This window comes from Temnothorax longispinosus, chromosome 8 (genome assembly GCF_030848805.1).
Source record: "Temnothorax longispinosus isolate EJ_2023e chromosome 8, Tlon_JGU_v1, whole genome shotgun sequence".
Lineage (NCBI taxonomy): Eukaryota > Metazoa > Arthropoda > Insecta > Hymenoptera > Formicidae > Temnothorax > Temnothorax longispinosus.
The window spans coordinates 14,965,554-16,106,048 of NC_092365.1; the positions used below are offsets into that span (position 1 = coordinate 14,965,554).

General features: G+C 42.6%; 50 protein-coding genes, 4 long non-coding RNA genes, 10 other non-coding genes and 1 pseudogene across 127 annotated transcripts; 26 read left to right on the forward strand and 39 right to left on the reverse strand.

Moving 5' to 3' along the window:
- The first annotated feature begins 37,034 nt into the window (after positions 1–37,034).
- Positions 37,035–38,899, forward strand: Vajk4. Its single transcript, XM_071786958.1, is given in 1 exon segment — positions 37,035–38,899. A coding segment is annotated over 1 exon segment (1,197 nt). The 3' UTR covers positions 38,232–38,899.
- A 5,086-nt stretch (positions 38,900–43,985) lies between these two features.
- Prosalpha5 (proteasome alpha5 subunit) lies at positions 43,986–45,622 on the reverse strand. The gene is made up of 3 exons (XM_071785516.1): positions 45,463–45,622; positions 44,462–45,022; positions 43,986–44,381 (listed from the first exon to the last, which is right to left on the reverse strand). The coding sequence occupies exons 1-3, from the start codon at positions 45,619–45,621 to the stop codon at positions 44,214–44,216; spliced, it is 888 nt and encodes a 295-aa protein (XP_071641617.1). The 5' UTR covers position 45,622; the 3' UTR covers positions 43,986–44,213.
- A 64-nt stretch (positions 45,623–45,686) lies between these two features.
- On the forward strand, positions 45,687–49,608 carry LOC139817430 (ataxin-10). The gene is made up of 6 exons (XM_071785515.1): positions 45,687–45,946; positions 46,032–46,493; positions 46,571–47,067; positions 47,139–47,356; positions 48,777–48,840; positions 48,917–49,608. The coding sequence occupies exons 1-6, from the start codon at positions 45,837–45,839 to the stop codon at positions 49,102–49,104; spliced, it is 1,539 nt and encodes a 512-aa protein (XP_071641616.1). The 5' UTR covers positions 45,687–45,836; the 3' UTR covers positions 49,105–49,608.
- Positions 49,609–53,956: 4,348 nt separating this feature from the next.
- On the forward strand, positions 53,957–103,947 carry LOC139817678 (protein Wnt-7b). Of its 4 annotated transcripts, none has more exons than XM_071785932.1 (8): positions 53,957–54,731; positions 85,496–85,716; positions 98,567–98,681; positions 98,760–98,831; positions 98,974–99,061; positions 102,119–102,298; positions 102,456–102,777; positions 102,948–103,947. In XM_071785932.1, the coding sequence occupies exons 1-8, from the start codon at positions 54,703–54,705 to the stop codon at positions 103,097–103,099; spliced, it is 1,179 nt and encodes a 392-aa protein (XP_071642033.1). In that variant the 5' UTR covers positions 53,957–54,702; the 3' UTR covers positions 103,100–103,947. The 4 variants fall into 4 exon arrangements, with proteins under 4 accessions (XP_071642033.1, XP_071642032.1, XP_071642031.1 ...); XM_071785931.1 differs by lacking the exon at positions 53,957–54,731 and adding an exon at positions 60,475–63,264 and having other exon boundaries at positions 98,986–99,061; XM_071785930.1 differs by lacking the exon at positions 53,957–54,731 and adding an exon at positions 60,489–63,264.
- Positions 103,948–106,117: 2,170 nt separating this feature from the next.
- Positions 106,118–108,005, reverse strand: LOC139817315 (regulator of microtubule dynamics protein 1). The gene is made up of 4 exons (XM_071785293.1): positions 107,605–108,005; positions 107,330–107,521; positions 106,961–107,209; positions 106,118–106,778 (listed from the first exon to the last, which is right to left on the reverse strand). Exons 1-4 carry the CDS (start codon positions 107,692–107,694, stop codon positions 106,431–106,433), a joined length of 879 nt encoding a protein of 292 aa, XP_071641394.1. The 5' UTR covers positions 107,695–108,005; the 3' UTR covers positions 106,118–106,430.
- Positions 108,006–108,409: 404 nt separating this feature from the next.
- On the reverse strand, positions 108,410–113,159 carry Capr (caprin family member). The gene is made up of 6 exons (XM_071785292.1): positions 113,000–113,159; positions 111,961–112,179; positions 111,527–111,880; positions 110,679–111,452; positions 110,318–110,600; positions 108,410–110,179 (listed from the first exon to the last, which is right to left on the reverse strand). Exons 1-6 carry the CDS (start codon positions 113,111–113,113, stop codon positions 109,959–109,961), a joined length of 1,965 nt encoding a protein of 654 aa, XP_071641393.1. The 5' UTR covers positions 113,114–113,159; the 3' UTR covers positions 108,410–109,958.
- Positions 113,160–118,241: 5,082 nt separating this feature from the next.
- Positions 118,242–125,223, forward strand: LOC139818206 (adipokinetic hormone/corazonin-related peptide receptor variant I-like). Of its 4 annotated transcripts, XM_071786807.1 has the most exons (9): positions 118,242–118,893; positions 121,671–121,946; positions 122,071–122,219; positions 122,366–122,471; positions 122,561–122,768; positions 122,947–123,070; positions 123,317–123,449; positions 123,961–124,126; positions 124,391–125,223. In XM_071786807.1, exons 2-9 carry the CDS (start codon positions 121,671–121,673, stop codon positions 124,501–124,503), a joined length of 1,275 nt encoding a protein of 424 aa, XP_071642908.1. In that variant the 5' UTR covers positions 118,242–118,893; the 3' UTR covers positions 124,504–125,223. The 4 variants fall into 4 exon arrangements, with proteins under 4 accessions (XP_071642908.1, XP_071642907.1, XP_071642904.1 ...); XM_071786806.1 differs by lacking the exon at positions 123,961–124,126 and having other exon boundaries at positions 118,247–118,893; XM_071786803.1 differs by lacking the exons at positions 118,242–118,893; positions 124,391–125,223 and adding an exon at positions 120,545–120,702 and having other exon boundaries at positions 123,961–124,369.
- A 136-nt stretch (positions 125,224–125,359) lies between these two features.
- Positions 125,360–136,017, forward strand: Tsp (Thrombospondin). 2 transcript variants are annotated; one of them, XM_071786799.1, is made up of 16 exons: positions 125,360–127,625; positions 128,036–128,203; positions 128,287–128,513; positions 129,321–130,068; positions 130,165–130,350; positions 130,417–130,502; positions 130,806–130,869; positions 131,751–131,961; positions 132,133–132,261; positions 132,580–132,856; positions 132,962–133,114; positions 133,448–133,820; positions 134,035–134,385; positions 134,526–134,756; positions 134,922–135,434; positions 135,696–136,017. In XM_071786799.1, the coding sequence occupies exons 1-16, from the start codon at positions 127,550–127,552 to the stop codon at positions 135,815–135,817; spliced, it is 3,915 nt and encodes a 1,304-aa protein (XP_071642900.1). In that variant the 5' UTR covers positions 125,360–127,549; the 3' UTR covers positions 135,818–136,017. The 2 variants fall into 2 exon arrangements, with proteins under 2 accessions (XP_071642900.1, XP_071642899.1); XM_071786798.1 differs by having other exon boundaries at positions 129,321–130,350.
- Positions 136,018–137,025: 1,008 nt separating this feature from the next.
- Positions 137,026–170,419, reverse strand: LOC139818202 (C-Maf-inducing protein). The gene is made up of 9 exons (XM_071786800.1): positions 165,289–170,419; positions 144,304–144,489; positions 142,390–142,812; positions 142,014–142,162; positions 141,835–141,924; positions 141,464–141,716; positions 140,121–140,378; positions 139,655–139,955; positions 137,026–139,399 (listed from the first exon to the last, which is right to left on the reverse strand). The coding sequence occupies exons 1-9, from the start codon at positions 166,600–166,602 to the stop codon at positions 139,275–139,277; spliced, it is 3,099 nt and encodes a 1,032-aa protein (XP_071642901.1). The 5' UTR covers positions 166,603–170,419; the 3' UTR covers positions 137,026–139,274.
- Positions 170,420–172,380: 1,961 nt separating this feature from the next.
- On the reverse strand, positions 172,381–194,176 carry Dip-c (dipeptidase C). The gene is made up of 9 exons (XM_071786802.1): positions 193,894–194,176; positions 189,186–189,378; positions 183,329–183,568; positions 177,069–177,130; positions 176,950–176,994; positions 173,546–173,815; positions 172,962–173,424; positions 172,719–172,870; positions 172,381–172,635 (listed from the first exon to the last, which is right to left on the reverse strand). Exons 1-9 carry the CDS (start codon positions 194,013–194,015, stop codon positions 172,542–172,544), a joined length of 1,641 nt encoding a protein of 546 aa, XP_071642903.1. The 5' UTR covers positions 194,016–194,176; the 3' UTR covers positions 172,381–172,541.
- LOC139818204 (uncharacterized) lies at positions 173,822–176,918 on the reverse strand. The gene has a single exon (XM_071786801.1). The coding sequence runs from the start codon at positions 176,096–176,098 to the stop codon at positions 173,984–173,986; it is 2,115 nt and encodes a 704-aa protein (XP_071642902.1). The 5' UTR covers positions 176,099–176,918; the 3' UTR covers positions 173,822–173,983.
- A 4,755-nt stretch (positions 194,177–198,931) lies between the features above and the next one.
- On the reverse strand, positions 198,932–205,266 carry LOC139818477 (uncharacterized). Its single transcript, XM_071787240.1, has one exon. The coding sequence runs from the start codon at positions 203,391–203,393 to the stop codon at positions 202,767–202,769; it is 627 nt and encodes a 208-aa protein (XP_071643341.1). The 5' UTR covers positions 203,394–205,266; the 3' UTR covers positions 198,932–202,766.
- A 701-nt stretch (positions 205,267–205,967) lies between these two features.
- Positions 205,968–210,227, reverse strand: LOC139818474 (HAUS augmin-like complex subunit 3). Of its 2 annotated transcripts, none has more exons than XM_071787236.1 (10): positions 210,091–210,227; positions 208,549–208,975; positions 208,245–208,463; positions 207,965–208,151; positions 207,670–207,890; positions 207,467–207,595; positions 207,002–207,338; positions 206,690–206,922; positions 206,453–206,621; positions 205,968–206,377 (listed from the first exon to the last, which is right to left on the reverse strand). In XM_071787236.1, the coding sequence occupies exons 2-10, from the start codon at positions 208,731–208,733 to the stop codon at positions 206,234–206,236; spliced, it is 1,824 nt and encodes a 607-aa protein (XP_071643337.1). In that variant the 5' UTR covers positions 208,734–208,975; positions 210,091–210,227; the 3' UTR covers positions 205,968–206,233. The 2 variants fall into 2 exon arrangements, with proteins under 2 accessions (XP_071643337.1, XP_071643338.1); XM_071787237.1 differs by lacking the exon at positions 210,091–210,227 and having other exon boundaries at positions 206,690–206,807; positions 206,897–206,918.
- LOC139818475 (UBX domain-containing protein 7) lies at positions 209,579–213,208 on the forward strand. The gene is made up of 8 exons (XM_071787238.1): positions 209,579–209,924; positions 210,126–210,368; positions 210,720–210,994; positions 211,081–211,362; positions 211,441–211,513; positions 211,622–211,819; positions 211,901–211,986; positions 212,062–213,208. Exons 1-8 carry the CDS (start codon positions 209,861–209,863, stop codon positions 212,218–212,220), a joined length of 1,380 nt encoding a protein of 459 aa, XP_071643339.1. The 5' UTR covers positions 209,579–209,860; the 3' UTR covers positions 212,221–213,208.
- On the reverse strand, positions 212,854–216,674 carry Jwa (PRA1 family protein Jwa). Its single transcript, XM_071787241.1, has 4 exons — positions 216,085–216,674; positions 215,514–215,731; positions 215,248–215,361; positions 212,854–214,162 (listed from the first exon to the last, which is right to left on the reverse strand). The coding sequence occupies exons 1-4, from the start codon at positions 216,282–216,284 to the stop codon at positions 214,104–214,106; spliced, it is 591 nt and encodes a 196-aa protein (XP_071643342.1). The 5' UTR covers positions 216,285–216,674; the 3' UTR covers positions 212,854–214,103.
- Positions 216,675–219,294: 2,620 nt separating this feature from the next.
- Rpn7 (regulatory particle non-ATPase 7) lies at positions 219,295–221,457 on the reverse strand. Its single transcript, XM_071787239.1, has 5 exons — positions 221,224–221,457; positions 220,459–220,810; positions 220,045–220,373; positions 219,798–219,966; positions 219,295–219,665 (listed from the first exon to the last, which is right to left on the reverse strand). Exons 1-5 carry the CDS (start codon positions 221,366–221,368, stop codon positions 219,491–219,493), a joined length of 1,170 nt encoding a protein of 389 aa, XP_071643340.1. The 5' UTR covers positions 221,369–221,457; the 3' UTR covers positions 219,295–219,490.
- Positions 221,458–221,524: 67 nt separating this feature from the next.
- Positions 221,525–223,324, forward strand: LOC139818480 (uncharacterized). The gene is made up of 2 exons (XR_011733433.1): positions 221,525–221,695; positions 222,748–223,324. It is a non-coding gene; the product is annotated as an uncharacterized lncRNA (long non-coding RNA).
- Tdg (Thymine DNA glycosylase) lies at positions 223,136–333,575 on the reverse strand. The gene is made up of 9 exons (XM_071787215.1): positions 331,381–333,575; positions 268,763–268,830; positions 265,559–265,776; positions 260,662–260,981; positions 258,968–259,109; positions 253,472–253,541; positions 235,480–235,629; positions 230,958–231,100; positions 223,136–230,381 (listed from the first exon to the last, which is right to left on the reverse strand). Exons 1-9 carry the CDS (start codon positions 331,581–331,583, stop codon positions 228,432–228,434), a joined length of 3,264 nt encoding a protein of 1,087 aa, XP_071643316.1. The 5' UTR covers positions 331,584–333,575; the 3' UTR covers positions 223,136–228,431.
- Positions 232,965–353,502, forward strand: Dnmt3 (DNA methyltransferase 3). 3 transcript variants are annotated; one of them, XM_071787211.1, is made up of 20 exons: positions 232,965–233,152; positions 269,008–269,051; positions 346,364–348,397; positions 348,746–348,959; positions 349,140–349,228; positions 349,307–349,429; positions 349,526–349,604; positions 349,678–349,785; positions 349,856–350,014; positions 350,109–350,200; positions 350,321–350,434; positions 350,647–350,866; positions 350,954–351,081; positions 351,213–351,260; positions 351,336–351,400; positions 351,474–351,742; positions 351,951–352,187; positions 352,270–352,411; positions 352,493–352,707; positions 352,781–353,502. In XM_071787211.1, exons 1-20 carry the CDS (start codon positions 233,029–233,031, stop codon positions 353,020–353,022), a joined length of 4,746 nt encoding a protein of 1,581 aa, XP_071643312.1. In that variant the 5' UTR covers positions 232,965–233,028; the 3' UTR covers positions 353,023–353,502. The 3 variants fall into 3 exon arrangements, with proteins under 3 accessions (XP_071643312.1, XP_071643314.1, XP_071643315.1); XM_071787213.1 differs by having other exon boundaries at positions 349,678–349,776; XM_071787214.1 differs by lacking the exons at positions 232,965–233,152; positions 269,008–269,051 and adding an exon at positions 336,140–336,512.
- LOC139818472 (polynucleotide 5'-hydroxyl-kinase NOL9) lies at positions 353,491–357,552 on the reverse strand. The gene is made up of 7 exons (XM_071787224.1): positions 357,360–357,552; positions 356,773–357,020; positions 354,980–356,628; positions 354,708–354,904; positions 354,567–354,617; positions 354,294–354,493; positions 353,491–354,168 (listed from the first exon to the last, which is right to left on the reverse strand). The coding sequence occupies exons 1-7, from the start codon at positions 357,419–357,421 to the stop codon at positions 353,930–353,932; spliced, it is 2,646 nt and encodes an 881-aa protein (XP_071643325.1). The 5' UTR covers positions 357,422–357,552; the 3' UTR covers positions 353,491–353,929.
- Positions 357,553–358,044: 492 nt separating this feature from the next.
- LOC139818470 (histone lysine demethylase PHF8) lies at positions 358,045–366,080 on the forward strand. 4 transcript variants are annotated; one of them, XM_071787216.1, is made up of 13 exons: positions 358,051–358,266; positions 358,658–358,743; positions 358,829–359,107; positions 359,209–359,350; positions 359,439–359,888; positions 359,968–360,169; positions 360,259–361,115; positions 361,187–361,237; positions 361,624–361,814; positions 361,890–362,092; positions 362,372–362,419; positions 362,799–363,000; positions 363,118–366,080. In XM_071787216.1, the coding sequence occupies exons 1-13, from the start codon at positions 358,169–358,171 to the stop codon at positions 363,195–363,197; spliced, it is 2,889 nt and encodes a 962-aa protein (XP_071643317.1). In that variant the 5' UTR covers positions 358,051–358,168; the 3' UTR covers positions 363,198–366,080. The 4 variants fall into 4 exon arrangements, with proteins under 4 accessions (XP_071643320.1, XP_071643317.1, XP_071643319.1 ...); XM_071787217.1 differs by having other exon boundaries at positions 358,053–358,266; positions 361,633–361,814; XM_071787219.1 differs by lacking the exons at positions 362,799–363,000; positions 363,118–366,080 and adding an exon at positions 362,608–362,785 and having other exon boundaries at positions 358,045–358,266.
- A 1,554-nt stretch (positions 366,081–367,634) lies between these two features.
- LOC139818473 (trehalase) lies at positions 367,635–414,047 on the forward strand. 10 transcript variants are annotated; one of them, XM_071787232.1, is made up of 8 exons: positions 367,635–368,127; positions 371,260–371,404; positions 395,164–395,250; positions 402,577–403,359; positions 403,677–403,810; positions 404,602–405,155; positions 405,335–405,582; positions 406,454–407,579. In XM_071787232.1, exons 2-8 carry the CDS (start codon positions 371,262–371,264, stop codon positions 406,482–406,484), a joined length of 1,980 nt encoding a protein of 659 aa, XP_071643333.1. In that variant the 5' UTR covers positions 367,635–368,127; positions 371,260–371,261; the 3' UTR covers positions 406,485–407,579. The 10 variants fall into 10 exon arrangements, with proteins under 10 accessions (XP_071643333.1, XP_071643326.1, XP_071643335.1 ...); XM_071787225.1 differs by lacking the exon at positions 406,454–407,579 and adding an exon at positions 409,815–414,047 and having other exon boundaries at positions 367,636–368,127; XM_071787234.1 differs by having other exon boundaries at positions 367,636–368,127; positions 405,335–405,587; positions 405,780–407,579.
- Positions 414,048–414,357: 310 nt separating this feature from the next.
- On the reverse strand, positions 414,358–422,734 carry LOC139818471 (uncharacterized). Of its 3 annotated transcripts, none has more exons than XM_071787222.1 (14): positions 422,161–422,734; positions 420,741–420,812; positions 420,513–420,656; positions 420,244–420,381; positions 420,023–420,163; positions 419,606–419,893; positions 419,360–419,503; positions 419,049–419,287; positions 418,797–418,943; positions 418,348–418,662; positions 417,793–418,074; positions 417,394–417,669; positions 417,013–417,300; positions 414,358–416,884 (listed from the first exon to the last, which is right to left on the reverse strand). In XM_071787222.1, the coding sequence occupies exons 1-14, from the start codon at positions 422,442–422,444 to the stop codon at positions 416,763–416,765; spliced, it is 2,880 nt and encodes a 959-aa protein (XP_071643323.1). In that variant the 5' UTR covers positions 422,445–422,734; the 3' UTR covers positions 414,358–416,762. The 3 variants fall into 3 exon arrangements, with proteins under 3 accessions (XP_071643323.1, XP_071643321.1, XP_071643324.1); XM_071787220.1 differs by having other exon boundaries at positions 414,358–416,887; XM_071787223.1 differs by lacking the exon at positions 420,741–420,812 and having other exon boundaries at positions 414,358–416,887.
- An 861-nt stretch (positions 422,735–423,595) lies between these two features.
- Positions 423,596–427,145, forward strand: LOC139817691 (protein FAM98A). The gene is made up of 5 exons (XM_071785952.1): positions 423,596–423,947; positions 424,097–424,463; positions 424,563–424,853; positions 424,947–425,245; positions 425,562–427,145. Exons 1-5 carry the CDS (start codon positions 423,910–423,912, stop codon positions 426,139–426,141), a joined length of 1,575 nt encoding a protein of 524 aa, XP_071642053.1. The 5' UTR covers positions 423,596–423,909; the 3' UTR covers positions 426,142–427,145.
- A 141-nt stretch (positions 427,146–427,286) lies between these two features.
- On the forward strand, positions 427,287–428,793 carry LOC139817693 (ribonuclease H2 subunit C). Its single transcript, XM_071785957.1, has 3 exons — positions 427,287–427,662; positions 427,919–428,151; positions 428,235–428,793. The coding sequence occupies exons 1-3, from the start codon at positions 427,521–427,523 to the stop codon at positions 428,253–428,255; spliced, it is 396 nt and encodes a 131-aa protein (XP_071642058.1). The 5' UTR covers positions 427,287–427,520; the 3' UTR covers positions 428,256–428,793.
- LOC139817688 (transmembrane channel-like protein 7) lies at positions 428,320–434,017 on the reverse strand. The gene is made up of 4 exons (XM_071785945.1): positions 433,137–434,017; positions 432,630–433,042; positions 432,312–432,553; positions 428,320–432,234 (listed from the first exon to the last, which is right to left on the reverse strand). The coding sequence occupies exons 2-4, from the start codon at positions 432,805–432,807 to the stop codon at positions 430,345–430,347; spliced, it is 2,310 nt and encodes a 769-aa protein (XP_071642046.1). The 5' UTR covers positions 432,808–433,042; positions 433,137–434,017; the 3' UTR covers positions 428,320–430,344.
- Positions 434,018–434,472: 455 nt separating this feature from the next.
- On the reverse strand, positions 434,473–444,424 carry LOC139817689 (uncharacterized). Of its 6 annotated transcripts, XM_071785948.1 has the most exons (9): positions 444,264–444,424; positions 439,315–439,451; positions 438,976–439,100; positions 438,273–438,412; positions 437,907–437,942; positions 437,030–437,241; positions 436,669–436,918; positions 435,837–436,081; positions 434,473–435,468 (listed from the first exon to the last, which is right to left on the reverse strand). In XM_071785948.1, exons 1-9 carry the CDS (start codon positions 444,271–444,273, stop codon positions 435,241–435,243), a joined length of 1,383 nt encoding a protein of 460 aa, XP_071642049.1. In that variant the 5' UTR covers positions 444,274–444,424; the 3' UTR covers positions 434,473–435,240. The 6 variants fall into 6 exon arrangements, with proteins under 6 accessions (XP_071642049.1, XP_071642050.1, XP_071642047.1 ...); XM_071785949.1 differs by lacking the exon at positions 437,907–437,942; XM_071785946.1 differs by having other exon boundaries at positions 436,669–437,241.
- Positions 444,425–446,887: 2,463 nt separating this feature from the next.
- Cah1 (carbonic anhydrase 2) lies at positions 446,888–464,925 on the reverse strand. Of its 3 annotated transcripts, none has more exons than XM_071785954.1 (8): positions 464,402–464,925; positions 457,888–458,088; positions 456,024–456,145; positions 454,015–454,110; positions 452,294–452,408; positions 451,331–451,429; positions 449,908–450,086; positions 446,888–449,388 (listed from the first exon to the last, which is right to left on the reverse strand). In XM_071785954.1, exons 1-8 carry the CDS (start codon positions 464,436–464,438, stop codon positions 449,320–449,322), a joined length of 918 nt encoding a protein of 305 aa, XP_071642055.1. In that variant the 5' UTR covers positions 464,439–464,925; the 3' UTR covers positions 446,888–449,319. The 3 variants fall into 3 exon arrangements, with proteins under 3 accessions (XP_071642055.1, XP_071642056.1, XP_071642057.1); XM_071785955.1 differs by lacking the exon at positions 464,402–464,925 and adding an exon at positions 461,626–461,760; XM_071785956.1 differs by lacking the exon at positions 451,331–451,429 and having other exon boundaries at positions 464,402–464,923.
- A 2,484-nt stretch (positions 464,926–467,409) lies between these two features.
- LOC139817687 (uncharacterized) lies at positions 467,410–526,588 on the reverse strand. 4 transcript variants are annotated; one of them, XR_011733294.1, is made up of 16 exons: positions 501,646–502,082; positions 478,289–478,668; positions 477,272–477,484; positions 476,304–476,432; positions 475,955–476,086; positions 475,436–475,777; positions 475,245–475,322; positions 474,418–474,840; positions 473,595–474,145; positions 473,318–473,513; positions 473,090–473,257; positions 472,776–473,012; positions 472,513–472,702; positions 471,749–472,429; positions 468,889–471,664; positions 467,410–468,598 (listed from the first exon to the last, which is right to left on the reverse strand). XR_011733294.1 is itself a non-coding variant. In XM_071785943.1 (15 exons), exons 2-15 carry the CDS (start codon positions 478,619–478,621, stop codon positions 471,441–471,443), a joined length of 3,897 nt encoding a protein of 1,298 aa, XP_071642044.1. In that variant the 5' UTR covers positions 478,622–478,668; positions 526,429–526,588; the 3' UTR covers positions 467,410–471,440. The 4 variants fall into 4 exon arrangements, 3 of the variants coding, with proteins under 3 accessions (XP_071642044.1, XP_071642043.1, XP_071642045.1); XM_071785943.1 differs by lacking the exon at positions 501,646–502,082 and adding an exon at positions 526,429–526,588 and having other exon boundaries at positions 467,410–471,664; XM_071785942.1 differs by having other exon boundaries at positions 467,410–471,664.
- A 1,245-nt stretch (positions 526,589–527,833) lies between these two features.
- Positions 527,834–532,084, reverse strand: LOC139818033 (ubiquitin carboxyl-terminal hydrolase 2-like). Its single transcript, XM_071786428.1, has 7 exons — positions 531,503–532,084; positions 530,441–530,571; positions 529,958–530,173; positions 529,774–529,878; positions 529,481–529,687; positions 528,941–529,296; positions 527,834–528,720 (listed from the first exon to the last, which is right to left on the reverse strand). The coding sequence occupies exons 1-7, from the start codon at positions 531,696–531,698 to the stop codon at positions 528,606–528,608; spliced, it is 1,326 nt and encodes a 441-aa protein (XP_071642529.1). The 5' UTR covers positions 531,699–532,084; the 3' UTR covers positions 527,834–528,605.
- A 1,250-nt stretch (positions 532,085–533,334) lies between these two features.
- On the reverse strand, positions 533,335–538,465 carry LOC139818348 (endothelin-converting enzyme 1-like; annotated as a pseudogene).
- Positions 538,466–542,574: 4,109 nt separating this feature from the next.
- Vang (Strabismus domain-containing protein Vang) lies at positions 542,575–546,440 on the reverse strand. Its single transcript, XM_071785539.1, has 4 exons — positions 545,625–546,440; positions 544,756–545,350; positions 544,507–544,665; positions 542,575–544,419 (listed from the first exon to the last, which is right to left on the reverse strand). The coding sequence occupies exons 1-4, from the start codon at positions 545,753–545,755 to the stop codon at positions 543,583–543,585; spliced, it is 1,722 nt and encodes a 573-aa protein (XP_071641640.1). The 5' UTR covers positions 545,756–546,440; the 3' UTR covers positions 542,575–543,582.
- Positions 546,441–546,578: 138 nt separating this feature from the next.
- LOC139817444 (small ribosomal subunit protein uS3A-like) lies at positions 546,579–548,130 on the reverse strand. The gene is made up of 4 exons (XM_071785540.1): positions 548,011–548,130; positions 547,267–547,589; positions 547,011–547,198; positions 546,579–546,814 (listed from the first exon to the last, which is right to left on the reverse strand). Exons 1-4 carry the CDS (start codon positions 548,041–548,043, stop codon positions 546,630–546,632), a joined length of 729 nt encoding a protein of 242 aa, XP_071641641.1. The 5' UTR covers positions 548,044–548,130; the 3' UTR covers positions 546,579–546,629.
- A 2,700-nt stretch (positions 548,131–550,830) lies between these two features.
- Positions 550,831–558,073, reverse strand: LOC139817909 (F-box/LRR-repeat protein 4-like). Of its 5 annotated transcripts, XM_071786188.1 has the most exons (11): positions 557,806–558,072; positions 557,586–557,725; positions 557,315–557,493; positions 555,493–555,729; positions 554,125–554,221; positions 553,572–554,028; positions 553,234–553,494; positions 552,747–552,948; positions 552,271–552,631; positions 551,871–552,189; positions 550,831–551,714 (listed from the first exon to the last, which is right to left on the reverse strand). In XM_071786188.1, exons 4-11 carry the CDS (start codon positions 555,718–555,720, stop codon positions 551,285–551,287), a joined length of 2,355 nt encoding a protein of 784 aa, XP_071642289.1. In that variant the 5' UTR covers positions 555,721–555,729; positions 557,315–557,493; positions 557,586–557,725; positions 557,806–558,072; the 3' UTR covers positions 550,831–551,284. The 5 variants fall into 5 exon arrangements, with proteins under 5 accessions (XP_071642289.1, XP_071642287.1, XP_071642288.1 ...); XM_071786186.1 differs by having other exon boundaries at positions 557,315–557,725; positions 557,811–558,072; XM_071786190.1 differs by having other exon boundaries at positions 551,537–551,714; positions 551,902–552,189; positions 557,315–557,725; positions 557,806–558,073.
- A 3,846-nt stretch (positions 558,074–561,919) lies between these two features.
- On the forward strand, positions 561,920–567,936 carry Rtf1 (RNA polymerase-associated protein Rtf1). Its single transcript, XM_071785048.1, has 7 exons — positions 561,920–562,227; positions 562,986–563,247; positions 563,352–563,759; positions 563,831–564,071; positions 564,164–564,890; positions 564,956–565,226; positions 565,343–567,936. The coding sequence occupies exons 1-7, from the start codon at positions 562,147–562,149 to the stop codon at positions 565,447–565,449; spliced, it is 2,097 nt and encodes a 698-aa protein (XP_071641149.1). The 5' UTR covers positions 561,920–562,146; the 3' UTR covers positions 565,450–567,936.
- A 991-nt stretch (positions 567,937–568,927) lies between these two features.
- On the forward strand, positions 568,928–575,987 carry Tsr (Cofilin/actin-depolymerizing factor homolog tsr). Its single transcript, XM_071785071.1, has 3 exons — positions 568,928–569,112; positions 574,901–575,143; positions 575,275–575,987. Exons 1-3 carry the CDS (start codon positions 569,110–569,112, stop codon positions 575,473–575,475), a joined length of 447 nt encoding a protein of 148 aa, XP_071641172.1. The 5' UTR covers positions 568,928–569,109; the 3' UTR covers positions 575,476–575,987.
- Positions 575,988–576,248: 261 nt separating this feature from the next.
- Positions 576,249–584,042, reverse strand: LOC139817177 (neurotrimin). The gene is made up of 10 exons (XM_071785052.1): positions 583,853–584,042; positions 582,531–582,617; positions 581,618–581,833; positions 581,094–581,215; positions 580,743–580,884; positions 579,592–579,689; positions 578,300–578,602; positions 577,294–577,489; positions 577,072–577,131; positions 576,249–576,690 (listed from the first exon to the last, which is right to left on the reverse strand). Exons 1-10 carry the CDS (start codon positions 583,890–583,892, stop codon positions 576,554–576,556), a joined length of 1,401 nt encoding a protein of 466 aa, XP_071641153.1. The 5' UTR covers positions 583,893–584,042; the 3' UTR covers positions 576,249–576,553.
- On the reverse strand, positions 579,695–580,735 carry LOC139817186 (uncharacterized). The gene is made up of 2 exons (XR_011733154.1): positions 580,230–580,735; positions 579,695–579,840 (listed from the first exon to the last, which is right to left on the reverse strand). It is a non-coding gene; the product is annotated as an uncharacterized lncRNA (long non-coding RNA).
- A 1,101-nt stretch (positions 584,043–585,143) lies between the features above and the next one.
- LOC139817182 (uncharacterized) lies at positions 585,144–615,415 on the reverse strand. Of its 8 annotated transcripts, none has more exons than XM_071785067.1 (7): positions 614,947–615,415; positions 605,680–605,769; positions 588,687–588,779; positions 588,213–588,308; positions 587,909–587,978; positions 587,555–587,683; positions 585,144–587,454 (listed from the first exon to the last, which is right to left on the reverse strand). In XM_071785067.1, exons 3-7 carry the CDS (start codon positions 588,777–588,779, stop codon positions 587,345–587,347), a joined length of 498 nt encoding a protein of 165 aa, XP_071641168.1. In that variant the 5' UTR covers positions 605,680–605,769; positions 614,947–615,415; the 3' UTR covers positions 585,144–587,344. The 8 variants fall into 8 exon arrangements, with proteins under 8 accessions (XP_071641168.1, XP_071641167.1, XP_071641169.1 ...); XM_071785066.1 differs by lacking the exon at positions 614,947–615,415 and adding an exon at positions 606,933–607,071; XM_071785062.1 differs by having other exon boundaries at positions 585,145–587,454; positions 588,687–588,818.
- Positions 597,932–614,148, forward strand: Dcma (decima). Its single transcript, XM_071785059.1, has 5 exons — positions 597,932–599,159; positions 599,871–600,037; positions 605,691–605,827; positions 606,991–607,167; positions 610,836–614,148. Exons 1-5 carry the CDS (start codon positions 599,070–599,072, stop codon positions 610,991–610,993), a joined length of 729 nt encoding a protein of 242 aa, XP_071641160.1. The 5' UTR covers positions 597,932–599,069; the 3' UTR covers positions 610,994–614,148.
- Positions 615,416–615,472: 57 nt separating the features above from the next.
- Atpsyno (ATP synthase subunit O, mitochondrial) lies at positions 615,473–616,826 on the forward strand. 2 transcript variants are annotated; one of them, XM_071785061.1, is made up of 4 exons: positions 615,473–615,614; positions 615,828–615,872; positions 616,074–616,184; positions 616,267–616,826. In XM_071785061.1, exons 1-4 carry the CDS (start codon positions 615,594–615,596, stop codon positions 616,708–616,710), a joined length of 621 nt encoding a protein of 206 aa, XP_071641162.1. In that variant the 5' UTR covers positions 615,473–615,593; the 3' UTR covers positions 616,711–616,826. The 2 variants fall into 2 exon arrangements, with proteins under 2 accessions (XP_071641162.1, XP_071641161.1); XM_071785060.1 differs by lacking the exon at positions 615,473–615,614 and having other exon boundaries at positions 615,780–615,872.
- A 65-nt stretch (positions 616,827–616,891) lies between these two features.
- On the reverse strand, positions 616,892–621,755 carry LOC139817173 (WD repeat-containing protein CG11141). Its single transcript, XM_071785044.1, has 10 exons — positions 621,385–621,755; positions 620,824–621,053; positions 620,568–620,723; positions 620,354–620,485; positions 620,108–620,268; positions 619,908–620,043; positions 619,532–619,832; positions 619,285–619,447; positions 618,301–619,163; positions 616,892–618,220 (listed from the first exon to the last, which is right to left on the reverse strand). The coding sequence occupies exons 2-10, from the start codon at positions 621,046–621,048 to the stop codon at positions 618,108–618,110; spliced, it is 2,250 nt and encodes a 749-aa protein (XP_071641145.1). The 5' UTR covers positions 621,049–621,053; positions 621,385–621,755; the 3' UTR covers positions 616,892–618,107.
- A 474-nt stretch (positions 621,756–622,229) lies between these two features.
- LOC139817174 (oxysterol-binding protein-related protein 9) lies at positions 622,230–629,173 on the forward strand. Of its 2 annotated transcripts, none has more exons than XM_071785047.1 (13): positions 622,230–622,601; positions 622,749–622,964; positions 623,291–623,515; positions 623,597–623,672; positions 624,014–624,097; positions 624,201–624,318; positions 624,478–624,587; positions 625,939–625,968; positions 626,049–626,211; positions 626,320–626,594; positions 626,685–627,079; positions 627,276–627,503; positions 627,590–629,173. In XM_071785047.1, exons 1-13 carry the CDS (start codon positions 622,482–622,484, stop codon positions 627,680–627,682), a joined length of 2,133 nt encoding a protein of 710 aa, XP_071641148.1. In that variant the 5' UTR covers positions 622,230–622,481; the 3' UTR covers positions 627,683–629,173. The 2 variants fall into 2 exon arrangements, with proteins under 2 accessions (XP_071641148.1, XP_071641146.1); XM_071785045.1 differs by having other exon boundaries at positions 622,231–622,601; positions 624,008–624,097.
- On the reverse strand, positions 628,504–630,647 carry LOC139817179 (uncharacterized). Its single transcript, XM_071785058.1, has 2 exons — positions 630,362–630,647; positions 628,504–629,869 (listed from the first exon to the last, which is right to left on the reverse strand). The coding sequence occupies exon 2, from the start codon at positions 629,803–629,805 to the stop codon at positions 628,666–628,668; it is 1,140 nt and encodes a 379-aa protein (XP_071641159.1). The 5' UTR covers positions 629,806–629,869; positions 630,362–630,647; the 3' UTR covers positions 628,504–628,665.
- A 25-nt stretch (positions 630,648–630,672) lies between these two features.
- On the forward strand, positions 630,673–635,010 carry LOC139817176 (protein DENND6A). 2 transcript variants are annotated; one of them, XM_071785050.1, is made up of 10 exons: positions 630,673–630,931; positions 631,035–631,386; positions 631,460–631,781; positions 631,910–632,182; positions 632,288–632,473; positions 632,556–632,803; positions 632,877–633,067; positions 633,130–633,395; positions 633,496–633,708; positions 633,788–635,010. In XM_071785050.1, exons 3-10 carry the CDS (start codon positions 631,632–631,634, stop codon positions 633,986–633,988), a joined length of 1,728 nt encoding a protein of 575 aa, XP_071641151.1. In that variant the 5' UTR covers positions 630,673–630,931; positions 631,035–631,386; positions 631,460–631,631; the 3' UTR covers positions 633,989–635,010. The 2 variants fall into 2 exon arrangements, with proteins under 2 accessions (XP_071641151.1, XP_071641150.1); XM_071785049.1 differs by having other exon boundaries at positions 630,678–630,931; positions 633,127–633,395.
- Positions 635,011–635,206: 196 nt separating this feature from the next.
- Sap47 (Synapse-associated protein 47kD) lies at positions 635,207–704,719 on the reverse strand. 4 transcript variants are annotated; one of them, XM_071785054.1, is made up of 9 exons: positions 704,329–704,718; positions 700,011–700,211; positions 699,121–699,206; positions 686,068–686,189; positions 651,028–651,168; positions 649,526–649,665; positions 648,455–648,606; positions 645,878–646,051; positions 635,207–639,843 (listed from the first exon to the last, which is right to left on the reverse strand). In XM_071785054.1, exons 1-9 carry the CDS (start codon positions 704,469–704,471, stop codon positions 639,653–639,655), a joined length of 1,350 nt encoding a protein of 449 aa, XP_071641155.1. In that variant the 5' UTR covers positions 704,472–704,718; the 3' UTR covers positions 635,207–639,652. The 4 variants fall into 4 exon arrangements, with proteins under 4 accessions (XP_071641155.1, XP_071641154.1, XP_071641156.1 ...); XM_071785053.1 differs by having other exon boundaries at positions 699,999–700,211; XM_071785057.1 differs by lacking the exon at positions 635,207–639,843 and adding an exon at positions 642,082–644,724 and having other exon boundaries at positions 699,999–700,211; positions 704,329–704,719.
- Positions 679,433–690,026, forward strand: LOC139817185 (uncharacterized). Its single transcript, XR_011733153.1, has 3 exons — positions 679,433–679,622; positions 683,157–683,327; positions 689,822–690,026. It is a non-coding gene; the product is annotated as an uncharacterized lncRNA (long non-coding RNA).
- Positions 704,720–706,174: 1,455 nt separating the features above from the next.
- On the reverse strand, positions 706,175–710,808 carry LOC139817184 (uncharacterized). The gene is made up of 4 exons (XM_071785072.1): positions 710,385–710,808; positions 708,398–708,438; positions 707,361–707,557; positions 706,175–707,024 (listed from the first exon to the last, which is right to left on the reverse strand). Exons 1-4 carry the CDS (start codon positions 710,467–710,469, stop codon positions 706,961–706,963), a joined length of 387 nt encoding a protein of 128 aa, XP_071641173.1. The 5' UTR covers positions 710,470–710,808; the 3' UTR covers positions 706,175–706,960.
- Positions 710,809–711,707: 899 nt separating this feature from the next.
- LOC139817404 (uncharacterized) lies at positions 711,708–724,119 on the reverse strand. 8 transcript variants are annotated; one of them, XM_071785459.1, is made up of 15 exons: positions 723,309–724,119; positions 721,416–721,483; positions 720,879–721,132; positions 720,484–720,667; positions 719,724–719,861; positions 719,326–719,637; positions 718,993–719,228; positions 718,788–718,917; positions 717,609–718,703; positions 717,417–717,466; positions 716,853–717,336; positions 716,692–716,762; positions 716,266–716,593; positions 715,110–715,523; positions 711,708–715,034 (listed from the first exon to the last, which is right to left on the reverse strand). In XM_071785459.1, exons 3-15 carry the CDS (start codon positions 721,064–721,066, stop codon positions 714,465–714,467), a joined length of 4,200 nt encoding a protein of 1,399 aa, XP_071641560.1. In that variant the 5' UTR covers positions 721,067–721,132; positions 721,416–721,483; positions 723,309–724,119; the 3' UTR covers positions 711,708–714,464. The 8 variants fall into 8 exon arrangements, with proteins under 8 accessions (XP_071641560.1, XP_071641558.1, XP_071641561.1 ...); XM_071785457.1 differs by lacking the exon at positions 723,309–724,119 and adding an exon at positions 722,328–723,224; XM_071785460.1 differs by lacking the exon at positions 721,416–721,483 and having other exon boundaries at positions 719,724–719,852; positions 723,309–724,118.
- Positions 724,120–724,495: 376 nt separating this feature from the next.
- Positions 724,496–724,567, forward strand: Trnae-cuc (transfer RNA glutamic acid (anticodon CUC)). The gene has a single exon. It is a non-coding gene; the product is annotated as a tRNA-Glu (tRNA).
- Positions 724,568–724,716: 149 nt separating this feature from the next.
- On the reverse strand, positions 724,717–724,788 carry Trnag-ucc (transfer RNA glycine (anticodon UCC)). Its single transcript has one exon. It is a non-coding gene; the product is annotated as a tRNA-Gly (tRNA).
- Positions 724,789–725,052: 264 nt separating this feature from the next.
- On the reverse strand, positions 725,053–725,124 carry Trnag-ucc (transfer RNA glycine (anticodon UCC)). The gene has a single exon. It is a non-coding gene; the product is annotated as a tRNA-Gly (tRNA).
- Positions 725,125–763,477: 38,353 nt separating this feature from the next.
- Positions 763,478–763,549, forward strand: Trnaa-ugc (transfer RNA alanine (anticodon UGC)). Its single transcript has one exon. It is a non-coding gene; the product is annotated as a tRNA-Ala (tRNA).
- Positions 763,550–771,809: 8,260 nt separating this feature from the next.
- Trnal-uag (transfer RNA leucine (anticodon UAG)) lies at positions 771,810–771,889 on the forward strand. The gene has a single exon. It is a non-coding gene; the product is annotated as a tRNA-Leu (tRNA).
- Positions 771,890–772,573: 684 nt separating this feature from the next.
- On the reverse strand, positions 772,574–772,645 carry Trnaq-cug (transfer RNA glutamine (anticodon CUG)). Its single transcript has one exon. It is a non-coding gene; the product is annotated as a tRNA-Gln (tRNA).
- Positions 772,646–772,953: 308 nt separating this feature from the next.
- Trnaa-ugc (transfer RNA alanine (anticodon UGC)) lies at positions 772,954–773,025 on the forward strand. The gene has a single exon. It is a non-coding gene; the product is annotated as a tRNA-Ala (tRNA).
- A 5,845-nt stretch (positions 773,026–778,870) lies between these two features.
- Positions 778,871–778,954, reverse strand: Trnal-uaa (transfer RNA leucine (anticodon UAA)). Its single transcript has one exon. It is a non-coding gene; the product is annotated as a tRNA-Leu (tRNA).
- Positions 778,955–840,978: 62,024 nt separating this feature from the next.
- Positions 840,979–888,268, reverse strand: LOC139817507 (uncharacterized). The gene is made up of 3 exons (XR_011733244.1): positions 888,176–888,268; positions 887,703–887,750; positions 840,979–841,480 (listed from the first exon to the last, which is right to left on the reverse strand). It is a non-coding gene; the product is annotated as an uncharacterized lncRNA (long non-coding RNA).
- A 165,953-nt stretch (positions 888,269–1,054,221) lies between these two features.
- Positions 1,054,222–1,092,907, forward strand: LOC139817428 (uncharacterized). Of its 4 annotated transcripts, XM_071785512.1 has the most exons (5): positions 1,054,233–1,054,361; positions 1,055,181–1,055,280; positions 1,063,522–1,063,770; positions 1,075,795–1,076,234; positions 1,083,771–1,092,907. In XM_071785512.1, the coding sequence occupies exons 3-5, from the start codon at positions 1,063,647–1,063,649 to the stop codon at positions 1,083,948–1,083,950; spliced, it is 744 nt and encodes a 247-aa protein (XP_071641613.1). In that variant the 5' UTR covers positions 1,054,233–1,054,361; positions 1,055,181–1,055,280; positions 1,063,522–1,063,646; the 3' UTR covers positions 1,083,951–1,092,907. The 4 variants fall into 4 exon arrangements, with proteins under 4 accessions (XP_071641612.1, XP_071641613.1, XP_071641615.1 ...); XM_071785511.1 differs by lacking the exon at positions 1,055,181–1,055,280 and having other exon boundaries at positions 1,054,222–1,054,361; XM_071785514.1 differs by lacking the exons at positions 1,054,233–1,054,361; positions 1,055,181–1,055,280 and adding an exon at positions 1,060,231–1,060,398.
- A 20,548-nt stretch (positions 1,092,908–1,113,455) lies between these two features.
- LOC139818420 (uncharacterized) lies at positions 1,113,456–1,115,529 on the reverse strand. The gene is made up of 6 exons (XM_071787114.1): positions 1,115,375–1,115,529; positions 1,115,071–1,115,236; positions 1,114,730–1,114,986; positions 1,114,392–1,114,621; positions 1,114,000–1,114,307; positions 1,113,456–1,113,847 (listed from the first exon to the last, which is right to left on the reverse strand). Exons 1-6 carry the CDS (start codon positions 1,115,527–1,115,529, stop codon positions 1,113,758–1,113,760), a joined length of 1,206 nt encoding a protein of 401 aa, XP_071643215.1. The 3' UTR covers positions 1,113,456–1,113,757.
- Positions 1,115,530–1,116,388: 859 nt separating this feature from the next.
- Positions 1,116,389–1,119,782, reverse strand: LOC139818135 (uncharacterized). The gene is made up of 3 exons (XM_071786675.1): positions 1,119,481–1,119,782; positions 1,118,649–1,118,850; positions 1,116,389–1,116,756 (listed from the first exon to the last, which is right to left on the reverse strand). Exons 1-3 carry the CDS (start codon positions 1,119,656–1,119,658, stop codon positions 1,116,615–1,116,617), a joined length of 522 nt encoding a protein of 173 aa, XP_071642776.1. The 5' UTR covers positions 1,119,659–1,119,782; the 3' UTR covers positions 1,116,389–1,116,614.
- A 2,354-nt stretch (positions 1,119,783–1,122,136) lies between these two features.
- Positions 1,122,137–1,129,798, reverse strand: Geko (geko). Of its 3 annotated transcripts, none has more exons than XM_071786192.1 (4): positions 1,128,756–1,129,798; positions 1,127,968–1,128,302; positions 1,126,680–1,126,812; positions 1,122,137–1,122,933 (listed from the first exon to the last, which is right to left on the reverse strand). In XM_071786192.1, the coding sequence occupies exons 2-4, from the start codon at positions 1,128,170–1,128,172 to the stop codon at positions 1,122,762–1,122,764; spliced, it is 510 nt and encodes a 169-aa protein (XP_071642293.1). In that variant the 5' UTR covers positions 1,128,173–1,128,302; positions 1,128,756–1,129,798; the 3' UTR covers positions 1,122,137–1,122,761. The 3 variants fall into 3 exon arrangements, with proteins under 3 accessions (XP_071642293.1, XP_071642294.1, XP_071642292.1); XM_071786193.1 differs by having other exon boundaries at positions 1,128,728–1,129,798; XM_071786191.1 differs by having other exon boundaries at positions 1,128,590–1,129,798.
- A 1,896-nt stretch (positions 1,129,799–1,131,694) lies between these two features.
- LOC139817912 (uncharacterized) lies at positions 1,131,695–1,134,670 on the reverse strand. Its single transcript, XM_071786194.1, has 10 exons — positions 1,134,018–1,134,670; positions 1,133,840–1,133,929; positions 1,133,527–1,133,589; positions 1,133,346–1,133,411; positions 1,133,218–1,133,259; positions 1,133,056–1,133,127; positions 1,132,876–1,132,979; positions 1,132,365–1,132,542; positions 1,132,036–1,132,039; positions 1,131,695–1,131,976 (listed from the first exon to the last, which is right to left on the reverse strand). The coding sequence occupies exons 1-10, from the start codon at positions 1,134,099–1,134,101 to the stop codon at positions 1,131,771–1,131,773; spliced, it is 909 nt and encodes a 302-aa protein (XP_071642295.1). The 5' UTR covers positions 1,134,102–1,134,670; the 3' UTR covers positions 1,131,695–1,131,770.
- Positions 1,134,671–1,140,250: 5,580 nt separating this feature from the next.
- On the forward strand, positions 1,140,251–1,140,322 carry Trnaq-uug (transfer RNA glutamine (anticodon UUG)). Its single transcript has one exon. It is a non-coding gene; the product is annotated as a tRNA-Gln (tRNA).
- Positions 1,140,323–1,140,401: 79 nt separating this feature from the next.
- On the forward strand, positions 1,140,402–1,140,473 carry Trnaq-cug (transfer RNA glutamine (anticodon CUG)). The gene has a single exon. It is a non-coding gene; the product is annotated as a tRNA-Gln (tRNA).
- The last annotated feature ends 22 nt before the right edge of the window (positions 1,140,474–1,140,495 follow it).

Below are 1,140,495 nucleotides of genomic sequence, written 5' to 3' on the forward strand. Positions count from 1 at the left end.
CGAAGAGTCGAAGAGAGTATCGATTACGCGTTAAAAACGTTCCCGCGAAAGAATTGACCGAGAACGCCTTTCCAGAATAATGTGTTCCGCGCAGTGTATTTCTTTATTCCAGCACGCTCGCCGTCACTCGTTCCTCATTTCGAATCAGTCGCCCGTTTTGCATCGCTGTTATATGCAATTCGCGCGAGCTTAGGAGCCTTTATGCGTGACAATTACGTCTTTACAACATGCCGCGTGTTATGTCGAAAGTTTTTCAACGCTGCGAAACTTTTCCACTGTGACGCGCACGCGAGCGCAGGCACGATTTCTGCGCTTCGCACAGCTAGCCTTGGCTAGTGCACCAAGTTTTAGCTAAATAACTTATTTATATATAAAGAAGATCTTTTGGGACACGTTACTTAATGTTTTTTTTCTGTATATCAGCAAATAATATCGAAAGTTTATAAATTAATATAATAACAGTACTTAAAAATCTATAATAAAGTTAAAAATTTCTAAAGAGTTAATAAAGAAAAAGAGAGAAAAGACTGATATAACAATTATTGGAAATATCGAATTATTTTACGCTTAAATATACTTACAATTAGTGGCAAGTGAAGAGCGTCTGTTAACTCGGAAAATTTATTCGTTAATGTACATGACTGATTTAAGGGTTTATATTTTCTGCAGGAAATGTCATTATAGTTCTTGCTATAAAATAGTCTGCTTCTTTTTTCAGAATCCTCACAGGAATATAAAAAATTTGACTTGCTCGAAAATTTCAGAACACACTCAAATATTTAGTAACGCATGAAAAAAATTTAATACAATTCTTCCACGTTATCAGTCTCAGTTTTATTAATATATTAATGATCATTACAAGAATTTTTTTAACACATTAATTTTGCCTAATTGAAACTAGATCATCGTACAAGTTTAATGATTGAACATGTTACATCGTATGCAGTGATCATTTTAGTAAGAAACTTATGTAAATAATGATACTCCAATTGTTGATTTTTTATATTAACGTATATTACGATAGTTTCAGAATATGATACTGATATGCAATATTAATATCTAATAAAGTAAATAACAAACTAATTTATATTCCCCATTAGATGTATATTCACACATTCGATATTTTTTTAAATTTATTCAACATTAAAAATTACGTAAATTCAACGTAAAGGGTTAAATAGGATCTGACCGATCCTAAGTTTTACTTGCTTAATGTAAGGGTGACGTTCAATGTCAATAGGACACGAGGCGGACGGCCGCGTTTAACGCTAAATGTATGGCGCGAGCACGGACCTTTGTCTCTCGTTTGCTAAACACGCGAGATGTTTATAAAGCGAGGTTGTGTAATACTCGCAACACCGTTTGAAGAAGAGACGTAATCGGCTGGATGTGCCCGGACACGCAAGAATCCGTACAATCGATAGTCCATTCCCCGACGAATTCCACGAAGATCGAAGTACGAGATCGTCTCGCGAAGCTCCTGGCACGGACGCAATTTGAGTCAGTCCTTGGCTGAGTTCTTACGCAAGAGGCGTATCGTTTTCTCGACAATTATATAGGACCCCTTGTCTCGTGCGAGCCGGCATCGCCGTTTTAAAAACGATCTCCTCCACGAGCGATCCGCGAAATGCCAGGTTCGACATACCGTGATCGTGGTCTCGGAGTCTTCATCGATCACGAAGGACGCGAAGGTCGGATAGACGGTATACTGGTACACATCCGCACGATTCGAAAGGTTTCGTCCCGCCGAGAAATGGTAATTTGTAGGTATACTCGCGCCAACATTATCTCGCTCGGCTTTCGCGTGCCTTTTCGTTGATCATCATCCTCTTGCTCTCGTTTCACTCTCCCGCCTGTTCTACATCACGTTCGCACAACAGGAGCATTATTTCGAGAATCAGAGTCGAGAAGCATCGCGAATTCGTGGGTTTCGTATAGAAATAAGCTTTCGAGTACATATACATATATATCTTAACAGAGAGTCAATTTCCCGTTGACAAGATAAGTTAGCTCATCGTAAGTTTCGTGGCGTTTAATGTACGGAGTGTCGAATGACAAATAAACACGAGGGTAAACTCCGCCGTACCCGGTTCCTGTAACGACCCCCCATGGAGTGATTGTAAGGACCCCTTGACTCCTGGCACCCTTGTACCCTTGTCCCTACCGATGTTGGCGCAGGTTGCGCTTTTTCACGGATCATCGCCCATCAACCAGTGTTTCCGACTCGTTGCGGTCGCTCCAAATGTTATATGCCGCTGGATCTCTCGAACACCTTTGTATATACTATTCTCTCTTTAAGTTTTTTCATAACGAGAAAGGGGAAAATCGATTCTGCTAAAGTTAGAATCGACATATACTTGTCCCAGGTTTATCTCGAACATTAAGAACGCATTAATCTTTTTGCGCACGTCGATATTTTATCTTCGTATTTCGTCCTTTATTTGCTCGGTCCGCGCGAAAGTCGTTAAAAAACGGAAAGAGGACGACGAATTTTGGCGATTATTACCTAGATATCCGTGCGCGTACACCTCAGAACGGAAACTAGGATACGAAATTACGTTACCGCATTACCTTATCAGATTCGATGTAATAGCGGCGATGGGACAACCCCTAACAAGCCAAAGATCAGATCGTTACGACAAATTAATTTACGACCGCTGCGCGGAATACTCCAAGGAGGAGTATCTGGCTAGACCCAAATGTGTCCTGTGTATTTCAGGACAGGTGAGAGCGATTTTCAACCCTCGGTGTACCATCCCCTTCGTGTCCGCCCGGGCTTATCTGACGAACTTCAGTTTTCGCTGACGGCATATTACCCAAAGGTCCGATATTTTTCGCAATTAGGCAATAACGTGGAAGGATGTCATTAAGATTTCTGTCCGACGCCTTTTCGCTAAGAGAGTCAGAACATGTGAGATTTTGGCACGATTGTTGTCTGGTTAATTTACTTGTATAACGTTTTATTGCAAATGAAAGGATGAAGCAGAGATGCTTGCGTGCAGAAAAGATTCTTTCTCTTTCTTGTTGGCTTTCTCAATGATGATCTCGCCTAAAATATGCAGCTGCCGCCTGTCGATCCATCAAAGATATTAGGAACGCGTTCCTGCCCTTTTCTTTCGCCTAGAAATCGTCTTTTTGCTGCGGCTATAACGCCGCAGATTTCACGGCGGCGGCACCTCGATCAAATATTAATCTCATGGATGAAATTGTAATTTATGGAGAGACGGACGCGGAGGATAAGGAATCTACGAAAAAAGAGTGCAAGGTGCACCCACCATTTCTATAAAGTTATTAGGTCGGAGGCAGGTAGACCGGTATTTCCCTGCTCTGATCTCTTTGGAGGACGCGAAGAAATCTTCCAGCCCAACCGATCTCGTTTCCGGACACTAATGATTTTTTTTAGATCGCAAAGTCATTTTTTTTAGATCGCGTTCCCGTATCGCTCGTACGCGGAATCGCGTAAAGATAAACTAAATTATCATTCGCGTATAGCGTGCCATTTTTCGCCGATATCGCGCATTATGTGCGAGTCAACGGATATAGCTGGCGGCTGGATTAAACTGTTACGTTCGCCCTCTTCCACTTACTTACCCCGTCCGTCAGATATCGAGCTTCGAATTCCGGTCAAAGCTACCCTGAGGCGGCGTCGATTCCCAGAGTCGTAGGATCGATGACCAACGTGCGCCACCACCACCCTCCCGTCCGTCCCCTACCGACCCCTGCTGGCCGCCCCGCCGCGCCGCGGGTCCCGGCTCTCTTAACGACGATGATAATATCGCGCGGTCTGAGTGGCCCGATGACACCCGCGCTGATACACCCCAGCCCTGTCATTGGCCAGCCCGCCGGATGGATGGCATTAGGGGGTTTCGCCGATTGGCGGCCTCTTTGGAACGCCCAGGAAGGATGCGCAGCTGCCAGGACATGCGTAATCCGTCGGATTGATCGACGTCGAGGGAGTAACGCACGACGTAACGATCATTTCCCCACGTAGTAGATGCACCACCACCTCGCCATTTCTTCCCTATGGGCGACACTTGACGTTCTCGGCCGCCGATCGTCGCCTGCCTTTCGCCCTTAAACGCAACCGCGATAAATTTCAACGAGTCGATTTCAGCTAAATCCCACGCTGCTTTAACAATTAATTGATACTGTCTGAAAGTGATAGTGCACGTCCTTTAAATCCGTGCCGTTGAAAAATTAACTGACACTGTCACATTTGTTCTAAAAGCGAACGGGACACGTCCACCACGTCAAAATTTATGCGAACTTTTCAGAAAAGAAGATATATACAAAATATTTATATGAGACATCAGCTTTCAATCGAGTTGGCAGATTTTCGTAAAGGTTGTTGATGGCCTACAATACCGTGGCCGTCGCAGGTGCCGCCGCAAATATCCACGAACGCGTGGAAAAAAATCTTTGTTATTCGAGCGTGCAGTTTCGGCGAAACCGAGTGCTTGGAGCGGCAAACGGAGAATTTCGATAATTGCGAGCAATTGCTTTATTATCCCAGGCAGCAGGTGCCAATAATGGGCGGGGTGCCTCTCTGTCTGTCGGCTTGTAGCTTCGTTATACAAACAGTTCATTCTATTTATCGCGCCGTTTTTCTTGCATCGCTCTGAAACTGAATCGCTAAAGGGCAAAGCCAGCCTATACAAAGATTTGCGAGGAAAACGATATACCTGAATGCGTTCCAGTTCTTTTTTAACTCCTTCAGACTGTTTCTCCGTTTGATTTTACATAAAATTACAGCATATAATTCCCGAAGATGTGCATGCGTTATAATATGCAGCTTTAGATTTGAAAGCACACATGCATATAAGTAGACGTAGTTATAAAATTCTCTTATTCACGAAGCAACACTTAATACAGATTAAAATTTTTATTCGTGAAGTCGCACTTGTGTCAGCAGAAGATGAATCGTAATAAGATACACGAGATATTATCATTCATATATAAACGATGTGACGGCCAAAATGGGTTAAATAAATTGCAATATAAGCGGACATTCGAGCGCAGCTGAAATCGGCCTACTCGAGTGCACACTTGTAACGCAACTGTTCGACATCTGTATCGCCTGCGAAGAAATTTCGACAACCGAGCAAATGCTGATTCAGTTTCATGTCGGACCGTTTGCCATTATTGTAACGCGATTGTCCGAGGTCGTAATTGTTTTTACGGCTGGTTCACGGTACGGACGCGAGGCGCGTCTTTCCTCCGGGAAGGATGCAAGGGTAAAGAGAGGTGTTCCCGGCAAGGGTGGAATCGTAAAAAGAAAGGGGGCAGGCCCTCCTCGCCAATTACCGGCCAGAAAACGGGCGCAAAAACAATCGCGGCAAGAGAGTGGACGATGCTTAGCGCAACACCTCACAGCTAAGCGGAATCGGCCGCGTCGTTAAAGGCTGCGCCCCGAAATCGTCGAGCGGAGTAACGAAATGCGCGCGTTGCGGCGTTTATCTCGCGAAAATTACATCCCGGTTACCGCGACTGTTTGCCGCTGTCCGGAGTATCAAAATTGCCGCCGCCGCCGCGCCGCCGGGTATCTCCGAGATAAACAAATAGGTCTCTCGTATCTTCCAGCGACTGATTCTGGAATTAAGCGATTTCGGATGTTCGGAAGATTACAGTCTTATCTCTTTGACGTACAGTAACTGGCTTTTGCTGTGGGCAAAAAAATGTTATTTAAAATTAATTACTTCTGAATTTTTGGGGTAGCAAACGAGGCCAAGAGGGACGAGTAGCTATCGACCTTTTTCGACCGTGTCTAATCGTATGTAATCTCGAACATTTTTGACGATTTTAATGACACCTTAATGATCCTTAGGGATAATAACTTTTTTTTTTAAATAAATAGACCACGAACTTTCCGCTCACATCTGCGTTTGTAACGAAAATTAGAACAAATAACGAAATTGCAAGGAAAGAGTACGCTATTATACGTTAAAATTGGAGTAGGAATCTATTCTTTACATACGCGAACAGGAATATGTTCACATTATGTATATTTGATCCGTCAATCTTCATCCTCCATCGAAAACGACGCTTTAGAGAGGGTTAAACATCAGGTTAAGTGTGTGACACGCAATTATGATATGTATCGATGAGTCACACCGACGGACTCACGCCGGCGGATGCATATTGATGACACACATCCAAAAGAAAAAAAGAAGAGGTTTTCCCGCACGGCACACCTGATGGGGAACCACGGGACGCGGCTGTATTTACGTGTTAATTACGCTGTCCTCGCACCCTCTCGTCGTCTCGCGCAATAAAGCGATAAATTACAAATCAGACCCCTCGGTTTCGCGGGGCAAAACATCGCGAGACGCGTTTTGTTTCCTATCCTCTCGTGCTTCATTATTATATATAGGCAGATGCTAAACGTTCGTGGGGCCTCGTGCTTCTTATCTTCGCCGCCTTCCTCTTAACCGCGCGCTCTTTTTTTCATCGTCGTTTCTCTCCTCTCATCCTAGCTCTCGCGTCTGCGCCACATTTTTAAAACACCGGTCGGTCGCGCGCGTGCTCGCCCCCGGTACCCGCCGATCACAGTGAGGTTCTTAATGAATTTCTACGCGGCCGCGCCACCAGATATTAATCGAAACCTGGTGGAGGCAGGACGAGGCAGCTCGCCTTCTTTGATACGATTTGATACGTTCGCGCACGCCCCGTTCGTTATTTGAAATTTCATCCGCGGATTATTCATCGGTGCGAAAAAAAGTGCGCCGTTAAATTTCGACACCGTCGAAAGTCGATCGGTGATAGTATCGATTAAAAAGAAACAGCACACCGGTTTGAATAGACCGTGAAATTTGCATTAATTTTGTTTGCGCGTGCATCGAGTACGCGCTCGTCGCCATAAAACGAAAATTCCCTTCTTCATTGAGCGGTATTAAATGTCGGTAGTTTAAGAGGGGGACGTGGATTTCTTTTTACTCGATTTGCTCGATTACCGTCTGGCAGATTCGGACGGAGATACCGCGCTCGCCGATAGAGACAAGTAAGGGAAGTAAGACGATGCTCGCGCTTGCCGATCGTCTGATTTGCGACGGCACGCCCAGAACCTTGCCCCAAAAACTTCGTCTGCATGGCATGCTCCAATTTGTGCAAGCCTGCATCGAGGAGATATACGCAGGGTAGCGTTGTGCCGAACATATCAAGACATTATCGTCAGAATCTTAACATCTTCATAATTTTAATAACAACTTTTGAATTTATTGCATCGCGATATTTTATTCTTCGCGCGATCACCACGAAGAGATCGCGGCGAATGAGGCTATAAGTACACACATGTGTGAGCTTAATCGGGTGTCAAACGTGCTTAAATTTAGCGTATGATTTCCGTCGATTTAACTGTCAGCGTGAAAATAATTTTCGCACCTCGCTCGTAAAAAAGTTGCCTTGCTCTGGTGGATCGAAGTTAAATTGCCTATCCTAGAAAAGAAGAGATAAAAGGGATAAAAGTATAGAAAGCGTAGCTGTGGGAAATTCTTGCAGCTTACAAAAACAAGCGCGAACAGAAACGCAGTAGATCGATTTCATTCCTCGTGCTTTGTCGGAGGACGAACGTGGGATACGTTCATTTTGCTGGTACAGCTTGATTCGCGGCGGTACGCCCATCGTTAGGCAAAAAATCTCATCCATATAGTGTTTTCAATTCCCCCATATGTTATCAACTCAAAACCTGAAGTATCCATACAATATATATTACAATTACTACGTTTACGCGAGCGTTACTTCTGTAGTAACTTACGATAATTTACTCGTTTACGCGGAGTAAATTATCGTAAGTTACTACAAAATCTCGTTTACGCGAAGGAATTATCATAAGTTACTACAGAAGTAACGCTCGCGTAAACGTAGTAAATGTAACTTCAAGTAGATTAACATATTAGCCTGTAAATATTGCTTTTAGGATTATAGTTCTCGTTCACTTGTTAACTTGGATATACGTAAATATTTGCTCTTTTAAGGGGACGACAGTATTTTCACCTGCAACTTCAATTCACTTAAAATACCATATTCAATTATAATTATAGGTGAACATAAACGTCATGAGTATAATTTTCAATATGCACATAATATACAGATAAACGATTGATCATTAAATATCAATTATAATTATGTAAGTAAAATTAAAATAATATCTGTTAAATGTCAATCGCGTTTTTCAACGATACGTAATTACATCGAGATTGATTACAGTCGTTTCAACCGTTTCAGCCGTCACCTTCGTGCCGTTTCTTCTCGCTTCCTCTTTTTCCTCGGATATTTCTTCCATGCATCGCAGAGACGAACCGATCCTCTTCTTGTAAGTAAACAGGCTTCTCCGGATCGGCTTTTCGATACCATTAAAGGTGCCAGAGATCAGCGCGTACATTTCTCGAGAAGGCGCGATTAATTTATTGCGTTGAGATAAAGAAAACTCGTGAAATCCGCCCACGAAATATTCTAGTGAATAAAATACGTCATCATCGTACCGTTCTCCATGAATTTTGAAAACAAATATATCCTTTTTCGGTACGCTTTTTACCGCGCAGACCTTGTTTGCTCGCCGAGATTACACCAGGTGTAGTTTCAGGCACGGATACGTGGACATATCGAGTCCCTATCATTACCCGATACTTAATTGGATTCCGCAACGCTCCTGTATCGTAATTTCATTACTTATCTTTTGCGCCAGATTGCATTTATGGGATTTCACTTGTGAGTAAGCCCGCAAGGAGATTTTGCGTTGCGAAACCTGGAAGCACCTGTGCGCGCCTTAAATAATCGCGAGTCGATCCGAGAATTAAAACATTTGCCCCGACGAGACGCGTGTGAACTGCGCGACGATTAAATCGTGGCCAATTAGAAGATCGGCACTCGTACTTATTTAATCGTAACCGCGGCCTCGACAAAATAAAAGTCAAGTTACACATTATTTCTAGATCAACAAAATCGTGTAGATTTATTATACAGTAGTCTAAAAAATTCTCTCGTGTACATTTCTAGATAAAATGACATATTTAGAAAAATATATATCAATCCTAAATAAATAGATTAGGCGGCTTGTACGATTCTTACTCGTACGATTCTCGCAATCGTAAGTAACTTGGCATGGCGAAGCAACGGCTTATTTTTAATATAATTTTTGTGACTTGTCGTTGCACCTGTTGCCTCCGAAAGACGAAAGAAGCCCGGTAATTACGGAGCAATCAATTACGAAAGTTCAAAGCCGGACGCACGCAGCACTCGAATACGCTCGCTTAATTACGTATGTGTGTGTGTGTGTGTGTGTATACCGGATACGTGTGTTCTGACGCAGATATTGACACTCGATTATCAGTTAATTTCTTAATTGCCGAAATCACTTACGTGCCCGTCGCTTCGATTTCTCCGTTCGTTTGCATGTCGCGGCCACATTACGATCGCATACGAGTACATGAATCGGTACACGTCTACACGAAAGCTCGTCCTAAATCACTATAATGACACACTTCAACGAGAAAACAAACAGAGTCACGATAATTCAGCGAAATTACCATCTGGCACAACACTGTTCCAGATTTCGTTCCAGAATGTAATTTATAAGAGTTTAATATTGAAAAACATTTATCAATACAATATCAAAATATACAGAATGCATCAGAACCACCGAATGTCTTTTTAATGATACATTTTTGGTCAATTTAAAATTGATTTTTTTCTCGCTGAGACAGTGATAATTTCGAATCATAAACAATTGGATAAGAAATGTTTCTCGCGAACTAAACTTCGGGGAGCCAAATAAATAACAAAACTGCATTACCTAATTAATTTCAAATTTTGAGGCGTAGTATTACAAAGATGCAAAAAGTTTAGTGGTTTTGCGCCTGTGTACTGTCGCAAAATTTTCTCATATACATTTATTTCCAAATAGAAAGTGTCGTAATCGGCTGAAAATATTTTTCGTAAAACCGGGCCGGAAATACGAGTAATGGAACGGCAGTATGCGTGACGTTTACGGCCCTAACGGTTCTTTTTGCGGGCATAATCTTAACCGATTGAAACTGTCATTCAAGGAAACGAGGTAATGTCCGCGATACCTTGTATTCCCGGGAATCATAAAGGAACGAAAATTTCCGTAAACCGTTTCTTCTCGAATGTAACGCTTGTGAGGCCGCGTGAGACGAAACGACTCACGAGAGCGGGCCAAACGACCAAGAACGAACTCGTCCCTCGAATCGTGCCACGAGTGCGAGTACCATCGACTCACGGACGAGAGAAGACAATGCTCGTACGCAATTGGCGCACCAGGCGCATTAAATTCGCCGGATTGGTTTCGGCGACAGAGGATAAGCCGGCGACTCTCTTTCGCTCTCGGCCCTCACCTCACCTCGTTAAAAGAAGCCGCCGTGGCGGCGTAATACCTCATTACATTTTTGCCACGGCGCGTAATGGCCTCTCGATTTACACTGGCTAGCGCGCGCGCGCGCGCGCTCACGCTCGTCGCTCCGTTAGGTGGCAACCAATCGAGCCGATGAACCATGGGCCGCGGTAAACCCCCGGACGACCGGAGCGTTAACCAGTAACCAGTCACTTCCACAGTAATTACGGGGCTGGCTCGCATTCGTGTTTTATAGGCGAACCCTGCGAACCGTGGTGAGACGAGACGAGACGAGACGGGACCGGCCGGGACGAGACGACTCACTCGCTCGATTATTGCATTACTCATGCATAGGGCCTGGCGCGGGCAATACCGCTTGTCCGAGTCGTAAGTGTCGTGTAGAAATCGCTGGCGCAGCGTCGAGAGATTCCTCCGTTCTCTCTCGACGGAGCTTTTGCGGAGCTCCGCCTTCCTTCCTCCTTCCCGGTCATCGCTGACAGCATTAGCCACAGATCTGTCGGGCAAACCTCGAGATTCGGGAATCTTTTCAAAGTTCAAATAAGTGGGATCTTCGCTCCTCTTCGAAAATAACCGGACTCAAAGCCGGGCCCCGTCGAGCGAGCAACTTCGCGGTTCACCGCAAGACAAACAGTCGCGGGGATAAAGACGAGTTTACGGCCGTCAGCCAACGCGGCTAATTTATTATTTAGAGAGAAGCAGTTAGCACATCCGGGCGAGAAAAGAAAAAAGAATATGACACGCGGCGCGGGACCGACGACGCGAAGGGGAATGTATCGAGAGCTGCGGCGAGGCGCGCAGCTGGCGCAGGAAGGAAAGAAAAAATAAACGTAGACGCTCGATATTAGACGGATTGTTCGGAGCTAATTAAGAAATCCAGCCCCGTTTGAGACGCGTGCGGGAGAGCGGCTACGCGCGATCGTCGTCGGTACTCTCGATCGATTAGTCCGATCTCCTCTGCGAGCCGGACGTCGTCGCAACATCGCCGGGGATCGTTCGATCTTCTCGCGCGTGCTCCACGACTCGGGATACCGTTGTAAGCTGGATATTTATTGAGACAGGTGACCACGAGGTGTATAGGTAAACGCGTGTCTTCTTGTTCTTATACCTCCTCCTTTCCTTGGTCTCGACCGTCGACGGAACCGAATTTACTGTCGTAGGCGGCACCCGATGGCGGGCGGCAACGCGAAGCTGACTTTCCAAGTTAATCACCAAAGAGCCGCTGGCTCTTTTTACAATTGCATTAAATAAACGGCGATTTGTACGCACGCAAGACCAGTTACTCTCTTTCACTTAGGGCAAAACCTGAGCATAGGAAAGTTAGGGAGATATACCTCGGAAGTATTAAAATGGAAACGATTTTCTAAGAACTTTCTTTTGTCTGTTCAAACGATTACGTAAATGTCTTAAATAGATATAGAGATATGTATAAGAGAAGTATTTTTAATCACATTTTCTATACTGATGTTTTATTCGCCTGTGCGAACGTCAGCGACGCTATATCGAGAGGCAACGCGCAACTCGAAAGAAGACATCAATCCGGTCGTCTCGAATCGGCGTGCGACGATCGAGGGTCGCTAAGTCGTCGTCGTTGGGCATTCATAATGACCGCGAGCCGCGTTACGACAAACGGTGCCACGCACGCTATCTCCCTCTCTCTCTTTCTCCTCTTCTTCTCATTTATTTCTTCACCTTTTTCCTTCTTCTTATCCGTAGTCTTAACGCCTTTACGTTCGCGTTTGCGCGTGCACACGCGCGCGCGTCGTACGTTGATCGCTCTCGGTCGCTCTCTCTCTCTCTCTCTCTCTCTCTCTCTGGTTTTATGCCTCAGCTCTTTGACTAAGAAGGTTTTTGCGACGGTCCCGCTTCGTTATGGCCTTCATATGAGTTATGCTAATTGAATGTATGATAACCAGCCACTTTAATTGGAATGTAACCGAGCGGCCCCCGTGCGCGTCGATTTTCAGGAACGTTTACTGCGCAAAACTGACGGTAGAGACGCGACGTTGATCATCGCGAATCGAGCAACGTGAGACTGCCCGAGACTCGTCGCCACATATTGACGTCGAGAGATCTCCCAAATCAACTCGATATAGTCTCATAATAATTAAAGCATCAAGTAAAAAGATTTAGAGATCGCACAAGTAAATTTGCAGCTTTTATCGCGATCTATATTTTTTCTGAACTTAAAATAGATCGTGGAGTGTAAGAAACTGAGATGAGAAAGACACTTCTTGCCGAGACACAGAAACATAAATTATGCTCTTTAGAAAACTGATTAGTGTTCCCCGAGAGATCAGAAAGTTTAACATGTAGGAAGCACAAAGAGAGAGAGAGACAACATCGCGATGTGATTGCGACCCCAAATTATGCGCGCAGATAAGTTTGACGATAACAGATCTATCGATCACAAATCGGTCGTAAAATCGATGCGGCCTTTTTAAACATTTCAAGGTGAGCCCGTTTAAGGGTACGCACGCTCGCGCCGCACAAAAAGGAAGGATGGAAAAGAGATCAAGTGGAGAAGATGTGCCGTTGTCTCTTTAATTTCGTGACGTGCGTTTTGCACCTGGTGTCACCTCCTTATCACGTCGGCAACCGACTTTCTAAAGACCATTTGCATTTTCAACTAATAGGCGATCAAACCGAGAGCGTTTTGATAAAGAATCAGAGAGTGAAAACAAAAAGATATACTTCTCTTATCATGCAGTCGCAAGCCCACCCAACGCGGAGTAGTAGAGTCATTCAGACGAATTCTGATGGCTCGAGATATCCAGATTACCGACTTTTTCTGTTATTTACTGTCTTCGTTTCATCGATAGCGAGACATTCGCGCGGTAAACCCGGCAGGTGAATCTACCGGGGCGCCGAGGCGGACGAATCTCGGTCCTCGTGGCCAAAAAGTGATCTTTATGGCTTCTTGGTGACGATATGCACGAACAAAAAAATTCACACGTCCGAAAAATGATGCTCGATACCCTTGTACGATTCTCTACTCGACTGGCTTGTTCCAAAAACGTTAAGAAAGAGCGCGAATAATCGTGGCGCGATCGCTCCGCGCAGAGATCGCCGCCGACAAAAACACGGGATAATTGAGCCATTACACGGAAATGCGTAATAAACGGCGCAAGTAATTTTCCGAGTATCGAGTCGTTCCTTCGTGCTTTTTTCATCCCCTCACCCTCTTCCTCCCACCTAACCGGGCTCTAAATTACTCGTGTAGCTACCCCCGTTTAAGTGCGTCTCGGTTAGGTATGTCGTATAGTCGGATTCTCGCTTTTTGTCGCCTCATCGGAATCACGATCCTCAACGGATCGGGACCATCGTCGTCGTCGTCGTTTGTCGTCGGATAACATCGATTTCTACCTGTCTTTTTCCGGCGCGCGACCCGATCCCGCTTAAGGGATCGCGTCCAGATTCCGATTTTGGTGCGGCTCGCCGGCACGGCCCTTTTGTGAGTCATATCTCGCGGTATCGCACGTGCGTATATTCCGGAACAATCGTCGCGCTCGCGCTAAGATGCCCGGACGATAAACGAACGGGGCGCGAGACAGATGAGATACAAAAAGGTAGCGGCACACGCGGCAGGTATAAATCTTTGCGATTGCGATTGCGGATCGACGATGTCCGTTATGAGGATTGGTCCGAACGACCGCGAGCCATTAGTCGCTTCGGGCGGCTCGACTATCGCGTAATTGTCTTTGACTTGGCAATCCGCTTGATTACCAAGTCGTAAATGACTTATTAAGGAACATACGTTAAGCAGGCACTGATACGCCGATAATGATAATTGATTACACTTGGCATTTTGTTGAAACATAATTATTTAGATCGACGTTGGTGATTACGTGAAGATACACGTGTAGGATGCGATGTGACAAGCGTAATCATTTAGCGCGGCACAGTCGATTTTTCTTAACAATGTAATCTGTCGACGTAGTCGCTTATTCACTGACGTTATCGACCGAAATGCATCGTATGAAGCAATGACGATCTTTGAAGATAACTAAAAGAAACTTTTCGTGGCGTAAGCGCTAAATTTTACACGCAGCGATAACGAGTACGCGTAATCGCCGCAATTAAACGTTCGGCCTGCGCGAATAAAACGTTCGGCTCGGTTTAATGACCGAGTCACAGGTTGAGGAACGTTCTTCAAGCAGTTTGCGATGGAGTTGCCGCCAACAGAGTTGCGAATCAATTTACTAGCCAATAAAATACAATTTACATGCGATACTTTCGAGCGAGCAGCGCGTCGGCTTTAGGTACACGCTCTGAGAGAAACCTTGCGACGTGCGCCTATCATTTTTTGGCTCAAGGAAGAGAGAAAAGGATTCTTATATCCATCATAAACATTTCAATAAAATGATAATCGACGATCTCCTACGATAAATTTCTTGTAGGAGGGGATTTCTAATCAGGTAACATCAATGGAGGGGAAAATTATTAATCAAACGCCCTAAATCAGGTACTGTGAGAAAAATCTCTTCGTTCCAGGGAAAATTGTTCTCTCGCCGAGCGCGAAAGAGCCACGAGAACCACCCGGATGACACTCCGCGGTAAAAGGTTACATCGACCGCGGACGACGTCCGCGATGTCGTAAACACAGATCACCTTTATGGTTAATACATTATCACGGTGACGTGTAAGTAATAATGTTTCATGGACGCTGCCAGATGCGCCAATGTCACACTCCACGGGTCTGGCCTATAGCGCGCGCCGCGGGGGTTCCCGCAGGTCGTCCCTATCCGGGGACCCTGTGCGGTTCTCCACGCGTCGCAAACACGCGTGTGCGTGCGTGCATGCGTGCATGAGCGTGCGTGTACGATGCCATTATGCGCGCGCGTTACTTTCCCGCGACGACCGCAAAACTACCCGCGATTGATAATTACGCCAATTACGTCATTAAGCTGTTTATACAGGCAGTATACCGGATCCTCGGCGAGAAGCGACGATCGAGATTACGTAAAACGTCAAACCGTGGCGCATCGTCCTACCTTCGAGAGGTTTAATCAAACGTGAGAAAAGCTTACGATACGATACGAAAACTATTAATAACTTGCAGAAAAAATTATAATTTTAATATAACTTTTACCACATTGTGTCCCAGATAATTGATTCTAAAAGGAAATTTTTATTGCGAGTATATGCAAAATTTCGTGCTTTAGATATTCTTTCTTAATTCAGCATATTTGTATATAAGACAGAAAGCTGAAAATTATTCGTAATTATAAAGTGAACATTTAAGTACATTTTGATGACGTTTCACAAAAAGATGACGTGAAATTTGAGAAATATTCGTAGCTTTTGATGAGGTGAAGCAAAAATATTTAGGTGGACAATGGGACGTGTCAACGTAAAACGATGTATACCTGACGCAATAATTAAAAACATAAGTTAATGACAAAAAATATCAGCGACAATGCTCTTTCAATTCAGATTTAATTTATCTTTTCTCAAATATAATAGCATATAAATGTTTATACTTCGTTATTGTGGTACTTAGATGACATTGGTATCTAAATTAAATAAGCGCGTTAGAATTTTTATATTGTCATCTAAACAATATTTAATAACACATAAAATTGATAATACTCATACATTTCTGAATTCCGAACAATCGATGTGATTTTTGAAAGGTTTTTGGTACACATGCAAAAAATGATAGAAACAATAGGTGATGAACATAAGGGTTCCCGAGCAAATTGTATGCGTCGAATTTATTCTGCCTTCGTTCGCGCGTGGTCCTCTCACACGCCTTTCCCATCTTCTTCCACGCTATTGTTCGTTCGTCCAGAATACCCCCATCGAGTCATTGACACGAGGTAATCTCGAAATCGCACGCATCAGTCGGGAGACAATTTCCGGGCGGCGGGCGCGAGGGGCGGAGGGCAAAGGCAGGGAATCGCTCCTTAGGCGTTTCGTAAGAATTTCGCGTCCGCGGCCGGATTCCAACGACTGGTTTTACGTCGAAACTGCAAATGGATCGGGGCCTAAAATATGTCGGCCCAATTTGCCGGTGTCTGCTGCCTCTGGGGCCTGACCGAGCGACCGACGGTCGCGGTTGCCTCTCCTTACTCTCTCGTTAGTCGCCCCGAGGTGCTCCCTTTACACACGCGCGTACCTTTCTTTCTTTCTTTCTCTCGCCCTTTCGCTCTATCTTCTCTCCACCTCCTTCCGTTCACTCATTCCGTCCACCGTCTTCTCCTCGCTTTTCGGCTCGTGTTAAGGGAGATATATGCGGTGCCTCTCCCTCGGCGAATTCGAGTTTGATTGGGCACGTACAGGTGCTCGCGAGAGACGTAGGTAACTACGGTGAGAGAAGCTGCTTGTCGCTGGTAGCGAAGGGTATGCGTGTCCCGGAAAATCTCGGTTAACAGATTTACGCCGAAGTACATTGCATGTTCGTCCGTAACAGGATCAGATTTAATATCAAGGCTAATATTACCATAAAAACTAATTTTATGGGCTAATTTCCATTTGGGCGACTCCTCCAAATAAATTGTACCGTGCGTGATGTAGCGTAAACATTTATATATTTAATCCGACAAACAATCCCTTCGAGATAACGAACGATTCTTGTAATTACGTTAAATTAAATATCCATGTTAAAAAAAATGATGAAAGTTCTTCGACATAAAATCTTGATACAAAGAGAAAGACCAATAAAAACCAAAACTCAGTTATCGCGTTCACCATCAAAGAAGATCCAAAGTAGATATACAGAAATGTCTGGCATTTTTTAAAAATTTGGTCCGCTGTCTCGTTAACTGCATTCGAGAAATCTTGATTTGCCAAATGCGTTACGTGTAAACTATCGCAACATGATCAACAGACACGATTTGATCGGTATCTTTTGAACATCCATTCGATAATAATCACCCCACGACAATCCTGCATTTTTCATGTCGTACATCGGCTTGAGAGTTTCCAATAAGAGGGCAGATGATCGAGATCGACTAAATTTAGGTCGACGATGTACCTCTGTCATCTCGTAAATTTGGGTAAACTGACAGTAACTATAAAGTCACCAGATTGCACCGCTAAATATTCAGAAGGCCGAGCGATCGCTCGAGTGGACGGGACTTCGTAAATCTCGCATGATCAAAATTTATCACGGATTAAAAACCATCTGATCCCTGCGATATCAATTAAAAACTGCGGCCGCGAGACTGGAGAAATGACTGACCGTGCAATCCGGGTCTCGCAAAAAGTGAACCAATCCAGTCCGTCTCATTTTGCCGACAGCGACGTATTTAAAATTGACGCGCAAAATATCACGCAATTCTCTCTTGCACTCTATAAATTCGAAATCAATCCTACATCATTATCGCTCATAAATAGTTATAATAAAATATTTTACTGCGGAAGTTCCTACAATAGATAAGATGTTAACGTAGATATTGTTGTAAATATTTTCCAAAATAAATTTTATCGCTACGAAGCAATTGCACCAAATTATTTGTGGACTGCGATGGACCTTTTCGCTTCCTTCTCTCTTTCGGTCCATTCGGCTGATCTCTTTCTGCTGCTGCGGTCGCGAGGAATTAAAATTGTTCGAATTCGCTCCCGCCGTGCTCGCGGACGTTTCTGCGGAAAGAAAGAAACGCTCGGCGGACACAGTGGCACAACGAGAGGCACGGCCAATTCCGAGGCGGGTGCATAAAGCGGCCGCGTTTTGTCGGGCCACAGTTTTGTGGCCGAAAGAGTGATTGTACCGGGACACACGTATACACGTCGCGAGAATCATCCAATTATGGCACGGGGAGAAATACCACCGGCCTGATTGGATAGTTAAGACGTTCTACTCGCGCCTGCACGCACTCTCTCTCCCGACCGCAAAAATAAAACGATCCCTTCCTCGCATCCGCGGCGGGGATACGGAGTCCAAGTATACCGTGGAACGTTTCTCGAAATTGCGGTTAGCTTTCGGTAAACTGTTGTCCTCGAAACGTTATCTTGGCAAAACGAATCGTTCGAGATCATCTTCTTCTGTTATCGTTGCAGATTTACGGATGAATTACAATCAAGTTGAAAAGCTTCAATAAACTCAATTGTAACGCGTCACGCCGTTATCCAACACGCGCGCGTGCGTTAATTAAATTAATTGCGGCGGCGAGAAGACAGTGGCCGCGCCTGGGTTCGCCAACCAGCAATTTTGTATCGACTCGCGGAAATCGTCCAATTATGGCGCGAGAGAGGACGAGACCGAAGGCCTTTATCAGTTAGAAGACATTTTAATAACGGTCGCTCTCGCGGTCGCTGAATCACCATCCTCACTTCGGGCGGGAGAGTACATAAGCAGTTTTCACACTCGAATATCTCAAACGAGGCCGTGCAAATAAATCGCGCGTCGAACGTGAGAGCTTGCGCCGAGATTGGTCCAATATACCGTAGAGAATTGGAGGATAATACGAGCACCCAATGGAAATTAAGCGATTTTCAATCCGCGCCGGGGATGACACGGCCAGATATATACGACATTGCGTTTTAACGCGCGCAACGCGACATCCATAGAAAGCGACGTTATCGCTTTATTGGTGCGACGCGGCGCGGCGGTTGTTCGAAAATGTCGCTCTTTCCTAAAGTCAACCCTTTAGCGCCGCGCGTATTCATTAGGACCCGTCCGGGGATCGTAATCTTAAATCTCGGCTTAATTCCCGGATCGTTATCGCGGAGAGTTATAGGGTTAATTATCTTAATTGTTCGACGTGACTACGAGAATGCGGCGCGTTTTATTCAAGCGCGACAACTTTGTATCGGAAATAGATGCAAACGTTGCAAAAATCACCCAATTAAAAGGCGAGGATATAGATATTCAGGAAGATATAGCTCAGAGTCTCTATATCTAGAAACACGGACTGCTTTACAGTGATGATTCTTCTAAAATGCTGCAAACAGACCCGTGTGTTTAGTTCTGCCAATCGACCACAGCTCACATGCAATTCACAACTAATCTCCGTCTAATTGACTTCCCCTTTTCTTGCAGCTGCAGATACGCGATAAAGGAAATAGATTTAGTTTCTTATACCGCGAGCCCGGCCCCGTTCAATTAACGCGGTTTCGAAAAAAAAATCAGGAAAATGAACTAATAAAAGTGCCGTTCTCTCACTTTCTCGAGAAATCAAACTCGTAACTGCGTGCGCTTTGCAAATTAACTATACGTAATTCGTTTCGCCGTAGTGAGAGATGCCGAAAGTGTTGGAAATCCGCGCGAAACTCTCATTATCGATCTTCGAGATTGCGCAACCTAATTAAAAAATTAAGAGCAGGCGATAATTTAATTCGCCGTTACGTAAGTCGCCATTCGCGTCGGAATATTCATCGGAGGAGAGGGACGCGAGGGAGAAAATCACGAGTCGGTGCCTTTATCCGCGGTTTTATCGGTTACTCTCAGGCCCAGAACCGTTCCTCATGAAAGAAAATCATCCAATTACAGACCGGCGCCTATCTGTCGGATCTTTCGGATCCGCTCGGGCGAAAGAGCGCGTGTGCGCGGGCTGCCGAACGGCCAGGGGAGGGAAAGGAGCCACGGGGTGTTCAATTATTTCAATCGGGCGGTCGGGGGCGCGGCGAGGGGAGTCGGTCGCGTTTTGAAAATGGGTGTGAATACTCGTGACAACTTACACAGTGTTATCTGGTAGTAGCAGAATGCGCTGGTAATCCTCCGGTAAGCCCCCGCTAAGCCGGGGATCCACGTGCCACGTGATATATACGATACACCTCAGGGGCTTACCCTTAACAGCCAGACACAGTTGCGCGCGGAAACGCAGTTACTGCGGCTTATTCGATTCGGATGCAACGCTGCGCCCTGCAACGCGAAATACATACATCTCGACGTTCGCCGATCGACGGCGCCTTTGCGCGAGCGAGAAACCTATCTATATTATATCTCAACTGACGAAATTATGTCCGGAGTTGTTCGGAAATTTCCGAACTTCTTCTTGGGAACTCTTTCTAATTACTAACTCATTTTAGCAGAGATTTAATGTTGATATAAAGTTGGTTTGGCGATGAACAACAATTTCAGGCACGAGGAATTACTCGTACGCGATAATGCCCCTCGACTCGAGAGTCAAGTCATCGATGTTGAAACCATCAAGGGGTGCGTAAAGGGTATATCTGGAGGGTGGCGCGCACGTGCGAGGGAAGCGCGACCCATGCGCGTGTCAGATCGATCCGCGGGAAAAACATATTTAGAGTGTTTACGCTTGCTACGTATCGAATCGAAGCACGATTGTATCACGCATTTGTAAACACGACGGCACTATACTTTCTACCTCGACATTACGAAAGTGTGTCAGGGGGTACTTCTTGGTGGTCCCGATCATAAATCTTTGAAACATCGGAATACAGGCGCTGATGTCATTATCAAATAATATCGCGCCAGATAATTCTACGTTACTAATTCTGTTTGCGCTCCCGCCGAATTATCTTAAAATCGTAAATCTTCCCACACCGTATAATTTCGAGGGCAATCGACAGCGCTTTGAAGATCGCGGGGCCGGAATCGCATTTTACGTAATTCCCATCATTCCGCCCCGCGCGTTTCAATAAAAGGCCAGCTCGATGAATATATATAAGTATTCGTTTTACTCAAGACACTGCAAAGTGGGAATTTTTGATAATTCGCCGGCCACGTTTTGCCGTTGCAACGGCTGCGGGGAAACGAGAATGGGGATCGGCTCGGTTGACGACTACAATTACGGTATCATCACGGAATCATTCCGAAATACATCGTGTGTGGGACGTAAATTTCTGGTTTCTCACCCGTACGCGTTTTCTCGCCCGTGCTTATTATGATGTCCTCGAGAGCGTTTGATCGCTCGAACTTGGGGCTACATGTATTTCGAGTCGTTAAAACTCCGGAGGTGGTCCTGCGCGTCAAGCACGATATCGCGCACGATTGGATTACATAATAACGAGCTATCAACATGTTGGATTGATATATGATTCCGTCGCTTTTCCTCGTTTCCCACCTTCTCGTACGCTTCGCGATCGCCCGCGGACTTTCTTCGAATGCAAATCCGCCACCTGGGGAGCGACATTTCTGCGATCGACTCGTGGAAAAATCCGGCTGCGTTTCTCTCCTTCGTGACTTTGCGAACAAGTATGTCAACGTCATTAGCAACAGTATATATTCGTGTCATTAGGCTCAAACAAGAGATGACTGTTCCCGATCATTTGCGATTATGCACATGAAATCATTTTACACACATTTGAAATAAAAGAGAGACAAAGAGAAAGATATACGGCTAAAAATATAAGAAAGACTGTACACAAAAGTGTATCAGCTTTTTGAAAAACAATTTAAAAAAGATATCGATTCGTAGAAATGTCCTTCTTTCCTTTTCTTTCGCTTCTCTCTGTCTTTTCGCCCTCTGCAATTCCCTCTGCCTTTTCTCTCGTCCAACGTCAGCAGTCATTGTGTTTCCTAGATCTCTCGCGAGCTCCAGCTATATATGCGTGCCAATTTCATGGGAATAATTTGCAACGCGTTACACGAGTCCCGCAACAAAATTGCATACGGATCGAGAGATGCCTTCGGACGCGAAGCAACGGAGAGATGCATTACGAAAGGCATGCCGGCGTAAAAGCCGGAGAGGAACGAGGTGAGAAGATCGAAGCGAGTTCGAAACCTTTTCATTTGTTTTACTACGCCCCCGGGCGCGATCGGTATCGATAGAGTTATTTTGGTCAGGCGAGCACGAGCTCGATTGTAACGGACTGCAAAGTGACTGTCTACTCGAAAGTGCAGGAGCATCGAAATTACATTTTTGAGATTCGTTGAAACGATTCTCTCAATCTGTCTCATAAAAAAAAATCCGTCACCCTCGTTTTATTTATTTTCACCCTGCACACTGTGTGTGAGAACCATTTTATACAAATATCGAAACTTTTTATTATATCATATAGTTTAAAACTTGATTAAGTGCGCAACTTATCTACTGGCAAAAATAACAACTTTTTTTTTCCATTCTTATCTTCAAGTCTTCTTCTCTCGTTTTTGTTCGCGTTATAATTCTGCCATCACCGCCATAAATTTCCGCGGAAGCAAACGGATCGACAGGCAAGAATCGACGTGAGTAGTTCAAAACAAAAAAATAGTCGATATCGTCCACGAATATCGTGCGATTCTCGGATAGCGATTGCCCGAGATTGCTGGGACAATCCCGGCCAGCGTTGCTGGGCACGTGTGCGACCACGTCATTAGGACCACCCTTCGCGATTGCGGTGGCGAACGCTGGTATTTCTTTCGGAAATGTAATGGCGCTTCGTGCGGGGACCATTTAGCTCGGGTCCGCGGTAAATTGTCCCGGGCCCCGGAGGTGCGACTGCAAATGACACCGGGCAGCGCAACGTGCCGCAAAATTGCAACGCTCTAAGCCAAATCTCGGCTGTGCTCCACGCCGGCTGCGAATGTTCGCACGAATGCTCTCCTCCGCACCCTTCTCTGGATAAAGCTCTATATCAGTGGCAGCAGTGGATTTCGGGGCACCCGGGGGCGCACGAACGGGCCCGGCCACGTTCGCGGGACCGCTCGGGAACAAAATAACCCGCGAATTATCCGCGCGCGGGTAATACACGCCGGTGATGTAACAACGATGCCTAATCCGCCCGCGCTACCTCGCATGCCACGGTACATTACGAGCCGCTTGTAATAACTTGTAATAACGGTAATAATATTAGTAGCATCGCTAATGATGTTGTATTATCCCGACTGTATCGGCAGTTTGCCGGAAGAATGTAGCAGATTTTTTAGTTTACTATGTGAAAACGTTCCGAACACTGCGATCCCGCGTTTCCTGGCACGATATTAACGGGGTACGTAATAATACGTTCGATACATTATCTGCTATCTTCCCACACACATGTCCGTAACATGTTCATTTTTGAAATGTACTTTGCGAATGTACATTTAATTTTGTCCGTATTTCTCGATCGCTTTTTGGCAGGTCGAAGGAGAGCGATCGCTCAATCATTTCCTTTAAAAACGCAGTCACGCGTCGCAACGCTCTTCGCGACGTAGCTTCGGAGTTTCGTTGGTTTTAATAAGCGGGTCGGGGCCGGCCGATCGGTTTCGTGCTCACGGTGGAAGCCGCAAAGAAAGCGCGAGCATAGCCGGGGAACGACTTTTCGACGTAAACCATAGTCCCGGCACGTCACAGATAATGACTCTTGAAATCGGTGCGCGTTCCTGCTCTTCTTTGGGACCGCGTCACGAAGCGAAGGGGATTACGGAAAACCTACACCTATACACGGTTGCGTCCCGGGTGAGGGGGCGCGAACACTCGGTCGTACACCACCCGAGAGCGGTCCCTCGACGAGCGGTCGTACAACAACGCCAACTTGGTGATATTCCCGGAGACAAATCCGCATTCCTCGACGGGGAGGACGACGGTGCAAGAAGCCGTCGTCGCGGATCGATGCGATACACACGCATACACAGGTGCATCCTCACGTACGAACGGGACAAAATGATCGGTGGCGACAATTTGTGCCCCTGAGTCATGAAATCTTGAACGTAGTGCGATTGATGTAACGATTTCTTACGGTATACGCACATACGCGAGCAAATTTTCTTTTTTTTAAATACATTATACAGAAGACAAATCTAAAACGCTTTATGTGATTTATGAGAAATATATGTATGCATTAATTGGTTTAAAAATTAAATTATTGTAAAAGAGCCGATTTCTACATCTGGAGATTTCCTGGATTTGAAACATCTTTATAAAGGAGCCGAAGAAACAGACACATACAGCCTATATATGAGTTAATATTATCGGCACTGTTAACTTCTTTTTTCGCTAGATAAAATTTACAGTTCTAAGTTCTCTAACTCGGAGCTGATTTGCATATTTTTTAGCCGGATGTCTTGTCAGGCCTTGTAGAAACATATGATTGGTACGCGACTCGCGTCTAATCGCCAGATGCCAATCGTAAATGTTGGCCCAAAATTTACGCACAACAAATCGCAATTACGACCGGGGGCACGTGTGCGGCATCGTCGCCCCATCAGGGCCTCAATCAGCCCCCGGTCTGCCACGTCTCCTTGCCTCCCTTCTTCGCTCTCTTTCTCTCTCTCTCTCTCACTCTTTCTCTCTCTCTCTCTCTCTCTCTCTCTCTCTCTCTCTCTCTCTCTCTCTCTCTTTCTTTCTCTGTGCGCGAACACGATTTACGAGAGCCACCGGGTAAGAGGAGCCTCTTAGAAAGTCAATGCGAAATTTCAGGGCGCCGCCTACTTGCGCTTAGATTGGTTGGTAGAAGCACCTATTACGGCAGGACAACGCGCTCTTGTCTCCCCCTTTCTCGCTTCGTTGCCTTTTTGCGTGCGTCCGTCGCACAGACTAGGAGAGAAAAAAGAGAGAGAGAAAGCAAAGCAGAAAATAAAGGAGATCGAAAGAAGCTTGGGAGAGGAAAAAAAATTGCGGAGGGGGAGGAAGGTGCGCTTCGATCTTTGCCTTCGAGGGGACAGTTGCCTGTGTTCACCTGCCTTTGAGAATCTAAGCACACGAAATCACGAATGCCTATTAGCCATCGCGGCAAAATGTGTCCGGCAGCCTCGGTCCAACGTATACAACATGCACGGCACATATCTCCCATAATGACACAATCCTTTTCGTGATTGGCTCACGAGATGCTCTGTAAAAGGGACATTTTTTAAAATAAGAATCGAAGAAAAGATCGATAAATCGCGTTGACAACGCGCGCGACAGAAAACTTATTATTCATGTTTGAAATATCTCAACAATGAAATGTGGTTAGCTTAGCCTGAGGCGATTTTCCGCTCTCCGATCGGTGCACCGTGACGCGCTAAAGAAGAAAGAGTGATTTAGCGCGAGCATGCGAGCTCAATTATCGTTTCTATGCGGCAGATTATCGCGCCACGTGAACACAAATTCGACTTTCTCGCGCGCCTCGGCGGTATATGCCTTCGGTCACGCTGCTTGTTACTGTCGTAACAGCAAAGGGTATCAACATTCTTGTCGTACCTTTGGCGAAATAGATGATCACACGCCTCCCTCGAAGTTTTACGTAACTATCGACGGTCTAAAGTATATCGTGAATGAATTTTCGAGCGAATAATTAAGACGTTTATAGATATCGAGCTTAAAAGCCGTGAAGCACGCACGCGTTCCGCGCGATGGGGCACATTACGAGAAGCGTAGCGCGATTTAACGCAAAGGTTCTTATTGTTATTATACAGCACAAAGAAGATCAATTTTGTATCATGGGTAGAAAAGAATTTATGAAGGAAATTATAAAACTTTTTAGCTACGCGAGGACTTTACAATCACTCCTCGTATATCTTGATAAAAGGAACTTACATCATTTCGCGCAATAACGGTTGTCGATATTGAGACAACAGGTAGTCGAGGTGGACTTGTCTTTTGGACAAGTCGTGTCGCCCTCGATAAATGTAATCGGTGCGCGTTAATGCGAGGTTGAGAGTATCACAATTGGACATTAAACGCACTTCCACCATATAATATCGACCGCAGTGCTGATCATAAGCTATCGTGTATTTAGGCAGATGCGACAGAAATTGAACGTCTTCCAGGCCTTCAATCTCCAACGTTCATCGTCCCATATTCCCCCTCTCGCTCCCCCTCTCTCTCTCTGTCTCTCTTTTCCTTTTCATTCTGTCCTCCCGTTATCTGACGCGTCATTGTCGTCATGTGCCAGCCACGCGACACATATCGGATGCAAACGTGCATCGATGTATATCCGCTCTTATGTAGACGGGCCAGCCTAACTGGGTTACAGAATGAATAAATGCGCGCGAACTCGATTACGAAGGCAGACACGAATGATTTGGCGGTGTGAATAATTTGCCAAATTGTATGTCTCCCGGCGAATGCGCAATTTAAGAACTCGAAACTGCTAGTATAAAACAGAATCTTCGTTGTTCCTCGGAGCGATAGCGTTTCCAAGACAAACGCATCGAAAGACGAATGTCGTCCGGATAAATTTTTAGTTTTAACTCTTTACTTTGATTAACATACCTACCGCACATATACAACACGCGTCAAAATTGTCTGAATTACGTTAAAATTATTTATGCCGGATTTTTAACTGTATTACAAGTCGCATGTGGCGCAAATTACCGGGGAAAGTTTTGATTACATTAATAACATAGAATTGAATTCTTAATATCTGAAATTATCCTATCATTTAACAGCGAGAGCAAAAGGGAAAAAAAACTTGACGGTTAATCGAGAATGCCTTTCCTTCGAAAGTGTCATAGAATCTTATCATGTCATTACACGACGCTATCTTAATTTTCATAAAATTCGAATAATGATATTTTCAGAAATGTGTGTTATAACGAAATATTTAATCTCCACTCCGCGCGTTGAACGACGCTTGCTTCTTTATTTCCTTTTTTAAAAAAGGTTATAATAAAATTTTGCTTTCACTGCAAGTCCAAGTGTGTTATTTTAGCTGAAGCTCTTCTTACATGTTTCTTTCAGTTTTGAATCACGTCATTTAACACGATTGAACGTATTAACTTGCAATTTAATACGAATAAACGTGATAAACGACGTAATTTAACACATGAAGAAACATGTAAAAAGAGCTTTTAGTCAAATGTGTCATTTTAAACGTTTATATATATGCGTGTAAAAACACACTTGGATTTGCTCAGTTATGACATCATATAACTTGGCGATGCTGAATTTTTACTTAAAAGATAATATTGCGTCATGTCCAAAATCGGAGCACCACCGATGAGTAACGTACAACGTAGACATTTTCAATTAACATTTTATACGGTGATTGACTTTGTACTCTGATTAATTTCAAGCACGGGAGTAATCAAGAGAGCAGTGTCGACGATCCGCAAAAATTTCGACGGCGACTTGATCACCCGGCTGACTACGTCAGCGTTGTCAAAATTAGGGAGGGTCCCTCTCTTTAAGACCTGTCTGACGTAAACGAAGGTAAAAGGCTAACCTTTGATTTTCGCAGTCTGGCATTAATTTGGGAATGCGGGCAAGTACGCAGACGGGTCTTTAATCGCGGTTATAACTATCCACGCTACGGCGTACGGATAATTGTGATATAATCGTAATTCCTGAAAAATTAAGATGTATCCGTTCGTTCTTCCGCTAGCTCCTTCTCGACTCCTTCCGCCCATCACCTCGATAGCAGTGGAAAAACAAACGGGCAAAACGAGTAACTTAATTTTCTAAGTATCTACGGTTATCCGTTAACGATCTCTTAATTAGACCGAAGCGCGGCAGCGCAGCGTTATCCTCTCGAAGAAATTACAGAGCCGTGTCGATTGGGAACGTGACCGCCGTGCGAATCGTTTTAAATCAAATCAGGCAAATTGCGCTTGATACATTTTATATCGGTGCATCCCGATACCACCGATCGACCGGCGTTCCCGCACGCGCGTGTTTGCAGCACGCGTGCCAGTCAAGTTTCACGCGAGGAGGCGAGCCGAAAAAAATCCTCGATATAAAAAGAAAGGAAAAGAAAAGTCCGGGCGAGAGCGAAGAATAAAGGGAGCGACCGGCTACGCGTGCGAGACAAGTTCGCCCTCTCGGGTGCACCTGATGATATGTACCGCGATCCCATCCCGCGCCCTCCTCCTCCATCCGTTCGTTCTTCCGCTGGTTCCTTTTCGTGCATGCTAAATGTATCTCGGCTCTCCCGGGACATCGGGTGAATCGGCCTATAAAAAAGTTACAGTCGCGTAAAACCGCACTGAGCACGTCGCAACTGATCTTTCGATATGCCCGCGATTAATTAGTAATTACATTCGCTCGACACTTTTGTCGATTTGGGTTCTCAATGATGGCATATCGGCTCATCAGCTTCTTTTTTTTCATCGCCTTTTTATCTATTATTATCTTCTTAATAGAAAGCATTCGCGCTTCGTTCGAAGAAACGAATAATCTACTTATTTCTATACGCGAGAGGCTGATAATCGATATGAAACAACGATCGACGTGATGCAAGACGTATATCGTTCCAACGTATGCGTGTACGATGGTATAACACACGGGTAATATGGCTCCGCGGCAAACGAGCAGTTTTCATCATTTCGCAAATCGTTGCCGGACGTCAGAGAGCTGCCCGTGAATTAAGATTAAAGACGTTCCTCATCTCCGTGGGCTCCCCCTAATGACGGTAACTCAGACCTGGATTACTCCCTGGACGGCGTCGCTCGCTACTGTTACGAGCGCGGCCAGGACTTATACGAGTTAATTACAAAATTACTCCCTTAGGATTTTAACGGGCTGCAAAGAGAGCACGAGGGAATTGGGGCGCCGCGACGCCGCCATACCCGCGTCCGGGATGAGTTTGTTAACGTTAAATCGCAAACAAGGTGGATAAATGCGAATTAATATAGCCACGCAAAGATCGGTAGACACGCGGAAGTCCCGCGAGTCTCAATAACAGACTCGCGCGACTGAGAGAGAGAGAGAGAGAGTCAACCGAGGACGATACGTACGTAGCCGAAGGTCTCTGATCGGAAATCGCTCGTAAAGATTAATTAGCTGCATTAATTAACAGTCGTGAATCTGTACGATGCATAAAAGTATCCGTTTTATTATAACTCGATCGATCATAAGGAATCCGACGAGATTGAGGTTGAAATTTATAGCTTCCCGCTTCTTTAGAAACGAAGTGAAATCACAGCCCAGAGGCAGGGAATATTGATAAATGAGAAGGAATATGATGCACTGCACGCACACATTAAAACATATATGTTCCGAGAAGATTGCAAGTTTTTATTTTTAATTTGCTATTTAATTTCAAATAATATGCAACGCATATATACACACACGTTTAACGTGACCAGCGAATATCTAATTCACGATTTCCTCTCGATCCCCCTCGACTGTATCCGAAGAAAGTTTTGTTCTTGTTTGCGCGAGATTAGGTCCAATGGGACGGTGTATTATGTCGAAGATTACAGTCTGCAGTCTAAGCGTGTTCTATTTGGCAGAAGAGTCAGAGAGGATTATGGCAATTTTCAATTCGTATCTTCTAATGCGCTTTCGTAAAATTTCTATTTCCTGCGTGGAGATGTAATTAATTTGTCTACAATCACGTCAATAAATCAGACGAGATTAGTACGGCGACTCTATCGTAATCATCTATTATGCGTCTAGAATGCACATTATTAAATGCACCACTTAATTATTTTCTATTCGATGCGTGATTCCAATACCCACGAAATATGTACTATTATTTCTAATCGCTCGCAGCTGCATTCTACCCGAAAACAAAGGGATGAGGCCCATTAATGAGTCGTCTCGTATCTTTATGCCACCTGACCTTTCTTATATACGTCGACTTGAAATACAATTTGGACGGACAACTTCGGTGGACAATACAATGGACAATGCGACTGAATAACAAGTACTCCAATTACTTTTCTAAGGCTGCTTACTCTCTCCTAGAATAAAAATGCTTATGCAATAAATTGCGTAAGGACATTGTGATTGTCTCGCAGCTTTATTGCATTGCCCAACAAATCCGGAAAGCTTGATCAGGAACAGAACCTACGAACGCATGACGCTCGAAATGATATACCGAACGGACGACGCGGAAAAGTAATCTCGCACGGGGAAAAGAACTAATTAGTCTAATTACACAACATCAACGTGTCGCAACGCTATGATACGGTCGATGAGCATACAACCAAGTGGATGCGTTCAGCGCAAGGTGTTTCACATTCGACCATGACGACTTACTGTATCGCCGTTTTATCCACGTATAAAGCGTAGATATCCAAATTCACGAGTATTTTAGATAAAAAAAAGATCGAGAGTATAAAATGTTTAAAAAACTATCTATTTCTATGCGATACTCTTACCACCGCGAGTATTCCTTGTTATTTCTCGACGGTTTCTAAAATGTTGGGTAAAATCTGTCGAACGCTAATCAGGGGCTTGCCCAGGCAGGCTCACGTAACCGGCGACGCCGAAACGACGCCCGGCAATTATCGCGACAGATTTATTATAAATTTGTCTGACGCGCGTCGCCCGGAAAATAAGATAGCCATTGACGTGGCGCGAATAATGCACGCGGGGGGTCGATGTCTCGTTTCTAGGACGTGCCTGTGCGCGGGATTCTGCCAGCTACCGACAGGCAGATACGCGACATCGTTGGACGCCATGTTCTTGGTAATTGGTTATCGGATCGGATGGCACGATCGCAGTGGCGGCGGCGGTTTCGTGCGGACGTACATAACGGTCCGAAGTCGTGCCGATATGACCGGGGCCGTTCGTCGGAGGTACGAACATAATCGCGACACGTTGTCGACGCGCGCGTAATACGGCTCAAATTACATATGCTGCCGAACGCGATAATCGTGCTCTCAACAAATAACGGGCCCCTAACTTCGCTCGCCCGTACGCGGACGCGGCGGATTTTCACCAATCGGCGAAATCGTACGGATAATCTTTACGATCTAAATTCTAAATTAGTTGAAAGAATCTTTCATTTAAAAAATAATGAATTATATATGACCTACCTAACATGCGAAATAGTGAAATTAGTTCATTTAATATACTTTGATTATAATGTTACACGTAAAATGCCTCTTGCAAAACTAAGCATTGCAAATAAACATTTCATCAAACAAAATGCCCGGACAAAAAATTTAAAAACGTAAAGATTGATCTCAATTTTTAAGAAATCATCGATAACCATTATTAAAACGCATATATGTAAATTTGTTTTTCTTCTTATTCTACTTCTAACATTATATTCATATGGATTTGTTATATGAATAAAAGAAATAGATCAAATGAATAGAGATATAGAGTAGAATGAAAGTAAGCTTTTCCGCCGGGAAAACTGTCTGAGAGCCGTGTTGTAAGTACGAGCTATTAATCATACGTGCGATTTTCCGTCATCATTTCAATATGTTAGTGGCGCAACGCGCGGCGGGGGACTGACTGCGTAAATTTTTCGCGGATCCAATGTGATTTGTGCATGTGCTCGCGTATACTTTCATTTACTCTTTCGACGTAGTAAAGAAGATAAAAAAAATCGACGAGGCGAATGCGCTCGCGCGTCGCGCATATGTGCACCGGAGTGAAATCTTCGTGACTATCCTGCCGAGGAAACATAACGCGTTCTACTCACTCGACTCACTCGGCGAATACTTGTCAGACTCGTATCTACGACAGTCAGCTTTTTTCGATCAAGTATTGATCGCGTATTGAAGCCAAATCCTTAACGTTCTTCATAAAAGCCGACAAAAATTTCAGTAATTCTAAAAAAAAGCTAAGCTCTTAATGCAACCCGAATTTGCAAATTTATTTGGATATCCAGATATAAAATATAAAGCGATCATAAGATGTGAGATATAGAGGGATCTTTTTACATATGTAACAGATGTATGAAAATTTTAATGTAAATAAATTTTGATATATTGTGTCTTGCGCAAACAGTTTTCATCTAATTTTTCGTCTAATTTTTTGTGACTCGGATAATTCAGAGTTCGCGGATTCAACTATTTGGATATCTGGATTGTAAAATATTTTACTTCAAATTTGGATTTGAATAATCGATAATAATTATTTCGGATTTCGTATAAAAATATAGGGATATTTAATAGCCTAATTCTGTAACGCCAAGCAACGGCAGAGTTAGTTATAAGTTACTGCGCTACTAAAAAAATAAAAAATAAAAAGTGTTGCGCAATAATGTCAGGCTTGTATGCGGACTCGGATTTAACAGTTGCCGCAGGATCGCCGTGGATTGGCCTTTCCGGTTGTCGGGATCGTAAATTGCGCGCCGCGGAAAAAGAGGCGATTCGCGCTCGCAAAAGTCACTTGGTCGTCGCGTTAGTCGAGGCAAACGTCTTAATGGGATACAGCCGAAACTGCAGGTTGCACGGGCCGCCGTCGTCCAATTGCACGGTAGTTAGAACGCAATTAAAGTTACATAATCTCCCGCGGCCGCTCGTTCGCGCGAACCGAAGGAGCGTTCGCCAAAGAGCCCTTCGGCATCGGCATCGGCCATCATCAATAACGCGTTAGTTGTTGACCGAAAAGTCTTCTTGGAACCCCGCAGGTGCGCCTTGCGGCGACCCCGTCGCAGGTGCGGCACGCTTTTCACGACAACCCGCAGGGGCGGTTCGCGCGCCTCTCAATTTTCCTCGATTCGCTCGCGACAAGCGTGAGACATTTAATTACCATTCGTTTTTTATTTCCGCACAAAGTGTGCTCGCGTTCGATAATGGCGGAGCGGACAGACGGGCGACGATTACGTTCTCAACGTAACCGTTGACCGGTCACTCCGTCATTAACGCCGTCGACATAAAACGTTTATATTGCGCCGCGCATCACGCGGCAAAAAAATAGCGGTTATCGTAACGGACCGGTTCGCGCGCGGCGATTACGATTCCTGACGATCGCGCGATTATAGTCGCGTTATCCTCGGCGCATCGAGGATAGTAGTTATACACCGCGAGGAAGACGCGTTTCTCTATCAACGCGCGATTCTCGCCGGACATAACGTACTTCTTTTTTTAGGGTGTCCCTCGGCCGGGTATCCCGTCGATTAAATCATACAGCGGAAGGACCCCGCTTTACGGACGCGCGGAGGCCGAAGTGTTATTACTCTCCTTAACGCAGCTTCCGAGCAGAAATTCCGGGCCGCGCGCCCCGTAACAACGCCGAAAAAGATGATTAATAACGCTCACGGCCACGGAGAAGCGCCGCGATAGGTATTACGCGCGGGGATCAGTCACACGCCGCTTCCTTCCAACCCAAAATTCACGGGGTTCGTGACGGTGAAACATTAAGCGTGCAACTGCCGGGGCTACTCGTGTATACCTGCTCGGCGCGTCGTAAAATTTCGAGGAAAGTCGCGCGCCGCATCTCCTTTCACTTATCCGTCAAACACCTCGTTAGAAGCGTTACTATATTAATGTGAATGGAATTAATATGGATATATAATATGGAAGTAGAATAAGCACGAATTTGCGTACATGCGTTTTAATAAAAATTATCAATAATTTCTAAGTGATTGAAATCAATCTTTTTCGAATTTCTTGTTTAAAATTAAGATGCAAGTGCCCTACTTTTTAATTTGTCACTCTTATAATAAAATGCATTAAAGCAAGATCTCCTTATACGATAGATGCATACACTTGGGCGGTGCTCTTATATACCCTTTTCTAAAAATAAATATGTGAAAAAAAGAACGTTCAGAAAGCGCATGGAAGAAACGTGCTGCAGCATGCGTCGCAAGTTTAGCGTGTGCGTGAGAAGACAGTTGTTAATACCGGTTAACAATTAATAAAAGAAGCTACTGACAGGAGGGATACGGTGCTCGCGTGAGAGCATACACACGGGGAGCCTTCAAAAAATTCGATGTTCATGTTCACCATCGGCGGTGCGAGCTTACGTGATCGCATACATTTTTTCGAAGGGCGTACGAGCGACGTTCGGATCCGCGGAAAGAAAAAGAAAAGAAAAAGGTACGATGCAAAAGGAGAACGCCGGAGCACGTCGTAGAAAACGCATGCTCCTCGTTCGGATTCACGCCTCGGTAGGCCCGGCGCGCTCTGGCCGCGCACGCAACATAAAAGTTTCCAATTATAATGCACGGCATGATACTTCATTTCGTCCGTCGTCAATTAAAAGCCACGAAACGCCCGACGGCGGCCATCGCTACCGAGTAATTTGCGCGCCGGTAGCGATGGACTATCCTCCGAAAGAAATGCCTGAAAGAGAGAGAAAGGGGGAGAGAGAGAGAGAGAGAGAGAGAGAGAGAGAGAGAGAGAGAAAGAGAGAGAGAGAGGGAGGGAGAAAGAGAGAAAGAGAGAAAGAGAGAAAGAGAGAAAGAGAGAAAGAGAGCGAGCTTATTATCGAACATTCTGCCGTGGGCCTCATCGAGACATTGTACAATCGGGAGCATTAATGCCGTCCGGACCGCCTGTCGTTCGCAGAGAGATTTTATGATACATGCCATCTACCCAGATTCTTTTACAAAATAAAATAATCTAGTTAAGATATAGAGTTTTAATAGCTCTAGGTGAAAAAACGCATTTTTTAAATATTACAGAGAGAAATCCGATTACTGAATATTAAGTACTGATCAGCATTAATACTTCCGATTCTACTGTCGGAGAACGTAACAGCCAAAGAGAGGGAGAGAGGGAGAGAGAGAAAGAAAGGTGAACGTCTTCTGATGAGATAATTGCGCAGAAAGCGATCATAGACGTGATTTGCAATCATAGCATTTACTCTCAATGGCGTGAATTTATAACCGCTAAATCTTCATTCAAATAATAATTTTAAGCATTAATTGAAATTAATTTACTATCATCAAACTTAAGGTTCGCGTTCTGACAATAACTGATGACTATGATCAATCATTGAGTGAGCAATCGTGTCACCTAAATATTCTTGTATATTCAGGGTATATCTTAAAGGGTTTTTTCTAAAAATATAACATCGCGATAAATTGTTTCCTTTTCTATTTAAGCAGATGTTATGATTGATTTGAAAAGAAGACGTACGTCTCGTTTGCGATATCAGATATAAATTTGTGTAATATTCTCGCAAATTGCTTGTTCGCTCGTCGCATCTTAGCCTCGGTTGATGCCAGAGTTAATTAACAACACCGTGGATCAATCGATTAAACAAGGGTGGTCTCATTTGGGCGCGAGAGAGATACATTTATCATCTTTACCGTAATATTTATCGGAAGGGACACGAATAACGAGACGGCGCGGCGGGCCCGTGTATAACGAGCGTTCGCCGCGAGGCGATACGACCCTCGGGGATGCTTGAGCGGCGATTAATCGTTAAAAATTGCGGTCTATCTTGATCCTCGATCGAAATGTGCGGCGCGCATGCGAGCGACCGTATTAACATACGGCATTAGATATTCCGCATGCGAAGCTCGCGCTTATAGGTAAGCGCGCGCGATATTCGCACAGCTTCACTCGGATTTCTACAGTAATTACAATTACACGCGCGTAATGGGTACCCTCGCGCGCCCGCGCCGTCGATACGGTTAGCGCGAAAGCTCAGATCGTGCCCGGGACAAATGGTATCGAACGATAACGATAATGACGATAATGCCGTTTAAAGGTGCGTAGAATATAACGGTACATGTAACGGGTATATCGATATCCGTATAACTATTGACAATAACGAAGCGTAGGAGCGTAAGAGAAAAAAATACTTCTCTCAAGAGAATTATGATATATGAAAGTAACACTGCGATGTCAGTTAACGTACAATCGTGTGCGATTAGCGACGCATACGGTCTAATGAGGCGCGACGAAATAACGCAAACGTACGTAATCAGCGTACACGAGGGGCGATTAATTCGATTTGCCGATATACCGATTGCATATTAAACGACGTGGTGTGAAAATACGGAAGCTATTTTCCTGATATTGTAAATTCGTTTAGCATTCGAGCTCTCACCGTTAATCAACCGTGAAAAACCATATGAGGATACGAAGATTGTACGCTGGTTTAGCCTTTAGCGTTGCGTCGCACATGGCGGCTTCCAATTTTTGTGACAAGGAGAGACGGAAATTACGGTGTTGCACATTCGCCGACCATAACTCCGTGTGTTAACTTCCTCCATTTACTTCAAGTGTACGCACTGTACATACATAGGGAGGGGTAAAAGCCATAGTAGTGTAAGTCAAATTTTTTAAAATTTAAAAATTTGACTTACACCACTATGGGTTTTTCCGCTCCATATATACCTATGTATGTGTGTGTGTATAAAATTTTAAAATGTAAAAGTATTGCAATAATTATATATATATATAATAGTTATGTAATATTATGTAATATTATAATAATTATATAATATTATATATGTTATCGACAAAATCTGAGTCACACACAGATTGGATATTATGTTTTTCATAAGTTTCAATCAAAGTCTTAGTATTTAATGTATACAATTACTTTTGTAGAAAAAAAGTGATACATTTAGCATATAACCATTGTTTTTCATTAATTCATTAATTATTTAAACGTATTATGCACTTATATCACACATTTTTATGCGTGTCTGTAAAAAAGTTAATTTTTTCAAATTTATTTCATGGAATATAATAACTTTCTTTAAAATAAAACTAGATAAAAACAAAAAAATAATTTTGTGCAAATATCGATATTATACACGCATGCAAGATTTGCCTATAAATGTATAATCGCTGTCCGTACTCGAGCAGAAGAAAGTTTAATTCACGTGTTAATAGGTATTTAACACACTCGAGTGGGCCGAACTTTAGGCTGTCGCGAAAAAAATTCGTGTACGTGTCCATTTCCTGAACTCGCCCAGGCGACTTTTTTGCCAGTGTACGTAAAGCAAGACCCCGTACGGATAATATAGGCGATGAGGTGCAGGGAAAGTGCTAAGCTATTATAGCGCGGAGTATATAAGGCTCAGCTTAGAAAACGAAGCGGTTCAGTTAGTGGTCGTACGCCACGCTAAAACATACGTGAACTCGAGAATGAATATCAAGGTAAATTAATTCATCCAGTATCAAGTACCATTTTATAATATGAGATTAGAGTATCTAAAAAATTTCCTTCCTTGCCTGCAACCTACAAAATAATTTTCTCATTTCCAAGTAGAACAAAATATTTTAAATCTATAGTGTATTATAATATAATACTTTTGATCTGATATTTTTTAATTTTTATTAGATATGTATTACTTATTAATTACTGATTATATCAAATTTTATTGTAATATTATTTTGACATGACTTCAGCTTGCCATCATTTTGGTGGCAGTGGCCACGCAAGTTATATGCGCGGAGGATAAGAACAAAGCGGAGAACAAGAGCTCGCAAAATGTCGAAGCGGAGGCAACAGAGAAGAAAACGGAAAAACGTGGACTCCAGCATAGTTTCGGTGACTTAGGCGGAGGCGGCGGCGGGGGTGGCGGCGGCGGTGGCGGCGGTTACGAGGAGCACGAACATGTGAAGACGGTGACGGTTGTAAAGAAAGTGCCGGTACCTTATGAAGTAACGAAACACGTACCCTATCTGGTGGAGAAGCATGTACCGTACGAGGTGAAGGTCGGCGTGCCGCAGCCCTATACCGTCGAAAAGCACGTCCCCTATCCTGTGAAGGTGTTCGTCAAAGTGCCGGTCCACGTGCCGCAGCCGTACACCGTCGAGAAGAAGGTGCCGTATGAAGTGAAGGTGCCGGTGGACAAGCCCTACGAGGTCAAGGTATACGTGCCACAGCCCTACACCGTGGAGAAGCACATACCGGTGCCGGTGAAGGTCCCAGTGCCTCAGCCCTATACCGTCGAGAAACACGTGCCCTTCCCGGTGAAGGTGAAGATACCGGTACCTCAGCCCTATCCTGTGGAGAAACCGGTGCCCTACGAGGTGAAAGTACCGGTCGACAAGCCCTATCCCGTCGCTGTGCCGAAACCCTATCCCGTCACCGTGGAAAAACCCTATCCGGTGCCGGTCGAGAAACCAATTCCGTACGAAGTGAAGGTGCCAGTCGACAAGCCCTACCCCGTCCCAGTGGAAAAACCATACGCAGTGCCGATAAAAGTACCAGTACCGCAACCATACCATGTTCACAAAGCAGTACCGGTACCTGTGGAAAAACCATATGCAGTGCCGGTGAAAGTGCCGGTCGACAAACCGTATTTCGTCGAGAAGGAGGTTCCAGTTCCGGTCGAAAAGGAAGTACCGGTACCGGTTAAAGTTCCAGTAGCCGTGCCTGTTCACATACCGAAGCACGAAGATCACGGCGGTGGCGGATTTGGTGGCGGTTACGGCGGATACGGTGGTGGCGATGGAGGCGGATACGACTTGCACGGTGGTTTTGGTGGCGGCGGTGGCGGTGGCGGTGGCGGTTACGATTCGTATCACGGTTGATCATCGCGACGACGAAGCACGGAGCGGACGCGCGAAGCGAGCATCGAGAACCGTTTTTCTCCGTGTGTTTTTCTCCGAATTGAGATACTTTTCGCCGAATTGGTTTACCAATTCTCGAGAAGTAATCTCGAGAGCTGTACGAAATTTTAGCTGCTTAAGCAAAGCTCTTTGTTCTGAGATTATTAGCGAATTAGGAGAAATATGCAGGTGACAATTAGCTGTCGCGATTGACGAGTTTACCAACGTATTTTTGTATTATACTTCCGGAAACCCAGGTAAACGTAGCAGTTATTCGGTAATGCTCTTAGATTGCGTATTATATATATAAGTTAAGTGAAATCGATTGTTCTACATGGATTGTGCTCTCCGCGGTAACGAATTGCGCATGATTAAATTAACTTAATTAATACATCCAAAGCCTAAACGAATGTTCTGCATACTACTCTTTATGCCTTAAAAAGTATACACAAGTACATGCAGATTTTAGCGCACGTCATTCGGCTTAATGTTCGCGGCAATCCGTTATGTCCACGCATAGTATTGCTGTGAGGTATGTATACTGATGTGAGGAACGTTGTACCTAAGTAAGTTAAGTGAAAAAACTCATTGTGAAAAGAATATATACGTATCTTTTTATATCAAAGGTTTAATAAATATTCTGCCCATTACACCTTACTTTTCTCGATCCTTATCTTAATAGGAGATCTAAAAAATACCTCGCTTTTTTCTTATCGCACGGAATGAAATGGAACGCGAGATAACGCAGAGAGATAAAATAACACACCGTCCGTTATGGTGTATGACGCGCAGATTCATGTTAATCATATCAAACATGTTGCGCACATAGCGAGAGTATAAATCAACGTCAAGATTCACTTTCTCGAGAAAATTTCGTCGGCCGTTGAGCGAGAGTTTCGCTCTTCTAAATTCATTGTTCTCGTCGGCGAAGAAACGCGCGTTTCTTTTGCATGTTGTATATTACTCGAACATTGACGACGTGAAAGAAAAACGAAAAGATTCGACCGCGGAGTCCAAAAAGTACGAGTCAAGAGTCGCTCGTAAATTACGGCGACGCTTTCCGCGTTTGCCTTCCGGTCTAGCGAGCGCGGTAAAAGCCGCAACGTTATTGATGTTAGCCTGTCGAGAGATCGTTAAGTCCCCGGACGTAGAAACGCAAAAATCACACGCGTAAAAAAGGGAGGTGGGAAAGGGAAAGGAGGAGGTGTGAATCCGAGTCTCGAGACAGAAGCTGCGCGAACTTCCGCAAACACTTTCGATTCCCGTGCAAATCTTAATCCTTATGCCCGGGCCCGCAATTAAGAGCACTAGATACACGAGCGTTGCGTTCAAGAAAGCATTACTTTCTCCGTCGGGCCCATCCAGCCTGCCGCGCACACACGTAAAACGTATCATATCTCAACGTGTGTCTATACGAGACGTATCTCGCCACTCCTTTCACCAAGTCGGTCTTTCCCGATTGAGAGGATCCCGCACAAACATTATGGAAAATGGGTCCCAGTCGAATTGGCTGAAAATGTAGTATAATGTAGTTCATGACGTCCTCATGAAAAGTGTCCATGGGCACAAAGTCCAAAAATGGACAGTTTCCGAGTTATAGAGCGTTAAACATCGGAAAAATGGGTTTATCAACTCTCATGGTAGTCTTATGCCCATTTCTACCAATGTAGATTAACTTCTAATCTCGGTTTAACTTACTCTTTCTATCTTTTTCTAACTTTTAGAACTAGGAAAAGATGACAGGTAAGTTAAACCAAGATCAAAATTAACCTGCGTTGATAGAAATGGACATTAATGTGTAATGGTCATGGCAGTGTCATGGTAGAGTGTGCGAGTGTGTGTGTGTGCGTGCGTGTGTGTGTAAACCCATTTTTCCGATGTTGACGCTCTATAACTCGCAAACTGTCCATTTTTGGACTTAGTGCTCATGGACACTTTTCATCAGGACATCATAAACTACTTTATACTAAATTTTCAGCCGATTCGACTGGGATCCATTTTCCACAAGGTTTGTGCGGAGTCCTTTGAATAGGACTCTTTTGCTGCTTTTATGGTATAGGAAAAACGTCACTATAATTCACAGGTGAGCCTCGAGCGCTTGGTGAACGCGTTTCCGTTAGCCACTAATTAAAATATTTCGTTAAAGTAAATATTCACAAATTCATAAAAATTAATTCATTTAATTCGATGGCGGATATTCGCCTATAGAGGAAGGATAAAATATTTCTGGTGAAATTGGGCCAGCCACGCATTAACGAACGAATTTCCTGTTTCGTTACACAGGACGGACAGCCGGCTTTACTTGGGGTTTCCTATCGATACTATCAGCCGCCGCCGCGGCGGCGTAATTGAAATTCGCGGCGCGCAATTAAATACGAATAAAGATTAAGATATCCGTATGTACGTTATATCTGAAAACCCGACAAACGTTTCACTGCTTCTCTCGTTTAGCCACTAATAAAATCTAAGTTCCGTGTCTGTTTATACGTGGCGAAAAAAAATTATGGAAAATCGCTGTGGTATTATCGAACATGGGAGAAATCGATATAATGACGCAACACTCGGAGGATCGCCATAAAATCCATCCTTTCCCCGTCTGTCTTCCACCGCGTCGTTAAGTGCAATTTATAATATCGGATGTATTTAAGGTAGCACATTATTAGTGCAATACGTAACGAGCTAACGACAGGATTAGTTAGTGGTCGATGAAACGATCGCAGTACCCCGAGTACTGCGATTGTAGCGTTATATCGTGTGATTGTGTGTGCACGAGCGTATGTACTACGTATACACACGCGAGGAGAGACTGCACGTTCGCACGTTCACGTTGGGCGAACGACCGGCTCTCCGTGAAAGTGAAAAAAAATGACGACGATTCTGCGATGCGTGAATTATAGCCCCGCGCTCTGCACAGGTATATCCAGCTCTTTCCTACGCCGAGATGCCACGCGCACTTCCGGTTTTCTATCGGAGCTCTTTGGTAATAACAAGGAAGAAAGTTTGCCGCGTCTCGCCGCTGCCTTGCGTTTCGTGTTTCATTTCATCTGCAGAGGGATGCACGACGCGCTTCGTTTCCGGACTGACTTTGCATAATCACGATTTCGTAATTGTTTCGGTAGGAAGACGCATTACCAATTACAATGTAATCTAAAAGAATTGTTTCCAGAAGTAGATTATCCTTTAATAACTTTCGAAATAATTTTATATATATATATTTTTAACGCGCGTGTATTTGCGTCGAAAACTACTTGTTTAATTTTAACAAAATCGTCAATTGTCCGAATTGTATTTTTAATTCGGTCTTATTATAATTTTTTTATTCCGGTCGTCTTTAGAAAGATGACGACGCTTTACGGCTTTCCCGTGACAAAAGGGGAGCCGATCGCGTAAACTAAATTTCTGCGCCATTATCTACTTCCACGTCTCCGACGTTTCAACCCCGTTCCAGGTTTGTTCGCGAAAGGAAGGAAGGCAGGGGTGAGGGGGGTGGGTTCTCTTATCCGTCGTCGCTGTGGCGGGTGTCGGTGGCGCGACTGTGAAGCGAAGGCAATTATCGTAGCGAAACTTGAACGTGGCAACGCGCCCCGAGGACGACGGGCTTTCGGCTTCGATGTGTGGGAGCGGAGTGTTTGGCGTCTGATACGACGGGTCAGGTCCCCGGGGATTCTCAGGGACTCAAACGGGACTATCCCGCTGCCGCCTCTCTCTCTCTCTCTCATCACAGTTAATTACCAGTCCTCGACCGCGCTCGGAGTCGGTCTCTCTTTCTCACTCCGTTTACCTTAGTCCCTTTAGTCCTCCTCGAACCCATATCGCGCTTCCGCCGAGCGATCCACCCTCAATAATCCACGACTGTACCGTTTCCTACTGTTCTGGAATCTCTTTTCCAACCAAAGTAACTTTCGCGAAACACGCGGTCGATTTATTAAACCGCATCACGCGATAAGGAAATTGACAGCCTTTCTTTTTTGTAAATGATTTTATGCATACTAAATTGACAAGAGACTATTTTAAAGATGTATCTTTAAAAGTTATTTTTCTATTGTTTTACGAAAATATACCTATATTATTTAAAAAGTATTATCTTACATCAGTTCTGCTACACACAATCGTTCTATCGTTCTCAAATCGTAATAAAAGTTTCCATCCAATTATTATTAGACTTTCCCTGCATTAAGCGCACTCGGGAGATACACATCTTACACGAGGCGCGTTCCTTAACGCGAAAAATACCGTACGGGTATCTATATGGGTTTTTTTTCCATACGATTAATGGATTCGATTCGTGCGGGATACAGGGCGCGTCAGGCATGGCGGGACAAAAATGTAGATTCGTACACATTTCAGCGGTGTCACACGTATAGACGTTTTTAAGAGTTACGTGCAATCAATAGGCGACAGGGAAACCCCCGTGGGAATCCAAGCGAGCGAATCGTAGCGGGATTGAACGCTTGAAATGGAATAATATCCAATAATCTGGCAGCCGAGAGAACGGGATAAAAAGGGACGTTTTATCGTGGCATCGCAGCATCCAACCAAGCGGTATCCGACCATTTCCGCCAAGCTCTCGGAGCCATTTCGCCCCGTTCTCGGCTAGCCGGCAAAATTAATTATTGATTTCGGATACGCGCATTCAGTCGCGGCGGACAGCTTTTAATCGAAAACGAGCCATCCGTCGCACACCCATTTCCGAACCGCTACGAATTTAACAACGGATCGATCTGGAAATGCCCGTTGTATTACACTATTACCGCCGCTCGTGGCAAAAAGCCTTCGACCATTCGCGGTTATCGTTTCAATTCTTTTTTGACGATAATTTTCAAGGTACATATACCGACACATATACCAGATAAAAAGTAAAAATTTCGCTAGAAATTTTAGCTTTAACAAATTCGAACTAAACAACAAATCAAATAATTCAATCACGATGCAATTATATACATGTTAAATTGAATATTAATTTGTTAATAATGGACATAGTGGATATAACTTCTTGCATTAGTTTAGCTTATATTTGTCTATCAGGTATTTAGATTGGCAAAATAGTAAGGTAGGAAGATGAAACAATATATGAAAATACGTACAGGATGAGAAACATAAGGAACGCAGGAGCATCTGGAGAAAGGTATCTAAACTGCCTTCTTATGACTGGTTTATCCGTTAAGGGAAGTAGAGGGCTGGGACAGAGGACTTGGCAAGAAGTTACCAGCTGCTGGTTTCGTGAGATTTTCTTCCGATGTGCCGTTGAAGTCTATCAGCTAAATGAAATTAGGAAACAATATTTATATTTCATGTTTTAAATATTATATTATGCAATATATATTATATATGATATAATATATAATATATGATAAAAATAATCAAGGAAACCGTATTAAAGGAATACAATACGAAAGGCTGGATATAAATTCACTCTGTTTTCTTTCTTCTTAATTTTCTTTTTAAAGACGGCAAATGAATATATATAACCAAACACATACACATATTTTTGTGTGTGTTTAGGATACAAATTGTCTCATTTCTTGCACATTATTTTTAACAACAGATTCTTTAATCAATATCGACATTTTCTTAGTAGAAACCATGTAGTACGTACGTATGTATGGACATACATTTCAATTAAATTTTATTTTTACACTAAATTATTTCGTAATAAAAATTGTATTTTTTTAAATAAAATTTCAGCATAAAAATAATCAAGGGAAGCGTATTAAAGGATTAAAATATATGAAAAAGTATAAATCCATTCCATGTTTACTCTTTCCTCTTAATATTTTCTTTTTAAAGACGATAAATGAAAATATTAAATATACAGACGTAAAGTATTTGCTCCGTGTGTAAAGTGGAGATATAATTTACATTCGCATTACACGCTATTCAATTAAGAAATTTGTTTTTCTCTCCGCAATCTAGTGTACCGTGAAATCGTTCGTTATATCTTGTACCTGTGTACATATATAAATTTTAAGCAATATCTTTGATCACCTCTTGTAATTCTGCCTTGCTAAACATGTGAAACAATGGTCCGGGCGTCATTGTCATCACTTCGATATTGGTGTCGTTCAGTTTCTCTTCCATTACTTGCTTTAATATTGTCAGCGCAGCTTTCAGCGCTTCCTTAAGAGTCATGGACTGCAACAACGATATTTATTAGAAAACTCGCAGTTTCAACAAACAATGATTTAACTTAATTTAATAATAAGGCAAATTACCTTATGATATACTTCTTGAAGATTTTGTTGAGCTCCTTCGCTACCGGATCCTATAGCTTTTGCATCAAATTGAACAAAAGTACCAGATGGATCCATGTGATACAGCTGTGGTCCTTTCTCGTCGATTCCAGCGAACAACATTGCTACACCAAATGGTCTGGACATGGCAGTGCCATCATCGTCGCTGTCTCCAAACTGTATAGCTAAATTAGATACAGCTTGAGCAGTCGACTCCACCGTCATTCTTTCGTTGTAGACAAACCAATGATTCTGGCATTCGACTCGAGCTCTGTCGATCATTGTCCGCGAATCGGCCATCAAACCGGACGCCGCACATCCTATATGTTTATCGATTTCTGCAATTTTTTCTACGGTTGTCGGTTCCATTAAAGAAGAAGTAATACGTTTCTCCACTGCCAGAACGACTCCCTCCGTCGTGGCGATTCCGATGGCGGTTGAGCCGAGCTTTATAGCTTCTATGGCATACTCGACTTGAAATAATCTTCCCTCCGGCGAGAAGGTATTTACTCCACGATCGTATTCGGAACGCGTTAGAAACATCTAGAAACAAAAATTAACAGATTCATAAGTTAGACATACATGATATATGTATATAAATTGTTACACTTAACTATTTTACATTACATTCGATTATTTGTGTCTAAATTGTCAAGAAAACAATGTAAAATCGAAATTATGATCAAAAACGTCCTGTAGAAACAAAATTTGAGGTTAAGCGCTACTAAAAACGACAAATAGATTTGATAAAATTATGAAATTAGGCCATCTACTGTTATACGTAATTACAATGCGCAACGAAACGCTCGAGTATCAATAGAAAGGGATAAAGGCTTAAACTGACAGAATAACAAACTAAGTAGATCGGTTAACCAAGAATGACATGGCAAAACGAAACTGAGTATTCCGCGAATGAATCTCAAGTATGATGACAAATATGATATTTAACGTAAAGTGTTTTCAAACTCAAGTTACAAGTTTACCTTAAACGCTTTATTTTTATTAAAGGCAGGCGTAAAAGTACAAAATGCCGACTTGTCACAAACGCTAGTCACGGAGAGAGAGTCGCGGATAATTAAATGCAATGGAGCAGCGAGCAGCAGTTGCAGTAACGTAACGTTGGGGGATACTTCAGGCCGCATTTCCAACGGGATACGTCAGCGCTGCAAACAGCCAAGCACAGATCAGAGTTACCAACTCATAACCAACTAGCAACAGTGGCAACTGCTCATTCACGACTGTCGACTGTTTACGATATTCACGTGTTCTATCCTGTCGATTTGTCAATTGTTACGTGCTTGCAAAAAGCTTCTTGCAGCGATAAGCGAATAAATAGTGGCGATTTTGTCGATCGAAAATGACGGCAGACATTAACTCGCAAGAATTAAAAACGATTATAAATAAAAAGGACTGGGATCAGTTACTGCAATATGTCAAACCGAAGTATTTTGTTAGGGAGGGATCAGAGTACGTATGAAACAATAATATTTACCTGCCTGCCAATTGACCTGAGATAATTGTGTAAAATATATATTACATTATTACGTTTCAGGGCGATGCCTGATGCAAGTATCTTGGCACAGATGTGTCAGTTACTCCTAAGCGAGGATACCTCAGATGAGATTAAAATCTTGTGCCTAAAATGTGTGGGAAACTCTTGCATTGATAGTTACAAATGTAAACGACATACGATAAAGAATGTGGAATCTGTTAAATACAGCAAAAATTTATATGACGAATTAGTTGAAAGTGACTTGTGCAAGCAAGACGGCGACTGTGACTATCCCCATGATTCTCATTTTCCCTACGATGGAGTGATAGAATGGGCTGTAGATTACATTAAGACGCATGGCAATTTCAGAGAACGCTTGTTTGAGCCAAAGTTGGACATCTTTAGGCTCAGCGTTCAATTTTTAAGCAATTTATTATTTATGCAAGGCCGTTCGAATGCAACATTTGCAGACAACGATACTCTGAGCTGTTTAAATTGTAATAATTTGAAACTAGCCATTTTGTAAGTTTACATATAATTATATATATTTCTTATAATCTTTTATATCATTTGTTGGAGATTATTTTAATTATTTTTAGGAGGTACACGCAATATGGTGATTTCATCACAGCCCTCGTAGTCGCCGATGTGGCTTGCATATACGTGTACAATGCGTTACAGACCAACTATTTAACAATGGATGAGAAAGATCTATGTAAACTATTACTGAAACCTTCCGATAATATGATTCCAGCTGCAATTGATGCGCTGTTCTTCCTGTTACGTCGACCGAATGTATTTGAAGATGTGTATAGTAGTATGACTATGAGCGACAAGATATTGTTACTTGATATTATCCATGATTATTACGTCTGGGAATCTTGGGAATCTAATAATACAGTGCTCAAAAAGGAATCGGCTGAGTTTCTGGCGTTAACATTTTGCAAGAAAAGCGATCTTATTTTGAAGACCGTGGACACATATGTGAATAGCGTAGATCCCACAGAAATTATCCTTATTCTTCATATTCTGGGATTTCTTACTATACGATGCGAGATCTCAGAGAATGTCAGGTGTTTGCTTATTAACTGTAAATGTAAGTACAATCAGTTTCCAGTACAATCTCATTGGATGTAAAACTGATAAGAGTTTGCATTGTATTTGTAGACCTTTTGATGTCCTTACATATGATGGGAAAGGAAGCGGATAATTATTTTACTCCGATAACGCAGTTAAGTAAATCGGCACCTCATGCTCCAGGGAGGAGTGAGGCACGCGAGGCATTACTGGGTGATCCAGAACACCATCCCGCATATGGCTTTAAAGCGGGATTGATACGAGTCATTGCAAACGTAGTATACAGAAACAAAATATGTCAAGATCTGGTAGGTGTGATTACATGAAAAATTCATGTTAAATATATTTTATGTATGAAAAAGGTAAATGTGAAATTTACGATATTTATCTGGCGTCGATAAGAAACGTTCCTTACCGATCTTAAGCATTTGATTCGGACAAGTGCGCCTCGTGGCCGCGAGAAGAATTAGAACGTCATATTCTGAACGATCGTGACAATCGATATGTATGTAATAAAATATTTAAAAAATAGAAAACAAAATGGAAAAAAAAAGATAACTAAAATACACACATATATCCAGTTATTATTATTGCTATTCATGATAAATTCTTTAAATTCAAAGAATTAAATTCTTAATTTTTTGCTTTTTTTTAATTATAATTCTTGAATTCTTTTTTTTATCGATTCTTAATTTTTTACTTTTTTTACATTATAATTCTTGAATTCTTTCTTTTTATCGTAAATTGATGCTTGCAGGATGTTTATCGTACTCCCATTTTTTAACTATTATATATTTACGACAAATACGTGTTTGGTATATTTTTTTTCTAACTTTCTAATTTATCTGCAGAATGATTAATCTTTATATAAATAAATAGCGTGTTATATAAGCTTGACAAAAACGCAAGTATACCTTAGCAAATATTCAGCTATACGTTGCGAGAACACTCGGTGTATCTTAAGCTTCGCACGCGAGGAAAAAGAATGATCGTACAAGCGCCTGTTGGCCGCCGTCTGAGTCGCCGGCCACACAGAACGCTCCGGCGTTATTCCGTTACTCAAAGGGATTAAAATTATACCCCCGTGAATGATGATAGGTTATTTTCAAAGCAAGTAGAGAACCTCGACAGTTACAAAATATAAATTTGGCTTTTGTTGCGCGCCACGCTTGTACGCTATGCGTGTACCGGTAAATCGATATTTCTCTCCCGCTGATTGCATCTCCCGCGCGCGCGGATGATACGGAATATACGCGAACAAAAGATACGCAATAGTACGCGCGGTCTGTCGTGTCGGACAAAGCGAAATTAAGTGTTCCATCTGACTGAGAGATGCGGCGAGATGATCGAAATCTGATATACGCGTTGCGAGTTTAGCGGATCCGCGGGATGACAAAGTTCGCGTCGCATGCATATTGACAGATAAATTAGTTATGATGAATCAGAGCGGAAACACGAGCCTGCGGGCGGAACATTAATTCGGTCTCTCCTAGTATCAAGGATGACATGTACATCGCCGTAGTCACGATAGTAAGATGTAGATAATTTTTTGTTCATCATCCTGTTGTAATAAATCTGTCATTGGTACGAAAATATTTACGTTAAGCATCAACACCAATCGATCGCGCGTATGTGTGTGTCAAAAAGGTTCGCGAACCACTTCAAAACATTTTAACTATAAATAAGTATAAATAAAGAAATATAACGATGTAACATGTGTGATTTCAGTTTCGTGAAATAGATGGAATTCCATTGCTTCTGGATTGTACTAGCATAGACGCGAGGAATCCACGTAAGTGTAATAATTACTTTACTTTTGCCTTCTTTTTCTACTTTCATTCGTTTTATCATCGATAATTTATATGCAGTTATCTCACAATGGACCACTCTCGCTTTGAGAAATTTGTGCGAAGACAATCCTGAGAACCAGGAAATTATTAAAAAGTGTAAAAAAACGGGCGTGTCAGATAATCCTGAGTTGAAAGAGATGGGATTGACTCTGCACGAAGATGCGGATGGGAAATCGATTCGTATCGCTCCTCTCCAACGCGATTAGGAAGATTTACCGTTTTCCAGAACGCGAGATCGCTCCCGGCGATCAATCAGTTCGATAATTATCAAACTATTACTTGCTTGTGTCGATAATATTCGCGATAAGATACAATGATTGGTTTATCTTGGTATGCATAAATAATTATTATTCCAATTAGTTCGACTGAAATGTATCCCCTGCTGTACCACTCGCTAGAAAAACGATCGCAATTACAACGATTTGTGCCATTAGACGAAATACGATGTGGTACGGCATAGAGAGATATTTTATCTATTACATTCATGACCGAGTGATTTATGGTACAATAAAAGCTGCTGTGAGAGAGTTCACGGTCTATTAGTAATTGCTAATGTAAGTATACAACTGCTATCGCTGATCGTTCAATTGCGATGCGAAATGGATTTTGTCTTTTTAAGTAATGCGTTCTCGTCAATATTTCGTTACAAAATGATAATAATTTTTAAGCGGGGTGCAAATCAACAAATAAATTCGCATTAAATAAATAAACGTCTGTGTTCACTTTTTTCCGCTCTCTCACTCGAAATTGCTCAAGACGGAGACACGGGGATTCCTGTTTAAGAATTATAGAACCTCCAATTACGCTGTCAAGAGACGCCAGTGTTTTAATAAATAATTTCTCTATTAATTAATTGCACGTGTCTTAATTCCCCCCCTTGTCCCCGCGATTCCCGTTTTAAGACGATAATTTCTCACGTCCGTGGCGGTTTCTCATCCTCGCGAACAATTTTACGATGAGGAACGGCGACGTCGTCCTGCGCGTAATAGGTGTTTATTAATGTCATCCGCGAGGCGCGGGCAAGCAAACGAGCGAGAGGAATCGCGTGTGGTGGGTGAGAAATCCGCCTGCGCGTACCAACTTGTGCGTTAATTATACCGGAAGTTTCGAAATACCCGAGAGAGACAGTTACGTTTTCCTTTCTAATGGAATTCTCCGGACACGGCGCGGTTTCCAGCGGCTCAACGACGGGACCGGCCCCCCGGTATAATATCGGTAAATAAATAATATTAGATAATTATCTCTTCGAAGGGCATGCGCTATGTGCGTTCTATCTAGCCGTGATACGCGACGGCATGCGCGTCTGTGGGATTTACGAAATGTAATAATAGGTCTCCGGACGTAATATGCGATCTAATCGAGCATGACCAATCGCTGATTTACGGCGCGGTTTCAATGAAGAATAAGATTACGGATAGTTTGTGGCGTATATATACATAAGAGTCTACTTTTATCCCATAAATACATGATCGAGTGACACTCGCCAATATGCACGTTGTAAGAATCGTTCCTTTACTCTATCGGTTCCCGCTGCGACAAAGAAGGATAGATATATATCACGCGAGTTTCTAGAGGTCTTTGTAAGCGAGAGCCGACTCCTCGATAAAATACCTCAAGTTTGCGCGTTGCGCGTATGAAAGTAGACGGGTATACCTGTACGCGTCCCGCGTACGAACGTTCCGTAAATTGCTTTTGATTTAAATATCGGCCCATCTCGCGGACGATCAATCTCGAATGTGCGTAATGGCGAGCAGTTAACGCATCAATTTATCAGTTAATTATACACGCGGTTAATTGCCACGAGTAATTATTTCCCGCGCAAGAGACGCGCTCTCCGTACGTCTCTCGATAGCTGGGCGAGCACGCAGCGGAGAGACGGAGTTCGAGGAAGCGAGACGAAATTCCTGCCGCGTGAGCCACTTTGATCGCGCGGTCAATGTATCGATAGAACTGGCTCCCTGTGATCTTCTTGAGAAGAACATAGGCATTCAAAAGCTGAAACCAAAACACAGCCCAAAAGGCGCCAAAAATATGAAGGACATAAAGTATATACTCAACTATGATGAATACTAACATCGCTTTTCGTAGCTCATCAAATTCTATTAATCCGTTGATATGTTTCGTTTCTATTTTTAGCTCCATTCTTAATCCCCATTCAATTTCAATGGCGCATACAAAATGAAATGTCATTTTAATTGCGCCAACAATGATAAATCTTATTCTCATTTGCCATTGAAATAAACCGGGGGACTGAGGAGGGAGGTAAGAATAAAGAGTTTGATTCTGTGCTAAAAATAGGAAGGTGATCGTAAATTTTGCAACAAGACGAGATCGAGCTATGAACGAACCGCCCACTTGTAAGAATCGATCGGAGTAATTAATTAAATTCGATGCAATACTGCGTCCGCGGTAACAGAAATATCTTCCAGCGCGTTGAGGATTTCGTCGATCCGCCAACCTTATTAATATTCATAGACGCTGACGAGGGAAGCGTAAAAAGTGCTTGGTCGTGCGTGAGATCGCTCAGGTGCGTAAATTCTGATCGGCTCCTCGATAATCAACTCGTTGACGCAATAAATTCCGGCGAAAGATGGTCGAATAGAAAGAGAGGGAGGAACCGAGAACGGGGCATGGCCCCAACTCTAGATAATGTCGTCTATTTGTTTCCAATTATACTTGTATTTCGAGTTATACGAACCGTTTATCGTAATAATGTTCGATTAAAGAAATATATAAATATACAGGCGTAGATTGGGGGAGATTCTCTCCTCTCTTTCGCATCTTTGCCTAAAAAATGCTAAGAAATTTTTGTGATCAACATCTTGAAGACCATTCACGTAACCTTTTAAATTACTATATGAATAGATATATGCAAATATTATATGTGCAGAAGTATAAAATTAAGCGAGTTTTCTGTTTGTATTTACCTAATATAAAACTATTTTTGCAAGTCTCTCTCTTATGACTCTATGTTATACATTTTATTTAAAAAATTAGATTAATATTAGGCTGTTGCGGTGTAAAGACCGAATTTAACAATTAAACTTCTACTTTTCCCTCTAAAGGTAAGTAACATATCTAACAAATCCTTTCTTTTCTTCATTCTTAATTAAAAAGGCAATTTCCTACTTAAAAATTTTTTCTATTTTAAATAAATTGATTTCTTCTAAATTAAAAGATTCCCCTTCTTACCTGAAGTTTGTGAATACGCGCTACTAGAATAAAAATGGAGATTGACAATAAGAGAAAAAAAATTGAGAAAATGCTCGAGCTCGATGATCTCATACACAATTCATCCTTCTCTCAGTGAAGTCTTATGTAAATCTATAAAGACAAAGAAGTCTACTGCATCAGCGTGATGGATAGATCGCCCAGTAGACACTCGGGACAGATAATCGATCTAGCAAACGAACTAGATTCTCGTATTAATAGAGGCTGCAAATTGAAGCCCGCTTCGGCGCCTAATAAGTCGCGGATTCTCTCTGCGATACACGGGGCTCGAACGAGGCCTCGCGCGCGCGCGCGCGCCTACGCGTGATTTCTCTCAAAGAACCCCGACACGGCAATATATTTCCTATGCCCTCGTATACTTTACATACATCGTATCCGCTGCGCATTTGTACGAAAGAGTCGAATCGACGTATAAAGGGTCGTGCACAACACGCTGCCGAAGGCCGAGTCGGGATCTTTCCTAGAATCTTAGGGATCGGTGTCGTAAAATGAGACTAATCCGAGTTGCCGTAAGCTTCGGGAGAGACCGAGTTTTCCGTTGAAACGAAATTTTTATGTCAAGAAAGTTGGAAATTCATTCTAACAGCGGTGACACCGAATATACGATATATTATCGTTCAAGAGGGCCGGGGAAGAATCGCGGAAGAAAATGACAAAGCGTATGGTTAATTATAAACGTAAAGAGGACTCGCGCACCGAGAGCACGCAGACCGCGCGATATATTTTAACGACTGCCGCACACGCGGTGCGTGAGCCGTAAATGTTACGCCGAGCCAGAGATTCGTGTAATAGCCACTAAAAGCGAGTTTCGTCCCTTTATGGATCGTAAAGGCAGGGATATTTGGAACGGGGGAAACCACTGCTTAAATTGACCCGACTCGCAGTTAACTAAAAGAGCGTGAGGCACAATCGTGTCTTAGGTATATACCGGAATGATCCCCGAAGAGAGACACCATTGTCAGCACGACGATTACCTTTTAGCGAATGATCTTAAATCCTTCACAACGACAAGTGGCACAGTTCGCGGTATAGAAGAAATACAATAATCTATAATTATTATTATTAATATATTAATATATAATTAATAATAATAATAATTTCCAGGCCTGGAGCTGTCGAAACAAATATATAAATTTAAACGATATCTAAAGAATATTCCAGAGATATTTGTAACAATGATTAACAAACGCCGCTAATTATGCGATTCGCTTTCAATTGCGTTTCTGTAAATTAATACCTTCGGTAAACTAATCCCGTTTCGATCCGAATATGTACGCGCATTGTCCGAGCGATGAAAAGTCCGCTCTAATTACCCCGTGTAAACGGAGCCGCGCGTCGATTTCTCGAGAGACGGACACGACGTCGGTCGCTCGTAAACAATGACAATAGGGCCTGCCGTCCGCGAGCGGATGCTGCCGATGCCAGCCCAGCAGCCCTCATGATGGCCGCCTGCGATCCTGGTTCGTCCGTCGAGTTAATTAATCGCACCGAACGATCTCCATTGAAATGGAATCTGGATAAATTTTCCGTGCTGATGCTGCCGGGCTAGCATGTGGGTATTATCTTTACGACCTCTTCAAAGAGGAGATGAGACGTCGGGGGGCGCAGCGAGAAGCGCAAGGGGGGTAGGGGACGCATGCGCGCGATACGGCCGCCGCCGCCTGCTGGAAACGGTGCACCGAAACCGGAGAACCTGTTATCAGAGAAACAGTGGCCTGGGACTTGGTCCAATTATCATGCAGGCGAGACACCGAGGTCCCGTCTGCGAGACGCGTCGTCCTCGCCGCGCTTAATTCCGACTCGCTGGCGAGGCCTCGTGTCCGCGCGTGGCGTTCACCACGCTGTGGAGATCCACGACTTGGATCGGTGAGGTGCTCGTTAGACACACCGCATACAGAATTAACTGGAAACTATGATTGCTCGATCTAGCTATCCATGTCGACGGGCCTCGAACTACGGTTACACGGTGTAGATAGAAATAATAGCTAACGTGACGACGCGTTTTGCGCGTAACGTGTTCTCGATACGCGCGCGCAGTGTGCTTTCGCCGTCTACTAAACGCAAAAGTGTCAGGACATGTTAAAGACAGCTCGCTGCCCGACGTGAAATTAAATGCAAACGCAAGTCATCCGAGAATGACTTCGAGAAAATGCGTCTCGCCGTTATTTCTTCGCAGCGACGCGGATGGAAATTACAGCGTGACGTATCGAAGGTGTTACGTGTCGATCGTGCGAGACACGATACGCTCTCCATCTTCGGAAAACTTTCGAGTCGCTCGACATTCGTGTGACGTATGACTGTGGAAGACGCGATGCACACAGGTGATACTCTTCGAGGAGAAAGCGCCGCCCGTTATTATCAGACGAGACCAAGTGGCCCAATTTGTATCGCGCCGTTAAGGAGCGACGGAGATGATTTATGGAAACGGTAGACGCGCTAATTGCCTGCCGATGTGATTCATCGGGTGGTGTCGTTACATATCCGAGGACGTCGGTCACTTTGTGAGGAAGCGGCCTGAAATAATCTCATCGATTGCAATGAAGTATGCAGTTGCTTAATTACGATACGGCATAATGAGGGAGATTCGATGCTTGCTCCTGAGGTAAGATCAATTGAGCCATATTTCTGAAATGCCCTTGATTTCACATTTCGTACGTTTATTACCCATCGAGTGATATATATATATATATATATAAATATTATTAAATTTATTAATTTTATCCATTGTATTTATATATAAATTTATTATATCTATTTAGAAATAGTTTCAACATTACATTGCATGTATTTATGATAAGTTCTCATCAGAGCCGCTCAGGACCGCTCGTTATTCGCAAAAGTGGTCAGGTCGAAACGCGTTATCGCGAAGCGGAGCGCTCCAAGTTCCCTGAAAAGCGTTAAATCAGTTATCTCGAATGTTCGCCTGGCGTTTCCTCGTGTCGGTTCCGTGCGGCCTGCGCTTGCTTTCGACATCATCATTTTCTCCCGTTCTCACGATCTTTTCGCGTCTTCGCGCTCGTGTTATTCCTCTTTCGATTTCACTCACGTCGTTTACCGTTTCCATCCGTGTGGCGGCTCTTAAAATCATGTATATTTCCCGTGGCGGGATAGGCCGGACCTTTTTTCTCCGTTCCCCGAGAGTCTCGTTTCGCCGTCTACCGCCGTCTCTCTTCGCCGGGTTCTCTTTCCTCTCGCGCGTTCCTCTCTCATCCCGTTCTCTCCCTCCACTCGAAAGCCCCGGTGTAACAATGGCTGCCCTCTAATTATCGGAAGACCGCGGCACTTTAAAAAGATCCCGAGAGCCCATCACGGGATTCCGTTTCGTTCGCTCCTTAAAATTTCTCTTCTCTCCCTCCCTCCCACCCTTCCTTCCTTCCTTACGCTCTCTCGTCTTCTCTTTCTCCGAGGCGTCCGAGACGTCGGTCTCAGACGGACAAAAACAATCAACGTGATGATCGTTGCTCGTGGAAAATTAGTTTAGTCTCGCGAGAGCACCTATATCGCGAATTCGCAACAACCGTTCGATCCTTGGTCGGATCCTTCGGATCCGTGCGCTTTACAGGATGTGAGAAATAATGAAAATAATCAAAAGATTTGCATATCCTAAAATAATCAATTCACTCACATCTTGGTTTTCCTCTTTATCCTTTACCGTAAACACGTCAGTTTGCAGACTAGTAATTTCTGTTATATTATTAAGGATATACTCGACGAGTGCTCGTTATTATAAAATGCAACTCCCCGATCGCTCTAAGATATGTCTACATGGATGTTATATATGTTACTCAAGCTTTCTAGTATCGGTCTCTCGAGTGCGCGCCAGCCGGCCAAGTGCGAGATCATGACGGCGCTTTCCGATCGGCGAGAAAGATCGTAGAAGGGAGAAAAGCCACGCCAATAAAGAGAAAATAGCGGCCGTACGACGAGAAGCGCGAGTCGGAATGGGCGTAACCCAAGGCGAGCTCGCTCCGTACCTGTTGCTCGTTGCTTCCTATTAAATACTCTCAGCCGACCCACACTAGAAAGGACTCACGTCTGCGTTAGTAACCAATGACTAAGAGCGAGGAGAAGTTCTTTTCCACCCTTTCCACGCACACGGTTCTTTCTCTTCCTCGTTCGGTTCCTTCTTCGGGATCGCCTCGAGTCGCCGCTTCCAAAAGCGACGACGCTCGCGCTTAAAACCGGACGCACGTGCGCACGTAACCGCGACGATTGCGCTTAAAAAAAAAAAAATCCACGCTTTCTCGTAGATTCCGCCATCGGTTGATTTATGAGAGCGCGGCGGGAGGTAGAAGATTTCTAATCGTGAAACTCTCACGGTTAACACTTCCGCGATTGAATCTCGAGATACGATTTATAATGTTTTTTTCTTTAAAAATATAAGGTCTTTTGTCACTGAAATGTCGCTATTAGCCGTAAATCCCTTTTAGAGTAAACTTCTCCATTAGCTCTATTATTCACCCGGTTTTTCTTTTCTTTCGTTACATGGTTGTAGACATGGTTGTTCGCCCCATTTTTCGTTCGGTTTTCGTCGCTTCCCCTATGCTTTTTTGTCACACTATTTTTCTTTAGTGATATCTCTTTGTGCACTTCTATTAGCGGTTTGTATTTCGAGCAGATGTTTGTCGGGTACAATGTCTTCTACATGCTAGCCAGTTTAGGCCTCCGGGCGGCATTGTATCCGCCGAGATATAAAAGATTGGGGTAGGCCCTTTCGGGGCCTTAACAACGACACACCGCGAAAGAAACGTGTTTACTCTATTCGAGACGGACCGCGCGCTATCTCGAGAGGGTATAAGCTAGTCGAAATTTTCTGAAAAAAGATTCTCGAACGAAAGCGTTAATGACGCCGCGTTTTTTATATAAATTTGCACACTAAATATTTAGGATATCTTACCTGACTTTATCTAGATTTAAGACTGTGATTTTTCGGTGAACCCTAACGAGTTAGAGGGAAGTGTGAGCTATTCGTCTCAGTAATTTCGAGTATTTGTACCTCTACATTTCGACCATCGATCGTCCGGCTAATAATGGAGTCATAAACGACCTAGCACGGCCGTGGGGTTCCTAGCATAATGCGGCTCGAATCAGAGACTCCCAGATAATTTATCTAAGGGCGGGGCCAAGAAAATCCTTGAACTTCCCCGCAGGTGTAACGTAACTTGAATTTTATCATGATAATGGGAACAGTGCGCCGCTTTACAAACTGCCGCATGAATGTCACGGGACAGAAAATACGACGGACGCGCATGATTAAATAATTTTTAGAATAATTAAAAAAAATATTTCTTTTGCATACTTTCACTGTCGATTTACCGGGAATTGACTTAAGTGCAGTATTTCACGCGTCCGTGGAATCTCTGCAAGAGAGATCGTATAAGGTTCATGCCAACATATTGTCGTGACATCGGCGGTGACAGTCGTTATTACGTCGCATTGTCCGTAAAGCGTTGTTAATTAAACGGTGTTATAAATTACCGGCTATATCGTAAAGCTAATGACGTTCCGTTAAAGTGCTACAGCGTGAAAACTGCGCGCTCGAAATTCACGGTGGGCTGTAAACATTTTTACGGTGTGTGCTCGTCCGTTACTCCGCGCAAGAGAACCCTCGATCGCGGGATGAGGGAAACGCGAGAAATCGCAAGAGCCGGCGTGGTAGCGAGCAAGATGAGTATAAAATAGCGGATTCACAATGAATTTTTGTAGTGCCGGCTTTGTCTTTTGTTCGTGTTTTATATATACCTATATCCTATATCCCGTGTAATTGTGACGCAACGTAACTTCCGGCACATCCGCTATCGCCTCCCCATAACTGTAAAATTATAATTATTATCGGTAGACAATTCTATAGAACAATTTATACGTATTCATAGAGAAAATCCAATCCTACGTGAACGAGTCTCTTTTGCTGGTTGCCTATATCGAATGCGTCACTCTGCTCAGCCAGACATGTTTCCTGTCGTTTGTCTGGCTCACACAAATAAAATGATAGAGCGTTATATTGTCACGAATTGCATCGTGCGCTACCATCAACGTCGCATTTGTATACTATACGCTCCATTTTTTACATTTTTACAAGATGAGAACGTATAATTTCAAGATCTTAGAAACGGAGAAGGGAAATAAAAAGTCGAGATCTATACACGGCTGGCAATAAGGCGAGGAAGGTATATACTTAAATTAAGTGTGCTTCAGCCAAAGATGGTTTCACGCCGGATCCTCATCAGAATCCGCGTCCTTCTTTTCGAAAATTTCGGAGCTCGCGTATTTTGTAGCGTTGCCGGGGGGGTCTCGTGTGGCGCAATCACCTTATTTCTTTTTCTCCCCGTCTTGACAGCATCGGATCATGTGAGGCATGCACGTGAGACGGCGACCGACCCGACTCGACGAGACCCCCTTAAAATCGAAAACATATGGCGTACAATTACGACGTAATGGTATATAATTAATGGAATTCGCTCAAGGGCCCCGGCTCTTGGTTGGTATACGGCACGCTTGTTTCCTCGAACGGCAAAGGGAACTGCGACTCCACGTAAGCGAGCTCCTCAACGAGATCCGTCCTCTGAATAAAATTTTCATCGCCCGCGTGCATATATATACTTTATTCACCGCGTGCATGTATATCGGCCGCGCTCTCGCATTTTGCATGCCACGGGACTATAAGAGGGCAGAAAATTGCCAATTGCAAGAGTTCAACATACTAATTTCCGATGTCACGAACAGTACCCCGGCGGCACCAATAACTTCCCTAATTGGTCGAACGTATAATAAAAAAAGAAAAAAAATTGGAAAATTTGGCCGAATACGTGAGCCGTGTATGTCTCCGCTTGTTTATTACAAACAGTTATTTTATTTTCGGCGCTCTCTTCAACCAGTCTCACATATATTCATCGCGGATTCTCGAGCACGACATTTAATGATCGATTCGTTCCGTGCAACGCAACGAGGTAGCTCGAGAGTGACATCCTTAAAATTCCCTCTCTCGGTATGAGCAATCAGATCTCATCTCGCGAAGATCGTTTAGGTAGTATCTCGAGCATTTCCTTAAGTGTGTCGATGTATACTTGTCAGCCGGATCGGGCACACCTCTCACACACATCAAGTTTACCTCGAGTCGATTGGACCGATCGGATCGACCGATCCATTCCCGAAACAAAGCCGTGCCTACGATAGGATCGAACTTTTGCACGCAGATGTATGTCATTCATCACGTTTCTCAGTTACGTAACATTACAAGGATAATAATATACTTTGCTCAGCCTTTTATGTTCCTTTAAATAATAATTTTCTATCTAAAATGCGGATGTCATATATATATATATATAGGAGCAAAAATAACTGTCGATGTAATTTTGTGTGTCTTATTGAATAATAAAAATCCCTTCCGTTATAACTATTATATCTTCAAGCATTACATATGACTTTATTTTAAATTAAAGTCATCAATTCGTTCCATCAGTCTAAAGTCTTGTATGCAGCTCGTAAAACTTTCGAGTTATAATTTGCGAGGCTGAAGTTAATAAATTCAATGCATAGCACCTTAAAAAAAGAGTTACAACGCAACAGGATCTGACCTTCTGCCGGACGTAGGCGTACGAGTGGTCAATTATCCTGCTCGTGCTGAACGGATTCAATTAATCGAACAACTTAATCGGACTCTAGAGCCGATCTTTGACATTAAACAATTCGAAGTTATACCACTAGGAATACGATGCGTTTGTCCATTTCACTTTACAAAGAGCATAAAATATATATAATTTTATGTAAAAATAATATTGTGCAAAAACTGGTATATAAGAAATTGTTGTGATTACATATTCTCATTAGTTTATATACAAATTTTGCTATTATACAGTTTATGTATATGTTTGTAGTCAGTGCGGTAGCTGATAAAATCATCATAATGTATGATCGATATAAAGTCATAAAAATATTCGATTGCATTAAAATCGGTATCTCTTCATCATGCGAAGCTGAAAGGCTTGACGTCCATTAAAACGGATATCGTACATCGAGACAGTAACAAGCGTTTGTGATTCTCGCGCATCATCGCCGTGCTATCTGGCGTGCGATCGAAAGCACGCAATGGCACAAATCCGCGATGGCGGTTTCGCGGATATAGACGTACGACGATCTGGCGTACGAGAGGGTATCGGCGGGCGGCGCGGCGGGTGGACGAGTAACTTTCAAACTGAAGCAAAACGAGCGGCCGGCAAGTAGCGAGAAGAGCGACCGGGAGGATATAACGTGCACGGCAGCAATGCGGAGGAAAGGTAACGGGGAACCGGGTGGAAATGAAACGAAGAAGCAAAGTAGAGAGCAGAAAGAGAGTAAGAACGAAGGAAAAGAGCAGAAGAGTGACAGGGAGGGCGGGGGGCGGGGAGGAAGGGGGAGTGCGAGAGAGAGAAAGAGAGAGATGGGGAGAGACGAGAAACGAGAAAGAGGCGAGCGGGAAGCAGGAGAGCGAGAAAGAGAGGTCGAGATGTGCGAGGAGGTAGGATCGTAGAGGTAACATCGTAGCTGCGGGACCTGATCCCAAAGGTAGGAGGACTCGGGTTGTGGCCGAGGCCAGTCCATCGCGGGCCCTCCTCTCGGACCGAACACGCGCTTTACTTTCTGCCCGCTCGTTCAAATTCCCATGCGCGCGCGACGACGCGCCGCTGCTCGTCGAACTCTCCGCGCGAGTAACCCTCCGGTGGCTGTTGGCTCCCCATGGCAGGAACTCGTAGCCGGCGATCGCAGTGCCGTTGGTTATAGTGCCCGATGGTGGTAGTGGTGGTTGGTGGTGGTGGTTCTGATGATGGTAGTGGTGCCGGTGCCAGTAGTGGTGGTGGCGGCGGTTACCTTGAGCACCAGGTTGTATCGCACACCTTGCACAGTTACCCTCTGTTCCAGTTCCCGCACGCGTGCCGGTGTTGTGCACGCGACACGACACGAACGGATCGACAATTATATCCCGCGATTGATAATTACCTGAATAATTACGTTCGTTACGTTAAAAATCGCTGGACGGACGCGTTCCTTTCTGTTTCACACGAACGTTCTCTCTGCCCATCGAGAGAATTTTTGTCGTCTGAGAGAAGCGCTTATCGATCTTTGATATATGGAGACGATGATATCTTTTTCGTGCGGATGGACGATGAATAACGACACGCAACGAACGTTACTACCTGGAGGCGGTGACGCGTGAAGAGAGATGACGACTCTTGCGAATGTCAATCTGTGGACCGCAGACACGATCGATCGCTAGAGTTTGAATCACGCTTGTTGGTTGCGAGGCGATCGAGAACGACGCTGGATCGATTCGAACGCTAACGAGCATCGACCAGCGATCGCCGATGCCGATTGTGCGACGCGATTGTATACGCACTCGGCTACCGAACCGAGGGTTGCCGATCCAACAAAAAGGGAATACCGGACAGGAAGTGGCGCAAAGGAGCGCTTCACAAGGGATATTCTTCGCGCGGCTTTGTTCGTGACGAGGTGCTCCAAGTCGACAAGACGCAGATTCAAAAGGACTGACACGGCGGAACAATAAGACAACGAGACAATAAGAACCGGTAGCAGAGCTCCTCTCGTCGGGAGGGTGCTCTTTGAGCGCTGGAATTCTTCGTTCGAGCCAGCGACCGACGATGGAAGAAGAAGAGTAACCGCGAGGCGATGCGAAACGAAGCGAACGCATCTCTCTCATGACTGCTGGACGATCGATCACCGGTTTTTGCAGTTTACGCGATCTCGCTGGCGCGATCTCCTCTCCACCGGCGGAGGAGAGGATCGTTAAGCGTTAAGCGTCTTGCGCGCGGGAGTGACGATGATGAGCCGGCTGATAAGTTCCCTCGGAATCGAAATCGTTAACGAGACGACGACGACGACGACGGCGACGAGGATCTCCGCAGCGATGACAATCGGCCGACATTCTCGCGTGAGACGGCAAAAGATCGTCGTTCCTCGGCGATAGTGCGTCGCGTGAGCGCCGCGTATCTGCGATCTGACGATCGGGAGCTCGGGGTATAAAGTACGCCGTGCCGATAATGACGGTACTTAGTTATCTTTTTAATTGGTATCTATTTGCTAACGAGACCCGGCGCGCGATCGTCGTACGCTCGTTAGGATAACCGATCCGCCGTTTCTTCCAGATAAACGCGTCTACCGGCTTAGGATAACCGACTTTCTAAGATCGGAGTCGGCCGGATCGCGCCTCATTAAGGTGAATCGAGTAAATCTTACTTAAGGCTCACATTCCACCGATACCGCGGCAAATCGCTTCGAAAAGGAAGGCGAGTGCACACACGCACGACGACTGCGTTAACCCTTCGTGATCGCGGCTGTGACCACCCGCTGATCGAATTTACGGATCGCGAGCCCTCTGCGAGTCCGGTCTCAATTATCACCGATGAGAGTACCACCCGCGGCACGCGATACGCGATCGATATGCACGATTCAGAGATTATACGTGTGCGAGAGACGAGCCGTTCGGCCGCTTAGTCACCGCGACGAGGGGAGAACGCCTCTCTCGGGAAAGGAGTATTTGGGAACCGTAAATACTCGGCGCCGCACGGTGCGGCGCGGGGCCGTAGAGTTTTAAAACGCGCGCAAACACTTTAGAAAATCCAAATGTTGGCTCTGCAGTTCGGCTCTTTCGCACCTGACCGGTACGCGCGCACGTGCGCGCGCGGCTTTGTGTCGCCACGAGGTGCTAACGAGAACGTGGAGTGATTACAGTGATCGAAATCGCGACAAGAAACTTCTCACGAAACGTCGCTCGAGGCCGGTGTTGGATAAACACCAGAGACAAAGTTTTATATACGTTGTAAAATATCGTCAACCCGCGACAAGTGCCTGCGAGAGAGACCGTGCTCGTCGAGCGGTAACGGAGACTGCACACACGACGAATATCTCACATGATCCGACTGGACAGCGGAACGGGGTCGATCCCAGTTCCGAACGATCGACTTCCGGTGAGCGTCGTTCATCCGCTGGCCGCGGAAGCGTAAAACTTTGTCGCGTGCACATCCGCTTTTTACATTCAATAACAACAAGGTGATTGTGATGTAAGAGATGCGTCGCGGTGATATCGCGACAATCGCGATAGCCCTTCTGATTCTTGGGCAGATCCAGGAGCCACGGCAAACGAGGTGAGAAACAATTATATTTAAGATACTGAATGCTTATTAAAATGATAGATGTATAAAAATTATAATTGCACCGATCATAGGATTGCGTTGTATCGATAAAGAAGTCAGGAATCGCGAAGAAAAGCTTTAACAAACAATCGATTTACTAACGACGCGCATTTCCATTTTATCTGCCGGTAATCTCAAAGAGACAACGTGTAAGAAAGCTGTCAACGCGTTCCACGATTATACTGCGCGGCAAGTGAAAATGTTAATCGATAGTCGCCCGAGGCTAGAGCGCGTACGCAAATTGCAACGTCGATTACGATCACTATTCGCCGAAGTAACGAGCAAAAGGGATCGGAAGGGAGATTCTCGCGAGGTCGCAATACGCGTGACTCGGACACGTGCTGAAAGCCCGTCATACCGCGTCAAAATCGAATGTTCGCGCCGGCTTTCGCGATAAAATCCATGAGCCTTACGACTATAATCGATTTATGCACGCGACGACGCGACGTTGCGTCTCCTGCGGAAAACAAAGACGCGAAAAGTTCCGAGATTGAACTTAATAATTGAAGGAAATAAATTAATAACCGATAATGCATAAAAGAATTTTGGTACAAAGGTATTTCGAAAGAGATCTAAAAAAATAAAAAAAATCTGCGCAAAATATTTCGTTGTTATAACGAGCATAAGTGGATTCAGCATTGAAAAATAATCAAAAAAATTCGTATAAACATATCTAGTTGACGTTGCCAAGCTCTGGCTATTTTTCTAACAAAAATGAATATATTTTCTGTAATAACGAAACTCCCTGCATACGTTTTCGTTTCGTTTTACTCGCGATTATTATGAACTTCGTTCTGTGTCGAACGTTCGTGAATTACTTTCTTGCGTTCGCCTTCGACGAACAGAATTCAACGCGCGCGCGCGGATAATAACGATAAAGCGACATTTTCGTCATTACCGGATCAGCGTAATCTACGATCAGCGCAGTATATTGACTGCAAATTACCCGAGAGCCTTCGAAATAAGCGCTGCGTTTCGTCATTTTATCATGGCCAACACAATAAGGTCGCGATGTTGGGAACTCGTATCTGTAGAACGATACACATATATACACGCGCATGTGTATTGAGAATAAAGACTTGATACTTTGTGCAAATATATTTTAGCATTTTCTTTTTTCCTTGAACATCGGTACCTCGAGAGGTGACGTCGAATAGAAAGTATCGGTACGTTGTAGATTCGAATCACAATCCCTGCTGATTCAATCGGTCAAGATTGATAGCGATTAACAGAGGCGATTGGAATTTCCTTCGCAACTTAATGCCCGGTTACATAAACACACTAATGATTTAATATGCACAAGAACGGCCGTCATTCAGAGCTAATTACGGACGTCGAACGAAATGAAACGTTTATGTAATGCGGCGCGTAACGCGTGATTGCGGACTGACCGAATTTAATGTTATATCCGTACGAGAAACGGCCGCGGAGAGTGCATGCTCGTTGTGTTTTACGAGCCGCTCGGCTACCGGCCACGCCGCCGTGCGTAATGAGCGCGCTAAGTGGATGAATGAAGCGGCGATGCGACAGAGATTAAGGCCCGATCGGACTATCGTCGTCGCGCGGCGGAAACGAGATCATTTTGTCGGTGCGACCGACTGATGAAGCCCGCCCCGTCCCGTGCATTCCCGGGCGGGAATAAAATCTTCACCGATGAAGTGAAGAAGAACGGCGGAATTAAGCTTAATATAATTACAACGGTGGAATATATAGCCGACGTAATTTCCCGACTGCGATAAATTCCCGATGGGGCCGTTTGAAAAATTTTTTACGAAATAATCAGTGGTAGTTAGCGGAGATAAGGAAGAATTCGTTCGATTAAAGTACTTTTAATAAATGCGATGTGTTTTGACGCGGCTCCGTCTGACGCGAGGATCTGTCGTCTTGTTGAACACGTTGCAGATTATCAGAAATTAATGATGCAAGACAGAATGGTGAATGATATACAGACATCGTTGCACATCGTGTCGTCGCGCAGATATCGTGTTTACCTTCAGAGAATGTAACATGACAGCTTCTTGGCTGATTAAAAAAGTAATCATCATTTTCAAAATTATTCGAGCTTAAACCGAGAACGACGTAATGCGTGTGTTCTCAAATAACGAGCTCGAGATGTAGTCTTTCGTATTTGTCATAAAGATTATATGACAAAGTGTGTAAAAACTTTAATATTTTTTGGTCTTGAATAATCGCTATCTTTATTGTCACAATTATTTAAAAACAATTAAGAAGTATTATTCCGACTGTCTTGAATTGATCATAATGCACTCTTCGTATATGTCATGGCATAAGATCGGCGCTATGAGAAGACTATAAAGATAGTAATCTCTCAACGCAACTGACGGCCATCCATCATCACCCTATCGCGCCTCGAAATCCTATCGATAAAAGTGCATCCCGGCACTTAAACGCGCGATATACTTAACGAAACGTCAGGTATCAATCTAAATTACGATTTCCAAGTGATCGTACGCGAGAAGTATAATATGCAGGTGTGGAAGGGTCCTCATTGATCACGGCGAGATATAGCCCCGAGCAGAGATTCCCCCGTTATCCCGCGCGCTTGTTCACGTGATAGGAATGGAATCGAGTCTTTATGGGCTTTCCAAGACCGATGTAACGAATGTCTGAATCTCGGCGGTTCATATTTCGAATCGAAAATAATAATAAGTTGTATCGGATCGAGGATAATGAGTAGCTTCCTCTCTGGACGATCCATTCTCCGATTTTCATAAAACTCGAGATATTTTTTCAAAAATGTACGTCATCCAGCGCAAGAGAACACACACACACATACGAGAATATTTGTGTGAAACGACTGGCTTTTGAAAAGGAGCGCCTCCGCGCGCGTCACTCGAGAGGCCTGTTGACGTTTACAAATAGCTGTGAAAGGGCTCGTACATTGTAAGCACCGGTAGGCGTGCGTGTCACTTTCCGGACGCGGGGATCTCTCGCGGACCGGGACACATGTCGGATTCTATCGGTGCAACAGGCGATATCCACGGGACGCGTAACGAGAACCGCCGATCGTTTGTCTTCCGGCGCGATGGCGTGGAAATTGAACGATCACGTCGCGACCCAGCGACCGAGCCGAATGAAACGTTCGTTGTATCGGATTTAATATATTTATGATAATGATTACACGTCGTTCGCGATCGCCATGCGTGACGTTCACGTGTATCCTTTCGTTCCGGTCCGCCGGGTACTTTAACGCGGTGCGCCCCGCTTTTTCTTCCCTCCCGCGGCTCGCCGTTACAGCTATTTGTTTAATATATCGGCCGATGTCGCGATTAATCGCCGCGTGCGATTTAACGATAATGAATCCGCGGCGAAGCGGTATTGACGTGTAATTATGTGTGTGTAACGAGAGCCCTTGCGTCCCGTCAGATTCATTCAATTAGGAATGTCCATCTCGTGCGGCGTGCTCGATGGTCTTCAACGAAAGCCTCGAGACGAAACAATTTAGTATCTGTTTAACACAATATATTTCGTGACGACTACACGCTTCTAGTGGCGCGTCGATGCATCGAGCCGTAGTCGGTCTCTTGCATTGCTCTCGCAGAGAGTGAGAGAGAGAGAGAGAGAGAGAGAGAGAGAGAGAAAGAGAGGGGAGGGGTCAGAGAGGGATTAAATTAAGATCCGACAGTGTTAAAGTAAGCCCGGGCTCCGGGACGGGGCCCTCCCGTGGCGAGGATAGTGGTAATACCATTCGGTGAGTTCGGTTCGGTAGTGGAGTTCTGTCTTCATCCGATGCCGATGGTAGATGCACTGGCGCTTATTACGGTTCGCGCATACAGATGTATCCACAATCCGCGCGAGAAAAAAGAAAGAGGATTTAAGAAAGAATATCCCTCGTCTTGAAGCTATTCTGAGCATGGACTAAAGACCTGCGTAGCCCGAGACCCGGGGGATAATGGTCACAAAAAAGCAGCGTGCATCACATATTTGCGCTGACTCAGCATCGACCATTGACGGCGGCTACAAAGAGCTCGCCAGCGCCAAAGACTGTTTGCTAAACAGTCTGCGCTAAATAATTGAAAAATTCCTCCTTTCCTTCAAAATATTGAATACAATTAAATTTGAGAAGATTGATTTGTGTGCGCGCGTGCGGGTATTAATTAAGTTAAGTCGTATTAGTATTGACGCGCCCACCAATGATTCAAATTGATTCGAGATGCAATACATGTAAATAAATTTCTTACGATTACTGAATATAATTTTTATCAATTTTTAATTTTTTATTAGTGGCAATAGAATCGAGGAATAAATTTTTTAATTGCGCGATATATATAGCGACATTGTACGACGGTGCACGTTGGATGAGACATGATTTTCGCATCTGTTCGCGCCTCATCTCGCCGTAAACGCGTGTCGGTGGAAACTTATCACGGTCATTCTCCGAGACGTAAAACTGTCCACAAGCTCTCGCAGTCAACGTAGTAGGACCATGGTAAAACCTTTATCATGCATTTTTAGTATTTTTACAATACCGATGTGACAAATTTGCGGAAGGACGAGCTGTTTCATATTTCACTCATTAATAAAATATTAAATCTTACAAGAGAATTCTTTTGTCTATTATTTATTTATAAAATAAAAGGTATTGTTTCAAATCATAGGAGTTATCTCTCAAAATGTTTAATTCTAATAAAAAGAAACAAAACACAAATAAAAACACGCACATTGTATACTGGTTTCTTCCGTAGAATTCTTTAGGGCGATACGTTGCGTACAAAAATCGAGCGAAGCGTGTTCAAGGAATTGTGAAAGGATAGAAGAAAGGAGGATTTGAAAGGGTGGAGGCTGGGACGGGTGGGGGTGAAAAAGTTTCGACGAAGATCCAATTAAAATAACCAGTAGTCAGGAGATGTCGGTCGAAAGAGGTATAAGGAGAAGAGCGAAAAAGAGAAAGACAAAGGGCGAAACGAGGAGTTGCGGTTACATAAAGGGCTCGTTCTCCGGGAGGGGAAAGGTGGGCGAGGATATACAAAGCGGCATTAAAATATTTCTAAATGCCTGTGACAGGCCGAGGAGCCGATAGTCGACATGGAGACTGCCACGGTATTTGTGGCGCGTGATCTGAAATCGACTTTAGAAAGGCTGAAGCCTTTTGTAATAAATTGTCGTCTTTATCACGCGAATAAGCTGCCAATGTTAACTTCAATAAATAAAATCAGCATGACCGCTTGTCTACGCCCAGCGTAGGAGAAAATTCACGTGGGTGGCGAAGAAATCCATTACTAATTGCTTTGCCGAAATAGTTACTGGAGGAGCACCGATGACAGCAAACAAATATTTCTTTGCAATTACGAATAAATTTACGGATATGACGACAAATAAAATATTTAATATAATATATCGAATTACTTTCCAGAAATTAAATATTAATTTGATCTCGACAAATGATCATTAACTGAAGAGTCAAGAGATTTGTGTCCGCAGAAATTCGCGGCCTTCTATCTGAAAATTATCGTCATGGTGAACCGAGTGGCGGTGTATCGCGCGATCGCGATCCATATCCTTATTAGCTCCATTTCTCGCGTACGAACGTTAATGTACGACAGCGCGCGTGCATATCTCGTAAATATATCCTCGTTGCATAAGAGACCGCCAACTGATCGAAGCGAGATAGAAATGATGCGTCGCTATGACGATTTGAGGGCAATTCAATTACATCGCCTGGGGAATCGATGATCACGAGCTGCGATTAATCGCGCATATAATCATGCGATCATAATCAAGAAATCGGCATATGACTGAGGCATACGCCTAAGAAAATCTCTACAATAATGCGATAGAGCGGTGGTTTAGATAGACTAAATGGTAGTTTCTGTGCGCGTCAAATATAGCGCCACGTCCATTACGGTTGCGTTAAAAATTCACGCGGAGAGATAAATAGGTGAAATCGTTTCTATATCACGAACGATCTCGCCACCGAGGCGAGGGCACGATCTTGGTAGACTGACGAGAACAATTCGCGATAGGGGCGGGTTTCCTCTTCCTCGAAATAAAAAAAGAATCACGTTCTTTCTTCGCGCTCACGATAGGGACGATCCTGACGAGGAGGGAACGTGCGCGGCGCGTGAAGGGCGTGTTTCTTCATTCCGGATGGTATATGATCAACCGTGAGCAATTTGCCAGGGTAGACGAAGCTATTTACATTTAAACTGGCGAACGTTTAAGTATCCCCATACCTAGCGGACCTACGCGTGTAACAGTCGACCAAAAATAAATAACCTGTAATCAGTCGGGGAAGACGTTATAATTACATGTACCTCTACCTGTATCAACGAGCCAATAGCTGATAAAACTTAAGGATCATTATTCACGTGATATTTCGATTAGAGTCTATAGAGCGATACACAGTGCAAAAATTATATGCGCGCGACGGAAAGTCCGATCTATTTTCGTAGCATGAAAAGTATCGGCAATCGGCGCTCGATTACAAATTCATAGAAAATTATGCTAATGAAGCGCTCGAGCGAAATCACTTGGAGGACCGACAATTTCGATCCTAGATTTTCCTAACGGTTGGCTTCGGCAAAAGGACTATGCCGACCGGCTCTCTCTCTCTCTCGTCTCGACCTCCGCGCGCGCGGCGGATATTCTATTAGGCGGAAGCTGCGGATAAGGGTGTGTATGTTTATCGCGGATGGCACGCACAATCTTTTCGAGAGAGAGAAAGAGGTGACAAAAGTTTAATGTATTCAAACTGCGTTAAAGCGACTCGGCTCGGGCGCTTACAACCGAGCGCGCCGTATAGAGAGAATGCCTCCGCGCCACCGGATAATCACTATAATCCGCGCTTTCATTATAATTATCATCGTTTATTACGACAGACACTCTGTTGAGCGAATGGGCGAGCGAGCGAGGCAGGCTATCCCTAGCCCGGCACGATCGTTAAGTGCACCAAATCTAATTAACTTTAATCCGTCGTAATTACATCGACAGCCGGTCATTACCGATTTGAAACGGCGCGGCGTGGCGCATTTTACGGCCATTTTCGTTTGTTTGCGCGATCGCTTACGGTAATAACACCTTCGGCCGAACGTATCGCGTATGTGTTTCATGAAATTAATATAAACTTTTACAACAAGCTGCGCCGATGCGATTACGATCCAATCAATTTCGAAAGTTACAACTAATTCGATAAGCGATAAATTGATTTAAAAAAAAAATCGATGTACCGCTTAAAGAATATGACATTTTTAACGTACTGTTTAAGTGAATTTTTTTGTTATTCGTCTTGACAGCTAAGTCTAGTTCTGTCGCTGACACCGCTGACGTTTCTCTTGTAAGAAGGGCAAAATGGAGAAGCCGCCCGATAAATCTTTAGGCGCCAGGTTTGAGATTTTCGCTACCTTTCTGGGTGTTAAGCCCTCCCCACAGAGACACTTTCGGCACTACCTGCCTAAGAGATCAAATCTCGGAGATACCTACGTTAACGATCTCGATAACGAGATAGCTGCTTTCGATCTTTCAGGTCCTAAACTAATAGCGCTTTGTGTTTTCGATATGCATTTTCATTTTTCAGCAATCACCAACCAAGTAAAAAGAAAATTTATTTATTTAGTCACATATAAACGTAATAAAAAAAAAAAGACAAAATGATCCAATCGATCTACCACTTCTATCAGTCACGTTGTTAATAACAACAACTTTCCTCAATAATATTCTTCCATCATGAAACAACATTCTTCTAATGATAAAAATAAACTTTATCAGCTGGACCGAATGGGGTGCGGGATGAGATGTTTTTTTTTTCCTGTTTCTTTCCCCGCCGTTGATTGGCTCGGTCTTTTAGACCGCGATGGCACTCGAAGACCCGGCGATGCTTTTAAAGTCGCGTCTTTAACTGTGTCGTTTAGCCGCGAATTCCGACGCTAAAGGACAGATGCGAGGAATTCGCGGCTATACGCGCGCGCATATCGCTCTTAACTTTTTCCAATAAAATCGAAACGGAAAAGCCGTAAAGACATTCTCGTTGACGTCGCTCACTACTGCGCGCTCCTATCGAGCGCGATAGAAGTTGTCGATTAAATCTCCTGCATCATCGTAAATCAAGTTTCAACACCACGTAATCGTTGATGTTCCATCTTCTTCTAATATGCAAATATACCTGATTTTTGTAGGTTTCGCCAGTAGCAACCGCGCTCGCGATAGTCATGAGACATACTTATAATATAATAACACGTAAAAGCCGTTCCTTCCCTTCCCTCGAGTATTGCCGACTACTTTTTCTCGCCACTCCTGCGACGCTAACAGTATTCTGGGAATATCGCGTCATTTAGCGATTGAATGAATCGTATTTTATTTAATTAATAAACAGGGAAAGATTTCTTTGGTTGGTGGTGGCATTACTTAATGTTTGTACAGAATTTCGATGTATAATTTATGCACAAATTTATTATAATATACGTTTTTTATGAGATATTAACGTCATCGATTCTTTCTTTGAAAAAAAGCTATATGGTTTTTTTATGTAATTCTATTTCTTCATGTATTTCTATTTCTTATTTTATATAAAAGTATCAATAAAAAAATTAATAATTTATAAATGTACGAGGCAGTAATTGGTGACCGGTATAGTAAACTAGTATAGAAAAATTAACAGTAAAGCGAAGAATTGTGGAAGATGTGGTTTGACGACGAGTTCCGTGCTGCTATCTAAATCTATGTACCGCGCGTCGAGAGCCCATGTCGGTCGCTCTCAAGTGTATCTCTTCCGATCACACGTACCGAAATGTCAGACCCGTGACCTCGGTTATTCCACCACGCTATCTATTTATCTCCTGCCATCGCGTACTCTATTGCACGTGAGCCGCTCGCCCGAGTCGTTTTCTGCTGCTCTCGAGCCGCGGAGTTCGCGAGCTTGTCTCTCATCCGCGTTTCGTACGTATATATATCCGTATCCTCGCGCGCGTCTCTCGGTCATGTCCCGGTAAGCCATATTTCGGTCTGCCGCGGTACTTTAATGAGCTGATCGTTATCGGGACATTGAGTCGTTCACATGAGTCATTTCTGTGGTACGTTCCGCTATGTCGCGAGGGTCTTCCACAAAATGTCACGCCGGTTAACGTGATCCGCTTCCGAATTAGCCCGTACGTCGGATTCTGCTGTTACAATGGCCGAGAGACAGTTTCAATCAAAAATACACTACCTCAAACTTTTAAGCTCATGCTTCTAAATGCTTCAATTTGACACGCACGTTTTCTTAGATCATAATAGAATCGAAAGAAAAATCAATCATGTCTGTCTGTCATAGAAATTTAGCTGTTATTAATGCTGTTATTAATTACGAATATATATACAATATTCCTCGTAAAAAAAAAACATTTTATTAAAGTTTATTTTCTACGCTTTATTTTCTACGAGCGGCGCTTTCACTTTCCCTGCCGCTCACCTACTTGTCCGTTGGCGCTGTTTTATTTCCGCGGGATAATAAAGGATATACTCGATCTGCCGTGGACTTTCTTCACTGTCGATTCGTATGATCGCGAGTTGGCGAGGAGGTATAACGTCCTCCGATCGGTAATAAAGGTCGTGCCTTGAATTAAGCGCTTCGTTAAACTCGAGCCTTCGGCTTTATCGCGCTTGCTCGAGCACGTCGACGTGCTGCAAGCTGTAAAGCCCATTGGCATAAAGCACGTAAGTATGTACACGTATACCGCATAAGTATACTCGTGCGCGCATATAACTGAAGACTACTCCGCCACTCGTGGTTTATTCGCTGTCCCACATATTATGCGACACGACGCATTCATCATCGAGCCAATCTTAATAAACAATCGGCACTACCCACATTCACGCGTATTGATTACGATTTCGCGGAACTTGCCGAAATAAATCTAATGTCAAACGAGATTTCAAGCGGCTCGAATTCTAAAGCATCGTGCATATGTGCCAGCGAAACCTCCCTATTCTTAACACTTTTCCTCAGTCTTTGTTCTTATTCCAATGGCACTTGTGCACAAAATAAAAAAAAATGTCGTGATCATGCGATTATCTTCAACTAATGAGCATTCTCACACGTGCGCATATTACCAAGTGACAAAATAACGAAAGAGCAACGTAAAAGTACACGTTAAGAATACGGAGGTTGAAACGAATGTTAAAAATAAGAGCGTTCAGAATATGTAGTATATGTATTTACACGGCATCTGTGCATGGCTACATAAAATGTTGCGGGATATTTTCTTGGGAATTATTAGCGATAGGAATAAAAAATTTCTTACTAGCTCTTGCTCGTAGAAAGGCAAATAAATTCACACCGGATTCCCCTCGGCGCGCATATAATCTCTATTATGCAAATGGAAATATTCGTGGACGATTTGAGTGGAGGTTAAACCGATCATCGTCGACGACGATCATCGTCGTGGGTGGCCGGAGGCGGATCCAGCGGTAGCACAAGAGCCGAATGCTATCAAGCATTCTCTTCGTCTTCCTTTATCTCTCTCTTTTCCCTTGCTTTTTCTGCCCTCTCTCTCTCTCTCTCTCTCTCTCTCTCTTCCCCCTCTTATTCTCTATCTCTATCTTCTTCGGCTCTTCTTTTTCTTGCAAGACAGACGAACATATTACGCGGTCTACGTGCATGTAATTATCCCGTCAATGCCTCGGATTTTCAAGTCCCTCGAGAGTCTCGCGCGAGATACGCTCTGGATTGATTGAGAAATCTCTCCTGTCATTGAGGTGCTTGCTGATGTCCCCCGGGCTTCTCCTACTCCTCTAATTTCGCGTCGTTTCGTCGACGATTCTTACCTCGAGCCGCGTAGTGACTTGCAGAATTCATTTGGCTCACTGTCGCGGGTGTCACATATACGACTTTAATATTCTCCTCGCTTACAATAGAACAATAGATTCTGTACAATGCGAGCCAGATGACACAACAAAGTGAAAAAGAAAAAAGAATACACCGATATATTCGAAGAGAGAGAAGGAAAGACAGAAACAGAGCGATATTTATAATTTTTAAAATATTTTACATTATACGATACGACTTCTTCGAAAAAATAGTGTCCCAATTTCTTTGAATGTAACACTACGGAACTTTGCATATCTTCGTACTTGGGCGTACCGGAAGTGTCGGCGCGCGTCGCACATCAAAGATAACTTTGCGAAACCCTCGCGTCTCGCGTCGGGGCGTTCGATCGATGAGGCGACCCGCAATTTCTTTTGTCGATCGCATAAACATAGGCGCCTCGCTCGATACAACGAGGGAAGGGACGGGAAGACGGGAGAGGCAGGGAGGAACTGGTACTTTAATGCGTGGCTATGATATGATAATGCGCCGGTACACGGGATTATGTATATAGGTTCATGTATGATAATTTGGCGAGACAAAGCCGCATTGTCGAGACATAAATTGAATCGCTTCTCTCCTCTCTTTCTCCGTCTCTCTTCCCCGTCCCTCTCTTCCTATATCCTTCTCCACCCACCCTCTCCCACTCTGATCATCGGAAGAAACGCCCACCGCGGAGAGGGACACACTTGCTGCACACCTCGATACCACACGCGCAAGGAGACTTTCTTCTCCTTCTCTCTTTGCACGTATAAGCGCACGTGAATGTCTTTTAAACAGTATTTACCGCAAGCTGGTGCAGATGTTCACGCTGGGGTTGCAATCGACCATAATTATATATTAGGAATAGTGGTAATCCGAAAAATCGGAGTAATGTGCCTAGACCGTTAGTATAGTTTTTATTTAAATCCGATTTGTGGAGATATATTTATTTAGGACCATTGTTTTATGTTCTTTTAAATGGAGGGAAGATAATCAACCATCTCTGTACGCGGCTTGAATCTTATTTTTAATAGGTTATCTCAAATTTAATAGTTTTCAAGTATCTCGCTGAAACGCGGCACCCCCCGTTATAATCGTCCACCAATTTATCGTGCAGCTTTGCGAGGCTGACCTCGTCGCGAAATAAGCAGGCACGATTCGCAGAAGCAGTACCTACATACATCACTCGCAAACACTCAAATTACAAAGTTCCAAACTGGTTTCCACGGTGACAAAGACAGCAAAGTCCAACTAGGTCATCGACGAAGATACGGGACTTCAATTCGCAAGACGCGCCGTATATTTTCGTTCGAACAGAAAGAAGAGATTAACGAAATTATTACGCGAGATAACACGTCGGAGAAAGAGATCGCGTGAGACCGTCCTTTCCGGTTTTTACCACGGGTCAAATGTCAGATTCGTCGATTTTAGGGGCGTGGTATCGCATATTATGGCCCATACGCCGTCCGTGACCAGGTTGCGTCGCGCCGCGATTCCCAAGCGCGAATTTACAATCCCACGCTAATCCACGCAAAATTATATTTCAGCTAACGCTCGTTCCCGAGCGCCTTCCCCGCGACAAAGCGCGTCTCGTATTTTTGCTGATTAACCCTCTTTCGTCGGCCTGATGCTAAGTTATGAATTTCCGGTAATCGCTCGCGCAGACTCCGCCCGCTCGTAGTACCGTCCGCTGTATAGCATAGCACGTGGGAGTAAATTTTTCCCGCACATCTCGCCTCTCTCCGCTCACATAGATTTCCCGATGGGAGTAAATATCTAAAAACTAATTTGCATATATTCATATTTACGCGTGCTATCTTAAAGGATATACTATTTCTCACTTAAAATACACATACACACAGTTTGGCAACAGTTTTTATAGAAGAGCAATGATAATTATGCAATCGAATAAAATTCTACATAAATCATTCTTGGCCTTAGGCAATGAATTATACAATAATGTCCAAGTTATAAAAAATGATTTATTTCTACCACGTACGGAATAACGAAACGGAGTAGAGAATTTGGCATGCGTGCAGCAACTGGGAGCAAAAACAAAGGTTTAAGCGAAACGGACGGAATGGCTTTACGGGAGGAAGACTCCGATCTTTCTCTCTCTCTTGGGCATGAAAATCGTAAAAAAAAATTAGACTTTCAAATACGTCTCGTCTTTCTGGATCACCTCCGTACGCGCAGCCTACGGTCGGTATAAGCCGTATACGTACCCGCAAAAAGCGGCCAGAAAACTACGGGTGGATGACGAATGTCCCAATGGCGAGGGCACCACGGCGATTAGCATAATTCCCGTGTTAACATTTAACCCGGCCGGCCCCGAAATCTCGAAATTGGACGGGCTCTCCGCTGCGCGCGTGGGAATCTCCGCGGATCACTCCACCGCACCGGAGCTGAGGGACCGGCAGATATGTTCGCGCCCAGATAATATCGCGAAATTAGTATGTAAACCGCTCCCTTTTTTTCACTGATTCCTGCATCTTCTTTTCTACGTTCTCGTTTACCACTTTATCCGCTGTCTTCTAATCCGGATACCTAAATATAGGTGTTATAATATAAGAGGAGAAAATCGAGAATTTTTGTTTAATCGCAAATTAAGTCTGTGTGAACGAGTCTAAACTAGAAAACGTATAGAATAAATCAAATCCTGTTCAGGATTATCGTAGTAGACAACGAAGCCGCCTGTAATGTACACGTCATCCTATCGATATCTCGTACCGATCCGCGAGATGGGCGAGACGGGAGAAGATTTATGTGAAACACCGTAAGATTTCTCACCCCTATCCCGAGAAAGGTCGCCGTAACGCCCGACGGCGACGTTTCTCACCGTGGCGTCAACGCCGATCTTATCTCGCGCCCTTCGACTCCGCCGATGGATCCTTTTAATTAGCTTCGGCTAAGTGTAAGCGCCTCTCTCTCTCCTCTCCTAGGATCAGTTAAACCTGTACGGATCGTATCCGGCAATATCTTCGAGGTCAATAACATGAGCGCCCCGAGAGCGCGAACACAGCTCGGCCAGATTTCTCGCGTCGCACAATGGGACGTTTTTCGATGACTGGCACTATTTAAAGGTGAGAAAGGAAAAACGGGACCATTAGGACGAAAGGCTCCCTATAACTTAGATAAACGTGCCACGTGCTTTACGTATCTCGCCCCTCTGGAATGTTTCAAATTAAACGATATGTACAACAATTTAACGTATGAGAAGCGTTAAATTAAGCACATTAAAAATTGCATCAATGACTTTTATGTAATTTAGTCACAGCGATGTTTTTTTAATAATAGTTATGAGAGAGAGAGAGAGAGAGAGAGAGAGAGAGAGAGAGAGAGAGAGAGATGACGTCCGCTGGATCTTACGTGAGTACATTTGAACGAATAGGAGCAACCAATTAAAAAACTATCTATTAACATGGTCACACCGGGCGTGCAATTAGCGAAGAGTCGTGATCTCCATCGGGACCAGCGCTCTGATATAATTAGCGTGTCGGGAATCGTATTACGCGTGCAACGAGAAGATGGAGGTAGTCATAAAGTTGTGCATGTGTATACGAGAAATATATAGAAATGATGATTGAAAGAACAGGACGGAATATAAAAATTCTACTTAAGTAAAAATTATAAGAACCTGGACGAGAAAGAAAAATCGGGAAAAGACAGTCAGCCATAAGAAAACTTCATCACTTTCATTTACCGCGATTTATCGAGCACGCTCGATGCTATGACGATGCCATTTCGCTGCGAGAACAGAAAAAAAATTGCATTTTATATCGTTCGCTATTTCGATCGTTGTTTCCTCTCACCCTCTTGTACTTGAAAGAATGTGCTATCGTAGGGTTAATTTAATTCGTATTCAATGCTAATGGAAGGTGAAGTGTATGTGATTCTTCATGTGCATCGGAACAACCTACGCGACGCACCGTACACGCGTCTCCGAGCGTGACGTCGCGCGGTATGGAACGACATTGGAACGTCGGAATTCAAGACAGTGCCGAGACACGCGTCAAAAGTATTACGTGCATTCACTGCAACGACAGATGTGACGCGCGAACGGCAATCGTCACGAGAATCATTCGTAAGAGTCATCCGTAAAACGACGACCTGTTGCGTGAAAAATTAAATAAAACTGCTACTCTGGTAAAGATTCACTTTTTTTTATCTTATAATACAGCTTTCATTGTTTTCGTATTTGTTTGATAATTGTCAGTTTTAATATTGAATAATTATCAATAATCTGAAACATAATAATTGTACCTATATTGTAATTTTTGCAAAATCTTGAAAATTTTGCTATCCGTCATATTAGTTTCGTTTTAATTTTGATATCGGATTTGTATTCGGAGCTTCGATTAATCTTTAAATTTAAAAAATGAAAAACATACATGTGATATATAACAAATGTAGTATGAGTATGTTAAAAAATCATTAGAATAGCCTCTTTTTTCTATAATTTCTCAAAAAATCGTGGCGCACACGTAATAAAGCATTTCTAATATAAAAATCGTATTTGGTGTGAAAAAACTTCAAGGAATGATTATTTTCTTTTTTAGATTAAAAAAAAATAAATTTAATTTTTCTTGAAATTTAAGCCCCTTGCACAATAGGCGATAGCCGTTTCATAAAAGCGATCACATGAGCTACATATGAGCTATACATATAAATTTGAAGAGCACCGTGCCGACTCCGAGTATGCGAGACAACATGATCCAGCAGGGTGATCCGACGCCAAGCGTACCCCAGGGATATCTCTACCCTCAATATCCGAGATACTACGACTATACGTATGAAAATAAACTTAAACGTATATTACATAAAAGAAATTGGTCGTCAAGCTTGGGGAGCTTGGGAGTTTTGGTCAATTGAAAATGTCACAATTAAATTATGACACAATCGCTTTTCCTTCTAGACTTTTTCCTTAAAGTCCAATTTGCCATGTGAAGTGGAACGCCGGGAAAGTTAGTGCCATAGGTATTAGACAGCGAGCAAGTGGATCGCTGTCTAATACCTATGGCACTAACTTCCCTGGCGTTCCACTTCACATGGCAAATCCCAGCAGTAGACTGCCAGTAGCAAAGAGACGTTGTAATCACAGAGATGTAGACATGAGGCTACCATCGAGTACCATTTGAATGTGGACTTTAAGGAAAAAGTCTAGAAGGAAAAGCGATTGTCACAATTGAATTGTGACATTTTAAATTGACCAAAACTCCCAAGCTCCCCAAGCTTGACGACCAATTTCTTTTATGTAATATACATTTAAAAGACTTTCTAAAAATGTATGCGTATCTGTATGACAAGCCCAGTTTCTCCACTCGTGCGGGGGGTGCAGTTTGGAATATAAAAATTCCTGTGATCAGGTGGACTCGAACCTGGTTCCTCGGAGTTGCGAGTCTGACGTTTTACCACAAGACCACACTGCCACCCCTGACATATGCGCAATACGAAAGACTCAATAAGCGCGCCATAAATATAAGAATTAGATGGCGATACAATTTGTCGCGCATATATAAACGTGCTTATCTGCTTAGCGTACTGATCGCTAAAGTAACTCACGCAGCTAGCGGGAACAGCTCTGATTCACGCATGTGTGTACGACACATTCACAGCGAGCAACTTTATAGTAAAAGCCCTTAATTCTTATCTACGTGTACCTATCGCGTCGAGTTACGGCGATCAAATCGTACTTATCCGTCTGTCAGTGTCGCTACGGAAATGAAACGTAGTTCGATGAATCGCTATAACTTTATCGGAAAAACAGGATGTCCACTAATTACGGCTATCGCAACGAGTTGCCGCGAGTGCGTTTCCCACTTCCTTCTCGATTTTCCCGAATGCTGTAAATCATCACGAGAGGATATCTCACAGCGAGAGAAGCGAGAATAAATGGACGGAGTCGCTTACACCGCTAAGCGCAATCGATACGATGAAATATAGCGGCTAAATCGGCGTATTAAGATAAGTGCTTGGTCCGGTTTAAACATAAGGAAGTCGAGGGGAGCAATAAGAGGTGCCGAGATAAGTTGAATCGCGAGGCAAAGGCGATTAAAGAAAAATCTGTGTGCTTCCCGTATTTTATGTCAGATGATTTCGCGAGAGGACAATTACGAGAGCTGGTTAAATGCCGCATTGATTTTACAATCTTCGATCATGCCACACCACTTTTAGCGAGAAGATATTTATTTCTCTTTAAATCTTTTTTTTTCGTGCCACCGCATACGCAACGAAAAAGTTTAGATGGACGCGAGCAAATTACAGATCTATCAAGAAGCGATTATCGATGACTCGCCGATGACTCGATTCTTTGGACCGCGGAGAATCACTCTATCGGGGGGATCGTAGGTCGATCCAGTAACATTGTGAGTCACGTCTCTGCGGCACGTTTAATTCCGTGGTAAGAAACGAGAATGGGCGTATCGAATCTCGACGAAGTAGTCATCGTAACCAGAGCGAAAGCATTCTGAATATCGTTGTGGCGGGCGCTATTGTTGTGCAACGAGAGACGAGTCAGACCTATCCCAACGAACGCACGACGGGCGTACAGGAACGCATTTACACAGTTGAGCCAAAAAATAAAAACAAAACTATAAATTTTTTAAATAATCTTTCTCTTTCTCCTCTTTCCTTTCTCATTCAATGTATAATTTAGCAGATTACAGAAATGAAAAAGACATAAAAAAGATACGAAATATCAATACCGTTTGATGCTCATAATTAATACTCATAATGACCAAAAAATTAGAATGTCAACCTTTCCCAGATTTCTTATTATAGATTTAATTGAACGAGTTAAAGCGGTAGGAGACGTGAATCCGCCCCTGCAGGTATTCTTCCAGCGTTTTCGATTAGTCACGGCATATCGAGTACTCGAAACCCATTCGCCATGGGCCGTCGAGTTGAAATCTCGCCAATAAAAGGAACTCGGAGTGCGTTACGCATCAAACTAGCGTCCCACCGGCCGAGGTGTCTCCGTAAAAAAAAAGTGTTTCAAAGATTTGATGTCGGATAAGCGTCCATCACATTGTGGATCCTTCGGACCCACGGCGGTGTGTATCTCGAGTTTTTGACACTGACGGACAAACGGACAAAGCAACAATAGCTCGTTCCTGGCGTGAAGCTGAACGAATTCCGTCAGAATGACAATCAGTGATACAGCGTTGCGCAATGAAACATTATCTTTCAAGTAAAAAAAAAAAGAACGTACGACGGTATTCTCCAAACGACTTAGTGAATTATTAATTTACAAATCTTACAAAGAAAAGAAAAGGAAGAATTGTCGTTGATTTGAAATTAAAATAAATTAAAATGCATTTTCTTAGATAATTAATTTCGTTATCGTATTCGTATTATACGTCACGACTTCCACAATTCTTGTACACGGAGTTAAACGTGCGACGTAGGAAAGATTTCACTACGTATCTCGAATTTGCGATCGCGAGTCATGAATCTGCGAGCTAGATAAGGAAATGATGCATGTGTCTCGTTGTTGATGAATTTGATGACGAAAGAGTCGGAGGAACGTGTCACCTCGAAACTATAAAGGTGCTATTTACGAAGCACTTCTTCTTTTAGCAAACGTTAAAAGACAGATAAAGACAGCGCATATCAAAATATCAGATAACGCGAATTACAGGAGAGAGTAACGATATCGATTATTATCTTTACTTGAAAAATTTGCACTCGATACATTTTTATGTGACGCGATTATTAAAGATTATTACTTTCTATTACAATACAAGATCTTTATTTATTAGCCTGAATCTCTCTCTCACTCTCTCTTCTTTCTTCTCTTGACATTTAAATTTCCACTGGCAATTTTGTTGCTGCCGAGACGTCGAGCAATTTTTGTAAAAATAGAAATACGCCATTTTCGTTTCTACAAAATGCTCGTAGTGGACGAGCATTTTGCAGATGGCATCTTCGATATCATCGCGCGAGGCATTATGAAGATTTACAGTTATTCGAGTAAGCGGAGCGACGGCGTATTATATATCCAAGATTCTCAACCACGGAACCCCCGCGGTGTCATACGCTATCGAGATATCATCGAAGCAGAGCGAAGCGCCAAGCGTGCACTACTGATATTCTCGTATCTACTATGCATCTTTCTATGTCAATTCCCATAATCTAACGTGCAAGACAGCATTAACAGATACCTGTAACCTGTAACCGCTACGGATTATTCGAGGGATTTATTTCAAGTCAACCCGTTCCATTTTAATAATTTGTCGCTTTATAATAACACACGATACCAAGTTTCCTTGCATACTGATATTATCTAGTCTAGGAAGGTCCTCATTCTGACTTCTGCGGCTAACCGCATAGAAGTTGCTTTCAAAAAATGCGACCGCAACCAGATGAATCAGTGGATCGTGACTCATTCTATCGAAAAATACCGGCAACGAGAAATTGAGACGTGTAATGTAAAATCGGTACTGGGAATGAAACCAGATTGAAGTATTATTGTGCTTGCAAATATTGCGCTACATTTCAGATTGTATATCATTTGCGAGCAAGCGTGAATGCAAAGGAATCAGAAAGGAGTTCGGTATTACTCGGAAATTAGTCTTGGAGGAGTGCCATAAATGGAACTAATAATGCTTAATAGGCTCTTTGCTACTATAAATTGATAGAATTTTACTCGGGGAAAAATAGAATCTCGCGAGCTCTCTATATGCCCACTCTCTATGCATAGGCATTTTAACGACGGTTTATCGATGGCTTATTATTCAGAACGTTACACATATGAACCTGATTATTTTCCCTCGGCATTCACGTTTCTCCATGGTTCTCTTAAACGCCCGGAGTTGGGATAAATTGAGTAATGTCAAATAATCGAGAGCAAACGTATCGATAGCTGATTACGGTAATAAATCGCACTTTGATTATCTTTACATAATATTATTCAAATAGACTTTCACAATATTATTCAAATCTACGATGGACCTGCAAATAAGATATTATCGTGACTTTTTACACTACTAGCTATTCCTACTATAAATATGTATTATAAATGCATTAGTTTAGAAGGAATTTAACTTCATCAGATTATAAAAACAATGTTTGAAAATATGTAAAAATTAAAATAAGCGGTACATAATTGGAACTGCCCTGACAGCGACTTTAACGGTCGAATGGCGAACGGTGCTGCGGTACCCTGTTGCAAATAGCACACCATTAGCCTCCGTATGAGACGGACGTAATGTTATACATTATGCTCTAATGACTACGTGTGGATTGCTGCTGAGCATAAGTACGCGAGTCCGTTGTTCTCTTTTACTCGATCATCATACTAAAGATACAGGTGCACTCTTCTCAATAGTAGTTTTCAACGTTTAATATAATCTAATTAATATAAAAATACAAAGGACAAAATTTGGAAAAAGTTCCCCGAAATATTTTTTAACAGATACTTGGAAAGATCTTGGGCGGAAATAAAATTTAGTCAAAATAATGTATGTATACAAAATATAATTCAGCTAATATCACTTGCATAGAAAATTCTTCCACGTATTTATTTAGTTTAGAGTCATTTGAGAAATGTTTATCAGATTGAAAACGGAAAGCTATTTGTATTTTTTTTAAATTACATCCGATATAAAATGTAAAAATAAACTAATTAAACATTTAAAATAATGTAAACGTTGAAATATATAGGAAACATAAAACAATCATCATTTTGGAATTGTCAATTTCTTTTTTTGTCGAAAGCCGGGAGTGCTGTAACAATTCGTCAGACGTGAACATAATCGTGATAAAGTGCATCTTAACTAAGTAACGAGCAATGAAGACAAATGAGTAACCGCTATCACCTGCCCGTCCATGACATGCCTTCGAGGCGTCGTCATGGTGCAACTCGTGTTTAATTAAGGTTAACGAGTAACGTAGCGAGCACATAATTAAGAAGGAGAACGTAACTATTAACGTTTAACGTTGCCGCCTTCTTGCAATTGGATATCGTCAGATTTTTCTGCAAATCGCTTCTCTAATTAATTTCTCAGTTAATCCAACGTACGTAGCGATATGTGCCATTGTCACAATGTAATCATGATCAGGATGTAACTGGGACCAAATGCACGGGACAGGAAGAAGCCCGTTCTCACTGTCTCGTACTTATTATGAGAAATGACGGGGAACGTTTTCCTCTTTCTTTCTTTTTTTTTTCCACCTCAGCAGGCCCCTTGCGCGATTGCATCTTCCCGTCAACGAGAATGCGCATGCCAAATCTTTGAAGGGGACGATGACGGGACCTCTCGCGTCAACGTCTTTCTCGTTTATGCCTCGCGAAAGCGACGTGACGAGGAACGAAGTCCCTCCGGGCGATTTCGGGGCCGGCTTGTTTTCGCGGCGGCACGCCATCGCCCTACCTCTTCTCGTGTTCGTCGTCAGGACATCCAGATTGTCCCACCACGTGGCCACGAGGAGAGATTCGGCGGCGGCCACTGCGAGAGCCCCAGCGCGATGCATTCCAATGCAAATATCTCTCGCCCTGGGGACACGGCGTAATCGTCGCAATTTCATGCTTCTCAGAAATTCAACCTGCTCGTCTTACATCCCCTCCTCTACGATCCTTTCTTTAGCTTGATACTCTCTTACCTCATCCCACCCCGACGACCCCAGTACTTGATAACTCCACCCTCGCGTACTTTCGAGCGCCTTAATATTTCATTGCTTGATCGGGAAGGAATCGTAAGTGGCTCGTAATGAAGGGTATATTTATAGCTCTCTCGAAATGATGGATGAACCGCGCGATTTTATAAATCACCTTCAAAATGATATATCTCTATCGGTCTCTATTTCTTTCTATTATTTTTTTTCTTTTATCGAAAGAAGAAAATTAAAAATACAGACATTTACCTTGCAAGAATGCTTAAGAAAGATGCCATAGGCTATAAATTATGCAATGAACCAGCAGGAGACTGAGGATATCAAGTTTCAGCTTGTCATCGTATCGGCTTTAGCACCTGTTAACCACTCTGTTTACTCGTCAAGATATCGAAATGCAGATGATAAAGATGAATGCTCGTAAAATTACTTTTCTACTTATCGTCTTCTTAAGAATCTTTAAATATAAGTTATTCTATTTCGGACACACATACGGTTTTATCATACGAATACAAAGTCCTTGACTGTACACAATGTTAAGTGGTGTACAATTATATGAGAAAGAAAATAAAAATAAGATAATTCGGATACGTTGACCTAGTTATGTAAAAAAGAAATATAAAGCTAATTAATAATAGTCTTGGGAATTGGCAACTATATCTTCTCCTTAAACGGTGGATGAGATTTTCGAACGTGTCGAAATAGTTTCTATCACATTCGTCAAAGTATTTATCACGCGTTTATCTTCTCGTTTATATTATACATTTCTCACGACGGATCTTTTTATTCCAGGGTGGTCGGAGCGGTGGTGGTCGGCGCGGCTGTCTGCAGTCGCATCCCCGGATTGGCGAAAAGTCAGCGCGAGCAGTGCAGAAAAGCGCCGCACGCGATGCCGGCGGTGGGCGAAGGCGCCGCGCTGGGTCTGCGCGAGTGCCGGCACCAGTTCCGACATCACCGTTGGAACTGTTCCCACGTGTCCAACGATCAGGTCTTCGGCCACGTGGTGGTAGTGGGTAAGGATTGTTCTGTCACCGGCGCCCGGTATTTATTACGCCGCGTAATATATCACGGATGTTACATACGTTGTATACTTGTACAACGACTCCTTGCTCCGCGAAAGGCTTCCCTGTCACGTATGGAGTAGTAGGTATAGCGGGGCGAAACTGCGCAGTTAACGTCCCCCAAGTGTCCACAATGGAAATACAGCGTAATAAAAAATATAAAAAAAGAAAAGTTTGGATATTAGAATTCATCACTTGAACGCGCGCATAAAGTTGTGTAGCTTACTACCTGTTAGGTACTAGTAAGTCGCATGTGTGTTGGAATATCCTCAATATGTTACGTGTTAAAGAAGACGCATGGGGCTGTTACATCATTCCCGCATTCTATTAGGCTCGCACTTGTATCGCCCTAATGATCTTTTCATTAATATCTTCGTGCTTTATTTTGTCGATTTATCCATTTACATTCTAAACGTCAGATTCTCTCTCATTATCGAAGATTCAGTGATTAAAGATACGACTTTGGAGCCAAATTAATAAACCGTCCGTATACTTAATCATATCGTGAAAATTATTAGTCTCGTATAGTTAGTGAATAATTGATCAGCGATTATATACCTTAATTCTTTCAACCATCCTCTGTTAATAAATCAAAACGCGTATCATGCATAAATATTTATGTAGCTCATAATTTCATGAAAAAACAATAAGAAAAAAAATAATATGCATTCTTGTATAGAGTATTTTACGAAAGACTAATGGTGGTGTAATGTTCACATTAATCGCTCCACTTAAATTTTGATAAAAATTCAAACTTCTTAATTATTTTTCCTGAAGCTCAAAACCAAAAGTTCTTAAATTAAGCGCTCTATTTGGGTCGCTTTAACGCTAATTCGAGGAGACATTTTACGACAACGCGCTGTCACATTTTTATAGCGACTAAAATCTTGGCGGACGAGAGACCTGGAACTGCAATAGCGCGTTTCTTACTATGAAAATCACAGAACGGCAAGAGATAGCGGACCATAGATATGCATCGCACATTCTCGTATTAGGTACCGTTTCGTCGTGACTTTAAACTGCACTCTAAGTATATAACTTATGTTCAAGAGCCAAGATTGCCGTGTCGCAAGCTTGCGCGATTAAATATATATCTTTAGAAATAGATTTAATATACATATTTTTCTAAATCAATTTTCGTGACACTAGATAATCCTATAGACTTCAATACTTTAACATAAGATTAAAGTAATTGTGCAGTTTAATCACCATTTTATTTAGAGTATTTAGACAAAAGAAGTATACAGAAGTTACCTCTTGCGAAGTACAACGTGCAATTATTCATGCGCTTGATATATGAGCAAGTACCCTTACTCGTTTCTTAATTTTTAATGGCCAAAGGGGAGCAACTTACTATCGAACGACAAGCTGCGCGTATAGTGGTCGGCTCGATGACAAACGGCAAAAGCGATATTTTTCGAGAACAAGATAATCCCTGATCCTATATGAGCGGAAGCTGATGTGCGATCCGAAAATATTGTTGAATACGACACATTTGTCATCTCGGCATTAAAATTATAAATGAGAGTCGAGAGGATAAATGCCCATATCGGGGGGGGGGGGGACGACACGTTGTGTATAGCGTGTTACATCTTAAAATCGAAGCTCCGTAAAAACTTTTAAGAACGGAGGAAAAATATAACTAAGGAAAAATCTGTATTTAGAAGAAAAGTCAATCGCGATCGTATAATTTCTTTGAGACCAAGACATCTTTTAGATTAGTTTTTCTACTTTTTAATAAAGAACCTTTCGATGTGAAACATCCTGTATACGAAGAACAGCAGATGTAACAGCGTAGCGTGTCGTAGTGGTGCAAGTCAGCGATTTTTCATGATTAACCGAACGGATTAAACCGCCGAGGTGGAAGAATCAAAGAAGCTTGGTAAACACGATGTGATTTATAATGCGCAACGAGATGATCGTACATTTTGTTACCCGTTATCTTGTTGCCATTGTACGAGCCTCGTCCGTCATCATCGAAAGGCTTGTGGGTGACTTCTGGAATTCCACGCTGAATGAAATGTGCACATAATGCATCGTAAAATCCCTCGAGAAAGAGAGAGAGAGAGAGAGAGAGAGAGAGAGAGAGAGAGGTTGAAAGAGAATACCATTGCATGATTGCGTGCGGGCATTTGCATAAGTCACGAATACGAATGCGATAATTAATTACGAGTTTAGCATTTTAATTGATGACGATCATTACCTTTTTATTCAAATTTACACAAGACGGAGCGCGTAATTTTTGTAGACGTGACATCCAAAAATACGCGTAAATATTTATTGAAATTTTTACCGTTGTCACATCTGCGAATCAATAATGTCATATTATAGAATTTAAACTCGAAGAAAAGTCGCACGGAATGTTTTTTAAAACAGCGAAAACGTTTACGTACGCTCGGCGACATGGACGCAAAGCGGAGAAGGAAAATAAGCGGCGACGTCGAGGAAGTCGGACGAGAAATAAGAAGGCCAGAAATTAATGCGCAAAAAAGTATAAATAACGCTTATAAGAAACAGTGGGAGAGAGGATGCGAGATGGAACAGGCAGGGCGGTCAGTTGCTAACTTAATTAGTGAAATTAACGGGGCCGCTCGACATGCCGAAGCTAAATGCAGCGATATACGCTTTAAAATATTTCCTCGCTCTTAAAACGCTCGCATTATGCATTCTATATAATCTGCGAGCGTATGTGTAAAAGTAGAGTATTCTCGAGTTAAACAAAGCACGATTAAAACCTCATCAATTGTTGGACGACGTAGAGATGGGACATGGCTTGTCGAATTGTGTTTAACATCTATTGCTCATTAAAAAAAGCTATGAAAGAAGAAATAAATTTTTGATAGTACTATATATAAAATATACAGATTTTTAAGATAATTTTGATTTATCTACATTGAAAGAGATGCCTTTAGGAGCACAGTTTCAATATTTCACTTTTTTCTCTACCCATGTTTCGTACAATCACGATATCGTGTGTGTTAAATGTTAGCAATATAATAGATACGATTGTAATTGAATGTAATTGGACGCATCGATCGTTGTCGATCTGAAAACTCATTACAGAAGCTACGACGCTGCTCAAAGCCGACCCAAGACTTCGTGGCTCACTCGAATGAATTCTCCTGGTGAATACATTTTCATAAATTAGGCAGATTTATCCGAGAGAGTTTTCGAGATCCGAGAAAACGTGGGCGGCGATCGTCTAATCGTCCAAATAAAACGACGTAATTAAGAGATCCATTACGTGAACGATGGACCATATATTATCCGTTGTAAATTCAATTCAAGCGAGAACAGGACGTCGTTCTTGACCCACCGATGTCATCGCGAGAAATTACATAGGGATCCCCCCCCTCTTTCTCCCTTCTCTCTTTCTTTTTCTCATTCATTTTTCCAATAGTGTTCAAAAGACGTCTCTCTCAACCGGTTACAGCAAACGAAATCTTCTAAAAATCGTTATCTCGTCACACCATCGCCCTCATCAGCGAGTGATTCCATGCAATTCGCGAGAGGGCTAATATTATTCCGCGCATGACAACGTTCGGACAGCGTATAGCAAACGAGCGATAAGCGAAAGGCGGGAGAATAAAGGTCGAGTGACAAAAGAGAGCGAAGGAACTGAAGTTCACACGAAACACTGAATGTATCCTTTTCCGTCCCCTGTCCCCCCTTCCCTTCACCCCTGTGCCCTATCAACCCTTGGATAACATTGGCGAAGATATTGCATTAATGTAGCGTCCTATCAATTTCTGTTGCAAGTCCTTCTCCTCCTCTTCATCCTTCCGTACACTTATATCTGCTCTCGCGCTTGTACACGCTTTTTTTTATTTCTCTCAAGTTCTTATCCGTCTCAAATAACTGGACTGGCCCACACTCGGCGCTCTGGCATGGACACACCTACCTACCTGCGTCTACCTGCCTTTACCTGTCTTTACCTGCCTGCTCGCTTGCCCGCTTGCCTACCTTCTTACCTGCCTGCCTGCCTGCCCGCTTGTCTGCCTGCCGGCCTGCGGTTCCTCCCCTGGTGCACAGTTGATGCATTCATTCTCCTGTTCCGCGTCGATGTATACTCATATTGAGCTATATCGCGTCGATGACCGTGCGAAATGGCGCATATGCCGCGTTCGACACACATACGCACGTATGTACGAGGTAGCGATGGTCCGCGCAATAGAAGGACGAATCCTTCGTGCGAAAAGACGTTCAAAAGTCAGTCTTTTTACTTTTGCTTTGAAGAATACCAGTTTTCAAAATTGAAAAATCGATTATCTTTTATCGAGCACTTTATAAAATTTTCTTTGCTATTCTAATAAGTAATAGAAAAAAAATTGAATATATAATTTCATGGTTTCGATAAACACGTGCGGATATGTATACTTTGTAGTGTCGTTATTTTATACATTGATAGCTTTCACAATCGGTAAGATAATACCGAGGGCCCAATATAATTATATCGCGCGGCAACGCGAGTCAATCTGTCTCTGTCAACGTTATCTTACCGCTAATTTGCTCGATAGATTGTTTGAGAATTTGCCGGCTTGCAGAAACGTCCACGGGAAGTAAATGCATGTATACATCTACCGTCCAGTAAAATAATTAGATTAGATAATGCGTGCGACTAAAGGAATCCCCGAAAGAGAGTCATACTCAAGAATTTACGGTCGAGGCTGTTGCCGCAGCATTTCTCATGATATCCTTCGGTCATTCAGTATTCGTGGAACTGATATTTATTCAAAATCAAATTATGCACTCGGATCTGTTTAAGCTATTACGAGACTGCGATCGATCGTATACTCATGTTTTGCATCCGACCAGCTATAATCTGTCAATAACCATCTATAATTTGTTCGTCATTAACAATTTCGGTCGTATACGCGTAGATTTGCAGCAGTCATCGACTATTAGATACTATCGTTCAGATAGACGCGAGATGAATTTCCATGTAAAACTAGATGGGAGTCGTTTCCCCATCACTATCATCCGAGATAGTACTTGGCATTGATTTATCTGCCGAAGGCAAAGGAGCGAAGATGCGGCGGGATGACGAACGGGATCGATATAATTCAGTGTATTTTAGTGTAGAAAAGTGCCAACGGCAACCGGCACGGCCGGGGCCGCGGCGCGGCGCGGCGGATCCCGGTATGGATTGAGTTATGGACCGGTGCGCTGGGGTGCTCGCTCTCGGAGTCCCCAGAGGCTCTCACCGTCTGTGGATATAAGATCTCTTTAAACCCCGTATAAAAATAAACTAGTTAATAAATTAATATATCGCCGGCCCGTATCTCTTTCCCCGTTGACCGCTGCCGTGGACAAGTGCCTCTGCGAAAATCGCCAACGAGTCGACCGGGGCCATTAATAATGATGCGCAAGTGAGTGGAGAGAAAGAGATAGGGAGAAAGAAAGAGGGAGAGGGAGAGGGAGGGAAGCGAGACGATGAACTCGCACAGATTGTCGTTGCTGCCCTTCTTATTAAGATGTAACCGGTCATCGGGAACGGTGTACGATAAGTACCTTCCAAGAAAACGCTCGAAGAGTGGCGGTTATAAGATTATTTTTTTCGGCTCCTCCGATAACAGGTACTCGATCTTCACGAGTTTCGCGCGGTTTGTAATAACAAGCGCGATGATACCTCGCTCGTTTACAATGTCACGCGAACGTCGCGTGTAATTCTATGCGCGAGTCTGCAGCCTCGAAGCAATATGTGCAAGGGGGGTTTAACCCTCAACCTCGTCGACGAGTTTGCATAATTCAACGCCGCAATTAGTTATATTCAATCCTATATTCTGTACCAATTTCGCTGTTCGAATTTAATAATTCTAATTCCGAAATTAAAATCAGATGAAACTTGTGTACAATCATTGATGTAATAATATTTCCTGATGTTAATTTTGTATTAATGTAATCTTTTTTCACATATAAAATTTGACGAAATGGAGTTTGTGAGATGTGACAGAATTACAGGTTCAAATTTACTATCGCAATACGCTACATAGCGAAATGTTGCAAAGCAGACAGGAGGCCTTATTTTGCGAGATTACATGTAATGTACCTGGTTACACATGACATCGCGAGAGTCTTACACTACGCTACATCGCCACCACACGTACACACGAACAGCCGTAAATCATCAGTTTAACGTAACGAACACTATAAACGAGATACAGTCACGGATCTCCTGACTGACTCTGGATACTAGATGCGACCCCCCGTTGTTACGGCTCGCATGAGTACGAGTGTCGTACATATAATATATGACGTGTTAAGTACATTGTACGACTACACAAACAGGAATCTTGATCAATGTTATCATATCTGCCACGCACTCGACGGAAATCTGACAGATTTTGAAGTAGAATCGCCTTTGTTTATGTTCAATAATTATATAATTTTCTTTTCATCACGGAACTAAAAAAGACTGGCAAAATTAATCAGAATATTTAACATACAATGATGGATTTAAAGCTAAAAATTAACAAAATAATATTTAATTTTGTTGATTATTATTTACTTAATAATTATAATTTAAGAAAGAGCAAATAATTGTTGCAAAACAATTTTGCAATCTTTCGAAGCTTAAGAAATTTAATTTTAAAATTTTATTAATAAATCTTTAAAACGTGAATTGCTAATGTATGAAAAAAAGTCGTGCATAATTATTTGTTTGGATCAGTCAAGAAAAATCAATTCTGTCTCATTAAGAAACAAGATTTCTCTCCGAGAAGAAACAACTGTGAAGACATCTCGAAGTGGATTTGAATGCAAATTCAACGGTCAGATTCAGATCGGACAAATATTAGGTGGAGATGTGTGTCTTAATTATAGTAATTGGGTAATTATCTTGCTGATCGAGTTTAACTTATCGGCAGAATAGGAATCGTGCGCGTTCTTATCAAAATTTTAACAAATTACATCTGATATTATTGCTGGTTTTGCATAAAAAGACATAATTGCAGAAACTAAATCGCAACCACGTGCAATTTGTTAAAATCGAATAAATCGTTCGTTAATTACAAACCCATCTTAAAATCTTGAAATTATTTATATCATTGCGTCGATGTCATTAACGCATTTTTCGTCGTACCTCACCAATCTACGACTTTTAAAATTGCAGCTAATTTTATAGTATCGTGCATATATATAATTTTTCGAGTGTTTCCTTACAAACATTTGCACGGAAAAGATATCCTTATACTGTAAATTCGACTAAAAAATAAATACCCATATGTATCTTGTTTTTCCTTCTATTATCAAAAGTAGCAAGATTATTTCAATGCAAAATACATGGCGTGCGATTTCATATCACATAATTATAATCGTTAATTGCTCGCCATATTTTTTTTGGCTAATTATCATGCTGATCAATCTCAACGAAAACATGAACGGATTGCAGTTAAAATCACGCCACAAATCTTTTTGTCGTACACAAAAAAAGATGGTCACCCTACTTTAATCCAGCCACTCGGCAGCAGTTTATGATGATTGAGCGATGATTATTCATTGAACCGGTACGGGCGAGTCGTTTCAAATTATAAAAGGACGGGAGGACACGGCGGTAAGAGTCGGCTCCACTTTCTTACCCGTAGCAAAGAGAGGTAAAACGTGATGCTTTTTGTCCTGTCTTGGTTCATCCGTCGTGACACAAAAGGAGAGAAGCGTTCTGCTCGCGTGCATTACTTTCACGCCAGCGTGAGGGAGAGAGAAAGCACGAGCTTTAAGATATTCCACCCTACTCACTATCATCGCGCAGTTTGGTCTCATGAATAACTTGACACTTCCCCCCCCCTCTTTCTCTCTCTCTCTATCTCTCTCTCTCTCTCTCTTTGGCATAAACTTTTATAGACGTTAAAATAGGAATAAAATTCAACAAATAAAATTTAATCACAACATATAATTAGGAATCTTTTGAGACTTGCGTGATCGCAAATGCATTACCTCTGATCCGTAAGGATTATATATGCAATCTCTTTTTTTTAGACATATAACTTACATACTGAAAACTGAATCGTTATTTAATTTTACTTATAATTTATTAGTACATCATTAATTACTATTACGTTCTCTTGTTGATCTAAATTCCGACGAAGGCTCAAGCCTTCATCAATAAATCAAATTTTCTACGATCACGCAAGAATTCTTACGGTAACTTAAATTTTGTTCGTCAATGATCGATAAGTTTTTTTCCGGAAAAAAAAAGCTTCCTACTACTCTTATTATGTTCAGATTGACTCCATTCTTAATGCTTCCCCTCAATTTCTATTTTTTCAATAGCTCAATATCATAAGCATAATATAAATAGCTAAGCATGAAGCACGTAGTCTGAACAATACGTAAAAAGAAAAATATAACAAAAGTATAAAAGCATAAAGAGGTATTTAGGATCATCTTTCTTTAACACAAAAGAAAAGTGGAAAAGAAAAATGAAAAAGACAGAAAGGTCTTCAAGATCTTCCTCTAAAGCATTGTCAGCATAAAATTTGTTAAGACTATATTTATAATATGCTCACGCATAAAGTAATAATTTCGTTCTGCTCATGCACACAATGATATATTTTCATTCTGCATGCGTGACTAAATGGAAAATATGAAATAGTGATGAAGTAGTGCAGGAGAACGCGGAGATTCGAATGGTTTCTTAAGAACACAAATACTAAGGACAGGGATTTTAAGAATAGAAAAGTTTCTATTCTTGTGGCGAGAATCTTCAATTCTCTCTTCGACTAAAACCAGAATAACTTATTCTTAATTTGCTCGCCAATTCGACGCGCTTTGTCGGTAGTCTACTCCTTTTCTAATAGCATATACCTAACCGAAAAGTAGAACAACTGAGAACGAAGTTGGAAAGGGAGAAATCGCGCGTTGTGATTCGGCGATAATGTTACTCGGACAAAATGTATCTATCATGTAAAGAGATAATATGCAAAAAAAAAGGAACTCTATAAACGATATATCTACAATCTTTTCTCTAAATCGCACCCGAGATCGCGAAGATCTTGATTATCGTGTACCCTTAACGATATCTAAAAGCGAGTTGCGCGCAATTTTTATCAAATCACACAACATCTTAAATAATCAAATAACGTATATCTTTCGATTGAATAATACACGTATATGAAACTACGCTCTCGTAGATCAATGCAATTAAAACGAAGAAAAAAAACGATGTTTCATTCATTTTGAAAATCAATGATGCTCACCATCGATATAGGTCGCGTGGGCGAGTTCAGCGAATGATCTGTCCTGCCGTGATAAACGCCGCAGGCAAATAAGGATTCCCTGTACACAAATGATCACGACAAGGGAGACATGGATACGAGAACTTTTAACCTCGGTACGACGAGCGAGAGAAAACATACGTGTATAAATACATACACACATGCATACGTGCTAGCGGACAAATTTTTTTTTCGCGGCGAAATAAAGATCTCGTCCGACATAAGAAGGGTACAAGGAGGAAACACCGTCGTGGTGGCCGTACACGTCCGTTCACCAAGGTGGTAACTCTCTTATCGTCCACCTACCGAGAGTTTATGGTATACATCTTGTATACATCTCACACGCGTAAAGAGTTAAAACCAGGAATCCGAGCTGGAATAGTATTTCAATTCGACTGCGGTCTAATAAAACATTTAATAATTGTTTTGCTGTAGGTTTTTTTTATCAATGAAGAAAATTGAAACCGCTTAAATTATAGTTTCTTTGGTTACAACAATTATGGTTCTTCCATAATTATTTTTTCACAATTATTTTTTTGCAACGAGACATGCATCGTCGAGAGAATCTCGTTCCATACATTTTCAAATGAGCGAAAAAATGTGTCTTTCTGGTGGAGAATCAAATCATTTTCTCGTCCCCTTTCATCGCGAGAGATAACGAGTCAGGATATCACCTTGATGATGCGGTAATACCGTACGGATACACGCGAAATACTTCATTGCCTGACACGATATGATCGGGCTCGTTATCTTTAATAAGATCGACTCACATAAAATCGCGGAGAATATAATAACGGAGTGTCGGGCAAAAACGTCGGGGGCTTTCTGCCATTGGACAATGTAAGCCTTGTGGGTGGATGCGTGACGCATCGCCATTTGAGATCCACTGACATCAATGTGTTCCTCCGTCGTGCAAGAAGTAAGATGCGAAATTTAACCCTTGTCAGGATCATTTCGTGCAAGTTTTAATGCCGGCGGCGTATTAACTCGAGATTCGCGCCTTAATTAAGGTTCCGTTTAAATAGTCGATTCCACGTCTCACGTAGAATCGCAACGACCGGCCGCGGCCTGCCTGTCCACTATTGATGCATGGGACTTAAATATTTTTTAATTGTTTATTAACAAATGATACTCGTCTCGTCAGATCATGAGTTGACCAACGATAGATACCTATCGTTTCTCTTATTGTCAGATGGATGTGTAAAATTACATAGTAAAATTAAACAAATATATATCTTTACAGTTTTAGTAAAACTTGGATAGGATATTCTGCACATATTCTAAGGTGTACCAATTAAAATGAAATAAAAATACAAATACTTTTTTCAATTATTTTATAACGAGATATAAAATGAGTGCACCGTCGGTTAAAAACTATATATATATGCAAGCTGATACGTATAACGTTTATAGCCTTGCATTAATAATATCTCTGATCGATAAATGACCATCGCTAAGAAATGAATAATACGATAAACGAAGGATCGCGATGAGATCAACTATACGCACTCATTATTAAATTTAAGTACGCGTCGCACCATCACCGTAAATAATCGCCCACGTTCGGTGACGCGGTGGCTTATAAATTTCGCGTGGCTATTACGCGAGTCACTTAAAATGCAATGATATAAATTAAAAGATTGCCGGTATAACGATCGATCACGGACCCATTCCTCTTGCGACTTCGCGCTCTTCTCTTCTTTTTTACCTCCGTCATTTAAATGACTATCACTTTGCGATATCGTCCTTTACTTTCATTTTAATTTACGAAATATATATTACAAAACAATTAAATCCAATCGAAATTTTGGAATGTAAAGTCGGGTGCAAATAACGAGCATATTCTTCGGCTTTTTGTACGGAAATCAGCGCGGTCGTTTGAACGAGGATCAATTTTAACAAGAACATTATTCCATCATCGCAAGAAGATAATCTATTCTCGTTTTACTTGCCGCTCCGCAATATTTTCAGACGTTAATAAGTACACGGATAATGTGACACACAAATACACGCATGTACATGGAACTACATGCGTATACACATATACGTCGCAAATAGATTGAGGCCTACTCTCGCCATTGCCCGTTCGGCAGTGAACAACGACTCTTCGGTATCGCCATGGCATGAGCCGGGCCCTAATATGGAAGCCGTGCTCATTTGGTGCGTTCACGTTTTACAGCTGAAATGAATTTATGGAAAGGACACCTCTCTTCGTCCATCGGAGCGTGGAGCGGGAAAGAAAGAGCGCGACGCGGCAACGCCAACGAAACGATAAATTTACCCCTTACCAGCTCCTCTGACGCTAAATAGATGCCCGCGCTGCCGTCCTTTGACATAAACGCTCAGCATAAATTCATCAACCTTTTGACCGATGGTGTTCGTTGGTGTCTCCGCGCACAATCAGCTTTCCTCACGACGCGTCCCAGAGCGCCGCGCCGCTCGCGAGGAACACAATGCTTGGATAATGCCTTTGCAAACGGGTACGCGACAATCTCTCACAAATCGCTCAAATTTTTCTTAATATTTCCTCGATCTTTTATTTAATGACACAAGATACAGACCAAGTTCAAAAGCAATAGAACATCCAAAAATCTGAATCTAAAGAAATCGACCAAATAAAATAATATTCACAATAAACTCTTCATCTCTGAGGAAACATGCTCTACCCTGTTATATATTCTTAGATATCTAGAGATAATAGAAACTGAATGGTGAAAAAAGTGATGTCTAATACAGTATTGTGACCGCGATTTTACGAGAGAAGCGTAAACGCGCTTGTTGTCTTACCATATTCATCGCAATGGTAATGCAATAATTTACCTTAATAGCACAATTCAATAAAGCAATTGATTCCTAAAGGTTCGAAAAAAAGTAAGTGTCTTTATAGCCAATAATGGGCTAATGTATATATATAGCTCTCCTTCAACGAGTAAAGATTTTAACTGATTCTACATGAGAGATTATCGCCGGTCCTGGCAAACGCTGACAAACGATTTAAAGCTGGACGAGTTTGATGACGATAGAGTGAAACGCCAACCGGCTCGGACAGATTCGTGACAGAGCGGCGCGTAGGTGTCGACTGTGATAATGGAGTGAAAAATGAGCATCGTGAGGAAACGGACGTACGATAATTCATTCGACACGGTAAACGAGCTGAGAGCATGGCGTAATTAATTGCGTTCGCGCTTTGCGCGCATCGTGCGATGGCGAACGTCTAGTTGTAGTAAATTTGCGCGATGGAAATACTTGACATGGCAACGTCCGTTTGAATGTGCCTGCTGTCGTGAAAACTCGAGTTTCGGTATACAGTCGACGTGCAAATTTGAAATGAACCACGGTTCATGTATGAAGCCATCAGGCGTTAAATTATTATATATAATAATAGATTACACATTTTTCAAATTTTAATAAAATAAGGCTATATGTATGTATATTAAAAATAAATAAGAAACACAATCAATTTGAATTTTTAAGATTTCTCAAATTTGCTTTGTCTTTTCAACTTCTCTTGCATAAGAATTAAATTCGACCCTCTAATTTATATAAAGGGATAAAAAAGTAAGAAAATTTGACTTTTTTTTTATTTGCAGGTAGCAGAGAGGCGGCTTTCACGTACGCGATAAGCTCGGCCGGCGTCACGTACGCGGTGACCGCAGCTTGCAGCCGTGGCAACATCACAGCTTGCGGTTGTGAACCGGCTGTAAGGTAGCTATAAATCCCGCGGCATTTCGCGCACAGCACGCAACGTGTTAATTATTATCGATTAATATCGCGTTTTTGTAGGACGAGGAAGGAATTACCGCCGAACGGTTGGGAGTGGGGCGGATGCAGCGCCGACGTCACGTACGGGATGAGGTAATTAAGCTGATAGTTAATTAATTTGCACTATCAGTTCTCGTAGCTTCTTACGCCAGCTTGCTCGCGACGGCGCGGATACGTCACAAGTACGGCGAACGCTAAAATACGCACAAATTTTAATATTATAATTTAATGTTAGGTTCGCGCGTAGGTTTCTGGATGCGAGGGAGATCGAAGGTGACGCTCGGAGCCTGATGAACCTTCACAATAATAAAGCCGGAAGAAAGGTAAGCGCATTAATTAATAGTATCGTTCTTCGTGCATTTTTATCTTCATGATTATTGTAGAAAAAAAAGATGATAACTTTCTTATGAGAGAAGCCCACACGCGGGGCTTCACAGGTCATAAAATATGCGTCAGCAGAAAGTCACACTATGTAATGAGCACCATAATAATTGCCGTGAAGCAATACTAATTACTGTAACTCGTAAGAGAAATCGTTTAACGCGAAGATTAAGCTCGCCGACATTTGACGACGGCACGGCACTTCGCCATTTCTCAATCACCATGCCGTGCGATTATATTACATGAGATTCTACGATTATATAATAGCGTATATTGTACAAAAGGTATGCAATATAATTGAAGAGGTCACACTGCCGTTCCCCTAAAATTTAATTTGCTTTGTATGTCTAAATATTTACGCTTGCAAACTGATCGCGTGCTACAAAGCTACTGATTTCCTGAAGATACAGTCACTCTTTTGTATTTTTAGAGTGTCGGAACAACTTGCCTATTCTTGACATTCTTTTTCTATCACTCTTATTGCAATGATATGCGAAATATTTTATCTCATTCGTGTTCTCATTCTATATATAATTATGTCGTAACGTGGCTGTGAAAAATTAGTAAACGAGCAATAGTTTAAAGAATTATAATATTATGGAGATAATATGTACTAAGGATAGGGATGTCAAGAATGTTGTGCGTGCGTCAGCCCGTTAATTTTGTAATATTTCGTATTGGAAAATCGTTATAGAAATTCAACCTGACATGTTAACTAGTGCGAAGACCGTGGGTAACGGATTAGATCGGATAACAGGGTGATAATATCGATAATGAGGCGCGTCCATCGCTCATCAAGTCTATGCAAATCAGACATTATCAATTTTGATTTATCGCCCAATAACCTACGCGGGAAGCCAATTATACCGAAGAAGACAATGTCGTTCTGCGATTCGCGTAGACGGTTACACTCGCTTTCCGTATCTAGATGTCTTAATGTTCTGTCTATGCTAATGTCCAATTTTTATTTTGAGAGAGAAAAAGAAAGAGGTGGAGACAGAAGGGAAGGGAAAGAAGAGAAGAGAGAAGGAGAATGGCAAAAAATTACTGCTGCACATTGAGAATTAAAATTATTCTCCCCGATCTAATCTACGACCCTTTTTTTATATCATTATGCTCGCGCAGCAAGGTTGATGATCGAAAACGAGGGGAAACGAGTGTGAGAAACAATTGCGTTATGCCCGAAGGTGAGGCGCGGCGGCGAGGGCGGCGCGCCTTAATTGGGGAAAGTTCGTCCCGAGCTTTCGTCTACCTCGATTGGCCCTTATTACAAGCGGGCAATAAAAACTCGCTGTTGATCTGCGTACGTGTACGTATACGCGCGCGTACGTGTATTCCCGGAGGTAATGATTTATTCTTAACGTTGATCGCCCCGGCGCGCCACATATTTTATGCCTTGAGGATTTTTTTAAACCTCCTCCGTATGTGGCACCGGCCGCGGTGCGCTCGGAATAATTCGAAATGTTAAACCAGTTTCATGTGCGTACGGCGTCGTGTCCGCGCCGTCCGCGGCCGGCGCACAATGAAGGGTCCCCATCGGGAATCGAGCGTGCGTAGGATTTTGCAGATGAACATTCGATACGATTACAACCGTTTAAGATCACCCTCGAGTTAATCGAAATGCATCTCCCGCGCCAGTGGCGTGGCGACGCGAAATCCGCGCGCTGCAATTATTTCAAACGAACATCGGAATTGTTCGCAAACGCGAGAACGAGTGGCTCGCAACAATTCGAACAGTCGTGCAAATCTATGAAGAGTAGTACACAAACGAATTCTCTTATTCTTAACATCGGAGTTAAGAAGATTTAACACTTTAATTTCTAATACTTTTCTACAATTTTTATTTTATTCCACTACGTGAAATGAAAATGCTTTGGCTATACCCAAAATGACTGTAACAAATAATCATATATATAACATTTCCATTTTACGCATGACCAAGTGAAAAATATAAATCAGCGAAACGGTAAAAGAAAGCTAGGACAGTAAAAGAAAGTTAAGAACATGGAAATTAAGAAGAATGAGGAGTTTGTGTGTGTGTTTAATGATAGAGTAATAATCTGACAAAACCCAAGTTTTATTCCCAACAGATTAAAGGAAATTTGAATGAAAACATTAATCTAACTATGATTAGAGCAAGCAAATGAGAATTAAAGAATTAATTAAAAAAATTATACAGGTATAAAGCGACGTATAGTACCTCCCTATATTATAGGAATAGATATCCCATAATAAAAATCTTTTTAAAAATACTAGGAATATAAAAGTGCTAAGACTTGAAACGCTAATTATAAGAACAAAAAGATTTAATTATTTAATTATAATTATTTTAACTTGTATTATGTGTATAACGTGCATTACGCGTACAGTCATAGGTTCTTTTACACTTCTGAATGTAATAAAAAATATTTTGAAAAATATTGCACACAAAGTGGCTAAAGCAATTGAATTATATACAATATTATGACAGTCGAAGCTCTACGCCATTGATCTCTTCGTAATGGATCCGTGTGTATCTTTTGAAAATGATTCAAGCATCGGGCGACGCATTCATTCTCATCGGGCGCATTGTAAGTTTTTGTTTTCGTTCTCGTTCTCGTTCTCCGACCAAAAAGGCTCCGGTCGCATGTGTAGATTTGAATTTGCATAGGATACGCGTGTATAATGCAAGGAACAAATCGATGTACGTTTTATTAAGCGCACGGGTGTAAGCTGCAATCTGTTTCGATATGATGTATAAACGCATTTCGATATTCTATACAAGTCTCTGTCATATATTTGGACTTGTGAAATCAATACGAAAAATAGTAGAGATCTTTCTTGCTGAAGAAAACAAATTACTCTTTATGTAATCTGAATAAGGTTTTATTTTTTAATATTGTACTGCATCTCGTTCGAAATTAATTAATATAAAATTTAATATCAACTGTCAGACGATAATGAAAAGAATGTGTAAAACCGCGTATAATTATATTATTTGTAATGTTTTATCTTTTCAGATAGTTAAGGCTCTCTTGCAAACGGAATGCAAGTGTCACGGTGTATCTGGATCTTGCACTGTGAGAACGTGTTGGCGAACGTTGCCCAGTTTTCGTCAGATCGGCGATGCGCTTATGAAAAAATATTACAGGGCTAGACCCGTTATCGCCATTACACCGCCTCCCCCACCCACAGTTCAGGTAATTTCTTCTATGAGTGTCTCTATTACGATTATTTAAAATACGATACGCTCATTATATAAATCAGACATTCAATGATCGTTTGGTTTATAACAGTGCTCCCGTTGCCATTTTCGAAATTTAAAGCAAATCATTTTACGTGGCTCATAACTTTCAGACACTGGACGCAATGTCGCATTCAATGTTGCCGGAAATGGTGCCCATATTGGGAAACGACGCCAAAACTCAGGGCAAGCCGAACGATTTCGCCAAGCCGCGGCACAATCGACAGCCGCTGTTGAAGAAAACCGGCAAGTCCAGGAGGCCGCATTTGGTCCTGAAAAGGACGAAGGTCACCGGTGGACCGAGTATAAGCCTGAAGAGAATTCCAAAAAGGAGCGAGCTAGTTTTTCTTCAACCCTCCCCCAATTACTGTGAGCCAGATTTGACGCAAGGCAGCCTCGGCACGCAGGGCAGATATTGCAATCGTACTAGCAAAGGTAAGAGAAAGCTTGCCGTATCGGATCTTTGATGTAATGTATTGTTATTATCTCGATATTTAATTTAATTATCGAATAATGAGACTTGAAAATTAATTCTTCGATAATTCGTCGATAAGACGGTTTCTTTTTCTCGCGCTCACGAGAATATTTGTTTTTTTTTTTTTTAGGAACCGATGGATGCGATTTAATGTGCTGCGGTCGCGGCTACAACACACATCAATTCACGAGAACCTGGCAGTGCAGATGCAAGTTTCACTGGTGCTGCCGCGTACACTGCGAGACTTGCATGGAGCGTACTGAGGAATACACATGCAAATAATACTGTCGTCGACGTACAACGTGTATATAGATTTGCGAAATAGTACATGTAATTATATAAACGGTAGACCTTATCTCCAAGAACGGAAGGAACGACTTGACGCACGTGAAACGTTAACATCATACGTCATTGCGAAAGCAAAACTATACAGGGGTATCATAATTTTCATAATTATATTGTACAATGTTTCTCTCGATAATGTTGAAGTCGATAGGGGAATATCTTTGTAATTTTTTCAGGCCCTTTAAAAATTTCGGGTCGCATGTAGAGTTTTATGATATTTAAACATTGGATATATTAAAGTGATCAAAGCCTAAAATGTAAAAGCGTAAAAATGGGGCGCGCAAATATCGTCCTATTACGCTAACTTCGAATCCTGAGAGCATCGCACCCTATTTCACCTCGCTATTACTTTCTATTCTGCATTTAGGGACGGGATTAAATTCAATACGTATTTATGAAACTTTTAGTCAATTCAATGTCTAAATATCGTTTCATCAGGTAATATAAGATAATTAAAAAAAAAAGTAATATCGAGTTTTGTAATAATTATAGATGCATTTCAGGTAACTGTAAGAAACGTTATCCAATCAAGTACCCAACAATTAATGTCGATATTATCCGAAATGTATTTGAACCTTTTATATGTAATATCTCGATACCGTCTAGAACGTATTCAAATCTTTCGAAAACGTACTGATATTGTCCCATCAAGTATATAATATCAGCGTCTCAGCTCGATACCCACATATATATGCACCTTTCTCCGACAATATAAATTATTTATCATTAGAAGTAAGTAGTGTAATGCGGAAACTATCGTATAACAAATAAAATTCTGTAACATTTACGAGTCTTTTTATTTCGATATGCTTGTAACATTTGTTTCTCGCTACTTACTCAATCGTAATCGGCATTCTTTGCTTTTAAATAATAAAATACTTTCTATCTTTCATATAGAATAATAAATCTTTTAAAATCTGACAAAAAACTTTGAGAAACTTTTGTAGTATACTGACACAACGTGAATAGTATTTTAGTTCATCCTTGATTAAAGCAATTTTTTTATATAGTGTAATTAGTTAGAATTATTTTCATAATCTTATCCAAAAAATTGTAGAATTATTAAAAATAAAACCAATAGTTTTATTTTATCGTTTCCGATTTCAAATTGTTCGAATCATTAACCATATTCTAACTAAAAAAAAATACTTTTTACTTGTCTCTTTACTTATTCTTTATATAATAAAGAGATTTGCAGTACGTTTCAAAGGGTTTGTGTTTTTTGTAATTATTATTTAATTATCTACATAAAAATGTGACTCAAACAAATGATCTGGCTATAAATGCAGATCAATCAAGAACGCATCGATAATTGCAATAAGCTCTGTTCTATGAGCTCTGTGCGTGTGTATTTTTGCACGCACAACGAATCAATATTACATATCATTCATTTGCTTCAACAATGACATAATAAAAAAATAAAACGTTTCCCAGAAAATAAATTTGAATGTTTAAGTCATTAAAATTGTTTAATATTATTTTTTGAATAAGTGTAACAATTGATTGTAGAGGAACAAAAGTGTCTATAGCTATATATCAGCCGCTCTTCGTTCAGTGCGTTAAATTCTCACTATTCTTTGGCAAACAATTAAAAAATGGCAACTTTTGGGTAGTGTCGTTGCTGTAGCAAATAAGCGATACATTCCAGGCCAATCTATCTATTTCAAGGACCTGCTAAATGTATCTCACTGTATTCATACAAATCCATTAACGTTACAATAGAGAAACCTACTCACCGATACGATGCCCTGTCAATGCACCTGCCAATGAACCTGACGCCTCCCAAAAGTCCCAGGCCTCGTCCTCATCTCAAGTCTCGTCACCGCACCCTCACGAAACTGTATTCATACAAAATCCATTAGTCTCGCCGTAAGTGCGTAAGTTAATACAACAGAGAAATTTACTCATCGATACGATGCCCTGTCAACGCACCTGCCAATGAACCTGACGTTTCCCAGAAGTCCCAGGCCTCGTCCTCGTCTCAAGTCCCGTCGCCGCACACTCGCGAAACGCGCAACACTCGCGGAAACGCGACCGAGAGCGAACCAATTGTCCACTATACGACGATCGCGACATATTATCCGGCACTCCCGCGAGACGAAACGATCCGACGTGTCACGGCGTTCTTCTATCGTTCAAACTCCGGCTACGCGCCCGAGACATTCGATCGACGCCAACTTCATACCGACGCCGCGCGACGGCTATACAACGCGAGTCGAATCAGAAGCCAAATGAACCAAATTGAATCGAGCGGACCGTCCGAAAATGTACTCGAGACACGCTTACGCGACATAACTCGACGTAACTAAATGACGCGAGATGCAGACGCGATTAAACGGTCGACGCATCCACTGCGCTCGGTTACTTAAATCGCACGATCTCACGTACTTCGTCACGTAAATCGCGCGACCCGATGACTTCGCGCTTGCGACTTGCGCCGCGGCGAACGGCGAAAGATGGCCGAAGGTGGCTGAATGTGGCTGAAGTATAGGGCGCGTTCAAACAGCCAACCTGCTCGCCGAGCGGCTGAATCTGATTGGTTGGCGCCACAGAACCAATCATATTCGATCGCGCCGTAAAACAAAATCTTAGCATATTTATGAGATACCCGCATGCATAGCAATTTCTTTAACTGATAAATAATTGATTGTAGAATTAATATAATTGATATAATCATTGTTTCATAACATTTATTAAAAATATACATTTAGTAAATATGTAAAAATGTTCAATCGATCATTAGCAATTTCTTTAACTGATAAAAATAATTAATTGTAGAATTAATATAATTGATATAATCATTGTTTCATAACATTTATTAAAAATATACATTTAGTAAATATGTAAAAATGTTCAATCGATCATTGAGATACAATATGTAACACCATCTTTATGACACACGTGCACAGCAATTTCTTTAATTGATTGTAGAATAAATATAATATAATCGTGATATAATCGTTGGCCCATCACATTTATTAACTTTTCATATATTTGTATACATATACAATATACATATATCATATGTGGTCCCTGCGTAAAAAATACTTTAAACATATATGTACATATGAATGTACATATGAATACAGTACATATGGATAAATATGTCAATTATATTATTACTGTCATGGTAGCATCTTAACATTTTAGTATCGCAATATTATGCTAAAATTATTTCTTAAATAACAAAAATGTTAAAACAATCAAATATATAATTTTATCTCACATAAGAGAATGTAGTTTATAAAGATATTTATCCGCATCGTCTTTACATGCTATTTAATATTTTTTGTGCTTCCTGCCTTGCCTTCTGATCTTCGTCATCCCTCGCCAGAAATTCAGCTGCTTTTTTCAAATACTTTTTCGCATCTTCCTTACGATTCAATTTCAAATATGTCTTTCCTAACATTAGTAAATTGCGACTGTAAAAATTTGGATCAGCCTTCTCGGCTTTCTCGTAATACATCAACGCTTCTTCAAAGGACGAAGTTGGTGGTTCCCCAAATATGAAGGATGCTAATTTTCGTTGATACCATGTCAAATTCGAAACCTCGTAGCACCAGCATCCGAGCTGGTAAAACAGCATTGCGTCATCAGGTTTTAATTCCAACGCTCTCTACAATATAAAATTATAAAAATAACAATGATTTGAGATGATTCTATCTACAATCATTGCCGTAATAATTTGTGAGATCATTTTCATACACACTTTTACATTATTTATAAAATATAATATATCATTATTTTAATTGCGAATTAAAATCCATAATCAGATTAATTATTTGCCAAATATCTTACCAGGATATGTTTCTTGATATTGTACGATTCTTTTATTTGTGCTTTTGTACCTTCCAGGAGACTCTTATAATGAAGAAACGCAGACATCCACTTGTGTACTGCATAGTGATCTTCTTGAATGTCAAGAGCCGTACGTAACACATCGTATCCTTCATAAGTTAACTTTCGTGCTTCAATGTCACTAGCCATTTCAAACATTTTATAAATAGCTCTACTTAAACGCCACAAGATTTCAACATCCTTATTATCCTACAAAAGATATATTAGAGTTATGTATAGCTGCACAGCTTATACATTACAATTGTATGTATATAAGTGAATATATAGATATGTGTTATATGTATATATATTTTAGATAATTTGATTTACCTTATATCTTGACAAAAGATCGTATAAACTTCTATAATCTCCCCGATCAAAAAGCGTATCTGCTTTGGTAAGAAGTTCCTCTGTTGTAACTTGGGCTTTGTCCTCGTCGTTGTTTTTCACAATCCCTATTCCCATTACAGTGAATGGCGACATTATTGTTATCTTCCTGATAATTTGCATACTATCTTCCGTCTGGAAAAAAATTATCTTGACTTATTGATACTTAAATAATACAGCTATTGCTATACCATATTTTGACAATTGTGTCCCCATACCTTACGTGCTGGATAAGTATTTTTATATTGAACTGCTCTTTGAAGAATTCTACTGGAGTTTGTAACACGATATAATCTTCGCAGCAGCATCTTGTACTTTAGCTATTGATATCGATTGCAGAACTATTATTTTAGAGAAAGTACAGTTGTACGATGAATTGTCAACGCACTGAAACTGATTGCGAGTTTAACCTACGAACCGTTGTAGCCGTTACACCAAAACTATAATACTTTAATCGCGGTAGATTACAATTCTCCAACATTTTTCAAACATTTATGCTGATCCACGTTAACGTTACGCATGTAAATTTTTATATGTGCTCATATATTATGTATATACTGTCTGCATTTCGTGCATACGTCAACCAAAGTGTACATACACACACACACGATACGAATGGTTGTGTGTATAACCAGCCGCCAGCCGTGTATATATACGTGTTATCAGTTAATGTACTGTAACACGAATCGGTGCAATCGAGGCGGATGACCCAATAAGTGCAAGATAGACATTTAACATGCTTACACACACATACATCTTCTCTGCATATCATATTGAGCGTAGCGCGTGTAATGTAGACATGATTATTCTACATCGAACGCATATCTTTGGAAAAATAATATTAATCTATACGCTATCAATACTGTTAATAGTAAACATAATAGTAATAGTAAACGTGGAGTAAATGTAACATTTCAGCTAACAAATAGTAATAATTATATAAAAACGCATTGAGTATAAGCTAAATTTTATTAGATGTAAAAATAAAGTGGTCATAATTTTGGGAATAAATAAGCCGATTAGTGTGGCTGAATTAGATCTTTATTTGGAAGATACACAGGTATTCATAGGATAGTTTAACGTAATCGAGATAGGGGAGGTTGGGGTGGATAGTGATTAAACACAAATGTACAAACGAAATACAATAAACAGTACTTTTCAGTGTGGTGCGTGGCTTATTGGCGGCGCAGTATAAGAAACATATCATCTTTTTTTCTCTCTCTCTCTCTCTCTCTCTTTCTTTCTCTCTCTCCTTCTCTTTCTCCCCCTGGATCTAGTTAGTAATTGTACAATAAACTCGACTTATACGCTAAAGCCTCGCACACTAATCGCTTTTTCCGTTTTAAAAATAATCATATGTTTCTTCCCTTTTCGTAATACAAAAAAAATCAGGTAATGCATTACATCGTAAACGAAGACATTGCACCGCAATCTCTTTCGCTTAGCCCGTGGCTATGTGGGCGCGATCATGAAGAATTTTGGAATCATCCAGAAAAAATAGGAGAAGGAGCGACAGCAATTTGAAGCGCACATGTTCACGACATATCCTTCATATGAAAAAAAAAAAAACGCCTTTTGTAGATTTGTATATATCGTGAATCACTTACAGCTCGCAAATTACTGTTTTCTCAATTAATTTTGATTCACGTTTACGTCTCAAATTCAGACAAAAATATCCTTAGCAGTTTAGAAGGCATGGCTCATATCCTCTTCTTTCTGGAATCTTAGAAAATTACTTTTTAAATGATGCGCAAGACAAAGAGATGGTCGTGCAGATCGCCTATTATATACTTATAATCATCTTAACGTTATTTTTAAATACGTTCTTGTGTAGTCTTTACATGAAATGTTTGTATGAGTTCTCATTTTTTTGTATTTTTTTTATAATAAAATTATTTTTCTAATCTTTGTTAATCAGCTGTTGTTGCCCTGTGAAACCTGCCTTCTGTCATAATACAATAATACTTGCACGGTAGGTTCACACTTCTTAATTTAGTGATTTTTCTTCATATATCACAATGTTACCTCTGCATCTTTTTTTATTAACTTTAATTTTCTCCTCATAATTACAAACACCAAATTCAAATGCAAAGTTTCATTTGTTCAATGTCATATTTAAGAAATATCCTAAGCCGCAAGTCCTCGCAAATGCCAACGCAAGATTTTTCGAATTTTCTTTCATGTCACACATGACTTTGTATGACACACATCAGATGCAACATTATATTTTGCATATACTAATAAACTTTATCTTCTCAAAGATACCTAATACATATGTGAATACGCGATAGGTAAAAAAAAAAAACCAATGCAGTTAAATCTGCATTTAAAAAACTAACATTTTACTTAATCCACGTAATTAATCTCTTTAATATCAAAGTTATTATCGTGTATAATATTTTTAAGCATGCAATACTGCACGGTACCTACTCGAAGTTCCATCTCATATCGCAAATGCATTGTTTCGACTTAAGCTTTTTCATAAATAGACAGTTGAATTGTAATCGCAGAGCATCATTACAGTGTGTTTTACTGTGCATTTACGCTAGCTATAGCGTTCCTTCTTTCTCCTTTATTGCGTGTGGGGCTTGCCACGTGGTGCATATCCACCACGATTGCTTCCCCTTTGTCCTCTAAATTGTCCGCGACCAACGCGATCGTTGCGCGTACCTCTTGATCCTCCGCCACTGCCTCGCTTGAAGCCGCTATTATATCCGTTATTCCCTTCGTTATTACCCCAAGCACGCTGCTGATATCCGTTTTGATAGTTATTATCATTGCGATAGTACGTGCCTGGAAGAAAAATTAATGATATATCTTTTAGCCTTCGGAATTAAAGGATTTATTAACAAATATTGAAAGAAAATATTTTATGGAAAAGTTTTAAAGGACAACTTGATCACTTGTATTAAAATAGTGATTTTTTTTTACCTTGTCCTGTGCGTCCATTTTGCTGATAATTTCCCCTGCCTCTGCTATTATAGCTATTAGCGGTCCCTCTTCTGCCTCCCCTTCCTCTGTATCCACCACGTTGGTCAGGCACCCAAGGTTGCTGGGTTTGTTGCGACGCTTGCTGGCAATCTTGAACAGATTGTTGCTGTTGATCGGGCTGATTCCAATCATTGGTCTCGGTCATCTGACACCAATCGATAGATTCATTTTGCTGTTCCAAAGATGAGTCAGAAATTTCGTTTTGACCATTTTCAACCTTTTCCTGGAAAGAAAAAAGAATCCATGAGTTACCGAAAGTACACGATACAAATCATTTATTAATGTTGGACCAAAATATTACCTCCGTTTGAGTTTCTTGCTGATGCGTTTGCTCATTGAAGTTTTGCATTGGACCTTGCTGCGGTAATTGTGCAGCATTCTGTTGCTGCTGGGGCTGTTGAGGCTGAAAACTAGTCGGGTGTTGCGGGCTATACTGCATATTCGGCTGCTGATGAGAAGGCGGCATCGGAATAGGCGGCGGTGGATTAGGATTCGCGAAACCAGGAATGTGCGATATATCCTGCGGCGGTTGATATATGACCTGCTGAGGTACACCCACAGGCGCATTTGTAAAGTTCTGATTTGTGAAGGTTTGCGAGGGAATGGGCGCATTGACTGTAGGAGGAATGTGTGTTACGATAGGTGCTTGCGACTCCTGTGGATCAAGTTCAGATTCCTGCAAGAAAAAGAAGTTGGGCGTGCCTATGACGTCATTGATACGAGGTGTCGGTGGAGGCTGCTGTTGAGATTGCTGAGCTTGCTGCTGTTGTTGCTGCTGCTGCTGCTGTGGCTGCTGCGGTTGCGGAACAAAGCTAGTGGCGTTCGTGTAATAAGGAGCGTCGACTGGCGCGGCTGGATGAGGCGGCATGGGTTGCGGGACAACCGGTATGGGCCCCGAAACTGGAGCGGCCCCGGAAACAACGGGAAGCGTAGTAACTTGGACTGGAAAATTTGGAATAGGTATCATCGATTCCGGTGGAATGTGCCTGTCATTGCCGTTGCTGTACTCCTCGTTGACCGGTTCCTGTGCCGCTTGCGCACTAGTAATGTTTGTCTCCACCACAGTTTCGGTAATCTGTACAAATATAAACCGATTATACATCAGATTACACATGAGATTATAGATTCCAATATATCCTGATTAAATACCTCTTCTATCGGTGCTGCCTCCGAACATTCGTGAACTTGATCGAAATAGCCGCATTGATTGATCTTGGCGATTATCTCCTTCAATTTATTATAAGTAGTGCCGAAAACCTCACGTTGCTTCCCATCCACAATCGCAACGTAATGCTCCGCTACTTTTTGTGCTTGTTGAACAAATGTCAGATCACCTTCCTCACGCTGATGTTTTATCATCATCTCATTGTACAAACTGTCTAGGTACTTGAATTCCTCCTCCGACAGTTGTATAGCCCCATTCTTTCCATTAAAGAAGTCATCTCTAACAGACTCGGTGTTTATGCTTGCCAAGACATGCTGAGCAAGTAGCACATCCTTCACCTACGAACAACACCATATTTTCTCAAACTCACGCCTACAATATATACGCATTAACACTTAATTTTATTTATAAATCATACTTTTGCAATGTCTTGTTGCGTTCGCTCAAGAGCCTCTCTCCGTGCCAATTTCTTCTGCTGTTTAACCGCATCGTTGGAAATGCCGACGATTTGTTTATACAAGTCCCGCGTATTGTCCAACGTTTGGAGCACCTCGTCATATTTCGCCACCGCTATCTTCTGGTCGGAATTCAATTCCCTTCCATTTTTCTGCAAATCTCTATACGACTCGAGCTTGCCCTAAATTAAAGATATATATATGTAGAGGATCCGTTTGATTTCTTTCAAAGTAATCGAAACTAATTATCCCATATACACAACATTATATTAAAAATCATGAAAGAAACAATATATTTGTATTGTCGAAGTAAAGCACGGTTATAAATCAGTAACGCAATATATGAAAATAAAAGTTTGGACATAGGTATACATCAAAGTAGCTGGGACATTCGACGCTTCACGGAACATTCTCGTTTCTGAGATAAAAGAAATACTCGGACAACACACGCACGTACGCACACACGGCAAAATCGCGCGACAAAGCAGCGTCGACGTACGTTAGCCGCGATCAAAGTGGGGAACCGGGAAATGCCGAACGCCGATCGCGGGGGCTCCGCGTCGAGCAGGATGATTCCGAGTATTCCGACGCGAGTCGGAATGTTCGGTGGACGTCGGCGTCGGACACGTGGCGGCGTCGCGTCCCGCCAAGGGCGTTGAAAAGCGCGTGGCGTCGTGGCCACGAATAAAGGTCTCGTGCACGCACGACCGTACACCGCCATGATACGAGGTTGGCGACAAAGTCGGCGCGTCCGGAGCCCCGAAAAATGCGAAATCGTCAGGCCGCGCGTTGTCGCGAATCGCGAATCAGACGCTCGATTCGAGCGGTTAGGCGAGCGAAACGATCGCGATGCGCGTCGCACGTATTGCCGAAAAATCAAGGCGCGAGCACATGGCATCGAGGGGGGGGATCATGGCGGACCGCGTTGAGGAAAGCCACGGCGACTGACAGATCGACTTTTGTCTGTAATTATGGCCCGAACGGCCGCGACGTTGCGTTTACCTTACGCTTCTCGAGATTCCGTATCTTGTGCTCGATTACGACGATCACTTGGCGTAACGGTTCCACGGTCTCCGTAGAGGCCTGTTTTTCTAGTTTGGGGTTGGCAGAAGGCATCCTTCACGGGCAACAAACACGAACTGGGAAACCGGAATGGAAACCGAGATGAACCAAGTCGCAAGTTGGGCGAGGAGCGGGAGGGGGTAAGTGGGACGGCGGAATGGCGGGCCGGACGTTTCCGAATATTGAGGATTCACATGAGCGGCGACGTATGTTAAAGGTCTATCCAGATGTATAGCCCTATTTGAAGTGAGATGCTCTCCCTCTTTCTCTCTCTTTACTTTATCTCGTTTTTCCCCAAAAAGTTGCTTCCCATTTACACTCAAGTGATCTGACAATGAGTCACTCAGTTGTGTGAGTATTTTATACTCTGGTAAGATAAATTTATTTTGATGATAAAGCTATCGCGTAACAATACATCAGGTTTATAGCCTCACTTTTTATGCGAGTCTATCAGATTCATTAAAGCACATCGGTCTCGATCGATTGTGGATAAAAAAACTCAGTTGAATCTCACTTATTATCAGCATGCCAAAAAAAAAACGTGCATTCAATTAACTGAGTTTTTATGACGTTACAAGTGAGAATTATCTGAGTTTTGAAAGTTAAAGAAACTACGCTGTTTTATTCAAAACTGCGTGAAAAAAATTGTAATAACTTTGACCAAATTTCAATTAACTTATTAAAATGTAGGTCATTAATTTAATATTGGCAAAATTCGAGTAGAATTTGTGACTGCATAATTTATCGTCCCTAATTTAATTTTTCTTTCCTTTGTATCAAACAATAAAAAATTAATGTAATTTTACCTGTATTAATTAAATACTGAAGATATTAATTAATAAATTAATTGCTTATTATATACATATATGTACATACACACGCTACGTTCTATATTACGTTATATATTCTATATACTTGCATTCTTATTAATTCTGAATATTGCTGCCTTAGCTTTTAGGGGTCCAGTATTACAGAAACTTTCAAATCTTCCGCTTATCGGTTTCCTTACTGTTGCACTAGGCGTTCGTTTTAGCTGAACTTCTTGCACAATTCATCTTTTCTCTTTTTCTCTCCAATGTGAAAAGAAAAAGAGGGAAGATATGAATCATATATGCAAGTCCAGCGAACAGGCTTACTTACTTCAGATTCAAATGCAAAGATTACAATGGACCTGTTCGTTTTAGCTTCTTGCACGGTTCATCTTTTCTCTTTTTCTTTTCATGTTGGAGAGAAAAGAAGAAAAGATGAACTGTGCAAGAAAGTTTAGCTAAAACAAATAGGCCTAATGAACTGCTGCACCAAGTACACTAGAGATGTTTATCGATATTCGATATTATTTTAATTTCGATATGAAAAAATTTAATAGAAAAAATATGAATAGAAAATCGAATAAATAATTTTTATTGGCGAACATGTCATTGAATATTTATTAAAAAGTATATATTTAAAATAAGAACATTAATGTACATATATGCAAATTCTTACTACTTAAGTCCCGGTTTACATAGGTATTTTAAGCCCTAAACAATGGGTGCGTTCAGGAGACCCAACTGTTGAGTGAGCGTTCAGTAATTCTTTAATATGATTGGTTCTTGCCTTTCGTTCTTATCCGGATTTAATTGTAAGTGTAAAAACCAATCATAATAAAGAATCACTGAGCGCTCACTCAACGGTTGTGTCTCCTGAACGCAGCCAATAAGAACTTGATTAATCATAGTCGATCGTACTACAATCATAAAATATTTCTTTCTCAATCTTCATTGTATTAAAAACAAAAGTATTGTAATAAAGATTTTTTTTTAAGTTTTTATTAAAAATAAGGATTATTCTCGATATTTTATTCGATATGTTAACTGTTGATTCAATGTTGATATGATTTATATTTTTAAAATTGACAAATATATTCAAACACAATATTTTTTTTCGATATTGACATCTCTATCAAGTACATACCAACAGAGAACGCACAATTTCTCACTGAGCGACTAAAATGGCAATTAATTGTGAATTGTGATTGGTTGGATCCAAAGGTAAGAACCAATCACACTCTATTGTTATTTAGCTCAGTGAGCGATTGTGTTCCTGGATCCACCCAATAAGGGCCAGTTGTTCCAACCTACTGGTAAACTAATAGTTAAACCATATGTCTATCTTTATTTAATTTGAAAGAAAAGCAGAAACATATATGATTTTACTATTAGTTAGTTTACCAATAGGTTGGAACAACCGGCCCTAAATCGAGTGAGACCCAATTGACCACGTCGCCAATTGGCTGATTTAAAATAAAAATTTCTAATTGGCTGGTCCAGTGGAAAAGCTCTAGGCACCGGGTGCTGTGATTGGCTGTTGTCAAACGGGACGCTCTCGTATTAGGTGATTCTCAAGCCATCTACGACTAATTAGCATCAAGAGCAGCACTGGGCATAGGCGGGAAGTGCGAAACTCACTTAGATATAACGTGATATCAGAAATAAACGAAAATTGTAAAAATTGCAATTCCTAGAAATTTAAATTTAAAAATTTTTGCACAAAAATCTAAATTTACGAAAATCGATAAAATATCAGGAAAATATGAACGGCAACAAGATGATTGCACTACTTAAAATTCCAAGAATTTTCTAAGATTTCCAGAAAGAATCACAGAATTCGAAATTTTGAATCGTAAAAATTAAAAATCTTTAAAATCGACGAAGTATTAAGAGAACATAATTGGCGGGGAGGTAGCACTATCTAAAATTCCATTAAATTTTAATATTTCCAAGAATTTTTGGTATTTCCAGGAATTTTCTACATTTCTAAGAATTTTCCTTCCAAGAATTCGAGATGTTAAATTGCAAAAATAAAAAATCTTGAAAATCGACAAAAATTAATAATGGGATGAAAAGAATTTAAGTATCGGAAAAAAGGAAAGAGAAAAGGATAGAATAAATAATATTTCATAGCTTTTCTAAAAACTATAACTTTATTTTTCTTATTTTATAATGGTATTAAGAATATCATTATAATTAAATTTGAGTTTAATTATGGTTGAAATAATTAAATTAAAGGCAACAAATTGGTTTTAATCTTTCAAATTATCGCCAAAATTAACAATCTTAAATAAACAATCGAAGAAAAGTATCAGTATACACACATACGTGACGCATACATATATGAATCTACTATTAGATGGAACAGAGTAGGCATCTTTTAGACTTTCTTTACTAATCAGGGCAGTGCATGATCACGTAACTTTTTTTCTTAGGGCAAAAACGTGAAAAATGAAAAGTTTTATGTGAACTCATGATCATGTAACTGGACGAAACGTGGAAACGTGATCGTAAAAATAATAAAAAAGTTCGTGCAGAATGGATAGAGCGAAAAGCGAAAAGTTTCACATAAAATTAACATGTGATCAGTCTCCTGGCACAAATATCGAGTCACGTAATTGGGCTTGACGTAAATTCTTTCTTTAATAAAATTGTTATCTTTAAGAGATTCCCAGTTAGGAAGATATATTTTAAATATGATTCAAGAGATAACGTAATTAACTTATAAACGTATAGTTACACATTAATACAATATAATAGAAGTAACAATGTCGAATATATCTATATAAGATGATAATAACAATGAAACATGCTAAATTCATTTTTATTCGAAAAATATATATATTATATGTGTACATATCTATATTTATTTTGTTACAATTTTATGACTTATGTATATATAGGGTCTGTGTGTGTGTTGTGTTTTCTATTGCTAAACTGACTGCACTCGTTCAGAGTTTATCTTTTTTACTCCATATTGGAAGGAAAAAGATAAACTCTGAACTAGTGCAGCCAGTTCAGTAATAGAAAACAAGCCCATAATAGTTAATGATATCGATTAGAATTTGATTTTTGCGTATAAAGATTCGAGATTCTGTTTTCTATTGCTGAACTGGCTGCACTAGTTCAGAGTCTATCTTTTTTTTCCAATGTGGAGTAAAAATTATACATTTTTAAACCCACCAAGATAATAGAAGATATCAATATGTATGTAATAATTAATTTAAAAAAAATTAATGCAAAAAACTTGGCGCTGCTAGATTTCAGATATAATAAGATAATGCAGACAAATAATGTTTTAATTTAAACCGGAACATGACACCTATATACGTACCGTACAGGCTTGTCATATTTATTTATTTAAGATTTTAGTCATACTTGGTTTAGCAGCCCCAAGTTTTTTTGCATTAATTATTACATCACACACGGTGAATGCTCTGGATTTTGACTCTAACTTTTGTTTGTGATGTGAATGCGTTACATCTTACATCACACGGCAAATGCTCTGAATTTTAACTCTAACTTTAGACTTCAATTTGCGTCATACTATTTTTTTATTCTTCTTTTTTATCTTATCGTTATTCATGTTCACGTATACTTCATGTGCTGATTTAATGCGTTTAGGGTAGAAAATTTTCCTGCAAGCGGTCAGCGACATTTAGCTAATCTTTGCGATTGTTAGCACCTCCCATGAACGTTTTAGACTTATACTAAGCTGTTTTGACGGGAAGCAAGTTACACAAGATGGAAATTTCGAAGCTAATGGAATGTGCCATTCCATTAGCTTCGAATCAGCGCCGAGTTTATACATGTAGCTCATTCACATGATTTGACTTACTATCACGTTAACTATTTCAACGTTACTGTAACATCGTAATTGCAATCCTGTTGTCTTTGACCTCTGTACAATAATATTTCAGCATATATAAAATTGAAAGTAAAGACTTATGTAAAAATTAAAGTAAAAACTAAATTGTGATAAAAGAGATTTAAATGTGTGTACAACTTCCGTAAGTTTCTTAAAGTCTTGCAACGCAAGATACTTTATTCTCGTCGTTAGAAATACTGTAACATTGTCGTTAGAAAGCCAGTGAGAAATGATGGCGTTAACTAACATCTATGAGAATCTACAATGAACCTCCGAAGATATATTTTCGTTTCCCTAAATATCCATGTACCTATATCCGCGTACGATTCATTCACGGTTGGTCTCTCTACCTCCTCCGCCACGAGTCGTCACTCCGGTTACACTCCGGTTGTGTGCTCGACCGACGGCACGTTAGTCTTATCAGCAAAGATTTGACACTTGACCCTTGACGCTGACCTAAGTGTTGGCGGGTAAATCGCGAGCATTCCGCGGGATCGGCAGTCCCGCGTTGATCATCGCGCGCTTAATTATACTGGTGCCGAATTCCGTCGTCTGGCAGCCGTCGATCACGTGCAGCATCATCCGCATACGCGATCGCATCCCCCCGCGTTACGCGAAAATCGCCGATACCCGACTACGGCGCGTCCGACCGCGACGTAGAAGGTGACCGATAAACTCGCCTCTCCTTTTTTTCTGCCCCATTTTTTTTGCGTCTCGCCGCGATACGAGATTTTTTCTCGGCTGTCGAACCGATGTGTACGACCAGCGTACGCGATAATCCCAGTCATCCCAGTTTAAGAAAACAGATTGAGGCCACGCACGTGGAGAATACGCGCTCGCGGTTGTCGCAGGTGCACTCGCGCGAGGGTGAGACGGTGCGCGCTTTTTTTCGGATTATTCGCGAGAATGAGATAATTGTGGCAGAAGTTCACATTTCCACGAAGAAGCTGTGCTGAATCAATTAACAATCGCAATTTGTTGAAAGCCAACCGACACTTTGCACCGACGCGACGGAACAATATTAATCTTACATTGTCAGTCATAATTATTAAAAGTTGTAAATTGCGGTTTACAATTTGAAATCTGGAGTTAGAGGAACGTCAAGTTAACGGACAAGAATAAGTTGAAGTTATAACGAAGCTGCGAGATTGCATCAAGTAAGGAGTTGTTTATATCAAATTAAAATTATTTGGTGATTCTTCTCTTTTCTCTCATCGAAAGAGACATGCGATTTATGTACGTATACGTACAATTTTTTGACAAAAATCAGATCTTGGAGATAGTGTTTCTTTTTTATATTTGCTGGAAATACAAGTAAAAGCTAGAAATATCCCCAAGAGAAGCCGAAGGAAAAGTTGTACGTAAATCGTATTGACTTCGCGTCGTAGTTATCTATCATCACTTGTTAGGAGCAAATCGTCACAGACGCCGTTGACGTCGTTTTGTCATATCGCAGTTATTCACTGTTTCGCGAAAACAAATAACAGCGAATTATTCTCAGAGACGCTTTCATTAGAAATCTCATTAGAAATGACTTTCCTCAATTTCGGGAATGATAAATCATGCCCATATCGATTCGCTGCCGCTCTCCTATTTTTTTTACGACAAACACACTTGATTTTTAAGTAATTTCTTCTTTATAATTCGGTATCTTTCAATATTACTCGCGCAATTACGTCCCAAATACGCGGAACATTAATCAGGTTTCATTGCCCGACGAATTACATTATATCGATACGTCGATACGTGAGTTCATATACGAGGGAGGATTCTTAATTGAGTTATATCAAACGACCTTATTCGATAGAACCACATCCTGCGCCCGTCGTTTTACGTCATACAAAATCCGTTATAAATTAATAAATATCCTCTATATAACTGTCGAGTTACTTGACACATAATTACTAACATAATTTTGTTACAAGCTTAAACGCGCGCTTTCTCTGCTCGGCCTACTTAATCTCGTGTAAACAAAGCTCCTAAGGTCTAATCTAATCAAGGCGCTCTTGGACGAAAACATCGTACGCTGTTCTTCTTTTTTCGCGAAATAAAATTGCTTAAACAATCGCGATTATTCCAAACCGAAATCGAGGCAGATCAGTTAGCGCCGTATATCAATCTCGTCCGCGCATTCGCGCCTGCGATATATTGTGAAAATAACGAGAATCCAGATAAGGGTCGCGAGACAATTATCGGCATCCGCCGAGGAAAATTACTTTTCCCCCTGACATATTGAAATCTCTCATCGTTTCGCTTTATATGGACTCGGCACATTCTGCGTCGTACGTATTAAAAATCATTGGAATCTTTTCAGAAAATATATGCTCTGAAAACGAGTAACAATATTCTGCATTTATAATTTTACTTTAAACCTCACGCCGACCTTGTGTGGATGATATTACGCTTAATAATGTTTATATACTTAATAATGTTTTTCAATCACTTTCCTGCGGCATCTACGTATATCCTCACGGCATAGTATAAGTGCATTAATTCTACTAAAACAAGCGTAATTATATCGCTTGAATCCCGAAAAAAAACGCCCGCCACGATTAAAACGAAGTTCATTAAATTAACTGAAGAAAAACAACTCGTTAATGATATCTTAACGTGTTCCCCCGATGCACTTTGTGTCTCGGGGCCGAAGTTTAGTTCCGTATTTCTGCTCATGTTTAACGTATGATGTAAGATGTAAGGCGGATTTGGTACTTTGGAACGCGATCCACATTGGTGTTTTAATATCAAGATTTGCGCAGCAGTGCGGAATTGTATAAGAGATAGGGGTTCGCTTTCTCTAATCTCCCGTCTTATTTTTCGCTTCTTAATATAATAAAACGACTCGGGCGCGGCCTTAGCCAGTTCTCAGAGCGCCATAAGTAACAGTTCGTAAAACAGTTGTACAAAAGGTAGCGGACTAATTCGAGCCTCAATATCTACGACACGCTCGGACCTGCGCTGAAGCCTCGGTATGTCAGCGAGAAGTAAAACGAATCAGTATTATAACGCACCCCGCACGATGAGGGTTCATTGTCAATAGTGCGCAGGGGCAAAACGATTACGAGTAGATCGCGATTGACGGATGTCGCGAAATATATTGTTTTGCACTCGGTACGCTCTGCCACGCTGATTTACGATGTAAATCAAGACTTACGTGGTCATTCAGCACGAAACATTGCAACGTGAAAGAGGTTTCCACCCTCGATTTTTCGCGTAAGAACAACAAAATGATATAAACGCCTCGTAAAGCATATTTCTGTTTGAAAATTATTTTTCTTTTTGGAGCATTAGGTATCTATTTTATATTTTAATATCTTTTTTTACGGATAACTAAACACAGAAGTTGATTTTGGAAGATGAAAGATTTTTGCGGCAAAATTAAATTATGTTTACGAATAAAATATAGCCGATAGAAAAGAACGTTAATTTACTTATTGACAATGATGAAAAAATATCATATTTAAAAGATCTTTTTTATATCTAAATCTTATTTCTTTTCTTTGACCGCGTTTATCCATACTTTATATTGAATCGCAAATCGCTTCTCAATGCAATGCAACCCTTTGAACGTGATGTAACCTTGTCCGCTGCGTTAAAGGCTAAACACAAATAAACACGGTCTGGCAAACATTCGTTTCGACTAATTGCTTCCGCTGCGATTGTTGCGTATTTTGCTGGAACAGACTCTCTCTAGATGCATTAGTCCGATCTATTATTTCCCAAACTTTCCGAGCTAAAAGTGTGAGCATTAGATATCTCGACTCGAATTCACGTTGTAGCAGATATTATAAGTTTTATATTACATTATTCTTCAACATTTCTTTCATTATTTTATAAAATTTAGAGTAGGGAGAAATACTTTTTTTGCAATTAAAACAGGGAAATAAGTGTTGCAAAAAATATCTCTTTTAACACGATCGAAATGTGACAATTTCAGATGATTGATAATTTGATCTTCAACGACATGGGGAACATAATGCAATTAGGCGAGACCGAGGACGAGGAGAGCCTCAAGTGCAACGACACGGCTCACGCGGAACTGCCAATCGAGTTGCGCTTCAACGACGGCCACTTGGTGACGATAATCACTTACAGCATCCTCATGGTGATATCGGCCATTGGAAATATTTCCGTGCTGACCATAATAAAGAAACGAAAGTCCAAGTCCCGGATACAGAACCTCGTGATGCACCTGTCGATCGCTGACCTCTTTGTAAGTAAAACAACTCGGACGCGCAAAATAACTTAATTACGATAAAATGCGATCATTCGGCTTGCGATTTAATTTGATTAATTAAACTAACACGAGACGTGTCGTTATCTTTATCATCGTCCAGGTGACATTCCTGATGATGCCGTTCGAAATCGGATGGGCGAGCACAGTGTCCTGGGAGGCGGGAGACGCGATGTGTCGCATAATGGCTTTCTTCCGGACGTTCGGCCTGTACCTTTCATCCTTCGTAATAGTCTGCATAAGCATAGACAGGTCGGCACAACGATACCGTATAATCGCGATCATTCCACGACGCGTTTCCTTTCTTCGGTTGATCGAACATTTTAATGTTAACACGATTTGCGATATTTAAGATGATCGCACATAAGACTGCGCGTTCACGTAGCTGCGTCTTTCAGATATTACGCCGTGATGCGACCCCTCCAGATACTAGATGTTCACAGGAAAGGGAAGATACTTCTGATGCTCGCGTGGATTGGTTCCGTACTTTGTTCCCTGCCACAGGTGCACTAACTTTTATACCAAACAAGCATGAAATGGCATTTTTCGCTTCGTGAATGTCGTTAAACAGCGTATGTCTCGTTTCCTCGTAGATGTTGGTGTTCCATCTCGAGACGCATCCGAATCATACCTGTTATACCCAATGTATAACGTTCAATATCTTTCCATCGTACATGCACGAAGTTTCGTACAGTCTGTTCGGCATGGTGGTGATGTATTGGTTCCCCCTGATCGTAATATTCTACACTTATACCAGTATTTTCATGGAGATCTGCCGTAGATCCAAGGAGAGGAACGAAGGTACGGCCGAATGTAATTTATCGCGTTGTAAAAACGCAAAAAATTATTTGGAAAGCGTGTAATATCGCTATTTCTGATTTTATTTACAAATACAGATCTAATGGTATGTTGTTCAATACTCGATAATGAATGAAATAATGCGCGCGATTGCGATACATTAAACAGGGATTCTTTGCAGACAGAATACGTCGTTCCTCGAGCGGTTTCTTAAGTCGAGCGCGAGTGCGCACTTTAAAAATGACGATAACCATTATCGCCGTCTTCCTTATCTGCTGGAGTCCTTACTACGTGATGAGCGTTTGGTGAGTCTGCGATTACTTTTAAATTTCCGCAGTATTTTTCCCGTCGATTAAAAAGTTAATCGCGATACTGGAACAGACTTTGACATGACCGACGTTCACGGTCACAGATACCTACGCAAATTTTGTCTTACGAAAGAGAAAAATAAAGTTGCATGTTACTTGGTGTTTTTGCTGGGTAGCATCCCAGATTGATAAACTCCTCGCTACTGGATTCTATGATCTTTATCGGCGAACGCGTGCAAACAGGTACTGGATCGATCGACCGTCGGCCCTCGAAGTCGACCCACGCATTCAGAGAGCTCTTTTCTTCTTCGCGTGCACCAACTCCAGCGTGAATCCCATCATCTACGGTATCTTCAATATACGCCAAAGAAACAAGGTAAGTGTCTATCTCGAACGGATATAACGGCGCAAATTCTCAATAAAGCTTCCAGCGCGGAATCATCATTAACTTCGTTACGTATAACATTTCATATAAAAATCACGAATTGTTTAATCGACAAAGTTTTGCATAAAAGATTTAGGTATTCGACACGCGTAACGATCTTGCAGCCAGGGTTAATAAAATCCACAGTCAGTTTGAGCGTGAAATGGAACTCGATTCAGGACGAATTCGTGTAATCGTCACATTAATTCGATTATCCGCGCTCTACGTGTCGTTAACACGTTCCACGTTTGTCCATGCAATTGCAATAGATATATTTAATACAATATACCTTACGAAGGCAAGAACGAATCTATACCACTTGCATTAGAAAAAGAAGGAGATTTCCATAAATCATGTATCTTTCTATAGAAATTAATAAGCTGCAACACTTTGCTTTCAGTTCATATATTTGTATCCTACTAATACATTTAAATTAACAGTTGCCCGTTGCCTGTATTTCCAGACAAAGCTTCAGTCCTATCCTCTTCTAAGGCCCATCAATACAACCATGGAACTTCCAGTCGTCGCGTATGCCAGAGATTCCATTTTCACCGTTTTCATAATAGCCCTGCCGGTCCTCTTTAACCCTCCGACTTCATGTAACAGACGTTTATCGCATGATCGTAATGGTAATTTGTTATCTCGTGTATGGATTGATAAGTAAATCCTCCCACACCGTTCTGCATCCGCATGCTCCCACGCGCGATTAATATAACAGTGATCGCACATTGTTGCTTTCGTAAAGAAATAAAGAAAGCATAAATAATCACAGCTACAGCAATGTTTGAAGCAAGCGCAAAGACGTTTGAGAAAAATATCTGAGCTTTCAAGACGTCGAGATTTCGGACTTTCGACAGCTACAAGTTCCACGAAAATCTCTATTTTCGTTCTAGGCGCCGATGCGTACAGCCACCATCGAGACCCGGGTCACGCCGCTGTCTCTATCAGTCAAACTTCTCGATTGACAATGAACGCAACGTTCGCCGGCTCGAACAGATGCGTCTAAACCGACAGCGTTGGTCCCGCAAAATGTCCGTGTCCTTTTATACGAAAATCATGTTTCGGCATGTATAAGTATAACGCTATTACGAACTGCGCCTTACGGTCGCATCTACGGCGCCGGATACCGTCCAAACGCGAAAACGCGGACCAGTGCTATTAAAAAGTACCTGCCAGATGCGTGATGAGATTAGGCAAGATGAAAAAGCGCCTGTAATTGATCAAGTCGCGCTCGACGCGCCCGACGGCGAAGAGGATTCTCTGACGAAATTGCGCGCGACGAAGATGAAAAAGAACGGAGATTTTCCCGGGTGAACTCTGTGCACTCGTTCATCTCTGTATAGATGTATTTATTTCGAAGTTAGATAAGAATCTTTAAGAAAATTCTCTAGACTAAGTTATTTTATACGTATTTGTTACGACATAAGCAAACGTTGCAAATGCAACGAACGTGCTTCGTTGGGTATGTGTTCTTTCTTTTTTATATATATATACTTTCGCGACACAAGGTTGTGCAAACAAGTTACGTAAGCTATTTATACACCGCTTATGTTCCGTATATTTTTATAAGGAAGAAAAATGTATTGAACAAAATGCACGTGTTTGCGTTTCGCGCAAATCTCTTTCGTTACTTAAAAACCTTTAAAGGATAAGCTCGCGTAATCAAACTTGTTTCTATCTATATGTTTTCTGTATAAATAAAAAGATGAAATAATTGTAATTTATATATGACGCGCGTAATGTACAGATTCTATCCCTATGTGATCGGGTAACGTAATGCGTTACGCGATAAGTATTTTTTATATGCGACTACGTAACGATGTATTTCAGTTCGTAACAGGTAAGGGAGTGTCATCGTGTCTTTCCCGGAATCAGACGCGTCTTTGCAGCACTCGCCAGCTAAGCCTTAATTGAGTTAAATCTGCGTGACTCCGTGCCGAGTCTCGTGTATACGCAACGGGCCAGTTACATACATCAGACTCAGCCCGCACATCGTATCCATAATGTCGGTTAATTAGGATGGAAAATTGATCACGTGGTACCGGTGGCGGCCGCGCAAAGTCTCGGTCAGCATCCGACACGGCTGGAACGTAGTTAATGACGGAGACGAAATGACGGCCGCGGCCGAAGCGGCCCCTTTCGTTCCGCGTGTTCGCAACGGGGCACGTGTATCGCGTGGACGAAAAACGCGGCATGACGTATCGAAACGCAAGAGCAAAACATTCTCGCCACGTTGAAATCAGTTAAGAGCGATTATCTATCGATAAGTTTACGAGATTCCGTATGATGTTACAGCAAAGCAATCCACTCGCAAATTAGAAACGTCTGACCGATCGTCAGACATCCGACGGAACGTCGTCCGTGAATAATTGAGAGAGTTAAAAGAAATTCGCGTAGAAATTTATAATGTCAAAGTCACAAATATTTAATTTGTAAAATTCGCACATATTTGATGTCGGATATTTCTCGCGCGGATTACGATAGGTACAATCAAATTGTCATGCGTCGTTTCACGCGTTAGCGTTCAACTATATCGAATAAAAGACGCTAATTTTTCGGATAAAGAAACAATAATTTTTTTGGAGACACCGTGTATATCACCATGAAGGAAACTAGGCTTTCTGCAGCGTGTCTACGGTTTGAAACTGGTGTGGATGTGTAGGTGGGACCACTTCCCACACACGCGTAACTGGCACACCAACAACATTGTTACATACCTGTTGCAAGGTTCCGTCGCATCGGAAAGACCTAAACTCCCGTCACAGAAATCTATCGAGATTGGAGAGGCTTTTTTATCTATACAAAAAAATTAATATAAATCAATAAAAAGTCGGAGTTACGAGCGCAGAAAACTGCTATCCTCATCTTCGAATTTGCATTTGTCTGTAGATATTATCCGCGACGTGGTGACAGTTTTACAGTTGTACGTATCCTAAAATGATAATACGGGATGCTAATATGTGAGTGTATTGCATATTAATTGTTTTCGCCGAGAAGTTCCTCGTGTCGCCGTAGAAGGAAGCGTTTAATTTATATTAGCGCCGGCTCTGACGCGCCTTTCCGCTATGACTATTTCATATCGTTAAAAACAGCTCGTGGGCGGGTGCGCACAATAATGTCGGAGTAATGTATCGATGATATCAGGACTAATCATTCGGCCAGATCATACGTCAATAATACTGCTTACTCCACTGTCCATTTCCAACTGCAAAATTAATTCAATAAAACACAATTTAATAATGTAATCGAATATAAATTTTACCAAAGTAATATATGTACAAACACACAAATAATATCTTTGAGATAAAATCTTCACGAATAAACATACATCATTCTTTATTCTTATCTTTCCATTTCGTTTGTTTGCAATATTAATTTTACACTGTTAGATTCGTAGCGTCAAATTATACTCATTTTAAGTTATTTTTCACCATCCTATAGATCGCCACTGCTCCTAATCAATATGTCGTTAAATTATCTAAAACAATGTTAATATGACTAAATCAATGGAATTAAAATCATATTGTGTTAAACTAATACATTTCGACACACGGGGTAGTTAAAAATAACAAAATATTTAACTCAAGGTATTGGTTTAAAATTCATCCTTTAACATATAGCGTTTATCGCAAAGAGCCTGTCGCTCTTGTTCTATCTTCTTTTTAGAGGTATAATTACAGTTCGCAATCTTTCTAAAATAATAAAATAGTAATGATTCTGATTCACTTTAGTTCATCGGTGTTTTCTCTGCTCGCTACGTATCAGGCGCAGGTAAGAGACGAACAAAATCTCGTCCGTAAAGCCGTACTCGTGGGCGACGTATAAAGTCGCGGACGGTCCGTATCCGCGCTCCAGTCGGCGGCCGTGCCTTCTGCATCCGCGCGCGTGCCGTCGTATCCGTCAGAATCCATCGCACCGCGATCCCGAGACGAGAAAGTGGCTCGCCAAGGGGATCGCAGGAGATTCGCGTTTCACTTTCCAATCTTCGGGAATCCACCAGCTGAGGACGATACCGAATATATTCGCGCGGAGTGCATCGGGATCGCGTCAGGATGCGAGTCCCGACTGTGCTGATCCTCGGGCTGCTGGTTGTCTGCGCCGTCGATGGTAGCGTCGTGTCCGACGAAGGTAAAGGTTTCGATTTAAAAAGTGGCGAATAATTTACGAGAGCAATTTTGTATTGTCGAGGTCTTAGCGTCGATCACTACGTTGATTCCGATTCGCGTTCTCTTCTCGCGAAAATAAAATGTTTCTCCCGCTATTCTCTCCGCGTTCCTGCACTGAAGACCATTCTCGGCGCGGCGCGACAAGAAACCCGGTAGTAACGTGGGATCGGTGACCAATACATGAGACTTCTCTCAGGTCACTCAACTATTGTATTCTATCGCAGAATTCTTTATATTATTTTTTTTATGTATATTAAACAACGCAAATAAACTACAATTTCCTATTGATTAACAATTGAGCGATTTACTCAACGCAGGATTACTTTTACTTATGCTGTCTTCTCCTTTTTTTACCCTTCCGCCGTACGACAGCTCTAACTGCGAGCCTACAGGACGCGTGGTACGAAGATGAGTTCATTATCGCGTTATCCAACATCAGAGACAAGAGGAAGCACTCCGGCGGCTCGCTCGAGACCCTGCTGGCTGTGAAATATCGAGAACCGAAAATGGTGCTCCTACTCGATCGACGGACGAAGCGCGGTGAGTCCAGAGGATCTTCCCGCATCGCGATCCCTCGAGCCTCCGCATTTACAATTACTTACAACTTCAATGTTCCATTCCAGTTATACTCGAGAGCATGGATGATACCGGTCGACGCAGTGCCTCGCACGTCAACGTGGACAGCCTCGCGGTGAACACCCCTCTGAAGAGTCTGATTATCCTGGTGCATCAGACGCAGCCTAATTCTCGCATGGACGTGTACGTCGACTGCGTTTACGAAGGTTCTATACCGCTCAAGCAAACCTTCCGCGACATAGCCGAGATCGGGGACCAACCGTTAGTGGAAGTAGTAAGTTTTCTTACTTTTCACAGAATATTTTCCACAACAATCTTACAAGCTTATGTAAATCTTATCGTTAGACATATTATCCTTAGTGTTAATTCGCGCACTTTGCCGAGAAACTATTAAGAACGCGTAAACGCGAACACGTCATCCGAAATTGCTTTTTTTAACGCTAAATCTAAAAATAAATTTCTACTTGTTCCCGCAACTTTAATTTTGCCCGATATTATTTTTTCCCGGCTGCTACTTTCTTCGCTCACGATCGTACAGTATTTTCTTATTTACGTGTTGTTCGTGACGTCCACAAACGTGGGACGACGTCTTTCCAAATATGGTTGACGAGACCTAAGCTAGTTGCTTCTGTTACGTGCACCTGGTTGGCTTACCCAACCCAGACACAACGATCCCTGACTACTCGGATGAATTGAATTCGTTTCAATGAATTATTCGCGCCCTATTTCTGTCACTGGCATTATTACATTCCGACTTTATGCAATGTCATAATTCCACGACTTAACTTTCTATTCTCGATAATTCTTGTGGACTTTTATATTTCTTTTTATTACGAAAATAAAAATTATTCTCCGAATTGCCATCTTGATTTCGACAGCAATTTAACAGTATTAAAAATATTGATAATTACTTCGGCTATATACGTTATATATAGTTTTTAATTGTAGATTAAATGCACTAATTGTGTGTGCAATTTATTCTTATTTTTATTCAACTGACAATTCGTTAAATTAAAATTTATTCGATTAACAATAATATTAATTCATTATAATAAAATCAAAATTTCAAATTTTCTTTTAGTTTAAAGAACGAAAATGCCGAATAAAAGTGTATCAGCCTGCCACCATCACTGAGGTGCTGAAGAAAGAGCAATGTCCCGATAATTTAGCCGAAATGAAGCAGCCTTCAGTATTCGATAACCAACCGAAAGCACAACCTATCGATTCCGAGGAAGACGATCAAAAGAAATTTCCCGATCGACCTGACGGGAACGAATCAAGTGACGGAATCGACGGAGGGGGATCGAGCACATCAGATCATAACGGTTTGCCGTCTTCCAGTAGTCCGAAACGTCCCTGGGATCATAAGAAACCTTCCGACAAGAAGGATCATCATGGTCGTCCGAGCGATCGACCCAAGAAGAAAGATCACTCGGGTCGTCCAGATAGCAAAAGCAAACCCAACAAACACGATCCGCACGACTCTGCCAATCCGTTTTCTCACCCCGGAAAATCGGGCGAAACGGACGATCTTGACTACCCAGATGGATCTCAACCATCGTCATTCACTCCTAAGGGACATCGACCTAAGAGACCACATCAATTTGGACCACCCACTAAACGACCCGATAGTCACTCAAATTCGAAACCCAATAAATTGAATCCATCCGACTCCGATAAATCTGGAGCTGGATCAGATGAGTCGGACGGTCTTGATCCAAACGGATCTCGTCCTCCACCGTTCACGTCGCAGCCTCTGCATTTCACCGCGGCACATCGTCCTACTAAACGTCCTAAGATACCTGGGCTCGCTAAACCCGATCACTCAGGTTCGAAGCCCGACAAACCGAATTTGTTTGGCTCTGACAAACGACCTGACGGATCGAGTCCATACGATTCTAATAAGAATCCTTCCCTAACGCCAGATGGATCAGACGAGACTGGATCTCCCAACAGTTCCAAGCGACCTGGTCGTAGTCCGTACTCCGCTGGTCCAGGTCAGGACGGATACGATTCGAATCAGACGGACATGCCGGACTCATCGGACGAATCATCCGGCAAAAGAGTGCCCAGGAGAGGCGACATCGGGATCCAGAGTCTGGACGAGAGAGGTGGGTGAGATGAACGGACGTTTAAGTTAAGTTGTTTAACGTGTTCTCACGGCAAGTGTTTTCCAGTCTGCCAGACCGACGATCAACTCGTGAAAACCTTGAACGAATTAATCAACGCTACCAAGCAACTTTGGAGGGAACTGGAACTGAATGTGAGTTAAAGCAATAAAGCAATTTCTTCATTGTATGTGAATAAAAATCTTCGGAGATTTCAAATTAATATTTTGATAATATTAGAATAATATATATATAAATACGAAAAATCTTAAAGCGTTATATTTCTTCCGATTATATATAAAATAAAAATGTTTTTTTTTTTAATATAAGATTACATAAAGGGTATGTTTTATTTTTTATTATTGAATTATTTTGGCAGAAGAAAGTGCAACGTTATTCGATTATAAGAAAAAAAATGCGTGCAACTTGAAGGACTTACGACTCTTTCGTTTTTGCAGAGGATGGAAACCCAGCATCTTCGTCACTTGATCGAAAACTGCTCGGCGTGTCGTACACCCATCGGTGAGTGACGTTCCGTCGTATTGAAAGGACACGTGCTCGAAAATAACAGTTCTTTTAACTTAGAAGCTAGCCAAAACCGCATCGTAATGCCAGTTTGAATGAATCTTATTAATCTATCTCACGCGCGTCGTCCTTCACGCCCTCGAAACTTTAATCTGTACGTGGCAATTGTCAGCGGAGACTACCTATTTATATGCAATAGTTGTATTAAACAATCTTACAACGCAATAAATGCCTGTTGTTAGAAAAAAATTCAACTTTGTTGTGACTCTTGTATTCTTGCGCAATCTAGCACGTATATTCACATGTTTCTTTCGATATGTGTCCCAGTTAGCGGGAGCTTTTACTTAAGCATTTAAAACGTGATATTTGTAACCATAAAGATTAAATGTCGCTAATTTCTCCGAGCTAATAGTTCTTCGATGACAAGTTTACAATTTATACAAAGATCCTGTTGCAGTATAATCGAGGAAAAATTTTACTTGCTCTGTCTCTCTCTCGCTCGCTCTCTTCTCTTCTTTATTTCTTCAAATAAACGTTTCGATGTTCTATCATCAGAAATTGAACTAAAATTAATATAAAACAGCTTTGCAACTGCGTTATTGTTATCCCTCATTACATTGTTCTTATTCTAAAATCTAAAGAGATAAAGAATGCGCACAGGATCCGCGACGTCGATCTTAAGTCGATCTCTTTAAGCACTTAACGTATATCACTTGCACGTGCACGTACGACACGCTGGGCCGTCGCATAATTTTCTGGGCCCGCGCCGGGCCCGCTCGACGACGCGCACGGCGCGTATGGGAGACCGGCTGTCGAAAATCCCCCGAAAAATTGGCAATTCACTCGTCAATCGAGCCGTGATCCCGGTAATTCCGTAGTGACACCGCCGCCGTCCACGTGCGACCATAACTCCCCGTGCTACCCCGGCGTCGATTGCCGTAACACACCGAGCGGACCCCAGTGCGGACCCTGTCTTCGCGGTTACACCGGAAACGGGCGGGTCTGCTCCAAAATCAATGTCATCACCTGCATTCAACGGCCGTGCTATCAGGGGGTGCGGTGTTACGACGACAACGACAATGGTTACAGGTAAGAGATTGTCACTAAATGTATAATGATCGCGCGCTCTCAAATCCATAGAATAAGATGAAAGGTATAAGACTGATGAATTGAAGATGATACCTTGATGATGATGACAAACATGTAATGTAAATTTCACGAGGACGTCTGTCACAATTTGATTTATAATTCTGTTTTCAGATGCGGCAGATGTCCAAGCGGATACGTCGGCGACGGTGAAAGATGCGAAAGGATGAGAAATCCCTGCGACCATCACCCCTGTCATCCGGAAGTTAAATGCTACCCCACTCACAGCCCACCATATTTCAAGTAAATGTCTCACGGGCATATTATTAATTTTTGAGATAAATTCTCTCTGTGAAAGCACAAAATTTTATTTTAAGAGAGAAACAACTCGTTTCTCATAATTATGTAATTAACAAACTTTTGACGTAAGATTTAGCATATAAGAAACGATATAAAAATTTAATGTTCGTGTCTGCTTAGCTTCGCAATTCTTCATCGAGTTTTCTATATATATTTTTTCATATGACATAGAATATCATTCGAGTTTCGCGTATCTTTCATCGTGTGTCACGTATATCGGGTGTCATCGTATGGTTCTGGTTAATCTCAAATGTGATACAGATGCGGCTCATGTCCATTGGGATACGTGGGTAACGGCACGTCCTGCCACGACGCGAACGAATGCGAGCTGGCGCGACCCTGTCACCCTGGAGTGCGGTGCATTAATCTCCATCCTGGATACAGATGCGACCGATGTCCGACGGGTTACACGGGACCCATGACGGAAGGCGTCGGTGTCGAGATGGCCAGGACGCGGAAACAGATCTGCCAGGACATAAACGAGTGCGACACCAACAACGGCGGATGCGATCCCCATTCCGAATGTATTAACACGGAGGTGAGAAATTTACGAAGATTTTTCAACTCGTGCATTTTAAAAAGAAACGCTAGGCTTTATCTCGTTTTGTGTGTTTCAACGATATGTTACTCTTCGTTCTTAAAGGGATCCTACAGATGCGGCCCGTGCAGAGGCGGCTATATCGGCAATCAAACGTCAGGATGTCATCTTCAGCATGACGTCTGTCCGGACATGGTAACGGTTTGTGATGTTAATGCTAATTGCATCGCCAGGTACACCAACGAATATGTATGCAAGGTAAGCGTCCCCATCGTGTATCGTGTATCATCCAACGAAAATTGTGCCGAAAGCTCGAGATTTATATAGCATTCCTGGCTATTATATATAATAATATTTTATTTAAATAAAAAGCAAAATATCACAATGAGAATTGAGAAATATTAAATATATAAACTTAGTGGAATAAATTCAGAAAAGACTTTATTTAGAAGAATTAGCGGAAAATGATTGTCTCATCTTTGTAGTTGTCTCTAGACTTTTATAATTTGTAAGTAATTGCTATTTAATTATTAGAGTCATCCAATTTTATTGTTAATTAAAACACCATCTATTTAATCGTATCTTTTGCAGTGTCGCGTCGGCTGGGCCGGAAACGGATATAGTTGCGGTCCCGACAGCGACAGCGACGGCATCCCCGACAGGAGCCTTCGCTGCCACGACCGTCGCTGTCACGCCGACAATTGTCCGACGGTGCCGAACAGCGGCCAGGAAGACGCCGACGAGGATGGAACCGGCGACGCTTGCGACGACGACGCGGACAACGACGGCGTTTTGAATCTGTCCGACAACTGTCTGCACATTTATAATCCGAACCAGCTGGACAGCGACAGCGACAAGATCGGCGACGCCTGCGACAATTGCCCGTTGAATTGGAATCCGCATCAGGAAGACTACGACGATGACGGATCGGGCGACGCGTGCGATCACGATCTGGATAATGACGGTATAATAATTTAAACGTTGAAAAGGAAGTCCGGATTAAATGCCGAGTAAAAAGACATAACGAAAAATAAGGAGAAATGCCGATTAAAAAGTCACGTTCCACATATCGCTATTTTACGTTAGAGAATGATTATTAATTGAAGCTATCGCGACAATCCCTCTCTCTCTCTCTCTCAACGCGCGAATAATGTCGCTCATAAAGGGATATCGTCCAGGTATATACAACACTCAGGACAACTGTCTCAAGATAAAGAATTCGGATCAGCGCGACAGTGATGCGGACGGCATCGGCGACGTCTGCGACAATTGTCCTGCCATTAGCAATCCCGACCAAGCGGATATTGATGCCGACGGCGTCGGGGATGTTTGCGACACCAACGCGGATCGCGACAGGGACGGCGTCCAGGACGACAAGGATAATTGCCCGGACATGCCGAATCCCGGACAGAACGACGGCGACCACGATGGCTTCGGCGACGAGTGCGACGACGACATCGACGGGGATGGTATACCCAACAGGAGCGATAACTGTCCTTACGTCTACAATCCGGATCAACGTAGCACTCGTAAGTTTTTTTAACGGATTTTTTTCTAAGAGCGTTTAGATTGTAAGATCACAGGATAATAATGTCGTCTGTGAAAAATTATTATTAATTGTTAGTTGAAAAAAAGGACGTGGAGATTAACTTCCATATTTTGTACGTAGACGGCAGAGGCATTGGTGATGCATGCTGGAACGACAACGACAATGACACGGTTATCAACATCGAGGATAATTGTCCTAATAACAGTATGATATGGGCGACAGATTTCCGTAAATACACCACGGTCGCTCTCGATCCACACGGTACCTCGCAGCAAGATCCCGTGTGGAAAATTCATAATCAAGGTGCTGAGATCCAACAGACTCTTAACAGCGATCCCGGAATCGCGATAGGTAAGTCCATATATCTCTATTATAAAGATATATATACCTGGTATCATATAAATTAAATTCAACGGATGTAAGAGATGAGATCTTAATTAATTATTAACTAGTTCTATGAAGAAATATTCATATTTTCGTATATCCTTTTTATATCCGTCTTCTTTGTCTACAAAGGAGCGGACGAGCTGAGTAACGTCGACTTCGAAGGAACCTTCTACATTGATAATCACGACGACGACGATGATTTTGCGGGCTTCGTCTTTTCCTACCAGGATAATCGACATTTTTACGTTGTTTATTGGAAGAAGGGAGAGCAGGTCTATTGGGAACCGGCTCCATTCCGTGCCGAAGCAGATCCCGGGATTGTATTGAAGCTCGTCCAGTCCGAGACCGGGCCGGGCGAGATGCTCCGAAACAGCCTCTGGCACAAGGAGGACACACCCAATCAGGTGAGGGTCCTGTGGAAGGACCCGAGGAAGTTCGGCTGGCAGCCAAGGGTGTCGTACAGGTGGCATCTGTTGCACAGGCCTAAGATCGGCCTGATCAGATTCTGGTTGTATCAGGGCACGCAGCTGGTAACCGACTCCGGGAACGTGTTCGACTCGACTCTGCAGGGCGGTAAACTAGGTGTCTATTGCTTCTCGCAGGAGATGATCACCTGGTCGGATTTGATGTATAGGTGCACAGGTAAAACGAGCAATTTTTATGCAGCGCAAACCTAACGCGTCATCATCAGAGACTTAAATTACTCATATCACAATTCAATTAAAATTTAATTAAAAGACATTGATGTAATTTTATTCAAACAAGTTAAACTAAAATGTGATGTAAATTTAACAGAATAATTGAAACGGAGAAATAATTTACTTGGAAATTCCCAAGATATTTTAAGCTGAAAATAATTACAATTGTGACATTTACAGACGAAGGTTCAACGTTATTTTTCAGATACTGTGCCTCAACCTGTGTGGGATCAGTTACCTGATAATTTAAAGAGGGAGGTTCAGGCGGAGATTGCTTCCAACTACCAACAGCAAATAATACAACGCAGAATGAATTACGACTTCTAAAACAGGCTCTCGATGATTTACCGTAACAACGAGTAAATGAAGAACGCGAGGATCAGATTTAAATCTTCATAATTTTAATTTTAAAATAATCGAGGAGCCACGAGCGAATTATAATCTACTATAATAAAACGTCAAAATATGCGTATTTCTGACGCATTTCAATAAACTTAATTTACATAAATTTGAAATTTTATGGTAAATTTTGTATATTTTATATATATATATATAGATGTCTTGTAACAAAAAGATATTTAATATTTCATAAAATGACGAATATATTTCTCCTACTTAACCCATTAATCAATTTTTATTGTATTTAGAAAAGTTGTATTATCTCAGTTTCGCTAAAAATCAAACGTACTTACCTTGTGCAGACGTAGAGAATAATACGGAATCACGATATATCGATTAATATGTACGTTAACTGTAGTCTGAGATGTATGGAATCGTAATGATTTTAATGACTTTTTGCATTTATTTGTATCTCTCTAAGGTGCAACTTGCATAAAAATAATTTTCGTATTTAATAGAGCAAAATAAAATAATAATCGTCAATACTTGAAATGCACCGTTATTCATTTTAATCGCTTCACTTGTCCAACGTGTGTAGCATCGAAATATAACAAATAACAAGTTCAACATTAATATTCTTCATATTTCACCCCTGAAAAGATAATTAATAAATGTTAGTGGGATAGGGCGCAGTGGGCAAACGATGCAGAAGACGACGACGTTATTCTTCGATTAAACAATTTATTCGTACGAAAATGTCAAAGAAAGATACGACTATTAATAATTTAACGCTGAATCATCCGATCATTCTCGTAACACGTCTAACAGAGTATGTTTTACAGATTTTCACCGACGAAACGACAACGGCTAGAATTACATGCGAGGAAACGATTTAAGGATAAAACTTAAAGAGAAACTTTTAGCTTTTTGGCGAGTCGCCAAAAGGCCAGCGCAAGATCGCGAATCTCGCTGACGAGACGTGAGAGACAAAGGAAGGCGTGACGGAACGGAAATGCTGTGAGGTATTAAACTCGAATTTTATTTGCTTCGCTCACAGGACGTGTGTGACGCTTTGTGGAATTAACTTGAGTAATTAATTCGTGGCTCCCTAAGTTAATGATCCTTATTGAAATTGACGTAAACAGTCTTCTTACAATGCTTGTTCCCTTGCGGCATTTACAATAATCGAGACGAGATTTTCTTCTTCCTTTTTTTTTTCTTTTTTTGTTGCGAAATCGTCGATCGCCGTCGCCACGATTCTCGTGACGGCCGAATCCTGCTACCTCTTCGAGAGGCACCCTCTCTCGCTCTCTCTTCTTCTTTCTCCTCCTTCTTGCCGGCGCTCTAAACACGAGATATCGACTATCCCTCCTAAACGCGTGTTCACGCTAGTACGAGTTGGATCGTGCGACATACATTGTAATATTATCGTAATATATAAATACGAGAAGATTCTAGCTAGAGAATAAATTATTAAAATCTATCTAATTAAATCGAAGGAGAAACGGGAGAGAGGGAGATGATTCTTAATAGTCTACCTATCTATTTACACTAGGGAACGAAATGCACGTGGTGCGAGTCCGCGTCGTCCGCGACTCTCGAAGTTTCGTCTATACCGCGCGCAGCTTCCCGACATCGCGACAGAACATGGAACGCTTCGAGAAGCTTCGCTTCTTCATTTTTTTTTTTTTTGCTAGAGTAGAGTCGCGCTCGCTGTGACGCGACGCGTTGTGGCAGTGGTCGCTCAGAACTCGCTGATTAAGGCAGTTAGCACGCCTCGAACGGAAAGGAGTTAAGTCGGTAGTGTCCCCCCGACGAAAAGGACACTTCACGCAGTGGTATCGATTGGCGGCTGCGGTCCAGCAACGCGCTGACACACGATTGGGAACAGTCTTTGTTTCGGAGATCGCGGAGGATCGTCGCGATCATTGTCGTCATCATGCTGGTTCTTCGCCGATTATCCGTTAGCCGAGACTCTTATAATTAACGCTGACTCTATTGGATGACGTTAGTAAAACGTTCGATAATTTTTCTTGTCTGCAAAGGTTTGCAGATAGAAAAAAACTTCTCATTGTGCGAAACTATTCGCCAGAAACGGACTATTTGATTCCTTTTTATTGGCGTACTTACTCTTGTTAGCAGAGAGTTTCTCGTGACGCGGCGGATCGAAACGACTTTCAACTACTCATCGGCGCGAATGATGAACTCGACGCTCGCGTGCTTAATAAATGAAAATCGACTGGCGAATATCTGTAATCTCCGTCAAAAAAGTAATATCGTTAAGATATGATGCGCACGAATATATAAAAGACTCAAGGGATTGGATGAGAGGAGGAAGATGTGTTTGCGTTTCTAACGCTTTAACAGCGTAGAAACGAACGAAAACAACTCGCCTTTTCCCGGAATTAGAATGGAGGAAGGACTCGCTGAAGCTATTGTTAAAGTTGACGCTCGACGAAACTGGCCTTCGGAGTTGCGTAAAAATGTGAACGGTCGTTAAACGCGATTGTTAGTTCGTTTTCGATCAGAATCGTCGAGGCAAGCGCGTTATTGCCACGCGCCTATGCATTTGTTCCCTTCGCTATCCACAGGTGGACAACTTACCGCGCAAACGTTTCGCGTTTTTCTGGCTCTAATGATCGGCGACTCTTCGACGCGATCGTTACACGTGCCACCTCGCATATTTCTGGAACGGATTCTATGCAAATGCCCGAGAGAGAGAGAGACGGCTCGTCGTTCGCCCGATATTTATTTATTCGAACGAATGTGCGTCTTCCCGGGAAACGTCTGAACTCACGATGCTGGAATGTTTCCTGAAAAGTGCGATCTCCACTCGACGACGATGCGGAAGGGATGCGCTTTTAAATTAACGTACGTCGTAGGAGCGCGATCGAGCCGCCTAGCTGGCAGGCGATTTTTTCGGAAGAGAATCTCCATCTATATCGTCTCGTGTAAACAATATCAGCTGAAAATGGAAGATACATTTAACGGACACACGGATATATTGATACCGCGTCAATCTATCGCACATCTTTATCGCCCTTTGGAAAGAACTGTCGATCGATTAAACCGGAAGAAGCGAGATACGTCGAAGATACGTAAAAACACGGTAAAAGGCTCTTCACTCATTCCGCACAGTGGTCAGCAGAAGATTTTGTTCCCTCTGGGAAAGTTTCACTGACGAAGGTCCATAACTTTCAGCGATCGTTATGCTGACCGCGAACATTGTATATTAGCCTAAATCGAAGCAAAACGAACGAATTTATCGCGCACAATGCTCGATATTCGATCGGATTGATTACATCAAGAATACGAACGTCACGTTTGTGAAGTCTCTTGAATTTTTTGTTCCGAACGACCAAGCACCTCAGCGTTGCTTCTTCGTTACGAAGAGTTCTGCGTCACGAAGAGCGCAGATGGTCGAGGTGCTGGACGTGACCTCGGGTCACCAGGCCTCCGTGTATCGAACGTCGAATTCTTGCAGGGCCGGCAGTCGCTTCTTCAGTGACTCGAATGTCTGAGCCGACAGCTTCGTGCTATTCAGGTTCAATTTCCTTAGGCTGGTTAATGCTGTAACAAAGCGATAGCACTTTCTTCGAGCGACAGATCGAAATATAGATTCACATAAAAAACTTGAAAATAAAAATTGAATATGTTGAAATACTTTTTACACTTCTCTTGTTGTATATTGAACAATCAAATCTCATATAATGTAGCGAATTTGTATCTTCTAAATCTGCTTCATACTTTAAGATTAATTTTACCAAATTCTAGCAAAGAAATTAAATCATTATTACACTGAAGTTCTGGTATCAGGATACTCACAGGCCAACGTGGAGATGCCTTTGTCGGACACGGGCGTCTCGCAGAGGTTCAGCACCTGCAGCTTCTGCAGGTGCTCGCTGATCATCTGTAGGCCGGCGTCGCCGAATTGCGTGGCCCACAGATTCAGGTATCTCAGCGCCGGTAATTTTATCAGTTGTTCCGCGCAAGCGGACGTCACGGAAGTGAAGGCCAGGCTGAGGCATTCGAGATTACCGAGGGCACGACCGCCCAGCAGAAGAGCGACGTCGGCGTCGGTCGCTCGTACGGGTAGCGTCAGTTTTCGAGGTCCACCTTTTTGTTGCTGGTGAAATCGAATACATACATACGTACGTGCATAAAATGGCATTAGGATCTGACATAATTTATCGTCGAATTATCGTTAGTTCAAAAGAAAAAAAAAAGGGACAGCAAAAGCACCAAACGCGAAGAAGCGATCGGGACGCGCGCGACTGGCGAATTCACTTACCAACTCCTGCAGGTTCTTCTGCCTCTGGCAGAGAGCGGCGTAACGCTCCTTCCCGGATTTTGTGGACTCAAGCGCGTTGACTATCTGAAGCCTCGCCTCCTCGTTCGGCAGCAATCGCCACTCGAGCATCAAGCAGAGCGCTTCTTGCGCGGCGTCACAGCCCCGCACCGCCAGCAGAATGCAATCGTCGCCCGCCTGCTTCAGCAGAGACGAGATGAACCTCTTTCGCCGACAGCAGCACGCCAGCAGAGTCGTGAGCTGTCGAGAACGCGCGCTGTTACAACATCTGTCCGAATCTTTCGTGCATTCCAAATGACAGAGAAAAATTCCCACGCTCGTTAATTCAACTTAAAATAGGCCAATGTATAGCGGATTCTCGGCCCGCTCGTTAAAATTCCTCGATGACGGGATCGACGATGGAATTATGATCTCGATTGTAATCAAGAATTGGAATTTACTCGCTGGAAGGATCATTGGACGTCCCTCCTGTTCCGTTCCGCCAGCCCGCAATCAACCCGACAGACTTCATTAATTCCGCGCGATTGTGGCGATTCGATTTCGCTGTTATTTCCGAGAGGATTGGAGAATTGATGCTGTCAATACGGGTCCATTGAAGACGACGCGCCCGCGCATCTCAAAAGAGCGATTCATGAATATTCAGGTGGACCTCCGATCGAATCGCGCGTAGAATAATCGACGCTGCCGCCTCGACCTCCCTACCCCGTGGAGGCGGGGAGAGGAGGAGAAGGGGAGCGAATTGTTTCTGAACAAAACAGATCTTACTCCAGTGTGTGTTATCGCGCGCGGGCCGGAGAGGCGCAATTCGAAACGCTTGGCTCGCGAGATTACGTTACCGAATACACCACACAATCGTTTCACGTGCGGATAAATTCGATGCCGTTGCGCCGATAAGCGCGATATGCGTATCCATCCGCATGTATTCTGTTTATTTCGCCGTTAGATGTTTATATCTTTCGTGCGATCCAAATATATAAATATCCAAATATATAAAACGCGGTATAATAGGAACGATTTACACGAGATTAAAGAAGTTAGATTAGCATTGTAACTTTGCCTCGAATATCTTAGTCTTCGCGGGAGGTCTTACTGAAGATTTAACATTAATGAAATTTTCTGCACGCGTGAGAAATGCTTCTCATAAATATCATCATCTTTTATAATTATAATTAATGAGAATTTTTAGCCGCAAAGAAAGCTACGTTTTAAAGCTCTAACCAAAATTCATTATAAATTCTACCAAAATTGTAATTAATGGTACGCGAAACAAAATATAACATAGTCTTCGTAAAAAAATAAAAACAAAATTTGATAGAGAATCTCACCATCTCGCCGAACAATTCTCCGCGATCTGGGCAAACCGGGTTGGACGGCGCGGCGATGTGCATCCAGCCTGGACGCGGTTCTCTAACAGGCAGCAGGACCCGATGCACCGTGCACCTCGGGTCCTTCGCCAGTCGTTTCATCACGCACAACAACACGGACTCCTGCACCTCTCTCACAGCCAAAGCCTCCTCCGGGAACGGGACGGGCTGCAGTAGTGCCCCGAGACCCGGACGCCAGTCGGTGTACTCCGATCTGCAATGTCGTTTTTCCCGATTTATGAGACGCGTTTAGATTGTTTAGAACCGAGAATTTCAAGCGTGAAGCAGGTAAGATGCGAGAGACTCGTTTGTCAAGTGAGCGCAACACTTACGCGATGTTCAAGACAAGCAGGTAGCACTGCAACGGCGGCAACGACGGCGACTCGTCCTTTTCCAACGACGCGCGACTCGACACTTCGAACCTGCGAAATCGGAATCAAACATCGTTGAGAGTTTCGTCTGATTCGCGATACGGGAATCCAGTTCCATTAATAACTTGGGCGAGACTTGCCTGTAGAATATGGCCGCGACGCAGATGGACACGAGATTGGGGAGTACCCGCGGGTGCGGACAATCGCTACCCGGCCCGTGAACCGACGAGATGTAGTCCTTGATCGCCTGTTCGCCGTCGTTGTTCTCGTATAAAGCGGCGATGAACACCTACAACATACGGAACGCAACGTTATAACTGCACATTCGCGCTTCCCTATCGCTTATTATTTAAGTCACAATTAATTCGCCCAACCAACTAGAATCGTCAGAATAGCAAAAGCTTATTTTTTTTACGCATAATTTTTATACCGTTAAAACGAGAGGGAATGAACGATCTCCCTTGATCTCGCTGTGTAATCAAACAAAGTAGCGTAAGACTTATCAGACGCCCTCACCTGCAGCAGCTTTCTCATGTCCGGCGACTTGCCAAAGTCAACGGTGTGCTTGAGGCATCTCGTGATCGCCGGGCTGAGCATCGGGACCAGCTGCGATCGCGGATGCTGTTGCGCCAGTCTGGCGAGTACCTTCGCGAGCGCCGCCGGCGGCGCCGCTTTTTCCAGAAGAGGGGCCGCCACGGCGAGCACAGCCTCCGCCCAGCTCCTGCGATCGCGCACCACCTCCTCGGTTTTCCCGTCCGAGTCGACCTCCGCGCTGGGCTCGTCCAGCAGTTTAATGACCGCCTCGAGCGGCGTGCCCGCCACCCTCTCGTCCTCGAGCGGCGTCCACAGGGCGAAGTCCACCATGGTGCGCAATTCGCGCAGTATCACCTCTTCCCGAGTGCTCATCGACACGAGGTGTTGGTATTTGAAGATATTTTTCTACGGGCAGAGACGGAACGGTTCCGGATGATTCGTGGTATTCGAATTCGAGCTATTTAATCGGCATGTTCTATCGTTAACAATTCGGAAATAAAAAAGCCTCAAGATAGTAAATATAATATGGAAAGAGATGCAATATAAAGAAATCATACGCAAGAGTATGCTTATAAATAGAAGAAAAAATTTTTATAACGAAATTTATTATTATACGGTTTGCGTGGAAAGTTGGGGTCCCATGTGGGATCATTTTATGTTAAGAAACAACTTTCTTATAAGAGTCGCTGAGAAGGTTACAATAATAAAGGTTGAGTTTAGGTTTTTTTAAGGTGAAGGTGCAGAGGAGGGTCGGATTCCCTCCCGCGCTTGTACATGATACTATTTTCACATACCTACATATTAGTTATTTATGTCTTTCAGTACTGAGAATATTTTTCAAACTTCTTTCGTGAACAACTTTTTAATAAATAACGAGCGACTTGCTAAAACCTTTTAAGAATTACCCAGAAGGTTGATCTTTATATAATAAATGTGTGTGTGTGTGTGTGTGTGTGTGTGTGTGTGTGGAGGACAAAGTCATTGGAGGTGCCTTCCCTAACAAGAGTCTTACTTTGTTTGCTGCTAATTAAATATAAAAATTGGATTAATTGAAATTAAATGCCAAAATGTCATTACGACGCATTACCCGTGTCTATAGAACTGGCAAAATTGAATTAAAACAACTGGCAAACATGGTCAATCTGATCTCGGTAAAAGTCATCGACATCCAGACCGTACGGACGATGTTTTCATTGGGAACATATAACGTCGTAAACAATAAAATTCGATCAATCTTTATGGTCGGTCCGATCGCTGCGATTTACTCGTCGCGCCGCCACGACGAGAGGCTGATTAATTTCCCGGCCGGATATTAAACCGCTCGCAGCAACCTCCATAAAACACTGACGTATCCGGGAGATTTGATCCGGTCGAGGACGATCGGGAACGTTCGCCTCTCTCGCGCCGTTATCACTTCCTTCTGCTCCGGCCTCACATTGTCGGGCGTTAATAACGCCTATGTTTGCTCTGCCGTTCTCTGCCGATGCCACGTCAGGCCATTGTGAAAGGCCGATGTTTTAAAAAATATTTGGTATCAGCGTTCGCATTCGCGGGGATGAACGGCATCGATCGTTCTCCGCTCGAAAAACGCCATTCGAAAGATGGGCAAACACAATGCTCTATTGTTAGCTTAAAAACTTAAAAATTGTTCAAAAGTCCATCACTTTTTTATCGCTATTAACACAGTAAACAAGCAGTGATGAATCTCACAACGTGGCCAAGCAATAAAATATGAACGTTAAATCCAGTCAGTTCCGACGATATTCGCATTTTATATCTGATTCTTATTCTTCAAAACCTTTTCCGTTTAAAACTACTGCGTTGATGGAAATAATTAATTAAAATGGATAATATTAAACGATAATAATTTTTCTTAAATAATAAATGATAATTTACCTTCCATAATATCGAGTGGTACCACTGGTCCCTCGTGTAAGCGTTATTGGCTTGCAGAAGAAGCGAACCGTCTGGTAGGACGATGCTGAGGCAGTTCTTATACGCGGGGTCCCACCTAGCGACAACATACTTCCGAACCTCCGACATGCTGCTGTATGGAACAGGTTGCTGAAGAAAACCCGTCAGCTAAAAGAGACGAATAAAGGAAATTCAGAGATCATTAAGGAAGTTGAAAAAAAATTGATGGCTTTTTTTAAAAAGCGTTGTAATCAAATAATTATATCACTAGCGAGTATAATCGGATTAAAATTGTTATAAGCTATTTTGAGCTCGTTACCATTAAAAAAAAGACGTTATTATGCAAAGTGCTAATACGCACGTAAAATCTCCACAACATGTAGAAATAACTCGATTTCCATACATCAAGATATATAATGTATCCTGATATATTTATAATTTATAATATATAAATAGTTAATATAACGTCGATATTATTAATAAGCATAACAAAAACAGTAAAATTAATTACGTATAATAATCGGTCCAGTTAGCGGTTTCGCTTATATAATCAAGAGATTATTTTTATGCTCAAGCTGAGCTAAAAATAATCTGTCATTATAATTTTATTAATCTGTCATTAATTTATCTGCGTCAGAATTATTTCGTATTCATTATCGACAATTATTTTACAATTGGCGAAAAAAACCCGTGGTAATTACATTCTACGAAAAAAAGAGACGAAGAGAGAAATTGTAATAAGATTATAATCCAGTGACTTGTCATGAATCGAAATGGCTTTTCGCGTTTCATTGTGGAAAAACACAATCAAATGGGATCTATTATATGCACATCGATCATCAATCATTTTCCCGATTTATGTCGGACATAATCGCGGATTATTATTGTCGTTTGACGTATGAACTCGACAAATGAACGTCATCTATCGATTACATAAGTTCGTTCACGTGAGGCAGATAATAAGAATCTCTCATATGTAATATCTGCAATTATTCCGCAAAAAGTCATTATACCGATAACCAAATGAAAAAATGTCACGCAAATTTCTTTACAGCGAAATTAAAATTAACCAGCGCACAAACCGCACATTATAGTTCGAATTACGATTCAGAAAAGAACGGTGAATTATTATTTAAGTTCATTCGATTTCTTCTTTCAAATTACTGATTTACATTTCTTACACAATTACTGATTTAAGAAAAAAAGAGAGAGTTCCGTTCTAAATGATTAAAGGTGAAATCGCTAATCGCTATTTTAATTTATACAAAAATCGCCGCGCGATTTCGTTTTCAGCTTCGGCGAACACGACCAATTTCTTTTTTCTTTTTTTTTTTTTGCAACAGCTTAATATTAAGCCTCTGAGGTAGTTTTCCAGACTTTCGACGCGCACACAGATCGGCCTTTAGGAATGACGCAATCATACTTGCCGTAACGAGGTGTATGAATGTATAAAGCGATACCAGCGAATCTCTCTCTCTCTCTCTCTCTCTCTCTGGCCATGGCAACAAAAAAGCCGACTTGGCAAAGACGCGAGAAGGAGAGATGGAGAGGGGAAAGAGGGAGGGTGAAAAAGGGACGGTGAATCGAGGGAGAAGTTGCATAATACAGCCTGACGAGGACAATGCGCCCTGGTTCGCGCATCACTTCGGCGGTGTCTCGTGTTCTGAGACTGCAGCGCGGGGGATGACGCGGTACCTTGTGCATGTATGCATTGTATATATGTGTATGTGTGTGTGTATTCGTGTGAATACGCATTCGCGTGGCCACGTGTAAACGTAATATCGGCGACCAGCGCACACAGAGACGCGAGCACCTGCGTGTGGAATAGTGAATGACGTCAGCGCGGGGTGCCGCGAATCTAGGCCGAGGGTTGAACGACTGTTGGAGCAGACTCGACCGAATCTGGGGCACTGCATCCCCTTCGCTAAACGTGGCCGAAAGCGATGCTATGCGAGCGAAACAGGAGCCCGCGCCGATCGCGCTGGAATTCGCGCAATATTCTTGCGGAAGAGTGCGCGTGGCCGATCCCAATTTCAGTTCGCGATCGGAAGTGCGTGTTAATTTGCGCGGTTAAACTCCTCGAAACCCGATCCGACCTGAAAAAAGGTACGATCGCGGCAAAAGGGAACGCGAGCGAGGTAGAAGAGAAGCGAATAAATCATTGAGGAGCTGCGTGATCCGCGCCCCCTCAATGCCGCGCACTGATAAATATATGATAAGCGCTCTCAAATGCAGAGATTGCAGACTTGCAGAGAGAAAAGGAATCACGCTCCGCGGCGAGGTATGGGAGGCTCCTCGTATGCATTTATGTGGATCAGAGAATGATTTACTTTGTTTGCCCGACGAGCCCGGGTCTGCAAATCGGACGTAGTTGTGCGTGTGCTGTTAAATAATATAGCTGAATAATTAAATGATGAATAAAATTCGCTTGCGTGCGGCAAATGAGCTGTATTTCATGAATAAATATCCCTTTTACGTTTGGCCCGCGTTCATTAGGACTTCATGCATATCACCGATTAAATAAGGCCGGTATTCTCATAGTCGGTTCTTATATTTAAGCCATCTTAAGTACAATTTTAAGATGTCATTAACCAATCACAGAGCCGTATTAGCATATTACTTAAGATATTACTTAAGACGGTTTTGAAATACGATCTGATTACGAATACCGGCCTAAGTTTTAAGTTTCGTTGTCTACGGCGAGGATGTGCAGGCATTTATGCGCGATGCGCTAAAAGTAAAAGAAAAAAAGACGGTCCGCCGCGCAGCGCGCTGCGGACGTTTACGCCGTTTAGTTACAAAGGGCGCACGACGTGAATAATATGCAACTTTTTTTTTCGTCGTATCTTTCGATTCCAAGGTCATCTTTTGTAAACGGCTTCACGCTCTTTTTATGCATCTGTGCTACGGAGACTGCCATGCATATGCATGCACCGTGCATATTCATGCGTGACGTAAACGATAACGAAACGACTGCGCCCATTACTTAATTCCGAGAATAGCTAAATTTCGCGTATACCCGTAATAATAACTTGATGCACAGGTGCGGCTATTATTCCCGCGGCTCCGCAATCTTCTCTCTCTCGGCTTACATACCGCCGTTCAAATCGCACGTTTCGTGCGTGGCGACGAAAAGCCGGGGCGGGCGCCGCGCGATATATACGCGAGCTCCTCTAATTAAGAACGATGGATAACATTATATCGCAATGTACACGCGCGTCGCTATCAAGGATATCGAACGTCAATGCGTAAAATGATGAATAAAGCTGCAGAGGCCTGTGAACAATACGCGAGCGCGGCCTGCCTGTAATTCTCTTTTCGCTGCACTGTCGGTTCGTAAACGGGGAATTATACGTGCAATTTGAGATGTACTCTATACGCGAAAAACTCGATTCCGCAGACACGCTGGTAACCGAAGCGTAAATCCCTCAACGACCCGTCATTGGATACCCGCAAACACATTATATACACACGATCGTTTTATTTTCGGCGCCGGAATCAGCCTTTTTTTTATTCGCGATGCCTATTTTTTGCGTCCGCGCGACACGCAATTATATAATTCGAGGCTGCGATTGCATTGGTCGATCGCAGGGACGTAAGCGCGACGAGCCGCTCATTATCACGCACAGGCCAGAATGACGCGTTATCGCATTCGCAATTGCGTTTCAATCAAATTGCGATTGTTTAAATGCCATGAAACGCCGGTGATTCGTGTCACGAGTTCGCGATTCGCGACGCTTCCGGCGCGATTCTGCAATTGCAGATCGGCGGTCAGCGTATCGAGCGATCGTGCGTTACATATGGAAAAAGGGACGAAGGCAGGCATATGGCCATAATGCCTTTGTGTCGCCACTTACGATAAATGGCATCGCATTATCTTATAAGCGCATCGCGTATAACGTATAAGCGACGATCATTACAAACGTTCAACGCGCTGGAAAATAAAATACCTTAGAAGCGCCGTGTAGAATTTGTAAAGCAACGGTGAAAACCGTCGTTGAATTTCACGAAAAATTCTCCATTCGGTGCCAGCAAAAATGTCACAGCCAGGCCCGAATCTAGTATCGATCGACGAAACGTCTGTTCCGAGTTGGTCGGAGAGTTTATACCTTCTTTTTCTTACATTGTGTATATTATTGAAATTTTTCCGTTATTACGATTTTTTATCGGCTTGCATAAAGTGACGAGGTCAAAAGAAGAGAAAAAAAACCGTTAGGAGGAATGACGTTCGCGCCGGCTCGTCTCCGCGGAAAATATAGCGGAAATATAATATAAAATGTTACGACGCGAAATCTCTCACTTTGTGTCGTTGTCTGCCCGCTCCGCCGCGTGATGCATTTCTGTAGCAGAAATTCTTTCGATTTAGTATCACGACAAACGTCCAATTACATAAAGGGAAGGCAGAGACATCGCGGGCACGTGCCGCAAAATTGCACGTGGCCAATTTGTCACGTAACATACGTATATGGCGCGACCCGCACGATATCGTGACACATATCGCTATGGGTTCCTCGTCACCTATCGATTATAAACGTTATGCAACGTTACGCAGGCTTTGCGCCTGCAGATGTCGAAGGAGATATCGATATTGATAACGAGATGTGACACATAAAACGAGAGTACCGAGAGTAATCTCGATAATTAAAATTTATTATATTTGGTATGATAAAAGTATCATCTCTCGATCTCTCGATAAAATTAAATGTTTTATTTTAATAACGATTAATATTTCGAAGATCTTTAAGAAGCTATCGTTACGCATAAAGCGATTGTGTCGAACAATCATAATTCCCTCATTTCAAATATTTAATTCTAAAAAGATAATTATATTTTTCGCATCAATAATAAGCAGGTTTATATATAAAGCGTTCCTTCTCTTCCTCCGCCTCCTCCTTGTCTTAATATAACGGAATTAAACAGGCACGATCGGTATTTTCGTTCGTTGATTATTTCTGACGTCGTCACAATTTCCGAGGTCGTTGATCTCGGTGTCTTTAGTTTCGAACCGTGAGTCGTGCATTTGACAAATAACTTGTTTATAGAGCAAAAACGAACGAAACGCCACCCGCTACAGTATTGTCGCAAATTTATCGATTCACGCTGTTTAACATATTCCTTCGTTCTCACAAAATCGCGAGACGCACGTGACTGCGTCACGTCGTACATCCGTGGCGACTGGCGACGTCCAATCTCCAATCTTCAACGGAAACGCGAATCCGATGCGGATGCAAATGCTTTTGCCACGTTACTTTATGGACCCTTTATACATTACGCGGACTCTCAAAAATAAAATACAATATTTTGCTCTGAAAAGTAATTCGAGCGTATTTCCCTCATTTTCCTTCCACAAAGGAATATTTCGAAACTGTTGTCACTTGCGGGACAACTTTCTTTCTCTCCACTCTTCACTAATTCTTAAAATAATTTTTGTGACGTACGCTAGGAGAAAGGTTTCGCTTACAAAATGTCTTTTGGTCCGTCGGATAAATCAGTAGACTCGCCGCGGAGAGGATGTAGCGCGGCCGTAAAACACATCGGGCGCGGATCTAAAAATATCCGCGCCCGTAAAAGCATCGTCGCCGGCCCAATCGCGCCGACGAAAACAATACAAGATAAACGAGACCAGCGGCGAAATGAATCGATTGTTGGCGAACGATAGCAGATTGCGATTCGAAATATCCCCATCAGAGAGATTGGTGGCGGCACAAACAGTTTTCCCAAGCGGGATGACGTACGGCGAGTCGCGAAAATTTTTACGAGATCGGAGATTGCGGGATATTTTATCATACGTGCGATATCCGTACCGCATTTTAAACGCATCATACATGCGATATACGTCTATCGGTTCTTTCGTAAATACATAAAATACTCGCGATAACGAAACGCGAACGAGCGAGAAAATGTATTAGCGCTCATATTACACGTATTAGTTAAAACTGATAGCAATCGCTTTTTATTACGACATAACGAGTCAAGTAAACTCGCTCGGAAGTCAATAAATTTCGCAAGAAATATGTACGGCGCGTACTTTTAACATGAGTCACTTTAAACGTTCTTATCAAAATGTGACACCAGATGTTCGAGCGAATTCAATATAGCGACGTCATAAGGTCGACATGCGGCAATCATGTATTTTCGAAAGAATTTCCTCGAATTCGGAAAAATCTAGATATACAGGAAAAATTCTGGTTTTGAGGGAAATAACGTAGATATGAGAGTTTTTAACCAGCGATTTGTATAGAGAGCTAATATTGAGATAGACGTTCGAGAAAATCCTGGAAAATTCGGCGGCCTCGCGGTCGTGCAATTTCGTTAAATTGACGTTAAAATACGCCGATTGATTCGAGTCGACGGGGGACCGCGACGTGAAGGCGTGTATTGGCAGCCGGAGAGCCCGGGCTGTCGGTGACCTTTCCTTTTCCGCCGAAATATTAATTCCTGTATAATATCCACACGTAACGGTGGATCCATCGCGCTGCGAAAAGGAGAGAAAAAGACGGAGGACTTTTTCTCTCTTTTCGCCCGACGTGGAATGCGCTTGTCCGGCTTCATCCAGTAGAGCTGGATGTGGACGCATATATACGGGATAATTTATCCTTCCTCCCGTCCGTGACGGTCCATAAGCGAGAATATTTGTTCAGGATTAATCCTTTAACTGTCCTCACACACGTATATACGTGCAGTAGATACCGCGAATATCTCCCCAATTCATTCTCGTGTACGCAATCACGCTACTCCCGTTGCCGTTGTCGCGAATAGCGTATGTTGCATCGTGACAGCGAGATCTCCACCGTGACGAAGTTTGATTGACGTTTTCGTGCTGATGTCAGCTAGCGCTCGAAAATTATTCATTACGACGAGATTACATCGCGTTTCGTTTGTAGATCCGATGGTAACCCGATGTAGCCGAGAGATTTCCGCAGCCGCGCTGGCGATCGCTGAATTAAATTCGTTTCCGTTTTGACTCGCCGATAATGAATAGCGAACTATAAATTCAGATCGAATCGTTTCAGATTTCGACTTTGAGCGGCTTACAATGAGTAATCAGGCGGAGTCGGCGCTCGTATTTAAATTATTTTAATTTAAAGCGGTCTGCTACCCTCCCTCCCTCCTTCTTTATCTTACTTTATCTATCTATCTATCTCTTGAATACGCTCGTCAAGTTAATCGCTTATCTTTATTAATTAACTTGTAGCACTGCGGACTTACGTCATACGTCAACGTCACACGTCGACATCTATCAAGTGTCAAGCATTCTTCTTGTGCAAATTTTCATGATACATCTTTCCGTTCTAATAGCATACGATTTACATAGCGCTAGATAATAGTTGAATCAGGTTTTCTCATTAACCTTTATTGCATATGCGTCGCTTAATAAGTTCGATCGGGTACGTCAGTCAGTGCGATAAACGTAAACGGGTTTACGTTCAATTACGAATCGTAATTGAAATACGAAACGCAATAAATTACCTCTGATGTATCGCTTTAAACATATAACTTATTCTCTCTTTCTCTCTCGATAAATTTTCTATTCGCACAAAAACCCATTACGTGTGACTAAGGGATAGCAATCTCGAATTGCACGCGGAATTACCTCTTAATGGCTTCGCCGGAGAAATATAGTGAGACTTCCCGGCCAGAATCTGAATATCGGCTGAAATTTTTCAACGCGCTCCACTTCTGCTCCCAAGTCGCGCCAAACGTTTGCGCCCGCTGATGCCTGCCGAACGTTCGGAACGCCGCGTTAGACGCGAGAGACGGCTGCTTTTACGACGCTTCTCTTTCAAGTTCCAAGAGGCACGAAAACGAGCTTATATTTTTACGGCTGCCGTAAAAGCTAGCGCGCGCTCCGCATCTCCGCGATTGTTTTATGTTCCGCACTTTGTTCCAGTTACCCAGCGGGAAGGACGCGATATATCCCGCACACGCGAGCGCGCGTCGCCGTTAAATGTCGTGAAAAATTAATTGTCACGCGAGATTTGCATAGAATAGGAAACGGCGTGAATCGCAGAGTTTTTATAGATTTACGTCATCCGTCCCCTTAAAAGGAAAAATAAAAAGAAATTCAAGAAGGGCAAAAGGTGGTAAAGACCGTTCAGACGTAGCTTACGTAACGTTGCACACTTGAAAATTCGCAGCAACGGCATATCGGTATTCTCATGTAAAAAAAAGAAAAAAGTTTACGTTACGATACGCGAGTTTTGTAGTTAACTACCCCGGGGGTTCCGAGTAACGCGGTCCCTCCCACGGGATATTAACTTTTAAAACTAATTCGCCCCTTTTTTCATTTTCGAGTTTAACGAGTTTCAGAACTATATTCCAGAAATTTTCATACGTTTCCACGAACCCCGCGAGTAGGCGATGAAGGCCGAGTTCGCGTCTTCGTCGTAAAACTCGTAAGCCGTCGAGAGGCAAAAGGACGACTCGAACGTACATACGCGTCTCGTGTTTGCTCGCATTCTGCCGCTATTTGCCCATACAAGTGAGATCCGCGCTAGGTCGTCGTTATTCCACGGCACTCTGCAGCCGCTAATTGAGAATGCCGTTGAAATTCCGCGACCGTGTTCTACCTACGCGAACTGCGATCTTCCCCGTCGGCCAACCTAGCCGTGAAAGCGATTTAGTCCACCGAGTCACCGCGTCTCATTATCTCTGATACCTTAAGGTACTCGCCGCCTCATTACCGGGGTTTAAATTACACGCGCAGCGATCTGCATGTGCGGCATCTAATTACAGGGGATATGCCACTGCGACCTCTTCGCGGTACGGGTCGTAATTGCACGACTTCTTTCTCGTTGTTCGTGCTTTTTTTCCTATCGACAATTTGAAAAGAATGGAAAGAATCCGTCTCGCGGCTGGAATACGGATAGGATCAGAACGTTCCGAGAAGAAGCCACTTCGCTTTCGACTCGGAAATCCCCACGCTTCCATCAACGATAAAGGCGTTCTGGCATAATGTCGTTCATGCCTCAGCGATTCAAATCCTAACAATTCCATCATTCACCACCGCGAGGAGATTTCGGTGACGTGCCAAGGCCTCCGGTCGTCTAGCAACCTATTTACGCAACGACGGCTTCTTTTTCTTCTTTTCCTTTTTTCGGATTCCTTTATTAGGCGCGATATTACGCCTTCTTCTATATCTTCTTATTCTTCCATTTTCCTCCCTCGATTTTCTGCGAATTGTCGATTACGTAAAATACTCGGTAGGTAGGTACTCGATTATTCTTAAAAGCAAATTATTTTTCAAGTTGTTTGATCGCGAGCTCACCCGGAAGAGCTGCGCGTCAGATTCGTCTAAGTGCCCGCAGAGAGATTCGTCGAAAATAAATGAATCATTCGCTTAATTATATTCTTACGTCCTCAGGATCCTCCACTTACTTACGTACCACTCAATTCCGGTTGTGGATCGAAGCCGGCAATTAATCAGAATTCTCCAAAGATTTCTCACGGGGCTATTATACATTCTGCCACGTCCCCCTCCCCCGCTTCTCTCTACGGCTGCTCTCCTTCGTTCGCAGGAGCCGCTGCTGCTGCTCCCGTCATTCCTCGCCAAGGGATTCTCGCCCGATGTTGTTCGAAGGCCACGAAAAACGAGACGGCGACCGGTATTTTACACGGCGTTAGGCGCGAGGAGCGAAGCGAACGTTCTGCTCGAACACATAGCCCAGGGTCAGCTTTGACGTCAGCGGAACACACGCTCGTACACAGGCACGCGTGCACGCACGAACGCTCACTCGCTCGCTCGCTCGCTCGCACGCACGCACGCTCGTATGGCGAGAACCGCGCCCGCAACATTCGACTCGCTCGTGCCGATTCGTTCGTTCTCCGTCCCGAAACTATCCTCCTCTTCCCCGCCGTAAATTCTCCCAGTTGATCCGGAAAAGATTTCTTCTCGACGAGAGATCGTGTGTCCTCGAAGCACCTGCAGTTTCCGAACGATTGAAGATAATGGGCTCTTCTTGGCGTACGGAGCTTCAAGAGAGAAAAATCCTGGCAAGATCGTATTCCTCAGCCGACGGTATTCCTGATAGAATTTTTTTTGGACGTTTATCTAGACCATGTGTGATATACGGAAACTGATGTACACTGGGCGGTCAATAACCTCCCACGTTCTTCTGGGAAAAATCGTCTTCGATCTGAATCTGGCCAAAGAAGCTGTAATTTAAAAGGGACAGCTGGTAATCCTGGGATATGTATACACATATACACGTGCGCCGAAACTCCGTCGCTGTCGTATATCACTAGCCGCGATTTCGTCTTGTCGATCTCCTTCCGGATTTTCCTTCGCAGGAAAAAGAGACACGTTGCCTACGATATATTTCGCGTAATACGCTTCGGTCGCGCGTATCGATTATGTGAAGAGGTCAGAGGCCAAACCCCGGCGTGAACCTCATTCGACGGAGATTTGGGTATTCGCGTGCGTCATCGCGTGGTTTGTGCGTGGACAGAAAACGCACTGTGCGCGATACGGCAAGGATTTTAACCCCGTAACTTTCAAAGTACGGTCTCCGATCGACTCGAATCGGTAATAACACGACTTTCGTCGCCAAGATTAATCCGCGAAACGCATTTTTCACAATCACGCTCTCTCGTCCCGCTCAGCCCCTTCATCTTCTCTTCCTCCTTTCCGATCGGCCCGAAGAGAGCCCCGCGCGGCGGCTGTTCACGTGTTTTGCTTGGCACGCGAAAGCGAGCGAGGCGCTCGAAGGAAAAATGCATTTAACGCGTCGCAATTTGCATTTGATTACGCTCAGGACTTAGCCGGTGTTGTATGCGCGGCGCAAGAGAGTGACTCTGTCGTTTCGCAATCCGATCCGGCGCGTTAACTTCGCGATTAATATGCATGGCGAAAAAAGATGAAATAACGATACGCCACGGACATTGTTGTGATCGTACATACATAACTTAATAGCTTTTTCTCGCGCGACAAAACACTTGACAATGCGACCGATCGTTCGCGCTTGTATCCGGCTGAAAAACCCGCCGGGTTTCCCTACAATCTTCGTCGGACAGTATAATCTTTACGATGCGGCGCGGGCTGCTCCCGCGCGTGGATAATATCCCGCCTTTTTACAGTTCTGACGAGCGCATCCCGTAAGAGCTATACGCGAGATGAACAACATCGCTGATCCACGTCGTTTTATTTAACGGGAACAAGATAAATATCAGACGTTAACACGTTTACGTCAATGGTTCTTTGTACTTGTATGCACACGTATAAACTGCAATCTAGAACTATTTACGCGCGTAATGATCGTGCATCCCGGAGTGAGCTTGGAACAATATAATAACGGATCCTTGAACCGCAATTACTCGATCATCCGCTGGTGATAAATATAGACGAATTAGATTAATTACGCCTCAATTACCCGCGTGTAATGACCGCGGTGCGTAATGAATTCACTTATACAGACACGTCAAATGACACTTCGATGGAACTTTATTGCTATTAAGTCTAAAGGATTTTTGAAAGCGCTTCTGTGTCACAAAAAAATCTATAAAAATTCACGTATCATCTTTTTTCAAAAAGTGATTTCTGTACTTACATAGGCCGGAACCGTTGCAATTTTTTTTTTCCTATTCTCCCGTAGGAATCATGAATGAAAAATCGACTGTGCCTTAAAAGGCCCACCGTGTCCGCGCAGTGTTAATAACGTGTGTGAACGAGCAGAAAACATAACTGCGCGTCCGCGACGATTTACGAGCGAACGCACGCGAAAGTCGTGGCTTTTTCTCTCTCGGGCGCTATTAAAAAGTATTTTCACGATCCGCGAGCGGACAGATTAATGTACATACGCGTATGTTATTTATCGCATCTCTGCATAAATATGCGCTAATCATCGTCATCGAGCGGGACGGTTATCGATGCCGCGCGTCGCCGGCGGCCGCGAAATTTTTCAGCGTCGCGCAACAAGCGCGAGAGAACGCGCCGCGCGCCGCTCGGTTTTCGCTCCCCTCGGTATTCTTATTCAAATCGCTGCACGAAATGCAGATAACTTAAACGAACGTCACGTCGCCTCGGCCATTTTTAGAAATTGATTAACCGTTTCGACCGATTACAATGGTCGCGGTCTTATTTATGGAACGACCGTATAGTTGTACGAAGCTATATATTTATAATACGTAATGCGGGAGAGAGCACCGTTCTTGCAGATCCGATCTCCGCGGACGCGTCTGTAATATTTACGCAATGTTCAATTGCATTTTGCAATATTCGATTTCCCCTGTTATAATATTTATTATGGATTCCCCTTTGAAGATAACGCGTCTGATTTTAATCAGTCGGTAGTCAGAAAAATACGCACGACGGGTTCATGCGTGTGAAGGATATGCTAATGTAACTTTGATTCCGCATTGACGCAAGATCATATTATTTTAGCTCGCACATGTGTATGCGTTTAGATTCAATGAAATTGCAAATCACAAATAGCAACTGCGCGAGCGGAGACTTGTGAAAAAGGATGGTCGCGCGTTTGTGCGCAAAGTACGAACTATACGAGAGTATACGAAGATCCATCGCGATTCCGTGATTAATTTATTATTGTATTTTCAGTTTTCCCGACTTGTCACGGTTTCACTTACCGTGGCACGCTATCGATCCTCGGTCCTTCATATCGCGTCACGGCAGAACTCAAAATAATCCGCCGACTAAATCTGTCTGTCTGTTTCGAATCAGTTCGTTCATTGAGTTATATCGTCAGAGCTCGAAGTTAAGTTTAGCTAACTAACTAAAGTACGACCGTTTGATCAATCGAGCGTACGTAGAACGGCTACGCAATATTTTACAAAGGTTTCGAGGCGGATGGCCCCGTTTTGAAATCGAATTCGCGATAAAGGTCTTCCCCTTCGCGCAGACACGTACATTCTGAAACGGAAAATATTATATCGAGAAATATAATATAACGGGGGAGGGGGATAAATATACCTTTCTGAAGTACATTTATTGTATTGGTACCAGAGATATTAGTATCAAAACGCGACATTCGAACGCCTGGCATTGTTGCGTGACGGAGAGAGGAAACTCAATTCCACAGAAGCGACTCAAACGCGCGATGAAAAATAATCGTTTGTGATCAGCATGGCTTCGCCGCATCGTTCACCGAATACTATTGATGCGAGGGTGGCATTACACACATGTGTGTGGCATTCAACGAAAACCAAGCCATCACCGTCATTAACGTGCGACATAATTTCAGGTAGAGCATAAAACTCATCATGATGCCATTATGAATTTAATGTACTGGGATTCCGCACGTAATTCTTCTCGATCGCCCGCGACACACAGACGAAGGAACTTCTCTCCCTAAGTTCTCTCGTCCCGCGAACCGAAGATGATCCGACGCCGTGGATATAATGACATCGCCGCGGTATCGGCCGGTGTATTACGTTGTTTGCTTCGCCCAATTGAAATGGTGTTAATTGCGCCCGTCGTCCATCGGCGAACACCGGTCGGCCATTAGCAGTATTTGCGTCGCGAGAAACACTTCACTACTGCGTCACGTAATAATATATCTAATGGCATCGCGTGTTACCCAAGACGAGTTTCCTGCCCATCCTCAGTTTATGCCACGGCAATAAATGGAGCGCGTAAATGCCAAAAGCCGCGGCGGTTAAAGGAGCCGCCCCGACCGACGCGACGGTTTTACAGCCTCGATTTAACGCGGCAATAACGCATTCAATCACAACGTAGCCAGCGCAATCGATTTCTTCATATTATTTTGTATAACGTACCGAGAAGCGTATGTACAACTGATTCAAGTTCGTATTCTTTTTCAAGGGCTTTCCTAAATAAAATCTTAATTAAATATATAATACAATATTAAATATAAATGTTAAGAAATAAAAATTAAGCTGATATACAAGACTCGCAGGTTCTTCCTTGCTTTCTTCCAATATTTCTCTTATATCGAAACGTTTTAATTCCAAGTTCCGCGATCTTCAAAGTGCATCCCTAAATGAATCCGGGCAATCAAATACCCACCCGCGTATCAAATGGTACTTTGATGTGCCAGGCTCTCGCAAGTTCCTTCATTCCTGCAGCCGTCGTCGCCGTCTTGCGATGGCAGGATCACGGGTATTGCGATCCGTTTCAATTACCGTTCGACTTTTCGCCGAACTCCAGGTGCGTCAGAGCCGCTCAGGCACTGACACTCTAGTGCGTCACATAATACAATTTTGTTTATCGCTTATTCATTCCGACGTAAACTTGTTATTACATATGCGCATTTTTTTTTTTTTATAAAAGAGAAAAAGGCCGGAATAAAGTACATACAGCGCGAGGTGCGACGTTCAAAGCCAGCCGTTTCTCGTCCTTTTTTAATCGTGCTCGACGTGCAACGTGCAACGTCTGTTTCGCGTTAATACCTCGCGCGCGCGCGAATACAATCTCGCCCCGCGTTATTTCGCGAATAAATTCTATTATAACATATCGTATTTCCAATTTTCCGTAATGTGATATGCACACGTGCGTAGAAATAACAGAATTTCGCGCATTATCGTATAGCTATTTTGCATTATTGATACAGTTTCACAAAGGCACAGGACATTGTTCCGCATGCTGTAAATACATTCTCTCAAGCACGAGTGATCTTCATCGCTATAATTCCGCGTATTTAATTCCATACCCGGAACCGATAACCATCAACAGTAACAACCGCTTTACGAAAAGCGAGCGGCGTTTCAATGTCCAAACGATTTCTTCTTCGTGGTGTCAAGCATAATTTTATCGATAAATTGCACGAGCGGTTATAAAGATTCGTCCGAGCAAAATAGAGTGAAAGGCGACACGTGAAACATTCGTCGCGGACATTTCGGTCAATTCGCGATTTTTATTCGATAAATGGGGGGGGGGGTAATAATACGCGGGATTTACGATTCGTCGCGCAGTGCGAGAGAAAAAGCGATAAAAAAGCGACCGCCGGTTATTACGGCGATCCTGCGCGGTCGCGGAGCAACGGCACGGTCGTTAAAAATCGACGATAATTTCCCTGTGCAATAGGAGAAAAATAATTGCATCGGCGAGCGTACGGCGAAACCGTTACGAGCGTCCTTCGCCGCCACCGCACCGCCTCGCACCGCTAGCGTCGCGTGTGCGCGCGTGTGGCGGCTTCCCGCGAACATAGTTACGCGTTATCTGTCGTGAATAAAATTGCAGGCTATCGACGCATAATACCGGTGTGACTAATACTCCGTAATTCACGAAGTCGCCTCGATAAAGCCGACTTTACCGTCCTATCGGAGACGCGGTTCCGCGCGTCATTTCCGCACGAGAACTAAATGATATTCGAATGTGTGCTGTTACACATCGATAAAATTCGTTAATATTATCTTTTAGAACGTGTATAATTATTTAATTTTGATTATATTACATATGTATAATTCAATTATATAATATTAATATAATTAAATTATATATTATATTCATTATAATTTAATTATATTGTATTTCGTTTGAGTAATCCATTTGGGTTTTATCTCACCGATATAATTCACTATACCACTGCAAAGTCCGGATTCAAGAAAACGAGCGTGTATATGAATACGAATGAACGCGTCTTTACGAGAACATTGCCGTATCGCGTAGCAAAATTTGTTAATTGAAGCGACAATAACTGGAATTGCCCGAATCAGTATAGCGCAGTTTAGCGAATTGAAGTAAATGAGTGAAATGAAGTGTACAAGGGCGCGAAGCTAAGTTTACGTTATCCGATAACATTTCTAATAATATGTCCTTACGTATCGCACACACATATGTCTCTGTCGTATTAATATAAAAATATCGCGAAGCGCGCGTATATGTAGCAAATTGTAAAAAAAAAAACAGAAGAGAAACGGATGCGTCGCGTTAGTCGCGTACGTTTCCCGCGATATGCTTGCGCATAGGAAATGGCGAGACAAAAGCGAGATACTTGACGCCGAATTATCAGACGCGTGGCCGACCTAAATAGCGGTCGGTCTCCTAAAAATACGTTTCGCGTCATATAGTTTATTCGTTGTACGTCCGGTTTAACGAACGTTTTGTTACCGAACAAAAGCTGCATTAGTACGAAAATATCGCCGCGCTCCCACGCGCGACACATACGCGTAGTACGTATATGTATATGGCGTATAGATTGCAACCGCGAAATTTCGCCGTGCGCGAACACGGGCACATAATAAACCCTCGTCGTTGTTCTCACGAAATTCCGCGGAATTAAATTTATCGCATATACGTGCGGGGTCGCATTCTGCCGGGCGCGCCGCGAAACACCGCGTATATACACGTGTATACATATAGTAACGAAATATGCATTTAAACAAAAATAATATCCAACGCAATAATCGTATATTCCTGGAACCCTCTGTGACGTCGTCCGACTACTGTTCCCGCTAAAAATAAAAATTTCTGTCATTTCCATAATTAAGAAATGTTTCGATGACGTTCGTTAGAAAAAAAAAATAGAAAAAATGTTGCGTTATTCGACAGCCTCAATCAGCAGAAAAATTAATGTATAAAAATGACGAAATATATAAAACCACGCCACGCGAAAGCAAGAAAGAAAGAAAGAGAGATAAGAACGAATATAAATATTTATAAATTATATATACCGCTATATTGCGTGTTAGAAGTAATCTCTATCCCTATCGCAAGTTTTTTTTATTATTTAGATAAAAGAAATCACAACGTATATTTCGTCTTACGATTTTATCGCAACGCTCGCTCGCTCGCCGAAGTACGGCGGAAAAAAGTACGGAAGGATAATCTGAGAAGGTGAATCCTCTTTATTGCTGAACAGATGGGCGGTCTGTAGATACAGCTCAATCACGGTTAAATCCCTTGAATCTTTAACTTTGCTGCGCGCAACGCGTTGAAGCAGATTGACCGCCTTTATTGTGAAATACCCTCTCGACCTCTCTTTACTCTCTGCCAAATAGGCACTAAATTCTAGTTAGTCGGATTAACATGCCTCGGTTCACCGATGCTTTATTAATGAGCCGCGTGTCGGCAATACTAATGGTTCGGGATCTCTCTAATGAATGTTTTACATCGCGCGCTATCAACGTTCGCCAGGAATTACGAATGTAGGTATAAAAATTGTTTCGTTAATTATTTAGCGGTTAATCAGCAAGACATATACGGCGAAATAACGATGGGAAAACGAATAAAATTCCTTAAAATATTCACGTCCTCGTGTATTTATGCAAATTACCGTGAGATATCGGGGCCGTCTGCTTATTTTCGCCGTGACTTCGATATTAGACTTCGATATTCCGCGTAATGGCATATTAATTGCGCTCTTGACGTGGATCCGATGCTAATAAAAGCACCTTATTTGTACAAATAGCATTTGTACAATTAAACCTTAAATATACCCACTGTCGCTTTGTGCGTTCTACATGTATGTATAGATCGTTGCCTTCGTTTTCGGCTTGTACACGTCAATTATAACGCGTCTGGCGCAAATGAACGCGCGAAATGAGTGCGGATCGACCTTACGTTGAATATTTTCGGCATCGACGAATTCGCATCTGATATTATCTAAATATTAATACTGTGGGCACGAGGAGAGAAAGAAAGGGTATCGAGTGACACGATATTAATGGCATCCGATACCGAGCAAGCAAAACGGTTCCGCGGTACATCGAGGGGGGCCGATCTTTTTTCAAGTTACGTTCGAGTGCGTCAGAAAAGTCGCGACTCTCTTATCGGTTGTTCGCTCGATTAACCATAGCGAGTAGAATTGACAATCAACGCGCGCGTGTTTCACTCTTTTCCTTCTCTTTATTCTCCTCTTTCTTTCTCTGTTTCTCCCCTGGGTCTGTCGTCATCGTCATTTCACCCGAATTTCTGCACGTAACTGACGCACGGCTCGAGCCAATCAAACATTGACTCGCATGAGCAACGGGATGATCGGCAAATTAACATAATCCGACGATTCTTCGCGACGACGAAGAAAAAAAATAGAGCAAGTTTCGCGTCTGGAATGCCTCCGTCGCGCAAATACCGAATGCGCTCGCCGAATGATTGATTTAAGAATTCGACTCGGTCGAATTGTCACACGGAATGTTAAACGAACGATCGCGAGGTTTTATCGATGACGAGGCGAGCCGTCCTTGTCGTATCGTCAAGGTGCAAATTCTTTTCTCTTCTTTTCTGTGAAGATATCCGATACGGCCAGTATCGTCTTCTATCGATATCGGGTTCTACCTGTTATCACGACGTATATCGCGACGTACATTACGTCACACGTTACCCTGATATTGTTATCGCTATTGTTATTACTTGGACGGTTATTAGTATCGGTCATCGCGATAACTGTCGCGTCTAGAATATCTGAATATTGCATCATACATATATGCGTATCTCTGAACGTGTGCAAAGAGAGGCACCTCCGAGCAAGTACAATGAAAAATTCTGAAAAGGGGAGTTTCTAATTTCGCGGAGTCCAATTATCCTTTTTCTAATGGAGGGAGTGCGCGCAGTCACGAAGACGTCCAAATGAGTGATGTCATCGTATAAGGAATGCAAGGTTTACGAAAGGGGTTTCGTGCACGCGCACTCTTTTTACGCATATGCAAATAATTTCCGTTATCGCGCCGCGAAAACAGACGGAGACGCAGACGCAAGGCGAACCGTGCGAATTTTTTTTTACAACGCTAATATACGTCAGCGAGTTAATCGCGGCCCGGCGCGACAAAGAACGTCGAAAAATTTATTTAAAAAATATACTGTCGTGCGTTTATTAGACGGGAGTACCAGTCTTGGAATCTTGTCGAAGGGTATATAAATGCAGCGCTACGGAAATAGAATCAATCACGTCGGCAAAGTGCATCAAGTGCCACTCCGCGTTCTCGGAGCACGCTCTTCCACAAAGCGAAACGATAAATTGCATTTCGCGGAGCATCGGGCGCAGCGGCGGCGGCGGCGGTTCCGTAATCAGGCAATCGGCATCGAACTTCGTGATTGCCCGCTGAAAGCTGAAGGTAACGAATTTAGCCGGGTTTCTTTTTTCCTCTCCAACCGACATTTCTCTCTTCCTCTTCCTCTCTTTTCCTTCCTCTTTTCCTTCCTCTTTTCCACGCGAGCGGAAAATTCGCAATTACGTAACATCACCCACCCGGCTGGGAGAAGGAGGGATCCCTGTTCGTCGCACTTCGATGCAGCTGCCTGGTTCGCCGGCGCTCTTTGCCGTAGTACATCGCGATAGCGTGTCCATAAATCGCCGCTGTGTAGGCCCTGACGATGCAGATTGCATTCTGATACAATGCGACTCGCGGACGGGGACGAGCGGAGGGAGCGGAGGTACGGACACTCGCGTAATCGTCGTTGCCCGAGCTGACCGATCTCCGACGACGTGGTTTCGTGTGTCACGTACGAACGCTCATCCTGAACCGGCCGATGACGAGAAATCGCAGTCCAGGAAGAACGACCAGCGACTCGAAGCGGCCGAGAATAATGCACATGCACTCTAACGATTTTCGATACTCTCCCGCGGTTGCAAATTCGTTAACATTTCTTCGTTTACGAGCAATAATGATTTATTTATGAGAAATTAAGGGAGAAATAAATAAATAAATAAAGAAATAAATAAATAAGAAATAAATAAAGAAAGAAAGAAAGAATGATAAATTATATAATTTAGATTGATTAAATTAATTAACGGAGCGTCGGCACCTCCACCAATAAATATTTACAAGTATAATAAATTTACGTGGCCGAAAGAGAGAGAGAGAGAGAGAGAGATATTGCGACGTAACGCGACTGGCAGTGGTACGTGATTTATTTCGATTTAAAATAGAGATATAAAAAGTAGAGTCGTTAAATTATTTTCGCGGACTCGGCTTCTCAATTACTGAAAGTCTACGTCTCTACGTCAAAGAAGATACTGTGAATCGCGCGATGATGAAGCATGAATACTTCGGCGGCGCGGGCGAGTTTACATAACGAACTACGATAAACGCGTCTTTTACGCGAAAAAGCAGCCGAGGAGATCGGATTGTGCGGCGGGAAACGTTCAAGTGGATTACGACGCGACACGTGAGATTGTATACCAGTCTAAATTCGTCATCTCCAAACTTTGCCTGTCACTTCCAAAATAAACAGTTCGAACCGCCTGTGCCGCCGTCCTCGGAGCTATCAGAGATAGGCTGCTCCGCCGCGAGCTTTCTCGTAGCCGAGAAATAACTAAATTCTTTAATGTCCCGCTCTTTCGCGACGGCAGCGGCAGTCTTCTAATTACATCGCTGTGCGTCTATCCGAGATCGATTTGTCGATCGCGAGCACGATAATCCTGCCGCGGGACAAAGTTAGACGACAGGATTTACCGTCGAGTATAGTTACAATCGTATTATCGTGTGCAGATTACCATATAGTAACCAGTAATCCGAATAATGATACGATGCACAGATGGAAACTCACCGCGGCAACGCCTACGCGCGGTAACGTAACGAGCTCAGAAGCGACCTACCTAAGGCGACCGAGAATAGAGATCTCGAGCGGAGTCGTGAGACTTTTCTTTAGCGTTAATCGCAGAATTAAACTTAATCACACGATTATAATGCCCGATCTACAATAGCTGTAGTAAGCTGTAGTAAGCCTCAAGATGTAAGATATTGACCAATCACGTCGATTATTCTCCTCACATTCGCCTGTAATTGGTCAATTTCTTACGGCTTGAGGCTTACTACAGCTTACTACAGCTATTGTAGATCGGACATAACATTATGCAGTTTTGTCACGAGTGGATATTTTACTTGCGAATAAAAATACCGGATATTTTTCTTGTTCTGACGGGAGATCTATGAGATCTTTCCTAAACCTATACGATCGACCCTTCCTCTGGGGTTAAACATTGTTTCTTTTCGATATACAGGATTTTAGTGGAGCTTTAAGAAATCGAGTTTCAAGAGACCTTACGACGCCGGACGCGCATCAGAGTCCTACCACAAGCGTGCGATAAAGCGATGTGCATTTAACGTAACACTCACCGTCTTGGAGGACAGGCAGCAGTCGTTGAGATAGAGATGATGCGTCTCCCAGCGCCTGAGGAACTTGCTGGACAGGATCTTCTTCACGAGGGTCCGGGTTTGATTGAGGTAGCACACTTGTATGTCGCCTTCCTCGAGGGGCTTGAAACGTGGCCCGGCCGGACCCGGGCTCGGGCTCGGGCTCGACGAGCCGCTGGCCGACGAGCAGCCGGCGCTCTGTCGCTCCAGATTCGGGCAAGATCTCGCGGCCGGCAGGCACCCGGTCGTCGCGTCCAGACCCTCGGGCTTGAGCGAGTCCATGCCCGGGCTGCTGTCCTCGCCGTAGGAGCTGCAGGTGTCGGCGGGCGGGGACTCGACGTTGGAACGCAAACTCGCGCCGGACGACAGCTGGGGCGAGCTGGTGCTGGTGGTCTCCTGCCGCATCGCGCCGCCGTTCACCGACAGGAAGTCGTAATAGGGCACCGCGGAGGAGGTCAGGCCGACGGCGGACGCGGCCGCGGGGCTGCACGGCAAGGACGAGCCCTTCGTCTCGGTCGCCGGACAAGTCCGCTCCTCCTCGTTCTCCTCGTCGTCGTTCTCCTCCTCGCTGAAGCCGTTCTCCAGAGACGGGATGTCGCCGACGGAGGCGGTGGTAGCTACCTGAGGGCTTCCGGTAACGTCGATCTGCACCGACGGCGACGAGACGGTCGTCGCCGTGGCGTTGTCGCCCTGCTGCCCCTCGTCCGTACGTGGATTCCTCGACGAGGACGAGGACTCCGCTATCGATTCGCTCAGGGGCGAGGGAGACGTCGACGAGGAGCGAGTCGTCTCTCCGTTGTTCAAGCTCGAGGAATCGTTGGAGCGGATACGCATGAACTTGCGGCGCCAGCCGCTGCCGTTGTTGCTCGACTTCTTCGTCGGCGACGGCAAGAAACAGCGCGCGGTCTGATTACTCTCGTCCTGCCGTTCGCCGATACCGTTGTCGCTGTTCAAAGCGACCGTTATTCCGCTCGGCGAGGTCAGTGCGTCCGGTCCGGGCGACAGGGGTTCCGGGTCGAGGTAATCGGCACGGATACCCGGTAGGGTGTCCGTGCTGCTACTGCCGGACATCGAGGCCTCCTGGTCGATGTACCTGATGGAGGAGTTGGAGCCGTCGCTGGCCGCCTCGGAGCCGCGTCGGTTGCGCTCGCTCGCGTTGGACGTCCTGCCGGGCGACAGGATCGCGCTGGTCAGCGAGGACTTGCCCTTCTCCGTCGTCGACAGCGACCCGGTGGACACGACGCCACGCGACGATCGCGTGAAGGGACGTTGGAAACAAAACATTTTCAAATGCATGTAGAAACTAGAAAACGACAAAGACGCGAACGAGTCGTCTACGTGACAGCGAGGTTGAGCGTCGTCCTCGTTGTAGCTTTCTCGTATCTTCCTGTTCTGGTCGTCACGAACATCAGGGCACGCGCACGAACGACGAACGTGTCGGCGACGCGACCGGATAGAGAAGTTTACGCGCTATCTGTTTTTTCTGCCTGAACTTTCCCGCTTCTCTTCTGACGCCCTCGTAGACCGATAATCCCCGTCGCCGTCGCGCGTCCGCGACGAGGGAGACTTCTCCGATATCTATCGACCAGGCCGAATCCGCGTGCCGGAACGAAAAAGGTCGAATTTCACCCGTCGAATTTTCCCACGCGCGATCTTCCACTACTTACTTCCCCGGGAGGAGGGGTTAAATCGTCCGATCGCTCGAGGGGAGCGTATACGCACGCGAAGGGATCACTTTAGCGCCTCGGGGCAATCACTAATCACCATTCGCGGGGGGGGGGGGGGGAAGAGACACACGATCAATCGGTCGGATCAGGCACTCCAATATAATCCCCCGGATATCCCGGAGATTCCCGAAGAGAACGTGCCTCGCCTCGACGCCAAGCTCAGTCGATCCTTTTTTTGCGCGCACGTTGGAACGCGCCACGACACATCCTCGAGGTCTGCGCGCCGCGGTAGACGCCGACGTACTGATTCCCACCTACGACGGCGAGAGTACGGCGTCGACGACAACACCTCGTGCGTTGCCGGTGGCGATGTCAAAGCCACCGCGGTGGCGGTGCACCGTTCGGCGCGGGGGAAACAACGCGCGCGATCCACGCCCGCCTGTTCGGCAACAGGACTATTCGCGCGCCGAGAACGAAGGAAGCGGGATGCGGGATTCGCGAAGCGGCCAGGTGATCCGGAGAAAGAAGACGGACGGGGGAGGGAGAAAGGATGGAAGAGAGAGAAACGGGGTGAGAGAAAGAGAGGCGGGAGCGGAGAGGGGGAAGATGGAGAGCGAGAAAGGGACGAGGAGAGAGCGCGAACTATAGGCGTGTGTTTCCGACGTGATACGTAAATGTCTGACACGACACCGGAGACAGAGGATAGAACAGGTGGGGACGCCCGAGAGCAAGGCGAGGAGAGGGCGTCGCGGCGCGCGGCGTCTGCCGGCCGATCGATGACTAGTCGCGAGTTCGCGCGGGATTATCGCACGCCCGTCTCGCGGACGTACATACACGGTTTGCCCTCCGCTCTTGTTCGTGCCTTCGTGCCTCTCGTTGCGTAATCTAGGTGTGCGCTAAAGTACGCCGGATATGTCGACTCTTCCTGAATCTTAAACCCCCCGTTCGGTTGACGAGGTCCGTTCGGTCACGAATCAGCTAGAACTATCCTCCTCCTTTCGCCGGACGATTCTCGCCCGCTCGGTGGACGAAGACGGCGGTGCCGAAGACGCTTCCTCTCTTCCTTTCTTCTTCTTTTTTTCTAATCTTCTTCTTGTCGATTGTTGTTGATCGCGCCAGGCTAACTTCAAATCGTATAACACGACTATGAAACTCGCACGGACTCGGCTATTACCGCGACAACATTGCCGTAATCATCAGTCCGTTTCCGGTCGACGCGAATGATCACGATCGGCGAACGCTGTCCGCCAACTCGGCGAGATACACAGGGACTTGGTGCTTCCGACGCGTTTACATCGTTGCATCGTCCTACGATTAGCGGGCGGAAGGCCGGGGAAGATCGGCATGAGATTCGGCCCGGCCGAGTCGAATTGACCGTACGATTCGTCGTTTCTCCGCGCGTGCAAATACCCCGACGACGATCGACGTCAGCAGATTTACGGAACTAATCTCGTGACGCGCGTCCGCCATGCCGATTAAAACGGATCGCGGTTGTGTGTGCAACGACGCGGGTGAGCGATTCCCGCGATTAGATAGCGTAGTACCCGACGATCCTTATCGCCGCCCGATTTCTTCGTCTTCACAGCTGCGTGCTGCGTCGCGCGCGGATTATTCCACTGTATGTATTGTAGACCGTAAATTCCACAGACCGCGCCGTCTTCCTTTACCTCGGCGAATTCCTCGTAACGAAACTCGCCGTTGCGCGCGGCCGAAAGTTGTCTTCGAATAATTACGCGAGCGTGTCCGTCGCGGCGGCCCAAATCTGAGAAGATAAGCCTTTCTTTTATTATTGCGCCGTACTTAGTTAAACATGCACTCCGTGTACTTCGTCCTCTATGTATCCTCCATGCACGGAGTAAACAAAATTTCATGATCCGTGAAATCTCCTTTTTTCATCTCGTCAACATCTGCCCGAGCGTTGTTTTCGCGTCACGAACGAAGACGCTCGGAGACGAGAGAGTTTCGCCGCTTTAATCTCGAACAGTGTCCGAAAACAGTTGTCCCGGCATTGTAGGGTAAATCGGGAAGCGGCTCGCTGTGCAATCTCTTCTTCGCCGAGCGATAAACCTCGGACGTCAATGATAAAGGCAGCAACGTCACGATCATCAATTTTAATAATTTTAATCTGTGTCTACCTACAAGATACAGGCGCCGACTGTCTAGTGTCTCACATTCGCTCAGAGTCCGCGCCTTCGGAATCGGAACGCGTACTTTTACTGCGTCCCGTTAGGCCACGCGCGCGCGCGCGCACACACACACATGCACACATACGCGCGCACACAAACGTCTAACGCGCGTCTCTACTCGTATACGTTTTACGACCGCGGCGTCACGACCGCGACGTCCCGTTTCGCTCCTTCCGCGCGCGGAACCCGCAGAATTTCCGTTGTTCGTTCCTCCACGCGACGATTCTACCGACATTCGCGCGATCGCGGTTTATTAAGAGCGACTCGCCACTACCGCAGCTCGCGAAAGAGACCGTTTCCTCGCGGCGTGCATCACTGACGCAAGAGCGCCGGGCTTTAACTCTCGGACTCTCGCTCTATCCCGGCGGCCTCTCTTTTACTCGCGCCGCGAGACCGGCGAGTACCGTCCGTTCATCCCCTCCTCCGGAGCCAGCTGCCTCCTCGCGCTCTCGCTCTCTCTCTCTCGCAAGCAGTCCCGAAATTACCGCGTGCCGAAATAAATCACGCTCGCGCCTTCCCGCGCGGACCCGCGTAACCGCGTTTCTCCTTTCCTCCACCCGTTATCGCGCGGCGACGACGGAAGACGACGCGACCGCGTGCACTTCCTACGAGGAGAACTACGCACACGGTCGCCGCGTTTCCGCCCGCGGACACTCCTCCGCGGGGCCGGAGGCCAGGTTTTACGACGGCGTCACGACCGCGACGTCCCGTTTCAGCTCGTTCCGCGCGCGCGGAAGCCGCGTATCCAAGCAGCGTCGGCTTCCCCGCGAGGCGCGTCCGACCGCTTCCCCTACCACGCGACAACGATCCGCGGTCTCCTCGACGACGTCGATCCGCTCCGCCGTCTCGTTGCTACCCGAGTCCCCACGGGTTCGGCGTCTCGCGGGGCGACGCGTTCCTCCTCCGCTCCTTTCCCCGCTGACGGTCTTCCCTCCTTCCGCGACGATCGGCTTTAAATTTTATTCGCGTCGCGAGAGGTCGAGGGCAGGTGATCGCGCCGCGGACGCACGCCGGACGCGTCGCGTCGCAGACCAGGCGCGACGTCAGAGACTCTGAGACACGTGGTGGGCCCAGGTCACGTAGATCGCTGCCCCGCCGAGTGACGCCGAGGTGAGCGGGCGCGCCTCGGCCGCGCCTCCGGTTTTCCCTTGTCGTTGTTCGCCACCTCCTCATCCACCGTCTCTCCCCTGCGCATCCTCGTCGTCGGCACGACGCGGAGGGGTTTGTTCCGACGGACGTGGGGCCACTGGCTGGCACCGCGTCGTGGGCGACTCGTCGATATGGAAGGCGGACGTCGACGGCGACGACGATGACGACGACCGCGGCGCGGCGGGCATGCGTGTTGAAGAGAAAAGCCGCCGGCTTTCACGTTCACGCCTGCCTACCGCGTTCCTCTTCTTATCCAAATGCCTCCTTCGTCCGTTTCTGTCTCTCTTTCTGGAGCACCGAGCCGGAGGCGCGAAGCCACGAGTTGATTTCGCCGGGAGGGGTACCGGACCCCCCGTTTGCCGATGGCCGCGCTAACGTAAAGAGTTCAAGCTGATCAAACCCGCGCGATAAAGACGCCGTAAAGACGTCTATAAGACTTTTTCAGGTGTCTCGAGGGAGACCTTCACTGTCGCTCGGGGGAGGGGGGGAATCTTCTTTACTTTACGCGAGCGATTCCGGTGCAGTCGTGAAGAAAATTATATGTATCGAGAGCGACCACAGCTGAGACTCTCACTATCAGCTCTTTTTCCATGCATCCGAAAATCTTTTTCCAATAGTAATCATCATTAAGCGCAAATAAGCGTCTCGCTGATTCGAACCTGATTTAAAGTTTTCGATATCTTCCTCCCGATTTGTTCAAGTTGTTCAAAAAATCTTTAAAATCTTTAAAAGCAAGCCCTCGCGGCGCAAACTCGTTACCGTCGTCGTAACATCGAGTTGTTCGAGAAGAATCTCTGGAACGAGAGCAGACTTCGTCGAACGAAGCAAAAAGACGCTCGGGACGATCAAGAAAGAAAGGAAAAAAAAGCTCAACGTCCGCGAAGCTGTCGAGAGCGCGTCTGCGCGCTTCCGCTTCGATCGCGCGGCTGGGACGACCGTCACCGTTACGGCGCGCACCGGGATTTCTTTCTGCCCCCCCTCGGCGAACGTACTCCCCTGACCGCGGCGTGTGTCGGCGAGTTACGTCAAACGTGTGGTCCACGCTCCATACTCTCGTGACACGTATTTATAAACCGATCGCGAGCACGCCACTTCGATCGGGGTCCAGGTCACGACGGCGATCCCGATTTCCGCGCGAGGAACGAGCGACCTCCACGGACCAGTCGTCGCGTCGCGCAAGAACTTCAATAGTTGAAATAGATACATCGGACGCGGCGACTTCATCTCTCGTAGACGAGATCAGCCAATAGCATATTTTCAGACCTACGCGATCTAATTGTGGTATAATGTCCGCCCAGGGGCCGACGCTTTATTTTTACACCCGCGGGAAATAGCGCGGCCCCTCGCCGCGTTCCGCTTTCTCCTTGACTTTCTACGACATTTTCACCGAACCTTCGGTGAACGACGATTAAGTATTTTGACGTCAATGCCCCTCCTTCCTTATCGTTAACCGTTTATCTGAGGAAACCGCGCGGAGAAACCGGAGGCGCGAGAGCGCTCCGGCGCTCCGCGATCTCTCGGCGAACGAGAGACGCTCGGTTCGTTGACGTTAATTCGTCGATATTATGTTACTCTTTGTGAAATTCAAGACGCACGCCGCGACACGCGGACTGGTTTGACGTTTCGCGCGTGTCCACGTCGGTCACGCAATTCTAAAGGCGCTCGCGCGCAATAATAGCCGCGCTTAGATTCCGCACGCGCAAGCTTCCGACCCGCGAGACGAAAGTCCGGGGGCATGTAAAGGTCACGGTCCGCGCGATAAAAAGAGTAGTATCCACGTGCATCGAATTAGGCCCTAATCCCCCGGATCGTGACGCTAACATATCTCTAAGTTACTGTTTTCAATTCCGCCGTCAGAAGCCTACGTCCAAGGCTACTCCGAAGTTGACGTCACTCAGACGAGGAATGAATGACTCTTACCAATGATCTTAAATCTACCTGCCTTAGCCTAAGGCGGCCTAAGCCGTTAGCGTGAAAGTCTCACGTTACGTGGGTTTGAAAAATCTTGCTACGCGATAGCCGCAGAAATATCGATTTAACGATATATCGTAATGTTGCGACATAACGTTACATTATGGCGTTTCAGTCTTGCTTTATTCAGTACATTTATGTATAAGTAGTAATCAATAGAAAAATATATATATATATGTGTATATGCAGTTTCATATCTTGTAAGAAATTATATCACAATTGATTTTAGGCAATTAATTAATACGTATTAATAACAGTTTGTTTAACCTGTCACTTCTTTATCCTTGGAATCCTCCGATTTCTGCGCAATAATCTCGACCGATCCACTCTGCATAAAGCTCTCTATCTCCTCGACTCTGAAATATAAAATTGCATGTAAAATATTTCTCGTCCCGGACAATATTTACAGTAAATACATGCGCGCGAAATGAATGCTTACGTGCGAGGAACATCCGTCAAATTCTCCACTCCGGTTTCCGTTATAAGGACGTCATCCTCGATCCTGACGCCGCCAAAACCTCGGAACCGTTGCAGCTGATCCTTCACGAGAAATTTCGACTGCTCCGGATTGGCAAGAGCTTGATCGAGCAACTGTAAAATGAAAAGTCATCCATGTAAATATCCGAAAAGACTAGCTCTAAAGTTCGTGTAAGCGCTATTCGCAAATGATCTCTACACTTACGGTGTCTATGAAATAACAGCCTGGTTCCACCGTAAGAATCATTCCGGCCTCCAATTTCCGCGCGGTTCTCAGCTTTCTCACTCCTGGTGCCGTCGGACGTTCAGGAGTGAGAAATCTACCTGACGGATATCCAAGATATCCACCGACGTCATGCACATCCAGTCCCAACAAGTGACCCAGTCCGTGAGGCTGGAATATCTCGTTCAGGCCCTCTTTTATCATATCCTCGACGTCGCCCACCAGCAGTCCACCTTCTTTCAACGCCGTCAACATGACCCTGTTCGCCAAAAGATGCATGTCCGGCCAGCTGACTCCCGGCTTCGCGGCTTTGATCACCTCGTCGCGCGCCTTCAGCACCGCGTTGTAGATCAGTTTTTGATCCTCGGTGAATTTTCCATTGGCCGGAAAGCTGCACGTGATGTCGGCCGCGTATCCGCAATAATTGCCGCCCATGTCGAACAAGCTGCGCGACAGAGAAGAAAAAGTATTACGCAAGTGTTGCGACACGCAATATTGTAAATGCAATATGTATAAAGCAAGTAACAAGTATCTCAGCTGCAAACTAACGCCAACTGAAATCTTACCACATATCTCCATCCTGTATCACCTTAGCATTCGGCGCACCGGCATGACCGTAGTGCAATATTGAGGAATTATGCCCGGATCCGCAGATGCATGTGTAAGACACGTGCCTGCATCCTCCCACGGCGTATACATAATTCAAAAAGCAAGCCTCTGCTTTGTACTCTGGCATTCCAGGGCGCACGGAGCGCATTACGGCCTTGTGCGCCTCCGAACTTATCTTGACAACGTACCGCATTACCTCAATTTCTTCGGGAGTCTTTGTTACCCGGCTGTATAAAGCAAAAAAGAAGAATTTACAAAAACTATATATGTTGCCTCATGAAAATAGCTGTAAATTTCTTTGCAGACGTTTATTCCATTTTAGAGTACAATACTTTACTATTCTATTCGCAAAATTCGTGCCATCCGTAAGATACGCGTATCACGCGCGAAACGATTTATAAAGCATCTTCGGCGGCGTCCAGACTTTGTGACAAATAGGATAGCAATTTGTCGTCCTGATCGGCGAGTTCTGCCAGTTTCGCGTAATCTAAATGTGCAACGCGGAAACCCAATTTCCTAACTTGACGTTTTCTCATTACTTGCGGCCCTATTAAGAATCGCGTATTCCAGCAATAGTATTCGGGCAAATGGATTAGAATCGCGGTATTGACGTTTCTCTTTTTATGCAGATTTAAGTTGAAGACCGGCGTTGACTTTAAAAGTGGGTGTATCAGTACATCCAAGATGTAGAAATTTATGAGAGGCAGTCTGCTCAAAACCACGCTCCTGCTCAACTTGTGCTCGCCGCCTACCACGTGCGCCAGTGGTTTGTGTATTTTATTAATAATACCCCTGATTCGCATGTCCGAACTTAACGACTTCGTGTTTCTGTCTAGGTTAATCGGGCTGCCACGATAATCCTTGCATTCCAACGACATGGTCGCGTCGAATAATTTCAATTTGTTTTTCAGGCGCGTGACGATAGGCACGTCCCTGTGAGTTTGCAGCCTATTCATAAGATACGAACTGAAGACTTTGTCCAAAAGTTTAATGGGATATCTTTCGAGATACGTGCAAGAGAGAAGAATATCTAATGCGTCGTTCAGCTTTAAATCTGAAAATCTCGCGGACATCACCTCGTCGAACGTCTTCCAAAACTCGGTCGGATCTGGAGGTTGTAGATTCAATAATCCAAACGGCGCGAGAATGGGGGACAATAACGTAGGCGGAATTTCCATCCCGTGTCTCATGAAATATTTTCCACATTCGGCGAGCACGTACGGACTTCGAATTCGCAAATCTTTACAGTAATCCATGATGGAGGCGATTAAATTAGGATCTTTCATCTCGGTGCCCTTGGTTGTTACGTATCTCGCCAACGCTTGTTCTATATTTTCATCAACGTATTTCTTCGTGCGTAAACCGCCGATAAAATTGACGAGATCCTTCTCGGTGGAAGTGGTCATGCTCACGCTTGCCCATTTACTAGCGCTCGACAGACATCCCTTCGAGGACTCTTCCCCGTAAAGACAATTCAGTATACTGGCCATCTGCGAGCCGGTCAACTTCAGCCACTGCTCCGACAGTTTCTTCTCCAAAATGATTTGTACCATGCTCTTGCTTCGTTGGAAGTATTTCAACGATCTGAATAACGGAACCAGTAGATCCGGTTGGATATCCTGTTCCCTGCACGCCAAACCTACCCACAACGTGTCGATGCAATTTCTGTACTTGGCGTTTCCATAATTAGCTAGGATTCTCACCGCTCTGATTAGCTGCGACACGGTAAGCTCGCCGTCCGTGGCTCTAATCATAACTTCGTTGCAGATCCGGTCCCTATAAATATTTGTCGAAGGGCTAAATCTGTCTCTCTTCAGTGCCTTCAGTCCTTGTAATATCGTCTCGCTGTCTTGACTCTTAGCAATCAGATTCACAAGCTGTTGCAAAATGATGTCTCTATTGATAGTCTCCGCGGATGGTCGTCGAGCGTTCGACGAGGATTTCCGGTATCGGTGCCACCCGCTCTCCAACTCTATCATCTTCCTCAAACTTTGGAGCGCTATCCGGCAATTTATCTCGTCCGCGATCTTGTTCTCCAGTAAAGAATAAACTCCTTTATTCGCGTTCCCCGAGTTTATCGCGTCCAGAACCTGCGCCACGTCCGTGTTTTTCAGGCGCTCGATATCGGAGCAGTAAAGTATCGCCGTGCCCTCGTCGGTCTCTATGCTAATGGTATGTTTTAAGGGCCTATTCTTCGTCATACTGGTGCCGATAGAATAAGGAACGCTCTCCTTGTGAATCCCCGCTGGTTTTTTATTTTTATCTGACGATTCAATAGTCTTCCGGCTTCGTGTGTCGAGGAGAACTTCGACGTTGGTGATCCTTTTGACTATCAAAGGAACCTCTTGTATGCGCGCACCTTCTTGCACGAAAATATTCGTCTGAGTCAACTGTGGCCCGCCGTGATCGCGCGCGTTTGACTCGAACCATCTCCTTTTGAATTTGGAAATCAAACCGAACGGCTGCACGAGCAGTCTCGCAGAAAAGTTTCCCCGGCTCGAGACTATCATCTATAATAGCAATTGCAAATGAGATCAGAGCACGTTGCACTTCCCGATAAAGTTTGCCTCTTTTTACCTTCCTGCGTCACATTACAAGCCTCACGTATTCGATATTTGGTATCTTAGTAATTTCCTTAAGAAACGTCCGAAGGCTCTTCTCAATCTTCATGCTTGCGCCACGTCGAAAAATTAAGACGTTACGTCGCGGGGAGAAAACTTTCGCCTTTAATTATTTGTTTGTTTTTACATGCGTCAAATTATATGTAAAATTTAAAATGGTTGTTATATGTCATAACTCGATAGAAAGTTGTCAGAGTTATATACCGATGTAGCGACGTGTATAATTCCACGAGCCGACCAGCCGATGGCGGTACTGATTCTTCCAGGCACAATCGATATGCGATATAAATAACAAAAACTGAGCTAACAAAAGCTGCGTTTTATTTTTTTAACTGTATAGACTGCATTCCTATATTCACTGTACTAAAAATCTATATTTTTTCTATATTTTACGTATATACTATAGATTTTCAGTACTGACAGTTGCTGACAGTAAATCGGAATGCAACCATTAGTAACTCGATACGATAGTTTTACTTTAATATTGTATATTGATTACATTGTACTCTAAAGGCATCGCTCGATATCCGTGTCTAACTACAACAAATTCGCCTACCGCTGTCTCATTTCTCTCTCTCTCTCTCTCTCTCTCTCTCTCTCTCTCTCTCTCTCTCTCTCTCTCTCTCTCTCTCTCTCTCTCTCTCTCTCTCTCTCTCTCCCCCCCTCTCTCTCTCTCTCTCGTCGCATTTAGGAGAAACGAAGCTGTAAAAGTTATTATTAAACAAACTCGGCATACTTACAGCTCGGCTATTTCTGGGTGCAAGACTTCATTATCTCTCGGGATTCTACGACAAGAAAAATCGTTATTAAAACCTGCGTCCATGGCGTGTTTCTACCTTAACGTGATTCTCATACTTACTTCATGATGCCATCGAAATCCGCTTGAGGCTTCACCAATTTGCTATCGCTGTTTTCGCCTCTCTGCAATGCGCAAAGAAAAGAAAAGGAGTGATTATCGTATTCAGACGACCGTGGTTTGGGCAACACAGCAACGTGTAGCGAGCAGGGTATCGTTCGGGTCAAAGTAAAAGCGAGCAGCTTACGCAATTCGGATTCAAGTCGGAATAGAGAAAGCGGTCCTCATCCGGTCGGAAGCGAGACAAATGTTTTCTGTGCCATCGATTTTCTACCGTCCGCGGCAGGATAATGTTACGCGTGCGTGATAACGTTACGTGTATCAAGACCGAAAGATAACGACCGCATAAATTCTTAGTGCGTCATGCATTAATTGAACGATTAATCGGCACGTAAAATTATGTCGCTGCGCCGCGTAATACTCTGAAATACCAATTTCCTCATTGTGATAATTTTAAATTCCACTCGTGCGACAAGTAGGATATACAAGTTTTCATACGGATCGCATGTGTTAATACGTTTCTTTTACACGCGCTACATTTCCTTGCGCAAAGCTGGATTTTCACATGTTACACGTCAAATTATGCACCTGCGTAATGAGACCGCTAGTTAGCGAGTACTTTTTACACACGTTTGCGATATTAGAGAGCGCTAATCGTTTTTTCGCTGAGGGGATAAAAATGTTTGGATCGGCTAAATAGCGAGTATCGCGCCGCGAATGTGCCTGTCAGCATTTGTTGTATCGGATATTGCGAAAAGCCGCGCGCGACGTGTCGCATAAAAATATGCGACAGCAATACCGTTTGCCATGTAATCATAATTAGAGTCGCGAACGGTATCGCCGTGTGTATGTGTGTGTGGGGGGCTGGTCTATGAAAGACAAGTGTTTTATCAATGCTGAGAATCTATATAAAGCTACCGTGGTAGCGAGCTATTTGCTTTACCAGACCGGCAGATTAAAACGCGTATAAATTACGCGTGTAACATCGCGGCTCTCCCGAGAGCGCGACGATTCGCAATCGCGTGTAGCGCTATCGAAAATAAAAATTTATCGCAACTTATTACGCTCTCTTATCTAAATTTATTTACCTCGATGCGTACAACGGTATCTAAACTACCTCGGTGTTGTTATCGGCAAGTTTCGAATAATATTTTTTTTTCGTACGATACATTTTACAAAGGTCAAACGCGGCAACCTCCCCGTCACCTGTCTCTATAATTAGATACTTTATTCTGCGGCACACGCGCGCGCAGTCGAACGTATTTCTACGAGAGATACGCCTCGGTATGTGTATGCTACCGCTAGGCATGAAAGGTTGCATTGTGACTCGGCCGTCGTCGATTACATCCCGTGCCTACCTATTTCTGCCGGCCCGCTTGAACGAACCTCGACTTTAATCTTGCGCCTCCCGCCGACCACCCCGGGGGATCATGATGTAACGCCCTGTGACCGTATTATAGTTCCCAAACTTGTCTCATTTGCCATGCAGACCGCGTACCCCGCGCGGTCTATCGGCGATCATAAATTTCTAAACCGATATTGATCGAACGGCTACATGTGTGACGACAAGACCGCGGCTGGAGATAAAGGAATTTTGACGAGCCTTCATTATGCATATGCAATAATTCGCGTCGCGGAAATGTCGAGCTCAATTTTTTACGAGTTCCTGCTAATTTTAACGATGACTTTTCACAATGCACGTGCAGTCGGTTTATCTTGTTTGGATTTAACTCTTAAATGCCACACCTCTCAAGAATCTCGTAAATGACACATGGGGTCTAAAAGACCCCAGCATGAAAAATGTCTTCTTACTCATTGATTTTTTGATATTTAGTTATGAAAATTATTTTCAATGTTGTTCAAGGCTTAGAAAAGAGAATAAAATGCTTATATTGTTAAAATTTCAATTTCAACATAGTATAAAAAATTAAGTAAACTGAGTACTGCTAAGTGTACAACCGGGTAGGTCAATCTCTCAACTCTCAACTATCATCAATGGGAGCATGAGCTCCATTTTTGGGGGGAACATTTGAAAATATATCATTGTAAAGGGTCTGGGGTCCGCTGGACCCCGAGTGGCATTTAAGGGTTAAAAATTGAAAACTAAAAGAAAATTCAACATTTGGTCACGGCCCTTTATACAATGTATATATACACGTGCGCGACAAACACGCCGGTTCGGTGCATAGTGTTATTCCGACCGGTATGAATCATTTTGTTTCCATTCGTGTTTATCAGCCATTAAATTAGCATTGTCACGCATGAATATCGCATTGTCGAGTGGTAATCGGCTTAGCATGCATTGTTTGCAAACAATATTCAGCAATGTAATTAATGATTAAAACCCAAGGGCGTAATTTCATGTTAACGATTTGACAACCTCGGAATAAGCGATAATTAGTTATCGCATATTCTCATCTTATCATACACAAAACAAATACGTTGATTGCGTAATTTATACAATAAAATTGAAACATTAAAATCGCGTTGCAAATGAAAACATTTAATTTCGCGTATCTTACGTTGCACATACGTTATGTTAATCTTTCAAAATAAACCAGACTGAAAATTGAACGCCGAGCCGCGTTTCGATTAAATAAGTATACGTAATAAGTATATGAAAAGAAAGTTCTCGATTACACGAGACGTTGCGTCAGGATTATATTTAACAAAACGCACAGCCGGTTTTCAATTGAATAACAGATCGACAGATAGAGTAGACTCGTTTTTGACGTTAAAAAAGAGAACGCTTTCGAAGAGATTACGACTTGCATTAAGGCAAGAGTAGGATAATAAAAATAAGCGCGACGACAAAGTTCTGCGGCTTTATTATAACTCTTTACCCATAAATTCGAGCCATAATGTTAAACGATGTGAAATCTCGAAACGTCTTGGGAGAAGGAGTTTCGTGACGCCGATCTCGATCCTACACGCGTCGTACACTTCGGTCTCACGCATTTCGGAATAATGCAAGACGATCAGCAATTGCCTACGGCAAACACCGAGCGTTGTTCTATCTCTTATTCATGCCCGTTGTCCCCCGTACATTTCAGTAAAATAACGTTTCCCGCGAAGCCGCATTAAATATTGATTTTTTTCCCGGTAAGTTTCGCAGCGAAATTCGATTTGTTTCGAGCGGCACTGAAAACAGGGAGAAGATTCAAGGCCGGAATCTACGTGGCACTGCTAGAAACTACTCAGCGTCTACGTGCTAACGCACAGACCAGTCTGTGGACCGAATAAATAGTCCGAATAAATAGTAGAATTAACAAAACTCATCCCGAGTCCGCAGAAAGATAGAACGAAATATCTCGATATTAGACATTCTACTTCGTGAGTGCCGACTGATGTAAACAACCTCCGCGGCCGTCGTTCGTGTACGTGTTCCGCGAAGTTTCGAGACATTCGTGGAAAGCGTATGTAGAGTAGCCGAATCGATTTTCGATACGGTCAGCGACATGGACGGTAGTTTAAATGATCTGTCTCGCGGCTATCGCGCGGTTCGTTAATGGACATCTGCGAGCTTATGCTTCACATCGATCCGACCACTAGACAAACACTGACAGCTCTATGTCAATTTGCCTGACAAGTAATAATGTACACTGTATACAACGTACGCGGCTAAATGAACGCAAATCGAAAGATAATCGAGCGTTACAATTCCTGGAAATATATACCATCGTTCTATCGCGCACGGGCCTTTGTGAATTTCCTGGTTTCACGTAAACCACGCGGACGTCTCTCTGGAAACGCTTAATGCGCACCGCGGGGATCAGCAAAATGCCCTGAATTGCTTCAAATTGGCCTAAATTGCGTGTTCCCGCGTAACCGGTATATTAGCAAAACTAGTTCCGCGAATTTGCCGAATATCTCTCAATCGCGACACACACGGGTCGCTTGCATCACGACCGGAAATAGCAAAAATTGTTATAAAAATATCATGTATTTAAATCGCACGTTTTAAAGCTACATATTTCCCGAACTAATCAATGTTTTTCGCCAATAATTGTACAGCTATTATACCTGTATCGCAATAATGTTGATCGGCTAGAGCCGATACAATTTGCAGGATAGTTTTCAAAAGTGTTCTAGAAATTAAAAAATATATATCCAGGATTTTCGATTTAAGAAATTTAAACATCCAAAATATATACAAATATATTTTTTAGATTTCAAATATATCTGTATAGATAGCATCTAGATATAAGAATCATAAACATTATGCCACGAGCTCTTTGATAAGTACAATCTTTTTGTTCGAAATCTCCATTGTCCGAATAATCAACTCTATGTGAACGTCCTATTCAAACTATTCAAACATTCTATTGTCCAGAACATCTCCTTATAGAATATTTCCTTCTTCTCTTTCTGCTGGAACTTGAAACAACTATCCTAAAGATAAAGATATGAAAGATAGATTATCGGTTAACGGGAAATGTCAATACCTATGTGCACGACTGTGAACGAATTGGGTACGCTTCGGAAAAATCTACTTGTGATCTTAAAAAAAAAAAAATTACTTTCTGGAACGAAGCGCTTTTTACATCGATCGACTTATTTATTAACGATACGAGTTGTCTATATTTCCCGCGTACCGAGAATACTAAAAGGTTGAGTGCGGCTGTTTACTGAAAATAGCGTGTGTTCTCCGCATTGCCGGTTACAATCGATACGAGCTGGGCAGTCCCGTATCTTTTGGACTTCGTGACGCGAAATCTATTTGCGGCGGCGCGCTATCAGATAAGCGTTCCACGTAATGTACTTGTACGGTTCGGGTCGCCCGTACCCGAACCGGTACCCGCGGTCACCCAGTTACGTTGTCATTGATGCACCGTGTGCGGCTAAGGGACAAATTGTTTCTCGTTAGATAGCGACCGGTTGAAAAATTTATCGGTCGTTTTTCAACGCGATCCAACGCGACGAACGCGATTATCTGTGTCACAGTCGAAGCTATGTAAATCGCTTCGCGAATCGGTTGTGTGTCCGCTTGCAGACACGAGGTCGCGGGGATGGAGCAAATATTCTATGTTATCATGGTTCTCGTCGCTTGGCATGTCATTACGCTTCGGATAAAAGTGTCATACGCGCCGTCGTGTCATTTCTCCTTTTATAAACCGCGTGTCTCCGGACTGCGCTGCGCCGCTATTTATATTTTCTAACGCGATTTTCTAAACTATAAAGTGGACCGAGAATAAACTGGACTTAAATCAGGGTCCAGACATGCAAAAGCAAACTGTGGAAAAACATGAAAATAAATACGAGACCCCACAAACAAAGCAATGAATCGTCCCGTCTTTTCCCCTTCTCTCTTAGCTCTCGTGTTTTTCTTCGGGGGGGTAAAAAAATACACCGAATAAGTACGATGTATTTGCACTCATGGGTCACTTGGCAAACGCGGACGCGGACGCGTAGAGCCAGGCGTAAAGAATGCGTTCTGGGATTCTGCTAAATCCACCGTAATTCTAATCCGCGTAGCAACAGGGCGGCATTTAAACGCGCGCGTATGCACGCGGTATTTCGCACGGGAGGGTATTATACGGCGGGATTTTTGCAACTTCCATCAGTGTGCGGCGTGAGCGCGCGCGCGCGAGCATGCTGCACAGAGAACAGGACTGGTAAGTCATCCCATGCAAAAGGCGACGTCAGGCGATGCCCCCGACTCGGCAAACATTCGCCGAGTCGTGACAAATGCCGCGTCGTGCGAACGAGGCGGCGTTCGACGAGGTCTCTAATTGGAATTGGTGACAATGGCGACAAAAATTCACACGTACGCTATACACGCGGCGCGTGGTCGCATTCGTTTCAAATGTATGGCAAAAGGAGAACGTCCCGGGCGCTCGCATTAATGCAGGCGAAGTCACGCGAAACCAGACCGACCGACGCAACTTTCTCGACACATTGTAGAGGCAGACAGTCGCGAAGGAGGCGAAGGTAAACGTCACGAGGCATGCCGCGCGGCGAATCGCCTTATTGCGGGACACACACATGCACGTGGAGAAGGGTGCTCAACCTGGGGATCCTTTCGGCAGTTCGAGCTCTTTCCTCTTTATTTATTAACGGCCGTGTGTCGCGTTAGCAGAGAGAAACGTGCGATTTCAATCGCGCCACAGAGGATTGAGGAAAGAACCGGCATTGTAAAATCGTGTTCGTCTTTAGATTCGGATTATTCCCCAGACTGAGAACTCTCCTCTACTTGAAGAGAAGGCAGACAGGAAAGCAGAGCGAGCCCAGTGAGCATCCATCTGTTCCCAGACGCGACTTACCAGCAAGAGCATGTATTTCGCATCCTTTTTCAACAGCATGCTTCCAATCTCGTCGGTGTAATAAACCTCGTCCACGGCGTACCGTTCCTTGAAGTCGTCCAGAGTGTGCAGCTTGCCCTGCCAAATCGCATACTCGGGTGATAACCGCGGCACGAAGAGGAGCGAGGTACCTTTCGCGAGTTCGATTGCGCCGTAACAGCCCGGCTCCTCCACGCCGAAGGCCCATTGGAAGTACGACTCCTGATAAAGAGAACAAATAAAGCTATATACGACCTGCGAAAGAGTACGGAAGTCGCAATAGCGACGTTGAATAATAGAGGGGCTGCGAAAGAAGAACGTCGCGTAATAATAGCGGCGCGATATCGTGTATCTTAAAATAACTAGTTCTGGAAATAGTATACGCATGACAGTATATCACTATATCTAATGTATACAAATACTTTCGTTGCAATACGCGCAGTACTAATAAACACACGTAGAAACTGTGTTACGTCATGTTGTAAAAATAATTAAACAACTCGTCGAGATAACAACAGAATAATGAAGAGTGCAAAGGACACGCATACGCGATGTAAAACGTTTCTCTTTTATTACAAAATCGATGAACCGCTTGCGTAATCGAGGTGAAGAACGGCGTTCGTTGAGAACGGTCCGCGGCGCGATATTTACGACCATTTCCGCCCTGTTCTTACAGGCGAGTTCCATTCTCGAAGTCGCGAATGCCGCGATATTTATTCCTCCCCGGTTTCCTCGTGCAAAATAGGTCATCACGCGATATTACGTGAGGGAATCGATGCTGCCTCGGTTGGCACACACGCCGACCGAGTATTCCGACCATGTTTGAGAAGATACGCTGATATATCGCGCCGAGGGCCACGTCATCGAGTCGGTGCCCAGGCACAGTCGTCGAGTCCCGGTCGTCAAGGAGATTTTTCTCGACTTCTAATAGAGGCGACGTTTCGCAATCGTGCGAAGCGAAGTCCTGGCGCGTCGGTCTCCTTTACGGACGAGGGATACGGATCGCCGGTTACGGCGAACGGAATTTCTCTCTGCTTTCAATAGCCGACGCTCTTTTGTGTTCGTCTCTTCCTTTTTTTTTCTTATCTTGAACGCGATAAAAATACTGCAACGGATACTCCGCGGCGATCTCACGCCCGGCCGGGTCTCGAATTCCCTCGGAGGCATCGAAAAAGCTTGTACAGGAAACAGGATCACGCGAGTGTGTCCGCTGAGTGTGGCCGCCTCGACGCTTCCCCTTCGTCCGTGATGGCCGAAGCGGAAATGCCGTTCCTGGTTTCCACCGTTCGGTAGCCGTTTTTAAACCAGCTACCAACGGCGGTCGAACCGCCGAGGTCGCGTCGCATAAAGACATCTTTGAAGATCTTTCCAGATTTTTTCCATATTGGTAAATATGTTCAGACCGTCCCGGGAGACCCAGGTCAAAAAATTTTTTGTTCCTGGAATTAACAGTGGAACTAAGTTTAAAAAAAAAGAGCGGTTTTACTGAGAAATGGACAACATTATTTATCTCAGGATCACGAAGTGACATATCGTGTTTTCAATGTTTTCATTTTGATTAAATCTTCCTCTCGTGTTTATACTAGCTGGCTGAACCTACATTCGTTCCAATTAATTTGTCGACAGAAGTAACATTTTATTTCCTACTTTGGACTCATGTAAATAATAATTTTTACTTGCAAGTAAAAGTTTTCTTTAAATGAAATTTTACTCGTGGACTTTATTAGTGGACTGTTGAACAAACGAAACGATTCAGGGTTAAAACGAAAAAAGTGTACATAGAAAGGGGAAGAGAGAGAGAGAAAAAAAAGAAATGCGGCAGGTGCAGCTGCGAGGAGAGAACGGATCTACTATGTATACCTGACGCTACAATATCGCATCTTTAGCGACATTGGCGGAGGTAGCATCGCTGCCGCCGTTGCCGTCGTCGTCGTCGTGAGTTCCGAAAAATCCGGCAGATCGGAATTCCAAGGGTGAAGCGATGAGAAATGAGCCGAGCGAGTCCGTGCGAGTCGTAACGCGTTGCGCCTTGTTGTGTTTGGGTTCAAGAGCTGGGACCATCTCACTCTCTCCGTCTCCCGGTCGCTCTCGGGCTCTCATTTCCGTCCGATGCTGAGAGAGAAAGAGAGAGAGAGAGAGAGAGAAATAGAGAAAAAGAGAAAGAGAGACGGGACGGGAGATGAGGAAATGAGAGAGTGAGAGAGCATCTTGAGAACGATCAGCCATCAGGTCAACGCGCTCTCGGCACAGCCAGCAGGTATTATCTTAAAGAAGTTCTGTATATATATAGATATACACACAGCCACGATAGCGCGGTGTTCTTGCGAGCACACTAGCAAGGATAATATCTATTGCCTTACCGCAGCTGTTTTATACAAGGCGTTAACGAACAATTTTTATGGACTTTATTCGCGAATTTTTTTCGCGTTCGCGCCCTGTGTATAAAATATTTCTAAAAATTAAAATCATTTTTGTCCCCCCGCCTCTCTCTCTCTCAAGCTAAAGTATTTTTAAAAATTATGCCATTTTACTAATTTACTGAATGATTTAACACAACTATTATCGTTATTATCGCTGGTTCGCCAAGAGTGGCGCATGTACCGGGCGGACAGCCAGAAACGCATCGAGAAGACGACGACGACGACGACGACGACGGATTAATGCACATCTGCATTAAAAAAGAATCCGGCGACGAAAGGGTCCCGTATTGATCGCAACATCGCGCAACAATAGCACCGCGATATCGAATTCAGCACGAGCACGTCGTTTTAACTGTCGAGCGAGCGAGGCGAGAGGCGAGCGTTGTGCACAAAGAAATGAGCGGCCCGCTATTCGCCAAATTAGAAACTGGAACACCACCTTGATTGCACACATATGCGATGCTCCGCAGAAACACCGGATGTACTATGTATGTGTATATAGTCGCTGATCCAACAACAAATTTTCCATCGTTTCTCCCCTACAGAAATTTCGCGAGACCTGTCATCGTCCGAGTTTCTAATCTTCGTCATTAGGCATTCTTAAAATAAAATCACAGATTACATTTCTCTGTTCAAACTACTGGAACTGATACTTGAAAGTGAGTAGAGATGGAGGTATACGTTTCTCTCTGAGCTCATAAACCCAGCGCAAACGTCGCCTGGGAAGATCAACAATGACGCAAGCGTAGCACAAATTCGAACCGGTCTGGAACATCTCGAGATAATGTTCACGCTGTAAAGACCATAACGCATTAAAAAATAAAAAAAAACCGGTAGACACAGAAAGTGAATTCTCCAGTCGCGATCGAACGCTCTTCTCGAGAATTTGCTTCGCTTAGGTTGTTTTTTTTTTTCATCACGGTCTTAAATCGCAAAGATACTATCTAATTTGACTTTACTGCGTTTATGATATTTCTATGTTTCCTTCGTCAAAATTTACCGTACAAATTTACCGTAAGGCAAAACAATCTCGTAAGCGAGAAGCAATTTGGGTCGCGAATTATATAGCCACGCTTAACGCTGAACATGCTGAACGCGTATGATTATCCATCAATGATAAACATTGGACGCAACATACATATCAGATTAAAACATACGCGCGCGCACATCCAATTGGATTGCATATCCAACATGAATAACGCAGTCTCATGAATTGCATGTTAGCGGTTTGTGAATTAAAGAGTAAAGTTATACACGTGAAATGACGAACAGGCACTGGAGCGAGATGTTAACCGAGAGTAACAATAGCCGTAATCTCGACGAACAAAATTCTGACCAATATAAGCGGTTTGCACCACCTGTATACGCGCACAAAGAGATCGCTCGCTGAGCGAGTCAAATACAATCGACTCTCGAGTTCCACCGTATAAATATTTCACATGGGAACACAGCCAGAATATAATTTAACATATATGCACCTGGCACGTTGAGCGAAAATTTTTTCTCATTCATATCTCCTCGTAGAATTAATAAAGTACGAGTTGAAAGACGGAGAACGACGTGAAATGTAAATATAAATGGAAGATGAAAATATATACAAATAAACAGAAGATGTACGTGCGTGTTTAATATAGCTAAATTAAGTTTATATAATAGCGTGGCCGGGAAATAGATGGGGCAAGATTTTACCCTTTGCGGCCCACTGAAAAATTCACGGTCAATCGCTAAACAAAGCCGCGCGGTACGAGCGGCTTTGGAGCACGGACGGATAAACGGAGAGACGGCCGTGCGTTTTTGTTGAGAGTGTCGTCCGAACGGTACCCTCACAGTTCTAGTAAAGCGGGTTTTAAAGGCAATCTGCCAGAGCGTCCGTCTGCGCGCCAGGAGCGTGTCTCGACCGGATCGTCGCTCGTCGCGTCGATTTTCGGCGACTCGCGCTTTGACGAGAACGTGTTTTCGGCGATGTAAATGCAGCGGAACTCCATCTACCAGAATAATCCGGTGAGGCGGTTAGTTTCCCCATGTGAAGCGACAGTTCATAAAGTTCGAAACAGAGCTACACCGACAGAGATTTCCACGTCATTCTGATCTGCCGCATTATTATCGCCACGGTATATTGTTTTATCGTGGAAAATTAAATTGAACTCAGGAAATGTGAGAGTTCAACGGAAAAACAACAAGCGCAAGGTGACTGCGTTGTACACAATTAATAGTAGATAATAAAGCAAAGTAAAATATCACGCTAAAGTCATATGCGAAACATGCAGTTTTATTTTGTAAAAATACCACGATACTTATCGCGCGATAAAACACACCAGATAATAATATTTGATTTTCGCAGTTCGTAAAATTATCTAATATCACTCGGGCGATGCACGAGTGAGTCTCAAAAAAAAATTTTTATCACGATAAATTACAAACAAGTTTTTGCAAGCCAACGCAACGCTTCTCTCTTAGCGTTTAATTGATTTTATTACCGCTCGTTTTCCTCGGTATGCTATTAGCTTCGTGCTACGTTTCAACGTGCAACAAGCATGCTCTAATAATAAAAATGCATTAAAGTTTTTCTCTTTGATATAATTATTCGAACGTTAATTGAAATCATGAATAAAATTATGAATGAAATTATTCGAATGTATTTTCACGCAGTTTTAACCAACTCCAATCATAAACTTTCGCAAGCGCGTATGTACACTCATCGTGCCAATCTTATCGATGACTAATTTATCAACATGCGTTCTGTACCAGTCGCAGTCATATGGCGATAAACAATCCGAGTTCGACGAATACAATTCGTAATTGTATTCGCGCGGCTTTATAAATCTCTCTGATCGAAATAATTAACTCTCTCACACATTAATGGCGTTGAATATCTCACGGCGAAGTTCAATTGTCTTTACGGTCGTTACTACGGCAGGGACATGCAACAAATAGCCATAAAAGTCAGACCGCGTAATTGCGGTTGAATTTTCGGAATTCCCCTGTGAGCCACGACTTTGCTTTTTACACAGTGCTTCTGCAAGATCATGGCGAGATCATGGCGAGATCACGGCGAGGAAAAACAATCTCTTCTTCTTCTTGATCACGGTTCACACGAGTCTCATGTCCGATCGTGAGCGATCGTATAAAGCCTGATAATATGATAAATTATTCTTTTATGAACAAATTTTTTTATGAAAAAGATTGTTCCCGGTAAAACTGCTAAATTTCGGAAACTTTCGCATCTAAACTCGCATTCAGATGAATAAATTAGGATCTGATATTGTATATATATTGTCTTCTTAAAATAGAAAAAAACCTTTTTTGCGCGTCTTGCCTGAAAAATTTGGATCTTACGCATACTTACTGGCGTTTTGAGTCAATTACACATTTCTACCGATCTAACAAAGGGCATGATATAACAGCATGTTAGTACGCACCTGTCTAAAGGGCCAATTTATGTCCGTGTCGTTGAAGGGAACCTCCACTCCACCTTGAAGAATGACGTAAAAGTCCGGGAGAGGATGAACCCTTCCAGTCTTCGTTTGGAGACGCGTGACGAGTCGCTGGCGATTCTTGTGAAAAAGGGACATGGGCACTTTCAGGGTTTCACCATGCCGCCAAAAGTGAGACCTAAAATTACAACTTTTACATTAGCGAATATTACATTATCATGAGGGGAAAAAAAAACAATCGCGTTTAATCGATTACGTTAATAAGAAATAGAAACAATAAATATTCCAATATTCGTATTAAAACATTAGTGTTATCCTAAACATTATTATTGAAAATCTCGAATAAAGCTAAGCCTCTGACGTTACGATACGCTGTTCAAATAATTGCTTTGTTCCCGATAATATCGCGAAAACTTTCTAAAAAGAAAGTAGCCACGTGCCTATTGCTCTGCCCGGCGTTTGACTCATCAATGTATCTACTTCTACAACCTTAGAACACTAATATTTAGGTGACTCATAAGAGTTACATCACAAAATTGATAAAGCGCGCGCGTCATCGTGTGAATAAGAAATACCTAGACAAAAAAATGTCAAAGCAAACGCATGATGAAACCGACAATAGAATTGACGCACAAAAATACTTTACGTACTGCCTTAATCCTGATTTTGTGCGCTTCTCGAGATCTTCCTTGCGCGGATTTGTCGCGGCTGCGATTTGAATGAATCTCGAGTAAAGACGACCGGATGCGCGAAAGGGTGAAAAGGCACGTAGAAGAAAACAGCCGGTGGCCATACTATTTCTAATTAGCGTGTTCGCGTATTTAGCAATAATCTATAACTGGAAACGTCTATTTGTCGATTGCCAGAATTTTTTGAGAGAATATATTACTTGTTCTTAATTAAAAATGTTAATAACAATCCATATATATATATATATGACCTCGGGATTTTTCAAAGAAAAATTTACATCCAAATTACTGAATGTAGATTTCAGTGACGAGAGAACGGAAGCCTCTTCGTGATCGCCTGTAATAAGATCGCGCGTTGTAAGACAACGTGCTCGATATTCGGCGGCTAGTAATTACATAGCACGGGCATAAATAGAACACTCGAGACGCGAAGTCTATTCTCACGAAAGGAACGAGCGAGCGAGAGAGAAAAGTGGTTTCGTGCGCGCGGCCTCGCGTATAACGTATTCGGTTTGTATTTTAAGCCGTGTCATTGGACGACTCGCGCCTCTTGACTGACACAATTCTTGTTCTACTATATATCCCCTCGAGACGAAACGGCATGACGGCACTGCACAGGAAACTCGGAGCGCGCTAACGAGCTACACGCGCGCTAATGTGTACCACCGTGTATACGCTATACTCAACCCTCTGCAACCCCCGTGCAGCCGCCGTCACCGTCGCGCTTTTGAAGCTTCCCTAAATTCCGCGCGCATACTAATTTAGCCGCGCAGGAACGCGCGTCACTTTTAATGTCTACGCGAAAATTATATTTAACCTGGCAGTGACAACCAAAGAACGAGAATGAGAAAGAGAAAAAGGGTGAGAGAGAAAGGAAAAGTCATGTGTAAAAAGTTGTGTAACATTATGCAACTTTGTGTCTTGATGCGAATAAATAACGCATGCAAACGAGAGAATTTTACATTATAAATCACTCAAGTATTTTTATCTCTATTAAGAATTTAAATAACATCGGATGTTATGTAGAGGGGAAGAAAGAAAGAAATGGAGAGCTGCTGCTTGACATTGGACGGTGCGTTCTGGTCACATGAAAGCAGTGAAAGCATCAGCGCGGATCGGATGTATGTATGTACATACGATCGGTGTCGTCTGTTAGCTTCACGCATAAACACTGCCGTCGACTTTCCTCGAGTTTATGTACGCGAAATACGCCGCAAAACACGACCGATATAAACATTCCGTGTGAACGTTCTCGAAGTAAAACATTCTAGACATAATAATCGCGAGTCCATAATCATACGTCGATTATTAATACCCCTAAGGCGCAAGTCCGAGTTAATTTGGGCATATCTTAACTCGGGCATACGTATGTATACATCTGATGAGTATGGGTGCGAGACGAACGGCTCGTCAGGAATGTTTAATTATGTTTACTCTATTATCAGTAATGTAACTAAAAAGACGTGCAATGTTTGATGAGTGCATGGGGTTACAGAGTTAATTTACTAATAAAATATCTTTAACCTAATATTTGTGCTTTTTATCCTCAAAAGTGAAATTCTTATACATAATTATATTGAATTATTAATTTCAATGGATAGAAAATGATTTTTTTGTCATTTTGTTGCGACAAACCGTGCATTAATCTCGTTCTGTCTGATGGACTGTGTAAATAAAAATCGCGTCGCAATATTGAGCAGACGTACGTGTCTGATACGAACTTCACAAAACGTAAGGTAAACCGCGTGTGAACCGAATTCCTCAGACTGAATATTCAACTGATAATTTCCGTTCCACGAATTGTAATTTTCCGAAATCCAATGTCGTATTACGTTATATGCGAGACGTTACGTCATCCTTCCAACTAAAGAGGAAAAATCGACGTGATTATCTAATCACGACGAGCAAAAAGATTACGTCGTTTTCCTTGACGGATGCCGCGATTTGCCTCACGTCGTTTTGCTCGACGTGTTGCAACCATCTTGTAGCTTTTAACCACGTTATAATCGTCCTCTTATCGCGGGACGTGCCATGCAGACAGACAAATAACAGCATTGTTTATCGACGAAAAGAACGGAACGCATCGACTTAACGTTACGTAAAAAAAATGTCGACATTGAAAAAACACGGCGCGCGAGCTCGAAATTTAGGGGCCTGCAATGCAAACAATGCCGATAACGGCCCGTCATTTTGTTTACCGTAAATGTGATACGACGTACGTGATATATCACATGACCTGGCTATAAAAAGAAACAAGTAGATAGTGCCTTGAACCTCGGTTCTACTCCAGTTACGTCATCGAGAAACAGACTGGAGCAGGAGCGATTCGGAAGCTTTATGTTCCGAAGCTTTTGGAGCAACGACAGATACTCGATAATTCTATTAATAATAGTTGCTTTCCATTTACACTTAAGTGATCTGAGTCACTCGGTTATGTGAGTATTTTATACTCGGGTAAGATACGTCATTTTGCACTTACCTGCTTATTTTGGTGACAAAGCTATCGCGTAACAATAAAGATTGATAACCTCACTTTTAATGTGAGTCTATTAGATTCATTAAAGCGCACGATCTCGATTGTGGATAAAAACTCAGTTGAATCTCACTTGCCAGCATGCAAAAAGAACGTGCATTCAACTGAGTTATGACGTCACAAGTGAGAATTATCTGAGTTTTGGTGTAAATGGAAAGCAACTAATAACAGAAAGAAAAGAACCGCGCGATGAAAAGAAAACGATGGAAAAGTTTCCCAGCGATTTGACAAAATTACTTTGAAATCTGTGGGATTCTGTTTTTTGGGGAAGCGAGATACGGGGCGCGTTAAGTTCGAATCGGTGTGTGACCGATACTATAAATAATCCGCAGGAAAGTTAAACGCTGATTTCGCGGAAACCGTTATGTAAAGAATGCAAAAAAAGAAGAGAGGAGCCGTGTGTATATTTTTAAGAGAGGCCACGCGCTTCCCGCGTCGCTCGCTCGCTCGCTCGCGCGAAACGGCCGGCTGCACGTGCTTAGCATAATTACGAACAATGCGAACGTAAACAACGTGCCATTAAAGTCCGCACGCAAGTCGGGCACAACCTAGAAACCTTCTTAAGCGGTCGTCGTGTTTTCTACGAGGAGCTCCGGCTCCCCGCGAAATAAAGACTCGTCACGTCAACCATCAACAAGCGCGGCTAGCTATACACGCGCCCAATTATATTTTTCTCATGAAAATGGAACGTGTATTAATAAAACAAAAGATAATAATAAAACAAAATAATTGAGGGCTGCTCTGGCAGTTAGGGTGCGTTAGGAGGGGCTTCCTATTATCGCCAATTTTGCATCATTCTATCTTTATCGCTCGTTAGATGCAAAACAAGGATAGAAAATAACGCAATAGCGATAACAGCGCGCTCCCCGAGAGCGCAGCCTTTGTAACAGTTCACTGCCGCATTGCTGTAAGGATTGAATCAATCACCATGAAGATACCTTCAATTATTTTGACCTACTGTACATATACGTTGCTAGCCGCGAGGCCTTCGTAACAAGTCCGTTGGCCCAACCCGTCGTCATCTCATGCGAACACTGTTATCAAACAATCCAAAGGTCAACGCGATCCTAACGGAACGCGGCTAGCTAGAGCCTCGACGCATAAATAACGCATAACCTCGAAAAGAGGCATGCGCGCCAAGCCGCGGGCTCGCAATTCCCGATTTCGCAATTCGATCCGCGACCTATTCGCGCGAGCATTCTCTGTCAACGTCCGACCGATCGCCCGGGTTGGGAAATCGCCGTGAACGCTCGCTCATCACGTGTCTCGAAACCGACGTGATTTCGAAAGTTCGTGCCGCAAACACGTAGGCAGAGATCGCTCCGATCTGTCGCGAGCAACGAGGGTCGTTCTCGGCGAGGTGAACCCCTGGAAGACACTTCGCGAGCCGCGAATGGACACCCTCGCGCGCAATTAAATTCCACGAGGGACAATGACTCGGTGAAAATACACGAGTCAGTGATATACGTACGCCATGTTGCACGATGACGAAGGCGAACCCTCTTTGCGTTCCACAAATTCCGTTTCGCTGTCCAACGACGGGGTCGACCCGTCGGTAGACTCGATGGTCTCGAAACTGTCCGAGTCGGCCATTAGAATCAGACGGAATCAGACGGTCCAGGTGGTCACTGCGCTGGCCTACTGTGCTTCGTGTTGTCCTTATACGCAGATCGCCCGTATCAGCTTCGCTATCGCACGCGGCACAACGATACAACGACGACGACGACGTCGCGCGCAGCTGACAGACCGGCTGACCGGCGCGCGCAGTCACGTGGTGTCGCGCGCGGCACGTGGCGGCCCGACGCCGGCCGAACGCGCCCGAGGCGCGCCGCGTCGCGAGCGCGGCCGATGACGCGTTTTGACGCAACGCCCGCGTCGCCCGCTGAACAAAATGCCGACCCGGCGTTTACCGATTTTTCCGAAGGCGTCCATAGACTGCAAACCGCCGCATTATGACGAAAACCATTCCTCGTCGAAGCAGGCTCGATTTGGGTTAACGAAAAGCAACGAACGACGAACGAAAAAATGACTCCTCGTTATTTAACATTTAGAGATTCTAGCTTGGCTTGTAAAAAAAAAGACAAAATAAATAATTATATGTATAAAATTATATTCTTGTAACTTTTTTGTAAAAAAAGACATATATATGTATACATATATACACTCTGTACATTTTGTGGAGAAAACTTTTTGTAGGTACAATAGATACTGAGAACTCGGAAATTTATTCGATTCGAAAGTATTCTCGTATTCCTGTTCAATTAATCAATATGTGTATATTCCGTCATTCAATGTTAAATATCAAAGGATGAAATTTAAACCATACCTTCAGTTCCAATACTTTCACTTTAACATAAAATAGTATTACTTTAACTGTTGTTTTAGTTAAATTGAATGGTTAAAAACGACTCAAATTCAATTTAATTTGACCCTATTATTTAACACAGCGCTTATCTATTCATTCCTATCGCCGGAAGGCGAGCATCTTAACGAGTACGTGCTGTTTCGCGCATTTTTTTTCTATCTCTCCTTTCCAACTGGGTCGCTCGCTATCTCGCCCCGAAATCTGTGTCAACATACGGACAAGGCCGATATACGTTATTAGACGAATTGTTGACTTACGGCCGCGCGCCGTTAACTCCGCAACGATCTGAGAATCAGCGGAGAGAAGATCGCTATCGAGAGCCCGTTGTTCCACAATCTCGGGGTACAGTGGAAAAATAATATGGACCCGTCCGGCGAGGACGCGCCGATAAGGGAAATCTCAAGTACATCACCGCGATTCATGAAAACATCGCGTGATGCTGTTAATATCGATAATGACGAGTGCGAGTCAATTTGTCGCGTTATCTCGTGCATTTCGGAGCTGACGTAACGCCGCAGTCGACGCACACGGTGTTTCTCTTCTGCGACCGCGGATTGAACCGAGAGGCGAAGCGAAACACCGATGATTCATTACGAGTCTGATTCACACGTGTACCGCCGAACGTGTTTCCGGCTGTGTGTCTCGGTCTCCCTTCTCCTTTTATTCGAATCATACAGGAATCTATAAAGACATATGTCGAAACGCGCGATTTTATTTCGTCGCGCGCCGTTTCTTTCCTTCGACAACGTGTATATCGCCGTGCAAAAAACTACGACGCGACGCGCGACGCTGTCTCGCGCGTACATTTATAGCGCAAGGTTTTCTTTCGAACTCTAGCCGATGTGGGATCCTATTCTCAGTTTACCAACGACACAGAGGCCCGAAGGCCTTGCTCTCGAAGGTCGCGCGAGCGTTACACGTATTATATAAGGCGCTATTTGCCAACGCGAAACGTGATAAAAAGCGTCGTCGCCGGCAGCGAAATCAATTTAACAAATTAAACAAATTGATATAGGACTGAAGATTTCTCGCCCCACTTCGAAGTGGAAAAAAAATCCAAGATAAATGGAGATTTATTGATTGCTTCGGGCAATCGCGTGCTACTTACCTACCGTTACTTTTATCAGCCGCTGGGACGCTTCGATACAACGAGAAATCAATCCCTTCTCGCTTAATTTCATTTTTTATCAGAGCCTCGAGGGGGGCGTCCCCATTTTATCGTACAGATAATTTAAATTACGTATACTAATAACGCGATGGAGTGTGTACATATCGAATACATCCAGGCCGTCGCGCATTTCCGAAAGATCGGCCGAAGATCCGAGAAAGAGAGTGTGTTCGCGTGAAACGTTGCGATACTCTGATAAGGACGGGTGATATCAAACGTACCGCCGCGCTAAAAATATCACGCTACGATAGCACGAAATCGCGAAATTCGGTCGACCGCTTGCGTGCCTCGTTTTCGGAAGCTCTACTCGCGTTATCGTTTAATGGATTTAACACGTAACCGCGTCCGTTCTCTCTCCGCGCACGAGCATTTCTATATTAACGTAAAATTAACATCTGTGTCATGCACGCGCGGACGCGCAACGCCAGATGGTGGACAAACGCATACACAATATAAATGGACTTTCTTGAATTGGGTCAGGCTGCGCCAAGTTTTCCGCCGTTTATTTTCGCGCGCCGGCCGGTAAAGCTGGATGCACAATGAAAAGCACAGACAACAGGGAAACAGGCAATGGGAACAGGAATTTCCGACGCGTTGGATTTCTATTCTCTGTTGCCTGTGTATCTGACCGATCCACAGTGATTTTGATTTTAGCTGCGATTGGTTAGGTACGGGCAATAGAGAATAGAAATCCAACGCGTTGGAAATTCTCTGTTCCCATTGCCCGTTCCTGTTGCCTGTGTTTTTCATTGTGCATCCAGCTTAACGTATACTTCGATTACGCGATAGCCGAACGACAAATACAATTACATTCGGGAAAGTCCTAATTGCATAAGCGGGGAGAGAAAACGTACGACTTCCACCGCCGCCGTAATGAGACGCAGACGGGGTCGTTGCGACAGGTCGCGCCCGCTGACGAAAACGGGTCGCTTCGTTAGCTAAGACCGCGCAATCGGCCGCAATTCCGGCCGAGTATAACGCGTACGCGCGGAGTCACTTACTGGACTCGATTTATTCGACTTCTCACGCGTTGCCGCCAACACCGAGAAATGTCGCCAGTCATTCGATCAAAGTCTCCGGGCGACGGGCGAGAACGGTGACTCGCGAAAAAGCCATCAGCCGACTTTTAACAATCTCCGCTTTCGCGTCCGCGTCTCGCGATGACATTTGACTTTTCTCGGGGTCAAGTTCGCTCATCGTTAATCCCTCCGACTTTTAGGCCCAGTCTCACAAGTGTCGGTTAACTTTTAATCTTAGATTAACTCACTCTTCGTCTCTTTCGAATGCCCATCTCTACCAATGTAGATTAACTTCTAATCTCGGTTTAACTTACTTTCTATCTTTTTCTAACTTTTAGAACTAGGAAAAGATGACAGGTAAGTTAAACCAAGATCAAAATTAACCTGCGTTGATAGAAATGGACATAAGGGGGATGTTAGAAAGAAACGAAGAGTGAATTGATCTAAGATTAAAAGTTAACCGACACTTGTGAAACTGGGCCTAAAGTGCTGCGAAAAAAGTATTACCTGCAATATATATAGTACATGTTTCGGATGGCGAACACTTGACTTCGAGAATTATCAGAGCAACGTAAAAAGAAATTATCCTTGGAATCTGCTTAATATAAAAGAAAGATTGTACGTTATGCTATTCTATTACGAAAGAATTGAGATGTTAGAAAGTAAGGAAGCGGACGCGTCGAATGATATGTGCGATTCACGGCGAAATTAAAAAATCCCAAGACTCGAAATAATGAACTGTCGTTTCATTACGCAACGCGACGAAACAATTGCGTCGCGTTACGTGCCGATGAAGCAGCTGCCGCCGTTAATTTCTGTAAGCGGCCAATTATTAAATGACCTGCCTCATGCCTGAAATTGACGGCCGACCCTTTGCCCCTTCTCTCTCTCTCTCTCTCTACCGAACTGTCGGTTTCAGGTCAGAGGCATCGGGCAAAATATGGCTCGTAAAAACGCACCGGGTATCGTTCTACATCCGTTCTAGGACCTTTAAGAGCCATAATTTACCGCTGCGTTATTACGGTCATTATTGCAGTCGACGCTTTTGCGGAAATTACTGTGAAATGGCACTCGCTCCTATACCAGGGCTCGCTAGCTATGCACGTCAACGCCGAGAGCTTTCGGTTCCCGCAGCGCGATATTAAAGAATCGGAAGAGGGTGCTCGAGAGACCGGGATACGGATATTAAAACGCTGCGAGGCCTCCGCGATAACAGAATCCGCCCGGAGAAATCCGGACGAGCGTATCGCGGTTTCGCGTAATATCGCGGTCTACTATCAACGCGAGATAGATCGGGCGAGCGTGCGAGTTTTGTTGCTGAAAGCAAATCTTCTAGGAGCTGGCACGTAGAAGCGGCTTTAACGCGCGCCAACGATCAGAAGGCCAGTGAACCGCCGGCTTATACGGGGTGTCCCGTTACCGTACCGCCGTTCCTAACGATGACTTTATTTGACGAAACGTATTAGGTCAATATTGCTCCCCTAGATAAAATTTCACAGGAACTCGCTCTATCTACAAGTATCCTCGAGTGTCCTGAAATTCGACCGAAATCTATGCGAGATTAGATCACGTTAAAACGAGATTCTCATCTGTTTACGGTCATCCTGTTTGCGCGCGAACAGTGGCAAGCCCATGCACCGAGACGTTACGTTAATCGATCCGGCTATTAGCTCGAAAATTTTCCTCGAGCGCGAGCCGAGCGAAGGAGGAACGGTAATGTCGAGACGTCCCGTATAATATCAGCGCGCGCGTATCCACGATGTATTTGTGGCACGCTCCGTCGTCAGACACAGCAGGCAGAACCGTTTGATGTCGACGTTTGATGACGGTGGAAGAGGGAAGCGAGACAGAGGCAGGGATAGTGGAGGAGCAGCGTGGACGATCGGACGGAAAGTTTTCGCGCGGGTCAATAGCGGGTATACGATACACGCGCAATAAATACATGTACACCGGTATATCTGCATCGAAACTTTGAACTTCTTTATTTTTTTTTCATTTTAATTAAGACTTGTCGGGCATGCGAGCCCGACCGATCACAACGAGATATAGTTTTCCATAATGCACGGTTCTTTAACGACGAACTTAGAAAAGAACGGATAAGGGGGATTGCGTTCGCTCTTAGAAAAAAAAAAGAGACAAAAAAGAGAACGAACGCAACTCTCCCACGCACACGCTCACGCACACGGGCATTCGTCCGTTCCGGAGCTGCGGCAATCCTGACGCAATTCGTTCGCTCCGCTCTCGCAGTAGGTACACGCGGTGTGGTACTAATTGCTAGCTTATCTAATTAGTCGGATAAGGCGGCAAACGTCGTCGAAGATCCCCGACGACGCGAAGCCACGAAACGATTCCTCGTTTCTTTCGTCCCCCCTGTATATTCGCGCTACATACAAGTGTGTCGTTTTTATTGCGTCATTCGTGTGTGGTGCCGCGACCGCGTTTACGCCAACACGTCCACACGATAAAGTCCCGGACGCTGCAGCTGTGACGTCACTCTCGGCGCGCGCCCCCGGGAATAATCGAGGGCTTCTTCGAATTGATCGCGAGATTTTGGAATAGAACGGGCATCTCTCGCGAACGAAGAAATTAATTATGAGCAGCAACGATGTTATCGCGAGGAGTAATAGTCCTCTCCGATAATTATGTCAACCCGTGACGTCACAGCTGCCCCGTAAGGACCCTCGTATTACGGATGCATCTCTCTCTCTTTCTCTCTCCCCTCATCTCTCCACCCGCGCGAAATGAATCACGCGACGCTGGAGCATCATCTCGTCGCGCGAACTCGCGCAACGCACGCATACATGCGCGTTCTTGTACGTGCGGATACAATGTATGTAACATCAACAGCGTGTCTCTCCTCTAGCGATCGATAGCGATAAGTAGCTATGCACTAAAACATGCACAGAGAAAGGGGTATAAAGCTAAACGTATAAACTATTGTACAGATCCACGTTAACGCGCGGTCCTCGTCCGTCTGCTCCCTGTTTTTCTTCTTCCCCTCCCGCGCGGATTCTCCCGCAACCGTGGACATTTATCTAAATCTTTGACATTCTTACGTCTCTTCGTTAATACTCCAGCGCGTCAGGATTACCCTAAATGATACAACAATCGGGATGCCGTAGAGATTTTTTCTTTTCATCTCGCAGTCATAAGTGTCGAAAAATTCCGTCAATAAATTTCAAAATTGCTCTAATTCCTCGATATACAATTTCATAAATAGACGAAGTCGCGTCCCACCAGCTAAGCAGCGGAACCTCCGTTTATACAACGAATCTCGGTCCAATTCTCACGATATACATCCTCGCGAATGTAAACGTCTTCGTGTAAACTGCAAAAGCCCCCGCCGGCCTTTCTTCACTCTTTTTTGCTCAATTCCCGCTTTTCGCCGAACGGACGACGCCGACGATGTCTTGTACCCTTTAGGATTAAGGACGCAGCTGTCGGGAACTAAACCGAGCCTAAGCTAAGCTATCAATGATCTCGCCTCGCATCGATCGGCTGCAGTCCGCTCGTTGCGCGCATCATGAAAAAATAAATGAGATCACCGTGTCTCTGTGTGTGCCCTCCTCCTCTCTCTCTCTCCTCGTGGCGATTGTGCCCCTAATACTTCCGCCACGCAACGCAAAGGCATCGTTAATCGTTGATCGGCCGCGGTACGCGGTTTACTCGCTCAAAGTGGACTCGCGTAATCCTGGGGCAGGACCTGATTGTCCTTGTCTAACAGCTTGAGAAACATCTTCGCCGCTACTCTTTCTCCCTGCTCGATATAAACTTTATATCCTCGTGCGAAGTCTGTGCTACTGTGGCTAGAAAAAGTGTCGGATCTGAAAATTTGAGAAACCCTGCACTACTGAAATTAATTCGCGAACAACGCGGAGAGATCTTCCTCGATTTAACTCTCAGACTTTTTTCTTTCTTTGGAAAGCCACGACGACGACGACGACGACGACGATTCGCTTTCGTCGCGCTCGGTGACGCTCTGGTGTTTCTTTGCGGGTGGCATTCCGATTCTAACGGAAAGTGTCCATTTATAGAACGACAGAACGTCGACGCGTCGTTCTCGTGCGTCGCACGAGATAACGATTCAGCGCTGTAAATCGATAAGCGAGCGAAACTCGTCGCTTAACTCACAGATAACTTGGCGGTAGGATCTTGAGGCGGGGACGTTACGTTCCGTGCTTCGAGGATTAAAAAGTTCCCGCGATACTTGCGTAGTTCCCGTTCTTCGAATTCGAACGGCAAACTCACGTTTAATGATGCAGTCTCAAGAGGGAGGCTGTCACATAATAATTACAAACTAATTAACAGCCATTGTTTTGTGGTACTTGGGTCTCCGAAGCGCGCTGTGAATACTCTTTTTCTTCTTTATTATGCCAGAATACGGCCGTTATCTCTAGAGATTAAACTGTAAATTCTTCGGTGCCACTCGCAAACAAACTCCAATTACGTAAAGCAAACAATTGCACTACTAAACAAATACAATTGTGGTAAAACTTTATTAGATCTTTCTTTCTTCGTTCAGTGCTATATAAGACAATGATCAGTGTCTCGCTTACTCAGAATCAATTAACACAGACTTCTTATGCAATTCGACCAGAGATGACGAATAATGACGCGTTAGATTAACTCTTCAAATACCGTACGAACGTGCGTGATTGGCGATAATTTTTAGAGCAACTCGAACGTTGAAAACTTTCCAAGATTTAAGCTCTTTTCATCGAGCGTCAAAAAAAATAATAAATCTCTAACCAGCAGAGCTTCGTTAAATAAAACGTATATAAAATAATATATATCTATATTTTTAATCCCCCATCTATATATATTCGCTCAGTATTTGAAGCGTCAATCGAGAGTTTCGCGACGAATCAGCTGTTACGATACAGGCACTCCACACTGCGATAACGATATCCGATATTTTAATAACTGAGATACCACGCAGTACGACAACAAATTGATATACATTATACATGTTTTCCAGCACTTCAAAATATATACAAAGAATTATGTCGGCCTTGCGCTACGATTATCGCCGGTGATATTACTCAATGATTCGAGATACCGATAATTATCGTTAACACGGTACAGAGTATATGGAAAAGGAACATGTTTTGCGTATGGCTACTGAAACGCGGACGGCGCGGCGCGCAGGAAGTCGCGTCAGTCCGGCGTTCGCTCGCCCAGGCGATATTTAATTAAATGATCTGAGATACCGCGGCGCGATGTGGAACGGGCGTGCGGGAAAAGGAACATCTCGCGTGCGCATTTCGATACGGTTGATGGGTGCGAGGAGTCGAGCGGCGCGCGGGCCGCGGTCGGCGGCCATAAGTCTTCCACGTAGGTCCGTCCGCGAGCGTCGATACAGCGGCGAGGCTTGGCTGTCGCGCAGCGCCGACAACGCAGCGTATTTACAAACACGGCCATGTAAGGCGAGTTCTCGCCTAATTGCGTCTACACACACGCGCACGCACACGCACACTGTCATCGCCGTTGCGTCCCCGGGACTCCCACGCGGGTGAACGAAGGAAAACCTGCTCCCGCCCAGGATCCTTTTATCGTCTTCCTTCTTCAATGGGGATTCCGATCCATTTTTTCGAGACAATATCCATCCCGAGTCACAAAGGAGGCGTCCGGCGCGGCTCCAGAAAAATCTCGTCCCTTTCAAGAAAGAAAAAGGAAGAGAAGAAAGGAAAAGAACGGGATCGAGGAGGCCGCGGGACAAAACGGGGTCTCGTTCACAGCGTGAGCGCAGGAACGTCCGTAAAAGTTCTCCCCGGGCGCCGTCGCCGGACGCCTCACAGTTCCAGGGGCTCGTACATCGGCGGTAACGGCTCGTCCTCGGAGTCGTAGAAGTACGGTTTCCTACGGTATCCGCCGCCGCCGCCGCCGCCGCCGCTGGACCGTCGCACATCGTCGTCCTCGTCGTCCACCACGTCGTCCTCGTCCACCTCCGAGCTCGAGAGCTCGTCGAGGTTCTCCTGCAGCCTCTTGACCGCCTCCTTGATGAGGCCGCCCTCGCGCAGCAGCTCCTGGAGCACCTCGTACGGGTCGTCGTCCACTCTGCTTCTCTCGCTCCTCTTTAGATGGTTGTGATAATGGTGGTGATGGTGGTGATGATGATGACCGGCGATCACGTGATGCTGCTGTTGTTGCTGTTGCTGCTGCTGCTGGCCGTTGGACCGCAGACCGCAGACCTCGCAGCCGGCAGCCGGATCCGCCCAGGAACGCGCCGGCACCCGGTACGGCGACGGCCGGCTGTTCTTGTGGCTGATGCTGGACTTGGCCTTCAGGCTGGACAGCCGTAGGTTCTCCTTGATCTGCGACACCAGCAGGTCGACGTCGCGCGCCAGGAAGGCGTCCGCCTGCGCCGCGCCGTCCGGCATCACGCCGATCAGATACGTCGTCTCCTCGGCGCTCGGCATCCTCGCGCGTTCGCTCCTCCGTTCACGCTCTCGGCACACGGAGAACGCGATACGAACTATCGAGTCCGTAGTAAACAGACTGTGCAATGGGGACTCTTGATTCTCCAAAGGCTTTGTGTGAGTGTTTTCGTCCTCTCTCCTTCTGATCCCCGATATGTTGCCGTCTCTCCCTCTCTCTTTCTTCTCACGCTGGTATTTCCACCTCTCTCTCTCTTACGGTGTGTTTACCTGGGGTCGACAGTCCCCTGCAACTACAATAACACCCAGGCAGAAGGTAGAGGGGGAAGGCGGGGAAAGGAGAGATCGCTGCAGTATCCTTCCAGGAAAACAAAGTTCCTTCTTGTGAACGAGAGAAAAAAAAGAGTCTCAGCGGGGAGCCGTAGACCCCTTTTTCCCACGACGAAGCGATACCACGCCACACGGTTCGTTCCCCGATTAGCGACTCGCACTCGACGTCGTCGCCGACACGTCAACAATAATACACAGCGGCGGCGTGTATATATACGAACGGTGTAATCCGCGACACGGGCACGGGCAGGCGCGTCCGTGCGTAATCGGACGGGACGCGCGTGATTCACTGGGCAAATACGCGCGGCGGCGATATCCTCCGTCGCTGCTCCCGGCGCGCCGCCGGCGGGCTCTCTCGCCCGCTCGCTCGCTTTCTCGAAACGTCCGTCGGCGAAACGTACGACGGGAGTCGCGCGCGTCCAAGCGCGGCTGGCTGTTGAATGAAACGCCCGCGCGAGCAGCCGAGTACGAGCGTGCGGGCTAATCTACGCGCATAAACAAACGCACACGAGCGCGCCGCGCAGCAGCAGCAGCAGCTGCGGGTATACACGCGCACACAGGCACACGGGTCTCCTCTCCACGCTACGCGCTACACCAGCGGCGCATTGTTTTGCTTCCAGGCCGATCGAACGTACACACACATACACACGCACGCACGCACAGTGTCTGCGCCCGAAGCTCTCTCGCTCGCTCTCTCTCTCGCCGAGGATCGGTGCGGCAGGTTGCACAACGCGCGCATACGCTCGTTACACGCACCTACTCCGCTCCGATGAGGTAACGCACTGAGGGGTGGGAGAGGAGAGAGAGAAAGAGGAGGCACACGGAGAGAGCGATTATTTTGGCCCGACGGGAAGATGGGGTATCTCGCGCGGCGCTCCCGCTTTCGAATCGGATACTCCAGCCGACGTTCCTCGAGCCCTTATCTTCTATTTTCCTCTCCGCCCGATTTCCTCTATTTATAAATCTCTCCTATTTTTTTCTTTATCCTGAGGTAGTCTCAATTCTCCACGGCTTGCCTCCGCACACTCCACTTGTTACTTGCCGACGGCTCCTGCAGTTTCGATTTAAATGTCAGTCGGAACTCGCCGCACGCTCCGACCTCGAGGTAGTCTCGGTTACTCCGGTTCTCGGGTGCCACGGTGCCGACCCTCCACTCGCCGAGTAACTCGCTCGCCGAATTTGTTCGCCGTTCGAGAAAACGTCCCCGCTCTCTCTCTCTCTCTATGCGCTCCCGGCTCCTTTGTTTATCTGGCGTGACTCGACCGCGCGCGACAAACGTCCGACGGGATCACTTTTGCGCGAGCGGAGCGGAGCGGAGTAGCGCCAGCACGGGCACGGGCACAGGCACAGGCCTCAGCGAGCCACGGAGAGCGAAGAGCGAGCGGCCGCCCGTTCGTCCGCCAGCGCCAGCCATGAACCTTCTACTCTGTTATTATTGTTTTGGTCGGGCGGCGCATGCGCCCGGCCGCTTCCTCGCCGTCCGCCCTCCGCCGCGCCGAGCCGAGCCGAGCCGGTGCCCTTCCCCGTCCGTCCCCGCGCTCGCCGGCTCGTGTAAACAAACCGTTAACTCACGGGTCCCCGGCGAATCGATAATACTCCTCGCCTCGCCGCTACCCCGTTCCGTGTTCTCTCTCTCGCTCGGCCTCCCGCCCTCCCACCGCTCTCCTCGCTCCACGCTCGCCGCGTTCTGTTCGGTTTTAAGAAAGCGCGCACGCATCGCTGCCGATCGGAAAACGCCTTTGTCGTATATCCGTGGAACACGCCACGGCTGATAAGACGCCTTCGAGACGCAAATTTCATAAACGAAGCGTTTGCTCATAATTCTTTTGTGTGCACACACGCGGATCTCTCATCTCTCTCGAAAGCGTGGCGATTTTGAACGAAATATCGCGAGAAAGGGGGGAATCGAGAGCGAGGAGAAGGACGGAGGGGCAGCACGTCGATGAGAGAACAGGGCAGGAGGGAGGAGAGGGGGACATCGATGCGCGCGGATCAAGGTTACACTCGGGCACCTCCTCTACGTCATCCCTCGTTGTGTTTATACGCGCGTGCGCTCAGCGTGCACGCACACACACGCTCGTCCTTGGGACGAATCATTCATTATCGCGTCCACGTAATGCTCCGAGCGTATTACGTCCACGAAAACTCAGCGGCGCGATCGGGTTTCCCTCTGATAACTTAAAACAATACACATTAGAAGAAGGGAGACTACCCATACAGGACAGAATAAAAATATGGTTGGTCAAGGCTAAAGAAAGAATTCGATCTAAATTCAAAAGAATTCAATGAATCGAATCTTTAGTTTGTATATTGCACTGAAGTTTTATTTTCGTTTCCTTTACATGTCATTTTATCATTATTTATTTCAGATAGTTTAGAGATAGATATTTAGTATTTGTGTTGAGTAATGTTCAGAGGAAACGAATGGCTTGGTATTTTATCGAGTATTACAATACATTTAATTCTTTTGATTAAAAAAAAATACAAAAATACATGAGTGTTTGGAGTATCAAAATTTCTTATCTTATTCTACTGGTTTGTAATTGGTTAATTTACCGATTTGATTTACTATCTCCAAAGTGAGACTCATTCGCTTTTTGTTTCGCTTCCTCGTATCTCATTCTTAATGTGTCAGGCTTCGCCAAGAACCTCTGCCACAAAATGTCCTTCTCGCGTTCTAGATTGGCGTCCATCCTCTGCGACACGAGAATTATTAGCAAATGTCATATGATTTTCAGGAAATTGATAGATCAGGATATTTATAGCTGTACCATTCGTTCTTTGAATTGATTCCTGATCCTAGTTATTTCTCCTTGCACCTCTTGAACTACCGCGGATATTTCCTCGCACTTGGAACTTATTTCGTATGAAATTGGCCTGAGGCTGATTGTCGGCCCATTTTGTGTCTCAGCCGTGTAATCTTTATCGATTTCGTTCTCTCTAAATCCACAGAAATATACAAAAATAACGTATCATCGATATACGAGATTACTACTAATAATACTTACAATTTCTGTAATTTGTCGATTTTATTAGTCATATATGTTTCCAACATTGATTTCTTCTTCTCCGCGTTGTCGGTTATCAAGTCATTGTATTTTTTCAATGCGGTAGAGAGCGACTCATCTGAGATATCATCACCGAGCATCATGGACATAAATATTTGATTAAATGCATTGTACGTTTTTGAAGATTGCGTTACAAGAGCCGCATACTTATCCTGTTCTTGCTGCATAACTTCCTACACATTATATTTTTATTAAAATACATTAAATTAGAAAGAAAATAAACTCATAAAAAATACTAATAAAATTACTAACGCATCTTGCAGAAGAGAGCTTGTATTCCGTGATAATGTAATGACGAGCATCGGCGATGAATTCAGCAACCTCGCGCAGGCAGCGAAATTGCATTTCCATTAACATGCACAGCAAGTCCACATGAACATGTCCGTGCTCTCCTGCGAGAGAATGTAAATTCTTGAGGTTCTCGAGACGAGCTTTCCTCCGTTCGAGACGGGCGAGTGCGTCGTTCTTCAAGATCTTTATTGTCTCCATTTCCGCATATTGCACTACCTCCGGCAACTGTTGGTCCCGCAAAAACTCAACATTCTGCTCCAAGATATCCCTTTTCACGGTTAACGTTTGTATCTCGTCACTGTTCATAAATAATAAGATATACATTTAAGTGTATAGCGTGTTTTTTGTTCTTGTCTCCATGTCCAAACCATAAAACAACATTAATTATTGTAGTATCAATTTAACTTAATGCGAATTTATACTTACTGCAATTTACTATCCCCGGGCACTTTCAAAACTCCACCATTGTAGATATCTTGTGCGCATTGTAACATTGCCATGTAAATTTTTTCTTGAACACTAGCATTAATCTGTTCCAATTTAGAATTGGATAAGCTATATAAAAAAAATAACAAATTGTAAACACATTGTTTAATAAATCAAAAAAGAATATTTTCGTGTTTACTTACTTTGTCTTACACAAGAACAATTCTTGCATCCTCTCGTCCATCTGCTTGTCCCTGTTGTCACTTATTAGAGATCCGTAATCTGAATCCTCTTCTTGCTCTTCCTTGTTGACACTAGTTCCAAACTGCTTCTTTATGTAAATACCCAGATAGTGATTGTAGAGTTCTATTTGCTTGATAAACAGGTCAACAGGCATTTGTGACCATAACACCGCGCTGCCTTGCTGAAGAAGAAAAAAATAACAATCAGAGTGAGAAAAATTCTTGTAAAACTAGTTACAAAACTTGCGATAGTCACATTCTTAGCCGCATCGGCATACACATTCAGAAGACTCTCGATATCCTTAGAAAACTGACAATTATCTTTATCAAATTCCTTCAGAATAACGCTGCAATCGTCATATGCCTTTTCCGTTTCAATCTGCTCTTTGTTCAGCATGATTTCTGCTTCTTCGATGTCGTCATCCAGCTTGTTCTCGACCTCTCTGCAATAAAGTCATCTCTCTAAGTGTCTAAGTTATTCAACTAGTACACAGATAGTCCAAGAAAGAAATAAAAAATTTTATAAGAGTCCTTACTTTATAACTTTTATACTGTGTCTCAACGACTGAAGATACTCCTCGTCTTCTCTGCAGCTTTCCTTCAACGCTTCGTATTCCACAAAAAGATCCTCCCGATGTGTATCGTCCAGGCTGACAAGCTGCAACAAGTCCGGGCAATCTTTGGTGGCCTCTTCCAACGCGGCGTCCAACACTTCGTCCTTTAACCACTCGCCCGCGTCTTCCAATGTATTTTTTCTGTAAATAAAAAGTAGAAACTGTGTCAGAAATCCAATCCTACTGCTCTAGCTTGACTGTGATTCTTGAAAGAAGCATCTCATACAATTTTATCTCCTCGTTAGAGAGAACATTGACGCTGCTCACGTTCTTGCAAAACCATTCCAGAAAAGGCTGCGTGCTCGGCTCGTCGCAGATCTTGCTCAAGATCTCGGACGTGGTCCCCGATGACAGATCCGGACGTAGCCCGCGTAGCTTGTTGTAGAGCAATTTACCGGTGATAACGCTCATCTTCCTTTGTTATCAGACTTCTCGCCTGGCCTTCTCTTTCGACTCTTTCTCGGTTCAGTTTCAGTTAAAGAGTTCCCGATCGTATCTCACACATCACGTCAGAACTAAACAGCTCCTCCCGCGTCTCGCAACGTGCTACTTTCAACGGTATTGCGTTTGACAACCGTTTGAATCTTTGCATCCAACCGTATCGGAAGGAATTACGTCGCCAGCGGCCAATCAACCTCAACCTCGCGTCAAAGCTGTAAGTGCAGAAGTCGCGCCATCTCTTTAAATGCTTTCTAATTATCATATTACCCGTAAATATCGAAGATCGGTAAAATCACTTAAGATTCAATCGTCGATAACTACCTCCCTCCTACCTTTCTCCTATATTCGTTATTTTATTGGTATTGAAAAAACGTTACAAAATATCAGAAATAATCAAATAAGAAAAATTACAAATGCTTTAAATAATTTTAAATATTTCAAAAACTTTAAATCGAAATATAAGACATCTTCAAAATTAGACTTCAATAACGTAAATAATAATTATATCATCGCATTTAAAAATTAAATCTCTTTGCAAATATATAATTTTACTGTAAATCTTTTATCAAAATTATACATTCTAAATATAAGATTTTAGATTTTTACTAAATGAAAAATAGTATTTCTCTTCATCGTGGAAATAATTGAATTAAAATTATATTGATTTGTCACAAAATTACAAATATAGTTTCGAATTTGAGTAATCTTAACGGTAGTAAATACTTCGAGAAAATTCGTGATAATTCGAGTAAGAACAGGTAAGAACAGGCAAGAAGAAGGATCTTGCGCGTCGGATAGTGCGATGTAGAAAGCGCATATGCAGTCAGCTACTAGGCAGCAGAGTAGGGTGATCCAGGCGATGCAGCGTGTTGTGATGCTCGAGATGTCATTCGCTGCATGGTGAGTGGTGGTACTGGTGGACCTGGTGGGCAGGAGAGCGAGAGTGAGAGAGGGAGAGAGGGACTGAGAGAAAGAGGGGAGAGAGACAGAGACGGAAAGAGATTCGGATTGGAGATATTTTTCTTCTGCGAGCGGGTATTTGTGTGAGAGAAGAAAGACTAGAAGAGGAAAATCTTCCCGAGCTCGTGGTAGCCACGATGGACGATCGCGAGGTGAAAGATAAGATGAAGGAGCTCGTTGAGAAGTTTATCGAGGTGACGGGTAAGTGTTAACATCGTCCGTGCGTCAGCGCGAGAATTATCAGGTTAAATAGCGCGACTCGGATAGCATCGCGATTACGAGTGCCACAGCGCTTTTCTTCGAGCCCGTGTGTGAATCGCGACGATGCCAAGGGTGTAAATGTTAGGAACGTTATGTTGCGACGTACCCGAGCGTTTTTCATGTTTGTGTCCTCTGATTTAGGCGAGAGCGAGGCGACGGCCCAGCAGTACCTGACGTTGGCCGATGGAAACGTGGATATGGCAATTAGTCTGATGTTCGAGGGTGGCAGACCGCCGGAGACCGAGAACGCGGATCCCGAGCCGCCCGTGAGGGCTCCTATATTACCCACGCGTGAGACGCTAGTGCCTTCGGAGCCGATATGTTCATTGCCACAATTGTCGAACAACGTGTATGACAGATTCCGTGATTTTGCTGCAGAAACCCGTACGCATTTTGTCCTACAACTTAAGCCCATTCTACAATAGCCGTAAAGTATGCGTTAAGAGGTAAGCAGTAAGCTATTGGGATAGCTATTGGGACTAATGGGATTTTTACAATCCAAGAATGATCGACTGTAGTTGGTCAATTTTTACTGCTTACCTCTTAAAACATACTTTTACGGCTATTGTAGAATGGGCTTTATATCAATTAGAATAGGTAGTATTAAGTGGGATGGTTGCATGGATGGTATGAGAATGTCAAGTTTTTAAACCAAGTTTCTTCAAATCTACTTCTTGGTATGTAAGTTGAAGTTAATAAGTTATTATTGTTATTACATGCTGGTAATTAATGTAGGACGACAAGAGGAAGAGATGACTCGCAGAGTAACTGGCACAAAGCAAATATCTCAAAAGAAAACGAAGCGACTGGAAGATCTATTTAGACCACCATGCGATATTCTCTTCTTGGGCTCCTTCATGGAAGCACGGGACCACGCGAAAACTTTAAATCGTTGGCTGCTCGTCAATGTTCAGGATCCACAGGAATTTTGTTGTCAGATTCTCAATAGAGACGTGTGGTCCAACGAGCATATCCAAGAAATTGTGAAGGATCACTTTATCTTGTGGCAAGTATGTCATTTCACCTGAATATCATGTCACTTTCTATAGTTGACGTTCTGATTCGTCGAGTTACATTTGTTGCTTCTTAATTTTAGGTCTTGTCTAACACTTCGGACGGGAAACGTTATATAGATTTTTACAAAGTGATGTCATATCCTTATTTGGCGATTGTAGATCCTAGAACGGGAGAATGTATGAAAACTTACAAAAATATTACTGTAGACAGTCTGATATCTGATTTAAATGATGCATTAAGCACACATGCATCTCCCGAAAGTTCACAAGTTACATCTGACTCTTCCAAGGATTGGAATAGTTTTCCTACGAAAACGCCGCCAAAACGAAATAATATAGCTGATCAAATGAAATTGGAGAAAGTTAGTATTTAAATTTTACATTTTTTTTAAAAAAGCCTTTTGTGATAGATTTTTTTTGTAATGTTCCTTTTTTTTCAGGAATGTGGCATACTTTCTAGATTTTTGGAAAGAGATGTCAAAGATTTGTTGTCCAAAACAGTTCAAGATTTTGGTTAGTATCTTTAAAATTAACAGCAGTTTAATTTTACAAAGTTACACATATATTGATTGATTTTAAATATAAACTGCATTATTAAATATTTGTATTATATATATGCAGGAAATGGCAATGTAATATCTGATAATATTACAAATTTGAATGGTCCAGGTATGACTATTCCAAGTAGCAGCAACACTGCTTTTAAAAAGAGAAAGCTGAATGAAAATGTGACTAAGCAGCAAAAAGATGAAAAATTAAAATCAGATGATACAGCTAAATCTGAAACAGCTAAATCTGAAACCGCTAAATCTGAAAAAGGTAAGTGTGACATGTCCATTGTAATTTATGATATTTCCAACATATCTTTTATTTCACCTACAAAATAATTTTTTTATCCAGGTGACGAACCTTCTCTACGTCTCTGCCTACGATTGCCAAATGGCGCAAAGGAAACAACATCAATGTGTGCAACAAACACCATAGAAGTATGTACTAAAAATTTCTTCCTAAGATCGCACAATCATATAAAGAAAGACATAATATAATTGCAATTTTTTAAGGACTTTTTAACTAAAATGGAGGAAATGGGTTTCCCATCAACCGAGCACACCTTTTTGGTGCCATTCCCAAAAACAAACGTTGGTGCACTGTCCGCAAATACTCGTCTGCTAGACACAATCTTGTTTCCAACGAACACAGTATTCATAACAAAGATATAGTAACATTCTATAAATGAATCATAATTGCTTCCATTATACAATTTTTTTATTTAGACTGCATATGAAACATTTATTTGAAATTTTTTTATTATTTCTACATTTATTTTATTTTCACATTACTACGAAAGTTTGTAAAAATTGTGTAGTTAAAACTTTAATGTTGGATCTCTGTTTCTTGAAATTAATTACGTCTTTTATGTTTATTTAAACAGGTTTTAAATTAAAAAGAACTTTTTTTTTATATAATACAAAAATGATAAAGGCACTGCCATTCAGTGTTCATGTCATACAAAAATGCATTCAGTATAATCTTGTTATCTTAAAGTAGGATTTAAGATTATTGCGACTTATATGAAAGAGAACAGTTGCAAACATTGTGCGTAGTAACTGCCGAACGATCGTCGTGTAATATTACTTTTAAGTTTTACTATTATCATGTTCGCAAATCTCACAAGTGCCGTCCATAACGCGTGACGCAGCCGTCACAAAACATTTCTTTGGAACATTTCAAAATGGCACATACGGCAAATTGCTACATCTTTGGCAGTCATTTTATACTATTATTACATAATAAAACGTTTTGAAGCATTCTGTATGCAACTTTTGTCAATGTGATTCAAGATACAAAACAAGTAAGACTCCATATTATAATATATCATTAAATAAAGAGTAAGATAATGAAAACAACATTACATCGCTGATAGTACAAGATATATCAATGTATGATCGTTTCGTTAAGGTAATCAGTTCAAGTTGAAACTGCCGATATAATTAAGATAGATATAGATTTAAGATAGCTTACAAGAATTATAAAATGTCAATAGAATATACTAATATTATGTATCAACTAGATACATCTCATACATGTCAAACGTATGTATTTTTACTTATTATTTCTCAGTGTATAGCACTATTCTGTAATGTATATGGTAAAAAAGATTTCTCCTATTAAGTGTGTACTTATATTAAATATATCATTTAAATAAATCATATTAATATTTCATATATCCTGCACCACTTTTAATATAAAATGCCTATTTTTTTATATGTAATTTAGTAGTCTGTCAGCAATTAAAATGTAACTTGAACTTTTAACACAGCGCATATTCTCTTTAATAATCTTCATTATATCAGATGACAGGGAATATTGATTCACACACATATACATATATATATATATATATATATATATATATATATATATATATATGTATATAACAAAACATACATTATACATATATAAAGATATTAAAATTATAAACACATTTTATACAGAGTGATACAAAGATTCATACATAAAAACAATTAAAATAAAAATGATATAATATATAACAAAGTTCGGTGAGAACAATTTGCCATGTGTGTATTTTACATATGTTATTTATATAATATACACATAATATATACAAATTAATTGAAAGTGTAGTCCATTTCATAGATGTCATATAAATATAAAGCTTCAGTCATTTTAATTTTTGAGTATTGATATTACAATATATATTCAGTATATATGTCATATTATTCGAGCTGTATATAGCATTCAAAAAAATATACATGTCTTCACAAGAGAGAATAAAACAATTCTTAATATAAAAATTCAATATTTGGTATTGTAAAAAAATATTTGGTATTTTAATTTATTGGTTTTACTAAACAATGTATGATTTTCCGATTAAAAAATCACAGCACAGGTCGTTCGTGTTTCCAGTCACAAATATCTGCCAAATTAATATTCTAAAAATGCTACAAAATTTATTTCACTATGCCTAATACCGCGCAGAACACTGTAGTCTAATTAGAACAGCAGTGGCAGCAAATATTAATGGTTGTCGACATTAATTTTTATCAATTTCATATAGAAACTTGATGCACAAAGCGGAATATTAGTGAGGCGGTTGCATGAGTGATGTCTGTGCGCGCAATGTCATACCAGTCACATCTTCTGTATAGTGGAATGAGAAAAGAATAAGAGAATATTAGATATAATAATATATGTAAAATTCATAAATAATAGATTCTATATAATAGGACTAAATAAACGAATAGATGAAAACATGTGGCTGTGCTTGAAATTAACATAAGCTGATAATTAAATTTAACGTAAATATCTTCCAAGTTATTGGCAAAATTCAACATTAACGAATAAATTCAACAAAGACTGAATAAATGACAAAATTGAATATCAAGAGAAATCATATATATTGTGTTAGCACAAGCAGTCTTTGAAATACTTGTGAAAAACGTGATAGCCATTCTGTGGAGATAACACATGCTAACTTTTCTTGAAAAAATAAGAAAGATAATTCCAGTATTTTTATTCGTATATACGTGTCGATACATTATATAACGATAATCTTTCGAATAAATTTTATATCAACACAATAATGTTTAATATCAATATATATTACCTACACTACAAAATGTCCTTAAAGTATATATTTTTAATAATATATATATTTTTAGTAATAAACACATATTCGAAGACAATGCTCTGAATATTATACATTATATATATACATATACAGTAGATAAAAAGAATGATCAATTAGAGAAAATGCTGTCCAAAAATATTAAATACTATCGATATTAATAAATTATTAATAAATTAATAAGTTTGTTACTTTCATCCGTATCAGAATATATAGAGATTTCATTAAATATTAACATTATGTAAGTATTTAAAACATAACACGTACATATTAAGTATTATTTAGCGACTAGTTAAGAAAATATGGTTTCACCAAAATAACAATGTCTTGAATTTATTTTTAAAGCATTAAAATATTTTTTCTCGACTGGTATTGTCTATATCCGTGAGAAGGCATAATAATATTGAAAGTAAATATGTCTGTATTCCTTTAAGCTTGTCTAAAGCATATTTAAAAATAGATGTTTAAGCTCCATACGGATTGGTACGGTGAAGTAGGGTTGTTAATAAGATTGCAAAGCATTTCTACTCGACTTATCTTAAGAACTTAAAGATAAAAAGAGCTATAGAAATTTATGAAAATAATTCTTCTTCCATACCGAGATGTTTCAGAAATACACCCATCGGCGTGCGTTTCAAACCAATGCCCTCGATTTTATTGACGATCTTGTTTTTGTAATTCCTTAATCTCAGTGAGGCATGTACAAATGTCACTGAAAACATTGATATAGATATTACTGATATTGATCTGTATTGATATAGATAGAAAATATTGATATAGTGAAATCAATTTGACTTATGTTTAAGAAGTAAGATCAATGAAATTAATAACGATATGAATTATAATATCAAATATCACGCTTACCACAGAAAGGTAGCAAAATGCCGAACAAGAATACCAGAAGAGATCCCAGAGTATACGTTATGAAACATCCAGCGAATATTATGAACAATACTCCAACCACAGGATATTGCCTTTTCAAGCGATGTATCGTGCTTCCTTCCATGGATAGGTAGGCGAACGTACCCAAGATCGCCATCATCGCCAGCATGCCGACTAGCATTTTGACGGGATGGATCAATCTATATGCAGAGAATTCATACAAATAAATTAGTAAAACGTGAAACAACGCATGGAAAGTACAATATGAAGCATTTGCGCGAGAACTTCTAAAAATTACATTCACTCAATAACATTATTAATTTCAGCGGTACTCGAACTGTATCCTGTAGACCTCCAAGACTCTAAAAAAGCTATGTTACACATCTAGAACATAGCAAAATAGGAAGATTCAGAATGTCTCTCGGGAAAGACTTGTGAACAAGAGAGTTCGAGGACCGCTGTGTCAGCTCGCAAGGCACAAGAACACGTTTTATTACGTAAAACAATATGTACAGGATATAACGGATGTGATAAACATTCGGAGACCGCTCACCCAACGATGAGAAAGATGACGACGGACGTAAACAAGTAATTAGTCTGGTAGTACTGGAGATTGTTGACCACCCGATTGCCCCACTTCTCCAGGTCCTTGAGATTCGGTAGCTGGAAGCGTGCCGACTCCAGCAGGAAGTCGTCCAGGCTGCGTAGCGGCGGCAGCTCCAGGTCGTTGTTCAGCAGCTTCGTCTTGTCCATCGCGGCGCCGAAACGTCCTCGATATCGCTCCGATCAGATCAGCCCGATCGTTCCGCCGTAAGATCGGTATTTTTGGACGATGACGAGTCCGGCGACGAATGTCATGCGACGCCGACGGTGCGGATTGTCGTCGGTCGGGGAACAATTAATTGGCGCGATTACGCCTCGCGTTTTATTGTCGGAGCAGCGCGAGTCAGCCCGAAGAGATCGGAGTCGTCGAACGTGCGTCTCGTCTCGTGTACGAACGATTTTACAAATGCTGTCCGTCGCCGATCGTCGTCGAAATGCATCCGCTACGACGTTTCTCGATGAGCTCCCGATAGTCCCGACAGGTGGATATCGGCGATATCAGATGTTCGATATGTTCGAAGTCTTCGTTCAAAGCAGGAAGGTGCTTTATCGATCGAGCGGGAGCCGCGGAAGAACGACCTACTTCCCCGCGATATTCAAAACAAAGACTTTGCAAGATTTTGCATTGCATTTTACTTTAGGAGTTTGGATAAATTGGGTTGTTGAATAAATATTCCAAGTGTACAAATGACATTCGCGTAAGATAAATAATTTACACGTACGAATAACGAGATGTAAAATAAATATTGAAGATATACGAATAACGAATTTTTAAAATATATAAATACAGTAACATATATATATATATATATATCATTTGCTGATTGTTACATGCAATACGTAATTGTTCAATTAATGCTTATTATTATATAAATTATACAAATTTCGTGTTTTTATTATTACATCTTTATTATGGCATTTTTTAATTACATCTTTATTATACTTGAAAACAATCTCAGTGTCTGTCTTTAATGTCCATCGTCGATATAATTTATTTTTTTGTAAAATATAATGCCAGATTAGCAACAAGTAAAGCAAACGACTGACCCGTGTCCGTACTGTATACTTAATTCATGGCGACTCAGCCAGAAACTATGAACATCTTCAGGCCTGTTAAATTCCTTATAGTCGGTACCTCATGAACCAGTAAGCACCATTCGCAGCGGATTGTTTTTCGGCCTGAAAAACGTATGAAAGAATAATAAGTGAATCAGTCAATGTAGCATCTCGGAATTTCTGGAAAAATTAATCGTCGCTTTCTATAACATTTTTCGACGATTTTGTGAACAACTTACATTTCGACGGTAACTGAGGGGGTATGACATTTATAACACAAGTAACGTCTGTTGCGAGAATCGGAGTAACAGCCGGCTCTTATCCGAATCATCATCGATCTAAAAAACATACACGTTTGTCTATCATTCAATCTCACGATTAAGATCTACAAATGCAATATCGTTTCATCGATTATTCGGCGATTAATTAGATCTTCGTGACATGTAATAATCAAGTCAAAATCACGGAATTTTGTTTCTCAAAAACAGAAAGAATAATCATCGCAATCTCGTTAGCTTCCGCAAGTTCTTATGCGATTGTCGACACAGAAAGTATTTTTATAATGTAAATATCATGTATAGTCGCACATGTGCGTGTTAAAAGTTAATTAACTATTTTTTAAATTAAAATAGAGAAATACGTACCGATTGGATTATTCTTGATTATTCTGTGCTCCTTCTGACAAGGACTATTCGCAAACCTTCTTCTTGGTGAATATATAGCACTCGCGCGATCCCAGATTCCCACGACTACTAACGATCACTCTGACGCCTATAATCAATAGTTTCCGGGATGGATAAAGATGGATTCCGACCAAAATGTTTAGTTATTTTTTTTAGGTTCCTATTGTGTTTTCTAGGGAAAACAGAATAATTCCGATCGGAATCTATTCCGGAAACTTTCACGCATGCTTCCACGGTACGTGTCTTATTTGACCCTACGTCCCTACGTGGCCTACACAAAGGATGACTAACCCAGGAGGCAGCATAACACGCTAACAATAAGCAAATTAAGCACGGACGGAATTCTAGCATATTAGACCTGTTCTTTTCAGCTGAACTTCTGCACGGTTCGTCTTTCCTCCTTTTCTTTTCATGTTGAAGAGAAAAAAGAGAAAAGATAAACCGTACAAGAAGTTCAGCTGAGAAAAATAGGCCCATTTATACAATGGGATTTACTTTTTTTCGAATAATTCTGGAATAAACAAAAATTCGCGAATTACTGGACTATAAAACTGGACTATAGTTGTAATTCTCGACTCTTTTGTGCCTCGAAAGAGTTTCAATCCTAAACATCGAGCGTATGTATATTGACGTATATATCTCGCAATTCTTCGTCTTCAAAGAAATTCAATAGTCTTCCTTTCTCTTTTTTTAATATCTATTTTCTTTTAGTGAATAATTGTCTCGCGAGATTCACGTAGATATATACGCGACAGTCGAATATGTAACACTTTCTATTTCTCCGATTAATTTTCCAACTTGAGAGATTAAATCTAATTTTTGAAAAAAAAAATTAAAAAGCATTTTAAACAAAAAGTAGTAATCGATGCGTGAAGAAAATAATATGGGCAATGTTTTTAAATTTTATAATATTAGACAGTTAACTCTTATGTTAGGTATAAACGTAGCAGAAAATAACTTTTAGGAAAAATACGAAAACTTAATTAGTATTTACTTATTAACTTTATTTCGAATACTTTTTTAGTTTGGCTATTGATAGTTTTTCTTCCTTTCAAAGTGTTTTTTAAATATATCTTTTGTAATTAATAATAATAAGATGAGAAAGTTTCATGAACTTCTAAAATAACTGAAAGATTCTGCCAATTTAATTTGCAACAAAAGCGGAACGTACTATTAGATTATTCAGAATAAATTAACCATTTTCTTTATATATCTATAGATCATATATCTATAGAGCGCCGATTTAAATATTGCACGAAGACGCCGAATAGCCTAGCGCCGTCTCTGCATTAACGTCATTTACATTTTTTTTAAGTAACGTTCGACGACGTTACGATAAAATAAGTGATAAGACAAACTAACCTCAGCGTTGGGGATATTTCAGGGCGCAGAAGTAAAATGTAAATAAATTACATTACATATTCCGCGAGAAATATTCATGTATCTTGTTTACAAAATCATCAAACGTGACATTTTTAGTTTTCTTTGTTACAAAACTCGAGCTAAAACTTGACATACAGGCTCTTTAAAACAGATATACAGTAGACACTCATGTAGTCTCGATTGTTTCTTAATACAGTTAGCATATAATCTCTTTGATTATACAAATGTAGGAAATTAAATATTAATAACGCGCGATAATTTCTGCACCCTGTTGAGTAGAAGATCTCCTTGCTTCACCATCGCTTGATATTGCCAATTCTTGCTGTCTGGTCGATTCGTTTCGACTACGCCTCCGACTCGATCGACCTTGCAGTGCAACCGACCTGCGGCTATGAAGCGTGACAGTTCTCTGTAAAAAACAACACATTTATGTGCATCAGCAGCATCTCTTTGTGTGCAGCGCAGTTTCGTAATTTTAATTAAACAATTACGTTAACATTACTAACAGCAAATTAAATAAAAATGAGTAATAATCACTTACTGATCAATGTATTCGACGGTGACGCCGAATGCTTCAGCCATATACTGGAGGGTCAAAGACCGATAGGATTCCAGTAATTGCGTATACGCGAGAATTCGCATCTCCCGAACGTAATATCGATAATGAGGAAATACTAAGTAATCCCGGCGTAGCACTCCTTCAACGTGCGCTGAAACGGTATATTCGACAATTGAATCTCCCCTCCAAATAAGTGAAATTTAAGCTGTGCTTTAACTTTCGTGCTTACCAAGGTTCTTGAAAAAATCTGCATAATGACAATTATACAGTGAAAACAAGTAATCCTTGACGTCTGGATTACTGTGAAGTACCTCCAGTATCTCGGATCCCTTGATGATTTTGTCTCTCAGCTCGTTCCGTGGAAGACTTATCATGCTCAAGTACACCGTGTATCTCACAAACGTGTTATAATCCATGAGCTCGTAACTCGTAAATGTGCTAATTGTGTCCAAAAAGAAGTTCGCCGCTTCCTTGAAGTTGCGAATCGCTATGCAGTATATCCCTTGATAAACTTTCAAACGATTTCGTCTGTCCCAATCACCGCCCTCTTCTATCAAGCTGCAAAATACGAGCGAAATATATTAAATTGCCATAAAGCGTATAACAATTGATGTAGATATAGTCTTTTTTTGTCTTTACCGACCTTTTTGCCTTTTCGATATTTCTGGTAATATGATCGTGATCCAGGTAGAACAAGCCGATCCTAATGTTGTGAAATACAATGTCTAATCTGTGCCCTAACGATACTGTTTTGTCATAAGTTTTCCTAAACGCCGAGATTGCGCCTTCCTTGTCGCCTATTCGACAAAGGTACTCAGATTTCTTTAAGTTGGCTTCCCGGACTTCCATCTCGCTCAGATTTTTCTCCGCATCCTCGATGGCGTCGTCGAGTTTTTTCAACTGTTCCGCATTATGCGCCTTCATCGTTGCGAGAAACGCCTCGTCGACTGGCCAATTCAGGTAGTTGCATACCTCTTCGTAGAACGGAGCCATATCTATTGGAAAGAAATCGTTATTTTTATTTCTTACACGAAACTAATGGTCAATCATTAAAGAATTCTTTAATAAATTGATCATAGCACTTTTTTTCACTGTATTTAACATACCCTATTTTAGGTCTTATTTTTACACTTTTATTTCACATTTTCCATTTAGGGGATTCATATATCTTTGTACATTAGCTTATCGCTTTCTCTCAATTGCTTCTTTCTTTTAAATTGAATCATAGCAGTTAACAGTAGAGGTTATGTTTCGAACAATGACAGATGACGTTTTCAGCGGTCAAGATAAAAGAAGAGAAACTAGCGGGACTCGTTGTCTCAAGCAAATCAAGTCGCAATCCCGAAAATTACATAGAACTTTTGGAAATAACCGTGACAAGCGATCAAGAGAAAAGATGCAATCTCACTATCGGCTTTGATGGCGTCCAGGAGTTTGGTCTTCAGGGCGGCATCGTCCGTGTGTTCGCGAAGACCCAGCAGAAATTTCGTCTGCGCCAGCTCCAAATTCGGGTTCTTCTCCAAACCCTCCTCCTCCAGGTTCTCCAGCGGCATTGTGAATTATTGCGAATAATTCGACGGAACGCCCGTAACACTTCTGTGCGTCCTTCGAGAGGTTAGAGCTTCTCGGTGGCAGTGGCACTTCATTTCACGTTCCAATTTGAAAACTGTTTGGAATGATCCGAGAGATGGCGCCACCGTGTCAATTTCTCGCCCAAGTGTTATATTTTTCGTTCGCGACGCTGCAAAAGATGACGCCGTCGTATCCATTGCTCGCTCGTCCGTGAATCTTCAATTTCTGCTGGTCATTCTCTGATCTCTCTCTCTCTCAAGAGAAATATCTGCAAAATTACTTCGAATTAGTAGAAAGAATTTTGTAACGTAAGTGAAATAGCCTTCCCTACTTTTTAACACGCTTGTTACGGGAATCCAGTATCAAAATATGAACAAATTAGGGACATAGAGAACTCAATCGAAGTAAATAGAAGTAATTAAAGCTGTACTTGAGAGACATAATTGACATGCCAGCTTAAAAACCTGCAGATAAGATGCAGCAACCCAGGGCTCTCGAATTTAACGTTTCTAATCTTGAAAGTCGGAAGGATCTTCGATTCTTGTAACGCGACAAATCTCGTTGGACAGAGCAAACGGGGGGGGGGGTAGGGGAGGTTGAATGAGACAAACGCACCCCGTTTGTTTTAACGAATCAATTTATTTATTTCTTTTCTGGCATATGTACCGCCATCGACTCAGGGTAGGTGAGCCTAGAGAAAGAGGAAGGTCTGTCTCCACAAGATTCATTTAATATTTAAAAACATGAGGGATCTCTCGTGGCGAGAGACGCGACTTCGTTCCGTTTGTCGGTTTCCCCTCACAAAGATCCGTCTCCTTCGTTTCCTTTCTAATCCGAAATTTTCTTTTCTCTCGCGATTATTTCCACTCGTCCGTTTATCTTCGCGACGATATAACGAAGGATCAGTAGACTGACATGTAATTTCTACGATCTTCATCGTAAGAAACTCAACAGCTGATTCGAACACAAAGAGCGCAGCCGACAAGCCTCCGGATGACCGTTGCTCTCTCCGACTTGCGAATCTGATCGACAGTTCGCGAAATCGAGACGGATTGAAAACGGAGGAGAGATTAATTGATCTTTGGGGGAAACAATAAAGCCCTTCGTCTCAAGAGTTGCCCGACCGAGCTCCTCGTTTTTCCATCCCGCATTCGATTCGAGACGATCGTCACCTTGCAAAATAAATAATCGTTACTGTATCTATTGTTTTTGTTTAAAACGCAAAACTCACATTGTATGTCCAGCAATTTGAGAATTCATAACTGTACTTAATTGTACTTAGTGATACTTTCATAATAAACGCGCATATATCGACTTTATCCCCTTATTCGCCTCGTTAATTAGCCTCATTAATTTTCAGAAAATGAATTCTTTGCGAGCGACTCTCAGGACGTCTTCTTCCTGTCGAAGAACGAAACCTGTGTCTATCTACTTTTTCGATTGATCATACACACGCATGATTCAAAGAAGATCCTCGTTTCTGTCAAAAACAAATCAGCCTACACGTGTTGATATTCGTCGAGCGTTGATCAGGTAATTAGAGCTCTGAAATATCCAGCAGCGTCATTAATCATCACCACGCTCCTTCGTATAATAGTTCTGTTATAAAAAGGACGTATGACATTACACTAATAAGGGATAGATCATAAACGTGGATAAGTTGTCGACGATCTGAGCGCTAAATACGCGGTACTTATACATTCGTCGCCTTTAAAAGAGGAAGAAGAGTTTCTTTCGGGTAAAGAATATTCTCTTTCGGTGTTATATCAGTAATGTATTTTGTAACAATTCATTTTTTTTTTCACATAAAATATCGTAGTAGTACGAGCAGAGACATACAGATTTACATATTGCGGGATACTCGGGTATCCACTGAGCACCCAATAATAACGTCCGTTGGAGATCTGCGTGGGCTTCGTTAGGATCGGGCGGCAAAGGAGCAAGGAGAATTGTCATTTTTTTTTCTTTTTCTTTCTCTTATCAAGCCGATGATCGTCCATCGAGACGAGCACGTCCGTCACCCTTCCTTATCCCGCGATATTTTTCGTAGGAGCGATGAATAATTCGAGAAGTACATTCGTTAATTCGATACAGAACACATCTCGATCTGCCCGAGCGATCGCGACCCGATCGACGACGACGATGACGACGACGACGGCAGCTGACGGAGCGCGCGCGGATCCTGCGATACGGATCGGCCGATCGTTCGAACGCACACGTAGATACACCATTACGTTTAATTAGTAGGTAGAATAATAGAGGTTCGAAGCGATTAAAAAATATGTCGGAGGCCGGCGATCCCGGCCCAAGCTCTCTTACTCGCTTACTTAACTTCTCGGATTTTGTTTCTTTTTTTCTTTTTTCCTTTGTTTATTCGACACGTTCAACAGCGAATCCACACTTTTATATATCTGTATAATATATATTTATACTTAATAGTAAAGTCCTTAATATAGCGATCAATTTACAATCAGTTTAGTTAATTTGATTAATCGAAGAATCAATTAATTAGTAGTGCGATGGTGGATGCGCCGGTCGCGCACCGACCGGCCAGAGTTATGTGTATAATAATCCTCATCTTTTCGACTGCGAATCGATGAACGTTGTTGCGCGACTAAAACACACCGATGACATCTATTATTCTTGGCCGCCGCCCGGAATCGGATTGGATTTCTGAAAAACATCTACTACAATAAACTTCGATCGTATGTACTCGTGACTCGCGATCGTGTCTGTGTCTGTGTGTATGTGCGGGGCTGTAAATGTCGTGTATCTGTGTGCGTGTGTGTGTGTTTGAGGCCGATGATGGAACGAAAGAAACATCTATAATATAGACATCAGTTATTATATCAACGATTCTCATCTATACCCTGTGCATCATCTTAAATGTCTCGACACATCCTAGGTGATTTCACCCGAGATAAATGTTGCTCGCTTATCCTTACGTCAATATATAATATTTATAGTTTATATTTATATAATATCTATATATATATATTTATATATTTATATATTTATATCTGTATATATATTTATAATCATGCCAGATGCGTCACTTTACAGCGTCGGTCAGCGACAAAGGAGGATGCCGATTAATGCCAGCTATAATACCTATTACGACTGCATGTAAGTGTGCGTCTTGTGTGTGTTCGTGTAACGTGTATGTGTGTATATGTAGTGGATGCGTGTATGCATGCGTGTCATGTATGTCCGTCTTCATTTAATCGTGTATTAATATATAGTGACTTTCGGCAAAATGCGAAACGCATAACAGAATATAATTAACGAGACAACGTAACGCGATTATGTTAATAACGACAGTAACGTATGTAACTCCACAGCGATATCGAGTCGATAACGATAAATAATAGAGTTGCAACGAGAAAACGGCGATGGCTGTTGCGGGCGCGAGGTACGAAAGTGGATGGCGCGGTGTGATAAACAAAGTTACACACGAATAGTCTCTTCCTTCCTCTGCCTCTCACACGCGTTGGGGGGCTTACATATCTCCTTACATTAAGTAAGCTCGGCATCCGGTCGCGCGGGCGCGATCTCCTACCAATATTCAAGTTATAATAATTCGGTCGATCGTCGGCGAATTCCGTCATTTCCGTCCCGCGCGGCGTTGCAAGGCCGGTTCTATTAACATCGATTAACATCAACCTTAGTTTAATCGATTTTCTGTCTCCTTCTTAGTCCAAGTTTTCTCGAGAAGGAGATAAATAAGTTATTTCCCATTACTAGGCGACGCAAAGTCGCGAACGTCGCGAATAAATATACCCGAAATTTGGAATTTTTTATGCGGGAATATCCGAAAGTCTCGAAATATTAATAGAAAATGGCGAGCACCATCTTGAATTAACGTACCATTAAAGTTACATCTACAATTTAACGGTTTCTCTCATGCACAATTGTCTCTCTATGTCTGAGGAAACGAATACGAAAAATTTTGAATCGCCGCGACACTTTTATATAACATTATTACTTTCTTTCTGAGCGTTGCGTTTGAGAAATAGCTTGCACGGATAAGGATTAAACTATGGTTAAATTTGACCAACGTTGATGCAAATGACCGTGCCACGATTGAAGACGCACCGACGCAATCGGGCTTAATCTTCTCCTTGCTATGTGCAGTAACCTTAACGATACAATGACGATAACGGTTAATATTTACTCTGTTAAAAAAGCTCACGTAACGCACGAGCGGCTCGCGATTCGGTTGGTACATTTTCGCTCGTCTCTCGTTAGAGTGCGACGAGGAAATGTAATATCCGCTGGAATAACGGAACAATGAACGTGAAAAACTAGGAAATTATTTAATCTAGAGCACTCTGTGCGCGACAAGAAAAGGAATAAGTGAAACAAATGGTAGCGTATCTTTTATTTCGATCTAAGAAACACATCCGATCGCGCGAACGAAGGTTTCGTCGCGAAATGCAGACTCGCGCGTTCGAAACTGACGACGCTATACGAGCGCAAAGATATCCTAGTCACAATTGATCGCTGATCGCGTTCTTGATCTCTGTTACAGGATGCTGATGAACATGGACTCGTAGAAACGTGATAAGGTACGTAAAAACGTATAATTTCACAACCGGGCTTCGTAATTGCGATGGGTTAACAATTTTTTCACGTACCTCCTATCCATTTTTACGCTTAGACCAATTTGCTGTATTGGCAACGATGCCTATAATAATTATGGTACAACCGAGCGAAACTTAACGCGGATAAGCCATCACGAGAGTTCTCCCGTGAACGCGAAACTTATACAATTCGATTAAGCTTGGCTCGTTGCACGGAATGAGAACGATTGCTCATCGGAGGAGAGACGCGTGGCTCCTTACAAATTTATAAAAGATAAATCTCGTTTTCGTTCAGATCTACGATTTCTCCTTCTTTGTCAAGATGAATTCTTCGGTCATTCCTGCGTTGAGAGTTGAATATAGTTAAAAAGTTATGTAAGTGTCACTTCTAAGAAATAATATTACGTGTGTCGCCACGTATATATAAAAAACGAAGAGAATCGTCGACTTTTAGACAACCTTAAGACTGCAATTACGATGAAAATGCGTCGCGATATTAAGTGCTGTCTTCGACACGTTAATTAATTGAATACGCAACACAGTAATAACAACAGGCTAACAATGGTATAAGACGCAATGCGATACATTAACACGATAAGTGCGAAACGACGCTGTTGTTTCGATCGTACAATCGTAGCGTGTTTTTGCCGAAAACGAAACCGGTATAAATTTCGATCAGTTCTATTATAGCTTCTATTTACAGGTACGGAAGAATCATTTTCATCACAAAAATCTTGTATTGCACTTCCGTTACATTGCACTTCCGTCTCAAATAATATTATAATTTTTCGTCTGACAATATCATTTATGTAATATATAATATCATATGATATAACATTATGTAATATTATATTATATATATTATATATAAAAATGGTACAATGATAATATTATCATTACATGATCCCCGTATGTAATGATATGATAATATGATATCATTTTCAAATAACGAAAAAGTTTGAGTGACTCGAATGGATCTATTGCACACAGTATATGTCCAGTGCACTAAATAAGCGTAAAATTCCATCAAATAAGTTAATCATCAAATAAAGTTATTTTCATTTCAATTTGAACTCATCGAAATTATATTTGTTTCGATAACCGGTAATTTTTCGAACTTCGCTTTACTTTATAGATGCGTCGCGACGTCGACGCGTTGCTTCTTATATTGATTTTCGAAGATAACAATTTAGAATTGCAAATTGGTATAGGATGCGCTCTCTATACCCCACTTGCAATCTTGAGTGCCCTTCGAAATACGAAAATGTAGGAAACGTGGTTTCGGTGGTGGCGAAGCTCGTACAGACATGCTTATAACGAGCAATGCGACGATCGATATCTCCTGATCGATGTAGGGAAAAAAGGATAGCGCAATTACACGTTTGGCCGACCTCGGCTACGTCGGCCGAATTCGTAATCGCGATCTGTCCGGCATTAAGGTCATTTATCGTTATGGTTATCGGAATGCGTGCCCGTGTAAGTGTATTTTAGCGATCGGATCGGATACAGAACGCGATCGGCGAACCTGATTTACCCGAGGCTTTCTCGTTCGTTGCGTGCGCTATAGTTGCGTTTCACGAGGCGGCTTTCCCGTTCCCGAGCCGCGCGCCCGTAATTACTCACGGCGTAATCACATATCGAGAGCGTGATAAAAAAAAAAAAATAGAGTGTGAGAGAGGCGCGACGACGAAGTAGAAGCGGGATGCACGGAGATGAAGGGGGAGAGGAAGGGAAGGAGAGTGAGAGGGATGTTGAAACAATTGCGTGGGGTGCCCCAAAATTGACGCAATATAGAACGCGTGCACGCCTCGAGAGCATGTTTCATATCCGACACAATCTTTCAGATATCTATTTCAATTCAATGTTTTAGGAACTGAGCTTCAGATTCTTAAAGTAATTATGCATCTCAAGTAAAATGCATGATACACTATCCAATAATAATTCGGATAATAGTTCATTATTGCTATCAGAATCTCGATGTTTTCGACGAGGGGAAAAATGTATATATCCATTTTCCGCCAATTCTGGGGGGGGGGGCGTTCTTTGTACGTAGAACCGGCTTGAGCAAAGGAGAGAGAAGAAGAGGAATATCGTGCGGTAGATGGACGCGAAAGATTTGCGCACAGATTGCAAGCAACATCTCGCGGGGTGGATTCGCGGAGGGTGATTTAGAAAGGGAGAGTGACGAGGATGAGGGAACGGCGATTCGGGGGGGACGACGCGCGACGGTGCGACCCCGACACGTTGAGAGCCGTGTCTTAAAAGACGTGTGTAAAAATACGTAGAAAAGATAAACGCGGCGGATACGTGCGTCGCTCTCGCGCGCGCACAGGAGGCGATCGGCAGGCAGAGGAGAGGGAGAGGATGGGACGGGGGATGGAGAGAGAGAGAGAGAAAGAGAGAGAGAGGATTATCGGGGGCTGGTAGGTCGGTGGTAGCGAACGGTGTCTCACATCGATTATCATACACCGTCGTAGGAGAGGTCGACCGGCGGTCTGTGGTGCGACGGTGCGAGGTAGGACGGCGGCGTGGTGGTGTTGCCGGGCGCCGCGCCAGCCGTGCCGACGTAGCCGGGGTAATTGGCGCTGGGCGCGTGTATGCTCGTCGGTGGCGTCGGATAAGCGTCGAACGAGCTTGAGTACGAACCGTTGTACGAGTACGGATTGCCGAGGGCGGCGGATGGATGCATGCTACTCATGCCGCTCATCCCGCCGATCCCGTAGGAACGCTGGATCAGGCTGGGATCGAGGCCGCCGAACAGATAACCGTTGGTCGAGCCCATCGGCACCGGGTAGTGGCCGGGTATGATGTTAGGGTACGTGTTGCCAGAGTGGCCGTGGTTCATGCTGGGGGTATAGTTGCTGGACGCGAGATTCTCCACCGTGTAGGACTTGCTGTGCTGCTGCTGCTGCTGTTGCTGCTGTTGATGCTGCTGCTGCTGCTGCTGTTGTTGTTGAGACTCCTGATGATGACGGCTGTTCATGCCGTACAAACCTCCGTAACCCGCGTCAGTGGGAGAGTGGTGCAGCGAGGAGGGATAGATTCCACCACCCGGCGCCAACGGTGGACTGTAATTGGTCATCCCGGTTGGTCCAGCTGACATGCCGCCGAAACCGGACATGTAGGACTGATGGTGGTCCATCTTCTCCGCTAGAGTATCGTCACCCGGCATACCCGGATGCGAATGCTGCAGACGCTGACTGCCGCCGTCGGCTATGCTCGGGATCTGATCCACGAGGGACTCTAGGTCGCTTAGACTTTTAGACGCCACGTCCTGGCCGGAGGTCCTCTTGATGCCGTACTGCTCGTGCGGATGGTGCGGCGACATGGACGTGTGGGTGGGCGTGTGCGGATGCGGCGGCGTTGGATGCGAGTGATGGGAGTGCTCCTCGGCGGTCTGGCTGAGAGGCGTCGGTGTCGTCTGATGCGGATGCTGGTTATGCGTGTCCGGCGGCTGCTCGTGGTAGCCCATATAGGCGTAGCTGTGGGACGGCGTGCCGGGACTTCCATGGTGGCCCGTCGGATCGGGCCCTCCGGCCGGATTGTACTGACGATGGTCCATGTTTTGCTGCGACATGCTGGTAGGCGGCTCGAAGTCCGGATGCTCGACGCTGGGCGACGTCAAGGGCGACGGCTCGAGATTGTTCTCCGACGACATCCCGGTATTGATCTCCGACGACAGGTCCGAGTGCGTGAACGACAACGACATGGACTTGGGACTCTGGCTGTAGTGCTGTAAGTGCACCGGGCTCTGCTTCGCGCTTATATTGTACGGGCTATTGTCGTTCATGCCCTGGCCGAAAAATCCGTCGTTCATCGGCGGTTGTGGATACGGCGCCATGTGCGGGAACGTCTTCGGAGGTGACATCAGCGGCGGGGAAAAGCAATTCGGCACGTTACTGTAACCGTCGTTCAAGTGGGTCATCGCCTGATGCTGTTGATGCTGTTGCTGCTCTCTCTCGCGAGACTCCCGCTCCATCTGCTTTTGTTGCTGATGTATCTTTTTCGGACGACCGCGGCGCTTCTTGATGACCTCGCCGTTCGCGTCCAGCTTCTCGGGATCCGGCGGCGGCTGATCCTCCGGATTCTTGATCTTCTTCGGTCTGCCGCGTTTCTTCTTGCCAGGTATCAGGCCCGACTCCTGCTTGATTCCCATGCCGTTGATCTCCGTGATTCGGCTCTCACCGTCGGGCAAATCGTCGGCGAACCCTGGCTTCTTATCCTCGATCGGCTCCTGTTCCTTCTTCTTGAGCTTTGAATCGGCGAACACGATATCTGACTCGTCCAAGTGCGTGATCGTACCGTTTAGGTAGTCGCGGAACTTCTTCAGGGCAGCGTAATATGGCACCTTGTCAGCAGCACGTGGTAGTTGAGCACACCTCGCGCTGCTTGAGGGCATAACCCACATATACTGCAACACAATATCGACAAGTGAGAATTTTGCTTAGGCGATTATAGATATTAAACATTAAAATAATAACTTGGTTGAGTTCGAATCCCGATAATATGATCAAAATATCGCGAAAGTGATCGTTTATATTCGTGACAACGTTACATCTTACTGAACTCATTAAAATTATTAGCTTCAATTGTGGTAGCCACGTGTATCCCTATACGACAGCTCGACATACTAACCAGCTGTGCGCGAGCAAACGCGCTTTTTCGCGAGCGCTTGTCCCCGCCGACTGAGTTTATAAACAAATTCAGCAAAAGTACTCATTGCTCTCATCGACCGATCGACGCTCCCATCAGGCGTCGAATATAACAAGAGCATATACATTGAAAAGTTACCGCATCAACTACAATCGTCACACTTATTCCCAAACAATATTCCGGGCAAGACAGCGAGTGTCGTGAAGACGCGGAAAAATTATAATTTTTTCACAATTTTCTAAAATGTCTTTTCCCGAGAGTGATTTTGAAATTTGGTGTTACTCGGGGTATATTAGTGCGAAAGAACGAAGAAACAATGTAGCGGCTGTCTTACCGTGTTGGTGCCCTCGACGAGATTGGGCTGTCTTCCGAACCCGAACTCCTTCTTTCCCGAGAATACTTCGTATATAAGTTTGCCGTTGAAAACTGCAATCTTCGGCTTATACTTCCGTAATTTCTCGAGAAGAATGTGACTACCTGCAAAATAAAAACAATGGTTATTACTTTTATTCTATATTAATATATCACACGCTTATTCTATATTAATATCACATGTAAATACATTGCAATCACGATATAATATTAATGATTTTATTTATGACTTGTTAATGATTCGTACGGAATGAGGAGCAACAACTGATTAAACATCCTACTTGACGATCGATTAACATAAATGGCATTTGCTCTCTCTTTTTTCCCTTCTTTCTCTCTCTTTCTCCAACGTTCTCTTTTATCTCTAACATTTATTTTAGAGCTTAAAAATAAATTCGATCAAATTCAAATTTTGCACACGGATTTACGATAGGCGCGCAGCACATTTACGCTCGCCTATAATTACCCTAACTTATAAATATACACATTATTGCATAAAGTCATTGATTACGCCTGTCGCTCCTTTTTTTTCCTCGCGTTCATTCGTTGAGCGCTATTTACGTCGTGCAAATCACCTATTCCATGTATTTTCGTAAAAAAGAGAGAGATTATATCGTAGAGCGTTTGATAAAAAGAGGCGCTCGGTAACAATAATAATAAATAATTGAAGATAGATTCTTTATCACGAAGGAAGTGACAATCGAGAATAATGTACAGTGAACGAAATGACGATTTCCGCACAGTACAATCGACGCAGATATAAATGCGGGTGTAATTGTCTCAATTACAGGATTTAAGTCGTTCATTGGAATCACGTAATTACTCGAAATTCTCTTTGATTCGAAAGTCCCTCGTATTCGGATCGTTTTTAGTCGATGCAATCGCGCCGATGTAGGGTCTCCGTTTCCAACAATCGTGCCCTTCTCGTATTTTCCAAGTTGACACGTGTGCCGGTTAACGCAATACGCTATATAGGGGTCCTCAATCAACGGCTCTCGTAAAGTTTTATTTAAAAAATTTCGACGTTATAATACGAAAGAATTTTAAAATGGAGATATTTTGTTCTTGTATGAAATTAAAAAAATAAATTAAAAATTAAATAATTCAAATTATTTTTTACATTAAAATTAAAATTGAATAATTTAAAGTTTATAATTAAAAAAAATTAAGTAACGGGTTCCCGGTTGTTACTAAGAATTCTGACCTGTTTGACAAAGAAGGTTGGGAACCCCTACGATACGCACATCGGCGATAACCTTAAACGCGCGGCCGCAGCCGACTAATCTCATTTGAGGCGAGTGAGCAAAGCGTCCGACCGCTGCTCCGCTCTTGCACTTCCGGTCTCATTAATTTATCGGCTACTTTATTTCAGCGAGACGTCCGACACGTTTGACGCTCCGGCTAATACCGACCGGACGGACGAACGTCCCGCGGAAACCGGGGAGAAACGGCGATTTCAGGGCGAGGACGTATAGTCGCGAGTGAGTAGTTTATTGGCTATTAATTATTACCGCTCTCGTCCGCTCCTAATAAATAATAGCGCTTTTCCGGAGCGAAGCTTAAAGCGGATCGAATTCCGCAATGCCCGCCGCGAGGGGGGGATAAAAAGGGCGCGTAAAACGGGAACGCGCTTGTGGAAGAAGAAATGTAATTTGACGACGTTTCGAAGCCGAGGACGTCCGGTAGCTTTCTTTCTCGTTTCGTAAAGAATTCGAAATCGATCGCTATATCCCGCGACAATCGTCGCCTCCGCATTTTCCGTCATAATCGACATCGAGATTAGAATTAATCGGAGGCGCGGCGCCGCTCCAACGATCGGGCAAATCGAAATTCGTAGTAGGGCGACATTTATATCCGAATGGAGGGGTCCACATAGCTTTCGGCAGGGCGGTACGCGTGTCGCGATATGCCTCTTAGGAGCGTGCGGCCGATAAAGTTGGCAGTACTGCCGCTTCCCGCGTCGCGTACACGCATGGCCGCTACGGTCCGGGCGATCGGTCCGTAGAAAAAAGGTTTTCGGGATAACATTCGGAATGGAGCAGACCGAGATCGACGCTTCGTTCGGGCGTGAGTGCGTCGACGCGATGGGATGGGACACGACGTTCGTCGAGGAGGAGCGGCTGCCGCCCGCGGAAGACACGGACGATCCGGAGCACGGTGAGCACCCTTCGATCCACGATCCACGAACGTTTGCGCTTCTTTTCCGCCGGTGCTACGGCGCCGCGCCGCGCCGCACGCGATTGCGACAAATGGCGTCGATAGAACGATTTTTCGGCGAGACGTGTGTCATCTCGGCGACGATCCCGCGGTGCGCGGTCGATCCGTGAGAGCATCGGAGTAGCGTCCCCCTTGGAGCGGCGAATCGATCGAGACGGAGCAGCGTCTCGACGAGAGACGTTCGTCGGAGCAACTCGGTTTCCTCGAATCTCGGAAAAGCGGAAAATTTTCACGTCCTACGTGGCACACGGGAAATGTAATTTAGGAATGGTACTCCGGAAAGAAACATGGTGCCGCCGCCGCGCTCGCCCGGCTCGCTCGGCCTAACCTGTTGACGCAACAGACCGGCTCCTTGTCTCATTAGCATTGTTATGTTTATCTTTTTTTTTATATACCGCGGCACCGTTGCCGTTTTGCGTTTTTTTTTCTTCCTTTCTCACGGATATCGGGATACGCGCTCACTTCACTCAGTTCACTCCCGAGCAAAGTCCGGATTGTCCACGCGGATTAGAAAAAAATTTCCAAGACGCGCACGTTTGTAAATTTGTGCAAATTAAATTAACAAAACGATTGTTGGCAGAAGTCACAATATACGAGGAAACCGAGTACGCCCTTCCTTCCGTCGACGAGGTCGACGAGAAATCAATTTTTTTGAAAGTTTTAAACCGGTTCCGTTTGAAACACCCTGTATACGCGATAGCCCCCCCTCCCCCGTCATTTAGGCCGGACTTATGAATGGGAGTATAAAACGATTCCCGTCGATATGTCCCTTTGCTCCGAAAATTTCTTCGCTCGCGGCATCGTGTTAGAAAATTCGGCATGAAAGAAAAACGGCTATTTATTCCACCGTCCCCCTCTCCCCTCCCTCCCGATGGACGTGAGAGATAACGCACGCACATGGTTGCTCGGAAAACATGTGAGCGTAACAATGCGTAACGCGTCTTTTATTTCGCGAGGAATCTCGCGTTTGTTTATGGGCGTGCGCTCGACGCGATTCTGTTTCACCGCTTTTGAGAGTCGGTGCATTGAAAAACCGAAAGAAGAGCACAAGTGAGCACGAATGAATAAACTTGAATCGACCGAGTCCGGAGGTGGCGAGATCTTCACGTGGCGAGATTCATTTTGCACGTCGATATCGAGGGAAAACAACGCTTTTTACGCTTGCATTTACTTTCTTCACTTCGATAATTACTTTGTATTCGCATAAAATTCACGATAATTCACATTGCATTCGCACGGGCTTCGGACACATGTACTTACATCGCGTCGTGAACGTTATATATGTTGCGGCCACGTGTATCTACCTCAGATACACCACTGTGCGACTGTCGCCAGCTGAAGTCGTAAGAATGACATGCTCGAACGCAGTAAAAATTTCTAGAACTTTCTGAGCGACTTCACCAACGGGACAAAGAGTGCCTTAGGGATAGGTAGGTTTCTTTAGTTCCCTCGTCATGTGGGCAGGATAGAAACGAATAGAAACGAACGTATAGGACGAATTTGAGCGTTAAGCAGAATCGACCAATCGCAGTCGAGGGATACTCGAGCGATTGAGTGATTTTCTTACCGCTCAAGGGCGTTCCTGCCAGCTTTCCTCGGAGTTTCCTTGAATTTCATTGGCTTTCTCGATTGTTTAAAGACAGTCAGCAACACAAACCGTTGCCGAAGAAATATTACCAATTCGTAAAACACGTGTTTGTGTAAACCTGGGTGGTCGATTCTGAAACCCTAACTATAGCGTTACAACTTCAACTTGCCCTTGAAGCTGTCTGCTCTATTGTTCCAACGAGCACATAAAAGGTCATACATAGTTCTAACAAACTATTGTTTCTTTGTTCTGAAACGTTTGCCGTAACCTTTATGAGATTTCGAAAAAGAAAAGTCGATTTCAAAGCACCAGCCGTATAAAGGCTCTTAAAGAAAAACCAATTAGACATTCTGTATATAATTAATCACATTGCAAAAATAACTTCGCAAATTTCAAGTATGTCTTAATTTCAGCATATCTAATGTCACGATTATATCGAGACTGCGGAGTTTAAATTCGTAAATATTAATCGGGACGAGAATTCCACTTTTTTTTACACGATGAAATATAAATAGCGATGAAATATTGTATAACGTGAATATAATACGAAATTAAAAATTAATTTTCCCGCAAATTATGTCGGAGCGTTATCGGCTTATGCAATAATTATTTTCACCCAAGATTTCGTAATTATCTCACCGCTTCTTGCAAACGTATAAAAACCGTTCGTCATACTAACCTTCTTTAATTTCCTTTCTTGTAAGATCCGCGCTGCCTTTCGTCGCACGTGCTACCATATTTGTAAAACCGATGCCGAGTCGTAAAAGCTTGTAATCGTCGTCCGCAGTCAACGGTTCGGGCGTGAGACCACTTAGATGTAGGCATTTCCCTGAAAAGAGGAGCACAATGAAAACAATCGCTTAACTGCATAAATTAATAGTAAGAACATAATGATGGTGCCCCGCGCGATCATAATGAACTTCATTATCCCGGATAGTGAAGTATTAATTTGCGAATCGATCTTGATTACTAATTTAAGATCCACCCGCAAAATTAGACTTTCAAATTAAATACTTGATAGATTATTAAATTAAAAATTTAGTTTTTCTTATTATTTTTCAAGTCTTGCAGAGTAATTGATAGCTACGGAAAAAAGGAGAGAGGATGAAATTATTATTATCATGTACGCATTAGCGTGTACAGCATGTTACACGCATCGCCGAAGCACATGGGCGGCTTTTAAAAATTTTAATGAAATCGACGTAGGCGATATTATGCGATCCATTTTTAATTTTAATTGCATAATGTTAAGCATTAAATTGCTTACTTGCGGCGCCATTATAACGAAACGTATAATTGCAGTCGTCGCGTGAACGGCCAAATGACTTCGCAAAGCTATTGTTCCGCGCGAAATACTCCGTATTTTGTTAATAGGCCGCGCTCGACTATTTATATCCCATTAAATAAACGATCTAAATTTTCTGATAGGCATAATAAAGCCTCGCCCCGGCGGAGGCTTTCGCGCGGAGATAATGGAATTGTTAGAACAGAAGCGCGCAGCGTGTCTATTGTAATAGAAATGACAACCATTGTTGTTTCCATTGTCGATGGTACCGCGCTGGTATCGTTTTGCCCGGATTATACTAAAATCATCGTCGTGAATTTTATCATTGAAGTTTACTACTTGAGATATATTTTAATCGGACAACGACTCACCCGGTTTTTTTTTCCTGATTACGACTTACGCGTGGAAGTATTTTAATTTAACAATTCGAAAGCTTAATTTTCTCAATCGTTTATCCTTTCCGAAATAATCCATTCAATTGCCAAATCAATTCTATCATTCTACAAAACGGCGATTCTATAAGTATTGATGAAATTATTGGCATTCTATTATTAATTCACTATTTCTACTAAAGTACGATGACTCCATTGTAAGATTACTTATTCTCTTTTAATGCCGATCGATTGCGAAGGTGAATGCGGAAAGAGAGCGAGAGAGAGAGAGAAAGAGAGCGAACTATTTCATGAAGATATATAAATTAATCTCGTGCAAGATGTACAAACGATTAGCGGTTGACCGCTTGAATGTTGCAACAGTGACGAGCGTCAATTAGCGTTGCGAATCGCAAATTTCCATTGTATAAATAATAAATAGCGCGTATAAATAGCGTATAAACAGCGGTAAATCGTACGGACGACAATTCGTTCTAAATATTGACGTATGAATGCTTGGTAAACGCGCGCGATCGTTTATTTCGTATCGCGAAAAGCAAACACGGCGCTTAACGTAACGTATAAAAGGTATTCGCGTCGGTTTTCCCGCGGTTATGCATCAAATCGGCAATGCGTACATGGCCGTTTTCAAATTCAAATGGTCGTTTTTAGTAACGGCCGTACGAATGAGCAACTAAATACTCGTTGTCAAGTAATACCCCGGAGAGTTTTGTTTTCGACGCATCCGCGAAACTGCATCGCAACAATTTGACGGCCAAATATTTTGCCGGCGGAACAAGTGTTACAAAGGATAGATTCGATGGAAAAAGGATTAAACGGTTTGGGTCACAGGCGTGTGGGTCGTTCGGTACTTCCTACTTAAAAGTTAAATTATGAGTTCGCCTAGTGCCACGTCTATGCGACTAGAAATAATCGCTCCTCGCTTGTGAAGGTTGATTTGGCAATTACAAATAAATTATTTACGCGCTAAAGTCTCGCTTCGTTAATCTCATGCCTTAATCGTCGCAAAATTAAACATCTCGCGTTACGCTAATCGCGTGTTATAATTATTTTGAGATCAGAGCTTGAGTAAAATTAAAATGTGTATAAAGATGGATATTTTACGTCTGCAGTAATATCTACATATAAGTATATGAATATATGATTCAAAAATTTATTATCGAAGTATATTATGAAAAAAACGTCACGCGCTGAAGTCTCTTCTCTTAAAGCGAACGAAAACGAAGCCTTCTACTTGTTATATATGTCGCTGTTTAAAAGTTAACTTTCAAAAAAGTTAATAAAAAGGTTCCTAAATTAGAACACCCTTCCGCGTTTACGGTACATCGATAATAAATTTATTTACCGAGACAAACGCCACAACGTTGAAGCAATAAGCATCGCACCTCGTCGTTCGCGTGAAAGAAAAGAAAGTCGCGGGCCCAGATAAATCTTTCCGCCGCTCTCGCGGTGATACAGGTGCACGGTGCACGGAGGTACACGCTCACACGTATCCGCGTGTACACGTGAGACGACGACACCCCCGGTGGCGCAAAATTACAATCGTCGCCAAAGTCTATCCCGCGAACGTTTACCCCCAGGCAGCAGATAGAGATTTATGACGCGGCCTCGGGAAATTCTCTCTCTCGCTGCTTTACTCCAGTGGCACCGACCTACAACGGGCGCGCCGCGCCGGCACGACCTTGGAGAACTTCGGAACAAAGTTAAACGCTCGTCCGCGGCCGTTGCACGCTTTCCGGCACAACGTGCCCGACCTCCAAGACCGCGGGAAAAGGCACGAACCGCACGTGTGTGTAATGCCGGTTCCACATTGCGGTCCCCCCCCCCCGTGACCCGGGTCAAGTCTTTTCGGGAATAATAAATTCATGCATAATTAGCATAAATCTAGGATGGGAGCGATAAGAAAAGCTTGAAGAGTTAATGAATGCCTAAGATCCAATTGGAGGCATATCTTTGACAGAAAGTTTATTTGGCATTAGTTTCTACCGTCTTATTACCTATACGTCTCTTCTTTCTCTTCGAGAATTGGCCAATTTCTCGCGAGATGCTCATGTTATTGGCGAGCAATGTTCGCGAGCTTTAGTATGGACGTCGCTTAAAGCTCGCCGCGGCGAAGGGGCCATAAGAAGGAGACTAACGGCCGATCGAACAAACTTTATCGGGGCGAAACGCGACCCTCCTCCGTCATTCACGACGCTAACCTAACCCAACTTGACTTCGCTCGACCTTCCCGCCTAGCCGGGTGCTTTATGGTGTTTCGAGCGAGGGTGTGAAAAGTGTGTTCCCTCCTCCTTCCTCCCTCCCTCCCTCCCTCCCCCGTACGTCGATGGAAAGCAAATGCGTTCGTTCCCGCGCCGGGTCGTCCGTAAATTGTGACTCGTCTCTGATACGGACATAATCGGGGTGGAACTTGCGATCCCGGGCGCGAGTCTATTTTTTTTTTAGGGTTGGGAAATTATGGTAATTTATGGGAAATTTGAGAATTTTCCGAGCGAGGAAAAAATAGCTGAAAACGCCGAACTTCTGTCACGGACGTTCTTTGTGAGTTAACGTCTCTGTGAAACAAATTCTGCCGCTCGAACTCTTCGCTCTTATCGCGAAGTTGTTGCTGTTTTTGCCACTAATACGATTGGCGATATCAGTGTTGGTAATACCGCTCCCTATTAGTTTGAAGGATTTAATTTTTTCAGCATGAAAAAATATGCAAAAGATATAAATTTTTAAAATATCTGATAATGCCGTTAAAAGTAGAAATAAAATACGGGAAGGTATACGTGATAAATATTAATATCAATGCAAATATTTTTCTGTAATATGGAACCATTGTTTCTGCAAATAATTTACGTATATATATTTTTACTGTAGCATATTTTTATTAATGGATACCTCTGATCCGTGCAACTTGATACATAATCGATGTGCAATATGTGAAATCTGAAGATAATATTTCCTATCTGCAAACCGAAAATATCCGAATAATTAATTTCGATATGATCTCAATTAGTATCACAAATTAATCACATTATTAATATTCGCTGACAGTTATAGGAGATATTAACTGCAATTCTCAATATTCTAACTCTCTAATTTCCTTTGCATATCTTTATTTATCGTATATGATGTATATATAATATACTCAATAATATATATATATATTGGTTTTAATATATCTTTTACGTAGTCGAGAATAATTCTCTTTGAGAGAGAAAGGACGTTTAGAGAGACATTTATAGTTTTTAATTCGTTCTTCTCTCCAAAGAGAAGGCACTAATTCGTCACGTCACACGATTGAATGGGTTTTTGAAGATTTTCGTAACAAGTATTTTCTCAGCGTGATTTTTCACGGTCCATCATGTTACGGCGAAATAGTCAAAACTCCGGACGCAAAAAACCCCCCGCATCGTACTTTCTGAACTTTCGGACTTCAAGGCCAACGCGTACAGTACGTTCTCCTTAAACTCGCATTATGGAATTCCGGACATCAGAGAGAGCGCAACAGGACCTTAGGTATCGCATTTTTCTTCTCGCCCGTTCCCACTTCTTTCTCCAGGGGTCTCGTTCTCGGTTACGAGAGACGCGGCGCGAGCAACGCTTTCCCGAGAAGAAATATCGCCCCTGATATTTTTCTAATGCGCGGAGACTCCGACCCTCCTCCTTCATTTCCAGACAACGGTAACGATGCGCGAGGGAGTCGCGGGGGATCTCGGCTATCATTTAACGCGAAATGTACAGTTTATTATCTAAATGGCCGCTAACTCGTTGCGCGGATCGCTCGCAGTCGTGTAAGATTTTTGTAACAGCGGTAAAGTAAATTATCGCGACTCTTCCCTCGACTTTCGTCGCGCCGTCGTCTCTTATTGCGGGTCTCTTTGTCGGATAAGGGAACGGTTTTCGTTAGATATCTGTAACGCGAATAATTAAAAAATTGTTCGTTTGTGAGGCGAAGCTGCTAAATTTTATCCGTCATAAATATACGCAAACCTTCTGTGTGTATAGAGACTTGTCGCATCAGAGATAAATCTATTTCACTTTGGACATCTTAATCGTCATCGGTGAACTCCGACGAGCATTGTTAGTCTCGCACTTTATCAAACGCGCGAATTTCTCGATCGACGAGTATATTCGCGTTTGAAACGGCGTGAAATCGACATGGACGATATTCCACGCTCGTCGCTCAGACGAAAGGCGAGCCGCAACGAAACGGCGGCGGTGGCGACTATCGCAAATTTCTCAAACCTCCATTGACCTAGATTTCGCTCCTTTTTTTCCTCTCGGATTCTGAATGGACGCTTGCTTCGAGTCGGTGGCGATGGCGAGAAACGAGCTAGCGGTAGAAGAGAGAAAGAGAAGGGATATACGATGGATAGAGAGAAAGATAGAGAGAGCGCGCGAGAGAGAGAGAAAGAGAGAGAGAGAGAGAGGAGGGTAGCGGACAGGGGGAAGCCAGGTGAAAATCGATGCAACCGAGAGAGACCTGTGCGTGGGTAACGCGGGAGACCGCGCCTGGAAAATCAATTTTCAGGGTTTTCCAGGACGAAGACCCGTCGGCGGCGACCTAGGAAACGGTCGAGAGCAAGTTCTGACGTTGCTGCTCTCTTTTTCCCACGCCGCCTGCGTGTCGGGGATGAGGGGGAGAGTTGAAAGAGGTGAGGAAAGGGGGCGGGCGAGAGAAAGAGGCGGGTATATCTCAGTGCCACAATTTGCGAACGAGCACGTATTACATCCAGGTGTGCTTAATGATATCCCCGCGCGAAAGTCTCAAGACGTCGGATGCTTTTTCTTTCTTTCTTTCTCTTTCTCCCTGTCTTGCTCGGGTGTCGTCGCCCGCTTCTCGAGTAATTTCAGCTTTTGTGCTCGCGCAGGGCCGAGGATATTTTTTTAATTAAAACGCGCCGAGGGGTTGGCGCGTTTAAAGCGAATTCGGTCGCTCGCGTGCGACTTTGAAGCGACTTTTTCCTCGTCCGATACGCTGCCACCGTCCGGCTGTTAAAACGAGATAATAGGGAGAAACGTCCTTCCGGGGTGATTCAAGCGGGAGATCTTCAGGCTTTCGCGCCTAGAGCCGCCTGCATCTCTCTCGGCAGTAATTCCACCGACGTCTCTGTTATCCGAGACACAGCGGGATACAGTTTCACAAAGGCGCCAAAGGTAAGAAACAGGCGTTCCCTGTATAATCGTCATCCGATAGCCAACATAGTACTTTCCCTTCGGACGCTCTTTTCTTTTGACTCTTCGGATGACCCTAACCTACTGTCCACCTAATATTGCCTTCATTGTCATTTTTATTTTTATTTTTATTTTGGTAATCATGAGAAATGGAATTAAATAACCTTAGTTTGTGTGGCACACAATCTTTATACATTCTTTTCTAGATTGTAATTTAAGATACAAAATAAAATTGTGAGAAATAAAATTCGCTCAACTAAGTTAGCTTCGCAGCAACGATGATAAAGAAAATCTTAGGTCTCATATTTTTAACAGACATTCTTTGAGCGAATCGTGTTCAATCACGCTCGAGAGAAAAATGCTCCGTAATACGCTCCGAGAAATAAGGTTCGTACGGGACAACCGGACGAAATCTCAGCGTTGTATGCATTTGCCTAGTCACCGAGGTGTCTTTTTCGGCAGAAATTTGGAAAGAAGTAAAGAAAAAGAGACAGAGGGCACTAAATTCTAGGGAGGTAGTGAACGTGTACGGACTGTAAGCTGCTATCGAGCGGATAGGCGTGCGACAACCCCTCTCCCTTCGTCGTACCCCCCTCGGCAGCCCCAGAGTTCCCTTTTTCCTCCTGCTCACCACCCCCTAACCAACCCCTGTCCTCCCTGTTCGCCCTCTACCGCCTCCTCCTCCTCCTCCTCCACCTCTTCCTCCTCTCCCGCCCCTCTTGGACCGAGCAGCAGCGACAGGGTGGTCGGTGGGTGGAAAAGGGTGGAGGCTGAGGCTACACGTTTTCCCACACTCGCCCTTCCCGCTCCCCCGACTCTCCTCTCTCTTCGCCATCCAACGCGGCACCCTTCGCCTATCTCGCCCTTGCTCGACCCAACCCCCTCGCTCTCCCGCTCCCTTGCCTTCGTTCCTCTCACCCTCTCTCCCTTTCTCTTCGCCTCACTCTCACAAATACACACATACACACACACACACACACACACACACAACTGCCACTCATTATAGTTACCACTACACTACCATGTTGCCTCAACCTACACCACCACCTCCTTCTTCGCCACCTCCTTCGTTGCCACCTACGGCAACCGACCGCCAAAGGACGGTCTTGCGTCTAGTGATGGCCCTCGAAGCAATAACCAGCCGCAATTCTCGAGCGAAGTGCGAGTGCCCCGGATAGAATATCGCGACGTTGCCCTTTGGGTATCATATTAACTCCTTGATGCATTTGGTCCTTATATAAGGACGATTCCTTTATTTAAAATATTATTTTCTAGTATTATTTATTCCTCTCATCTGAGAGACGTAATAATTTTGTAGAATGTCAATGCCACATCACTACTCGCATTCTTCTCTTCGCTAGACTATTACATCGATTTTCATATGGTCGATATTATGTCATTACAGCTTACCAATTTTGCTCTACCGAAAGAACAGGGTAAAGGGATATCAAAGCCTTCGCTTTCGTCAATTTATGGTATTTGATTTTACTTCACACATGCATTAAGGTCTGAGTAGAATATACAATTTTTTATTTGGAAGATTGGCATATCAATGGCATATAATTTTTAATAGCGTATAGATATATATAAAAATTTAAGTACGTAAGATATAAAAAATGATGTGATAATATGTAAGCTGTCACGATTGTATCGACTATTTTTCAACCAATATATTAAATTTCATCGCGTACCGCAATTAATTTCAACGTGTTATACCTTCTAATTATTATCTCCCGCGTATTCGTGCCAATAGTCGCGTTCAACTGGTCTGGGTGGTCACGATAATGACTAATAAATCCGCCTATAAATTCTCAATGGACCGCTGCACGTCGGTTTGCTTACGTTTCCTTTCGTTTAGCGGGATTATGTACGGTATATACCCGATGCGCGCGCGAGCGCGCGGGCGCACGGTCGGCGGTTTACTCTTCTCTCTTTGCAGTTACGACGATAAATTACCCGAATCGCAGAGAAAGAAAACACGGGAAACGAAGTGTACCCGTGAGTACTCATTCTCCGTACTCGCCTGACCGCATTCCGACAATAATCACTTCATCCACTGTCTGTGCCCCGCGCGACGAATGGAGGACCTTATAACTACTTTCCACTTACGATTTAATTTACCGGCGGCGTATCGTTTTATGCCGCCCCGCGGCAATTACGCGTCGGAAAGATTTATCATCGCGCCTGGGAAAATTGAAAATTACCAAAGCGTCTCGATACACGGCTCGCGCAAGTGGAACGTGACTTATCGATTAGAAACTTCGGCTCTTATCGATCGACGTATCGGACGTATCCCCGAAACGAACGCGCTTTCTTTTCCTTCGACTTCGAACTCTCTTAATTAATTGGCGATCTGTTAATTATCGCGGTGGAAAAATAAATAACGAAAAACTTACTTATCGCGGATGTTCGGAACGGTTTTTGCTTGAACGGAGTAACGTATAACGCTTCATCACTAAAACTCGTTCACCGAAACTAATAAAAATTGATCCGCGAAGGCTATAATTATCTCCCGTAAAATCCGACATTACGCGCCTTAATTCGATTCGACCGCATAAACGTATGATACGGAATTGGATTATCCGCGAGATTTCGTTACGATTGCGACGGGATATGAAGGGGATATTCGCGGAACGTGCTAAAATCTTTCTCATAATACATCGCGCGGATGAACCGCGAGAAGCGATATGTGTGAAATATTAAGATTCAAGGATCGCGCGTACGTAATTGATACGAGTGAGAAATTTCCCAAACTGTATTTCTTTTTTTTATATCTTACGCCGCGTTACACGTGAAAAAGTATAACCGTTTAACCGATTTTTCCTAAATTTTCTTCCCCTGCTCCCCCCCCCTCTCTCCGTGTGTGTCAATTCTCATTAAGGAAATAAAACGAAATGACGCAAGAGAAGAAAGCTCAAATAAGATATTATAGAAGTTTCATCCGTTATGTGGGTCGTTATTATCTAACGTCGCTCCAAAACAACAACAACAACAACAACAACAACGGGGCGAAAGCAGTTTGTGTTTCCCGTTGTACTTCGCGTATAACATCAGCCTTGAGGTTCTCACGTGCGACCATCGGCTCGCATAATCGATTATCGATAGGCGGCGGGGAGGAGGATAATCTCGGTGCGAAAGCTCCGAGCGATGTCATGACCCCTTAAGAACGCTCTTCTCTCTCCGGGAAAAAAGTTTCTCCGATAGAAAACTTCGACCGAGTGCTGTGAACTATCGAACCGGCGCGACGGCCGCGCGAGTAAAGGATTGCCGCACGTGTATGTACACGGCGGTTATAAAATAACCACGCGACAATCTGGGAATCGGTCGAAAGCGATAAAAAAGTAAAATGTTTTATATTTGTGCGACAACGCTCCCCTGGAATTGATATGGCCGCGAATTCGATGCGGAACTTCTATTTGGGAAACGTCCTTGTGAAAAAGGAATAAAAATACGATTTGAAACAGTATACACGCACCGTTATGCATTGTCCTATCGCTATGATGCGTATACGACTCGTGAAACATTGATAACGTTGTCGAGAGGGATGTAATTCCGCGTATCTTGCGCTTAAACGCTCACAATTTTCTTTAGATTTATTGCGCACACGTGCCATGCCACACAAGTAATTCGCCTCTAGAGATAATATATTCGTAATATATTACGTTCGCGTGCTTTGTAGATTATAGATTAATGTAATTTTAAATCTCGCAAATTGCAATTAGCCATTATTTATCACATTCGTTTCAACGCTTTATTAAATACATATTTGATCCAATCACTCGCCATGTATTACGACGCATTGTCTGTGAAAATATAAAACTTATGCATTATTTCAGCGTTTCATAAATATTGCGAGATGTAAAATTATTATCTATGACGAGGATATTTTAAAAATTATATCCATTTAAAGAGATATTTTCGGTTCTGTATTTATCAGCACCATATTATATCCATGGCAAAGAATATATTTTCATTTCATTACATATTTATCTGTGCCAGTTTAATTATGGCACAGTGCCAAATAGCACAACAGTACAAAATAATTTCGTTACCTCAGAGACAAGGACGATTTCGCGAAGCTGTCGCGGATGATTCGCGCGCAACCGATATTTCCCTCGGTAACGCCGGCTAGTTACCCTCGTTAGGTCGGTCGCGGTGACGCGGGGCGCACGGCCAACTCTCCGAGGGTCTTTTACAACAAGTTGGATCTGCCGGGGGTCGAGGTCGCCGTCGAGGGCGAGGGTGGTCGGTCGGTCGGTCGGTCTGGAACCGATGACTGGTGGTGCGCGCTTGTGTACGCCGCGCCGCGTCGTATCGCGTCGCCCGGCGTCGCGGAGACTCGGCTTTGGCACGACCACGAAAAGTTTCGCCGGTCACGTTCAACTTTCGCGCACCGTTCGAAAAACCTCCTCTCTCATTCCCTCTTTCGCGACACCGCCGACGGCGAACTGGGTCGGCGACCGAGTGCCCCCGAGTGCTGTGCCGTGTCGCGAGCAGCCCCATTGCCGTCTCTCCCGATCGACAACGAGCGCCTTTGGCCGAGAAAAAGTTTTTCCTCCGCGGACTTTTGAGAGGCGGCGAGATGGAGCCGCGATTCGTCCCGAGACCGCTCGTATTGCACCTTTCCTCTTCGAAACTGTTCGGCACCGGCTCGTCGAAAAGTTCAACGACACGACAGGGATTCGCTAAATATATATAATTATTACAGATAACAGAGTTTTAATACAGTAGCATGTTTCATAATAACAGCGAAGGTAATATCAGTTTCACGAGGTGTTGAATACATGAAGGCGAAATATTAAATAAATAAAAGCGCGACGTATCAAGATAAAATTTTTACAAAAATTCGGTATAACGTTTTAAGAAAAAAATTACTATTTTAGGTAAACATGTTATACATATATATATATTTAATATAAAATTTACATTATATTATTAACATCATCTATAATTACATGAAATTTGATAAAACAGAATCTAAAACGATGTACTTCTAGATCTACTTTCATGTAATTATAAATTATGTTAATAATATAATATGAATTTTATATTAAATTCTATTTAAATATTGAATTATTATCGAAATTTTTAAGCAATATATTATTTTAAAAAATAGCGGCACGTGGCCAACAAATGAGTTTGTCTCAGCAATTCACTTTCTTGTATTCGCTTGGGCTTTCCTTATCCGCTGTAAATTAAGATGGTTATAATAACGGTCGGATGACGGAGCGCTGCCTCCGATTTTAGCGTGATTTAAATTCCAGCTGCAGAATGCGGTTGACAGGGCTAAATAATAAAGTCGATCAATCAAGTCCAATTTTGGTACCGTCCGAGTAACTTCGCCCGCGAAGTGGGTCATCGACCGAATACACTGCACGTCGCGTGTGCGTTCGACGTCCGTCACCGGCGAAGAAATATTTGCGCGCGATAAAAGCGAAATCTTCCGGAACGCGTCTCGTTCGGTTTTCCATCTGTCGAGTTTTTCTTCTTCTTTTTTTTCTTTTTTTTCTCTCTCTCTCTTCTTTTTTCGTAAATCGTGCAGGGATAAACGAACGTGGGCTCGCGTAGGAAAATCAACACTACATCGGAAATATTTGCAAAGATGAGATATCCACAAAACTACACGGTACGTTGTGTATATTTTCGCATCGTGCGAAAAAATCACCGCGTAGATTGGGTCGCACAATCGATTGCGAGAGAGAAAAAGTCTCTCCTCTTCTGACTTCGGGCGCAATCTTGGATACCACCTCGCAAGTGTCATGATTCAGCATTGCAGGTTGAACGAGAAGCAACGTCTAGAACATGTACTTTGAAATATGCTCGTATAATATTTCGATATTACAGTCAAAATTATGCGCATAACAGCTGTCGAGGGTTTTGAGAGAAATAGATTAAACAGTCTCGTACGTTTCCAATGTACTTTTCATGTATTATATTTATGTATTATATAACTTACGTTACTATCATATTAATACTATCATATTACGTTATACTATCATATTAATACTTATACAGTAGTATTATTCATTTATTCATTATTAGTAATCTTTTTGTTTCTTATTTATTGTTCTCTTTTTTTTTCAAGAGTCAACTTTAAATTTATTTTCGTTAATTAAAGTGATTTCGGCGAGTTGTTTTCCTGCTTTCTCTCTTACGATCATGAGAAAATCATACGTGACACTTTTTAATTTAATGCTACAGTTTAAGCAATTTAGGCAAGACCCTGGATTACGTTGTTGCAATCAGCGAAGAAAGCTCTCCGAGATGATAATTGGACGAAGCGTCGGTGTTATGCGTTTGGCAATTTCGCGAAATCGAGTCATCGCCGGCGGGGAAATCTTCGAACCAGTTGCGTCCTTGCCGGGAGAAACTTTTTCCCTCAACATTCCAGGGGATATAAACTGCGCGCGCGGCAAGCGGCGGCGTGAAACTTCCGACCCTTAACCCGTTTTCAGATGTTCTCCGAGTTCGCGGGAGGGAAGTTCGAAACTTTGCCGGGACGTCTTTCGCGGGTTACATTCAATCAAATATGCACGATTCCGGGCGCGAGGACAAAATCTTAATCGGAATCCTTTAAATTTATATGCCCGCGAGGTAGTTACGTCAGCATCTCTAATTCACTTTATAATTCCTAGATGAATGAAGACGTTGTAGATCATAGGAAAGAAAGTTTCAAGTGTGCATAGAATTTTAGCATTGTGTATTTTGTTGCGTATATAGAGGTACCCGCGAAATGTCTTTGTTTTTAGCTGCAGTTTGCGGAGTTTAGAATTAGAAGCAAAATTTCTTTCGAAGAAGATCCAAGTAAAGAAGTTATTTTACATTGCAAAGTAGAAAGTGTTGACTTTCAATGTTGATAACAAAATACCTTATTTTTTAGTTAAATTTAAGTGAACTTTGTCTTAAATTAAATTAAAAGTTAAAGTTAATTAAATTAAAAGTCACAAAGTTAATTAACGGCATATTTAATGCAGCGGGCTCCTCAAATTTTCGCCACCAAAAAGTATTCTAAATTAACAGCTATAATTGAGTGAAACTATGATGGTTCTGAGATATCCTGCATATTACAAATAGATTATATTATATTATGTATCCGCGGATAGGGGCGTTTCACGATGCGTACGTTATCTGCAGTAACATTGCGGTAACATGATTATAACACATTGTAAAACAGCACGTTGGTATTGAACCGGACAAATGCGTGTAACAGATCCGCTTGCATGGAACGAGCCGAGCGCATTTGAATTTGAATGCCGCGGAACTAGTTTACGCTTAACGTATCACAGCGATATACTAAGAACACGAAGTGATAAAACTCGCAAAAAGGAGGAAGGCGCGAGAGTGGAAATATGAATGAAACCGATCGAGGGTTTATGAATTAAGCTCGAGCGATTCGCAGTTACGATTGTATCCGTAAAGTTTGCCGAACCTCATGTTCCAATTATAGTTAATTCAACTAATTCAACTAAGGCGCCGTTCAAATCAGTTCAAATACGGAACTCGACTTCTACGTAGTTGAATGAGCATGCGTCATATAAATGTTGAGAGAATTGCACATAACACATATATAAATGTACTTTTCTCACATGGTTACAATTCCTCCAAGAATCTTGGGAGCATTATACATCCTTGGCGAGTCGTTGCATTTTACGCACTCGACCGAGCTTGTACAAAATTTGTCGGACCAGTTTCACAAAAATGATTGAATCGTCGTTAAGTTTTCACTTCGGAGGAGGAGTTTCCAGCTTCCGACGAGAAATCACTACGAAGATCAACAAGGAGAAACACTTGTCTCACGTACTCCACTGCAGCCGCGAGGATTAAGAAAACAGATCGAAATAACGCGAGAGATCTCCGACGCGCGCGCGAACGAGCGTCCGAACTTTCTCCTTACCGATCTAACGGGTGAATCACGGCCCCGTTAATCGACCCTGCCGGCTCACCCCGAAATTACGGAAAAGAGCCCCGCGTCTCTCTCTTTTTCCCTCGCCCTCTCTCGCGCGCTTTCTCTCTCTTTCTCTCGCTCTTTCTCTCTCTTTCTCTCTCTCTTTCTATCTCTCTCGATACGCGTGTGTGTTTCGCCCCTATCCCCGGTGCGGTCTCTCGACGTTACACCGCGCGCACCACCGGTGCACGACGCGCGATACTCGACTCGCGCGTTGTAATGGTCGATCGCGGCTTCGACCCTCTTCCGAGCCATCGAACGGCCCGAACGCGGTCGGATTTTTCGACGTTTACTGCCTTTAGGCCCCTGGACCATGCGTCCGCACGCCCGCCCGTCCGCCTTCCGCCGACCCCTCTCATCCCCCATGCTCCCCCGGATACTCAAATTGACCCGTCGTGCTCGATCCACACCCCCCGTCCACCCCTCTTCCGCCATCCGCAGCGAGCATAGTCCCCCCCTTCCTCCCTCTGCCGCCGCCGCCGCCACCGCCACCGCCGCCGCCACGGCAGTTGCCACAGCTTCCAACCTTTTTACCCCTGTACCAACCCTGCTTTTTCCCCCGTTCCGCCCAACCGCCCTCCTTGCCTACGCTACCACCCCCTATCCCCCTTTTTATCCCGCTCTCCCTTGCGCGCACCACTCATTATAGTTTCTCCCTCCCTCGCCGCGCATTCCCTCCTCCCCTTCATCCATCTATCCCTCTTTGCCCCTCTTCCTCACGCGGCCTCCACCTCCTCATCCTTCTCCTCCTCTCCCTCGCCCGCCTCAGCCACCACCATCCGCTCGCTCGCTGCTCTGCTCTCCCTTCCACCCTTACACGTCGCCCACCCTCCACCCGGTTCAACGCTCTACCGCAACCCTGGGAAAACCCTGGAAAATCCAGCGGCGTGCACCTAACTTCACCGTGGCGTATATGTGTGTGTGTATGTGTATGTGCATGTATCAATGCATATATGCTGCACGTGCATGTGCCGGTGACACACGCAAGCAGGGGTTGCGTGTAGCTACCGGGTGTCGCGGAATCATGGCCGCTTTCTTTCCTCAGAGGCTTTATGAACCATTCGTGATAGAGTGAAGAGATTTTTTCGACGAATATGTATAAATGTGCCATTTGCATATTTTCTTATTACAATTGAGACAAAATTGAGAAAATCTAATTAAGTATATGTGAGAAGATTATGTCCAAATCTTTTCCTTATTTTCTACATTTTAAAGTAAGACATTTGAAAGTCGTGAAGAAAAGGTAGTACCTGTTCAAACCTTTGACGAAAACTCCATTTCGACTTAATTGCCGAGTTTTTAGATGAAAGAAACGATGCTATTGTTGGGACACCCCATACGCGATGTTGCGTATGAGCGCGTATACAGGCGCCGCGGGAGGCATGCGTACGTAATGGGCATCGGCCAGGCCGTTAGCGCGAAAATTGTTTATTTAAAGCCCGAGCGGATGCACGCGCGCACGGGGATGGTCGCGCGTGCGCCGCGCGTGCACGCATCAGAAATTGTGCATACGTAAGACCGGCCGAACGTGAGCGCGCGTGAATGCGCCGCGCCGTGCGTCTCCGCGCGAGTCGAAACGCTCGCGTGTGCAGATCCATCTCATTCGCGGTATTATCAAGATCGCTAAAGAAAAAAAAATCGGAGAAACTTGCGAGAGAAGCGAAATGTTAGAAAAAAATCGCAACAGTCGAGGGATATGGAGAAAGGTCAGGGAAAATCGCGAGAAACTTGCGGAATTTCTCGCCGCGGTGGACGAAGATAAGAGAAGAAACGATTTGATAGACGATATCTAACTAGAGACCTGAGAGAGGCATAGCTGCTATTAACGTTAAAGGATAATGAAGTTAATACGTGTGTGTTCAGCAGAGCTCAACTCTCTGAGCATTCGGATTATGAAGATTTTACATCTATAACTGTAATATTTACCTGATGTAATACTTTTTCCGGTCGAACAATGTTCTTCCGGTTTGCTCGCGCAAATAAAGTAGCAACGATCGTATAGTTACTATGCCTGTGATTAACAATGCGTTAATAGTACCGCACCCGCGTTTACTTATGTACGCGTACCCCGATATATCTTATATTGTCATTACGCTGGTACGGGCAAATATTTGATCGCGATACACTCGGACGAAAGCAAACGCCTCCGGCTATTATGGCAGTGTAATAATCGGGCGCGTAAACCTGTAGGTAGCCGTGCGTTTATATTATATATTACGCTACATTACATTAAGCATGTTGTATGCGTATAGCGCGCCCACCGCTGATAAGCGCGCGGACTCGTGCAGGTCCACGTAAATCGTAGGGGCCCCGGCAGCGATACGTCGTGCATGGGGGCGCATTAATACGCACGTGCTGGCCGTGCGTGCGCTTCGGCAGTTGCATCGAAGATAGCCGGGGCTGTCGTTACTCGTCGTCGTCGATCAAACTGCGCGCGAATCCAAGAAAAGCAGGAAAACCGTATCTTCAATCGGGGACTGATTAGTCCTTTAACTAATAACGTATCGAACTACTCGAATCTTTTTAGACTCTTGTGTATTAAACAGCTCTTTACCGATACACTTATGTATGTTAATACTTATTTCTTCGTTTTTTAAATTAATTTTACGTAAATATTTCTACCACCGATTAGTACTCTTTCTTGCTTTTAATAGAAAAATTGTCAAGCCATGCGAGGACCGCGATACAAAGGACCCAATTATATCAGCATACTTCTCCCGGAAGTGAGCTTTTGTACGAAATTGATGAAGATTTTTATGGTATCCGTGCTGTGCGCCGCATATATAAATCATATTAAAATGTATTAATCGACGTTGCAAGCAAGGCAAAAATAAACACATAGCGTATGTACATGGGATATGTGCCGTATTAAAACTGTAGGTTTTACATTCGTGCCGTGGGTGATTTATGCGCGTTGCAACGCGCTCTCGCTGTGTGCTCATCGATGCAGGCTTCGCGATTTCAGAGATCCCGGGTTCCCCGGTGCAGAAAAAAGCGCGAGATGAGGGCTCGATCGGGTCATAGAGGCCGGCTAGGCTCTCGACAGGCTTTTCCCCGGATCCGCGAATTTTACCGTGTTCGCCCCAGCGTCGTTTTAGTTCATTTAGGCGAATCCCAGCCTACATTTATCGCACAGGCGCAGAGTCCTGCAGATCATACGCATTAAATCAATGCAAAAAAGTTAGCTCTATTAACTTAGCGGCGTTTATGTTTCGCCGTGTTTATTTCCTTTGCGCGGATGATGAATCGCCCCGATTTTTTCGAAGCGATGGCCCTGAACGATAATCGCCCCCGGCGTTCTCCTCCTGTCTCCCATTTTTCTCGCCGACTCTGATTTTCTCGTTGACTTGATAATTACTCTCCTCGAAACGCGTCTAAGACGAGGCGCGCGTAAAGCGCACTCGATTTTCTCGGGGCGGGTATAACGTTATGCAATTTTATGCGGAAACTTCGAGAGACGCAAAGGCGAGGCTCGCTTGCAAGACTATGGTAATGGTGTGGGTTCGTTAGCGCCACGATTGTCGGACACATTGGCGCTCGTTTATACGGATGTTCGGAATTCGAATTGCGAATTCATGTCCTGGTAGTAGTACCTGTCAGCGGCTACAAAAGACTCTCTTCCTTCATTTATTATTATGACTTTACTGTTCCTTACCGCTCTCGTCATGAAACACCTCCTTCTTTTTTATCATTTTTCTGTTTATGGTCACGTTACTTGATTGTTTTTGTTTAAGATGCGAATTAGCGTAAAATTAATCACGATAAAATTAGTTTAATTTAACTTAAAATATACCTTTTGTTGCTAATTAACGTTATTATGTATTTTTATTTGACGCAAATTTCGTGATCCTCGACAAAATGAACGGAAGATAGAATGACTCACAGAAGTGATTTCCAGGTCCAGCGTAGTGATGTCCCTTATAAGCCGCGAACAGTCCGGGGTTGATACCAATCTGCAAAGTAAAAGGAACGATTCGTTAGAATCTTTAAAACATTTCTAGACACCATCCCCTACAATACTCATAGTAAACTAAACAGTTCGAATAAATCGCGAATACACGATTGCACGTTTTCGCTAATTGCAGACACGATTGTTTCATTGTTATTTTAATTAGCCACATTAGTAAAACAAAAACAAACGGATGTTCTTAAGTCTCTCACGTCTCGACGTCGCTTATTGTATTTGTAGTTCCGCTTTGAAATCTCCTCGGACTCTCTCTCCGCGTCGATCGTCTAGAAATTAATACTCATGCTTATTTCCAACTTATTTCCGTGTTTTAAAACGGCGAAATTATTGTCTCTTCGTCTTTCTTCGACTTTCTGCCGAGTTTTTTCCAGACGAGGAAAAACGCCCGGAGAGTCGTTCGTGTCACGCGTTGTTGTCGACGTAATTAATTTCGCTTTCTGCCGATTGTCAAAGCTAAGTTTAAGACTTTGGAGAAAAAAAAAGCGTTGGCTTTATCAATGTTCCTCTCAATGTTTGACACGCAATAAAAAAAAATGCACGCGTAAACGAGGAATGAGAATCGATTGTAAATCTGGTATACCTGTTAATTAAGGCAGTCCGTCGCGCGATTGATTATGTATATAGATGCAATATGATGAAAACTAATGGCAAATTATGTTGATGGCTTGAATTTAATGAAGGCATTTCGATGAATAAAACTTTACCGAGTTTATACAGGCATCTCTTTAGAAAATGATATTTTTAACGCTGTAGAAAATTTGGTGTCCGATCGTAATTATAAATAAAAAGAAAGAGGGAAAATGTATAATAAAATGAAGCATACATTATGGAAATATAGTTTGAATGCGCCATATGCATAATGTTTAATTTAGTTCCCAAAGCTTTCGAAAAAGGCTCGACGAGAAATTGCGTGTATCCATATATGGACGAAATTAATTCCGCCATTACGAGGGCAATACTACTTCAATGGAGCGTTTTTAATCTGCAAAATACGAAATTCCAAGCTGCCCAATCAAGTTCTGTTTCGTGAAAGCTTTCGTCTAAGTGCCATGCTTAAGCATTTTTCTTATTCGGTCACGAAAGATATTTATTAAACACAATTAAAAACTGATACTCTTAATACGCTCTTCGTCGATGAATAAAAACGGGACAAATATCTTCGCATCTCGGCGCAATTCTGCTTTAAGATCTCATCTATTGTCACCTACTTTCAATACTCTTTCCAATTTTACTCGATTTCCTATGAATATAACCGCGTCAGCAGATTCCATTGGAACAATGAATACCTTTTCGAAATGAAAAATGAGACAATTGAAACCTTTGAACACATCGAACAAAGCGATGATCATCTCATATTGAAATTAACAAATCTTTTTCGATGATTTTCCGAACATTGAACGAATACTCTTTTCTTTTTAATAATTTGGAACAGCCGTAATAATCGTCATTGAAAAGGAGTTGCGTTATCATAATTCCACTTTGCTCGACTTTATTAAATAATATTAGCGCGGTTATTTAAATCTATCTACGCTTAGTTAATTTCCTACGTTTTCTCCAGTAAAAGGGCCCTTTTTCATTTCGTTCCGTTTTTCGCGTAAACCGAATTAATTAAACTTAATCTCTCCCGCGCGCATGGCACGACGACACGCTGCACTTCCGTACGTATCGCGGTGTCTCTAAATCGGGGGGGAGAGAAAGAGGCAGAGAAGGGATCGATTTCTTTCCCCGTTTCGCGTACGACTTCACGTGCGCGTTTCTTACTCGCGATTATGCAACGGCGCGGCGGGAGGGAGGAGGAGGCGGAGGAGGAGGCGCAGGTGCGGCGTTGGTACCTGTTGCACAACCGCATTATCTTCGCTCCTCGCTCCGCCGGTTAGGTAATTAATAACGACAAAGTCCAAGGATACGTGATGTGCGCGGCCGCGCGAGCACCATTAGGCGCACATCTCGCGCGTTATTAAACCCTCCTCCTACCTCTTCTCCTCGCCGATGCACTCCCGCGCGATCTCTCTCTCTCTCTCTCTCTCAAGATCTCTCTCTCCCTCTCTTTTTTCTCTGACTTGCAACTGACCTTTTCGCAAGTGCAAGGTGCGCGCGAGGGGGCTGTATCGCCGCCGGGGAATCTTGTGTCGTAACTTATCGACGTTTATCTCGCGCCTAGCCACGGCGACGCGACGTCCGCCGTCGTCGTCGGTAAATAGAGATTAACATTCACCGCGCAACGGAACGGCCGTATACTCCTCGGGATAATTGCATGACAAAGTGCACGTCCGCGGGACTCGCGTGTGTGCACGCGCGCGTGCGTGTACGTGTGCGCGCGCGTTCCATTAAGAATCGCGACGCGTCCGCGAGGCACGAGAAAGGATCGGCGGCTGATTAGTTTGAATTCTTCTGTTCTCGCCTCTGTTTAGCGCTGCATTCAAGCCCTCGAGGATGTTATTATGAATCGCGTGCCTTGTGAAACATCGCGGTTGTTAAGGTAATTAAATGATGATCGAAATGGACGCGATGTATGTTGCAGGAATTTCTGAATTTCAGCGGTTTGGAAATCGAGAACCTAACTCTTCTCCGACGGCATATACTTTCAAAAAACTGTTAATTAAAAAAAAATAATGGGGCGAAAAACATAGGCGTGATTTACAAATTTGGCACTTGCTTATTTATTAATAGTTATTCTCTATTAAATAGAAATATCTGTAAAGCGTGGAGCACGCAACGCATGCTTCACGCGCCTATTGAGGAATCCCCGCGTATCTCTGCGATTCGGGTAATGCATTTCTCGATCGCACCTTCGATTCCGATGAGGGGGAGGGAGGGCGAGAGAAAGAGAGAGAGAGAGAACTAGAGGGAGAAAGCTACGGCACGACGACGTATATCGCACCGTTAAAATCGCGTTATTATTAGTCGCGTACGAGCGAATCCTCCTCCTGCTGTATACCCCAAACCCCTCTGTGCGTGTATGCGCGTGTATGTTTGCGTGTGTCTCCATCCCCATTCCCCCGCAGCTCGCCGTCGACATAAAGTACGTATCGCATTAGCGCGTTAACGCCAATGCGTTAGCCGCTCGGCCGGCGCCGAATGGCGGCCGGGATAAACGAGGATAAAATGACGGGCGGGGGTGGCCACGAGGTGGTGGTTGGACGTGAGGAAGGGTATGGAATTGTCACCGATTGAAAACAACGCGCGTCGCTCACGTAGGAACGGAACGCAGGGCGGAAGAGAGACGGATAGAATTGAGAGGAGAGAAGAGGGGCGGGGGGGGGGTGGTCGCGCTGGGGGTGCACCAGGGGGTGCATTCTATGGGGAGCAGCGAACAGTGTCCCGCTGCGTTCGATTACAACGTCGGGCGTAATAACCGAATTGCCCACGGCCCGTTAAAGCGTTTACACCGCTTGACGGATGATCGACCACGGTGACAACTCGTTTCGGGTAATATATGAATATGGACCGTGGAGCGCGTTAACAGACTCCCCGGATGAAAATGGCCGATGGCGTTCGTGCCTTATTATATACGATAAATAACGCACGCGGCCTTCTCTCGAGAAGAAAATGTGGAAGTGATCTCGATCAGTTTCCTTCCGTACACTGATGACATTTCTGACGGTCGGAACCTTGCGAATGATCTAAATCATGCTCATTGCAAAATCAAGTTAATTCGGAAAACTCAGGATTAGATTCGGTAAGTTTTAGAATCTGTTCATTGATAACATGAGATGCACACAGGGAGAGTATATATCGTAGAAATTTAATTTTTAATATTTGTGTACTAAATTAATCGACAAATTGCTTCGATAATGTGCTCTTAATCATCATAATACTACGTAATTGTGCGCGCTTGTCAAAAATATGACAATTTCATTATTATATAAAGAGAATCGGGGGTTGTGAATATAAATCAAGCTACGTTGCGGGGATGTTGTGATACGATTAAAATACTGAAATCGTTACGAGCCTCTCGGTTCCGTCATTTAAGTCACCCCAATTTTGATAACGACGGCCGCATATCGGATTATAACAATCACTCGTAATGACCATGATGCTCACCCGTTAAACTGTTTATACCCGTTTACACCGGTATCGGGTGATCGATCAACGCGCGCGCGGCGGGTCGTCGCGTTTGTAACGAGAACGTAATTCCCATTCTCTCGCTTGCATTCAATAAAGATCACGCTAACGCGTGGTGACGAAAATGACACGTACGTAGAACACTGCAGAATCGCCCGAAATTGTTTTCGGATTTTAGCCGATTGCAATGTCCGATTCTTTATCCACCGGCGGATTCACCTGACTGACGGACAACTTGACTTATTTATCAATCCTCTGACGATACCCTTCATTTCACGAGAATAACTCCCGATTCAGTTTCGTCCCTGAAAGCACCTACCTATATTTTATGCTGTTGAACAATTAATAGCTGAACCGTTGTTGGTTTCGCAAAGTCAATTGAGTTTAACCTCTAATTAGTTTTAGTCTTTCCTTTAGTTTTCTTCAGAAAACTTGGTCTACAAAAAGACGAGGAGTCAATTAAGATTTAAGTTACCCGACATCGGCAAAACTGGTCCGTGTGGTCGACCAGTTTCCCTCTTTTTCGTTTTCTCTCAGCCTCTCTCTCTCTCTCTCTCTATATGTATACATACGCAATGACGACCGGCGTGCCGCGTGATAACCGGATCGCACACGGATCATTAAAGCGATTAGGCCGGCTGTTGTGGAGGCGGCGATTGCCATTTGTCGTTACTGCGTGCAGGGAATCCACGCGTTTTCGCGCGGCAATGACTCCAAGATGGATTCTCGCGCCAGTTAGAGCCGAGCCGAGCCGAGTCGGGCCGTGCCGCGCCGTGCCGCACGCGCGTATCGGATTAATTACCGTCATTCGATCAAGAATGACATCGCGGCGCATTGGTAATGCGGCATTACAAATGACACGCACGGCCGCGATATATACCGGGCTATAAATTACGCGGCGTGCCGGCAGAAATGCTCGCGCCCCGGTGAAAATGATGTTTTTATTGTTGTTAATGTTATGACGCGATTTAATGAATTATCATTGCCGTTCGGCGGTGAAGAGTCGCGGAATTGATACGCCGCTTATTTAGTATGAAACACTCCGCGACAACCTCGCGGACAATTCAATTTATCGATACTGGATGATTCGTTTGAAACACGCGTGCGTGCTCTATCTCGTTATTCTATTGTATGACTATTGTTAGCTGTCCAAAACACCTTTAACGTAAAGTTATAGCCGCGCTTATATACGCGGTATATCGAGTGTTCTCCGGAAATTTACACGGCTTGACAAGATGACGCAATATTGATGTACGATAAAGAACAGCGGGATATAACTCGCGGGTCAGCTTGGGTCGTATTTACTCGATGCTAGTACGGAATAATTATATGTACAGACGGGCTTACTATAATAATGTCAAGGTTGCTGGTGAGGTGGTCCGGTAGAACGCGCTTGCTCACTTCCTCTTCCGGCATGCCGTCGAACCTGTCGTGCTTCTTCCTCTCTTTGTACGTCTTTGCGCGTTTCTTGGCCTCCGCGAGCTCCGCTCTGTAAGGAAAAAAAAAAGGTGGATACAGAGGGCCTTAATAATACGCTGGATTCCTTTATGCTGCGTCATACGATTCAGCGAAAGGCGCGCAACTATTTCTTTCGATCGGCAGAAGACGCGGACTTTCCGCGTTTGCTTTTTGTCCAAGCCGGCGAACTTGCGCGCGCCTTGGACACTGCGTTTCGATTTGTGACACTGTAATACAATGTAAGGTTTTGTATCGACTGGGGGACTTTTGTAAGCCGTCGTGAATACGCGCGAATAATACACGGATGAATAAGCTCGGATCTCGTAAGATAAAGTGACGACGGCAAAATGCAATTTATGGTCCTTACATTTTTAAACGAGACACACGCTCGGGTAATAAAACGTTAATAATAAAATCATGAAAATCACTTTGTCGATGTGCAGGATATAAGTATTAATAAATGCGAATATATTTTAATACGAGATATATAAGCATTGTAAAAAAATGTGCAAATTAGCGTAGTTCTGCAGCGGAACATAGATGACTGATCACGTTAATTAATATATTTACGCACGCCGTTCTTCCTTTTAAGCCTTATGCAACAGTAGCGCGCAGTTTCGTAAAAAAAAATGTTGATAGGGGAAGCAGGATATTTATACGTCGGCATAATGGGCCTTTGTTTAACCACTACAGGGTATTCAATTAAATAGACATACCGATGTACAACGTGTCAAGAGGGCATGAATATCTTCAATTAACGTTTTAATGAGCGCGTTATCTCCTGACGTATCTCCGTAATAGCGGCGCGCATCTGATCGTGTTACGTTCCTAATATGCGGAACTATTTTTAAGTTTTCGGCCGGCTTCACAAAAATAAGCGCAACTCAAGATCCTATCGGATCAGCAACATGGTGCCCGGTCAGACGGACATTGTTAGCAGAGCGGATATTTTTAACCGTGGCTGCATGCAAATATATAACTAACTCTGGTTACATCGAGTCGCGGCTTCGTGTCCGACCTGTGTGTTCCTCCTCGGCTCTTCGCTTCTCTTCGGACTCATTAACGTATTTATTAATTATGATAATAATTATCTCTATACCGCAGGTTGTAATTCTGAATTCAATTTTATGAAAGTATAAAATGTTGTTTTAATATTAATTTTAGCTTAACCCCTCAGGACGGCCGTGTTGGGACGAACCACGAGAATGCGATTTTCAAGATGCCCGTCCTTAAAGGGTTGAGACCGTATAAATGAATTTTGACGTCGCGCCGTCAGCTTCACACGTCCGTGAACGGTATTTCGCGGCGGGCTTTTACAAAGTTAAATTAAATTTTTTTTTTAACAGCGAGTCTCACAACGAACACGACAAGCCTCGTCTTGTGCCTCGTGTATTATAAACTTGCCACACGATTACGCAAGCGTGTGATTGAATTACATGTAACAAAGAGTCACGCGGTACATAATTTTGGCGAAGTCGCGAGAAGGAGCACGACGTCGGACTGAGATTAGAATCACCGGGGTCAGTATAATCGCGGTCGAGCGCGTTGCACTCTGTAATTGATTATATACGCTAGACTCTTACTCCTCGGGGGTGAGTATCATCTCCGACTTTTTTTTGCGGCCCCGCTTCTTCGGCTGATGCGCCAGCTGCGGATTGACGCTGGCGGCGCCGTTCATCACGAGATTCATCTGATGATGTTGTGGCCCGGGCAGCGCCCCGGGCGGCGTCGACGTGGGTGTACCCAGCCCAGGTTGGGCGCCGCCCGGACACGTCATGTTCTCGGGATTGCCGCCGCCGCCGCCGCCGCCGCCTGGACTGCTCGCCGTCCTCATGCCGCCCATCGACATCTCCTCGTCGACGAACGAATACGGGTCCACCGGCGTCTCGCATTTTATCGCAACCTGGAAAAAAGAGCGTCAGCAGACGTTGGTGGATACACGTCGCGCTTATCGTATTCGGCGCCGTCATGTCCGCCGGAATAATGCAGAGGTTTCAGAACTTTCGCATCGAAATGGCACCGCGAAAGTGGCTAGGATCAAGGACGGAGGATAGGAAGACCGGAGAAAGTGTTTGAACGTTTCTGTTCCTTGTTCGAAATGAAATTTTGCAGAGGTAGCATCTCTCGGTCCAAAATTAAAATTCGCGCAACATATAATCCATGACAAAAGATTACACACATCAAGGCTTTAAATGTTTCACAATAATAGGCAATTCATAAACCTTCCTTGACCGATCAAGGAACCTTAAGATATATGAAATATAGAATGAGGAACAAGGAATACTTATCCTCAAGGAAGGACTATGAATACGGCTATAAGTAGTCCCGACGCGATGTTTCTTTATTGTACGATATTAAGGGTAGACCGTATTACTGTATTTACTCTGACCGAATTTCTCGCGTTTCTCTGAATAATACATACGATGGGAGGGAAAATGCTAGCGCACCGGTCGCGGTGAATTATCCTTGCGATATCCCGAATCGCAATGACGGCTGATGTCCCAGCCTAATTTAATTCCACCTCGAAATTACACCGCGAAATTTTTCGTCGCGTCCGCAAGTTTCGCAGGCGGCCGGCTGCGGAAAAATGAAATTTTTCCTGGGCACGTACAATCCCGACGTAAAACATGTACCGACGATCACGGACACGTACAGTGGCGATCATAAAACGTATGTATCCCAGCCGGCGCTATATGTATCTCTTTCTCTCTCCCTTCCTCCCTCCCCCCGCCCTCTCTCTCTCCTTCCACCCTCTCCCCCTCTCTATCTCTCTCTCTCGCTCGCTCTCTCTCGATGCCCTTGGGGAAATAGTAATAGCGCAATTGCCGCATGGACCGAAAATACACGGCCACGTACAACGTATCAGCTATTCGCGGTTGTAAAATGTGCAGCTGTGTCTCTTTTTTTGCAAAATTGCGCGTGTTACGGACTGACGCGATCACCGTTCTTCTCCTGTTGCACTTTTTTGTGCCGTCTGCTTTTTGCATTAGCTAAAATCAACTGAGGTTTCAGTGATTTTCTGCCCCCTTTTTGAATATGAAATTAGAAAAAAAAATAAGAGTAAGATTTGTTGGCTGCATAATTATGTTTTCGATGAATGACAAGCTCTATGAGAACTGAATATCTGACAGGACGTGGAACGTACGGTAATTTTTCGTTTCGGTAATATAAAGAGGGTCAAATTATCTGGAAAAGTTCCTTGTATCGATGGAGTTTTGTCGTGGCGATATTAACGAGGCGGTGTTAGATGATTAACGCGACAGGTATCCAAGTGACGTTTTGTTCCCTGACTCTTCTCGACGTTCGCGCAAAAATCCGATATCGCGGACTAAAATAAATGCCTGAAACGCTATCCCGCCAGATGAAATCAGAAATTATTCAACAGGCCGTTATTGTATTCTGAAAGCTGTCAATAACGCGATAATTTACCGATATTCGCATATTCAGCACTCTTAATTTTAAATGATCTCACTGTCGTTCGTTCATTTCAGCGAATACGCGGATGCAGAATATTTCGTGAAGCTTGCTCGAAAACACAGCGTCTACTTCCCGTGTCTATTCTCGTTCAGAAACATGTAAGAAAAACAAAGCTCCTGCAACGGGCCGCGTTTAATGTACACTCGGGGAAAGGACCCCGTCGCTTTTTCGCCCACGGAAATGAAAGCATAAAGAGATTACGCGAATTCGGCAGAGCGCGGGATCGAGGATTTTTTTTTTATCGCGACACATAAACATACCCTCGTTTGCAAATACCCTCCAACCTGGTCCCCCTAACTGTACGCGTCTTTTGAGCCGGCACACCCGCGCTCTTGACCCAGTGATAACCCTGCGAAATCGAGGTTGAAATTCCGCGAAGATAAGGGCCGCACTGACTGGTATAGTTACCGATAACGCGATATCCCTACCCTTTTTCACGGAGCTCGGGGCTTCGCTCGAAAGTCGCCGACAATATTACGTGCGATAAGAACGTATGTATACGTGCGCGTATGCCACATTGTTATTATTTGCAAACAAAAGAACCGTGTCGCGAATGTAGCGCACAGATTTGTTTTATCCGGTGATGTTATAGAGCACAATATTTGCGTTAAAAACAGGTAAATAGAAGATTTTTATTGCGAGACGTTGCGCAAACGATATTCGTTTATCGACTTCAAGAGCCATTAATCTTATATGTGTTTCGGGAAATATCCGTCGTTGCGATAATAGAGCAAACATACACTGTATCTTTGCTTATCTAACTCCGTCTTTCCGTGTGTTCTTTCTGATATAGAAAAGTAATAACTGAGTCACACATTCGAAAATAAAAAGATCAATTAGAGAAATTCGATTTCACTAATTTTTTTTCCTATAAAGATAATGCACAACTTTCGACTGGCGTATCTCTTCTAGGTTATTCATTTCTTCAATCGTCTCGGAAAAAGGCGTCTACGCTTTGAATGTCTGGCTCGTTTACGCAGAAACAATTGGACGTCGGGGAATCTAGGGAAGGGTTAAGTAAAACAATGTGAAACGGGATCAAGAAAAGAGGAGCGTGATAATGCGAACTCGATAAATCCGAGACGTGTTCACGGTTAACAATTCGATCAACGGAAATTCGCTTCGCTCGTCGGCCGTTCATTCGTTAAAATGAGGAGCTGGTAAAACCGAGATCGATCGGTCGTCACGTCACGAGATAATTTTCGAGAAAAAGACTATCGATCTCTCGACAGCGGATAACAACTTTGCGGATATAATGGCAATTTAATTTCGGATGAAATTTCTGTAATTCGCGCGCGATAGCGCCGATAGCCAAATTGGGGAGCTGGGCAATCTGCAATTAATTCATGAGCGGAAAATGCGCGTTCTGATTGAAATCCCTGAAAATTACCACCGTCAAAATATTCATCCGAAACACATTTGTAAAAGCTTTTATTTTGCCGGTTTGTAAAGTGAAAAAGCCAAAAGCCGCTGGAAAGATGCAATAATTCCCTTTATATTTCTTTCATCATAGTTGAATTATATCTCGTTTCTCTTGACGTAGATATAAACAAATATATCACGAAGTTATTATATATGCTTATGGAAAAAACTTCTCTAAGAAATTAATTTATATTTTTCTTTTATTAATGAAACTCGGTTATCAGTGTAAAAATAAAAAACAGATTTTTCATCGAACAACGTGTAACGTTAAAATTACCATGCAATTACGTTTCCATGATATCTGTTGAAAGAAATTTTCTTATTGCACATTTTGCGCTAAATTTTTTAATCGGCAATCAAAGAAATTATGCAAAGCATAAACGATCGCGGAACAACTCGTTCCGAGAGCTTTCGTCCGCGTATTAAGCGGAAAATAAGTAAGACCGCGCGCGCGGGCCCATCCACGGCTTTCATTGTACCGCGACAGAGGTAATGTTGCGTAAGTAGATCGTAAAACTAACATGAAAATGCAAATCGCTGCTCGCGCGGCATTGCGAAAATCCCGGAGTGGCGATTGCGCGCGTCTTTATTGCAATTTATTGCTCGTAATTTTGATTGCGAGGTGCTAGATACGCCAATACGGCGGTTCCTAATGAGAACCGCCTGCGCTTTTTATTGGCTAATAAGTTTGGTATTTTACGCGCGACTTTTTTTCTCTTCTGTACGTAATAACATATTTTCTCCACCGATTACGCGGAAGATACGCGTCGCGATACCCGATCACGAAGACCCGTAATATCTTATCGCGATCACATTATTTGTAATTTAATTGTCACCCTTTTTTATAAATACAATCATCTTTGACCTGCAGATTTTAAATCGCACACTTTATCGCGCTATATACAGAATTTCAAGATAATAATCCACGCGCGCGTACCGCGTGGACAGTAAATTTCATGTTATTACCACTGCGTTACACGAGCGTTATTTTATTAGTTATTACAAAAGGGAGTATATTTAATCGTTTCGAATTATGTCATATACCAGAAGGTTTTAGATTTTTCATTTATATCTACGATCATAGGCAGTCGAATGTGCGCGAGCGTTAATTTCTAATTGTCATGTCAGTTAGCGTAAATTAGACGAAACGAAATGCTGCATTTAATCCAAAATTCTGACGTAAGATCGATTGAGAATACGCCATATGGCCATTATTACACGCAACCTCGCGGCATAATTACAAGCAATCACATGCATATACATATATATTCTGCAAGCGTAGCATTATTCCTGGCATTTCAACGTTATAATTTAACTGCAAAACATCTCAATTATAGTTCCTCGAACGTTATGATTTCGCGATATACGGAAGATACACCTTTTCTCGATACTTTCCGACACTAATCTTCCGGCTTATTTTTATGATATTGTGGTAATAAAATTACTCGGTCGCTATCGGTCGCTACATGAAAGAGTTCGAGGAAAAAGAAGGGAACGAGGGTGGAGGAAGGCACGCGGAAACGGGGCTTGGTCAGGGGCAGAGTGGCAGAGTGGCAGAGTAGGCGAATATGAAAAACTCACCTGTCCGAGGGCGGAGGCGGTCGAGCCCGGCTGCTGGGGTTGATGCGCTGTCGCCGATATCGGCGTGAGGGGCGTGTGCGGCGTGTGCGGTGTGTGCGGCGTGTGTGGTGTCAGCGGCGTGTGATACTGCTGACTGCTGTCACCGCCGGTGCTCCTCATCTCGAGGTCCGGACTCGTCTCGTAACCGTCGTCCCTCGCCTCCTGCTTCACCATCACCCCTGCACACAGAGACAAGAACAGGGCGACGCCCTTTAGATTTTCGGCGCTCGTTTTCGTCGTCCCGACACCGGCGAAGCTCCTCGACCCCCCCTTTCACGGGGGCGTCGCGGGGCGAAAATTTTTCACGCGACGACGTGCCGCGACGCGCCACGTTATTGCGGTAATTAACTCTTTATAGCCGCGCGCGGTAACAACTCCCCGTCCCCGGGTTCGCCCTGTAAGGGGTTGAGGGAAAAAAGTATGCGAAACGAACTGAAGTTATAGAGCGAACCTTGAGAGTGAGTTATTTGATAATGTTCGAAAAGAATATCAATTAAATCTCGTATTACTTGTATTAACATTATATTTGCATCGTGGTAAATCGCGTGCAAATGGAACAAGACTTTTTTCGCCTAATTATAGTACCTCGGCGCAACACAGACGTCAGGCTCCCGTGACGGCTCGTTAATCATTCCCCAAGTGTTTCTTCTATTTTCCTTCCGCGTATGGTACCACGCTAACTAGCTCGAATTATCGCGCTATTAATTCGCACAGGAACTCCTGTCACTCATCTCGTCTCGTCGTATTGTGAAATACTTCCACCGCGTAACAGAGAGAGCAAATGACTGACTCATCGAGCACCGTCTAACTCTAATCTCGGCAGCTACAGGTAAACACCAGGCACCAGTTGAATTTTCTGCTTCAGTCTAGATACAGCTGCCGGGCGGTTTGCCCGGAATCAAAGTGCGCTACGAACTTTCGATATTTGTTCGCGAACTTTTTCAAACGATCGAATTTATCTTTTCTACGGCTTTGAAATCGGGGGAAAGCTCGGTAAGTTGCAACTTTCTCTCTACGGCGAAAACTCAACGAGACGAAATTTACCGCTATGTATCGCCAATAAAAAAGAATTCTTGACAAGATTTTGTGCAAAGTAACCTTTCATACTTTTCAAATAAAGTTCCAAGAGCATTCGAAATTCGATTTTTATTGACTGATGAAAGTTTCACATCTACGTTTAATTTGATTTAATTGCATTCGTAACGAAAGGTTTTGTCTATTTTTTTTTTATCAACTGTTATTCAATATATAAAAATAATCTTGTTTCACCACGTCGAATACGAAACAGCTGACAATAAAGATTGAAACGTCACTGAAGACATTATCAATCAATTTCATAATGCACACCGTGGTGATGAAGCTCAAAGTAATGCCGATAATTTGATGGGGGAATAAATAAACGGGGCATTTAAGTGATTTAAGAGATTATTGTATAATCCTTGGGCCGAACCGCAACCTTTCGCTCGGTTTAGTATCACCCCGAACAAGTTTTATTGCCGGCGGTATCGTCGATGGTAATTTAATAGCTGAGGAGTACCGAGAGAAACGAGTTAATCGCTCGTCAGAAGATTTACCGGTTAGCCGTTGAAAGCCCCTGGTAACGGCAAATACATTAAAACCCTGCCCACTCGCGCCCATCCGCTCGCTGTCCGACGACGCGTAGAATTGTTCAATTGACCCAGAGAAAAATATTCCACGGATTGATGACTGACAGCCCGGTGAGACGGCGTGTTTGTAATTGGCCTCGGATTTTGCCCCGCGCGTATATTTCGGCACGATTGTCGTGCGCCCGCCACACGCATCGGCGATAACGTGCGCCCTGCGCCCTGCATCGACCTGTCCGGCTCGGTCTCGCTCTCCGGGAAATATTTTTTTACAATTTCGCGCCAATTGCCGGCGCGATATCGACCCTCGGCTTCGCGACCTAAACGCGAACGTCGCCTGCTTTATCATCTTTCGCGCTAGTACATTCAGCTTTTACTCGCGAAATTATTTATCGAATCGTTACAAGAATCTTTATCTTTCTGACAAAACTCGTATCAATAATTCGAGCTATAAAGCCCGCGTTCGATATTTATGTGAAAAACTTGAAATGTCTGGGATGCTGCGCGTCCCTCGTACACGGCAAACCCGCAGTACAAAAATATTATACAGAAAACCGAGTGATACTTACGAGAATCCCATTATAATGAAAATTAATTTCGTAATAAGCTCGCGTTGAAATGAAGCTTTTTCATTGATTGCGCGTTCCGCGCAATTTCCGAACGCCTGTGCGCGCTCGCCGACCCTTTTTCGTCGTGAAATTCCATGCGAATCTGTTTAATGGCTCGCTCGCAATCGCGAATAAACGCGGGGACGAGCTTTTTGCAGCGCGGCGTATATATACGTGCACGCACGTGCGTACGTGTGAGCCGCGGCGACCGCACGTTCGTCGCACGCGCGCGCGTTTGCCCTCTCTTTCTCTCTCTCCACGTGCGCTTCTGTCATACAGTAGCGAAAAATATAAAATTAATATTGTATCTGATCCGCGCGCGTGGATACCTTCCTCTCTCTCTCTCTCTCTCTCTGGGTATCCTTTTGCCGCGATAATCGTGCGATATTGAATCGTCATGAGGCGGATAATTTTTTTTCCCCCCTTCTGCGCCCGAGAGATTGCCCGGCCGCGCCGCAGCCCGGCTAAAATACCAGAGTCAATATTTTCAAATATCCGCCCGACGTTTGATATTTGCAAATTATACACGTACGAGGGCTGTGCGTGCGGCGTGAGCGAGCGAGAGAGAGCCGCGAGCCGCGAGCCGCGCACGCGATCGGCTCGCGCGCCAGTTTATGAAAGAGAATTCAGCCAATAAATTTAATGCAACGCTAATTTAATCGGAAGAAAATTTCGCCGGGAAATTTTTTTCGGGACCCGCTAATTAATGAGCACCAGCATGCCGCTCTAGAGGAAGAGAGAGAGAAAGAGAGAGAGACTCCTTCTCTACACTTTTATTGCGAATCGCGCAGCGGGTTTATTGCCAGCGCGCGGTCGGCAGTAATTAAATGCAACGGACGCGCGAACGTTGCGCAACATATTGAATTAGCGGAGTTGTTTTCGAATCTTTTGCGGAAAACGAGATCCGCGCCGATGTCATCGGTAATGTCTGGCGGTGGGTCTTTTATCCTTACCTTGAGAACTCGCGCAATTCATTGTCGTCGTGCCGTTTGGTCCTCCGTTCTGCACCGGCGACGGATACCTGAAAACAGAAACGAAATTTGAGCACTCACGGACTATCAAGTTACCTGTTTGGATAATAAACGCTTGTCACTTAAAATTGTATCAATTAAATATGAATTAAAGTTGTAAAACTATATTAAGTAATTAAGTAATTATTGTTCATGCATACTTAATGTAAAATATTTTTGGTTTTCAGAAGCGGATGTTTTGGAACACCAGCATATTGCTGCGCAGCAACAGGTAATGCCGTTCAATGTTTGTCTATTTAATGATAAGCTATCTTTTAAGATTTAATATGTCCGATTTCGTCGGACATATGCATTGTGCGCGGCATATCTAGTTAAAACCGACGTGGAACGTGATAACGGGATTACCGTAATTTCCCCGTATAGTTATTTAATCAATCTTAAGCATGTGTACATATAATTTCGTAAATTTAACTTCTCATTAAAACGAGCAATCAATAATCTAGGAGCTAATTACGTATTATTTCGATATCCTTTTGTCAGCGTTTTTCCAACATAATTTAACATTTTATCGAATTTTCCTTTGATATTGAAAATATCGAATATTACATTTGACAAACCCATTACGAAAGCGGTACTTAATTTAATTAATTTTCAAATTAGCTGTAATGTTCTTTTAGTTAGCTCTTCCCTGTCACATTTAAAAGGGAAAGAGCCGGAAACGGTTTTTCTCTAATTAAAATTTCCGTAATGTGATTGTCCTTTATCAAGATAGTTTCTTGTACATGTTTTCATTTATGTCGGTAGCAAAAAGGGGATTGTAAATTTCTTCTGCTTTAATTTACGTTCACGCTCGCGCCGCGATTTCGGATTGTGTGTCACACTTTATTTTTTATATATTAATTTCTTTGCGCGATTATCACGCAAATATCCCGCTGCCGTACTTTCTAAAGTTAGTACACAGACAAGACAAGTGGATGAAGACTCCACAAGTTTTATAACTTTTAGTTCCTATGACGTAACATGGCGCCTCAAACTTTATCCCGAGTTTTTCCTTTCATTTCATTAAAACTTGGCGAGAAAGAGAAGCGTCGTGCAAGTTGGTTAAAAAGCGCTGCCGCAGCAGCGGCGGCGGCGGCGGTTATCGAAGAGTAATTATTGTTGTGTGCGTTAAAAAATTCGCAGGAAGCACGATAAGATGTGTAAGGTACCATTTAATTTACGTTCAACTGCACGACGTATCGATCTCGATTACGTCGCGAGGTAATAAAGATACGCATTAACAATTTAAATACAATGCTGATGCAATGATAACGCACGTCGTTGCGCGCGGCTTCATTTAACAGTTACACGATAGCATCGTTCTTCATTTTATTAAAATACACGGGAATAATAATCGAAATTTTTTTTAAAAAGCGCACAAGGACATATAAATTCTAGGAAATTAACGTTCATGCTGATAATCCCAGAGTGCAGATGGGCAATTTGCATTTATCATGGGCGCGACGTCGATTTTTCAAAATTTATCTTTCCGATATACATGCAGACCACTCAATTAGGGATTATTCGAGGGGAAAAAAAAAGGAATGTCGATTTATAACAGGAGCAGGGGAGCCCTGTTCCATCTCGCGATGGCGAACGCGCGCACCATTTAATTGATTGTACTCGGCCGCGGACGCGCGCGAACGGCAATTATGATCGCGTCCTCCTCTCTCTATGCCGCCGCGCCGCGCTGCGCCACGCCATCCCTGTCTCTCAACTAATTATGAGGCACGGTACGCGCTCATGCCACGCGCATCGGAATCATTTTGCGCGGATTACAGATATTATCGGGCGGCCGCGATATTAGAGGCCGCGGGACGGGACGGGCGTCGTCGAGCGACACTTAATTATCGCGCGTAGTCGTGCGAAGAACGTCGTGTCGTTACGACGCGTTGCGAGGCATCGATACCTGATCGTCAGACCATCGCGCTCGTCGGGAACACGTCGGTTGAACTTTAACTGGTATTAACCTTTCTACGCCGCGGCACCGTGGAGGCTGCCTTTTAAAAAACGCGCAAGGCAAGCATGTGCACGGCGATTACGGTGCATTGGCCACGTTTGTTATTCCCATGTATGTAGATTAGCGACGCCTTGATTGATCGTTTCTTAGAGCTTTCTTTATCGCCGAGAGTATGTCACTTCTGCTATAAACGCATACGCGTATTTTTATATGCGACGAAAGGGTTAACAAGTAAACGTTACCTTACGTCCAAGTATAAATTGCGCGAGTATTTTTTTATGCAAACTAGTACAACAGTTTTTACAAATGTTATTCACCATTTCTGGGTGGGAAATGAAAAGATGTAATGGCTGCTTAATGACGACGTCTGCGTCGACGATATTTGAAAGAAGACCAAGTGGCAAAAAAATCATTAGCGGCATGCTATAACGAGGCGGGATGGGGGATGCCATTGAGATTATAAATAGCGAAGATTACGGAGACGGCGTTGCGCACATGCACACGGAGGTATAATTATATCCTGAAAGTAACTAATCACTTCTTGTTTTCCGTATTGCGAAAGAGGATGTGCCTTGTTGAGATCTATGCGGTGTCCCGGATAAAATCAACAAATTTCTCTGCAATTTTAATTATTACTGCAACACAATATGACATAAGAACTACAATGTGAATAATTCTAAATAGAGTTTCTGTCGTTAAACGCAGCTCCGAATTCACGTGGTCATCGGTTAAATTAAAAAAAAAATCGAAAACAGAGATAAAATTATATAGAAAATCTAGGCCAGAGCTATGTAGGGAAAGGCCAATATATCTTTGCCGCTTTCGATATCTCGCGTTTCGAGCTTGTCAGATGCGAACTCCGTTTCGAACGGCTGCGGAATCGAGCAATTACGGTCTTTGACGTTATTGAGCCTCGCACGTATAGAACCGATGTGCAGCAATGTCAGGATTATCTAATGAGGTGAGATTATCCTCATGGGAAGTCGCAATTAGCGGCTTAATTCGTCTTCGAATACAATCAGGCGCGATCAGACGTTATCGTGTCTCTGCGAAGAGGCACGTGGAGTTTCGTTCGAGGAATCTCCGTGTTCACTCTCGCGTGAAAGAGAAGATCGAGAAAGATTTTTCCGTGTACTCTCTCAGGTTACTGCCGCCTATTTACACTCGTAAATTTCGTATCGCATATTAACGCTTATAAACGTATAAAAATTGATAGAAAAGTAATTCTTATTTTTTTGTCTTTTAATTGAAAGAAGAATATTCATTTCGTGACGTAAACGAAGTGACATAAAATCTGCATATATCTCCGTGTTTAATGTCCAGTTGCACAAATATATTGTCAAGTAACAGTGGATTAATGAAGTATGTGTATATGTATAAACTATTATAATATCGTGATAAAACGGTAAATCATTTCCACCCTCGCGCGATTTGAGACCATTGAGAGGCGTGATGAGGGAGGGAGGGAGGGGAGAGGGGTACCCCCGGATATAGTAGTAATACGTTCGCAGTCATCGGGTTGGTTTACTCATGGATGGATTCTAAAAGCTCTGTCACCCGACACTGGGGAAAGTCATTCGATGAACCATTGACGTCGGTTGGCGGTGTAGGCTACAGCACAACACGGCAGTGCCTTCTCCCTACAGCGCAGATTGTTGTTGTTGTCGTTTTCGAGTCCATGCGATACGTGTAATACACCCGCGCGGATATCAACGGCGGCGCAAATATTTTGCACGAGACTAAACGTAAATATCGCCGGCACGCGCGACGATATTTAATATCTCTTTTCCATTATTTCCGTCTATATATTAAAATCCGGATGCGCATTTTCGAAATCGCGGGCGAAAACAAGGACGCGCCGCCGCCGGCCGTGTGTATTGTACGCGAGCCATTTTAATTTTATACCTGCGCATTCAATATCATTTTAGCGCCGCGAGCCGCCAAACCGGGGCTAATAGGCGAAAAAATGTTTTTGTTGTCGACGCATTAATATGGGAGAGCGTGGCGTTTTATCGCGGCGATATCAGTTTTAAACGCTATCACTCGAGAATATTTATCCTTTTGGATATTTTTACCTCACATCTCTCCAACGACGCGGGACAACGGATGGGACGAGGTGGGGTCCATTCGCGCAATCTATGTCCCTTAAATGTGATTGTACATGCGGAATTTGCTCAAATTTCTGTGAAAACGGCCATGATGTCAAACAGAATCTCGAATTAGATATTCGATATATTAATACTTCAATTAATGTGCATCCATCCCGTTTTATATTGTCTACCGTTTCAATGTTATTTGTGTGTGTGTGATGTATATGTATATATAATATATTATACATATATTAAAGATGCCGACGAGACTTATTATTTATTGGCGTATTCCGCCAGTTTTCATTTTCGACAAGTATAATCTGTTTTTATAAATGTGAATATTTATTTATTAATTATTATTTTCTATCTATGGCCAAAATTTGTTACGTGATATTAAATCTTTTTTCATTATCAATACTACTCGTAAACAAATACCCTCTTTTCTCTGTTACAGAATAATTATATTATTTTCACATAAAGGAATAATAAATATTTTAATATTAATAACAGATATATGTATAATATGTATCTATACGTTATGGAAAAGAATACTGACAGCTATTAAGCTGCAGAACGAATTTGTATTTATTAATTAATCGTTATCGGTACGCGCGTTATTTATCGATATGCAATTTCTGATCTCTTTATTTCTTATTCCGGTGAACGAATTAATATCGCATTCATGGGTAATAAGCTGGCCGGCCCGTATCGTAATTGGTAAAGCACCGGGTACCACAAATGCTTTCATCGTGTTTAATCGTACGTTGTCTTGCCTCGAATATACCGTGCCTCCGATCGTGTGCGTGACGCACGACGGCGGCTGCGGCGGCGACGACGACGACGACGACGACGACGACGACGACGACGGCATATATTTATCGTGAATTTACGCGGCTGGCACATTGCAGGAAGGAAAGGAGAAGGCAGAAAGACTCACGGCCAACTCGGGTAATAACGTCAAGTCCGGGCCTAAATATCATAATTATCATATCCCCAGACAGAGAGAGGAATCCACCGTTCGTCGTCGCCGTTTCTCCACGCACGTTATCCGCGGCTGTGTAGGGAGAGCGAACGGGGCTTTAAACCGTTTTTACCGTGCAATTACAGTCCGCGGAATAGTACGCCATTATCTAGAGACGAGCCTATCAATATTGCACGACCGCGTCTGGATGAAAGGAAAAAAGTTTCCCGCGCCAGCACGTGCGAGCGCGCGCGCGCCTTCTTGCCTCGCACTTTGTCGTCTTCGGCAAACTTGTGCTCCTGCTCGTAATACGAGCCTCGTATTCCTGAAAACCGCTAGATACCAGTCACTCGATGACGCGCACGAATTCTGCGACGGAGAATTCGTGCTCTCCCTCTCCCTCTCTCCCTTTCCCTCTCTCTCTCTCTCTCTCTCTCTCTCTCTTCTTCTCTCCATATGTATTTTTAAAGAATTTACATCAAGGCTACGTGACTCAAGGTCGAGCTTCTTTTTTTTTTCGCGAGCAATACGTTATAGCAGGACGGTCGTATAAAGCGCATTAAAGCAATTTGCGGTACGCGAAACGGAAATAATGATGGATTTCAAAATTAATGCCGATGATGCGGACGCGGACCATTCAGTCATTGTCATTTGTCTTGTCTCCAGAGCGAAACGTGACAAGATCCTATTTCAACGTAGTGATTCATACGAGCAGTTGCACTCGTCTCTGAAAGGCGTATCTGCAAATTAACTCGTTTATCAGCCGTTATCTATTTGTGTCAAAGGAGCCTTCGAATGCATCGCGCGTACACGCCGATAAGTTTCCGTACAAGGTGAACTAAAGGAATTAACGAACGCGAAATTAAATTGGCGCGAAATTTCAGCGCAGGCTCGGGAATCGAAGATAAATATAAATTTTAGGGCCATTAAGTCGGTAATAATTTTTATGCGAGGCACGCGTCTCCGATGACAGTTTATCTCTCCGTTTATATCTCTCCGTTAAATAAAGTATCTCGATTATATTATTATTACATCAAATTTGGAGTGACACGCGTTCGTGAGAAGTAATTTTACAATTATTTATATGCATCGCAATAATTATAGTTATTCGCGTTTCTTTTTTTTTTAATCTTACACGAGTAAACGTTTAAAAGTTACAACATCGCGATATAACGTGCCTGCATATTTAACATATTACATAAATTATCGTGTATTCACGCAACTGGATTTATTGCGTTTCGCATCAAAGGACACTCGGGGGAATTGAAACTTTAATTACACAAGCTGACGTGTAATATAATTTCTGCGTGCTGCTTGCGATCAACGGGCAGACAAACGTGTCTTACAACGACTGCGAAAGACAACTGCAATGTGACAGAAAAAAGTGAGTGACGGCGAAATAGTTACGTAAAATGTTGCAGCTCTCGGAGTCTTTACGATTCGATAAAACGACCCAAGCGGACTAAAGTTAGATTTATTTCCTTCCGTGAGTTGTCAGAATCATTCGTTGCACTTCCATAACAAATATTTATTCGTTGACGGCCTCGTTAAAAAAGAAGGAAAGACAAGAGAAGTCCCCTTCTTTCTTTCTTTCTCTCTCTCTCTCTCTTTGTCTTTCTTTTCCGCCATCGTAAGGACGAGGGTTCCCGATTTATAAATTACACTCAATTATGTTGCCATATTTCTCGCGGGGGGAAAAATTCTTCGACAACACACAAACTCTCTCACCCTACTTTTTCAAACGAGACATGTTGGAAACACGACATATATAAATATAATTTGCAACCGATATTATATTTCAACGTGCTCTTTTTCATATTTGATAGATAGTTCTGAGTTCCGATCGATATTACATTCACGTGGAGAATCTGCGAATCACTACATTTTTCGCTTTATTTGTTTTTTTTTTTCAACCACACATATCTGCGAGCACTCAAAAAACTGCAAACGCAATCGTATCGTCGTATAAAAATTATTTTCTGCGTGAAAGTCGATAGAAGGAATACGGCTGCAGGTGTTATATCGCATCTAGTTGAGCTAAATGTCAATTACCGAGTTATGAAAAAATAAAAAATTTAACAAGACTGACGCGAATTAGAATTAACGAAAATTAATGAAAATTAATGAAAATTGATAAAAACAGGATCAATGTAAGTCCTTTTAATACGATCGATTATATGCTGCAAAAGGGACTACGGCTAAATACATTAACAGCTTCCTCTGCAGCGGGGTTTATTTCCGCGAAATCTTCTATCGCGCAAGAAATTACCGTTAAAATGCGCTGCTAATCCTCATAATTGTAGTACGCGCGTTTCCGCCTCTCTCACGAAAAAGTTGCGACTGGCTGAAAAAAGTAAGAAAAAGTTGTATCCGCGGAAACGTTGCAAAAAGGCATACCGCGCGTAAGTGCATAGTTTTATAAACGGTAGATTTTCGCGCGGCTGTAGCCCGCTGAATGATTCATCTCGGGGTGCATTATTACTTAAGGAAACTTAGACCCATTACATTTTTATATCATCTCGCAATGCCATACTTCAGCGCAATTGAAATATAATTGTTTATAGAAAAATATCTGCAAGATACACCATGAAACAATCCTTTAGTAGATAATATTAGTCAGTTCATAATTTTACGATTTTTTTAAATATTTGCGCATTTGATATTATACGAGTTGTTTTGCAATCACAATACTTTAAAAGTTCATTGCGGAGATTTATTTAAATCGGAAATACTAATAAAGCGTCGAAATTTTCTATACAATCAAAACACAATCTTCTATATAATTTTATATAATAGAATTGCAGTTTATAATACTTTTTATACAATATATTACACAGTGGCTATTGATTTATAAATAATTAAAATTACTCATATCGTGTGAAGTTTATAATTATGTATATACGTTTACCGATCTATCACCTAGTAAATTATTTAACTTTTTCTCTCGATTAGAGATTGATTTTATGCATTATCTTACGTTCGCTATAGCAATGTTATAAATCAGTTAGCGAATTATAACTGCTATGTGTGCAAACTATTTATTCTCTTACATGTTATATCAATTTAAACAGGTGATTAATTGCCTCATTTGAAAAAATTATGAAATCTAATATTCACTTGAAGAACGAGATTTCTATTTTCATTTCGATCGGAAAGATATTTATAGATAGAAACTGATTTGTTATTAATCTTTTTATTCGATTTTACGCGCCTCGACAAGAGTAAAATCACGCGACTTTAATAAATTAACAAAACAAGATTATATATATATATATATATATATATAAATAATCCCACGTCGATCCTATCTCGTTTTGTAAAATCATAATTCTGAGTTTATCGCGCGATATTATTCCTTTCGAAATGAATAATAGTATGAGTAATAAACACTAATTTACGCAAATATTTTCTCAATCAAGGGCATCAAGGCGAAGATAAACTCTCGTTTCTCGGGGATAAACGTTATAGAGCCCGTTTATCACTTGGAGACGCAAGGAACAAAATATTCGGCTTACTTCCTAATGCGCCGATTATTTCGCGATAACTTACATCGTTAACTTTGTGCCGTTCACGCGGCAAGGTTGAAGTGCATAGGCTCTCGGTCTCTCATTCTTTCTCTCTCTCGCTGCGTCGTAGCGCTATCATCCCTCGGAACGCGGTCGCGACAGGAGCATCCAAAACGCGCTCGTTCCTCTCGCGAGCGAATAACCACTCACTACCAATCCGACGTTGTGTCTGACACCCGACGTATTTTGTTACGATATTTCGCGACGGTGGCGGCGAACTGATTTTTACATTGCACCCGACACTTGTTTTTCGCACAATCGCGTACGCATAGCAACACGTGCGTACATGTATACACGAACACGTATTCACATATGCGCGCACGCATACCTCGATTTCATTCTCGTGACGAGACGCAAATCCGCGCTGTTCTTCCTCCCGAGCGGACAGTTGTCGGGACGCGCGATTGATCGAGATATTACAAAATGTCGAAATTAAACCGGTGACGACGCGACTGGTATGTTACAAGGTGTTTGGATGGCTCACGGCCAGGCCGTCACCGCGCTGTTTTCAAGGTTACTTTGTTTATGTTCGCGCGCCGGCCGGCCCGGCCGCCGCGCCGCGTCACGCCGCCGCGCGCCGCTCCATGTGTTGTTATTCTCCTTCGCGCGATAGTGCGCGATAGACGCGATCCGCACGGTCGTTACGACGCGACGGCGTATCGCGGTCGTTCGTCGCACAATTATATCTCTCGCGCGATTTATCTGTTCGAAGTAGACGGCACAGAAGCACCGAAGCGACGGGACGTGAAAGCATGCAAAAGAAACGACGGAAAAGGCGTCGATATATGTCGACGTTTTTCAATCGCACATGCCATGCGTTTCGCGAAGTTTTGCGTTTGAAATATCAATCGTTGAATATCGATGCCTCGATGGTGCGCTTTCAGGTACTTATTAATTTGACTCGCGTGGTATCACTGCTTCTCACGGGGGAGCGCGGAGGTTGGCGACTGGCGACGCTGTTTCTAACGGAGCGTCGCGCGGAGCGGGTCGACTCCGAGTCGCGGCCTCGATTTACTTGGTAAATTTGGGCGCAAATTAATCTTGTGTCGCGATATCTATCAATCGGGACGCGATGTCTATCAATTCGGCGTCGCGGGCGTCGAGCGGAACGCTCGAGCCGAAGCTCGAGCGTGCCTTCGTCGCCAAGGTATTCTGCGCGATCTACTTCGAAACAGACAGCGTCTTCTACGCATCGAAGCGGTACGAAAGAACGTCGAGGGAAAGTAGTGGAAAGATATGATCTATCAATTTATTTATTGTACGGACACACACACATACACATCTCGATCGTACATTCCGTCGTACATCGCCATTGGTCATTGAATTGACTCACGACGTGTCGACCAGATTGACGATACTGTTTTTAACGGAGCATCGCAGTTAATTTGGGCCGCAGACCAACACTCGCGTCGCGTCTATCCGTCGGATGATTGGTGATTGGCATGAATTTTGATGTCACGGACGATCGTACAGCCGCGTCTTCTTCGCGTTGCGTTACGTACAATGTCGGGAGTGCCGTGTGCAAAGTGTCGCACGCTCGTAATTAGCCGTATTCTCGCGAATGAGTGTTGCGAGTGCTACGGGGACGCCCGAGAGCAGAAGGAGGAGGCCTGGGAGGCGTCGGGCAACGGCGGAGCAACCGCAGGGTGAGTGGCTCTCTTCAACGTCATTTCGTGACGTTTCGTCACTGCCGACAAGAAGATTATATTTTGTACATATTTATAATAAAAAATATATATAACTATAGGTAACCGTAAAATGGGTAGTTCGCATCAATGCCGCTAGGCGTCGTATCGTCGGTGCATTCTCTCGAGGGGGAAAAAAAATCACGAATAGGGAATAGGAAATATCACTCGCTACGAGGCGGCAATGAAATCGTACGATCCGAAAGTATCCCGAATACGAGTAAGATTCGGTGAATATCACGAATAGGAAATATTCTCGTCGTATCTAGTAGTTAGATAGGTGAAAAAAATTCGGGAAGCGTTGCTGCTTCCTGCTGGATTCACGTCTGTTATATTAAGGTACGTGAGAAACTGGTAGAATACACGGGGTGTCTCGTAACCATCCCTACATTTTACTAGCGTATTCCAAATATTAAAGTTAAAACTCCTAATGACAGAGTTAAAAATCTTGAATGTCGAGATCGTAATAATTTTTTATTTGCCACAATTTTCTATTAATCCTGGCCAATGATATCCCATAGTTTGCGTGTTCGCGTTACGCAATTACGCGTACACGCGTACCGATCTGTCATATATATTATTGATTATCAGGTAATGTGGCGGTACACTCTACCAGCGATACACGCCGCGCCCGGTAACCGTAAATTGGGTAGGTCGCATCAACGCCGCTAGGCGTCGTATCGTCAGTGCATTCTCTCGAGTTCAAGATTCTGCACCGACCGGTATATAAGAGGGGACCCTCCTAAGGAGTTTTAACTTTAATATCAAGAGACACGGTAGTGTCTCGTGTCTCGTGCCAAGTACACGCGGAGCGAGACCGACCGTGACTCTTTTAAGTACGCGACGCGACGGGTTGCGAGTACTCGAGATATTGAGATCTCGATAACGAGTGAACGGATCAAGTTCTAGGTATTTGGAATACGCTAGTAAAATGTAGGGATGGTTGCGAGATTTTTTCACCTAGCTACTAGATACGACGAGAATATTTCCTATTCGTGATATTCACCGAATCTTACTCGTATCCGGGATACCTACTTTTGCGTCGTACGATTTCATCATGCCGCCTCGTAGCGAGGGTTTCTTGAGCGTTCTAAGGTAGAGTGACGGGGATGGTTAGGACGAAAGATTTCCGCTGAACTTCACGCAACTTATATCCCAGTGTGCATCATCACCGGAGCGACGCACGTCACTCAGAAATTCTGAGGGAAAAGCAGCTTGTTCGAACATGTTCGAGAAACGGTGGCGTAATGCGAAAGAAACGATGCACTTCGCGAGAAATGGCTTTTTTTTTTCATTTCTTACAAGATACGTATAGTCTTCGATGAACGAAACGAAGAACTTCGGATTGGAAAATCGTAAAGATTAGAGCCACTTTAGCGTTATCTAAAAAAAAAAGTCGCGAAGGCCGTGTAAAACGGATTAAATGAAACGGATAATGACGCTTCGAAGGACATTCATTTCGGCAATCGTAATTTGTCAAGTTTGCTTCTCGGACTGTTCCTGCAGCCGACCATGGCGGTTCCTAAGGTCGCACAAGTTGAAAGGAGATAAAAGATACCGCCCAGCCTCGACGTACAGTCGGGCCGGCAACTACCATGGCGTAGTCGTGGAATTTTATGGCTGCATATCGGTCTACGTTATATAAGGCACGACGTGCAACGTACATAAAGCCGCGCGCATTGAAAGTTGTTAATTAAATAATAAAAATTTTCAATGAATATAAATGTCTGATAAAATTATACCGGTATTTTTACTCAATATTTTATTTTATACGTATTCCTTTTCAAGCCATTAAAGAAATTTATTTAGAGGCGTTTGATAAATCGAACTGTAATATTAAATCTATCGAGCGTCAGTGTCATCGGCATTATTCATTAGTCGATTACGATCGATAATCGGCGATTCAATATTCGCGGTCAAATCGAATAACGCATCGACGCAGGAAATTGATGGCGGCGATGAATATCGAGATTAATGCAAAAGTCATTACAGACACCATATTCACGCGTTCGTACTTACGATACGAGTGTTGGCGAATCTTGCGAGTGTGCATGGCTCCAATTCAATTAAAAAATCGGATCAGATTTCCTTAGACTCGCGACGCTGATGTTAAGTAAGGAAAGAAAATGATTATTTTAATCGAGATGCAAATGGTAATCTTAATTTTGAGTCCACAAAATGCAAAGTGCTAGCTGAATCGCACGTTTGGTGCCGCGCGACTCTCTTATTTTTCCGCGTAACAGAATCTGAAACACGTGGACGCGGCGCGCTTTTGCAATTTAAAAATCGAGCCACCTTAGTTACTCGTTCGCTCGTGAACTCGCTCGAACACGCTCGCCGCGAATAATTCCGCCTCGCGGCCCACCTACCCCGACAACAATGGCGACTCCGAAAATTCTCCGGAGCTGCTCGAAAACGTTATATATATATATATATATATATGTGTGTGTGTGTATGTGTGTATATGTGTGCTATACCGCGGGAGAGCGAGAGAGAAAGAGAGTGAGAGAGAGAAAGAGAGAGCAAGCCCGGTACAGTCGCCAACAACGCGTCGCTGCGGAATTTCAGTGCCTCGGAGATGAGAAGAGAGGAGCCGTTTCGAGCGCGTTCAAGAAACGAGACGTTGCATCGCGCGGCGCCTCCGTAGCGAGAAGCGCATTTCGCGTAGCGTGCCGTGCTCGCCGCGCGTCCGACCGAACGGCGCGTTTTCCTCCGCTTCCGACGCGCTAATTCGAAAATACTCGGAATAATTTTCAGCCGGAGCTATACCTGCCCCATGTGCTTTTTATGTGGCGCTCGGACCTATGTACCGCGCGGGCCCCGGTGTACATACATACGGTACATACGTACATAGGCAGACGTGCGCTCGCGCGCGTACATGCCGCGGAGGTAAATATACAACGTATATAAGGGTAGCGTGTAGGAGATGGTTGGTACATAGAAGTACTTGCTGGAAACGACTAGGGCTATTGGCGGGGGTGGAGTGAAGGGAGACGAGGGCAAGAGGAATGGAGAGAGAGAGTACTCTTCTCTCTCTCTCTCTCTCTCTCTCTCTCTCTCTCTCTCTCTCTGTGGATCCCTCTCTTTCCCACTCTATCTTGCTCTTTCCAACGCTCTCACGTAGCGAAGGCTTCGAGCTACGTTTCGAGACCTTTCCATGCATCCGTACTGTGAATCGCTCATCTCGAAAGTCCTTTTGCGCGCTTGAATCGCGAGGAGAACCTGTCGATTGATCAATATAGTAATAACTTGTATTAAATTTCAAGTTAGTATCTGGCGCTTTCAAGACGGATGCTAAACATTAACTTCAGAGAAACAACGGTCATTTTGCGACTTCAATAATCAGGACTTGAGATATTATATCGAACTTTACTGGCTCGGCAAAAATTAATCTCTCGTTCTCTAAGCAAAGCGTATATTAATTAACGTTAGAAGATGCATATTTTTCAAGTATCTTATGATCACTGGCCTATTATAATTATACGAGATAATCAAATCTCGAAATACGTTGGTAAGGTTTAAAAGGGGAAAAAAAAGTTTGGACGAGGAATTTCGGCGTTAAAGAGGAGCCATTCGCGTTCCACGCGCGAGCTACCGGTGCGCGCGTCCGAACTGCGAGCGCGGGCTGGATCGATGGTGCCGTGGGCTGGGGGCTGCGAATTTTGCGCCGTTTCGAAATTCCGCGCGAATGAAGATGATCTGGGATCAGAGAAATAGCACACCAGTAATACAACACTTTTCGCCGAAACTCCTCGGATTGAGTTACCAGCGGCAACGCGCGATGCGCCGCGTATCTGGCCGTGTGCGTGCGCGTGAGCGTGCGAGCGGCCCTCGGCGCCCGCGCCGCACCATCTGATTCAGCACCGGGGTTTCCTCGTGAAATCGGAGCTCCTGGTGCTTTTTACCCCGGCACCGGAACGGAATATGTTTGAAAACAAAGTCCCGCCTATGCCGGGAAACTTGATTTCTGACGGGCTTTCGGCCGGGGCGAGATTCTACTTTCGCGACTACCCCTTTTTTTTTTCTCTCCTCTATGGAAATGCGCGCGTACGTATTTTCGCGTAGAGAAACATCGGCGAGCGCTGCTCGCTTTTTAGTTGGCTTAAGGTTCGTACGGATATCTCGTACGTTCGCGTTTCCCTGCACGAGAGTCATTTAATTCGCGCAAAGAGGCGTTTAGGATAATAACTTGATCGTCGAAAGTAAAGCTTCGCGACTTTTTCTAAGCTGAAATTTTATCGGATCTTTCGTAAGAATCTCGTTGCACAATCAAGTAAAGTACTACCATTAAAAGTAATGAGGACGATATAAGGTTAAACGAGGTAATAGACACCTCTGAATAACGTCTTTTTTTGTTCGTTGTCATATAAAGCCATTTGGAGAGATCGCTGTAATAATATAATCAAGGATGGTCGACATTTTCTGGCGGGTCGTTTTGTATATAGCTTTTCAGACTCGACAGCCGCATTCTCGAGCGGCCAGTATCGGAATTCACCGGTGCGCGTTTATTTATCGCAACATTAGTCGTCGAAAGAGACAGTCGCGTTTTCAATGCGACGCGCGAGAGACTCTTCCCCTTCTGTCATCGTCAATCGTTATCCGGGATTCTTCGCGGACAATATCGTCGCGTTGACGTGAACGATTAAAATCGCGACGCAAATATAAATCCACGCGCGTCAATGCGCGCGATTCTCTTTCTCTCTCTCTTGAATCACGTCAACGTACCGAGAGATAGTCCGACTCGTTAACGACTGCACGATTTCAATAAAGTACTTGCCAGGCCCGTCAATCGTAACAACGATATTACTACAAAATGCCGTTACACGCTTTCGCGCCCTGCCCTGCTGCCCTGCCATAAGTGCATTACGCGAGAGCCAGCGTTATTCGCGGAAACGACGAAGGACAGTGCACAATCTAATTCACGTCGATCTTAATCCTTGCTAGAGGAGTCTACTAGCGTGCAGCACGTAAAAAGATTAAACCCGCGACTTGACGAAAGCGGATAAGAAGAAAAACTCGAATTTCATTTTGCGCTTCTTTCTCGCGCTTATCTGACGAAATCCGAACCGTTTTTATAATTCTAAACTATATCACAGGAGCTTTCTATATCATCGTACATAAATCTTTTTTTAATGGATATCCAACATTTGGAGAAACTATATTGTATGAAATAATCGGAAGAATTGATCGTTGGATATTTCACATTTAAAATCTGCATGTTTTGTCGTTGTTAGGTTCTTTAGTAAATTTGAGTTTTCTTCCCTTTAAATGTCATCTTTATATTTGTAATAATTTTCTATTAATCAGTGGTGATTAAAGAATGAAATATATCATTTGTTGTGCTCTCTATCTTACAATTTTCTTTCCATAATTTTATATTATAAGGACATCTTTCTCGTACCTCAGTCGTGTGCTTTTTTTACGCTCAACTTAAATTAAACTTAATTAAATTACTTCATATATCGATCTGTTCTTGGCATGTCAATCGAGTTGGCGCATGTTAGCGGGGTCAATATGCATTGCCGACCTTCGAGTCAATCGCATCTTCGATCGCGTGAATATTTCAACGTGCACGGCTAACATCCGGAAACTTTTCCTCGACGAAGGGTAAGACGCCGAGGGACCGGAAACAAAAACGGTTTTTCCCCGATTCCCGATCGCGGGATATCGGGGAACCGGCGGCCGATCGTGGCGGCGGCAGCGTACGCGTTTCGCGTGGGATTCGTAGCTACCCCTAAGCCGGGCTGTGGCTGGTGCTGGTGCTGCTGCTCGTTGCTAGGGGAAACCTCCAGAAAACTCTACACACATACATATATACGCGCGCGCACGCACGTACACGTAGCTTATACCCACATACATAGCGCGTGCAAGCGAGCCAACCCATCGACATGTACGCGCGCGCACACGCACACACAAATTCCCACCCACACCGTGCCTCGGCCACCTACGCGAGCGCGCGCGCACACACATACATTACCGCATCTCCCACATATATCTATATACACAGGCACGTGCACACGAACGAAGGGGGCAACGAGAGAAGCTCACGCACGTACTCTCACGCACACCCTGACGCGCCGTGGAAAATGTCGATAACGAAAAACCACCACTGGTCTCTCTCTCTTTCTCTCTCTCTCTCTCTCTCTCTTTTTCTCTCTGTCACTCCCCCTGCTCTCCTCTCATCCCTCTGTCTCTCCACCGATTTCTCCCCGTTCACTCCTATATATGCGCATCTCCTCGTTCCTCCTTCTCTCCATTGCGGCCAGCACCCGGCCAAGGTATTTTATTGTTGCACCAAAAGTCTCGAAGGATAAAAAAAAGGGAAGAAAAAAAATATCAACCGAGGGACCTTACAGATTCCGGCATTAAGTTAGGTGAGGTCAGGCAGACCGCGGTGCGGCGACCATCCCCGTTCGCGCGATCCGCGCCCTTCGCTCTCGCTCGTCCTTCGCTTTCAAGTCCTGGGATTATCGAAAATCCTTTCTCGCCCCGGTTGTCGCGCCCGCCTGCCCGCTCGCGAGAAGACTCGTTTCACGGACGATTTCGTCCTCCGCCTACGCGAGAGGTTTTTCCCCACGTCGATCTCGGGATATATGTATGTATGTATGTATGTATGTATGTATGTATGTATGTATGTATGTACGTATGTGTATTCGGACAGGGGGCGATCGTATGGCGGTAAAGGCGTCTCCTTTGGGGACGATCCGGTCAGAAAACCGCACAACAGTACCTTTCAGTCCCGAGTGCGAGAAACGAGCGTGATTCGAGAGCCAAGCTGTGCGCTCGTTAATGGACGCGAGAGTGGGCGTCGAGGTTCATTCAGGACGCGAGTACAATAGAAAAGTCGCGACAATATTGCGCATCTGTTGGAAGATATGTAACGTATCACGTATAGGAGTAGGAGTTTGTCACAATTAGAGCTGTATAAAATTCGATCGAGTTCTTTGATCAATTTTGGATCGAGTAGTTTCTAAGAAAAAAATGCAAGAGCTCTGGCTTGCCAAATCTGTATATTACAATATCAAATTAATTTTATATATTAATAACGTGCATGATATCGTATAAATGTTATATTGAATAATATACATTATCTCGTTATGTAAAGAGAAGAAATAATCGCGCAAAGAGACTAGTATTACAAGGGCTTTATACTAAATTAAACGAGCATAATTATGATGTGATTTAGCAAGAGCACTCCGTAAGAAACGTTCAAGTTCTATCGCAATTCCCTACGCGTCGTCAAAAAACTCGTAAGTGGATGCTCTACAGACATCATAATCCCGCGGAGGAATAATATCGGGATATATTGCTTTGACTATCTCGTTTAACTCGATTTTCCACGAAAAACCGTGCACAAAAGGTTGGCCTTTGACAAAGGGAGCAGGGAAAGGGCACCAGAAACTCGAGCCCCACGTCTCTCACGAGTGTGCCTGGTAGGTCCTTGTCTCTGTATGTAAATCTGTGCCACAGAAAGAGAAAAAGAGAGCGGATAGAAATAGGAGGAGGAGAGAGGTGAAAGAGTGACCGAGAGAAGTAAAAAAAAAAAATGAAATAAGGGTCGCTCTGAGGAGTGGCTGGCACAGCCTTACGTGGCAACGACGTAATGACTCTCGTAAAAAAGAAGCCCTGCGTGCGCAATAAAAATTTACGAGCCAAATAATAACCCCACGCGCGTCCGCGGTGCGCACGATCGTCCTTCGACGTTTTCGAAGTCGGAAGCTCTCCTCGACGACGTCGACGACGGCGACGGTGACGGCGATGGCGAACTTTTGCGTAATGTTAACGCGCGGCGCCGATGGCTCTCCTGCGGCGACGTTTACGTGATTTACATAAAAGAGTCATCGCTACACGAGCAGTCGGCCGTGAGGGGAAACCGACTGAAATTCCCCTTTACGCGTTAGAGATCCGATCCACGGATGCTGGCGATCCTCTTTGGACTGTGCGCAAATGCATTTGACGTATAGAACAGAGATACGGAGTAACTATCAGGATGTCAAAATGTGTAAGATGAAGTTGTAGCTTCTATGAATTTCCTTACTGAAAATTTAATTAATTTTGAATAATCTGACAATCGCGCGTAAATCAGAATTACAAGAATAGCCATGACACGTAATTTATTTCAAGTCATTACCGTGAAAATCATTTGGCTTTTGCGTGGTCTAAAATTCTTGCATCGAAATTAACGAAGTCTCAATTAAGGGACAGTAATTTTTTACCTGAACCCACCTCACTATCTCTTCAAACGAGAAATTATTGCAATCGTATTACGCGGTGTGGAGTAGAATAAAGATAAGATTTACTTTCGAAATGATAGATCAATCTCTACTCCCTCTTTCTCTCTCTCTCTCTCTCTCTCTCTCTCTCTCTCTCTCTCTCTTTCTCTCTATCTATCTATCTATCTATCTATCTACCTATCTGTCTCTATCTCTATTTCTCCCTCGTAAGCCGGGGAAAGGGGTTTCGTGTTTTAAATCGCGACGTCGTCGAGGCTGGCGCTGTACGTGAATTTGAAAAATGGATTCGGGAATGCGGGTGCGCTCGGGAAGCTCGCGCGCGATCAAGCTCTGAGGGAATTTAATTTATGTCAATATTAATTCTCGCTCGCTGGCAGAATTTTGTGTTATTCGACGAAACGAGTTTCTTGGGGGGCGCGTGCTTCAAGTATAGAGCGCCACCGCCGCCGCCGCCGCCGGTCCGCCAATATATGTAACACAAACTATTAGACCGGTATGCTTCGGCACGTACCGCGGCATACCGAAGAATTCTTTCACTGTGTTCCGGGGAGGTATGTACCAAAGTATACCGAACTAATAGCGCGCGGTATGTACCGAAGTAATGCCTTTCGCGCTCACAATGTGCATCCTCTACCGGCCCCCTTTTGCCTCGTGTTCGCCAACCGTGTTACGTTAATTTACGACGTCGCCCAGTTATTTTTCTTCGGGCTTTCCTAAGCAGTCGAATAATTATTTTCGGCGAGCATTCACTTCCACGTTCGCGTAGATATGTACGAAGGTTCGCTTACATATACGGTATATCGATTGATAATGACAAAGTTTGGGGGTTTAGTTTCTCGACGTGCCGCAAACAACGAACGAGATTACAACGAGAAAGTTATTTGATAAGTTCATGCACAAGATTAAATGCAAAAGCAAACAATGATTATTCGTACTAACGGCAGAGACTTAGCGATATTTTCGATCGTTCTTACAACACACGTTCCGTTATTGGCGAAAGAAAAGGAAAGTAGATGTATGTCATTAGTTTTATTTCGTCATTGGTGTTGTAATAGGTTTTCATATTGCACACAGAAAGAACGGTTTTGCTGAAATATCAAAAAATTTAGCTAGCTACGGAAAATAATTTTGTTGGACCATCAAAATAATTATGTAGAATACTCAAACTGATTGCTAAAAATGTCAACATTTTTTACAGCATTATCATCGTACTTTGGCAACCTACTATAATTATTTTGATGGTGCAACAAAATTATTTTCAGGTCTGTATCTAGCTTTTAGATACTTCAGCAAAACCGTTCTTTCCGTGCAGGATTTAAATTTATCAAGATAAAAATCACTAGCAATCTTTTCACATCTTCATACGTTTAGGAAACTTCATCGATTTAAACTTCGTTAACTGTGTCTTATGCATGGTTTTTACACGACTTGTGTGTGTGGCTATGGAAATTTAACACTCAGTTGATGGTTGTGAACTGCTTCACGAGAATAACACCTTTATCAATAACCCCGGTTGTTTATTGTTTACCGTGCATTTACGCTAAGCGTTTTTAATAACGCCACTTGAAAGTGCAATGATAGGTGGGATCAGGGGGATCGATAACGTCAGACGAGTACTTAATTTCTCAGTATCCTACTGAAACATTAATGCACATGCCGCGCGAGTTTCGAGTTACGCATTGTAGTGCGAAACCCGGAATGCAGAACTATTTTCAAGTAAGATTAATGCTATCCCGGCGTTCCAAGGAAATTCACGGCAAAATAGGAATATACGCTGCACCGTTAAACTTTCAAAATTATGCGTCGTTACGTAGTTACACCGAGTATCGCGGAAGTTACCATCGACGCATATGCAGGAAAGTAAAAGCGCTATGTAACTTAATGTGGCAAATATTCTGTAATCGGAGGAGGATCATTGTGAATAGTTATAGAATTACAAGTTTACCACCGATATCATTTAAGTCGACTGCTATTTTTTGTTTTTAATTAACAGTCTTCCTTTTATGATTTTAAAAGTGTATTTTCGGCCAGGGAACCACGAAAACTTCATGAAATTCGATTACTCTTGGGACATTGTTCGCATTTGACGATGGAAAAATTCTAATTTTCCTGATGGGTAAAGCTTATTAAAGAATTCAAATTAAAAAAAGTTACAAAAGAGCGAATCGAATCGTAGAACGCGTATCAGCAACGAAACGTCGAATAACCTCCCACAATCGAAATAGATTCCCCTGGGTGAAATCAACATATCACCCCAGTCCGTGTGGCGTAACCGAATTAAAACGATAACTGACGTGTGTACGTCTACCGTTCGGAAATAAAATACACGTTGGGAGGGGCGCAGAATTGATCACGACCCATCGAAAAATTTTCTAAAAATTCTGGGAGCGAGTCTGGTCCATCTCATGAAAGATATTTCGTTTAATAAACGTGGAGACTCTTTTTCTCTCGCCTGTATGAAAAGAAGTTAAATCACTTCCATAAAAACAAATCACTTATATTAAAAATATCAGCAAAAAAAAACATTTGGATTGAAAGGCCGATTTAGGGAATCTGTTGTAAATTTAAGAAATGGTTGGTCGGAAACCGTCGGCGAACGGCACGTCGCGCGAACATAAGGCAGCGCGGAGCGGGAAGAAAAAGAATAGACAGACGGAGAAACGAATCACCAAAGCGAGCATCGATTCCGGTCGAAGGTCGAATGACCTTCGGCAAACTGCGCGCGAGTCGAGCGGGGGGAGATTCTCCCCTGGGTGAAATCGACATATCGCCTTAGGTCGCGCCGTAGTTCCGAGTTTCCAGTTATAAATTACGGGGTAGACGACCGAGTTCCGCCGCTTTTTCTTCCTCTTCTTCCTCCACCTCCTTCCGTTCTTTTTCTTCTTATTCTTCTCCTTCTACCTCGCCCCCGTTCACCTACCCTTTCCCCATCAATGTCGGCTCCTCTCCTTTTTCTCCTGCCGCTCGAGACTCTCGCGCTCCTTTCTCCCTCTTTTTTCTTTATTCACCTAACTGCCTCGCGGAAGCGGTATGCTGCGTATCGGGGCAGCGTTCGAACCACGTGTGGTCCCCATTCATAAAACTGTCGATCCCCGACACGTGCACCGCTCGCGCGCGACGGAACCCTCGATGGAACGAGCGAGCACGCGTGGCCTCGACTATTTCGCCGCGCCGGCCGATTTTGAACTCTGACCCTAAACCAGAATCTGATTTAAAGGAGCGCTGCTGACGGTCAAGTTGAAAATGGGGCGTGATCTCGTAAGACACAAGTGAGACTCATTTTTCAAGTGTTTCGAGGCGAGGGAGAGGTTTGTGTAGGTGAATCTTGAACCTTTCTTTTCTGCTTTTAATGTTTTATAGTTGTATAATATCTAGTTTTAAATCTTTTACAATAAGAAGATATATATTTTCTAAAACTAGATTTTTTTTATATTTTTATCCTGAAAGATTAGCAAAATTAGGGCTATTATTTTTTATAAATATATTAATATGTAAAACTGTTTTAACCCGTTGTGGTCACCGTGGGTCCATAGGACCCCAGGCTTTTTTGCTTTTCTTTTTTCTTAAAAGTATACTATTTTGAGAGTAAAACGCAGGAAATTTTTTTGCTCTATCTAAAAAAATTATGATAAATATTTTTGTAAAAAATGGCAAATTTCTCGAAAAAAAAATTTTTTCTCGCGTTTTTTCAACATAAAAAATTTTAAAAATTATTGGATTATAAAGAGGAAGTCATAAACTAAATTCAAGTTCAGGGTTTGAGTCGATACATAAAAAAGAACGCAAATGGCAACTGTTGTAGGGTCCATTGGACCCCGTGTGACCACTACGTTATTTTTATGAGGTGTGACCACAACGGGTTAAGATTTTATTGACAATTGTGTTAAAGGATTTTTTTTATATAAAAGAAGAACAGTCCAAGAATAGTTTTGATACGAATTTTTCTTTGTACAAATAAAAGTTTAGTGAGACTTATGTTTCCGAACTTTGCTGATTACGCACGGAGTATAATAACATACAGCGATGAAGTAAGTCACGGTGGCTTTAATTAAGTCACTGAATAAATGCCAACTAGTGATTTTAATTATCCTTCTAAATGTATGCTACAAGCGTAATTATACGTTTGCACTACCGCTTTCTTTTTTTCTTGAGCGTGTATTAATTAGAATGAGAGAGAGAGAGAGAGAGAGAGACGCGAAGTTATTCCAAATAAAAATGAATAAGAGGGTGCATAAATATGACCAAGAAAATACTAAGACGGATGATTTACAGTGACATTGTTTGCATTATGACGTCGAAAGCCTCTTTTTTTCGCACGGTTTAACACGTGTACGAAGTCTGACAATAAAGTTCGTGAACTTTATAGCCAGACCTCGTATAATTAACGATAATGCAGAATCTATCATTGTCCTCGGGCTTACACGATTTTACTTTATAAAATATTAAGAGAGACATTAAATCGACATGAAAGTAAATGAACTCACGAAACTTTATATGTAGAGGAAACTATGTTAATGACATGTAAGACGCAAACTACCCATCGTACAATGTCTATCGCGCAGGCATTCTTTTACTTTTATGAATTTACTCGTGTAAGTTTGCTAACATATTTTGCTAATTGCATTAGTTGTGTTATCTATTTTTGTATCACCATTTTATTGGCATATGGGAAACGTTAAATTTTATTTTTCACGGACAATCAAGTACTAACGATCAAATCGTGCATGCAAATGAGTTTGAACGTGAAAACCAATTGCGTCATTTTCGATCACACTACCGTAACATGCGTCGCAAAACTTTTTAACGCCTACAACTATTTAACAATATCTGTTATTTGTATTTATTGTCTAGGCGTTTTTATTAAAATTTTGAGTATTGCATATAAAAGAAGAGACAGAGAAAAGAAAGAATAATTAGAATATAAGCTACAAATAAAATTCAATAGATGTTGGAAATATGCATGTATATTTCAGGTGTAGGTCAAAGTATAGGAATAAGTGTCCGCTTACGTCAGTATACGACACGTTGCGCAATTCCCACTTGCAACTCTATGGGCCCTTCGCACGTGCGCCGAAGTACTTTAAGGAAAAGCACACGTGTCAGATTAAATTTATCTATTTCTGGCACCAAGTATGCAGGGAACGGGCGATACGAGAATGCGAAAAGAACGAATAGAAATAGTAGAAATGCGCGTGGCGTTCTCGCGAAAGATTAAAGGAAAATTGGAAAAAGAATGGATTAGGGATGTTATCCAACTTCTTAAAGCTCTCTTGATGTGAAAACTGATCATTAAGTAAAACCGAATAAATTCTAGATTTAAACATATTTTTCGGTATTGCTGTAGTTTGAAAAGTTTTGTTAAATCGTCGAACGACGTGTCAGTTTTCTCGCGGCGTTTAGAGAAAATTATTCCCATAATTACGATAAGACACAATTATGGAAATTCCAATATTGTAGTAACTTTGTGCATCGGTCCGACGTGCTCACGCTTGCACGCATCTCTCAAGGGTGCGCGTCGGGGCGCTTTGAGCAGCGTTAGGCGATTTCGAGACGCAGTGACAGGTAGAAGGCAATCAGAATCTCCGGCCTAATCATATTGATGGGCGTGCTATACGCGTTATTCGTGGCATAGTGCACCGGCGGCAAGCGTAGGTTGCGGCGCGGCGGCGGCGACGGCCTCACAGCAATTTCTCTCGAAGGTAGAACACATCGATAACCTCATCGATATGTATATTGCTTTGTTAGCATAGTAACAGGCTTGATCCCGTGGCTCGGTTTTGCCGCCTGCGACGCGCAAGACGCGCAGCAACGTTACATTATCCAATCGCCACTTTGTAATTCGGCCGCGCGCGCTATGTGCAGTTTCCGACGTCGCCGACGACGTGGTGCATGACAAGAGCTGCGAATTGGCGAAAGACCTAATGGTCGAAAGACCGCGGATGCGCGTATCCCAGCATCCGCGCGTGGCATCCCTAACGCGAATTTTTTTACCTCGGACGCGCCGGAGCACTTGCGAAACGCAATTACATCAAGCGTATCGAGTAAAATCCATTGATATATTTTTGACTTCATTAATAAATCATCGCGAAATATAAATTATTATGTTTGATATGACTTACGTATTTTGTTATCGTAACGATAATTCAACGGGGCGATATTTCAATATAATACACTAATATATTATTAAGCGGATATTTTGGAGAAGTCTTCATCCGACCTGTCACGTTGAAACACCAGATCTTCAAAAGCAAAACGACACTTTCGGTCCGATTTAGTAATGACATACATAACAACGTACTGACGTCATAAATAAATGCCGGGCTATGAGAGCGTGTGCTCTATCTCGACGTAATCAATTATTTTCACAGCACGGCGGTTTATCCGATCGATAATTTATAACCTGCTGTGTGATAATACCGCGAGATTTGCAGATAATATTACGTATACGGTAATTCCACTTTGTGTAATTGCGCTTTGAAGATCTCCGCTACATTACGGGAGTTTAATTAAACCTTTAATCCATATCTGCCTAACGTCCCCCCTAGGGCGCCTAGGATAGCTCATATTCGAATTAATTTGTAATCGCTACAAAGCTGTTATGCACTGACGTTTCCCTATCTGACATTCCATATAAGGTTCCTTAGAAGATTCATAAATTTCGAACACACATCTCCCGTGCTCTTCCCTGCAAGGCTAACAAGACGGCTAACATTATCCGCGATAATACACTTTAATATTATTCTATTAATCCCGAAATACGTAACGTTCATTGGTGATTGATTAACGTTGACACACGAACCTATAATAGAATACTATATATATAAGTTCAAGACTAAAAATGAAGTTAAGGGTGCAATTATAGACTCCGATTAGATACGGAAGTGGCCCATTACGGTACTCAGTGACGTTACGTCGTTAGCTAAGCGCCGAAGACACTGTTTCGTCTATTTATCACTGATTTTTCCTGTCCGGGAGAAAGAGAGAGAGAGAGAGAGAGCCCGTTAAGACGGTGGGGTCTTATCGACAAAATCGATTTTCGCTTCACCCTTGTTAAGCCGAGCAGGTAGCTAATCCACTGTCGCATCGCGACTGTCGAGAAGTCGAGAATAATCTCCCGTCGTTTGGCTCTTCAGATTCCTCTCTCCTAGTCCCTCCTCAAGTTCCCTCCCTCTCGCTTCGTCTTGTCGTTTTAAAAGAGACAAAGAGCGCCCTATGCCCTATCTCACCCCCGCGGTCTTCGTTTTCTCCTTAACTCTCTTTCTTTCTCTTTCTTCTCCCCTCATACTCTTACTTAATCGCTCGAGATACCGGCGATTCGCGGTCGAGGCGCGATAATCTCACCTTGGATCTGCAGTGTCGATCGATCGAAAACGGTGAACGACTCTCTCGTGTCGGTCCTCAAGAAGCCCACTCGATTTTCATGTAATTCAAATGAAGCGTGCGCCGAGCTGTCGCGTCCGTCTGCCTGAAACCGAATCCGGATTCCTTCGCGCGAAAACGATTTCCGCGCCGAAAAATTGAGCTTAGCCAGAAGCATAATATCACGTTATCGCGAGTATAGGGAATGTAATAGCGTGGCAATGAATATGTATCAATTTTGCACAAGTTTTTTGCGGCGTACAATATCATTAGTAGTAACATTATCAATTCGCGAACGTTGCTTCTTTTTGATATTTGATATTACGTTAATATCTACTGGAAAATATAAAATACGTGAAAAAGTTGAAAGTTCCAGAGCTTTTTCTGTCAAGTTACACCGGATTGTGAAATTTATTGAGTAAGGGAAACCCGACAATTTTTTCCGCTGCACATTAAGAGCGATTCACGGTGCCTTTTAATAGAGGAGAGAAAACGGATGAATGAATCGGCGTGTTTCACATACATATACACACACACATGCCTACCCTCTTCTCGTCGGTCGGCCGGAAATACGCGGAGGATACGCGAGTTGGAGTCGATATATCGGATATACACAGCCGGCGTTACCCTCCTCCCCAACCGGCCTAGGTCGGTCCAATCAAATTTTATGATTTGTATCCATCTCGCATCTCGCGCTCCTGACCTACCGCTAGTCGTTCCAGTGATAGTGCTCTTTTCGCTGTTTTTTTGCTCGGCCACCCCTCCGCTTTTACCGTGCTTTTACCGGCTTTATCGAAAAAAGGGAGAGTGACTTCGAAAGTCAATAACCAGTATCCATGCACCAAGTGTTTTTAATTCCCTCATTGTCTCGACGTTTATCTCGCATTGATCGTTACCGACGCGAAAGTCGACATACAAGTACAACTCTTTGATTTACATGATGTACAGATCTCGTTATATCAAACCGATTCTATATCTTTAGATATTAACACAATAATCTTTTAAAATTGTAGATATATTTGCTCTTATTATCTAAACTTTTTTTGATCTATTAATACATACATTTTGGTCGATAAATTCAGAACCATATTCAGAACCATAACAGAATTGTACAAGTCCGAACATCTAAATTCTTTTAAGGATATTCAGCATCAGTAGAAATTATTGTTATAGCTAGCCATTCTCATTTTAAAACCCGCGGAAATTTCGGATCTCCAAGAATCGCGTATGCCGCGTTACGATTCCTTCGTGTGAGGAAAATCGAATGAACGGCGCGGCGGAGAGTAGGAAGAGGCGAATCGAGAAAGCTCGCTTTCAGCTCTTTGTAAGCCGCAGGGCGAGAATGTAGCGAGGTGGACGATCGCCAGAGAGATCGGCTGAGAAAGAAAGAAAGGAAGGAAGAAACGAGATAAGTCCGACGTTGAAAAAGGACGACGCGCGAATGCGCGACCCAAAAAGTCCTGCGCGTCCAAAAGAGAGCGAGCGTTCTGGCGTTCTCGAAATCGGACCGGGCGTTTCGCGTCTGATTACGCTGGCTCCGGCGACGTCGTCATGAGAGGACGCGAAATACAATCGGAGCACACAAGCATCATGACAGAGACAGAGGTAGCGATAGAGGGTTGGAAAGAGAAACGACCCTTCCTTCGAATCCCCAAAGCGAGACGACGCGACACGACGACGAGACTTTGACCGAGTTTTCAAGCGACTCTCGCGGCGCGGAGAGAGAAATGAAGAGAGAGAGCGAGAGAGAGAGAGAGAGAGAGAGAGGAAGAGACCGTATATTACAGGGAGAGAAGAGCGAGGAGGTTCAACGAGAGAGAAAGAGAGAGGGGGAAAGAGACTGGAGGGAATCGAGCACACCACCCCCGCAGACGACCTCGCCGTTGCCGCTCCTCGTATCGCCTCGTTCTGCCTCGCCTCGACTCGCATCGCCGACTGTAAACCATTTACGATCTCCGTGCCAAAAGTCCGCCAGTCACGCTTGCCGATTCGCGACTTGCATTACACGACTTGCGAGCGGAAAAAGAATGATAAAAGGGCTCCGATGGTCCGGCGGAACCCGCGGAAGGGACCAAAAGGACGCCGATGAACTGATCACGAATTATAGCGGTTACAGATCAAGGTATAATATCTCTGTCCTCGATTTTAGAAGCGAATAGATACATACATTAACTTTCCGCTGATTTCTTCATGTATAAAAAAAGATCTGATAAAATCAATTAGGAAAGAGAGATAAAGAGAAAATATTCTTTTTTTTTATAATAAAAATATTATATGCGAGTGAAATTTTAAAAAGACGACATAATTGCTTCGTTTTGGAAATTACAGTTTCTCAAAGAGATTCGAGTTAAACGAAGGATAGTTATTTGGGATGTAAAATTGCGAAATAAAAATCCGATACGGTTACGCGCGCACTGTCGTCGGATTATCTTTACACCCACGAAACATACGTATATCTGGTAATTGGTATCACAGAGGATACACATGCGGTGTATCGGCGATATCAGTTTAACGGGCGTCATAAGGCGAGAGAACTTTGATACCGTTTGAAGTGCCTCGCTGACATCGCGCGTTTGTGGGCTATATATCCGCCGTCAACGACTAATATTTCTCTGACTTTACAGCGCGTGATAACTTAAGCCGAAACGCCGCGTAATCCATAAATCCCGACTTGGCAGGAAGTACAGTTTAGTCCAGGGTATATCTAGTGCCAGAGAGGCGCTGCCGGCCTTATTTACGACAAAGTCGCAAAAAGTCACTTATTTATGGGGAACTGAATTAAGGTTGCGCGATCGTGTATAATGTAACGTATACGTTGCCCGCATGCCCGAACCGACCGACTGACGTAGAAGAAATTAATGTCGAGTTATTCACACGCTCGACGCATGGCGCGGCGCGGCGCGCGTATCCGAAGGAGAAAAACGAGCAGCGCGAGCGGGCCGACTTGCACCTTTTGAAGTGCCTTGCGTGTACGCGCCGTGCCACATAATCTGAGGTCCCTTGAAAATCTCTCGTCGTATAAAAAGGCTTGATTAAAAGTTTTAGCACGTGTAAGATGTAATTGAAGGGCTTGGCTTGACGCTAATGCTAAGCTATTCGAGAGAAAATCGCTAGAGATTCTTTTCGCACGAGTACGAAGTTCGAGCTGGCGAGAAACATATCACGCTTCATGTTTATTTCGTCCTGACCTAATCTTAATATTATATATATATAATAAGATCTTCGTATATTTATCTTCTTGATTATTACGTGATGAATATATTTTCTAACATTATGTTAAATCTCGTTTATATTTGTTTTTTTACAAAACAACTTCGAAGCTCATAGCTCGGATGATATTTATTTTATGCTTTGTATAAATTGTTCATTACTATATATATATATTTGTGTATATACATAAATATATATAGTAATATACCCGACCGGATATGCATTTAAAACAGTCGGCGAAGTTACGAGGCTTGTGGTAACGTTGAATTAGTGAATTGAGAGATATCTCGTATAATTGCAACTTAATTACAGGTAGCGACATTATTCGTGCTCGAAGGATAAATATATATCCTTAGTAAAATTAGGTGAGAGAACAGCATCTCCGTGTCGCCACACTTAACGTCGTTTTCACGGCGAGTCCAGTCGACGAGGTAGTTAATGTCAGATTACTCGCGCACGCGACAAGGCGTGACGCAAGGAATACGAGGAATTTTAATACGGATATATTGCTGCTTCGGAAATTCGCCTCGCGTTATTAATTGAGACGCGGCGTAACGAAGCGGTGCCTTTAATGACGACTGATTCATTTTGTCAATTTTGCGACTTTTGAATGTATTAATCAACCGGATGGACGCGCGTATCTTTCAATGATCAAAATATTGAAATTGTAAAATTAAATAACAATTAAAGTTTTATATTTTAGTTTTTATTTTTTAAATGTGATATTTCGTATTTTTGTCAATGCAATTTACAATACATAATGTACATATAAGTAATAGATATATTATATTACTTATATATGATATATATGTGAGCATGTAAATTGTATTGACAAAAATATTACATTTGAAAAATTATCTGAAAGATTCTAGGTATATGAAATTTATTAAATGTATATACATATATATATATATATATATATATATATATATATATATATTAGAATTTTATATATGTATACATATAATTCTAATAAATTCTATAAATATATATGTAATTCTCTAATAAATTGTAATAAATAATTCCAATAAATGTATCTAAAATTTTTGCTAAGAAAAACAATAGTTCTCTAAGTTTGTTAGGGAAACACAATAATTTTAAGGTACTGTATAAGATAAACTACGAGAAAAGTATGTTGCATCTGAATGGAACCTTGCGAAATCGTCTCATTAATGGAAAAGCTGTATATAGTGATCGTTTATCGCGACGTCTCGCCGTGCACGTTTAATGCCGTTTGAACGAGACGGAGAGATTTATTTCGCGACTTCGCGTCGGCGGCAACACACGCCAAGAATGTATTAGCGGGTCGCGCTTGCAAAAGGACCGCGGCCTTTCGTTGAAAAATTCTCCGAGAGGTCGAAGGACAAGGCTGCGGCGAGGCGGAGACAATTATTTCTCAATTCACGATAAGGACATTAACGATAGTGCATTTTCATTCACGACGAGAGACATATCCAGAGATGCATTCAGTTCGCAGATTTCGATTAGTTTTTTTGGTTCTTGTGCATAATCCATAAAAAGCAGTGTCAAAGATAAAAATCTTGGCAAAATCCTTCCAGCTTTTCTTACATAATATTTCGTAAAGAAGTCTTTTATGGCGAAAACAAAAATATACTTTGGATCGTGAGTGACGCTATATCCTGGATATGATAACGGCATAATTCGCGGGGCCAATTTTCAGCGGCGTGGAGATACGCAGAAATGACGTTTTACGTAAGACTTACGTCAGAAGTCACGTGCGATTGCACGTAAGAGACTCATTTGCGCATATTTGCGGTGAGGAAAATTGGGCGCGCCAGGATAATGCCGGCATTAGAAGCTAACAATAACGGTAATCTCCGTCTACGATTTTCCCGACGATGTCGTTAAAGAATTCTACATAGGACGTAAATGCGATAGATGCGATAGGCGAATAAAATGTCAAATACGCGAATATAAAATTATACGAATGTCGCATTAATTCGACGTTAAATTAATTTTATTGTTACCCGTCCTCCATTTATAAACGCGAATCATTAAATTTCTTCAGTTCTTAAATTCCTTGAAAGCGTCATTCCATTAATTATTTTTATTGTGTCAAATTAAATTTGTACATATTTTATTTAGATAAATAATTTTAGATACATTAAAGCTTTTATTCTTGAACTTAGCCGCGTATTCGTTTAACGTAACAAACGGTCTGTGGAATTAAGAGAAATGTACGGGTCGTGTAAATGACGGTGAAATTCCTACATTTGAAATCTCCGATGAATGCATGCCAGGAATGCCATGAAACGTAGCCACCTATCAAACTTCGACCTGCCTCTTTCCCCGCTCGCTGCCATTCATTCGCGATATCGCTCTGTCTCTGTTACGGTTTTACTGGATATGAATGTAATTGGTATCGCCGATTCAGCGTTTCGCATTGTCCGCTGTCTCGCCAAGATTACTCCGAATTGCTCGCGCGAGTTTATCTCTTCGTCACATAATCGTCCTGGAATTTGGACGCGATATTTCGTACCGTCCCCTTCAATGAAGACTAAATTTTTTTTCAACGATTAAATAAGACTTGGATAGAAAATACACGTTTTCGCGGGAGAAAGGTCCGTGACGCTCCGTTACAAAGGCGCGCTCGGCGAGCAAATAAATGTCCTCGCTTACGCGAGCGTGTCGCGCAAACGAGCCAAATTAAGTAACCGAGGGCGAAGTGGATCGGTGAGTAATTAGATTCGACGCGGGAATGCATAGCGAGAGAGAGAGAGAGAGAGAGAGAGAGAGAGAGAGAGAGAGAGAGCAGCGCGCTGATGGTATCAACCCATCAAACTTCCCAGCTCCGGCGTGTGCGAATACTAGATCGGTGCGCAGCGAGAGAGTAGAAAGAGAGAGAGCATTGTCTGCTCTCTCGCGCGAATATTCGCAGGCGACTTTCGGAAACTTGTCAAGAACCACGCACCTCCACGCTTCGCCCCATTCGCGAAATTCCTAGGGGTACTTACGCGCAGAGGTGAAACGAAATATGTGTCTTTCGGGAACAATATAATGTATTTATGCCCTCTCGCTCACCCAACAAATTCGATCAATTATCAATCACATAAATACCTATTAAAACGAGTCTATATTGTAACTTTTCTCCAAACGTAAATGCATATTGATTTGTTTATCTAACTCCTGCATTTGTTTAAGATAAAATTCAGTATATTGAGATATTTTTACAATTATGTGTGTGTATATGTATATTTATTATGATAGAATTAGTTATAACATTATATCTAATATCTATTTTAATTTATTTTACTGAAGGCGAAATGATAACTGGCAATGTGGCTATCGACACCGCATATTTTCTGGTTCAAACTAAAATAAATAATGATAAACATATAAAAATTTTTTTAATCTTTGCGACACTTATAGATAGCTGCACGTGCTTCTACTCTACGCCTTTAGTTACATGGTGCCACGTGTTCCGAACTCTTCTCTCTGTCTCTTTCTGCCTCTCTCTCCACGCGTTTTGCGCCGAATTTCGCAAAGTTTCGCGTCTCGCGCTGCTCGCACGCGGCCCATAATCGAGCTTGCCCGTAGACTCGGGCAAATCCTCCCCCATTTACGAAGTTACAACGGGAGATAGGTGGAAGTTTGAGACCTGTTCGCCCGAGACTTCGTCCCGCGCTCATCGGTCGCTCGGGGGGAAAGAAAAGTTATTACGCGCGGAACAAATGTCTCGCCCCGTCTGTATTTGGGACTATGCTTCGTTATAGGAATATGCCATTGATATTTTTTATTGGTATCGAGAACGATGCAAAGATTCGAATTGAAAAAGAGACTCGTAAACATCGACGTAAAGAATGACGATTTCAAAGGGGAGACATCAGTACCAGCGGAATAACTGTAAGGCTGGTCGCGATAACGAGGCAAGATTTGTTACGTTATTTTTCCGAGTATGAAAATGTCACATAATCTTTCCTACCTCGATAAAAATTGCACGCCGGTTAATAAGCATCTCGATGCGCCACGTGCACAAACGCAATTAAGGACACCTTTGAAGAGTTCCCAAGGCAACTCTTTCTCTTGCAAATACTCCTATACCACAAAGTAAACGTCTCGCTAATTGCTTACGTTTTACTGAATGGCGCGATTTTCTTTTTGTACATCGCCGATCAACGTGTTCGCGCGCCTCGTCGAGGACACATTCCGCCGAAGGTTCGATCTTCTAGCCACGCTCGATTTTATTCTGCTATTTTTTATTTTCAATCTCTCTGATAATTTTTCTCCCGATCTTAATGAAAAACTCGATAGGTTTATAAAATAATAAAAGATATATGTATTGCAACTTTTAAATTCTCTTGATATTCAAGTTGATAATTTTGGGAGGATCGAACTCTACTTTCTCGACGTTGTATTCACTCACGAAGCTGCAAAAGTTTTGTTTCCAACTTTCCAAGTAAGTTTGGCAGCATTTGCATACGATCGATGGTAGAATGGTAGAACACGCATTCGGTATATTTAAAGGGGACGGGGACCCCCAACCGAAATTAGAAATTGAAGGCATATTAGGACAGCGTAACGAAGGAACCAACAGAGAAGTAGCGTGTACAAGAGACGAAATAAAAGGATTATCGCGATTATCTGCAGTCTGTCGAAAAACTTTTTTCTATTAGCGAATTGGGGAGAAAGAAAAAAGAACAGCCAAAGGCAAAAGTTCGCCACGAGCAAAATGATAAGTCGCTAAAAGCGTAAGCGCGCTTAACGTCACCGTGAAAATTAGACGGCGGGTGAAAGTTATGCAACTTAATGGCGACAGAGGAAAAAAAAAAGGCGAGATGCAATTTGGCATCGCACACCGCGAACGAAAGTCTGTCTCCGCGAGGGCGACGTTATCGTCCACCATTTCTTTGTGCATTCGTATCCCGTACCTTTAGCGCCGTGAAATATTATTCGCCACGCGAAGATCGCGTGCGACATTATTCTGGATGGAGTATTAGAGATGCATTCAGCACTAAATGCGGGATGCAGATACCGGCCTAAGTGATCCGTTCATCCACTCGAGTTGTCAATGTACACGCGCGATTCGGCCAATTCTCCGCGGGTTAATTACACAATTAATTCCACGATTACGTCAGCCGGTAATACGGTAACGTTGTAATATTCGGTAAACCGCATTTAATAGGTCCCGGGCGTTGCGTGCACGTTAATTCATCTCTAATCTATACTCTTTCACCGTAGAATACCCAAGAAATTATCGATCGGAGTATCGTATGGATGAGAAATATGGTGGAATAGTATTTTATATATTCAGATATATATACGTGTATGCGTGCATGTACGCGCGTATGTGCGCCACGTATTGAAAAATCTTGGTGTGTGTGCGTGTGTGTGTGTGTGTGTGTGTGTGTGTGTGTGTGTGTGCGCGCCAAGGGGAATAGCGCGAGCTATGAAGGATGCAAAAAAACCGGGAAACCCGTAAAACGCGCGCCACCACGCCAGCGAAGTGGAAGCACTTCTTTGTGAGGCACAAAGTAGGGGTCCCGTCCCCTTCGGTTCTGAAGTCGCGAGCGCCGATTCGTTCTAACAAGATGAGCGCAAAATCTGTCACAGTCCGGAACCGTTCGCGCGCTCGCGCGCGCGCGCTCACACGGACATCTCAAAGCGGATGTTTGAACCTTTCAGGTGCCGCCGCGAACTTACGTGACACGAAGAGCTTTGCCACCGGCGACAAAGGGAGATCTTATCTTGGAAATTAAACCCGCAGTTTAAGTGTCTCTCACTGCCGACACGACGGTACTTCCTTTTCTCGAAACGCGAACGGGTGCTTCCGTCTCTTAGATTCTCCCGCGAAGATTACCGTCCCGCGAACGGCTGCGAAATCGTCGCGATTATCGTCGAACGTTGCGTTCCGACCGTCATACCGGTATTAACATCCATGAATTTGGTCGTCGAGTTTCAATTGTCTCGAGTAGCGACGGTTTGGGAACTCGATGCAAATCTGCGCGAACTTGAAATATGCATTATTGAAAGACGTGGGGTGCGCTAACTTGAGCCAAACTTGCACCGACCTCGATATAGTTTGACCACTTTCAAGTGCAATTTGTAATCGTACACAAGATGCGGCGGAAACGGTGTGAAACGTTCAGATTTGTATGAAATGTATGCAGGATGTATAATCGGAGTTTGCAAAGGAAAATGATTCAACGTTAATACTTCTCCACATTTTCGCAATTAATGGAATAAATCGATAACATAAATATATGAAAATGCGAATGTTATGAAAGATTATAGATTTTGAGTGCTCAAATTGCTCATAAAAGTTTAAAACTTCGTACAATTTTCGCGTTAATATTTAAACGTGACGCGTTGGGTTCTGAGAAACAATTTTTAACTCTTTTTCGTCGACTTGTAAATTATATTACCGGAGTGTTACACCGAGAGTTTTACGTCCATCAACATTCGAATTATTCCTTCGCTTTATTACCGCGATTTGCGGTACCTCGCGCAAACCGTCGGCGAAGAGTGCGTCTTCAAAATTCAAAGGGGTATGTAACGAGAAGAATCACGCCAGTAAAAACGTCACCGTAACGGCGGACGCGCGCGCGGTAACCGCGATAGTAATTCCAGACTAACATCAAAATTACATAGGCCAGTGCGAAACTCTGGGATTCCGGCCGGAGCTCAGGAACACCCACTAGATTTACAGCGAAAGCTCGTACCAACCAGGCCCGTACCTATGGACGGCCGCTGAGGGTGCGTCACTATTATTAGGTCCGCCGGGGAGGTTCTCGCGCCGATTCGGGCGGCGATAAATTAAACGACGGCAGTTTATTTCACCTTAATTTCGTTACACCGACCGCGCTGCGTTGCGTTGGCGCGTTACGTTCGAAATGATTGAGATCCTCTTGAAATGAATATATATCGCGACGTAACTTTAGTCGACATTTATTTCGCTAGAAAGTCCGTGATATCGTCACCTTTATTATATCATAACTGAAATCATCGATTAGGAATAATATACGTTAAATCCAACGTGAATAATTGAATAATAAATTCTACGATATATCTGTGCTTCGATTATTCAAAATTAGCGTTTCTCTAGATCGGGATTAAAGTTTAATCATTTCGAATTCTCTTAAGTACGAGGAAGTCAAATTTCGATGAGTGAAAGTACTGTTGCTTTCTGGACCGGCTCTGAGAAAGTTACTACATATATAATATTCCTTCCCAATTCGAATGGTTTAATAATTGTCGAAAAATAAATTGTCGAAGGTTCGATTTAAGGATTTAATCGCAGGCAAACTTAGGAAAGTTTTACGTGCGTGAATAATTTGTCGGAATGCATAATGAAACGATTAGCTGAATCGCATGTCCCGATTACTTGTTACGCGCGTTATTGTACGAGAAAGGCAGCGGCCAATAAGAGGAGAAGGAAATAACAGTTTAATGGCATTTCTCTCTTACAAAGAGACACAGTACGCTATGTCGGCTAATTCGGATAATACGGGCAGTCGGACACATAACTCGCCATCCAAAGCATCCATCCGCGTGTGTTGTACTTTGAAATCCTACTTAGCTCGTACGCGTCAATTATCACCCGCGTCCGATGTTGTCTATTGAATGAAACGTTCTGTGCCGCGAACGTATTAAAGGATTAAAGGATTTATGTGATAATAAGCTTTTACACAACATTAGTACCCCTTGTACGTAGCTGACGAGACTATTTCAACTCCTCTCAAAATTTGCATTCTAAAACGTACTTTTTCTGTAAAATCTCAATAGTTATTAACTGCGAATACGAATAATACACGTTATATGTATTATTTGGGTCTGCTGTTGCTGTAACAAAGAACAGTGGCGAATATTTCGGTATCCATTCACGTTTCGCAACAGCGAAGGAGCGAGAATCACGACTCAACCTTGAGTTTCCGCTCGTAATTCAGCGACCCTCGCTTTTACGATCGCTATCCGTAAAATCATAAAAGACACTCTTATTACGAGAGTTAACCGGAACGCGAACGATCCTTGCGTTTGTGAAACGCTCGATACGCCGATTGCTAGATCGATTTCCTCATCGTCTTTGCCTTTGTCTTTATCTCCATCTTCGCCTACGTCGTCGTTATCGTCATCATTGTCATCCCGGATTCGCAATAGAGTTACGGGATGACGATCGACGTGCGGCGATGGGAACGAGCGGAGATCGGCCGGCCGCAACCGTAAAAACATTACAGGCGCAAACAGTAAATACCCCGTCTTATTGACTGTACGCACTTTACCGTCGGCGATGCGGTAAATTGCACTGGTCATACCCGACGACGGTTGAGAGATACGTGACCGATGGTTGTCGTTGTTTTGCAACGCCGTGAGCCGGTCTACAATAGCGTAAATGCACACGACGACGACACTCTTCTCCCTCGTTGAGTTAATTGAATCGCGCGCGCGTCCGCAATCAGCCGCGCACCGCCTCCAGGTATTTTACTATCCGAATGGAAAAATCAGCATCAAGAACAGGTGGAATGAGAGGGTGGGAAAGGGATGAGAATACGGGGAGGAAACGTCCCGATTTTCGAGCTTTTATATTCGGTTTTCCATCCTCTTCTCTCTCTCTCTCTCTCTCTCTCACACACACACACACACACACACACACACACACACCTTTTTTCTCTGTCTTTCTCTCGGTGATATGATACGATACCCGTCTCGTGATGTATATCCGTATCCGCGTGACAATGGCACTGCTCTGGTGGACGCATTGCGAAAATTTGCCGCGCCAAATTGCGTTTTTAGAGGTTCGCTCGCTCGCTCGCTCGGTCGTTCGTTTGTTCGTTCATTCGTTCGTTCGTTCGTTCGTTCGTTGATTCCACTACCGATAATTCGGGACCGATCTGCGCCACGCTTTCGCTGCCCGGTACTTCGCAACGGATTTTTTACGCACTACGAGCGGCGAACGGTTTTACCTCGATGCCAGTAATTTGGTCTCGATACTTAACTAGCGAAGCAAAGCTCTCGAATCTCATATTAAGTATAAAATTTTATCTACTGCGTAAAAATTGATAAATGGCCTGTCGCGACAGACCGTGCGATTTTGGTTCTATATAATACCTATTTCTTAATTTCCTAAAATCACTTCAAAACACAATGGAAAAAAAAAAAAACAAACGAGTAAATTAATATATAAATATGGCTGTACCGTGCTTGCATCGCAATATTTTTATACAACTGCTTTTTGGTAAAATGCGAAATAAGAGAAAAATAATAGAAAAATAATAACGCCGGTGAAAAATAACAATGCGCGCATTCTATTCCGCAAGAATAATAAAAAACACAGGGACTTAGATAGGGTTTGTGTTTATTGATTTATACATTCTGTATTTTCTTACAAAAATACTAAAAATCCACCAAACGTTGGGCATTCATTTAAATTACACGAGATAGGATTACGGGATCATCTTGTAAAATCCCTCGCGGTAATTAATTGGGCTAAGACATCCCGTAGACACGCAGAGACGTAACACGTACGTCGGGTGTCTTTCCACGTGTTTGTGTTGGACGGACGCGTCTGATGTATACGTCGGTATGCCGCGTATACGTGCGTTTGTGCGCGTGTGCGCACAATGTACGCGGGCGTTTCAGCTGCATCTGACGTGCCATTGCGCGATAACCTCGAAGTGTCTGTCTGAAGAAGTGTAGGTGAGTTAGCTCTGTTGCAGCAGCTCTCGTGATGCGCGCCTCGTGTACCGGCGAATTCCCCGACTTCCTATTATACTCGTCGTTCTTTCTTTTTTTTTTTCGCTCGCCATTAAATGTGTTTCAACATTTATAAAACTTCGTGTCGCCACGGGAAAATACGGTCTTTCTCTCTCCTCGAAATCGTTGAAAATTTTAGCGCGTTCTTGCGGCGCGGCGTTTTGCGAACTATTCCGCGTTACATAATACGTATGTCGCGTATATATACGTGTGATACATTAATATCACGTGAAAAACGAACAGCAACACTTTCCTTTTATCTCTCTTTTCCTTTAATTTCTCTCCTCTTATTCTTCTATTTTTTTCTATTTCTTCATTTTTACTCAGGTTTTTTTCCTGCATTATCAAAACATTTTAGTGCTGTAGAGAGATATACATTTAGGGGGCTAATGGTACGAGCTCGTTTTTTCTTTCGACGTAAAGAAAGCTGTCTAACAAATGGAAGTTGAGCCTTTTCCCTCGCAATGTAATAATTCAATGTACGGGAAAGTTTTTATCAATCGTGCGCATTCGCGTAAATCAGGAGATAAGATTGACGTGTGTTTACGTGACGCACGGAAACGCGGTTATCGAATTTAGTTATTCAGGTGCAGATAATACGAGCGATAGTAAGGGGTTAAATATCAGGGAAAATATGTGGCGCGGAGCGCGAAGAAAGTTGGAAGAATTAAATTTCACATATCGCCGCTTGTAAGCGCTATTTATCTAAAACTTCAATTTGCATGCAAATAAAGTTTTAACAGCACGCACTTTGCTCGCCGTTGCGCCGCGCGACAGAAATTATTATCATTTTTCGTTTATCTTTCCAAGTTAACGAGCAGACATGCATAAGCATATTAAATATTTCATTTATAAATATTAAACAATTAGATCCGTAACAACGATATTTTCAGTCGAGGGGGAAGGTTCACAGCTCTTTTTTTTCACAACGATAATAACAATTAGAACGCGCGTACATTTCCAAATTCCATACGCACTTCATTAGCCCAGGTATCCTCGATCATCCGTACGGACTTTATATCATTCGGTCCCGCCGACCCGGCACGATGAATAATTGCCCGATACATGTTTTTAATTTCGGCATAATTATTATGTCTGGCGCGGATGAGAAAAAAGTGTTCGATGGCCGATATACATATAACGCGTGCCCATGTCGGCATTGTACGATATATGCGAGCTGTAGGGGCGGAATAATTTTGCGAGAAGCGCAGCGCAGCGCGATGAATTAATGAACCCGTTGATCGAAAAAAAATGAGGTAGAAAGATACCCCCTCCCCCTTTTCCTCCCCCTGATGCTGCCCCCGTCTACTTCGGGGCATTATTAAATGTTTCGCGGGGATAATGCCCGGAAAATGAGTGGTAATATTATATTAATTTATTAAAAGTGCTTTTAATTATTCCGTACCCGTTATAGCTATACCCTGACCGCGCGCGCGGGGGCGAGCAAGAATTTGTTCCAAAAAGCTGTGCCGCCACCGCCGCTGCCGCCGCCGCCGCCGGTGCGCTGCACGCTGCAATTAAAGTCGAATGTAAACTGATAGGACGCCGCTGTTACACGAAACTCCACGGTAATGATTACGGGAGCCGTCGTAATTTATTACTGCATGCGCGCTCGTTACTGCCATTGTGTAATACAGTGATACGCGGGATATAATTGCAACGCTAATAAGGCCGTATCCGCCGTATAACGGAGTCGATTTTTTTTTCGCGCGCGCGCGCGTGCGGAGAAAAAAGCGCGAGTAAGCGCGAGTTACCGACGATCGGCGACGACAGCGTGACGGACAATGTCGCGACGCGACGCCGAGGATTCTTCCCTCGAGCCAAACCTCGCTGAGCGTTCGTGACAGCGGCTAATCAATAATAATCGCTATTCTCATCACGTCATCGATTCTCTATCTTTTTTTAATGCACATCGCAGGCCAGGAGCGTAGACGATTGACTGATTACGAAATGTTCATTCATTAACGACAGCGTAATGTCTTTTATTGAACACGACTCGATTAACTAATAACTGTAATCTAACTCCGCCTAATGATTAATTCAGTCGTTTGGGACACGAAACGTTACTCATACCATTTCATTGGCCAGCTCGTATGATATCATTACGCAAATTGGTTTCCAACTGTCTATTCCCCGCGTCACTATTCATGAAACAGCGCGCATAATAATAAGACAATAAATATCGCTCAAAACGCGCCAGTCTATAGTCATCCAATCACCGTTATCGTTACAATTTTCAATGAGAATTTGTATTTTAGTTGCGCGTCACCTAGTTGCCGAGTTTCCCGTATCACTGTCATTTATGCTCAGTCGAGCAATGTCAACAAGAACGGATTCGGTGTTTGATATCAGCGTCGATCTCGATCGAGCGATCGCGTCGCTCGCGGCGCGCGCCGAACTCCGTCGAGATATATTATCCGTCTTGATGATTTACCTCGAATTGCCATTCGCGCGCGTACCAATTAACGAAAGTCATCCCCGAGGAGCCGGAGCGGCAGCCAATTAGGGACAGCGGGGATCGCGGCGATATTACGGACAACGAAATCGTCGCGTTCCTCGTCAGACATCACGCGCGCGAGCACGATGCTTTTCCGCGTTGTTGCATCCATCTTCGTCGTCGTCGTCGTCACGATCCTCTCGAACAAACCGGCGCTTTAACGCTGCTCGTTTTAATTACCGAGCGCTGCAACAACCGAAAAATGAGCAGAATGTCTCTCATCCGTCGATGTGCAAGGTCTTAATAATTTTCTCGGATATCGTTCCTCGCTTCGACCTTTTCCCGCCGCGGGAGAAGTTCTCGATTTCTTGGGTCTCGAGCGGAAGAAACGTGTCTGCGCAACGGCGCGGCGGGCGAACGACGTTATACGGGTCAGGTAGTTTAATTATTATTAATCCAGGTTGTTCCTTTTCCTCGGACTCGGGTTTTGTCGTTCGTGCGAGTGTTCGCATAAAGCGCCTCAATTAGAATGAATAATTGACCGTACTTTCAAAAAATTGCATTAAATTTCCTGGCTTCGGCGATGCAATGTCGGGACGGGGAAAAAAATAGGGCTTAGATTTGTAAAAATTAAAGTAAGGTCAAGTGGCTCTCGTTAGATAAGTAATTAGATAAGTAATTCTGTAGCGGAGAGCGCTCGAAAATGGTCTCCAAAGATGTCAACGGTGTTCTCTCAAGCTTTGCGAGAATCGCAAGGAGTGGTATTTTATCGCAATTAAATGTCCTTCCGCGAATTAAAGGCGAAAAGAATGCGACGGAAATGTTTCTATGTCCCGTTTATACGTGCTTTTGAAAGAAGGATACTCCGGGGAAAAATCCGTGAATGTTGGAGTGCTGAAACTAACCGTTCTCAATGGCCCATTTAGATTGCGGCCGTAATGTGTTTTTTTTTTCTGTATACGGCGAAATATAGTAGAACTATTATGAAAGTAAAATAAATTTTCCTGCAGAGAATATTCGGGGCAAAGGGAAAGTGCGCGGCCGAATTAGCAGAAAAGTTCGCACATAAATAACACAATCTGAAGTTTTTATGAAGGGAGACCTTTATTTCGTATCTTAACTTTTATTTCACGTTAAATGCACTTTCTTAGTTTTAAACGTCTATTTTCAAACGTAATTACAATGTCAATCGCAACATTGTAGGATAATCACAGTGTTTTTTTTTTTTTTTTTTTTTTTATTAAATTAGCAATAAGTGATATTTCAAACAAAAATCTTGTAATTCAAGGAAATTATCATTCAAGACGATATGCAAATAACTGGCGCGATTTTTGCTCCGTAGCAAAGTAGGCACAATTACGAGAAAAAAAAAAGATTATTTTGATTGCGTTTGCGTGTGAGGCGCGTCGGCATGCCTCATAAATCTGCGATCGATTTGTATCGCGACAAGAAAACCCGTGTAGCGTTTAACAGATTCTGAGAAAAACTACAAGGTAACTCGTGTCCTCCTCCGTTATCGCGTAATCGAAATCATTAGACGGAAGTAGCGTCTGTCTTGCAATAAAGAAAAAAATCCTTGCGTAATATCAGTTAATAATGTATATTTTATCGCATTTATTACAAAAAGTTCTATATTCTCTAATATAATATTAGACTGAACGAAGAAATCGAAAGCAATTCTCACGACAGGATTTCTCCGTACTTTTCTTTTCCGATACGCATTGCTATCGATTCTGTTCTGATACACGAGTACGCGGCCCGTGTCTCGCTGCCGGTAACGCGAAAAATTTATCGATAGTTTTCCTCCCGCGTTTTCAAAGACAGAGTTCGGGTAACTCGCGAGGAGAAACGATTTCGTCATATTCGACGATTTCGTTAGACGAGTTCCTCCGGTTCGTGGAAGGATCGATAGTTCAGCGTCCTTGGTACTATCCGTGCATCCTTGGTAACGGCCGGATCGGGCGCGTCGTTCTCCATGGCGGAGGGAAACGGTTTTCAACGGCGGAGAACACTTCAGGAACGAACGGTGAGCTCAGTGTTTACGTACGTTCCATCGCCGTCGTAGACGTTGCGGCGCACGTTGCCTTTACATCTCTTGTTCGGACGGGAAGGTCGAAAGAGCGAATACCGTCGAGCGAGGCGAGTCGACAGCCACCGAAACTCGCCGAATGCCGGGGCATTACGTCAGTGTGCGAGGCTCATCCACCACCACGTACACAGGCTTAGCGGCCGTACGTGTCAGTTGCAAGGCTGTGCAAGTGGTAAAGCCGAATTTACACACGGTTGAGTCTTGATCGAATAACGTTCTCCCCCCCCCCCCAAATCAAGAACCCGGATGTTCTCGAGCTAAGGTATATAGTGAGAAAAACCGAAAGGTCTAGGAATCTCCGAAAGGAGATTTTTCAAAGGGAATAAATCTCGGATATCTAATATCTACTCCTCCGTTTGTTAAGAAGAAATATACAAAGTAGTGTATAGTTTTGTGCTTAATATTTATGAAAGAGTAACGTTTGAGAAAGGCGAGAGAACGTAGTCCCCTGGGAACCGGAACGTCCGGTTGTTTCACGAAGAGAGTGAGTCGTGTAAATCGGACTTGAGCACGCTCGCGCGCGCAATATGCTAACGCGTACGTCCGCAAAGTTGTCGAAAGAGCATGCAGGAGAGAAAAAAAAAGAAGCGAGCATACGAGAGAAGTGGCGTACGTACCGCGAAGGAAACCCGTAGGTAATTGTGCGAGCAGAAACGCTGACGCAGATAAGGGAAACCCTTACGACCGCCTCCGGTACGGCTATTTATGAGCGGTGTTGCTAGTGAGATGGAAGAACGGAAAGGAAAGGAGAATTCGCGAGGCGATGGGAGCTCCGTGGCGGCGACGGAGATCCGAAAATTTCTCCCCGAGAGAAGAATTTCCTCCCTTTTTCGCGCCGGGCGATCCCGGGCGCTTCCGGTCTACGGCATCGAGGATCGGGTGGGAGATGTGGTTGGCTGTTAAGCGCAGGATTCTCCGACTCGCAGTTGCAATGTTGCTAATCGTGATTCGAAGGATTCAGAAAAGGCGATGTAACAACCCGGGCAACACGGATATCTCGAAGGCTAATCTTTTTACCACCATTTTTCAGTCATCGTATATACGTAGCTCCAGAGTACCTACGACGGAATGTATGTATTTTTTGGCTTGCAATTGAGATAAAGGAAAAAATTAAGAAAACTTATGTAATCGTATTAATTGCAGCAGTTAAGATTGATTGCAATGAGAAGTGCATCTAACTTGATGTATTATTAATGAATTTATTTATTATTTATTATTTGTTAATTAATTTATTATTATGAATTGATTGATTGATTTATTTATTATATTATATATAAAATAATGTCAGGATAAGTACCGCGATGATAATTCTCGCTGAACTTTATAGAACTATATAATTAGCTGGAATTTTCCAGTAATCCGTATCTATATAATCATCGCGTTTTCACGAGAGTTTCACGAGAGTTAAGTTTGTGCTTCGCACTCTTAATTCGCGCGCGCGCGCGCGAATAAATAGCGATTAAGTTAAAATGTATTGTTTAGTTCGTTGCGTAACCTTCTTGGGTAATTAATACTAGTTTCTCGAACGTGGATACGCGTTTTGACGTCGACGTTGGCTTCCGAGCGATGTTGCAATTCGCGAGTGGTGCCGATCCCCGGGATAACTTCGCGATCGCGCGAAGTTTCCGGCGAGAGGGAGTCCGTGCCCGAGGAGTAGGCCCGACGCGTTGAGCAACGATTGTTCCGCATCGATCGCGATACGGGACTCGAGCAATATATCTTCTGCGATTTTGGATCGCCGTCGCGCTAATGAACGGCGTTAATGGAAATTACGTAAACGCGCGCGCGAGAAAGAGGAGAGGCCGACGTTCGTGTTGCATCAAGTAATCAAGAAACTGGAAACCTGTTTCGTTATTCCTGGCCTTCTCGTAAAGCGATCGAGGTATAATTACTCCGGCGTTTTTGCCCGTATGATTCCGCGCGTTTTACGACGTATTTATTCGTTACACCCATTCGCGGACGCGCGATTACGACTTTTGCAGCGTCACGCGAGCCTATATGATCACCGTCGTCGATCCTTGCAGCTAATCGCGACGTGTTCTGATAGGGAGGGAAAAAAAATCGAATCGTCGTCGCGCATATCCCGCGTCGTGCGTATATTATTATATTAATTCAATCGTGCATCTCCGTTGGGATCTTAATCCGATTTAACCGCCGCCGCCGCCCCGTCGTCGCTGACGGGAGGGCCGCGCTCGCATTAAACTTAATTATACTCGAGATACGCCAGAAATCACCAACTTCGCGACACACTTAAAGCGTAATAAGGCAGCATTCCAAAATTAGCCGCGCGAGATTAATAGCAACGTCGTCGTCGTCGTCGTTGTCGCTGTCGTTGTCGTCTTTGTAGTCATTCTCCCTGTCTCTTTCTTACAACCGCGAGAGCCTAACGACTCCGCTTCCCCCGTCAGAGAAAAAGGACGCAACAATGTTGGCCGCGAGTACCGATTTCGTAACGCTCGACCTACATCACACACCGGCAACGCCCGCAACCGAAATCGCGCGGCGAGTCGCGCGCTGCGGCGAAATATTTATTTATTTCGCGCACGATTTCGCCGATCGCGCAGATCCGTACATCTCATTTGTTTTCGGCTCCGGCATCTTGGACGGTTGCAGCTTCGTATATACTCTTGAGGGAAATCTGGTACACACGTGAGGCTATCGCTACTACGGCTGCCAGGTTTTCCATGGGTTCTCTCAGTTCTCTGTTGTCCCAATTTTACGATCGGTCGGCCCGGCGCGGCGCGGATAGCGCGATGAACGCTATTTCGGAGCGTGCGCGCGGAGCTCCCTGCTCCTTCTCCTTTTTTTTCTTGTCTTCTTTTTGTCCCGTAGCGCTTCCCGTACGCAACGTAAATTCTTCTTATGGATATTATCGCGAATATGTCGAGAAGACGGTAGTTTCCGTCGGGACGACGACGTTCCTCGGCGCGCGGGGATCGAAATTGGTATACTTCCGGCGGATTCAATTTTTCGATACGGGGAAACGTACCGATCATTGACGTTTTTATTGGAACGATTTAGCACGGAGATCCACTCCCTGTAATCTGTATAAACGTTAGCGAGAATTAAGAGTTAACTGAAATTGTAAAGAGATAGAGCAGTAACGTAGAACACTGTATTGCTATTTTTGTGGGGACGATACGATATACGATAACATTAAAATCTATACTCGTTCGAATTATCGATCACCATAAATGTTAGTGACAGTTATCTTGCTGATATACAAAACGACAGAAAATTGACCAGGCTTCAGCTAGATATCTCTTAATGACGGTTAAGTGATCCCGTGACATTGATGTCTAGACTCTACGAAATTATGGAGTCCGGCTTCTATTACCGGCGACAATTCTCTATCGCGACAAACGTATTGATCAGTCCAACGACTTGTCTCGGATACAAAGAGTTTTGCTTGCAAATATTGACGCGAAAAACTTCTAATCCGGCAACGCCGGCGCCCCGAGCGCCGGCAACAAGCTGCCACCAGACTGATAAAAATAAATTTGCGCCCGGAATAATCGCGGAGCTCCCTAGAGATTCGGCATGGACGGCCGACTGTGTCTAGGCGCGGTGCGTTCTAAGTCTCGAAGGTATTCAATAATGAATTCCGCGTTGGGATGAAGTCATTCTATTGAATCTACATTCTAAAAGATGCTACATTGCCGTGTCAAAAATATCAGAACGTTGGCTCCATGATTTTGGCACGGTGTAGAACGTAAGTGAACGTAGCGTCAAAGATATGTTACAAGGAATTTTCGAATTCTGATTATTAACATAGTTTGCCTGTTATCTAATTATTTTCCGTTACCTATATTCGGACTTGTAGTATTAAATTACGCAGCGTCATTGAAAGACATAATTATAACACAAGGAATTCCAATTAAATCAGAATTGTTTCTAGTGTCTCTCTGAAGGTTTTACATTAACACTAAAATTACTCAAAGGTCAATTATTTAACGATTGAAGAAAAACGTCAAAAGAAACAGAATGATTTATTACTGTAATTATTTTATTTATAATGTTGGTTGAGACAAACACACATGTATCAAGCTCGGAGCTACGGGTGTCCACGTATTGCCAAGCTTTTCAGCTTCTTACGAGCCGGCTTTGAACTAGATTCGATCTTTGCTGCGTGCTCCGCAATGCGTGTGTGCGTAAGTCCGTCGATAATTACCTCCGATGCTAATATTTGTCCAACGTCGCTTGCGCTTTGCAAGATCAATTAGCCACCGGGAACTTGGAACCGGTTCCGAGCTATCGATCCGAACCAGCTTGAGAATTGAGAGAGTCGACACTCGTCGTTGTCGTCGTCGTCGTCTCTAATGGCGATCATTACCGGCCGCGCCGTTATCGATCTCTAAACGCGATGATTATCGGTCTTTCGCAACGTCACGCAAGTCGTATTTCGAACGAAATTGAATCGATGATCGCGATATTATTAGGCGACATAATTACGGTTATTTCATAAGCGCTCGTATCTCTTTCTCTCGCTCCCTTCCAATTTTGTGTTACAATTACAATGTAGCTTTTTACGATATATTAACATACACTTTTTATTATTATAATTACGATTTTTATGACATATTTATACATTTATACGAATATATATTACAAACCCGTTCAAATCTGACACATTCTAAATTTTAGGAAAATTTAAACTTTGAATAACGCAACTATTTCGAGTATTCGTATCACGTGTGTGTTTGTTACATGTCGCGCATAAATACAAATAAAATTACCGTAAATCTCTCCTATCAATAAGTTACGGGACAAGTTATGCGCGGTAGTTATTTATCGAGGCGAAGAATGTGCACAATTCCCTTGGTTATTAAACTTTGCCTCATCGATCTGTCGCCGTCCAATAATGCGCGATAAAATCTACCTTTAATCGTAATAGCTTTTATACAGGGCGCGCAATCGGTATTTTTGTTGCAATTCAGGTGTTAAATTGATCAAGTAAAGTAATCACGCACGATCGGAGGAAGTAATCCGCATAAATAGATATCCACGAAACGCAATGTACACAATTTATGCTATCGTCGAGAACGTGTATTGTGTGTGATCCGTTTTACGGATAACTAATTACGTTATAATTCTAGACCAAATGATATGTTCATCAATTTAATCACGTTATGATCTATATCGGGTTGCAGACGGAAAGCGGGCATGCGTAACTGCGGCAGTGGTTTCCAAACTTTGCGTAGCGACCCAGAATTGAGTCGCAGGCAACTTTTAATGAGTTCCACTGTGGAAAAATACAGAACGCACTCTCTATTCGCACAAAAATTAACCGCGTATCGCATACGAAGATATTAATGAAAAAATCCTTTGTCATTTTCCCGCCCTTCTCTTTTTTATCGAAAATTCTTGCGTCTCTTTGCGATTTACAATCGTATTATTAAACATATTATATCGAAATTAATCCTATAGGATACTCGATTCAGAAAATTTGAACAGTCTCGCGCTGCATCGTTTCATTAATTTTAATCCCGATTTATTGGACAATGTTAATATTTGAAAGATGTGAAACGAAGTAAATAAACGGCGAAATTTTTCGTCCAAAGGATCGCCGCTCCCCTCGACCACATCTGTCTCGGATTTTGTATCCACTCAATAAACAGTGGAAATATTAATTCATCCACGCGCAATCACATTTGGGGGTTTCTTCTCATTTTTCGAATGTATCTTCTCTCCAATTTCCCGCGATATGAATTTTATGTTCGGGGAAGCCCCCAAAAATCCTACGCGTTGCCTTGTACAAATCACTGGTAATACAATATCATATAATATAATAGTCGACGAATAAAGATGTATTTTATTGTTTGATTGGTAAACGCGCACGACGTTGACCAAAAGACAAAGTGCCAATATTAATCAATCTCCCTTTCTGAAAATATACAGTCCAGGCTCGGTTGTCCCGTTTAAATACAAGATTTCGTACATTTAGCTTGAGATGTATTGTGTATGGGACCAATTTAATTTACAAAGATATAAAATGATCAGATGTCTAGACACATATATATCAATGTTGCAATATTTTACTTTCAACTAAGACATAAATTATTTGATTACATTATTTATTTAAAATGTCTTTTTATTTAGTAAATACGTCATATATAGTCCGGCACGGTAGCGCGAGTACGATAATGATTCCGACTATTGTTGCGACCAGTCATTTTCAGCGAAGATCGCATATCCTGTATCTCAAATTAATCATTCGCTAATTACTCACGTGTAAACACACCTAGCAAGCAGCGTCAATCAGCGTTATAGCAGCTAATATATTTATTAATCAGTTATATAACATGTATATTCTTAACTTTTAAATATGTTCTCTCGAGCATGCTCGCGTATTTTAAAAGTCGTTGTGCCTGTTTATCCGGAAAGCTACGCGATCGAGTGTGCAATTACATGTCGCCGCTTATAGATCACTGTAAGTTCACGCTTAAAGATTACTTTTATTTAAGACGCCGACGTCGACGACGCGAGGACGTGGATGACGGAAAAACTCTATTACCCCATTAACGTCAAGTTTTATTCTACGTTTCCATCGCGTTCATACGTCTTTGCTAAGATACGAAATTTCTGAAGCGATATATACATAGCGTGTACGATGTATCGTGCTCTCCGAACGAGATGGCACGAGAAGAAAAGAGAGACGGAGAAAGAAAGATGCTCAACAGAGGGAGAGACGCGTGTTACGAAACCACGGTTCGTGAGAGCTCGGTGAGGTGAAGTGAGGAGAGAAGAGGAGAGGAAAGGAGAGGAAAGAGAAGAGGAGAGGAAAGCCCGTTGGACGAGCTCTCTGTACGAGCGGGCATTCATTTTCTATCTCACCTCCTCCCATCCCCTGTTCTTCATCTCCTTCTCTCTTCTTCTCTCGTTCTGTCTCTCTCTATTCCTCTTTCACTTTTTTCGTCCTCCTCTTCGTCTCTTTCTCTCTCTCTCGCTCTCTTTCCCTCGTGTATTCCAACGCCTCTCTTTCCTGCTCTTTTCGCCTTTCCTTCCCCTTCTGCTACTCCCCTCGAACCCCTTCGACTTTCCGTTATCATCTCGGAGCTCGCCTCGGGCTAAAATAAAGAAAGATGCGGCAGGAGGGAGGGAATAATAAAGAAGAGGGAAGAGGGAAGAAATACCGAGCGGTGAATGCGCGGAAGAGAAGGAGGGACAAAGAGCATACGGATGAGAAAAATTGAAAGAAAAGAACCGAGGGGGCGGAGGGAAAAAAGGATTCGACGTGGACGAGGGGTTAGCGAACGTGGTGGAAGGATCGGTAACGCGAGGGAACAAGAAACGAGACGAAGAGGGAAAGAGAGAGAGAGAGAGGAGGATAACGCGAACGCGAATTTCGAATTTCGAGTCGCGATTTACGCGGAGTTAAGCCCGACTTTCGAAACTCACGCAAGCGGGACGCGCGCGCCACGTTTTTTCCACGACGCCCGTATAAAACGACAGGGACGACAACGACGACGACTACGACGACGTATGCGCGACTCTCGACGTGCTGTCACTTTTTTTTAACATCGAGTTATAAATAAAAGCGCGTAGAGTTCGAACGAGAGCCCCGGCGTGGGTGCGCGAGCTAACGCCGAGATATTTTTGGGATCTGTGCTGCAGTCGCGCGCGTTGCAGGTACGAGAGAGAGAGAGAGAGAGGGACAGAGAGAGGGGAGCTCACGTGAGCTCGGTTTGCCATGATTGTCCTCCTTCCCTCTCACGATTTTCCACGCTGATCACAATGACACTCGAGAACGGACATGTATCGAAATTACACAGATGTCTCATTAGCTCATCCTCTATTACACCTACGCATTGCAGCACTGCGTGAAATTTTGACCGGCGTTATGAACCAGGATACAATTAGAAACACGTATTTTTATCATTCTTTGTTCGTACTAATTAATTAATTACAATTCGGTACGGCAGTCATCTAGTAGCCGCACGATTTATATTAATAGATTTTGAGTTTTGCATAAAGTCACCTCCCTCTTCGGTATCAGCCTATTCGTCAATATTATTTCTCTTCACGTGTGTAACGCATCTTTCCCGTCTATCCATTTTGCAGAAATGTCGGCAGCGCGCGAGCTACTTCGCGAAATTGAACCCGGCAGAGAACTTCACTCGTCACTACGCGAGAACTATCGGATCGCATTTGGGCCGCAAAACGTTAGAAAAACTTTTTCACAGCGGCCGTTGTCGCGTACGCTGTGTTAAGCGACGTGTGGAGGGCCCTTTTGCGCGAAACGGGCCAGTCGATGATGTACGAGGGCAATTCCGTAATTGCGTATCGGCCGAATTCGTGGTCGACGCGAGCGATCGTAAAACACGATCGGGCGATAGGCGCAGCGCAGAGCTCGGCCGCGGCGTGGCGTGTGCGTTAAGTTGACGTAACAATTGCGGGTTACGGTCACGTTCGACGGGAATAATAATGCGTCGAGATAAATACTTCGGTGCGAGGCCCTCTCCATTCGTGTCCGAACAATTAAAATCGCGAATGCGGCGCGGTGCGGAAGAATAATTGCCATGATTTGCCGGTACCTTAATATAGCGCTTTTAATACCTGCCAGGTAACGTCGTAATTTCGCTATTCGGTTCCTAATGATTCGCGTTATATAGCAAACTCTCCGGAATCAGTACGAATCGCAGCGTCGCTTTGATTCACGTGCGAGTCGATGCAGAAAGGGCCTTTCATTATCGCAAGCTGCTTAGGATCTGCGTAATATGCCGAGAATCTCGCGTTAATGTCACACGAGATAGAACGTCGGGAAAATAGGCGGAAATAAGGTACCTATATAAAATAGAATTCTTTTTTTTTACCGTTTGTTTAAAAATACATCTAATATATTTAACTTCAACGATCTTTTTATTTTTTATATTGCTGTCAGTCGCATTAGCCAATGGGATAATAATTTCTTTTTACTCAATAATAATGTTATAATCTGGAAAAATGGAGCTATTGTAATACTAATAGATTACAAGATGATACGATTAGGCAAATGTGCATTCGAACAATTCAAATTGCGTTGCATAATTACGCAATTACCGAATAGGTTGTTTCGTTTTTCGCCCGTAGGACGATTAACGATAATATGATCCTAACTGCCGCGACACGTCATTTACGAAGCTGATAAAAACGCTTTTATGTCAATGTATGCGAATCGCTAACGAGCGCGGGCAAGAACTCGTCGATTCGTTGATTTTTCGCGTTCACGACGGAGATCGGTCAGGATTGGTCCGGCCCGATGTTGTAATACCGCGAAAAAAGTGAAGAGCGCGAAATTATGCATCGGTGACCCATTTCGGCGAGGCGGCGGAATATGGAAGATCACGGGGACATTATTTCGACGAATAATGGTGGAATAACGGATAACGAATTTTCGTTCTATTTTCGCGATCAAACTTATGTCACAGCGAGTTTGGATAATGAAGATGGAACGTCATAATCTTATTTCATTTTCTCGTATTATAAATCTCGGTCTCTTGGTTTTATGAAAATGAATATCACCACCACATAAATACGACCGCACTTATCAAATTACCGGAGCTGTAACTGCAAAGTTTGCACCTGTCAAATAATGGCACACCTATGACACATGATATTAGAAAATTAAGAAAAATTTCTCTCACGCGTCGTATTTTCGTACCGCGACAAATAATTCATAATTCATCATCGATTATTCGTGAAGGCATTAATTGACTAGATAATACAATTAATTAAAACCAGAATCATTATAGAAAGGGAAACAAATTTTCCATGCATAACACAATGCAAATATAGGATCTTGGGAAATAAACAAGCTATATTGCAGCGAGCTTTCGAGCATTTTTCGAACGTAATTTCGATATATATACGCGAAGCGAATAATTTAATAGCAATTTCGAGTCTTCTCTTATGATCGAATGGCTGTCAAATATTAAACTTGTTAAGACTTCGAGCGTTAATATTTGGAATAAAATTCGTTCACATTTTCGGGAGAAAATGATTTTCCGCTGAAGTACTCGCGATAGACTCAGAAGTGGAGGAAGGAGGCAGGATATGTAACGGGGATGCGTGTCACCTGTCGCTTTCTACAAGATGCGCTAAACGCCGTTGCGTCGTCGCCGGCGCGGCTCTTACCTGGAGGTTCATCGAAGAAGATTCACGCGAATACCTGAGACTCGTAGGTTATTCATGTATTCCAAACTTACGGAATATATGAATAACTACTGTCGGGGGCCCGGAGACGACGAGAGGGAAGCGGAGGAGAGAGCGAGAGACGGGAGAGAACGAGAGAGAAAGCGCGGAGAGCTCGATCTTATTGATAAGGTCGATTTATCGGCGACACGTGGCCGCGTTTACGTTCACTTCGCCTCGTTTTTCCGGCCGCGTTCTCTAGCCGCGCGCGCGATTCTCGGTCCCCGGGAACCATTCGTTTCCTCCACGACCCGACATTATCCGCGACGAAAACGTCCCGTCCCGTGCACCACGTGCTTTCGTTTACGTGTCCCAACTGCCTTTCTTCTCTCGTTTTCGTATTTTCTCCTCCTTCGATTTTCTTTTCTTTCCTATACAATGCGCATAGAACATAGACAGAAACCTATGGTGCTACTGTATGAGTTACTTCACTCTTCTAATTGATCGATACAACGTAATTAAGAAATATTGAAAAAAAAAAGTTAATCATTTCCGAAACGAACTTAACTGACAATTTTTAAGCTAACGTTGATAGAATACTGTAAGACATTCTCGGACATTTTAGTTGGTAGATAACATTAGCGTGTACCTACAATCATGTAATATCACAATTCAATTATTTTAATACTTGAAGAAATATTTTATTTTTTAAAAATAGGAGTGTGTTAATTGCATAAGTCGTCGCAAAATTGCCCATTCTGGTCGTTTAATTTCTGAATTCCGTTTCGAATCGCCACGCATGTTTTTCTTACAATGAGTTTAACGTTTCTCGAGTTTTCCCGCGAAGCTTCATGTTCCATGGGCATTCTTTGCGGAGCAATCGTCGTTCGATATTCTGTGTTGTCGCCGCCAGCCTCGTGTGCTATTGTTGCGCGTTTGCTTTTGTCTTGCCAAGGAAATACCACGCGATCGCCGCGTACATCGCCAATTACATATCGATCGGAATTCTCCAGAACCGACAATTTTGTTCCGCTACCTACATTACGGCAACTCAAATATGTCAGCCCGAACGTAAAACCGTTGACAGTCGAGTTACTCGACGTGTTCTGTTCTGTTTTCACAGTCGGATTTGCAATAACACGCTATCCCGCATCACGGTACTTACTGTAACGACGCGACGTATCGACTGGCGGTATCGCGAAGGAATTTGTATTTTGTCGTTTCTTCATTAATAGATTTAAGTATTGAAACATCGATTATGTCACACGACATTTCAATCTACTTTGTCATTCACGCTGTCATTTCGAACGATAACGGATATCGTGCTGTTCAGCTTGTATTTATCGAAAAATTATGCGGAGAGTAATCATGTAAAATTGCACGCGACGCGTGCGAATATTGTCTTTGTGTCTCGCCACTTCGTTATTTATTAACGAGTTCGAGCATAGAGCACTTTCGCTATAGGATGTATATCCTCTAGGACAAAGGTTCTTTAAGTTGCATCGCGTCGTTTAGGGTGGAGGGGGGAGAGTTATCAAGAAAAAAAAGTAACAATTAATACCGTACGTTGCTATTTGTCAGCGAGAGTGTCAGTTGTTTTAATGTTACGATGATTAACAATGATGATAGGTTGTATGCGCCAAATTACATAAGATGACAGGACGATGGAAAAAGTTCGAGGGCCTCTGCCTTGTGAAAATTACAGGCTTCACAAGGTTTCACATTTGATCAGCCTCATACGGGGAGGCGTGAAATCGCGTTAAACGCGTCAGGTAATTACCCGTGGTGGAGGTTTATTTCTCGCCGCCGCGTACGCAAGTTTTAGAATTTTGTGAAACCCGATGGAAACCCCATCCGGGTTGGCAACGGAGCCAGCAACGGGAAGAGCATGATCCTGCCAACCAACACACTGTGGTGGTAGTGGGATCGAAAGGAGGCGGAGAGCGAAGCCTGTCATCGCGGTAAAGGATTCGTCCTTGCTGCACTCGCTCTCCCCGCCTACTTTCAACCTCGCAACCGCATCGACGATGACGACGTCGACGACGACGACGACGTCAGTTCACTATGCGCACGTTTTTCTCTTTCCTCTTTTCTCTCTCTTTTTCTTTTTTTCTTCCTCTCGTACGGCGACTCCAAAAAGTCGAACGGCTCCATTCGCTCCGGTCTTTCTTTTTGGTTCTCGCGAGAGAACAAACGGCGAGAAAGTTCGGAAAACGCGGTGACGAATGCGCGGTAGTCGCGCGTACCGTCCCCGCCGCCAACTATCTTCGTCGTTAATCTTCAAGTATTCTCAAGGAACTCCGTAATGAATTTGCTAGAAAATGGGGTAGACCGCCGATGTAGGTGTGTGTGTATACACATCGGGAGCGTCAGATAGCCTTGACCTATTGGCTCCCCCAAGTCTGGTCCAAACTTCTTGCGGCTTTGGCTTCAATTCTCCGGAGACTCTTCTATACATCAAACACTCTCCGCTCTCGCCGCTACATCCTGACTGCGGTACGCTGTATTACGTCAGCATTGATAGAAATTGATACGGTAAAGTCAGAAGCTCTCTAACGTTTGTTTTTTTTATCAAGACGTTCGAAAGGATTTCCTTTTATTGTTTCCATATCGCGCATTTCCATCATCTACAAATTGTGGAAGAAATATATAACTGTTGCCTCTCATATTCACGCAGAAATAATCTAGAGAATAAATATGTATATACGTTTCGTCATTTTAGATAAAATTTGGAAACGCAATTTGAACAAGTTTTTTAGTCCAAATATGAAAACATTGGATCGTTCTGACATTATTATACTTGAAAATTTATCAATCGTAAAAAAAATACGTTTTTCTTTCAAAAATGTAGCGTTATTAATCTATGTAATCAGATAACACACAACTATGGAGTTGCGAAGAAAAATTATCACTAATTGCTTCACGTTAGCCACGTATAAATAACGTAGCGAAAGGTGATTTATAATGGCCATTATCGGCCTTTAGTTATGTAATTGTAAAAATTTTTTATTAAAAAAAAAAGGTGAATCTCTTTCTTACTTTCTCCGCGTAGAAACGAGTTTTATTCCACTCACTCTCAACACATAACTCTCGTCATATAACTTTTTCTACTCTTTTGTAATTGCAATGCCCGATTACATTTTATTCAAGTTTATTCAGGACTGTGTCTCTCTTAACGTTTACATCGTTTTATATCTCAAGCATGGTCGTCCTTGCCGCGCGGAGGAGATTGTAAGGAGGATTCCGTACATCGCGTTGAAACTTTGCTGTCTCGAAAACTAGAGTAACTAGACGGCGACGTCCCCGGTGAAAAATGTGCGCCACATTGTAACGACACGTGGCGGACTCGTTCCCGAGAAAGCACGGCGACTTTCAACGAGGAGGAAAGTATACGCGGGAAGAGTTCCGCGGGTTGGGATAAAACTCGATTCCAGGATCACGACCTTCAGCTGCGCCGGTAGTTTTCGGACGGGACTTTATAGACTCTCGCGATCGACATTTTAATAGAATAATAAAGAAGAAGGAGCACGTGCCTGTGTGTTTTGTTGCTCTTTTCGCGCTATCGCGCTGCGCGCGAGACGAGAGCGGCGTGTTATTTACGTCAATAATTCCGCTGCGCTCGCAAAAATGGAGCGCGACGATAACCTCCTCGGATCCTAAAACGGTTGCATAACGACGTGTGAAATCATTGCCTATGAAATGACATGGACGAGCACACTTTCACGACAGTAGTCGAAAAAGTATTACCGGAAGATGAAGTGGCTAGAGAATTATGTTAACGCGGACCATTTATCGACGACTCGTGACGTCGTCCGACTATTTTCAGCGAGGTCGTTCACATAATTTAATGACAGAGGGAGAGAGAGAGAGAGAAAGGACGGGTAACTTATATAATACTCGAAAATGCATAGCGACAATCTCTCTCTTCTGGAAGCGCGAGAATTGGCATATTTCGATCGTATTACGAATCGCAATCGCGGTTGCGATTAATGCTCATTGAGAAATTAAATTTGAATTCATAAAGATTATGCGCTTATGCGGCACTATCAGTTTCGTTATCTCGATGCTCGTCGAACGTGTATCTGGGAAGTATTTACTGGTAAATGTAGTCGGAAACGTTGGTCTTTTCAACAGATTCTATCCATTGATTACATTCCGCAATTTAAGGATTGCGAGGCGCGCGAGGCGGACCCGACGGCGCGGCGGCGCGACGAATGCAAATGCACTCGCGTTCCTCAGCGAAACGTGATAAAATTTGCAAGCATCGCTCTCGCCAGAACTTTGCAATTAAATACTAATCAGCATGGCTCGAATCTAATTTCGGTGCGGAAGGATCGAAAAAGACGCCGAACGCGTACGAACCGATAGCGATTTCGCAATCATTCGGTGATGCAATTAAAACTTCTAACGCGCAAAGTGCATCGCGGGTTTCTCCGTTGATTTTTATTCATATCAAATATCAACCTGTTAATTTTCTTGGAGTAAATAAATTAGGGAAAGTTTCGTGTATTTCGAGAGAAGATAAATCCGGACGATAAGTTTAAGCTTTTAAATTTAAATTTTTCATTTCCATTTATAACTCATATTTCATTTGATTTTTATCCGTTAAGGCGGCGTATTGCTTTTTTTTTGTACAGGAAGAGAGGTAGACCTTACAGCTTGTCTATCGTTGTTAGATATTCCCCTCGTCTCGTCGTACGTTTTTGCGCACGTGCGCGCTCTGATCGAATTATGCTTTTTATCGGGATGAGCGTTTAGCAAATCTATCGATATTTCCGATCGCGAGGTAATCGAGTTTAGCCGGAGACTAATTTTCAGTAGCCGGCCGAGTCAAGTGAGAGAGCGCGCGCTCCCCTGATAGCGATAAAGCAACGCACGCTTTAATTATCGTACTGTCAGATTCGCTGTGCGTCCTACATGGAAATTGTATTAAGCTATTTCATCGAGCCGTCATAATACCGCATAATCGAGTTATATGTCTTCATGCCGCGCGCGATACTATATTCGCGATAATTGAAAAACCGCGGGGCGCGATTAATCGGCGACGAATCGACGCATCAATCCGGCCCGCGCGAGGCTTAAAAAGAGCACGTGTCGCGGAAAAGTCGCGGGAGCACGCTCCCGTTAATCGCGATACGACCTCGCCTCGAATTTATCTCGACGTTTTTGCGAATTAAATGACCGCGGCAGAACGAGTGATTGCCGTGATTTTTGCGGAAGATCGATCGCGCACGTGTCTCGCGAGTTCGAGAACGAGAAAACGCGACGGTTCTGCACTGAGCGTAGAGGACTTGTCGATGCAGTGTCGATCTGACACGCCGCGACGCAGAATAGAGCGGGAAAGAGAAAAGAGGAGAAAAGAGAGCTCGTCGCCGACGAGATTCCGCAAATTATACTGTTTAAGGAACGAGGGCGCGACCGGACCTTGCGCAACGAATACAAATGCAGAGCCAGCCGGCAGCGCGTCCCTTTGGCGCGCGTGACGAAATTCGTAAAGGAGCTCTCGAAGCCAGCAGCTTCCATCATCACCCCCCCGCGAAGGGTATACCTACTCGCGGGGGATTTCACTGACACATGAGGGAGAGAGAGAGAGAAAGAGAGAACCGCTTTGGCGACAACGTGATAATACTTCTGAACTTGGGGAGGACGAGAGAGGGAGGGAGAGAGAGGGAGAGGCTAGCTCTCGCTCGTGGAAGAAAAAATTCGTCGGCCGTATCTCGAAAAAGAGACCGAGAGCCGCCGGTCTACACCGAAACTGGTTTCGTAAGTGCCGCTTCGGCAATAAAAAGAGACGGGAAGGTAGAAAACGAGGGAGAGACAGAGAGAAAGAGGCACGTAACGCGACCGCATTCACGACGAGCGCATTTACATGTTACGTAAAATTTCGTTGGGACCCGCGATACACGACACGCCGCAACGACCGGCGATCTCTCTCTCTCTCTCTCTCTCTCTCTCTTTCATTCTCTCTCGCGCGCGCGTACACGAGATGCTCGCCTCTCGGCCCATTCGCATCTCAATGAAAGTCCAGATGACTTTTGCCGCGGGAGATCACGGGGAGAAATCTCTGTGTGGCGTTCATCTCGCGAGCTTTTGAATATGTACGAATTTAGAACAGGGTAGACAAACAGATTTAATCAAAACTTCAACGGTGCGACGACGTAAGACGCGTGACACAATCGATAATAATACTTCTTTCGGTGAGAGTCGTCTAGAAAGGGCAGAAGAATATTCATTTATTTACACGGAATTTATTCAGAAGTTGGAAGAGTCGCAATATACTTCCAACGAGCTAAAAGTCATCGGAGGAAGGATTAAATCACAAAAGGCTCGAATAGTATTTTAAAACAGATTTATTTGCAGTCATTTTTTAGGTGGGTCTATTGTTATCGATACACTCCCATTATTCATCGATCGTATGTCATTTAAAGACGCGAATTTCTTCTTTACAGCACCTTCAATCACCTGTTCAAACTTCCATTAATTTAGAGATACCCTGTGTAACGCATTCGCGCTACGTATTATCGAAACGTGTCTTTTTTTTGTGTATCATAGAGACACACACGGGTACTGGGACGACGATGTAAAACGTCCGATTTATCATACGTTCGATAGCTTGTTTTAATGTATCGCGCCGACAAAAACATTGCAAATACTGGCGGACTGAAAAAAAAAGGCGGAGCTTTTACTCCAATTTTCAAGGATGATAGATCGTCCCCCGTATTTCAAAATTGGAGCGGAACGAACGTACGCTTTCGGCTCGCCGGTTTATCGCGCTCCTTCTTTTTTATCCGCACGACGTTTACCGCGCCGCAGCGTTATTTCTGTCTTCGCGACTGACTCATCGACGTCTCGGAAAGAAATGACCCTTGGTCGCGATACCGTCGGGCTTTGCATGCTTATCAGTCCGCTCGGCGCAAAGGCGAACGCTATCAGAAAGAACATTCCCGTACAGTCGTAGGCCGTAGTTTCAAGTTCGTCGGCGGAACCTTTATTCACGCCTTCGACGCCGTTTATTCCGGATATGTCGTAAATCAGATTTTAAGACTTATCGAATTTGCATAATACACGGTTCGGGATGCTCTTGAACAGGATTCAGGCGTCTTGCCGGCTTTCGAAGTTAAACGGCTGGCATGTCGGATGTCCCAGAAAGTCTGTTAAGGCTCAGGAATATGTTATTCGCGTGAATTCAACCAGATAATTCGATGCGATATGCCTGGGCCTTGATTAGGAATTCTTATCTTAATATTCTTGGGAAGTAGCTCTTGTAGCCTATGAAAAGGAGATTGGTCATTTAAAATTCAACGTTTCGTGTCATAACAGAAATAACAATGTGATAAAACCGACGAGCAACAGTAAGCAGTGCGATGACATTCGATCCTCGCACGATTTTCTATTTTTATTGCCGTTTATAAGCCGTTCGCACGACTTCTTCTACTTAAAGCCACTTGAGGCCACTATTTATAAAGTCTGGCAAGTTCCTCCCGCAGCACATCGTGTGAATCTACCGCGTGCTTTCTTCCTTCTTCTTCTTATCCCATTCATAAAGCAAGAGATATTGAAAAAGAAACGGCAAGAACAATTTCGCTTTTGCCGGGTGGAAAGGGAGAAGAGAGGGAGAGAGGGGAGGAGAGATTTTCTCTCTCGCCGAGAAGAATTCACCTGCTGATCTAAGTCGCCATTTGTATTGTCCGCGTATATTGCGGGAACATGTGGCTCATAAAATCGTATCGCGTCCAGCCGTTTCCATTCGAAGATATTTCTGTGCGCGCACGCGGATGCGGATAAAAACAAATATGAATGGCAGCGATACCGGCGGCAACGTTATACGCCATTCGACCGCGTCGTTTAAAAGGTTAATGTCGATATCCCGACGAACGTAAATAAACATTTTTAGCGGCACGACGACACTCCGCGGAATTCGATCATTCCGACGAATCGGGGAGAAAAAAAATCGAGCTACGAGAGGGAAAGGCGATCGTCGTGGAATCGTCGACACACCTTTGCCCTCGATCCTTTCCCCCTTTTTTTTCTCCCCTTTCGAAGCGCAGTCCTCTTCCTACTTGATTAAAATTGTTTAATTAAAGACGTCCAGGAAGTAACTCGTCTGAGTTCGACGGTAATAAGAAGCGGCATCTGTACGACAGATAACATCGCCCTTCGTCGCTTTATTACCCTCTCATCTAATCATTTCGCGACAAGAATCTTACCTAGAAATGCAACGCGAAAGGGACGCGCACTAAATTATACCGTCAGGTGGAGTTAACGCGAAGGTTCGTGTGTAAGAAGCTGTCAAGGTCGCTTCTTCGAGACGAAACGAATGGGTTTTACGGGTTTTAGTGTTCGGCAAATAACATTTGCCGCTTAGTTTGGTATACGAATATAGTTTGCCGTTTAGTGGCTGGTGTATTGATGCAAAAGCCAGACGTGTTTGGACAGCATCTACCCGGTGGAAAAAGCGAAATAGGTTTACCGGTTATATGTTTTGACCGCAAAAACCGCCTGGTTCCTGCAACAATTGAAGCAACTGGTCGCAAAATCGCCTTCATTATTCGCCTATATGACGAAAGAGCAAAATACTGAAGATACATTCGGCAATTTCAGGTTCTTCAATTCCGCGATCTACGCTCAAGGTGAACGACTCGTAAAGCCCAGTATCTAAATTTTATTGTATACGTCTCCGAAAACACGAGTTAAATTCTTTCATGTTAAGCGACGTTGTACAATATTAACGTGATAATTAATTAACCACAATGCACCTGCATTCGCACATTTGTAATGCTTGTAATTTGCATAAACATCCAACGATTCCAACGTTCGTGATTTCCTAAGAGCCTACTCCAAAAGCCCCTACAAATTTCTAAGATGTAGGGAACAAAAAGGCTTGAGTAACTTGGCGCGCCGAGCTGTATTTTATGTAGCGACGCGAGAAGAGATCCCTGTAGCTTCGCTCTTTTACGAGAAGTCTCGTTCGTGAAGTTAACAACTTGGACGCAGGTATATACCCGCGGCTGGAAACGGCCGTCTCTCGCGCGTGTAGCCGCGCGTTGGCCAAAGCGGGCTCTCTCGGGCTCGAAGGTCGAACACTTTCGAGCGTCGAGCGCGGGTTCCCGGCATCAGTGCTCGAAAAGAACGGCAGAGAGGCGGATACTTACATCTTGTAGTGGTGCTGCATGTGGTGGCCGACTAGGTGCATGTCGGTGGCGTGCTGCTGCTGCTGCTGCATCTGCTGGTGCTGCTGCTGTTGCTGCTGCGGCTGCGGTTGGTGCATACTCTGATGATGGTGAGTCTGCGGGGGGTCCAGGCTGGATGCACCCAGCAGGGTAGCGCTCTCCCTGAACAACGTTGCCACCTGCATCCTGGCTGTGTCGTTCGCGTTGTCGGTTTCACCGGAAGCGATCTGCCGTCGGCCGGCGTCGCGACGTCGCTCGCGTTAAGCTTCTCCTGTATCTCGGCGTCGCGTGGACGCTTCCTCGCTCGTCGCCGAAAACGAAGGCAGCTCGTTCTAGGCTAGGGACACGGGTCTAGGTAATCCCTCCGCAACGTGAATGTGATGGTTTCCCTCCGTAACGACGAAAGCCCGTACGTTCCACGCCGCGGCTCCGGGATCGATACTGGCTTCGAGATCCCTCGAAGGTGATTATTAGGACCGCGAGTGGTTCCGAGAAAGGTCTTCCGGATCGCGTGATCGCGGAATGGTCGCGGTTGTGCGACCGCCCTCGCCGCCGACCTCTTCTCGCGCGAGTCTTTCGATTACCGCGACCGCGAATGTGCAAATAATATCCCTCGCTGTCTCTCTCAATTGCTAGAATCGTGGATAGTCACAGGATGCGATATCCAGTCTTTAGCGACAGCGATCGAAGAATATATTTATCGGACACGCGAATTTCCACCGATGACGATTCGCAGAATGCGCCGTCGGCACCCGTCGTGCGCGTTCTTCGCTCCGACGCCGAACACCTGATTCCGGAGTAACACCTGATTAACGATCGCGGAACACACCGCGGCCAGCAGCACGACGACGCTCGTCGATGCTACCGTCGCAGCGACGGAACCGACGTTGATCTCCTCTCTCTCGCTCTCTTTCTCTCTCTCTCTCTCTCTCTCTCTCTCCTTCTCTCTTCCTCTCGATGAAGCCCGAGGAGTCGAGAACTCAGTCGAGACCTCGCGAGGTCGTCATCGTTGGCCTCGTCGCAACGACCGTCGGCGACGTTAGCAGCATCCTCTCCGCGAGGTCGCGATCGCCAGCCGGAACGCCTCCGCGCCGACAGGCCGGAAGCCACGAAAGTCTCTGGCTCTCCTCTCTTTCCTTTCCTCTCCTCTCCTGGGGCCCGCTGGGGCGCGCACGGCCTGGGTCCACTCGCACACACTCACCGGAGGCGCGGACGCGCTCTCGCGCGCGCAACACGCGAGCCGCACACGGGATCACTGGCCGCGCGCGGATGGTACTCGGTTTGGGATACTTTCTTTCTCGGAGGAGTTTCTCTCCCCTCGGCCTCTCGCGTGCGTTCCCCCTTCTTTCTCTCCTCTCCTCTCTCCTCTCTTCTCTCCCGCCTTCCCTTCCGTTTCACCAACGTTTATATTATCGTCCCTTCGCCCGCGACGCGATGCCGCCTCGAATTCGCGCACTCCGTGTCGTCTGTCATGTTCTCGCCGCGGCCGTCGCGCGCACCTTTTGAATTACGCGCACCGCCCGCCGTCTCGCCGCACCACCGTCGATGCGGTGCGGTGCGGTGCAGCGCGGTGTGGTGTGGCACCCACGCCCCGTTAAAGGCAGGCCGCGCGAAGGGTGGTTGGCGCGTTATCGCTCTCGCGGCGCGGCGTGTGCGTGCCGGCCACGTCGCGCGAGGCACGATGTATGACGCTGCCGCGCGACGTGCGACGTTAGATTGCACGTCGACCCTGTCGCGATCGTTGCTCGCTCCGCGAACTCGCGATACCTCGCGCGAATGCGTCACGAGTCGAGTTGAGACGTGCGTACGGTACGTACGTACTCTCACGGCGCCGCGTGAATCCTCCTACGAGAGGGACTCGTTCGCCACGGAACACGCGCGTACGCACTGTGTTTTCGCGGACGACTCGCCGACTTCTCCGTCGCTTTTTGCGTTTCTCCTCCGCTCTCGCGAGTTCCTCTCCTCTCTTTCTCTCTCTCTCTCTCTCTCTCTCTCTCTCTCGCTCTCTTTCGAGCTCTCCTGCCCTCGCCTCCGCGGCGCAAACTCTCCCTCTCCCTCTCTCTTTCTCTTTCTCTTTCTCTCCCTCTCGTCGTGTAAACACGCGCGCACACACACACCGCGGAATCTGCAACCGCGGCAGCAAGAGTCGGCACCGCACTGCTCGGCCGTATCGCTCGCTCGGCCGCTCGAACCGCACCGCTCGTACGTTTCCGTTGTTGCTCGACGACGTTCGGTCGTGTTCGGGTTCGAAGCCTCACGGCGGTGGAGGCGGTGGAGGCGGTGGCGGCGTGGCGGCGGCGGCGGCGCGGCGCAGCGCGGTGCGGCGTGGCGCGGCGGCTGTGGCTGGTCCGGCGTACTCCGTCCTTCGCTACTCCGCACTCTCGCCGGCCTCCGTCTCTCTCCGTCTTGCCCTTCCTGCCTCTCCCGTCTCCGTCTCTTTCTCTCTCTTTCGCCATGCGCATATCCGACCGCCTCTCTCTACCCTCTCTCGAACCCTCACCCTCCTCTTTCCCTTTTCCTTCCCTCTCGCTCCTCCCAAACGTACTTCTCCGTTTCTTCCTCTTCCTCTCGCTCCAACGCACGTGCGCTTCCTCTCTCTCCTTGTCGCGCTCGCCTACCCTCCTTTTCTGCCACAATCGTTTCGTTTCTCTCTTATTCCGTGCCTTCGCTCCTTTCCCCTCGTCTCTCTCTTCGTCCGTCATCCTCGCCCACCTCCCACACCCACCCCGCCCTCCTCTTTCGCCCTCTTTCTCCCCATCTTTCTTCTTCTTTCTTCGTACGTCTCTCATTCTTCTCATCCTCCATTTTTGTCTTTTTTTTTTTTTTACGACTGTCCTCGTCCCGCTCGCGGCCAAGGATAGCCGATGAACGGTTCGACAGGGCTAATCGATCGCCAGCGATCGATGGTAAATCGTGGCACGCGCCCCAACGATCGATTGAGATAGATCGATCGTAAGTGCGGCCCGCACGATCGTTACCCGTGCGGCTACGTCGGCCGCATCGACGATAAGGCACCACCGCGAGAGCGAGAGCGAGGAGAGAGAGAGAGAGAGAGAAAGAGAGAGAGAGAGAGAGAGAGAGAGAGAGAGAGAGAGAGAGAGAGAGAGAGAGGGACGATATATAACGGTCACTCTCCGCGCGTAGCAGTTAACGACGAACCCGGAGCCGAATTTACAACGGATCGTACGTCCTTTCCACCTATGGACCGAGGACATTATGCAAATGAGTCGCGCGAGCGGCGAGATTGTATTTGCGTGAGGATGTCGCAACGGCAGATTCTTGAAGATGCGACCGGGGGGGGACGGGTTCGCGCTCACATATTTACGTAGGTGATCTTTTTTTAGATTCTATCACTAGCGAGCCTCCTTGAGCCTCCCCAACTTCATCTTCGTCTTCGTCGTCTTCTTGGTCTTCGTCTTCGTCGTCTTCGCCTTAAGTCTTCGTCTTCATCTTAGCCCTTATTCTCGTCCTCACCTTCGTCTTCGTCGTCACATTGATACGTCTTATATTGGCTTCTGTAATCCACTGACAATGCTGACAGTTTCGTGGTCGTAAATACGGCTCTTCGAAATATATTACTGTCTATGTAACGGAGAAATTCTTAGATAGAACACTCGATTCAATTCAATTCAGTTTGGGTCGATATGTACGTGTGTAAAATTACGGGCGATTATCGTGGCAGAAAGTTTTGCGAGAAGTATGTACGCATCGCGGAGCAGCACTCGCTGTAAAGAAGGTCGTAAATATTGCAAACAGAGTTCGACGGCGAGTTTGGATTCGGATGATGCATTCTTAATTTCGACCACTGAAAATACTCCGTGGGGTCAACGTATTACAAGGCCTCGTGTCCAAAATTATATCAACGATGCTGCATTTCCAGGTGCTATCTACCAAAAATACCAGGAAGTCGACGATTTTTAGGGCCAGTCTACACGAAAATAATTTTCAGCAATGCGCAATTCAAGTTCGTTCGAGAGTAAAATAACATCTCTTTATTCATTCTAACTGCATTTTCTTAAACATCGTTTAATCCTAAGTAGATTGTTCTTTATGAATACAGAGATTTTTTGCAGGTGGCAGATAATGATTATGCAATCATTTGCCAAAGTAAATTACCGAACAAGTCTCGAAAATGGGAGCTTGTTGAAAATGATTTTGAATTCTCTGATTGCGCGAGAGTTTCGAATTGAATATAAAATAAGTTGAGGTATATATATATATATATACACTGGTTTAGAATGGTGAAGGATGAAGGACTGAAGTGCGGCTGAAAGCGCGGGCAGACCTAGTATTATCAATCGGTTTTCCCAGATACATGTATATACGTCTCTCATAACGCACACCTATATCTTCCCTACGTTTTCATTATTCCTCGCGATGTAATCCCGACGACGCCGATAAACAATTAACGATTGCGGTATTAATCGGCCGCGTCGCGATGCGGCTCGCCGATCCTCATCATCGTCGTCGTCGTCATCGTCGCCACCGCCGCCGCCGCCGCCGTCATCGTCGTTGATCGCGAGCGGCGCGATCGATCTCGCGAGGAGAAACTGGCTGAATTATTATTTTCCAGAGTTGATTTCCGATTCTGTTCTCCGCGGGACACGACGACGGTGTGCCGCGGTGTGCTTGTAACCAAAATAAACCTCGTGTGTACGCGAGCGGTCAGCGAACGAAAAAAAAAACGGAGGGAAGACCACGAAAATATCGGACGGGGTCCAGCTCTCGCGCGAGATCGATCTCGCGCGCTCCTTTTGCCCGTCCTCCCCGCCGTCCCGGATTCTTATTATTAATCGATTGGAATTATCGATCGCCGGCAGTCATCGTCGGTCGTCGCTGTCCGCTGCCTTCGCCCTGGCCGCCGGCGGCACGGCGGCACACACCGGTCCGCTCCGCCTGGTTGCACGACCGCCGTCGCCGTCGCCATCGCCATAGTGCGCCGCTCGCCGTCACGTTGTGCGTATGCGTCAGCACGTACAATATCTGCGTGCACACGTAGCTCGGCGTCCGCGTTTGCGTCCGTGTGCGCGTTGTGTGCGATGCGCGCGACCACGAGCGCGCGGATGTGTTGCGACGGAGCAAGCGCGAGACAGAGAGGAACGGAGAAAACACACGTATGTATATACCTGTGTACGCACGTGTGAGTGCCTGGCAGGGTGTGGGTGCATACGGTGACCCTGCCGCGCTGGATGAGTGGGTGGAAAATCAGGGACGTAGCGAGGATCGACGAGAATCGGCGTGCCCGCGCGAGAAACGCTCAACTGCGACGCGCGTCTTCGTGCTTTTCAACATCTCGTTGGACCAACGTAACGACACATTGACGTTACGTTTTTGCCGTACGAAGAGAAGCTTGCGCTCTTCGCGAACGCGACATTGTCGCCGCTTAAAACGTTTCTCACGGTCGCGAAATCTCTCATTGTCTGTTTTCGCTTTCCTCTCTCTTTCTTTCTCTGCACACGCGTGCATATATCGCACATTTCGCTTAAAAACCGGGATGCGCAAAAAGCGCGGTCAAGCAGAACAAATGTCGTGTTTCGGCGAAGTTTATTGACCCGGCTTCTTTCGCCAAAACATTATCTACTATATTTCTCTTTGTACCTTATTCTTTTTTAGACATTTAATATTTAATATCACAAATCTCTTATTGTCTGATTTTCACGAATTGTCTTATTATTAAATAAAAACTTTTCGGCGTGTCTTAAATACCAAGTATTTCGAAATGTATTCAATTAACCTTTACGTCATTCTCGTTACGTGACTCCGTTTTGTAACAAACGAGAATTCACGTGCCGGACTTAACAGTGTTCCACACGATAATTCGCGCTGGATCTCCCTCTGATTAAATTTCCGAATCAGTCTCTTCAAGACAAAGTCGCGGTGAAATTCTACGTATCGGGCATTCGCTCTTTCTCCTTTCTCTCTCTCAAGGGTGTCAAAGCCAAAATCTCTTGACACGCTCCTGCCTGGAGCGACACGTGTCCGTGTGTGCGTGTGCGTGTGCGCATAGCCAGGTTGCCACGAGAGGAGGCACCGAGAGGGGGCGAGAGAGACGAAGGGGGATCAACGAGCGAGAGGGATGTAATGGTCAGGGAGGAGAAGAGGGTGATGTTCACGCGTGGGAGGAAGAGAAAGGGTTCGAGAGAGAAGGAGACCTGGTGTGTGGAGCATGCGTGTGCCAGAAAAGGACGACGCGATTGGACGAGGAACGTCGCCTCGCGAACGAGAGAGAGGAAAGATCAGCCGAAGGGGGGGATAAGACTGGCACGCGAGAAAGAGGGATCCAGTCGGTGGGACGGTGACGGCGATATCGTCGAAGCCCACATACACACGCATACACACACATACACACCCTACACACTCACCAGCGGATGCACACTGAGCCGTCAAGCTCGCGCACTACAGACTGCCAGACTCCCACCACGAACTTTTGGAAAAATCAATAGAATACAAGAAAAGCCCATGGTGCGCCAGGCGAGTGGAGCCCTCTCCTCTTCCACCCTCATCTTTCCCCTCTTTCTCTCTCTCTCGTCTTCGTTCTCGCTTCTGCTCTTTCTCTCTCTTTCTCTTTACCTCTTTCCGTCTCTCTTCCGTGCCTCCCCCTCACCCACCACCCTCCCTGCTTCTCGCCGCATCTCTCGCGCGCACACGCGGTGTCCGTGTTCGTCACTGCTCGCGACGAAGAGAGGGAGAGCTCGCGTGTATACACTGGCGATCGACGGAGATAGGCGGCATGCGTGCACGCACGACGGCCAAGGACGGAGATAAGGACAAGGGGTCGGAAAGAGAGGCCAGGGGAAAGGAGGGGTGGCGCAGGATTGTGTGCGTGAGACTACGAGCGTATCCGATAGTATCCAACCGAGTTGAACAGAGAAAGAGCGAAACGTAAAGCTGAAAGAGAGAAAGAGAGAGAGAGAGGAGAAAGAAGGAGAGAGACGTGAAACGCGGATCATGCTATGAGCTTGGTTTCGTTGAACAGGGATGGCGAACGCGCGAGAGAGAGAGAGAGAAGAGGGAGAAAAATGCGTTCGTGTGCGCGTAATAGACGAGGCGGGGAGAAAGAGAAAGAAAAAAACCATCGCGGGAGAGATAGAGAGAGTCGGAGGATACTCGCGGATACATACACGACTTCATGCGTACCTAAGATGCGCGTAAGTTTTGTCGTTAGGCCGGAGAGAGAAGGAGAGAGAGAAAGGAAGAGAGAACGATAAAGAAGGGAAAAGGGGGAAGAGAAAGAGACGTATGTTTGTCTGTACGTATGTTCGTGCGCGAGAAAGACAGGAAAACACGGCGGTTCGGCCGAGCTAGCGCGAATAGCTCGCGACGGGTTACGTAGGAGCGTTCGCTAATGGGCAGGAGACGAAGAGCCATATGCAACGGAGAGATGCATAGGAAGAGGAGACAGAGATAGAAAGAGGGATGCTGCGCGCGCGCGAACACGCCTTGCCCGTGTTGGTGCACCGAGCAGAAGATTTGCACGGTTCAACAAACGCCTCTCGCTTATGTATATGTGCAAAACTATGTACGAATCTCCTGGGATAAATCGCACGTGTACATAGGACGCGCGCACTGCACGCGTATGTGTGTGTTGTGTGCATACGGTGCATGGCATGTATGTACATATGTATATATACATATGTATACGTATATATTCACATATATATGGACACTCTGTACATACGGTATGTCCCTGACCAATCGCGGCTCCTTTTAACGATGGACTGCACGAGTGAGTAAAAAGAAGTGCGTTTGGCGAAATTTTGTAGGTTGAAACTTAATTAGAATTAATCACGGTTAGGAACACCATCGGACATTCGCGTATCGTTTGTTCCGAGCACAAGATAATACCGCTGCGAAGATAATACCGCATTTATTCAGATTACGGTACATTGGTACACGATTAATTACTATTTCTTTTTCTGCTGGAAAATTAATGCGTTTACTTTTTTGACACGAATCTTCTCTGTAGTTTGGTTGGTCAGGGACACTGTATATATCGGGCACTGTATATTCACGGGGGTTGAAATGGGACACAGGAGGTTTGTGATGTTGACTTCAAAAAGACATGTCTAGTGTATTATCATCTTTATCGTTTCTGACGTATTCCCGTATGCGTGATAAATAAAAAGTTACAGACAAAATAGGAGAAAATGAAAAATCTCCGAAATAAAAAGTTTACTAGGTCGGAAGTAGAAATACATTTCTATAAAATGATATGCTTCGTTAAAATAACATTGTTAAAATAATTTAGGCACATTCGAAATTTTAATATAACTTGATTCGTTGGCATTGTCATTTTGCAAGATACTGGAACGAGAGATATATTTATTATCTAATTTGTTGAGAAACGAGGGAACTCGATCACAATAATAATTCTCTATAAAACGACTTAATTAGAACTAGAATTATTTGGAACTGTCATTATTGCGACTGGTGATGTTACATCCTTGAAAGTGTTAGCATCCCGCTTTCCCGACACGAGAAAAACCAACCATCAATTCGCGGTGAGAAAGAAGGCGGGTATACAAGCCGTCTTTACCAAGCGCACCACTGACCAAGAGCGCGAACCGCGTACGTGCGTTTTCGCTCGGTGGAAACGAGAACCGGGACGACGCGGTTGGGGTCCCCCTCCGTGATTGTGGTAGTGCAGATTGCTCTCGTGTGCACCGCCTGCCAGTCACCCACGCCATGTTCTTGGCCCCTCCTCTCCTCTACAACCGCATTTTTCTCGTAGAATTTTTCTCGATTGCAAGGAGAAAAAGCGCGCGCGGAGTTGTCTACGATTTATTCTTTCGTCTAGATCACATCTGGGAAAGGGTCGTAGATCACGCGATCACGCCTGAGCTAGCGTTCGAGTATAATTTTTGCGGGCATGCAGCAAACAGTCCAAACAGTTCGAGGAGTTTAAGATAATAGAAATATCCCAGTCGGTCCGGCCGGTGCTGGAGATCCGCAATTTTTCCTCACCTATTTTTATAGCCGGATAAAATTAACGCGCGGGATTTTTAGCATGCGCGGAATAATTTTGGTATTACGTTCTCTTAATTGTGCCAAGAGTATCCGGATGATATATTTGACATTCTGGTGGCTGGAAAAAATATTCGTATGTAGCCTGCCGCCGAAATGCATTATTAATTGAAACAAATGCGTTTTGTCGCGAGTATATACTTTCATCAGAGCTCTCGTAATGAAGAAGTGTCACGAAATAATTAAACTTATGATGATACAACGTCATTTCGTGATACTCATGCGATGCTCGATTTTAGGTGCTCCCAAGGCATCCGTCTCGCTTTAGAAAGAAACCGTAGGGGATTCGCCGTATCGAATTCATTCGAAATGCATATCCGACTGCCCCTTCCCTTCGCATGATCGCGACGCTCAGGGTTCCCGATTTTCCGGCATTTCATTTTTTTTCTTCCTTTTTCGTCGGGGCATCTGTTCGAGTAATTACGGAGAGAGACGCGAAGGGCGACGGTGACAGATCCAAGCGGAATTGGAGCTTGGCTCCTACTAAACGGAACTGACCCAGCTTCGCGGCTTACCACCCTCCTCTGATCTGCCTCACCCTCTCGCTCTCTATCTCTCCCAGCCTCTCGTTCTTCTCTTCGTCCTCTCCGCCCCGCTCGCGATCTCCGTCTCTCGTTTTCCCCCCTCTCGACGTTCTCCCTCCCCCACGGTCGGCGGCGAGACACCCTCGAGAAGTTTCAATTTATACGGAAAGTCGTCATGACCGAATGCACAAATACGTGCGCCGTATCCCGGCCGCTTACTAGTTCCATTCATATCAGCTGGCACGACGTAAACACGGGAGGAAATCGCGGCGCAACGAGAGATTCAGCTTTGCGCCGCGAGTCATCTTGAGCTTACGTACGTCACATTACGGCGTGCTTTCGTCGCACACGCTTTAATTGGCTTTCGAATGAAGGACTTACGGGATTTTATAAACTATTTCTCTCAGACCGCCGCGTCGTGATTCTTCATCCGATGAGCCCCCGACAAATCCAGATTACATTTAGATTGGACGAATAATCGAAACGTCGGCTTCTCTCCAAATATCCGAATTAATATTTGAGAAATATATTAAATATAAATACTAGTCTTTCGCCCCGTATTTTCGGTTAGATCATTCTGGTCAATGAATGTTTCAAACACTTGGGTCTCGAATTCAAATACTCGAGTTACGTTCCATTGATGTCCTAAAGCATTGAAAGAATCCTTGTTATTTTTAGCATATATCGATCACAAAATTCAAATTAAATTTAAAATATGCCAAATATATCTAATTTAGATTATATTTAATGAATGTTGGAATTTTACGGTATATTCGGCGAATATATTTCGAGCATTACGCGCGTACTCAAATCGCGTACGTTCAAAATCTATATGAAAATTCACAGAATGCAGAGCAGCACTAGTTCAGACGCACGCGATCGAGGATCGAGCGGAATGCGACTTGCATTCCACAATTTTGACGCACGGCGCCGGACACGAGTATGAAAAGGTAGCGAAAGGCCGACAGGATCGCACGCGTGATCATTCAGTTTAAAGACTTTGAGGGGCACGCGACGAAAAAGAGCATTCCTTTGCTGCCATCGCCAGCCGAGGGCTGGCGGCGTTACGGTTGACGCCTTTTCTCGGTAGAGGTAGACGAGGGGACGGGAGGGGGACCAGACCGGGAACACCTGTCGTTATAAATTACCGCGATGTGTTACGAGTAACGTGGAAGAGTGGTTGCGCGCCGGCCTTTCTCACCCCCCCTGCCCCCGCGAAAATTTCACGCCCTCCTATCTCGCGTATTCTCTTGCGCTCTCGTTGGGAAATAATTTAAAAAATAATTCTGCATAGTTAAAAATGCATTACGACTGTAGGAAGAGATTATAAGCATGGAGTGAGAAGTGAAAATGGAATAACATCAAGAATAATAATGTTCATGTTTTACATCTGTCATATATCACAAAGACAGAAGGGATGATGATAAGTATAACATTTATGCAGATGTTATATGTTTAAATGTATTAGGTATACTGAAGGAGAGAAAACGTGATGATAAATACTCTTTGCACCTACATAGCTTTTCGTTTATTTTCGGCCTGGGCGTATGAGTTACTCGGCGTGAGAAATTAATATAAGTGGATCAAGTAGTCAAAAGGTAGACACGGATCAGAGGAGGAACGGGAGTTCGCGACGATAAGCAAAAATTCGCAGATCTTCAATAATAATCAAGTCTCCTCGTCGTTATATAGGCGCGCGTATACGCGAGCGGCGGCACGTCGAGAATCTCACCGTTTTCCCCGCGTAATGGAGCGAGGAATTATTTTCGGCCCCGAAAGTAAAGGGAGGGTGCCGGGTATATTATCACGCGCCGAGGAAATCTCCGCGCGGCTTTATCTCGGGGCGGGCCGGGGCCGGGGCCACCCTTCGGCGCGGCGCGGCAACGAAATTCTGAATACGTCACTGGTGTCAACCCCCGCGCGCGCGGTAGGCAGAGGGTCGCGTACCCTACCCCCGTGTCTGCGTGTCTGCGTGTGTGCATGTGCATACGTGTGCGGGCCGCATACGGCGGGGTGTGCACGGCGCGGCGGTGAGAGGAACGCGCGGAACGCTTTATGAATGGAATGTTTCCACGCCAAGTGTGGCGAGAGAGGCACCCGTGTGTCCCGCGTGTAAACACAATAATACCGACGTTTCCATTCATCAGGTCGACCCCGGCGGAGCGGAGCGACCTCGAGAAATGCCTTTGGAGGCGCCACGTGAACCGTGTGTACGCGCGCGTGTATGTGCATCGCCCTCCCGCGCTCTCTTTTTCTCTCTTTTCCATCCCTCTTCTTGTCTTTTCCTTCCTTTTTTTTTCACGCCCTCGCCAACCCTCCGCGCGTGGCTATTTAAAGGGCGATTCGGATCTCGACCGCGCCGTCGCCGCCGACCTCGATTCATTTATCGCTCCCCCCGCGGTTGTTTCCGCGTTCGCGAGTCCAGAGGCCGATTAAGGTTGCGCAATTTGGCGCTCCTTGAATTTTCTTCGCTTCTAGTACCGCAATCAGGAACGTAATTCGACAATTAATGGAAGAGCAGTCAGAAACGTCCGCGTGTCGGCGAACGTAACGGGAGTGGCGTGCGCCGGCAACTGACGCTTACATCTGTAAATGCTTAATCACCAGACAATGAAAGGTTTAGCAAAAGGAAATAATATCTTGAATTTACACGGCGCGTTCTGTTCTCTAAATACGCTAAATAGTAGTTAAAACATTACGATTGAGAGGAGCGAAGAAACGAATTCTTAATCGATTTAGCGAAGCAATATATCATGAGCAATTATTGAAAGCAATTATTTTAGTCCAGCAATTCACGAATTCGATGATTATAAATGTCGGGCCACGAAATATACGAATAAAAATACACGGATGTGTGGAACCTGCGTCTTAAGACCCATCAAATTCGCTCGAAGACTATAAACCACGTTGTTTGACGCGGAACGCACTGCGAAATGCAACATTACGAGATTATATAATACAACTGTTGTTAAATAATCGTGTAATCGGAACGACGAACTACCGTCAAGGTTTACGTTCGCGTAAAACTGCTAATGATAAGCTTTCCATTCAACAGGTCGATTGTGCGTCGTGACGCGAAAACCGGCCTCTAGACGCACGTTTTAGAGGCGTCACGTGCGGCACGTGTCCTCTCGCGTTTCTCTTTCTTTTGCGCGACACCCCGAGCCGGGGACAAATCGCTATTTAAAGGGCGATTCGAATGCGGGTCGCAGGTCGCAGTACGCAACACTCGCGCGTTGTCCAAATTATCTTTGTTTCCGCGCCGTCGAAAATAGCGTCGCTGGCGGTCGCGCCGCGACGCTGGGCTGGAGCTCTATCCGGCTCCAAATTATGCGGTAACAATAATGTAGCAATTATCGTGTGATTCAGCAGCGCCTGCACGCCAGCAACATATTTCCCAAGCTCGCTTATAATTTATTTTATCGATTGCTTATTTGAAATAAGACATTGCGGCGCGGACACGCCGCAATTACGGTAGAATAGGTAGGGTGGAGTAAAAGAGGCGGTTTTCATGGGGGAGCGCTACAACGCCCCCGCTGATATTGAAATATTTATGCCCTATGCAAATTGCTTGATTTCTTCTCTTGTCTCCAGCAATATTTTTTATCTTGACTTCGATTATATATAGATGTGAAATTACACGTGTATCGTATACGCAATCTTACATTTAACGTATCAAATATTTACAGATTCTGTGAAAAAATATAGAGTCGATTCTTCTTTAGTAAAAACTAAAAGAAATCCGAGTCAGATGTAGCTGTAAAAATATTTACCGGTAAAATTATTTATTCTTTCGAGACTCGAGATCTCTGAACTCGAGATATATATGTATATTATATGTCAGGATACGCATCACGCAATTACCTTATTTCAAATTTTGCAATATTCGAAATATATATATATATAAAGTTAAGTGCTTAATTAATCTTCTCTACCTAAGGATAAAATATTAAATCGCGTGTTGAAACGTAGCCTGCGGAATTATTAATGTCCGCGCGTTTTCGCGTTATTATTCGCGTCGCTGCACCGTCGCGATTAATGCGCTAAAATGCATTGTCGGCGAATAAGGAGAGTCGCGCGCGCCGACTTCGCAGCGGACATTTATTTTGTAGCGCATCTACATTTCTTATGACTTCATACTTAATTCAGGTCTTCGTAGACTTCCGGGAAGTATTACGAGAGAAAGAGAAAGAGAGAAAGATGCTCGCGCTCCGGATACGTATGCCAAGTACGAAAGTGCGTGCAGCTACCGAGGGCAAAGGGGGATATAAATGCAATGTTTGCGCCGTGCGCGAATATTACGCCGCGATCAAGAGCGTGCTCGTCTCGCCGCGAGAGAGTACTGCTTCTCGTTTCGAGAGAGAGAGAGAGAGAGAGAGAGAGAGAGAGAGAGAGAGAGAGAGAGAGAGAGAGAGAGAGAGACCTACCCTCTTCGACACTGCGCGGTAATATGAAAACCGCTTGTTTACCGCGAACGGCGACGCGCCACCGAGAAGAAGGTTGAAGGAGGGATTAATTTAGGTTTAATTTTAATCAAGCGCCCGCGACCTCAATTTGTTTCTCTTTGAAAGACGAGATTTTTGCACATACACGGATACGCACGCACACACACACATACACATAGTCAAATACACACAGACACACGTATGCACACATGGGACACCGCAGCGAGAGCTGCGAAACTTTCGTGGTGCCCCTTCCCCCTACCTCGGGACACCAGGGCTCTGTCAATGTTGCGAGTTACGTTTACCCGTGGGAAATCTGCTCACGGATGCGACGCGATCCAATACATTTTCTTTACACACTTTACTCTCTCGTAATTACGAAATAAGCAAACACATCCCGGATTATGGAGAGACTCTCCCGTCCGTGCGTCTCTCACTTCCGGTGTTGCGTCGCCGATGCAATTTCACGTGCCGCATATTCTCCCGCGGCGATCATTCGATCATTCTTAATTGTACCATGAGCGACACGACTTTTAATTTTAAGAGATAAGATTTACCTTCGAGATAAGTAATTTTAAAGATGATCCATAGTTGTCATGTAAAATTACGAATATCGGAGAATAATATATATACGTATATTTCTTGGAAGTGATAAAAACTTATATTAATAATGTAATGTAATAAAATATTATTATATTATATTACATTAATTTGTTAAAAATATTTTGAGAATTTTAATACAATTTCTAACATTTCTTCGGAAAATTATGATTTATTTATTTATTTATTAATAGATAATCTATTCTTCTAATAGCAAGAGAAAAAATTATAAGAGATTCTTAATATTAATTCTTAATTAATATTTTAATGTTTTGAATATCTTATTAAATCCATAATTTGTTGTGGACACAAAAATAAGTGTCGGGGTTGCGCGTCGTAGATTCTTATACAATCCCTAATCACAAATTTCAGGAATCGAGCCAAAAACCAAGCCAACTCAGGAGATCATCGAAATTATTCAGGATAGCGAGCGTTTGGGCCTTATCCTGCGCCTTAGACCTGGGCTTGCTCGGCGAATCTTCCCTCAAGGAGGTCGTCATCGCGAGTTACTCGGAGTTGAACTCTCTGTCCACCAACGAGGACGCGACGAAATCTCCTGATCTCGAAGCGAACGATTGCAAGGGTGATGCGTCCAAGTCCGCGAGTATCTTCGGTAATTCGTGGCCGTTCATCGATCCGGCGCAAATTAAGCAGATCGCTTGTACAAAGCCCGTCCGAAAGCGAAGGAAGAAAACGAGATGGTCGGTGAAACGGCAAAGGAAACCAAAGGACGCGTGTCCAAGAATCGGCAGCGCAAGGACGACTAGTCTCTCGACTATGACAGACACCTCGTCGTCGCTGCGAGGATCCAAGCGAGAAAATCTCGGCGTATCACATGATCGATCGGCGAGATTATCAGTGAGGAAGAACCTTTCGTCAACGCGATCTCGCGTTTTCGTCGCCGAAGAGGACGGGCGTTTGTCCGAAAGTTACAGATCGAGCGAGAACGACGACGAAGAGGAAGAAGTAATTAGTCAGACGACATCGGAAAGGAGTTCGGAGGAGATTGCTCCGGTTGATTATTCCGGCTCCGAATTCTACTCGACGAGTCACACGAAGGAAGAAGAGCCGCAAAATGGGACGGAGTCGCCGGAATATCCTGATTACTTCGCGAACGTCCTGCGGATCGATGACAACAGCGAGAACAATGATCTCGACACCTCGGAGGATGATACTGCCAGGGATGACGCGCAAACCGCCAAGTTTGCGAAATTTGCGGAACGACGGGCGTCGCGCAAGATCCTCGAAAATCAAAACTCTCCGCATAGAACCCGAAAAGCGTCATCGAGAAAGAAGAAACTCGAGTCAAAAAACAGCGAGAATTGCATCGAGATGCCGAAAAGACGAAGAAACAGGTCGGTTGAACAGAGGGAAAAGACTCATAATAACTCCACGGCATATAATCACTACGACCGTCGGCGACGTTCTCAAGATTTGGAGGAAAATTCTCCGAAAAGCAAATCGGATTCGAGAGATGCTGTTGCAGCTGGCAATGCTGGCATGCGTGATGTCGCGGAGGAAATTACGGTACAGAAACGTAAAGCACGGCGGCGTTCTCACAATTTTACAAATGCCGCCTCGTGCGAAAGGAAATCGCAGAAAGACACAGCCGATGCACTTATGCGGGATATTAAAGAAGAAATAAACATGAAAATTGAGAAGAATGTTGAAAGTATTGGAAAAACGATTTCCGAAATCGAGGAGGACATACTCCTGGATTGGAGTTACAAGGATTCGAGTTACAAGGATCTCAGTCAGGAATACGATTGGGTGGACAATGACGAGTCTAACGATCGGGATTTATCATCCCAGGCCTTGGAACGTTCATTCGATTCGACAAATGCCGAAGAGTTCGTTAGTACCGTTGGCAGACGTCGTAGAAGAAAGAGATACAGATATTCGATCGATTGCAAATTCGACGAGAGCACGGAGACGGCTTACCGGAGTGTTTTCCACGATTGCATCGATTTCGATACTCCGCGATCGACCCCGTCCTTGAAAATAAACATGGAGGAGAGCTGGAAATCGGCAGTGGAGGACAGCAGCGACAACGACGACGAGATCCACTCGTCCTGGCGCCGATCGACCTTAGAATCCTCAATTGAAGAATGCGGTAACGAAGTTGATGGCGCGCTGCTATTGGCTCGGAAGATCGTTAGCGACGATTCGACAAAAGACGAAAAATGTGATGACGAGCACGAGACGTTGAACAACGCGTGTTACAAGTATCACGAAATGTCAGATACTTTCACAGCGGCCAAAAACAGTTCTCTTCACGATTCGGACGAGGATATAGAATTCCCAAATCAATCTGACGATATAATCACGTATAGAAATAAAAATAGAACAATTAGGAGATCGGCATCGATGGACTACAGCATTAAGGATGAAGACGATAATGTCAAGGTGAGCGGATTTTTACTTACATATTCATTAACAGAGTTGCTTGTGAGATTGACATGTCAAATATAAGAAGGTTAGAGAGAGAGAGTGAGCATATAAAATAAGGACTTTTATGTATAACAATATAGTTTTGAAATAATTTATTTGCCGAAGTAATCTTTGGAAATTTTCGAAAGACTCGATTAATTCTGTGAGTCGCCGTCTATCTAATTTAGAAAAAGTAAATACAATCAATGTGTGTTAAAAAAAATTATACAAAAGCATCCATAAATTATACAAAAGCATAAAATCCATAATTAATATATGTAAACGCAATAATACACGATATATGTTTGAATGTAATGTTAATAGGTCCAAGGTAGAGGTCCCAAACACCCAAAACTTAGTAGCAAAATAAATGTAATGCGACAAATCCCGCGTGACAAGGGTAACAATTTGGATGATAGTGATAAAAAGGAAAGTGGTCCGCGCAGAGTGACCAGGGCTCTGGTAAAGACCAAAAACCAAAGTAAAGTAAATCATGTCGGGAAGCTAGTGTGGGGATTCTTTTCAGGATGGTGGCCAGGTAAATATATTAAAGATATATATTACGGATTTTACTGCGTGAAGTTGGGAATTAACGTTGTGATTGATGTTTCTGGTTAATTAGATATATCGTTTTTGTTGTACGCGCAATTTACCTCTTAGATATTAAATAACTCATCTAAGTGTGTTTTTTTTTTAAATTGAAAACGTGATATTGCAGCACTGATTGTTGACGCCAAACATGTAGGAATGGCTCCTGTGCCCGGCAAGTTGTGGGTCTTCTGGATCGGAGAATCGCAAATATCGTCGGTAAGTTAGTAGGGTGCTCCGAGCGATAGAAAGCTTTTTCATCAAAAAAACAATGAGACGTAATTGACGTGATTTCAGCTCAGAGAAGAAACACAGATACAACCGTTCTCGAGATGTTTGGAGGCGCGATTGTCACAATCACAGATAGACAAACCGTCGCGTAAAAATGTTCGTGTGCACGCCATTGACACGACTATAAAGGTTGTTTGATATCTCTACGAGAATAAAATAAAAGACAATAAGAATTACATAAGGAATTACTTCCAAAAATGCGATGTGCCGTTACGATTATTTTAGATGCTTCACCAACGTTACAGCGGCAATCTGACAAAGCCTTATTATTTTTGGATACAACGGAACATAGATATGGAGACATGTAAGTCATAAAAACCTACGAATTATCTTTCGTAACCGTTGCAAATAAATGCAAAAATTATTTGGTATGGCAGTGGACGACCTATCATTTTATCCATATCCGGAAGACATACAAGCAAAGTTGGATGAATATAGGGAAAGGAACGAAAAAGCTACTAAAAAATATATATTGAGTCAGAGAAGTACCTATGTCTTTTTTATGTCTGTAATATTCGCGTACTGCTTGAAATGTTAAATTAATACCCTCTACAGGTTCACCGGAAGTACCACCGACGAAAAAGCAGAATGTGGAAAAAAATAAAGATACAACTATAAGTTGGGAACAGATCGACGATGAGCGTTTAGGTCTGCAAGACCAACAGCCTGGTGTAATAGCTTGGGCAAAAATCCCTGGACACTGTTGGTGGCCCGGTATAAGCGCATTTGTTCTTTTGCCTTTTTTTTTTAACTAACCTTTGCTTAATCCGTCCTCATAAGTATAAAGAATTTTTTACATTTTTTTCAGCGATGATTATTGATTATCGCGACTGTTGCTTGAAAGAACCGAGTTTTGGATGTCAATGGATTATGTGGTATGGAGATTATCAAGTTTCAGAGGTGATTATATTTAATATCGACACTCGAATTAAAAAGAAAACATTTGCATATGTTTCTTTTTCCGTTTTATATTCTGTTTTATATAGCAAAATTATCATTATGTATTTTTATATTTACTAGGTACGTCATATCGCATTTTTGAAATTTCACAAAGGAATAGAAAAAATGCGCGAGTACATTCAAAATACGAGCAAAAGACAGCCGTATCTTGAAGGCGTACTTCAAGCTTCTAAGGTAAAATATTTAAGGAATTATTTATCTAATCAATAATATATTTATATAATATTTTTATACAATAATATTATATTTTTATATAATTATTAATAGTATATTAATAATATTATAAATTTATTTGAATGTACAACATGTTGTGTTATACATATGATGAATATTTTCTTGCAAAAATTTCCAAAAACCTTCACGACTTCACGAATCTGACTTTTTAGGATTATTGCTCACGTTTAGGATGCAACACGGATAACTGGACTTTAGATAATGTCTTTGAATATTTTTCAAATAATATTCACATACCAAATAACCAATTGCAAGTTTCAGACTCTAACAAGGTATATGATAAGTATTCCGACATGATGATAAAAAAAATTAACGAATTTAAGTTCAAGTCAGATGTAGATGCTGAACGAAAGCGTGATATAAAAGCGAGCGGTAAGTTAGATTGTACAAATTGTGCGTATAAATAATAAATTGAAGCTCTTTAATTTTTTTATATATGATTTTTTTCATCAACTGCAGATGATTTTCGCCGCGCAATGTCAGGAGAATGCGACATAGAAAAATTATGTTTAAAATGTTTGACGATTCCTAAAGGTAAAAAGGAGGAACATCCGTTCTTTACAGGATCCTTATGTAAAGAATGCTCGGTATGTGATAAAAGACACGTTCTTTCATAAATTTTTAACAAAGTAATCGTAGAAAGATGATGATTACGCGATCAAACCTATTTTCTAAGCACAACGAGAAGCGTTATATCATCTGTTTTTTCTTTTTTCAGAACGAATTTAAACCGTGTATGTTCGTACACGGGAACGATGGCAAGTGCGTAAGTATTCGGCAGCTCCGGCGATATTTAAAGATTGAAATATTAATTGTTGCTTTGTTTCACGTTTGATTTCAGTTTTATTGCACAGTTTGCGCCAGTACCGGTACGGTTCTTATTTGTGATTCAGAAGAATGTCCACGGTTAGTTCACTCGCGCTTGAAATAGATCTCTGTCGCGTTGGAGTATATTTATTTAACGCGTTATCCATTTCAGTGTCTACTGTACAGCATGTCTGAAAATGTTGATATGTCCAAAATCATACGACGAAATGCTGAATGAAGATCCATGGGAATGTTTTCTCTGCAGAGACGAAACCAAACAGCCCGAGGATATGATATTTCGTAGGCGGTTAAATTGGAAAGAGAAATTTGCAAAAATGTTCCGCACAACTCCTAATCTGACGTCTGATGTAGATGTTGAAAGTTATAAGAAGGAAAATAGGGCCGTGCGCGTGCTGTCGCTTTTTGACGGTTTGAGCACTGGTAAGACAGAAATTTGCATTTGATTTATAATCATTTCTTTTTTGAAAACTTGCGTTAAGTTGGCGCAAGTTACGCTCAAAAGATACATTTAAATATTATTTTTTGTATTCAATTTTTTTTTAATGGTACTTTTATATTTTATTCATATTTTTATATTTTTATATTCAAAAGATAGTTTTAAATGTTATTTTTTATATTAAACACATAGGTTTTTTGGTGCTTCAAAAATTGGGGCTCGTTGTGGACGTTTATTACGCTAGTGAAATTGATGTAAATGCATTAACGATTAGCTCCGCACACTTCGGCGACCGTATTACTTATCTAGGAGATGTAAGAGGCATAACGAAGGAAAAAATTCAAGAAATCGCACCGATTGACTTGCTAATCGGTGGGTCGCCATGCAATGACTTAAGTCTGGTCAATCCGGCGCGATTAGGTCTCCACGGTACTTATCGACAATCAATATGTATCTCTCAAAAATTTTTTTTTGTGAGCAATAATGATGTTTATCTACCTTGTGATCGTAGATCCGAAGGGGACAGGCATTCTCTTTTTCGAGTACATCCGAGTAAAAAAACTGATGGAAAAAGCCAACAAAGGTCGACACATGTTTTGGTTGTTCGAAAATGTCGCATCCATGCCAACCGAGTACAGATTAGAAATTAACAAGTAAATTGAAATGTTTTTTAACTTTAATCCAATGGCAAAGGGTAATATTACAATCACGAAATTAACTTGTGTTAATTGCAGATATCTGGGACGGGAACCTGACGTTATAGATTCAGCGGATTTTTCGCCTCAGCACAGACTGAGACTTTATTGGCATAATCTTCCCTTTAATCCATATTTGCCGCTGTTTGAAAACAGTCAGGATGTTCAAGACAAGCTTACGCCAAACTTGAATCGGAAGGCTCTTTGCAAGAAACTTCATACAGTTACGGGCCGAACGGGTTCCCTACTGCAAGGTATCTTTACGTCTTTACGTCCTACAAATGTTTTTCGAAGGCGATTTGTACTCAACTCTTGTTTCTATTCTAGGAAAAGCGGAATTGAAACCAATTATAATGAGAGGCAGATCTGACACGATATGGATCACTGAACTCGAGGAAATCTTTGGCTTTCCACGACATTATACGGACGTGAAGAATTTATCAGCCACAAATCGACAGAAATTGCTCGGCAAATCTTGGAGCGTACAAACACTTACTGCCATATTGCGACCCTTATGCTTATATTTTAAGTGCAATGAAAATGAAACGAGCAAGAAGTCTGTTTCTTAAGAAGATATCTCTATCTCGCTATCGCGATAAATATTTTTAACGAAATTTTGATCCCAATGGAATAATTAACTACAGTAATGTGAACGTTTTTTTTATCTTGTACTATTTTTGGATCTCGTTTGTATGATCGCAATTTTATATATATATCTAAAATTTGTATTTCTAGACATTGTACGAGATGTTACATGTACATCTGTATATTACATGTAACAATCTCGTTAAATGTATATACATATTGTACGAGATGTTCCTTGTCAATATGATGAGTTTTATATCATAATCATCTCTTTATACATACAATTGAATTAAAATTGTACATCGTCCAACATTAATTTTTTTGTGTTATAAGTTGTCAAAAAATATATACAGCATAATTTGTAATTACATGTCAATTAATTATATATTTATTAATATTGTCATTCTTAATTATATCAATATTCTAGTGTTCAAAATAAGAAAAAAATGGTATCAGAAGGGAATATAGATCTTTATTAATTATGACATCTTTTCTTCTTTTGAGCGCTATATTCACTTCGCCTGAGATATGGGCATACAGTAATCAGTTTAATAATCATTCTGTATTTATGTATTACATTATTTCATTTCGAAATGCGTTTTGAAAAATCTGCGTCTAAAATATGAATTTATCTCTCTCTCTCTAAGATAGTTATCTAACAATCTTGAAAAGATAAATTCACATGAATATTATGTACATATAGTATATATATATATAGTTGCTTTCCTTCAAACTTGATTTGAAACAAAATAATATAATTATTCATGTAACAAAATATTATGTCTGTAAGTATAATACATTTGTGAAAAGCTCTTGTTCCATTTAACAGGAAATTGACAAGCATTTGTAAATTATCTCAAGATCTGTGTTATTTATGTACATTCACATGACTTATTGTGATTTACTCGGTTTATTTTGATATCTCATTCGGAAGTATCCTCTGCGAGGTTCGCGACTCGTCGGTAACGCTGCGTTTCCACCAACATAAGGAGCGCCCTGATGCAATTGCAACAATGCCGGAGGAACTGGAATACAGCCCGCCAAGCAGTTAACGTGCTGCATCATCGATAGCGGCAATGGAGTGTTTATGAATACTTCCTGTCGTTCCATATCGACACCTCGAATTATTCCTACGCAATACATGGGTTCATAATATTCCTTTAAAGAAGACTCTATTGTATATTCTCTCTATATATTTATTTAAAAAATTTCCTGAAGTATCTGTTAGAAAAGAAGTTCACGCAAAAGTACTTACCGAACCCGTAGCATGTACATAAAGGAGATCTTTGGGTCAGTACTCGAAGACTGGAAATGCCTTCGGACTCTTGCGCAGATTCCTCCGTTAAATCGATACCGCATAGCGCTACAATATTACCATTTATGACACTTAAAGCACGTGACGCAGGTACCCCGAATAATCGTTGTGGTATAATGCGTAAGGAAGAAAAGGGCGCCCTGTAAATACACAAGATATTCATGTGTCTATCGTTACTTACATTCGCATGTCAATAAGATACAAGATACTAACGTATATGGCACTGCTTCATTAATACTGAGTGATGGTCCTGTGTTGTATTGGCTGAAATAATAAGTGGGGAAATTAAAATTACGAGGATTATATAAAGCTCGTGAAACAATGTAAGATACTAGGCTACAATACTAAACTTACAGGGAATCGTTTTCATCACGCACGATACCGCTGAGGTAAGACATCATCACAAGCTCGCGTTTTTGATACGGCTGCATGTTCCATTCGTTCGTCCGCGCTGCGACGGTCTCCGCCTGGGAGTAGATTATGCATAAATCGTGCTCGCACGGCCTGTTCCAATTGATGAATCTCTCGTCGCAGAATGTCCATGTGCATTCCTGTTAAACGTTCCTTCTCCAGGATTTGATGGTTCAACAATAAATGTATTTATTATCGAAGAAGTCGCGTGTTACCTGTTTATTTACAACTTCCGCACTAAGAACGTCGTTGTAATTATTCTTCTTTTTTGACGACATAATCTGCAGGATGATGGACGGCCTGATCAGTTTTATCGTGAAGATCGCGATGTCCCAGCCGAGACTTTGCGTGAAACCCATCGTGTTCACCACGATAGGTAAACGAGACAGGACGGGGGACTCCTTCAATCTCTCGATCAACATCTTGATGCCCTCCAAGTAGCGCGTGACGCATCGGCTGACGCTTATGTCGTCGATGAACAGCTGGTAAACCGGCGCCTTCAGATGCGTGAAATTCGGCCCCATCAACGGCTCTTCGATCAAGCTGTACGAGATGCAGCCGGACGGCGTACACTCCGCCTGTCCGGGATCTACGTCCACCAAAACCACCTTCTCCGACGTGCGCAACAGGCTGTTGATCAGACATCGAACGCTGGTGGACTTGCCAACATTTTTACCGCCGGCGATCAGCGTGCAAGACCATTCGTTCGCGCGCCAGCGACTCAGCATCTTCTCCGCAACGTCCGTGGTGATACAGGGATCGGTGATCAATCGTCTATAGTTAAAATCGTCATTTTGCTCGAGACGCAGATTCGACTGCAGTATTATCTCGGCTCGCTTGGGATCTGTCCACGAAAAATAATGAGGATTTTTTACGTTCGGGAACAATCTGAAGTACGGGAAGTGGGTTTTCAGGAAGAGCGTCAGATTATTCTCGAAATTCTGCAGCACGAGGACGGCCATTCCCGGTCGGACATTATCGACGTTGATCTGCAGCTCGCTCTCCAAATCTCGAGTGATGCCCTCCGCAGCGAGCGTCGTCCACACCTCGTCGACACTACCTTCCGGGAATTCCTCGCTGGTCTCTATGGCGATATTACTGTATCCACGCGGAGAGTACACTTCTGTGGGACCGGTCAAACTGTTTAGTATGGAACCGTAAATTTTCACCGCGCCGTACAATACTTTTACTAACAGCTTGCCGGTGAAGCAGAGTCTATTCCCACTTTCCATTATAACGATGACTATGTTTCTTATGCAGTAAACCTTCGGTGCCTTTCGATTACCCCTACGTCGACGCGAGTTGACTTTATAGTTAGGACTGCCACGTGCTTCTATATCACTACTACGATCTGATGTAGAACTTCCGTCTTTGACGAGTTCTCTGCGCATAGGACTGCTTATATTATTATTAACATTGATGTCTTCTAATCTGTTATCACTAGCCTCTTTGCTTCCATCATTTTTAGCTGTACTCGATGACACAGATGACGCCTGTTTTAGATGTTTAATTCGCATATGGGTGTCGTACTTAGAATTTATGGGATCGGCAACTGTCATGCGCGCATCCTTATTGAACAACGCATTTAACTCGAAGGCTTCATTACAAATCGTTTCCCCTAATCTTGTCCTTTGTTCCTGTTCAAATATCTGTGGCAAATTTATCGAGGTGACACTGTCCGAGAGCATGTCGATCACAAGGGGTGAACCTAAAATTCTTTTCTCTTTGGAAGCAATCCGGGTACAATCGTCATCCGTATCCCCTTGCGCCTTATCCTCAGAATTATCCAACTTCCAATTGTCATCTATTTCTCCATTCGCCTGCTGCTCGAGATCGTTCGATTCTATGGAATCATTTGTAAAATCTGAAATTCAAATAACTGCAATCCTGATTGCAAACTTAAAGGTATTAACGAAAGATATCCTAATTACCTGGGGTGTATGTACATAAAAATGAACTAGTGATGGTATAATGTAAATGGAAAAAGAGTAAACCCTACGTTTCTTACATTGAATATCAGAAGTTTCGTCAACAGTTTTTTTATTGTCGGAGTGTTCCTTTTTGCGTTTAAAACTGGCCTGTTTGGCTGGTCTCTCTCTAAAAGAACAGGCTGGCTCGCCTGGCAAAGGAATATTCTGCACATCATTGGCACAGATGTCATCATCTACCAAATTGACAGCGGTATCTTTGCTAGCAAATGTGTTCTTACAAGCGGCACGCATTTTCTTCTCACGAGCTTTCCGCGCTTTTAGTTTTCTAGAATCAAAAACGTAACAAAAAATTAATGAAGCAATATCCAACAGCGATATTTCATGCGATATCACAAATAGTTATTATTGTGACTTCAACCAAACTCCAATTAACTTAATCAGCAATTAACACTTGCTAAGTAACACCTGTGTTTTGTTTATGAATAGAAATATTCATTTCTGCATACGGGAGAGAAAAGATTAGATTAAATAATTCTTAATTGTTAATAACTGCTTAAATAATTCAATTAGATAAACGAGAATTAAGTTAATCGGAGTTTCGACGAAATCCAAAAGCCATGTGATCGGTGAATATCCTTATTCGATCTGAAATTATTTCGCTCACGTTTTAATCTTTCGCACTTTCGATTCAGCCGTCTTTCCCTTTGTGCGAACGTTTGTCTTCATTGGTATAAGAAAATATATCGGGATATAAAAAATATATATATGTCTAATGTTGTGATTACAGATTTTTACATTCCAACCTCATATCCGTAAAACGCTCACGCTCACACATTACGCTACGCACATGTATTGCGTATCGATGTATTCGGTCGAAACTCGAATCTCGATTTCGAAACCCCTGTACACTACCGCCAGTACATCCAGTTTCGAAATTGGTACTACGTAGCCACGTTCATTTTCCGACACTGCCGATAAAACATAATATTAATTTTTCAAAATTACAAACTTTTAAACAAAAAATAAAGATATACCAAAGTTTTTTATTTTTGCCTTTATCGCCTGGAGTATTAATTACATAATTTTGGGGCAACAGAAACAACTAGAATATTTACGAAACAGTAAAAATTCCTCAAATTGCGCATTAATTAAAAATGGGAAGGAGAAACAAAAAAGATACAAAGAATTCAGCTACAAAGAAGAAACTTAGGATGTTATTAATTAACTTTTTATATATTATAAAAAACTAACTATTTATATTTTATATCTCTGTCAGCGTTTCAACTTCGCGCCTACGTCCGGCGGGGCGCGCGCTGATTCGCCCGATTCCCCAGCGGGCGGCCATTTCTTTTTGCGCGACGCGACGCCCCGACGCTTCGCCCGCACCATGCCACCACCTCCGCCTCCGCCGCCTCCGTTGTCGACGGAACCGTGCCACGGGAGCTGCGTCCGATACGGGTGACCGCCGAGGAAATGGAGCCGTCAGCGACGTACTGCTTCTGCGGCCGTTCGTACGATCCCCAGCAGTTCATGATACAGTGCGACGTGTGCAAGGAGTGGTACCACGGCGGGTAAGCGTGCACGTCCGGGATTACGCGTCGAAGCGCGCGCTCGCGACGCGACGTCGACTATTCCGCGATTTCCCGGGGATCGCCGGATGGAACTCCCGCGGGGAATCGCTCGCGTGGACCGCGAGCGTCCGTGCGCGACCGCGGACGCGACGCTGCCTCGTCGATATCGCGCCACGAACGATTGTTTTGTTGACGGTAACATAACCTGCACCGCGCGTCGCCCCGTCGCCGTCGCGTTTGTCAACGTTTTATTGGCACGCGCGACGCGGTCGGAGCACCGACGGGGCCCGTCGCTCGATTAAAGCGCTCACGTGTGTGCGATTTTTAGATTTTTGACGTAGCGCGTTGCAATCGACACTTGTGTAATGGTTATGTTATTGTTTTGTTCCAGGTGCGTGAATTTGAAGGAATACGTGACTATAGATCTTGACAAGTACCACTGTCCGCGATGCGAAACCACGTGTGGCCCTTCGCTCAGTAAGTCAGCCAACTTATTGAACGTTTTATGCATATATATGGATTTGTGAGATTCGTTGTTATTGATATCTACTTTGTTTTGCAGTGAAAGTTAGGACAAACTTGCATAGACATGATTATACGGAGCTCGACGCGGACACAAAGCCGATTCAGACCGGAACCTCGGTATTTATACGAGAACTGAAGTCTAGACACTTTCCCAAGGCCGACGAGGTTGTGAAGCATGTGAAGGGACACCAATTGACTTTTCAGTATTTACAAATTAACGGCTTTGAAACTCCCATTATTATCGATGGGAAAGATGGACTTGATATGACTGTACCACCTCCGAACTTCAGCATCCGCGATGTCGAGACCTACATAGGTAAGATGGTTGGCGTAAAAGTATCTTGGAATAATCAATACTTTATTTTACATAATCTTTTCGCCGTGTAATCTTATACAATTTTCTTACATTATTCTTAGGCGGTGATCGAGACATGGATGTAATTGATGTTACTAGACAAAGTAACATACGTATGAAATTAAGAGACTTTGTAGAGTATTACAACTCTCCTTCCCGAACAAGAGTATTTAATGTCATAAGTCTCGAATTTACTAACACTGGGTATATCAAATATTCATTGCCTTGCCGTACACGGCTTTGTCAAGTTGTTTTTGTAGGATGTGTAATTTGATAAATAAAACAATTGCAGTCTCTCGCCAATGGTTGAAGCGCCATACATTGCGCGCAAACTCGACTGGGTTAATTCGGTGTGGCCACGCGATTGGCCCGAGGACAGTGATATAAAGCGACCGGAAGTACAAAAGTATTGCCTAATGGGGGTCAAAGACAGTTTCACAGATTTTCACATCGATTTTGGAGGAACGTCCGTGTGGTACCACGTGTTGCGCGGCGAAAAAGTGTTCTATCTTGTCAAGCCGACGCCAGCGAACTTGCAGCTGTACCAGCATTGGATGTGTAGTTCGACGCAGAGCGAAACTTTCTTTGGGGATCAGGCCGATGCGTGTTACAAGTGCGTGATTAAGCAGGGCCAGACGATGATGATCCCCACGGGCTGGATACACGCGGTGCTCACACCGGTGGATTCCTTGGTTTTTGGTGGAAATTTCGTACACAGTCTCAACATTCAAATGCAAATACAGTGAGTAGAGAAAATTTTGTCGTGCATCAATACATTAAAGAAGTCGTTATACGTTTTGTAATATTACTTTATTACATAGAATATATGAGTTGGAAAGAAAGATGAAGACTCCAGCGAAGTTTCAATATCCTGGATTCGAGACAATTAATTGGTTTGCTGCGAAAAAGTTGTTAAAGGAATTGAAAGAATTGAATAACGAGGGAAAGAAATGTCCGCCATATTTTTTACAGGGCGTGAAGGCATTGCTTGGGATTCTCAAACAATGGAACACAGATAAAGATGTAAGTTAAAATTGTTAATATTTATATCCAATTAACAAATATGAAAACATGAAAATTCGTGGAATAAAAACCAATGCGTATAATTTCAGTATAACATGATCAGTCGTGGTCAGATACCGGACACGATAAATAGCCAGAAATTATTGAAGGATCTTAGCAAAGAGATACGGCATGCGGAACGGTACTTAATATCTCTGAATCCGCCGAAACCGGAACGCGAGAGTAAACGAAAGAAAAGAAAGCCGTTGAACAAGGATTTCGTCGACTTTGATTACGCTGATAGGCTGGTCGATAACGCATTTAAAGCGAATAAAGCGACATTAAAGGAGACGAATAAAGCGACGTTAAAGGAGACGAATAAAGCGACGTTAAAGGAAACGAATAAATCGACGTTGAAGGAGACGAATAGAGTGACATTAAAGAAAGCGAATAAAATGGAACCCGCTTTGATAGAACAGTCATTAGCGAGACCGCCTTTAAAGCTCACGTTGCCGAAACCGATCATGTGTCCCGTAGTTAAAACGCCCGCGGCAGCGAAACCCGCCAACAGTAATAAGCGACAATTATCGAAGCCGGGAAAACAGAGCCATACCGTGATTAGAATTAAACTTGGCAACAACGAGGTTGTCAGAAGTACAAATGACAATATAAATGTTTATGGTAGTAATATTGTGACCGGTCATTCCTTCGAGACAACGAAGGAGCCGTTGTCGTGGAATCAGACGTCGTCCGTGTACGATTTTCACGACGGTAGCAACGAGAGTGACTACGGTCTCGTAATAGACGAATCGCAGAAGCGGAAACGGGCACCGAGACCGAAACGACCCAAGCGCGATTACGACGGTGATGTCGACGTACTGAATAACGCGCCGAAAAACGGTATTGAGGAATTGTTGAAAGCATCGGCATACACTCTTGGGAATGGTGCTCCAAGAGTCGATGTGACGTACGTATAAATTCAGATGCTTATCATCAATATCAAATTACGATTATGATTGTAACGAAAAATAATTTCAGGCCATCGACTACGATTCTACAGTACAGTCATCCCATGCCGCCGCCTACTGGGTAAGTTAATTTGCCATGGAACTCTCCGATCTTCGTGTTTTAGATCTCGTAAATGTCACGCATCTCGAAACTTTCCTAATTAATCTCACTCTGAGGCTGTAGTGGTTAATAAACATTTCTATGAACTTTTAACTAGCTAATTGCTATAACTTACCTATTGTACTTTACAAACTTCTCTAAATTTATTTTTATTTGGATAGAATAGAATTTGGATGGGATAGAATTAATATAGAGTGAATGCAGGTATATGGTTCTTCCTCGAGCATGTGAAAGGTCTTTAATTATTTTTTTAAACGCTTATTAAAAGAGTTTTGTAGTTTTAAGCAGTACAGAGGAATGAATTTAATTTTTTGGTGTCTTAGTATTTATAAATTGAAAACGGTCAGTTCTGACAGGGCGTCACCATCCACACGGGAGGCGATCGCCGGGATGTTGTCGTTCAGTCAGCAGAGTTACTCTACAACGAGTGGTTCTACGAAATCGTCAAAGAAACCTACTAAGAGCCAACAAAATGTTGACGAAGACGATGATCAGTTGATAGAAAATATCGACAAGGTCCACCAAGACGATGATTTTAGTACGTATATGATAAAAAAGTATCTTATATCAATATTTTTTTGCGATACCATTATTAAATTTATATTATTCACAGTTTATCCAGCTTTAGACGCTTCTGACGACGAAGATTATATCTTTAAACCTAAGGCAAAGAGTCAAATCGATGAAGCATGGAATCCAAAAGCTAGAGTGGGCCCTCTTTTACCAAAGACCAATCGACCGGCACGGGAAGGCGTGAAGAAAACGTCTGTGGAAAAGGGTCTTGAAGCGGCCGCGGCGAAGCGAGCGAAACAATCGGTAAGAAAATTATATCGTTTAATAGTATTTTACTTTATTTTGCATATAATCATATATTTCACAAAATGCAAATAAATAACGTATCAAAGCTTCCTAATTATTAATTATCCTGATACTAATCTAGTATATAGTTAAATGCGTATCCAGTGTTTATACGAAATAATCTGAGGTGTAATATATTTTCATATCATTATTTGTCATTTAATGAACATTATATCAGTCACAACTTTTTTTAAATACCATATAATTCCGTGTTTCTTGCATATACATTTCACATAGGATGAATACCTGGATAACGACATGGACAAGGTTACCAAGAAGAAATTGGTAGGCATATTTCGATCTCGGCACTTTCATATAAAATTCTGTAGTGCTATACTTTTCTATAGCTTTCCAATTGTACATATATTATAATTGCAATTCTGCTCTTAATTACAGTCCTTGATTTTGCAATCTATGTCCTTTTTAATTTTAGTTGTCTGATTTTTTAATATTAGCCTCCATTTTCTTTTTAGTGCACATCTGTAGTGATCGCTAGCTATAATTTGTCACCATTAATCTATGGATTGGATCATCAGAAATATAATATTTAAATATCTCTGTTCTGGTGATGCACTTTGTATTTTTTCCTGTATTCATAATTTTTTTATTTTTGTTACGAAAAAAGCTAACAACGATGGAAATTTATATTTTGTGCGCGTAATAGGGTACCAACAAACGGACATATAAAAAGAAGCAAAAGGATCCTGTGGTCTCTGTGGTCCCTGTGGTCCCCGCGGTAGGAACCACATCGTCTGCCGCAGCTTCTGAAAATGTTATAAAATCGCCCTCCGGATTCGGATCAATACTGACAAGCCCCAACAGACTTAAAGATGTTAAAGCCAAACTTGCAGCACCCGTTCCAGTTGGTAAAGTATCAATTTTTATTACCTATTTCCGTTTTTTACTTAAAGATTTGCGTTATGCGTTACAACTTATAGTCGATGAATAATCGTGAAGAAAATTGAATATTCATAAATTTTCAGAACGAAAACCGAAGAAGGGAATGAAAACGGCGAAGCAGCGTTTGGGGAAGATTCTGAAACTGCATAAAATGATGCACTAGATAAAATTAATACCATGAAAGGAGAAAAAAACATCACGTCATTCTTCACTTGTGTATAAAATCATATAGTTGTACATTACTATGTAAATATAAGAAATTTTCCATCAAGGTGATACACACCTTAAGAAAGTGAATTAGTTGTAAATCAGCGTCATTTTCTAAGAGATACTTATATTTATTACTACATCGTGTTTAATTTTAGGCGAATATATATATATATGACTTTTGATATCTCGATATTTCAGTAAGACGATATTTGTATTGAAACGGTAGATTGCTAATCCTTTATGTGATGACCTCGTGTAGTAATTCTGGTAATTCAGTTGACAACGATCTGAAAAGAAAATATGTCTCAACTTATAGGGTTTTTTTCATTATTTTAGTAATGAAAATTTTAATAATGCGATTTAATTTGTTACTAACAGTAGATCAACCAATTTAATGATGGTTTAGTTTTAAGGTAATAGATGTTTTTTTAGTGAGTAGCAAGTAAATACTTCACCGTCCATTATCAAGAACTTAGAGAATTTTTCTATGTGTTACATATTTTTGCATTTTTTAGAATGCACAATTAGCATGGCACAGTTCTCTGCTGCATTTTTTCTAATCCCAATTGTAATATAGTTCTTCATTTTGATATAACTATGGTATTTTTCTTGCATGCGATAAATGCAGTGGTAGTTCAATTAATTCCCAAAATATTAACTGAAAACTATCTCCGTATTTAAAATGACAATTGTCACATGCTTCTTTTTAAATGGTATATAAATCAGGTATCAATTGAAAGTTTTTCTTTGCTTTCGTGAAAACATGTAAAAAAAATTCATTCATTGTTATCACAGAAATATATTTGTAACATTTACAGTATAATTTTTTACGCTAATTTACTAATTTGTTTGATGTCACATGTAGCAGTTCAGTTAGCAATTTGCCATCTAGTTTGTACATACATCACAGAGAGAGGCTGTAGAATATTGATTTAATTTTTTACATACTTGTTATAAAAATTAAAAAAAAAAAGAATAAGGTATCTGCCAGCGACATTTTATATGTAACTTACAGGTAATGCGGTAAAATGTATTTTGATCGTTATGGAGTACACTAAGTAAAGTAGCGTAAGGGATATTATCGATTGTTGTATCGCACAGGAAATTGAGTTACCTAATACACATGTTGTACCTGTTTCCTATGATACAAAATGTGAGATACACGTAAAAGCGTAAAATACTGGAAGAGCTATAGTCCCCTAAAAGAGAATTGTTTGTAATCGTGGATTGCTTCTACTTAATAAGTTAGACTCTCAGAATTGTTTGATAGCGTTCGGGAATACTGATAACTTCGTTTGAAGGAAGTCTCGAGAAAAGGTGTTTTCTACTTAATAACTTACGCGTGTACATTAAAATTAACCCCGAAATTAGAAGATCGTTTACGAGCTTTTAATATCCGAAGGTAGAGAGATTTACTTTAGGCTCGAGTAATGTTAATCATTAATTATAACATTAAGTAACGTTAATGATTAGAATTTTTACTTACGATTTAATTTCTACTAACAAATTGTGATAAGTATTACAATTTATATTTATCTCATTGTTATTAGCACTGCGCAATTTATAAGTTGCTTAAACGTGTGGCAAGCAAATTACTTGAGACCTGTAACGTTTGACGTGTATCAAATTCTTAACGCTGGTGCATCAGTTAAATTTTCACACGACTCCTGCACATCGAATACGCATGGATAACATAAGAGAAGAAATAAGAGAGCAAAATAGTGGCCGTTTTCACGCTCATTTCTTTGTAATAACTAATAACTTTGTACAAAGAAGTGACGTGTCTGTTAGTATAAATTATTTTTTTTAGCACTTACTATATCGACAGTGTATATTAAAGGAAAACTAAGGAAATGCATTGTATAGTAAGGTACTAAACGAATCATTTTATACTAAAAAACGTGGCTTCTTTGTATAAAATTATTACAGGAAAGGTGAAGGCGAATACTTTGCTCGGATAGGCTTACAAGAATAAAAAGACATTCGTATGTCTTCTTAAAACTACACGTTTTGAGAAGTTTAGCGATATTCGCTTAAAAATTGTGTTAAAAGTAACGTTGCTTCGTCCCGCGTAACAAATTCAAGCTACACGATCGCTTTTATAATTTAGCGCATTTGTTCGTAAGCATCTGTGTACGCACCGTGTGCACACGAATCTTGCAGAATTATACAAAATGATATAGATGTACGTGCATAGACACACATATATACATATATTTTTTTATGAAGTGTTAATCTTGAATTTTGCGAGTCGTGTATTTATTTAATATCTCTGCTCGTCTTTATTAAATTTAACGACGTGCCGGCGATATAGCGCCGTATGTTTCTACAATACTTAAATTTCTATCGCGTATCGTTAAACGCGCGCGGTAGAAATCTCGTGACGAAAATAACGTCATTTGCAAGATGGATTTGCAGATTTTCGACGAGGTATCGGCATATTTCAAATGTGTTCATTAAATTATAGACGATAACGTGCAAACTTTCGGTGTTTGACGAGAGAGAATACGCATTATTACGAAATTAAAACGTTAAATATCAGGGAAGCAATATTTATTTTCAGAATACGAGCTCTCTTTTATCACGTCGCTTGTAAAAGCGCAACACTCTCGCATATAATATTATTGTAACAATAATATATTCGAGATATAAGTATTCTAAGATTTTGCACAATTTAACGCGATTTATGTTCATTACTGTCAATGCGGATCAACTTTAATCTCGGTTTAACTCACTTTTTATCTGTTTCCAATTCTTAGAACTAGAGAAAGATAAAAAAAATAAGGTTAACCGAGATTAAAGTTAACCCGCGCCAGAAATGGACGTTAGCCGTTCTCTAAAGAAGATTTTTAAATGCTTTTTCTAATTCGAATAAAAATTCGTTCTCTCGTTGATAAGAACGCGTCGGTGCTCCTACGAGCATGATGCATTTATTGTCCGTGAAAAGTAAATGTACATATATTTTAGAAGATCTTGCCGGCTAGGGTGCGAATTAATCGTCTAATCGAAGCGCAGCGTCCCTTCACCTTACCAATACGGCAATACTTGAAATTTCGTCCTCACAACTTTTCACGACTCTTTGAAATTGATCGAATCTTCGACAATTCGCGTTTGTTTGAAAGAGATAAGACTTGTAAAGATACGAGATGTATTATAAGCGGATTACATACAAATATTACGTCGTACGAAGTATAGCCGAACGATTTTTCATCGTGTTCGTAATTATTGCTGAATAAAATGTTGGATTCATTGATTGCGATTCCTTGTACCTCTCAGCCTCTTTCTTTTTGCACAATGTATAAAAACGTATTCCCCTTAGGTATACACGTAATTATAGTATGGACAATGATCTAATCATTCCATGTTTATTTCTCTACTATATATTTATTTTTTTATTATTGCATTCCAACATTTTGTTCAAAATGATATTATTATTCATATTCCGAGCGAAGTTCGAATCCGTCATTAGCCAATCGCACAAATTGGAACACAATGGAACATGTTTCCGAATCGGTCAATGATATTCCGTAGAGATGCGTTTTCAAATTTGTATCGCGTCTAATTAACTTTCTAAGGGCCGGTATCACAATCTCCGATTAAACTCACTCTGCATCTCTTTCTAACTGTCCCCCTAGAAAGAGACGAAGAGTGAGTTTAATCGGAGGATCACACGTTAATCGGAGACTGTGATACCGGCCCTATCACTCGACATAAAATTTCAGTAGGCTTTTTCGAAACAAAAAAGCAATCGTTCGATGTATCGAACAAAATATTAATGCTCATATATAATTCATATCATTCTTCCGTTCATTGGCCGCGTTCAGCAGACACAACTGTTGAGTTCGTCTTATCAACACTCTGCGTTGCGTGGTTGGTTCTAAAAGAAAGAGCCACGCACGTTCGACTGCTACTGAGCGGCTTGGTCTGCTGAACGCGCCCATTAATTCGATCTATTCAAAAAAGTAGAAAAATTTCAAGTCAATCTCCAGCGTGTTTTTCACCCCGGAATATCTCTCCCGACATCCGACGTTTCGTCTTCGCGGAAACGATGGTCTCACGAGAAGGTACAGAAAAGAGATTGCGCGCCGTAAACAAGCAAGGGCTAATAGCCGTATTCATAGTCCTTCGTTGAAGTAAGGATTCCTTGTTCCTCATTCTACGCTTCATAAATTTTAAGGTTTCTTGATCGATCAAGGAAGGTTAATGAAATGTAGAATAATAAGGAACAAGGAATCCTTATTCCTCAAGGAAGGACTATGAATACGGCTATAAGACGCCTATAGGACATCCCTTGAGGCGCGCCGCGCTTCCGCGCCCGGCCTCGCGGCGCGGCGCGGCGCGTCTTCGTATTTGCGCGGCAATCGGAGCGCAACGGCGCGTTAAGGCGCGCTCAGTTCAGTCTGCAGCCGTCCGCCGCGCGGTATAGATCGTCCCGTCGCGCTCCGAGCGTGCAACGAGTGCGTGGCACCCCGCCGCCGCCGTGCGTGTGCGTCAGTCCGTCCGTCCACCCATCCATCCACGGATCCACGCCGACGTGGTGCTCGTGTCGTTCGACCGACAATCTCGCCCCTCGCGCTCGTTGCCGCTGGCTGGCTGACTCCGGCTCCGGTTTGCCGTCGCTCTTCTCGCGGACGGTTCTTCGTCGTCGAGCGGACCCGCGCGCGCACGCTCCGTCTTCGTACCGTCGCGAACGAATCGCGGGCGAATCGATAGCGCGAAACGCGATCCGTCTGGCGTGGTGGAGTGTCTCTCTCCGTGTCTCCGGCCCGTACGACGTGCGTAACGCAAGTGTTTCCCGACTCCCCCGGTCGCGGCCCTTTTTTCGGCAACGTGGACGTGGCACGCATTCGTGGACGCCATAGCGTGAGCTTGACGTTTTCGAGGTACGTATATATATGTTCGTGTATGTAACATTTGCGCGCTTGTTGAACGAGCTGCAATTTCGCACGGAGGAAATGAGAGCGAGAGAGTGAGGAGAGAAAGGGAGGGAGAGCGGACATGATCGGCGCGAGCACGCGCGCGAGTTCAAATTCCGCGTAACGTTCGCGAGTGTGTCAGTCTGAAGTTGGAGCGGATCGCCCGCGCCGTCCCGCGAAGCGGGAGGTGCGAGTGAGACGAACGTGGTCGCGAATCGCGCGGACGAAGACGGATTCAATTCCGATACGCGACGGCGCTCGCCCCTCCGTCGCGATTGACACGTGTTTTCTCTTTTTCCTCAGCTCGCGTATAGCTTTCTCACGGTGCGGCGCGAGGAATCGATACGCGGTTACGAGATTTTCGAATCAAGATATAGGCCTCGAGCGAACCCCGATTGATCGATGGTGTTAACTTAATTAATTAAGCGGCACCTGTTGTACCATTTTATCGCCATTTTATACGATTAACACGATTGACTTTCGCCGTGGTTTAACACGCAGAGGGAAAGGTTAAATCGCAGCCGACGAGTTACGTTTTCGTTGGCAACGCGCAATGAAATCTCCGTTTCGAGCAACTCCGCGGTTGAATTAACCGCCGATTAGGTTAGTCGAGGTCGTCAATGGCGTCTCTCGCCTTGGAGTTTCTAGAGCGCCGCGCCGCGCTTCCTCCCGCTCCTTTCACACGTTTCGCATTCGAGACAAAAGGAAGCACGTCTGGAGAGGTCGTGCGGCGATGGGGAGGGGGAAGGAAAGAAGAAAGGTTGAATGGAAACCTTGCGTTTTTCGGGGTAATGCGAAACGTCCGCAAATATCTAGGCTCGCACCGGCCAATCTCCGCCCAATCGATAGAGCACGCGACGGTCGTGGCCGCACTTTCTGCCGCATTACGATATATATTTTCACGTGTCCGTATAACGGTATAATTGTCGCCGCGAGGGAGTCCAAGTTGGCCGGAAAAGCGAGAGCTCCCCGCGTCCGCGCGCGTCTCCAGCTCGACGACGCGGCGTCATTGAATGCCGGAGTATAACAATAGCCGATCACGGAAATACGCGGCGTTCGTTTTAATCCGACAAGCGAGAACGCGAACGCGCGATGAATTCCAGCCAGGGTGTTGCTCGTGACAAATTTTTCAAACGCGTCCATTGACCGCAGGATCAGCAGGACACACGGAGGAAAAAATATTCTTAATTTGAAAATATCTTTAGTTTCAACGTGGAAATTTTGAAACGAGATTATATTGCGTTAAACTTGCTTGAAGAAAACTTTTTATTTCAACATTTTTTTCTTGGTTGAACTATATAATATAATGATTTCATTCGGCCAAGTTTTCTTCGTTCAACGCAATATAATCTCGTTTCAAGATTTCCACGTTTAAATTAAAGATTTATTTTCAAATCAAGAATATTCTTTTTCTCTGTGTAGAAAATTTCTGGCAACGAATGAAATATAGATATATGTAATATTTATTTGATTCTTGCCTCGCGGCTCTGGATGGACTGCAATAGTTGCAATACAAATGTTTTATATATTGTCCTTTTTTGCATTTTACCCAACTGCAACTTATTTTACATTTGTGTTTACTTTTACGTTAATAATTACACACATTTTTTTACTTTAATATTATATCCTATCTTTTTGAGTATTTTACTGTTTATCCTATATTTATTTGTATAAACTTATCGAACTTATCAAATTTCAAGTTCCCAAAATTTTTTACTTAACTCTTATCTTGATGATTTCCTAGCTTCTCCCGATTGTCCTATACATATCTGATATGTGTATTCTCTTCCTGCTATTCAGTCCTTATCCTCATTTCTTCGTAAACTTTGTTTTCTTCTTCCCTTTCCTCCTCTTTCCTCATTCTTTCTGTGTGGAATATAGTACCTTTATAAATAATTTGAAAGGAGTAGGAAGGAGTATATGTATATAGATTTTACTTCATCTTAAAGTTCGAAAGAAAATTCATGTCAACGAAGGGCACAACGGGTTGGAAATGAAAAGAAGAACAGGTCGAGGAAATATTGAGGATTGCATTTATTAATTCTTTTTTTTCTCGCGCAAGTCTGAAAATGACAACAGCATCAATCTTGAAGTTGAGTAAAGCCTAATGATCTTCACGACAGAAGCCGAGGATCATTAAGCTTTCTAATAAGCTCATTGTAACTGAGCCTTGCAACGGGATCGACAAGTTCCACGAATAGCAATATCTCAAGATTAAACGACTTCTCAATCCCGTTCTGTCGCCTGAAATCTAATTGCGCAAAAATCTGTGCCAGGAGAGTTACATTTCCTTGCGAACTTTTTGCGTTTCTCCCTCGTTTTTCCCGTCTTTTAGATTTCCTCGCGCATCGTAGATCGTTGGCGAAATTTTCACATCGCGCTTGTTAATCCGACCGATAAAGACCGTTGCTCCCGACTTGAATGATAAGATGAGTCTCGCGGCGAGACCCTGGTAAATGAGTCACGCGAATCACTGACAACGCGGATTGCTCTTCCCGGTCGAATGAATTTGCAAATCACATGCGTGGCGTAAAAGTTGGGCCGAAGGTCGGGAGCGTATCAAGAGTATGTGTGCGTGTCGCAGTTCCGACTTATCACGCGTCGGGATAGATGCATACATACAAATTATCGCGCGACGCATTCGATCGGCGTTCGAATCAAAGAGAAAAAGAGATGTCGTCGGCACGAATTTATTTTTACGCGAGCACGTTGAAAATTGACACGGAACACTCTCGTTTCACTTCATTTGATTTTCGATCCATTTGTCCCTTCGAGCGAAATGTCTCTCGTGATCAGATAAGGTGTAAACCGAATCGATTAGATAAACACGCGACTCGGTATATTTGCGATATGAAGATTAAAACTCTTCACAAATGTCACACTGATGATCGTCCATCTTTGTTCATTTTATGCATGCCATATTTTTTTTAATTTCAAGTGGGGATTAGCAGCATTCTTGCTAATTCCTTATTTTTTGCGTATAAATATATCTTTATCTTTCGTGCATATTATACGATTATCTCGTTATTGCTAATTGTGTATGTGTACAATAAATTATTATTATTAATTTTATTAATTATTAATTATTATCTTTTGCAGTGATGCTGGTTGTTTGGCAAGGAGCTCGCCGTTGCCTGAGTTGCAGCGGGCAGCGCACTAATCAAGGCCATCAATTCCACCAAAAGCACCATCATCGCGAGCCGATCAGCGAGAAGCTCGACCGGTACCATCTCGTTAGATCCAGGTAAATGATCCGGTTATTACCGAGCGCTGTTTGTCATTTGATCATTATTTTTCGTTACGTAGTCAGCGTTATCTGTTATTCTCTCCGCAAACACTCGATGAGCAAAAATTGTGCAATAGAGCCTCGAGCGATCTAAACAATACTTTACGCAGACTGCTCCAATATTATACGTATAGACCGTGATCAAGATACACGGTAGCCTAAAAATGAACAAATTCCATTTCGTTGTTATATAATGTATAAACGATTATAAAAGGAACCTTTTTAAACATCAACAATAAAATTGCACGTACGTCCGCATATAAATTGTAAGTTTATATTGGCTTCGGTTTAAAATTCTAAAAGCACTTTCGTTCGTATAAAAAATTAATTAATACATGAAACAATATATGCAAAGCTATCTATATTTTATCGAAATGTAATTAGGGTGGGACAATGAAAAATCGAATTGTACTCTTAATACATATAAGATTTTATTTCTACAGATTTTATTGTACAGATATAATTATTGTCCGTTTATACAAACACTCGAAAGATTATTCGCAATTGAGTCGGGAGACCGATGTTAGGTTCATTATCCTACCGTCTGCGATCGAAGCACGTAATTGATCGAGCTAATCATGCTCGGTTGAGTTTTATATATGCGCGAACATGCGCGTGCGAACTGCGGAGCGCCTTGACGACAGACTCGAACGAGAGAGAGAAAGACGAGGTAATTCTCCGATGACCCGACCGTTTAATCGCGGGACGTTTATGCGCGAGAGGAAAATTTTCCAATGGCGATCCGAGCGGCCAGTCCGAAACACACCCAACGGCGTATTTTGCGCGTTTCTCGGAACTCGTCTCGCGAGGTTCTATCCCGCCGGTTATACTTCCATGAGTCACCGGTCAGCTGCGTCAAAATAGGAATACCTGCGAGTGAATAATCAGAGAAGTTGCACCTGCTGAAAGCGCGTTAAGATCCGCTTGGGAAAACAGAGGTCGTAAGAAAGTTAATCGTCGAAAAATCCATTGTTCATTCCCTGTCGTCAATACATTTTCATAGTATAGATTTTTTTTAGAAATAGAACTGACCTCGCTATTATAAAATAATGTTATAGCTGTTATCTCTTCAGAGTTTTTTTTTTTTTTTTTAAACTTAATTACTCAATCGCTAGCTGTATAGTTGAGCAATAAATTTTCATAGTATAGATTTGTTTAGGAATAGAGCTGACCTCGCTATTATAAAATAATATTATAGCTGTTATCTCTTCAGAATTTTTTTTTAAACTTACTCAATCGCTAGCTGTACAGTTCAGACTTGAGATAAAACGCCATTCTCTTCTTTCTCGTAAAAAATGTCAGGAAACGCAGATCGGATTTAAGCGTGTCGCAATCGGTACGTGCTTTTTACAGACCGGCCTTACGATAAATCCTCGAACAATATATCTACATATCAGACACGTGCGTATGCGGGGCATTCACGCCGCGGCCACGTGTCGCGTAACAAGTGCAATACGAGCGGATTCCTCTTCGATTGCGTGCATTTTCTTAAAAAAACGCACGCGTACACCGTGTGAACGAATTATGTAACAATTTACACCTGATTCGGCCGCTCGATCTTCCCATAGTCCGAAGCACGTAGCGCCTCGTATACGTGAGCGTCACGATCTTCCATTATTAGCTTACTATTGCGTAATGTAAATTATGCAATATTTCACTCGACGGGCGCCGTGATTGTTTCGTGACTGATATTTCGAGCGAAAGAGAAAAAAAACTGTGAGAGGAGAGAGAGAACTGAATAAGAATAGAAATGGATACGGTATTTATAGCCGCTCTCTTGCACATTTCATCGTTCACTTATCATCCCCGTTACAATGCAAAAGAGCCGCTACCTCGCGTTATAACGACGCGTTTGATTGATTGCAATTCGATCGAAATACGAAGGTCGAAAATCGGACGGTGCACTCGCCCCGACTCGCCTCCCCATCCGGCGCGTGTAAAACACGGCGCGACGCGTTAATTGCGGTAGTTAAATCGCCAATGAAACCTCGAGCTCGGCTAATCTACTTGTTCTCATTAGGCGAATCGCGGTACTCGCTAACGCGTGTAAGTACATGACACAACGACGCGTGTTTTACAATGGATCTGCGTCGAAGATTGATCGCCGAGAAGCGAGAAATATTTGCGGTCACGTGATAATTGCCGACGAGTACGTCGATGATTATAAGGCACTTATAAGGCGATTGACGTCCCCAATGAGTTAGTCCACGGTCGAACGTCGACGCGTCGACATCTTTCTCTACAACTCGCGCGTGTCGCGTTGTCGCAGCATCGTGCGCTATCTTCAAATTGAATTTCGCACGTCTACGGGTTTCCTCGCATTTTTTCACGATCTCGCCGACACGTCCGCTATCGTACGTCAGTTTTCAAAACCGCAGCCGAGACACTTGTCACATTCGAGACAGAGACAAAGAAAGGAATATCAAACGAAAAATAATCAAAGGTACGAGTGAAATATTTTATATTGATAATAGAGTAGTTTTTGGAGAATCACGCTTTCTCCTGGGCGATTCGCGAGACTTTATCCGCGGGAACAAAACGCGTTTGAGTTTCTTCCGGCCGCGCGTCGGAGTTTCGAAGACTGGGTGCTCCTGGGTGAAAGTTGAGTGCGTGGACTCTATACATTCTACGACATTTAGAGCGAGTCAAATCGAACTGTACTGCGAGGAAGGCTTTCGTTTCCGCTGCAGCTGCGCATCGTTCTACCTGTTCGCGTGCGTGCGCCAAGGTTGAGGGCGCAGCGGAAAGAAATCCAAGGTTACGGTACACTGTAAAAAATTTTTGTAAAATTACAGGTAATTTTGAGACCCACTATAATAGGTGTAAATTTCCACACATTTTTAATTTGTGTAATTGTAATACAAAATTACATTTTCCTTCCGTACTGTAATTTTGTAAAATTACAACCATTATATTGTATAATTACAACTATTGTATAATTACAACTGGGTCTCAAAATTACTTACTATAATAGTTGTAATTTTACAAAATTTTTTTACAGTGTATGTACAAGGTTTTCTCGAGCGATTTATCTGTCGGAAGTCCCTAGGCGATATTAGTTGTCCTTATCTCGCTGTACATTTCCGCTGCTCGAATACTCTTCCTCCACTTCTTAATTCTTGCTGCTAATTAATAATTAGCACGCTTATACCGCTTTAAATCCCATCGGGTAAAAGCTAAATCTGCCGTCCATTAAGGTACAATCCCGTTGCCATTGTTATATATATAACGAGAGATATTTTTAAAATACTCTTTGCTGCAGGAATGCAGTCTTTTTTTATGGGGTCATTCGCAAAAGCTGCCACTTCCATTGTTAGTCGACTCGCTCGAGCGAAAATGTATTTGAAAATGTATCCATGTTGAGGATTATTACAATTTTCATTGATGTATCTTCAAAATATACAATCGATTTAAAATAATTACGCATTAAACCATAAATGTAAGAAGCATGGAACATTGTAAGAAAATAACCAATATTATTTTATTAAAATACGAAAATAAAACTCCATTTCTCTAATAATGACTACGTTTATACACGGCGGCTTATAATCCGGTTTAATAACTACCGTATACTGTCCGATCCAAAATTTTTCTTCTTTTGATTATAACATTTAAATATAAACCTATTTTGATACTCCAAACATTTGAGAATCAATCTTTGATATTTTATATATCTACTAAAAAATATGTAGTTTAAGCATAAAAAAAGATTCATATCTTATTGATCATCATGATCAAAAGAAGAAAAATTTTGGATCGGATAATATACGATCCGAGTTATTAAACTGGATTATAAGCCGCCGTGTAAATGTAGTCACTAACTTACATAAAAAGAAACTAAAATAATCGCAGAATAAAATATGAGATACCATTTATATGTATTTATTCTAATAACTGTATTTATTCTAATAACTATATTTGTATTTATTCTAATAACTGTAATAAGGTTTTTGAATCTGAAATTTAGAATCTGAAATTTATAACGATGATTGCAGTAGAGCGCGTAGCGTATCTCTACGGTTAGCCGCACGACATGTACGAAGACAGTTTTCATCATACATGTCGAAGCTAATTTACAACTAAATTATTACTATATGCATGTCCGCTCGTTCGTAATGCAAATCGACGATAGTAACTCGAACCGCGACGCGATCGTCCACAGTGGCTTATTAATATGACCATCCACGCGATGTTTTTTTCTGATATAGGAGACAATTAACGCGTAAACAATGCGCAGATATGCCGAATCAGGAATCAGACGCGAAAATAGCCAAAGGTTGAAAATCCCCCTCCGCACATTTCCTCGTCGGACGCAAAGTGAATGAGCACGTGCTACACAGTTCTCGCGTTTCTCCGTCGAACTTCGTTCGGGTTCGCGGTAATCGCACGTTGGGGCAGCAATCGACCGTGATGCACACACATACACTTTGATACATAAAAATGCATATACATTGGCACACAAAAACCAGTTCATTCCGGTTCGCTGTTCATTATGGATCACGGGCGATACTCGGAGTGCGGTGAGGTTTGCTCACCGTGGACCGAATTAGAGCTAGGAAATTTCCCTCGTCCTCTCGCGTCGGTCTTCGCTACGAAATGCTCGTCCGATTTTTTTCCCCGTTAATTTAGAATACGAAAAGTTTTGTATTAAGTACACCACGATTTTGCTACCGTTCTTTTTCTTTCTTCGTTGATACTTGTCCGTCTTGAGACAATATGCTTTTTTCTCCTTTCTCCCTTGAAAATTTTACTTCCCTTTTCACGTTAGTTTATGATATCTTCAATTGAACAAAGACGTCTTAACTCGAAATGAAATAAATCTTCGTAAATAGCATTCAACACATTGGTCATACAATGAATCGTGCAAACATTGTAAGGGAAAAGATATATTATTAAAAAATGAATTAACATCGACAAAAAAAATAGTTATTATTCATTTAATATTATTTTAATATTATTTAAGAGACAAAACTAATTCTACATTTACAAAAATCCGAGACGCCAAGGACTTAACCTTGTATCTCCTAATTAGATTTTAAAAGAGCACACAAAAGAAACAGAAAAGAGCACTTTACTCGGTGTCAAACTCATGCAGCTAGCGCGTTTTCCTGCAGGGCATCGCGACGGATACCTAATACATATCATGCAAGTGGAGAAAGAGAGTTGACAGATTATGTCCCACCAGGGAATAAAAGACAGACAAGACGAGGCTGATAGTGAGCGGGATCCGATACAGTGCCGGAGTAAACCGCTCGTCGCAGCCCTTAATTTTCGACAAAAGTCCCTTTCTCTCATTGTGAGACGAGCAGCCGCAAAATTGAGCCGCGTGTCTCAACTCTCAAGGGAGTCGAGCGCGCGAGGCTATCCTTTTCCGCGGTAATGCGAGGCCCGTGCCTCCGCTCGGCGGCTCGTACACGAGTTCGGCCCTGATTCGGCTGACGGGAGAGGGAGACGGAGGCTCCGACTCGTGGCGGAGGCACTCTTGGATACTACTCGCGCGAGCAGTAGCCAGTCACGTACGTGACGCGGCACCATCGTGAGGTCCCACGTTTTTCGTATCTGCTTTCGTCAGGGGACAAGTTAGTTTCGTCAGCGACGTGCGACGATCAACCTGATCGATCCTCTCGCCAGTTGCTTGTATCTGCGACGCGACAGACGACGCGGACAGTGCGCCGATAGTGTGACCGCGCGCGAACTTCAGTGAATATCCGGCTCTTCCTCTCTCACACACACAACACACTCACACATTCTCTGCTGTTCCGGCTTGCTGCGCTGAAACGGATGCGAAGGTACGTTCAATTTTCAGAGAGGAGAATTGTAACATGTAATAGTGTTACATATTGCCGAACGTCGTGCGTTGGCACGTGCCCGAGAGGACTCCGAAAGCCTTCACGAGTATCTGTCGGCCTCATCGTATGCGTGTGTGTATACGTGCGTATGCGCGTGTTCGCTGAGGTTTATTCCTTTGCGTTACATAATATTGTGCTAAATAAAGTGCCTGACAATTAGAGAGTGGAAAGCTAGGACCTGTCTATCGAAATTAAATTTTGAATGTTAATTGAGAAAGAAATATCTCGAACATGTATTACAGAAAATTAAAATGCAGATTATACTTATTGAATTATCAAAAATAGGCTCATTAAATAGTTAAAAAAAAAATTAAGCAAAAAATTTTTATAAAATTTTTAAATTTTATATTTTAAGAAAAATATCTTTAATTATTTGCATGGTTTTTTATTTCATAATATTACGTTTAATTTCATCGTGAAATTGCGATGTAAATCGTGATTTTTTATTCGCGAGAAATTTCTGTCCCTTTGGCTAATACAAATGATTAAAAATTAATACAGAATACTCGATACGATCTTTTCGAGATGCAACGATGCTCTCCGTCATTGCGATTAGGATACCGACGAAAGCGCGTATTTTTAGATGTAAATGTCTGCTCTGCTCTTCACTATTAACGTATTATACCGTGTCGTAAGAAGTCAAGGCCGGAAGATAGATTATCGTTAAGGGTGATAGAACTTGCACTTCTTATGTCGCGACGCATTGTTCTCATCTCGAATTTGATTTCCATTTCGCGCACGTATCTGCATTGAAGGACAATATCACCGAGGATATCACTGTCACCTAATGTCCTTTTGAATTCCATTGACGATACTTCTCGGAAGTGGCCAGTCGAAGGTTCCGATTTACATTCGCCGCGAGAGTATTAGGAAAAAAAGTTTCCGGATTATTTTAATTAGCTCAGAATGATTTACGCGTCGTCGTAAAACACTCGACCTTACGTTTATCGGTGGGCTAAAATCTCAAATTTAATTTTGTGTTATGGTATTGTTAGGTAAATTAGCGTTCGACGCTAATCGCTAACCACGGGAGCGGAATATTACCGGGTCTTCGTAGCGTAGATTCAATGAACCAGTTCTCGAATTAGCGTGAATCAATTCGACAGTGTGCGAACGATGTTAATGATGCCACTGGCCGTGAAACGCCACGCGAATGAATAGTTGCGCAATCGAAATTAGCGGGTCTCGGAACAGTTTTGCGTATAATTTCTTTTAAATACGTATCTTCCTTAACTCGTGTAACAAAAAGAAAATCTATGAGCCACAGCCACTTTTAATACTGTCCAAAATATCCGCACAATCAAGTGCCTCTTATATTATCTGAGTACTTAGAGTTACATGATAATTAGAATTGTATATAGTTAATTATCGCATCCAGTTCATTTTGAAGTAATTAAGAGATACCAGAATTTTATCTGGAAAATAATGTACAACAATGTGACGCTGTTTTGTTTGAAAACATCATAAGACGTAAGATCGTTCGAATATCTTTTTCTATTTTTATGGACAAGTCTCTAATAGGAAAAGTCTCTAATATCCGCCGGATATTACCGTATTATTTCGGATAATGAGTAGACATCCGGTATAACACTTATATAAATTCGAGCACGGAATATTCGTTCCACGTTAATGGCATTAACTCTGTCTTTACTCCAATTCTTTGCAGACGCCAAAGTATGTGATATTTCCATTCTTTTTATTTCCCATATTTATCTCGGCTGCGTCATGCGCGGTCTCTTTCTCTGAGGGTTGAAATAACGTTCAGAACGTTGGAGCGCCGGCGATCGAAGCGGCGCGTCGCGAATGTGAATGAGAAGCTACGCAGCCGAAATTAACATGGGCCCTCGCGAACGGGGAGCGTGCATTTCGTGTGTCACAATTGACGGTGTGCCAGGATTGATGTCGACCTACCTAAGTAAGTTACAGGGCCGCGCGGACGATATTATTAGACGGGTTAGTGCGGAGCACAACGTATTTCCTAATATAATACCATCGACGAGAAATCACGCCATAGTAGCATCACGGTCAGAGAGAGAGAGAAAAGGAGAGAATTTCTCGCTTGTCCTTTCACACGCTCGAATTTCATTCAGCGCGTCGACAGTGAAGAGCTTTTTAAATATCCGGCGGACGATCCTTTTTCACGTGATGTCGTCAAACGCTTTCTTATTTTTAGTCTTTGTTTAGGTCGCAGATATAAGGTAGCGGCAGCCGCATAAACGCTGCGTCAGCGAGAACGAATGTTGCTTTGTCTGCAGCGAATGCAAAAGCGCAGTCGCCGATTGCGGTTGGGTAATTCTTGAATAAGGAACTTCTACTTATGTCAGCTACGAATAAATTTCACTCTTTGAGATGTTCCCGACGTGTTTTCCATGAATTATCGATATTCTTTTACGAGGAGTAGGAGGTAAATTAATTCCCGGAATTTCAGTTTTTTTTGCGCAATCGACTCGTTTTTGGGGGGAGGAAAGAGGAGGAGAGGACTTCCGTAAAATTGCAGCTCGCGTTTAATCTTCGCAGATCGAACTGCAGTCTCATAATTCTCGGAACGAGCGTATATGGAGTGAAATAAATCAACCAACATTTGATGAATGTAATAACGAGAGGGAAAAAATCCTAAACTTCGACGCTTTGAATGGAAGATAAAAATTAACTCGCGTACGATTTGTTTGCGGTATGTATACTGTTTGAATGGTTTACGTTGCTAGGTATTAATCGATAGCGTAGAAGCTCAAACTCCGGTCTCCTCGCCACAAATCTCTCGTTTCGAGGTACAGCCTCCCGTTTCTCCCATTTCGGAGAACCCGTTGCGCGAACGCAATTTCGCGTGGAAGTTCCGTCATCCGACCGCGCGCACCTTCGATCTTGAAAGTTGCGTCATTGCGTGACGCACTTTCGGTTATCATGATGCCAATGTCAACGGCTCGCCGTGACGAACACGCGGGATTTATGGCCGCCGTGCGATAAACACGTGTGCTGCTCGAAGTTCGCTCAAATGGCGTAATTGTCGGTTCAACGTCGAATCTCTCGCGGCTGGTCGCGACAGCGCCGAAGAGAAAGCCGACGTTATACGGAGGTGCAAGGTGCACAAGACGAGCCCTCGCTTTAGATGCCCGTGATTCGTCGGTCCGGTAGGCGTTGGTAGCGAGACCGTTCGCGATTGGTGATTTAGCCGGTCGGACGAGAGGCTCGTCTCGAGTGGTTCTCATGCTGATGACTCGTGATAACGGGTCCGACTGGACTACTGGCCGGTCCGACGTTAGAGCGGGGATATGACAAACTCCAGCTGTTAAAAACATGTCTGTTTTCACAACAGCTCTGTGTACTGTCGTTGTAATAAAAGAAAAATGTTTCAAAATGATTCCAACAATTTTATATATTGATATAATTTGAGTCCAAGGATCAAATTTGATTTGAAATATTGTAGGAATTTCATTGTTGATTTAATCACTTGAATTTTGCTGGGATTTAATAAACTCTCGCTCTAGTAATTGCTACGTAGTTTTGCCTCAATAACGCCAAGTTTAGACGGGGATATGACAAACTCCAGTTATTACAAACACATTGTTTTCACAACTACTCTGTGTTCTACCTTTGTAATAAAAGAAAAAAGTTTTAAAATTTTAACTATGTTATTGATATAATTTGGATGCAAGGATCAAAGTTAATTTGAAATATTCAAGGAATTCCATTGTTGATTTAAGCCCTTGGATTTAGCTGGGATTTAATAAACCCTCGCTCTATGTAATTGCTAGGTATGTAGTTTTGCCTTAATAACTCCAAGTTAAGACGGGGCTATGACATACTCTAATAGCTGTTACAAACACACTGTTATTTTCACAACTGCTCTGTGGTCTATCATTGTAATAAAAGGAAAAATTTTAAAATAATTCTAACAATTTTATTGATATAATTTGGATGCAAAGATCAAACTTGATTTGAAATATACTAGGAATTACATTGTTGATATTGTTGATTTAAGCCCTTGGATTTAGCTGGGATCGATTTAATAAACCCTGGTAATTGCTACGTAGTTTGCCTTAGTAACGCCAGATTAAAGGCGGACAAATTGACACAAGAGAATAAATCCAAAGTGAAAACAATGTCAAAATGGATTTGGCAAATGGCCTTTAGCACGCAATTTACTATCGGAGATCGCATTCGTTGACGTCAACTCGCTCGATTACCCCGCGTCATTGGAGACAATGATTGCCGCGCGGGGAAGAGAATCTCCGCTGAAATTGCGACGGTTATCCAATTGTTTACGGACATTTCGGACCGCGTTACGGAAAGCACGTATTTCCGTTTGGTGCAAACGAATCGGTTCATCGCATCGTGTTAATCAATCATCAGCGATAATTTGATCTTTTAAGTTCGCAAGAAGCTTATTTTATTTCGTATAAATTAGATAAATTCTGAATTTAAGCAATGAATCTGAATGGATTCGATATACTTAATGGTACATCGGAAATTCAGCTTGCCGAAAACTTTACTTCTCTTTATTTTTAATTGTCAACTCAAGCGCCGGAAGTACCTCGACCTCTGTTTACGAAACAGATTTCACCTTGATCTATTATTAGGCAATTGTAGAAAGGGATTGACGTTGGCGGCTAATTTAACAGTTACACTTTTGATGACATTGTTTAGCGAACCGGTAGGTCTCGATTGCCGCAACAATTGGAGCAATATACATGACTTTGACCGATTTATCAATAGAGCGTCCCATAATAATGAGTAACACGCGAGCCGACGAATCAACCCGCTTGCACTTGATAACTTGATGACCCGCGACGTCACGGCAAGAAAGCCGCTGATTGGGTAGATTGGCTGTCGACCGAGGGGCTCGACCAAGTAACCGGTTCTCAACCCGTTCGCTCGGAGCTCTCGTGGCTCTCGATCCACAACTCGCAGATCGAACCGTAAGAGATTATCCCAACGTTATCTTGGAAATCCCGAATAAGCAAAATTCATCGTGACGCCGTCTTGGCTATTAATATTTAATTATTTACGACATTTACGTCATCGGCCGTTCTTCGAGCTTGTGCTCGAGACGCGCGCGTCGATGATGTAACATATTACACATATCGTGGACTTTGGCACCATATTAATGCGAGATAAGCGAGAGGCTTTAATTATTCAACCGTTTATCACCTGCGCGACTTGATTATTATTTTAACCTAACCTTTGTCTGGTTTACTTTCCACGCATAATTTATCGTGGCGGCGCGGCGAGACAAGTCGCGCGAGAAATAGGAAAACATGAACTTTGGATCACGCGTAATTAAAATTCGATGGACGGAGTAAGCTTGGCGATATGGCGGATTAAGCGTCCGTTTAATTGAAGCGTTCGAAAATGGAAAAAAATGGATGATAACGCGGGGATTTCGAGAGCGCAGCACGAACTGGCACGAAGATCCACGATCGATCGGACGGAAAGTAGTACTACTTTTACCTTTGTTAGCGACCCGTATATCAACATCCGCTCCGGCAACATTCCTATCGTTGTAGATTGCATATTTCATCGACCAGAGCCGCGACAGAACTTCGTGGCATCCGTAAATTAGCAATTAGCGCGCAATTATTAACATTTTGTACGCACGTGTTTCTATTAAGTTTCGCGTGATTATCTGACATTTGTCGGAAAATATCGAGGGCACGAGTAGATGTTGAAGCTGCGAAGGCTTTCAGGAACAATATAATTATGCTGACGACTGGTAAAATTCTCTTATCTTACCTTTCGAAAAATTATCTAAGAATTATCTTATCTTAATCATTTCTCTTATCTTTCTTGAAAGATGATACTGGCAAAACATAAATGTACTTATTCATCCCGGATCGTAATTTATTAATGAAAATTGCCTGTAACAGGTCTACGAATTCATGCGGTATTACTTAACAGTGTTACGCGAACACAATCAGGATTATTTAATATTCTATGAAGCAGCACATTGCAGTTTGCATCTAATTAATTTCGCTACTTTGCAATTATGATTCTCCGCTCGGACTTACTCAGCCCTCGTAACGGTATATATACACTTGTTATCTGTTTACGCATAGGTCCAGATAATTTCGGCCGTTAAAAGCGACTCGCTCGGAGGTGCCTTCTGATAGCCGGATTTTCAGAGTGACTCACGTCTTCGCAGAATCACCGCGCGGATGTAGAATCACGTGTTTCTTACACGCGAAAATCACGAGTATCCGCGGAACGCTCGATTTGCTGCGAGTCGCACCCTTGATTCCGCATTACACGCGCATTGTTAATCAATTAACTATATCAGTGAATCTCTCTCTCTCTTGAACAGCCGTTGTTGAATTTTACTTCAGTTTTCAAGCTGATTTTCTAAACATTATTCTCGAGCTTTTTATAATTTTTGAATCACAGATTCATCAGAAAAAAAACGTGCTTCATTTTTTATAATAAAATACCTCAAGATTTAATTGTCTATAAGATATCTTTATCTTTACAAGTTGTCATTAATTGTTATAAATTATAATTATATAAGAATATATTTGTGCCTTTTTTTTAGAGAGGTAAAGAATCGTATCTCCTTTTTCAGGTCATCATTAAAAACTCAATAAATCAAATTGCTACTTTTATTTTATATCTAAACAAATATATAATTTTCTTATTTCAAACTTTAACAGTTTTCTCAAAATTTATAATAATGGAGATGCAATTCTTTACCTCTAAGATACAGATATATGTAATCAGAATTAGCGCGGTTTCTAGCTCTTACTTTATTTTTTACGCTTTCGATCACACGACGAAGGATTGCTTCTTTAACCCTTTAGAGGATCGCAGGATCTTTTTCTTAAATCACGAAAATTTGGCTCTAGAAAAAAATATATATGTTTAACATATAATCGAACGCAAAATGCGACATTGATATCGAGACGTTTCGTCACGTCTCATGGTTAAGGTCTAAGGGTTAAATCGCTAAGTAGTTCGATCAGAATTTATCGTACGACAGCGACGTCTGACGTTCGCGGTTAATCGTTATATTGCCGGAGGTGAAGGGGTCGGTCTCCTCTGTGTCGCCCACGATCGCGAAATCAATTTTAATTGAGCTTGGCGCTGATACCGATTCGCTCGCCTTGGGGTTCGCTCGCGTCTCACACGCGATTGGCGAGCACGCTCGTTGACGTCACGCAGCACAATGAAATAATTGCAGACCCGTGTTCTCTCTATTGCGTTCTTTATCATTTTGTCTCTCCCCTGTAAATCGGTCGGGATTGGCTCATCGTGTTCGTGGACGGCGATAAAAATTTTCCACGCCGCACAAATCTTACGAGTGCTGGGAAGTCCCTCTTTGTATTTAATCTTAAACAATAGCCGCGCGGCGGTGAAATTATTGATTTCTTTGTGTTATGGTTACAATTAGCGCGGAGCGCTATAATATTGTATCTGGCGAGGCGAGGCAAGGCTTTACTAGACGTCGTTTTAGACACGCAACACAAGCTCCGAAACGATAAGATAATGGTATTACCCCCCCGGTTGCTTTGTTCGCGCTGTCGCTACATCGCTTATCGACCGAAATTGCGCTAGATTCATTGAAATGCGTTTTACGTAAAACATGTCCATGGCAACGTACATTAATCGTTGGAAATTCGCGGATGGGAGTTTAACGGAGGAACGGTATATCTCCGTCAGGGCTGTGTGACAGGCGGACGTGACGACCTACACGTGACTGACAGTCGACCGTTCACTTTCGGACGACGCGCTCGTTCGCGCATCTTGCGTCAGGAGCTCGAAGAAGCATCTATTCTCACGCGAAAAAATTCTTGGAAATGCGTTTATAGCTCGGTCGAAATGGAGTCCAATCATAACGGACGGGAACAGAGTATTCTTTTATAACTCGTAATTATTAATGATAAACAACACCAATAAAAATGTATTTTAATTATTTATTTATTTAATTTATGAAATTTTTTTTTACTTTGTCGAGTTAAATTAAAGGCGTATTTTTTCTCATTCTCTCTTTCTCTCCAATGCTATTTTCTTCTCATGATTTTAGAGCCGATGTACGAACGTCTTTGCTACATAATTTATACTATTTTTGCAATTATTTGTTCACCGCGTTTACGCAATTCATGCAGGATGAAAGTGCCTGCGTTGCAACAGGTAATGACTCGTGCGTTTATCTTTTTTTTTTTGTACCGACTGACGAAGCGCCATCTACCTTATCGACGGTATCCTTATCGGCAGTTTCTTATCGATGTGCAAATCCTTTTGTCGCGAACTCGTATCAGAAGATGGCAGTACCACTTCTTTTCGCGAGCGAAAAACTCGCATCCCAGGGATGACCGATTCGGTTATTTGGGCCTCTGGCAAACCCACGGGCTCGATACATTGCAGACATTCACACACACACACTTCTAAACATTTCAGGGAAAACGAGAGCAAGATACAATGTAATTTAGGAATATGAATAAAAGCAATTTTTGTTTCTTTAAAGAGACAAATAAAAAAATGCGAATTTACAAATGCTTTCCATTCTATGTATGAAGAGATACGAAAAAGCATATAGAGACTAAGAAAAAAAACAATTGACGCGACATAAATTTATAAAATCCTTCATTCCTTCTATACATTTTATGTGATTCAATATATTTGAACAAGATCTTTCATTAATTACGTCGTGATAATTTTACTCTTCTTAACAGCGTTAGAGAAAGAAAACTGTCTCATAATTCAATCACTCTCAATTCGAAGTCGCTCGTAAGTTTTCATCAGCCTCTCGCCTGAATGTGATTTACGGTACGCGTTCATTATACTTCAACGTCGCGGAATGCAATATCATCATTCGGAATTATGTCAATCTTACGCTGCCCCCACGACTCATGTTAGAGGAAACACAATCGCGTATTATATAACAGTATTACAGACGTACGACATTCGCCGCAAGACAGGAAAATCGCAAATCCAGATTGCGATTCGTCGATGGGATCGATTGAACGATAAGCTGCGATCTCTCTCAATCATCGTCAGCGATCGCGCGATAATTTACCGGGGGGTATCAATAAGAGAGTTAAATATAAACCATTATTCTAATCTAAGACGTTCATCTAACTCGCTTCTTTTCATCGGCCTCATAAAGTAGTTTGCGATAATTGGAAATCGTGCATTGCGTGATCACGGTCGCCTTCCCTTCTTCCCCTTTGTATTTTCGTATCGGGCGACGTGCATCGTACAAAGTGAATTTTCCTGGCGTTCATAGTCGATTAACTCGCGACGAGGATCCTTCGGACTTGTCCTCGAAGGCGGATGCGCTCGTATAACTCCCGTTGTTTTCCATTGAATCGCGCCTGAATAGTCATACGTCGTTTCTGGGTGATTTAGACGTATTAACGATCGTTAATCGACGCGCGCTGCGTCGCCGATAATGACTGGGGAATGCACGTAGGCCAGAGTCGATGACGAGTGCGCTTACCTGCATGTGATGACATCTTCCTCCGATCGAGACTCGTCCCATATTCGTGTGAGAAAGAAGCAGTGTCATCTCCAGACGGCTGATCGCTCGTATTTCTCCAGTTTCCTTAATATAACAATTATAGATATTTGTCGACACACACATTATAACTCCGTGACGCACGCGAACCCGAGAGAATCTCACGTTATATCAGGGAGGCAAATACCGGGCGCGTGCAGCGAGTGCCATTGTTCGTCGTTTCATCGATCGATTTTCCGACGAGTTTCCGACTGTCCGAGAAAGCGTGAAATTGGCATCGCGATATAGAAACACGCGATCTCCGCGCGATCCGCATTTACGCAGGTAAACGCGCGCTGTCGTATTGAATAGGCGACGATGACAAATTCCTGAATTGCCTAACGACAGTCGTTACGCCGCGCGCGATAATTAATTCCATGACGCCTCGTACAGCCGCCGCCTGTTGCTATTAATAATTATTTGCCATCACTGATCAACTCGACCTTCCTCACCGCAAATTAAGTAGGTTCACCCGTGGCAACCTCGTTCCAACTGAATCGTGCGTGAATCAGCCCAAATCGCAAGCTCAATTTTTGTAAATCCACGTTTGACTCAGAAAAGCTTGGATTTAATAACAATCATTACTAATAAGCTATATTGCCAAAAATATCTTCTTTAAAAACAATTACTTCTTCATGTGTGTGCATTCTTATTAAACTTACGCAAAACAAGCGTAGATCAAACACGTATTTAATGATGTACATTTTAATTGTTCTCGCAATAATCTGAGACTACGATGATTGATTGCTTTTGGAAAGATCGAAATCCGTCTCTAGTCAGACAGAAACGTAGTTCGCTCCATCGTGTAACTTCGCGTTGAAAGATCCTGAATGTGCGATGAAAAAAAAAACAGGATTTTTACGTAAGCCCGTGTGTGTGTATGTGTTGATTGATGAACGTGATAGATGTTATTCATTCTTGCACATGGTGACACAAGTTTAAATTATTGTATCGCACACTTGCGATCTTTTGTCAATTTTTTGCTAATAAAATGAGAGAGCGCGCCTGACTTGGACCTAGTTTCAAGAATTAAAGGTGCGGAATGACATGTTAATATATTTGCAAAATTAATTATTTTAATTATTATTATATCTGAATATAATTATAATTAATACATAGCACAATCAACTATTTATTGATTATTACATTAATAATTATTAATTTCTACAGAAAGAATCGAGTTTTTTGGTTACTCTAAAATTCAAAACGCAACATTTAGGATTTTTCACTGCAAAAATTTTTGTTACAAAATTTGTGCGTAAAAGGAAATAGATATATAGAATGTAGATGATAGAAATTTATCACTGCTGGGTCTGCCGGAAAATTAAGTATAATTTTTGGCATACCAAATTTATGCGTAAACATACTGGACGAGCAAGTCTCGACGAAAAAAAAAGGAGAGTGGGTTTCCCGGAAAGAGATAAATACGGGATGCACGACCGTCGTTACATGCGTAAACACCGGCGATTTCTAGCTCATCATACTCAAATATATTCATCGTGCATCCATCATTCGAGATCGTTGTCTTGCATCGTTAATCAATCCATGTTAATGAGCGAACTTAAACGTATATCGCGCGGGGATCCTCTTATCGAGGATATCGTATCGGCTCAAATTTAGTGTATATACTTAATTATGTACATCTAAATTTTTCTTCGAGCGATAAGCTTATCTGGAACGATCTTTGGTGAAAACTTATCGCGATAAGTATATCTAAATTAGTGGCGTAATATTTAGCGGAGATACTTCATATTCCGACAGCGACGTTCGCCGGTGTCATGAATCACCGTGAAAACATCGTTTGCGGTAATTGCGGCGACAGATTGATGCGATTCGGAAGCTACAGCGTCCCATCAGCTCGCCGCTATGGGCAATTTCGCGCGGGTTTTCTTCATATTTTTGTTTTCGTAAGACACCAAGAAAATATGTCATTAACGCGCCACGCGCGGGCTGGAGATCCTAATCGCGAGAGACGTGACGATGAAAAGACACCCATGAGGATATAATTGATTCGAGCAGCGGTGATTCGAGCCTCGTGGCTCGGCGACGACACCCGCCGCGCCGGCAGAAACTATTCAGCATGGCCTCTTATTGCCATCCAACCCTCCGCGCACCGACCTATTTCCGGCTAAAAATAGCCAATAGAATGATTGTCGCTAAAACGATGTCCACTCGACCGCGGCGTGTCGCGATTAATTGTAAGTGCGAAGGCGCCGTAACGCAATCTCTCTCGTGCCACCTTTGGCTGCCTCCGTGTTCGAATCTTGCGTCTCCAATCGCGCGAGTTGTTTGTCCTTAAACAAATCAACGGATTTCAACGATTGAAATTTGACAATCTTCGTAAACGAAGACGATTGAATCGAGATTGAATTAACAATCGAAGTTGTACTGTTGATTTCACCGCTGATATCTTTTACATTATGTTTAGATATGTCCATAAATTTTTTTCGCTCGTCCATTTGAAATCCTTGCTTCTTCTGCATTACTCGTCTCAAAGCGTCGAGGTGTAATTTATGACGACTCGTAAAGTTTGCATCTCGCGTTCAAATAGGAGATTTCGACAGGGCGATGGAAATTTTTCATTGTCAAAGCGCAAATTTAATGCACCTTCAATGCGAATCAATTCTCGCAAACAATCTCGTTCGTGGCGCTTGATGTATTTTCTTAATGATAAGATTAAGACTAACCCGTTATCAACCCGTTATCTCGCGCAGAATGACGGTTCCAACACTCTCGAGAGCATCAGGAGAGCACCTCATAATATTTATCTGCTATGCTACAGTGCTAGTAATCGAGAGGATATCATTTTTAAGGTCTAAATTACAAGAATAGACGTCACGTGTGCAGCTATCGTTTAGAAATTTCTAGCTATAGATAATTATTATCGATGTTATCGATACACTCATTTTCTATATACTCAGTTCTATTTTAAGGATATGATACAACTCGTAATTGGTTCTGCTATAGATTTAATCGGGTTTTGTGTCAGCGTCCGTGAAATTTCCTTCTTATCCCGTGAAAATCGCATCCATTTCCGACGATAAGTAAGAAAAAAGTCAATACCAAGAATTGAGTTTGCAATTTTTACATTCGCGCGATTTGATTAAAATGGAGTGCAAGAAACGTCGATTGCGCGCGGCAGGGCTGATCTCGCGAAGCAATGAGGGAAAGTATTAAAAGAAAGTTTATATACCCACGGCAATTAATCTCTTCCACGCTTCGCCGAACGAACGGTTGAGCCGAGGTTAAGTCAGTTAATTGTCTAAGAGTATCGCGTGTCCGGCGAGTCGGTTTTTCCGTGAAAAGCAGATTCTGCTCGGCGACCAACGAATGCAACGAGAATTAACCTCGTTAATGAGAAACGTTCTTCGACAAACGCACATTCGTCACGGGGATCGAGAACACGCGACAACGCTTTAATTGTCTCCAAAGACTTGCAAATACGTGCATCAGAAATGATTCGTACCTGCAAAACGACCGTAGATAACGAAGCGCCTTTAAACGATACGGGGAATAAGACAGATTAATTGTCAGCGTTTTCGATAAGAAAATTAAATTACGTTCGTTACAAATTGAGTATTCCTGTTGGACGTGCGGAATCAGCCAACCGCCGCAAAAGCCGCAAATATGAAAAAAAAAACATGACAGTCGCGATTTAATCACATTAACGACTTACGCAAAAGCGTAAAGTTTTAATTACATGCCATTAATCGCGTCGCATTAGGGAGATAAATAACCGTGGTCGTACTTAACTGTAGTGTTAGGTGTTAGTCCCCAAGTCCGAATGCATGACGCAACGGAAAGTAATGTTACACGTTGTTTAACTTGTCGGGACCAAGTCGTTGGCACCGCGCAAGGATTTGTAGCTCGTTTAATTACGATCGGCCATAGGAAAAGTCCTCGAATGCGTAAAATCGAGACTCGAGCTGTCGAATCCGTAAGCCGGAGTATTTGGATCGTCTTGAGGGCTCGGAAAAGGAAGAGCGCGAGCATTACGTAAAGCGAGACGCGATTCTTGGTCCAAAATCATTTCGACATCACGAGGATGCGTGCGGCGATGGCAGAAGAGCGATCGTGCCAATTTTCTGCCGAGGAGATTGTATACACGCGCGAGATAAGATATCGAGATAGAGGAGCGGATGATCGAAAATAGGTGAGACGCGATCTAATCACCAATGTCCTATTTTCTTAAACAAAGCAATTTATATTCCGCCGATGAGTAATATTCACACGCTTATTTCACCCTTTGTTCCTCGGGCAATTTGTAACGAACGGCGAATAATTAAACAAATGTTAAGCACATGTGCATAACGTATTCGTCGCCGTTTGGAATAATGTAACTGCCGACCTATTCATCCGCGAGGAACGTGAGTGGAAAGATCATGTGGTGATTCAAAGTATTATAAAAAGGATTATATAACATTCGATTGCGCAATAGGCGAGAATGACTGTATATGCATTTCTTCTATTTAACCGTCACGATTTCTGTCGATACGATTATTATCGCGCGCGGAAACAAACGCGGCGACGAAAAGATAATTGTCGTGCAATATTATCGATTACGGGGTGGACAACTACGATGATATATATATTCGCGATTATTACATTGTACATTCTATCGGCATAATTAATCTTCTTTCGGAATCTAGTTGATGTAACCTTGAAGTATATTTTCGCTTGCTGTCAATGAACCGTGGCGCACGGCCTACTTTTTACCTGCCTGCACGAAACGAATGATCGTTTTGTCACGGCTTCTCGTGAAATTTATTACTTTGCTCCGTCTCGAGCGAATTTACGAGGCTCTTCGAGGGAAAGGAAAAAGACCCTTCGATCGCTGCAATAATTTTGCCCGCTAAGTAGAACGATGTTATGTTTAAGCGCCCTTTCCGACGTTCGTTTCCGTCAATTGTACAAAGTTCTCAACAATTTTGCACGTTTTCCTGCGATATACTTTCACTATTTGCGCCAGCGATCGACGTCATGGGTATCCACAGCCACGGAGAAATTACGAATGTAAGACGTCAGAGTACGGTTGACGTGCGTAGTTTCTTTCTCGCATTCTGACATTTTCCTATAGACATTTTCCTTAAGAAAGTTCTAATAATAATCCTTCATGTATAATTTTATTTATTCGTGAGGGACATATTAAGAATAGCTTGAACCTATGAACGTCACCGATTGGAAAAGATCCTGCAATTTTAATATCGGTAACTTGGACTTATCGCGAGATACGTGCCGTGTCAAAAGTGATATTTAAGATTTCGCGTCGCGCGCTCAGATATTCGAATGACATTACGTCCCTTCGTCTGGAAGCTTCGTAAGCTTCTTCCCAGCGTCTTCTCCCATCTCTCACAGACGCCCATCTCCCGTGACCGTCGAAAATACGACATCCGAAAAAATTTCGCGCGCGCTATCTACGATAGCCGCGATTTAATCCCCCCCGGTCATTGTCGCCCGACCGACCGCACGCAAACAGATCTGTTTTCGTTCCCTGAAAAACGCGCGCAGCGTCAGCAACAGCGCAGCCTCTCCTAGATCTGGATTTCTCTCTCTCTCTCTCTCTCTTTCTCTGTCTCTCGCGCGCGTGAACGGATCGGAAATTTGAATCCGGCGCGGGGTGTGTGTCTCGCGTCGGCCAATTGTCGCGGTCGCCACGCCGTTCCCGTCGAATTGGCGGCCGCGCTGTCGGAGGCTCGACTCGTACGCGGCGTGACGTAAGGTCGTTTAAAAGGCGGGCCGCGTGGGACGCGCGAATCAGTCGCACGACGCACGCTGCACCGTGTGCATCGCCGAGGAAGCTGAGGAGTCGGATTCCCATCGGCAGGAGAGAGAGAGGAAGAGAGAGAGAGGCTAAGTGCATCGTCGGCGTATCCCCCTTCCCTCCCTCCCTCTTTTACTCTTCTCCGTCTTCTTCCTGCCTTTCCCGGTTCCTCCTGCTTCCCGCGGCTTCACCCCACGTTCATACCCGGAGAGTTCTCGTCGTCCAGGCTCATCGTTGGCTGCAATTAGACCAGGCGCGAGATCCCGCCGCTCGATCCGTTACCACTCTCTCGAGGGATAATTTTACGCGCGACGAGAGCTGGCGCTCGATCAGGAGCTGACCGGAGGAAAACCTTTTAGCGCAGCGGTGCCTACGTTACGACTGTCCCCCCGGGAGATTGGAAAAACACGCGAAGGTTGACTCGTGTGCGTCCCGTAAGTAGTTACGCGCGCGTCGAGAGGAACGGCATAGGAGGATACTCCGGTTGCAACGATCGTAATTATTGACTTATTGTACCTTTTATCATTCTCTCGAGATCCTCGAGTAGATAAGATTAAAGCGGGAATTGTGAACACACGCTGCAATTACTTTATTTGTAATGTACTCCCGTTTGTTGCGATCTCGTAGAATTTTCCTGCGATTACGACGGATCACGTTATCGCGGCATCGCATCGGGAGGATGCCGTGACGAAACGCACCGGTTAATCTGTAATTTCGTACCGGTCGAATCGCAGCATCAAATCGAATAATCGGTCACGGGCGACGTGCTACATATTCGCGCTTCGTATTCGGAAACGTCAGTTGTGTCCTTCCTATTTCTGTGAAACGTGTCTATTAACCTTTCAGAGCATATGCTAAATACCGCAGGGGGCCATTCACGGCTGTTTTCGCGATAAATGTACCGTGCAAACAACAAGGTGGAGTTTTACGAAAAGATAACGACTTCGATCGCATTTGCATATTTTTTTTTCAAATTTTTAAATTGACTGTTTAATTAGTATTTGCGAAAGAAAGAGGAAAGTTCTCTTATATCGTGGCATCTTATTTGTCGCGAAATTATAATCGTTCGATAATACTCGTCATTCAATGTTGACTTTATCTGCCTTTTTAATGTGTGCATCATACCGAGAACAAGCAGGTGACACGTATCGCACTCGTGGTTACTCCGTGGCTAAATGTAGCCGGTGCCATTTAGGGACGGAAATAAGCGCGAGTGATGTCAATTTGGTGACCGGTATTGACAAACTTAACGAGCATGTCGCTGATACACGTATACACACACGTTTCAACGACGAGCGATCATGCAGAAAATAAAACGCGTGAGTCTCGAGACTCACGGTCGGAATTTTGCAGCTGCTCACAATCTTACCAATTTTGATTATATCAAAGATCTTATCATAAATCTCTCTTTGTGTGCTATCAATTCAAATCAAAGCGTTAAGTAGACATGTTGTAACTAATTGTTTTTTAAGCACTCAAGAAAACTGAATTATTAATAACACATTTTAGTAACATAAATAAACTCTTAATATATAAATTCTATAACATAAATTAAGTATGTTGTATTATTAAGTTTTAATAATATATAATAATTAAGTAATTCAAATTCGAGATTAATTTTCTCAAATTCTTGAAGAAACGAGTAGATCATTATCATACATTTATTTTTTCGATGGATTTATTGCAAGTCTCGATACATTTATATTGACGAATTCTTTGTGATAAATTCAATAAAATTTTCGGGTTAAAACTGTAAGCAGGTATTGTCGCAATATCAGTACAATACATTATGTGTTTTGTAATTAATTTACAGAATTCAAGTATAATATTTTCAATTAATATTCCGAGAAATGTTTCAAATTATTCAAGGTTCCTCGTCGAGGTCGACTTTGCTCGCAATCTGGCGTTAAAATGACCGCTGTAAAGCTATAAAAAAACTCGCTTTTTTCTTTTTATTTATTTTTATTTATCAAATCAAAAGTGATTACCTCTCATAAATTCGTCGAATTATTCGCGAATGATTAATCGCGATAAATCTTCAGGATCGTTCTTTGTGCATATTTATCGTCCCAATGATCGACGCAATAATGCATACCCAATTATTTTAATGTGACTCACAAATCACAGCTTGCCGCATAATTCAAACGCGTTGAGTGCATGCAGTTAGCTAATGAGAGTACTGCGATCGATTTACCGGTTCTGATATTATACTATTGTATCGCTGGCGGACGATTCTACGTTTCCTTGAAGTAAAAACGCAGTGAGAGAACTGAGCAGTTATATCCGTGCGTGCGTTGAAGAGGTTTCTCCATTTTCTGAGTTTATTAGAAGTGACAAAATACTCGATCATTTCGATTATGTTTCGACATCTACGTGTCTGCAAAGCGCGATGATGCGTTGTAAAATCTTACAATCAAAATTAAATTTATTCAACGAGATATTTCATTTCGGCGTGTTCTACCGATTCCGCCTTACATATACGTTCAATCGTAGCGACGAGGAATCTAGAATGTAAATGACATAAGTGCGTGATTGCGATACTAATTGACAGCGAAAAATCCTCTCGCGGGACTTCAACGTCTTGCAACGTCTCTAACGTTTGCCTTTGCGTTTTGTGTTGCAGGGGAGATGCGGTTTCGCTGTTGGAGCTGAGACCACCCCGTCGGCTGCGAAAGTTCGTGGGCCCGCATCCGAAATTGATCACGAAAAAGTAAGGATCACTCGTGTCAGGATCATCACCCGCGCGCGTCATCACTTTCGTATCCCTCGCTCGAAAAAGCGGAACACGAGAGACACTGTCGAATCGAGCCGGGTTTAACAAATAATAAAAAGTAAAAAAAAAAAGAAACGGAAAAGTCGAACAAGAGAGGAATAAAACCTCAAGAGAAAGAGTGATCCGCCCGTGCTTCTCCGCGCGTGCTTGTGTAACATAAAAAAACCGGATCGCGAATATTATTTGACTAACACACCGACGTAAGAAACAAAAGGAAAGAGTAAAGGTAGATCGTACACACTCACGTATAATAGTACGAGACCAAGAGAGAGAGAGAGAGAGGCGCCGAAAACCGATAGTCGAAAAAAAAAAATGGCCATGGTCCCGACATGCTCCGTTTTGATGTTTCGTCCTGTGGTGCACGCTGCGCTCTTCACGTTCCTCGTCGTTCTTCCGAGCACAGCTATCGCGGATAACACGATCACGACGAAACCATCCCCGTGCTCAAGGTAAGTGTCTCAGAGAAAAACCAACCGAAATTCATGCCTCCACTCGTTTACTCGACCCACCCCAAGAACTCGATTCGAAAAATGTCGGCACCCTCTCCTTTTTCGCGACCGTGCCATCGCTCGCGATGGCGAAATCGCTCGTTGTTAACAGATACTTGGTTAATTAACGCTAGAAACCGATATTGCTATCGTTGGCCTTCGAAACTGCGATAAACTGCGGTTAAGTAATATTTTCCGTCGCACGTTGCTGGACATTTTCAACATTGACATCTGCCTTATAGTTTAAGGCGACCAGCGATTTACTCATTAGCTCATTGCTTGTCCTCATAAATATATCGCGTTAGTTCATTCGATAAACATTCGTTATTAATTAACGTTAAAGCGGACGAGGACGAGGGAAAAACATCTCGAATGAAACATTTGAGAATTTTCCAAAGGAAGCTTATCATTTAATTTATATAGATTTTGTCAGAGTTAAGGCCATTGCACGTAACAAAGTTTTAGTTTTAATCGTAAGACCGTAAGAAAATAGACCACGCACACTCGATTATTCTTCAAGCGCGAGGAGAATAATCGATTGTGATTGGTCTATCTTCTTATGGCCTTACGATTACGACTAAAACTTTGTTACGTGCAATGGCCTTTAGACACTCAAAATTGAGTGCTTTACGCCAATGACTTTACACGTAAGCGATTACGTTAGGCACGCGTAATTGCATAAAATCTCATATCCCAATTATCGTATACCTGTCTCACTAACCATCATTTGCAGAAGTGGAATTACAAAATGACGCAGGACTAATTAGTTAGGATTATTGCATTTTGTATGCATGTGAAGCTACGAGCTATTACATAAAGAAACGAGGCAAAAGCTCGCGCGAACTTCCAGCCAAGTTTACGTATCGCCGAGAATGTTTATATTTAACGGCGATGTGATTTTTTGAAACATAAAATGTGACACTGTGCAGTTAGAGTTGGAAATGTTTACTGACCACGAAATGAAAATATTTTGTTTATGGCTCCCTCATCGTATTTTTGAAATGGTTTGCTTGTTGCATTTGATTTCAAATTATTCTGTTGTTAGAAACAGACCGAAAGGGGATGTAACAAAAATCCACACATAGTTGTCAAAAGTCAATCGCGCATAGAAAGACACAAAGTGGAATTTCAACATAATCGTCAACTTGGTAATATCACTGCAACTCTCAACTTTCCTCAAAAACACGAAACTTTTTTTCGAAAGTAGAATATATTTGTTTTTCATAATTTTTTGACAAATAGATTTTTTCTTGTTTAAGATATAGAACCGTAAACTTCAAAGTTTTGAGTTAGTTCAAAGCTTGCGCCCATTTAAATATCCGTCACTGGCTATTTGTCAGAAAATCCCATCTCTACGACGTTAGACGAGTAAATTCCGACAGCGACCTGTCTTAAATATATTATACACCTCGAGGAAATGTCATGAGACTTCAAATGATTCGTCGACAACGACGAGGCACGTCGTTCACGCGGCGGCAAAAAGTATAAGTCGCGTCACATATCGTTCATAAATAGACTAGCGAATAATAAAAATCGCTTCGCCATCGTGCCACTCCATTTTTTCTAGACTTTGCATTATCTATATTTGAATTTTATGAGACATTCTCTCTCGTGCAACTTTTACAAAATATATATTTTCCCACGTGACGTTATTCACTTATCAAAAATACGTCATTGTTCTAAGCGCAGTAGTATTTCATAATTTGCAAGTTAAAATGTTCGTAGCATTGTTAGTAGCATTTCTGTTACCTGGGACTTTGCCCAAGTGATTCCTATTTTATTTTGACGTGGACGCGAACCACGTGCTGCGGAAATATGCGTGGAAAAATAGTCTTCCGAAATTAGATCGACGTGCCGTTTCTTTCACGTACATTTATCGTTACTTCATTTTGCAAAAAGGTAAGAAATATGATTATAAATCATGGAAAATTAATTATCAACGGAAGAACAATCGTGAACGTGATTTCAGGGGAAACTAGAGGGAACAATGTTCTCCCTGTTGGATCTAAACGTGCCGCTTCTCAAATTTTGCGCTCTTTTTTTCCTCGTATATAACGCGACGCGATTATACAGTATAATCGTATGCCTCTGACGCACTAAGGAATCTGTGTCGCTTTAAAAAACGACGGGACTACGTACGCGTTGTTGCATTAGCGGGCGCACGCGTGACGCGAGCATTTAGGGAAATGACCTTAGCAATGAACCTCGTCCCGGAATCAGGCGCGTGGCAAGTTGGACTCTAAATTAGCGTGTTCCGCAAGCACAATGAGCGGTGACCTTTAGCAGCGTTTCTGCACGTGCATGTATCCACATGCTAATGGTGGGCCTCGTGATACGTTGATTTGCGACGGAAACTTTTCACTCGCGCGATCGATGACGCGCCTCTACCCAGCATCTCTACCCTAAGGATTCGGCGGTTTTAGGCCGGTATTCATAGTCTTCAAGATCGTCTTAAGTAATGTCTTAATATGACTCTGTGATTGGTTCATGACATCTTAAGATTGAACTTAAGACGGTCTTAAATAACTATGGCCGGTATTCATAATCAGATCTTATTTCAAGACCGTCTTAAGTAATATCTTAAGATGCTAATACGGCTCTGTGATTGGTTAATGACATCTTAAGATTGTACTTAAGATGGTCTTAAATATAAGAACCGACTATGAATACCGGCCTTAGTTTCGTTTCTCCGCACGCCGAGATCGCGCAAGTACTTTAGCGTAGGCACACGCGGAATTATCGAGCTTTCCTCGATTTTTCCACGTTCGTTTAAACGCAGACGTTGAGCACGTCGTCGAAATTACGTATGTATATGTGGCATCCTGTTTCTAAAAATATTTTACTCGCGATATGTAACGTATTTTTAACCGAACGGATTACTCGGTGCGGATACTGCATGGAAAGGAATCAGGTTGGCGGTATTGCGAAACTCTTTTTTACAGATACGTCACGGTTTTTAAGCGAAGCGGGCAATGAAGGGTATCGACTTGTTAATACCACGTAAGATAAAGCCGTGGACGATATCGCGCTCTTTATAATTCTGCATATTCTTTCGAACACAGCCGTCCGAGGAAATTTACTACCTTCCGATATATATTTACAATCGACATAAAGCGGTCAGTACTGTTAAAATTTCGAATTTTGTTGTTACGTAGAACGAAGTTTATATAATTATGCCCGATTTGACTGGCGCAATTTTAGAAGGAATATTCTGGGCAGAATGTCAAATCAAGTCAGGAGCATTTACCTCGTATCGGGATATCTAGAGACATCGAACATTTTCGCGTGCATTTGCAAATCTTGCGAATGTTGGCGTCGCGCCACCTCAAAATTTACGCAACATTTTCCGCAATGCAGAGAAGAATCGTTCAACGAAGAAATCTGTATCCGATATTTGTTTCTTGGTGTAAAACTGCTACAAAAAAAGACATAATAATCTCCTTTTTAATAATCCTCTTCCTCGCAATTTGCGGACGATTATAGGTTCCGCGGCGTGGAGTTGCCCGCTAATTCGCTGACGTAAAATTCGGCGATGTCTCTTCCAAGAAAGCAAGGACTTTATTCTGCGCCTTGCGCGTCACATGATGCAAACATGTTTGCCGAGTATAAGCGCGTCGCGACATAGGCAGAATTATCCGAATCACGTCTCCGAGATAGCATTGCGCCGGGTATATCCGGTAAATGCATTCCGTGATCGTGACAACGATAAACTGCTGATCTTTGTCGAAAGGCTTTCTGTTTTTTTTTTCCTTCTTTTTTTTTTGTCATCGAGAGGACGCGTGTTTTGGCTCGAGCTATCCTGTGACGTGACGAAGGCACGTGATAACACGACACGATGTATAAAAGGATACGAGTGGCGGCACGCCGAACGCGCTCGGAGCTCAGTAAATTGAATCTTCCGGAGATCTTTCGAGTGACGTCTTAATAAAGTGGCGCGATCAGGCCACTTCTTGGCCAAGACCGCAATGACATTTCAATCTGAGATGCGCACCGGGTTTTTTTCGCGGGGAGAGATCCAGTTCGACGGCGCGTTCGCTTACACGTAAAACGAATATTCATATCCGGCGGCTAATGAGTACGTATAATGAGTGCGTCAAATGCAGATCTTCTAGCGAAAAGTAGTCGTGGACGATTTTTTCCGTCGCGGCGTCGGATGATGCAATATTCGGACGCAATCACGTTTGGCATATTAATTAAATCGACGTGTAATGAAAAGATCTAATCGCCGATGTCGCGCGACCCGCTATGCACTTGACACAGCTGTTCGAATCTTATCGTGGAACCTGTTCGCAATAATTCATCTATTCCTTTTCGTTATTTTCCATGATAATTTTTTTTGTACGCACACTGAGAAAAAAATGTTCTGGATTTTAGTAAATATTAGTTTGCATACAACTGTGACTCCATGCATTTATTGAAATGAAGAAAAATTTCCTTTTTTATTAATATATTTTTTTCTCAGTGAATACACATATAAAAAGGAAAATTTTCTTCATTTTAGTAAATGGAGTCACAGTTGTATGCAAACTTTATTTATTAAAATCCAGAACATTTTTTTCTCAGTGCACAGTTGACATAAAAAACAATCCATATATTTTTTGAAAGAATAATGAATAGAAGCTAGTCATTAAAAATAGATTGTTGCGTGCTAATTAGCAACACGTCGAACATAATCGCGGACATGCGGGGTTTATTAGTAACCAGCTCGCGTTAGATGTGACAGAGAAACGGTGAAATCTAAATGACCGCGGGTATCGTAGGCATACGAATGTGTGTTCAAACGCGAAATTATCATGGACAAATGACGCAAATGATAAAATCGCGCTATCATTCCCACACGCCATCGTTTCCATTCATTTGAAAATTTATTAACATAGATAATCTGACGGAGCAACTAGACTTGCCACGGGAAAAAAAAAACTTTAAATAATGTCCTTCTAGGAATGGTTTACCGAGACAACGGTAACTTAACAATCGCATTTCCGATTTTTTCAGAGATATGTAAACATGCACCTCTTTTTTAAAATTACTCCCGTATTACGGCGACGTGTTTCTTAGAAGTCACTTCCATGCGTGCAATTATTCCACGCGGATAATTATATTTGCGCTGAAAGGAGATCGTGCCGGCACGCGGACTAACAATCAGGCGCTCGCGAATCGGAGGCGCTCCTCCGTGAGGAAATTTGCATGCTTCTGCCGCGAATTCTCGCGGTAATCTCGTTAAAGCGTAACATGGCGGTGCCGGCGACGCGCGGAGATCGGTTCTCGGTTTCCAGCGAGCGGGAGAGAAAAAAACGTTATCCCTCGCGTATTCGCGAGGCGAGCGCGCAGAGCGCGCGCGCGTATTAGTAATGATAATGAGGCGGCACATTTCGCGAGAGCCGCCTCGCGCATACCGTCACGCGAACGCGCGGGATCTCTTCCATTCCGCGCGGCACAGCGTATAGCACCGACCGATCGATTTCACTCCTAGCCGCGGAACGCGCGACCACGTGCGCGCGCGGGGATCTCGTTCGCCAAGGCCGTCCGGGAAAATGGGAGTCGCGGCGATTTCGCACGTATCCGTAGATGGCCGGGGCCCCCGATCTACGTGTTCGCGAATCCGCGCGATATCGCGCCCGGCGCGTGCGAGATTGGTGAAAAATAATCCACGCGCGTGGCGAGAGAAAGAAGAACGGAAGCACGAGAGAAGAAACCTGTGCGTCTTCTCGCGCTTACGTTGGTCTCACGGGAATAGAATTTTTTTTTCCAACAAATTGATATGAAGAAATGTCGCACGAAGCTTTTGAACGCTTTTTGACATTTACGCTCGCTACGCTTTGTGGTTTCGTAATTTTAATAATTGCGACCGAGAGAATTTTCATATTTATAGAACTTGACAACGTTCTTACTGCGTAAATATTACGCTCGTCCGAATGAATACGTTCTTTTTATGAGCTCTGATCTAATCCCGCTTCGGCCTAGCTAAAGGTGTACCCGGAAGTGAATGCAGGATACTTGCAATTGCCTCACAATTCATAGGAAAAAAATAAAACGGTGTAATTGCGGGATCGGAATTTTGCTACTATTAAGCAAAGCGCGCGTAATTCTTTACACATGTTGCCTTTATCGACGTATCAACGTTGTTTATGAGGATAAACGATCGACTAATAGATATAATCCTGTTTCGCAATTTAGAAGTCACAGCTCCTTTATTCTCACAATTAGAGAGGCTACAACTTCCTGTATCCTTACTGGAGAGATTGCGCGTTCTAAAATATCTCCGGCTTAGCTGGAGGTCGAGACATTGGTCCAGATGTCGATCCAACCGCGAAAACCGCGAGTAGTTGAAAAGCGTGCCTCGCGCAAACTTTAACTTTTACTACGCCGCAGTTCGGGACCTTAACACAACTTCAACAGGATTGACTTTGCATCGCGGTGAAAGGAGGCCACCTAATTAATCTCGTACCTATGAAAATAATTAGTAGACAACAGAAACTTCCTGTGTAAATCAAGTTCCACGTTCTTCGTGGTCGTTATCGTGTTGCTACCGTAGCTCCGGCCACAAGTCATGAAAATTAGCAGTCGCGTTCATTATTTCTTCAGGCACGCGCGTTCGTCCTTTCTTTTACTCCGGTGCAAAGTTCATCCTGCGTGGATTTCATCCACGTAACAAAGCGAGAGAGAGAGAGAGAGAGAGAGAGAGAGACCGCGGTCGCGAGACCAATCGCACGCGATCGAGAGGGTCTCGTGCTCGAATCGAGTAGACAAGTAGCCATGTACCGTGCCTTTCCAGTGAGATATACTGCCACGGCGAGCTGCTGCACACGATACAGATGGCCGGCATATACAAGGACTCCAAGTACTTCGTCGACATGAAGATGAAGCAGCCGGCGAACGAGACGCTGGCGTCGTTCCGGGTCTTCATGAAGAGCATGAACTACGTGCCGAACAAGCAGCAGGTGGAGAAGTTCATCAACGACACATTCGAGATGCCCGGCCACGAGTTCGAGGACTGGGACCCGGCCGACTGGACGGCCACTCCCAAGTTCCTGCAGAACATCGAGGACGACGAGCTGCGGAAGTTCGGCTCCGATCTCAATCACATCTGGAAGCTGCTGGGCAGGAAGATGCGGGACGACGTGAGGATCAACGAGGAGCTCTACTCGATCATCTACGTGCCGCATCCGGTGATCGTGCCCGGCGGGCGTTTCCGCGAGTTCTACTACTGGGACTCGTACTGGATCGTCAGGGGCCTGCTGCTGTCCGAGATGCACAGCACCGTCAAGGGCATGCTGAACAATTTCGTCTCGATAGTGGACAAGATCGGTCACATACCGAACGGCGGTAGGATCTACTACGCGATGCGCTCGCACCCGCCGCTCTTGATACCCATGGTAGACGAGTATCTCAAGATCACGCACGACGACGCCTGGCTGAAAGAGAATCTCTGGCTGCTGGAGAAGGAATTCAACTTCTGGCTGACCAACCGTACCGTGGACATCGAGTTGGACGGGGTCAACTACACGCTCGCCAGATACTACGAGGAGTCGTCGGGTCCCCGGCCGGAATCTTACAAGTGAGTACCGGTGACTTCCGCGGCCCTTCCGGTAATAGCCGTGGATGAGCTAAATGATCTAGAGTTGAAGCGTACACGGGGATATTATTGTTGATGATATTGTTATGCTCATTACCTTCATGCCGGATTGGTAAGCGTTAATTTTTGTGCGTTGCGCAACACTTGCATCGTTCGCGAGAGATTCTGACCGTCGTGCAAGACGCAATGTTAATTTTGCTAGCCCTATATTAATAATTAGCGACGCTATTTTCACTCCCGACGTCGATTCCGACTTGGTCCATCCACTTGATTTTCTAATCTCGCGACTTGATGATTAGGGAGGACTATCTGACGAGTCAAAGTTTTCGAACCGCCGAAGAGAAGGATAATTATTATGCGGAATTGAAAACGGCGGCCGAGTCCGGATGGGATTTTTCCAGTCGATGGTTCGTACACGAGGGTACCAACAAGGGTAATTATCATTCTTTAATTGCTTCCCGCGCGATGAAAATAGAAGTCTTTATGGGTGAGCGACGTTGGGCGCAGTAATATCATTACACGTGTCTCCGCAAGTAACGATTAAAATAGCTTTGGCGGCTGGATAAAAGCGTTATTGTCACAGAGTCGACAGAAAATGACACCGCGCTAATTACATAGATTGTAATGATATCTCTCTAATTCAACGTGGAAAGAAAGAGATGTTTATATATACGTGTAGGAAAAGAATGTAGAATGCAACTAGAATAACTTTTTGTACGCAGATTCTTTGATTATCCGTGCGACGCTCAGTTAATATCGAATAGTAAAAGAAGCTCGAGAAGCGCTATCCTGTTTGTCATGATTTTTCCTGTTCGTCATAATTTTTTTTAATGGATCGAACCGAAGCTATGATGACGTATTACATATACACGCGTATAGCATTTCCCACAGTTATTGTGCTATTCCACATTAAACATCGTATCTCCAATGAGATCTGCGCGCGCGCGCGCCTCAAGGCCCTCCGTCTCGTTTCCTAAGTGAAAGCATTGTTCGCGGCGCGTCGGTACTCTAAAATTCATTTTCGCAAAAGTCCGTGTTGCAACTGAGATCGTTGAATCGTGTCGTTTAACCGTCTTACCTTGCTCAATTCCATAATGAAATTGAAAAGGCGTGTTATATAAAAATTGTCATAATGATCTCTTTACGAATCGCGCTTCGATATAACGACAGCTCGTAGGAGCGAGCTCGGGGAAACTGAAGACTGATTAGCGAGACGGATTCCAGGTAATCTGACAAATCTCAAGACCAGATCTATAATCCCGGTCGATCTCAATACCATAATACAACGAAACGCCGTGCTGCTGGCGCAGTACAATCGTCAGATGGGCAACGAGACGAAGGCCGCGTATTACGACGACCTGGCCGAGAAGTGGAAGGAGGCGATCAGGATGGTGTTGTGGCACGAGGAGGTGGGTGTCTGGTTGGACTACGATATGCTGAACGACATCAAGCGGGACTACTTCTATCCGACTAACATCCTGCCACTCTGGACGGACTGCTACGACACTTCGAAGAGGACCGAATACGTGTCGAAGGTGCTCAAGTACCTCGAGAAGAATCAGATCATGTTGAATCAGGGCGGCATACCGACGACGTTGGAACACTCCGGCGAACAATGGGATTATCCCAATGCCTGGCCGCCTCTCCAGTATTTCTTCGTCATGTCGTTGAACAACACGGGCGACCCATGGGCGCAGAGATTGGCCTACGAGATCAGCCAGAGATGGGTCCGTAGCAACTATAAGGCTTTCAACGAGACGCACAGCATGTACGAAAAGGTAATTCCCATGAAGAAAAGCGAAAACAGGACGATATAAAGAATATAAATTTTTGTATATCGCAATTTTAAAAATAAATGAAGCTTATGTCGAAATCACTTAATTTTTTAAGATTTTTTTTGCCGAATTAGTTGTCTTCTGGAAAAAGAATTTCTAACGCGAGGGAATTTTGTTGGCAGTACGACGCGACCGTTTCGGGTGGCCACGGAGGTGGAGGTGAGTACGAAGTACAACTTGGTTTCGGCTGGTCAAACGGAGTCGTTATGGTATTGCTGGATGAGTATGGTGACAGGTTGACCGCGCAGGATTACTTCCTGCCGGGCACCGTGGTCGAGAATGCGGCGTCGCCGCCGGTCGTTTCGACAGCTGGTCAAATGCTGACCGGGCTTCTAGCTCTCATCATATCGTTAGCAGCAGGATTTATAGGGTGAGGTGAGTGTCGAGTCGATAGACAAAAAAATACCTTTACAAAGGACTGGAAAAGACTTATATACATTTTAATTGAACTTTATTTTTAACAGCTATTACGTTATGAACTTATAAAATTGTATTCAAGTCTTTTCCATCGATTAATTAATGGTGTATATGAACTAACAGGGTATTTCTTTTTGTTTTCTGTTTCAGATATCCACGTGACCTAAATCAGCTAGCATAAAATTCGCGAAAAGATACGTTAGAAAGATCGATACTCATCGATCGATGATAGTAGATACTTCCAGTCTCGAAGAAATCGAAATCGATTTTAAATAATATTTTCACTCTTCTTCCTCGCTCATTCGGTTTGTATGATTTAATAATCGGACGACCGATGAAGAGAGCGTAAAACGGGTATAAAAGGACCAAATAGAAGCAAGTGCGGGCACTGTCTTCTGTTATTATTGTAAGACACTCCGAGTATGCGAGGGGGCCTCGAAAACGGCGTCATTTTTATTCTCTTGCCACGCATGCTTCCAAAGAATATTCTATAAGCCGCAGGATATATTATACATATATTGACGATATTACTTCGCATTTAAGTATCACTCTAGAAGGGACATGAATCTTTGTTGCCTTACTTGCGATATATTATTGATATCGTACTTACCAATTATTTAAATTTATTATGATATTTTTATATGATTTTCTATCGTTCCATACTCTACACGCTTCGTGATCTATTATTTTATCAAACACATTTGTAGTACGTAATATCGATTTTATCTGAGAATGTCTCTAAGACTATATCGCCAGTACACCTAAACATATCTGCAAACATGTGCCTTCTCAACTATGGAATTATATCGTTATGTTATTTATAGGAATATCGTGGCCCTTCTCGCTGACGGATAACGTAGACAGGATCTATTATCCCTAGACAATCGTCTATTACTTAATCATTCCATCAGACGTGCGCTGTTACGAAGTATATTCTGTGATCATTTAACGAACTACGTTCGCTGGTCGAATTACGTTCTATCATCCTTTCATTGCAGGAATTTATTCTTTATCTTTAGATCTAAAACTTTGGAAATACCGCAGGCGATTTCTCGAATTTAGAGTCTCTACGATATATACATACATATATATATATATAAACTGATGTATATTATTTTATTTTGAGATTAGCCATTGATATATGTTACTGTACTAGTATTATTAGGGTAGATAAATTATTATGTCGCGCATATATATATGTAACAAACGAAAATACCGACGTCCCCAAGATATTCCGGGGATAAGTCGGAGCAAGGTTCCTCGACAGGAAAGCGGAAGGATATAAGAAAGGTGCAAAATGAGACAATTAAGGGAACAGTTCGGCAGGACTAGTTACAAACAAAAGATATAACGGGAAAGATTCCGCTCATTCTCTTTTCTCAGAGAATAGTGCGGGACTCATCTAGTCAGTTATGCGTATGGCGCTTAGCCACCTTACTTTTACGAGTCGCAATGGCGACATTGTGAAGGCTGGGCGTCGCCAAAATTACTCCTCTAATCTTTGTCGTTACTCGAAGAGTGCCTTATATATAACTTGGATCTAAAACGGGCGGATAACACGAAGTATTAAACGAGTTGAGGAAAGCGCGAGATAATGGACAATGAACGAACAACCGTTGACGGTTGACAGGTCCACAATGATGACAGATAGTTTGCTTTCAATTCGCGAATTGCCGCCTCTATATTTTATAATTCTCTCTTGCCCATTCGCAACAATCATTCCTCTTAGTTAAATCTGTGAGCTCGACATATACGCAATATACTTGGCGAAATATTGGGGCTATGATCTCTTATTATGTCTACATTTTAACGAATCTATTGAATAGATTCTTAAAAAAATAAATAGATTTGAGAAATGCATCTTTTGGAAAAAAAACTGGTTTGTTATATCTGTTTAAGATAATTTATTATTTGATAAGACGTGAGGGTCTAATAAAAAAATTTAATATTTTTATTTTGTATGCATTTAAATATTGGTACAACTTGGCAATTTATTTTGTTTGCAAAGTTCTTAGGTATATATATAGCACGCAAGCGGCATTAGTAAACCTGCCGATTATCTTATGTTTTTATTCTAGAAAGAAATACCGTAATTTTTTATAACTCTTTGTTATTTCAGCCAAGGCGACATTTGATAATACTGAAAGGTTGAACATGAGTGGGTGTGTATAGAAACATCGCGTTTTTGTCTCGCCCTAACAAACAACAGTATTGCACGGTCTCTTTTCCAATAATCGTAATTACCTAAGAACAATACTCGAGAAAGCAATCTTTTTTTATTAATCGGGTATTATTTCCTCTTTTTTTCCAGTCTGTTTGTGCGAACGCGAGTAGTGTGTTACGCATGCTCCCTGCATCCAAGCTCCTTGTACGATAACTTAATAAAATAAATAAATCGAACGCCCATATGTAACCCATCCTGCGATACACCGAGCGTTGCATGCGGCTATTTATGTTATTCTGTAACGTATACACGTAAAGTAAATACTTAAAAGAAAGAGGAAAGACATTCCGGACACGTTCATCGAAACTAGATCGGATAAACACGCTCCTTCGTTCCGTTTGGTAAGTCTGTGTCTCGTGTGCAACCGGATTTGTCAAGGATCAGTTGTGAAGGAATTACATTTACGAGATGAATACGTTAAACCAGTATTCTCCGATTAATACTAAATATATTAAACGTTATTATACATGGTAATTTGTATTTATATTTTTTTCACTCATAATTAAAGCAGTGCATTTTTAAATGCATAAGAATGTAGTGTCAATTTGCAAGAATATTTCTTCTGGCATTTGAGAGCCTTTTGTCATAGAAATAATTATCATTTATCGCACTGCGCGAGTGGAAGTTTTCGCGCACAAGCCACCTTCGATGGTGCTTAGCCTGCCGTCAATAATAATTACATAGATAACAGTCGAGGCGTAACGATCATACAGAGTGACCCGAAAGATGCGTACCAGGAGGCAGAGAATTATTCTGAAGTATCTATAGAGACGTTCTCTCTTTGAAAAAGATTTAATCCGAGGAAGAAAAGCTTCAAGTATCTAAAGATATAAACCTTTGCTAAGTCAAGATCTTTTTTCTTGGATCAAGGGACTCAATAAGATTATACGCTTAAAAATACGACAGTCCAGAGTCCTGAATTTCCAAACCGTCTTGATTTACTTGTCCAGACATCTGAATAAATGTCTCAATTATGATTTAAACGATTTACTAGAGGTGTTTAGACTTCAGGCACAATTATATATATATAAATATATCTCGGATTAACTTTTTACTGGGAGGGAGAAAACTCTAAAACTCACAGAACATTTCTTGCCTTTAGAGTGACGCAAATTTTTAAGGACTCCACTGTGCATATCACCGTTACGCGGAGAATACAGCCGTGGTATATTACGACGTTATCGCGATAGGTGTGATGAAGCTACTAGCCGTAGTCGTCGGCACTCCTGTAGAGGTCTACTGGTATAATTGCCAGCACCAGCACACGCGTGCTGGCGCAGAGAAAGAGGAGGAAACGAATGGCCGTCAGTGAACAATACACGTGATGTAGGCGTGACTGCATTTGCCATTCAGACTTTTTGCGCAAATTCCTGTCGGCGTTAGGTCGCGCTCAAGGACCGACCTGCGTATTGATAAAACGCGCTAATTCCGTGCGCAGCGGGCTAATCGTGTCGTTGATGAAGACGCGAAGAGATGAACGGGTTACGCGGTGCCAGAGACTTAAAAAAATTGTAGTACACTTCTTTCGATCGCGATAGAAATGTGAAAGTGAGATCGCTTCTGTGAGAGTACAATTGAGAGTTTTATTATCTTGAAATGGAAGTAGAATTTTTTCCTGTGTTTCGAATAAATTATGCATATTTTTCCTCGAAAAAAATAATTAACTGGGCACAAAAAAACACTTTTATAAAAAAATTTTTGGTATTTCCACTATATAATCCACTATCACTTCTCAATATAATCACTATTATAGTTATTAATTACTTATAATTGTAGTCGAAATCTGATCACAGAATATAAAGAACAACAACGCACGCAGATGGACAATAATCAAAGACGATTAGTAGTATCGCATTCTTTGTAACTAGAAATGAAAGGGCTCACAATATTGTTAATTATAATTCTTTTTGTAAGAAATGAATTGTCGTTGACGTATCTTAATTGATTTTCTTCTCCCGCAGGATGGTCATGTACAAGAGGCGGCATTATTACGCGCCCGGTCCGTCGACAATGCCGAACAAGAGGAATGTGCTGTCGAGCGGTAGCAATCTGTACCGGAAACGGCTTGCGTATACCGAGCTGAAGGACATGAACAACGATTGATGACCGCTCGTTGTCTAGACCGAATATCGATTTGTTACATAACTAGTGAGAGCAAAGGAAGAAGAAGAAGAAAACGAAAATCGGCCGGCAGGAAGCACTGGGAGTGAAATCGGAATGTCGGATGAAGAGACGTTCCGAAACGCCAGTGCAGAAAGATATACACTCGCAGAAGGAGAGGAAGAGTGGGATATTAAAGCGGAATGTTAAACGAAGATGGAAGAGCGTGTCTAGTGAAAGAATGCAGATGCGCTCGAGGATGGAACGGCGTGACACCGCTTCGGCAAGGTCTTCCAGCTTGCAAAACCGAATGGCAGGATTGACGATTGCGCAGGATCCTGGAGGCATGACCTGAAAGTTGCTTGATTCTGGTTCCGTTTGGCTTAATGCGGAATCGACATAAAGAAGAAGCAGGAGTAGATTTATATGTAATGTAAAAATTAGGATAAAGAGAGTATGTGTTTGTAGAGAGAGTGTGTGTGAGTGTAGGCACGTGAAACGGTCTACTAGCGATAGCTGGATTTAGTTTTAATGTAGTGGTATATCAGACGAAAGTATGCAATGGAGTTTCGTAAATTTTTATCGTTATTTATTGAATTCATCGAGAGGGAAGATACAATTTGTGTAGATGCTCCACAGTGCCCCTTAGAGCAGGATTTGTTTGAAGAAAGAGAAGACTTACTAGGTTCGATATTACATTTGATACGCTGTTCTCCGGGCTAATTTTAAGATTATCTTTAAGGATAATTTTCACGAGTGTGAAAACCGACCATTGAAGCGTAAAGCTGAACCCTACCGTGCCATCCAAAAGAGTAACTGCATGCACGAAAATCAAATTCTGCACAATGTTACGTATACCCGAGTAATTTTTTCCACGGCGTGAGAAAATACGTGCGTTTTTACGAGTATCAACGCTATAATGATTCACGAAAAGCGATTTTATAACGAGGTATTTTATAACGACGGATTGATCGATAGAAAAAGAAAACAGTGGCAAGAAACGAAGACTCTGCTATTTGCGGATACGGATATAATTAATGCGTGCGTGTAAATCCAAGAGAATAATGCGTGTGCATGCGGTTTATAGAGTGCCACATGTCATGTATGGCAAAAAAAATCACAAAGTTAAATATAAATGAGTATGTATATGTGCGCATATATATATATATATATATATATAATTATATACATATGATATTAATTATATATATTGTATGTATAATATGTATAATTATATATATAATTTAGATAGATGTAGATAATGGATAATTGACGACACTGCAGATAAATTATTGAGGATGTTGTATTTTTGCTGATATTTTTATACGTGAGCGAGCACGTTTATCTCGCATTAGTACGCGATCGATCCACGAGCTATCCGTTATGTTAAAAATCGATGCGCCGTTGTACGACAATTTATCGGTACCTTTAGTCGTCCGCGATTAGAGTGACTTCGCGATGTATAAGAGATTGAAAGTTCCTTTGCCAATCTTATGACAGAGCTTTCACGCGCTCAATTAGTTTTTATTCGCTAGCTCTAGCAACTCCATGATTTCTTGTGGTATTTATATTTCGTTTAGCGTAAAAATTAAGGCTGCTACGTAGAATTATTCTAGGGCTGTCGAAAGAGCTACGAGTGTACATTTTGTTGCGTCCGTGTGTGTGTAACTTTGCTCTCTTGTTACGTATTACTAAGCGAACGCGATGACTCAAAACGATAATTTTCGCACGACGGTAGGGCGTTTCTCGATGACGTGGCGAATATCGGTATTCGAATGTATAGACGGACTTATATGATATATATATAAAAATCTTATTTCTGGCCAGTGTGTGATGCGAAAGTACCTGGTGTTTTTCTTTTGCGACGCATTCGAGAAACTCTCTAACGGACTTGTACGGAATTTTACGGGACTTGTCAATTGTTCCACAAATTATGATTTCAGTTAATTGTAAATAGTTATTCATACACAGTAATGCATAGCGATGAGAACACGTGGGAGAATATCTGACTAGTGTCATGTAGAAGTCATAAGAAAAATTTGACCTATTGAGAAAATATCTCTTTCCTACTTCTTTTATGTATTCTTTTTATGCAAGATATCTTGAAATCATGTCAAATAATTATCTATATTACTTATATGTAAATAAAGACAAAGTCCGTTAGATCCTTCAGATTGTTAAATTGCCGTACACGACGCATTTAACGGAGCGCTCAGGACAAACAAAACGGGATAACTAAACGAAGATGCAGTCGATTTTAATTGTCGTTAATAGAGCGATTTTTCGGAAAAAAAAAATATCGTCGATTTCGTTATATTATAAATAGAGCGTTTGGCGCCGTGTTTGCTATGATCCTTGCTCTTGTTGCCGTCTGCTTATTTTTAGACTATCGCGGCCGCAATACGTACATAGATCACGCAGCGCATAGTGCCAAGAGATCGGCGAATTTGTCGTAGGATGAATAATATTACGTAATTAATCGGTCGAAAATATTCTAAATCGTTCAGCAAAATCTAGATTTTAATTTAGTATTATTAGTATACATTTCTCTGTAGATAATGCATTCGAATGTATCGAGTGTCTCGAGTGGATCTTCGTTTAAATAACAATGATAGTAAAGAGAAAAAAGATAATTAGAGATATCTATATCGCTGAACATTAGTGTGTATCGTTTTTGGCCATAAGTACGCTCTGTAAATAGTTCCTTTCTATCTGTCTTTTTTCAGATATATAATTAGGACTCTTAGCATTCTAATTGCGCAGTCTTTTGCATCAAATTGTTTTACAGCTCGATTTTAATCCACATTTCGCATTTGTACATAATTATACAGTATATTAAAAGAATATTAAAGAATATTAAAAGGACTCTCTCAATATTAAAAGGACTGATATGAGATGTCATCGAATTGCAATCGTGTGAAAAATTTATCATGTCGCAATATATTTGCGTCATCGGAAGCAAAGTTATTTGATGCAACGGAATGCATTAAATATTTTGAATTGCCAATTTGTGATTATGACGAATTTATCTCTTCTCTCCCGCGCGGGGAGAGAGAGAGAGCGACTGTCTCGGAATTTTGGCTAACGGCCTCGTCAAGGCAAGAATGTTTGAGGGACTAAATTCGACGATACTTCATCCGCTATTATCCTTCCTACGGTCGTTCGCACGGAAGCTGAAACCCGATGCCATACCGACGCGGTTGCATGTAATAAAGTTTTACACGGATACCGATTAGATGTAAGCGGGGAAATCGATTTGTTAAACTTTGTACGGTGGTAATTTTGTGAATCGCGCGTCTCCGGCGTTCGTTGTAACGAGGATCGAATTGCAAATAAACAATATACCTCGTATTAGAGATATACTACCTCAAAGAAAGCGTTCCTATCCATTTCAATGTGCATAGGTACGTGTACGTGTGGCGAAATTCGCATCACGAACAAAAAATTGCAAATTGGCAAATTTGATTCTCTTCCAATCGTGATGGATAAAATCGGGGGCCTGTCGATAGTCTTCTTGATCTAGATTTATTTTTATTTGTATACGACAGCACATTAAGCAATACAAATGTTCTTTAATTAGCGGATAATTATTGATGATAGCAGTATTAGCAGAGAACGTACGAAAGAGTGAGTTAAGTTTCTACTGAAGACATTATATGGTATAAATGGCTTTCCAGAGAATTATCACGGAACATCGATCTCTCGCAATATAAAAAAAAATAAATTTTGCAAATACGAAAAATTTTTACCAATCCAAATAACACAAGTCATCCTCAAGTTATCCTCGATATATCCAGGACGTCCTGAGGACGTCTGTGCTATCTGAGAAAAAAGTAATTCTTCATCCTTTTTGATTCTTTGCAATCAAGTAATTTCGCTCGCTCTTTATAAAAATGGATTATTGATTTAGATTTAAATTGAATTAAAGATTTAATTATCACACGTTATGAAGAAAATGCGAATTTCAGCCACGCGTTGAATATGAGCGGTCAACAAATCTCGAAATTAAGGAGAATTGTAGAATAGATGTATTATATATATGTACACTTCAATAATTGTGATACTTGGAAATAAGTAGGTACATTTTTGCTGTACTACGTTGCATTCGGTATTTTTTATTTCCATTAATTCGAAGATAAATCCTTTCATCCAGTCGCATCCAGAAAAACTGGCTGACGATCACTAGAGAATAACTTATTGAGCAAATATGTGTATATATATATATTCGTTCGGTGCCTTTATTAATGTTAGCTTTTTTAGCGAAAATTATAGAGCTAATTTTTAATGCCGAAATAAGTTTATGCCTTCCTCTCTTGTTCTAGATTTAATAGATTTGGAGGGTAATTTGTCATAAGGTAAGTGATGTGAAAGCTAATACTACAGGATAAATAACAACGCATGAGATACATTGTAGATGATTACTTGTATTTGTACACAATACTATATAACAACAAGGAAAATACTGAATGAGAAACAGATGCCTTATTTGGTGTATCACACGGGCGCAAGCCAAAAAAAAACCATGTCGCAATAGAGCATCTCTCTCTCTCTTTGTTGACTATATAATTTAATACTCGTTACCAGTAAGGAGAAAAAAAAACTCTACACAGACTATATTAATGAAACATATATGTTCTCGGTTTTTCCTCCCGGTCTATTCGAAACTGCTCTCGCATATCGTTTAAACATATACAATTACGAGTTACACAAATAAGTGGAATATTACAGACTATTTTTACTTTATACAATACTTGAATTTTACTTGTAATGAGCACATTATACTCTGCGCGTATCAGACACTTGCGTAAATAAGGAGTAATAACTCGTGGAAGGAGTCGCGCGAGTTTACGATTGATTAAGTAGTAGTAGTACTGGCTCTTCGTCTTGTGCGAATTTCATACAATTTTTCAATTCTTCCTTTGCAATATATAGGTCATAGAAAAATATATGGATTATATATATCGCGAATGTTTTTTTCCCAATAATATTCGTCTGGTACTGTAAAGGCAGTTTAAATTTTTTACTTTCATAGTAATCACTTTCGCATTATCGCGTTCGAACGAATTTTTTATTAAACAATATTCTCTCTTTTTTTGCCACCGCTTTTTTTTAAGAGCATCTTCAAAAATTTTCTTACTTATAAATTTAGAACATACATATCGAATTAATCGAAATATTTATAAGTAAAAACTCTGTCACAAGTATACTACGAGAAAGCTATAATATTAAATATACTACATAATTTTATCTCATAACGACGCATCAATATATATATTCGAATATTTTAGACCAAGTAACGAAATAAAATGAGACACTGCAATAACATCGATAAGAAAAATTACGTTTTTACATTGTCATAAAATAGAAGCTTCCGTCCAATTTCCGAATGTCTCGCAATCATACAGACTTCGGTACGCAAATATAGAAACGGCGGAAAACAGAAATAAATTTTTACACCTTCCATAATATATTGAAGAACCTTGAGACCCCCCCAACAAACGCTACTCAAATCCTGAAAACAACATAAACTACGTAATAGTATGTGGAAGATTATCCGTAAAGTCTCATGTCGTATGCGTTTCAACTTAATTGATATTAATACTAACGAAAATGCCTACGAAAGCTAAAGGTCCTACATATCTGGAACACAATGTATCTATTAGTAGTGAGCAACATTTTGATCAAGTAAATGAATTAAATTAATTCAGAATATAGCGGTTTGGCGTCGCGTGCGACTGCGACGAGGGTAAACAAAGTACCTAAAATCAACGCTTTGGTGCATAAATATACATCCACCCGTTAGCAATTGCGTTTTTTTCCAGAATAAAATGACATTTCTCTATTCTCATATTTCCTCCTCTGCATAAATCCATAAATAGCCGCCTACGCAATATATAACTCTAGAATAAATATCTATCACAAAGGCTGGTCTAATATATGTGGCTTTTAGAGCTTATAGCAATATCCTCGCGCGCGTCGCAATGGCTACGTTCGGGAAATACTTGTACAATTAATCGATAAATGTTAATCGAATACACGCTATGTGGTCCAGTGAATGCATGTTTCAGCGAATTTAACAATGTAATTGATGTAAGCGGCTTTGTAATACGCTTAGCAAGTCAACTAAGCGGAGCTTGCTCAAACATTTACATATATTTTAGATATGGATTATATATATTGTAATTCAAAGAATTATAATTCTGAATTGAGTAAACATAACAGTATCGAGAATACCGGAAAAAAATACAAGAATAAAATAAAATAGAAAACAGGGAAATAATAATAAAATCTACGACAGATTTTTGTTGTCTGGATACCGCGTGTGTCCGAAAATTATCCGAAAGATAGAGATGTGCGAGCATTTCTCAGAGACGCCGAATGAGCGACGCGCGCTGTAATAATACTAGTTTTATAATAGGGGATTTTAGTCTAGCTATTTACACATCGTTCCTATATCGACTTAACGAGAGTCGCGTCAATAATAAATACGATGACGATGACGGTATAAGTGTTTCGCTATCGTTTCTTATGTTGTACTTGTGCCGTGACTCGCTGATCCATTCTTACGGCAATAACGAATACCCCGTTGTACATTGGACTGTCGCGCGGATCAACGTTCACTGTAGGTCACTTTTTTAGACAGTGGGACTCGGTAAGTCCTTGCTCCTCATAATACTACGGCTCGTACACGACTTGCAGAATATTTATATCCTGATTTGAAGATAAGTCGCGATCACGAATACTCACACTGCGGAAATACCACACGCGTTAACTCCGCTTACTCACGCGTCGGCTCGCGTGTTTTTCTTTCAGACCGCGCTATCGGCATTCTCACTCACATGTCGCTCGTGGTTCGTGTAACGCAAGAGAGGATCGTTGACGTTTATTGTTCCCATTTCTTCCTCGTTATTGGCAGAGCTTGTCACGACCTCTTCTGATAAACATAAAAAATGTAACGTTATTCGTAACGATAACATTAAAACATGTCGAGACAAATTGCGGTTTAAGAGCGGAAGTATTCAATTTTTATAGACTTTTACGATGTAAAATTTATTTTACCGGGTAAGCATAATTGTAGCTGATCGTTGCTGGGATTCGTGCTGTCTCCGGTCCCACTGTCCTTGCTGTGCTGCGAACTCGTGTCCAGGTACAGCTGCGTTTGTACCTCCGGTACGGTCAGTATAACGGTCGTTGCTGGTTGCGCGACGTTGTCTTGCGTGACATTTAACTGGCGTCTGGTTTTATAAATTACGAGCACCCAAACCACGGAAGTAATAACAGCGCAACACACCACGGTTATTATTATCAAGCCCAGTATCTCGGATTCGTTCACCGTGGAAATCGGGGCTAGATATCAGATAAAGAAATAAATACAATGTTAGACGAGGAGAAAACTTTCGTTAAGATCCTTCGATCGATATTATGAACAATTAGAATTACCCGGCTTGACCGTAAGATGCGACGCGCCGACGACGCTGCCTAGGGAATTACTCATCTCGCACTCGTAACTACCCTCGTCACTGGCAATCGTGTTGACGATGATCAAAAGTTGATCCCCCGCGGTAAAGAAATGACGTTCCGTTGCTTGCAGCGGACTACCGTTCTTTCGCCATGATAATTTTGGACGTGGAGAGCCGCTGGCCATGCATTCGAGCACGATCGAGCCGCCCACTGTTATTTCTTTGTTCTCCATCGGTTTTACGAAGGACGGTGTTTCTAAAAAGAAAACGCATTACAAATATATCTGAGAATAATCTATATATTTAAAACTTTCAATAAATATGATACATTATGTTACATTATGGTACATTATGTTACATTATGGCACATTATTATTACCTAGTATGGTGAGGGTAGCGTTTGCGACGATAAGACCGGCCAGATTCTGCGCGGTGCACGAGTAAACTCCGCTATCGGCCATTTTCACGTTTATTATAAACAATACATCGTCTGTCGGCATCATATGCATTCGTCTTTCCCTCGCAGCTGGGAAATCGTTCCCACCATCCTTCTGCCAGGCTATCTGTGGGGATGGTTGTCCCTCGGCAGAGCACTCCAGACGTGCAGTGCTTCCAGCATTCACTCGTATATCATGCGGAATTTTGGAGAACGATGGGTAAACTATATAAAAGAACGCGCGAAAACTGTTACTTAATCTATTAAAAGGTATATAAAATCTTGATTGTATAACACGCAATTTTTATTTTTTTTAAAAGATTTAGATTAATTTTTAGATAATATACAACGCTATTTTTTCATAAAGTTTAAAGGATTAGAATCTTTAATGATCATAATTAAAATCTTTGTCTCAAAGATGAATTGTTTAATTAATGATATATATATATATACACATTTCGGCAGTATAATTAGGATTAATGTACATATTTAATTTACCTAATACGCTTAGTCTGGCTTTGGCTGAGTATGTTGTTCCATAAGTGTTCGTTACCATGCACTGATATTTTCCTGCGTTAGCATGGGTAACATTAGTAAGGTACAAGACGGATGTTGCCTCGGTTACTCCACTCTCGGAGGAACTGAGATTGGTCTGCAGGTTTGTGTCGTCCAACTCCACATTGTCATGCTTCCAGGTAAAATGGAGCGGTATGTCGGCGGTGCTGGTCGCACGACAACCCAGTTTCACATTGTCTCCTTTGATGCTCATTTTGCTCACAGGTTCTTGAATAATCCGTGGTTTTGGATACTCATCTGTGAGTGAATATTACAAAGGAAAGATTTTATTAAGGACGCAAAATATAGAAAATAAATAATTGAGAAATACAGATTGTTCGAATTTATTACTTAAATATATAAAATCTCTGGTTTGCTGCAGTAATACTAACCGCAAGTAAAGTTTGCATGATGTAATTGAGTCAACGACATGCCCTGCAACCAATGCGGATAGCCGCAGTGTAGTTCAGCTTCGCTGTAAGAATGTTCTCGCAACCACATGCTTAGCCATTGAAGTCCACAGTCGCAAACCAAAGCTCCTACGTGTAAATAAAAAAAAAAGATAATTAACAGAAGGTAATAAAAATACAATTAGGTTACAAATGTACCTATATTTATTATATAATGTAAAACTTGAAACTTACCGGTGTTCATCTTAAGTTTGCTTAGACTAGACATTGAAAGGAACGCATTTTCTTGAATGGACGTAACATTGTTTCCGATTAAATCAAGCTCGACAACGCCACTCAGACCAGTGAAAGCGTTTTGATTTATGGATTTTATTCTATTGTGCGCTAAGCCCAATTTCCACAACTGACCGAGCGGAGAGAATGCGCCGCTGATATCTTCTACCATATAGGATATCTTGTTCGAATTAAGTTCCCTTTAAAACAAAGCAGCATTTGTAACGCAGTAATACGTAACAATGATTAAGTAACATTTGTATTAAACATACAGGATACGAAGGTTTGTCGTAAAATTGAACGCTCCATCTGAGACGTATGCGATTTGATTATGATCCAGCTTAAGCTTCTCGAGCTTCGTGAGATATTCGAACGAACCCCGGTCTATAGAGGTCAATTCATTATGTGACAGGTCTCTGAAATAAAAATAAAAATTTATAATCATACGAAACGTTTATGTAATATTTGCAACACATGATAAATTATCTCATGTAATTATAAAAATATTATATACTAACAGCTCCACTATCTCTCTGCATATATCCCATGCTTGAGGTTCGATTGTTGAGATCCGATTGTGTGACAGAGTCAGCTTTTGCAAATGTTCTAAACCGAACAAACCTCCCTTCTTTATAGTAGTCAACATATTAAAGTCGAGCTGTAGAAGCTCTAAATTTTTAAGTGGCCAAAAAGCTCCATCGTCTAATGTATCAATTCTGTTTCTCTTTAGATATAATTCCTTTAAGCTCTTCAAACTTTTCAAACTTAATCCATGTATCTGTTGTAGATTATTTCTATTCACCTCCCTATAATATTATCACACGCGTTTCAGATAATATACATTAAAGAGATTGCTTTCTTAATGTAATATTTCATATGTATAAATAATATAAGTACGTTAACTAAATACGTTAAGGATACATATAAATGCTTACAATATTCGCAATTTTCCTAGATTCATGAAGAGATCTTTCAACTGTGTCAAATTGTTTTTGTTTAAACGGAGTTCCTCCAATGAAGTAAGATTATCCAAACTTCCATTTTCGATGATTCTTATGTGATTTGCATTTAAATTCCTTAAAAAAATTTAAGAATGTTAGACAATGAAATTAACATGTAATGTAATAAATTTGAAAGATAAGACTAAAATACACACAAATGTGTAAGTCGATTAGGAGCGAGGAAGGAACCCCTTCGAAGGACACTTATTTTATTCCCACTGAGATCCAGGTATTGAAGCTGTTGTAAACTAAACAATGCAGTCCCATTTATACTAGTAATTAAGTTGTGGGATCTGTAAAAAATTTCAATGTCGATAATTATTGATCGATCGCACAAATATTTTCTTAGCAATTTAACAGCGAGTTACTTTCTATCGAATTATATCGACAAATTTTTTCTAGTTTATATATGCCAAGTACTTACAGCGTAAGATGCGTAATATTCTTAACAAATACAAGTTCTGGCACTTGTGTCAAGTGATTTTTATTCACTTTAAGTTCGCGTAATTGTGCAACGTCTGACAAGGCAATGGTAAAATTATCCCCGAGTTTATTAGCACTTACATCTCTGAAATTATGAACAAATATGCATATAAACATTCTTGTCTTTAAATAGTTTTAAGCGTTAAGATATGGCTGTTACAATTCTTACAATTTTTTTAGTTTTGTTAAATGAAGCAACGAATCAAATTCCAAGTTAGCAATATTGTTGTCCTTCAATTCTCTGAAAAATACAAAATATAATATATAAATATATTTCGTAATACATGTAAATGTAAACATATCTTACGAAAAATATATATATTTGGTTTCAGATTTCACAAAAGACAATATATCTGAATATTAGAACGACTTATATCTCATATAAGATTTATATAACAATATTAATTAACACATTAATGTCCACTTTAAATAAACTTAAACCATTTCAAGTTTAACATGCAGTAATGCCGATAAATACAACACGATTACTGACAAATGCAATACAAATACAGATGTATAAGAATTATTTTGCAAGTCTGTACAGAGAATAATTCTGCTCAAGACTCTCTCCTCTTATTTAGCTGCACATGGCAGAAAACAGGAATGTGGCAGGTAACTATACATCTTTAATACCTTAAATAGCATAGACATGAATCTTCCCTACTTAGATCTTGCTATCCTTGACTCTGAGCATTGGAGGACTTAACAATCAGTCATCATCACACACAGCACCCTATATGGCTACAGAAAACCTAGCCGTGTGTCTGTAGAGCCAGTTTCATCAATCTGACCATTTAGTGGAGCGAAGGGACAAGCGACCCACATGCAGCCCATAACAAGCAATATCAACTCCCCCTCAATTTCACTTCCAAACAATATAGTGTAATAACAGTTATCATCCAATAAATTATAAATTGCTGCACAATAGCTACTGCTCGTGAACTTTTAGTTTGAGACACAAACAAGCAAATTATTAATCGCCACCTTAATACAACCTACGTTTTGTTATTACATTTTTTTTGTTAGAGATTGTTGCAAACCGCGGTAAGTATAAAAATTACATTTATACTTGGTGCCTCTTTTAACATTGCTTCAACAAATGACTATTTAGTTAGTATCGTTAGGTAACAAATTACAAATGAGACGAGAAAAAACAGAATTTTTCAAGCAACAAATTATCGTTTAAAATAAATATTGTTTCCCCGTCCTTCGAGACTATCTTGAAAGTGCAAAAATAAATTATAAAAATCTCTGATAGTCAATCATAAAATATATATATCGGTGATTATTCTATTTTTGTTATAGATTCTTCTTCTATCTTATCAGCGTCAACTCATGTTACACAAGCCAGGTCTTATAATCCCTCTGCAAGATCGTTCTTAACTCCTTTTATTTCTGTTTGTTAGTGTTTGTTCTGCACCTTCATCCCGAGACCGACAAATGCAACGCACTCTCTCTCTGAGTGTGCGACTCCAAGACGTATCCTCTGCGGAAGCTAAGCTGTGGAACCTGACTTCGCATACACAAAGGCAACATCCCTATCCTAAGCAACACCGTTCTGCCGACGGCAGGCCACGGCGTTTACTCACAGGATCTCGGTCCACGGTGGCAGTCCACTAGGTGCCTCGATCAACTGCAGCTCGCTGCAAGCGACCAGGTTGCCCAGGCAGGAGCACTCGACCGGGCAGCGGTTCGTATCGTCGTCGATCAGCTCGGCGCGGATCGGCGACATGCTCAGCGCGAGCGAACACGCGACCAGCAGGAACGAAGCGGCGGCGCTCCATCCTCGCTCGGGTCGTCGCGCGAGGCGATGATGCTCCACCGAGCACCTCGACATCGCGCACAATACGCACGCACACGCACGCGCACACATACACACACGCCACGCACACCGCCGCACCGCGTACCAGAGAGTCCGCCGATCGGGCTTAAACGGTCGCGCGACAACGCTCACCGCTGCGTGGCCGCATCGTCGCCGTGGCGTCGTAGGACGAATTCGGCGTGCCTGGCAGCCGGGCGAGTCACCATAATTGACCGCAGTCGAGCGATTTGTCCGCGTCGTTATCGATTCAAAACAAACTCCCCTCGGCTTCACCCTTCAGAAACTCTGCGACCCACACACCATGATGACGCCTACGGGACGACTGCAATTTGTATGCGCCATGATGTAGGAAGACAAGTGTAGCTCTGCGCATAATGGCGGCCGAAGAATACGACAGCCAATCAAATTTTGGTCCGATAATCGGGCTACAGTAATTTTTGTTCTCCTAATTCTTTGTCTATGTTAAAGATTGTTAATTTTAGCGATAATTTGTAAAAATTGAAACCACAACTTGCGATTTAATTTATCTTGTTTACAATAATTATGCTTAACTTTGATTATAATGTTACTCTTGATGTAAATAAAATTTGAAGTATTTTACAGAAGCAATGAAGTATTACTTATTCTACCCTTCTCTTCTTTCCTTTCCTTCCAAAAATCTTTTGAATCCCATATTAAACATCCATTGTTAATTAAATCAAAAATTGAAAATTCTTTAAGTTGATAAATTAGAAATTAAAAATTCTTTATGTTGATAAATCAGAAATTGGAAATTTTTGATGTTGATAAATAAGAAATTAAAAATTCTTTATGTTAATAAATCAGAAATTGAAGATTTTGTTGATAAATCAGAAATTGAAAATTTTTGATGTTGAAAAATCAGAAATCAAAAATTTTTTATGTTGATAATCAGAAATTGAAGATTTTTTATGTTGATAAGTCAGGAATTAAAAATTGAAAATTGAAGATTTTGATAAGTCAGGAATTAAAAATTAAAAATTCTTTATGTTGATAAATCAGAAATTGAAGATTTATTCTTATTATTATACGTTATAGCACGAATACACTTAATTGTAACAAATACGTGCACAAAATATTTTATAAAAATAAAAATGTTTAATACTAACAATAAGTAATGTGTATACACTGTATAACTGGACACTTGCCTATGTTCTATTCTATGATCGAAGCTTAAGTAGACGTAGAATTGGTGCATGCGGAGCAAGCGTACTGTGAAACAGGTTTTATATTGGTTAACCTCGAGCTCGAGCTGTTTCCTCTTATTGTGCAATTTGATCTCATCCATGTCAAAGTGTAAACTGTAAAGTAACCGGTACCGGTTCCATCCATACGTTGAATACTACGTCGATCGACGAACCAAGGGAATCGAGGAGGTGAAACGTTTCAAGCGCAGCTTGTCTCCGCATTAATTTCCAAATAATTACGTGTACGATATACGCTTATATACATATCCTGCCTGGTAATATCCGAAATTCTCGAGAGACGCACGATCGACATGGAGGAGAAGCTGCTGCAGATGCTCCAAGATGTTGGGTGAGTCGGAGCATGAAGGATTTATCTGAGAAGGAGAGAATTTTTGGGGTTTAGTTACTTAATAACACATTTGTTTATTACAACAATGAACTCTCATTTCTTACATCGAGATCTCTTGCTGAAAGAGTGCACTTTTAATAATCTTACAGGTACACAGGGCCGATGCTGGACTCTAACAAGCTGTCGGACGCCTTGAAATTTGGCGCAAAATCTCCGGATTTTACTGGTCTCGTAAGCTGGTTCGCGGAGCAACTGGCGACATTTGTGGACACAGATGAGACTGTTCATGCCACAACAAGCGCGGACGATGCCAGTTCCTTCCTCTTAGAGTTAAGCTTCTTTCTTAAGGAAATAGGATGCGTGAATGAGAAACTGATGACTGGACATATGAATCAAAGGCTAGCTAATGAGTCTGAAAGAGCTATCCTAATAGAATTTTTAACGGCGGAGCTTATGGCTTGCAAATTATTGGCAGTGAAATGTCCTGAAGAAGAGAAACAAATGGAAGTGATCATTGTAAGTGCTTTTCAAATGGAATAATCTTAATCGCGATAACTGAATCTTATTGAAGGAAATTCTATTAAAGTGATGTATCACTATTTTATATTCACACAGGATGAAAGTGACACCGCGAGGAACTTGAAGAATATGCTAGTCGTATTAAAGTTTCAAAAGCCGCCGGACAATATTTCGCCTGAATTATTGTTTTCAAGACTGGAAACTAAATTATCGGAAGTTCTAAAGACTGTACCACCTCAACATCTCGATAAACCGCTTATAGATGTCGAGCTCTCGGCTAAACAATGGGAGCAACTAGGTAAACTGCAGGAAGAAATGCATAAGGAATACGCAACTCGCCGTGAGATGTTGCTCAAACGTCTTGACGTTACCGTTCAATCATTTCTGGTGAGAACAAATGCTTTGAAAATACTTCTTTATGCATACAGGCTGATATATTTGACGGTTGCATCGTTTAAAATTGTGCGACTTCACTTCTAGTGGTCGGATAGGATAAAGAAACAGGAGACTGAAGTAAATAGTAAATACGAGGAGAGAAGAAAGACTCTGAAAAGCGAGCCGAAAGTGACAATGGCCGATTTACTAGCGGCTAGAGACGATCTAGCGGTGATCGAGAAGACGAGTAACGCGAGCGTTCGCAAGAATACACGAAGCAAAATCAACAGTGTCATTATCGGGGCGGTACCGGACAGAGGTGGTAGACCGTACGAACAAGAGCCACCTCCACCAGAGATGCCTTCATGGCAGAAGGATAGAGTTCCAGGACCGCAGTCATTCCAGTAAGTGCTGGTCTACCAACCTTGCCTTAAAGGGTATTTAAGTTCTAAACCGTAAGAAATTAACCACAATCACAGTCGAATATTCTCTTTACATTGTGATTGGTCAATTTCTTACGGCTTCTAAGCTTAAATTTTTTTTGAAGCAAGGTTGCAGACCAACACTAAGTTAATAAAATAATATTTTAAAATATTAAATATTTAATATTAATATAAAATGTTACTGACTGGATAATCAAGAGATAATGAAATGATAAAGTATATGTGCACGCGTAGATATATGTATGTATTTAGTATTATATTTCTTTTTCTTTATTAGGGGCGGAAGAGGAGGAGGTGGAGGCGGACGCGGGGGTAGCAGAGGCGGCAGAGGCGGAGGCGGAGGTGGAGGCGGTGGTGGCAGAGGCGGAGGTGGAGGCGGTGGCGGTAGTGGTGGATATCGAGATCATAAAGACGCCAGTAGTAATTTTGGTCAGAACTTGGATTATCAGCAATCTCAATATTCTGGACATGGACATAGAGAATGTTATCCGGATCATAGAGGCACGGGAGGGTATCAAAGAGGAGGCGGTGGTGGTGGTGGCGGCGGCGGCGGCGGCGGCAGCAGCGGTGGTGGAGGTTATCGCGGCGATTCCGGCGCGAACTACAGTCAGAACTACAATCAGAATTACAATCAGAATTATAATCAAAGTTACGGTCAGAATTATCAACAGCCACAGTATTCCGGCCAGAGGGATTCGTATGGAGGTGACAATCGGGGCGGCGGGAACTACCGTCAGGACAGGAGGGAAAGCGGAGGAAGGGGAGGCAGAGTTCAAGGTGGATGGAATCAGGGTGCCAATAATCCCGGTGCGAATAGCTATCAACGCGGCGGCTACAACAGGGGCAGACAGTACTGAATATGCCACTTAGCGCATATTTTTAATGATAGTAAAAATTTCTCACGAGGAGAGAATGTTATGATATTGAAATAATTATGGTGATTGTATTCGCCATTAGTCCTGGTCTACAATTACTACAATAAGTGCTTTAAGCTCTAAGCCGTAAGAAATTTATCAATCGCAGTAAAATGTGAGGAGAATACTCGACTGTGATTGATCAATTTCTTACTGCTTAGAGCTTTTTAGCTTAAATACCCTTAGTCCCCACTTACAATAGGTGCTTTAAGCCCTAGTTTTTGTTTAAGAGAGAAATTACATAGGTTCTAAGCCTCAAGCTCTAAGCTTTTAAAGATGGGAGTTGGTCAACTCACTTCGGGCTTAGAGCTTAGGGCTTAGAGCAGCGCGAGGAACGCTCAAGGCCGGAAATACATCACAGTTTAGAGTATAAAGCATAAAGCTTAGGGCTTAAAACACCTATTGTAGATGGTTTAACTTAAAGCAAGGTTGTAGACCAGCACTTACTTACGCTTATGCTGTACTCACATGTAACTTTTTGGTCTCAAAATATCTGAGTTCTGAATATTTATGATAATAATGATATTGAATAATTGTGTTGTTTTTAGATCACAAGCTAGCTAACAATTCGAAGTTACGAGGGTCGGCGCGAAAGTAATGCCTCCTCTAATTTTTTTCTTTCGAATCTGGAGCCACAGAAAGTGTTTGCATTTCACAATGAGTTTTGGCCCTCGTATAACGTTGTATTAAGATAGAATTATTATTTATCTCTTTCGTAACGACAGCTTTCAAGCTCATCGTTATTCGATTTATGTATATATAACTGTTTTCCTATACAAATTGAATGTAATGAAGATAACTTGTAAATACATGTTCGTCTATCGGAAATAGCGGATTGAAATTATAATTTATAACGCGAGGCATGAAGAGACTAAATTAGCCACTTAAATTTTGTATTAAATCGCGCATTATATATGTATCAAAAAATATATATCAAATGAGCAATATTGTGTGCCTGCAAGTGTAATATAAAATCCTAGAAAAACTTCCGTCTCCCTCCCCCCCCGGAGAAAACTGCGAACAATTTTAATATCCCTTTTGATATCTTTATTTTGCGAGAAAATTTATATTAAGTTGAGTGAAAAGTAACGTATTGCATCCTCATATTTGAAAATTAACGCGCTCGGAGCCTGGTAATTTTTAAAAATCCTACCTACGAAATCTGGTAACTTTTAAAAGTATGAAAAGGACATTCTTTACGATGGCGCCGGTATGCTATTATTGGTTAGTTTATTGTGTATACATATACAAGTCGTAAACTCGTAAAGATTCATCGAAACTTTTCGCACAATTATCAATACCTTGCGCCGTATTAAATTAACATGGTCACTCGATTGCACATTAACGATCTGGTTGACCGAGACGATGCCGAGTTACATTTCATGCCGTGTAAAATTCACGGGGACGAAACTGCGAATGTTTCCTCTTATTTCAAGCCTTACATTCGTAGGATAGACGAAGGATGTGAGTGAGATAAATCTTTTCGGTATCATATATTTAGTACAGGATAAATTTGTAAAACTATCCATAAGAAATAAAATTTCATACATTTTTTTCATGTTTTCATACATTCTGTTACATGTTTTTCACATATACATTCTGTGTTTAACTTATAACTTACCTGATACGTTAAGTAAATGTAGTAATTGAAGTGACAAGCGAATCAAGAGGTAAGAGAGAAATTAATTGCAACATTAATTTGCCATTCGACTGTTCAAAGACTACGATTGCTCCTTCCGTGGCTACCCGCTTCAAGGGAGAAAGGTAGATGTACCTGCTGGATACAGAGGCATGATGTTTACGGAGGCTAAAACGGCGGATACCGAGAACAGGGAGAGGAATTTGTATTGCACGGGAACCTTTTCGCAGTTTACGTATTGGAATTATGATAGAATACCGTCTAAGAATGACGCTCTTGCCGCTGCATTAGATTGGGTCGACGTAGCTAAAGCGGTAAGTTTTCTTTACATAAGCTTGTAACGTATCGGTTATCGTCAACATATTGTTCTAATAAGTTGTTTTCCAATGATTTTTAGTTACATTCATCAGAAGCATAGGTGATATCGGAGGGAAAAAAACTATATTCGACAGGATACGATAAAAGAACATGTTCTCCGTTGGACACTACAGTTTTATACTTTGAGAAGAGAGATAACGAAGAGGCGTTTTGTACAACAGATTTATTTTTACAGCATCATAATTGGATGGTTAAGCCACAAATAATGTACGATCTATGATAAGAATCTATGATTGAGTTGTGTAAAGAGAGAGCATTATTATAATCTACTTAGCAGTGACATTCAAAGAAACAGAGCTTCCTATGTGAGATATCTGTGGACTTCATTGTATTTCTCTGTTTAATTATAAATGCGTTCAGCAGATTCTTCTCCCCGGGGCATAAATCTGTTTTACGTAGGATTATATGTTTTTATACGACTTTATATTTAATTTTATATTAAATGCATTTATATAGTGCCGTCGATAGAGCTTGTGACATCTATAATAAATTAAGGAAGGATGTGTCTGAGCATCCGTACATGCTATCTTAGTTATACAAATGTGAGATTTACAAAATACATTTCCCGGTACGCGGTATGTGCATTGATTTTAATTATTTAGGCCAAAGGATCCGATCGATTTGCGACAGTGCGTGTATTCTGTGCACGATGCTTATACAGAATTGACGTCTAAACATACGCTACGATGGAAAACATTTTCATTTCTGCGTAGAATCGGTGATAATGGATAAAAGTGTGTGTACGAAGTACATTTGTTTACAAATATCTCGCGTTAATAGATATATACGAAATAAATAAATTATTACAGTCTCAATCTGAATTATCTTTGGCGTTATACAATACAACAATACTGAGGTATATGAGATTTCTACAGTTGAAAAAAATCTTGAATGTTTGCATACATATGGAATTATACAAAAATTCTTACGTTCGTTTCCTAGATTCTAAAATTATTAAAGCCTCGATAACGAAACAATAAATATAATAAAATACTTCTGATTTTCCCCGACGTTTACTATAGAGATATCTCGCTAGTAAAATAAATTCTCATAGGTTCTAGAGGACCTATTTACAGTAACATTACAGACTTCTAAGGAACTACGCTAGAAAATAGGTCCGCCGCACGTCACTTCGTTTCATTCATGCAAAAGCTCTCTAACGTTTATACTCGTAAAGTTGAGGAAGTATATGTTCGTCCTATAGACGGACGCGTTAGTCTTGTTGCCGTTGTCCATATATTTAAGCTAAATATATTTTAATCTCTTCTTGCGCGTAAATCGAACGGGTGAGTACCTGCCTGTTCGATTTGAGGCCCAGCGAAACGAAGCCTCAGGCGAACTAAGGAAGGTCCCCACCCAAGTGGCGGATACAGGCAGATTCGCGATCGCTGCCCATTTTCTTAACGAGTTAATCTCTTTAAGTTAGACATATAATATATGATCACATTAGCTTATAATATATTATTCCTGACGAAGATTATGTTCTAAGGTAGATCTTTAATATTACGCGTGTGTTTCTATATGAGATTTATAGATATCCATGAAATTATACGGAATTAATGAATACTTAAATAATTCACGATTTCCCTCGCTATTGTGTAATACTTGCACAACACCGTATCTTCTCCTCATTTTTTTTTGTACCCTGATCTTATACGTGCATTTTCATATACATGAGACGATTGAATTACCTAGAATGTGAGATATGTCCCGTTTGAATGTAAGTTTTTCGAAGCTGGATCTAAAGACACGCGGAAACTAACGTTTGTGGCAGTGGTTGTGACTGTAATTCGAGTCTCAAAAAACATCAGCTTGTATAAAGATGCAAGACACCGCAACAGGCAGTATGTAAGTGAGATACGTATTAATTTTTTTGCTATTGTCCGGGCTCCTTGTCGTCCGTATCGTTTTCATCCAATTCGGTAGAATATCAAAAAAACTATTATATAAGTGCCACTCGTGTATAATATAAAGAAGACAAAGTCGACAGTCTTACTGTAAGTAAAAACCTATAAAAAATCTCAAGTAAAACGTCAAATAATGCATGCGAACTGATGTTCACCGCTGGTAAAAAATGCCTTCGCTAAATTTGTATATCCATAAGAATGTCAAATCAAGATTTATACCATTTATACATGTTGAAACGTGCCTAACTCATTGGCCTGCTCCTGGTGAAACTTGTTCTGATCCTGCTGCTGCTTGATGAAAGCGCTGAGCCTGTTCAGTAAGAATTGCTTGTCATGGCCCTCCAATACCAATTGGTTCTTCAATACCGTCACCATGTGCTTGTTCGCCAGCCACATCACGTAATAGTAATAGAGAAGCAGAGATAGAACGACGAATGCCGGTATGCCGAAGGCGGCCGTACCCAGAAAGGACAGAATCGACTGCAACCAATTGGGCAATTCCGAGAACGCCATGATCAATAACGCCCACACGGACTCCAATCCCCGGAACGGCCCACACGATTTCGACGGCATGATCTCCGCGATTGAGTAGCCGACCGGTATCATCGCCAGGATGAAGGAGATCAGCAGATTGAACATGAACAGGCAGTTCGACCGGCTGGCACGGTAAATCTTATTCGACGGCGTGCTATTCACCAGACAAGTGATTTTCTTTATGTAAAATAACAGGAACGTCCCGATGACGGCGGCCAAGGGTAATAGCGGGGCGAAGAAGCAGCCGAGCCAGCAGACCGTCTGCGAGTATAAGATATCCAGCACGTGCTTGGGCAAGTCGAACTCCTGCTCGCCGACGAAGCGCAGAACCTTGTTCTCGGTGTGACGCGCGATCAACGACCGTGGAAAATTGATGAAGACCGTCATGAATAATTGGATGAAAATGTCGGTGGTGTAAAGCTTGAAGAACTGCTGTCCGACGAACGTTTCCCAGCACAGTGGCTGCTCGTTCGCTTTGTTGGCGCATTCGTCGTCCGGAATTTTGCCCGCGACGAGCTTGTGCAGGGACGTTAACAGAACGGCCAGTGAGGCGAATCTGAAAAACATGGTTCTGTACAGCGTCACTTTAACGACGTACGACGGACTGTAATGTTCCAGGGCGACCAGATAGCGGAAGAGGAACGGCACCGCTACGTTAAGCCCAACGATACATATATATGGAAGGAATTCGAAGAACAGACTGAATATCTCGCAGTCTTTCACCGAGTGCGCCGACAGCTGAGTGAACGAGAAGTCGATCACGTAGTAAACGAACACGCCGCATCCGCTCAATACCGTTAAAATTACTAGATTGACCAACAGACGCATGAAGAGCAACTTCGCTTCCTCCTCCGGCGTACGGTTTCGCCGCTCCTCCTCCAGCCTCTCCGACTCGAGAAACCCTTTCATCTCGTTGTACATTGCCTTGTGCTTTATCGAGGCAGATTTTTTATTGTTGATGCAGTAATCCCAGCCGCCGAATATCAAATTGCAGTATCGATAAAACTGGCCCTCGCCCTCCACGACTCTCTCCCTGAACCCTTTGGCGGCCGACCGTACGATCGCCACCAAGCTAACGATGAAGACGCTGATGATGGCGTAGATGTAGGCCAGCGGCGAATTGTAGCAGAACGTGGCATCCATGCTTTCGTAGATCATGTGCGTGTACGAGCCGTAAAACAGCGGACTGTACTCCAATATACCGCCGTCCTGCACGATCCTGGTTATACTGCTACTCTCGTCGGTCTTGTTTCTATACAACTCGGAGCAGCAAGCCACGCTGCCGGCCTCACTAAACGTGCACTTTCCGTTTCCCGGTACCTCCAGCACTATCGCCGGCAGTACTATCAGCAAGAATATAATCGCGAACAAAAGCAGATTCAGATACAGCAACCACTTGATAAATAAAAAGTACGCTACTATGCCCATCCCGAAGTTTCCGCCGATCTTCTTCAGACTGTCGTTCCACAGCTCCATCTTGGAGTAGGCCTCTTTCATCCTGATGCGGAATTGCTGCCAGGCTTTTCTGCGCTGCCACTTGAGCTGCTCGAAGCCCTGAAGTCTTAGTTTTGTAGCGCTCTGAAAGATACACGGGGGGGAATCATTACAAGTCATACATATTAATTTATCTCTAAAGTGTGCACTTTCCAAAATACCTGCAACTGGTTCTTCAATTGTATTTTCTGAGACATGCACACGGGCATAGCCTTGATCTGCATAATTTCCTCCCACGTGCGCTCCTCGTTGGATAAGTTTTCCGACAGATCGGGCAGCATCGACACAGCCGCGTCGTGTATATTGGTCGACATACGCCTCGAGGTTGTGGTGCCGCGGGATCTGGTGCTCGTACGCCTCCTCAACGTGGTCTTCGTGTCGTTACGAATTCGTTTCGCCGTGGCTGCGTCAAACACATGCGTAAGACACAGAGAAACGCGTTTGCGGCTTGCCTTTTTGTCAAGATAAAATAAACCTACCGACGCGAGACTTCTTGCTGGGTAGCAAGGTCGCTATGTGCGAGGGATCCCTCTGCAGCGCCTGTTGCAGATCCGCCTCCACGGCCGCTGGATAACTCTCCTGATAGAATTCGGCGCCGGCCTCCTCCCATCCGTGTCCTCGGTCGCATCCCCTTTTCTTCCTCTCTCCGCTCGACATTTTTTCAGGATAGGATTTCAAATGGGTTCAAATGTTCAAAACAGGTCAGTTACGCGCAAAGATCACGATCTCAAACGTCTAATCTTTCGCGCAAATGATTCGCATGGCTTGACGCATGATTTCAGCAATTAGTCCATCTGCCCTCCAATCCAGAGTCTCTCGTTGAGTTTTCACAATGTGTTTCGGAAACAGCTGGACAATATTGCACATCTGACGATAACAGTAGCGCCGATAACTGTGGAAGACATTGAATTGTTAACGTAATGGACCATTCCCAGGAAGATAAAATAATATTAGAATGTACATATATATAACACATATATACATACGCATCCAAAATGAGCAGGTCAGACGAGACGTATCTCGTTGACGCGGGATTTCCGCCGATCGATACTGACAGCAGCCCGAACAACACGTTATTTCCAACTGTATCGTGACCTAGCTGCTTATCGGTCGCGCACTGTCTTTCGACGCCTCGAAATATACGTGAATGTCGCGCGTCGTCGTCAAGGCCTCGCGAAGCCAACCCAACTGATCAACGTGGCCGACGACACCGCGTCCGACGTTTCGGCTCTGCCAAAACCGCGACGGGCGAGAGCGGTTCGCGAAGGTTCATCGGCACGGGCCCGCACATCGGCATCCTGCTGTTTGTCTCATACGTCAAACCCAGCAGCCGGAGCAGACGGCTAATAATAACGAATAGTCGCCGAGAGGATCGCCGAACTCGCGAAGGTCTCTAGATGGCGTCTCGGGATTTGGACGCCCTCAAAAAAAGGGATGGATAAAAATTGCGTGGATGACGCCTCTTTCTGGAGATCCTCTATTCTGGACTCCCTTATTTTAAAACAGCTAGATCCCCTAAACTAAATTTCTTCTTTTGAATTGTTCTCGCAATTGCTCTCAATACAAATTTATGACCATGAGAGTCAGAAAGCGAAAAAAACTAAGTCTAAAAGACAGATGCCTTTTTAAAAATATCCTTGAAAGTTTAGACAAAAGACGTGTTTAAAACTTTTGGAAAAATTATCGAGAAGTTATCTTTTATAAGATATTTTCTTGACAAATAGCATTAATTATCGACTGTAATATTTTTTACATATATGGCGTGGTCGATTGTCGATTTATCAATATATATATATGCTCTTTTGAAATCCCGAATTCTCGAAATTCTTAGTCGAAGTCCCTTATAGAAATTTAATACTGTAAGGCCCAGTTCAACAGTGGCCAGTTAGCTTAACTAGTAGTTAACTCTCACTCTCCGTCTCTATCTAACCTTTGAGTTAAAAAGAGACAGAGAGTGAGAGTTAACTACTAGTTAAGCTAACTGGCCACTGTTGAACTGGGCCTAAGTGATTTTTTGGCTAGTAATTAATCACTTAAAAACACTATTAAAAGCACTGTTAATAGTGCTTTTAAATGATTAATCACTAGCCAAAAAATCACTTACAGTATTAAATTTCTATAAGGGGTGTAAAAAATTCTTGGAAATTTAGATACTGTACAATCTCCTTGTCAATTATATTCTCTCTAACTAATTCACAAATTCTGAATTCTTTTAACTTCGTGAAATTCTCAGAATTCCAAACAATTCAACCTTCTCGCCGATTCTCTTTGCCTTGGGATTCTGCTGGTATTTATGCGCGCAATAAAAATAAGGCGACAAGGTTTTCTCGTTTCATGGATGTTCGTTTAATCTATTCGTCATAACAACAATACATATAATCCGAAAATATACTCTTTGACAAAAAGCATGTGGTATATATTGTGCGTTAGAAAACGGTAGCTCTACCATAAAAATATATGTATCTATATGAACTTGTCGTCCTGATGGAGAGACGACGGAACAATTGGTTCAACCGGACGGTACCCGGTGCCAATTTAAAAAAAGATTTATATATCTATATATATAGCGCGCGCATATATCGCCGTTTGATTTGCTTTCTCTTCCTATAGCGTGACTGCAATTATACTTCCGTGCGAAAAGCAGACGCTTGCGTAGACGTTAGCGAACAGTACATCTCCGGCTTATCGATCAGTTCTACAGTATCTTTCAATGTTATCGACTTACTATATGTAATTAGACTAGTTTGCACACTTGAGATTCCTTATTCGTATATTTCATAATGTATTTCGCTCAGATAAGATCAATAAACGAACAGATCGTTGGTAAAAAAAAATCTGACACAGATCATACATGAAACACAAATCGCTAAACTTATTTTTTTAAATCATCAAGATTTTTAGGAAATTTTTAGAGATTCCGTTCAACCTCCCCTTTTTGCGCAACGATTATTCTATACAATACAATTGTGAAATTATTATTTAAAATTCGAAGCTTCGTTGTCTTCTTCCTCGCAGAACTGCCGATAAGTCGGCGACGAATCCCATCGGATTTTTCTCCCTTCCTGGCCGCAGGATCTCTCGGGACGATTATTACTCGACCAAGATCTCGTACTCGGGGAAGGCGACCTCGGAACCGGCGTAAGGTATGTAACACACGTTGTGGGATGGCTGCACCTTCCCGATGGTCAAGGTACCCTCGTGGTGCACCCGGCCGATGAACAGCGGCTCGCCGTCTTCGGTCTCGCCTCCCGGGATCGCGTTCCGCGGGATGCTGCCGCCGCTTACCGGCACCCACGTGGGTTTGCAGCCGCAGAGAACCTGCGACAGGAAACTGTTTGTAAACTGGGAAACGTGCGGTCAAGTTGGATCGTAATCGCCTTTTGTCGATCTGCACTGTTAAATTCGTAGACTCAAATTGTACTTAATTTCAGTCATTTTTTACCATTCCTATAGGTCGCCACTGCTCCTACTCAATATGTCGTTAATTTAAAAACAATGTTGATCTATAACTAAACCAACGGAGTTAGAGTAATAAATTTCAACACGGTAGTTATAGAAACAACAATATGTTATTTAACTCGAGATGTTGGTTTAAATTTTCTTTAGTATTTAACAGTGTGATGGGTTCCTTTAAACATCCTCGGAGATGTCTCCACGCGGTCTTCGGCGAGGTTCCCGTTACTCACCTGGTAGTCGGTCTTTCCATGCTCGGCGCCGCCCCAGGCGACGTAGCAAACGGAGTGACCGGGCTTCACCTTGCCGGGGATGAGAGCACCCTCGTGGTGAGCCCTACCGACGAACAGGGGCCCGTCGTCGTTTCCACCCTCGACCGCGTCGGGTGGTACCATCCCGCCGGACGCGTCGCACCAGCACACGCTTCCCGCGTCGAGCGCACGGACGTCCAACGGCGCGGACGGCCTCGTGCTGGAATCTACAATTACGATATGCTTAGAAATACGGAGGGAACGCTCATAATTGTGACATTGAAACACAATGTAAAAAGAGAAAAATATTAAAAAAGTGATATAATAGAAAAATAATAAAGTGCAGCTGTTCCATTCATCCTTATCCAGTCAAGCCATATCCGCATTCTACCAATGTGTTTGCGTGCACAGGTGATCTTTCGTAAAATTTCATGCAGTTAATATTAGAACGCGTGCTCAGAGGGTGGGTGAAAGGTGAAGACCAAAACCGAGTGAGACATACAGTTAACAAAAATAACGAAAAAAAAATTGACCGCCTCAAGCTGTATTAATTTTGGGAAAGGTTTCTAAAAGCCAGTAGGTTTCAACACGTGTATGCGTGTGCGTGAGGGCGTAATACCAGATTTACGTTCGCAATCAAGCGTGTGATAAGACTTAATCGCTCGGCGATCCCGAGAACGCGTCGACGCGACGCCTCGAGTTCATCAGTCTCGCGATCGACTACGACTCGACGGAGACGAGGGGGACGACTGATCTCGGGCGTCGACGACTAATCGCTCGGAGTCACCGGGGGACGTTCAGAGAGATCATTTACGTTTCTTTTGACCGGTAGCGACTGCGGGAAGTGCGGGATATTGTTCGAAACGGAGCTTCCAGTTTCCGGTCGCGCCCCAACCGGTGCGCACCCCCACGTAGCTCACGCCGATGGGGTTCGGGTCACGCCATTCCATGAGGACGGCGCCGTTCGGACCGCCCGATCTGACCGTGATGAGGCCCTCGAGCCACGCGATCGAGAACCTCTTGTGATCGCGGTCGCTGAGAAGTTTCGGCGTGTCCACGCGCACCTGACGGGCCGCAAAATTGTCCACGTGAGAGCAAAGACGCCTCTTTAACGCTTCCGCGTTTAACGCTTGTAGTTTTAATCTCAACGCGAAATTAGCGAAATCGTTTCGAACCTTATCGGGCTGTTTGCGATCGTATCTAATAGCCGACGCGGTGTTTTCCCACCCGCCGAGCATGATCTCGTACATGGGACTCGATTCGCCTTTCCGGTCGGTCAGCGCGATGTGCCCGTTGCTCTTAGCTTTCACGTCGATCACCACCGAGCCGCTTCGCATGGCGTGAAACTTGTACTGTAGCTTGTTAGGAGTGTTCAAAGGTTTGCGGCCTTGTCGAGCGTAAAAATAAAAGATCAAAAAAACAAATACCAAATAAAAATTATCTGTACCAAATAATGCGAAGATAAAAATTGGTGCTTATAACAAAAAAAATATATATAACGTATTATAACAAAATAATAAAATAATTTCTTTAGATACGCTGCTCTCTGAATCGAAAGAATTTCTATTTGACATGTTATTTTACGTGTTTTTCATTATTTAGTAAATACGATTGATGACGATTGAAATTGATTGACTTTTCAGCAGTCAACAGCTGGAAAGCAGTCAAATGAATAAACCTGAAGTATCGGTGTATGTGTATGCGTGAACGGTTGAAAAGAAATCAATCAGTGCCTAACGGTGCCCCTGCGTCATGGTGCCGAACGTGCTGTGCATATCGACTCTGTGATGGATTAATAAATACGCTGTATTCCTTCTTGGATCTGCCAAACCCACATTAGGGATAATCGAGCATCCGCGAGAGAAGCGTTCTTAATCCAGCGTCGATTACACGTGATGGGGGGGAGGAATATAACACGTGCTAGGATCAAACGTACTCGGGCAGAAAAGCAGAATCTATATGGGACGCCACGTGCGACTATGTCACGCTCTCGCAGGAATCATCTCTCGTGGATTTCTATTTTTTTTTGTCGTGCTCAAATACATTACGTACAACCACCGTAACCGCCGCCGCCGCCGCAGCATATGGCTGTGCGAGTACCGCGATGCCGCAATCCGAAAAGACACCAGAAAGAGAATCATCGGAAAATCAGAAAGTGTCAAGTGATCAATCTCATCTATGAAAATATAGGAAATATAGGTGCTAAATCGATCTACTATAGAGATAGTTTAACTACGAGTTTCTCTTTATCACTTCTACCTTGTGTGACTACGAATGTCTACTGTTATAATCTGTAAAGTAAGACGGGGATTACGAAGAGAGAGAGGGCTACCGACAGCCATGAAAGGGAAGTTCTGGAAAGAAGTAAACGATGTATATCCTTAAATCGCGAGCGGGAGAAGGAGTTCTGACGCCTACCTTCGATGAGCCATTCGCCGGTGGCACCCCAGCCGGTGCAAACGCCGAAGTGACCGATCCCGAACGGTTCCGGGTCGGCGTAGCTCAGGAAAGGAGCTGTATCGTTTTCCTTGCCCACCGTGAGAATGCCGTTGTCCCACCTGTGATTTTGTAAAGCGAACAAAAGAATGGTATATAAAATCGACGTTTGACACGAGCGGACTTAGCTTAAGGACGTTCTCCGGTTCTTATACTAGAGAAAATCGATTTTCTTAGGATTTTCTTGAAACTGTGAATATACGTTAATTTAGGTGTGCTTTATGCGTGGTATAAATTTCAGTACCTCTTCCGGGATAAAAAATAAAGATACTGAGCCTCAAAGTTTCAACTTTTACTAATGAAAAGGTTTTCCAGGCCAAACGGTAAGAGATACGAGGTTGGTCAAGAGGACCAAAGTTGCTCCTCTCGTCTAGTTCTATAAGGAAAAAATGCCAAAACTAAAAAAAATTAAATTTTAAATTTTTTTTTTGAAACTTTGAGGCTCAGTATCTTTATTTTTTATCCCGAAAAAGGTACTAAAATTTATACCACGCATAAAGCACACCTAAATTAACGTATATTCACAGTTTCAAGAAAATCCTAAAAAAATCGATTTTCTCTAGTATAAGGACCGGAGAACGTCCTTAATGACTCTTTAGTGAATCTGGCAAACGAGCGGCTGTACCTGATCCAGAAGCCGCGATACTCATCCGCGCTCAGGATGCCGGGCGTTTCCGTCTCCGCCGCTTCCGGCTTGGTTCTATTCTTGCGCACGACGGACTTGCTGTTGCTCCATCCTCCGATGAAGACCTGTGAAGAGGAGCACAAACTTCAATTCAACGCTCCGCTGCATTACGATTTAATTACTACGACGGCGCTTTCGTGCGCCGTCACGGAGCCGAGAGGCTCGTCGTACGAGCCGGACCCCAGATAGGATCTACGGCGCGAAAGGATATCCGCCCTTGCTCAGGCATTCTATGTAACAAAGTCGCGCCCCGGGAAGGCGCGAAAGGAGATCTCTCACCTCGTACATCGGATCCCCCTCCTGGGGTCCCGTGGTGAGAGCGACGTGGGCATCGTGCGGCGCTTTTACCCGGAACTGGATTTGCCCGGCCGTCACGGGGTAGAAATGGTACTCCAATTTGTCCTCGGTGCTAAGCGCTGAAAAAAGGAGGATCGCGTGAAACCTCGGAAAGCCAGTCGTAGAATCAGGATAACTCGTCCGGAACGCCGCTTGCCTCAAATTAGCCAGGGTCGGCGATTAATCGCGGCTCGCGAGTTTATTAGTTTTATTACGGATATTTCCGACCGCCGCGTGGGGGAAAGGCGCCGCGATGCCGAACATCGAGACATTTCGACGCCAGCCCGACCCACGGCGGGGTTCTCGTCAAAAGCGGTCAAGAAAGTAGGACGATGCAGGATTCGATCGATATCGCGCGCGCTGACGGTGATAATCACGCACGTCGTGGCTTACGCTACATCTCGCAATATCTTAATGATAGGCCCCGCAAAAGGTCATCCGGGCGGTAATCGCGCGTACGCGAGATAATCCGCGCCGTGCGTTTTTAAAAGGCTCGTAAAAAACCGGCGCGTTATCAATCGTGTCGGCGCCGCAGGGACGAGCCGCTGTCATTTACAATCGTCGGGCGCGAATAAGAAATAAAGTACGTTCGCATGGCGAAAACACATTGATCGTGCGGTCAAAAATAGATGTATAATCCGCCAATAATTTCGATACTACACGCGAGGCGTTCTGAATCACCCTCGCCCCGGGTTCGTGATGAGATATCGTCGATCGAGTTTCGCGGCCATAAATCCTCGTCCGGCGCGTTGAGTAAGCGACGTACTTTTTTGCCGAGATCCACTCGCCGTAAGAGTTGAATAAACAGTTATTCTTGGTCCAGTGAGATCACGTTTCTATAAGCAATAAAGATTTCTGGAAAGTATTCTGGCAATCGACGAGTCGACTTCTTTCGTGTCCGGAATTCTTCCATTTGCCTCGATTTTAAACCGGTATATGCGCAGGAATTACCGAAACCGAGGAGTCTTCGGGTGCAATTAGTACTGCCATTATTATTAGCCTTTTACGTCGCAGTGTTGGCGAATCGACGACGATCGCGCGAGAGAGTCGCGCGACTGCCCATTAATTCCGAGGTCGCGAGGAAATACGCCGGTATATATCCAAGATAGCGCGGCGGCACTAAAGTTTTCTTATCTATTTTTCATTTGTTTTTCCATATTCCATATTCCCGCTCGCTTCGGAAACTGAATAGCGCGGCCGAGCGACTCGGCCGACGTAACGATTATAAATAGTCGGCGAGTAAGTCGCGGTCAAGCTCGCTGACATCATACGCATCGTAAATGAGGAAGGGATCTCGCAAGCGGCGGCTTGGCATGGGCCTCGCCATCGAGAAATTCGGATCCCCTTTAGGACGGGCGTGTTGCGGCGAATATATGACGGGATACACGCGTCGCCGATACTAAAATCGTCGTCGCGGCGTCGTCGAGCGTATCCAAGTCTAACGGCGCGGCGTCGTGCTGATGTCATTCTTATTTCGATGTCAATTACTTCACATTACGCGACGTCCGCGATCCAGAACGATTGCGCTCCGGTCTTCTGACATATCCAGCCACGATGTCTCATGAAAGAAAAAGGAAGAAATCGGTCGCCCGATAAGACGCCGAATAATCTGCTTCTCCTGTGAAGATTTATTAACTAATTATTTTGAAACGTGCGACGCGGCCTCGACGCCTCGACAATAATCACGCAATTATTCCGCAAATTTTACAGAATTCTCGAGTACAGATAAGAACAGTTTAAGCGTTACAGATTGAACCTGAGAATCGTCCTATCGCTGGGAGGATCTCTCTCGCCGACGACGCGACGTCCCGAGAGCCGCGGCGGCTCGAATCGCGTTAATTCAATGCGCGGCAAATTGATTAGCTTCTGTAATGTGGGTCGTGCTTCTCTCCCAATTAACATAACAACGCGAGAATTAGAGTCATTGAGTCAATTCGCATTGCGCAACGGCGAATACCGCGCTCTGGCCGCACTCGCTCGTCTGCAGCGTATCCGAGCGTCGCGCCGGTCGCGCGTGCGAGCGAGCTCCCATTTGTTTTGCGAGATCCTTTTACAGCGCCCGATCGGCGTGTCTAATGATTCTCCGAGACCCCGAGAGGTCGATTTTCCTTTTTCTCTCAACCGCGACGTTCGGGAATAGAACCGGACGACGCCGGCAGGCGCGTCGGGAAAGAATGATCTCCGTAACGCCCGAGGGGTTTTGCCACCGGACAACCGTTCGCCGGTTAATCCGGGACGGTAAATCGCGGCCGATAGGCACGACGCACAACGGTATGTAGAACTATTCTACGTTTGCCGTTCGCCGTCGTGCTGCCATTGACCTCGCATGGCAACTGTCGTCGTGCTTTGCTTTGCCAGGCAAGGTGGACCAACGCGTTCTGCCGCGATCACTGAAACTCAACTACAACAGGTGCCGTGCCGCTCGCGGTGCCAATCTGCCACCTGCTTCAACGCCGGGGTACGTCCCTCCCGAAATTTTCCCGGCGACGCGTTACACCGGTCTAAATGAGAGAGCTAGGCTCCTTCTGTAGGACTCGATCGATGAGGGACACGTTTGAACGGTATGTTTGAACGATGTACGATCACCTTCATAACTCGTGACTGACACCTGACTGAATGGTTTTTTTTTTTATTGTTGTCGTAGTATCTATATCGTGACGAATTTTGTTTTTCGAGCGAAACTTGCCCGCAAGCTTGTTTTTCCGTCGCGCGTTAGACTTTTATGGCTGATCTACAATATGTGCTCTTTGCTTTCTGTTTTCTGCTCTTAACCTTTTTGCGACTATCTCGTATTTCGCAATTTTGTCGCGTAACGTGATGTTTCTTGTCTCTTCTAAAGTTCGTCAATTTTTATCTTGGGCGACAGAGAACAAAAAACATCGCGTTTCGCGACGGAATTGCGAAATACGAGATAGTCGCAAAGAAGTTGAGAACAAAAAACAGGAAGCAAAGAACACATTGTAGATCAGACTTTAGACTTACGTAACGAAAAAGCAACGCGTGTTTTCGCGCGAGTTTCGAGGAACGATCGATGGAGCCGCCTTGAAATTTTCAACGGGCGAGGCTTCGCGATTTCGCGAAGAGGAACTTACACGTTACGTGACGTGAAAGGGACCGGTCGGACAAAGGTTACGTGTGTAATTAAAGCCACGCGATAGGCGGCTTCAATTTCACGGTGAGACGAGTGGGAAAAGTGTCCATTCCCTGGATTTTCAAAACGCTCCCAGAGATTCCATTCCGATGATATCCGAGGGAAATGTACGAGGCAAGGAAGATAGAAAGGATAACGAAGGGAACGAGACATATTCTCCGGCGCGGCGCGGCGCGGCGTCGCGAGCACGAGGAGGTGTCGATTTAAAAACAGACTTAATTGCAGTAAGGAGTAGATTAAATCGAAGAGTCGAATTTGCAAGGGAAGACACAGGGATTCTCGCGCGGTGGTAGAACGGCGGGAAACGACTCTCTCTGGAAGTCTGGACGACGGTGGAGGAGGCCTCGGATGAGGCGGGGCGCGCCGAGCATTGCGAAACGCAATCTGGAAGTCGAATTACGCAAGGACGCGGAGGGATCGCATTCTTGTGACGCGATCATGAGCTTTGTGGTCGGGGGACACGGTCGGCGCGGGGAACACATCGCTGGACATTATCCACGACCGTACCTCTCGCATTCTTCGCTGTCCTCGCATTCTTTCCTACTCGCCGCGCGATAACTGCGAAGTTTCTCACACTAATTCCCTACCTGCGATAAACCTCGGCGATAAAAAAAAACCGTGGAAGTGTCTTCCGTCGCGGTGACGTAAACATGTTAAAAACTATATAAAGACGACAACGACGTATATACATATATATATGTATACACGTCGTTGTCGCCTAATCGTGCGATTTAACATACAACTGCGAATGCTTTTCGCCTCGGCTTCGATTTGCCATCGTTTCTGAGTCTTCCGTCGAACGTTTGAAAACCCGGAAAGAAAATCTTGCCTAGCGCGTGGAACCTTTTTCCGGGACGAATCGATCCTTTGAAATCGCGATTGCCCGGAACGCGGCAGCTGCCAGGACGAGAGAGTTTTATTCGTAACGGGTCTTATACGATTGTCCGTAGAATTTCAAACAGTTGCTCGAGCGATAGTATTAGAGCGTCGGGGATGCCGGCCGGCTTGTCAAACCGGCACAGCCGCGCCCCAGCTCTATATTTAGAGAGAGAGAGAGCCTCTCGAAAAGAAAAATGTGCCGATGGCTTCTCGGAGAGAGGGATACTATTTCCTTCCGCCTGGAAACTTTCCCGCCGATCCGATCGTTGAATGAAAATTGAGGGCGGAGAAAAATCTGTCCGCGTTCCAGACGTACGGCGTCTGCAGGTTGATCGACGAAGGCGCGAAGATCGCGAGATGAAATCTTAGATATTGACACGACACGCCGAAAAATTCTTTATTCGTTTTTTCGTTCAATGTCAATTCAGCGCTATACAACACGTTATGCAATGTTATATATATATACGCTTCCGTTCGAGCCTTCGCGATCAAAGTTGCTTTGAAATAATCGAGACGCAATAATGAATAATGGAATAGACTTCGCGAGCAACTGTCGCGATAAGAACTATATAAAATTTATTACAGAGAGGAAAAGAGAGAGAGAGAGAGAGAACATATCGTTCTTATTACACACGTTTGGAGCCTGTTCCGACTATTTAAATGCACGAGAATTATATAATAATAATAACAACTATTATTTAACATAGAATCGAATATAATAGAAATTATATGATGGTAATAAACAACAATATTAAATATTATATAATTAGATGTAATAATAGTTATAATATATATATAAGAATTAATAAATATGTAAGAAATATAAATCCGCGCCAAAGGTTTGTAAATAAGATACACTTACAGATTGCCATGTCGCTCTTTAGTTGTTTATGCAAAATCCTTCGGCGAGAAAGAGATGAAGCGAGCAACAACACACGATGCGTACACCACAACGACGGGATTCGTACTGCGCCGCGACGCGCGCGGTATTTTGATGTCTTCGCCGATCGACGTGCCGGCCGACGCATGCGCGATGTCCAGGTGCGTATGCGCGCGCTAATTAACGAGCGGGATGAGTCACGCGGATCAGCGCGATGTAGATCCGCAGATGGAATTCCGTCGACGTCCTCCCCCCCCCTTCCCCTCTCGCACAGAGAGACCCGATCCGATCCGATTAATCGTTGACGCAAAAAGATAAATTATTGTCATGCAAGTCTAATTGTAATTTGTAAATATCAATTCCGTGACGGCCGGAAAGGAAATGTCGCTGCAGATTAATGATCTCGTATTTCGCCCATCTTCCACGACGGACTCATTTGGACTATGCACGTTTATATTTTATCATGGACAGCGATACGCGTCGCGGTAAAAGTTCATTACGTGATTCATGAGATCGCGATTTAGCTTTCACAGCGGATTGTTTGTTATTATTATTAAGCGCTTATGCATCCGTTACGCGGAACAAACAGCAAGTGGCACGCGGTCATTATCGTTATTAGACGATGATTTCATTTGCACTGCTGACGGTCTTTATATCGAACAGATGAACTGTCCGTTCGTTTGACGGTCTTGTGTATGACGTGGCGAGTTGACGGTGTGCATAATAAAATAACTATGAAATAATATAAACTTTCATCGGGACGCAAGTTCGCTTAATCCCGTTTTAGCGATTGGATCTCCGCGCGAATAATTCACGCGAGTCGTTCAAAGTGCGTAGATCGAATTGTAAAATTCAGCGTAAAATATCCTCGCGCATTTATATATATTTACAAAAAAAGTACGGATTGAAGGAAAAATTGATTACGCGGACGATCGTTATCGCTGGACAGCAAGTGACCGATTACTGGTCGTCGGTTACCAGCGATTGTTACTGAGAATCCACGTGGTTTCCACGTTGATCTTCTGTAGATACACAAGAAACTCAGTAACTCTCACGGTTGAAAATATACGGCGGCTATCGAGAATTTCCTTTGCTTCTATAAAGATACCGGTGTCGATTTTCTTAATTTAAGAAAGCATTTCCGCTTTTTGGGTCTCCGTACTTTTCTCGTAATTAAAAAAAAAAACATTTTCCGCGAAACTCACGATATATATTTAAAAATGCTTTCAACGCTTGCGCTCATCACCATTGTCGACATTCGCATCTTCATCGATTGCGCAGTGCGTTGATTGCGAAGATCGAAGATGATTTGATTATAACGTATTGAAAATTGCATACAATGTCTGTGGAAACCGGTAATCGGCCACATGTTCAAGATATTACGAGATGCGGGCTGCAGCGAAACAGCATAGGCGCGTATATCGCTGTCGCGGGGCGGCACCTAGTTCGCTTTTATTAACCAGGCTGCTAAACGTGTTTCTTAACAGCCGAGAATTGACATCAATTATCAGCTTTGTATCGACAATTTATTGCAACATTAAAGCCGTGACTCGAAGACGGCAAAAGGAATAGAAAATTTTTAACGACATCCTGAAACGTTAATGTATAGACATACTAGCCGCTTGTGCATTCCTTAACTCCGCTACAAATTTGGATCTCTTTTATATTTTCGCGATTATATATTTTCGTAATAAATTATAAGCCGAAATAACTTGGCCTGCGATCGCCTGGCGAATATTATAAGTCTTAACAGTCGGTAAATTAATATTTAATATCGTTACATGAGAAAGAATTGTGTACATTCGTATCAAAACGTACATGCTCATCTCTTAGACAAAATATTATTCGGAGCCAGTGCGAACGAACGAGCGGCGACAGAACTAAGCGTGTTCGACTACTATGAGTGTGGTAGTCTCAGCGATGCACGTGCATCATCGTCAGATGCACCGACCGGTTCCGAGGGAATGTCTCATAAAAGCGTTGGCGAGGCGACTGCGCGACGAGATCTCGATGTTGAAACCCACGAAGAGACTGATTGTGAGATTTACAACGTTGGATTAGAATAGACGTAAAATAAAAAAAGAAAATAAATGACCGAAAACAATCCGACGCTGGAGAATCTCGAGCTGTTGAACTTTATACAAGCGTGTAAAGCGTGTTACATCGAGAAATGATCCTGCTTTTTTCCTTGATACAATCACTCGTACGCACGGCGATTGCGCCACTTCGTCATCTCGTTGATGCCGCACGAGATGTAATATATATAATCCCGCGTATAGCTCGAGGGCGTTACGGCGTTTCAAGGAATCACACAGGTGAGGTCTCCTCACCTCGGTCGCTCTTCCACGCCTTCTCCCATACACGGGTTTCCTCCTCGTCCGCTAAAACTGGTCCCGACTACGAGGACCAAAGCTGGGTACGGTCGAGCGTTAGCGGTCGCTGGCCTTGTACCCTTTTATACGACGGAACGGAATAGAGGCTCGCTCGAGGCTTTCCAGAGCGAGAACTCATTTTCGGAGTCGAAGGATCGCAATAAGAGTGACAGAAAGCGAGCCGGATATTGCCGTACGAAAGCAAATAGAACGGCACTTTATTTTCTCTTTCTCTCTCTCTCTCTCTCTTTCTTTCTTTCTTTCTTTCTATCACAGTCGAGACTACGAAATACAAATACATACCATATCTCACGTCACCAACAATAAAATTAGAATATACATGTATATAGTATATATAATAGCAAACGAATAAAAGTCAAACGATGAGATACCGCCGCGACGAAAGAAGACGTTATCTTACAGTTTACAGAAAGACCGAAGGAGCGATTCCTGAGAACATGTATGATAAGGTGTCCAAAGCGACCAGCATAATATATTCGACGCACGTCGCAAACTATAGTATACGATACGTAAAATTTGTGTATGGCATGAAATAAAATCCACGACTATCGTCTATTTTAAGTGACTGTTGACGCTCAAGAGAGAGTTGCGGTCCACAATTTATTTTATTAATTCAGTTTAATTCTCATAAAAATCATTTTCCTCGCGCATTATGTTGGAGAATTAAAGTTAGAGAAAAACGTCATTTTTTAAAAAAAGAAACTTTTTGCCAAGATAAATTCAGATTATCCGAAAAAATCAAGTCACGTCTCGTTGTTTTATCGGAAATCAGTCGGAACGCCGAGGAGAAAGATTTTTATATCAGCTTTTCAGAAGGCAAAAACTGATCGGCTCCACTTTTTATAAATTTCGTGATTTTAACACACGATTGGTTCACAATCTCACCGATTTTTTCTACTTATCTCATACAGTTGTTTGATTTGATTTATGACAGGCTTGCTTATTTTATCTTCGGACATACGTCGCAGCTACCTATCGTACGTATCATCAAAGTCGCTTCCGCGATAAAACGCCGGCATCTCACACTTGTTGCACGGCGCGACAAATCTCGGCTGGGAATATTTTGACAAAACAAACTCACGTAGTCTACGCTAAGCACACGAGGCCTGAATGAAGCCGTACGATGCGCCTCCGGGGGTCTTACCGTCTGTCTCGTGCGTCAACAGTGGTACACACGATTTAAATACGATACTATTAACAACTATTCTCTTTTCAGATGCCGCGGTAACGTAACGTACAGCATCCAAGGTAGATCGTTGACCCGCGGCCACTTAAAGACGATGTGAGTCGACGATGCCTCGCGGACGGATCGATCGAGACAGAGTCCTCCTTGCGCGATGCACACGAGCCGTTGTGTGCACGCAAAGAATTCACGACTCGTTATTAATATCTATCGATCTACCGCGTGTTATGTATAACGCGATACACAAAGAGCATCGCGCCGTGTCGCAATTATCGTTACGTTTCATCTTATCGTCAGATCGCGCGTCTTATATACGCACAGACACGGACCTTCTCGGAATTCCACGCGTACACGTGTAAGCAACGATTTTTAATTAATTAATGAGAAAGCGGTATTCCTCGCGCGCGCGAAGAAAGGACGTTCTAACGTTGTTAGTCTACTTTTCACTCGTAATTGCTCTTGATTAAATTGAAACGCACACACTTGTATATATACATATATATATGTTAGCCACTACTGCGGCGTCCCTGACCGAACACGCTTCCTCCGTCGAAGGTATTTGATAAGATTCGAGATTCAGCCGACGAGCGATTTAAGACGATCGCGCCCGAAAAAAGGACGAGTTGGACAGTTCTCGGACGAATAATAAACTAAGCGCGATCATCTCAGGGACATGATACATTCAGACAAATGTCTAAATGTGCGAGTCCATCGATCGTATTCGAGACGGTGCTGAAAGTCGATAATTACCTGTCGTCGTCGCCCTCCACAGAGGAATAAATGTGGTTTTTTTTTCTCAACGCTCTTTTCAAAGTTTTTTTAAATAGTTCAGGTAGCGTACCTACCGTCGAGGAATATCCGGCTGGTCAGAGGTGCCTTGTATTAAAAATCAGCCTCTCGGCAAAAATCAGACGCGCTATGTATAGTTTATCTTATATACGTGAAATTTACCATTTTTGCAGAGTAATGCGATTTTTTGTAAGATCGGCGCTTTGGTTTTGCGTGATGCATGAATTCACATAGTGATTCTTCGATAACGGTGCCAGTTAGATTGGTAAGGCCTACTTATTGTTAGCTTACTGTATAACTGCGTTAAATAACAAGGGAGTACGCGGCGAGCTCGCAAGTCGCAGCTCACCGTGGCGCGAGCTAAAGCTATCAACTATTCTCGATTCGTCTCCAGGAATTTCCTGCTCGCGGCGGAAGTCTCTCTGCTAACTCGACGGAGTCGACTACAAAGAAAGCAAGGCTGGCGCCTCGCGAAACGCAAGGCGAGTCTTTTCGTTGATTAAATCGGAAGGCACGTTGGACGCTGGCGGTTCGTCCGCGTCGGCGGCTAACATCGGTCGTCGCTTCGGGGTCGACGGTTCGCAAAGAGCGCAGAGAGGATCGGAAGTCATTCCGTCCTCTGTCTCTTTCTGTCTCTCTCGTCTGTTGTCATTTTCCGGGTGGGGGCCGACGATCAGAAACTCCCGCACTCCCGCAACACGCGATTTCCCAGCGGCATCGGTGGACGGAAGTTGTTCATCACCTGCGGAGTGTCAAAGAAGAAGAAAGGTCGGGATTATATAAAAACGAGGGCGTGTCGCGCGGGGTTGCTCCCCCCCGACGATCCGAAATATTATACATTCCAGCTCGTCGCCGAGACGACGCGGTGGCCGCGCGGTCGTCGACGTCTAAAGGCGTCCTGGACGCCTAAAAATAGCCTGTGACTGGTTCGCGGTATATCGAGCGAAAGAGAAGGAATAAAAAAAGAGAGAAAACGCCGACTCGTTGCGACGATATGCATCTCTCGCGGCTGGAAAATGGTAATCGCGTCGCGCCGCAGAGGCGTTCGCCGTGTCACGTTGATCGCCAATCGGGACTCATTTATCAAACCGGGGGGGGAAAAGGGATATCGAGGGAAAACGATACGGGGGAATTCTCGGAACCGTTTAGATAAGGGACCAGCGACTCGCAACATGCGGGGGCAGCTGACCGGAGATAAAAAGAAGCAGCGTCGCGGAAACGGAGGTGCGATAATTCTTTCCGCGATACTTTTTTCGCTTACCACTCCGTGGTTCTCGTGGCAAGGGCACTCCTCGCCGCGCGGAAACTTTCGCAGATTGCGGAAGATGTTGAGCTGATGATGGGACACCTCGATGTACTTTTTGAAGAGGATCCAAGTGACGCTCTCGTTGCACGGCGGCGTCGTCAGCGAGCCCAAGTACGTCCAGTATCCGTTGTCGTCTAAACCAGAGGAAGAAATTGCAGTAGTTTCTCGCGCGGAAATAAAAGCGAAAGGAAATTTATTAAACTGACAACTAAAAGCGATAAAGAGACATAAATGCGATTGCTTAAATCAGTAATAACATGCCATTGATGAGACTATAGGCGTGACGCGTATTATATTACTTGATCGCATATTTTTAAACAATCACGTTTGTGATTGTGATTTTATCTTCCAACGCGATATAGCAGAATTAATGTCAAAATAGCTACGTCGCGTCGGATTTCATTTGGAGATTCAATCATATCTCAAAACCGATGTTCTCGCGATAATGTCTTTTAATGTCTGAATTGTTTCCCTTTTTCTGTCATCCTACCGCACGTCATACAAATCGCAGTTCAGTGATGGAGAAAATTACCTCGTGAATGTAATTTCACTATTTGATTAATGTACTGTCTGTCGGAGAGGTGTATTTCGTGTAAGTGCTGACCCTCCATATTCGTCTTATCTTTCGGTGTTATCGCTGATACCCGAGCGACATTTCTCCGAAATAATATCGATAAGTAACGCTAACGAGGACACACTACGAGGGTCTATAGGTGAACGTCTGAATAAAGGTCTACATAGGAATAGTTGAAATATATCCACACATGCGCAACGCTATATTAGGCATATCGGTTACAAAAGATAAAGAATCAGTGCGCACTAAGCAGGATTAAATTGTGAGGACACTATCATTGACGTATATGATATTTGTGCAAATAATTCGCTTGCGAAAAATAAAGGAGTGGATACTAAACGAGATTAAATTACGAGGACACTAAATTGTGATATTTGTACAGATAAACGCATATAAATATGTCGTACAGTAAAATGACGAACTTCCATAAACTGATATAGGGATTTGCATCGCGAAACAGCTGCTCCTCGCGCAAAAATAAATTCGTCTTTTTTACGTCAGGATATGGAAAAAAAAAACCAATTACTGACTACGACGTGCAGATCGTCACATCATGCCAATCATTTTATGACATGCGTCCATCCCGACCGTGCGCGTTTGACATGCAAGGCTTCGGAAAATTGGAGGCTGCTGAAAAATAACCGTAGGATAATCGCGCTCGAGGCGTTTCTTATTTTTTTTCCGAGGCATTGCTGAAAAGCGGGAGCCCCACGCTCGAGCGCGTAGACATGCTCTCTTTTTCTCTCTCTTTCTCTCTCTCATTCTCTCGCACGAATTAGTCCAAGGCGATACGAACGTACGAACCTTGGAAATCCCATTTGTTCTCGTGGCGTGGTATGATTCGGTCGGCCCAGCGCATGCACGGATTCACGCATCTCTGCGTGCCGGCCCGTCCGCCGCGCACTGTGCGTGCACGACGCAAAGCGAGAGCACAAGGTATATGCGATAGAAATTTCGTTAGTCGATGCGTTAATGCAGAGACACGCGCCAGGCGATTGTTAACGTTAACGAATGGCTTCCGTCATCTCGCAGACGGTTCTATTACTTTGTTGACACCGTTTAATGTTTGGTCTGACTTGGCTGCGAGCCAGGATTGCAAATATATGTATTATATATAATAATATAATATAAGAATATAATAAGCACGTCATCTCAAAGTTAAAATTTATTTTTCAATTTTACAAGGCCCACTTTAAATTAGCGTCGTTTGTAGGAAAATCTTTGCAGATAAACGTGTCTTAAGAAGCATTTGAAAGCTAAAGATTTAAACTTTAAAATGCTTTTTCAAACATTACTCAAACATCATTTTTTTTTCGCAAAGATACGTGACTTTGAACTTGGTCTTTTTTAGCGCTGATTTTAAGTGGCCTTTTAATTTTGTTTTGAGTAGTGTATTATATATTATATTATATTATATTATAATATTATTATATATTTTATATCATAATATAAATTTATATGTATATATAAATTAATTAAAGATAGATGAGATAAAAGCAATTTTACTTGTCTTATTTTCGATCTCATCAGCTGTTTCTCGTTCGAATTAATTAATTTACATAGGTCAAAACTATTACAAAGTTACATTACGTTTCGATCAGCTTGCGCAAACAGGTTTAAGCTACAATTGAATATGAATATTACAGGAGGAACAACAAGAATGGATCACGGACACTATGCATCGATGAATAGACGGAATGTTTGATCAAAGAGACAATCACCAAATTACCCGGGCGATTATATTCGATCGGGTCGATTGTAACTTACCGGGAAGAAGTTTACCGGGGTCAATAGGTTCCGTAATTTCCACGACCTCGTACTTGTGCGAGACGTACGGTAGCAGTCGGGCGATTTTGTCCATTTCTTCGTGAGTTTTGCCGACCTGCAAGCAAATTGTTTGCTTTCCTTCCTTTCCGATTATAATGACACGCGATTTCACGAGGCCGAGACATAATTAAGCCGCTTTCTCTCAAGCTAACGAGCTATATTCTCAATTAAATCCTCCGATCGATAAAAAGATACCGCATATCCCAGATTTACGCGCGTTCCTGAAATTTAATATCTGTAATTTCATTTAAAAAAAAAATTCGCGACACTGAGTGTGAGTTGATAAAAGGCTCAGGAATTTATCGCGAATTTAATTAGCTCCCCTGTCGAATATCGTTGAACAGCGACCGTAATGATCGGCGAAACAGCGACACGAGGAACAAATAGAGGCGATAAAAAACGCTCGACATTGAGCCGTTGATTACGCAATGTCATTTTTAGAATTGTCTGCCGCATTTTGTCGCCGTGTCGCACGTGGCGCATAAATTTCCTTCGATATGTTCGCGCGCTCTAACGCGACTTCGACGTGTCCTAAAGCTGTGCGCGACGTTTACGTAAGATATAATCACGTTGATGCACCGGCGGGCGCGAGGAAAGCTCGCTTCGCGAGTATTTTCCTGTTCCGCGAGATTTATCGCGTCCGATCTCCGTAACAATGTAACTTCTCCCGCCGCGCTGCGCCGCGCCGGCGAGAAGTGTATCATTTGCTCGAATAGAATTTTGCAATTGCGATCGTCGCGTTCTCCATGAGATACCGCGCAGCTGCAACCTAAATATTAGACACAAAGCGCCGTGCAAAGCGGAAGAGGGATAATTGCCGTTGCACGCGATCGTGGTATTCTTCTCGCTATACGAAAACGAATGCGAACGACGAACGCGCCCCGCCGAACGAGAACGCGTGTTTGCGTGTCTCGTTTTCGAGTCCGATACGGCGACACGGCGTAATTATGTCAACGTCTCTCGTCGTTTACATAATCGACCATTCGGCGACGATCGTGGCGGTGACACCTCCGCACCTCCACGGGGATTCTGCTTGTCTGCAGCTTACGTCTTATGTAAAATACCTAACTTGACTATAGATAGATAGATGCATATACTACGGCGAAAATAAGCGAATTAGAATCCCCGAGTGGAAGAGGTGTGGCTTCCGCGGGCTGACGACACGCTTGTATAAACATTTGACGAACCAATATATATTGAGTATTCATAGATGCAAGATATCGCTTTTGATAAAAACAAAGAAGGTGAAAAATACGTAGCTTTTACATTTTCAATATACACAGGAAGAAAGAATATTTTTGGCTTGAAAATATCTTTAGTTTCAACGTGGAAATCTTGAAATGAGATTACATTGATTGCGTTAAACGAAGGAAACTTGCTTGAACGAAGTCATTTTATATATAGTTCGAGCAAGAAAAAAAATTGAAACAAAAAATTGAAATTCTTATAAGAAGATTATAGATTGTTGATGCGTATATACGAAACGACGAATAGTTTAATTTGAGTATAAGTTTTGATTTGATACATTTTTTCTGTGTAGTGCAAAAAAAATAGATGCAGTTCTAATCGGACTTATTCTAATTGTATAAATTCTTTTAATATTCAACAATTAATTGCAACACGCACGTTGATCTGATAAAAACATTTATAACGTTACGAACCTTAAGGAAGACCCCCAGAACGGCCAGACCGTCAGAAGCTTTCGCGGCTTCGGCGAAGGTCTTGTACTTGCTCGTGTTCCAGTGCACAAGATGTAGCTGAAACCAAACGTTGTCGTCCAATGAATCTAAATCGTCGAGCATTAAGTCTAATAGCGGGCAATCAGGGTGGAGCGGAACGGCAGGTCGACTGGCAGTTAACGAGTACTTAATCCTTGCAAATGGCCAATTGAGAAATATCAATTTCTGCATTTCTACCATCGAGAAAGTCCGATCTTCAATGCTTTTGTGCCGTTTTGATTATACACCATTAACCATTTAGGATATTCTTCTTGGCCGTGATTTACGTTACTGGATCTCAAAGAAACTTCGTCAGCATCGTCGATAAATGATAATTGCGTTTGACGGGTGGTCGTTAGAGAGATATTATGTAATCAGTGCAGCAACTGGACGCTCGCTCTCTCTCTCTCTCTCTCTCTCAAATTCCGCGGATATCCGTGTGCATCCGATCGACCCGGTTTCCCAGATACGAGATCGCTACGGGGGGATATCGCGCATACATTCGCCGTGTTAGAGTCTTGCGATGAAGCGAACGTTGCGTCGCGGAAAAAGCGCGTCCGATGGAAGAGACCGTGCGCGGCGTTCGAACGCCGCGAAGTCATTGCGATCGCCAATTGACTCGCTAATGCGCTTCAGACTCGGTCGTTTAATTATCATCGAGTTTCGGCCGGAAAGTCGCCGGTTAAGCGGCGCGCTCGTTTCCAAGAGAAATCGCGATCTCGTTCGGGGAATAGAGTTTCGCGTCTAAATTCACATTCAAGAATAGTATACTAAATCGTCGCGTAATCTCAAACGTGTTTTGCTGCTCGACGATTATTATTAGATACATCGTAAGACGAAGAAATTTTTCCATCGCATCGAAGAAGAGTCATCGATATTTTCTCGATCGGCGCCGGCAGGATCAAGCTGAAGTCACCTTTTTGATAGATTAGAGACTCAGTGCTGCGTAGACGATTGCATAATCGAAAGCGATTTAATCGCGAGTCGAGCAAACAAATTTATTTTACGCTTACAAAATAAGCCAGCAAAAGCACCGAAAAAATTCCCACGATGAGCGCATCCGTCCCGGAATCGCGTCAGAAAATGTGCCCAGGAAATACGCAATTTTCTCCCGCGGTTAATTATCGGCATTCTTTTCGCAGTTCGCGAGCGGGCGTTTTGTTCGCGAATTGTTTTCGCCTTCGAAAATTCCTTCGGTGTCCACAATGCGCGCGTGTGTGGACGCATACATCTCGTTACACGAATCGGCTATTATTCGCGCACGCGAGTGGCGGTTTCGACGATAATGCCCATTATCGTTTCCACTTCACGCGCGCGTTTGTCGTTTCTTTCTTTCTTTATTCGCAAACCGATACACGCGGCTTTGCGGACAGACGCGCAGCTGCTAGAGCATAAAAAGACCTTTGACACGTCACTCGGTATTCTATCAATGCGGACATATGCGACGATAATAGCGCATTATTTACGAGATAAATGAAACGTCTGCATAATTATATTATTAATGTTTGTTCGCAATTAGCGTCTCTCTGTGCCGCGTTTTGCATACTCCATAAAGTTTTCTATTTTTATCCGCAGAAAAGCCATCTCTCTCTCGCGTCGTGTTTGCGGACGACTAATAACTAGGACTAAAGCCTCGGTTTGTGTTCGGTAAAACGATCGCGCTAATAAATCGCACATGGCGCGGTTCTTGGACAAGGTCGACGTCGCTCCTCCTCGCGGATGGTCGGCAAACGGAGTGAATCATACTCTCAATGTGTGACTGGATTGTTAACGAGCTACTTTGGCTATCAAGTAGAATAATTGCACTCGCTCGTCGTACTCAAGCCGTTAAGTTAAAATATAGTTAGCGGAGCGAGCGAATCCGAGGGCGCGACGTTTAAGGGCGATTACGTTAACGTTTTAAAAAGAATTTATTATATTCATTATATTCTGTTACTAATTATATTCTGTACCTCTCCGGCGAAGGCCTGCCCGTCGACCGTGTGTTCGGATCCTCTGGAATCGCTGCATCCCCAGTGACAGTGATACTGCTCCAGCTTGTAGACGTCGTCCATCAGCGGTCCGCCGCTCAAAACTGTCGACAAATCGAGATATAATCGAGATTAGATGAGTAGATGCACGATACGGCAACACTACCGCGATAAGATATGCAAATGAATGGGTAAACGTCTAAATTAGGTCCACGTAAACGTAGAAATTCTCGGAGCACGCTTCCACGAGGCGTCACGAACGGACGTAACGGCCGGGCCCGTGGCAGGCCGCTTTTATTACAGGATACGCTTGATTGGCCAAACCGCGCGGACGGGAACTATAACGAGAGAGAATCGTCGCATTTGCACTGCATGCGACGCATTTGCGTCGTGACGTATTTTATTATTTTGTGTTTCGCCTCCACTTTAACCGTGATAAATTGTTGGGGAAAATTTGGCGCGCCAAGTCTTGCGTTTTCACGGAATTTTCCTGTACAAGAGACTCTAAAATTATTTATTATGTACGGCAGGCGCGATGGAAATTTTCACAAGATGTTTGTGCGCTCCGAAAGTTATTTCCAAACCTTTATAAAATACAATAAAAAAAACTACGTTGCTTCAGGAAGGTCTGCTTTATTTTACTTATCGATCGTTTGTGTGTTCTCGTATTTGTTTCCCCAGCAAATATGCAATTTTGCACAATATTGGCAATTTCCGTATGTTTAATTTCGAAAGAGGCCGCTTATCGTGACGAGTGCCTGAGAAGTGACGCCGCGACTTTATTATCGCGACATTCTATCTATTGTTTTGTGTCACATATCGCCGTACCGAGCGCTCTGCCCCGCTTCGTGCCACATATGAATACACATAATACGCCACGGCACGGTCGTCCTCATTTCGAATACGCCCCGAGCACTCGGTACGAAGGTAAAAGCCCTAAGTGTGGCACGAAGTCGACAGTGAAACCTTCGTAACGATACACGAGTATGCGCGATCGGGTGCTTCGGCGCGAGAATTCGCTCTCGCCAGCCCCCTCGGGGCATGTACATATAATCTCGGAAATACATAACACCGTGACAATACAAATCGCATCGCGTTTGTTCCTTACGTAAGGTGTGCATGATGCACGAAATTAATAAAAAGCATTATGTAACTCATTCGTGCGGCGAACGCCTTTATACAACCCGCGGCGCTGCAAGAAGCCGCGGATTTAACGCGGCTCTAATCGCGTTCGGCACCGCTGCCAACGTTAACATGTTTACACGTTTAAATGTTTACATGTTTTAGTACGTTTAAGACGGAATGCGAGGCCGAGTATCGCTGAACTGAATCGTCTAAAATTATACCCCGGATCACTCCATCGCTGGACGGACGAGCGCGGCGTATTGTACAGCGCCGGGATTTCGCAACTTGCGCCGCACTTTGCAACCGCGACGATCTGCAATTCAAAGTTTCGACCGCAATGGCACGGAAAAAAAGATTAACTACTGTAGCATTTTTAGGGACACCTAATATTTTTTTTGCAGCGAGAGCTATAATTTAACAGTAGTAGCAAAACCTTTTACTCCAGCTGTCCCTATTTTGCAACTAAATTCGTTAGTAGCTAATCCTTTTTTCCATGCAACCTCGGATTTCCCCTTCCTGCTTAGAAAAAAGTTTTTCATCGAGTCATCGATCGTCGTTAAATACAATCTATTCTAGCTTCGAGCGACGTTTTCGTTGTTCGTGCCACGATAACTCGTCGTACAAATTTTTACTCTCGCAGAGAGGAGACGGGGAAAGGGGGTGTCCGAAACGAGAAAAGAAAAATAAGACGAGAATCCGTATCGCAAAGTGCGACACTCACATGTGCCCTCGGCATCGGTGTCCACCTGCCAGCAGTAACCGGGATTGATCAGCTTCCGGGATGCTGTGGAGGGATATTTCCAACGCAGGGGTTTGCTGCTCAGAGCCTCGTGATCGGACTCCGCCCGCTTGGTCTCGATGTTCACCGGGCTCTGTCTGGAGCCGGCTGCCATGGGGAACTTCGTCACCCACGTGCTGGGTCCTGCAACACATACACATGCAAATTAAAAAAAAAAGAGGATAAATTCCAGTTACGTTGAAGCGAAGACAGATAAGGATCAGTATACCGAGAACAATGAATTTCGACAAATTTGTCGCGGTGACAAGAATCAGCGGAAATGAAGCAGACGAGCGATCATCTGAGATTTCTTCGGTTTACAATCAATCTATGAATATAATTTTGCGATAAGAATGGCACGTGTACCGTGACAACAAAGATAGTACCGCGCGCGGTGATACGAGCTCGAGCTCAAGCAAATTGAGAGAGTTCGCATGCCAAACTCCGAGCGCGAAACAAACTCTTTATCGCGATGCACGTCACGTGCCGATAATAGATTCAAGTTCGCACTTATCGAAATTCCGGTCTACGTGGACCACTCCTTCAACCATAAAGTTTGTTTCTTTCCCACTTAGTACATACGGACACGAAAAACGCGAATAACGTTTGCAGAAGTAATAACATTCACTTATTATGACTTATTAACGACGCGATAAACGACGTTGGAGATAATCCATGAAGGCCACGTCGGGAACTTGTATGTAATTTATTATAAATTCAAATAAACTAACGAAAATGTTAATTAAAAAATGATGTCCGCGCGGATGTCACGTCGCGCGCCAATTTCGACGACACGCGAAAGCTGATCAAGCGCATTATCCTTAATAATTTCGCATGCTCCTTATCTGTAGACGTGCGTCACGTGCCGACGCATTAATCTTTCTTTATCGGGGCACGTGATCTCAATGTTGTTTGCTTTTTATAATTAGATGTCGAACGCGTCGCATGCGACAGATTGGGAGAGCTAAGAAAAATTAATACCTAAATTAAACAAGCTGATCGATTGATTAAGCGCGAGACTTGCAACGTTTGAATCTTGCGTTTAATTATGAGATCACTATGTAATGTAAGCGTTCGTGCGAATCTCACCTGACAAGTTGCGGTCAATCGATCGCCATCGCTCAGAACGTAATTAAATTCGCGGAATTAAATTAATTGCTGCGATTTGCTTCATCATGTTACGTACAATATAAGATCATACACACAGAGTATATTTGTTTATATTTGAAAGAAAATGAAAAAGATTAACTCTAAGAAATCTAGACGGTATAAAATCAGGAATCGACAGAAAATATGATATTTAAAAATTGTTAATTATTAAAAATTATTGTCATATAATACGAAAATGTGAGCGAAATATCAGAGTGACCCTGAACGCAAAGCCTCACGGCTGCATTTCATATTTACACGATGTTCGCACAATCGTCCATAAAATTGAAAGCGCGGAGCTGCACAGAGTGAAACGAATTAGTCATTCGCTGAGCGTAAGAGCGTAAGAAATCCGCTCGCGGCATTGAGATCGGCGTGTCACGTGAATTCCCATTGAAGGATAGCTCCGCGGTAGTAACAAAAGCAGTCGTTTATCCGGCTCGAGCCGAAAAACGTCGCGATAACGGTACGCGAGCTCGCAACGCTTGCCACATAACTGATCAAAATGAAAGTTATCAGCGAATTGCAAACACCGCGAGAACTTTGAATGAAGGAGAGATAAAAATCAAAGATAATTAGACAATATCTTTCACCAGTTATATGCTAGCAATATATGTATCGACTAGATAGTCTCAATATCTAAATATCCACTCGAGTTACCTGAAGATTATACTTTTGCCTACTTAATTTATTATTCTCGTGAATATTCGACTTTGATCAGTTCGCTTACTGCTTAAGCACTCTTATGTAACGTCAAGTTTGCTTTGTATTTTATACGATTAACATAAGAGATTCCCATTATCGGGGTCAAGATTACGAAAGATTTCTTTATTCGTCATAACAGGCTTACTCGAGCTTAACCATAATAGTTAATTATCAATGTAAATGACGGAAAATTACAGTGACATCAAAATATTATTGCCGCTGAGAGATTGAGGCTACCGACATGGCTTATACTATCATCAGTCGACGTGACGATTAGAATCCTTGTCGCAGAGTAGATAATAAGAACGACGCTCGTTTGAAGGTTCGTTCAACCTTGCAACGCGATGATTCAACGAATCACAGGAAATATCGTAAGGCCGAATGCGGAAAATCGTGAATGCATGGTACTTGGCAAATATTTCTCTCTCTTTCTCTTTCTCTCTTTCGATATCGCAATCCTTTTGTACCAACCAAAGAAACTTAACACACCTTTCGCACAAACACATGTGCGTTTTTCCACCTATGTATTATCAATGTAGTAATCCTGAGTCCATTAGCCGTCTGCATTATCGGAGAGCCCGTTATTACGTTACGTATAAAAAATGGTCATTAAATGACAGTGCCTCGTCGCGTTCTGCCACGTGTCATTCTGCGTCGCGATATTTAGATATTTAGATATTTCTGTCGTGAAATCTCTCTTCTCATTACGTTTTATTTATATCCCTAATGCGCGTATAGCATTATATGTTAGATAGCAAAAAAAGAAAATTCCTATTCAATATTCACGAGTCGCGGATCAAAAGGCTAAACGGAGTCGATTTTCCTTTTGAACAGCGACTTTTGCTATTCGCGTGAGCAAATATTAATTTTATAATATACGACATACATACTTAATCGTTAGGGAAAAGAAAAGAGATAACCACGCCGTTCGTATTAACGAATGCGATGTGCAAATAAGTCGTCGTACGTAGGCTTCACCTGCACGCGTGCATTATAAGCGCGAATGGCAGCCTAGAATGGCAGTCTGCGTCAGTCGGCGAGCAATTTGCAGGTAAATCGTCGCGAACGAAGACGGTGACCGCGCGACCGTTCGCGGGAGAGGATTTCTCCCGCGATTCTCTCCGATTTTTTATGTGTGTGAACTTTCTTTCTCCGCCGATAGTCTCACGCGCGATTTACGTTGCACGTGCACGGTCGTGAAATATCATCCTCTTCGCGCCCGCGGAACACAAAACGCGAGAGGCGGTAAATGAACGTGGGATCGACCGTAAATTAAATAAAATCCTCGCAAGATGGCTATCAGAGAGCTCGCTATAAAAATTCCAGACCGCGCCCGTAGATGTTTTGAGACTTGGCGTTACCCCAAGGGAAAATATAATCTCTTCTTTTTTTTTATTTTTTATTTTGATGTAACAATGAGATCACTTTCTATTTTTATCCCGGATGGAACTCGATTGAAATCGCATTCGCCTCAACCGACGACAACCTAAATCGATAGGGAGCATCGCGATAGCGAGTGGCGTACAAGTATATAATGCACGAATCGAAAACCCTTTTGTATAAAGTTTTCATTAATCTTTCAACGTCTTGGTCCTCTCTATTTGCTTTAAAAAAAACTCGGTTTGATTAAAAAAAAAATAAAACCCTCGGCTCCGACTTGATTACGATGCGCTTTAACGTGTCAATTTGTAACTCCGAATTGTCACAGCTTGCGCAATCCGCTTCGGCCAGTCGCTTGTTAGATCATACGCTATTACATCGCTTGCAATTATCTCATATATATGCTAATTAACAAAGATAGAATATCTGTCTTCTTCATTCACTTACAAGCACGATCAGGACCGACGTTCCGGTACTCGTTAGGCAGGGTGGAATACGCAAGTAAGGGGCTCGCCGTTCGCGATCGCGGGATTCCGTGCCCCGGAACGCCGACCTCGATTACCCCAAAATCCGAATTAATTTGCACGGGGCGTAATTTCATTTTCAAACGCCGTGGCGTGGAGTTCCGAAGATATCTAGAATAGAATTAGAGAAGTCAAGAGTGTATTATTCTACACGGACGCGTACTGGCAATCAGCCCCGAGCCGATTCGAAATTCTACGATCTACCAGTCGCGAGCCAAGATAAATCCGCTTGAAAAACAATCCCGCTCTCGGCCGCGGCGGGACGGCAGACCGCAATTACGCGAGCGGTGTCGTGGGAACGGCGGATTCTTCCGAAATAATTGATGACGGCCGAATCGCATCGATCAATTTCAAGCGAGCGGAGCCTCTCGCGAGCCGCGGTCGCGCGAGCGCGCGTTTAAACGACTCAATCATCCCTCTCTGCGAGATTTCGCCCTCCCCTCCCCCCTCGTTTTGGCAACGGGCCGATCCCCGAGGATTCGTATATACGTCGAATTCCCCCGATTCTCGCTCGGCGCGCATACAAATCGGTCGAAAGATAGCGCTGACAAATTGACTCGAGATTAAGGGCGGTTTCGGAGGCATGCACGGCAACCCCGTGCGGCGGAACAAAGTGAAACTGGGTCTGCGACCCCCTCCGGCCTTTCGTGTGCGTGCCCGTCCGTGTGGCCCGCGCGCGTGTTAGGCGCGCCTGTATACACTTCCCCGCGCAGGGAACACAGGTGCATCGGCCTAACGGCACTACGGAAGAAAACTATTGATTTTCATTTACCCCGCGGAGTCGTGCCCCGCGTTCCACGAGGTCTGCGAGGAAAGAAGGCATCCCCTTTCCCCTCCCCCCTCCCGGCCCTGTGGTCGCTTGGCACGGCCCGTTCGCCCTGCATTCGAGCGGGAAGACAATGGCCCCGGGTCAGTGAGCCTGCGGTGCCATCCGGAAACCGAGACGAAAATCGAGCGAACGGGGACAGGGGACGGAGGAGGAGAAACGAAATGAGTTGAACGACAGGGCTTTCCCTTCCACGAATTTCGATCTGTGTTCCGAGGTTCGCATGCTGACGACCGATGTCTAACATGTGGCCGCATTTTGACGCTACGGCGTTAATTAATACTGACAAACGAACGGCTTAAGGATCTCTAAAATATATATATTGTTGGATTAAATCGATAGTTAATAAAAATCATTGGAGCTAAAGAGCACTTGTGGAAAACCAGTCGAGATATCTTCGAGAGTTGTTGCGTGAAAGCGTTTCGCAGCGAAAGATTTTTAATGAGATATTATTATTTGAAGAATTAAGGTTGCGGGATCGATAATTCCACTAAAGAAAAACAAGCCGTTATTCCAGATGCGGAGTTTTTTTTTAGATTCCAATTTGAAAAGGAAAAACACGTCTTTCTCCTTTCCTTTTTAAGGAAAGTGATTTACACGTGCTGTCCGTCTTCTCCATTGTCTCTTATATTTCATAAAGTTTGAGAAAAGCATGCGGCCTTGCAACGAAATGAAAAAGTCGACGGGTCCATTGTCCAACTTTTCAGCGTTGGATGCGTTGACGGAGGAAGAGAAAGAAGAAAATCAGAGTAATTTGACCGTCGCGAAGGAAAGGAGAAAATTTTTGCGTAATTTAACCGGAATGTCCTAAAGAAACTTCAATCAATCATCCTCATATTTTTGTTCGAAACGCACTTTCTACCGTTGCGTTTTTTTTTTCAGGTAGTGACTACTTCCTAGGAAAAAAAAATATTCCGTTTTACAATGAAATCGCGCTTCGTGCCTCTTTCGCAATGGGATTCAATTAACTGCCGCGATAGGAATTATCGCGAACGCGTTTCGTTCGCCGTTGGTTAATCTGGAAACGAGATACCAGGCTTGCGGCTGCCAGCCAGCACTGATTGTAACGTTAAGCACAGAAATACCCCGGTTAGATATGTATATTGAATGCACGACGATTGACAAAGTGGCCAATCAATAATATCGATGCGCGCTTATCAGAAGTAATGTACGTACGAGGAAGACGGCCTGCGCACGATTTACAGGAAAATCATCGATTTTACAATTACACGCAATTACACAATCGCGGGTATTAATTATCTTGAGAGTTACAATTTTCACCGAGACCCTTCTATCCGTTTTCCTCGCAATTTCTACTTTTACACATCCGTGCTGCTCAAGCGTGGTATTCATTTGCGATCCAAATTCGCGTGTAATTTGCGCGAGTCATTCCGGACACGCGCGACTCAAGTTTACGCGTAGCTTCGGGGGGAGCGCTTAAAACATTAACGAGCAATAATAAGGGAAAGTAGGCTTTGAAAGGTCAAACGCGGTTAGTTGTGCGTGAATTAACGCTCTGTGTGACATTCAATATAAATTATAAGTTGTAAACATTTTGAGCCACTTTCAGCAACGCGATGATAGATAAATTTAATAATCTCAAGTTCTCCGACGAACATAAGGTGAGTATTTAACAATTAAATGTATAAATACAGCGTAATTTAAAAAAAGAAATACCAGAAAAATTCTGCAAATATTCGTAGCCTCCAAAATATTCAGATTAGAAAAAAAATTATAAAATCTATGATTTTTAAAAGGAAAAACTGGAAAAATTCTGCAAACATTCATAGTCTCTAAAAAAATGTTTCGACTATAGCTAGGAAAAAAAATTATAAAATCTATGCCTGAAATATTTCTATTTTTTTTTCCTTACCATTTCGGAAGTAGTCCCACTCGTCCTTCGAGCTCATCCTCGCGTCCAGTTCGACCCGGGGATTCACGGGGAGTTGAGATCCGCGAAACTGAGGTCCGAGTAGAATTTGCACCCGCTCGTCTTGTCCGCTCGGGCGTCGACTCGCGTCGATCGGACGTACGAGCACTCGCGTTCCGCGGTCGTCGGTGCGTCTGGGAAGCGACGTCGACGGGATCGTCTCGACGATCGCGTCAGAATCCCGCGACGTTCTCGCGACGAGGGACGAAGGGCCGGCGCGGTTCGCGGCCTCGGCGATTTTGAGATTTCGCGAAACCCGTCTCGGGGGTTTCGCGAGATTTTAAATTCAGAGTGCGCGAGAAGAGTCCCGGCCGAGGCTCACAGCTGAGCGCGTTTCTTTCCGAGCGGCCCGATACTTTCCCCGTGGCGGCCGCCGAGTCTCTGTCTCGTCTTTCCTTTTTTCCTTCCGCGATCGGGAAAGCGACCGACAGGCTTACGCGTACGACTCCTACGGCGGTAATACCGGCCGGCGCATCGGCACCGCTTTATAACGCGCGCGGTCACGTGACCGCGCGCGAGCGACAGCCGCGCATGCGCCGGTAAATATTTACACGTGCGCGCCCGCCACGCGTGCACACGTGCATGCAGCGGCGCATGCGACACCGACGGATCGATGATCGATAAATAATAACTGGGATGTCTAATGTCTTATTCATACCGTGTTTTTTTCGCAAGATTCATTTCGCCATCAAATAATAAATAAATCTCTTTTGAATACGTTGGTATACGAGAGATCTCTGTTGTTTTCCTGGGCGTAATTCGATTTCTTGGATGAAGTTTGAAAATCTCCGGGAATACCTTAAATATTTTAGAATACTTTGGATACTTTAAAATAGAGAGCGGAATTCTTCATTCCGTCACATGCATACGAAACTTCCAAGTTAACGTCGGTTATGACATTGTACTGGTAATTGACTTACACAATCGCAACTCTGCTGATGTAACTTTGTGCCATTTTAAGATCTTTATTTAAAATAGTTAGTTGCCGCTGTAATTTTATGTCATTTTGTGAATATATTTATATTTATAAGAAGGCTAGATAACTTTACGATTCGTATTTTATAAATGACTTTATGGATTTGTATTTATAATTAGTACAGCTATCTAACAATAAATTGATTTTAAATTCATCAAAATAAATGTTTGAATGTTAAAAAGTTTTGATCTGAAAATGAAACATATTTGCACGCGGCTCTCAGTTTTGCGAAAATTAAAAATTACATTAAAATTACTACATTAATTTTACCTTTAATTTTACTCGACACAAATAGGATAAATCTTTACTCTGATTTTGTCACTTTCAGGTAAAAAATTCGTGCCTAACGATAATTTAATAAAATATGCGGTCTTCGTAATAACAGTTTCTTCGAAGAAATGTATCTTCTAATTTTTATCGCGGAATCTGATTCGGCACGAGAACAAGTGTAACGGCAATTCTTGCCGCTTGTATTTATATTTAATGCTGTTGCAGAGAAGATATGTTTAGCTAATGGAGTTGTAACAACAAGATTAGATCGCTATCGTCTCCTCGAAGAAGCGATGTTTACTTACATTTACTTCCTTCGAGTAACGTTTACAAACGATGAGCAATCTAATCGCTCGAGAGGCACACACGACTTCCTTTATCACTCACGGATAACGTTGTTCCGGCAACGTTACGTCACGAAACGTTCTACAAGCGTCATCATTTCGTCTTTATTGCGTAAATAAAGAGAGCTCCCACCTTCAATAAAAATTAATTCCCAGTGGATTCTGTAGTTGAATATCAATACGCTTAGCTCGGCTGCTCGAGAGATGTCCTTCTTCGTATGTAAATTAATTTTGTTAGATTTTCTATTGCTTGCTCGCAGACGTGCACCAAGATATCTCGACGACGCTCGACGGCAGCATTTTATCTTTTCGACTCGATCAATCCTTGAAACGCAGTGAATTGCGACGATTTCCTTCCGGCATGAGAGAACGTCACGAGACTCCAATTTTAGATCTTTCACATAGACATGCAATGGAAAACATGTAATAAAATGAAGGCGACGATCGCATCAATTAAAAGGTGTTTTTGTCAGAAATGCACTTACAATGGTTCCAATTTTTTTGATATTTGAGAAATATATATATATATATATATATATAAATTTAGGACGCGACTTGTGCTCGAAAAAGATAAGAATATAAACGGAACGATAATATATTCTACTTACTATTCACCTCTGAACAAACAAGATATATATCAGCTTACTTAATACTGCATGCCGAAAAAATTCATAAAGCTGTCTTAAGCTCTCTTATCGTTCTTCTGTTGTGAGACACAACCTTGCCTAAAACAATCAATGTGAGAGGTGTACTTATTTCCTCGCATGATGCAAGTCAGCGACGTAAACTACTTTGCATGTCAACGCGGAATACCGTGGACGCGTGGGACGAATAGAGAATCGTATCGTGCCGCGGTCTTGAAAATCTTATATAACCATGGGAATTCGAGTTTTCGAGTTACATCACATTTAATGCGCTTCTTTGCAATCTAATCTGCAAGATACCGAGTCGCTTACATGCTTGGCTTCCTCTTAAACTGGCTCAATTTTTACGAAAGCTATATAAAGGAGTTTTTTTAAAGCGCTGAATTTAAATTCCATGACTTCAAATGTAAAATGTATTATAAATTTAAATTTGTTGCAATTTCTAACTCAATTTAATCTTTTTTACGCAACAATCGTATATATCGTACGTGATAACAATTATATACAAAAAAAAAGGAAATGTCGAGTATTACCCAAAAGGAGATTTAAACCTGATCGAAGGTTATTAATCGAAGTTATTAGATACGTGATTAATCAGCAAGATTAATTTTCGTCGCGTGACTAACTGCTTAACTGATGTAGCTGTGGGATGTTCGGAGATGACGTCCCTAATCACGACTCACTCTTGAAGAATGAGCGCAAAGACGAGTCACGCAGTACCCTAAAATGGTTTTATTAACTCTTAACTTTACACGTGTTTCTTTGTCAGTATACTAGTCTCAGCGAGATATCTGTATATGTATATTAATTCAATATAATTTGTTTTACCATTTATTATCCGACGAGCCGTACCATTACATGGTCTCGAGATAAATCCATCCCGAAGCGTGGGCTCGGTCCGATATGCCGATATTTTCACGGATTTTGGTTCTTCCGTTTCCTCCCTCTCGAGATATGTCACTTAGCGAGAAGCTTAGAAGATAAATATCGATGGTTTCGTTAACCAACGGAGAAACGCGTTCGTACGAAAGATGTTCCGGCCTCGCCATCTCGCGAGTATGCCAACGCAAATATATTTTCCGATGTATAATATATCGAAGAGTTTTCTTTTTCACAGCGAATAAAAATAATCTGAAAATTCCCGTTGGTATACTTTTAAGTGTATATTACGTGTATATAATGTACAATTACGCTATTTCATTTCGAGTGACGCTTTGAAATATCCATCTTCATGCAGAGACTTATCTCTCCTTTTCTTCGAATCAGAGAATTAAATTGCAGACGGTCTGAAGCGTAATTCGAAACGAGACAACATAAATGCGTGTATATGTATATAGCTATGTATACAACATGTTCGTATAAGCGATGCGAGATAGGTTCTTTTTTTTTCCTCTGTAATGGAACTTTTTCACGTCGTGCCCGCGTTAGCCCGATTTTCCACCTCAGAAAGCGGCCGAAAGTCACAGTTTGCCGTCCCCCTCCTCTTTCATATACGCGATTATAAAATACTTTCGATCCATTCTCACACAGGCCAGAAAAGAGAGTCGCCGCAAGCGAGCGTATGGCTATTTGTGAAGTTTCATCCCATTCTCCTCGCGGAGAGTTCCCCCTCGCGTTGTCTCTATCTTATAAATATCGTACATGCCTATTTATACACATTACCATCATTTTCACAGTAAACGCAAGTTGCAGCGCTTTAGGGGATACGCAACGACAGAGCGATGATATGGATTAGAAGCGTGATATGGACTTGTGCTTGTTTACCGCAGATCACAAACGGAACGATTCCGTCCGTTTTGTGACGCATCGCAAACTCTTGGTTCGGATCCATCGACACTCTCAAATACCGTACCCTATACGTTACTCCTCCGCCAGCCGCGGCATCGTTACTTTGTGCGGATCTCGCCTGAAACAATAAATAAGACCCCAGCGTGGTCCGTCAGCGAATGCGAATTTTGATTTAAGCGTACGAACAAAGATTGACGTACGGACGTTAATTTTAATATCCTCCCCGCGCGCGCGCGCGGATTTGTATTTATTCTTCCAACGAGAATCGCGCACATACATCACAATCGTAAAGATAAATCCCACTTTGCGGCAGCGTTGATTGCGTTGCATTCAAGTCTTAGCGTAAAAATTTAACACAGAAGATCTTTATTCGTACATTATAAAAATAATATAAGAAAACATACTTACATATATTGATTCACGATATGAAAGCAATCGCGTACGGGCGACAATCGCGATCTCTCTTCCTAGTCTCTTCTCATAGAATTCTGCGATAAACAAGACGCGAGCGATATGAAGAAGGGTATACGCGCGAGGAAAGTCCCTGACACGCGACCGCGGCCGATGATCCTTCCCGTGACCCTTCTCGCGAGCGCGAGACTATTTTATGTTTAGTCACACAAGCGCGCTTCTTCGGGATTATAGAGATAAATCGTGGCCAATTTCGATACAACCGCGCGCGAAGGGAAACGAAGAATCCCAGCGCGAGTCGCGTATCACGCGGCTTCCTTTGCCATGCACTTAAATCCTCTACGTTATACAAAGACACGAATTAATTAGTCGTAATATTATATCGTGATTTATAGCTTGCACATACGAAACATCCTCGTTATTATCTTACATACGTATTAATCGTCAGCATTCACACCAGTATATAGGCGCGCCCGCGAACTCGTCGCTCCGCACGTCGTCGTCCCGGATGACGGACGGGCGAACGGAGCCCCGGCGAAAATTCGGGACGCATATGAAATTTCTTTCTTTCTTTTTTTTTTTACTCGTTTCTCGTATTTCCTTTTCAAAAATATCAGGAAACTATCGAGGTATCGAAGAAACGGCTGCGTACGTATCCGTACCACACCCCGCACTCTTTCGCCGCACCGATTGATGAGAGATAGTGCGTGCACGTATGTGTGTGCGTGTGTGTCTCGTGTGCGCGTGTATGCGTCTAGCAACACGGCGGTTAAAAAATTACAAAAATTATTGTAAAAAAATGCGCCCTAAAGAGTGCGAGCCACGCGTTTCTTAGGTTTTCTTTTCCGCGGTTACAAATATACGTTTCTTACCTCTTCCTTCCCTTTTTAAATATTAATTATTTTTTGGCTTGGTAACTATGTAAAAGTCTAAATTAAATAGTCTCGTCGCTGTGCAGTAACGTGCGCATCAATGTTTTTCTATTTTTATTTTTATCCTGAGTTAAGCCTTCGATGCTAAACTCTCACGTACGCATTCGTGAACCATTCGCGGGTCTGAAATAAAAAATTAAAAAAAAGTTATTGCGGCTGTTAAGTCGTAAAAATTGCGAAACGTCGGATTGTGCGTGAAACAAACAGTGGGTCTCCTTCGTAGCAAAAAGTAAATGCTAACAACTTGATTGGTCTGGCAGTATTTAAATTACACTGTCCAAATAACTGCAGACTGACGTCTATCGAACGGCAAATAGGTATTAATATACATATTTATATATATATATTTATATTTGTATATATTACCTATCATTAGTTTTTCTTATCTTAGATAAGTTATCTGCATGGCCTACTGTGCCAATGGAAGCATTTGCTGTCACTTTGCAATGGCATTGCATGTATCATAATCGTTCCTTTAAATGTCTCAAAAAACGTTTCAATTCTCTGATATTTTCTCCTTAACTAATAGCGATCGCCAAGCGAACTAGTTTATCCGCTCACGAGAGTAACATTTAAATCCGTTTCATTTATTTCGCCACGAATTATCCTAAATGGAGGGTTTAGAAAAGAACCTGGAATATATAACATTATATATATAACAGATAATATTATATTTAATATAATGTTATATTATATATATTAATGTATAATATTTAATATATATTATATTTGGTATATAATATTATATATCAAATATATTATATATACGTATATATATATATATATATCTTTAAACTGTCTCGCTTGGCGACACACCATGCATTTGTCGTTCTGGCAGTGTTATACGTTATAGGTGCGTAATATATTTCGTTAAGTCCATCGTTCTTGTTACTTGGAGACTCTCTGTAAACAGTAATTGCGATAAATCCGTAGAACCATATTAATTATACGTACGCGCTGTTATTCACAGTCGGATACCCTTATTGCTTAATAAATGGCACTGATTATTGAAATATTTATGAGTATCGTTGCTGTCTCGAATGCTATAGAGTCGAATAATGTACGTTTATTCCCTACCGCCGTCTCGGTTCTACAACGATCTAAACTAAATTCGCGTATCGAGTTCGGAGCAGTGGATCCTTCCCTACAATTGAATTCTTTACGAAAGGCAACACGTGATTTGTATTCCCATACTTCCTAGAAAATCTTTCCTTTTTCTTTCGCGTGAAATATAGATGATTGAGAAAGAGAGTATACGTCGATCGAATATCGACTGAGGAATATTTTTTTCTTTTTTTTTTCGTTAAATCGATGGTGAGACGTGCCGTTGCTGATACATATATAAAATAAGTAAAAACGCGCGCGGATTCGGAGAATGTTCTCGCAGAAGAATCTTCCATTCACGCCTCGCAAAGCAGTATATTGTCTCATACCGGGTGAATGGAGAAGGGCCTTCGTTCAAACGTCGCTATAAACGTTCAGAGTCCCACGATCGTCGTCGTCGTCGTCGCCAATTCGAGATTGCTTTTTATAATTAATTTGGTTTTGCTTGTGTATCGGTGAGTCTCCGAGCATTGCTAGCATATATTTACGCGTAGGCGAGTGCACCGTATTTTGTTAGGGAGGCACGTAGGGGGGCGGTTTCCTGTACGTTGGAGTGGGTTTAGGACGATTTTGCCGATTGGTGTCGCGATTCGTGGCGAACGGTGGCGGCGGTTGGTACGGCTCCTCGGAGTTCTCCTTCGCCAGCATCGGCACGTCGGCGCCATCCTCGGCTTTCTGATATTCGGGCGGTGGAAGAGGTGGCTTTTCCTCCTTGAGAATAACGGGTGACTTATTGCCTAAAACCACGCAAGTGTCAGCGAGAGACCGATATATCGCCCGATTAATATATATCCATTAATATACTGATAAATAATCGTTACCGGGATCCGGTTTCTCGTCCAGCTCGTCCTGGAAAATCACGGGAATTCCCTTGCTCCGGAAACTCTGTCGCTCATCATCTTGTTCACTGACGCTCATCTTTCCACTGCGTCTTCGTTTGTGTAGCACGCACGCGATTATTCCCGCCAGGATGAGCATAGCGGCGATAATAATCGCAGGCAGGACGAAGGTGAGAAGGTAATCGTCATGGAACGCTCCGACAGATGTGGAATCATCCACAGGTGGTACATGACTGTCCGGCGAGTGAACGCCCGTTAATTCACCGAGGCAAATACCCATCGGGATCACCGTGATCTGCTTCACCGGGAACTTCAGACCCATCACGTCCAATACCTCGTCCGTCACGGAACGCCGATCATTATCGCTCTTCACAAGCACGGATCGCAGCCTATTGACCTCCTCGTGAGCGCAATACGTCGTAGGTAGAGTTCTGTTGTACCACGTGATGACGGTACTGCCATTCGAGATGTTGTGCAGCAAGATAGCATTCGTATCTCTGTCCCCGTAGAGATCGCGCAATTTCTCAATAAAATTACGCTTCTGAAGCGCAGAATGCGCGAAGGAATCGTAAGGAATATCCAGCGTCATCGAAAACTCCACCGTGTGTAACATGAAAGGTGCCGGATGAACAACAACGACCAATCCATCTGTGGCGCTTGCACCTACAGAATATAACATTTTCAATTATTCAATTGTTATAAATACATTTTATCTATCTTAGAAAATAAAATATACATTATTTTACCTTCTTTATCAGTGACAACCAACTGATATTCCTTGCGACCAATATGAGTACTCATTGGCACGCCATAAAATTCCTGATTCTTGCTATCAAACTGCAGCCACTCGTGAGATGGAATAGGTCTTCGATCGATGGTCAAAAGTGACATCTTCATGTTTCGCGACGATCCATCCTCGGCATCAAAGAATGTATCCTGTAAAAATAATACAAGACAATTATTCATATTGTTGGCATCGATAAAAATGAATAAGGAATAGAACACATACTTCTGGCACTTTAAACACGAGCAACTGGCCAACTGTCGCGTTAACAAGATCAACTTGGTTTCTCGGTACCGGCGGGAGATTAACTTTCGGCTCTTCGGTAGAAACTTTCGGTACCTCGGGTCGTTTCATATCTTCACATTGTCCAATTCCTTTGTACACGACACGTTTTACCCTAATTTCTGGAGCAAGAACTGCTTTTAGAGAAGACGACGGATCTCCATCACTGTCGACGAGTACCTAATAATGCATAAACATCATTTTTAAAACCTGTATAATTTGTTTTAAAAGGTAGAGATGATATAGTAATTACTTACGCGCAATAATCTGTTTATATGTTCTCTCGGACACTCGCTGCTTCTTGGAAGACTATCGTTAGTCCATGTGAAAATGGCTTGCTCACGATCGGTGTTGATATCAATGGAACGAACCGTGATATGTTGAGTATCGCTGTCTCCGTAAAGTTCAGCCAAGCTTCGGATCACCTGTAATCACAAGACAATTAGAAATCAATGAGAAACAAAAAAAAAACAGTCAATACGCACCTTGAGTTCCCAGTCAACATCAGTTGGGAATTCGTTTCGTTTGTCAATTCTCAAGTAAATGTTGAATTCGTGATTGACGCTACGACTCAGCTTGTGTTGTTGAACGTGAATGTCGAGATCGTCGGAGACGTTAGCGCCTTCACTATCCACGGCAACCAGTTCGTAATTCCAGGTAGATATATCGTTTTCAAGAGGCCTGTTGAAAAAGTTTGTTGAATAAAATGTATCTGCTTCATCCGAGAAATAAATATTTGAGAGATCTCGCACGCGAACTTACAATCCATAGACTTCCTGGGTATGATGATTGAACTGGAGCCAGTGAGTTGTTTTGATCGGTACACCTTGCCAGTACAAGCTCAACTTCAGGTGCCTCGTATCGCCATCTTCGACATCCATGAAGGTATTGGCCGGTATAACATAGCTCAACGGTTTGCCGGCAGTCACCGGTATCTTTTTTAATCTCCTGTCGCGTGTCGGTGGGGAGTTGACTTGGCCATATTCGATACTCTCCGTGGTAATCCGAGCTGTCGTCGTTGTTGTGGTGGTTGTAGGTGCCGCGGTAGTAGTCGTAGTCGTAGTAGTAGTAGTGGTCGTGCTGGTAGTGGACGGTGTTGTGTTCAACGTCGTTGTGCGAAGATCCGGTGTTGACGGCATCGTCATCGTAGTCGTAGCTGTGTCATTCGTTACAACTACAGGCGTGATAATAGAGGCGCTAACATTCGTTACGACTGCAGGTGAAGGAGTGGTGGTGCCAATGTCCATAGCATTGATAATATTCAATGTTGGTACAATAGTCGGTTCCCTCGTGGAAGTTGTAGTTTGTTCCGGCTGGACGAGAAAAGATCGTACGTCAAAATGCATGGCGAATCATAGTATCGAGAAGAGTGGAATAGTAATTCAATGTGATAAAGAAATTTGCGTAATGACAGTAGAAATTTAAGCCGCAATTAACGCGCCGTTAAGAACGAACGATGATTTTGATCAGGATAACAATTTCCGGCGAAGCGACAAATCGGCACGATGTAGCGCACGAGGAAGTTGGTGTGTATAGCGTGAACTATTATACAAATGAGAGAAGCGCTAAAGCACGTAAGCATTACCTCTTCCGTCGTAACATTAGTAATACCAATGACGATCTCCGTTTCGATTTTGTCAGAGATACTAGTCTGGATGGCCGACGTGCTAAAAGGCGGCAGAGTGGTTACGGGAAGAGGGGTCGTGGTGATGTCCGAAGGAATGGTTGGTAAAACAGTAACGGGTTCGGCGGATTCCACGGGTCTCGTTCTCTCCGTCGACGATTCCTCATCCGTGGTCTCCGATCGCGGAGACTCTATCGATGGGGCTACGGCAGTGGAGATACTAGCTGTTGCTGTTATATCGGCTGATGTGACGGTCGTTGTGGTGCTACTAGTAGAAGTTACGGTCGTTGGCGCGGCTTGGGTGGTGGTTGTAGTTGTCGTCGTGGTGGTGGGGGTAGTTGTAGTTGTTGATGGTGATGATGTAGTAAGTTCAGTGGTTCTTGTCTGCGAAATCGTTAGTAGATGCGATGTATGGCACGAAAAACGAGTGGTTAGTTACGTTCAAAGTGACGAAGAAGTTGTACAAGTAGAGAACTAAGTATCAGGCTTTTGTTTGCGGAGAGACTTTCGCGGCGCAATCTGTACAGCACACTTTAAAACGCACGTCTGCATGGACGGAGTATACAGTTTGTGAAAAGAGGCCAGCGTTAAAATACACAATACCCACTATAGCTCTATTCTAAATTCTTTAAGCAACAATTCCCTTGCAAGCGGTATGGCAAATGGCGAATGAGGAGCGCAGAAATAGGAACTTAACGAAAACCGTTGTAGAATCACGGTATTCCGAATTTAAACGTTGACCAAAGGAAATCAATCGCAGTCGCATTTGATTCCATAAAGTCACTTACCGTAGATGTATTTTTATTATTTTCTAATTCACTTTGACTCATTCTCGGTATTATCTCTTCTTCATCGATGTCTTCGCCCTGAAACGAACAACGTAAATGAAAAATACTCGATCGTTGCGATTATTTCTGCATATCTTATGCGATTTTAGTTAAAAATAGCGCGCTCGTGATTTGACATTATTGCAACTCACCTTCCAATCGATCGTATCCTCGCCGTGATGATGCCGGTGTGGGTGTTTCAAGTCCGGCATGAAAGTCGGCGGTACTCGGGAGTCCTCGTTATCTTCTTCCTCGTCTTCCTCGTCGTAATCGCCATCGTAATCATCATCGTAACCGCCGTAGTCGTCCGAATCGCCGTAGTCGCCGGAGCCGGCTTCCCGTCTGTTTCTCAGGAAGGAGTTCAAATCTGTTCTAACGCGCCACGACATCACAGGAAGCTGCAGAACTTCCGCTAGAGTACCGTCTTTCGCTTGCTCGCGTAACTGTTTCACTAACTCTGTTTGATGCTTCCATAAGTGACCGTCGCAGCCAACCTACGAACGAGCGTAGATATACATCCGACTTTTCTCTTGCTCGACGAGGTTTCAAAAAAATGAGATATCGTAAAAACTGATAACAAAGAATACGTAAAATGTGGCGATTATGTATCTTTATACCTAGATATATTAAGTAACTGTTAAGAACGATTAATCAGATATTTCGAGCCTCACCTGCCATTGGATGGTAGTCAAATGACTCTCTTTGTTTTTATGATGCCTAACGTTCCCGGGTCCGGTGAAGATGACGGAAGAATCCAGCGCGGTGGCATCCTTAACGCTTTGAGAATGCATCGAGAATGCGCTCTGAGGAACGTTAAAAATAAAAATCATATGATAGATTCTCGTATCTTGAAAGACAGAAGAAACTCAATACAACAGCGAGTTGAATACTCTTTTTATCGGGTTTCTTACAATAAATGCAATAAATACAACTCTCTGGAGTATAAATCGTGTCGTTTCGTATAAAGGGACGCAACGGGAATTAAACGATTAATTTCAAATGGCACAATGGAATCAATACCGTGTGCATTCCCAGAAATCCCGCGAAGTTTTCGATGGCATTCACCCTGACGGTAGGCGAGAGTTGATCCATCCGCGCGTCCAGTAGAATTGCAAGGATTGTCTGGTCCTCTCCGTCGTCGCAATGCGTCTGCAATTAGAATCGTGCTATTTCACGCCAGCCGTCAACTTTCCGTTTACGCCTACCAGCACGCGAAATTTTAGAGATCGGGGTCGCCGACCAAACCGCGGTATGTGTAACTGCGCGAGGCGACGCGTTACGCACGCAGCAACATCAATTGGCGTCAATCAGTTAACGTCCGCGGGAGTAATTTCTTTACGACATTTAAACGCAACGTTGACGATATACGATTGCAACGGGAGACCGTCCCGTTTCGACGGATTTATGTCGACGACCGCTCGGGATTCCACTATAAATTCATCAAACGCAAATTTTATCGCGCGCGACTAAATTACGGGCTGCAAGATATACAGCATCCGGAAGTAGATAGATTTTTTTCGCTCTGTTTCGCTCGATACCAAGTTTCTCAAGCGTTATTTTATTTTACTCTATCAGCGTCGCGCGAACGACACAGTCACAACGTTTTTCGCTGACAATTTAGATGGTCCACTGCGGTCCACTTGATGCTACAAATACTTTGGAGCGTTTTTCTTCTCCTTCTTTCTTTATTGAAAAAAAAGAGAAGAGGAATGCTTCGAAGCATTTGTAGCGTCAAGTGGACCGCAGCCTTAAATGCACGCGCGGAGCGTTCACCCAAATGCTCATCCCTTTGTTTATGTCTTTTTACTTTTAAGTTCTATTAATCATTGGTGAATGGAAGGCACGTACAGCGGGGGGGACCTGTTGTTCGACTTGGATAAGAAACTTGAAACCATGCCAGCGGTGTGTTTTCGCAGCTAACGATTCTCTCGCCGGTTCGTTGTTCGCGTTCTCGTTACGCCGAGTTAACGTTTATCGATATAACTCACCTTGCCGTCCTTATGCTTCAGCTCCTCCAGCTTCTCGGCTATAACTTGCACGACGAATTGATCCTTGGCGGTGTCACGGTGCTTGCCGACAGCCGTGACGCTCAGGTGATAATTGCCCATGTCCTTTTTCGACGGCACGCCCAGGAGGGTGGAAGCGGCGTCGTCCCAGTGCATCCATCGCGGGAAACGATCGCGATCCGTAGTCTCGTGAACCTAATGCATTTTTAGAGTATAAATAATCATATTCCTAGCTGCTATTCCTACCGAGTGGATAATTATTCACGCCGTCTTATCGCGCAAACTTTTGAATCGCCTTCGCACAAATGGAACCGAGCGTGTCCCGTTGCCAGAATAATTTCGAGGACAAAAGGGAAGACTAGGGCCATTCAACCTAAGAAGGATTTCCGGCCGTGAGATTTGCCGGTAGAGACGGCGGGGAGCAAATTGAATCGCAAATATGGATTCAACGAGAGACGACGCGCCGGCAGGGGCTCGAGAGGGAAGAAAATGACAGATGTGAGGACAAGCAAATCAATAGCGTTCAAGCAGCGGCGGGGATCGCTGATACTTGACGGCGCTACGAGGTTCGATAAATACGAAAGAAGGACGCTCTCGAGCGGTCTAAATCCGACGCAGCTTTTATCTCCGACGAACACTGGATACGAGTATGGTGTACTTAAAGGAGATTTTTTTCCTACTCCTCATACAAAAGATCTCTCAACAAGACGCTCGCTCGCGCGTAATTCGCTAATAGACATTAGGAAAACGTATATTCGCTTATCAAACGTTAAAAGCGATTTTTTTTGTATTTGCAGGATTTAAAAGTTTCAAGATTGATGCGAGAATCTTTTTGCGGATGACCACTTTCCGAGATTTAATTCAATTTAAAATTCAAGTAACGTACAACGTACGGATATTTTTCTCATCGGGGACTCGTGGTGCAGAACCGGTAGGTCTTCCGGTCACGTCCCAAGTTCGTGGCCGAAGGAAATAAGTCTCGCCGCCGGCCGAACTTACCTCGTAAAAATCTACGCTTCCCGAAAAAGCCTGCCGCGGTATTTTCATCCTGAAGACGTGGCCGACCGGGACGACAGAGTCCGGCACGCCCCATGCCCTTTCGACTCTAGAGGCGTGCCTCCTGCCATCACGAGACGGCGATCCGTGCTCGTAACGATCGGATCGACCGCGGGACGTATGATGATTTATCAGGACGGTCCCGAGGGGTACGTTGTCGTTGCCGTTGTCCTCGCCGACATCGTCGAAGACCAGGTCGTCCTCCTGCAGGCTGAGTCCCAACGTCAGTGGCAGCAGGAGTAGGACGCACGTGAGGATGTGAGGATGCTTCTTCATGTTTCGGGGGAGTTCTCAGTCACTGGTACCATACCATGCTGCTACGCCTGCAACAGGTCAAGCCAACGTTCGTTCAATCCGCGAGTCACGATCGTCGCGATAGTCATCGAACGATGTCAGTGTCGTAGTAATTAACGCATGCGAATGATCTAGATGTAAAATCCCGATTGCTAAAACGGGGACACGCGTTGGTGAAACGAGATCGTCACAAGTTGAGCCCCCGACCCTTAAAATGTCACGAGATCGAACGCTTTCCTTTCTTTTGCTTCAAATTGAAATAAACGGATAACCTTTCGTCACCACGTCGCTTGGCATATTAAAAGACGCACATTGAATATATTATAGTTTACGTAAAATGACTAAATCACATTGTTAAATTCGTAATGTCAAATTATACCCAATTTAAGCCATTTTTAATCATATAGGTCACTCCTACTTAATATGTCATTGATTTAACTAAAGCAATATTAACTTAATTAACTAAATCTAGCAATGTCAATTTAACCAATGGAGTTGGTTAAACATGACACAAATTGAGTATCATTTGACACTACGATTTTAACAGTGTATATTTAATTATTTTACGTATACTAATCAATGGATTACGTATACTAATATGTAATAATACTGTTTTGTGTCAAAATAATAAATCGAGTTAAAAATGTTATTTTACTCAAAATATTGATGAAAAATTTCATCCTTTAATTTAACAGTGTATTGCGCGTAACACATTACAATAAAATAATTCGGCAAATATTTTTTTTTTATTACACACTTTGTCTAAAGAAAAGATAGCGTTCAAAAGATCAATAATGCATAAAATAAAATAAAATACGGCTAAATACGATGCGATCGAACAGAAAGGCGTACCTACTGTATTGATCAGTGAACCCTAACAATCAGACGCCAGCTGATGATTGTGCACGCTCGTTCTCGCTATCGTACATTCGACGCGTCTGTTTAGGCTCGGCCCGACAGACTAATGGAACATTTTCGTTAACCGGGGGAGCGAGCGCATGCATCCATTGCTGTCCAATGATAGCCAATAAACGCCTCGCCATTACCTTTTTATTTTCCTTTATCGTTCGTTTCGTCGAGCCACCGTTTCATTAATCGGCGCGGCCGGACAATGAGGAGCCGACGCTTAAGCCGCTGGATTCTCTCTCCCGCGATCGGTGAACCATCGATAAAACCATGGAGGGATACGGTTTTATCGAAACGCGACTCGTTCCCCCCGCACACGTGTTTCGAGCGCGAACACGATCGATTCGCGCTATTTCGGTAACATCTGCTGAAAATGTTCGGGAAAGTCGGATAATTCGCGATAAATGGAATGGGTGCGGATAATTCTTCGGACGAGAGTCTTCCTTAGTCGACGACCGAGAGCCGCGCGACAAATCGAGCGAATTAATCGAAACGAGGACACTCGTCGTTTACGGAGAACCCTCATCGCCGGGCGCCCGTTTAATCGCGCGCGCGGCATTTATCGCCCGACTTTCGAAGGCTTCGTACTAGCGAGGATTTGATCGTCGCGACGACAAGGAAAATTCCGATTAAATGCCTCCCCGAGGTCGCGGTAGAGATCGAATCGCCCAGAGTCGTATTTTTAGCTGCCGATAATCGAAATCAAACTTTAATACGAAGAGACGCGTATATCTTACCGCCGAGAATGCCGAACGAGGAAACCGACCGCGATCGTTTCGCGTCGATTTCAAGGAACGGCACACGGTCTGTCGGTCACGTGCGAGAGTTCGAGTCGCGGATTAATCGCGCTGATGAAAACGAGGACAACGCGCGATTCGCTAAAACCATCTCTCTCGGCGCCGGAGCGAAGACGGTCAACGAATCGCGAAGGTTACCCCACGTGGGTGTATAGACAATTGAGTTCATGCCCACATTTACATGCGTTTACACGGAACGAGATATAGCAGTGAGCTCATTACTTGTCGCTCGCTATACCGCGATCCGACAGCCGCCTTTAACAAAACTAGCGGAAGGCCGGCGATGCGCATAAAGATAGCCTTCCATGATTTTATAATAAATCCCTCGAACTGTCGCCGCGGCTGAACTACGGACAAAGAACTTTACGAGCGACGCGAGTGCTCGTTTTTTCCCCCGCGATATTGTCGACAAGTTATTTATTTAACGAGTCGACTTTCCTCCCTTGGCGTGATACGAATATTGATGTCATTCGGCGTGCCACGATTTTTGCAGGACGACAAACGCGGTCGACGCGCGCCAACTGATCGTAGAGGACGTCGAGGACGAGCGGCGCGTCTGGTGACAAACGGTTTAAAGGTCCGCGCGCAAAATGAACGCGGAACACGGGGGAGTGACCGTTTATCACAATAGGGATTGCAAAACGATCGCTCTCGTATGCGTTCACCCTCGCGTCGCGAATCCCCGCGTCGGACTTAATATGATTTCACGGTCGCAATACCGTGCGATACCGAGAGAACCGAGCATTTATCAAAGCTTAACGATCGAATATCGCGACGTCGATTGTTCGATTGTTCGAGTGGCGAATGTTGTTTGATTGTTTGGCGAGCGCGATGTGATTTTCCTCCTCCGGGGTCTCTGGAGGATTCCGGGGATACGCTAGTTGGGTAAAATGTGTGTTGAATAATTATACCTAGTACTAGACTTATATATGTATTGTAATCGTGCTGTGTGCGTGTAAAAAATTCACGTCGTTCGATAAAAAAGGATGACGAGTTTGAATAATGAAAGTTTAAATGGATCATTGTTCGACAGACACACGTAACATTTCTTACATTCTGACGACGCATATCCTGCCTTCGACTCCCGGTATAATCGTTCCTTCATTCACGCGCGACAGTTTGTCGCGCGCTCCGAGACCTTGCCTCGAGTCGCGACTGTATGCGGTATGCAGGGCGCGAGTGCGTCGCCGCAGGTGCAACGTGCCGTCGCGTCGTCGCGAGACACGCGTGCGACGAATACAGGAACAGCCAGACCGGCCGATAGACGCCGGGCCGGGGCGCCGAACGGAAGTGCATAAGGAACGTGGAAATCGATAGCCCCGGTAGTCCCCGAGAAACGCGACGTGGCCGCGAGTACGATGTATTCGGCACGTCGCGGCTCATTGAGCGCCGACCTAACACGTGTACCTTTCGATTTGTTCGTAACTGGTTCGCCGCAAATCACCCTGACACGCGCGGCGCGGCGCAAGATATTTTTCGCGGTATTACCACTAACGTGAGAAGGCGTTATTATTATATAGAGCTTTAAGTTCATTCATACAACATCGCCGTTAAGTTCATTGATAATCGTCGACGCACGCATTTTATTTCTTTTCTCGAAAGCCGCTTACGTTACGTAGGTCTTTCGAGTCAGTGACCTTAAACGGATTAATCGATGCTATCCCACGCGAGCGTATCGCCGACGATGCCCTCGGAGACGCGATACGAATTCCGCGTGAACGGGAAGAGGAGCGCCGCGCCGTTCGTCTTCGCGCGAAGATCGAGAGAACGGTGGGAAGTACGAGGAGAAATGTTCCCACCCAAATATAATAACGCTACAATAATATTATTTATCGCGAGCGACTTCGCTCGAATCCCGGCGCCAAGCAAGAATAAACGTAGCCTGCAAGTTGACTTTACGCTGATAGTTATTTCTGAAAGTTTAAACATCGTCGTCAAGGGTCTGTGTACGGAGAATGAAATTTTTAAAAGACGCTGGAGCGTCGTATGGATATCATCCCGTTCCCTTGCGATCTAAATTTAAAGCGACGCCGCGACGCCACCGCGTAGAAGTTCCTTTCTCGCGCCAGATTCTTCCGTATCTTCGAGTGAGTGTAAATCGAAGGAAGAAGAGCTCGAAGAAGAGTCTAAAGGCTATTCTACAATTGCGTAAGAGTAAGAAATTGACCAATCACAGTCGATTATTCTCCTCAAATTCTCACTGTGATTGGTCAATTTCTTACTCTTACTCTTACTCTTACTCTTACTCTTACTCTTACTCTTACGCAATTGTAGAATAGCCTTAATATAAATGAGGGAAAAATTTAACGAGGAGATAGATCCAACTCCGATAGAATCTCCTAGAATAATGTAAAAAAAAGAATCAACGAGCGCAGTTAACTGCTGTGAACAACGAATAATGGCATGCGAAAGCGCATCGATACGCTCGGGACGAGCTCTAATTATAGATATCGTATCACTCGCGCATTTATACCCGTTAGCAACGCTCCGTTGCGTAACGCAACATCGTTATGCTGCACGTGATTCACGCTCGCGGGCAAGTCAACCGCGGTGGCACTCGGTCAATAATATCAATCGTCTCTATCGCGCTGAACTTTTCCCCGCCGTTCAAGAATTCCCGGCCGCAAAATGATCATAACTTTGGACCGGCGAGTGTCATGCCTGCCTAACGAGTTTCGGGTGCCTCGGGTGTCGTCGCGATAACCGCTTTTCGTGGCTCGTGTACACAGGGGCCAACGTTTACACAGCCTTTATTCTTCCAGATGCTGCTGCTGCCGCCGGCCGCGGCAGCCTCGAAAATAGAGGCAAAGACGTTACCCTCCTTTGACTCGATGTTGAAAACAACATCCTGTTTCAGCGTTAATCACGTGGCGGGTCCCCTAGCAACAATGTCGCGCAATAAATGACGCGCGGATAACAGCTCAGCGAGAGATATATTTTATCAGGCCGGAAATGTACAACTGAAACGCAAATCCATCCATTCGCAAATCGGACGGGTTAATAAATATTAATAATAATAAATGAGCGTCTTTGGAAAAAGGACAACGATGAAAAATGACCGCGCGACGACGACGCAACGCTGATTTCCGCTCTCGCGCTAACTCAGCGCGAATACGCGCGGCCTCGCGACAAATATTTGCGTGCGCAGCGCGAATAAGGCGCGTCGGGGCCCCTATCGCGGCGGCGACGATCTCGGCAAAGGGAAAGTAACGCGACACGTCGCTTACCTACTCGGTCTCTGCGTGTAAACTACCTACGCGCCGAGAAGGATCTTAATTACGCCACGCGGTGTAATTAAGCACTGCGACTGTAGCCGCTGAAGTTCATATACGAACGATGGATCAAATGGGCGAATATAATCGTGGATGCTCTCGATCGCGTATTGGATGGACGTTGTCGTAAAAGTCGCGGATTGTCCCGCGAAAGTGTATTTTAAGACTTTAATATCGCGAAGTCTCGCCAGTCATGGGCGAGTTCTGTCGCGAGAGCCGCCGACCTGCGGCACCCCGACTTCTCTCAAGTTCTCCGAATAGAACAAGGAGGCCGAACTCTCGCGGAGATGCGGAAACTTGAGCTAAACAAAATATCCCGCGCGCCACCAAGAGAGAAAATGGCTCTGGCAAAAGTTGGCGACTCACGTCCTGGCCGAAAAGAGGACAAAGTGGAAAAAGCGTTGAGCTCCTGAAATAAAAGAAAGTTTTGACGGGCTTTCAGTCGAACGGCGATTTCTCGGCCGTTTAAGCTGCAGCCGCTGCTGGGGATTAATATTTTTCTCTTTTATATTTTACAGGCAATACGGACCGAGCGAAACATCTCGTAAATCACGCCGTTAAATTGTCAGAATGAAGAATTTAACACGTTTCATTACGCGGGAGCAACGAAATATATTCGAGATCGAATTTACTTTCGAGCACGGAACACACCGGGCCAATGAAAAATCATTAATGCGCACCCCTCCGTCGGGAATGGCGGATGAATTAAATCGTAAAGTGGATTTAATAAAGCTCGACCGTGCTTAGCTTGTTTCATAAACACTCAGGAGTTAACTCCTTGTCCCACGGGATAAGGTAAAACCATTCTGCACTCTCGGCCCGCTTAATGCAAAGTACGACGAGGCGCACCGGTGCCGGTGTCCGGCGCTGAACAATGGCAGCACTCCACAGGAAAACAGTTAAAAATTTTCGTAATTGTATTGCTGGATGTGTAATTATGTGCGGAGCAAAAATTCCGGGTATATATGTATTCAGTTCTTCACTCTTTTAATTTTAGAATTATCAAGAACGAACGATCGAAGAATATCAACGGTATAAAATTAAGTAAGATATTATATATAACACGGTATTATCAAATTATGTAACATATATTATGCATAAAGTGAACGGATAATATTATCGATTCGAGGAAGTTGGAAGCGAGGGATGTTAACTTCTCGCAACGTCTGCCAGATCTTGACAGGATTATTTTAGGCGTGCCGGCAAAAGTTTCCTGAGCCCGATTAAGGCCCCCCGTTAATAAAGCAATCGCGTGTTACCGCGTAATAGCGGAGCGACGGCTTGTATCGGATGACCTGTGCGCGCGGAAATCCTGCGCTCTCGGCTTTGGCTAAATTCGGCACTCCGCCTCTGCATGGCATAATAATAAATTAATAAACGTACCACCTCCTCGTTGTGCGCCTCCGCCGATTTTATACCTCGCCAAAGTCCGTTACACGTGCAACGAAAATTCATTACGCTCTTTATTGTGCGCGTTTACCAAGCGGCAGGCAACAATCAAATTACTGCCACGCGCTTGAGGGCGAAACGAGTCACGGTGTGTTCAAATATTGTACGGGAAGCAATAAAAATCACAGGTATATTTATATTACAGGTGAACGCTTTTTTTTTTTGTTATTCCCCTTTGAAATCTCTCGATTGTCACGATTGTGATGGACGCGGCGAATGGAGCTTCGGATACAGGAAAAAGGATTTCGGACAAACGGTCTTTGTATTAATCGTGGCGCGCGTAACGAGGATGACGGACGAATGACCGAGATCCATCTTGGAATAAAAAAACCATCTCCCGAGTGGTTCTTGCGAGAGGCTCGAGATACTCTCGAGCCGCATCGGTATCGTGGAGAAGTCTTTTAGGGGAGGGAGGGGATATTGGACCAGTTTCCAATATGTAGGGCGAAAATATTATACTCTCCGGATGCTGAACGAAATGAAAATCGAACCCCGGGTATCGATGAATTTCTCATAGCGGCATCATACCCGCCTAGTCTGTCGCTATATGCAAACGTCGGCGTATAAGTCGGGGAGACGTCGAGGAAGGTTGGCCCTTTTATATCTTCCCAACTGGTTGGTCGTGAACTCGGATATTGACAGACTGCATTTGCATATATTCGCGCGAATAGAAGCTCCCGAGGGAGCGCTCCGCGGGAGGCGGACGCGATAGTAAGCATTACGCGAGCAAAACAGAAAAAAGAGAAAGAGACAAAAATAAACTTAACGGACGTGACAAACGTGGAGATTCGGGGAGAATTTTCTATTCCAGGAATAATTTTTAATCCCTAGGACGAGGTTCTCCGCATGAATTAAAAGAGCGCAGAAGAACGTGTGCTTTCCGAAAATCTCTGAATATATCCACGCCACTTGAATATCTTCTTCCTGATAAAGCATGACGTAATGTTTTGCGCGCCATTAATGCAAAAGAGAACAAGATGAAGTAACTTAAAAAACCGTTAATTTGCAAATACAATAGATGTTGAGCGTACGAGCAAGAAGTCGATCAGAATTTCAAATCAATCTCGATAAAGGCTGCTCGCCTTCAAAAGCTGCTCTGCGATAACAGTGTCCAGTTTCTCATAAATCGAACCAGATTGTACATGAATCTTGCAAAAACTCGAATCGAGTATGTCTAGCATAATTCTAAAGTTTCATAAAAATCTCGTGTTAAAGTCTCACGGTTAAACAAATCGAGAAAATAAGCCACGTACGCCGGATGTAAATACGATAAAATACGATATATTCCATCAAATTCGCAAGTTACAAACTCCGACGATAAGCCCCGGGGGATCATCACCGACATGCGGCGTATACGTGAAATATCGTGATAGCCCCGCGTTACACGAAACGAAGTAAATCAGACGTTGACCGGAGTAGAGCCGAGGTGCTTCGGACGTTATCTCGTTTTACGGTCGATAAAAGTCGCAATAATTTTTGACAGGTACCGCGGGAGTTTTATCGAAGCCGCGTAAGGAAAGCAAAAAAAAAAAGAGAGGAGCCCAAACCGGTATACGTGTTGTCCGAAATACGATTCCGTTCGGAGGTCTTCACGGTGTGTCCCCCGCCCGCGAATGAAACGGAAGGCGAGAGAAAGGAGGAATCGACAATGTGGCGCGAGCGGGACATATCGCTGGATAAACGTACAATCATCCCACCGGTATTCGTCGTTATTGCGAGATATTGTGCAGTTCGGCCACGTGCTTCGTTGCCGCAGCACGACGGAGAGACAAAAAGAGGATCCGCCCGCCTGGACAAATTTCCTGTCGACCGCACACGAACGGTACAGCGGTAAATGTCACGGCTTTATTTCTATGCTGGAGGGCACCGGGAGAGAGAGAAATATTTGCTTTGCGCGAGCACTCGTATATGTACGACTCTACGCAGATTGAAGAGCCGCGATAACTGAGAGACTCGACGAGGCTCGGCGCGAAACGCGCGGCGGCGGATCGCCGTCGCACAGCGAACGACCGTGTAAATCGTAATTAACCCGCGAAGATTAATAGACGGATACGTTTTATTTAACGGCTTAATCTTCTCCCGCGTAACGCGCGCGAGCCTCCGCCGTCGTGATTCATAAACCAACAAACGGCCGGTGTAACCGTCGCTTAAATCGGCTCTCTTGCACGCCCCGTTACGCAATCTGCATTCGTTTAATATCCGTAGTTAATCATATTTCTGAGGACTTTCACCCGACGGGTCTCCTCTCCTGCTGATTCATCGCGAAGAGACACGTTCTCGCGAAGTCGTCAGCAGAGATGATCCTCCTCTCCGAGCGTGTGCATCGAGACCTAGACGTCTTCCCTGAATGTCGAGGGCATTCATCATTGTACTCGGAACTCACGTTGAACTCTTCCCAGTAAATCTGATTTTTTTTTACGTTTCGCTCATCTTTGAGCTTTTCAAGTGCATGCCCCACGGATGCGTCATCGCCCGTTTCTCACGCGTTCAACCGACTCGCCGTGGTCGGTCGACGCAGCCTTCGAGATTTCAACCTCCCGTTGAAGAGAGACCTCCAGGTCGCAGAAGGTTCGACCGCGCTGTGATAACAACGGCGACGTGAACTTCGTGAATGGGGGCATTGTCGGGAAGCGCGGCAATCGTTCTTTTATATCTTACGTCGACTCGGCTGGAGTTACGTTTACGAGAAGAGCGCGATGTCTGGTCCTTGCCAACGCAACGGTTCGCTCGCTTATTCCTTCGTACCTTCGTTTTCGTACCTTCGGGCCCTTCGATCCGCCTTCCCCGGTCGCTCTCGGCCTCTCCCGCCCTGTTACGTACCACCCTCGCGTTTCTTTCGCTCGCGTTACGTTCGGTACTTAGTGCCAGACTTTCTTTACTCGCCGCAATTTCCACCGTTGTATTTCTTTCGCACCGTCTCCACCGTTTCTCGTATTTCTCGCGATACTCTTTCTCGCACGATAACGTTAAAGGCGTTGGCATCAAATGCCGCGTTTAGCTTCGTGTTGATATCAAATCGTGCGGTGCGCGATAACCTCGAGAGTGGCTTTAGTAATTATCACTGGATGTCAAATAATTTGCACGAGTTTACGACCGTTCATTATCACGGGACGAAGATTGAGCGATGATTAGCCGGTAAAAGTAAATGGTGCGTGAACTAAATCGGACAGCTCGATATAAAATAGGGCTTCCGTTTTGTCGGCGCGAGCTAAATCTGTGACATGATGTCACTCATTATTCAGCCAGCGACGATTAGTATTCGCTGCGAATTGTTTGCGCGGAACGTATAGGAAGATGCACGCGCAGCTGGAGCCGCTGTTGAAGAGCGCTGCTCGTGAAAATGTACTAACACGTCGCGATCGCGTCGATCGACGCGCAAATCGAAATAAAAAGCGCGATGTCGTTGAAAAATTCAAAGCGCCATTGAAAAAAACGAGCACCCGTCGAACGCCGTGAAACGAAATTAATGTCGCCATTGACGTTTGCGTTTGAATACCCGTTTGTCGACCGGCGCCGGTTTACGTAGGGCGATTTATTTACCGTGTCGTTATTAAGTTACGCGCGTATACAAACGCGCGGGATGTCGCTCAACGGGGCGCACAGTCTGGATGGTTTTCGTTTGAAAAGTCCCAATAAATGTAACGCCCGATGGCATCGCGGGACGCGGATCGCGCTATACATCGTTGCGGCTTCCCTTCTCATTTTATACGTCGCATTAATTACCGGCGAGTGACTGCCGGTGTGAATTAGCACCCGGCAATCGTACGCGCGCGCTCCGCTCCGTTCGACGCTATTAATTCCCGCTCCCCCCCCTCGCGTCCCTCCCCAACAAGTGCCGTTATCGTCGTCGTCGTTATCGTCCTTCGTCCGCGACGCTTAAAACCCCGAAGCTTAATATATACCGAATGGCAAGTATAACCGCTCCGTCGCTTTGGCAAACGGCCCCTCCCTCCCCTCTCTCGAACCCGGTGAGCGTCGTGCAATTAACGTAATTATTGCGGGCCATAATTACCGTTCAATCGGCCGGCACTCCGCGGACAAACGGCCGCAGTGTTTCTTCTCGGAATCTCAGCCCCGGCACGATCGGCGGCATGGATGTATATAAGTCGCGAGATACACAAACTCGATTTCCTCGGAGGCCTCGCCAGGCCGCGCAGCCGGGCGATTTAATGCAGGTCGCCGACAAAAAACTTGACGGAGGGACGGGCCCCGAGGTCCGACATGTGTTACGTGCTAATGCGCTGCTTTCACGAACTTGAGATCTCATGCATCGGGAAGAGCGGGAAAAGGAAGGAAAAAAAAGTTAAGCGGAGACCCGCCCGATCGTTTCGCACTTTCGCAGAAAAGTGCGTGTGCCCTACGCGCTCCTCGGGTACCAAGTTTTCGTCCCAGATTAGCGTTCATTACGGCTGATAAAATAATGATACCGGCTGACGCAAGAGTTCCCAACCAAATAAACTGTCGGCCAATTTCGTAATCCACAAATAGAACATTCAGCGGATATCTACACGTGGCATTGAACATTTCTCCGTGCGTGTGTGCGCGTGTGTTATGTGGGAAAGTCTGCGAGGGCCAAGGTCCTATTTGAGGAGGCTGGATCGCTCCCCCGACATACGGGGACCGTGTTCTTTTCTTCATCTCGAAGGATTATCCAGGCCTGGGGCGTCCAATGTCCCTTCCCATTTGTCGACCCTTTATGCGTCTCGTCAGTGATTCTCTTTTCTGTGGTTCCATGCGGGCCCGACCGGGCGATATTCCTCTCACGGCTACGCCTACGGAGGGATTCGCATAATACGTCGTAATCTCATTTACGTCGCAAAACTCAAATTCTCCCTGAGGATCAATTCATTATCGCACCTGCCACGATGCCAAAAGCACCGACGATGATATACATATTTAATCGAGGTTCTTATCTACCAGCTCTATTTACAATAATTTACCCTGTCGCGAACACATGTTACGAAATACAAAAAAAAGTAAATAATAAAATAAAAAGTGTATACGTAACAATGCTCTTAAAAAAAAAAAACTGTGATATCTCCGAAAAAAAAATTGCGTTACTCGGCAGATGAAAGTCACATTTGCGGATCTAATATTTATTCAAAAAGAGGAGAGACAGAAAGAGGCAAAAATGCATCGCTGCACAAGCGCACCAATTATTATAACGTTTGCAAACAGCAACGAGCGCCCGTGCACAGTTCGCAGTGGAATGCGTTACGGTGTAATGCCGTTGGCCCGGCAATAGGCTTAATCGAGAGTAATAGAGTACGTCCACCTATTAATAGAGTAAGCACATCTCCGTGGCGTGTGCCGCCAAGCACGATAATGTAATAATGCAGATGTTCCAGTTGTCTTTCCTTTTGCACTTGAGCAACAACTTTGCTATGATTCTCCTTTAATCACTATCATTTAGTCGCTCCATCTAAAACGCAGTTACACGCCACGTGGTCGCGTATTAGCGTCGCGGAGACTCGCTAATTTTTGTGCGCGTAACGCCGTAACGAGGTTGCGTAAAACACTCCCGGCGTTAATTCGCTCAGCGCCGAATTAAGCTGGAAAAAGCTATAGAAATTCCGTCCTCAAATTCTAACTTGCTGATTTTAATTTGTCCGATCTCTCTCTTTTATTTCACCAACTTCGATTTCTTTCAGCCACTAACGAGGTGTTTTGGTAATTCCGTCACGATCGCGGCCTACGGGGAAATTTCTTCGGCACGATATCTCTCTCGCATACGCCATCGCCCGTCGTGATTCATCCACTGCTCGTCCTCTCGCGCGCCCATCTTCCTCCTCCATCTATCCCGGCTTTTACCTTCCACCTTGGGTGCATGCATAGCTGCGGTTGTTTTTATCGCCATAGGCGATGACCTCATGTATGCAACGTGGCTGTCCCGCAGCCACGGTTAAGCCGAAGAGGAGTGACGCGAGAGCGCAGCCGGTTTGCATCAATCCCCGAAAATAAATTCGCTCCCGGGCGTGTGCGAAACGACGCGGCGCGCACGATGCCGTAGCGCGTTGCTAAAAGCATTGGCTCGCCCGAGATGCGATGCCGACCTTCCCTCCCTCGCCCCCTAATGTCGTCGAGCTATATGTTCAAAATTGACGACGAACGCTGTCGCCGATCGTTCGCCGAGTCGTGATGATCTAATGGCCTCGTTCCGGCGCAAAAGTGCGTCTGACAACATCGTCGACGACGACGATGGCGTCATCGCCCACGTCTGTCACGTAAGTATTTCGGTAAACTTTTCGTCGCTCGTAATGTCCCGTAACGACGGTAAATCTTCCGTATCGCTCAAATCTATGTGGAGCCTGCACGCTTTCGGCGCCGAAAACGCAGGTATCCCGTGAAGTATACCTGCGACCTCGTCTACAAGACCAACCAGCGTGAACGGTGGTACGGAGAGGAGAGAAACTGCACCGCGCGAGATAAGAAACGCTCGTGAACGCACGTGCGCGAGCGAGGAGAAACGCGGGAAGAGGCAAAAGTGGGACGATCGTCGTGCATGTTTCAGAAACAGTACCATATTTGATGCGGTCGCACGCGGGGGAATCCACGGAGGAAGGAAACCTGGTGAAATTTTCACGAAAGCCGCGGAACCGATCGAACGAGTATATCGTTGTCGGAGGCTACAGACGCGGCGTTCCCCCGTTGAGCAGCGTATCATTGTACGTTGAATTATCTAAGAGGCGAGTCACGGTATCGTCGAATCTACTTCTCTATTCGAGATACTTTGGACGTGTCGGGAAATTATTATTTATTTCTGTCTAAACGTAACGAATGATATACCGCAGTATCGTTCTTAGGAGACTAGAGATCACGCTCTTACAACGCGAGAGATACTTTTTTGGGAAGCTCCGAACGTCCTGCGGAACGAAGTGTCGCCGCGAAAAGCCTTGCAAAATTCATAAACTTTGACAATGAGAAATTGCGAGTGGTATAACGAAAAGAAAAACATTAGAGCGCGGCAGCTATATTTCTTTGAGCTAACTCGTCGCCTCTCTTTCTCTCTCGCTCTCTGTCGCTTTCATGATATGAAATTGAGAAGCGTGATGGCGGGCGTAAACTATAGGTTGCGCGATGTAGGAATCACGTTACAGAAGCCATTGCCCTAGCTTGACCGTGGAAAAATCGACGTACTTATTTATCAACATCGCGATGATATCTGGAAATAAATTCGGGTTTGACAGCGATTCAATTTTAAAACGAGACATCGAATAGTTTTAAAAACTCATTACACGCTTCCCTGCCTCTTTTTAGGTGTAAATCCACTTTTTGAACTAAATATAGAATCACGTGAAATACATGTTTAATAGATTTTATGAGAACTTTAACGAATATGAATTTTACTCGATGCGAGTCGATATCGCCAATCGAAGAGCGTAACGTTGCAGAAATTCAATAAATGCACGAGGCATCATGCCGTTCTAACTGACGATATTTAATCACAAGCGGTGAACCGAACCGAGAGGCAAGTTTACGCGCTAACAAACCTACCGAGCGTACCGATCGAACCAGCCTGCAGCCCTCCCGTATTTTCGCCGCGCAACCCCATCGACCGGCTCCGAAGCGTGGAACCACCTTTGTTTCTCCATGGCATTTCGCGTGCGCGCGTATATACGCAATCGACGTGAAAGCGCCGGAAAAATATCCGGCCGATTCCAATACGTGCACACTCTATTAACGATTTCTTTGTGGTCGTGCACGCGCGTAGGTAAAACGCGCGTGGGTGAAATATCGGCGGGAGGCGTTGGTGGACAAGCGTAAACGCGAACGCTTACATAAAACAAACCTACGGAAGAGAGGAGAAAAAGGGAGGGAGAAAAACCGATAGACTTTGTCGGGACAATTATTGACGTCTGTCGAGTAAATATAAAAAATATATATATATCTACATTATACATATAATAAAATTCATTCTGTGAACATCGTCGCGACTTGATATTATCATATAATTAACGCAATAACGCTTGATACATTATCGTGCCTAATTTACTTTCCGCCTTTCTCATCAACCTATGCGCGTGAAGATAACTTCGGCGAGAAATGATGATAAAGAGAAGGCAATTTCCACCTTCATCGGCAACGGAATATACATCAGCCGCTCGCTGTCAGTTACTGTCAAAGAGATTGAGCGACAGCGCCTCAGGAATTTCTTCATTAACATGGGCTGGCTGCGTCGAAATGTCGATACCCCCAATTTCATCCATGTCGCCGGAACAGAATGCAAACATTACCGTGTATCTCGTACGAGACACCCGTGTCGTGCGTGCGAAAGTTGAATTCGCAACTCTCTCCAAAATTTCTAGCGTAAAAAATTACGACTGTATATAAATCTCCCGAAAATATTTCACCGCGACGCACGGCGCCGTCTTAAAAAAAAATTTTTCTTTCTACGTCTCGTAATAGTTACATGATTCATCTGAAGTGTAAGGAACTCGTCGCTCCGTTATCGTGAGTTTACCTTTTACACGTTTATCGTATTATCACTGGCGATAAGATTTCGTTCATGCCTAAACCCGTAAAATGTACGTGCCTCCACGGTCATCAATCTGCCAGTGTAAGTTGGAATTATGTTAATAGACCCCGCGCTCCCATCATAAACATCGTAGAAATGTCGCTTTAACGTACATTCGCACGCATTCAACTCCTAAGCTCATTCATAACTTCGCGAGAACCGAGAGAAGTCCATTCACCGCATTCGGCGCGCATACAATATTACATTCTCCCCGTTTTGGTGTGAATCAATATTCGCTCCGCTGTGTGCCACTCAAAAAATATTTTCCAGGAACTATTCCACGGGAGATGGCGATTGTGAGTTATCTCTCGCGTCCCAGATCTATTGAAAGCGTTTTAACGATCAATTTCCCGGTGCGAGATACGCTACTTTTTTTTTTAAATATTAAAAAGAACGTTATTTATTCTCCTGGATATTGGCGAATAAAACGAGTATAAATTTAGTTATCGATAATAATTGATATCGGGAAGCGAATTTGATTCTCCGTTCGCATCGCGCGAACGCGTTGATTAGAGCGCGGACACGATGAGAAGTTTTGCGTGTACCAATGCCCCGCGCGCTTAACGATCGGAATTCATCGATCATATAAACATCCGGTAGAATTACAGCTTGATAGAGTGACTTAACAAGTAATGCCAATATTTCGCTTGCGGAAAGATTTACGAGGGAGAAGAAGCACGCGCGCGCGAGGTTGTGAGATATATTTATCGAGCTTCGGGCGAGAATTATTGCTACTACGGCTCGCGGTATTGCCGGTATAGGAACTGTAGGGAGGGCAAGAGAAATGGATTTCTAAGCGCCGTGATAATTGACTCCGATGTGCACACCACACCTGCCTCGCTGCAAGACTCGCTACCGCGAGTTCATTTTTTTTGTCCGTTTTTTTTTTCGGTAACGTTCAGTGACAGATTAGTAACAATTGCGTCAATCGTAAATTCGATCAGGGATGACCCGAGATTAAAAATACTCGAGCAAAGATAGAAATTACTTCTGCTTCGCTCCTGATAGTCAACGCTGGTTTAAAATCGAGGACAATCAGTCCCCGGCGGAGCTCATTGAAATTCCTGGAGAGCTTCGTCCGGCTCTCTCTCCGGTTTTTCCCGGGAGAAATGACAAGCTCCAGCGGGATCCGTAATAATCCCGGTAATCTGGCGGATCGGGAGTGATTCCGCTGAAGAATTTCCCGTCCGTCGAAATTCGGACCGTTTCGCCGCGCGCGTACAATCGCTCTTTTATGAACGCACTTTGAGCGTCGAGCGTTTCTCGTGTATGCGCATGGCACAGCACGCGCGATTGCGCGCTATACGCTCGACGTTTACCGCGGCTCGCTCGTGTGATTTAGAGGAAAACGTAAAATACGGGCGGTGGCTTACGTTCGACGTGACGGATTTTTCGAAAAGGGCAAGGAAAAGAAGAAATAAGACGCTCCGTTCGAACGAGATATATCCACGTTCTCTTCTCCTTTTCCGTCGTCCTTAATACCACATGTACTTTTTACTCGGCAGACATCCGCCAACATCCGCCGAAATATCGTTCCCGTCCGATTTTTTTCTTTCTTTTTACGTTTCTATATGAAACGTATAAGTAACTAATGAATTATAATAAGTGAAATAAGTGCAAGTAAATGGGGCTGCTAGTTATCTCGCGTCATTAAGCCATCGCACAATACCCACCCTTGTTATGTACCTTTCAACTTTATCATGTCCGATAACGAGCCGGCGCCCGCCGCGTCCTCGTTTAAAAAAACTTCGCTATGACGCAGAGGAGATTTTCCAATTTTAATTTACGGAGCATCCGAGGATCGCGGCTAACACATTTCACTCGCTCCCGGAGTGAAATGTTATCTCCGTCGTCGACTCGTAATTTTACGCTGGGGAAAACGCTGCCGAGACGAAATACCACGGAGAAAATAAATCCGTAAGAAGAAGATTCGCGATCGCGAGTTTGGATACTTCGAACGAAGCTCTCGGCGCTCCACTGCGCCGGAACGTTTAACGCGAGTGGGGGATACGCGCGTGCATCTTCTTTCGAGCAGCGCGAAGAAAAAACAAGGTCGCCTTTGTGCGAGCGGAAGTCGGAATGAGGGAGGGTGGGTGCGACTTCCTTCGAAACTCCCTTGTCGATCTTCTAGATACTGGACACGAGATGACACACGAAAACGAGCTGCAACAAATTACTGTGTTCCTCCGTAATTTCGCTCTATCTTTGCTTCTTCGTTTTCCCACACAATATCGCGCGCTATTCCACACCTGTAAATATCGTAACGCCACCGCCTGGGATAATATCACCAGCTCCGGTATGTATATCTCCGGGGCGACTATTCAAACCTTTATCTCACGTAATATCGCATTAAGCCCTTCGTGTTTTACGCTCGAAAACTTTGTGTGCGTTCTTCAACGCGATAAATATAACGTTATCGTAATGAAACCACGGTAATTACTTGCTCTCTTGAAATTTGAAGCGCGAACGACGAAGCCTCTCGCACGCTCGAGAGAGATAAATGCGTAAACAATAATAATTTTCATATTCCAAATGCTATTTTAATAAAACAATAAATTAATGCAATCACTGAAGTGCCTTCATTATTTGCAAAATACACATGCATAAGTAAATACAATGTTCTTTCAATAAATAAATTAATTAATTCGCATATTATTATACGCGCTTTAATATATGTTATGTAATAAATTGATTATGCGAAATACATGTTTTATTTATTAGTATCACGTTTTAAAGAATATTCTACTCTTTAATCAATATCCGATAATCGATACTCGTTTATCAATATCAGTAGCTTCCGTCAAACGCGGAAACCGATACTTCGAAGAGAGAGAGAGAGAGAGAGAGAGAGAAAGAGAGAGAAAAAACAAAAAGAGAAATAAAAAGAGAATTGCAATGAGAAACGCGCGCTAGTGAAATTCGACGCCCGCGTACAAATAAGCTGCAAGCTCGGGGCAGGTTGTACCTTTCCAATTTCAACATTCCACTGGCGTTCTCGAGTCTCATCTTTCGAGTAAGCGAGTAAACGGGAATTATCGGAAGCATCGTTATTTAGGAAATGGAGCGATTTCGAGGCCCCTGACTTCCGATTCTCGCGGCTCCTCCGCTCCGCGGGGCTCCCATTTGTCGAATATTCATTCTTCTTCCGCCAAGTTGTCGCGCCTGACAGCGCGGGACGAATATCCGCCTCCGTCGCGTTCCATTTTCCATTTAAGCCCGTAAATGGGACACGCTCGACCGCCAGTCGGGTTAATTAATCGTGACCAGGATGCGGGCGCTACAGCGTGCAAAAAATATGTCCTACAACCCTCCTCTCGCCTCTCGCCCATCGCGGTCGCGAAGTTTTTCCGGAGAGCGGAAATGGGGGAAGAGGGAGGGGGAGAAAAAAAAACACGTAACATTATTTTATCGCGGCCCGGAGAAAAATATTCCGCGGCGATTCGCCCGGGCGGAAAGATATCGACGATAAGCATCGGTGCGGAAGTTACACGCGAACGGAAATACATTCGCCGCCTATGCGCGGTATATCCGCGCTCCATTAATACAGCAATAATTTCGATTACTTTATACGCGCGGAAGAGGGAAGCGGGAAAAAAAATACGCGCGCTGAATACTGAAAATTCCCCGGCGAAATACCGCCGTGCGAATACCGCGTGCAACGCTATGCGGACGCTCGTCATGAAAAAAAAAATGCATCAATCACTCGGCGATACCGTGCTGGCTCTCGAAGAAGGTGGGCTCTCTCGATGCACCGTTCGTAACTTGAAGCGTGCGATAAATTTCCATACGCGACTCGCTCCGTAAAACGCCTAGGACGGCCGGCATTATCAAGAGGACACCGTTAGCGGTAAATGCCGCTGAAATGCCATTAGCCTCCTCGAAAGTTGCTGCAGGCTGTGGAAAGAATACGGTGGCACTATGGCGACGAAAGTTTTCGGAGCAGAGGCCAGTAATTCCTCGCGGAATTAAACGGGCCACTTTTACGAAGTTTCTTCGCTCATGTAATGTACATTCCGCAACGTATGCATTACGCAAGATGTACCAACTGGGTCGCGGGTTTCATATACAATGCTACCGAATTTCATTTTTAAATAATTGGCATTAAATAACTGACATTTTAAAATAATCATACAATTCGAGGAAAAAATATGTAACTGGATAAAACATATAATTTTTAAACGAATACATTCTTTTTACAATGTTCTTTTTGGTTGTTCAGCGAGGATCGAAATAAATTATTGCCGACGCGTTCAACTGGATCGGACAATGGATATTCCTCGCAGCATGTCGCTACGAACATGGGTTAACCGCGAGCACGATCAGAGACGTCTTCTCATAGATCGGACCTCCAATCTGACATGATATATTATGGCGAGCGCTAGAAGGAGCGAGAAGAGGATCCACGCCATGTAACTCGTGGAGGATCGGGCGAGGTCAGTATGCCTCTAATGAGTCTTAATGAACGAGCGTGAGAGCTGGCTGCACGTCGATGGCTTTTCATTAATGTTAATTGTGCGGGAGATAAGAATATTGCCCGGAGGGTCTTTCCGCGGAAAGCGAAAAATCGTTCCGGTTAAATCGAAATTAACCGAGGCGGAGTCGCGCGAAGGCACGAAACGAACCGATTGATTCACCGAGCGGTAAAAATTTCATAAGTATCCCTCAGGATATGCTTTCTAGAGCAAACCTAAAAGGTCACAATGAGATTTCCTCACTGATGTATACAGCGGCGGGAAACTCTCGCTATATCCCAAAAGGACTTGACAAGATAATCAATAAAGTCAATGTATAATGATTCAAGAAACGATTATGCTTGTGTGAAACAATAGATACACAGAGAACGAGGGGCTTTTATCTTATCACGGAATTCAAGTGAGCGCGGTGAGGGAGCAGATCAGGGATCTCGTTCATAACGAACGGAGCGTAGGAGGAGAAGGGCTCGGCATTAGAGCGAATCCGGCTGATGGCTTTGTAAAGAAGCTACATCGACGATGACGTCTCATGCGGGTATACGAGCCGATCAAATTACACGATATCGTTTCGGTTCGTGCACACGCATAAATGCAAACAGTTGATCGGTAATTCCCAACAGTCTCTGAATTAATAAAACTGTAATCTCCGCGGTATTTCCGGCATTATCAATATATATATAATATAAATTACAATAATTCTTTCGCAATTTTAAGCAAAACCTGCCATCGCGCGCGCGTCAGGAGCGGAATTCGGGATTGGTTTTGCCAGATTGGCAAACGCTTTGATCGACAAGAATGTCCGCGAATGTTTTACCGAACGATAAAAATCGATTATCGGGAGATCGCGCGGAACGGGAATAATGGATTTGCCACGGAGATACGTCAGTGGTTCTTTGTTCGCGGGGTACGCGGACTTCGCTATTGGCGCGCGCGCGCTAGAAAAGTTCGACGACGGGCGAACGAATTTCTTTCTTCGACCAAACAAAGAGTTCGATTTCATCGTTCGGACCAGAGCGAAAAAAGGAGCACACGTTCGCATCGGCATCAGCTCGGCAGCGGCCGCTCGAGCGGGTACAGCGTCATCATCCCTCTTCTTTTCGTCACAATTGACTTCCTCGAGATTTCTGGTCCCAATTCTTCCTCGTAGCTTTTAATTTTTTTTCCAAGGTTATCTGGATACGCGAGGGATTCCGAAGGATCTTCAAAGACCGTAGATAAACAACGCAGGTAAGCACAACTCCTCGCCGAGCAATCTAGTCAAAGTCGAGACGATAAAATGTCGCAAAGCCTGTTTAAACTTTCGAACGGGAGCAGAGAAATGTGCCAACGGTGGCCGCAACGATGCTTCCTACGATAACTTTGTCCAGTTTATGGCATTCCACCAGATGGTCGGACGCGGGTGCGCTTGGAACGCACTCGCAGCGGCGGGTCGACGCGGACGGAGGAGCGAATTTTCGGCTGCGATTAAAAAATGTATACGCTCGGTTGCTGCAACTCCAGCGCGGAAAAACGATTCGTCTTCGTGCGCGCGCGACGACGGCGACGGCGACGGTGTGCGCCACCGCTTATGGTAATATTTCGTGCATCGCGCGGCATGCATAATGCAGGCAGAACTCGAAATTTATGCCGCGAACGCGAGAGGAAACGGTCGTAATGTAAGACGGGGCGACCGACTCTCGTGTGTCGCCTGCCCCTAAACGCCGGGAACGTCTGCAGCTATGCATCATCGATGAGGCATAAGGCATAAACGTAAGACCGGCCCCTGCGAAGTTCAGAAATGCCTTTTGACGGGACGGCCTTCCCAGGGAATAGCAACGAGATCGGCTCTCGCGCGCGCGCGCTCGTCAGCTTTTCGAAAGCAATCTCGGACGAGCTTCGCTTCGACGGAGCGTTAATTCCCGAGGCTTCGTTACGAGGCTGCGGAAACTACGTTGTGCGGAAAGCCACGATAAATAATCCAACGTTGACATTTTTATCGCGGATAATTCGGCTGTAAATTGCGGGACAGACATCCCGCGCATGCACGCAGATGCATATATTTCCCTAATGGATATATGATGCTATACCAAGTTTTAATAATTAAACAGCTATTAATGCTAACGGGAATTCGCTGAAGCTAGTGGCGGGTCACTGTTAATCCCGTAATTTTCATATTCATCGCGTAATGCACGCAAAAATAAACACCAACGTTTCCGATGTATCTTTTCATCTTCCTCCCCCCCTCTCTCTCTCTTCTTTTTCCTTTGAGAAGTATACTCGCGAGCGATGCACCAGAGAATTCGAATTAAATCAGCTGGCTCGAATTAATTCGATATAAAGAAGAAACTCGTTAACAGCGTCAACCATAACCGGCCTTTTCCCCTCGCGGCTCTTAATTTCTCCTCAGAAGGGAAGGAAAAAGAAGAGGAGATGGGCGATGGCGAAACTTGTGCGTGAACTCCCGACGCAAGAAGTTCCCTCCGATCCGCTTCGCGCGCTGCACGAGGAGAATATCTCATTCTCCTCCCGCAAGCACACCGTGATTCGCCCCGAGCGACCCAACACTCCGGACTCGCTCTTCTCCGACCCAGCTCTCACTTTCTGCCCTCAGTTCCGCGAAATCTCTCCGCTCCTCCCCACCCCCCCTCCCGCCCCGGATCCCTTCGTCTTCCCACGCGTTCGATCGCGCCGAGATTCCACCGACGACGACGAAATTAGCCTCGGCAAAGCGCAAACGGAGAACATCTGCGCCCCAAAAAGCGCCCCGCCGTGCGGGGGGAACGGTCTATGGTTACATTTCCGTCTGCCATTTATCGTTTCCCCTGTTTGAAAATAACACGCCGCATTTTCATCACAATCGCAAATACGAGATGACGAGTAATCCGCGTTTAATTTAATCGAGAGATTAACGCAGTCAAAGTTCGTGCTCGAAGAGACTGATGACGTTGTTTTGGTCAACAATCGAAACCGGAGCGCCGAGATTGTATCTCGTTACTTTCGGACGATGCAATAATCGCCCCTCCCCCCGCGATGACGAGGATTAAATGATAAGAATTAAGTAATCGTCGAGGCGGTTGATTCTCAGTGATTCGGTTCGCAATCCTCGCGCATTTACATATTTGAAGTAGGAATATTACGGTATCTTGGCGCTTCTACTCGCCTATCGCGGATCTCTAGCTTTCGGCTAAGCGGACCGCTAAGTGTCGCGTTGTTGGGAGACTCTTTGTTGCTCGCGGCGAGAGCGGATCTGCCGAGTCCCTCCCCCCGGTCTCCCGTCCGAGCAACAGAACTTGGAGCGCGTCGGCGGAAACGAAAGTAAGAGCGACGCGCTCGCGTCGGCCAGGGACACGACGCCCCGACGCGACGCCCGGTCGTCTGGCACGTCTCGCGCAACGTGCAAGATCGACGAAACGCGCGCCGCCGGCCTCCGCTGCTCCGATTTGGACCGCCGTCTATACTCAAGTCTCAAGTACTCAGTCTCTACCGTCGCCGGTCGCGGAATCCGATCCGCCGGAGCGCAACCGGCTCTCTCTCACCTAACCTTAACGCTGCCCCCCCGCTCTCCTCGCTCGCTCACTCGCCCGGCGTATCACCCGTCAGGTGTAATCGCACTTACCTCGTATCGGTGCGCAGGTGTTCCGCCAGGGACGGCGACGGCGATGACGACGGACGATGGCGGAGAGCACGACGAGAGTCCTTGCCGTGTAAAGATTTGGAGAGCTTGTGTGCGAGACACCGGCGGCGACTCCCCCGCACTCTCCCCTACGTGTAATATCCTCGTGCGGAAACGCACCGGAGTTGACGGGCAGGAGTGAAAAAAAAAAGGAACGCCGGGGCGAGACGGCGACGCTCCGGAGCGCGCGGTGACGACGACGCGTCGGCGCGCGGCGGGAGAAGGAGAGAGACGGAGAGGAAAACGTATGTGCCGCGCGGCACCACTGACGGACGAGAAGGAGAAAACGCAAGGGAACGACGACCGCGCGACGACGACGGCGGCGACGGCGGCACCGCGACGAAACCGCCTTAACCGCTGGGCGCGTACTGTACGGAACGAACGGACGACGGCAGTATGGCGCCCGGCGGCTGCCCTCCCTGCCCCGTCTCTTGCGTCCCTCCGCCGCATCCCCACTCCTCGCCCCACGCACACTCACTCGACTCACTCGCGACTATTGTCCTCTCCGTCTAGCTCCCACGTTGCCGCTCTCGGCGTCTTTGCTCCGCTTCGCGGATTGCCACGCTGTACAGGGCTCTCTCTCTCTCTCTCTCGCTGTTTGAAACTGAATACTAACGCACCTCTACTCTCCTTCTCTCTCTCGCGGCCGCACGGTCTCAGCTGTCGCTGATCCGTCGGTCTGTTTCCCTTACGCACACACACACTCTCGCTCTTTCTCTCTCTCACGAGCGAGGATTCTGTCTCACCGACACCAACGTAGGTTCCTCTTCATCGCGCCCTTCGACCCGTCTCTCTTCAACTCGCGACGGACCGCGCGCTCGCGCAGAGAGAGAGTGCATCCTTCATCGTTCTCCCTCTCTTCCCCTTTGCCGATTCGTCTCGTTCTCGCCCCGCTGTCCTCACGCTATAGACTCCCTCGCTATCGATGACGATATATACACTATATACATATATATCTCTCTCCCTCTCCCGTTTGCAATTCAGGTCCGGTCCCACCTCGGTCTCGATTAAGGGAGTAGCAGAAAATTCTCCGCGTGTGTGCGTATATAATATGTGTATACATATACAATATATATATATATTTACAAATATATATATTTTTTTTCCGCGCCGCCGGTGACTGGCCAATCGACACGCGGTCGGAGCACTGTCCCCTGCGAGGTCGCGCGACCAGATGCTCTCCTTCGTTTTTTCCCTCCCGTGGACCGCGCCGGAAAACGTGGGCGAGATTAATATTAGATCGATTGTCGTTAATAACATCTCCGGCGCTCTGTCACGACACGGCGCTATTTATCGCCGGCCGGGTGCAACAACCAGTCATCGCCGCACGATGTATCGTGGGATTTCGTCGGGGCGCATGTTGCGCGTAAATTTCCCTGTCTCTTTCTCTCTCTCTTTTTTTTTCAACAATTCGCCCGAGCGCAAACCGACAAATCAATCAATTGATAAACATGCCCATTTCGACGAGTCGAGATAGAAACGCGCGACGCGATCCCTCGGAGACCACAGCGAGGCACGCCATCGCTGGAGTTAAACGCTGGCTCTTTTCTCACATCGGATGTAATTAATTGCGGAGCGGCCGCGCGAAATAATGCCGCTAAATGAGCTGCGACTGACGCGTGACTCTTTCTTTCCCGCGCGTCTTCGTCGTTGCAATTTTATCAGAGGCGCATCGCGCCGCCTTTCAGTGTTAATGCGATGATGTTATTTATCGTCGTCGCCGGCGACGGGTATAACGTCGGTGTAACACCCGCTATCATACCGCAAGCCCGACTCGTCCGCTTCTTGACGAGAGCGACTGTTTTTATTTCCTCCCTCTTGTCCACGCGCAAAATATACGTGTCCCGAGGGCGAGAGTGACGCGCAGTAGACGCTCACGCGAAAGAGCAGCTCGTTTCGCGAAAAAGCGTGACGCGAGGAGATTAAAAAGTTATCGACTCCAAATATACACGAACTGTGTCACACAAAGCCGAAAGAAGACGTTTTCGAGAAAGAGACGTGTCCCCCTTCCGTCGCTCGATAAATTCGTACGCCGTTATTAAGTCCGATGCCCCGATGCAATTTAGCATCTCCGTTATAAATGCCACTTTAAGATAAACTTCAAAGAGCCTCTTAATCAGTTTATGAACTTTTCCAATAAGATCTTCAACCGCGCCGTCCCCACGCTCATTGTTCATCGAGCTTAACAACTTTTGCGTCTCGACGCCGGAAATTATTACTATAAATTTCCACCGGCTGACCTTTCGTTTGATAAAACGCGTTTTCGCTCTCTCTCTCTCTCTCTCTCTCTCTCTCACTCCCTTTCTCGACGGGACGCGCGCGCGAAAATGCAGCGACGAAACGAACGGAAAATGACGTTAACGTTAAATTAACTGCCGCGAGCATCCGCGCATTTTATTTTCCGATACGTCACCGCGGCGCGGTGATAACAATCGGAGAGGTAAATGCGTGCCGTAAAACAGCAGTGATAATCCCAGTTTTGATTAATACAAATCAGCGAGACGCATCAGATACGAACTCTGATGATGGAATCTTCGGCGAGATTCCGGGCGGGATCATTTGGACAGAAAATAAATTATCGGGATCGCGTTTCATCCGTTAATCGCTCCGGCCACTCTCGATGTTCGACATTGTGCAACGCGCCCACAGACGCACGTTTCTAAATATAAGCTCACTCCCCCCCCCCCTTCTGGCCCGGAGCGATTCCGCGCGAGCGGGCGATAAACGAGTTTCGATGGGTGCCATAGTCGCGAGAGGTGAGCTCGACGATAACGCGGCCCGGGCGCAATTAGTTTAACGCATTTTAAACGACATTGACGCGGAAATGTTAGCCTGCGTCGCCGCGACCGGTCCGCTCCGTCACTGCGAGCGCGTAAATATAGCCGAGGGCATGTGTACGATGATGCGCGTTCGCGCCGAAGCTCACGAATAAAGGGAGAACGGAGTCCCGGAAAAACATTCGCCCCGTCGGTCGCGGTCGGCGCTTCTTGCAACTTCGCGGAGATAAGTTTTTCGCGGCGCTTTAATGCGACACTCGCGGGTCATAAAGTTCACATCGCGTGCCGAAAATACCGACGACCTGACCGTTGACGACCGAGAGGTATGTTGGCTCATGCGCTGCTTTTTAACATTTATGTTGAGAGGAATGGGGGATAAAAAAATCACGAAATGTTTTTTTTAGATTCTAAAAAGCATTTTGCGACTTTTTATTACTCCCGTTCCTCTCAAAATAAATAAAATACTAAAAAATAGCACACGAGCATACCCCGGAGCCATATAGTTCTCTTAGAATTTTGGCCTCTTAGAATTATGGGTCTCTTAGAATTTCGGATACGTAACCGAGCACTGGCTGTATCAGCTGAGACGAAGAGGCGTGTTTGTTTTAATTAGCCAACGCGCCAGGCGAGCGCGTCCCGTTGATTATGTATATTGCGCACCACTCGCTTTAACGAGTAACTTCATTATTGATAGATTAAACGTCGATCGCGGCTCAATCCTCAGTCGCGGGGCGATTAACTTCGGCCCCTTATCGATTTTCCACGGGGGGGAGATGATGTATTCTTAATAAAGTAGCACGTAAAGTCACGCGCGTAATCTCACGCTCGATTTTCCTTATACTCGATATTTCTCGCGGCGGTGCATTTTACGGAAGTTGCGTCGGAATATTGATTCCGGACGCGAGGGAGATATATCTCGCCGAATACACCCCGTTGGATATTACGTTTAACATTACATTCTTGAAGAGGCTTTAATATTTGCCCCGATATGATGTATAATTTATGAAAAATCAGACAATGAAAGCGCACGCTCTCTCGTGGCAGTCGTCTTGATTGTCGCTATTCTTCTTTTTCTTTTAATTTGTATAATAAGATGAAACGTAATATCGCCGGGAAAGGTAAAATCGCAGCCTGGAAAGGGAATGACGAACGAGCGAAACAAGAGGCGTTTCACGGGGATTCTTTGACTCGCCACGGCCAGTCCCCTTTCATCTCCATGGATGCAGACTCGCAGTGATCCTCAACCTTGACAGGTCTGCCCTACTAATTACATGGAATCCGCCCCGCTCGCTCCGCTCCGCGCACCGCTCCTGCCTTGCCTCTCCGTCCTTCGCTAAATATGCTCCTATTAGCCTTCAGGGCACGACGCACTGCTCTTATTTGAACGCGAGAATCGCAACATGAATGCACAGCGCATATCAGAAACGAGTATACCGCAACTCCGCAGGATCCGCATCCGGTGATGAAGAGAGATCGATAATTCGAATACGAGGATTTCCGCAAATCGAACGAAGCGGGAAGGAGGACTCTTCCCGAGGACTAGGGAAATTGAAAACCCGCGCTCTCGTCCCAACCGCAATTGCATTACCGCATTTCGGACGAAGAAATGAACATCGGGTTTTTCCACGTAACGGTAACCGTAAACGCGCTCATCGGATACGACGCGTGCTCCCCGGAAGATACCCCCTTTATGCGGGGGTAATCGTGCTCCGCCATCCGCGAAAATTACTTGCGGTTAGTAACATCCCTGCATACGCGCCGGGGTAATGGGGATGCGCATTCGGCATCGTAAGCGATGATCACCCACGGAGAGCGTTAAGCTCCGCAGCCGTTTGCGGACTTTAACGCGTTTCTCATTCCGCTCGCGCGGTTCGGCGGAGCTTCTCTCTCTTTCTCTTTCACGAAAGCGCGGAACGCGGCGCAAAAAGGTTCGGAAAGAAAAAAGGAAAAACGGAATTTCAATCAATCGCCGCATACGGTCTGCTTGAACTTTAGCCCATCGCCCGGATCAGCTATCGGTTCACCGTTCCGATCTGATGCATATGTATACATAAGGTACGTGCGCGTGCAGCAACGCGCGCGTCGAAAGTATCGACGAGTATCCGCCGCGAATTTCCATCGAGTCGCTCGGCGACGTTCCGGCGATATGGGATTTTGCATTTTTCTGCATTCGCAAATCGACTTCTCTTCGAATCGCCGCGGGCGCCGTTTATTTATTCTTTCACATCCCGAGTCTCGACGGCGCGATAATAAGGCGAGAGTCGCGTCAACGATTCGATTAATTATTGCGTCATCACGCGCGAATTGGCGAGTGTCGCGGATGAAGCACGGTATCGTAGTATCGGATTTGTTCCGCGGATCGCAAACGAGGCTCACGGGCGCTAGGTCGCGTGTGTCAATATTCAGACGAGTATGCAAACATCCCGGCAGCAGATAACGAAGCCATGCGAACACGGGTGTAGATTCCGGCCTCGCGGGCTGATGTATGACGTATCTCTAGGTTCCTCCTATATGCACGTTAGATCGTGACGGATACGCAATGTCAATGAATGGCACGACACGTTTTTCATTTGCATTACTGCATTAGCAGTCGCTCTAACAATAAGAGACTCGGGACTCTCTCGTGCTGTTTAATTCATAAAAAGTAGAAATACCTAGAATTATTGGTTGCTCCTTTGTTACAGCCAGCGCCATATGTACGGTCGATTGTCACTAGTATGATATTTACGTACAGCTTCTGTTTCGTTAGCACACCGGAGACGTGGCTGTTCAATTTCGTCTGGTTTCCTGATCCAATCCTTGATCGAATCCCGCCCACAGTAAACGACATTTCGTTCTCGTTCATACAGAGGAAACGTCGTTGCGGGAACGAGGGATAAATTAAGGAAAATGCGCGCCGGCGAGATGGGAATGATAATGAAAAGTGGACACGGTCCGGTAATAGAGGCGATTTTTTAATCTCACGGACAATGTTTCACTATAGCTGTATCTTTATGCAAAATAATTTAAAATAACGAAACCGGGCTTAATTATTTTTTACCTAATCCTTCCTTTCAAGTTCCAGATATCATGCTAATTCGCGATCATGGAGTTCTCTTGTAATAATGATGTAACCATTCCAGTGGGACCGCGTTATCTATGCGACCAGGCATGATAATAACGCAGCGACTGTTCTCGATAATCATTATTTCCGACAGTACGCGCTTAAGTCTCGGAGAACGTGGAGTGCCGCAGAGCAGCGGCAATTTTGATGCTACCGGAGGTAGGTGGGGGAGAGCAGGCCGCCGATTATCAGGAAAGGGTAGAAACTAGCGCTGGCGAAGGAGATGCAATGTAACAAGACCGTCTCGTTACGCGTTGACTGTTACGGGAGAAGGAACACTCGTCTACGTTCGAGTTTGAGTGCTTCGTTCTCCAGATGAGAGAGAAAAAGAGAGGGCGAAACAAGGGTGCTTGTTCTGCGAAGGACGTTACGATGAGAGAACACGAAGAACACAAAACCGCTTGGCAAAAGTCATCAAAAAGCACCGGTGAATTTTAATAAAATAGCAGAACGGCGGGGTAAATGTGGGGAAAAATCTTCTACCGTGATCCTTGACCCTCGCTCAACCATCGCATGCCTTCGCTTTTATCTGACACATCGCGAAACGCACATTTAGTATGTAAATCCTCACAGTGTAACTCGGCGTCGGCACGAAAGCAATTTTGCGGTAGCACTCTGATTCCTCACCGTCTCTGGAGAATTTTTAACGCCTCGTTAAAATGGATCTCTATAAACTAGCGTACGTGTCTTCGATTCTCTAAATCGAATAGTGAATAAATCTAAGACTGGCGAATATTTTGCTACGTCCTGTGTAAAAAATTGCGCTACGATCGTTTCGGATTATCTGGTCATCGTTTGAAAATACGTGGGCGTTTACCTTCGCAAGCGTTTATGCCAAAGTCATCCTAATGGGGCTCTCGAGAAGGACCACGTCCTATCGCTGTCCGAAATTCGGAAACCAAACAACGGGCTGATTCCTCGGCGAGTAGCACGCACACGTAGAACGGGGGAACGTGCGGGATCCGCGCCTCGGATGACTAATCCTGGCCCGAGGCCAGTAAGTACGCGTAAGTAAACCCACGTATAGACAAGCGTCACCTCGTGTGCGTGCGTGCATGCACGCGAATGTGTGTATTCACCGAGAGCCAGAGCGGCAAAGTTTCGAGCTCCGCTCTGCTCGGGGCTTACGCGGCTCTCCTCGAGTTATTTATACCGGAATATGGTCGGGGAACACACCCGTCGAGAAGCACACCGGGGACACGACTCCAGCCGCGAACAACGATTTAATTGCGTTTTGAATTCGATCCGACACGTTGCCCGGGCGTATCAAGTACGAGCGAAACAACGAAGGATATAGAGCTGATCGTACGATGCGTTTCCCTGTCTATCGAAAAAGCCGAAAGGCCTTCCTTCGCAGGTTCTAGGATATTTATGGTTATCAATTATAGCTGAGAACATGAATTACCAGTTAAATCAAGTTCCACGATATTTTTCGTAGAATATACCGTTTGGAAATCTTCACGCGCGTTACTTTCGAAATAAACGAGTCATATCCGAGAGCGTTCTATCACGTTGGCGTGCACTAAATTCATAAATAGCAGTCTCGCCGACGCGATCGCATACAGTTTACACATTCAAATACCACGCCTGGCGATACCATAACACGACCGCCGAAATATTTCTGTCTTATACCTTGGCACACTTATACGTCCCTAAGTAAGAACAGTTGAATCGAATAATTGTGCGCCTCCGTCCCCCCGTATAAATCTTATCATTCCCCTCTCTTTTCTCTCGCGAAGTGAATCTCTCAGATAAAATAATTTGAATTCTCGTACAAGTTGCAGTTTAATGTCAGATTACCTCGACCGTTAGGTTAATATGATTTCCGGCGAAATTCCGCGCGATTCAGCGGCGACGCTCGCGCGCGAGTAGCTCGCAGATTTTATCGCGCGGCCGGCCGGCCGGGCGGAGCGTCCGCAGACTCCGTCAACGAGCGACATCACGAGAGAGGGACAACGGCAAAACGCGGGCGACTTTGAGAATGGATCAGACGTGCCGCGCGAAATGGGAATTAACGAGCGTGCGATTAACCGGGTTAATGGACGTAGACACGCGATACTTCCACGACGACGCTTCCAAGGAGACGGGTTGTTGACCGGGGCTGACTGACACTCGACTCCTCTCATCTGGGGCACCCACGACACCCCCTTCCCTCCCTCCCTCCCTCCCTCCCACCTCCCGCCGCCTCCTGCCTCCCTCATCAAAGTTGCACCATCTCTCGACGATCGGCACGCCGATCTTATTTCGCGTGATGTAAGAAACGTGGAATGAGTGCCGATGGCAAACCAACGAAACTCGCTCGTGAGATGCCACTTCGTTATTCCTAGCAAGAAAACTCGGCAGAGAGAGACCCGGGATTTCATTCTGATATGGGAATTTTTTGTGTGACCGAAATCACTGTATTTATTTTCTCGTTTATATCAGCGCGAAAATTTCATGGTATTATATTGGCGTTGATAGAACAGGATATATCGACGTAAAAAGTCGCTAATGATCGTGTCGGCTACTACAAGTAAAGGATATTATATTCGGCGGTTCGAACAGCGGCCTTTAATGGAGAATGGTGATGTCGTAACAATAAAAATTGGCACGTAAACTCCGGTTACGATGGCGTTCGCCGACGAGACCGCGGCGACAATTTCGATAAAATTACCATCGTCACTGATATCGGCTTAACATCGCGAAATATAAACCTTAATTGCGCGATGCGATTTACACGCGTGCCATTATCGCTGCATCGGTCGTTGGCGAGAATTTTACTAGCGCGGTTTTTTACCGGGAACGCGGTCAAACCGTTCTCGGCGCGAAGTACCTAAATTGGCGGAAAAGCCCTGTTTTTTCGAGATTTTATATATGTCCGATATTTTTTAAGGGATAACGTAAATCACTCCCACCCTTCCGGCTACGCCTTGTCTAATATTTTACGACCCTTGCCTTGCCGCACATTAAAATAGACCGCGCCGCCGTTAGACCATTGTTGCTCGGCGACGAAAAAATTGCGAAAACTATAAATTATAAAAGTAGGAACGTAAAAATGGGAAATAGGACGGAACGGGCGATAACGAAAGCGCTGTTCGCGCCGGAGTCGTAATATCGTGCATTCGAATAGGCCTGCATGCATCCGTTTATGAGTGAAGTTCTTCGCGCGCGGCAAAGTTCCTTGACCGAGTTGTTCGCCGCGGAACATTTCCATTAGAGGAAAGCGGACGTGCTTTCCGCACACGCATCAGGCACTTTCCGCAGGGCGGAAAAAGGTGCGCCATATACGGGGTGTAGCTCGAGTTCCAAATAGAGGCAAACGTATATATACCGCGCGATGCTCCCGTTCCAAGTTTAAATTAAAAGCCCGGCGCGGCGTTTCAGCCTCCGCCGTTTTGTTCGTGTGGGCGAACCGTGCAATCGCGCGCTGCAAGCCAACCGGTTAGCGGATCACGATTCACTTATTAATTACGATTATTACGGCCGAAAAAGGCGCGCCTCGCGATACCCCGTATTGCACGTGCAATTAAGACAGGCTGTGTTGCCTCTCTCTGGCTCTCTCTCTCTCTCGATCGCACGCCGCGCGGCGCCAAGCGCGCGCCCGGAAAAAAGGAAGACAGAACGGCGTCAAGGAACAATGTACAGCACACACCATTGTTCTCGTAATGGCTGAGGGGGCGAGAGGAGGGCCGATTCAGGATGTCAACGTCATTACGGATGCACGGATCCCGACGCGCAGCATTAACCCACTTTTGTTTAATCACAAAGGCAATCTCGGCGATCGGGCCCGGGTTCAACGTCTCGCTGCGCATTCGGCGCCATTGCGCGCTTAATTGCACATCGCGCTTTTATTCCGGTCGACGACGACGACGACGAGTCGCTCGACCCCTCGGCCCGTCCTGTCGATCCTCGATGACTGCTGTTGCAGGCGCGCAATATCATTTCACGTTACACTTCGCGTAAAATGAGACAATTAAAAAAGAAACAAGCAGAGACGCGATTAGAGAAATGAGATTGATAACGCGGAATGGAGTATCCTCATCCCCGGTCTCTCTTCCCGTTTCAAATTGTTTGTTACTGGACCCGCACACGGACGCGCATCGCAATCTCTTTGTGACACCGGTATACTAGTATACTCGCGCTCGGAACGAGGAGCACTCGACATTGCACGTGAAACGCGAGGGACGCGCGCGTAACTTCAGAGACTGTCGAACTAACCGCGTTCCCGCCACAATTTGCATGCTAACTCGCCGGCACGGATAGTTTGTCGCCGTCTCTCTGCGGCAACTACCAATTTCTATGCCGATTGTTTCCTTATACCAATCCCAGTCTCCGCGCTGGAACTCTCTCAACTCGTCGTTCAATCCGGGCCTTCCGGTGATTCGACTGAGCGGCGAATCATGAATAAGGATCGCGACTACGGCGATTTCTCTTCGGGATCACGCGAGAATCATTTCCGACTCGAAAACGCTGCCGAAATTACTTATTGACGATATAAAGCTCGAAAGCTTTCTTTTGATCTCGCGACTCTCAAATGGGATTCCTCTCTCGTGCTATAGAAATCCTTTTCCCGGATTTCTACGAAGGGAAATGAGGTTCGTGCACGTGTAAAGAAAGTCCATATAGGACCGAGAGGCAGCGTGTGAGTCACGCAGCCCTCCTATTTTCAAGTGCGTTTACGAAATCAATTGCGTGTGTCGACACATCCGGTCTTTAACCGCGGCTCTGCGGTAGACTTAAATACCGATGCCTCACCTCCTGACCACGTGTTATCCTCCGATGACCACACGACGATTATTGAACGAAAATACTTCGTCATCTCTTTACTACGAAAATAAAGAGTGTGTCCTTGGTTGAAAAACTTTGCGCAAAATAAAGACTCCGACGAGTGAATAATGACATCGTATCCTTCTTCCTGACTTGACAGAAAAATTAGAAGCTCTTACGGGCGATTACAAATGAAGGAAATTAATCAAGAGATATTCGTGTCGTATCACTAAAATTTATTGCGCGCTGTTACACGAGTCGCAGTATAAATATTATGGTTTCCCGCAGGGCAGGAGCCGTGAAATCGTTTCCGGCCGCCAGGTAAGATAACACCTGCGCCCCTAAACTGCAGCAACGGGACAAATATTTGATTCTCGCATTTGCATCTCAATGCGCGCATCTCCGATAGTCGAGGCGTCGATGGGACGACAGCAACTATAAGCGCCGAGGGGCAGAAACAACTGGGTCACGCTTTCCATTTTGATTTAAGGGTAGCAGGTATTTGCATGGCCGAAAGAGACAATCGCGCGCATATACACACTGATGGACGATCGCGCAGTGCGGAATTCCGGAATCGGGACAACGCGGCGCGAGCTAATAGAAACAAGCGTGGGAGTCGAGTGTGTGTGCGTGCGTTTATTTGTACTCCTCAAACACACGCTGCCGAGATCGTTTTCACCAATGAGAATGCTGTCCCACATAGATCTATGCCGCGTAACGAACTCCATGTGCTTCCGTGTAATTGACGTCGTTTCAAAATTATTCGCGGAGTTTGTTAAATTCTTTGAGAAGCGATTTCGAGAAGAGGATACACACCTTCCGCATGAGATAGCTACATAAAAACAATGTGATCGCAGCGAGATTTTAATTACTTCAGTGCTCTCTGATTTAAATTATTTCAGAATAAAATAGAACCGTATTGAAAAATTATTTCAGAATTAAATAGAACTGCGCTGCGCGATTATATACGTTTTCAATAAAAACCAATTTTCGCGCTGCGAAAACATTTACCCGGTAAAGATTAGTTCCTAAAGTTTGCGAAAGTAAAATCGCTGAGCTGAGAAGAAGGCAGGCGGGGCGATTCCCGGCGTTGGTTGGCGAGCGCGAAAGTTGCTGGAAAGGTACGACTACCGGAGGCGACTTGAAAGCTGTGCCTTCCGGGCGGCGCGGGCGCGTCTGGAAACAACGTGAAGTGCCTGAAACTTTTCGACCTGGCTAGTGCGATTGACCGCTGCTACGCGAGGCGAAGCTACTAAAAATAGTCCCGAGACTCCTCCGCGCTACTCGCGAAAACGACCGGCGCCGGAGAGGGATGGAGGCCAAAGCAACGAAAAGCGTGGACCTCTGTAAAGTTAGCACTCCTGTTTGCAGGACATAATTGGGAGACTTTTAATTCTTCTCCAAAGAGTTCTCTCTTCTGAGAAATCGAGAAAAGTTCTAACAATTATATTTAATACTCGAAGTGATAAAAGTAGAAATGAGAATTGCGACGATTTTTCAGTAATCGGATTGAATTTTTTCTAAACTTTTCCGATATCTTTTTTTAACTTAACAGTTTCTTGAGAAGTTTGAGAAACGTCTTAAGAGTTTCATCGGGATTCAAATCGGTCGTGATATCGAAATAAAAAGTTGTATAACTATAATTTTCGTGTAATGAAAACATAAGATTGATGTAATTGATATCCACATACTTCTGGATCGTTTTACACTCGATCGTTCTCTTTGAAACTATCAAGAATTCTGGAATTCTTTAGAGAATAGCCAGAACTCTATCAATTACATTGAAATTCTGAAAATGGGGTGCTAAACTTTAGAGACACGGAGCGTGGTGATCAGTGATGCATTGCGTCCTCGATCGTCGTTGCTACGCGAAAATGTTTTCTCAACTCTGATTACGCCTTAACGATTGTAAATGGGAAACAGTATTAGATAAGAGTCTTTAGTCTTTATCGCTAATGGCTAAGGCTGCAGTTTTCTCTTCGAAACAATAATATATGATAAAATTCTTATAATATAATTTTTCGAATAAAAAATAATAAGCAAAATTCGTTTTTGATGCGGTATTGTAGTAGTGGTAACGTAATAATAAGCAATCATTGTAATGGATGCAATATATGTCGCAGTAAAATATATTAATTCGTTAAAAAATCAAATATAATTTTTCCTTGAAAGTTTATTCTAAAAATTGGAATTATATATATCAGCTGCATAACTGTCCGACATTGAAATGCAGGCGCTCAGTAATCGGCGAATGCTCCCGATCTGCTATTGTGGAAATATTCCGAACATGTGACAGCAAAAATCAATCCTCAAACATTCTGTCAAGATATCAGCTTTGTATTTGGTATTACGTGCGTTTATAAATGCTAAGGAAATATCGCAAAGCGCCAGATCGACGCTTCCCGTCACGCATAACGAGAGAATCGTGAGAATTTCGACCAATCGCGAGATAACGAGAACGTGTTAACGGATAACGGCGGATAACAGGCGAACCATTTCACTAAAACGACCAGTGTTGTTGTTTCGTCTCCGTATACGTTCGGTTCTTCCGTATTTCTAGATCAAACATTTCACCATCACGTGATATTGATTCATCTCCTATTTTTAAATGCTTAGCAACACAGACTAATTTCGCCGTACGATCTCGGTACTTTTACCATCAAAGAATCAATGCTGCCAACGAAATTATTCAACGTACGATAACGTATCGCAGCAATTAAGTTCCCGGAACGTGAGTAAATAACGGTATCATAATTGTGCCCTGGCTAATACTAACAAGTGGATCTTAATTCAGGGATTTTATGTTTAATGCATAATCTTTCATATATATAGCTGCATTATATTATCGCGGGACCCGCATGATTCACTTGTACACTGAGAAAAAAAATTTATCAATCCCAAGAAATATTTAGTCCGATACGTTCAACTAAACATTTTAGTTAGTTAACCAAACATTAGTTGAATTAATGAATTCTTGATTAAAGAAACTGAATAAATTGTTGAAACAATTAATATTTAGTTAACTAACTAAAATGTTTAGTTAAATGTATCGGACTAAATATTTCTTGGGATTAACAATTTTTTTCCTCAGTGTATGTGTGCGCACGTCTAAAATATCCATCAGAATTTCGTAAAGGAAGGTAAGATCGAAGGTTTCGTTAAGTTTGAAAACACTAGCGCAGCAACACGTTTATTAGTGATATCTATCGTTTATCTCATTTGCTCCGGCTGAGCATACACGTGACGTTTCATTATAAGTTCACTTTGCGTCTACTTTAAGCTCATTATAGTTGGCCCGCGTCGGGGCTAACGAGAAACACGGATAAACGTCGAGTTAATGCGCAAGATTAAATTTGCACGATGAAATAAATAATATTAATTTCACGTAACTTGACGTAACTCTAAGCCCCAATAACTTAAGCCTCTCTGTATCACTGTAATATAAATTATATTACTAAATTCTCTCTCTCTCTCTCTCTCTCTCTCTGCCGGAGAAAGGTTTTAATAGAAATTCTCCGAACTTTAATTACACCATTGCTCGGTTCTACGGCTCGAATATCGTTCTCTTGTCGGATCCAATCGAGGATCCGATCTCTCTTACGGCGTGGCGTGTAAACGGGCCAAAACAATCAACGCATTATTGCAACTATTAAGGTGTTCTGGTGCGCGAAGCTGTCCGACGATATTTGATTGGAGCTTTCGCGAGCACGGGGAGAGGCTGCAACGCGACCACGTGAACATTCGTTGGGCATTCACCCCGGCAGTCTCAGAATAACCTGCATACCTATTTGTCCCGAGTAAGCAGACAGTGGTGCACAGGCGAAATTATTCGCCGAGGTAAGTTCACGAAACCGCAAGCACGAAGCGCTTCGATATCGCGCCTTGTTTGAATATTCAGGAAATTACGCGGAAGTCCGCCGTGTGCGGGCTTCAGCGCAGGATGCAGAACTGTTCGCAACTCCAAAAATACCGTCAGCGTGTCACATGTGAGAATCGCTAATAGGAATAACGTGACAATTGACAGTATCGCTCCCAGATAAATTGACGCGCATTCTATTCTCGGCAAATTTCGACACGACGAAGTTTCCGTTCTACGCGTTGAGAGCCACTGATAGCGAAACGACAACGTCGAAACCTGTCACGGACATTATTTGCAGTTTATTTCGAACGCGCGGTTACGGCCTGGTCTTCAGAAAGCACCAAATTGACACTTGAGAAGAGATGGGATATTGTCGGCGGTATACCGACATCGAAATCGTATTCGAGCTACATTAAGCGACTTGTGTAATAATGAAAGCGGCGATTTTTTAATAACAATGAACTCACAATGATCACAAATGAGAAATAATTTCGATAATAATTCGACGACTGGCCGACCAACGACTCGAAATTTTAGACCTTGCGAGCGACGGGAAAGACCTCTCATATTATGTAACGGGAGCTTTCGGAGACGGTACGAGATGTAGAGCCAGTCCAGTGCATATAAGCTATACGATACTACCAATACTTTTCTTTATATGACGCGAGTCGTAAAATAGAACGGCTGTTACAGTCGCATCAATCCGCAGAAATGCGGGACGTAAAACGCTATGAGAATCACATCCTTTCCGCGATTGTTAGGCACCTACACGACGGCTCCACCTGCGCCTTTAGGAACCCGCAAGGAAGATAAGATAAAACGTTATGAAATCGTGATCTTTGCGACACAGCGAAATAAAGCGCGTTCGCTTCGCAGATTTAAAATTTAGATAGTTAAATAATCAGTTTCTCCCTCCCCTCCCCCTCTCTCTATTTCTGTTGTTTTATTCGAGACGTAGAGATCTTTATCACATTACACGTGGGCGACTTCTTCGCATGAGTGTTAATAAAGTCAAATGTAACGACTGAAAAGGTTTTACAGCACCACCTTCGCGCGCGCAAAAAAAAAACATAAAATATAGACAATGGATACCTGTTGCAACATCTACTTACGTCTTATACCTTCCGATCGATTACGTAACGATACATTGAGAATTGCGGCGTTCTTTCGAGGAAAAGCGGAATGAGCGCTCCTGCAAATATTATGCAAAGCACCTTCGAAGGCGTTATGGGCGACATTCCAAGTGTCTAGACCGCGAATAATTCTGCTCGCGACCACGCGGCTGTAAAGACCGCGGAGCCGTGGATCGAGTGCCGCTGAGCGTCGTGTCGGTGAATATTACGCGGGACGCGTTTGGACCTGTCGACGAAAGCTTCCTGGGAAGGCTAAGTTGAGAATCTCGCGGAAGCATATTGCATCGGGAGGACGGCAAAAGCATCGCTTGCGATCGCTACGGGCATGCCATTCGAAATAGGTGCCGCTGTCGGGACCTATCGATACCACGCCGTCGCGTCGTGAACACGCTGTCGCGCGTCGCGCAAAAAAATCCGAAAGCTCATCAAGCTCGGGGACGGGGAGGAGCGGTGGGCGGGCGCGGGGAAACGCGTCTCGTGCATTATTCGGACGGCGGGGGTGCACGGCGCCGGCCGTCAGGACGCATCGGTGATTCCCCGATGAAAAATCGAAAAATCCGGACACGTGCGGCGCTCGCCCACCCACCCCTCGTATCTTGCGTCGGACGCGGCCGTGTTTAACATTTCTCCCCGCGCCCCTCGACGTCTACCGTGGATCCGTGATATAACGCCACGTATATATATCTCGTCGCGACGTATGGGAGCGCGCGATACGTATTTTCATAAGACACCTGTTCTCGCGAAATTGCATGAACATCGACTCGTGAGATTTCCGCAAATATACCCCGTCTCCCTATCCCGGAAAGAGATTTCCTCCGCTTTGCTTAACGTGGTTCAATGCCGCACGAATTTCGATGGATTCTCCACGAGATCTCGCAATCAGCGAAAATCTAACATTTCATGTATATACGGCGTATAAATGCAGTTTTTCCTGCGAATTCCGCCACAAAATTCGAACTAAAAATTAAATATGCAATATTATAGTCGAATGCAATCTCTCAAACCGCGTTTTAATTACAACTTCACTAAAATTCTACAAATTGGATATCCAATCACGCAAAGAAATACGATATTTCGATCTTTTATTCGTACGTTTTTCACTCGTAAATAGATCACGTTTTATCTTCTGCTAGAAATAAAGAATAAATTACAGGAAGGAGCTGTGGTCAAAGCGACACTCATCTGGCATCGCCGTCTGTAATTTAATTGGCACACTCGCGTCATTCGCCGAGCACTTATTGACCGCTAAAGAGCCTCGATACCGAATTGTCGTATCGAGACACTTGTGCCGCCGAGTGGGAAACGTTGACGCGCCATATTAGGTGGGTTCGGGAAGATACGCGGTCGACGACAGACGTATACGTATACAGACGTACGCCTCGGCCACTTTACAGTCGTACCTATAGACAGGAAAACTCGGTAACTGTTTCGTGGAAGTGGCCTCAACGTGCACACGAATATGACCCACATGAGGAGAAACAACAATCTATTCTTCAAACCATATTAAACCAGCACAGCTTGCTTCCCGCCTGAAACTTTCCGCTTAATTCTTCTGACGTAAGCGATTATATTATTCTACCACGTAACTTTGCGTATCTCACGACTACAGAGTCTAGCATTTTGTAGCGGATTGTTATTCGGTACGGCTCTTTGATTTACGACGTCAAATGTCTTGACAACTGAATCTTAACATATAGGTCTACGTCGTAACAAACAGCTCGGACACACCCCGCACATACCGTATCAGAAGAAATGGCTTTCACGGACCGCGAATGACATCAGCGCTAAAGAAGATACGCTTAGTGTCAATGTGATCGTAATTTGTTCGTCGATTACGTCATTAACGGCGATAAGAACGGCTGATTGTTTAGAATATAGATCACTGCGAGTCGTGTTAGCTCACTCGAGGCGCAGAATGTTAAATATAATTAGTGCATCCGCGCTATTAAGCACACCATGACTTCACGCAGCTGTCACGCACACAGTTTGTCGGAAGGAATCTGCGGTGGCTTAAATTGTTCATCTAATTTTATAAATAAAATCTATGCAATTCTTATTATTTTCAATTAAGGTATATAAATAACAAATGTGCTTCAATTTTCGCTATTCTGCTCTATATCAAACACATACCTTTTAATTATTATTCTTACTCCACTTTTCCTCAAATGTTTATTATCACCGTCACAAAAACGTGTGCACATGAGTATGTATACGACGTGTTAGATATATGTGAGCATCCGCAGTGTATCGAACTCGGGGTCCGTGCTTCGCTAAGCCCAAATGACTGTGTGCGGATCAGTCATCCCTGCGGGAATACTTAATTCTATATGAGAAATGAAAAAAAGTCACCGAATGAGAATTCCAGATTACGTCTGAATACTCTGAATTAATCGGCCATCCACGTTTTAATGGCAATACTGATCACTGTATCGTCTTGTACCTACATCCGGTTATTCTCCAAGCTAACTAGATTGATCTAATTAAAAGTTTACAGCGTAATACCCTATCGCAATCGCGATTTGGCAGCGTACTTTTTGCTAAAACGACCACGTTCACGCAGGAGCTCGTTAGTTCGACAGTGGCATGAAAGTAAATGTAAATATCTCGGCGTTCTCGTGAGCTCGCTCGCTTCTCCGATGCGAGAGGACGAGTTGAAAGCTCAAGATGCTGCGGGAAGCGAAATTGGGTCGCCATCTCCGAATATGCCTGACTTTACTTTATCGCGACTCCTCTCGTCTGAATGTTTCGCTGATTCGCGTGCCATGGAGAGTCCCGTCGGTTGTGTTTCGTGCCACCGCCTCCCTTCTCTCGCGGGATTCTTAAACGTTTGCGCGTCGGTCGCAAGTTGAATGCTAAGGATCGTCGCATCCGCCGCGTTTCCCTTTGCAACCCGGCGTATTCATTTGGGCCGCTTTGTGCGCCGTTTATTATAGCCCGGTATCATTACGACGGTTTGCGCCCACCGTGCCCGTCCCACGTAACAAAGCTGCCATTAGGAGGAGCGAGCGAATGAATGAAGACTCACAAATTTAATTCATTTGAATATGTTTCGCATACGTTATACGTACGCGTATCTAATTTATTAGGGGTCGCAGTACATCATGCGCACGTTATTAAAGTGCAACTGGCTACCAAAGAACGTGGCGCACGAGATGTAATTAAACCTCGGTATTCTCGTTTACTGCGAAAATCCTTTAATTAACTTGCGTGCGTGTTTACACACTTCCTATATGATACAAGAAGTTTGCTCTTCGTTACATGCATTTATGCTGATACACACGGTACGACTCGCGAAGAACGCGCATCGTGCAGTAGTGATATTCTTAGTCCGCCCGCATCTAATACTTCGCAAAAATATGAAGAAATAAGGAACGACACGCAGAAATGATCGAGAATGAGCTCTCTGTAATTAAAACAATAAAGTAAAATGTCAACGGAAACGAAAATTTATACGACGCGACGGCTATAAGCTCCATTTAATTCGATGCCGAGTAGGGAAATTCTGCTTTAAAAGCCGCTCTTTATGTTCTTCCTTACTCCGCTGCAAACACAAAGAGATGGTTCGACCCTTTCTCTTTTTTACGTTCGCTCGTCGAGTGGTAAATGTACACTTTTGCTAGCCAACGGAATGATTAAGTACCGCGATTTCATTCTGCAAGGCAAATGCGTCGCGACGGCAAATCTCTCGGGTGGTACGACCAAAGTGGCGATTCGCAGATATAAAAACGATTGTCCCCTCTAATCGGCTTTTAAGTTCAAACACACGGTCACGGCTTTAGCTTATATACCAGCCCGAAGAGAAAAATTCAAGATAGTCCCGTTTATTCTCATTAATTTACAATGAAAAGCATGCGCGTTATAATTGCGCTTGCTATAAATATCGCATTGATCATTAGTCAGTCCTCGTTTCGCGAGAACGATGACGTCACCGGGTGATAATTGGTCCAACTCGAGAGACTTATCGTGTCTGTTTCTTTCTCTTTCTATTTCTCCTTAATTTCCACCCTTTCCCGCTCGCGTTCTCCTTCGTTTCTTTCTTATTTTATTTTGCTGCCGATTCTCTACCCTTCTCGTTTTCACTTAATACACCACCGCGGCACCTGCTTTCTACTTCACCCTTGCTCTTCGTGCTCCGGTGAACTCACCGAGAATCTTTATGACCCTGCCAGATGTCTCGCAATGGCATTGACGCATCGCTTTTTTTTTACGGAGATTCCCGGGTCTATCGGGAGAAAAATACAACTCGACGTTGCGTGGAACAACCGTGATGGGGAAATCGTGACGGTAAATGCACCTTTCGTCGGTCCACCTGTCACGCGATGCCCGAAATGAGAAATTGCACCGAAACGTGAGACACGAGACGAATTCTATTCTTAGATCGATATTACGGTTCCGAACAATATGAGCGACGTTGATTATTTCAATGTTTGAATAACTAATCAGTTACTCGACAAATAATATCTTGCACCCCACGCAGTTGAAAATCCAAAATTGGAGCGAGTAGCAATAAGATCGCTTTCGATTCAAACGCGGCTTCCATCTTTGGTAGGAATGTCCGCGTCATTAAAATTAGGGATCCGTGTACACTAATTAAGCGCCGTATAACATTCGACGTACGTTTACGTTCAGCTCGCGTGTAATGCGAACAGATGACCTTACGGAGACGTCTGCCGGTCGCTACATTATGTTTGGAATTCGGTCCGGAGCCTGCATTCAGCCTGCAATAACATTCCAGTTGGCCCATACGCTAGTTGCGAGTGTAAGACGGTTTCATCATACGGCGGATTAACGATTAAGCGAGATGACTAATTCACGCGAGTACGACGAACATTAAAGCAGTCTATCACCAATTTAGGCTTTCCAGTATTAAGCAAACTTCTTGTGTCTAAATAATATAACTAAACAATATAAATGTAACATTGAGAAATTACTTTAAGAATATTTTCTGCAAAATAAAAATTCATAATTTAACACCGAATTTAAAGTACACAACGGTAAAATCGAGAGAATCGCGAGATAAGTTCGCGCCCCGATTCCGCAGCATCATCAGAGATCTTACGAGGCGAGATAATCCCGAAGAAACGGCCTCAACGAAGTTTCGCGCAATTTCTAATCGGATGCTTGGGACGAAACGCGATTTGAACAGACTATCGTCCGAGTTTCCTAGCGAAACGGACTCGAGAACTCGCGAGGGAAGATCGGAGGAGTGGAAGATGCGATTGCGACCCGGCGGCGGAAGTGGCGCGGCGGAGAGAACAAGAAGAGCGCAGAGGCGGAGGGAAGATTGCGAAGGAAGCCACCAACTGGGACTGGAAATAGAAACGAGAAGCTCCGTTCCGGGGAATTTCATCGGCGCGAAGGGACGGCGTGGCGAGACCGGGTGAAAGGTAAAGGGACGGCATCGGGTGCGAAAACTATTCAAACTGCGATCGTCGCAAAACGGCCGCGCCGCGCCGCGATGGATTTAGAGTGACTGCACAAACACACGTATTCTTATTGTACCTACATCCGCGATGTGACTCGCCTGCCAAACAACTGCGACGCATCGTATATTTCAATGAGCCGAATCGACGTTCGGCGTGTCTCGCGGCATGTAATGAGCGCCCGACAACGCCAATGAAGAGACTACGACGACGATAACCGGCAATATAGTCGCAGGCGGTGCGGGCTCTTCAAGAATTTGGAAACTCCTCGCGATTGACGGGGATTTATTTATCTCGCGGCGCGACTTTCTGATCTCAGGGTGTTTCTCGCGTTCATAAGAACGTTTTTTTCCCCCCTTTCGTTTAGTTTCTAGAGCTAAAATTACCTTTCGTCTCGTTGCCACAACGGAGATATTTCATTGAGTACAAATAGATTTACCGGAATATTTATGGCGACCGTTTTTTACACGCTCCGTTACGGGCGGGGTTGATACGATTACTACAGCGTCGCCTGTTTGCTCAGCTTAGAGCGGACGTAGAGAGACCACTATGATTATTCTATTCAACGGTATTCACCCCCCGACCGGATTCGGTGCGAGCTGGTTTTTACGAGCAGCGAGGAAGAAGAATGGCCCGTTCTGATCGAAGGGACTTGTCCGCGACTTGAATCGCAATAGGTCTTTACAAGCGCAAAGATAAAAATTCTTGGAAGCGAGATAAACGCGAAATTTTTAATCTTTGAACCACGAGAGCTTAAACGCGAGATTATCCGGCTAAGCGCTAAGAGAGCGTGTTGCATAAAGAAGAGCAAAAAAAGAGGGAAAAAAATTATTTCCCACAGAACCGAGAGAGAAAGTAATTTTTCGACGCGTATATGTGCAGTCTCCGCCCCGTAAGCGAACGCCGTTATTACTCGTAACCGAGTATACCCCGGTATCACAGAGGAAGAACGCCGCGGTTGCATAACCGCTTTGTGACGCGATAAAGAACGCGCCGACGTCTGAAGTTTCTGTCTCTCTTTCATAACCGCGTCTCTATATGTCACTTTTTGTTCGCGCGAATATATTGCCAAGAACGGAGACTACAGTGCGAGCATTCATTTGCAGAATTGCCGTTTCATTGCCCGTTTCTGCGACATTTCCCGTTCACTCGTAATTAAACCTATGCACCGTCCAGGGAAAGACTCAATCCGCGTACAGACTCGATTCGCGAGCGTAAAAGTTTTCCCACCTGAGCGACCACTCACTCGATCACCCTTATCCTAACTGAAACACACATGATCTATTTTCGGCGCGGATCAAAAGTTCCGCGAGACGTCGGAAGACCGCGGCGCCGGGGCTTAATTCTCGCGTGGATGAAATAAATCGTTTATTTATATCCTCGCCGTTGCAGTTCGACGTTAAAAGAGACTTATTAACAGCTTCCGAAGGAAAATAATTGCCGCCGCTCTCAATTCTCGTGGCACGATCTCGTCTCCTCATCCTCCCTCGGTCCGTTTCCCCTTGATTAATGAGCATCTTCTTGCCTACGTCAGATATCGAGGAATTGCTTATCCCCTTATCGCGAGAATCTTAATCTAGAACGCTTCAAGTTTACCCGACGTTGACAGTGACATCAGGATATTCTCGACTGCGCCCTCCCAAGCTTTAAATTATTGACAGAATAATTTAACGACCACTGAAATAATGTATGTCCACTGAAAAACGGACGGTTTCTGCATTTACCTCACGTACATCCGGCCGTAGTTTCCGGCCGGCGAACATCTCAGATTCCTTCGCGCTCTTAGTTTCTTTTACTTCGATAGATCGATACGTATTTACCGTTCTCTCTAGCCCTTTTCGCCTGCTAACTCTGCCACAAGTTGAAAGATATTTCTTGCTACCTCAAAAGTTATCACTTTTTCCACGGGCGAGGTCAAGCCGATCCCCGTTACCTCTTAAAATATATATATTGCACTAAAATACTCGAAAGCGTCGAGTACCTTTTAAGAATTTATGTTGGCTTCTATCACGAGGATGTTTGCGATCACGAAGAAAAAAAGTAGACGATGTGAGGAAAACTGATGAACGACCTAGCTCATTCGTCGAATAATAATCGAGCAAATACGAGCGTTATTTTCGAGCGCCGACGCGACAAGCGCTAATCGGAGTGCACCAACTGAATTTCCATGCCGCCTATTTATTAAAAACAGACGCAGAAATGAGGCGACTCAATCTGCTATTTTGTATACAGGGATAGAAATACGGACACGCGATTGTTGCTACGTCACGTTACGTGCAACTTCTTTAACGAATCGCATTTGCCAGTGCATTAGCACTAATCACCATTTGCATCGATAAAATGCGGTCTGCAAAAAGCGGCAATAACAGAATTACATTTGCATTGATAATCCTAAAATGGACTCGAAAAACAGCTGAATATAGATTTTCGCGTCCTACATTCTACATTGAAATTATTACACTTCGTGTTTTTCACGTTAAATATTCACAATCTATAATTAGGTAACGTAGTAATAAAATACGATAACAATAATTAAAAATATATTTCGTAAGCACGATCGATAATCCTGAATAATTAATGAAACTTCCAATAACCAAGTTAATTAAATCATATCGAAATTTCCATCAAGGTCTTTGTCTCGAAAGGGTTAAACCGGCAGCGACCCGGTTTTTCGCGTCTCTTCCGACGAATTTCATCGCAAATTTTTACTCGGAGCGTTTTTTAAGTCTCTTGGCGTTCGCCGCGCGCACTCGCCGAGGAAATCCTCGAGGAGCGACTTCGACGACAAAGACGACGGCGATAAGATTTTAATCGGCTGGAGCGGCGTCCGTACCGCGGAAGCGCTCTCGTATAATAATTTCGTATTCCCGCGTTTACGTATTCGCTGGATGAAAATCTTGCAATTGCAACACCAAGTCGGCTCTCGCCTCTGTCAATCGCATTGCCGGTAAAATTTCAGCCAAACGCTATTTCAGCCGAGCGCAACGTTGCGACGCTGTTCTGGAAATATTAATTACGAAGTCATCTCGCGCAGGCGAATATTTTCCCATCCCCTGCCCGCCCCCTCGAAGTGCGAGTAAATATATTAATGCGAACGAAATCGAGGCATAATTAAATAGCAAATTATTTTCGCGGAAACACGCTCTCTCCGGACAGCGCCATTAATCAACGTTTATTTAATCTCCGATTTCAAGAACGCAAATTAAATAACGTTATACGTGTCGCCCGCGTATCGAATGATGCGTTCGCACGTGGCGCGCGCGCGCGCGTGCACGTGGGCGAAGTTAATTTATTAAATTTATCAAACAAATTGTTCCGGGACTCGATAAATCAGCTCTGTTCAGCTGACGCGAGCCGGAATATTTCCGATTCCGCGGCTCGTGTGCGCGAACGTCCGCATAAACCGTCGCGGTCGAGCGGACAATCGCGCGGTGATGTCGAGAGAAAACAAAAAAAAAACATTTTTAAAATCGACACCTCGGCACGCCGAGGCGAGGCGAGGAGGGTGTCCGCCAAGTGTCGGGATTCAAATTCGGAATTCGGGATCGGGTTTCGACAGACGATCCCCCTGCGTGAAGGGACGGCGCGGCGGCGGAAACGCCGCGGACTCCCGGCAGCATCCGGCGGAATTATGCCGGGCCGGGTGCCGGCATAGAAATAAGGGGGAGGGGTACCCCGCACTTACCCGCTCTCGAAGATGACCACCACCTCGGCGTCCGATCGCGGCGATCGCCAGTCCGTCTCCGTTTCGTCCGCTCCGGTTGTCCCTGCTCTCTGGCCGATCCGCGACGCTGCTCCGCTCGCGCATTCGAACCGGCGGGGCGAGTCGATCGGAGACGTATCTCGCTCGGAGACGCGCTATCGGCCAACTATCTGTCGCGAGCGAAAAAGTACTTTGGCACCGTCGCGGCAGATACCGCCATTTTACGGGCGCGTACCGCGCGCGACGCGCGCCGCGTGCCGCCATCCGGCGGTCGCGCCGCGAACGAGTTAGGCTCGGGATCGCGCGGGACGTGTATTGAACTTTGAACTACGGTTGGGCACTTCTCTCGCGAGGGGTGGCCGATGCTAATTGCGACAACCGCGGGGTCCGTGGGGCCCGGGCTATGCTGGCGCGAGTCGTATACGAGCGCGAATTCGCGGCGTGAGCGGGCCAACTTTGCCGAAAACATGCACGTCGATCGCAATGCGGCAGTACAATTAATTAGTATTTAATTAAGAATGGACACGAATGAACAAGCGTGTCTTCGAATTTTATGTATGTACGTAGACTCGCGAGACTTGGACAATTTAACTCTCACGTTTCATGGATCTTTTTATTAAATCGAAGATTGTTTTGTCTTTACTTTTAATTATAAAATTGAATTATTGTATTTAATTAGGCGTCAATTTGTATTGCAAGATACTACTTATACATTCAGACTTTTATGAATTTGTAAAACTGGATTTTCTTTCGAATCCGTAAATGGAAGCTGATAAGAAAACAATACATTGAAGTAACTAATTGGAAAAATATATATACTCGTTGGAAAAAATCGAATAATTTAAAGAAAGGACGTATTCAGATAATATATTTACCGTAATAGAGATGTATGTTAACTGTCATAAAATGCAATATGACGAGAAGAGTAGCATTAACACGATAAAAAAAAATTAAAATTGTCATCTAATGATAGCGAAATCGAAGCACAAGTGATCAAAGGAATTGTCTGATATACATCTCGTATTAAAGATATTTCATATCTATTAAAACAAAGTATTGACTCTTTGTTAAGTTTTTGCGAAATCAATGTCTGGAATTATATCAGACTGCAAGATGATTGAAGAATCGCGTGCTTAACACACGAGTCACTTCTTATATAGATGTTTTAATTGTATTAGCGTCCTTAAACGCGATACTGTGTGTAAACTTTTCGAATCCTTCGAAAATATTAGCACAGTATATCTCATGATCAAAGTATATATGGAGAGAGGGGGAGGGGGAAGGGGAGGGAAAAAGGGGGAGAGAGAGAGAGAGAGAGAGAGAGAGAGAGAGAGAACATTGCGTATGTTTTCTGTAAAAGAATTAGGAACAAATTTAAAGAAATAAATACGTTGCACAAAATTGTAATGATGTTATTGACGTTGTCCCTTGACATTTTAGATGTATATTATTACAATAGTTCGTACATAACGAAATCCTATTTAACTGTTTTTTTTTTCTTTAAGAACCGTACGTTTCAACGAAGCGTTTTTCTTCACGTACAAAAACAAAATGGTCGTACGTTGTGACAATACTGGCAGCGCAGCGAAGAAGGCAGTTAGTGTGCTGCTAATCTATCTAAACCGCACGCGACGTATGCGTCTTGCCTATGGTTAAACGCTATTTATGACTGTTGAAACCATTTGTGCAAAATATGAATAAACAGAACATATTTTCAACAGATGAATTCCAAATTTGAATAAATTCTTCGAAAATGTTATCTAACGTGTTCGATAAGCCAAAGAACTATGGCCCCTTCCGCTTCGTTTTGATACAAAGCAAAAATGATAATCCGGCTGCAATAATGCAAAATGTCAAACGAATATAATATATAATCTGATTAATCTATTTAAGTATGTTAATATAATTATACGAAGCTATACACATATTTCAGTAAAGTATTCTCGAACACAAACTATATTTTGCTTTATCTTTAAAGCAACAGACTGTAGAAATACAGAAAAATCGCCATATGTATACACATATTCTTATGCCAGCACCGATAAAGCTTTCAATATCGTCACAGCACCTGTACGTTTTGCTCGCGCATAGATTTATCATACAAAATATAATCGTTTAATATATCTACAGAATGTTGAAAATCATATTCCTCCTTCCATCTACATAATCGTATTTGGAAATGACGTATAAAATAACAAATAAGCACTCCTATCTTGAGACTTTACTTTGCTCGGCGACACCTCCGTGACAGTTTCATCATCATACTTGTACCATCTGTAAATACACAGACATTATCATTATAACAAAGTCATAAAAACTTGTCTCCAATGTTTCTAATATAGATTTCTATCGAAAAATATTCATATTCTATAAAAGATTATTATTAGAAGAGAAATACTTAAAAAAATTAATGTTCAAGTCTTATTCTTTCTTAAATTTGCTTGGAAATGTAAATTCTTGAATTTCGGATCTACCATATAAATACTATACGCACGTATTTTGCGCAGGGTTTTTGCAGAACGCCGTGTAGTGACCACCGTCCATTCCACAGTGATTCGATATCGCGTAAAGAGAGTAATTGTAATTACGGATATTGTTTGACATAATTGTGTTCTCCATGAGATACGGCTTCAAGTTGAATCCCGTGAGAGGAAAATCGACGGCGGTGTTGCGCTTTTCTAACCATTCACCGTTCATCCATCCGTAGGCAAAGCGGTTCAAGTGAATCACGACGATGGGTGCGAGTTTGACGAAATCGAACTTCTTCGTCGCGTCGCGTGGTATCTGGCACTTGGGACACTCCCATTCGCTCACTTTCTGTCCTGTCACAAACTTCTCCTCCATACATTCCTAAAATAATAAAGCAATTTCATATGAGACATAAAATAGGTGCCATAAAACGCTACATATCGTTTCAACTTATTTATTTATATTTATATTACGCTCACATATATAAGAAAAGAGGGAGAGAAAAATAAAAAAAATCATACCATTCAAGTATGATATGTAATATCGTATTTTGTAAAATACTCACATTTAAAGAACACCGACTGAACCTAGGTAAAGACATTGTTAAACTATTAAATGTCTTGTATGTAATATTCGCTTGCTTGCAACATGAACATGTAGTAGTGCATCTCAATAGTCCGAAAAATAAATCCGATATTATAGATCTCTCAGAGTTCATCGCTTTGTCCCATTCTTTCTCCGCATTAGTCAATTCGATTGGAATATTTGCCTCCTGCAAGCAAAAGACATTTTTAGTACCTTAATATTCATTTTAATATTAATTAAATTTTCGTTGGAATGCTTATTGCAAACTTTTACCTTCTTAAGCTCATAATGCATATGTTCTAAAAGGAATGTGAGGAATTCGTGAGAGTCTTGTTGCTCGTAAGGTTCAAATCGGTCTGTGTGTTGTTCAACTATCACCTACAATGACAATAGTTCATGACAATTGTACAAATTGCATTGGCATTGATTTAAGAGTAAGGCCTACGAGCTAAAGTACCTTTAGGTCACGAGGAGATACACTTTTATATTGGCCTGTCCACAGCGCGTTAATTACGCGAGCGACTTCTTCCACCACTTGGCCTTGTGTCATATTGTCATTATTCGAGTTATCAGTAAAATATTTCGCTAAGTTCGTCGTGTTACTCAGGCACTGAATGATGCTGTTCATGTAACACGAATCGCCCAAATTCTTCAGGCCGCTCATGCCCGAATGCTGCAAGTACAAGGAGACTATTTTTATGCTGACAAATCATATTATCAATTGCATATGATTGTGCCATATGTGTATATAATTATATAAAGCTTACTATCTGTTTCCTTTTTACTATTGACAAGACACACTTTTCAAAAATAATGTGGGTTACAAAGATAATGACAAAATATCTTTCAAATAGTTTTTAGTCAGAAGGTTAAAGTTCTCTTTAAGGACAAAACCTATCATATTATATAGAATACTTTGTTATATAAGTATATCACATACTACTATATCTATTGGGTCTCGCTCTGATTTCACCGAGATATACAGCTTGTAGATATTGTGCCAATCCATCTCGTGTATCGCGATCTCCAATTCCTCGTTGGTGGATATGGTATTGGTATCGTGTTCATTATCTATTAGTGCAAAAGACAAGTTGAATAGTTAGTTGCGATCACCCAGCACACTAACAGCTGTGACTTCTGTTTAACAAAGAACATTGACCGTATCATAGATCATAGTAACTTTACTTCTTCATATTATAAGGTTATGCTGAAAATATAAATTTATAAAGGTTCACTGTGCAAGAATTAATATATCAAAATTTGTTTTAAGTGCCTCTTACACTCGATCTGTACAGTAAACAGGAAAAACAAAAGGATACATTATATTTATAGATACTACAAACATTTTACATTACAGGGCCTCAAGTTTCAGTTAGATTAAAGATTCGACAATTTAACATTATACATTTATACATTGTAACAGTTTTTGCTTCTTGAATAATTGAACTGTTAGGCTGCGTTCGGAAACGTCACCCAGGTATACACGGGTATACTCCCTTCTCCTTCTAACTCACTGATTGTGAGATAGAAAGAGAAGGGAGTATATTCGTGTGAACTAGGGTGACGTTTCCGAACGCAGCCTTAATGATAAAAAAAGTGTATACACAGATACCTGCTTTGTCCTCAGGGTACCTATGGGCCGGTATCACAGTCTCCGATTAACGTGGTCCTCCGATTAAACTCACTCTTCGTCTCTTTCTAGGGGGACAGTTAGAAAGAAATGCAGAGTGAGTTTAATCGGAGGATCACGTTAATCGGAGACTGTGATACCGGCCCTATGAATAAGAAAAAACTACACAAAAAGCTGGGCACGAGTAGGTACTTACTTATACGCAATTCTGAATTCAATTTGCTTTTGCTGACATCAAATACGTTGTCAGCTCGCACAAAGATTTTCTGATAACCGTCGTCGATTGCTAACGTCATATCAACAACCTCGCCGTCGCGTACGACGCCTTCGAGAAAGAGAGAGAAAAAAAAGGAGAACACAAAGAACTCTCACCTTTCCAGTTGACGGTGAAGTTCTTGTCCCGCAGATCCGGGAAGATGGTCTGCAGCGTCTCGCGCAGGTAGACGAAATTCGTCGCGACGTCGGCGTCGACGTTGAAGTTGAATCTGCGCACTTCCGTGCAGTTCAGCGGATCCTCCACGTCATCCATCAGGTACAACTTGAACTGCCTATTAATCCGCCTAGCCATAGTAGCTATTAGGTTCGGCGTACGTTCAAGTGCGGAGAGACTACGGAAGAAACGTCTCGAAGTATCCGAAATATATCGTCGATACGTATATATCGCTTTTCCCTGTTTTCGTCGTCTTCGACTTCGAAAACCGAGACGAAAAAACGCCAGGCGGCGCAATGGGTGCGGGTGGCGCGCGCCGCGCGGCGAGCAGAGAACGTAAACAGGACAAAAAACGTCTGTTCGAGGCCGTATTTCGCATGTATGTACCAAATCTTCTCATCGAGAATTTTAACACGATTTATATTTCAACTGTAATAGACTGCGATCGCGCGCGGCGCCGAAATTGCGACAATGGGGACAAATGGCCCGGCACGGGCGGCCGCGAGCCGTGACGTCACGACTACGCGAATCAAACGAGGCGCAAGCGTTTCGCGCCGCGCGACGAGCATAAATAATTAAAGAGTCTTAAAATAATTGATGCGTGATGCAATTTCAAATATAATAATAATTCAAGTATACATCGAAATGATATATTGACGATCTATTCTAAATAACTTTTAAACACGAATTTTTAAACACGATTATTTAAATAAGGATTTTTCGTTTAAATTTAAGATGAAAAATCGGGTGTTCAATAATTATACGACAAATACAATCGTAGAATGTCACGCGTATTCGCACTCAATTATATCGTAATAAAATATATTAGAACTTATTTGGTACGAATTTTAATATTTCAATCTTAATAATTGTATGTTATTTTAATTATAATTAAATGTGTAATTTGGTCACTACATTTGTAATTAAAATTATTATATCATAATCGTGGCGAACATGGATGCAGATTCCGTGATGATTGTCCATCCCTCAATTCAACCCTTTCGACGCTCGTTCATACGAAAAATGTGGAAAACAATGCGTGCGTGAGGAATGCGGGCCGATCGCGTGCGATTTCTGAAAATGGGCACAATATATGAACTGTGCGAGTCAAACAGAACATGTACATACACGCGTGCCGAGCTAAAAATAAGGACAATATACAGCCTACATTGTCATGTATTTTTCGCGGATTATCGATAAATATGAAATAATAATGAGACGCGCCGAATTTACCATCGCAAATTTTAACGCGCGATTAATTTTTCCATCGTAATAATTGTGTTGGTATATTAATGCGCGATTTTAAATATTTCATCTGGCGCTATTCTAATTCGAGTCTTTCCTCAAGTGTGATTAATTAAAAAATCTCGCATGAATTTAAGACTTAATGAATTTATGAATTTAAGAATATTAATTACTTCTTTCGTCGAATGTCTAATATCAAATTTTTTGGAATATACAATATTTTCGGAATAAAATGACATTTCTATAAATTGCTATTAAAAAAAAATTTAAGAGCGTATAAAATTCTAAATGTAAACAGCATGTATATCTATATTTATTATATGATGAGCAAAAGCGGTATTTTCTTATCGTATTCACAATTACCTTAATTTTACTTGACTGACGCGATCTGTTATTAAATTCTGTTTTATTGTGAAATATAACGGAATCTCATTAAATAATTAACAATTCTTATTTATATAGATAAATCATATTTTTAAACACTTGATCTTCGCAATCTCACGTAGAATAATAATTCTTACCTCTCGGGATAGCGTCAGTATTTTTGTTCAATAAGATAAGGATGATACGAGATACGCTAATACAATGAGAGAATCAGATTACTTGACGCGAATAAAACAAACGAGCATCGTATACATGGTATAAATATATTTATGCGAATATTTTGTTACACGATCGTGTCTACATATTACGACACAACATTACAGTGCTAATAAATGCTAATATCTGCTTGTTACCACAGAGCACACTTTTTCTCCGGATTCATTCTCTTTCCTGCCGAACAATTATAAGCCTTGGAGAATGCGGGGAAATTCGAGTAACTGCCTCGTATTCTCGTTTCTGGGATGGGATGCACGTCTAGCTGGAGCAATTCTTTCTGGCGTATTTGCTGTGGCGTGGCACTTTCGCAGAATAACTGAAAAAATAATTAAGTCGTTGATAACACTGACTTTCTCGATTTCTATTGATCGTCTGTAGAAAGATTTTTTTTACGCGAGATTTTCACGTTGCGACACTTATACCTGTGTGTAACTCATAAAGAATAACTGATCGTCGCTGTAGTCCTCCAATCCCTGCAATCGCAATTCAGGCTCGTTCAATCTTGCTTTTCTGTTCTTGTACGCTTTATACGCAGCTACGAGGCCAGCGGAATCACCGATGTTTTCTCCTAGCGATAATCGTCCATTCACCTGCGAAATTCCAACGTTTAAAGAGAAATTAGTGTGGCCAAGAACAAAGAAGATTTTAATGGCAAAATTTAAAATTTTCAAACATTCGAAAATTTACAAAGCATTAAAAGATATTGAAAGTAATTGAAAAATCAAGGCCTAAATTTAAGCTTCTGACAAAATTTATAATATAATCGTATAAAATATAATATAATGAATTATAAAAAAAGATATAATTTGATTACGTCTTTTAAATGTTCAATAAAAAATTAAAATTTCGTTGTTATACACCACTACTTACGTAAATTTTCGATTGTTCCAAGCCTGGTACCAAATAACTGTTATATTGATCGACAAAGCATTGTGCTAATTCCTCGTATTTATTGATAGTTTCTTGCGTCCACCACTCTACGGCATTACCGTTTTTATCGTACTTACGACCTGTAAAACAATATATATTATACATACAATATTACATGATATTTCGTCAAAAATGTCAACTAAAAATTACCCAAATTATCGAAGCCGTGATTTATTTCGTGCCCGACGACAACTCCTAGTGTTCCGTAGTTCATGAATCTGATAAAAAATTATACATATAAATTAGAAGGGAAATCTAAACAATTACATAAATTAAAAAATTGCAAGAGAAATGATTTACAATTAAATATTCAATAGAATTCCTTTTTTAAAGTAATACGATATAGAACGTAATATAATGTATAGAACCTATTTCAATGGAACTTATTAATTCTTAAAACAATACTATATAATTATATAAATTTATGCATCCCTGAATTAGATCACATCATGCACATCGTCCACATTAAATACTTACGCAGGACGGTTTTTGTCGTATACGGGACTTTGCGTTACTGCAGCAGGAATAACTAAAAAAAAAAACAAGTTAACAATACAATTCGGATAATCAAAATTCTAAAAAAAAATACAAATATTCTAAGATTTACCAATTTCATTGTTAGGTCGAGAATAATAAGCGTTTACAGACGTCGGTTCCATAAACCACCTATCAAAAAATAGAGTTATAATTTTAATTTCATATATTGTTTTATCGCAATTGTTTTACGTTTTGTAGTAATGTATAAGTATAGATAGTATATATTAAATTATAATTATTGAAAAAAAATTGTGGAATCCTTACTCGTCTTTGTCAACAGGTTTTCGCAGTTTGCGTAAAACTTTCTTGAAATTGAATTTATACACATTTATCGCACTCTGGAGATATTCCGAAGTGACAGCTAACTGAAACAGACGCGCATAATTTTTTCTTAATATACGCTATGATAAACACTAAATTAAAATTTCTACAATAAAATTATTCAGAGAGAGAATGACGTACTTGTAGTAGTTAGAACAATTTTATATGAAAAATTATCGAAAAGAAAATGTGTGTTTTCTTATCCACTGCTTACGTACTTATAAAATATTATCACTAACGTACTTACGCCATCGTAATATTTATCAATAGCTTCGTTGCTGAACCAATTGGGGAGGAGAATTTGTTTTCTCATGCTGTTTAATTTCTCGAGAGATGCCTTCTTCGTAGGCTCGTCCATCCAAGTGGATGCTGTAATTTGGCCGCGAACGACATTTGCAATGTCCGTGATCATATCGCTGATCTAAAGTAAATAATTTAATTCTGATAATTCAGATTTAATTCGGTATTATTCCACAGTTACATCAAGTTCTATTCATCGATCAGTTTTATTCATATTTTTGTTTCTTATTTGCATTAATGTACTTACGTCTTCTTTATTTTCGAGCTGCACGTGTCTCTTGGCATACTCCTGTGAGATTGCCGTATGTAAGTTGGCATCCTTCTGCAAGCACCTCTGCCACCTTAACAAAGTTCACTTAATTAACATCGGTTTTATTTACGGTTCCTCTAATTAAGGGAGAATTACATGTAGTAGCAGCATAGATTGAAGAAGAAAGGGTAAACATTTAGTTAAAAGCAGTTTCTAACTACAGATAAATAATCAAATGTAACATTTAGTTATTTAATATAATTTCGTCTCTAAAAATTATAGAATTTTAAACTTTACGCTGATATAGTGTTCAATCATACAAATCAGTGGTTATATATTTTATTTTCTATTATTATCTTATCATATTTTGAGCGAGTAATGATGCAAAATCTCCGGTAATTATTAATTTATTATTCTTGCTTTTCAAATTTATTTATCAAGTTGATATAAGTATATAGTAAAAATTGTACCTTGAGAATTCCGGAATCTCGTTTTTGTAGTCATCGGCAAGTTGAACAGCGATTTTTTCCGTACGTTCAATATAAGGTAACAGAGTTCTGATAAGGTTCCATTGCATGTAATTTACTGCAATCAGATTGCGTAAAGGTATAATTTTTTTATTCAAAAACTCTTGATATTTTTTTGTACACGGTTGCAATAAATTATTTCGAAAATCTTACTGATTGTACGACTGGGCGTACGCTCCAGTAAAGGAACCAGAGAGGTGAGATACTTGTGAACGATAAGCTTCTCAGATGAATTGATCTTAATTCCTTCTGGCGCGAACAGTTTTGAAATACGATAAAACCAGTTTATCTGTGATGTAAAAACATAAATGCAAGTTAAATGATGTAAATAGTATATAATTTGCATAATAAATATTAAATAGATTGAGTTCTAACTGACCTTGCCCTTTTCAGGACGTTGCGCATCATATGCCTGTTGCAATTTTTCGATCGTTAACGAGTTGTAGATTTGGTCAATAGTCAGCTGCAAATGTTTAAATAAAATGGAAAAATTATTTACTATAATACAATCGACTTTTGGCGTCTCTGTATTAAATTGACTAAAATAGATTCCGCTAAAATAGATTCTGTTAAAATAAAACGCAAGTTAATTTTACAAATCGTTAAAGATATTTCTAGCGATATAAAAATAGTGAAAAAAATAAATAAATCAAAGAGTAAATCCTGAAAAAGGATAATCTTAGAAAGGAAGGTTTGGAAACAAGATAAATCTAAAAATTCGAGTTTTAATATATATTGGTGATTTCAGTAGTAACCTTAGCCAGTTCAATCTCGAAATTCACGACGTCAAGCGCTTCCTGACTGATTGCATCCTTTTCGACATACGCGCCACTGTCCTCCACAAACATTTCCGCAACTGTCTCAATGTAGGACTTGTAGAACAACAAAGGCGGGTGCTTTTCAAAGATCAGGATCTGGCGTGGGATATAGAAGTTAGGTTCCACGATCTGAAAAACATTTATTCTACGTAAGGCTATAGCTTCTTTTAGCTCGTAATGTTCTCTCGATTCTTTTTCTTACGACAAACGAAAACATTTATTATTATAAAGGGGTATGTTCGCATAGGATTTTGTAATATAACAGCGACATATTCGGGGTATAAATTTAAAATTTAGAGCATCAATAATACACGTACGGCAATGATGTTGGTATCGGACTCTTTGTATCTTCCGTCACCGATATCCTATAAAGGCCATTGTCGAACATGTTATTCTGCAAAATGTCGCTAACTTGTTGCCACGTTCTATTATATTCTTTCCGTTTCCACTCCCCAGGGGACATAGTCATTGGCCACCCGCCATTTTTCCGCACAACTTCTCTAAGGGCACTGATTCCGATCTTCTTGAGTTCCTCTGAAAGCCAAAGGAACAGTTATTTTTCTCTTTCTCCTGAATTTCAAATTTGGAAGATACTTGTTTTAATTAATCTGTTTTTTTTTCCCAGTGTACGTACCGGTATCCATGCACATGTTGTATAGCTTCCTCGCTTTTTCCAAGGAAAGCGTGTCGTCCAATTTGGGAGCATCTTCTAAAATCTCTGCAGATGGTAAGGGAATGATCGCGAGTTTGTAAAAATTGCAGCATGTAAGAATTTTAATAATTAAAACATTTTGATTTATGCAACACCGTCAATATTAGTATCTCCAATAAATTGCAATTAAACGATATCGTACCTTTAAGTTTCTCTAAAGTTTTCTGGGCGAGAATCGACAAAGAGGCAATTTTCGGATATGACATATTTGCCGGATTATTTTTTACCCATCCGCCACAAGCGAATTTGTAAAAATTGTCGCAAGGATCAACCGTGCGGTCGATATAGCCTGAGATCCTCAACGCTATAAAAAGTAATAAAGATGACGTTATGTGATGATATATCGTAAAAACGATAAAAATAATTTATAAACGCGGAATAATCTATGAAGTAATAAGATAATATGAGAATTGAAATACCTTCGTTCACGCAATTTTGCGTGGTGCATAATTTGTAATCCCGGTGTGTATCGTAATTACTCTTCGGAGCCGCGAACGCTACTTGCGAACACGTTGCGGCTACCAAAAGAGAGCTCTGTAAAATTTTTTTAAGAAACAAAAAAAAACACTTAGCTGGTAATGATAAGTGATTATCATCTATTGTTATCAGGATGGTGCGTATGGTCTTTGTAGCTGAACTTTTATCTTTCTTTCTTTCTTCTCCATCACACGAAGAGAATTTTTTGTTATATGTATTTTACCCTTAAACTCACTACAAACTTAGGACAACTTGGCAACCAAAAAATTTTTAAAATATACAAAAGTCATTTTACAAACAACGTGATAAAAGTTACCAAGCAGATTGATAAATTTTAAAAAATTATTGCGTAGATATATTTTAGTAAAGTTAATCAAACATATTTTATATTTTAATGTAATAGATATTAATATTCTTTATTATGATAGATATTAATCAGAATAGCTCGCATAAAATTCTTGGTGGTGCATGTTGTCCCATAACTACCATGATTTCAGGGTAAATTTTAGGAGAAAATTCTCTCCGTGCATCATTTAATTATATGTCTAATTCTTTTGCACAAAGTATAACATAACATAGTTACAAAGAACATGTCTAATAATTTAATAAAAATATATTAAAAATAAAATCTCATCTTACATAAAGGGGCGATATGTCCGCATGGTGTTATAAGCTTCGACGACACTTTTTCACCGAAATTGTACAACACGATTCCGATGAAGACCGAAGAACTTTTTTCTCAGGAAAGCACCTTGTGTGAAGTCTTGTTAAGGCTCCTGGTCCCTGAGCCGAGAACTCCGCGCTGACGGTGGCGACTGGCGACGTACCGTCGCGGTAAAAATAAGATAAGAACCTTTTTCCAATGGAAAATTCTGTCCTTTGTGACATGTTGACAACCTATTTTGACCTGCGTTTAATTTCTTTATTATTCGCTCTGTACTTGTGCTATAACGTTTAACGTATTCGTGAAACTCGTAAAATTGACCGAGAAGTAAGATTTGCAAGAAGTACATATACGGAAGGAACATTCTCCACTCCTTTCGATAGTCGTCAAACGGCTTGTTTTCAGTATGTTTAGGCTTCGTTTTATGGCTGTTTGTTTATTGTCGAGAAAAAATGATAGTTTTCGGTCAATTTTAAAAGTGTTCTGAAACGATCTATAGTGATTTTTTATTGAAATGTCTTTTTATTTCAGAATAAAACGTAGGACAAAATAGGGTGTTATTTCTCGCCTCGATAGCAAGAATTCAATATGGCTGCGGTGTTACCCAGGAGCCTTAATATAGTCATGGAAAGATTATGGTTAGTGATATGATAAGACATCAACATCACCACGCTATCTCACATGAATGATACGTTCAAGAATTTTGTACACGAAACATATTATATGTGAAACGCTTGTCCAAATATTATATCTTTGACGATTTTCTTATATTTGTGATAAATATTATGTACACGTAAATAAAACCTTTATCCGCATCTCCCTCGGTTAAGTTAAGTAAAATCGCATTTTGGATTTTTCCCTAAACAAATTTTATTTCAACGCATATTTATTTCAATTTATGCACATGTTATACTTTTTAATTGGTTATATTTTTTTGTAAATGTTACAATCTTTATCTTTTCTGGTTCTTATATTACTTTTTATTTTAGACATATTTTTTTATAATTAATTTTTAAAGCCCAGAAATTATCTCAAAATTATCTTTTTAAGATTTTATCATCATGTGTTTTAAGCATACGTACTAATTCTTTACCATAATTCTTTAATATATTTTTCAAATAAATTTTATTTCCTAAATATTTTTTATTATTAACTTAACTTATTGTTCGCTATAATATCTAATATACTAGAAGCTCGAGGATTCGTAACAATTTTTTCGAACAAATTTTTTTATATCAAGGAAGAAGTCTTTATAAAAAAGGAAAAAGAGAAGATTTTATACATCAAATGTATATTTCATCTTTCAAATAGTACACAGTCATCGCGAGCACACATAAATAAAAAAAGACACCCATAGCAAAAGCTCGGTGGAAAAAATACATACGAGTACTCATAATAATTCCAAGTTATAAAGAAATTGCTCTCGGTTTCTTTGATCTCAATGTTTTTTAAGTCAAGGTTCGTCGATTAAGCGCAGTCTAAAAAATTCCGAAGGTGTTTTCTATTTACTTTTATCTTATATGATTTACAAATGTAGCAAAGCGTACAATACGCGGTGAACAAATTATACAAGCATAAAGATACGTGTGCTTATTATAAACTGCACGCTTTCTTGGAAAGCTCATGTCCTCATAGGAAACATACGCTTTTATATTTCTTATTAATCCCATTACGATGATGAAGACATATAATCTCCGGAATGCAGTCTGAGAGGAGGAGGAGGCCTGGGAGAGACATCGAGCACCGGCGGAGCAACCTTACATCAAATGTATAGTTCATCTTTCAAATAGTACACAGTCATCACGAGCACACATAAATAAAAAAAAGACACCCATAGCAAAAGCTCGGTGGAAAAAATACATACGAGTATACTCATAATAATTCCAAGTTATAAAGAAATTGCTCTCGGTTTCCTTGATCTCAATGCTTTTTAAGTCAAGGTTCGTCGAACAAGCGCAGTCTAAAAAATTCCAAAAGTGTTTTCTATTTACTTTTATCTTATATGATTTACAAATGTAGCAAAGCGTACAATACGGTGAACAAATTATACAAGCATAAAGATACGTGTGCTTATTATAAACTGTACGCTTTCTTGGAAAGCTCATGTCCTCATAGGAAACATACGCTTTTATATTTCTTATTAATCCCATTACGATGATGAAGACATATAATCTCGGCATGCAGTCTGAGAGGAGGAGGAGGCCTGGGAGAGACATCGAGCACCGGCGGAGCAACCTTGGGGTAAGTATCATTTCTTAGCTCCATGAAATTAATAATTCGTTTCCATTTATTCGAATTGGTTCATTTCGATAAGTTAAAAGTCATTTACATTTCTTATTAATTCCAATTTCTTATTAATTATGATGATGAAGACCTATAATCTCGGAATGCGATAAAGAAATTCAACAATATTAGTTATCTCGATATAAAAATCTCGCTTCTCCCATTAGGCTTGTGATTCAAGCTATCATCTATCCGATGTTTATCCAATGATAAGAGATTTGCATGAATATATACATATAATCCAATCATGGAATTTCTGTTTGCTATACACATATTACAAGATACGCAAATTTGTTCTCTGCTATCAAATAATACGGAAGAATGCACTTAAATCTGCTTAGAGATACGCGCCAAGAGATATGTAATTAATGAGATTTAATTATTAAATTATATTATTACGTATAATCCACGTATTTAATCACTCGTGTTTAAAATTACTTTAATTTTCATAATTTACTCGTAAATGTTTGTGCTAAATAATCATTCCAGTGATTACAGATTTTGTAGGAAGACGGAAAATTTTAATTAAACATAAAGAAACGTTGACTAGTATACAAAATTATTTTCAAATTTTCTCCGTAAAGTATTCACAATGCTTTATCTGTATTATGATTGTTATTAACAAACATTTAAGAGTAAATAAAAAAAAGAGGACAATTTAATCGCATGCAGCATGTATGCAGATATATAAGTTATCAATAAAGCATAATTCTTATCTAATCACAACGCAGAAATGTTCAAGTATAATGAAAATTGAGGTGGATAAACTTAACAGAGAATTGTATTGGAATTTTCTATCATCTAGTAATTCATTCACCACTCGTGTACTTAATAAACACTATATCAAAATAAAAATAATATAAAAAAACGTTAAAGTACAAAAGGCTATATAAATGTCGAGTATATTTACTGTGCGTACCGTTACATTGCAAAACACAGGATACCAAGATATGAGTTTCACATTTTTCCCTTAACAATGAAATATATGAATCGTGTGTGTGCTGCTATATGTGCGCATAAGCGTATGAACACATACGTATGAATTTTATATATTTAAAGCATATCTCCTTCGTGTAAGCACGAAACTACAAATACGGTTTACAAACTTAGGAATGCGTATTAATTAACGTAAATATCAATACGATTATTTAATCGTTCGTATTCAAATCCTCATCCATCACCTACTGGATTTGTGTTCATTAAACTAAAATACATTTGCAATGCAATAGATAAAAAAAATATTCTGTTCGTTCTTGATTTAAAACAGAATGAATATCGTTTATTTGGTTTATTACTTTGCTTTCCCTGGATTGATAATGTACCAATATCATTTTTAAGAATAAAAATGTGTATATGTAATAAGAAAAAAGAAATTTAACACGTACACTTACTCAGGAATACGTAAAAATAAAATACGTATAAAAAAAAACGATAAATAATTATATTATGAATCCGAATGGATCCGACACTTATCGTATGATTGACCATTTAGGCGAATCACTGTTTTTAAATTAGCCTACATTTTGCCTCAAAATAAGTACGTGTATATATACACATTAAAAATCCTGTTAGATATATTTAAGGTGTACATATATACAATTCATGATATGCAATATGATAGAATAAATAAATATACGTACGCGCGTGCCGCGTGCGCATGTCTTAAAGATAAAAAATGAACTGAGTATTTTATAATACAAACTAATTATTACTTCGTAATAATTACTTAAAGGTATGTTCAGAAGTATAGATCACTTATTAATGTCATTGTGGTTCTTTCTCAAAAAGAGAAAATAATGTCATAAATGTTGTCAAGAAAGCAATGGCAAATTATTTTCCTAACTGCTGTGCTTCTCTCAGTGCTTCTCAGTCTATTACGTTAGAACGTCTAAATACTATTATACTGTTGCATAACAGGCCATGTTTTAGAATATAAGTTTTAGATAATATTCTAAAAAGAGAGACTTAGCCTTCGGTCTTATAAAGATTTGAAAGAATTTTTGGCACAAATAAGATTTAATTGAAATAATATTTAAAAAATGCTTTCCGCGCGAAGCAAGATAATATCTATCACATCATGTTTTCAGCGCAAAATAAAGCTTCTAACAGTATTCTCTCTCTCTCGTCACAGGAAGTATTTTATATTAAACATCATCTCGACTAAAACATCATTTGTGCTAAAAATCTTTTCAAGCATATTCATTTTGGGATATTTGGAATAGTTTCATTTAACTTCATAAACATCAGGGGATCGATCACGTAAAACTTTTCACGTTTTTGCCCTAGGGGACAAGTTAGACATGATCGCTGCCCTGAAGATAAATATCTGAATCTTATCACCGAACTTTATCAAGTATCTTAAACAGAGGTTTCCGAGTTTAATCGCAGAAGGAATTTGTTCGATTTGGGATGTGCCAATTGTTCGGTGAGATTAAAGTGCGGTAATCTATGCGCCGTACACAAGAGCGCCACTTCGCCCTGTCTCAACTGAAACTCACAACCGTTAGCAATCGGGCGTGAGGGTAGCTCCCCTTCGCACACTAAGGCCCAATGATGCGATCGCTTTTGTCTCTCTTTCTCGTTCGACAGCACCGGGCTCGCAGCGAAGAACGGTTCCAAGAAGGCGCGCGGCGCCGCGTCTTGAGCCAAACACCGGGCGAGACGGTTCAAAATAGATTCTACCGAATGACGCGGCTGTTGCCGAGTAATTCTCAAGTACTTCTGTAAAGCTCTCGCCATAGAGGGAAACACCGCCTGTGCGGCTTCCATAGGATCCATCGGCCCGGGGTTCGGCGTGGAATCTACCTCGGAATGCAAACGTTTGATATGCGCGAATGCCTCCTCGGCGGCGGTGACAAGTCTCGCGCGGCGTTTTCGCACTCGTCGCTCGTAATCGTGCTCCTCGTAGAAGCGCTCGTTGTGACTCGAGTCGCGACGACGCGCCTGCGCTGCCAGGACCGCTCGGTCCCCGCTACCACCGCGCGACTGCATACCGCCGGTCACTCCGCCGTCGACCTCGTAGAACTTGAAACTCGACTGCTTCCTGCCTGACTTCGAGACCGGCAATCTTTCCAAGTACGGATTGTAAATCGGAAACTCTGTGTAGTATTTTTCTAGAACCCACACGGCTGCTCTCTGTATCGATAACTGGCCGATCGCGTAAGATCTCGATTCACCGTCTGGTGATCTAACGACCTGCAAACAAAACATAAAACGACTCGTGTAATTTAAAATGCATGTTACGATCAGTTGTCATTAGCGATACAAAGAACATTTACGTACCTTAATATAAAACGTAGGCTGTAGATGACGAACTTCGATAAGGAGCACTGCGGTGTAGTGTATGAACAGGAGCGTATTGGCAAGGGTACCTGCGTAATTTACTAAACTTTTGTACTCTGTTATTTCGCCATTGGCAACAGTCTTAGCACTCTCGGTGACCTGGAAAGTACATCAGGCATTTCAATAACGATATACATATAATACAATCGCAAAGTTACAGCTGCGTGAATCACATCCATGATTATTTACCTGTACAACGTAAAAAAGCCAATAAGTACAAATGCACAGTGTGGTGAGTAGCAGCACTCCCGCCTTGAATAAAAATATGCGCGGCATGGTAGCGGTTCGCGGACGCAGGAATACTGCCCAGCTACCGATAACCAGTAGCACCAGTTTGAAGGCCAATCCTAGCAGCTCGCCCTTGCACTCGGCGTTGCAAGACAGTAGATGCAATTTCTGCTGCATCGTCAGTACCGTCGACGAGTCGGGGAAGAATCCCACTTTAGGCAAGATAACCATGGCTATAGGACTAAGGAAGGCGCTTATCCCGAGTATCGTCGCTACGATCGGACCGACGTAGCGATTGCAGCCAGAACCGAACGTGCCGTCGGTCTCATTCGGCCAGTGGCTCACGTCCTCGGTCGATTCCGACCTGTCTGAGGTATTGCCGGTGACGGCCGTGGTGTTCTCTCCCCAGTTCTCATCCTGCGGCAGTATCTGCACCTCGATCACCTCCTGGCCCAAATTGTCCACGCTGTCTCCCCGCACGTTCACCGTCGTTTGAAACGGTGCCATTTCGCTAGTGTCCAAATTCGGTCTCTCCTTCTTTTGACTACGATTGCTCCTGGCACAGAAGATCATGGAAGATTAATTTAAAAAATAAATAAATCACAAGAGATTCGTTGGCAATTGAATTTTTTTAGCATCGATGGAACAACTCGCTAATTTTAGTTGTATGTACAATTGCGCAACAGAGACATACATTAATAGTAAAATTAATAGAGAAACTCCCTTGTTCTCAGCAAAACTATGTGAGAAAGTCAACGGCGAAAATACTTGCGAAATAAGGATGTCAGTTTAAAGTGATGTTTAAATTTACTGTCAATAGTCGAGCGTACCTAGCGGTGCGGTGAGAATGCTGCCTGTGATGCTGCTTCGAGCTGTGGGACCGATGATGCTTCTGGGAGCTCCTGCTGTGGTGGCTATGGCTATGCTCGCTAGCCCCGGACTTTACGCTCTCCGTCTCCATTCCACGACAAAGGCTACCGCCCGCTCGCTACCCCATAAGAGCATACCCACCCTCGCGCGCGGAACAACGACGGGCACATGTATCGCGACGTTTCGGTTCCCAACGTTTACGTTTACGTCCGCACCGCTTCGTCAGGATACGCTATGAACGGAATGAACGCTATCGCCGTGCGTCCACGGCATTCTCGCGGCGTCGCGGCGGCGGCGTCGCGGTCACGTGCACCCTTGACATTCCGCGGTCCGGTCGAGGCGATGAGCACCAGGCGAGGGGGGGGGGGGGGAACTGGGGGTCCGCCAGTGGGTAGGAGACCGGTACCCGGAGCAATTCGGCAAAACCCGGGACTCTCGGAGTCGCACAGCGTCGCACGCGTATAAAAAAAACGGACGCCGACACGCCTCTAACGTTTTATTATTCCCACCCCCTCCGTCCGGCTCCAAGCAGCCGGGCTACCACATTCCGTGGTAATTGCCGCGATTGAAAACACTGCGGCGTCTCTAGGGGAATTTCATCCCGACGATTACGTCGCGAGAAACCCCATGGATCATCTATGGAGGCACCATATTACGAAATGATCAGAAATGATCGAACCGCCATTTTCAATTGACCCCCTGGGATAATTTGATTGATTGTCCACTAATGTAACTTCTAATTAAATTTGAATATTTCATATTAATCATGTTTAAAAGGATAAGTCAGGATAATTTTAACGTTAGAAACATCTTATAAACGAAGATAATATGTTGAACCGTCCTAAGATATAGTCGACGAACCCTTTAGACTAAAAACATCCTAATTTTTGATAGTAAAAAGTAAAACACACATGTTTCGAACCTTCTTTTTAATATTTTCTTTTTAAATGTATTTCAAACAAAAGTTACACGACGAGAGGAGTGGGTTGAGGTATATCTTTAACCGGCTTCACCTCGGAACTCGGAACGGTCGGGGGTACTTCTTCTTTCGGTTCCACGATGGATACGTAATCCGGAAGAGGTTTCTTCGGCCCGCTCTTGCCGTTCGGGTCCCAAGGAAGCATAATCTTCACCTTGATTCCCAATACCCCTAAAATATATCAAATGAAATACAATATAGACATATATTTATATAATAGATTAATAAGATTTATAAAAAATATAGAAATATATATCTATATTTTTATAAAATATAAACTTTTGATTATGTCATAAATTGGATATCCGACATTTCTCGAACACATGTTATCACGTAAAGAAATGACCACGGCAAAATGCAATCATACCTTGCCGAAGGAGCACGTGCCGGGTGGCAGAGTTCACGTACTCGTTAGTCGGCTCGCCCGAGTGTATCATGAGGCCGTCGACGAATTTCATCGATTTCGCTCTCTGACCACGCAGTTTGCCACTGACAACCACCTCGCAGCCTTTAGCGCCTGACTCCATGATGAAACGCAGGACACCATAACACGCCCTGATGAAAACATTAGAAGATATAGATTAGGTTTGACAAAATGTGCGTGAAACAACTCTCTGACTTACCTTCGCACAGCGAGGCCACCGATCAGTTTGTACCGAAGAGATTCTGCCTGCGCAATGGCGCACAAGCCGCGCGTGGCAACCTTCTCAGCGTACAACTCGACATTCTGCGGTTCTTTGAAGTTGAAACGTTTCTGTACTACGGAGGTAAGCTCCCTGATCCTGCGTCCCTTCTCGCCGAGCACGCTCTGCGTGTGGGTGGCCAGTAAGATGATTTCCGTCCGGTTCGGCGTGACGCGGACCTCCACGCCCGAATAGCCATCCTCGGCGAGTTCACGAGTCAGAAACTCGTTCAGCTCGGCCCTGAAGACACCGTCTCCCACAAACTGAAAGTATAAGAAGAAAAGAATAAACGCCAAATCTGACTTGTCTTTAATTTAATCATTATATATAATTTATCGCGTATAAACTTAAATTCGGAAATTTACATTTAATCGAAACAATCACCCATCGAGTACAGAATAAACGGACGTGGCCGAAAACATCAAAATGCAGCGATCTCGCTAAATTTTATATATTTTAAATATATTTTAAGTAATTTTGTAACGAGACATGTGGAGTCGTAAGATGCACGTGTATAAATGAAAACGACGCTGAAAGCATCACGATTCACGATTACAGCAGCCACTTAATTTTCGACGGAAGATATTATTCCAAAAGTTTCGCAGCGTCGCAACGAGCGCATTTCTACATATTATATTTATTATACGCTTTTACATTTATTAGAAACTCTTGAAAATCACTAACCTTCCTTTTCTTCGATATCGAACGGTTCTCCATGTTGGATTGAAGACCTCTCAAGACCTCTTTCGGAGTACTCGTGAATCGGACAATCGGAGATTTCCCTCAACCGAATTACTGCTAAAATATAAAAAGAAATTTTAATTTAATTGTTAATTTTAATTAATCTCGAGTTTACCTCGGTAAACTTACTTATTATCTCTTAACTAGTTCTAAGAATTAGAATTTTTTGATTAAAATGGGCCATGAATCCTAAAGGCTAATTTCATTTGTCGTGTGATGAACTTTTCAAGCATGTTGATTGGCTGCGTTCAGCCGAACCTCTGCTTAGCGAAGCGAAAAGTAGCAATTAAGTGTAATTGGTTGAATCCAAAGGTAAGAACCAATCACATTCAATTGCTACCTTTCGCTTCGCTAAGCAGAGGTTCGGCTGAACGCAGCCATTGGCTACAGGAATTTCTTCTGTAAACCATTCACGTGCCTGAATAATTTGTCCGTACGGTAAGTGAAATAATTTGGACGGAATTCAAAGGCAGAAAGTTCATAATTACGATCTTGAAGACACTGTACAATTATTTCAATTGAGATCTTGAACATAAGATCGGACTAAGGCTGAGTTTCCACTGAGCGCGTCACGCGTCGCGTCATCCAATCAAAACATCCCATTTCGATTCCCGTCACAAGAATGTAATGAAATGGGATGTTTTGATTGGTTAACTTGTGACGACGCGACGCGTGACGCGCTCAGTGGAAACTCAGCCTAAGGCTGAGTTTTCACTGAGCGCGTCACGCGTCGCGTCATCACAAGTTAACCAATCAACACATCCCATTTTATTACATTACTTGTGACGGGATCAAAATGGGATGTTTTGATTGGTCGCGACGGATAAGGCCCGGTCTACAATGGATGTCGGAAGTCGGAGTCGTAAGAAATTAACCAATCAATTGACCATTCATTATTTTTCGACCGCAAGGAGAATAATAGATTGTGATTGGTCAATTTCTCACGACTCCGACTTCCGACATCCATTGTAGACCGGGCCTAAAGCCCGGTGTCCACGATGCAAGAACTGGGTCCAAGTTTCGGTTTAAGCCAATGAAACTGCTACTTTTCTGTAAGAGCTGCAAGATGATTGGCTTAAGCCCGGTGTCCACGATGCAAGAACTGGGTCCAAGTTTCGGTTTAAGCCAATGAAACTGCTACTTTTCTGTAAGAGCTGCAAGATGATTGGCTTAAACCAAAACTTGGACACAGTTCTAGCATCGTGGACACCGGACTTTAAATCGAAACTTGGACACAGTTCTTGCATCGTGGACACCGGGCTTAACGCGATGCGTGACGCGCTCAGTGGAAACTCAGCCTTTTAGGCCAAGTTTCCACTGAGCGCGTCACGCATCGCGTTATCCGTCGCGACCAATCAAAACATCTTATTTTATTACATTATTTGTAATGGGATGTTTAGATTGGTTAAGCCCCTTGCACAATGCCAGACAACAGGCAATAGGAACAGGAAATAACTAAAAAAATCGTTAATTACAACCTAAAAAGTTCGAATGCTATGATTGGTTGGCAACAGGCAATAGGCACAGAATTTCCAACGTGACTGAAACTCTGTGTCTATTGATTGTGTCACTGTTTATTCTGCATTTATACATGATTTCTGATTTCTATTCCCTGTTCCTATTGCCTGTTGCCTGGCATTGTGCAAGAGGCTTTAACGACAGATGACGCGACGCGTGGAAACTAAGCCTAACGTCAATAAGGGCTCATGCACAATGCTGACAGGTGGGCAATTAAGGAGCAATCGTTTTATGTTGGATATACTTGCAGAAGACTGTGAGAAATGCATTTTTCCAAGAAAATAAACAGTTCTCTGCTAAAATATCATACAAAATTAATTATACGAATGGAGCGATTAAAAATCCCAATAGAGCGAAGCGAGAAATAGTTAAGATGGAAGCACATAAAATTGCAGGAGCCATGAGCAGAAAGCAGAAGCCATACGCGCATGCGCTATGGTATCCGTAAAAGCTCTAACAGATACCATCGCGCATGCGCATAGTTATGGTAGCATGCGCATGCGCTGCCGAGCTATAGTTACAATAGGCGGCCTTGTGAAATGATTAATTTGTTATTTTTTCAATAAAAATGCAATAAATCATTAAAATTATGATGGAGCAATAAGGAGCAATGAAGGAGCAATCGTTCTATGCCTTATAAAGTTGCATAGAGTTATTATAAATATGTTTTTCAATAAAAATTAAAAATTTTTCGTTTTTATTAAATATCTCGAAAAATAATAATCTTAAAAGGGGAGCAATCGTCGATTCTGAGGGAGCAATTAGGGAGCAATCGTTTGAGCTATAGTAAATTAAAAAATATGAACTTGCATTGCCAACTTATTTCCGGTGAAAGCATATGGCGAGCACCGATTGCGTTAATTTATCTCTTCCTCTTGGATAATATATTTTTATTATCATTCCGCCAATTAATAGACTAATATCGATAGTATTATACAAGCAATGATGAAATACTTCAGATATATACGAATAAAATTTGTTATTTTTATCGCCGAGAGAGATACAATATTCGAAATTTAAAGCAGCAATTTTTAATAATAATTCCACGTAAATTAGCGTAAATTAGTGTTATGCTAGGTCCACAATGCGAGTCGTAAAGTCGTGAGTCGTAAGAATTGACCACGCACAATCGAATTTGAAGAGAATAGTCCGACTGCGCGCGCGCGATATTATTTACACTCACACACACACACAGTCCATTTTTGGACTTTGTGCTCATAGTCACTTTTCATCAGGACGTCATAAACTACATCATACTAAATTTTTAGCCAATTTGACCGGGATCCATTTTCCCGTGGTTTGGTGCGGGGTCCTTTAAACTTGTCAGTTTCAATTGCTGTCGTATCGAGATATGATTTCATTGAGTTTCAACTTTATAAAATGTATGAGAGCGTATATCTAGAGAGCGTATATATGTATGTATAATATATGTATAATATATGTGAGAGCAATTGATGCTCATGAGCCGCACGCATGCGGCACTCACGTGTGTGCAAATTTTAAAATAAAAATGTTTATAAATAAATATATACTTGGTCTTCTTTAATTTAACGTTTTTATAACTGCAATAGTACATATTACATATATATTAAAAAGTAGGGTACAAGGTGAGAGCAATTGATGCTCATATGACCCGCATGCATGCGGCACTCACGCGTGCGAGTCATATGAGCATCATTTGAGGACGCATGGCATCTGTCTAGTCCCATGAGTTCTCGCCGTGCAAATGACCCGCACGACGTGCACGCGTCGTGAGCTCACTTTGCGGGCATTTTATTATCTGGGTATAGACGGACACGTGCGGATATCTTTCCTTCCATCGATTAACCAATCGATTAACCAATTGATTAACCAATTGATTTATATCAGAAAAATCGAAATAAATCGTCTGCAGTTTAGAACATTGTTCAAAAATAACGTAACATCTATCAGATATACATTTTAGTTTTACGTTATAAAAACATAACTTTTTTAAGTTTTTGCACTGCGCTAGTAATTCCAACCGGTAACCATTGAGGACAGCGCAGTACAAATAAACTTCTTGCAAGTTTTGATAAAAGGGAAGTAATCCAATTAAGCTATTATTCATGTGAATGATTTCACGCAAATCATCAGTATAGCGTCCGCATCTGTAACAAAAATAATGTAATTAGTACAGTACTTTAATTGCAAAGAAAAAATTCATGTAACTTTTTCAAGATGCTCGCAAAAGAAGCAAACAAATTTCAATAAAGAATACAATAATGTGTGTTTTAAAAGAAAATGTAGCACACACACACACTTACAGATCAACTTTCACTATTTGTAATTTCTTACAGTTAGCGAGAGCATTAATACCCTCAGATGTAAGACGACGTGCGCACAGTAATGAATCTATGACTTCCAAGTCATGACACGAATTTTCCAACTCTATTAGAATTGCATCATCTATAAAGTCTTCAAAGCCTGCCGATAACTGACGAATCCGTTGATTATTTTGCAGTATTTTGCAAAGACGTTCGGTTGTTATACCAGTATGAGAAAGGTTTAAGTGTTCCAAATTATTTAGCCCCTCGAGATACGAAAATCCTTCGTCGTTTATGCCAGAATCACTTAGATCCAATTCTAAGAAAAATTTGTATTACAAATTGTTACACAATTTACCAATAATCTTGACAATTATATAGATATACTATATGCATATACCTTTCAAATTTTTGCATGTCTCTAAAGTTTTAAGTAGGACAGGATTTAAACATTCTCCATCGTTGCAGTTACTTAATCTTAAATGCGTTAAACGCCTGCCGCAATTATCAAGAAAGTTTACGAAATCATTAACATCAAAGTTGCATCCTGTAAGATCTAATTGTTGCAAATATTTACATCTAGGTGTAATATAACAAAATATATCGCACATATATTTGTCAGAGCTAATATATCGCATATTCAAACGTGTATAGAGTAGAGGATCCCGTGATAAACTATCAAAGCGCCTATTATTTACTTCATTCATGCGGCATAATGTTACTACATCTAAGTATTTAAATATTTTTAGTAGTATTTCATTCTGTAAAGATAAAATATAATTAATATAATACAAAATAAATACTTTAATACTTAAAGTACGAAATGTCATTGTAATAAATATTGTGATGAGAAATAGACTTCTTAGAATACTTTACAGGAAGCGCAAATAAACTGCAACGTGATAGCTCCTTGGATTCATCCGATGAGAGTTTCATACTCTTGGCACAAGTCGAATTACTTTTCAATAAAATACGACGCGGATATCTCTGATCAAGAGGATGCTCATAACCAGGGATTACCTCCTGATATACCTTTTTGTGCTTCAAATTATTCTTATACGAAATCCTTCTTATGTCGCTGCAAATATTATCAGAACAAATTAAGGGGATCTTGGACAAGGGACAATTACTGACAAAAACAGTTAGGGCTCGTTCTTTGAAACGGCTTTATAGATCGCAAAATCCTTTTACAGGAGTAAAGTATAGGTACTAATGAAAAGTGGAAATTTAAAAAATTAGTGATAATTGAAAAAAAATGCTGTCCTCATACCCATATTTTCTAATATAAACTGTTGTATAGGTTATATATGTACGAAATGAAATGTTTCGACTCTTCAGAATACGTACACAAACAATAACATACCTTTGAAATTGAGATTGAAAGCCCGGAAAAAAAATCTGGGCTTCAAAGAAATCGTATATATTTTCCACAAAAATATACACGCAGGTTAGTAAGTGGAGATGGCCCAGGTATCGAACAAGGACAGATGTTATTTCGTTAGACAAAGACAAATACGGAAAACAAAATACAGAACAAAACAGAATACAGACAAATGAAATAACAACAGAAATAACAAATGTTAATATTATCGACATCGAAAAAGTTCGGCCGTCACTCCATCCCCTTAAATTTTAAATTAATTTTTATTATTAACAGAAAAAATGGATTAAAATATTAATTAATGTCAATGATAATAATACCTTTTATAAATAACACAATATTCAGGAAAATTTCGTTGCAGATGAACTATATCCAAGTGTGCACTTTTTGAATCTGCTGTTAAATTATGAACATCGTCGTGGTGTGAAGAGTAGATGCTGTTAATTCTTTTCAACAGATTACTTAAACTCTCGTTAGGATTTCTAGAAAGGATCAAATCTGATGTACCGATAAGCATCACAGCATCCAGTTTTGTCCAAGTTTTATCTGAACTGCCCTTAAACACTAGTCTGAGCATTTTGGTTTTGAAGTTGCACGGATGCGACAACGGTGGAGAAAATAATCTTGATTGCGGGGGTACAATCTGAGACGATTCATCCCACAACTGAATCCAGTGTTTATTGGAATCTCGAGCCAAAATTTGAATTACGCTTCCAGGATTAAATATTTCGTAAATACAGACTCTGACTGGATATACAGCTTCATGAAACTCGATATCTTTAAATAGAAAATATTATTATATTTACTCTCTTCTCAGCAAAAGAGCGTATCTTCCTTAACAATATCTTATTTATTGATTTAAATATTACATACCAATATATCTTTCTGTCACATTATAATCGAATGATATGGGTCTCGTGACAGCTTTGTTTTGCCACGGAGATATTGAAACACCAGTATCCTTTAACGTCTATATTAGAAAATCAAAATCGTCAAATATATAGTAGAAAATCTTGTAACATATAATTGACTCAACTTCCGAATAGCCTCTACCTCCGAATTTGATAAAACTTGTAGCAATTGTTGACCATTAGAGGACACGTTCATACTATAAAGGATTTTGTACGGAAACAAATAGGAACGGAGAAATTGGCGTCAAAAATTCAAAACTTTATTCTAATTTATAGACAATCTAGTGGTTGAATTTTGATGAAATTTGAGTGGTGTAGGTTAATAGGTCCTATCTTACACCGATTTTTCTGTAATCACATGCGCATGCAAGAAGTGTGCGAATTTGAAACATCATTGCGCGACAGAGGGCCTAAATGGGGATTGGAGGGCAAAGCGCCTAGGGGGGGGGTCCCCCAAAAGGGGGTCCAGGAGGGTTCGGAGAAGCGGAGCTGTGATATAACACTTTTCTATTGCAAAAGCAACATTTATTACGAAAACAAAACTTAATCTGGTAGAAAACTGTCGTGAAACAGGTGTTAGCAGAGAAGGTGGTTGTGGAGAGAGGGGCAACGTCCTACCTTTTGCGTAGAGGTCTTGCTAATCTTTTCCGTATCTTTAGTATATTGTAGACTCATCTATTTAGTAAATCGAAGATTTAGTAGATATATAAATCCTTATACACGCCAAGTGAATGGAACGTTCTACGTTACGTACGGGGCCTCGCTAATATTTTCAATATTCATATTTTTAGTATATGGTAGACTCATGAATTTAGTAAGGTGAAGATTTGATACAGATATTCATTTATTATTAATCTATAGTCCAAAAACGTTTTTCTCTTGTCATGAATAAGCATCTGTCGCTTAGCGGCTCGCGGCCGCGACTGTGATTGCGATTACCGATTACGTCTCTTGACCAATGAGAAATGTCCGATTTTCGAGCAGCTTCTTTCTCATTGGTCAAGAAATGTAATCGCAATTGCAGTCGCGGCATCTCGCGGCTGCGAACCGCTAATCTGATACGGGCTTTACGTGCTAAACTTGGTCTAGGTTTTGGTTTCTCTTTGCCAACGTTTACATATAACTGTCTGCACACACATATTAATATGTAATCAGTAATCATTCATTAGTAATTAGTAAATCATACAATTTATCATTTGTATTTTTTTAATTTCTCCGTTTCTATTTGTTTTCGTACAAAATCCTTTATAGTGTGGGTGTGTCCTTTAATGCTATACAATTGCTGTAAGTTTCATTAAATTTGGAGATAGGAGCTATTCGGAAGACTTACCGGGGTTATTAAATGAAGTTGTCCGTCCAAATTTGGAAATTTGGGTGGCCCAATTATGTCAGGGGCAGTACGTAATATGCTATAACTCCTGTGCTCCACGGCAACAAATATTTTCTTCACAAATTGATAGATGAAGTCAACACTATCCTCTTCTCCTACGGATACTCTGCCGATATAAGGATATCGACCACAACTCTCGCAATATGAAGATTTATTGTGGGTTGTCATATTGTCTGTCTGAAAGAAGACAAAAAATATGAAGAATAATAATCCTTTCTTTTTTAGCATATGCTAAAATGCATTTTAATATCATACATATTTATAATTATAGCGTTAAGATTATATGTATAATCTAACAATAAATTTATCTTGCTTCCATTCGCATTGCTAAGTACTGACATCATTACATAGTCTGTGCATGTGTGTTGAATATCATTATTAAATAATTAATTATTTTAAAAAAAATAACAGTTATTTTTTAATTTTGTTGATGTAGAAAAATGTTCTTTTATAAATCTGAAATATCGAGAGCTGAGTTCTTTTACTACCACGTGGCACTAACGCGTGCACGCGAGCACAAAAGTAAGAATTAAAAAAATACACAATTTAGATCGCTCACATTCGCCAGACTTACGCTTCGTTTCTAAATGACTATAAAGTTCCATTCTACAATAGTCGTAAGAGTAGATGTAAAGCCCCTTGCACAATGCCAGGCAACAGGCAATAGGAACAGGAAATAACAAAAAAATCGTTAATTACAACCTAAAAAATTCGAATGCTATGATTAGTTGGCAACAGGCAATAAGCACAGAATTTCGTGACGAAAACTCTGTGTTTATTGCCTGTGTCACTGTTTATTCTGCATTTATACATGATTTCTGATTTCTATTCCCTGTTGCCTAGCATTGTGCAAGGGGCTTAAGACGCGTAAGCAGTAAGCTACTAGGGCCAAAGCACGTATCACAGTCGTAGTCGTGGACGTAAGTAACGCACAAGCTTTGGCGTATTCTGATTTGTCAGGTCGAGGACTACGACCGTCGTATATCGCTACGCCATGTTATGTGCTTTGGCCCTTCTACAATGCGAGTCGCAAGAATTGACCAATCACAGTCAAATTTGAGGAGACTAATCGACTGTGATTGGTCAATTCTTGCGACTTGCGACTTTGCGACTCGCATTGTAGACCCAGCATAATAAGATTTTTACAATTCAAGAATAATCGATTGTATTTGGTCAACTGCTAGTAATGCTCTTATACCGCATACTCTTACAGTTATTGTACAATAATGGGTTTAAAATTTTCCGATATGTATTTTTTATTTTACTCAATGTATCTTTTATCTCATTTTCCGATACACGTTATAACATGTTCCACCACGTGGTACTATGAAAACGCATTCATGCCGATTCAATTTCACCAAATTTAATACGGAACCAATCGAATTTAATCGGTCATTTTCAGCAGGGATGAGTTTAAGATTTTCCGAAATGTATTTTTTATCTTACTCAATGTATCTTTTATCTAATTTTTTTCCGATACACGTTATAACATGTTCTACCACGTGGTACTGTGTTTTACACGGTAGAAGAACATACGGCATACACACGTTCACGTGCACCAAAGAAAAAAAATTGCAAAATTTGAATTTGCTACACTTAAGCTTACGCATTTAGATGACTAAAATTTTTCAAAATGTATTTTTTTTTATATAAGGTATCTTTTATCTCATTGTTTGATATAGGTTCCTAACCTAACCTAACCTAACCTAACCTGACCTAACCTTGTGACCAAACTTTGGATCTGAGAATATTATAAACTCACTTTGAGTTGAAATAACGGTCGCCACTAAGTTTATCGTGTGAGTGTAGAACGTATGAGAGTCAACGATGTACTCGAAAGTCGAAAGCTGCTTAACTTCCTTCCTTCCTGTCTCGTACCAAGATACAAAATGTCCGCTGCTCAGCTTTATGCGTAGTAATGGCCGCGTTCAGGCAACACAACTGTTGAGTGAGCGCTCATTATGATTGGTTCTTACACTTAGATCTGGAGAAGAACCAAAGGTAAGAACCAATCATATTAAAGAATCACTGACCGCTCACTCAACAGTTGTCTTTCCTGAATGCGGCCAATGATCAATGTCCTCGGACAAGGTCGCGCACTAACACTCGGTTCACGAACGATCATGCGTAAGCGATTGACGAATCAAACTGTTCACGGGCGTTACCTGGGTCCCTAACAGCATTAATATCCTGTATATTTATAGAATATACTAAAGATGTACTTAATAATTATATACTTATAATATCTTATACTTTACAATATCCTCTGAACATTCTCAGAATATACATTTGCTGTTAGGGGTACAAATCTCGATCCTTCGGAATACGACGTTAATATCGGATTCAATTACTCGTACGCTGCGTCAAGACTTTTAATAGTAATCGCGTATCGCGAAACTATCTTTTCCCTGAGCGTATTTACGATCTCGAATAAACAATATACAATATTGCGCAATCTAGAATACTCTAAGACCGCACTCGACTATACGTCCGCAGTCTTCAACAACTAAGCGAGAAAAGACCTCGACTATCCTCGATCTATCCCGACCTTTCCCCTCTCCTTCGAGTATCTGCAGCGAGCGCCTGGGCGGTCACGCCATGCACATCTGCCATCTTCTTTCTCTTTCTATCATGCAACTGTCTCTCTTTCTCTTCCACTCAACGGAAACTTTCTCTTTTGATGCAAACTGCAACTCGACCTTGATCAAAACATGCTAACAGGAAAATTTCTGAATTCGAATAAAATATTATGAAAACTATTGTAGCTAATATGTAAAATATTTAATTAAGTCGAGAATTGCAACTACTTTACGTGTGACGCATTCCTGTGACGCATGATCCATTTCTCCTCTCTAAGGGCCGATTTCACAGTCTCCGATTAACTTGATCTTTTAATTAAACCGAGGATTAAACTCACTCTTCGTCTCTTTCTAGGGGGACAGTTAGAAAGAGATGCTGAGTGAGTTTAATCGGAGGACGGAGGATCACATTAATCGGAGACTGTGAAATCGGCTCTAAATCAATTACGTATCCTTATTGCGCTTCTTTCTAATTATTTCAATTATGCAAATGCCAATACGTTATTCTATTAAAATTCATAAATCACAATAATTATTTCATTTAATTCCCTGCTCATTACATTGTTTGTAACGTATTGCAATCATTTTCAAAGTTTTAATTCGCTTCCTTTACTAATCTTATTTTTTTATTTTCAGGTACACTGTATTTATTCAATTTCAAACGTTTTTGAGACTTTACCAAAAAGATATCTAAAAGTTATCTTTTATAAGACATTTTTTTGGAGTATATAACAGCTTTTCTTTTCACGTTGTAGAGAAAAAGAGAAAAGATGAACTATACAAGAAAAGTTCAGATAGTAAGGAAAGATTGGAAAAACTTTGGAACGATAAATTGGATACCACCAAAGCGGAGGTATTGTTGAAAGTTGTTAGGAAAAGGAATGCAAAAGAAAAAGAAGACAGAATGTCAATAGGCTGTGAGATAGGCTGTGAGGTTAGGAGATAGTGCAATAAGAAGCTATGATTATTTATAATTGTATAATTTATAATAGGATATTAGGATATTTGTGTATGCGTGGATTGAATGCAAGTATGAGAAATTAAGGATTGATTGTAAACCAAGTCCACTTTCTAGCTGTATTGCTAAAGTTGATAACCATATATAAGAAAAGTTCAGCTAAAACTGGCTAAAACGAACAGGGGCCCGATTCTCTATCGACAAACGTGTGCGTAAACTCTGCTCTAACAGAAAAGCTGCAAGCTTATTGGCTAAAAACTGTGCGACAGCCAATCAATTTGCAGCCTTTCTGTTAGAGCAGAGTTTGCGCATACGTTTCTCGTTAGAGAATCGGGCCCTAGGCCTATAATTATTAAGGGGATCCTATAGCGAAGGCCGAACTTCCTCGACGTCGGTAATGTCAACATTTCTAATCCTGTTTTCTATGTTATATATCTATGTCTGTCCTTTTCTAACCAGAGGCATCTGTCTTTGTTCGATTGCTGTGCCATCTCTCGCTACAAAACTTCATTTTACGGAATCTTTTTTTCTAGACGTTGAATCTTAGTTTTATTTACACGATATTGTTCCTACATGTTGTCCCTACGTCGCCTTGGTGTCATTATATATATATATATATATATATATATATATATATATATATATATATATATATAAACTGCAGTAATTTTGTTATTGTCGTCAGATGACAGTTGTATGTGCCCAAATTAGTAAAATTTTTAATTTTTTTTCGTTCCCGATATGAAATCGTACAACGCGATGTAGATTTTTGTGCGTACTTTAATTCTAGACCAAAAACTTGCAATTCTGTAAAGCCAATTCAAAAATTCCTTAAAATGAAAAAATGTCGGTAACTTAGCCGGACAATTTTTTTTTTCAACCAATTTAACTTATTTATAGCTCATTTGACGCGGAATCGTTTGGTGGTCACGAATATTATCAGTAAAACGTTTGGTGGTCAACCGTTTTCCCAGAAAATAGAAAAAACCGTATGCGGATAATGCCGGACATATCACCTCTGTGCCACTAATCGGAAAAATTGTATTTATCACCCAAATTGACTTTAATAGGGCTCAATCGACGCGGAATCGTTTGGTGGTCACGAATATCGTCATTAAAACATTTGGTGGTCAATCTAAACAGTTGTCACGTGAACTGCTGCATGCGCGTGCGGCCACTGAGCATGCGCATATGGCTGTAGGGCATCTTTGTAGTCGGCTAGTCGCTACATGTCGTCGGTATGACAGGAATCATAACCTGATTTCTGTCAACTTTAACGTTTAAGGTGGAAGTAGAGTGGTGAAAGCACATAAAATTGCAGGAGCCATAAGCAGAAGGCAGAAGCCATATGCGCATGCGCTATGGTATTTATAGAGCTCTACAGATACCATAGCGCATGCGCATATGGCTTCTGCCTCCTGCTTATGGCTCCTGCAATTTTATGTGCTTCCACCTTTAATATCTCGCGTCGCGGGGCAGAGCGACACTTTTTTCTGCCAGATTCTTTCGTTTCGTGTAAAAACGCATCGATTGAGCATAAGTTCATCGATATTTGAGGTGAGGCCCATAAACTGTATAATTACCGATTTACGTGAAAAATATAATTTTTTCATGAAAAGAGGTCATAAAACCGTTCACTAAAATTTCACGTGAAAAATTTGACGTTTTAAAAATTTACGATAGAAAACAATATTTAATATCATAGACAGTGAAACCAATGGTAGGCAGTATGTTTTTTTTAACTAAATTACGTGCAAATTAGTATATTATAAAATCAGGCATAATATTTGACTATGTAATCTATATATAACATATATAAAAACTATACATAAAAGATATGTATAAAATGAGAATAAATAAAAAAAAAAGTTACGTAGCCAGAATATCGGCCTATGAACATCGACTTTTATGTAAAGGCCTTTCCATGTAAAGGCCATTGCACGTAACAAAGTTTTATGCTAGGTCTACAATGCGAGTCGTAAAGTCGTGAGTCGTAAGAATTGACCAATCACAATCGAATTTGAGGAGAATAATTGACTGTGATTGGTCAATTCTTACGACTCATGATTTTACGACTCGCATTGTAGACCTAGCATTAGTCATAATCGTAAGGCCGTAAGAAAATAGACCAATCACACTCGATTATTCCTCGAGCTCAAGGAGAATAATCGCCTGTGATTGGTCTATTTTCTTACGGCCTTACGATTATTAAAACTTTGGTACATACGTGCAATGGCCTTATGCTCGGTGTCCACGATGCAAGAACTGTGTCCAAGTTTCGGTTTAAGCCAATGAAACTGCTATTTTTCTGTAAGAACAAGTTGATTGGCTTAAATCGAAACTTGGACACAGTTCTTGCATCGTGGACATCGGGCTTAACTGACCTAAAGCTGAATTCAGACAGGACGCGTCAAGCGTTAAGCAGCGAGCAGCAACCAATCAGCGAGGCGATACTTTCTACGCCACTGTTGATATCACTTCGCTGATTGGGTTGCTGCTCGCTGCTTGACGCTTGAAGCGTCCTGTCTAAAGCCCCTTGCACAATGCCAGGCAACAGGCAATAGGAACAGGAAATAACCAAAAAATCGTTAATTACAACCTAAAAAATTCAAATGCTATGATTGGTTGGCAATAGGCAATAGGCACAGAATTTCCAACGTGACGGAAACTCTGTGTCTATTGCCTGTGTCACTGTTTATTCTGCATTTATACATGATTTCTGATTTCTATTCCCTGTTCCTATTGCCTGTTGCCTGGCATTGTGCAAGGGGCTTTAATCCAGCTTAACGGCGTCTGCTAGCGCTCGCTCCACCGCGCATGCGCGAGACTCATCCCTCCATCTCGCAACGCACAGCTTGTGTCTCGGTCGAGTCGGTCGGTCTTTGGGCCAGTTTGGCTTCACATTTCGTCCCGCTTGCGGTGTGATTTCCGTTTCTGTTTTCGCTGTTTCGCACCGCCGCCGAGAGCCGATCCGGCCGATTCCCCGTGCTCGCGTCGTATAAGGCACGGTGAAGTTTTGTCGTTCACGTTCTCCATCGACGGGTACGCGCCGCCAGGATGCCGAAGAGGAAGCATCAGGCCCTCATAGATTCCGACAGCAGCGGGAGCGCGTCGGAGAGCGGCTCGGATCTGGACAATGTAAATAGCCTAACCTTTATATATCGCGTGCGCTACCGCAGATACTTAACTTTATCCTCGATCTTTGTTGCACGACGAGTTGCAACGTTGCAAAATGCATCGCGACTTACCTTCCATGTTCAAAGCGACTTTGCGTAATTCACCCGATGAAAATTCACAAATGCACGTCTACGAATGTTTTATAAATTTCCTATGAATTACGAGCGAATATTTTAAGATACAAAATATCCGTTCTTCTTAGCTTCTCTTTTCAATTATGGAAATTTTTCTTTTTAACTTTTGATTATCCTTCGTGGATTATCCTTCGTAGAACTGATTTCACGCTAAAGCTGTTCGGGTTCAAATTGATCCATTTTGTAATGCAGTTTGTTGCAAAGATATTTATCAGTTTAAAAAAAATCTAAATTTTGGAAATAAACTGTATTATGTTATAGAAATTAAGTCAAGGAATATTGAGGATAAAAAACAGTTTTTTAAATTAGAAGTTAGTAAATTTTGTGATAAGTCCAAAATAATTCTGAACATATAACCTATAAAGGTTATATACACTATTTCAAACATGGAGAATGTGATACGAGTCCCAGGAATAGATTATATGTAATATAAAGTATGAAATATATACAATAACGTGTTTCAGTTTATCCAAGCTTGTAAAACACAATTTGAAAAGCGATTTGTAACTGAGAGCCGCTACTATTGCTTCTCTCATGATTTCATCGTTAATAATTCATAATTAGCACGTGTCTGAACTTTATCAGGATCTATTGTCACTGGCAAAGAAAAAGAAAGGAAAATCACAAGATGATTCTCAGTCAAATGAGGATAACGGATCTGTTAAGAAGGACATCAAACGTGAGTCAGATATATCAGATTCTGATGATAATTGGAATAACAAAGCTGGGAAGACAAAGAAGAGAAAAACTCCGTCGAAGAGGAGCAAGCGAAAGATGACAAAGTCCAGTTCGGACGACAGTGCCAGTGAGAAAGAACCAGCTAAACAGCTTTCAGAGCCAGAAGAAGGTATATGGAAAATACACTATACTTTATCTCTTTTTAATCTATAAACACATGATCTCTCTTTAACTGGTACTATAATAACTAACAATAATTATTTATTGCGACAGGTGAGGTGTCAGATTCAGACCCAAGTGTTTCCAGCTCAAGCCAAGAAGAATTCAACGATGGCTACGATGACAAGCTTATGGGAGATGCGGACGATCAAGCTAGACTCGCGCAAATGACTGAGAAAGAACGTGAACAGGAAATTTTTAAACGAATTGAACAACGTGAGATTATGAAAACGAGATTTGAAATCGAGAAGAAGCTGAGAATGGCCAAGAAACAAGAGTTGAAGAAGCAAAAGGAATCGAAAAAGAAGGAGAAGGGTATTGAGGAGAAACAGAAAATAGACCGAGCACCGGATCCTAAAGAGAGAAGCAAGGATCGCAAGAAGACAATAGAGGAAAAGCAAGACAAGAAGTTTCACGCAATGTCGTTGCTCAAAGCTAGACGCGAAGAAAAGAAAGAACGAGGTAAAGTATCCTGCTTATTGCCGTCTTCTTTGCGCGTTACAAACGTTTCTAATGCCAATTTCTTTATTTAGAGGAAAAAGAGAAACAGAGGATAGAGCAGCAGCAACAACAATCGAAGGATATGGAGGAAGAAGAATTGGACGATGATCACAAGGGTGGTGCGAATAAAACGAAACTTAAAGCATCCGATATATATTCCGATGACAGTGGTTCGTCGGACAGTGGGGAGGAAGAGGAATCCACTAAACCAACGTCTCAACGCAGATCGTCCTCGAGCGAGAGTCGCGATTCGGACTCCGACAACGATAAAAAGTAAGTTTTTAAGCTACTTTTTAACGCAAATAGTATCTTCTGTATCTCTCTCTTGTTCAGTTATATTTATATATACAATATCGTTATTTTAGATCGATTACTAGCAACAAAGCTAGACCCAAGAAGCCAGTGTATATCAGTACGAAGGAAGATCTAAATAAGGTTCGACTATCCCGTCACAAGATGGAGAAATTCGTTCATTTACCTTTCTTCGACAGAGTGGTGCAAGGTTGCTTTGTCAGGATAGGAATCGGCAATAATAACGGTAAACCTGTCTACAGAGTAGCTGAGATAAGCGGTGTATGCGAGACAGGGAAGATTTATCAGCTCGGCAGCACGAGGACGAATAAGGGGCTGAAATTGCGTCATGGTGCACAAGAACGTATATTCAGGTTGGAGTTTGTCTCGAATCAGGAATTCACGGACTCTGAGTTCTTTAAGTGGAAGGAAACTTGCGCGCTGCAAGGAATATCGATGCCTACGTTTGACGAAGTTGAGCAGAAATTAAAGGACATTAAGGAAGCGTTGGTATACGAATTCAAAGAGGAGGACATAGAGAAGATAGTACGCGAAAAGGAGAGATTCAAACAGGCTCCCTACAATTATGCAATGAAGAAAGCACAGTTGATGAGAGAACGCGATGCAGCTAATTGCAGAGGAGATGACGAGACAGCTAGTCGACTTAATCAAGAATTAAGTGAATTGGAGGAGCGCGCATCGGAACTGGATAAGATGCGTACGGCAACAATTTCCAGTATATCGTACATAAACGATCGCAATAGAAAGAAAAATGTGGAGGAAGCTGAGAAGGCTATAATGGTAATGTTTTGGATATTCTACTTATTATTACATTTCAAGCCATTAACCCGAATTTGTTATAACAGGAAGAACTGAAGGCTAATAAGGGGAAGAAGATCGATGACCCGTTCACCAGGCGTAGTACTAAGCCGAGAATGATATACAAGCCGGAGGATGAGTCTGAAGTAGTAGCGACAGTTCCAGTAAATGACAAGTCGAATACTCATCCGGCTGGAGATTCGGTGTCAGCTGCTGATAAGGAGAATGGACAGGAATCTAAAAAGAAGCAAAGCACAGAAGACCTTTTCGACGCGCACGACTTTGATATAACAATCGACTTGGAAGTTCCTATTCCAAGTAAGTTTTGCAAGAAGTATCATGGTTGTAAATTTTTGGCTTAGCGATTAACGAAACAAAACGAGACGATATAACTCGTATACATGTTTTTATAATTTCTATAATTTTATTTCTAGACAATCCTGTTAGCGTATTACCGAAGCCCATTAATAACATCAAGGATACAGGACCTCGCCGATCGTTGAATCTAGAAGATTACAAAAAGAAACGCGGTCTTATCTAACAGTTCATACGTCTTAAATGTCGTAAAGTTATGATAAGGCTAAGTTGTCGAGGTTGTCTTGTAGTAATTAAAGATGTTACCTCGTCTATCGAGTGCTCCGTTTAACGACGAGAACGGGGATATGTAATGACTGACAGGTTAGGTTATTTATAACACTTGCAATGTTACGGCTAATGGCGAATCCATCTGTTTAATACGTTGAGTGGTAGCGGTTTGCTAATTCTATACGCGAAGGATTGATTGGTACTGTATTACGGTTACATGATAAATAAAGGAATGTTAACGAAACAAACGTATACGATACCTGATGGCTTTTAGAATTTTGTAATGACATCAGATTATTAACGACGGATGAAGATTGCGTATGGATATGTGATAATTTATGTAGGATCCATTAAAGTCATTACTATATGCAACTTATCTGAAGTTATAATGCGCACGTTTTAATTCACTTATTCGCCATGTCAAGAGAATCAGTAACTATCATCGTTCATCATGATGCTCAACGTATTAAAAGATGGTTTCAATTAAGAAGGTTCCAACGAAGCGGTTCCTATTATGTACTCCATATAGCCATATAGCCATTGCCGCGCGAAAAATATAATTACACATACAATGATTGCGTACGTAGAACAATTGTTTGATAATGACAGTACTTAAGGAGTACGGTATATTACTGAGTACTGTAGAAAAATATAATCTTACATTTTATCACACATCTTCCAATACCATATGGTGGTCCATGGGATAATCATATATCTCATACTTAAATGGAAAAGAGAGAAAAAGAGAAAGAAAGACACTGAAGTTTATACCGTACGAAATTATTTGCCAAATGACTGAACAGATAGAAATATCGTTTGTATAAGAGTTAACTCTGGTTACAGTACGTGGCATAGGACGAATTTGTGTTGTACATGATAGAATAAAAATCTTGATAAAAGGTCATTTTTTTATCAGAAAATAGGATACATATAATTAACATAATAATACTATATATCAATATCAATTTGATACACTTACATCTTTTAATTGCATATTCTGTAATCTTATACTGCTGGTGTATTGTTCATTGATGTACAGTATATTGTCATTTTTACATCTCTCTCAATTTACTGCCCATATACCTTCAATATTTTCTATTGAGGAAAAGCGAGACTGTATATAGATATTTGAATGTCTTTGAGTTATCATTTTTATCGTTTGAGATCCTGACAGATATTAATACAATAGTGGAAAAAAAGTATTTTTAGCAGTACTGATTTTCTCGTTTAAAAATTAAGAAACTAACACTATTTAAAAATAGGTTAATATACTGCCTATCGATTATTTTTTTATTGCTATCGCCGAAAAAGATGTGTCAAATGTTCGAAATATATTAGGATTTTATAGTTGTATTTATGATTGTGACATGTAGAAAGTATGTACAAAACGAATGTTGCATCGTATTATATTATCATAACAAGGCATCTTCATTGTCTACATTTCTGTTTGTCGAAATTGTACATACATGTATTTAGGAGTGTGTCATATTTTAAGCACAGATGACAAACTTTGGAATCTTTCTTCTAATCATTTAATGAGCTATTATTTTTTTGACCCAGGAAGTATCCCTTCGAAAAATCGTAATTGTGTAGCCGTTGCTAAATATTGTAAAACTATAGAAAAGCAATCCTTGTATTTGTAATATATCGTTTGTATGAAACGTACGTACGTACGGAGGATTAGCGCGCCGAGTTTGGGAATAATAGACGTAATATTTATATTTATAATACTCAGAAGCGCGGATAAGGAGTGGATAAGATTATAGATTATAAGTTCGTATACATTATACGAACTTATAATGTGTAGCAAATTATATATATATATAATTATATATAATAATATATATTATATATATTATATATATTTTATATATTTATGTATTTATATATAATATATAATTTGCTAGTAATATTCGAAATATATAACATCACCATCACACACATGCATGTAATAAGATGCATGTTTGTGATACAACAATCGCTTTTTATCTAATAGTAAAATGTGTATTTCCAACTATCATTATTATACATGTTTCTCTCGTGGAAAGAAAGAACATGTATAAATTTTCACTACTGGCAATTATATCATTTATTACAAATTTTTAAGCGTACTATCTGCTCAAGATACATTGATCTTTTTGTATTAAACATGTAATGCTACTCTTATATGTACAAAGGATAACGATAATGTAAGCTATATATAACTGCTAACAGTATTTAAAAGAAATATATATACACGTGTATATGTCCGTGTAGGTGTGGACGTGGGCGTTTATTCAACTAGGACCGTTTATGAGCGTTTATTCTACATATTTCATATTTATTCTACTATACATCTTATGTCTTATATTTTTTCGGATCGACTATACAATATTGTACTTGTCTAGAAAATTCTGTATTTTGTTATGCTATTTTTCGCATATAATTTCTGTATCAAGCATTATCTTTGTTTTTTATTGCACGAAATCTACCCTAACAGAGAAAGTTCCGACCAACTAATCGGCAATTAATTTAATCGACAGAATCGCTTAACGTTTCTGACTAATTGTCTATAATCTTTTTTCTACATAACATAAACATAACTTTTTCTATTCAATAATTATATCTTGCGTAGTACAGGCATCACTCGATAAGTTTAATCATCGAATTTATAGTATTTATAATTTGATCAATAAAGGGCCCTAAATGTGGATCAAATGTTTCCTCACTCGCGGGCGCCGAGAGTCCGGATACACGCCCCTGGCTCTACTTTACCGGCGATCGCGGCGGTCGCGTGTCACGGTATATCTCTCGCGAGGTGCCCGGCGCGCAGTCGCGACGCGTGTACGCCGGACAGAGATCGCACGCACGCCGCTGCCCATATAAGGCAATTTCCCCACGTCCCTGGCGGCGATTGGGCCGCGCGACCGGCACCGTCCCGCGTCAATGACTGATTCCACCCGAGACGCGCGTCCGCGAATCGATCTCGCGCACGTGCACGCCGAATCGACCTCGGTCGGGATATTCGTGCCCGTTGTCGCGGATCAATCCAAAAAATTCGTATTCCGTCGCGCGTTCTCGCTTTACCCGCCCTTTTTCGCTCCTCCGCGCGTCGGCAGGCGCGCGCGCGCGATATTCGCGACCGTCTCTCGGGCGCTCGTCCGTCGGGCGCGTCGCGATATCGGCTGGCATTCGCAGAAGTAGATCAGTAGATCCGGTAGGTAGATTCTGAAAACAATTGGCGCGATTTTTCCGTCTCTCGCGCGCGCGGCTATTGTAAACGCGCGGCGGGGCGCGCAACCGCGAATTTTTGACGCCGCGCCGCGCGACGGGGCGCGGGCCAATCGGCGCGCGCGGCCGGCCGTGGCGGCGCTGCGCGCGCAAGCGTAGGGATACAGGATTCGCGGAGAGAGAAGAATAGAGACAGAGAGAGAGAGAGCGAGAAAGAGAGAGAGCCGGCTGGTCGCGAGAGAGGAGCCTCCCTTCCCGTTCGCCCGTGAGCCAGCCGCGCGATCCCTTCGACTGGACACTGCGCCCGCTATTCAGTTTCACCACGACCGAGATACTCCGAGAAAGTGTCGGTTAAAGTGCCCGTTCACGTGAATCTGCCCACCGGCTACATCGCTCGCTACGGAAAATGGTAAATATCCGGACGCGGCGACGGCGACGATGACGGCGACGGCGGCCACCGCCGCCGCTGCCGCCGCCGTCGCTGTTGCTGCCATTTCGCACGTATCCACATCCGCGTAATAATTAACGCTCCGACGGAGAGGAAACGTCCGCGAACGACGCGACGGGCGAGAGCGCGTCGCGATCCAGCGCGACGGGCGAGGTCCCGGCGCGGCCGACGACGGCCTTTTTGTGGTTATGGCCGCAGCAGACGCGCCGGTCGGCCATTGCTGCCCGGCTATCCCGAGATACGCCTCCTTTCTCGCAACGGCGCGACGCCCGGAAGAATCTCGCCGACTCGCCGCCGCATCGTCCTCCCGTGATCTCGTCTCGTTTCGCCTCGTCCCGTCCCGCCTCGCCTCGCCTCGGCCACGTATCGCCGCTCCTCCGCTCGTCCGACTCCATCTCGGACGTATTAGCCAGATTGGCCTCTCGAGTGATTCGGGATTCCTCAGCGACGACGACGACGACGGTGGCGGCGATCCTGCGACAGCGCGCGCGGACTCGACGTCGCTTCCTGGAAGCGTATGATTCACTTCCACCGCGGCGAGCCGGATCAGTGACGGAGAATCGCGCGTCACCGCGGCGTGAGATCGCGCTTTTACGCCTGGGAGATCGCTCCGTCTTTCTCCCGTCTTTCTCTCTCTCTCTTTCTCTCGCTCTTTCTCCCCGTCTCCCTGTCTGTCTGTCTGTCTGTCTCCTCTCTTCCCTTTCATGAACGTTGCACCCGATTTCAACCGGTGTCATTCTCGCGAGTCGGGAACGTCGGAAGCCCGCATCCTTTCGAGGACGCGCGCGTTCCGCGATTTATCGCGCGATACGAACGCGATACACAGGGCCGTTTCTATAAATATTAAATTCGAGTTAACTGGGATTTCGGCGGCTTCGTCTCTTTTTAGCTCCGTCCAGGAGACGATAATCCCGATTTACTCCAACGTTGAGCGCGTCGTCGCGACGAATCTCGGAGGAGGTTCGCAACGCGTCGAGAGATTCCTGATAACGCTCGCAGAAATGAATCGTGCAACGTTCCGAAGACATTACCCCCCTCAAACGCCGCGACGATCGCCTCGATAACACGACATAAAAGGTAAACGGCTCGCCGCAAAAGAACGACGATGACTCGATTCGTCAACATTGTCATAGCGCCTTTACAGCCGTGTGATATCTATTTTTATTTATTTATTTATTCGCTCGTCTCTCTCTCTCCCTCTCCCCTCTTCCTCCCTTCTATCGTCTCTCGTTAAAAAAAAAACCGTGCTCGTGATATGCTCAACTCGCTTAGATCCAGTACATATACCGTGTGTCGTTCGAGTTACGCAGGAGAGGAGAACGATGTCATGGAGTATTAAAAATATAACGATGAATAAATCCGCGCGGTGAAAGGCGGAGAGATGCATTCCGAAACATTCGCAGTCCTCGGACTTAAATACCGGATCGATTTACCTAAGTTTAGCTCTCGTGTGAGTTTCAGGAGAGTTAACGATATTTCAAATGATATCATGTTTCGCAGAACGACGTCGTGAACGGGATCGAGGAAGCGAGATTGCTGTGCGAGCGTCATCCTCGAGAAAACGCTGCGTGTTTTATTTCGGCCGGACGCCTCTCGAATCACGTGGCTATCGACACGGCCACTCTCCGCCCGAGAATCTCGCTCGGTGGTTCCCACCGGGATCGTTGACGGATCGTCGACGATCTGCTCGGCGATTCGGGGAAATCGGGTGACGATCAGTTTCCATCGACAGCGACGGGCTCTTTCTGACTGCACCCACGTTACATCCGCCGCGCTCGAACGTTCGGGGAAAGGAAGAGGAGAGGAAATAATGGCAGGAATTTAATTCGTAATCTGTGAAGAAGCGCCGTAAACACGTCGGCTTATGTAAAACAATGGAGATGTAAAACATCTCGTCTCGAGAGATTCACGAGCTTGATATCGGTTGCTTTGCACGCGATCGAACGTGTCGATCACGCGTGTTGATCGCCGCGTTTTGTATTATCGTGATCGGCCTTCGAAATCGCGTTCCATGAAGAATCTCGCGGGAATATGAATTTGTCAAACGTCCAAAGTTAAAGTTAGTTTATTATTAACTGCCTCTCGCGATTAGTTCAACCGATGCTCTCCTTTTCGCGACACCTGTTGTAAAAGAGACGACGATTTTAACGAGAGCCCCATACGGCAGTAACAAACAAACAAGTTTTAACGAGAATTTAATTTCAGATGTTTAATAACGTAATAACGATGTTTAATAGAAGTGCCGTTAGAATAATAAACTGAGAAAAAAGGAAATATTGTTAAAGAATATTATTTGCCATTTTATAGTGGGAAACAGAGAGAAAGAGAGTCCAGCGCTAACAAACACGTTTGTTTTTCTTTTGTTGTTTTCTTGTTGTTATTTCATTGTTGTCTCGTTATTTTTGTTTTGTTACTAACGAAGCTTCCGTTGACATTAAAACCGAGCGATTCTCTCGCAATCGACGCGAATCCGACCGACGAGAGGGAGATTTAACGCAACGACGACGGAGAGTCCACGCAAAGTCGCTCGTCTGCGTCTCGCGACGATAACGGAGGCGTCCAGCTAATATCGCGAAAAGTTGCAACCTCGCTTAGCGCGGCGAGGATGGCTTCTTTTATCAGAACCACTTGCGACTCTCGCGCGCGGGATATAAATAAGACCGTGACTCGGTGCCGCTTATCGCCGCTGCCGCTCACCGTTCCCCGTCCGTGCGATTAAGCACGACCTTAACCCTGTCGCGGGTTCGCCTCCGCGACGCCCTTTCCCTCCTCCCACGAAGGAATTTACATGCCTACGGGGATAATTATAGAGCGACATATCGAGTGACGTTTCGACACCGTGTAAAAGTCTATTATCCGTGCACAAGGTGTCTCAAGAACGCGTGATTTTCTTAACGGCAGGCATCCATCCCTGGCCAGACTTGAAATCGATCTCTTCCCTACGAAACCGTCAATAGTTTCCTAGCAGTAGGACCTCGAAAAAGTGAAACTTGAGTGAACGAACGCCAGCAGAATGTTCTTTATTAATTTCAAATGGAATTTATTCTAAATAAAATTTTGATACGAGTTGTAATTATGAAGGTATATGAAGGTACATGTAAAATTGGGAAGTTGCGACAGAAGATTAGCGAAGGAATTTGTCACTGAAACGACAGTGTTTTTGAAATGTTTTATATATTATTTACAGCATGAACACAATTTTGATCAAAATAAATCGACAATTATAATTTATAGCGTAATGGGAACGTGTGGCAAAGTGTTAAATCATATCTTGAAACTAAACTTGAACTAAAGTCAGAACGAGAGAATACATATCGGACACTCGAACCTTTAGTCTCTTTTTCGTTAACATCAGTCTTTTTTTTTCCTTGAACGCGTTCACCTCGGTGAGGAGAGCCGGCTCTCCTCGTGAAACTATCCCCTTCTCCGATCTGTCGGCTCTCCCCTGGTACCTTGTCGCACTTCGCCGCGCCTCGACGATGACAGTAAAACTAGAGAGAGGCGCGATGCAGAGCGGTGCGCCGGTAGCTACAGGGAGAGGGAAAAATTCAATGAGCCTGTAAGGAGGTCGGTTATTTTCTTGCGGGCCAGCGACTCTCGAAGTTCACTGACGTCTCGCATCTGCGGCGACGGCGACGGCCGGTTGATTAAACTTCTCGACATCGCGACTCCCTCTTATCGTGTCACCCCCCCTCCGAAGCGACGTCGCCTCACGATCGAACCTTATCAACCGAAAATCAGAAAAAAATGATTCGAATCACGTTCAACAGATATTCGTTTTAGCTATACTTTGCTTCTTTCTAGCCTGATGATACCCTGATTGAGTTGGGCGTCGTGGCTTGCGAATTGGAGATTATAGCTCTATTTGTAAGATAGCTTTAATCTGAAAGGGTCGGCAAATCTTTTTTGTAAAGGGCCAGATGGGGTGAATATTTTAGGCTTTGCGAGTCGAGAGAATGTTAGATGTAACGAGAAAAAAAATTTCCACAATTTTTTTATTTGTGAAATTTAAAATGTAATAATAATTATGCGGACAGTAATTTGGCGACTCCTGGTCTGCAGCGCGCTTTGTCTCCACAATCTTCAATTCGCAGCTCCTCCAAATTGTCGACGTCGTCTGATACGGGTCTAAGTGCGCGCGTATTTCCTTATCAAATGTAAAAAGCGCAGGGAAGCACGGTTAAAACAGACAGATTTATTGATGAGTCATCCTCCGTTTGACCTTGTGCGCGGCCAGCTTGCGTCTAGAGGGGCACAACACGCCCCAGAAGCGGCAGCCCCCTCGGCGTCATCCCTTTAACCGGCGTCCCCCCCTGTCACCGCCCCGTCAGGATATCGACCCAGGAATTGCATCCTCGGCGTTCACGCCGGCCACCCTCCAACCGTCGCGTCTCTCCCGCAGGAGAGACCCCCCCCTCTCGCACTCCCCGATTCACATCCGTTACGTTCCTTCGGTCATGTGGAACGAGCGGCGATACGTTAGTACGGGTGTCGGCTGTCGAGGACGTCCGTATTTGAGTCTCGTGCCCATAATTAACGATCACGAATGCGGATGCATCGCGATTATTCATGCGCTTCCGCGAAATTCGAGCCGGCCGGCGCGCTGCGCAACGTAAGATTTAATGAGCGACTGAACGTCGCACGATAATTCAACACACAGGCCACAGGGAATCTTATGCAAATAAACCCCTGTAGCTTGTGAATGCCATAACTTTTGAGAAAATATATAGGCGTTCGTACGACACGGCGGATCGTGTGACGTGTTCACCCTTCGGGTGCCAATTTCACTCATGCATTTGGCAGAAGCGAGGGAAATAATTCATAGCAATGTGGAACATTTAGATTCTTTTAGGTAGAATAACACAGCTCGACAAAAACAGCAACTTAGAAGAAAAAGGATAATCAGTTGCAGCTTTCTTGATGTTCGATAAGATCACCGAAATACTTGGTCACAATTTTGAAATTGATTCGAAACCATCGCTCTCTTTCGTGTGGGTTTAGATCTTTTGGTCGAACGGTACAGCTTAAAGTTTTGATTGCAAGACTTGAGAATGATGAGAGTATTCTGACCATTGAAGGTTTCCCTTAGTCCATTTGTGCCCCGATACCAAGGTAATCCGGCGCCGCGGTCGTATTTCACGAATTCGCGCGGTGCGGAGAGGAGAGACGATCGGACGAAAGTTCGTAGCGCGCGGCACGTGCCCGAGAGCCAGGAGATAACTTTAGAAGTGGATCGTCGGATCTCTTTTAGCGTCGGGATTCGCGCGTGGGAAGAATTTATTTCGGGTGGCGCGTCCCCCACGTATTTTGCCCGCGAAATGGGCTTAAACGGCCCGGCTGACACGGCAGCGCGCGACGTATGCCGATTGCTGAATACCGGACACGTTGTATTGACGAAATGGTCCCGCTGCTTGCGCAGCGTCAATTTGACCACCGTAGGGCAACAACCAGTCGAACGATCGCTGAAATTCATGCGACTTTTTGCGCGGCTGTTTCGTTACGAAATGTCGACGAATAAATGCGTGATTCTATATATTTCATTCGTTTCGTAATAAAACAAAGTTTGAGCGAGCGAAAATATCGCGGATATATAGAAGTATTTCGAAGACTTTCTTACATTGATAAGAAAGTGTCATAAAATATACGATGACATATGAGTACGCTAATAAGTGTCGAACAATCGTAATTTCTTATCGTGTTTTTTTTTCCTATTCCTTCTCATCATAATAATTTACATTTGTTTTATCAGGCATCTGGAGTGACAGTCGCGGACGTTTGCAAGACAACGTACGAGGAGATAAAGAAAGACAAAAAGCACCGATATGTGATTTTCTACATCAAAGACGAAAGGCAGATAGATGTCGAAGTCATCGGACCCCGCGACGCGGCTTACGACGCCTTCCTCGAGGATTTACAGAAGGGCGGTAGCGGGGAGTGCCGTTACGGCTTGTTCGACTTCGAATATACCCATCAATGTCAGGGTACTTCCGAGGTAATTACCACGTCCATTTTCGTGTAAATGCTATTTTCTGTGATGTGTATACCGCTTTGAAAGTATTGACGGAGCTCTCCGGAGCTAACAGATGTTTTTAAAGGTACGTCATTGTATCGTTCTTTCCTCAGGCATCCAAGAAACAGAAACTGTTCTTGATGTCGTGGTGTCCCGACACGGCCAAGGTTAAGAAGAAGATGTTGTATTCGAGTTCCTTCGACGCTTTGAAAAAGTCGCTGGTCGGTGTGCAAAAGTACATACAGGCGACGGACTTGTCGGAGGCCTCCGAGGAGGCTGTCGAGGAGAAGCTTCGAGCTACTGACAGGAATTAGGAGTATTCCAGCAAATCCCAAAACCACTATTACGAGATAAGAAAAAGAAAATCAAGTGGAATACAAGTACATCGCGAATTAACTTCCCAAAAACAAAAAAAAATACAATAATACTGTCGTTGCATCGAGGGTTCACGTTTTTACACATTTTTCACTTTTAAACGAGACCGATTATCAAGTATTTTGCGCTACATATGTTAGTCATCATGGGAGCGAATATTAGTAAAGGTAAACAGAAATGGAAAAAAAAGGTTCAGCAGCAAAGGGCCAAGCATCCCTTTTCATACCGCGGACGTTGTGTGAATCTGTCTGATATAATATTAATATTATACTATATTATTATATAATTATAAGATAATTGTACAAGAATACAAAACAATTTACAACCAGTCAAGCAGTAAGATCAGAATTATTACAACTTTTTTTCTCACTGGCTGTACAACTTTTAAATTAAATTCATTTCATTATGACTCCTTATGATGTCCTGTCAGTAAAACCCATTATATTCTCAACATTTTCGCACGTTTATTATTTCGAAACCGAGACTACTTGGGGAAAGATACGGGTAAGAGATAAAGGAAATAAATTTATAGGAAAAAAACTACGAGTAATGTTGGCCGATAATGCAGCTTTCGTAGAGTTCGCAGAGACAAATCCTATGCGAAGCAAAATTTCTGCAACTGGTCTCGACTGACGATACTGTTTCTCTCCGAATGGTAAAAGGCAGGTTTTCTTCCGAACTATGCAGCAGAGTTTACCGACGGCATTAAACATTTGCAGTTATTAACATTTGTATTTGTAACTATTTTGTATCGCTTTAATTACTTATTCGCATAATTACAGTATAAATTTCAAGACGAAGTCACGAGACAACAAAAATTTATATTAACTTTTTTTTATCTTTGAGAGTGAAATGACCAACCGCATACGAATGATGCTGTGATATATTTGCTAGTGAGGATGATTCATCGACGCAAACATGACAATGATAATATTTTAACAATAGCCGTATCGTGTACGCAATTATAAATTACAACAGTTCACTTTATATTCTTTTCCGCATTTTATACAACATTAATTAAAATCTGTCGCGTGTTATAATTAAGATACACAGCGTACTTAACATCAACGACAAGGCCTGTGCTCGATTATACATCGATTCATTTCCATTCGCTGTCAGTTGATAATGCTGCGATAAGGAGTGTTGAGTATAAACTACAAACAAACAACATAAGTTACTAACTTTTAACAATTATTAGCTTTCTTATTTCTTAAAATTTATTTTAGTTCTTATTCTACGTCCTCACACATGAGTTCACTCTACTTAAAAAAAAATATACATTGAGGTGATACATATATTTATTACAATGTTCTTTTTATTAAGATTTTAGCAAAAGATAGTTTTTGAATTTTCGGGGTGCTAAGAAGTAAGATAGAAAATTTTAACAACCATTCTTTTCTTTGTTTAAAACGAAATAAATCAAGTTACATTATAAACTTTTGAACATAGTTAAATCGAGGACGTAAGGAATTAAAATTAATTCTCAGCAATTATAGTTAAAACAAGAGAGATTAAAATACAAGCGTCATATTTACCTACTATCCTATTCTGCTCTTGTTCGTCATCCATCTCGGTATTTTCGCTGGAATCGACAGCTGCAACGTGCAAAATAGGACGCGATATACTATCAAATGCGATCCGAATTTCCTCTTACGGTATCTCTCCTCGCAATCGCTGTCGCGCGCGAGCGCGAAAGAGAGGGTACGAGGGATAGAAGCAGCGGATATATATGCGAACGACTTATCTTTATTACTTACGAGCTCCTTCGGTGTGAAAGCGCAGTATCTCCGAGGGGTGGCTCCATCCGTAACGATTTCTGGACAAAACGACCGCTTCGTAATGGGTCGCCGCGTCCAATCCCGTCAGGTTGAAGGAGCGAACATGCACCGGGCTGATGATGTCGTTGCCACCAGCGGGAATATACAATTTGTGCCATTCGCCCCCAGCACCTCTCTACGAGACACGTAAAAAAATAGACTCGGAACGATTATATTAAAATTGATCTTTAAAGAACAGAGGAACGCAAGTCTTTTCAGAATAATCCGTTTGATATTAATGCTGTACTATATTGTTATATAATTATAAGAATTTTATATAAAAATGCGGAACAATTTACAGCCAGTCAAGTAGTAAAAGCAAAATGATTACATTTTAATTTTTTTATTGGCTGTACATTTAAATTAAATTAATTTTATTACGACTTCTTTTGACATCAATAAAACTCATTACAATCCCGACATATTCGCACGTTTTCTGTAAATTATGTCGAGGCGATTCGGGGAAAAGCACGGTAAGATGAGGGAAATGAATCACTCCCCAAAGAGAGAAAAAATACTGATTGATAAAGCAGCTCTCAATCTTCGTAGAGCGCGTCGAGAGAGAGAGAGAGAAAACAATTTTGTTGCTTCAATATTCTGCATTTCGTTTTGCTTCCGACGTCTCTTTTTCCCCTTATTGCGGATTCACGAACCGGTTAAAGCAAGAAACGTATTTTATAACCGAAGATTTTAGTAATGAGCCACCCGGGCATTGCCTTTTGTTCAATTACTCCCGCGACCCTTGCATGCGCGGCAGCTATCAGACCCGTAACGCGAGCGACGCACGAAACCGTGGACTCGAATCCCACGTCTCAGGAGAGACGAGACGAGACGTCGATTTAGTTCACGCCGATTTTTCCCGAGATTTCGCGTGACACGCGGCTGTATATCCTCTCCATCGATTTAACGATTTCTATCTATCTATGACCGAGAATCACCCTCTCACCCTATATTTGCGAAACCAAAACTGGTACTCGATGATGGGACTGTAACTGTCGACCTCCCAGATGAAGTTGTACGACGCGCTGGACGTGCTGCGCGACTCTTTCTTGAACACCGCCGGATTCGCGACCCCCGACAGCTCGACGATCTTCTCGGTGATTCCCAAGGAGTTCGACGCTCGGCAGAGATAGGAACCGTAATCGGCTGTCCTTACCACCCTTATCAATAGACTGTGATCGTTCCCGGCGTTATGTTTCACTACCCGCGACGTGTACCTTAATGTCTCGTTGTTAAAATACCATTCAACCTGAAAAAAGAACCAGACGCATATGAGACTCCCATAATCTGTCGAGTCTCGAGACATTAATTTTTACAACTTCTCGTTACACGAGATCGCTATAACGTTATCCCGCTCGGATCGATTGCCAAGTGGTAACACAATTCTCCCTGACCCGCTCGGTTCTTTTTTTTTGCGAGGAAATAGAAAAAAAAAAGGTACGGTAAGTCACGTCCCCTACGAATCGATTTGTCACGTGCGACTGGCTTTAAGGGATCACGGTGAGAAATTGCTTGGCAGATAGGAGGGGCGGTTTCATTTAGTTACCGAGCGTGAAGAACTCGTTGAAATCTAAAAGACGAGTAACACGCCGTAACGTCAGAAAAATATTTCGTATTTGTATTGGACGTCGAAACCCCGGCCGATCGATCGTATCGTATCGGGTGCTTCGTTATCGTGTGACATATAAGAGGGACAATTTTACTCGCACCTAAGTTTCGGTGCGGGAGCGTGAAAATTTATTTTTACAATATATTACGCGGGGAAACCCTGTCGGACCCCTGTTTCATCTTTCAAAGTATTTTACGTTGTTTTGCGATTAATAAGGGTGCGGAGATTATTCGACCGGGACAAGTAAATCACGTGGACACAATTTCGCATTGGCCTCGAAAGAAACCAGCGAGAAAAAAGGGAGGGGAAAAAGAGGGAGAGAAATACGAGATTTTTATTCCTGCAGAAATAAATTCCACTCGCGCGTCTGTTTTTCGACTTGCTTATTTCTTGTGGAAAATCCTGATTTAAGGGCTTCAGAAGTAAGTATATATATCGAGGAAACGTCTACAGCCGTTTCCAGTGCGAAGTCCGCTCGCACACTTGCGATGCAATTAAAAGTCTGATTAGGTGCCACGAAGTGACTTGCGCGCGTTCTTAGCAAGTTGCGCCGTTAATTATTGCTCGAACCGTTAATTAACGCGCAATCACGCACCGTTGACAGTCTTACAGTAAAGGCAGCACCTCACCTTTGCCTCGGGCCAGGCGGTCACCGTGCAATCCAGTTGTACTCGTATCCCCGGATACGCGTGCACCCACGGTTTCTTCACGTGGATCTCCGGCTTATCTGCGTTTTTGCATAGGTACTTTATAGTGCAGTGTTGAAAGAGAAAAGTCTCGATTGCGATTAATATTATATGCTCGAGTTAATTGCTTCAGGGCGATTTCGGCCGAACTCCGATTAACTCGATCGGCGATTAATTCAACCGGCAGAATCGCTTAAAGCAAAATTTCAACGCTATTAAATTCGTAATTTCAAATTATACTGAAGTTGAATAATTTTTAACCATTCCTGTAAGTCGCCACTGCTCTTACTCTTATGTCGTTGATTTAACTAAAACAATGTGAATTTAACTAAACCAACGAAATTAAAATAACACTGTTTTGCGTTAAATTAATAAATTTCAATACACACGTAGTAGTTGAAAATAACAAAATATTAATTAACTCGAGATAATGGTTTAAATTTCATTCCTTAATATTTAACAGTGAAGCTAAATAATTCGTTTCTGACTTAATCTTTCTTCTCGTAGGTTAAACAAGAAATTAATTCTATCCACGTTTAACAAAATAGGACAGGTACCGTTTGATAAGTTAAGGAGTTTACCAGAGTTTAGTCGAAGTCACCCTTAGCCATTTAATCACACATTAAAGCGCACACGCACACACACATACATATACGATCGTGTTGTTTATGTCTTTAAAGCAGCACTTCTGAAATGCACGTAAGACCTGCGTTTGATGTCGCCAAAAGCGAAAGGATATTGTTCGCGCACCGCGAAGGTTGATTAACATCTGCAAAACACTCGTTGTAACCGTACAATCAGCATAATTGACTCCGCTGATGCGTTTGATTGGAATACTAAAGGGAGCAATCTGCGGCAATTTCTTAATTGTGCTGCTACGTGGCGCGAGGAGTATAGGGCGCGATTTGCATGATCGTCTCGGTATACGGGGCGGGTCGTAATTAAACTCGATTAATCGCGGGCGCTCCCGAAACGACTTACACATCGCAAAGCCCGTGATACAGTTAATAATTGAGTACACATGCGGGGTGTGCCGTGTCTAGCGCGAGATTAGATGCAGACGCTCGAACGGGGGGGATAAACCGAAAACTCACATCTAATACGTAGGTCTACGTGCGCCTCCGCGGGATCGCCGATTCCGTTTTCGGCGACGCAGGTGTACCTGCCGGATAGATTCCGATTGTCGGCGTGAAATCTCAATTGCGGTCGAGCGTCCAATAATGGGATTTCCCCGTCCTGCGAAGAAGAAAAAGAAGACGTTTATTAAAAATCTCGCGGGCGGACATCCGCGTTATACGTTCGTTTTCTTTTCTTTCTTTTTTCATCCCCCAGGGTTTCCTCCCTCGTCAGCGAAACGTTTCCCACCATCGCACTTTGACGCGCGGATCGCGTAATATCGTTGGCATAGGCAATGGTATATCGAATAGCCCAGAAATATCGATTACCTTCGTCCTCCAACTTATGATGGGGGCCGGGACACCCTTCGTCACGCATTGCATTTCCACCCTCTCCCCGAGATTGACCTCCAGCTCGCCGGTCGCCGGCACCGTCTCCGCGCTGGGTGGATCTGAGCGGAATGGAGCGCGAAATAACGAACAAATAAATTTCTCCGCCGTTGTACGCGTATAAACTGACTTTACACGTCGTTTACACGGCTCATGCAAAATTCAGATCTCCGCCTCGACGAGCGAGGCGGGGTCTCAGCGGGGTCTTCTCTGGTAGAAGTCAAACGGTTGGGAAGCGGTCGTAGATAAGGCCGCGCCCGCACGAAGACGGATAGACGTCTCAGTTCGGATTCGCAAACGCAAACGCGAGAAGGACTCCTCGAGAATCCCTTTCGCCGCGTCGCGTCGCGTCGATCCGCCTCGGTGTACAAGAGACGGATTATCCTTCGGGACTCGGGACGCCACGCGCGGGGGACGCTTATCGCGGGGGTATATACATACGTTGGCTAGGAGGGTATACTCACACATCACTTCGATCTCGTGTACTTGCGTGACGTGTCCCCAGGGAGACGGTCGGATCGCCTGGCACACATACTCCCCGCTGTCCTCCCGCTGCACGTGAAGGACCCGCAGGCTGCCGTTGCTATACAGGGTGACTCGCTCGGGCGACGGCCGCTCCTGCTCGAAGCTGTCGGCCAGGAGAACCTCCTCTCGCCACCATCTCACCCTAGTTTGCGCGCCTACGCGCGGAAAGAAATAACAAGCTCTTTCCGTGCATTTGAACTCTGAGATCACCCCCTCTCTCCCCCCCCCCCTCGTCAGCATTGTTACCGAGCCTAAAGACCGACATTCGGACCCGACACACGTAGTACTTTTACTACCTACTAACGAGGGGTTTACTAACAAGAAAGGAACCTCGATGGAGCTCGCTTTTCTTTCTCTCTTGCTTTTCAAACAACGTGTATTATCCGTACGAAAGAAGAGAGGAAGAAAGGTACATGCAAATACATCATAAATAGCAACGTTCGTCTTAATGAAGTGGGGCTTTAACAAGACTCATGACGACTCATTTATAACGACTATCCCGGCGATACAAAAGCGCAGCTCGCGGCAGCTGGCGCGCAGAAATACACACCCTTTTCCACGTTACCACTTTATCCTAATTCTGCACGCCCGTATAGGTAGGAATAATGACGTTTTCAAAAGACACCCTCGGCGTTCGTTATCGCGTGTGGGCCGCGATTGCGGTCCGGGCCTGTGGAGTGTCGGGCAATTTCGTAAATGGCAGTAATTCCACACGTGCGCGCGTACGGAATACGTATACTGACGTATACTCGACGAAAGCGGACCGGGGGGCTAAAGCAGGCGCGATTAATCATTTCGGGAAGACGAAGAAACGCAAGGAACATAATCGATCGTTTATAACAAACGACATACCCTCCACGTAGCAAGGCAGCAAAACCGTTTCGTTCTCGTAGGTTTTCACCGTCATTGAGTGGTCGCGGTTTGTCGCAGCGTAAGCGCCTGTAATAATATACACACGTATATACACACATACACATATACTCACGAATATAATATAATAATAACTAAATTGTCATTTAACGACGTCGCAAGCGCCAAGGCGATCGCCGCATTGCGAAATCGCGTTCGCGCCTCCGCGTGCGCCTTAATCGTCCTGTTTTTCTCTCTTTACGATTCCCGACACGAAAAATTCCCTCCTTCTGCGTTATTATCTCGCACGCGCGCAGTGACCGCGCGGAAATTTATTTCCGCAGACCTCGAGCATGCACGCGCGAGAGATCCATTTCTTTCTTTATGATCGATCGCGCCGTAAGTACGCCCCGCGTCCCGCCGTGCTTGCATATAGCACGCGGGCGGTGCGGGTCAGTTCTTGCGAAAGCGAAACTACAGCGCAATTATCCCTTCGCTCGCACGCACGCACTTAAGGGGAACGCGTACGTGGGGAGGAGGGCTCGGATGAATCGATTGCCGAAGTTGCGTGCGCCCAGGGTGGGCGAGCAAACGAGGCACAGTTTCACGCGCGTCCCACAACCCTCCCGGCTTTCCCTCTCGAAAAAATCGATCCACATACGGAAATACGGCTATAATTACGCCGCGCGCCGCCGGCGTATGTAAGGATGAGATATTTCAGTCCGATTAACCCGCGCGCGCCGCGTTCGACCACGTATACGAGAAAACTGGGTTGCCCGAACGCGTGCTCCCGGGTTATCGCGACGATTATCTAAAGTGGGAAAACAATAAAGTAAAAATTGAATCAATCATTCGCGTAAGTGCCGCCGCATTCGCGGAGGCCGTGCCCGCGTATAGCAAGGAGGGAGCTTTTAAGAAATGAATATTTTCGCTCTCAGGGATCTCCGTAACGCGCCCGCGCGATTCATTTTTCCTCCCTCTTAATCCGCTTGCAAATTTCTGAAACTCCAAAATTTTTAACGGCTCGAAAACGTCAGCGAAAAAACTCCCCCGAGCGCAAGATAGCCGAAGCAAAGAGGCCGCGCGTTCTAGTTTTTTTTTTTTATCGCTCTTGGGACTCAATTCCTCGAGCACGAGTATACGAAGCGCGTGCGAGAATAACGAAACTTTACGGTGTCCGAAACTTATAATTTATGAACGACATTCTGACTATTTTCCGACATCATTTCCTCTTTAAAACGACACGACATTTTCTACATGACTTCTACCTTCAGGACAAATGTCTCACAGTCCCGATAATCACCAGCACATATCTCATACGATACCTGTTATACAGACGTGAAGTATCCAAATGAGGAACACCATCTTTCAAAAATAATTACACCGCGCGTTACACCGAAATTGTCCACGCGAAAAATTTCGTATCGAGATCGCACCGAAAAAAATACGCTCTTTCGTCGTGCACGTGACTCTCTCGGTCCTCCACGAGGCACTGATGGTCCCGCTTTAAGATGTGATTCGAGTCCCGCGCGCGATCTTAAACACACGCGCACGCACCGACACGCACACGCACATGTATCATCGCACGTAATTATGACCACTTGTCCATCGCGCACGAATCAAAAGGTACTCATGCCGCATACGGCAAGTCCGTGCCGGCCGAAAAAGCGACTCTTTCTCATTAATTACGTTCCGTCCGAGTGCCAATTAAAATATTTATGAGCGTTGCAACGAACAGACAATTGTTACTGTTGTAAAAAAAAAGTAATCAATGTAGAGAAATTATCTTTTGTTAAAGATATAAAATGTACCGATAAATAAAAATGTTCACGCGCTACGCGCGAGTGAAATAAATTGAATTGAATTAAATCGATTTGCTTGAAATACTTTTAATGAAACAATCGGGACAATTATATACGCAGCATCGGACGACGGTTCACGTTGAACTGGCGCTTCTCCGAACGAGAGCGCAAGATTTGAGAACCACCGTCTTCTGTTGCAAAGCCGCTGCGCTGCGCTATAGGGGCAGGCATAGGGTGTCCACCCACGAAGACCAAAGGCATTCTTCTATAATTTGTTCAATTTACGCACGGTCACACACCGTGTATAGAGCCATTCGCCGGAGTTACCCATTAGACCGTTAATCCAATAAGCGATTCGCCGCTTCAACGCTTCTTAGATCATTGCGACGGCTTCCGTCGCGTGTCCCCTCTTTTATAAATATATTATAAATGAAAAAAAAAACCAAATGAAAGTAACCGCCAGCCTCGAATATCGCTGATGTAATTCTGTCAGTTTTACGTTTTTTTCGCCATTCCAATTATTTCCGCTCTCACAATCGATTTCATTTAAAAATGAAACTTAAAAGTCCACGTAGCGCGACGTTATATCTCATATATATACATATATATCTTCATGCTGACGCGAAAAAGTACGCGTTCTCATTTATTATTACTGAATTATTTCCCGGACGAACCGTTTACCCCCGAGGCAGAAGTAGCAATAAACGGTTAACACTTTATCGCCGGCTTTTAACTCTTTTTTCCCCCCCGGACGTCCATCGCTGGATATCTACAATTCAAAAATCTGAATACTTTATGGTGCATGGTGCGCTGTAAAAAACCTTTATGCATAAACGCGCAAGCCGATCTTTTCACGGGCGTCTGCACGCTTGATTCATTCGATCAGTTTTGGCTCTCTCCTCGTTTGCGAGTGAAAAGAGACGAGCTGGCAGCTCGCCGGATGTGCTATAAATAATTGTACGCTACTACATATCTACGTATCGCGCGAGTAATAAGTAAACAAATATTATGTGTCACAAACAGTCGCTATATAAATTGAAGATTAGTAACCTTATATCTTCACATTTTTAATTTAATTCGAATAAACGCGCACAGATATTTTATTTCTCTAGATTTAACGCTCCGGAAAAAAGAATATTGTACATTGACATTTTTGTTTCACTCGACACGTTCTTCAAAGCGGAATCTCATTTCGGCGATCTCGTCTCGCACGAGTAATTAAGTGCTCGGAAAAATGTGTAGACGACACCGTGCCGTGCTCGAGGATGTCCAGGCCTCTCGGTTCTAACGGCGGGGACGAAGGACGAGAGATTACGAAGGGAAAGTAATCCTCCTCGAGCTGCGCGCCCGCTGTGTTCGTGCGAATCTATGTGAATATACTTAATCCAAGTCGAGAGAAGAAGGTGCTCGAAAGCGGTTCTCAATTATCTGATGCATCCATTAAAGCGCCGACGAAGATCCTCCTTTAAATGGATTTCCGAAGAAATCTGCCGGGACAGCCGAGCTTTCGGCGAGCTCTCTCTGAATCGTGATGGATCACCGATTTATTTTTCCCTCGTCTCACGTCGCGGAGCCGACTCTTGACTCGCCCTTATAACGCGTATTCGTAAGACTGCGATACCTTCGAGTGTCGCGTCGAGAATTTCTCGTGATTTATATTCGAGCGAAAATCCTTGGCGAAGAAAAATATATATATGAATTATTATAGAATTTACTCGCTCTCTGTATCTGCTTGATTATACATTCGCGCGTGTCTTCCGATGTAATGATTAAATAATTTATTAATTTTCATTCGCACGGCAAACAAAAACATTTGAAAAGATATTCGAATGCATTTTTTAGAAAATGACGAGTTCGATAGGTGACAGGACGAGAAGTTGAAAGGGGACGATCTCTGAATGTTCTTTTGCCATTGCTCACGCGACAAAGAAAATTACGTGGCAGTCGCGTATTCACGCCGCGCTAGCTAAAAAGTTGTGGCTTAATTGGCAGTAATTCACCGAAGTACCGGTCTCGCCGTTCCGATGATCGTGCCTTCCTCCCCGGTTAAATTGTGTTTACGGTGATCTCATAAGGCGGTATCCACCGAGAGCGGAAGTGAGAGGTCGCGGTTAGTATTTCTCTTGAAAACTTTATTTCTCGCGTTAATTGTCGGTCGTCTTGGCGCGTTCATTGGTTATACTTCATTCTTTTCATTTTTCCAGAGAAGACAGTAAAATAAATTGATACGGAAATTTAAGTAAAGCGAAATAGAATTAATCCACATATACGCTTGTTAAATAAAACAGTTTCCTGCATTATATTTAAATAAAGTATTTTTGTAGCCAAATTAATAAATATCTACTAATAATTATGCATAAAAAAAACAGGCTTCCTCATAGAGGAAGCAATGTGCAGGTTGCACACTTACAAAGTATAAGGCAGCAATATGCAAGTTTCTACTTGTTGATATAGATCCTAATGTCCATGTCTTTTACAATAAATAAGTACTATATGTATCTCAAATCTATATTCCACTTCTTAGCAAGAACTATTCTTACAAATTATCTGCACAAGTTTCTTAAAGTATAGCTTACAGCTAGGAACACGAACTGGAGCTTTACGTTACATTGTAGTGCTATGCATTAGCAAATAGTATGTTTATATATAGTGAAAACGAATCTATAAGCAATATAATACATATACAGAGTAAGAGTTAGAGAATAGAATTAAATTCGCAGTTTACAAATAGTTTCGATTTACGCTGTACAAAATTAATGTATATAATGCATATAAATTATGTATATTCATATATCTATATATATATATGTATAGATTATAAATAATACTTTTCTAGCGTCTAACTTCTCTTTATCATCTTTCATTTTTCAATAACTTCCTGAAAGCTAGCGTCAGTGTTAGAAAATATAAGAACGTATATGGGCAAGAAAATAAAATGAATAATGCGATAATGATTTTAATCCTTTTCTCGTTCGTTATAGCACAAATGTGTTGTTAGGCCAAACGTTCTGTATCTTACAGCCATGGGTGCCACGAGCGATCCATTCTGCAGAGATTGTCCCGCCGAAGATACCAGCGGGCACGCGACCGTCCCCCAGCATGTCTTCGGCGCCCGTGGCGATGAGCTGAAAATGAAATTTACAAATAAATAATGCATAAATAGAATACTCAAAAACGCGCGCGCGCATGTGTGTGTGTGTGTGTGTGTGTGAGAGAGAGAGATACCTCTTTGTTGCTGCTGCGGCTGCTGCTGCTCCTGTTGCTGCTGCTGTGGCTGCTCCTGTTGCTGCTGCTGCGACTCATTACTTTGAGTTTCACTCTTAACTTCACTCTTAATTTCGCTCTCAACGTCACCTTTAATTATACATGAAAAACTTTTAAAAACTTTAACCACTAATCTAATTTAAATTTATTATATTTTTCCTGTTTCTAAATAATAAAAATCTCTTACATCCTTTATAGCTTAAAAATGCAATGTTATTAAAAATGCATACTTTACTAATATATGTTGATAAATCAATAATTTAAAAAAATTGAATAATAAAAATATATAATAAAGACTTCTACAAAAAAACTTACTTGCAGTTTCCATTGACTCATGTTCCGAGAACGCAGATGTACTTACTGGAGAAACTTCGCGTTTGATACTCTGTTGCAATAGAATAACATATTTATTACATTCTTATGAATTTTTAAATTTAATTTTATATATAAATATGCATTAATAAATCTAAATTTCTTGTTAGAAAGAATAAGTATTATATGCAAAATTCTTGGAATAACAGATTTCTAAACACATGTATATATTTTAAATATATCAAACAAAAAGATATAATTTATATATTACACTAAAAATTTAAATAATATTGTAAATCTTACCAACCTTCACTATTCCTATTCCTATTCCCATTCCTATTCCTATTCCTATTCCCATTCCTATTCCTATTCCTATTCCTATTCCTCTCACTGATGAACGATCCTGTAAGAAGCAAAAGAATACATTCAACTACAAAGTGTACAAAGTACAATTGTACAATCGGTCTAATCTATAAGCAAGGATCAAGAATAATAACATGAAAAATTCCTTTAAAAATTTGAAAATTTCTACTATATATCAAATTACATTCAGAAAGGCAGTTTTCTGTAAAAATCTTAGCAAGAGTTCTTGAAATAACAATTACATGTATCATCACAATGAGAAAAAAAGGAGTGGTTTTTTGACATTTGGAAAAAAATATAAAAAAAACCAAGAAAAGTTATACCACAATAAGCTATTTCACAATTTTGTTTTATCTCTATTGTTTTTAGCTTAAATGTTTCGGGAAAGATATCTGTTTATTTTTCAGTTTCCACTTACTGATTCTGAATTCCTGTCGTATGGTTTCCTGCGATATCCACTACTAGTTGATGGTTCTGAATCATAACGTCTGTTTCCCTCTTGCTTGGACATCTTTACGATGAAAATTGCAATTAACAATGTTGGACGTCTCTGAAAAATTACTCTCCTATTTCGTTATACAATCTATCAATGCTAATTTAAATTGAGCAGAATTTATTCGAGAAAAACATTTTGCCACAATTTTATATCACATTTGTGTTTAGGTCTCGCGAGAATCACAGGGAGATCATGGGCTTTGCAATTGGGGTTCAGCTGAAGATTGCTAATGTCGATTTCTACCAACGCTGATTAACTTTACTCTCTATTTAACTTACTCTTTATAGTACTTATTCTTTATACAGATGCCACTTGCAATTTTTTTCTACTTGAAAGTCTACTTTCAATGATTACAATTTACACTATTTGTTGAAGTAATAATAATTATATTTACTGTAAATTGAATTACTATTAGTAGTAAGTAATAGCAAGTAGTAATAGTCCTTTTAAACTCATTAAATTATTAAATTATTTTATATGTCATAGTAAATTTACACATTTATTAGTCAATATGTATATATGTATATATATGTGCACATACATATTGATAATATAATATATAAGTATAGCAGAAAAATTATGCATCATATATGTTAATGTATCAATGTACTGCATAATTTTTCGGCTATACTTATACATATATTATCAATATGTATATGCATATATTGAATAGTAAGTATATTTATATATAAACATGTGTCACAGTAAATGTTTTAATTCAGTAAATGTATATACTTACTAGTAAAAAAAAATATATATTATATATATATGTATATATGTGGAGTCCATATAACAAATAAATTACATATAACAATCAATTCTCATCTTACTAATTCCTAAAATTAGAAAAAAAACGAAAAGTAAGCTAAACCGAGATCAAAGTTTATCAATATTGATCGAAATTAACATAATTAATTTTATGCTAGACTGTCGCGATTTATATTTCTGTCGTCCAATTATTCAATATTCCATAAGTTTTCACGAAACGATATATATCTCCAATGTTTCAACAGTCTCTCATCCTCACAATCTACTTATGCTTACCCCGCAACGGAATATATCTATATATATGTATATTATATATATACACAAGCTGCTGCGTATACAAAGAAAAAAAGGACGCTATCACGAAGAAGCTTCTAGCTACAGGCCTGTTCTTCTCAGCTAAACTTCTTGCGGTGTCTTGCACGTTTTTTCTATTTTTGACGACGCGTTCACGGGTCGTTGAATTTTTATGAGCGGGACATTTCTGGGGATATTCGAGGTAATCCCGGCGTCAAATATAGCCCAGGAGGAGAAAGATGAGGCTTATTTAACGAGATGTGGGAGAAATCCGTCGTTGCCGTAAATGTGAGACACATCTAATGCCGGAGTCGGAGTGTACTCTTTGAGTATACGAGAGAATGATGATTAGTTTAGCGACATAATTTACGGTCGCGAGAGAGCCGGGTCGGCGCGGATCTTCCGGGAAACGTTGGGGCAGATTAGGGGCAAGGGTATCGACCAACGGCTATACGGTTATCCCGTGAGTTTACCCCAGTTTTCGAGTCGCTCAGACACTCCGAGATTGTCTAGGGGCCGCGGATTCAAAGACGGAGGAGCTTTAGCCGCGGCTAATGCTTTAAATTATTAAGTTGGTCCTTTGTGTTCGCGCGAAAGCAGAACTGAAATGCCTTTGCTGCGTAAACTCGCTTCGAAACGGACGTTCTCGCTCGATGTCGGCCGCTAAAGATTCCTTTGCGCCTCTCCTCTCGTTCGTGCGACTCAATTCGATTTGACGACGACACGTCGACGCACTATATGGAACGTTTGTACCTGTTTTTTTTTGCTGCGGCTATAAAACTGATAGGATCAACCATTTTAAATTTTAAGTTTTTAATTCAGTGACCCCCAAAACCTCTTGGGTCTCATTTTCATGCAAAACAAACAATTATTTTTAATACTTTCGGCCGTCATATCGGATCCGCCATTTGGAATCCTCTACTGATCTTCCACCATCCCTAAAAACTCCTAATGCGCACGCAAATTCATTTAATAAAAACCAATCTTTCTAATTTTGGCCAAAAATAAGTGCAAACGTTCCATAGTGCGACGGCGTGTCGAGCACGACTGAAAAAATCGTAAATCGAGAAAACAAAACGAGTCCTAAACGATATAATTGTTCTCGCTTGTATGCCGCGACGCATTTCGATGCGCGGCGATTTTATAGCGCGTTGTCTCAGGCCGCACTCTGGCAGTTCGGAATAATTAGAGCGGCACAACACCGCATTGTAAATTGCGTTATACACACCATGGCGGACTGATTAAACAGCCCGTGAAATAACCCCGAAATGCTGACCAACTTTGCGTTGTATCAGTATTACAGAGTGATTGCGTTTCATTAGTTCATTAAAACTCGCTCGTTATGCCTTCAACGGCATCAACTGTGTCGATAACGGCACATACGAGCGAATCACATCACGATATTTTTTGTTAAATTAGATACTCTTCGCAAATAAAACGGAGCTTCTGCATAACGAGAAAATGCATAATGACTACGTCTATAATTACATAACGATATGTTTCTGAATCATATATTTTATCCGTTTGTTTCGCCCCGTTTTTATTTGTCTGTCGACGCGATACTTTTTTCACCTTCGCGAATCGCAAATGATTACGGTCGATTTCACATCTATTCGAGCCTCCGAGACGAAGCTGAGGGTATCGACAATTGTATTGTAAAATGCATTTCATTGAACGAGCCCCGCTCGCGCGCTTTTATTTCCGCAGTCATATTTTCTTCCGGCGGGATGGAATTCGGACGGAGCGCATATCGCTGGTGGCGAATCCAATTACCGAGCGCCATAACAATTGCACACGCGGAAAACAGTTTGGCTTCGGGAGATCCACGAAATTCTCGGTACAACTTCTGCCTCATTTCCGGCAGCCGTCCAACCGTAATCCACAGTTGCTTACCATCGATTCTTCGCGGGCATTCGCGTTTCCTCCTCGGGGGAACGATTCTTCCTTCAGAGATTCTATTTTCTCATCACGAAGAATCTCATTATCCACCAAACGATATACATGGTTTATAAAACTGGGTCAATTTGATTGATTGGTAACGATGACTTGTTCTTGCAAAATTCAAGACCAAACACATTATACTCCGAGCGCACTCTCTCGTCGAGTAATAAATAGAAACAATTTCCGTTCACTGTAACAGTACCTTTTCCTTGAGAAAGTACGCGCGCTTTCGACAAACCAGCGAAACTCCAATGTCGACGATGGCCTGTGTTGAATTTTTCGAGATGCGTTTACACGATAAATTACCTTACCACAGCAAATAAGTGAAGTGGTGGAAAAACGGCAGAAGATGAAAAAGAGAAAAAGAGAGAGAAAATGTGTGTCATCACATTTGTGAAGCGAAAAATCAAGAAAATAAGTCGAAGCAAAAAACGAAGAACTCTGCCTGTGTTCTCCAGTGTATTGGAATTTACTGAAGGCGACGAGAAAGAATAAATAAAATCCGAATAATCTCGAAAAGTAATGTGATAAGGCGCGCGCTTGGTTGCACATAAATCTATGAAAAAATTCATATTTCAGATACTTACGTAATAAACGAAACAGTAATTTCGAAGTACATTCTCATAATATTTAGCGAAGACTCTTGTCGATCCAAACTATTTACGCTTACTTATCAAATTGATACGCGAAGCTCAAGAGGGACGTATATATTTTTAATGTATTTTTCTTCCATTTGGTATACAATTAATTGCAAATGTGAGTATATGAGATAGATTCATCTCCCTGAGGGTGACTGCCTGCTTGTTTCTCAATTTTCATTGGTAAATAACTGGCCCGAGGCAGCCGGATTCAAATAAGAGATCGAGTCCAATCTGTCCTGCGGTTTCGCGCGTATCAAATATCAATATTGTTTCAGCATCAGAGTTCAGATTGCGGAGTGCGAAAGTAACGCGGGCAGAATCTGCGGCCAAGGCCATATACGGCCAATGAGATAATTTGTGGCATGTAGCAGGAATGGTCGATAACCATCCCCCCTGCCTGCGTCCCCTGCCGATGTTCTCCCGGACGCAATTCGAACGTTCGCGTTTGGTAATTAATACCGGATAACCGTTTAATATATTTTGAGGCTTGCCCTGCAGCTGTCCGCGCTCTCGTTCGGTCTCCGTCGTATCTGGTTAAAAGGCGAAACGACGTGCAGTTTCCGGGATAGCGCATGGAAGACGATACAAATAAATTAGCGACATAAACCAAAGCGGTACGATGGCAATACGTTATGGAAATGATCATGTGGACTTAATAATCCTTTGTAAATAGCGATGTGCAAAACGGATGTAAATAACTCGCGAAATTATTATTAGATTCAATATAGCCGAATATGTCAATATTTCTTTGTGCCGATTTGTTGCAGAACAAGAGAGAGATCCTCGTTTTTAATTAATAAAACGAGAAGTGGAAATAGAACGGTAATGACGCAATACAGAGATGGATACGCGTTACATATGTATAGTCTGTATACATACATATCGTACATACACCCGACGAGAAGATAACCGTGAGATATGTCAGCGAATATCTTCGCCGTGTCGCTTATCCACCGCATGTTAATGACACTTCCTGAAACTACGTGCACCGCTACAGTGTCATCGGAATGAAATAGCATAACGCAATTCACCTCCCCCCCCTCCCACGCTATGTACACGTAATCTGCAAACCGATACTTACATACGGCTTTGAAACTGTAATAATAACGATTACACCGAGAGCGCGTCTCTGGCACAATCCCACCCCCGCTAAATATTAAAACCGTTTCAATATTATTCGTACCCGACGTCGCGCGGTCTCTCGCGATTATCACGGAACGTCGATATCTCGGGGTCACTCGGACATCTTATTACGCCTTGTGTACGCGAATGCATATGCTAATCTCCCGCGGTTCGTGTATAATAAACCCACTAGAGTATAAAACGTGAGGAGTGCAACGCGCTATAATATCCTAGGAAAGGGGTCGCACTTCCTCCTGCTCCTAACCGTGGCGGAAAAAAAAGAGCCGACGGTGGGCTCTTTGCGCAATGTACGCCGTGCGATAAGCCAGCGACGTAAAACTGGAATTTACGGGCCTATAATTCTCCGCGAGAGAGAAAGAGACCGAAGGGGCGCGACGCGTTTGTAATCCGTTTAAAGTCGAGCGCTTGCGACGCCGTGTATGTGTTGGCTCGCTCGCCGCGGAAGCTAACGATTTCTCCACGACAGGATTGTGTTAAAAAGGCAGTTAAGAGTTGTCACGAACATGCCGGTTGCGGTAGGTAGACTAACGTGCCTCTCCGCCGCCAGCCAGGTAGAGAAAGCGGTCGGGAAAATAAAGAAGAAAATACAATTATCGCCGCCGCGGTAGAAAAATCAAACATTTAGAGTCCTACCTCGTAAAATCTTACTTGTTGTAATTAGCCGCTTCGAGTTACTTCGTAGCGGAAAATAAGTAGTAAATAAGTAACTCATCAGTTTGATCACTAATCTTATCTCCAAAGGGAAATCGCCGGGTATCCCTGGTGCATTATCCACGGGGCCATTCGAGGGAGTCCCCTGTTCTTATACGTCGCTTCCGGGATGATTCTTTCATGGGACGCCTCGGCAAATTGAATCGTCCGGTGATCGTACCTAGGTGCCATTGTCAGGAAAGCAATTTGAGAAGGCGCTATCGATCGTACCAGCGGGAACCACCGCGTCGTATCCGGAGCGGAATAACTCGCGAAGTTCGAGTGCGATTCCGAGAAAGTTTCAAATTTTTACGTACAAAATTTCGATCGTACCTTGCGTTGCAGGTACTTGCCTCGGCCAGCAACGAGTGGAGAAGTCGATTCGATTGAACTTCGAAAATAGCTTCCGTCGCTCCGACTATTTTGCGACCGTTACTGTCGGCCGTCGTGCCCTCGCGATGCCCCGTTGTACCCCGCGCCGTCCTTTGTCCGAGGATTGCGCCTCGTCAGTGTCGACCGTATAGTCCCGCAAAATCCTTTCATCCGCTTTTCTCGCGCGAGACCGCCGGGGCCGCGAATGCGTGCATCAAGCGGATCACGTACCGCGTACAAACTATACCGGGCCCGTTCTCTCGAAACTGTGAGCGAAGCGAGTCTTATTAGGGAGAAATTTACGAGGCAGACCCGGCTGTCTGTCTCGCAAGCTTTTAATTTTCAACGTCAAGTATCCCGCGCAGCCAAGTCTTGAATTTAATTTCTTAAGGTAATCGATGGTTCGGGCACACCCTAGGGTCTGTCACACAGGAGGAACGAGAGAAACGGGACAGATCCGTTGGAGCGGCGAGGGCGAACGAAGGAGTGCAAGAAGAAAGAGAATAAAAAGGGCGCGAGAAGGCGGGGAGTAAATAAAAAGTGAAGTCACGTCGGATAGTCGGATGTCGCAAACAGAATAAAGGATATATAGATAGATACTTTATCAAATGTATCTTAGGATAGCATTCCTTTCGAAGAAACATTATACGTAACAGAAAGTACTCACAGTAGTCACACGGATCAAAATAAAAAGAAGAAAGTCATAATGATGTAATGGTGCAGGCTAGAAGTAATTAAAGATAAGAATAAAAAATGAAAGGAAGTGAAAATAAACTTAAGCATTAAACGTCAGCGTAAAAAGAAAAATGTGTTGTGTAATTAATTAGTTTGGAAGGAAGGTTAATGTTTGTATACATTTCAGATTAAACGACTCGATAGAGCGAAAGTTGAGAGTGAGATTTGTATCTTGTATACGCTGAGTCTCAATTATCGGTAGCAGAAATAATCTACGGTACATGTAATGCGACGTAATGGTGTACGTAAGTCGATTTGAGCGATAAGACGTTCTTTCAAACTTCTAAATGATAATGGAAATATTCTCGGAAGGTACTCCATCAGAGAGAAAACGGAAAAATGTATAGCATGAAAGAAGAGAATGGCGGACAAAGAAGCGGGAAAGCGGTTTAGCAAACAGGATCGGTTAACAATGACTCGACGAACGACTTTCCGTCGACTCTCTCCATCGAGCGATTATCTATTTCTGACCGAGAGAAGCGAGAAACGCGACACTCTTAATATTCGCGCCAGCAGCTTAATTCGGACATTAATGAGATCCAATAATTCCAGGCCGATCGAATACTCGGCGGAGAGAGAGAGAGAGAGCTGCAATCGCCGTTACTGCGAACGACGACGGCGACTCCGGGGCATAACTGCGTCCTGACTGTTGTCAATTTGTATAATTATACAAAATTATACAATATGAGTGCACTGTCGCGTGCACACGCCCATAATTCATAGGACGCGTGTACGTTGTCGAATGCAGCGCTCATAGATGCAAGCTGATGCGTGACATTAATAGAGTCGCAACTCAATTGTCATTTTACACAAAAGTACACGTGTGTGTCATACATAAATTTGCGGACGTTATGCATACAGACATTAATCGTACACAATTATGTAATTTAAAATAACATTATTATGTCATATCTATAAATGTATAAGGACATTAATATTTGATTTGTGCGTTCCTAATCGGATTTTATCGGCTCGTATCGACTATACTCCCTCGAACATAGAGTCCCGCTCGAAATTAAATTTCCCTTGACGTACCGAAGCCAAACAGGAACCGGAAGAAATGACAGGGAGCCTTGAAAGACTTTAGCCATACGTGGAAAAGTCGTGTTCGCTGCAGCGCTACAGAAATTATGCGAATCCTTGGAATTTTCAGGTTCTAAAAACTTTAAAGGGTAATAACGTCGCCGGAAGTTTGTCGTAGGATGACGGCGGCACGTGCGGCACCGAATGGCGAAAGTATCGTCGACGTGCAACGTCGTCGTCGGGATGCAACGTCAATTAATGCATCGAAATTGCGTTATACCGGTATAGCTTTTACGGCGTTCGAAGTACCCGAACGTCTCCGCGTAAAGTGGCTCGACGAAACGCGGCACCGCGGGCGTATATATAGGTATCGTTGCAACGGAATTGTATATGTTTCTCGGCTAAAAGTGCATTGCGGCCGTAATGCATACGATGGATGAGTGTGTTGAAACCGAGGCAACTTTCCTCATGCATGATGCAACTCTATACATCTGTACTACTTTATATTACTTTAACGTAATTATTTCTCGGTGAGACAATGTTCAGTCTAGAACAATTTATTACAAAATCTTTTCCTCCGTAGATGCACCCTGTGTTTGCGTCTTCGTTTGACGAAAATAGAACACCGTCGAGACGAAATTACAAAAAGATTGTGTGCTTGGCATGCTTTAATTGTACTTAATTTTTAAAATGATTAAATGTATTTAAAAAATATTACTTTTTCTAGAATTTTGAAATGTGTAGCTCAAAATTGATCGCTACGAAACAGGACGATTCGTTATTAATGGTAATTTTACATAAAAAGAAAAAAAGTCGAAACTGTAGAATAAAATTTCTAATATAAGACCTTATTTTTTATATTATCAATTGGAGAATTAATAACATCTTTTCTACCGTTCAAGTATGCATAACTGACATTAACGCAAACTATCAAATTCTATCAAAAAATAAAATAATTCAATAACAAAAAAATTCATTTAAAAAAATAATAAATAATACTTCTTGTTGCGTTGGAGAAATATTTGTAAAAAATTAATTGTTTTAAATACATTTTTTTAATTAGAAATAAATTTTTCCTCGTATTTCAAAAAAGAGAGCCAAGAGAGAGAGAGAGAGAGAGAGAGAGAGAAAGAGAGAGAAGTCATTGTTAAAACAAATTCATCAACTTGGAATATTATTGAAAATTGCGCGAGTTCAAAACAGAGAATAGACGTTCCTCTAATTGTCTGATTTTCAAATTGAATTTTCACGAAAACAAAGCTTCGTTTAAAAAGTTTTGCCCTACTTTCTCATTGTGTTTTAGAATCAGCGTCCGGCTATACCGCCAATAACTATCTCGCGCGGCTTGGCAGCGATTTCGCTCAGAGCGCGATCGCGACGCGACGCGACGGCCAAGGTGGCACACGAGGGCAAATAAGAAAATCACGTTGTTTCACAGCGACGTTATTAAATAGAGGGGACAAATTGGCTATTTTTACAAGGGTTGCGAAACGCCAGAAAAACGGTCGCAGTGGAGGCGCCGTAGCGCGAGTCAGACATGCGCGCTCGGCGCAGGGTGGCGCGCGGCAGTGAAAGAGCTCGAGGGCAAAACCCACGTTTCAGTCCGTCGCGTGTGTTGCTACGGCTCGTATAGCGGCACTCCGCTCTCCTGCCGCCGTCGCAGTGCTCTCTCGGTGATCTCGGTGATCTCGGACGGGGGAAGGGTAACCGTGAGATGCCGTGATGCCGTGAGAGAGAGAGAAGAGCGCACGCGAGGAGTCACGCGTACATACGTGACCGAGGAGGACCGGAGGGGCGGTGGTGCGCGAGTCCCACGCGATCGTCCCGCCGAGGGGGCGAGATGACGTCTCGACGGAGCGCCGCGCGACCTCGTCGCTCGTCGCGGATCGCCGCTCCTCGCGCGTAAACCCAAATTCCGCTCGTGAAATTCCCGCCCGACCGCCCGGCGCCCGCGACGTCGATATCGGATCTCGTCCGAGATCTCGTCCCGCGCGTCCCGGTACGTTTCCGTCGAAACGACGAGATACGCGATACGATCGGAGTTCAGGCTCGCGGAAACTGCAGTTTGTACGTGGCTGAAACTCGTCCCGCGAGACAGCTTCCGCGGGGAGAAATTTCTTCCCCGCGTCGATATCCGGTCCCGAGATTGGAATTTAAATTCTTACGAGAGCGAGAGAAAGAAATCTCGCCGTAGATTCGACCCGCGCGCGGAATCGAAGGATGCACGTGATCCTATTTAACGCTACATCCGATTAGAATATGTCGCGTAAGTCTTTAAAAAGCAAACGAGGGGAAAAGGTCGAGCACGCTGCAGCGACTACACCGCTCCGGTGGCGGCCGAGAGATGACTATGCCACTGGCGAGAGAGAGAGAACGATAAGCCTATTATCAGCCAGCTTTAAGTGAAGCGGGATTGATCGCGTAAAAATAACCGGCGCGCGGTACAAAAAAAAAAAGAGGATCACGTGGCGGGAATGCGCACGAGGTGCACTTTGCGACGGCGACTATATATCGGTGCGCGGTACGCGATCGTCAAGACCGTGTGTGAAAAGCCCCCCCGTGGGTGACTTCCGGTCCGGGAGGGGTTCCGCGGGAGCCGCGTGCCTCGCTCGCCGCGCCGGAAATGCTCGCGGGAAATGATCGCCGTTGTGCCGGGTGATATGACGATTGGCGAGCGAATTGTCCGTAACAAGACTGGATGATGACGGATTCCCCGACACCATCGACCAGTAGACATCACGACGACAAATCCGACAAGCCCGAGAGATCCGATAAGACGGTGTTGCTGGTAAGCGCGGACGCGGACGGGCCCGGACGCGGCACAACGAAAATTACCTTTCCCGAGTCGATGTAACTTTAACGAGCTTTCGCTGCAACCGACTCGCGACCATTTTTCACGTCATCGTGGCGAGATTTTTAATCCGATATGCAGTCTCCTTAATTCATTTTTTAAGAGCCCCTCGCCGCCGTTACCTTTCCATTTCACTTTTTATACAGAGTACCCGCGTGGATAATTGATGCTGGAGGAATCGAATAAAGTCAGCCGGGAATAATACGTGATATTTTGGGCGGGTAATTGCGGGACGGGACTCGCGGAGCGATTAGCGCGACGTTATTTTTTAATTTTTCGAGAGCCGCGCATCTCTCCCCGTGGACGATCACGTCCGTTAGTAGTTATTCGTGACGCAATCGATTCGTAAATTATCGATGACACAGGCCATTATCTGTCGCTCTCAATTATTTATAACAATGGCTCTTCGGAATGTCAAATTATGTGGCAAGATAGTTCCAACGTTATGCAAACATATCATTATTCGGTATTTGGACGAGCGTGGACGAGAAATTGCTCGACAAGAGAAATATAATAATAGCGAGAGTGACATGGGGGGGAGAACATTATTGCCACGTTGAAGCGCGCGTGTATATCCGGCGTTTCCGCCACTCCAAATGGGATAATCGATGAAGCCCGATCGCGAGTTTCACTTTTCGTGCGTTTCAGCAAATCCAGGACATAAACAGCCAGGTAGCGCAGTTCCGAGATTTGCTCATTAACATCGGACAGCCGCGCGACTGTCCGGAGCTGCGCGAAAAAATACGGAAGCTGCGCCGCAGCTGCGTGGAGGCCTGCAAGAGCACATCTCAACTGGTACTGCCGCACGTGAAAAGGTGAGCCTAGATCTCGAGACAATCCTTGAATCCCACAGAGATCTCCCCAATGAGATCTCCAAGGAGAGATCCGTGAAAATTTAACCCCAGCTCGCCACGCTCCGGTCATCCAGTGGACCGCTCAACGTTTTTTGGTTTTCTAGTTTTCACATAATAACATAATTTTCTAATTTCTTTATAATTAGTTTAGTTAAGTTAACTTTAGTTTAGTTAACTTCAAATCATTTTCTTGACCTGATGGTATTATCATAAACATCTTACTTAGAGTCTGTATTTCCAATTTCTACAGTATACAAGCTTAAAAATATTAATTAGAATGAAAATGTCAATGCACAAAATCGAGCGGTTTCCACGGACCGGAGTGTGGCGAATTAAGGATTCGAAAATAAGTGTGGTTAGCCAGGGTTAAGAATCTAAATGCATAACAGTTAAAAACTTACATCCTGCGTTTTATTCAAATTTCTCTTCGAGGACAGAGTGTCTACGGCACGTCAGGGAACGAACGTTTGAGTTGGGTATCTGTTCAATACTGATTTATGCAGGCGCAGAGAGTACACTTACACCGAAGTCCCTTCAAACTATTCGCGCTCGATCAGTTACGTTAATCCGTTCGGCAGACGGATTACTCATCTATCACGCCGCAACGAGAAAGCGAACTCGATCGTGCGAACTCGTTTCCGCCGCGATTCCAGCCGTGTGCTTTCGCAAGGGCTGAGGCTACTGCGGCAATTTTCCGGCAACGATAACGAGAACGGAGTCGCTGCAGCCAACCGGTGCGGTCGTGCGAGATCGACGTTTCTTTGAGCGAAGTTGAAGGAGCGCGTATGTAAACCGCGGAATTAACGAGGACGTCGCATATAGGACAAGGTTCCGCCGCCTTAAACTCAGGTTCAAGTTGCTAGGGGAAATAGGGAGCAAGAGGAAGAAAGAGAGAGAGAGAGAGAGAGAGAAGAAGTTTTTCTCGATTTCTAACATTGCTTCTGCCAAGTCCATCGCACGTTTCGCACAATGCAGGTCACAGAGAGACGACGAACGACCGAACGTTCGAAGAATCATGGTCGTGAGAAAAACGTCATGTGCCGTCGCCGCCGCCGAGCACTTCCAATAACTTTTATTCCTTAAGTTTGCTGGGCGCGCCAGGCGGCGCACATTTATCACCGATTTACGCAGGATTTCCGCCGTCTGTGACTCGCGATTGACTTTGCAATTCACCTCGCGGTGAATTGCAAAGTCCTCGACAAAAATCTAATATTTCTGCAACGCAATTTTAATCAACTGATTTAATCATCTTGTTTATCTGACGCGGACGGCTTTATTACGTATATATTTAGTAATTCCAATTCAATCGCGCGCTCATCATTTCACGTTAATAATACATCGCGAAATTATGTAATAATAAAATGTATTCTGAAGTTCTCGAGTGTATATACGCGGAGAATAAAAAAAGATTTCTCGATACACAACGCGTCGGTACATATTTTTATGCTGCAGCGGGAAATGTTATTTAGTTACCGCACGACCAGCAAAAAGATTTATCACGAGTACAATTTTGTTTGCTGAAAATAATTTTGCTAAATCTACAAATTATATTTCGTTTATTTATTATATTAATAACGAATTATTTCATTACGAAATGTATTCTAGAGATGGACCGTTTCGCTTTAACGGCATATTCATGCGAGATCTTCCATCACACAAAACAAGTTCCGCTGCAATATCGAATAATTGGTCATGGTAGAGAAGTTTGATTGCTTCCGCATCGAATATGCGATAGCAGATTTGCCGTTATGCCGCAATAGCGGAAAATCCTTTATCCCCGGCGTTGCTCAAGCGCGCTGAAAATTAGAAAACATGTTTTCGAACTACCCGTCCATCTTAATTTTCAGGCATTACCGCAATGGCGTGGCTGCGAAAGAAGGGACCTGACAGAAACGTTGACAGCGCCGTGATAACGTACATAACGCGGAGATTATTTACACGTAAAGTCAAATATACAACGTCACATATGCACCATATAACATATAACGCGTGTACATATGTACGCGTAGGACTGTGCTTCGTCGATCTCGCTTGATCCAGGTCGCGGTAGCGCTCGCTCGTTGGAAAGTTTTGCACTCCCGAGAGCCGCCGACTTACCCGACACCGATCAAATATTAATGCCGGGAGGATTATTGCCTCCCGTTGCGTTTGTTTTTGTAGTTGCTTGCGCTAGAGAACGCGGTAAAAGTTGGCGTCGTTTCGCGCGGCGCATCGCCACCCAATTATCGCGAGAAATTGCACCACCGTCCATCGTCGACTCGAGATCGCCCGCGAGCTTCGTGAACGATTTTCGCTCTCGAGACCCCTCGAGGTGACAACTAGACAGATACCGGCTCTTGCCAACCCACCGAATAACATTGAATGACGAATGGCCGATAAAATGAAAACAGTGTGCTTGAAAGCGCAATAATTCTCGAGCGTTTTCCACGGGTGAAATGAAAAATAGTGAAAATTGCACGGAAGAGGGGATACAAAGCAGGAATTTGAAATAAAGCAAGAAGAGAGTCGTACGTCTGCTCATATCGAAAACGTTGAGGTAACGCGCGACATATACGAGGGGCGGGGTCGGAACTCTTTACGAAACAATTTCCTGTCAATAATTTAATCTCCGCGAACTGGATGTACACTGTACAATTTTGAACGCCCTCATTTCACATGTATAGGAGTAGCGGAGCTAGCGAGAGGCAACCGCGCTGGCGGTCGCTTTTGCAATTCGGAAAGCTATGCCGGGGTTTCTCGTAATTCCTAGATTAACGTAGGCGTACCACGGTGCGGTGGGCGGCCGCTGTTGATCTCCGAAGAAAAAAAAAAGGCGCGCGAATAAAATGTCGGTGTGTGCTTTGCATAATCGATGCAAGAGCGGTTGCGTGTTTCGCGGCGATACGGCGCACGAAATGCTCGCGTATACGTCCGCGCGCGAGCTGGAACATAAATCGAGCGAACGGCCACGGGGGTGCACATGCGGCGCAATCGAACGCGCGTGTAAAGATGATCGATTGATCATAGATCGTGCCCCATCCGCGGGGGAAGACCGTAACGCGGTAGATATATAGACACGCAGAGAGACGGACAAAGAAATTATACCCCCGGGGTTATCTATAACTTCTTGAGGCGCAATAGTTGATGACCGATGCGAGTATAACAATTTGCGAGTAATTGAACTGTTGTGCGCCGCGGCAGGTGCTGTCGACGTAATCAAACGGAGCTGGAAACGCGCGAGCGCTTGTCCCGTATAGCGATATTGTTCCCGTGCCTGCCAGCTCGGGGAGAGAAGCAACGCCATTATAACGGACCGGGGCGGTGGCGGACGGAGGTGCAATAATTAACGTTTCGTAACGGCCGGGATGAGCCGGCTTAAGCGAAGCAGGTAAAACGGTGCGTGTACGACGGGCATTTACGATGCCGATAGTTATATTCGACGTCGGTATCTAATTAAACGCCGCTCATTGAAAATCCCACGTTGCGCGTGGGACTCATATTCAACCGTAATATAACCAGTCTAATTTCGGCGTTCGTCAAATAATTATTCTCGCGTTGCAGAAGCGCGCTCCAGATATTCGGTTACAATTATGAACGGACGGCGAGATGGACGGCCTCGCTTTAAATCTTCATCATACTTTTTTTTTCCTTCCGACACGAGTATTACCCGGTCAACTCCCGAGTCAAGTTTCGGCCGAGGAGAAACTCGCTGTAAATTAATGCGGGGAAAATGAAATTCCGTTGTCTACCTATCATCCTCCCCTCGGCTTCGCCGAAAGCGACTTTTTACTCTTTCGTGGGTTAAACTGTTTCGCGATTAAAGTTGAAATTAATCAGTAGAGTGGACGTAACGTAATAATAATGCCTAAAGTGCTGAGCTATATAGTTGCGTATATATAATATCGACGTGCATATTACACGTTTGTCCTTTCACTTCGGACAGGAGAGTTACATGAAAGGAATTTCGAAGAAACGAATTCGTGAAACATTTAGGTTTTCATTAAGGTGTGCAAAGCCCTGGAAGGTATTATTCAAAGACGACCGAGTGAAGATGAGTGAGAGAGAGAGAGAGAAAGAGGCGGGGAGGGTGGGAGGGAGGAGGAGAGAGAAAAGGTAGATGAAGGGAAAAGGAATCAGTAATTGGGAGTGGCGCTAACCTTTTTACGAAACTCACTTCTACCTTTGGTTCAACCTTCCTGGCTTAACTTTTTGCGAGGAACCAATCTGTGAAATCGATAGCTTTTCTTTCCTTCAGCGCTGCGAACGGCTGTACGGTGTGCCAGACGGGTTTTCTCGCAAAAGGATTTAAATTCCAACATATTGAAATCCGAGCCCGTTCGTACAAGGCCGCCACGAGTTACGGCAAACGAAAGTTAACTCATTTCAATCCCCGTCGACTCTGTATCTCTTTCATTATAGTGTACTTCCGATCCGAACTTTATTTTCCGAATGTTTAACCTTGAATGATAGTCAAGTGTATACACGGGATAAGGTAATCAGGAAATATATATAAAAAAAGAAGAAATTAACAGCTTTGGTAATCCAGTCGTCTTACCCGCGGCAAGAAGCTGTCACGAATATGCTTACAGATCGAGGTCGGTTGCCTTATTCAGTCGTGCCAGTCTATTTCGCACGTTAATTGGAATCTCATTAAACGGAAGCCAACCGAAATGGTTTCTCTGCAAGGACTTCGCTCAATGCTCGACCGATGCGGTAATTGACGTAAAACGGGTTAATCAGAGAACTTGGTTTTCCTGCGGCCTTCTACCGTGCTGCCTATCCCCCCGTGCCTCGATTTTACGTTATCGGATTACGCTTCACGGCATATTTCATAAAATATCGCCGGTGACTCTCTTCAGAAATTCAAGGCAACGTATTTATTATATAAAATCCGCTGCACGGAAATGTGATATCGCTCGGAACCGTTTACCGCTCGCGTTTGTTCCCGCGCTAAAGGTTTGCGTATCCAACGAGATCATCCTAAAGCAGGCCTCCCTCTCCGTCGTCCTTGAAAATTCTTACATGTATACCCGAGTACGTCATTAATGCCGTGACGTTTTTATTTACCGCCGCAAATGTCATGCCAGGGAAAAAGAGACGAGGAACAGGGTTGCCTAATACGGGATGCAACACACCGACACTTGAACACGTCTGCGAAAGGTGCGCGCGTTAATGAGACCAGTACATATACTTGTGCCAGTTGTGACTCGCGGGTGACCCCTTCGCGTAAGCAGTAGTAATAATGTTTTTAATGTAATTAACTCGGCGAGGTACCGAGCGCGAAGGCGGAGCGCAGGGGAAATCAGATTTATGGACTTTCAACTAAAATCGGGCGCATCCGAGAGAGGACCCGACAAGGAAGTCGTTAAAGCAATTCGTATCTCTCGCGATAATGCGATTTACCTCGCCGTACATTCAGTAACGATAACGTGATCTTTCGCGGTTTTATTCATCATCGCGCTTTACGTTCACGCTTTCCTTTCACGTTACTTCCGAGACTTCGTAAGATCTGGGAACCGGAGCGAGATTATATACTTAACATATATATTTTGTACATATAAGTATATATACATGCTCTTATTAAGGATTAATCTTATAGACGATTGAAAATCTTTGGGAAATACCTTGTTTTCAGCGCCATTGACGTTGGGATACCAGTCGACAGTCCAAATCTGGTGCTGCTGTTTTACGTGGCTCAACTCTTCTTACGCGAACTGCACAAGAGTAAAAACCTCATACAAATCATACCCATGGATATGTCCGGTTATTACGGTAAGTCATGCATGTTAAAACGTTTGGTGGCGATACAATAATTATCTCTAAATTGTTCGAAGAACCCGCGGATGCAGGAAAGTAGGAGGAATCCACGGGGCACTTGACTGATAGCTCTTTTGATCGAGTACCGCGACTCGGTCGCCCGCGATTTTAATCTCGACAGATAAATGAACGCTCGTCGATAATGAGACAAAATTTAATTTACGTTGTTTTCGATAATATAATACACTTAATTATGCAAAACCCGCGAGAGAGATTTGCGTGAAAGATCGTAAAGGACGAGCGCAAAGGTGTCGTCGGAATCGAGTCACGTTGCGTTATCGGCGTTATTGCAACGTTAAATCGGTTTCTGCGGTCGCTTTGAGCCAGGCCGGATAGACTGATTTACGGCGTGTATATCCCAACGGACCATAACTCTCAAAACTACCGTATAGTTATAGGCTGCCACGCATTCGGCAAATCCCAATTTCCGACTACACGTCGCTTCCTACAATCGAGTCGCATTCTGTTGCACACGACGTACATGTGTCAGAGAGAGAGAGAGAGATAGAGAGATAGAGAGATAGATAGATAGAGAGAGAGAGAGAGAGAGAGAGAGAGAGAGAGAGAGAGAGAGAAAGAGAGAGAGAGAGAGAGAGAGAGAGAGTGACGGATCACCGTTGCAAGAGTAGCGTTAATATGTGTTTTTTTTTCTAACTTTTTGCAACGTTTGCGAAGTAACAAGTAAGCCACAATACAAGGTATCTCCCTCTTTCATACATAAAACTTCGCTCCGAATAATTTATAACTATTTCCTTGACATTAATACTATAGCTTGTTCCGGGCGCTCGCTTATTTCTCCCTCCGTTGCACGTATTATAAAGTTTATGGAAGCTTTTTTAAACCTCGAAAAAATAGTAGAAAAAAAGGATAAGGAACGCCCTATGCACTTTTATATTAAACCCACGCTAAACAGAGCGTTACGCGTATTAACATATTATACGTATTATTAAATAAAAGCGTGATTATTATTTCCGCAACACTTCGCTTAAAAATATTTTTCCCCGCGAGAGAGAGAGATGCCCGCGGGAGTATATACCGGGAGATGAAAGGAAGACATTACCGAAATTGAATTGGCGCCGTCGAAATCTAACGACACAGTTTTCGTTATCGCGTTACAGAGAGCCGCGCCGGTCCCTCGTATATCGGCAATGTGGTCTCGCAGATCCTCCTGTGCAAACAGATTAGACCGGACTTCAACGAGGAGGAGCTGTGCAGCATCCGAAAGGACTCGGAAGAGATCGGCCAGTTGATAGCGGAGCTACAAGAATTTATGCCCCAATCCGAAGCTGACACGGGTACAATTTCACTAGTACCTTCGTTCATATTCAACCCGAGATCCTTGCCCTATTCAGCGGTTGTCCCGCCGAGTCTATCAGTCGCGGTTTTCAGAAAGCGGATTTGTCGAGCGATAGAAAGTAACGGCAGAGAAAAGTAATCTAAAATTAAATGTTACAAAGATGATTAGAACTTCTATTATCCGATCTAGACAACAAGATGTTCGGATGATCCATAGTTTTACGAATAGTCAAATAACAAATAACATTTTAAAGCAAAGGAAGTTTACTTATCGCATAACATTCTGTGAATTGTAACAAAATAGAAATTATCACAGTAATTTAACAGTTTTCTTCATCCTTCATTCCATCTTTCCAGTCCTTCTGAGCTGCTCAATTTACATATTTTCCTTAGTACGTTTGTTGCAGCGAGAGACCGCGTTTTCTTTCCGTACCTCGTAACATCTGAGACTTGTTTCTAAAGCAGAGAATATACTTCAGAATGACTGGGAATGTTGGTTCTCTGGCGTTTACGTCTTGCTGGTATATGTACACGGTTATTTCAGTCGACTATTATAGTACTAGGATGAAGACGTATGTTATATCATGTGTAACATCCGCCTACATGTGTTTGCGTAAACGTAATGTGCAGTATGTGCACGAGGGATGTTCATTCTCTTGTGCAATACCGGTTTGAATAACCGAGCTTGAACGGGGTTCGGATAATAGAGGTTTTATTACATATGTATACAAAAATACACACACACACACACACACACACACATTTTTTCACTAAAATCTTTTTCCCAACGCCGTAACAAAAAAACCCGAAATTTTTCCGGCTATGCGGAGCGAGATTAAAAAGCGAGAGGTGGAAGGGGGTGGGATAAATAGGTCGGAAAGTTTGTAGACTCGATCCTCTCTGAAACGAGGCGGAAGAGATACGGAATAGGCTTGATCGATATAATATGCGGAACGGGAAAGCATTGTGGGCTTGTCGGGCATGTCGTTAGTGCGTGCACCACAAACGTGAGCTCGTGTCGATACATGGTGAACGCGGGAGAACGCCGTCCGACCCTTAGACCCTGATAATACAGGTCAAGGACGATCCATTCTGCAAAATCCGTTTGTCCGAACTGCATTCCTCCGGTCCGTGAAGGAAGCGCGAACGAGCGAAAGTGGCAAATGCCAGAGGGCAAAAGAGCGAGGAGAACGGGGGCGGAAAAAAAAGTGAAGAACGGGGAGGGGAAAAATATACTCGTCGGCCAACAAATCTAGGCTGCCGTTCGTAAAACAATCTAGCCCGTTTGTTCGATAAATATTGCCTTCCATTGTGCTGCCAAGTTGACTTAAGCGTGGAACAGGAGGTTGGGAAAAGAGGGAGAGGAGGAGGAGGAGGAGGAAAAAGAGAGGAGAAGCCGAAGACAGAGACGACGGAAAGAGGTGGTTTAAGCGCGAATTAAACTATGTTCCTGCATCATAAATCAATGTAACGATGGAATAATAGCGATGTTACATTTGAGACGGTCGTATTATTAATGAATGCGTAACATCCGGCAGATCCGGGATATCCCGTAAGCGCTCCGGGTTCCAAATGTTCGAGTAATAATGACAAATAAATGTGAGATATTCGCCGGAACGGGTGAGACGCGACCGCTGAAAATCCTCTTTCCGGCACAAACGTAGCAATCAGCGCGAGTGCCTTACGGTGCTACGAACGCGAAAAATTTCGGGCAAATCGGGAGGGGGGAAAAAAAAGAAAAAACCGACGAGATGTGATGAGCCGGACTAACGAATAGGGGGAGGGAGGGGAAAACGACGCATGCGATGCAATCCAGGATTTATGGAAACAATATCGATGAACGTTTTCATCGTGCTCATCTGCATTCATCTGCGTTGCGAACTCGTCAATGCGAAGACAACGTAATATAAAAGTATGCGCGTGTATATGTATATATATATATATATATATATATACATATATATATATATATATATGTATACATATATGCATATATGCATATATAAAGAGAACGTCCGCTTTTTCCGTACGAGAAATCTCAATTTGCTGAATGTCATAATCAAACGCACACAAAACGAACTTGTCGTGCCTCATTCTGGTCGCGTAATGGTTTTTGCTCGACAGCTAAATTTTAATCGATTTTAATGCGCTCCGCCGTCGGGGGTGCGAGAGCTTGTTTTGCAAATGTATTCGCAACTAAATTAGTAATTAACAGACAGGAGAGGGGTGGACGGGGGAGCGGCGGGAAGGGGACGCCAAACGCGCGCGCGGTTTCGGGAGCAAGGTCGGAGCCGCGGATCCAGCTTCCGACTCCGAGGTATACGCGTCGGCCGACAGCGGCGCCGGCAAGCGAATCCGCGCGGACGTACGCGGCTGTCGGTTATCGAGAGGAAAAGCGGCAGCTTTTGACACACGGAGCGGGTCAAGGTCGCGGAACCGAGATGATTTTCGCTGGCGAGATTCGCTCGCGAAGACACGCGAGACGAAACGAGAATTTTGGGAAAGGGTGGGCGGACGGAACGTCCGTCTCCCACGGAACGCGCCCGCGACCGCGCGTTTTGAGCGCGATGAAAAACCGGGGGGGGGGGGACGTCGACTGACGCGGAATCGCTAAACGGTACGCTTGCGCGGCGGATTTGCAAACAATCTCGTGGTATTTGCAAAACAATCCGGCCACGTCAGTTTAGGAAGGAGAGAGTTCGACGAGTACTTCCGCCGAGCGGAAACGCGACGCCGCGAAGCGGAATTACCGCCTCTCCCGCACCCCTCCCGTCCCGACTTCGCGCAACCCCCTCGCTCGTTCCGCACAACACCAGTCAATACAAATTCATCCAATGCTGGCTAACGCAATATTCTTTGTTAAGGCACGTAATTACACTTTTCTACGAGACGCGAACTAATAACCGAACAGTTATCGCTATCGGTTTTTTCGGTGTCCTAATGGATTTTTCTGATATTTTTTTTCCAATAAAATAACCGGTTCGATGATAATTTGCGATTTATTAAATTTCCGCGAGTACGCGTCACTTCATTTCGACGATATAATAATCTCGAATGCATATTCCGCGTATTGCGAATAATCGGAATTGCTCGAAATTAATTTCGTTTCGTCGAACAGATAAATACACCCGATTATAATGGATATAGAGCTTATCTATCCGGAATATATGTGTTACATCCGTTGTTTGGGATTATAACACGAGCGCCGACATCCTTCTCGCGCGTTACGTCAAACCCCGCGAGATTATCCTTGTACGCTCTCAATCTCTCGCGGAATTTCATATTCCTGTCGCCTATACCGACGTTATCCGGGAAGACCCCCGATGGCATTGCAATTTATAGCGATCGTCACGTTGACGGAATTAAGTCGTCTTTTCAGCGGGAAGGATCCGTGATCTTTTTTCCCCTTCGTCCTTGTCGCCTTTTCGTGTAAGGCACGAAACATATTAGCCGTCTACTTCTAATAATAAAAAAAAATAGACAGAGCTTGAACACGAGACACTTATATGGCATCATTGAATTTTGCTACATCATTACGGTATCTCTGTAAATCTGCGCGACAATTTCGAAATTTTAGTACCCTCCTCCACTTTCTTCGGGCACATAGGCCACCACGAGATAGCGATCTAAGTCATAAAATTTTCTCTCTCTCTAATTCTCTCCCTAGAGAAGCCCGTGGCCCTTCACAATCCTGGGAACAAAATCAATCGGAACAACGGAACACGGAGGATGCACCGATGGAGCAGCAACAGAGACCGACAATCGTCCTACTTCCGCAACGGTTTCAGATTTCTCTGCTGCGCTGCGAGCACTAATTACGTTTAACGTATTATACATATAAATTCATCTCGACTCATTAAAACGTAATATAGTTGCGATTATGTGAATAATTAATGCGCACCGATATATTTTCGCAGTGATTTCAAACCGCTAAATCCCCTAAAATAAAGTTAACAGGAATCGATTACGGCGCTTGCGGGCTCGTAAACGACGTAAACGAATCGCGGTGGAAAGTCCCGTTTATATGAAGTGTCCTGAAAGAGGCGTGTAATAGTTTGGCGATTTATTTTCGTAGGAACTCAGGAGTCGCTTTCGACGAAACTTTAATATATCGCGCGCGCCTTCGCCCACCGTAATTTCTTAACTAGCTTCCGCGCCATTAATACACGTCTCTCTTGGGATCACTTTTTGTGAAAGACAACGGATAAAGAACGTCGCAACGATAACGTCGGGACGTCGCGTCGGGAGATACACTTCGAGGCCTAATCGAAAGGCCTAAAGACCTGTCCCGCTCGATGATAATACCCTTGGAACAAATTTTTAACGCACGTGTACAGCCGGTGACAATCAAAGTAGCAGCTCGAGACGTCGATTAAATTATATTAAACAAATCGCGCCGCGACGGATACGGGTAAAGAAAAAAGAGGGGGGGAATTTCAGCACCTTTCACGTCTCTCAGCAAGAATTCTAGTGGCACTCGATACTGCTCCCATTTTTTTGGACGTCCTTCTAGCCTCTCCTAAGAACTTCCCCATTAAATTTCCAACTCGCGGACAAAAGGGCTGCCGCCGCCGCCGCCGCCGCGCCGGTGTCGAGGAGCCCCTTTATTCAAGTCCACTCCACAAATCTCGTCTCATCAATCCCGGCTCTCGGCTCTACCGATTGCTCGGATATCCTAATTCCGAATTTTGCCCCAAATTCGTATCTTCAATTTTCTCGTCTCGCGTTTTAGATCTATCGTTCGTGTCAAATTTAATCGAGGATCGTTAATCAAAACTAGCTTGTATAATCTCCGGTTTATCCGGGGTCCCAAAAGATCCCCGGACATCTAGAAGACGAGCGCATTTCGAATATATCGTCAGATTTAATCGCGTCTGTGTCGTGTCAAAGCGAGTAGATTGTAACGTTGTGGAGCAATTATAATATCCTAGCGTATTTACAAGTGAGTGGACCAACCTCGATCTATTTATAATGCGCGACCGGCGCGCACGCATTGTAGCCCTAGGTACGCGCGTTTCGCATCTCGCATATATACATATATATATGTATATAGAGATCGTCTACAAAGCAATACGTAGGAGTTACACACGCAGAGAAGCGTTGCGCCAAGATATATGCATACATATATATATATATATATATATATATATATATATATATATATATATATATACATATATATATTTATATGCATATGTGTGTATGTGTATGAACGAATATAGACTTATTGTTAGCCGCGCACGCCCGTTCATACAGAAAAGTACACAGCCGGAAGCACTATCGTTATCTCGTGACTTTAACCCTAAACAGTATCGTTAAACACGTCATTGAAGAAAAATAGAAGAGAAAAAAAAAGTAAAAGAGGAAGATCAGCCGATTAGTTTCGTTCCGGAAGGTTGCTTTTCGTGCTTCGATTCGTAATGATAAATCCATGACGCGATACCGCGGTGCAAAAGGGATATTTTTGTATTTCCACAAACGCAAACAGAGCGTTACTGTTTCGGGTTAATAATCGATGCTGCGTGCGACCAGCCGGCGCGGCGCGGGCGTTTGTGAAGAAAGAAAGAGAAAACGAAGAAGAAAGAAGAGATCGATACTCATGAGAGCGTCAAACAGCCGTACATACTTTTACGACCGCAATAATATAATCAATAATCGTAAAAGATACGAGATATTTTGTTACTTTCCCTTTTTATCCGAGCGTTCTCTGACATAATTTTTTAAAAAGAAACGATCCCCACACCCTTTTGAGTCTCTCTCTCGTTTAATCGTTACGTTTAATCGCTACGAAGGGGATCATACGTGATATCTCGAACGTTCCATGGTGACTCGATTTGAGTTGTTACGTATGTAAATTAGACTAAGAGCGTACACTCGGCGCAACGGGAGAGAGTGACTATTTTATATGAGCGTTGGGCGCGCGCGCGGAAAAAAGGCGGAAAAGCACTCGCGGGTGGAAAATGACCATATCCTGTTCTGCTCCTAATTCCTAAGCGACGCGAGATTGCGACGTTCGATTAAATTACACATATCAATCGTGATCGGGATCGAAAAAGAAAAAAAAGAAGAGAGAAGAAAGAAAACGATCCGGCGACCTGGGTAGCGATTATGTAACTTTATCCCTACACGGACACAATTTTCTCTTAAAAACCCTGAAATCATGATGGTAGTTGTGGGACAACATGTACCACCAAGAATTTTATGCGAGCTTCTGATTAATGTCTACCATAATAAAAAAAATATTAATATCTATTACATTAAAATATAAAATATGTTTGATTAATTTTACTAAAATATATCCAGGAAATTTCAATAATTTTTCAAAATTTACCAATCTGCTTGGTAATCTTTATCACGTTGTTTGTAAAATGTCCTTTGTATATTTTAAAAATTCCTTGGTTGCCAAGTTGTCCCAAGGGAATTTAAGGATAAAATATAACAAAAAATTCTCTCCGTGTAGGGCCATTAACTTCAATGGTGAAAATTTTCACTTTTCACCTTTCCGCCCTAATAGGGATAAAGCTACATGATCGCTACCCTGGTCGAATCGTTTACTTAATAATCGCCTAGCCTCGGGATGTCGGATGCGGAATAACGATCGAATCTCGAGAGGTGATCGTCGCGTCGCCAGATCCATTCGGACGATCGTCCACCTCTCGCGAATCGGCGATTCGATATTATCTCTGCACGTTCCTTCGGTCCTGTCGCGGTATAGAAAAAAAGGGGACCGAAACTCTACTCGAATATTTCACTTCGTCGAATTTTACGTTGAGGGAACACTTAATGAAGACAAAGGAAAAAAAAAGCAGAGAATATTAGCTGACGTGTCGTATTTTTAGGCGATAGAGAAAGAGAAAAGTGTGTGAGAGTTATAGGAGCCCGATAATTGGGCTCGTAAATTGACGCGAATAGCGAAATCAAATTAAGATGAAATATAATGTATCACGTTGACGAAATAAATTTGACTCGTTCGAAACGAATCGATCGTCTTTTTGTCCTTTGATTCCTTTACGTCCAGCCTGTTCACGACTATCTTTTTACCTCTGTATGTTCTCTCGGTGTTAACACATATCTTTTTCACGGAAAAAAGAGTATTCTTGATCTGAAAGTATTTTTAGTTTCAACATAGAAATCTCGAAATGAGATTTTACTTGCGTCTTGCGTCAAAGGAAACTTGCTTGAATGAAATATTTTGTACGGTTCAAATAAACACTGTTAAATATTAAAGGATGAATTTTAAATCAATACCTCTTGTGTTAAATAACATTTTGCTATTTTTAACCACGTATATGTCGAAGTTTATATTATTTCAACACAAAACAGTATTATTTTGAATTGGCATTGTTTTAGTTAATAAATTAATGATATATTGAGTAGGTGCAGTGGCGATTTACAGGAATAATTAAAAATGACCTAAAATGAGTTTAATTTGACACTGCAAATTTAACGGTGAAAAAAAAGTTGAAATTCTTACAAGAAGATTGACTGTTGAGTATACACGAATATGTAAGTTCTGATTTGAATACACAAGTTTTGATTTGATGCTTCTTCATTTTCCGTGTGGTTGGTTCCTGAATCGGAGCTGCTGCTGGAAGGCTGATAAAGGGAGTGAAAAATAAACCCTCTTCGTCGCTCATTTCGGCTAAGACAAGACGCACGATGTTACGGATATACAACTTTCAAATACAGTTCGCCAGAATCGAGGTCGCGAGGAGGGCTAACACCCTCGACAAATTTAAAAAAAAAAAGTTCGGGAAAATCGGAAAGAGAAAACTCACCGAAAGAACGTCACGTTCTCGTCACCCTCCTTCTCGTCTCCTCCCTTCCGCGACCTCGTTCGATTAACACGCGCGCGAATTCGTGATTAACGAGAGCGCAAAACGCATTAGAATGTAACGCGAGAAGCGCGAAATTGCATTTCGAACCCGAGACGCGCCGCGAATACCTGGACGGTAACTCGGCGAGCGAACCCCTCGCGACATCTAGCGCGCGCGCGGCGAACCGGATCCTCGGTTCTTTCGCAGGGAAGATCGTTGCTCCGTTCCACCCAGAATCTAACCTACAATCGACGACATTTACGGCCGATTATTGATTACGGGCGTCGCAAACTTCCTTTTTTTTACGCGCTCGTAATTATTAAACTGTTTGGACACGGTTCTGAGTCACGACGCGCGCGTATTTCGTGCGTACATACATACGCGTCCCGACGCGCGCGAACGAGGCGTACCGACGTCCGCCTTGAAGAGATTACACCATAAACGTGGCGGGTGTTGGCGACTGGCCGGTACCGCGTGCCGCCTGCAATACTCGCAAACGGTTCGTACGATTCCTACACCCACACACTCTCGCATTATATAATGGTGGCCGAGCAGGCCGAGTGAAGACCCGTACCTCGCTCCTCCGATCGTCGTCGAGACCCGTGAAGATGTCTGTTGGTAGAATAATTGTGAGTAGATTGCGTTATGACGCTAAAACATTCCTGGATTGCCCCGACATTAAAATTACTTTAGCCTTCGCGATTAAAAAAATAATTACGATACGTATATCTTCACATAAATTGAAATGTTTGTTGCTTGTACATACGACACACGTTCGTATGGATATCTCGCCACTTCGTTTTGATTAAATGTCAATAATGCGGATGATTCTCTCGTTTCAGGCACGTACCTTCTCCACGTCGACTGCCGCGCAGAAGCTGGTGAAGGTATTTAAATTGTTTTTCGACAAGCGACCACTGCGTACCTCTGCATGATGATAGATGACAAGCTCGGTCATATGAATTTCCAGAGAGTTACTTTAATTCCTCCATTTTATTGCACTATTTCATGATACAAGTTCTGTAAACAATTGTCTGTTTATTGTGAGTGTGTCGATTATCTTTATCCTGTTTCCTGTATTATTACAGCCTCCAATTCAAGTATTTGGATTAGAAGGCAGGTATGCCACAGCTCTTTTCTCAGCCGCGTCTAAACAGAAGTCTTTGAACGAGGTGGAGAAGGACTTGATCAGTCTCCAGGTATGACAGTCTGTGTAAACGAAAAGTTGTGTACGTATATCAGTTCATTTCGGATATTAATCTGTAACTGTGCTTGAATCAGGGTCTTTTAAAGACGAATGCTACGCTGGTGGACTTTATAAACAATCCCACGATAAGGCGAAGAGCTAAGGTGGATATTTTTAAAGCCATCGGAAGCAAGGGCGTGAATCCAGCCACCGGAAATCTGCTGACGTTACTCGCGGAGAACGGCCGATTGCCGAAACTCAATGTGGTCATCAATTTGTACAAGATGCTCATGGCCGCTAACAGAGGGGAAGTGGTATGCGAGGTGATCACCGCAAATCCGCTTGACGCCGATCTGAAGGCGAAACTGGAGTCAACGCTGAAGCGTTTAGTGAAGAAGGGTCAAACCATTTTGCTCACTGCCAAGGTAGATCCCTCCATCATCGGCGGTATGATCGTATCGGTAGATGACAAATACGTAGACATGAGCGTCGCTAGTAAAATTAAAATGTACACTGACCTCATCCAAACCGCAGTGTAATGAAGCATAGTTATATGAAGTAATGAAGTAAACTATTACTATGAAGTAAACTCATATATTCGAGTATCATGTAAATTATCGGACAGAAATAAAAACTGTACAATCAATTAATCTAAGTCTCCAATAATTATTCTTTATACTGTACGGATATGTCAATAGGAAAATATATGAGCATATGTAGTTCTACTTTAAAACTGTGATTTTATTTTTTTTATAGTTGATAAAGCATTAATCACTTAATACAGTTACGTAAATGATTAATTATTCATTAACAATAATTTGTATTTAACTTTTCGTATCTTGAAGTGTATTAATGATGCGTGGCAAAATGATATACTTTGGAGCCACATGATATAAGGTTCTCACATGTTATATAATCTTTCTGTTTCTCTTACACTCAAACAGAGATATGCCATACAAACTAGAGACAGAGCAATAAGTAAATGTTAGTGTAAACACTTTTGAGCCTAGTGTCTCAAAGATCACTATTTGTCTGATACAAACTTACAAAATTATAATACCAAAATGTATCAATGGTGGGGTGTAGACTGGAATGTAGACTTATATAATACTCTTGTCAAACAAAAATTGTAACAATTCATAATAAGATGTTGGATGACGGTGATATATCATACCAGTGATATATCTTCGTGTGCTCGACAGGTGTAAGATGTGTAAAAATACTATTTGATTATGCAAAATGTGTTAAATATTATACACCTGAGGAATTGCGTTATACATAGCTTTCCCAAAATAGTAAAAATATATATATAAACACGTTACATATATTTTTTAACAAATCAAATCATAGACCTAGGCGATTACTGAACTTAGATATTACGCCAAATAATGGAATTAATGTAACTATATTTTACAAAATATTCGATTCATAAAAGGTTAAATTCATTAATCACAAATATATTAAAAATTATAACACATAATTAATAATTAAAACACATCAATCATTATGTTAAAATATTATATGCAAGCGGTGACTAGTATTATCTTCCAATTTCGATAATAATTGCGAAATGCAATTTTACTTAGTTAGTGAGAATGATCATAATTGCATATCTTAGGACTTCAATGCATATTATTTTATAACAATAATTCATTTCATTGCCTGACACACACATTCAAAATTATAAAATATTTTAAACAATACTTTTCTATCGTCTAATAATTTATACAATATCGATACTTGATAACTAACGGAATAAAGTTTAACCTTTTCACGATCAATGGAACATGCCCAACAGAATAAATATTCGTAATGAAAGAATTTACTCGTTATTTCAAAGCCGCTTTTGTGTATATCACGTAATTGTCTAATTATTTTAATAATATATTGACATATGTACAAGACGCGCGAGGCAACTACTACGTACGACTTCTGCTTAAAACATAACCGATGGTATATCATCCTTGACTAAAACCCAATCTTCTTCCTCCTCGAGAACAGCGGATTCCTTTGTAACGCATTCCTTTGTGGCGCATTCCTTTGCCAAAGCTGCAAAAAAATAGTTTCTAATATTCACGATTCGTGTGGCACAGATACCACGTTCTCGATGATCCGTTAATTATACTTACCGTTAAATTGGTATTCTAACTCGTCTCGATTCGTGGGCGCCTTTTGTCGAATATCGACGAAACTATTACCGACTAATGGAGCGTCATTCAGTTTACTTTGTAAAAGAGTCTTTCTGCATTCCTCGAGATCTTCTAATAGCTTCAATTCGGTACGATAACTAACATCTTCCTCCCCTGATTCAGTACCCGTGTAATCGCTCTGTTCGACATTTTCATTTTCCTCGTTCGCGATCGGTTCCTCTCCGTTCACCACATTGTTGGAGTGTACATTACAATTGATGCACGTTATAGTATCAATACGATTTGACATACTCGAATCATCCCTGTCTATTCGACTGCTCGTCATATATTTGGACAAATCAAAATCCAGAACGTCTGCTAACAATTTCTCCTTGTTCTCCACATCCCGTTGAATCGTTTCTAAATCTCGATCTGACTTCAATATAAAATCATCGTCGAGGCTCAATTGCATTAAAGAGGAATGGGTCGTCATCGTCTTGTTGGCGTTCACGTGATCAGTGCTTAGACTGCTCGACAAATGATCGGTGTTACCGTCTGGCATTGTGACACTCTCGCTTCCGTTCGTTATTTTGTTCCGAGATTTTCTTTGCTTCCTTTCAGGCGTGAAAACGACATCCTCAAATTCCTGTTGGCCAATTCTTTGAAATATCTCTCGGCGATCGTTGCTCTTCACGTCTTCCGCGTTTCTTATTCTATTACTATTATTGTATTCCGGTATTGCGTTGATATCGGTTACGAGTTGTGTATTTAAATCTATTGGAACTATTGGCGGCACTTCCACAGCTTCTTCCGCGTTTATAATCGCATTGTCGTCAGTACCAATAGTAACAATTGGTACAATGCTACAATTTGATTAGTTGGTCAATCATATTGAAAAAATATTATTCTTTTAATTCTACGTGATGCAATTTATATGTATACATATATATAATTTACTTATTCTGGAAATAATCTTTTACTTACCCTACAGATTGAATAATGTTGGTTGGATTGATTTTTGGAAAGGGAATAGCTGGCACTATACTACTCTCCTTTAATTTCGATGTCAATTCTAGTATACCATTAGCAACAGGTTTACTGTATTCAGCAAATGACGACAAAGGATCCAATGTATTTCTTGTTTCTTCTGTAAGAAAATAATTCAAAGATAATTTCAGCGTGATAATTTTTCATCCAATTGCGTTTAACTGAAAACAGTAGTTGCGCTCACCTGTAAAAATATCATTTTCCGGATAATAGGCAATTCGCAAAATATTTCTCTCTCCTTCCAATATAAATATTTCGTCTTTAGTGCAAGCCACATCGGTAACGCGCCGTAAATCATTTATGATCGATGTTATTGCAATAGTATTTGGATTTACTACATAGACTACGTCATCACAGTACGTTACTAACAAGTCGTCACAAAACGGTAATACGATGCCGAATGAAGGCTCGCCACGATTCTTCCTCGACCCTTCGGGTGCGGGATTTAATAACGTCACTTCTGTATGACCCGATCTAACTGCATCCTTTTCAGAATATTCATGATTTGATAAAATACAACAATGAGATTCAGTATGAATGCACATGTATTAGCTTAATACCTTAAATATCAGCGTTTTTAATACAGTCCCAGCCTTATCAGCTTGCCACAAACGTAACCCTGGCCTACTTGCATAGATTACCGGTTCTTGTACATAATTTTGCCGAGAACCGAACACCGCTCCTAGCTTACCTAATCTAAAAAAACAGCATAACATTATATTTCTTTAATTTATGCTATAACGAGTACGAAGATACTAACGTTTTACGTTCTTTTTGGCCGACTTGTATCACTTTCCCATTTTCATTTCTGTTCACTAAAATTGTACGTAACGTCGTTGAGACTATTAGCAAGCCCTGCTGGTAACTTAATTGTACCACAGAATATTTCTCGTTCAGCAATTTCGATGATTTGGATAAATGCTGCAAAGGAATAGTATAAAATGTCAAGATACATTTATGAGAAAGTAAGAAAGGTGTCAGGAAGAAGTTTTTGGTATCTACTTACCATATAAAAATCAATCTCCGTTAAAACTACCAAACCGTCTTTATCTCCACTGAATAATTTCATACCGTTCTTAGACCACTCCACTGCCGTCACCGCGGTATTATGTAAGCCACTTATACTGTACCTTTCCACCTTATAAAAAAATAACAGATATTCATAGATTGTTTCTACATCATATATATGTACATGTACAAGTTTCATTTTTATAATTTACCTGTTTCTTCTGTTTCGGCTTTAAACTGTTTGGCAATGAGTCCGGCGGATTCTTAGGAATTTGGAAAACTGTAACGACGCCGTGTTCATTGCCTGCTGCAACCATGTAATCGACCGTGGAGATCACTTGCACACTCGTGATTTTGGAGTTGACATTCTGCGACAAGAGGAAAAAGATGTTTATCCCAATCAAATCGATTAAGGCTCAATTTTTCCACAAGGTAGACTTAAAAAGTTAAAAAAAATTATTCAAGTACCTCGCAACGTAGTCTCTGCAGATCCTGTTTCTCCCTGTTGTACCAGTAAACCAGCCCGTGATTAGTTCCAATGGCGATAAACTCGGTCAGTGCATCGATGCAGGTGAAACTGATGTCCTGCGTGAAAATGCCATTCTGTATCTTGGCAGGTATCTGTTGCAAAAGGACGGCGAGCGGCGCCCACTCTCTCAACGGTCCACCATCCTCGCACATAGGTGTTGTCATTATCACTGCAAACATTTCACGTATTATAACATCATTACTATACCATACTTAGACGACAACTATGTCCTTAGATAATAACATTATTATATTTTGCAGACATAAAAGACTGAAAGCTCTGCCGCCGCAATCTTGAGAGCGAATTTCTCCAAAGAGTTTCGAGCACTAACGTGAAAAAACTATACGTGACGCTATAACCCTCATTGTAAAGAGAAAGCGGTGGATTTTTAATTGATAATTTCTAAGCGTACGATAATTAATTGCCACGCCGACGACGATAGCGAAGACGGAGCATTTTTACGTTGAACGAAGTTACCGCAGCTTAAATTCAGAAAGTACCTCCACTTTAGTCAGGACGAGGGATGTGGAAAAGCGGAGCACAACCGGCGTTCCTCTTTCTCGGCTCCTCGTTTTCTCTCCGTTTCCCTTTAAACGCTACGTTTCCTCCTTCCTGACGCGGGGTGAGAGTCTCATTATACGGATAAGCGTTCGCGGTTACGTGTGCACAGTGGTGCACACTGCACAGTGCTGCATATATGTGTTTATCGATACCGATCGCGAATCGCGAATGAGGAAAACACATCCAAATTCTATGATTCTATCTTTCTCTCTCTCTTTCTTCTGTTATGACAGTTATGTCAATTTACGTGGCAGAGAGAAGACTGAAAACTGAAATCGTGCTGCTTCGTAGCGTAGCGCCATCGTATCCATTCATGAACGCAGAAACTACATAGCCACATTCATTTCTCGAGATGGTAAAACGCTAATGTATATTTATAAATTACATAAAAATTGAAATTTGTAAACGTAATGTATAAAAATTCACTATTGGCCAATGTGCAAGTACGCTTTTTTATTTAGAAAGAATTTCTTCCATTAAAAAAAATTAACTTTAGCATCGTAATATTTCAACTTGCATAATGACAATTAAATATTATAAGCTATTGAGGAAAGAATTATACAGTAGCTTGTAGTGTTCTTTTTACTTTTATTTAATTTATTTTACGTATAACGCGCATATTGAATTTCGCATACGGACTTGTCTTTGTAATTTTATCCGCGTGTTGATAAAATACCACAGAGATATCGCTTGGCGCATACAGTTAATCATCAATTAAATATTAAATTAATCTTTCAGGATTTCGAAATCACCTATAAATATCCGCCTATGAACGTCGCCTTAGGACGACGGTTCTTCTTCATGAAAGCGCGTTGGAATGCGTCGTATATACAGATTTGTTGGCATGTGAACCCAACCGAGGTTACCGAGGCAGATCGCGGGGATGCGGCGATTTGTAGCCGAGAACGCCGAGATTAGGATGACGCGATAATATTACCGTTACTCCGCTATAAATATACCGGAGCCTACACGCGATTCTCTTGAGATATGCGCTGTGGGACACGCGAAAATCGGTAGGAGTCGGCGAGGCGAGGCAATGAACCCAGGTATGTCGACGATGGAGGGTTCGCTCAGCAAGTGGACGAACGTTGTCAACGGGTGGCAGTATCGATGGTTTGTTTTGGACGACAATGCGGGCCTTCTGTCATACTACACGGTAAGAACACCTGCGACACGTCGAGCGCATCGCGTTCCCGTTTCCCACCTGCGATATCGCGCGTCCAGCGCTCCATTGTTCGTCCCGAGCGGGTGACCCTTTAGGTTATCTCTCTGATTTCCTCTTCTTTTGTTTTCTCCCCTTCAGAGCAAGGAGAAGATGATGCGCGGTGCGCGTCGCGGTTGTGTGCGATTGAGAGGCGCTATTATTGGCATCGACGACGAGGACGACAGTACGTTCACTATAACGACCAACTCCTGCAAGGATGATCCGAAGACGTTTCATTTTCAAACGCGCAACGGCGAGGAGAGAGAACGCTGGGTTCGTGCTTTGGAAGACACGATACTGCGCCACTCTCATACGGTATGTACATGAATGTAGAGGCCTAGATGATTATCTAGGCCTCTACATGAATGCAGACACGCTCATATTTTATACACATGAAACAAAGACAATTGTTATATCCTTAGGTCGGTATAGTCAGATCTTATATATAAGATTATTTTAAGTTTATCCTTGGATACTCTGTAGCCAAGGGAACGAATCATACAGCATCTACAGATAAACTTGAGACAATCTGAAATATAAGATCTGACTACGATATATCGCCCTTAGTATACAGTGAATAATAAAATAATGTCATAACTTCATAAAGCTCGATGTACAGTGGTAAGAATTGATTGTCGCAGAGATGGGATCCTAAAAAGTCTCCGCCCAAGCAAGATTTTGATCGCAAGGTAGCCGAAGCTGATGTTTATCTTCAACTCTTGATCGATCAGATCAAACTGATTGAAGGTAAAAGGGATGCGGCTGAAGATGAGGAAAAGCAGAAGACGTATTCTGCCATTCTGTCGCAAGCTAACGCCATGCTTAATTCTGTTAAACATACTATTGTCCAGTTGCAAATTGCAAAGGTATTTATTGCATCGCTTTATTATATATCCAATGTATCCTATTGTAATTGTGATTTTACATGTGTTGAATGATGTTTCCAGAATACGGCGATACCTGTTAATGGAATATATAGAGGACCGTCAAATTCTATGCACGTCTCACCTTCGCTTTCACACGGTAAGATTTCCAATATGGTGTTACTCGGTTACAAGATCATTGTTCAAGACTGGTCTTATTACCCCACACAAAGACCTGTTTATCTCCAAAAAAAACTGTCCAGGTGGTTCGCCGCAAATAACAATGATAAAAATGAGAACAAACAAGATAGAGCGGCGTTTTACGAACTCGGTGATAGATAAGGCTCGAGATTCACTCGCTTCGAAAATATTAAGAGGAAAGAGGAATTATTCGTGATCTTTTCTAATCGAGAAACATTTGTGTTTATCTTCTTTTTTTTTTAATAAATGGACTTATGCCTGTGAGAAACTACATCTCTAAAAACTCAATTTTAGTTGCAGCTAGTACTCCAGAAGCGACAGTGCAAACCGGCATCGAGTTGGGCTCCGAATGTGTGGAACCGAGAATATCTACATTGTCAAATGGTAAATGTCGCAACGTTTATTCTGCATTCTGCATATTAATTAAATGAGAGTTGTCTCGATCTTAATCCTGAAATGAGACTGAAGTGTCATTTTGCATCTTTAGTTGTAGATAGAGATTTACCAGTACCACAGTTCTCGTACTCGTCTTCCGACGAGGACGACGATTACTTCGATGCCGCGGACGAAATACCAACTCCGGCAGTCCAGAATCATATTACGCTGCAAGTATAAGTTAATCTCTATGTGAAAATAGAATCGTTACCTTTTTCACGCGTGCGGTCTTTACTGTATATTAATTGGTAAATTTTTGTATTAGAGAGCTTACATTTGTATGCGTTCTTCCGATAAAGCTCAATAATATATAAATGTTTTTTTTTTAGATATTCAGATAATGAGCGATTACATTCATCTATGGACAGTGCCACGGGAGATAAACGCAAAGAACCGCCGCTGCCGCCTATCAAAGGCGACGGATCAGTAGATTATGATGGTGAGTCAATACTTTCATTTTGATATGCGTTTTGCTATATCTGTTAGTTTTATTTTTCCATTTGCTGCCTATTGTTTTAGTCAAAATTATTCCCAGCACAATCGTCACGTTTATCAAAATAATATATTACAAATGATTCAGAAATAAATATTTTTCAATAAAAATTGCATATACTTGTAGATTTAGTTATCTAAAACTAGACAGGTAGGTATTTCATGTTCTGTGTCAACTAGTAGCGAGCTGACGTTTTAGTCCCGCGGCTCTATAGTTTTGCTTCCTTAAACTGCCTTCGCTAATAGCTTTTTTTGAGGAGTGTTCTAGGCATAATAGATTTGTTTTCGAAAAAGGTTTTAAATTACTTAGATTAAATTACTTAGGTGTGAAATATTCACGTGTCTAGTTAAAGATCAAAATCTCCATTTACGGGCATGGACAAATTTCATATTACAAAATAATTTGTGTAAGATACAAGCCTGTGCAATTTCTTTTCCTTATGTCGTTGGCAGGAAATGGAAGGTAAGTACGTTTATTCTAGGAGCACAAAGTTTACTTTCATCTCTTTCAAATATATGCGTGATTTTTAATCAATCCGGAATTTGTGGATTTACATTTGAGTACGTTATATAAAAACTCGAGTGGCAAGATAAGGTGGGGATATCTCTCTGTGATTGTGGGATTTGTAAGGAATTTTTTTTGCGCATCTATTTGTATAAAGTAAATAACGGGAAAATTTAGTCGAAATCGTTCGGAGGTACCGCGGGCTTTGCGAAAGACACGCATTCCGTCGTTGATAATGCAGGCTGTGTTTAGTATACTCGTCTGTTTTATCCACTGTGACCGTTATTGATCTCTGTCCGATCGTGGGCACTACTCCGCTTTTTTGACGTATAAGTTGACGTTTCGCAGACGAGACACAATCGCGAATGTTCCCGTGTCTCTTTCAAAGTGTGCTGAATAAATAGAACGAAAGAGATCATGTTTCATTGACACAATGACGAGTGAGGAAGGAGAATTTCGGTGGAACTTTACGTTCCGCTGTTTACCTTTACGTGTCCAACGGAGTACTTTGCGTTAATAGAAAACAATTCGATCCTGGGACTAAGGGGCTTAGGAATGGATACTAGTTGGTCTATCTTAGCCAGACAATATGTTGGACATAACTTCAAGTCGTAAGTTTTTGCGTGCCGTTGGTATAAATGCGATAGAAAATTCAGGTTAAGGTTCCTGAATGCTCCCTTTGTATACTGTTTGTATGTTATTGTTATGGAGACCTATAAGCTAAAATCGACAATATCCAGAACGCATTTCTTATAAATATTTAATTTAAACCGTGACTTTGTATCTGTTGCAGCTCTTTACGAAGAAGAAAGCGAAACCGAAAGTACGTAATACGTTTTTCAAGCATAAGATATCGTAGGAAGTAACGTATATTGATATTTCTTTTACTCTTATCATCTACAGTGGATTCCATGGAAAGTCATGGCTCAGTCGTAGCTCATCTTCTGTCCCAAGTGAAGATCGGCATGGACTTGACGAGGGTTGCCCTGCCAACGTTTATCCTAGAGCGCAGGTCACTCCTTGAGATGTACGCAGATTACTTTGCTCATCCCGATCAATTTGTAAGGTACTTCCAATTATCCAGTTAATAAGACTGTTCAATAATATAATCGCATCTCAACGCTTTGTAATAAGTTTTTGAAAATAATATTCCTGATCCATTTTCCTGAATTAGCATTGCAGATATGCCTACACCTCGAGAAAGGATGGTGCAAGTAATTCGCTGGTACTTGTGCAGCTTTCATGCCGGACGTAAATCTGGCGTGGCTAAGAAGCCGTATAATCCGATACTAGGTGAAATTTTTCGGTGTCATTGGAACATACCCAATGTTAGTCCCTCTGATAACGCTGTAGATTCTGCTACCAAGCTTGTATCGGACGGTCCTGTACCGTGGTGCAAAGAGAATCAACTTTCTTTTGTCGCTGAACAAGTTTCTCACCATCCACCAGGTATGGAAATGTTTTTTTATTCCAGCATTTTATCTAATCATATATGTTGTACGAAATAACTTATCTAATTATCATACCGTTTGATTGCAGTTAGTGCATTTTATGCCGAGCATGTTGGAAAAAAGATCAGTTTCGGGGCTCACGTTTGGACGAAGAGCAAGTTCTTGGGTTTAAGTATAGGGGTACACAACGTGGGAAAAGGTTGGGTAAACGTGCTGCAACATGGGGAGGAATACGTTTTAACTTTCCCTAACGGTTACGGCAGATCTATCCTCACAATACCGTGGATAGAGCTAGGAGGAACCGTAACGATAAGTTGCGTGCAGACCGGCTACCATGCGACAGTAGATTTTTTAACGAAACCTTTTTACGGCGGTAAACGGAATCGAATTACATGCCAAGCCTTTCAAGCGGGAGATAAAAAGCCGTTTCTTGTTATAAACGGAGAATGGAGCGGAGCGATGGAAGCGAAGACGTCGGATGGTGTAAGTGGAAACATTGGAATGGTATTAACGTAACGTTAATTAGATTAAACGCCGCAATGACAATTAGGATATTCGTGTGTCCTATGTAGCAAGCTACTGTGAATAACGGATATTAATGTATATTATATAATCATTCGTGGATGCAAAATCTCTGATTATCATTAAAAAATATATTTTGTCCTTTTTTTTCTTACAGAAGACTGAAATGTTCGCTGACGTTAGAGACCTCAACACGGAAAGAAAACTGGTCAAAACAGTATGCGAGCAAGATGAATGTGAGTCACGAAAAGTTTGGCGTGACGTGACAGTTGGCCTACGTATCAACGATATGGATAAAGCTACCGCGGCCAAGTGTGCAATCGAGCAAAAACAACGAGAAGAAGCGCGGCTTCGAAAGGAGAATAATCTAGCGTGGCAAACAAAAGTAAGCGAACGATTTTTATGCTTTTGATGCTCTTCATTTGCCGGTCGCATAATTGTCACCAATTATTTTGTTTTCTTGTTGAACAGCTTTTTAAGGAAACCAAAGACGGTGGCTGGATGTACATAACACCTCTTGTAGACAGAATACACAGTTCTAGCGATCAAACGAATGTTACCTAACTATGTATACATGTGTATTACGCGACAATTTTAGATGCAGCACAATACTAGAAGAGAAATCGTGGCCTACTGCCTGTAAGAATTGTAATATCAGGCTTAATTCAGAAGATACACATTTTCATGTTTGAACAATTTCGGTAAATATTTTTATGCGTAATAGTCATTCTTAGTTTAATTAGGAAAGAGGTAAAGCAATATTATCCACTATTTTACTTTTCGTATCAAGTTTTAAGTTTCAATTAATAAAAATATTTTGTCAATAATAGAATATGAATAATAGAATATGAATTTTTATGATATAAACTTGTATCTTCTTTTTTTTTATCCTTGAAATAATTTCACACAGATATCGTAAGCTTCTATTATATCCACATTTCAAGTATGTGTACGTAAGTGAAGTCTTTTTTATATATGTAACATTTATTGACGCTGTAATTTCTTATCAGGAAAGAAATTTATATGTATGTACAATTTACGCAAACCTGTATACATCATATTGTATAGATTGCATGCCATATTGTATAAAAAAGTTGTTTTACGATGTCACTAATGGACGTAAATAACACGATATTCTAATTATAGAATTTATTATTTTTGCGCAATCTCGGAATTGTCATTTGGCAAGAATAAATTTCCAATATGTAAGGAATGGCTCGAATTCCGTAATGGATTTTTTAAATAAACTTATGCATTTCTTATGCACACAAAACGATATAATAATAATACTTAAATTTATATTTATTTGTAATTATAAGTACGAATAATGTTCCCACATACTTATTTTCCAAATTAATTTCCTTCAAATAAATTAATAAATCATAAACTGTTCAAATGTTTATTTAATGGGTTATTTTATTACATTTTGGAAGTGGATTATGCTTATTTATGAGGAACATGTGTGTTAGACAATTCTTTTTATTGCGTATAAAAATAGGTGTACAAAATATATAATAAAAATTAACATTGTTGGACAATAAATTGATTTAGTTCGCGATTTCTCGTAAGACGATATAACCAAGAAAATAGCCTGTAACAGCAGTTCTATAAATATGAGGCAGTCGTTTTGTCGATGATAACAAGTAGTTTAATCCAGCTTCTATTATAAGCAAATTTACCTCGTGATATCTAACGTTCAAACAATTAGAAATTGTACTAACTGAATTGTTATTAGTCTCATATTTGTATAAAACTTTGGCAGCGCATTTCTGTTGTAAGGATATAGTGTCAGTATCACAGACCGTTGCGTGATCAGGCTCCGTAATTAAATTTAGCTTGCAATCCATTGGCTTTATCGAAAGACAATGAGCCTGTTTACCAACGGACGTTGTCAGAACAATTTCCTCTCCTAAGATCTCGCTCAGCGAATCTGTTACAATTATCAGAAAATCACTGAGCGGATCGGTAGCACTTACAGTAGACAACGCGTCATTCTGCGGTTTATAATCTACGCAACAGTTCCATATCTTGAATAAACCATATGCATGAAACATTCCTATGTGCAACAAACATTTATTACAAGTCAACGTTTTATTATCTGTACATACATCGTTTTCGAAAATACTTTTATGCAACGCGGCAAAGTAAGAGCCGTATAAGTAATCGGATTCCTGTGGCTGCACACTATTTGGGACGGTGTTGCAATTATGTTTACAACAAAACCACTCGTCGAAATCGTACTCCGTGTCGGGTAATGGCAGAAACCTCCGGAAGCTAATCGACTTTGAGATAACACTTTTGCAACAGGCGCATAGCATAACGCATTTTGATGTTTCAAATACTAATTTGATATCATCTAAAATAGGCTGCAAATAATTGCTCGACCGAATTGATTTGTTCAAGTTGGTTATCACTTCTGTGCTAAAAGACCCGAATGCAGATTCCGACGGAGCCGTTTGTAGACGGAAGCAGATCCAATTGTCTATTATGCTTAACATGGACAGGGAATTAGGTAGGACTTTTACAGATGGCAGTGAAAAGTTTATCCTACAATCTTCTGCTGTTAATACTATGTTACTTTCCAGGAGTTTAATTTGAACATTTCTTAAGCAGAGATCTTTCCGCACGGAAATAAATACGTTGCAGGATTGCAAGAGCGGTCTTAACTCTAACGTTATAAGCTCCATAACTTCATATCGTTCAGCAATAAAATCGCATTATTCTGGAGCAGTAATGCATCATTCCACAGTTCTGGAAGTACAATATAAAATATGATTCCCCCTTTGTTATTATTTATATATTTGATACATTAACCCTAGACAGACTCACTTAATTTTCTCATACGTGAATGACTCACTGGGGTAATACGTTACCCCAAACTTGTACCGCGTGTATAATATTTCCAGAATGTTCTTAGAAAACTTTATAATAGATAATTTTGTTTGTTGTTTAATAGGGAAGACGATAGTAGTCATCAATTTGCGGTAGTAAAAAAAAAAACAGTAAAAAAATTTCGAAAAACAAAACAAAGAACCAAAAATTTGGCTGAAATGATGCGAATTTGAATTTCGCGTAGGGTAACGTATTACCCCAGTGAGTCTGTCTAGGATTAAATACTATTTAGTCAGTATATTAAATAACATATAGTATAATTAATATACTGAGTATATAATAAATAATATGCAATAAATATACACTATTCAATAACGCAAGCTATTTACAGTTGTATAAAAAAATGCTTACTAACGATACACCTCACAGATGCACATCTTGCCATGTGACACGTGCTTGTCATTCAAATGTGAGGTTATGAATGCACTAATGCCGATATAAAATAAAAATTTATATGAGTATCTTCTTTCCTTGCGGGCTTAGCGGAGAGAAATCTATGGATTCAATGACTTCCGTATTCACATCCGCAAATTATATTTTCCTGGACCACTTTCTCAGGTAACGCTGCTGGAACCTGCGAGAGACACCAATGGACACCAACCCGCTTCCGCATTTCTCGTTTGATCAATGCGTACTGAAAACTGAATACTGAATTCCCTATTAGTCGAGAGGCTCTCGAAAGTAGCCCGTTGATGCGTTTGTCGAGAAATAAGAAATATACCGTGAGGTCCCAGGTTTGGACGTGATGGTAGTAATTGATCACAGAGGAATGAAGTAGCTCGTTAAGGAGGATTCACGTTAAGTACCGCGCGAGACGAGTACGAGGCTGATTCTTGGGCACCGCGGACCGTCACACGGAGGTTATAAACATCTGGTCGCTGGTATCCAAACGCTATGAAGAATCTCTTCGACAGGGCGAGGGTGAGTGTCGCGAATGTCAAGGTGCACAGCTATCTCGCTTGAACGATTTAATCACCCTCGGCGTCGATCATACCGCGAGCTGGATTTCTGTATTGTTCGACAGATTGTTATCCGGAGTCGGGAAACATATGGAGGTTTCAACGGTTGTGCGTGCACAGCCAAGTGCAACGACATGAGTAAACGCACCCACCGCGTGGCGTTAAGCGTGTCTACTCCTGGCTGGACCAGCCTCTGACTCGGCCTTCCAAGCGGGAAGGCTCTATTCAGCTCCTGGAGAGCGGGACGTATATATATGTGGATTTAACTTTCTTTAAGTATCGCCAAACAGGGTACAGAATTTCGAGACTAGCCGTAGTCGTAGAGAACGATTGAGGATTAGCGCAAACAACTGGAAGAGATTTATGCATTTATAGAGAGTTGATGCATATATAGTATGCAAATATATATGTATAGTGGTAAGTCAGTCTTGTCACGAATTTATTTCAAGATCTGCGTTTACGATATATTGAGGTGGTTTTTCTATTTCAGCTCATATTCAGAATCTTCATGCGATCTATTGTAACATGACATAATTGTTAGTCAAGTGCCAGTGCAAGTGTCAATGCAGTTAAAGATAATCATGTTGTATAACGATGAATGACACACGTAATAATATATGAGACAAGTGACTAGATTAGCGGGATAAGTAGAAAATAGAACAATGTCAGTTCCTTCCTGCTCAACAAGTAAAGGACTGGATAATGAGGTTATCGAGGAGGAGGTAGCTTATCAAAAATGGGAACGTTTTAGTAACTGGGTGCATTGTATGTGCATCGTTACCTTCGATCTTGAGTTGGGTCAAGCTATAGAGGTGTGAGACGAGGCAGAAACTTTATTATCTTCTTGTCTTTAATATTTAACTAACGAAATATAACAAAACATTTTCGCTAATCTTGTCGTGTAAATATTGCAAATATTTCTTCTTTTTCTATGTGACAGGCAATTTATCCGAATCATGTTGAACTGTCGGAGCAAGAGAGATCCAATGTCTGTTACTTAGCCTTTCCCGACTCCAATTCTGGATGTATGGGAGATACTCAATATCACGTAAGAATAAGACAAAGTGGCAAAATGATGCAAGAAACTAACGCCATCAAAGAATACGACAGGAAATCACCTTCTTTTCTACAAACCGATAGAGATTATTACTGGGGATACGTATATTTCCGGCAAGTGAAGGATAAGTCGTTGCCAAGAGGATATTTTCAAAAGGTATGTGTTAATTCTATAAATTGAAATAATTGAAACGGTTGTTTCAATAAATTGAAACTGCAATTTATTTAATTTGTAATTAATTGTATAATATCGTGCTTTCAGAGCGTTGTCATAATTACAAAACTGCCGTTTGTCAATTTGTTCGGTGAATTATGCGCTCTGATCGCGCCGGAATTTTTCGAGGCTGGAACAGCGCTTATGGAGGCTGTGGTGCGCGAGATTGATCACTGGCCTCCTCCAGTTCCGGGCCAGATAGTTCACTTACCTCTCATTGGAGTGTTATTTCAGGTAAACGGATATAAAAGTTACGCGAGTTAACGCGTACATATGAGGTATGTTCTCTGTGCGTTAAAGAACATGATTATTTCAGACATATATTCCAAACTCAAATTACAAAGCCGCTGTTCCATCGATTGCCGCCATGGAGCATGCACCGAACGTGCACGCAACGCGAAGACTGATGCTGACATCGGCATACGAGGGCGACATGTTCCGGAGCTTAGCCAGTGTTGTTAGTTACGTGCACTTACTGTGGGAACTAGTGCTTCTTAGCGAGCCAATCGTTGTAATGGCAGGCTCGCCGACCACGTGTTCCGAGATGGTTCAAGCGCTTATAGCGTAAGTGCCAAAAGACGTCTGAGACTCGTTATATATCGACAACGACGATATATAATCGGAAAACGTTTTCCAGTATGATCGCGCCGTTGAAGTACTGTGCCGATCATCGCCCGTATTTCACTATTCACGACTCGGAATTCAAAGAGTATACCACAGATTCTCCGTCGCCGCCTGCTGTGATCCTGGGCGTGACGAATCCATTCTTCGCAAAGACTCTGCAACACTGGCCGCATATCATCCGGATAAGTAACGGCAATAACAGCGGTAAGTTCTACGGGGTTTAACGGGTTAGTGGTATGTGTTCACACGACTTGATGTTTCAGAAGATCAGAAATATAAAATCAAGAGATCTGAAAATCTGAAGGTGCTGGACTCGAAGCCTGGCGTTTACACACAGTACAAGCCCTTCCTGCAAAAAGACAAGACTATATTGAAGAAACTGTTCAGGGGCATTCAAACGAAACGGCCGGGCGAAGTGCAGACCGCGCTTTTGAAACGTCACTTGATAGAGCTAACGGAAAGCTTCATGATTCCGCTCGAGAGATACATCGCGACCCTTATGCCACTGCAAAAGAACATATCACCCTTTAAGGTGCAAATCAGTTGCCGGCAATAAATAATTATAGAATCAATTTATATTATCATCAAATTATAGAATAATTTATAACGATGATGTTGATTTTTTTTTCCAGGCAACTCCTACACCACAAATGTTCAATCCAGATGACTTCCTAGCTAGCTTAAGTAGCTCCGGCCCCCAATTAACTACAGGCATAAAAGGAGATTGGGTAGGACTGTACAAACGATTCTTTCGATCGCCGAACTTCTCCGGATGGTTCCACACAAGATATACGGAGCTGAGTCAGCAGTTGCAAGTTAAACAATTGGAGAAATTGTCGCAGGCGGTACGAATATCGATTTTTTTCCCCTTTTACATTTGTTCACGCTTCTACGAGTTCTTATCAATGTATTAATCATGGATAGGATTTGAAAACGTGGGTGCAAGGGAAACAAGAGGTGGAAATAGTCGATATGATTCTTAGAATTCGCCAGAAGTTGGAGAGAAGTTGCATCGATGACGTACCAATCGATAATTCGGTAAGAAAGAGACTGCGAGAGAGAATAAATGACATTACGCATGTATTGCCGGATGATTTAAAGGTAATTTTAAGACACGAATCTTGACAGTACGAGTATGTTATTAATTACAAAACTCGCTAGCGTTATATTTGTATATTTTTAAGAGCCGGGGGTCGTAATTTAAGTCAACTCAAAAAGACGTAATATGTTAAGAGAATTTTAATGCTCTGTCTCCTTCCTATTTATAACGTAAACGAATGAGCGAGAAAGCATGTTACACAGTTATAGTTTGAATATACGATGAATTATATTGTGCTACAAGAGGATTATACGTACTTTAATCTGCAACTCGAAATACTCGCCACAGAACGGGTTGATGAAGTAAATCTACTGTATATAAAACAGAAATTAATCGTGAAAACATTTTCTTACGTGTTAAATCATATCACTTAACCCTTTGAGTACGTAACAATACTGAATGTTCTGCGAATGGTCGGAACTCAGCTGGCGATAAAAAACAATGTTCTTTTTCACATCGAGCTTGAATATCGAGAGATTGCGTGACATATAACTGAATTTACTAAAAATACTTGCCTTTTCTGCAATTATACTTCTGATATTATTTATTTATACATATTTTTATATACATGAGTTTATTTGTACATAAATTATCTCGTAGATAAATTAAAAAGGAAATGCGTTGAACGCATCCACGGTATTCAAAGGGCTACGTATTTAACGCTTTTATACTCAGAAACATGATATTTCGTAAATTTATGTGATCTTACTTTGCTATGTTAAGCTTGACTGATTAATAGACTTTCTAGATTTTTTTTCATAATGTCAATTCAATAGCTTCCATCCTCTACTCGACCAAGTCATTCCGATTAATGATTTTTTATATATGCAGCAATCTTTTTTGTTATCAAGTACCGATAAATACTCTACTTGGGGGTAGTGAGCGTTAACAATAATTAATTGTAATCTCATGAAAATAAGCATGAATTTCAAATGGGATATGTGGAGATTGAGATGTTAAGCGATGTATATACATTTTTTAGATCTGTAAATATTGGTACAAACGATGCGTATATATAATAAAAATTTATTTTAATACATATATATAAGATGAATTATTATATTTATATCTACAATTTTTACATGTAAAACACTTGGTATAAGCGTTATAAAATGAAACCGTTAAAGCCTTTTTCCGCTAAAGCTTTTATTTACTATATTTTACTAGAACAGTATATTTCGTAATTAGGTATCGCAGCTGCGAACGACGTGCGTAGGGTAGAAGAATCATTAGCTTATAAGAGGTAATATTATATTTTATTTTATTTCTTACTTTTTTATTGTTACATTCTCCCAATTACATTAATAATTTTTTTTTCAATAGTTTTATCTTAATGCGTCATTATATTCTCATTATAATATCCATAATATATTATCATACTTTCAATAGAGTCTCAACAACACATACATATATGTATATATTTGTCATACTTGCGACAAATATATACATATATGTATTCATCCATATGTATACATGTATACATATACATATATGTATATATAGGTATCGGGTGTATGTTCATTTTCTTTTTTTTTATGAGTGTGAATGCACAGTACCGTAAGATAGCTTTATTACACAATTAATTCACAGAGTTCACTTTTTATTATTCTGCCGAAGTACACCTCGATTTCTGGCCATCGCGTTTATCTCCTGTCGCTTTCGCGGAAGGTAGGACGACGGAAAATTTCTGCGCGCGGAAAATTTAACGTCATAATATAAATCTCGCGTGTTTTTTTTTATCTCACTTCGGCCGGTATGCCAAGAAAGAGAGAGAGAGAGGAAGGGAGAGAAAGGTGGGGCATTCTCTTTCTCGTGACTTTTGTATTTGTACAGTCGAAGGAATCGGGAGGGAGAACGAACGGGCTCGAGAACCCGTGCGTAATAATAAAGAGAACGGATAAATGCGATTATCGCCTTTGCATTACTTCGACAGACTTAGGCCTGGGTGAATTGCGCCTCCTTAAGTAAATCTTACAAGACTTCGCCTATATCGACTAAAACACGAATGGAAACTTTACAACGAGCTCTTCTTCTTTTGGGAAAAGATGAACGTGGATGTGAAGCAGCGTTTTTTTTTTCTCTCTTCGTAGGGCTTGCGCGCCCGCGGGGTCACAGCCGGACGCGAGCGGACTTTTTCTCGGATTGCGTGAGAGAAGTATTGATATAATAATACATAATATAGCCGCTCGCCGTGCGGTTTCTGGAGAAACGATCTCGTCGCATTACCGCGATGCTCCTTTACCTCGGGGAGGGGGAGGGAGGTGGCTACTCAAAAAGAGGGGTAGAAAAAGTCGTGGCGTTATAAATTGACCGAAAACCCGGACTCTCGGCGCACGATGCAAAACGAATGTCTCGACGGGAAACGCAAATTGCTCCTCGCTCGACGGTTTATTATTCCCCGAAGCAGGATTTATAGTGAGTGACGGGAACCTTTCGAGATCTACAAAATAAGAATCTAATGCGCAAGAATCCGCCTCTGTGCCGATGCATTATTACTCTGGTGCTTTCCGCGAACGCAAATACTCTTATATTTTCATACATTTAACGATGGATGTAACGACCCGATCCACATTGAATGCCACTTTCGTAACAGAAATCGTCAGTCAGACGATCCGCATTTAGCATTTAAGTGTACGATAAAAATACGCGCGACGGTATCTTATTTCACATTTCATCCGCTAAGACTTATTACAGGCAATTAGATGCAAATAATATAGAACCGTATAAGAATAGTAATTAAATTTGCGGGTCCATGCTCTCTTCTCCCCACTATAAATCCAGTTGTCTTCAGTCGTTCGCTTCGATCCGACGTTTGTTCACCTTTTCGCGCGTGTCTCGCGTTCTTCTGCGTTTTATCATTCGTGCCATTGGCATTACGATAATGATCTCTCGTCATGTCGTTATTTGATGCTATACGTCAGCACTCGAACGCGACAGATCTTTCTTACGGCCTGAACTAAATCCGTTTGTCTGCACGGAGAAGATATCCCTGTCGTATTCTTCTTTAGAAGCGTACGAGGATGCGTGCTATTCCGTACGATTTATCAATACTCAATATTCGGTAAATCGCAGTTTCGCGTTAACGCGAGATTTTATTGTCGCAAGAATATCTCCCCGTCTGCGAAAGTTCAACTGTTTCTTCCTGTCTCTTCCGTTGGCAGGGGACGATTGGACGGTATGTCGCACGGAGAACAATGTTGCACCGCGCGACCTCCGGGAACGTGCGCGATCGAAACTGAAAAACCTTTATTCCCGCAGGCGTGTTTTACAAAGTTACAAATGAAACAGCGCAGTATATGCTCCATATGGAGTTTTGTCAATGCAATGATTTATTATTACGATATTTCATCCGTACAGACAACGCGAACATGTCATACTTACAGCGAATAATTCACTTTGACACAATACAAACAACGCATAACGGAACACTTCCATAACAAGAACAAACTTAAAAACGACACATTCTCCCTTCAACATCGTCATCGTCGCTATCGTCGTCGTCGTCGTCGACGACAATCCTCGCATCTTATCTACAGGTTTCGCCAGAAATGTACATAGAACTGAACAAAAGACATCGCTAAAATCTAGTGCCTTCCCGCTTTCCCAGTCATAGGATATTTCGCGCAGAGTCACAACGAGTGCGTTAAATTGCAGATATTATTAAGCCGGTTCTTTATCTTTAACATGCTTTCGTAGACTATATCGATTCGCGATCGGCAATAATTGCTGGCAATTAAGAACGAAAAGCGCCGTTGCGATAAAACGTCAGTTTGCGAAGAAGGAACGGCGATCAATGACGCATTTGCGTTTCTGACGCTTTGGAACATTTTACTTGCGCGATCTGGAAACTTTATAATATATTTAAAAATTACGAAACAGCTTTTGGACACCGCAGGTCCGCAGAAAATGCGTCACCGATCGTCGCAATCGTCGACCCGCGCTCGAAACGGTGTCCTTCGGCACACGGCAGTGTAATTTATCTTGAAAAATCGTCGATCCTTCGACCACGATGAGGAACATTCGTGTACGAACAATCGAATTCCCGCGCACCTCCATCGACCATGCCTCAAATTAATTTTACTTTAATATCACACAACTTTGAAGATATTTGTCATTATAATCAATATTATATTCTCGGACAAGAGCGCCCGATAATTGACATAAGCTTGTGGTGTTAATTAATTCATATGTTTCCCAGCATCCATTTTTCTCTCTCCGCAGCTACAACAACCGGATGTTATTCCGCAAATTCGGAGATGGAAGCACGAAGATTCATACGAATATACAGGGTGTAACAGGATACATGACACAAACTTTAGGGGGTGATAGGGGTCTCACCAAAAGAATCAATTTTTGTTAAGGAACCCGTGTCCTCGGACGCTTTCTTGAAGAGCTACTTGTCTTTGTTCAGGTCACTTATGAGACAGGCAATCGGTCGCACGACAACATTGCGCGTGACGTCTGACGAGACTAGTTTACACGTTCCTTACCTACCACCCTCTAAAGTACCCATGGGTACTGTTACACCCTATATATTTGACGAAAAGTACAATTGTACGAATACGTGAGAGTCTTTCTTTCTTTTTTCGCCACCAAGCCGTAAAACAGCAGTGATGGGCCATCATGTGTTCATCGTGCTCGAGGATCGTAAAGAAGGTGTGCTTTCCTTTTCGAGAAATTAAAAAAAGAAACGAAAGAAACACGACGGGGAGACCTCTCGTTTCTATCTCTCTGGCTTTATACAGTCGTGATCCCCACTTTTGCCGTTACGACGGTGATTTTCCGTGTGTCGAGAATATTTCGTGCGGTTTCTGGCTTGTAGCCTGGCTCCTCCGTTTTATCCCGTTACGCTTCTCGAGGACGAGCCGAGCCTCAAAGAATCTCGCGTCGTCTTTACTCGCGCGTTTCTTTCCCTTAGGAGATCGGTGATGGATCGAAATAAGAGGAGTCCTTTTGAGATAGTCCCCCGCAACTACAGTCTCCCTACGAAAGGGCGGTATTCCATTTTATCCGGATTCATGCGGAGACAGTCGCGCAAACGAATCAAAATAAAAAATAACAAAACACGGGGACTATTCTCGCTTTTCCATGTAAAGAAGAAGCCAGTACGAATGCGAAAAGAATCCTATCGATAGTTAGATTTTCTACGTTTTCGAGATGAGATTGCCATCCTTGAATAGCGCGAATTCTCCGTGCAACGAATAAAAGAGAATAAAATCGAAATCGGCGAGAGAAATTTATCGCTCTCGCCAAACTCGAGAGCCCCGCCTTCTTCTTACATGTTAAATCACGAGTATAGAACGAGCTGTTTTTGGATCAGATAGGGTATAACTAGGTAGGTTCTCCTTAAAAAAAACTAGCGTTACGATATCGTGAAAATTAACGCCTGCACAATGTGCGCGTTTGAATCCATCGATCTCCCAGTAGCAAATGAAATAAGTCGATCGACGACTCGATCCTCGTCGAGTATCGCTTCGTCCTTCGTTTCTCTCCTTCTTGCCACGATGTCCCCCGATCGGGAGATCAACGAGAGACTAACAATGTACAAAAGAAAGATTCGCGAGCTTCTCCGTATCAGAGAGAAAGTTCCAAATGCGAAAAACCAGCACACGCCGATCTCGCTGTTCGCGCGGGATCTCAACGTGGAGCGACCGACCCTCTTATCCGGTCACGAAGAGGATCTCCCGGGCTCACTTGAGGTCCTCGTCGTCCTCGTTGGCGAGCAGCTCGTCGATCTGCTTCTCCCAGTCATTATCGTTGACCGCGATGTCTTTTGTGGCCGTCGCGACGCTCCTCTCCTGGCCGCTGCCGCCGCTATTGCTGCCCGTTACAACCTCGTAATCCTTTAGCTCGGCCTCCAATTCACGTTCCCAATCTTCTTCTGCGGAGAGGCACAAGCAGCGTTGTAGCTATTTTGCAGAGAGGGCCACACTCTGGTCTTGTTTGTCTGTCTGTTTCGTCTGTTTGTGTTTCCGCGCTGAATATCTGAGAGTTTCTTGCACACGGAAATCATTTTACGTGTATAAAGTGTGTATCTGTATGTGTATGTGTGTGCGCGTTGTGTGTGAAAGTATCAGGATTAGAGGGACAAAACTCAAATAACAGAACTGGAGAAATCAAAAGGGCTTGGAGAAAGAGAACACGAGAGCAACGAGAAGCGAGAGGGGAAGGCTTCGACGTTCACGTTTCGAAAGCTTTCGCTCTGAGCTTGGTTCGTTAAGCACGTTAAAGACAATGATATGTTAGTAGCCTGGGAAAGGGAAAGGGAAAGAGAGAGAGAGAGAGAGAGAGAGAGAGACGGAGGAGATATTACACGATTATCGAGATATTACGCGATTACGATCGCGATCGTACGCTTTTCCTTTCTACGTTTCACGGACAACGACGACGACGACGTCTGTCACACGATCACCGACTATATAACTCTCTGGAAATTACCGCGAATTGCCGGGAGGAGTAGCTAGAGTTAATCACGTTTCGCTTAACACGTACTCGTTACAAAAGTGGACTCACAATTACAAAAGTAATTAATCGGGATATCGCGGGACTTAAATGCCTTCGGGAATGCAATTATCCGTTAGATGCGCTGTCGTGAGAATAATCCCCGTTTCGCTCTAAGCCAACGGTGCCCAAAGTTGTGCTGTAGATAGACCTGAAGCTATAAAACGGCAAAATCAATATTTCATGTACAGCAGTGTGTACAGAATAGCGTGTCGAATGTAAGAACAAGTAATATTAGTCCCAGAGGATCGCTGTGGAAACACAACCAGAATAAAAAAACATCAAAAAAGTGGATTTAATTTTCGGCGACCTGTAGCTCGCCCGAATGAAATTTTAAATAGCACGTACGATTCTCTCTTTTTTTTTTTATTACAGTCACGCTAGTTTGAACGCAGCTTTTGGACACCGCCGCGCTAAAATAATCCGTCGTTCCAGCGCGAAATTATCTAACATCATCGTGCGTACGTTTAAAAATCGTACGGGAATAAACTAGTGATAGTAGGCATCAATAAATATTGGCGGTCCCTCTAGAGAAATATCTAATTCTTAAATAACATTCTCTTGCGGCGCATTTCAAGTCACATCGCTCGTCTCATCCCCCGTGATCCAACTAAAATGAGCTCATGGGTAATCCCAAGACGCAGCTTAAACGTTCCCGTATGCAGCCGTCTCTGAGGAAAGTAAATAAAAGAAAGTAATAAGGGGCGACGGTCACCTCGCCAAGACCTTCTTTTCGAAATAACACGAAATACTGAAAACGCTTCGCAACATGTTTTTGCGCGAAACCATTCCCCGTCTATCGATTCGTCCTTACCGTCCTTACACGCGCCCGGCGTCCAACTATGACAATCTCGATATCGCCGACGCGGAAAAGTCGTGCGGGGGGGAAAAAAATGTGCACCGAGTACACCGAAAGCCATAATTCAGTTGTCACCGACTTTTATCGGATGCGCGAAACGAAAGCGGATAATCCGATATTTTCGCGCGCGTTTTTACGAGAATCTACGTAAAAATCTTCATCCATAAAACTGCACGTAAATATGCTATATTAAAAAAAGATAGGATGAAATATAAATGCCATAAAGTGTGCGCGCGAAAAAAAATACTATTATTTTACTTTACCGTGTATCTCGCCTATTAGTTTACTTCACGATAATCTATCCTGCGCCTACGAATTCTTTATTTCTATTTTCCAATCAATTAATGTAAATATAAAGATAAAAGCGATGCAGCATATAGTGGAGGATCGTGAACTAAACAATACGTATGGAATGTGCACGATTTTTCCAACTAAAAAAAAAAAAGAAAAATAAAATAAAATAAAAAAATAAAAATCAAGTTTGCTTTCACTACGCGATAAAATACTATATAAAACGTACGTACAAAATTGAGGCGCAAGTGTCATGTCACCATTAAATGAAACGATTTCAGATGAGCAATCTATCCGATCACCGTAATACTGCTAAACATCGACGTTTCTCGCGATACTAACTCTTAACTCTTAAATGCGCAATTTTTCGTAGCATTCTGAGTATTTTTTAAAATAAATAATACTGCTTAAAGAATTCTAAAAAAAATGTTCAAGTTCTTTACTAATTTGAATCCTTTTTTTTTGTCAACTCTTTGAACTTTTTTTTACCCTTTTTGTGTTCTAACAAACAACCAATATATTCAGAACTTCGTAAGAGTACACAGAACATTGAGAAATTACAGAACATATATGCAAAGCTGCGCACTTAAGAATTAACAGAAGAACGAAATTCTTAACGCTACTTCGATAATTCACGGGACGCGCGACTTCGCATCGCCGCGGGCGGGCGTTTTACCGATCACAAAGGTACGTTCGCTTTGTCGTTTCTGTTTCCGACGGGCACTTACAGACGCGTCTCTCGCGTAAATCTTCGCGATAGACGCATACAAATCGCTCGTCGGGGCACGTTTACGTTTCTAAACCCAATCGTTTGTCGTCCGCGTGGAAAAATTCGCCGCGCGCGTAATTAATTTATCCCGTTCTGCCTTTCCCCGATGGACGATCGGGGTGCCGCGCAAAACGCATCGCAGCCAGCCGCTCTTTTTTTCCCCCGAAAGAAAATCGCTACAATAGCTACACCACCCACGAGAGTGCCGGGCACCAGCGGTATTATAGCTCGTTTCCCGGTAAAACACGTATTGTCATTCAACGAATTTTACAGCGGCGCGATAAAAAAAATCCGAACGTCCTTCACCGATAACCCAGCTCTCGCGAAAGCGTCTCTCGTCCCACACAATTTCGGATTTTCATCTCTGATATATCTTTTGAGAATCTGCCGTTATTTTTTTTTGCACGAGATCTGATTATTCGTAGAGGACATTGCGTGATATCGCGAGGAGGAAATCGCGGGGAAAAATTTCGGATTAAAAAGTATCGCGCCGCCGTCTTTATATTTTATTTTTAGCTATAGTATATATATTTATACATATATTTCTCTTTTATTTTTTTCCTTAGGTCTGCATTTAATTAATCTCTTACGAAGATATACCTATAATTATAAGTTCGCAGTTTGCGCAACGTAATCCCTCTCGCGTTTCATCAATAACTGCGATTATACTTCCCGATTTGTTTATTTTTATTCGATCGTTTCTGTGTTTAGTTATATGCTTTACAAAGACACGGAGAGAATCGAGAACAGGCTAGATTAATTGGAATTGATATAGAGAGAAGAGAAAGAGAGAGAGGTAACAGCAAAACGGTCAAACATACAGAGACACGTAGCCGAATATCTTTTCGCCACTGATTCCGCTCGTATATGTTCGTTATTTTCTTTCTCGTTCTTCGTTCTCTCGCGGAACCTCCCTTTTGTTGTTGTGTTCGCGTCTGTTTTATTCATTATGTTCGCGTATGTGCGCACAACGTTCGACGTGACGATCTTTTGTTTGTCCATGTTTCCGTTTCTCTTTCCGCCGCGTTTCATCTTCGATTTTCGCAATTCGACGAGCCCGGCGTGCTTCTGACTTGGGGCTGGGAAAAAATTCCCGAAATACGTCTACTCGACATAAATATTCAAAACAAAAAAATACCACATTTAATACTTTCGAAATTAAAGTTCCGCGTTTACAATACTTTTCTCTCTTTTTCGAATTTTTGCCCGGCCCCGACGCTGTTCGCCAACAGCATTTCACGTTACCCAAATCGATTCTCAATTCCTCGTCAGCTGGTGAATTATCTCCGAACTCATTACCGATTCGGGTATTGGCGTTTAATGGCGATCAGTGCGACGACCTCGCAGTGTGACGGTAATAACAACGATGATATTCGCAGCACAATCACGCGGCATTACCACGCCATATACGTTTCTCTCTCGGTTTGCTTAATCCCGCTGCGAAACACGCGTTACAGTGAACGTGCGCTGATTGCAAGCTTGTCTCGCCAAATACCGGAACTGAGCATCCTTGGATGCACCGTGACACGTGGATCCAAAAGGATCGCAAGGATCGCGCTTGTCCCGACGAGCCAACAACAGCTTGTCTCTCCTCGTACGTCGAGCATTCGTCAAAAGATATGGCTCTAATTGAAATATAAAAATGCCCGCAAGGCGGTGCCCGTTCAAGACATTTCTTCAGCCCTCTTCCACGTGAAAGTAACACACACGAGATTTTTATATAAATCGCCCGAGTATTCTCTAAATTCACTAACGACACAGTACGAAAATCATCAGCAAGCTTTGTAACGCTACTTCACGTGAAAATTTGTCTCCACTAACACTAATTAAACTTATATGTCCCAATGACGGATCTAATCGCCTAAATGTTCTTAAATCGGACCTTGCAGTTTCTTACGTATGTTCACTTCGTTCCGGAGCCGTGGAGGGTGAGGAGGATGCGCTCCGTATTTTTCACGCTGACTTCTTCATCGATTCGTAACTCGACGTCGCGTTTAATCGAGCTGATCCTTGCGACTGGCACGGGATCGCGTGGGCTGCCGACGATCGGAAACGGAACAAATATCCGCGAGGAAGGAACCATGTTCGTCCCGCGGAAACGTTGCCGGGAGAGGATGGCTTCACGATCGAACGTAACGGGAATAGAAAATAACAAAGAGAAAAAGAAAGAGAACGAAAGACGAGGGACGAAAATAAAAGTTGGAAAAGGAAAGAGACGGCGAGAAGGGGTCCGGTATTGCAAGAACTGAAATTGTCAGTTTTCGAGAGTGGGAAGCATGTATATCTCTGAGGGGTGTGCTTTGGATAATGGCATTTGGGGCGCACTCTCCTCTTCTTTTAGGCTGTTGACAAAATAGAATGAAAAGCGGTCGTTTAGTTTCAGAGCGCCCATGTAAAAGAAAGAGAAAAAAAAAACCAGAAAAAAAGAGATGTTCAAACGCAACAAACGTTCAACATCGACAACGACGTGACGCACGTCGGAGGGCACACACGTCGTTGCCAAAACACTTAGAATTCGGAAACAAGCAATCCCTAAAGAAAGCACAGACAGGAAGATCGAAGGGATGTACAGAGAGAAGCTACGTAAGAAACGACACTAGCTTGGTGGTGGTGTAACACACTGAGAAATTAAGGTCAGGCTTTTCGCGCGGTGGCATTAATTTCATACTCACGAGGGGAATACTCTTGGACCGTGTCGTGGCACAGATCGAGCTCTCGCATCGATCACCTCGGTGACCCGTTTCCGTTTTGCTGGTGAGATCAATGAATGGTACGTAATCCCCCCCGCGGCAAGAAATAGTTTTCAAGAACCATCTCTCGGCCGACGACAAATTTCGCTATAACGCTTAACAGGATGCAATTACCCGGAACGATTCCGCGTTTCTCCAAGACTACATTTGCAAGAGCTGTGTAACGGGCGTTTCGCTTGTCTATCAAATCATATTCGATGTAGATATCTTTATCCAATTTTGGTTGGTCCAATTAATGCAAGATTTGCAAATATACAATGACAAAAAGACTGCAACCGCGGATATTGTCAACGTTCATCTGTCATAAACTTCGCACGATTACTAATTCAATCTTGTTTGGTACCGTTCGTTAATCGCCAGCAAATAAGGAACAGGGTCCTTATCACGTAATTATGCAAAATATCGTTGGTGGTCGTAACTAACGAAGACTAAGGGAACGGAAAATCTAAGGTTCTCTGGAAGTAAATCATTCTAGTTGGACAACGTAACGTCCGATCTGCCGTCATAGAAGTTCGGAAATTCTCATTTAAAAGGCAAATTCTGCGAGTACCGCAATCTATGCAGAGGCCAAGTCCTCCAGTTCTAGAATTACTCTCGTTTCTTGCGTCTGAGTCGACGAAGATTATCGCGGGGAAAAGCTGCGAGAATTAGTGATCGAGACGGCGAGATCGACAAGCGTCACATCTGACACGTGTGCGCGCGACAGAGAGAGAGAGTTAACGACGACCAACGATCAACGACTGACCTTTCGGCGGCTGCATCCCCAGCTTTTTCATCCCCTCTCGGACCTCCTCGAGGTCTGTGTCCGAGACCCTCATGGTATCGGATACGAACTCGTGACCTGGCGAATCGGCCAGCGCGCTGTTACTGCTCGCCGTCGTGACGCCGGTGGTGGTAGTCTGGCCAGTGGTCATTTGAACTGTTCGCAAGACAACACTGACGGCTAAACTAGACGGGTTGGGGTGCGCGTATGTATACGTGTTCGTGTACATGAGAAGATGCGTGTCATTATGTACATTAGCGCGTATGTTTTTATGTATCTAATGCTATAACGCTAAGTCTACTGGAATCTGATTTCGCACGCAAACGATCAGCGATCGTGAACGGGGATGCCGCGGTTGTTTGCCGAAGCCGATCGCACCCAGTTCCAGGAACGCGGGAGCAGGAGGCACTTTAATCAATCGAAAACGCGAATGGCAGTTAATCAATTTAAGCGCGAGATATCGAATCGCTAAATTAAATACACGCACGTGCCGAATTTTCACGAAAATAAAACTGCGAGTGATTTCAGGACCGCGATACATGTACGACGAAATATATAGCCGATGGAACTTAAATATTATATTTATATTGGCAACGAAAAAGTTATCTTTATCCACGATCTAAATATCGGAGAGAGATTCGGGAACGTTTCTCGACGCTTAAGGATACCGCGAGGTTTTGCCCTAAATTCTGAGGTGCGAAGATATTCGTTCTTTTATCAACTGGGAAATATTTCGGAAATATCCATATTCTTCGACCGAGTATACTACCGAATCTCCCAGCGTTTTCTTTCGGATGGATTCAATTTCTCGCGATACACTGGAACTGGAGCGAAATCAGGTTTTTCAGAGTTGTCGGTTCGACGGTCGGAGACGGTGCGGTGAAGAGATGGAACGCGAGAGAGAAAAAGAGAGAGAGAGAGAGAGAGAGAAAGAGTAACAGCAATCCCCTATTCACGGAATAATTTTTGCCTTCAGGGATATTTCAACGCATTTGCGCTCGTTTCCCCATGATCGATTTCCCGACTCATCGAGTGTTTTCCTTAATCCATTAATTCATTCGCGCCGTTCGCAATTCCATTGTTTGCACGACTAAAGGGTTGATCGCGAGGGGTTGATGACTCCTACTCTCTTTTTTTCTCTGTCTTTTTCTCTCTCTCTCTCTCTCTCTCTCGTTCTCCGATGCCGTAATCCCGATGTGACACCACGTTTCGTGCAAAAGCCCATATACACAACGGAACGTATTGGTACGGATCGTCGACGATCTAGCATATTTTCCATTAAATAAACCGCTTCACCAGGAAATTTAATTCGAATAAAATGATTTCTTCGCCCCTTCCTTTACTATCTAGTTTATAAACGGTTTTGTTAAAATGAAATTAATTTAAGCATTTACAGTGTTTCATGAAAGAACGTGGAAGTTATCAATAATTAATACCAACGTAATATTTCACGTATTATCTTCACATTGATTTATGAACGATATTATGTATTATATATGAAGAAATGATGATTAATGAATCATAATACCGTGATACGTCACGTAGTAACAACATTGTAGATCAAAGTATCAAAATATTAGCATAATATCGATTTCTGCGTGAACTTTCGCGTGGATTACGTAAATGCAATACAAGTTACACACGTCTGAATCATAGTGCCGTAATCACAGACGCAATCTCAAATTCGATATAATCTCATAAAATATTACAAACGTTAGGCGGCGCCTTCCGTCCGACTGAAGTTCAAGTTATATGACTTCGGGATTCCCTCAGATCAATACGTTCCCAGCATCCGGCATGACATTTGCACAGAAAACGCACGCCACTACAGACACACCGTCTCAAAAACTCCACACCATGCAAAAAGGTCCACCGTGGGACGCTTGCTCGGAATTGCAAATCAGGCGTAAACGCAGCGCGACGCCCGCGCCGCCGATCTCTCTACCCCCGTCCGCAAGCAGCATCTCTTGCAGCTTGCATCATCCAACCCGGTGGGGCTTATCTCGGCGAGACGTCATGCCGCGAAACGTCAAAGGGGAAGCCCCCGACCGCTCAATCGGAATTTTCCGAGTCTCGGCGAACGATATCTCAGATGAAAAATTTGGCCAGTACAAAATCGTACGTTACACTGAAGATTACAATTAACATATATAACAATCAATGTCGTTATTGTCTAATTGGACATCTCGAACGCTTTATCAATACTTTGATATTAAAATCACAACAATGATAAAGGCGTTATTTCTAATTTCGCTCAAAAGTAACTGTGGGTGAGATGCCTCACTTTGATTAACGTTGCTCGATTAAATATGGCAATCATTCGATCAGACTTCGACTCGTTAATATTCACATATTCTGGCAGCGTGTAGGGCGTCCCCTTCAGTATTACAGAAAGCTGCGTGCTCCGTAATCGATATTAACAGATCAGGAAGCGCGTCGAACGACGACGCTCTCGAGCAAAACTGGAGAACCTAATCACGTCGCAATGCCAACGTCGGCGTACTACGCAAACCGTTCTACGTAACAGAGAAGAAAAATGAAACAGAGGAAATAAATTACCTTGAGTATGATCGATGCTATCGGTACTGGCGAGCGTTTGATTGGGGTTGCTTTCCTCTTCCTGTTGGCTGGCCATCGCGTTCAGCTCGTAGCCCTGGCGCAGCAAGGACACCCGGTAGAAGTAGTTGCGCCAGAAGTTCTCCTCGGATATACTGCCGCAGATAGATCGGGTGAGTTTCTCAAAATCGATGAAGGGGATTTGACGAAGGGATCAGGATTCGCAGTCACGCTAATTAACGTTGCGCTTCGCGGCGGTATTTCATTCGAAGTCGTGAACCGATTAATCGCCGAGGCGATTAAATCTGTACAATGTACTCATATTGCTGCACGGTACTTTCGCACGGTAATCGCTCTCGCTTATGACCCTTGACATTTATGTACAAAAGTCTCGAGAGAGAAATTTATGTACAAAAGTCGATTTCGAAGCGACGGGATCGGCTAACTGTTTAAATCGAGCAATAATGAGGGAGCAAGCTGTGCATTAACTTTTTATCGATCTTTTTATTGGCTGCTCGTTATCAACTTACTGTAAAATTCTTTTTCTGACTTCTCTTTACTTCGTTTTACTGAATTGAACGAAATTACGAGAACAATAAAATGCATTATTTTCATCGAATGTTATTTAATCAACCTTTTCATACTTCATAGAGTATAAAATTAACTGAAAATAATTCGGTATACTTTGAGCAAACAAGTTAGCAAGTCAATTAATCCAATCTAATCATATTTTCATAATTTAAATCTTATAACTTTCATTTGTCGACAATTTAATAACCAACTAACGTTATTTAATTTTTTACTACACATCATTGTGCGATTTTGTGAGCGCAATTATTTTTATAATAAAACACATCAGAAAAATTAATTTTATATGTCACATATTTCATATCCAAGATTATAACATAAATGCTTTATGATCATTTTAGCTTTAATTAATAAAATTATTTAAAATAATAAAATAGCAAAATTTAATCGGAAAGCGTAGAATTATTATTTTCGTGATATCAAACAAGTGGAACAGAAGAGCGACGTTATGGATCGTTATGATAAAGGATATTTTAATCTACTTACACTTTCGGGACAAGCTCGAACCTCATAGCTTCAAGATTCGGATCCAGGGCAAGGGTGGCCTGTGCCATTGGCTGAACGGCTTCGAAATCCCAAGCAAATTCTACGCCTGGTGGTGGTGCTCTCACGAAATTACGTCGATCCTGAAATTCATGAGGAGGTAGGATCTTCGTTTAATCCGGTCGGATCGACTAAAGCCATATGCCAAATTCGTGACGCTAATCTTTTGTAATGATGCGTAAATAAATAGCAAAGGACCCTTAAGCATGAATAAACGGCAGAAGCCGTTCTTCTTCTAAAGTTGGAAATATTTTCTCTAATTAATTGTCATGAGCAGTTTTGAGTTATGGAAGACTGATTTAAAACATTTAAAAAAATATAATATAATTCTTGTTAGAAAAGAAAGTATTACGTGTTTATTATAATCATAGGATAAGTTAATAATAATTTTACATATGTCACTTTCATACATTAATCACGCAACACTGAACGTGTTAAAGAAATAATTTTCCGAAAAGTTATTTCTTTAAATTATAAAACTTCTGAAACTTATTATTTAAGACATTTTTGTGGCTAAGATCTATATTCATTTTTAAACGTCAATTCTAGAAGCTTAAAAATTAATAGAAACAACCAAGGATATAGTATCGTATACAATTTTCATTGCATGCGGCATAAGACTATTTTTGCTAACGATATTCGAGCGGCAGTTTTAGAGATTTTATATCAGGAAACGTGATGAAACTAAAATAACGATGATAAATAAAATGAAAATACGAAACGAAAATACGAGAAAAAGTCCGGTGACATACGTGGCTTTTATATGGTATAATAGTTAATATATGCAAATTCTATCACAGAGCAGTACCTTTGTGACATACAGTTAGTAAATTCGTCTTACAGCGAAAATCCTCTGTGCGACAAAATTTAATAACGACATGAAATGCGTTCATCATACGTCACACGGTATTTCAAATAGAGATGCTTAAATTTAATATAGATAATTTTATGCATTTAATACAGTTGCACTATATAAATAACACATAAATAGCGAGTAAATTTGTTTCATTAGGACAAATCATTTATAAATACCGTACATATAAAACTTGGAAAATTTATATTAGCGAAAACGCGCGTGCAACTGTCAACCGCAATAAAATTTGAACTCCAACAATAAAATAAAGGAGTTTTTACATTCTCTGTGTAAAACACTAATTGACGAATAAGATAACAAACGTTCACGCTCCGTCTTTTTCCGAAATAAGAAAAAAGAATATTTATGTAGAAATCTTAAAAAGTTTCGTCTTTTGAAAAATAAACCTCTTTTTTGTGATTTGTCTCACAGCGGAGGAAGAGACAAATACTGACGTCTGTTTTGATTACGTGTGACAAAGGTATGATCGGTGAACAGACGATGTCGAGCCATGGAAAATTTGTTAGAAATCTCAAAATGTTTCTAGGAAAGTTCTCTACGAAAAGAGAAAGTAAAAAAGAAAAATAATTACGGTCGAGAGGGACAGGCACTCTTCACGCAACGCGTCCTCATTCGGCGCGCCGACCCACGGTGCAACAGCCTCGCCCTTCTCGCCGGCCTGCTTGCCGGCGATGAAAGCCTCCTGTTCCTTGTTGAGTTCAGCGATCAGCCTCTGAAATACAGAATTAATTTTCATGTCAGTAACAGTTACGTATCGCAGAAGGGGAACTGCCTTCGGACAAAAGCGCGAACGCGAACGCGCGTTTCAAAACCGATTCTAGATTATTAACGCGAGAGAGCTTATGCTAACCGACGGCGGAAATAACGTCGGGTTTGCGATAGGTTTCATCTCATTTAATTTCACGGGAGCTCGTTACCGCACGGATGACACTCTACGATTTGCCGCCGTCAATTCGTTCTCGTTTGCAGGGTATTAGCGCCGGGAATACGTGGACATTTAACGTGTGTTCCTACAACGAATTGCAGGGATATATGAGTTCACATGTGGCTGGCGCGATGATCATATATGCCATTTTCTCTTTTTTTTAAAAAAGGTGGATTTGCGAGAGTACTTCACTTACAATTCATGAAGTGTTTTGATTTATAGCACCTTTTATAACGCTATAGTCGCTATAGAGTAAAATTTAGAATTTTGTATTACATCCAAATAATTATACGTACTTTATATAATAATGATACATACATAATTATATAAAAAATATGCATATTATATAAACTTGATTATTTTACACTTTTTTATTTAGAATTTATAAGAAAGTGCAAAATTCAGACTTCTATCTTCTACGCAAAAATAATTATTTACATTCAAAAGCCATGTATGGCACTGCTTCGTTTTTTAACTTGGAGCGAGCAAAAATTGAAACATATGAGTCGATTGAATAAAGGGTACGTACAGAGAGGCGTAGTCAGCAGAAGTACAAAGGACAAAGCGTACTGCTTAATGCAGCACAAATCTCGTCAGTTTCTTGCCACTGCGATCGAGCGAGGATCAATGAGATCGTACAGTTTCTCGGAGCGTGACGCTTACCATACAGCCACGACGTTTCGTGCTATATAGAAATCCCGGATGAAAATCGATAGCTCAATTTTATCCTTTGACCGTGTTCCTATCATTAAACGTGACAAAACTTTCTTCTCGAGACGGCAACTTTCCGTCGCGGATAGGCGCCCTCTTATATGCTGCTGACTATGTTTTATTGATCCTTAAGGACACATACATCGACGTGGAGCGGAAATTTCTGTCGTCACGGAGATAAAGCCTTATTGATAAATGTTGCAAACGGGTTGACGAGGCATAAATGATGAAAAATGAGCATTCCATAGATCAGCATTTCGATGAGTATTTCGAGAATCCAATTAAACTCACTTTTACGAGAGCGAGCTTTTTCTTAAACTATCCAATTCCGATTATTTTCCGTTTGCAGTAGTCGAGAGGTGTGATTAATGAGGGTCGGTTGTATTTATACGGTTGCATCTATAAATCTTTTCTCACGCACTCGTGCGGATCGAAGAAAATACCATTATTTGGAAAAAATCTCATAAATATGTTTTTCACAGAAATCGTAGAAAATTGCAGATGTATAAAAGTTTTCTATACTTCATATAAAAATTAAGCTTTCGTTTTACGAAGCGATTTGCGGATTTTTTTCCAAGTAAATAATTGCACACTTGGAGTAGACTTAACTTATTTTTAAGCGGAATTACCGAATGCTAAATTACCCAGTTAGCTTCTTAACGATTAAAATTCTCGTTTACCTCGCAATCCGCGGTAGCGCGAATCGGGCTATCGATTTCTCATTTCCGACATGTTTGTGCGCTCGAGAAAATTAAGTCCGTCAATTTAACATAATTTCTGACTGTTTTAAAAATGAAATATTTATAAATTATTCAGGGTAACACGAATACGGAGGCAGATATAAAGAGCAGAATAAAATTATATCGAGTCGACAGACTCGACTTATTTTCCGATTTTCCGGCGTCGAGACAGCCACTATTTCATTTATAATTTATGCTCACCTGCGTCCAGTTTTTGCAATGAATAGTCCACGCGAATTTCCGGTTTGCTAAAATGTCACACTAATGTTCCCGAATATTATTTTTCCTCGTGACAGCCACGCTGTTTAGTCGATACGCGGATTCCGACCGCGTATACCATTGCGCGATGGCAATCGTCGAATAAATTTATAAACGTCGCTACATTATACATAGAATGGCTGCGCGATCCCCAGCAGCTGAGCGATTCTCGACGAAATGACTGCCGATGCGTGTTCCCACTTGTCGTAAGCGGGATATTGACTTTGTCGTCGATAAATCGACTCGTGCAATCGGCGCATGACAGTAACAAAATATCAGCACAATCTTGGGACCTGAACAAGAAATGTCGTTGTGAGAACGGGGAAAGGAAGGAAATGTCATACGCTCTCTCAGGATATACAGACACACTCGTCTATGTATCTTCGGAGTGTGGTATTGATGTTGTAATCTTGGTAATATCGATAGACCGACAAAATACGAAACGTTTTGGAAAAGTTAATGGTAAAAAGAAAACATTAAAATAAAATAATAAAAATATATAAAATGTTTAAGAGCTAGAGAACAGTAAAAGCTGTAAAATTTTTAGCTAATTTAATTCAAGATTGAAATTGACTTTTAAAAACATATTTAATATTGAAAAATAAATGATTATAGTGCAAGATATGCATAAACATCGTTCGCGGGCGTTTAATAAGTCGATTTTAAAAGATCATGATCGATATATCAAGATCTGGAATCAAATCTTATGTCTCTGCTTATTTCAGAAACAAAATTTAATGCGCTAAATCGTTACACCAAATGTTATTTACAAATACTCTAATGTGTTAAACATCGATGCTGTACTTCTTATGAAATATTTGTATGAAAAGGTAGCATCTCTCAATCAAAGTGAGTCGATATAGCGCTTCTCTCACGGTAGATTGAATTTATCCGCGATAAGCGGAACATTAAAAGAGCCGAGCGAAGGGTAAAAGGATACACCACGTCGAATCGATTTCTTAGCGATTACAAACGAGCACGACGATTAATCGCTTCCCGACCGATTCTTTTCTGGGATCTATTTTACCGCCTACTAGATATTGTATTTTCGCGCCTTAATGTGCCGTCGCAAACTTGATTTATGCCATTTATGGCGTCACGTTGACGTACACGGAAGATCACCGAAAACGTATTAGCTATTGTATTAAAACTAACAAGAACTATTCGTCTTTAACCAATCCCATAAATCGATCTCGCAAGAACCTTGAGAGAAGAATAATTTACAACACAATACGCACCGATATGCAATCTGCCGTTCGGAACGGTGCTGAAAATTTGCGTGCGGGTGTGTTTGAATCAGAATAAATATTAAATCAGATTGCTTCAACACCGAGACTCTCTTTTCCTCGAGATTATGCAGCTTTCAAGAAATAATTAATTCTTAAAATAACTAATACAATACCGTTGTCGATAATAATGTTGCGGTCTTTCAAACGCTCTTTTTTTATCGAAAAATTCACAGTTTTATTATAGAAACGTTTCTTTCGTCGTTGTATAATTATATAATATAACCGTGTAGCTTTTAATAACTCATCTTCTCTCCGATAACTCATCTACGCTTCCGATTGTGAGAAAGTTGCGTAATTGCAATCTTAAATCATCTAGTTTCTTTCTATTAATTACTCGACTATATTTTTTAAATAATATTCCGGTTATTATTGTTATCTCGAGAGAGAGAGAAAAAACGCCTACAATATCACGAGTTTTATTTTCATAAAGGAGTAGTTAACTTTTTTATTATGTATAATATCAGGGCCTGCAATCTTATTTTAATTTCAAGTTTTTTCCATCAAATGCAGCAGAAATTTCCATTCGCTTTCCGATTGATCCGCGAGGAAAGCAGAAATAACTGATTATCTCCAGCGTCGCTATGAAAAGTCCTCGTCCGTGACGCTCGAATTTCTCTTTGACGATCTGACGTCTGACGCTTATAGAAATCCATTACCGCATCCATTGAGCAAAAGGACAACCTTAAGATAATTTTAATCGTGATATGGCCGCAATCGACATATGCAAAAAATACTGTGTAGAGCAAAAAAAATTGGTATTGCAGTCACGCGTTACAGAAAACGTGGCTCGAATAATGGGTCGCGAGCGTTAACAAATTCCTGCGCCAAGGAAGAACTACTTTGCGAGAAGATGAAGCAGCCGAGGATGTCAAGAAAGCAAAATGTCAAAGAGATAGACAAAAAGATCATCGAGCGTCAAACGATCCTAATCTGCAGAGGCCGAGAGCAAAGTAAAAACTGCGATATATGATGCAGTTGATATAGAAGTCAGTTTCGGATTCAATGATATTCGATATTGGCGAATACGTATCGAATAAACGTAAAAGAGAAATGTTCCTTAATTAATTTATTAATTTATTTATTATTGTAATTTCAATATTTATTACAACTATAACATATATTTAAATTTATTAAATTTTATAATAAATCATGAATTTATGAGTATTACGTATTATAAAAGAATGATAAAAACTGGATATTTAACGAGGTAAATGTTGAATTTAATATCATATATGAAGTCTTTCCGAGCTATCCAAATACAATACAGTGCAAGGTTTTAATCAAATATCCAATATGCATTACAACGTGCCTATAACGTGCCATAAGGTTCGTAATTTAATTATTACATGTACCGTAATAAGTATTTACATTATTTATTGCATCGGGAAGAATTACGTCACACAAAAATTGATTACGCACGTTGTCGAGCACCGTTTATCAAGGGAACGGAATACAAGAGGGCATATATTTTAACCACGAAGAGCTTTCGCCGCAATTCTTTTCCCATCGGCCATAAGAAGTCGATTGCGTTATTGCGTACTCATTGCTGATTAGGTCGTCGCAATATCAACGAAACGATGCACTCGCGCAATGAGCCATCAAAAAGTTTTGTCTGGACTCGTCGACGCTCTCGGACATCTCGTCTTCTCGACGTACTCGTATATATTTGTCTCCGAGTATCGATCGAAACGTCGATAGTTGACAAACGTACACGATTACGAGGCGAAAAAGCTGCTCGTAAAAAGAACAACTTGACCTGACAAAAAAAAAAAAGGACGAAATACTCTCATCAAGACAGTTCGTCAGTTTTTTCTCAGGTCGAGATGAGGTTCAGCGTCTCAGGAACGCTATCGTATGAAATTTTAATAAATTCGTATAGAAGAATTCTTTCTTCTATATATACGACCTTCTGGTCAAAGTAGGAGAAACCTGAAAGTGTTTATGGAAATAAACGACTTTTCTTTGGTGTTGCTTACGTATTAACGACGTGGTGATATCCGGGAAAAATATGCTGCACAACATGATTCAGCACGACGGAGCTGATAAAATCAACAAAGAAGCAATATTCGAAGTTAATTCTAAGCATATATAGAGTGCAGGGATCCGAACGTGAGAATTGTATTTCACTAAAGTAATAATCTTACAAAAATTTTGCACACTAATAAGCGCGCTATCGTTGTAGAATAAAATATATATTTCAATATTTTGCGAGCAATATGTCGACAGCAATATTTTTTGTAGCAAAAATAATCGCGCGGAAAAACACTCTAATGTATCAACCCCCTTGTTTATTTTCTATTTTAATCCTGTGAAACGTTGGTGCTCGAGGCAAAGAATTATCCGCACGATGCAAGTTGTCGAAAGCACTTAGAAGGATCGGGGCACAATAGTTCGAGGTAGGGTACCAACTTGATGGCAACTCTAACATCGTAAAGGGCACGTCATAACGGGATTATCGCGAACCAGACACGGAAAGATCTGGGATGGAGGTGATTATTGTTAATTGTAATTGCGACTCAGCGTATATAAGATAGCATAAAAGTCCAAGGATATCGTTGGCATTGCTCATTCAAGAAGAATCTGATGGGCGATAATTCAGAATCATCATTTTGACATCCCCCGAATTCCAATAGGTATAGGAAATAACGACCACGTTTCGCATAAAAAATATTTTTACTTTTATCTCCTGGAAATATGAAAAAAATTTTAATTTAGATTTGTATAAAAATTATTTCACAAAATATTTGTTAAGTATCCGTTATATATGCAATATATTGTCGCTGTCATGAAAATAATTGAAAATTATTTTAGAAGAAAATAAGGTGCCTCAAACAGCGCGTAATCACGATAGATAGTACAGCATTAATGAAAAATACTCGTCGTAAAATAAAGGCAAAGGAAGATTGAAACGATGTTCTGAGAGCGCGTCTTTCAGGTGAAAATAAAGTCACATTGTTCATTAGAAAATTTCAATTTTCTTCAAGGGCTGTGGCCGGCTCTCTTAATCAATATTTTTAAACGAGTTTTAAAAGCTGCGCGAACTATGGAAAAGTATGGCAATTTGTTGATTTACAGCTTCGCGAGAATCTCTTTATGTTACCGGATTTTCCCCCAAGGGAACATTTTTGCCTGGGAAAAAATGGCGCTTGCTAAGAATATCTCTCGAATATAGAGGAAGTTTTAAAGCACCGCAAAATCCGCCAATGAAAAATTAGATAGGAAGCAAATTTATCGATCCATGAATGTGATCTTCGTTGATTTAAGGAAACGTTCATCAATAACCCTTCATCGTCAAAAAGATTTGACTTTGTAATGTCAATGGTCTTTCAAGATCTCGACTGGAACTCCGTGAATATAACTCGTTCACTAATATCATTGGTTTTAGCAGCAAAAAATTACACACCTTTTCTCGACTCTTTCTATTTTTGCGTTACGAAGCACGTTCAACTATAAAAATGTCAAATGTAAATAATTGAGCGAGGAATAGCGAGGATAACGTTTGTCTTTTCTTGAGAAAATTAAGTCAAGTTATTTTGACTCATGTCATACTTAACTATAATTGAAATGTTGATTAATTTTATCAATATTAGATTATTCGAGGTGAGACGGAAATTCGATACGGTTTACGATAAATGCCGATCGCTTTAACGTAAAACTGCGATAAGTTGATTTAAAGGAAATCGACGAAGTTGCTGATAACTTGAAGCGACAATTATCGAAAAGTTCATTTGTTTTTCTGTTATTTATAAAATACAAAAATAGTGTGTCTAGACATTACTGAAATAAAATGAATAACATCTACCTATATAATATGTGATTATTATTAAAATTTAAATAATCACACGTGATTATTTTAATTTATGGTTATTTTATGTTGTATATTATTATTTTTCATTATTTATATATTATTATGCGATTCTTAAATAATAATTTGAGGTTTACTAAACACAGTTTCAGACCATGCCATAACGCCGGGAAAATCTATCGCAAAAAATATGTAAACCCCAAAAGTTAGGCATACGTTACACACTGTGTAACGTAACACACGTTTTGGTTGCGATGATTACAATAACCAGACGGTCAAATATTCGTTGGGGATATTTCGGTTATGAAAAGTTAAACAAAAATTAAATAACGAAGGTTGAATTGAGGATATGCGAAGATAGACTCGAAATTTCGGGTAGTCCTGAATAGAGCCCTAAGCTTCGAATAAAGACGCATGAGAAAAAGGGAGCTATTGATCGCGTACTGAGTGCCAAAGAAACGACAGTATCTCGTCCCCAATGTAATATTCTGCCAGAAAGATTCCATTTGCGATTTCCTGCCAAAGAACACGCCGGTTAGCGTCCCTTCGCTCGAGTACCATTTCTCTTTTCCAGCCCCTCTGCACACATTTTCTCTTTTTCTTCCCTCCTCTTTCATCAGGCGGCTGTGACCTGTATACGATTCACAAAGAATCTCTCATTTACGAATAATTTTCTTATCATTCTGGCAATAATAATCTCGCTTACTCGAACAAACCATCTGATTTTGAATAATTGGACGAGAATAAATGGCGCTGACACTCCTGATAGCTGACGATACAACTGCAGCGATTCTATTTTGATTAGATTACATAATAAATCACCGCTGTGGGATTATTTCAACTCGATTGCTTCCCGCGAGAAACACAGAAAGTTACTTAACGAGCATCGATTGTGACAATGAAAGCCGTACGCATTTATGACACACGTATGGCTACTGCTATTGCAGACTTATTCATTTTTTTGCTAATAATTGAATATACGAACTCAACGATTTGCATGTCCAGAAGCGAGCAATAAACGTTCCATCTCGTGATATTACATCGACGGAATGAATTGCTCGAGGCGTAGCCTTTGGTAATAAATTGTTCGAAGATTGAAAGATTACTTATAGCTCATATATGCCATATAAAGGATATCGCTCGAAAATGTTACGGAAGAAATTTAAATAAAAATTTGAATATCTAAAAAGGTACTTAAATTGCGTTCAATAGACAGGCGAATCAAATTCATTATCAAGAATAGAATAGAATATGTGGCAATATAAAAATAATTCCGTTAAAAATATATTTATAAGATTTCTATTGACACAAGACAGAATTGAATCATGCGACATATAATGTATTTCCTATCTTTTGCGCAATTTTGCTCCTTTCGCAGTTAATTTAGTTAAGGCGATACGCTGACGAATTACGGTCAAGTAGTGTGCCGGTAGCAAGGCACCACGGACGACACTAACTAAATGTTGCTCCGAAGTTCGCTCTTCGGCGAAATCCGCGGCATTGATTAGAGAGAGATTGTACCCGCTCGTTATTCACGTAAAAGCTCGGGATTAATCGCGATTCAGGAGATTGTGCAGATCTACTTGCCACCAACGAAGCTCACCGCGGCGGATGTTTATCTACCGTCGAGATAACTCGCGTACAAGTTAAAACTCTATAAACACGCGCTACAACATGATACGGCGGCTGTTCAACGACGTAACACTGCTCGGATGTTCACTCGCTGCGAGCGGTAAAGAGGTAAAAGTCTACCCTTGGGGCGTAGACTCGCGCGCGTGCGAAACTTCGTAGTTCGTTCATTACCGGGAACCAAGGCTAGTGGTGTATAGTCGCGAACGCCTACCGGAAAATTTCACTTCGTGGAAAACTTGGCGACCATTAATTCAACCGAGTCCATAGTGCATTAATTCAATTATCAACCCGTGCCCAGAAATAGATAGTCACGATGCAACAATAAGTATCGTGAACATAAGCGTACATAATTTGTAACACCAATGAGTAAGAGCCATAGGACGTAGAAAAAGCGTAAGTGTAGTAAGACTTTATAGCAGTAAACGACTAACTGTGAATCATTAAAAATGTAAGAGTGTTATTTTAAAACCCTCAGCTTACTCTGTTATGTCAACCTTGCTACTGTTTTTTATGTGCCGTGCCTTTGAAGACTAGCATTAAGTAAAAATAGCCAGAAAGTATTTAAATAGGATTAGAGAGAAAAAGAAGGACTAACGTACGTTTAACAACAGTAAACGCATAAATCCACAACACAAGACGAGGTAACAATATTGCTTAATAGGCCTATCAAAACGAAAAACACGACGCAGAAAATTATGAAGCAGTGAAGTGCTACGAACATGTCCACTTGTCTATCTAAATCTATTTGTCTACCATGTATCATGTATCTTTCGATAAGATGCGACTTTTTTTTTCGCAATACAAGCCATAAATTTATCTGAGAAATGATGCGAGATATCTCATTTCGAGAACGTCACGACGTGAGATCATTTATACACAAGATATATGATTTGGTTACAGTAACTTCACGATAACTGTAACTCGGACAATATAGGATTTGATAGTGCGACAGTAGCTCAAGTCTCCATGTCTTCACGCACAACCGTATATACGGTTACACTACGAGAGGATTATCTAAAAGTTAAGAGACAAATGTGGGTCGGCAGTTGTGGCAGAGGAATTGCTCCTCCCAGAAGTAAGTGCTAAATGACTATACGGTCTGGCAAGTAGTATAAGTATAAAGTAGGTCAGACAACATTCTCCGCGCTCGCGTAAACAGTAGGTAGATTAAAATGTTATCTTTTTAATTCAACAGCGACGCGGTCTGAAAAATATTTGTGAAAAAGATAGCAGTACACACACTTACATAGTAATACACGCTTATGCGTATTCGCACGAAGTCATAAAGGGAAATAAATTGTGTAACTTCTGGCATTAAGGTCGTATGCGAGTCATCTATTGAAATATTTCCCTTTTAACGTATTGCATTACATCTGTACAGAAGCGTACCTTCCAGTAACTTTAATAGAAGGGGGGGGGCATTGGAAAGTATATTCCCACTTGACATGTTTCACCAACTTCTCTTCCGCTCACAAAACTCTTCAATCCGCGCCATGTCGACGTAATCCTCCGAGCAACTTTGAGAAAAATATTAAGAAACTCTGATGCAGTTTTTTTCCAGAATCTTTGCTATATAGAACCTCATTTATAACGTCTTGTGCATCATCGCGTCCCGATATAAAATCTGGTGTGTTCAATTTTCTTGCGATTTTCCCAAAGTTTCTCGGAAAGTTGGACGAAAGTCAGAGCTAGTCAGTTCAATCTGTTTTCTTTACATAAAAAATGTAAAGGAAAATAATATGTCATGTGCGTTTTTCTTTCTCTGACAAAAATAATTAAAAAATAAATATAAAAGTGACATGAAAAATAAATAAAATCATAAAAGATCAAGTATTATGTTAAATATCAAATAACTATAATTTTAGTAGCGAACAGCAGATTACGTCGAAAGCAAATTTGGAGTTTAATTAATTTTGCGAAGGCAAAGGCAAAAAAAGGACTGAAAAATTCACGATCAGATGACCGACAAATATTATGCAGGAGGTTGAATTTTCCTAAATAACTGAACGGTACGATTCGCACTTTGCGATCGTTCTAAATCACAACATCACGATATACATCAGTAAATAAAAACTTAACGTCGTTAATAAAAGTAATAATTTATAGTCTCGAAACCTTCGAGCAGCATTTTTGCCGGACTACATCGTCGATTGTGCTGCTATTAAAAAATTAATTAAGATACCGAGTAAAATCATGACGCGTTTCTCTTCCTCCAACGACTTGCCGCTTACGAGAAAGGAGAAGAAAGGAGACACAATGGTGGTCTATAAACCGGAAGACCGACTCGGGAAGGAAGTAACTGCGATAAATAAAAGAGGAACACCCCATAGTGCACGTTGCGACTGTTCCGTGACACGATAAAACGCTTTCGCAACCTTGAGACGCGAGAGATTCCATTACAGGAAGCCGCGCATTTCCACTTGCAAAATGCCTTTGACAGCGAGCTTCAATCGAATACCTGCAAAAGTACCGGTACATAAATGACGCTGAAAAGAAGTTTCTTCTCAGGTGATATAAACACTCTGAGATCACCCGGTACGTGCTCGTTCTACGTAAACTGACACATGATGCGCGCTGAAATTTATTGTTCGTGCCAAATCGATGCTGACAAAACTTACCAGTTAATTAATGAGTTAATTTATCAATGTGCGGCATCGACGCATCGATTACTCCGACGATTAAACTTTTCGACAGAGATTACGCTGATTAGGTGTAACTGAATTTCGTAATACATCCTGCAAAGATATCGTGAACAACACAGGGAGACACCGAGGACCACGCATGCGAATATGCCGTCACATATTACGAAATTCAATTACATCCAATCGATTAATTAAAACGAAGTAAATGCTTATCGCGCCAACGATTCCCGTTAAGCATTTCGGCGTCGCCGCTCAATTTCGGATCCCGGCGACGGAAATGCACGAGCATCGTGATAGGCGAGAATAAACTCTTGTACGCGGTGATCCAATCAATACCAACGCCAGTTAAATTACAACCCGGCAATGGAACTCGAAATCCGGCATGCAGAAAAATCCATTTTCTTTGTTCCTAAAAATATGGCCCATTTCTCACTGAACTAAAATTAGAGTGTCGCCATTCTTATCTTTCTGGTAAAATCGTTCCAATGATCTATAACTATTAGAAATTACAAATTTTATCAGAACAAAGGGAGCTTCGGTATCAGCTAGTATCGAGAGCAATAATTAACGGGTAACACGAATTATTAATCAGCAGGAATTCGCGCCATCCAAGATGTATGGCTAATCGAGTTTGTAAGTAGTAATAAATTAGTACTTTATTAAATGTCGTCTCTGCCGCCCACGAAATATTTGCTGCATCATTCCTACTCGGCGTTTGGTAAATTTATTGCGTGCGGCAAATGTGTCTCCTTGAGCTCGTTTCACCAGCTCGCCCCGGCGTGGTGAACTCATTGTCCGCGCGACTGAATAGACCTCTCGAAGGAGAAATTGCAACGCTAATTAATGGTATATCGACGATCCATTAAGTACAACCAAAACTCGATTAGCTCTTCTACGAACCAGACGAAACTTCCATACACACGGCCCGGCGAGTTGCGCAAGCTTTCTCACTTGTTTGCTCCCTTAGTTTGTTCCCTTGTATTACGCTGTTGCCTGTTACACACGAGCGAATTGCTGCGCGTACCTTATCTTTTTCTCAATACTTCCTCGTATATCACGGTTGAAAGAATAATGATATAACACAGAGAGCGCCGTATATGTAAAATTCAAATAACAAACGCCAGTAAAATAACAGTAAAATACTGCCACCATAGCTTAAGCTGCCCATTCAGCAAAACACCTCGTATAAAGTAAACGTTGATATACGTTGTTAAATTTACAAGGAAATTTAAACACGGAAATATAAACAGTCATAAAAAATTTAAAGTACAAAATGTGAGAAACAAATTTATATTGTTATAAGTGTATGTACATATAAAACAGGTAAACTATTTGTATCACAAAAATGCTGGTGACTCTAAATAAGACGCGAATACAAATAATTAATAAGAAATTTTCAAAGACCGAATTATAGCGATACTTCTAAAACAAACGCGATTTGTATGATATACTGCAGATAATGTCTGCAGCTCTAAATGAGTTTTCGGAATAAAAACAGCGACACTATTGGCGACTCGTTTAGTCACACGAGACAGAACTTTGTTATTCGTTCGATCCAGTGCAACTTTCGACTCCGTACATGATTGTTCATTCAACTTCCAGAAACGATTCACAGGGTGTGTATATAACGATATTGTACCGAAGCGTTATTGGGTCATCATGTTCCCACAATGTCACAGTTTCGTGGAAGACCGTAACTATAGTTATAGTCTTCCACGTATATTGGCCGTATTGCCAGCGTTGGTCATTTTCCACGTGGCACGACCTACGGAAAATAATGATTGTCCTTCGTGCGTCGTGACGACAGGACAATTTGTTTCGTTCCATGATAGGGGATCAAAAACACAATCACCGGGTCGACGATGAAAACACGAAGGGTCTCGTAAGAAAGTGCGCGAATTCTCCTTTCGTGTCGCACGAGCAATGTGCGGGCGACAAATTAACTAGAGAGAAAAAGAAGAAAAGGTGCGTTACGCTAATATTCGTTCGATAAAATGTGCTTTAATATTTAACAAAAAATAGTTTTCGTGACTTGTTTAGTTAAAAGTGCTTTATTAAGCAAAATGCTGTAATGTGGAAGAGAGAGTCGATATACGTCTACCTCTCCGAGTCACAAGGCCAAGTGTAATTATAATTTCGTGCTGCCATTATCGACAATACAGATGGCGATAAAGTTTTGTAATATTACAAACTGTAACTTGTTGCATTGTGTAATTAGAAATGCAAGGACGCCTACTGGTGCGATTATTAACATGTCTCGTGATCGTCTTTTGACGACCGCGATTCATTTAATTAGTAATATGCATTTTGCGCATTTATTCGCATCTGCCTATACAAACTCGCACAAGTTTGCGGAACTTGTTATATCATTATAATAAATCTGATTATTTGTTACATTTGTACATTAATTATGACATTTATGACAAACTCAAATTGCAAGTGAATAATGATATAGAGCGTTTTGTTAATTCACTATAATTTTTTAAAAGAATGGCTAACAAAATATAATTTATAGAGATCACAACGTTTTCTCTATCCATAAACTTGGAAATTAAAAAATAATTGCGATAAAATAGACAAATCTTATGATTCAGTTCATTTTAAAGAGATATAAATTTTAAGTGATTGCCGTTAATTACCAAGCATTTAATATTGTATTAATATCATAAAGATAAGGAATATAAACAATTAAAAAGTTAAATCAAATAATCTCTGATTAAGGAAAGCAATAAGTTACGATAGCATTTCAAATATTTTATAAAGTTTTAGGGTAAAATTTTGACATTTTGCAGATTTTCTGTGTAATATCTCAATGTACGCTGCAATTAAGCGCAAATTATCACGGATATTACGTTTGTCTCCAAATATGAGCAACGAAATATGTTCAGTGTTTCACAAGCTTTATAAGCATGTTGTGTAAAGGCTAGTTTATGAGAAAATCATATCTCGTCGCAATTTGCAGTGAAAGTTTCGTCCAGACTCGTTATATATGACTAGTACCTTGTTTCTGCTCTCTCCAATTTTATTTCTCTGTGAAGTTGACCGCGTCGACTCGAGGTCTGGCTTTCTTGGACATGTTTTCTTTGGACGCAAACAAGAAATATTATAAAAGTTTTATTTATGCGCTTGCCATGATAAAACATATGTATGCGTATGCGATAACTTATATGTTTGATAATCAACCGTTGGATGTTTCTCGCGTATCCTCATCGCTCGTGGAAACATAAATCGTTGGTACATTGTACATTAAACAGCTTTATTTGAAGACTCACAATGCTAGAGGTTAATCCCGGATTTGCAAAAACGCAGGTATGTTTTGGAGTGAGTGGTTGAAAAAAAATTGAAAAAGAACTACGAAGTGAAATCATAACCAGAAAAATTTATAAAAATGCAATCTCTACTGACAAGAACTGACTTTTTCTATGAATAACCATTACGTTCTTAACACTGCAACTGTACACTCTTTTTCGGCCCACTAATGGTATATAGGGGCGTTTACCGTCACGTAAAGGTTTCCACATATTTCACATTTGTAGCACAACACTAACTAGAGGGATACTCCGTGGATAGATAAGCGGATCCACCAGCCACGTGTTGTCTCACGAATATGACATGTGTGGACACCTTCACATGACGATTATCGTATAAGCTTCAAACGGTGTATATTTCATCATACATAATATGCATTAATAATTTTTTGACTCGTGTTATCATCAACCAGTTTTCATCAGCTGTGAAAATAATTTCAGATGAAGATTGCTGCTATTCGCTATGTATGTATATTTGAAAAAAAAAAAAAACATTAAAAAATAAGTTTTGGCTATTTAACGAGGATCATAAATTCTGTGAAAATTTATATGTTTTAAGTGCATACAATCATAATGTAATAAAATAATTTCCCATTTATTAATTTTTTCATGTTATAGTTTCCGAATATTTACAGACGAAAACTTTCAAATAAAACACATTTTATTTCATTTACAAAATTTGTTTTGTCAAAATTAGTAATCAGAATTTTACAACAAAATTCTGTTTGTTTCTAACAAATATACCACAAGGTCTCTGATAGCTGTTATAAGCGGTTTACGAACTGTTTGCAATACCAAACGTTCCAATCCAATTGCATATTAATATGCACCATGTGTAACCCGTATAATTACTAGAATATAAATGACGTCTAAACTTAAATGTAATAATGAACTTAAATGTAATAATGAAGATTTATCGATATCTGTGTTGGAATAATGTGATTCTTATCAAATAACTGGATTCTCGAAGTCAATAAGAGTAAAGTTTCATCCGCTACTTTGTGCTTGCCAATTCCGAGTCTATATCTGTTTGAGTAGAATGCCCTCAAAGTGCTTAATCTTCTCTAAGGATTTTACGCAGACCTATACGTGTTCGTTAACGTTCCATTTACCACGATAATTTTCAAAATTAGATTTTCAACTATTCGATGTTGCCATAGAAGTAAGATGCAATACATACAAAAATAACCTCTTAAATTTTTAACATTGAATTCACGTAAAAAATGCAAACATTTTACACATCAAAATTTCGAGTTAAAAAATTTAGATTTAGTTTATTGCAGAAATAATAGGGGTATTCAAATAAGTTAGAGTTTAACGGTTTGACAGGTTATGTCGGGTTAAAGTCGGGTAAAAAGTTAATTTTTACACTTTTAACCCAAAGATTAATGTGATAGGTTAATGTGTCACTTATGTATTTTGCATAACCTTAAAGAGTAGCGCGCCCAAAGTTAATTAATTAACTTTTTACTCGACTTTAACCCGACATAACCTGTCAAACCGTTAAACTTTAACTTATTTGATACCCCTAATATTATATAAAATAATTTGAGAAATGTTATCAAATTTTCTTCTACCTTTTATTCACGAGAATTTCCGATGCAAATAAAGTCAGAAGAATAAAGAGAGTCTCGGTGCATCCTTGAATTAATACAAACTAGTAGAGAGACAGATGCTTTATTTTCGTTGAAAAAGAACCCGTTCAACTCCTTTATTACATGCCACTGGCATAGTCCTCATCCGCATAATATATTTTCACAACTGCGCAAACGAAACGGAATTTCTCTATTGAAAGAAAAATAGCAAAACAGAACAAAGGGCGAAAGAAATCCAGAGGAAAAACTCTCACGAAAAATTCGTCATACTCTCATGCTCATACAGGCACTAATTTAACGTAACACGAAAGCGTTTAATAAATCGCGATAATTCTAAAAGATGTACGATTGCAGTGAACACTCGGCGAGATGTGTTATCCCTCGCGAGAGATGCTATAGCAACTGTACATGCTTTTCATTACCACGCCACATTTCTATTAAGTACTGTTAATACAGTACGGCTGATCGAAGACTTGGTAGCGCCGGCGGTAAAACCGTGGGCGGAAAATTATTACTAAGGTAAAATCCGCGGGAGTTTTCCGAGTTCCTTCCGCGCTTTTAATTAGCCCGATAGTAATCACGCAGAGCCGATGCGGCTCGTTAAATTCTTAACGCGGCAGCCAGCAGTGAGAAACTTCCTGAAACACCTTCAGTCTTCATATACCGGTCTCTCGGACAGTCGCAATAACCGTGACCTTTGCGAGACGTTCCGTCGCAGAGCGAGAGGAACTTCAAGGTGTTTCCCCGAGTCGTCGGGGATTCGCGCAAGCAACTCTCTTTGTGTAAAGGTCGGATTATTCCGAGCGTAAGCAGAGTGCGAAAACGAAGCGCGATAGAGTGACTTTATCGCGAGCAAAAGATGAAAGAGAGACAGTTTTCCCGGCGATGGGGTAACACTTTGAATACTGATAACACTTGAGTTCGTGAGTTTTACGCGAAAGACGGGGAAAAGACTGATGTTATTTTATATTCTGTATAGAGAAAATTTTTTTAAAAAAGGATCGGCGTTAATGTTTTCTCAACAGCGATCGATTCCGCTCTTCAACTGCACTTTAATATATGACTAGGAAAGAGTTGGACACTCCAGAGTGTTCATTGTGTTTTAATACATTAGTGGCGCGGGGTGTGGCAAAATCAAATATTTTGCAACGGACATTTCTCAAACGTTATCATGCAAGGAGTGTCTAATTAGATTTCTTAAAATATATACTGAATTTATAAATTTCTATAATTTATTATGAGAATTAATGTATAAATTTATATCGATATTAATTCATTATCAAAAGGATAACATTTTGTATTATAGCAATTATACCGCTACTCATTACGAAAAGAAGAAAACGTGTTAAACGTCGAAATCGAATTGTCGAACGTGGATTTTTCTAATAAATGATTGGGCTATCATAAAAGGACGCGCAATAGACGGCTTCGATCAAAGAGAAAGCGGAAAAAGAGGAAGAAAAAACATGGCGCGCGAGACGGAAAAATTATTTGTGTCTCTCGCGGGATAACATCAAAGCGTGGCGCAGCGTGAGGGCAAATCGATGCTATTATGAAACTCGGCTGAATTGTGTTGGCGGCGCTGCCACGTTGAGAGTTGAGATTACGCTGTCGTATTATAGCACGAAATCGATGAATCGACGACATGACGCGGTCTTTTTTGTTCTCAATGGTCCCGCAACGCGACGCGATAGCAAAAAAGCTAGTGTATGAGCCGTTTAAAATTTTGGCACGTATTCAGAAATATCATTTCCAATTTCTTTCTCTAACAAGAAGATCAATTTATATATCTGGCGCGACGTAACGTGCACTTGAATTTTCTGCAAGAACTCCAGAGAATCGCTTCTACTTCTTGTATATAATAGATCAAAGTAAAAATCGTCTTACTGATCTGACTTCTCCTTTTTAATAATTGAGATAGAAAAGAGACTTCAAATAGTATAACAACAAAATTTCGAGAGTTTTCGGAGTAGTTACTCGATTATTTTCCATTTCTTACGATTATGTCTACAATATGTCTGTTATGGAATTATCGAAGGAAATTTTGCGGTTGTGCAAGCAAGACCAGGAAATTTCGGGCGCACCGATAGACGATCGCAGCGAAAAAACATCCGCGTGGCATGCAAAGGTTGCGTCCGTATGCACGTGGGCGGCACCCAAGTAGGTCAGACTCTGTCCTGACCCAGATGATTGCAACTGCGTGACGTCATGACCAACCTCCCTTAATCTCCCTCTCGCCCGCCCTCGTCAAAGTGCGGGGCCGCGTTAAGCACCTTGGCCAAGGTGGCTACTCGTCGCCTCTTTCGCGTCTCGTCTTCCGGAAGCCCTCCGGGATCATCTCAATGAAAGCTCCAGGACGGCAGATTAGGATATACGTGCCCTACGCGAGAGCTTGCGCCTTTCACGCCGCACGTGGACGCGATAATTACGCGAATAATTATACACGGTACACCGTAACGGCGCATTGCAAGCGAGTCGACTGTAAATCACGCAGTTATTTTCAACGCATGCGTCCGCTATTTCTCGTTGACGTTACACCGAAACGACGAACACACTCGAAATTGCGCCACGTACGCAATCGTAAAATTCGTGGCGATCGATCGTTATCACGAGTTGTTTTATTTTTCAGGACGGTGTATCAATCACGAATGTTTGCTATATAGAGAATGCGGTGATAGTATAGCGATTTAAGCAAACGGCTATAAACAGCGTAGAATGGCCGTAGATTATTACTTGTCAGATATTAGATATTCTTTCTGCAACTGACTGTGCTAATATGTACATTTATCTAATTGAACATTTTAAGTTAAACACAGATATTGAAGGGATATTTTTCTCGCAATATTACCCACAAATAATAATATTGACAGCAAAATTTTACTCAAGTTTTCTTCAGTTAAAAAAGAAAAGCTAAAAAAGTTTTTAAAAACTTGGTCAATTTTTATTTTCTTTTTATTCCTATAAAATTGTATTTTGTTATAGATAAAAATATTATTAAACATAAAAGATGATATACATAATTTATCTATTATAGCGTAGTAATTTGTTTACCAATTTTAATTGAGAAAATGTATGTTTATCGATAAATTAATATATTCATGCAGGTTCGGCATACTCATATTTCGTTACCTATATAGTTACTGTAATTCAACTCCAACTTCATCAAACTACCCGTAACATCCAAGGCGATAGAGTTGTAACCTTCTGAACATGCATGTATATCGCAAAGATGTTTGCAGAGTCCAGAGTTACATCTGTACGAAGTAAACTTATACGATTCGACAAGCAAGCGGGTATCCTGGTTTCCAACGCCGCGCAAACTATAAACGATTTTCGTCACCGAACTAGGCCGGGATCGTGCAATTAATTCAAGCGTATCTGTCTCCGGCTGCGAAACGCCCGAGCACAAGACTCGGCTTTTAGTACAGCACAAGACATGAACTACATTTCCGTAAAATTTAAGATGTTCTCCACTGCCGTTACATCCGTCATATGCCCGAAGCGTCAACGCCGGATGTTTATTACCCATCCGTTGCGCGCGCGGAGCATGCGGAAAGCGGACACCTGCATATCCCGTGGAATGGAATTCATCAACGCGGTATTAAGTAGCTGATTTATATTCTCGATCGAGTTTCTACGATGTTACCTTATTAAAAGTGACGTAATATGAATACGAGACACGGATGCAATTTTTTATGCCGCGCGGAAGAAGATTCTATATCGGAGTGTCGAAAAAAAGTGTACGTTCTTTCATAAAGAGAATGTTACCAGCTGGTAATCGCCGGTACGCATCTGGTAATCGCGCTGTTGGAGTAATCGTAAGGAGTAGTCATTACCTTGGAAGTGAACATCGACAAGAAGATTCTCAACACCCTTCTTCTCGTATCTCCTCGTGTATTCTCACTCGTAAGATAAAACATCTTCCACTTGTAGAAATCATTCCGCGGAGATCACTTTGTTACGCGCTTGGAACTGACCATTTTTCAATGTCGTCCTGTTTGAATCATTCCCTTCGGTTGGAGACTACAATGGTTTCATTAATCAAAAATACCATCAACGTGGGGAGCAGATGCGTACTCGTGTAAATTTCACGTTTTCGTAACGTTCAATTTCAATAGTTAACGCTTATACGCGGTTATTACCGCGGCTGTATCGATCTGCCTATCTCGATTGGTCGATCACGTATGATGATAACTTACGTGAAATGAGATGAAACAAACGATTATCGAGTCCTGTATTACTGGACACATAGCAGAGGCCGTACCGAACGCCAGGATGTTCGACACGGTCCTTGTGTATTTGCATAATACATCAATCGGATATACGAGCGCCACCAGTAAAGAGCTTGCATACGACATTTCGTGATGCACCGAACAAATTACTAAGGGTGCGTTCCGTTTCATGCATGATGCGCGTAATGCATAATTTATCCTTGTTGTTCACTAAATATTAAACAAAGATAAGTGATGCATATTATGCGCATCATGCGTGAAACGGAACGCACCCATATAGTATGCGCCAATAATGCGCATACGTCGCTTACATCTCATTCGCATCGGCTGATTGCGAATGTGCGCGAAAATTAATGCCGGTATTTTTAAAACAAATACTGACGATGGTCAGTATTATTTACACTGATAATAGTGAGCATATTTTTTTATACAAGTGTTAATAGCTATCAATATTGTTCGTATAATTAATGAGAACGACTGATACTCTTTGTATAAGTATCGATAATGATCGATACGTTCGAATACCGATAATAGTCGATACTCTCCTTGCGAGTTGCTAATAACATTTATTGCTCTACACACAAATATTAACAGCGATATATATAACTTCCACAAATCATGCTAGCGGCAAGTAATCGGATAATTTCGAACGTTCGTAAAAAAATATATTAAGCACACTCTCAGTATCTCCACCTCCGATCGATCTACCTCGTTGGCACCTCGCGTAGGTCGAAGGGGTATTCTACGCGGTCGATACTCGCTATGTTTGCACGGCCTCGTTTCTGATTCCTCATTGTTCCCACAAGCTTCAGCTCTGCCATTCTTTTACACGGACACGACTTAAGTTTTTCGATTTGCAGATAAGACGATAATGCGATATCTTGCGTTTTATATATGCTTGCGAACTATTCGAAGTTTTATATCGATATAGGCTAAAGATATTTATAACCACAGTTATAGATGTCGAGCAATTAATTTCATATTCGTGACAGAGGGTGAAAATTATCATTCGACCCTTGAAAGGATCCCACGGGGATATGATAGTCCCTCATTGACGTGTTTTAACGAGTATGAAATTGACTCTCCCTCTTTCTCTCTCTAGTGGAAATTAGGGTGAATTAAACATTTAATTGCTAACGATAATAATTGTTTACGCTTGATAAAAAACTTGATAATCGTCTTAAAGACTAAACTTTAGACAAAAATCAATTGGACAAATTAGAATGTATAAGAGAGAGAGAGACTATATATAAATTGTATTAAAAAAACATATATTATAATTATGCAATTCTGTCTCGATTAGATTTCAAATTTTAACGCAGTTTAACCTTTCACCTGATTGTCTGTTTCACGCGTATGATGAAAAGGGACGAAATACATAACGCGAATATAACGCGTGCATTACTCTATTATCTCTCGTGGGACGGACACGATCTCGCCTTAATGTCATTAAAACTACACGCTTGGTCTCTGTGCTCAAGCAAATTCCCGACAGCGTGCAGCGTACGGTAACTCTAATGGTCGTTACTATTTGCGGTCAAAGTTAAATTTGGATATTCTTGACGACGAGGCATGTGCATCCGTTGTTAGTTAGTCCTTGTTTAGGCTGTCCGTCCTGTTCAAATTTACAGTGCAAATGCATAACGCGATTCGCCTCGTATAGAAACACACTCTTGACACACAATTTTTAAATACCCTTTCTTTTTCTTGATAGAAATATACATGATAGAAATTAAGTGCATTTAAAAATATATATTGAAGAAAATGGAAGAAATCACAAAAAATAATAAATTCTATAATTAAAAAAACGCTATCAAGATATACCTACAATCAATATCATTACATAAGGCAAATAAGAGCAACACGCCGTTATTATTTCATATCTCTCGCTTTAAAAACGGCGCGTTGCTTTCTTGCCTTATATAATGATATATATACAATATATATAAATTCATAAATTCTAATTTATCGCTATTTTTTTTAATACATAGAACGAATGAATATCGGATGGTAATAAAATGCGCGATTGGATATCTGTGCAACTAAGATCGTTTCGAGTTGTTCATCTCCTAAAATGCCTATATGTAGGCTGCAATAATCAGTTGCGGTCAAAGCATCATCGCCGCAAACCAATATCAACGGTACCATCCATATATTCTCAGTTATCGTATCCTGTTGGTCCGGTAGATCAATATAAACTATGTGTTGATTAATAATGTATATCCAGTTTATATTACGTGCACATGTAAACTGAAAATGTGTCGTCAAAATTTAAAACTCGTGATATATATTATGACACATAAATTTCACTGTCACTCCCGTGAATTTCTATAGATAATATTCGCATTCAATTCCTGGAAAAGTGACATAAATAATGAGAATTATTAATTATAATTTACCAGTCAACATCAAACATCATAGTTAAATTATATAACATCTAGAGTTTCTCTACATTAATAATGTAAAGAGCCCTAGAAGTTTCATATCAATTATTTAATATCAAGCACCCGCTGCCGCGAATATCCATTCCAACTCATTCCCCGCGATAACTCATCAAGGAAATATATGACTTCGACACATTAGCTCGCCCTGCATATCGCGGATTCCAGTCGCGCTGACAAAATCCGCGTGACCTCAACTAATTTGATTCGAGCCTGCGAAACGCCCCGAACGAGTGCGATCTCATCGCAGTTTAATTAATGTCAAGCACGACGCAAAATAAAAGCGAGCGGCCAAAGGCGCTTTCGCTCGTGGAGAAGCGTCTCGCGTTTTCAAGTTCAAGGCTGCGCTCGGAAAGCCAGCAGCGGCGCAGTTGCCGACTGCAACCGGGGTTCCGTTCCCCTTACGAGACACCTGTCAGCACAGCGCGCCCCGCCGATGGACATACAGAGAGAAGCTCACACACGGCGCGGAGAGACCTTTACACGGCCCGTAAAACAGTGTTATACAGGCGACAGCAAACTGGGACGCGGTTACATTTGCCTCGACACGAGGATGACTCGGTGCACCAGGACGGTAATAATGGAGGAAAAAAAAAGAACGACGGCGTTTATCGGAACGCGGATGTAATGGGCAGCAACAGTTTTGACTTTATACCGCGCGATGAATCAATACATAGATTTGACGAGCGAAAGCCAATCAGCGAAAAAGGTTCCGTTGATTACGGATTTACGTCGAAAGATATCGGCAATTTAATACACGTTCGAAAAAAAGACGAGCAATTCTCATGCTGTATAATTCTGCTGTAAACTGGAGAAAAATCCGATAAACGTTTTATAATACAATTCACGGAAATTCACGGTAATTCAACCGAGAAATCGAGCCGAGCAATAAATGCGACGGGGACGCAGTGTATCGAGTTGACGTAATTACATTTCGGTTATGCTGAGAGAAATTTTCCATTCAACGACGCAAATATTTTCGGAAAAGACATCTCGCGTGTCGAGTTCCGCGCTACGTACTGCCCGGCGAGCACCTCTGGAGTACGCAAGCTTTATAAATTATTCATGAAATATTCGTAGACGCAATCGAATTCCTCGACTGTCGCGCGCGGTTCCACGTTTAAAGTGACATTATTTCGCACGTGTGGAGACGAGAAGAGACATAGTGGCGAAAAGTAAAACGAGTTATTTGCAGATGCAAATTGTTGACGAGTTGACCTTCCGAAAAAAACTCCCTGTCAGACTGGTCACTTGCAGCTTGCAGATTATCGATTTTATTAATGCGAAAGCTCGATATGTAAATTGGATTACACTTACGTACTTTTGCCTCGATCCGCGAATGACGAACTAATGACCGAATTAACGGAATTTGCTTAAAGTAGTCATATCATGGAAATCATCTTCATACAGTTCGTTGCATAGATTAAAATAGAGACTTCGTCGGATGTCGCAAAAATTAACAGAAAATTTTCACACAAATTTTTACGATATTTTTAAAATTGAGAAAGATTCGCAATTTCGTTCTCTGAAATTGCATACCTAATCGTACACGTAGCTGCTTATACAAATACAATTCAAACGCAAATTGTAATAAAAGTGTAGTCAATCTGTATTTAACAATTCTGCTTGAGATTACTGTTAATACAAAATGCGCAGAAGCTACATGAATGATTAAACATTGGCACCAATCCTCCAGCAAACAGTAGATTGCTCGTGAATTATATTTTGACAGAAAAATCCAACAAACTGAGAAACGAGCTGGAAAATGAGAAAATAATAATAAAAGAAAAGTAACCGCCCTGACGGTACCCGACGTTAAAGGGGTTGACAAGAAATTTGCGTCGCGGCATAATTTTGTAAGATTATTACAGCCAGGTAATTTACTTTTGCTTTCATTTTAGCGCTAAGAAATCACTGAAATGTTATGAAACTGGCTATTTCCAGCAAACGAAGTCTCTTCCGATGATGCGCACGGCATTTTCTCGCAAAGTTCGAAATTTCATCACCACGACTAATTTGTTTCATTAAACTTTAAAATAATAATCATATTTTCTTTTTTTATAATTAGCCTTTATAATGAAGAGATGAAACTTTATAAACAGAAAAAATTCCGACTGATTTCTTCTGCAGTTAAATGTCTGACAAAGGAATTTTGCAAAAAAGATTATCGGCGCATCCACTGATCCTACGATTTGCCTAGCTTATGTAAGGATTCCGCCGTTAAATCTACGAGATAGTACATCTTCTCGACGCGGCTGGAACAGGAATGAGATAATTGAAGTCGATTTAGAGCGAGCACGATCTCTCGAGTCGCCTATACTTGATGCAGGAAAATGAGAAAACTTTCGATTTCGATTAACGGGGGATCGACTGCAGTCTAGGTTACGAAGGGCATAATCGAGCTTATACGTATTCCCACGCGCACCTTTTACAGAGCACCTGACTTCGACTTTCACGATGATATTTCAGCAACCAAGTTGCAAATCCGCGAGCAGTTTCCTCGCGGATCTCAACAAGAAATATCATCCTACGCACTTTCAATGCCCATTCAAGATCGCGGCACGTCGAATAGAAATTCTTTCGTGTTCCGTAAAAGTTTGATGTCTCGTCAATACAGCACAATAGAATCTGCCTTAAATTCGATATGGCTTTGTAGATTTTGCAATGTATAATGACTCGAATCGACCGGACTATTCTTTTGTGTGCTGCATTAAGTATACAAATTAAACAGAAAACTGAATAACGTGAAAATATAATTACGTTCTCCTGTTCCTGGTTGTCATCGAACAATGTAGATTTCTGTGACGTATACTATAGCTTCTTCGATTATCGAATCATAAAATATCGCGTTCATCAACAGAAACTGCAATATTTAAAGCAGCAACATTTTAACTTTGGAAGTTTGAGAAACTGCGACGAGATATTTATTATCGGTGGAATTCACCGAGAGACTTTACGCGTACGGTATCGAGTTTCGAAGCGGATTATGTATTATTGCGCTCAATAACTCAATAGACGATTAAATGGCAATTAATTTGCTATGATTAGGTATAATATACATAATGATGTAAAATGCTGCGTAGGCAACTGCATATTGAACTTCCATATTTTAATTGTTGTTACATTAAATTAGGTCGAGTTGCTATCAATCAAATTGATTAGAAACAGCAGTCGCGATTCGCATATTTTCAAGTCAAATTAATTAGTCTTTGAACTTCAACGCTTTCGTATTCAACGCAAGTGCCATGTTGTCCGTGTGCATCATTTGTCACGATAATGAAACATTTAATTATCGGAAGCCTCGCTGTGCTCGATAATACGTAATGAATAATGCGCCGTGGCAAATGCTAAAAGTATAATTATTTGCGTAATCCATGTACAATGTATCCACAGCGAAATTATATCTTAATAATAAAAACATTTTGCGATTATCTTCAAATATTAGAGAAGAATATGATATTTTTCCTGTGTATTCATTCATATTTATAAACCATACCTGACACTCTGACATTCGTCATCGAGTAAATTACGCACGACACCTGAAAATTTGACACAAATCCCTTTTGAACTTAGAAAAAGCATATTCGAGCACGTCTAAACCACTGTGACGTTTAGTCGATACATGGTAAGCGGTATCTTGCAGTTCACAGCTCACACAAAGTTTTCAACGGTATTTTTTATTATTTAGCACGTCGTCGGATCTGACAGATGAGACAAAAGTTTCCTACTTTCGGCGTTATAAAGCCACATAAAAGTGGAAACAAAATAATTTAACGGCTGACTTTTATTATCGCGATTGTGTCCTTCTAAAACTTGGTCATTTAGATTTTCCATTGTACGCATATGAAATCAATCAAGAACAAATATCATACTTTTCAAAAATATAAAAAAACAAATTTACTTTTCTCTTGACTCGTCTTAAGTGCCCCCTTAAAGGATTAAAATCTGCGAGTAGAAAAACAAATTATAACTCAAACGAAGCAATTTGTTCCATGCATGTGATTAATGTTGTCGTTGCCGCCTTCAAAGTTGTAGCTTTTCCCGTTACGCAAATAATTGGAATTGCAAATAGAGGTATCTCATCCGTGTCAAAGCGTTTGGCAATGTAGTACTATAATCACTAACATGGTTATGCAAATTTTGATGGACACATTTTGCCCTGATTTTCTACTCTCGTTACTTCCGGAAAAAAAAAAAAAAAAAAACAACACACAAAAACAAAATTACACAAATCCGGTTTCTACACAAAATCTCTTACTAAAAATATTCAAAAATAATGAACAGCTCTTCCTTTCTAAGATTTTTAAAAATAGAAATCCACATAAACTCTAATAACGTAATAGCACCTTTGAAAGAACCAGAAAGTGAGAAAGAGAGATAGAGAAAGTTAGTAATTTTCGAAATACAAGATATATACCCATCGTATTTTAAAACATATTCCTGTTTACAAACAAGATTTAAATATGTCTGCTCGATTAATTCATTACGCATTATCCGAATTATGCATTAGCCGTTATGATGTGTATTGAGGTCATACTGGTCCGCGTGATGCATTTATTAAAATGGAGCAACCTATGCATCAGCCATTACGCAACCTTGAATTGACAAACACTTGCGAAATCCTGGTTAGCATCTGGAATCGACATTCGATACGTGCGACTTAGGGAAGTGCATGAGAGAAGAAGTGGGATATCGTATGCGTAGAACGGTGAGCGACAGAGCGAAGAAAGTTCAAGGTTCTCGGGTCATCGATTCTCATCAGCCGCACAGCGGTGCGAGCTGCTGTTTGCGACCAAGCCATAGCAAGAAAGAAAGAAAAAGAAAAGAAGGGTCATTGTCGTTTTACGACGAGGAAAACAGGTGCGTGTCGATGGTATACGTCATTGTAAATAATCAGATTCAACAATATAAGACAATATAGGAATATGCAGCCAATATTTGATAAAAGAACAAATAGAATAATTTATAGATAAAATAATGTTACAGCGAGATAAATATTTTATTTATTGAGACGCGTGATTTCGTTGAAAATTACTTTAAAAAATTATTCTAAAACTTTTGTATATGCAGCAAGAAGGAGAAAGTGAATCTATTTTTAGTATAACAAATCAGTGATTAAAAAATAATATAATATAATAAAAAAAAAACTGCGGTGAAGTAATGCTAACTTTTCCGAAGGAGCTATTGGAATCATCTTCAACAGCAATCAAATGCCACCAGTTACAAATAATCAAACAGCGCGAAAAAAAGTCGCTAAATCTGATTAAACGGTTATTCGCGCGGAAAAGAAGGCAAGAAAAGATCGTTGAAGACCGCAAGTGGCCTTGCTGTTATCGCCAGCTTTTCGCAGAAGTCGCACAAACCGCGAGATGTTTGCGGTAACGGCGGTGGTGTGAGTTAGCTCCCGTTACCGTATAGTCGGATCCCTCAAACCGAGGGGGTGGCGTTGCGGATCAATACCAACTGCCCCTATTCTTCAGCTGGTGTATGCACGCCGCGCGTAGTCTCGCACGGCCGAGACAGACTTGATACGCGCGTGCACGCTCGTGCTTTCTCCACGTATCAATAAGTATACGATGATCATTTGTGTGAGTATATGTGAAAAATTCTATTGTGTATTCACTACACAATTCCATATATGTGTATAAATTGTGTTTATGCGCGCGCGTGTACATGGTTAGTAATCATGAACCGTAAAAAACGAGAAGCTCTCCGTTGGAGGGCTGACTAGACGCGGTAGACCACTACTGGCGCTCTCGTGCCGTCTGGTTCCGCTAGCTTTATCCACTTGTTGGCTAGTGATTACGGTCGCGCCAGACAACCAAAACGTAACTAAATCCCGTAGCTAACTTTCTGATCTTTGATACTCTATTGTGGGCGATATAATAGTGGACAATTATACGCATAAATGTCAATAGCTTATTGAGGTTATTGTCTGCTGTAATCTCTTTAATTATGAGAAAATATATGTCTTAAAGTTCATAAAGAAAAATGTTATTCGTTCATGCACGACGGAACGAGTCGTTGCGTTTGCCTGAGATAGTTGTGCGAGCGCGGAAAACTTTTAATTTAATTCCCGAGTTCTGCAAGTACAAGATAAAAGTTACATAAGCGTTTTCCTCAAAATTATATATATTTTTAGTGCTTATAAAAAGAATTCATTCTTTGTGGGTAAGATAACGTCTCACGACATTTTACATTATTACTCCATCACAATTTCGAGATAATTATAAAAATTTTCATACGTAAACTTTGATTTTATAAAATTTTAGATTAGTTTTAGAAATTGTTGTTATCCCTATAAAACTTACAAGAAATGAGAAAAATATTAATTGTGTTGACGAAGTCTCTTGCATTGTTTTTAAAGAGTTTCCTAAGATTCTTACCCCGAGATGCATTATGAAGACCAAAGTAAGGTTTACGTCACTCTATAAATATCCACTAAGTTCACGGAAAAGAGGATTATTAATAGATGTGTTTTACATGATCGGATATATGGGAAAGAGGGCAAAGTGAACTTTATGATATCATCAAACTTGTCTCATTACGAGAGGTTCAAACTTTGGAACTATAACTATCAACCATCAAAATTCAAAAGCCTGTACATAAATAAATTTTGCAATTGTAGAATATAACACAACTGCATAATTTCATATCCTCACGGACAAATAAGCACGCGAGCTTTTCCGTATATTATTGCTCATCATATGACCATAATTTATATGATAAAATCTACATAAATTAACATATAATTTCATTAAATACATAAATTAATTCAAATAAGCATTTTTAAATATAATAGATAGCAAATAAAAAGAAAAATTATAAATTTTGTCCCAAATACAATACACATGTAATATGAAATAAAAACAAATTATTTAAAAAATTAGTTCTATCATAATGTAAAATGTTATATCTTAATATATATTTGCAATTGTTAAAGATTATTCCTATAATTTCAGATATTATGTAATACACACAACAATTAATTCCATGTATTATAAATAAGGTCTGATCTAGATGTCTACATCAATACATATACAATAAAAACACAGTTCCACGTTCATCAAAAAATTCAAGCCATATCTCAATTTATTAAGTATCTACGATACGTATCAAAATTTTACGAAGTGGCATAATAAGTGCCAGACTATTTCACAAAGGAACACTGTTCTGACATATTGCTCACGATATAAAACAGAAGCAGCTGTCACGGGGAAATATTGGTGCGTAGTCGATAATGTACGTGATATGCATAAATCTCATTTTCAAGATCCCTGCCAGTAAAAATAAAGATGAGAACAGACAGCGTCTACGAACGGTATAGTGAGTGATGAAATATTTTATCGTTTATTTGGCACGAGATAACGCTCGCGGCGATACGAGATCGCGGCACAAAGTAGATATCATGTGAACACCAATATTCCACAACTTTTCATTTTCGTGATCGCGGCCGAAAAATAGAATTTTTGTGATAAAATACATGATCGGTTATATATATATATATAACTGCGACGGAATCTACAAAATTTAATAAATTTTTCCAGATTTCCAACAAAAATTGTTTCCTGATATACAATAAGAAAGCATCTCATACAAGATACGAAAAAATTAATCCGAGGAAGAATAAAATGAAATAAGAAAATAATAAAACAGGCAATAAAAGATTTCTATTTCATATAAAGTGCACGATAAAGTATACGATAATGATAAAAAGTAAAATCGAAATAAAAAAACCAAGAAATAAATATAGAGCACATGAATTGTGCGCGTACTGTAAATTGCTGACAAATAAACCTGGCTGATTTGATTTGAAACTAAACTGATAACGTCAAGTTGTAGATAGATTGTCTCATGCTGTTGAGCTAAGGGATAAAATTGCAACACGTCGCTAAAACAACAGCCCGTGAGAGCTATGCCATCGCTCGCTCCGTTCCTACATAATTCAATAATGAAACATGCGATCAGATAATGAACGAGTGCATAGAATCTTGTCATGTGTCGACGCGATCGTATCTTCAGCAACATGTGTTCCGAAACGCCATTGTCATTGTCTGCCGTATAATATCGGTAAATCTAAAGAGTAACAAATTGAACTTGAGTGCAGTCACGATTTTATAAAACGCAACAAAACATTCGCACGAATAAAGGGGCAGGAAAATTGTCCCGTTTTAACATATAAAATAAATATACTGCCGCCTTTTCCGGAAGATATTAATAACAGCATTAACTTGAGACTATATGTCTGCAAGATCTATGTGAGATATTCATTTTCAAGATGATCCGAAAGACAAATTTCTGGACTCTTGACTTAAATAAAGCAAACGCGAACGCATATGAATGCATAAATTTAGTTTAAAGCAAAGTTTAAACTTAATTATAAATAAACAAAACAATTTTATGTAAATAAATTGTCAATTCAATATAATTTAACCAAATAATATCTACAAACAAACCGATTAAACGATAACGACGTTGGTGATAAAACGTCATTTCGAAATTTCCCATCAATATTGTCGATCGTAATCAACAACACGCGAGCGACGTTAAAAACGTATATGCATGCGCCCGATTTCGGTGTACACGAGCATTCTCGTAATTCCACACTCCCAAACGCGAACGTGGTGCTTGAACATTCGATGAGTTTCCGTGTCGTTTTGTTTGCCGATGTTTGTTATGTGATAGTACCTATTCATCGGTACATCCAACCTGTAACGCTGGTTACAACGATAATACATGCTCGACGGTACCTGGTAACAGCGTCGAGTGAATTTATTATATGCGCAAAAATTTATGCCCCCTTCATATACCTACCTGCGCGTAATATAAATTTATATGGTTGAAATTAAAGCCGAAGTCTAAGGGCCAAAATTGTAAACCTGGTGTGATGCATCGTTAAAGTTACTGACGGAACCTATCGCCATCGCGATGCTGCTATTTGCAGCAACTGTTAACAAACGTTATCTATAATTAAATTAATTTCATTATTTTGATAGATAATTACGCTTTACATTTAAAAATATAAAAAAAATGATAAATCGATTATTGTATGATGTCAAATAATGAATCCCACTTCTAAAATTTGTATTTTTAAAACAGTCTATTTCAATTCCTTCGTACAGATTGTTGTAACTTTGTTACATTAATGATGCATCAACGGTGACAAGCATCAACTTGATCGAACGACGTTATGTCTTCCCGACGTGTAAACCTGTCGAAGATCACCACGGGACAAGCGGATGCTACGTACGCACGGTGCATCGGTCTCTTGAGAAATTACACGTCACGTGCATGTGAGTGTCAGAGAACGTGCGAGTGGTCGCAACAGTGGTAAATCACTGCCGCGACCGCTGGAAAATGTATCTGGCAGAAAGCCGAGAAAATTGCGACCCCATTCGACAATCACCGTCCCATATCGTCGTATTACTTGTTCAAACTGTTTATTTATCGGGCATAAAGATATAAAGACGTTAACTTGACGAAGGCCACTAACGACTTCGTTAAATGTTTCAAGCATATTAATTATGCAAGCGTGGAATACAATACTTTAATTCTGGAGATAATTGGTTGAAGTTCAAAATTCGCAATTACGAAAATGTCAAGGTCGCCAAAAAATAAATTTCGAAATGAGCAATCAAAGTAGAAAAGGACCAATGATATCGCATAGAGTTCACTACATATCAATCCACTATTTTTTGTTAACTTTTATAGCTCGGATAATATTGAGTTCTACCGTTCAATTGACCATTGCTGATATTCTGACAGATTAATAATGAGAAATTTTAACTGTTACATGCAAATTATTCAATTTATGGCACAAAAAAAATGTTCTTCTTCCTTCTCTTCTCGTATGTTTTAAAATAAGTCTGACGTGTTATTTATCACAATATAAATTGATTATTATAATTGTAATTGCACATTTACCTGCAAGAAACCAAAAGATAATATCAAAGATAAAATAAATATCATTTAAATTAAAAATAAAAAAATAATAGAAATGCAATAAACTCAATTTAGTAAACTCTATGTGATCAATCCACTTAGTCACATATAATTCGGAAACTATTCCGACTACACCATTTTTGTATCAAGATTTTTTATCTTTCATTAATTTCTAAAATACGCTATTAAAGTATTGTATGATGATTGTAAGAGATCCTATACTCATCAAATTACGCGAATTGTATTGTTATTTTACACCTAATTACTATTAATTTGTAATAGGTCGCTTATTAATTAGTTCATTGTAGTTCTCTGTATAGAAGTAATAATTGTCACACGCGAATTAACATGTCAAAAGAGTAGAGCTGCTTGACAGCTTGGCGCGAGAATCCGTTAATTTTCGAGGCAATGAGGCCGTGATAAATCTGTCGCGCGGAAATCGCGAGGCGAATCGCACAGCGGCGCACTTTAATGACCTATATTTCGAATGCCGGGTTTTGGGCTATCACAAAAGTACATATCGTCCATCCATTCACACGTCCATAAAAAAAAAAAAAAAAACAAGATGAAGAGGCGGGTGAACAAATACCCCCAATATCTATTCACAGTAACCAGAGTATAAACGCGAAAGTGGTTTTTCTTCGGCTGGACGCACCGCCAGGCTGATGTCAGCGGCCTGCACCACTCGAAAAAGGATGGACGCGGAATAAATTTCGACTATTCGCGTATTCTCAATAATCGCACGTCGTGTATGAGAGCTCGTCGATGTTAACGGCATTTGCTGCTCGGCACATTGTACGAAATGTATGCAGGTATGCACGGATGCGCGATAGCGGGCTGTTTGATTGATGCGAGTTCCACGGTCGTTCAGTAAGTATATAGAACACAATACTCTACGAGAACTTGACACGCCAACAATTTTTTAAGTGATTGCAGAAATAGCGATATGTATATTAGCTAGCTGTTACACGCGTCGCTTTTCTTTCAGGAAAAATTGCATCAGTCAATTCTATGAAAATTTCATCGAATTATTTTAAGATAATTTATTATTTTAAGATGTCAACCTGAATTTTTTCAGTTTATCGCGAATTGAGCATTAAATTCTCGATATTGTGAATTAACGTTTATGAGACAAAGTTAGCTGACTGTAAGCACTAAGGGGATTCCTTTAATATTCGAAACATATATCGCGATGCGCGATTATACGCGTGTGTATAATCTGCGGAAGTGCCTGTCGCGGTTTACGCATTTAGCGAAGTCTCACGGGACATCATATTCTGTCGTGCATTGGATATGTGTACGCGTACATGTATCAGCCCGTATACCATTACGAAAGAATAAATCCTACGAGCCGATATCGACAGCGACAGAGCGCAATGCCGATAAAAGAAAGAAAAAAACTATACCGAATTTTTCCGAAGGGCGAAAGAGCAAAAATAAAATATTTGCATTAAAATATTGCGTTTCTTTCATCCGTGGAAAAACGTTTGCAAAATAAGTTTGCTTCTACATAGTATATTCTTTGCTTATTCTATATTCGAAATTCACCCACACTCACGTACGGACGGTGGCACGAGTGGTAAATGCACAATGCAAAAATTCCAGGTGCTTCGATACACGAAATGTGAAAACATCGAATAATACGCGGCAGGAATATTAAAACTGTGTTATCAATTTGCTCGTGCACGTAACGGTACGAAACGAGCGCGGATAAATAGCTCTGCAGTTTGCGTCTAAAAAAAAAGTAGTTCGAAGCAAAACTATAGCGAAACGTTTATCGATCAATTCCCAGAAAACGTTGATATAACGCACTAATTTACAATCGTTTCCAATTGAACGTAGGTTTAACGTAAATAGACATGAAGTGCTTATAGTCACTGCAGCGTATATACGTCATAATCTTTTTAATAAAGTTTGTATAAATTATTTGTAAATTAATCCCTATTAAAAGTGGTACACTAGATTGGAATAAATCTCGAAAATATCTCGCTATCCGATTGAAATTGTCCGGACGACAGCGGCGACGCAGATCATTAAAGCCGGATCGATCGGTACATTTACAGGATTATAGTAACAATGGAAAAAACTCACGTTCTCTTCGACGGTCTTCTTGATCTTCACGCTGGCCTCCACCACGGTCTTCCCAGCCTTGTTCACGGCGCTGTACAAGAATCCGCCGAGACTCTTCGCACCAGCCAGTGCCTTCGTGGAAACTGATGGCAGAACAGGAAAAGTAAAATGAGAATAAACGCAATGTTCGTGAAAGAGGACCTTTCTTCGCAGTTAACTCAACGGTGTTAAAGTAAAAAACACCGTTGAAGTAGGTCATAGCTATTACATAAAAATAGGCAAGCGTAAAGTTCTATAACTATTTTTCTTTCAAATAAGATGTTATTTTCATCTGTTAGAAAACTACTAATTAAATAAAAACTTAGTGCCATTTAATTTAATTTTGTTAAGCTTTTTCCCTGGTTATTCAGAAATACTTATTCAGAACAAAAATCATATATTACTATTTATAATATTAACTATTAAATAGCATGCATGCATCATTCATGTCGTTTTCTTTAATCTTTTAAATTCCATACAATTTTTTTGTTATACACATAAGTTTAGAGTAAAGATTCGAGACACTTATACATCACTAATAGAATTATCTAGAAATTTAGAAAGTTTAAGTAAGTAGATATGAATGACGCTTGCATGTCATTTAAGACTTAATATTAAATGTCAGAATTTAGCAAAAAATATTATATATATTACAAAAAAGTCTACACTGTAACACGTTAAGTAGCCAAAAATCACGCGATATCGGATCAACGTGTAAATGGCTATTCAGAAGTATCGCTGGCTTGTTCTAACCCGGATACGTCAGATAGATTTCTCACGAGACTCCTTTGCCAAGAATTCTGACTTCGCCATTCATCACAACCCGATGAGAAAAGGAAATGGTTGTGCGGCGATAGTGATAGAAGCGACTGGCGCGAATCGCTTTTCCGAAGCACAACGTTACGAGATCTCGGACGTTAAATATAATACGAGCTATGTATAACTTTCGCTGTATTCAGCTGTATTCCATCGCCAGATGTTTCCGATGTACGATATAAATTTCAGTGCGACGTGGAGACACGACTGGTACGCAAAACCCGTACATTTATCCTTAGTTGTTTTTGAATATTGTGTCACATATCGTCTTCAATGTGTGTGGATAACGCAATTAAATACAAATCGCAAAATTATACATGTGTGTATGTATATGCATACTTTTCATGTACAATCTTAACGAAATAACTTTTTTTCTTTCAAATCCATACTTTAGAACCTGCATGAAATATATCGAGTTAAAAAAAAGAGTGGTAATCCCTTTTTTTGTACATTTATTCCATTTTATGCTTCAGCGTAGCTAACATATCCGCGGATAACGGTAGAATTATTAATTAAGCGAGACGTATATTTCACTATTCAAAAAATAAAAAAATGTAATAACGTTCGCGAGAGAAAAACGTTACATTACACACGACATACTGAGAGGGATATACGGCGCATTATATACTTTGTCGTCTAAACCGCGCGTCATAAATAGATTGCCGTTTGCTCGCGTAACGCATCGACGGTAAGTTACATTGACATTTAACACTTTCAGTAAAATAGAAAACGATTCACCTCTTCTTATAGCTTTAACGACTCGTGGAAAAGGTCGGCCGGTCTTGGTCTTCGGTCGCAGCGTTTCAAACTGCCACGCCATAGTGTACCTCATCGTACAAACCAACATATCAACGTGATTCCGTCGTAACCTAGAGCACTTTAGAGGTAGTTTCGTGGAAAGCTGTAATGCCGCGAGCGCGTTTTTCCGCTAATTTGGTTCGCAGGAATTTTATACGAAACGGTCATTGCAGGTCAGCTTTAATCTCAAACCCCAATTTTTGCATAATTATATAATCTAGGTTATATAAAAATTCCTAACGAAACAGACTCAAGTATTTATTTTCTCGAAACGATAAATAATCCATATAGACGTAAGTCCATAAAGATAGAAGTCAATTTTTTTTAGATGTCACGAAAACGCGATATTTCCCTGAAATTTAAAGGAAAGGAATAATTGGCAATAAAGGTTTAAAGGTTTTTGACGAGACAACTCTCACAGGAATCATAAACGAGTGCAGCGGGTCGCTTTATACGAGCCATAGAAATGAAACTGGAATAGCTAGTTAAAAAACACAGCTTTAAAATGGAAGACACGTATTTTTTTACGTATCACGTGGCAGCTGTACCACAACAATGCTGCAACTTTGCGATAAAACGACGCCAGGTCTTTTGTGAAGGATATTTGAACATTCGCACGTATTCGCCCCTCGAGGAAATTTACGAAGGCGCGACTTTAGCATGCATAGGCAAGGATATGCGGAGGTTGCCTCTGTAACTCGGTTGCCCCTATAAACTAAAAGCGATTTAATCAACCGGATTGAAGCACTTCAATTCGCGCAGCTTCATCCTTCACCCTTGCCTATCTCCATCCGATTCGCTGCAAGCAGGCGGCTATTAAAGGGAACGAATCAGTGTAAAATACACGTGGCTCCGTAATGGTGCCGCTACATAACGCTTAATAACAGTTTCCAGCTCCGCAAGATGCAGGCGCATCGGATAATTGGCGCCGCGGTCCAGGAGTTGAGATTACACGGCAGGCTTAACTCCAGCCGAGATACCCGAGAATCGCCAAACAAGTGTCAAGTATTATAACCGCCCTCGTGTCACGTCGAGATAATTTGTTGGTATACCAAATCTGCAGATTGCATAAGTATACATAAAGATTTCGAGATATTGGGCAATTTCGATCTCGCGAGGATCTCGGTGCAAAGCCAACAATAATGGACTTTTAAATTGTAGACAAAAAAGGATTATGCTTATCCACGAATAACACAAGGCTCTTCTCGTTTCTCTCTAGAATTTCTCCTTACGTTTTAGGCTATAAATAAGTATAATGAGAAATAACTGTTGTCGAACTAATCGTTGTCAATCCACGAAAATATATGTGACAGTTATAAGCACCTAAAGAAAAATCTCTCGTAAATTGATCGACTAACGAAACCTGTCGTGATCAAAACCCCGTAATTGCGGCGCGGATGATATACGATACTTGTTTGTTAACGAGATATATTCCCGTTTTATCTCCACGAACGAAACAGAGCAGAACTTCAGCAGCGACGAGAAAATTCGTCGACGTCGCGTCGCCGTTGTCCAGTGAAAAGTTACGAAAAAGTTCGTTCGGCCGACGACGACGTCACTTGACAAACTTTCATATGACGGAACTCTGGTATAGACGTGACGAGAAATCTCGCGTTTTTGTCACCGTTATGAACACATCACACTTAACCGATACCATGCGCGAAAAATACTGACGGCCATTTGACTTTACTGACTTCACAGTAACTCGCGCGACTTGTGAACGCGGAATATCTTGATTAGATATCGCTGTGTTTTCAACACATTGATAAAGAGTTATCAACGTTATCGTTAAAAATTAAAACTTGATCTTGCTTTTCTGTTCCATTGCACCCGCGTTTGATATTCCGAGAGAGAAAAATTGATCTTAAATATGGAATCCACTTTTCGTTTTTATCCTTATTACTATTTTTCTTTCCCTCCCTGCTACAACACTTTATATTGAGACAACTTTATATTAACACTTTACATTAATCAACGAGTCGATCAAAATAATTCTTATTTAGCCGCTTTATATAATTCTCGAGCTCATGTTAGAAAGGTCGCATATATTTAGCGACGGAGCACCTTTGTGATATTAATGGCATAATCCTTATGTCATAATCTCATGTCCGGTATGTTCCAGGTTGATGACGTCGATAATTGTGTAATATGTCGGAAGGATAGCGGTGACTAAGAACAATCATAAAGGAAGCGCACTACGTGACCGATATAGTGTTCCTTCGACCCATTAACGGATGATAACGGTTTTGCTATACGATATATAATGCGTGACCTACAACGTTACACATGTACACACGCATACAGCTGTCAAGTAGATATCTCTTGCTATCTAACAACGGAATATACCTGCACAACATATAATGATGTACAAATAACCTGACCTGACAAAGCACACGTTGTGACACTTGTCAAATATATATATATATATATATATATATATATATATATATATATCATTATGTATACATGCATTAACTATCAACGCTAGCGTCAACGAGCTCGTTGAAACAATATCCGTGAAATTGCAGGAGCATTGAGGCGATAATCGCACTCGCTTGCTGAGAAAACGTACGTAACTAATCTCCAAATTTCCGACATTGGAGTTTTATGATTAAACTGATTACATTTATTAAAATCCAACCTTTTTTCTTCTCTTTTCTAAGCACCTTCCTGCACTCTTTATTACTCTGTTGATATCTGAGAAAATTATCCACTGTGAGCTCGTGTTTCCAGGCTTCAAAGCTCTGTTTCCTCTTATCGACGGCTTCCTGACACGTTTTGTTCCACCAGGGTTGATGTTTCGGTCTACGTGCGCGAAACCGATTTGCTAAAAATCATGTTTAAAAAGAAAAAACAAAACATCATGTTTTTTTGTTAAAAACGTGTTTTTTAAGTTTTGACCATGTTTTTAAACAAGTACAAAAAAAAAATGTTTTAAACATGTTATTAAACATATACACTTAATTTTCACTAATATTTAACGCTTCGAAGAATTTGTAGCATCAAATAAGCTCTAATTTATAAGTGTAATCTAATTAAACGCTACAAATGCTTTGAAGCACCAGACAGACAAATGATATTGGTCTATTTGATACTTCGAAGTACTTATTTTTGAGCGGGGAGTATAGGCTTCCGAAGGTCGATTATGTATCTTGAAAAAGATGAAAATTACAAAAGTAAACTTATTTACTAGATTTCGACTAATGAAAACGTAGATACTCTAGTGAATTTCCTCACTTTTGCAATTTTCACCTCGTTTCAAGATATATAATCGGCTCCCTGCATAATACATAATACATAATGCATAATGCATAATGCATGACAAATAAGGAAATGAACCAATCAGAATACTTAATTTCCATCCTGAGAATAGGATTCTGTTTGGTTCATGTCCTTATATGCGTTATGCATTATATGTGTCATGCATTTTGGGTCAAGCAAATTCCACTGAATATTGTTCTTATTGCTTCTGTCTTAAACAAATGTTTAAAACATGTTCTTTAAGAAAGTGTAATACAAATTTTGGAAGTAAATTTTGAATGTAAAAAAAATGTATGTTTAAATATATCTAAAGTTTAAAACTTTCATTTTAAACAAAACGTTTAAAACATAACAACCCTGGCGCGAAATATTTCTTTCGTAGATAGCAAAGTAGGAGCCCGTTCGAAGTCAAGCCAGATGCCTGCATTCGCGATGACGACACCAACAATAAGAGATGCAAAGTTGTGCGTGTGAATCTTTGTTCTCACATTGAAACAATTTCATAGATAAATCAGCAAAATCGTATCCGCGTTAAAAATAGACTTCATGTATGGGCATATCCGTTTCCAACTTTATCGCCGCACTCTTCGTCGATTCGACGAATCGACTTCGCATTCTTCGTCGATTTATCGTCGGTCAAATCTCTGTCATAAGTCAGACGGAAAATTATCTGCGGCGTCACTGTGAAAAATGAGTAAGCGCGAGAGTAATAGGAGAATACGTATATTCACCGTACTCCGACAACGGTATCGCAAACGGGAAGAGTTCGGCGTGGCGTCTTCGGGTCAGGGAACCGGCAATGGGTCGCAATAATTCTCGCGTTTTCAATTTCGGGCATTCTTTCCGTCTGAAACCCGACGAGTCTCCGTCGGACTGGAGGAAGTGCGTTCGCAGACTTCCAAGTCGATGACTCTACTGCTCCAGGCAGATCAAGCGAACTGTGAAACTTCAATGATCCGAAAGCGGATTAATTATATGCTCGGGTCACTCGTATCTCATTAGAAAGAGTGGTACTATAACTGCCACGATATTAATTTAATCAGATTTGGGCATACGTGTTTACTAGTCTTTCGCAAATATCAAGCTCCATCCAATATAACATTTCTATAAAAAATCTACGCACTCTAACAATTTATAAAAATAAGATAATTTATGATATATCGCGAGTTATCATCAAAGATTTCTCCTACAAAACAAGAAATAAATTGACGTTGATAATAAGTATTTCCATAGCAGATTTCGCGGTTTGGTAGTATTTAAATGAATATTTAAATGCCTCAAATATGCCATTGAAATTTCGTTAGCATCATTGATCGAGTTCATTAAAGCTATGGGTAAACCAGACAAGCAAAATGCAAAGAGGATACTTTAGGAACGCTTCAAGTCCTGCACAAACAAAAAAGTAGATTCTCGACCGCCGATATTAAAAGTGGAATCGATAGCCCTTCGGAATTCGTTGCGTTGCTTAATCGATACACTGAACTTCCGGCGAAACTGATCACTGTCGAGATTTTATAGACACGGCAACGACCATATGGCGATTATCGTAATAATTTTCTGAAACTCGTTTAATATCCTCCCTGGAACCTCCCGCCTATAAGAATGCTCTGTTACAGGAGAGAATCGATGCGAGTTCTAGCCTAGCCTAGGTTAAAAGGTCATAAAATTTCTCTCGCGAGCGAAAGAAAGGTTCCTCTTTCGAGCGAACAAGTGTTCCATTTAGCGCCATTTAGCAAAATGAAAATTTGCAATCGTAATATTGCGTTCGAAAAATTATTGATACTAGACAATTACTTACGAGAACAAGATGAATATTGAGCTAAATACGAGTGAAATCATTGCTAAAATCTATTTTTTAATCATAGCTTTATACGTTGCACTGCATTACATCTCTTTGAATAAAGCACGCACAGCTTTTAATCTATTTTTTTAGCATAAAAGTGTACTACTATGTATCTCATTTAACAAGCTGTAGCAAAAATATATATGTTCTCAGAGAAAGTAAAAATTCTGGAACAATATAGAGTTTACGCAAAAAGAACTTTTAACAAACAATCACGCAAACCCTCTGCAGAAAATACCAATAGCAATTGAACGGTACAACCAAAGAGAACACCGTATTAAAAAGCTATTTCATTGCGCAATATGCGACTCTCAATTTAAAATACGATTGAGAAAGGAATAAAAGGCGCGTTTGTAGTACACATTCAAATGCTATAAAATATTTCGCGTTTACTTCCCTAGGAATCTTAAAGTCAGATATGGATTTTTCTTGTGCTTTAACTGACGCGATCAAGCTAGAATCTTCGTAGGTAAATAAAAGAGAAATATACAAGACGTGTAATATACAAGAAAGCAAAATGTTTTTCTCTATCAATAAAATATTTGTATTTTAATTAGTACAAGCTTTTCTATGTATGTAATGTTTTATTATCTGCCAGATTTGTTATGATAACGTGTACAACTTGCATTCCGTTGATATTTCAGATCCTAAGCAAAACGAGGAATTTTGGCCCTACGGAGAAGTCGAACAGAGCCTTCGAAACCACGCAGAGAGATGTATCAGAAGTACATCTAACAATTGAACGAAAGAGCGTAGGCGAAGAAGATCGATAATGTGCGCGCGCTCAAAATATTCTTCAAATATTCCATATATCAAAATTGTACATTGAGATACCAGTACGTGTCAGGGAGAACCTATACGCGCATATAAAAAGCGCATGAAAAAGTCAAGTAAAATCTTTCCTTCTTTCATTTTCGATCGCACGTTGAAATTGCAGTTTTATTTCAGACAAATATATCTAATCCTGTTGACAGAGAGAGATATCTCAACTACCATCAACTTGACCAAGTTATCCTGAAATTTGGCAAATAAACGAAAAACAACAAATCAACGAAGAGAAAATGGAATGGCAGGTAGAGATGAGCTCATCGAGTTGCGGTTACGTTGTAGTAGCTGATTTTCCGAGGGAAGGAAAAGTCGGTCGGGGAAGCGTATTGATCGACGAAGATGGGGTCCAACCCGTCGACGACGCGAAGGACGGCTACTCGCTGACTGGATCTGGTTATACACGGGATTCGGGGAGCGTGAACGTTTCGACGATCGTTTTCCCACCCACTCGCGACAATACTCCCACGCATCATCATCGACGCTAGGATGGAACGACGGGTGAAACAACGGATGATACGTAGGTGGGAGCATTTTTAACGATTCCTTCAACGGCAGTTTGTCCACGAGAGATCCGACGGAGGCCAGCGCCGTCGGATCTAGAAGTCTGGCTCGCCTCGGGCCAAGGACACGCGCAGCGTCCGCTCTCTTTCACCCGTTTGCGCAAACTACCCCCTGCCAGTTTCCCATATACACCCGCCCTCTTCCTCTCCCTCCCTCTCGTTCGCAAGATCTTTCATCTTCACCTCCCTTTAATCGTCGCTGAATTAATCTGCATACTACGACTAGTGTGTCTCTCGATCAGAGTATACACGCGATGCGAACTTTCCCTTTGACAATTATGCGTAACCGACAAGCGATGAAATTAGCGAGAGAATCAGCTGTTAAATCTTCCAATAGTAGCGTTTTAAAAACCGTGGCAAAGGTTTCTCAGTCAAACGAGAGCAATTAAAGTCATTTACGTGGGTTGATAATATAGATCATAAAAGGAGAATACTAATATCTGAACACACACATTTCTCGCTTTTAATAGCATTTAATCTTACTTAAGTATACGTATAGAATGTATAGATAGTTCGATAGCTCATTTGATACCGGAGTAGATATATACATACGCGTGTATACCCAGGCCAAGGACGAGTCCAGCGAGAGCCCGTTTCTTTCATCTCTTATTCACCCTCTATTTTGTTAATCTTCGCTCGATTCATGCTGGAATAGTGGATGAAGAAACATTTCGCAGAGTCGCGAGATTGAAAGAAAAAAAGCCAGCAAGATCGAGGCTAGCGTTTATAGATCCGTTTATTATGCGTTATGAGACTTGAACTTTCTCGATTTGTATCTCCTACGCCTCTTAGGCAAAATTCACGATGCGGAAATTGCACTTTTGTACTGTGATTGCTCATTCACAGCGAAGAATTTTCGCGATGGAACAACGATCGTCTGTATAACAAACTCCCTTGTGACTCCCAATGAAACGCTCGCGCATTAAATAATTAAATTAAAAAATCTGTACCGTGCATGAAAATTAAATGTAACGTAAAATAATATCTGAGAGAAAATAATAAAATAACCTTAATTTAAATATTTAAAAATTTGTTAAAATACCTTTTCGAATTTTATCAACTGTGTCCTTTGAACCTAGAGTAAATGCAACAGCTGTTACGTGCACAATAATTTACATATATACGCGCAAATATCGTATATTTCACAATAAATTACATCATGGTTATTGTTTATTTTGCTAGCTAGAGCATTCGAAACCTGCACAGAAGTGCAGATTTCATGGCCCGATGCTTCGATTCGATCAATAGAAACCGCACGATGTGTCATGTGTCCCGTTTGCGCAAAACAACGCACCTCTAATTTCACACGACGGAATTCTATTCGTTTCGATTAATGAAACCAAAGATATATACTATCTAATTATATTTGCGTATTGTACATTTTTAAACGTACAATTCGTGAGTGTTGCAAATATCATCTGCGCATTATGTAGAACGTATATGTACATATCCTGAAACATGATGGTATTCATATAGACCTTCTCGCGGCTTCAAAGTTCATCAAATATTTCGTCTCGACCGACCTCCGTGCACATTTTCATAGTGCTCAAATAAACCGGTCTATCCTACTGTAATGTACGATAGTTCCGATTCCCTATGCATTTTTGCTCGGCGAAAGAATATAGAGAAGAGAAGGTATATTTGAGAGAAAATTTCTCTTGAACGATGGCACTTAACGATTCGCCTTTGCAACTTGCTCTTTGTTCGTAAGACTGGTCGGCAAAGCTCTGATGAAAGCACGATTTCCAATAATACCATTGTAAACGCTTCACCGCGCTGTACGCAAAGCGGGAGCGCGCCGAGTTGAACCGAGCAAAGTGACCTCATTGAGTTTTACCCGAAGAGGAACGCGCAATAACGAAAAACATTATCACAGGCAACGAATTAAAAAAGATACTCGAGCGCGCGGAAAATATAAAAATTATATAATAACATAGTTCACGAGAGAAGACTTCGCTACGGTCAACATTTGAGAAGTACAGAGATAACTCCACTCAAAATAATATTTCTTGCTACTTCTGTATCTGCGTTGTTAGTAGTTGAAATTAACAAAAAACATCTGTGCGCGATTTTATTTTAAAAACGAGAATGGATATAATTCTTTTATTTGGCGAGAAATACAAGAGAGAGAAGGAGAAAGACATTTTTTAAAGGAACTGTCTTTTTTTTTTGCACAAATAGCAAAATAATTTCGATAATTCTAAATCAAATATTATCGCAAAATAACCTTAAGATCTCTTCAAAGAAGAAAAGAAATTATCTAATAAGAATTTAATTAAAGATATAGGTATATCATAAATAGAGAGCAAACTCCAGGTTTCAAAAACATTTCTTACGCATTCAAATATTAATGCGGCTCTTTAATTATTTGCAAGCAAGGACTTGATATACATTACTACGGTAGTCCCGTGCCAGAAAACACTTTCCTCAAAGAGAAATCGCGCGAAAGGTAGCTATAATTTCGAGGCAATATCATATCTCTGTCGGATCCATGTACAAAAAGGTTCACGAGATAAAGGGTGTATGAATAATACAAAGGCAATTCCCGGGAGAGGAGATACACCAGGGTATCACGTGCGTGCAAGCGCAAATAACCGCTGAGGGCAGAAATCGAAATTTCTGTGGGCACATAGGACGATTTAGCAGCGTGCGTAATCAAAGGACTGACGACCGAGTCGAATTAACCAGCGATTGTGCAGTCTAGTGCGAACGTGAACTAATATAAAGGATTTTTAATTTACTAATTTGTTTCGCACACGTTTTTGTTTGCACACGTAGATCGCGTATAAACGTGAATAGCGTAGAAATATTAATGTAATTTAGAATAAGAGTAATCCTTCGTAGTTTAGATATTACCCCAGAATCGTATTAAAATTATATATATATATATATATAATCTCGCAACCCACTTTCATCTTCCTAAATTAAAATAACTAATGTTTCAGTAACTAAATTTCGGTATGCTTCAGTATGAAGATTAAAACTTGTCCTAGATACCTCACGTCAGAGAGATTTAGAGAGTGAAGTAGTTAAATAAAGGTAAATACAAAATAAATCTGTCGTCTAAATAATCATTCTCAGTCACGAATTTATACGGACTCGCAAATACTCAAAAAATTTTCTTCAAGCGTCACTGCTTCCGCATTTTTAGTTTCGCTCTGAGAAATTCCCGGAAATGCACCGTGTCGAAAACTCTGCTTATGTAAAAGTACTTCTCTGATTCGGACAAATAAGAGTATATCTCATAAGCAAGGCAAAGAGCTACGTGCATCGCGGCGACGTGTTCAAAATATTTTGCTCGTTTCTGCGCGAATTTATCGCGCGGTTTTTTTTTCTCTTGCCACCGTAACGTACGTTAATTCATTTTCTCTCACGCCATTGAGCTCCGTTATCCTACAAAAAATTCCACTCTTATGGAATGATATACGATCGTTACGCGAAGTGTCTCAACTCGTAGCGTGCAAGGAAAGCGGCGAGAAAGTAATAAGATGCGTAAAACAAGTCAAGTAATTCTCCGTAAAACGCTGACGAAATTATTTGTTTTCATTGAAGAAAGAAATAATTCGTATCGTTACGTACGACGGGCGAGCGAGGAAGCGAATTTTCGAGGTGCAACGCGCCATGAATTCTCTTTGTGTGAACCATAGAGCATACTTAACAAAGCACGACCTACTTCAAAAGAAATCATTATTTGTCGACTCGCATACTCGGGAGTTTCGAGTAACAATAAAATTCTCAAGTCATCCTGGCATATCAAAGAAGCATATTGCCCCATTAATTGGAATGTTCCAATGAGTTAATATCAAGCTTCGAACGACACGTTAAAAATTATATTCACTCGAAATTGAAGATAAAAATTTTTAAAAATTTTTAAGAGAATTCTCGGGAAATAAAATTATATATTAGAAGAATTATCAGAGAGATTAAATATCGGGAAATTATAAATATCGATTGATAATAAATGCAATTATTAATCGATAATATCCAGCTGTAATCGTATTACTCTAATGAATGCATCTCCTGCTGGCGAAGCATGAAATGCCGTTAGCTATATTTTACTAAAGACGCGTATGCCTTGCAGTCGTCCTAGAAAATCAAATCTTTACTGAACGCAGTAGAAACAAACGACTGAATGTGAGTAGACATCGAAATGCACGAGGCACACATTCTGTCTACGTCGCAATCAATATCGCGCGTTTTTTTAACATTTTTAAATTGACTGAAACCCCAATGGTAAATACCCAGCTATGCATTTTATATGTATATATCACATATTATACATATAATATTATATATTAACTTTACTTTGTACATAAAGAAACTAATCTGTGATGGATATCAGTGTTAATATAAGCCACTTCTATACAAGCTCTTCAGCATCTCCCCCTTGTATCTACGAGGGACGAGGATTTAATTAAAACTTTCTACCGTAATTTTCGAAGCGAGCGTGGAGTTAAAGAACCGATTAATTTTTCTCTGACACAGCATGCGTACGCATGAACGTCCAAAAACTGCAACCAAAATTGGATATCTTGGTGGATGTATATATACATATTTTTAATATTAAAGCACTTGTTCCAAAATGAACATATATGGTGTTCACGAAAGGCGAAGAGTAAGCTCGACGTTCGAGATAATATGGGCAAAGTTATTCGTCCAAACGTGCTTTCAATTTTGCCTATCTGAAAACAATTTAAGCAAAACGCTGTTTTATGCGCGACTACAGCGATAACGTCGACGCTGACGTCGACGCGCGTTCAAAATGATATATACCCAAGATTCGCCGAGGTAGTCTCGTGAAAAATACCACGTAAGACGCTTTAATTCCACAAATAACGATGTAAACGGCGTTCAAAGTGATTCCTGGACGATGTCGGCCATCGATCTTCACGTCGTACGGTATATTCACATTAATGGCACGGAACTTACCGGCGCCGAAAGCCTGTTGTCCATTCTTGTCGTCAGTCGGAGTGCCCTCTAAACTCGCGGGACCGCTGTCCGCCCCACCGGTCGCACTGCAAAAATATTTTCCCCGTGCATTCTACCGTTTATCCAATAAGATCGAACGGGAGCGTTATGCTCGCGAACGGTAATAACGTTCGGTCGTTGCATGTGAAATATTAAATTTCAGTTTTATCGGCTTTTACAAAGTGAATGTCCGAAATAATAGGTGTTAAGGTAAATGTACCAATGCCTGGACAGTCAGTGAACACGTACCTATGTCTGGACTTTATCATTTTAGTCTTGAAATAAGTATAACGTGAATTAAAATCAAAGATAAAAATATTTTTCTTGTATTTTGAAACTTTAGTTATAGTATCCAAACGTTGATTTGCGTTTATACTTATTTAAGGACTAAAATGACAAAGGTGTCCAGATATAGGTACGTGTCCTCTGACTGTCCAGGTATTGGTACATTTACCTTACGTATCAAATTAAAGAGACATGACTCTCCCACAAAAGTAAGTCTTTTCTTTTTTGAGTTTATGATCTGTCAAGCTAAACATTTAAAACAAAATTTAATATAATTTAATAATACTCGAAATAATATAGATATAAAGCTAAAAACTTACAATTAATTTTTAATATTTTCCATCTTTTTTAAATTTCCTACACTTACTTAATCGAAAAGAGAATAATTTCTCACATTGAGAGACATAAAAGAGAAACATTGATTGAATTCTTTTCAATTACGTATATATTTTATTTCTTCGGAAATAAAATATGTCGCGATATATCGTTGTGTGGATCTAAAAACGACATTTCATACGCAACGACCTAATAAAGTGTAAATAAAAAATAAATACATTAACGCCAACCTGCTTGCATCGTCATCCTTGATCTGCTCGCCGACGGGATCTTCGGTTTCTTGAGGCTGGTCCTCTTCTGTCTCGGTTGGCGGCGGGGCCTCACCTTCGGCAGCCCCGGCGCCACGGCTTAACCCGGGTATACCGCCACTCAACCAGCCGGACATTTGATTCTTTACCCCGGCGAACATCTCCAATTTATTGCCTTTCGGACTGCAAGAGAAAGAACCATGTACATCTTGAATCTGAATCTGATTATTGCAGAGGAATATGAATTTAAATGAAAATCCTGAATAAAAAAAAGTTATTCTAATACGACTTCACTGAAAATGGATTCTGCACAATACATTCAAATGGAAAATTGAAACCTTAAAGATTGCGGATTAAGAATAATGGAATATGAGATAATTATCCGTATTGGTCGCGAATGCCAAAGTGATTAATTAAGCAACGCTAACAGCGTGGCCCTTTGTAGCAACGAGAAACATGAGCGACGCAACTCAATTGCAATGCAATTTTCTATTTGATGTTATAAAACACACTTAATAGACACAATGAGTAACGAGTATAAACGCCGCGTTGCACGATAAACCGCAACGCACAACCGATCGATTAATTAGATTAGTGCGGAGAAATCGGATTACACGAGGAAGCGTGGGCTTGGGCCCACGCTTACAAACACGACCTTTTTAATCACTTCCTCAAATTCGTAGCTTAAAAGTTCGCCTCGTTTAAAAACTTCTTTACTCGGCCAAAATTTAATGTCCCGCCTGAGAGACGTAAGTTGTAATTTATATGACGTGCCCCGTGCAGTGGGAAAGCGATTAATTATCAATCAAAGGATTTGCATAGACAAAATTCCCATTGGCACTAATTGCGTTCAAATTATGAATTTTGACTAATAGATAAGACGAGAATTTCGAAATGCGTTAGATACGAGTTCGCAAGGGTTGTACAACCCAATTTGCATACGCAATAAGACAATAATATTTCATATCAGTATATTCTCAGAAGATATATGCATTTCGGGAAATTATTTATATCGGAATCCGGTTAACTGCGGTATTTTCTTTAAATGCAAAATTCAATTTCTCTAATCGTTATATAAATTAATTAAAATATTTCATATTATTCTGACGTCTGTTAATATAAAATATGAAATTATCTGGTAAAGCATTCATTTTTCAATGAGCTTTTTACACAAATTAATTAAATAAATAAATTAACACAGTTTTTAAAAGAAAAAACTTAATTACATTTCAAAAAAGTAATTTTATATTGCAAATCGCATACTTTTTCTTAAATGCAATTACGTGCTTCCTTTAGCAATCAGCTTATTTCATTATTTTATGCATAAAAGTATTAAAATAAAATAATTGAAAAATGAGAGATTAGAATATTTTATATTTTATTTCGAAATAAATCACAATGAATATATGTATCTCTCTTTCTATTAATTTCTCGAAAATTTTTCAATACTTTGTATGCAAATACAAAATAACTAGAAGAATTGAATTATGCACAGCAAATATTACGTTTCCACTTAAAAATATCTCGTAACGTTCTTGTAAAATATATACATGTAATGTATACACGTACACATAAATATGTCGTAGCAAATATTTCGTCCCGATTAAATTTTTTATTGGGAGGGTACGCGAATTTGTCGCGCGTGAACAAGCAGCGTTATTGCAAATGAAGTGCGCTCGTACTACGATTTCCATTTTTCGCAAATTCCGTATGACTGTGTACATCCGTCTGGTCGATCGAACGTGGAGCACCACCGTGGAGGATTGATTTCGTGCGAGAGTGGACGGGTCGTTGTGTGCGCTGACATTTGACGCGCGCCCTGTCATTGCGGACGCATGATTTCGCAGGAAGTGCACAGTCGGAGAGTGCATAGTCCACGCGTTATCATCGTGGAAGTGACTTATTTTATTTTAAGAATATTTCAGTACATATTAAGAAGACGCGTGTAACGGTATATTGCACGAACGCGCAGATTAATTGGATAGTGCACTTTGCAAAAACCCGCATTAAAATAAAAGCGGAGGAGAGAGAATTTTTTACAGGGTTTAATCGAGATTACATTTTTTCATATGACAGTGTAAATAACGCGCGCGCGTGCGTATATATGTGTGGATGTGTGTATGTAATACAATCAATTTTTTAATTAAAAAAACAAAAATGTATACTTCATGTTATTTTTAGAGTCTAAATGATACGCCTGCAAACCATGACACGTGTTATGAGTCACACCCTCACACCTGACCGTGAATTTAAGCTATACTACTTAAAACTTAAATAATAAACTTGAGAATTTTAAAAGGAGAGCCACATGCGTAAATGTGATAAAAATATGTACGTTGCAATTAATCACGTTTCGAAATTAAACGTATCCATAACAACCTATCCATACGCGTTAAGCCCGTATCAGACTACGGATTGGGATTGAGATTGGATTGAAATTTAATCAATCAGAACAGAGAAAACTGACCTCAAGTTTAGTAAACTTTGCTCTGATTGGTCAAATTTCAATCCAATCTCAATCCCAATCCGTAGTCTGATTACGGGCATTAGCTTGTTAAGAGCGCCTTCGAGTTTTTGCATGAAGTTGCGTAATAAACTGCACAAACACATACGCACATCGCACGTTGACTGTGTAAAACTCATTAGATAGCACGCGTCGTCGAATATTTCATCGATATTACAAATTATAATTACTGCATACGCACTCATAGAGATGTCTGCCATTGCAATATGTCAAAACTACAGATAACAGATAATTATTATCGGTCACGTGTATCATACCGAAGACTGTGGAGACACAGAACTGCTTTGTTATGATTGTTATCAAACAGATGGCTAAACATCAAACGACTCATTTAACGAGATAATTCGTCTGATGGTCAAAGTCGAAGATACAAACGACGTTGTGGAAAACTTAAATTGTCGGAAGCATTAATTTTCCAATTTGTTAATTCTATTTGTCGAATTGCGTTTTCTTTGTCGATGACAGATAAATATTCGTAATCGATTGTCCCCGAAATCTTATTGCGACTGTACAGACACACAGACAGACACGGATAGAGTAATTTATTTCCGAGTTTATTTCGTTCTAGGACCGTATTTTAGGAACAAAATTATATATTCAAAATAATATAATAAAAAGAATTAATGTTAAAATGTAAGAGGAGAAAGTGTTAAAGGCGTGCAAAATCATGATATCGCTGAGTCAATTAAAAAGTATTTAAAGAAAAATTAAGTATAATAAAATGCACTTTATAGCGTGCTTTGTTATTTTATTAATAAATATATAATAAAATTAGAACAGTTTAAAATTATATTATAAAATATTACTCTCACACATGCGTTATATATATTTGCGATAGATATGCGTGAAAAATATGACGCTAAGCGAATTCTGAAAATCTAATCCCGATTTCAGCACGGTGGTAAATTCCACAAAAATAGGATCGGCCCAGATAAAAAAAAATATAAAAGAAGAAATATGTACATCGTTCTGATGTTAGGCTCGTTTTCTTTCGAGCTTTCGTATTATCTATACTTAAAACACAATAAAGTATTGTATATATTCAAACTGCTGCGATGGCTCGAAAAAGGGGAGCGAGCAAAAACTCGAGGAAGGGGCGGAAAATACGGTCGAGAAGCGAACCGAGGAAACGGACGTGCGTCGGCTAAAATCTCGGCGATGGTGCAAATTCGGCGTCGCGATATCCGCGCGGGATATCGCCGCGTCCGTCGCGCTAGTTTACGTAAGTCGGGCGTTATTGATCTAATCACGAAAACGCGTTCTCCGAGGCGAGGAGGTTATGCCGTTAGTTTTAAACACACATTCCTTTTTTTGACGGAGAAAAATTACAGAAATGAGCTTTCCGGAAACGAGTTTCGCGGGTCGAGCGATCGCGGCTTAGCTCGTTAATTCCACCGAGGCTGCGTGCGCGTGAAAACAAGCCCGCTGCCCGGCACTTACATTCGCGACTTCCGGAATCCAGGAATCGGCTCCTCCTCGTCGCGCAGCATCCGGACGTCGAGTTCGTCGGAACCGTGCGACGTTCGAATTTTTTCGTCCTCGTCGAGGGGTGAGGAGGCGGAGAACCGCGAGGGGGAATCCGCGACCACGCAGAGCGAAGTGAGGCGAAGTCGCGAGGAGGATCGATTCGCGTAATTGATATAGTTCACACTTCGCGACGCAGTTCGCGATTCAAACGACGCGTAATGACGCGGGGGCGAGAAATCGAATCCGCGAGAAACACCCGCGGCGACTCGCAGCTAGTTTCAGGTTATGGAACGCGGAACGGGAACGTACCTGGTGTTGTTCTTTTTCTCGAGATCCGCGCCGGTCTCGACGTCCGGGGACAGCGGTTTGGGCTCTTCGGGTGTCGCCTCGCTGCCGTTTTCGGGCTTCTTGCCCATCCAATTGGACACCTGATTCGTCAGGCCGGAAAACATCTTGCTACGTGCGTCGGCAAGCTCGGCTGGAATCAGCTTCTCTCTCTCTCGCTCTCTCTCTTTTTCACTTCCTTCCTCGATCGAACGACGACGTTACTCTCGCTTTACGTATGTACTCACCGGAATCGAGTCGGAATTGTCAGAAACGTCACCGAACTACCGAAGCCCTCGCGGGACCGAAGTGACAACGAATACAAGAATACCTCGTCCGTTCTCGCGACAGCGCAGCCACGAACTGCGTAAGCGGCACGTTGACGCGCGCAACTCGCGCCGCGCACCCATATCGCGACCCCAACGCCCGCCGGCCTTGCGCGACGAGCGCGCGAACCATCGCCGACCATCGATTGCACGCGACGCGACGCGACGCGACGCCGACGCCTGATTGTCGGGTCGCACACAAAAATCGTGTTACGCTGGTCGATGACAAATATGACAATGCGCCAGACGATTCTTCGGATAATGATTATAAACAGATGCTGGTTCTCCAAATGATCGATTTCAAGCCGGGTGACTTGGAAGGCGGCGGAATTGAGTCGCGCCCGAGGAACATTTAGGATTCTGATAGATTGCCGATGGGCGAGGGCGGAGAATATCTGTCGCGTTTCTTGTAATTGTCGTGTATTTTCCTTATAAATAATATCGAGAATATGTAGCGACTAGAATATATCGGAATTTATCTCGTTCTTGATGAATAATATATTGGAAGCTCGGCCGGGCAGATTGATGGAGATCTCTCTCTCTCTCTCTCTCGGTCGCGTTTCTTGTATTCGTCATGTACCTACTTTCTTTATAAGTAATAATCTCAAGAATACGTAGCGTCTATAATATATCAGAATGTATTCGTAATTTACGACGAACTTCGGAGAAGCGTAATCTTGGCTCGGCTTAATATTCTAAGAAAATTTAAATTGAATTTATAATAGAGCAGTTAAAATTGAAAATTTAATCCCCTTTGGGAAATTGAACTACATAAGATATTAATAAATAACGATGGTTTTTTTTACATATGATTTCGCAACATCCGTGAACATCTTTCCAATTAAGAATGCAGGCAAAATAAGATTTGAGCGGCAAGCAAAAATTATCAGCAAAAGTAAACATTTCCTCTGTAATACATTTAGCAAGATAAATGATTATAGGTCTGCATTGTTAATGGCTCGAGATAGCGTTTTACGGTAAAAAATTTTACGGAAAAGATTAAATTAATAGATAGATCAATAGCAAAATTGAATTTAATAACCATCGACAATACGCATGAATTTGTGAGCCTAATATAGCCTAATACATGGCGCGTGCTCGGCAAATCTGAATTTCTCTCGTAATATCTCTTTTTAATCTCGTGACATGCTTACCGAACAGTAACACATCGGCATCATCGCGGAAGCGTGATAAAACCCATTAATCAAACGAGATATATATCTTCGATCATCCGCTCGACGATGTAAAATATCTGTGTGCTTAGCGTTCAACGAGGATACGAGAGACATTAATGCGCATTATTCCCGTTATTAAAGTGCGATATCGAATCCCACATCTTAAAAGCCTGCGCGTGTAAACGCCGTTTTACTGCCCGATATAACTTACCATTATCCGTAGCACAGTTGAATATCAATTTTTACCTTCCGACAACTATACCTACGTCGCGCTGAATCTCGATGCCTCGGGTGCGGTCGATCGCTTGGGGACTTCACAACGCAGTGATATTAAAAATATCTGTAATTTTATTTCAACTTTGACCGGAGCGAGGCAGTTACAACAATATTAATTAAAATGTTACGATATTGACACACGTAACACTTCATATATATATTTCCGCTCGCCTTCGAAGCGCCGCGTAACGTCGATATGTCATGCAGAAACGCACCGTGAGCATCGTTACGTCTCGAGGTAGAACGCACGTGGCGCGTAATCGGCGTAATGGCAAATACATAGGTACAATCGTGTTGTCGATGGATTAATAACGCGCGATACGGTATTACGAATCATCCGCGGCATCCGTTACACCTAATCGTTCTCTCGGCCAAGACTCCACTCGTCCTGTGCCCTGTGTAGTTGTACTTTTTATCTAGTGTATAATATTCATTTATCGCCCAGCGATAATCCGAACAGTGAATAATGTTACATCGTGCGTTATACATATCACAGCTTGGCACCAAGAAAGTCAATCAATTTTACATAAAACTCGCTACGTTCCTTTCGATCGGTCCCGATCGGGGACAGATCGAACGTAATTGTACAATATCTTCATGATTTTTAAAAGTTTGAGCCAGTTATAGAACGACTTAATATATCATTAATTTATCTTTCACGTTTTGTTATTTAATATTGGTCGGATACGCTAAACATCACGTCATCTAGACTAGACTACTCGTCCCGACGTGCTGAATGGTAAGATAAACATTTCAAACGCGAAGTAGCAAAGAATTAAATAATCTTTTTTTTTTTCATTTCCCTAGGAATGTATATCTATATCTATGTTGTAGTTATCGTCAGTGAGCTGCGTTTGACGGGATCGCCTTCGTTGCCTCCAAAGCTGCTTGCTGGCGCTGATACCTGAGACAAATATTAATTCGGTAAAGTTAAAGTCCTCGGAGAGCGGCTAGAGGCAAAGTCGCGCGATATCAAACGATATAAATTATGCGGGTAGCCGTGAGCAAAACAGGAAAATACTGACAGAATCGCTTAACCAATTCCTACGACAGCGTTAAAAGAATTTTTGCAGAAATAAAATTTTTATCTCATGAAAATAATCAAAGACTCGTTTCTATGTCAGGTAAACATGAGACACAACGATAGCAATGATAATAGCAATGATATTTGTAAGGTGTAAAAACGAAAATATCAAAGGGTGAATCTTATATAGAATTTTACTTGCGTCGAGGTAATTACCTCAGGGATCTCGTTATTTGGTATATAGCCGTGAACGCAACGAAGAGGTTCACGCTAAAAAGATTCCAGTTTTTCGGCGTGATGGCTAAGGAGTATCTGGTCCAGATCAACCCCGTGATGCCCAAGGCACAAGACTGGCTGACGGAGATTTTGTTCACTGGCCTCGTCAAGTCACCGAGGCCGGCGATTACGAGGCCCTACAAATTGTAGAAGGAGTGATTTACATGATATCTTTTGTTATCAGTCTTATCTTTTTTTTTTTTGCATGCGCGAAAAAGTCGACGAATCAGTATGACACAGCACATTCGCTTCAAGTTTGACTGTATTTTTTAATGTGTTTCTTTTTAGACACACATGTATGTAGACAAATATAAATAAATATATCCGCTATAAAACCGATTTAAATAGCGCAATGACAATCGAATAAATCGTTCCGTGTTTTGTAATGTACATCGCGAGATTTATATTTATATCATTTCTTTATTTATGTTACTTTTGCGTTCTTTACAGTACGATACATGAAATGTCATACGTTAAAATGAATATTTCATAAAACCACGTTTCAAGCGTGAAAATATTTTTGTTGGAAAGACAAAATGTGCACATATTTATTTGTTTCTGAAAATTGCCGCATACCCATTGAACTGCAATGTTATTTATTATAACACGAATGAACGCAGCATTCGAAGTATTTTTGTATAACGTATATCTGTTTGCCAACGTACGTTAGTAGCAACTGCCTTGAAACAAAATTGTGTACCTACATGCAAGCTATTATTCAATCGCGTGACGTTTTACGACGTTTTTAAAATGATGAAAAGAATAAAATGAAAACTAGGCGAATAAGAGCGAATTTTAAAGCTAAAAGAAAAGTTTTAAAATTGAAGATATTTATTACGGATAATCTACGTTCTGCGTTTACGTAACGTCGCTTGAATGCTCTGGATCTTTTCCGTTCGTTCGCTACTCGATTAACTTATCAGAATCACGACACGGGTCGGCAATATCAATATTAAGAGAATGAAAACATTACTAACCCATTTGAAGGCCGGTGCCCAGAAGAAGATGGTCTGTGGACCTAAAAAAAAAAAAAAAAAAAAATTAACACGCAATGCAATCGATATGAATTGCGGAGGAGCACGTTGTAGTGACGCAAGGATTCGTGTTCATGCTAAATCACAGTCAGCTTGTTTTCCATTCAACTATCTTTCATACAATTCTTTTAAGACGCTCGACGTTCGCAGCAATTAGGACGAAACGGAAAATATAGAAGACATAGAAGATGAATAACGAAATACATATCGCTCATTTGTTACAACAACGACTTAACTAAAAAATTGTCATTTTTGAACTGTTTGCAAAAAGAAAGGTATAAAAATTCAATACACTGAATAAAGAACTAATATATAGCTAGATGTTTTTGTTCCTCTACTGGACTAATCAATTATTGCACCAAAATCGTGTTTAAAAGTAATATTACCAAATAATGATTCAAAACATTCAACCTTTTTTTTTTTGAAAAATTTTGTTCTCCGAATTGTCATTGTTGTAGCAAATGAGCGATATATATATTAAATGCGATATATGATAAAAAAGAAAAGGGAAAGGCAAACGGAGCAAGAAGAGTCAGCTCTTCAAAGTACAGTTCCACCGTAATGTAACATATATAACACGATAATCAATGCCCGGTTATTGATGCGTTCCCGTGCATATACCCTTGAATCTATTCGCTCCATCTATTCAAGCTTCCGCTCCGATAGTCCGATAGCTACCTAATTGTAAGTAAATTCGTCGGAGCAACTTTGACACAGACGTGACGTCATTGCGGCCTCGTTTCCATCCATTACAATTCGGTGAAGGTACCGACCTACCGACCGCCTCCCGTCTGGCTTGGCAGCTACGCGAAATGGCACGAATTGATGGAAAATAGGGCAACCCGATAGTACTTACTCGCAGAATGAATAAACACCGACACTCTCGGTCATCGGGCTCGCGGCTCGCGATCTTGCGCCTAATAATAATTTCGTTATATATTGCCTTACGCTATATCACGCCGATCATTCAATCTTGAAATGCAGCCTTGCCAAAGCTAGAAATCTCACGTTATTAAATGTGCGATTTAATCAATGATACTATCAGTGCTAGTATTATCAATGTTAGTGAATTTTTTATAAACTCGAGAAAGTTCACGTGATGTGATATCGGATCAGCCTGTGAATTCACGCGCACTTATGAAGTGAGATAACTTCGATGCTATTTCTTTAATCACTGATATGGACTTTCACTTTTCACTACGATTTATCGGCAATTTTATTTTTCTTTCGATTCTAAGGAGCGTGTTTGCGATACACGTGAACTTAAATTAGTCTAGGATAATAAGATTGCGAAAGTGCTAAATGTCTTCGTGTAAGGCCAAGGTTGAAAATATCGCTACCAATGAGCTACGTCTCGATTTATAGCAAATGAAGGGAAATGTAATATGAAAATTGAAGCGAGCAACACGTTCATTAATCCAGAATGTAGACGTGGACTAATTTAAGAATGCGACCTCGAGGAGACTGCATTGTAAAGAGTAGGGTGTTCACGCGCCGTCGGCAAGTCGCCAAGTCTTACGAGTAACGATATCAATATGCGGAAAAAGTGTTTGCGTCATTAGCCGATAAACGAAATAAAACTAGATTGGAGACAACACATTTCCACACTGATTTATCGTAACTGCGGTAAATAATAATAATTAACCCGCAATTACTCGCGGTAATCACCAAACGAAACTTAGAAATATACCACAATCGATTCAAAACGAAAATCAGGAGTGCGGAGCGAACGATTCACCAATCTCGGGGAGGACGATATTATTTATCTGGAAAACCACGTCACGTCCGGTGCATCTCTCGTTTCTCTCGCAATCAGTCCGTCACGCACGCACACACGCACACACACGCGCGCCGACGCGACGGCACGTGCCACCTGCTCGGCCCGACCGCCCGACGCCGACGGACGGCGACGATCGACCGCTTTACCAACCAGCTGGATGTTTCCACAGAGGCTGCAGCTTCTCGGGCACGAACTTGCCGATGGCGTTCATCGAGTTTTTGTAGATCACCGACATGGCTTAGCGTCGGGGTCGTCGGACTCTCCGCGGATGACTCGGCGCGTAATCGGAAATCGAGCGCGAGCGCGGTCGCGAAATGCGGCAAAGTAGCGACGGACAGGCGATCACAACAGCATCCGCACGCCACGACCGAGAAACGCCAAGTGCCCGGATTGGTCGGTCGCGACGCTCGCGTGGTTGCTCCCTTCGACCCACCTCGACCTTCTCGTCTGCTCGCCAACGTGCGAGCTAGCCTTGCGGAGTAGTGGCTGCCCGTTGAGACCTCGTCGGAGTCGCGAGATGGACAGGGTATGCCACTGTACAGTGTATCGTATACACACGTACGCGCCAGACTTAAAATATTTCCTAGCTACCGCGGCCGACGAAGATCTACGATGCGGCCACAACGCGATGCTACTATGAAAATGATGGGGGTGGAACACGGGGGTGGCTGCAAAGCTGCACCTCACGTGTAGATATAGACGACGGATCGATGGAAAGTTTCCGGGTACATGAACTTTCGTTGAGAAGTTCAAATTTTGAAGAAATTATATTTTTCTATATTTCGCAGTTTTATAATTTTTTTTGCTAAATTTTGAAATGCAAATGTAGTTCGCGGACGCAGTTATGCTGAATTATAAGAATATTTTCAATTTAATTTTGGAAACTTTAAGAAGACGCATATGAACAAGCTCGTCAAATTTTAAAAAATTTTGAATTGTAAGAATTATAAAATTTTCCAAGTTTTATAATTGTAAATGAATAGCATTTCATAATGCTAATCTCACAGATGATAAATATTAAATAAGATCACGCTATTTACATGATAAGAAAGATGTAGACTGAGAAAAGCATCCAGAAGACCTTGCAGAATATAAATGACGTTATTTTTTTTTTCTATAAGTAATCAAACCTGATTGTATATGTATAATCTGACGATAGATATGTATCAGACTGGTATGGTAGGCGACCTTGCGGAAGTGTGACTGCTGACATTGGCCGAGAGTTCCAAATCGGACGCTCGGATGTTCGCCAAGTCGACTTCTCTCTTACGACATTTAAATTCTCTATTAATAAAACACAGTGTATTTGTTCCGCAATGCCATTTTTAGAAATGATTATATAGTTTCGAACATAATATTTATATCTGCATATCTGCTGAAAAGAAAATAATAATCGAGATAACTTATATTGCTAAATTATGTATCGTATAGATCGACGTGATAAAAAAGGATATATCGTACATAAGAAGCACATTGTTGTGTTTGTACACAATTTTTATTATATCTATACATATTTTCTAACAGACTTAACTTTCTCATCAAAATACGAATATTGTAAATAAATGTACAAATAAAACGCAAGTAAAAAATTGAGCTCGGCATCAGAATATAAAATTATAGAATGCACATCATCATTGCACCACCCAATTTTCTAATTGTTGTTTCTAAATAATTTACGTGGGCTCGCAATACTTTTCATCAAATCGAGGACAGATTCGTATCTAATAAGATTTGTTATCGGAATAAGAAAAGCGAAACCTGTCGCCGATATGTCGTGTTTTATGCCGATAATTTATTTATTAATTTTTTTCGTCATAAATCAAGATCCATAAATGAATAAAACGAACTTTTCAAGTAATTTGATGTATTACAGTTATCATAACGAAGTAGGACGTTCGAATTAGATACGATCTGATTGTAATTTACAGAAAAAGATGTACATGTATAAATGCACATTACAGCCCTGTATATGCATATAGGATTCTTACTTGCTATCTTCTATATTTATGTACGAGGTACAAAAATATATGAGATCAACTAAAGTTCAACTCTCTGTTAGCGTGATAATTCGACGAGATCAACAGAATCAACCATGTTTCATTTCACGATGCCAACAGAGAGTCGAAGGATTCGAAAAATTGGGATACATAAAAAGGTGATAAAAAAACGGAATCTGTACAAAAAAGATCCTAGCGATAACAGAGAGTACTAATTCTTACATAACTATGGGACGCGATCAGGTGTTCGCGTATATAAATTATGTTCTCGACTCTTATGTTCCGAGTTCCGAGCATTAAAATAAATATGATTAAGTAGAATAAGTGGAGCAAAGTCTTGATCACAATAGAGCTTTGATGTAAAGACGTCGCTTAATATTACATGTACGTCTTTAAAGTAGATATCAAATTTTGTGATTTTTTTTACACATATCTTTGCCCCAATACAATCCTATACATGTTTCACATGTTCATAAGGCACATGAATTATATATAATTCAACAATGTCCTGTGCGATAAAAGATTATTACATATGTTTACTTAATATTGTTAGACATGTTGATATCGTATGTATACATACATATACGAAACATGGCAACTATTCGACTCGATGGATACAGTATAATTCATGAACTGTCATGCTCATCAGTCTTTGTTTCATTCTTAATACAAGATTGGTATAAAAAACGATATAAAATCTAATATATACTACGAATACATAACCATCTGATACAAAAAGTACTAAACTTATGTGAAGATTATTCATTCGAATAATATTCCTGGCCATATTACATTCTTAATTATGTACATACGATCACAATTGACTTCAAATATTTCCATACATATTTATAATACATTTTTCACAATTAACATGAACGTTATGTTTAGTTCGGTTAAAATTATATATCTGAAGTAGTTACAGGCGTTAACAGAATCGCGGTAATTTTGATTATATATACGTAAAAATAAAGCGAACTGATATATAAAGATAGAACAATTTTTTTTTAATTTTTAACATTTTATAATTTTTTTGTGAGGGAAATTTATTTAAATATTATCATATATTATCATTGCACGTTATCATGCGTCTTAAAACGATTATTACTTGTTCGATATCCATATATGCAAGGATTATTAAAATTTCTGTTAAAATCAGCAATAAAATATTTACATAATTTTCTCCCACAAACGATAAGTATAATTAAAAGAACATATGTAAATAATATATGTATAAAATCGTTCCAATTTCGAAAAATGTATTAGTAATCACAATATTTGATTAAACTTGATTAACATTTTCCGAGATATAAACGCGTTCAATAGAAAAGCTAAAAATGCTATAGCTTATAAATGTTCAATTATACAAGAGCATAGAAATGTATCTGTAACGTATGTACATTTTTGGCAGCTTAAATATTTATGTAGGATTTATGAATGGCACAAATACAGTCTGTGATACAAGAATGTACGAGCGCTTCAAGCCAGTCTACATTGTTATCAATTATTGCCTGGTTTTTCTGTATCTTCAGTAGTGATTTCAGTAGAGGAACAGTAACGGTTTTACATACAGTCATGTGTTACTTTATAATAAACTTTATATTAAATAATAGCATGTGTGGAGAGACTATACTTAATGATCTTTCAAACGAGATGAGAAGCTTTAAGGCAATAAAAAATTCAAGATTATAATATGAATAATCGCTCGTACAATCTTGCACGACAGATTACATATGTATACGATCCTGCTATTTTTTATAATATATTGTAGCTATATACTGTTGTTCGTCTATATATATGTAGTAAAAAATGTTACTTTAAAAATTGTCAGAGAAATGTATTTAAAAATCAGCTTTACGTAAGCATTGGAGTTAACCTCTTGTTAAATGCAAGTGGCAGTAAAAGACATTGCTATAAATAGATGTATAGGTACTTTTTATCAACATTAGTTTGATCACATGTAACAATAACTATATAAAACATGTCTCCTAATATATACACTTCATTAAAATGACACATTGATACGTGTATTTTAATGGAATTCGTGTAATTGCATCATCGTACCATTTTATATCAAACCTATAAAATTTTCTGTCGATGGAAACGAAGATTTTTATGTTATGGACAAACAGTACAGCATCAATACATAATTTTTTTTTTCAATTTTCTATAACAACATGATCACGCTAAATTGCCACATTGCATTGCAATATGGCAATTTAAATTAATTTTATAATCAATCTGTATCTGAGATAGACTGATTATGATCAATCAGTTTAAATGTATTAACAGATCCGTACATGTCAACCATAACAAATTTACTGAAATCTGGAGAGATACATACTTTAGCATCTCGGCTTGGTGGTAATTCGACAATCGATAGTAATTCTGGCATTTTAGGATCTCTGCCTATTTTGGTCATCCAATATTCCATTCTCCTCGTACTATAGTACTCGTCAATGTTACTCGTACCAGCTGCACTCGATGTCGCATCGTCTTGTAGATTAGATACACCAGTATTTATGCTTCGGCTGTTAGATATTTGTGAATTCAAAAATGCATTCGTATTGAATGAGGGAGTGCTTGCACTGTGCCTGATGCCCATCCGACTTCTTTTCATATTCATTTGGCTTCTTCTCATGTTGTTCTTTGCTTGATCAACGTTCCACCAAACTAATTCATCGTTTGTCAATGATAATAAAATCGGAACCTTTATGCCAGCTGGAGCCCAATACAATTGTGTAATGGGATTAGTGTGAAAAGATAATTGACAATAAATCTCCGCCGGCTTTTGTATATCGATAATCTGAAAATAAAAAGCAAACGATATTAAACTCATACTGTATAATGCACAAATTAATTTATCATAAAACAGACTTACAGAAATTGTTCCTGATTCAAAGCCAACAGCGACATATTGTTCATTTTTTGAAATATCACAACAAGTCACGTTCTGTGCGAAACTATACTTAAAGCAGGGCTGTTCTTTAATGTGTACATACATCAACCGTGCTGTCATGTATTCGTGGATAATACATAATAATGTTAAATGACGCGATTCATTCAAAATCGCCAAGTAATTTTGGTTGTAACTTAAACAGCTGAATGAAATACATGAAGATGGATAAGACAAATCTATTTGGCTCTTTAATTGCCAAGGTATATCAATATACCATATCGTTATTATGCCTTTCTTCGTTACTGTTATAACATAGTTGTCGTTTATTTTGTGAATGTCGTTGATAGGTTCTGCTTTAGTATCAATTCCAAATATCGGTCCACTATGTCGCCATACCTGTTGATAAAAACATTTGAATTTGTTTAGTATTTAGTATTTACAAATTTAGATAGATAGATTTTCGAGGTGTTTATGACGGCAAAGATCTCATCCCAACTGGGATGACACGTAGCTCCGCGTGAAGGCGGTCGATTTTTAATCAGGGGATCCCTGGTTTAAGTCCAGCCCTCATCCCGCATGAATCTCTCAAGTTATGAGATACATTAAAAAGTTTTGGTGTGAATATAAAAGAAGTAAATTGTAATTCATTTCGGAAGCAAATAAATTTACATTTAAATAATTATTAAAACACCTAAACTAATGACAAATTAGAAATAGAGAACTAACGTATTCTCTGGCGATATAAGAGATCTGTAGTGCATTCTCTTTGATACTCTCAGAAATTGAAGTTTCTATTGTTTATAAGATAAGTATATAAACGCGGCACGATGCAGCATGATGCTTGCTAGTTAATTAGCTCAGTGATAAAACAGTTATTTGTGAAACAAAAGGTTACAATCTGTACAAAATTCTTTCTTGTTCAAGTCACCTCGTATGAGAAATTTACGTGGAATAATAATACGTGGATACAATATTGTTCCTATAAAGAAACCAAAGACAAATTCCATGATAATTGGAATAGTGTTCTACATCTTATAATGACAATTAAAATAAAAAAGGTATATATGTACATGAAATTCTGTATTTATAATAGCAGAAAGGAATAATAAAAATTAAACAAAGAATTTAATATACACACCTTCAATGCATACTCCTCCTCTTTGCATAATACCGTATTACAGCAACGCAGGTTAATAATTTTCACGAACTGGATTGGCCTTTCTAACGTTGCGACCAGCATAGTTATTCCAGTTATTATATTTAATAATTGAATGCAATTGTCTGTAACATACAGTGCCTGTTCTCCATCGGCAGACAATTGCAGGCTTGATATTCTACCTTCTATATATGCAGATTCCTGTATTATATCTTTTCCACGTGACACTATAATTTTCTTCGAAGGGCTCTCTTTGACTACAATGTCCATGTTGTCATAAGATTCGACAACTGCGTCAAATAAGCACTTCCTAGTTTGATAACAGAGAAAGATTGTCATACGGTTTAATTAAAAGTTTAAAATATAAATATATAAAGTAGTTGTAAATAATCTTCAATATTAAATTACCTCGGTAATTCATCTGATTCTTGTACCGGAAATTTCCACTTGTATAACACTCTATTCCCGTTCCCACATATCTAAAATTATCACATAGCAAAAAATTTTTTAATTTCAAAGATTTTGAATTTGATTAAATATAATGGAATTAGTATAAGAATGATACGTACAATATGATAGCCTTCGTCTTTTAACCAGTAAGAATCCAAAGATATAACGCGACTTTTGTAAGTCGCGATCGGTTGATATCCAGAATAGGTATTCCATACATTTATAAAACCCGCAGAGTCAGCCAGTATTATGTATTCCCCATCATATGTAATAGTTGCGCTTACATAAGTTACTGTATCATTATCGACAAACCCTCTCGTCTGTTTGTTAAAGCTATGCACGCAATCCTCACCCCACCACCATTTTACGTACATAGCTTCTTTTTTTGTGACAACCATCAAGGAATTGTCACGGTTGGGTATATGATGAAAGAAGATAACTTCTTCAGCTGCAGATTTTAACCGCAGATTATAACAGGCAAGATATCGATAAGTAGTATAGTCATTCCCGTAGCTTGAATAGAGAACAAATGCACCCTTTAGCTCATCCATTATATGTAATAAGGAACCCTGCGCCGTAAAAGCTATTTTCGGTATGTACTGACTGTAACAAACGTATGCCATGTTACTTATTTGTACACGGGTTGTCTCTGTATCAATTTGTATGCATATAATTGTACTTACTATTTTGAATCTCTTAAAGTAAACACTACTTTTCCATATCGGTCCCATATCTTAAAAAAAGAAAAAAAGACATTATGCACACTTGAATAATACATTATACATTATATAAAAATTTTTATTTTCTAATAATATAGCAATAAATAAAAAGCACTTTGTTTCATAAAAATATCATAACAAATTAAAATTAAATACCTGAATCGTTGCTTTGTCGGTGCATGCAGCGATGTATTTGTCCTCGTGACCAAATGCCATATCCAGTATAATCTCATTTTCCACCAAGAATTCTGTTAAGCTATCATCCTGATCATTCGCATTTGTAAAAAAGCCAGACCAGGAACTTTGTTTTTGTCGTGGGCTATCAACGTGCGTGTAATGCTGATCAAATATTTCATTGTTGTCATTCGACAGAGAGAATAACTTTATTATACCAGCACTGCTTAACGATAAGAAACAATCACCAGCCGTCGACACAATAACTTTTTTAATAGAATAGCCCTCTTTATGACCGTTAAAAACTTTTTGTTGCTTGCTTTCAGAATTCCACAGAATTATTTTACCCGATGTATTTCCCGTCAAAATTAATTCAGGATCGTCTGTGAAAGATGATGTGCAAATGCCCGTTGATATTTCTTCAGTCGTCGACATATTAGCATATTGGGGACTTTTCTTGTGAGATAAGTACAAGTAATTTTGTCTTGTCATAGCTAGATTTTTTGCAGTTTGAGCGACGTAACCTTCATATGGATGATCCATCGCGATTTGAATAATATCCAAGCATTTTTTACGTTTATGTTCTACTATAACACTTGCTTGCTCTTGAAGAAATCTTTCTATATCAGAGACCTTTTCTACATAGTCTTCTTGCTTGTCGGATGACGTAATGTATTTTCTATACTTTCTCAGATCTAGCAATAGATCATTCAAACCCGCACATATTAATTTAGCTTGAATAAAATCAAAATTTAAGTAAAGGGGCTGAAATTCTTCAAACAATTTTGCTTGCTCCAAATGATAGCCAATATACGAGTAAATATAATTGTCATCCGGCAATTTTGAAAAATCATTATTGCAATATGTGCGGTATTTTTCAATAATAGATTTATGCATCTGTGTCAATTCGTCAGGAGTTTGTTTCTTTCTGAGATGGTATAGCAGTAAATCATGCACGCCATAAATATAGGTTTTTAAATCATTATTCCACTTTTTGGCTGCAAGTGATTTATGGCACAAATCCAACATTAGTTCTTCAACTTGGAATATGTCTTGTTCCCAAAAAATTTCTAGAGTCTAAAACACATTAAATTGATATAAAATCAAAGATATGTATGAGAGATTATACATCAATTTAACAATAAATTTTAAAATATATACCTTCGGAGTTATGTTAACATCTTCGCAAAAAATAGCTAAGCTCTCGTAACGTTTTTTCAAATCTGGTTTTAATTGCTCAATACATATATCAAAAATAGTTTCTTGTTTTTGTAGAAATTCTCTCATTACTCTGTAACACATGATACAATAACATCAATATTTTAATATAATCAATGCATTATCTTAAGAAATTATATGTACATACTTGTTTCTTGCATCTTTTTTCCTTAATGATCTCAAGTAATATCTCCATCTATCAGGATGTTCTTTCATGTGGTGTTTAAATTCTTCAAATTGTGCAGCAAACATAGCTATGAGTAATGGCATTCCTTTACATTCTTCATGTATTTTTTTTGCTTCTATAGGCAATTCGTTCACATCCATTTCCAATACTTTGGCAAATAAGCCTAATGTCTCTGCTTCTGTAAATCCGTCGTTCATCTGAAAGTGACATATTATTTTTTATTATAATAATGTAATAAATACATTTATATATTTCAATATATAATAAATACAAATATAATAAAAAATATCATACCTTTATTATCTTAGGTCTTTTCTTTTGTAGAACATCAATGTCGGCAGTGAGAACTAGAGTTTTACATTTGAAATCAAAAGTGGTAATAATCTTTTTATCATAAACATCATCTAAGATCAATAAAGCGTTGCAATTTTCTTGTTTATTAAAATAATGTTTCAAATAATGGATCAAAGAATCTTTCTCCAGTGGAGTAAATAATTCTGGTTGGATTTCTAAATTTCTCACGTTATGATAGAGTGAGTTTAATTGAATTAATATTTCTTCATCGATTAAACGATCACATGTAAATTTTATCCAGTAAACTTGATTCTAAAACAAAAAAATAGTTTTATGCAAAATGTAATATATTAATATTATATACTATGTCTAAAATAATTAATAAAAAAATATCATACGGAAAATAAATCTTTCACTAATTTTGCATCCTTGAGAGCACTGGCAACCAGACATGATTTTCCAAATCCTTTCATGCCATGTAACGCAATGTATGCTGTGGGAATTAACTGCTGTAAAGCTATCTTTAACTGCTCAACCTGCAAACACAATGCATTATATAATAAACAGTTTTCATTTTATATATCAGAATCATTTATTATGATGCAATACAATGGCGAATTTTGGCACTTTAATATCGCTGAAACATGATTTGAGGATTTCTAATAGTGAGGCTCTAAGTGCGTGTCTATAGTGCGCCTAATGAAAAATCCGCCACTAGTGCATTACGTACAAAAATGTATAGTGAAACATATAATGAAAAACACTGAAAAAGTCAAACTTACGCGATATATGTTTCCATACGTATGCATAAAGAGGAACAGTTAAATTAAATAAGAATTAAATAGCCTATTACAACGAATTATATCTAAATACACGGGATTAAATATGTTACTGAAAATTTTTAAGAATAAAAGCTGATTTTATTGTCTATTAAAAAAATATTATTAAAGATTATATCAAATTTATATAGCAATACACGATGCTTATATATTGCAATATGCATTACAGAAGTAAATGAAATGTCAGATAATCAATAGTTTATAGTTCATAATTTTATCTTATCATTGACGGTACGACCACAATCGAGAGATAAAGTCAGAATGACTCATACATCTTAACACATTGTATGTATATATATTACAATATAGATAATTATACCTTCTCTTCTCGGGTAACTGTCAATGGAGAAAGGGGTGGAATGTTAGGAGGTCCAGCATAATAATCTATCTCTCCATTGGTTTCTATCTCATAATTGCCTAACAATTTATCTATTTCATCGCTAAGCCATTCGTAGTGATGTTTTAAGGATTGATGAAAGACATCAAAAGCACGTGGGCCACATCTTAAAAATGTTAACACGAACACTTATAATGAAATCAGTTTACCGTGTAAGATGCATCGTTAACTAAGAATGCCAATTATAAAAATGATAACTAGTGAGATATAATTGCTATTATTATTAGTAAGTGCGATAACATTAAAATAAAAAAATGTGAAATTTTGCATAATATATGTGCGAATATATCAACAAATATATACATAAATATACATACCTTGGTAGTATATCTAACAACCAGCCTGCTCTCGCTTCTTTAGTGGCTCCAGAATAAATTTGTTTTACATCCTCTTGTCGTAAGATATATTCATTTCTTAGAGGCTGTATGATGTCATTATCTATATCTAAATCATCAATTATGTTCTCCCTCAAACGAGTGAGGATGTCTCTATGTGACTTCTCCATTTTTATAATCAAAATTCGCAATGCAAAATCCCGTGATTGGAAGTTACTACAAATTTCAGTGCAGTTCTGAAATAAATAATTATCTCTGTTATTTTAATAAGCATCAGATAATTTCAATACTTAAGAATAAACTGCAATAATGTTATTTGTAATTGCGATAATGTAATTTAATCTTTCAGAACTAAAAAAAGTCAACATCACTAAATTAAGAATAAAATAATACATTATATATATATTTTTTGCTAATTAATTTACTACTTTTCAATATTACAAAATTATATAAGATTTGTTTTAGCAATAATAACAACAATATATAACATTTGGCAATAATCGATATTGTGATATATACATTTTTGCGTCACTCCATCATATTATCCCCTTTATTCCTTTTTTTCTGCATCTTCAACACTACGATCTCTTCATTTCATAAAAAAAAGAAAAATCTCATACAAATTTTTATTTCTATTATACAGATAAATAACATAAATTGACAGTTAATTCTTCTAACATGTTTATGATCGTATATGCAAATGCTGCCTACACACATCAGACGCAATTCTTTTATGTAAGCGAATATTCGTTGGGAACCGAGCGCGTTTCTTCATCGAGATATAAACAAATATTTATAAAAACTATTCGTAAAAAATATACAATTTAATAAAATAATTGAATTGTACATCTCAAAATCAGACATAAATATTAATTTCGTTTTTTACAAATATATAATTCCTTTACAAAGATAAAATAAAATAGAAATCAGAAGAACATTACTAACATCCAATTACAATAACAAGAGATGTTTGAAAGAAATATGCGTGTACTGCATTATATAAATAACATTAAAAATGGAAAGATTATAATCAAAATTATTTACACAGTTCAATAGGCAAGCATTTGCGTCACAAACAAAAGATGTAGTACACCAGTTATTGGGAGCTTTCCAGGAAGCGACATAAGTCGCCACAAACGTCCGTCGTTCTAATATGGAGTATGGGTGCATTCCGTTTCACATCACATAATTCGCATAATGCATCATGTTGTTCATCAAATGTTAATTAAACAAGGATAAATTAAGATATCTTTAAGATATCTTTACGACGTTTTATGCAACATGCATGTTATTTGGGATGATGCATTATGCGCATCATGCGTGAAACGGAATGCACCCTATCTTTCTTTTTTGGCAATAAGTCACAAAGACAAAACGACACTTGTCGACTTGTGTCGCTCGCTGGAAAGCCCCCATTTTATCTTAACTTACGAGAAAATACGCATTACTGTCTCATCAGTCGTCAAGGTTTGACAGAACAGAATATTCATGAATCATGCGTACATGATACGATCTTTAACCTCATTTCGGGCATGGCACTGATAAAATTTTTATCTTTATATCTTTTTTTCTATATTAACGTGCACCTCGAGGTTGTACAACCGAAAAAGAGATGATCGGAAAGAAGATTAATCGAAGAACAAGTTTAAGAATAAATCGAAAAATGTTACCGTTTAGCTTCTTCGTTTTTGAGAGAAATGGAAAATTAACAAACTAACAATTAACAGACAATTAACAACGCATTTATATTTTTGTTAAGCTTCTACGTATTTTGCGTTATACATCCTCTATTTAAAAAGATGAATCTTGGATATTTTATTTATAAATTTTCTCGAGAAACTTAAATTACTTTAAATTGTTAATTTTAAATCGAACGTTACAGTTTTTTATTTATGTATTAGTTACCGCCGTTGAGACGAATTCAACGATGTATTGCGAGAGCGTGAATTAAAGCTTAAAAAAATATAAATATGTTATTAATTTTCCACTTCTCACTTTCTTTTCGTTTATATCATGATTTCCTATGTATATTCTGTAAATCGGAAGGTAGAAACGGCGATGAGAAAACTGGAAATAACGGCAACAAAAATACTAGCGAAGAAACTCGAAAAATTCCTCGAAGTCGCGATTATCTTGAATAATATTGTGGTTATCGCGGACGCGACGGAAGCGAGTCAATGCTCTCGAATATCTCACAGCGATTCGATCGACGATCGAAGGACACATGATGGATTTTCGACTCGATCACGATCAATAAGAAAAAAAATTCTTCTCCGAATTTTCCACGCATGTGCGTCATATTCTCAAAATAAATATATACGCTCTTTTTTTTCTTCTCTTTTGCTTTAGGATTATTTTCGTATATTTTCGTTGGATATCGCGACGCGCAACACTACTCTCCTCTCATCTTACCTTTTTCCTTCTTTTCCTCACGTGTTGCCTTCCAATATCGCCATTTTAATATTCTTGGCCGATGGTCCTCGTCATCCTCTTTAGAGAGCCAGATCTGTTTTGTCCAGCTCTTTCTTCCTGACCATCCTTCCCTCCGCAAACAGACGCTACCGCTCCGTTTTCGTATCCCCCGTCGAGGTGTACGCTTCACACGCTAATCGTTCGGATATAAATGACTGATCTTTTGTAGGGAAAACGCTCTTTGTTCGAAGAATCTGAGTAATCTTCTGCCGTGACGACGGCACGACCCGCACACTGCACGGCTGACGAGCGACTGAGAAACGGGGAAACAGGTACTCCTCGCGACTCGCGACACTCGCGTCAGTGCCGTCGGCCGTCACGCCGTCAGTCGCTTCGCGTGCTGGAGTTAGAAGCGACGTTGCCGATATTGTTCGACGCTATTGTCAGATCCCGCGAGACCATTGGCTAGCACGAATCGCACGATGCGCGATGCGCGTGGCCACTGTCACTGTCCTGCCACTCTTGCCGCCGTTTCTATCGTTTCCGGAGGGAACGACGCGACACAAAGGCGCGTAATGACTGCGACATTGCTGTTAGAATGTTTCCGAGGGACGGGCGATAAAAACGTATTCGCAGGACGATCTTGCCCGTCTGATTTGCAAGGTTACATTCACGCGCCTCGCACTCGTAAACCGCGACGTATCCACATATCCTCGAGAAGCTGCGAACCACTACAACAATACAATCAGCCAGTCATGGTAACATGGCGGCTGATGGGCGCGGGCGCGGAGCGGTGGTAGGAGAAAGACAGTGCTGCACCCCGCTACACCATGAGCCCTGTTACAGAATTGAACGAGTTGATCAAATCTTACAAAAATAAGGAGAATTAGAGTATCTAAGATAGCAGGAAGATTAGTTGTTCAAATATATTTCCAAATATGATAATTTTTTTAAGACGAGCTTAGAATGGACTTTTAAATAATTTAAATAAAAAACAAATATGCTGCATGTGACATGCTGTAAAATTAAACATGAGCATTATGTAAAGGTAGAAAACCTTTAATATTGTTTCACTGATAATTTTATCCTAAATAATCCTATATCAATTTCCTAATAGACCTAATAAATATTTTTGTTACAAAATTTAAACTCCAGAATACGGCATATTAGGAGGTCCGAAGGCATACTCCGATATGGTCTAGTGGCTAGGATACCTGGCTCTCACCCAGGAGGCTCGGGTTCGATTCCCGGTATCGGAATTTTTTTTTGTCTTTATTTTTATATATTTTTATATATGTATAATTGTTAATAAGTTTTTGAACGCTGAATAATTTGACGCTTTCGTAAAATGTAATATAAAAATTATGAAGCAATAAAAAAAATTAACGCGACTGACAAAAATATATCCTGCGATGGCCGGGAATCGAACCCGGATCAACTGCTTGGAAGGCAACTATGCTGACCATTACACCACCATCGCAGATGTGAGTGAGTGCATTCGGTATCGAGTTACTTGCTTCAATATGGCAAAGAAATAAATTGAAGTAAGAAAAAAAATATCTGCCACGATCAAGAATGAAAATTAACTACTCGAAAAAGAGAACGGTGACCATTGTTGCATGACGGCGAATAAAATTTTAGCGCGATTGTCAATATACGGCGGTGCAATGGCAGTCAATACGTTATATCCTTTTAGTGCTCTGAATATAAATTTATGCAAAATAAAAATAAAAAAAGAAACCCCTGCGATGGCCGGGAATCGAACCCGGATCAACTGCTTGGAAGGCAACTATGCTAACCATTACACCACCATCGCAAGTGGAAATGCAGCTCTACGTGAGTGTACACGTTGTCGAAGAAAGGCATTAGTGATTTACACGTTATCGTTAAACAGGTTTAGTAACAGGTGTAGTGTTAACGTCCTAAAACGCATTATTTACACGAAGAGATTTTATTTTATCTCCAAAGAAATCTTAAAATCTTGATCTTGTCAAAGAAAAATACAGCAAATATACTTTTTATAATTTTATTTTAAGTTGGTAATGCAATCATAACAACTCGCTTAGCGCTTTCACGTTTCTCTAAAACTATAGATTTATAATTTTGCATTGCCCTTGTCAATGGCTGCAAAGTAATAACAAGTATAACAACTGATGTTATAAAACCGGATTTAACCGTTTATACGACATTTTATGTCAGTATAGTCATATATAACGATTGATGTTATTAAACCTTATTAATGGTAACGTGTAAACGTAATCTAACAATAAGATATGGTTATAATAAGTCTATTAATAACGTTGGAGGGTAGAAATGAGATCAAGTCGTGCATATCCGGTATGTTATCATATCCGGCATGGCATCATATCAAAATATTAGAACGAGGGGTTCAGGGAAGAAGTGCGGTTTTTGAGTGAAATATTTAGACGAGGAATTAAGAGGGGTAGAGAGAGGAGGGAAGAAGTGCGTCGTTGCCACATCCCGTGTCGCAACGTGTACAAACGTGTTCAAGGTCGCACTTCAACGATGCTGATCTGCGACGCAGTTTCCGAACAAAATGGCGGGAAACGTCTTTCGACCGATTGCAGCTTGGCGCATTCGACGCTTGCCTTTATGCGTTTATGGGCCGCTATTTCTGTTAAGGTGGTTCGATGGCTACAACAAAATCCAGAGAATTTCATGAAATTTTAATATGTTGTTCTGCAATGCAAAATAGAATTATGTGAATTTTTTGGGAATTTTTCACCGTCCCGTTTTGAAAAAAATCTACTCCAAAAACCTAAAAAGTACAATTTTAGGAGTAGATTTATTTCAAAACGGGACGGTGAAAAATTCCCAAAAAATTCACATAATTCTATTTTGCATTCCAGAACAACATACTAAAATTGCATGAAACTGGCTGCATTTTTAACATAGGTTCTTATGGTTTTTATGGGAAATGACATATTGCATATACCTTCAGAATGAAATAAGTGCAAGAAAAAATGCAAATGATAAAGAAAAAGAAATTTGCACATGTAACTTAATAATTTACAAATAAATGAGCGAAAGAAAGGGGAAGGTTACCGCACATTTCGTAGAAAAATTAATTATTAAAGCATAAATTGCTTGATTTTTCGTCTGCATAGACTGTCATGGTCGTGAACGACGTGAACAGCAGCACGCATTATACACGCGGCGACCAATCAGAGCAATCCCCTTCATTCCCACTACTTCAAACGCTAGTGCGCTGTTTCCAGAACCCCCGCGTCCCACTACTCCCCCCGATGAAGCCATCGAACCTCCTTAACTTCTAACCGACCGTCAATTTTTCAGAATAGCCAATAATGGAGTTGGCTATTTCGATAGAATAGTCGGTTAGAAGTTAACAGACGTTGGAAATAGTGGCCCATAAACGCATAGCGAGATTGTACACTGGCCGTCAACGATTCATTTTCTAAGATAAGGGGGGAACAAAAGTTCTAGTGACCTTAATAGAAGTATATCAATAGCATATGTTTAGGCTTCTATGTTCTCTTTCCAGGTATAGCAGAGTGACGTCAAATGACGTATTAATTCCGTCTCTCAATGACGTCTCTAACGTTATTAAGACGCCTTTAGACGTCATCTTGCTATCTGGGCCTTATCTCAGAAAACATATTATTGTCGGCCAGTGTACGTGATGTAGAAGTATCTCTTACGTTAACAGGAAAATTCTTGATGTATTCCTTGCAATCGTGTAACCATTCGTTGAAAGTCTCCTCTGTTATTACACCTTTCACAAAAGATGTGTATATTTTGTACGGAATGTGGTAACGAAAATTTATCGAAATTCTTTCTTCTCCTAACTTCTCGTCCTAATACTTTAATCGAATATGATATGATGTAACACTGGATATGCCCATGATCCGATCTCGTGCATTTCTTTCCTTCCCCCCCTCTCCTTCATTGCAAAGCAGCTTAAAAGAAGATATATTTTCCAACGCTCTCATTCGTCGAACCGGGCCCCCCTCGCACCATCCTCTATCCCCATCACCTTTTCACCGACGAAAAGGCCTTCTCCAAACCCCTGTTCTATCTCCTATAGCATTTCTCCCGCAATTCCCCCTCTCATCCCAATTCTCCGCCCAACATTGTGATTGTGAGTGACGTAATCGCTATAATTAGCTACTGGTATTCTTTCTCTTCGGACGATATAATAAAAAGTTTTATTCTTTGTAATAAAACTTCTTGCACTTTCTGTTTCTTCTTTTTATCTTTCCAATATGCAATTATACTTGTTTTATTTTAAGTGCAATTATGAGGCACAAATCTAATGTTTACAGGCTACACCAGTTTTGTCGAATCTTTTATGACAATTGTTAACATTTTATATAAATACATTTTCAAGCAAAAGCATATATAATTAGAATACAATATAAGATTCATTAAAAAAAACATTGAGAACAAATCACGAATCAAACGTGAAACAGTTATTAACACACAGTAATTGGGTAACTCCATTCCGCGAAACGATTTGAATACTATCGATTTTATATATCTACTTATTATAAGCACGTACATTCATTCGTGTTATACTTGTTGGACAGAAATAGTCGCTTATCGTATCTGCATTATCTAACACGTAAACTCCAAATATCGGTTTCATATTATCGGGATGCTACAAGTTCCTACCGATAAATAAACAAATTTTTAACGCAGGCATAAAATGACTACATACTTATTTGTCAAACGACAAACAAAGATATTTATCGCTTTTTTATTTCATTATCTTTATACATTGTTTTGTCGAGTAACGCTGTTTAAATAACCTGTTCGTCTATTGTAAGTAAAATCCTATCTGCACACACCTCGTTAGAGTTTAATACTGATAATTTCAGACGACGGATAAATTTATATATAGATGATAATTCGCCGTAAAGTCGATATCAATTATCGCGCCATTCAGTCTGCGGCAATTTAATCGACATCCAGTCGTACAGATACGGGATTTTTCATATGCAATATAACCGCCGGATGCATACCAGCGGATAATGAACGCACGCGGCGCATTGTTTTCCGCTCACCAATTAGGCAGCATTACCAGTCCGAAATGATGGGCTCGCCAATTAAGCAGCATTATCCGGCTCGAAACGAGACGACCCCCAAAGCTGCCTGCCAAACTGCCTTTATCTGCCAAAATTAAAAAACTTTAGACGCAATAAACTCAGACGTATATTGTGCACGATTGGGCATACGTACTTACGAGTTCTCACACGGTTTACAAAGTAGAGTGATTAAAGCTTGCCTTGATAAATTGACACTTGCGAGAATAGCGTTAAATAAATCCAACGATAAAGCTCTTATCGTCTCAAACGGAAGTGTTTTTCCCCGAAATGATGTAGACGCGCTTAGTAAATGACGATGTTGAACACACACGAAGATCTGGAATACAACGGGGTTGCGCGAAGCTGAAAAGTTAGATTAGATATCGGACGAATGCAATTAGGCAAAGTTATCTTCGTGCTTATTTGCCCTGATACGTGTTCCGATGGCGGAAATTCCGAGCGATATTAGAATACGAGAACGATGCGTGATTAGCGCGGTCAGTTATTTGCACCGACACGGGATGCGGAGATATATACATCCGAAATTCTCTCAGCGCGAGGCACAACGCAAATTCGATTATGTTAGAAACAGCATTTGGCGCTCGGCCCGCATTAGCCACGCTCCGGTTACTTGCTTGATTAATTTGCCGCGGATTTATTATCGCGAACAACCACGCTCGCGCGGAAGATCTATGCCTGTGTTTCGTAATTCCTCCGCACATCGAAATATCCCTACAAAGGACAATATATCTCTGACTGTGATAAAAGACACAAAGTTAGCCGAAACTGTCTATTTTCTACAAATTTTCAAAAAAATGTTTAAGAAATATTTTTATTTTATGCTTAGTAATATTATTATTGAAATACGATATGATTGAAATAATATGATACGGATAGTACGTATAGCATTACTACAGGTGATTATAGGATTATGATAATATGTGTAATTATTATTTTAATAATTAAATTATGATATTTATAAAGAAAAAGTGTATAATCTACGTACGGCCCTTCTATAGGCTTTCTATGAAGATTTCGGTTTTTGTTTTCGGTTTCAGCCGAAATTAAAAAAGATTGTTTTGGTCGGACTCTAGTGCGCATTTTCAATAATGCCGTACGCGAAACTGACGGCGTGTTTCAGATATTGTCCTGTTACGTGCCGTACACAATATTTCAGGTATTTATTGTTTTTATTTCTAAAATTTTTACAAGATAGTTTATCCAAAAACAAAACTAAGCCTAATAAATCTAAGTCCCGCTCTATTTGTCTAGATCCTTATCCCTCGCCTCATTTAATTCCATCTAATTTTTTTATCTAAAACTCTCTTTCTGTACGACCTAGTCACGTTCAACGATAAACGACGTCCTATCCTAACAGATCTTTGTGTCATATCTTGTGCCAATCTTTCTGGTTTACTTGCTCTTTTAAGAAGCCGCTCTAATCACTACTTCCGATATCAGAACGCGTTGCATTATTGGCTCATATCCACGAAAATTCAACCTATTCCTTTAAGCGAGGATTCCTCTTGTGAGAGTCAGTCTTATAGCTCTTAGAATATTGCAATAAAAAAAATGCAATTGTTTACTTAGAAGACTTTATTTGACACAGAGTCAGTGGTATGAGGCCTACCTTTATTTTATTATAATATTATGTTGCGTTTCGCGTAACAACGCGCGGCGAAAGAAAGCAGCTTTATGTTGACACGAGACACGACGATAAAAAGACAATAGGCCTGTTCCTTTTATCTCAAACCGTACGCGTACTGTCAAAATCTTCTCGAAGTAACACATGGAACATGGTTCGTTCACGTGTAATGGCAAGTCAAATTGAGAATCGCGAAAACGCAGGTAAGTAGAAGCGAAGTGTCGAACAAAGGATCGAGCGGGTCGATAAAACGAGGAAAATGCGACCGTCTGAAATTGCGAACTTACAGAAAGGTTCTTGATGTAAATTCGCGATTTTTTGGGAATTTGATGTTGTAAGAAAGCAGCGTTGTCGAAAATAAAAGACTCGAGTAAACGGACGTGTCATATTTTCAGTCATTTCGTAGCACAGCCCATCGAAAATTGGGCATTTTCATGTAATATCCGGGCGATACGCGTGAAATTATCTGAAAGACGCTTCCAAAACGTTCCTTTCGACATGTTTATTATAAGATCTTTCCAGCATTTTAATTAATTTGTGGTCATTCTACATTAGTCGTAATCGTAAGAAATTGACCAATCACAGTCTATTAATCTTCGATCGCAAGCAGAATAATAACAGAGTGTGATTGGTCAATTTCAAACGACTCTTACAATTGCGACATGTAGAACGGCCTTAACGCGTCGAAGCGTCGAAACGCAAATCGCAACCGTTGAAAAAGGATGTGGCTGTGGCTCGCGACATTCTTTCTCGCAGTTATGGTTGCCATTAGAATATATAATAAAACATCGCGGAAAAGCGTAATGTAAGGTAAGCGATCGGAACTCCGTCATTCGGGACGAGAGTCACGGCGTTTTTCTCCCCTCCACTTACACACGCAAAGACTCTCGGTCTATTCGTGTGACGCTGTTGTCGAGCGCCTTTGCGTGATGCGTAATAAGTGGTAGAGGAAAAACGTCGTGATTCTCATCCCGAATCTGGCAGACTCCGTTGTTTATTCCGCCAAGAAACGGTGACGGTATCTCAAGGCCGATCGATTCGGAGCTCCATCGATCAAGATATCTTTGAGTTAGATCTTCGTAATTACGCGACTTCGTGTACTTGGAGTGCACCGGTGCAGGGCGGTGCAAGTGTTATCGATTTTGCTATTAAACGGTTGGTAGACAGTAGATCGGAAGTCGTTCCCGCGGCCCGCGTAGGGTCGGGAACGGGAATAGTCGCGGCCGTGTCCTGTATTTTTAATCGCGGATCGACAGAGTAGCTCGCCGATGGAAGGTTCGAGAACGGGCCCGAGGATCGACCCGAGATCCTTCCGGCGCCATGGGAATCGTCGCGGACGGTAATCCGCGTTCTCGCGAAACGGCCCGGGAGCCGCTGGGTGCCGCGGGGTGCCGCGGCGTTTCGGGAATCGTGTCGCGCCGCAAGTGTTGTGTCCGTGTGCGTGTAAAGTCGTAGAAATGCGTGACTCGAGGTGCGTGTGATGAAAAGAGCATTATTGAAAGCGTAAGGTGAGACAGGTGTGTGGTGAAAAGCGCATATCATTGAAAGCGTAAGGTGAGAAAGGTGTGTATGGTGAAAAGTGTTGGATAAGTAACGACTGTAATGGCGGAGTAACAAGTGTAATATGGAGCAACGAGTAACGCCTTCGCGGATTTCCAAGATGTCTACGGAGGACGGAGGGAGACCTGGGAGACGCCGGCCGTGTCGAGCCGAATTAATGGCGATCGAGGAGAGGTGGACCTCTTCCAGTTTCCGATCGTCGCGGAAGAACGGTGAGTCGCGATACAAAGTATATCTATTTTGATATAAGAATCTGTCGACGCGATTTACGGCGAATGAAATAAGCGAGAGCAGATCGGGTTGGATTAATTATTGGCGAAATTAGTTATCGAATGGAAAGTTGTTAATAAAAAATTTGTGTATTGATCACGTAATATCTGGTCAGTTTGTTAGTGACACATAATAATACCTTAAATTATGATTAGTTTTATATTGTATAATTATTTCTAATTATAGTTCAACTACGATATGCGATAATTTTGATTTTTTTGCATTAAATCTAAAAGCTTCTGCGAAAATTTTAATTAGCATTTTTGGAAATCTCTCTTCTAATCGTACTCGTATCTGGCATTTCCTTGAAAAATAATTTGTTGAAAGAAAATAGAAAGTATATATATAGGATGTCATTTTAATTTACCTCCCAAAAATTTGTTTATCTTTGATCGTAGAAAAAATACTTCAAGCAAAAGTTGTTTGGTTTGAAGGGGGACACATGATTCTGAGTCATGTGGTACATATTGTTTTCAAAAAATTTTAAAGGTGACAGATTTCTGGAATAAAGCTTGCTTTTCTCCTTAAGATAAAAGTCGTAGATCTCGAGATCTCTTCTTGAAAACGACATCTACGGCATGATTTACATCGGGGAATTAATTATGTCCCCCTTCAAACCAGACAAATTTTGTCCGAAGCATTTTTTCTACATCAAGTTTTTTGAGGGGAGGTAAATTAAAATAGGACACTCTGTATATACGTCTGTGTATAAAAATATAGCACATAATCTTATTAGAAGATCTTATTAGAAATCTCATTTAGAAAGAAATGATTTTTATTACGATATATATTCTCAAGTGCACCACGTCATTTTTTTCTGCAATCGGAGAATGTAAAAAGATTATCGAACAAGCTGTCGCTTAAAAACTGACAGATATTACTTGAAGGATGGATATTAAAGTATAATTAAACATTACGTTATCTTTATTGATGCCTTGAAACTTCTTGGCGCCTCTCGACTTCGTTTATTACAAATTGCTCGATTTCAATTACAGATAAATTAGATTGTACCGCTCACAATAATCAGTAGTCCGGTTTCAATTTATATTTCGTGATATACACACAAATCTCACGCGAGAACGCGACACAAAGGAACAGAAAACTACCTGCGGACGCAGATAAATGATAAGATAATTGCGATTAATCACTCTATTTATCTTCCGAAGAAATCGAAAGCGTCGAAAGGAAGGAGCGCGGTGCGAAAGCGAATTAGGGAAAGTCCGCGAACGAAACAATCGCGATAATAATAATCGCGGAGTCTCGGAACGTCAGTAGATATCGCGACGCTGTCATCGTTAATAATGAACTAATGACAGGGACAGGGGGTCAATTAATGGCCCCGCCGAATTACGCTGATAGAACGTGCGCTGATAAAAGAGCGTTAAGATATCCACGCCGTTCACTCCGGCCTTATCCTTTAATTATAAAAGGATCTCATTAGAAAAATGCGCGGGTTACGCGCGTATTACGCGCACCGCCCGCGATCACTTGCGATGCGCATTATCTGCGGATTTGCATATCGCGTGCACATACGCACGTGTGCAGCGGGGGACGCCTGAGTGCAGGCGCCGGCCGCCGGTCGCCGCGCCGGGTGTTTGTACAAAGAATTACAGAGTACGACGATCTCCTCCGCGCCTCCGCTCTGATTGCCGACACCAAAAATTACGCTCTTTCCGCGTGCGTTTTCGAAATTGCCGGCGGCCGGCGCGGCGCCGATGTCCCGTCCCGTGATTTGCCGCTGCGGGTTGAAATGTTGCGTAAGCTTCGATAACTGATAACTTCGTGCGATATCTAACAACGTGTCCTCGGAGTGTCCTCTTTAAATAGCAAATTTTCTCGTAAATCTGTATAGTCGAGCTTTGTCAAGTTCTTTTCTGAAATATGACTTGTGTAAGTTTTATGATCAGGAAAAAAATAGCATCTTATTCAGAATCTCTTTTCGGACTAAAAAAACTGAGTTTTATTTCTTGGTGTGTTTGACTAAATTAAAAAAATTGACCCCCCTTATTTTCATTTCGATCTAATCTTTCGATACTTTCCGAGTATGAAGTTGAAAGCGTTACGCTCTTTCGCAAAACACCGTTGCTTCTACAAACCTGCAAGTAACTTCTTCATTTTCTCGCGTAAATTTGTTTCCCGCCGGAGCGAGATTACTCGAGCTCGTAGTACCTTGCCTTTTTTTTCTTCGTTGCTCGCAAACTTCGTCGGATAGCTCCACGTTCTACTTTCGGTAACTTCCACGGAAGTTCATTCCCCGTTTCGAGCGTTATTTATTTTCTTGTCCTGTTTGCGCTCTGAGACGTATCCTGTGCGAGGAAAACGACGGAGACCTGTAATAAGCGGAGTATCTCGACGAATAAAAGAAATAAAAGAAATAATAGTTCCGACAACATAGTATTTCGGCGCTGGTCTCGGCGCTGGTACAATGATCGCGATCTTTTTTATCGAATCTTTTACAAAAATACTATTCCGTTAAAATTCTCGTTTGTGGCATAGATTCTTCACGTTAAACACACGTTAGATAAATCGTAGGGATGTCCCGCGCAGCGCCGCTCTTCTTCGCAGTGCACGGGGGATGTACAATATAACGTTAGGAATTTATTGTGTACAACACAATTCCATTAGATCCCGCGCTAATTGTCAATTGACAAATACAAAGCCATTGTCTAATCTCCTCCTTGGTCTCTCGTCCTCCCTCGAATGAGCTGCGAGAGGGCGTACTCCGGGGCCCTCTTGGCGGCCCGATCGATCCGCGTTAGTCCAAGCACTTCAAATAGTGCGATCGTGGTATGCGTTCAGGAATGGCAATAACGTTGATAGGATAGTAATATGATTATCACCTGTGCAAGAGGGCCGATAGTGGTGCTACACGTATAATTAGAGACAGGATTGAAGGGGCGGAACGAGAGGATAGGTTCGCGGGAGCGTCAGGGGGACGGGAGGGTACGCGCAAGTATAATGCCATGCAAATACAGCTCATCACTTGGTCCGCCAGGAATGGAGTGCATTAATCCGCTAATGCACATGGGTCCCGTAAAATTAGATTCGGCCAGATTTAGTTGGAAATGCGATATTTCAGTGACGACCGAATTCCCGACGACTGCTATGCACCGATCGGAGAGAATTCGCGGGGCCCTGTGTGACTGTGTAACTGGCAAAACGAAACGCTGTTACTCGTCAGCTAGATTAAATGGCGATACATCGTGTCCTCGATCGAATCGCACGCGACGCACTTAAAATCCGCCCCATCCTGTCGCGCTAAATAAAAAATGCGCATTCGGGTCTTTGCGACGCCAATGAGCGTGTCGCGCATTAACATCCATCAATATTCATGCGCCGACGAGTTAGCAGTCATTGTCGCGACGCAATGTGCGAAATGCACGTTCATCGACGCGCCTAAATACCGCCGCGAATTTCCAAGCCTGGCGACCAACTGCGAGTTCCCCGTCGTTCTAACAGATGGCTGTAGGATGGTGCTTTTTGCATCGTCGAATATTTGCGAATATCTCGTTCATACTGTGTAAAAAAAAACAAAAATGATACATTGGTCTTAACATGCAAATTATCGTTTTATTATTTGTCATTCGTATTCATTCGATATATCTGTGCGATACGTTATACACACAGAAAAAAAAGTGTCAAATCAACACTCCATATGCTTGTATATACGCAAGAATATATAATCTTGAAATAAGATTATATTGCCTTGGTTCAACTATATAATTATTCGTTTAACACTAATTTTCTTCGTTTAACGCAAATATAATCTTATTTCAAGATTATATATTCTTACGTATATACAAGCATATCGAGTGTTGATTTGACACTTTTTTTTCTGTGTATACATAAAAAAATATATGCACCAGCGTTCTAGGAATTGCGCGTTTTTAAGATTTAAAGTAACAAGAAATATATTCCTAAAAACGCTTTGAACGTGATTTTCGCAAAAACGTTTTAATCCGACGCTTTACTCGTCGGTGGCGTTGATTCTCGCCGATCCCCCGAATCCCTTGTTCTCCATCAGTCGTGGAGCTGGTATCGCGACTCGGACATCTCTCCCCTGTTACGTTTAGAATCCACCTGGCACCCCTCCCCCCCGCCGCCCGCGGACCGGCTTCCCCCTTCTTCTCGCGTGGTTCCTCGTTCGACCGTGGGATTACTCGCGTCCAATTAAATTTAACGAATTTCCACGGGTGCGAACGGCTTTATTGGTTTCATTAATTACGCATGCATCGCCCTCGCGGCGCGGCTTCTCCGGAACGCAGGCACGTCCGACCGGCGCGCGTATCCCGCGATCGCCACTATCATTTCTATCACGTACCGGCTTGCACCGTTTTATACAGTTCCATGGCGATTTGGTGTTTGATGACGCGAACGAGCCCCACTTGGTAGAGCCGAATTGTACACGGGATTATCCATTAATTATACTCGAACGATAAATCTGTTGATTGTGTGATAACTTAACGTTTTGGTTTCCTTAACAAGACTCTACCGCGGCATTAATTATGAACGACCATGGATTTTAATGTGCGGTATTTTAATTAAAATTTTAATTAAAATAAACTTCATTAGTTTCTATTAGCCGAGAACGTAGCCGGGCTACAAACAATATAACAAACGTTTGATCAAAGGAAACGTTTCTGCGTTATTCTATATGCACTTTGTGATATGTCGTAATGAGATAACTCATACGCACCCTCACGCACAATCGCAATCGATTTACCTTTTATTACGATATCTGCATACGTTCTATAAATACTAAACCGAAATAGGGATACGCGGAGGGTGATCGAAGTTGCTGCGGTGAATATGCCCCGCGGGATCCACGAACATGAGGCGAAAGGGGGGCGAAAGAGAGGCGGAAGGAAGGGGAGAATCCAACGCTATTCCGGATTTAGTAATTAAATATTTTCCGGCCCGATTCGACGGCACCGTCGATTTACTATACTTTGACGGAATATCGACGCGACCGGCGCGACTGGCCGGGAAACGATTGATTCGTAATCACGGCGTTGCAAAAGTTTGTTTAAAAAAGCTCGCGGGATCCAAATAACCGGCCATGAAACAGCATGAAAGAGGAAAAGCAGGATCAATAACGTATTTAAAGCGACATGCTTTTTTTTCTCGCGTTTCATTCAAGCTCGTGAAACATTTTTTAAATATAATAAAAAAAATTCAATCCGTCAGTGCTCTCCTAAATGTACAGGTATATTGATCAAATTCGATTCTCGTTCACGTATTTTGAAGTATTCTTTTTACGCTGAATAGAATGATATAAATTTATTTCGTTCTCTTTTGATACATTTTCATTACCTTTCGCGTATTTTGACACGTATCGGGTAAAATATTACGAGATAAGCTTGTTTTTGTCTGAAAATAGCGATAATGTGCGATAACGTGCAATACGACGATGCGAGAAAAAGACGTTTTCTCGTGCGATAACTTGGAAGCTCTATCAGAAGTTCAGGACGAGCGGCAAACATGCGAGATCCCGGTGCGCTAGCCTATATCGACACGAATATGCTAATCATCTCGTGGCGCGTTAGTTATGCTAATTTCTCAATGATTCATCAGGGCAAGCATATGCTCTCTTGAATTTTATTCTGACCACCTGCGAAGGGCTAATTGTCGATGAATTATTAATTTACGAACGACCCGCATGGTGTACTTACGCTTTAATGATGCCGACGCGGTTTTTTCAAACGCGTGCGAACCTTCGCTTTCACGTAATGTTTGCATTAACTCGTGCCTATCTGTAACGTACTTTTATTACGTCGACAATTAGTCCTCACCGGAACAGACCACGTTATTGCCTGGTTCCTGACTTGCTGCAACGTTTTGCTATTAATGACTTACATTTAATTCCGAATATAAATAATCTATAGCAACGTATTTATTATAATTTTTACTTACGTACAATTAACATTGTTACACATAATTATGTGCGACACAACGCATGTTCTCTCGCTACGTTACCTTCATTTCTAGCTATTTAACGTCGCGCGACAATTTCTCGACGCGTTCATACAAATGTATGTGTAAATATTAACTCGCGAATAATTCGAACGCAGGTAAACAATAGACGTCGGTGTGTGCGTGACGCACGCGTCGATGAATCGCAAGACCTCAGTAAAGCGGATGTATCGCGTCGCGTCGCGTCGCTTCGCGCGTAAATCTTCGGACGAGGCGCGCTCCTCTCATTCATTCCGGGGACGGAACAGGCGCCCTTATTCCTCTCTTCCGCGAGAATGCTAATTAACAATTGCCAGCTCGCCAGGCGGCGCGCGACGAAATCGTAAAACGGTACGTTACCGCGGCCTAACAAGGCGTGAAGGGTGGAATTAGACGGTGACGTCACGGGTTACCGAAAACGCATTTCGTCGACGTCGCCGCGCCCGATCGGCAGCAACAGCTATACCGACAGCGACATGCACGGAAAGGGAAACGGAGAGAAAGAGGAAGGCGACAGATCTCCCTGCAGGCTCGTAAACTGGCGCAATGGCCCTGAGAAGAGGGGCTTCGTCGTCGGGTCCAAAAAGCGGACGGAGGTCGTCAATGTTGATGATGCGTGGATCACGATGTACTGACGGCTCCATCATAGCTCGCCGCGGGTCTCTGCGTACCTCGCCTCTCCCCCTCTCTGCTCCTTTCTCTCCCCTTTTGCTCCTTTCCATTCTATGGGAAAATATACCACCTCTGTGTAGCCTATTCCATTTGCTTTATTGAAATAATGTCGAGGGCCCAAACCGCTTCTACGTCCCACCGCGGCGAGGACCGGATTTTATCGCGATGATTTTCGAAGATTTATTTCTGACGATCGTTTGAGTTCGGGAGTTTGGAGGGTCTTATAGACACGTTTCCGTTTAATGATGTATAACACTTACATAATATATATTTATTTTTGCTAGTGAAAGACTTCTCCAAATTTTTAGTTTGCAATATATTACGAAATAGGTCTAATTGGCAGACATTATTATAAATGCTTGCTATATTTTTTTTACATGTAGTAACCGTTCAGTAAACCGTTTTAATGTTTCGTGCATTATTTACTTAAGTTATTCGTAAAATAGAGAATAGAGTATTATATATTTGCAGAAAAATCAAGTGACACATGGTAATCAGATGAAACTCGTGCTGACTATAAAATAGAAGCGTCTATTACCATATGTTACCTTCTGCTTAGCATATTCTTAGCAGAACGCGACGACGAGGACGGGTTTTACTGTATTCCGATTAAGTCCGACTTTAATTATAATGAACCTTGAATTCAACGGTTATTGTGTATACCTCCATATTGCAAGAAATACAGCTGTCACTCGCATTTATCGTATTTTTAGAGGCGACAATGATGGAAACCGAAGTCATCTTTTATGCAAAATCACATGCTCGAAAATAATTTCGTAATAAGAACGATATGTGTTTGATGTATAAAATTACAATATTATATAAGTTATAGAATACAAAAATGAAGTTATGGCATATAATATTCACGTTAAAGATATTAACAATGTTAAGAATACGGATTTCTAACGCTTCGGAAAAAAACTCGAAAGCTTTCGCGGAAAATGAGAACGGGATGATCGAACCGATCGCTGCGATTATCTATGTAGGGTGGTACACGCAAGGGCTGTCGCCAACTCCGCTTTCTCGCCCTCGCCGTATCCGAGTGTCGTCACATATTGACGCCTCTGCTTTATTCAATTGCTCATCCGACACAAGGTCCGATGACATTTTGGCCCGGGGCTCAAACATGTTTTTTCGCTTTCGCTCATTTCCGGGCCGAATACTCCGGTATCCTGCGCGATTCCGGGCGGGCAATGAGCACGGTGTCTCGTCTATACGACGACGAGAATAACGGGCTATTTAGTTCTCCATCACCCCCGGGGAACGAAAATGTTTGAACAAAAAAGCAGAACAGACGGGCAAGAAAGAGAGGAAGGAGAGCGAAAGAGAGAAGGGGGATCGATCCCCGAAGGAAAGGTCCGCGCCCAGCGTGGAGCGGTGATTTTTTCCTCATCAGGCGATGTTACGGGAATTTCATTGGTAATTAAAAGTCACCGGGCTGTGTGATTGGAATTAATGGTCAAATGGTCAATCTGGCCGGAGGGAAAAAAAGCTCAGCTGTAAAATGGCCCCGACACTCGATTTGTACTTGATGGCACGTATAGCAGCGTGTGAGTTTCGCGACACTTTGGACCCGCGGCTGTTTTATTATTTCAAGCCCTTCGCGTTTTTTAGTGATTTATAAAAAGCCGAGAGAGTCCGCGTCGATATATTCCATACAGCGACTGGCTATTAACTGCGCCGGGGTATTACATCGGTGCAATCCTTTGACGCGGTTGATGTTTGTCCGCTGTTATTTCATTATTTTGTTACGTGCAGATTGAGGTCCTTTAGAGACAGTGATTAAATTTATACAACGCACCCAAAACAATCCGCGATACACACGGTATTTAACGAGAGACAATAAATTTAACAATAATTAAATCTCGTAATGCCACAAATTGTGCCAAATTCAATCCTTCGGATTAACGAGGCATGTACATTACGCAGATATACATTAAGCACATGGTTATATTACTTAAGCTTTCGGAAGCTTTCGAGAACCGCTAGTAACATCGATTGTCATAAAACCCCGTCGTTGGCAACGACAAAAGGCTCTCGACTCTCGACGCGCCTATCCGCGTATACACGAAAACCTCGATGCGCGGGGAGGAATTCTTTCGTAACGCTTCTCCAACCCCTTGACATTTTCTCGCGGTGGCTGGCATGGCGGTTGGACGAGCATACGAGGGGTCGCTTCGGCATCTATCTGTCATTACGGGAGATTTGTGCTCGTCCGAACTGAAGCTCGACCTTCTGGGCCGCGTTACGGTTATAGAGCACACACACACAGACGTGCATACGTACATATTCTCTCTCTTTCTTTTTCTTTCTGCACCATCTCTACCCTTCGTTTTTCGAATCCGAGCCGAGACGAGGGTGGCGTAATCGTCGGCGGGCGTATATAACAATCTCGAAGGCATAACCCGATGGTAGGTACGGAGGCATAAACGCTGCGAGGCGAGGCCCGGAAATGGTGAAAGTAAAGTACAGACGATATCGAGGAAACTAGGAAGAAGCGCGATTGTGGTGGTCGTAAGTGCCGCTCGGCGAACGTTCGGGACCATATGGAATTGTTTATGAACCATGCAGCTTTATTTTCCTCCTGCCCGATGCTCCTGGACGCTCCATGAGTGCTTCGTCTTCGTCGCTTTTCCGGAATTCCGTTGATGCGTGACGAACGGCTTGCCTGGGTGGAAAAAGAACTATATTAAATAACAGACATTTTCCATGCAACAGTAGACGTATTACGTCTAGTTATGAAAAGTGAAGCAATAATGTTACGCGTAAAAGATATTTTAATTTACTATTAGCAAATTTGAAGTTAATTGTGAGAAATTTAACTATGGAATTTTGAAAATAAATTTAATGAAATTAAATCTTTCACAATGTAAGAGAATCTTGTTTCTTGGTTAACTTCAAGTACTTCAGCACAAATTTAATTTCACATTTAATCATTGAAATATTTAAATGTTGAAAACTGAATCGCGCGCGCGCGCGACGCGAACGTGATGGATAATCTGTTAGCTCGATAAACATTTCACATCGATGCAAGGGCACGGGACGTGACGTGACGTGAGTCACTTCGATCTCGAATCTCGTTATCATAATTTCGAATAAGAAATTTCCAACCGCAGCGATTGGAAATGTACGACGGTAGCACGATCTGACAGAGATCTCCGTTGGCGTGGAACTTAGTTATAATTTATGAGGGTTTATAACGACTTTGAAGGATGGGAGGCGGTACGGTAACGAGGTCACTCGACATAATTATATTTGGAAGGGATTTCCCTCCTCGGGTGAAACGGGATGCCCGAAGACGAGGAAAAGTGGGTAACTCACTTTTCTCGTCGGGGCAAAATGAGTTCGACTTCGAGAGGGAGTATGCGCGTAATATTGATGGACAGTGACTCCGCTGTTATCGGTCCGACCGGGTAGTTTATCATCCGAGAACGAGCGCATTACGCCTCGATTAATCTTCGATATTTATATTAGATCTTCATTAAATAAAATATTCTATCAACGCGAAGAGGGTTCGTATATATGAGAGTGCCACTCGATGTCGCTCTTTTTTTTTCGGCCAACTTTTTCGTGCGAGGAAGTAGGGGAAAACTTTCCACTATTGAAGCCGCTATGTGTTTTTCTAAACTTGAGATTTATGTAGCATTTCCTATACGTTTCCATGTGATATGTCTTTGCTTTAAAGAACGTTTTAAGGAAGCGGTTATTTGAGAGCGCGATAGATTTGCAAAGTTCAGATTATCATAATTATCTCACAGCCGTTTAAAGTTTAAAGGAGAAATTTATTTTTCTAGAATTCTATTCAACGTTCGTATCTAATAAGTTAATCTCGTATCCCATTATATTTCTCGTCTGCACGCGATATCGATTTCTCTCCCCGACGGAAATTTCAAGTATGCCATTTCGGAGCACTATGCGCGATAAAATCTGCCGGAACGAAGAAAACGGCAGCCACCTTTTTCGGAGAGCACTCGTATGGAACTTTATTCCGCCGGCCCGTCGAGGCGAGGGATGGGACGCGATAAGCGTTATCAATAAAGTACACATACGCGAAAGTCGGACTCTCTCGTGAGTCGCAAGCGCGTCCCAATTTCCGCGGCGGCGACGCCGGTCGTCGCGCTGCTTTTTCGAAAGATGCTTCCTGGATTCTGGAAGGCGAATGTATATCCCATTGATATGCAAACTAAGTTCTGGATCGTAAAGTTGGCGCAATATCGCGGGGTCTTTGCGATCTCCGCCTCCTTGTCTTCTAGTTCTCCCTTCCCTCTTCCTCGCCCGGGCTACCCGTTCCCCGTTTCCCGTTGAACGTCTACGTGGCTACCGGGTGATCGTTCGACGCGATTTTATCCCGCATTATCCTGAACGATACGCCAGTTTAAACTTTAACTCGGCCATAATCACGGCGTAAAGGCGAAATACAAATGCGCTCCTCGGGGCAATTGCTCGTCGCGTCGCGGAAAACCGATATGCCGCCTTCAGGGGCTGAGAGAAAGGTAAAGAAAAATAGGGAGAGAAAGAGTGTATGCTTTATACGGCGCACTTCTCGCGAATCGTTAACGAGGAGGACACTTGAAGGCAGGCTCCGCGTGCACACTAAATAGGGCCTCAGGCTTTCTGTTAACAATTTTTACTCTGGTCGAATAACACCTAGAATTAGGCACATGCCAATACGGCAATAAATAAATGTGGTAATCGTTCTTTAACTTTCTATTGTAAACATCATTATTGCGAAATTTTTAATCGCGCACAATGATAGACAGAATTATTTTTTAAGCGAAAGTATTCTTCAATATGTATATATTTAAGCATTTTTTCATCTTTTTATTTCTGGAATATATATTACACTATAAATTAATTTAATTTAGACAAACAAGTTTTCGTTAACAAGCTTCTTCGTAGCATATTTATTAAATCATACTTATCTCTTTTTTATGCAAATATTAAATGTATAAAGTAACCAACATTTGACACATTTGTTACGATTTTTACTTTTTTTTCTGTATATGAATCTATAATTTCTCCATGTTTTCCACCTATCTCGAAACATTTTTCACCCTTTAATCGAGTAATGCACGCTAACACGGAGATCGTAATATCTCTTAAAACCGGCCTTGCAAGGAAATTCTTGTCGCTCGCGATTTCCGCGACTGAATAAGTAAGTAACGCGTCTCGACTGTGACGCGGAGATAATATTAACGACGATCGTAATAAGGCGGTTTTACTGTCCGGCGACGCGCGGAACAGAGTTGTTTTTTTCCTGTTTTTTTTTCCTTCAGAGTGACGGAACAAGCTGTCTATGCGCGCGCGAACGTTCCATTTGCTTCCGCGTTATTTATTTATCCACTCGAGTTAATGTACGCGCGATCTCGCGTTACGCTGTTACAACAATATTGAAGTGCATGATAAATACGGACGTTGTAAACTGCGTGATAAAATGGACGGTCTCGCCGAGGTGTTTATGCGCTACGTGTTTCAGGATCTCCTTTAGGTAGTTGAGTTTATTTAAGGATACAACACTATCCTATCTCTCCACCATTAGCTTACCTTGTTATCAATGCGGCACGTACACTTCGCGCATTACTGATGGGATAGCGCTCCGGCGAGTAAAACGCATAATTTTACACTCCTACAGTACCGGTGTGTAGCACATATTGCATGTCAGCCTCTGGTAACTCTTAAAAAAAAAAAAAAAATGGTTTCAGTTTAGCACGCTGTAAATAACCGTGCGCCAAGTTTAGAATTTAATTAACAACTCTACAGCGGTGCTTTGTGAGAGGTGCCAAAATAAAAGTGCCATGTACCTTATTTATATCTACAAACGCAAACATGGAAAGCGATTTAAAAAGGGCGAAAATGGGCTTCTTATTAGCTCGAACGCGAAAAAAAAGGAACATTAATGAAAAAAATAGATTTAGTATATTTAAATCACGATGTAAAAAAAATCGATGCCATCGGCAGCGAATTGAGAGACGCAATATGTCCAACAAAAGGGACAAAAGTCGTTCCATATCTTCCGGACGAGAGTTCTTTCTATAGCAGTTACCTTTGTGTGCCATTCTCACCATTCCCATGCAAATGAACGATCGTGCGCGCTGCGGTTCGACATCTCGGTGTTTTTACCTGCAAGAAAACGTTGGCGGGGAACATTGGAGGAGTCACGCGGACGATCCACGACCGTAATCGCGTGGCCCCTGACCCGGAGAAAAGAGTCGACCTGAGTCGCTGGTACTAGTCCCGAAAATTGGGGTAGCAGCGTTATTCGTCATCGAACGCGGCCTAAGGCGAAAAGAGAAGAAAAAAGAAAGAAGGCGAACTGAGCCCGGTTACAGCAGCAGCAACAGCAGTGTCGAGAACGAGACGGAGAAGAGGAAGCGATGGAAGAGAGAAGCTGCTTTGCATATCGACGAATTTACGAGCCGGCCGAACCCGTCGTGTCACTGTCGCCCGGAGGGAAGTTCCAACCCCCGAACGGTGGTTTATGATATCGACGAAAAGTCGCAGCTCTCTGTTTCCCTCTCTCTCTCTCTCGTCTCTCTCGATGCAACATGCAACATGGCCAATCAGCGCTCTCGTTGCGGTTGTTCCTCTTCGATCTCCCTTTCTCTCTTCTTCCTCCGCTCTTCTCGTCCCTTCCTGGTCTCATATCGACGAATTTATCGCCGGCACCGCTCGGTCCATTGTAACGAAGATTGTTTACGATATTGACTCTTCCTTTTATGTTAATCTCGTGTCCGAATGGTTCTGGTCGACGTGTCGCGGGAGAGCATTTTGCATTCGGACGCGCACACGCCGGGAGGAGGAGAACGTAACAATGTCGTGCGAACGTGTGCGTCGGGTCGTCGTGAATGTCGCGTCCAGGGGGAAGGGGGAGGGAGAGACGACGAGCTATCGACGAATTTACGAGGAAACGGCCGGAACCCCGAAACTCACGGTGTGCTCCGTAGCGTTATGTCATCGCTATGCTAATTGGTCGCAATTAGCATAGGAAGTATCGGTAAACTAGCGCGACGCCGCCGTGACGCGCGACGAGCAGGGGCGAGAGAAACGATATTTGTCGTGACATCGACCACAATTAGGTCCTGTGCGGCGAAAAGGCCCCTTTCACCTCTTTCTACCATTATTTACCGCCTCTTTCTCTTTGTCGCTTCGTGAGTAATGACGAGTACCGAAGAACGATACGTTGCGTGCAGAGAGGAAGGAAAAAAAAGAAGATAACACGACCGTGTTGGCCAAATGTCTTTCGCGACGTAACGTTGAGTAGTGCCGTTTGTGCTGCCGTCGGTAATGTATGTACGAGCCGCAAAAAATCCGACACCTGGTAGAACTATTTAAAAAGATCTTTCGATCACCGCGTTACACTGCGTCAAATTATCATTTTGTCTGAGCGTACGGTTGCGCATTATGCGAAAAAAGTGTTTGGCGGTTGAAGAGCTTAGGTGAAAGATTAGCTATACAATAGTCGTTTTGAGAAAACGAATAACAAATTGGCTCTTCTAGTTAAATATTTTTACTCCTTATAGATTAAAGTGTTTCCAATATTATATGTAAGTATAATATTTTTATTATGACATATGTTTCTCTCGATTGTTTTATACTTCTGTATAATTTGTCTACGTCATAAGTCAATGTACATTGTCGCGACGACGTATGTATTTTACGGCAGATCGCTAATACTCGGAATACCGCGGTAAATTGCTATCTTCGGGGCGCGATGTCTTTGCGGTATATCGCAATCAGAAACAAGATCGACGCTCGTCATGAGGATTTGGGGTCGGCGCCATTAGACGGGTTCTCTCTCGCGCCCCTCCCGTCATTCGCGTAATTGGCAGGAATAATTAGCATGGCAAGTGGTGCGATAGCACGTCACATCCAGTCGTGCGCGTACTCGGCGTCTCCGTCTCCTCTCCTGGCGGGGGCGTACGCACGAAATCAGACATTCGTATGTAAACTTTCGACGTTCCGCCTCGTCCCTCGAACTCCTTCTATCCCGTCGATGGTCCTGCGCGCGTGTTCAACAGTGTTGACCAACTCGCGGACCGCCAAACACGCCGAATTTCGTAACAGTGATTAGCTAATGGAGCCAGCGTGCACATTTCCAAGAACTTTTAGCTTCCTCACTCCTGTCCGAGTTGAAAACTTTATATTACTGCAGATTTGAAAGAAAGAGTAAGGTCCATACACATTTCCTGTATAAGTGGATAAAATTGGAAAATTTTTTCACGATATAAAATTCTAATAATGACGATTAAATTTTATGAAATCGTAAATTAGAGTCTAATTAGATTCTGGAAATATATGATCTCTGGCCATTCCGTGTACTTAATCCAATTAAAAAAATTACTTGATATATATTTTTTGCGTACAGTCTCGTTTTAATAGTTTCTAAACTTGATTCTCCAACGATTACGTCAATTTCTTTCGTTTTTCGAGAGGAAGTTGTACACCACTGACGCGGTAGATCGCGGTGTCCCCGATGGCGGCCGTCGAGGGACGTTTCGAGTGGTTTATGGCGTATATAGATGCGCGGACCGCACGATGCGGCCAACGTAGATTGCACCGCGGAATATAGATGGGAGAATAACTCCTCTCCGGGAAAAGCGACGGCGAGAGAGACGACGAGTCGACCGCGAGAAAGAGGGGACCGTGATTCGACACGGCCCATTCCTGGTCTGCGGGTGCGTTTAGTTAAGTCATTCGCGGGGATTATGAATCCGCCACGGGTCGTGATCCCGACGTTCGTCGTTCTGCCGATGTAACGACACGGTGTTTTTTTTGTCACGACGAAAACAAAGGGCGTCGATGCATCCCGATCGTCGTTGTCGCGAGAGACGCACCGACACGGAAGATAATCGCCAGAGTTGACGAGTGATTTAAACGGCATTTCATTACGAGACCTCGTGCCTAGTTAGTTCCGCGAATAATTAAAAGTCTCGGAGCAATCTTACGGCGGGAACTTCTAAAGCGCCGATTTAATGCGTTGGAAATACATTCGGCGCAATTGCGTGTGATGCGATCACAACCACGCCTTCTTCCCCAATTCTTAGTCACGGTCTTGGTTTAAATGTAGTGAATAAAGATATTTACATACTAGTTTGCCATCTTCATCCCCGGGGACGTACGCGACTATTTTTATCATCCGCGAGTTATTGCAAATGAATACAAACTGATGGTTAAAACTTTGAGAATATAATCAATGAGAACTATGTGAAAATTATTGTGACAACGAGTATAAATGCTCTGTGACAATTATTCCGTACATTACTTGGCGTCACATAATTTACGCGTTTTATCACCACGTGTAAGAAGTGCGGTGTAATTAACGTCGCGCATGTACGCTACAGACAATAAACTTCCCCCTCGCGATATTTGCTTTTATGACCGTGTATTATTTTCGCGAATGTGTTTCCGACTTTTTCAGCGATGCCGCTCGTCACGTAATTTAACCCGGGCGCAGCGCGGAATACGTCTCCCGCGTTCTGACACTGCAAAATTAAAAATTAAAATTTCATCGTTTACAAGAGCTGCAAGTACTCCCGTTGCTTTTTCCAACGTGGAACCATGGTGTTGGTTACACGTCACGAGGAATTAAGGGGAAGCGGAAATATTACACGAAGTGTTGCCCAAGAATATTACGGCGGGAATTACATCGCGAAGTACGCTAAATAAACACGTGGATTCTCGATTTCTCGGTTTTAAAAATGCTTTTTAACGTAGGTGCGTACATATAAGCGTGATGTATATTTAACAACACCATATAAAATGCAAATTCTGACAGGAGTCATATTAGAAAAAGTGCACTGACGATATTATAATGCACATGTCATTATCTAGTACATTCCTTTATACTTTTTTAGCGGGATGGAGCCCATTCTTTTATATCTAGTACTACACAGTCGCTATTTGTAAATTTAACAAAAAGTCAAAATTGAAAAATCACTCGATGAAGCCATCTCTGCGTTTGAGCGCGCGCGCGCGCGCGCAGAGATCAATGGTAACGGTTGTAGACGCAACATTCGCGCGTTGACAATCGCGCCGGACAACGATTTTCTAAACGAGATCGGCGTCGCGCGGGCTCGTCCATGAATAAACGACAAAGTGTAACTGAAAAATGAAATCTGTGTATAAAAGCGGCTCACCGATGTGCCCATATTCGCGCGCTCTCGCGCGCGCGCGTGCCTTGATGGACGCTCCGGTTACACGCGGGACACTTAACGCGGGAAGCGCCGGGCCGGGAACGGCGGCGGACGTTTCACCGGCGAAACGCACCGGTATGCGGCAGCATGCGCGTTACATTGACTGATTGAGTGGCATTGAATTGAATCGAGGGTGGACACGCCGCTGCTAAGGGGGTCGCGCGGGGAGAGGCCTGCCAAATGCCTGCCGGTTGCAGTATTGCATCGTGCTGCGCGCGACCGAATCGCGCGCGTCACTCACTCTAACGCGCGCCTCGCAGCGCGCGTCCCTTTTCCTTTTTTGACGCGTGTGTGCAAACGCGCGCACACGGGAGGGGACCCAGAACGCAATTACACCTGAGTAATAGCGCGTACGTGCGAGGGAGATGCGCGGAGGGACAGCGCGTTGCGGGGAGAGACTCGCGGTTACAGCGGCCGCGCGGCCGCCGCGCTCCCGATTCCGCGCGCAACTCGCGTTATATACAGGGTCGCGCTTTAACACGCCGGATTTACACGCTTCGCGATGCCATAGGGGTGAGTTGTAAAAATGTTACGAGAGATATTAAACGCGCGAGATTACTTTAGGTTTCCCGTCCATCGCGCGGGAAATGAGATTGAAATATGTCGCCTCTGCTGTGACGCATATTTACAACGTGATTTTTTCCCTGCTGCTTGCTGTAAATTTCTTCAAAGGTTATAAATAACACAAATTGGAATATAATTACGGACTTGCATCTATTAAGTGAAAAAAATGAAGTATGGTCAATTTTAAGATATGTTAGACCATAAAAGAGCAAGATTGATTGCGCTGGTTTCAAACTATGGACATATGACAATAGAGATAATATATCTTCGATGAATTTAACGCAATCTATATAAAATATTAACAGAGATAGATACTTTATTTTACAACGTTACGCCATTGCAATTTACGCGGTTAACGCGGTACATCGTCTTTAAGGGTTCATCGGTCGCGCTATGCAGATAGCGTCAATGGCGACGAGTTGGAGAAAGACAGAGAGAGATAAAGAGAAGAGTGCCTGTGCATATGCACATACCGTGCACGAGTAGCGCGAGGGGGCTTCCAGCGGGAGCCTTCCAATCCATCTGTAAACTGTCCACTTTGATGGCACGACAATCACACCCCGTTGTAACGAAGCATCGCGGCCGGCATTGTCTCGTTTGCGAGGAAATTGTAGTACCTGACCGGTCGAATTTATCCCGGTCGGTCGGTCCGCTTTCGCCGAGCGATTCCGAAAATAAAGATCACTCAGCGTTGATTGCAACATCGCCAAGTAATCGAGGCTTGCACCGAGAGGCGACGCGCGTTATCCCCCTTCGAGCACCCCGCCCCGTCCATATTTTTTCCCCAGTTTTCCATTTACCTCGCCGTCTGTAGAACGGTCTGGTTTCGCCGATCGACCGCGATAAGCCGCGAAAATAAAATATCGTCTACCACTCGATCCGCGAATAATGCTCCGGCGCACGATTCGCGAATAAATCCTGGCGTATTGTTATCGATACTTCCGGCAATTAGAACGATTTGAAAACACAATCGAAACGCGTTCGTGGGCAGGCGGACCAATAGGGGAATCGGTCCCGTTATTTCGTTGCGCGCGGGTTGCTGGACTCATAGCGGGACTCATTTAATTAAAGAGAGAGAAAGAGAGAGAGAGAGAGAGAGAGAGAGAGGGAATTAATGCGAGTTCGCTTTCAGATGAAAAGCGGAAATAAACGATATCGTCGTTGATTGTGCGAGTACCGCCGGCCCGATAATCGCGTCGAATTCCTAACGAACGGAAAAACAGCATTTACCGGCCGTCCCCGCGGCTGCCTCTCTATTTTAATGAAGTCCAAAATATATAACTATAATTTCGGCCGGCTATCAATTTCGTCTCGGGACACAAAGAGACACGTAGGCGCGCAGGTGTGTCGTCATAATGTGACGGACAGCGGCGGAAACGCGGCGAGATCGGTAAATCAGAATGATCGATACGAGCAATCAGACGCGGATAGGATTACCGGGAGATGCGATTTGTTCGGCAAATTATACCGGCAATCACCGACTGTCCCGCTTAATCGAGTCGTTATGCCTTCCTATATAACGCTGAAAGCCAATAAAATCGCGGCCATTCGTCCCGGGGTTATATGCATATATTGGGAGAGGAAAAAATGCGATAAAATGACCACTAGACACAGCCGGTGAATAAAAATATTTTTTAATTGTTATGCTCTACGTGGGATGTGGGAGAGGCTAAATGGAACACGAGTAGTCGACGATGACGCAGCCAGGAAGGAAAGCATAGCTGGATGCTGGATGAAAGAGTTTTAAAGTGCTTTTTAATAACGAAAATAGTAAAAAACGGGTATTTCAGATCGTTTTATAACATTATAGGCAGGAATACTGTGATTATTCATTTAATATGTCGTTAATAGAGGAGGATTATTAAGGAGATTTGGAAATTCGAAACGCGAAATCGTGAGTTATTAATTTTCTCTCGAGTTGCACAATGTGCTAAGGAGTCCGCGCGAAAGGGCAATGAACCATCCGTAGCGGTACTTATAAGTTATTTTTCCTTTACAACGGAAGAAGGACGCGTGAGAGTGAATTAATACATTAGGGTGCGCGACGACGTCGGGTCGCGCGATGATGAGAGAGAAAGAAAAGGCTTTTTTTGTAACCGGAGCAACAAGTGTCGTATTCCTCTTATTTTTGCGTCGCGCATAAGAATGCGCGTGTATACCCCGGTCGCTCCTGGCGGCTAGTTGAAATTTAGTGGGCAGTAAAACTTTCGGCGTATATCTCGCAAAGTGGCGGCATCCATCTTGGAAATGGCCCGTACGGCACTCCGCCGCGGCGGGGAAATGCAAATTGTCGAATATTTATACGGAATGGTCCACGGGAATGATTTGCATGGCGGCGTTGAGCCCCTTGGCCGCCGACTTCTTCCCTACTTCTTTCCGCTCTCGAACGCGAAGTGAAACCCAATCAGATCGGGTATATCCTTTCGCCATACTATATTCGCGCGCCCATATCGCCCCACTCGAGAATTTCGTGAAAGTGGAAACGCATGATTGTACCGTGAGACGTTACTCATGTCATTCAAATGGAGCCTCGAAAGCATCTGTGCTTCTATGGACGGTCGTGAAAGCTCTTTTCCGTTCCGGGCGCTCGGTTTGTTATTCGATAACTAATCATTTGCATGTTGCATTTCTAACATGCATTGTATAAATTAATCATTTTTGTGGATCTTTCTATCTAGACTTTAAAAAACGTTTTATTGCTATCGCACATTTGTTCGACTCAATTGTGCACGGTGTCTCGTAAGATTTCGTAAACAACGTAGATATACATGTAGGATCCGAACGTTTCACGGACGTAAGGGGGCAACGATACCGTCCGGATTTATTCTCTTGAATCTTGCTTGACGCCTCCGACGCCACCGTCTTATCGAGCTGGCGCAATTCCACCACGGTAGACAGTCTGGCGCGTCGATTTCGCAGCGTCGGTCGACGTCGTCTCGCGCGCGCTGCACTTTTGCACACGACATAGTGGAATGCGGCGCTCTTTGTAATATAATAAAGCAAACTGGTGCTCCGGTAGAGGGACGAGATAGCGGCGTGAGTAGAGTGCAACAGTTGCAGGATACCCCACGGGCTTCTGTTCTCCCGCCTCCCCTACTCCACCGATTTTTGCGCACGTGGCATCGGTGTGGTAATGATGCAACATCGGCGGCACCGGCGCGGCGTGGCGTTACGAAACGTACGCTGCGGCTTTTCCATTTTCCGCGGCGTCTATTTCCGCCGCAATATCGCGCTTCCACACGCGTCTCTCATGCATTATGCGCGCACAACAGATGTAACAGTCGCGATATCACGCATTATGCGTGCGACAGATGTAACGGTCTGTCGTTCGCACTCGCAGGTCGAGACTCGTATATTTTTAGCGAAATCGCTGGTATCTCTCTTTCGCGCGGCTTATCTCACAATCAAAGTCTAGTTAAACATAAGATCTGTGTCTAATCGCGGAAAGCAGAAGCAAAGTGGCATAGAAATGATATAAAAATCCCTTTTTCACATATCGAATAAATAAACATCATATATCAAATTAATATGTAATATTAATGCATTTAATTGTTCTGATTAATATGTGATTATCACAATTTGATGCTATTGTATTGTAGCATCTCTAATTATCTATCTCTAATTATATCAACTAGTTATAATTAGAGATAGATAATTAGAGGATCGGATTTTATAATAATATCTGCACACACACGAGGTCCACACATCTACATTCGTAGAGCGGATTAATTAAGTTTATATTCGATGAAACGCATCGCAAGATGCGACGCAGATAGTTGCATCCGAATGCTTCGCACGTTGCCATTAGATCCGAACAAAGTGAGTTAGTTTAGTTTAGAGAAGCCCGGGAAATCGATAGACCGCATTACTCCGTAGTAGAGAGTCCGCTTCAAAGCTTGAAGCTTGAAGTGAGTTCCACGGACATTCGCGTTGATTCACGAGATGACATCGTGCATCGGCTGGCGCAAACATGTTTGCATTTGCAATCGTACCGTATGTCGCGCTATGCACCTAGATGTACACGCACGCAGCATGCGTGCATACGTAACGTATACGCACATACATACGCGACATAGTATTCCAGGCATTATAGAGATGGCACAATGCATGTACATACAATATATAGAGCATATACATATATATAGTATGTACAACTGTAGATACACATGTATACATATGTGCACACATTCATACATATATACGTATATGTATACATGTAAATAGATACGTAAATATACGCGTAATATATTTACGTATATACATATGCACGCATGTAGATTTGCATGTAGATGTGCATGTATATGTAGGGCCGCACGTACGGAACTGCCATACGTGTCCGTCACTGTATATGCATAACGATTATATGCCTATTAGAGGAGTACAGGGGCGTATACATATATACAATACAGACATGTAGGAGGAGGAAGGAAGAGGGGCAAGATCGTGGGGGACGGCACCATTACTGGTATTGATGAGCAACCGGCCAGAGAAATTGGTTCAGCACGTGTGATCGATCTGGCTAATCTCCCTTTGCGGACAGCCAGATGCTAATCTTCGATCGATATCAGAGATAGGATGCGAAATTGCGTTAGCCGCCGCAAAAGCTTGCGACTGTGAGAAACTATTACCGCCGAAATGCATCCGGCGCGGCGACAGGCGATTGAGCCGTGGATTCATAGTTGATGAGGTATCGATCTATGTAAGGCTGCCGCTTGCCTCGCATCGCGAGACTCAACGTCGCTTTGGGAATCGCGCTCGATGTACTATTGGGGAAGCAATTCAAGTTCCTAGGAAATAAATCCGACATTGCTGAAGACTCCTGTTACATGCCGATTGTTATGTTACTCCGGCATTCGAGACGAAAATGCCGGAACAAGACAGACCTCTCGGAATCCATCGCGATATAAAATAACGCAGAATTTGCCATATAAGTTCGAGATATTTATTATAGACAATTTGTGAGAATTATTTAATTATATTTATGTAGATTATATTTATTCAAATAGTTATAGTATTGAACATACGTTACAGCATATTTTTTTCAGTCTATACATAGCAACAAGCCTAATTGCAATTTACGAAGATTTTACATTAAGATATTTATACTTTGCGTTGTCCCAGGTGACAAATTCGAAATTGGGTTAATACGCATCTGATGCATGTAAAAAAGACGCACAATTAAGTGTATAAATATACACACTCGGCGACTGTGGAATTCAGAAGTTTATCCCCAACGTGTCGCAAGACACTCCGGTAACCGCAGAGTGGAAGTCACGAACGCGTGAAATGCTCAATTATCGTGCCGCGATAATGTTAGTCGACCGACAGAAGGCGGCCGGGACCTTCTTAGTATTCTCCCTATGTCCGCTCGTCACTTCTGTTGGAATCAGTCGCTCATTAGTCCTACGATCGTCCACGTGCCGATCCTTGAGCTCTCACCTGCTAGCAACGTGCCTCCATAGTGCCCCATATTCGGAGCATAATTAGTTTTCCTGGCAAGGGTTCTATTAATTTGCTTTCCCTCGCGTACTTGGAAATTAACAATAAATTAAAAACATGCGTTTGTTAAACTGAAAAAAATGTTTGACCGGTATTTCTATTAGTATCTCAATTTAAAAAGTTTTAAAAATGTTTCTGATTATGAAATGTCTGCACTAAAATGAATTTTATAAATATAATAGGCGCAAAAAATGATTTGAAAAAGTATATATTTAAGAGATAAACTATTTAGATTCCATTATCAGCTGTTTCCTTGTTATCGCCACGACTCCAGATCCCGAGAAATATAGCGAATCCTGATCGCGCCCCTTCGGCATCTTCGCGCGCCGGAACGAAATAAGGCACTTTGCTGAATTAAAGCGCGAACAGCACGCAACTCGCGACCTCGCGCGAACGCGTGCACACGACAGCGGACGCGCGTAGGTAGGTGGGTAAGGTAAGGTAAGGTTGTTGTACGCGCGTGTGCATGCGTGGCGAGCTCGCCCGCCGAGAGATTCGCCGCGGTTATCTTGCCCCGCTCGTTACGCCGAATTAACGCCGACATTCTTTATCTCGTAATCGGAGGCTCGCGCGATCGTGTGGTTACTAACGCAAGTAAGCATCGTGCAGTCGTTTAATGCAGCACGAAAATGACCCACTGAGGTAACAGAGTGAATGTATCTGTATTGAAAATTTCGATGTCAATTAGCTCCTTCAATAATTCGTAAAAATTAATCTTTACGGAAAAATAGTTTAAACTGCGTTTTCTTCATTTTTTTTATTATATTAAACTAGATCACTGTTGCGTTTAATAATTCATGCGACGTTCAACTGCAGGGACACGGTGGAAATTTAAATATGATGATATTGAATGATTATGCAAATAACTTTGCTTAATAACGCGTTTCGCGTAGCTCGTGTTAACAGACAGTCATATTTTATCAAGCTCTCGATAGGTAAAAATACGCGAGGCTGTACTATTTAACTCTTCAACGATCGATTTATGCAAATCTCGTCATGAGGGTCAACATTATTGCTCAACAGAATGCATTGCTCGGCGTGCTCGACGTGTGAATATATATTCGCTTATATTTGTGTATATTACACAAGGTAGGTAACTATGGAGAGAGCAATTTTCCGATAACAAAGCGCGCTTCGCTCATTAGAAATTCATGTATACAGCCGTATCTTTACCGTATCATCGATCGTCGCTTTTATTGTCGGCTAATGCGACGTGTAATTGAGAAGCCCCGCGCGCATAGCGAGGGCCACGCGGGACAAAGCCATGAAACGCGAGATTTACTTTATTGCACGCAGGTGACGTAATTCACGCAGGCTACTGTTGCGAATTAGTGCCGATCGTCGCGCGGGACGCGCCGATAAAAATAAATAATCGGCCGTACTTATTTACGAAGTTAACGCATTATCATAATTTTCTACTCAAGTACTTGTCGGATATACATTCGGGTGGTCTCATTCTCTCGAATATAATACTTTTCCATCTAATACGTTATCTCACGCGATTTAATGCGCGATGGCTCGTATTCATTATTATAATTTTTCATTCATGTCATTAGCTGTTTGAAATATTAGAAGGGAATATTTTAGATTTTTAGAGATTTAGAAATAAGCGTTGAATTGATATCATTAAAATCGATAATATATTTTTAGGCGTTTAATACATCCTTGCATTAAAATTTCGAAAGTTGCTAGAGTCTGTGCAATGTCGAGGAATCATGCTTGTACGAAGAGCGGAATTCGATTTCAACGATTGCGGCTCGTTTTAGTCACATTTTCAGCGAGTTGGGCAATCTCCGGCAATCTCGTTGCATCGCGATCGATTAAAATATTTTCGTTAAAGCGCACAGTTGGTCGTCGGCGCGTAACGAGTGATTCGTATCAGGGCTGATTGTAAATTGAGCGCGAAACCGCCGTTGATTGATTTAAAATCAGATCATCGCGACTCCGTTCGTCGTCGGTCAGTCACTCGCGGTTGCATCTATCGTCTGTGCAGTGCATCGTCGAGGAGGATGACGAGGGGGCTGGGGGGGCGAAGGTGCACCCCCTCGGAGGGTCGGACACAGTGGAGCAGAGGGTTAGGCCGTACGTAGCAACACGAATGCTCGTGCGGCTCCCTAAAATGAATTACGCGAACGTGGATCAGTTGCCAGGCAACGTCTCTCTCGTCGCTGTAACCCGTAATGCACTCGCTGCAGGCCACGGTTTTTGTTTGTATTAGGAAATCACCCTGTCAGCGATCGGAGAACTCGCGAATTTCGGGATGCGCCGCTGCGTTCTCGAAGCGCAAATTTTGGGACGCGTCCCGGGAACCGTATGATCGATATGCTGATCGAGCGATCGTTTGTGTATCTACGAGGGAAGCGTATTTCCCCTTGAGGTCATAAAGTAATTAACGGAGTTAGCAGTCAATTCAAATTCAACATCCGTAGATCTGTTAGGTTTCGTATAACCGTCGGTGCATTGATAACGCTTCTCTCTTCGCCTTGTGAAATGCTTGAATAACTGCAGAAATAATAAGTTTTAGGAATTGGGATGTATTCTATATATTTCTTTTACATTACACTCTATATGTATGCGCACGCTGTTATATATTGATTACACATTTTCGGAATCTGTGAGTAAAGAGCGGGTATCTTTTTCATTTTCGAATACGTTCCCACAATGTGCATCCCCGCCTCCCTACCAGTTTCACGGTTGTAACTGCGATTTGCTTGCCTGTTCCCTTCTCTCTTGCTCTTTCTCGCGAGTAGCGGCCTTTAAAGTTTCAACCCTAAAAGTGTTTTACGCTTGGCGTAACCCATTGATCGAATTTAAAACTGATGCGTGCCCGGCCACCCGTTCGGATGACATCGCTTTGACACCCGGATGTACTGATTTTACAAGCAGGCACGCGGCGGAAACGGATTCTGGGAATGAAATTTAGGGTTGAAAAAAAGGATAGACTGGCAGGAAGGGTGAGAGAAGAGACTCAGAGAGGGAGAGAGAACGAATGTGAGAGTAAAAGCCACATGAAGGAGTGGAGGGGTACGCGGGAGTGCTCTTCGTGCACGTTCAACGTAGTTATACGCCTACGTATACACATCGCTACTGACAAGCGTAGCGAATTATCTACTTTCGCGCGATAACTCTCTGTACGTTGATTCTAGAATTCTCTAATGCAGGAAGCTTGTTGCTCTTATAGATTCGCTATAGCAGCTATTCTCGCTACAAAATACTGTATTCTACAATTACTCGTATAATACTTAACAGTATATTCTAAAGATGAACTAAAATAACAAATCTGAAGAAAATATCGACGATATACGACTTTTCAATTTATTTTATTTTGTGCTTTTTTATACTACATACATTATCCGATAGACTAATTTTGACATTAATAGGTAACAAATTATTTAATTTTAAAAAATTTTTAAAATTTAAATAATTAATTTATTAAATTAAATCTAATATGAAAAATAAAGATTGCCTTTGTTTTGTGTGATCGGAGAATGGAAATTAATTAATTATTGTTATTATTTCCAGAATTTCTCTCTTTTGAAATCCTCATGCCTTCAAAAAATTCTATAGCTTTTTAAAAGTTAATGCCAATTGCCGCGTATCTGGTGTTTATAATGTGTTCGAAATGTATGTGTGCAATAATGAATTCCGATCATATATTTTCGGACGGTCCATCGCGTCTTAATTAGCCATTAATTCGATTTTATTAATCGCATTGTATCACACGGTATCAGGATGAAGTACTGTGCGATTTTCGAATTCCCTCTGTTGTTTGAGGTTCGTTCGTTGTGCGCCAATTTGCACCTGGGTATTCACGAATGTGCGAGCAGTTCGTACTTTTCTCGCGTCGCGATGTAATGAAGAGCGCATCGCGTGCGATTAACGGCGTGGATGCTATGCAGAATACCGCGCAATTATCGTATTTTAGTGATTAGTACCCGCGTAATTGTAATTACCTGTATTTTCGCGAATGAATGGTCGCTATATTTTCACTATCTATGATTCAAACTCCGCTACTTTTACGAACAAAGATCGATAAACTACAATGTTGTCAAATTTTTTTTACAAGATGTGAAATAAACAGGAAAAAAGGTAGTTTCTCTGTGATTAATAACCACATAGATATAATTATAATAATTCTAAAATTTAAAATACAAAATTAGAAGTATTCAAACAACGTACGCGTTATTATTTTTATCAATTTACAAAAGACTGTGAAACGTCGTTGACTAGTCGATTGCATAAAAATCAGTAATGGGTGTACATGTTTTTATAGTTTGTACATGTTTGTACGCGCGCATACACACAATACAACAGACTTCGGCATCCTGTCGATTGTCAGCGAATGATTATTCACGCTGGAGCCGTTTGGTCTCGCTAGATTACTCGGGCGGCGTATTGACAAACGGATTAACGTCAAGTTGACTTAGTGTCGCCGATAAGGAGCCGATAACCGATACGTAATTGCGACGAAATAGCCTGACGAGAGTCGCGGTCGCGGCAGGCGGTCTTTATCTTTGGCCGCGCGCGGCTTCTCGCGGTTTATATCGACTCTCAAACGTCAAATCGTAAAATGTGAGAACGGCCTTTTGCATACGGCGCGACGAATCACGAGATTGGATGTGTCACGACTTTTATACACGTCCAGACGACGATCCTTATCCCCGGTTCGCACACTCTCAGCCGATCGTTACTGAATTTCCATGCCGCTTTGGCTATGTACGCTTCACGAGGAATCTCTCTTGCATTTTCGTGACGATCAGCGATCCATTCGTGCCCTTCGATAGGCGTGACGATCGAATACGAGATACGTGCCACTTTGAATATTGCAAGAGAGAAAATGGAAAGTAGAAGATATAAATTATGCTAAGAGCTATCGAACTCGCGTATAAAACTTTGCATATAAAAATTTATATGCAAAGAAGGAAAAATCTCGCTCTTAAAAAAATTCTATGATATTTTGAATGTTAAATACAAAAAGGCAAAATTGATAGGCAGAAGTTAAAATACGCGATTAGCGCAAAAAAAATGCTTATATGTAAATATTACAATAATTCGTCGTCGCAACAGCAAAAATTTGTACTGGGAGTGTATAATACCGCAATAAACCGCAGTAAACGTTTTCCTGTCGAAATGCTCGTATTTGCTATCCTAACAAAAATCGCTCTTGCTTTGATCAAGTATATTACGAGAAACCTATAAAATTCGAGGAACTCCCGGGGCTGCGCGATATCCGAAAGCCTGCGGACCGCGCTTTATCTCCCGAATGTAAAGAAGCGCTCCGCTGATACGGTTGGAAACTTGCTGCGCCGGACCGTATTTACCGAGAACTTTTCCTGAAGAATCACATACAAAGGGCCTTCCCGGTGGGCCACCGCGGGTTACTTTCGTGTAAACAGCAATCTCTTCTCCGTAATGGCGGGGCAGGGGGTGGGACACGGGAGGGACGTTATCGCGGGATTATTTCTTTCATTCATCTCGGCGACTTAAGGATTCTAAGAATAAAATATGCAGGCCGCGTCTTTAGAAGGGGCACCTCGCTCTTCAGGCGGCCCACGGCCGTTTTCTGGTAATTACGTCGGTTAATTGCAGAGGACGGCCTCGCTCACGCCGCCGCGCCGCTTGTTATTCGCCGAGTACACCGGATCCTGGTCGCTGCTGTTGGAAGGTAGCAAAAGAATGTTTACGGGTATACCGGGTATTCTCCGACTGTTAAAGCATAATAGGACGTATGCCTGTAGGCGTCTCTTTTAGGCTTCGAGGATTAACATCGCTAATTGTTAGTCTCAAAGGATGCGAAAGAGCCACCAGTAAGCCGTTCCAGGGGGCAGTGTCCCGGAAAATTAAGGATTAGCAGTCAGTTCTGGAGAGAAAGAGAGAGTGAGAGGGAAAGAGTGGTGTTCGGGGGCGGTTATTACTTCATGCCCACGTGATGGGCGTAATACGCTGCTGTAAAATATGCCTTCTTAGGACTCCCATGCACAAAGGGTTTAGCCTTTAAGAGGCGCGGTGAAATATTGGCGGCGTAAGGCGCTTGGAAGTGATCCAGTGTTTTAAAATTCAAAGGGAGAATATTTCGCGCTCGCAAAGACGATGCCTGCTTTTGAATCTTTGACGTGTTACGCGAAAGCTCAGCTAATAATAGCGTGACTTATTTACATAAAGTTTTGTTCAGATATAATAGGTACTAAGAGCCCATTATTCATTTTCTAAGATAAATATTGGAAACGTTATTTTATCATGTAGTCATGAATTATTCTTGTAGAACGCTGTCGACGAAAATATTGAAGTCTGAATTTACTGTGCTTTTAAGATACGTCTGGAACATTGTTTTAAAACACTGCGCTATCATTCTCATATTACTGTTTGTCTTTAGATTTACAGAGAGGGAGATTCTCGGATTTATACGATAAGAATACTCGTTCTTATTCATCTGCCTCCAAAATATCACGTTACGCCTAGTATCAAGTTACGGTTTATCAAGTTTTCAAACGCACAAAAATATTTAAAAGCTAGTATCAAATTGCAAGTTACTAAGTTATCGTAAAATATTGACCTGCACGCTGCAAATAGGGAAAGAAAATTAAATCTTGACGTATAGGATCATAACGCATTCAATAAGACACGTGTAACGCGATATATACTTGCGAAAACAGCAACGAACATCCTCCTATAGCTATTTGTACATTTACACATATGTCCATTTAGATCAAAACGTATAATTATCTGATATTAGCAATGTTTATATAATTTACGCCATATATATGAATGTATTATGATTGTTGTATACGAAAAGTGTACAAGAAGACACATTATTATCTTTTCATTTCTCGCAAACAATATTTGTCGAGTTTGAGAATAATACGTGTTATTCGTACACGGATTAATGATATACGATCGTTCGAGTGTAATGCAACATAACGTAAGTTATGACATGTAAAGTTCGCTCGGAGCGCAGCCTCGGATTACCGAGACTGCTTTCACAACATGCTCACAAAGTAATTAAGAATATATCAGCACGTTTATGAATCGTAACATGCCGCATGAATGGTCGATAGCCGACAAACGATAGACTGATTTCGTCGCCCTCACTCTGCATAAGCATATACCCACACTCTCTCATATATCAAACGATACGTCATGCATTGCAATTACTCGAACAATAGCGCTTTCAAAACACGCGTTTCTCCATCAATTAGAAACCGTTGAAACTGCAATAATGTTTGCAACATCAGAATTTATATTCGTGCGTTTCAGCATTTATACGCCGCGAGTAAATTATGCGCGAATTTCTAGAAATTTTCAAGATGTTTCCGCAGAATCTGTAGTAAAATAATTCTCCGTTATCTTAATGATAGCAAAACACAGAAAACTACTTTAATATGCGACTGCTCACGCTAATTAGTAATTCTCTCCTAATTGAAATCAGGCAGGTAATTAAATTAAATGAATTGAAATAAAACGATAATATGACAGGCACGCAGATAAAATATTAATTACGGTTTTTTTTATCAATGTGTCTTGTCACTTCAGATTATTTATTACCGTAATTTATTTTAAAATTTATGTATTCTTGGAATATAGCATTCTTTAAATTAACTCATTCTCTCTTATTAGACTATAAATAAACATTAAAAGTCTCATAGGCCGGTATTCATATAATCCATTCTTATTTCAAGACCGTCTTAAGTATGAATGTCTTAAGATGCTAATATAGTCATTTCATTGGCTGGATGGAATCTTAAGACTGCCTTTGACCAGACTTAAGACGATCTTAAATATAAGATCTGACTGTGAATACCGGTCATAGGACAGTATTCAGAATCTTATATTGAAGATCATCTTAAGTCTAATCTTAGGTGATCCTAAAACTCTATCTAGAATCTAAATGAAATGGCCATCTCGAAATCGTGTTTAAATATATAAGATCGAACTTTGAATTGCCTTAATTCAACAATTTTCGTTCTCGTTGCATAAAATCTGATTACGTAATAATTGTACATTCGTATATTATAAACATATACGCGCGCTCAATCGAGGATTACTTTCTCTCGAGTTATTCCCCTTCGCTCCATTTATCAGCGCGTCTATCACGTCATCATTCAATTCGCGCCGAGCTGATTCGCGAGGTTTAGAAATGCAAATTAAACGGGACAAGGAAAACACGATGAGACATTATCGCGCGACAGAAGTCGCTGAACGGAACGGAAGAGACGCGAGTGCGGGAATGAGCGCGAGCGGACGACGCGCGCCGAGGATAAAAGTGCGATGGACGATAGATCTTCATTAGACTGCGACGGTGCATAAGTCACGCGACGGGGGGGCACGACTTTTAGCCACCCTTGTAATTCTTCGGCACGTATATAAGCACGCCTACCGTACGGGTACATGATAATGACCGCATCGGCATGGATAACTTCTTCGCCATCACACGTTGCACAATCCAATCGTTCGTTATGTTATGTATTACAAAATATTTCTAATTTATTATTCATTATAATATTTATAATATTTATATTTATTGCGGATGAAATATTTGAAATTGAACCTGCTATAGTAAAGTGGAGACAGTTGCAAAAGCGTTTATACATATATAAAAATGTATTAAAAATGTTGACCTTGAGACAGATGCTTAATTATTTAATCAAACATTTAAATCAAGTACCTTTTTCTTCAATTCAGATTTATATAAAGTACAGGTATTATTCATCGACCGTATATCTCTGTTGAGAAAGATGACATCGGTAAATCGGGGATGTAGCTCAGTGGTAGAGCGTTCGCTTTGCATGTGAAAGGTCCCGGGTTCGATCCCCGGCATCTCCATTCTTTTGTCGTTACTTGCTTTTTTCTTTTTTTTTTTGTGCTTAATATGTAAAAGATAAACCTCCATTTTTGCATTTGCTCATTACATTTTCGATTTATTATATATCATCTTTTTCATTTAGCATTTTAATAAGATAACCAGCTTGATAAAGACTATAAAAGGATATTTATAAATACATCTTACGTTTCTCTTTTTTATTATATAATACATATGTGATATAAGAAAAAGCATCTGAACTTCCTTCTCTTTACTCAAAATATAAAAATTATTCAATCGAGGTTCAAACACATGTGTGCGTGGACACAAAAAAATATCATTGTGTTGCGTCACGAATAACCGTGCGTGGAAGACGGAATATTTCTCTCCAGTATTCTCCAGTATCGTAGCCTGTGGTCAATCAAACCTTTTTTTTAAGAAACCGTACAATTGAGGTCCGTTATATCTATCTACCGTCCGGCTGTTTTACGTTTCGCGAAGCCGGAAAATCGCCAAGTTCGCGACGAACGTTAGTTAAGGTTTCGGCATTTAATTTCCCCACAATGCCGGTCCGTCCACAACTGAGGCTTTCCGTTTTTTTTTGTGCGTAGCGGAGCGCAAGAACGCACGCCTTGAGTAAATTGGAACGTGCGTTTCTACGTTTTCCACGTTAAAAAAGAGCACACGTGGCGTTGGGCGAAAATAGGAAACGTTAAAAGTATCGTAGGACGATGTATTGTGGCAAGTACCGTACCGTAAGATAAACGCAAATGAGTAAACGAGCGAGACTTCGAGCGGCAATAAACGGACTTTATTTTCTCGAATACCTATACGCGAAAAGAGCTAAATGCCGCGAGCGGCGGATTTAATAACTCGAGCGGTTCGGTGTACCGCGATGAAAAGCCTTTTGTCTCGCATGTACATTCGAAAACGAGGCAAACGAGCAAGAGTAGAAGGAGGTGGAGGAGGGAGAAGAGGAAGAGGAAGAGAAGGATGAGAGAGAGAGAGAGAGAGAGAGAGAGAGAGAGGAGGAAGAGAAATAGCCGGAATATCGAGGCCGCGACAGAGTAAAAAAGGGTAACTAGAATAAAAGAAGGAGCGTGGAGAAAGGGTGAGTTTGGATCGCCGATTGAGCGTGCGTAACTCGCCCCGATGGGCTTGTAGCGGGCTGCTGCGCGCCTTCCCGGCCGCCGCGTCCGAGCCGGTGGACGGCGAGGGAGATGTATTACGAGGAAGAAAAAAAAAGGGGGAAGAGATGCACATGACTGCGGGATTGCATTGACTGCAGCGGAATAACGCGGTTTCGAGATCGCGCTCGCATTCATAATCCACTCATGCAGGGCTATGCCGGGGCTTGCATCCGGGCGACGCCGCGCGCCGCCCCGCACCACTCGTCGCAAGCGCAAGCTATGCACTTCTGGCCGTAGAACACATTTATCGCTGATGCATTTATTGCTGATGCACCAAGGGAGGAAATTGACGTCGGCGCGGCGCGCCCATTGTCGCCGTACGACGTCGCGAGCTGTTGGTGGCCGAGCCAAGGGGTTGACCGGCTCAGACGGGAGGCAAAGGGAGGCCGCGCCATTCCTACAGCATTACGTCATACATCGATTCTCTCGGGGATTCCCACGGAGTCAACTCGCCACTGAGGAGCTCGTATAGCATCACCGCCACTGCGCTACTGCAGGTAACTGCGCAGTGCAGTACGTTGCGTATAATTGGTGCATATTCCACTATCTTACGTGTGTGCGCGTGTAACGCGCACGTACATTTTTCGCAAAACATACATATATCTTTAGAAACACATTACTCTTTGATCCATTTTTCATTTATTCCATTATTCAAATTTATATTTAGGAAGGAATAAAAATTCAAAATAATAATCAACGCTGTATGTTTAAAATGAAAATGGGTGATATAGATTACTGGCAATACTTCATATTTTCTAGCGTCGAATTAGATTTATTATTTATCATGTAACCACCAATTTATGATCTATTATTTAATGAAAGAATTGCTAAATTTTCGTTCTATTTGCGCAACTCAGCGATATGTGTAAGGCATACAGGATAAAATAATAATTAAAAACTAACAATGTGTTATATATATATATATATATATATATAACACTCTCGCACGCGTTCGATTTAACACTGTTGTTTTACACCACATATGCGCTCCATAATATCAGCGCGATGGAAGTACCGTAACTGAGAATGATTTGATTGAATTTAACTTCCGGAGCGGACAATCAAAAAAGCAATTTCAACGCGCGTCATTGCCGGGGTTGAAATTCGTCGGCGAGCGAATTAAAAAAAAAGAAGCAATCGAGAACGCGTGGCGCGTCTCGCTTTGGGGGTAATTGCCGTCGCGTGCCTAAAAATGAGACTGCCACGACTGATTAATCATCGGCAATCTCGCGCGAGGAGAATGGCGAAAGGACGTTGCCATTAGCGGCAAATGACGAAAACTCCGTCACCGGGTGTATCCATGCTGTGCTCGGGAAACGCGTTATTTTTTTCTCCCTCTCTTCCGTTCGCTTCTCCACTCTCTTTCCGTCTCTCGCCACTCGTGCACAACCGTACGTATGAGGAGGAGAGATACCGCGACGTGCGGAGGGGTGAGTAATTTAATTGAAATTCCCCTCTGTGAAATTGTGGAAAAATCGAGTCATGCGATCGCCGGGGCCTGCGCGAAAATGAAATTACAGGAGAAAACGAGGTTTGTCCGATGATGCAGGTGAACGCCAGTTTCCAGGGGAGATGGTCGGAGATCGGGGGTGGTGACGGAGGGGGGAGGGAGACTGAGCCAGAGGAAGTATCTGCACGTGGGTGGGCCTAGCTAGCTAGCCGACGGCTTTGCGTGGACAAATTTTTCGGTTTTGCATTTCCGCGCAAATTGGCCTTGCGAAATTACCCTCAATTACCGTGTCGCGAGGGCTACCTCAATGCGAGAGCTCTCTATACGGCCCCGAGCTCGCGACTCTACTGGAAAATATCCTATTTCGCGTGGACACTCGGGGCTTTTCGGGCGTGCAGGAACGAGGGTCGCGCGTGTATCGCGTACACGCAAATTGCTCGGCAAAAATCGATCGATAATCCAACCCGGTAATCGAGTAGTTTTCCGGAACACTGTCTCGGAACGCCCGTGCCGCATCGCGCGCCGAAATATCGCGCGTGGAAATATGCGCGCCCGTGGCGGACGAGAATGAAATATGAGAATAACCTCGGATTCCGCGAATAGCTCCATTCGTAATGAAATTGTTTTTAATTAAGCCTGCGACTCATAACGTGCGAGCGCATCGCTAGGTCGGGAATCGTCCTAGGATAATTTGATGATGATGAGTCGAAAAGTTTTCATTAAACATTTCCATATCTTGGAACTATTCGTTTTGTTCAATTGGAAAAATAAATGCTCTAAATCTGAACATATATTTTCTACGCGTGAAAACGTTTGCTGAAACGTAAAATGTCCGCTGCTTAAGAATAATTTTCGACAATTTCTATATATGATATTTTGAACATTTTTATTAAACTTTCACGGCGAGACACAGCAGTTTATTATCATATGTCTGCACGGCGTACAAATATTTCTTGGCAAATGAAACTCGTTGCCGTGTATACGAATAGCTTTCGGGGGCGGACGTATAGTCATAGCCGTTTTTAATTAAACTTCCGTCCGCGGTGAAACGTTGCAGCGACGACTATGTGCAACGCGTTCGTTAACCGCGCGTAAACTTCGACGGGAGGGGAAGCGCACCGAAAACTTGGTATTTCCGCGCGCGCCGCACGAGGAGAGGAATTATTCATCGCGATATTTCGCGCGAGATCCCCCATTAAAAATGAATCCCCCTGAGCGAGCGAGGAAGCGACCTATCGTCGCGCATATTTTAGTAGGCGCACTTTAATTACCGAGAGCCGGCCTCGCCAAAAGCGATGAACGTAAACAGAGGCGATGTAATTCGATTCGCCTGGCACAAATATTTGTGGCCGCGTAACGTGCCACGCTGTTACGCGACCCGAGTCAACGGGTTACGTTACCGGAACTGCGTAACCCTGTGTGTATACGCGCGCGCGGGCGCGGGGTTAACTCAGCCGCAGCGTATCCGGAACCGCTGCGGGTCAGTTACGTGAAAATGGCTTCGCGGCTCGATGCCATACATCGTGTTTCGACAGATAGGGCCGAGATCTTGCTGTAAGTACCTACGGCATTGTGCAGTTATGCAAGAAGGATTATGTCAAGCAGGGACGAATTAATCCATCACTCGTGGGCGAAACAATGGCGTCAATGGTCGATTATTTCTCCATTGTACAAGTAATCCCATGTGGAAAAATAATAAGGTTGCAAAATCGGCGTGTGTAACGTTTCCGAAATGAAACATCACTATAATATTGCGCTCGAAGGTAATGCAATGTGTAATTGTGGTAAATGTTGTAATTACTCTTAACGATTATAGAGTGTGTATAATATACCGTAACATTTAATAGTAAAGTGATTGAAATTTCGGCGGTACGCGAATATTGTCTCTAACTAAAATAATAAACGTGAATTGTAAACGTATGTTGGGTATTTGATTTGCATTTTAAGCTTAATCGAGAGCTAATATATTTTATAAGCTAAATATATTTTATACATTCTCTCATCCTAAAAGTTAATAATAATAATATCTTTACTACATACGTACAAGTTTGATATTTAACAAGATTGCCAAGTATTGGAGCAAAAAAATATGCAATAGGCGCGACGTTAGCAATACTGCTATGATGCTTCCTAACTGATAAAATAATATGAATGAAATAAAATAACAAAAAATATCAAAATGTAATGAACAAGAATTTATGAAGATTTCGCGTCAAATTATACAAAGTATAAGAATAAACTATATCTGAAATAACGTACGGACGTTATTTCACATTAATGCGCAGCATATCGGGTTGGAGCTATCTCGATCCCAATGCGATTACACAACGTATCAGCCACGTAGCCTCGTTTCTGATAGTAACGGCCCTGCTTCCCATGCGTGCCGGATCGGATGCGCGCAATTGCGGCGCAACTTGCCGTTCGCTGCGGTGGAGGGTCTGTATGCACTCGAGCGCACCCCGAATCGTAGGTCAGTTACGAGAAAATATTGACTGATCGCGCGTAATGGCGCATCCGATATTAACAATAGTACCGCCCCTTGGATCTATCCGCTATCTCTCGTTCCGTGCGCGCGTGTAAATTAACGTGCGTGAGTGCCGTATACACGCGCGGCTATAACGGGGTAAACATAGGCGCGCGGATATTAAAGCGAGCGCGCATTTCCTGACTCGCATCAATTGTCATTAAACGACATGATTATTGCGCATGTTGACGATTATTGCTGCGATAGACCATTACTGGAATATCCGTGCGAGCCGCGGCCTCATAATGATCGATAGCCGATATATATTCATCGGGCATTTCGTTAATGGCACATTGTGCCAGCTATAGTAGCGCACGGTCTCGCGAAAATTGCGACGTTTCGTTAACGAGGCGTTTCGAGAATCGCTGTTAACCGAAGTGTCGTTGTCTCCGGTTTACGCGAAACATTGGGCATGATAGATACGACAGGCAAATGAAAATGTATACGGTGAATTAAAATAATGGAGATTTTAATACGAGGATTTATATTTCATATTCCGAAATTCACAGCCAACTGAAAATAAAAACTTATCAACTTTTTAAAATTCTAAAAAATTATAAATGCTTGCCAAACAACGACGTCTTGTTATATACAGTCACGTACAAATTACTTAAATAAGTTTCCTCTTTAAACTTCTTACTTGGTGATGGAAGTTTACTTGCGATGTTTAAGTATTGTTTGCACATATTCCTTTTTTAAACTTTCAAAATATTTTTTTAACGCGACGGACGTCTAGTTTGTGTTTATGGACAATATTTTTTGAACGTGTTAGTTCAGACTTTTCATTTTTACAATAGAAGCGTTACGGTAGCGTGGCTTTTCACGTTGGCCCTTTCACAGAAAAGGGAAAGGAAAGTAGAAAATCGAAACAGCTACCTGTTGATCGTGTAATTGTAGCCATTTAACCAATTAACGGCGGATATCGGTGGTGCACTGTGTGCGCTTTACAAAGAACGAAGACTTTCACGTTGAACGATGAAAAGCCATCGAGCGAGTTGCTTATAATATCGTTGGTATATATTACAGTACGTTGTGCGATACGTCGACGATCTGACGGCGGAGAAGAGTACCTGTTTAGCATCGCGTTTAGCAGAATCACGCCGCCACTTTGGTTCAATACTCGTGGCTGTCGTCGCGAATGATCGATCATATCGTCCGTCCATGCGTAGTCGGGACGGAGGATGATCTCGATGACTCGCACCCTCTGAATTACGTCTCGCATGTTGCATATCATATAGAGAAAATCCCTCATGAGCATGTATCGTTGTATACCGTATAGAGAGGGGGGAAGGGAGGCGCCATCGATCCTTACGAATAAACTGCTGGAAGCCAATTGAGGATGATAAATCTATTTTATTTTCGGCGAATCATGCAACTCGTGGGGGAGAGTAATGGAGATTATTAGGAAATGCAGGTGCCGCTTATGGATATTATGAGCTCTATCGAATGGCTCCCATAAAACAATAATGGGATATCGGTCGAGTGATGTGAAGAGAAAATGGAAATGATGCGTTTACTTCATTTTATCACGAGATAAATCTATACTGATTTTCATTATATCGTGGCGAAAGTGGCGGTGAAAGTAATTGACATCAGAAAATTAGACGAACCTTCATAAGAAGTTTATTACCTGCAATGTGTACTTTTTTCCGAGATATTTCCAAGTTGTTCAGGCAGAGCGGATTGTGTTTCGGTATTTAAATCAATCCGACATATCATACTTCGGAACTAAAAATTTTTTAGAACGTGACATTTTGGCGGGATATAATTAATCGCTCTGTTACAGTAGAAAGAAAAGAGATTCCGTGTGTCGGTTATAAAGTATCAGCGCGTGGAACATCAACGGGAGACGAATTTATCTTCCTTCCATTTTCCGGCAACGTCGTATCTCTCGCGACGGTAACGAGGGGGGAGAGAGACTCGGGACTTTCAAGACCGATCTCGGCTTATCATGCCGGCTTATCTACGCTGTACGAGTATTCACGCAAATTTATCGATCTGTCTACAGCCGTTTCGACATAACCGAAGCGCTTCGTTTTGGCTCTCGAGCGTCAGCTTTATGCCGCGGTCCCTCGGGGATGAGATAAGGAAAGGGAAAAAAATAAGAAACCACCGGCGGAGTCACGTTATGAGCATGAATTTTTATATTGAGATCTTATCGCCTAGGGTACCCGGCGCTACCGGGAAGGGAAAATAAAAGAGGAGATTTGCGGCGCCATAATGATGTTCGCTACTGCAACGCGCGGGATGGCCAATTTATTTGTTCATTTTGTCTCTTTCAAAATCGATTTCCTTTTTAAGGCGCTCAGCACTTTCTAATATTTTCTCTGTTTCTCTTTCTCTGATTTTATTTAATCTAATTTGAAAATAATTTGACCTTAGAATTCGCCAACGCGAGTTATAAAATCTGTGTTTTAATCTCTAGTTACAAAAATTTATAGATTTTCCGTGTCTTGTTACGAAACTTAAAATGTTTTATTCAACGAAGTATTTTACTTCATAGTAATAATTCTGAAGACAGTTGATTAGTTGCTGCTTGATTCATCGTTATCACGCGAGAATACACGTAACGGAACGATATCTTAGCTATGTACGATTATACGTATTATACGATATCGACTATGAGAATAAGCCGCCAGGCAACACGACGTGAGATATGCTTGTAACGTGTGACGTAATCAAGGCCCAGAACGATAGCACGTGCTGAGAGAATACGAAACAATATAGATACACGACTCTTACATCTACGGTACGATTGTATTAAACACGTTATTTCGCTTAATACTATTATACCGATTGTTCAATATATCGGAGTATAATTGTAATATAGTGCAAAATGTTTTCTTCCAAAATTGAATAAAAAAATGTAAAATACATTTTCCACTCAATACATAATTTTCTAAATATTTTAAATAAAAAGTAGCATGAATTGAACTATGTATTAATATTTGAATATATTTATTGATAAGACATATTTATTATGTATAGTTAAATAAGCAGGTTGCTTTTATATTGATTTTTAATCTTTTACAATCATACTTCGACCAATTATAAATCAATACAATGTAGTGTGAGGTGAGGCCTATACTTATACGCAGTTATGGAAGGCGTTTACCGAAGGCAGCGTGGCCGAGCGGTCTAAGGCGCTGGTTTTAGGCACCAGTCCGTAAGGGCGTGGGTTCGAATCCCACCGCTGTCAAATTTTTTTTTCAATCTTTTTTAAATCTATCTTTTGATGATCTTTATTAGAGACGATTCGAAGTTATGTAGATCATGAAAATAGTACGCATGAATCAATCCAATTAGCCTAGCTAGGCTATATTTATATTGGGATTTGTTTAACGGGATCAACAATCGTGATACAGAAATACGTCCAGACATTTATCTTTTAACATTTTAAGTTTCTTTTTAACATCTTAAATATTAATGTTATCGATTTTTTATAACTGTATGATACAGCAAAAGGGAATTTCGAAGACAGTTATGCAATAATTTATATAGCTATAGCCTTACACTAATTAGCCTTACACTAGCTATGTAGTAACTACACACAGAGCTATAATTTAGTAATAGCAAAAACTTTTGTTAAGCTTTGCTACTATTGCTAAATTATAGCTCTTGCTGCAAAAAATGTTAGCTATCCCTATTTTGCAACTAAATTTGCTATAGTAGTTAATCCTTTATTTTTCATGTAGTGACCACAGATAAAAATACACACAAGCTTGTTAATTACATAGCCACGTGTTTATAGAGTTATTAATATAGAGTATGAAATTTATATAATTTTTCGTTTCGCGATGCTAAAATTAACGTTTAAAAACTTGTATTAATTTATTTGGCGAAATGCAACGCGTGAAATAAAGAGCGGAAGTTCAAAAGTTAAAGGTCCCACCGAGATTTGAACTCGGATCGCTGGATTCAGAGTCCAGAGTGCTAACCATTACACCATGGGACCTTCAAAATTTCTCGCTGACAAGAGAGCTAAAATAGCACGTTATCCTAGGTCATTTTGTAATATAATTGTACTATATTTAGGCAAATATCTCGTGAGATAGCGATAACATTTAATCTTTCGCGTTCGAAGCGTACATTTGTATTATTCACCAGTGTACTCGGCGATATTCGCGCAATAAAATGCTCGTTTTTAACGTTTAACTACTTAATTTGTCTTCGAATAAATTTTGGTTACATTAATTAAAATAATAGACGACACTATATAAGACAGACTGCTACTCTCGCGTTAGTCGGAGCTTATCAAAAAACGGGGATGTAGCTCAGTGGTAGAGCGTTCGCTTTGCATGTGAAAGGCCCCGGGTTCGATCCCCGGCATCTCCAATCTTTTTGTTACAGTCATTTATATGTAAACTATTTATTTTGTTTTTCATAAAAAATAATTTATTGTTGCACACATACACACAAATGTCTTTACATATATTTTTATATATTTTTTTAAATATAAATTTCTGGATAAAAAGAGGTATTACAATTTTTGCTTATTTTTAAAGTAAACATTAAATTTCTCATGTGTAGTGATATTACATCCCTGTTTACATCACGACTTCCGTATTTGACTCAAATCCAATATTACTGGAAATTATAAAGTGATTATTTCTGGTCGTTAGAATTTTCATATACCCTAAGAAGGAATCAACTCATACAACATAGGTATACGTATCGTTTCCAGTTTTTCTTGAAAGCCACATTCGCTAACTTGCCAACTTGGATCGATCATCATTTTATCGACTCGGTTTTGCGCGCCGACTCGTCCGTCGTGCGGTGAAAAAATCGCGCTTATTTAGAACGTCAACTGACGGCCGTGGCCGTATGTAAAGCGTGACAGGGGAGACGATGGCATGCAAATGAAGCCGCGCAAAGAGATTGAATGGTAATAGTTTTCGATTCGTCATATGCAAAAGTTCCGCGTGTATCCGCGAGCGTGGAGCCGGGGCTCCCCTTCCTCCCCTCGCTTGTCGACGCGAAAGAAAGATGCTATCATTTGAATTGCCGTCATCATACGGGTAGAGATACGTTATGCCTATCTCCATCGAATATACCCGGGAATAATCGTGCGAAATATACTGCGACAGGCTCTCTTTTTTTTCTCTTTCTTTCCCCCCCCTCTCTCTCTCTCTCTCTCTCTCTCCGTGGGGTGAATGCAAGCGCTGTGTACGTGGGAATTAATCATCGCTGGAAAAAACGACGCAATAAGGCAGAACGTAGCGCGAATCGCTCGTTCTCTAACGTAATCGCACGTCGATGAGTCGTACGAGTGGCAAGAAACGCCAGATAACGGCCTTGATTGATCGTAAGCGTACGTAGTAGTCCGTGCTCTATCGATGGTACGGTATACATGTAGCTTTGTTAAATACGATGTATTTTCCTTTGCTTATTCCGTTTGAAATGTATTCATATATATAACAAGGAATGGGTTAAGTAATATATTGTAATTTTTTCATTTATTCTGAATTTATATATGAGATTTACATTATTAAAGATGTACTTTATATAATATGCATTTAATAAATTATATATTGTAGGATATAAGTTTAGAATAAATAAAAAAGTGTATATTAAAAGTTAGTGTTATAAATTATTTTTTTATTTATTAACTATATAGGAACTCATGTATTCATTTAGCACGAAATATTTGGGAGATATCTTCAAAGTATTTAAGATAACGAGGTTTCGTTACAGCGTTATCTGCGAGAATTGAAAATTAATTGAATCCGTACGTGATGTTTATACCGCTAAATTGCGGAATTCGTAGAAAACGATGCCTCGTACATACGAAACGTATAAATCGGATATGTATGTCGCGATTTGGCGAGATCTAATAGAGTCGCCTTAAACCTGCGGTATTCGAAGTATTCTCCCGAAGGGGAAAATAAGAGAGAGTCCGCCAGGATCCCCTGTCACTGAACCGTTATAATATCCTGTCCGGCAATTCTGGGTATCTATTTTGTCCCCGAGGAAGAGCGTAACTATGTGAAAACAACATAAAAAAAAAAATCTCGCCGCGCATAGATATCGAGTTTTGACCCCCCCGGGCTGGGGTCAGCACTGGAGCGTGTGACCATTTTGTCACCCTCGCCAAAAATTTTATTTACGAATATCCTTTCGCGTTGTACGTGCGCGCGCGCGCGCACACGAGAAAGAGAGAGAAAGAGAGAGTATTCGCGCTGTCCGAATGCGTGACGCGACATAAAAGTGCCGGCACCCCCGCCGGTGCAGTCGCGGATTCTTTCCGAGTTACAAGCGACGAAACTTCCGGCTGAATTTAAATGTCCAATTGTCAGCGGCGCCGCGCTCCGAGCCCTTCGACGAACGTTTTACGGGCAATCGACGACGAAGGAATAACTTGTTCCGCAACTTTTTCCGTCCAGTTATAGAACGCGTTATGACGTCATGGATGAATTTTGATTCCGCGTTATAAGAGCCATCTTCGAGTGTTATTGCGATCGGTCGAGCGATATGTATTTGCGGAATTATTTCACGAACGGAAGCGATTTTACATTTAGGGCAGCATTGAATCAACCTGTTTCTCGTGAAACTTTTACAGAAACATGACTCACGTTTGTAAAATGTAATTTACGATGTTTACTATGTTGTAATCACACGTATACGCATATCAAGGACATACCGTCGATTAATTATCGTGGCGACTTGTGTAGAAGGTTAGATTCTCGTACAATCACAGGAAGTGTTTAAAGAGCTTATCTTGCTTATGCTATACGAAAACGGTATCTCATTTTAATCTTCAACCGAATAGTAGCAACTTTAATTTATACCGAAATAATTTCACGGTTCTCTCAACCCCGCGACGAATCGGAGATACGCGAGGGTGAACTCATAGAGAGAATATTTAGAACAATAAGTCGTGGCGGGTGTTCGATGACACGAAGTGCAGCGGGAAGTGACGGGGCGCGATGAATGAAAATATCCGCAGAGCGAAAATCCGTCAGAGATCGCGCTCGTCTCCGTGCCGGAGTCCGGAGATAATAATGCTGCTGGCACAGACGGTTTTTGTGTCCTCGGCTTTCTTCATTCTTCCTTCGTCGCCTGCGCTTCCTGGAGACGACGGTGGGGCGCTTTAAATATTTAGCCGGCTAATTTTCGCGAGGATTTTTAAGCCGACGGTTGGAAAGTGAGAATTGAAAAGAAACTCGACGACGCGACGGGATCGGAGAGAGAGGCGACCGAGCGAAATGTCCTCTAGACTGAAATAATAATGAGAGGCGCCAGCGCCTTTAATCACGATATTAAACATTTACGATCGCCACGGCGCGCGGTGTCCTGCTACGCTAAGATTGCCGCGCTCCTTTTCTCGCGCGGCCTCGATCCGATCTTCCCCCTAGTAGTACAAAGCGACTTTTGCTGTAACCCTCCTACGTCCCTTGTTTACGTCTAGTCGCTGATAACCTTACACGATGATCTTACCTCGCCTCAGGATATTTTGAACAAGCGTCTAGTCTGGAATACGCTTTAGCTCGTCATGAACGAGATGTAAACACAGGAAAGTTGATAAAGTTTATTAAGCGTGAACTATACATATTTATACATTATTATGCAATAAATACAATTTATTATTGTGCCATCCCTAATATAAGCTACATGGTCTTTCGCTTTTTATTTAGTATCGCGTTAATATGCTTAGATATACTTTGAGACATGTTTTTACCTGAGATAGAAATGATACAGTTAAACATGTCGGAATAAACTTCAGGAAGACAAATCTCCTGCAATATACCGATGGAGATAGATCTGGACTCGAGATTATTGCAACGGACGATTCGGGGTGGAATATAATTTGCAGTAGAACGGGCAATTCGGGCGAAAGGACGGTGGACATTGGCGAAAAAGTCCATTTTTCTTGGCCGACGTCGCTATCGCCAGATTATGTCCCGCGCAGTTATATTGATGACAATGGCAAAGCCGCCGAACCGACTAGCCGGCTCAATCTAGTCCACCGTTTGTTTTGCTTTCACACAATTTGTCATCCATTGTCTGAGCGCACGGTACACTCGCTGCCCCGGCCACCTCCAATCGTTATTTATGGTTTCGAGAAGGCGCTTGATTAATTTTTGTCCCGTCCTCCTAATGTCCGAAAATTGTTGGCTCGGTTTCGAAGCTCCGCGAAAAAAGTTTTTCTAATTCTTCGTAATTAACGCGAAACAATTTTCCGTTGAGTACATGGCAGAATGATCGAATCTAAACATCCAGCTCATCCAGCTTACGATGGAAATTACATTTTTTAAAGCTGCGATTTAAGATGACGCTGATGCGGGGTGATAGTCCGACTGAACGGAGAATAATTTAATATTCTTTACTCCGGTAATGCGATTTCACGGAGTACCGGGCACGCGACGCCCAAGCATTAGAAATACGATTTTCCTTTCGCAATCGCAAGGGATGGTTCGGCGCGAGAAGCATTTTTCTCGAACCTAACTTTCCGAATTTTTATCTTCATGCTTCGTTCTCTTTCGAGTCGAATCACGATGATATGAATTTAAAGTCACGTAACAGTATAAGATCAAAAGTGTAGAAAAAAGAATAAGAATGTTCGAATTTTCACAGATAAATATATGTAGCAAGCAAGATTCGACATATCGTACTTTTCAAGCCTGCGATTAACAGGCACGATTAAACGTACTCTTTATTAACGATATTAATATTATATTATATAATACGTAAAACATTTATTTATATTTTTTTCAACATTGTATTAAGTTCAATGCATATTCCTTTAGGAATTATATAATTGCATGACTGTAGATAAAAAATAGATAAAAAATGTTTATTTAGTAACGTTTGTCAAGATCGTCAAATATCTGAGAAAATAATAAAAGTAAAATATTATTGAGCGAGATACAGGAAAGAGAAGGAAAAACAACATTTTCTGAATGTCAGGTACGCACTCCGTTTTTTTAGCTTTTCTTTTTTTCTTTTGGGGTACCTGGATCTCGAAATCCGACCGCGGTATTGGCAGCGAGTACTAAACTGCAGGGGACTCTGGCAAGCTCCATTGTGTACCCCGCGTGTAAGGGTTGCCTTCATCTTTTTCCGTTTTTTTTCCTCCATTCTCTTTTTCACATTACGAGATGCCTCTCGTGTCGCACTCTCGAACGAAGTCGAGAAGTTCGCGGGGGTAACGTGAGAATGACAACAGATGCGGCGGAATGAAATTACAAGGTGTCTCGACATTATGTCAGCGTGTTGTGCTTTTTCAGCGAAATTGTTGTGACAGGCATCTCAATGCGCGATTCTCGCTCCTTTTCTTTCTTCCCGCCATCCGGCTCTCTTTTCCTCTCTTCTTTCGAAAACTCCCCTGTGGCATAGGGTGGATACTTTTACGGTGTCAAGTCCGGGTCTTTTGGGAAAAGGGTCCACGTCGTCTGTCGTTTGGCTAATCCCATTTAATCGGCCGATTTTCCTTTCCGATACGCCGATCAGTCTAAAAATAGCGCTTGAGAATGATCGACAAAAACGCCGGATTTTGCGTCCCTAAAGTAAGACGTTTGTTGTCTAACTCTCATATGCTTGTAAAATTCTGTTTAACTTTAGATTGCATATATTTTAATTAATTTCTTTTTAGATTTTTATTTTTTTTAAATTAACTTTATTTCACACACATACAATATATTTGTGATATATGCTGTCGGTAATTTTTATGCTGGCATACATACATAATTAAATCTGTATAAAATTGCTATTATTAGGTCTATTGTGAGATTAGTCACTTGGAGTTGATACTGCACGAGATCGCATCGGTTTATTTCGCGTTTTCTAATTGCCTATGACTATTCATCGAGTCATTTGTACTCGGCGCAATTATCACCATCATCAGTCTTCAGACCGAAGTCATTCCGAATCCGATTACGTCAAAAGCCACCGTCATTAATCTTCTCGCGAAAATGTCTTGAAATCGCGTTATGCCTGCTCGAGATTTAATTAATGACAAATTGTAAACTTGAGCGTAACGAATATTTTATGACGCTTTAGAAAAAAAAAACAAGAATAAATTATTTATAGCATCTATTGCAGCTATATTTATTGTATTTCAATCTTAATCATGCGTCTGGAAAAATATAGAGTATACCATTAAAAAAATTAAGTCAGACAAGCAATTCTTTCATTGTTGCTTGTTTTATAAATTACCGATAACTTCAAAAGAAAAAAAATTTGCTAAGTGTGGGGTTCGAACCCACGCTCCCAGATGGGAACCAGATCTTAAGTCTGGCGCCTTAGACCGCTCGGCCAACCTAGCTTCAATGAGTTCCGAGTGGAAATGTCAATAGATAACGTACCTACTACGTTTGTAATGTTTGTGCCGTACAATTATTATGATTCTCACTTCACAATTGGTAAAATAACATTTTATAACTGTTTGCACTATTTTATGTAAATTTAACATCTGAGAATGATCTTATTTCTTCGATTCGTTGTAATTAGGAGTCACGTGGCATCGAATATTTTGAGAATATGACAATGAATGTAAATATAAATTAATATTTTTGAACAATAGATACATTTTTAAAATTCTGTTTAATTTTTGTTACTTTTAGCAGAATCAAATAGGATATTTAATTCTGTTATCACTATTATTTTCTACTTTGCTTAGTCATCTCCCGCAAATTGTGCCTAATGTCTCGACGAGTTCGACGGAATAGGAAAGCCGGGTGGCATGGGTAAATGCACATGAATTCTCCGTGCGAGCACACGCGAGCACACGGTAATTTGCCCGTGACCGCTAATGCGCCGCTCTGTCTTTGTGCTTCTGCAAAAAATCACGGAAGTTCTGAAGCACGACGCGACTATTTGAATAATACCGTCATTATTCACTGCGCTTGTTCCACGGTGTGACTAACGACGAGTCGAGGGGAGGGGGAGTAGCTGGTACTTGTGAAATTTGATCGTAATCGACTAATCTGCCGTTCCTCACGAGAAGGGCTCCTGGCGCGTGTCAGACGACCTTTCTTCTCGAAACGGCATCGTTATTCTTTTTTTTTGTGGGATTTATCAACATTACGACAGTAGAATATAATGGAATATTATGATATCTGAAGATAATAAGAAATGAAAATCTTGTTGATTTCTCACGTAGGAATGCCAAATATACGATCTTCACGGTTCGTAAGAGAGGAATAGCTCATTCCGTGAACGATCATATCTGCGTGTCATCGTGCGGTATACCCGTCGCCGTCTGAAACGCTTCTCCTCGCCCTTTGCATACACGAGAGTCCAATGACCCGTTTCCATGTCGGTTTAACACTTAACACCGTGCACCGCGGATTTGCACGCGTATCATCCACGCTCTTCATCGTTTCTCGCCGATGCATACACGGGGGACTCCCCCCCTTCCCCTCCGTCTTGCGCGGCGCACCTGTGCGGGCGTGGCGGGGACGATAAGTCAGCGCGAGACGGGCACGACGTCCAGGAGGCAGGCATGTATACGCAATAAAAGCGAAATCGTACGTCCGTGGCGACGTTCCGTGGCGACGTAATAAAAAAGGGAGACCCCGATAAAAGTGGCCGGGGCATATCGCGGACCCCGCCGCCCGCCGCCGTTGCCGGCGCGGCCTCGCGAGGCGCAGTCGATGTTGTTGATGTTGGGATCGCGTGCCGCGCGGAATGTCGTACCAGTCTGCACCTATCCCGTTGTTAAGGCGTCCCTATCCCCCTTCCGTCACCCCCGTCCTCGTCGACCGCCCCGCGGCTGTGTCATTAGCGTAATCATTCTCCGTCACTTGGACGATTCCTCGAGAGCGTCGAGCGCCGGGATCCCGAACCACTTCATATTTAAATCGCTCCGAGTTCGCTTCCACTTCCGACGCACGCTTTGGGGGCTTCCTTATTGTGCACCGCGGGGAATCGTAATGATCGCCGATAACGATTCGTCTCGCGAGCTACGGATTCGAAAGGAATAAAAACGCTTCGTCTTTTGTGTATATATACATACGTGACATCTTGTTCGATTTTATGTGTAGAAAAATGCGAACTTAACGAATGCAATTAAAGAAAGTCTTAATTCAGAGATAGATTACATCACATATATTTCATTTACTTCCATGGCGATTTATCTCGCGTGAAATAGCCGTTGCAATATCTCAATATGTACATTTGTCATGGCGAGGGTTTACTTGTCAAAAGCACGTCCGCGTCGTTCGAGCCGTAGCAGAAAAATAATTAGACGAAACAGACATTTCTCGAGCGAGCACGTGTGTCTCAGAATGCAGGCCCCAGCTGTTAACCGCGCTTCGACTTTCTCTATTTAGGCTGCCATATGCCAAACTTTATCTTTCTTTTGAAGACTTGGAGCCAAGAGTGACGAGAGCAATTTATCTCCAAATTAGTTAGCTATAAATAACCATTGTAGGTATTTCTGCTATTTTTAGCCGACACTACATGATGAATTTCATTTTTTTCGCATTATTTGCAATAAATTAAAACAAATAAAACTGATTTTAAACGATTTGTAATTTGCGCCAGATTTCAGGATAAAATTCTATTTCTTCTATTAATCTTATATGTTGTGTGTATTTTGATATACATACATATGTATTCTAATATATATACTACAGTTCAAAAGTTTCAAAGCACTATACTTTTTTGAGAAAAAGTAAATTTTAAAAGTACGTATAAAAATATTAGCACCACTGTTTTGTTTTTCTTAAAAAAATAGTGCTTCCAAACTTTTAAACGGTAGTTTATATTTTATGCATTATAGGACACAAAATTATAAGTAGTATTCTGAAATCGAACTATATATGGAAAATTACAAATCGTCTGAAACAAATTTAAGAATGTGTATTTGTGTCAGAAATAGAGCACGTGCAACAAACTAGTTCATGCTTCATAGAAACGAATGCTATTTATTCGGCTACAAATATTCAGTATAATTGATAGATAATACTGACGAGAAATAACGCTAGAAACTGCGAATGCACGCTCGGAGAGTGAACGAAGGGCTTTGTACAGGCGTGATTGATCAAGTAATTTGTTTGTAAACGTTGATTGTGTCTATCGACGACTGTGATTTGTGTAATCGTCTTCGACTCGGCGGGTTATCGCACTCACCGAACAGTCTCCCGTTGTGTGATTTTTATTCACTTGGAGTTTTCATCTTATCACTATACATAAACATTATGTGACCACTGCGTGCTTTATGAACGCAACGCTATTATGCAATCCTTAACACACTTTAAATTACTCCTCTAGTATCCGTCGAGATATAGAGCGGAATGAAAAATTTAAATTAGAATTTACGTTATCGCATTTGTCATAATTAACATCTTCTGAACTCGATCGAGCGCAAATGGATTCAATTCCAAATAAAATAATATTATTTGGAGTAGATTACAAAAAGATATAGTATTTCTTTCTCCATATTTTAATTTCTTTATAATATTTTTGTTCACTCTATTGTTCTCTTTTATATGTATATATGTAGGCGACATATAGTAGAAAAGGTAGTGACATTTTTGCTTGTTAAAAGCTGAATGTGATATCGCTGAACCGGAAAGGTGATGTAACAACGTCCTTTGACTTTGAGTACGTATATACAACCCGACGTAGCAAAAATTAGCTTTTGAAAATAATTCACGTGTGTTATCGGCTACTAAGGGTCGTTTCATGTCGCGGCTCGTCCTTTACGTCATGCCGCATGGGAGTGCTTTTATGTCAATGCTTCAAAGTGGCATATGAGTACCTACATAAAGGTATCGTACGCTACAAAAGTTGAACGTATACGCTTCCGGCTTGATATTGTTATCGCATTTCTCACCGCTGAGATTTATCAACATAATTACGCATTATTTGTCGCTGCAGCCTTATTCGGAATTTTTATAATTTATTCTGTCGCTGTACGAACAGAAATTCAGTTTATATTTTGACCATAAGTATTTTTGAATGATGTTATTTGTTAAGATATTTTGAAGTAGAATTATATAATAAATTATATTATTTTAGAACTTACGAAAAATATTGATAAAATTTTATGGTTTCACGTACATAATTTATCACAATTACTCCTTGATTGAATGAAAAGATGCAGCATATAAAATTATAATAATAATAAGTATAATTTTTTTATAAAATGAAAAGGAAGTAGCACAAGAACCGTACCATCAGAGGACTGATACAATCGACTAGATGAACGCGTATAAGTTTCTCATGATAATGTACCACGAAGGATCGTGAAACGATAATACCGAACAGCGTATCGCGTCGCGTCGCGATGATGCACACGACGAGGAGAAGCATTGTCGATTGCATCCGCGTGGGCTAAAGTATTAATCAGAGAAGCCGCTGTCTTTTAAGATTATTAAAATCGTCAAAGCAACAGACTCCTCAAAGGGTTAATTATCCTACCGACTGCTTATGGCTGAGCGTTGCGCTTTCCTGGCTCGCCAGGGAGCAGACGCGAATAAAGAACGAGCATCAACCGGGGACGAGGTACCGCCATCGAGATACCCCGCAAAAAAGAGGCTTTCTGTTTGCGAAGCATTGTGAGAATTAAGTTTCGAGCCGCTCTTGATCGGCAAGTGACATTCAAATTGATGAACAGTCGGCTCAGCGTTTTCCACAACATTATATCGCCATCGTTGTCTTTTAACTATTTTTATTGTTTATTATTTTTTAATACCTTCAGAGAGATTCAAGAAATATACATATAAGTACCTAACATCTAATACATACAAGATCGAGACAAAGGTTTTTGGTATATCTCTTAAATTTAAATGATTTCGCATTTTTAGTTTCTTTCGGAATATATGCAAAGTATTCTCTTATATGTGAGACGATAGCGCGCGTCATTATCCATTATGCTGGAATTTTAGCTATATCAAAATCGCGAGAATACTCCGAAGACCACCCGGCAACAATGGCGGATCTCTGGGAAATCCGTCTTATCCGGCATTATATCCGTCTTTCCTCGCTCCAGAACGTCGAGAAAAGAAACGCCGTGGGGTGGGAACGTGACACATGTGTACGTCGGTACAAAACTGGTAAATGGACTGTCGCGAAAGGGTCAACGACGAACGAGCGGAAGGAGGGAGGACGAGAGCGTAACGATATCTCTTGCACTTACGTCGTCTTATGCGAATGTACTTAGACAAAGTACCTGCTCGCAATCGCTTTAAGAGCGAGAGCGTGCCAACTATGAAAGGCGTTAAGAGATGCTTGCGCGAGCGCTCTAGCCGCGATAAAGCTCACGTGTAAAACCATCATCGTCGCGCGTACGCGGCCACGGATTAACGGCGAGGAAGACGATAGAGAGAAAAAAGGGGAAAGATAAAAGAGAAAGAAAAAGGTTTGTGTGGCCGACGACGACATCGTTCCTCGTACGGTCGCGCTTTTAAAAGAACCGCGCGGTTATTATGGGCACGAGATATGATCCGCGTGACGCATTAATGGCGTTTACACGTAAACGCGAAAAATCGCGGATGCTAAATGCACGCGATTTATGCTACTAGCGAACGGTTTTAGCCGATTGCTCCTCTCTCTCTGCGTCTCCCTTCGGCCGCGATGACGGCGGCCAGCTTCCGAGAAGTCGCGTTCTTTCATCGACGCTCTGACGGCTCCGCGTCGTTTTGTCCCGTCGGGATTACTCCGGTAGAATGACCCGGGAGAATGCAGTCGATAAGATTGATTGCGGGAGAGCGAGAGAACGCCGGAATATTCTCATATGTACTTAAGCGTAAGGGCACTCGGCTACACGCCGCTCTCGTGCGCCGCTTTTAATGACGAAGCTTTGCGAGCGGAGACATCTCTCTTTTTTTTCCTTTTTTCTTTATTGTGATTGCGAGCTTGAGCGATCGAGGTTACGGTAATCTGCCGCGACGGACGCAGTGTCCACCGTGCGCATCATTTATCTCCATATCTCTTGCTTCGTCATTCGCTGTCTCAGTAAGTGAAGAATTGCGGCGCAGCCGAACAAGAACCCGATTATTACTGGTGTGAACAACCTGTAGTTTATTTCCAGCGGGCCTTTATGTCACTGCGTGCGGCTGTATCGCGCGCAATTGGCGATGCGCTAATTGGATCTCCGTGCCGGCACTGTACAATAGGGAATAATCGAATTAATTGCGAAATATCTGAAATCTTCATTTGTTGTTTGACGAGCATATAATTACAGAGAAATGACGAGAGTCGAGTGGAAATTGACGAGTGATAGGAATTATGGAGAGCGAAGTGAATTAAATTAGAAAGATTTAATGGTCATGAGATAATAATTGAGTTCTAAATATGTATTTATTAATTACAGGCGAACGGTGCCATTCTCGTTGTCGAAGTGCTTCATCGTGATGTCGAATTTCTTCTTTATTTTATAAATGAGCAGAGGAACTAGCTCTTCGGATCGATTTTCTGTTTACCATGCTGATAGAAATGGACACGTTATATACGAGCGCAATGAACGACGTTAACGAGTCGTCGAATCGTCGTCTGCTCTCTAGATGTATTTTAGTAGGTTTAACGCGATACTAATGGCCAGGCGGAAGAAATTGCGAAATTATAGCATTAACATGCTTCCGTATGTTTACTTCGAATTTTGTCATCTTTGCAAATAATTTCGTACATAATTTTCAATCGTCCTAAAATAAGCATTGTACTTTTTTGTAAATAACATTATTCTAATTTTCCTTAGTTTCTCAACTCATTGATTATTGGATTTATTCCATTTATTTAATTCAGATTTATGAATATGTAACACAGTGTAGAGAGCAAATTTTGAACTAACATTTTTCGATCTCGCCTCTTGTGTCGTTCTGTAAACGTTCACGCGATTACAGAGAGAGGTCCGGTTATACCGCAGCGCGTTAGAGAGGAACCGTCCGAAATAGCACTCCCGTAGCAGCACCGTTCGCTGTACTAAACGTTCCTAAATGAATCGTTAATCGTTAACGGCGCGGTATTACGCGGCCCTCTTACGACACGCTTATAAACCGGAAATTCACCGGTCGCCAAACGTCCGAACTCCGACTGTCCAAATCGTTCGGCGGCCGGCGTGGAAGTCTTCCGGGCAATAAAGTCGAACTCGCTTTACTGCCAAAAGAGACTCGTCCCCCGATAGACAGACCGACCAGGGCCCGCTTGTTTCTAACCTGTCATTAAACGCGTACGTTAAACGCGCATCTCTTTTTTTATTTATTTCGCCCTGTCGGCTTTCTCTTCGTTCCCTTTTCCTTGTCCCTTTGTCCTCGCGCAGGATCACCGAGAGGCTGTAAACAGTCGCCCATCTCCGATACGAAATGCCGGATAACGAACGAAATAGTCTGGATTCCTGGCTTTATTAAGCCTTCGCCTCGGTTTACGCGAGACATTTCGAGCGCCTGGGACCCGTGCGTGTGGTATCGGAAACAAAGCCCGATCCGACAGTTTGACTTCGTTTTGATGAGCCGCGTAAAAGAGCGAAGGCGATCGGCCGCTGTAAAAAAGCGTTACGGACTGCCATTTAATCATAGCGTTCCGTTTAACGAGATACGTCGCTCTAACTGTTTCCAATCGACTTGTCCCTTCTTCCGTCACGCGCGATTAACGTAAAATACTGTTTCTTTTAATGCAAAAAGCGAAATAAAGTAACAAATATTAACAATAGTTAATGTGTGATATCTTACTGAACTAAATTAAAAGTAACAGCATCATGATTCTTCGTCGTTCGTTTGCGGAATGATGCAGTTAACGGAGACTTTTAGATTACATTCATCAGGCTTTAACTTCAATGTTTTTATTTAGCCGTTCTCTTTCTTTCAACGAGCGAAAATAGACATTCTTCTCACAGTGAATAAGGAAAACGACCCTTTCTCGATCGATACTGCGCATTTACCTCGTAACTCTGACTGTCACTCTCGCTGTCACTCGTGCGATAGAATATACGTTGCGATGTATCAGCCGGGCACTTCGCCAAAGAAGTTTACGGAGGTTTATAAGAAACGTTTAGGCGAACGAGCGGTCGCTGGCATAGCAATCGTGAGAACCCGTTATACGTTTTGTCCTTCCACTTTTATGGTTTTATTTGGGTCCTTAAAGCTTGGTCCTGGCTAATTCTAGTACGCTTTTTTGCGCCGCAACCCTTTGCCGTTGCGCGCATGCAAGTGAGCGCTACGTGCTCGCGCCCCGAATAATCGTAAAATTTGATAATTAAATTTAATCGCGCCCCTTTAACGGCCCCGCGCCGCCGCCCATTGTGCATCTCCCCGGTCCTACTTTAATGGCACGATTACTCGAAGCTTTAAAACATATGCTTTATACACCTCGCCTCGGAATGATGATGCGCCATTATGATCCTGACACGTCATTAATTTCGTCAGTGCTTATGGCCGCTACCGTGCAGCGTAATCAAGCTCTCGCACGGATCCTCTAAATCGAAACGGTAGAATCCGCTTGCGATAAAATGTCCCCCGTCTGCGGTAATACTTGCTGCTGGGTCCCTTTCTTTGATGATAATTCGTTGCGACGGTTAAACTCGATTTTCGGGTACTCGTATACTCGATCACTACGGCACATTAGAAGAATTCGATACAAGTAAAAACTAAATTTACAATTTGTCATTTGATTTTACATATGGAAGCGTATCTAAACCCTGTAAAAATACGAGTTTCTTGCATTGCGAACCTTCCATTTTAAAGAGGATCACTTAGTTCTGCATTTGTGCGAATATGTTTTTACTATCAGCGTAATGGAACGAATGATATTTTAATGAACTATTTTAAATGGTACAGCTTGAAATGTACATAATGTATAGTTTTAGTCTTTATCTATGCATTTGGCGCTAATAGCGAGTCGCCGGACGGCGGTAAATAAATGATTTTACCGAGCCGCTAGAGAGAAGCGTGCAGTGATACTTCCTGTCGCGATACGCGGAATCATCAAAATTTTTTCCTTTCTTCGTCATCCGCTATCTCTCTGTGCCCGCACGGTAAAATATATATATCCCATCGTTTGCTCGCACAAACGCGCGTTCGCAAATTGCGCGCTATCGCGCCGCGCAGGACAGTCATTAATTGATTCGCGAATCGGACTCGGAAACGTGTCTTAATTTCGCCTAATTAGTCGCGTCCGGCTGATAGGCTTTCGTTCGAATTCATCCGAGCGAAGAGGCGCGCTCTATCTGAGACGTTATTTTATAATCACCTCTCAAGCCGTATGTCATCTCATATTTCCACAGAGTCCAAAGTGCCACCGATACTTTGTCAAACGTTGTTACGCTGTTATCGTAGCTTAAAAGCACTGTCCAACCCTGACTGTGGTCTTACAGTGTCCAACCCGATTCTCGGCAATCACGTCTCGCTGAATGCGCGAGTGCCGAGTGTAATTTCACGGAAGATATCGGAGTGCATCGGCGCGCGGGAACGCGATGGAAATGCATACGTATCATTAGATGATACTCGGCTCTTTTTTTTGCGCGCGCGTAAAAGAGCGCTGCGTCGGCGGGTCGCCAATTAAAACACCGTACCCTCGACGAACAAGTCGCGCATAGAATGATGCGCACGCGATTTCGCGCTTCATTGACATCGCAGGTTTTTTTTATGCCAGCTGTGCGCACAAGCATCAGCTACGATCGCTCGCACATAGATATCTACGGGGTGTTGGAAAAAAGAATTTTATAAATCAAAATCGTATATTATTTTCAAAATAATAAATCAAGAAGTCTTGATTAGGTTAATTAATTAAATAAAACCAGTACAAAATAAAAAGATGTCAGTGTTATCAACAAATGTATCAAACGTATACATATACATACATATGAAATTAGTGCAAAGTGAAAAAGTATTTTCGAATATATATTTAATATGTCAATAAGACTGATATTTTTACTTAGCACTAATATCCTAATAATCATCCTACGTTGACTAATTAAGATTCTTTGGTTTTTATTATTGATAAGAAATATAAATATCTACATTCTGAAACTTTAGAATTAGAATTCTAGAATTTATGCGCGTATATATGTAACTAAAAAGAAACAATTAATCATACTTTAAAAAGTGTTAGATAGCAAAGAACAATTGGTAGGATTATTTAAATTATTATTACGAGATACAAAATCTATATAAGAAAATATATGTATATTAAAAGGAATATCAATGAATTCCCTTAATTTTTCAACCGATTGCTACGCTCTTTTAAATTTTCAAACTCTTTTCTTAACACCCTATATATAGACGTCGCGGGCGATTGTAAGAGCCAGCACAATGGGGTAGGAAACAAGAGCCGGCGTGCACATCAAAGTCTCGGAAGTTATGGAGTGGGACTGCCGGTGCATCCGGCGCAGACTGATAATCATCTGTACGAAATACTTTGTAATCGTTAATTACGGCGCAGCCACGGTTTTTCGAGGATGGGATCAAGCGCCACTGGGGGAGACAGGAAAGCGGAGGAGAGGAGCTTTTGCGTTCGGCTGCCACAAAGTAGAGTACAAATACGCGCACTTTGGATCGCGGTGGAATCCTCCGCTCGTTCCGGTCCATTACAGGGTGCGTTCCGTTTGACGCATGATGCGCCTAATGCATCACTTATCCTTGTTCAACATTCGGTGAACAACAAGGATAAAGTGTGTAAAATAGAACGCAACAGCCGGGCAAGCCCTTATCCACTACTTAAGTTTTTCATACCGACGGTTATCGCAGAATATTTCTCATAAACCGAGTATACTCTCTGTAATATGTACTCGCTATCCTAGAGAAATCGCCGACATGCTTGGAATTCTTTTCATTGCTTTAATTAAATGTCACTGATTATAACTTTATACGAGCAATTCTAAAATTTCATTAAATATGTAACATCCGATTAATATTTGTTTTTATGATTTATTATCTCAGTTTTCTTCTCTCTCTCTCTCTCTCTCTCTCTCTCTCTCTCTCATACTAATTATTAAAAAAAATTTCCATTGTACTACTTTACTGTTATTTTTGAATGCAAGATAATGCGAAAGAACAAAATATGGCTAAAAATATTCGAGAGGTGCTCGGCACAAGAAGAATCGCGCGTAACGGCTCGATAATCTTTGACAATTGAGCGGAAGCAATGATCTCTCGGCAGGAGAGCCGGGGGTGATTCTGCAGGCAACGACCGAGTTCCTCGGCAATATTCAAATCGTTGGATCTGTCAGGCTTTGACAGACTTCGGGTAGGTCGTATTTCGTAGGCAGGCTCAAATGAGGCGGCGAAAGATTTCGCGAGAATTTCTCCCGAGCCCTCACTGTGAAAAGTTCTTTCTTTCTTTCTTCCTTCCTTTATGAGGGAGCGGAACGTTTCGGTAAATGAAGCGCGCTGAAAACGAATCGCCCGACCGAGAAGAAAAGCCGCTGCTAAACATTCGAATGCTCGAGCAAATCCCAAGTGCTCAATCCCGCTACGAGTAGAGTTTCTGTTTTATCATAGCCTTTCCGTTATGCGATCCCGATGAAAGTTTTCGCGAGTAGGAGATGCTCAATTGTGTGCGACAAGACGTGCCGTACAATTTTCCAAAAACACGGCACGCACGATCGCTCGTATTCTTTCGTGCGTTTTACTGCGTCGCGCGAAATCGCACGTGAGATTGAGAGCGCGCGAGGAGATCTCGCGAGGCGCGATAACGAAAAACTCTCTAATCGCTCTTGCGTATATACGTTGCGCTCGATATTTTCTTGCTCGAATTCCCTCCCTAGTTATTACTCACTGCCATTGATAATTATTGCGAACTGGTCTCTCGTTCTCTCTGTCTCTTTCTCTCTTTCCCTCCCTCTCTCTTTCTCTCTCTGTTTACTCATCGAGCTGGCGTATTATGAAAACGGTGCCCTGGCTCTGGAGCAGCTTCCGAGTTTCGCGCGCGGTAATCACCGCTTCTCGGAAGATTTCGCCCCGTGGCCAGGGCGTGTCGGCCGCGCCGTCGTCTTCTCGTCTTTCTTCGTCTCTTTGTTTCGTATCATCCATTAACCGCGCGCTCGCGCGCGGAGCAGGTCGGGGCTCGTGCCGTGCAGCAAGCCGCACCAGGAAATCAAGGAGCGAGTTATCATTACCATCTCGGCAGATTGCCGCGGCGGAGAAGTGCGTATACACAACCCCGTCGCTAATAAGAGCACTATGAAAGGGACGGTGGTCGGCAGGCGGCAGGGAGGGCTCCTCGGAGGAGGCGGGCTAAGACCGGGAGAAACGTTATAAAATCTACGCGACCGCAAAAACCGCACCGTTGCGGCACTCTAGGTTCAAGTAGCAAGTTCAGTGGCCTTGATAGACGCGGGGTACCATTGCGTCGGCTCACCTGACGACAGCCCGCGGCTCCGTTCCGCGGAAGTTGCATAGTCACGACGTTGAAAAAACTTGCATGGATTCAGTCGAATTATTTCTTGAAACGTATTTCATGAATCGCCTTGGATATCTTCCTCTTTTTTTAAAACGCGCACGAGCTATCGATCGCAGCAATTTGAGATTACCCTTTTCCATTTGCGTTATATCGGAGCAGCGCAGATATTAGACGATATTAGACTTTTATTACGTTATTAAGAAACATAACGCACCCGGATTATTAGCTTCTCTTATTGGCAGATATATTACGCGGCTAAAATGCCGTAAAACACAAACGCGAGGGAATAACTGTAAACGCCGGCAGGCGAATGAACGTATCGGCGCGCAGGTGTGTCTTAGCAAAGTCTATTCGTTAAGAAAATGGAAAGCGGGTACGCGCTCCGCGAACTGTTAAATGACAATATTGATTGTCCACGTACAAGGGTTTTTGCGTGCGCCCGCGCTGATATGATCGGCCAGGAGATCGATAGATTTGATCGTGATTGCGTTCGGCACAGTTGCGCACGAGTGCCGCTGATTGCGTTTTAAAGCGTGTATCTAACGCGAGAAAAACGATCCGATGCACTATGATTGCCGATTCCCTCTCTCTTTCTCTCTTTCCTTCTCGCTCGTAACGGAGAGTACCCCCTGCAGCTATAGGTCGCCGAGAGATTTATTACTGTGTATCTACGATATTTGCTCCGAAACGTTGAATTCCAATATTTTTTCGAGTATGCTGGCTATTGGTTTCTCGACAAACATTTCCTACAGAAATTTAATAATTCCAATAAATACCGGACAGCAAGACTTATTATTTTGCAATAATGTCCGATATGTGTGAGTAGCAGGTAAAATGTTAATTAAACGCATTATTTATTGTCGCATTAGTTTTTTGAAGGATTTATGAAATAAGAATTTTGATCTCTATCATCTGTCGTTGGGATATCAGCGCTAACTGAATTTCCGCCTTTGTGCATGGCTAATGGGATTCGTTACTTACTCTCGATCTCTTTAGACGACACGTATACCTTCAAGTACGAACGGGTCGATCCTAGGCAGAAATCAAGCAGGAATCAGGCAGGATCGGATACCTATATACACGCGTTCAGTGACGTTAATGGGCGTCAGGTGGATCGGGATGGACCATCCTCCGGTAGCATCTACGACCGATGCACGTCGCGCGATGCCATCGACCTGCACGCCACGTCGGGACCCTATACCTAATACCACCGGTCACGATACCGGGGCTACTCGCCTGTGAATTAACGTTAGCTTGCTCTGGGTTATTACGTCATAACAGCATGGCCACCTGGAAGCAATCGCCGGTGGTGCCGATGCGGACAACGAAACCTGCCGTCCTATTTATTACCCGCCGTCTGCGATCGTACACCTAGCCAGCCAGACGGGATTAGACCGGATATCCGCGCAATCCGGCGACCGGTCGTCCGTCGGCCGTATCTCGGACGGTATAATGCACGTGTTTCGGACGTTTCATAGGCACGCCGGAATACTAAACAACGTCGCGTCGCGTCCTATTTGATTCCGCTTTTAGTTGATCGCCCGACGTGGATGCATCAGGCACCGTAGCCAGAGCTATATGTCCGATATTGCTGGGACGTAATGGCGCGTTACGTAATACCGAAGGATTTCAATCAGGCAATCGTTTTCTCTTCGTGGATTTATTTACGCAAGTATAGTATCTAGTTTATTGAATGAATACGGCAATAATACGGAAATGTAACGAACACGAAATTAGACATTTAACGAGAAATATTGAATTCTGAAAATTATTTTGAATATAATTCTTACAGACACGATTTTGCACGCGAGAACTCGAATGAGTAAGTTTGTCAACGAGAGTTCGTGCGTGCACGTAACTCTTATTCGCTGCGCGAGTGCACAATTGCATTCTATGCCGCCGCGTGCCGTATATCTTTTATCGCGTTATCGAAGCTTTTAGTGCGTTGACAGAGTAATAAGCATTTAAAAGGGTTATTCTGTTCAACGCGTTATACTGAAAAATACAAAAGATATCGAAATCGAAGCGCGAACCGTAACTTGGCGTATTGCGCGAGTGCACTCGAGCTGCATTTGCAAATATAAGATAAGAAGATATCTTTTTAAGTGTATCAAGTAATAACGAATTTCACTCGTGGCTGCTTTGCAAATTGCAGCGTATTCGAGAAAAAGTTGTGACATATGCGAACGCTTAAAGTAGACAGGCTGATCGTAAGAATATCGTTAGGTTTTTGCAATTATCGATTGGAAGACCACGCGAAAAAGATAACTGACAGCGATAATGGCGTTTTTCGCATTTCTTTCACAATCGCGCTATCGCCCAACGACATGTAAACGACATCCACCGCATTGTAATATCTCACTTCGTCGTTACGAGAGTCGTGTCAATCGCGATTATGCGCGCAATCGCAATCTCGAAAGCCGCCGTTAGATTTTCGTTCTCTCGAATCGAGCGGGACTCATTTCACGGACGCTACAAAGTGTTGCTTATCGCTCACGGGTCGGAGTGCGTCGACCTGTCGGGCGGGACGAATCCCCAAGACTCTCGCGGATGATTCATCCGCTTCTGTGTCAAAAGGCATCCAATTTGCCTCCCGTCGCCTCTCTGTCCCCCTTCTTCTCTCCGCAAGATTAATACAAGACACAAGGTGCAGTAGAACGCGCGCGTCCGTAAAGATGGCAAGCGTGCTTTCTCTTTCCTCGGATGGAACCATAAAATATGAAATGTATTAGATTGATAAGGTCGCGGAAGAGAAAAAGCGTCGGGATCATCCTCGGAGGGTGTGAGTTGGGAAAGGGGGGAGGGTCCACAAAACAGTGACGGATTATAGAGTCCCAAGCAAAAATTTATAAAAGTTCTGAGGTAAAGATATAATATCGAATATCAAATAAAGAATCGTTCGTATAATCACATGTACACGTATATATGGTAAAATAATTTTTGCAATATAATTATTATGATGAAAAACGAATAATATATTCTTGCAAAATAACGAATACTACGGAGTCACATATTACGGAAAATGATGTAAAGACGATATTTACATAAAAATTATGTTCCGTATAATTTTTATGAAGAAATATTCCTTATAGGAGAGACCTGTTCATTTTACGTATCGAGCATAAAGGCGCGTTTTTGCGCCTATTGAAAAATCCGTTACTGGTAAAAGGGGCGAGGGATGGAGGGAAGCATAAACGTATTTACTCGGGCTCAGCATAATATCGCGAGCTTTTATAACCAATAAAAGTTACAGCTGACACTTCTCTTCTCTCTGCGGCGACTGCGATATGCCGAATGCGCGGACACGCTTCTTCCTTCTCAGCCTTTCGTCGTCGTCGTCGTCGTCGTGTGCGTTCCGAAGGCTTGGCGGGTGCACACGCGGAACGAGGCGATTTATGAGTGACGAGCGACATGGTAACGAGTCTCGCGCGCGCGATCCGAACAATCGTTCGCTTTGTGCCCGGAGAGCTCTTTGTGCCTTCCGCGCGTTGTTCCGAGCGATCCTCGGAGCTGCACCTCTGCCCGTGGTCGTAATTTAATTAAGCCGGTAGCGGCGCATTCTCGACAAAACGTTTTGCGCGCACTCGGCATGAGCGTCGCGCGATGCTCGACGAATTTTAAAAAACAAACATAGAAAACAGTAGTTTGAAGGAGCGACTGTTCAATACAGTGGCTTGTATTTTCATGCATGACTTTCGAAAGAACTTTATGTTATACTTATAGATTTTTAATTCTTGATCTAATTATCGATTTATTGGGGGGGGGGGGAAATAAAAAATCTGTCTTTAATATATTCAACATATTCAGAATTTTTTTCGATATGCGATTCCTTATATTACACGATTCGATTGCGATTGGTGACAGAGTGTAAGGCAATCTAAGAGAGAGTACATACATTTCGTCGTATAATCATATAATCACTTGCAAAATAGCATAAATAGCATTTACCACTTACCGCTCACGTCACGCACGATGTTAAACGCATCGCACCTCATTACACCCGACTTCCTCGCCGCGTATAATAAACCCTTCGAGGATTAATAAAGGAGCAAGATGCGATAAGGCACACGCGCGGAACCCGTCGCAATTAACAATATCCTCGCTCCGCGAAAGAAAACAAAATGCGAATGATCCTCTTCGCAGATACATACGTGCTCTTCTCCCGTAGCATGAAATCCCGTGCGTTACGACCGCGCGAGCGTTCCATTGGCAGCCGAACTCTAAATACCAGGGTGATAAACATTTTATGAAAGGAGCTTCGCAGCCGCGCAGGAGGGCGTTCTGGCAATTAGAAATATTTCGCCGCGAAGACAAGTTAATATCTTCATTTGACCTGGACGAGCGAGAGAAAAATTTTATCGACGCGAACAGAAGAAGGAGAAACGCGCGCCGACAGGTGAGGGAATTTAAGGCCGAGAGGCCGAATAGGGAAGCGATAGTCGCGGAACTCGACTGCACAACCGCGCTCTCGGAATGCGAGCCACGCCACCTCGTTAAAATTACGATCTTATCTTCGAACGAGAAGGAAAGGAAGCTACGGGGTCGCGACGTGCTTCCGCGCCGTTACAATGTATGTCGAAATGTGACCTCGACTCGGAAAGCGCTCTTGTTCCGGGGATTCTCGAGGGGAATCGCGCAGGAAACTGCGCCACGAAAATGCAGTCGGATGTTCCCGCGGGGCCGAAGCTCGCTTCACCGCCGATCGTCAGTCCGGGCCCCCGCGCTTTTACGATAGTTTTACTACGTGGAATTAATCAAACGGAATAAAATAACGAGAATGACTCGCGTAGCGGGGCTCGCGAATGGGATTTATCGTCGCGCGAAGTACCTTCTGTTTACAATTACGCCGGCGCGGGGCTTTATTGCTAATAGCGACGCGAAATGGCGAACGCTCGCTCGTCGTCGTCGTTGGCTGTCTGCTCGGCGGACTGCTCTTCCACTGGCGCGGAAAGGTGGGCTATCGAAGACGAGCTCGCCGGTTTATTGCCGATTATTATCGCAAAGTTTGGCATTAATTGCTTTCACTATTTCCCCCCTGCGTCGCAATTACTTAAGACTTAAACTGACTTAAAATATGCCTGTTTTATGAGGGAAAATACTGTATTCTGATTTTTTAAACATAATTTATTTGCTAATACGCGTGTATACTGACTATATATAATGCTCTTGTAAAAAACCTAGATATTTCCTGTTTACCTCGAGATATTGCAGAAGCGCTTCAACGAGACTTGACGACACATACGGTCAATATCTCCGACTTGACGGTCTGTCGCGTTTTATTGGCGCTCGTTCGAGGTACACGTAATAATTCATGCGGGTGCCTTGCGTAAAGATGGCAGCGATATGGGTAATAAAATGCGCGGTGGCAAGAAATGTGATTTTATGATAAATATTAATGTTGCGGTGACGACAGCTCGCCGCGGTCCAAGCCACGGCGACACGGCGACAGCGACGGGATTGGAGATGGATGTTAAACGATTGAGGATCACGTCGATGTTACTTTCATTGTCCGTGATTAATGGTAAAACGTTTCTGCCGGTTTTTGCTTTCGACCGCAGAGAAAGCTGCGCGATACTTGGGTATACATCTGCGGTGTGCATGGCACCATTGGACAACAGTCGCGGCGGTGTCGCGAGTCGCGATGTAGGAAGCGTAGAGGTCGATTTACAGTTACGAGGACGCCGATACAAGACGATACAATAAGGAAACAGGAAGGTACTAACGAGGCGGAACGTTTCACTTATCGGTAGCACAGTTACAATCTACGAAATATATTAGAATGAAAATGAAAGAAAAAACAAAAATATTTTCTAGTTTTTTGCGAAATAAGATTCTTTAAGTAATCTTATTTTTTAAAGCGGAAGCAAAAACTTGACACGTTAAGTCAATTTTTATTTCAATTAGAATTTCATGATCATGATTTTTAAGTTTGAATACGTTTTCAAAGATAGATATTTGTGTGGATAAAAGCACCTGTGAATTACTATTTGATCGTGACGCGAACCTGTGCTCATTATTTATTTATTGTACGTTGAAGTGCCATTTTCGTTTGGAAGTAATTAAACCGTGAAATGGTTCTGGCGCGGAGTAAAGTTAGGAGAAGGTAACGATAGGAAACAGCCGTTGAAGGGTTGATAAAAGCCGTGGCGCTAGTTAACGGAAAACGCTTTATATATCCTATTCCCTGGAGAATATCCGAAGAAGATAGCGCTTGATATACGATCGCGCAGCCGTATAAATTAACTCCTGGTGACATCTAGATTAATTGTTCCGCGTGCGCGTCGCCTGGGGTATGCTTTTTAGGGTAAGAAATCGCGATCATTATTCCAACTGATCCCCTGTGCCTGCCTTGTGGTCGTATATTCGAGCAGAACTTTTACGAAACATATGTAAATAATATATCAGTATTTGACGAAGGTAACACATAGTAACTTTCGATTTGTGAATAAAATTGGATAGTTATATAAAATTGGATAGTTATATAAAATAAAGAGAAACGATAAATGTGTATGAAGTGTAGTACAAAAAATTAGAAGAGGAAACTATTTTACGAACAAATTAATAGATATATATGTTATATTCGAGTTTTTTTATTCTATTGATTAGAAAAAGCGTTTACATGAAATTTCTGGATTTGACTCAATTATTCGAAAGGATTTCACTCTACATTTCCGATGACGTGCTCGAGCACGATTTCCTAATGTCTGGCCACAGGGTATCAGGGATCTTCGATTTGATTGCAGTCGCCGCGGGTGCTACGGGTACACACAATACGGGGTGGTCATTAGGACAAAACGTTTCCTTTGATCCCGTCACGATCGTCGCGTCCCGCAAGAACATCCTCAAAACGATGTGTCCAAGGATCGTCGATCCTACACGAACGCTCGTTCTCGCTCTCTTTACGACCCTCTCTATCGTTATTGATATTCGACGGTCTTAGGCACGAATAGAGCTGCGGTAAGGCGCCCGCATTGTGTCAACAACCCTCGAGAGAAAACCAGAAGCTGCGAATTATGATAGGGGCTTCGAAGCATCCCGGTGTTGTCATTAGTGGCGGGCGGGGAGGGCGACAACGTGACGGATCTCACTGAGTCTCGAATCTTCAAACTTTCGCCACATTTCGGCGAAGTCCTTTGAAACCCTTTGGATATTTTTGAGTATATATACATCCACGAGTGTTTGTACAATCAGTTTTCTTGATCGCCGATTGTCCAAAATAGTGATCGAGCAAGATTTTTTATTTATTCGTCACTTAATATATTAACCCATAACGCTTTCGGCATAAATTCCGCAATTAAACGTTTGTTATTTGTTATCGCTGTATTAACCCACGTGATTCGGAACGTGTGAAACGATTGCGCACAGTCTTCGAAATATAAAAAAAATATCACGTTTAATTTTAATGAATATCGAAATAAAGTTTCCGCGGGTTTCCGTAATCACGTAAACGATGCCAATTACACGTCGAGGCAACCGTCGACGTCGTAATTACCTTTCGGTCCATTTAAAGTTAACGGGAACCCCTCCGTTGAATTGCCGCTGCAAAATTTTCATCCCCGGGTCGAGTCGCGACGTGTTTTTTTTTTCGCAACGGACGCTGCCGCCGCCGCCAACCAACCGATGGCGAGGAACAGCAATTTCCTGAGGAATATCCGGATTTACGGGGCTCCTCGAGGATATCGAACAAATTTAGCGCGAAACACGTAACGAACGAGTTCCGGAGCAGCGGGTTGAAGAGGGACGGGGGAAGGAAAGTACTATATACGTATATATATACGGTAGTAGAAAACTTTAACTACCTCACAGCTCATAACCCCGTTATGACCCACGACACGTATACATATCTTCTGCACTCTCTCTCTCCCTATCTCGCCGCTTATTATTTTCTTGTCAGAATCCGGACAAATATTGTCTATATAGCGTCCGCACGGACTTTGTGCGGATCACTCAAGCGAGTGTTATCTCAAGCGAGACGCTTTCCGGATCGAAACGACGCCGACGACTAGAAATGACTTAAACCACGCTATCAACGAGAAAGGACGTTTTTCCGCCTCGCTATCGATTACCAAAGGACGACGGCCACTTTTGTGCCTATCCCACGTGTCGCGCCGGTGGATCTCTGATTTTCCTCGTAAACCTCAAAGGCGGGGATTGCTAGTGGGCGATTCCCCTTCCCAGTCCGCTTGTTATGTCAGCACCGAGGGGTTGCCATCGCTTTTATCCCCCTGCGTCGCGTTCAATGGATTTTTTTCTCCTTCCGATCTGCGGGCGTCGACCAGATTCGCCGAGTGTGAGAGTAACAAGCTCCCAACATCCGAGAATATCTTCCGCAAATTTATTTATGGACGACGCGCGAGGCGGAACGGTGCGCATTGTGTACCGAAGACACAACGCTATGTATATAGCTATGCGGCACGTACCGGCGAACGACGGACTTATTCATGAGCGGATTTAGGGCCCCGTTGTTGTTTGCTTGTTTACTCATGTATCTGGCTCGATGTATTATTAGACGCTTACGGAGTATCACTGTCAACTACGCTATCTTGACGCGATGCAAATGTACGCGTGAATGCACACGTATATTCGCATTACAGCAGTGACGTATAGTCACTGCTGGAATGGTTTATTCAGTTTATTGTGTTATCATAAAATTTGTTAGAACATCGTAAGTCCAAATAGTAAGCATCCGTTATTACAATTCGTTTACCCCTCTCCCCTCCTGTGCTGTGCATTTCAGTGCGAGATTTACGAGCTACAATTACGATGCGCTTATTAATCTGAAAGCTTCTGTCGGTGGATCGCAATTAAGAGTATTCCGCGCGATGGCGCCTGTCTTTTCAGCCATCCAAACGGAATGGAGCGTTTTAAGCGATGATTCAGCTTGAGACTGCAAGAGACGAGCGGACACCCTTCTGTCAGTCAAGGAAGCGTCAAAAGCGCTGCGACCATCCCTCGACAGCCACTTTAAAATTACACCGATAATGAAATCGTGGCCCCCACGCCACTTCTAATTCCTAAGTCAAACCCCGCGCACTAGACCGACGAACAGATGCGGGGACAATGGCGAGTCGATCGTCGGTGCGAAATGAATTTAAAGTCGGGATTTAAAGGTTTCTGGCGACACAAAACATTTCCCCCTTTTTTTTCCTCGATGCAGCGTCGCGCGCGCAGTCACAATTATTACAAGCCGATCGGTCGTAACAGATATTGTTAGTCTCCGGCGAAAGGGGTTCGTCCGACGCGGTAGGGACGAAGAGTGTTGATGGCCTCGCTGCGTATCGGCTCTGCGTATCTATTAGAACGTAAACTCCGTCAATAGCCAATTATTGAACGAGCTGCAACCATTTTTATTCCAGACATTCCGAACATTTTGTTATTCTCTCGCATTAAAAGAAAGGTATAATAAAGAAATATATATCACTGACACCGTTAACATTTGTTAGAAAAATTGATTGTCGGTCTTATCGTTTTTGTGCCTGTTAATCTTACCATAAATTGCAACAAACGAGGAAGACTATCGCGAGTTATAACCGCCGCCGTTGGCGCGTCTTATATGTTTTTCGCCTACTTGGGTAAGTACATAAAGCGCGCGCCGCGATTTCCCAAGTTTCCGCGTAAGTTTGTCCTGTCCCATTTAGCGCGGAAGATTTAACACTTCCACTACGTAGTTTACGATATACAGATACATGTATAGTACCTGCGCCACCCGAAGTTACGAGTGGGAGAAGACGAGTAGACTGGATGCATGGCGCATATATACGTACGTCCCAGCCGAGGCGGCGCGGCGGGCGTTATGCATGGGGTGCCATTCCGGCGCGCTTTAACACCCGTATATAAGGGTGAAATTACACCTCCGGCCATTCCTGTATTTTCGGAACTTGATTAACGCCGCCGTCCCGGACGATTATGGCACTACGTGACGGGGGATTAGTTAGAGTCGTCACGAAACACGCTCGTCGTTGTCAGATATAGCGCGTCCCCCGTTCATATTTTGCAAATCATTTTTTTTACCGAAAATACAATTTAGGCAGATGTTAATTATTGAGTTGTCGCATTTGAAATTCGAATTGAAAAATTGAAACGCATCTCGTGTTTTTTTTTTATTATCGTCAATCGTGTTATTTATTCCTCTGGTCGCGACTGCGATGCAAATAGTACGAAAAGTTACGCAGATGCGAATAATTCGCGCGACACCGACCTAGGCGGAGAATCTAACGTAATCGGTTACGGAAATAAGTTCAGGACGACGGTATGCACGCAATAACCGAGTGGTAATAAAAGTAATAAAAACGCTGTTTCTACGTCCATAAAGCTCATACTATAAATAACGTATAGCTCAATCTGCTGTTACGCAAGCATCGATGAATCGGGAAGGAGCTTTCCCGTCGTCGCGACGGCCCTACGAAACACTACCGTCTCGCCGTCGAGAGACGCCGCGCCGCTGCCGTTGCCACTGCCGATCTTTCGCGTGGATATAAAATCTTTCATTTCCATTTTGAAATTCGACATGCGTAAGCGGGCGTGTGCATGCAGACACGCGGCTGGTTTCTTTATCGGGCGAGGAGGGGGGCAGAAAGAGAGAGTTTTTAGTGTCGCAGGGGGTGCGAGGCGATAAAAATCGCGAAACATTATACAGATTTGTCGGTCGGGCTGCTTTTACGATTTTTCTTCGTGCCGTCGAAAAACGCCAGCCAACCTAACCACCCAACTCCGCCGCGCCCTGCGCTTCCCTACCCACTTTTTATTCCCATAATTTAATTATCTCAGCTTTATGACCGGGGACTAGCTCTAGTGGGTTAGATCCGGCGACCATAACGCCTCACATAAATCCAGGCGAGAGATATCCCGTTTACTTCACCCGGATCTCTCCTCGCGGATATTCCCCATAAACGGTAGTTCGACCGAAGAATAGAGCACGACATAGAGACATTTACCTTCAACCCCGCTAACCAATTTGCTGGATGCTATGCCACCTCGTTTAATCGAAAGCCGTGATTCGACTATGAATTTACGAGTTTACGGTTCGCCATAAATCATGCGATGCGATAAGTCGACCGTTATATCAAGAAATAAAGTTATGAAATTCGATGGGTGTTCCAATAATATAAGTAATAGTTGAAACGCAACATGATTTTATTTTTCCACCTCGCGAGACTGATGTGCTTCATATATTAATGAACTGTACAATAGCGCGTGTTACGGTTTTATATATATGCGCGCGTGTTATATATTTCATAAATATTTAATGAAAATACATACGTTCAGTTTTCCACGGTGCACGAATGAGTCGCCACGTGCGATGAAAGATTCCCCCCGTTACTCGCGATGTTATCAGTACGAAGTAATTAAATAAGCACGACGCGCGTTCCGCGGCGCGCGCGATCGAAACAGACGGATCAGACGGATGAGCGCGTGTAAGCAGGCGCGACGCGGAAGTTTCGCACGCGGCCGGCGGTCGGACGCGCGCGAAGGGTGGCACGATGACGAGTACGCCCTCGTGTAACAGCACGGTCCGGTGAGCATCGGTTGCCAGGTGGTCGTGCCGCCGGAAACGGAACTCGGATATCTCGAGGAGCGTCCCCGACTAAGCGCTATGGAAATGAGGTCAAACCACCGAGTGTTGCGTCCATGTCACGTCAGGGGGAGATACGAGGGGGACAAGCAAAGTGTGCTCGGGGGGGAAAAAAATGGAAGGAACGTGCGGCGCGCGGAACGCGGACGAGATAATGGGGAATCATCGCGCAGGGTGCAGTGAGTACCTAATACACGCTGATATTTTCATGGCGTTAGACACGTATGTATTTGTCCGAACCTTTGGAAACGAAAAAAATTCAAAAAAAATATAGGGAGATAATGAGGAAAAGAGAGAATGAGATTATTGCAAAAAAATTCATTCTCTATAGTATAAGTTATCGTAAACGTATTTATACTGTTCTAACAAATATTGTGTGTCAGCAATTGATGTTAGGTTGTTAGGTTGCTCATAGCACCACGCTTCTTAGTAATTATATATGTACTGCAAGTTTGCAGTTATTAATAAAATTTAACAAACTTGCGAGATAGCGATATTTATTGAGAGAAAAAACTCTTTCATTGTTTAGCTATAGAAGGAAATAAAAAGCAAAGTTTTAATAAATCAACAACAAAAATTACATCGGCCCTGTTTGAAAATCGAAAGCGAGGAATTGGTTTGAGGGTTACCGGTAACACGGTGGGACACGCGATGGCCGGAATGTACTACCATCGTGTCGAGGGTGCGCGACTGCACATGTACGATGTGTACATGGGGCCAGATAAAAGGACGCTAACAACATAATGCAGCACAATGCTCGCAGGGAGCACCGGCGCGGCGGCTCGCGATTTCTTGGGGTTCCACAACAGCAGGATGGCTCTCCACTGGACGCACTGGGGTAATTAGAAAATGGAGGCACACTTGAGAAAAAAATTGTATTCTTCGGACTTGACCAAACCGTCGATTATGCGCGAACACAAAGAAATTAGAAAATGATGAATCAATGTTATGTACGACCTGCGGGCGAACTCTCTTTACTTCTTTTTTTTTGCGATATTAGGGTCACTATAGAGTGCTGTATAATGTTTTTCATGATCTTTTTTATATTTATTTTTTGCCGAAACAGCGGTATACGGGATCGCTGCAGTTTCCTGTGTCTGTCGCTATAGATGGTCAGAGTAATTTGTTAATTCGAAGCGGATGAGCGCGCCCATTCGCAAAAGGGGGAAAACCGTCGGCATTCGGGGCGAAATTGCGTATTTATGCCGCGCATAATCCGACCATTCTGCAAATGGTGGCGAATCTATCAATGCCGATGTATTACCGGTTTCATTTTCCTACGTGGATGGAGACACACAAAGGCTTAAAAAATTGTTTCTGTCCGCTCTTCCTGCGGGTCACCCCGCGCGGGTGAGGGCAGGGGGATGATCGCTCAATCTTTTTCATCCGGCTTGCGTCCGATCGCGCAGAAAGGTCCGGCGACATTTATTCACGATTTTTTTCTACAATTCCGGTCTCTCTGCAAGGAATGCAGAAAGAGCGATGCGAACAAAATCGAACGACATTTGCTATAGAGGGAAAAAGTTGCAATGATCGATCAAATGAAAAAATGAATGAATCTTTTCGCACAAAAGAATATATTTCGGATGATGTATTAGTGCACGGTTAAGTGAACTTGCTTTATTACAATATACTTGGATTATTTCCTAAATTATGATGTATTTAAGGCAAAAATTGATTAAGAATACTTTAACAGCTAGATACAAATTTTGTTTTTAAAACTGATAATTTTTTCTTATTTTTATTTTAAATTTATAATTTTCGTTCATAATTTATTTTAAATTGTTTAAATTTTTTTCTGTGGCGTGCTTAACTAAAACTTAATAAAAAAAACTGAGTGACATTAACAAGAGTATTTTTTATTACTGTTACAACTTAGAAACTCTTAATTTGAAGAGAAATTGACTCGATCTATTTTTGGCTTAATCGTGTCGTATAATCAATCATTGATCGCCGTTCTATCGCGCCAGCGACGTTTGCGAACAATCGCCAGGGAATCGCGTCTAACTTAAACAACCGAGAATACAATTTCCTTTCAATCAGCAGTCGAATCCTTACGAAGCGAAGTTTACGTCGCGCAATAAACCGCCTCGTCTCCCTGGCGAGGAAGCATCGCAAAGAAGCGACGAGGCGAAAGGAAAAGGAAAAGAGAGAGACGGCGAGCCTAGGCCTGCGAGACGCGCGAGGACGATTGCGAGAAATAAAAGTCGCAGGGTGTGACTGATCGTTTATCCTCCGGGAGGGACGGGGCACGCACGGGAGGGTGGGTGGGAATGGAGGGAGGAGAAGAAATGAAACCGTTACGTGTCGGGGGATATTAGGGTGCTGCGAAGCGCCCTTCTCCCTCTCGGCCTCGCCGGGAGAAAGAGAAAAAGCGTTGAATTTGTACCGCCGCGCCGTTGCGATACTCGTTTCGCGATAACGCTCCGAAGTACCCGGCCGCCACATTCCCGCCGTTTCATTTCGACTTCGCGTAACGGCCGCTCTCCGGTATATCGATGCCAGAGTGGATCCGAGAACGGAACGTCACGTTATTGGAAGGAATTTAATCTTCGCCGGCTATTCGCATGTGACTATTGCACTTTTGGCCGTGGATACCGGCGAAAACAATTCTGCTCTTTAAAGTGTTTCTTTGTACCCGGGAGAGAAGTAGTGGAACCCCGTTTAAAGTCCGATATCCGGTACGTTATAATGAAAATATGTTACCCGCCATCTGTACTGTGTTAGTTTTTCTCTTGGCATTTTGAATATTAAATAACTTTTTTAATTAAGAATATAATTTTTTATTATACAAAGCGTTTTATTCTAATGTATAAGCTAGATAAAATTACATGATAATTAAAATTCTTTTAAAGGCTTTATTATACATCATTTATTTTAGTATGTATTGTAAGACTTAATATAATTCAGTGTATCTTTCTATAATACAGTTAGAGTGGAGGGAAAAGTGAACGGGATTAAAATTAATTTTGCATCGCACAGAAGGTACAATAATCGAATGCAAAAATAATTGCATCTCCATCAACCAGTCATTATCCACGTATCCGCGACTCGCGAAACGCTGACTCCCGTAATCGCTACACGTGACACGATCGCAAGTGCGTTTTCGCAATCAGGTAGAAGATGAATACTGACGGCGCGATGTAATTATCTAATGAGCTAATTGGATTAGCATTTGTAGCCGCGGTCGTCAACGCGACTTTTCTAGCGCGAAGCACGAAAGGCTCTCAATATAAACGCTCCTCGTTCTTATCGGATGCAGTCGTGTGCCGCGCGTAATTGCACCATCGTCAGAGATAATATGCTAACGAGGTAAGCGCGTTTAATGATATGTGTGAATCTCATTGTACACACGTTCTCGCGATGTGTGACTAACACATGTCGAGAGAAAGAGGGTGAAGAGGAGAGAAAGGGGAAAAAAAGAAGAGATTATAAACATGCGATTGTTGACGTGGTTTCCCCAAAATTTTAGGAATCGTCCATCTACATTATAAATTTTAATACAATCATCTTATTCTTGTTAACATTAAATTGTCCGAGAAAAATAGTAATTGGTTTTAATTAATTATTAAAATTAATTACTGTAAATATATATATTTTTATAATTCAATTTATTTGAGAAAGGTAATTTCAGTTAGTTTTTACTTGTTCTAAATTCTGCAGATTTTTAAAACTTAAAATCTTGGAGATGTTTCGGATAGAATCCGTAGAGGAAATCCGTGCCAGACTCGCAGAACCCGTGCCGTCCTATAAGCGAAAAAGAGCTAATAAAAGTGTCCGCGTGATAATTAGCCCTCTGGTCGGGAGTGGCGGTCCTTTTAATTGTTATCGTTAAAACGAGGAAACGCGCAGTCGGCAAAGAAAAAAAATGCGGGGGGTCGAATAATAGGAAGAGATAAAAGAAGTCCTTGCTTAAGATACGTCCGTTTATGATTCAGGCTGCTCGTGCTTTAGTGGCCATTTAAAAACTCCGCTTTATTACGTTTCGCCCCCGCTTGCATAGCAGTCTTTTATATTATTATCTCTCGTACTGTCGGAAATCTGGATTTTCTAATTATGTATTCTCGTATACGTCTCGGCGATTGAGATTCCACGTTTCAAGACTTATCTCGTGCATGTCCAGGATGTCTATTGTTATCAGCGTTTTTAAATTTTGATAGTACTACTTACATTAATTATATTTGAACCTTGATAAAATATTTACACATGGTACTAAGTAGCAAAAATCTCAGCAAAACTTTTTGCTACTGCAACAAAAGGTTGAATTCGAGGAATTGGAACACCTAGACACCGAAAACTACGTAACGCACTGTTTGGGTGCCGTCATCGGGAACTTGGACTACGTAGATATCGAAAAATTGTATATTTTTTACTTTAAATGTAAGTTTTGAATTAGGGACCTTTTAATTAATAATTGAAATCTGATATGTTAATTAGAGGTATGTATATATATATATATATATATATATGTATATATATATACACACACAATAATCTATATATAATTATGGTTTACTTTAGTTTCAATTCACAAATTAATATTGATTTGTGAATTAAAGCCTGTGCAATTCACGAATTTAATTATGAATTAAAGCCGGTGCAATTCACAAATTAAAATTGATTTTGTTAATTATACCAGCTTTAAATCACGAATCTTTATGAAGATTTTATTATCAGAATCGTAGAACATCGATTTCTCTTAATAATTGCGATATTTCGAGCATATTGAAGTATAAAAATCGATGCGGGAGGATAGTAACGGCACACATCGCATCGTTCGACTTGAGGTATCGCCCGACATATAATAAGGAAACGATCTCGAGGCACGTACCCGTGACCCCAGAGCGATCCTAAGGCCTGCACGACGCGCACTTCGTCAACGATCGTCACGCCGACTTTACATACGTTTGAACTCGACAATGCACGGGTTAAACGATATTACATACGCATTCACGGCGCGTACCGCGAGCTCTGCCCGGCGGGGTTAAAGCGGAGATAAATCAGTGTAACGTTATTACGCTTCATAGAAATCGTAGCCACTTCTGAATCCATTAAGATCGCTGTTATTTCGTAGCGGAATCCTTCGAGGCCGGAGATGTAAAGACCTTTTGGATGCCGATGAGAGGGGCGGCGGTGGTCGCGAGGGGGCCGGGCGAGATCGAGAGGGCGGTTGACTGATCGTGGACGATTCGTCAAAAGGTTCCCATGGGCACATATGTACGTGCGCGCGTATACGCGGCTTTGAGGCACTTCTGAGGGACCTTATGCGCCCATCAGAGGACGCGTTCCACGGTTACGTACGCGTGGGCCCTTTGTCATAAAGGTGAGTCAACCTGTACGGAATCGGGTCGTCCCCCGACAATGGATTGATTTAGTGCACTTGTGTTTGAGGTGGTCCCGAAATGCCTCTGACAGCTCTTAGATGTCCACGCACGTAACACATACATGCATACACATATCGCCTGATACAAGAACGCAGAAATTAATTTTAAGAAAGATTTTATTATATTATAAATACAATATTCCAAGCTGCGTTAGTATCTCGTGACAATTCTCCTTTGCTGCTACTATACATATATAATTATATGTGCAAAAAATTATAATTCGTGTTCTTTCTTATTTATATTCAATAAATATAATTATAGGACAATCAAATTGTATTTCTGGCTAATTAAAATAATACTATATTCTGCAGAGTATATTTTAGAGATAGAATTTGCGCACGATTATATAAATATTTTTACAAGCCCTTGGCGAAGTTGTCCTATGCATGTGTTCTTCACATTACCTAACAGATGAAACGGCCCTGATCCACTAAAGAGAAACGCTTACGCACGTACGTATGTGCGTGCTGGCGAATGGCTGACGATGCCAGGCATCATTTCTTCGTCTATTATATAATGCTACAACGTGTCGGGGTTCGACGTACCTTCCACCCACATGTACACACACGTACACAGCCTCTTTTCGAGATGCGCTCAGAGAAACCCCGGGGGATTATCGTGCGATCGGATGCGCGGTCACGCGCGCGCGTGTATGACGCGCTTCTCCCGTGACTCCACCTGCAAATCCGGGCCGCGCACGGATTTGAAACGCGTCCGTACGTATCGTCGGTGGCTGAATAGCGGGGATCGATTAGCGTAACGCGCCGAGAATTTTACGGGACGAACGCGAAACCGTGGCTGTCGATTACGTTCACGTTCCATTTCGTCCGTTTCGTTAGCGTGAGCGCGACGATACATTTTGGAGAGTGGAACGCTATACTTTTTTTTAAGAAGAGCTTCCTCCATGATTTAGCGGAATTAAAACGAGATGACCAAGAGAGATGTTTCATATTGCCGATGGACGTGCTACCAGGGAGACTGATGGGTGATAATAAATATCGATTTTAATTTTTCACGTTGGACAGTTTAAAGCCTTTGATTTATAGGGCAAGGATGGATAATGTGCGCCGTTCGGTTATACACGCGCCCATTGTGTCCTATACCCGGCATCGCGCATCGTAGGAATGGATGCTTTAATTATTGAGAGAAAAATGGACGCTAGGAACTGACCATTTTTTTTCCAAAAGCGCGAGTGCGCGCGCTATGAGAAATAGATTGTGATTTTTCAGGATCATACCGTGGAACCGGCCCGACGATCCTCGTTATTCTTTTTGCCTCTGTCCGAGGCTTTATGTTGAATGCATCTGCCCATTTTTTTCAGACTGCCATTTTCCCCGTCGTTTTTTTTCCGCCCGGAGAGTCGCTATTTTTTTTCGGTTGAATCGACACCTGAAAATTCCCGCCGACATCTCGTCGCGGAATTATTAATTACCGCGTCGCTGCACGTAACGCGCCCGATCTGCGTATCTCCTTCTCTCTGTCTCTCTCTCTTTCTCTCTCTCTCTCTTGTGTTCTCTCTTTTTTTCCGTTGCCTGGTCTCGAATTTCGAGGTATGTACGTACGTACGGCTGTTGCAATCGTCGCATTCCGCGCGCTCGATTGCTCGACACGAGCGAACGAAACGCGGCCGTTTGCACGGCGTCGCGTTGCGTCGCGTCGCATCGCGTCGATGGGACGGGGTTTACAGGATTACATCGACGTGGAAGCGCGGCGTCGCACTGCACATGCTGGAAGACCATCCTGCGCGACAGTATGAAATTACTTTTGTCAAACAGAGACTCGCGACCGGGGGGTCGGATTGAGTTTAACTCGGGAAGCTGCGTCGGATAAATCGGAGCGATGTTTCTGGCGTGAATTCAGTTGGGAAACTGGAAAAAAAACGAGACACTTTGCGACGCTTGAGCTTGTCGTGATAACTAGTATTTGAACACTAATCTGATATTTATTTATTGAACGTAATAATGAATTGTATCGTTGTTATATCATATTAATTAGGCTGTTGATTATTTTTCAATAATTTAGATCAAAATTAATGTCGACGACTGATAGATTAAAATAGAGACTGTATAACTTTTACGCTCCAACAATGCTTTGTAAACAAATTTCGATCGAAATCTGGTCTAATTCCGCGTGGCCGAGCATTATTACGGGACCGGAATTTTTTAATCCGCTAGGCACTGGCGGAACATGCTCGTTTAACCAAGCCGAAGACTTGAGAGGGTTGAGGCGGATTAAGGGTCCGATGAAGTGGTGCAACCTACGATCGGATTTCACGAATGAGTTCACTGTGGCTCTAGCCGACAGCTGGCGAAAAGTGCGCGCTTCGCTGCGAGCGAGCAGGTTGGCCTGCAGCATTTAATCCGCATTTTGATCCCGAGGCAGGAACGCTCCTTCGGATTAAAGTCGACGTTGCTATTTATGTCGGATATGTTTTCAACCACGACGGCGATTAAAATTCACGATAGCGAAACGCTCTTAACTCTTAACGAGGCACTTTGTTATTGTATCGTATGCATCTCGTTCGCAAATCAGCTTTTAGCTTTTCTATTTACGAATATACAATTCGTGTACTGTTGAATGAATTATTTCAATTTCTAACACAACAGGTTCTCTTAATATTTTTTTATTATCATTTATTTTCTTCTATCTCTCAATCTCCTTCATTACTTATTATTTTAGACGAGATCTTTCAACGATTGTATATACACATATGGACACACGATTAATGCTCTGCCGAAAAACATTGCTGAATTGTTTCGCAGCTTTTCTTGGATATTCTTTATGCGATTGGATAAGAGGGAGTAGTCTCGACCTCGTTAAGGGTAGGACAAACAATTGTTTTCGACGCTCGTCTGGCGAGCGATACGACTGGACATTGGATCGTACATCACCCGATGACAAAAGTCGCGTGTTTTTGCGAGAGCGAGCCGAATCCGTGAGGGATGATCTCGATGCTTCAGAACGAGGTATTGAAAAATGAACGGTTCATCGGTGCACTCAGCCGATCGGCTCAAAACATGGTCGTACCCTTTGTCAACCTCCGCGTTGCTTCTCATTTTTTTTCATAGCGCCGACAGCGAAATATATTCCCGTTAGAAACGAGCAGAAAAACGGAAACACACGTTATACCGGGGCAAGTCTGCGCCGGAATAATTCCGTTAATGAATACGGTATTAAGTAACACGTGAAGAGAATATGCCGTCGGGTGATCCAGCAATTTGCCGGCGCGGCATAAAATCTCTGCTCGGCGAATGAAGCAGAAAAATCGGAGACAAAGCATCGGCGAAGGTGACGTAATTAGCGGAGAAGAGAGGGAGGAGAGGGCGGACGAGAGGGATAAAAAAATGCGTTAATATCGCCTCGGTATATTATGCACACGCGTGCCTGTACACGCGAGTATACATACGGGACGAACCGCGCGCGTTCGGTGCGAAGCATAAACCGAGGCATAAACCGAGGCGGGGCGAGCGTAAGGCATAAAACGCGAAATGCAACGCTATGCTCGGTGACAGATGCCATTTATTAACACTGTGTGCGAGTCGCCGTGTACCGCGACCGTGCGCCTGGTGCGGATATGGACTCGTCGTACTTTGCCCAGGCATGGCCCGCGAATCGGCGAATGTTCCTGATCGCCGTCGCTTTTTCCACCTTCGCCGTGCCGTGGCACCGGCAGTTTTATTATTCATTCTATACGCGTCGTGTCGACAGACGGTGTAGAATCGCTCGGAACGTTCGTCGACATCACGCGAAATTAGCTTAATTTATTTCAGAGTTCCACAGAGTCTCGTGATCGGAAACCTTATTACGTACGCTTTGAATTTTTTTTACTTCCATCCCGAAATATGTAATCCATAAAATTGAGATACATCATGACCCTTTGGTCGTATTATTAATCGTGATATGTGTATTTATGAACGAGAAACATATTCAATAAATTGCGGTGGATTCTGTGCAGAAAAAGCCAGAAAATGATGTATCGCTGAATAACATAATTTAATATTTTTAATTTAAAATATAAATTCAGATTTCTTTCAGTTATAGTTATAATATAGAATTTCTCTTTATTTTAATTAAACAATTGATTTGTATCTTTTTGTAAAGCGTAAGTAATGAAGTACACATTTTGAACATATATAAATTCTTAAAAATATTACTCTTTTAAATATAATACATCAAATATCTCTATATAGGTACTTATTTATTTGTTACGTCACTTAAATAATATCTAATATTCTTGAAATTTTTGCTTATTATTATTTCTTCTCTTCGCGTGTTTTCTCTACTTTTGCGAGGCACTATTGGGAGCTTTCATTTTCTATTCACCTCCCAACGGGAAATTCTCGTTACCGCGAAACAAGGATAGACTTTCCAAGAGATAAAATATGTAGACGCACACTTGGCGCAGCGAGCTCGATCAAGAATTAATTATGACCAGCCTAATAAAGCCACGTCCTTTGCCTGTCCACTAACAACTTTCTCCACTGTTCCCGTTCTTCCTCACAAAATCTAAGATAATTGGAGTTTATACGACGTTTTAAGATAGACTATCTCTAAATTCTATCTTCTCTGCTTGAAATGTGTAAAGTATTGGTATTGATTTTACCTTATCAAAACAGTTTTCATTAAAATTAAACAATTTCTGCAATTGCATTCTTCAGTCTCTCTTACTGTTAGTCATTTTCTAATCTAGTAAACTCTCTTATCTAGAAAACTAACTAACTTTGGTACTGTACAATTCTAACAGTGGTACTAACAAGATAACCATCATATATAACGTTCCAACGAGGTTAGCCATGTCCAAAATATCCGAGTTGACATTTTACGAGTGCGAAATCATCGATAGTTAGATTCTCCGGAGGGAGGTTTTTCGTAACGCCGGGGTTAGTAGAGCTACCCAGGCTACCCTCATCTCCGCGACACGGGAATTAAATGCATTTTACACTCTGTTTCTCCGCCATGAGCGGGGCGCGCCGGCTCGACCCTCTAATGTCCGGTGACTTGGCAAAGTGCTAAGATGACCGAGGCATCAATCTTCACGCTTTCTCACTTTTTGTCAAAAGCCAGAGTAGGGTAACATCTTTCGTTTTCGGTCATCCCCCGTTCATTGAGAGAAAGAGAGAGGGAGAGAAGGGGAGAGATAAAGAGAGAGAGACAAAAAAGATGCTAGTTGATGCTTAGCGAGAGGTTTCGTCGTTCCGTGGTTTCGGGGCATCCTCCACGAACTTCCGGTCCCGAGACGTTGAAAAATCACGCCCGTCTCACCCTTCGCATCCGCTTCTTCGAGCGTGACGCGTCCAAAAAGGAGCGTGCGCGTGTGTAACGCGGGAGCATGTGTGACGTGTGATAAATAATCTCACCTACGCAACATTTACGAACATTTGAACGGATTCGACTTGCAACCTCAATATTTTCCGCGAAATCTTATTTCGTATCACTATTCCTGTATTCATGGTTGAATCTCTGAGCTCGAAGCGTGTAATACTTTTACTGCTACTCTCACCCATGTCGCTGCTCTCTATTTATTCCGCAGATACTGTACGGATTGATATGCTCCTGCATGGTTTAGCGGTGCTTTAAAAATTCATAGCGGAGATTGCGGCGACGCTGCCGCGTCGTGAAATTCCGATGCGAAGGAATGGCGTCCCCCTATACGCCACTCCCGACGAATTTCCATGCAGCATAACCGTCGAGAGACACTAGCGCTTTATTTTCGAAAACATGAATGGTCGTCGCGCAAGTTCGCCACGTCGTCGCGCGGTCTCTTATTCCGAGTTTCCTCGCGCGGCGTCGCGCATAAAATAAGTATTATGCAGAATACGGGTGGATATTCTCGCGGCGACGGCGGCGGCTGCCCTCTGTCTCGCCCTCTCGTGCTCTCTGGCTGCTCCGAAGAGATATCCGGGGGCACGGAAACTAATAAGAACATATGAGATACGCGAACCTTCCGAGCAATAGACCCCGGGCAATCGCTGAATTCTCGCCCGAAGAGAATCACGCTTCTCTCGCCTCCTTGGCGAGAGGATCTCTGCCCTTTCCTGGACGCGCGCATAAGAAAGTAGGTAGGAAGGATGAAAGGGGCGCGTGCGAGAGAGAGACAAGTAATGTTCATTGACTTGGTCGCCTTGGTAAGGTCGCCGGGGGCGTCAAATAGGGGGAGGAGATGGCAGTCGCCGTAAAAAATCGCACCACCGACCGCGAGCCGAGGCAATAAGTTTCGTTGGTTTATCGCCGACGCTTCCATGAAGAGGCCGCAATGTCGAATCGTTGGCAGTGACCGCACGTCGGTCGCTGATGCGCAACCAGCTCGACGCGTATAGTATAGGTCTATAGGTGATGCGATCCGGCAAACTGCGCCGGAGAAGGCTGCGAGCCTTGCGTACGGCGACACCGCCGCCGCCGACTCCGACTGCGTATATCACCGTACGTTACGCACTATTCGCACCCGCGACGCACAGGACGGATGTTTTTCGAAGCGCATGCCGAGAGGAAAAAAGTAAATGCCGCTGCCGCGCCGAGCGGGCGATACGTTTGAATACGGTGCGCCGCAAATCGCACTACTTCGGGATACGCTCTGACATTTTTATGGCCCTTGCCACCGCGTTCTCGAGCGAGAGAACTCTTCGTGCTCCGCGTGCCTACATTGTGCGTCGATAGCAGCTGTAAATCGAGAATGCCGGTATCTTTTTTCATTTTTGCGCCCACGAGGGCGGGCACACGCGTCGCGAAGATTTAGTCGAATGCGGGAACAGATTTGTGGTCGGAATACCTGCACATCGTGCATTAAAGCGGCTCGTCAATCTCTCTCTCGATTGCGGTATTAACGTTTTCGAAAAAATTTGTGATAATATTCATAGGGGGAGGAGATGGCGGTTTTCGACTTGACCACTAGGTAATGAAGTAGAAAATAATATAATTATAATTTTTATGTTTGCGATATTATAAACAAAACTTTAATTATTGCTCGATAAAACTTGTATTGAGGCAGTAAATCTGACCATCAGAGTTTGTTGTGTATTGACGTGCAAAATCGATTTTAGCTTGTCGTTGACACGCTAGACGAGAAACAGGCTAATCAACTTGTCATTTTTGCAAGTGTATTGTCCCATTATTTCTTGACTATTCAGCGGTAGATTGAAACGGTGGATTATTATTTTCCAGATTGACCACGCAATGCATTATTGTCTAAGTTTTAATTATTTTTGTTGATTAATTTTGCAAGTTTTTCTCCAGCGAGCTTGAACAAAAGAATGAAGGACTGTCACGACCTTTATCTTCGCGACACAGAAAAAGGATTTGCCATAACCAGTATGTAGACGGTTGTATTCGTGCTCCATAACCGGAAGACGAGTGGATAAGTCTTGGCTGTTTCACCAAGTAAATATTTTGTTCACTTTACTGCCACCATCCGAGCCACACCGACGGCCATTCGCGGAAAGAGCAGCAATATGTAGCAGTTCATCCCGAGAAAAGAGGAACGATACGTATACCAGCACTTTTTGGTCTCTATGGCTGCACTCAGGGTTAAAGAACTCTTACACATTTCATTTGGACGGTGACCCGAAGTTGTACATTTTCCATACGTGAATCACATGAATCTTTTAAAATATTTCATTTTTGGACCTTTCATTCATCCTTATATTAATATTGGAAAGATGTAATCGTGGCTAATAAGTTTACCTAAGATAGTTGTCTTGTGACAATCATATCTAAAAAGTTCTTATCATCAAAAAAATTAGTTGCATTTTTACTATTTATCTGCTCACATAAAAATTATACATTCTGATAGATGTGCACTAATGTATATTATCGCTACAATGAGCCAGTTGTAATACAATCTCAACTCCTAAACAGACAAATTTTTTTGACAATATAAATATCTAGCATTTTAATTTGTTTGTAATTAAAACGTTCTCCTTAATTCATCTGCATGCACCGCTAATTACATGCTTATTTACGCTGCGTTAGTCGCTGTGCGAACGCGGTGGCGACGTCGGTTTCACGGTACGTTTTCGCGGCGCGCAAGAAGAAGAGGATTTGTCGAATACAATATAATTAATCGTCATATGGTTCAGCGGTTCAGCGCGAATGAGGAGGTAGAGGACGAGAGAAACGGGCGGGTCGTGCGTGCGTGCGTGCATGGCGGTCCAGCCGGATATACCTACGGTAGCCGGTAATGCCGGTAGTCCTGACAGTCAGGATGAAGGGAGGCCGGCCGACCGCAAATTAATCCTCGAGAAAAATTCCGGCTGCGGCAATATTCCCTTTCGACGCCGCGTCGGAGGCGAGGACGCAAGTCCTTCCGTGGATGGGAGCGAGGGACAGCGAGGGGTCGACGGGAGGCCTCACACAGAGAAGAGTAGAGAGGACGCTGACCGAGGCGTGAGGCTTAATCGAAGTCTCGACCTTTAAGGTGGCAAACGTGGTTCCGCGCGCGGGCGACATTATTTATTTATTTACGTCACATTCAATTACGGCCGCGAGACCGCAAAACTGATTGCGCGCCGCACCGTTGCCGCGCGACCGGGATTCGCGACGCTATTTGCATGCAAATTCTTTCCAGACGCGATTCCGCACGCGGAAGAATCCGCACCGTGGCGAATCGGGACCGCGCGCGTGCGAGCGGGTACGTAGGTATTCGTTATGGTCCCCGTACTCACGCGCGTCGAGTGGTCCCCTCTCACCTTCGACCCGGCGTTTCGACCCCCGTTTCCCGTCGTCGCCCTCTTCGTCTGGTCGTGTCATCCTTTATTGCCGGCGACTCGGCGGTCTTTAGACGTCGCAATCGCGCCTTCTTGAATTATTAACTCTTAATCCTTTACTGCATATTGCAGCCGTGGAATTTAATCTCGTCCCGGATGCACTCACATTGTTTTCGCGCGGGGGATTGAATAGGGCGGTAACAGCCGCGACTTCTGAGCTCGCGACGAGCCGTTGAAACGACGCGTAATCGTTCTCGAGTCGCAAACACCCGCGTGTTGTTTTCGATGCGTGCGTGCGGGTCAACAAACACGGAGAGCTGTTAAACGAGCCTGCGCTACTAGGCGGGTAGTGACGGACAAACAACCGTATCGGCTTTAAAAAGCGCCTACACCGTGTACACACTTTGCCGAGAGTAATGAAATATCGTTTTCGATTCTTATTTTCTGCTACGATCACACACGGCAATACAACATCCATCTTTGAACCTCGTTAGGTGACGCTTGTTTTTCAAATACGTTATAGCTTCTAGCTCTCGGAGGTGCAGCGTAGACACGTAAAAAAAATTGCATGTTTGTCAGTAACTTCATTCGAGTATTGCTTGCTTGAATAACCACGAAAACGGTTTTCCCTATTAATCTAAATTTATTTAATTTGTTACGTAAAGTACAATTAAGAAAATTTTGTCTGTTTACTTTAGATACACGCTGTATCTTGACTTACGTGAGAGAAAAAAAAATTTTACCATACAAATCGCTATATTAATAATTTTACGGAAACTATAAAAAAATTATTACGTATCTTGTTAGGCACTTTAGTAAAGCGACGCGCACGCAACGTGATGTCGCACGCGCGTAACATTATTTCCGTCTACAAAAGACGTGCCGCCGGCAGTGTGCGGGTCTCTTGGTCGAATAAAACTGATAATACAAGAAAGATCCACCGAGGCACCCGTCACCCGGGGCGCAAGATGCCGCTGACAATAATCTCGTTGTAAACATTTCGTAACAGCATAATTGCTTGTTCGAAGTCAAGCGTGCCCCGATTTCCTCTCTCCCGCACCCTCCGTCGCTCCTGTTCTTTTGCGTGTCTCGCGGAGAAAGAAGCGCCGGGGGTCCTTTTAAATTGGCGACTTTTTCGGTCAACAATCGACCCTTCCGGAAGGTCGATAGCGACCGCCGCCTCGCCTCGTCCCGTCTCGTTCGCTCGATTCTCGGCCCGCGAACAACCCCATAGACACCCTACGGCTATGCTATAATGGTCACGGGTTGCAAGGGCTGAAAGGAAGCCGCCCTCGAACGCATCTATATATACACATCTATAATACACGTATGTATAACGACGAACGCTGCGGAGAGATACGTACGCGACCACGAATAGAATTTAGCTTTCCACCCGGGTCTTCAAAGGAACTGGCGGATTCGGGTGGTTTAAGGTGAGATTTCGCGTTTCCCAGGTCTTTTTTTCCACCGATGTTCCCCCATTTTTGCGAGCAACGAGACGCCTTTCAAAGGGAAGAGAACCTTGTTTGCCGCAAACGCGTATGCGGCTGACTTCGGAATCCGTTCTCGGGCGCAGGGGGAGACAATGTCGATCCTTCAAACGGAAACGTTACCTGCCTGCTGCATGCTGTAATTACGCGCCGGATTAGCAAAGACGGAGATACGTCTGGTTTTTACGCACTGTTTGCACCGAGCATATACGAAGGGGTGCATATTGAAGTGTTCGTTGTATTTTATTCGTGCATCATAGGTCATCCACCGTATAAGGTTTGACATGTACTTAGTATGGATAATTTTCAAAAACCAGAATATTTATGCAAATTCGTGGATAAAATCGTTGATGATAAAAATGATCGTGAATAATAATCCAATAATGCATAAAGGCTAGTTATTGAAAGCAGAAGCTGAAAAGCATTTTGCATTTAATCTCGAACGCGCGTGTTTTGATATAAATATTAATTTCTCCTTTCATCAGTTGTGCTGCAATTCGTGGCGTAGCAGCGGTTGCGTGTAATCGCGAGAATTTTATCATTTGCGTATGTATGACCCGCACATACGCTGTCGATTTTTGACAGATGGAAGATGGCCCCGACAGCAGCACGTGTTACCAGCACGTGCGTATCTGAGGGTGCGAAAGTAAATTTCGATTAACTGCACTGTCACGCGTACATCGTGATACTTGTGTCGGACCACACACAGAACAACTATCACTACAGTTATATTCACTATTTCGTTACGCATGGTGACTCATTAATTTCTATTTGCTTTATGCTTTTCATGCTCGTAAATATTATTTAGAATTTAGATAGTGCTTATCTTTTAATTGGAAAATAGGACAAAGAAAGTAATAGAAAACTCTTACATCCTTATTAATATCTTATAAGTAAAATATTTTATAAGTAAAATGAAATTAATTTGTTGATTAAATTTATGAAGTGAAATGGTCTTGCCATTACTTCTCCTCTCAAGATAAAAATGAATTCGTATTACCCCTGTTATTCTCGTGTTCGTATAATGGTGTTTTTGTAGGGAACACAAGATAATTCGTTTACCCATTCAACGTTTCACCGGAAAAAAATCATCTCCATTCCTCAACAGTCACCGACGTCGTCTAAAAACAGAGGATCCCTCTCTCGATCGTTTTTCCCTTTGACATCTTGCTATAGCTCACTGACGAATGCGAACCTCTTATCATCGTGCCGATAAGCCGGAGTTTAGTCAATATTTCTCTTCTCGGCGTTCTCTCTCTTCTATTTTTACCATCTTAGTCAGCTCTCTGCGGAATTCCCGAGAAAAACGTACGCGGAATGTTAGAATTTCGGAATTTAAATCTCCCCGGGGGGAAGTGAGGTCACTCCGATATAGCCACTCTTTCTCTTTCTCTGCCTTCCCGCGTCTCCTCCCCGTGTTACTTTTAAACTTCCGCCGATATATCATGCGAGAAACGGGCAGCGGTCAGTTTCTGCATGGATATCGCGCACGGACAGCGCCGGGCTCCCTATAAAATACGTCCAAGCCATTAATCCCGAATAGAAGGAAAATATTCAGGCTGGCGCTGAACGACCGCGGTACGTAGCCTTAATATGAATACAAAAGCAATATAATTCCGCGTCTATTATTTATCGTCGTCGTTGGTCGTCGCGCGTCGCGGGTCGCGCTTTGCGTTTGCGCAAAAACACTTGGAGCGCGACTGCGATGCGTTTCGAGTGCGTCAAAGGGTCGTTTGAACGCCCTGCCGATGACGTTATCGGGAATTGTAAAAGGGATTAACACCTTGCCCGCGCAACCGTCAATCGTTCTCTTTTGTTTCTTGTTTTATCGAGGCCCGGAGCACCACCACCGATGCAGCGGACGGAAAACAAACGCCGGAGCTCGTTCAATCGGCCACCGATGTTTATCCATTTTCCTCGGTCTTCCGTTGAATTTTGTACGCGCTTTACTGCCCGCTTGTTACATCAAAGCCGCGGGAAATTGCGAGTACGCTGTTCGCAATACGCACGGGGTCCTGTTTCCTTGTCGCTGTTCGCGAATTATTTTTTTCCGGGATTTCAGGGTGTTTGTTTTCGTCCTGCTCCTGCTGTGAAATAAACTGTGAAAATATTTAAATAAAATATCCGTACACAAAAATACGTATCCGTAACCGATCTCATAGAATGAATACCCATTTAATGCTGCTTTACAACGTTGAACATTCAACATTTGCTTTAATGTAGAGCTAAAAGAATTAGGGACTCGAAAATATCGTGCAAATGATGTATACTTTACGGCAGTTTTCCATTTGCGATTCCTGCTCAACAATCCGTGAGCCGATGTCTTCGCATAATTTCTGAAATAAAGGACCTGTCAGCGCATTTTTGCGTGGATTATAGGCGAACCCTCTAAGACATTAACGTCGATTCTCTTGGCGAACGACGTCGTTCCCAGCGGAGTATCGGCATTATCGCGTCAGATCGGGGTCATAACCATCGCGAGGTATTGTCGCTTACCGATTTTCGTCAGCAGCTATTCCAAGTCTAGCCGTGGCTATTGACACCATTTTCTTGGTGTAATTACTGGAAAGGCTGCGCGCGGTGATTTCACCGGTTCCTCACTCCCGGCTTCGCCCTTCCTCCTCGCCCGTTGCCATAAGCATGAGGCTGCTACCACGGCGCTATATCCACGAGGGTGTTGAAGATAACTAATCCCTGTTACCGTCGGCGTTACGTTTTACGTTGATTGCGTCAACCCTTCCCCTTCGGCCAAGTACCCCGTTGGACAGGTCGTCACACTTATCTCCCGCAGAGAGCGGGGGTAGCTTTCGGTGCTTTTAGCCTCGGATATATCCGCGCGCTCTCGCCGCACAACCCGGGGATTGTCGGGATGCTACGCTTGTTAACAACATTGTTAATTTCGGCTCCGGGATCGTCGCTTTAACGCCCAGCCCTGATTAGACATCTCGCTCTCGCGGCTTGATTAGAATTGGCAAATCCAACTGAGCGTCGCGCTTTGCCTGATGAGGCGACAATGGTCGCCGTTAGTTGGTTGCGATTGTAATATGTAATTGCGTGATTCGGCCTGTCTATACGCGGAACGTGCATTTGCGAACAGAACGGTGACAATAAAGTCGCGATTGTAGTAGATCGCGAATAAAGGTCCTGAATGTAAATCGCCAAGTGTCGCTATCCAAAGCGGATCGATTTATTTGGAGAATGCCTATAAATTGTCGATTTGTGATTTATATATCTCATTGATTTGACTCTACTTAAATTACTTAAAAGATTTTAAAATATAATTACGTAACACAAAACTACTAACAGAATTTTCTCTTGAATTTCTTTGTCGATTCCTAGCTGTACAATATAATGACACTGTTAAATTTTTCTTATAGTTGTCAGAAAATAAAAAAGATATAATTTTAGAACATATAGATAATTTTACATATTATGTATTGCCGCAAAACTATGGTTTTGAAATATTTTGATAATTTTATATGTCGAAAAGAATAAGATAGATAACAGAACCATTTGACATACATGCCGAACAATTTCGAAAATTAACGCTATTTAGTACCCTCTCTCTGTTCTTCTCTTCTTCCGTAAGCCGCGCAACCCGGCGCCGCTTAATCATCGATCAGGAAATTGGGGCTTTGTTCTCGGGACGCCCCAGGCCACCAGGTATCCTCAACGCTGCGTGTACGCAGATCGACACACGTCTGCCCGAAGGGCGAGCCTGTTCCTGTCACCAATGTCCAGGCTAATTACGATTTCCATGCTCGAGTAAATTAATAAACTCTGTAGTCGCCTGTCCTCGACACGTCCGCGGATCGAACGCGATCGTTCATGCACAGCTTGGAAAAATCGGCTCGCCAAATAACCGGACTATCGGTCACGTGGCGGCACTAGTGCATCCAACGTATTATTGACAGGCAATGATCGTGACAGTACGTAAATTATGTCTCGTCAATTTCTGTATTGCATAATTGCTTGGTATTATATTATATGCGTTGATACAATGCTACGTAATGTACATATTACATTGCATTCTCTCACGCTCTCCGTATTACATCCTACATCATATTCAGATATGATCTGGATTATAAAAAGAATAAAAGAGAATTAAGCGGATATTATTTTGGAACATACAGGAAAAAAAAGAAGAATTTTACCCCGATAAACAATATTGAAGTCTAATTCTCTGTTGGATTTTTCAAATTCAATTTATTGCACGAAAATTTTATTCATTTGCTAATACGATTGTTGGATGTCGAAATAAAAGATAATCTTTTGATCTAGAGCAAGTATATACAGTTGTAAATTCGTTGAAATAAATAAAATTTTACCGTGTTTCTCTCAGTGATGACAAAGAACGGACGATTTTTACGTCGCCGAATGCTAAGTGGAAGACTTATGCGGACAGCGACGGACATTAAGAGTAGCGTTTAATCTTCACCTATTCGTCGGCCATGGAATATGTCCGAATCAATCATGTAGACACGACTACTTAGTGGCCCTTCCGCCAACGACGAGCCATTAATTGGACAGCAATTAATCCGAGGGAAGGAGAATCGTATATATACGCGCAACGTAACGTTATAAATGACACATCATTGCGCCTCGAGGACGATCCATTAAGCTTTTTCTTAAGCACCGTCATTAGTTCCAACGCCCGCCTTTATCAGGACTCTTCTTTTTGTCTTCGTATTACCGCGCTTCCCATTAAATCGCCCGAAAATCCGTTTCAAGTTCGCAAGACAGCATACTTCTGTCGCCGACCTCGGAAATGTATCCACATCCGTAGATACCTTGCATTCTATACATCCGTTGCATTAACGAGAGTATATTTTTTTCGCTATACACGAGTAGCATAGAAAATATTTTGCAAAACTCTTTGTAGTATTTTTTATAGATAAATAATATTTTCTAAAATATCTTTCGCCTTGAACAGCACTCTTGAAAAGTAAAGTATTTCGACTGACATATTCTTTATAACGAATATCAGAGATACTGTCATTCGCATTTCTCTCTCCCCAACTCTCTTATTCCGAGTACACAAGTCGCATAACGCATAGCTGTGTTTTCTCTTAAAATTTTACGCCTTCTACGAGACGTACGTTCGCGTGACACCAGGCGATACGACCGTGCCATTTCTCGAAGCGATAATATACATTTTCCAGGAAGATCCTTTCTCGCTTTCCGCTTCGGGGCTTCACCCCGCGAGGAATACCGTTTTTCCATTCTGATGCCGGCGCATCCCGACAGCTCTTGCGAAAACGCCAAAATGCGTTTCTCCTCTCGCACACAGCGCGTATCGTTTTCCTTCTGCCGTCGCTCCCGTTCGCTCCGCTCGAAAAGAATCGCGTACTCTCAATCCACTCGGAACTCGAACTATATCCACGCTTTCTACGAGGGGCACGAATGTTGGGTAGGTGAGGGGCAGCAAAGGGGGCGAGAGGGCGAGACTTTCGCTAAAGGCAAGGGGGAAGGAGGGCCCCGTGCGCGACAATCCTTTCAAATCCTTTTAAGTCCATTCTTCTAATTTTATGCTCGCCAGCGCGGATGCGTCTTTTACGAGTGTCTCGAGGCATTCGCCCCATCAAATCTACGGGGGCTCATCTTTCTCGCCGGCACGTACTGTCACGCGGATTTATTTCCTCCATAAGTGAATTACAGAAAATATGTCGCGCCCCTGCGCCATTCTTGCGCTCCTGTCCTCCGTCCCCGTCTCTGACATCATACCTCATGCAGCCATCTCGCCGAGGGACGCACATCGTCCCAGGAAACAGTTGTTCCGCTATTGTCTCCACCGGGTGTAATTGGGCGATTAAATTTCGTTACGGATAACGAATTGCAGTATGTCTCATGCAATAACACGTAATATACGTGATTATGATTTTGTGCGAGGACGTGCATTATCCAGCGGCGCACATGCGACTTGCCGTAATATGGAATATTCATAAATAGTTGTTTGCAACAATTTGCGACGCAAATGCAATCACGGCGGACCTCATATTGCAGCGAATGCATCTCCATAAATAGGTAACGCGAAAATGGATCAGTTACACGGTCGCGCGTTGATTTTTAGAACCCTTCGGTGGAATTATTAAATCGATGCGCGCGCGATATCGTGTAATTTCAGCGCGCGCTGCCATCGGTCTGTCAAATGTAATCGGCACGTGGCAAAATTCGGTTATACGCCGCGCGTTGCGACGGGCATACCGAAACGACGCGACGATGTGATTTAAGTGAAATTTAGCAAGTAACGCGGAATGAAATTTTCATCCGCCCCGTCGAAACGCAACCCGGACTCATGGCGTTTTAATAGCCGCGTTCGGCTTGTTTTATGTTATGCTTTTAACGGGACGCGACATCCGTCGCGCCGAATTTCCCCGGCGAATGAAATCGTCATTAGTTTGCGCTCTCACGCTCTTCCGCCGTAGGACTAGGATTAGACCGCCTTCATTGGATTTTCCGAGTTTTTCCAGCGGTCCGGTAAATCCTATCTTCCGCCTAACGATGATTCGATGTACCGTCTGTATCCGAGCGCGGTCTGGTCAATCGGGTTACCATAATATTTTCGTGATTATCCTAGGTTTCGTCCACACACGAGGATCTTTCTTGCGTAATTTCAAAGCTCCATACATCGATCGTTTTCATCGAATAAGGAATAATTATTCACGCTTTTATGATAAGGATGCCTAAAAGTTCGATTTTAACTTCTTATATATATTTGCAGATATTAAAACTTTTAAATGTGAAATTTATTGAAATTATTTTTTATTAATTTAATCATGTCTTGAATTTAACAATTTTAATTAAGATGAAAGGGATTTATAGTGAGATTATTTATGTCATTAAATTTGTCGTTCTTGTACAGATGATACTGTTCGAATTGTAACAAAATTAAATAAAAATTGGCTCGTTTGTAGAACGGTCCAAAAATAGAATATTTACAATATCTTCGTGTAATATTTTTCAATTTTGAAACAATTATTATTGACAATTATATTTAGAAAATATTATCTAAAGATGTCATAAATTACATATTTATGTAAAATATAAAAAATATACAATGATCATACATATTATAACACACTTATTATATTGGCATGAATTCTGTTATTTAAAATATTTCTGAGTTAGTCACACGCATATAATTATATTAATATAAATAAAAAAATTTCACGCAATAGCGATTATTTAGAAAGATATAGTCACCCTTATGTTTACAGCCTTTCTAACCCTATGTCAGAGCCCGGGAAAAATCAATGGACGAGACGCGTGCGAGCGATACCACAAATACGATAATGATTCCCGATAATGATTCAGGGTTGCGGGCGGCCGCGCGATGGTTTTAAACATTTTCACACGGCGGCGCCGATGCCGTTTTGAATTCCTCGAGGGATGATCGCGCTTTGATGAGGGTGAGAACGCCCCGGGGGTTAACTCGTATTTCACGTGAGGCTTGTTGTCGGGTGATAGGCATTAAAATGGCGAACGGTGCGCATCGATCAAAGCCCTGACAGATTTTAGATTGCTCTTGCGCGACGCGACGCATCGTGCCTACGTCGTTTCGACGTTTTCGTGACCGCGCGAGACTTCATACACCGGAGAAATTCTCTGCAAGCGGAGGTAAAGAAGGAAAGAGAGAGAATGGCATAAATCGTCGTGTGCGTGTGACGGATCGTCATGTGCGCGATTATTTAAATCGCGAGCGAACCGAGATCGTTATGCACTCGTTCGCGATCCACTAGATGAAACGTCACGATACGTTAACCGAGCGCCGACGCGACGGGCGCGAAAACACGCGGGACCGTTCTCCGGCGAAGCTGCAGTTTTAAACGGCCGTAAAAATCGCTGGGCTTGTTTTTGATTTTTCCCTCGACAATACAATCCGTCGGGTTTCGCAAGGGCTGATGCCGGTTGAATTTATCTTGAACCGAGTAATTTATCTTTGATTGGAGATTTTATTGGTATTACGTCCCCCCCGCACAGTCGAGTGCTTTTTAAAGTCGTCCATTGGCTTTTTTTTATTATTATCACAAACACGATTGAATGCGCGCTATGTCGATATAAAAAGTGATAGAAGATGTAAATTATAAAATTTTCATGATAGCATAAATTATTGAAAAAGAAGTATAAATGGAGTACTATCATTTTTTATATCTTTAAATACAGTTACACCTGAAGAATAAAATTAATTTTTTATTATAATATATTTTCTAAATTGGATCTACATTGAATCACTATATGATCAGGCTGCGACTATATACGTACTTCATCGTCCTAAGTGTGTTGCCTCACACACATTGAAAGATAAACGCGAGCGCACATATGTAGAATTCAGCAGCAGCGACGAGAATATGCGGCTTCGACGGCCGGAGCCGATCTGACGATTTTGGTATTTGCTCCTTCCAGACGACCGGACGCTGTCAGGCTGCGTGAGGGGTTCGGATGGTATGCTATTATCATGCGTGACTATTGTCGGACAGCGAGAGTTACCTCAGTCCTTTGAGCGGGACCGATATGAGCATATTTGAACTCACGCACACAGCCGGTCTCCCGTCGACATCGGCTCGTTCTGGTATTCGGGCTACGAGGTGTTTGAATTTAATCAACTCGCTCATGCGTTCGAGATGCGACCGTCGCGTGAACTCGCACTCAAAGCCCGATTAACATCAAATACCATTATGGCGGTTATTGCGCGTACTTGGTGGCGTGGGCTTTATGGAGGAGGACAAACGCAGATACGACATTCAAAAACGTGAGCGAGCGCATTATCGAATTGAAAAGATATTACAAGTTTCAATTTTGAATTTTATTTCGAAATCCGTCTTTATTTCTGAGAATCAGCGTTGTGTTAATTATGTGATTACACAAAAAAGAAACAATTTTTCAAAGGCGATGAAAAGATTTAGAAACACGTCGATTCTTTCGTAACGCAGCTAGTTTAAGTCTCACGATTGAACAGTATCTCCCATGTTGAGCATGACTAATTAAAGATCCCTCTTGTACGCACGGTCGAATCGAAGGCAGTTTAATTTTTCATTGCCAGATACGGCGATCGCGGCGCGAATTAAAAGTCTCGCTTTCCATCCCCTAAGGAAGTATGGCGCACGGTGACAGATAAGCTTTTTCTATCTTTGGTCCATTGTCGGAGAGCTGCAGCGGAAACATTGACTGATCGGCGAGACACCCTTGGAATATATAATTACCAACCCCCCTCGGTTGCGACTGTCAACCACCGCCGCTTTCCTCCGCCTTCCTCCGCCTTCCTCCGCTGTTCTTCTGCGACCCGCCGCGCACGAGCTGCTCGCTATCACACCCCACTAATAGGGGATGACTGCAGTGTGACGTCACCAGAACGAACGAACAGAGAACGAAGCGAAGGGAAGGAGGGAGAGGAGCCGCGTGATTGATTGGCCCATTCAAATGCTTATGAACGCTCGCTCGTAGAAGGAGAGTCAGAAGTTCGTTGGTAGCTGATTGCTCTCCGGCAACCTACACCGGCAGGACCGATCAGTCTTTCGATTGTCATACGCGAAGATAAATAAATTATCGTCCGAGGATGTCGATCCTAATCGAACACGGTTAGCGGCCGACATACGTCATCTCAGCCTGGGCACAAAGAAGACGTTTAGATCACTAAACAATCGTTCGAAACGATAAATTGTAGCTCTGTCTCGCGACGCGTCTCGTCATGTATTTAAGTGACAGCGGCAAATATATATGATCATCTGCGATGATCGGTATCATTTATTATTATTATCGACTTGTTATCACAGATAACTATAATTTTGTTTAATAGACGTGAGTAATAATTTCTCTTTGTCTTTAATGATTTTCTCTATGGTCATTCAGTATTTAGAGACGCACTATAGTGTATATTAATTTATTAGTAAACTGAAACCATATAAATATTTAATGCTTCCATTGTTAATGCGATGTGCAAGATTAACGAAAATATACACTGTTCGTAAATAATTTCCTACCATTATAACGTTTTCTCTAATGGACCCGCGTTTAATCGCGTCCCCGGCAGTTCAATATCGGATGCGAAATAAGCATCGTTTATATATTATTTTAAATGCTTCCCAAGCGACTGGAGACGTCCAATGTCATCATCAGAAAGACAGGAAAGCGTGCGAAAATGCGACGATCATTTTCGCGGGTTTGCAATTGTTCATCAACGTTGATCGACCGCGCAGACTATTTTTTTACCCGTGAGCACATCGAGCAGGTTTGATTAATTAATCCATCTCTCGCGGAGTCGAAACGAGCCCGCGACACGCGGCGAGTGTATGGAATTTCGGTTTGAATGCATATTGGTAGCAGCAAATGGCGGGGAAGGGGTGCGATGGGGCAGAGTTTGAAGCTTTCACGAGGGGAAATCAATATTTCGTGTGTCGGCGGATTGACATGAAATATTTTCCGATATTAGTGCTTATTACCTGCGCGAGGATAGGTTTAACCAGACGCGAAAAATGAAAGAATCTCTCATTCCCTTATTCAAATATTCATGCGTCCGCTCTTTTTTGGAACCGGAGTTTTATAATATCTCTCGGAGTTATTTGTTTTACCTTCGATTGTTTATTTGGTGCGGTGTTTAGAATCACAGTATAAGTAACTGTGGTTTTAGATTTAGATATAGTCTTTCGATTTTATAGAATGAATATTTAGGAGAAGAATCGTACAGATTTTTATATTTTATCCCTAATATAAATATTTCTTCCATAAAATTACATATTAAATTTTTCTATGATAAATACGGTTTCTATAATTTTGTAAAAATTTAGTTGGACAGAGTAAATGCGATTAAAATACGAAATGCGAAATATTTCACGATGTTACGTCTTCACAAAGTGATACGTGTTACAAACAAACATATCCTTTCAGTCGCAAGCCCTGTTACACACCATATTACGAACCTATCTCCGAAGTAATTTGGAGGAGCTCTCCACTTACTTAATCTTGTCGTCGAGGAAATCTACCGTTGAGTTCCGCTGTCCGGTGATCGAGCAAATACGTTTACGCGGAGCGCACCTTATCGACTTTCTGGACCCTGCAACATCAAGAGACCGGTAATCCATCTAATCCTTCAAACGGTATTTCAGGCGGAAGAGTTTTTTTTTCTCTCCGTACTCTTCCGGAGCTCTCCGTACACTTCATAAACGGCGCGTGAGATTTCCTCGTGTAATTGGATCGGAACGGAAGGGAAAACTCGAATCGACAACATAGCATGAACGTTCCCCTATACGTACGCTACACGCTTTTTTTTCTCTGTCTACATAAAAAGATGCGATGGACATTAAGCGATTCTCGCGATGGGCGATGGTCCGCGAACGATGGGCGAGGATTCATGGGAGCGTGAATGATCGAGGGTCGTGCAATTCGCGAGCGTGACCACGATTATTCCGAAATTTGGTTATGCGTAATGCGATTCGCTCCTCCTCTCCCCATCCGGAGAGAAAGAGAGATCCCGTTATTTACTTCGGTAATCTTATATAACGGATCACCCGCCCCGTGTCTTACTTTCTCTCCTCCGTCTCCAGGGGTTGATACGAATTTACTTAGAGGGCTGATTTTCCCGCCAGTAGTTTTCTGTCCTGACTGACCGGTCATTTGTCCGGAACCTTATCGCACCCCAGGGACCGGCCGAAGAAACGGTGGCTTGTATCCGACGTCAAATGCATTTTCGCAAAGCGCTTGTTCTTTCTTCGGTCGCCTTGGGAAGAACAACAACGGGAACGAAAGAACCGTGACAGTAGTGACTTTAAACTTGACATAAACGGACACGCCATTGACGTTAAAGACAATTTACGATTAGCGATTCAAAATGGCTATTTTTCCAGTTGGACATCCAGGTAATTCAAGACAACTCGTTTCTAAGCTAAAATGCAAACACTTATTTTTTGTTCCCTTAGATAATTTTGCATAAGCAGTCACATAACAACTGTCATTTGCGCGATATATAATCCAGATTGCATAGACGCTTTTATTTATCTTCCACCAAATTCCGACGGACGTTGCTGACGGTTAAGGGTTCTCGGGTAGCGCTCATGGTAAATAGGTGTTAATGCTGGCCATCTTCAACGGCGGGGTATCCGGGGTATCCCTGCGACGATTCGGGGTGTGCCTCGTGAGGTTGTAAAGGACGGCCATCAGAGCGGACAATGTATTAAGTACCAGAGGGACACCATTCACGAGGGATTACCTTAAACGCACAACCAGCTCCTATTGTCTAAACTGATGGTTCAATCTAACTCCCGGCGCACTAACTGAATTCGCCATGCTGGAGGAGTTATCTTGACCGATTGGACATCGACGTTTGTTCGCGTACGCTATCGTTTCTCCTTACGAGATCTCGAGATCTCGATGACGCCGGACTTAGCAAACGAACCGGCGATCCGGCTTAATCACGTTCGGCAAACCGATCGAGAGGCGGTCTTCTCATCATCCGCTTATATCATCGGATTATTCGGATTATTATCGGAGAATGAGATCGTCGTTACATGGTCGTTTAAAATTCAAGAAGTCGTTACCGCTGGAAATATCGGTTATAGAGTTCCAGTTATTCTCTCTCTTAAGCACGATGTAGGATCTTGAACCAGGGCCGCCTGGTCGTTAAACAATTACGCGCGCTCGATTGGATGGCCATTGACGGTGCTTCGCGCAAACAGAATTCCTCCTTCGGCCCGTCGGATTCGAATTCGCCGGGCGAATCTAATCAAACATTTATGCTAAATCACGAAACAATCCACATGGAATCAGCAAATAAAAGGGCCGGTAGCCCCATTTCGCCGCCGCCCTTAAAGCCCTCGTCCGGTCATTTGACTCTCCTATTTACTCGTCCTCGGCGGACAAAAAGTTGATGGACATTCCGCGCCGGACAAAAGGCTTCGGATTGGTCTCGGAGCGAGAAAGAGCGGACGGCGCGGCGGCCCTCTCTCACGGAGAGAGAGCCAACGGTATGTAAATTCTTAGGGTGGGTCAGACGAAACACTGCTAGCTTTAGAGCACATTTGCATGCGCCGAGCATTTGCGGCGACAACCACGTTCGCCTAGGTTCTCCTGATTGCCCTCGTTTATTAAGATTAACTTTTCTCTCGGTGTAATCTCGGATCCGGGAGTACCTCTTGCCGGCGGTGTATCTCTCCGCCTTGTTGCGAATGTCGCCATTGTACGATCTACCATTTCAGCGAATCCACCATTGGGCAAAACGTTACGGGCAGTTCGGCGAGCGAGCAGAATAGCCGAATTACCGTAATGCGACGTAAGTTGGCCCACGTTCGACGAGTAGCGAGCGTTTTGTTAATGAAAAATAATTATTCGCAGACGGCGGTGAGCCGGCGGGATTTTACGAGCGCGTGGAACTAGTTATCGCGGTATACGACGGTATAAAGTGTAATGCCGAATGAGCACAAAAAGTGATCCTGGGTCCGCGGCTCTATTCCGGCAGCGGTGGCGGTGACGGTGGCGGTGGCGACGGTGGCTAGCATTAAGCGCTGTAAAGGCTGCCGTCGTAATGGCTAGTTTTATGCGCACTTGCGCCGCGCGGCGCGGCGCTCCGGGACTTCTTGCATCATTAACGGGTAATAAGAAAATTGTGCGCAAGTAACCGTACAGCCGGCGTGACCGAGAGTAACAATTAAGCTCTGACATTATTATTTCCCATCCCGTCCCGGTCCTCTGCTTGGCGCGATACGCGCAATATGCACGCACGTTGGATATTAGCCGAGCATTAGCGCATCTTTCGAGCGGCTTTTGACACACCGCTCCTTAAGATAATTGCCGCACACGTGTGTCTTACCGCGTCGTTAACTCTTGCCTCGATAATTGCACGGTGTATGCATCGCGAGTGCATATTGAATACCGTCTATGACTTTATGCTCGTGAACCTTGAATCCCACTTGATGGTAGCTAATGTTCATAGTTTTCACGGGATGATCGCTTTCCTTTAAAGTGAATATAATATAGACTTTAAAACAGTAGCGAGAAAATAATTACGAACGATGCGTTGTTTTTTTACGGAGTATAAACCTGTTTCGATTACGAGCTATTTCCATCGGTAACATCGACATTAAAAATTCATACTTTTCCTCTCCGCCTTCGCGAAACCTGGAGCTATTACTCGCCGCTAATTAGCATCGTAGGTGTATTCTGCCGCGATCAAATTTGATTACGTCCACGAAGTTCGTTACGCACTCTTTCCACGGAGCAGAGCGCGATCGCCGCTCGACCCTTCTAATCTGGGAAGTCACCCCGTTATATAATACAACGGTTGATTACATCGGGCGTAGTCACTCACACCCCCGCCGGCAAAAGTGGAGTCCGCGTCATTTATCAAACTCGATGCCACCCCCGCGGTCGCTCCGTCGCTCTCTCTCTCTCTCTCTCTCTCTCTCTCTCTCTCTCTCTCTCTCTCTCTCTCTCTTGCTTCCTTTCTCTCTTTCTCTATATGCCTGTGACATAAGCGTGATTTTCGCGACGCGATTGGTATTACCCGCCAAGCTCGTCGACGAGGATCGATCTACCGAATGATAGACGAACGGCGGAGGTCGACACCGGGGTGAGAGCGGGAGGATTCTTCCTCGAAACATCATCATTCCACTTCCGTGCGACTCGCTCGTACGCCGTGCTTGGAATTCGCACGCGACGATCGATCTCCGCGACGTAATGCGCCGCGAGACGGGGGAAATGGAGATTTCGTATGTGGATACGCCCGAGACTCCAAAACTTGTCCGAGTTCCTTAGAGGACGATGCATCTTCTTCGTCCTGTTTGATATCGAAATATCTTTTACAGTTGAACAACATTTTCGTCGAGAAAATAATGTTCTCTGATGTGAAATAGAGGCGAGTAATTTGTCGGTAGCATTTTCCACGGGCAATCAAACGTTGCGGAATATATGAACCATCTCCGAGGATTAAGTCGGAGTCAAGTCACGACGCGGTTATTAATCACGAGGATAATAGTTGAAGCTATACGCTGAAAGCGTTTCCAAACGTTTCGGCCCCTGACGCGAATCCCCTCTGATGATACGGTAACAAATCCATCCGAAAATCTCCGAGTACAAGTTCAATTACTCTCATACAGTTCGCTTATCATCCAGATTAAATCTGTGAATGCAATATCGAGATATTAAAACATATCAAATATAAAGCTTTATTCTCTGACAGTATAAATCCATCAAAAAAATTGGGCTAATACATACATATCAGATACATATTACTATAATTCTTTTATTTGATGGAATGAGCTTAACAGTCCGAAGGGAGCTAATAGAGGCAAAGCTTTTAAAAATACGAAACCGATTATAGCGATTGCAATCGTCATTCTCTAGCGACTCGTCGGAAACTCTCTCTCTCTCTCTCTCTCTCTCTCTCTCTCTCTCTCTCTCTCTCTCTCTCTCTTCCTCCCTGTTTCTCTTTCAGAACACGCGAATATCCGGGTTTTTGCCGAGGCCGAAGTTCGTAAGCGCATGAAACGACAGAGCCGCGCATCCGAATGCGTTTTAGCGCGGATCAAATGCATTACGCGTATTGCGTGCGGAGACCGCACGCATACACGGAGCTTATATATAGGCTGCATGCGGAAAGGATTACTGTTCACCGGGGAAATTATTGGCGCGCTGCACCACGAAGAGCCTAAACCGGCCGCGACAGCGGTTACGCCGCCGCCGTCGAAACGGTTTAAACTGTCATTACCTGTCGATCAAAGAAAGCGGTTCTCCCTCTCTCCCTCTCCGATCGATGACCGTTCTCGTACGTCAGATTTTGCGGGGAACAATAGGCCGTGCGCGTAACAACCCCTTATCGAGGCTTAATAACGACTCTGCGCTGAATTTCGATTCTGCACGACGAAGTTTGGAAATTACGTCGGTACGTTTGATTGCACCCCGCATACGTAAACAGTCTCGGCGCGTAAACAACGCCTGCACTTCGCTACGCATGCAAATTGCATGCGGTATGAAAGTCATTCTCTCCTGGCTTCCTCGTAAAAGCAAAAAAAAATTCCATCTAGTTTCACAGGCTGAAAAATAGTATTAATCTTTTGTTTTAGAATCTATTGTCTCTAAATATTTTAATTTTAAGAATTCATTCGCAAGCGCCGTGTTTTTTCAACATTTTCGGCAAAGAAGCAAAGAATCGTTGACGCTATTTGAAATATCGCAAATTTTATGAGAATCCAAGAAGCGCACATTTATTAAATTTTATTAAAATTTAAAAACACTATTTTTTGTCTCTCTTTTTTCTCTATCTTGCTAGAAATGATTTATTTCTTCGGCTCGCGACACGGTTTGCTAACGGTTAGAGGTCGTTCTTAAGGAAGTCAAGCGGGAGAGAAGGGAGTAAAAAGCGGCATGGAGTACCGTCGTAAAAATTGGTGAGCTCTCAACAGAGGGACCTCAAATGCCCTCGGGGAGGTGCTAAAATCTGAGGCATAAACACTGACCGCGACATAAAATGAGTCCCGAAGTATCGAATCGTCCTCTTGCCGCTTCTTTTCCCGTTCCTTCCCGCCCGTACCCCTGGCCGCATAAATCACTGCCGCCTTCGTATTTATATTCATAGGCGCGTTGAGGAAGATTGAAGAGCCGCGGGACCGCTGGGAGTTACTCGTAAAATCCGTTAGATTGTAAAATATTGTTGCGACGAACCGAAAGGCCGTCTTCCGGCGGATACGGAAGGTTACGACTCGTTATTATATATGCCGGCAATCGTCGTCGGAGGTGCTTCCTTTTGAACATTGTGTGTATATCAAATTACAAGGTATGGTGAAGTGGCCTAATGATTTATCGCGGCGTATGATTGCGAGCAAACGTGAAAAGGGACAATTGTTCCTAACGACGACAGTATAGTATTAGGCCGCTATTTTCTCATTCTTGCTTAATTTTCAACTCTGTTGCGTTCAACTCCGTTGCGTATGAGAGATTGCAACGCATCTGCCGTGGAAACATCGTGGGATGTCCCTTGCTTCACGTGAATTATTATTACGGATAATAGTCGCTTTTGTATGAGAGACGTACAGATACGAGATTCCATTTCCTAATGGTTAACGACGACAATAAGGAAAAGGCAATTCGCGAAAAGCTGTAAAGTCTGTTTGGTACGCGTCATGCGGTACACCGCTGTATCTCTTATATAGGCCGTAAATATTTACCGCCGTCGTGCGGTAACGATATTTGACATACGATCTAAGAGGTCGATTACGGCGAAAAAGTGTCGTCCGCGGTGTTACGTCATCGAAACTGCAACAACGTATTCGCGGCGTTTAGGCGAGCGGGTGGCGAATGATGGCCATGCCGCGCCGCGGGTCGTCTAGCTGGAAACCGCAGCAGACTCGTAACGCTCGTCTGGCGGAAGTCTACGAGGCGCGCGAGACGTCGATGAGTAATGCGACGTGAACGGCCAGTTATTAATCACTATGCGAGCCCAAGGAGTCGCGCCGGTATTTAACGGACGCACCTCCGACGCGCGAGCATGCTGTCTGAATATCGATCGTACAGTCTTCCGCACGAAGCAGACACGCGTCTAATTGCTCGGTTACGTAATTGTTACTCATGATAAATGATTATTTTTCTAAGCATAAGAGAATATCTTTTCGTGTATATTACTCGGCGATTCTATTTCGAATGATCTCTTACTTTATGATGATTTTCCATTAGTCGGCCGCTCCTCCCGAACTTCCCGAAAGAGAAATTGACGAAGCCAACAAATAATTCAGAACGTAACACAATTAATCGACTGTCTCCTATATTTGTGGAAACCTCTCTTTGTTTAGTCATTTTCCTCGACGATACCTTGAAGCGCTCTCTGAATTAGATATAGATCTCGCATCTCGTGTCGATTGCGTAAGCGCGCGTTACTATAATAGGAGCTGTTGCCTAAGCGAGAGCGAACGGCGCGGCATCGCAGCGTAATTGTTGATTTTGAATTATGGATCGGTTTGCTAACCTTTCACGTTCGCAAATATCGCATTAACTTGAGTACGGCCCGAGGCACCATTCTGCCTTGATTAAGCGGTTTCCTGGCATTGTACCCCTCCGAGATGCCTCGTACGTATCACAGTCGGGTGGATGGCAACGGGTACCTATTACCTACTGCGGCGCGGATAGACGTTGCGCGATGTCTGTTAAGTTGGCACCCCCCCCCCCCCCACACACACAAAACCGGAATAACACATATGCAGAAATTAAGTGCTCTTTATGTGCTAATTATGTGCTCTATTGACGATTTTTGTGCTCGAGCGGTTTTGCGGGAAATCCCAATTGAAAGTGGGGGTGCTGGCTTAACGTAAGCTAGCACTCCCACTCATTAAAATTACATATAAAATAAAAACTCAATATGCTAGAATTATGTGCTTTTTATGTGCTTTCAAATGCCTCAAACAAAATTAGTCTATAATACAACAATATATTATAATACAGCAACTTAACAATTGCGCGCTTGGCGCAAAATTTGAACGAGATATTTGAAGTGGTTCAACTCTCCTCTATAAATAATGGTCAAGACTCCCGAACTCCCGCTACTTTACTCTTGTACGTATGGAGTGCTAACGTTCGGGTCGGCCGAAAGGGATGAGCACGGAAATTTCGTTGTGCATATTTTGAAAGCACATAAATTAAGGAACATTTTAAGATTAAAACCAATTTGCTATCTATATTCTAACTGGTACTTTACTCTTGTACGTATGGGATGCTCACTTTCAAGGAGGTTTGTCGGCTGAAGGGGATAAGCACAAAACTCTTATTCTACATATTTTGAAAGCACATAAATTAAGGAACATTTTAAGACAAGAATTATTTCGCTTTCTGTATTTTAACTGATACTTTACTCTTATATCAGTAGTATATAGATCTTTTTTTGCGTATATCTTTTAAACTATTACAGACAGACTAATTTTGTTTGTGTGAGGCATTTGAAAGCACATAATTCTAACATATTGAGTTTTTTATTTTATATGTAATTTTAATGAGTGGGGGTGCTAACTTACGTTAAGCCAGCATCCCCACTTTCAATTGCGATTTCCCGCGAAACCTCGAGCACAAAAATCGTGAATAGAGCACATAATTAGCACATAAAGAGCACTTAATTTCTGCATATGTGTTATTCCGGTTTTTTTGTGGGGGGGGGGGTGTGCTAACTTAACAGACATCGCGAGATATCGCATCGACGTTTACAGACGTATATTAGACGTGCGCGATTGGCGAGCGAGGAGAGACATCAATCCATTAACCCTTCCATCGTCGATTCTCTCTCTGCCTATCATCCAGTTAATCGCGTGTATCGAAATTAGTTCGATTAGACGCACGAACGTTCGCCGATGAACTCGCGTGATGGTAGTCGAGAAGAAGGAAAATAACACTCTAAATGTGGGGTGGCACGTGTTAGCGAGCCTCTATCAGCGCTCGAAGCAACCTTGAGGCCACACCGGGAGCGCCGACACGCCGCTCGATCGTAATTAACGCAGTATGGCGCTTTATTTATACCCGCAACGTACATTACGTGTCTCACGATATATTGTATATCCACGCGCGCGTATATAATATGTACGAAGCGATGCGCGATCGGGGTCCGAGCGTAGACATCGGCACGTGTTACCGGGAATACGGGAGGGTTCGATCCTCCCTTGGTCGCCGTCCTCCTCACCGACGCCACCCAGCCGACCGTAAGGCAGCCGGGTGGTGGGGCATGACAGTGACAGATGACCGCTGTCCAGAGTCCAATACGTATACCCACTGGACTAGCCGACAGTCCATAGTGCCCTGGAAGCACCTCTGTAACATTCTCCGGGTACTGTCGCGCGCGCGCGCGCACACACCACGTGCGTGCTACAACGGCGTGCTATACGCTACTAGTAATTCGACGCCGCAACGGCCACGGATACACCGCGAAATGTCACGTACCTATCTCCCGACGACACAGGTCGCACCATTCATCGCCACTGACATTTTAACCCTCAACCCCTCTCGCTCTCGCTCGCGCAGCGAGAGCGCTCCGAATGTTAGCATTCTTTATGAAACGCGGACAGAGACACAACCATTGGGCTCATCGCGGATCACGGGTCACGTTCCGTCGAATGGAGATGCGGGCTATTCATGATGCTCGATGGTATTTTGGAAGACCTGATGCGTTCCGGCCCGGCATGGATATAATACCGGCGGCTTAATGGATATATCTGGAAAAAACGCGTTCCACACGCGCGCGATGATGCAACCCGAATGCGCGCATTCGGTCGCCGCGTATGAATCGAAATTCGCGCGGCGAAACCATTTTCGCCCTTGATTAAATGTATTATCCCTGGTATTCTGCTCTCCGCGCCCGCGTGTAATGAAACGCGGCATTCGGCCATTTCGGAGCTTCGATTTTGGCATCCGCGACTCTATTATGCACACGTGGGTGGATACATTTTTCAGGAGGCGACAGTAAAAAAGCATTACCCCCGAATAATTGGTACACGTATGCACTGTCGCGCGCTATTGGCTTCTTTAATCACTTAACAGGAATATGCTTTTGATTTTTAATATTTTATCTTGAAAAATGTTATATAGATAAATTTGTTGAAAAAATAATAGAAAAAAGCATTATAGAGCTTGTCGGTTTTTATAAATTTTTCCTTTCACGACTGTTTTCCGTAATTGTTTAACATAAATGTTCCATTATCCGTATTCACCATGGAAGAAGTTTAAAACCGTCTGTCATGTTATATAAATTCTCTTAAAAAAAAAAATACTTTTCACGATTATTTTTAGTATCTATCAAGCAACATTATTTTTGCATCCATGAGTAATTGACAAAATGGGAAAACTTCGTATCTGCCTAGAGAATATACCTTGTACATGTCCATCGATATCATTAGCGAGAGAATTCGGCCGACCGTTTGCATTCGTGTAAGTAGCCGCGATTACTCTGCCGGAAACAATCGCGACACTCCATTCCGCGCGGGGCTAATCAATCAAATCCAAGCCGGACGCGAAACTTTTCCACGGTATCAGTCTGCGGATCCGGGTTTATCCTTCGTCCTTCGCTCAGAGAATCGGCCCCCTCCGGTCTGTGTATCTGCCCGGGGATGATACCCGGACTCGACTCGGAATTCCTCACGGCACTCAAGCGACCCTTGACTAATTACCGAGGGATGACTGGCATCTTCTCTCACTTATCTCTATAGCCTGCTCCCTTTCAATCGAATTACTTTTTCTAGGTATTCACTGGCGCGGCGCCCCAATTTTTTGGCTAATTGACCCGTGGCCGTCCTGCGGGAGAAAGACAGGATCGAGATGCGAGACGGAGTGCAGCGGTCTAGTGCACATTTGTCTTGTCACCTCAGACAGATTGAATTTGTTGGTCCTCTGAGGAAGTAGCTGAGATCCTCCCGATGGTTGCCCGCGTTAACTTTTTCTCGAAGTCATCGCAAGTGATTCTCTATTTATCGGGAAAGCCGGAGGAAAAACAGTCGCAGGAGTTCTGCGACATTTTTCTTTCCTGCGCGCGACTCTTCTTTATATATCGTTGCCGTCCGTTAGTGTCTTTTGTCTTGTACAAACGCGGCTAACTTAATCGCGACATTACGCGCGCCACCGAAGTTTGTTATGTCATCCTTTACTGCGTTCTTCCGCAGCTGCAGACAGAAATGAATTTTACGATCGCGTATTAGCGATTCCCGCTCTAAAGTGCCCTTTTATGCCGACTGCCGAAATTGCCCTAACCGCAGATCTTGTTTGTAGCCGAGCGCGTTCCCCGTTCTTTTCTACCACGCGGTGCATGGTAGAAATGCTTCCTCCCCGCCTTAAGTCCTTCGAGGACTTTCAATTTAGCGTTTTACGATTGTTGATAATAAGGGTGAGGAGGACCCAGGTGGTGAGTTTCGCAGCCGATGCCGCTCCCGCATCCGTCGACCCCCCCCCCGCCCTTCCTCTCCCCCCTCTATCCGTAACGACGACTTCGCGCGACGGCGGCATCGAAGGGCCTTTTGTAAACAGCCCTAATGCCTGGTTACGACTTATTCGGTGCCTCGACGCGCGGCCGCCTCGCCGGGCGTTCTTTATGATATTGCTGGATTAGACTGAAATATTTCACACTTGAAGATATCTTCCGTGCTTACGTTTTATGACAATGCGCGCCCGTCCGCCCGTCTCGGTTCCTTTCTTCCTTCCTTCCTTCCTTACCGCGAACTGTCGTAAACGTACTAACTAGATGCGTTCTCGTCTCGCGAGATTCTGTCTACCGAGATAGCGTCCCGGTTCTCCAGCTAATCTCCATTCGCAATTACATCTCCATTCGATGGCACTACCAGGGCTCGCGGGAGTTCCGGGGTTTTATTCGCGTTTTCTTACGTATAATTTTATTGCTATTGTTCTCCGTATTAGGTATTTCACCTTAATTCGGAACAGCGGTCGATTATTAGAAAAGTTTTATATTTTATTAATGATATATTCTTTTTTGGATGAAAGAACATACGGTACGCATCACTTTTTAAAAATTCTTTTATTCTATGTTATTTTTTTATATTTATTGTATGTCGCATTAATATCGATATTTCTAATTTACACGTTGCGCTTTGAGAAATGAAACGTGTCAACGTATCCGCGCTATCTTGGAACGCGGTAATAAGCAGACGAGTTGCTTTCGATTGCCGACGGAAACCGAGGCGTGGTACGATAGTGATATGAATAATTGCGGTGACAACGAGGATAAATAATACATCGACCGACGTTATCTGCCGGCGATGAATTACGACTGCGCGAAACTTAGCCGCGGGCGAAGCAGCGAGTTGGTGCTTTAAGGGGTAGATCTTAATCTTCAGCTGGAACTGTGAAATGAGGGATCGTCTCGAGGTGACGAGGTCGAATTCCGACGAAAATCATCCGTTAGCCTCCCAATCTGATCTTGTCACGTATGTAATAAAGCGGAAAAAGGGGACACTTGGCGCTATTGATTAATCTTTTTGGCAAGAATAATTTTTGAAGAGCAAATACGTATGAATAATTTTTTACACAATCTCTGTATGTGTTTAAATATTTCAGAAATATTTCTATTTAGGGAAAACGAGTGAGGTTGATAGAACCGTCAAAGTAATCTCATTAAAATTTGATGCGGCAACGTCGATTTATTCTGTGTCGTATCCTTTTTCAATCTAAGCGGCATAAAAATAGCGTAATTTGATTGTTAAGCATTAGCCTCTTAGGGACGAAAATACGGTTTTGACGCGACCGGTCGAACATCTATACGAGTGTTTTCGGGGTAGGATTTGAAAAATGCCGAATCCAATTTCCTTGATGATGTCCCCTAGGGAACAAGGGGCCGCCCTCGCTGCCAGTCCTCGACCCGGATGCGTTTTCGTCGCTTTCGCGCACTACCCCTCATCTCCCCGCCACAGTCAGCTGCTGAAAACAAATAGGGTAAGAGATAACTGGTTTCCATGACCGCTTTGGCGATCGAGCTTTCTTACGTTTCTACCCTCTAAATTTAGAAAATTAACAGCTTGTCTAAAAGGGAGATCGAGTTACAGCCTTTCGATCCGGGAAGCTCGTATTTCTGTCGGAAAGGGCTCGTCGGTCTTACAAATAGCTGTCGAACGTGACAAACACAAGACACAATGTTTTTACTTCCAACCAGACATTCCACAAGCATCGCTGTGTTTTCTTGTAAAACACGCGTTTTGATTGAAGTGCTTACATTCAATCCGAATGTAAGCTGGATATGTATGATGTAAATCTACACACATTGTTAATAAAAATTCGGAAAAGAAAATTAGAAAAGTACTCAATTTGTCTCCGTTATCATCTTGTAGTATTTGTAATGGCGAAACATTTATATTCCGTGATTCAGTAGCCGTAAGCCGTACAATCAACTGGCGGAATGTTGATAACTAATGCACACTACAAATCGACTCCGCTGATCATTGGTCACGAAAGGGACCGTTGCACGACATGGCTTCGACATTGTGATACCTTGCCATTACATTACCACGATCAGCGCCGCCCGTATAATTACGGTAAATGGTCTGGCTCGCGCGCACCGTTCTCATCAGCGTCACTACGTGCTACAATTTAACCGTAAGGTCGCGAAATTATATCAACAAACCACCTGCACGAGCCGCCTTTCGAAATCGCGTGGCAGCGCGTGCATTGCAGCGAAACGTTGAATTAATGCCGCGGCCGTTATCGGGTTCTAGATCTACTCGCGACCAAGGAACCTCACCGAGCGTGAAAGTCAGTCATTATCGCGGCGATTGAAAAATTCCATGGACACGGCCGGCGACGTTTCCTCCCCGTCGCGGTTGCGATCGAACGAACGCTATAAACGTCGCTAATCTTGCACGTGTGTATAATTATTATTACAAGTACGAGGGAAACCCTCTGTATATACGTTGCTGGTATACAATGCGGATTAATTAACGACGGTCGTGCTTAATCAGGGACAGTTCCCATCTCGGGGTCGTCATCGGTCTTCTGGCAGTTATGCGCGGCGATCGTTTGGAAGTCGCGCTAATTAAGATTCGCGCCGTAATATCTCGGGCGCGCTATCCCGCTATTCCGCCGTCGTTGCTTTAAGCTCGCCGGAACTTGCGAGAAGACCCGAGTCGGGCCGGGCGTTTCTCCGTACGCTCCGAGAAATGGGCTCGTTTCGGCGACGAACTGCGCAAGATATATCGTAGCACATCCTGCCCGCAGGAATAATCCTCTGTGGCGTTCGCAGGAATTGCGTAACATTAAACTCCGCCCGTGAACTTAGCTCAGGGCCCAAGAGACGAACAATGAGGTGACAAATATCTTAGTCCATCGCAGCAACCCCTGCAGCGGCTGCTTCGTTTACTTAAGCCGGACATCGGTAACTTCCAGTAGGGTCCGGAGAACCCGCTTAAGCGTCTAGAGATCGGCGTGATACTACCAACGACGAAATATTTGAAGCTATAGCTCTAAATTAATTAATATGGAGCAATTAGAATTTCTAAACTTCTCTCTCGATTAAGTTCAACTTTAGCTCGTCCACAATATCACATTTTCAACGACGATTGATTTTCTTGTTATCCACCTTTCTCGGTTTTATTACTCAATATTCCTCTAGAATCTAGATTGTATCGTCTTAGCATGTCTATTTATGAGCAAGATGTATGTTTTGAATGCCAATACTAAATCATCATCCATGATGCTACGTTTGCTTTTATGTAGTATCTTTATGTCTGTTTTACTGCGACATGTCTCATCAGCGTAACCAACAGTTTGGAAAACGGCGATAGTTTCCCGCTTCCTCGACGTCAATCCATCTTGATCGACAACATCAGCGTACGCGGATACGTCTCGTGGAACACTATCTTCGACACGTGTCGGGGACGTGACTGGAGTCGACAATCACCATAGAGGCGGCGCGGCGGCGCGTATAGTCGACGAAAGACAAAGAGATGCGCCGGCGGTAGCGTGACGAGGGCCCGGCGACGTTCATAAATAGCAATATCTGTCGGTTATCGAGAAGAGGCACGGTTCGGTAACGAGCCATCAGCGAGCCAGGGCCACATGGGTCCCCGATAATCCCGGGAAAAGGGGTTACGGAATACTCCCTCTCTCTCTCTCCCTCTCTTCCCTCGCGGAATGATTTGCGAAAATTTGAATCCCGTTGCCTTCTCTTGGCTTCTCTCCCCGACGTAGAATCGTCTCCTCTCTGGTTTACCGTGGGTGCCGGCCTGCCTCTATTTATTCGACCATTCCCCGCCTCCTGTCCCGACTTGACAGTCGAACCCATCTGTACGTCGCCTCGTCCCTCGTCTATCTCTTTATATACGCATTCTCCTCTCCCTTCTAATGATTTTCAAAAGACGTCTCAGTCGTGCACCGCGACTTAAGCCGTAAGAGCGACACGATGTTAATTAGAACGGCGTCTCGGGGCGCCGCGCACGGCCCCCAAGAGATGAGACTTAGTGACTTGACTTGATTTCGAGGTTTTAGGCCAGGTTTGAATTAGGGGTGGCTGCCTGCCGGTTTGTCTGCCTGCCTGCCTGCTTGCTTGCTTGCGTCGCGCCGGAGAGAAGAGGCGCCATAGGCCAGAGGCAACCGTCGCCGCCAAATCCCGTAGGAAGTTAGCGCGGATTATAGGGCGCATCCATCACTCGCTTCTTTCGTCTTCTGGCAAAGTCGCGCGGGATATTATTGTCCGTAATGCGCGTGACGTGGCGCTTGCCGACTCTTCCTGAACTCGCTGTTCTTTATGGTTTGCTTGGAAAATCGTTACGTTAGTATGAGAGAGATATCAACTTATTCTATTGCAGCACTTATGGAAACATCAAGAGCAAAGATACTTGCTATAACTGCGTGTACTATACGGTAGATTGTATCTACTGTATAAATTCATATTTCTTAACATTGAAGTTTCTTGCAACTACAGTTTATAAAAGTATATCATTACGTTTATCATTATAAAGAGATTTATTAAATTATTATTTTATCTGAAATTTTATAAAGAAATGATGGGCATTACGATTGATAGCATTTTCAGAATTCTTATATACGTCCTATATCTTTTTATTTTGCTTTTAGATAATGAATAGAGATTAATAACTTTTAGCATTTTCAAAGTTTCTAAATAACATCGTACACGTAGTGTTTTAATAGGCAATATCCTATTCTTAAGAATTTAATTAAAATCTTTTATATATCGCGAATCTCATCAAGAAGGATATGTAAGGGAGAATGCGAGGATTAAAATCATAGAAGCTCCCGGGCGCTGTTGAGTAGATTGCAATAAACTGAATATCATATCTAGACGTTGTCTCGAAGTTTAAGAAAGTGTCGGAACTTTTCCCGGGATATTACCCGGAACCTTTCGAGAATTTTAGAATTTCACCAAGTTTCGGCGACCGAGCGTGAAGTAACGACTTTCTCGCGGGGATGATATTGTCCCCGGCGGCTTCTCGGCTCGAGACGGGGAGCCGATCGAGAAGCTCCGCGTACAAATGCGAAAGCTTTGATCCTCTGTCGCCCGCCCGACTAAAATTCACACCGCGCTCGCCGAAATGACGCTCGGCTAATTGTTTCGTTCTGAAACTCCGGCGGCATTGTGTCGCACGATGATCGCTGACAGCCGATCGTCGACTCGTCTGTGCACGGTACACGAAAGAGAAGCTTGATCTCCTTTTAAAAAGGTATTAAACCCGCTCGCTCTCAGAGGGGGCGCGATCACGGAATAATATCTCATAATTAAAGCGAAGCCCGTAGCGGACGAGTATCAGTCAGACTTAGCGAGACGATCTGTCAAGCCGCGCCACGAAAAGTCCGGGCTGGAAAATCTCAACCCTTTTACGCACGGTCACGTGACCTGACAGGCAGGGTACCCCCGGCACGTGGCCCGGGCTTGTGTTTTAGATACGCGTGTCAAGTCCCAAAACGTAACCTTCGTCTAACCGTTCTTCTCCGTGTTTTTCTTCGCATTTCCCTGATTTGTTATTTTTTTCAACATCGAGCTGCCACTTGCAGAAGGCGTGGCTGTCGTCGTATTCGTTTGCCGCGACGCCAACCGACCACGAGCGTGCTGTCTGAAGGTGTTGGGTAAATAAGGAAACTCAACTTTAAATTGAATCCAACACAATGCCACCGAAATTTCAGAGACACAAGCACTTAAATATGTAATAATTTTATTGATTCGTTTCTCTAATATATTTTGAGATTGAGATTTACTACGTAATTCATGATAGTATGTTGTGGAAAAAGATTTAATAACAACCAACATATTATTAAATCTTTCTCCTTCCCGGCAATCAATTTGTTGAGAACATTCCGCATTCAGCTTGAGTAACTCGAATATTGCCCTTTGTCGAAGTTACGACCGCTGCGATACCGTAGAAGGATATACGAGGCACGAAGAAAGAACGAGCGGAATGGGAAGGGAGATTGGGCAACTCGTGGTCTCGACTAATTCTTTTTCTAACTCTCTTTTGCTTCTTTTGGTCCTCTTTCACAGTGACGTCACGGTGTCCAGCTCGTGTTCGGAATGGCGGAAGACGGCCACGTTAATGGCATCGTAAAAGTTAACGACAATGTTCCCTTACGATTTTCTACTATCCTTTCGTGCCTCCGTAGTTGCCCGCGTAGTCGCCTCCTTCTCAAAGAACCGCGTCTAAAATTATTGTCGCGGACATGGAATTAATTTCCGCCCTCGCTGCAAACGATTGAACTTCCGTGCCATTTGTACCGGATTTTGATCGTACGTTGGGATTAGAAAAACTTGTTCGACGCAATTCAGACATTTTGAGAGAAACTGATTTTATGGGGTTCGACGACCGAATTACGGTCCAGAATCGCGAATCCAGAATCTTGAGATTATCAAAAACTTCTTGTAACACTGGTATGTTATCTAGACTATTTCCTGTCATACATTTACAGAATGTTGCAAAATATAGTTTTCCAAAACTTTACAGAGTAATAAAATAGAAAATAACATTTTCTTATAAATTGTTATAGCTCAATCTTGTCCTAAATAATATAAATTGTATATAAAAAATATTAAAACTCCGCTAGTTTTGATTTATCTTCTTGCAGAAGATCCTACATTGAAAAACAAGACATAAACGTTTTTACATAATTATTCTCGGAGTGGTAAGATTACCGCTATTTCTCGATTGTATCGCGAACTCTCTATTCCAGGCGACGTAATTCCGCGACTAGGAATCTCCGGTAATTGGTAGGCCGCTTAGCATATTTCTGGTTCTAATCACAGACACCAGTCAGTAAGTAAGGGCGGTTTAAAGTCTTTGGTCGATCCCTCCGCCGCCCCGTCTTGCCACCCTCGTTGTACCGAGATAGGGGCTTAGGGGTGAGACCAATCTGCTTACAACCCCCTTAGCCTGAATAATTAACCCGGGGGCAGGAGAAAGAAAGAAAGGGAGAGAGAGAGAGAGAGAGAAAGGTCGGGGAATGCGCGCGCTTTTTGCCCGTGTCATTTATTACCGAGACCACCTTGTTCGTTAACTTCGCATTTGAATGTGAATGGGCGTCGAACGAGCGCAGGAAGACAGGTACGTAATGCGACGGGAAGCACGGTCGATCGATCTATCTTTCGGAATTTGTCACACCTTGGGCAAACACGATGAGAGGGTGATTGGCGCTTTTTTCCCGCGCTGTCGCGGCTTCGAGTCTTTTTTTTTCTCTCTCTCTCTTCTTCCTTCGCGCCAGCAACAGCACCTGATTGTTCTCAGGTACGTTGGTACAGGCTTTCCCGTTAATTCGCCGTCATTAGTCACACGTCGAATTCGGCAGCCGGGAGCGACCGTGGAAAAATTTATTAACGCCCGTGCCCGGCGCTACCGGGTTTCGCGCACAAAAGTGCGTATTTGCATGCGAACGCCGCGGCTTTCATTTGCCTAAGCCGCGGAGATCCGAAACGGTCCGGGCTTCGTTGAGGCTGATTTCAACCGCCACGGTTGTGAATGGCCGTCGCGCGGGGTGACCGGATTAATGGCGATTTTGAATATTTAATTAATGAAAGTGCGCGATTCGCTGGACTATGGGTATTTATAGTCGTTTTTTTCGCGCGACTATGTTCCTTTTGTTTTATTCAGTACGCTTTCATCGCGTTATTTTCGTGAGAAATGGGCGAAATTCGTCTGTAACTGCAGTACTATAGATATGTCTGATAAGTGAGTTTTATTTGTGAATCATTTATAGACGCACTATTAGATACCATTTATTATTCAATAATAGCAATTGTTAATTTATATACTTATAACGAGTTTTTAATATTTAATTTAATTTTCTATTCTTTCTATAGACATTATGTATAAATTGATAATGAGTGGCGCTCAAACAGCTCGTATTTTAATTCCGCGTGCAATGTGAATTCTCAGAATCTCTAAAAGTCTTTTATTCGTTGGACGGCGCTCGAGAAGGAGATTAAGGGCTGCCGCTGCAATTATCTCGATTTGTCAAGTGAGTGGATTATCACGCGAGGTCACTGGAACGTTACTTTTAATAACGAGGGTCGTTAGGCCTATGATAAATTTCGCGGGCGACCGCCTGCTTCGCGCTTGGTTTGCCGGCAGATGAGAATCTTCAATAGGAATTCATTTAATCTTTGACACGATATTAATTAATAACGGGCTAAAGATAGTATCTCGATGTGATACTTGCGAAGGGTCTCGATCGCAATAAACGGGTCTTTGATGTATTCATTCGCATTGCATAAATAGCAAGTGTATATTGCAAACATAATATATTACACCTAATTATATTATTTATATACACAGTATATATGCAAATATTAATTTTATACATGTTGTAAAATTATATACGAGACGAGTAATAAGTAAGTGATTAGCTGCAAGGAACAAAATAAGATTGTAAAATGAATAATATGAACGTAACGTAAACATGTGACTTTCACAATAACTCGTGAAAATAACCTAACCGGTTTCGAAACAACTTGTTTACAGGTACGCGTGAGTTGCGGAACAGCCGGATCCTCACGCAGGCTTCTCCGATACGTGACAACGTCAATTGACAAAAAAGACAGCTCCACCGGCGCGGCGCTACCCTTGACAACGATCGTTAACTCTTGTTCTGCGATGACCTCGAGCCATTTGCGCTTTAGCCGTCGCGTCGCCCGTGCACGCCGACTGAGTAAGTACAATCGTTTTTAGACCATACTGTATAAACCCTACGGGCGGAAAGGGGTTAGGGAAGATCATTATCAGAGGCTTAACCACGCGAGAATTTTTAATCAGAGGGTGCGCACCCCTTGGGATAATACCGTTGCTGTCGATAAACGCGGAACAATTGTCCTTCGGTTGTATTTAATGCGGGATCGCCACGCAAACCGTCGACGGACAATACTTGCGCGATCGACGCTTTTCGAGTAGGTGCTACCCCATAGGATTACCCGGTACAGGCCCAGTCATCGAAACCATGTGGTGACATTAGAAGCGCGCAGTGTTACGAGTTACCACTTCGCATTAGATTCCTCGCCGGCACGAATGGCACGATTAAAATATTTTAAATACACCGAGCGAGATCCCACTATTTCTCCGTGCCTGTTTTAATCAGCGCGAAAATTATGCCGTTGGCTATTTCGGCGTCAGTATTACTTCGCGACACGCAATTAGTGAGGTCACGTGTCTCGTAATGACAAAATATAAAACATGCCCTGTGTGACATAAATTAGTCAAGTAATCGCACGATTCTCGAGAAAATGACGAATTAACGAATAATTTATAACATTAGAATCGCTCGATATTAAGCTTCTCAGGCGTAACTCCTGCGCGTTCGACTCGGCTTTGACTCCCGAAACTCCCAAAAGCACTAAACTAAACGAACCGTGTATAGAATTCGGCTCCTGGGAGAGCACTGATTAGCATCATCTTAAGGTCGTATACGGCGCCGTAAGTGTCCCGTCCCTTTAGCATTCATATGCAAAACTGACCAGATAGTGACCGCCGATTTACATAACGTTAGATTGACCGTGATTTCATTTAACTGAGGGTTCCGCTTCTGCATACGCCAGTGGCTACGGAGAGCTTTCTCCGAGACGCTGGCCTGAGGAAATTCATGCAAAGTGACATCTTGAGAACGTACCTCGAGCAACCTTGTAATCGAAATTCCGAACACCCCATGTATTCGCTCCCCGAATCACGCGATCCTAATTACGTTTGGTATATCACAACACGTTTCGTATACAATGTGCTCTCGGATGTAACGGGGAGATAATATATATCGCTTAATATACATATCGAGAAATATGTACGCGATAATTTTCATTTATGTATATATAAATCACCGTAACGAAAACGTGCGATATTCACGCGCGGTATTACTTCGTTTACTCGCTAATGGCGTGCAGCAACCTTAAAACTTCGATTTGCAGTCGCGTTTGTCACGTCAGGATTAACGTTGTGGAAGGGTTAAACCTTTTATCGCTCATGTAAACGGCGGATTCGTAGACGGCCGTATCTTTCGTATCGAGAAAATCAATACCTACACGTCCGGAATACTTGGTTTAATATGCTTATACTCCGCTGGCGGAATCGCGGAGCCGTGAAACATGGTATTAACGGATACACCGATCCCTGATGGTAACAAATGATAGGAGCCTTAATGATCCGAGCACGAATACGCTCGTCTATATCTATATATACATCGAACGTCTCGACATGAGTGGAATCCACGCTTGTCCCTTTGATTGATTGCCTTTGTCACTTAGCCACCATGAAAGGCTTTCGTGCGATCGTATCTTTTAATTACGAACTTAATTATCTTTCGCGTTTGCTAGCTTTTCTGTATTCGCGCGGCGCAGCGGCGAGAGAAATGGGGTTCGTATTTAAAGTCTTATTCCCTACGGGCCACAAGAGTCTGCAATATCGTATTGAGTTCTGGCGGGTAGACTTTTATGTACAGGGTGTAATAAAATTTGATATTTACACGCGAATAATTGTACCGTTGTAAAATGCTTGAGACAACAGTATCGCAGCGGAATACGTTTTACAACGAGAAAAATACAATAAGTCTGGTAGTATATTTAGTGCGGCAAGTATTTGCTTCACGTACACATATTATTGAACGTTATGTAGGAACACTGTGTATACTAACGGAGCATCATAGGTATATCCAGGGTGTATGGGATACGGGTTACTAAGGCCCCCATAATGACCGCTGCAATCCTGCCCCCGCACACAATCCCATAATTAAATCCGTTAATCAAGGCTTACGGTTCGGACTGACCCTATCGACTTGGTTTATTGTGATCTGTGTAATCTATGGTAAATTAAGACGTACCGTCGTCGCACATCTCGTTTGCGTAACTAGAACTTCACCCGCTATTAATTTATCGGCAGCATTACTTCAACGGGATTGTGATAATTCGACGTAATTATAATCTCGGTATTACATTTGGACCACATGATATCGCACGTCATTGCTTCAAGAATATTTTATAATACACGGTAAATATATAGGATTATATGTATTTTATATTTACATCAGTGTAATCTTATTTTCAAGCTCAAAGACACGTATATACTTATGCAATTCTATTTGAAACTACTTCGAAAACTGCTAATTAAAGCTTGAGTCTCACGATTGTGCTAATTATCTGAAGACGACGTACCAAAGTATATTTTGCAACAACTCGTACTCGGCGAGAGTTTCGAAAGGATTGCGGAGCTCTTTAGCAGAAAACTGAGGGCGTACTCCGTAGCGAGTAAGTGATCTTTCATAACGAAGGCGCATCGCGCCAAAGTCCTTCCATCTTCAGATTCGCCTTAAAATTAATTGTCCAGCTTATCTCTCCGCCTCGCTTCCTCGTCTCGCGCTTTATTGCTCCGAACGAGAGACGAGAAGGGACGAGGTTTAGCATCGATCGTGGGTGCCCATGGAGGAGAGACCTCTCACAGCGAGCCATCCTCTCTATTTCGCTCTTTCTGCTATTTCGCCCTTGTCTTTCCGACATTTCGTTGGCTTTGAAATGACAGAAGTCAAGTAGAGCGAAATACGGAGAACGCGGTTGAAGTGTAATTGGCACTGGAGTGTACTCGTCTTGGTTCATTAGAGAAAATATCTTCCCCATTGTCGAGGGGCTTACGTATAGCCTCCGAATATCTCTTGTCCCTCTCTCTTCATCTCCCTTCTTTTCGTTGTCCGCCGTTTTTCCGCCGTCGGATATATTCCGTCGCTCTTGCCGCTTGCTTATGGGGATAGAATTATTTTTCTGTTTTCGAGTGGATATAACGGTCACTCGATGCAACCGCCCCTCGGGTAGGACCTCTTCTGCGCTACGCTGCGCAGGCTTATTGTGAAACGTGAAAACGTAGAAAAGCTTGTGACAGTCTAATCTTCTCAAGTGTCCCGGAGACGAATAGACCCTAATTCTCGAGTGATCTCGAAGGGAATTGACCGGGGTGAGTGTCCGACTTTCAATCCCGGATTTTATATTTCGCGTTTCTTTCTGTTATCTGTTTCCATCTATTTTGGCTATTTATTGAGCTTTGAACACTCATCCTTTACAGCACGAATAGATTGACCTATCGCATACAAGAGATTTATTTTTGTTAAAAATATTTGCATTATGCAAATTTTCTCCAGTGAACTTTAGTTTTTGTCATGCATTGGATACGTATATGCGAAATACTATAATCGTTCGATACGAATAAAAGGACAGGCCAACTGGCACATCAGGGTGAGATATTCTCTAACCGCAACTTTGCCACTCAATGATTGCGCGACCCCAGAGGTCTTCGAGTGCGCGCTGTACAATGAAAACGCACGTTTAATGACCACCATGTTTCGCCAACAGCTTATTAACTGTGAAACGTTTCTGCACGCATCTCCCTCGGAAATTTGTTTACGTCTGACCGTACGACAATGCTGCACGCTGTAAGCGCACAGCGAACGAAATGAAAGGGCGTGCGAGAGAGGTAGCGAAAGAAGAACGAGAGAAAGAGAGAGAGAGAGAGAGAGAGAGAGAGAGAGAGAGAGAGAGAGAGACGTATGCTGCGGCACACTTTTCGAGAGAGCCTCTGCGAGCTGTCGAGATGGAAAGCAGAAATATACGGGCCCGCTTTGTGCGCAAGTGGAGTGTGCACATGTAAGAGGTCTTCACGGGGACGAGTGCTTGCTTCCACATACCTGCGTACTTCAGTTCCGCGAAAGCACCTGTTGAAGCCCACGAGCTTTCAAACTTCGTACGTTCACTTCCATGCCGATTCCATGCTACTTGTTCCGCATCGGGAAGAACGATCCGGTCAAACAGTGATTCGCTCATTCGGGTTATCAGATAGAACTCGCATCGATTCGAGTACGCAGAGGTATGTTCTCTGCGGCGATAATGTGGCGTGTTTAATTAATTTAAAAAATATTCCTCGACAGAATTATCATTTTCTGAGTTTTGACCATCCAAAAACGTTTTATTTTGAAACGTTAAAGAATGTAGAAAAAAATATAGAATAATAACATTTTCAAGTAACTAAAATTATTTTTATTTTTGACGACGAATGTTGTTCTGCACGTTAAACGCGCAAACCCTTTATATGTAGAACGAACAAATATCTCGTCGGTTAGGCTCCCTCGTTTATGTTCCACGGTCCCCTCGACATGAGCGTATCCATATCGCGCGGCACGAGAGGCTGGCAGGCGCTCTCGTAAGAGGCGAGAGAGACTCTGATTATTTATAATCAGCCGGAGGCACCTGCCGAACGGCGTTCCCATGCGCCCTGAAATAGCGCCGGTGCCACGAAGGGTCACCCGCGTTCGATAAAAAGGCGAGCACGAGTTGTCGCATCTGACACGTCACAAGGTGGTGCCTTTGGCCGAAAGAGAACGCGCGCGCGCTAAATATAAACGGTTCGACCGTGGTAGCAAACCGTTTAAAAAAGACGAAACCACCGCCGCGTAAATATAGCGCGTCTCCCACGACGTGGTCGCGGCCGCCGTCGACGTCGCCGCCACCGCTGCCAGATAGGTATATTTTCCCGGTTGTTTGGCATTACTCACGTTTGGCCGTATCTGAAACTGGAGAAGCCATCACTCCCGACACCGAGTGCGTTTACGAGATGTATTATTGATCGGGTTCCGGGCATGGTTGCTCGAAAGCGCGCCCAAGATCACGAAAAGCGTTAAACCCGGATGACATCCAGGGGGAACATCAGGCTCCCCTCATAAATCAAGCTTGCCCAGTCGTGGTTATTTATTTTAGTCGAATGTTTAGTACGTCAGTGGCGCCATGCGCACCGCTAATTACGCAACATCGTCTTTTTATGATTCCTTACGATTTATTATTTTTTTTTCCTTGAAGCAGAGACACATCGGTGCTGTAAAATCTAAAAGTAGCACTGTAAATCGCCCGTGTCGCGTGAAGCAAAGTACAATATTACGACGCTACTGACGATTAGCAGTAAAGTCTGATTAGTCGACAATTAAATGTTAACAATGATTCTGATATTTCGTAACGCGAACACACGAATCATTAATCTAAATCTTGATATAACATATTATGCTTCGCGATCGAGTTGTTTTCTTAAGCATGCGAAAAACGCGGAAACGCGTCCGCGGTGAATGATACCTCGAAACGTCAAGGATCTACGATAAATCAAATTTTTCGCAGCCTGCGGCGGAGTTATAACTGAAAAGCAAGAGCGGTAGTGCGTCGACGACGACGACGCTTCGAGAATGATGTATGGCGGTGCCGAGATAAAAAGAGGCATCCCCCCCGAATCCTGATATAGATTTTATTGGGGAGTAAACCCGGTCTACGTGACGGCTCATTACCCAGTTTCGTGGTGGACAGTCGAAGAGCGGTCATCCCCTTGCCGTACACCGTACGCATACACATGTACGCGTGTGATCAGAAAAGAGCGGTAGACACACGGGCAGCCATGTGTTACAGCCTCGGGATCCCCTTTTTGGTCAACCATTCGCATTATAAAACCATAAAACGCATCATTTTCGCGGCCACCGTCGTCCTTCATACGTGGGCCATGTGTCCGGCACTCGTTTTTCAGAAAAATTGCCGCCGGCGAGAAGTCACCACCTCCCTTTCCGAGGCGTTTCGCGCCGCCATCGGATCCTCGTTCGTCTTCATGAGGGTCGGGGTCCAAATGGATAAAAATTGCTCCGCGAGTTTGCTGTTTCCCCGCGACTGGCGTACGAGTGTTACGGGAGTTTCAGCGATATTTTTTTTTGTTCTTTTACCGCGCTGCGGTGTATCATCCTCCATTTATGCCGGGGCAGTTTATGCCACGTATAGATAAGGAAAGCGAAACAGCCGCTGATGTTTCCAGTGGACGTGTTGACGCAGAACAGGCACCGCCTTATATATGCTCGGTCTGGTTATTATCTTCGCAGCTGTGCTGAAATATTACGGCTCTCGAGGATCATGGGCGAAATTTTTAATCGGGCTGCGAATGAAAGCCTCTTATCTAAATTGACGAATCTCGTTAATCGTGTTTTTCGCCGCTACATTTGCCACATAATAACTCCTTGCGATGGATTATTTATGGCCCGCGGCAGGATGAGACTTAAACGATTTCACGGGTCGGGCTTAAACACGCAATATGAGATTTAATTAAATCATGGCATTTACAAATAGGAATATTAATTTGCGCCATAATAAACGAGAGGAAAAAACTGTCTCTGGAGAATTGAAGTACGTCAGATATGATAGATGTAAAGTCGAGGAATATAAATAACATCGATTTGTGCCTATGTAAATGTCTAAATAAGCTATTCCGGATAATATAAAAATTTTCACTGGCCGAGTGAAATCTCTCAAAGAAAATATCGAGTTATCTAATCCGGCGATATGTTTGCAGACTCCATTGTGAGACGACGGACAAATTCGGCTTTGTCCCGGTTGGTCTTGGTGGCGGGAATCAGATTCTCCCTAAAAAAAGAAGACAGACATCACCGAAAGAGGTTAATCCGCCTGCGTCTCTTGTAGAGGCTGTCCCGGTTATATAGGCAGCGCGAGGCCTGAATAGAATTAATATCTAATTGTTGGTGCGCGTGACGACGAACGCGTTGTTGCCGCGATCTCTTTCGGCGATGGGCTCAAAGGCCCACCCGAAGAATGGTAGCCTTAACTAACTATAGACTCCTTGGACGACATAATCTCTATCCTAACATGCGAGGCGAGTGTGTTCCTTGCCGCTAAGTACACATTCAAGCACGCCGTTGCCCTCCTCTCGCCCGCTCTCCTCTCGCACTCACGCGCATGCATCGGTAACGGTGTCACGCGTGTATATAGATGCGTGGTGGGTGCACGGGTCATTCGTGTGTGTGTAAGGAAAAGGGAACATGCGCGCTGGGGTACGCGGGCGAGAGAGCTCCGATCTTTATGAGTCACCATCATTCGGATAAAAATACCGGGGCGCTTGTACAAACAGTTACCCTCCGGGTGTCTTTTCGGGTGACGCCGTCTCGCCCGGGACAGGTTCACACGGCACTCGACCGACCAGGTGGCCTTACCTGAAAGGCCCGAGATTCCCCGGAAGAGAGCCCGATCTCGCTCTCCTTTCTTTAAACGGCCAGCTCCGGAGGATTAGGTAATTTATCGTAACGCGAGCACGCGTTACGGTCTAATAATGCATTTCGAAATCAAACGTTGCGATCGTCGTCGTCGTTGTCGTCGTCATTCGTATCTGTGTAGCGTTTTATAGAACTGCGACATACACACTTGGTGTGTTAAAGCGAGATAAATTGTAAGATAGATTGACCAACAACAAGAAAAAAAAGGGAGGGGATTAGTGTGGATAAAAAGGATTGCACCATCGTTGATATCAATTAGCAACATAGTATCTTCTACTTGATAATTATTTAATTTAAAAAAAATTGTTGCTCTCCTCGATTATATTTTTTTGTGGACTGACTAATCTGGTCGTAATATTACGATTTAGCAATATATTTCGAAGTCATTATGTTTGTAATGTTTTATAGGATTGTAGATCGCACGCAGGATACTACGGAAGTTAAATTAAGGGATAAATCTGGTCATATGTAGATGGATTACAAGGTTGTTAATTGATATTTACTAGCAGTGCTCTTTCATCCGCTAGTTTTGTTTGGATGTAGTCATTTTTCCGACACGCGGTCTTGCACTTTACCTGCGCATTTGCGGATTAACTGATTTCTCGCAAGCTGAGCGCATGAGTTAAATGTAGAGCTTAGAGCGAATTACCCGGCTGCTTGTTGGTATTTATTATCGACATAATTTTCACCGTCGCGCCGACCAAGTAATCCTATCCGATGGGCGTAAAACGGTTTTGAGGGAAACGTCAGGGCGGCGTTTGTCCACCCAACGATTTACGAAGCATTAACTAATTGCGACGACGCGCCGAGATCGCGTTGCGGAGAAGTCGCGCGCCGCGCGGCGCTCCACGCCGTCTGCTTATCGCCATAGTTATTGTGGACGGTAAATTATCGTAGAAGTATGTACAGGTGTGCACGGCGAGGCGGATTAAGGCGTGATTCGCGCGGCCGATATATCCGGGATATAATTCTACGGTAGGTGCCATTTTTGCCGCTCGGTCGTACCGTAATCTCGCGTTTCGTCGCCATCGCGAGAGCCGCGGGGAGAGCACGGCGGATCTTACAATAAATCTCCCGAAACGAATCTTCCGCGCGCGCGCGCGCGCTGCTTCCTGCGGTAGTCGATGCTGCGGGTCATTTGTCAAAGAGCGCGGAGAACTAAAAGGATACAAGCGATGTCGAGAGAACATAAACTCAGTCGCGTACCGTTACGAGTCTCTTATTCCGATAAAGTGCGTGTATAATAAATAATAACAGTTGGAGGACACATATTCCGATCTACAGGATCTACCGGCGGGGTATCTATCGGAGAGATACGCGCGCGTAAAGCGAGGGTTTTGCACGGACAGAGAGAGGCCAGGTAGATACGCCATAAATACGCGACGCGACAATACCCGTCGTTTGACGGTGATACTAATGATCGGCCCTCGAAAGCGATAAACCGATACAAAGGCGACGGAAAATCGGTGAAATTGAGCAGAACGGATATACCGCCGTGGGCCTTTGAAACGCCAGTTTCCGGTCGGCTAGACATGCTCGCTCGACTCCCGACTTTAATGATGGGAAATGACGGTTTATGAACCGACGACGGGGTTTGATTTATCTCACGTGCACGATTCCCGCAGCCTCCCTCAGAGGATCCCCGGGATGCGCCCCGATGTTTGTACTTTTGGTGAAAAGGTGTTGCCATCCGTGCTCGCTGATTCGAATCGAGTCGATATCTGACGACGTTTTGAATATCGATTAGGACGCGTTGCGCCCTTCGTCCGCGCTAGAAAGTTTTGACAGACGAACGACGTCTGTCACGAGCCTTGCAAAATAAACGACGTTACTGTTCAAACGAGTGTTACACGCGCATGTCGTTCGATAATGCATTTTCGGATGAGCGTACGTTGGTCACTGAACCGACCGGATATATCAAATTAACTGTCCGTCGGCGACATCTGCGACCGTTTTCGCGGCGAAGCATGTAATTATACGCGTCGGGATACGCGGGAAAAAAAAAGCTGCTTATCGCGCTGGCAATAAATTTGATTTGCGTCCATGATTAAGGGCAATTATTATTTTATTGCGCCGAAAAAGGGACGAAAATGTTACGCACGACCCTCTAGGACCGCTACGATTTCGGGCTGCGAAGAGCGACGACGATTTCGTGATGCAGGCTAATAAAGTTGCACCGGCTAATTTCTCTAGAACCCTACGGGAAGAATCGACTGGCTCGATGCAAGGGGGATCATCGTACGAAACCACCTACGGCGAAGGAAATACGCTTTTAGGCCCACGAGGGCGTTTAGATTCCAATCTAATAAATACTTCCTTGCAGACCTTTCGGGGGTGAAAACTCAATGAGTTAACGTTTCCGGGATGAGAAAGAGAGAGAGAGAGAAAGGTTCCTTCTTTCGTGCGCGTTCGTTTGTTCACCTGCCGAATGTCACGTGTATCAGATATCAGGAAAAAATATAACGCATCAGGAAAAAATATTATAACCGATTTTGGAAATGTATGGTCATTTGATTACTCATACATTCGTTTGATACTTCCGTTTTATTACCACTCGCTAAGAAAATATCACACATTTCATACTGTTTTCTCAGTGGATGGTAATAAAACGGAGATATTAAATGAACGCATGATTCATGGACGTATTTATAATGTTTTATTAGATTGCAGTGCTCGCAGCACATGTATGTAGGATACTATGGAGGATAAATTAAGGGATAAATCTAATTATAAGGATGAATTACAAAATCTTTAATCGATATTTGCCAGCAATTACGGTCTTCGTGTTTGATTGATCGTTCGACGTATCTGGCAAATCGAATTTTAATCATCGAAAATTATTTTTACTTTCATAAAATCGGTGCGTAATAAAAGCTTATTATATTCAATTAATTAATATTTAACGCCCTGATAATCGGCTTTGTTTACCGTGTCTGATCGGACGAAAGAGAAAAGGGGCAAATTTAACGGGGCCTTTAAATGACACGGAGACAGAGATTTACGGGCAATCGACGAATGGCGCCGGCGATCGATCCGCCGGAGGATCGATGCGCTCGCGACGGGCCATTATTATCGCGGCCAAATATACGCGAGCTTCTCCATCACTCCCCCCCTCGGTGCTTTTATTTTATTATTCCTGCCCCGTCGCGCGGACGTATCGCAGCAGGGGCATCCACACATATCCATGGTCTCCATAACTCACCGCGAAAACCCGTTCTCCCGTTCGTCGTGACGCAGTTTCGCAACGCGTGGACTCCGTTTTCCGCCGTCACTAGCGTATACTTATCGCCGATCGCGACCGTGATACGATTGTACGATATAATTTCACCGGCGATTTTGCGTGAGATCCCGTGACATTCGAACATGCAAGATGTCTTAGATCGCCTATGGATTTATCGATTTACTTGGAATCAATCGTTTCTCTCTCGGACGTTTTATTTTATATTATAATTTATTTCAATTCGAAATATTTGTACTTAGCGCTAAAATTTGTTTAAAATTTACAGTTTTATTTATCTCAGCGTTAGCGCAATAAAATGTATTACTATAATTATAAAGGTGACTTGATTACATGTACCTACGTAAAATACCTCTTGTTTTGTAAATACACAAAGAATAGCTAAAGATATATATTTATGTGTTTTAATAGCTAAAGAGTAGCTTGGGAAATCTGACACACACTGCAACGCGCGTACGTATTATCGTTGGTTACTTTTCTGCGGGTAGTCATGGTGCGTTGAGTCAAACGACCTGGACACGTGCGATTTATTGTTTTCTCATGGTCTTTGTACTACACATTGCCTATAGAAGCCTGATTTGCCCCTTTACCTATGCGCACACAGAGTATCTCGTTACTTGACAGTAAAATTTGACAGCAAAACTGTTGAAACTGATGAATCTGGACAAGAGGCCGCAGCGGCAATCCGTTTTAAATTTTTCGAAAGACGGGTTTAAATTAATCAAAGGATACCTTCCTGTCGGACGCTAAATTTGCGAAATATATCTTGCGCACCTGATCCACCGTCGTTATTGCGCGGGAAAATTAGTTGCGAGCAAAGCAGTATATAATTGCGCTTTTACATAGAAAGGATGTTATGCGAAAGCGCGGAAGAGAATCCAGTCTACGATGCACACGTACAACATGATAATTGTGCGCTGGATGCTTTGATTGCGCGTATGCAGGGGTACTTATATTTCATAAGGACGTGCGTCTGAAAATGCAACGTGACAGCTTACCATTACGAAATCCTGCAACAGCATGGTATAAACAAGTACAGTGTTCAGCATTAGTCTAACGGTATTTCATTCGAAATGGTTTGCACCGTGCCGAGTAAAACATTTATATATTTTCATGAAAGAACTACGATATAAATATAATATTAATAACATTTAATATTCAGTATAGTATAACTATCGCGTGCGATATGGCTTTCGTTATTATGTTTTATTTTTCCTTCAGAAAAATATCTTAGTTTCTTTTACGATCTGAATCGCAAATAGCGCGATTTGTATTAACAAGTGGCTACTATCACGTATCCATCAGCGACTTCTCCTCCCGTGTATCATCGTATTAATTACGCGGAAGCCGTTTTGCGTCTCTGATACTAACGACTCCTTCCCTTTGTGCTCGCGCGGCAGCCGATTGATGTCGACTCGAAAACGCATTGAACAGTCGCGCTCGGCCACCCTCACTTCTCGCTCGCACGAAAAATCGCTCCAGCAGCCGAGTCCGGAAATTGCGTTTTGTAATGCTTCTGGCTACGGCATCCCCCTTGTCCCTGCCCGGTCACCGATCTCGAGAGTGAAAAATATAAAAAGAGCGGAGCGCACGCGGAGGGCACGACACCGGGCGGTCGGTCCTTTGTACACGTTGTGTCGCGACCAGTGAAACAATACGCGCTTTCGGTATAAATATGTTCCGCGCATCACAATAACCGTCGTACTGCGGGACGAGTAACTTTCGTCCGTGGAAACGTGTTGGATAGTACGGGCAGCCAGGAACGCGCGTAAGGTCAAAAGATGACCGTCCTTTCGATCGTCCGTCCGTCGGCGCCCCCTCGTCGCTTCGCTATAAAGCAGTCACGTGTCTGCCAACCTCCCCGCGTCTACATATGAGGGTATCCCCCTATTCGCCACGTCGTGAATAGGCTCTATGGTGTTTCGAAACAGAGATGCTCTCACGATGGGGTCCTGTTGACTGCCCCGATGGCGTGACGCGGTGGTGCGACCGGCAACCACCGCTCACTCATTAACGAGTAATGCCGATTCCGCAGAACGCCTACCTGCGAGCTGCGTGCGTCATACTTTCCATTAATTTATTAAAATCACGTGTGGGAGAACGTCTCGCGCGCGCGTTCTTCCAACGGGAGAGTCAGCTCCCTTATCGTCATCGAGCTATTTCCGGAGATTGCATCTCGTTAAACCCTCCGTTCGTGTGTCTCTACGCCCGCCCTCGTCAGCGTTTACATGCTGAACCTGAATTTCCGTTACGTTCGTGACAATTCTACAAGCCATACTTTAGGCCCGATATCATATCTTACTTTTAAAATGCTTTAAATTTTGATTGAATTTCCAACATTAAATCTTCATTTCCAGATGTTCTAGCTTTCTAGATTTCTAGATAGAGTCGACGCTATGTATTCCTGATACAATTTAATAATCTTGTTTTAAGTGGAATTAATGATTCTTTCCATTTATTATCCAGTTAAATGCGTTAATCGCTTCATTATATCTCTTTTTCAGTAACCGTTTAGCATTCGAAGAATTCTTGAAATTTATCACACTTTTTGACGTGGATTCTAAAAAAAAAAAAAATTATACCTGGCTGCACGGTGAGCGAATAAACGACCACAGGAAATGTTTGTATAGCGCTTAACTCTGGTGCAACGGGCGACGATAGTCGACCACGCGTTAATCCTCGTTCATTTTTCATTTTCCTGCGGGTCGCGCGGCGTTAACCGGAGAGGAGGGTATCGTCGATGAATGGATCCATCTCGGCGTTAATGAGAGGAGAACAAGCGGCGTCTATTCAGGATTGCGGTGCTATAATACAGCCAGGTAAACGGTCGACCGGGGCCTCGTTTCGTACCTTCAAGGCAGATACTATCGGCGAGAAGGGACATGGAAAGCCTTTCCGTCGGAGTAGGTCGAAAATGACGCTTGTTTAATGCGCTCCACGGGATGCACTTGGTTGCACTCAACCAACACACACACACACACACACACACACACACACACACGAGGACACGTTCGCGTGTGCGTAACGCGCAAATGGGCATGCCTGTGCAAACGTCGGGAGGGTGAGCGCAGTGATATAAACACGAGTGGGATTTTTCTATGGCTGGTTCGGTGGCACGAAAAAGGGAGTTATGCCCGATAAGCATCGCGGCTCCCGGGGCTGCTCCGCTCGTTTATCACGTTTTTATCGTCGGGGCGTGATTACCTGGGCGCACTAGAAACGTTAATTTGCATTTCCTGGCCTCTCATACGCCGCGCGGAGTCGCGATCAGTACGGCCGGACGCAGCGAATACTCGGCGCAATAAACGGGATCGAAAGAAGCCAAGACCGGTCTTCGCGTGTCTACTTTGTTTTACGATTCTCGAGAAAAAGACGAGCGCGCGACGTCTCTCCAAGTGCCGCACCGATGTTTTTATTTTTACGCGTTCCGCTTGTCTCCAATATTGTTATTAATACCGAGACAGGTATCAGTAATTAAAATTTTAAGACCCGCAATTATTTTTATCTGTCGTCTCGTATCACGAACACGCTACTGTATGTAGGTACCTTAACGAAGGTACCCCATATCTCACGAATAGATTTTAGACTTAGATTCTTTTCAGATAGATTTTATTGCGGACGCAAATTAATTTATCGCTCCATTACTTCTTTCGGAGTATTTCCCTATTACCGCGATATGACTTCGTCTTCATAAACGTATCAACATAGAGATTAGCGCGTAAAAGCCTCGAGATAAAGTTTTAAAAACCTTTCTGCCACTGCGCGTTTATTCGCAGTTGAACTATAAGTACGAAAGCACATCTTAACGAACTTTTCTAATTAGAATTTGTGATGAATTATTTTCATTGTTCTCTTATCTCTATTTATTTAAAGGATTATGAGTCCAATATATAATAGGTTGGCCAATAAGTCCGTGCGGTTTTTACTTATAAAAAACCGCACGGACTTATTGGTCAACCCAATATATTAGATTATTAATTCTAATTCTGAAATCTTGTTTATCTCGATGTCAACGACATCAACGATGAAAAAGCTCCAAGACGATTTATAGCGTGGACTTGAAATCCGTGAATCAAGCGAAGCGAGTCATCGGTCCTCTTGCGACAAAACACGACCAACCAATCGCATTATCGAAGTGCGCCAGTTTAAGGAAATCGCCAACGATTTCTCTCGACTCTGGATGCAACGGCAGATACACAGCACGTGCGAGCGTATCTCGCGGGGTCGATTTCGTTCCGTACGACTGCTTGAAAAATGCTCGAAGCGAGTCCCTCTTGTTCTTGGCCTTTCTGCTGACGTGAAAAATTGACGCACGAAAATTCTGACGCGCCGCGATTTGTCAAATTCCCCGCTTCTCCCGGCCCGGTGGACAACGCTTCTCTCCGATCCTTTTCCCTTCATCTTTTTCTTTTCTCCCGATATCAATATCATCAACATTCGCATAAAGATACGCGGACAGAGAGAAAGGAACGGTTATACGACGGGGTTTTGGGTTTCAAAATCATTGGGGTGAAATTGGGGTAAGCCGATACCGCTTGGCTACCCCCGGCGGCGGGCTCTTCTCAAGGGTGATGCGCGCTGGTATACACTGGTCAATTTGAGCCCCACATGTCACTCAGAAGAAAGGAATCTGGAAAATCGTGCCCGGAATCTCCCGTCTGTTTATAATGATTCCGAGTGAAGAGATCCGTGTGTTCCTTCCTTTCAGTAGCGTATCTTATTTATTACATACATAACAGGATATACCTAAATCTTCTCATGATACTCTATAGGATCTTTTCTTATGTTTGTATACGTAGTAATATAAAGCATTGACGTTGATATAATAAATGAACAATGATTTACACCTCTATTTAAAATATCCAATCCCATTAAGTTATAATGATTCATTCTTTCGTGCAGCTATCACGCACAACTTCTAAATTCTGATTTTGCCACGTCCGGTTTCGAGTTTCACCTGGGAACGAATCAATCTCCCTTTCGATTCCCTTTTTTACTCTTTACAGCTGGATTCTCCATCTCCAGAAAATGAAGATGGACAGCGTCCACGTGTCGGACGTCGGTTCCATTCATTCCATTTGTCTCGCGATGACCATCGTGCGTGCTTCATGTATATTCGTGTCGAAATACCCCATTGACAGCTGGCTCCGTAAATTGACGAGCGTCAATTAGTCGTGACCAATCTCGTGGTTTCGCTAAGACACGTCGGCAGGACTCGTCTCACGGTACTTAGGAATTGTTCCAGGAATGGCTTATCGCAGGCCGATTGTTGTCGACCAGTCTCTTGTGATTGTCAAACAACAGTTCGGCTGGGCGTGTATTGTCGATCGTAGAGAGCATTAGTTCTTCTTGCTCTATGGGAACTGACCAGTGGTCAGTTCGGCGTTAGACGTGATCCGTTAGTAATAGCCGTATTAAATACGGATGTCAGTCATTTTTGCCACCTTCGTCCTCGTTTACTTTTGTTCGCAATAATCTTTTCGCTCCCCGGGGAAGATACGTGGGATATAAGGTCGTTGTCAAAGAGTTTGGTTTTTACGCTTGTCGAGCACGATCAAGATGTTAACGAGGACACAAAGCGGTGTACGCCATTTGCACGATTGGACGCAGTTGCAGTCCGGCTCTATTTACAGTAGTTCTGGGATCTACTCGACAAACAGAGACGAATAATCGCGAAAGGCGACAGTCCAGGCTGTCCAGGCAGATTGCGATTTTTGTCAACGTCCATTTTGCGTGGATTCTATTTGCAAAATACCCGGTCGGAAGCGGCCGGCCAGCCGATTGTCTGTCAGACTAGTAGACTAGTCATCCCGGGGTTATGCGACATAATAACGAATATCTGGATAATGGAGACCGGGGTCTTTTGACTCACGCAGGCGAATGCCCGTCGGCCCGCAGGATGAAGGCGAAACTCAATTCCCCGATATCTGAATACCAGCCAATTACGCGTGATGTATGAAGGGTGCGTGTCATATGTATATTTTCGTCATTTTCTCCGCGCACGAATTTGAATGTCATCTCCCGTCTCCCGTTCATTCTTCTCAATTTATTCCGGCGCGACAACCGCGAGCATCCTGCGAGTCGCGGGATGATTTGCATTTTCGGAAAAAAGAACCGCGCGCGCTTTTGCAAGTCAGATGGCCGATATCACACGTGCGGCGTCGTGATAAATCGTTCTTCCTTCGTTCCTTTCAATCGTTCGCACGTCATGATCGAATAACGGTTTCGAAATTGATATCATCGGGGATGAATGTAACGTTTTCTCGATGTGCTTACTCGGTCTTCGGACGAATACTCGCAGTTTGTCATGCACTTTGCATTGTGATAGTTCCGATTTTACACTGTGCTTAGATATGTTTAAACTTTATTAATATGTTTGTAAGATGGACAGTAAGACTAACTTTATACTGTAATATATATAATAGTTCAAGTTATATATATAATTTATAAATTTCTCTCTTTCTCTCTCTCTCTCTCTCTCTCTCTCTCTCTCTCTCTCTCTCTCTCTCTCTCTTTCGTTCAGAATGAGTAATCAAGACAGACTATATCATCAAATTGGACGAACTGACAATCTGTTTTATTATGTAAGACCGCCAGAATATGTTCGACCGTTATCATGTAAAAGAAAAAATCGCGCAGCGTAGGTTTATTTACACGTGTCAGCGAGATATTAATACAGAAAGAGGATATCAAAGATGCACGCGCTGGTGGACAAAGTCAGAAACGCTCCGATGTTGTCGAGCTACAGCTTGTATTTACACAGGAAAATTAAAGCTCTGTTTACGTACCACGTATGTCCTCGGTTGTTGAAAAGATCGGACGAGCTCGTAGCCGTGGGCATGGTTACGTTACCACGCTGCGATATTCATAGAGAATATCGCGCGCACGCGGAGTCGTACGATCCGCAAACGTCTATAACATATTCCGTGTGATCAATCCCCTTTTGATCTGCCTTCGGTCACCGGCCAGTAATTGCTCTAAAACGCGCGCCCAGACGTCGAGTTTTAGTTTGTCATTTTCCCTCCGGTCACTCCACATATTTCCCGTGATTCACTATTCGTTTAATGATTAACGAGCGCACATAATTTCTCATTTTTCCTTTTCGCTTCGACCTCCTGTGTCGCGCACGTATGTCAAACAATCATTTCTTTTTTATACCCGGTCTAAGATTAATCAGTCGTGAAACGAAACTTTTTAGAATTGCAACGTATAAATCACGCGACGTTAAGTACAGCGAATCATCAAAAGCGGATCCTCGAGATGGGATATTTCTCTAAAAGAACGAGATCCCCTTGGGACTTCATCTTTATGTCGTCTGAGATTTTTAGAGATAGGTATATAATGTTTCCAAGGCGGTTCATGACGTTCCATTGAAAACGGCTCCTTTGATCTCTCGAGGTAGACTTTATTGAATAGCGGAGCGCGATTGGTAAATTTCAATCATACCTTATTTTGTCAATATTAAGGAAAATTTGCAATTATATGGATTAGGGAGATGTCTTGCATACACAGGGATACGCTGAGTTAATATACATTGAATTCAATTATTAGAATTGCCAAATATTAGCATGTACGAGATATCTTTTTGAACGCTATGTAAAAACGCTGTTGGTTTCTCAATTATTCTGTACCTAATCATAAGTTTTCTTTTTGTTCTGTTCGTATTACTGGCAGTAAATCTAAAAAAAAAAAATTAAGACGGAGGCAAGCGTACACAACGGTTATTGTGATCGTTGGATAGTTACGACCAATAGTTTCGTGCCAAGAGCTTATAAGAAACCTGCTGTTAGCATTCTCTTGTCTCCCTTTTTATCTTAACCGACAACAGAAACATTTTCTTCAGTTCTTTGTCATGTCAGGTGTGCGCTTTTTCCCTAGACCGTGTAACTGATACAAGCATGAGGCTTCATATCGCTCAAGGGCTGTAAATTATTCTTTTTTTTACGCCTTCCAGCGGCGCCGCGACGCATTTGACGGAGTGACGCCGAACACGCATAAGAGTGCAGGTAGTTTTAGTGATAGAGTGTGCCGTCGGGACACGATTATACTAATGCGTTGATAACACGACATGAATAAATCCCATGTCGCGAACAAGAGCTAATCAAGTCGACAAAAAACGATATTTGCATTCTCGCCATTATTAATCCGTCGTGTCATTTTACACATACTCACACGTTATTATAGAATCTAATTATTCTGTAACTTTATATTATTAAACAATATCATTTGTGCCTGTTACTAATGCATAGTAAGTAATAATCGCGACTTTGAATTTTAAACGGAATCGGTATTACGTAAGGAATAATACGTAAGCTTGTCCAGAGAAAATTAATAGATCTCGCGAAACAGAGAATGGCGACATTCAGAAGACGTTCCTAGCACGGTCGTTGCCCCTTATCTTCTTTCAACTCGCACAACGTCGACAGGAATGTACTCGCGATTTACATGCGAATTGTACCACCCTTTCCGGACGGCGGAAGGTAGCGGAAAGGGGTGGTAAGTGACACGACGGTTCGGACATCGCCATTACGACTAGCCAAGCCGCCCTTCGCTATTTACCCCCGTAGTTTAAGCTACCCCATAAAGATTCAGATAGCGCTGGAAAAGGCGCACCCTATATAACGTGGTATTTTGCAACGAGGCTTAGCACCAGTGGTTGAACGCTAACTGCCGTACGACAGGTTAGACGAAAAAAAAAGTTCTCGCCCCTTACCTCCTCGTGTCTCCTCGTTTCAACGTTTGCGACGACGAGGGTGACATTTCGTCGCAAGATTCCCTTCCGCCTAATCTGCCGGTTGTTTCTCTCCATCACGCGGGGTTGTATTGCGAAGAGTTTTTATTAGTGGAACACCGTCAGGTGGATAATGGACTTTGTCGTGCGCGTTTCCGTACCTTGTATATAGGGCCGAATATAGATAAACATCAATTTTTGCGGAAATAGAGTGTAAACACGAGGTAATAAAATTAATAGCGCGGGGAAAACAGTCCGCTTGCGATCTTCCAGGCTGTAATTTCGGAACAAGTACGACAAAATACAGGGTATGTACGTCGCGAGTAGGTACTTATTATATCCTAAAATGAGAAGACAGACGATAACGTTGCATGTATCGCTTTCAACAGTCATTTCAAGGAACACGCCCTTCGCGTGGTCGTGCTAATCACGAAGCGATCTGCTTCGAGCTTACCAATAAAAGGACAAAATTACGAATTCGAAACAGGGTGTATTTGCTACTCGAGTCTTTTCTTATTATCTTTTATTTTCTTCCCCTGTCTTCCTCTTCCACTCACTTTCCGCGATTAATTACCGGAGCTTTCTGAATGCGTGTGAACGCGCGCGACAGGTTGTCGACGTGCGAGAACGTTGTAAAGGGTCTCGACTGCTCCACCCCCGAGGGGGTAGTCGTGTCTGACATTCTGCTGATGTCGGAATTTCCGCGACAGCATTTTTAATCACGCGAGCATTTTAGCGGCGCGATGCCCGGACGCTCTAATATAGGAGCAATGCGGTTATGCATAGTGATGAGAATGTACAACAGGGCGGGTCGGGCCGAGTAAGCGTGAAATGCTTCGGCTAAAAACTCCATCTGTAGGCAAATTGTTTAATTACTTACGATATTGCCAAGGGTTGCGGTGGCGGCACCCAAATTCGGTGCGGACCGATGAGACAGCGGGATAAGGGGGTGGTTTTAACGAAGAAGCGAGAGACACGGAGAACGTGAAAGTGAACGATGACAAAGTGAACGAGAGAGTGGTAATGGCGAGAGAGAATACACCGAGTTCCGTTCGCACGGAGCAAGTCGATTTTAATCTATGCGACCTGCTCGACTTCGTTAATTTCCCAGAACTGTCGGCCTCGTTAAAGAAAATTTAATTGCGCCAAGTGCGATTGATTAAACCGTGGAATCACTTCGGTGGAGATTGAAAAGAAACCGGCCGCAGTGTAACGGCCGTTGCTCGGTTTTCTCCAACTTTCCGAATATTGCGTCGTTTTCTCGTTAGACGGAGAACGAGTCGCGTTAAAGCCGGGAAAATGGATTAAACTGTAATGTTTGCAAAGCTAGAGAGAGCAAAGTTTTCTGAAGAGTTTTTTCAAGGCACTTTACTTTACCATGTAAATGCATTATTGATTTTCGCGATGTAAAATTGATGCGCTGCGTTAACGAAAAAGTGGCCACTTCATCAATTTCGCCGTTTTCTTTTATTTCTTTTTTCGTTATCATCATGTTTAACGAGCGGCTCTTACGTTACACGTGAAACGCTCTGATGCGTTTAACGTGAAAAGAGAAAACTGTAGCGTGAAACGCGAATGGACCGCATTTTGCGTGCACCCTCCTTTAATGGAAAACATCGAATTTTTCCCTGTAAACACTGAGCATCCATCGCGAAACTCCATGCATCCCTGAGAGACTATCAATATGCCAGGGTGATTGCTCTCTATTCGCGTATCACTCGCCGCGCCGGTCGATTCTGTATAAACGCGCCGCGTCATATTTTGCATGCGCAACCGCTCTCTCAAAATTGAATAAAATCCATTAAAGTCCCTCGCGAGGATATTTTCCAGCGGTAGTAAACGACGTTTGCCCGAAATTATTTTGGCGTAATAACAAAATGTAATATTAACAAATCTAAATTATTTTTTGCTTTTTAGACTCACAGCCGCTTTTCGTTCGAATTACAAAATCTCGAATATATCTTCACGCCTTCAAAGATATCCATGACGTCGAAGTGTTCCTTTATAGGGGCGGTAGATGTAGATGTATATATCTGTGTATTAAATTATGTGAATATAACCCATCGCGATATCCCAGACAGAAGGCAATATCAACAAAGACTGTGCGCATCACTCGCTGTGGATAACCACAGACACGGCATAGTCTTTTGTCGGAAGCGACGCCGCGGAAGCTACCAACAATAGACTCCATGGAGTCTCCATGGTCCGTCGATTATGATTATGAATAGCCGCCGTGGCCTCCCCCGTCTCGTAATTGTTAATTAGCCCCGGCATTTCCAAACTCCGCGGGAATCCATTCAGTTCAATGTTCTCGGGGGCACGCGGTAGTTTCTGATTCGACGATGTACGAGCGAGAGCTGGCTGGCTGGCTCTCGAAGTTACCTCGTGATTTAACACGAGGGCCACCCTTGTTTGCGCAAGTATTCAGTCTCTCTCACTACGGAAGTTGGATTACCCTCCGCATGATAGAATATCGTATCTACGAGAAATGTTTTCGTAGAAACGCGGACAAGGTACATCGACCACAAGATGCATTAAATATTATACACTCAAATTTACAACTAATTTATCTTGATTTACTTGTAATTAGAGGCGTCTGATGCGTTATCAGAGCGCGAGAGATTGGATGCTCTATAAATTGGTAGACTCTGGAAAGTTTGTCACAATTTCTTTTCTTTGTCCCAGCAACAGGATGCTCATTACGCGGGTTAGAAGGGTCCGATGAAACGGTAATTGTTTTTAATCACTTGGTGGGTGGAAGTTCGCTGAAAAGGGGTGAGAGCCGATGGCGGTTAGCCGGAAACCATCCCTCGTACCCACTTTCACTTAATATCGCGGCGCTTTTCTACCCTTCCCTATATTATAACAGGGAAAAGACATGAGCAAAATAAATAAATGCGTAATAAATTAATTAACATTTACTTAACTATTAATTGTGCTTCCCCTATACTTTCGTCGACTCACAATATGCCTGATCCAAGTGTATAATCCTCTTTTGAATTCGTCGTTTTTATTTTCAGTAGAATCGTAACATGCATTATTTGATCAGAGTACATTCGCAAAACGACACGCGATGAGCATGTTTTGGCTTATTTCGGTAGTCGATCATGTCGACAGATTACGACACGTGCCGATGTAATACCGCATGCGTGCGCGCGCGCGTAATCTTGCGGTGCATTTGTTATTCCACGGAACGGTCTCGATTTCTTCTCGTAATCGTATCCAAACAATACTGTTTGCGTAGGAGTCGACGAGCGCCGCGTGCATCCGACAGCGGTAATAGACGGACGCGTACACGTACGTAACTACTGTGCGCGTGTGTTTACATTAATTTCTCAGTAAGTGTGGGACAGTGCTCGGCAACGGCCGTGTCCGTCTAGTGCGACACGAAAGCGCATAATTTGCATTGCGTCACGGCACCGCAATACATCGGTAATTATTGTATTTATTCCTGTATTACGCGCCGGTTGCGTTTGACCGGCGTGGTTACTAGTTTACGGCGGGTACAACGCGCGGCGTACAACGGACAGAGAGATTACGTTGTAATTGGCCTTTACAACGCGCGGAAATCGCATTAATCGAACTGTGCAAATGTCGCGCCGATAAATTAACGCCACCGTCTTTATTCAATGGAATTGCGCGGCTGGAAAATGAATTCCTCCAACACAATACCGATGACTGCCGCGAATAGCGTTCATCTGCGATTAAATCGCATGCAACCTGATTATTTCTGAAATTGAAGTTTGTCGAATTAAATAAGACATTAACTATTTTCTCCATATATAATTGCACGGCAAATGTTTTGTAAAATAAAATCTAGTCGCGAATCGAAAGCGATAATGGTAATAGATAGCGTGGTTCCGCATCTAAATGAGAGGATGTTGTTGCTGGCACATTTTAAAAACAAATTAATTTCCTGTAATAATATTACTTTTTTTGAAGTACATGCGCTGAAGGAATGTGAGCAAGGTGGTCGTAACCACCGCTATTTCATCGTGCACATCTCGTTAGTCCTTATTGAGAGAATCGATGGAACGGAAATCGGTGCAAGAAACCTCGATCTCATCTCCAGAGTCAATAAAGTCGAACAGAGCGTGTTGTAACGCGAGAAGCACGACAGGAGCGGTTGGGAGGGCAGGAGGGAAGTCAGGGTGTACCAGCAACGCGGTAATATACGTTAGCGAAACTGACAAACAAGGCTCGTAACGGGTTTTACGCGCGAGGCAATTATCAGAGTTGTCAGGCAGTCGGTTTAACGCCTCCATTTATGTGCGTATAAACGCGAACGGGAGTCGAACCCGCGAGCCCAATGAAATGTAAAGCCCAGGATGCATTAATCCCCAAGTCGTGGCCGAACCGCAATGCTCGCGCCGTTACAAAATGCCATTTTACACCGCTCCAGTCGAAATTTACTCCACCCATCGGGCTTGTTTAATCCGAATCATACCGTTTAACGATGCGATCCATGCTAGTGTCAAACGTATCCATCGCCGGTCGACGATTTACACGATGGTGTATCGCGTATATGTATATTTACGTACACGCGTGTTTCGTCTATTTCGCGGTACGTTGTACTTTCACTGGCCGATATGAATTTCTGATGGACAAAGTACTTGTGATAATATATATCTCTACCCCGTTTGCACGGTCAACAATTATTTCAGGCTAAATCAGGTTATATCATAATTTTCTCCCTGCACTCCACATTTTGTAATCAATGCGTAAAACGTTAATCGTGTATGACGCCTGTCGAGTTTTCATTAACTGAGGTAATCTCGATATTATATACGTTAGAGAGCGATTTTATATAATAGAGCAAATATGTGAATATTATTTTAGATTGCAATAATACGATAAATATAATTTCGTGTGACTAGCAATAATTTTCTTGTATAATGTATAATATTTCTAGCTGTAGTATTACTAGCTTCTATTTATTGCTTCATCTGGAAATAATACTACCTATATTTACTAATGTTATTTATTTTTTGCTAAATGTACAGATAAACTGTATGCGTCGCTGTAATTAATTAATTTTCTGCTATTTCCTTCGCGAGAGATATGCTTCGTGGGGCGTAATACGACTTCCGTTGAGAGCCGATGAGTCAAACGATATCTCGAGTCTGCCCAGCACGCTATTCGACCATTAAATCTATCGGCATAAGGAAACGGTGCTTTTGAGAAAACCCGCGAGGGGATGAAAGACTCGATCGAGGAGTCGAACTCCGATCTAATGGAACATCATGCGCGACCTAACGCACGGCCTAAAGAATATCTAATTATCTAACACGTGACTCGACACGTGTGGGAAGCTCCCGCCGCTATTTTCTGATTCATTTGCCGGCCGCGTCTCGCGGAGAGAATGGCCGTGCTTGGCCCCCTCGGTGTGATATTTTGTAAAGTTTACTCGGGCGGCACAGTGTGAAACGCATGCTGTTATTAAGGCCGCCGCTCTCGGGGCACATATACAGCCACCGCACGCGTGTCTACCTGCGTATCTCTGCACGCATCATTTCGCTCGCATTATAAACGGCAGTTAGTCACTCTTTGATAATGGTGAAACAGAAGGTACGACATGGGAAGAAAAAACTTGAAATAGTGAGATGTGATTTTGATCTCTTTCCTGGAAAAACATTAAAACTTTCCACGTGCGACAAAATCTACATGATTTATGATTTTATCACTTTAAATATAGACCTCTTTATTTGCAGATCCCTGATTACTTAGTTTACTTTCATTTCGATGCTTGTTCGGAAATCAAAATTTCTTATCTTTTTCTTCGGTCAATTTTAGTCATAATGGAAATACAATATTAGATAATGTTAGAAAGAAAACACGGTGTTTTTTCTCGTTGTCGTTTCTTCGATAGTTGTGAGTAAATGCTGTAAGTATGGAAGTATGGAAACAGCAAAACGAAATTGCTACCTGCACGTCACGCCGAGCGCACGGCGAAGAATGATACTTGAACGGGTTCTTGCACCGCGCTTGATATTATGCTTCGACAGAGTTAGGATCGCTTCTGTGCAAACACAGGCAAGGACGACTCGGCCAGTCGCTTCTATGCATTTTCCATGAATATTCAATCATGTAAATGCATACGCGAAGCAGAGTCGGTCCATTACCTCGTCGTACTTATATCCTTCTATAATTTACGATAGTTGCCGTTAATTGACTTTGCTACGATGCCACTTACAAACCAAATGATTCACCTTCATCATCGAGAATCCTAGATTATAACATTTTCACTGTGTTGAAGTCCTGGTACCTTTCTTACGAAAGTATTTTGCTTAGATTTTCTTATTTTACTTAGATAAGTTTTAAAATCAAAGTTAAATACAAAGTAAAAATTCTTGAAACTCTTAAAAGCTTTGAAATCTAGATTTTCTTACTTAAACTAGATTTTTTACTGAGATAAGTTTTAAAATCTAAGTAAATACATATTTTACATAGATAAATTTTAAAATCTAAGTAAATACTTCGTATTTTACTTAGATTTCAAAGTCATCTAAGTAAAATAAGAAAATCTAGATTTTAAAATTATAATAATATTCTCAAGTTATTTCTTTACATGATTGGAAATTATTGGAAAATCTTCGAGAGAAAAATTTTAAATGCCTATTACTCTGCCTATGATAATAATGAGAAAATATCTTCATGTGCACTGTTATTTGAATATACATTTCATCGAGAAGCATCAAATACCACAGGTATTTGATATCGAGTAAGTAAATATACGATATCTTTTTATCGTTCCTAATCTTGACATAACTCGAAGGGAGCTAGTATTATTTTCTCTTCCTTCGTGTATGAACGAGATGGTCCTCGTCTTTCGAACAACCGAACACGTTCAGAAGTGTTTCCCATGACTGTCGAATCCTCGTCTCCTCAGATATATAAGTGCGCGCGGCTCGTATGCCTACTCGGCGACAATCATTATCGTCCCGATGACTCCGCGCGACGCGTTTTAATATTTACTCTCGCATCCCTCGAGCACCCTTGTAGCCATGTATCGTGCCACGGTCGAACGCCATCGGCCGTCAATATGCTTCGATCCTCTCTTTTCGACAGGGGCGCTAAGAGGGTGGCGTATTCGCGCGGCGGCGCGCGGCGTGGAGGGAAAGGAAAAATGGTGAGATGGTTACACGGCTAACAACTATAAGAGCACGGCGCGTCCCTAACCGTGCCACGAATTGAAAGTGGAGTTAATTGATCGGAAGTCTTGAGGCTGCACGTGCCGTTTATGCCATTGTGCGTGCTCTGCAGCGATCCGTACAAAATCGAGTCGATGTCAGGTCGGCAATGAGCGCCCGCTCGCGCATACAGAGCGATATTTTATTTGTCCGGATGCATCGTTTCGATTTTGTCCGTCGAATAAACGCGTATTTGTTTGTACAATAATGTATTGACGCTAATGCACTTACGCGCGCCACGAATCCTCTCTCTGTTTCTGTACATATCATTTAATGGAATGACGATATCGAATGGCAGCTCTCATCAAAAGGATACGTAATTTGAATTTTCCCCTCTATTAACCCGTAGGAGCATCGTCGAAAAATATCAAATGCAATATTAATTAGATTCTGATGAAACAAAAACATATTAAAGTTAATGTCCGACTTTTTTTGCTAACGTTTTCCGCAATTACTGTTTGATTTCCGTAAATAGTGTTATGCGTTATTTTTAATATGATAAACATGATTTAATGTAATAGCGGCTCACAGAGTTTAATCGCGCACATGGCGGTTTAAGGCCGCGAACGATGGAGATCGTCGATGGACGCGAGGATGTGTACGGCGAGGAATAAAATAAAAGCTCGTTCAGATAAGCTCGCACGCGCGTTAACGAGATTGCGAGAGGGAACGCCGAGTGCGTACTATATATAATCGAGTTTCCATCCTACATCGAGAGAAAGAAAGAGAGTACGTGGGAGGGGCGCGCGAAAGAGAAGCCACCCTGTTTTGTAATTGCCGGTATTTATAAGCAATACCCGGCGAAGAGAATACGCGCCACCGCCGGTGCTTTCCTAAGCGTAATATGGTAATACGGGCAATGGCCCATATTGACATGAACGATGCCCGCCATTAGCGGGCTCGGCGCTGGATGACTGTTTTTAATTTCCTCGGCAAGTGAATTTCTGCCCGATGGGTAAGGGTGGATATTGCCGCGTATCACTCATAATCACTTTCCTCCGCGAAATCGTCCGGTGCCTACCATTTTTTCGTCTCTCGTTGAATTTTTTTTTTTTTTTTTTTTTTTTTGGGCTCCTCGTATTCGGCGGCTGTTTGGAGCGTGAAATATGACGGGCGAGCGACGGAGGGACGAGATGTAATTGAATTCCGCTCGAAGGGCACAATTAAGGACCCGAACGATCGTAATGATGAAACAAATTTAAATGGAATCGTGTAATAAATATATACACGTAAGGTTGGGCAAGTTAGAAATTTGTTCGGAAGCGATACAATGATGATCTCTATCGCTTGAAACAATCTGGAAATAACTTTAAAATTTTGAGAATGAAAAAGACGAAATTTTATTCATTACCAATTCGTCATCAAGTTTGCATACTTAAAAATAATAACCTCGTTAATTTTATTTAACTTCACAGTGATTCGTACCGGTTTAATTCCAGTGAAGCGTAAATCATATCCGACGAAATATTGGTACCGATTGTCACTGATTTATGTTTTGTTCCTGTCGGAACAACCCCACGCGTATATATGGGAAGAATAAAACCGGCGAATCGCGAATTAAACTTCATAAGATTAATTCGGTACATACGGTCACCCTCGAGAACACCCTAAATTCTACCAAACTCATATGTTTTATTTAGATATCAATCTTTGTACGCGTTGCATGCGGCCTGGAAAAGTCATCGCTACGCTAATTTCGTTCGACAAAACGACGGGCGGGCGTGCTTGACGTGTCATTGCACGTATCCCGAGAGCACCTGCGCGGGTTTTGACACCCTCACCCCCGAGAGCGTGTGTGTGTGTGTGTGTGTGTGTGTCAAGTGGCCATTAAGCCACCTAAAAAGCACGGCATCTACGACGACGATCTCACGTGCTAGGAATTAAATCACCATTACGACCGGTTGCGCTCACGGCAGATCCGCATCGGTGTGGGACCGCGCAGGTGTCCCACCGTCTCGCTGCGGTTACGCCACCGTGTATAAAACTGCAAGCCCGCTGTAGCCGCCTCTCTCTATCTGATCGGCGATTTGTCGAGGTGCCTTTCGCGGTCGCCGCCATAGCCACCAGGGCGATATCCCTCCGCTCGCATCCGCTCCATGTCCGCTTTATCGATTAATTAAGTTAGATTATCGTGCACCTCATGGCCCGATCGATCAATCAAAAAACAAAATGTAATCCAATTCTCCCGATCAGTCTGTTGATTACGATCAGTTTGTCGCGTGAAACACAGTTGCTTTTTCACAGTTGCTTGCTCGAAACAAAAAAAAAACTAATTGACTAAGATACAGAAAGATATGCACAATACAAAGTTACGTTCAATTCACTTGTAGAGAAATATAACCATTATTTTTAATAAGAGATTTACATATATATTCATTAAACGTCATTACGTGTACTAATAACATAATAAATAACTAAAGAGCAAAAGAAAAAAGTGGCTTAACGCTCCCAGCGGTTCGACGAAATGAAATAAACGCCGCTCGAGAGGGCGGGAGGACGAAAAGCATCGTCTGATCCTTTTGCTCCTGAAAATCACGCGCAGGAAATCATCCTTTAAGCCCGCGCAATAAGCCGGCCTCGTTTGCCAGTCGGAGAATCGTTAAAGCTCCCAAATTCTTTCGCCGAGCGCACTGAGGAGGTCGAATGAGCGACGGAATAAAGAGAACGGGCGACCGACCGCCTTACTGAAGAGATTCGCAAGAGGAGAGGGTGGAGGCGTTCAACGAGCGCCTAACCAGGAGTCGGAAGCCGGGGGCAACCGGGAGAACAATAAAAAATGGACAGAACGAAAGGAACCGGCGGGTATAGAAGACGGCGAAAGAGCGGGGAAAAAGGGGGGAGGGTGAGAGAGGAGAGAGAGGTCTCCGGTACCTCGTAAATTACTGGCGGGAGAATACACTGCAGCGACTGACTCGTTTCGGGGAACATCGCGAGGTTTATACGTTTTAATGTACTCGTTAATAGGCCTCCCCCTTTCGTCGGTCCCCCATACCACCCCGCCTTTTAATCCCTCGAGGTCCCCACTCCGTGGATTATACTCTGGGAGATATATGCTGATGGAATCTTATATATGGTTTATAATGCGCTCGCGCTCCGCTGATGAATACCATTTATATTGGCGTCAAGAGAGAAGAAAGGAGAGAGAAAGAGATGGAGGAGGAGGCTTCATACGGAGTGCATCTGGTTATTATAAGAGTGTAATTAATATTGTCTCTTTGGCTGGCGCCCGGCCAAGGAATTATGATTACCCTCTCGTTACTCTCTCAAGGTGGGAGAATCCCCGAGTTCCGTCTTAAACCCTCCCGAAAATTTTTGCTGACGACTTGACGATTTAATGCGGTTAATCGGGTTACGTGATGCGCAGAATGCGAAATAGCTAATTGCGGACTCCAGGGATTTTGGCAATGTTTCTTCTTCGTCCAAGTACTCCCGGGATTGCCCTCATAGAATGCAAGTTTGACAGGGCAGAATATTAAGTTACCGAAAAAGTGGGGTTCGATTAAGAGGGGTGATAAATTTGACTGACCATATCCCTCATTATTCGCACAATTATCGCGTGCAATCTTGTTTAATAAACTGTAGACGACTGCGCGATCTCACCGTTGATAACGGCGCGCATGTCTAACTCCAACAAACGTGCCCGGTAATTTTTCGCCAATTTGTACGCGTAATTTAGCGATCTGCGTCGATCTAGACGAAGCGGTATTTCTGACGGGCAGTCAATTTTTGTTCGGCTTCTAACGCGCGCGCGCGCGCTTCCACGAGGAACCATTACGCGAGGAGAAACACACGCTCGCTCGCAGAAAGTCGTAAAGCGTAAGAGGTTGTTTTAAAGCCTGGCTCTTAATGACGTCCACGTGCATAATGCTTACGCGGAAACGAAAGTCCCTCGTGATTATTGGGGGAGAAGAGGGGGGGCTAATGCACACCGACGATTGTACGACGAAAATATTGTGCCGTGTAGCGTACGAAGCTCCGTGTCCATCAAACTTTACCGTATAACAGCCTCATTGTTGCAGTATCCGAAGAACACCTTTCGCAGAATAGAGTTAAATTCAATCTTGCGGATAATCATGATGTAATGAATATGTTCATTTGATCTTGCGTTTACGACACTAAATCCATCGTGACTTTAATTGAAAAACATAATGAAATAAAATTTAATTTGCAAACGTGACACTGTGTACAAAATTGCGAGTAATTATTTTTAGCAGTCGCGTACCCGCGTATATTCTCGGCTCGTACATCTCCGCTTCGTGTACGCTTCCTCTAATCTCTGACACGACGCAGAAAGATTTTACACACTGCGTACCATTGGAGAACACGCAAGCGCCGCAGGATTTTCCCGTCCCCGCGTGCCCGCGACGTTATTTATTTTCCAGCGGTACGCGGCGCTAACTCTTCCCTTCGTTTACGGACATAAATACTCGTTTAAGCCTCCCCCGTGGTATCTCGACGAGGCGATCCGTCTCTCGTCACTCATCCGGGATCATCAATCGTCCCCCGATCGTCCAGGAGTTGCCGTGCGACCGACGTGTCTCGTAAATGCTACGCTTTGTGACATACCACACATTACCGTTGAATAAAAATAAAAAAAATAAATTACTTTTCTTTCTTTAAAGACCAACTTGATGCAAATGCTTGCTTACGAGTGAGCCAGTATTCGTTATGTTTAGTCAATACATATGTATATAGCATACATTGGAAATTGAAGTCGAGACTTAAAAAAGTATATATTATTTGTGTGTGATGTGTTTATATATAATTGACGACTTATTAAATCTTTTCGTTTTAATTTGATTTCTTCTAATGCAATTGAGCTAAAAAGAATTGATTTTAGCGATGAAGCAATCATTTCATATCTATGGAGGAACATCTTTCGCCATACGCTCTATACAATAACCGCGCGAAGATAAGAATGAAAAATTAACGATCGTTTTCCGCCCTTTTCCGCCAGGTTATGACCTCTCGAAAATGCATCCTCGCGGCGGAATCGCGCGATCCATCCGGCAATAAAAGCACGCGCTCGCAGTGGGATTGTCCTTTATCGATCCTTCGGATCTCGGATCCGGAATGGATTTGTCGTTCCCGGGACAATAAAAATTAAAAATTCACGGCCAGCCTTTCCCTGCTGCCCGGCGGGGTTGCGTCCGAATGGTGTACGGTGCCCGAGGCAGAAAGTTTTACCGCCGTACAAGATAATGATATACCTTCGTACCGTTATCTCGTGCATTTATCGGAGCGGTACCTAGCTGCGCACATACGCGTACGTAACGCGTACGTGTACGTGTACATACGTACGTGTACGGTTGTAGTGGAGTAGTGCTATCGTATGCCACAAAACCCCGGTTTGTTTTATTTCCTCGTTCGAGCGCGGCGGAGCCGTCCGCGTAATGCGCGTCTGGAAAACGGTTTACTCGTCGCTCGCCCGCTCGCTCGCTCGCTCTCGCCAAACGGTTTCGCCGTTGCGCATCCATCGCGTAATGACCGGTTCGTACGGACATTACGTGAAGTCTCGCCCCGTCCGACACCGATACCGTATCGACGGGCGCGACTAGTCCATTGTCGATAATACCGGAAGATTCGGAGTTTGCTCGCGCGCGCGAGAGAGCTTAGATTTTACGAGCCTCCCGTTTATGCCTTCCTATAGATTTTTCGTTATTGCTGCATCTTTATGCCTCTGCCTCGTGAAATTATGGAGATTGTTTCGTTATCCCGACACGATGGCTTCTAACGAGCTGCCTGTTTTACGAAAAAGTCGAAGCTCTATGGTTATTGCGTCTGAGAAAAATATTATGAAGTCTCGATGTGGTCGAAAACGCGAGTCTAAATATCAATTGATAAACGGACTTTAAACAGATACGAAAAGTGCACTCCTCGCGAAGATAGCAATATGGTTTATACGCGGCTCCGAAGTTATGTACTTTATCGCGAGACAGAAATCTGCGAAGGCGTGGCTGTGCAAACATCTTAATCGACAGCACCGAGTCTGTTTGATCAGTTGGCCTGGGCCATTTCGCGCTTTCCGTAATCCGACGGAAAGATTCTGCCATTTGTCCCCGAGTCTAGATCTGGAGATTTCAGACTTCGCGACGATCCTACACTTAAATCCCATAGAACGGCCGCGATGTCCCCTCATTGAACGGCAGATATCCGTCGTTAGTTAGGTCCTTGTCGCGAGATCTCTTTCGTCGCGCAAAGAGGCGAAACGTACGAAACGACAGGATCAAGTCGAGGGGGAAAGGGGCACCGCAATATCGCTCGCTCGCAAATCACGGCTTAGCCTTCGTCTACTTTTACTGTTATGGCGAATATTTTATGGGGATATTGTAAAATTAAAAAGCGGCTCCACACCCCACCGACAATTCGGCTTCTCTGGTGATAATAAGGGTGCTAGTTTCCGTGGGGGCCATCGTACATACGTACCAAGGGCGACGACACACCATATGCCCCTCTCTGCCCCCATTTTTCTCCCTTCGTCACCCGCACCCCTCACTATCCTGGAAAACGTTTTAAACTGCGCGGGGTGCCCAGACCGCTATTTGACTTTCATTACGTCTTATAAAAGGAGAGAAATTTATCGAACAGATTTCTCCCAATAGGATTCCTCGTGACCCTCGACCCCATACATTTTTTAATTAATTACACAAGCATATATGAATCCACGATTTACAAAAAACTTATGACAATTTGTATTTTTTCTCATTCACATTTTCGTATCATGCATTTATTTAAAAGTTTTGTTTTGAAATACATAGTAATACTATCTCAAATATCTTTTCCTATTTGTATTTATATGTACTTTTCATCAATATGTAACACTGATTAATTAGAAACTAATTTTTTTAACTCGTTTCAATATTATTACTGGATAATTAAATTGTTTCTATATATATCCAACTGTGTGAAAACAATGGTCGAAACTGACCCTGTGGAGAAATTGGATACGCGTTAGCATCGTGCGAGATTTACCGTTTTGTGGTTTATTGTTTCGGGGATATTTGTCCTGAAGATTGACCACACCGGGGATAGAGACGAAGACAATAGGCGATTCGTCGGATGATTATTTCGATTTAGGACGTGGTCGTTCGTCAAGTTCCGGCACCTAAATTCTCAGTTAAGGCCGGACTGACAAGGGAGCAATTTGCCAGTTGTTTAAGTGCCAAGTGTTAAGTGCTCTGTCGTTTATGTTTCGCCATTATTGTTTTATGTTTGGCCTCCCCTCGTGCACCAATACGCGCGCACGCCGGCAACACGTACACGCGCCGCGCCGCACACGTGTTTACGTAGGTGCGCGCATAGAACGATTGAAATTAATTCGTGTTTATGACCAACGCATAAAGCTGGTACCGAGTGTCGAGAGAAGATAGGCAACTTATGTGCCGTACCGTGCTTTACGTTCCACCATCATCGCATTCGCAGAGTCTATTTCAGTATTCATACCTTGCGAAATCGCGGTGATCGCACGACGCTTTGTCCTCTCGCAGCGATTATTGCGCGTTACGATGTGAAATTTCGACGCGAAAATGCAGAATCGCGTATTCACGAGCGAATCATTTATAATTAAATTCGTGCGCGTCCAGTTATAATAAAAATGTGCTGTATAAACAATCGTCTGAATAAGTAATCAATTAACATGACCAAATTATCATTGTGCACGAAAGAAATTTTTCCAAATGGCTACTTATGTAGTGTATAAAACTAGGAAAAGTCGCAAAATTACTATATTATCACAAAGAACGTTTTTCCGAATGCTTAGGATTCCAATACTCTGACGACGCTGGCGGCTATAATTTACAACAATTGGTTAACCAGTAGGTACGTGCCTAATCTCTCGTGCACGATGGGCGATCGATGGAGCGCACAAGCTATCGCTGGTAACGCGACTGATGGAGGAGCACGCACGCTGAGAAATTCCGATTGCGCCCTTCGTGCACCCCCCCCCCTCTCACAACCCCCTCTCGCAACATCGTAACGCCAACGCGGCAGTAAACCAAGGTTTAATCATCTGTCGGATTAGTGCGTGAATCTCATTCGGCTTTACGAGTTTTCAAGATCGACACCCCCGAAGATCGACACCGGTGGTGGCCGAGTGTAAATCGCTTTCGCGCCGCCTGCGTATATAAAAAAAAGAGTGGATAAAAAAGAGGGAGGGAGAAGAGAGCTTAAACTCGGGTGGGAAAGGATCTTTTTCATCGCTCGTTGCCCACCGCCGATCCCGGGCGCCACGCTGACGGAATTGCAGTGTCGATGGCGGAGTTTTAAGCCGTCGCTGTAACGAGATCACGTATCGGTCGCGAGCCGATGTGGATATTTTGCGGAGCTGCGCCGAACGGTTTGTCCATGCATTACGGCACACTTCGACACGCTCGATCGTTCGCGGCGCCTTTTTTTACGGCCGGATGTTAAAGCTCCTGCGTTCTCTCGCGATAAAGATGAGAGAGATATTGTATATATAGACAGAGAAGAGAGAAAGACTTGAAACTCTCAAAGGGCCATATCTTTTTAATCGATCGTGAAATTTTATAGGCGCGATAACGAGGTCAGCCGAGTGCAATATGGGTGCTCGTATAGGAAATCGTCTCTCCAAACGTTATTTTGTAACGTTTAGAATGCGCGCCATTGTGATGTATAGCGTCACGCGTGTGCGATGTCACGTGTCCGACGTTCAATGGATCTTTATCGCTACCCGCATCTGTCTTGGGCATAATGGTGGTCAGTTGACAGCGTGCTCCAGATCGTAAATAATATGAAAATATTTGATTCGCTAACAAAACGTGACGGACACGAGATTAATTCTAATTGATCTTTTCAAGAAACCCGTCTATAGACGATCATTCTCCCAGGGAATATCCGAAATAGTAATCCACGTCACGCGCGTCGTGCGGTTCAAAGCGGCTCATAAACCATCGCATTGGAAAACCGCGTAACGGCGATTCGGGCGAGTAATATATATAGGTGTGGATGCACGCTTTCAGGGGAGGAGGAGGAGTGGAAGTACCCTCCCGGAAAAAGCGTTTCTGGGTCATTACGCGGCGATAATCACTCTCATAAGCCGGAATCGCGAGACTCGAAAACTATTAGCATATTAATGGCCGGCAGTTCAGTTAACCCTTTCATCGGCGTTGGGCAGATTTGCATCTCGCTGCGGCGGCAACGGCTTGGACGAATGGAGGCGGACGGTAGAAACGGAGGAACCGACGCCCGCCTGCCGTTGGGACGGTGGCAGCGCGTTAAAAGCCCAGCTCAGCCACCCTCGCGCGACTCTCGCGAAATTAACATGACAAACTACCCCCAGCAATAAGAGGGTCGAAAAGATATATCGCGCTGGATATGCGGGTGTACGGCAGAAACAATAGATAGCGTTGGCCGCTCGCGGGGGGCTAAAAAGCGAACTGGATGAAGCCGCCAGTCGGCGTTTATATATTGCATTTACGTCTGATTCCTTGCTATTTACTCAACGTGATATTACGGTTGACCGTTAACTCAGCCGAGTCGCTAATCTAGTCGACTCGAGATTAACGATTGAGGAATATTAAGAGATTTCGTTAAAAAAAAAGTTTAATCCAAAGATTATTTTAAAATTATATTTGAAATTGAGTTTCATCGTTACACATTGTTTTTGGTCTAATACGTCTGCATTCATGTGAAGAACATGCATTTAAACGCGAGAGCGACAGGTAGATCTCGACGCGAAATGTTGTATAAAATCATCAGAAATCGTAAAAGTCTGCTAAAGTTCGAGGAAGCGGATGCGGCGGAAAAAAATTAGCATATTAATTTATCCTCTCCTCCCGAGAATTCGTAAACCTTAGTAATTAACGCTTCCGTCCGCTCCATTCTCCCACCGCGCTTCGTCTGAAAACTCGTCCGAAAGTCTGGCCGTTTGTCTTGATAGTGCTCGTTACTATTAACTCTTTCTCTTTCTCATATTTTTCACGCGGATCTATCCTTAGCGCGGCGGTTAGCGGTCGCTCCTTTGTCCTCGTCATCGTAATCGTCGTGACGCCCGTTTCCGCGGACTTGTCGCAATTTGTCGCTCGCGTTTATCTCCGACGCGGCCCTTTTACGACTTTCTTTTCCACCACGAACGAATAAGGAGACAGAGGGCACGAGGCGGGTAAGAAAAAGGTCCTTTTGATGCCGCGACGGTGCTGGTAATGAGGAGTCAGGATCGTTTCGAGGATGCTCTATAGAGTGCCGGGATTTGATAATTATAAGGATTATTTCGGATTTTAAAAGCGTCGGCTCCTTATCACCAGACCGCGAGAAAATTCTAAATCAGTTCATTAACCGTGCCCTAGGATTTTCCTCGTTCTTCCGTCTTTATTTTCCGATTTTTTTCCAACTTCGTTCGCGTCTACGACATCGATTTCGACGCGTCTCAGCCTCGACCACCTCATTGTGCCATTTTAATTGGGCCACTCGCGAAATGGTAATTAATTTTTAAATTAATTGGTACTAGAAAGGGAATATCTTCTCCGTCGAGGCTCGCGTGATTCAAACGATAACGCGCGACTCGCCGCTCTCGAGACTCGATTCCGGCCCGTGGAAACGTCACTCGAATTGTCTACGTCGTTATCGCACGCCATTCTGCCGACCAATAGACACGCTACTCTCCAAGACGTACTTCTCAGCTTGTCACGTATAATTCGCGCGTCCTTATTTCGAGGGACTATGTAAATACTACCTCGACTTTTTCTCCTTCGTTCCCTTCCGCGAACTACAGGATTCATCGTTAAGGCACGAAAACGAAGGAATAATGTCTCGAAGGTAGGTTCGTCTCGTTAGCAGCTACTCGTCGAGTGGTCGTCTTAACGGAAATAATTGGCCGTCGTTAAGAGCTTAAGGCAGCTTGCATTAACCGCCCGGACTCTCCGCTCCTCTCCCTTTCCTTTTCTCTTTTCCCCTGCCCCTCTACCCCCCCTCCTCTCTTTCTCTCGTTGATAAGTCGTCCGTTTTTCCACGAGCGTCCACGCTCTCCCGTCAGCGAGCGATGAAAATATTTTTGATGGGTTATTAAATTAAACGATTTTTCTTATTGGTAGCCCCGCCTGCATCGTACCCCTCCCTAATCCCGCCGGTGTCCCGTGGGGCACTTCTGGTATACTGTAACGCAGGGGTCGTTCCATAGCAACCCCTATACAGTAATTATGCTTTTCTTTTTATGTCCGCGCCATTTCATTTCGGTTGATATAATAAGGCATTGTTGCCGAGGAGGGTACGAGGGCGGGATAGCGTTTTTAGGATACTCGCTTAATTAGATCTTCTTGCCTGTCCATCCAGATCGTATTTTACAGAATCATCCTAAGCTGCAAACCCGGGATAACGACGTTAGCGTCAATATGTCGGTCCAAATGGCCTATCCGCGAATATATGTATTATCGCCTGCCTACACGAATACATAAGAGCAATCGTCAGAGTATTGGTTCGCGCCTTGCCAAGTCAATTAACCTACTTGCATGCTATTACTAACGTAATGACATAGATTTTATTTTTGTTTGTCTAACGCAAGAAGTGTCTGTTCTCCACGCTCAACAGATATTATGCGGATGAAAGAGATAGATAGCCGATACAGTTTGTTGCGCTTGTAAGGCAGTCGATGACGGCGATGACCTTACGGGCACGATCGATAGATCAAGCTGGATCAACCAGGTAGGACCAGGAGGCGCGCGCGATTGCTTTACAAGCGCTCGTTGCAACATTGCCGACGAGTAGGCGAACGCACATAATTACGATTAGATAAAAATATTTCTATAATTACACGCTAGGCCGTCACCGTGATTTATTACATGCCATTGTGCCGAGACGGGCAAAACGGGAATACACCGCGCGGGAAAAGACCGCGGGAAGAGAGGTTGAGAAGGGGAAAAGATCTGCTGTCTGGAAACGAAATCTCCGAACAAATCCCCGACGTTTATGCCTCCGACTTACAACGCGACGCGCAACACGTACATACACGCCTACCTATCAGGATAAAAGCGCGCGTTCGTCAGGTTTTGCAATCGTATGGAAATAAGGTGCTAAGTAAGAGTTAAGGTGAATGTGTTTGACCAAGTGGCGCCAGTCGGTCTTTCTTCTATTTCGTCGCGTCTCTTCCCGATTCGCTTCGTCTCCTCTTCGTTCTCGCGTACACGCGGAATCGCTCGATTTGCAAGGAGGACCCTTGAATCTATCTTCCCATTGTGACACTTGGGCGATTGCGACAGAAAGAAATGTGAAAAGAAAAGTTCGAATCCTCATACTCTTTGTCAAAATGTCTTCTCTATTATTAGGGAACACTAATAATATAATTGTTCGTGCCCTATGTATGCGTCACGTCTCATTTAAATGTTATCTGAATAATTCGCCGGAAAATTTCTATTCGACTGTTTTTTATCCGCGCGCCTCTCGACTCGTGTTTCATTCATAAATATATATTACAAATAAAATAAAAAAATTACTCACCGGCCGATGCGCAACAGCGGAGTTGTAACGTTGTAACCCTGCGTTGATCTGTAACAGAAAAATATTTTCACATTAAAGCAGCGTGTCCAAGATAATCGATACTAGAAATAATTAATTATCGCGCCCGTTAAATTTTGAAAATGTTATTTTAACAGATATCTGATTTTAATGCAAGAAACAATCGCGGCTGCATATTTCCGCATTGACTCGTTCGCATAATTAATTCGCGAAAAATCGTGCAAGTAATATTACGACCGTGCGAATAAGAGAGAGACGCGACGTTCGCGACGTAATCTCTTCTCGCGTATCTCGCATATGTCGGAGATCGAACTCGGAAATTGCGAAATTGCGCCGGAGTTAAACCTTGATCGAGTAACGAGTATCACGTAACGGGCGAATCAAGTCGCGCTCGAGAAAGTGACGGAATCCGCCACAGGACAGCAAAATATAACAAACGAATAACAATTACTTACTCCACGGTTGCCCCGCTGTCGCCCGATGCCTCCCAGGCCTCGTCCTCCTCTCCTCGATCCTCCTTCGTTGCTCCGTTGTCGCATCTCCGTCGGCACACTCACTCACGACTCGCGACGCGACGCGGGAACGTTCACGCGAAAATCAACAATATCGTCTCTTATGATCGCGCGACACTTTTCACGGCACTCCCGGTATTGATCTCGCGAGGCGATGCGGCGACGTTCACGCGCGAAAATCAGCAATATCGTTACTTATGATTGCGCGACTTGCACGGCACTCCCGGTATTGATCTCGCGACGCGGCGCGTACTTTGTCACACGGTATCGATTATAATCTGAAACAAAAAAGTTCGAACACTAAGCTTATATTTCAAGAATGTTACGTGGAAAGAGGTCAGTTGTTGCTCGCTCGAAGGTAAGAAATTGATTCGTCTTCCATATATCGGAATGGATTTTCCACGAGCTATTTTCTGAAGTAACAGAAATTTGATCTTGCCAACGCGGTCAGGTCATCTTCAACATTTAGGTCAAAAATCTCTCCCGCGTCGTTCAGCGTGTTATTTGACGTCGCCGCTTCTCTCTTCCGCGACACAATAAAATTCAGAGTACACAAACGGCGGCGAGCGAGCTCTCTTTCTCTCACAACTTTCTTTCCACGGGCTCTATTTTAATTTCCCAGTTCTCCGAATATCGCCGACCGTCCGGGGAACGACCACCTACTGGAGAAACATAAAGAAAGAAAGAAAGAGAAATCGACCTTCCTCTCATTCTCTTCTCCCGCGTGTGCGTGCATATTCGCAACGTGATTCGCGAACTCCCGTTCTCCGCGACTCGAAACACATCCAAGTTTCGTTCCTCCGTCCTTCGCGGGCGATGCTTTTACGCGACGTACGTAACTTACGAGTCGACGACGGCAATCTAGACGAGCGGCCAGGACGACGATATTACTTCCTTGGGTTAGGTTAGTATCATTCAGAGGAGACCAGGGTTACCGACCCAAGTGCCTCGAGCACGACGCTCGCCGTATCGAGTTCCTTTAATGCTCCTCCCTTTCATCCCTCCGCGAAATCCTCCTTGTTCGTCTAGCCGGCTTCTCGCTTCGACCGGCATTAAAGCGCGACCGCGGGGCGAGAGGGGACGACAACTATGTCCCTCCCTTGTACAATGTCGAGCCATCGTGCAAGTATATGACCGGGAGTACGCCGTCGTCTTGCCGAACGGAAATTCGGACGATATCGAGCTGGCTCGCGTTGCAGGAACCCGACTTCGGATTTCAGCGCCTGTTCGAGAGCACTTAAGGTGGATCCGAGCCGGATGAGACGATGTCGCCGTTGTACCGGTGGCGGTGGACGTCGTTGTCGATAGTCGAGAGAGAATTCTGGAGTAGGTAGGATATTGCATAATGTCCCCAGGGCTAAGTTCGAGGAAGAGCTCCTCTCATGTGCGACTTCGAGGACGGCGCGATCGTAACTCTGCCGAATACTGCCGATATTAACGTTACTATCCATAATATCGCCCGGATATCGTCGTCGTTTAACCCTTCTCGTTCCTTTGCGCCGTAGATTGCAGTAATACTGCACTGATTTTAATAACCCGATCGCGGTCTTCGTGGCTTCAATCGGCGTACTAATTCTGCTAAATATTTCTCTGCATATACGTAATATAAAGTTATTAATGTTACACAATAGAATTTCTTTCTTTTATTTAACTCATACTTTTTTACGTGCTTGAATTATCTGTATTAATTAATACTTTATAATATATTTAAGGAAAAGGATAAGAATTCCACATGATGATTTCTTATCTCTATGCTTTTATAATCCGAAACTTCTCTTTATTCTTTGTTTGAAAGAATATTATTTCTTGAAGAATTATACTCGTGTTGCAAGAATTTGGGTGTTTTACAGTGATGCCTTTCACTCGAGAGACGGTATAAAGAACATCATCTCGTGCTAAATATAAGTATCGCATCCAAAGAAGAGGGATTGCTTAAAGCATTTTTATTCGTGTCCTGATGGAAGACCGACGACACGATGGGGGGATGAGGAAAGAACGAGGTGCCTCGAAGTTTTTCGGGGTGGTTGTCGGATATAATCACTGCAGGACCATCCCTCCTAGTCTTCTCGTTGGTACCCTTCCCGTCCCACTTTTTACTCCGCGTGTCCTGTCTCTTTCTCTCTTTCGCTTTCTCCTTTTCTCGTCGACACGAACCCCTCCTCCCTTCTTCGTATTTCGTCTCGCGGCATTGTCCCTTTCAGTCCCCATGGGATTGCGGGGCCAACACGGCGGGATATCGGATCAATTTTTTAAGCCGAGGGTGCCGAGACTTTACACTTCTTGAGAGACGACGTTGGGGTGGGTCCCGTCGCAGTCAGAAACCTCCGCGGCTGCTCCGCTCTTGGGGGGGGGGGGGTTGATACTTCGAGTTGGTGTCGAGATCGGAATGAGGGTGAAATCAAGCCGCGAAGAAAATTAAAACGAGGAACCGAAGGATCTTGAAAGGATCGCGGCCAGGATGCTCACGCGTCTCCATCTCTACCATTAGCAACGCGCGCCCGCGTACTTTTTCACCATTCTCGCCCCCGCAACATCCAAATACGAGTTTTCCCTTAGCCTTCCGACTTTCTTTCCCTTGTCGAATCGTCACCGCGCGAAAATGACGCGATTGCTCTTCGTCTTATGTCCGGGCACTCCTTTTTCACCCTCCCTCTTCCGTCATCTTTTATACACTTTCTTTAATCTTTTTCACGCTTACATTCCGTCGATGCTTATTGTTCGTGCTCGTTCAATTTTTATAATGAGAGTCGTTCTCAGACGTCACCGCTTATTTACTAAAAAAAAAGAAAACCTTAAGACTTTTTAAATAAGCTGCAACTGAATTGCGATTTCTCGTGACCGCGGTTACATCAACGAAATAAATTTTGTACAACAATATTTGATCTAATAATTTTGCCGAACGTTCAGGAAAACGTTCGGGGACAGCTATAAAAGAGCGGGCAAAATTAATTCAACTTTCTCTTCTTGTTTCGATCGTTATCAGTATATACTACGTATCGTAATCTCAGAGAAAGTTCGTTGAATTCAACGAAAAATCGAATTGCGTGTTTCACATCAGCTCTTATAAAACCTTTGCGCCTTAGCTACAACTCGAACTATTCAACTGCGATAACTATCTCGTGGAGCAAAACTGAATTAACAATGCATAGATTTGATTGTACGGGCAATTAATATAGTATTGAACGTAAAACTATTTTAAGCCTCTGCCTAACTTTGATTTGTGTTATTTGATCTCGTTGCAGATAGATACGAAAAAAAGTGTTTAGTAAAAAAGTAAAGTTTATCTCATTCATTTTTCTCTCACTTATGAACGTGGATTAACGTCGTAGTCAATCCGTTTTGTTATGATTTATAAAAAATGTGGCGTATTTATCTGACCAAAACTGTAATTCCATTTTATATTCCATACAAAAGTTGTTCGTGAATTTTAAACCTGCAGTTCTTATCCTATCTGTTCCATTTCTTCCACTTTATCCTTTTTGCCGATATCTTCCACTTCCGCGCTTTTTATACTTCCCCCGGGGTATACGCGTACTTCGGTACCATCGATCGTTCGAAGTTACGCGAAGAGTTTTTAATTTATCTCAACGACGCGAGTCGCTTCTTCCCTCATCGTATAAGACGCGGGAATTTGAAGTCGCAGTAAACGGTAAAACGTCGATCGAATTCTCACAAATGGATACTGCAGAGAACGATGGGGCGTTTTATAAACAAGCAGACGTGCGCAACGACCCCGTGAAATGTGGAAGAGAGAAGGAAAAGCTGGCGCTCTCGGGCGCGCAAATAGCCGTGAGAAACAGTTACTTCGTTTTAGAGTTTAGAGCAAGCGACAAAAAAGCTGTCGGCTGCGACTCGCGATACCTAAAAGAGCCCTTTTCCGAAAGAGAGCGGGCCCGGCTCGACTCTCGGGCCGCGAATACGGGCGTTTTTACGAGAAGAGTAATTTCGATTCGCGGCCGTAAACACGCGAGCGAGACGGCGCGATCCATAAAGCGGGGTGTTCGCGCTTCGATCGAATTTCCGCTGCTACGCGCGAGCGGCGAGAGGGAACCGAGAGAAGAGCGAGAGAGGAGCGCCCGGCCGACCGGCGCACTCTTCGTGAATCGCTTCATTTCCCAGTCGAGGATTATAACGCCCTCGACCGCCAATAATAAAATAAATCACGGCCTCGTAAAGGCATCCGTCATGCTCCGGCCTGGCGGTGTCTGTGTACGCGAAAACGGCGCGGCCTGGTGGTGCCGTCGTCGATGCTTCAGCGTTGCGGTTGTAATATAGTTTAGTGCTAACGCACGAATGCGAGCAGTTGGCTCGCTCTCTCTCTTTTTCTCTGCGCTTCGCCCGAGAGATGTGCCATAGTGGACGAAAGCCAAGTGAGGCTATATTTCTTTATTTAATGCTGGTAGTAACGCCTTGATGGCAAATCCGTTTTATTCTTACGCTGACTCAGCCCACAAAAGGTACGGCACGTGCTGCATATATATGCTGCTAGTGCTTATAATATTTGACCTTACCTTGTACACGATGAACTACCGTCCCTAGCAAATCAGTCATCATCGTCGGTCGACAGGCTCGTCGTCGGCGTCGATCCATCCGTAGATCCGTGTCGGTCCGTCTGCAAATTCGACACTTTTAGATCGCATAACACATTTAAGGCAAAAAATAACAAACGAATAGGAAATCTGATAAATTTCCCCTCAAAATGATATTAATATGCAATTAGAAAGTCGGAAAGAAAACGGAAAAATAAAAGTATAAAAAATTTAATTACAAAAAACGAACCTGCTACCTTCTCCAGTAACGTCGATAGAGCTTTTGCAGAACGACGATCGAGGTATACATACGTACGTGATAACGATTGCACGCTCATCGCTTGATGAGTAAAGTAAATCGAGGCACGCGAGTGTGACGCGAGAATGAGAAATGCCGATCTCGTCTTTGAGCGCACGGAAGCGGGCCGCCGAAACTCGAAATTAATCAACCACTCGCGACGTCGACGAACCGAGAGTCTATTGCTCTTCCGTAGCTGACGCTAGATATTTAACACGCTACAACACGTCCTAGGAGACAGCCGACGGAGAATCTTTCGTGCGCGAGCTCCACTTTGGGATGTAATCGCGAAAGATCTGCGGAACAACGCGAATTGCGCGTCGCGACGCGTCTCCGACTACGACACTCCGGCCGCTCCGGCCGCAATGATGCCCGCGATAATCTGATTGCGATTCTCGAAATCTCGGGGTTGCAGGTCGCGATTCTCGAGGTATCGAAAGCGTGACGTCACGACGAGTCACCTGTCACCTCACACCTGCTGACCATGGTCTGCTATTCTCATCTACGGCGTCAATTAAGCGTGCTTAAATTTCTTATTTTACTTCTATCACGAATTACATAATCGCGTCACAGCGACGACAGCGTGGGTGCGAAATGGAGAAGGGGGCCGAAACGTTGGGAGCTGTGTTCGCGACGTAACAGATAAGGTCTGAAAGAGGAAAGATCACTGAAAACTTTTACTAATTTCGACAGAAATCGCGAAGAATATACCGTCACACTTTGTAGATATATTCTTTTTACACCTCGACGTTCCGTTTGATATCAGGGAATTTAGGCCGTTGCATAATCCTCGTCGGTTTTGAGGTTATTTCACAGAAACTTGAATGTTTTCGCCTTGAACTATTTATTTCCTGTGTCGTTAGTCACTATGTCGCACTTTATGACTGTTCTTTTCTCTACACTTTTATGAAGATTTTTATATCTCTTTCTTCTTTTTTTGTTGTTAGAAAATCTGACATGGACAATGCTCTTACCGCAGCGTCGGTATCGGCTGCTGACGTGATAGCACCGTTGTCTCAACAAATCACTAATTGTAAGCCAGAATTTCACGGGACGAAGGAGAAACAGACTCAACCGCCGCCGGAATGTCCCATGCACAAGTCGGGTCAATTTAACACTAGAAATTATGCCAGCGAGTGTCCGATGGACAAAATGGACGCGAGTGAAATAAATCCATTAAATATGGTACGTGTATAATGGAAGATTTCTTTTATCGGTCAATCATAGAGCATTAATCTCCTTTGTGGATACCATTATAGACGGTACCTACGTATCCACGTGCTGCCGATCTTATATATGGTATCCAAGCATTACTCGCCTCTTCTCGCCCTTCCTCACGTCATTCTCGTGCTCGTTGTTCACGCGAGCTTCCGCGTTATTCCCGGTGAGACGAACGAATTATCGCGCGTGACTAATTTTTCAGGATTTTGATGGATTATTTTGTAGTGTCATGTCGAAATGTATTATGCGGTATTATGTTTTTGCTGACATTACTTTAATCTTAATAATCTTGTCTTTCTGCTGAAGATATTTGCGTCAAATAATCGTAGCGATTCTACATATTTAAAGTGAAATGAGCATTCTTGTTAAAGAGGATTTATCTTATATAGATAGAACAAGGCTGTCGAATGAGACAGATAGAATGCATTTTGTTAGATACACGTGCATTCTGCGGGATGGGACTTAGCCGTTCGTAATTACCTTCAAAACTCCGCCTGCGCGCTATAAAGTACTCACGGGAATTGGATAGTCGGTCCCTCGCGCGTATACTATCGCGCTACTCCAATCCATTTTCGAACTTTTCCATTGAAACGCCACGAAAACATTGAGTAGCCATTGGGACCGGAAACGAGTAATTATATATCGTCGAGACACTATCGGGAGCCGAATTTACGGTCGCCGTTATACGCGGACACGTTTAACGACCCGTCTGATCTAATTGCGCGCGGGAGCGACGAACATATAGCGATAGAACGCGCTTCGCACCGATAATTTTTACAGCAGCTCTTTAGCTGCGCTCTCGAATTTGCAAATTACGACCGAGTTTTTTTTCGGGCATCGAAATATAAAAAGCTTTTACGATGACGTTATGCACGTCTGCACGTGCTGTAGCACGCAGGGTTCCACGCGTGTAGGAGGGTGGGTGGAAATACGCGGATGCATGGCGCACGCAGAAACCAATAAAACAGAAAATAATAACCGTGGGGGAAGGCGACGCTTCGTGGAGTTCTTACGAGAGCAAGAGCAAACCCTTCTGACTGAAAGCCTGGTCCGAATTGTTTGCATTTATTCGGCATATATTTTTGTGATATTTATTGCCCGCCACAGCAATACGACGCCCCTGTCAGTCACAGCCAGCTGTTTGCTCGTCATTTCTTGAGAAAGAAAGAGAGAGAGAGAGAGAGAGAGAGAGAAAGAGAAAGGATCGTAAAGGGGGTACGCGAGGATGGAAAAGGAGCAACCGGTATAAAACGCAGGAGCATGATAAAACGGAAGTCGGTGTCTTTGAGTTTTTCCTACGACCAGATGTGAGTTAAAGCTTCTTAAATTCGTCTCTCGAGATTTTATGAGAGGATTTGTTTAATATTGCACGCTTTGACGTCTGTTTTTTAATTTTTATGTTTTCTTATCTCTATAGCGGCGCCGACTTTCCGACTTCTAGAATCATTAGCCGCGCCTCGATGCGTTTCTGACGTTGCTCAAACTTAGGCGTGGTAACTAGTCTCGTATGCATCGCGGTTAGCATACAAAGTTTACTGTTATGTAAAGCGTGGCACTCACAATGGGTGCACGCGTGCACTTTCGAGCATTTAACAGGCTCAGTTATGTGCGGTGCGGCGTTCCTTCGCGCGCCGTCGAGATAAATTGCGCAACCGCCGTAAATCTGCCGGCCATCGCTGTTTTTTTTATCTTGCTTTTTAGATGAAGCGGGAACAGTTCAATATAGAACGTACGGAATGCGAAAAGCTGCAACGAAAAATAAGACCGTGGGATCGCGACATGATTTTCATATATCTTTAATAAATATATAACAAATATATAAGTTAGATATTTATAAATTTAGAAACCTCGCACGATTCTTACGAGAAAAACGTTTTCGGTCAATTTGCTTGAATTTCTGAACAAGAACTACAACATATCATAAATTCAAGCAAATTGATCGAAAACGTTTTTCTCATGAAAATCATGCAGAATCGATACACTCATATTAAATGTTTACATAATACTGAAGAGAATATTGAATAAAAAATGTTGGTGCGTTTGAAACGATGGCTTGTATTCGACGTTTCCTACGGTTTCTCATCGCCTTTCTTCACGTTATTCATCCCCCGGTATAACGTTTAAAGCCGGCAGTAAGTGATAACGCGAGATAAATATTATACGCGCGATGGTAAAAAGAAATACGTGCGGTGGAAAGGACGCGGCCGTAAACGGGGCCGCAACAACTTATTGCGGCCGTCGCGGCGTCGAGTCGTAGGGCGTTAAGTGCCGCCCGTGAAAATCGAATGTGAAGAGGAAATTAGCCCGCTAAGAGTGCCACACGCCACACCGGATGGCCGACTGTAAAGATAAAGCCGGCTCGGGAAACGACGGAAAATTTCCGAAGCCGCGAAATAAAAGTTCGCATACGCCGGCCCTTTCTCGCCCGATCGTACCTTTTCTCGGGCTTTATTCGCAGCATAAGCTCGTAGCCCTCGTTGCCCCACGGTTTCTTGGGGGAGACGCGCGCAGAAGGGTCGGTTTATCCTGCGGGCTGTCTTTATTATCGGAATGGCGGAGATAGAAAGAGAAGACTGATCGCCTTTCGCCTTCTTTACAACCGCGAATGCAAATAGCGCCCGTATCCGTTCGCCGTTCGCACGACTTCCTGTCGAAGGATGGCTCCCAAATCGCAAAGGACCACCATTACTTAACTGCCACGGCAGAAATAATAAAATGCAGATCTCTGACGGAAACGTAGAAACTCGTTAAAAGCAATCCAATGCGTTCCCAGAGAGTTTCGAAGTAATTTTATGGCGCTGCATTAATTAAGAATGTACGCGCTGCTTCTCATGCGAATTTTGTTACTTTTGAGATGAAGTCAGAGAAATGTTTATTATTTATCCTTGTGTAATATATTGAATACATAACTCTATTTATAATATTTTATGGTATTTTAGTTTGAAATTATGATAAAATCGTTTCTCTGCACAAACTGATTTATTTAAAGATTAATCATTTTTGTATACACGTATCATGCCAAATCGACGCTTATAGATGTATAAAGTAGATGAGGGATTGCCAGAAGATTACGTTTGGATTTTCACAAACACGATATATATAAAGGACATCAGATTGAGCCATGTAGCGAATGGAAATGCGGAAATCGATAGCGACGGTAACGTGCGTGTAAGAGAAGGACGGGATCGAATATTTTCTCGCCCGATTATTTACGAGCGTTTTCCCAAATGCAATACGCCGGCAACGCAACGGCGGCGCGATCGTTCATTTTTTTATTCGTGCCGGCGCGCTCGCGACGCATCTTCGGGGAGAAAAACGCGTCGCCCGGCCTCCGGGCATTAGCAGTGATATTTTATTCATGAAGCACCTTATATACACGGGTGCCTAACCCAAACCGAGTGCGCGATGCGAGAGCTACTAAATAAAACATCCATACGCGCCTCACCCATAAATTTGTACACGGCTGATAGATTTACAAGCCGCCCTTGCCGAACTGATATTTAAATTAGTCCAACTACGGAGCACACCGCGGAGTCACTTCGCCGCGGGTGGCGGGTGGCCTCTTCGCCACCCCCTTTTTCTGGCCCTGGGAAAAAAAGGAAGAGGAAAAAAAAACATGCTCCCCGCGCAAAATTCCGCGCGGTGGGCGGTGTGCGCGACTACGACGACGCTTTGCCTCGCGTTTTTGCGGGAAATCCACTTCGCCGTAACGGTATATCACCCGCAGGTACCTAGTTGGAAGCGAAAGTTCGATACGCGATAAATCGAATTCTCCATGGAGCACGTATCTGGCTACATATTGGAGTGGATTTCTCTTTTTCCCCGGTTGCTTTTCCTATTAAGCCGCAACGGCGGTAGAAATGTGTACACAGATTTTACCGCTCCTATATTTCTTTCGTGCCATAGATCCGTTGACAAATCTACTGCCGATTTTTTTCTAACGAAAATGTCAATACCAATGATTGAAAGTCTACGGAGTTTCTTAATTCAGATTTTAGAAATATCTTATGTATCATATATTTACTTATGTATCATATAATCTTGATTTTAGTTATAATATTGTCACATCGTTTAACAAAGGGAATCATAATTAAATTCTTATATCATGCACTTTCACTCGTTCATGAATGCGCGTATTTTTTAAAACTCATTAAAATCATTAGGCAGCTACTTCACGCGTCCGATAACGCTTTCTTGTCAGTATCTTCAACAGCCTAGTGGCCCACTTGTTCGGGGTTGAAAAGGGGTTGAAAAGACAAGGAGAATTAAGTGTAACGCATGCCCCCACTTCCTTCCAAGGGTCGCGCCGCTTCACATACTCGGCTCGCCTTGTCTCACTATGAGGGTGTAAATAATGAACGAAGGGATGATACACGAGGAGGCAACGAGGGTTGTCGCTTCAGTAGGTCAATACCTCGCGACCTAAAACGCGCGCGCTTCTTTCGAAGAACCGTCGAGCTAAGGGGATGGAAAAAGCGTCGTAGAATTGGTAACGCGATATTTGTCGAGTTCCAGACGTATTTTCGTTCGCAAACAGTCTCGAGTGAGATCCCCGGGGGATCGACGATCCTCTAACGGTAACCGAATCAAAGAACAAGTCTGACGAATAAGTCGAGTTTACTTTTGAAATCGCGTCGGTGACTAGAAATTAATTTTTCGTATGTATCCTCCGTATGGTCCTTAATCGGTTGCGCACACACGTTCTCATATGTCTTTGACGTCAATCAAGAGCGATAGTACGCGCGAGAGATCATCCGTTCGCAATCGACGCGGAGCCATAGTTTTACGACACCGTCATTCTCTCTCAATGCACCGAGAAACGCGGCTTTACGCGCGGAATATGCTAAAACGAGTCCGCGGAAACTCAAACCACGTTTCCTCCCCATGCAAATAGCTGGAACGTCTAATGACGATCCTATGCCGTGGGCGCAAATCGACGGAGCACCGATTTTTCTTCCCTCCTCTACCATTCTGTTCCTCCGCCCCGTCTCTCTACTCCCCAGTCCTTCCTCTCGCGCACTTCTTCTCTCTTTGGTGTTCCGGCTATTCTTTCGAGGTACGAGCTGGCGCGAGCATTCGGATGCAAAGCGAGTCGTATCACTTTACTGAAAGAATCTCCTCCTACGGTTCTTCATCGGCAAAGAACGCATTTCTATCGCGAATCCGAAAAGAACGGGAGGGTGAGACGTAAAATAAAGTAGCTGTCGACGTGCCTTAAAGCGCGACGGTACATTTGCGTTAATATTAAAATAGTCACGCATCACAAGAATCGACGTGTCGTGGTAAAAAATACTTTTTATAGATATCAAAGGCCATGTAAACCACATATGTGTATTATGTGTACGATTTAGATAGGGGAACACGCGTGACGTGGGATAGCGTTTCTATTTTAGGCTCGAGCATATCGTGACGAATAAAAAGGAATAAAGGGCAAAGGGCCCGGCGTATACATGTCAGACTAGCGGACTAATGACACGAAATTCTTTTCCGTGACCAAATAAATGTCTTGATTCATTTAATGTTTGCCTGCTCATTTATTTAGGGCCAAATTGAGGGGAAATTAGGTCAAATGGGGGGCGGTACCGTAGAGCAATCGAAGACACGACACAGGACAAATAACCCAAAGTCGCCGGCAGGGAGCGTGTAGGAACTGCCGATAAGGGCGTAATCTTACACCTTTTCCTTTCGGGCTTTGCCCACACGAGGTCACGTTCCTTCTTGTTTGCCCTCTTTATTACGTGTAGAAGAGAGACGCCCAGTTGCCTGGAAACCCGACACATCCGATACAAGCGCGACAAGCCGCTCAGCAAAAAAAGGAAGGAAGAAAAAGAAATGGATCTTCTTTGATGAGAGTAGATACAAGCGCGGGGAGTCCTTGTGGGGCCCCTTCGCCCTTCGTCTTTCTCCTCCTTCCATCCTAGCCGGGGATGAAGTGTTCTCGGGACTGGAGAACCTTTCAAATAATGTCGCATCAGCGAAAACGAGCCGCGGCAACGGCGCAATTATGTGCCATCTTCTGTTTATTTTGCAGGAGAAACCGTCGTAAGCGAAATTTCAAAAATGCTTGTGTGTAGTGCGTTAAATTTTAATGAGCGCGTCTCGAGCGAATTCTAAGTCGGACTGTAACGCCATTGAAGCAGTTGTGTCCAATTTTTCCTAGAATCACGGAATCCGCACATACATAGCTACGCGCGACAACGACACGAATAATGATACTTAACTCGATTCTGCTCGAAATTATTTTGCAACCTTAGGCATTAATCATTGTTTATAATTTACAGACATACTATACAAAACAGAATAAAATTTGCATTTCCATTTTGTTTCATTAATATTATAATAATCCTTTTTTTTATCATGACAAAGCCCACTCTAGAGATTTTTCATTATCGTGAAATTATACGAAATTTTTTATTAATTCGTCATGTCCCAGATAAATAAAAAAAATTAATCCGGCATCGAACAGATGACGTCTCGCCCATGGCACGGACCGAATTCGCGACCGCGTTGCGGCGCAATGTACCGTAATTAAATTCGCCGTAATGCGGAGAACGATACGCCGCCGCCATTCACCCTCGCGAATCGTACGCACGTATATACCTCGGTTTAATATTTATCGCGTAATAGAATATAACCCGTCGGTGGCCGGAACGGCCACGTTTACGTGGTTGGTTAACTCAGGAAGCCCGGGGAACGTAAACTCGAAACTAAATCCAAACTAACCGAACTCTCCATGTTTATCCCTCGCGTTCCATCTCACCCCCTGTGTCTCCCCCTCGCTCTCGCGACCTGTTATGTTCCATGCTCCATGATTTCGCGGTGTTTCATCCGCGGGTATCATGCTGGGGCATTACGTCCGTCGGCGATGTGTACGCGTGCATCGGCCTGCATTCGCATTCTACCCGAATACAAGCCGCAAAATCCGATCCTAGACACTGGAAACTCAAATACGATAACTGCTGCAGGAAGCCTTTTTGAACATAATTACGTTTATGCAATTCTATCTTAGAATCATTTAATTTTATGGTTGCCTAATTGTTATCTACATGATACAAATTTTTGGTATATTTAGTTGCAGTAAAAATGCCAATTTTTATTTTATTGTTATAACATTTACGATGTAATAATATATAAAATAATAATGATGCTATGCAATAATAAAAATAATTAGAATCAGCATATAGTTTTAAGACGGCAGTTCTCGTTTACCATGGTATTGCGTTACGCGTGTGGAACGTACGATCCGCTCGTGCGTGGCGCACACACGCGTGCCATGCGCGGCCGTGTGTGTCATGGAATCGTAAACCGGTGGATATTAAACTTTTACAATCCCAGCTCGTTGGCTGGCTGGCTGGCTGGTCGGACAAGAGGTTATGATGATTAGATGTAACTCGATAATACGCGGAGGTCCACCACCGCGACGCAGCGGCCCCCGGTGGCTTCCAGTATGTTGGCAAAAGCCACGGTCGTTAAAGGTGCCGTTAAATCGGCGAAAGCTAAAAATCGTAAAAGTTTTTCCCCCCCGAAGAGAATCGAGTCGCGTATCGAATCGGGAAGCGCGTTTATCTTTGGCGCTTTAATTAATAACGGTTTACTCACGTACGCGATACGTTTGTGTTTATGGGAGGATATTGCTTCTGCTCGCGCTTTAGTCATCGTCGTTTTACATGTAGCTGCCTGAAAATAATAGTAACAAATGCGTTTGATATATGAACACTAAAAGGATACGATTGTATATATAACCGACGCACAATTACTTTGAAAAAAATATATAATAATTTATATTCAGCTTGCTCGATGATGCATGCTCATAATAATAACGATTGCGTGTAAAACTGGTTTCCTGGTTACATCGCGTGTCTTCGAGCTCACGCAATTGCGCCAATAAAATTCGTAAAGCTAGGTGTCAAAATGATAATTACACTGCAACACGATGTGTCATAACACATAGTAAAATCTATATAAAACGATGTAAATGCAATTGCGAATCTTAAGTTGGGGATTATGCAAATAGGAAATACGCTTCCTGTTATTCGTTCCTCTGCTATCGATACAAAGATCGTATAATTTAATGAACTATAAGTATGTGCGCGCGCGCTGAAAAATACTATTATTTCTGCCTAACAAGAGCCCTACTTTGTTCCACATGTGACGCAAACGTATTTCACTCAAATGCCGTTAAAACGTCTTTCTACGGAGAGATGTAAGGAACGGAAGCCGTCGTCGACTCGGAAAAGACTCAAGTCGATCGTCGAAACATACGGCAGTCGATCGGGCATCCGGACACGTATTTTTATGTCCCGACATAAACGTAACGGCGAGTCGTAACGCATGCCACGAACAAATGACATTGCATACCCAAGTGAACCTACTACTACCCTTCGCCGGTCGTCATCGGTCCGCATAATAATTCTCAGTATTATCAAAGCCGAATGCGCCCGCTCGCCCGCTATTAACGTTCATATCGAGTAAGATAACGCGCTCTCTCGCTACCGCGAGAGTAACGATCGCTATTCCGCAGAATCGCCCGGTTTAGGTAAAACCATCGAGGTTACAATTCTGGTTATTGGACGTAATTCGTGATTGGCACCAGCCATTTCTCCCGGCTTAGTGCTAATAAATTCGACCTGCCGCCCCTCGAGAGCGGAGAGCGAAGGCAACCACCCCTCGACCGGAGGGGGTGGAGATCGGAGAGGAGAACCTCGGGATATAAAGCGGTTTTGCTCCAGCAGTTTTATGAATATGCTTTCTCAACGCGCGGCACCCCTTGCCGGAACAGAAGTCGCGTAGACGGGGCTCTTCTACGGAAAGGGGGTTGAAAGCTGGCCGAGTGTTATAGGTGAACGATAATTTATCGATCACCCTCGTGAATCAAGGGAAACCTTTCCACGCTGTTCTGAAAGTTTTTCCGAAAGTTCTCGGAGTTCTTAACACTTAAGGTGATCCTAAAGCCGTGATCCTAGCCGGTTTTTTTCAGTTTTTTTCTTAGCACTAATCTTTTAATTGGCTTTATAGAAATGCAAAATTCTTGTCTAGAATTAAAGTACGCATCAAAATCTAGGTCATGGTGGTCGAATTTATATCGAAAACGAAAAAAAAATAATATTTTTTGTTATACGTGACGACCACCACATATAAATTCGACCACCATGACCTAGATTTTGATGCGTACTTTAATTCTAGACAAGAATTTTGCATTTCTATAAAGCCAATTAAAAGATTAGTGCTAAGAAAAAAACTGAAAAAAACCGGCTAGGATCACGGCTTTAGGATCACCTTAAGCGTAATTTCGACAATCGAATGTGCTCAAATTCGTCGATCGAGCGACGCGATAATCGACCATGGGTTCGAGAGTATTACATTTATTCGTCGTACTCCAGACATTTTTTACTGCGCAAAAAATAGGAAGAAAAAGAAAATCGTACGATATAATAATTACGTACGACTGTATAATAATTGACACTTGAATAATTATGGAATCTATAAAAATTGCAGAAATTTATCTATGTTCAACTTCAAGAAGCAAATAAATCTTTTTTTTTAGTGATAGAATTCTGTAACTGCAGATATTTTTCGATATTGGGATTTATACTTCACAGAAAAGAATGTCTGGCCAGTATTTAATTCTATTTGTCTGCCTCGAGATTGACCTCTTCGACGAGGATTCGAGATAGGCAAAAGCTAAGAAAATTCGTTTACGATCGAAATTTAGTTTCGGCGTGCAGCCGGGAGTCGCTCGCAGTGAGTGGCGAGTTTCTAGTGAAAAACTAAATTTACCGACACAGGCGAAAGGTAAGGAAGCAGAAGCTTTTCAGTGCGCGTCTGACAAGCTTATCGTTGGTTTAATCTGATTTTCAGGAGTGCATTGTTTACCCCAGGTAAATAATTTACGGCGTTCTCGCGTGCATAATAGAGTTTCCGCGGTCCGGGACGAAGCGATCTCGGTTGATTGACGAGGAACCGTGAAATTATCCTCCCTCCCCCCGCTCGTCCCACGTAAGGCACAACTTCAAAGACGGAAGTCGATGTCGGGGCTGAGCGAATATTTCCCCGGCGAAATTCTGCCGCCCTTCGTTGCTCGTGATAGCCTGACAAACTCGTGTTTTATCGCATTATTTATTGCCGCGAGACACACGAGCATTCTCTTTCGTGATATAGCGACTACCCCACCGGCATACACACCCCGACGATGTTCCTTGGGCCGTCGACAGTCGCACACGCGCGCACACGTACACTCGTCTGAGCGGCCGTTATTGATGGATTCCACCCTTATGAAATATCTGGAAGCTCGGTACGAATTTATTGCGAGCAGTTCGACCGGCTTTATCTCGTATTGTTCATGATAAACCCGCAGTGATATTCCACGAGATATTCCGGAGACTCCTAAAAAGCCCCCGATGAGCCGTTATACGACTCCTTTTTTTTCCCGCGTCTCTATCCTCGTCGACGTGTATAAATACGTACGCGCTCGCGCGACGTACGCTGAGCGCTAGGCATTAATTCGCGAGGGGATGATAGATCGCGAAAAAAGGAAGACTTTTACCCGAGAGAAATGTTGCTTCTCGTGAGTTTGAGTACCTTTCACGTCAGCTATTAAGAGATGTTTATTAACGACGAAATTTCCTCGATATCTCTTGGGCAATTTGGAAAAAAATATGTTTATTAAATTAGCGTCATAAATTCTGTAGCTGTCAATATGTCAGTTATTATTTTATATATGCAAAATAATATCATCGTCTTCGGCACCGGTGCGAACATTAAATGCGCATATACGATTTATGAAATATTTATAAAACCGCGAACCTTGTTACCGTGGCAGCGACAACGCAATCGTTTACGAGCGATTAAGAGCCATGAAATTTTTTCCTCAGGATAATTTCGTTCAATGCGGAAGTAACTTGAAAAGTTCTCTTCGTCTCAAACGAGCGACGACGTAATTATTTTTTTTTTCGGACGAGGAGCGCGTGCAACGGGGCTGAATGAACGCGAATGCACGCAAGCGAGATATTTATTAAAGAAAATTTTTATAATCGTACCCGCTACCGACTGAAACGGCGTTGCTTTTCCGAGGCTCTGAGCGTCGTTAAAAGAATTTGCACGCACTCGTCAGCCGCTCGTCCGTCCGTGAAGAGACAACGCAAAAGGCCGAATGATTTACTCTTTCTCTCTCTTCTCTCCTTTGGTTCTGCTTCTTTTAACTGACGCAGAAAAATATCCTTCCGTGACTACACGTCGTGTGTATCGTACGTGTCGAATTCTTCCGTGATTATAGATGCCGATCGCGTCGATCGCCGTCATTTCTTACGGGAGGGAGGAATTTGGGGCAGGTTGCGGTTCCGGCGGTGCACGCGATCTCGCGAAATCGAGGGTTGCGCCGCCTTTCAGTCGCGCAGCGAGTGTCGGTTGTTTCCTCTCGCCAGCGCGTCCAGTACAATATCAAAACGAGCAAAAACGTTAGTCGAGCCCGCGAAATCGTTTCTCGCTATTTACAAGAAAGAACGGCCATTATACGTATCCCGGCCGCGTCTTATCCGAGGAAATTGACCGCGGTATTATCCGACGTGTACCACGGGCACGCGAATTCAAGGAAGGCAGGAGTGACGTAAAGTTAGCGAGCGGCGGTAATTTTTACATTCGATTCAATTTCGTAACATACGACGCGAAACGCGGCACACCGGCTCCGCATGACACGCGATCAAGTGTCGTTATAGACATAAAATCTTCTCGCGGTGCCATTCGTTTGCTCTTGCTCTCGCAGGCGTTGACATTAATGACGTTGGATATCGAGGTACACACGGCGCAGATTGCTCGATGCTTATATCTTATATACGTATAGCTATTCCTTTTCCACTGAGAATAACATGAACTATTAGGGATGCTCCTAAAATAAGAGATGACTCACCGGCACCGATGCGCAACAGCGGAGTCGTAACTGCATCGTCGCTACGTTGTGATCTGTAAAATACAAATGTACAAATCAAATTATAGCATCGCTCAAGATAATCGATATTCACATACATACGTGCGCAATGATTATTTCAGGAAACAATAATTGCGCGCGTCAAAACCTTTATTCTTTCAAGTGAATATATTTATTAAAATATTTGCATAGTTTTTATGCATATAGAAATCTTTCTTTCTATAATTTTTATATAAATCATTCGTTCCAGGAAATATAATTGAAAATAAACGATTAAGCCCGCAAAAAATATTATAAATATATAGTATAAGTAATTATTATATGAATTATTATATAAATAATATAAAAGTAAAAATGTAATTCAACAAATCGTGTTATATCATTCATACATAAATAACAATAATTTATTTACCGTCCGGTCGTTCCGCCGTTGCCCGATGCCTCCCAGACCTCGTTCTCCTCTCGGCTTCCTTCGTCGCTGCATCTTCGTGGCACAAGACGCTCACTCATCCAACCCTGGCAGAAAAAAAACTGTTAATTACGAAGGATGCTCTTCCGCGCGTAATTCACTCGCGTCTCGTGAAATCGAACTTTCGAAATCCACGCACTATGTGCGCAGTGACGCGATAGGAGGCGATACTTTGACGCCGTTTACGAAGTAACAGGCGTCGCCAAGCTCGTTAATCGCGATAGTATGGATTTACATACGTACGTATCGAGACGATCACTCGTCGATTCCGACACTCCGGATACTCGTCCGCGCGCAAAACTTCTTCTCGGCGGGCAAAAAGACATGGGAAACGCGGAGCAGGCGCGACACGATCTCGCGCTAACATAACGCAACCACAGAATATACACGAAAAAATTTAGGCAGAGCGCGGGGAGCGAGGAGCGAGGAGCGTGGAGCGGGGCGAGAAGTGAGAACGTCGAGAACGTACCTTTCAGAAAAGCCAAGCGAAATAATCGAAAATAATAACCGACCGTCTATCAAAAAATATAGCATTTCGAACCGTTTATTTATTTATACGCGAGGTTCATTTCCAACGAACAAAAAGAAGCGATTGAGACTTGCACTTGCGTATCGTCGAACAAGAATACCAGAATTCCGCCATTTGCAGTAATCGAGCAGGTAGATTGTAATCGCGATCGTGCGGACCATCAGGGCGCTCGAATTGCTCGAAACGATCGCCCGTCGCTCGATCGACACTCCCGAGCCTCGTTCGCACGCGAAATTCACATCTGGTGGATAAAAAGACGCGAGAAGCATGTAACAATGTCGCAATTCGCCGCGGCCGTCGCGTTGGACCCGCGCCGCCCCGCGCCCGCGCGTTACGCGATCGGAGTGAATTAGTGAATATAACATATAGCCGTTAAAAATCGAAAGGAGAGGGGAGGGGAAGTGCGTTCGTGAAACGTTCACGCCGCGAGCGGCGCCGCGCGCCTCGCCGGCTTCTCATTGAATACGAGCCGGTATTACACGAAAACGAGTAAACTCGCAAAATTTCTCCAAAAATGAGTTAGGGCCTTGGCACATAGAAAAACTTAAGCAAGCAGTAAGAATTCAACGATATGGATTCGCTACCGCTTAGGGCCGTGCTTTATAAGTTCTTGACTGTGATTGGCTGATTTGCTTACTGCTTGAGTTTTATTGCTTAAGTTTTCTTTTTCTAATGTGCCATGGCCTTTATATATGCAACTGGATCGAAATAACGCTTTAGGCCGGTTCTACGGTCAGTCATATGTCGGAGTCGAATGTCGAAACACAGCCGATGGTCCAATGAGAGTCGAATTTCTTTTTCGAAAACGAATTTTCCTGGTCATTGGACCACATTGGCAGCGTTCCGATATCTGACTCCAACATACGATTGATTGTCAAACCGGCCTTAATATATCCAAGACGGCCGATTAACTCATTTTTGGATTAACGTTGAAAACACTTCGCGTATGAATTTCGCATTACGATCGCAAGAGAAAAGCATTAAGTTTTACTGCTTAAGTTTTTCTATGTGCCAAGGCCCTAACTCATTTTTGGAGAAATTTTGCGAATTTACTCGTTTTCGCGTAATACCGGCTCGTATTCAATGAAAAGCCGGCGAGGCGCGCGGCGCCGCTCGCGGCGTGAACGTTTCACGAACGCACCTCCCCTCCCCTTTCCTTCCGATTTTTAACGGCTATATGCTATATGTCATATTTACTCCGATCGCGTAGCGCGCGGGGCGGCGCGGGTCCAATGCGACGGCCGCGGCGAATTGCGACTGTGTTACGTGCTTCTCGCGCCTTTTTATCCACCAGATTGCAGATGTGAATCTCGCGTGCGAACGAGGCTCGGAAGTGTCGATCGAGCGACGGGCGATCGTTTCGGCGCGCTGAAATTACCGCGAATCACATGTAAACGCTTTCCTGCTCGTCGCGCACTCATCGCCGTGCCGAAAAAGTTTTCATTTACCTATTATTTCGTAGGGAGAAATCGAACGGGAGTTAAGGCTCCGAGCCACCTGCACTCTATTGCCGTTTTTACGTCGCCGAGGTTGTTTACGATTTTGGGCTCGGCTTTCCTGGAAATCGCGAGACGCCCGACGCGGCCGGCGTACTTCCCCCACTCCACCGCTCTTTCCAAATTTTTCCTATTGCCTAGTCGCGCTCGCGGACAGTATTAGGGCGAATTCGAGACTGTGCTCAGCCCGCTCCGCGTTTCTCGCGTTTTCTAACCTGTCGGTCGTGAATCTTTTGGTCGTTATCGCGCTCCAAAAGGAGCCATTGTAATTAAAGAAGAAAGATCGTGAATCTTTGTCCGCGAGCGAGTGTCGGAATTGAGCCACGGTCGATCGTCTTGTTGCGTATATGTACTTATTAATCCATATCGCGTCTCTCGATATTCGCAAGTGGCGACGAATTAATTGATTATCGCTGATTCAAGAAGTTAGTCTCACGTTTAACGCAAGCGAATTGGCGAATCCGCGTCTCTGCTCGCCGAGAGTGAATCTCGCCGCGCCGGAGTAACGTATCTCCCGTCATTAAATTTCCGTTTCACACGCGGGTGAGTTGTTTGTGGCGCGTTTTCGTGAGGCAATCAGTCGCGTCGCGTCGCGTGGCATCGGTGTGAAGTTGCACCGGAATTGAATTTTTCGGTTATTAACGAGACGCCTCGAGTGAGAAACGGATCGCGCTCCGGAGCCGACTGGGCGTCGCGACGCATTTAATTAATAAGTAGAACCGTAATTAGCCGCGTGACTTGATACTCGTCATTCGTAAGACGTACTTGTCTGTCGGGGGTGATCAGTCGAGAGACGAGAGGTGATATACGTATTTCGCGAGATTCATTCGGTCAAGGTGGCCGTCACGGCCGGCACCGAGAACGTTCGTTAGCAAACGGCGGCCATATTTGCAGTATTTTGTTCCGCGGACGTGTATTCTTCGTATCGATCTTGCTTCGCATACTTATTCGTTCTTGTTACAATATGAAATCATTTTCGCGTGTATCATTTTCATTCCAAGTGCGGGAAGTGCGTGGAAAGGCAGGAGCACTGTCGTGAAATATTGAAATATTGTAAAAAAAAAAAAACAAAGCAACGAAATATTATCGTTAAATAGTGCGTTAAATATTGATCAGTGCGTGCGCGATCAAAGTAATCATATTTTTGCGTGTTTCTAGTGCGTACATGTGTCATAAAGGATCGCACTGATCGCAGTAGCAACGGAGTGAAAAGAGGAGGAGGTGGTGGCCCGGGGAGGCATCAGGCAACGGCGGAGCAACCGTGGGGTAAGCAACTCTTATATGACTTATTTAATTTATTATTTTACTCCTGACATTATTTTATACGTGTTTATTATTAATCTCAGCGATGAAGTATTATTTTCTTACATAATATAATATATATATGCTGTATAATGCATATAAAATATTTTAGATTATTTTCGAATATTATCTATAACAAATACATTTAAAAGATTATAAGTAAAATTCAATATTTGTGCACATCTGTATTTTCAACATTTTTAAGATCGATAATTATTTAGATTATTACATAATTAGATTCTTTCTGAATTTTTTTAAACAAATAAAATTCTTTTAAGAATTATGTAATTATTTTGCTAAACATCTGTTTAAAGAAACCAAAAATAAAGAAATTTGAGGTAATAATTATTTTTTAAATATTAATTATTCTGAAGCACAGTTGTAATTTAAATACGCTCTCTTTTACAGATATGAAAACTCCGCTGCGCATCATACCGGTGAGTTTGAAATAATTTTGTTCGATTAAAGTTATAAGCGCCGTTCGCAAAATCTATTTATTGATTTATTCTGGCAATGCCACCGAACCGGTTGTTACGAGCTGACTTCCTGCTCAATAGAGGTCCTCGGCCAAGACCAATCTCCTTCGCCTATCTCCACCCGGCGTCCCCCGACCCCACTCATCGACCACCGTTCAATTACGCAGTCATTAACTCGCGATTGTCTCTTTCGGCGTAACCTCGTTACGCCGACTTGGATCCCGGGCGCGGCAATATTCCGCGCGCAGATCTCAACACAGATAGGCTTTTAGCGTATTAGCAGGCACAATGTGACAATGGAACGTAGTCTGCGCGCTACGGGAATAGCAAATGCCGCCACTCTATCCGTTTCCCATACAATGGCTGCCCCGTCCTGCTGTCGTGCCTGGCGCAAACTGCAAATAGCCAGGCGAAACACGTATTTCATAAACGCCCCGCAACATCGTCGCTGCGCGCCGAAGCTCTCTCTCATCTTCGTGCCTCTGTTTCCTGAGAAGGCCGGAAGTATATCTGTATATAGCTAGAAGGATTTTTGTCTCTCCGGGATTTTAAAAAAGTCTCACGGTCGCCGTCCCTATACGTGACAAAGTATTGAGCAAGCGCGATAAAATTTCGAGATTTTTTAAGGAGTATTAGTACAGAGGAGTATTAGAACAGATTAAATAGATAACATCATGGAAATTCATCAATAACACGATTAGCAATTCTCCAAGTCTCTTATGCATTTCGACATATCATTTTATATCTCTATCTTGTATATTTTATAAAACCGGTTTTCGAGGATTTTTGAAATATTTATTTATTCTATATACGTTTGATATATGCACATATTTTAATTATGTTGACAACTTTTTATATTTTGTTCGCATAAATTAAGAAATATTTCGCATTGTATTTCCGCTATTAATTTCCTAATATCCTTTGAGCGAAATGTATTCGAGGTGAAATTGTTCGCTGCAAAACTCAATTTTTGGTTAACGTATTTAATTGTCTTTATCAAGAAATTCATGAAACTTTTATAGTCTGACTTTATTCTAGCGGCGTACCATGTTGAAAAGAAAAAAACTCTCAGTATGTATCGCTTGCTCTGTTTAGAGGGATCTATCTTTTTAATGTGAGAGAAACGAGAGAGATTCTCTGCATTTAAAATTTAATGACTCCGTACGTGTTCCCGCGTGTATGACCGATTGTATCGACGGCTTCGTGACTTGGCTCTAAAGCCGTTCGCTTCTGTTCGCGCAAACAGGCACCGCCGTCAGCGATATTACGTCAAATGCTCGTATAACCAGCAGTTTATTCTTGAACGTGCGGCTAGATTTCACATCATATTATTCGATTTCAAAACCGCTCATGAGAAGTATATATTTTTATCATACGGTATTATATACCATAGCATTACATCTTCTCCTATCACGCGTCATCTTTTCATATTACTTCGATATTACTTTGATATTTCCATGATACTTATATAATTAATATTAAACAATTTTACGCGATTTTACACGAATTTCTCGCGAATACCGCGAGACAATTTCTATTTCGCATAGAGTCATTTGTACATTCGCGTCAGAATGCATTGCGTTGAACTTTGGAAATACGTGTGGGGGTTGAAACGGCGGTCGCATAAACATAACCCGCCGGACAATAACCAGCAGGATCCTTCCGGCAGGTTACCCCGCCAATCAGTCAGATTATGCTGAATCCAGAGAACGCGATATCGTATGTTATCAGCTGGTGCATAGGATACGGTCGATGGATATGGTCCGTACGCGCGACGGCGGTTTGGTTGCGCGCGACCACGTCGGGTTTCGGTGGATAGACGCGCTCTGGTCGGAATGCCGGGCTTTGGACGATCGCTGGTACACGCGTCGTAAAGTGACAATCAGATCAGGATGCAGGAAATTGGCCGGATTCGCGAGCAATGGGCCATGCTGATACCGGAGCCGGTCCATGTTTGCCGCGGATATCAGGCCGAAGTGTTGCGGTATGTACGATGTGATCGACACGTACGTACGCGTATTCGGCGCCGTGTTAGTTCATCGTGCGTGTCGGGGTGCGTGGACAAATTTTGACGCTATCGTGCAGATCGGCGTCGACCGTAGCTTGATTTTAATAAAGATAGCGCGTTGAGGTTTCGACGATGTCGCGATTATGCTGTCGCTTTAATGAACACTGTCGTCCACGTTCGCTTTATCGATGATAGGACAAGAATACAATTTTCCAAACCAAAGTTATGGTCTTAATGGCAAATCAGAAAACAAGGAATTCGTCAGTTTTCTAATATTTCGTACTATCATTATAAAATGAAACGTAGCATTATTGAAATATCAGTAATTTATAAATTTCTAGTTTGCTTAAAATGAAATAGAATTAAATTCCAACTTGACGCTGTTGAAATTCTATGTTGCAGGACGCTCTAGATCTCGTTATTCTAGTTTCATGTTTCAATTTATATGGCGGTGATATATTTGCATTGTCTATTAAACGAGAATAGTATATTTGTATTGTCTATCGAATTCACTGGCCGTATCGATCAGGTGTGTCACGGCATTACGGAAACCTCATCATCCTTGATGACACGACGAGACCATGATTCGACATAGTTCTTCGGCACGCTCTAATGTCGTGCTATTAAGCGTAGATAAGCCAGTGGCTAGAGCCACGGCCAATATTGAATGGTCCATGTATGCAGTTTGCCTGGAGGGGTTCGCAGCACGGCAATACGGGGGTGGTTGTGCATTAGTGGCACCATTGTGCCAGCCGCCCTTCAAATCCATATTACTCATGTAGTAGTCAGTCAGTGTCCGTTCGTCCACTCTCTCGTGCTCTCCCTCTCTCTCTCTCTCTCTCTCTCTCTCTCTCTCTCTCTCCTGTACATCCGTTTGTTCGAACACGAGAGTATTTGACTGTGCATAGAGAGACTGCGAGAAAGCTCGCCCCACTCTGCCGGCTGGCGCGCTCTATATGCAAACCACCGCGTAATGAGTCCGTCAACCCCGTAACATCGTTTGCCGCTATCCTTGTACTTAGACGACTCGATGCACGGGCCATTTTCCGACAGATCCTCCAAGCCGGTCTCGTTTCGAATGCAAATCCCGCGTAGTCGCGCGCTGCTGGGCGATCGCGTGAATGCAAATTCATACGCGCGCAAGCACCGCCGCGATATTCTCGTTGTGTTCGAGCGAAGACATCTGTGCCCGTCCCATTCGTGAGACCAAAAATGCGAGAGTAAGTAACGGTGATCTCTAAGAAGTCTGGAGTCGACGCCTCACATTACGGTACACGCCGACATAGAACGCCGCGAGCGGTTTCCCCCTGCGAATAATAAAATATTTTTCTGGATAAGAATATACAGGCCAATATGAATCGGCAAGCGTAAACGTCCATATTTCAAATGTAATATTCACAATGTAAAATAATCGTAGCGAACGATACTAGTTTCTTGTACAGTTAACTTTGATGAACATTTGCCTAATACGGACATGAATTACAATGCACAAAAACAAGTACTGTTCGCTATTTGTTGTGAATATTGTATTTGAAACATTGTATCACACAGACACTTATATTTGTCAGTTTGCATTAACCTATATGTATGTTCTTACTGAGATTTAAAAAAATAAATATATCTTTATTTCATTTTAAATATTTATAAAATAATAAATACTACAACCTATATTTAATAATATATATGGCATACACTCGGAATTTAAATTAAAATCGAATAATTTTATGGAAGTTTAAATGTAGTTTACGTATTGTGCTGTTTTAAAAGAAAGAGATTTGGAAAATATCTCAAGGTTTTCTTTTAAGCTTTATATATAGTAAATTAACTTATATTGTAGTCTGCGATTGTAATTTCTACGATCGTATTTTCGCACGTCTCGACATACGCCCAGGACGCAGACTGTGGTAGTTCCTTAGTTGTATTAGACACCTTCGTCAGCGCATTCTAGGCGTCTCGATTAATGTCGGTTATTAGCCGGCTGTCATCCGGTCGTCGTAAGAATCGCGTGTCGCGGCCCTCTTTAACAATGGCTCGTCAACGTGCGAAACGAGATGACACGGCCGGGTGCGTGTGATAATTATTCTCGCGCGCGTGCAAGAGAGAGAGAGAATGGGAGAGAGTCGCGCGAGTGCTCTCATAAACGAGCCATGCGACGCATATAGAGACGCACGAGACGCGACGGTGAATATTACAGAGCCGCGAGAACAGGCATCAGTCGACGTCGCCGGCATAATGTTTGGCATAGCTTGTCGCAATATGTTACGCACTATCCAGCGAGCACAGCGCATCCGTCCGTCCCTTCCAGCATCCAATCGGGTTATACTACAAGTATCTCCCTGAGCCGTGTCCCTCATACAGACTGCATACAATCACTGTAACCAGCGAAATCTCGCGCGTCATATCCCGCCGCCCCCAACTACCAAGTTCGTAATCACACGCCGCGCTAAATAACGCACCGGCATCGGCCAGCTGATTAAACGGGAGCGCTTTATCGCAGCGGCGATAGTACGTACCGTCCTGATATACGGGGATTAAAAAACTCACACCACGCTGCTCATCCATAACGGATCGATGTTACACCGATTAACGGATACAAATTATTCTCACAATTTTAGGCTAATTGATGCTGTTTCAAAAAATTTCCTAGTAGCTAACATTATAAAATACAATTTTGTTTGTTACAGAATATTATCAATTCTAGATTTAAAAAATTTGAAATAAAAATATATATTAGTAAAAATCGATTACCAGTTTCTCACCGTGAAAAATTCAGGTTTGCTGATTACCATATTGACAAACGCGATGTGAAAAATTTATCTTGAATGATATATAGACTTCTTCCCTGCGATGCAACAAACTCTTTTACTTTATATGTCAATCACAAAACTTCTCATCCTTTTGTTATTTAGAAAAATAATTTATCAGCCACAGTATCTTTCATGAGTTATAGATGGAAATTTTGGGATGCATTCATTTGTCTATTATGTATTAATAGATTTCATTATCGCGGGGATAGCGCAAAGTTACGAGATAGGTACGAAATGCAAGTGCGAAATTGCCATCCTCGATGTGACGAGAGAACGTCGTTGCGCGAATAGCGTACACGGATACGCTCTCGTATATCACCATGCTGGCTGGTTAGCCAGCATCAGTCGCCGTCACCGGCATAATGTTTAGCATAGCTTGTTGCAATATGTTACATACCATCCAACGGCGTCCCGTCTCACCATCGAATCGGGTTTAGTGTTGGTGTTTCGACGGGCCCGTTGTGCACCTCCATAGGCTGTTTGCGCGATGGGATGGGCGACTGATTTCACCTCGCACCCTCCACCAACCTTCTCTCTTCCCCAGTTCCAGGGGGTGATAGCCGCCTGTCAGCGTATGCTAATCACGGTAATAGAGCGAACGCTGTACTACCGAGGCTTTGCCGAACCGCGCTAATATTTTGAAATAACATCGACCGCGCCGTTTTCGTGGAGGGACTGCCGACTGTTTCGAGCTCGGGTATGCAATTCGGACGGACTTGTCAATTCCCATTGACCAGCTCCATGATTATGCGAACGAGCCAGTTGCACAGAATAATTCAGAGCATAGCGAAATATTGATCGAATTCTTCTAGCAATTGATAACATCGATTGATAAATTGCGTCATTCTAAAATTAGTATTATTAAAAAAAATATGCATCCAAAAATTTTCATCTATAACTCAAATGTGTGATAATTTTGTTAATTAAGAAGTTTTGTGTAGAAGGTTTTATCTAATCGCTGGGGTATCAATTAAAACAATTTGTAACATCAAGCAGGAGAAACAGTTATGATAATTTATATAATTGAAAATTGGATGATTTAGAATAACAGCGAGGCATGAAACAAGGGAGTGCTTTAAAAATGCCGTCCCTAATCTCTTTGCGTCCGTGTTATTGGTTTGAATCCAAACTAGGGTGAGGGTGCGCATTAGCAGGACGCTTCGCACGATATAGGTCCCAGGGTGCCAGTAGCGTTGCCAGCCAGTACGCGGATATTATAAATTTAAAGTCAAATGTAGCGTATTCTAATTTCGCTCGGATATCACTTAATGCAATCTGTGAAGTCTTGCCTTGGAAAAATTGCCATCGCGCTTTCCGGGACGAATTTCAAACATCCCCGCAAATTTAGGCCCAGCAATCCCAGCAATCGTTGTCGCCGTCAAATTAAGATAAATTCATTGATAAGCGAGTCACAGTATGATTTATGCGAAAAATCCATAAGTTCATTCAACGGACGGGAAGAACTTTATCATACGCGGAAACTGTCTGGCATATCTGAAAATCTTATTCTTGTACGAGAGGGAAGCTTGACGCATCCACGTGAAATTAAAGCTATTATCTACCTACCTGTGACAAGAGGAGACAGCTCCGCAACCGTTAGGCACCGGGAATACAGGATTATGTCTTTGCTCCTCATCTTCGTCACACAAAAAAGAAAAAAAAATACCCTCGAGCGGGAGCAGAAAAATAAGCCCTTAAAGAAGCTGATGAATTTTAAATCAGCCGCGCATTGAAATCGAGAAAACGTCTCCATTGCCAGGAGGACTTTCAAACCTACCCCCGTGTCATCCTTCGCCGCCCCCATCGTGCCATCCCACTTTCAGTTTTCATCTCTTAATAATATAGAGGCACTAATACCCTGATCACATATTCTCAGGGATAAAAGATAAATCTTACGCTCCGGGCGGGTTATAAGGAGCATATTAATTCCATTAGAAAAAGCGTGCGTCCCTTCCCTCTTGATTTTGAAGGGACAGGTTCCTCAGATCCGTCTCGTCCCCTTAACGCAAAATCATTCTCATGCATTCTTTAAGTAGAGTGTCAATATATATGAGTATTATCAACAATATAAATCCACAATTAATTATATTTAAAATTAATTGCCAAAATGTTTTATCGCGAAGAAAAGTAGGAGAAAAATGTATAATTAAATTCAATATTATTTTCTCACGTTTATTTATTTATACCACACGATATATTTTTTCGAGTAAATACGTCTCTGCCATAATTTCTTTGCAATTTATGCAACATTGCGGTTTCTTGTATACGCAATAAAATCTGCGACAGAATTCCTGATGTATAAACACGCTGAAAAGACAAAGACACGACACTCGTAAAGGCCGAATGTCTTGAAGCATTGAATGCCGGATACTACCTTTCTCTCTTGAAGCAGATCACGCGAGGGATTTTATGAAAGGTCCTCCCTAATCCTCGCTCGTCGCGGCGGGGTTTCCCCGCGACGCGGTCCGCAATATCGCCAGCGCTCTCCCGACAACCAGTGCGCGTCGTAAAAGTTATTATCACACACGACAAACGACGCGATTCCAGCAGCACGTGTCACGACGAAACGAGACGAGACGTATTGCAAGCGTGCTGGCTGTCCGCACCATTTTTCATGTTGCCCGAAATTTTGCGCGCCGAAAGAGACAGCCTTTTTCAGGGCAGGGCGGCATAGTTCTCTTAAAAGTTCGCAATAAGTCACAGCCGGAACGGGAGAAAGGAGCGAGAAGAGGCGGAAAGGGATCAAGCGCGACGACGAGTACGCCAAGGGGGCAAGAAAGAACGAAAGAGTCGTCGGTCGATCGGTGTTCGAGGGCCGACAATCCGACGCGCCACCCTCCTGGGAAATCGCTTTAAACCTTTTAAATTCGAAACTCTCCCCCAGAAAGAAGAGTCCTCTCCAAGAGCATCGAAGCGATATATATAATACATACAGCAGCCGGGCCGAGCCGCGCGCTGGTTTTGTGCGCCACATAAATACATCGCGCACGGAAGAGGGAAATCTGTTTAAAATATGTTCTCTCTCTCGCCATTTCGCCATGGTCGTTTGCCACGGCGAATAGCTAAATGCTTTTTGCGAGAGGCCATTTAAATCTTTACCTTTCGCCCTCCCTCGCCGTCATCCCGCCGTCCGTCGCGATCCTCGATCGTCCGTTTTTTTTTTTTCGCTTTTTCCTCACCCCGCGTTGACGTTCGAGACTCCCTTGCGCCCGAAAGAACGAAACGCAGCGATACGAAGAAAGTTTTGCACGGGGAGATAGAAGATCGCTTTTGCGCGTCCGACTTTGTTTGTTATCAATTCTCCTTATCCAATCCTGGGCGGAACCTTCGGTAGCGCGTACGCATACGTGTGGTATCTTTGAAGTATCTGTAAATATCCGCGCATACGAGGAAAAAGCAAACGTATTTTAAAACGATGCCGGAGTCTCTCCCTCTTTCTCCTCTTCCTCCTTCCTCTCACTCGACGAGTCTCCTCTAACTCTTTGCTCTTGCGTTTTATCGAGATTGGCCGCGGCGGCTGGCTGCCGTCGGTGAAGTCCCGCAGGAAATGGGGCTCCGCGAATGCAGCCAGACGGCAGCGACGGCGGATCCACGACGAGAGATATTCGCGAGACTGAGGCACAGAGACTAAGACATCCTCGCAGACACGCACGCCGCCGATGCTCGGCGCTCTTTCGCCTCGTTTCCGGTCGTGGCCCGAAAGTCTCGCCTGCTTGCGTATGCATGCGAGACGCGCGAATACCGCGCCTTTACGTGTTGAGAAATGACGACTGGGCTATTCGCATCGCGAATTCGAGATGACAGGACCTCCGGGAACGAACTCATTCGCTGTCTCGTGCCTGTTGTTTTCGCGTAATATTACAAACGAGCTAAACGGACTTCGATCCGCGACGCGTTCTTATTTGAATGGAAATTCGAGCAGCTGCTATGTTCGTGCAGCTTTCCTATTTTCAATCTTCGAGGATATCTCGCAGCGATATAAACTTTGTATGGATGAGATGCAATTTTCATTCTGTCGAGAAATAATATTAAAGCTATAAATTTTTATTAATTAGTTAGACGGAATTATTTTTTATAATAACAGATATTCTTTTAATTTAACTAAATAAAAATATTCGTAAGCTTTGCAATTTAATAACGCGTTTAACTGAGGAAAGATAAATCAATATATTATCTATTAGATACTTTTAATTCATTTTTTATGCATTTCTGGTAGATAACTGTAGAGACTCGTCTTGGACTTTATTGCATACTAAGCATTGATTTGTGTCCTTCGAAAAGCAGCTCTTCTTATTATAACTCGAAGGTAGAAGCGATTGCATTTGCACTTGCGTCGAGATCCCCTCGATCGAGATCGTGGCGTAGAATCTCTCCACTCGAAAGGAGGCTAAGCGCCACCGTCCGTGAATTCGTTGTCTCGTACGTTTAATGAAAAAAAGTTGTCGGAGCACTTTACCTTGGGCTGTCGTAATGATGCGACCTTAATACCGATCACATTTTATCTGTTGCGATTTGTCTGACGAAATCAACTGTCATTCCTAATGTTTTTCTCGACGTTCCATCTTAGTAATATTTATAGCTACATAGTGTACACATCACTTTTAAGAATAAATCTTTCATATTTATAGACCCGCCTGGTTTTTGCTGCAGACAAACGATATAATTATGTTCATCAAAAGTATTTTATCTGAAATACTTATTATACTTATTTTATTATTCAAGGATACGTTTTTTTTAATAAAAATAATCAACGTCTCTATTCCATCGAAAGTTGTTTCGTAAAAATAATATTTATCGATTAGATTCTACAACTCGGTCAAGAACGGATTTAAATAAGCGATACAAAAAGCTCATGGAATATTTAAAAGCAGATCCGTGATAAACGTTACTCAATGTGATTTGTCAGCTCGATAAGAGGGCTAAAGGATCCTTCGTCGCGACAAAATCTCTTCTTTAATCTCCCTCTTCTCGACGCTTCTTCCGATCAAACGGGCTTCGCGGCGGCCGCCTTGTCCACGGCCATTGTAAGTAAATCGGTCACTTCACCGCTCATAAATGACGAAGAGGAGCAGGCCGAGGTACGCGTCAGCGACGTAGGCTGACGATAAAGCGAGAAGGAGAGAGAAAGATGGACAGATCCCAAGCATCACGAAGGGCTGACCGTTTTGGCCTCCCCCGAAACCGATGTCCGGTCAGCACCCTTGACTCGAACGTTGCCCTTCCCCGTGTACAGGACTTTTATGGCGCATAAATATCAAGAGCTCTCCATGATATCCCTACTGTATTATCAGGAGACGCTTACGGTCGAGGGGGGAACGCGGACGCGGAGACCAGAACGGTTATTTGGCGCAATTCTATATCTTCTGTCCCACACCTACGAGTACGAGGGGGTTACTGGGAGCCCCGGAACAACTCCGTGATGCTGGACTTCCGCCAATTCAGTCTGTCGGAGAGAAAACAGCATTCCGCTCGCGCTTTGTACGAACTACACCGCTCGCGCCCAAATTCAATCTACCGTCCGGTTCATCCTTTGCTGGGTAAACGAAAGGCTATCACGAGCCAGCTACCGGAGTATTCGCTCTCACCGTTTCGGTAGTCGGCGAGATGGAGCTGTAATTTCTTCAGACAGAATTGCATTTACGGGGTATACCCTCGTGTAGTTCCTAGACAAGGATTGTGAGAGTCGATGGATATTCTCTGATTTTCTCGGAGTGAATCAACAATGCTCGTACACGGAGTACACGGCACTCGAAGAGCAACGTACTGTGAGAACGAAACTGCCGGACAACGTGAAGCAACGCTCGCGAAAGTTTTGGTAGTTGTCTGCACTTTCAGCGATAAGATCCTAGAAATTTTAGATAACAAAATCAAATTCGTGAATAAGCGGAATTGTTAGTTGAACGTATGTTATTTGTATGTTAATTTTTTTTCTAAAAAATATCAATTCTTTGATTCAAATTATAATTTATCAATTATGAAACATATAGAATGAATCGTCCTGCATTTTTATCTCGATCGACTCGTAAGTAATTATCAAATTGAGATTGAAGATGTTTCCTTCTCGCTAACTCGCGAAATTCGGAACACTATCGAATTCTCACTCTCAACCGTAATCTTCTTAACTTTGGAAGCGGGTGCTTCTTAAACTCATCCGTCAAGACTTCTCCACTAGAACCGCTTCGGCATCGAAGAGCCGTCGAAAGGCTCTCACTCAATGCGCGGCGCAAACGAGGCTGGTAATTTCTTTAACCTCCCCCGGCTCAGCCCCTCGACCGGTAATCCACGATTCCCATCGCGTATACATCGGGTATAAGAAATTCACTGAGTCGAGAGGGAGATCGCATATTGTCAGGCCATCAACATCCCTCGCTCTGTCGCTGCCGTTGCCGGAGTTCCCGGCTCTTTCCCCCGGCGCGCTCGTCCAGCTACGGTACACTCTGTCTCGGTCTTGAAACACGCCGATGGGGTGGGCAAGAGGTATATCGCCCCTATCTGTATCCGTGTATGGTTCCAATAAAACGGGAACCACTCACAGCTTTTGTGTCGGATACAGTGGCGGTGCCTGCTGAGGCGATGGAGACGGCAGAGGAGGGGGTGCTAGTGGTTGTTATCGGCCATCAGGTTTTATATCCGTGCCGGAGGGGCGACGGGAAGACACACATACACACGCACACACACACACACACGTATAAAGAGAAAAAGAGAGAGAGAGAGAGACAGACAGATTGATGCGAGGGGACGGTCAAACGATACTGGATACCGTGTGTTTCACAAAGATTCTATGAAGATTGCCCGGGATTTTATTACAGGAGAAATGTCGGTTAATAAAAATGAATACGCGGACAGAGCGAGCAAGAGATGGTACGAGGGAGAGAAACGAGAGGGGCCTTTCTTTTTATCCGCCACGCGCTTTTCTTCCTAGATCTTTCGACATCGGCTCTCGACGCCAGGCGATTCGAAAGTGCGATTTCGCGTCGGGCGCGTAAACTTCGTCGTTTAGATCACTCGGAGGCCGGGTTGGAAAAAGCGGCGCGGTTCTCGTCCCGCTGCTAGACGCGTTTATCTTTACCCTCCGTTCGTCGTGACTCAGCAACGATCGACGCCGAGATCTCTCGCGAGATTGGACGTGTGAAATGGGTATCGATCTGCGCGTTAATGGGCGTATCGTCGGGAAATTATTATAACGAACCGTTCTCACAAATATTTACGACGTACGAGCAACGGAATTGTTACCCCTCCCGAGTATATTTGTTATCTTTGGCACAAATATCGAAGCCCGAAATAAAATGCGCGTCGGCGATAAGGTCTTCGCATCAATGCAATGAACGGCGCTAACGGGACTTCCGCGAGTGCGATTAATGCAAAACGAAGAGTCGCTCTTACCGATCGATCGCGTTCTCGGCGTGCAGCAGTTTTGCTGCTATCGGTTTGCAAATTCGCTCGGTGCAACGCTCTCTCGACGGCACCCTCGTAATACAACAGGCGCGATTGACGCGTCTGTTGCAGCTGCAACCCGTGAGTAATCCGATGCGTCGCCAACGAAGTTTCAAGTGCTAATTCATGCGCACTCCGGGAAAGACGATATATCGAACCATCGAATCAATAGGGACCTGTCTGAACGTCTTCGGGCAGAAAATCCAATGAAACGCGTCTCGACACGCGTGGCGCCTCGCGAGGTAGACGGAGATAAAGGCATCCAGATCACATGCAAAAGGGTCTCCGCTTTTCCCGCTAGACCGTTACTCGTTACGTAATAACAGATTTTCCAGCGATCTTGGCGGTATCTTGCGTAAAAAGATCAGAGTGAGAACAAGGAAGTAGACGGCACACGCCGGGGATGAATAAAACAGGAATCTACGTTACATAAGTACTCTTTCTATTACAGACTGCTAATTTTCCGCGTATTTCCATCTTCGCGGTATAGTAGCGTTTCATATAGAACGTATTTCAATCTCCCGTCAATAATAAACATAATTTTCACGCACATACACATTTTTGTAAATGAGAAAGAAGGTAAAATAATTACTCCGTTCTATTAAAAGTATATATATCTTGTCGACCGTAATGGCACAATGTTACCACGTATTTTAGCACAATCACAAGAAAAAACGATTCGTCGTCCAGTCAATTCTCCTAGTGTTAACACAGACGTTTGTATCGATTATTCAATTGACGAACGAACTGCCGTTTCACGACGCATTGTTATTCACCATTGGCCGCTGATCCATGGCCGGAGCATAATAAACCAGCTCGATCCGCATTTATCTCTTCCCCACCTTCCTCCATCCATCGTCGTCCTGCTTACGTTGTAGCGGCGTAAACGGAATTCGTCTTCGTTCGTCGGCAACGGTCGGCGACGACGACAATGTCGACGGCGAAGTCTCATCCAATTTTTCAGGAGCGCAAGCCGTACGGAAACGAGTCGGTTAATCCACCGGAATCTCGCTGACGTAGATGCTTTCGCTTCTCGTGGCTGCTTGCTACCGACGAATTCACCGAATTCCAGCCGCGACAGTTCACCGTGCGTCGATGCCGAACAGCCTGGAACGTTTGTCGATGGAAACGACAGTAGGATAAAAAAAGAGAGAAGGGGAGGGGTGAAGAAGAAAGGGGCAAGAAGGGAGAACAAGTCCTTTCTTGTTTCCTCGATCTTACCCGTGATGGGGTCAGAGGCGAATTGACTGCCGTGTCATTTGTAACAATAAAGGTGGAAGTCCCGATGTTTGGATCTCCAACTCTCGTCTCGGTGATACGCGGGGTCGCGCTTGATGACCTTTCCCTACGAGATATAGCCGACACTGCCGTATACGCAATAAAGTTGAGCGATGGAAATCGAGCGTCTTCGCTTCCACGTGGCCGAATTACTTCATCTAGAAAGAAATAAAATCCAAAATTAGAATTTCTCCTTTATACGGCGATAACTGTGTAAATCAATTCGGTTTCACGACCTTATTAGAGGTACCATCTTCTTGTTAAGCGTATATAAACTAAATTATTTTCGGATTTCGGTTCTCTCTATCTGCACAACTTGAATTTTATTCGAGGTAGAAGTCATCGCCCGACGAATCGTCTTCTCTTGTGAATCAAATGAAAAACGAGGTTTACGCTTCTATCTCCTCCGGTGTTCTTCTTCATCGTCGCGACTATTCGTCCGCGTCATAAATCTCCGCGCAACCATACGACGTTCCTCAGTTGACCATAAGTACGTTACTTTTTGATAAAGCGACCTCGTCGGTTTTCTCTCGACGAGGTCGAGAGATATACGCGCTCGGTCGCTCGCGTACATTTTCAAAGGGTCGAGCGTGTCGCCTCGCGATCTGGGAGGCACGTAAGGAGGCCCGAGTCGATTGTAACAATGCAGGCTGACGTATTGCTGGCATAAGTCAGTCGACAAAGACCGCCCGAAATTATGTATCTAAGAACGAGAAAGAATAGAGTGTGTCGGGGGTGAAACGGAGTAGGGATTCCGTGACCGATCTACACGACGATCCCGGGGGATTTGTTACGGAGTGAAGTTTTGGAAATATTTTGCCCTGACATTGAGGGTCGGATCGCGTGTCTCAATATTTCGTTTCAACCGGGCCGCTTTTCATAGTTTAAAGTATGATGTATAGCATTCACCGCGTTTGTGTCCCGCCGCTTCGCTGACTAAATCATTAAACTTTCACGCTTATCTATCTCGGTTCGTGACTCTATTATTAGCATCCGCCTTCGCTTGCGAAATTTCTCCGACAAAGGTTTTGTCCTGTAAAAATACGCACCGTGCTTAATTTATTTTTTTTTTTTATGCAAAGATCAAACAAGCCGATTCTATTAATACTTCTTTTTCTACGGGGTCAGTCTGCAGTTCAGAAGCTTATACCTGTTGACTGTTCCATTCTACAAAAGCACAATGACAGACTATGTAAGTTACTACCTACTTTATACGAATTTATGTGAGTGTTTTACGAGATTCTATGACATTGTGGAGATTGCACAGTTATCGATACGCGCATACATAAGTTTTCGCAATATTTCTATCTTCGTAGACAGGTATTTTCGATGACAATAGATTCGGTAAATTCACAAGTATTATTTCGTGTTTTTCCGCGATTTTCTTCGCATCTTGCTGACATCGTTCGCCGACGCAAGTTTTTCATTTTGTACCACAGAAATCTATCTCTGCACCGAGTGACCGCTTACATCTCGGTAATTACCGGTAACGTGCCTCTCGCGTTTTCCTTCTTCTTCGTGGCTCTCGGCGACCGCAAATATTCGTACGATAGTCGCACGTCGTACGAGGAGATGCGTGCTAGAGTCGGTGGAGTGTAGCGTAGCGATTAACGAACAAATGGCAGGCGGTCGTCGGTAATTGTAATAATTGTAGGCCGCATAGTAAACCGCGCGGCTTCTTCTTCCTACGGCGCCTCCCTTCGTCTTCTTCTTCTTCTTCTTTCCGCCAACCGAGGACAGCCGAAGGAAGGCAGGAGCGCGCCATGTGTGCGGCAATGCCATTGTACGTCTAAGACAGGTACGTGCACTCGCCATTGTTTTCCGTCATTATCGGTGCGAGGGGAGTCGGACGGTGGTTTAGATTCTCGACCTGTCATTAAGCGACTTTTTCGCGGTTTCCTTAACAGGATCTCGATTTCCGCCCATCCGTTCCGCCGGCGTGGAAAACGGCGGAAAGCCGCGTCATATAGCGTGAGAAAATACGGAATTTCGCGATTAAACAGCCGCCCGATACACATTGTCGCGTGCAAACACTTTTCCTTTCCCACGCGTCTTCGCGCAGGAAACGATGAGCAGTACCTACGAATGACGAATATATTGACACCTGTTCTCCTCTGCGTCAAGCATCGGAGAGCACGAATTCCTCGAGCACCCGGAGACTCTTGACAGTTCAAGGTATCGATGAATACATGCAAGGCATCGCCGTGCAAATTGCAGCCTGAGAGTAATTACTCGTTACAATGTATACAATGAACGAGCATCCGAGAGCTTATGGAAACATTGATCAGCATCAATGCAAGGAAACCGCTGTTACATTTTTACTTCAGATCTCAGATGTATGTATTGCGAAGGTGCTAGCCATATGCGATTTCTTCGGTAATAATAGATGGTACTCCCATCATTATCGCGTATTGTCCGTTTCAGAACCAAAAATTGAAACAAACTTCTAAGCGTATAGCTTGCGACGCATCGTCCTTTAAACGCGAGAGCTCCACGTGAAATTCCCCGAAATACGATTTTGAAGATTAAACGATCCTCAGTCCTCTCGAACGACACGGATAGAAGATAAGTCATTTCTCGGCGGGGAAAACACGCGCGAGAGAAAGAAATCTGTATCCATTCCGGGTAGAGAATTCGTGCAACCGTTGTCGCGGCACATAATAGCTAGTTAGGTCTCATTGTATCGGTAACGCGTGTACGCAGTATGCGCATATGCATGACAATGGCGGTCTTGAGCTTTGTTATGCTTTTTAGTGATGCTTTTTATGGTTGCATTCCGCAAGGGTCAAGGTGCGCGCTAATGCGCCGTAATTCTTTTAAACGGCCGTCAGAATTAAATTTTGTGGCTGGTCCCTTTCGTCAAGCAGTATCCGTCACCTAGCCGTCACCGCGGGTTCCGCCGTGAGACACAACCAAAGGCATATCGTGTATGTAAGGCGTTATATCGCTCGATCAATCTCGACGTTCAAATGTCGGGACGCGATGGAGAAATGTATTGGAACGAATGGAACCAAAGGTTTAGAGAAAGTGTTGTAGGACAAGAGTACGGCGGTTAGAATTTTTTATATTAATAAATTAATAAAAAGAAGAAAATTTTAAACGTTCACATCATATTCTAATTTTTCAACGATATTGATTTATGATATATTACTATCATATGATGTGAGAAATTATTTGATTTTTATTATTTTTGTATATCTTAAACACGCAGTGTGCAGATACTCAGAATTTTCGGCTTAGAACTGGAAGAAGATTCCCAGAACAGTTAAGATTCCTGGAACACTCGCGCTTCCATATATATTTATTACTTTGTAACCAACGTAACTTTTGGTGTGAACGATTTTCAAACGAATGTCGGCGACTTTTGAAATTTAGCCGTGACGCGGACCACCCCTCGGAAGTTATTATTACCACAAAGAAGATCTCATGTAACAATAACTTGCATAGAGTATTTTGCCTATAATATGTCATTATCCCTAAACATTTTTATGACCATCTTAAGCCTCATAATAGTGCAAGCAAGCTTCGAAATGTGCACACAAAATGCACACGAAGTTGCCGTAAGTCACCTGGTGTCACTGGCAAACTCTCCTGTTGCGAAAGACGACCACACAGGTGATTAGCAGGCTCGATGGGTGTTCGTCGGGATACTTAGAATCCCATGACCAGTATTGATGAGAGAAAGTGTAATATTAGACCACCCAAAGTCGATTGTGAATTTTTCAATACCCCGTTCTATTTCGAAAATTTACTACAAAGAGTCCTGTGACTAATCTACTTCTCTTTTAAAAGTGTCCAATGTCAGCGAAGGTTTTTTGAATTTTCAATCATTTCTGATGACATTTTATGGCGAACGTGACTAATTTACGTCATTTATCATAATAATAAAAGTTATTGATACATCCTAGTTATAGATAGATATATAGATACATTCTATAGATAGATCCTAGTAAAATGTGCAAATTTATGTAATATTAATCAGTTGTTATTATTAATTTCAATGATAAAACATAGATTTAATGAAAATCGTATTTAAAGCGTCGCGAGTTCTACTTAAGTCATCATGTATGAAACGCATATTTCACGCGATCGTGTCGCAAGACATTATCTCGATCGGAATACAATAACGAGACGCTCTGTTGCATCGGAGTCCTTGCCCCGCTCTCGGCTAATACAAAATTCAAAAAGATCAGCGTGACGCGCTTTTCGAAGGACCCTCGAGCGCGGATCTAGGCTAAAAAATCCAACTTGTCACAGACTCGCGAGCGAGATATATCGCCCTTTCGATCTCGAATCACCGATACCATCTGCGAGAGGAATCACCATACGTTTCCGCCGCTGCGCTGCACCTCGACGCGGAAGAGCGGCAAGGTCAGCGCGGAGTGGAACGTTCTCGCAGCCGCAGTCAGGTGTGAACGTTCGATGCCGCGAGAACCCACGCATCGCGGAAAATCGCGCGCGTGCTACCCACTGTCTCGTGTAGCTTCCTCATAATCCTCCTCCACGGAAGGAAGGAAGCAACGCTGCCAGACAAATAACGTAGAAACGTGGGACGACGCGATCGATCGCGATCGATCGAATAAATCAGATGACGTACCTCTCGGTGGGATGACGTCCCACGACTGTCGCGAAATCACAGAAGCCTGTCCGCCTTTTCATTCATGGATTCCGAGTCTGGTTTTTTCACGTCTAAAAACATGATTTCGCCTTATAGGCTCGACGACGAATCGTGCCGCCGTCGACCACGGGCGCCGTTTCGCCTCGCCGCGTCCACCGCGTCGAGGTTTCCCGCGTTTTCCGCGGTGATCAATGACTCGAGACTCGCAGCCGCGCTCGTTGGCGTCGCGTCGTCGTGAATGCGCTCCCAGCAGTGCAATACGCAATGCAGCGTGCGTGAGCGTGAGCGTGAACGTGAGCGTGAGCGACCGACCGATCGACCGGTCGGGCGGGAACCGGGCGCTCTCGTGTACGCGCTCACGCATACGGGCGCAACGCGCGTGCCGTTGTGACATACGCGATTACCTTGGACTTATATCTATATAAACACTGATGCGTATAATGAGGTGTAGGACTGAAGTCATTGTCGACATCGATAGGCAGTTAATGGCGCGAATGTAACTCGCGGTTTTGATGCCGCTTGAATAATCTCGAGCCACGATAAGCGGTCGGGGTGCGCGTTAAAATTCAATGCTAGCTATTTATTTAGCGCCGCGCGGCGGAGACGTTCATTTGAATAAGGCTAGTCAGTAGATAATGTAGCTTGACATTTTTACAGCTTCGAACGGCGTGCCGGTGTAAAGATAGCGATACTGTCACCGTACGACATCTCATAGAAATATGAATAATACTTTAGTAAATGCATGACGTTGAAATCGGAAATAATGTTATTCAGCGGAAAATAAACGTGTTTCTTTACATATAATAACTATCTCTGTACATAATCTATTGTTATTGGAAGAGCTGGAGAACTTACTTTGATTTTCCGATATATTGCAAACATGTAAATGCACTCTGAAAGCAAAGATCAGCGTAATTACAAATTTTTCTGAAAATTTTGAATCAATCCATCTCTATTCTAATGGTTGAAGATAAGTGTGAGCAAATGTCGTAAATTAGACCGCGCGTAAGTTGAAATTATCCTCGTTTTTATTTTATTCTTTGAACAGGAGAAATGAACGTAATGATACGTGAAACGCAACGCACACGTACGGGTGCGTAATGCGGAGGAGAGAAGTTATTATCGGCGCGAGCAGTGCGCGATAAGCGCATAATTAGATATACGAACGCGAATGCGCGGCGGGGAATTAATCTCGCTTATTAATACCGCCGCGTCCATTAAATCGAGGCAAAGAAAAGTGTTGCGTTGTGTTGCGTATCGGTATAAGCTAATAATAATACCCCATCAACCTGTCTCGCGCGTTGAAGAAGGAAAAAAAAAGAGACAACTCGACGTTTCATTGCACACGCGTTGAGAAAAAAGTGATCGTAACCGGAGGATATGTTGCCGGCGATAAGATCCGCGCATTATTAAAACATTCAGCAAAGAGATGCAGTTTATGCCTAGGTCAGCGGATAATATATGACGCAATTAATGTACGGAGCTGGCAATAATCTCTCGCTTGGTAATCGTAATCGGAGCATCTTAAATCAAACCAGGTAACTCCGATTGCGTTATTTCCACAATGAAATGTGCTCGAATTTTTACCTTATCGATCAATTGATCTAATAGATTAACGTACCCAAGATAATGATTATGTATGCCGCGCGAGTACCCTCGGCATGGAAAAAAAAAACCGTTTTATCGGTACACCGTGTATCGCGGTGTCGCGCGCCGGATATCTTTCTTACGAGTCCCGGTTGGATCGCGCATTTATCTCACGGCGTGTGTGCGTAGGTCAGTGCGAGAAGTATGTAACGCAACTAATGCGAGGCGTAGGTATGACGAGCGGCGTCAGGTATGGAAAAACAGCTTTCTCTCTCGACGGGTTCAGGTGGCACACGTAGGAATTAACAAGCGGATAAACATACGCGGAGTAGTAGTACGCGTAATATACCGAGCGTGTAGGCACGTACACGCACGCGCGCGCGCGCGTAATGCAAGATATTCGTTATGCGAAATAAAATTCGCGGCGAATGTACCGTAGCGTTCGCGGGTTTACTACGTGCAATAAGTCGGGCTCGTTGCGCGTTAATTCACACTTTCGTTTTCCGTCTTCCACACTTCTATGGAAATACTGCGCGCACCCGATTGTTAATTGCAGCCCGCGTCACGCTGATCAGCGCGCTCGACAAAAGAAACAATTCGAACGCGTGTTTATTCCGTCGCTTACGACCGCGGTATCTCGTTAATTGACGCCGACGAAGTGAGAGATGCATAAGTATTTTCAATTATCATCGAGAGTAGGTATAACAGCTCTCGCGGGAGGGAAAAAAAAGATCATTTTGCCGCCGTCGAAGTCATTAACATTTGCATGTGCCGTATAAATCACGTTCTCCTATAACATCATTAAATTATATAACGCGCGTCGGTTTCCACATTTACGTATATTTCTCCGCGATAGGAATCACTATTTATAAATCCAATACTTTGATTCATCGAAGCCAACGTAATTCTCCGAGAGTTTCTCGCGGAACTACATTCTGACTTATAAATTATTTACAAGCCGTTATTATTATCATCGTATTAAATCAATATATATTCTGTTATGGAACGCGTGTTACCGTTACACTTTCAATTATCTTAGAAAACGGGAGTTTAAAGGCTTGCGTGCGCGTATCGCAACGATTATTACTGTGCGACACGAAAAATTAAAACTGTCTCGAGGAGTAAAATTATTGCTTTAATGAGTTCAGAACGTATCGTCATAGCAGATCTCGAAAACCGTCGATATCGATCGCGGGCATTAATGGAAGGAAACGGAAATTCAACAATGTACCTCCTAAAGGACCATAACGAGCCGTTACTCGGATATACTCTTTCGGGCCGTAATGCGAGTACACGGGACGGGAGGAGCTGAGGCTTGACTTTAGTAAGAGTTTACGAGGGCAGGCAACACGGGGTTAATTCAATCAGCCTATAATCCCAACTCTAACCCTGATTACCCCCGGAGAAAGCAGCCGGCGGTTCGAGGCGATTCGATCCTGATTAAAAGGTTTCGTAGACGTTTCGGTCCGGCTACCGACTACCGTACCCAGGAGAGGAAACTCCGCCTATAAGCAATTTGATTTTTGCGAAAAATGAGTCTTGCCGTAATGATTACGTGTCATTAATTAAAACAGCGCGTAAGTAAAAGCTGCAGCGTCACCGTCGTATGAAATACGATTTATGTCACGGATACAAATGTAGTAAATCACATTATGCAAAACAGCCGCCGATCGCTTCTTGCTTGAATATCTAAAAGGCGCGGTAACTTATAGCAAATCGTAAATATTATTTGTTTAACAATATACCGTTAAGTTGTGAATCTAATTTCTTTGTGATAATCTTACGAAATGTCAGTTCTTCAGTTCGTAATATTTTCTGGTAAACACGATTTTGATCGCAACCAAAACCACGTTTGTGACTAATATCGTGAACTTTCATACGAGCACTATTTTTAGGCTTTTATCTGTGAGGAGGATGAGCGAGAGGCACCATTAGGATTATTGGCTTGCGGTTTGTTAACCGTTTGAGAATAAAGCAGAAACAATAGCACACTCGCTCGACGATGAATTCGACCGCGCGTATATTCATGGACGAAAGTCCATCTGAAAATGTGGGTTAAGTGTGCTTAAGATAATTTCGAGTTCTTAAAAGCTATTAGTTTGTCTGCGCTTTAGGACGCGTCTACGCGTTTGAGTTGTGATAAATGCATACGCTTTAAAAGCGCGTAAAGATCTTGATTACAACGGCACAAGGTTTCCATGTGTGTTGCCCTTATAGCATAAATATTCTTTCTTTCATGGTTGCAACACCTCGCAATTTAACGTTATTATCTACCTTAATGGGCTCTTTTATTTATTGTCGAGAATAACAAAAGCTTTTTCTACCGTAATAGCTGCACAAAAGAGCACATTTTAAAATGCATTGTGAAAAAAGTTTTAGTCCAAAAGTACGATTATATTTGAAAAGGGCGATTAAAGAGAGTTAAAAATTACACTTTTTGACAAATTATCTTGAATGAAATGCAGAATGGTTTAAATCAAATGGCCGAATTCTAAATGGGGTAAACTTAATTTCAATTTTTTGATAAAAGTGTGATAAGAAGATACAGGAAAAGATAAGTACATAAATAAGGCAATTAATTGTTTTACTACCATTCTTTTACAATGAATACGATAATGATCGTTAACTTAGCACATCCAATCAATTACATAATTGCGCGACACACGAGAAGGATCAATTTCATTGTTCACAGACTATTCGACGTCAACTGTCAGGCATCAGGTTTAATTGCGAGATATATGATATCTCTAGAGGGTTATCTATGTGCCGTCCTTCTTTGCACGTTTCAAATAGGTTCGAGGATCTACGCTCATCCCTACCCGTTCTAGTCGACTTATTTGGGTTTATCACAGTGTCAATCTTATCTTCCATAATATTATAAAAGCATTAGGCATCGTACCACCGGTGGATTATTTCCCCGATAACGTACGTCGTAACATGCAAGCGGAGCAACGCAGTTACGATTAGTGGTTTCATGGAAGCGATATGCGTGTAGCCGAAATATCTTGCTACTTGGATATCTTCTATTGTTTACTCGTCATTTGACGAATGGTCACTCGATATATATATATAATGCGATCACTATAATATTATCGAATAAAGTTTGGTTATTTAAAAGATGTATATACTAATAATGATGATACATCATCATTATCTTTTTAATTTAACGCGCGTACGATCTTCAATTATCTTACTATTTATCACTTTCTTCGAATAAAGTCAATATTAGCACATTTATTTTACTTATCGAAGTTATTGTTTTTTTAGGTATAACTATTAGTATTTATTGAGTAGTAGTAAATCGTTTATGTAAAGAGATTATCAGAAAAATATTACACAGATTAAATAATCTTCTTTACTTCTTGCACAGTTTGAAAGATGAATGTTTCTTCTTTTAATATATATTTATTTTCTTGAAATTCTTTAAATTACATATATCGCATGCAGCCTTCGGTCATACTATTGCGACGTGTTCAACACACATGTTTACCCGCGGCGATCTTTCCTAAAGCACTGTATATTCGAGAAAGAGGGGGAGAGAGAGAAGCCATGCTTTTATGAATAATTTATCTTCATCACCGCGGCACGTTCCATCATTGTTTCACAGTATCACAGCGTAGCTAATATCCTTTGTATGTGAGCGGGATTATTAACGAAACGATCCCGCGCGTCGACCGAGTGCCAAACCAAACGACGACGATGACGACGACTACGCCGTGCTCGACGACAATTTTGATTCGAGGTCGGCAACTTCATTTCCGGGATTGATGTCAATGTCCCGGACGCCAATTCGAAAATCAACGGCGCGTCACAAAGGGGGTTTATCGCAGCGAGCAGGCCGAATGTCGCTCTATCGCCTTGGGCGTTAACATCGTGCGCTATCTCCTCTAGATGCGTGTAACATAATAACTGTGTCATCTCTGTTTGGCCTCTCTTTCTCACTCGCACTCTTCATCACTCGATAACCGTCCAACATGAGAGATTCTCTCTCGATCCTCGATCTCTCTTTCGCTCTCCGCGCATCATCACGCTCGCTCGCTCGCGTCTGTCTGTCTGCCGTACTGCCACCGAGTTGATTGGATCCACTTAACGGGGTATACGCCATGCGACATTACTGCTCCATGGTGTATGGCAAAGTGTATGTTGTTGCGTTGCGCCACCATAACCCGGCGAGGGACTGAAACGACTCCCGAGATTGCCGTTGTCTGGGTCTCGTTAAAGGTCTGGAAACTATTGGGGATAGTTCGGGCGAGACTTTCGTAACATCTTGCTATAACGTTTAAGGATATATCTCGACGCGGTAGCGACGTTGTGGCGGCGCGGCGGTGCGACGGCGGCGGCATACTCGAGAATAGTTAGACGGAATTTAATACGGCGCCGTGTTAATGCGCGCATGATTAACCCTTAACGAATCGCATTGCGCAACTTGGAAACCTGTACGATTTGTGAAAGTCTCGCTACTGTATTAGGCGACGAATTATAATAAGCTGTATTAAGACGCAGGGGTGTTAGAGATTGAGGAAACATCACGATTAAGGATTCCCTTTCGATACTTCTTACGTCAATGTCTAATTATTATCACTAATATTATAAATATATATAATATTAGAGATAACTGTATGTTAAAATATATGACAATATTATATATGACATTATATATGGTATTATATATGATATTACTTTTTAAATAATTAGATTGTTGATTCAGTAATTACAAGTACATTGTAAGGTGATATTACTTTGATACGCTTTGTTTGAATACTGCACGTTTATATACATCGCTGATCGCTGGCTTTCGTGCGCAGTTAAACCATAGGACTTCGTCGAGGCTAAGTGGGCTTTGCTAAGTAACAAGGAGCGACCTAATGACTCGAAAGACCCAGATTATTTTATTATCACGTAGCCAGTGATTTCGGCAACGCGATCATAAAATGACCCCTCCATCGGCAGCAGTATGCGATGATAGATAAGGGTCCGTCTAAACCATCAAATAATTGAATGCGTCGTCACAGACACTTTTATATACGATCCCCTAAATTTATCAAAATTCGAAATTTTTCCTCAGAAATGGGATAACAATTAAAAGCACGAACTTTCGACACGCTCCCTATACCAGTCACATACATTTTCATTCGCATCGTCCAAACGGAATCATGTTTCGACATTTAATCCCTACTCAACGTGTCGCGTGCACGCACGACTGGCGTAGTATTATTCAAGCAACCCGATCCACGCACCACGTGGTTTTCACGAAAGTGTGCATCTTTCGGTGGTTACGGACAGAATTCGAAAGTTTAGCCGATGTCCTTGGCCATGGGAAACGGCTAACGGTACATCTCTATTTACGTGGCCGCATCGTGCCACGTAATTCGGTACAAGCGAGTCGGAATAGGGAGAGGCCGAGGAGGTGGCGTTATCTGTCTTGTCGTGTTACGTGTCTTACAACGTGATAAGCCGCCTGGGACAACGTTGCTGTACAATCGCCGCGTCGTTGCACATCGGGCGACAAAGACGACGCAATGTCTCGCGTCGCATCAGTTGGAGGCCGATCGGAACCAGTCACGAACGAGGATCTGCTTGGCTGCTCGCTCGCCTGCAGCCGCGAGAAACAAGCGACGCGAGATGCAAACTCTTTATACCGCACGTAAAGTGTACGTCATCTCGCGCCGTAAATATCGAGGCCAGGCGAATACTCGCGCGAGATACGCGAGCCCTTACCAAGGCGTAAAAACAGCAGTGCCGCTTAGCGCGCGTTTTATATACGCTTTGAGACGCGCTCTGCACACAGTCTATATCTTGATCGATTACGATCGTCTTCTTAGGAAAATTGAATCGCATCTTTATGGATCGATGTTGCGCAGCGTGACTGGGAAAGAGCTGCCATATATGCGTTAATAGATGCCATTTTTCGATCATGAAAGAACGATTTACAGGCTCGATTATCTTGCTAGCTCAAAGCCAAGAAATATAATTAATGGTTAATAAAAGATGAGATTGCATAAAAATCGATCGAACCCTATTCTAGAAAACGAGGTATTGATGACAGATTATTTAATGTCATACAAACTAGTGTAACGTTTTAACTCTTGCTGCTTCGTTTATTTCAGAAATGGTATACTTGAACGCAGAAATTCTGCTCGATTTAATAGCAAACCTAGATTTTCTAATTTTGTTACGAGAAGCAACAGGAAAACACGTGATTGAATTACAGGCTAATCCTCAACTCGCGACTGAGCTGAAACGCGAGTTAAATTTTCGGCAATCGTGTCGCGCAAATCATAGCGCGAGGGCGTATACGAGGTCCAAATAGCGGGTCTTAAATTTAATATAACAATTTTCTTGTAGTCGCTCGTAACGCGATGTCGTGAGCGCGCGAATAAATTGCGTGCTTCGATTAGCATACGCCAAGATAGCCGCTGTTGTACGGGAATGCGTAGACGTGAGGTAATTAAGTCATATATAAGGATGCGCGGTAACTTGGAAGCGCCGGAAGGTTCTACGTAGCTTTGTGCAGCAGCCTCGCCGTGTTTCCCAGCCAAGTTTTCCACCTTAGGCGCGGGTAATATATTCATGACAACAAGCGCTTTTGTTGTGCGATGAAGCATAGAATGGGAATTCTGTTGGATCTTACTTAACAGAGAGAGAGAGAGAGGATCTTAGAGGATGCACGATGTACAGAGTTTGGGCGTAGATATACGTGTGCCCGGTTAACGTGCCGATAAGTAACATTTCTATCAGCGAAAATGGCTGGATTTCTCTTTGTCTTCCCGAAAGAAGTATAATTAGAGATGTTACAATGAACCGACTCGACGACAAAAACCATGACGAAGGATCATCCGTGTTACGCAGCTGCATCCCGAATAATAAATTTATAATAGCGTCTTTTTTGCCGGCCGTTGACAAGGGGACATCAGCTGTTCGAAGTTAAATGCGTAACCCTTTCGACCCTTCCGCGACGAATCAGTAGGAGGGTCCTTAATTAATTAAGTCCTTGACAAAGACTCAGGTGTCCCGCGAAATCTGACGGTCCCTAGCCGACCTTATGGCGGCGCGATAATGGCGACATTATCATACGCACGACCTATTTAGCTTGCGACCAACGTCGTGAGATTCCTAAATTTGGATCCATGAGACCCAGGTGTCGGAAACTAATAGCACGATTGTTTCTGAGCTAACGGTCGAGCCCATTAATTGAATACGTTAATTTCACACGAGAGATAACTTACGCCGCGGCAATATCATCTCAACATTGTACGATAATACATTAACGGATCGCTTTTATCATTAATATCTCATGCACACGAATTGTAATTTAATTAAAATATTAACGACTACAAACCATTTATAGAGCGCGAATAATATTTGTAATTTACGTTTTATTAATATACACGAATGAAATATAATATAAATCTTTCTCGCGTATAAGTCTAATAGATTTATCCACTTTGCAGTGACCGCGTTGTTTAAGTTGGAGAATTAACTTGCTGCGGACGCTCGATAAATCTGCCTTTAAGGAGTCTTCTTTGCCTTCGCTCTGAGATTTACGATAATGTTACTAACCTCGTTCGTTTTCGGTATCAGCGCGCTCCGCTGTGTTCGAGTGTCCGTATTCCTGAAAAATTCGTTACAGAGACCGTTCCCGGGTTGCGGCGTCCCGAGCGCAAGCACTATCTGCGCAGCAGATATAGGCAGAAATAATGGTGTTTGCTTGGATCCCGAGATATCATTGTTAACAGCGGACGGGCAACAACCTCGTATTTCGAGTAAGCTCGCAATGCTCTTCCGCAGTGGAGCGGTTAGATATATCGCTTTAAGTTATACTTTGTATCTTCGGTCTATTTCGTCAGATTTTCTTTTTATTTGTTCTAACGAAATGAGGGACACTATGGTTTCGTCCAGCCGTCGTAAGTGCGGGTTATAAATAGGACTTACTTATCTTGATGCGTACATATGCATATGCGAGACATGGGAGACCTTATCTAAAGTAAAGTTGAAGCTTATTTATTTGTGCGGAAGCGTGTATACACGTTCAAATGGACATGTCGGATGCGCCGAGAGAGAAACGCATTAATGTCTACGACCTACTTAGTCCCATAAATCAGTTTACGCCGGATTGCCTTATCGATATGGTGCCACGTAAGCGCAAGAGGTAGAGTCCTCGTGATACTGCAACGCATCGCGGTCAATCCGGTGGTTTCCTGTTATCACTGTGGTCGCTTGATAAAAATCCGTCGCGTCGGCCACGTGTCTCGTGAGAAAGTTTTCATCCTCGATGCGATCGCCAGACACGATAACGAGTGTAGTAAGATATTACGTTTTTGCTGTTACTTTTTTTTATGTGCAAATATATCGCCGATATTTGGATCGCATTAGGAAATATTGCAATGATAAGAGCGATATTTTTATCAGCCGATACAAATGCATATATACAAATAAATGCGTGTGTGCACGCATATTTGTTTATATATATATATATATATATATATATATATATATATAGTCAATTTCGTGGTTTCGATTTAACTCGCCTATTCCTTTGTAGTACTGTTTTACTTCTTGATGTAGCAAAATCCGCAGTATCTCGTAGAGAAAGTGTTTGATTACTATAAAAGAACGCTTTATTCACGCTTCGTTGCTTTACAGCTCCTCAATTACTCTAACAAGCTGAAATCCGTGCCGCACGCCTAATAGTCATTCTTGCATGCTTTCAGTCCTTTCCGCGAATAAAGATTCTTTGTAACACGTACACACGCGCGCGCGCGCGCGCGAAATTTAGTGCGTAATAAGAATAAGGATGAACTCTCTCGAAGTACAGAATACGACGCGTTGATTCGATTTGTTCGGTTAAAGTCTTTCAGAGCTCGACGTATTGAGGAAAATCGTATTTGCCGTTCGACGACAAAGAGTTTAAACGGTTCCTTGCAGCGGTGGTCGGTCAAAGGCATCGTGAAATGAAGCTCTCTGTATGCTGCGTCGTCATTATTGTAAACCGCAAGGTAGACAATACCGCACAGGGGGTATCTCACACAGACAATATATCTCGAGTGTAGATGATGTATTGGTGTCGTGTCCCTCCTCTTTCTCCTCTGGCTACCATTGTCGAATCGGAAGGAAGATTCGTTTTGCATGCGACGTCCTTTTCGAGTCACTCTACGTGACGTCTGACCGGTCCCGCATGCGTGTGGGCGTTGCGTGCACGCATACACACAGGTGACACAGGCAAACGCTTCAGGACAGTTTGATAATGTTAAACTACTGTTACTCTCCGAGATCATCCGCACGATTGGTTACGTGATCGGTTACTCATGTATTGTTTCTCGAGTTGTACACGATATGTATAGGCACTATGTATAGGCACCTCGATAGGCACTTAATTATACGATAGATTATTAATCAATTGCTATGAACATGTACACTTATATAAGATTTACTTTACAAACAAAAGGAATTTAGATGTATGTCTTATATAATATAGCCAATCATAATGTAAGTCCTGAGTAGTCCTGACACATAACACGCATGTTCAGCGATGAGCTTGACCTTTTCACAGACATAATCCTACAGACTATCTTGTTATGTAATATTTTTAAATATTTTATATATTATTATTATTATTTTTCTAAGTATAAAAATTGGAATGTTTTTAATTTGTGCTTAAAATAAAAGCGTGTGCTTAAAATTTCGAGTCTTGGTTTTCTATAATGGGCGAAGTTGTGCGTCAACGTTAAAGTCTGGCAATCAAATGAATCAAAGAAAAGTTTCGTAGTGTCAGTAACGGACTAAGAACGCAGGCACTAATCAAGGAAAGGTTCTTTGCTAAATCCGCTTTCAAACAGGTAGCTAAGGAAAATTATTATTCGCATTACGAAAGTCACGAGTCGTCTCTAATAACGCGCATGAAACGACGAACCTTTAATAAGTTTTCTTCACATTACATGAAAATTGGTTTATTATCTGCTCTCTTTCGATTTCCTCATCGAGAAACTGCAGCACACGTGCGCGTATTTGCAGTAAACATGTATGTGCTTATGCGAGAGTTTGACGATGTGTCATTATATCTTGTAAAAAAAAATATATATATAATTACACAGATATATCGCACAACGTCACAAAATCTACTTTCATCAATACAAATATCAAATTAATTACTAATCAATGATTAGCAACTTTAGCTGCCTGCTGTCTTATAAAAAACATTGACACTCTAATTGCTTTATACCATACATTTTTATATTTATTAAATGTTAGGAATTCTTTATTATCCATATTTCATGTTCTTTTTATAAACAATTGCAGATCGTTCTTATAAATGATACATTTCACCTAGAGAAAATGAAATTGCGATTTCTCAGCGATCATTATAGTAGCTCGTATAATTGAGCCCTTACTATTGCGCCACAAAGTACGATATGTGTGATGCCTATACTGTTTTACACATATGTGCAATCGCTGAAAGTGCGTACAAGTGCGCACAATTGATCTTACGCAACATCGCAAGGTGCGTACATCAACGAGTTTCGTTCAATTTTCGCAATTAGCTCTCTGGGAAAATTGTTGCGGTTTTTTCGACGCGTTTTATAGCGTAAGCAAATGAGGTACCGCGATTTCTACGCGATGTTGCTTAGCGTCGAAGTGCGCGTTGCTGTATTAATACGACACCACGAAATTTATTACGCAGGCAAGAGAAAGAGATCCACGCCTTGTAAGATCGTTTTACGCCGATTGGCTCTAAAATTGCGACCTCGTACGCGGCTCTTCCTCATCCTACTAGTTTGTGCGCCGCCTGGAAGAAACTGAAATTGCCATCTTAACGTTCATCGGTACCGCGACATAATTCAGCCCTTACAACGGCGGCAGATACCGAACGATCTGCACGATCGTCCATGCCGATACTTTCGCCTAGCCCTGAGCTAAATCTCCCCGCGACCGTCCGATTACGACTCATTGGCAGTAACGTACGCAGAAGCACTAAAGCGCGAGCGTGTCTGCCTTAGTAGCACTTTAATGCCACAGTAGCCATCTATATACCTATACACCCCGTCTCTCTCTCGTAAAACTAATTGCATCAGGCCTCAGTTTATATCGTCGGTACCCGCGCGACTCCCTCTCCTTCCTCTCTGCCATACGAAGCTTGCTTAACAAAGGTAGAAAATTGCTCGAAGGGGAGCCCCTCTTTCGTCCCCACGATCCCCTCGCTTGTTCACCAAGTCTGTCCTCCTCCCCTTAGCCACCTTCTCCTCCTTATTACTGTCCCGTGCATATACCGTTGTACGCGTATGGTCAAAGCGCGAATAACGAATGCAACTGGACGATGGGACATAAAGTTCGCGGAACCACGTGCCGCTGGAAACACTATCGACGATCGTTATTCTCTTCCAAGTAACGTCGGGCACCGCGATTTTATCTGAATTTCCCTCTCTCTCTCTTTCTCTCTCGCTACCGCTGTATATACCTTGATAATAGTGATTATATGATCTGCGTTGTGGTATCAGCTCTGGCGAGCGAGAGAGCGCTCGTCCGACGCAACACGCGCGCTCGTTCAGGCGTGAGCCGCCACGGAGAGAACTACTTCCGAGATAATAATTCGTAGTATCGTTTAAAGTTCTCTTTCCGCTAAAGGAAAATTCGAACGGTCGCGGTTGGCAGTAGGTCAATCGTTTCCATGCTTCACTTTGAACTCTCTTCTCGATTCTGTATTTATTATTATATAATATTATATATAATAAATAAATTATAATATTATAATGTAAAAGATTCTTATACAAAACGAATGTAACAAGTAAGCACATTGTGCAAAGTTGTATCGATTAAAAAATACAGTCTCTAATTTTTAACGCTTTACTAACTGTTATAAATATTATTATATATTAATTGTTATATTAAATGATATTTTGTATTTTATATATGAAATATCGTTAATATAACGTTATTATATATTGTATATTAATGATATTAAGAGATTGATACTTTAGATTTTCCAAAAAACACGTTAGCTTTATAGACTGTACGATATCGTTATCGCATGTGAGTAAGTCTTCCTTCGTCTCGCCTCGGTTGTCTTTGTTTCGCCCGTAGCTCGTACCGAAGCGAGGATGAAGCTATTCATAAACAAAGCTATCGCGCTGGCGGAACCGCGCGCGCTCTTCGCTCGCCGAGCTCGCGCGAGATCGCGGAGTGTGAAGATTAGCAAATAATAACGGGGCCAAGGTTACTACGGGCGCGCTGCGTCGTTCGCCGTTGCCGTTGCAGAACAATGAGCCTTCATGCAAACCGAACACATCGCGCAGCGCATAATCGGCGGCGAAGTCGGTTCTACGTGTAAAAATGTTAATTTTCAGCGAGGGACCATTGTTCTTTCGCATTCGGCGAGAGCACATGTTTCCTTCGCGGCCTCGACTTTTCCTACGTTTCCAGCGACGTTCACGGACGCGTCTTCGCCTATATATTTTCGCTTCTCACCGATCGATATCGCACCGTAATGGGCGTAATGCGCCGTGCCCGGATGCGTTCAGAAATTAAAGTTTTATTATGTATTTATGCGCGCTTATCGTGCTACGGCTATTTACTCGGCATGTAAGTAAGTTTGACCCGTCATCCGACGAACCGTCGGTAATTAATTCGTCATGATCGAGTGCTGCGCAATTAGCCCACGGAATCATCGCTTATTAGTCATATTTGAAGGAACTTGGTATATTAAAATTCAATTGTTCTTAATTATATAATTATTGTATATACATAATTATATGTAAATGTATATATGTAATTAAGAACAATGTTTTTTAACATACCTACAAAGTATTTTTCAAATATATAACGTACATATGCATTTTATTATATCAGAATTTGCGTGCTCTATAATAGAGAGAAACACGGGTTAATATATAAAATTAGAATATTATAAATATAAATAAATTTATTTATTTATAATACTTCAACTTAATATATGGAGCCGTGTTTGGATATCCTATTACGCGCTCAAAATTTCTCGACGCGACAAGATTAATCGTCGGGCGGGCAACGAGCTCTCGGCCGCGTTAACGAACGGAATCAATTTTGGAGTGCATCAAGGATGAATTTCATTTCGGTGTCGATGACTGGTTGCGCTCACGGCCGAATGACGAATCGCGCTCGGGACAGCGTCCCAGGATTACGTAATTCAGCCGCGCGATGAATATATACTAATTATCTGAACGTCCCCGCTAATCGTCGTCCTGCGCTGAAAGCCGAGCTGCGCCGTGATCGCTCTTATGATCGATTACCCGGTTCGTTGATTTATCGATTCCGCGCGCAATCGCGATCTCGCATCTCGACAATCTCGACTGCTACCTGACGACGGTTTCTCTCTGTCTCTGTCTCTTTCTCTTTCTCTCTCTCTCTCTCTCTCTGTTTCTTGTTATATATTATTCGTGTAAATCCACATGATAAAACAATTGTTTCCAGTTCGACTTGTTTCCGACTTTCGAATCGCGCTTTATGCACTTTACGGTCCTTAAATTGCCTTCTCCAGAAAGCACGCGATTAAGAACGTGACTTGCTGCTTACAAACGACGTCTTGTTTCCGCCTACTTGTGTTACATGCAATTTTAAGCTTCATTAAATAAATAATCTCTTGATATTCGTTCTCGATGTTTCTTTTGGATGTTGTGACGACTGGTTTTGCGAACGACAAAAATAAATCTTTGCTTTCTTGTTTCGGGTTTCTTCGTGAAATTTATTTTTGTCCTTGGAAAGGGCGTCGATTACGACGTAATAAGCGGCACACGACGTTCGAATAATTGTTCGCGCGTTGCGGTATCAATTCCATGAATTTTCACGGTAAGTTAAATATCCGTGAGATGCTATCTTTCCCTCGCACCTGGCAAAACGACGTTCAGGGTTAAGCAAGCGTAGCCATCGGTCAACACTTCTTTCAGCCACTTCTCAACAGCTGGGGAAGCAATTAAACGGCATTAGAAGGCAAAGGAAGAGGAAAAAAAAGCAATAGTGCATTGGAAGTCCGGCAGGGGATCGGCGCGGCGGAGACGGGCCAGTGGCGGTATAGTGGACTCGTGTCAGATGTTAATTAAGGCCAAGGAGCGGAAAACGCTGGTCTCTCCTGCGAAGGGTGTCGCAAGCCAAGAAATGGCCGGTCTTTCCGCCCCACCATCAGCTATTTCCATCGGCTACCACCACCATCGACGACGGTGGATATACCGGGGAGAGCGTGTGCCAGGATTTTTATCCTGCGGGAATTACGACGGCTTTACAACCTACCGGCTGTCCGTCGTTATGAAGTGGCCTATGCTCGGATCGCGATTACTACTCGGTCGGCTCTTGGGCCACCGACTTGTCGATTGCCTTAGCCGGCCTGGCGGTGGGAGAAAAGGAGAAACAAGAAGGCAGGTCAGGAACACCGCGGAGCAATTGCGTCACGGAAATCGATGCTCCGTCGCGGCGCTATTTTGACCAGCAGCCAAACGGAATTGGGCTAAACGGTCGTATGATGATGGACGTAACATCGAGGATAATGATTACGAAGCGTCACGAGCATGTAACCCCATTTAACGTCGCAACACTGACCTGACATTGATCATCATCATCATGCGTGATCTTGGTATGCGTCGACGCCAAATTGCGAATTAATTCAATGCCAAGCACGAAGAGAATGGGTAGTTTATCCAGTGACGTAATTTGTATAAGAAAATGGTATTGCTCGTGTAAAATTGCAATATTTTAATTTTCTGTTAAATTGGAACTATATCACGCACTTATCGTATTAATCATTACAAATTGTATCAGCAAAGATATAATTATAAGTATCGGGTGATCAAATTGATTTAACGTCTGGTAGTATGGCAGTCTTGATTTTAAGTATATCGTGATATCATAGTTGATAACAGGTTCAATAATGACCGAGCTATGACGTACTTGACGATGCTTATACGGCATCGCGCGTCAATCAAAATAACTCGCTCATTAACGATCAAAATCATAATTAGCGGTACTAGTAATTGTCGATCGATTATCGAAGCTGGCAACGCTGTTCGATGTCGCCAGCCTTCATCTCCAGACCCATCGTCTTGCGAAACTCATCGTGGAAAGCCGCGCACTCGGCGACTCGGCGGCGGCGGCAGTGGCGGCGCGAGGATTTACCGAGCCATGAAAATCGAAAGACAATTTTTTTCCTCGTCTCTCCCTCGCGAGTCGCGAGTCCCGGGTCTACGATCGCCGCGAAGCTGCGGCGGCACGAGTAACGGCGATCCAAGTATAGGACGATAAACTCTCTCGAGCATACACACGACGCGGTGCAAAATGCCAGCAACTCCGTAGGCGATCTCTGACGCAATATTTCCCTCCCTCCTCTGTCTTTCTTCCGTCGTATGTGCGCGTTCTCTCTCGCACTTTCGATTCCGCCACGCGTACGATTCACGTCGCAATATAGTAATTGACAATTCGGATAAATGACGCAGCTTTTATCTGGAGTCTTCAATTATATCAATATTTTCTCCCTAGCGATGTTTTTCCACGAAAGCATATTTGAAATTTGATGTTTGCGATATTTCTGCTGGATACTCTTTCATAAGTCGGTCAGCGACACCGAGATTCAGGTTCTATCTGGAAAGCGTTCGGCATTACCAACGCGAAGTTGAACTTCAGGGAGAATTCAATCCGTGGGTCTCCCTGAGGAAGCGCGTCCGCCTAAACCAGGTGCCAGGAATATACCCGCGACGTCGTTCCTGTAAATTGAAGCGGAGTCCGTGACGCCTCGCTGCCGCTAGTAAAAGCATCTACGGGGTGCGGGCGAACAATAGTGTTGTTGCCGAGATTCCTTGATTCCTCCATCCTCGCTATTTTTCCGACGACGCGACGGGGCAACGTTCGCCGTATTTGACTTGGTAATGCTAAGGGTCTCGTACGGCCACTCGTATTTTCTCTCTTTCTCGCTCATTCTCGTCCTTCTGCCTGCCTCGCGTCGACGCGACAACGCAGCGCCCACACGTAGTGGTAGGTCCTGATATCGTCGTCTTATCCTAGGACAACACGCGTCGCTCTCGAAGCGAGTCTTGAGGAAGGCGCCGCGACCAGCGCGCGAAACGATACGACGACGACGGTTTTGATATCCCCGCGAAATGGCGCACTCCGCATTTTCCATTCGAGCTTCCGCCGTCGAGGACATACCAGATTGCCCAATTGCAATCGCGACTCTTCACCCGCGAGTTCTCATCTTTCGTCTTTCTCTCTCTTTCTCTCTCGCTCTCGTTCTTCCCGAGTGCTTAGTTTGTACGCTGACCTTCCTCAAGGCCTTATCTGCCGCCAGGAAACGCTATGAACGAGACTTTATGCGAGCATTACACTTGCGATCTTTACCGTCGAATCGTCGCGATTGTCGTACGCGCGCATTTTACGAGCGGAAGCTCCCGACGTTCCTGGAGCTCCCGGAAATTGAATATCTACGATAGCACGGAAGAGTTCGAGTTTACCACATCGTAACGCGATACCTACTAAGATAGGAATCTACGCGAATAATTGCGATGGTATATTAAATTCGTATTGCTATTAAATTCGGATTGCTGTCGTCTTGTCATTCAACAATGGATTGATTTTCAACGTTTCACTTCGACGAACAGATTCGTCGTTTCGTCTTTAGCACGATTGAGTCATTAGAATTCGCGCGGTACAATTATTCGGTATACTAACTACCCTTTATACAAGAGTGCTCGAGTCTAACAAACTTCGCTGAATATTCATGCGCACGATATTTTACAAAAATACGCATCGAAGGTATCGGTAGACACGATGCGCTTTCCGTGTTGGATACGCCACCATAAATATTTACATCGGCGAGTTACGGCTGCGTTAATGCCATTGCAAAATCACGGATGCCGATAGTAACTCGCGTCTTTTCGGTGAGACATTTGTCGGAGGCGAAAGGAGGAAGTGCGACGAGCCTCGCCGTTTCGAGGACAATGGAGATTCCAGGCGGGGAGAAAGAAATATTCTACGGAATAAAGTCTCCCCGTTGTCTTCGACTTGTGTCTAGAAGAACGTGTATATACCGACGAGCTTCTATTACTTTTACTGGCCTTGCGAGCACAACGCGTAAGTAAACTTCACTTTAGTCGACGATGCGTTTCATTTGCTCCGACCAGAGGTGCACACCTTCGGAACGGAAACTTCCTGCGGTTCTTGGGTGCCACGGTGTTCAACATGATACACAGCGTTGCATCAATATATTCTGAAATACAAAAAAATAAACGCATTTATCCAGTTCGTTTTAATATTCATGATGCAGTATATAAGGTTAAAAACTTAAGATATACATATATTAGATTTAAAAAAAAAAATCGTTTTTTCCTTGTTGCTACATCGTATTTAAAAAGTAAAATTTTTTCCCTAAAAAATATACGAAGGATTTATATACTTATATGTCTAGCTCATGTATTTAAATGTTTATTACAATTTTTTTTTATAACGATGGAGGTAGCAGCGATAAAGCATTAACCGTCGGCATTAACTGTCGGCCATGCGTGTAGGGCTGTAAGTAAAATAAATAGATAATCTAGGGTCCCTCGTAATAAGAAAGTACCGTTGTCCCGACGCGGTTGTACCGCGGCGGGAGTTATGTCGCATCGTGAATAATGTCAAGGAAGAGAGAAGAACGTAACAAAAAGATATAACAGGCGGGAAGGTAACGCGATAAACAGCGCGGCATCAGCTCGGCCGTTAGTTTATTGTCACGTTGCGGCAGTTGCACTATGAAAGTATCGCCGGTATCGCGGCTCAGTTATGGCTGTGCACTGACGCGGAGCCTTCAAGGTCAGCGCAATCATCTCCCGCGTTCGTTCGAGCAGGTCCGAATTTTTCTCGCGCGAACGCGGGTAATGCGAAATACGCGAATACAACCTATCATTGGGGGGAAGGGGGGAAGAGGACTCGCGAGCGAACCCCGCGATATATATGAATTTATGCGACACAACCGCAAAAAACAACGGCGATCCAGCCGCGGCTCGATTTTCCGTCTGATAACGATCTAACGGATGTACGGCGCTCGGTTTAATGCGGTATCTGTCACGATCGTTATCACCGGTTAACGAGCGGGCGCATCGTAGGCTTATATATTCAGCGCGCTTATGTTATTACGTAATGATTTAGCAACGTAATCGCCACTGATAACACACTTTTTCCCGACACACCGGTTTGACGCGATCCGGAGCGGAGAAGCTACCGGACGCTTCCGAGGCGTCTCCAACGTACGTCGCAATAACCCGCGACCGCGCGACGAAAACGTGGAAGATAAACAGAAACGTTCAATATCGAGAAACCGTATTCCCGGGTTATTGCAGCCTCGCTCGGACAAGAGCGCAAAAATAATTTAGTTTGCGCGGGGTTAAGGGGTTTATGATAATTTAAAACCGGTATAGTCGCCGCAAGAATCGCGCGGCGCAACCTGTCCCGTCCTGCTCGCGGGACGTCCTCGAGGCAACAGGATTATATTTCGTTCCAGGGGGGAAACGTTCCCTCGTGCCAGGAATAATTGATCGATTCACGCGATATCGAGACCGGTGTCGTTATTTCGGATGCTCTCGAATTCGAGAGAGATCGTCTCATTACATTTACGTCGCGCCGGATTCTACGTTGCAGCGCGTCGCCGCCGAAACTCACTGACGGGACTGTACAGGGTCGTGCAAGCTCGGACACGTTTTCCTAACTTCCTCCCTCGCCCTTCCCCGCCCTCATCCTCCTCTCCTCACGACGACGACAAAAAAAGAAAACGTCCTCTCCCGCGCGTTCTCCATGACTCCCCATGATTCGGCGCCGAATCGTACGCAGTCCGTTGCACCGTGAGCGGGACTTTTTGCATAATTTCTGTCGGAAATCTTTGCATAACCACGATCGCATCCAGATGCGACGTGGCGAGCACCACTTAGCGGCCGAGAGCGGGCTAGGATGTAATATTTATAGACCTGCCTGGGCCCTTTCCTCGACGTCAAGTGTGCTACGGTGTTCTCATTTAAATGCGCGATCGTTTTACATTTTCGTAAATTAATTAACGTTACTGCATAAACGGAATGGAAATAAACAGCGAAAAGAAGAAAAAGAGGAAAACGACACAGCTTTTCGAGTTGTAGACCAGATGATCGCCAATCTTGATGCGAAACCGATAGTTTATTGTTCGTCTACACTTTTCAGGTCTGTAATTTATGTATTTGTTCATTTTCACATGGGTTTTGTGATGCAGATGTTCCTACGTACAATAAGAAGTTATCCCGCTATTCGAAAAAGGGGACGGATTGAGCAACCGGATTGATAATTCGCAATTGTTTGCTGAAATAACAGAGAGAGACCGTAGTGTTTATTTTTCTGAAGAGTCGCGTCTTTTTCTCGCGACGTTGTTTAGAGATCCGCCGTCGCTTTTCACGACATCGAACGATCTTCTCGATGGTGCGTATCGTTTTGTTATGGTCAGAATTCTTGGCAGGTAGTGTACCGGGTCGTGCAGGCTGGGACACGTTTTCCTAACCTCCCCTCCTACCCCGTGGCCTCCACCACCTCCGCCGCCCTCTCTTCCCTCCTGACCCCTTCTTTTTGCCGTCCCTTTCCCTTCTCCGTCCCTCTCTTTATCTCCCCGTGGAGAGTGCAACGAGGACGAAGGAACCGGAGGGACGCTGCGGGGCAGACCCGTATAAGAAAGAGACAGGAGAAAGAAGTTGAAGCGAGCAAGTGGACGGGGTACTCTCTGTCCCTCTTCCCTCTTCCTCACCTCCTCGGGACAGTGGACGAGCGGAGCATTATAACTTGGCCCGCGTCCCTCTCTCCTTCACGCTACACAGCCTTTCTTTCCCTCCGTCGCTGCCCTCACCTATCTCCTCTGCTTCTGCCTCTCTCTCTTCCTCTTCTCCCTGTCCCCCAGGCCACTCTTGCCTCCTGCACGTACCTCCTTTCCTCCCCGCCGCAGCATCACGACGAGATGCAGGGACACGCGGCCCCGCTTCTCGCGAGTAAAACCGTCCTTGATCCCCGGGCCACGCTCCATACGATACGAGAGAGGCACGGAGAGGCTCCTTTACTCTCCGACTCTCTCTCTTGTTCAGCACGTGGTCACCACTGACGTCACGAGGCGCACTGCTCGACTGCTCGAGTCGTCACGAAGAGAGGCTTAAGCTGGTTCCACAGTGGCTAGCGTTTGATTATCACGAAACGTTTTCGCTCGTAGGAAATCGGTGAATTCTCTCGAAAACTCATCAGCGAATATTATTCACTTTCCAGAATATTATATAATCGTTAAAAGGTCTGGAGAAGGCACGTTAGGCTAAATCTAGAAACGTACTCGACGAATTTAGGTATGTTGTTGATATAACTTTCATGCGAAAATTGGGATAGGAAAATGAGAGAAACTCAAAACTGATGTAAAATGATGTAGATTCGACATTAAGTAGATATCAAGCACACCGCATAAATACGTGTTGCTGCATACTATCACGGGATGCGTATCGTTACGCGATCTCTAGTGTGTTGTTACATGCGCAACCGATAATTATCCCAACAGCGTAATGGCAATAATTCCTGACGGTGACGCGCGTGTATTTGCGACTTGGCGGAGTAAGTGTTGCGGTAATCATGCGGATTGGATTTTTCAGCGTCACACTGGAAAACGCGGGAAGAGAGTACGTGTAATAATTTTTTTCTTCACGTAATGTAAAACCCAATGCGATTTGCCGTTAACTTACGTCAACTTCAAAAAGATGAATTATTCAAAACTTGTGCCATAAGAAAGAGAGAATTGCAGGATAATTTTTAATACCAATTGGAAATGTGACACAGGTGGCGCGTTTGGGGTTTCGTGTTACATAATACAGTCTCACCGATAATGTTATATAGCGTATCGAGTACAACAGGCCCGTTTTACGTGATGTTTGATTATTTTTTTCTATCAGTAAAGGTTTTGTGTATTGCGCGTCAATATTATGGGATAGCTTGGATACAGTTATCTTCGGAACATCTCGTTATCCGTATATTGAAATTATCTTTTCCTGGAACCACCAGCTGTGCAGGACCTATGCGATCTCTTCATCTTCGACACGTGGCCATGCCTGACGTCACGCATCGCGCGATCGTAGGTAAATCTTGCGATATCTCGTTCGCGCTTGATTTTTATTTCTCGTGGTGACACTACAAAATCTTCGAAAATAGATATAAATAGATTTTTCATATCAAAGCTACATGTGGAATAAGGATTTATTTTATAATTAAAAAAATCTCTTCTTTCGTTCTGCGCAAAAACATTTCCATTTCTTTCATCGAATCTATTTTTGATAGTGTCACGAGAGTAATATCGGGATCATTGCATACGTCGACCTTTGCAATCTGCTGCTGTCGCAATCGTGGCAAAATATATTGTGCGGCGACAGCAGATTGACGGAAACGGGTAAAAAATCGTTTGAGATTCCCGGCGAGGATGCTTGACGTGAGTCGTGCGCACGCGGCACGAGGAATCTATGGAATCAGTGCATTGTTGTGAGCGTGAAGGCGAAAAGTCGTGGAGAATGATGAAACAACTTGATGCAATACGCCCTTCGGTGATCATAAACCGTTCCAGGTGTACGCGTGGGAGAGGTAAATTGCGCCCGGTGCTTATTATTGACAATAATTTATTTCCACATCCTTTCATTTATCGCTTGTGTTACGCGCATCAACAGATAATAAATTATCGTTAAAATTCTTTCGTATGCCATATCAATTAATTACAGAGCGTTCAATTTTATACGATAAAGTATTTTGCAATATGTATGTATATTGCAATCCACAACATTATTGTTAAAAACATGTGTTTTTAATGTTTCGATTAAATATGGAGTAAACTTAAAACGCATTCGTTCTACCTCTGAATAATACACATATTTGTATTTTTTTCTTTCAATATGTCGTATATTTGCGTCTATAACTATATTAGCATCGAATATTTCTTTCTTTCTAATTCCCATCTCAGTCTTCGTCTAACATTCACGAACGCAAATGTGCTTACTTAACAGTTCATTGTGCCCAACTCTCTCGGTCATATTAATCACACATCCCCATGTATATCGCGCTGATACGGCTTCGTCATAATAGCGATATTATTACAGCAAATATTTAGCTTCGTGCTCGCGCTCGGCTCGGCGGCATCAATCTTGAAAATCCCGAACATCTCTCGGCGTGGCCGGTGCGGAGTAAACACGGCGTGGCGGGTAAGCGCGAGACAGTAACGGTACCACTGGTAATTTATTCCCGCTCGATGCTGGAAAGCCACACCGTGCTACGCGAGCGAGAGATGCACGCGCCTCGCAGCTCGCTGACGCCGCGCCGCGATGATGTGCCCCGCCGATGGCGGTCCCCCGTGTATCTACTTTCTCCAAGGCCTTCTTCCGTCGATCGGTCGCTATCGCGATACCCATAGGCGCGTCCCCTGTCTGCTTTGCATAAAAGCGCGCCCGGAATAATAACAATATGTACGATAGCGTTAATGGCAGACCTCGCTACACGCATCGGGACCGCGGGATAAATCCGCGGCGGTCTAGCTGACGCCATCTCCGACGACTCCGACGCTTTCGTGATTCGTGTGCCAGCCACGGAATATCACCACGTACATATTCATGCGAGTCCCTCGGCATCGCCGCAATCGCCATGTTTACGGTTGAGCCGCGCGGCCGAGTGACTAGAAGATTAGACTTACGAGCGATGTACACCTAAGAGTAATATTAATTTCTGTCGGCGTGATAACTCGTAAATATTGATGAAACAATTCATAAACATCGCGTAGACAACGTATATAACGAGTAATTATCAAAGACTAATACGATATTAGGTATTAGGTACGACAAACTATTTAGATTTAGTTTAGGACATTCGAAGGCGTTTCAGTAGCTGCGATCCGTCGATGAATCGCCAATCGTCGTGATTGTAACTTATACCCTTGTCCCATTGTGAAACGAATTAATTCAATGATAGACCTCTCGGCTGGAAAGTCAGCTGTCCTTGCACCGGCCAATCTAATCGCATCGAAATCCTTGATCGCGTGGGCGTGGGGGGAGGATAGCCGTTCGCGATTAACCCAAGTTAAATCGATCGTCTCTTAAACTCACGGGACGGCAGAGCCAACGCGGTTTCAGAGCGTCTCTCGCGTTTCGTAAAACGCGATTTTACGAAACGAGTCCCCGTCGTGTCAAATGCCATATAAACAAAGGCCCGGATTGACGGTATTGCATTATGAGTATATAACTCGGAATCTCGGTGGTGGTGCGTACGGAACGTACGAGAAACACGTATATAGGCGAGCCTTAGAGATTGTAGGCTTGGTGTTAGGGAGCCCAAGGCCAACACCTGCATCGTACCCCACTACTGATACCCCCAACACTGACGCCGAGCGAGTACTCTCCGTACACAGAACTGTACCAATACCAGTTCTCTCTGTTAACTACCATTAAATATACCGGCACTTTGTCCTTCTTCGTCTCCCTTCCCGCCTCATCGAGGGCCACGCCGGCGCGACGGCGAACCAGACAATTTATAGTTTCATCCCGGTAAGCTGGAATAGCGTCGGAAGCCACCCATCGATAACGAGAAGATCCTGAGCGAACGATAAATCCGTAAATGGATATTAGAAAATAACATCTCGCGTTATAGTTGAAACAGGCGCGTTATCTCGATTGTTTCATTAAAAGTGCGATTATCGATGTAGGATTATGTTTTCTTTTCTTACGTATTGTGTGTGTGAAGAATTTTTTTGTTATAAAAATTATTTGAAAACTGAGTTCCAGGAAACTGCGATGACTGTATAAGAAAACGAATCGTCTCGGAAAACAATTATAATTTTCTTTCGTTCATCACATAAACTTTTTGATTCTTAAATTATAAATCGATTAATAAATTGTAAACGGCGTCTGTTGCGATAATAAAGCTTTAAGTTTTTGATATTATAATGACTTTATTCGGTCATTAAGGAGGAAACCAAAAATATAAATACTTATAAGTCGGTGGTTAAAAATTTCCTATATTTGTTTATATATGGAAATGAACTTCGTAGTAGAATTTGTATAGGCACTTCTTTGAGCTATCTCTACTGGCTCTTGAATAATATTTGCTAGTTCAAAAGTTACGAATAGGTATCGATTTGACATCAGTGCTACCTCGATTGTTGCTAAGCCGTTTTTAGAATTCTCAGAGGTCTTTTCTGCTAAAAAAAAAAAGTGAGAGTGGTGCACCGGACCCTTCCATCAGGGTCGAACGTTTCTTCTACCTGCGCACATTTAGCAACAGCGTTTTCCCTTTCGCTTCCTACGCATCTCCACGGACGCGGAAGGCGAGGGACAGGGAGAAGAGGCGAAAAAGTGGACTGCTCGCGTGCGAGAAACGAAGAAAGAAGAAGGCATCGGCCGACCGAGCGGCTTGTCTCGCACTTTATAGCGCAATACGTTACGGCTTGCAGCGTGGGCCGATGTATCTGCCCAGCTGTCCCGGGCTCGAACCCACGTCTTTCACGACTCGGCCGTGTCTACAGCCGGTCCAACTCTGCGGTAGCACAAACTCCGGTTCCAGTTGACCAGTTTCTCTCCAGGCAGTCCCGGCCGTCGTCGGGACTGCAACGGCGCGGCGTGGCTAGCAGCGAGCGTGGCTGGTCAGCTAGCCAGTCAACCAGCCGTGCTCGCGATGGCATTGATGCGGTTCACCGAACGGCGAAAGTAATGCACCGTATACACGCGTACGCAGTACGCCGCACCGCGCGTACGTGCACACGGTCGTCGTGGTCGGTGCACGCTGCACACCGCTAATCTTTCTCGGCATATACACAATGCAGCACGCGCCACCGGCTCGTTTCTAGGTTACTACGAATGCGTAAACACATCGTACGGCAGAGACGCGGTAACGTCGCGCCTTTCGCCGTCGTTCACCGCCTTCGCCGTCACTGTGTACCGCACGGGCTCTCCTCACCCGTCCCGCCACCCGTTACTTCACTCGGGGGGTATTTCTCGAGGTCGCGGGGTTCGTGGAACCGGCTGAGGGCGGCAGCGACCGAGGTTCCCCGTAGCAGAAAATCGCGTAGGTACGCGGTAATTTCGAGCGAGTCGCTCACGCGATGCGTCTTGAAAGTTGTTATTTTGCCGTGCACGCCGTTTATCCGATATTCTATCATCGGCATCGTAATTAGATCGACACTTTATACGTCAGGAAATATTACATTGCGTTACGCAGTACTTTAGCTAATGGTTACGACGATATAAAAATATATATATGCGCGCCTATCGTTTTAATTAACTTTTATTTTGCGTTTTATATGCACATGTTATCGCATCGACCACTTGCCGTTCCCGGAACTAATATATAATAACGACACTATATCGGATGATACACGATCTGATTGAATTATTATCTTATTCATGGGCATAGCCAACCAGACACCGGTTTCAGTAGAAACCGAACCGGGATGTTGAAGTAGCCGCGATGCAGTGCAATGTTGCACTCAGGTCCACGACAGGCTATCGCGTGTCAATCAGGGAAACGCTAGACGTTGGCGCGTTGCGGAAGGGACGCATGTCTGTCGACGATAAGAAGAGTACGTTGTCAAGGACGTGGGGAGACGGCGCCGAGCAACCTTTTGCCGTCGATCTTCGTATCTAAATGGCACTGTTCGCGCGCTGTCGCGTCCGTCAGCGGCGACAATATCGGCCACACGCTCGTAGTTTTCCCATTAATAACTTCGATCCGATTGCATCGTCGCCGCCGCCACCGCCGCACGAACGACGACGACCACCTATGTAAATTGCAACCGGTCCTAAACGCGCTCCGCAAGTCCTACAGCTCCGAGACGTTTCGTAATAATTCCGCGCCGCGTGCGCGCTCATGCGTGCCGCGACCTGGATCTTTCCTCCCTTTCTGCGCTGAACCTCCGCGGAATAATCGTTTTCGACGCGTGACATTAGCCAACGAAGCGAGAGCGATAGCATTCTCGCCGTCGTCGTCGGGAGCTCTCTTGAGAGACGCCTACTGCGCCTCTGAGCCCGAAACAGACGCTCTCGCTACGGATCACGTATACCTTAATACGTTAAATTAGGGTACGAGTAGTAATAGCGTCGGCGGCAAGTTTGTTGACATAAAGTTGCAACACGCGATATCGCTTTCGATTTGTCTGCCGCGTGACTCGCGAAGTTGGAGTTGTTTCGTAGAGACCTTCGAATATCTTGATCGAAAGTGAATAGGAAATAAAAAGAGTCTTTAACTTATGTATCGATAAATTGAAGATTAAACGATTTTATATAAATGCAATAGACTTTATATTTGAAACAAGTGCAGTCCAGTATATATGGGATGCGTTCGGCAAGTAATTATCTAGTTTAATATATGACTAAAGATGTAGTTTGACTCAATCCTCGTATTTATTGATTCGAAACAGCAATCTTCTAAGTTATAAGCATTAATTTTCATTTTCTATAAATCAGGACAACGAGAACGCTATTATTCCGGAAATGTTGATATTGTAGGAAGTGCATAACAGGGAACGGTTTGTTAAGGGTTTATTACAAAAGGCGTATCTGATGTACTTTCTGAGTTATGGTGCAGGAAGGAGAATCCATCGAGCTCTATCGAGGTAATACGAAATAGATAATTCCTCGGCACATGTGGTCTTTCAGACCGTATTACTAACTCGCGACAGTTTATGAACGCTTGCCAGTCGTTACGGTAGAATTCATCAATCGGAAATGGAATTTCTCCTTAATTTGCAAAGTCGTTAACACCGGTAGCCGGAGCAATTATAACGGGACGGCTCGCTCTGTGCGATCAATCCTTTGATCAGCGTGCTCGCGCTCGCGCACGCATATATGGCGTTAATTGGATTACGAGCTATCGATTCGACGGCTAATGCGATCCCTGGTCGCAGGATTCATTTCGTGGAACGCGGTTGCTTCACCCGCTCTTCGTCGGCATTCACGCTAACAAATTGTCTCTGCGTATCAGCGGCGGCCGCTCGTAAACGAGTCGCGAAAAAGAAGCGTCTAATCGCGCGCGCTACCGTTTCCACGAGCCACTAACCGTTGATCAGCCGCCTCGAGAGAAGAGGATCCTAAGAAATCCGCGTCACAGCAAAAACGGCCTCCATGCCGATTCGTTTTTCTATTACGGGGAATCTTTTACGCATCTCTCCTTTGCGCGAGCGCGCGCGAGTACTCCGCGGATGTGCGCGTATTCGTCCACGGTCCCTCTCGCCCCCTTCTCTCTCTCTCTCTCTCTCTCTCTCTCGACGTCTTGCGTCTTCGCTACGTGCTCCGGTGCTCCCCGTCAACGCGTCTGTGTGCATTCGTGTATTGGGTTACGACAGAGTAGGCCCGTTATCGGGGCCTGCTGATTGCCTTTGAACAAAGAGGGCCCTGCCACGCGGCCTGCGCCAGACGAGGAGCGCGATAGAAACGAGAGAGGAAAAGAGTAACACGAGGAGATTGTTCGTGATGAGGTGGTTAGACTGGTTCACGCACGTGTGTGCGTGCTGGAAACACACCGTCCCTGGTGTGCGTCTTAAACTGCATGCGCTTGCGCTCGCGCGCGAGGCAGTGAGGGGAGAGATCTCTCCGTTTTCCTCCGTCTCCGTTCCTCCGTTGCTTCGCCTATTTTCTCGCTCCGACCAACGACACCGTCCTCCCGCTCTTCCCTCTTCCCTGCTCCCTCCTTCACTTTCTCTCTTTTTCTTTCTCTCTGCTCCGTCCCTCTTCCACCCTCGCTCTTCGTCTCTGTCTCTCTCGATGCCTGAACTTGTTCTTGGCCGGCGCGCGATGGTGCACGCGGAGATTGAACGCACCGAATGCGCTCGGGCGGAGTGGTGGCGCGACGGGGTGTTGTTTGCGGTGCTAAATAGCGACGTTGCCCCGTTGCGCCCGTAGTAGGGGCAGGAAAAGGGTGAAAGTCTCTCGGAAAATCGCCGGCTCTTTCTCCCGACCGCGCCGCGATATTCCTACAGAGAGAGAGAAAACAGGTGCGCAGAACTGACGGCGGCCAGCGCATGGATAAAATTGAAATATAAAACGAGCGAATACTGTTATAAGCGGCAGAGAGGAAACCGGCGATATTTTCAGAGGCTGCAATTTATGGTTGTGTAACGCACGAGTGCGATAGCCCGTGCGCTGCCCCCTTCGACGATAATTTATTAATACCTGCCTGCAACACTTGTTATCGTTCGAGGTTCTCGCACCTCGCTCCTAATCACGAAATTAATTCAAATCGCCTCGTTCCGTATTTTTGCGCGGACAAAACCTTCGCGTACAGCCTCCTCCGTGCTCACGTCGTTAGAACTGCTTCGCGCACGATCGACAACATGATGCAACGTACAAAGCGACTTTCAGCTGTTCGTAATGCGCGCTTTTGTTCCGCGGTATATTTACAATTTGACGCGAGGCAGGCTAAAGTGAAAAGAAAGAGAGAGAGAAAGAACCGCCGTCGATGGTGCGCGTGCAAGCATCATTGCGTCGGTGTAGCCCGATGCCGTGGTTACTTTTGAAGGTGTTAATGCGTGTGGAGGCGGGTTTGTTGGTCTGCGTCTCTCCTCGTCCAATGCGCCTGTCCTCCCCGCGCGCTTCTCCCTGTCCTTCCTCTTCGTCTCCTTGTCCCGCTCTTGCTGGCACTGGTTTGTTTTGGTTCATCGAGTGCCGCGCACGTCGTGCGTGTGTCACGACTGTTAAGTGTGCGCGATGCGTGCGACACTGGCGGAGGTGCGTTTGTGTGTGCGTGGATAACAGCGCGCATACGCACATACGCACGCACGCATGCACGCACGCAGGTCGCGGATAATGTTAACAGCCGTTAGTAAGACGTGCGTGAGCCTCATTCCCCGCTGGAAATTATTGTCTTGGTGTCTATCGTGATATAGCAACGTCGTGCGTCCCGCCAGAAATGTATTTCAGTGCTGCGGAGTCCAGTAGATATTTTAAAAGAATGAATTAATATTGATGATAGATTAAGCGCCATTAATTGTACGTTCCTCGCAACAGTCAGCCTCGTTGCTATCTATTTGCCTTTACTTATATACTTGCCTTTCCACTTCCGCGTACACTCGCCGGTATCCTATCTGCTTAAGCTAACTTTATCGAGGGATTATCTGCTTTCACGGAGCCTTCAGTAAATTACCAGGAGCGGCTACAATCCACTTGTTTCTTGTCTAGACCAACACCGGCGAGATAGAGACGGCTCTGTCTCTATCAAACCGCTTGTTGGCCGAGGAGCTCGCGCCTCTCTTTGCGAAACGCCCGCGCTTCCCTGAACTTGAACTCGTCCAACGCAGTACCGTCACGTAGTACGAATTCGTCGTCTCTTTCTCTTTTCTTTCCTCGTTTCCTTTCCTCGGGCTCACAAAGCACACAATAGCACCCGGCCGATGCCACTGGTGGTTATGGATGAACGGTAGCAAACGAGAAACGGCAGCCGACAAGAAAGAGCCAGAAAAAGGGAGAACAGGGAGACGAGCTGCGGTAAATTGTCCAACAACCAGAATCCTCAACCAGCGTTGCCGGTGACGGAGTTACGGTCGCCGCTCCGGAACGCGATTATGCTACTAATTTAAACCGTTTTTTTTCTCTCTCTCTTTCGCTCGAGCCCTGCCGAAGCACCGGTTTGAATAAATCGCACCTTCGTTTCTTCACCGATCTTTCCTAGTATCGAAATGCATTTGACGATTGAGCAATTCTGATCGACATTTTGAAATCTCTACGCCTGCGAACTTTGGATTACGGCAACATTAATCCTGTATTCTGAAATGCGTGAAATCGTGTATCAGGATCGTGTTTCAAATCGGATTATTATGCGTCGACAACAGCCTCGCTTGAGAGATGAAACCTGATAATGGCGCGAATGGGCGTCTTGCGGACAAACGGGGGATCCGGAAAATCCTGTTTTACTTCTGCTCTCATCTGAGCTGATTGTGAGATAAAAATATATTGATTTGAGACGGAACGAATCTCTCATATCGGCGGCTGAGTCGCTCTCCTACGTCGTCGATTCCGAGGACGACGCGCTGAAATCAGGCGCGCGCGCCACGGCGATCGGGTTCCTTGAACTGACCACGCCGCGCTATAGGTAGCCGTTCGCGGATGTTGCCGCCGCTGTGGTGCAATTCGGTTCCGTGAATCCCGAGACCAGTTTAATCCACGTCGAGTCCGTCCAATCTTCGCCGGCACTTCCTTGAACCGGAGAATGAGTTGTCAGTAGCGCCTTCACGTCGCGGCGCTAATGCGCCGGTAGGCGGCTGAGCACGTATTATACATATACGAGCAGTCTCTTGTTTCTTCCTGGCGATCGCCATCGGCCACGTCCTCCGTCGCGACAGATGTTCCACCTTTTTTCTCGTCGCGATGATCGTGAAACGATTAGTATCGATTTACGAGCAATTTCGCCTCGAGAGAGAAAGTCTCTGTCTGATTTCTGCGACGCCATTAATAACGCGCGCATTTTCGATAATCTTTGCATAACACGTGCAACGATTGCATATAATTATATAACTTTATCGATACGATTCTAAGAATGTATATATTTTTTATTTGTTCGCGAAAATATCGTAAATGTATAAAAATTTAAATATGTAAATTATTTTTACAATATATTAAACTACATTAAATGCACGTAACAATACAATTTCCGATATAGTCCAGATAAATGCGAAAAGTCCATCGAACTTCGTTTTCATGCCTAAATAAAAGAGATTTCTACCTGAATTTTCAAAAGGATTTGGATCTCAGGAAACAGGTGTCAAGAGGCCAAAAGAGACGAGGCGACGAGGAAAGGGCAAGAGAGAAGTGAAGAAAAAAAGTGGCGGGAGAAAAAGCAAAGTCCCCGGCACCCAACTTCCCCTTGTCTTATATTCTTCGAGCGCATCGAGGGCCGTCGCGCGCAGGCTTCTCTCTCAAGGATAACGAGTAATCCTGGATAGTGGATCCGCCGATCTGAGGGAACCCACTCTTCTCTTCTCTTTCTACTCACTTATTTTCCTCGTCCGATCTCGATCCTTCAGACACAGGGCCTATATCCTTAGATAATTACTGGATTTTAGATTTTCGTACATGGCTTAGAACTGCGGGAGATATCTGGGAGTATAAAAGGCCGAACAGGAGATCATTTTTTTCGAGGTTACTTTTAGCTAGTAAAGTGGACAACATGGGATACCAGTTGTGGCTTATCGTTTCAATCCATCCCCTAGAATCTATCTTCGTTCGCTCCTCTACCTTTCTGTCCCCAGAACGTGACTCGACGAAAGATTGGGGTTTTGTTTTGACAAATCCTCGAGTACTCGCGCGTTTGAGTCTCTATCTTCGGTGGATCCACGTTTCTGGGTTCCGTGCTTTTCTATGTGGAGACCCCTGCACTCTACGTGTATTCGTGCTGAGTCCTCCGTCCTTCTCTTCCTCCCCGGCTATCGAACTGACGTGTCTGCGCGCTGGGCAGAGAGAGAGGGGCAGACGGGGGTACCTTAACTTGCTCGTCGTTTTGTCGAGGTCCCCACCAACCTGGTCCGATGTAAACACGAGTGGCTGATAGCTGTGGGGCCCCGTGGTCGTGGCGAGAGGCTGAAGAGGCGAGGGGCCCTGCGGCCCCTGCGAAAGGGAGACAACTAGAGAGAAAGAGAGAGAGGGAGAGAAAGGGAGGACCGTTCTGGGTCCGAGCATTGCCGAGCCGAGACGAACCAGACCGAGTCGAGATACAAACGAAACGAGCAAAGGGAGAAAAAAGTGAAACACGAGGGAGGCAAAGTGCAGCTGAGCTCCAGTGGCGTAGCCACTCGCAACTTTATCCAATCTCGACTTTAGGCCGATGTAAGAATATACTCTTTCGATGCAGTACTTTCTGGGATGCATTTAATACGGTATAAAAAAACAGTTGTTTAGAGAATATTGTGTTAATTATAATTCATAAAACACTTTTGCATATTATTCACGTATTAATTCCACATATTTTTATATTTTACATTTTACAAAAAGAAAAAAAAACATCTTATATAAATTGTTATTAAATAACTAATAATATAAATTATGTTATATGAACATTATTATTGCTCGTTATTTTTTTTTTGGTAATCTAGTTCGCGTAACAAGCATTTTCTTTCCTTCTTTTGCCTTTTTTTCTATTTGTTCCATAAATATTCTCGTTAACGGTTGAACTAATGAATGTAGGCCATCTATTGTCGTTTGTGATTTTTCGGTATAATAAAGTGAAAAACATGCGGACACCAAGCTGACCTCGTCGAACGGTGCAAGAGGGATGATGCTTTTTTCAGATTGAATAATGTCGAGCTGGTCTATTGTGTTTTGTGTGCAAGTCAGCCCTCAATAGCCTAGGGCCCTAAGCCAGACAAGGGCCCCAACGGTTTATATGCGTTGAATTGGGTCACAGCGAAGTGCTTGATTGTATTTTTTGTTCGGCCTCCCTCTTCTCTTTCTCTTTTTTTCTGCCTCTCTCGCTTACTAGATCTTGTTTTCCACTTGTTCCTCATTTATTTTCCCTTTCTCTCCTTTGATCCTACGTCACCCTCGCTTCTCCCAAGATTCGTCGAGAGTTTTTTTTTTCCGACGCGAGAAACGTGAAAGAGCAAAAGGACCCACGGATGCGGGTGAGGGGGTAGGTGTCATTATGAAAATGATACTGTACCTGTAGCCGAGAGGACAGACCGCAGACCATGGTAATTACGCGTAATGAAACGCCCGGATGGACGAGAGAGGCGGCGAGGAGCAATTGACGACGTTTATACCTACACGCTGTGGACCTGAAAACCAGGTAAACTGCGACGCGATATCGCGTGTAAATAAGTCGTAAAAATCGGCGCGCCCTTCTTTCATACGGATGATTACACATGATGTCCTCAATGGTGAAGCACAGAAAGAAGGCTCGTCGTCACGAGACAAATTTTCAAAATTTAAAAGACTTGAGAGTATATGTTTTGTTCTACTGTTTAATAATTATTTGAAAAAAATTGTTATACGTGGGCTTATAAAACGTTCTAAAGCGGATTGTTGCGAAATAACATATGTTCTAGCAATGGTCGATCGAGCGACGTACCACGTATCGTGGCATGTCCAATATCGTATTTTAAAACGCAACTCTGATCATTATTCACACATTACGGCACGTATGACATCTTGTTACGTTCTTCGTCGATTTACACTCTCACCTCTCACCTCCCTTCCGCTACCTAGAGGATGTCGTACATGTGCATGGTCCACATCTGAAATTCTCCAACACGTGTTCCACCCGCGGTCACACAATGTTTAGCCTTTTGTTTGACGTGAATCACCTTCCATGTGACTCTCAGTGCGTAGCGCCGGCGTGTGCGTAAAGTACTCGGCGTAAGTCGGCTGTATGTGGATGTTCAACAGGTACGTGGGGGCCCTCTCTTTCTCTTTCTCTCGCGCTCTCTCTGGCGCTGTTCTCTATACGGAAACGCCATGTTACACACGTACGAGCGGCTCCATACATGATGAAGGGCTTCCAGTATTGTCTCTCTCACCCTGTATGACTCACTAGAGGCGAACCATAAAATAGTCATAGAAGTGAGTTATGCCGTGACCCTCGAGCGCCGTAACAAACTCACGTACCACACGACTTCTGGACGCGCTACCTGTGTTGATGACTTCGATACCAGACGCGTAAACTAATGTTTATGAACAATCACGCGCGCGATTATGTCAATGCGAAGCAGCGGCAGCGGTGGCGATGGCCTCACGTTAATTGAATCCACATTTTCTCCATCGAGTTATTGACTCCTCGGATGAGCAGCTATTAAATGTTAATCGATACAGTCTATTGATTACGTTTGACATTCCGCGGATGATTTAGAGAAACGTAAATCTGTACGTCTTATTGGAACGTTAGTTATTGATACGTGTATTACTTTATTAACTTGTTACTTTAGCATTCTTGTTTATATCATTATCACAAACGGCGTCTTGATTACATTTTCTTTTTGGAATCAGTGAAGAAAATAAGTGATAAATATATGGTAAGGATGAGGAACGAATAATTGCAAATTAAATATCAATAACGATTTACTTCTCTTCAGAACATTTGTAAATTATGCAACAGCAATATCTTACTTTCTCTAATTATCGAGTACGGTGTCCGCATTTATCAGAGGGTTTCAGATAAGCGAGATAACGTTTCGCAATTCGCTATCTGCGAACCTGTCTATAAACTCATTTGTTGTTACTTGTTTAACGGTCAATCTCACTTCGTTACACAATGGTCAAACGCTTTTTCTGACTTTGCAGTAGCGCTATTAATGCGGTTTTACTGCTCCAGCTTATTTAATTCTCTTTGGTTTAAATGCTCGCTCCCTCCGAGATAACGATCCACGATAGCGCACACAGGTTGGATACGATATAGATCGATAGACTTCAGAAAGAGATCACGAAGGGGTTAGCTACTGTATGCAACCCGATGTCAGTCAGTATGCCCGGCGAATACGTCGACAGAGATTGAAAGCGACAGTTAGATAAGTGGAGGTAGAGAATAGATGCTTAATCGTGAATAACAAGTAGATTGGCTACCTACTGCGGCAACCATTTCCAGATGGATTCGATAGATCTGCAGACGACTTACTCAATATATCGGAAATACACCATAGGAAAGTAATGTATGTTTATGAAAATCGATCATTAAGTTTAAGTGAAATCAGTATTGCCGCGAGGAGTATTTATCGGTGTGCGAATAAACTGCAATGATCTTATAATTTTCTCGATAGTGCTAATAACGTGTTGTGATTAGTGTTCGTGCCTTTTTAATACTGCGTATCACGCGTGCATCTGAGATTCATATCTTATTCGAAAGAGTATTTCCATACATAAATATGTCTTAGAAAAAATTATGCTAATTTAGTTATATAATTATATAATTATAATTAAAACGTGATTACGCGCCGCTCGTTTTCAACGAGAACTGCCTGTGTGGCAGCGAGGAGATGAAAAAGATACGCGTATACAACGTGCACGCGACAGTCTATCATTCTTCAGTCACTGAAAGCTTAGTTCGTGTGCAGCTTATACTCGCGTCTAGTATTTCCAGCTGCCGTAGAAAACGAAATCGTTAGCGGAGCCATTTCTTCGCTCTCGTTGCTCCCGACACATGGCTAACAGTGACCCAGATCTAAAGTGGCTGATAATTACGGCGAGTTGTCAGCGAGTAGCAGAAAGTAAATCTAAGCGTCTACTGGACGTCGAGGGATCGTTCTCGAGTGGCCGGTATGGATGGCAGGTCATTGCACAGCGGAGGCGGAGAATGAGAACTGGAAGGAGATAGAAAAAGTAATAAAAAAGAGAAAGAGAAAGAGAGATGAAGAAAGACGGTTAGAGGGTGAGGGAGTGTGTAGTCTAAATCGAGAATAGAAACGCGCACATCATCCAGTGTGTCCAGGCATGAACGTTCGGGATTAGCCCAGTTGTCCTAAGTAAGCACTTTCGAGCTTTGAATAGTATAAAACGATGTCGTGTCCTAAAACACAAACGAGACCAACCAATAGAAAGTAGAGCGGGGGGGAAGGAAACATGACAGGCCGGCATCCAAACAGTGATTTACGTTTTTTTCCTCTTTTCAAATCTTCGAATGATATGATATATAGCTTCCTTCCAAATAAGCGTAAAAACGTGAATTCTTTAATCACCTTCTTTTTAAGATGAAGAAAATTAATGGAATCTGATTACTCACTTTACACGCCGTACAAAGAGTTTCTCGTCTCTTTTCTCAAACGGTTACCTGTTTTTATCGTTTGCGATACTTCTTTCTATTATCTCGCGCCTTCTCTTTCATTTTTCTCACATAGCGTGTTGAGACGGACTAGAGTTACCATGTAAAGACTTTTATGATTCATGTTATTTGCAAAGATCAATGGCGTCTCTTTTCCCTCTCGTCTTCTCTCTTGCGTACTTCTTCTTATCTCTTTCCCTTTCTTTACAGGTCACACATGCTTTCTCCGCTCTTCCATCGATGAGTGACATAATTACGCAGCGCCCCGAGACTATTCCACCTGAGTCACTCGCGTTCACTTTCTTTTGTTCTCGTTATTACGCCGATAATGCTCAATAATTAACTCGTAATTTTCTTTTTAAATATTGAAATAATTACCTGAGTCACCAAAAAGAAAAACGTCGAAAAAGCGATTAAGATAAGTTTTACCGGTGTTACTATTGTGTGTTACAAAATCATATATCTGTTTCATTTTTGAAAAACGGAATACACATCGAATACATATGCAATTCGCGTGAATTTATAATTTCGCAGTTTATACTTTATAATATACTAATATCGAAGACGTTAATAATATTCCTCAGGTAGAAACATATACAAGAAATTTGTTTTTTAATTGCACGTGTCATTTGACACCGTTTCATCAATAACCGTCACTATTCACCCTGGTGGGTGACGATCCCTGCAGGTATGTGAAGACATATTCGTACAGTGAAGAAGTGGACGAACCCGACCTTATCTTCGCCGCGGCTACCAATCCCACAATAGGGTGTTTTCTGTCCCTGGAGCTTCTTATTTTCATAGAACGACAAAAGGTGTAGCTTAACACCGAAATTTACATATCAATAGCTCCCTACTAAGTTTGCAGGTGTACTACCCCATGCAATATAAAAGAACAAACCTTTTGGGACAAGTGTGTTACGGCGAGCGCTGCGGAGAAAACGGTTACACCATGATTTTTGTTCCCTCCTCTTTCCATCTCGGTCGCTCGCCGGTTTCCCCTTCGCCTTTTGGTTACGTTCAGAGACCAGGGCGAGAGAAGGAAGGTTCGCATTATCGAAGGGTCGGGAACGAGGGTAACCGTGTGCGGAGTGTATGGGAATCTCACAGGTGTATGGTTTTCTAAGAGAGCTGAGGACTTTGCCCCGGGCGAATATTCGTTCGGGGGTGCGCGCGAGGTAGACGGGGGAGGGGGGGTTATGACTGTGATGGCGATATTAAAACACAATATCCTGCAGAAGAGAGAGAGCGCGACGTAGGTAACGTAGGAAATGTACGGCAATGGAAAGTGATGACACTGCTCGAATGCACGTGCATGGGAATTCGATACTCTCCGCTTGAAAGACGGGGAGCGAGGGAGATAGACCAGACGGGTCAAGAGTACTATCATAAAGTCCCACGGATCGAAGCCTTGGAAATTTCAATCGCTCCTGTAATCCTTCATCCATCGATATGTCGAGGAGATTATCTACGGGGTCTGCACGTGGTGAGGCAAAGCGGAATATGCGTCATACTGTGGCTTCTCTAAGGAGAAGCGCGCGATGTGTTTTATGTTATTAGTCATTATCCATCCAATACGTAATTGTACATATTGAATATGAAGCTCTGCGTGACTGAAATTAAGAAAAATGTAAGGAGATGTCTGTTAATGGCATCATCAATCAGGCCCGGCAAATGGCTCTAGCAATGATACAATCGCAATAAAACGGTAGTCGTAAACGCTCGTACCATCGACCATGAAAGGGTTAATGTTTATCGAATTTAACGATGCGATGGTAAAAAGATACGACGGTTAAAGGTAGTAGCGGTTTGTTAAAGAGAACGTTGAACCTGAAAAGACATAGGGCTGCTGCGTCGAAATTGTCACTTCAAAGTATCATGAATTCGTTCAGATCCATGCATTGTTTACATTGCTCACCAACGAAATATATTAATACACTATCATATTAAAAAAAAATTACAAATTACACCGATTTTTTTATCACGACTTTAATTCACACATTTTGTATTATATTAAATACAATATAAACCAGAAACGTATAATAACCTAATTTGTAATCACTAAATAAGTACCTATATATTTTATAATAAGTAGATAATAATTTTGATAATTTTTGTATAATTTTTATATTTCTTGGTTACCATGGAAAAATTATTATTGATAGCAATAAATTTAATATACATTATATTATTATTCAATCTAGTGATGTATATTAATTCATTATATAATATAATGTTAATCTAAAATTTTCGTTTATCTTGAATAATATATGAATATTGAAGATAATAAACTGCGCAGTAAACTAAAGCTTATTCGGAAATAAAGAAAGCATGCTCTTTTATGCTCTTCCAGTATCCTTAGAGTATTTTTCTGCGCAATATCCAGGCATTGTCTAATTATAGTTTACTATTGCTTGACTTTGACTGCATAGTCCCCATAATCCTTTTTTGTGCCTAGTGACAATAAGAAGGATTCGTGTTAAGCAAAAAGAGAATTATCCTTGAAGATTCATACCAGTCTTAAGACTCGATTGAGTTTGGACACCCGTTTCTCCCAACAAGCCCTTTTCTTCCCTGCTGGGTCAGGTGAGGAAGAAAAAAAAAGACGGACATCTTCGATGTCTAACACATACATCCCGTGCGCAAATGCGATAGCAACGTTTTCCGTTGTAAATTTCCCGAAAGTGTGAGTAGGGCGTAAATCGATCAGGTACTGCCTTTAGCTCGCTATGGATGAGGTTTTGTTCGTTTTTGGGCCTTGCTCTCGTACAAGAGGGAACTGAGGGGTCTGATGAGTCACGGTGCCCCGCGGCGAGAAAGGCCAAAGTGATTCTCAAGTTGCATTTTGCACAATTTTCGCACCGAAATTATTTTTCTGCCATGCTACTATCGTTAAAAAATTGAAATATATTAATGATATGATTCTGATTAAGAAATATACACATAACAATTTTTATTCTAATTTTAACACGTTATAACTAAAAATTGAATTCTTTCTGAAAAGATATAAGATTTAACCTTGGATTATGATGTTTTTAAATTTCATGACAGATATACGTTGTTGATTGCAAAAATGTTAAAGATAGAAATAAATACATTTTTCGAAAATGTCGATCTCGTGTATTGTTTAAAAATTAATCTCTGGATGCATGTATCGTAGAATTTCATCTAAAAATAAATTTTACTCCTTTTGATTGTTTGCAAGAAAATTACCACTGACCACAATAACTGATACAGATTTGCTTGGCATACATGGCAATGCAAGAAGAACGTGAATTTGAGAACCGCTCACGATAGCCAAGGGTTAGGAACACGTGCAGTCTCGAACGGCCCAGGTCCCCTCGCCCTCCCCCGTAAACGTGTTCAGATCGTACTCCAACGAATGTGTGAGTTGAGATATAGGAGCCTTTTTCCTTCTCCCTCGTTTGTCCCGACAGCCACTACTTCCCCTTAGCCTCTTCTCCCACCTTTTCTCTGCTCTCTGTCCTAAGTTATATCCGAGAGGGCAGATTTGTATTTGTGCATCAGATGTATTGTTTGTGTAGGTTAGCTTCGCTGGCTGGCAGGTTAGCCACCTGTTGACTAACCTGAACCTTAGACCTGCCCATATACGACGATGTTTTTAAACCACCCCTCTACCGATCAATCCTAATCTTTATTTTGTCCTCAGGGGTTACGAATCTTTAACCTGAATAACACGGAACCGTGCATTTAAACTCGACTGGTCCGTCAACTGGATACACTTCTCTTCTTCACCTTCTCTTTCCCTCCCTCTCCTTTCCATACAGAAGGCACACTAGGGATCTGACTACAAATTTTGCAAACTTTGGGAAATCCTTTGTCACTTGTGGGCACTCGTTCTTCGGAGAAGTCTCAGTTGAAACGTTCGAGTTTTCTGTATTGCTCCCAGGATATCGAGGTGTTTCTCAACGACGTCATTGTTGAAGTAACTCTCGACATTGCCAGCATGTAAAGCTCATACACCGCATTAGATTCTACACTGGCTGTTTGCAGAAATGTATCTTTCGCAAATCGCGTTGTTGTAACTCCGAAATGATTTGACAGACAAAAGTTTCTGATGTTCAATCTAACTGCGATACGACAAATTGTTCTAATTGTTCCGAATTGTTAATCCTAGTTTATTGTTTTAATCTGGCAATAAACGAAAAAAATATTCCTCTCAAGTGTAGGTTAGATCTAACAAATCTGGCTTTTTGTTTATATTTTTTTTTCTGTTAAAATATATTTCTTGTTTGTCTTCTTCGGAAAATTTAGAATCTGATTGAAATGTTGCAGAGCGATTTACATTAACAGGAAACCATAAATGCAAATCAGTCGCCCTGTTGTGGTCTATGATCGAAGAGAGGCGCAGGCGTGATTTGTCTTATTGAGAGCTCGGAAGCGAAAAATACCGGATTAATTGCTAATGTATATAATATACGTATACATATACATATATCAGGCGATAGCCCGAAGCGCGACCTCAGTCCGCTCGAACAAGACGAAACGACGTTTTTACGAGGTTTTAATTGCGATGCAATTAAGACGATGGTTTATCTCTCTGCGATCTGATCTGCTAATACAATCTTCCTTAACTTCTGAATGTCGACTGTATTAATCTCGCGCGAGCGCGCAAGATATTCTTTGGGACTTTTAATCAAACCGCGGTCTCCTCTTATCTCGAACAAACCTGTTTTCCGACAGAGTAGGCACGAAAGTCGTGAATGATGAATCGCAGTGCTCTCATAAACGCCTCATTTTTACTTACGACGACATGTCTAGTGATGCATAACTTCAACATAACTGTCACTTAAAGATTCACGCTGTCGCCTTAGGATAACGAAGCAGTAACGTCAATTTATCGTCAATTATCATCTAAGAACATTTTTAACGACCACTGTGATTTCGATTTAATTAACTATAGTGCTACTTGCATGTTATACTTGTTATTATAATATCTAATATCATATCAAATATTCCCGTATCAGACAACACACATACGTCAAGATACGATTTTGCCATGTTCTATGCTACTTCGTCCTTTTATTTCTGAATTAACATTTCGAGGAAGCGATTAATGCAAATGTGCGCGCGATAGTCGCAGAAGGAATCGAACGTGATTTGTTTGAGACGAGAGGAAAAAGAGGATGCTGATTGGCGCGTAAATAAGGCAGCGCGCATCCTTAGTTGCGACCTTACTCCGCACGTATACGACGATACAATCTCAGCAACGAAGATATTCATGTTGGAATGAGATTTCCATCCGGAATTGCCGCTGGCCCGGTTCCAGCTGAACCTACGGGGCGCCCGGCTGCGCGGCGATCCTTCCAACAATCCTGCAAATCGATTCAAACATATTCAAAGCTATTCCCCGATATATACGCGGATACTGTCACCATACTATAATAGCCACGAGACTACAATAGAGCTCGTTGTCACACGTCCCGTTTAAATCAAGCGTATTCTGACTCAGATAGACGTAGTTTACGTGGTGAATCCAATGTTCGCGATAAAACGATCTAATAAGAGAGATATTCAATCACGTGAATTTCTACGTTCATCGCGGGGAGGAGGGATTGTCGTGACTTTCTTTATATTGGCTTTTTCCTTTTAGTGAAAATAATTACAAATTGGATCTATGCAAATGCGATGCGGCTAGAACTAGAAATATATAAATTAGAAATTATTACGTAAGATATATACATTTAATCTGGCTGGCGATCTAATCTGGTACGCGTTTCATTTTCTAGCGGAAATAGTCCTGGCAGTTCTATTAGGAGCAGCCGGCAAAACGTTTACGATTGTACCGCTAGACGTAAAAAATTATATGATATCTGAAATTACAATTATTATAAGATAATGCGGCGTGTATTATTAATTACGACGCGACTCGTTTGTCTCGGAGCAACCCGTGGCCGCTCTATCTTGTATTTTACGCGCAGAACAGCCGGAGAAACATGAAAAAGAGAGAAAAAGAGAGAAGAAGACAGGAAGATGGTCGATAAGCGCGCTCAAGGGTGCGATTATGTGGGAAAATAGAAATTATCTCATCTAACAGCCGCTTGGCACTCACGCGTATCACGCAACGGAGCGCCGAGAGATACGGGTTCCGTTTTCCTAATCGCGGAAAATGGTTATAATTAAAAGGACCCCCTGAGCGCGGCCGCGGCGCGACGCGGCGACTGGCGAGCGAGCAACGGGAGTGCTCGCACTCGCGGAAACTGCAAGTGTACCGGCACAATAATGCCCGCCGGCAACCGTTCGTTCGCTCGCTCGCCATTGGCCGACGCCTAATTTCCTTTCCGTTATTCATAGGCAACGCACGCTCTCTATCTCTGATCTATCTAGCTGTAGCTTTATGGCTAATTAGCTGGTCGATCTACTTGCGCCGCTCGGCGGACAGAACACGGCAATAATTAAGTCGGCCCGCTATCGTTGCACTCTTGATTACTTCTATCGATGATTGCGGTTTAATATCGCCCGTTAGCGCTGCACCCCAATGAGTCTCACTCACGTGTTGTGACAGGTACACGCGATCTACACGCTTGTCCATCATTAAATTCATACATCTCGTTTTTTCTTGTAAACCCAGTGAATTATATTATCGCGGTATTTTATGGCGTGAGATTAAAACGTAGGGGGCTTCCGCATTTAACTTTCGATCTCGAGACACTTGTTTAAAACGCCGTGATTCAAACACTTGGAACTGTAGCATTGTAATAATAATGAAAATTATTATCGACCCTAATTAATTTTTCAAGTGTATGTATTTTGCGCAAATATTTGCGTCCTTTAGACATACCATATTATAATTTAATGTGCAATGATATCCGACAGTGAACTGAATATACAATTTTGATATAATCCGCTGCTCCATCGAAACATTAATTGCACGGAATAATAGGTCTGGAGATGTCATTAATTGTCGATTCGTGCACTCGCGAGATGAGCGTATACGTATTTAATTCAATTAACGTGTCGCTTGTGCGCGCGGGCAATACAATCGCACGCCGAGGATTCATGGTACGGGAGTAGGGGATTGTACGAGAGAAAATCATTGGTAACGAAATGTCGCGGTCTGTTAACCCGCGACAATCATCGGTGAGTCAGCGTTTTCAGCAAAAATCGTCGAGCTGTTGATAAAAGCGAGGTGTCTCATTTTGTAGTACGCTCGCCTGAGTCTTATGCAGTCTCGTAATGCCGACGCTGGTGCGGCAATGTTCGATGGCGTCATTTCTCTCACGATATAATAAACGTTGGTCTCTTTTTCTTTTGTTTACGCCAGCGAATCATATCGTTCGTAATTACGCCGTTGTCAAAATTGTGCAACAAAGACGGATTCGATAGATTAGTTGACTAATATTGCTATCTGTTAGAAAATCGGACACGAAAGCGCGCGTATCAAATATAATACAAATGTATTAGTATGCAAAAAATATATTAAAATTCATGCAAGATCATGAAAAATGATAATACGCATAATATATATAAGATTACTTCAGTTAATTGAAATTTAATATAAAATTTAATAATCGAATTAACTATTATATAAAATGATAATTTTATTATACAATCAATAATAAGACTTTCTTCGGTTAAAAGAAAAGTACACTTTGTTTGATATCTCGATCGCGAGGATAATGATATTTCTCATTTCACGCAGTTGGACATTAATACAAGAAGCTGGCATTGCAACTGCAGTTTGCAAGAACAATCGGTCAATGTACACAGTAAGAGGTAATAATAACGGGAAAACTCATTACGCGTACTCGATGTGTTTAGTTTTGTTGTTGGCACACTGCGCCATGCAATAATAGCGTGCGGTTTGATTTTGACAGAGACACCTGAGTGATAAAAGTTTTTACTGGTCGACGGTGCGGGGATATCGTTGCAGAAAATTGCCGTTCGATTGCGCATTGCCGCGTAATATTGTAATCTTACGCGGGACAAAGAAACCCTCGCGTGTCCGTGGACGATCGAGATTGGACCGTCGATAGTCGTAACGGTTATCTGGGTTATCTCACTTGCCGTTTATCCAGGCGATTTCGTCATAATAAATGTGATGGACGGAGGCAGCGTTTTGAACGCCTTATTTACCATATAAGCACGCTATATGTAATAACTTAGGGTAATTTCATTGAAATTTCTGCGATATAACAATGTTATGTTATGACAAATTTTAACGTCGCTCAATTTGATAAAATCCCGCATCTTGAAAATATATTAATATAGCATTAATAATATAAATGCGTAATTGAGTTATTTGAATTATCTGGGTTATCTCATTTGTGCTGTTTATCCAGACGATTTCGTCATTTGTGACAGACGCAGGCAACATTTTAATCGCTTTATTTGCCATATAAACGTAAGTGTAATAAATTAAAAGTGTTTTATGTATAAAATTAAAATTTTCTACAATTCAATAAAATTATGTAGGACAAACTTTAACGTTTCTAGCTTTGATAAAATTTTACTTTTTTAAACCAAAATACATTAATGTAGTATTTTTTGTTTACCTCGGTTTACACATCTGCGAAATGTATAGATAAAATATCTTGAAAGATAATAATGCAAGGAAAGAAAGAAGGAGAGAGGAAGAATAGATTTTACTCAATTATATAACTTTCAAATACAAAAAGGCATATTACTGGTTCGGACCAAAACTGCATCATTCATGAAACCAGGTTCATTATATATAACCTGGTGTTTTTCGAGAAGAGAAATAAAAGTTGTAAGCTCCCACGCGCAGACGTCAAAATTATGATTCTAAAATATGCGAATAACGAGTTCGGAGAAACGTTTATTCACCATACTATCCATTGTAAAAAAAATCACTTTGAAAGAGAGAATCTGATTTTGGGGCAGTAAATCTTATAATGTACTAAAGAAATGTTCTTTTATGACAGATATGATTTATGTTTTAATCATCATGTAGCTACGCTTGCTTATATTCAAATGCTGTCACTGCTGTTTCAACGTTGCATATTGGTCTTCAGCTAAATACAATAAGGATCCTACGTTACACGATTCTTGTTAAACGCACATTTTTGGACAGGTACTCCCCGTTTCCTTTCTTTTCTTAATAGGACCTATATATTCTTTGTCACAACCAACTTACCTGGTTATCTACCTTTTCCTGTTTTTCTGTCAGGTAAATAAGAACCTACATCTACGTCGCAACATTTCGCTTCGAGGTGAATTTGTTTTCTTCTGATCTAATATCTGATATAATATTCTACTATTCTCCGATATGCTTCCTGTACAATAATATAATATTCACGGATTATTTTTCATTTTTCAAATATGCACATCATATTTTTCTGCGATTTACCGGAGTGAAAACTTGAAAACGTAGTGGAAATGTTATTCTATTTTATAGAGTTTTTGAACAGAAGATCTAATATAAAAAATAAAATTATTTATTTTTTATAAGAGAAATGGAAATTATCGCTACGTTTGATTAACAATTGATAATACTTTTGTTACGTATATAAATTTATATCTAAATAACTATATTTATAAAATTATATTGAGAATAAAACATATTAATATTATGTAGCAAAAATTACTTTTGTGGTTGAAAAAGATCGTTGCTCTCTATTCGATCCATTATTCGCGCTACAATGCGCAACCAATCATCAAACCAGATAGAAAATATTATCCGAATCACGCCTTTCTTCCTCTCTTCTCTTCCTTTCTTTATTGTTTCCAACGCACTCCAGATAAATAATTGCGCGTCATTATGTAAATGCCGTACAGAGAGTCATCATTGACGCGGGCACAATGATGCTAATGACACGAGATAGCTAATGATTCTAATCGCCGCCGTCGGTACGAGCAATCAGAGGGATTGGGTAAGGTTACGGTGTCATGGTCAATCGTGTTTGTATATTACCAACGGATCGAAGAAGTGGTCTCCTCTCGTCGCTTCTCCATCGAGAAAAAGTACGCTGCATCTCGAGTCTCGAGAGCGTTGCGACGGTTGCGCGGCGGTTACCGCAGCGCGAGACTCGGACAACCTGTAATCTCGGAATTAACCCTTACCTCTCTTTCTCCTTCTACCTTTCGTGCTATCTCTTGACGGATAGTCGCCAAGAGACAGCGGCAATCGACGTAGAGGGAGAGGAAGCAAGGCCAAGTTTAGATCATCGACGACGACGATGTCGATCCTGCGAGCAAACTTGCACTCTCTTAGCGAGCGACAGCGCGCTCGCTCGCTGGCGAGGATCCTAATGAATGGGAGGCATTCCCTTTCGTAATCTCACCTCTAATTGCACGTCGCGTAACGGCCTTTTCGATCGATCGTTAAGGTGCCTCGTTCAAGGATCCCCGGCGAGAATCGCGCGCGCGCGCGCATATATCTGGATCTCTCCTCTTACTCTCTCTCTCTCTCTCCATCGCGCGAAATGCACCCGCAGGCTCTATGATTAACGACGCTAATGGCATCGAGCCGCGGCGTGCGCGCACGGAGACAATGCGTCTCCGCGATGCGATGCGATGCAATACAATGCGATGCGATATATCTGAAAGTCGTCGACGCGACCGGTGATCGATCTAACCGCCGATAGCGCGCGGCGACTACGATTGCCGGCGATTAAGGAGCCGTAATGGCCCGACATTATGCATGCCTCGACGGGGAAAATTGTACCGATTACCGATCGAAGGATATATAATTTTTTAATTAAGATATTGCCAGAAGACTCCGCGTTTCTTTTTTTTCTAGATCCGCGTCTTTGTCGTGTATTATCGTCTCTCGAGATGATCTACGACATTCTACGACATTATCATTCACGCGGTGAATTACTGCTACATATTATTTATCTTCTGCATTGTGAGAACTATCAGTGCACACAATAATTCGCGGAAAAATTCATCGCGTTGTCGACACGCGACTCTCGCGTTTCGATTTTACAACGGTATCACCGTTTCGCCATCTAAGAGTTATTCTTTCTCGGAATAACAATCCAAGCTGCTACCCGCGTTCAAACAATGCAGGTCTACGAGATGACCTTAAAACAATACGTGGCGTGACGTTGAGATAACATGCGGTCGATGCACGCGTGCGTGCGTGCGTGCGTGCGTGCCGTGTACACGCAGCTACGAAATGTAAGCACAGCCACGTGTTACGAGGCAACACGTGTCGCGCGATGCCAGTGAAAATAAATCACGCGTCTCGGGGGCGAAGGAGCTTCCAGAGAGGGCAAGCGACCGTGGCTGGAAGAAATTCGAGAAAAAGGCCGAAGTTCGAGACCCTCGTCAGCTAGTCCTGTTCTGTCTCGTGCCATCAGCACAAGGACAAAATAAAAAAAAATAACGAACCAAATGTACGCGGGAAAAGATTGCAGTGTGTTGTTGCGAAAAAGGATCACGTTTTTTTTGCCGGGGACAGAAGATTACGTTTCAGAAATATGTTTCGGAAATAGGCTTATATGTTTCGCAAAGTTCGAGATAATTATTTTAAAAGATGTGCAAATGTGAGTCCTAATTATATCTGCAAATTATATTAAAGTTTTAAAATTAGTGACAGTAAATCGAGCGTGAAATACATGTACGTATGAAGGATCGCAACGTATGCCCGCGTTTTTGTACGGGAAACAAATTTACGCCGGCCCGAAAGTAAACTTACGAGAAGTCTTAAACCTGCGCCCCGTTGAGACACTATTAACGCTAGCAGCCGGTCGTTTTATGGACAACTTTGTAAGGCGCATTAAAAAATTGATCGTTGGACGTTTCTAACGGCCGCTTAACGGGCATAACTCCTTCCTTCTTTTCCCGTAAATCGATGCCTGTCAGACGAGTGACTGACAAAGGAAAGTGTTACCCTATTGGCGCCCTACAAAGAACATACTTGTAAATTTCTACGGGCGCGTTAATGTTCTTTTTATGCTCGTAACTGGAAGGTCTCTTCGCGTTTATGTCCTCCGTCACATGACACTCGCTCAACGTCGATCGACGAAGCGTAACCTTTCGTCGTAATAATGTTGCACGTGGAAAATAAGAAGAGATTCCATAAATCGATACCTGTCAAGCGGCCGATTCACATGGATGATGCCCCTCGAAGATATATATTTGTAAAGTTCTACGACCGCGCGTGTTAATACATTTTTTACGTTCGTCATGTTTTTCGACGGTAGTTGTTTGGTTTATGGCCCGCGCGCGAAGAAATAGCCCGAACCGACAGTAATGTTTCGTTAGCACGTGTCAAAAGCGACCTTTTAGTACGAAAGTTTGTATATATATGTTGACGGTTTCCGTTGAATAATTAAATGCGTCGTGAAAGAGAATGTCGCGCAAAGAGAAAATTCTCCTTCACTCGAAATTGTGATATTGTAAAATAACTCGCGCATATATAACAAAGATGATGAAACGGCTGTAATTTTGTGAGAAACCGCAAACGAGTTAATCGTGATTAAGGAACGGTGAATTGTGAATCGAGTGAAGCGGAATGAAAGCGGGGGAATTCGAGAGTGACGTCAATCTAGGCTAGGAGGTTCTAATAACGTCTACGGCACAGCCTTTTGTGGCAACAACATTCATGCACTCGGATCTTCGCGATTACCGAGGTGAGACGATACTTACGCGATGACTGTTTCCCATTCTCACGGAAGTAGGAAGACTCATCGTCAGCTTTGTGATACGCAGGTGGTCGGAGGCGCATCGCACGCATCGACGCACGCACGCATTTACCAAAAGTGTAGTTGTTGATGCCTGCACCGCAAATCTGAGATTTATTCGATGAATCAGGGAGATAATTGCGCAACACGTACGCGCTGCTTTTACGGCTAATTACTTTCATGCGCGTCCTTAATGCGAAAAAGGAACAAAGATTCCCATCGTAGCGTAGCAGGAATCGCCGTAATGCCTCGTAATAATGTGTATAGTTTTAATCGTAATTCGAGGATATCTCTCTCTCCGGGCGTTTACGGGTTTACCGAGAAGTCGATAATCTATAACACAGTTCCGGCAGTTTGGCTAAAACAAATATGGAACGTTTCCTAACATGACAGAGAATTAGCGCGACTGTGCACACTGAATCATCCTAACGTCTCTGCTAATTGCAAATCGATTGGTAATAGCACACCGACGCGAATGTTTGTCGAGGAAACAGGATCAACAGAGCATTATCGCCGTCTATCATGCTACATCTTTGATCATCACATTATAGATTATCGACATATTAATTGATGTATTAAGTAATCCATCTTAAGCGTCTGTAATATAAGTACCTTTCGCTTACGTTCCCTTTAGTTGGACAAAGGATGGTACTGCGCGTTAAAGTTCTCAGCAAAGATTGTAAATCTTGCTACAAACATTCGTTAAACGATTATTACCGATTTGTGCCCGAGAGATAAAGTGATACGCCGAGACACTCAATTTTCCGATCCTGTACTCCGGAATTAGCTAAAGGACGTGTATTGGATCGCAATTACCGCCGTCTCTACGGACTCCCTACTGATTACAAATCGACTTATTACGGAGCACATATGTACGGAGAGGCGGTGTTTGTCGCCGGCATCGAGTACTACCGGGCATTATCGCCATGTATCGCGCGGGGTGTACCAGTTTTGATAACAGGTCTTGAGGAGTAGCCAGCCGGGCGCGGAGTTGCGGGTGCGTTCGCCAATCCGGGAGCAGTAAGGCAGTGGACCAAGGTAATCTTGGAGCGTCCCGGCGGTTATCCACGGTGTTTGGCGTGATCTATGTAGTCAGGTACCTGGATCAATATCCAGCGTGCATGTTCGAACACTAGTATGTGTTCCAGTAGGGAGGTGTATACATCGCGTTTCGATCTGTCTCTCCCTCTCTCTCCCTTCCTCTTCCTCTATCTATCCCTCGGCCCTTCCTCGCGTTGCCTCTCACGAATATATACACGGCCAGAGCGTACTACGTACTACGTGTCTAATTAGCGAGGCAAACAGTGTAGTTTCTGGATACCGAACGGTAAGTACACAGAGTGGCGGGAGCAGAGACCCGGCGAATCGCATTGTCGTGTCGATCCGGGCGCGCATCACGGCCGCGCTTTGAAGGTTACCCCGGCTACTTCCTCCTCCGGTTGACATCGCGATGATGGACCCTTGCTGTAATTTCTGATTCAACTGCCAAGTTACGTTAGTTAATCGGATCAAGGTGCTGAATCTGTAGGCTGTAGGTCATTCTATCTCTTTCTTTTTAAATGTCGTAGGTAATCGGCGAGTATGACGGCGACCTTGATTTTATTATCGTTTTTATGGTGAACCGTGAACACCGGTTATCTCTCTTTCCCGGAGAGAGTAGACATAAATAACGGTGCTGGACTTCTTAGAGAATGTCGTCGTTTACGTCTCTAAATTTACGTACGGATCGTCATCTCCGCGTTTTATACTTTGCGTCCGAGTGGATTAATATAAAGATAATATCTCTAGTAAAAGAGAACGAAGCGTGATGTTGCCGAGATCGTATTCGGACCGTTTCGACACCGGCCCATCTCACCGGAATAACGGTAGCGTCCGAGACGAAGAGAACGAAGAAGAAGAAGAAGACGCTGAGCAACGACGGCGACAACGATGATGCAGGGCCCTCGAGCACGCAGCTGACCACGCCGCGCCGCGCCGCGCCGCGCCGGCGTGCATTATGCCGTCGTGCAATGCCTATCTCATCCAAGGCCAGTTGTACTACAGCTACGCGCTATATTGCATATTACAGTGGAAAATAAATCGTTGCGCAACCGCGCGCGCGGTCGAGGCACGATGGAGCGAGCGCGAGGGTGCTGCTTGATGCACGCGCGGTGGCATAAAATTATTGCCTCGTTTATTCCAGGCAATGATCTCATTGCCTAGATGGTGATATCGAGGCATCGATCACCGCGGCGACGCGGAATCGACGCGGCGTTTCGAGGGGAAAGTTTTTTTTTATCATCCTTAAACGAAGCCTTTAAGTCTTTTTTTTCTTATTTATCGTCTTTGAACGAACTTTAAATAATATCCATCTTGTCGTACGCACGTACCTGCGCTTGATGAAGTTTATTTTGCAGCTCTCATACAGCCGGGACAGCTTGATTTCCTTGAGCTGTGGCATAAATATAAATAATATAATAAATGCACCTCACACGCGCGTCGGTGCGGTTTAATTTAATTTACGCCGCTTTATAATCAGCGGGAGGATATAAAAATGTTAAGCTGTTCTATAATTAAATAAATATTTCTTATGAAATATGGTACAGCACGTTCCACGGGTTCGCGAATAAAGCTGTCAATGCAATAAAATCAGGATAATTCTTGTAATTTCCATAAATATATACCAATATACATATATCCCGAACGCTATTATAAGCAGAGACGCTGCTGAAATATTACGGACGCTTTATCACATCACGGCGATACATTTCCTTCCACGTCACGCGCGAGGCGCACGACGAGGCTCGATTGTCGTCCACTTGAAAATATATAAAAAGCTCGTTAAACTGAGACGCGTGTAGATGCAGCCTCCCGCGGGGTACCGGTGCCCGTGCGCAAGGACTTGAGGCCCTTAAATTCGGAACCGGGGGGGGAGGGGGATACATATACACGCCACAGCGAGAGACCAAGAGGAGGAACCAGTGAGAGTCGGGTATAAATACACTGGGGGAGATCGAGGTTCCTCTCGGACCAGAACCCTAGCAATAAAAAGGAGGGTACCGAGGAAGAAAATAAGACGAAACAAAGTATATCGGAGAACCGGCTCATCAGCTGGTCGGACTGGTCTGTTGTGTTGTCGTCCTCCTTCCGCTCGCTCGCCACGCTCGGTATCGTCTCCCTTCGTCACGAAAGATTGTTACTGCCCTGAATTTTATTCGGAATACGAACGTCCAGCTCTTTGAGAATCATCGGGATATCGAGTTTATGGTTGATAAATGGTCTCCAAGGCACTAAACTCTATATTTTCGCGTCGAAAAATACGGTGTAAAAAAATACAATCAAATTTTTTCCTTCCTGATCCTTCTTAAGAAAATTGAATATATCTTGTATACAATAATAATATAATTTACTATAATTTTTTAATTAACTGAAGCTGTGAAGTGAAGATGTGATACTCATCGTTTACTATTTTTATGATACTTGCAATTAAAAAAATATGCAAAAGAAAAAAGTATTGTTATGTAAGAATCACGCCGGACGTCTTTCGCCACGCTGTCTTCGGCTTGTGTCTTCGGCACAATGAACTGCTCTCGAAACCCGCGTTACGCGGCGAGCACCCTGTATTTAGAGGCGACGGCCTTAGTGGCTCGATCGAGGCTTCCGTGGCGATGCACGGCGTCTTTCTTTATGCAGTCTTCTTCAACGGCTTCTTGGCAGCCTTAGGCCCAGGAGAAGGCTCTCTCTCGGTCTTTCTCTCTCTTTCTCTCCCCTTCGCAATCTCCCTTTATCTCCTCCCTCGTCCTCTCCTGGCGAACCTCCGCGCTTTTTTCCCTCCTCGCGGGAGTCGTCTCCTTTTCTCGGCGCGTCCATCTCGATCGCTCTCGCACTCCTCGCCGCCTCTTCCTCCGCCTGCCTGTTACCTCGGCATCGCTGTCCTCTGCTCTCCTTTTCCCCGCGTTAGTAGGAAAGCCAAGTGGTCCTTTTGCTCGGCGTTCACCGCTGGCGCGCGCGGCCGGGAGGCATATAATTTTCTCGGTGTTTTTATTGCGGGGTAACTTGTCTTCAGGTGAGCCGGTCGAGAGGTGGAGGTGGCAGAGGCCGCGGAGGTAGAGTACTACAGGCACAGCTAACGCGCAGTAGCCTTACTTTCCTCTCCCGTTTCCCTTCTTCTCTTCCGCCGCCTCCTCTGCGCCTCTGCGTCCGCTAGCCGAGTATCTCTTTCCCTTTCTCTCTCTTTCTCGCTCTTTCTCGCGTTGCTTTTCCCCTTTGCACGCCCTTCGCGTCTCGCACTCTTTTTCTTTCTCTCCCGCTTCTCTGCTCCTCCTTTTCTTCAGGTGTCTCTGTTTCTTCTCGTTCGCCCTCTCGCCTCCTCTTGCCTCCTGCTCCTCCTGCCCCTCGCGCGTCTCCGCAACGGCAGCACCAGCTACAGCAGCAGCATCCTTCGAAGCGCAAGGATTTTGACCCTCGTTTCGTGTTGCTTGCGTTTTGCCGTAACTTTCCTGACTTTGTTTTTCGCCTACGGGTAGAGACCAAGGAGAGAGAGAAAAAGAGAGAGATAAGTTTGACAAACCGTCGGTTTGCCTCAGTTCTTCTTTCCCGCACAAATTATCTTGGGTATCTAATTCGCGTCTTTTTCTATTTCCGTCGACACCCACGCTTTTGCCGACCCAATCTTTTGCCGAAAAGGTTGTTAGGTCAATTCAATCAGGATGCGATCCTTTTATTGTCGCGGAGTCCCTGATACTGTCAACTTTGCTGGCATGGCTTTTCCGTCATATTGCTAATCTTCGACGTTCAAAATAATCCTGGGAATATCGAGTGCGGAATCAAGAAAATGTTATCTTTATCGTTATATAAAATATATTTATACCTGCCAGTAAGACGTGTTTTTCTAAAATGTAAAAACATCTATCATCTATAATGTAAAAAAAAAATTGATAGATGCGCATCTCGTTCCCGTCAACATAGATATTGCGTGAAAGGGCTATTAAAAGTAACTTTCAGTTGGGATAGTTCTCCTCATATTTCGTGAAGACCAACAATGCATTATGCATCCTTAGGATTCTGGCGTTTTTACGTTACGCCCGTGTTCCACCGTCTACATGCCGACATCCGTGATAAATCCATTTGAAATTCAGCGTAGAACGTATTTGTCACCGTGCATGCGAAATTTGACTTCACCCGAGACTAAATTTCGCACTACATAAATCTTCCCCCATGCTGCCAGCTTTAGTTAAATCTATCGCAATTTATGATCCTTCTAGTCTCCTTAACCGTAGCGACGGATTTTATACCGTCATGCACGAGTTCGGAATATCGACGCGACGTCATTCGCTCGAGTTGCGATTCGCTGAGATAGCCGATCGTGACGCGGAACGTCTTAAACGGCGACGTGCCATAATGTCCGTCCACGTAATTAGACGATCGAGTCGCGCACCTGTGCACTCCCATGACGTGTCCCACCACTCGGCACACAGTCGTGCGCTCGAGTGGTTCGCCACATTGATAAAGAAAAAATCTCAGGCTCTCTCGATTTGTCAATACGGGATCTCGATGGAGATTAGTCACGTGCGGGCGGTAATGCCCAGCGAACGCGGACGTGTGTCCACTAGAGCGGATCTATTATCATTGCTATTAGTTGCTTTAGGATCAACAGGATAGTTCAGAGACAGTCTTAGTGTACGGTCTTATATATAGGCGAACTACCTCGCATCCCGTTCGGGATTTGCGATCGCTGTAAGGCAGGATACCCTGAGCGAAATGGTTATTAGTCCTGTTTTTATTTTGCGAGGACATTTTTATGATTTCCTTATCACGCTTGCGAGTTTTTAAAACGTTAACGTTAAAAATATTAATATATTTATGTTATGTGAATATATAAAACCTTAGTTATTGTAACGTAAATTACACGCAACATCGGAATTAGGTAAAAATCGTATGGCATGTCGTAGAGTTGACATGAAACACCGTAAACGCCTCGGACGCGACATGGCCATCGCAATAATCGACAACCACGTGCGCGCTTAGACGACGGTCGAGTAGCGCAGAAGCATTCGCCAGATTCCAATTTCGCGAAGCTCCAACGGAACCCTATTATACGTACGTCAGAGGCGGAGACGTGCACCGGGAAGCCCACGGTCAAAGCTCGAAGTCGTGCTGCTCGTCCTCGATCGATCGAAGCGCATCGCTGTGGGGATCTCTCGCGCGCGCGATTCCTCTCTTTCCCTCTCTCTATTTCCATCTCTGTTCCTCTTTCCTCTTGATTCCTCTCGTCTATCTCGAACGCGCTCCCGGTAGCTCCCGTTTCGATCTCCCCGGCTGCGCGCTGCCTGGTAGCGCGAGTAACGCGCCAACTCGCGTAGCATATTATTAGCAACATCCCCGATCGCCCCTGTGGGCTACCGTACCTCGCACCACGCCTCTCTGTTCTTCTCAATGCCGAGGAAGAGGAGCCACCGCGTCGCGCGTCTCTCGTGGATGTGGTCGCGCTACGCATTGCGCTCACGACTATATACGTCTTGTAGATGCACATTACGCACACGTTAAACCGGCGCATACGATACGCGTACGCACATGCATCTCGTATGGTCTCTCGTGTGCGCGTATACTGTGGCAACAGCAGCCCTATCAGCGTGGCAGCAGGGCGAACATAAGAGCGAACGATAGAGCGAGACGGTTCGCAGAGACAAAACACGAGAGAGAGAGAGAGAGAGAGAGAGAGAGAGAGAGAGAGAGAGAGAGAGAAAGAGAGAGATATGGAGACAGAGATGGAGAGATAGAGAGAGACAGGGGAGATAGACAGGGAGACAGGGAGAGAGAGCAAGTGAAACGAGAGAAGAAGAGAAGAAGCTTATTGTTGATCGCTAATTATCCTGCCCGGCAATTACATATAATTATCTGACACGCACGCACATCAGCGTGTCCCTTCACGCTGCGCTTCGCAATATTGGGCGCGTACGTGTGTACATGTCAGTGTGCACGGACGGAGCGTCGAGGGTTGTAGAGGGAAGGCGAAACCGATGTACCCGACAGCATGACGCCAACCGTAGGGCTATTCCTCTTTTTTTCTCTCGCCCCCTCTTCTGTTCTTCTTCTTCTTCTTCTTCTTTCACGAGCTCTCTCGCTCGTCCACCGATCTTCCTTCCGAGCCTCTCTCTCTCTCTCTCTCTCTCTCTCTCTCTCTCTCTCTTTCTCGAACCCTCCGTTATCACTGTCCAATCTCTTGGCTTTTATCGCCGCAGCGACGTGGCTACCGGTAGCAGAGGTTTTCGGTCGGACGTCGAGATGATCGAGAAATCGATTCGTACGAAGGCGATCTCATATCCCCGATGTAGATGCTGTCGTGCTCCTTTTCTAAGATTTTTATTTTTTGGTCTGTTGTCTTGTCATCGAATGATCGATGATGGCTATGCCGTCTCATACGTAACAGGCTCTGATAAATGCACATACACACATTCGAAAGTACTAAATTAACATATTGGAATACGATAACTAAAGCCTTGTTACATAAATAATCAAGTACAACATTAATAAGCCCCGCGATAAATAAAAACTCTTACGGAACTTCCGTAATTGTCATTTAGTGTATCACAGATTTCTTGCAAAAATTAATTACAGTGACGTTTCAACTACTAGTTTGGATATACTTCAACTGTATATTATAAATTAATTAATTACACAAGGCAGATACATTACACGCTAAAAAGTAATTACTTTTCTATCTATCGGGATCAATCGATCGTTCATGAACAAATTACGCGATTAGATTACTACCTAAACGGAAAAGCCAGTGCATTACCGCTATACGCACGCTATGAAACCAGTTTTTACTAGTACTGCATACGGTTTCTTTATATAAGATATTAGTCGCGACCCCCTCACCTCCCTGCTAATTCTGAAATCGATACGCGCTATCGGTGGGTCCATTTCCCAGAAGAGAATTGAACGCGCCTATCCAAGGAACTACGCAGCGACTAACGGTACACGCACGTGCATATATGATGGCGTTGAAGCTCGATGGACTTGTCGATGCCGTGAAACAGAGACGTATATATGCATCAATACACGCGCGAGTCGTTTCTTGTGACGAGTGGCCACTTATATCTCCTCGACGCCTTTCTGCGGTCGAGCATCTTCGATGAAAAACTACGTCGCGCATCATGACAAACGGAAGGTTAAACCGTACGAACGGCCGCGTCATATCTCTCTTTCTTATACGAGAAAACGATCGAAACATCGAATTACGCTGATAGAAAGAAAAACGTCAAGTACAAGTACAATCACGATGTCGTTTTTCTCCCTCACTTTTTCCTTTCCTTTTCTTTTTCCTTCCTATATCTCTCCTTCTGAGTGGAGTACTCGTTCATCGAGGCGAGATTCAATTATCGCCGCTCTATCGCAGCTCCACGGGCGCGTTCGCGTTACGATCGTTAAACGCGAGTCACCGAATGATTCGCGGTATTACCCGGCGGCGGATAATGAGGTTCATTATCCTAATGCGGCAGCCGGCGAAACAGGATTTGTACGACATACAACGATGGTGAATCCAGGGTCAACGTGCACCGGGATAATCCTTGCAAGCGCAATCCCATTTTGCTCTCGGCCGCGAGCGAGGTGGCCACCTCGAGGTGGAAGACGAAGACGAAGACGAAGACGAAACGAAGCGAGCGTGCAGCCGAAGCGTGTAGCAAGAAGAACCGAGATGCGAGAGGCTTGTGATAAGCGAGCGAGACGAAAATCACCATCATCGATGCAGTTAGGCGTGTTTCGCGAGACGATGTTGAGCCGAGGAGGACTTTGCACGCAGTCGTCAAGATGGGCGCCGATTCGACGGCGAGGTTCGATGGAGTTCAAGGTAACTTCGTGATCCACCGGGCTGAGCATCCCGGAGCTTACCGGGCTCCTCTCTCGCGGTTTATTCGAGACCGCTCATGCGGTCGTGGCTGTGTACCATACTCTCTGTCTCTCTTTCTCTCTCTTAGCCGGGCATCCCGTTGCAGAAAACGGGTGCTGCTCGTAGCGCTGCCAAAGAAACGCTATAAAACTGGCGCGAGCTGAGCGTGGCCGGAGGGACGCAAGAGGAAGAAGCGCGCGAGAGGCAATCGTACTTGACGGACTTTAGCGGAAAGAAACGGGAACGGTTGCGGAGAAGTTAATGGGTAGCGTGCGTGTAGAAGGCTGTGGATCTCGAGCGAGCGCGGAAAAACCGATTATTGCTGACGATTGGAGGATACTTCGCCCGGAGGATGTGGGTAGTCCGAAGATACCGCATTATACCGATTAAAAAATCCTCGAGACTACACTGTAATCTATAATCCCTCGATCTCTGCGTTAGTCCGTTACGTACAAACGGGATATAAACAGGAGGATATGTAGGACGTGTTTGAAAGTTGGAGGATCCTCTAATTTAAATTTCATACGAATCCGTCTGAATAATAATGAAGAAAACAAGATGCATAACAAGATATGTAAAAATGGATGCGAGGCACGAAAATAGCAGGGGATAATATCGAGTCGACAAAACACATGAAGCGTGCAGAAATCGAGAAAAGCAGATGTCTTATAGCATTTCCGCGACACAAACAGAAACCATATCACCGTCTGCGTATCCGCGAAGAGGGAGGCAAGAAGCGCGAAGCATCGGGAAGAAAACAGAAAACGTTACGCCAGCCGCCCGTTTATGTGAGATAAACGAAGAAGTATATAAAGCGGCTGTGCCGCTTCGCGAGCATTTAGAGCAAAAGAGGGCGGCAGATTGCAACGGTGGAGAGAAAGAGGAAGAAAGAGATAGACAGAAGGGAATAATTCCCGGTGAATATGCGCGGCCGCATTTAGCCAAAGGAGGATAAAGAATCGTAAATGCTAGGCGAACGCGGCAGAGAGAAGAGACGAAACAGGATGAGCCCCGACGCCACTGGGAGCTAATTACTGCCCCTGTTTTGTAACCTAAACGGCTCCGGGCATATACCTGCGAGATGTATCTCTTGACTTACGGCGCGTTTACCAGTATCCATCCACCGGTCGAGGGGTATGTATGATGCGCGCCAACGGCATCACGACGAGCCGCGCGGCATTGTGTTCTATACGCCGCGACGTGTATGCCGCCTCCTTGAGCGCGTGTTCGCAGGAAATCGCGAAATGGATCCCATTTCGCGTACACCGACGGCCACGGAAGTCGAGAGCCACGGAAGGTGCCTCGGCTGACGCGTCTAAACAGACGCCCGTGTGCGCCTTCTCGCGCACTTCAAGGGTGAACTTGCTCCCGTTTCTAAAGAACATTGTTTGGACCCGAGCGAGGGGAAGCTAATACCTGAGTCGCTGCTTAGAGCGACTTCGCAGATGCATAAGTGGCTTTCGGGGATCGTGTTTCCTCTCTATTTGGCGTTCTCCGGATATACGATTTCCCCGTTCGTTCTTGTTGTTTCTCTGAACTACTCGACCTCCCGCTGCGTTGTCTTGCACTGTTGAGTGCCAAACATAATTTACTACGCTCACGAGATATGATTAACAATAACATTAAGTATTTTCCTTCTCAGATATCTTTATTTCAAATTAATTTTCTACTTTATGAGAAATAAAAGTAAAAAAATTTATTTTATTTTTAGATTAATTAAATTTTTTTAATTTACGATAAATATTTTACCTCGTGCCTACTGTGTTCGATCAATCATTACGTATGATTTTGACATATTTGGATGATATTTTTTTTCCTCTCTAATGCACGAAATAATTGCGATCCGTTTTATTTTTGCAGAGACGTTTTATTCCTGCGCGGAGGAACGCTCGAAGTCCTTCTCGGATGTACCGGGAAATCGATAGCAGCATTTTGCGACAAATTGGTGAGTCTCACGTTTTTCGCGTTTCTTCTCCTTTTAACTCCGATACGCTTCACTCGACGCCACTCGAACTTTCTGTCGCGCGGGATTCCGACGACGGGTAAGTGTGGGTGGGTTTCGATTCAAAAGGTCGTGATTTTCGGCGCGATTTCGTGTTTCGCGGTTCGCCCCGGTCTAATGATCCATGTCCCCCGAGGACGTCGAGGCTGAGTGTGGCTAAGGAGGTCCTTGTTCCTTGCCGAGGCTCCTCTCAGGCCTCCCGCCTTAAAGACTGAAGTGGTACACAATATCGTCGCCGTGGGGTCAACGACACCCCCGCCGCCGCTTCCTACTTTTTTTTCTCAGTCGGCCGCCCTCTCGCGCGCCCGCTCGACGGACCCTTTCTTCAATTAAAGCCGAAGGAATCGACGGAGAGATGATTGAACATTGTGCGCCACAATGCAGTAGCATGTACAGGCCCGCTCTCCGCGCTCAGCCAGAGTATGTAGTACATAGGAGCAACTGGACCATGATTGACGATGTGACGTTTCCCTCTCCTCCTGTCCTCCACGTCTCTTCGTCCCTATTGCCTTCTCTCTCTGCGTCTCACAGTATTCTTCCCTTTCTCACTTCGAGAGGTAGTAATCCTCCACAAGCTGAACATCGCATTGGAGACGCACAATCCTCGAAGCTCTTTCCATCTTTCTCTCACTTATTCGCGTCCTCCCTTTTTCCCTCGTCTCTTGCACATCGCTCTCTTTCTCTTTCTCTCTCTTTCTCTTTCTCTTTTTGTAGTCTCTGAGAGTTCTCCTTTACTCTCTCGCTGTTTCTCTTCCTCCCATTCTCTCTTTCTCTCTCTATTTCTCTATACTATTTCGATCTGCTACCTTTCCTAATACCAGCTTTGTCCCGATCTTCGTTCTGATCCTACCTCCACGGCGCAGAGACACGCTCCTTCAGGATTCTCGAAATCGGAAGATGTTCCGCTCGTGCGGATTATATCGATGCAAGTGGACTCTCTTGCGCGTGATAACCGGCCCCCATATATCACGGCCAGTGAACTCGGGGATTCAACGAATCGATATATCGCCGTTGGTAGGCTTTCGACACGCTTACCGCCCCTTTTTAATTTCGACGTATAGGATATAAATGTTCTTAACATCTAACTTGTCTGACCTCTGATCTAAGTACAACGATACGGATTTATGAGTCTTCAACATTCATGTATGATGTAGAACAGTAGTTTTCATGCATATTAAGTGTAAGATTTAATACTAAAGTCTGCTGGACTATAAAGTAGCTGGAAAATTGTTCCAAATAATTTTCGCATCGTGTTGTTCATCTGAGCACAATTGATAAAATGATCCTTTCATTATAAAACACTTCATGTTAGGTAGATTGATCTACCACTTAACTTGAATGACCCATATCGCGATTTGTTATAAATTCATATCACCATACCTTCATCAGTCATCTCGAACGTCGATGGAATTTGCGGAAAGCCAAGTGTCTCGCGTTATTCTTATCGCGGTGATATATGACATCACGTAGCTACGATACTCGTATCACACTTTGTGTCTTCTGCGTAATCAATTTTCTGCGATCCGATCGGACGAGAGGATTACCCGTGGCGGGAATAACCGCGCGCATCCGAATATGCCTGCCTGCGCGGAATAAAATCGCAAGCGTGAGGGCAATTCCTTAGGACGAAGTTGAGGTGAAGGTAAGAACGTGCCCGCTCCAGGTCAACCAACTCAAACGCATGGTCGAGACGCCCCTACCTCTCTTCTCTCTTTCTCTCTCTTGATTGTTGGTTGCACATTGTATATGCCCCCTCCAATGTCCACTCACCCTCTCCTACTCTCAAATCGGTGAACTCGTGCCATCGAGATCCTCACGTCGCGAGATTGTACGATTTACTTTTGTCGAAATCGTTTTTCGTGTCGTGATCTTATAAATAATCAAATAGTCTCTTGCGGAAAAAAGCAATCGTGAAATTGATCAAAATGAGAAATTAATAAAATAAATCTGTTTGTAATTGAAACTATTAATCTTATAATCGCGAGAGGGTAAAAATATTTTTCAATATAACATATATTTCAGAAACGGTATGCAATGAATGCAGGTAATTTCGTGTATTATAACAAATTATTTTATACAAACATGAAAAAAAGAATTGGAAAGAATGAATAAACGTATGCCTCACGAACGAAACTTTTTTGCTCTTATTATTTGGCTACAGTCGAAATGCACAACATGCGGAAATTCGCGTGAACGGTTGTTTAATTGCAGGGTGTAACATGCGGTAGTTCAAACGCATGTACATACATACCAATTTCCAGTGGCGAGTAGGACCCAGCCACGTGTGCGTTTCATGCAGCGGATAGGATGCATTCTCGTAGGATGCATTTTCGGTACAACGAATCGTTAATTGCCGCTTTATTCCCGCGTTGCGTGTAATTAAGGCGCCGGTAATTATTCACTTACGACTCGACGTTTCGACATGGTAATCGTGCTTAACATTGACATTTTCTGAATTAATGACATTCCGCAATGGACGCGACGGATGGATGACTCATTGGTACGATCACGTTCTGCGTGTTGTCAGTAACGTGTCGCATGACGAGTTACGAAACGGACACCGGTCTGCGGTGAAATGTACATCTAATTACAACCTACCGATTGTCCGCCGAAAACACGACCGATGTCATTGCTCGGTCTCATTCTCTTATTCAGAGCGCGTGCCGAAAATAATGCCGAATAAGCTGCCATCTGATCACATCATGGTTTTTTAATAACACACATTTATTGACATACATTGCTCTACGCAATGTAGATAATGATACACATTTCGCAAATGTGGCGAACGTTAATTTACAAACAGATGAGGGTGATAATCGAATAAACGTATGCCTCACGAACAAACCAACGCATCTTGCACAACTGCCGCGAAAATGGGTTAAACATATAATATAATATAATTGAACCGATCTTAAACGAAGAAGTTTTAGTATTCTTATCGTCGATAACATCAGACGACATCAGCGATATCAATAAAGTTACGCGCACATAAATGTGCAATTAATGTATCTTTCCCCGGCATAAACTCGCTGAGACTGAGGTTTACAGTGCAGTTTCGTACGTAGCAAATACGAGTTTCCAGTAGTTTTCAGAGACATGCGTTCAAATCAAGGTCGGTGACGGGATTAAACCGCCACTGGATGCTGCAGCTAGATTCAATAAAAAAAATTCACCTGTGCAATGTTCGACTGCACGTGCATCGACTCTTGCATTGAGAGAGGTGGTTTTATTATTCAACTAAACTCAAACGTCGAGACATAGATTTAATTCTGAACCATTTATAGTGCATATTATTTTTACAAACGATTGACACGAGAGATGTTAAACAAATTTTTGCAACGAGAGTGTAAAATATCTCATTGCAAAGCATGTATCTAATTTACTAACGATTTTAAAACACAACTTTTATGGCAGGAATTACTTTATACTGTTACTTGCTTGTTTTATTGTTCGTCACGGTGTATGCCGCTATCGCTAATTCGAGTAATACATTCTTATTACGAGTCACCGGACGGAGAAATTAACTTTCGTTGTTCCGGCGATACGGCGCGACACAAGTCGCCGCGGAACAAGTAGGCTTGTCCTTCGCACGGTCAAGTCACGTAGACTTGACCTAGTCTCTCTCGCGCCCGGTGGTGCGAGCCAGAACCAGAGTTACCGGTGCTCCTGGTGCTCCGATATCGAAAAATTTCAAGGTGCTCGCTCGCGCCCGATATGATTACGGGGCCGGTGTGTTTCGCACGTTTGTTACAATTTGTCAGTCTCGCCCGGTCGAGTAATTACCATTAAATCGCACGCTCAAGATTCGATCTGGTTACCAGCGTGGCGTGTTATTGCCGCGCGTCGACTAGCGCGTGCGACACGCGCGCACAGCGACTTATCAATTTATCGCACACACACGCGCAATCGATACGAATATCGGATGAACCGTCCGTTTAGATAGACGACGCGATATCGTGCCACAACTCAAACTTCCGCCAGCGGTATTTTTGTTTTGTTTTTTGTTTTATTTCACGTCTCGTCCGCGTGCCGTCTGGTTTTCCGGAATTTCCGACGAGCCCGAACGGGCCAATTGCGCGTGCGATATCGCGTGTTTTCAAAGTCGGGCAAGAGACGTCCCGGCGGGGACGGAGGGGACCGACGCATTCGGAACGATCCGCACGCAATGCTCTTTCGGCTGTACTCCGCCGTGTAATTCTCCCTATCTGGCCGTTTTTATCGCGCGGGCGTAAATCCCCGAGAGTGCAGCTCGTTTGCGAAACTACGGGGCCGGCGCACGAATCGCCGCGAAATGTTCCGGAGGAAAGAGACTTACGAGCGGATTAAACTGCCATTTGTAAAACTGATCGTCCAATTAGATGTCCTAAATTTCAATGCGCTTTGTAGGAACGTTAAACGTTACGCGTTCCTTTGCGACGCGCAATCGTGGCCACTCGATTTTGCTTGCGAGTGAAAGAGAATTTCCCCATGCAAACGATTACTCTCGATCGTAGGAAACTTTCTAATACCGAGACATTTTCGCATTATGAATGACAAAGGAATGTTTCGTTTATATTTGGAGTTGCGATAAAACTTTGATGATATCGGTGCACGCGATTTCCTCTTTCGATAAACGCCGACGATTTTCTTACGTATAGCGGAATGCTGAAGGAATTTCAAAGTTTGTTGCTGAAAGCGCATAAAAGTTTCACGAACATGTCGTATCTAAGAACCGTCCACCTGTCGATGCGGAAAGATACAAAGTAGGGGCCTAATGCAATTTAATAAAACTTTCATGCACAATTCCATTGAATTTCCGATCGAAAGATTATCGGGAACTAAGGAACACACAAGAAGCTTCAAAGAAGATTAAGAAGCACGTTCTAAAACCTGCAGTATACTTCAAAGAAATATTATGCGCGTATTTTTATTTCACAAATTATTACATTAATATTTATTATCAGTAAATTATACTAACTTGTATTATATTAATTCTGAATTACAGCAAAAACTAATATTTAGACGTGCATCTTCATTTTTTTAATGGGAACGATTTTTCTTCTACACGGATTTTCTATTATTAAGAGTATTAGGATTGTACAGATTAGAGGAATTGTCACCCCCAGTCTTGTGCCTGAACTTAATGCAATTCCACGAAAGGCCTGTCGGGCAAACTTTCAAACCGATAAGACGGCACCACTCGAGATAAGAGGTACGATACGACCTGGCTCGTGGCCAGCGAACAGACATCGCCGCCTTTGCAGCGTTTCTCGTGTCAGGAACGTGTCTATCGTACCTAGTGGCCGTAATTCAGTTGGTACGGATAGAAAACCGTGGCGGAACATCAATCATCCGTCTCACTTCGCTGATCTTATTTCTCCTTTCAAGCATCATCGCATGCAATTTGGCGGAATCATTACTCGTCACTCGCGACTACCATTTTTTCTGATAATCTGTGATCGAAGCGATCGATAAAAATTGTGAGTGACGTCTAAACAATGGCAGAAACGGTGTGAGAAAACGTGTTCCGAGAAAACCAATCAAAAGCGCATTAATGCACGATGCGTTTTTAATTGGCACCGTAGCTAATCGCGGTTATTGTTTTCCCGTCCATATCTACTTTCAATTCGCACTTTCTTCTATTGAAATACGTATCCTAGGAGTTGTTTAACTTCAGTATTTACGGGAGCTTCTCATTCGTCGGCCTTGATCAAGAACTATTTGCATAAAAAAGATGGAACAATGGAAGAATTATCGAATTTAAATTTGCGATATCTTATGACTGGCTTCATTCTCGTATTTGATTTTTACAAAATTAACGCATTCGTATAAGAAAGTAGGAGTTTCACACGCAAACTAATAAAAAATGTATATTAGTATGCGATGCGTTTTTCATTCTGCCACTGGTGAAACGTGACACCGCAATGCTTTCGATCAATCGGAGTGCTATAGTCGGTTTTAGTTTCTGTATCGCATTCGTTCCTTTTGGAGCCAAGCCAATCAGATTTGTACGTCAGATCGAAGTTTAGTAATTACAAAGAATTCGGGAAAGGCCAGTCGAGAGGAAGAAGCGCGCAAGGGAAACGCGATAAAAGGCATTGAGAGTAATTTACTCTCCTCGCATTTGTGCCTTCGAAGGAAGTTTGATCGCAATTCAACTTCCATTATGGAGTTGTACGGAGATCGGTAGAATTCAGGAAGCAAGGAGCCTCGCCTTGAGTAAAAGGAACGAAGGAGAAACGAGAAGGATCGGTACACGCGATAGCAGGAGTGACTACTAGCGCCGTGAGACGTGCGCGGATTTATGAACGGAGTCCTGGCACCGTTCCAGGATTCCGAGTTAGCATTTATCCCCGCCGGCCCGCGCATCGCTTTTCACGGGATGCAATCGAGTATGTATGGGTAGCACCGTTGGGGTCCCATCTCGGGTGGAAAGGGCCCGTTGTATTACCCTACAGAACGCTAAATTATGCGCGAGAGAGCTTTTTACTACCGCGGAAATCGCCGTCTCAACCCATCCCGTCGCGACCCCGCCGGAACCTTTCGGCCCTCGGCTGGATTCGAAGAGGCGCAGAAAGAGATTTTCGGTGCAGCGAATCAGGGACGGCCCACTAGACACACGGGATGGCGTAAAAATGGATTACCGCGCGATGATCGATCATGTTCTCGCGACAAAATTGCATAGGGGACAGACTTGCCAGCGAGAGATGGACAAATCTTTTGCTATTAAGTTTCGACTACTATGATCAAATTTGGATAATGTTAGGGACTATATTAAAATCAGTTGAAGCACAATAAATTGCATGTTAATTAATGCTAATGATTTATTATCAATAAACAATATTTTTTTATGGCTTGCTCTTTTATGGTAAATAGAAAAAATAATTATATACGTATATATTAAGCAATATCGCAATATCTTTTTGTATAATGAGATTAAAAAAACTTTCGAAAAAGTATTTAAACGATAATCACACATCTGTGTCAATCTTATTTTTTTGTATTCACAATCTCTTTCGAGTAACGGATCTATCTTTGACCAGCGTCGCGTCTGATGATTATAAATGCGTTTCGAAATCATCCCGAAAACGGTGATACGTATCTTATGATAATTGTGTCGCGTGTAAGCCAGTCGGGGCATCGAATCATCGGTGGCACGTACGAGCGTCCAATTAAAAGTGGCAGAGCTTGAACGGGAACGGTCGAGCAATAAGAACAAGCGAGTAAACAAGAAATAATAAAGACGAGCCCGAGGAGGAGACGGCTTGAGAATACGGTAGCCGAGCTAAGTTATATTTGATGCGTTGATAATTAGTTTCGAGAGTGGCTCGGCCTCCTTCCTCTCTACCTTGCCCTCCGTTCTCTTACTGGTTCTCCCGGGCGGACCTGTCAAGTGTACCATTTATTTCCCAACTCGAGAGCCAAGAAACTGAATCTTTGTCTCGCTCCTGGAACTTTTGCTTTGTGAGGAATGACAGCGAAAATTACGAGAATTTGGTTCCAGCCACGACTTCGTAAAAAAATTGTGATTTATGGCCAATGCATAGAAATTCTCTTTAGAAACTGAAAAACGTTTTCATTGACTTTCCCTACGTTTCCCTGGAAAGATGCCTGGAAAAATATATTGATCTATTAAACGTTTATAGAAGGTTTTGCCATTTAAACAGAATTATCTACTTTGAACTGCTGTACCCTAGTCAAACATTTTTAAATTTTTACGGCTAATGCATAGAAATGCGTTTTCTTTTATTGAGAATTCTCTTATATTCAAAAAACGCTCCTAAAAATAGGACCATTTATCAGATATCTAAAAAGTTCCTGTTGTTTAGGCCAGAAATTAGAATAAATTATCTATTTTGAATTGCTGCAACCTAGCCACATTATTAGTGATAAGTTTTATTCATAACAGTTTAAACGTGTTGATAAGACAATGAAAAAGAAAGAAACAACATCTGTCAATAGTAAAGAAGTTAACTTAATCCATCAGATAATTATTGTCCATCTTGTTAAAATGACGACAAAGATAATGCATCGTCTTGAACGAAAGATTTTATAATCCATACTATTTACCCTTCTTTTTAAATTATTATTTTATCTGTTTCTAGACATTTTATTCTTTAATAAAGTATAAATTAATATTGATTATTGATTTGTTAAATATTTAATTGTTTGTTAGCTTTCAGCACGCTTTGCTCTAGAAATAAGATAAGACAGATTTCAGCGTTTATATTATATTTAGGCATATATATTTACTTGATGAAAATAAATATTATTTTGAATAAATAAAATGAAAACTTTGGTTTTTGAAAAATTCAACTACAAAATAATTTACTTGATCTGAGAGAATGTTAACTTGAATCAAAGCGTTGGTGTTTGAAAACGAAGAATATATTTCTTTATAATTGGTAAATAATTATGTACTTGAATCAAAGATACCATTACTTTGGAATTAGAAAATATTCACTTTTATCCAGTAAATAAATTACTTAGTATCGATAAATATGTTTAACAAATATTTACTTAAATGACAGAAATCATTAGCTTGGTATCAGAAAATATTGAAACAGTGCCTGCTAGACTTGTTTGCCTCGCCGGCGCGGCACGACATTTTGGCGTTAGGACACCAACAAGTAAACAGCCGAGACAAAGCCTATGACGAGCGAGTTTATCCTCGCATTGTCTTGGCTTGTCTCATTTTATCTCAGCTGTTTACCTGTTTAGACTAAATTTTTCTTTCTTAAAACTTCTATCAGTTTTAGAATTTCAAAAATTAATCGGACGAGCTTTCAGAACAATTAATACGATATATCTTGAAACGCTCGTATAATGTGATATTAATATTCGGCCGTGTCGTAAGGCTCAATTCGGTAGCTGCTACGCCACGACACGTTCGAGTTATCTCGTTGCGTACAACGATTATCTACAGAGAATGAACCCTGGCGCGTTGACTTCGACAGGGCCGGCTTCAGAGGATCACGCGCGTGATCCGAAGGACTCGAAGAGCCACGTTGAACCGTGACTTCGCAGTTATCTCTCTTGGAAATCTGTCGTTCGTTCAAGGATCATCCGTATTCACCGTGCGACATGCGCCTAAAACACGAACGTTGCTGATGTTCTGTTGACCTACGGACCATTGCAAACTAGAGATTTTACCACAGCTCTTGAATTTCTTTCTTGCATGATAATCCAAAAAAATATCTCTGAAAAATGAAGAGTAAATGTAAAAAATTCTATTGACGGAAACAAATCAAAATGATAATAATTATTCTCGCTGATCACAGGAAGTAATGGAAACGTAGCCGAGCTGTATCGTATATAAAATTATTTTATTCGAATTATTGTACATATATTGCGATATTATATATCGGAAACTGCCGTGTCGGATCTCGGACGGGACTGTTCGTGCGGGAGAAAGCGCAATTGCGTCGTACTGACATAATCGCCCGGCGGCGCGCTCACTCTTGCACACGGAATCTCATTTCTACTACCACGAGACAGAGACGCCCTACCGTTAGGCAAGATCCCACTAGGTTTACCTGTCGCCAACCGAGGAAAATCGTTGTGGCGCCCCTCGCGAACGCGGGGAGATGCGGGCCGAGTCGAGAAGGAGACGACCGTCCGTTTCGCCTACATTAATCCAGCCCTGGTCTTTAGGACTCGTATGTAAATGCGACGCTATATTTAGACCAGTATCTCGGGTGTATAATACGTTCGGGTTGGAGAATCCTCTCCGGGGCCCGGGGCCACGTAGGTGTGCGCCGCGTGCGTGTTACGTGCGTGTATGCGCGGCGCTGTAGTGTGCCGTAGTGTGCGACGGCCAGGCCGATACGTACACGTGCGTACGTTGCAACTGCAGGACCCGCCAAACCGGTTACCCATCGGCTCCTCAACACCAACACCAGCCTCCGGGACACCTCCAACACCAAACGGGGTTCCTGCACGCGTATCGTTCGGGAACACCATCCTCCGGCCATCCGCCGTTTCTCCTACGTCGTTCCTCACCTCCGCCTTTCTCTTCTCCTCCACACCTCGTCCCTTTCTCTTTCTTTTTCTTTCTCTTTCTCTCTCTCTCTCTCTCTCTCTCTCTCTCTCTTTCTGTTTCTCTCTATCTCTCTTTATTTATCTCTCGCTCCCTGCTACTTCCGCTCTCACCTCCTTGCGCCAAACACGGGAATATGCACGAACATCAAACCGCGCTTACTGCCGAGGTTACACACCCATCGACCCAGAGGTGCCTTCCAATGGACAGCTAGAAAACCGATTGGGATTTCCTAGAAGCCATCTGGCGCGACCTCCTCGCCCTTTAGCCCTCCCTTGCGGGATGAGCGGACGATAGATTATCGCACGCTTTTGATATTTCGACTTTTCCTATGGTACACGTCAACGGGGATTTGACATACATCATAGGAGAACTTGAGAAGTTCAGCGTATTTAAAAAAAAATAATAATTACGAACGTATGATGCAATCGTATTGACTTGTTGAGTAAAGAGAAATCAGATGATATAAAAATACATGTTATCGATCTTGTAATTAGCTTGTAATATTATAAAAATTAATTGCAAGACATATTTTGTATCCAAAATTTATCAATTTATGTTATAATTCCTCAACATATCGTATTATTTATAAATAATGAATTGATTAATATAATATGGGTAGGGAAGAATTTTTGTATCCGTGTATTAGATATGTATACCTAGATATCGAGATCGATGCTATTCTACAGCGGCCTAGTAAGACCTTCATTGGATCTTACATTCCCTCGATGCCCAAGAACACGCAGCGTCCGCGCACGAAAATCGTGCAAGTCGTCGAACCCTGATGCACGAAGTAACCTTGAGACTTTCGTCACCAACGGCGAAGGAGGGAGAGAGGGGACCGGCACAGCCTCTTAATACTTGACGTAACCGCACGAACTGCGAGAGGAGGAAGGATGGATAGAGAAAGGCACGATGCAGCAGCAGCAGCACGTGGGTGCGCCTGTCCACCACGAGTGCGTACGCGGACGATATTTATGGCGCAGGCGACACGCGGATGGAAACGGATGCTCAGGATTCTCTCGGATGTACGCTCGATAATCGCGCACCGGTGCGCACCGAGCAACGGACAAACCGTGGAAAAATCGTCACCGCGCGGAAGGAACGCGACCGTGCCTGTGTGCGGAGATTGGCGGATTCTCCGCGTTTCTCTCCGCGCTCGCGTAAAAATATATTCCGCGAATATGCGGCCTCGTATTCCACCCGTCGAAACTTCATCCGTCTTCGTCGGGGTTTAACTATACGGTCGCGCGACCATGCACGACCGATGCATCGAAAAAACCATCGGCAAGATCCGTCCCGCGGAGGCAGAGACAGATCTCTCGTTTCAGTGGCGCGCGCTTACGTCGCCTACGGCTTTTATATTTCGCTACGGCGAGAGAATGACGAGAAAAACCCGAAGTCAAAAGAGCGTCCGCTCGACTCGTCTCTCCGTTTAATCGTGCCTTCGGGATACGTTCGAGTGACTTCATCAATAAGTCACGTTCGTGCTGTCGAAGAGAGAAGGGAGGGGAGAGAAAGAGAGAAGCAATATAGGGCTGAATCAGATTTAATTCTCAACTTGTACGAATGTCTCTCAAAACGTTATTTATAATTAGAAATAATATAGGATTGAATATATCCGCTTTACTTTCTTCACAATTTCGTTATCAGGATGTTAAAAAGAAAAAGATTTTCCTAATTCAATGAAACTGTACGAGGATTTCTAGATGACGTGAGAAAGGTGTCGGTTGAGCAGCGATCGACGTATGTACGTGACTCGGCTTGCATATACATGTGACGCGCAACTCCGGCACGTGAGGGACAGGCGAGGCAGGTCGGCCGCGCTACTATTATTTACTATTATTTACTATTCGTTGCAGGCCGTTAAAGCGAGCCTCGTGGGTCGTACACGCTCGCGCAATAATTTGCCGGCCGACGCGAGAAATCGCGTGTGCCATTTAGAAGAGTGATCCCTGCTTCCGTGCGCGAAGCATATAGGTCGTTGATGGAAAGGGGAGCACACACGCCTGTTTTTGAAAATTATAAGGCCATCTGTGGGTTTGTTTTTGTCCCGAGAACGTGACGAAAGTGAAAACTCCGTAAGTGTACGCGCGAGCTGTCGCAAAATCAGGAAGGATATTAAAGAGAATAGAAAGTAAGCTTCTCGGTTAACTAGAAGCGATACCGAGAACATGATTTACGCCTCGTGGCATGTCTATTCGCTGATGGCGTTCGCGGTTAATCAGTAACACAAATTCGCAATCGTTTAACAAGCGAGACACATCGGCAAGATTCATCGAATCAATTTGTATCCTGTATAAACACGCAGGTCGCAATTATAGGAAGCTTAATAGTCAATTACGTGCCGCGACATTAAAATCATTTGTTAGACCCCGCGAGAAAAAAAAAGTTCGCGATAGGAACGTCAGGAGAGGAGCGGAGGCAATTATACAAACTTACTCCTGCATTGATGCAGGCATGATCGATAAGTTCTGTAAAATGGTTTCACAGATACTAATGCAGTCGCGCCGGGAGATGGCTCGATAAACTAGTTCCCGTTAGGGATGACTTGCGCCATCACGACATTTTTATTAGTACGTTTTATCTCGAATCACGTTGTAATTATTTCCGCGTATCTTCCACTAGATACGCGTTCATTATACTGTCAAAAAAACACATGTCAGGTAAGCGCGACAAAACCGTAATAACATGTATCTTGTGTTATTATTAACGTCAATAGAGACCAGATGTGTGAAATAGAAACGAGGTTTTTTTATTGCACCGAGTAAAGGATTAATTATTCACAAAATATAACGTCTCTTACAGTAAAACAAAATTAATAAGATAAACTCTGAACAGAATTATCAGAGAAAGAAAAAAGAGACACAGTTGGTTAGAGAGAAATCGCCGTATAAGTGGCAGAGACACCCAGTAGTCGAGATATCGTTTTAAGATTGTAGGTCTCAGGCTAATGATGAAACAGTATCGAATAACGACGTTGCAGACTGCGCAGATAATTTCGAGAGCGTTACACTCCAATTTGGATAATTGATGTATATCACCACAGCAAGGAAGGGGAAGTTATTAAGACGCCAATTTAACTCACGCACCCAACCGGCTGGTCAGTTAGCTGGCCGTAGTCACCTCTAATAGCACGTCTCCAATCGAATACGGGGCAGCGAGGAATAACTACGTCATAACGCTCTTGCGCTAATAAAGCGATTCCTCGGAGCTCGCGCGCAAACTCGCGCGCCTGTTCTCCCTCGTCGGGCCCGAACCGGGAGCGCGCGGTGCACCGCGGCACCGAGCGGAATAGGAAAAGAGGCGAGGCCGAGGCCACAGTGGCTATTGCGCGGCTAAGAAAATATATTCGATTCCATCGTTATTGTCCAAGTTTACCGCAATAAGTTTCCAGGATAATCTGCGCGTAGATGGACGAGCTAGAGGAGGCCGGAGGAGGTAGCAAGAGCCGGATAATGACAGGCCCTGACTCGTTAAGTAGTAGAACCACGAACAAAAAGGCCTATGACCGAGCCAACCAACACCAACCATCCGAGCATTCAACCGACGAACCAAGTCAGCAAACCAGCCGACCGACCGACCGATCGACCGACCTACGAACGGACGGGCGGAGGATAAAAAGAAAAATCAGGGCGCACCTGTGCACCTAGCAGTAACACTTTACTGCTTCGATGATGTAAACGTGAACGTAAATGAGAATAAGTGGCTGGACTTAAGAAAATTGCACGGTACATAGTGGCCGTGCTCGCGCGGGCGCGGGCGCTCGCAACCGTTTGTCCGCGAGACGCGCGACGTTATGATGGGGGATGAGCGGTGATTTTTTTTACGATAACGGGGCTGACCCTCGCGTTAACCGTTTGACCGGCTCGTCAACGCGAATCATTCGCCCGATTCAAAATTATAATACGTCTTCACCTATGTCCTTTCCAGGCGGGAATAAATTCGATTCGTTTTACGATCGCATAGCCAACCGGTAGATCCCGGTAGTTTCTTTACGACGAATGAGCGAAAGTCTCGAGGGATTTCGTAAAAGTCATCTTCCGTGACCCAACGCTGTCTTGTGACACGTTTTGTAATACCTGAGATGTACCGAGTCGTATAGTTAACCAATTATTCATGTTTCCTTAAAAGTACTGCGATTTATTGCATTATAATTCTCTCAAGAGATTTCCTACGAATTAGGAATCGATCTGGCATATTCGTAGATAATATCAAATAAATAAGTGTCTATACAACGAGTATACTTCGTAGGAATAAGCTGTAACGTGTATAACTTTATTGCGAACTCTCAGTCATTTCAGCATCACGCGCGACGTAATCAAAGATTCAAGGAACGTCGATATTTTCTGACTGGAAATTATTTGTATTATCGAAATAACGACGATAAAACACGAAATAACATGTTAGCAGATGGCAAATTCATGATGGCACCTCGTAAAGACAGGTTTATCTCATTGATATATAAGTTTATTACCGCATCACGGGTACGCGCGAGCAGGCGCGGCCTATCATCACCGATGCAGCCGAACGAATCAGATCGCCGTCGAAAAAAGCGCGTGGCGGACAACACGATACTCTTTTAAATCCATCGTCATCGGCGCGGGACAAAAATCGCGGTACCGAGATGATAAATTTCGAAGCACGTCATAAACGTGCTTTACGGCATGCATAAATTACGCGCCGCAGAGCTGCATATCGAAAGCGACTCTCGCTACTGCACCGAGAGCGACATTATCGTGACACGACAATACCGCCGGTTTCTATCTTTGTCCCCCCTCTTCTCCTCCTCTCTGTCGCTCTCTTTCGCTCCTCGCGGTCCGCGTGCGTACGTACGCGAACGCGAATCGCCCGCGGGGTTAAACGAATAAAGGCGCGCGTGTGCGTGGCACACGCACGACGCGCAGGTGTGCGTGAGCGTGTGTACGCGAGCGCGTACGTACGAACGAGGGGGCATAAACACGGGCCATTATACACACGTAAAGGCCGCATCGCCGTCGTCGTCGTCGTCGTCGTTCGTTGTCGTCGTCGTCTCTTCGAGAATACGAGTCGAGGAGGTGAAGTTCATTGCCTCCTCGTACGCTCGTTGCTCGCGCTGGGCGCACCACTATCGCGGTTACGCGGGCATACGCGCGTGTGCGCGCGCGTTAGCCCCTGGTTCCCCACCTCCCTCAAGTGCATCTGTGTCGCTCGTAAATATACGAGTCACGTGCTGCCTGAAGACGTCAAAATGTGAGACGTAATTCAAGGCGAGAGATACATCCAATGTGCGCGACGACTCCCACGCGACGTCCTTAGGCTTAGGCGATCGGTGCTCCTGTCGATCAGTTTCGTCCGATTCAACGATAGTGATGGCTTTCAATCGGGTATTGTTCCCCGGATCGATGACGAGACAAGAAGTTCTATCGGCGTGGATTTGTACGAGATTGAATTGTGGATATCCTCTAAATGATAGAATGTAGAATGCTCGCGAAAGATCAAATGGAATTTATTTCGATTCAGACATTTTGATCAATTCTATAGATCGACTTGTTCTTAAAAAAAATATCGAGAGTAGACATTTATGAGTACTATTTAATTTTTCGACTTTTCGTTTATTCGGCAAATTGTATACGCGACTAACACAAAAATATTTTTAGTCTGCAGTTTATTTTCTAAATAGAAAAAGCGAAAAGCATCAAAAACTTTAAATATCTTGCAATTTTATTTTTTAAATATTGCTTTTATTATAAAACCTTTCCGTGCGGGAAAATATTAATGCAATAGTGATCTCTCTTTTACAATTATTTTAAAAAATTGTGCACGCCTATAAAATAGATGATAAACGTGACAAGAAAGAGAAAATACTTCTCCATACGAGATCCAGATATCTCGGGAGTCATGTAAATTGCATTTAAATAGACCTAAAAATCTTGCCAAAATCGATATCGTCGCGTCGCATCGGTTCATATCCTCCTCTCGTTGAAATTCATAACGTTTTCAACCACCTGGATCCGCGCCAGGTTTGAAATAAGCTGGTTCTCACATATCTGCAATATTCGGTTTTACGGGATAAGATACTACGCATTAAATCGACGCGATAATTCGCAGGAACCGATATCTGTGCGGAACGACTATGTGTATCTATATATCGCGCTGCGAAAGATCGGCGCGTAATCGTAATGCACAAATGCAAATACGGCAGTCATACGAATGATGCATATCGCGCGCGCGCGCGCGCGCGCGTAATAGAGAAATGATGATTGGCAACGCAGGTAACGCATTTGCACCGAGGAAATGATATCTCGATCCGTGAAACGGAGAGTTAAGGTAGGGACGCGCGCGGCGCGGCTCGGTTCGGCTTGGCTCGGCTCGATAAGTAGGTGGATTACGTTTGAAACCGCGACTTGACAACGCAACGCAACGCACGGCTCGCAACAAGTTCTCGGGGAGGACGATGGTGGGGCACCGAAGAGAGCATCGTGAAAAAGAAAGAGAGAGAGAAAGGGAGAGAGAGAGAGGTGAGCACGACTGGTGCGGGAATGACGAGGACGCCCGGATAGAACGTGTGCGCAGCGCGTTGCCACCGTTCGTTGAAAAGGGACGAAGAAATTACGTTGTGGCGCAGCTTATGCGCCCTCGGGGCACCATTATATGGTAATCTCTGCATCTCCTTCTCTCCCTCCCTCTCTTAGCTTTTTCTTTCTCCCTCTCTTTTTCTCTCTCTCTCTTTCTCTCTTCGCTTCTTGTCTCTCCTCGTCCACCTCACGCTCAAGACTCTTTTTGCCGTCTCCCTCTTTCCCTCGATGGCTCATCTACCTCGCCGCGCGCTCTCCTCAGCCTCCTACAGCCGCATCCTCGTCCTCCTCACTCGCTCGGTGAAGCATACGCGTCACGGCATTTCTCCTATTCCATCGTTCTCTCCTCAGGTTTTCCTCTCATCTCCTCACTCTGCTCCTTCCCCCTTTTTTCCCTCGATTCTCTTTCTCTCTCTCTCTTTATCTCTTTCTCTCACTCACTCTTTTCCAACTTGTTCGCGCACCTCTACCTTTGCCCCTCTTTCCCCTTTTAGTTTGTTTTCCGTTGCCAGTGGGTAATTGCACTCTCTCGCTTTTACCCGCTCGACGCTTTTCTCTCGTCCGCATATACCGGTGCTCTCCTATTCGTTTCCGTGTTTTTTGTTCATCTCCTCTTTCTTCTTCTACGGCGTGCTTCCCTCCCGCCCCGTTTTACTTTACCTTCTGATGGGCTCGCTGTCCCTTCTTTACGAACCGATTTTTCACCACTCGGGCTTCCTCGCCCGCGCGCAGCAACGAGAAGACAATCCGGGTCGCCAGCATCGAGTTTTCGCCCCGGGCTAGCTTCGAATTTAATTATTCGTCGTCTCATTATACGCGGAAGGGACAAAAATTACGTTGGTACAATTATTTTCTCCCGAGAGCTTTCATTCCCTTTTATCGACGACTTAATACATCGGTCGTTTGCACATTTCCCACATTCTCTTTCGTGAGATTTTAACGCGACGATAACACCTCTTTATTTCTCATTTCCGGCTGTATTGTAGAATATTTTTCTCGAGTACAAATTGACTGAGAATTAAATCGAAGACCATGCAACGCGTATGTATTCAATGATATGTCTGAATTATGGTATTCAGTCGTGTGTTCCGACGTATCGCGCTGACAGGCGTCTTTATACAAACAATTTGCCGAGCCTGGAGGAAACTCAGCTCCGAATTAACACGCGGCATCTGTGCGTCAAACTGTTGAATAGACAGTGATAGGTGTCAGGTGCTACCAGACGAGTGTTTACCTCCGCGCATCTCGCGAAATTCCAAATGTTTACTCGCGATATCGTGCTCTTTTGCCTATAAACGGAATGGGTTAACGCACCCTTGCGTACTCACGAGTAAAATACAGCGTCGTATCGAGTGCTCTTATCTTCATAAATACTGCAAGTCATTTGAATAATTTATAAATATGACTTTAGCTACGCATATTTGGACAAGTCTTCGTTAAGGAAGAATCGATTAAAAGAAGATTCCAAAGATTGATAAAATTTATAAGAGTAGTTCATTTACACGTTATACAGCGAACGATGAGGAGGTCCATAAAAAGGAGTTGGTGACGGCAGAGAGGGGTTGTTTTGCTCGCAGTTCCGACGGGACGGAAACTCGCTGCATTCTGTAATGAGTAAAGCGATACGCAGCCGTGTTTATGGGTAAAGACTGGAAGGTGCGTAGAGTGAGAGAACGAGCGACCAGAGAGCCGTCGCGAGCGTATATTGCGCTGCTCTGCCCTCACCTCCTGGTAATTTAAGCGACGTACGTATGCATGGGGTCGATGAGTTATGGGGTGTTAAAGCATAGGTGACTTAACCGGCCGGCGCGTACGCGCGTACGAGCGAATCCTCCGAACTTCGCCTCTAACGCCGGGATCGTCAATAATGCAGTACTTTACTGCGATATCGCGGTGTAATCTCTGCAGGCGTTACGAGCGGAAAAGCGTTCGAGAGGGAAACATCCTCTCGTGCTTTCACTCTTTTCCTCTCTCTTTCTCTTCCCCTCTCTTTCTCTCTCTCTTTTTCCCTCGTTCTCTTCGCAGTTGCATCCCTGACCCGTGTGTTACATGCGGCGCGAACGAGTAAAAGCGCATGATCCGTTCAACGTTCATAAAGTTTATTCGTTAACGCGCCGGTCCGATGAGAGATGCAACTAGGAGTATCGACGCATCGGCATTGGCATCGGCACGGTCTCGCGCCAGTGAAAAATTGATAGAATGAAAATTTAATGCCTCGACGTGTGCCACGTTGCGCGCACGGAGTGAAAAGGTCTGTACATTTTCATTATGCGATTTCAGATGTGAGTATTTTAATGGGGGAAATGATCAATCTGAGCCTCTATCTCATATAAGATTAAACGAGGAGTGATCTTTTCTCTTCCATTAAATTGTTCGTATATAGAATTGAGAATATTGGTGCGCATATAGATCCAATAACCAATATTATTTGCCATCACTTTCTATCGTGTCTCTCTCGTGCAAGTATATGTGCAAGTATATTTATAAATGTGATTATATAGAAGCATAGTTATATTGTCTAATAAAACATAAACATATCATTATATATGTCTCCCTTTCTCGCTTTAAAATATACTGTATACATTATATATTAATTGTATAATTTATATCTTAGGTGAGAGATTTCTTTTTCTGTCATGCTAGATTTGAAGATATTTTAATCACGTAGATAACGAAAGAAACCTGCACATTTAAAAGCTTAATTCAACGTCTTAACTGAGAGCCATCGTCGTGGCCTTTAGATCGAGCGTGGTTAAATACGCGTTACATAAACTCAACAATACTGCTGCCTAACGACTAACGATAAAATTTAAGAAACAGTATTGTGTGTCGAGTCCCGCTCGCGTAGAAAGGAGTCGTTAAAGGCTGCTCAACCAGTTGAATTGGCGGTTCAATGTGGCGCGTGCTACCAACACACTGTGTCACGCACGGAACGTACCGCGCGACCGGTGCTCTCTTATTATATTATGCATTATTATCTACTTATCGTGCTATTGTCCGTATTGACTTCATTGGATCCGATTCTGGACAAGCCGGTCTCTTCACCGCGGACAATTGAGCGCGTCGAAACGGACTGCGCTTTGACAGTGTACGAGAGAAAGAGAGAAAAAGAGAGAAAATATCAATTAAAGCGTGCGCTTACAAACTGCGCCGTAACTGCACAGCATCGCTGCACCGGCAGCGTGTGCGATAATAAGAAATTCAATGACACTTTCGAAGGCGGTAGTGCAGTTTATATTTTATGATTTTCGAGTCGCGTGTTGCGAATATTAATAGCAAAATCGCTGCGACTACGGCAGTAGTTCGATTCAATTTTCTAAAGTTACGGGAAGTATATAATCTGCATACAATATTTCTTCCATCTGATAAGTAACAGGATTGATTTCGTAGTAACGCCCGCTTCCTTGAACCTCGCAACTGATAAGTTTGCCCCTTTTTGCCGTGCGTTACGCTCGGCCCCTCAAGTCGCTTTAGGATCTCTTGCACATACTCCACTATCTATTATCCATTTATATGAACTGGCACAGTTATAGCGTGATCTGATAGCCACGGCCGTAGCTACGCCTTCGCATGATACATGTAAAGCCTCGCGCGCGAGAAATCGAGCGTGCTTGCGAGGTAACGAGCGTGAGCCCGCGCTCGAAACCCGTGCGGAAAACTAAAAGCGATCGGGAGCATTACGAGTTTTACTGCCCTACGGGATTTCTTATCTTATTGCCATTACGTAACCGCGGCGAACCAGTTGTTGTGCGGATGCAGGCATTAACTCGCTTGAAATAATACAGTAACACCGCGAAATAAAGCAGCGCGCCCAGCCGCGCTTGAAAGGGAGACTGACGTAACATTTGGTCAATTTTTGATGAAATTGGCCTAACCACACACACAGCTCTACGCTAGACAGTCTCGGCTAAGACACGTGCATTTCGATGGTGAAACCATCCGAACCTACATGATTATTATTTTCGCCGCGATCACGTGAGCCTGTATAGTTCCCTAGTGAGATTTCACGGTACAATGCGTGATATTACGGTGTACCATTATAATAAACGACAATATCATACATGTTTTATCAATATCGATCACCAAATTATGAATCTGTCGATTTTATAACAATAATATGCAGCGATTTTAATCTCTTAACTATTATCTTGAGCCTTGGTACAAAGGCATTATTTTTGGAATACTAGCAGCTTTCAGCTTTCATTCACATTTCCTCGTTCACCATTTCGACGTAATGAGAGAAATTTCTCAATTATCGCCGCGGCTATAAAGTGGCTGCTCTGTCACGCACCATCGCGCGAACTACGTATAGACGCGTTATTTTTTAATTCCGCTTTAGGGCCGCCCTTAATTAACGTGCCGATGAAGCAGAAAGGAGGGACACGTACTAATACGTAGATGCACTCATACACGCGCACATAATAGGGAGCCAGATTAATTTGTCGTGTTCGCCTTCATCGCGTTTCCAGGTTCACGTACGAATAAACGCGCAACGCAAAGAATGTGCGTTCATTGTGACTTGAGGACCTAGGGCTTCTCCATGGCGCATGACAATATGTCGTATAACACGCGGTAATGCTAAACCGATGGGCCATGTTTGTAACCTAATAGCAAACGTGCTGGCCGCACACTCGCGGCATGCGCCAGCTTCGGCCTGAAGAGTTCTCTTCCCTTCCTCTATTATCACTTCTCTTTTTTCTTTCTTTATTTATCGCATCGCGCTGTTACGCGGAATTATAAAATAAATCCGCAAACAGGTTTCATTAGTTAAAACCGCCGAAGTAAAACCGCAGTTTACGTATAATATTTTACATGAAAAATGCTGGTAAAGTGTAATAAGACGTTTCTGCGAGTCGCAGAAGCGATCTTGTCCTAAAAGATCTCGAGATCGTCGAAGATTATCTTTGACATGAAAAAGATCGGCACCGAGAAATGGATATATGTATATTAATTGATTGTCGCGATCGTTAACTTTAACGATAACATAAATCGTTATTAGTTTCAGAGCCGGCGATTACTGGGGCAGAATACCGACCTTACAGATTATAAAAATTGATGAGCTGCAAATGCGCCACGATTTTCACTTTATGATACTATCGTTATCTTTAACGGCAACCGAATCATAAGGGATTTGCGAGATGTCAGGTAATCAATGTTGAACACAAAGTGCAAGAAACTCGGAGATTATGGAAATATTTTGCAAATGTTTATACTTTCTTGCGACAAGTATCTTCAATTTTCTAAAATATATGGAAGTACCAAACTGCGAATTACCTTACTACGTCAAAGTACACGTTTCCACAAAATCACGGCGTTCGCGAAAGTCGTATTTGCGCGTAATATAGAAGTCACGGAACCCGTAAGAATCCCGACATAAAGAACCCGTAAAGCATTCCCGACGAAATGATCGAATGAGATTGTATGTATCGGTCCACGCGAGCGAGAGAGTGAATGTTTGCCTGATTATGCACATCACATGGTCGCCCAGCACTCGTTAACAAGGAGCAATAAGATCTCAGATCCGATCTCGGCGAGAAGCGGGAGTTGAACTTAATCAATATGCATAAAAGTTCTAATGCAAATCTATTCCGCGTCTGGTAGGCGCGAGGGTGGACGCGTGGCTGTTTGTATGTAATGATTGCGAGGTCGTCATATCGTGGCAATGCGAGCAGAATACGTAAGTAATATAACGACGTAATGAGTGTTCAACTAAACGCTCGAAAAGCGGGTCGATATCGGAGCTAAAATAAATTCAACTCTCAACGTGGAAAACGGTCGTTTGCAGCAATTTAAAGTTTCCAGACCGTGATCTTAGGACTTGTGTTTGCAAATGAAATATTGATGCAAGTTAGACTTGAATAGTCAGTTTCACGTATCACATTATGAGCTCTATGGTATTGCGAAACTATGATGAATTGTGTCTCGAATAGCAATGCTGTGTATTCCAAAGTACACATTAACGAAAATTTATATTTAACTAATGCGATGTAAATTATATTTGTGACACAAAATTGAACATGATTTTTTACACTTACTTTTCTATAAGTTCTGAAACATAATACTGTATATGTATATTACAAATAAAGAAGATAGAAAGGAATCTTAATCAATTTCATTTTAGATTAATTTTTACATTAGTTTTTAAAATACATCTTGCAGTGTTTATTTTTTTTATATAATTTTTACTTTTGATATTTCCTCTATTTTGTTTTTCTAGATAGTTTTTAGAAAAGCATCAAAGCCATTTTTCTATTTACAAAAAGATCAAAATTATTCTTCTGCTATTTAAATTTTTGCAAAATTCATTAAGAAGTTATGCATCCAAAGCTTAAATATATAAAAAAGCTCGAAGATCTTTCGAGTAATATTGAAAGGAAATAGCTCTTTGAAAGTCTAGCTTCAATACCTATACGATGAAGAAATATTGATAATTGTAAATCAACAACGTAAGTCGCGCCGTTGCGCCTCGGTCGTTTATACCCATTATTGCCTTAAGCAGCAGAAGACGAATGAAGACGCGCGATTTCTTAGCGGTCGCCGAGTGCCGCTAAAAAAGCCCACTTAACCTTGGCCACATAGGGAGAAAGTTCATCATGGAGCGACGCGCATTAAACCCCACGTCGTGTCAATCGAGGCGAGCGAGGGAAACCGAGCGTCAGGAAAACGTCGCGAAAGAAATTGTCGATACGGGAGGAGAGAATTGTGTCTAGTGTATCTCTTAGAGTAGACGCGCGTGGCTCCGGCTTCTTGCAGCATGTGACGACTGGTAAAGTAAGTGGCTGACTTGAGTCGAGCACAGGTGTGCGAGCGTAATCGCGATGTCACGGGCGAGTCACGGCCCTCTCTTGCCCTCTCGTTCCCTCTTATCCTCTTGTCTTAAGCCTCCAGCTCTCCGTCTCTCTCCCTTTATTCTGCCCTTTCTCCCGATCTCCTCTCGCTATTGCTACTCCTTTCTCTTTATTTCTTCTCCCACTCTGTCTCCCTCTTTCTTTCTCTCTCTCTTTCTCCGCCTCCTACTCTTCCAGCTGCATCGGGCACAGGCGCTCGGGCTCGCGAATGGTTCTTGATCGTTGCTTGCTTGCCCTTTCTTACCATTGTAACGTTTTTATCTATCCACTTTGAAGGTTACTCGTTTCTTTCCGATTGACCCTACGAGAAGGAAAGAGGGGTGCATTAAGCTAATCTCCTCGTGGTCCACCGTTGCTCCCGAGTTTCGGAGTGGCCGAAATTCTGCACTTCCAAGTGTTCGATTAATCCTTCGTAGTCTATTGCCTTCTTTATAACGATAAGCGAGTTTTACGGAGAAGTGCTCCGTAAATACGATTCTCTCTTATCTTCTTGCGCTTTTTGTCGAATATAATTATAACTGTATAAGATTATATAGCTGCTCTTATTGCGAGGCGACAGTTCTCATGAATCATTCAAAGGCAAAAAATTATCGAGCAAAAACTTTGAATATCTAATAATGTTATCAACATTGACTCACGCAGCTGCATACTAAAGTAAAAAATGACGACATAAACAAAAGTACATTAGCCAAGATATCCTTAAGCGTTGTATTATACTTCTTATAAACACAATTAAGTAATTTTGCCATTCGCTTTCGCGAATTGGAGTCGAAGTAACTGGACAAAGCCTTAGAGAAAATCCGCGAGATTATCGGTTACCACGAATCTCACGGAGAAAATGCGCGTCCTTGCGTCTGCACACATATACAGGTGAGGAAGCGCGCGGAACCTCCGGCACGCGTGCACGTAACTCGCTCCTCGGCGAGGCGCCTGTCGGCCGTAATTTCAGCTAACCCCGAAGCCTGACCCCGCGCACATGGGCCGAGTGTGTCACGTCAGCCCAGAATACTGCAATAATTGCGGCATCGCGAGCGAGCGAGCGAGCGAGCGGGTTGAACGTCGGAGCGCGGAAAGAAAGGGAGGAGGAAAGAAATGATGATCAGGAGCAGGCGAAGCGGAGAGGAAGAAGGGATAGAGGCCATGTGGCGAACAGTAGTTGCACGTTAAGATGCGCGGAGAGAAAGAGGATGAGAGAAAAAGAGAGGAAGGGAGAAAGAGAGAAAGAAGGAAAAAGAGAAAGAGAGAAAGAGAGTCGACCCCGGAGTCATCCACCCCTGAAGGAGAGAAGTCGGCGGTAGCTATTGCCGGTGCCTGCCTGCCTGTCCGCGGTCGGCGCGCGGGGTTAATCGTCGCGACTTTGTAGATGAGATTGGATGGGGCATTAAACGGTGGACGCCAAGACCATCCCGCCGCTTCAAATTTAATTTGACCCCCGCGACTTCTCGAATTAATAATCCCGCGCTTGGATTCTTACTTCAGAGTCGTTGTCGAGGATGATTAGGAATTATCGTTTATGCGTGACTACGTTTATTGTCCACTTCGTGGTTACGTGCTCACGCCGCGTCCCATAGGAGAGTAGGCAATATTCGGCTAACTCGACGTTTACGGCAGTAGCCAATAGTAGACAACCGATAAAAAACGTCGTTCTAGCCGAGCAAAGTAATTTTTAAAAATTATGCAATTAATTAAATCTTAATTATTATTGAATAAATAAAAAATGTAGTTTAATTGACAATATTACAATTTCACAATTTTCAATCTTCATACATATTATCACATTTTGTGTGATTTTTCTCGTTTAATCTTCCTTTATAATTCTTTTTGCGGATACACACAGTAGACTTTGTACTGACGCCGTTGCACTGATGCAGACACATTTAGACACGTTGTGATGCTCGAGGGAGGGAGAGAGGTAACAGAGGGGGAGTCGGTGGTCTGTGCTCGCGGTAAGCCCTAAGCCTCAAAGTCCGCAGGAGGGAAACGCCGCGCATAGTTGAGGGACGACGGGAGGAGAGGTAGGGCCCGAGTGCAACGCGTGCACGTTCTGGGCGGGGTAGGAGAACTATCCTGGCAAGGGCCAGGAGTCATCGAGTGACACACGCACGACTGCCACGCTTCGTGGTCACGGTCAAAGCGCACGCGAAACATCGTCGACGAATGGGGAAGGACACGCTTCGATTGCTCCTGTAAGCGGAGCACCTCTTGCACGGCTGGCGGATCAGGAGGATCCTGCGACAGGGTTCTTCGATCCCGATCGAGGGCCTCGCCGGATTAGGTTTCACTGTGCGGCTGAAGTAAAATCACCGTCAGGTCGTTGTCGAGGTGTGAGACGGCTATTGTGACATAGAGAGATATATACGCGATGAAGAGGTGATAATGAAAGGAAACTGAAAATTGCTATGTAATTTCACAAATTATATTAACCGGTCGACCTTGATTTTTTTATAGCTATTTATAAATTTAAATCTTCGATTTTGTCAAAAGTATATATTTTATTTTTAATATAGATATATAAGTGTAAATATAAGCGCAAAAATAGACAATGTTATTATATGTTTTACTCGGATAATATACTTGGACTGAGAATCGATTCAGATTATCTTTAGCATCCTTCAAAGCTGGCGCCAGCAATCCTAATGCGATTATAATTAGGACCATTTGCTCATCTTGGATCACGAATCTGAAGATCTCGCAGGGGTCATTTGCCTTTGCGCCCGGCGAACTCGAGTCGACGGGCGCCTTCGTGGTTTTCTGGAAGCCACCGGTTCCATATCTACTAGATGGATCAAGGAGATGATCTCGTTATCACGATTGTAACACGATAGCTATTGCGATCTAAAACCACTTATATACGCACATCTTTTCATGCTTCATAGTGGCAATGCCTATATACAATGATAGAGCATACGAAATCCAGGATGAACTATGAGGTTCAACAGCTGTTACAGTAGTCGCGACATAATGAATGTTATGAGCTGAACAATGTTGCTCGCCACTTGATGACGAATACATATATTATTCGCCTAGTAATATCGGATAATTATGAGGAGCAGAAATAGTTGGAAGACACGTCATCGTGGCGTCTATTAGGGAAAATGGCACGTATTTCCACTCGATGCGCCCGCTTCGTAAGAATTTAATTATTTTTGCAATCGCTGCTTTCCTTTAATTAGGGCTCACTCGAGATCGAGCAGACACTTGGGTAAACCATCGTCGACTTTGGAAAAAAAAAACGAAAAGAGAGAAAGCTCATTCCTTTATCTGGTGTAATAACATTTATTTTCACTCCTTGAGCCGCGAGAATTTGTGAGGTTGCTGAACAAACATTGATTAAGGATAATAAGCTTGTAAAATCAAAATTAAATAAGACAAATGGAATTATCTTTCGTATTTCATGTCATACTATTCTTGCTGGAATTTCTCATTGAAATTATTGACAAAAATGTACGTTTTCTCGCGAGGACATTGACCACAACACGAAATACATTGTATTAATTTTGATCACATGTTTGCAAATGTTGATTATGTCTTTTCGTAGGGGAAGACGCGGATATGATTCGTGCACGCCTACTACCTTTGTTAGTCCCTTTTTCAATCCTTTCATCGACCCTTCCTTGGTCGTACCTAAACCAGAACAAAGGTATTGCCTCGCCTCAAAAGTAGTAAAGATTCTTTGAAGTATCATTCCTTCTGTTCTTTCGAAAAAAAGGAAGAAGTGAAACTCAAGAGACAGGTATTTAGCATTTTATTCCCAGGAGAAATAATATAATACCGTCTTCCGTATTTCGCCGTGATATTGTACGAGATGAGAAAAAAATGTATATCACGAAAATAATGATAGAGATAAAATCTATCAAGAATGTGTAATTTTAGATATATGAACCGTAAAAGTCATGTGTAAATTAATAATAAAATAATTAATAAGAATAAAAGATTTAACGAGATGATTTTTAAAAGGTTCCAAGAGAATTCTTAAAGCGATATTTTCTTTAAGGTGAAATAATAAACTTTATCTCCACAAAGAAGACCCAAATACATTTGCGAATAGCAACATTTGTATATACATAGAAAAATAATTCTAATTTAACTTCCACATTAATCCTAAATAATTATGATAATTTTCATTTTTCTAATCTACAATGTATTTATTGTACCTATCTGTGATCACTTGCTGCGCTTCGTCCTTTCGTCGCGAGTGGTAGCCGCGTATTCGCCGAAGTTTTACACAACTCGTCGCTCTGCACAAAGAAAAAGGGCGAGCGGAAAAAAAAAGCAGAAGAGCAGAAGAGAGGAAAAAGAAGAGGAAAGGAGAGAACCCCTCATTAGCAAGGCAGCTCGCGGGGGCCACTGACGTTCGCGTTTCATAACACGGTGCAACGCATGCATGCATGCACGTGCAACGTGCAGCCACGATGGGATCCTTCGCGTGGCTCCTCTCGCGGGGTGACGCACGCCCACCGACAACGATGAGTCGTATATACGCGCACGATGTAAAAGGGAGCATCAAATTATCCAGGAAGCGAGTAAACCTGCGACGAGAACCTATGCTCACGCGTAAAGAACGTCTTTACCTGAGCGCGCGGGCCACGCCACCGTCCACAAAAGGGAGAGGGGGGGGGGAAGGGACCTTTTACTGGGGTTTGACCGGCGTATATTGCCGTAATTTTCGCCGCGCGCAAGGGGAACGGTCGAGGGCCCCATCGCGACGTGGACGGGCAAGAGCGTCCCTTGAACAGTGCTCACAGTCCTTATTACAACGTATAATCAAAAGAATCGCGACGTTCAGTGTGGTGGCTGATAGCATTGAACTTCTTTGCGCGACTTCACTTTTCTGCTCGGCTGTTGCTTCTCCTGTTCGTGTTTATCACTCGTTTTCACTTGTGCTGTCTGTCGAATCTCTAATGGACTTTGAATAGTCATCAATTTTTAATACGAATTGTTTGGCACGAACGTCGTGAACGTTCGAGGAATACTGATATAAAATATTTTCAACCGTAAAATTATTTATCGTAAGTTAATTGCACAAATTACATCGTGCAAAATTAATATAATAAAACTATGCATTACTCTAAACAAAGTGTTGACAATTTTAATTAGCAAGTAACTTCTAAAATCCTCAAATATTCCTTCGTATAAGTTTCACTACGCAGGATATATATTCTAGGAGAAACTGAGTAAAAAAATAGTAGGATATACACGTATTCTAAGAGAAACTGAATTAAAAAAATAGTAGGATATATTCTAGAAGAAACCGAGTAAAAAATACAAGTCCTTGGAGAGAAATAAACGAGCGGGCATTCCGGTTTGACTTTGGTCATTGTCTCCGACTGAAGTGTCCTCTTACCAGTCAGACATCTGCTACTTTTCGTCGCTGTCGTCTTCAGAATCGTACGACACGGGACATGACACATGAAATAAAAGCGGGACAAGTGTCGGTCTAAATAATTTATCACCTCTAAACCGGTGATAGGCTCCTACGTTCGGCGCACCGCAGTCTCGAGCGCGGTCTATAATCCGCACGAAAGCTCGACACAAAATTGCACGAGATGAAACTCGTTCCGCGACGGCCGGTTCTAATTTATCTACGCCCAATCAATTTTATGTACTGTGACCGTGTCATCAGACCCTGTCATCATCCCGCGACGACCCTACCGCGCGAGGTCTGTAATTGGAAAATACGGACTTATATCGTGAAATTATATCCTTAATATGAGAGAATAAAGAATAGGGGTGATCTCTCCCGCTGAACGTTTGTGGCGCTTTTTTACGATATATTATCAGCGATAGAGACCGTCGGAGTGAAAGAAATAATGACATTGTTCTGTTTTTTTTCTTTTCTCTCTATTTTTCCGGCGGACGATAAGTATCCGTTTCGTCTCTCGGGGGAACGATATTTCCTCGCGATTTACTGTTGCATCTGTACGGGTGCCCAGCGGTTCGCGGTAAGATGACTGCAGTGCATTAGATAAATTCCCGTATCATCGAACTGTTCGTGAAAATAACCGAAGATGAGTATCGAAGTCATAATAAATCAAGAATTTTTTTTACTGTCTCGCTCGATAGGGTCGATCGAGAATGCGTATATTTTACAGATGCCATTTCGATCACGGCTGTTCAGCGAGCATTTGTCTCTGTGGCTACGAAATACGGACAAAGCGATTCATCGATGTAGCGGAGCTCTCGCTGATTGTACCAGAATCATTGTCGCACAAGCGCAGTTGTCTGTGTAGCGAGAGGGTGTCAGCCATGCGGAGCCCTTAGGGGAGTTCGCGCCCTACCGCAGAATAATATAATATTCAATTTGTATGTAATGAATATAAATTAACGAGGCAACTTACTGATTTGTTTGTGGTGCGAAGGTTAGTTCGCGGAATAAAAGGGTTCACGACCTGGAGCTTACTAAATGGACAAAAGCAATTGAAAGTCGCGCGAAGCCAAGTCTGCGTTCGTTATATCGTTAATTATAAACGCGTTTCATTAGCATAGTGTCGTTGGTAATATTTCTAAAAGAATACTTTTTATACTTTTATACTTTATGCTTTTTGTGTTCCTCAATTTTATAGGAAAAAGTAAGACTTAGATGAGGTAAACTCACTAAAAATGTTAAGAGCACGATGAAATAATACTTGTTGCATAATCCGTTATTGATTGCGATCGCGGGCATACGCACACTGATGATAATCATCATCTAGTGGCAGCTTCGCAGAACCGATGAAGAATAGAATTGCCATTGTGATGTTAATTAGTACTTGATAGTACAGCTACGTAATGCAGAACCGAAGTTACCGGCACGTGCGAGTACCCACGTAGCATGACCTCTATTGTCGGAATCGAAACCACCGATTCAATGCACCGGAGGCGTTATCTTGTGGCATTCGTTTTATTTGTAATACCTCGGACTATGCCTCTTGCGAGTTCTGCGTTCGTCGATATCGCGCTTTCGCAAGAGCATGCCGCACTAATTGCTACCTCCGCGGATATGTATTAGCTCCGATACATTTATGCGTATGAAGCCGAGATTACGCCGTCACAATTGCTTATCGCTATAAATCAGTCATCATTCATCTTTATTATTCAATCTTCATATGCAAAGTTGTGCAGAAGAATATAATTGTACTATTGCGCACGTGCGAGAGAACTCGATACTAAAACCGTAAAAACTCAATATTGTGAATCCAATAATTATCTTAATGATATCTGATATTATAAATAATAGGTAGGGTATAAAAATATTAAATATAAGAAAAACTTACTCTATAATTATATTATTATATTGGTCGTCATGACGTTGTTACAATAATTTTATATTGAAATTTGTTCAATTCTATTTTTATAATTATAAACATTTAAAAAGGGATACGATAAGAGAACGAAAGGGAGGGAAAGAGTGATAGAGAGAGTGAAATCACCGCTTAATCGGAGAAGGTCGAAAACATCAACGGGTCGATACGTATTAATTAAACCTTACACCTACACTCTCGACTTCCTGCCGCAAATACTCGGGGATTATCCGAGCGTGAAGAGCGATCAGTCACTATCTGCCATACGTGTTGGCAATCCCCCGCAGCCGAATTGGAGCTTTTCGAGCACGCTCGATCCGTCCGGATGACACATTCGTAGCGATCCCCAATCCGCGACACCCCTTTCCTCTTTCACGCTAGTATTTATATTTGGAGCCGTATGATGCGTTTACCCACCCTTCGAAAAACCACCGCCATCGCCGCCGCCAACCCGTTGCAGCCCAGAATTAGCGATCCTCCCTCTCCCTTCCTCCCGACAGTTGCATTTAATTTTCCCGTGTGCGCGCCGTCGAACAATCCTTTCTCCCCATATGTACGTCAATTCGTGCGTCGACCACGTGCCACTAGAAAATTCCTTCGTACGTGCCGACATTATATTATACTTTCACTCCCTACGGACCGTCGCGGGGTGACTATGTCGTACGTCATATGGCGTGCACTTTGCGAATTGCATCCCGCGCAGTCTGCTCCGATCCGGTCGGAGCACATGACGAAGTCGTCACGATAAGCGCGCCTGATGACGAAATTACGCTAAAGTCCACTATTAGATGGCTAGCGAGGGGCAATATGGAGTATCCCTTCAACCTGCAATTTTTTTAAATTCCGCATAGCTAATACTTGATACACGGCCATTAATTATGAGGGAAATTAGAGGCAATTGCGGGGACGGAGGCAGGGAGAACGCATATTTCTTTTTTTCTTCCTCGAAAATAGGAGGTGGAATATCATTGAAATAGATGTGAAAATGCGAAAAGTGTAGGTTGTAGTAAATAGTACAGTTCCAGACAATTGCGAATAGCTTACTTCAAACAGCTGACGTTACTCTGATGATCGTCAGTCGATTGTCTGTCGATTAGCTGATTTTTGCGAGAGTGAGACAATGCAAAAAAAGTAGATCAAAGATATATAAATATATAAAACATATAAAAATTTATACTTTTTAAGGAAATAATTCATCGTATATACATTTAGATCTTTGTTTATCAGCTTTTCTCTAAAATATTTTACCCCTCCAGTCTTTCATAAGCTGTCAGAGATTGTCAGTATAATTCAAAAAGCATAATGAAGCTTGTTTTCGAAACACACGATACATTTTTTCGCATTAAATGAATAATGAGTTCGTCTAATGAATGCAGTGCGCGGTATTATTACATGGTTAAGAGGGACAGTAAATTATGCATTGGCTTTGAGGCGATTATCTAGTAATTACCATTATATCGGCAAGATCTGTCATTAACTGCATGTGGAAGCAAATTTAAGTGGGTCTAAGTAGTTCCCTATATTGTGCTAAAATTGATATCCTCGTTTCTAAGGCCACGTTTGCAATGTCATTTATTAACACTCTGAAATCATAGGAAAGAGAATTTTATACATGTATATATATAGTGCATGCGTGCATGCGTGTGTTTGGTATGTAATTACGTGAAAAATTACTAATTTAAACATACAAGGAGATACAATAGAATACAATAGAATGTTCTATCTTACGAGGTTACCGCACTTGGAGATTTGTGCCCTTTCCCTCGTAAGAAATTGGCGAAATGTAAAAGTAGAAAGTAGGTTATTCGCACAATCGAATGCTGCTCCTCGGTACTATGATCACTGCGATGCTTGCTATTGGCAGAGAGAAAAAGTGATCCTTTGTATAAATTGGTTTGCCAGAGAAGTCACTCGAGCTTGAAATTGCTCGGAATTATTAGCATTACTTGTAAAGTAAGCCGTTTGCTGTTTTCACAGTTACAATTGGAGCAATATCCACTATTATATTTCCTCCCGTTAATTTTTTTATCTCATCTGCCGTTTCGTACTTTAGTGTAAAAATAAAAGTGTGCTAACTTTACGGAGGTAGACATTTACGATAAAACGGAAGAGAAAAGAGGAGTCGCCTGAGGAAATTACATATTTCGAACGAACGGAAAGACCTTTTCGACACTCGCGCAATTGTGAACAAATGTACTATTTTCTACGAACGGATAAATGCGTGCCAAGATTTTCCAGAGCATCGTAGGGGTTTTCATCTGCGTGTAAATTGGTATGAGGAAAGTACACCGAGAAAGAAGGATAAAGGGAGACGGATGCGGGGGGAGGGGACAGCAACAAAGGAGAGCATTGTGCACCGACGTTGCGAGACTTAAGACAAAAGCTCCTATTTTCGTCTTTCTCTTTCGTCGGCAGCGGAGGTAACATCTCATATCATGCGCTCCGAACGTATCTCCGGGCACCGAGATCTTAATTTGCATGAACGCCCGCCCGAGATAAATGCGTCGCGCAATAAAAGTCCGTAAATCCTTCAGTCATCAGGCACGCGGGACGAAAAGGAGGGCTTGACAAGATCCTGAACGGTAGGATTCTCACGAGGGGGCCGGAGGGAAACGGTCGCGACGAGATAGCATCCCCTTGTATTATCCGTTATTTAAATTAGACCAATAAACCTAACCGGCAGCCTACTCCCGCGCCTTGAGAACCGCAGCGACCGATCTGAAGCAGACGAGGCCGTCGAAGCGTCCCGATTTCCGAGGAAATAGCATCCTCGCTTGTTCCCTCTGCGCGATTTGCCCGCTGCCCCACAGCCCGGATAAGTCCTATCCTTGCCGGTAATTGCGCCTACATCCTGCGCCGCGTCTGGTCGGCGTATAGCTTCGGTCGGCGGAGGCGTTCAACGATCGCGATAAACGCCCTTCGGCTGAGGAAATGGATCATGATCGCCATGACGATAACCGCGACCCGGGGGTGGTTCAGAGAACAAATATATTTCTACGGAATCACTCTCTCCTCGCTGATATTCGAAGTGACAGTAACAATGGACGCACCCTGTGTTACACACACCCTGTGCGAGCTAGATTGACTTCATTTATTATTTGATTGAGTGAACACTTATTTTCAAATGTACTTATTGTTAGCATAAAAAAGAAGAAGTGATTGTTTTGTTCATATAAATTTTAAAGTCGTATGTTCTTCGTTACTCCTTTATGTCATTGTCAATTTTAACGATTCGCTAAATAAAATTGCGTAAAATCTCGCGCCACAAACTTATCGTTCTTTTAAACCACGAATTTCCGTCGGGGCTACTTACTGTTCCCGTGTGAAATCGCGAGCGTAATTCACGTCTGGCTATACGAAGGCAAACAGCCTGTGCAACAGCGCGCGTAAACGGCGCTGTAACTTCGCTGTTAACCCCATAAGGTACGCAACTCCTTCTCCGTACGGTTTACACGTGCTTTCGTGTAGAGCAACGCCTTCTGGCTCATTGCCTGCTCGTTTTACAGCCACCGCCGATATATAAGAGTGTTTAAATCCACATAGCCGCTACGCTAAACGAAGTTGGGTGACTTGAGACTCTCTGCTGTTCCTTCGGCGAAATGGTTTGAGAATATTAGCTAATTGTACGATCGCACGCGCGCGTTTTACAAAAAACTTTTCGCAATAAGCTATCTTCGAAGAAAATATCCTTTTTTCATCATCCTTTCTATACGTCATCATTGCCGAACCGTGCATTAGGGTGAGAAAGAAAGAGGGAAAGAAAAAAATATCTTATTTCAATTGTTATTCGTCATTAATTAGAACGTTCTTCACTCTTTCAATGCAATTTCAAGTTACACAGTTAAAAAAATAAATCTTAATGTTTAGTGACGTGATTCCCATTGTTTCCGAAGGAAATGTACGTCAAATATAAATACAAATGCATACTATACAATACAGCCAGAAGTACACAAAAGATGAAGAAAAGATGTTCAACTTCCTTGAATTCAAAAGAGGATTCCTAAAAGTTGCGCGGTTTTTTCGGAGGCTATTGTATCGGGCTTTACTGTGGTCGCCGGATAGTTTTACAAAGTTGTTGCGTTATTTCGAGCACTGTTTGTCGAATTCGCAGAAGCAACATGGATAGTACCGTTCGCTCATTGGCGTAATGTTTACGACGAACAGGCCACGTGGCCCGTTACAAACGCATTATGAGTGACCGAGAGTAGGGCTCCCGCAGGCCGCTGTGCTTCAAGGCAACGCGAAGAAGTTGCATAGAAAGGAGCGATACTTGTGGCCGGCCGTTTATTGTTCGTTTTTATAGGCAGCGGAATGGTCCGGGATTATCGTTGGAGAGTGTAATAATTTGCGCAAAAAATCTTTACTCCTTTGTCGTCGTAGGAGAAACTATTCGCGGAACTTTTGCGAGCCGCTTACTTATACGAACCTGTATAAGTCCAATCCTTATTTTAAGCACACGATCGAATGATGATCGGGGATTTCCGTGCGCCGTTATTTCGCGGACGAAACGATGTATAATAGAACAATTATCTGTTGGCATCGTAGAATATTTAACGAAGAGCCACACCCTCCAGTAATTGCTCGCGGAAAAAATGATTGAAAAAATTTCCGCGGCGATCTCCAGCATTCGTGATCCCGCAACGAGATCCTGGGTAACCGAACTTTACTCCGACCCTACCACCGTTGTAATTATCCATGAAACTCCATTTACCGTCGATGTAACGCAGTCGGTTACCTCTTTGCGCACGGCAGCGGCCCGGCCGAACGCGAAGTAACAAACTTATTGCTGCGTTACGCTATCCGCGTAACGAGATCCGCGAACAATTTCGCCGTGCGGTAAAGTATATGTACGTGGACGATCGGCGGCGTCCGCCACTCGAAAACACACGCTCATTAACCATTACCTAACTCGATTCCCGTTTCATCATCATGATCCGTGTGGGGGTAACGCCGTAATTTTCTAAAATAATTTTATCGGCCGTCGTCAGGGTGCATATACTCTTTTCGAAACGCCGGAGGCGCCTCATTTGCGCTGCATTGCGGCATCGATTTTGGGCTTCAGAAAGAGAGAGGAAAGCAGAGAGAGAGAGAGAGAGAGATCCTGGCAGGGTCATTTAATTGATCGACTATCGAGCCGGTCATCTCACTGATGACTGTAATGATCGTCCGGCTGGGGACCTACCTCTCGCTATATCGCCAGCCCGGTATTTTCATTATCACGGGCGTGCCCACACACGGAAACAAGCGGGCACCTGAGTGATGACGCGCGCGACGATGTGCCCGCCCGCTCGCCTGCTCGCCCGCTTTCATCCCCCGCTCATTTGCATATTTCGAGCGGACCATCAACAATGGCCGGCCGCGCGGAGCGGCCTCGCCTGGTCAATAGATTAGCCTGATTAGCTTTATTAATTTAAATCGAGCGCGCGATAACCGCCTCGGGGGGGACGATGGCTGCAACGTCGCGACCGGTTACGCGCGGAGTTGCGTTTTTGGCGTAACGAGCCGTGGACGTGATAAGATATGACAAGTGGATTCGCATTGATGCGTACTCCCACTGATGGATTGGGTCTTTGTAACATATTTGTAACGTCTGTTACGTTTTAGCAAACTGAAAATTATAACGCCATCATTTTAACTTCGATACGACACGCATACATTTTATTGTCACTCATAAAGTTTAACAGCGATCACGTTAGTCTGATATACTTTTATGGTTGTTTGAAATAGTCAAATTTTAATGTTTTCATTTTCTATCTTATCGTAATAACGTAGGTAACAAGGAAAGGGATGATCGTTAAACTTTTCCTAGAAAATTTACCTTCGCTGATTAAAGGTAACGCGGCTTTCCTAAAAATAGTCAGCCAACATTAGAGAGCATTAGTGCCGGTCGGTGGAAACTATAAGCTGGTACAGTATTAGATACTTTTATCCTAAGTACGTCGTATAAAAAGGACGATGAGTCGCCCTGGTAAAAAGGCGCGCCGCCGCCAGGTCCGTCGTACGAATGCAATGCAATGCTGTTTGCGTTTCGCCTATTTTCCTTTGTTATTACCGACGCCGGCACTCAGCTACGTAAATATTTAGCCGGCAGTGACGTGTGCGCCCGGCAGCCCGGCCGAATATTTTTGTTTAACGATTGCGCATTTTGTTTACTTGCATCAGCGTGAATTTTTGTCCGGATTCACGATGTGGAAGCGTCGGTTACCACGGTTTTTACAGAATCGCGAATGCCCGGCGATTTCGCGCCGGGATCGCTCCATGCGGAACAAAATTCTTTTTTCCGCTGCATTTCGGATTTGTGATCGGCCGATCGTTCATCGGTACGCCGGCATGAACGATTGTTATATTCTGGCGTGAAGTCAATCGAATTCTGTTATACTCTTATTTTTTTATATTGTTGCTTTTTTAAACACATAACAAATGATATGATTTATAGAATTAACACCCATTGATTACGTATTATTTGTAATCTTATATTAGAGATTACTGCCGCTTTATAAAGGTCGTATATTATACTTACTGCTTACGTTTTGTCGTAGTAGTATTTCTTTCAGAGACGATAAGATCAGATATACCTAAGAAGAAAATATTTGTATTGCGTTTTAATCAGTTGTAATCGAAGTTATTCAATCGCTCAGTGGAAATAGTATAACAAGTCGCACGTGATAACATTGAAAACACGCTCGCCTGCGTCTGTCAATCGAGACAGGTACGCGGAAGTTCATCGAGGAATAGTAAGTTAAATGGCACATAGCAGTAACAGCACAATAGCCAGCATCGGCAAAACAGTCACGGATTAAATACGTGCGAAATGCCTCCCGCACGGTTCCTTGGATCTATTAAAAGTTGAATGCAATAGGAGTTCTCATCGGAGATATTGCAACTGCGAGTATAGTAAATGATACAATCAGTTGTCAGTGTTCTCACACTCGACACTCGTAGAATTATTTCGATCATCGGCGAAACATCTGTTGACTGCGTGATATTGTCCACTATTCAGTACTATGTTGCTCTTTCTCTTTTAATATTATACATGTATCTATATTTACATGACGAGATTCTTCAGTGCGCGTTTAATATCGCTAAAATTCCGGCGACGTTTTATTTTCCACGCTGAGCGCATGAAAACCGCAAATAAATCCCGCTTAACGAACAATAATAGCGGCCGCGGTGTTTCTTTTTTCCCTTTTTGCAAAAAAATTGTGTAATTAAAATCCAGCGCGTGTCCACCGAATGGAAGGGTGCACGATGCGCGCGCGCGCACGTTATACATATATACGCGATGGCAACAAAAATTATTTACTCTTCCGGTTCTTTTCCATTCAATCGTGGCGCGGATTATGCGCGCGCGAATAAACGATGAGAAGGCCGGATTAATTTGTCGGTGACAGCTCGCAAAATTCGAACCGATGTCCAGGTACGTTGAACCGCGCGCGTCGAATAATATCGCAGCAATCATATTACGAAAGAGGCAAATACGTCAACAGAACGCGTATATACACTGAATAATGCATTGTTGGTGCAGCTAATGCACGGTCAGCTACCGTACGGGTACCATCCCCGTGTAATTGGGAGCCGTGTTTGCGAATCAAAGTCATCATCGGCCGTCATCGCGGGCATGCTGATGAAAACGAGCAGACGGCGGCGGCTCCCGTTGGATAAATACTGTTTCCGTGCGCGAGGCTTAAAAGGTCGTCGAGCTTCGTCGCTCTTGATTTACCGCGATAATCACTGCGCGGTCTAATGTAACGTTTTTGGGATAAAGCTGTACCACAAAACCCCCTAAATCGGTTTTCGAGTTTCTCGTCTTCTGCAAATAATTCAAAAGTATTTCTTATTGAGTAATATAAAAAAGAAAGAGTACATATCACCAAGAAACGCTCAGTTCCAAACCACATATCTCTATACATAGACGATGCCTTCGAGGTTCATAAAAGCTCCCAGGCAATATTTCCTTCAGTCTCCGCAATATTTTTCAAATTGCCCGACGAAATATCGTCCTGCTACTGACTCCCTGTCTTTCCTGTCATCCTTGTTATAAAGGGACCACGATTCTCTCTTTCATCCTCGTACGATGTTTGGACGTGGATAGGTGGCAGGACGTACAATAATAGTCGAGCGAGTTTTATAGGTGCTGCGGCCACCACCCGGCGGTCAAGTCGCATAAGAGCCAATAAGGTGGGTCACGCCTCTTCCGCCAGAATTTCAGCCAAGACGAAATTACATTCCGCCAGCTCTCGCTTCATGCGCGCTCAAGATTTTCCCTCGAACGTGCGCGTACTTGTGTGCGGAATGCGGCCCGTCTGCGGAGAGGAGAGGACTCTCCAGACGGCGTAAAAGTCGCCCGCAATTAGCCGGCACGATTTTCCCCCCCGGCGCTGCCGAACGTCGTCGATTCCGGAAATTTATCTCCTCGACAAAGGGGAAAGTAAGGACCCGGCCAACGGACCCTAGGAAAATTTATTCGAATGCCACGAACGATTCCGCTGGAAATTGTGATTCGGGTCTAAATGAATCCTTCTGGCAGTCGAGGAGGTGAATTGTCGGGATAAAGTAGTCGTTGAGCTCCTACCGGCTATAGCTACGCTATCCATTATAGTAATATACCATAACGTTTACAGATTCGAACACTCCAATTCAGGCTATTTCGACAAATTTCTGAATTCATTATATCTATAGTTTTTTTATATTTCTTCGCCATTTTAATAAAAAAAATATATTTTTTTTTTAATTCTGAAGCAAAAGATATGAACAAAATATTTGTCGGCAATGTAGCAAATATTTAATTACTATCGCATTTATGCTCGATGTGTTTTAATAACGAGAATATTTTGGAGAAGATATTGAGACGCACAAAGGATCGTCGAGGAAACAAAATTCTCACTGATCGAGCAGGATTTTTTGGTATCTACGCCAATGAAGCGCGTAGGCCAGTAGCAGGTCCCCATCCCACACCTGCGGCTCAGCCCCTGCCTCTCATTATCCCGACCTGATCTTTCGAAAGATATACTCGAACTTTCGTTATTTATCATGAGGTTAACGATCAGAATTTCTAAAGACTTCGTTTGAAAACACCTCCTTCCCATATTAGCTTTTGTATACAAGATGCTGCACATATATGTTTATAAAAATCAATAATTTGCTTGGATTTTATGATAATTAAAGCTTTTAAAAGAATTCAAACTTTCGAATCCATTATTTTATGATGTATGTTTTATTAAGATAGAGAGATATTTTATCTCCAGCTTTTATATTTTGCGTCGTTTCTAAATTTACTTGAAATATAAACCATTTAATAATTGATATTATTTAACTGCTAAAATTTAATAGCTTAGTACAAATATATATATAGTGTATAATATACAGAAAGTTCTATAATCAAATTAACATCGGTTCTACTCTTTCTCGGAAACCGGTGAGTCACGGTTGAAATAGGCGAAAATTTGCCTATAGTCGTCTAAAATATATGCTTGCTTTTTTCTTACCGGCTTTTCTTTCGTTCTGAAGAAGAAAAACATTTTGTTCCGTAGCATTATGAAGATTAATTAAGAAATCAGTAGCTACCTTGTCAGATGAAACAGGTTCGAGAATAAACACATAATGCATATATGTGTTACGTATTGTATGCCTTGCAAATTCGGCACTAAAGCCATTCTTTCCTTAATCCCTTACCAGGAAAAGCTTTTATATATAACGCAAAGGTAAACATTTTTTACACCAATAGTTGAAAAGCAATTCGATACTAGTTTAGTTCCTCTTCTTTTAATATGGTTCTCCGAAGTTAGTAAAGGAAAATATTTCTACGCTCTAGAGAATATATCAAAATTTGTCACACATATTTCACGTCGCGATTCTTTATTAAAGTCGACTTTAATTCTCGTAAAGCACTATTTGCGATGACATATTACTCTCCGAGCTACATTTTCCAATTAGTCTTACTCAGAGTTAATTACCATGTGTCAACATGGTTGACTCCCGACCGAAGGGCCCAAGAAACGCCATACGAACTTATTAAACATATGCTCGCGTTTTTCCTGACCGCGCGGCGGACACCCCTCGACTTTGGAATGATAATAGCTCGTAATCCGTCTAGCCGTAGCGCACCGCGCACAATGATTGGGGTTGAGGGGTCGGGAGTCGCTTCCAAATTCACCTACGATGGGGTCGAGGCCGGAGCACCCTGTATATTCTATTTGTATACATCGTGGTCCTGGAATAGAAAACACCATATGGCGCGCGCAGGTGTACCCGAAGGCGATTAGGACTCGTTCGCATGAATTTACATTAATGCTCTTCGGGATTTACGTCGTTTACCGGATTTATTATTTCGAGCATGATTCGACGCTTTTTGGAACAGGTAGCGTTAGTTTCTATGTTATCCTGCGACGTAGTTCATCATCCAAGCCTATCTAATCAACGACCGTCAAAGTGTTTTCTGATTAGATTGGGGAAAATAGAATACGTAGTTATAATTGAAGAAAAACAGGGACTCAAGATATTAATTTTCACACTTTCTACTTGCGCACGTATAGAAAGAGATATCGGAGCAACAATATGAAGAAATTTAATAATCGATATAGGTAACAAACTTATTATTTCTATACAAATTATTATTAAGAATAGTTATTAGAGCAGAAACTAACATGTGTAACAGAAAACAATATTATTTCATTTTATTATTTTGTAAAACGATTTTATATTATTAATTTCCTAGTTATAATTGTTAGTAGAGAATTAAAATCTAAAAAGTTCGACTATTAGTTGTACGTTCATCCCATTTCTTTTGCCTTTTATTTTCATTTTTGATGCATTATCTTCAGGGAAAAAATCCGGAAATACCGTGTGGTCCTCTACACGAATGACGTCATGCAAATTTCGGGCTGATCAGCAGCACGCACGCAATGCCCACCTGTGCGCGCGTATTTTAATTTCGCGATTCTGCGGCGAGATTATCGGCACCCGATTAGGATCCTCGTGGATATATTAACGATTTCCATTAGCATAGATCTATCGTAGATCTTGCATAACAATCGGACAGGGGACATTTGCATATACATGCATACACGCGCATGAGTAACCCGTAGGCACTGTAGGCACACGTGGTCGAATTCACAGCGCGTGCTCTGGCCTCGTCTTCTTTTCTTACCTTTCTCTCGTCGAAATCCCACAAACTGGTTTCCAAAATATTTTTGGAAACGCTTTTCTCTCGATTCAGCATTAACCCAGAATTCTCAGAAATGCAATATCTGTAACAATACGAAATCCTCGATTAGAAAATGAATATGAAAGACCTAGCATTAATATAATATTGACGGTATAATTTTTTAAAATTCTCAATACATGATTTTTCGAACCGTTCTACATGTGTGACAATTATTGACACAATATAGAATTCTGTGGAGAAGCACATTCGTTTCGTGACGCTAATTCGCGGCTGTAGGAAAAAGATTACACCATCCAAGTGTGCACGCATTTACATGGCGTTGTCGGTGTAACGGGAAGACATGAGTCAGCTCAATTTGTCGATGAATTCCGTCTGGGAGAAGCAGGTATACGGAATCGGTCCGTTCGAGCATTAGCGGGTGCGTGCAGCCGATCGCGCGTGTGTGTGCGGATAGCCCGCGTGCGTCGTACGTACATGTATGTACGCACCTGTGTGCGAGAGCGCGATGATTGTTATTGCGTAAAGTCGTTTGGAAACGACGCGGAGTGGCAATTAAGTTGGAGAGTGTCGAGCGCCAATCCGATGCAATATTTCACCTGGACGCCTTATGACGCGATAAACAAAGTCATTATCGGCGCGACTTGGAGCAACGGGCGAACATAAGGCGGGCGAAACTCATTCATCCACGTATAAGTGAAAGAAGGAAAAGGATCAAAGCAGATTATTGTTTAAAGGGATTCGCCTCAGGAACTTCACAACACTTCGTCTCAGCGTGCTATCGTTTTTCTGTGTCGTTTTAAATACTTGTCCGCAAAAACTATTAATCCTCTTACGATGAGAAGATTCCCTGCGGGAATAACCATGCTGTTAAATCTGCTATTTTCAAGTTCTTTTAACAATATGTATTGTAAACGTGAAGAAATAAGGTTACAATGCCGCTATTGACATAAAAATTCGGTTAAAAAGAAAGATAAATGGGAAGAAACATTAAAAGTATAATCTTTATTGAAATTTATGAATATAATCCTTTTAAAGAATAAGATACACTTATAGGATGAAAAATGTTTTCCTTTAAAATTATTCCACAAAACACTTCGATATTCCGTTTGGAGTATTTCAACATTTAAAGATCCATTCTCAGCACTTCAGATATTAATTTAACGTCAATGCCGACACACATTTCTCTCACAAATAGCAACGAGCGATGATTCTTCTCTTTCACGGGGATCAACGGGGGAAGGAGCCGATTCAATCTGGCTCCTCGATCGTAGGACAAATTCGACCTAAAGGGAGGATCAACTGTCACTGTTGATGAGCAAGGGCTTCGAAGGGCCGAGAGGTTGTGGGGTACGTTTTATATGGGAATGCGGAAAGTCCCGACATCTCGACGCCAGCGTAGAAGGGAGACGCAGGATTTTATGTCCCGTAACTCCCTCGGGAGCCCCACGTTTATGTTCTATCCTGTCATCATGATGTCCACCTACACGCCGGACAAAACAAAATACTATTCGAGCGCTTTCTCTCTTTCTCTCTCTTTCTCTTCGCCCTTCTCCCTCACCTCGCTGTCGTAATAGGATTTCTTCGTCCGCGACGAGAAAATGCCACGCATTTCTGCGAGGAGGAAAGTGTTCAAGCTCTGACTTCCATTCTTCTGCTTTTATTTCGTCTAGGCGATGCGTCAGGATGACCCTGGATAGGAATGCCTATCGACTTGTTTCGGACGAGCGGATCTTAATTGCAGCCATACAATTTTACCTCAAGTGGCATAGACGACTCTGAATTGGTATGTAATGAAAACGTATTCGTATTTGCCGATACGTATCGACGATATTGTCTAAAAGATAGCAGAGTATTGTCTGGAAAATAATCTTGTGTGTATATATACTGTTATTTGCAGACTATATTTTTTATTGAAAGGGAAAAGTATAATATTAGGTTGGGCGCACAAGATTTATCGCGCTTCAATTAACTTACTTTCGGCTACGCCGCACTACATAACGTGTACAACCGTACCATTTGTTCGAACTATTTACGCACGTACAACACCTTCCTGTTTGATGATTGTTACATTGCACCTAGCAATCTCTGAAAAATGAAATTTCTCTAGGTATAAGTGCAATATCTGCGTGAGGACTTAATGCAGGTATCTCTTTCAAGGAACAGACATTTCTGTTTCGCTTTTCTTCTATTGTCAGACAATCTCTTTATAGACGTTACGTTTCGCGCTCGCAAATGTAAACCTGTATTCCCTCTGACTGCATGACCGTCATGTTTATTCATATCTGAGATGTCACTAGAGCGTCACTCCGTACCATTTTACACGTCACGTTTCATATCGATATAATTGACGGTATACCGGCAGTCCCAGCGCACTTAAGTTGCACTCTTCAGAAAGCACCGTTTATATTATTATAAAAATTGCTCCGATTTTATTGGAGGACTTGTGCAGTTGCGTCCTCGATATTACGAGACATATGTTTATCTCTGAAATGATACGTTACCAGCCAACATTTGCCACATACATTTTTCTATATTATTGTATAATTCGCGACCTCCTTTTCGGCGCTAGATTACTGTATTAAAAATGTATTATAACAAATAAGGTATTGTAAATGAATGTGCAAACATTGCTTGTTTTTGAAAAACGTGAAAACCTTGTGTGTTTTTGTATCAATTTGCGACAGATCTATTCTTAAGGTCCACGTGTAACACGTTGATAGATTTACCGTGACTAATCTTTCATATATCTTCATCATCCAATTACTACTTCCAGTTACTTCGCATTATTGTCAGTACTTCGAAAATGACACGCGATTAATCTCAATCGCTACCGCGAGTCGAATTTCCGCCTTACAAACTCTGCAACGGCACGCAGCGCTATCGTTACGGCTTACTTCACAACCGAAGACCTTTTTTTCTTGTTTTATCCAACTGTTCCTTGTATGTATATCGTGCAACCGGTAATTTCATTATCCTGAGTATTTTTTCGTACGTTCGCGCACAAAGTGAAACTGTTTGGAAATCGCAGAAATCGGTGCCGGAGGATTATATCTCGTACGATTTCTTGTTGAATCGCGTGAGTGGCGCGACGGGCAGTGAAATTCACCGCGAAATAAAATAACCGGGGAAACGCGCAGGAATCGCGGCAATAATTCTCTCGTTGCCGGCAATGCTACGCGTGATAACTGCAAGGTGCGGGATGCAACGATCATTATCGCGATAACTTGAGCCAAGGCGTATCTCGTGGCGCGGGATTTTACGTCTCATTTCATTCATGGCGAGGAGCTCTCATTGTTGGTACACGCGCACATTTTTCCCGGCGCGGGATCGGACGCAAGTCGGATTTCCGCAAGTTTTAATTCCCGCTTAAGCGTTGGCAAACAACACACCGCTTCGTATCCCCTTGGCACGGGCTTTTGTTTAAAATTTAAGAGGCTTCCCCTGTAGAATATCGCCAGATTTCACGGCAATCCCCGAAACTACAACGCTTTACCGCTTATAACCGACGTACTAATACGCGCGTAGAATACGCTATATATAGTTGCGGAACTATAAGTTACGGAATAAAGAAAATTAAAATATATTTGCTATTTTAAAAGCTAAAAGGCAAATTGGCGACGCAACGAGTTCGTCGTCCATATCAATCAGCCCATATCGATCGTAGTTGCAACATTGCGCTCGCCTCGTCGTCGCAAATTGCGTTCAACGTTGGATTAAATGCAAATTTCGGCCGCAATTGGTTCGGTCACGAATTACAAATCGCGTATTACGATTCCCGATGTGTTATTCGACCGTAATTATATCACGTCAGCGTTGTTAACATCGCGCCCCGGTTACATCGCGCCAACCTCGACCGGTCGAAATACATTTCGTCGAAATACGTTTCGTCGCCCGTGAAGAGAGAAAAATGTACGATCGCGAAACTGTCGCACGCTTTAATTCCCGCGCGAGACCTTTCATGAAAATCATTCGTTCGCCATTAATATCGCGCGGCCGTTAACAGAGCCACACCGGCGTTACCGAAGTAACGGCGACCTGCCTTATAACCCGGCCGACGTGTTATGCCGCTACATCATAGCTATAATTTATTTCGTATTACCTCGCCCGTATCGAACTGCCCGCCGATCCCGTCGGCTGACTGCCCCGAGTTCGACGGAAACGCGCTGCGACGCAGTTTTACGATCGCCGGGGTCGGACAAGAGGTGTCATCAGGCGTGTCATTCAAACTATGGTCGACAACGAACACATTCGTGGGTTAATGCAACGGTCACTCGCAAAATCAGTTTAAGAATTCAGAGTGTGCAGAGCGTAAACCTTCACGAAACCGAATTCAACGTCGAGATCTCTCGAGGAAATATACGGAAAAAATTTACATACATTCTATTCTTCCTGAATCACTTTAAAAAAGCTGTGTATGCCATTGACGATATTTTTTAAAACATCCTATAGCTTTCTCAGTTACTTTTTATATTTTATTAACTTCAAATAATTCAATACCATTAAGTCTAATTACTCTTAAAACATTTTAAATTAATATTTCTTATACGCTTTCTGATTACGAGATTTAATGAGTTATGGCAGCCTTAATTAATTGATGATATTACTGCGATAGTCACGTCTGTTATCTTGTTCAATTAATTTATTTTTATATAAAAAGCTTTACTTCTGTAAGCTATGTCACGCATAGCTTTGTTATACTGGCATATGTCTCTATAGCTAGGAGTGACGAAGTAATTTAGACTGAACCTTATGTCACCGCACTTTTATACGCTCGAAATGATGCTGTTAGAGAGTAATGTCCTCTACACAATGTGTACTGTGCGCCGTATTTTACCGTAATAAACTCACGTCCGGCAATCGTGACGGAATTCGGGGCGAGATTCGGCCGAAAGGAGAGCGCGATTCACGTACGGTCCGTCTAGCACCTGCGATGATCGTCGATGCATGTCGCCCTAAAATCCGTCTCTCTCACCTTCTCAGTCATAAAACTGATGAGTTATTAGTACGTTAACGAGCGGCACGGATCTCTCCATTATTTCCGATCTGCTCGTCGAAGAGAATAACGGGGCGGATCGCTTCGCGTCGCGCATTGTTCGAAAAACGGTACGAAATTGAGTTTTGAGAGGGCCGGGAATATACGAACCGGGCATTGTGCCCGGCGATCGTAAAGGACGGATTACGATGTTGACAGTTCCGTGATTTTCGCGAGATATTCATAAATGGGAGAACTGACGTGTACGATAGTATAATCGTCAATCCCGGTAAAGTTATCTTAAATATATTACACGTTATGTCGCAATAGCGAAGTTAATTTTCTTTTTTAATTAACTGTCACCTTCGATCTCAAGATAGAGCCTCGTAGATATTTCTTGTTAGTTGGTAGCTAGTTATTTCGCTGAAGAGGAAAATACGCGAGTTCATCGCCATTAAATTCAAGGACACTCGTTATCCGCAGGTGCGCGTCTTTGACGTAATCTGCGCGCCGTATCCCTACGAGTGAAAACGATCTTGTAGCCTCCAATCGACCGTGGACACGTAGAGACGGATTACTCACTCGCGCAGGGAGAAATTCACTGATTCCATCGGATCAGTTAGATAGCTTTGACGTCAATATGTAGACCTTAGAGAGTGTTCGTCGTCGTTGTCGTCATCGGTACAGCGTGTGACGTGTATGGAATTGCATCTTTTCACAGGCGAGAGGCTTCCATCGGCTTGATCCGTATTTACGTACCAATAAGCGTAAAATTGGCCTAACTGCTCTGCAAGACGAAGGGGAAGAAAGGGAGAAGGGGTGTCGCGCAAGAGAAACGAGAGGAGAGACGGGCAATCATGCGTAATTGAATTCACCTTTGTGCGGAAGAGAGGGCTCCGTGCCGTATGAATATTCAATTCCTCAATTTGTCGCGCGAGCATACACGTTCAATTTGGTGAGAAGCGTCAAGGAGTTACAGCGGCGGAGCGGTACGGTGCGGCGGTTCAGGAGCGGTGAGACACCTCCGTCGACGACCAATTAGGATCGGGCTCTCGGGTACCGAGAGACAAACCGCTCCGTACCTAGTTTGACAACGTGTTTCCGTTCGGCAAACACGTTCGATCTGCCTTACGGTCTCTAGATATTTGTCTTCAAACAACGCGGTCACACCCACCAACGAGAGAGAGAAAGAGGCAGAGAGAGAGAGAGAGAGAGAGACAGGGACCGATTCGCGGCGATACGCATCCGGCGTAACGAAAACGAACGTTTTATTAGGATTGATTGCGGCGCGTACGGCAAGTGCTGAGATTGTAACGACGAAATTTTATTGCCAGGAAGTCGGTCTCGCGCCGCACACGCGCACCTTACGTAACGCGCGTCGTTAGTTTCGCTCGAGACAAAGTGCGATTGCCACATAATGCGACATGCAATGCTCCATTAACATTTACGTAAAATATATATAGAAAATCTCTTTATATATGTATATCTCGATAATAAACGAAGACAAAAATACACCTCGTTCGCGAGGAGGAGCGTGTGTCATCGCGAGAGATTTAAATTCCGCGAAAATTCAACCGTACCGCTCAACGTTTGCGCTTTCTCGCGCATGAAATTCTAGCGATGTCTAGCAGCGATCTCCTCCCACGAATCCACCGTCATTAATTTCTTACAAACGGACATGCAGTCGTTTAAATAAACTGCTCGTGTAACGATTTTCCGGGCGGGCGAGCGGGTGGAAACGCGAACGTTTGTTTTAAAGAGAGATTTTCGCCGTGTTTTCCTACGGCGAGCCGGAGCCGGATTCACTGGCACGTACGCACGCACGTGTACACACCGAATGACTGTACTTTGGAGCGACTCCAGAGCCGAATTTACGCCGGTGTATAATGGCGTCGTGCGGGCATTACTTACACCCGATGATTACAATCAACAGCCATTCAGAGAAACAACCCCTCCGGGGCGTATATGCTCGCTGTTTTACTTTCCGTTTGAGCGATGCGAGCCGCCACGTGACCGCAATCACGGCGCTGTTTGTGGGTACTTACGCAACTGTTTAACAAATACACGGGGGGCGTGCGCACCCACGTTATTTTCGCATTTTTTTTCAGGATTGTACGGATTAGTCGTACGCGATACGGGGCCTCCACGAATGGGTACTGGACGGGAAACGATTTCGACGATGTTCCGCGCGTATATTAATTACGAACGATTCGCGTCGACCGTCCGATTTCGCGTTAAGTACAACGGGGTACTAATTTAATTCGCTATAACATTATTTACACGATAAAATAGAGAGGAACGTTGTTTCTCATAAATAAATTACCATTTGGCAACAGCAATCAGATTAGTATCTCTCTGTGTTTATACGCCATAAATTTCAAGTATAGCGGGATAAGTAAGATCGACATACATCACGCTAATACGTTATAACGAAGCTGATAAACGAGGTTACTCTGACTTTTGCATTGAAAGTAAACTGCGCAGAAGATATTGCTAGACGCGGGGTAGAAAATATGATTACGTGAACCTGTCGCGGAGAGTAACGAAGAGTCTGAAAAACCTGCCGCGGAGATAACGTTTTCCGCGGAGATGATGAATATTCAACATGCCTATATGTACGCGGGATCGATTAATTTGTGAAAGGTCTGTTAATTTATACACGCAACGAACATATAAACTTTCCTTTTTTATTAATGTAAGTTTTGCTCTGCTTCTCTCACTCTCTCTCTCTCCTTCATATATTTATCATTCTTTCTCGTATGCATATGTATACACATTGCATTTATAACATATCTCCTTGTTCGACCAGCTCATAACAAGAGTACAAAATAAATCATAAAACGCCACGCGTCCGCACTAATTATTCAATGACATTCCTAATGATTCCTTTTTATGCTATTCGTGATTGCATTTGTTATAAATGTTTGCGCGGCGAATGGACTTTTTTCTCGATGCTCAAATAGTCTCAGCTCACGTACAGATCTGGCGACTCTCTCCCCCTTCGTCGCACGTTGTTCACAGTTGTAAAACAGTACATCTAGAATGAGAGTCCCGAATAACGGATCGCTGTCCGTGAACATTGGATTTAAGTGACCGAGTGGCGCCGCGTCGCCTCCCGTCGAAAATCACCACGTCGGATCCTCGCACCGTGGTAATCTTCGACACGGCGATCTGCGCCTCACGGGGACCAACATTGTCGTGCGCGCGAGGAAAAGCCGCTGAGGCAGCTGCCGGATTAACGTCACTTCGGCTTGGATAGCCTATGCCAAGAAGCGGTGAAAGGTTACTCGTTGATAGATGAACGCGATCGAAGGTTTCTCAATTTATTTATGGCCACATAAATAATGATTCTCGCGTACGATCGTAAATAACAGAGACATAACCCGCCGTCGAGAATTTCCTATCTAAAGGTACTTTACGTCGACCCTATAAATTACAGAAATCAAATTTCGTCGCTATAAAATGAACAGAGAATTACATAATCGAGAAAATATTACCTCGCACGATTCAACATTAATTATCAGGGATTGAATCATGAAAATTATAGATCCATCTTACATCTCATAAACTCAATTTGAATTAAATTTAATGTGTATATAGTACTATTATTACAATTATATTTTATTTTATGAAATATTCATCTGCTGACTCATCAAAATTTGCTGTTCGATTAAATGTTTGCGTGCGCGCGCTATTCCCTCTTTGTTCCGAAAATATTTTCCGTCGCTCGCATCGTTATACCTAAATCAGGTGGTACTCGTTGCGTGAAAAAACGGTGAATTTCGCATACGCGCGCACACCATTAGACGCGGCGCATTACATTTTGTTCTGCGTTTAATTTTGGCAGTTTTCGCCGGGCTAACAAGCGTCGCAGGCGCCGCAGCGACGGCACGTAATTAACAGCACTAATTTTAATTGCTATGCAACAAAGAGCGGATGAGCGCGAATTCCCACGGGACTCTCATGAGCGTTCCGTTGATGAACGATAATTTCGGCAGATTCGCTTTCATCCTATCTTTCTCTCTCTCTCTCTATCTATCTCTCTTTTTCCACCTACCACCTCCCTTACCACTTACTTTTGCCACTCGCTGATTATTCGATTCGATTTCTGCGCGGCACGAAAAAGGCGCCTCTGCCTACCAAAAGATGTGATTTAATTCTCGTGTATGCACGAATTGCAGGAAAGGCGGAGTTCATTCGCGAAACAAGGTTGCAATTCGGCTGTTGCAGTTTTTCGCATGAGAAAACACGATACAGACACGCGGCGCATAACTTCCCCCGATGCATGCCCGAGCAACAAGGCATTTGCGTCTAATTGGCGGATAAAGCACGTTTTAAACCCCATTGCGCTTCCTGTCATGTAAATAGCAATAAACAGACACGCGAGCACCGGAATGAAAATATATTGCCGTTTGGAATTATTTATCGATCGTGGCGCGCCAACAAGCCCGAAGGGCAAGGCGAGCAGACCGCTTCGCGAAATAAAAAATTCCGAAAAAGATAACGATTGGATCGCCGACGTCGATGAAATGAGGAAAATACGAGATAGCCCAGGGAAATAGTATACATACGGTCTGGATAATCACATCGGACACTGATCGGTGGCCAGACAGGTGAGCCAGCGATGAAAATCCCATCAGGATGGTAGTCATGAATAAAAAATTTGTATCGGCCTATCAGGGCATCTGGTTGACCAGACACCCCGCATTAAGGCTGATATCCAGAAACACTCTGCGAGATTGTTATGCCACCCCGGCCTACCCTTCGCGTCGCTCTAACGCCCGCAAATTCGATGGTCCGGGTAAACTACCCCTTATTGCCACGCTGATCGACTCCGACGAGAGGGGTAATCGAGCCCGTGTTTTGTCCGTCATTTTTCTTTCGGGACAAAACTAGTAAAAGCGATCGATCGTGTATGTAAGAGAGCGTTATGTCTTCATACAATAGGTCTGTGAATATATATTCACTTAAACAATATTGTATTTACTACATTGTTCATGCAAATTCTATAAAAATAAATCGTTTCCAGGATAACGAGCTTAATTCCGAATTTGATTATCTTCTTCTTTGCAGACTCAATACACCACGTGCGCGTTTAACAGATATAAATGACGTGCCAAACGAATATAATCGTATTAAGTCGTCGTGACTAAAGTTTCCTCCCGCTGTTCCTCTCGATCTGACTCTATCTCGGTTTTTATCCGCCGGATTTTAATCTCGTAATGTCAAAGCCGTGCTTGAATATTGAGGATCATTAGTCAAACTGTCATACGGATATTAATAGTTCGCGAGTATCGTAGTATGCACTCCATGGAAATGCATTTCATTTATTTCCCGCCCGGTAGAGTGACATTGTTGAATGACTTCGGCCTCTTTTCCCGATTTTTCGCTCCGACATCTCGGGTCTCCGTCTTACGCCGTGCTTTCGCGTCACAGCCTCTCGAGAATGGTGAATTTGCACCTTTCCGCGACACGAAAACACTTTACAGACCATTGTGCCGAAGGTAATATTGCGGAGATCGAAATAGCGTTCGGCTACGGATGTCATGAAATTATATATATACGATTACAGCAAAATATTATAAAAATCAATTATTAAGAAATATTATGTAATTAAACATTTTGAACAAAAATATTTCTGTTTTAACAAGTAACGAGGAAAAGTGGGCTTTGAGAGTCAAACGCAGTTAGTTGTGCGTGAGTTAACGTTATGTAACATGTTTAATTAATAATTTAATTAAATGTTAAAACAAATTATAAATTGTACGTTTCGTTATTTTTATTCACATTTGTACATTTTTGTGTTGTGTAACGCTTTTTAAATATTAATATTGCATTAAATTGAGAAAAACGATTTTCAAAACCTTATTTTGGTAACATAATAGTAGATTTCGTGTTTAAAATTGACGAAAAATATCATTTATATACTTTCGCATGGTTTTTATATTTTCATTTTCTCTCTGTGCTGTTATACGAGCTTTGAAAAACTGGTACGACCGTCGCGTCGATGGAAATTATTTATTTATTACCGTTGCAGACATATATATCATTTGAAACGTAAAAGACCGTGAACGCGATTCATTACTGGAAAATGCACCGGTAAGCGTTGTGACTCATAACTCGCGCCGGTTGACATGCGCCAAGTAAGAAACATACATTCTCTTGTAAAAATAGTTCGGCCGTTATTCTATCATCGTGATCACGGACACTTTCAATTGCAGCTCAATAAGATCTTATCTCATTATTTCATTTATTGCTACCCGTTGCTCGTTATCAGAATCTCTGGCTATACAAAAGAACATCGCAGAGATAAGGTAACCACAGCTGCAAAACCGATGCTCGATATCGTGCCTCTGGAATTCACCGGTGAACAATCCGATAAAATTGAACAAGTTTATATGCGTCCTTTGAACTGATTGCATTCCGAAGCGCGTATTCATTTGAGCATCGAATGTAAGGTTTCGAGAAAATGTGCGGAGCTTCGATAACGCGATTAATTAATTGAAATCAAAAGAATAAAAGTACTAGTTCGTTTGCAGAAAAATTAATTAATTAAATAAAAGAATGTAAATTAATATAATAACACAAAGGTGAAATAAAACGTTCGTCTTACTAGAAGAATCCTAACGCGTAAAACGCGGAATAGATACTAAACGTAGAGTACGATGCACTTTACGGTGTATCAAGCTATATAGTGCATCGTTTGACTATGTTTGACTTTGTAAACCGCGTGCAAGCATCAGACTGACTTTTCGTACCGCCGCGCCGGAGAGACACACCGGTTGTTGTATATGGAATAATTAGCAGCGTTGTGCAAGGTGTCTAGGGGATCTAACAAGGTTAGCTAGTCTGGCTAGTGTGGGGGCCTTACGTACGGGAAGGCGCCCCTGCGAACCGCACTGTTGCTTGTTGGCTCCTTCGTAAAGGCCCAACGGTCGGATGACTCATCGGGCCCGGATATAATGATGCACACCACGACGATGATGATGCCGGTGGCGACCAGGAGACTCCCCCTTCCATAAAGCTACCCCCTTAACAGTAACGCAATGCAGCGAGCCCCACGTGTACGAGCGTGTTCTTAGTCATCAAGTTATCCGGAACCACTACCTTCTTTTTTCTTCTTCTTTTCTCCCCATACCCCATTGCCACTATACCTGATCCACGCACGTGTAAAATAGGTGACTAGAAGCGATGTCCAGGTCAATGTACGGCACGAATTTGCTGCCGAATGCGTGAGTCATCACCGCGCAAACCGTGCAAACAACGTTGCAGGAACGGGCGCACTGTGTGGGCATATAGAAATACGTTCGGGATTTGACGGGCCGGTCTTCCTGCCGGAATGCGAAGTATCTTTTGAGCCGACATCTGTCGTCGCCGGTGCATACGTTGCCGGTGCATACGAATACATTAATCCGGCGAGTCGGCGGAGACTAATTTTTATGGAGCCGAGAGAATTTTTATGACCGAGAGATATCGCCGCCGCCACCGTCGGACCGGATGCGCTACATTTCGCAACTCGTACAAATGGAGTTCTAAAAAAACGTTGATTATAAAATTGAGCAATAGTGTATAAATAATTTTTTGATTATTTATCGTCCGCTACATTTGTTTTCTTTTTGCGAAATAAAAATATTACTTTTGTTATTTGTAACTCGGCAAAATTTTAGACAACTGTAACAAACGATTTCTAAATAAAGACTAGAATATACTGAGTTGGTCTTGAAATTACACAAAACTTTAGTAACAATAGCAGAAATTTTTCACATTATCGTTTGACGGAAATCAATTTCGATATTAAGACATCAATGAAAATGCAAGCCAGAGAAATACGAAGGAAATTTATTTGAGTATGGAATGGTTTCTTCGTTAGCTCACGAGCGAGAAACGCCGAAAACTTCCGGGAAATTCTTCGCTGTACAAGAACCATGTTTTCCGGATTGCAATAACAGAACGTTTTGTTCGTTCTTTACCAACAATGCGTTCGGTCGAGCGGCCACTTGAGCCGTGCGGCTGCGGGGCAATGATATATGTGTGTGCAAGTGGAACACACCGCTGCTAATTGGTTAATCGTGTCCATCAGTGCGCCAGAGAGAAAGATTCCAAAGAGAGGGAGGTCGCGGAAAGTTGAAGGCGGAGGCCGAGACCGCGCTCGTATGTCGAGAATCATTTTTTGCGTGCTAGTTGCACTGTACAGAGGCAAGTAGTAAACTAACTGAAAGTACCATTCCGCGAATTACGCGAGTTTAAGCATGAAAATACAAATTGATGTCATTTGTCATGAAATGATTCAGTAATTGACGGTTTGCTACTTATCTATTTTTTTCCTATTTGTTCACTATTTCTTCTGTCTCAATCTTTGTTGATATTATTTTCATAAACTTGTATCTTTTATATATTTTTTTATATAGATTCTAAATTCTTTATGTAAATAGAAACCAAAGATTAAGTTTGATAGAAATGTGTAATTACTGAGATAAAAATAACCGAGAATATAATTTTAACCCTCAATTAGCACACCTCGGTTAGGCCACCTCAAATGCCACACTAGTGCGATTTGACATTTTGACAACTTTTAACTGTCGTATCTCAGTCATTTTTAATAAAAATTTATGTAAAATTTCTCTGGCAATCGAGTAGTGCTCTTTATTTTAGGAAAAAGAAGTGATTTATATATGAAAAATTGAAATATATAAAGTGCTAAACGAAAAAAAAGTGGTGCGAATTAGCACATGTGTGCTAATTGAGGGTTAATATATAAAAATATAATACAGATAATTATCTATCACATGAATGATATATACATATTAATATGTAACATATTCAATTACTCAAATCTCTCTTTCTCTCTCTCTCTCGCATCATCTGATTCTTTTTTCTCTTTGTCAGACTCTTCGCTCGTTCTCTCACTTTTGTATCCTCGTCTAAAGACCAGTAGTAACCGCTGATTCGTTTGGCGAAAACCCGTTCCCTCAGAATAACGAGGGAAGGGGAAATTGCACAATCAGACATTGCTCTCGACGAGCGAACGACGAGGTTCCTAAACGTGACGCATAACTCAGGCGGATGAAACCAGAAGCAGGTGACACAATTCCGCCTATGATTCGCGGGCTAAAGCCATAGCTGCCGTGTCAGAAACCCCTTCGTGTGAAAGCCTCGTAGCGCGATAAGATAATCACAAATAGCCGCATCGGATTAACGTTATCTACGAATATTGAAATCTCGTCGTATACATATTGATTCATATTTGAGAATATTTATATTAAAAATAGATTTATATATATCTGTGGAAAACTGATTCCGAAGCGAGATAAAGAGAGATTCGATATTTGTCAAACGACGAAACAACGCCAGATCGTGAAATAATTATATACGACTGAAATGCAGAAAATCAATGAATCATGCGCTATTTTTATATACGAAATCTGATAAGTCCAAACGGAATTTATACACTATACAGATAATAAAAAATGCTTTGCCACCTACACCGATATACTTGCAACTACGTGTCGCGATACTTCACGCATGATTTAATAAGTGAAATCAAATAAAATCAGCGTCGATCTCTCTTAACGATCTTTCTAGTTTCTTTTATGAAGAATCAAATCTAATTTGAAGCCAACACTTCATAAATTTTGCTTTAATTTGCGCTATTCTCTGTCCTATATCTTATCTTGAGGAAGCTAAGATATGCCTCCCATCTGTTTGTTGACGGTGAGACTCTTTCATCGGTGTCCCGCAGCGGGAGACTTGGATTTTCCCGGCGGCAGAACGCATTTTGTTCTGGTCGAACGGGCTACTGAAACAGCTAGCTAGCGAGTGCACGTATCCCTGCAGGCGAACGATGCAAGCGGGCATTTGCTTCGGCGCTCCCGTGTCTATATTTGCGAATCCCCTCCACCAGGTCGAAAAAAATCCCGGTACCTCTCTAATTATTCATCATCGCGTCCGAGAGGGAAAAAAACGAAAATTGGTGAGTCCACTCGTTTCCTCTCTCGGCTAATGCTTTCATCCAAAGAGGATTCTAGCAGCCACGGCTCCCGGTTTAGATTAACGAAAACTCCATGTGGTCCTCTTCTTTATTTCCTTTCGGCGAAAAATATGTTTTTCCGGAGTTGGCGGCAAAGCGTGTGGCAAAAAGGGCCACAATTTAAACCTGTCAGGAAGTTTGAACTCATCAAACCGGAATCAGCTTTATTTAATCTGTATTTAAGTACAACGAAGATCACACAGGCCAACGTCAATTCTGACTCTCAGATCTCAACAATTGTTTCCAAAGGACTTTGGCGTGCTGAAATCGAACTCGTCTGAAACCGAATTGCTTTATCACATTTCTCTATCAGGGTTCGGAAATATCTATACTTAAAAATGCAAGAAAAGGCCTTTTCGGCCTTTTTAAATTGAAATAACTATAAAACGATATGTGTGTTGGCTCATTTTCTCGACGGATTCGGTTTCAGCATGCCAAAATCCTTTTCGAAACGGCTATTGAGGTTTGAAAATTAAAAAAATCGAAATTCATCGACCTGTGTAATTAAAATATGTTCAATCGTATAAGATTTTCTTTTGTGTTTTTCTACAAGACCTTTCATCATGTAACTTTCACCACTAATAAATATTATTATGTCTACAACGATGTCCCTCAATAATTTTTTGGGGTATCGAGCGTGAAATGTTCACCCGTTTTCGTGACTGTAAGTATGGGGGAATAAATCAGTGATATTAGAGTACAGGTGGGTAAATCAGTGATGTTAAAAGAGTACGGAAGAATAAATTTGCAAAATGTCATTGACTCCGGTTGCGAGAATGCGCGAGCATGAAGAGATAATGAGTGAAAAGAAAGGAAACGATAAATGACGTGGCATCCCTGACCCATAATTTTGGCAGAGCGACTCCCTTCTTACGAATGCGGTAGATAATACCAACTTCCGAGAACTTCCACGGCAACCGTCAAAAATGACAAATATGACATAAATCTTTTCGACATTACTACATGCGATGCGGAAAAAAACTGTGTTTTCTTTTGCTTACAGATTCTTCGACCAATTCGAATTATTCTCCTTAATATTAATTATATCTTTTGTCGTGATAAAATAATAAGAACCATTTAGTGTTGCGCATCGTACGGAAGACTCATTTTCGTAAAAACGATTTTACCAAACTGAAATTTAAAAAAGAGACGTATTGAAGAAACGTAAAAGTCGAACGACAGGTATATACAAGCCATCAAGTGCAATCATACGGGTCGAATCACGCTGAGCGTCTCATCCGGTGGTTAAGAGAGATGGGGAGAAGTAAGAAAGATCGGAGCGGAGTGAGGAAGAAGTGAGGATCGACGTAGCCTGCTAACCCATAATTTCCGAAAGGGCTCCCCCCCCGGGCCTTTGCCATGGAGAACCGGTAGACGATTTCTTGGATGTGCATTTATACCTGGCCTCCTACCCTACCCTTTGCGCCCCCGCGCATCCCGGGGTCAAGGAACGTCTCTTATTGGCCGTTATTGCGGCCCGGGGACCACGAAAAGGGGAGCGTGTGGAGGGGTTTTCGCATATTGCGGTTGCAGCGCGAACTTAGAATAATTCATCGTTACTTTTTGGCTTCCCGTAATAATACCGCGTAACGCCCACCGATTACGCGCGCGTTGACCATTGCCGTCGGCGATTTCCCATACGGCAACACCATAGGGCTCCTCTTTCTCTCTCGCTCTCTCTCTTTCTCTCTCTCTTTTTCTTCTTCTCTCTTTCTTGCCCTACTCACTCTCCCGCGCCGTGGTCTATCCGCTGGTTTCTCTTTCTTCCACTGGTCAGGCATTGCTCTCGCGTTTATTAAAATGCATCGTGTAGAAGGCGCACCGGAGCACCCTATTCGTGGCCCCCATAACGAAATTACTGTGATTAGTCTCTCCCTCCTACGCTAACCACCGCTCTAACTTGTGCCCTAATTCTATCCTCACGACGATCCGCAGAAAACGCACGCGTTTCGCCGCTCTTGTTTTGCTCGCGTACACCACACCGCGATCCAAGGTTGCTGTCCGATCCTGGTCGCCCCTTCATAATTGTTTTTTCCGTGAACCGTGTCGTTTTGGAAGGTCGAGACGATTTAACGGCATAATTTCTAGTTCCTCGTATTGATTTATTCTATACGTCGTCGAGCATCTATCATTTATGAGGATTTTAATCTTCCTGTATGGCGATCTTAAACGATTCTCTCTTCTGTCTTTATGTTATATTCCTCCGTTGAAATTCTCTTACTGAGGCTGAGCCGAAAAGGGTTTTATGGCCAATAAAAAAACTCAGTTGCTGGCTATAGCGTATTTTTACAAAAAAAAAGCGTATCGTTTCCATTCCATCAGATCGATGTTATTCCAATATACTGAGTGTCTGTTGCTCGCTATACCCTATAATTACGTGGTTCGAATAACGCGTTTAATGCTAATGTAATTTCGTTCCAGTAATCGATCGTTCTGCATTCTTTTATTCTTATCATCTGAATAGCTACATTTTAAAACGTTGGATGCATAGCGCTCAGCTAGCTATATATTGGATAAAATATAATAAATTTTTCGATAAATTGAATTTTATTTTATGAAATATCCAATTTTTTTTTTCTAATATTCGATTATATTAGATAACAATAAAGATTGATAGAATTTGAGTGTTATGTTTAATTTTTAAATTTTTAACTGTTTTTATAGTGAAATGCAGGTGTTACAATAATCTCATTGTTAGTGTTCAATGTATATGTATTCGATTTCCACATTACATTGTTGAAACATCGTTGCATGACTTAAAGCAATAATAATGTACCTGTTCAAAGATCCCGTAGGACTTGTCAGAGTGTGATACAACAAAGATTTGGCATTGTTGCTTAATATCAGCTTTCATGAAAATACTTTTTCACGCGGAAACATCACCTGCGGTATTGATTTCATTAAATCCTCGTCCGCTGACGAACTTCGAGAATCCAAGCAGAATTTTTCCAATGTGTTTACAGATTTGTCGATATATCGCCGGTTTATACTGTACGGGTGAACGGGTCTCGAAATTCTCAGAAATACTCACTCAATTCGAGGAACTTTAGAGACCTTTCGCGCGGAGAAACGGAAGGGCCTGCCTTTTTTGTCCTCTTTTCTTCTTTCTCTTTTTTTCACAGGAGATCCCATGAAGATAGGTTTTGTCAACCAGTTTTGGGACCAGTCTTGGGCAGTGCCTGCCTCTCACTTCCCTCCCCGTTCTTCTCTACTGTTTATTGCATGAAGCACTGCAAATCTTTTCAGGAAATGGAACGAACCACAGAAAAATGAAAAAGAGGAAAAGAAGGAAAAAAGAGAAAGACCGAAGGACAGCCCACAGAACCAGATGTGGTGCGGATTGGGGAAGTCCTCGTAAAAATCTTTTGTAAATTCCTCAGAAACTGCGCACCACGCAGTCTCGGACTGTTTTCTATCGTAAGGGGGGGGGGGGGACTGACCAACTCACTAGATCATATTTACACAAAAGTGTACTTGTGTGAAGTGAAGGTGTTGGAAACAAAAAAGGATTTGACTGAATTCGACGTAGTTCTGTCAGTAGTAATAAGTCCGAGTCTGTGTCCTGCACATCGGACGAGTTATTGTATAAAACAGCTTTCAGACGAACATTTTCTTCTTGAAAGAACTGGTTTTTATGTCAAGGATAGAGGTTTACTAAGAACTCTTGATTTGAAATAGCCTTTGTTCGAAAATATTCAAAATAGAATTTTCATTTTTGATCAAATAATATTTTAGATAAGAGAGATTCGTAGAAAAACAGCATGACAACGAACAACGCAAAACCATTGCTTATTAAAAATAATGTTTAAAAAAACATAGTTTAATTTTAATTTTAATTTTAAAGAACCGGAAGGATTTTTTAAAAATAAATATTCTATATTCTATCTGATATAAATTCGAATGTAAAGAGTACTCTTTAAAAACTGTTTTTCAAAAGGAAAAAATATTTGTTATAAAGCTTTGTAGAATAAAATAAATTTACTTAAAATAATAAAGTTTTAATATGCGTATATTGTAATATTCTGATGCATATGATAAACTGTTTCTATATTTTTATATTAGAGTATCAACATATTGTGTTTCAATTTGTCACAGTTGATTCAATTATAAGGACACATAAAGGTTCATATTTAATAAAAATAAAAAAATTATAAATCTCTCTCTCTCTCTCTCTCTCTCTCTCTCTTTCTCTCTCTTTCTGCACTTTCATAATACCATCGAAACCCGTTCCTAAAGGATGTATGAGACAAACAACAAATTTGAACCCTGATAATCGTGCACAGCTATATTTTTTATAACAGTAATATTTTGTAACAGTAATATTTTGTATAACAAAAGAAATTCGTAACATGGGAACAGAGATGTATAGGAACAGGTAGGAGCAAAGGTACTATTGTTCAGAATAGACATGTTGATACCTGTTTCTGGCAGGTGTATTCCGGTCAGGATAGCCTGAGCTGAGTGAAAAAAATACGCAGAAAACTCATTCGCGACGTCAGAAAAGAGACAAGGTAAAAGAAATTATCTCAGAAATCTTCCAGAAAAATTTTCTATTCTGTTGTGGTTGTTGGCCTACAATGATTTCTGCATCTCTTTTTCAAAAGATTGATTGCTCTTAGTTCCGCGTCCACATTGGCATATCGAATACTTTTCACCCCGATTTAGCGCAAAGTATTCGTTGAAGCGATATTTTATCATGAATTATACATGCGGACGAATTTAACCGATACATTTTTAATATTGAGCAATATCTCGCGTCTCACAATCAGCAATGTATACACGAATGTGTGTGGATATATAAAAAGTACAATTTCGAAACCGGGTCCCAACGGACTCCGGTAGAAAATAAAAAGCGGGATCTCGTAACGCGCTCCCGAGACGAAGAACGGCAACGACGGCAGCAGTGGCAATAAGAATATTAAGACTGGTCTTAAAGAGGCGAAAAAAAAACTCTCACCGCCTGGTGTCCGTCTGTCTGGCGACTGTCTGGTTGCATGTCCATGCGTCTTACGATGCACTACTAATATTACTTATTGTGGATCTATTTGACACTTTTCAATGTAATTAACGAAATGACAACTCTAAGGAGAGTTTAAAACCTTCATCCGAAAATTACTTTAACTTAAAATAGTTACATTGTTTTCTATAATTATATAATTATACCCTGCGTGATTGAAAGAGGCATCTAGTTTAATTATGACAGATCAGCCGATGTTTATAAATCTTTCATGAAATCTTTAAAAAAAATCGAGCAGAAATGTAAGAGTGTTCCAAAAAATAAATCTTCGTAAATGTCACACGATGTACTACGTTTTGTAAGTGAGCTATTACAAACCATAAAATGCTTCCGCGATTTACGAGTATGTCCAAGGCCTTTGTATTCCTGTGCACGTTTAATAAATCGCACGCATTTTCTGGTCGACTATATAATAAGTGATAAATGCAAGTTTCGTGGTTTTCGTTTAAACGCGACGTCACGTTATACCGTCACTTTCGGCCCCCTCTTTATTTCCTGGCTTCTAGGAAGATCGGACGAATCTCTCTCTTGCGGCCTCTCGTGAAATATATCGAGGAGCATTTATAACTCACTCCGATGCCGGCCGTTGTTGGCGCGTTATCGGGCAAAAATATCAGCCGCTTTGTACAACCTCGCATCCTGCATGAAAAATCTTCCTTCCCGTTTCCTGACGCGTTTCCTCCCGAAAGCGCCGCCGCGTCGCCGATCGCGTCGCATCTCGCCATTCCGTGCGAAATTAACGAGATCGCGCCGCACGAAAATGCAAGTTGGCAGATCCGGCCGCGATTAGAAGCGCATTATTACCGAATTATGCGGTGGGCGACGTCCGGTCCGGGAACATCTCTTAATTACGCCGCGTGCAAGTTAAAACGCATAGCTAACTGAGGAAAAAAACAACTGTGGTCAGAGACCTGGTGTTTCTAAGAACAAACCATGTGTCGAGAGAATGTTGTGTTAGCTGAAAACAATAAAGCGATAAAACTGAAAAAATAGGCGAATCAGATTGGAAGTAACAAATTGAACTAAGTCAGACACGAAAAAGCAATAATACTTGAGTATTCTCTTTATGAAATTATTATAGATATTATAAAATTATTAATATTATTATAGCTATGTATATTTTTTTATGTTAATTGATTCTTCTTGTCTACAACAATAAAACTTACGTAAAAGAAATTGCTTCCCTTAAAAAAAAATAGATACTTTTTTGAAAGATTAAATATAATATTATCAAGTTACCAAAAGTGTAGAAGAAATAAAAATTCTATTGAGTTATGAAATTCGATCAGTCAGATATCATGTTATATATTTTCAGTGTCAACATGCGTCCAAATCTATGACGCATCACGTTTTGATATCACCACAGTAAGATTGTGATATTTCTCGAACACATGACATCATACCAGCCCATTTAAGCATGCATAACAGATTGCACAATATCGCATCTTTAAGCAAAACAATTTAGCCGTCAATATTCATTTGATATTGTAAACTTTTAAGATATGGCTTTTTATAAGATAGGAGATGCATGTAATTTAGCTGAAACGCGTTTTCAACGATTAGAATCTCCCTCTAACCGGCGACCTTGGCAGCCAAGCAGCAAGAAAGACAAAGGATTCTCGCGGGTGGAATTTGCGAGGATCGCCCGTTTCATCTCGTTTTCGATCGCGTGACTGGCCGAAGCTAGCGCACTTATAATAAGGTTACGCGATGCACACACAAGCGTACAGTAAGAGCTCGCGGCCGGGCCGGTGCCGTCTCTTCACTCTCTTCGTTAATTCGTTTCTCCGGGTGTGAGTCATCAGGTTCATTTCCTCCCAGCGGTCGTGGTACACTCGATACGTTTCAACGGTCAGGCGGGACGAGAGGAGTTTCGCGGCGACGACCTGCGTTACTTTAGACCTAAAAAATTGCCAGGTCGACCGGTTGCTAAGAAGGAACCTGTTCCATCGAAAAAACATATCTAACGTCTGATTCATCTCGCTTCTGAGTAATCTACTTGATATTTCGCTGAACCTGCCCCGTACCTTTTGTACCTGATGAGTCAATGATTGCAGATAGCACTTGTACACAAACAAGCAATATCAATTATAGAGCAAAAAGTTTAATTATTTCTATCGCTTAAAATACTTTTGTTAATTTGAAAAATAGAACAAATTTTCTGAGAGATTATACAAAAAAAAACATATGATAGGACATCTTCAAAATTATTATTATTTTTTTTTTTTTTTTTTTTTTTTGAAGCAAATAATTCCTATGTTATTTGTTCTATTCTTAAAATCAACAAAGATATTTTATGCAATAAAATTAAATAGTCCCTATTTTGTCTCTAGTTATCCATACATATATGTATAGCTAACTTAATCAGTGTTTTTCCTACATTCAAAAAATCGAGATACGAGTAGTTCGACTGTGCGAGAATCGATCACTTTGTATTAAAGATGTTCTTTATATCCTTGTATATTTTAAGTTGCGTTTTTTTAGCTTAAACATTAATAAAGTCAACGGAATAAAACAAATTCTTTCGCAATTGTATCAGCTTTTCGATCTCCCTACTATAAGATTTTCTCCCTCTCATTATAATGGCTGAGGGATCGAAATCCTCTCCCTCTCACGAAAAGATGCTTCTGACGCATGCTCTTTAACGTATTCTACGTAAAAGGAGGAAAGTAAAAGAGAAAGAGAGAGAAATATATTATGAAATGTATTACTCCAAGATACGCCAAGACGTACCAATGGCAGGAAAAGATTCAGAGCGGGTAGCCTATAGGCTATAATTGTACAGCCTACTCGTCGTAGTGAGTAGCGATGAGTCGTCATTGGTTGAAGCCATGTCTTTTGCATGGTACCCTCTTCGTCCCGCCAACAACAGAATCCTTTTTAAGCAGAGAACTGACAAGACGAGCGCTTGATTAAACAATCAGCTTTCATAGAAGCACATCGGTCCTGATACGATTAACACCTGGTTAGTGCTTAGAGAAAAGTCCCGTGACATCAAGAAAGCGTATCTTTGCATCTTTGTTATAGTATTGTGTGGTGACCTTACGTAACGTCTGCCGATCGCACTGGTGAGTCATCTACACTGCAAATCCAAGTGTGTTATTTTGGCTGAAGCCCTTCATACACATTTCTTACTGTTTTAAATCACGTCATTTAACTTTTAATTTAATACGATTAATACGTGTTAAATGACGTAATTTAACACATAAAGAAACATGTAAAAAGAGTTGCAGTCTAATGTGTCATTTTTAGTGTCGTTTATGCGTGTAAAAAATAACACACTTGGATTTGCAGTGTAATCTCAGGTCTCTTAAAAATTAATCTCAGATTTGTCAAAAATCAATAGAAATCTCAGATAACTTATCTCGATATAAATATGTTCAAGTATCTTTGTATGAAAAAAAAGGAAACTTACGAGGGGACATGTGCATGAGAGACGGTAAGAATAAATAATAAAGGACACGAGATAATTTATCTTTTGATTTCCTCGGAACAAGTAGAATTATATATATATAACTATAGAAAACGAACGATATACACAGATAAAAATGAGCACGCATACATGTAAAAACCGCAATTTATTCCGCTTTATGATAGCGCATCGCATTCAAGGTCATTTCTAAGAATCGCATCATTCGGTCGGGTAACGAACAAGGCAAATTATAAAAATTATTCCAGCGTTGTGGTTTACTCGTCACGGTAGAATGATTAACACGAGGGATTTTAGATAAGATCGTCTCTCTTGTCACATTATCATAATTACGTCTCGGTATTTTGAAAGCACAGCTTTGTCATATATGTCCTATACATATATCCTATACATATATCCATATATACATATATCCGTACACATATATATCCTATACATATATCCTATTTTTTTCAAGATGCTTGATTATCAATCGTCCCCTTAGACGTTATTCGCGTTCAAGGCAAAACTCAAATCATCATCTTATCGCGGTTACCAGATTAAAGGAAAATAAGCAGGTAAGATTACAACGTTCTAATCATGTTGAAAATGTTTTCTTTAGATATCTTCCCAAATAAGATATTTTACGTTATGCATCAAGTTATATTGCGAAGTTCGTCGGAAGAGTGTCATGTAATAGAAGTGAGTGTAACAATGTTAAACGGCATATTTTGTCGCGCGAAAGGAATAAAAAATAATACGTTAACGATGCGTCATAAATATATTAGCGATATTTTACCGCAGTACGCACTGGCAATATAATGCCCCGTCTTGGCTATTAATATTCGCATTAGCCCGAGAAATTAGTCGATGATGATACGGTCTTGTCGTGGCTAAACTGCACTCGTCTCTATTGGATCTTGATGATAGCTGACGGCAAATACTTATCCTCAAGTGTATGTGTGTACCTTGATATTATGCCCTCACAGCTGGAAATACGTATCCATGCATCGGTACTTAGTCAATTATTGCTCGTTTGTTTGCGCAAACCCTTTTTCTTGGACGGATTACTTCTATGGATATCTTAGCAACTCGTATAGGACGGACGGTTCTCTGTTATCACGCGGTAGCATAATATTTAACGTTATGGACGATTTTGTCAATAACAGGTTGTAAGACAACGTAAATCAAGCTCTGCTGTCGTGCGTAAAATTGAAACAGCATCAATATCGGGAGAAAAACCAAGATTGTCCCCCGAGACGTTTATTAAACTCGTCTCATCGCGCGCATAAAAACATCGCTGGGCGATCGAACCGCGATAAAAACGGATTTTGCGCAGAAATTTTGTCCGCGATCGTAACTACGTTCGATATTTATCGTGACGGTTCACGGCTCTGCCGCCTCTTAAAAAACCGCAAGAACGCGGCAGACAAGGAGACCTTGCGGCTAAAGAGCGACGATTTCGTTACCACATCCGCAAACACCCTCGCGAAGTTCCGGCCTTACGGATCCATCATTTGCGTCCGGCTATCATATCATTCTCTGGTACACATAATAGAGAGAATAACTTCACCGTAACGACGCAATTTCTTTTTGTTTCAATACAAGTGACTTTTTCTCCCAAAATCGTTTATTGTGTCGCTTTTTGCGTGTCCCCTGGCTCAACACTCGGTACAAATTATTTACGGCTAAATCGACATCGATATCGATGGCGAGAGCATGAAACACGTGTGCTTTCATTCCCTTTAAAGGTATAGAAACGCCAATTTGCACCGTCTGGCGACCTGAAAAACGACGCGATAATTACAGATGTCGAAGCACAACGAATGGAAGTTAATTTCGTATAATCTTCGCGCAGTCGTAGTTCGGCTATTTCGAGAAACTAATTCGTCGTGCGACCGCTCCCCTTGACACCGGGATTCACTTATCGTGGAAATCACCGTAATACAATGCGTCAATGTGTCTCGCGGGTTTCGTGACTAACGTTATAGAACGCTTTCAGAGCCAAGTTCTTTCACTTCGGCAGTTAGCGCGCACGTAGGCGATGGTTTAAAATTACAAAATTGCGGATATTAGTACTGTTGCAGCTGCGCGTTGAATCTATACATACGCGTGTACATACACCCGCGTCACTCTCGTATGTAACGTGAGTTACGTGTATGCGCATCGAGTTTGTTTGGAATGTTTACGTTGCAGCAGTTTATCACACTTCTTTTTTTCTATCTGCTTATCCTTCTTTCGAATGGTTGTCAATGATAACGGAAAACGTACTGTTTGCGGTATGTAAACGCGTGTGGCTGAAAAAGACTAAATTTTATCTTTTACTTTATTATTTATCTGTACTCATATACGCTGTGAAAAAATACATAAACTTACACAAAACTTGCCTTACAACACGGAAAAAGGTATTCACCGTATGAGATCATTCAAGGCGGACCATGAAACGCGCTGCGCCCTGCCACTACGCTGGGCCCTGGGCCGTGTCCCCCACTCTCTTCCGTCGTGCGCCCATGTCAAAACACGCTGTTCGCGCTGCACGCGAAAAATATATAAGATAGTATGTTAAGGAGAAAAAAGAAAACGTAATTTTTCTCTCGTACGTAACCGCGATATACAGCTTCGCTCTTGACGGTCACCCATTACAGGGATCGTTTAATAACGCTGCTAACGTCTATCCTCGTACTAAGCACGGTATTTTTCCGTGCATCGCACCGGCTTTCGCGTTGCGAACGTAGCACGTCGTATCGTGCGCCCATGTCAAAACACGTGCGGCAGCGACGGAAGAAAGTGGGGGACACGGTCCAGCGTAGTGGCAAGGCGCAGCACGTTTTATGGTCCCCCACTTTCTTCCGTCGCAAACACGTACGGCAACGACGGAAGAAAGTGGGGGACACGGCCCAGCGTAGTGGCAAGGCGCAGCGCGTTTCATGGTCCGCCTTGCATGATCTCATACGGTGAATACCTTTTTCCGTGAATACAGTAGATTTATTTTTATTTTTAATTATTACTGAGTTAATGATAAGTTATAATCTCATATCGTTAATCGTATATCTCATTTGAATACCACGAATAATACTCAAAACGCGAACGGATGTCACGAGTAATTAAAAAAAAATTTTATTATTTTTTTCGCCCTTTATCACCAAGCCACGTAGATACAAACCGTGAAGAACATCCGTGAACTACGTATTACCGATATTTTCGGCCTTTTACTCCCTCTGGCCGATTTAAAGGTCTAATATTTGCAGAAAACGAGCGTGCGAAATCTGGTTCGATGAACTGCCGGGAAGGGTGAACGTACCAATGACCCGATAAAAATGATAAGAAACGCAATTCGTAACATCAACCTGATAAGTTGAGTCATCTTTCGAACGGATGATTCTCGTACATTTTTTCCTTACACTGTCATCCACGCAGTTTTATATACGTGAAAAAAGGGGGAAGTACAGATAATTTTTACGCCTTATTTACAGAATAAATTCACTTGTTGCGATAAAAAAAATATATAAGATAGTATGTTAAGGAGAAAAAAGAAAACGTAATTTTTCTCTCGTACGTAACCGCGATATACAGCTTCGCTCTTGACGGCCACCCATTACAGGGATCGTTTAATAACGCTGCTCTTGCCGTTAACCTCGTAAACGACGGCAACAGTGTATCCGTAATACTACGAGGGACACGAAACCCGTTCGAACATGTTCGCGGTAGACGCGTGTCGCGCGACGAGCGATAACACTCCTTCCCGCCGCGATAATTGCCTCGATAATTAAGGCGCTTCGTTAATCGCTGGAGACCTTAAACTTTGGACGTTTCTTCTTCCTCCAGGGCGTTCCTTGAAGGGAGAACCCGTTCCAAACAGGTATGGATCAGGTGAATCATTGCCTGACTACTAATTGTAGTTTATTTGAAAAAAAATTAAGCGCGATGCAAACGCGCTTCCCGAAACGGAATAAATCTCGCTTACGTCAATCGATATGTGCGTTGCAAATATTTTAGAAACCGACTAGAATTAGAATCAAGCGTATAAGTGGTTTTACGCGTCCATCAACATCTCTGGATGTTAAGCCAGAAGCTTTAAATCATCATAGTGATGTAGATGAGCTTGTTACCATCATAGATATGCATACATGCACGGAATAAGGAGCCTCTGTTGGCGTTAGAATTCCGCAGAAGCCGACAAATGAAGATATAGTGTGTATTTCGCCCAGTTGCGAACACGACATAATTTATACACGCGCGCATTATAATCTATTACCACGGAGTAAGTTCGCTCCAAAGCAGAATACAGCGAAGATTTAACGTCGCCAGATTTTTAAAACGCGCGATTCGCATTTTTTGCAAAGTATTTTTTACGCCACTGAAACTATATCGCAGAGATCTATTGCCGATTCCGGATAGGATCGTCCTGAACACGAAAGATTCTGTCCGGTTTGCACGGCTGAAACAAAGTAACGCAGGTTCCCGGACCGATGACCAGCATCCACCCACGCGATCGCGGTGGTCGTTCTAAAAATATACAGTCCGGTACGGCGCGCGTACGGTGCTACCGGTTTTAAATCTCGGCCGCTATCGGATGGCGACCGGTACGCTACACGTTGCACGACGTGATGCCTTACGTCGAAATAAAACGACGCGACGGGGTTGCGAAAGACCGGGAAGGAAGGGTTGCTTGCCGGACGTTTCTAGATGCTAAACGCGGAGATCGTTAATCGAACGTTGACCAGTACCCGCGACAGTGACTCCGATTACGAGGAGCTCGAAGGCAGTTATTAAGTCGACATTTGCATCCACGACTAATAGATTTCGCGAGATACAATTATGATTTTTCCACAACGACGGAAAATTGCAACGCCAAGTATTTATATTTATAAGGTTGTCTTGAAAGTCAAGTCCACGTGAGTCAGATGAGTGTAATCCAATATAGTTTTAAAATCGATGATAGAATTTTTATAAATGGAATTGATCGATAAGAAAATTAAAGATTGATAAGAATGTGAAAAGTACGGGATATATCAGATCTTCCTTATAAAAATTAAAATTTAATCAGAGCTGTACCGTTATGATTGTATCTGTGTCATTCATGAGAAAGGATTTTGTTTACTTATGTGATTAAAATTAATTATCAAAAACTTGATAAGACGCATCTTGTCATAACGTGTATTATAAAACGTTTAGTATTGCACACATATTGTGTAATATTTCGTAATTAAACTTTTTCCTCATTTTTTTACGTCTCGAATAAAACTTCTTATATGTAAAAATTATAGGCATCAAAATATCTTCCGAAGTTCTTGCAACTAATTGTAAGTTTAACTTCGTTAAGCGAATCGACTTCTCGTACAATGACGGCACAATCAACTCGTCCCTCTCTGAAGCCGCCTCTTTGACTTTTACGTACATTGAGACAATTGGCTTCGCAGAAGTGGCGTCTCTCATAACGAGCAGTTCCTGTGAGACGCGCGGTGAAGTTCACGTATCGATCCACCGCGAGAATCCCAAGGTTCAAGGCTCCTCCGTTGAAACATCCGCGCGCGAAATTATCAGCGACGGTGCGTTATTGACGCGCGTGATATCTCTCGACGCATCGCGACCGATATAAGCGTCCATCGATATCGACATCGCCATTCCGTCGAACTACGGCCAGGACGCGCACATCTCGATACACGCATCGACTCCGGTTTCCACGTTCTACAGTGGTAATGTCATCTCTCTGTAACGTCATCCCCGACGCGTCCAAGATATTCACCTGGCCTTTAACTCCCACGTCTGATATCCAATGACAGTGTCTCTCCTCGCGCCTCACTTCTGACATTAATCTGTTGTTCTCTCCCTTTCGCTCTTTATCTTTCACTTTCTCTCTCTTCAGGCTCGCGTACACACGCCAAAGAGACGACGCGTCGATTGCCTATCGATTCGAGTGGTGCTCACGTTCACGCTTTCGAGATTGTTTAACACGCTTCTATCGTGCCAGCGTTGCGTTATGCGTCTGATGAATGAAAATTCATAGAAGTGAAGTGCATTCCGTTTTTTTTTCCGTCGATTGACCGAACGTCAATCTTGTTCGAATAAAATTGCGTTTCCATGTTTGAAGTGTGAAAATGAAATCTGTAAGGTAAAGCAAAAGAAAGCACGTGCGATACATTTTCGCGACATTTGATCCTTGAACGTGTTAAATATTCCCGAATTGGATTTCATTGCAGAGCGCGATTAAAATTTGTGCGAACTTTACGTGTAATAAAAAGAGCAACGTTAATGGTAATACATTGACTTTTTCCTTGATCCACGTTGAATGTGTGATTCCATTTTTCACGCGCGTCGTGCATGCCCTCGCGCAAGCCAATATGCTCATATTTATTTATGTAGTCGCGTTCTCTCGTGTAGCTGGCGCACGGTGCACCGTATGCATCATGAATCAGCGCGCGCAATGGCAGCGTATTGTATTCTTGTTTCTCCGTTTTCTCGTCCATTCATCGGCTGCACCAAAAAAAAAGACTTAACCATAGCGATGCCGCGAATATCATTCGCATTGTCACAAATTATCGGGAAATTAAGCGTAAGCGAGTTGTCTCGTGTTCCATTTCGCTCATCCGTCCCTAATTAATTATAAGTATGTCCGAGCTCATTAACTCGGCGTGTAGTCATTCGAGCGATTAAAATTGATCTTTGACACTGCAGACCGATATTCATTATCGTTCGAGCGTCTATTATTATCGATTATAGGCGCGGTGAATTCAACAGTATCGATGATGGTATCGCGTTAATATTTATCATTAATATCAATGAAATACCGCTGACAATATTTTGTCGATACACGTATCAAGACATCCATTTGACGAATTAATATGCAATATCGAAGAATCTCGTTAAAATACTAAAAAATCGGTAAAACTGGACAACTAAAATTAGAACGAGAAACGAAACTATATCTCGCATGAAAGTAACGTTTAACTTTTTTCAGTTTTCTCCGGGAGTTTAATTTTAACGGTGGTAAAATAAACGTTTCCGATTTGCGGCCGCATCCCCACCCCCGTGCGGAGCTCGTACTTGGTCGCGTAAACTGCGCAGTTGCGCTCGAGTGTCGTTTTGTCGTGTCATACGCGCCTTTACGGCTCCGAGGTGCACGCGAACGCCGGTACTCTCGTGTGCGTGGCCTCTCACTCTCTCCCTCGTCGAGATCCCATTGCTACATGCTACACGCTCCGCTGTGTTTCGAGAATCGAGACTATGTCGCGCGCGCCACTGAGTTGCACTTGCGTCTTCCAAGCACGGACCGAGTCGCTCTCATATCAACATCCACTGAACGAAATGCCGTAGGAAAATCAAAGCAAAAAAGCATGAAATGCTCAAGAGGGCGAGAAAATGTACAAAATATTTCTTAATAGATTTCATGCTGACACCTAAAATTGAGATAAAAAGAAGAATAAAAGAAAACAATTTGTCTGATTTTTATATAATTATAAGTGAATGATGTTATTAGTCATATATGTATATATTTTATTAAAAGCGTAAATATTCCATAATCCAAAATCCTAAAAATGCAGTATCTCGATATTAAAATATTTTTCGTACACTATGTGGATACTGGATACGCCGTGGTGTCTGGCGATTGCAAAAACATGATTGCAGTAAATGTTAGCGTTCAAACGGAGCTCACTCACGGCGTCCGAAGAGCAAGACAATGTATTGTCACGCTCCTCGCGTGTCCCCCACTTTTTAGTGAATCGGCTACCCTCACCACAGGTTGCGCGCGCACGCACCCCCACTGCACAACCAATCGGTCGCGCGGGTAAAGCGGAGTAGGGATGTCTGCCGGTCGCTACCGCGAGGCAGAACGTGCGGACCGAGTGGCTGCGAAAGCACTCGAATCATTACCACGCCAAACCTCGAGGAGAACAGACGTGTTTCTCGTTTACCCTGAGCTCAGTCGAGATTTCGTGTCGCTCCGTATTCTCGTCTTTCTTCGCCGCTCCCTGTTGTACGCGCGCCGCTCAAATATAACACGCGTGTGATATATCGCGCCAAAGAGGACATCCGGCGGTATTATCGTCGCTCGTGAAACTATCGAGTCCGATCACTCTGATCTCGGTCGTGTCGCAAAAAATTTTACGGGACACCTCACGTGACTGTTCGCGCGAGATACTCTTGTGATCCGTAGTCACGGGTGACCCGACGTCACGGTCGACCCCCCGTATGTGTTACATCCTTACGAGTGACGTGAACCAACTGGTGCAGCCGCCAGCTAGACAACCGCGGGGACATTGAACGCGGCGATAGCGCGTTCGTGCTCCGGAATTCTCGCGCTCTTTCTCGAAGAGTCAACGGAAGTTCAACGTGTTCCGTGCACAGTGCATTCGAGCAGCCGGTCAGCAGCCGTGAGAAGAGACAGTTTTGTATCTGCAATTCTCAGCAGGTGACTCTCTCAATTCGAAAGTGACTTTTCTTTTTTTTCTTTTTCCTCGTCTCAAGAGCGTCCGTCGAACAATATCGCCAGACGTGATATTGTTTCGAAAAAAAGTCTGGTTTTGAAAAATCGAGAGAATTGTCAGAATTCGTGAAGTCTCAGAATAGCATTCTCTACGGTCTACTGCATGCGCGCACGCCACGTGCGATCCGGAATGATGAACTTTAAGAGCGTGCGCCGGTGAACTCGTAACCGATCACGTGTAGCGTTTCCGACGCGTTTACGATTCTGCGATTTACGAGAGCGAGATCTGGTTAGAGACTCCGAACGGAGGAGTGATCTCCGGAGAGAGTGCGCGGGGGAGACACAGAGAGTGAACAGTGAACTCAACAACGGACATTGCTTGGTTCGGTTGCAGTGCGTCGATCCCGGGCTAGGCGGGAGCGGTAACGATACACGTAGCTTGGACTTGGACTCGAGCTACAAGCTGCCCGCAATTGCCCCGGTCGAATAGACGAGTCGGAGAGCGAGGAAAGCCATACCATGGCAATACCGTTTTTGCCCAACAACGAGGAAAACACGGCGGAGGAGGAGTTGATGTACCAGCTATATGTAACTCTGCACAATGCCCTCCGGAGCAGGAACGCCCATCATCCGTCGCGAAATCGTGAGTTGAGCGATTTTTTAAGACATGTTCACCGTCGATGCGAAAGCTTTTTGAAGCGTCTTATTATGCGCTCGTATCGAAATGTCCGCGTTATGCAATCTGGCAGGTCAAATCTGTCGTCGATCCATAAAGAGAGAGAGGAATAATTGACAGGTCGTCTCCTTACGTGCGTATGAACCCATGTTTCCGATCGAGCGGGCAGCTCGACTCTGAGATTAATAACGAAATGATCGGAGATAGTCGATAGGTAATTACATGTAGAAAGATAATGCTTGATGACTATGGCCGGAAATTGAACGATAGTCTCGACTGGAAAAGATTGAAAGAAAAAGTATTCTCGGCTGTCCGAGAAGAGATTATATTTATTTGCTCCGAGAAGCGTATTGACGTAGGGCAAAATTTATCGTTATGAATTATCGTTAGTTAGAAGACTGTAATAGATCAAAAGTAATGAGAGTAAAGATAATCGTGAAAGAGAATTTACTATTTTATTGAGAGCGATTATACCATGAGGTCAAATATGACGAATCACATATTATTTTTTTATATCTCTATTGGACACTATTGTAAATAAAGTGTGATACTATTAGAAATAAAGCGCAACTTGCGCCGTACCTTTTTAGATTGCGTAGATTTTATATATTATAAAATAACAAGCGAATATATGAAAAAAAATCTGTTATGTGATTAATATTATAAATAAGTAAATATTATTAATATTATAATATTATATATAATTAAGACTGTTCAAATAAATATGCAATTTGTCAAAAAATTGAATAAAAAGTCCTTGATTTATTCACAAGATCACTACGATTTTATAAGTAACTGAAGTGTTAACTTCGATAAAGTCGCTGTCTATCGCTAATGCTACCTTAGAACATTAAGACTATCCGATCGCTAAAGCTACCAACTTGCTGACGGTCGAGATAAACGTAGTAAGGGTCGGTCGATAGCATCTCGGTCAGAATTCTGTAGTGCAACACGTGGTTGCGACGGGGAACAATTCGGAGCAACGCAAGAAATACGTGAGGGACCCGCGCGTGACATTTTAATTCTTGCGCTTAAGATGATTAATTTCTTACGTGCCGCAAATAATTCATACGGGCCGCTTTAACAGAAAAGTATACGTCAACGTACATCGCAAAAATATTAAGTTGCACTTATAAAATTAGCATCATAAAAAATGCTCATTTAAAAGCAACTGATACTTATGCTGCGCACATCTCTTTTATACTAGATAAATATAATTTTGAAATCAGATAGTTATATTGAGTTATATATTTATTCAATTAAATTTGCAATTATACTCGGTAAGAATAAAAGCCGTTTCTTGGAAAGACAGCGTCTTGTTTTAAAAAAGCTATATCGAATATTGGAGGACCTTTCAATTTTTCGTAAGTATTGCACCATATTGACAAAAATGATATCATTGATCGGGGTCATTGTCCCGCCGTGAATCACCGTCGAAACATTTCGTTTGGTCCACGTAGCGAGAGGTAGATACCTTGTTTCTCAATTTCGCGCGATGCCTCGGGCGTGCGCCTTTGACGTCACTTCAGAGGTGATAGACAAAAACCGCAAAACCGCTTTGAGCATTCTTTGCAAATATACGTAGCATAGTAATTTCCCATAATATTTTTTTGACAAATGTTATATCGTGTTGAGTGAAATGACAAGTATTCGTTCTGCAGTTATATTTTTGTTAATTTGACATCTAAATGCACTCCTGCGTATTTGGAAATAAAGACAATTGAAGTTCGCAAAGCTTTGACGTAGATCTGTAATGGATTTTACAATTCAGTTTCAATATCATGAATATTTTATGTGTTATTGATATAAATCTATTTTTCTCTTTGAAATTCTAACAATGTCGATTGGAAAATGCTTCCTGGTGTATGATAGCTGATGCTAGAAATAAATACGCCGCGACGCACGTCATCGTAAATCGCATGGCAATGTTCCTGCACTCGCAATTCCCGTTTAAAAAAGTCTCTTACAAATCTATTCGATCGTGGAGCGACGAATAAGACGGTTCTCGTGAGATTGCGATGTCTCATATTCGGCGCACAGTAAAGTCCAACTTTACGAGAATGCAGCGAGAGGGGAGGGCGAGAATGGATCGTACGCGGGTAAAACAGATGTAGTGTGGGTGTAGAGCATCGAGCAAAAGAGAGAGAAAAAGAGAGGGAGAGTATGGCAGACGATGTCCGGCCATGACCCTGCTCCGCTGGTCGTGCCTCCTTTACAGAGAAAAGAGAGGAGACCAGAGGAGCGAGGAGAATCGGCGACGTATGGAAAGAGAAAGAAAGAGAGAGAGAGAGAGAGAGAGAAAGAGAGACGACTGGTCAGCCACAGCACACGCAGTAAAACGCGCTATAAAACGCGATGCAGCGCGACCCCGGCCGCGACGAAGCCCGAATCTCGGATGTCGATCGTGCTGGCGCACCTCGCAGAGAGATTGCGGCTATCAACCGCAAGTGCGTGACATCATCGATTGCTCTCTCTTTCTCTCTTCCTCTCCCTTTCTCTCTCCCTTTCACGCCAGCAGCGTACGCCTCGCCGCTCTGTAAATCAAGTAGAAAATCCACAAGAGCTGGTATTCAATCCCCGGTGAAGCCTCGGTAAGGCGCGGAGTGGTTTCAAGCGATCTCCTACCAATAAAAACATTATTACGGCATACGCTATTGCAATATATGTGTAGAAAATTACTGTCGCGCGATCGATCAATCTGCCTGAAACGATAAATCTCTGATATTGGCTTCTAAACAAGTGGAGCAGCAACAGTGATCGAAGTTTTATTAGCAGGGAATGTAAGAAAATTTACTTCCTTCATTATTTAACCGCGTTGCGGTTTGATAATTCCGATTGAAAAGTCTTTACCAGAAATCGTCACGATAATATAATTTCAATGCTAAAAAAAATGAAAATAAAATTTAAAATATATTTCGAAATAGATATAGTACGCGTGCGGTAACGCTTACCGCACATTACTGTTGTAACACTTCACGGCTATTTGAACCGCGCCGTTAATGAATATCGTTGGTACAACGAATAATTTATGGAGATTTAATCTTTCGACCGTGATGGATAATGTAATCCGCGGATAAATCCCTCGCTTTACATTGTATAATATATTTTATTGCATTTTGCTCGCCGTGAATAAAGCCGTGCGTCAGGCAGAACGTAATTACCCGTGCCATATGCAATAATCAAATCTTCAATCGTAATACGTCGTTTTAATGCGAACGCACGTTGCTCTTATTCCGCCATTCGCGTAATTTTCATTTACGTGCGACGTTACAGCGAAATTGCATCATTTTATATTTTGTCGTTCGAATGTCAAAAGTTTATCTTCAATCTAGTTTGGAATTTTTTACCGATTTTTTTCATCAATATATACCTAGGTCTTTAAAAAAATTATCGAAATGAGATTCGGCACGTTTTTCCTTTTTACGATCTAAGAAAATGAAGAAGAAATTTATCAAGTAAGAAATCTAGAATAGTATATTCAAAGACTAACATGAAACACGGCATTCTTCAATTATTTACACCAATAATAAATATTCAATAATTTTCGTCGAGCAATCTATCGCACTGATAGGATTACGCGCCGACCAACACGAGGATTCCTCATCTATCCTGCGCGCGTTTAAATCACACGTTACGATGCTCAGGCCCATTATTTCACGAACGGAAATAGTGTCGGGCCGCGCGCACGTTGCACGGAGGTCAATAACCATAGTTGCCGCGCTTTCGCGAGAGAAGATGCAGAATTGCCGCCGCGAGCACTCGCGTGGTTGCATCAAATCGGGGGTTGTTATTTATAGGAACAGCTGTGGGCATTCCCGCACCGCGCGGAGTCTTCTCGTAACATTTGCAGAAAACTTCCCCCTCGTCATCTCGTGCGCTCTCGCGCGCGAACAAACGCCTCGCGGGAGTGCGGCAATCGCGATTACGCGCGCGTCCCAAATGTATTTTAAGGCGGCCACCTCCTTCGGCCTTTTCAAAGATAGGATCGATCCGGACAGGGCGTACATTCTAATGAGACGTTTACTCGGAATTTATCACGTTTCAGTCAGGTAATTCGTTGACACAAAGTACGTGATATGACAAAATTGCAATATATTCATATTTGCGCAATATTGATTTGCGAACAGATTTCCGAAATTATAATACGGGTTAAATGAGTGACGTTTCGAACGTAGCAACTTATCTCGCTTTCTCATTTCATACTTTTTTCCCACAAGTCCGCTCTATAAGACGAATCAAATGATCGCGATCGCTCTAATCGGAGGAGTTTGATTTCTCGGTACGAGAAAGATCGGGTAACTCGTAACACGATATGCACTTGATACTGAACTTCATATTATGTTTCTCTCTCTCTCTCTCTTTCTCGTAAACTGTCTCACGCTATCGTAACTGCTCACAATTTTAGAGTAAAGACGAAGGCACGCTTGAAACTATGCTCGAATAATGCTTCCCTATTAATAAATTCTAACTTAGATATAATTAGAAATTGTTAATTATATTGCCGTACTATCTCGCCGTGAAAGCTTTCTCATCGGCGACAAACCGAGCGTGAAAACTTCGACTATGACTTGCTTGATTTATCAAAGATATTCCACTTAGTATAGCGGCAGACGAGCGATCGATGCCGTCGGGATGAGAACAGTGACTCTAGTCTATAGACCTTATGAAATATTGAAAGGAATTCGTCATTGTAGATTGCTGAGTCTCTCTCCCGCGACCGCCGCCTCTCCCGCCATTCATACTCGCGAGAGCGACTGCTATTGACAGAATTCTTCAAAAATTCATCGCATCCCTCACTCGGACGGAGACTCCAATCTCTTTCTGTCCCTCTTTCCCTCATCGGCGATCCGTTATCGTCGCGTATAAACCGCGCTTTATCTCTCGTCGCAAGGCAGACACTCGAGGGCGCGACGTCGCTTCTTTTTATCTATTCGCCCGTCGAGTTTATCGAATTTTTCTCCCTCTTTCTCGTTCTTCCTCTCTCTTTCCGATCTTTCGCGTTTTTCTGTCGGAGACGCCTCGTTAAACGTCGATAAATCAGCTCGTATGCGCGAAACGTCAGAGAAACGATAATAAACGCGTGTTGTAGCGGGTTCCGCACGACGAACGGAAATAGACGTTTAATTAATTGCCGACGGTCACCGGTCGTTAGTCGTTACGCAAGTGTCGATGATCGGTATAAAGAAGCAATCACTGAAACTCAGAACTACATAATACCGCGGTTCGAAGGAATCAGAATAGTAACACAAAATTATCAATCTGCATTTCTTTCGCTCTTTGATTCCTGATTGTACATTATTGTCTTAGTTTCTAGAATAATGTCTAAATATGTTGTTATAATTACATAAGTATAATAGGACTTGAATAATTCACATTATGACGTTGATACCAGCATACGGTGTAAATACGGTGACCATATTGTCTGGGAGAAAATAAAGGACAAAAGGACCTGAAAATTTTAGGGCCTTTTTGTGTGTTCCAACATATTTCCAAACCAGTTTGTGACTGTCAGGAGTTCTCGTATTATGAAATTTTCTTGCATAGTATACCAAAATGGGATGCACAGTTTTCTTAAGTAGAAAAGAATTTGCTATTATTGTGAAAATAAAGGACAAAATTGAATTTTGAAAAAATTAATAAATCTAAAGGACAGTTACTTGAAATAAAGGACTGTCTTTTACAGTAAAGAACATATGGTCACCGTATGTATAAAATATAGTAATACCCCAATTGTGTAAGCGGAAAAACTATGAAGCTTAGATATTTTTACAAATTTCGACAAATCTTTGTGGTATCGAAATGAAATATAAAATTAATTTTCATTATTTGTTGAATTATTTATTGCGAACGTGCTCGCAACTAATGAGAGCGTTGTTCATATTTCGCAAATGAATATTTATCTTCGGCGGGCGCGTCATTCCGGTTTGTTAATTAGAACGCTGATTGAAGTAGTCAACAGGCTCTCCGCGAATTTTGGCAATCAACCTAACTATCTGCGGCCATTAATATTCATACGGAGAGGATATCCACTTCGCCACTTCTCGTATGGTGTAAAGCATTTTTACAGTCCCTTAAAGCCCCGCGTTTCTGGTAGACTAGGATCAGATAGGGGCACGCGTATTCACCGGCTCATGAAATTCGGCAGATTTTATCTACGCGGGCTCTCCTCCTGCGCCTGCGGTTGCACCGACGCGTATTATAAATTTATCGCGGTCGGTCATCGAAATTTCATCGAGCGTGAAAGTCAAGTGCACTCGGTGATCCTTCGTGCACCCCGCGGAACAAATCGTTTTCTCCTCCTTTTTTCTTTTACATACGCTTACAACCCTTTACCTTACATATTTCTTGCCTCCGCTCCTCGCTATCCGCGTCACATCAATTTGGTCACTTGTTAAAGTAACTTTTAACACGTGATTCGGTCAAAGAGGCGCCGTGTACCGTTTTAATTAAAACCCTTCGCGATTTTTAAAAATAACCTCCAGTACGTGCGTAGCCTGTTGACGCTATCCTCTGTGCATTTTGATGAAGTATAGCTAACTGAAGGCTCAGTCCCCAAGGCTCCCAAATACCACGCTGATTAATGCGCTGAGCTTGCCCTCGCGCGATCTTCACGCTCTCGACACTTTGCAAAGTGCGCTCTTCGAGAGTCGAAAATAAGCGTTCGCTCACGCGTCGAGGAGGACGCGATGATAAACATACTCGTGATCGTTTGAGCTCACTCCCCCGACGCAGAGCAGTAAAATAATCCTCATAAATCCAAGAAATTTACGTTATTATCGAAGATAACAAAATGAAAAAAAAACGAGACGCTTTCAATCGCGAATGTATGAAGAATTAATGTCGCAACAACGAGGAAGGAAAAAGAGGGACAGTTTGCGAGACACACGAAGCGAATAAATATTACGCTCTTTTATTGCTTTGTCTTTACCTCCATACGTGAACGATGGGCTCGAATCACGCTCCGCGAATTTATCAGGCCCGACGGAGGGAAGGGAGAAGGATGAAGAACCGTGACGGGGAACTCGTGAGGCGAGCGGGCGATAAAAGAACGAGACAATTGCGAGGGAGTGCAACGGGCGCGCGGGGTGGCAGGAGAAAGGGGTACTTTATTTAATTTTCGCGACTCACGAAACGCATTCTGGGCCGCACGTGTCCTGCAGCGCGTTCGGAGAGCTGTGCAGCAGATCGTTGCCTCTTCGGCGAATCGCTCTTCGAGGAATCGATTTCCGCTCCGCGCTCGCGTTCGCCCGCTATGAAACTCGTCCGATTATTACCGAAGACTCGCGGAATAATGACGGTGGCCGAGGGCGACTAATAATTGTGATCCAGTTGCGCTGGATCAACGCCGAAATTGTACCTGCTGCGCAAGAAGTTATGGACCGTCCGAAACGTGGCCGCAGCGAGTGTTGTAATTTTGGGTTCAGTAGTTTTTTCTGCTGAAATTTTAATCCTATCATATAGTCGTCTCGATATAATAATCGATGGAACGGTTTAATAACAAAATAAAGTAATAACTGTATCACAGAATTCTCTTTTGTCATACGTTCTGAAAATCTTCAGAAATAATTAATCTTAAATCAAATTAATGTTTAGTCACAACTTGTTTTAATCGATCTCTGGATACGATATCGATTTTATTATCGAACACCGTACGGTCATCAATCGTGATCGACGGAATAATTTAATCTCGAGTGCAATCGCGTTGGGCAAGACGATTAGTTATAGAAAATGCGTGCCTAATATCGCTCGCGTCGTAATCGCGCACGGTTGACGCAACGGTATTGCGGCACGTGTATTTTTTAGCATTTCGATTGCGCGGTATCGCAATAATGGTAATATTGTCAGCGTGCTAAAATCGTCGATAGATAATGACGCTTCTTATTAACCCAGCTATAAACGCAACGGCGGCGGCGTACGTACGCGCCGCGGGCCCGCCAGGCCGACCTTTTTGTTCGCTTCGCGATCGATCCACGTTGCGCATCGTTACATGTAACCTTTCGAGTGGTGCGCGCGCTTTGGAGAATTCGAAACCGAACACACATTTGCGTTGCCGCAGTTGAATTCGCGATAAATTGCAAAAATCCAGAACTTTTGCTCGAAACGTTTGCGCGATGTGCATGCACGTGAACTGTCGTCTCTATAAAAAAAATGTTAATTTTTAATGTTGTCAAACTACATACTACTTCTCCATCGGCGATAAATCGTATCGCAGACTTCGTTCTTAACTGAATAAGTTATTAAAAAAGATCTTATTTTAGTCTCTCCGTTAACGATCTAATAGTGAAACTTATAGTCACGGTATATAAAATTAAACTTGATTAATTCTCGATGTATTTATCGAATACAAGGAAATTCATAAGAGAATTCTTCGAATGATATATAAATGTCGCGTTTAAGAGAACATTGATCTGACCGATTAACTAAGGCGTCGCGAGACACGCTTATTAACGCACGATCGACGCCTTCCTGTAACGGCAGAATCACGGCCGATCTCCGATAAATGCGCGAAATGACGTAGCTACAATTACCGCGTACATCTGTCGCTCGTAGTTCCATTGTTCCGGAAAAGCGTGCAAAAGAATGACGCGATAAAAAAAAAAGTGCGCCAGCGAGCGAGTGAGCGCGCGGAGAGGAGTACGGTGCCAGCGGCCGAGGTGCATTTTACGCATTCGCGTGCGTATGCGCCGCTGTGCAGCTCCGACGCGGCCTTGAGAGGGGTTCTTTGTGCGGTTCAGCGTTCACTGCGGCTCGCGCTCACACAGCCGCGAAACATTGGCGCGCGCGTACACCCACACAGTCGAGACTGGCTCCCGCCGTTACATACGTACACTGTAACAAGTTGCGTTGCACTTATGTACAAAGGGCGCTCCATGTGACTCACGTGCTCGCATATGCTACCGGCGCACTCTCCATCTCTCTCGCTCCTCCTCCCGTTGTTGATCTTTCCTCTTTTCCCTCCACATCCTATTCTATTTATTTCTCTCTCTTTCTCTCTCTCGTTCTTATTCCTATATATATACCCACACACATACACACGCAAACACATATATACCGCGTTTCTCTCTTTCTACTCTCTGTACTCTTCTCTTTGTCGGTCAACGTCTCTATCCCACTCCACTGTTGGAGTGTGCACATAGCTCGATCCAGATATACACGCCGAAGTGCACACACGAGACCACGAAGAGTGCATGCGGGTGTTGGCCACGTGCGCGATGCACTTTTTGCTCGCAGGGCAACCTTCGCCTTTCATGCGTCGTGAGCGCGCGGGGCCGCGTTGGAACTTTATACCCTTTTCAGCGATTTGCTACGACGAGCTTTTCGGTATACGCCGTTGAACAAAGGTAATAGGAAAACCGCGACCGCGAGATCACCGTGTGTTTTTCGTAAAGTGGGAATACTTCGTCGAGCTTTCCTTTGACAACACTGACAGTCAAGCAGAAATGTGTAACAAAAATCGATTTGCTCTCGAGACCTTTGTAATATTCCCTGAAATTCTAAAACTAGATAGTTTTTAAAATATAAATGAAGATCTATAAATATAATATTATCCCGTTATTATATCTACCGTGAAGTTTTCTTTGTAGAGAGCGTCATTCAATTATTTTAGAGTCCAATTTTATTCTACAATTATTAATATGAGAGAATTAATGTATAATTAATCTCCTTTATTTTTTCCTGGAGATGATTCATCTTTCATGAAAATACGACATATCTCGTCCAGCTTGCTGCTTTCCGCGTTTTCAACATTTCAAATTACATCTACATGCTATTTCCAACAGATTTATAGCTTTTAATGTTCGTGTATTACAATAAAATCAAGTAGAAACAAATTTCGAAAGAGATATATGTCTTTTTCTGAACTACACATAACTATTGCCAATTTCTCCATAAAACCGTACATGAAGTCGCACATATAAAGACATAAATCTTTCAACATCGCGAGTTCGGCATAATAAATATCGAGTTCGGTTATTATAAATCTCTCTCCGCAAAGGTTTAGCGCGGGTGTTCTCACGCGAGCTCCGTCGAGTGACATTTGGCTGGAAAAGCAGGTAGAAAGCCAACGGGGCGTCGATGCCGCATCTCTACGACGCATATATTTTGCAAGCGGTGAAAAGCGCGCGAGCGGCCGGCCACATCTCTCTCCCTCTTTCTTTCTCTCTGTCCTTTTCAGTCGCGACTACTGCTGCTGCTCGTGCTGCTCTGTACAGAACGAAGATTTCGCGACGGCGAGCGGCTTTAATCGAATGTAGGCGATGACGACGATGTGTGTGCTATTGCACAAGTGAAAGAGCCGCGAGCCATTACGGACGTTTACTCGAAATGTCAAGGATGCAACCACGTGTGCTTGCGCGGGAAGACGACGGAGAGTCCGAGAAAAAGAGATAGAGGGAGAGAAGGAGGAGAACCGAGACAATGACAGCCGCGAGGCATGATAGAATTGTTATTTTGTCACGCATGACTCGTAAGCACGCGTCCACGGTGCGAAATGAAAAGTGGTCATGTTTAAATGTTTCTGGAACCTTACGGCACGGTAAGCGCCTTTCCGCGGGGACGCCGCTTTCACCGCGCAGTCGGAGTCGCGCGATGCGCTTTCAAGGTTGCAACCGCGGAGTGCAGGAGCATGATATCGCGATTTATGTTTCGTAACACGGGACAAGTGTCCTCTCGATGCTTGGTTATCTGTAAGGGGCAAGCACATGACATCAGCAGCTCGCGCGCTTTGATATCCGATGCCGATCGTGGAAGGAAGCGATACTTATTTATAATCAACTTTGTTGCATCAGACAGTATTAGGATTCTTTTATTTTTCAGCTAGAGAGGGCATGACGTGGTCGCTTAATAAAACTGTTAGTCGATGACACGATAGCGAAGAGGAAGATATATCTTGATGATAAATAAGTGACGAGATAAGTGCAACGGCAAGCGTGTGTCACTCGGTAGCGGGAGACAGCGCGTTAAGACTTTATCATTGAAGGACTGTTCTACGAAATCGTAGCCGCGGCAGATAAAAACGCGCATGCACACACATATCCAGACAGGAGACAGGCAGTCTGCTATGGCGCGTGATAACACACGTTTTCCAAGCGTTGATATCAACGTATGTTTGTCGAACTCAGAACAGTTGATTCCAAGGCCTGACGTCTAGCAATACGATTGTCGATGACGTTGTATCGTATGATCAACGCGATGCGCAATAGTTTAACAGACGTGATCTCCTCGCGCCAAAGAAACTGTAAGCACTGACATATACATAATTCTGATATTGGTTTCTGTTCTAAATATTTATTTAGAACACATAATTTTATATCTTTATCTCGCGTAAAAATACTTCTGATTGCCTATCCGAGAAATTGGAGCTAACGAATGTCATAAACATTTCTTACGATATCCAGATAAAAGTTGCACGTGCGCAGGAATATTCTTTCGTAATGTCCACAAATGTCGAAACTGCACGGAGAAGGCTGTCGGATCACCCGTTATAAATTTTAAAGCGATCATTACCCAACAATGTCGCTCCTGCCATATTCGGACTGCGTTACCTTGCAGCATGCACTTAGTGGCATTAAACCTTATATGCGAACTAACCGTCTTAACGCACTTCGGTCACTGGCGAGTTGCCATTGTGTAACATAATTTGCGTGTAATCAATTGTCGTTATGAAGCGTGGCGATACGAGCGCGAGGGTTATTACCGTTCGTTGGCGTACGGTAGCTGTAAAACCACGGTCATCATTAATTCAAGTATCATGTGACGCCGTTGCCCGTTAAATGCATTCGCGATGAAAGAATCTTAATTACGTCATGCGAACCGATCAATCCAATAATTATTTCTTCTCGACTCGTAGACTCTCGTCTACGTCGATGTAGCAATTTCTTTCGTGATCGTTTTCGTATACTTGAAAAAAATAAAAATCTTTGTAGACAAAGATTTGTAGATTTGTAAGACTTGTAGAGTCTTAAAAGAAGATTTTCCTTCTTTGTTCCATAGATCGGGCGCCGCGTCGATCCGGCGGTTCCGGATCCCAGCAACCTCTGGTGATCTGGCTGCAGCCCGGCAACGTCGAAGACTTGTCGAGCTTGCCACTGCCGGACCTGGTGCAATCGGCTGTGGATCAGCTGCCACCGCCGTCGCCCCAGGTGACAGTTTCTGTCCCCAGCAGCCCGATGAGAGACGCAACATTTCAGTTTCCTGAGTGTAACAGTGTCAGCAGCAGCGGTGCACCGTTGCCGAGCCCAAGGCCACGGCCACGAAGACGCTTCGCCTCGGAGAGCTCCGTCATGGAGACGGGCCCGATCGAGGTGAGCAACTGCAACGGTACCACCTGCCGCTGCCACCTCGGCTTGATTGTCAACGAGAGGCAGTCGTGGACGAGCGTGGGTGCCAATCTCAGGAACATCGCCGGTGATTTCCACGCGTGCAGGACCAAGGTCAGTGTTACACGCCAGTCATGCATCGTTACTTCGCATTGAGATCCGTAATTCCGATTCGATCGAGTAACGGGGGAGGAATGCAGATTGCGGATCTCAATATGGAATGACGCTTTCGTGTTCTTTCCCATATTGAGATCCGCAATTTGCATTTCTCCCCCGTAATTCAATCATATTAATACATCGTATCGAGAACAATTGAAATATTGTAAATAGCACCTATAAATATTTGTATAGAGTTTCATGCGCATTTATAATTTATGAGATTAAGTTTTACTTTCGGATCGGGTTATCAGCATCGTTTCAAACACGCTGATATTGTCGTCGTTTTTTTTCTTCGCGCTGTCAGTGCTACCGCTGATGGCGTAATACAGAAGCGTTTATGGTGAGAGGAGTACAGGTGTAAAACGCCACGCGTAAAAATTGTACGGCACGCATTTTGCATGCACGGGGGCCATCGTGTAACTTTTCACTCCGCGCATCGCAATTTCATCTTCCCCATGAAGGCTTTTATTTGTCATAAAGTTACCCTTGTGTCACGAGTATTATAAAATGTAACGAATACGCGACGAAAAGTCCTCCGACGGGTGTTTAGTTTGAAATTTCGCTTGCCCCTCTGAAACCTCTAAATTTCTATTGTTTAATTTACAGATTATATTACGAGTTTTATAAATGCATACGTGTTCTTTATTTTTGCACGCATTATAGATATATTCTGCAAATTTAAATTTTTTTAATGCATAACAAGTCCAAAAAATACTTTAATTCACATAATTAAATTGGCGTTTCCCTTATCCATCTGCATATCTTATTATTTGAATCTTTCGCGGAATTCCTATATCTATCTCATCTGACCCGTATCTATTCACCTTGATGACCATTAACGCGAGTATTGATTTTGGCCGGAGATAGACCACTATCCAGATTCCTCTTTCGATATCCAGGATTTAATAGCGCCACGAATGATTCAATACTTCCCATTCCACCGTAGAACTTCTAGGCGCCTGGCTACGATGGATTCGCGGTTAGAGGTGTGTTTCTTCCTTAAGAAAGATAGAAACTATTCGTCGTTGCGTGGGCGGGGTCATAAACGCGAATTTAGTTATATCAGGGTACCGGCGATGTCCCGCGGGTGCAATAAATATCAGCTCACCACCGTCGAGACATCTAGTATTGCCCCCCGTGTGTACGGCCCGGGTGCCACTGGCACTTCATCAAAACTCCACCCATCCCCTTCCTCCTCATAGTGGTCGTTTGATCAAATATGTATCGCGGACTGGTGTGGTCCTTCTCTGATATTTTACGACGATTCCTCGCTTGTTCACGGTCGGAAGAAAGAAAGTGACGATTGGGAATTGGCTGGCGAATAAATAGAGAACTGCGGATCGGAGATATATATTACGAACGTATATAGAAACGTGTGCGATGTAATCACCTTCGCATCACTTCGATTAACACAGTAATGAAACATGTCGGTGATATTACTTTGATGGATTGACAATTTATATATACACGAGATTATTCCTAGATTCTTTGCTAAAAAGAAATAAATATCACATCCACGTCACAGATTAATTATAAATATATCTCTCTTTTCCTAAAGATGGGAAACTCATTAGAGAGACGGCAATCCTTCTTTCTTGAATATTTGAATTTTAAACGTTCTATTCGATTATGAATGCAATTTCCTGTTGTCTATTATTAGTTGAGACAAACGTATTGCGTAACGTCAATATTATGCCGAGTTGATTCAGTTGGCTCTCTGCGATACACGAGAGAATAAATGGGCATAATTAATGGCGGGAAGTTTCTGATTACTGTCGCGGCAGTTACGAGAGCTATCCACTTCTTCATCATTGAAAAGACTATGGAGGGTCGTTCGATCAAATATGTATCGATGAACGAGAAAATTCCCCTCAGTTTTACGACGACTCTTATTTGCGGTTGCGGATTGAAAGAAAGTGAATGGCAGCAGGAATAGCAGGATGAGACAGTAATAGGAAAAGTAAGAAGAAGAGAAAGTAGACGGGGGGAAGAATCGTAGGATGTACAAGGTGGAAAGAACCATTTCTCTTTTATTCCGCCTCGCTTTTATCCACTTTAAAGGTCCGCCGGCGTGATACCCAATCCCAGAACGTCTAATTATTACTGGTTAAGTGCCGGTAATTGAAGGGGGACGAACAGACCCGTGAAATTGAAGAAATCTCTTCGTCTCGCCTGCCCATAGGAGATCGGATACCGATCAGTTCCTCGGCTCGGTAACTCGAGGAGCGTCTTGTTGATAATACGAATCGCGGAGGATCTCCCGGAGCCGACAGGGTCGCCTTCACGCTTTTATCTTCTTCGCGCGCTCGAAGAAATTGAAATGTCAGATTAATACAACGCTGGCAACATCGTTCGTCGATCAGTGGATGGTCGATCTCATTATAGCTAACGACATCCCTCTATCGTCTTAAAAAAATTTTTACATAAAAATTTAATTATCTCCTCACTCAATAAAATGCTCAATAAAAGTATGTTATTTTTGGCGAAAAATTATTTAGCACTGAAGCAGGTCACCCTTGAATAAATTTGTCGAGTCTCAATTGTCAGGTATTCGTAATTATATAATAAATTGTAAGTATGTGGAAGCGTAGTTCTCAAAGTGCTCGTCATCGAATCGCGACTTTTCCAACGCGTCTGACGAACTTTCCGCGGATTTCCGGAAATACATAAGTCACGGAAACGATCTTCTCGTCTCCCTCTCGTCTGCCCCTCTGTACCTGATGGTCACGGAAAACCAGCGACGGCACAGTGCTTTACATATGCATGGAGAGTAAGCGAGCATGTAGCGGCTAAGTGGCCACATCCCCTTACGTGAAAGTTAAGTGGGCATGGCAGCACGAGCCGTGGCCACGGGCCGAGAAAATTATCTTCAATTATCTCATGCAATCGGAGCTCTCCCCCCGCCCGCTTGTTCGCTCCTATCTCGCGCGTTTCGTCTATCTCGCTCTTTCGATTAGCCTTTCGGCCGATCGTCACTTTTATACCTGCTCGGTAATCGAATAGCCATACGCGTTCTCGCCGTGTTTTCGTTGACCTCCGGATAGAGAGGGTTATACACCTGGTAACTTGCGTTTCTATGTAATACAGGATTATGGGTGAGTGGCCGCGCTCGTAAAACGCGGGATATAGTACTTCAACGTGTCAGAAACAGCGAAATAGCTGACTTCTCGTGTATCGCTTGGAAAATTGAAGTCAAGCAATTTCCCGCGAGGGCATGCCGATGTACTGCATTCGTGTACTCCCGCTCCGCGAAACTCATTACTCGCGACTCGCGAACAAGCCGAATTCTTGCTTGTCTCTAACTCGGAAGCTTTTAAACGACTACTCGACCTGATTTGTTTCCGCGCGCTCGGCAAGTAGCATACATTTCGCGAAATAAGGTGCGCGTCCGTCACAATCTCGTGGCGAAACGCGCGCTCGCCTGACATTTATCTGTAGTCGTTTAAACGATCTGACCGACGCGCAAATTGATACATTAGTATACCCTCATCACGCGGCGAGATAACGGATCTTTTTACGATGGCGCAAGCCGAGGGCAAGCCGCGTCGAACCGCCGCTAAAAGAGGGGGAGTCCCGATTCAAGAAAGTCGATAGTTCTTCGGGCCGTAGTCTACGCTACGCTCGCCGCACGCGAACCGCTTAACTCTCGTTTACGTCTTATTTTCACCTTCGTCGGTAGATACCCGCGACTCCACGCTCCACGCTCCCGCTCTATCCTCTCGCGGAACGCGGCCGCGCTACTGCGCGTAACCTGCGCGCAAATTTATAACGCGTTGTCACGCGCAGCACTCACGGAAATTCCCGCTCGCCTCGCTTTATTGGAAACGGGAAAATTATTATCGCACCGCGCCTGTGCGATTTCGCCCGTCGGGGACACCGATAATTTATATAATACTCCATGCATCTCTCTAACGAGACACCTGTAGCAATAATAATAATAATAATCTGCCTGATAAGCGACCGCCTCGTGAAAAATAGTGAAAGTCGTGGTAATTTCTGGAATATGACGGTAACTGGCTGCAGCTAGTTATCATGTATGGAAGTATAGCCATAATAATTAGCGGTGATCGACGTTTAATTATTAGTCATTACCGTAAGCAACAGTATTAAGAGTGATAATGAGAAATTGTTTATCTGGCAATGATTACCTGTTTATTTGTTTTTGAAAACGAGATTAATCCTTCAAGAAATAAGATCGCCCGAACAATCACGTTTCCGCGTGCATCCAACGTCTTGTTTTCGCGACGGCACTTTTGCTACCGCCGACCATCGTATCGTGATAGACGCAGCTCGTTTTAACGACGGTGGCCGCGGAGAGCGCATTGCACGTATCGAACGAGCGTGCCGACCGCAACTTCTGTTTTCCATTGGCTTTTTCTTACTTAGTCTTCGCGGCGAAACCTTAGAGCCGGGCGATTGGCCGTTTCCACGGCAAACCGCGCAATTACGTTGCACAATAATCTATCTTGCCAGTAGTCGCGCGTGGCGCGCGCTCGCGATCGTAAAGCCTCTCTGTCACGCCGCGGCGGGACTCCGACAACGGTGGAACGAAGATGGAGGAAGAAAGAGCGAGAGGAGCCGGTTTAATCGCTCGCATCGCGCACTCTCGCGAAAGCCGCTCGTGCGTAATTGCCGATATTTTTTTCTGGGCGATCGATAATTCGCGATAAATCGCCGCGAGCGTTACGCTTGACTCACAGGCGCGGCGATTATCCCACCGCTCGTAAATTGATTTATTTCGGGGATTGCGCGATGTATAAGCCGAGAGGCAAGCGTGCGCGAGTCCTTACTTCATTCTCCAATTGTCTATCGTTTTTCATATTGCTTTACCGGTGTAGCAAACGTATTGATAGCTCGTGCACGTATAATACCTAAGCGCGGAAATACAATATATTGATTTTCCTTTCGTGATGCGTATTGAAGAATTGGTTGCGGTTGGCAGTCACGGGGCAATCACGGGGAAATTTACATTTTACGATTCATTCGTCATAAAGTGGAGTGTGTTGCGTCTTTTCTGCAATTTGCTTTCTAATCTGTATTCATGCATTTTTATATTTGATCGCAATGTTTTTCTTTTGTATAAAGTGTTTTTACTGCCATTGATAGTCGACCTCGTTTTCTTCTTTTTTTTTTCGAATCCGGAGGATTGACTCACGTATCGTGACGATGCATTTTTCTTTGTGTAAACGTACTAACAATGAGTGTTTTAATTTACATGTATCTCTGCTATTTATCGAACGTGTTGTATTAAAAAAATTTTATTCTAAAACATGAATTTATAGAAACATTTTGTGTGGGTGTAATCTTATGGATAAGAGACACTTCTCATATTTTGCTTTCTACAAAATAGTTTTGACATAAATTTTTTTTATTTATAAATGACATGTACAAAGAGAAATGTATTTCTCGAACGAGCGTTCTCTTCCGGACTGCGGGACTATAAAACGGCATCATGGCGATATCTCTGTGGCTTTATACACGCGGAGACTAACAACGCATCGACGCGCAGAGAGAAAGTCCATCTCGTGGTCTCGGTTACTGTCGCAGGTGGCCGATCGGGGATCCTATACGCATTAGACATTAACGAACGTTGATCATGTCCCTTCACCCTTCGCGGCGGCTCACCCCAGTGTCAGTCGTCAACGCGCGATTCCGCGGCGAGGAAGGGACACTATTAATTGACGAGCAGAACGCTCCCACAAGCAGCACTCTCGCGCCCTCCCACATAATTCTTCTTTAATGTGACGTTCTCGTCTACTCCTCTTACTTTCCGCCCTATCCACATCCGAGATAATCTTTCCTCTCGCGCTTATACGCGCCAACGACGAATCGAATGTTTTTCCCGTGCGTGATTGCGAGGGTGTAAGAGAACATGTATTCTCTTACGCCCTCTCTTTTTCTCTTTCTCTCTCTTCTTCCTTCGTGGGGTCGAACCGGCGACGTCGCCCAGATATTATGGTCATCCCATAAAAGCCCGCCGCCTCGGCGATTGGGCTTTCCCCGGGCGTTTATTATTGCACGTCCGGTCATGGCGAGTGGATTAAGACGAGACGGGAATCGGAAGTCGCGGGTCGAAGCTGAGATAACGTCGACGGGAGGCGGGCGGAATGGAGAAACAAAGGGAACCCTTCGGAGTTAATCGTCCTGTGGCAGGAGATCGTTCTTTCACGCGAGATATTACAAGAACGTGCCGTCAAGATCTGCGATAATTTTCTCGGACTTTGGCTAGGTCAATGTAATGGATTTTTTATTGCGTTCCTTGTATTATATTTTATTCTGGATAAGATTAATTATGTATTTTATAAAAAATATATCTATTTCAGGGTAAATTTACACGTTAACTTGTATCGAATTGCTTAACACGTCTCAAAAATCAAATCGACGATAAAAGAAGATTATAAAGTTTTCATATAAAAAATAAAATTTGTACAGCTGTCGCGAACGAAGTTGCAAGAAATTTGCACAAGCGTCTCACGTGGAGGACTTCGCGTGTCTTCTTTTTTTAACGTAGAATCCTCGCGGTCCGGCTAATACGCGGAATCATTATACCGGCCTTACCCGAAGGTACCGCGAGCTAATTGGGTAATAAGTATCGTTCATAAGTACGTCCTAACGGAATTCCTTTTTGCGCGTGAGCGATTTGTATGATTCTCGGCACGAAATCCCATGCGGCGGCTTCACCAAAACCAGTAGCTGCAGGCATCACTCGGCGCAACGAAATAGAAGTTAATTGGGTAATTAGTGTCATTAATAAGCAGGCTTTAATTGAACCTTTTTTTCCGAGTCGCGAGTGGTCTGAGCGCGAGAAACGGTTTTCGTAAAGAAAACAGGGAGCCCGGGGGGTAGACGTTGGAGATTTTAGCGACGCGATATTTCCCCTCTTGCAACGCCATCGTCGTTTCTCCGTGTAAATTCGTCGGGATAAGGGGACTCGATAAAACGACCGCGTCGCATTTTCCTCCTTTTTTTTCCACCGAAGGCTAAGCCGCAGAAGAGTGCCGGTAGTCGGTAATTCCGTCCAATTAGGACATTCCCAATTAGGAACCTTAACCCCGCGCGCGGCGTCGACCGTTGTTCCTTCCTGTACCATTCTCCAACTCCCCGGATCTACTACAACGAGGAGAAACTTACGACAAGTCGTTTTCGCCAAATCTTCGCGAGAGTATTGGAATCTTGTTACGTTCGTTTACCGTTTGGATATCCATTTTCACAGAGACATTTAACGGCATTGCGACCTAACTGTCGCAAATATCGTTGCACTTAATCTATTTTATTTTTCTTACGTGTTTCGTGTATGTCAGTATGCAATTTAGACACATCTTTTCTATCTGCATATTTTCTATATGCTCGCACTTCATAATAATATTTTACATTATTTTTAAGATTAACATATCAATAGCAATACTTCGAATTTAAGTAATGTTTCACTCTGTTAAACTCGAACAAGGATACCGAGCAATACTGAACGATGTTGTTTACTTATTGTTGCAGTCCGAGATCGAGAAATCGCCACTACCGATGATCGGTCCAGGTTTGTCCAACGGTCGCAACAGCAACTCGTCGTCCACCGACAGTCTGCTATCGCTGTTGATTCCGACGCCGCTGCGAGAGACCCTTTGGGCAACGGTAGCTCTATACCTTGGCTGGAGACTCGTCTCCCGCTTGCGATAGATGCGCCGATCTTGCCCAACCGTTCTGGATGACCCTGCGGGCTCGATCGACGATTGCGTCGGTAGCTAGAACGGCGATATTGGAAGCCACTAAAATGGAACGGACGGACCGCCGGCAACTCCTTTCCTTCTGCGATCGCGGAAGTCCTGTGTGGAATTCTCTGGACGGATCGTCTCGAGAGAAGGAGGAGGAAGAGGAGGCAGTCCATGGCGCATACTCCGGATCTCTCTATGTGATCGGATAATGGATTTAATTGAGGTAGAACGCGTCGGAAAGGCGAATTGTTCTCTTGTTTGAACATCCACTCCGATAACACAATTGTAACTTTATATTGTCTGTCTTTGTATTTCGCGTTTGCGTTGCGCGGCTACGCGAGAATGCGCTTGATCGACTTTTTAATCGGTTCCTGAGGGACCATGTGACTGGATATAAAATATTGATATCTTTGATGATGACGATGAAAGTAGTGATAATTATTTGCTTCTGCGGCGTGCTTCTGATTTCCTTATAATTGACGATTCTGATTAATTTGATGATTGATAATCGATTATATAATAATCGATTTATCTGATAGTTGATAATTGACAATTAATAATTGGTAATTGATAATTTTATAATAATTTTTTATATTGATGATTGTGATAATTGATAATAGTAATAATGATGATTGAGTTGACGAATCATAGTTGCTCTCTACTAAATATATTCCCCTTTATCCCTCCTCTGGGACAAACGGGTAAAATTTATATAAAAAGATCTTTAAGAGATCTTTAGAAAATTGGCTACGAGATTCCAAAAAAGGTTTTAATTATTTTCTATTGATTAGAAGTCGATGTCGACTGGAGAATCGACCCAATCTATTTACTTGATTGCTATTTATCGAGAACTGCATGCTATCGATAAATTGTGACTGTGATTGCCGCGGATAATGAAGCGAGGATTAGCAACGGCGGAACAGCGACGTCGAAGTACAAGTGCATTCTCGCGCGATGCAGGAGTTATTTTCGTACGTAGCTATCTGTTCGTGCCGATAGTTCGCCCTGTGAATTCGTAGGCGAAGGACGAAGGACGGGAGCTTTTTTAGGGGGGAGGGGGGAGAGGGAAGATAACCCGGGCGAGAATAATAGAATTGCGTATTATGTGGCGATCGGACCCGAGACACGAGGAGGGAGGTATTAAGGGTGACGGGGGAAACTAAGGACGAGATCCAAAGAGGATTAAACCCAATAATCAAATGATGATCTCATTACGAATAAATAAAGAGAATTAAATAAAGTAGTGTGATTATATGGGAGCGAGAGAGGGCGGACCATACGCCCCCCAATTCTCTGTCTTCTCTTCGCGCGTCCGTCCCTCTCTTGATCTCGCCAAGGTATAGAAAGACTACTTTTCGATATGTGGCTTGTAGATAACGCGGTTCCCCGACCGGTAGCGGTCGACGGAGCAATTCTTGTCCAAGATTTTTTTAACGACGCCGCGCCACGACGATGTTTCGCGAGGCTTGCTTATCGTAAATTTCCTCGGAACGAGACAACGAAGATTTTTTAATACGTTTGACAATATCACGAGCCTAACCAACGGACCTGTTTCAACTGAATTACAATCAATTCATAGTTACGGTCGATCGGCCTCGCCAGACGTCTACGGTGCGTGAGCGGAATATATGTATATAAAAAGACGTCGAGAGGGATAACGACGATTCCAAAAATGTTAAGAGGATAGGGGACGAGCGAGGACGTAAGATGGAGACAGGGGAGCAAACTTGTATATGCATAGAGGATTTATCTAAAGTAATAAAAACTCAGTAATAAGTCGATGTTATAATAATTAAAGTAGATAATCGATAGGCCGAGGATCGCAGCATCTTGATTGGCTAGCTGCGACTCCCGTGGACAGTTTTCAAATGATCTCCGGTAGCTTAGCTATTAGTAGGCGCCCTCGTGACATGCGAGACGCCTTTCGTGGCACATCGGAAGGAATACCTTCTTCTTTCCCCTGTGCCCTTTCTAACTTGTCTATACTTCTCTTTCCTTCTTTCCCGTTTCTATCTTCTTTCTTCTATCGACAAAAACTGTCTATCGATTCTCTGGCTCTAACTCACCTATCCTCAATCTTCTACGCGATCCCCTCCGTTATTTCATTTCCCTGCTTCGCAATTCCATGTTTATCGACGACAGTTCTTCACTGTTCTGTTGTGCGCGAGTACGTAACGTGCGTAACGTAACGTAATCTCTGATCTCGAACTTAGCGTGTATTGGTAAGAATCGTGTGTTGTGTTCGCTCGACGATCCAGAGTCTCAATTTTCACGGGCGAGCGGGCTCGAGCCTTCTCATTTTGCGATTTCTCTTAGGGTTCTAGGTAGAAACGGCAGAAGGGCTAGCCAACGAGTGAGGGGGTAGAAAAACAATCTTTGGGCTTTCTCGTTCGGTTTTAAACTATCGAGACCAAACTATCGAGGCTGCTGTACAGTCGTCCCTGCGTCCCTGCCGCGCTTTCTCTTCTCCCCGAGTGCAAGTCTATTGCGTTTTCCTTTGTCTCCCTATTGTTAGGATGATCGTGACGTTATTCCGTCGAAGTATTCCAGTGTGTAGATCTATAGTATTTATTTGTAGGCAATACCGATTTTTCTACCGTCTAATAGGGCCGCATTTTGAGATAAATATATATACGCGCGGGCGGAATACATATATATATATATTACTGCCATTTCGAGATAAGCAAATCCTCGCCAGACGCTTCCAAACGGAGCGGCTTTGTGGAAAGTCAATAATGTCGGTGTCCATAACACGTAATCTCTAAACAGGAAAATAGTTAGTGTCGTTGAGACAAAGGTATTTAAGGGAATACGAGTATTTGGTACGCGCTGTAAGAAGAGCGTTATACACGGCGAGAAAGCTAATGCGTTGTTCTAATCTTAATACGCGCGGATTGTAGAGTCTTCGTATTTTCACATCGTATAACGCTTCATTCTGTCGTGTTTTCGCAAGCCATTTCTCATCATCAGGAACTCAGATCCAGTTCCGCGGAACGCGGGTCACTGTTGAATCTAGCACATATCGAGATTATCAAACAATGCATACGTACTATTATTTGAGGAAATTGAATTATCATCATGCATAAAAAAATGCACATTTAACGAATTCATCCGTAATTTTTATACATTATAAATAATTGACTGCATTTTTTAAATATTTACTAAAAAATGACTAAAATATCCAATAGATATTAAATTACAAAGTTTTAAATTAAACTCTTTCTTATGGAATTCAAATTTTATTTAACTAAATTGTATTTACAATTTTACATCGACGAAATTCTTTTTTATATTTATTCAAAACTTTCGCCTCCTACATCAGCGTGCCAAAATTTGATCAAATTATCAAAATTTAAATAATATTCGTGCCAATAATCGAACATCAGATTCAACTATCAGAACTATTAACAAATGTCGCGAGAAGGATTATCTAGATTCAACGGTGATTAGCTTCCCGCAGTCGGTAGAATTTCCAATCTTCGATCGGGTTTCCTCTGTGCAGCTTGCTCCTTTCACGGAGAGAGCACGCAAAGGTACAAGATTATCATGTATACATATTTGATATAGCTAGTATTCGTCATTGTATCGCGGGAGCCAAACCACGAGCTAAGAGGGCAACTCTTTCTCGGTGGAGGTTGTTGCATTGCATTCCGACCAAAGGGAAAATTCCTGTTTTCCTGCAGCGCGGTGAAACGAGACGCGAGACGGCCTAAAAAAGGTCGCGGCCATTTAATCCTTTTACTTCGTAGATAGGGAAAGGCAGAGCGAATTCGCGAGCCCCCGCCATTTATGGCTCGGGGGCGGATATATACCGCATATATATATATATATATATATATATATATATATATATATATATATATATATTGCGTGTATATATATATATGTGTGTGTATGTGTGTCGGAGGAAAATTGAAAGTGAGAAAACACGGCGCATGTACATAGTCGCTTCTCTCGGGGCCGTAAACGCAGTAATGACCTAAGGTTTCTTTCCCGGTATGTTTCTTTTTTTTTACCTTTTTTTGTTCGTTTTCTAGAATTAATTGCTCTGTAGAAGCACTTAGGTAGTAGTCAGTCATATTGAGAGTATAGTAATGATATATGAATAAACGTATATAAAAGTATATATATAATGGAAGACATATATGTATATATATATAAAATATATATATTTTAAATGGTATAGTTGAGGATATTACTGTTTCGAGAGATAACCTGATGGAGAGAATTGTATATTTCGAAGGGGCGCGAGCCCGGAGAAAGTATAACGGAGAGGTGGTGTTAAGGGTAGTGGAGACGATGGTTCTTCGGAGATTGATGGAGGTATTGATGGACGTAGGTCGAAGGTGGGAAATAAGCTGTAACTGTGACTATTGTGGATCGTGGGGGGCAGGCTGTTGATACGCTTACTCGAGAGCTTAACACAGGATTAATTTAGACACATTTTTGGAACAACGTAGGAAAACACGAGAAAAGCGGTCTTCTCGAGGGTCTTCTTGCGTTTAATGGAGCAGTCTGGAGCATGCATGTGCATTCGCAATTTTCAATACGTTCAAACACGAAATCTGACAAAAAAAAGGACCAGCAGTAGATGCAGCCCGCCCATCCGAGATCCCCGCGCGTCAAAGCGTCACTGTGATCTCGTAATTATTAATAAAATATCCGATTATTATAAAGAATAATCATACGAATACTATGATATATCCTTTTCCCCCCCTTTCCGTGAACAAGAAAAAACTCTCGGAGACACGATCTAAACGTATTTTCGCAACTATAACTGAAGTTGCGCCTCTTATTGCATTTCTTTCTTCTCTCACCTTGTTCTGTTTTTTCTTTTTTTCTTAATTTTTATAGTACGCGTTTGCGCGCGCGTTAGTTTGTAAAAGTAAAGTTATAAGTGTATCTTAATAAATCTTTCATATGATCTCTCGGAGGTATCGATTGTTAGGCGAATTCAGCGGCCGACGCCGTTCGTTTCCGCCCATCCGCGTACAGAGAAACCTGTTTCTCTCTCTTTCTCACATCTCATTCCCGAATTCCTCTCTCAACATGGCTTATCAAAACGAATGGCATCGGTGCTCGATTGGCCGTACCTCAGTTAGTTAAAGATAGAATTAAGCGGTTAAAGAGAGATAAACATTATATTGGACGCGAGGGAAGACGAGGGACGTTGTTGTAGCGATCTTATTCGAATAACTAGGTTTATAACAACGAAAACTTTATCGCTGCGTTCGCACTCAGTAATCATCTATATAGCACGATCACTGATTATTATTATTCTTATTACTGATTATTATTATTATTTCTATTATTATACTCGCAAAACATATAAAAGCTCGAGGTCTCAAACTCCCCGGCGCTGTAAAGAAATAATCGACTAGTCTTATTGGACCAACCATTGAGATTCGTGTATTTTTGTTTAACGCATATTTTCTAAGATCGAGATTTTCCCCTCTACATACATACATATATATATATACATATATACATATATATTTACAAATATATATATATTTTTTGTTTTAAATAATTGATCAATCCCCCTTCCTCCCGCGATTCTCTCACCTCTTCTATAAACATGATCCCGAAGTACCGAGTTCGAAAGCATCAGGGGCGAGGCTCTCTCGGGTTCGCTCGCTGTGATGGCAGTCCTTTGACAGGACTCCCCACAGGATATTGCTCGGCGCGAGACGCGAGACGAAGAGAGCGGCCGTCTCGATTGAGAGACATCGCGTCTGACGCACTTGTCTCCATAAAAGACCATCTCCAACAGTAATAAATTATTGTAATAATGCGCGGGAGATATTTGATCTTTGCAGCAGTATTTAAACCGGGGCAGGACTTGATCGCGATTGATTGTGATCTTTTCGTTCCAATCGACACTCTTCTCGCGCTTTTACGGCGAGTGTGGGCAAGCCCCGGTTCAAATAACACATAAAAATGAATGTATCGAAGAGCAAGAACTCGTTGTACACATATAATTACATGTGTGTGTGTACACACATATACATATACAGTTACACGATACACGTAACATACATGGACATACACTTGCCCTTAGTACTATTATAATCGTCTAAGACCTTATGAGAAATTTTATTTGCTCAGACTGTATAAGTTTGCCATAAATTGACTGTTGTACGTTCTTCGAATGTGTAGTAGTACTCGTGTTTAGAAGTAAGGGAATTATTCGCGATTATTCTGTCGCTCCAGCCACAGTCAGGTGCCAACCGTCGCTCACGGTTTTGTTCTCCTTAGCGGAGTATGTTGGGACACGCAGCAGTGACCCGCAACTCCGATTGATAGATCGATCGTTTGACGCGTGCCACTTGGAAACCCCCGCTTTTCTAAGGGTCTCTCGGGGTGACTCTCTCGTTCGATGTCCGAAATACGCACCGCAATTTAATCTTGTCCGCTAATTCTTAATTCGCGCGATTATGTCGTCTTATGTCTCGCATATTATAATTTACATTATGAGCTGTCAAATATACAAACATGACACAAATATCTTTTTATTCTTGACGAATTCTTTAATTATCAACTTTTTCGCTATTGTGATTGCTGGGGAAAATCTCTTTCTTGGAAAATATTCCAATAACAATGTTAATATACATAATATTCAGCGTTTTACATATTTGTGTACTGTATTTGATGCAAATTTGCTCTCGACATTTTGCGTATACTATTCGTCATTTTTTGTGAAACGTTAATCGGATTAAAGCGAAAAGCGAGCGAGTCACACTCGGCGGACCGCCTTTGCCTATCCCTGCGCTATGTAATCTTTTGTATTCCACTTAAAAATAGCAAGAAGTTTATAAACTCCGAATGCCTACAAAATACGTTACCTGTAGCCAAATGTCCCGTGGACCATATAGACCGCCGCGATCTATTCGTTATTTGCGAGAAAAAGAGAAAACGACAGAAAGAAAGAAAGAGAGAGAAGAAACTTGGATCGACCGAGCGTGCGTGAGATCGTATGACAGGGGAACAGAGAGAAAGAGAGCGAGAGTGAGAGAGAAAAACAGAATAACTCTTGATAACAAAAAAGAAGAAATTTTAACCGTTAGAATTTCTCCCAGGACGGGCGTTATGGAGTCTCTCAAGTCGTATGTAAAGCTCGCAGCTGCCTTGTGATAGAGTCTGGACTGCAAATAATTCTAACACAGAAAAATCGTAATCAGATTGTAAAAGACTGTCAAAGGAATACGATCTTTATGTGTACATACACATAGAGATAAAAGGAAACATAAATATAACGGTAAAGACAATACATCTCGTCAATCAATTTTCGTCCAGCTGACCAATCCAAAGAAGCGACCAAATAAATGAGGAGGGAAATGATGCGAGCGCTTGCACGACGCTTGAGGTGCTGTCCTTTTTCTTTTCGTTTTTTTTTCTATCGATTTCGCGATATTGACGATGCTATACGCGTGTCTGTATATTTTTTCTTTTGTTTTTTTATTTTTAGATATATATGTATATGTATATCTTTCGTTTTGCTTCGAATATCCCGATGCGAGTGATTGGACGGAAGATGTACGGCGGTCACGTGATATATATTATACAAATATATGGTATTATGTAATAATCTCCCCTTCTTAGTGCAGATGTAAGCGAAAGAGAGCAGAATACTATTGATTTGTTTTGTTTTAGTTTTGACTCTTTTTTTTTGTCTCCTCTATTAGTCCCGATTCTTTCGTAACGATCCACTTCTTCCCTTCGTCACTCTTCACGTCTTCTCTCCCAACTCGACTTTACCCTCCTCTCTTTTTTCGTTTCTCCTCGCCTCCAATTAAATTTCGGCTTAAGACGCGGAGCTTGGTCGCTCTCTGAGCAGCCCGGGAGTGTTCTCAAGGTGTAGAGGAGAGCCAGAACATTCGAGTTCCTCCTCCGTGCTCGTTTCTTCCTGTCTCTTCGACGGGAGCAAGGACTGCCGTAACAATCTACGCAGAATATGGAGAATATTCGCGTACTTTGTTTCTTTCTTTCTAGTTTTTTTTCCCCCTACCGTTACTCTTCCCTCTTGTCTCTTCTCCTGTCTTTACGTCCTCCTCTTCTCTTTCGCGCTGTATCGGTGTTTTTAGTTTTAAACGAATGTATGGTCGCGCGATCGTTGGTACACGCCTCGGCTTCTCTCGGGAAACCGTATTCGAGGAACGCTCCGATTATCGCGCATGAGTTCGAAAGTGAACGATGAAAGTGATACGCGTAGCGAGGAGCCGATGCGTGGCCGGCGTGCGGATCTAATCATACGATGCTGTGCTATCATAAGTCATTACATATACCATATGTTATTGATTACTTTTGATTTTAGTTTATGACAATTTTTCGTGTTATTAATTTTATTGAGTATGATTTTAAGTACTATGTGCGAACGTCTATCATTATTATCTATTATCTATTGATAGATTATTATTATTATTACCGGATTTATTATTATTATATTATTATTATTAATATTATATTAATATTAATATCATCATTATTATGATTATTATTATCATTGTAATCTTAATATTTTGTAAACATTACCACTCCCTATGGTCGATTATTTTTACGAATCGCTCTCGCGTCCGCTGCCCGACCGTCGTCGGTCGATGGAGCGCCTTGAAAGCCGCCGCTTCAACGTGCCCGACTTACTCGACTACACTTTTGTTCTTCTCCCTTTCACGCTCGTTTCTCTCGTGACACGGCGCCTTCGAGGCGCGACGTCGACCATTGGGAGTTCGCAAAGGGACGGGGACATCTCTCCGCTACCCGCATGTCTTTCATTGTACAGATTTTTTCACTTTTATATAGTTATCGATATATCATAACGTTACGCAACTTCGATTGCGACGGTGGCCACTTATGCGTCGCCGTATCATTATTGTACTTTTTGATTTTTCTATTGAATAAATGTGAACACGCCGAAAGCATTAACATGTGCGTCTTTGCATTATACGTTACCATACCGTTCCTTTTCCTAGACCTATCTTTTGACATCTTGCGTTATACTTATATGATCGTATATCATTTGTTTCATAAAACGCTGCAAAATCAGAGAAAATTTTTATTCCGAGTTATATAATATAAACAAACGAATAAATAACCCAAATATAGTATATATATTTTATTTAATATAATAAAGTAGAGATAGAGAGTAAAGTTTTGTTTCAATTTATTATTATTATAGCTTTATATAACGCTCTTGATTGTCCAATTCGTATCGATCTACGCGGATTGGTCATGGCGTTTAGAATCGTTCTAATGGGTTTCCTGAGACGTGCCATCTGCGAGGCTCATTACTAAGGGATGCGACCGCAAACCAATCGAGCGTTGTGCTCCGTTCTATTCAGTGTTGTGAATCTAATGCGAACCGCAAGACGTTGGTTGCGTTCTGTATACCAGATTAGAGCGTGGCAATTGCTTTGTAACGAGACAACGGTACATGCAAATCGGCAAATTGAAATATTAACGAGACGGAAGCTACTAATGTCTTCCAACGTATAATGTGTATCTCTATGGCGGAATAAGATAGCTGCAATATTGTTATGCGTTAAATAGCTTTTTATGACTGAAAATAACTTTTGAAAATAAAGACGAAATCAATACGCGATGGTAACGCATTGTGCAAATTTTATCATTAGGGACATTCTGGCGTATCGCATTTGCAGATTGCGCTGCACTGGAGAATTGCGTATCGGTGGTATTGAATAACGAGCGTGCATATATGCCGCCAAGCATATGCATCCCGTGAATTTCCCCCTTTCAATCCTCATTTCTGTCGCGATTTTCGCTCGCGGTGTTTCTCCACGGATTAACTCGATCCGCAACAACAGCAAACAAGAGGAGCGCGCACGTCCGACGTGTAACTGAAAAAAAGATGACGCCGATGCAACAGCATACGTGGAAAACATTGGCAACGCTTCGCCATGTTTTTAATAACGTCGGCTATATATATCGGAAACGCAGGTGCGGAAAGTCGAATAAAGCGAGAATACACAATTGGAATAGCGGAGCTATGGAAACTACAGTGATCAATGTGAAACAATAGGTTTAACTGAATGCGCAAACTATCAATTATTTTCTACATATAGTCTCTCCTGTTGAAAATATCGTATTGCACTCATACATATGCGATGGTCAAAAATTACTTTTTATCACTGCGAATATGGAGACCATCTACAAGCTTTGACTCAAAGATTGTAGATGGTCTCTCTCTTAAAAGCATAAATAAAAGATAACTTTTTTCAGTTAAGTCCACGTATTCTAATTAAATCTTTTTTAAAAAAGTAATTTGATTATATATTTTTTAATAATCTCGATGGTAATGTGTCTCGGGCAATAAATATCCTTTTCGAAGAATATTTTTCTTCTTATCTTTAATACCGCCGTTCATCCTCGATCAATTCGGAAACTGCGTGCAAACAAGGCAAAAGCGCGTCCGGTCGGGGCGTAAATGAAAAATGCATTCGCAAATCCGCGCGCCGATGCGTTGCATCGCTGCGCGCGCGATATTCACGGGAATCGTAGGATGGAGGATGGAGGATGGAGGAAACTACGAAAGTGTGCGGTGCATCGCAACGGGGGTGGCAAGCGGGAGTTAAACCGAGTGCACATGTCGCCAAAACGCGCGTGTCACCGGGTAGAGAAGCGACGGTATATCTGGCGTGCATCCATATGCAGATCCCCATTGATATGACAACATTTACATACTGCATATTCGCTCTGGGCCATATACTCGCTCGCCAATTCCCCATTGTTGGCTTTCGGCCACCAGTGCGTTTGATTGACATTATTGGTCGCGCCGCTGACACCAGATTACATTTCTATTTGCATACATTCGCGAACCAGTTTGAGCCCAACCGCTCGTACTATTGTCCCTCCCTCGTCCTGCGTGTATTTCGGCGGCGTTTTTCGTCCTGCTCCTGTGCCGACGATTGGCCAACGATTTTCGTTCTAGTGTCGAAGCCTTTCGCGCGGTTATACGCGTGTCATATTTTTCCACGCGGAAATGTGCGCAGGGTGCAGGTGCGACGTCGATAGACGCCGGTGATTTGGCAGGGGCTGCGATTTCGCTTGATGGTGGTGCAATCTGTTACGCGTTTTTAGGGACTGTTATTTAGATATTCATCGAGGTTTTTGCGATAGATAAATCTGAACAAACGCGCCCCTTCGTCTCTACATGACACTTCTACAGGACTTAATTATTTTCAATCAATTTACTCCCCATATAAAACTCGGATACATAAGATATATAAGGTATTTTCCACTTTAACTATCACACAAGCGTAATCATATATGCAACGTTAATAATTTTTTATTGGCTAAACAGCACCGCTTTATTACATGAATATTTTAATATACGCGCGTTATGCACGAGCAGTTTTTGCGCAGCTTTGTGTGAAACATCCACAAAAAATACACATCGCCTCGTTTCTTTAATCGCCGTACGGTGTGAAATGAGTGCACGTGTCGACATTTTCCACTGGCCGCACCGCGTCGTACTATCAAATAAAGATTTTTACGTAATCGGGCCCGGCGAGAGGAAGATCGCGGCTTCCGTCCGATTAGACATCGCTACGAAAGAAACAATGGGCAGTCAATCACAAAAGGGCGCGTGTCAGGCGTTAGTGGTGGTTAGCCCTTTATTGGTAGCCCTTTGGCCCGTGAAATATGAGCGTCATTGCCTTTGTCCGCGGATAAGCGACGCGCGGATATTAAACGCGGATTACGTGTGTCGCAGATGAACCGAGGATGGCGAGCTTTACGCGCGAAAATCAGGCGATGCGTGCGCGAAACCGCTCGTACGGAAAAAGAGCAACGCGCTCGATAGTTCAGAGAATTTGAATGGATCGGTGATTAATTGTTCTTGATCATTTATTAAGTTCGAACCGCGTGGGAAAAAAGTAGGCTCTTAATGAGAATAACATTATTTGTGAAACTTGAAAAATAGTTAACGAAATTCCAAAAGCTATGTTTAAGTCCATGTCCTATTGGACATGTAATAATATCAGAATGTATATTGAAAGTTTAAATAAACGGACACACGATAACTTCGAGAATCACAGACGTTAGATGCAAGCGATGTTAGATACAACGGCGAGAATACGGGTCAATGTTAACGATCATACTTTCCCCCGTTGCGTTGCAATAGTAAACAGTCACCGTTGCAACGTGCGATCGGACAAAAAATCGCAAATGACTTAACACGCGACTTATTGCGTCGCGGACACTGCACGGATTTCCTCCGCTCTCGCTCGTGCCACGCGCGTGACTTATTTTCTGCGTACGTCAGGTGTTTTGTATAAGTGTTAGTATTTTGTATCGCGCGACACATGAAACTGGGCCAGGATCTAAGATGATTCAAAGTGGCGAACGTGACGATGGTGCGGTTACATTACAATACGATGACTAACTTTATAGATAAGGATAACCGCGTGCGCAGAAAACGCTTTCGGTCGTTGTTTGCAGCATGAAGGATAGAATTATTCCGTATCTACTATATGTCTATCACGTGCGGTAGAAAAGGCATCATACGTTTCTGTGTGTGTGTGTGTGTGTATAAAATTCATCACTTTAAATTTTATTTTGACATTTTTTATGATATAAAACGCTTGCGAAATATGATGTAATAAATATCGTTGCGCTTACAGTCAGCAACGAGTACACGACTCATGAAAGTAAAGACATTCAGGATTGGCTTCCGTGGACACGATAAAACCATGAGTCACGCCGTTTTTTTAAATCAGTGATGTACATATCTACGGTCTTGCAAACAATGCACAAGTAAAAAGTGTCGCGCACCGGTGGCGCTTATCGGGATACGTCTGATAAAGAGCTGCGATCTTTACGTGCAACGTAAGTGGCATAGAATTTTATCTATACTAACTCACGTGTAAAACGGTACGATGAATCATCGGTTTGTGATTGTGTTGGTTGATTGATCTATCGTATCGCGATAATCAGGCATCACATTCGAAACGATAAATCTTTTATAAAATTTATATGGATAGTGAAGGTCTACAGCAATCGTTGTAGTCTTTAAAGGAAATGAATAGCAATTAACAAAGATATGATCATTAGTGACGGTAATCAAAATAATAAAAGTGCAATAATTAGTAAATATATAGCCGTTTTTCTAAAAGCAACATTGACAATTACCACATAAAGTATTTTAAATATTTAGAAAAATAGTACTTTTTGATAAAATACAACGCAAAGTTGCGGTAAGTCTGGTTCTAATAATAATGCCGTAAAATTAACAACAATGTTCATCGGATTACGAGGTTCCAAATCATGTGCCTAGCACATGTTCTCTACTCGACAATGTTCTCGAGCGAGATCCTAGCTTAAGTGGCTTCGAACGTAACAGCATTACATCAACCCTTCCATCTCGTCAGAATATTCCGCATCGAGAATCAATGGTCTTCGGATAAGCTGATGGCTGGCGACGAGCCGATACGCCTGGAAGAGGCATTCAATCACGCGGAAAAGCTGACCGAATAAACACGGTAGCCAGATATATGTGCCAGGTGAGTGTTTCGCGAGCGAAATGATACATGCGGAGCTTGAACGTGTACACAGGTGCATGCGTGCGTGCGTTCGCGATCGCGGGACGCGTATACGCGTGTTAACGCACCACACGTTGGTCACGGTGGAACACGGAAGGAGAAGCCGAGTCGTCGTATCGCTAGACTGCCTGTCGCCTGTGGCTTTATCGGCTTTTTCTCCAGCAGCATGACTATCGTCGCGGCCGGCTGACCAGGCGCCCGATAATGTGATTCATTTCTCGCGACGTGCGGTAAATCAGGTGTCGCGAAGACAGGTCGCGTCGGGGAAGTTCTTTTACTAGTGGGTACATCGACCAGGGAAATCGATTGGAAAACGAATTCCAGCTGCTCTGATATCGATATAGTCTTGTGAAGGATAGAATAAGTCTTGTAAAAAAAAAAACGTATAAAACTGAAAAAAGAAAGTGCGCGAGTTATTAATCAAGTTGCTTTTTGCATCCTTGAAATAAAGGTTTTTGTTGCGAATTCTTTAATCGATTGAAATGCAATTTCTCCCACGATGCCATTACGATGGATTAACAGACGACTAATCGTTTAGCGAAAATAAAGCTCGCCGTATCAAGCACAATGTTTCCCAAACTGTGTCTCGCTAAAAAAAATGATAAATGAAAAAACAGTTAAAATTATAAGATGAAAAATCTTGCCAAAAATATACTGATAGACATATAGTAGATACGGAATAATCCTATCCTTCATGATGCAAATAACGAAAGCGTTTTCTGTGCGGTTATCCTTATCTATAAAGTTTAGTCATTGCATTGTAATGTAACCGTCTTTTTCTAATCTCCTCGACTTGAAATGGCTGAATGCAGACAAGTCGTCTAGAAGCGCTTAAAAGCGGAGTAACTGTGCAACGAGGTATACTTTGCGAAGGTAGCACTAATAGCTTAGAGAGATGTTCCGGGGATGTGCGCGCTCGTGGGCGGAAATGGTATCGTAAAGCGTCTATTATGCCATGGCTCGTCCTTTGTTCTGATAATAAAGACGGTGATGTTATTATTATTACTACTATTATTATAATATCGCAGCATGGAAAACATACTTGTTTTCCGAGTATCGTTACTCGAGAGAGCTTAATGTGAAAGACTATCGGGAGAAAGCAGGACCATACTAGAGAAGAAGAGGAGGAGTAGAGTAAACTAAGAAATAATAAAAGTACTAATTTAAGAAGTATTATGAAGATTAGAGTCGATAAGGAGATAATAAACTGCATGTGTGTTATCTAAAATAACTTTGATTTTAATTGATTTTAATTGATCTTAAGAGTAATTACATTAACTGAAATATATTAATTATCAGAAAGATTACGAATACTACGAATTCTTTGTTTTACTTTTATATTTTGATTTTAAAGCTGATATACTTTGCGGTTGCAGCGTATATAACCGTCAATTTTCTACGTTCTTACATGATAGTAGTCATACATCAGCAAGTAATCTACCGAGAGATACGATAGAAACTTAAATTATAGTGCACGAATAATAACAATAAATTAAGACGGCCTCATCATTCGTCCGTCGTTTGCCAAAAAGGTTGCCAAGAATTTTACGGACGATGGAAAAATTGTTGGATTTAAACAGCTGCGCCAGACTTTGCTAGCGGACCGTGAAAAGACTCGAGATGGCCCGCAGGAAGATTTAAGAAAAATATTGCCCGCGGCGCGTGTTTATGTTTTCCCTGCGTCGGAAAAACTCCGAGAAACGTGATAAATATTAATAAACGCAATACATATTAACAAAAATAATTTAACCTGCAGTCTCATCCTTTTTAGCAAACCTAATTTAATTCTTTAAAAATTCGCTTTGCTAAAAAAAATTGCAATATGCAGTTTATTTTTTCCCCTGTTGCTTGCTCTACATCTTCGTTTTCTTATTATCCTTCTTTTATATTTCGTTTTTTTTTTATTCTATCTTCTTCGCCAGATTCCTGCGATTCCTATCTCCTCCTCCAATTGCCGATCCATCAGCCAACGAATCTCGCGCGGCAAAACCCGTTTCTAACTTGTTTACGTCGTATTCCATCGCGCAACTCTACCGTAAGATACTGCAGCGATCGTGTTTGGTAGGCGAAGAAACGTCCCTTTTTTTGCGCTCTGCTGCGAGAGTTCGCCCGCGAGCGGCTTCCGTGTGATTCACGACGATTGGAATATACTCTATCTCGAATTTTTCCGGAGCGATTCTCTCGCACCGTGAAGAAGTCGCGTGTCTCGTTTGTTGTTCATCTCGCGCGATCCACGCCTCGCGCGATTTGCATCGGCGCGTCGTTAGCATACCAGGGCGAGTCACCACCGTGCGCTCGGCGCACGATGGAGCAACTTGCCAGTGCCCCGCGGTAGCGTGAGTTATGACGGAAAGGGTTGAATTATGTACGAAATTATTCGAGCGACGAATTTATGCGCTGCCCGCGACTGCCTTGGAATATAGTGAAGTGATATTAATTGCTGTGACAAAAAGCCAACGAGTTAGGAGGCAGGGTTGCCTCGTTTGCCCTTTCGACGGAACTAATTGCCCGCGAAGATCGTATGTCGCGGACACGCGAGGATGTTTGAAAAAAATTCGAAGCGGGACAAGAGTTCAAAAAGCAGTGAGAGAGATACAGGAAATTATTCATCGAGTCCAGATATATTATTTATTATTTATCGAAATTTCTCCGCTTTCCACTATAGACAAAGTTACACTACATTTTAATTCACCGTTATGTACGTTACGATAGTACGTAATTAAAGTACTCGAAGATAAATAACAGCTATATATAATGCTTGCTACAATAAAGGGCAATAAATATTATCAAGTATCCCACGCCGCGGTACAAACAAATGTAATTATTACCGGTAGCATTAATAGATCGCTGGCGCGATAGCGTGCCTATATCGCCAATATAAGATTTAATAAAATAAACGAAAGAGAAAAGAAAATTTCGAATAAGAGCAACTATGGATCTTAATGAATTTCTAGGAAGCTAATAATTTCTCTTTTTAGATCGTATCGCGCCCCGGGGCTTTTTTATTACGTTTCAAGTTCGTAAATGTGTAACCGGGAATTAATTAGCCACCTCCAGAGCGAGAGCAAACAAAAATCGCTCGCTTTCGTAATAAGGCGCGGTAAGCGCAATGTAATTTATTGTTTTCTTATTCGTACGCTGAAATCGACGCATTCGTCATTCTACCGTGAGTGTATATAACATGCGTGCACCGTTATCATCTCTCAATCAATCTTGATTTAAACATTATTAAAATGATGTTAAAATAAGAAGTCTGTTCATCAGAAGCATATCCATTAATCATTATAAATATAAATGACAAGTTCAATGAGTGTACCACGTTTTTTAATTTATAATAATATTAAATTCGATAAAACTGATATATATTGTAAAATATCAACTGTATGTATTCCAATAAACTAAATCACACGAAAGATTAAAATTCTAAAAAAAGGTTCTCACGCTTTGATTGCACTCGGGAATGATTACAGATTACCTTGTTATATTGACACCCCTATTTAATCCGATTCCTTGATTGTACGCGGTACTGATTAAGCATCATTTCCGAGGATAAGATCTATCCTTTGCGCTATGAACGTAATAATTAAAATGCTGTGATTATCAGTCCGCACTCTCTCCGATCGACATCGCGATTGTTTACGTTTCGAATGGTTGCGCACTTACCCGAGCCCGTGTCGCGCGGTTTCTAGTGCTGGCAGCCGATGATTGTGGTTCTGCTATCGAGTAATTACCGCTCGCTTTACAACGACTTGTGAAATAGTCGCGGCTAGGTCTAAATCGCTCGAGACCGATAATTAACGCCGTTCGATAATTAAGCGAATTCGTCGGGGCTGGACTGCCACGGAGGCGGCCGAGAGAGATGAAACGGAACGGTCGCGTGCTACGAGAGCCAGTAGAGGGATAATCAGCTTATTTGCAGCGCCAAAGAGACTCGCGCGTGTTTGTCATTCGAGCCACGCGCTCTGCCTGCCTGCCGCAGTGTCTCCCAGACCAAATTTCATCGTGAGAATTCCGCGATGGACCGCGACACGAATTTATTTCTAACTTTCGTCTTCGTATCTCAGATATCATGATCACAATTTAATTAATTGTTGCAAAAAATCAAAGAATATAAAACTCTAAGATAATATAAATCTTGCATTATTTGCAAAGTAGCAGATGCATGTCGTTTCTATTTGCAGTGGAGACTATTCTAAAATATCTTTTTTTTTTTGGCAATATTATACATATAGATAATATGAATATTTTAAAAATGTATAGAGTATATTTTTGGCAAGATTTTAACTGTTTAATTTTAACTGTTTCTCATAATTTTAACTGTTTACCATTTTCTTTAGCGAGATACAGTTTAGGAAACACTGTGCCTAATACGTTTTGCCGTTGTATTGGCATCGCAGAAAAAATTGCATTTTAATCGATTAATCGATCGTAATTAAATTTTCAAATGCCAACATACATAAAAATAAATAATTATTCTACAGCCAAGGAAAGCACTTACTTATTTTATTTTTTTTCTTTTAAGTAAGTTTTCTTACAACAAAGAATAATTTCTTACTAATAGTTTTCAAATATTTTTACACAAGTCTTTGAAAAGCCAGAATATTGTTTTGAGTAAATGTAATACTTACGATGATTTTATGGTGGATTTGCGGATTAAGTATTTGATAAGGTTGTATATCCACAAAACTACCATAAAGTCATTGTAATAAGTCATTGTAAGTATTACATTTACTCAAAACAATATTCTGACTTTTCAAAGACTTGTGTCAATATATTTGAAAACTATTAGTAAGAAATTTTTCTTTGTTGTAAGAAAACTTACTTAAAAAAAGTAAAATAAAATAAGCAAGTGTTTTCCTTGGCTGTAGAATGATTATTTTTTTCTGTAAATAATCGCCAGAAAGTTTTAATCTTTCATTTCTTTTCTAATGTTCCTTATCTTATACACAGATGTAATTTTTACAAAATCCATTAACTCGATATTAAAAGAAATTGTACACTCACCAATACGATGCGCAACGGCGGAGTTGTGTGTGCGTAAATCTGTGAAATATAAATACTCAAATTAAAGCAATGACAAAAATAATTATTTTTCGTAAAACATTAATTATTGCGTGCACTAAATTTTTGTTTCGTCTCTTTAAGTATAATGAAAGAGTTACATAATTTAAAAAAAAAGAAACCTTAGGTATAAAATTTTAGTTTACTAAATAAACATTTACTTTTTATATAATCGAAATAATCATGGTACAAATTTTAAATAAAAATATATTTTGTATAATACATCCATATAAAAATATCAAATATTATACAGGATATTTCCTAAGTAAGTACAAAAAATTAAAAGGGATATTCCGTGACTTATTTAAATAACTGTAAGTAATTTATTGCAAAAAATATTACCTTAGCCATCAAGGTTCGAACGTGAAAGTCATGAAACCTCTCTCATTCCGTGAAGGACCATCCTGTCGTACCATCCTGTAAGTATAAATATTTTATAATATATTTTAAACGTATTGCATTTAAAAAAAAAGATATAAAATATTTTACATGCATTATATATCATACAAAATATAGATACTAATATTCTATTGCGGAGGTCAATAAGGGATTAATCCTAAGTTAACTCCAGTAACAAATAAATAATCAATTATTCACCTCACGGTTGCTCCGCCGTCGCCCGACGCCTCCCAGGCCTTCTCCTCCCCTCAGAACTCTGTCCCGCCGACTGCTCCTTCATGGAGCACTCACACAATATTCACTCGCGAAGGTATATTTAACTGCGATTGTGCGTATATACTAATCATCACAATGCAACGATCGCGCGGCACTCCCGATATTAATCGTACGCGACACGGGTTTTATTATACCGCGGCGAGAAAACGATGCGACGCCGAAATTACGTTGCACGAAGAGCCACGATCCGCTCGGCGATGACGACGCGACCCGCGCGACCGTGCTTAGGGCGTAGATGACGAAATCGAAAAGTCGCACTGTCAACCAACTTCATTGCGCCGCCCGTCGCGTCTACATTCTAACCTGTTGCTCCCAGCAGCGGCATTTTCATGCATTTTCCCCGATTCTGTGTAACGAGCGTTACACGCCCGCGTTTTAACGATTATTATCCCGCGACAACATAGATGTCATAGATAAATATAGATACGGGAACAAAGATTGATGATAAGTACTCGCGGAACACGGTAATTGAGAACGCGATCGTCGCTTCGCTGTGAATGCTCGCGCGATAGACGTTACTCCAATAAATTTGACGCGACGCGCGACGCGCTCTAGCGAATGATAAATCAAGGAAAATGAATATCTCGGTGAAACGATCGTTGTTATAATTCCTACCTAATCATATGCGCTGGTTTCGTTCAGATCTTTCTACGTGCCCGAGCTATTCGAATCAACGAAACGTCCCGACGCCGACGGGAGAAGTCAACGGACTGACCACAATTCCGTCGGAAGATGGTCACAAGTCTGTCGCGATGCGCGCTCCAACGAATCGCAATTAATCGAGAAAAATAAAGCCCGCGAGCAAAGTGTCTCGGTGAAATAATCGTTGTTATAATTCTTCTACCTTATGATTATAATACTGCTTTCGTTAAAATCTCCCTACGTACCGAAGTTATTCGAACCAACAAAACGTTTCGACAAAATCAGATCATAGGCCGGTATATATTCAATAGTCGGTTCTTATATTTGAATCGGCTTTAAGTACTCGTTAACCAATCACAGAGCATCCACGTTATTAACCAATCGCGTATAAGCATCTTAAGATATTACGTAAGACGATCTTCCCAGGTAGCAGAGTGACGTGAAATGACATATTAATAACGTCTTAATTACGTCTCTAACGTCATTAAGACGTCTTTAGACGTCATCCTGCTACCCGAGTTGAAATAAAATCCGGCTATGAAAACCGGCCAATAGTTCCGTGTCGGAACTTATTGTTAGTTGAGCGTGCCAACTTCGGACCGTGCTCCAGCTTCACACAGTTCGATCGTGCGACCCGTCGGCATCTCGCTCCGTGCAACCCGTTATGGCGTCTCGAGTTTTGAGGAGTAATAACGTGACAACCGCGCGCCGCTGCCTAACCGTCCGATTGTCCTCGTGAGAACGACAACAAGGTCACCGCGCTTGAAAACGTGTGACGTCGCGATGACGTATCTCCAGACTCCGAGCGCCGTGCGTCGCGTGCCAGTCGACCCACCGCCGCCCGCTCCGCAAGGTGCGAATATACGCGCCGGCCCGGCCGCCGAATATTCCGTCCGCGTCACGCGTTCCGAGCTGATTTGTTAAGACGACGCGATACATGGCTTTCCAGTGAACTATGTGTTAAACTGGAATGTGAACTCGACTCGAGAAAAAAGCGGGACGAACGAGAGGGAGAATGCGGCCAAAAAACCTGTTTTTTTTTTCTGTTACTGTACTTCACGACACATTGAATACTATTGATCAATCTGCTAAACAGACAAAATGGCCGCAAAGCAAAGTCTTTTTCTTCTCGTGGTCCAGACGCTGTGGGAATTCACATTCTAGTATGTTTTAGTATATATATAGTTCACTGTGGCTTTACGTCTCGCGAGTCGCTCGATATAGCGAACGTTATTTTTCGTACTCCGAGCACGGAGGTGTGCAAATTACGTTCAAGACGACGGAAAGTTCAAAGCGCGATGTGAGACATATGCTTTTCGAGAGTCGTTAAAAAAATTATTATCGTACTGCCGCGCCGTTGCCGTGTGTGCGTGAGTGTCTTGTGCGAGCCTATTGTCAGGATGGCATCGTTTTCAACAGCGAGGATCGAGAGGAGCAACGAGGAGCAACGAGGAACAACATATGTGAGTACAAGAAAGTTTCATATGCGATTGATAAAAAAAAAATAGATATAAAAATTAATCGGTGATTATATGTAGTGGTTGGATAATGTATAACATATGTTAATTAAATTACCGTTTAAACGTTCACCGACGCGGAGAAACGGTAATAGCTGCAAACAATTGAGTTTTTCAGTTAAATTTTTGCAGTCTGCAATTTAAATTTTAATATCAAAGTTTCGATAAGGGATAATAGAAATAATTACGTTTTCATAACACATTTACGATCTGAATTTATTTTGAGAGATACGGAAAAAGGAGGATAAAGAGAAAGCTTCTTTATGATCTTTCATACGCACAGATTTGAATTAATTAATACATACATGAAAATATACGTTGAAAACGAGAATAATTAATATTATCGCGCAAATCAGAAATAGAAGGGGGAAAAATAGTCCACTGTGTAAAATATTTGTTCTTTTATTACGTTCAACGATAAAAACGATTAATGCAATATAGATTTTTTTTATACTCCAGTATATTCTGATAAAACGCACGGTTGAAACAGTATGTTTATTATTTATCGCATTCTTACGGAACGAATTAATTCATTCGTTTAAATCAAATCGAGGTTCATGCATGCCTAAGATAAATAAATTACCGATAACGAAAATGCATTGCTTCTAAGTGACTTAACCGGTTTCTCTAGCTCTCGCATGCTAAGCTGTGCGTGATGTTTGATGTTGTGTTTTATGACAATATATAATGATGCAACATCTAATAGCAAAATATCTGCAAGATATATAATTAATATATATTATCTGATTATATTAATGAGATAAAGAAATAATTATTATTATGTTTCAATTAAAGGACTTTACACGGTATTTTACTTTACTTATTTTACTTATTAAATAGAGAGAGACACATACGCATGTTAATTATCTTTTAAATTATATTCCCGTATATTCTCCCGATTATTATAATTTTCCATCATTTTATCCATAAAAATACGTACCGATAAATCGCAATAATTCGATCCTTTAGTGTATCAGCGTTATCGCGTGACGTTATCTCAAGCGACGCTGGATGAAAGTCGTTCAGTGGATCGGAACGATCGTCGACCGCGTAGGAAAGAAACCATAAATCAGCCGTTATTACAATCGTACGTTATTTGGAGCGCGAAGACACGATTGATTTTCTTACAATTTTCGCTGCAATTTTTAGATAATGAGTTTCTTATCTCTAGCGATAATTGTCCCGCCTAAGCGCAATGCGTGAATAACTTCGAGCTGCATTTCGGCATTTGCATTTTATGAACATCGTAAGTCGGCACAATCGAATTTCCATTCTCGTTGCGTAGCGTTTTCAGAAGCCTCGTAAACGGTAAATTAATGGAATTTAAGTGGCACAATATTCAACCGGGGCATTCATTCCGTTAATTATGACCCGCGGAAGTGAAAACGGCGATGTAATCGTGTGACGTGAAATGTACACGAAGAATAACCGTGTAGGGGTGAAAGGCTAACAATCGTTAATTCGGTTTGAAAAGAATGAGTGGAACGATCGGTGGTGAGAAATCTATAATTGCAGGGTGCTATAAACTGCAGGTTCCGTTTGGCGTGTGCTTTTTTATTAGAGGGGAATGAACGTAATGCGGCAATAAGAATTAAAAAAATAATATTATAATATAACTTATGAAAAAGTATTCTTTCCAAAACTGATTGTGAGAAATCTAAATTATTTAGATATATATGCTTAAAAATTTACGTTTGCATGAGAAAATGTAATTGTAGTTATTTAAATTGTAGTTGTATATCTTCTGAAACACAAAAGCTATGTATTCAAGAATTTTAAAACAAACTTCAATCGCGGGCAAAAAATTGTGATTTTTCGGGGGCGACGAGTCTCGTTCGATGCACACCCCGATTTTCCTCCCGCGATCGACAAGCAGTAGGCGGGGGTCCGTATAATTATAGCACTTTTTAAATGGCAGCCCGGCCCCGCACGCGTCTCTCCATTATGATGCATGGGAGTCGAATTTCGACCCCATCGGCCAGCCGCAGCAACCCCAACGTATTGTCGGCTTAATAATACGCCGCCGTGTACAAAGTGCGGGCCTCCTTGCGCGTATACGTCACTGACACCATATAATCACATCTCGGGCGAGCGAGCGGTACCTCCCGGTCATGATTCATGCGCATTACGAATATCAAATACTCGGAAAGCGAGCAAATACCGCGGCCGCGCGCCATACACCACGGAGAGACATTAGGGGTGCCGTTTCGCGACTCGCGCACACACAAGCCGACACAATAATCATACGTCGTCGTCGTCGTTCCCGCCGTTTCGCTACCGCTTTTCTGTTCTGTTTGCAGAAATTATATCATTGACATAACGACAGCCCCGCATTTTTTTTTTCGCCGATACGTATGATGTAATTTCATTTGACTCTGCAAAGTAATAATTTTCGTCGTGACAGTGCCGTCATTATACATAAACTTTGGCGGATACAACGCATTTCATGCAGTAGTATTATATTGTAGATAATATTTCGATCGCGCATTATGAGAAAGTAACGCGCTTTTTGCTCAACTATAACGGATATTATAACGGTTATTCTGCGATATAACTGCATCTCGAACTGCATGCATTTCATCTAAAATCTTTTTTTTTTTTACACAGGTAATCTAATGGTGACAATTTTCAAATCAAATTCGAAGTCTAAAACAAATAATTTATAGAAACCATTTTTATTGCTTGCACAAAATAACGCGTGCACCTGCAATTCCAATGAACCGCGCTGTTATCTACGTAGATATTCTGCTACGAGCAAATGCCATGAAATAATTTCTGCCACTGTCGGTACCGTTTCTCAAACAAAATTATGGACCGTCTTCAAGACGAGCGTGTTACTGGCGCGCGTATACGTCTTTATCCCGTAACTTATTCTTCTCGGCGTAAACAACAGACTTGCAGTTTTTTTTAACTGTTCTCGCGCGAAGGAAGGCTGCTCGATAGCGAGCCGAACCGAGAAAATTCGCAAAGCTAGCTGTACAAAGCCGAAGCGTGGCCGACGTAACGTTTTCGAAGACAAATTAGCCCGGCGAAGCGGAACGAGCATCTAATCGAGCAGAGCCTAAAACGTCTCGAAGACGATGCTCTATGAAGATTGCCAGCCCCCGGGGCTACGAACCGCCACTTACGAAGTATTATCCGCGTTAGAGTCGGGGTTGCCCGTCGTCTTTCACTCATCGTCCACCTTTCTTCCTCTCTCTTTTTCTCCGTCTAACTTCAAGGTTTCAGCGCACCTAACTTCTTCCTAGAAGATATCAGCCGCCGTTGCGTACTTCGCTCATCTCGCGCGCGGCACGTCGCGATAATTTCCTTCGCGAAAGAGTTATGATGTTGCTGCGCCGCGCACAGATTTCATTTGTCGATGTATCGCTTTGAAAAATACTTTTGCGTTGTGCGCATTAGAAATACAGTTGTAACATACATAAGAGAAAGTCTTAATTTTCAGATTCATACTGAGATGTCGCGCATTATTTTTAACGTCAGATTATTTGATTAATTTTTGCTTAGCAAAAATGTCGAGGCACAAATAATTTTCGAATTGATCGAGTAAAGAAGTTTTTTACTTTTTCGCGAAGTAAACTTTGGTAAATAAATTACAAAACTATTTTCTTCAGAATTTATATGGAGTTTAATAGAATTCTTATTTCAAGCTTAGTTACAAAGATGATGCGAGAGATTAAAAAAGTTAAGAAATGATCTCCCTCGTCATTGTCGTTAAAGCTTCAAATTGATCAAAGAACCTGTCGTGAAAAAATAGCGTGGTTATTCTGTATAAATTAAGTTGCTGTGTGTTTTAGAGAAATTACCATGAATATAATTTTCACGGTACGCGCTTTACTTTACTCACTTTACTTTATGCGGTTCTATATCCGCCTCCGACACTGTATCTAAGCTCCGTCGGCTCTTTTAATTAAAAAGCGGCAAATCCCAGCAGCTGACAAGCGATCGACGTGACGAACTGAGGGACGTTCTTAGACCTCTGTTTGCACGCCCCTTATTCGTGCCGATCTCGAGCAAAATCCGTAGCTTCGGTTCGGTCCATCCGCATAATCCCGGTCGCATTAAAGCGTCGTCTGGTCGCTTTAAAAAAACCCGATCCTGCACGTCGCGTCGTTTGGCTTTCCCCGCGACACTCGTTTGGCTTTGCGTGCAAACTCGAGGCAGCAGGGGCGACGACATAAAAGAAGAAGGAAGTAGTCGAATGTGAAGGAGGAGGAAGAGAATTGACGGGATAAAAGATGGTAGACAGAGAGAAAGAGAGAGACAGAGAGAGGAGTAGTGAGCACCCTTCGGCGATGATACGAAAATACTGACACGCGTCTGACGATTGATCCGCGACACGTGTCCTCAATGCTGCAATCAGCGTGCCTGACTGACGTTGCGCGGTGCAACCCGCAGCCGGATTCATTATTTATGAACGATTTGAAAACCGATCTGCCTCTGAGTAAAGTGGTTTTTTTAAAGACGGGGGAGGATCGTCCGCGCATTAACGGCGGTAACTCTGTGGGTGGTTTTGTGCGCCAACTATATAGAGAATTAACGTGTTGTTTTGTAATCTTCGTTGTTTACACATGTGTGGTAAATATTGCCAGTAATAAAAATATTTTAGAGAAGACTTATATATAGCGAAGAAGTGAATATATATAAGGAGATTTTTATCACTTTTATAACTTTCTACTCCGCTTATCATTTTCTCATTTATCGCAAGGAAAGGCTTTTTTTAATAAAAGAAGCATTCGAATATAATACCGTACCGATTTATTACCATTTTGTCGTTCGTCCCGCCAACAATTGGCACGTATCTGCGAGGGATAAGGGAAATCTGGTGGACGGTGATAGCGAAAGGTAGAGGGTATCTTTTCTTTTGTACCAGCAGATACCCACTTATCCGGCGGTTTGACCAGCGCGTTAGGATTTCACGGGCTTTCGAGAACCCTAGTGCGAATCGTGCGTGGTAGGGAAGGACCGCCGAAGGACATGAATTTTCATTCTCACCGAATTATTCTGTCCATCAAGCAACTGGCGGATGGGTGGAGGGGAAAGAAGAGGCGACGGGGATTCAGTTTTCAACGAGATCTACGGTCGCCGCGGTCCTTTTGTGTGTGGGCGAATTGGCGTCCTCGATCCCGGTGACAAAGATCCGATGCCCCGAATTGAAAAGTCCATCGAGAAGAAAAGGATAGCCCGTGGTATATTGCGACGGTAAGATATTGGGGCATTGTGAACCGCTCGTGGGGAAAAAATATACGGCTAAATAAGATCGCGCGGCGGTGTTTTATGGTCGCGCACGATAGCTGGGTGTATTCGAGAATTTATGTCTTATTTTCGGGCCAACTCGGACGTAGTAGCTACTGCACAGCCTGATTAAATCACGAACCATTAAAGCTGCTTAGTAGGGTTTGATTTAACGGATTTTGATTATATAAGCCCACGCACATATATATCTCGCGTAAACTGCGTAAACTTCTCTACGTTATAGTAACGCAAACTGTAATATAATATTTAATAAAATAGTTAACGTATTCTTTTTAAAGAAGGTCAGTTTCAAAACATGGTTTTTTAAAATACAGGTTTTTCTCTTATTTTAATGTTATCTATAATTATCAAATGCAGAATTCTTTCTCAATATAATATAAATATTATTTTTTTATCTCTACACTTTCTCTCTCTTTGTTACGTCGATAACTGGTAAAATGATAGCGTTCAAGCTCATCGCGAATTCAGAAAGTCCCCGCAAATTTCACTTCCCGGGTCGGCTATTCGGAGATCACCAAGGATATCTTGTTAATCCACCCTTCGCGTCGGAAAAACTCAGGTCTTCCCCCGCGGCCGCCCGCGCGGCTTCACCTGAGCGTCGACGACGATGGTGGATTCGTCCACCTGCAACGCATTTTTCACGGGGATTAGCCGCCACAATCGCCGTCTCCCCGACCGATCCTTTGTTGGAGCTATTGCGTTATGCGTCGTAGAAGCTCCTTTGCATCGGCACCACCAATTCGGGAGGATTTGTTTCGGCACTTGGGGTGTGGTAAGCCGACATGAGACCAACGCCCCGACGACGGCGGTTGCTAATAACGAGGAATTATCGTTGCGATACAATGAGCCCGCGGGAAATCCTCTTTGATGTCTACCACGGAAAATAATGCCGCACTAATAGGCACAAGATTAGGACGACGGAATCATCGCAGATCGTATCCTCGCCCGACTAAACCTGTTACAACTTGCTAGCGTGCGAGTTTGACCCATTGGCGTCATTTAACGATCCTCGAGTTTTTTGCAACTCATTGTTAAAATTATGAATTTGCGGTGTCACTCGAAAATTCTGACAAAAGTTCTACATTAAAGTTTTTACCGAAACTTTTTTTTCTTAAATATTAAAATTCAAACATAATAGAATATACGTAATTGCATGACTTCCTTGTGTATTATATTTCCTACAGTAGATTACGAATCAACGGCCTCCATAGCGCCCCGTATTTTGCTCCGCGTGTTGCGATGCGTGAAACGAATCTTTGTAAAGTTCCTACGCGAAGCATATCACGCGACATTGGATGTATCAGAAGGCTAATTGTCTTCCGCTGTCAGTTGCACCCCACTTGGCCCTGTCCGAGACACACGCCCCTCTGGGCTACGGCATTGCCGTGGACTCCGGCCACACCATTTCCACGTCTCCCGCCCCCTGCATCGAGTCAGCGAGTTCACGAACGTGGTGCACGCCCCAAATTACACGCCAGAAAGGATAAAATAATTACACGTTGTCTGCCGCTTTTTCGACGTTGCGCGTTCTATTTCTACAACGTCACCGAGCGGTGAGCCGCTATTTGGAGAAAGTCATACGTGAATTTTGCAGCTGTGACTCCGCGTGACAAACGTTTCACACCAAAAACAGAAAAAATGACACGCATTGCAACTTGGTATTCTCTTTAGGTATTTTAATAACCGATTTTTTTTACGAGCAATAAATTCTTTGAAAATAATTGTTTTCTTAAAGAAGAATTTCGCGGGGAATTTCTTTGATTCAGCTTTTTAATTTTTTTTATTTAATAGAAAACGCACATCAAGTCTAAATATTTTATTTAAATTTCTGGATGGATATACTTTCTAAAGAAAGAGATATCAAATCATTACTGTCTCGTGTATGTTATTATAGGTCTGAAAAGTACATACATTTCTGACTTATATATATTTCAAGACTGCGGGTCGAGCAATGCTCGTACCTGTTCACGCACGCAAGCACATATGAGAAACGCAAGGTGTTGCTATCATCACATGAAACGCGAGAAAAAGAACACGAGTCAGACAGCAAAATCTGAAATGAATGGGAAGAATCATAGGAAGACCGTGTACGCGCGCGATCACCTATCGAACAAGTTTCGACCTCGTGGCTAAAATTGCTATAAGCAGTAGCGGGAAAGCTATACACCACAAGTTGCTCATAGACGTTATCGCCTTATGCTTTTGCGAAATTCATGATAATGATAGAAAATTATTACGCTCAAGGGGGATCGCATGTCAGCACAAACCTAAGCGAAGAATCTTATGGCAAATATATTCCCTGAAGATAGCATTTCATAAATGAATGCTAAGAATAATTTATAATTCCGGAAATCATCTGCATTGTGTTTTCTGCTTCTATTACAACAGAAATTACTTTATATAAATGCTGCAAAATGTTTTAATTATAATTTTAGCTTCATAAAATAAGCTACTAATAATCTTTGTTGTAATGAGAATTTATTTTAACAAAATTCATGAAAATCTGACAAATTTTGTACCTAACTGATTTATTAATTTAAAAACTGTATTTCGCGGAAAATATACATTGAAAAGGTTGTTTATCCATTATGATATAGAAAGTGAATATTCGCAATGTGAATAATAGAGAATCCTTTGCGAAGATAAAATATGCTTGGTCACGTAGAATGCTTGCTTATCGAAATCAAAATTGCATTTCCAGCTGAATCTACAATTTCTGGTATTTTGCTGGCTACGCACGTCAATGTGATATAATGGATGAAAGGATTGAATACCTATATAACATTGAAAGGATGAATTCAGCATAAAAAGGGTTGAATGACTTGTTCCTCCCTCTCATTTATATATCCCATTGCGAGCCATTTGGAAGATAGAATGTAAAATATAAATTTAAAAAATATACATGTTTGCTGTTGTTCATGGATATTAGTATACATATTAAATAATTAGCTTGATTAATTTTTTCGGATCATATAGCATTTAGATTAATTTAATAATAAAATGTAATAATCAATAGGCCTAAATATTATTTAAAATTTTAGTCAGAAGGAAAAAATTCGATAGTATTAACGTGGAAACCGAAATGCACTGTGGGATGTCGAGTCCGGAGATTCAGGAATAAAACGCAAAACGCGGACACCTTGATCTTCCGATTCCTGGAAAATATTTCATGAAATGTGACTTTATTATAAAAATTATTACAGTATACTTGTATCACTTGCTATTTTATTTTCATTCAATTTTATTTTGTTCTTCATTATTTTTTATTTTTGTTAATTTTTCTAACTACAAAGAGATATAATATTACCTGAGGGAAAACCAACGCAGAGTCTTGCGAAAATGTATTCACATCGGAGTCTCGTAAGTCCGATAGGGATTTAAGAATCCTGTTTTTCAATGGGCGATCATCTGATTCCTCGTGAATCGGGAAAACCACTCGGCCCGAGTTCTCCAATGTATTTTCTCTCGGGAAGAAGCTTTTTCCGTAATCTTGGTGAGCAGTCAAAACGGGGATGTCAAACTTTAGCTTCCCTGTTCCGGTACGATCAGCCTCGTCTCCGGCGATGCCCGGCGGCGGAGCTTTTCGTTTTCTTTCTCTGAGAAATTCCGAATTATCTGTCAAGAAACGAAAGCGATTTAACTCATACAAAATCTTCAATTTGAATGTCGCCCGTGACAAATCTACGGTGCATCCTTTACCTCGCGAAGCGTAAGATGATTGAGGATAACTCCCATGTCCGGCTTTGTTGAAGAACCGGAAGAATCCACCATTGTAATTGTTCAGATAATGCACCAGTTTGTCGGGATTACGCGGACACTTGGGGAACGCGCGGTAACACATGGTCGGATTTCCATTACTGCTGTAACCCAAAACGGCCGCTCGGGCAAAACTCAATATAGGAGATGTTTCTGCCAGTCCGACAAGCAACCTGGTAATATAAAAAAAGCACGTAATAACTTTGCTATAATCAGTTTAAAAAATACGTTATACGTTATTCAAAATTTTTTATTTGCATATATTATAAAAAAATACGGACTGATTGAAGGCATTTCTTCCAAATTCTCCTAAATATTGCTCCTTATTCCCTGTTGATGCTCGCTTATATTCTCCCGGTGGCTTTCCACTCGCCACCTCGCAGAGTATTCTGGGCACACACTTCAAATCATCGTGGCGAGAGATCGATGACAGCGCGTTGAAAAGATTTACTCCAAATCCGCCAAATTGATTAGGACGATCGTTCAGCGTATCTTGATAATTACCGGTAGTAAAATCTAATGGAAAATCATGATATTCCTGTAAAAGATTTTTAGTATATTAATAAACAATAGTAAATCTTACACGGTCAGAATATATTAAGAATATAAAAATTAAACTTACCGACGGAACTTGGGCATTATTAAGTAGATTTAAGATTATATTTCCATAAGGAAATCCGTAAGAATTTTCTTTGTATACTGACGAATCCGTTTGGCTCGTTCGTCTTACAATTAACGATCGATCATTGTTTTGAGCGAAATGATCGATAGTGAGTTCATCCATGCATCTGTATGATTAATTGACTCGATTGAACATAAATAATGACGACTTTTCATTATTATTCTTATACAAACGCAATAATATTTTCATTTAAATATTTTCGTCAATATATTCTGCCGATAGAGAATATTGGGTTATTACTTACCGTAATAAATCTGTTACATTGTAAGTTTTCCGAGAAACATTAAAAATGCATTGAGTATTGTCAGATGATTCTTGGGAATATTGTGATGAATGTTCGGCATAAGCTTCAGAACATAAATATGAGAGGCACCAAACGAAGATAAATTTACTTATCATTTCGCGGCGTATAACTGTAAACTATCTTTATTTTAAATAAATACAAATCTCTTTTCTTCGGTAGAAGATGTAAAGTTTAACTTTACTTCATTTTTAACGCAACACTGTTAAATATAATATTAGAACATTAAAACACTTTCATCACATTGCATAAAATTGTAATATTAATGTCTCCTCACGAAGCGTTTTACGGTAAACGTACTTTTGTCTAATTCTACGAATTAAGCAATTCACGAATTTTTATTTATTTTAATTTTTTTAATTTATAATAACACAGTTTCGTATTTAACTATTTCTTTTTTCTCTTAATGCAAACGATCGCGTCGCCTTTCTAGGTTTTGCGCCAACTGAAACTTTCTTCGAAACCAATCCTCTGGTTAACCGTTCGGCCGTAAAGACGTGGGTAGTAACGCGCCACTATAAGCAACTCTCACTCCATATGTGCGTTTCACATTCGTGTGTGTATATGTGTGTGTGTGTGTGTGTGCATAAGTAAATGTACGGGTGAAGAACCCAACACGAAATGGCATTATTTTCGCAAGAGCTCTTCGAAAATGAGTGGATTCATGGATGCATGGTTCCTTAAATGTCAAACGATTTATTTTCACATAATAACAGTGAAGTACATGTAATGATGCATTACATGATGGAAGCCGTTTATGTCATGGACATATATCGAAGAAATACGAAATCACACCAAAGCAAAAGACGTATTTGAATCTACAATTATAAATAAAATATTAAAATATTTATATATTTGCTATATTACACAATTATATGTTTCTCGTGACAATTTTTTATGTATTTAATTTGCATTTTTGTTAAAAACAAAATTACAGTTTGATTTAAATCAGTCGAACAATAACAGAAATAATAATTACATGATAAAAAGAGGAATATATCTTTTATACAATCGATATAAAGGATTATGATTGTACAAACACATGCATCGACATTTTACACAAAAATTAACACAAAAAACAGATTGTAATTTATTTTGTGATCATGAGTATTTAAACTTTTTATGGCATCAAGATATTTATGACTTAACAAGACGATTTGAGTACTTCACATTATGCATTTAGCTAATCTGACAAGGTGGCATTATCGCAGGCTCTTCCTCTCTTCGCCAATAAGTGACATAGCTTCGGACTGCCAATAATGTCGCCCATAAAGACGCTCAGTAAGTAATTCTCTTTCATCGGGTTGGACGACGACTTGTACTCCCTGCAAAATCATGATAACGCAAATTATTGGCAGCATTACCTCGTTGTACCATGCAAATGTGTATTAAAAGAGAGACAAGAAGAAAAGTGGGAAGAAAAGAGGAAAGAGAAAAGAGAGAAGAGAAAAATAGAGAAATATAATATTTCCTTAAGTGTGTATATATGTTTGTTTACACACTGCATCGTATCGCCTATAAAACGACCGTCGACATGTCTTATCGCCTAGTCATTGTCGTCGTCTACGCGACATCGCTATCTCGCCTAAATGGATTCCTAATTTCTAATGACGCCACTCCGCTTATACAATCCTTCCACAACTGACCGCTTTCCCCGAGACTAGTCGGAGAAGGTGTTCGGGACGATCTCGGGACAGCTTCGTCCCTCACACATGGTCGGTTAAGTCCGTCTAGACGGTAGTTGCCGCCAGTACCCAATCTCCAATTTATCTGTTCTCCCCTCTGCCCCTGCGGGTCTCTCGGTCTCCCGCATCTTGAATATTCCTACCTCCTACGTGAGAGGTGCCCGCAGGTGACGAGGAGACCCAAGGTACGAAATGCGTATGGAGAGACGCATCGTGCGTCGACAGGTACGGCGACACGTGCTCGCTATCTCGAGCTGCGGGGCATTAGGAGGTCCGAGATAAGCTGACAGGTCCTCAAACTTACGGGTCCGGATAGTAGGGCAATCGTAAAACGGAGTCTGCCTGGACACGTATAGCGGCGAAGTCACGAGAACGATCGGAAGAGACGATCGACGATGAAGGGCGCGGTGACGATGAAGAGAAGGACACAGTTATCAGAATGCATTAGAGCGCTCGTAGAGACACCATTAAAGGCTATTTGCTCCCGGCGTTACAACTGAATTTAGTGTAAGTCCCGAGAAGACGGGAAACGGTTGCGCGGAGCGCGTAGACAGTAGCAGGGATTTCTATTATATTTTTCAATGGGTGCGTAAAGAATGAGGGCAGAAGAGAGGAAAATGTTTCGTCGCCATTAACAGAGAGTACCTCTGAATGCACTTTCTTTTAAGAATTTGTAGGTTGCATCCTGACATTATCTTCGCTACGATTTTACGACGCGTTACCATACGTTTTGACCGTCTATTGATTGATTAGGAACCATGTGTCTCCATAGGTGGCGATTTAATTTTTTCTGATTAGAAAGAATTAATTTTTTTTCTTCCGATAATTCAACAAGATACGACAAAGCTGTGTATGGCATGTATTTACTTTAATGTCTTACAAAAACAAAAAATGACTTATATATAAAAACCCGTTAATATGTAACAATTTTAAAATTTTACTTTAAATTTTAATTATTTATACTAAGATGTTTAACGCGTCAAATAATAATTTCCTCGAATTTTTTATTAAAAAATCCATTATTAGAGATATTGTTTTCACACGATTTCGCATATTAAAAAGAAAAGTCACCTTTTACATTAGAAAGTTATCACTCGTTGCCTTCATCTTGAGTAAAATACCTTAATCTTGCAAAAGTGAATAAAGTACACGAAATGTTACAAATCATCGCACAAATGGAGCAGCAGCTTCTCGTTGCTTTAATGAATTCGTTAAAAGGAAAACTCGTATCGATTGTATTTCCTAATCAAGGAGAAACGCTTATACATGAAACCTGTGTTCGAGACACAAATTCTTCGAGCCGTGAACTTCAGAGTCACGATTGTATAACACAATCACGAGAGAGTTGTAACGATAATGTGCTCCCTCTCGTCCTGAATATATCGATTATATATCTTTAACTTTTTTTCAGGTATTATAAGTTTTCTTTAATACTTAACAAATGCAAACTCTCAATATATTATAGGTACTTTTTTATCGAAATTATCAGATAAACTATAGCGGTTACAATATCGTAGTCATTTATATCGCACCTGAATATCTCGTTCCAATTAAGAACGCGTTCCCAGCTTCTTCTTTGAAGGGTTTGTTCCGCGTACTTGACACAAATTCTCTCGTAGATGCAAACGTTATTTCCGAGCTCAGCTACTAGCTTCTTTTCGACTTGGCTGACATCTAAGATCTCTTCGTCGTGTATCAAAGGATGTGCTCGTTTCACTCGACTGACATAAGTATCTAAGAATTCAAAGAAAATACTTTTGAAAGATTTGCAAAGTAATTTAAAGAGATTTGATTCAGTTTATTAAGATTTAATAACTACCTATCTAGAATGTTAGAAATTTTTGCAAAACTTTCCCCTTAGTGTATAATAAGTAGCACATAATTTCTTAATTACGATGAATCTTTTAATTTGTTGCTTCAATTAACTCGTCTGGTAGTTTTAAAGTATTTTGATTTTTGCCATTACGGCCTTGTTCCGATCTCTTGGCGTACGTATTCATTTAACGGTAAGTAACCTCAGTCCTCGCCTCAGTCAATTACCATGTCATTACATGGTTTCGTGATCGAAGAGAGAAGTTGCAACAACAACACTTTCGCTTTCGCTGTTCGCCAATTTGATTCGCGTATTCAGTGAGTTAACCGCGGAAAAGTTAAATAACTTATGACATGTAATACTTTTTCACGCTTGGTGAATCATAATATTGACAAGAATTTCCCGATAATTCTTACAGTATTTCCTCTTTAGCCGATTCGATCTATTCATGCTCCTGATGCTTATTATATTTCAAAAATATCCGTCATGTAATATATACGTGTTTGTGAATAAGAACTGCATTATTATAAAATATTTTCTATGCGCATTACCTGGACTCAAAGCATAAGCGAGCTTCTTGAGGAAGTTGGTGATTCTTACGCTTGCTATAATTACCGGAAACCCAATCAATTGCACTGGAAGGTCGAAGATTGGCTCTTTTTGACCGGCCACAAGTGTCAATGTCAGAAAGCAGCAACCAAAGAGCAAGAATGTCCGCGGCAACTGCATTATGTAGTAGATCTAAGGCATTCGTTAATTATTGTAAAAGTGTTGTGAAACTGACTCGACTAAACACGGTCGTGCGGAGATTAGCTTCCGCTATTGTGAGTACTTCTTCCTTCCGTCGCGTGCAGCTTTCTCTACTTAACACAAAAGAATAACTACTTTACATTACTGTACATATAAAGAAACAATCCTCGTGTGCAATTAAATGCGTTACATACAATGGTTTATAATTTATCTTCTTAAATTATTATTTTTTTTAATTTAGTTCTATGATTGTTTCAAAATTACAAGTTATAATAATAATTTAAGAAAAAACACTATGAATTACACTGTGTTATGAAAATATTTTAGTTGATCGAAAGCTTCACTTTTTCCTTCAATGAAACTCTACGTTCTCTACATATCTACGAAACCTTAGTCACGCACTTCACGTCCAAATCGTCCAATCGCGCCTTTGCAAATAGATCGATCGTTATATCCGTTATATCAAAGCACCATTATCATGCAATTCATAACAGACGTATAAGTCGCTGCACCTATACCGCCGATATATTTTCGCGTTCGATCATGCGAACCGCACGTATCACCTAAAACACGCACTTCCGCAGCTGCGCCAACGTACCCGCGTAATTTTGGCGTACCGGTTACACGTACAACCAACGGACCGACGACTAGTTGCTGCTTTGGTAAAAACTTGTTGCTGAATGTTCCTTGGAGTATCATGAGGCCGTCGCTCATGCCGGCGAAGAGAAAGTGATTGCCCCTTCCCGGCGGCGCCTTCGATCCAACAGTTTCATGTTACAAGATTTGGTATACCTTTTCGGATTTCCTCGTGTCAGATCGTTGAGGATGAGCCTTCGCGGACGTAACTTTGTTCTCCCTGTCAAGGTCGATGTGCCAATGTGCCAATGTGAAAGTCGTGTGTGTTCTTTCGAAATTGATACGCGACGATTTGACTTATTGTTAGATATTTTCTAGCAAATCAATTTTAGATAAATATCGAGGGAGCATTTTTTCGTATCGTTATATATAATTGTCGCATACTTAGTTGCAAACGAAATTCTTAGCAGGGTGGCGAGATATTGATTTAAACACATCATGCATTTTTTGAAACTTCACGGTATTTTAAATCATTTTATTTAAACTTTTGACATTCAAAGAGGTATGTGGAAATTCTTTCTGTTTCGTCACCTATATAAATACGTGATAAATCATTCGAATAGTTTAGGGAATATCACACAAGACGCAACACGCACAAAATATGACGAAATATATTTTTATTACGAATCCTGAACGTTTTGAATATTTTAATCGTGCCACATACGAAATATATAGGTTACACATTACCTTATTGCTTAATGATTAACATTTTCTTTTCTGGCTCTATTGTCCTACTTTCCAGTGGTCAAGTCTTCGTATAATCAATCACGTATGCAGCGCACAATGCAATGTTACGTGAACGCAATCGAAATGCAATAAGTCGTGCATTTATGGCAAATATTCGAGGAACTTCTTGGAGCGATTACAACAGTCTATGTGTGTGTCGATGTCTCAATAGAGCGGACTAATAATTAATTTTAGTTATTAATATCATCCGTCGTTTTTAGAAAAGTCAATAAAGTTTTTCTGACTTCAGTTATGGTTGTATTGTGCGTTACGAAAGATGAGTCGGAAATTGCAGCTGGAAATCGCGCGCGTGGCTTGGCATCGGCGCGAGAAACGTCAATAAACTCCTACGGCGATATCGCGCGATAATTTTTGCGAGATTTCCGAATGTGTCGCTGGCTGTTTCGGAGGGCGATGGGAACGGTTAGTGGCGCGGTTTCATCGGCATTACATCCCGTTTGTCCTCGCATATCGCGCCAGTCCTAACTGCTAACCGAGAACTCTTGGCACGATCTCGTTTACGATCGCATGGTTCGTTGGGAAACGTCCACTCGGGACGAGTTGGCATCGGGCTTAAGTCGATAAAGACGCCGACGATTATTCTAATAATTTTCGCGCGTTTTCCCGCTGGGTTTCGGATTATATCCGGGAATGGCAGTCTTGTATTAAAATAGGAAAAAGAATAGGGTATAGAACGAAGATCGGGAATTCTGATAATTTGGCAAAGCGTCACCATGGGACCTCCTACGGAAATGCACGATTTTGGGATCATATACATACAGTGAACTTATGACAATGTCCAGGGGGATATTTCGCAACAAAAAAGAAATGTTCGGTGTGTTCTCTAGTAGCAAATTCTTTTGCCATTTCTTATTGAAACACAGTAATATTTATAATATATAAAAATGTACAAAATTACGAAATTAAGGAATTATCTCGGGAATTATACATATTATAAAAATAAGGTTCCTAAAATATATAATAAAATCTAAAATGAAATTATATAAAGTATAGGAATATTTTATAATCAGAAAATAGAGAATATTCAGTGTTTTTAAGATGAAATTTATTTTTTTTAATTTCTTATTAAAAATTAAAACATGATAATATATACAGTATAACAATATGAAGTTACAAAAATATGTGATTGTGGGTACACGTTAATTATATAAGATTTCCGAAATATAAAATTTGAAATATACGGTGTATCAAAAGTGAGTGAAAGAAATATATATAAGTGAGATGAGTTCTTGTTAACAAATAAATAAATAGTAATATTGAGCATGAATATGCATACATGTGTCATCTTTTAAATTCATAAAAAGTAAATAATTTACACATCAACTGATTGTAAAATCTGACGAAATAGTTTTTTGGGATTAAAGAAATCAGACGTCAACAATATTAGGTCAGATACTTTTCTATAATGTTAACAATTTATGATTTCAATTTACGAGCTGAAAACTTTTATTTTACGGTATAAATAAGATTTCAAACGCCGAAGAACATTGCCATTTTTTCCTTATAGTAATTGCGATATATTATCACGAAACCTTATGTACACCATTTACATGTTGCATCGCCAAAAACGCGATTCATCGCTGCGCGAATTGAATTCTTCTCATGTTAATGATCTCCCGAACGCGAGTAAAAACAAAGTATCCGCAGTATCACAGGTTCAGTATTCGTCAACTCCGACAGTTACAGTGGTTACGGCTCATCAGCGTAGACGAACCTTCTTCATCATGTTCAGAACGCTGATACCCGGCAACGGGCACGTCGGGTAAAAGTTATGGCAGCCCTGACCTTCTATACCGGAAATCAGTTGACCCATGTGAGCCGCGAAGTGGTACCTCGACGGAACTTCCGCCATCGTACTCAGACTTGTATCCCTGAAAATAACAATGGAGCTTTTATTAGCGTAACAAATTTTCAGTCGTGAAACGCAATTCGTTAATTTTAATATAGATGTTACTATTTATGGATATACAGCGAAAGAAACGTTTCAAATATCGGAGTAATCTTATAAATATTTTCCTCTGACAAACCACTACAAAACCAAGTCGAATGTCGAAACAGTTGACTATTAAACTGGTTACTGGCACGATGTGTAAGAACCAGCACAAGGTAACTCGCCTTTTACTTTCGATATATCGACACCAACCGGTAAATGTGTCCATGCAAAATCCGGTTACACCCAGCAAAAAGGATATGTATTATCAGATCCTTTCTCTCCTTCAATGTACCCGCATTTGCATTTCCAGGCAAGTCAAAGGGGAACAAACAAAATCTCATCATCTCTTCTAAAACGTCATAAATTCGAAATCGTCCACAATAATATTCCACTAAACAAGCTCGTAATACTTCGATTTCTCTCGTTCTTCTTTTAGTTGGAAGAATAATTTAAAGATGCTTGTAGAAAGCGTTATTGAAGTAAACTTAGTAAACTATTACCACGGAATACGAGCGGCAAGGCAAATCGCTTTCTTCCGGACTTTTTTCCGAGAATTCTCACACGTTGCTTTGCAAATCTATTTCCTCGGATTCCCGTGGGAACTAAAATTGACGTCGATTGCCGACGATATTCCGCCTTAAAAATCATCCTGATTCCGTCAAAAGCGAACGAATACCGTGCTGAATTCTTCGAGAAATCATTTGATCTATCAGGAGAGTAAAAGCGCAGCAGTTTCGTCACGCATGGCTCCCGCGGAAGACGTTTTCCTCCTTCGAGAAAGAAAGAGAGGAAGCTCTTCCTCCCTTTACGATTCCGTATCCTGAGTATCCTGACTTCGAAGGGGCGCCAAGGATATAACGAATAAACGCAAAACGGCTTTTTAGCCTCTCCATCTTGATCGGTTTAACCCGGAGCGATCTGCGTCGATAAAAATCGAGCCCCGAGATGCGTCAGAATGGACTGGCGTTTACGCAGGCATAAAAGTAAATATAAAGCTCGGATCCTTCCGGGACATTAACCGCGGCGCAAGGATCGTTCCTAGGGCGATTCTCTCTCGCTTGGGGATAGCGCCCACTTTCGCGCCAGAAAGACAATGAAGACGCGTGAAAGATAACGTGCGCTGCATTTGCCCTATCTACGACTTCTAATTATATTTAAAGTTCTATTTGGAAACTTTCCGGGAAGTTTTAATACAAGAGCTAATATTTTCCACAATCGTCTCCCTCCCGCGTAACTTCTCTATTTTATAGACGCTTCTGTCTCTCGTTTAATTAAGACTGCGGAATTTTTATCTTATCGCAATTACACGTTTAACTTTTAACGAGTGTGCAATGTTGTGTAAAAAATATCGTGCATTTAAACGAAAACAAAAACGTACTATATGTCGAGACAATGCCGTCGTTTTGGTTCATTATACTTTCTAATGGAACTCGCTTTTCTGCGTCAATTCATTTTACTGTTCGTCGACGTCGTTTTCGTTTAACACACGGACGGAAGTGAACGGCCGTAATAAATATAAGACTTTTATTTGAGCTTGTCGCTTTAGGGATAAACTACTTAAATCCACCGATTTACGATATATTGTATAAATGCTCCTTCAATTTTTATCTTATTTATCGCGATATTATGATTACTACTTTCTTTATTTGTTTATTGCTCGAATTACTATTTTATAGAACAAATGCTGTCAGAGAAAAGAGATAACAAAATACGCAAGAAGTTCCCATTTCTAGTTATTATCATAAGAAACGAAAAGTTAAGTAAATGCTAATGAGACATACTATTTTGTGAAAGAACAAACCGAAAATTGTCAATACAAGTGTGCATATTAATTTATTTGTTTCTTGTAGCGTGTAAAAAGCATGCAAAACAGAGAGTACACATGCGGTTTGCACTTTATTCGTGAATAATGCAAGAAATTTACGTTTGTCTCGAAAATGAAAACATCAAGACTTCAATCCGCGATGAACGCAAAACGATCAACGAGCGTTTCTTTAGCGCCATATATCATATGAGCGACAAGTTAATTACCGAAGTTCGAAGTAATAAAACGCATTGCTTTCTATCAGCTCGCGGCGTTTGCCTATCGCGAATAAATGTTTGTAGGAAGTCGAAGTTCCGGGAAGGCCGAACGGTAGATGCGAAATGACATGTACCGCCATGTCGCGGAGAAAGTATATGGATTGAATAACCTGTGAAAAGGAAAGTGCTCGTTGAGGATGGTTACGGCGAGGTGCGGCAAGAGATGCGCATTTTCGGACGGGATTTACGTAAGATACGACGGACTTTCGCGGTAATTTTCAGCCAGCCAACACACTTTCAAAAATGCGTACGACGCAATCCTTAATTTGCGATCCGACGCAACGTAAAATCCGTGGATCATATTTTTACAATTCCTAATAAAGGCCGACAAGAGGCGACAAGAAGTACTCTAGACGATGATAAATAGAAATCAATGTATATATAGTCGCTGACGAAATATTATATAAACCCACTTTGCAAATACAAATAACTTCTTAAAGTTTTTTTGCGAAATGTAATTGATTGTAAAATAATGAATCTGGAATAATGCATTTTGATTTTTAGAATAATTTAATTAGTTATGTCGCAGACTAGATTATCAATATGAAAATTTGGAAACATCTCTCCTTCCCTGGTTTTTATATCACATCCTAAATTTAACGAATACGCATTCGCGCGTCGAGGATCGACACGAATGTATAATTAATACATTCATGTTGGAAATTTCCGCGTATCAGGGTCCACCGCGACGATACATTCCACACTGTGCAAATATGAGGATTTAAAAGCGTTCCGCGTACGAACGAATACCGCATTTCCCGATTTTCCCACAGAGTTCGTTTTAACGTAACGTTGCTTTTAATCAGGACGTAAAACGGCGCGAGTTCGCGGTATAATTCTTTGCATTATCCGCATAACGTGGCGAACGTGTGTGCGCGAGGCGGGACCCTAGCCGCATTTTATCTCCGATCGTAAACGAAAATTGCGAAATACGCGCGGCGTGCACGCCGCGCGCAATTGTCCCAGCGTCCAATTTTCCCGGGCGAGCAAGCGTTTCTCGTTGGATGTTTCCTGTGGTCACCTACGCCGTCGTTTTCCAAAATGTCCCGTATAATTGTAATGCACGGGTGATATTATTACTAGCTTTCAGCTTCGCTGAGTGAAAATTGCAAAATTGCCGTGCCCGTTCGTCGAGGCCGACAGTCGTCGGTCTATGATTTTGGATAAGAAACACGCAGCCGTTCGCATTCTGAAAAATCACGTTTCTCGTAGTTTTCCCCTTGCCATTACCTATACGCGATCCGAGGAGAATGTTTCCGTAATCTTCGCACATAGCGCTTGCGCTTCAGGGTCGACGGACGTTTAGTTGCAATGCCGATCGAAAGTTGTGAAAGTAAGAACACTGGGTGCAAGAGCCTCAATGATGAAAGTAGATTCTCGCCTTGCTATAGCAAAATAAATTGACTAGCGTACGAACCATCAGCTAATCCCCGATCATTCCAGATTCTCCCTTAAGCGACTTAAAAAAAAATCAGATATCTTTGCGATTTAATGATAAGTTTGCTATTTATTATTTAATATGAACTGAGCCACTTTCTCTTTTTAATACTACACATGTGGAAAAAAGGAAATAGATGTAAATAGGATGTAAAAGTTGCATACCTTATAAGATTCAAAAGAGATCGCTCCATTTCACTTAGTTGCTCTCGGTGAACGGATTTGGTGAGTTCGCATATTAGCTTCGGCAAGCAAGCAGTTTTGATTGTCGCCATCATCTTCGCACGGCGTAAAGCAACTGCACAAAAATCGGAGTTATATTGTCAATTATATCGTGACACATGCAATATCATTCTGAGTGATGGGACGATTAATGGATCACGTGCATTATTCCGAATGACCACGCGTATTCGTATGAAACGACCGGCTTTGTTTAATCGCACGATAAGTAAATGACAAGTTAAGAGCGAAGGACGCAGTTTGAAAATTTCTAAAGATCTGGAACGTGACGGGAGGACACTTTTACTTTCAGAACAAAATGTGTTTCGTTCTCGTTACGTCTATCTTTAGAAACTGAACTCATATACAAATGTATTAGTAACGTTATAGTTTCTACTTTTGCCGACTTTTGCTATATTTTTTTCCGCTATTGAAAGACAATACCGCGTGGTATTAATTTATTAGAAAATATTTGATCAATTAGGCCGTATTTTTTAATATAACTAAAATATATATTTTTTTTCTATTAATATAAAAAGTAATTTATTAAATAATGATACAAATCGGCAGCTATATTGTGATGTTTATCGCGATAAGTAATACATACTAAAATGCAATCACAAAATGTCATAAATATATTATAATAATCGTAACTATTAATTAAATATTATCGTTAAAGAATACGTACATTACTCTCTAATTATATCTTTAATCTTTAATATTTTTAAGAATATACTACGCATACGCTCCGTCGGATTGAAATCCATTTTATCGTGCTCTACTTTCCAATAGCATTTTTTCGACCGAGAACTGGTTATAGTCGTAGCGAGATTTCGATAAGCTGCGAGACAGATGAGACATACATTGAGTGTAGGAGGTCTCGATAATGTTGGCAAATAATTAAAACGGACGAGCGCGCGACTAATTAATCAATTCGCAGAGTAGCAATTAGCTCCACGCGAACTAACAAGCGTAACTCGATGAATAATGGTATGACGACACACGTGCGTATGGATTTCGTATGCGAATATATTTTTATGCAATGACTGTAGGGAAAAATAGCAGTTTACACCCAAGGGTATCTTTCACAAACTATAAAATTACAGCTCGAATAAGATATCATCGTGTTGTGTCCAAAGTAAATATGATTGTATTCTTTTATTTCGTAACGCATCTGTGAGAAAGTTTCACGTTACATCCATGTATATATTTTACACGATATCCTCATTCTTACCGTTATTCTTATCGACGTCTATTTTCGAGACAACGGGTATCTTTTCATGGGGCCCTTTGAACTGAGCTTCGGGTTCTCTTACAGCATCAGTTATGTTGCTCTCCGTCGCGTTACCGAAAATCGAAGCAATGAACGCGCTATAATCGCCAGCGAAAACCAGAAACATCCCCAAAAATATCACCAAACGCACCGTACTGGTGTCCATGTTGATTTTTTTTCAGTAAGGCGTTAGACTAGAGATAATCCGTTAATTTGTTGTTAATTCCTTGACAATCTCATCAGACACAAGACTGATGAAATGATGATTGTGAATCCAGAGAGGTAGAGAATTACGTCTGAAAAAGTATGAAATATCGAGCGGATTTAATTAATTAAGGGACAAATTCGAACATAATGTGTAGATTTAGAAAAATTTGACTCCGTTTTATATTCTATGTTAAAATATATATAACGTATAAAAATGTATAAAATCAAAGCGGCAGGATTATATTGAAATCCAGTTGATTATTAATTTTGAATGATTCTATAGTTGCTTATATATTCGTTACATGTATCATTAGAAATAAACATGATACCCATCACAACAGATGTGAAGTTATGTTATCTAATGATATAAACGTACAAACGTCGATTCGCGGCGATGACTCCGCCGCTTTCAACGATCACGTATTATTACGTAAACGAGTAGAGTCGATCATGCTTCGCGACTGCGGGAGCGGTAAGTTCGCCTTAACCTGAATTCTCAAAGAAACACAATTACTTATACGCGTGATCGTCCAAACAAATACCTCTCCTTGGACCCGCGATCGATGCAATTGGCCAGGCGGCCGACACTGTGAACCGGTTACAGTTCTCTTTCTTTATCTCCCCTCTCTCTTTCTCTCTCAAGAGACGAGAAGACTCTCACTTTCTGTTAACTTCCACTTTCTTCAAGATCCGCCGCAGCAATAAAGCTAAATCCTCTTACGATGTTCGTCTTACTTTCATCCGAAGCGACAAAGCTCGTTCTCGAGAGCCGCGGCCGCTTCGAGCGCGACGTCGACGACTCCTTTGTATTGTCGAATGCACTTCTAGCGCACGGGAGTCGCGGAAATGACCGGCGAAATCGTAACGGGAATTCTCCTTCTACTCCCTTGTCCCAGGAAACACGACGCAAACGACGCGAGACCTCTCTCACCGAGCTGTAACACCGTCATCGAGCGGGAGTGGCGCCGGAATTCACTTCCAAAGTGACTCGCATTTGCGAATGACGTCGCCGATTATAATTCGCGCGCACGGCAAAGTATTCTCATACCTCGCAAACGCGAACGATGCGATTTGCCCATTAAATCGCGCGCCGACGTGTGCGAAATTTCGGAAAGCAATTAACCGAGGAGCGGACAATCAATCCCCGAACGTCGACGTTCGAAAATCTCGCGCGCGTTTCAACTCGATCGCTAAATCAAATCACGCGTAAATCGAAATCCGCGGATCGTAACTCAGGATCGCGCGCCGATCCTGCGATTGTATATGTCGCGTGGCTGCAACAAATTTCTCTGTTTCTCCATTACGCACAATCGAAGGTTCACCGTGAAAAATATCCGGATGAAATGCTGGACGTCGAATATCACTGTGTCACCAGGAGACGTCTTTGCGAGACACAAACGAGCTCACAATAACGTTCCGTAAAAACTGGGAGAACGTTCTGAACGAAACGTAGAATTTGCAAACGTGCCACTAAGTATTGTTACCGATCTATCACCAAACCGCACTTTGGAGTGACAGCTCGTCGTCTCCAACGAGGAGAGAAATACGAGCAGCGCAACCGCAGTCTGTTGAAGTCGCGGAATGACTGTGAATGACTCGAAACTACGGCGGCGAACCTAACGAGTCGTCAGTGAAAGTTGGCCGATCGCTCGTAAGTCCACGAGTTCCGATAGCTTGTAGTTCTGCCGCTCGAGCGAGGCAAATCGCACGGGAAAACGTGCTCTTTTTAGTATTGGCAATAGTTTACAACAAGTATCGCTCCGTAACATATTGCACTTTAAAGTCAGAAAAATTACGATAAGTACGAAGAAAGAAGCATCTTATACCGCGTGAATGAAAGAATGGTTCCGAGGAAACGAGTTAAAATTATTTACCAATTCGAACAAAATTTTTATTGCAATTATTTTCATAGATAATAAATCTAGAATAGAAAAATAAATAAGATATATATTAATTTTAGTCAATGAAAGCTATTTTTTTATTAATTTTACAATTAATAAAAAATATAATTATTTTTTCTCCACTGTATTTTCGACAAATATATAATGGTGTCTCGCGATATCCGTGCTATTTCAAGAATGATACAGTGTGAAAATGCTTGGGAAAATAAGGAGAGTCAATTGAACCGTGGCAAACGGAGCAGAAAGATGATAACGTCAGTGGATAATTAACAAGTGGAGCGGATTGTTACATCGAAAGATTGGCGCGTATGTAGCAAAGGCTTTCCAATTGCATGCTGATCTTAACACACATAGACTAACTAATTGAAGACTTTCGTCCTCGAATGAAAGTATGTACGACCTGACAAACCTAATAGCTGAACGAATAAACAAGATGATTTAAAAACTATTTGTAGCTTTTCTATTACAGTTTTTTTTTATCTAAGCATTTCGCAATTTTTCAAACCTTGGAATAATATTATATTATAACAGAAATTATATACAAGTTACAATCTTTTTCTAATTTAAATATAAAATATTTAAAAGAAAGTCATATTATTCGCATTATCTGTGTACTCTAAACAAGAAATAGTAACATATATGCAGAATGAAAACTAGATTGATACATTACTGTTCTTCTCATAGAAAAAATATAATAATAATTATGAAAATCACAGCGGCAGAGATAATTTTTATACCAATATTATCTAATATTGGTGCAAATATTCGCACTACAATATAATTAAATAACATAGCAAGAGTTAAAATTAAAATTAATATATTCTTTTCGATAGATAAAAATACGGGAAGGAAAATAATGGTGATATATGTTTCGATTGGATCATTGCTAATAAAATACATACTTTAGTTGTTTCTGAAACGTTCTCTCGCTCTTATCCATGAAACTATATATTCAATACATTTGTTTATTGAATGTCCCGCAATGAAGTTTGCATAAATATTCATTTTGATCAAGGTTTATGAAGAACTATTTTTAAATCAGGTCGCGTCTTTTAATGCGAATGCAAATGCCACCCATATATTGCAGTTAATATCAACATGTCCAATTTACGCAAAGAAGTGTAAGTTATGTGTAAGAGATATTTACTGAAAACATAAAAAAAAGGAAAAAATTAAACACGCTTTTGCTCTATCGTTTCGTAAAAAATTTACCTCTCGTGTGCGCATACTTTTATCTCTATTGCACACATTATGTAAATAACTACAGCTTATGGCAAAAAAACGTCCATGAGATATTCAGTAAAAAAACAAGCTATAGAACATTAGCGTAAAGGCTGTTGCAATAGCAATAGTGCAAATCTTTCGAAGCTAATTATAAGAAAGGAATTAAAACAAGAGAGAGAGAGAGAGAGAGAGAGAGAGAGAGAGAGAGAGAGAGAGAGAAAGTGTGTGTAATCAAATTACATATTTATTGTATTTATTACAATCTCGTTATACAATTGTTATAGTAGTGTATAATATTACAAGAATAAATATTAAAATATTAAAATGACATAATTTGTAATATACTTTCATTAAAGAACGATCATTTTAAAAACGATGCCGAGGAAAATTATTGAATTTATGAGTCATTGAAATTATTAAAATATTCTACTTTTATGAATGTCCACGGAGAAAGATGGTAGCCAATCCTAATAGTGATTTGGTGAAAGGTGTGACATTTCTTAAGGAATCCATATGAATTTTACGCATATTGCAACATGAAGATCGTCGCGAACGCATCTTTGTGGACAGCCACTTATTAGGATGTCTTTTTCGATCACCATCATGATAATTGTATCGTGAAAGAATTTTATTGGTAGCTATAAAATAGAGATTGTGAAATTAACTTGATTTAAAAATATTTTTTATATGCAGAAACTTGGCTTTATAATACAATTTTAAAAAAATTTCAAGTTAGAATAAAAAAAGAAAATTTAAAATCTTGCATAGAACGACTGACATAAAGGAAATAGATGAGACGAGTGCTATTCAGTTCACATGCGAAAAACAGAATGTATTAAAATTACAATTGCAGATGCGCGATTTCTAGGCCAACACATTTCGAATTTCATGAACTGATATATGTATCTCACACACTTTGCTTTTATAATTTTTCATACGCAAAAAGGTGTTTGAACAGTTTGTTCATAGATATCTGAAGATTAAATATTATTATAATGTAATTAACGTCTTACGATATTGATTTACAGATTCGGAGGAAGCTTCTGCAGAGGCACTGTTATTTGAGTCCGATTTTTGGCGGTGGAGTTGCAGATGCAACTGCAGACGACGTTCTCCGCTGCCCAGGCGGTCTACTGACAAAGATCCCGTACTTTCGAGGCGGAGGTTCCGGTGGTACAGACGGTGGAAATGACGGTTCGAGAATCTTAAAATCATATTTCATAATATTTCGCGCAAGATGCAACCAGTTATTAGTTTTTTTTTTTTAACTTTAATGTCCATATAAAAATATATGTTTAATAATAATTTAGTAATAGATTGATTATGATATAAAATCGTTAAGATTTAATTTATTTAAATTGCTGCAAATAAATTCTGACAAAGAAACACTAAATATTTTTGTATGGTTATGAAAAAGGAATTAATTCATAATTAATTCCGTTCGTTAACCCGTGATCTTATTTATTAGTTCATAATGTAAGATTTAGAATATCTTATTTAAATGTTCCTTTTTTTGTATAAAATGCATTTAATTCACCTTGAACTTCTCGAACGGGCTCGTGACTCCTTCGAATTCTTTTGGACATTCACCCTCGATGGCTGAATTAAGTAATTTGTCTGGTTGTTTGTACTAAAAACCATCTACGATTTAATAACAATTACTGAAGCTGGTAAAATGATTAACCGCAGAATAAACGTCGAGAGACGCGATCATTACTTTTTCAACAACTTTTTCCAATCCGGTGATTTTATTAGATGTCGTAATTAATTCTCTGCTAAGTATGTGCATCTGAATAATAAATTCAATAGTTACGATTGAACATTAAAGTATTAAAAGTTTCACTTATGCGTAGATGATTCGCATAACTTTTAAACTTACTTCATCTTCCAAATATTTCGTAGTCATCTTTTGCGCATCTGTCTGTAAAGTTAGCACCTTTAATTACATATACATAGTAAATATTACTATAAAAGTAAAAAATAAGAAACTATTGAAACACTGCTGACCGTTTTTACGATTACTTCCTCGAATTCCGCCTTCTTATTTTTTAACAAAACCAGTCTGTCTAGTTTCTGAAAAGTGTTCTTGATAAATATGCATAACACAACAGCATTGGTTATAGCGTTATGTAAAAGGAAGGCTGATCTTGAATGAGTATATAAATGTCATAAACAAAATTGAACTGACCGTCTTATTCTCTGCAACTGTTATTGACATCTCTCGATTTGATTTCTCAATTCGTTTTATTATCTTGAAAATGGTTGTATCGAAAAATATATTAAAATTAATCTGAGGTTTAAAGAATCAGTCTATTTTTTTTAAATTATAGATGCAAATATATAATGTAAACTAATGAATTAACTACACACACGCATATATTTTATATTTCTACATTTATTTTAAATATATATAATTAATAAATATATACATATATTAACTATATACAAGTATATCTCGTTTCTTGCTTTTGTAATCATAACTTATTATGCGGACTACTTACGTTATTAGCATACCACAGCGCTACATAGAACAAAATGTACATCAAAATGCAGACGTAGAAGTTATCCAAAACGTATGCTCGTATAAACGACTGCGAATATGAACAGCGATGGAAAAAATGTCAAAAACAATTGTCATGGCAAAATCATTTGGCTTTAATGCTGATTCGAAGGGGTTACCTGACGGTCGTAAATGTCAACGAGCTTCAAAATCGGATGGTTTCTCGATAGTTGTGAGAAATAGCACGGCCTCTGCGAGAACATCCTCGAGAGCGTAATCCATTAGCAAAGTAAAGAGTTACGAAAATTAGAGAAACTCGAGCACACCAAGCGCGAAAATCGAGCAACGTATTCCTGTGATAAGACGCGAAACGAGAATTTCCAGACGATTTGACAGCATCGTGTGAATGTATCTCATTTACATTCGCCACTCGAGTTACTTGAGAATAGCGGAATGTCGCGGAAACCCGTGCCGAACTTCGTGGAACAAAACGATTTTCATCGAGAGCTCTGTTAACGAATATTGGTATAATGAGCACTTTTTAATAAGAATCGTATAAATTTTCAGTTTATTAGAAAATTATGCTAATAAAAAACGTTATCAGTTGGATGCAGGTTTGACACTTTGTGTTTAATAGTTTTCAAATTGCGATATTTTATGTATTGGTATCGTAGCTTCTGAAAAGCTCCCTTATCAGGATATTATCTCCCCCGCGTGGACTCGTATAATAACACCTCGCGGGATCGCGATAATGTAATCTCCTTCATATAAACATAATTAAGGCGCGAAAGCGTGTGTTGAAGCAGGTGACTTCATATAGCGATGGCCGCGTTTATCGATTGCAGAGGTTGCGACACGAGTGGTACGAATAATTCCCGCGATAAGAGAGAGCGTAATTTCGATAAGTGATAGGAAGCGCGACAGCGCAGAGAACGCATTGGGGTCATAATTATCCTTATCATTGTCATAATCCGCTATTATTATAAGTGTTACATTCTCGAACTGTCTCTAATGCTTATCGTACTTAAATACGTAATAACAACTTGAAATGCAACCTATAATCTTTCTCATTTTTATACAACGCAACTCATAATCCCCATTTATGGGGGATTTTAATTAATATGCGAGCAATTTTGCTGTAAACGACGAGCTTTATAATTTTACGAACCAAAATTTCAAACGTCAGCACCACTACGTCGTCGTCATTAAAACGTGCTATTCCGCGGCTTCAACTCGGCAAGGGACTGCGAGATAATAGCACAGGTATTAAATCCAACTTTATGCTATGCAGACACTTTCGTCACGGGACTGGTACCGACAACTAAAACGTACATTTAACGGAAACTTAAACAAAGCCGCGAGTAACTATCCAGTAACTATCGAAAAGCGGCAGGAATCAAAGTCAAGGGGAAAAAAAAATCTAAACTGTTAAACAAACACTCGTTGAAAGTCGCGTCCGTCGCGTTCGAGTGGTCCCTCCTCTATCCGGCCCTCCGCTCAAAGCAAATTATGAACTAATCCACGAGGGATCGTTTGCTTTTTGCGTCAAGCACCGAGTCGGCTCCATCGACATCCTTCGATTAAATACACAAGGATTATCACATGAAAGGCATACAGGCCGCTCGGCATGCAGCGACAAACCGCACACACACGCGCGTCAACGTGACGTATATACGCTCGAATATGTACACAGCCGGTGCGGTGATATGCTCGAGCATCGGCAGGCTCTAGCTGGGGCGAGACCGGGCCACTTGTCGTTTCCCATGATGCCTCGCGGGCAGGGTTGACTAACTAAATACCGAAGTTAGACGGGTCCCGAGGCCAGGGTTAAACGGAGCTTAAAAAGCTTCGAGCGGACGCTTTGCGGGGTGATGGACGACGCGCGAGAGACGCCGAATCAACTGCGAAAACACTTGAGATCACTTAGAGGAATCTCCGCGATGCGTTTACGCCCCGTCGCAATGCGCGACGTCCGCAGCTTCGCTCTCACCGATCCATCACCCTCCCGGGGATGTTTATGTAAAACAGTAGCCGATAAACGCGGCGACCCTCGAGGTGGAAGCGCGATGGAACCACTTGACGCGTCAAAAACGTCAGTTACATATCGGGGGCGGTGCTGCCGCACAGGGTACGGCTGGATGGTAGCTCCGGGGGTGCTTTTGTCGAAGAGAAAAGACGGGATTGAGAAGCGACCTGAGATATATCCAGAATAGAAATTGAGAGTTCGCCGCGAAAGGGTCGTTATTATTTTACGAGGGGAGAATCAGTTTGTTTGGGAATTTAAATGGTTAAATAAACGCGACACTGAAATTTGCGACATTTGATTCCAGAATGTTAAATAATTATTCCCAAGACGACTTATATTCGTTAATTATCTATATCGCTATTGTTCATGCGATATAGATATCTTTTTTAACTCAATGTGATACTCATTTTCTCTTTTAAACATTTTCTATGGGAATATAATCAAAGTAAAGGTCAGTTGCGATTCGCGAGGATATTCATTTATCTTCTTTATTCAAAATCCCCCCAAATCAACCCAAGCTTCAGCGCACTGAACTCTACACGAAGGACGAATGACCACAATCGCCCTTCACGACCGAGTTATCGTGCGATCGGTATAAGCGCCAAAGATAAAGGCGGTTGCGAGGCACGGGGGAGGAAAATTGGTCGGCCACCTAGAGCAGGATATCGCCGAAGGATCGTGGATCCTGGACCCTCTCTTGTGTGCGAACTACTACGGCGGAGACACGCCGTTTCGGGGCGACAGGATCGGGACATAATCGATTTGCCGTGAGCTCATCCGTAATTCGCTCCCTGCAGTCAACGCGACGAGAAAGTCTCGGCGGCAAAGGCGCCACCCGAGCGAGAAATTACTCATCGTTCTGATTGAGGTTAATTAATTAGATAATTAAGTCCGCCCCTGCCCGCGACCGGCGCCGAAGGGACGGAACGCGGCAGGGTACACGACGGGGACGAGCGGCGAACGCGAGCGAGGAACGTCTCGCTTCTGTCCCCCAGGAGAAGGTCGACGCCGATCCTCGTTATAAAAATGCTCCCTCGTTATTACCGGAATCGGTCCGCTTCTTTTATCTCATTAACCGTCTTTCCCTGAATGCTCCGCTCGTGTTCGGCTGCGGATAAAGTCACTGATTTTTATTTCGCGCGAAGAAAAAAGTTTCCGTCACGGTGTCACGTTCAATTGGACGTTTCTCGATCGATATAGGAATCATTAAACGCAAGCGACATTCGATCGTGACGATAAAATAAGATGTGACGAAGATCGTAAGAGAGGCAAAACTCTGAGATACGCGACAAAATGAGATTGGTCGTCTTTGTATAAACGCGATAAAGTCTGCGAAAATTCTGTTACAGAAATGTGATAAAAATTTCACAGTAATTCCACGTGAAACGAGCACTTTTTTAAACTTAGCTCCGAGTTCGCTTCCATCCGCGCAATTTTCTGTTCTTTCGCTTACCGCGGTAAAACCGCTGGCGAAGTAAGCCAGCTTACGTTCCATCGTACACAGGACATCAGAGCCGAGGATTGGGGGAAGAGTTTAAAGCGAATCTCTGAAAACCCCGCACGTTCGATAAATTTTCATGTCACCTTTATCTGACAGTATTTCACAAGCAACGCTATCCAGGGGTTGGCTCGGCCGCGTATGAAAGAACTCTTTACACGTGACACTTAACGAGAATCTCATAATCTTGCGGGGATGCGGCTCTCTCTCTTTCTCTCTCTCTCTCTCTCTCTCTCTCTCTTTCTTTCTTTCTCCTTTCCTCGTCCCCCTGACACCCTGGAAATCCCTTTGAAGATCTACCCATTGACGCTCGCGGTTTAATATTCCGTCACGGATATTAATGTTCTCCTAGCAACGACTCCTCGTAAATCAGCAAAGCCCCCATGCTGATGCACTTTTCGCTACCGTTTTCCAGCATCTCCCACCCGACCTCGCCGCGGTTTCAGCTCTGTTTTCACCGATACCGCAGCTTCCCTCGCCTCGTCCGTGAGATCCGCGCGAGGACAGTCACGTTGATTGAGGATAATGCGAGATACCAATTACTCGTTCGAATGAAGAATTCATTAGTGAAAAAGAGAAAACGTTGCGACGACAGAGCGTCTCTTAAGCTGTGGCCTTTTATGAAATGCATCTTCTGTCACTAAGCGCTTGCGTCATTGTGCTTTGATGTTATTCCACATGCATAACGTGCAACGTGGAATCTTGATTTGATTCTAGTAAACTCGTGAAATGTTACAGATATAGATAAAAGATTTAAAAATTAATGCACACACAATGTAATATGAGAATATGGACTTTAGTGAAATGTTTACATATCGGTAAAGATCAAGCTATCATTTAAAAAAATGTATTTTAATAATAATTATTATTATCTGCAATCTGGTAAAAAATATATAATTACAGTATCGAGTTCGCTAATTAAATAAATGTGATCCTATGTTGAAAAAAAGCTTGGCAAAATAATAAAGTAGGATTATAAAATGCTTTTTTTACGTAGAATCACTTCACACGGTGTTCTTATCTTTACTATTAACGTACATTTATATCAATGTATATATCCGGTTTTTAGAGATACCTTCAAATAATATCTCAGATTTTTAAATTTCACGTTTATCCATTTTCAAAAGTACATTACCGCTCAAATTTATCACGGTTCGTGCACTGAAAAATATTCCGTCTCGGCTTTCTTCGATTTTACGCGTTTCATGAAGAGAGAAGGATGTTCCCTTCGAGTTCTGTCGTTCCACCGAGCGTGAAATAAGTGTACACACGAAGTCCTCCCGTGCCGGTGCAAAGGGGCGCGAGGCTTTCCACGGCGGTCGCGACGATAAAGCGAATTTCCACAAGGGTAAGAGAAACCGAGGGAAGTACCTCGCGTTCACGGAAACACGATTCCCGTGTTCTTTCCTTCAATCGAACGAGGGATTAAAAAAAAGAATCCCTTACGCACGAGTCGTTTTATAAAACCATAAAGATGTAATCGTAGAACCGAGATAACGCGGAGTCCTGTTATCCCTAGAGAATTATTGCGCGCAGGACTCGCTGTGCAAACGTGGCGAGAGAGTAAAGTTGGTTGCAAGATAGAGTAGAAGATAAATAAATCGAGCATCCGCTGGTATTACACTGGTTGAAGGAAGTAGGTCGAGTCAAGTCCCTTCCTGACTGAAAAAAACCATTATTTTATTATAAAATATCATTTATTTTAAGTTAGCTCATATAATATCATAACACTTCAACACGCATTTTAAATTAATTATTAACATAATCCATGTAATTAAATTTAAAATTATATTGTTAAAATAAAGAAGATTTAATAACTTTTTTGATAATAAACGAAGGGGTACAATTTAATACATATAATATATATATTATTTATCAATATAAATATTAAAGACTAAATGAGATCGTAGCACGATTTCATTGTGTTTATCGCGTTGGCAATAATTCGAGCCCCGGAAACTAAAAAAAAAACGGATGCGCAAGATTTGAGAGCTGTATATCATACGGTCATTCTGAATCATCCCCAAAATCGAATCTAAAAGTGATTTCACAATGGCACTTGCTCGCTCAGCTGTCATTCGGCACGACGTCGCCGCACCTACCGTGGATCCACTGTGCGTAACAGCACGCTGCGCTTACAGTACCCCCGATTATCCCGCACGCAAGTGTCACGGGTATCCTGTCAGTCAAGGATCAGCGAACCGTAAGGAGGAGCATTGTACGAAAAGTATAACAGAAATGGAATCTCGGGGGTGTTGCCGAATTCCGGTCCGTGCGCGCGCGAGCGGAGAGGGTGGGTCGGCCGCTGTTCTCGTGTACACGCGCGCGTGGATCATGTGGGGTGACCGTGATTGGACGTCACTCGAGAACATGTCAAATCGAAGAATATGCTGTGACTTGAAATTAATTTGAGTGGTTTCCGCAAGACTGTCGGCCAAAGGACCGCACGCGTGCGTCCCTGATTAATTGTTTTCGTCCAGTCACGAACTGTGAAACCCTCGTGAAGGATTGGACCACTCCTAACAGTGTCTAAAGAACATGGATCTCAGCTGTAACGAAAAGCATCTTGCAGATGATCTTGCAGATATAAATAAGATAATTTTGCTATGTTTGAATTTTTCATATCAACTGTGTTTCCTTATAATGCACTTGGTTTATATACTTATATCTAATTTGGAAAGTTATGTTTTAAACATATAGTGTTCAATAGTAGTAAATCCGATGATAGCATTATCGAACGGGAAAGATTCCAAAGTCTGAATCTATTTTTGACTGATGCGAATATAAACCTCAACAGAATCTTTATTTTTCACCGCATTTACGATACTTTCACAGATGATTAAAAAACACGCAATAATCAGTCAACGATAAATAAAATATAAAGAAGAGGTTCCATGGTGTAACGGTTAGCACTCTGGACTTTGAATCCAGCGATCCGAGTTCAAATCTCGGTGGAACCTTCATTTTTGCATAAAATTATTATTACAAAAACGGCAATAAATTTACCGTTTTATAATATGCAAATGAGCAATAAACAGAGGTTCCATGGTGTAATGGTTAGCACTCTGGACTCTGAATCCAGCGATCCGAGTTCAAATCTCGGTGGAACCTATTTTTTTTGCATAAAATTATT

Bases quoted from the DNA above. Each gene is read 5' to 3' on its own strand.
- LOC139818206 (XM_071786807.1), top strand. From the start codon at position 121,671: ATGATTGATAATTTGATCTTCAACGACATGGGGAACATAATGCAATTA. The intron at 122,769-122,946 runs GTACGGCCGAAT...GATTCTTTGCAG, and splicing joins ATCCAAGGAGAGGAACGAAG to ACAGAATACGTCGTTCCTCG. The intron at 123,071-123,316 runs GTGAGTCTGCGA...GCGTGCAAACAG, and splicing joins TACTACGTGATGAGCGTTTG to GTACTGGATCGATCGACCGT.
- Vang (XM_071785539.1), bottom strand. From the start codon at position 545,755: ATGGAGACGGAGAGCGTAAAGTCCGGGGCTAGCGAGCATAGCCATAGC. The intron at 544,666-544,755 runs GTAAATAATCAT...TGTACTTTCCAG, and splicing joins GGCTTTTTTACGTTGTACAG to GTCACCGAGAGTGCTAAGAC. The intron at 544,420-544,506 runs GTACGTAAATGT...TTTTGTTTGCAG, and splicing joins AGCCTACGTTTTATATTAAG to GTCGTTAGATCACCAGACGG.
- Prosalpha5 (XM_071785516.1), bottom strand. From the start codon at position 45,621: ATGCGGCCTGAAGTATCCCCCAACGTTACGTTACTGCAACTGCTGCTC. The intron at 45,023-45,462 runs GTAAACTTGTAA...TTTTGTTTCTAG, and splicing joins ATAAAAATAAAGCGTTTAAG to ATGTTTCTAACGCGTTCCGA. The intron at 44,382-44,461 runs GTAATTTGCCTT...TCGTTGTTGCAG, and splicing joins TTCAAGAAGTATATCATAAG to TCCATGACTCTTAAGGAAGC.
- LOC139818471 (XM_071787220.1), bottom strand. From the start codon at position 422,444: ATGTGTGCGCGTGCGTGTGCGTGCGTATTGTGCGCGATGTCGAGGTGC. The intron at 420,382-420,512 runs GTAAGTACTTGG...AATTTTTTACAG, and splicing joins AATATTACGCATCTTACGCT to ATCCCACAACTTAATTACTA. The intron at 419,288-419,359 runs GTATGTTTAATA...TTTGTTTTAAAG, and splicing joins ACGACAAACCTTCGTATCCT to GGAACTTAATTCGAACAAGA.
- LOC139818475 (XM_071787238.1), top strand. From the start codon at position 209,861: ATGGACGATCGCGAGGTGAAAGATAAGATGAAGGAGCTCGTTGAGAAG. The intron at 209,925-210,125 runs GTAAGTGTTAAC...CCTCTGATTTAG, and splicing joins GAAGTTTATCGAGGTGACGG to GCGAGAGCGAGGCGACGGCC. The intron at 210,995-211,080 runs GTATGTCATTTC...TCTTAATTTTAG, and splicing joins ATCACTTTATCTTGTGGCAA to GTCTTGTCTAACACTTCGGA.
- Dcma (XM_071785059.1), top strand. From the start codon at position 599,070: ATGATGACGGATTCCCCGACACCATCGACCAGTAGACATCACGACGAC. The intron at 599,160-599,870 runs GTAAGCGCGGAC...CGTGCGTTTCAG, and splicing joins CCGATAAGACGGTGTTGCTG to CAAATCCAGGACATAAACAG. The intron at 607,168-610,835 runs GTACAATTTCAC...TTCTCTCCCTAG, and splicing joins CCAATCCGAAGCTGACACGG to AGAAGCCCGTGGCCCTTCAC.
- LOC139817315 (XM_071785293.1), bottom strand. From the start codon at position 107,694: ATGCTGCTGCGAAGATTATATCGTGTTACAAACTCCAGTAGAATTCTT. The intron at 107,522-107,604 runs GTATGGGGACAC...ATTTTTTTCCAG, and splicing joins ATACTTATCCAGCACGTAAG to ACGGAAGATAGTATGCAAAT. The intron at 107,210-107,329 runs GTAAATCAAATT...TATCTTTTGTAG, and splicing joins ATCTTTTGTCAAGATATAAG to GATAATAAGGATGTTGAAAT.
- LOC139817689 (XM_071785946.1), bottom strand. The intron at 438,413-438,975 runs GTACAGCCGCTC...ACAAAATCACAG, and splicing joins TATCGCGGCTTCTGGATCAG to GTGGGACAACGGCATTCTCA. The intron at 437,242-437,906 runs GTACGTAATGTA...ACGCTCGACAAG, and splicing joins CGGCGGCGGTTACGGTGGTT to GCCGCAAACCTTTGAACACT.
- LOC139818204 (XM_071786801.1), bottom strand. From the start codon at position 176,098: ATGATAGTCTCGAGCCGGGGAAACTTTTCTGCGAGACTGCTCGTGCAG.
- LOC139818420 (XM_071787114.1), bottom strand. From the start codon at position 1,115,529: ATGATAAGTAAATTTATCTTCGTTTGGTGCCTCTCATATTTATGTTCT. The intron at 1,115,237-1,115,374 runs GTAAGTAATAAC...TTAATCATACAG, and splicing joins AATGTAACAGATTTATTACG to ATGCATGGATGAACTCACTA. The intron at 1,114,987-1,115,070 runs GTAAGTTTAATT...AATCTTTTACAG, and splicing joins ATAATGCCCAAGTTCCGTCG to GAATATCATGATTTTCCATT.
- Jwa (XM_071787241.1), bottom strand. From the start codon at position 216,284: ATGGACAAGACGAAGCTGCTGAACAACGACCTGGAGCTGCCGCCGCTA. The intron at 215,362-215,513 runs GTAAGCGTGATA...CAATGTTTTCAG, and splicing joins CATTTTGCTACCTTTCTGTG to TGACATTTGTACATGCCTCA. The intron at 214,163-215,247 runs GTATGGAAGAAG...TCCACTATACAG, and splicing joins TGTATTTCTGAAACATCTCG to AAGATGTGACTGGTATGACA.
- LOC139817184 (XM_071785072.1), bottom strand. From the start codon at position 710,469: ATGTCGGTGATCTACAAAAACTCGATGAACGCCATCGGCAAGTTCGTG. The intron at 708,439-710,384 runs GTTGGTAAAGCG...TTTTTTTTTTAG, and splicing joins TCTGTGGAAACATCCAGCTG to GTCCACAGACCATCTTCTTC. The intron at 707,025-707,360 runs GTAATTACCTCG...TATTTGTCTCAG, and splicing joins CAAATAACGAGATCCCTGAG to GTATCAGCGCCAGCAAGCAG.
- Tsp (XM_071786798.1), top strand. From the start codon at position 127,550: ATGCGAGTCCCGACTGTGCTGATCCTCGGGCTGCTGGTTGTCTGCGCC. The intron at 130,503-130,805 runs GTGAGTTAAAGC...TCGTTTTTGCAG, and splicing joins GGAGGGAACTGGAACTGAAT to AGGATGGAAACCCAGCATCT. The intron at 130,870-131,750 runs GTGAGTGACGTT...GTAATTCCGTAG, and splicing joins GGCGTGTCGTACACCCATCG to TGACACCGCCGCCGTCCACG.
- Geko (XM_071786192.1), bottom strand. From the start codon at position 1,128,172: ATGGACACCAGTACGGTGCGTTTGGTGATATTTTTGGGGATGTTTCTG. The intron at 1,126,813-1,127,967 runs GTAAGAATGAGG...ATTTTTGTGCAG, and splicing joins AGACGTCGATAAGAATAACG to TTGCTTTACGCCGTGCGAAG. The intron at 1,122,934-1,126,679 runs GTATGCAACTTT...TGTTATTTTCAG, and splicing joins TCTCTTTTGAATCTTATAAG to GGATACAAGTCTGAGTACGA.
- LOC139817177 (XM_071785052.1), bottom strand. From the start codon at position 583,892: ATGGTGTTCCTCATTTGGATACTTCACGTCTGTATAACAG. The intron at 577,132-577,293 runs GTAAGTAATAAA...TGCACGTTGCAG, and splicing joins CTTTCACACCGAAGGAGCTC to CTGTCGATTCCAGCGAAAAT. The intron at 576,691-577,071 runs GTAAATATGACG...GTTTGTTTGTAG, and splicing joins AGAGCAGAATAGGATAGTAG to TTTATACTCAACACTCCTTA.
- LOC139817444 (XM_071785540.1), bottom strand. From the start codon at position 548,043: ATGGAGAACCGTTCGATATCGAAGAAAAGGAAG. The intron at 547,590-548,010 runs GTTAGTGATTTT...TTATACTTTCAG, and splicing joins CGATATCGAAGAAAAGGAAG to TTTGTGGGAGACGGTGTCTT. The intron at 547,199-547,266 runs GTAAGTCAGAGA...TGTTTTCATCAG, and splicing joins GGTGGCCTCGCTGTGCGAAG to GGCGTGTTATGGTGTCCTGC.
- LOC139817179 (XM_071785058.1), bottom strand. From the start codon at position 629,805: ATGGAGCTTATAACGTTAGAGTTAAGACCGCTCTTGCAATCCTGCAAC.
- LOC139817176 (XM_071785049.1), top strand. From the start codon at position 631,632: ATGTCAGTTCCTTCCTGCTCAACAAGTAAAGGACTGGATAATGAGGTT. The intron at 632,183-632,287 runs GTATGTGTTAAT...TCGTGCTTTCAG, and splicing joins CAAGAGGATATTTTCAAAAG to AGCGTTGTCATAATTACAAA. The intron at 633,396-633,495 runs GTGCAAATCAGT...TTTTTTTTCCAG, and splicing joins AGAACATATCACCCTTTAAG to GCAACTCCTACACCACAAAT.
- LOC139817182 (XM_071785068.1), bottom strand. From the start codon at position 588,779: ATGTCCAAGCAAGAGGGAAACAGACGTTATGATTCAGAACCATCAACT. The intron at 588,309-588,686 runs GTAAGTGGAAAC...TGCTTCTTACAG, and splicing joins ACGACAGGAATTCAGAATCA to GATCGTTCATCAGTGAGAGG. The intron at 587,684-587,908 runs GTAAGTTTTTTT...GTATAATTAAAG, and splicing joins TGAGTCAATGGAAACTGCAA to GTGACGTTGAGAGCGAAATT.
- LOC139818474 (XM_071787236.1), bottom strand. From the start codon at position 208,733: ATGAGCGTTATCACCGGTAAATTGCTCTACAACAAGCTACGCGGGCTA. The intron at 206,923-207,001 runs GTTAGTAATTTT...TATAATGTGTAG, and splicing joins AGCTCTCTTCTGCAAGATGC to GAAGTTATGCAGCAAGAACA. The intron at 206,378-206,452 runs GTACAGCTATAA...CTCGTGTCGCAG, and splicing joins ATCAATTCAAAGAACGAATG to AGGATGGACGCCAATCTAGA.
- Capr (XM_071785292.1), bottom strand. From the start codon at position 113,113: ATGCCTTCTGCCAACCCCAAACTAGAAAAACAGGCCTCTACGGAGACC. The intron at 110,601-110,678 runs GTAATATTTTGG...TTTTCTTTCCAG, and splicing joins AGCAAGAAACTCAAACGGAG to GAAAAGGTTGAAAATGGTCA. The intron at 110,180-110,317 runs GTAAAAAAAAAT...TTTTTCTTCCAG, and splicing joins AAATGGACGCACAGGACAAG to GCACGTACTATCGCAATGAT.
- Tdg (XM_071787215.1), bottom strand. From the start codon at position 331,583: ATGCAGGTGGCAACGTTGTTCAGGGAGAGCGCTACCCTGCTGGGTGCA. The intron at 260,982-265,558 runs GTGAGTTTTTCA...TCTTTTTTCCAG, and splicing joins CCGCCTCCGCCCTCGGACAG to GTTGCGATAAAATGCGAGAC. The intron at 235,630-253,471 runs GTGAGTCATTCT...TCCTCTTTTCAG, and splicing joins TGGACCTGGAAATCACTTCT to GGAAATGCCTACATCTAAGT.
- Dip-c (XM_071786802.1), bottom strand. From the start codon at position 194,015: ATGGCCGACTCGGACAGTTTCGAGACCATCGAGTCTACCGACGGGTCG. The intron at 176,995-177,068 runs GTAAGTATGAGA...TTCTTGTCGTAG, and splicing joins GATTTCGATGGCATCATGAA to AATCCCGAGAGATAATGAAG. The intron at 173,816-176,949 runs GTAAGTATGCCG...TGCTTTATACAG, and splicing joins CACCCAGAAATAGCCGAGCT to CCGGGTAACAAAGACTCCCG.
- LOC139817691 (XM_071785952.1), top strand. From the start codon at position 423,910: ATGGAGGAGAAGCTGCTGCAGATGCTCCAAGATGTTGG. The intron at 424,464-424,562 runs GTAAGTGCTTTT...ATATTCACACAG, and splicing joins AACAAATGGAAGTGATCATT to GATGAAAGTGACACCGCGAG. The intron at 424,854-424,946 runs GTGAGAACAAAT...CTTCACTTCTAG, and splicing joins TTACCGTTCAATCATTTCTG to TGGTCGGATAGGATAAAGAA.
- LOC139817173 (XM_071785044.1), bottom strand. From the start codon at position 621,048: ATGACAACACCTATGTGCGAGGATGGTGGACCGTTGAGAGAGTGGGCG. The intron at 619,833-619,907 runs GTATTAAGCTAA...TATTCTGAAAAG, and splicing joins TAAAAACGCTGATATTTAAG to GATGCAGTTAGATCGGGTCA. The intron at 619,448-619,531 runs GTGAGCGCAACT...ATTTTCTTACAG, and splicing joins GGAAAATGATATTTTTACAG to AAGAAACAAGAAATACATTG.
- Atpsyno (XM_071785060.1), top strand. From the start codon at position 615,795: ATGTCAATAATGCGGATGATTCTCTCGTTTCAGGCACGTACCTTCTCC. The intron at 615,873-616,073 runs GTATTTAAATTG...GTATTATTACAG, and splicing joins CCGCGCAGAAGCTGGTGAAG to CCTCCAATTCAAGTATTTGG. The intron at 616,185-616,266 runs GTATGACAGTCT...TGCTTGAATCAG, and splicing joins AGGACTTGATCAGTCTCCAG to GGTCTTTTAAAGACGAATGC.
- Cah1 (XM_071785954.1), bottom strand. From the start codon at position 464,438: ATGAGCTCGAAGGACGAGTGGGACTACTTCCGAAATG. The intron at 458,089-464,401 runs GTAAGGAAAAAA...TATGTGTTGCAG, and splicing joins GTGGGACTACTTCCGAAATG to GACCCAGCACGTGGGTGACG. The intron at 449,389-449,907 runs GTAAGCGAAAAA...GACACTCCGCAG, and splicing joins GCCACGAGAACCACGGAGTG to GTGATGAACAACTTCCGTCC.
- LOC139817404 (XM_071785459.1), bottom strand. From the start codon at position 721,066: ATGGAGAAGTCACATAGAGACATCCTCACTCGTTTGAGGGAGAACATA. The intron at 719,638-719,723 runs GTATGATATTTT...TTTTTGTTTTAG, and splicing joins TAGTGAAAGATTTATTTTCC to AATCAAGTTTACTGGATAAA. The intron at 717,467-717,608 runs GTATTTAATTTT...TCTTTTTTTAAG, and splicing joins CCGACAAAGCAACGATTCAG to ATATGGGACCGATATGGAAA.
- Rpn7 (XM_071787239.1), bottom strand. From the start codon at position 221,368: ATGCCGCTGGAGAACCTGGAGGAGGAGGGTTTGGAGAAGAACCCGAAT. The intron at 220,374-220,458 runs GTCGGTAAAGAC...CGTATTTTGCAG, and splicing joins AATATCGAAAAGGCAAAAAG to CTTGATAGAAGAGGGCGGTG. The intron at 219,967-220,044 runs GTAAGCACGAAA...ATACCGTTTCAG, and splicing joins AGATTTTTTCAAGAACCTTG to CGCACGTTGAAGGAGTGCTA.
- LOC139817688 (XM_071785945.1), bottom strand. From the start codon at position 432,807: ATGTCGAGCGGAGAGAGGAAGAAAAGGGGATGCGACCGAGGACACGGA. The intron at 432,554-432,629 runs GTAGGTTTATTT...TGTTTGACGCAG, and splicing joins CAGCAAGAAGTCTCGCGTCG to CCACGGCGAAACGAATTCGT. The intron at 432,235-432,311 runs GTATTTTGGAAA...TGTATCTTTCAG, and splicing joins AATTGAAGAACCAGTTGCAG to AGCGCTACAAAACTAAGACT.
- LOC139818477 (XM_071787240.1), bottom strand. From the start codon at position 203,393: ATGCCGAGCGCCGAGGAGACGACGTATCTGATCGGCGTGATGCCGGAC.
- LOC139817693 (XM_071785957.1), top strand. From the start codon at position 427,521: ATGGTCACTCGATTGCACATTAACGATCTGGTTGACCGAGACGATGCC. The intron at 427,663-427,918 runs GTGAGTGAGATA...GACTGTTCAAAG, and splicing joins TCGTAGGATAGACGAAGGAT to ACTACGATTGCTCCTTCCGT. The intron at 428,152-428,234 runs GTAAGTTTTCTT...AATGATTTTTAG, and splicing joins GGGTCGACGTAGCTAAAGCG to TTACATTCATCAGAAGCATA.
- LOC139817912 (XM_071786194.1), bottom strand. From the start codon at position 1,134,101: ATGTTCTCGCAGAGGCCGTGCTATTTCTCACAACTATCGAGAAACCAT. The intron at 1,133,260-1,133,345 runs GTCAGCAGTGTT...CTAACTTTACAG, and splicing joins AGGAAGTAATCGTAAAAACG to ACAGATGCGCAAAAGATGAC. The intron at 1,133,128-1,133,217 runs GTAAGTTTAAAA...TTTATTATTCAG, and splicing joins CGAAATATTTGGAAGATGAA to ATGCACATACTTAGCAGAGA.
- LOC139818472 (XM_071787224.1), bottom strand. From the start codon at position 357,421: ATGAAGACAAACGTTCGCACAAAGGGAAAGACGGCTGAATCGAAAGTG. The intron at 356,629-356,772 runs GTAAGAAACGTA...TTTGAATTTCAG, and splicing joins CGAAACTTCTGATATTCAAT to ATTTTACAAATGATTCCATA. The intron at 354,169-354,293 runs GTAAGTACTTTT...TGTATTGCGTAG, and splicing joins ATGTACATGCTACGGGTTCG to GAATAATTCGAGGTGTCGAT.
- LOC139817909 (XM_071786186.1), bottom strand. From the start codon at position 555,720: ATGACAACCCACAATAAATCTTCATATTGCGAGAGTTGTGGTCGATAT. The intron at 552,632-552,746 runs GTAAAGTATTCT...TTATCTTTACAG, and splicing joins GCAGTTTATTTGCGCTTCCT to AATGAAATACTACTAAAAAT. The intron at 551,715-551,870 runs GTAAGTGTGTGT...TTTTTGTTACAG, and splicing joins CAAATAGTGAAAGTTGATCT to ATGCGGACGCTATACTGATG.
- LOC139818473 (XM_071787225.1), top strand. From the start codon at position 371,262: ATGCTGGTTGTTTGGCAAGGAGCTCGCCGTTGCCTGAGTTGCAGCGGG. The intron at 395,251-402,576 runs GTAAGGATCACT...GTGCCTTTCCAG, and splicing joins CCGAAATTGATCACGAAAAA to TGAGATATACTGCCACGGCG. The intron at 405,156-405,334 runs GTAATTCCCATG...TTTTGTTGGCAG, and splicing joins CGCACAGCATGTACGAAAAG to TACGACGCGACCGTTTCGGG.
- Rtf1 (XM_071785048.1), top strand. From the start codon at position 562,147: ATGCCGAAGAGGAAGCATCAGGCCCTCATAGATTCCGACAGCAGCGGG. The intron at 564,072-564,163 runs GTAAGTTTTTAA...TCGTTATTTTAG, and splicing joins GACTCCGACAACGATAAAAA to ATCGATTACTAGCAACAAAG. The intron at 564,891-564,955 runs GTAATGTTTTGG...TTGTTATAACAG, and splicing joins AAGCTGAGAAGGCTATAATG to GAAGAACTGAAGGCTAATAA.
- LOC139818470 (XM_071787216.1), top strand. From the start codon at position 358,169: ATGGAGCCGTCAGCGACGTACTGCTTCTGCGGCCGTTCGTACGATCCC. The intron at 361,238-361,623 runs GTAAGTTAATTT...GAAAACGGTCAG, and splicing joins CCCATGCCGCCGCCTACTGG to TTCTGACAGGGCGTCACCAT. The intron at 362,093-362,371 runs GTAAGAAAATTA...CATTTCACATAG, and splicing joins CGAAGCGAGCGAAACAATCG to GATGAATACCTGGATAACGA.
- Tsr (XM_071785071.1), top strand. The intron at 575,144-575,274 runs GTAATTACCACG...TTCTTTCCTCAG, and splicing joins AATGTCAGGGTACTTCCGAG to GCATCCAAGAAACAGAAACT.
- LOC139818033 (XM_071786428.1), bottom strand. From the start codon at position 531,698: ATGGCTAGGCGGATTAATAGGCAGTTCAAGTTGTACCTGATGGATGAC. The intron at 530,174-530,440 runs GTATGTGATATA...TTGTACTTGCAG, and splicing joins GAGACCCAATAGATATAGTA to CATTCGGGCATGAGCGGCCT. The intron at 529,879-529,957 runs GTACTTTAGCTC...TTGTCATTGTAG, and splicing joins TATCTCCTCGTGACCTAAAG to GTGATAGTTGAACAACACAC.
- LOC139818202 (XM_071786800.1), bottom strand. From the start codon at position 166,602: ATGCATTTGAAAATGTTTTGTTTCCAACGTCCCTTCACGCGATCGTCG. The intron at 142,813-144,303 runs GTAAATTATCAT...CTCTGCCCGTAG, and splicing joins ACCACTCGATATTATGGAAG to AAAAATATCTTCAAATACCA. The intron at 141,925-142,013 runs GCAAGTCTCGCC...CCGATTTCGCAG, and splicing joins GTCGCGGCCATATTCTACAG to GTTCGAAGTGTCGAGTCGCG.
- LOC139817174 (XM_071785045.1), top strand. From the start codon at position 622,482: ATGAACCCAGGTATGTCGACGATGGAGGGTTCGCTCAGCAAGTGGACG. The intron at 627,080-627,275 runs GTAAGTGGAAAC...TTTTTCTTACAG, and splicing joins AAGCGAAGACGTCGGATGGT to AAGACTGAAATGTTCGCTGA. The intron at 627,504-627,589 runs GTAAGCGAACGA...CTTGTTGAACAG, and splicing joins ATCTAGCGTGGCAAACAAAA to CTTTTTAAGGAAACCAAAGA.
- LOC139818135 (XM_071786675.1), bottom strand. From the start codon at position 1,119,658: ATGCAGTTGCCGCGGACATTCTTGCTCTTTGGTTGCTGCTTTCTGACA. The intron at 1,118,851-1,119,480 runs GTAATGCGCATA...TTGAATTCTTAG, and splicing joins CGCTTATGCTTTGAGTCCAG to ATACTTATGTCAGTCGAGTG. The intron at 1,116,757-1,118,648 runs GTGCGATATAAA...ATGATTTTGCAG, and splicing joins AATTGGAACGAGATATTCAG to GGAGTACAAGTCGTCGTCCA.
- LOC139817687 (XM_071785943.1), bottom strand. From the start codon at position 478,621: ATGAAGAAGCATCCTCACATCCTCACGTGCGTCCTACTCCTGCTGCCA. The intron at 475,323-475,435 runs GTGAGTTGCAAT...TGTTCGTTTCAG, and splicing joins AGGATACGATCGATTGGAAG to GGCGAAGACATCGATGAAGA. The intron at 473,514-473,594 runs GTAAGTTCGCGT...CTTTTTCAACAG, and splicing joins ACCCAGGAAGTCTATGGATT to GCCTCTTGAAAACGATATAT.
- LOC139817428 (XM_071785511.1), top strand. From the start codon at position 1,063,647: ATGGCAATACCGTTTTTGCCCAACAACGAGGAAAACACGGCGGAGGAG. The intron at 1,063,771-1,075,794 runs GTGAGTTGAGCG...TTTGTTCCATAG, and splicing joins CCATCATCCGTCGCGAAATC to ATCGGGCGCCGCGTCGATCC. The intron at 1,076,235-1,083,770 runs GTCAGTGTTACA...TTATTGTTGCAG, and splicing joins TCCACGCGTGCAGGACCAAG to TCCGAGATCGAGAAATCGCC.
- LOC139817678 (XM_071785930.1), top strand. From the start codon at position 63,188: ATGCGTCGCGGTGATATCGCGACAATCGCGATAGCCCTTCTGATTCTT. The intron at 98,832-98,973 runs GTAATTAAGCTG...ATTTAATGTTAG, and splicing joins GACGTCACGTACGGGATGAG to GTTCGCGCGTAGGTTTCTGG. The intron at 102,299-102,455 runs GTAATTTCTTCT...CATAACTTTCAG, and splicing joins CTCCCCCACCCACAGTTCAG to ACACTGGACGCAATGTCGCA.
- Sap47 (XM_071785053.1), bottom strand. From the start codon at position 704,471: ATGTTTTCCGGCCTGACGAATCAGGTGTCCAATTGGATGGGCAAGAAG. The intron at 699,207-699,998 runs GTATTTATTTTT...ATATTTTTGCAG, and splicing joins GCAAGCAGGTTGGCGTTAAT to TGCGACCGGTGGGGCGGACA. The intron at 686,190-699,120 runs GTAAGTTCCGTG...TTCTGCCATCAG, and splicing joins ACAACAGGCTTTCGGCGCCG to TTTCCACGAAGGCACTGGCT.
- Dnmt3 (XM_071787211.1), top strand. From the start codon at position 233,029: ATGGAGCAGACCGAGATCGACGCTTCGTTCGGGCGTGAGTGCGTCGAC. The intron at 349,430-349,525 runs GTTGTTTGATAT...CGATTATTTTAG, and splicing joins CCATTGACACGACTATAAAG to ATGCTTCACCAACGTTACAG. The intron at 352,708-352,780 runs GTATCTTTACGT...TTTCTATTCTAG, and splicing joins AACGGGTTCCCTACTGCAAG to GAAAAGCGGAATTGAAACCA.
- LOC139817430 (XM_071785515.1), top strand. From the start codon at position 45,837: ATGACGGCAGACATTAACTCGCAAGAATTAAAAACGATTATAAATAAA. The intron at 46,494-46,570 runs GTAAGTTTACAT...AATTATTTTTAG, and splicing joins AATTTGAAACTAGCCATTTT to GAGGTACACGCAATATGGTG. The intron at 48,841-48,916 runs GTAAGTGTAATA...ATTTATATGCAG, and splicing joins CATAGACGCGAGGAATCCAC to TTATCTCACAATGGACCACT.